Here is a 1,098,889-nt window from a genome sequence, read left to right as displayed (position 1 = left end):
AGAGTGTCCTATGCTTGTCAGGGTTCATAGTTCTACCCTGTGCCAATAGCTCTGAGATGGTTTGATTCACTGGCCACAAAGTGTGTATTGTATCTACATACAATAACTGAGAAGAGTCATTGCAGGATTCAGGGCAGATGAAGAAATGCGAAAGTTAATTATTATTTAATGTCTGTATTATTATGGCACCCAGACTCTTCTAGAAGACTCCAGTATTGTAAGCACTATGGAATCATCTAGGATTAAATTGTCACATCTCTCACTTGGCCATGCAGGGAAGAGAGACAGACTAAGACCCACTTTCCCTCTTACACGCCTGCTTGATTTGGATTGCAAAAGTGAATCTAGTGGGGACAGCAAGTGCACAATAGCTGCAAAGTAGAGACGGATAAATGAGCCCTGTCATAATTATGCCACGTAAGAACAATAATAATACAAATTGTCATGGACTGGCACATCTCTATGCTAGGTGCTATACAGACATCAAATGAAAAAATGACCTCTTCCCCAAATGGCTTACAGTCTAAGTATGAGACAGAAGACTAAGGCATACAAACAGATAAAAAAGGAAGTGCATGGAAACAATGAGAATATTGGTGACCATGACAGGCAACGGTCTTGATAGAGTATGTGTTTAAATTGTATTATTATTTGCATCACGGTAAAGGAGAATTTTTAACAGCGTGTTGAAGGAGAATAATGTGGTGGCTTTGCAGAGGTTTATGTGGAGCTCCTCCCCAATGTGAGGGGTAGCATAACAGAAAGTACAATGTTTGAAAGTTCTTGATGGAGACTGGCATAAAGAGCCAATCAAATGGGAGTAGACATTTCAATTGTGAATGAGAGATGATAGGTGAAAGTCCTTGGAAGCAAAGTCAAGTAGTTTATGTTTGATAAAGAAGTGGGAGCCTGTGGAGGGATGCAAAAGAGTGGTGACATGGTCACCATGACGGGAAAGGATCAGGATCTTTGCAGCAATATTTTGAATGGATGTAAGAGGGACCATATTGCAACTGTCAAACCCAGAGGAGAAAATGTTGCAGAAGTCAAGTTGATTAGAACTAGATGAGAACTTTAACTGTGTGGGTGCATACCAAAGGCCTCATCTTAAAGATGTTATGAAGAAAGGATCATCATGATTTAAATATAGCTGCGTGGTAAGCCCCAAGAGATGTCCTAAAGAGTTTCCATTTTGCAAGTCTATACAATTGTCCATAAGATGATCCTAAACTATTCCAGAGCCAAACTACTTCAGACATTCTTTGCAGTGTCCTTGTTGATGTTGGAAAGCTTTATCATCCCCATTTTACAGGTGAGGACACTGACACATAGAGGCTGCATTTACACTAGCAAGTTTTTTTTTCAGAAAAACTAGGCCTTTTTCGAAAAAACCCACAGAGCATCTACACACAAAATGTACTCTTTTGATCTGAAATCAAAAGAACACATCCCTTTTTCTACAGGCTTCTTGCAGAAGAGGAAGAGCATCTTTTTCCAAAAGATAATTTCAAAAAGAAAGAATGAAAGAAAGAAAGAGAAAAAATACATGTAGATGATCTCTGGGCCCTTCTTTTGAAAGAGCAGTCCTCATGGCGTCGGATTTTTTATCCTGGGCCTGTTCTTTTGTGTTGATGCTCTCTATCAAAAGAACAGATCAATCTTTCAATCCACTTTTTCTGTGTGAGTAAGCAATCTTTCAAAAGAGGTCTTTCTGGAAGTTTCTGGAAGTATCCTAGAGGCGAATGCTTGGTTGCGTAGATGGTGTCGCCAGGAAGGCTTTGGTTTCTTTGACCACGGGATCCTTTTCCGGGAAGCACTGCTAGGCAAAGATGGCGTTCACCTTTCGAGGAGGGGGAAGACCATATTCGGACACAGGCTGGCTAACCTAGTGAGGAGGGCTTTAAACTAGGTTCGATGGGGGCAGGGGAGCAAAGCCCGCAGGTAAGTGAGCAGCATGAATACATGGGAGATGAACTTGAAATGGGAGGGAGTATGGGCTACACTGGGAGAGTAAAAAGAGGGCCAGGGCAAAACTGGGAGGCAAGACAAAATCAATGTCTGAGATGCCTATATACAAATGCAAGAAGTATGGGAAATAAACAAGAAGAATTGGAAGTACTAATAAATGAATACAACTATGATATCGTTGGCATCACAGAAACTTGGTGGGATAATACTCATGATTGGAAAGCTGGTATTGAAGGGTACAGCCTGCTTAGGAAGGACAGACAGGGAAAGAAGGGAGGAGGTGTTGCCTTGTATATTAAAAATGTACACACTTGGACAGAGGTGGAGATGGACATAGGAGATGGACGGGTTGAAAGTCTCTGGGTTAGACTCAGAGGAGTAAAAAACAAGGATGAGGTCCTACTAGGAGTCTACTACAGGCCCCCTAGCCAGGTGGAAGAGGTGGATGAGGCTTTCTTTAAACAGCTAACGAAATCATCCAGGGCCCAGAATTTGGTGGTGATGGGGGACTTCAACTATCCAGGTATATGTTGGGAAACTAATACAGCAGGGGACAGACTGTCCAATAAATTCTTGGATTGCATTGCAGACAACTTTTTATTCCAAAAGGTTGAAAAAGCTACCAGAGGGGAAGCTGTTCTAGATTTAATTTTAACAAATAGGGAGGAAATTATTGAGAATTTGAAAGTGGAAGGATGCTTGGGTGAAAGTGATCATGAAATCATAGAGTTCACAATTCTAAGGAAGGGTAGAAGGGAAAACAGTACAATAGAGATAATGGATTTCAGGAAGGCAGATTTTGCTAAACTCAGACAGCTGGTAGGTAAGGTCCCATGGGAAGCTAAACTGAGGGGAAAAATGGCTGAGGAGAGTTGGCAGTTTTTCAAAGGGACGTTATTAAGGGCCCAAAAGCAAGCTATCCCACTGTGTAGGAAAGATAGAAAACATGGCAAAAGACTGCCTTGGCTTAACCAGGAGATCTTGCATGATCTTAAAATAAAAAAGGAATCGTATAAGAAATGGAAACTAGGACAAATTACAAGGGATGAACATAGGCAAACAACATGAGCATGTAGGAGCAAGATTAGAAAGGCTAAGGCACAAAATGAGCTCAAACTAGCTACAAGCATAAAGGGAAACAAGAAGGCTTTTTACAAATACATTGGTAACAAGAGGAAGACTAAGGAGAGGGTAGGCCCGTTGGTCAATGAGGAGGGAGGAACAGTAACAGGGAATTTGGAAATGGCAGAGATGTTTAATGATTTCTTTGTTTCGATCTTCACTGAGAAATCCGAAGGAATGCCTGACATAGAGAATGCCAGTGAAAAAGGGGTAGGTTTAGAAGTTGAAGTAAGAAAAGAACAAATTAAAATTTACTTAGAGAAATTAGATGTCTGCAAATCACCAAGGATGATGAAATGCATCCTAGAATCCTCAAGGAGCTGATAGTAGAGGTATCTGAGCCTTTAGCAATCATTTCTGGTAAATCATGGGAGACGGGAGAGCTTCCAGAAGACTGGAAAAGGGCAAATATAGTACCCACTTATAAAAAGGGGAACAAGAATAACCCAGGAAACTACAGGCCAGTCAGCTTAACTTCTGTGCCAGGAAAGATAATGGAGCAGGTAATTAAAGAAATCATCTGCAAGCAGTTGGAAGGTGGTAAGGTGATAGGGAACAGTCAGCATGGTTTTGTTAAAAACAGATCATGTCAAACCAATCTAATAGCTTTCTTTGATAGAATAACGAGTCTTGTGGATAAGGGAGAAGCGGTGGATGTGGTATACCTAGACTTCAGTAAAGCATTTGACACAATCTCACATAATATACTTATCAATAAACTATGCAAATACAACTTAGATGGGACTACTATAAGGTGGGTGAACAACTGGCTGGATAACCATACCCAAAGAGTAGTTATTAATGGTTTTAAATCCTGCTGGAAAAGTATAGCTAGTGGGGTTCCTCAGGGGTCTGTTTTAGGACCGGTTCTGTTCAATATCTTCATTAATGATTTAGATATTGACATAGAAAGTACACTTATTAAGTTTGCAGATGATACCTGGGAGGGTTGCAACTTCTTTGGAGGATAGGGTCATAATTCAAAAGAATCTGGATAAACTGGAGAAATGGGCTGAGGTAAACAGGATGAAGTTTAACAAGGACAAATGCAAAGTGCTCCACTTAAGAAAGAACAATCAATCAGTGTCACACATACAGAATGGGAAAGGACTGCCTAGGAATGACTACAGCAGAAAGGGATCTAGGGGTTATAGTGGACCACAAGCTAAATATGAGTCAACAGTGTGATGCTGTTGCGAAAAAGGCAAACATGATTCTAGGATGCATTAACAGGTGTGTTGTGAACAAGACACGAGAAGTCATTCTCCCGCTCTACTCTGTGCTGGTTAGGCCTCAGCTGGAGTATTGTGTCCAGTTCTGGGCACCGCAGTTCAGAAAGGATGTGGAGAAATTGGAGAGGGTCCAGAGGAGAGCAACAAGAATGATCAAAGGTCTAGAGAACATGACCTATGAAGAAAGGCTGGAAGAATTGGGCTTGTTTAGTTTAGAAAAGAGAAGATTGAGGAGGGACATGATAGCAGTTTTCAGGTATCTAAAAGGGTGTCATAAGGCAGAGGGAGGGAACTTGTTCTTCCTTGCCTCTGAGGATAGAACAAGAGGCAATGGACTGAAATTGCAGCAGGGGAGGTTCAGGTTGGACATTAGGAAAAAGTTCCTAACTGTCAGGGTGATCAAACACTGGAACGAATTGCCAAGGGAGGTGGTAGAATCTCTATCACTGGAGCTATTTAAGGAGAGGTTAGATAGATGGCTTTCAGGGATGGTCTAGAAAATGCTTGGTCCTGCCATGAGGGCAGGGGGCTGGACTCGATGGCCTCTCAAGGTCCCTTCCAGTCCTACTCTTCTATGATTCTATGATTCTCTTCTGGAAGAATTTCTTTTGAAGGATTTCAGTAGTGTAGATGCAGCCAGAGAGTTTAAATGATGGTTGGGTCTACACGAGCCCCTTCCTTTCGAAAGGAGCATGTTAATGAGTGGGTTCGAAAGATGCTAATGAGGCACTGCAATGAATATGCAGTGCCTCATTAGCATACTGGCAGCCACGGTGATTTGAAATTGCGGCTTTTTGAATCATGTGCAGCTTGTGGAGACGGGACCTTCCAAAAGGAACACCCCAGTTTTCGAAAGCCCTTCTTCCTATCTGGTGTTAGGAAGAAGGGCTTTCAAAAAACTTCAGGGGTCCTTTCGGAAGGTCCAGTCTCCATGGGCAGGGTGCGATTCAAAAAGCCACATTTTGGAATGGCCATGGCCGCCATTATGCTAATGAGCCACTGCATATTCGTTGCAGCACCTCATTAGCATCTTTTGAACCTGCTCATTAACATGCCCCTTTCAAAAGAAAGGGGCTCGTGTAGACACAGGAGATGTGTCTAGACCATTGAAGAGAGGGAAATGTCATAGAAGCTTCAAATCATGAGCAGAGGATCTGGGGAAAGATTATGAAAAAACCTGAACCATCAGAAACTTCAGAAGGAATGTGGAAAGAACATGACGATGTTGTGAGGTGCAGAGGTATGGAGAAGGAGATGGGAAAACAACAATTAAATCTCCATCAACTCAAATCCATAGTCACAGCAAACTTTCATACAATGCCTACTACCTGATTCAATTCAATCTGTAGGAGGAATATTTCAGCTTAAGCTTTTCTCCAACAAACTAGACACTATATCCCTGTGCAGAGGCCCAGAACAAGGTCTATAACCCATTTCAATATCAATTGTTGAAGGGATGAATAGGCTTTTTGTTGGACCTCTTAATCTGGTGAATTCTATTGCATCATCATTTTCCCATATGCACAATTCCACATATTGCAAACAAAGTTGAAGAAAAGATATAACTCAAGTTTTCAGTTGTCACAGATGTGGAGTTCTTTGGACATACATAAAGGGCATTCAATAAAATATTGCCAATTAATCTCAGTTGATGTATAAAATTAAATGAAATCAAACTAAGCACTTTTTACAGTCCTAATCACACATACATGGCTTAGGGTGAATGAAGGGGGCCATTACCCAAGGTGCCACATTCAAGGATGTCAACACTGTATGCCTCTGGGTGTCCCTCCTCCTGTCACCCTGCACCACTGCTGCTTCTGCATCCTCTCCCTCCCCTACAAAGCTACCCTGGCCAAGTTGCTCTGGACTGCAAAAAAAGGGGGTGTGAGGGTGGATGTCGAGTTGTTCCCTCTCCTGCCACCTGTTAGCCTGTCACCATTGAGCTGGCATTGAGATACACAGGGAGAGAGTTTACTGTTGCTGCCAGTTCAGGAATGAGTGCTGCCACCTGCCCCTTTTGCTGGTTGAAAATGCATTCAGGCACTCAAATCCTCTGTTTCAAGAGACGGTGCTCCCTGAATACACACACACACACACACACACACTTCCCCTCCAACACCCTGGCAAGACATGTCTATGTTGCACTATACATAAGAGAGCAGCATGATTGCTCAGAGCTCCAGTATACAGAGGGAGAAAAGCCCATTGAGAGTATTTGAATTAAGCTTAGAGGTGGAAGCAACAGAGGTGATGTTGTGGTGGATGTCTGCTATGGACCATCAGATCAGGTGGATGAGATAGATGAGACTTTCTTCAGACAATTAAGAGAAGCTTCCAGATCACAGGCCCTGATTCCCATGGGGGACTTTAATTACCCTGTCATCTTTTGGGAGTCCAATACAGCAGCACACAAGACAATCCAGGAAGTTTTTGGAGAATGTTGGGGATAGCTGCCTGGTACAAGTGTTGAAGGAACCTGCCAGAGGTCACATGCAGCTTGACCCGCTGGTCACAAACAGGGAAGGACTAATAGAAGTAGAAGAAGTGGGACGCAAGGTGGCCTGCAGTGATCATGAGATGGTAGATTTCAGGATCCTGACAAAAGGAAGAAAGTTGAGGAGTAAAATACATGCCCTGGATTTCAGAGGAGCAGACTTTGACTCCTTCAGAGAGCTGATGGGCAGGATCCCCTGGAATGCTAATATGAAGGGGAAAGGAGTCCAGGAGAACTGGCATTATTTTAAAGAAACCTTACTCAAGACACGAGAACAAACCATCCCAATGTGCAGTAAGAAAAGCAAATACGGTAGGCAACCAGCTTGGCTTATCAGAGATATCCTTGGATACCTTACATTCAAAAAGTATATAGATATAGATATAGATATAGATATAGATATAGATATAGATAGATAAGAAGTGGAAGCTTGGACAATGACTAAGGAGGAGTATAAATATATTGCTCCAGAATGCAGGGGAGTAATCAGAAAGGCAAAAGCACAACTGGAACTGTAGCTGGCAAGGAATGTGCAGGGTAGCAAGAAAGGTTTCTACAGGTACGTAAACAAAAAGAGTGTGGTCAGGAAGAGCGTGGGGCCATTACTGAATAAGTGAGATAACCTTGTGGCAGATGATGTGGGAAAAGCTGAAGTACTCAATGCTTTTTTGTGCCTCAGTCTTCACGGGCAACATCAGCTCCCAGACTACTGCACGAGGCAGTGCAGTATGGGAAGGAGGCGGACAGCCCTCAGTGGGGAAAGAATGTGTTAAGGGTTATTTAGGAAAGCTAGCCATACACAAATCCATGGGTCTAGATTTCATGTACCCAAAGTTACAGAAGGAATTGGCAAATGTCATTGCAGAGCCTTTGGCCATTATCTTTGAAAATTGTGGAGATCAGGAGAGGTCCAGGAGGATGAAACAGAGACAAATACAGTACCCATCTTTAAACAAAGAAGGAAGGCCAAGTAAGGGAAATATAGGCAATCAGACTTACCTTAGTCCCCAGAAAAGCATGGAGGGGATCCTCAAAGAATCTATTGTGAAACACTTGGAAGAGAGGAAGATCATCAGGAATAGTCAATATGGATTCTCCAAGGACAAGTTATGCCTGACCAATTTGATTAGCTTCTGTGCTGACATAACTGGTTCTGTGGATATGGAGAAGGTGATGGACACGATATACCTTGATCTTAGCAACGCTTTCCATACAGTTTCTCACAATATTCTTGCCTGCGAGTTAAGGAAGTATGAACTGGATAAATGAATAATTGGATAAATGGACTGTAGGGTGAATGGAAAGCTGGCTAGATGATCAAATCCAACAGGTAGTGATTAATGGCTCTATGCCTGGTTCGCAATTGGTTTCAAGTGGAGTACCCCAAATATCAGTTGTAGGGCAGGTATTGTTCAACATCTTTATTAATGACCTGGATGAAGGAATGGATTGCACTCAACAAATTTGCTGATGACACTAATCTACGGAGACAGGTAGATATACTGGAGGGTAGGGATAGGGTCCAGAGTGACCTAGACAAATTGGAGGATTGAGCCAAAAGATATATGATGAAGTTCAACAAGGAGAAGTGCAGATTTCTGCACTTGGGATGGAAGAAACCCAGACACTGTTACTGTATGGGGACTGACTGGCTAGGTAGGAGTGCAACAGAAAAGGACTTGGGGATTAGTGGATCAGAAGCTGGCTATGAGCCAACAGTGTGCCTGTGCAGCCAAGAAGGCTTACTAGCATATTGGGATGCAGAAGGAGGAGTATTTCCAGCAGACTTAGAGAAGTTATTATTCCCCTCTATTCAAAACTCATGAGGCCACATCTGGAGTATTGCTTTCGGGTCTGGGGCCCCATTACAAAAAGGATATGGATACACTGGAGAAAGTCCAGTGGAAGGCAATGAAAATTATTAGGGGGCTGGAGCATATGACATATGAGGAGAGGCTGAGGGATTTGGGCTTATTTAGTTTGTAGAAGAGAAGATTGAAGGGAGATTTGATAGCAGCTTTCAGCTGCCTGAAGGGGGACCTCTAAAGAGGATGGATAGAGGCTGTTCTTAGCAGTAACAGACGGCAGAACAAGAAGCAATGGTCTGAAGATTCAGAGGGAGAGCTCTAGGTTGGATATTTGGAAAAAAAAACTATTTCACCAGGATGGTGGTGAAGTACTGGACTGCATTGCCTAGAGAGGTGGTAGAATCTCCTTCACTAGATGTTTTTAAGTCCCAGTTTGACAAAGTCCTGTCTGGGATGATTTAGTTTGGGTTGATCCTGCTCTGGACAGGGGGCTGGACTGAATGACCTCCTGAGGTCACTTCCAACCCTAGGATTTTATGATTATATGATTCTATGGCTCATGAAAGAAGTTGTTTTGGGTTGATTTAGATTTAAACTATGACACCAAAGGGGAAAGATGAGAGACTAACCATGGATCTATTTACTTCATCTGAAAATTCATTTTTAAATGAACAATATAGAGTGCTACCAACATGAACTTTACTGGAAAATTGGTCAAGCACTTTCTCTAATGATTATACATCTTAGAAGTACAACAAAAGAAAGGATTATCACTGAAATCATATTAATCTACAAAGGATTAACAGCATACTGCTGAAAGACTTCAATAGAGAATAAGTGGTTTATTCATGAACTGCAGTAGGACAGTATCTGAGATTTTTAAAATGCAATCAACTTTTCACATATATTCTGCTAAAGGAAAGTACAGAAGCTGGAGCAGCTAAAGTTCAAATGGACCGCAAGAAAGAATGTTCCTATAAAAGAAAACACACCACACTGCATAAAGTAAAATAGTTATATAGTAACCATGGGGAGTTATATATGATATTGTATATTCTTATTCTTTATTATTTCCTGTTTTCCTCCGAGCTTCTTGCCAGTTGTGTTCTCGTTTTAATTTAGAATTTTAAACTTTAGATAGTTTGTAACATGAGACCTTTCATATAAATAGAAATTTAATTTTATTGAACTTTCTGAACATATTGGAATTGAGAATGAAGTGTCGATTTCTACTGGTGCTTGGAGTTCCCTCACAAATACAAATGACACTTACTGCATGTAGAAACCTTTTTCTTTGACAATGTGCAGCTTAGGTCTTAAAATTTCAACACAAAAAGGGGAAATTATTTTCCCAGTATACTTTTGCTGTTGTAGAAACTAATGGTTAAATCCCTGTAAATCCACAGCTATCTGCTTTGTATCTGTATTCCAAGATGTGGATGCAGATATCTGTGGCTCATTTTTGCTTTGTATCTGTATTCCAAGATGTGGATGCAGATATCTGTGGCTCATTTTTGCAGATATGGATGTGGATACAAATTTTGTATCTGAAACCCTGCAATTTTATGGTTATCTGCTTTATATCCCTGGGTATACACATCCATGGATGTGAATGTGGCTATCCACAGGTAATTTTGGCAGATGCAGCTGAGGGTACAAATTATGTATGCACGCAGGGCTCTACGAATGGTCAAGCATCTCCTACTCATTAATGACAAGCTGAGTTCACCTCTTCAAAACAATCATCAGGGTCTAGATTCCATAGCCATCCTTATTCCTCTAATCACTTGAGCACATACTTAACTTGCTTAAATCCTTTGAAGTTACAATTTGGCATATGTTTAAGAGCTCTGCTGAATGTGGATGCATTAGTGAATCAGTACCCCATGATGACATCTAAGGTATTGCATAAATAAAAGTACATATGTATACACACATATCAATGTATGGATGCAATAAATTTTGATTACTAGGTTATTGTAATTCAAACCGACACAAATATGGATAAGAAGAAACAATATTTAGACACAAAATCCATCTCAAATGTTCACTGAATGTTCTCAGAATATAAATTACAAATTCGTGGATAATTTTGATCAATGTCATGGTTGTAAGATTTAAAAAGTTGTAATTTTCACAACAAGATATTTAAATCTGAACTTTCACAGTATTGTAATTCCAGGTGTCCTGAACCAAAAAGGATTTGTGTGGGTTTGTAAGGTTAATGTATGAAGGGTTGCAGTGCTGCTTACATGGCTTTTGTGTTGCTACTGAGGGCAGTAGTGCCTTCAGAATTGGGAAGCAGAAAGCAGCAGCTGCTGGCCAGGAGCCCAGCTCTGAATGCAGTGCTGCTGTCAGCAGTAGTGCAGAAGTACAGATGGCATAGTGAAGAATTGCCACCCTTACTTCTGCAGTGTTGCCTGCAGAGCTGGGCCTTCACTCAGCAGCTGCCACTCTCTGACCATTCAGTTCACTACGCCATCCTTACGCTTGAGCTGCTGCTGCTGGTGGGGTGCTTTCCTCCAACCCAGGCATTTGGTCAACAGCTGCCACTCACCAGCCACACAGATTTGAATGGAGCACAGAAATAAGAGAGGCAATACTGCAACCCCCATACAATGATCTTGCAAGGCCTTTGCAACTCTCTGTTTGAGAAACATAGGTCTATCCTCTGAAATCAGCATAGCATAGCATAAAAGCACACAAAAGTCCAAATTTCATGGCCCATGACATGTTTTTCATGGCCATGAATTTTGTAGGGCCTTACTTATATTACTCTAGCAAAACAAATTGCTACCATTAAGACCAGATGTTAAAGTTGTCTCAAGAGCAATTCCTGTTTCAAGCTAGAGGACAGAGGTAATAGTAGTTCAGTGGACTGAGCCTGTGGGCCTGATCCCACAAATAGCTCCATGCTCTCAAAGCCCACTGATACTAATGGGGGTTGAGGGTGCAACTCAAAGGATTGTGATGTTGGAGGATAATGATGGAGTTTTACATCAGAATGATATTCAGAATCTAGGATCTGTACTTTTTTTCTGGAAAGCGTTTAGCCTTTGATTGAGATAAACAGAAGCTCCCCTTCCATCTCACTTTGGAAAATAACCAGAAAAACAATACAATAATCATTCAATTGGTAATGAGTTTCCAGAAAGAGGAGTACAAAAGAAGCACCTGCTGGTCTTTCTTCTTGTTATAGAAGCAGTGGTTACAACTGGCTTTAATTTGTCATCTCGTAAAGCTGTTTTCACCTGGAAAGACAGAAACAGAGCTAGTGAACTCTACAGAATAAATTTCTGACAATGCATACCGTCAGATATTTTAAAAATTATAAGTAATCAAAATAGTTTTAAATTTGCACAACACTTCCATGAAAGAACCTATGATGCTAAAATAGTTAAACTCAGTCTAGCAATAGCAGTGAATGGTGGTAATGAGCTCATCAATAGTCCCCTTTCTTTCTAGATTGCAGATTAAAAAAAAAGTCTTTTTCTCCTTGCCCCACATGGAAGAGTGGAGAAAGACACAACATCTATTTGAATAAAACTCTACATATACCTAATAACTGAAGACAAAGCAAAGGAAAACAAAAAGTTATTGAAGTTGACCACCTTTTTTTTCTTTTTAAGCCCCTTAGTTATAGAAGGATGGCATCATGGTTTTCATTGAGCTCTATCTCTAATGTTGTACAATGGCTATTTCCATCTTTTTAATGGGATAAGTTACTTGTTAAAGGTTTTATTAAAATCCGATCACCCAAGATACTGCATGCAATTGCTGTTCTGTCATGTTTGGCTCTCCACATGTAGGTGAGCGCACACTGAATCTTTGAGCAAGAGAGAGATTCTCCTTTGTCAATACGAGACACTACTGTCTCAGTTCACAGTTCACCTTTGCTCCCTTGACACCGAGTTATCACATTTGCAGAAGAGGTAGGTTTATTTTTGTTTTTTTCCCCTGAAAAATACTTTTCTAAACATAAATAACAGCTATGCTGTTAGCTATTCATTTCAAAACTGCTCATGCACATAAACTATAAAATTTTGCCAACAAGAGTTTTCGCTGATAAAGGAGGAGTAGCCATGTTAGTCTGTATCCACAAAAATGAGAAGTCCTGTGGCACCTTACTGACCACACATCTTATGCCCCAAAAAATCTGTTAGTCTATAAGGTGCCACAGGACTTCTCATTGATTTTGCTAATAAAAGGGTAACATCCTTGGGACTTACCCAACAATAATACCTCAAACACATTGTACTTTCAGAATGAACTGTTCCCTTAAGCACTTTTTTTATTACGTATCCTGAAGTACACTACTTTCCTTCTATTTGTATGTCATAGTCATCCCTTACAATGTAAAGTGGGGGTTGAGGAGCACATCACAAAGTTGTATTGTTAAAAGTTTTCACTAATGGTGCTTTTTTGTGACACTCTCACAGCAAGAGATTTAAAAAGACAACTTTATCCTTAGTGCAGCAAAGCATGTGTTTGACTCAGAATGAACTGTTGCCACTTCATACTATGATGATCCACTTGCCAGTTCAGTTCATTCTGCCTCTCACTTACAAGTAGAATTGGCTGTTATGGCAATAAGCACTGTGATGGTTCAGAGAAGAAATTGTCTCAACTAGATACAGGCCCACTGACTGGTGGGGAGGGGAAGGAGGACGACAAAGGGGGCAGTTGCCCTGGGACAAAGTAGCTGCGTCTACACGTGCACGCTACTTCAAAGTAGCGGCACCAACTTCGAAATAGCGCCCGTCACATCTACACGCATCGGGCGCTATTTCGAAGTTAACTTCGACGTTAGGCGGCGAGACGTCGAAGTCACTAACCTCTTGAGGAGATAGGAATAGCGCCCTACTTCGACGTTCAACGTCGAAGTAGGGACCGTGTAGACGATCCGCGTCCCGCAACGTCGAAATTGCTGGGTCCTCCATGGCAGCCATCAGCTGGGGGGTTGAGAGATGCTCTCTCTCCAGCCCCTGCGGGGCTCTATGGTCACCGTGGGCAGCAGCCCTTAGCCCAGGGCTTCTGGCTGCTTCTGCGGCAGCTGGGAATCTATGCTGCAGGCACAGGGTCTGCAACCAGCTGTCAGCTCTGTGTATCTTGTGTTGTTTAGTGCAACTGTGTCTGGGAGGGGCCCTTTAAGGGAGCGGCTGGCTGTTGAGTCCGCCCTGTGACCCTGTCTGCAGCTGTGCCTGGCATCCCTATTTCGATGTGTGCTACTTTGACGTGTAGACGTTCCCTCGCTGCGCCTATTTCGATGTTGGGCTGAGCAACGTCGAAGTTGAACATCGACGTTGCTGGCCCTGGAGGACGTGTAGACGTTATTCATCGAAATAGACTATTTTGATGTCGCAACATCGAAATAAGCTATTTCGATGTTGGCTGCACGTGTAGATGTAGCCAGTGGCAGCAGTGGCAGCTGGAGCTCCGGGCTCCTTTGAATTTCTGCAGCACTGCAGCTCTGGCTGTGTGCGGCTGAGAGGAAGTGGGGGATGGGTGGCCAGCACCATAGTCCCAGCAGCACTAAGGGCTGAATGCCATTGGCACCACCTCTTCTAGGGTGCTGAGCTAGGCCTCCCTCCCACCCCACCCTGGGGTCTGCAGAGGCTCCCTTCCAGAGCCTCCCACTCCTCAAGGTCACTACCTCTCTATGGCCTTCACAAATGTCCTGCCTCCCTTCAACCTTTAATTATCCAACAACTCTCAGTGCCTTTTCTCCACTTCTCAATATTCCTCTAAAGACCCAGTCATGGGATTCAGCAAGTCTTGCCACCTCTCTTCTGGCCCTGGCCCCTGATGAATTCAAACCTTCTGTCTGAACCAAAAGTGCCCTGCAAAAAGACCTTTCTTCCACTTCATAAGCCACCTGTTATCTTCCCCACCAGCACGCTCAACTCCTCTACTGCTTCCCAGTCCTGTTGCTCCCCAGCCCACTGTGCCATCTGCACAACAGTAATTCTGAGAAAAGCTTACTGAGTGCCAGAAGTCTCAGTTTTGTCTCACAGTCAATGATGTTTGGTGAGCAGAGTAATTATTCCACAGTAAAGTCACTTTTATTCCAAAATAATGGAGCTATTCAACAAAAATTAATTCCATTATACCTATGGCAACCAACCTTCCCTTGTAATCGAAGTGTAAGGGGTTATTTGAGAAGAGTTTAAGGTTCCTTATCCAGAGGAGGAATTTTAGTCCTTTTACTGCAACTAAATCAAAACAACAGCTTTAGCTTTAAATCAATCTAAAATGGAATGAAAAGGTTTCGAAATGTCACTTTAAATAATTCCAAGTTTTGGGACATAAGGAGATTTTGGGGAGCGGGGAGGACTAAGACGAACAATATTTCAGCCTCGCAAGAATTTGACTGAGTAAAATAAAAGGGGCATAGGCTAGAACAAACTCTGAAACTCAACACTATCTTATAGATGACTCTGTGTTCTTACCTACTATATTTTTATGTGAAATGTCTTAAGCTTTGTTCAGTTCAGAATCTCACAGGAGCAAGTGTGTAGAGGGGAAATCCTAAACTATGGTGCAGCAACGAAGGGTCCTGTGGCACCTTATAGACTAACAGAAAAGTTTTGAGCATGAGCTTTCGTGAGCAAGTGAGTCTGTGCTCTCAAAAGCTCATGCTCAAAACTTTTCTGTTAGTCTATAAGGTGCCACAGGACCCTCCATTGCTGTTACAGATCCAGACTAACACGGCTACCCCTCCGATACTAAACTATGGTGGTATCTTGCTGAGGTGTTATTCTTGTTTGCCAGCCTTGAACCACAGTGCAAGAGTCCAGATGCTATCTCATAACTAAAATAACAGCATTGGTTTTAAAGAACTCTCTTCCTCTTGTTGAAGGTCACTGAAATAACCCCATTGAAATAAGAATTGTGAGCAAACCACAAATACATCCTGCATTTTCTCAATGAAAACAAATCAATAATCTAAAACAAGGGCACTCTAGTATTGCTGCAGCTCACCTATACGATCTGTTATCCATTATCCAGCTTTCCCACATGCCTTTTAGTGAAAAATCCTGTCAAATCTATTTTAAAGTTTAATGAACCCATTTAACTTTGTTGTTTCTTTTAATTTTCCAAAGAGTACATTAAAGCCATTCGAAAACAACAACAATGTCCCTCGTGTGGATATGTAAGCGAGCCTAGAGGCGCTTTCTGGGTCTGCTCATTGGTTTCTCAAAATTCATATTCTCTCTCACTATTTTCTGTCACAATATGAAAGCAATTAGATTTGCAAAATATTCTAAAAGCTGGTTTGTTTTCTATTTGAAACATGCTCACTACCTAAAGCTTGTCTTTTCATATGGCTTTATTTTGGTTTGGTTTAGTTTATGTTTCATGTTGTTTTTTCCCTTATTAATGCAGACTATTTCCTATTAATTGGCTTACCTATTGTAACTAAGTACCATGCAAATGAAAATGTCAAAATGTATACATATTTCACTGAGACTTGTCTGTTTAAGTCCTAGGTAGAAAACTGACTCAGTGTTCACAATGCTAGCAATGGCTCCCCAAACCAATTATTTGCAGGGACAGAACAATTTTCAGAACCAGCACAGAAAGTATTTCAATTGTAGAATCATAGAATCCTAGGGCTGGAATGGACCTGAGGAGATTATATAGTCCAGCCCCCTGTCTGAAGTGAGATCAACCTTAACTAAATCATCCCACCCAGGACTTTAACACCTCTCGGGATGGAGGTTCTACCACCCCTGTAGGAAAAGCACTCCAATGCTTCACTACTCTCCTGGTGAAATAGTTTTTCCTAAAATCCAAACTACACCTGTCCTTCTGTAACTTCAAACCCTTGTTCCTTGTTTTGCCATCTGTCACTAGTGAGAACAGCCTCTCTCCATCCTCTTTATCCACCCCCTACAGGAAGTTGAAGGCAGATATCACATCAACCCTCATTCTTCTCTTCTGCAAACTGAATAATCCCAAGTCCTTCAGTCTCTCCTCATAGGTCATGTGCTCCAAATGATTTTTGTTGCCCTCTGCTGGACTTGCTCCAATGCATCCACATCATTTCTATACTGCAGGGGCCAGAACTGGATGCAATACTCCAGATGTGGCCTCACCGGTGCTGAATAGAGGTGAATAATAACTTTCTAGATCTACTGGAAATGCTTCTCCTAATACACCCCAATATGTCATTAGCCTTCTTGGCTACAAGGGCACACCGTTGACTCATGTCCAGCCTCTCATCCACCATAATCCCCAGGTCATTTTCTGCAGCAGCACTACTTAGCTAGTCGACACCCAGCCTATAGCACTGCTTGTGATTCTTCCATCCCAAGTGCAGGACTCTGCACTTGTCCTTGTTGAACCTCACCAGATATCTTTTGGCCCAATCCTCCAATTTATCTAGGTCACTCTTGACCCTATTTCTTACCCTCCAATATACCTACCTGTCCCCCTAGCTTAGTGTCATCCGCAAATTTGCTAAGATGTAATCCATCCCCTCATCCAGGTCATTAATAAAGATATTGAACAATACTGGCTCTAGAACTGATCCTTGGGGCACCCCCTTGAAACTGACTGCCAACCAGAGATAGAGCTGTTGGTCAATACCCATTGGGCCTGACCATCTAACCACTTTCTATGCATCTTACAGTCCATGTATCCAATCCATATTTCCTTAATTTACGGCCAAAAAAGTTGTGGGAGACTGTATCAAAAGCTTTGCTAAAGTTAAGGTATATCATATCCAGTGACTTCCCTATGTCTACAGAGCCAGTTACTTCATCATAGAAGCTAATCAGATTGGTCAGGCATGACTTGACTTTGGTGAATCTATATTGACTACTCTTGATCACTTTCCCCTCTTTGAGTGCTTCAAATGGATTCCTTGAGGATCCCATCTATGATTTTTTCAGGGACTAAGGTATAATTCCCTGGATTGCCCTTCTTTCCTTTTTTAAAGATGGGCACTACATTTGCCTTTTTCCAGTCCTCCGGTACCTCTTCCACTCTCCACAAGTTTTCAAAGATAATAGCCAAAGGCTCTGCAATAACATCTGCCAATTCCCTCAATAACCTTGGATGCACTAAATCCAGACCAATGGATTTGTGTGTGTCTAGCTTTTCTAAATAGAGCTCAACCTCTTCTTTACCCACTGGGAGTTCCTCACCTCCTTCCCATACTGCTTTGCCTAGTGCTGTAGTCTGGGAGCTGACCTTGTCAGTGAAGACTGAGGCAAAAAAAGCATTGAGTACTTCAGCCTTTCCCATATCATTTATGACACATAAAATGGTTTTGAGCATCATAAGAACATAAGAATGGCTATACTGGGTCAGCCCAAAGGTCCATCCAGCCCAATAGCCTGTCTGCTGACAGTGGCCAGTGCCAGGTGCCCCAGAGGGGGCGGACCAAAGACAGTGATCAAGCAATTTGTCTCCTGCTATCCATCTCCAGCCTCTGACAATCAGAGGCCAGGGACACCATTTCTGCCCTTGGCTAATAGCTTTTTATGGCTCTAACCTCCATGAATTTCTCTCTCTCTTTCTTAAATTCTGTTATAATTCTAGCATTCACAGTCTCCTCTGGCAAGGAATTCCACAGGTTAACCATGTGCTGAATGAAGAAGAACTTTATTTTATTAGTTTTAAACCTGCTACCCATTCATTTCATTTGGTGTCCTCTAGTTCTTGTATTATGGGCACAAGTAAGTAACTTCTCCTTATTCACCCTCTCTGCACCTGTCATAATTTTGTAGGGGAAAAGCTCTTTGAAGGGGAGAAGCAAACTGGCAGTATTTTAAAGCAGTTTTAATGAAGGCACAGGAACAAACCATCCCACTGCATAGTAAGAAATGCAAACATGGTAGGCAACCAACTTGGCTTAACAGGGAAATCCTTAATCAGCTTAAACTCAAAAAGGATGCATACAAGAAATGGAAACATGGACAGTTGACTAAGGAGGAGTATAAACATACGGCTGGAGAATGCCAGGAGTAATCAGGAAAGCGAAAGCACAATTGGAACTGCAGCTGGTAAGGAATGTGAAGGGCAACAAGAAAGGTTTCTACAAGCATGTTAACAATAAACGGGTTATCAGAGAACGTGTGGGGCTGTTACTGGATGAGAGAGGTAACCTAGTGACAGATGATGTAAGAAAAGCTGAAGTACTCAATGCTTTCTTTGCCTCAGTCTTCACAGACAAAGTCAACCCCCATACTATTGTCCTAGACAATGCAGTATGGGAAGGTGGAGGGCAGCCATCTGTAAGGAAGGAACAAGTTCTGCGCTATCCAGAAAAACTAGATGTACACAAATCCATGAGTCTGGATTTAATGCACCCAAGGGTACTGAGGGGACTGGTAGATGTCATTGCTGAAGCTTTGGCCGTTATCTTTGAAGACTCTTGGAGATTGGGGGAAGATACCGGATGACTGGAAAAAGGCAAACATAGTGCCCATCTTCAAAAAAGGAAAGAAGGATGATCCAGGGAACTATACACTGGTCAGCCTTACCTCAATCCCTGGGAAAATAATGGAAGGGATCCTCAAGGAATCCATGTTGGAACACTTGAAAAAGGGGAAAGTGATCAAAATTAGCCAGCATGGATTCACCAGGGGCAAGTCCTGCCTGACCAATCTGATTAGCTTCTATATGAGATAACAGGCTCTGTGGACATGGGGAAGTCAGTGGATGCGATATACGTTGACTTCAGCAAAGCTTTGACACAGTCTCCCACAACATTCTTGTCCATAAGTTAAGGAAATACGGATTGGATCCTTGGACTATAAGATGGATAGAAAGCTGGCTTGACAGTTGGGCCCAACAGATAGTGGTCAATGGCTCAATATCTGGATGGCAGTCAGTTTCAAGCAGAGTGACCCAAGGCTCGGTTCTGGGGCCGGTGTAGTTCAACATTTTTATTAATGACCTGGATGAGGGACTGGACTGCACCCTCAGCAAGTTTGCAGATGACACAAAACTAGGGGGAGAGGTAGATACTTTGGAGAGTAGAGAGAGAATCCAGAGGGACCTGGATAAATTAGAGGATTGGACCAAAAGAAATCTGATGCGGTTCAACAAGGAGAAATGTAGAGTCCTCCACCTGGGACGGAAGAATCCCAAGCATTTTTATAGGCCGGGGACTGACTGGCTAAGCAGCAGTGCAGAGGAAAGGGACCTAGGGGTTATGGTGGATGAAAGGCTGGATATGAGTAAACTGTGTTCCCTTGTAGCCAAGAAGGCTAATGGCATACTAGGGTGCGTTAGGAGGAGCATTTAGAGCAGATCTAGAGAAGTAGTTATTCCCCTCTATTCGGCACTGGTGAGGCCACATCTTGAATATTGTGCCCAGTTTTGGGACCCCCAGTATAAAAAGGATGTGGATTGGCTGGAGCAGGTTCAGTGGAGGGCAACAAAAATGATTAAGGGGCTGGAGCACAAGACCTATGAGGATAGGCTGAGGGATTTGGGCTTGTTTAGTTTACAGAAGAGAAGACTTAGGGGTGATTTAATAGCAGCCTTCAACTTACTGAAGGGGAGCTCTAAAGAGGAGGGTGAGAAACTGTTCTCAGTGGTGTCAGATGGCAGAACAAGGAGTAATGGTCTGAAGTTGAAGAGGGAGAGGTGTAGGTTAGATATTTGGAAAAACTACTTCACCAGGAGGGTGGTGAAGCATTGGAATGCGTTGCCTAGAGAGGTGGTAGATTCTCCATCCCTCGAGGTTTTCAAGTCCTGGCTTGACAAGGTCCTGGCTGGGATGACTTAGTGGGGGTTGATCCTGCTTGAAGCAGGGGGCTGGACTAGATGACCTCCTGAGGTCCCTTCCAGCCCTATGATTCTATGATTTTTCTTCCTGAAACTGTTCTGACTTTCATGGCAATTCCAGATAGCCGAAATATGTAAGAAAAATATTTTATGTAGTAGAATAATACATTGAGATTTATGAGCTAAAGAAAAAGTTGCAAGCATAGAAAAGTATCAACTGATATTTGCTACCATAAATCATCTGTAATACAATGAAGCCCAAAACCATTTAGCTGAGAAATAAATTATGTTTAACTTTTATTAAATTACTTCTTTCCATTTTAGACTTTGCATCAGCTGAAACTATACAGACTGGAATAAACACCCTGTTCTGGAGTGCTGCATATTTTTCAGCATTTATGTGTGTCTAAACTTTTCTTTCTTTATTTTTTAAATCACTGGCTGGAGTTGTTACAGCCCTGCTGGTACACTGCATTTAAGAGATCTACATTGATTTCTGCATTTTTTTCGGCCAGCAGAGGAAACCGCTTGTTGATGAGAGTAGAGTGTAGGACAGTTTTGGCAAAACAAAATTAGTATGGAAATGAAGGATATGAATAGCAAATTAGAAATAGATCTAATTCCTTTTCTTAAAGAAAGTTTGGGCTGTCTACAAAAAGGGATTTAAAGATGGGATGATAATAAGTATTAGCAAACCCATGATAATTAACATGCTTTAAAAGTTTAGTGTAGAAAGACCTTTAACACAACAAAACTGGTCAAGTTTCAGCCAACGCTCCCTGGGTACAGGGGAATGTCTGAAAGATTTTGGTGAAATAAGACACATGACTAGACTTATAATCAGAAGCCTCAAAAGAAGAAAACTGATAATATTGTTGCATCTATTATATAAACTCTCCATTAAAATAGATTTTGGGACAAAAGTGTGTGTGTTTCTCATGCAATACTGAACTGAAGAAATTCTTTGTTTATCAGTTGAGAACAGTTTTACATACCTTCTTTCCTGATTCTTTTATTATTGGACATTTTTGCTCCTCTCGTTTTTGGTTATTTAAAGGTTTCTGTGACACCACCCCTCTCCAATCCTGGTATACTTTGCCTGCATAGAATGATCAATACTGTTTAGAATAATACTTTATTTATCCATATTAAATATCCACTAATCTGACTGGGACAAATTCAGCCCTCATCTTAGAAGGTGAAACTCCTAAAGATATTTGTGGGAATGTCAACCACTTATTACAAGATCTTTGGCCTTAAATTCTATGGAACCATAAGACATGAAAAATTTCTAAATTTTGCATAAAACAAAATTTTCTAATTTAGTGCAGTTCAGTCAAAGCATTTCATTTTGAGTTCCACTGTAAAATAACTTTTGAAATGGAAAATACTTTTGAAATGAAAAATTAAAATGTTATTTTGCACTATTTTAGCATGTGGACTTTTGTCAAAACTAAGAAATTCCTGTGGAATGTTGTGTTTGTTAATTAATCTGAGTTCCTAAATGTCACAGGGCATTATTTTTCATCTGGCTATCCCAATAGTAATATCTTTTAAAAAGACAGCTTATTTGTTCTTAAAGACTCCAAGAGATACTGAGACCACCACCTTCTCTGTAAGCTGTTTCAGTGTTTGATTATGCTCAGTAGGAAATTGCATCTTATTTCAAGGTTATATTTGTTTTAATTCAGCTTCCAGTAATCAGATCTCATTATACTTTTGACTCTCTCTTTTTGGCTGAATCCATACAAAATCATTAATATGCAATGGAGCAACGACAATACAAGATATTGAGAGAGACCTGCCATATCTCCCACCTCTCATTACAGGGAACTCCCAGATAGGGTCTTTCTCCTTTTTTAAATATTATGTAGTAATAGTGGTAAGCCTCTTCCACTCCTACATCTTTGAGCATAGGACACTGACAACCATTCACCAGCAACCCCCTGTCCTGGGAGATCTTTCTCTGTTCTGACCAGGTGTATCCCATCTTTTTAGTGTCTGTGTTCAGGTCTCTGTGCCAGGAGTTTCTTGGGTGCCCTCTTTTCCTCTTTCCTTGTGGGTTCCAAATTAACGCTTGTCTTGTGATGTTGGTGGTTGGTTTTCTAGGGGTATGTTCAATCCATCACCATCTTCTCTCCCTGATTTCATCTTTGGCAGGAAGTTGGTGAGTCAGTCACCACAGGTCTTGGTTCTTGATGGTGTATGGCCAATGGAACTGTAGGATTTTACAGAGGCAGTAATTGAAAAACGTCGAGATTTTTTGGACAGTCGTCTTTCTTGTTCTCCATAGAGTAGGACTGATTTGAAAATGGAGTTGAATAACCTGATCTTAGTCTGAGCTTTGATCTGCTTAGAACTCCAGATTTTTTTCATGAGAACAGCTGTTCTTGCTTTCCCAATCCTTGGTCTCACATCAGCATTGGTGCCCCTGCTTTCATCAATGATCCTGCCCAGGGATATGAAGACCTCAACCTCTTCCAGCACCCAGCCACCAAGTATGACTGGCTCTGTGCAGCTAATGTTGATTTTCAAGGTCTTAGTTTTTCCCTTGTGGATGTTCAAGCCAACTGTAGCTGAGATGTTAGCAAGGTGTGTCATCTTCTCTTGCACATCTTGGTGGCTGTGAGACAGAAGTGGCAGATTGTTGTCAAAGTCCATGTCATTCAGCTGGGTCCACAGTGTCCAATGGATCCCATTTCTTTTCCCTTTCATCATCTTCATGACCTAGTCTATCCCCAGGAGAAAGAGGAATGGTGACAACGAGCAACCTTGTTGGACTCCAGTCTTCACTTTGAAGCTCCCTGTGAACTGCTCCCTATGGTAACCTTTGCAGGTCATTCCTTCATAAGAGTTCTTAATGAGGCTGACTAACTTGGTTGGCATGCTGTAAGCCTGAAGCAGCTGCAAGAAGGTTTCCCTGTGTACACTGTTGAAGGCTTTCTTGTAGTCAATTAAGCTGATATAAAGGGGTGAATTCCATTCTATAGATTGCTCCAGTATGATTGGTAACGTTACAATCTGGTCAATGCATAACCTATGCTGTTGAAAGACAGACAACTTACTAGTCTCACAGCTCTGGGTCCACTGTGTTTTTCCTTTCTTTTCAGGATGATTCTGTTGAAGATCTTTCCTGGCACTGACAGAAGTGTGATTCCTTTATAGTTCTCACAGCTGCTTAAGATGCCCTTCTTTGGTAGTCTGCTAGTATATCCTCTTCTTCCCAGATCATCTCAAACACGGGAAACAGCATGAATGATGCTGAAAGCAGGTTAGTTGAACAAAAGAACGTAAGAATGGCCATGACTGGGTCAGACCAAAGGTCCATCCAGCCCAACAGCCTGTCTGCTGATAGATGCCAGTGCCAGGTGCCCCGGAGGGGGTGGACCAAAGAAAATAATCAAGTGACTTGTTTCCTGCCATCCATCTCCAGCCTCTGGCAAACAGAGGCCAGGGACACCATTTCTACCCCGTGGCTAACAGCCTTTTATGGATATAACCTCCATGAATTTATCTAGCTCTTCTTTGAACTATCTTATAGTCTTATAAAGAAAATGCATTAAATCCATTGGATTGTGTATTTATGTGGCTAAAAAGCCTAATTCTCCAGTGTTCTCCATTATCATGGTGTCCCACCAGGTAACACTGGTCTTCTGATTCCAGTTTCACTGATCACGATACATCTTTCCTATTTTCTAAACATTTTAATATAAACATTAAAAAAAATAACTGACAGCCTGACCCTCAGCCTCTGTCCCTGCCATCGGAGGGTACTAACACACAGCCAAGTTGGAGTCTCATGTTTACCACAGACTCACTGGGTTACACAGTCTTTGAGATAGTGCAACCAGACTACAAACCCCAAACTATTAGGCTGGGTCTACACATGCCCCTTCCTTTCAAAAGGGGCATGTTAATGAGTGGGTTTGAAAGATGCTAATGAGGCACTGCAATGAATATGCAGTGCCTCATTAGCATAATGGCAACCGCAGTGATTCGAAAGTGGGGCTTTTTGAATCGCATGCGACCCGTGGAGACGGGACCTTCCAAAAGGACCTCCCCAGTTTTCGAAAGCCATTCTTCCGATTACCAGATAGGAAGAAGGGCTTTCGAAAACTGGGGGGGTGCCTTTCAGAAGGTCCCGTCTCCACGGGCGGCACACGATTCGAAAAGCTGCACTTTTGAATCACAGCTGCCATTATGCAAGGTTCAGATGTTTATTGACCCGTTTGGACACTTCTGAAGCTAATGTCCCCACTGTTATTACAGTGTGCATTATTTTGCACAACATACGTGAATCCAGATGGGAGAGTTTCCCATCTATATGGCATTCTGAAGTGGAGGCAATAGGCAGAACTTACTCACAGCTGTCTACACTGCCATCCACCAGTACCCACACTCAGGCTTCAGCAATAAGGGACACTATTAAAAAAAACAGCTTTATGACTGATCTGTAATGCACTTGGTACCTATGTATGTCTCTGCCATAATGCCAATAAATCAACAGTGCCGTAATGAATGAATGCTCTTCTTTGGTGGGACAAGGGAGTTGCACTGTCCCTTCCCCCCACCCACCCAATTCCCTCAGTTATGTGTCTGCTGCGGACAAGACAGTTTCACTGCCTAGCTGTGCATTCAGTGGCACCCCCCTACCCCGCAACCCACCTGGTTCCCTCAGCTGCGCACCGGCTGTGGACCAGGAAGTTTCATTGTCCAGCTGTGCCTTCAGCGGCACTCACCCCCACCCCACGCTGCCCGATTCCCTCAGCTGTGCATCTGCTGCAGACAAGGGAGTATCACTGGACAGCTGTGCCTCCAGCGGCATTCATCGTCCCCCCACCTGCCCATTTTGATTTGTGTTCCCCCCACCACCCGCCACTCCTGCAAAACAAGAAATCTCGCCGAGCTCAAAGGAATGATTTTCTTTTGGGGTTAGGAGATGTTTAAGTGGCTGCGAAAAGAAGCCTTCTCAAGGGTGCATGAATAGTCTTTTGCAATGGCCCTTTGGGCTGGAGCAGCAGGGTAGCCTTGCCCTCCATCACCATTTGCAGGGACCCTGATAATGCGGGGGGAGTGACCTCCCCTCAGGGGACTCGTTGCTTGGACTGCAACAATGGGGGGGTGGGAGCCCTCTGCTCAGAGGACTCTTCATGGGGAATGTGATGACAGAGGGTGGGCGCCCTCTCTTCAGGAGACTTGTTGAGGGGAAGACAATGACAAGGGGTGGGTGCCTTCTCCTCAGGGGATGCCGGCCAGCGGGTATCAGCTGATGCCCTGCTAGTATGGGAGTCTCTCTGCAACTCAAGCAGGGAACGCAGGATCTCCATCTGCTGAGTAACGGCCGTTACAAGCTTTGCAGCGACTTCGGTCTGCTTTGCCGTGGCCCCATTCATTCTAGACAATTGCTGCTGCTGCAGGTCAAGCATTCACTCATTGCATTTTACTTGACTCTGACACCACTCAGCCGTACTGTGATGCCACTGAGCAGTGTCCCTTGCCAACTTCTTACACTCTGCATCAGTGTCTTGCATGTGCTGCATGATCATATCTTGTTTTGCTCTCCTGCGTCTCCTGGGCTTTTCTGCAACACCGGGCACTGCATCTGGAAAATGAATGTCAAAGTTAAGATGCAATTGACACAACGTGCTTTGAAGCGCCATGGTAGGCATCCGTCAGTCCCGGAGGACTGTGGTGTGTTGTTTCACCCGGGGTTGGATCGACAGCAGCGTCTAGTGTGGCTGTAAAGTCCGATTCTTGAGTGACAGTCTTTTCCGCACAGGGTACAGGAGAACACCAAGCCCTGGTTGATGGACTGGGGGCGGGACTTCCTCAGGGTTCTTTTCTCTTCTGCTTGTTGCCTGAGGTTGCCTTCATACTGGGACAGTCCTTTTTTCACCCTTTGCTTCCAGAAGCATCAATCGGTGGCGAGTGTCTCCCAGGTGGCAGTGCTGATATTAGCAGCCTTCAAGTCGTGCTTGCACACATCTTTGTAGCGAAGATGAGGTCTTCCAACCGGCCTGGTCCCTGTCGCCAGTTCACCATAGAGCAAATCCTTAGGTATGCGACCATCCTGCATGCGGGAGATGTGACCTAGCCACTGCAGGAATCCCTGCTTGATCAAAGTGTGCATGGTGACAGTCCCTGCTCGTTCAAGCACCGTGTTGTTGGTCACCTTGTCCCTCCAGGAGATTCCCAGGATGCATCTCAGGGAACGCATATGAAATGAGTTGAGCCTCTTTTCATACTTGGAGCTCAGCATCCAAGTTTCGCAGCCGTACAGGAGGGTAACTCAGTATGCAGGCTCTATAGACTTGTGCTTTGGTGTGCTCTGTGAGTTTCCTGTTGGACCATACTCTTTTTGTTAGCCTGGATAGTGTGGTGGCAGCCATTCCGATACATTTGTTAATCTCACTTTCAAGGGAGAGGTTATCAGATATCGTGGAGCCCAGGTAAACGAACTTGTGGACAACTTCCAGCTGGTGATCGTTGATGCTTATGGCAAGTGGGTGGTTAGTGTCCTGACTCATCACTTGTGTTTTCTTGATATTGATGGTAAGCCCGAACTCTTTGCAGGCATCCGCAAAGCGATTCACGAGGTGCTGTTGTTCCTCCTTTGTATGAGTTGTAATAGCTGCATTATTCGCAAAGAAGAAGTCTCGCGAGCACCTTGTTTGCACTTTGGTCCTTGCTTTTAGCATAGACAGTGGGAAGAGCTTGCCATCAGATCTCATGTGAAGGTAAATGCCGGTTGTGGCTGAACCAAAGGCATATTTGAGCAGGACAGAAAAAAAAATATTCCAAAAAGTGTAGGGGCCAGAACGCAACCCTGCTTCACTCCACTGTGGATACTGAAAGGTTCGGAGGTGGATCCATCATAGATAATGACTCCCTTCATGTCCTCATGGAAAGACTTGATAATATTGAGCAGGGTGAGGGGACAGCCAATCTTTTCCAGAATTTGAAAAAGACCATTTCTGCTAACAAGGTCAAAAGCCTTGGTTAGGTCGATGAATGCAATGCATAGTGGCCTTTGCTGTTCCCTGCACTTTTCCTCCAGCTGCCTAAGGGAAAATATCATGTTGATGGTAGATCTTTTAGCTCTAAACCCACACTGTGACTCAGGATAGACTCGTTCTGCAAGGACTTGGAGCCTCTTTAATACTACCCGGGCAAAGAGCTTTCCAACAATACTAAGGAGGGATATACCACGATAGTTGTTACAGTCGCTCCTGTCACCCTTGTTCTTGTAAAGAGTGACTGTGTTGGCATCTCTCATGTCTTGTGGTACTTTCCGCTCCTTCCAACACTGACACAGCAGCCCATGCAGTTCTGGAATCAGGCTGCTCTTAGCACACTTGAGAATTTCTGATGGAATGCTGTCTTTACCTGGGGCTTTCCCAACTGCCAGTGCATCAAGTGCCTGGCTGACCTCCAGCGCTGTTGGTACATTGTCGAGCTCTGACAAAGTTGGAAGGCACCTAACGGCATTCAGTGCTGCTTCTGTGACAGTGTTCTCCGAAGCATACAACTCTGAGTAATGCTCCACCCACCTTTCCATCTGTTTGGAGCGGTCCTTAAGGATCTGTCCATTGAGTGCCTTCAGGGGAGCAATCTTATTTTGAATTGGTCCAATGGCTTCCCTGATTCCATCATACATGCCCTTTATGTTGCCATTGTCTGAACAGGTGTGGATTCTGGAGCAGAGCTGAAGCCAGTAGTCATTAGCACAGTGCCTCGCTGTCCTTTGGACTTTACCACGAGCGGCCCTGAGTATCTGCAAGTTCCTCTCACTAGGATATGTCTTGTATGTTGTCACTGCAAGCCGCTTCTCCTCAACAATGGGCAGCAGCTCTTCTGAGTGTGCTTCAAACCAGTCAGCTGACTTTGTCTGCTCCTTACCAAAAGTTGACATCGCTGTGTTGTAGATGGTGTCCCTAAGGTATGCCCACCTTCCGCTGGCATCTCCACTGGTTGGGCCAGGAAGGGCCACACCGAGGGCATGGGTAATCTGTGCAACCCTCTCAGGGTCTTTGGTCATGCAGATGTTGATTCGTGGCCTACCTGCGCTCTTGGTTCGATACAGTCTCCAAGGCTGAAGCCTGATCTTGCTGGCAACGAGTGAATGGTTGGATTTGCAGACTGCACTATGATAGCTGCGAGTCAGCTTGACATTGCCTATGCAGGCGCACCTTACAAGGATCAGGTCCAGCTGGTGCCAGTGTTTGGACCTGGGATGACACCATGACACACTGTGCTGGGGCTTGGTCTTGAAAAAGGTGTTGGTAACACAGAGACTGCTGGCAGCAAAGCTCAAGAAGTCGCTGCCCATTCTCATTTAACTTCCCAACTCCGAATTGTCCTAAGCACGTGGGCCAGCTGGAATGGTCAGCACCAACTCTTGCGTTAAAATCGCCAAGAATGATCAGTGGCTCGCGAGTTGGAATTTCTTTGATTGCAATACTGAGCTCATCATAAAACTTGTCCTTAGCTTCTTGGGAAGAGGTCAGTGTTGGAGCACAGGCACTGATGATGTTGGTCAAGCCTGCAGCTGTTTGCACCTGGAGTTTGTATAAGCCTTTCCGAGCGCCCTCTGGGTGGTGTGATGGAGCCAATCAGACTATTCTTGATTGCGAAACCCACGCCGTGCTCTTTGGTCTCACTAGGGGGTTTTCCCATCTGGAAAAAAGTGAAATCTTTCTCCTTTAGACTGCCAGAAGATGAGAGTCTTGTCTCCTGAAGGGCAACAATGTCCATTTTTAACCTTCTCAGTTCGTTGTTAATAACCGCTGTCTTGTGGATATTATCTATGTCTTCAAGGTTGTCTGAAAGTCCAGTTATCATGGTTCTAACATTCCAGGTGCCCAGTCTAAGAACCAGGTGCTTTTGTATTTTTTCCTTTTTGTTTGGTGCACAGATTTCAGACCACCTGTTGGGATTGATCCCTAAGCTCCACGCACCCAGTGAAGCAAATGGACTGTGGCGAGACAGCACCTTATTGGTTGGGGGCTGCCCAGTTTGAGGTGGGCGGTAGCTGTCCAATGAGTCTACGATGACCCCTCCCACCGTCAGAAGCAACCCCTGACATTAAGCTCTTCGCCAACAAGCTATGACTTATACCTGGTATACTGTTGCATTCCATGTTATGCCGACGCTGTGAGGCTACGCTGAAGTGTCCTCTCCAGGGCGCATGCCTGGGCAAATTTTGTACGGAGGATGAGCTGTTGCCCATGTAGCAGATCCCCCTCTCCTTGTTGCTGATGAATCCAAAGGAACGGCGAGCCGGTACAGTTTGGCATCAGCAGCATCGCAGGAGTTGCCAGGAAGATGTCAAAAGTAACATCAGGCTGCCTTCGGGTCTCCAACTCCGGATTTTTCCTCGGGGTTAATTCCCGAAGCCCTTCCCTAGAATGGGTGTGACCACAAGGCAGCGGGGGTTTGAAATCAGAGTTTACCTTCTCCTAGGTGAGCGACCGACCAAGGCTAACGAGCCTCACTTGCCCGAATGGATCTTTATTTGTACTATCACTGAAAGTACACTTTTGAAGTACACATGGCTTATTAAGGATGGGACTGTAAGTGTGTATTTCACAATAAATCACTTGCCATCACTTCTCCAGCACATTGCTTTATGGATATGGTAAGTGATACGCAATTATCCTATTTTGGTGGGAAGGGGAAGGTCTGCAAAGCAGCGGCAGCTGCCAGGTGTCCTGGCTGGGTGTCCTGTGGCAGTGACAAATGGATGGCTGCATGTGGGGCTTTGATGCACAATAAAAATAATGTAAAGAAAAAAAAATATCCAAAGAAAGGCTGGATGTAACGGGACATGGGAGAGGAAAAGCACAGCAGAGGAATCCCCTGTGTGGCGCAGGGGGATTCCTGAGAAATGAAAACAAATGGTCCTTGGTGAGGGACATGGGAGGGGAAATGCCCAGCAGAGCCCAGCAGCCATGTGGTACGGGGGGTTGGGGGGCTTGAAAAATGAAAAGAAATGCTGGTTGGAAAGGGACTTGGGGGGGAACCTCCCCCCCAAGAGCCTGCAAACCGCGTTGTGAGGTGGGGAATGGAGCACCTGCCAGCTGCTGCAGCCCAACGTAAAGCGGCAGAAAGCATGTTTTTTAAAAAAAATACAAAAAACAAAAAACACAGATGCAAATTCCCACACTTCTGCAGGTCGCCAAAGAAGACATCACCCTCCTAAAACTAACTGATATGGAGAAAGAACAGCTACTCCTGCTGTGTGACCAAAAGCCCGGAAAATTTGCTAAAATGCTGTGTGGTGCCATGACACCAGATCACTCTCTGGTTGCCTGGAGTGGCAAGGTGTGTTACCGTGGAAGTTGCAACAAGTCAGGCCTGCCCAAGAATCTCGTGGGAAAAAATACAAGAGTGCCTGGATGAGGCCTTTGAGGAGATCTCCAAAAGGGAGAAGCGCTCCATCCCAAGAAACATTTACACTCTGTTCAGACGGGCACAGAACAATAGCTCACAAGCCTGTACCTATGCAAAACCTTATAGCTATACCCACCCCCAACCCACTTCCAGCATGTGGAATAAAGACTCCCCCAAACTGCTTTCTCCAAAGGGCTCGCGGACTGGTGTGGAGGTGACCGCCATGGAGGGGACAGGTGAAGAGCTCAGTGCTGTCCAGAACAACTTCCTCTGTCTCCTGCTCTTTGCTCCTTTCCTCCTCTCTGTTGCCCTCTTCCTCCGGTCCATGAGGCTCCTCTGTGCTCAGCCTGGAATCCATACCAGAGCCTCCACAAATTTCATAATTCAGTTTGGGCTCCATGGTGGGGTTGCTCCCCATAAGCATGTGGAGCTGTTGGTAAGAGTGGCAGGTCTGTGGAACCACCCCGACCGCTGGTTAGCTTCCTGAACTTTTTGATAGGCCTGCTGGAGTTCTTTCACCTTCACCCAGAACTGCATAGAGACACAGAAGTAACCTCGGGCTGCCATCTCATGCGCCATCTGCTCATAGATGGCTGCATCTCTTTTGGCCACCCGAAGTCTCTTCACCACTGATTGTTCTAGCCAAATGGTAATGAGATCCAGAATCTTCTGGTGAGTCCAAGCTGGGGCTCTCTTGCAAGCCTGAGAAGTGCTAGTCAGATCATTACCTTGAGTGCTCATGATTATAGTGCAGGGCTACTGATAATTGCTACCGATGTGGTGTGATGGCTACCAATACAGTGCCGTGCGATGGGCAAAGGGATTTTTTCATAATGGGCACCATTTTTATTTTCAGGGCTGGGCTGCTGAATTCCCATTCAAATTTTCATTCAAGTTCAATCCAGACTTCATGAGCTTACTTTGACCTTCTTCCTGCACACCTGACAGCAGTGCACAACGAAGCAGCCACACTTGGAGGGTCACCTCGTAGCTTTGTGGGATACATATGGGCTCTTCTGGAGGCCAACAAATTCAAATTAAGGACATGGGGCTTCCACAATAGCCTTGATTTGAGATTCTAAATTCAAGATAGACACTATACCCATCCCATTATATTGATATTCTGTAGTCTGCATTATGGCTCCATAAATCGAGTTAACAGACTTACTTGTGAAGACAGTCACATTTTAATATCAAGCTAAAGCCTTGAAATTCGACTTTATCTCACAGTGTAGATGCAGCCAAAGGCATTTTGTCAACAAAACCCGCGGAGCGTCCACATTCCCAAGCTGTTCTGTCAACAGTAAATCAACAGAGTGTGGCTCTTCTGCTGACAGCATTCTGCTGCTCCCTCATAAGGCAGAATGCCTCTGTTGACAGATTCTGTCAACACAGATCCGGTCTGGGTGTTCTGGAGGCCCTCTGTCAACAGACAGGGCTTCTGGGACCCTGAGCAGCCCTGTCCGCTGTGCATCTAGTTGGCCATTTTGTGGAGAGAGCATCCAGGCAGTTGGGCTGCTCTCTGTCAACAGAGTTGAATGCTCTTTGAATCCTCTTTTCAATCTGGCCACAATCTGTCGACAGAAGTTTTGTCCAAAGCTATCTTCTGGTATAAACTTCTGTCCACAGGTTGTTCTAGTGTGCCATAGCCTCTGAGAAAGCCACAATGCCATTGCTGTTACTTGATGTGCTGTCTTTTGCTTGTCAGAACAAATTTTTGTGGGCTCTTTCTCTGTTTTTGCACAAACTGTTGAAATGGTTCAACTCACCACATTCATGCAATGCTGTCCTACTGAGACCTCTTCTCTTATCTGATCATGCAGTCTTCCCCAAAAAATTCATCTCACTGGTACCCTGGCCACCTGTTGTCCTTCATAGCTGCTTCACTGCATCTCCATCTGGGAGTGCAGTCCCTCCGAGGGCTTTTGTCTGCTCTCAAGACTTCCAATGCAAACCCCATGCCAAGCATCTGTGAGAACGCCTCTCTGGAACAGCTGGCTCCAAGGTGGCATCCCAAGTGCCACAGACTATCCTATCGTATCCTCAACAGACACTCTGAAGTCTGCAAAATTACTTGCAGCAGCCATAAGTTTTGTCCCGTTCCCTTTGGATAGGTCTCTTCTGAAAACACCTGTGTTGCTCCACCTTTGTTTCCTGCTCTAGAAAGCAGTACCTCCCCAGAGCTCAAATGGCTGTTGCAAGGACCGAGCCAGAAGTGAGGTGCAGCCCTCTCTGCTTTGTTCCCCAATATGGCAAAATAATATTTTCACTTCTCTGCCACTGAGCCTCCTGCCCAGCCAGGTGTGTGCAAAGCTCAAACCTCTCCTTCCACTTGGTCTACCACTGGCTAGGTTTATGTCTGCAAAAGCCAGGGCATTCTGTGCAAATACTTACAAGCACCCACTCCCTTATTTCCAATTGTTCTATGCTCTATATTGGTATGAAGATATCTTCAACATGCTCTTTGCCATCAACAACCTTTCAGTGAAGCCTGTTAAGAGCTGTTTCAGTGACTTCTATTTAACAAGCAAATGAAGAGGAAATTAAGAGCCAACAAGACAGGTGCTGAAATCCTGTAGAAGCAAGGTCTGTACAATAAAAAAGTGAGGAAATGTAATTTTTATAATCATGGTTCTCTGCAGCACTCTCCTCCCTAGTGATCATTTAATTCAAAATCTGTGTTATCTTTTTTTATAAACTTTGCACTGCTTAATGCCTTTTTTAATTGGACAGTCAGTTTTAATCTTCAGGTACTTACAAACAATTAATAGCTGAAAGATAGAATTAGCATCCTAATTGCCTGAATAATTAACTGCTGGAGGGTTGATTTGAACTGCTAGATTTCATCACTTTAAAATTGCAGAATATAACTGAATGGGTAAAACATCAGTCAAGATTTTAATTTTCACAGAATCCCCTTTATACTACACTGGCAGTAAAAAAGGGCATAGTGTGAGCATGAATGTAAATAAGCCCACTTTAAGGCCTTTTACACTGCTAGAGAGGTATAAGTAGACTACAGTGCAAATAAGAATCAGGCTTATTAAGAACTTGTATGTGCATTAGCTTTCACTGTCTATATTTTTATTTTTATAATTATTTAAAAAATAGAACTGCAACAGCACTTAACATAACAGTATTTTACCAACATTTCTGTATTTGTCAGGTGACCAAGGGATTTAATATAAACAAATATGTTTCGTGGGGAAGAGAGTTTTTCTACCATTATAAAGAATGCCAAACTCAGCTTTCGTGTAGTAAAGAATACAAGATAAGTTGCTTTAATTTACCAGGTTATAATGTCATTGAGAGTTCTCTGTTAAGGTAAGGGGAAAGAGCATTTAGAATGTCATCTTAACATACCATGTTAATATGACTTGGCTTGCATTTGGCTTTTTTTTCCCCCTATCTCAAGGAAGAACAGAATTCTTTTGTGGCTAAAGCACCAGGCCTGGGCTTAGTAGATGTAGGTTAAATTGCTGGCTCAGCCACAGACCTCCTGAATAACCTTGAGCAAAACAGCGAAGAATAGATTTTTAAAGGTATGTTTAAGGGTCGCAGCATTCATCATTACAATGCCTAACTGATCTGGGAGCCTAAGTTTTTAAAATGACACTTTACTCTACCTTCATCTTCCCTGCCTACATTAGCTGTCCGCATATGTAAAGCACTGGTAGAACCAAAGGCACAAGCTGAGCCCTAACGCAATCTTCTCCATTGAAGAAAAGCAGATCAGGTACTGTTTTTAAGATTGCTGTTACTTTTAGTGGTATATTTCCAGTGCTTAATGGCCAATCTACCGTGAAATGGTTCATATTACAGACACAGACACCGAACTGGCACTAATTGTACTTTTTTTTTTTTCCTCCAGTCTCAGCAGAGAAGCCAAGTACGCAGCAGGTATCTAGAATATATCCCCTCAACCCAAAAATGGTCCTTGCAGAGCAAGGTACAGGAATGTTGACAGATAAGTGTATGATATCCATTTTATGGCTATTCTAAAAAAAATGCCACTTCACTTAGGGTTACAACAGATTATGCATTTCTTTTAATTAAAGAATTTATTAAATGTCCTCAAACAGAGCAACCAGACAAATTTTCAGCTAGTGATTTAGTATCAAAGTGAAATCCTCATTTTGTTTACTTAGTAGAAATGTACCAGACAGACTACAAACAGAGAAGAACAAAGCCCCAGAAAGTGCATTTACAAAGGTTTGCTTTCAGGGTTGATATTACAAGTAATTAGCATGACATTTAATAAATGACATTTCTAAGAACTGCTAAAGCTAACTTAACAGACAAATAAAAGAGCCTTGTTTTGTTTTTTAAAAACCATTTCCATTGTAACACATTTTATGCAAAGTGTTTTTGCCAACTCATGTTTAAAAATTTTACCTGCATGAAATGAACATCCTCTATATACATCCAGCTTACTATTACAGTGCTCTCTACTTAGCACAAACCCTGATGCAATGAGTTGTGATAAAAAGGGAAATTTATTTCCATATCCCAATTCAGACAGTATATACTGTAACTGAATGGACTCATTCTACAGTTTTAATAGATTAATCCTTATTTAATGTAATGTGGTTTTCTAAAGTAGGAAACAATTCAGTCTCCACTTCAGTTTTTTTTGGAAAGAAGAGTAAGCATAATAAGGTGTAATCTCATATTTTCCAACTTTCTCTAATTTTCAATATCCATTTAGGGTAATAGAAAACATTAGCTATTTTGAGCAATCTGGGTGTATCTTTGAGCTTTGCTAGCCAGTGCTGAAGAAATGCTTGTTTATATATAAGCCATCTTTAGTGCACAGAATCCCCCTTACTCTACACTGGCAGTGAAAAATAGCATAGTGTGAGCATGAATGTAAGTACTCAAGGATATTACCTAGAAATGTGATTGCCTTTGCTGATCTAAAAGCCTCTCTTTGTTAAGGAGAAAGTTAAGTGTCCTCCCCACAACATGGAGTCATTGACTTTACCAACCTGCAAATTTCACTGTCATTTGTCTCATTCTGTTGTTCAGCTAGCACAAATAAGATTGACAGTTGTGGGGAGAGGGCGAAGCCATCAATCTGGCTTGCAGCATACAAGCAAAGCTCTCAGAAATGACCTGTTAAACCATATTTGACAGAAGTATATCATTTGGAAGACAAAAGGTTAAATCTTGGCTACATTGTAATTAATGGCAAAATTCCAATTGTCTTCCATGAGGTCAGGATTTCACCCAGAGTCTCTGCTATGGAATTGAGGATTAACAGTGTGGCCACACCTACAGGGATCGCCTACACTACCCTCTTCCTTCAAAGGGGGCATGTAAACAAGCCTGATTGGAAAACAGCACCTCATTTGATTAGCATAATTCCTGCTGCATGAGCTTCAAAGTTGCTAACTTTGAAGCAGCGGCAAGCAGTGTAGCTTGAGGCACTTCGAAGTACCTGTGCAACTTTGCACTTCCCTTACTCCAAAAACATTTTTGGAGTAAGGGAACTGTGAAGTTGCATGGATACTTTGAAGTGCCATGGCTACACTGCTTGGTGCCACTTCAAAGTTAGCAGCTTTGAAGCTTGCACAGCAGTAATTATGCTAATGAGGTGTTGCATATGCAACACAGCTCCTCGTTGCTATTCTCCAATCAGGCTCAATTATATGCCCCCTTCAGAGGAGGGGGCGAGTGTAGACAAGCCCACAGTGAAGTATACAAACTTGCAGCTGCTCAGAAAAAGGAAGTGAAAGATAGCTGAACAATAGAGGTCAGAGACAGCCAATAATATTACAGCAGGTGCCCCTGAGGCAGGAATAAAATAGGACGTTGAAAGCCAGTTGTATAGGTGGTTATAAAAGCACTAGGTTTGGGAAATTTTTATTCCAAAGGTTTAAAAGGGGAATGATATTTTATCCACTATTTATCAACAAGAGTCACAGAAAAAAATGTTTTTAGAAAAACTTAAGGAGGGTAGGGTTCTGCCTCTCTTCTCTCACCCTTGTTAATTTCGCAACCTAAAAAAAGATCTCATGGAAAAGAAATAGAAAATGAAAACAAAAATGTCATTGTCAGGTTTTGTCAAAAATAAAATGGACAATTTGAGGAAAAAAATAGAAGTTTCAATGAAATTTTCTGTTTCCTGAAAAAGGCCATATTTTGAACCATTTCTTTTTCAATTTTGACCAACTATTTTGGAGGCATTTTTAAAAATATGCATCCACTTCACTATGTAACTACTATATGGAAATAAAGATTATGACAGGATCTATGACTGAACTTCACCGCAGTAATATTGGACCTTCAAAATTGTAGAGGATAGGTTCCCAAAGCGAGGGGCATGTCCCCCTGGGGGGAGTGTGAAGAAATTCCAGGGGTACGGGGCAATCCAGCGCCCCCCACACGCCATCACCTCCCACTAGGGCTTTTTTTCTGGTGGAGCACTGTGGAATGGTATTCCACCACCTTTTTTACCTGGCACCGGCGCCTGCACTGCCATTTTTGAACTGTTCAGAGCCACGCACGTGGCTCTTTCAGGAGCTGATATAAAGCTTGGTCTCCTGCTGCTGAAGCTGTTGCCCTTGCTTCCAGCTCACAGCTTGCTCCTGTGCCCTATTTTCCAGCCAGATTCTGCACCCCATCCCTATTCCACTCACTGGCAGCCCTGTCACACAAACTGGATTCCTCTTTTTTGGCCCCACCTCAGAGTGTAACCTGGAACCCCACTACCTGGAACCCCAGAAGATTTAATCTGGCCTGACACCTTGAACCTCAGTCCTACCTCCCCCCCCCGCCCATGGGGCTGGGGTACTGGGGGAGATACGTGTCACAATTGGGGCCTCATCAGTGGGGTTTGTAGGGGCTTGGAGAGATTTCTGGGGTTTTTTGCATTCCCCACCCCCCCCAATAAATAAAGACAATGATGAAACATTCATGTTGGAAATATTTTATTTAAAAACAAAGCCTGGCCAACAAGCTCCCAATCGGGGCCAAGCTACCATCTGGTCACAGGATCATAATACGCCTGCACCACCACACACCTCAATCCTGAGCCTATCATACACAGGAACCCCTGTCCTGAGCCTCTCACATCCCCAGTCTTCTGCCACAACACAACCGCACAATCCACAAGACTCCAAGGCATCCTTCAATCTGCATAGACTATGGATCGCGCCCTTCGTAACTCCATTTAAGATAGTCATTTGCAGTGTTGACTGTGACTGTGGAGGCCCACACAAGAGTGACAGTCCTTGCTACATGTGCTGCATATGTAGTGGGTGTCTGGCAGGTCCTTGCTGTCCTTTCTACAGGCTCACTTCTCCTCTGCCAGCTGTCTGATCTTCATCTCGCCCTTCTGAAGGCCCTTGTGTAGTCCCTGCTTCCAGCTGCTGCGGTCGTCTGCCAGTTCTTCCCAGCTATCTGGGTCGATGTCTACCTCCTTGAGGTCCCTCTTACAGACGTCTTTGTAGCACAATTGGGGGCATCCGGGAGGTGTTTTGCCAGAGGCTAGCTTGCCATACAGGATGTCTTTCGGGATCCTTCCATCATTCATCCTGTGGATGTGGCCAAGCCAGCAGAGCCACTGCTGCCTGAGGAGGGTGTGCATGGCTGGAATTCCAGCTTGCTCGAGGATGGTGTTGTTGGGCACACTGTCCTTCTATGATATCCCAAGAATGCGCCTGAGGCAGCACAAGTGGAAGACGTTCAGCCTCTTTTCCTGGCAGGTGTACAAGGTCCAAGACTCACTGCCATAGAGGAGGGTGCTGAGGATGCAGGCTCCGTAGACTTGCATTTTGGTGTGGGTGTACAGCTTGTTGTTATTCCACACTCTCTTGCTAAGTGTGAACAGAGTTGTGGCTGCTTTTCCAATCCTCCTGTTTAGCTCAGACTCCAGCGACAGGGTGTCGGTGATGGTGGACCCGAGGTAAGTAAACTCGTGGACGACCTCTAGCATGTAATTGTCAATGCTGATTGATGGAGGTTCAGCAACATCCTGACCAAGTACATTTGTCTTCTCTAGGCTGATGGTCAGCCCAAAGTCCTTGCATGCTTTGGAGAACTGATCCAGCAGTTTTTGAAGCTGGCCTTCTGTGTGTGTCACTACAGCAGCATCATCTGTGAACAGCATGTCTCTAATGAGCACTTCCCACACCTTAGACTTAGCCTTCAGCCTTGCAAGATTAAACAGTTTCCCATCAGATCTTGTGTGCAAAAAGGATCCAAAGGCAGGCTTCAGGAGGAGCGCGAAGAAGATCCCGAACAATGTCAGAGCAAGGATACATCCTTGTTTGATGCCACTCCTGATGCTGAAGGCATCCAATGACGTGCCATTATATTAGATGGTTCCTCTTGTGTCTTCATGGAAAGACTGGATCATCTTGAGTAGCCGTGGTGGACAGCCTATCTTGTGGAGAAATTTAAACAGTCCATCCCTACAGACCGAGTCGAAAGCCTTGGTCAGGTCGATGAAAGTGACATAGAGTGGCTTCCTCTACTCCCTGCATTTCTCCTGCAGCTGCCTCAGGGAGAAGATCATGTCAATGTTAGATCACTCGGTGTGGAATCCGCACTGGGATTCAGGATACAACCTCTCAGCAAGCTTCTGGAGTCTGCCGAGGATGACACAAGCGAACAATTTAGCAGTGATACTTAGGAGGGAGATTCCATGGTAATTGTTGCAGTCACTTCTGTCTCCTTTGTTCTTATACAAGGTTACAATGTTGGCATCCCGCATATCCTGTGGAACCTCACTCTCCCTCCAGCACAGGCACAGCAGCTCATGTAGGGGTTCCAGGTGTGTGTCCAAGGCACACTTGATTACCTCTGGTGGTACACCATCCTGGCCTGGGGCTTTCCTACTGCAGTGCTGTCAATAACTTTCTTCAATTCAACCACAGTTGGTTCCTGGTCTGGCTCATCCATGACTGACAGGAGCTCGATGACGTTGAGGGCTGTATCAACCACAGTGTTCTCACGAGTACAGTTCAGAGTAGTGCTCGACCCATCGCCCCATCTGTTTGGCTTTGTCAGTGATCAATACTGCACAATCCACACACTGCAAATATGCGTCCTGAGCCCATCATACTCCCAACCTCCCTGCCCTGAGCCCCTCATACACCCAACCTGAACTCCCGCACCCTCACATCCACAAGCCTGTGGCTGCTCAGCACCCCAACACGCCACCTGACAGCAACACTCTCCAGCCTGGAGCCACCTTACCTGAGTCAGCAGCCCCTTCTCCACCTCTTCCTGCACCCAAATTCCCTCTGACTGCCAGCACCTTTCACCCCTTTCCACACCCAAACCCCTCATTCCCACCCCAGAGCCCATACCTCCTGTCTCAACCCAGTGAGAGTAAGGGCTGAGGATAGCAAATGATGGAGAGGTGGGGAACAGAGAGGGCAGGGCCTCACAAAAGGGGTGGGGGTTTCTGGCTTGCCTTCACATTTAAAAAGTAATCTTGGGTGTAAAAAACATTGGAGACCATCAAAAATTAATTTTCATATTTCATACCACAAAATGAGAATTTATTTTTATTTTAACATGTATGGGTACCGGTTCAGTTGGTGGGGAGGCTGAAAAACAAGGTGGAGAGCAATGGAACTTGTTTGAACTTTTTAGCACACTCAGGGGAGTGTTTGGGACTGTTCTATCATGGGAGTAGGTAGCTGGTCTTGTGCGGTTACTGGTGGTGGGGTGTATATAAGGCAGTGCATGTCCATGTGTAATGGTAAATAGTAGTAGTAAATAAACATTCACAACAACTTATCAAAACAATTTGCATCCATTAAATTCATTCTAATCAGGAAAACTATTTTTATAGTTTGTTTTAATTAACATACTGTGGCTGTGATTGAGAAAAGGACGTATGATGAAGACTAGATTAACTATGGCTTCACTGTCCTGGAAAAAAACAGGATTGATTATCCTCAATGCGTAGTATGCCACACAGTTCTCAGCAATAATACCTTGAGACCTAGTTGTCTTGAGCAACACTTGAAGAACTACAGCGCTTTGAAAGACAAACCAAAAGAGAATTTTATTGCTAAACTTCAAAATTTGAAATGCATGAAGCTGGATGCTGCTGGAGCTTTTCATGAAGCATCGGCCAAAGCAGTACATGCATCTTATGAACTGTCATTGATCATTGCTAAAGCCAAGAAAGTGCACCTAACTGGATAAACGCTAGTGAAGCCTTGCTTTTTGAAAGTTGCTGATATTGTGCTTGGTACTGAAAGCAAGAAAAAACTGTCAGACATTTTGCTTTCCAACAAGTCCATGAAACATGGCATCGATGACCTGGCGAAAGATCTTAAACTTCAAGTTGTGGAGGCAGTGCTGACTTCTCCTATTTTTTGCAATTCAGCACGACGATACCACTGATGTAGCACAATGCTGTCAGTTGCTTTGTCTATGTTCAATTCATTGACAAAGCAATTGTGAAAGATCTGTTGTTTTTGAAGGAATTGATGACCACGTCAAAGACTTCTGATCTTATGAAAATGATTTCCAACTTTTTTGAAGAAAATAGACTTTCATGGGGAAAGCTGGTTGGTGTATGCACAGACAGCGCTCCAGCAATGCTTGGCACTCACTCTGGATTCGTGACATTGATGAAAGGAAAAAAAAAACAGCCATAACCACAACTCACTGCACCATACACAGACAAGCATTGGCTCCTAAAACCCTTCCAGATAATCTATGTGATTCGTTGAATTTGACCATCAAAGCTGTCAATTTTGTGAAGAATAGTGCTTTAAAAATGAAACTTTTTGCTGCTCTTTGCATGGATTTGGGAGCGGATCATAAAACTCTTTTGTTTCACAGAGGTACAATGACTTTCAAAAGACAACATGCTTTCCAGATTATTTGAACTGAAAGAAAGTGGAAATTATCCTCAAGCAACAGAAGAAAGAAGAGTTATATCATGCATTTATGGACCAAAGATTTCTAGTTTCACTGGCATACCTTGTAGACTCTTTTGAATCTTTGAACAACCTCAATTTAAAGCTGCAAGGAAACAACGCTGCAAACTTTATAGCGCACCACGATGCCATCAAAGCATTTATGGAAAAAAAAACAGCTTTAGAAATGTCAAACACAAGCTCAGGTGCCTACTTTTTGTCTTTTCTGACATTTTCATTGCTCGCTGAAAATGAAGGTTTCCAAGAACTTTGTAAAATAGATATGAAGAACAAAATTCAGTTTCCTCTGGACTGCCTTGCTGATAAATTCATCTGCTATTTTCTAGACAACTTTTCTGGCAACTCCATTCATAAATTAGTACGCAATCCATTCAACGTTGATGTTGATTCATTGCCAGAAGTGATGCAAGAACAAGCACTTGAAATAAAATATGATTCAAGTGCAAAAGATAATTTTGAAAACTCAAGCTTGGAGGAATTTTGGATAAAATATCATCTAAGGTACTCGAAATTTGGAGAAGCGCTACATATTATTCCATTTTCATCAATGTATCTCTGTGAAAAAAACTTTTCAAGTTCAGTCACGTTAAAAATGAAACAAAAATCGACTGGATGTCAAAAGCAATTTGCATCACGCACTTTCATCTTTCAAACGTAGGACTTCCCAATTCATGAAGAAAACGATCATCCTCCTTCACGTTAAATTTGTTTTGTTTCTGCTATTTCTGATGTTAAATTACATTTTTATTAAATTTTGGGCCAAGAATAACTATTTGTGTTTACTTTTAATTTTAAATACATTTTATACCAAGTTTTTGTGTTCATTTTAAATTATTAATTGAATTTTTTGTTAAAAGGGGAGTTGGATGATGGTAAAGAAGAGGTGGGGGGGGCATGAGGGTTTCTCAAAAATCAAAAAGGGGCATGATGCTGAAAAGTTTGAGAACCACTGCTCTACAGAGATAGGTAAAGTGGCAAAAATATCAGTGGTTTCTAAGCAAATTCCTTCCAAGGCTATGATCAGTTGAGTTGGACCTGTGTGAGAGCAGTAAAGGGATATTTCCCAAGAATCCTCAATGAATAGATCTGAGGTTTCTGAACACGCTCCATGGGGCCTTCTCCCTCTCCCCCTCTTAGGATTCTTTCTTTCCCTTTTCAGCTATGTCTACACTAGAGAGTTTTGTAGGCAAGAATGGAGTTTGGTCAACAAAACTCTCAGAACATCTACACACAAAATGCATTTTATTGACAGAAACTGTCAACAACAGAGCCATGTAGGTGCTCCAGGGGGCTCTTCTGTCAACAAAATGGCTCAAAAGATCAATCTGCTCTTATGTGTAGATGCGATCTGTCAACAGAAGTTTTGTCAGAACATCTCTTCCAACAGTAACTTCTATAAACAGATGTTTCTAGTGTAGACATACCTTTAGGTTGTCAACCCAAGGTGCTCCCTCCCCACCCCCCACCCCCCAGAATTCCCTCCTGCTTTCCCTCTCCTCACCTTTTTCCTGCTTACGCCATATCTGATTTCCCATCCATTCTCAGGGTTGCTCTTACTTCCACTTGTGTGCCGAGCTCACTGCGAGCCCAGCCTTAATGCTCAGGTGAACTCAGAGAAAAGGAAACTCATGGCTAACTCTCCAGTCAGGCTTTACTTCATGGTGGGGCTTTGCCTTGATCATGCAAGTCTTTCCACGGTCAAAAGAACTCAGTCAGGCCCCTACACTCACATGGACATGTCCCATAAGAGTAAAAATGAAAGGAAAAGGGGGAAGAGTCCTGTGTACAGATATATGTATTACGCTCCTTTGGAAAAAAGCACTTTGAACTGCAGACTCTTCCCTTCCCCTACTCTTGTCTTGGGTTGTTTTTTTAAATGTGCTTTCACAACAGCTCTTCACTGGAAAGAGCAGTGCTACTTCAGGACCGATGTGCTTGTGTCATAAGTACTATTGTTCAGTTCTCTATTGAACAGGCAAGTGAGTGTACTCCTGAAGTTATGGCAGCACTCAGAGTGTCTTTTATGTCCTTGGAGACATACATTTGAAAATGTTATTCTAAAATAAGCTCTGTTCTCTTTGCTGGTGGTTTTCGTTAAAGGTTTCTGCAAATTAAAAGAAAAAAAAATTCAGGATGGAAAGAACCAGGGAAGGAATGAAGCCTGTGGTTCAGAATGGCTCTGCCTTTGCTTTGGCAGCAAACATCTATTTTATCATATATGCAGAATGAGCTCATTTGCTCAAGTACTTCAGGAACTAAGCCAATTCTAAGTGCTCTGTACTGCCTTTGATTTCATTGTCAACAGAATATTTAAATATCACAAGCAATGCAGTGTGAATATTTGTATTAAAGTTCAGCTTCTTTTCCTGTGTGATGAGTAGAAATCTATCCACCTCTTTCCTTCCTCTGCTACAAGTAGTTTTTGTAAGCACACTGCTTATTTACAGCATTGTGGGGTTCTTCCTGCTGCATGACACAATTTCATTCAGTACTCTCCTTTAAAAAAATGAAGTGACACTTTTCATCCTTTCACGATGACCCAACCCCATTAAATTAATATTTTCATATTATCAAACACCTGTGTTTGTATGATAGATCTATTTACATGAACTGTGGGGAACCCTGCAAGAAATTCATCTTTTCTATCTGCTTTCTGTTGTAAAGTGGAAATGAATCATAACACCCACAAATTGCATAAGATATCTTGAAATGTGGTGGAACTGGTGCTAATTATCAGAACCCCACCATTTTCTAAACCCAAGTGACTAAAAAAGATATTACACTGGAAACTAGAGATAGCATATCTTCATCTATTACTGTTCCCAGCCCTTTGGCAGAAAAATTGGTCATATCCTTAAGAAACAAAATCATGAGCCCAGAGGTCTGAAATCTACTCTCACAATTCCAAACACAAAGTCACTTACTCTCCCTAGCCTCAGTCTTCACACCTACAGAAGAGACTGAGGAGAGTACCTATCTCATTAATCTATATAAAATATTTTGAAATCTTCGGATATTAAGTATTAGAGAAGCACAAATATTACTGTGATTTGTAATTAAGAGATAAATTTTAATGCAGATCATAAAAACAATGGGTTCTAAATTAACTGTTATCATTCAAGAAAGAGAGCTCGGTGTCATCGTGGATAGTTCTCTAAAAACATCAAGATCAAATGTGCAGCAACAGTAATTCACCTCTTCACATAACCCAAGAACCAAGGGTCACCCAATGAAATTATTACAAACAACAGGAAGCACTACTTTAGACAATACACAACTCATGCCAGGATTTTGTGAAGGTCAAAGGTAGCAATAGAAAAGTTCTTGGAAAATAGGTCCATCGATGGCTATTAGCTGAGATGCTCAGGGCCAAAAGCCCATGCTCTAGATTCCCCTAAGCCTGTTATTTATAGAACCAGACCCTCAGGGGATGAAGTGGAACAGTGGCAAAGGTTTTCAGCTTTCAGCAGTTAAGTATGAAGGGATCAGTGGAAAATGGAGAAGGGACAGAAAATCTTTTGCTAACACATGAGTACTGGACTTGATTCACCGTGATATCAGGGTCTACATGGAGGTCCAGTTAGAGTGAATAAGGATGAAACAAATCAATGGGGAATTTCTGACATTTTTGTGTGTAGCCACATTACTTTGAAATAAGGCTATTGTGTAGACATACCCTTAGAAAACAACAAAACCTGTTGCTGACAGCATTGCTGTGAACTGTTTCGGGCAAGAAGGAGGGGGAAGCTGTGTTCTAAGTAATTTTTATTACTGATTATTTGAATTTCTCCGAGTTGCTGTCCTTTGGAAGGTATCTTTGTAATTGTTGAACTTCGAAGCTTTGTAATTGGTTCTTTTTAACTCTCAGATGCTTTGCTTTTTAAGTTCTGCAACTTGCAAGATTATTGAGTTCTGCAGCATCATAACCTTTGTAACTTTCAGACACATTTGTTTAAGTTCTGTAACAGCATTTCAGAAAATGAGAAGCATCCTCACAAACAGATCTTTATCATTGGAGATTAAAAAAAGGCTGCTGTGATGTTATGTAGACCCAGTCCTCATGTATGGATGCAAATCATGGACTATCAGTAAGCAAGTTGAGAAGTACGTTAAAGCCACAGAAATGTGGATTTTAAGAAGGATGTTGTGCATCTCATGGACGACCAAAAGGACGAATGAGTCTGTCTCAAATGAAGCCAACAGGAAAAGAACACTGTTAAAAAGGATAAGAACAAGGCAAGCAAAATTTATAGGCCATATAATTAGAAAGTCTGCACTTGAAAATTTAGTGACAACAGGAAAGTATAATGGAAAGTGAGGACGAGGCAGACAACATGAGAAAATATTGGATAGTATCACTTCATGGTTGCATTGCCCACAGCACTGCGGAGATGCTCCAGAGTACTCGTAATAGACAGGGGTGGAGAGCCATGATGGCCTGCGCTAATCAGCATGGCACAAATGAATGAACGAACTTTAACTACATTCCATCCTGTGATAAGGGAGAGCTGTGTAGGTGATACAAAATGAGTGTGAATGGAGGCTGTAAGTGCCTAGGGCTACGTCTACATGTGAACGCTACATCGAAACAGCCTATTTCGATGAATAACGTCTACACGTCCTCCAGGGCTGGTGCCGTCAATGTTCAACGTCGACGTTGGGCAGCACCACATCGAAATAGGCGCTGCGAGGGAACGTCTACACGCCAAAGTAGCACACATCGAAATAAGGGTGCCAGGAACAGCTGCAGACAAGATCACAGGGTGGACTAGCGCCTCCAGGGCAACAGCTAGCTGCTCCCTTAAAGGGCCCCTCCCAGACACACGCAGCCTGCACAGCACGCGGTCTGCAGAGCCATAGGCATGCACACCTTGAGCGACGCAGTCATGGACCCCCAGCAGCAGCAGCAGCAGCAGCAGCAGCAGCAGCAGCAGCCACCAGAGGTCCACCCAGCCGCCCCTGTAGGAGCTGTGCTTGCCCTGCTCCATGCCATGCAGGAGGCAGCTGATCACCTCCTAGCCACAGAGGAGGAGCTGCCCGCAGGGGAGGAGGATGCAATCCCCAACCCTGCAGCACCCCGACCCCCACCCCCCACCTCACAGCCACTGGCTGTGTAGCTACCCCACGAGCACCGACTGGTGGGAGCGGCTGGTGCTCGGAGAGTGGGATGACAACCGCTGGCTCCAGAACTTTCGCATGAGCCAGCAGACATTTCTGGAGCTATGCCAGTGGCTCACCCCCGCACTGAGGCACCAGGACACCTTCATGCAGCGTGCCCTCAGTGTGGAGAAACGGGTCGCCATCACTGTCTGGAAGCTGGCCCCTCCAGACAGCTACCGATCCATGGGCCAGCAGTTTGGCGTCGGCAAGGCCACCATCGCGCCTGTCCTCATGGAGGTAAGAGGACCCACGGGGGGAAGGGGAGGCAGCCCTGGCAGGGGAGGGGAGCCCTGGCAGGGGATGGGAGGGGAGGGGAGGGGAGGGGGGCCCTGGCAGGGGAGGGCCACACACACCCTGCACACCCCTCACTGGTGCTGTCCCATGTGCTTCCCCTGCAAGTCGTCCACGCCATCAACGCCCTGCTCCTCCACAGGCTCGTGAGGCTTGGGGACCCGGATGCCGCCATCACGGGCTTTGCCACCCTGGGCTTCCCCAATTGCTTCGGGGCTCTGGATGGGACCCACATCCCCATTCGCGCCCTGGAGCACAGTGGAGGACGCTACCTAAACCGGAAGGGCTACCACTCAGTGGTCCTCCAGGCCTTGGTGGACAGCCGGGGCCGCTTCCTGGACACATATGTGGGCTCGCCTGGCAGCACCCATGACGCCTGGGTATTCCGGAACTTGGGCCTGTGCCGCCGGCTGGAGGCGGGGACCTACATCCCCCAGTGGGAGATCCCTGTGGGGGACACCACCAGGCCCCTCTGCGTCATCGCAGATGCGGCATAACCCCTCCGGCCCTGGCTCATGCACCCTTACACGGGCCACCTGTCAGCCAGCCAGGAGCGCTTCAGCATGCGCCTGAACTATGCGCGCCAGGTGGTGGAGTGCACATTTGGCCGCCTCAAGGGGCGCTGGAGGTGTCTCCTCACCCGCCTTGATGTGGGCCCCACCAACATCCCCCAGATTGTAGGCGCATGCAGTGCCCTCCACAACCTCGTTGAGAGCAAGGGGGGAGGCCTTCTTTCAGGGCTGGGCTGTGGAGGCCGGCAGGGCCTATGTGTAGCCACCCGCTGCCCCCAGTCGCCAGGTGGACCCTGAAGGGACCCAGGTCAGGGAGGCCCTGCGGGCCCAGTTCGACAAGGCCGCAGGGTGAACGCTGGCAGGCCCCCCACTGCACCTCCCCATCCTCCACAACACTCCCTGCCCCTATGCCCACACCACAGAGCACCCCAGAGCACACCCCCGCCACTCTTCTTGTAAATAAAAACAGACATGTTTTTCGTGAAACCAGAATATATATGTTGAACTCTTATTATTATATCATAACTATGTACAGCCAAAATAAATATTATATATATATATACGTATTGTAAGATGAAAGGAAAAAAAAAGGGGAAGACAAGGAAGGGGAGAACTATTTACATGGAGGGGCAGGTATCATCATAACATAACAGAACAGGGGTCTAATACAAACTATTTACAAAAGATAGGTGAAGGGGATATACACAAAGGGGGGGGCCACGTCCTGGGCCCCACACCCCCTAATGTCCAGCACTGGGGGTGGGCGGCCGCGACCCGTGCCTTGGCCGCAGCCCATGCCGGGGCTGGCTGGGGGCCAGGAGATAAGGTCGGCGGGTGTCAGCTGGCCCCAGGTCCCCCTCGGTGGAAGGGCCCTCAGTGGCGGACGGCGGTGCGACAGCGGGTGGAGCAGCTGGTGGAGCAGCGGGTGGAGCAGGCAGGGCGGGCAAAGCGGTGGCCGGCGTGGCATGGGGGGGCCAGGTAGTCTGCGATGCGCTCAAATGTGCGCATAAAGGCCCCCCATGCCTCCTGACGCCAGGCCAGCGCCCGGTCCTGCAGTTGGAGGTGCCGCTCCTCCACCCGCAGGCGCTGCTCGGAGACCTCCAGCTGCCGGCGGAGGATGGCCAGCAGCTGGGGGTCCGTCGCCGTCCTTGGATGGTGCTGGCTCCGCCATCGTCCCCGCCCTGGGGCCGGTCGGTGCTCCACCGAGGGGCTGGCCTGGAATGATGTCCCCGGTGGGCTCTCCGGGACACTGACACCTCGCCGGCGCTCTCAGTCCTTCCGATGGTGCAGCTGCAGAACACGGGGGGAAGAAAAGTGGAGACAGCCGTTAGCGTGGGCCCCGAGCCGTGGCCCGTGTCCCCCCACCCCTCTGCTGCTGGTTCCCCATCCCCGTCCCCGGGAGATGTTGCTGCTGCTGCTGATGGGTGCCCCAACCCCTCCCCCCCGGGGGACCCTAGGTTCCGCTCCCCCCCATCCCCAGGGATGGGGCATGGCACTGTCGTGCTGGGGGGGCAGGGGCTGATGCACTCTTCTGAGGGACATGCCACTGCTGTCCTTGGGGCCATGGTCATCTGGGCATGTGGAGGGCCCTGGTCATGTCTGTTACCTCCGCCCCTCAACCCCGGGGGTGTGCGCTGTGGGGGTACATACCTGTTGGTCCACTCCCATGGTCGGGGGACACCTGGTGGGCAGATGCCCTGCTGGAGCTCCGGGATGGGATGTGGATCCGGAGCCCCACGTCACTGGAGGAGGACTCCCCCTCCTCCTCCTCCTCCAGTGCCCCAGGGGTGGGCTCCTGGGGGGGGGGGCTGGGGTGCGGGGCTTACCTCCGGGGCAGACTCCGCCTCCGGGGCCCTGCTGGGGCTCATCAGCCGAGGTATCAAGAGTGCCCGGAGGGGAGGAGGTGTGCCGGGGGCCCAGGATGGCCCTGAGCTCCCTGTAAAAGGGACAAGTGATGGGGGTGGCCCCAGATCGGCTGGCCGCATCCTGGGCCCAGGCGTAACCCTGCCACAGCTCCTTCACCTTACTCCTGACGTGGTCAGGAGTGCAGGCAGGGTGACCCCGGGCGGCCAGGCCCTCAGCCAGCTGAGCGAATGCATCCGCGTTCCGCCTCTTGCTCCCCATTACCTGGAGCACCTCCTCCTCACTCCAGAGCCCCAGCAGGTCCTGAAGCTCGGCCTCCATCCAGGAGGGGCCCCGCTGCCACTTCCCAGCCTGGCTGCCGGTCTGGGAGCCCTGGCTCCCCTTTATGGGGGGTGCCCTGGGGGCACTTAAGGAGCTGGGGGGTGGCCATCACAGCAGTGGGGGGTTGATGTGGCTGCTCAGAGACGTGCAGGCTGGCCGCATGGCTGGGCTGCTGCCTGCATGCTCTCTCAGCTTCCTGCACAGGAAGGCAGGGGGTAGGGACCTTTAAGGGGCCGCTGCACATGGCAACCATTGAGCTCAGGGGCTGGAGAGAGCATCTCTCAACCCCTCAGCTGATGGCCGCCATGGCGGACCCCACTATTTCGATGTTGCGGGATGCGCAACGGCTACACATTCCCTACTTCGACGTTGAACGTTGAAGTAGGGCGCTATTCCCATCTCCTGATGGGGATAGCGACTTCGACGTCTCACCGCCTTACGTCGATGTCAACTTCGAAATAGTGCCTGCCACGTGTAGCCGTGACGGGAGCTATTTCGAAGTTGGCGCGGCTACTTTCAAGTAGCCGGCACGTGTAGACGTGGCTTAGGTGAGCTAAATAGCAAGGCTAAGAACACTGAGCCAGGTGATGACTAATTAGAGCAACCAGCGAGACACATTGCTCTAAGTAAACAGAGGACCCTGAAGAGGTGTGGGCATGTTCCTTGGTGAGGAGTGTAGAGAAGGATCCTGTATGTGTGACAGGAGCTGCCTAGTTCCAATAAAAAGGAGAGACCATGTGGCAAAAGTGCTCTTTCTGATAAGCCAAGATCCATGACTGCAGGCAGACACTCCAGTCTTACTATGCTTTGGCTCTCGCGCTCCATCTCTCTGCAACCCTTTGACTGAGTAGTAACAGAGAGGTAGCCGTGTTAGTCTGTATTCTAATAAAGCAAACCAGCAGTCATGTAGCACTTTAACGACTAACATCATTATTGATTAGGTGACGCATTTTCACGGGGCAGACCCACTTCTTCAGATCTGGAGAAAGCTCATCACCTAATAAATTATTTTATTAAAGTGCTACATGACTGCTGGTTTGTTTTATTTGACTAAGTGTGTGAGTGCCTGAGGGCATGAATGAATGTGTTTGTGTGTATGTTAGCTCTTATCCCTTTTATTTAACCCTATAGTGGCATTTAATAAAACCACACGAGTGTAACCCTGAGGTGGTCTTTAGTTTAAATTAGGGTAATATTAGTGGTGGAGAATGTGGGCACAAAGGACTAATTTGAACTTGACCAGTATCTGACAAGTAACTGACACCCCCTTGCTTCTTGGTGGCTGTTTGTGTGTTGACTAGCTGGCTCCAGGTTGGTCTTGGGAACATAGGGTGGACATCATGCCTTAGGTTAAGGGAAAAAGTGAAAGGGTACCATTTAGCAGCTGTACCAGTAAACAAACCAGAGTACTGCTCTAGTTCACCCTTTGTCCAGGCTCATTCCTTGTCTGCTTCCAAGTGCTCAAGACCTTGGTATTCAGCATAATGGACAGTTCAAACAGGAGAGGCAGACCCCACAGAGGAATGGATAGATGATGTAGTAGATTGGTGTGGAGCTAGTCTACAGAAACTAAGCCACTCTGCACTGGACAGGGAAAGATGGAAAGGAAATAGTGAGAGAAGCATCAGACATCAATGGGCGCTGAGCCCATGGTTATTGATGACGATGATGATGAAGTAGTTCAGGTAACATTTAGTGGTGGAAATGGGTGCCATGGAGTAGCGAGTGCATGGTGTGCCTGCTCCCTCTTCCAGGTATATGGAGGTAATAGAGGAAAGGGGTGCCATGGAGTAGAGAGCATATGCACAGCTTAGGAATCCCAATGCATCTGTTTTCCCTTCCAGATTTTGGGTATGATGTTGATCCTGAGAATGAAAGGAGAAGATCCGCCACCCTTGCCCCGACCCCAATCCACAATGGAGAGGAAGATATCAAAGTTCCCCCTCCTCCAGCCACAGACTAAGGGTATTGACCCATGGGCCCCAGGGGCAGTTTCATCAGGAGACACTAAGAAGCATGTAGGAGGAGCCATCCTGGTTCCATGTTCTCCCCTGTGATAACCCACTGCTTATTATGTTTGAGTTTCCTTTGCAGCTTTTGTTTTCCAGAATATCAGAAGGGGCAAATACCAGCTGAAGAGTAACTGAAAACACCATGGTTCTGTTGTTGTGACAAAGTCTTGTGTCCCATGTTTCATGTCTGTCGTGTAGTGGGTGCCTCATTGCTAGCATAATTTGGTATGTTTAGAAAAAGAGGGGATACTATATTATGCAGGGAAAAGTAAGTATAATCAAACTTTTCCCCCCTTCCTCCCTCTCTACACTCTGCCAAAACCACCCTCTATCAAATTACCAATTATACATCCATCTGCACAGTGGTCCACCTCCATCCAAAACCCTGTGGGTCTTGGTGCACCAGTTTTATGGTTTTTTATTATTGTGGGCTTGCTTGCATCATTATTTTGCATTATTTTATTATTTGATATGTTTTGTTATTGTAGCCTTTGTCTTTAGTCATTATTTTGTATTTGGATATATTTTGTTATTGTGACCTTGCTTAGAGTTATTATTTTGCTGTTTAATATGTATTTTGTTTTTGTGGCCTTAATTACATTAATCACTGTAGTATTAATATGTATTTTGTTATGGTGGACTTGCGTACATTCATTGTTTCATTATTGATATGTATTCTGTCATGATAAATACGTTGTATGCATTGTGAACTCCGGAAGTTGTCATTGCAATTAAAATATTGACATGAATGAGCAAAGGTATGCTGTCCACTTGTGGATGGTCACTGTGACTTGGGTAACCATACTCCTCTCCTGTACAGGTGGTGGCAGAGTAGTTGCAGAATCGAGGAACAAGGGGAGCCTTAATTATACCTCCTAATGTCAGTCAAGAATCTGAGCCAGATTGGAGTGGAAAGTAGTTTAGTACTAGTATAGAGAGCAGCAAATTGAATCATCCCTTGTCATGGGAAGAAAACAGGTAGGGAACTTGAGATCAAGTGTCACTGTTATCTCCTTGGACTTCTTCAAGGATTACACACAACCTAGAGCAGATTGTTACCTTGTAAACTAGTGCTAAAGTGCAATAAAATAAAGCCCTCCCCGCTTGACAGTCAAACATTGTAGATGGGCTCAAAAATATCCCTGATGTTTATTTATGGTGCAAATAGTGTTTTGTAATTCATCTTTTCTTCCTACAGTATGAAAAAATAATGATTGTGCATTTGTTGCTACCTTGACTACAATTAGCTGAAAGAATGGATTTCTACTCATTTTAAATGTCTGATGCTTTCAGAACCTACTGTTACTTTATTTTAAAAATGATTGCACCTTTTCTCATGCTAAGACTATCTGGTGCACAGAAAAAAAAAGATAAGATCAAAACAGAATGATTATTTTGTTGTTTGCAACTGTCAGACCACGGATACCTAAACTTGGCAGAGTAACATAATGTTTTGTGACTGTTAGAATCTGGAGTCAAATAATTTCTGTTAGAGCTCTAAGTGTATGTCAACACTACAATTAGATGCCCAGGGCTGGCATGGGCAAGTTGACAGGCATCTGGGGCTTGGGCTAAGGGGCTGCTTAACTGCAGTGTAAATATTCAAATATTCAGACTGCAGCCTGAGCTCTGGGATACTCCCATCTCTCAGGGTTCTAGAGCCCGGACTCCACCCTGAATCAGAAACTCTACCCTCCCCTATCCCTAATTTGACAGCCTCTTTTTAGCCTGCACCCCACAAGCCTGAGTCAGCTGGCACAGGCCATCCACAGGCTTTTATTTTCAGTGTAGATAAATCCAATGAGGCAATGATTGCAAACACAGTTTGTTGTTGTTTCTGCCATTCAAGAAAAACTCAGGTCAGACACACATCTTCTTTGGAGAAGGGTCCAGTTACTTTACACAGTTTCAGCGCACATCGATCTTTTTGTTCAGTAAGGAGTCAGTGATTAAAGCTCCAGTCCCACATCAGGATCTATTAGTGTGGACCCCTGCAGCCATGCAGACCCTGATACCAGATTCTGAAGCAGAACACAGAGTCCAAAATGGTACAAAAATGCAATTTATTTTGGCTCCCCCTCATTACTCTGTTATAGTCGCTGACTGAAAAGGATTGTTAACTGAAATGGTATTGCCAATCAGCCAACAGGAGTTCCTACCCATGTAGTGTCATCAAAGCTTTCTTGACACAGGGATGGCAGAACTTTTCATATGTGTACAGCATTTACGTTGCAACAGAAAGACATGGATCAAAGCTTTGGTCTGGGTTCAGCATACTGTAACTGCACTTTCTGATTCAGGATCAGGCTATACAGTAAACCCTTGAGATGCAACCAAGTTGTGCTGGTCTCAGGGTAACATGACTGCTGCCCCCAGATGGAGCAAAAAGCCTGACTCTTGGGTAGTTTTCTCGCTCCAAGGAGTGTAGGGGAGCCAGGAGTCAGGCTGCCCCTGATTCCTGGCTCCGCTCCCCTCCCCTGGCTGGAGCCAGGAAACTGACCAAGACTGCTGCCTTGCTCAGCAAGAGGAGAGGAGTCGGGGGCCAGGGTGATGCCTAGTTCCCAGCTCCCCACCTCTTGCAGAGCTGGGAAACTGACCAGCTTGTGGCTGGTCAGTTTCCCAGGTCTCCTAAGTGGCAGGAAGCTGGGAACCAAGTAGCAACCTGGTTCCCATCTCCCTGCCACTTGTGGGACCCGGAAAACTGACCATCCATGAGCTGGTCAGTTTGCTGGGTTCTGCAAGGGCAGAGAACTGTGAACCAGGCAGCAGCCTGCCTCCTGGCTCCCCTCCCCTTGCAGAGCCAGGAAACTGACCAGAGCAGTCTGGTCAGTTTCCCAGGTCCTGCAAGTGGCCGGGAGATGGGACCCAGGCTTCCTCCCTGGTTTCAGGCTCCTTGGCACTCTGGGAGCCAGGAAACTGACCAGCCCCTTTGAGCTGGTCAGTGTCCCCGCTCCTGCAAGCCCAGGGGAGTCAGGTACTAGGCAGCAAACTGGCTCTTGTCTCCCCTCAACTTGTATGAAAATTTGAGTTACACAGGCATTGCAGTGTTACTGTAAAATAACTTTATTTCAGTTCTAATGACATGTAAAACATTCAAACCAGCTCACAAAGCTTGACCACTGGGGTTATAGAGGATAGCTACTTGGGGTACACCTAGAAGACATGGACTCTTAAGTTTACCAAAAATTAATTATCCAAGAATAATTTCTAAATATTTTTATTTCTTTCTGCCTTTCCCTGGAACTTCTAAACTCAAAGTGAGATTCTACTTCAAAATCTTTTTATCAGAGTATTCAAAATATAAACAAAAGATAGAACTTTTTTTATCATACACACAAAACAATGCAAGTAAAATCTAATGCCATTAAGAATGACAACATGTACCTTTGTGTTGCATCTGAAGCCAAGGAATGCCATCATGTACAGATGTGGTAAAACTGCGTAAATTGAAGGATTCACTTGAAAAATGCAAGATAAAGTCACATAGTTTAGCTTTTATATATTTTCCATATCATACATTTAAACCATGAGATCAACTACTATACAGTATAAACTGTAATTTTTTCCAGTCTTTAAAATATTATTCAAGAAGGAATCAATTTTTTTTAAATAATCCACTATCAAGGGAACTGGGTGACTCTGGGATTTGCTAATGTGATGGTTTTTAATTTCTAGATTAGCTGTTCTGCTTCCAATCTGTTGTGCCCTAAAGTTATTACTATCCAACAGCTGTTTGGTGTCAACGTAAAATAAGCAGATGGACTCAGTCCAGACTCTGCAACTCCTAGTGGACAGGATTTCCACATCATAAAAATTGAATACAACCGCCACCCTTTTTGGTAGTGTCAATAGAGAAACCAAGGAGAGAATAAGTATGGAGACACAATTACCATGTCAGCCCCAAAGATCACAGAGTTTATGCATATTGGCAGAGAAGAAGAGAGTCTTGTAGTGCCTACATACGTTATAAAATGGGATTTAATGCAAGACAACCATAAGCACTAAAAGAGAAATCACTTTAAACAGAAAATGCCTCACACCGTTCAACCTTGAGGCTGTGTCTACAAAGCAAAGCTATCTCAAAATAACTGCAGTTATTTCAAAATAACTTTGGCAGCATCTAAACAATGCACATGCTATTTTGAAATAAAATCAAAATAATGGGTGCGATATTTCAATTCTGGTACACCTCAGGCCATAAGGAATAACGGCTATTTTGAAATAGGCGCTATTAAGACACGGAATAGCGCTATTTTGAAATAAGCCATAACAGGCCCCAACGGCACTATTTCAAAATAGCACTATGGACCCAACAATGCTATTTTAAGATGAATGTTGTGTGTGGTTGTGTTATTTTGAAATAAAATATTTTGGAATAGACATTTTGTAATATCTTATTTCAGAATAACACTGCCGTGTAGATATAGCCCAATTGTGGTAGTCATTCTCCACATTATGAACCAAACTATGGACTAGCTAGTGTGACTGCCCAAGGCTATAAAGGAGAATAAGATGGACCCTTCCACAGGCTACCCAATGTGAAGAACAGTGTGAGAATGAGAGCAACCTCCTACAATATCTGCCTCCCGAACAATTTAGTGGGAGTATCCTGACCTTTGACTCCTCCTCACTCTCACTCCCTGTCACTGTAAAACTGCTTTCTGGTCTGCTCCAGCACTGGCTTTCAGCAGAATCCCATTATTTGTAGATGTTATATTCAGAGTAATTTACTATTAAGCCTTTTTGAGATGTCATGCAAGACATGTTTCAGACATTAAAATATGCACAGTCCAGTCTAATCAAATTTGGGGAGATATTCACTGCTCAGCTATTCACATGATCTCTGAATCAATTGAAGTGTGAACTTGGTCACAGTAACATGTGGCTTTAGTTTCAGTCCTGGAAGTAAACAGTGCACCCATTTTAATCAATGTTGTCACACTACCATTTAGTTTTACATATTGATGACTCTGGAAAAGCCATGTTTGTCACAGAGCTGAGTTCCCGGTATTAATGTAAAATGACAGTGTACTGCAAGAACACCAGCACAAGAGCAGCTCCAATTCAATCATGGATGTTGGCATTAAAACGCACGTAATAGGAATCCCTATAGCCGGTAATAACACAGGGGGCATTTAAACCCAGAGCAGCATTTTCACACTTAATGTGGAACCAAAGATGCAATCATCCAGCTATTAACTGTAAGTCACTAAAAATGCAGAAGGAGGGTCCCAGCACTACAGTATGTGACTATTTTGGCCTTACACATTTTAGATTTGTTAGGATGGTAACATATACAAAAGTTTAGATATGGCTCTAAGATTCCGGACACAAATGGATCCTGGCTCTTTGTTAGTGCTGTTACACGCATACCAGTAATATTCAGAGCATGCATAGTTCTGTTTGGTTTATTTTACAAAATTGTTCTCATATTAGTATCATGATTATTTCATAAGCACAGTTCTAGAGGTCTAATACATTTCATTGGTGTTAAAAAGACACAGCCTTCAGCTGCACGCCTTGTAACACCCTGTAAGAAAACTATTATCACCCAGAAATCTCATGCCTGTGCATGTCTTATTGCCTACATTTTAGATACCTTTTTCAAGAATCAATGTCTAATTCTTTACATGCTTTCATATTCCTTACAGCTCACCCAAAATGATTGTGAACAGAACACAGTTCTTTTTACATTCCTACTTTGCCCAGTACTTCAGTTGGTGTGTGGGGTATGTTATTCAACAGTCTTGTTTATGAATTTGAAATAAACATTGTGGGGAAAATTTAGACAAGATCATTCTGATGTTCTGGCAAATTCTGTGAAGAGGTTAGTGAAAGCAACACAATATGTGGTCAAATATTATAATCAAGTTTTGACCAAAAGTGTCTCACCAAAAAAACCACCAGGATTTTGAGTCTGTTGAGTCAAAGGACCCCCAGTAGTATCTGAAAATCAGAGGGTTTCCAATTCCATATTTAGGAAACAAGAGAAAGTGTGGTAATGTTCTCCCAGGACCTTCCAATTTAGCATGCTCTTTCATGGTGTACAGCACAGCATAAATACCACAATTAATCCCAAAATCTTTGTGTATCTAATAGGATTTGTTTTCAGCCAGGCTTGTCCTTTAATTGTACACACACAGTTTGCATACTTTGCAAGCTCTTGTGCATGTCCTCTGCATAACCAAATAATCTCACATCTGCAAGTGTTAGCATTTGCATGTTGAAAAAAATAAAAACTTTGAAGGGTTTAGATACAAACACTTGCAGAGAGAGGTAGTGTATATAAATGGGGCACATGCTGTTAACATACATTCACACATTCTCATCTACAAAATGCTGGCACCAGGATGTGTGTGACCTCAAAAGAAGTTAGAAGTCTGAAGACTGTTGGCCTACAAATCTCAGTGTGAAATAATCCACAGCAAGAACCAACTTCTCTTCTATATTTAACTTCATTTTGGTGTTCTCTTTTTGTTTCTCTAACGGCCTCAAAATTAGTATTCTGAACCTCCCTCTCTAAATTTATGTGAGGTTGTGAGAGGGCTACTACCCCTTCTCCATCCTTTAGACCACCACAAACAAGCTAGATAGTTTCTAGGTTTTCAGCAGATTTAACGACTGTGCAAGCTTCCTAGAGCTTCTGAGTGTTATATTCTGGATCCCCTTCATCAGTTCCTCTGTACAGCCTTAAGCAGAAACATTCAAATGGCCATAAACTTCTCCCTTTGCCTGTTCTCTTAGGAGGGAAAGGAAAACATCTCCTCGTTCTGAAATCCTGTATCTCCTGGCTCCTGCCAGCCTCACCCTTACACTCTGTCCATGTCTTTTAACTGTTCACAGCTGTCGGGTTGGATTGCTTGCTGTCACTAAGTCATGAGCCACCAAACTAATTAATCCTTTCAGCATCCATGTCTCGATTAGGTCCACTTCAATGGGCAACAGCTAGCACTGTAATGACCAGTGTGTTGGGTCAGCTCTAGCCTTCAGTCAGTGAGAGAGAAAAAATGAAGCTGTGAAAAGCCTGCACAGTCCTTAAGAATTTACCTTCGACATTCTAACACGGATACTGAACTATATGCTGTGAATTTAATAAAAATGTTTCCTTGCAGTTCTTGTTGCTGTGTATCAGTATAATGTTTTACTGTGTAAGTTCTGATCACCACTGAAGCAAATTGGAGTTTTGTCATAGATTGGGAGATGAAACAGGACCATAAAGTCGGAATTTTGTATAAACAGTCAAACTGAATCCTCTCTTAAATGGACGTCTGTACTGTATATTGCTGAAAGAGTTTATCCTACACTAAGCTCTTAATCTTGGATATAAACTATTTCCTTGTGAGATAATGATGACTCCATATATGTAAACCTGTATCTAGGCAAACCATTATTTTTCTGGATTTGGTAGAATTTCATTAATTCAAAAGCAAAGATATACGCATTTATTTTTAAATTTAAGTAACTTACAGTGAATATACCTTTTAAAACAGCTATAAGACATCATAAGACAAGGTTACTTATAGGCCGTGGCCACATTAGCCCCCCTTTCGGAGGGACTATGGTAATGTGGCACTTTTGAATATGCTAATGAGGTGTCATGAATGTGCAGTGCACCATTAGCATAAGGGGAGCTGTGCGCACTTCAAAATTGCTGGTTTCGAATCGCATGCTGGGCGTGTAGCGGGCACCTTTCAAAATGGCTCCCTGATTTCAAAATCCCCTTATTCCCATCTGGTTTTGGGAATAAGGGGCTTTCGAAATCAGGGGGGTGATTTCAAAAGGCCCCCGGCTACATGGGCAGCACATGATTCGATGCCAGCAGTTTCGAAGTGCATGTGGTTGCCATTATGCTAATGAGGCGCTGCATATTCATAGTAGTGCCTCATTAGCATCTGCCAAAGTGGCTCATTAGCATACCCTTTTGAAAGGCGGGAGCTAGTGTAGCTACGACCATAGTGTTGCGAAGGGATGGGAAATAAATGGTAAAGTGTAGAAGTAGATATTCATAGTTTTTTAGCTTATAGTTATATAGTTTTACAGTTATAAGTTTTACCTGACAGATGCACAGTTTTTACTTTGTGTTTGCATCATAGCTCTGCTCACTGATTCTATCCTGGCCAACAGATCACTTAGCCTAATTGTCACTATTTAAAACAAACAGAAAAATACTTTAAAACATGATTAACTGTATATTCGTATACATACTTAACAAATGGGACACCTGGTACTTTTCCACAACAAAGGGTTTGTGAAGGGACTAATAAATGCATGCAATGCCAACACAGGCATTTTCTCATATCTTACTCTAAATTAATTTTCACTCAAACAGTAAGCAAGCGGACCACACACAATGCACAACTCTGTTTTATATTTGTGAGCATGGAGAAAACCAGAACACTTTTAACTACATAAATTGCTTCAGAAAAGCCCCTGGCTAGGAATGCAGATTTGCAGTGCATGTTTCCAAAGGTACAAAAAGTCTTGAAAGATTTCAACTAAATGTGTGAGCGAACAGCAAAGACTCCTGTTCTTTTACCCCACTTCTTTGCCTCATCTGCCCCAAAATAAAGAATTCTGGGCAAAAAATGCATAGCTGTGTCCATACCCCAAAATTAATATAAACTCACAAGCTTTAAGGAAAGAAGGGATCTTCTAGTTTGACCATCACAGGCCACAGAATTTCAAAACACACACACACACAAACTGTAATAGGCCCATAACCTCTGGCTGAATTACAGAATTCCTCAAATAATGCTTTAAAGACTTAAAGTTACAGAGAAATCACCATTTATTCAATATTTAGCCAGCATATACATGTCCCATATGCTGCCAAGGAAGGTGAGAAATCCTCATTGTATCTGCCAATCCGATCCAGGGGAAAAAAGTCCTTCCTCACCCCAAATACATCGATCAGTCAGATCAGAGGTTGGCTGTCAGCAGTCCAGGCTTGTGCCACCTCCCCACAGCTCCTGTTGGCTGGGAACAGTAAACCACAGCCAATGGGGGCTGTGGGCAACTGTACCTGTGGAGGCTGAGGTAAACAAAGTGGCTGACAGCCTGCCAGGGACTAACTCTGGAGGACCACATCCAGCCCATGGGCTTCTTATTGCTGACCCCTAAGTTCGATCTGGAGGTAAGACCCACCAGCCAGACAACTAGGAAAGAAGTCTTTGCAACTGAGAATCTTCTGTATCTCATGTCAGATCTCTAGACATTGACGATTCTTGCTATTAGTCTCAGATAGGTCACAGGCCATTACAGGCAAACTCATCATACCATCTTCTCTATTAACTTTATACTTATGTTCATTTGGAAACACATATTTCGATGTATTTGAACACTCATACAAATGACCATATGATAAAACATTTGGGGACGACACAAAAAATGGTTGAGATGCAGTAGCTGGATTTTCATATCTTCAGCTAATTCACCACCTCTGGAATCACTGTAAGTGCCCAGAGAGTGAGAGACATGCATACACACACGTTTTGAAATATGAAATACAAACATAGAAAGAAAGCCAAAAATGGGTTCTGTGATTTAAAAATTATATAAAATGGCATCTTAAAAATGCAAGATTTCTAATCCATGAGTAGGAAAACATCGAAATATCTAGCAAACTCATGATGATCTTATGAGCTGTCTTCCCTGGACCCCAATAGATGCAACCTATTCAGCGCTTCTCTGGCAGTACAACCAGAGAAATCAGTCTGCAAATACTGCAAAAAAATGTAATCCTGGGCAGATAAGCAAGACTCATGACAGTTGTACAATAATCAAAAAATATTTTGCCCAGTACATAGTTTGGATATGATGATTGGTGTAGCCTCCAGAGTGCCTGAATGTGGCCAGCCTTCTACTCCTCACCCACACATGACCAACGGCGAGGAAAAGCCATGGGATGCATATAGCGACCCATATCCCGGGCTGTGACTCTCTGCAAATTCCTCCTCTCTGGCTGAGCACTGATAGGCCTCTCGTACAGCTTACCTTTCTCCCACATACCCAACAGAACCCCAACTATAAGGACCCTGACACCCTCAGAGAGGATGGCCAACTATTGGTCTTCCTCTTTGTGGAAGTATGAGTTAAATTAGCTCCTTCTGCTTATTTACAACAACCAAGTCTGGCCTGAGGACAGGCAGGCCAGTGCAGGATGATATGAAAAGAGGCTACACAGCAGCAGATTTGAGGTCTGAATGTCAAGAATTCTTTCAAGAACCTCATACGTGAGCGCCCTCCCCTCTGATTTTCTTTCTGCACATCCTGCACTAGATCTGCAGTAACTCCCAGAGAATAGTTGCAGGAGGTAGAGGAGAAGTTATTAATGGAGGAAGAAAACTGTCTCTCAGATGGTTTGGGAGATCTTGAGAAGCTGGCTGCTAAGACTGAGAGCAACTATTTGAGTGTTATTTTCTCCCAATATTAAATCTCCCTTCCATAATTGTGGAGTGCAGCCAGACCTTATTTGTTCCTATTTGTACCAGGGAGGAGGCTTAAACCAGATGTTTAAATTTGCTCTGTCTTACTCTATGATATCTTTGTGGCTATGTAATTCTGCTTTCTGTTTCTTCACCTAATTTAGAGGCAAGGCTGAATTAAGGTAATTTCTGGTTGCAGGCACCAACCACAGTGTGCCTTCCACCACAGCCCCCATGCCATGACTTGCACCTCCATGCTGTTTCTGTTCTGATGAATGAGGAAGTTCACACCTCTTGGGGCTATTGTTTGCTGTTTGCAGACTCAGACAGGAATCAGTTACATTCAGACAACACTTTCAAGCTTTTCTTTGCATCTGTGACAGCTTGAAACATCTATTTTTAAATGAAGCTCATGCAGGTTGTACCTTCCTGGTCTGCTACCCTCAGGACCTGACCAGTCCTGAACAAGAGAATCTGCCAGATCAGGGGAGGTCCATGGTGGCCCCTTTCTTGCCACTGGCATTGATCAAACAGGGATATGGGGTGTGCTGTTGGAAGAGGCAGGGTGGCTGCAGAGCTTCACAGCTGGGGTTTAGGAGCACAGCCCTGTGGCCAGCAGACTACACTGCAGGCTTCTTCCCCAAACACCCCCTCCCCAGTCTCCACTTAGTCAATGCCAGCTTCTCTGCTGCTGCCAACTGCAGGGCTGGTCCAGTGGCAGAAGAGGGGCCAGCACTGAGGGAGCAGTAACTGAGGTGGTGCTCGGAGGAAGAGGCACAGTGGATGCAGAGCCTTACGTGCAGCCCCACAAGAGCACACAGGGCCCCATGGCAGCCAGGCTGAACTCCCAGAGCCCACTGCTTGTTGCAGGGCTGCACTTCTGGCCGCTCTGCCTTTCCCCCACCTCATCCCTGAGCCTCTCCCTCTCTCCTTGAACTCGAGTGCCACAAATGAGCTATTTGCATTGCTGTGCAAGTCCAGGAGGATGGGGAGGAGTTGCTGAGCACGGGGCCTGGCTTTTCCCCATGAGTGCTGCAGCCTGAACACCCCCACGGGGATGCTGGACCATGGAGGTTGAACCTGTATTCTTATCTCATCATCTGACTCCAGAAAGCAGGCCCTAGGAATGGGAGCATCATGACTATGCCTGATTCCATTCCCTTTGTATAGGTTTAATATGCCTCACATTTTTCCATGTTTCACTTTACGGCTATGTCTACACTAGCCCAAAACTTAGAAATGGCCATACAAATGACCATTTCAAAGTTTACTAATGAAGCGCTGAAATACATATTCAGCGCCTCATTAGAATGCCAGCAGCCACGGCACTTCGAAATTAACGCGGCTCATCCAGACGGGGCTCCTTTTCGAAATGACCCCGGGAACTTCGAAATCCCTTTATTCCTTCAGCAGATAGGAATATCTGCTGTTAGGAATAAAGGGATTTCGAAGTTCCCGGGGTCATTTCGAAAAGGAGCCCCGTCTGGATGAACCATGCGGCAGCAAGCCATGTCAATTTCAAAATGCCCTGGCTGCCGGCATTCTAATGAGGCACTGAATATGTATTTCAGCGCTTCATTAGTAAACTTCAAAATGGCCATTTGCATGGCCTTTTCGAAGTTTTGGGCTAGTGTAGACACAGCCTGCATATGTGTAAGTTAAAGAGCATCAGGCATCTCAGAAACCACACTGTTAGCAGATTGAAAATATGTTTATAAATCAATTTAACAAGATACACCAGTGTTTTCAGTTTTCCTGCAATCAGCAAGTTTCTGCCCTCCACAGGGAGAGCCTTACACTCACTTCATTGATAGCTTAAAGATCCTTAGTGTTCTCTTCTCCATAAATCTGTACAACTCAGCGTGTAGGGTGAGAAGACAGCTAGGCACATTGGAGTGAATGGCTGGGCATCTTAGGTTCTTGAGCTTTGCATTCAATACATTCACATATTTTGCTAAGTCTTCTTTACACTGTCTAACCACAAATCCCTTACCCTCCCAGCGGTTCAACTTTCAGTCTCTTGGTTCTTGTGATATCATTTCACCGTCTCCCCGATCACTACACAGTTTTCCAGGGCAGGTCAGATTTGACTTTCTAATATAAACACAAGCAGCAAAACAAAGCAAGCACTTCTGTAGCACCTTAAAGACCAACAATATTATTTATTAGATAATGAGCTTTCATGGATAAGAAAGTTCATTATCTAATAAATAAAATGGTTAAGTCTTTCAGGTGCTACAGGATTTCTTGCTTTGCTTTGCAAAGATAAAGACTAACACAGCTACCCCTCTGAGACCGGTAGCAAAAGCTTCTTTGGCATAAGCTTTTCAAGTTTTCTATGTATATGCAGTAAGGTCTCCGAGTACACGGACCCAGAGTACACGACCCCACTCCTACGCGGCTGACCCCGATTCCTACAGTAAACCCAGGAAATGCATGATTTCCAGTTGCGCTTAACTCACTCTGCCCCTGCCTTGGCAAAACCCCCTGGCTCTGCACAGCACCAGCTCAGCCCCCCAACCCCAGGTCCGCTCACCACCTGTACCTAGCTCCTTCTTAGCCCCATCCCTTCCTCTGGCACCAGCTCACCACCCCTCAGGCACAACTACAGCTCAACCCCCTCAGCCCAAGTTCAACCCCCCTGACAGCTCCCCAACCCTGCATGGCTTCAGCTCACCCCCAACCCCATGCCCAGCTCTAGCTCTGGCTCCGGCTTACCCCCCCCCACACACACACATACACCCCAGTCAACCCCCCACACGTGACTCTGGTTCAAATACCAACCCCGCCCCCCCATGCGCAGCTCTGGTTCAACACCCTTGCCCTGATTCAAACCCCCACATGCAGCCCCAATTCAAACCCGCCATGGCCCAGCTCACCACCCAAGTAGAGCTTCAGCTCACTACCCGTCGCTCAGCTCCAGCTCAACTCCAGCCCTCGCACCTCTGCAGCCCTAACCCACCCCAGGCTTAGCGCCCTCCCCGCCTGCCTCCCATGGCCCCAACCCACCACCAGGCTTAACCCTTCCCAACTGCCCCCTGTAGCCAGACGTGAACCCCCCATTTGGCCTTTTCTTCCTCTCCCCCCCACTGGGAGAGACAGAGAGAGAAATAAGCAGGGGAGACAGGTGGCCTTTGATGTCCTGGGAACACAGGTGTGCTGTCTCGCCCAGCCTCTCTACTATACACAAAAACCACACAGTGGTTTTGGGCTAGCTAATGGCCGCCCTTCTGGCTGATCTCAGTAATTGACACACCTTGATCACTTCCCCAGCCTTGATCACTTCCCCAGGAAGATTGGGGAACCCCGCCCATCACCTCCAAAGGTGCCCAATTGTCCACAATTCACAGATGCAAATTGAGCCTTGCATCTTCCCTGGGAAACCTGGGGTTCAAAACATTCCTCCCAATTGGCCACTTAAGACCAGGAAGAAGCGTACGTGACAAAAGCAGTATAAAGGGGCTTGGCAGACCACCCCCCCGCTTTGAGTTTCATCTGGAATTAACTCCCGAGACTGGGGACGCCTGGTTCGTATCTACTTCTTCCCGAGGGATTGAGAGAATTTGGGTCACACTGGGTCTAGGAGGCAGGGGTAAGAATTACACCTGTATTGCACTTCTTTCCTATAGGAATTGAGGGAAAGACTCTGGTTCCACCAGGTCTAAGAGGCAGAGGTAAAAATCACACCTGCAACAGGCCTTTCTTGTGTACACATTAATGGTATTAGTTTAAGCTAGCTAGTTTGTCTAAAACTTTTCTAGAGTTAAATTGTCTTGTTTCCCCTGTAAAACCGCGGGTACTAGCTGTTTTGGGCTATAAACTGCTAAAACCATTAGCCTGTCACTCAAACCGCGGGAAGCCCTTACCTTATCTTTAAAACGCGTTTACCCCTTTGATCTATTAGAACACTGCGATCCTCCGCTATCTTTTACATAGAACTGTAGAAAATTATTATCTTGCCTATCAGACCACAGGGGGTCCTTACCTTACCTTAACTGGCAAGCTGCGGTCAGCAATGACCTTCTGTAAACATTAGTAACCACGAGAAAAATCATTATCCTGTCACTCACTCGGCAGCCATCTTGATTTCATTCATAAATTGAGCGGTCAGTTTAAAACCCCCCTTTTACACGCGGCAGCCACTTCTGTTGTAAAATCGCTGCCAGCGGTTTCCTATTAACTGTTTGTAAAGTTTTAAACAAAAAATCACAATTGTGGTACTTTGATCACTTGTCTTAGTTATATTGTTTCCATCTTTGTATAAATAAAAAGGAACTGTTAAAGCCTCTCTAAGTGTAATTTTCCTCTTGCTGCTGTACCCAAACTAAACACAAACCAAAGAACCCAGCCTGCCCTGGCTGCTTAGCATAGCTGCTGGTGTAGCATCACCCACCCCCTTTTTTTGCCTCACCAGACCTTTAGCTGGCACCTGGGCATTGGCTCACACCCCCGCAACCCAAGGACTTACCCTTCTGCTGCTTCCCCAGCTGCAGAATGTGTGTTCCACCAGGGAAAAAGCTGGACCCCCACTTATGCAAGGGTGTGTGGAATGGAACTCTTGCGTAACTCAAGGGTCTACTGTCATAAAGAACCAAAAAAGTCTTCACAGGTTACCTTTAACCTTTCCCAGGGAGAGGCACTACTGTTCCAGATCCCAGTTAGGCCTATTCTTCAAAGGAGATGTTTTATTAGTAGTGCTAACTGGGTCCATCTACACCTGCATTCCTCTTTTGCAAGAGGTATGCAAATGAGGTAAATCAAAAATGCAAATGAGGTGCATATTTACATATTGGCACCTCATTTGTATAGTCTTATTTTGAAAGAAGAAAACCATTGTAGACACTACTTTTTCAAAAGTAAACCCACCTTTGAAAAAATCCTTCTTCCCTTTATTTAATGGGAAGAAGGATTCTTTCAAAGATGGGGTTTACTTTCAAAAGAGCACTGTCTACACTGGTTTTTCTCCTTTTGAAAGAAGCGCTTTCAAAATTAGAATATGCAAATGAGTTGATGAATATGCAAATTTGTGTCTCATTTGCATTTTCAATTTACCTCGTTTGCATGCCTCTTTCAAGAGAGGAATGCAAGTGTAGACACACCTATTGTGTGTTTTTTCCTGGCCAGATTACCATTTCTCTTGCATGAAATACTGTGCAATGTCTCTCTCTCATTCTGGCAGTTCCATTCATACTTCATCATTGAGCTTTGAAAGATATAGTTATTTGCTGTTTTCACATCCACCAAACTTTGAACACAATATATAAAGCTGTTCAGTGACAGTGATGGAGTAGGTTCAGATGCAGTGAATTATCCTGCTAATTTTTCTGAGACTGATCCTTTAATTAGACTGTCAAAACAATTAATCCTTTCTAATAGCAATATTTTGGAAAAGGTATTGACAACTTGTGCACGATATTGTTGATTCTGAGGTCAGCTGTTCTAAAGTTCATGAATAAAAGATTATGCCAGTCCATAAAAATTTCTACTCATTTACACCTGTTTTTCCTAAGTGATGTCTTAAAATAGCATTTATTTTTCACATTTCTTTCAATCAAACAAGTGTGACAGCCCAATGGCATGACCCAGGTTTACCATATTTGAACTTTCATGAAAGAGGACACCCCTCAGAGGAAGTGTATCTGTATCAGTATCTACCAATTCACATTGTGTTAATGTACTAGATATACAATAACACAATAACATATCATAGAACCACAGAAATGTAGGGGGACAGAAGTGACCTGGAGAGAAATTCTAGCCCAGGTCCCCAGACTGTGGCAGCACCAAAGACAACTAAACCAACCATACCAAGCGTTTGTCCTACCTGCTCTTAAAAACCTTCAGTGATGGGGATTCCTTGCTGGCAACTGAGCCTATTACAAACTTGTCTGATCTTCAATAGACATAGAACTGTTGATCACAGTCCTCTTTATAACAACCCTTAACACATTTGAAGAGTACCAGGTTCTTCCTCAGCTTTCTTTTCTCAAGCCTAAACATGCCCAGTTTTTTCAGCCTTTCCTCACAAGTCAGGCTCTCTAAACTCTATCATTGCTGTTGCTGTGGAGAAACTGGAAAGAGTCCAGATGTTTCCTTAGGTGTGGTGCCCAGAATGGAACACAGCTTTCCACGTGACACCTCAACAGTGCGAAGTAGAGTGGGACAATGATCTCACATCTTTTACATAAAGTACTTCTGTTAGTGCATACTAGGCTTTTTCATGACTTTATCACATTATTAACTCATTCTGTTTGTGACCCACTATACCTCCTCCACCCTTTTCTGTGGTGCTACTGCTTAGCCAGTTAGTTTGCATACTGTAGTGGTTCGTTTCATTTATTTTCCTAGGTATATTACTTTGTCCTGATAGAATTTCATTTTGAACTCTTACCAATCCTCAGATTTGTCAGGGCCATGTAAAATTCTTATCCTATCCTCCAAAGTGCTTGCAAAGCCTCCCAGCTTGGTATCATCCACAACATTATATAAACATGCTCTCTTAAGCATTATCCAAGTCTTTAATTAAAGTATTGAAATTTACGGGACCTAGGACTGACTCTTGTGGCATCCCACCAGATAAGGCCTCCAAGTTTAAACACAACCCACTGATAACTATTCTTTGAGTACAATCTTGCAACCAGTTGTGTACCACTCCTGCCTCATAATACTTTCACCTTGACCACATTTTCTAATGAGAATGTCATGGGGATAGTATCAAAAAATTTACTAAAGATCAAAATATATCATGTCTATCCCATCCACTAGGCCAGTAACCCCGACAAAGGTGGAAACTAGGCTGGTTTGGCATGCTATGTTCTTGACAAATCCAGGTTTGCCAGTCTTTATAAGCCCATTATACTCTAAATATTCACTAATTAACCTATTAATCAATTGTTTTTGCATCATTCCACAAATCAAAGTTAGTCTGATTGGTCTAAAATTGCCTATGTTTTATTTATGCTCTTCTCCAGTCCTCTGGGTCCTCACCCATCAGCCTAGGCTAGGGACACCCAAATTTTCAGCTGCATCCCCCGCTTACTATTAATGGAATTCATCCATGCTTCTCCTGCTTCCTACAGCCAACGCTTCCTAACCCGTGGAGCTTAGGTTGAAGGTAGAGCTGGGGGAAGAACTGGGGTTAGAAGTGGAGCTGGTCTGACAGTGGAGCAGGGGGTGGAGTGGAGCAGAGAGCAGAGCAGAGCTGGAGGTGGAGCTGGGCCTAGAGGTGAAGCAGGATTGGGGCTGAATGAGGTGAAGAGTAGAATACAGCTGGAAGTGTGTCTCTCCATCCCTGCCCCCTTAGGATCTGGCTCAATCTCCACTGCATGCTCCCCAAAAGTGTTCTCCATGCCCTTTTTGTAGGGTGCACCCCACGTTTGGGAACCGCTAATATGCACTGTGTAATCAGACCCAACTTTATTCCTCCACTCCTAGGTTATGGACATATTGGTAACATGAGACATAATAGTAAAAACGTAAACTTCAACATAGGCTTTCTACTCTGTCCTAGACCTTAGTTCGGGGGTCTGCAACCAAAATAGCAAGAAGAGCCATTTTTTTCAAATTTGGTTACAGAATCAATACGAAAGCCGCAATGCACGTGAATACGAGACAGTCCTTACTAAATAATGTCAAACCGTACTTTTGTAACCCCTGTTTTAAGAACAGTGCACACACAATAATGTGTAATGTGATCCATGTAAATATTTAACCCTTTTCTGAGTTCTAGTCAGCTCCAAGATCAATCCTATCTAGTGGCAATGAGCACCAGAAATTAATTGGTGATTCAAAGGGGGTAAATTTAGGAGCATATAGTATACTAGGTGTCAGCAAACTTTTTGATGTTGGACCCCACTTTTTGTTCCTGTAATTAGCAGGGCCCCACCCCCAGCTTGTCCAATGCCCCAGAAATGAGCATTGGTCTCCTATAAGTTATGTGCCATACTCCCTTGGCAATGGCAGGGGTGAGGAAGGGAGCCAGCAAGCACAGGGAAGAAGCTGATTGCACTGTGCCCCCATTATGAAATTTCATGCCCCCTGCCTAGTGCTTAGAGCAGAAGCTGAGGTACCTGGAGATGAATTCTTTTTCCAGCATTTCATTGGTTCAGCTTAAGCAGAAGTCCATAAATGGCACACCAAGGCTGCGTCTACACTACAAACTTACTTCACAGTTAACTTCAAAGTATGGGAGGCTAAATTCAAAGTCTCTGCTCCATTCTCAAGAACAGAGTAGTGGCTTACTTCAAAGTTTAACTTTGAAGTTACTGTGTGTAGATGCTCTGAACTCCTTAGTTCCAAGTAAGGGGTCTGCCAAAGAGGCATCCCCCGCCCCCAGAGGAAGGAGACACTCTGGCCAGCCCAGGCAGGGCTCTATGGCCCCTGCTGGCCACCTTAAAGGAAACAGCTCCGCAGCAACCTCAGACAGGAAGCTGAGACTGTGCCACAAGCAGGGGCAGCATGAGTTCCCACCTCCGCACCCCCTGGCCACCATGGCAGCTTGCCAGGACTCCCCCTGGTCCCCCACCCCAGGGGCCTGGGATGATGAGTCTGAGGGCTCACAGCACCCGGGCAAGGGCTGTGCCAGGCGGGGACCATAATGGACCAAGGAAGAGCTGAAGGACCTCCTCACCCTGTGTGGTGGAGGAAGGAGGTCTTTCGCCAAACCAGCACCCAGCACAGGAACGAGGGCCTTCGACTGGCTAGCCTGCGGCCTCACCACCTGAGGCTACCCCAACTGCACTGGCTGCAGCGTACAGATAAAAGTAAAAGAACTGAGGCAGACCTACATCAAGGCCTGTGATGCTGCCAGTCAGCTGGGGGCATGGCCCATCCATTGCCCCCACTACCAGGAGCTGCATAGGCTCCTGGGGCTGAGGGAGGCAGCCACCCCAGAGCATGTGGTGGATACTGCCAGTCCCCTCACATGGACAGCTAGGATAAGGCAGGCCCCTCTGGCACCAAGAGCCCTCTGCGTGGGAGCAGCTGACTGAGGGCTCCAGCAACGGGACCTTCATCATCACCCTCCCCTCCAGGACACCAAGCTGAGCCTCCTCCAGCTGAGCTAGTATGTATGGGATGAGCGGGATGTCACCAGTGACAGGGAAGCCCGCCCCCCATCAGCCCCGCAGCCCACACGCCTGGGGATGGGGGAGGGAATATGGGCTGACCCTCACCAAGCGGGTACCTCTGAGCACCTGGGATCCCACAGGGCTCATGGGTCACTGGGCGGCAGGGGAGCGAGGTGGGGGCCAGCAAAGCAGGGGCCCCGGTCCCCTCGGGGTTGGGACCCCGCACTAACAGGCTGTCCCCTGTAGCATTCTGTCTCCACAGGTCCATTGTGGGGAAGGCACCGCAACCCACCGGAGTGGGCCACAGCTACAGGAGGCCAGGAGGCTGCCCCATCACCCCAACCTGCATCCCCTCATGGACGCAGCAGGGCCTCCCACAGACAACACTGGAGGCACAAGGAGGCAGCCACCAATTGGGCAGTCATGTGGAAGATGACCAGGGTGCTCCGGGACTGGCTGGCAATGGAGGGGGATGTGTAGATGTGGCTGGCCGGCAGCCTGGATGCCAGAGCCCAGGCCTTGGCCGCCCACCTCGCCCAAATGCAGGCCCCCTCACTAGCCTGGCCCACAACCGTCCCTCGCACACAGCTTCCCCTCCAGCAGCTGCCCCTGCTGCAGAGGCCCACCTCCTGGAAGGCCTATCACCATGCTCCCGCCTGGAGCTGGCCCAGTGGCTGCTGGCTGAGGCGGGTACACCTGGCCCAGCCCCAGTGGCCACCCCCCGCACACGCTGTGGAGGCTGAGCCCATGGCACCCCCACCCCAGCCCTACCTCCCTGTGGTCCCACCCTCATCGCAGCCCCGCAGGGGGCCCCGGACAGTAGGGGCAGCCGTGGATGACATGGCTCCTGGCCCCCATCCTCTGGGTAACTAAGACTTCCCCCGTCTAGCTCCCCACCTCCATCCTGTGGACCATTCTCCCCCTGCATTGTAAATAGTTTCACACGTTCCATTTTGTTTTGCCAAAAATGTTTATCCCTCCAATAGTAAAGTTCAGTGTTCCCACCCTAACCCTGTGTCCCTGGTGCTTTCTGAGAGAGCGGTGGGGGAGCAGTGTGAGGGATAGGGGAGTGGGGGTGCCCATGGTGTGGAGTGTGGCTGGGAGGCTCAGAGGAGGCCATGGACAATGGCCTGGATACGGTTCATGGATACGGTCCAGACCCTGACCCCATCCCTCTGTGCCTCGTGGCATGGGGCAGTGGGTGGCTGTTCATAGCTGGCCTTCAGATCCGAAGGCTAGCCCTGAATAAAAGGCTCCCACTGGCCCTCCAGTAGGTTGTGGAGGGCACAGCAGGTGGTGATAATGCAGGGACATTTGGGAGACTGACATCCAGCTTGGTGAGGAGGATGTGAAACCTCCCCTTCAGCCTCCCAAGGGCCCACTCGACTGTGCCCCTGGCATGGTTGAGGCAACTGTTAAAGGTGTCCTGGGCCAGCATGGTGTGTCTGGCATAGGGCTGCATGAGCCACTGGTGCAGTGGGAATGTGGTGTTGGCCATGATGACGGGGGGCATCGTGATGTCTCTGAGGGGGAGCTCCCACAGCAGGGACATACATGACCTCCTGCATCCGGCATCCCAGCCACAAGTTACGGAACACCCAGGTGTCATGAGCCCTGCCCGACCATCCCATGCACATGTCCAGAAAATGGCCCTTCACATCCACCATGGCCTGGAGTACCACCGAGTGGCACCCCTTCCTGTTAATGTAGGTGCCCCCGCTGTGGTCCGGAGCCCAGATCGCCAGATGCACCCCTTACAGAGCTGCGAAAGAACTGGGGAAGCCCAGGTTTGTGAACCCAGTGAGGGCAGTATCCAGGTCCCCCAGGGTCACAACTCTTGGCAGGAGCACCCTGTTGATGGCTCAGATGACCTGTGGGGCAGGAAGAAAGACATGTCCATAAACTCCTAACCAGGAGGGCCACCTGCCCTCTTCCCCCTTCCTGCCAGGGGGCCCCTGCCCCCTGACCAGTAGCCCCCTTGCCAGGGTGAATCCATGGTGGGGGCCGGACGTACCTCGATCATCACCTCTCTGACGGTGGCCTTGCCAATTCCAAATTGATGGCCGATGGACTTTAGGTTGTCGGGGATGACCAGCCTCCATAGGGTGATGGCCACTCTCTTCTGCACTGGGAGCGCTGGTCGCGTGTGGGTGTCCCGGTCCTGAAGCACTGGGACAAGCCAGTGGCAGAGGTCTTTGAATGTCTGGCAGGTCATCCAAAAGTTCCTCAGCGACCACCTGTCATCCCAGTCCTCCAGCACCAGCTGGTCTCACCACTCGGTGCTGGTGGTGAAGACCCTGTGGCACCAGATCAGGAGGACCCAGGGGAGGGGCAGCAATGCCGTGGCCAGAGCCTACAGGCTGGGGCCCAGGCAGGCAATCAGGCTATGCCACTGAAAGACAAGAGCAGGGCAACCAGCATGGCCAGCAGCCTGGCCAGGGTGGAGAGGACCTTGTCCTCAGGGGGAGTGGAATCATCCATGTTGCTCAGCTCTTCTCCCCAGCACATGCTCTGCCGCTGTCCACAGCTTGGCAGGCTTGAGCACATGCAGGGTAAGCATGTTGGGAGGGGCCCTTTAAGAGGTTGGCTAGCTGTGAGCCCGAAAGGGTTTGTCATCCATGCGACCCCATGCCTGCATCATTTCCTGGCCCCTTACTTTGAAGTAGGGACTAAATGCGCGTAGACGTTTAACTTCGAGGTAGGGGGAAGCTTACTTCAAAGAGTGTGGGGTGCATTTTGTGTGTAGGCACAGCCCAAGACTGAGATTGGCTTTCAAAGCACACTGGGGAGCAAAACAAAGTTAGCCAAGGCCCCTTTTCCACATACAGCTTTGCAGCACTTGTGAGGCCTGACTCTCTCTCAGCCTTAGTCACCCCACCTGTGAAATAGGTTTAATATTAATTCCTGTCTCACAGAGATATTGGGAGAATGAACCAAAACTTATCTGGTTGATCCCCGTTAGCAGCCTGTGGCAAACTTATTCTTGAAGCATCCTAGCTGTTGAGACCTACAGTCCAGAGCATGAAGGGAAGCTGAAAGACCATCATGGGTGGGCAGACCCTGAGCTTAGATCATCACAGACCTTGGGAAGGAGGTGAAGAGAATTCAATGGCCCCTGGTGAATGTGATTACCCATCTACCATCCAAGTTGAACACTTTTTTCTTCCCTTCTGCTTCCCTGAGTCCAGAGTTTGGGAAAATCTCAGGATTAACTAATCTGAGCGCAATGTCCAAAACCCTGATAGTAACAGTACCGCAATCAGGCCAAGGCAGCGCTGTGTGGTAACCGTAGCAATGCAGCCTGCCCACGAGCTGCTTCTTCCCAACCCTAGGCTGGCTCCATTCACAGCTGGGCTGCAAGCACTCGGCCCGCTGGGCTGTGCTCGCAGCCTCAACCTGCCCCCACAAGGAGAGTGCTTACCTTGCCCGCGAGTGGCAATGCCTGGGCGGGCTGGCTGCAAACACACTGCCGGGTGGAGGGGCTGCGCTCCCAGCCTGAACCTGCCCCCAAAAGGAGGGTGTTTAACTTGCCAGGGACAGCAGTGGCTGGTCTGGCCACCCAGTTCACAGCTGGGCTGCAAACAGGCTGTGGGCTGGAGGGGCTGAGCTCCCAGCCTGAACTCCCCCACAGATACTTCCCTAAACAAAAAGGGAGCGGGGGAGCCCTCCTACTATCTCCTAGCACAGCACTACTCCTGCATGCTCCGTTTCTGACTTTGCTCCCTGCCGACTAGCTGGAGCAGCTGTAACTTGAGCTGAGGCAAACACAGCCCAGGAAAAGCTCTTGGGCTGCAGAAAGACTTTGCAGGAGCTGAGCAAAATCCTGGACATTTTCAGATTTTGTGAAAACCTGGCAGGACAGAGAGTTAACCGGACGTATGGTAACCCTAATTCCAGCCTTCGGAGCCTCAGAGGAGTCAGCACTCAGAGCCACAAGTGACGCCTCAAAGAGCCACAGGTTGCCAACCCACACCCTAGTTCCTTCTGTCCGAACAGTCATTTCCATTTTCCTTCTGTCCAGGGTGGAGTTATTGAGGCATACATGCCCAAGTGAGCCAGCAGGAATCAGCTTCTCTTTGCAGGATTTCAACTTCTGCTAATACAATGAGGCTATGTCTACACTAGCCAAAAACTTCAAAATGGCCACGCAAATGGCCATTGCGAAGTTTACTAATGAACTGCTGAAATACATATTCAGCACCTTATTAGAATGCAGGTGACTGCGGCACTTGGAAATTGACGCGGCTCGCTGCCGCGCAGCTCGTCCAGAAGGGGTCCTTTTCAAAAGGACCCTGGCTACTTCTAAGTCCCCTTATTCCCCTGCTCATCTGCATGGCCATTTCGAAGTTTTTGGCTAGTGTAGACACGGCCTGAATGAATGTGGGAATCCTGTTGCCCTGTTACAAGGAGATACATTCGCTTACCTAGTAGTTGGTGTGTCAGTGTACTGACCTATTCCTAGTAGCTGTGATTTGAGTATTAGGATTCCTATCTAGATATTTACACATGAGCATAAATAGCTGATTGATTTGTTTGATTCAGAATATTTGAAATGAGCTGCCAACTAGCAAACTAGGTGTTGTTCTAGGTGACTTCTCTCATGGCTTAGAAAGAAGTAAATTCCCTCTCAGTAAATGATGAGCCTTTGTAGCCTCAGAATTGCCCTTTTTTACAGGGTACACTATCAAAAATCATAGGAGATCATCACTTCATCTGTCTCTGATCTCTCTCTAGAATTATGAGACTTGTACCACCTGTTCAGAGAAAATAAAAGGTTTTTTTATGAGGCAAAAATAATTATAGGAAAGTTGGACTTTGTTTATAGCATTTAGCCTGTGGTGGTTTTGTTCCTTTTATGTCTCAACAAATGCTTGACACAAACAACAGGAGCAAAGCTTCATGGCATTTTCCCAGATATACAAACAACAAAATTGTATCAACACAAAAAGCATTGATTCCACTTCCGAAAAAAAGGAAAATTTTGGCTTCCCTGCATCACTATCTATCTGTCTTCTATCGTCTATTACCCTGTGTCTACACGAGCCCCTTCCTTTTGGAAGGGGCATATAAATGAGCAGGTTCAAAATATGCTAATGAGGCACTTCCATGAATATGGAGTGCCTCATTACCATAATGGCAGCTGTGGCGATTCAAAAGTGCAGGTTTCGAATCACGCCACCCGTGGAGATGGGGACCTTTCAAAAGGACCCCCCAGTTTTCAAAAGCCCTTCTTCCTAACACCAGAGAGGAAGAAGGGGCTTTTGAAAACTGGAGGGTCCTTTCAAAAGGTCCCCGTCTCCACGGGTGGCACGCGATTCGAAAAGCCGCACTTTTGAATCACTGTGGCCACAATTATGCTAATGAGGCACTGCATATTCATGGAAGCATCTCATTAGCATCTTTCAAACCTGCTCATTAACATTCCCCTGTGGAAAGGAAGGGGCTTATGTAGACCCAGCCTTTAGACTTTAAACTCCTGAGGAATGGACTCTTTTTCTTCTATTTGTTCAGTGTCTTGCACAATCAGATCTTGGTCCATGCTTGGGTCCAAGCACTCTGGTAATACAACTAATAAATTCAAAACAACTTTCTCACCTTTATCTTTCATGATACATTGTGGAGATGGTTGGACTGATAGCTTAGATTTCTTGGGATATGTTCTGAAGCACTTAGATGTGGAATTATTTACAGTGGTTGGTCTTTCAGCTGGCTGTTTTAATTCTCCTTCTAAAAAGGAGACCCTGGTAAAATTCATGTTGAGATTTGTTGTCTGAATAGGAGCACAGTTATAAGGAGTGGCATTTTTTTTAAAATAGGAGGGGCACTAGCAGAAGTTCTTCTTGGTTCCCAGATGGAAGAAGGTACAGACTTTTCATATTCCTGTTGACAAAATAAATATATTATTATTAAATTGGCGACAACTAAAATCTGTCACCAGTTATCTCTGCTGTGCTAACCTATCTGCAGGGCATGTTCTACTATATTTTTAAAAAATAAGATTTTGGAGTTATTCTGAGATAAATGCAGGCTATTAATGCAACACAGTTATTTCAGAAGTTCCAGAAACCCTAGACAATGAAGAAGATCCGATCGGAAGAACTGGTTCTGTCCCATGAAAGTTCATCACCTAATAAATTATTTTCTTAGTCTTCAAAGTGCTATATGACTGTTTTTTTTGTTTTGTTTTGATAGCATACAGACCCACATGGCTATCTCTCTGTCCCTAAACAATGGTACTCTTTTTATAAGAAGAAACTTTTGGCATTTTCTGCCTGTTGAGTACCTGACTATACAATGTTAATTCCCATTTAAGATAAGCAAATTCCATGCAATAAACTGGGGTTTTCTGGAGGAGGGGTGAGGAGGAGGGAGTAAAGTCTTCACCTCTTCAAAACTCAGCTGACTTAAAAAACTTGCAAATATGTTTTATAAATGGATGTCAACAGAACCTTGCTAGTCTCAATTAAGGTCTTAGTCAGAGCTTAAAATTTCATATTTAACAATCTGTCGCCTGCTGCGAGTAAGTTATGCTACATTAGTCTACTTTCTGCTAATACCTTCCCTGTTTAGAAGCCATTTCCATTTACTATCATTAAACTCATTCAGTTTCCTCAGGATATCCTAATAATATAGCTATCTCAATATACTGTAAACCAAACTAGCATATTATTTAATACAAATACTTTAATATGTATGTTATTACTATGTACTATTTTAAGAGCATCCACGAGTCAGTCAGGTGGCTCACATCTAGACTGAAAAGAGACAGATCTATTACCCAAAGAGCTGTGAGAACACATTCTTGCAATCGGAGTAGTTTTTGATACCAATGCAGATCCAATAACAGGGGTCATAATTAAAAAAAAAATACAGAGACTGACTCCTTGCTAAGTAATATTTTAATTGAATTGACCCCATGTTTAATTCATGTTTTACTGAACCTTGACCCTGTTCTAAGCTTCCATCATTTGGTTTGCACATTGGGCCAAATTCAACCCCTGGGTGGCTCAAAGCAGCGTCAGCTTCGCAAGCTGTCTGTTGGCTGCTTTACAACTCAGAAGGGTGAGTCTACACTTGCATTCCTCTTTTGAAAGAGGTATGCAAATGACATAAATTTGCATATTTTGCACCTCATTTGCATATTCTAATTTCAAAAGAGGTTCTTTTGAAAGATGCCAGTGTAGACACTGCTCTTTCAAAAGTAAACCCATCTTCAAAAGAATCCTTCTTCCCTTTATTTAATGGGAAGAAGGATTCTTTCAAAGATGGGGTTTACTTTTGAAAGAGCAGCATCTACACTGGCTTTCTTCTTTCGAAAGAAGATCTTTTGAAAGTAGAATATGCAAATGAGGCATCAAATATACAAATTTATGTCTCATTTGCATTTTCAATTTAGCTCATTTGCATACCTCTCTTGAAAGAGGAGTGCAAGTGTAGATGCACCCCCAAACAGCTGGAGAACAAAGTACTCCAGACACTCCCAGCTCCACCCACAACCTAACCCATCGCTGCCCTCCTAGCCCAGCACACCACTACCTACAGAGCAGCATAGTTCTTCAGCTACACCACCACACGAGGGCATTCCCTAAAAGTCTGAATCAGACCTTTGTCCCAACAAAAGCAAAACAGAGAGGTTGCAGAGGTGACCAGGATCAGTCCATGGAATACATACAGCATAATGTAACTGCAGCAGCCTTTAGGAAGAAGGCAGCAGCCAAACAGCACAGATGAAAGCGCACAACAACGAGAGAAACCTTTTGTAAAATGACACTAAGACAAGAGCATCATATGCTCTAACAGTCAAAGAATTTGATTCAGGGCTGAATAAAATCTACACAGCAAACTTCTGGTGCACAAACTAGATCTTTCTGGAGAAAGAAAACATGGGCCAAACCTGACTAAGTTAAACCAGCAGCTAGTAAGTTCAAACACATCCATAGGACACCAAGCCATCATGGTAGCAAAGCTCTTTAGCTCCAGTGCTACTACCTTCAGTCTCCTTTTCTTTAAAACCAAATCATCTCAGCAACACTTCAGTCCAACAATAACTGAATGATCTCTCTGAACTGTGTCCTGAGAATCCCCTGTGGGCTTTGTAGAAGGTAGTAGACCTACAGATAGATGTGTTTGTAATGCTCCATGCAGAGCTTTGTGTTCCTCCCAGCAGCAGGAAGCATATGATGATCTGTATCTCTTCAAATAAATGTACAAAAACTCTAGATTTATGTACAGAAGAACCCACACACACACTCTATACCCTCATGAAATAGATAAATATTAATATTCATCAAAAACTGGGGACAGATTCTAATCTCTTGTAAACAAAGCTGATTGGAAGTCAATGGAGCTATAGCAACTGAGTTCTCTGTATTTATGTCAGGCTTCAAGAAGTACAAGGGCCTGCCTCCCCACAAAATCCTTCTGCCTCAATCATAGGCATCATCTCCCTGGGTGCACAGGGGCTGGAGCACCCATGGCAAAAAAAACAAAAAAAACAGTGGGTGTTCAGCACCTATCAGCAGTTCCAAGAATCACCGCTTCCCATACCCCCAGCACTTCTGTGCACCAGTGGGGTCTGCCTATCAGCACCTCTCGCCTGCCATTTTATCAGCTATTCAGGGACCTTCAGGAGAATTGTGAGAACCATGAGTAAGAGAAGGGAGGGGTACAATAGAGGAGGCAGTGAAGGGACACAGCAAGTGTCAGGCCTGGGGCAGAGCAGGGGTCAAGCACCTTCCAGGAACTTGGGAAATCAACTTTTATGGCCTCTGTAAGTCCCAAGACAGATTATTTTGGGGCTTTTTTGTTTGTTTTTTGTTTTTGTTTTCTACTACCTGCTCACTGTTCTGGGATCTTTCACTGGCACATCTGTTTTATCCCCTCTATGAATTCCCAAATAAAAACATAATCCACATTTTTTTTATTATGGACAACGGATAATACTTACCCCACAAGAGCTTACTGGTCTATCTTGACCTATTTAGGAACATTAGTTTAAAATTATAGTTTTGGAGATAAAGAAATAGGAAGGAAGATCAGTGTGGATGGTATTGAACTAGAAAATGTAGAGAAGTTCACATATCTGGGGAGCAACATAACATATGATCAAGACTGTAAGAAGGAAATAGCAACTAGAATAGCGAAAGCAAGAGCGAGTTTGAAGGTGATGGATAAGATCTGGAAAAGCAACGCCATTAGCTTAGGAACGAAGTTGAGCATCTTGAAAAAAATGTGTATTCAGCAGCATGTTGTGTGGATGTGAGAAATGGGTGATAACGAAAGATTCGAAAAGAAGAATATTGGCGTTTGAAAGGAGTTGTTATAGAAAAATTCTGAGAATAGCATGGATGCAGAAGGTCACCAATGAGGAATTATATAGGAAAATACAGCTGAAAGAGAACCTGCTGTGGAAGGTTATAAAACAGAAGCTACAACTATTTGGGCATATTTGCAGAATGAACGATGAATGAAAAATCCAGACCCTGGTATTCGGCATAATGGATGGTTTGAATAGAAGAGGCAGACCCCACAGAGAATGGATAGATGATGTAGTAGATTGGTGTGGAGCTAGTCTACTGAAACTAAGTCACTCTGCACTGGACAGGGAAAGACGAGTGACTTAGTTTTTGCAACTGCTTTACTTTGCTGAATAATTCAATATGTGATGCACCATAACTCCTCATTATCAACACCTAGCCAGTTATTCCCTATTTTGAAGCTGTGCCACTGATTTTTCCTTACTTAAAATAGTACTTTACTGAACTTCATTTTGTTGAATTCACACCCATTTTCCAATTTGTCAAGGTCCTTTTGAATTCTAATCCTGTCCTCTAAAGAGCCTATGACCCCCTCCCATCTTAGTATCAGCCACACATTTTATAAACTTACTCTCTACTAGCTCAGGCACGAATAAAAACTTGTATAATGACAAAACCAGAGAACCCACACCCCCTATTAGATACACCCTCCCTCTTCAACAATAACCATGAATAACTACATTTTGAATATGGTTTGTTTCAACCAGTTGTGCAGTCATGTGATAGTAATTTCATTTTGGGCATATTTCATATGGGATTGTGTCAAAAGCTTTACTGAAAATCAAACTACATCGCATCTACTGTTTCTCTCCTATCTCCCAGGCTAGTAACACTGTAAAAGAAGGAGATTAAGTTGGTTTGGTATGATTGATTGACAAATCAATGCTGATTATTCCTTATAACCCTATAATCCTCTAGATGCTTACAAAGTGATTAATAACGTATTCCAGTATCCTTTCAGGTAAAAAGAGATGGAAAAGCCAAAAAGGAGAGGGGGATTTAGAGGGTACATCTACACAGGGGTCTCAAACCTCACAGGCTGGAGACCACTTGCAGCCTGGGCAGTTCCACAATCCACCCCACAGATGGCTGCTGGAATTTGAGTGTGGGGGTGTGGGTGGGGCTGTATGTACCCTTTCCTCAAGTCCAGACTCTGCTCTATCTGCTTCCCCCACCCCCAATTGCATCCATTCTCTCGAGCCTCTACCCCTGAGGGCCATGGCCTCAGGGATAAACAATGGCCTGGCATGGGGGGGCATGGGGGTTTGGGACCCCCAGCACTTACTGTGGAGCTGAGGGGAAGCAGAGCAATGTAGCAGCCTCTACTCTTCTGTGCTGCCATCTTCCAGGCCAGCCTGATTGCTCTGCTTCACCACAGCAGAAGGAAGCAGAGCACCCGAACGCCAATGCAAGCTGGCTTGAGAGAGCGCAGCAGAGCAGAGCAGGCTGCTGCATGGTTCTGCTTCCCCACAACTCCTGTGCCTACCGTGAGTGTAGGGACCCAGCCCCTGCTGCCAGCCCCAGCCTGCCCAGGGCCCCTGAAAATGTGGGACCATGAGTATGGGGGACCATCCCATCCACAGAATGGTTAGGACAGTGCTGTGGGCCCCCCCAAAGCACAGTATCAACAACAGGACAGGACAGCTCTGTGCATGCCTCTCCTTGGCCACAAGGACATGCCTCCTCTGTGCTACTGGTGGTGGTGATAGGAGCCTGGCAGGGCCGGGGAATGCACTGGGAGGATGAATACATGGAGACCCTCTCACTCTCAGTGCCCTGCCAGAGAGGGCATCCCACGGGCCCACTAGGAAGATCTGAGGACTGGCACTGACCCTAAGATAAGGGTCTCCTCAGCTCACAGCTCGCAGGAGCAAGAGCTTCCCATTCCCATTCCAGGCCACCAGACTCAGGTTACGGTTCTAAAAAAGAGCTGCACAGACAGCGCTTTGAGGTTGCAGCTCAGGCTGCAGTTTGGGCTTTGAGGCTACAAAGTTAGCATGCAAGCCTTCCTCCTCCCAGTCTGTTGTCCCAGGCTGGGAGGCTCACTTCCTCAGTATGTCTACAAAGCTCACAGCCAGCTGAACCTGCTACACTGTAACAAGGCCTACAACAACACAGTTGTTTGATCTGGTCTGAGTATCTTTTTGTGAGTCTATTCATATGGAAAACAAAGGCACAACACTAAGCTCAGTCATTTATCTTTATTAAGAATTCTCTCTGAACACCTGTCTCTACGCTCCATAAATACCCAAATGATATATTACACCACTCTGCATGTCTATTTTATATCTTTATTCATGTTACGTAGTTGTATAATTATACATAAAAAATGAATCACCACCTAGTCAGGTACTACGTGGCAAAAATGAACATATTGTAATGAAAAAGCCATTCATTTATCTTTTCTCCCCTCGACTAAACAGTCTGAACTGTTTTTCCAAACAGGAGCTCTATAGAGGCCATTATAATTCAGTAGAATTGATGTTCCCCCCACTGCAGAAAATGCACACTGGGCCACATCCAGACTTGGCGGGGTACAGCTCCCACTGACTTCAGTTGAGCTAGGTCACTCAGCAGCACTTTAAAAATCCCAGCCTTAACAGTCAGCAAAATTCAGCCAAGTAATGGATGCTCCAAATCCCAATTCTGGAAAGATTGGATGACTCCCCCTAAACGCTACAACTGTCTTCAGGTCTTGCACATATTAAGATAAAGGGAGCACAAAGAAGGGACAAGCATATAACTCTTGTGACAGTCATGGGCCTGCTCTGAAATTATTTATGGATAATCTATGTGAGCTAGTTATTGAGATGTTTGCTCTGTAAATATGTTGGTTTAGTTTAATAGCAGTTTATAAGGAGAACAAGAAGAATAATTTGCCACAAGCCAACCTCCCCACCTCAGAGCTGTTAAGAAACAATACCAGAGCTATTTGCTATGAAGATTCTAACTCTGTGCTCCATCCAACTTATGTTGCCACAGGGGACCAATTCTGGGAGCCAGCAGAGTAAAAAATCCATAAACAGTTTAAAAGACTCTATAACCAGAGGCTAAGTAATTGCTACTGGGGAGCTGTTCATTCTCACAGCCCAAACCCCCGGGATAGCTAACGAAGATAAGCCTGACTGAGCCACTTGTTACAGGATGGTAGGGTTTTAGTTAAGGTGGGCATACACTGAAACTGTTTTGTTGTTTCAAAACTCTTTGCTCTAAAAGCTTTCCTCCTACACTATGTCTACATTACAAAATTAACTTTGAAGTTGCTTACTTCGAAGCACAACGTCAAAGTAAGCAACTTCAAAGTAGAGCATTTACACACACCCTACTTCAAAGTTTAACTTCAAAGTAGGGCACTACTGCATTCCCAGGAATGGAGTAAGGACTTCGAAGTTGGGCTTCCCGCTTCGGAGTTAACTTCAAAGTAAGGGAAAACGCGTGAAGACTCTCCGTTGGCTACTTCAATGTAGCGCTTAACTTTACGGTTAGTTCCTAGTGTAGATGCACCCCTAATGTTAAGGTTAAACATATTGATTTAAGAAAGCTGTCTGGTCACTTTCTGCAGTACTCATTCCAGACTTCTGAAGGGAAGAAATGGAGGTGTTGAGCCCAGCTAGATAAGCTGGGTGAGCACAACTGTTACACCGTGTACTGTAAGCCAAAACCTGGTTTATGATTACGAAAATTGTAGGAGTCCATCCCAGCAGAGATAAAGCCACAAGCCTTGAAAGCTGAACAGATGGCCTTGGAGAGAGCAGAGAGGGGACAATGGAATACCTGGCCGTTGCAACAGCAGTCCTTGTTCCCATCAAGTCTCAACATCAAGTCTCAGGCCTTCCACTGAGGACAGCAGGACTCTTTAAATCCCGCCCTGCCACCCCCATCTTCATCTGGTCTGGTATTTTTAAACTTGAAAAGCACTTTTGACCTTAAGCCCCCTAAGTACACAATGGAATTGAAACATACAACTTCCTTATCCTCCCCATAAGATTGGCTGATTTTATGGAAATGGAAAGTTGGATTTTGAGCACTGACTGCAAGCTTCAGAATTTGTTTGTTCTGAATGAAAATCTTGTTAAGAGAACCATGCTGGTGTAATCCCAGTGGCACTGAGAATATATACTAGGGAGCATGAAATCTCTGCTGTACAGCCTAGAGCAGATAGGAATAAGGGGATTTCAAAGTTGCTGGGGTCCTTTCGAAAAGGAGCCCCATCTGGACAAGCCGTGCGGCGGCGAGCTGCAGAAATTTCTAAGTGCCATGGTTGCCAGCATTCTAATGAGGCGCTGAATATGTATTTCAGCTCTTCATTAGTAAACTTCAAAATGGTCATTTGCATGGCCATTTTGAAGTTTTGGGCTAGTGTAGATGTAGCCTAAGGGTCTTTTAAGGCTCTGCTAGGGCCCAATATTCCTCAATGCTTGTCAGTGATATGGAACCAAGTATGGAATTACTGTTGGTAAGGTTTGGAGATAGTAAAGAAAATTGGTGGAGTGGCAATTAAGGACATGTTTGTTCTACAGGGCAATCTGTAAGGTAGCTTCATTTGAACAAAAGGAATTTTAATACAGCTATGTATTATTTATTATGTCAAATCTAGAAACAAAGAGCTGGTCACACTAGATGAGAGACTGGATTCTGTAAAGTGTTTATGAAAAGAATTGAATAATTGTGATGGATAATACACTATACATGAATTCACATCCTGAAGCTGTGGCTAAGAGGACTAATGCAGTCCTTGAATGTACAATCTGGGGAACAGAAGTATGACAGGTTCTATTATTGCCACACATAAGACCAGTAAGACCATTATTGAAACACTATGAATGGAACTGGAAAAAGGATTCTGAAAAGCAGAGTGATTCAAGGTCTGGAAAAAGAGTATGTTACTGTAAGGTACTTTTTAAAGAAGGTCAATGTATTTGATTAATTCAAGAAAAGATTAAATTTGCTTTGATCACATGCTATAAGCACTTACTCAGGTAGGAAATTGCAAATAGTAAAGGGTTTTTTTTAGTGTGGAAAAAAAAAGAGGTAAAGTAGAATTTAGCTAGTGGAGGCTGAAGTTAAACAAATTCAAAGTAGAAATAATTCTCCATTTATTAATGTTTTAATAGTGAAAGCAGTTACCATTCAAGCAATTTGCTTAGGGAAGTGGCGAAGTCTTTTAAGATTGGATATCTTTTAAAAGAAATGTTGCATTTAATCCAAACATTTCGGGTACATCTACACTACAGAGATCCTTTGAAAGAAGTTTTCTGGAAGATCTCTCCCATAAACATTCCTTTCAAAAGAGTGCATCCAAATGCAAAAAAGCGGATCGAGAGATTGAGCCGCTCTTTCGATAGAGAGTATCCATGCAGCCCCTGCTCTTTCAAAAGAACAGGCCAGGGATCGAAAAATGTGGTGCCATGAGAACTCCTTTTTTGAAAGAGGGATCCCACAGAGCATTTACACACATTTTCTTTCAAAGGACGCTTTCGGAAGAAGGCACTCCTCCTGAAACAGGAGTGGAAGAGCACTTTGGAAAGGAGCACCACATTCTTCCAATTTACTTTCAAAAGAATGCTTTTTGTGTATAGACGCTCCACAGGATCGATTGAAAGAGACCCTTCTTTCGAAAAACCTTTCAAAATAACTTGCTAGTGTAGATACCGCCTATGGGTTTGATTAAAAAATGACCAGGTAAAATTCTCCAGCTTATGTTTTGCAGGTGGTCAGATATTCACTATAATTCAGCTCCCACCTTGCCACAAATGGTATGAAACTATGAAGGATGAGACCTGTTGAGATGGTGATAGGTATTACTGGCTCTCATTACAACAAGACCAGAGGCAAGCTACAGCAGATAGTAAAATATAATGCCAGAAGAGATGAAATGCCAACATAAAAGAGCAAACTGTCTGAATTCATCCTAGTCTGGCAGAGAAGAATATGCTACTCAGTTCTGTTCAGGAGCTAGCAGTCTACTGTGTCCCCTGAAAAAGACAACTAATACAGAAGAGATAGGACAGGAAGGCTCAGATTAAGACAATGAATGAAGAGAGCCTCAGATTCAGATCACCGCGCTCATGTTGGCATGTTTCTAACAAAAAAAAAATCACATTTGTGTACAATACAGGGATACGACAACTCACAGGGCTGCACACATATTAAATAACCTAGAAATAATTCTCATCTGATGATACTAAAACCTATTTCCACTACTGGACACATGAAGCACTGAAGAATTTTAAGCTTTAAGAGATAAAAGTCTGACACACAAGAACATAAGAATGGCCATACTGGGTCAGACCAAAGGTCCATCTAGCCCAGTATCCTGTCTGCCAACAGTAGCCAATGCCACTGCCCCAGAGGAGGTGAACCGAAGACAATCATCAAGCGATTTGTCTCCTGCCATCCGTCTCCCGCCTTCGACAAAAGGCTAGGCACCATACCTTACCCCTTGCTAATAGTCATCTATGGACCCAACCTCTAAATATTTATCGAGCTCTTTTTTAAACTTTGTTAGAGTCCTGGCCTTCACAGTGTCCTCTGGTAAGGAGTTCCACAGGTTGACTGTGCACTGTGTGAAGAAAAACTTCCTTTTATTAGTTTTGAACCTGCTACCCATTAATTTAATTTGGTGTCCTCTAGTTCTTATATTATGGAAACAAGTAAATAACTTTTCTGTATTCACTTTCTCCATACCATTCATGATTTTATATACCTCTATCATATCGCCCCTTAGTCTTCTCTTTTCTAGACTGAAAAGTCCCAGTCTCTCTAGCCTCTCCTCATATGAGACCCGTTCCAAATCCTTAATCATTTTAGTTGCCCTTTTCTGAACCTTTTCTAATGCCAATATATCTTTTTTCAGGTGAGGAAAACACATCTGCATGCAGTACTCAAGATGTGGGCGTACCATAGTTTTATATAGGGGAAGTAAGATATTCATCTTATTTTCTATCCCTTTTTTAATTATTCCTAACATCCTATCTGCTTTTTGCTATTTGCTATTTGATAAGATGACACATCAGTTTCTTGGGGAACCAAAGATTTTCTTGCATTTACTAAGCGCCATTGCAATACATGGAACAAAATGAAGTATAAAGTTGTAATAAATGATTATTTGATATGTGTTTAATATATTTTCCTCAGAAGTCATATCAGAATTATAACCCAAATGAAAATGACTTCTCAAAATATGAAACAGCAATGCAGAGTATTAAAATGGGTTAAAGAACTCACTTTCAACTCATCATGCTATGCAAAAGTGGCCAAAACCAAAACTGCATTATCTCAAGCTAGTTTCTGTGGAGCCTTTATTTCTTTCTTCTCAAAGATGTCCAGAAATATAACTTATTCCTTTATCCTATCCTATCTATCTGAACAAAAAAGTAATCCTATTTTCTTAAGGCATCAATTTTCACCTCTTTCATGATGATTTATAAGGTTGCAAGTTTCCTTTTATTCCATCACAGAGGCTTCTGTATTCTCACTGCAGCTGACCTCTGAATGCACCATAGGAAGTAGAAAAGTTTGATACATCACTGCAGGGTTATTTCTTGTGATTGAAACAATGACTAGTGGAGCAGCAGGACACTCCGCAAGAAGCCACTTAATTCTAATCATTGAAAACATTTCTTCCTCATCAAAATGACACTGGAGCTTCTATCACAATTCTCAAAAATGACTATGTTCAAGCACCTATGTTCAGCTGGGGGAGCATTTTGTTTTCATACTACACAAAGTAGAGTCATTCTTTAGAGCAAGTGCATGAAACATATTTCTGTAATTCTTTAAAAATCTGGACTGTTTCTTTGAACTGTTGTCTCTAGCAAGAATGACCTCTGGGTAACTGCTTCCTACCATGCTGCTACCTTTTAGTAAAAAAAGAAATAACCTTGCAGTGTTGACATTAAGGATATTACTTCATAGATTATGTGCAGAAATCAGCTATTATGAGGATAAATAACACTACATGAAGAAAGATGAAGCAAATCTTTGAGCAGATTGAATCTTTACCCTCTCAGCAACCGTTCATATAAGCTAGCTTCATTTAGAAAAGTCTTATTATACTTTGAAATATCAGAGATGTGTATGGTAGATAGAACCTACAAAATATTTTAGAGTGGTCTGTCGGTCCATCTGCCTGCCATTGCTACATTTGTTCAAGAGTTCCTCTTAAACCGTAAGAGCTATGACCACAGAATTTGGTATGCAGCTTTCCCTTACCCTATCTTAAGCTGAGGTCAGGGTTTGGTTGTGCCTGGAAAGTGGGAAATGCCTGAAAATCCAGGTTTTCCCAGAACATGAAAAGGGAGGGGCACCAACAGAAGGGCTGGCATACTTCAGACTCACCACTGGGGGCAGTGAGCGCAGGGAACAGCCACACTGTAGACTGACCACTGGGGGAAACCATAGCAGGAAAAGAGCGTCCACATGGAGACAGATTCTTCACCCTGCTGGGAGAGTTAATTGCCCTTTACTCCAACCCTCCCCCCACATCTAGGACTCAGCCACAGCATCACGCAGGGGGAGCCTCATTGCTCCCTGCAACTCCCCCCCACAGTCAGCCCTCCCCACTCCCAAGACACTGGCTACAAACTCTGCCCCTGGCTCCCTGCTACTCCCCCAAGCTCATGCTGGGGCCGGGAAAATGGCCCCTGCCCCACCCAGCTGCCGCTGCAGCAGCGGGGGCCGGACTCAGCTCTTTTCTGTGACCCCAGCCCCCTGCCCCTCTGCTCCTGCCGGGCCGGGCCAGGGAAAAAAAGCCATGGCCCCAATTCTGGCTCTAGCCCCCCACCACTACTGCTGGGCAGGAGCCACAGAAAACAGCCCCAGCCCCTGCCACAAACTTGGCCCCTTTACTGCCACTACCCCTCAGGCAGGGGCCAGGGAAAAAAGCTGCGGCTGCAGCTCTCCCCCTGCATCCCCACTCCTGCTGGGTTGGGGCTGGAATAAAAGCTGAGGCCACTGCCTCGCCCTCTCCCCCAGCAGGAATGGGAGTCCACGACTAGGAAAAAAAAATCTATGGCCCTGGCCCCAAACCCAATTCCCACCCTGCTGCTGGGCCACGGTAGAGGAAAACACTCATGGCCCCACCCCACACCCTACTCCTGCTGGGCCAGGGCATAAAGCTGTGACCCCAACACTGGCCCCACTCCTCTGCTGCCTCTGGCTGGAGCCAGGGAAAAAAGCCCTGGCCCTGTCTCCCCAGCTGCTGCTGTGCTGGGGATGGGAAAGAGTCCTGGCTGCCACTGTGCCAGGGCCAGGGCCAAAAGCCACAGCAATGACTCTTCCTCACCCACTGCTGCTGTGCCAGGGCCAGAGGAAAAAAGCCATGGCCCCAGCTCTACACCCCAACACACTTCTAAGCACCTCCAACCCTCAGGTCTCAGCCCCCCAGCCTCTGCCCTAAGTCACCCCCACACCAAAACCCCTGCTGTGACATCTACATCCCCAACCCTTACCCAGACCTCCCCCCCACTCACACCAAACACTGCGCTCTGATTCCCCACCATCCTGCCCTCACCCAGCACCCCCCACTCCCTACCCCAATCCCCTCACACCCAAAACCCTGCCCTCACTTCCCCACCTCCACCCCTACCCTGAACCTCACCACACAAGCCCTCTGCCCTCATCCCCACCCTGTGTACTCATTTCAGCAGCCTCCTGCCCCCGGCCTGACTCCCCAACTCTCTCAGCCCCCTGCTCTCACTTCTACCCCACCCACCCCCCTCTCTTTAGCCATCCCACATGCCAACACTCATCTACCCCTCTACTGATTCTAGCAAAGGACAGAAAGGCTGCGTCCACATGAGCCCCTTCCATTCGAAAGGGGCACGTTAATGAGAGGGTTCGAAAGATGCTAATGAGACGCCGCAATGAATATGCAGTGCCTCATTAGCATAATGGCAGCTATGGCAATTTGAAAGTGTGGCTTTTCGAATCACGCACTGCCTGTGGAGACGGGACTTTCCAAAAGGACCCCCCACACACAGTTTTTGAAAGCCCTTCTTCCTAACACCCGATAGGAAGAAGGGCTTTCGAAAACCGGGTGGGTCCTTTCTCCACAGGCAGCGCGTGATTCAAAAAGCTGCACTTTTGAATCGCCGTGCCCGCCATTATGCTAATGAGGCACTGCATATTCATTGCAGCCCCTCATTAGCATCTTTCGAACCTGCTCATTAACATGCCCCTTTTGAAAGGAAGGGGCTCGTGTAGACACAGGGAAAGAGCACAAATGTCATCTGCTGACAAGCTCTGTGCAACCTCTGAATCACTCTCAGCCTTCCAGTAATACAAACCTTTTGCTTTCATTTTTCCAAAACTACAATCATTTGCATAATCCATATACATTTTCCTTTATTTTCCAGAGAGAAAACACCTCACTTCATTTAAATATGTCCATTTTCTAGTATAAAATATAAAAAAGTTTCTGGGATGTAGCAAGTGCATTTTCTTCCACTATTTTTGGCTGACAAAATGCTCTGCTGGTGTGAAAGTAAGGCTGCCTAATATTAAGAGGCAGGGTCTGAACTAAGGTCTGGGAACCATTAATTTCGAGGTTTCTCATTTTGGCTCTGACACTGTTTATCTTTGCCTTTGGCAAATCCCAATCCTTGCTTGCCTGAGTTTTCTTATTTTGTAGCTGTTAAGGAATATAATCCAGAACTATGCAGAGCTGTTACCAAATTAGTAGTTGTAAATCACTCTGCAGATGTTACAATAATAGTACTATAACTATATTTCCCCCTATCTTGTTATATTTAAACATTCAAGTAAGCAACTATTGCTTATACATGTGCACACTTACATTTTGGTTGAGTAGTGTCCATAAAATTCAACAACAGATAGCACAGTAACAGTTAATGAGTTTTTGTCTTTTCTTATGTGCTGTTCCAGTCCAAGGCAAATATTTTATTTCCCCTAAATAAAAATACTTAATGAAAATGTTTTGTCTTGTAAGTGAATATACAAAACTGACCCAGAAATGTGAAGTGAGCAGCCTGATGACTGTGGACTGTATCATTTTGCCACAACTTCACTAACACACACACATATTCAGTTTGCTAGATCCCATGAAGCTACAGCTAGTCACATGTTACATGTGTTAATTTGTTCACAAATATAAGCTTTGTACTTGAAAGGCAAAATTTCTTTTAACTTTTAATTCATGTTCTTGCAAGAGATCCATCTTCCAAGTACTATTTACACAGGGGAGGAGAGAATGCCCTCCGGCTGCTGTACAAAACAAGTAGCTGTTCAGAACTGTGAGAGAAGACGACATCTGGAAGAGCTACCTTTTGAAAGGCTACAGAACAAGCAATTCCAAAGCTGTCTAGTCTAACAGCCACTTGAGAGTTAAAAGTGCCAGCTTAACCCGTTACTGTAACTGTACAGGGTTGAGAAATGATACTGGAAAATATAGAGGTCACTAGCAAATATTTAGTCTTCTGGAGGAAGAAAAGCAGCATGAAAAAATATTGCATGACAGAAAACTGCCTGTGAATACTAAGTATTATCCATCTCAGATTGGAGCATGATTCCTTTCCAAGAAGCAAAATCAACAAGTAAGAGAGTTCACTGGCAAAGGCATATTATCGTCTGGTCCTCATTTGTTGGGTATTACTGGAAGTAAGCAAATGAAAAATACATTTTCAGCTATAGAGTGTTAAAAAGACACACACAGAGAGGTAGAATCATAGAATCATAGAACACTAGGACCGGAAGGGGCCTCGAGAGGCCATCGAGTCCAGTCCCCTGCCCCGACGGCAGGACCGAACACTATCTACACCATCCCTGATAGACATCTATCTAATCTGTTCTTAAATATCTCCAGCAAGGGAGATTCTACAACCTCCCTTGGCAACTTATTCCAGTGCTTCACCACCCTGACAGTTAGGAACTTTTCCCTAATGTCCAACCTAAACTTCCCTTGCTGCAGCTTAAGTCCATTGCCTCTTGTTCTCTCCTCAGAGGCCAAGAAGAACAAGTTTTCTCCCTCCTCCTTATGACACCCTTTAAGATATCTGAAAGCCGCTATCATGTCCCCCCTCAATCTTCTTTTTTCCAAGCTAAACAAGCCCAATTCTTTCAGCCTTTCTTCATAAGTCATGTTCTCCAGACCTTTTATCATTCTAGTTGCTCTTCTCCAGACCTTCTCTAATTTCTCCACATCTTTCTTGAATTGGGGTGCCCATAACTGGACACAATATTCCAGCTGAGGCCTAACCAGCGCAGAGTAGAGCGGTAGAATGATTTCTCATGTCTTGTTCACAACACACCTGCTAATTCATCCCAGAATCATGTTTGCTTTTTTTGCAACAGCATCACACTGTTGACTCATATTTAACTTGTGATCTGCTAGAACCCCTAGATCCCTTTCTGCTGTACTCCTTCCTAGACAGTCTTTTCCCATTCTGTACGTGTGAAACAGATTATTCCTTCCTAAGTGCAGCACCTTACGTTTATCTTTATTAAACTTCATCCTGTTTACTTCAGACCATTTCTCCAATTTATCTAGATCATTCTGAATTTTGACCCTATCCTCCAAGGTAGTTGCAACCCCTCCCAGCTTGGTATCATCTGCAAACTTAATAAGCATACTTTCTATGCCTATATCCAAATCATTAATGAAGATATTGAACAGAACTGGTTCCAAAACAGACCCCTGCGGAATCCCACTTGTTATGCTTTTCCAGCAGGATTGAGCACCATTAACAACTACTCTGTGGGTACGATTAGCCAGCCAGTTATGCACCCACCTTATTGCAGCCCCATTTAAGTTGGACTTGCCTAGTTTGTCGATAAGAATATTATGCGAGACCGTATCAAATGCTTTACTAAAGTCTAGGTATACCACATCCACTGCTTCTCCCTTATCTCCGAGTCTCGTTATCATGTCAAAAAAAGCTATCAGGTTGGTTTGACATGATTTGTTTTTTACAAAACCATGCTGGCTGTTCCCTATCACTTTACTACCTTCCAAGTGCTTGCAGATGACTTCCTTAACTACCTGCTCCATTACCTTTCCTGGCACAGAAGTTAAGCTGACTGGCCTGTAGTTTCCTGGGTTGTTCTTGTTCCCCTTTTTGTAGATGGGCACTATATTTGCCCTCTTCCAGTCTTCTGGAATCTCTCCTGTCTCCCATGACTTTCCAAAAATGAGAGCTAACGGCTCAACTACCTCTTCTATCAGTTCCTTGAGGATTCTAGGATGCATTTCATCAGGCCCTGGTGACTTGCAGACATCTAATTTTTCCAAATGGTTTAACACTTCTTCTTTTTTTATTTCAAAAACTAACTCTACCCCTTTTCCACCAGCATTCACTATGTCAGGCGTTCCTTCAGACTTCTCTGTGAAGACCGAAACAAAGAAGTCATTAAGCATCTCTGCCCTTTCCAAGTTCCCCGTTACTGTTTCTCCCTCCTCACTGAGCAATGGCCCTACCCTGTCCTTGGTCTTCCTCTTGTTTCTAATATATTTGTAAAAGGCCTTCTTGTTATCCTTTATGCCTGTAGCTAGTTGGAGCTCATTTTGTGCCTTAGCCTTTCTAATTTTACTCCTGCATTCCTGTGTTATTTGCCTATGTTCATTCTTTGTAATTTGTCCTAGTTTCCATTTTTTATAGGATTCCTTTTTTAGTTTGAGATCATGCAGGATCTCCTTGTTAAGCCAAGAAGGTCTTTGCCCATATTTACTATCTTTCCTACATAGGGGAATAGCTTGTTTTTGGGCCCTTAATAACGTCTCTTTGAAAAACTGCCAACTCTCCTCAGTTGTTTTTCCCCTCAGTTTTTCCTCCCATGGGATCTTACCTACCAGCTCTCTGAGTTTACCAAAATCTGCCTTCCTGAAATCCATCATCTCTATTTTGCTATTTTCCCTCCTACCAGTCCTTAGAATTGTGAATTCTATGATTTCATGATCACTTTCACCCAAGCAGCCTCCCACATTCAAATTCTCGACCAAGTCCTCCTTATTTGTTAAAATCAAATCCAGAACAGTTTCTCCCCTGGTGGCTTTTTCAACTTTTTGGAATAAAAAATTGTCCCAATGCAGTCTAAGAACTTATTGGATAGTCTGTGCCCCGCTGTATTAGTGTCCCAGCATATATCTGGATAGTTAAAGTCCCCCATCACCACCAAATCCTGGGCTCTGATTGATTTTGTTAGTTGTTTAAAAAAAGCATCATCCACCTCTTCCACCTGGTTAGGTGGCCTGTAGTAGACTCCTAACAGGACATCACCCTTGTTTTTTACCCCTCTTAAACTAACCCACAGACTCTCAACACGTCCATCTCCTATGTCCATCACTACCTCAGTCCAAGTGTGTACATTTTTTATATATAAGGCAACACCTCCCCCCTTTTTTCCCTGTCTATCTTTCCTAACCAGGCTGTAGCCTTCAATACCAACATTCCAATCATGTGTATAATCCCACCAAGTTTCTGTGATGCCAATGATATCATAGTTGTATTTATTTATTAGCACTTCCAGTTCTTCCTGCTTATTACCCATACTTCTTGCGTTGGTATATAGGCATCTTAGATATTGATTTGAACTTTCCCCCCAGGTTTTTCCTGGCCCTCTTTTTACTCTGACATTGTTGCCCATGCTCCCTCCTACTTCCGACCCATCTCCCAGGTTTCCATGTTCTCCACTTACCTGCGGGCTTCGCTCCCCTGTCCCCAGCAAACAGCTACCTTTCTACAAGTACCTTTCTTTGGGAACTACTGAAGCCTCCTCCCTACCCCAGTTGTATTTAGTAGCACAGGGAGCAGCTGGAGTCATGCGATGGACTGAAATGAAAAAAATCTGATTGTTTGGTTCTAGTTCCTCCCACGGCCATTATCTAAACCCACAATAATTACACTAGCCACTAGTCACTCGTGTTTATTCAGCCATTTGAGTGTGGCTAGTTGGTTTGAACAATAATTTGGCTAGTTTGGTACAAGTGCTTCAGAACTGGTTGGACACCATGGATCTAAACCTGCTGTACCTGAACGTTAATTCGAGTGAGACAAGTGTGCATTTCCAATATGAAATGCCATCAAGCCAAGCAAAAACTCCAGATACTGAGTGATCACAGAGCACTGTGAGCATCCAGCACACCCTTTAAAGTGAACTCTGAAATGCTAAAAACAAATAAGAAGTTGAAAGAGTGAACTCCAGGAACTGTGTACTCCTGAAATTGGCAATGCAAAATGAGGACACTCTGAGCAATCAGTCTTGCCTGATTGCCAAATACTGCAAGGTCATGCTTGAGCCAGGCAAACAGAATTGATATGAACTCAATTAATTCTATATGATTTTCACAGGGACTTTGAAACTAATCCCTACAATGTCATGGAAATTACACCATCATCAGTGATGTGAGATGTCATCCAAGAAAAGAGAGACAAAAAGTGATGCACTTTCCAAGATGTTCATTGTATGGGCAAAAGATCACCACCCAAAAACGCAGAAATCCAGAAGTAGTAAGATGTGTACACCTGGCTCGCTCGCTCTCTCACGAGATCTTAGCAGTAACACATTTTTGGATATTACTCTTGCTACTATAATACGATTTTGTTTCTATTTATTACAGGAATTATCGTTATTCATACTGGGAAAAAGGCAACCACTTTGCAAAAATCTGAGTTTCCCCTCCAGCCATTTCCTAATCATTTTGCTATGGGGAGAAGAGAGAGGCCATTGCTCTCCACTGCTACAGCAAAAATGGAGCCTCCACAAATGTTGCACAATCAGCTTGAATCACAGGTCGCTTAAAGACAGTCCCTGGGCTCGTAACTCTCATGTTAGCAATACTCCCTCTGGTGCTGCACTGACACAGCCCCACTTTACCTTCCAGGACACTATGGAAATCGGAACCTGCTGTCAGAGAGATAACTATTATTGCATCAAATAAGAAATAACTTCTAAGCAAATTTCAAATGCTTCCTCTGCTTCTCCTCCAGGCCTATGCCACTCAGAAGGATCGATCCCTTACTGTATGGAGGTGCATTTTCTAAAGTCTGAAAAGCTGTGGTTGAATGCAATGAAAACTATACTTTTCCCCAATGCACAGCACATATAGCTCCCCATTTTGCTGCCCTCCACAACTGGGTACAGCCAACTGTTTAATATCAAAACACTTTATAACAATGAAAATATTACCTCTTCAGAAGGCATTATATTTACGGTGGCATATAAAAGCACAGCATGTTCCTTCATCAAGTTCTGGGAATGAGAGAAAAAGAGAAAGAGAGAGATTTAAAAACTTCTTTCCCAAGGGTTCAAACTCATCTTTTTAAGCTTTAATCAGTTTCCCTTCCAATTCATATTCATTATATTAAAATATGATTGAAACATACCAACTGCAGATGGTAACCAATCAGTCCATCTTGGTGGTGTGACTCCTGTAAACCATTCAAAGCTTCTGTTGTTTATGATGTCATCAGAACTCAGTGAAAGCAGTGGATCGTTGCATATGTAAAACTAAAAGCTTTGAGCTGGTGAAGGCGGAATGGTTGTAGTTGCCCAATCAGCAGTTTGATTTCTTATAATGAGCAATACAATCACGAAAGAGCAATTAAGTTCAGTCTTATTCTGAACCGTTGTAATTTTGGATATATAAAGCTTAAGATCACCTTTTGCTTAATTTCTAATACAGACTGTGAGGTTGTATTTAGTTTAAACCTCGTTTTATGAGGTATATACTGAGTTGTTATGAGATATATTGTTTAACGTCTAACTTTTCATATATAAAAAGTTAGACTTGCACACAGGGTGATGCTTAGCCATCAACTCCTAAGATATATTGTGTATCTTTTATGCTCATAATATTTAAATGTTTCACCTGTTGCAATAAATTCATTTTTCACTCAATAATAGGCCATCTCTCAGACAGATATATTGCTTTCAGGAAATAATATAAAATAAAATAATAAAATAAAAAAATAATAAAATAAAAAATATCATTGTAATTCAACATAGGAGGACTTCAAGTCAACACCAACCAAGTCTAGAATATCTTTTGGGTATATCAGCTAGAAAATCATATCCGTATTATGTACAGTGCATGCTAAACTGATGATTCATCAGGTAAATTAGACAGAAAGTGCATGATAACATAAAGTTTATTAAAATAGAACAATGAGTCATTTAAGATCAGCTCCTAGAACTTGACACTCTGACTTCCGAAAAATTCTTTGGAAGCAAAGAGGATTTAGGGGAATGATAAAACGACAGCTGAAATGGGGGCATAGGGCAGGATATTGTCTGGGCTTTCTAGAGGAGGGGTCGCAGTGCTTTACAGATGTGGGCATAGGAGATCAGAAACTGGTGTAAGGTGGGTGGAGTTCAGCTCAATGACTGAGTTGTCCTCCAGAACATAGGGGCAGAAGGTATGAAAAGGCACAAGCCCAGGTGTTACAAGCCCTTTCTCTAGGCAGCAAACAAAGCAGCACCTCCCCTCTGTCCCCTCAAGGGGAGGGAATGTCAGATTTGTTAAGGAATTGCTATGGGCATTGCACTAGTTCCCCCTTCTGCAGGCACTGGGAAGAGATTTTACTGTCACCTGGGGGCTCGGAGGGGGAGCAGAGAAGGTATTTAGGATGCGTAAAATAAGAGAAGTTATTGCTTCTCTGGTAGCTGGAGCTAGTCCAAACTTAATGAGTATTTCAGTTGCAACACAGACAAATTGCAGAAAATTGAGACAATCAAAAGTAATTAAAAGTCTGGCAAAATAAAGCCTCTCATGAAAAGAGTGAACTGAGTATATTCAGTCAAAAAGACTGAGGTGAGGCACTGTGACACATTCACTTTTTAAGAACATAAGAACATAAGAACATAAGAATGGCCATACTGGGTCAGACCAAAGGTCCATCAAGCCCAGCATCCCATCTGCCGACGGTGGCCAATGCCAGGTGCCCCAGAGAAGGAGAACAGAAGACAAGTGATTTATCTCCTGCCATCCATCTCCTGCCCTTGTTATGAAGGCTAGGGCACCATACTTTATCCCTGGCTAATAGCCATTTATGGACCTGACCTGCAAAAATTTATCAAGCTCTTTTTTAAACCCTAATAGAGTCCTGGCCTTCACAGCCTCCTCGGGCAAGGAGTTCCACAGGTTGACTGTGCGCTGTGTGAAGAAAAATTTCCTTTTATTAGTTTTGAACCTACTACCCATCAATTTCATTTGGTGTCCCCTAGTTCTTGTATTATGGGAAAAGGTAAATAATTTTTCTATATTCACTTTCTCCACACCATTCATGATTTTATATACCTCTATCATATTTTATTTATATTGCTACTTTAGACTAAGTGTTCACCAAGAGTGCTAAGTTATGTGCACAAATTAATAATGCACAGAAAAGGTACCAGTGGTCCAAACTCTCTCTCAACTCTAATCCTTACATAAAACTATTTCAGTGCCCAAATCCCTATCCCTTCTACACTCTTCAGCCTCACCAACTCCCATTCCTGGAAAGATTTGAGAATGGATATGCTTTAGGATGTATAATGAAGGCCAACAAATCCAGTTTCTGCCACATCAGAGGTGAAAAGCAGATTCATGAGCTTTGAGGTCAAAGGCAAAACAAAGCTGTAAATAAGACCAGGATCAAATACTTTCACCAGTCAAGAAAGATAGGGTACAAATGTTCGAGTCTGAATATAGCCAAGTAAATGTAAGTTGAGTATTTTAGAAAAAAAAATCTTACAATGGAAGCAGTTACACAGTGAAGAGATAATCTCTTAGGCTGTGTCTACATGGGCACAAATCTTCGAAATAGCCCTATTTCAAAGATTACTAATGAGGCGCTGAACTGAATATTCAGTGCCTCATTAGCATTAGGACACTTCCGGCCGCGGCGCTTCGAAAGTGCTGCTTTCAAAAGCACGCAGCGCGATTACACAAGGGTCCTTTTCGAAAGGACCCACACCTTTCGAAATCCCCTTATCCTGAATATTCAGTTCAGTGCCTGATTAGTAATTTTCATAATATGGGTATTTCGAAGATTTGTGCCCGTGTAGACACAGCCTTATTGGACCAACTTATGTTGCTGGTACCCAAGTCTTTAGGACTGGCTCAACATCATCTTAAATCAACTATGAATTCCCTAAGAAATTTAAAGCATCACTAAAAGCAAAGTAAAAAATGATTATGCTGCCCCCCGAGCCCCTCCCGTTGCTCCCCCTGCTTTCCCCCACCTGAGGGCCCCCATTGCCCCCCCACTGTTTCCCCCCACAGCCCCCCCAAGACCCTCACTTCTGTCCCCCCGCTGGCCCCCCTGACCCTCAACTGTTCCCATCCCCTCATCCCATGACCCTGAGGCCCCAACCACCCTACTGCCCGCAGCTGCACTGAGGGACCTGACAGAATGGCTTGTGGCCATGGTGGGCCCCGTGGAGTGTCTCCCGAGCCATGACCCAGCTCCCCCTGGCCCCTCCAGTGAGGCTGGCCCAGGTGCCGACTGGCCCTACGTGCTGGTGTTGCAGGCCCCATCAGTGCCCCACAGGGGACTGTACACCTGGGGTGGGAGGAGCAACCACGGGTGCCAGTGCTCATGGCCTTCTGCCCATCCCTTGAATAGGGCCACCACCTTTCCTCTCCCAGTTCCCTTCCGAGTTCAGGTGCCCCTGCTCCCTTACCCACATGTACATAGTTCACTCCGTAAAGGTTTTAGTTGTTATTTGTATTGCTCCCTATTTAACATTTACATTGTTATCTGTTGTTATATGTTGAGGGTTAATTACATGTTTACACTTTGCACCCCCTGTGTCCCTGATTATTGTGGGGGGGGTAGGGGTGTGTGGAGCGTGCCCATGAGGGTGTGTGTAGGGTGGGCCTGTGGGGAAGGGTGCGGGGGGGTTAGCAGTTCCTCTGGGTAAATGTCTCCCGGAGCGCCTTCTGGATCCAGAGCCTGTCACAGTAAAGACGCCTGTCGGGGGCTGCAGCGGGCTGCTGCTGGGGGCAGCAGCTCTGCCATCCAGGCCTGGGGCAGGGTCCCTTCACATGCTTCAATGAGGTTGTGGAGTGCGCAGCAGGCAGCCACAACCTGCAGGACTATCTCCACCCCCACATCGAGGCACATGAGGAGACACCTGAACCGCATCATCAGACGGCCAAAGGCGCACTCGACGGGATACCAGGCCTTTGTGTGCCAGGCATTAAACATCTCCTGGGAGGGTGTGAGGTGGCCCGTGTATGGGCGCATCATCCAGGGCTGGAGTGGGTAGGCGGGGTAACCCATGAGACAGAGGGGCATTGTGATGGCCCTGACAACACACTCCCACCGGGGCATGAATGTCCTGACCTCCATCCTGCAGAACAGGGCAGAATTCCCCAGGATCCATGCATCATGTGCCCTGCCCAGCCAGCCGATGTAAATCTCCGTGAACTTCCCATGGGTGTCCACCACCGCCTGAAGCACGACGGAGTGATACCCCTTGCAGTTGATGTATCGACTGCCACTGAGGTCCAGGGCCCTGATGGGGATGCGTGTCCTGTCAATCGCCCCAAAGCGCTGGGGGAACCTAAGCTCAGCGAAGCCCTCGATGACTGTGTCCAGGTCCCTGATGCACACCAGCTGCCACACCAGCATGCAGCTGATGGCCCTCATGACCTGCAGGGGAATAGGAATGAGTGCACTCATGGGCATACGCAGGGGGACTCCTGCCCACTTCCCCTTCCACCCAATCCCTCCCTACCAGGTCCCCGCTCCAGCAGCACCTGTGTGGTAACTCCTCTGGGCTAGGCCTGCCTGCCCCCCAGCCCAGCCCCCTCCCAACTGGCCCTGAGCCCGCCACCCCCCTCCATCCCTCCCCCAGGTGGGGCTGGGCCTGGGCTTACCTGACAGACAACACCCCAACAATGGATGTGCCCACTCCGAACTGCTGCCCGATGGATCAGCAGCTGTCTGGGGTGGCCAGTTTCCATATGGCAATGTCCATGCACTTCTCTGAGGAGAGGCCCAGTCTCATCCAGGTATCCTGGCATCATAGCATGGGGGCAAGCCAGCTACAGCTCTCCAGGAAGATCTTTCTTCATGAGCAGGTTCTGCAGCCAGTGGTTGTTGTCCCACTCCCCCATGACAACCCTGTCCCACCAGTCCTGTTGGTGGCATGGGTCCAGATGCACTGGACGATCCAGAGGGGGCCCAGCAGGCACAGTGGGAGTTCAGGACCCATGGATCTGGGCCTCTGTCTCCACAACAGGCCAAGGAGGGTGACCAGGGGGGTGGCTAGCCTGTGGGCGAGGGCAAGCTGGCTGTCCTGCGGCTGCTGGGGGTCCATGCCTGCTGGTCGGTGGGCACTGGACAGGGACAAGGGTCTGGCTTGCTGTGCACAGACAGGGCAGGCCTCAGCAGCATGTGCAGGGAGGGCTGTTTGGGTGGGGCCCTTTACGTGGCTGTGTGGCCAGCAGCCCTGGAAGGGCTTCCTGGCTGTGCAACCCCATCCATGCCATTTCCTGCCCTGTTCTTCCAGAAGAGTGCTAGTGTGTGTGTGTGGACGCACTCTTCTGGAAGAAAAGGTGGATCTTCTGGGGGTCAATTTGCTGTGTAGATGCACTTTTCCAGAAGATGATCCTCTGGGAGACATCTTCTGGGGGATCCTCTTCTGGAGAAAGGGGAGTGTGTAGAAACGGCCTTGGTGTGCAAGGCAGTGATACTGTAATGATACTATTTTAGTCAGTAGTTTCCACAAATGTATTGTTCAAAATATTCCAGAATATTCAGTAAACAGTCATCTCCAAATAGGTGATAATTGTATTAACAGGCTCTTAGAATGGAAATACTTAGGCCAATTAACCATAGCTAGTTATCAAAATCAATGTTCGTCAGAACAAATTATTTGAATAAGCCACAGTATAGATAAGGTAAGGTTTATATTAAGGTTCATAGTCAGCTTTTATAATTGTATCAATAAAATTGTGCTGCTAGTTTTGGGTAATCAATTATCATTGATTGTTTTTAAAGATGTGGAACTGGAGTTGTTTCATAAATAACAGTGATGACATTGCATATGATGATATAAAAGAAAGTGGCTAGTTAATGAAAATATTAAATCAGTTAATGTAAATTTGTAAAATTAACCTAAGGTAATATCTAAACCTGAAGTTATTTAAACTTGTTGATCAATGAGTGCAATTTCCATGATGAAAGCTACCATTTTCAGGGATCAATAAAAAACCTGAATCATCCATACTGGATTCAAACAAATTTTATGGACACTAGTCTGGTTTCAGTGGAGATTGTGGAAGAGAGTAACAATTTCCAAGGCTATTGCTCTTAGTTAAGTTCACAAAGCTTTGGAGTCCATTATACTAAATGCAAATGTTATATATTATTTTGAGAACGATCATGTTTATTGTTTGTAGGAGTCAACCCTGGGAACCCAAGAATGGAATTTGCCTGAGGTTTCAAATGAAGGCTGTTCTGAGCTTGTAATCCCAAGGAAGTCCTTTGGTGGAGTCATAAGGTCTGACTCCAACCAGTGCTCTCGTTGGCCATGATCTCAGGAAAGCTTATTAGCATGTGTGTAGGTTATTTTATTTTTTTATTGGTTTCTCTGTATTGCTTTCGCCTGATGAATAAATGTATTTGTTTAGAAAGAGCTGTGGGGTAACTTGTGACTGCTGGCAATCACAGCTGTTCGTAACCTTTGGAAAGGAAGAGCAAAGCACAGATGTTGGCCTTTGTTATCAGTCTGGATTGTTGGAAATATCACAATGTGGGCAGGGAACTGTACAGCCAGAAAAAAATAAACCCTGGGCAGGAGGGAGAAAGAGATGTATCTCTGACGAAAAGAAGCAAAATCTGGGAGTCTTGGGGGATTAAGAGAGGGGAAACAGGTGCAGTTCCCTGAACAGTGATAATCACAATGATGTAGTAGTTGTAAACTTCTTCCACTCCTACATCTTGAAGCATAGGCTGTTGATGACCATTCAGCTCCCCTGTCCTGGGTGATCTCTTCCAGTTCTGAACAGGTGTAACCCATCTTTTTAGTGCCTGTCTTCAAATGTTTCTTGGTACCCTCTTTTCCTTTTTGCGTGTGGGTTCCAACTTAAGGTTTGCCTGGTGGTTGGTTTTCTAAGGGTATGTCCAATCCATCACCATCAGTTATACTTATTTGGATTTGCACTTGCCTGTCAACAGGAATGCTATAAAACAGAGACCCATTGTGGCATATGGAAAGCCATTTCCATGAGACGATGATACCTTAATTTGAGAGATTAGATGTTTGCTGTTGTTAGAACAAAGACATTTCTGGTTTCTTAAAACGCCACTATACAACTTAAGATCAGGGATGATACTTGCCCCATACATGAGTAAAACCTAGATCCTGCAAAGATTTACCAAAATGCTTAATTTTGTGTATTGCAAATAAAGCTAAGCATGTGTACAAATTTTTGCAGGATCACAGCCTAGGCGAAGACCTTTTTTTTTCCTATCCTTTTTGTTTTGTGACTTTACTTTGATGTTTCTAAAATTTGTCACCAATACCTCCTTGCTTTAAGACAACCTGAAATGTCTTCTGTATCCTATTGATTGGGATGAGAATTGGTAATGGATGCCTCGTATGCCTTGTAAAGAAATCAAATTCCAGCTTCAGGCCAGGCAAAAACCAGAAGAAATTAACAACGTATTGGTGATCCCCTCTTCAGGATAGTGTAAAAAAGGGAGTGTGAAGCACATGTGCTGTCACATCACTAATTACTGCATAAGGTGTGTTTTAACTATGTGACTGCAAAGCCTTCCTTTATATAGAGTAGGTGTAAAATTGGAAGTGCTTCAGGAAGCCGAGATTCCACTGACTTTCAAAGAGACCTAGGGCCTAAATCATTTTGAAAAAGGGGTAAGGGCACATACAGTGTTCGTGATATATTTACAGTCTGCCATTTACGGTGGTGAGAACATTTTCGCTATTGCTGTCAATGATTGCACTGTACACTTGTTGCCTAAGTGGCTTTAATTGTTTATATTAACAAATAATAATTTTACCATATACAGTAAACTCTCCTTTAACTGCCATTCAAATAGCTGGACTTCTCTATTGACTGGCATTCTGTCAAAGCCAGCGGTTCCTCTGCTCTCTTGCCCAGAACATTGCCATGCTGCCCAGAGCAGCTCCTTGAGTCTCCTCTGAGTGGCTTTTCATGCCCAGCGGCCAGAGTAGCTCCTCACACCATGGCAGAGCAGTCCTTGTACCAAGCCACCCAGCGTGTATTGGAACCTCTCATATATCCAGCATATTTGAATATCCAGCAACCTCCTGGTCCCAGGTTTGCCAGATATCAAATAGTTTACTGTAGATATTAAAAGAGAATAACATGCTCAATGTTTTAATGAAAAGAAATGAAGATGTAGTTCTTGGCCACTGGATTCTTACCTTTAAAGGGAACACTAAACAAAAAGGATGAGAATTCCTGTGGATGACCAAAGAAAGGTGATCAGTGCCTTACAGGTTTTTATGTTCTTTAATAGTTCTCCAACATAATTCTTTTTACTAAATTGTTACAAGGGAGCAAAGTATAGTTCTATGAAGGAGATTTGTCTCTCATTTATAATTTACTTTTCAAAATAATTCCAGACTGCCTACAGATTAAAACATAAACAATCATGATTTAGCTGAGATGAAATACCACAACTACAGACTCTTTCACAATTTTCTAACTGCATTAACTGAAACTCTAGCAGATTAAATGACCTTGCTAAGTTTACAGAGTGCACCAATAACAGAGTTGAGATTAGAAACCTGACTGATTAAAATTTTGGTCACTAAGATAAAACACTCAAAATGAATCATCTCATTTTCCAGCATGTCCTCGGATTGCTGCAGGCACAACAAATTACGGTCTTATAATGGCAAACTATAAAAAAATTAGAGTTAAACATTTCACCATATAGTATAACATCATAGCCTATATTTTAAAACTCTCAGTCTATTTAAAATTTGATGCTCATGGATAAAATCTATGACAGGAAGTTTTCAGGGTGAAATTTAGAATTATAGGGCTGATCAGAGTGCACAGAAGTCAAATGGAGTCTGAATGGACTCTAAATTCAACCTTATGTGCACATTTCTCATCTACGTAACTGATCTTGATTACCCCAGATATGCACACTTGTAGAATTGCTGAATGGTCAAGTTATAAGCTTGCACTCCAATGAAGTGAATGAAATATTAATGAACAGCAGCAACAGAATAGAAAACTATCAGCAAATGAGGTAACAGAATTAGTTGGAGCTGTGACTCTGTTTTCCACTCTGGGACTGTGTCTTCACTGCACAGGGCTGAGCATCCAGGTTAGTCTAGGCCAGATGCAAGTGTCCCCACTGCAAACCCGTAACCACACTATTGTTTTTGCATTCATCAGCGTGGGTCTGAGGGGCATATCCTGTGGATCTTTGTTCTGAGACACTCTAGGATTCTTTCATAGTCCAAGTGGATCAGTTGCAAGATGACTTGTCTCACAGTCAAGAAAAATTGCAAGAGGGACATTGCAGGACTGTCTACATTCAAATTATAGTCTTCATCCTTACTGAAGAGTGTCTGGCTCCAGCCTGAGTTAAGCAGACACAAGGTTCTAACCCATGCACCCAGCCAGACAAGCCAGCAGTGATTTAAACCATCTCAACATAACCTCAATTAAATGTAACTTTAAAACAAATGGTTTTAAAGCAATTTTTCTTCAAAGATTATTAGAATTCAGGTGTACTTAAGATTTTTGAATGTATAGCTGATGTAATATTTTTTATAAAAAATTACATGTTGCAATATTTATCACTGTATTCTTGACCCAACATATTGGTAATCTTTTAAAATAAAAACTACAAAATTACCAGCATTTTAAAATGTGCTATTGGACTTACACAGACCTGTTTATTCATAATTTCATTTATTTATTCTCTTTTTAAAAAGTCATCAACCTTTGTTATCACTGAGAAACAAACCTAGAGCATTAATTAAATCCCAAATGGTCATTCATCTAAATACTAATCAAGCACAAACCTATTCAGCTTTGAAAAATGAGCAGAAAGCTCAAACCGTCATTTTTCGAGTGTTTTACGTATTAGCTTTAACATGTTATAAATGTCTGTACGGTTACAAATTAAAAAGACACATTTTCTGGAAAGAATTGGAGGTGAACAATGTTCGCCCTGAACTAAATATCTGAGTTTATATGTTTATAAACAAATGAACAGAAACTAAATTTGTTAAAATGAGATATTTCTACATTCCTTTGAAAATACTGTAACTTCAAACTGGAGATTTTCCTCAAGAACAGTATCTTCTGCACTGTGCTACTCAGAAAAACCTGCAGCCCAAAAATACAGTCAAGTCCATGTGACCTTAGTTCTTCCTCCTACACCTCCAAAAAAAAAGATGAATAAAGAGAGCATCACACTCACTGTGCCTACACTGGCCACCTTCTTTCGGAAGGTGCATGTTAATGAGGCAGTTCAGAAGATGCTAATGAGGCACTGACATGAATATTCAGCATCTCCTGAGCATAATGGCAGCCACACATGATTCGAAAGTGCCGCTTTTGGAACGCATGCTGCCTATGTAAAGAGGGGCCTTTTGAAAGGACCCCCCTGATTTCAAAAGTCCCTTCTTCCTAAATGATACCAATGTACCAATGATACAGCTAAGAGCAACTTTGAAGAGATCACAGTAGATTACGTAACCCTAGGAAGGAAGATCAAGGCATACGGAGCACAAGTGGTGTTCTCGTCTATCCTCCCTGTGGAAGGAAGGGGTCCACATAGGGATCGTCGAATCACAGAAGTAAATATGTGGTTGTATAGGTGGTGTAGCAGGGAAGGATTTGGTTTCTTTGACCATGGGATTCTCTTTCATGAACAGGGATTGCTGGGAAGAGATGGGATCCACCTGACAAAGAGAAGAAAGAGCATCTTTGTGGGCAGGCTTGCAAACCTAGTGAGGAGGGCTTTAAACTAGGTTCGTTGGGGGAAGATGACACAAGCCCTGAGGTAAGTGGGGAAGGAGGAGGGAACAAGCAAGTGGGTTTCCTGGGTGAAGAGGAGAACATGGGCCAATTGGCTCCTTCTCTAACATGCTTGTGCACTAATGCCAGAAGCCTGGGGAACAAACAGGAAGAGCTTAGAGGCCCTGGCATAGTCAAAGTAGTATGAGGTGGTTGGAATAACGGAGACTTGGTGGGAAGATTTGCATAACTGAAGCACGGTCATGGAAGGCTATAAACTGTTTAGGAAGGACAGACGGGAGAAAAGGAGGAAGAGCTGCACTCTATGTGAGGGAGCAGTAAGATTGCTCAGAGCTCCAACATGGAGAAGGAGAAAATCCAGTTGAGTGTCTTTGGGTTAAGCTTAGAGGCAGAAGTAACAGAGGTGATGTTGTAGTTGGTGTCTACTATAGACTGCCAGATCAGGGAGATGAAATAGATGAGGCTTTCTTCAGGCAGCTAAGTGAAGCTTCCAAATCACAGGCCCTGGTTCTCATGGGAGACTTTAATCATCCGGACATTTGTTGGGAGACCAATACATCAGCACACAGACAATCCAGGAAGTTTTTGGAGAACATTTGGGATAACTTCTTGGTACAAGTGCTGAAGGAACCGACCTGGGGCCGTGCGCAACTTGACCTGCTGCTCACAAACAGGGAAGAACTAGTAGGAGAAATAGAAGTGGGACGAAACCTGGGCTGCAGCGACCATGAGATCGTAGATTTCAGGATCCAGAAAAAAGGAAGAAAGGTGAGCAGTAACATACAGACCCTTGATTTCAGAAGAGCAAGCTTTGACTTCCTGAGAGAACAGATGAGCAGGATCCCTTGGGAAACAAAGATGAAGGAGAAAAGAGTTCAAGACAACTGACAGTATTTTAAAGAAGCCTTCCTGAACGCACAGGAACAAACTATCCTGCTGCATAGTAAGAAATGCAAACATGGTAGGCAACCAGCTTGGCTTACCGGGGAAATCCTCAGTCAGCTTAAACTCAAAAAGGATGCAGAAAAGAAATGGAAACTTGGGCAGTTGACTAAGGAGGAGTATAAACATACATCTGGAGAAGGCCAGGCAGTAATCAGGAAAGCGAAAGCACAATTGGAACTGCAGCTGGCAAGGGATGTGAAGAGTAAGAAGAAGGGTTTCTACAAGCATGTTAACAATAAACGGGTTATCAGAGAAGGTGTGGGGCCATTATTGGATGAGAGAGGTAACCTAGTGACAGATGATGTAGGAAAAGCTGAAGTACTCAGTGCTTTTTTTGCCTCAGTCTTCACAGACAAAGTCAACTTCCACATGACGGTCCTAGACAATGTAGTATGGGAAGGTGGTGGGTAGGCATCTGTGGGGAAGGAACAAGTTCTGAGCTATCTAGAAAAACTAGATGTAAACAAATCCATGGGTCTGGATTTAATGCACCCAAGGGTGCTGAGGGAATTGGCAGAGATCATTGCTGAACATTTGGCCTTTACTTTTGAAGACTCTTGGAGATCGGGGGAAGATACCGGATGACTGGACAAAGGCAAACATAGTGCCCATCTTCAAAAAAGGAAAGAAGGACGATCCAGGGAACTATACACTGGTCAGCCTTACCTCAATCCCTGGGAAAATAATGGAAGGGATCCTCAAGGAATCCATGTTGGAGAACCTGAAAAAGGGGAAAGTGATCAAAAGTAGCCAACATGGATTCACCAGGGGCAAGTCCTGCCTGACCAATCTGATTAGCTTCTATATGAGATAACAGGCTCTGTGGACATGGGGAAGTCAGTGGATGTGATATACCTTGACTTCAGCAAAGCTTTTGCTACAGTCTCCCACAACATTCTTGTCCGTAAGTTAAGGAAATATGGATTGGATCCTTGGACTATAAGATGGATAGAAAGCTGGCTTGATGGTTGGGCCCAACAGGTCAATGGCTCAATATCTGGATGGCAGTCAGTTTCAAGCAGAGTGACCCAAGGCTTGGTTCTGGGGCCAGTGTAGTTCAACATGTTTATTAATGACCTGGATAAGGGACTGGATTGCACCCTCATCAAGTTTGCAGATGACACAAAACTAGGTGGAGAGGTAGATATGTTGGAGGGTAGAAAGAGCATCCAGAATGACCTGCATAAATTGCGAGGCCACATCTTGAATATTGTGTCCAGTTTTGGGACCCCCAGTGTAAAAAGGATGTGGAGTTGCTGGAGCAGGTTCAGTGGAGGGCAACAAAAATGATTAAGGGGCTGGAGAACAAGACCTATGAGGATAGGCTGAGGGATTTGGGCTTGTTTAGTTTACAGAAGAGAAGACTTAGGGGTGATTTAATAGCAGCCTTCAACTTACTGAAGGGGAGCTCTAAAGAGGAGGGTGAGAAACCGTTCTCAGTGGTGTCAGATGGCAGAACAAGGAGTAATGGTCTGAAGTTGAAGAGGGAGAGGTGTAGGTTAGATATTAGGAAAAACTACTTCACCAGGAGGGTGGTGAAGCATTGGAATGCATTGCCTGGAGAGGTGGTAGATTCTTCATCCCTCGAGGTTTTGAAGTCCTGGCTTGACAAGGTCCTGGCTGGGATGACTTTGTGGGCGTTGATCCTGCTTGAAGCAGGGGGCTGGACTAGATGACCTCCTGAGGTCCCTCCCAGCCCTATGATTCTGCAAAACCAAATAAAGATGGTGATTAAATTTTTCAAAAAGCCTGGCGTATACCAATATCCTTTGTAATAAGGGTTAATGAAATGATATGCTTCTGATCACAAGTTGACAGCTCCTAGATTTCAGGTAGGAATTCCCATTTCTCCTGTCCCCACACATGGGCCAAGTTCATGCTGGCTGGTTCACTTTCCTGTGTCAGAAACTGGTCACTGTCAGATGTACAATACCAAATAAGATCCTGGTACTGCCATGAGAATGGCTCTTGTGGAGGCTTTTTCCCTTCCTAAGGCTCTTCGTGGAGGCTTTTTCCCTTCCTAGGGCTCTTCATGGATTTACATTAGCAGATCTCATTGTAGAATTTTCACTTACAGGAAATCCTGTGAACACTGGGAAAAAATCGCATGCTGCACCTTTCAGCATTCAAAAACTGGAAGATTTGATTTGCAAGTCAGAAGATAAATAAAACTTGGGTTACGTTTGCTTTCTGGGCTCTGGTTCCTTTGGGTTCCCATATTCAAAGTTTTTTCTCTACAACCATAAGGGCAAAACAAATTTTTTTTTAAAAATTATTGTTTAGTAGCATGATTAATTTGCACAAGTAATTATTAATTTTAATTGTGCAATTAATCACAATTAATTTAATTATTTGACAGCCCTAGTAAACACACTTAGTTGCTAAGTGTTCCAGAGCAACTGAAAAAGGTAGATTAAAACATAGAGAATTGTTTCCCTTGGATTCAATATAAAAGTTAGAGTGTACATGGTGGCACATAAATCATTCTGAGAAGTCCTACAAACCAAACCCCCCAAAATTCACCTAATATCATCTGACTAAATATCTCCTTTCTATTCACATATCTGTTCTTCCAAGATTCATTCCCTACTGGTTATGGGCATGACTGAAAGATTCCATGCTAGGTTTCTGGCTCATTTCATCTCAGTATTTCTCCTTTGGCCACACAGAAAACTGCCCACCAATTATTGCTTCCAACTCAAATCAACCTCTGTCTTCCCATTGGCTCACCTGGCTGCATGCCAATACTTTCTGGAGATTTTCAGGGACCCAGTGTCTCTGGGTTTAACTCTCTACAGTTAATTTAGTTAACTGAATGGCTGGGATGCCTAGCAAAAGGGCAATAGCTCTCCCATCCATCCTGTGTTATACAGGAGCTAAGACCAGGTAATCTAATGATCCCTCTGACCTTTGACATTACGAAGACTTAACAACTGCCGTTAAGCCTTTTCTCCCTACCAGAGTGCTGAACGGGAACAGAATTGCAGCAAGGAGAATGCATAAAACAAAGAGAGAAAGACACATCTTGCCAAGATGAAGGGCAGAGGAAGAGACTTTTATTTTCTCTCCCATGTGAGGAACCAAATGAGGCCTGAAGGAGCCTCTATAAAGACAGATATTCTGAGATTGGGCAAAGGGATTCCTCTCATGTAATTGCTTCATGCCTGGCCCAGCTGCTGAAAGTAGGCATGGAGTTCGGGATAAGGCCTTAATGACCTTTCTTTAAATGGATTCTCTCTGGGAAATTCCTGGTGATTCAGATGTTAAAAAAAAACTATGCCATCAATTGTGTTTTAATAACACACTGAAAATAACCTGCATATGAACAAAGCCAAAAATTAGTATGTAAACTACTTTGAAAAGAACAGCAAAATATAAGGAAGAAGTTCTTATAAAGTAATGTTTTCCTTCCAGCCTTTTCATCAAAACCAAAAAAAAAAAAATCTTTTCACATTAAATAATCCTCTATCTGAGAGCACAGATGAAAAGCTGAATCTAGAATCTATACCAATTTCAGCAAGTAGTTAAGCTCCACAAGAAAGGTCACTTACATTTTCCCCATCATAGAAGACTAAGTGAATCGCTATCTTATTAGCAAAGCTCCTAAATATAATCCTTGGCTGTGGGTCAAGTTCTTGCGTTGCTATTGTTCCTGTCTGGCAGTCTGACTTGAAAACATTTCTGAATTTGATAATGATGATATCACCTACAAAAATCCATTGAGAATGTTAGATTGCTCATGAGAAAGCCCAGCTCATACATTTTTACAACAAAATTTCCTCCCCTTTCTGAACATGCTATTTAATGAAGTTGTATTGAACCTGCCAGTAGATTTTAGGATCAAATTATCTCTACTCTGCAAAGGGGAAGAATGGTGTGCAAACTACAGAACCAAGCTGGTAGCTGGTATGGAGAAAGATCTTAGATAGAATCAATCTTCTCTAGATTTGCAGAGGTCTCCTGTGGTTGTTGAATAATTTGAAATATAGGCTTAATGATGTATCAGTGACCAAAAGGAGATAGAAACTATTACTAATGAGTCTAACTTACAGCTGCAAGAATCAATATAAATGTATACAGAGCAATTGGTGCAAGCCTTTTCCACTACCACACCATGCTAGATGCTCTGGCAAGCCTGCTATCTTTCTACTGCAGATGCACAGTTTTGCTTCACCTCCTTGGATGCCACACACTTACTACCCAAGGTCTCACAGAAAGTCACATGTAACGTAAATGTAATTCTAAAAGAAGAAAAACAGCAGATAGACCAAGAGTAGAAGCTGGAGCTATAAATGCAGCTGGATGAGCCAGGTGGGAAGCTGGGAACAGAGCAGGGAAGCAAGGAAAGTGTGGAGTCAGAAGCAGAACAGGAATCCAGTTAAACAAGGAGAACTAAAATAGTTGGCTGTAAGGGCTTGTCCCTGCTAAATGGAAGATGAACCCGGTCAGGGTCAGTCTTCCAGAGTTAAATGTATGTGTGTCTGGTGAAGATACAGCAAAATTGATCTCTCTGGGGTTGGCAGTTGAACCTTATACACCATGCTATCACATGGAGTATGGGAGGTTAAAGAGAGAGTATAGAAGCTAGGTCTTCAGTAAGCAAATAAATCAATTATAATACATCAATACGCAAATGCCATAGCTAGAATTGTGTATCTGAAATCGGCTTATTTCTCTAGCATAGGTTTGGCCTTAGAGGCAAAATTTGCAAGAGGATGCAGATCTGGATAGCTACTGCTTACGTAGCAATATGCCCCCCTATACAGAGTTAACATTCTGGCTACATCTACACTGGCACAAAACTTTGAAATGGCCATTCCTTATCACCTGATAGGAATAAAGGGATTTTGAAGCTGGCGGGGTCCTCTCGAAAAGGAGTCCCATCTGGACAAGCTGCGTGGGAGTGAAACGCAGCAATTTGGAACAGCTGCAGCTGGCGGCATGCTACCTCATTAGTAATCTTCGAAATGGCGATTTGCATGGCCATTTTGAAGTTTTGTGCTAGAGTAGACACGGCTTCTGTGTTTTAAGAGGACTTTACCTTGATAGGTGTAAAAGTAACTTCTCTGTGAAGACGAAGATTCCAGAAGATAAGCAGTTTGATCTAGAGTCCACTTTCAAAACAGAAAGATTACAGTAACAGTGCTTCATTTCTAACTAGAAAATGGAGATGATAAAATTGAACATAAATTTGAACTTTTTTAATTTGTCTGATAACTCAGTGTTGAGTTGCTGGTTTTATTGCTAGAGTTTTCCACTTAGCCATTTTTTAATATTCAACTTTCCCTAAGCTAGTGACATAATGTTATCACAAGACCTTTTACCAGGTAAGACCAGGCCAGCTTCCTCAGAAGTGGTTTCATGTATTCAGTTTTATCTATGATGGGGGATGAGGGAGTGCAGGGCAGAGGGGTGTATCACAGATTTGCAGTCACTGTCATAAGTATGTAAGATACGAATTATTTTACACCCGATTCTCACTTAAAAGAGGATCAAATTCAAGCCTGATTGAACTATGTTGCCTGGCTCCAAGGTAGCTCTCACACCTGATTTTTCAGAACTTAGAGAGGTGCTGCAAAGTAAAATAAACTAAATTCACAAACTATAAGCACTAAAGTTGACGCTAAGCCTCACCTTTCAGGTGAGCAAAACACTACAGGAAAGGTTGATGTTCCAAACAGCCTTTGATCCATCTTCCTGCACCTTCCTGCATGAAGTGCTTTGCCAGGTGAACATCACCATCAGACTCCTTGTCTCGATTCAAGAAGATGGCAAGAGCAGAGATACTGTTAACTCACTGTTATTTTAGCTTTCCTACTTTTTCCTTCTTATCGTTGTGTGGGCCCTTTTTTAAGCTAAGAGCGGTCCTGGAGTTTTATAATCTCTCACCTAGGGATGTGAAATGATGGTTGTGGGAATGTGTGTATGAACATCATAAAGTCCACAGACAGGAAAGACACAAGAAAGAAAGTTTCCCTCTAAAGAGCACCATGTATTGTGTTGAAACTAGGGTGTCATTCGTGTGTCTTCAATGTTTAACAGCCTTGAGATATTTGAAATAATCATCTGTAATTACTAATGAGTAGTAATTGTCACACTTCTGTTTAACGAGAGTGCTCTGTTAAAGTCTGCATTATAACATCTCAGTAGGGGAAGTGGAATAAAGGATCAACCATCACATGATTTGCAGTCTAACAGAGAAGACCTAAAATTGGCTCTGAATTTTTTGGACAGTAGAGAGTGATTTGGTTTCAGTATTAAGAGTCAAATTATGAATTTGATTGATTGATTGATCATAGATCCCAACTAAAGCATATTATTAAAGAGATAGCCACCTTCTCCAACTTTATTGTAGGGCTTAATTTCTTTAATTTTGTCCTTGGCTGTCCCAGCCTCTTACAGAGACAAGAGTCTGAAGAAGGCTATTATCAAAGCATCCAGACATGAGGTATCGGCCTGGGAAGTTATCAGTGTGTTCTGAAATTGTATTGGGCTCAGAGAAGAAGAGCTATCAACCTCGTAAAAGGCAACATGAATACACGTAGGAACTGTGGGGGACGGGGACACCTTGTAGACTATCTACTATTTGGAGCAGTCCACTGGCAGCAACTGTGCACAAAGTGTTGCATTGTCTACTCTGCTGTTATGGCAAAGGGAGCTCCAGTAGGATACAGTGTTGACTGATTGTGGCCAGGAAACCTGGAGGTTATCTAAACTGCCTGTAATAGAAGAATGGGTTGGAGAGAACACCCTAGGCAGTAGGCAAGCAGATTCCCAACTCTCTGTTGGGCTGCTCCCAGTGGCCAGTGTAGGAACTGCTGCATTTTAATTTGAAACACTTATGCCATCATATATAGTGTATGTATAACTTCTCCATTCTCTGACAGCCCAAGCAAAATACAGAGAAGTAGGTGAACAATTTCTGGCAAAATGCTGATTCAACCAAACTCATTTCTCAGGAATCTCCCAATATTCTTGACAAAAGACTATACAAGTGCTTTGGATCATCATTTCAAACAAGGTTGGTTTGATATTTCCTAAATTAATTGGTTTTACAGCTCTTATTTAGAGAAATATTTTAAATTTCTGTTTCAATTTGGGATTAAAACATATGTTCAAATGACAGAATTTTCCCATGGCAGGGAAATTCTGAGTGCTGACCAGCTGCAAAAGGTATCACTTCATTTGAACCTTATGTATGAGTACTAGAGCATGAGATCTAGCAAATTAAGCATATTCAGCATTTGGCTTCAAGTCATGGTATACCTGGCACTGTGGAGAATCTTTACAGTTTTGGTTCACATGCCACTAGCAACCTACTTATTAGCTCACCTTTCCTTCTACCAACACAATTTTACTGACCTACACAAGTGAACCAGGATTTGCCAATTCCAATATTTTCCAACTGTTCTGCACTTTGGGCTGAAATTCAAATTTTGAAGTAATGAGGACTAAGCAAAGAATTTAAAAGAACTCAGTACACAATTTCCCCATCACACACCAATGATATACTGTAGGACTTTATATTAAATTTGTTATTATTTTCAGTTCAGCTTCATTAAACTCTGCAAGTATTTAAATTTTAAAGAGGCAAAGTTTTTCAAGTACTGGACAGGCTTTTAAAAAAGGAAGTGCGGGTGGTTCCTTCATTTCAGCAGAGACTTTTTTTCAAAAATTGTTCTTTCTGTACTGCCTTGATGTGGAATTTAGAAAGAATGAAACTTCTGCACTGGTGTCCTTGGCCAAATTTTCTATATTCCAACAAAGTATCAGCTGACTGTCAGTGGTGTTGAAGGGTTGCAATGTTGCTGTTTAGACATGTAGTTTGTGATCTTTCAGGAGGAGAAGTGAAAAAAATAATGTAAACTGAAGATTTTACAGAACACGCACATCAAAATTAGAGGTTTGTATACCCATTCTAGCTCACTAGAACAGAACGCCCTGGAGAGTTCCTCTGCAAGCCAAGAATCTGGGTGTGTCAAGACCACTTAAAAAGGAAGCAGTTTAGTTAAGATAGTTTCACTAAAAACCTCTATGTGAGACTGGGCATTAAAGTATTATAATGCAGGCCCTGGCCAATCAAAAATAGTTATGATCCAATCGTGTCATATTTACATTAGTCCTGTTATTCTGGTGAGCGTGCTATCAAGGCCACTTATTTATATGAGTAAGTGTTGTGGGGTTCAGCCCAAACCCTGTAATTTTCAAACTTACCAAATGGTATTGGTTACCCAGTTCCCATTAATTTTAAAAAGTAATGGTAATTTTAATGGTAAGAAGGGTGTCTAACTCATCTGAAATGGTTGTCAAGACTTAAACAACTGAAGATCAGAAAGCCAAAACAAAATGACATCAGCTTAAAAAGAAAATTTAATAAATAATTATCTTTGGTAAGATGGTTTTCTCCATTTCCTCTCACTGAGTCTTTTTTGTGAAAACAGAATAAAAAAAAAAAGTCAACCTATAGCTGTGCTACTGGATGTGAGGTATCACTTTAAAAGCGTCACTGAGCATCAGAAGCAAAAACTAATATAATAAGGACATCATCTGAAGTACAATACAGATGGCTGGATGAAGGGACTGTAAATGTACGAGAAGCAAAAAGTCAAGATCTCCATATTACTTTAAAAAAAAACTGTCATTATTGCACAAAAGATTTTATTCTTTAATACTGGATTCTGAATTTTACAATTCAATGAAACCTAAAACACCAGAACAGAAGGTACAGACTAAGCTCTGAAGCATAATTTATTTACTTCTTAGGAGAGTATCAAGTATGAGTTAGCTAACGCCAAAAAAGCACTTGTGAAGTAGTCGTCTGAACCAACATGTGTTGAATAGCCACCTAAGGGGGTTGACTAACCAGAGACTGAAGTGATGCAAATGAGATGCCAAGCAAAACTATGTTTCACTGCCAAAGGTTTTCCCCCAGAGGTGAATAATATTTTCCATAAGTCTGTGGAAATTACTGATTTAGTTTGGTAATGAAAATCTCATAGCTATTTTCTATGTATGATTCAACATTTCAGTTCTCTACTGAATAGTATGGTTTGCATTAATTACATAAGATGGAAATTCAAATTTATTATTCAATAAAAAGACTAACAGTCTAAAATACAATATTTTAATTCACGAGAGAATATTTATCTTAATGTTTAAAACATGAGATTTGCTTATTTTAACCTAGTTTGATATTGTAAGACTATTTATATTACAACACAATTTTACATAATTTCAGCTACATATAAAATGTATTGGATACATTCTGTAGTAAGCGGTGCTAAATACAGTGACTTGTTGGTAATTAAAATACTGTAACTGTAATTTTCATATGATTTCGTATATGTGCCAAACCAACAACAAAAAATACCTAACAACTACGATTGGATTTAGGGCCAGCATTTTCTTCTTAAATGTTTTTCTTTTCCCAGAAAGAATCCTTCAGGCACCCAAGTATATAGAAATCTGATGCTTCATTCATCTACCTCTGCTTTCCTCTTTGACCTCCTCATGCCTTAGTGATGGCTGGCCACTCAAAAGATGACTTTATAAGTTTTCTGAAAGCCTATATTAGAATAATAAAACTCAGTTGATTTGCCTTTTTCCTGAAACCCAGGTGTATATAGTGGGTCTGGAGGGGTATCAAAGGCAAAAACAAACCAAGAAAACGTGGGGAAGATTCTTTACAAAACAAGAAGTGGTGCTGACTGTCTCTATGGGTCTAAGCTGCTTTATTTCATCTTTTTGAACACTTTCATACTAACCTACCTGCATATATAAACTTCACTACTGAGCTTAATAATTCTACTGTTTCACTGGAATATAGTAATTACAGAAGATTATGAACATGAAGGGTAAAGCAGTTAAGGCCAGTGTCATAGAGAGCTTTGATTATGAAGTCCAAAACCTTCAGTTTGACTCAGTATTCAACTAGGAGTGACCTAAGAGACAAGAGCATTCAGAGGATATGTCAATGGACTCCGCCATTGAAAAGTCGTGCTGGGCTGCAGTGCTCTGAATTGTAATATTTCTATTTTTTATTTAGGTTTTATCTTGAATGCTATGGTAAATACATAGACAATCAAGCATATTACATTTCTGTGGATCATGGTAGAAATCCTACTAAGGGCATCTTTTTGTGAATACCAGAATGTGGGAATTCTAACAGCTGTGGATATTTGGTCCATCAATGGCTAGTAGCCAAGATGGCAGGGAAGAAAAATCATATTCTGAAGTGTCCCTATCCACTGTGTGCCAGAAGCTGCAAATGGGTGACAGGAGATCACTTGATTATTACCTGTTCTGTTTATTATCCTGTATTTTGTTCTTTATACAACTGTGTTTACTTTAAGGTAGATGCCTCTGGTAAGGGAGCAAGCCAAAACCTTCTAGAACAAGAAGAAGTCTTGTAGCACCTTATAAGACTAACAGATTTTTTGGAACATAAGCTTTTGTGCACAAAGACCCACTTTATCAGTTGCATCTTGTTTTGTCTTTCCCTCTGAAGCATCTTGCATTGGTCATTTCCAGGAGACAGGAAATGTGGCGAGATGGACTTTAGTCTTTTGAACCAACATGTGTTCAAGATGCATCTGACAAAGTGGGTATTTGCCCGCGAAAGCCTATGCTACAAAAAATTTGTTAGTCTATAAGGTACCACAGGACTTCTCATTGTTTTTGCAGATACAAACTAACACAGCTATCACTCTGATACTTAAAACCTGCTGTAGTTAATATATGCTAAATCAAAAATCCACAGATGTCACTGATATTCTTGGTGGGATGACATAGAATTTAACTTGAGACACCCTCTCTCAGGAGTGGAAAGGACACTGCTCTGTTTTCCTGGCCCCTTACTTTGGCTGCAGAGATTGTTGTACAGTCAGCCTCAGGATACGCTGAAAAATATAGTTCAGCCCTCCCCCAACAGTAGTCCAAATAAACATAACAAAGTAGACGAATTCTGCACATCCAAAGGCTTCTGAGCCCACCCAGCTCGCTTAGTAAGGCAAAAAGGCCATGAGTCTCTGAGTTAGAGCTGGATTTCTTTTATCCACTTGTGAGTCTGAGGGGCCTAGTAATCCTGGGCTCTAGCCAAGTAAAAGAATTTAACACAGACCTAAGAGCATAAAAACATAAGAACTGCCCTACTGGGTCAGACTAAGCAGTACCCTGTCTCCTGGTAGTGACCAATGCCATGTGCTTCAGAGGGAAAGACAAAAAAGTAATAAGCAATGATCCATCCCATCACCCATTCCCAGCTCATGGCAAACAGTGGACAGGGACACTTCAGAAAATAGCTTTTGCATCCCTGCAATGCTGGCAAATAGCCATTGATGAATATATCTAGCTCTTTTTTATACCGTGTTCACAACTTCCTGTGGCAGAGCTCTGCTCAGTGCCAGTGCCTTGTGTGAAGAAATACATTTTTGTTTGCTTAAACCTGCAGCCTATTAATTTTATTGAGTGACCCCTTGTTTTTGTGTTATGAGGTATAATAGCACTTCCTTATTTACTTTCTCCACACCAATCACAATTTTATAGACCTCTATTATATCCCCCCCTTAGTCCTCTCTTTTCCAAGCTGAAAAATCACTGTATCATTAATTTCTCCTCATAGAGAAACCATTCCATCCCACCTACTCATTTTTGCTGCCCTTTTCTGTACCTTTTACAAATCCAATGTCTTCTTTGAGATGAGGCAACCATTTGGGCTCTCAGTATTCAATATGTAGGCATACCACGGACTTACACAGGGATTCCTCTATTTATCTAGAGGATTAAGACATCAGAGCATTTTCAGCATCCTTTGTAGCCAGCATTCCCCATTCTGGGGATTCAGGGAACTCTGCCTCTTTTTGCTCTCAGAGCACAGCTCCTAACTGGGCTTTGCTCCTCTCTTTTAAGGAGCTGCCCCTCCGCTGGGCACTGCAGGTTCACTGGGCCATGAAGGATCTCATCAAGCGTTTCCTGGCAAGTGTAGGCACTTGTCCCATCAAAAGGGATAATTTAAGTAAATTGTGCATGCTGAAAAATTTAACCATGCGCCTCCTCTCCCTGTTCAAATACAATTAATCTTGTTCACTTGCGTCATTAGTTATTTTGTTACTCCATAGTTTAGGGAGTTATAACACATTTCTCCAGTACTCTGTGGGTAACAAGTTGTATCATAAGGCAAGTAATTCAAGATAAAGATAGCAATTTTTACACTGCAGCCCTACTGTGTGGTATAAGATCTGTCCAAGAGCCACTCTGAAGTGCAAATAGAGGCATCTCCATATTAGTCTACAAAAAATGGACAACATCAGAATAGAAATATCAGCATGACTCTTATGGTTCAGCTATCTTCATGAAATATGAAACAGCTAAAGTAACTTTGAGCAATATTTCAAATATATTCACTGAAAGCTATTCAAATATAAAATAAGCACCAACAAGTGGGCAACCTTGTCAGACGCAATACAAATCAATCAAATTCACCAAGGTAAGTTAGCTGCATTTTTAGGACAAGTGGATCTATCTTCAGAGGGCTGATAGTGCTATAGCCACGAAAAAATAAATGTGCTTTTCCTGACCTTGATTATAATTCAGTAGCAGCTAGTCTTACTGTCTTCCTAATGTTGAGCCCCTCTTCAGACATCATCTAAAAAGAGTTTATACTCCTGTAGATGTGAACTTTCATTTGTGTCATTAGTGTATTAGTTGATTTTGTAGCACAAGGTAAATTATACAAAATATTTTGGGATAACCTTGTGAAATTACTTAAAGAGGATTTGTGTGTAAAAAAGGAAGAGCAAGAGTTAAAAGTGCTCTGATAGCATTCTTTATTGTACTGGTTTCTTGCTCCCTAGTCTGACAATGGTTAAGATTGCCACTGATCCTGCAAAAGAAGGAGGATCCTGCAAATGTGTTTTTCTGTACTGAGTCCCAGTTATATTCCTTTGGAAGAATGGTGGTCTCAACATGAGTTTCCAAATCAGGGACAGAGGATGAAAGTGTAAGGCAATACATTTCCAGCCTCCTCCAGGTTTTATGAGAGTTAAAGAAGAGAGATGTCTTTTGTTCACTAAAATAGGCATTTTCCCTAAAAATTGCTTTTCTTTTCAGTACATCAGTACAGAACAGATAAGTAGCCAGCAGCTCTTCATAGCTACAATGCAGAAACTGCTATCACCAACAACCCCTACCCCGCTACCCTCCTCCCTCTTTTGGGGACAAAGTGTCAATAACTGGTACATATAGAGTGAACTCCTAGAACACAGTGCTTTGCCAGCTTGCTGAATTCATGAGCTGCATGCAACATACATACAAGCCCCCGCCACAAAAACACCACCAAATAATAATTTACCATATATATCCCTCAATCCTTCAGGGATTTGCACTCCAGATAAACGGTGAGAGAAGTGTAAAGCTAATGTGTATGTTGTCTTTGGGTAGAATGTTTGTGCTGGGGCACTTTTTTCATTCCCTTGTCTCTTATTCTCCTCCTGCCCCTCACAGCACTGTTCCTGAGACTGAAAAGGGCTGCTCTGCCCCTCCCTCAGAGCTGAGCACTGAGCGGGAGGAAGAGCTGGGGAGAGCCCCAGTGGGATTAGGTTTGGTATGTGAGGTGAGGAAAAGCAACTTCAGCAGCAGGATCAGGGAATACAACCTATTAGGTAACTCCTTCCTGCTCAGCTCAGGAGATACTCTGCAAGTTAAGAAACACTGCTCCCACATGCGCTCATCTATACAGTAGCTTTGTGAAACTGCACTCACTTAGGGTGAATACTTTCTTTTAAATAACTGATAAACTTCATTGATATATTTGCTATCATTCTTTGTGCCTGGGCCAGAAATATTTATAAATCACTTAGCCAATCTGTCACACACAAATCAGCAATATGTTCCTAAACTAGTAATTGATGTTATTCGGATTTAGATTTAACTCTTTCATGCCAGAACAGTAGACTCAGATGCATGGGTGTGGGCACAACTGTTTGTGATGTGACCATGACAGTGCTGCAAGCTGCGGCCTGCATGCACCCCATGCACGATCAAGGCTTTACCACCCAATCAAAACCCAACATGCCAGCGTGCATTGACAAACCCGCCCGAGGAGCTAAGGGCTCAGCCACATATGAGGAAGCAGGGCCAGCTAAGGGTTTAGTCACATATGCGGAAGCGAGACCCCTGCCTCACCAAACATTAAAAGCTCCTAAAAAGGAAAAACGCCTAAAAAGGGCAAAAGGGCACAATGCACTGACATTGGCCCAGGGGTTGTTTCCACGTCCAAACCCCGATAAAAAGTTAAACTCCCCCATCCCAAATTGGAGAGGTGTGTACCTTGACAAGCCCATCGGCTGGCCCAAGTCGCTTGTCCTTCCCACAGAAAATCTAGACTCTTTCGGCAAGTTGTTGGTGTGGGCTCTGCTCAACATCTGTGGTTTGGTAAGCACCCCATAAGTACAGGCTTTCCCCTGTCCATCGCCTGACATCGCGTTGGGGTAGATGGCTAGAGCACGCTAGGTATTCCCCTTTAATTCCCCCCGCCATAACATTGATTAAGCCATTGTTGTTGTTTTTTGGTTTTTTTTTTTAAAAAACACTCACTACTTGTCTTGTCTCCATCCACCACTCGTCCAGTGAACCCCTTTTGCTCCCAGGACAATGGGTGAGGCTATTCAAATTAGAGACCTATATTGCTCACTAGGTTTTCTAATTAACACACCTCAGGGTCGTACCTCAGCACCTTACAAACATTAGAGTTTTTACCCTATCTTCACCACACCTTTGAGTCACAAGGAGGTAGGCAGCATCTTCCCTTTATATACATGAACTGAGGCAGAGAAATTAAGTAAAGTGCCCAAAATCATAGCAGGGAATAGAACCTACCTCTGTGTCTGAGCCCCAGGATGCCATTCCCATCCTTATACATTGAGAAATGCATGTCCAAGATAGCATGGTCTAAATGGGCATAAAGGCAGGCAGAAAGACCTGTTTGTTGGGCAAGGGTGCATGTGTCTATGCTACTGCCAGTTACCATAGCATGAGCATCTTCCATGTAAAATTATTAGCTATAGTAAAGTCCCTAGGGGGATTTATAGAGATTGACCCTTTATCTTTTTAGAGGTAAAATCTCTTTATGATTGTGATATTGATTTCCTAGGGATCACTGATAAACCATTATTTTGGGCTGACATGTTTATATCATATTATAAAGATTTTTTTTTAAATTTCTGCACCATCACTGCATTATCTGGGAACAAAGCAGATGTGTAGCAATCCCCAAAAACATAGGGCAAAGGCCTGAAGACAGAAGTCATGAAGACAGAGGACGATAGGAGCAAGTCTACTTTTTATATCACCTCAGTGAAAAACATGCAAATTATTTCACAATGAAGGCTATAGGCCAATATAGAAAAGCAGGAGCCAGGGCAGAGATGCAATCTGTGGGAAAACAGAAGAGAAATGGCAGGAGTTGAAAGAAAATGTTGCCCGGGAAAAGAAAAGCATGACGAGAGGAGTGGAGATGAAGGGAAATGAATGAGAATTCCGTTAGAATAAAATGAACTAAGCACTTTAGGTACTGATACCTATTTCTAAATTAATCTGTTGAGCACTGCACCAATTAGTTTTATATGTTACAGTTGCTTCTTCAAAATCAGAGGGTTTATAGAGAGGTGAACCCAAATCCTTCCAGAGACTTTCTGAAAAGAACAGCATTTCTCTGACTTTACAGAGAAAGATCTACCCAAAAAGGCAACTCTTTCTGACCTATTTGGAAATAAATGAAATTGAGAAACCTACCAGAGAAGGGCTTCAAATGGGACTATAAAGGGAAATTTGACCCACTTTACTTTGATTTTATGCTACCTAAGAATCAAGGGGGGACCAAGGGAGCAGGAGGAAAGTACACAAAGATGAGTAGTTCCACATTTGAAAGCAAGCATCGATCTTCTGTTATAAGGGTTTCCTCAATCTGCTGGAAGAGGTGATGCTAAAGCTTTCCTTTCCATCACAGATATTTCAAAAAACTTAAAGCAAGTTTATCATAGGTTGGTGAGATTTCCTACCTGCTAGTCGTGTTCAGATTGCTAGGACTTTTACCTCAGGTCATAGGCAAAAGACTTAAAAGATAGGGCTGCCACAATAAAGAGCAAAAGCTTAAAAAACCCAAAACCATTACTTTTAAAAAAAAATCTTTGTAAACATAGAATTCTAAGTGAAGGGTACTACAGATAAAAATTCAAATAGCCTTAGAGGTCAAGCTCTCATTACCATAATTTAAACATTAACCATAGATAATGTAACGCCCACCTTCATATTAAACTTCAAACAACATAGTACTTCAGTTTTAATTGCAAGGGGAAAAGAAGATTTAAAAAACCTGTGTTTCTACTCTAAAGATGTGTCTATACATGCGCCCTCCAAAAGGAGGCAGTTTGGAAAATGCTAATGATGAGGCACTGACATGAACAGGTGTTGCCATTATGCTAATGAGGCACTCACATGATTCAAAAATACCGCTTTTGGAATGCACACTACCTGTCTAGATGAGGGCCTTTTGAATGGAATCCCCCCCGCCCCTCAGTTTCAAAAGCCCCTTCTTCCTAAAACCAAATAGGAAGAAGGGGCTTTTGAAATCTGGGGGGTCCTTTTGAAAGGAGGGGGCACACGTAGACGCAGCCTAAGTATTTATGTCTACAGTAAACACTGTTCCAAGTCTTCTTGCACTAGATTACTTGCACGGTGCCCTTCAAGGCACTGCTCAAGACTGACATTTCCTTTATGGACTTATGTACACATTTACTATTTTTGCATTTAATATTAATGTGTAACTAGAACATCTTTCTCTAGTATGTTTCCTGCTATAAATGCCATGGTTTGGAGAGCATAGTGCACTTGCCTTATTTGTCTTTATTAAACTGATTTCCTATGCCAGGCCATAGCTACTATCCAAATTTAACAAGTGCATTACCCACACAGAAAAAGAAAAAAGTGGTCACAATTAAGGTTGTAAGGATCTTCCCATATCTATATTGGCTTAACTTATTTCTGATTTATGAGCTGTCATGTGTTTCATGGAACTGTTCATTTTTATGAATAACTTGAATAATGGACAGGAGAGCATACTTACAAAATTTGAAGATGACACCAACCTGCATGTGGACGCAAGCATTTTCAAGGACAAAACAAACCTGACATCTGGAGAACTGATCTGAACACAACAAGATGAAATTCCATAAAGACAAGTGCAAAGTTCTTCATTAGGAGAGAAACACCAATGCCACAGCTACAAAATGGGGACTAACTGGCTAGAAATGGATCAGGGGGGGTTTATAGCAAATCAAAAATTGAATGCATAAATGTGATACAGGTGTGAAAAGGGGTAATAATCTGGAGGATGTCAACTGGAATCTCATATATAAGACAAGAAAGGTATCTGGCCCACTCTGCTCAACACTGGTGAGGTCTCAGCTGGAGTTTTATGTCTAGTATGGAGGCCACACTTTAGGAAAGAGATAGAAAAAAGGAGGAGAGTCCAGAGCTAGAAAAAAAAATTAAAAAAGTTTTAGCGATTCTGACCTCTGAGAAAATGTTTTTAAAAATGGGCGCATTTAATCTGGAGAGAAAATATGGGGAAGGGGAGGGCTTGATAAAGTATTTGAAGGCTGGTAAGGGCTCTTATAAAGAGGATTGATCAGCTGTTCTCCACAAATCCCATGAAGCTCATCACCTAATAAATTATGTTAGTCTTTAAAGTGCTACTGGACTGCTTTTTTGTTTTGATACTACATAGACTAGCACGACTCCCTCTCTGTTACTATGCCTACTGAAGGTGGGATAAGAGGTAATGGGGTTAACCTTCAGCAAGGGAGATTTATTTCCAATATTAGAAAACATTTTCTAATTATCAGGACAGTTAAATAGCTTGTGAAGGGAGGCTGAAGTCTGAAAAAGCAGGCTGGACACACACTTGTCAGCTATGAGCAAGGTGTACTTGATCCTCCCACAGCACAAGAGTCTGGCCTTGATAACTTAGAGGTCACTTCCAGGCCTACATCTCTACATTTCTAAATTCCCTCACAAACGTAACATACTGTTCCAGTCTTAATTTTACTGAAGGATTTTGTTTAGCAAAATACTTTAGTTTAAAAAGATACATTAACAGCATTTGTTACTTTCCCTCAGGACTTAGTAAGGTCAAAATAGTTTCCTGAAGACTTGGATGGTGGCATATAAAACTTGAAAAACATAGGAGTCTCACTCCAAGCTGCCATGCCTACCCATCTTCCACGGTAGAATAAATCACAGTGTCTCTTTTCTACAGTGACCCTCAGAAGGATCATTCCAGCTGAGCTTTGGAAGCATCACATGCTTGGAGCTTGGAAGGTCAACAGCACCAGTCTTTGGTACAAAGTGCAGCACTCGCTGTAAGAGTTGAGAGGTCCATGGCAGATGGAAGAACTAGACATTGTTCAACTCCAAATATCTTACATATTTTATACATTTATGGGCTAGAGTCTTTATTTATACAGTGTAGGTGCATTGCAGTGGCTATCGGAAGAGAAAGTTCAGCAATAACAGTTCAGATACCTGAACTGAATTTTACCTAATTCTCCTCCCTAGTTCACACAAGCGTGAAATCCTGGGACCACGTTCTCCTCCACATGCTGCAGTACACACAAAGATGGAAAGCTATCCATTGCCCAATACTGATCTTAGAAGCACAGCACTGATCATGTCCACTGAGTTTTAAGTACTGTAATTCTCCTTGTGGATATGAGAAGCATTAGATGAGCTGGAGCCAATGTGAAGGGGGAGAGAATGAGGATCAGCCACCTACACTTGGTATTGTCTGCATTACAAAGTAATGCTTTTTAAGTAAGAGGTGAATTATCACTCTTCAGCAAATGCACTGTACAATGTGCGTAGGAGTCAACTCACGTAGAAAGTGGTTCCCTGATCATAACAGATGGCATGCTGGCAGGGTAAGTTTTAAATGGCAGAGTGTTAACGTCAAAAGATTTCAACAGCAACTTCCATGACAGGGACAGAGACATAAATGAAAAATAAGAAGACATTTCAAAAACTTACTGGAGTATCACTTCTTGTTTAATATGTCTGTCTCAACTCCCAAACTGCTAGATGGAGTTTTCTTGGCTGTGGGTAAAATATTAGGTTCCAGCTCAGCAAGTTTGATCCTGTCAGAAAAACTAATGGGGGGTCTACTTTTAAGGAAATCAAGAGTGAAAACCAGGTTTTTATCAGCTCAGGAAAGGAACGAGTTGGACCTTTGAAGGATATACAATCAAATGCTTTGCAGAAGCTATTTAACTAGAGGATACTCCTTTGGACTTGCTGGTCTCATGAAAAGTTCTCTTGGAAGAAGGTCAGAACACATGCACACGCTTCCCACATGTGTTGACCTCCTCTATCTGAACTGCATTTAGGACTTTGGTAACATATCAGCTTCTTGTCCAGCCAACCTGTGAAACTATATGCCTAAAAGCCATCTGCTCATATACCACTTTGAATGTGCAATGATTTAGTGTTTTACAAACTGATGAAAATAAACTTAATAGAACAAATTTTCCCATCTCTTGTGTTTTGTTTTTACTACTCAAAATTTTGTGGGGGACTTCTAACTAAAGGGACTTCGAAGTACCCTGAGCACTTTGAAGCACAGGCAGGTGAGCTGCAGCTAGAGGCAAGCTCGCACTTCGAAGTTTAACACTTTGGAGTTGCCACCATGGGGGGGAGGCGCGCAGGCATTTGCTTAATAAAGGGCTGCATAAAGTAGTAGTAAAGTAGTGCTTAATAAAGTAGGGAGCTAGTGTGGACAAGCCCTGGATGTTTGGGAAAGGCTCAGAGGCAGTTACTGGTCATAAGGGGAGAGGCTTGCAGAGAAAATGTTTTCTTCAAAAGCCAATCTGAGGAGTGTTCTCTGTGAATGCCTGATAAGGAGAGGAAACTAAGGCTGCGTCTACACGTGCACACTACTTCGAAGTAGCGGCAGTAACTTCGAAATAGCGCCCGTCACGTCTACATTGTTGGGCGCTATTTCGAAGTTGAAATCGACGTTAGGCGGCGAGACGTCGAAGTCGCTAACCCCATGAGCGGATGGGAATAGCGCCCTACTTCGACGTTCAACATCGAAGTAGGGACGTGTAGACGATCCGCGTCCCGCAACATCGAAATAGCGGGGTCCTCCATGGCGGCCATCAGCTGGGGGGTTGAGAGATACTCTCTCTCCAGCCCTTGCGGGGCTCTGTGGTCACCGTGGGCAGCAGCCCTTAGCCCAGGGCTTCTGGCTGCTGCTGCTGCAGCTGGGGGTCCGTGCTGCATATACAGGGTCTGCAACTAGTTGTTGGCTCTGTGTATCTTGCACTGTTTAATGAAAGTGTGTCTGGGAGGGGCCCTTTAAGGGAGCGGCTTGCTGTTGAGTCCGCCCCGTGACCCTGTCTGCAGCTGTGCCTGGCTCCCTTATTTCGATGTGTGCTACTTTGCCGTGTAGACGTTCCCTCGTTGTGCCTATTTCGATGTTGGGCTGAGCAACGTCGAAGTTGAACATCGACGTTGCCAGCCCTGGAGCACGTGTAGACGTTATTCATCGAAATAGCCTATTTCGATGTCGCAACATCGAAATAAGCTATTTCGAAGTTGGGTGCACGTGTAGACGTAGCCTAAGTGTCCTGTGGTAGTTTCTTTATAGGATGGGAGTGTGGGTAGAGGAAGAGGAGGCTGACAAACTTATTCCTGGTCTTGAAAGCTGGTAGCTACGTCCACACGTGAATGCTACATCGAAATAGCTTAGTTCGATGTAGCGACATTGAAATAAGCTATTTCGATGAATAATGTCTACAAGTCCTCCAGGGCCGGTGCCGTTGACGTTGGGCAGCACCACATCGAAGTAGGCGTGGCAGGGGAGCGTCTACACGCCAAAGCGGCACACATCGAAATAAGGGTGCCAGGAACAGCTGCAGACACGGTCACAGGGAGGACTAGCACTTCCGGGGCAACAGCTAGCCGCTCCCTTAAAGGGCCTCTCCCAGACACATTCAGCCTGCACAGCACACGGTTTGCAGAGCCATAGGCACGCACACCTCGGCGAAGCAGTTATGGACCCCCAGCAGAAGCAGCAGCAGCCGCCAGAGGTCCACCCAGCCGCCCCTGCAGGAGCAGTGCTCGCCCTGCTCAATGCCATGCAGGAGGCAGCTGATCACCTTCTAGTCACAGAAGAGGAGCTGCCCCCAGGGGAGGAGGAAGCAACCCCAGACCCTGCTGTCCTCCGCGCCCCCTCCCTCCCCACTGCACACGCCGCCGGCTGTGGAGCTACCCCACGAGCACCGACTGGTGGGAGCGGCTGGTGCTCAGCAAGTGGGACGATGACTGCTGGCTCCAGAACTTTCATATGAGCTGGCAGACATTCCTGGAGCTCTGCCAGTGGCTCAGCCCCGCACTGAGGCACCAGGACACCACCATGCACCGTGCCCTCAGCGTGGAGGAACGGGTCGACATCGCTGTCTGGAAGCTGGCCGCTCCAGACAGCTACCGATCCATGGGGCAGCAGTTTGGCATCGGCAAGGCCACCGTCGGGGCTGTCCTCATGGAGGAAAGAGGACCCACGGGGAGGGGGAGGCAGCCCTGGGAGTGGAGGGCCAGACACACCCTGCACACTCCTCACTGGTGCTCTCCCATGTCCTTCCCCTGCAGGTCGTCCACGTCATCAACGCCCTGCTCCTCCACAGGCTCGTGCGGCTTGGGGACCTGGATGCCGCCGTCTCGGGGTTTGCCACCCTGGGCTTCCCAAATTGCTTCAGGGCTCTGGATGGGACCCATATCCCCATCCGAGCTCCAGAGCACAGCCGAGGACGCTTCCTGAACAGGAAGGGCTACCATTCAGTGGTCCTCCAGGCCTTGGTGGACAGCCGGGGCCACTTCCTGGACATTTATGTTGGCTGGCCTGGCAGCACCCACGACGCCCGGGTATTCAGGAATTCGGGCCTGTGCCGCTGGCTGGAGGTGGGGACCTACATCCCCCAGTGGGAGATCCCTGTGGGGGACACCACCATGACCTTCTGCGTCGTCACAGACGCGGTGTACCCCCTCCGGCCCTGGCTCATGCACCCTTACACGGGCCATCTCAGAGCCAGCCAGGAGCGCTTCAACACGTGCCTGAACCATACGCGCCAGGTGGTTGAGCGCACATTTGGCCGCCTCAAAGGGCGCTGGAGGTGTCTCCTCACCCACCTTGATGTGGGCCCCACCAACATCCCCCAGATTGTGGGCGCGTGCAGCGCACTCCACAACCTGGTGGAGAGCAAGGGGGAGGCATTCCTTCAGGGCTGGGCTGTGGAGGCTGGCAGGGCTGACATGCAGCCACCCGCTGTCCCCAGTCGCCAGGTGGACCCCGAGGGGACCCGGGTCCGGGAGGCCCTGCGGGCCCATTTCGACCAGGCCGCAGGGTGAATGCTGGCAGGCCCCCCACTGCATCCCCCCCATCCTCCACAACACTCCCTGCCCCTACGCCCACACCACAGAGCACCCAAGAGCACCCCCCCACACACACTTTTCTTGCAAATAAAAATAGACCTGTTGTTCGTGAAACCACAGAACGGTGAATTCTCTTATTATTACTACAAATATATTATATGATAAACAAACAGTGGAACGCAAGGAAGGGGAGAACTATTTACATGGGGGGGCAGGTATCATAAAATAACAGGTCTAATACAAACTATATACAACATAATGGGGATATGTACAAAGGGGGGGGCACATCCTGGGCCCTGCACCCCCTAATGTCCAGCGCTGGGGGTTGGTGGGCACGACCCTCGCCTCGGCCTCAGCCCTGGCTGAGGCTGGCTCGGGGCCAGGCGAACCGGCAGATACAGCCGGCGGGTGTCAGCAGGCCCCAGGTTCCCCTCGGCAGAAGGCCCCTCGGTGGCGGACGGCGGTGGGACAGCAGGTGGAGCGGCGGGTGGAGCAGGCAGGGCGGGCAGAGCAGCAGCCGGCACGGCATGGGGGTCCAGGTAGTCCCCGATGTGCTCAAAAGTGTGCATAAAGGCCCCCTATGCCTCCTGGCGCCAGGCCAGCGCCTGCTCCTGCAGTTGGAGGCGCCACTCCGAGACCTCCGGCTGCTGCCGGAGGGTCGCCAGCAGCTGGGGGTCCGTTGCCATCTGGTGGTGGTGCTGGGTCCGCCGTCGGCCTCGCCCTGGGGCTGGTCGGTGCTCCGCCGAGGGGCTGGCCTGCAGTGATGGCCCCGGTGGGCTCTCCCAGACCACTGACACCTCGCTGGTGCTCTCCAGGCCCTCCGATGGTACAGCTGCAGAACACGGGGGGGAAGAAGAGTGGAGACAGCTGTTAGTGTGGTCCCCGAGCCGTGGCCCTTGTCCCCCAACCCCTCTGCTGCTGGTTCCCCATCCCCATCCCCAGAAGATGCTGCTGCTGCTGATGGGTGTCCCACCCCCTCCCCCCGGGGGACCCTAGGTTCCGCTCCCCCCATCCCCAGGGATGGGGCATAGCACTGTCATGCTGAGGGGGCAGGGGCTGATGCACTCTTCTGAGGGACATGCCACTGCTGTCCTTGGGGCCATGGTCATCTGGGCATGTGGAGGGCCCTGGTCATGTCTGTTGTCTCTGCCCCTCAACCCCAGGGGTGTGTACCGGGGGGGTACATACCTGACGGTCCGCTCCCACGGTCGGGGGACACCCTGTGGGTGGACGCCCTGCTGGAGCCCCGGGAAGCCACGATAATGTGGAGACCCCGTCACTGGAGGAGGATTCCCCTCCTCCTCCTCTGGAATCCCAGGGGTGGGCTCCTGGGGTGCGGGGCTTGCCTCTGGGGAGGACTCTGCCTCCAGGGCCTGCTGGGGCTCGTCGGCCGAGGTATCAAGAGTGGCCGGAGGGGAGGAGGTGTGTCGGGGGCCCAGGATTTCCCTGAGCTCCCTGTAAAAGGGGCAAGTGGCGGGGGTGGCCCCAGATCGGCTGGCCTCATCCCGGCCCCAGGCGTAACCCTGCCGCAGCTGCTTGACCTTACTCCTGACGTGGTCAGGAGTGCAGGCAGGGTGACCCCGGGCGGCCAGGCCCTCGGCCAGCCAAGCAAACGCATCCGCATTCTGCCTCTTGCTCCCCATTACCTGGAGCACCTCCTCCTCGCTCCAGAGCCCCAGCAGGTCCCGGATCTCGGTCTCCGTCCAGGAGGGGCCCCGCTGCCTCTTCCAGGGCTGGCTGCAGGGAGGCATGCAGGCTGGCCGCGTGTTACTGCTGCCGCCTGCACGCTCTCTCAGCTTCCTGCACAGGAAGTCAGGGGGTGGGGAGCTTTAAGGGGCTGCTGCACGCGGCAACCATAGAGCTCAGGGGCTGGAGAGAGCGTCTCTCAACCCCTCAGCTGATGGCCGCCATGGCAGACCCCGCTGTTTCGATGTTGCGGGACGCGGATCGGCTACACGTGCCCTACTTCAACGTTCAACGTCGAAGTAGGGAGCTATTCCCATCTCCTCATGAGGATAGCGACTTCAATGTCTTGCCGCCTTATGTCGATGTCAACTTCGAAATAGCGCTTGCCATGTGTAGACGTGGTGGGCGCTATTTTGAAGTTGCCGCGGCTACTTCGAAGTAGCCAGCACGTGTAGACGTGGCTGGTAAAGCACAGGGACAAAACCTGAAGATGAAGTCAAGGCTATACCATTTGAGGTTTTTGCTCTCATGGTTCCTGTGCTCCATGGGCAATAGATGACTTCCTTGCAGCCTGTCTTCCAAGAAATAAGCTACCTTACTCTTCTTGGGAAAAAGCCCCATAGCCATCAACTGTTAAGTCCAAAGCAGACTGTGAAGAGTAATCAAGGGATTTCACAAAGTTGGGTGTCTGGGTAACAAAATGGCAGATGAAATTCAGAGCTGATAAATGCAAAGTCATGCACACTGGAAAACAATCCCAATTATACATACAGAATTAACTAGTCTAAATTAGCTGTCATTTAAAAATCATTTTGGAGTCACTCTGAATAGCTCTCTCAAAATGTACAGCAGCAGTCAAAAAAGAATAACAGAATATTAAGAATGACTAGGCAAGGGACAGATGATAAAATAGAAAATAAGAAAATATGTCTATAGTAGAGATTAAAAGGAGTGGGACTGTTCAGGTTCAGAAATGAACAACTACAGGGTAGTATAATAGAGAGCTATAAAGTAAAGACTGGTGTGGAGAATGTGAACAGGGATATTTCATTCACCCCTTTCACATAAACACAAGAACCAGGGGTCACTCAATTAAGTTAATAGACCATAAGTTTAAAACAGAAGGAAGTATGTCTTCACATAATGCACAGTCAACCCGTGGACCTCATTACCAGTTGCTGTAATGAAGGCCAAAGAATAGTTGGTTTCAGAAGAGAATTAGATACTTTAATGGAGGCTGGGTCCTCCAGCGGATATTAGCTAAGTTGATCAAGGATGCAATCCCATTCTGAGGGTGTCCCTAAACCACTGACTGCTAGAAGCTTAGAATGGATAACTTGGGAAGAATCAGTCAATAAATAGCCCTTTTCTTTTCACTCCCTCTGATACCCAGTACAGTCAGAAGACAGAATACCCTGCTGGATGGACCATTGGCCTGACCAATATGGACATTTTTGTGTTATGTTCTTTGTACCACCTGATGAACACTGCAGAAGTAATCACATCTTCATATCCCATTGATATTAATTTGACATAAGTTGACCGTGTTAACAGCTGAAACAGCAAGTCTTCTCAGAGGCTGATTATGAGTGCCACTACTGAAGAATGCAATGATTCTGATGTAAAATGGCTATCCATGGTATGTACAATGTTAGTGTTTCCATTTTGATAGAATACATGGAGCCAAACAAGTTAACATGACTATGTCACAATTCATCATTGCACAATTTTAATGAAGGTTCAGGTTTTCTTTACAAATACCTCTGAGCCTGCTTAGTTCCACGGCAAACAAACCATTAAATGTAATTGTACCTTTTTTTTTTTTATTAAGGACATGGAAAAGGAGGAAAATGATTAAAGCACTCCTAATGCAAAGTATTAAAATTGGGTTTAAGTTGAACAGTATTCTTTGTTGCCTTTCTTTCTTTTTCACCAGAGAGAGGTTTGAAAAGTAATACCATTCCCTGGTTAGATTATATGAAAAACAGTAAAGCTGTCCTTTTGCGGGGCAGGGAAGAGAAGTTAGTAATAGCAATAACTCTAGTTCATCTCCAGTATCATGTTTAGGAGCCACATCTGGACTCCAAAAATCAAAACAAAAACAGACACTGACAAAATAGGAAAGAAAATAACAGCAAAAGATAGTTAATGCAATTTCTGTCTCTTGCATTGACTCTCCGTTGCAACCTCACTGCGAGATAATCACAGGCACAGCACATGGTCTTATCGCTCACTCAGAGAATAGGATAATTTGTACCAACAGTTTAGAGCACTGCTTTTAACTGCTCTTTTACACCAGCACCATGGATATGCATGTAGGTGGTCAAACCCAAGGGGCAGAGAAGTGGCAGTCATGTCTTGTGGTTACAGCAGGAATCAGGCACCAAGGTCTGGAGGCTGTTAATTAAGAGTCAAGACAAGGCCTGTGGTCCAAGTCAGGTATTGGAGTCAGTACCCAAGGTGAGGAGCATTGTTCTGGTTTACATTAAAACTCCAAGTCAAACCAGCTATCAGTCAGTGGTTTGAAAAAAATATACACGCCTAGCTAATGTAGCTGTGCTGACCTAACCCCCTGCATGTAGAAGCATCTTAATGATGAAGGGATGCTTCTGTCAGGGCAGCTATTATCACTTGGAGAGGTGGCATTTCCACAGCAACAGAAAAAGCCCTTCTATCAAGGTAGCTGTGCATGCACTATGGAGTTATGCTGGCATAGCTACCACAATAGTAGCTATGCTTGTATAGTTCCCATACTGTAGACAAATACTAAGTAATTACAAGACATCATGCTGGCAACAGAGAGAAAGCCGTGCTGGTCTATATAATATCAAAACAAAAAAGCAGTAAAGTAGCACTTTAAAGGCTAACAAAATAATTTATTAGATGAGCCTTCATGGGACAGACCCACTTCTTCAGCCCAGTTCGTGGGACAAACCAACTGGTCTGAAGAAGTGGGTCTGTCCCACGAAGGCTCGCCTAATAAATTATTTTTGTTAGCCTTTAAAGTGCTACTTGACTGCTTTTTTGTTTTGACGTCATGATGGCAGTTTCTGCCAGAGTTGTCAAACTTGATTGGCTAAATTTAGGCACATAAGTATAAGTATAAGTATCACACTACATATTTAGGTCCCTAACTGGATTTAATAGCCTTCTAGTCATGGAGATATGAACTTTTTAGCTTGGGTTTTCATTTCACTGCTCGGCTATGTTGTTCTAGGGAAGGAAGACCAAATTTTCAAAACAGCCATCTTCTCTTCAGGTACAATCTGAACCCACAAAAATTGCACCCAGAATTAAGCTGGATTTATGCAGCTTTACAATATAGTTTTATTTTTATGGGTACTTTGTTTTTATGACAAATAAAAACTGTTTTATTAAAGTTAAATGGGAATTATGATGATACACTGGTTTTACTGCTACAAGCTGTCCTGAGAAGCAGTAAATTATGTTCTGAGCAGAGTTTAAAGGTGGAATGGAGTGTGAAAAAAAATCAGTGGTTAAAAATAGCTGCAGCTTGTCACAAGGTTCGATAGCTTATCATGTGCTCATCTGACAATGTGTCAGTTTGGCAGCGACAGTTTTGAGTTCTGAATATCCAATCCATAAACTGTAACCCGAGGCACTGGGGTGCCTTCTATCATTGCCAGGTTTGCATCTTGCTTGCTGACAGAGGCAGGCCCCAGAAACCATTAGACACTTACAAAATTTTTTTTTCAAACCCCTTTGAGAGTTCTTTTCATTTTCCTTCACATTTCTAAGCAGGCATGATTGTCTGAAACATTCAGTTCCCAGTCTATAAGAAGGCATGTTTCAGGGCATTTACACAGAGCTGTATTCTTTATAGCTTCACAGGCAGGCAGTGTCAAGTTCCAAGTGGCTGCTCGAGGTATGTTATAGGGTTTCTGGAGCAATCACAGCAATTGGGGGCAGTGGTACAGGGGAGGAAGAAGGCAGGGGGTGAGAAGAAAGAACGCAGAACCCCTGACAGTATGGCAGTATGAGAGTTGTAATAAGTCTCTGAAATAGAGAGGGATGGAAGGATGGAACTTGGGGAAATGTAGAAAGGAAACTGGAGCAATGTACAATGGCTCTCGTATCAGCCATGAACTCAACCTACAGAAACATTCAACACTCTACTGTACTTATAAAGACACTTCCTTACTGCAGATTCCACAGTTGTGTGAGCAATTCCATTGTTGTTTCACTTTTTATTGGCCGAAGTCTCTGCAACCCGGTGGACTGGATTGATACCACTAAAGTGTCTGTGTCAGGCCATTGCCTCTTGACAAAATTTTTTTGTGTAGACAGAAAATGTAAGCACAATATCAAAATAAAACAAAATAGACTACTGTTCCCAGAGACTTTTCTCCTCTTTTCTCAGCCCTTCTGCTTCCTTGTCTTGTCACAAGTATTCCTGCAGGAGTCCAACTTCTCAATATTTCCTATTCCCCAAGCTGTCTGCTTGAGAGCCGTGTGACATCTGGGTTCTTTCGTCTATCACAGGAACCTAACCCACAAATTGCATAACTGGGGAGTTAACATACCTTAGATCATGTTACCACAGCAACCCCAATTGTAAGGTTGATAGGAGAATCTCCCCCATCATCTCTCTTTACACTTCTCATTCCAGTGGAGTACTGGTGTCGACGAGAGCATGATCAGTTGTCTATTTAACATGTCTTTATTAGACCCATTAAATCGATTGGTCTGTGCACTGTCACTCTTTCCCTAACTGTAGACAAGGCCTAACTGCCCCCTGTATTCTCCAGACCAAGTGAATGCTTGCTGGCCATAATGGAGGGTCAAGTGCTCCTCATTCTATCACCTAATCCCTACTTCACAGACTGAGCATGGAGGCAGCTAAATAGTTACAGCTGGGCCTCAGCCCAGATCTTCTTAAAGGGGCTAGTCACCATGTGACAATGTCGTAAAAAAAATTCACAACAAGCCATTTATTCTGCATATAATCTAGCTTTAAAATACGGGGGGCTGTGTCTACACAAGCCCCTCCTTTCAGAAGGGGCATGTTAATGAGGGAGTTTGAAAGATGCTAAAGAGGTGCTTCCATGAATATGCAGCACCTCATTAGCATAATGGCAGCCATGGCAATTCAAAAGTGCCACTTTTGAATCGCGTGCCGCCTGTGTAGCCAGGAGCCTTTCAAAACAACCTCCCAGTCTTCAAAAGCCCCTTCTTCCCAAAACAAATGGGAAGAAGGGGCTTTCAAAGTCCTGGGGGGTCAATTCAAAAGGCCCACAGCTACATGGGCGGAACACAATTTGAAAGTTGCACTTTCGAATCACCACAGCCGCCATTAGAACATAAGAACATAAGAATGGCCATACTGGGTCAGACCAAAGGTCCATCAAGCCCAGCATCCCATCTGCCGATGGTGGCCAATGCCAGGTGCCCCAGAGAAGGAGAACAGAAGACAAGTGATTTATCTCCTGCCATCCATCTCCTGCCCTTGTTATGAAGGCTAGGGCACCATACTTTATCCCTGGCTAATAGCCATTTATGGACCTGACCTGCAAAAATTTATCAAGCTCTTTTTTAAACCCTAATAGAGTCCTGGCCTTCACAGCCTCCTCGGGCAAGGAGTTCCACAGGTTGACTGTGCGCTGTGTGAAGAAAAATTTCCTTTTATTAGTTTTGAACCTACTACCCATCAATTTCATTTGGTGTCCCCTAGTTCTTGTATTATGGGAAAAGGTAAATAATTTTTCTATATTCACTTTCTCCACACCATTCATGATTTTATATACCTCTATCATATCGCCCCTCAATCGCCTCTTTTCCAAACTGAAAAGTCCCAGTCTCTCTAGCCTCTCCCCATATGGGACCCTTTCCAAGCCCCTAATCATCTTAGTCGCCCTTTTCTGAACCTTTTCTAATGCCAATATATCTTTTTTGAGGTGAGGAGACCACATCTGCACGCAGTACTCGAGATGTGGGCGTACCATAGTTTTATATAGGGGAAGTATGATATCTTTTGTCTTATTATCGATCCCGTTTTTAATAATTCCTAACATCCTATTTGCCTTACTAACTGCCGCTGCACACTGCGTGGATGTCTTCAGAGAACTATCCACTATAACTCCAAGATCCCTTTCCTGATCTGTCGTAGCTAAATTTGACCCCATCATGTAGTACGTGTAATTTGGGTTATTTTTTCCAACATGCATTACCTTACACTTACCCACATTAAATTTCATTTGCCATTTTGCTGCCCAATCACTCAGTTTGCTGAGATCTTTTTGTAGTTCTTCACAATCCCTTTTGCTTTTGACTGTCCTGAACAACTTGGTGTCATCTGCAAACTTTGCCACCTCACTGCTTACCTCATTTTCTAGATCATTGATGAACAAGTTGAACAGGATCGGTCCCAGGACTGAGCCCTGGGGAACACCACTAGTTACCCCCCTCCATTGTGAAAATTTACCATTTATTCCAACCCTTTGTTTTCTGTCTTTTAACCAATTCCCGATCCATGAAAGGACCTTTCCTCCTATCCCATGACCACCTAATTTACATAAAAGCCTTTGGTGTGGGACCGTGTCAAAGGCTTTCTGGAAATCTAGGTATATTATGTCCACTGGGTGCCCCTTGTCTGCATGTTTATTAACCCCTTCAAAGAATTCTAATAGATGAGACAGACACGACTTCCCTCTGCAGAAACCATGCTGACTTTTGCCCAACAATTCGTGCTCTTCTATGTGCCTTGCAATTTTACTCTTTACTAGTGTTTCTACTAATTTACCTGGTACTGATGTTAAACTTATCGGTCTATAATTGCCAGGATCTCCTCTAGAGCCTTTTTTAAATATTGGTGTTATATTGGCCGTCTTCCAGTCATTTGGTACCAAAGTGGATTTAAAGGATAGGTTACAAACCACTGTTAATAACTCCGCAATTTCACATTTGAGTTCTTTCAGAACCCTTGGGTGAATGCCATCTGGTCCTGGAGACTTGTTACTATTCAGCTTATCAATTAATTCCAAAACCTCCTCTAATGTCACTTCAATCTGAGTGAGTTCCTCAGATTTGTCGCCTAAAAAGGCTGGCTCAGATTTAGGAACCTCTGTAACATCTTCAGCCGTGAAGACTGAAGCAAAGAAATCATTTAATCGCTCCGCAATGGCACTGTCTTCCTTGATCGCTCCCTTTATATCTTTATCATCCAAGGGCCCCACTGCTTTTTTAGCAGGCTTCCTGCTTCTAATGTATTTAAAAAACATTTTACTATTGTTTTTTGAATTTTTGGCTAGCTGTTCCTCAAACTCTTTTTTGGCTTTTCTTACTACATTATGACAGTTAATTTGGGAGTGTTTATGTTCCTTTCTATTTTCCTCACTAGGATTTGACTTCCACTTTTTAAAAGCTGCCCTTTTCTCTCTCACTGCCTTTTTAACATGGCTGTTTAGCCATGGTGGTTCTTTGTTAGGTCTCTTACTGTGTTTTTTTATTTGGGGTATACATTTAAGTTGGGCCTCTAGTATGGTGTCTTTAAACAGTTTCCATGCAGCTTCCAGGGATTTTAGTTTAATTACTCTACCTTTTAGTTTCTGTTTAACTAGCTTCCTCATTTTAGTGTAATTCCCCTTTTTGAAATTAAATGCCAGAGTGTTTGACCGCTGCGGTGTTCTTCCCAACACAGGAATATTAAAAGTTATTATATTGTGGTCACTATTTCCAAGCGGTCCAGTAACAGTTACCTCTTGGACCAGATCCTGCATTCCAGTCAAGACTAGATCGAGAATCCACTCTCCCCTTGTGGGTTCCTGTACTAGCTGCTCCAAGAAGCAGTCATTTAAGGCAACAAGAAATTTAATCTCTGAATCCCGTCCTGAGGTGACATGCACCCAATCAATATGGGGATAATTGAAATCTCCTATTATTACTGTGTTTTTTATTTTGATAGCCTCTCTAATCTCCCTTAACATTTCAGCATCACTATCACTGTCCTGGTTAGGTGGTCGGTAATATATTCCTAATGCCATATTCATATTAGAGGAATGAATTGTTATCCATAATGATTCTATGGAACATTTTGATTCCTTTAGGATTTTTACTTCATTTGATTCTATATTATCCTTCACATATAGTACCACTCCGCCACCCGCACGACCTGTTCTGTCTTTCCGATATAATTTATATCCCGGTATGATAGTGTCCCACTGATTGTCCTCATTCCACCATGTTTCTGAGATGCCTATTATGTCAACTTCCTCCTTTGATATGAGGTACTCCAGTTCACCCATCTTATTAGACAGACTCCTAGCATTAGTGTAAAAGCATGTTAGAAAACTACCACTATTTATATGTCCGCCTTTCACAGACGTGGTGGATTATTTTATGCACGATTGTTTCACATCTGATCTTGCCCATATATTATTTCCCACGTTCCCTATCTGACTAACTTCTAGGGAATCCCTGTCTATGGAGCCTCGTGTAAGAGAAGTCTCCGTCCGATCCAGGTGCTCCCCCGCACCAATCGGCTTTCCCCCACCTCTTAGTTTAAAAACTGCTCTATGACCTTTTTAATGTTTAATGCCAGCAGTCTGGATCCACCTTGATTTAGGTGGAGCCCATCCTTCCTGTATAGGCTCCCCCTACCCCAAAAGTGTCCCCAGTTCCTAATAAATCTAAACCCCTCTTCCCTACACCATCGTCTCATCCACGCATTGAGACTCTGAAGTTCTGCCTGTCTATCTGGCCCTGCACGTGGAACTGGAAGCATTTCAGAGAATGCCACCAAAGATGTTCTGGATTTCAGTCTCTTTCCTAGTAACCTAAATTTGGCCTCCAGAACATCTCTTCTACCCTTCCCTATGTCATTGGTACCAACATGTACCACGACGACCGGCTCCTCCCCAGCACTGCCCATAAGTCTGTCTAGATGCCTCGAGAGATCCGCAACCTTCGCACCAGGCAGGCAAGTCACCATACGGTTCTCCCGGTCATCACAAACCCAACTATCTATATTTCTAATGATCGAATCCCCCACTACTAAAACCTGCTTCTTCCTAACAGCTGGCGCTCCCTCCCCCGGAGAAGTATCCTCGGCACGAGAGGATACAACATCACCCTCTGGAAGGAGGGTCCCAACTACGGGATGGTTTCCCGCTGCTCCCCTTGACTGCTCTCCTTCCCTGAGCCTTTCATCCTCCGTAACAGCCTCAGGACTGTCAGATTGGAGGTGGGACAGCCCTACTATGTCCCGGAAAGTCTCATCCACAAACACCTCTGCCTTCCTTAGCTCCTCCAGTTCAGCCACCCTGGCCTCCAAAGCACGCACTCGGTCTCTGAGGGCCAGGAGCTCCTTGCATCGAGCGCACACATACGCCACCCGCCCACAGGGTAGGTAGTCATACATACTGCACTCGACACAATAAACAGGATAGCCCCCACTCTGCTGCTGGGCTTCTGCCTCCATTTCCTACTCTAGTTATATATGAGGGTTAATTAAATGTTTCAGATAGAGGTTGTTATAAAGGATTTAGTTTAAGGGCAACAGAAGTCACTGGCTCCCTCCAAGCTCCCCCTCTAAACTCCCCTCTCCAAACTCCCTCCTGTTAGCACGCACCCTGTTTGCCAGCACCCAGTCGCAAAGCTCCCTGGTCGCTTACTAGCAGGGTTTAAGTGCTCGGCCTCCCTGATAGCTCCTCCCTCTGCCTACAGCTCAGCCAATCAGCACACGGTGTTTCAATTCAAACCTAATCAGCTTCCAACTGCCTGCCTGCCTGCCTGCCTGAGCACACGGCCTTTCAAACAAACAAACAAACACTCAGCTCAGCACTCCAAACAAACAAACTCCAAACTCCAAACTCCAAACAAACACACAAGCCCAAAACCTCCAAATATAAGCAGCCACTTACCCCAAGGTGCTTTAGTTTGCTCCTTCCTTCTCCTCCTCCAGGAGATTACGCTAATGATTCACAGCAGCACCTCATTAGCATCTTTTGAACTCCCCCATTAACGTGCCCCTTCTGAAAGGAGGGGCTCATGTAGGCACAGCCTGGGGGAATACAAGGATGTGCTTTAAACAGACAACTACAAAGTACTGCAACAATATGAAAGAGTGGGAGTGACAGGTGATAACATCACACCTTCAGAAGAAAACACGCCATGTATGACTCACATTATCAAAAAAGGAAGTGCCACCCATACACCCACCCACAGAAATATTTAAACAAAAAGAAACGCAGTCAAGTAATAGCTTCAGGTAAAAGTGTCAAACTGAATTCTATCTCCTAGGAAGTTTCGACCGAAACCACATCTTCATGAAACGTGCAGCAGTAGCACTGGAACAATTTGTACTCTTGCGGAGGGGTTGTGCTGAAATTCATTTAACTAAACTGTAAACCCTGTATATGATGGAAACTACTTCAAGCCGGGGGAGGGGGGGCATTGCCACATCCCTAGCATCCCTCGTTCTAGCACTTTTGGGACTTGACACTTCCCATCAAGGTAAAGCAAGCCCAATAATAATGAAAGGGAAAAAAACTACACAAAGTCAATATTAGAAACAGACTCATCAATATTTTATCTCATGCTCATAGTCATGTTCATGCCACTAAAACACCTAGTTACAAGAGATTTCAGAACATTTTCACCGCAACTGAACTTGCAGTATTACAGTCACATTGGTACACCTTTGGTGCCAGTGATAGTGTAGGTTGGGCACAGGCTTTTTACCACCACATCAGGTATCCCTGATCACCAGGGTAAATAAATACCCATATCACATCTAAATTAATTCTTTCCTCAGCAGAAAGATACTATACTACCACAGAGAATAATGCTAATGTAATGTGGGCCCCTGTTCCTGTTTCTCTGCCATAATAGTTTCCAAAACAGCAGAGATTATGAATAGTTTTACTATGAAATGTTCAGTTACAAATTAGGGTTCTTTCCCCCCCAAAAAAAATTATCTCTCAGGCATCATTATTCTGCAAACTGTATTTTAAAATGCTAATTTAAAAAACAAAAAACTACAGCCTTGAGCTAGGTACAACATGCACCGCTTTCTGCACACTCTCCAGGCAAGTTATTACAAAAAAATCCTTGTTCATGACTTATAGTACATAATAAGCACTTACAATGACAATATATTGCTCTGATAAGATTATAAAATGCAGTATCAGAAGGAAATCCATACAAATCTAATCAACAATACACAATAGGGTTACAAAATAAAAAGTGAACTAAAGTATTTAGGCTGAAGGTTTAAAATTATAATTAATTCTAAATTTATAACGCTAGTGGTGGACCTAATTCCTGCAGGAATTTAATTTTAAAAACTTTACTACTACATTCTGAGCCTAATAGAGCTTCAAGGCCAAGAGACTTTTCAGTATTGCCTTGAATTTAATACAGATGTCTAGTGCAAGCCTAGCTCAAGTTAGGAGAATCAGAATGTTTAAGAGCTTATTGAAAAGCATGTAAATGAAGTTGAGTCAGCAAAAAGCCTTTTGGATACTACCACTGAAAAGTTCAGAAGAGTTGAAGCACAAAACATAGTTCATAATCAGAACAGAGTTGTTTATCAGCAGAAGACAGAAATACTAGAACTAATAGACAGGATTTGTCATGCGTACATGGACCAGGACATCCTAATTGTTAGAGTGATGAACCTGGAATGAAGGTCAAAGTCAGAACCAGGAATAAAGCCAAGGGCCAAAGACACAGTCAGCACCAGAGTTAGGGCATAGGAATGGGGTCCCGTAACAAGTCAGGAATCAAGAGTGGAGCGAGTCTGAAGCAAGGAGAGTAGGAGACAGACAAATAGGCAGGGTTCATAGTAGTGCCTTTGTCCTCCAACCAATACTTTTGTGGTTGAGACCCTTTGTGAGCGAAAGCTTCGCTGGTCCCCTTCTCCACCAGTTCAGGTAAGTTGCTGGGTGGCAACAATGGTCCAAGAACTGTATGAGGCTATAGCCTGGGTTCCAGGCCCACAATCCCTCACATCATGCTGACAGAATCATAAAACCCACTTCTTCAGTGAGACCTAGTCAGATTACCGTGATGGCCAACTGCTGCCCATTTTACATAAAGGAACCAAACTTCATCATTCAAGCTGAGAGCTAGATGGCTAGGGAATTAATAAGGAGGGAAGATGAGGCCTTTTACCTCTAAGTCATGACATGTCAGTAATAGACTGGATAAAAGATAAATGTAACAGTATGTTAAGCATCTTTCAAAACACCTGCTACAGCTCAGTTTCTCCAACCCATAGACAGCAGGGGTGAAGAAGATAGGTGCTTCCGGGAGCCACATTCTAAAACTATGAGAAGAATGAGGGTAAGAGGAAAAAAAGTAGAGGCCACTTGGATCTTCTGTCAAGCCCAGCAACAGCAAGAATAGGATACAGAACGCGAGGATGGCTGGGGGAAAGAAAAACATCTCTCTCCTCCTCATGTTTGCAACCAAAAGGAAAAAATTGTTTGTTAACCTTAAATGCTAGGGTTTCAATCCTCTTGAAGAGTCTGTGAGAAAATTCTGTTTGAAAAGATTGGGTCATCAAATTCCATTTAAATAGGACCCAAGACTGGAAGAAATCTAATTCCCTCTTAACTCTGTATGGGAGATAGAGAAATGTACTTAAAGGCCTTGAGGCTATCTAGCTGCTGACAATAAGAAATGAAAGAGTGACATGGAAATCTCAAGAGAGGAGGCCAAGATCTGAACAGTGAGGGGCAAAAGCAAGCAGAAGGAGATGAGGGAATAAGAGGCAGAGAAAAGGTGGAGCAAATTCATGGAGAATTTTGACAAACAGAATTGTAATGACTGGATTCAAAAATTGAAAGAGGGTCAATAAAGTTGAGGGTATAAACCAAGTTTGGCCATAACACTTAAATTTAGAGAGCAAAATTAGAGGACAACTAAGTAAAGCGAGAAACTGGGTTGTTAAAATGAGAATTAAGTAAAGCATAACAAAGAATTTTAGCATAAATTAAATCAACAATAAGGACAGCTTCTAAGCACATTCCACATCTATTGGAGGTAATAGGAAGAGTTGCAGAAAGAAGCAAGAGAGTTAAAATGAGGTCAAGTGTGATACTGCAATTTCTGGCCTCTATGAAAAATGTTAAGCCTTTCTCCTAGGTTTAAAAAAAAATTGCCCTGCTCCTTTTCAATGATCCTGCTATCACTCTTCTGACCTTGTATTTAGATAAATTATGAAAAATGTATTTGCAAATTTAATAGGAAGCTTGGATGTGTTCTGACCATGTGAAGAGACAAGATACAACAGAGACAGGGATTAGGTATTTTGGCAATTTAAGGAGCAGTATGAGTGGGTGTCAGAGATTGTCTAATTCTCTTTATTAATGAATCACACCCCAGTGAGATTCATTGAAATGTAGCAAAAGAAGAATATGGTCTGTATCCTTTGAGACTAAGCTGACACTGTCTTTCTGTATTTGGACCTCTCTTCAGAGAGGATTGTAGTATACCATTCAACCACTAAGGTAGCATCATCACATACCTTACTCAAGCTAACCTGAATCAGAACTGAGAAAGTTTGAAAGGATATTCTGGAAGACACATTTGGTGTTGCTCTCTGGGAAGAAAGCTCTGAATCTGTTCCATATCTACAAAAATCTGACTTGCTAGTGTCCACCCCATTGCCTACCATGTCCAAGAAATACACAGCATAGTGTTCTGAGTAAATAATGTTTAGAAGATGATGATATGAACTTCGATCCCATGGCCAATAAAACCAGAAACCCAGTGAAAAAGCACCTTCTCAATCACTTCTTGAGGTTAAACATCTCACCAATTTTCCTCATGAAAAAAATGACAAATGTTGACAGACCATAAAATGGTGAATTGTCAAACTTTCTTGAAAGAAAAAAAATCACACTCAATGACTTTTTTGTAAAATGTTTCATCCCAGAGTGTATGAGTGAGGTACATAATCCTAAACATGGGAGGATTTATCATGACAGTGATGTGATGAGAAAGTAAGGAGCCTCCCCATCTTATGTAGCCCATGTAAAAGCAAAAAAATAAGCACAGTGCTCTCGAGCAAGCACACAGGCTGTTCCGTAAACTAATCTCCCCCGATCTCAAGCAACCACAAAAGAGGCTGGGAGGAGTACAGAATAGGCAGAGCTATGGAGCCATCCCACCCACCCCTATCAAACATACACATAGCCATGCCTGTTACACCTGTGGGAGATATGCTATACCCTCAAGCATAGCAGCTTGTGCACACCTCTGCCGATTGGAGAAGAAACATGCCTCTTGACTCATTTTCTGTGAAACACTTTGTATGCTTGTGGGTGTCATAAAAATTAATAGTAAGCAGTCTCAACTATTTACACCACATGTGAATAGATGCACACCCTCACATCCATTCATCTACTCTCCACAGATACTCATTTTAGGGTCTGACAGCAACTGGACAGGAGCTGTTTGTCTGCAGACTGGAAGGCAGTATTGTATCTTCTTGACTTATTTGGAAGGTTTCCTTATAACCACCAATACATAATTATTGTTCCAGCCTTTACATAAAAGCTGAGACTTTGCAGAAGTTAATACTCACCCACGAAAGATTCTTATTCACCATGGGCAAGTGGCTTTAATAATTGTTCTCAATTCAAAATGAGCTTTGAGCCTGGCATGACTATTACATTTATGAGGGATTTAAGTGATTATCTTAGAGTCTGCCTGACTTCACAATGAAGAAATATTATACAAAATGATTTGTTCATCCTAACAAAAAGCATTTTGTAGGAATACGGTTTTCTTTTACATTTAATTAGTGGTTTGCATTTAACTTGCTACAGCACTACTTCATCCAAGCCAAATAGCATGCATATCAATATTTACTATCATTCTAATTTTTTACCGGTTCTCTTCATCAATGCTGCCATCTTCTGGCAGCCACAAGAGTTCAGTTCAGCTTTCTGAATCTAATAAGAATAGGATTACTCTGGATGAGCTCAAAATTGTACTATTCTGATTACCTTAGGGCTTAATCTACAAACACTTACTCATATCTATAGGCCTATCAATTTCAGTGGCACTGCTCACATGCAGGATCAGCAAGTAACACTGAACACAGTTAGTATCTATATGAGACCAAAGCAACTAGGTTTAGTGACTGCCATCTGTGTAGCTGTCTTGATTCTTAAATGGGCCCCATCATTACCAGAAGTTTTCACTGCTCTCTCGTCCTTCCTAGTCTACAGGAAAAATGGCTTAGCCAAATTATAGGTTTTTCTTTTTTTAATTTACTTGTGTGTGAGAGTGGCTACATTGTTTGCCCCTCCATGTGCAAAGGACTTAATGAGAAAAGGTTAAACTGAGTCAAAGAGTGTTAATTCCTGGACATTCTTCTCTATTGTGAGAGTTAGTTACCAAGTCTAGGCACAGTTCCCATACATGTTCTGTTTCCTGAGTCTTCCTGGTTTGGCCATCTGTTTAGGTGTTACATCTATCATGTGATAGCAAGGCAGTAAATTGAGAGGCAGGGGCACCATTTCAAATTTTGGTGAATAGCCGTGGGGATCTGTCCATTCTGTGGTGTGGGCGGGGGAGCTGAATGAGAGGATGGTGGGTGTGCGGGGAGGAAAGCAGCTTCAGCAGAGTTACAGAGCATGTTCAGTGCAAGCCAAACAACAAATAGAGAGGCTGGTATCCACCCTATACCACCCCAACTCCCATGCACGGACCACTTCTTTCCAGGAGCAACTAAGGCACTTGAAAAAAATCTAAGTTTTTGGTAGATGAATTAGCAATTAGCTGTCAGCAGCACTATCTAATTACTATATAAAAGATTCTTAGGCCCACTCAGCTCTAGATTAACGTTCTGACATCTTGCAGCCAGTCACTTAAGGAACACTGGTTAGCATTTGAGCTCTGTACATGAACATTGGTATGGCCATGCTGAGTCAGACCAATGGTTCATCTAGTCCAGAATCATGTCTTCCAAAAGTGGCCAATGCCAGGTGCTTCAGGAGGCATGAACAGAAGAGCCAATCATCAGATTATTTATCACCGGTCACCATTCCCAGCTCTGACAGACAGAAACTAGGCACACCATCCCTGCCCACTCTGGCTAGTAGCCATTGATGAATCTCTACTGCTTGAATGTATTTTTGTTCTTATTAGAACCCCGTTGTAGTTTGGGCCTTTCCACTGTCCCCTAGCAAAGAGGTTGACTGTGAAGAAATAATTTATTTTGTTTGTTTTGTTTTATACCTTCACTGGCTGAGGTAGTTGTGTTATATTAGTGAAGGAGTAAATAATATTTCCTTACTGTATTTTTCCATACAATGCAAAATTTTCTAGACCTCTTACATATATTCCCACCATTTAGTCATTTCTTTTCCATTCTGAAAGGTCCCAGTCTTTTTAATCTCTCCTCAGATGGAAGCTGTTCCTTGCCCCTAAACATTTCTGTTGCCCTTTCTGTACCTTTTCCAAATCCAATAGATCTTTTTAAATGGGGTGACCAAATACACATGTGGCATTAAAGAGGTGGGCATACCATAACTTCATACAGAGACAATATGACATTTTCTGTCTTATTATCTATTTCTTTCCTATTGATTCCCAATAGTCTGTTTGATTTTTAGATTGCCTCTGCACAATGATTCCAAGACCTTTTCCTTGAGTGCTAACAGCTATTTTAGACCCCATCATTTTTGTATACATACTTGGGATTACATTTCCCTGCATTCATTACTTTGCATTTACACACTGAATTCCATCTACTCTCCTTGAGTTGCAGAGTCACCCAGTTTTGTGAGATCCCTTCATAACTCTTTGTACTTAGCTTTGAGTACTTTTGAATCATCTGCAAATTTTGACGCTTCACTCTTATTACTTTTTAAAGATCTATCAATAATTTGAACAGCACTGATCTAAATGCAGACCCCTCAAGCACACCACCATTTATTCCTTCTCTTTTTTCCGCCCCCAATCTTTTAAGTGGAGTACCGAATGATGTTTTCATGATCATGTAATGATCCTTCAATTACTTGAATGACAAGCTTTTTGTAATCTAGTCTTTAAGGTGCTACAGGACTATTTGTATTTTGTGACGATACAGACTAACAAGGCTAACCTCTGAGATGGATTATAAAAACACTACCTGCCCCAAATGCAAAGCCAGGAGCAAGACAGGTTCTGTTGGAGTTAAAAGCTGACTCTGGAGCTAGGGCATGCACTTAAGTATATCTCAAGTATGAAATCCGGGGGTTCAAACTTTAAGAGCGCTCCAGACCCCACAGTGCACCCTAAATGGCCCCCTTGTTCTCAGTTGGTTAGGGTCAATCCCTTGAAGAGTTTAGAATATCAAGGTAGGGACTCTGAACTACTCTTCTCAATGAGAAGCCTGTCGGTTTCAGACAATCATATGCTCCTCAAGCTCTTCAACAAAAATGGCTTATTCTACATATTAATTGTCTTGAGCCTCAGCATGAAATAGAGACCACTGGCAATTTAAGGCAAATCTAGTAACATGGCTTGATTGAAACTTTATAAACCAGTGTGTGCCTTCTAGTCCCACTGGGGGGCAAATTATATGAAATCCAGAAATTGAGGAATGGATCACCCTGCCTACAGGCCATCATTCGCAAGATCCCAACAGATAACCACAACTGTAACTTCATGTAGTCATATCCCTCTCATTCTGCACATGAACCCACCTTTTCACCAGAACAAAAAGAGAGAGTTTTACCAACACATAAAGTTCACCACTAAGTTCTGATGGACCAAGTGATCCATCACAGAGTCCCCTGTGCAGCTGCCCCCATCTTTTATGGGAAGAATACACTCCTTTCATGTGCAATGGGCAGAGTTCCAGTGCAGTAATATGGACAACAGAAAAGGAGCACAGAGCAAACCAAGGGTTTCAGGGAACATCAGAGAAAATCCCAGCAACTCTTGGTTTGACTCAAACTGTTTACATAGGTATTTACACCACATTTATCATCAATGGCCAGAGCCAGGATAATTAACCACTGTAAAGATTCACAGGTAATGCACAGTCTGTATCAATTATGTTGCCTAGGAGCATTTAGAATTTTTTTATGGCTGTTAATATACTGTAGACCAGTGTTTCTTAAACTGTTTTCCATGGAATACTCATGTTCCATGAACAACTTGCAGATGTGCCATGAGCATTTGCAAAAATAATTCAAAGTTTTACAATAAATAACCATTTTACAATGATAAGAGTAATGGAAAATACTGGAACATAATTGTATTTCTACATCTCATGAGAGCAGTGGTAGTCTGGCAACACAATAAGGTTGACTAATGTTGTGCTAGCCTCCCCTCTCCTCTAATCTTCTCCAATCTTAACGGCAGCGTAGCTACTAGCAACGACATGCGGCTCTTGAACTACACCAGCATGGCGTCTACGCTGTCAGTCAGCTGCTTGATGTCAATGTGCGTGTGTGGTGTGTGATGATTTATTTTCATAGGTGTTCCACATAAAAAAAATACTGTTTGGTGTTCTGTAGTCTCAAAAAAATTAAGGAACACTGCTGTGTGAACATTCTATGGAATGGAAAAAAGGTGGCCTGGTGCCCCTGTGCAATGCACAGTGTCTGAACAACAGGCAATGTATTCTATAAATCTGACAAGATGTGCCCATCTAAGAGTTTGGCCATAAAAATGGAACAAAACTGGAAGCACATGTTCCCAAAATGCTTACCATTTTATTAGGAACCACATTTTCTATTACTTGTGTACATTATTTTAAGGCATGATAGGATCAGAACCTGTTGAGCATCTGCTGCTGTAATTAATTTCTTAATAATCCCTTAGCACAGTGCATTGTATTAGCTTCAAAGTGCCTTGCAAAATCACAGTTGCTTAGAAATAGTATGCAATATTATGGTTAATTGTTCATCAAGGTCAAACATACTGAAAGTACTAGAACAGCTGTCATACAGAAATTCACAAAGAGTTTAGCAAGCTAAAAAAATTTCATTGAGACTTCTTTGCTACCAGATTTTCCAACTGGTTTGTGACACAACAAATCATCACAGTTGATTACAGCTGAATTCTTGCCTAATCAGTTCTTACGGGAAACTTTAACAAATAACCATGACCTAAGATGTAGGGTATGTCGTGTGTACCAGTTGGCTCATTACACCGAAAACTTGGAGGCTTCAATTTTCTATACACTAGCTTTGATGATAAGTGGAGTTGCAGGATCAAGCCTTGGGGTACTGGTAATATGCTTTTATAAATTGTGCCACAGATTTTCAGCCAGAACTTCCCAGTAAAATCACTGGCAAATTTGCTTAAAATGTGAAAATACAGCTTGGGGTATTTAAGTTCTCCTCAAGCTCCTTTCCAACCTATATTTTAAATGATCTACAAATGGGCAAACTATGACATTGGAAAGAGACAAGTAGTCCCAATAAAATAAATGGGAATATTCACAAGAACCTGGTATTGTTCTACCAGAATAAAGGCTGTAGAATCTGAACCAAAAACAATATTGGAAGAAAAGGGACTAAAGGTCTGAGCCTCTCAGCCTTACTCATACAATTTATCTTCTCACTATTAATCACATGTGGAAAGAGGAAGGATCTACAAGAGCAGGCTTAAATGTGAAAAAAAGGAACTTATGGTCATTTATGATAAAAGGGGAATACGAAAAAATTGAAGAATAGGAAAATTAGTTTAACAGAGATTGAAAGTGGGCAAAAAGAAGAAAAGTAGTGATGAAAAATTTTTTAAAAATATATACCACAGGTTGCTACTCCAAAAAAACTGGCACTCTCTGATCTGGCAACATCCCTTGTCCGCCAAGACGAGGAATGCTCCTGGACCAGAGGGCTGGGGCAGGAGGGCCAGGCAATCTGGCAGCTCTGCAGGGGCCAGCAGCTCCGGGGAGCTGGCACATTCCCCGTCAGCCCCATGCAGAGCCAGGGCCAAAGACCCTTCAGTGGCAGGCCAGAGGAGTGGCCAGGGACCTGGGGGCATTCATGTCCCCAGGTCAGGCAAAATCCTTCATCTGGGACTACTGAGGTTCCAAGGGTGGCAGACCAGAGAGGTGCAACCTGTACACATGAGTCAAGTCATATCTCAGGGCTAGATTACTGAATTCCTTACACACTTTGTGAGCAGTTACTTCCATGAGTTAACCTGTCCAAGTCCATGAGAGTGCTGGTGTAAGCAAAGTAAGGCATAAACATATTGGTGGTAAGAAACACCTGTTAGCAAAGAAGTTTCAAGCACCTTTTGTATAATGCTCAGACAGAACCATGGCCACTTCAGTGCTTGATAAATTGGAGCAAAAAGGCCTGTCCTATATGGGACACTATTCATTCAGGTTATGGCTGTACTACATTCCCATTTCTGAAGAGGAGTGCAGAAGAGGGAGATCAAAAAAGGAAATGAAGCACTGATTTACAAATCCTGTGCTTCATTTGCATAATCTCACAAGACCATGCTTCTGGGAGAGAATTTTCCAAAAGCAAAATCAGCCATGTAGACAGGGTTCCTTCAGAAAAAAATATATATATATATTTTCAAAAGACATCTTCCTATCTTGTTTCAGAAAGAAGGGCTCTTTCAAAAACTTTTTCCCCCCCAAAGAAATTCCCTCTACACATCTGATTTTACTTTTGGAAAAGTCTCTTCCGGAAACGCGATTGAAAGAGACTATGCAAATGAGGTGCGAGATTTGTAAATCAACATTTCTTTTGCATTTTCGATCTCCCTCATTTGCATTCCTCCTCCGAAAGGGGAATGTAGCACAGATGCAGAAAGAAACCAGAACTGGATCAGATAGATTCCAGCAATCCTCTGGTTGCCAGTACAGACAAAATCAAAGCATCTGGAAAAAAGTCTGAGTTTGCTTATTTCCTTCTAATTCTTTCACCGAAAGACCCACAGAAACAGGATCTGCAAAAATCTAGAGTCAAATGGGCAGATAATATACCTTCTACATGATCTGGTCCCCAGAAACCTCATAAGAGGATATATTTTGGAATTTCCATCCACTTCTCCCTCATGAATCTCTCTCAGAAGGATTGCACAGTGTGTAACAGGAAATCAGCATTAGCTAACATTGAGGCAATAAACATAAACGTGCGTTGATTTGCTGCGCAGGCTGGAGGTGGTAATGAAAAGAATGTTGCTGAGCTCCCCAACTTCATCCTTCTCCAGTCACTGCCTTTAAAAACACAGAGCAGCTTCTACAAGAAGTAGGTCACACAGATCTCTCTCTTATGTGCTCCATGGACAAGGATATGCCAGTTCAGGCTCCTCTCTGATCAGGTAAGTAGGGGAACATTTGCATGCCGTGCTTGTAGCCCTTATGATTGTGAAGAAATCTTTCCAATATAGAACTTGTGATGTTCAGTCTGTCTGAGTCTCCAAGAAAGCTCAGCTAACAGTAACCTCATTCATTTTTGTGGTACAGTGTATTGTCATTTATTAAACAGCCATTACGCACTAGCCTGGCACAAAGCACAGAAGACAAATTCTCTCTGCCCCAAGCAGCTTACAAAGTTAATCAAGAACACAAAAACAATGGAAGACAAAGGTCGATACCAATGCAAGCCAACACGAGGGGCTAGGAAAGGGTGTCAGGAGAGGGAATAAAGAGGGATCAGAAGAAGAGATTTGTTTTCTGGATTGAATTTTTGCAAAGCAGGTTGTCTCTGCCCTTCAAGAGACTCACTACCATTTTAGTTCACTTCCTCCTCTTTTGCTGGAAAGATCTCTGCCTTCCTTCCTTTTCCCAACCATTCCCTCTCACACTGTTGATACTTGTTGTATGGAAGTACACTCTTCCTCTCACCTCTCCAAGCTGGTTCCTCAGACACTGATACTTATACTGCCCCCTGCATTGCCACTGCACAAGCTGTGGCGGGAGAACAAGCAGCACTCCCAGCTACCAAGGCAACAGCCAGCCTTGGCTATAGAGGGTTTTCTGACAAGGAGCAGCTCTGCTGCTGCTGCTCATGCTCTGTGGAGTTCACTGAACAGCATCTGTAGCTACCATACACATCAATAACACAACTGTTCCTGTTGTTTTGTGGGTCCTTGCCCATGAAAGCTTATGCTCCAATAAACCTGTTAGCCTACAAAGTGCCACAGGACTTCTCATTGTTTTTGCAGATACAGACTACCCCAGCTACCCCTCTGATACTTATCAATAATAAGACAACTATTACAGAGTTAGGTGCTTTGTAACAGATGTGACAAAGCCAGTCCAAATCCTGGGCCTCTGTCCTCTGGTCGGTCCATTAGGACCCCTTAAGGGCCCTGTTGCCCTCACTGGGGTGAGGGGTGATCTGGGGGGAACCTGGCCCCTGCCCACTCATGCCAGGTTCCGGCCCAGGGACCCTGTGAAGCTGCCAGTGGGAGGAGCTGACTCCCCTAGTCCTCGGCGCAGCAACTCTCCTCCCTGGGCCACTTCCCCAGATGATTCCCCCGGTACCTTGTCCAGGCCATAGTAGTCACGGGTCCTCACTCTTGATCTTGTAGGAGCTCCCGCTCTCCCTCTGCGATCTCTGGTGTTCCTGCTGTTCTCCTCAGCTCCTCTCAAACCTGTTCGCTCGTTCGTTCGTTCATTCATTCGTATTCGTTCTCTCTCTCTCTCTCTCTCTCTCTCTCTCTCTCCTTCCCACTGTGGTGGGTTTTAAAGGCCTCTTATTGGCCCAGTCATTGGGGCCAGATGACTTTAATTAGACTGAGCCATCTCCCACCCAGCTGCCTCTGATTGCCCTGCAGGCCCTTCTGCTTGTTTGGCCTTCCTTCACTCTGGCCCTGCCACACAGAGTATTTAAATCCATCTCTAACCTCCTAATTTCTGAGCAAAGTCTGATTTCTGAGTTTATTTGCATAAACACACCTGCTTGGCCAAGGTGATTAATTTTAAGTTACAATTCACTTACATCTTGGATGCAGGAGTAATGAAATGTTATCCTTCTTAATAATAATTAAAGCTAAAATCACTGAGAAGCTGGTCTAGGGCACCAGCCTTAGACATGGTATGAAGACACTGTGTGTGGTGAAAAACAAGATACAGGCAGTGGTGGTAGCAGAGAGGTTTCCCCATTACCGAAAAAATCACCACAGCTGTAATCAGAGAACTGGACTAAGTGTTGAAATGTGCCTAAAAGGGAGCATGGTGAAAGACACAGGGCATGTGTTCACTATAGGATAGATCTACAGGCAGCAACTGATCCATCGAGGTCAATTTATCGTGTGAAGTTAAGACACAATAAATTGACCACTAAACACTCTCCCATTGACTCTGGTATTCCACCAGAATGAGAAGAGTATGTAGTGTTGACAAGAGAGTATCAGCTGTCAACATAGCAGGGTGAAGACATCACAGTAAGCAGACCTAAATATGTTGACTTCAGCTACATTACTCACATAGATAAAGTTACTAAATTGGGACAACAGCCAGAAGTAGTGTAGACAAGGCCCAGCCTGTCCAATAGCTATGATTATTCATAGCTGGGCAAAGTAACCATGATATTACAGGACTGAAACAGCAAGAACAGAGTAACAACAGATACCACAGAGGAACCACTCCTTCTCATACAAGTGAACTTACCTGAATGTACCCTCGGACTCTGAACTTTGCTGACCTCAGACAACACATATTGTTGCAGAGGGAAAACCCACAGTTTGGGGGCCACTGGTGTAAGTGATGAGACCATTATTCTGGAGTTCTTGCTCAAAATACCAGACCACTATGCTCTGCGTTTTATAAATTGTCTTTCAGATACCTGTTCTATGGCTCCCTGCCATCCACTTCATTTATTACATTCAAAATGCAGCAGCTAAAATCTTTTCCTGCTATATTCCTCTCTCTCTCTCACCCCTTCCTCTCTCTCAGACACACACACAGTCTCCTACTTTTCCAATGCACCAAGTTCAAGCTTCTTGACCTAATGTTCAAAACCCTTGAAATTTCTGCTCTTTCCTAGCAACTCACCTGATCTAATATCTTACATCAGCTGCCCTTTCCTCAGCCAACATTGCCAGCTTTAAACATCCATTTGCCCCACAAATGTGTCTGTGCTTTCTTCCATGCTGCTACTTACAAAGAGAACCTCCCACCACCATTCTATCCTGTAAGACTGCCTCCCTGTCCTTCAAACCTCACAAAGCCAATCATCAACCTGACAACTTTACTTGCATATTGTCAGTTTTGTCTTTGATTTGTAAGCGCTTTGAGCAATGACACTCTCTCTCATGCTGTGTCTTAACACTGCCTAGAACAGTTGGATTCCCAGTCCTTAGCTTTGTTTTCTGTGTTTAAAATATATTTAATGTACTTAAACTATACTATATACAGTGTCCACGTCCATTATGGAAATACTATTTAACTCTCTGAAAAATCTGTAGCCCATATGTTCCTACGTCAAGCAACCCAACTCCATATACTTGCCAAAGTAATGAACCTCTCTCTAAAAGAAATCCACCCAAAGTGGCCAGCTAGGCATAAGCACAGGAAGATACATTTAGAAAACAGTGCACTGGACATTCCCCTACTCTCTTTTGCTCAAAGATCATTACAAAACCAATTCAATTGCTCTACATAAAGGTGGCAATTATGACCCAAAAGGAGATGTCCATATCCCCACATCTGTCCATGCATTTTTGCTGACAGCTTCAGCATTCAAATGCATTATCTCCATAGGTTAGGGGCAACATACACTTTCAAGTTTCCATGTCTAAGAAACTATTGGATACATTATTAAAAAATGTACAGTAAACTCTTTCATATCCAGCAGCCCTGGGACCAAGAAGTTACCGGATATTCAAATATTCTGGATGATAGAGACGTATACCCAGCAATGCATAATAATAAAGAAAAACAAAATTAGATATTAAGAAACAAACAAAAATATATGCAGAGTACTTTATTTACCAACAACAGTAATACTGTACACTGTAAACTTATACTGTATTTGCTGTATTTATTTGTATTTACTTTCACTATAATGTATTTATGAAAAACATAACAAATTTACTTATGGTTAAAATGCCAGTTATTTGAGAGTTCTGGATGACACAATGTCAGATATTAAAGAGTTTACTGTATGTTATGTGGAAGTGTGAACATGTACAATTCTACTATGAAGCCTCTAGGGGTTCCATGCCAGTCCCAGGCCTGGATAAAGAAGGAGGGATGGTCAGATGAATGACAATGTGCTGATCATAAAACAATACTAATGAAATCTGATGCCAGTATGACTAACTTATAAAAGATGCCAGGTCAGACATTGCCCATATTGCACCAATCTGTACAAATCACAGTTGGACCCAAATGTCTCAGAGAGACTGATGGAAGAATTCCACCAAGCATTGAGGGCGAGACCAATATTTCAAAGGAGGCAGTAGAAAGAGCAGTGAAATAACTAAAGAACAACAAGAGTCCTGGAAATGACAAGATCACAGGAGAGATGATCAAATATGCTGGAAAAAGTATGATTCAGGAAAGACACTGACTATGTAATACAGCGTGGAAAGAAGGGCCACCACCTATGGAATGGAGAAGATCCATGCTAGTGACAATACACAAGAAAGGAAGCATGTTGGAGTGCAAGAATTACAGAAAAATTGCCCTAACGAGTCATCTGGGCAAGGTGCTGATGATGATACTGACTGAGAGACTGAGATCACAGATAGAACATCTAGTGGATGAACAAGCAGGGTTCAGGAAAGATAGAAATACCAGAGAGCAGATATTGGAACTAAGATTGATCGCGGAGAAAGCGTGACAAAAGAACAAGAACATCTACAATTGCTTTATCGGTTTCCAGAAGGCATTTGACAGTATAGATCAGAAAGTGACTTGGGCAGTGTTGGAGTCCTATGGAGGGGATAGCAGACCGATAGGTTGTTGAAAGATATCAGCGACAATGCAGAGGCAGTGGTGGTAACATGGAGAGTTGGGAAGTTGGTTTAGAACAAGCAGAGATATGAAACAAGGGCTACGTCTACACTAGCCCCAAACTTCATTTTGAAGTTTACTAATGAAGCGCTGAAATGTGGGTGGCCGCGGCACTTTGAAATTGACGCACCTCGCCGCTGTGCGGCTCGTCACGACGGGGCTCCTTTTCGAAAGGACCCCACCTACTTCGAAGTCCCCTTATTCCTGTGAGCAGATGGGAATAAGGGGACTTCGAAGTAGCTGGGGTCCTTTTGAAAAGGAGGCGCGTCAATTTCGAAGTGCCGCGGCTGCCCGCATGCTAATGAAGCGCTGAATATGCATTTCAGTGCTTCATTAGTAAACTTTGAAATGGCCATTTGCGTGGCCATTTCTAAGTTTGGGGCTAGTGTAGACACGGCCAAGGAGATCCAATATTGCCAAGTATCTTTATCACGCACCTAGAGAGAGCAATGGACAAGATCAAGGAAGAAGTAGAAGGGATATTAGTGCACGGTATGAGAATTAAATCACGGATGATATAGTTATCATTGAGGAAGATTGAGAGACACTAGAGAGAATGATGCAGATGTTAAACAAGGAAGGGAACAGGTATGGAATGATTATAAACATCAATAAAATGAAAACAACTCTATCTGGAGATAAGGAAATAGGAAGGAAGATCAGTGTAGACAGGATTGAACTAGAGAATGTAGAGAAGTTAACGTCTCTGGGGAGCAACATAACATGATCTAGACTATAAGAAGGAAATAGCAACTAGAATAGTGAAAGCAAGAGTGAGTTTGATGGTGGTGGATAAGATCTGGAAAATCAAAGCCATTAGCTTAGGAATGAAGCTAAGCATCTTGAAAATGCATATATTCACCATCATGTTGCATGGATGTGAGATATGGGTGACAACGAAATATTCAAAAGAGAAGGATATTGGTGTTCGAGAGGAGTTGCTATAGAAAGCTCCTGAGACTAGGATGGATGCAGATGGTCAAAAATGAGGAATTGTACAGGAAGATACAGCTGAAAAAGAACCTACTGTAGAAGGTTATACAACAGATGTTATAGCTATTCAGGCACATCTGCAGAATAAACAACAAACAAAAAGTTAAGACCCTGATATTCAACATAATGGACAGTTCAAATAGGAGAGGCAGACCCCACAGAGAATGGGTAAATGGTACAGTAGATTGGTCCCGAGCTAGTCTACAGAAACTAAGCCACTCCATAGTGAACAGGGAAAGATGGAAGGAAATAGTGAGGGGGGCATCGGACTCAAACGGGACCATGGTTGTTGACGATGATGATGATGACGACGATTTGAACATTTACGCATACCCAATTGTTTTAATTTGCACTGAAGTGCTTCAAGGGCCATGTTAAATATATAGAAATGTTTTGCATGCTTAAGTGTACATTCAGTCCCAATGGGTCACCTGATGGAAGCATTAAAAACATCATTTAGCAACTGTTGTCTGTAACCCCACAACATTTAAATAGCAATTCAAAATTGCAAGAAAATGTCTATTACCATGCTGCTTGAAAAACAAAGGGCCCCTAACACCTTGCACTGTATACCAACATTAAGTCTCAAGGTCTGTTGAGGTTCTGAAGACTCTATGGAAAAGATATCTGCAAATTTCCTAGGGTTGCTTCTCTGGTTACAATACCAAAAATCAGCTGTCCTGAAAGGTTACAAAGAGATTCACTTCAGAGTAAGTTGAATCATTGCTCCCAGTCCAAGAGAATTTAGAAGCCAGCATTGACTCGCATGAATAATATGTTAAACAATGGAAAAGGTTGGAAAGGGATTTCTGCATTTTACCCCTCAGAGGTATCTGCATAACATCATTCTGTACAAGAACTCACAATAAAGTTTATCAGATGCTAGAATCATATTGTTGCCTGTAAATTTTTTTCTGAGTTATGTGAAAACAAAAGAGTGGTTTCCAAAAGTGAAAAGTTGATTTCCCTGAGGACAGGGTGATTTATTGCTCCTATAGGCAATTTTGTTTATACCGTACAAAATTGGAAGTATGACTGAAGATAAGGGAAAGCTAATGGAGGTTACCTCCTTTTTGCTTTCTCTGTTAACGCGATATGCGTTAGCATGCTAAAGTTCACAGGCTTTGAAGCATCTTTGACTGCACAAAGGCTATTCTTCGTTTCAAGGGACATCAGTCATTTCAGTTCCAGTTCCATTGCTGAATATTACTTACATCAGAAATAAGCAATTGTGAAATAGAGGGCAGAGAGAGCTGTTTACGCTAAAGGAAGAAATCCCACAATGACTGAATACTTCACCTCTGAAGTATTTGGCAGTTCCTGTCTATTTATCTGCCGTGACCTCACAATGGTGACTCATACCTTTATGATTTCTAAACTAATTTCTGTAATGTGCATTATTTGAGGCTTTCCTGAAGTTTTATTCCTAGGTTCTGCTATTGCAGGATGAGACAGTATAATTGCCTTTTCCTGTGAAAGTGGATGGCACCTACATGCTGAACTGTATTGGCTGCTGCTTAATGTGCACAAGTTAAGGTTTCAGTCTTAAAACAAAATTCTTATTAATCTGATTCTCCATCAATATATATTTTCCAATTGAGCCAACCTAAAGGTGACAAAGCCACCCAAAGTTCATGATCAACAGACGTCTAAAGTGGCCCTCATTTTGCAAAACTCAGTCACTGACTGACACAGTGATGGGCCTATATATTGCTCACCAGAAGGGACGTTCATTTACTCTCCCAAGCACTTGTCTGCTTAATAAAAACTGAAGATGAATGCAATTGAAATTTGTTATGGAGATCTTCAGTCTGTTTCCTTTCTTTGGCAGAAACAGATGGAATTTGATTTTCTCACAATTAGTGTGAGCTCAGAATAAAAATTGTTGCTATGGAAGTGGAAAGGTACAACAACAAAATTACATAAAAAGCTAACAAACAATCTCAGGACCGAATTGTAGAAACGCATCCACTGAAAAACATCCACTCAATGTGCAGTGGCAGTCAAAAAGGTAAAATAGAATGTTGGGAACCATTAAGAAAGAGATAGTTAATAAAACAGAAAATGAATTGGCTCTATATAAATCCATGTTACACCAACATCTTGAATACCATGCAGATGTGGTCACCTCATCTCACAAAAGATATATTGGAAAAGATTCAGAAAAGGACAACAATATGATGAGGGGTAAGGAACAGCATTCATTTAAGAACAGATTAATAAGACTGGGGCTTTTCAGCTTGGAAAAGAGATGACTAAGGAAGGATATTATTGAGGTCTATAAAATCATGACTGTCAGTGGAAAAGTAAATAAGGAAGTGCTATTTACTTCTCATAACACAAGAACTAGGAGTCAACAAATGAAATTAATAGGCAGCAGATTGAAAACAAAATGAAGTATTTCTTCATACTATGCACAGTGAAGCCATGGAACTCTGCCAGAGGATGTTGGGAAGGCCAAGACTATAACAAGATTTGAAAAACATAACTAGATACATTCATGGAGGATGGGTCCATCAGTGGATATTATCTAGGTTATGTGGGGATGGTGCCTGCAGCCTCTCTTTGACAGAAGCTGGGAATGGATCACCTGATGATTTCCTGTTCCATTCATTCCCTCTGGAGCACCCAGCATTGGTCACTGTCAGAATACAGGATACTGAGATAGATGGATCTCTGGTCTGGCCCACTGTGGCTATTCTTATGGTCTCACATACAGAGTCATCACAAATAGCATCTGCCAGTAAATTGTAGGCGGATTCCACTGAGCTACATTATGGGCATAGGCTACTCTAGCCCTAAAAATTAAATTTATGGGTCTTGTTATTCCATTTCATTGTGCAACATGCCATTGCTATGACTGTGTGTGATACATCACTCTGACCAGCGTGGGACAGCAGCAACTGCTGTTAGTGTTTTATAAATTACCAGCCAAGTTGTTTTGCCATCTCAGCTCGCCACATCCTTCCTTTCAGCTATCTGTAAAACATTTAAGTCATTCCCTGTTTTTCTAACTTTTTTCCCAATGCTCATTCCCAGAAGAATTATAAGTTGTATTTCCTGATTTTATGCGTCTATTGTTCCACTGAATTATACCATTTCTCATTTTTGTACAGGACATTCCTTTGACAATGGATTCTACGTTCAGCACCTAGGTTAGATACCACAAATTACTCCAATTGTTTTGATGTAGTGTTGTTGTAGCTCTATTGGTCCCATGATATCAGAGAGAGATCTTGTAGATCTCCTCATCTGCATTCCCTTCCTCTTCTTTAAGTTCTGCAAGTGCCTGAAAACCAGTTCTTTAACAGCAGAATGAAGGGGACCTTAATTTGTCAATGTCATAATGTCTATGGACTTTGTACATCTCTCAGTGAGAATCACAAACTTGCTATGGAACATGAGATGGTCAACCTGGATCTTATTACTGCCATTTGGAGAACACCACATCAGCTTGTGAATTGCACGATGTTGAAATAGGGTTCCACTGACAATTAAGTCATGCATATTGCTGAAATTAACAAACCCGACTCAGTCTTCACTCGTGATGTACACAAATGTTTTCCCATTGCTCTGTTATTTGTGTTGTCATTACAGACCTTGGCATTCAGGTCACCTGTGTTGACAGTTAGGTTGTTGCATAGCACTCTAACACTGCCTGTAATGTAAGGAAGAATCTGTCCTTTAGTTCTTCATTGTCATTTGTCAGAGCATAGCATTGAATCAGAGTGATATTATTGTGTTTCTCTCTCAGTGTGGCTCTTGTATGTCTGCTAATGATAGCCTTATGTTCAAGCAAGGAACTCTCCACTCTTCTCTTCAAAAGGATGGCAATGCCCATATGGTGCTACCAATAATCCTCCAGAGTACAGCACAGTTTCTCCTGAGGCTGGTGTTAATCTTCCTGATCCCATCCATCTGTGCTCACTGACACCCAGGATGTGTAAGTGGTAGCATCTCATCTCTGCTATAACCTGAGCTAGCTTCCCTGTTCTGTACATTGTCTGTATATTCCAACAACCAAGTTTTGGTTTCGTCTTGGTATTGAACACTTCAGTCTCCCTTTCGGCTTTCACCACTGTCAGGCATATGGGCCAACACAGAGTAATGGTTGAGTGCCCCATTGCCTTTTCCGCATCATTTTGTTTTTTCATGGGGGAGGGCTGTTAACCCTTTGTCCAAACCCCAATCTGGAGGATGCAGAATGCCTATTTTGTCTGACCTCTTCCTCGCTCTCCCTCTGTAGATCTGTAGATCAGTCTGGCCTGATTGAACCTAACAGAGGCAGAAAGCCCCTGCCATCAACGCTGAGAATCATTAGAGCATGCAAGCAGTTCTGCACAATAAGACATGGACATGAGAGGACAGCAACGGCAGTAGGGATATAAAAAAATTAAACACAGGACCTAATGGGAATTGTATTAGATCTTTTTCCCTCTTGAAATACCAGACAGTAGCTTGTGTATCGGAGATGCCATGAGTTCCAGTGCAAAATACATTTGTTGCTGCAGGTTAGATTCCCAAAAAGTATATTCTGATTTGCCAATATCTAGATGCAGAGACTTTGGTTTTATTGGAGCCCAACTCCTTACATGGTAACTACGTCTACACTAGCCAAAAACTTCGAAATGGCCATTTCAAAGTTTACTAATGAAGCACTGCAATATATATTCAGCACCTCATTAGCATGCGGCGGCCCCAGCACTTCAAAATTGACGCGGCTCACCTCCGCGCAGCAAGTCCAGATGGGGCTCCTTTTCGAAAGGACCCCAGCTACTTCGAAGTCTCCTTATTCCCATCTGCTCATAGGAATAAGGGGACTTTGAAGTAGCCGGGGTCCGTTCGAAAAGGAGCCCTGTCTGGACGAGCCATGCAGTGGCGAGCCGCATCAATTTCGAAGTGCCACAGCCGCCCGCATGCTAATGAGGTGCTGAATATGTATTTCAGCGCTTCATTAGTAAACTTCGAAATGGCCATTTGCATGGCCATTTCAAAGTTTTTGGCTAGTGTAAACACGACCGTAAAGTGTAAGAACATAAGCTGGATCTACAAGTGCAAATAACATTCAAAATTTCTGGCCCTCTTTTGAAAGAACATGAGGAGTGTCTACATGCAAAATGTGTTCTTTGGAAAGGAAATTGGAGGAATGTGGTGCAGATTTCAAAATCCCTACCCCGATCCCGTTTCAGGAACAGTCCCCGTTTTCAAAAGACTATTTTGAAAGAAGGAATGTGTAGATGCTCCACAGCCCACTTTTTCAAAAGAGGAGTCCTCCATGGTGCCAGCCAGCTGGAGCACGGTGACACCCTGGCCTGCAGCAGCAGAGGTCTAAGATTGCAGCCTCCAGCTGTCCTTAGAGCTGTATGGACCCAGAAACCCCGTGGCAGGAAGCTGAAAGCATGCTGGGTGCAGGCAGACCATGAGCCAGTCAGACCACACCCTCCCAATCATCACTGCAGGCCAGATACCCCACATGGCAAGCAGCCAGCCCCCCCAGTTTTTCCAGGGCCCCTCCTCAGAGCCCTCACAGGGCTCAGAGGAGCCAGGGCCTAAAAAAGGGCGGGGTGGGAGGGCCTCTCCTGGACGGAGCCACAGCTTAAAGACCTCCTGGGACTGTGGAAGAAAGAGGATGTGATCTGGGAAATGGGAGTAAAGTGGCACAATTCTGCAGACTTCGGCCACCTGGCCCACAGCCTCACTACCCGGGACACCCCGAGTGGACTCTGGACCAAATCTACAATAAATCAAGGAGTTCCAGCAGGGCTACGCGAGGGCCCAGGAGGAGGCTGGCTGCTCAGGGGCAGGTCCCACAAACTGCCTCTATTACAGGGAGCTCTAGGCCATCCTGGGACCCCAGGATAACTCCCTGACACCCGTTGCCCTCAACATCTTGGCAGAGCAGCCCAAGGCAGAAGCCCAGGAGGAGCCAGGACCAGGGAGCCAGGGGACAGAAGCTGTACCCCTTCATGGAATGGTCCAGCAATGAGGGGGACTTTATCATCGACATGCCGTCCCAGTCTTCCAGCTGGGTAACTGGGAGCCAGGGGTCACTGGACCACAGCAAGAGACTGTCTGATAAGTAGCCAGCGGGGTGTGCACACCAGCTTGCGGGGCAGGGGTGACACAGCTGCCAGAGGGCCATGCATATGCCTGGTGGTCCTGGCCCAGACACATCACAGACAACTGTGGCCCTCAGCAGGCCGTAACAGCCACCAGCAACACTCAATACCTGCCCCTGTTGACAGCACCATGAGCCGCATGCATGGCGAGAGACAGGCAAAGCTGGACCACACATGGGGACTGCCCCACGTGGGTAGGGGACCTCTCCAGACCCATGATACCCTGTGGCCACTGTGCCTTTGGACAGGGGATGTTGCTCTGAGAGGCATGGCCCTTGGGGCTGTGATGAGGAATTGATACACCATCCATCTCTCCATGCAGCCACCCCATCTGAGGGTCCGGACAGCCTTGTGCCCTCCATTGTCCCAGACAGCCGCCCTGAGGCAGCGGAGAGGGCCCAAGTACACCCCCGACCCCAGCAGCACCACAGCAGGCCCACGGCTGGAGACCTTGGAGGCAGTCAGGGGATGGTGACTTGCAATTCTCACCTCCTGAAGTCGAGGCTGGGAGAACATCCAATGCGGAAGGTGTCTTCTGATAGAAGCTCTCAGGAAGCAGGTAGTAGAGCTACAGGAAGAGGTAGGCTGGGCTTAGGAGTGTTAGAATCCACGAGCAATTCCTAGACATTATTCATGTGGAGACAGCTGAGGTTAAGGTAGCTGTCCCACCACAAAAGAGTGCTCACAAACCATCAGTGGAGGTGGAGATGGCTCAGGGGAACACCAGCAGCTGGTCACTTCCGGCAGCAGGCAGTGCTCCACTCCTGCTCTCAACCCTCCCACTGTGGTACTGGGAAACTGTTATGCCGTTCTGGATATGGAAGATACAGGACATAAAGAATCACCCCATACAGGTAAATCAGAGAAGCCTTGTACCCCCACGGCTGGTAGGTCTGCTGCCACCACTATGAGAAACAAATGTAATGGTGGTAGGAAACTCTCTTCTGAGGGGGACAGAGGCACCCATCTGTTGCCCTGACCTGTCATCCTGAGAGGTATGCTGCCTGCCAGGAGCCTGTATCCGAGCTGTTACGGAGGCATTGTCAAGGATCATCTGGCCTACTGATTACTAACCCCATGCAACTCATCCTGTGGGCACGAATGATAATGCAAGGTGTAACTTTGAACAGATCAAGCATGACTATAGGGCTGTGGGAGTACGGGTGAAGGAGAGATGGAATTCACCTTTCGAGGAATGGGAAGGATGTATTTGAATCAAAATTGGCTAACCTTGTGGGGAGGACTTTAAACTAGGTTCGAGTGGGACAGATGACCAAAGTCCACAGGTAAGTAAAACACCTGGAGACCTGGCAGTTGGGTTGGAAATGGGAGGGATCACGGGCGATAATAGCAGAGAAAAAGGAGGGACTAGGCAGGACTGGTGGACAAAAGCAAATCATTATCTTAGATGCCTATATACAAATGCAAGAAGTATGGGTAATAAGCAGGAAGAACTTGAAATCCTAATAAACAAACACAACTAGGATATAATTGGTATCACAGAAACTTGGTGGGATAATACACATGATTAGAATATTTGTATAGAAGAGTACAACTTACTCAGGAAGGATAGACAGGGTAAACAAGGAAGAGGTGTTGCCTTATATATCAAAAATGTGCATACTGGGACTGAGGTGGAGAGGGATGCAGGAGACAGACATGTTGAGAGTCTCTGGGTTAAGTTAAAAGGGATAAAAAACAAGGGTGATGTATTGATAGGGGTCCACTGCAGACCACCTAGCCAGGTAGAAGTGAGGGATCAGACTTTATCTAAACAATTAACAAAATTATCCAAAACACAGGACTTGGTGGTAATGGGAGACTTCAACTATCCACACATAGTTTTGGAAACTAACACAGCGAGGCACACAGACTATCCAGAGAGTTTTTGGATGGCATGGATGACATTTTTTTATTTCAGAAGATGGAAAAAGCTACTGGGGGGAAGCAGTTCAAGATTTGATTTTAACAAATAGGAAAGAACTTGTTGAGAATTTCAAAGTGGAAGGTAGCTTGGGAGAAAGTGAACATGACATAATCGAGTTCACTATTCCAAGCAATAGTGAAAGGGAGAACAGCAAAATAGAGACAATGGACTTCAGAAAAGCAATGTTGGTAAACTCTGAGAGCTGGTAGGTAAGGTCCCATGGGAAGCAAGATTAAGAGAAAAAACAGTGGAGGAGAGTTGGCAGTTTTTTAAAGGGACATTATTAAGGGCCCAAAAGCAAACTATACCTCTGCATAGAAAAGCTGGAAATTATGGTTAAAGACCACCTTGGCTTGGCCAGGAGATCTTGCATGATCTCAAAATCAAAAAAGAGTCACACAAAAAGTGGAAAGTAGGAGAAATTACAAAAGATGTATGTAAGCAAACAATGAGTGTATGCAGGGGCAAGATTACAAAGGCCAAGGCACAAAATGAGCTCAAATTAGCTAGGGACATAAAGGGTAACAAGAAGACATTCTATAAACATATTAGAACCAAGAGGAAGACAAAGGACAGGGTAGGTCCCCTACTCAGTGAGAAGGGAAAAACAGTATCAGCAAACTTGGAAATGGCAGAGGTGCTTAGTGACTTCTTTGTTTCGGTCTTCACCAAGGACGGAGCAGTCTGTCAAAAGAACAGATTGAGGGTCTCATCCACTTCTTGTGTGTAGCCACACTCTTTCAAAGGGCTAAACTTCAAGTGTTGTAATTCGATTTTTAACCTTTCGAAGAGCGCTGTCGTGTAGACACACACATAGTGTTTAAAAAAAACCCTCCCTTCTGGGGGCACCTAAGGGCAAAGAAGGTTCTCAATGGCTGACATGTCTGAGAATTTTTCAAATGAAAACCACGCCTCCTGTAAACATATTTCTTCCCTTTTGTCCAACCAGCAGAACAAAAATTCTGTGCAAGAGTGAGGATTGAACTCTCCTCACTGTAGTTCTGCACTCTGTAGCATGCACCTTCTGTTATTCTCCTACCCACCATTCCTATTTTAGCTAATTTTCAATATTTTCTTGCAGTATAAAGAACCTCATCCCTGTAGTATCTCTGGATGTTACTGTCCTTGTATTTGAAGTATTCAATAACTTACATTTTTAAGTATAAAATGCTCTGTATTTAGTATACAGTATACTACAATATAAAAGGTCAGGGTATTAACTAACTTCCGAATCATGTTTTTTGGCTGTTTTACAAACAGTTATTGAGTTCAAGGATAGTTCATTTGTAGCTCTCTGTTCCTCAGACCAATCACAAAATCTATACGCAGAACAATGTTAAACCCAGAGAGGAAAAATATACCAGAACATGGAGATTAATTTTACATAGCTATAAATTTGAAGGTAGAATGAGCCATAAGGCATTTAATGTAAAGACTTTATATGAAATATTTAATATACCGTATAATCTTTAAGTTTATTTTACAAATAAATTCAACAGCCTTCTTGTCAGAGATTCTCCACCATAACAATTGACACTGGGGTGGGCAAGATACAGCCACTTGGGTTGGATGCAGCCTGCCAAGCTACAGGATCCAGCCCATGGACTGCCTCATGTGTGGAGCAGCCAGCTGCTGCTTTAAGCAGCTTCCTGCTCCATGTAGCAATCTGCTTCAGATGATGGAAGGGTGGGGAGGCTTTGCATGCTGCTCCCAACCCCATGCAAAATATCTCATCTCTCATTGGCTGGTTTCTGGCCAATAGGTGCTCAAAGATTTTTCAGGGGCTTTTCAGGAAGCAGGCTGCAATTTTGAGTAGTCTGGGGCTTCAGTGGGCAGAAGCCAGCTGTAGGGCTGCTGGCTGGGAGCTACCCAGGTAAGTCTCCCATCCAGAGCCTGCATTTGGTACCTCCTCCTCCCCTACCCTCGGCCACCCCACCCCACATAACCCAAATTCTCTGCTTTCCCTGGTGCACCCTTACCCACTCCTGGACCTTCACCCAGGTCACAAGACCTTCTTGCCCTAGATCACAACCCAAACCCCCGAACCCCTGTCCCCTGCCCTAGGTGACAATCCCTTCACCCTAGCTCACAGCCCAAACCTCTGCACCCCTACCTGCAACTCACACCCCTGCCCCAGGTCACAACCACCTCCATTACCCAAACTCCCTCCCAGACACCACACCCCCCTGCACCCCAACTCCTTACCCCAAGCTCCCTTCTTTGCCCAACCTCCATCCCAGACCCTGTACCACCTCCATTAATATCATGGAAGAGTGTGGCCCTTGACCACTCTTCAAATTCTTGGAGTGGTCCCCATGAAAAATTATTGTCCACCCCTGATTTCCACCTGTGATATGGCAGAAGCTTCCAGAATGTTCTGCCACTTCACCTACATTCCTGAAACTCCTCACATGCTTTCACCAATTTTCATCCTTAATATGCCTGATTCAAACACCAAAAATGTAAAAAAAAAAGTGGAATAAGTTTAGCAGAGGTAAAAAAAAAAAAAAAACGTGTATACTGAGTTTCAATTAAGGGGCCAAAATAGGTGTGTCCCTGACTATTAAAGCTCAAGAGCTGAATTCTTATTGCACATTACACTTTCTAGCAAGAACACTGCTGTATCATCTCTGGGTTTACAGCAAACTTTCTGGCTATGTCTACACTAGCCCCAAACTTCGAAATGGCCATTTACATGGCCATTTCGAAGTTTACTAATGAAGTGCTGAAATACATATTCAGCACCTCATTAGCATTCGGGCGGCCGTGGCACTTCGAAATTGATGCGACTCGCCGCCGCGCGGCTCGTCCCGATGGGGCTCCTTTTCGAAAGGACCCCGGCTACTTCGAAATCCCCTTATTCCCATCTGCTCACAGGAATAAGGGGACTTCGAAGTAGCCGGGGTCCTTCCAAAAAGGAGCCCCGTCGGGACGAGCCGCGCGGCGGCAAACCGCATCAATTTCGAAGTGCCGCAGCCACCTGCATGCTAATGAGGCGCTGAATATGTATTTCAGCGCTTCATTAGTAAACTTCAAAATGGCCATTTACATGGCCATTTCGAAGTTTGGGGCTAGTGTAGACACAGCCTCTGTCATTTCCTTTCAGTACAACTTAAGATTCAGGAAAAGGAGTCAGACAACCTGTGCTATATTCCTGCTCTGCCACAAGTTTGTTTTTTTCTGCACTTAAGCACTTGGGCTTTCATTGTTTGCTTCTGCAAAATGGAGATATTATTGCATCCAGCGACACTAAACTGACTAACCAGAACTTGGGATCCTCATATAGAAGATGCCATGGAAATACAAAGTGACACTATGCCAGTATTAGGAACAGAACGCTCCCCCGCATCACCCGACCCCCCCAGCACACAATCACTATCTTCAATTCCAAAAGGTGCCACAGGCCCTGATTCAGGAAAGGACTGAACATATGCTTGTGTCTATGCTCTCACAGAAAGAGACCGTGCACATATATGTAAGTGAATTCCTGAATCAGGTCCTTAAAAGCTGAGCTGTGTTTATCGTGTCTACAAGAAATTTCTGAGAGGGAATGTCTTCCAGTTGTGCCCAGCCTTTTCAATTTCTAAAAATAAATCTCTCAGATCTCAGACAAAGGGATTCAGATCAGCTGTTTCTTTGCAATTCTGTTTACATTAGACATCTGCTAAAACACACGTAGCTGAATCCAAATGAAGCTTTTTATTCAGTTGCATCTTCAACCATTTGTAAGACACTTTTTGATGGTCCCAAAATATATGCTCATGTTTATCAATTTGTCTAAATGTTTCTGGCTTATGCTTTAGCTGAATAATGCCAGAGGCACTAACACTGGAAACTGTCCAGTAAAGAGTATGAAAGTTTTTAAAACACAAAGTTTAAATCAGCATCTTTTATTAGCTCTTCCTCTGCATTCATTTTCTAAACATCCCTTGCAATGCAGTTAATGAAATGACAGAAAAATTCATGTATTTCATAAACCTACTAATTTCTGTTTTGCGTTGTATAATTCTTTTAGATTCTCTCTCTTTAGGTAAGAATGATGAACTCCAAACTTGAAGATTGTTTTACCTCCAACTATTCTGAGTGCCCAGACTTATGCAACTCTGCAAAACTCATAAAATCTCTGTTAAAACATCTGAGTTTGCAAATAAAATTTTCCTTCCAGTTCTTTCTGTACATCCTTTGACTTTTTATTATGAATGATGCATGGCGTCGGCCCATTCCTTTGGATTAAGTTTTGATATTAGGCACACTACCAGCTGTCACTCTTTCCCAGAAACCAAATAATAAGCCAGGCTGGTCTCACCCTCATAATCAAATTGTCCAGATACGCTTGGGGAACGTAATACCTAGTAATTCCATTTCTGAATCCAGTGTTGATCCCTATATATCAAGAGTTTAGATGTCCCTCACCTAACAGTATGCATACTGGTTATCTGTCCCTATCTTCATATTGCTGCTGTCTCCCACTAAATTTCCTTACTCTTCTTCCTCACTGCATTCTCACTACTTCCCCTCCTAGTCACTCAGTCCCACTATTTCATTGTGATCTTCATATTCTTTGCCATCCTTCCTGTTGCTTCCTATTTACTCTTTCCTCCCACATTCCTTCCTCTGTTTCCTTCCCTAGTAGCATCCCACTGTCACACCTCTGTTCCCATAAATTTTACCAGGCTGTGATATCCTCCAGCCTTACTCCAGTTTCATCCTCCAAGCAAGATCTAAAGTTCATTGCTCTGACTCACTATTTTTTCTTCGCTCCTGGTGACTTCTCCCCTAGACCTTCTACCTCTTATTTCGCCCATCTCTCTATAGTTAATACTGCTGCCCTCTACACTGGTTATCAATAATTCCTTGGTTAGTACAAGAGCCAGAGTTGTATTGGTCAGACCCTTTAGTTCCAGCATCTTTGCCAGCAGTCAGCACTGACAATGGAATAAGAGCCACCACAATTGCTCTTCCTTCTACATAATGGAGATATACAAAGGCTAAGTCTGCAAGGTGTATCTGGTGGGGAGGCGGGTGAATGAGGTCCCAGAACAAAATGCACAAGACAATAACTGTAACCTAATGTCTCCCTCCTAATCTTATTAGTGTACCCTCTTTCCCCACTGTTACCACTATGTTTCCCAACTTCACTGCATCACAGTCTTTGAGATTCTGTTTCCTCCCTTCACATCCAGGTCATTCCCAAATGCTGCCATGACTTTCATTACATATCCCAAATGCCTCTATCTACCAAGACATTAGTCCTCTCTTTCACAGTCCCTTGTCTTATTTGTTGCAAATACTTTCCCTGGTCATCCCCGCTCAGATTACTCCCTAGCATCTTGCTATACCTGCTCCAGATCATGGATTCCATCAAGTTCGACTCCTCTCTAACTCTGAGCTTTCCTTGATTTGGGGCAATCAATTATCCTGCTATAAGAAGCATTTGTCACAACCAAATCAAGGTGACACATTTCATGCTAATGAATGAAACTAGAAACAAAATCCCAAACTTCCATGCAACTATAAACAGTGACTGCAGCTCCTTCTAAACTTTATATAATTGCCATCTGTATTTCAGAACACATCAAGTCAGTCACTTAATTAAGCACAAGTGAAAAGCTACATTAATTTTTAAATTTAGCTTTGAAATTCACCAAGAATCACTTTCAAGACTAAATGGGAGTGCATTATATATTGAAAACGGTCAAAGCCAAAACTAACAAGATCTTCAAAGGTCTCAAACAATCCATTTTCAATCAAGTTGGAGTCTTCTTGACTTGTTACCTGGCAGAGATACTGTACTCTCAGCACTCATGAACAGATTGTAAGATCTGCAATTTCCTAAGCAGATTTTTTATTGCAATATCCCCTGATTTTTTTCCGGTTGTCAGGCTGCTCACTTCTTATACCAGCTGCTTCACCCACCTGTTCGCCTGCATATAACTTGATATATCCATCTGATACAAACCAGAGCAGACTGAAGCAGTGTTATCTTTCAGTATAAGATGATGGCATGGGGTGACTCTGGGGGAGCAGAATGTCTGACAAAAGATACACCACCACTACAATATTTCAATCAAGAGAAATGCAATAAAGACAAACTGGGATAAATCTGAAAAGAGATGAAGTTATATGCAGACTGATTCTACAAGGTGACAAATATTCTCAAATCCCATTAACTTCATTGATCAGATGAGTGTCCACAGGAGAGCTCTCAGAATGAGTCTATATGAGAAGGCCTAAGTCCTTCATCTTCTGAAAAGATGTTTCCAGGGTCAGACTAATTTTCGATAGGAAAAAGTCCCCCAAAAAACCATATGCCAAATTCTCTTCCTCCACCACAAACACAGAACTTGCTCCAAAGTCTTAGGATTTGTTTTTCCTTTGTCAAATTTATATCAGTTATTAGTTTCTATCTAGAAATATGAACTACTAGTCTATTAAAAAAGACAAATCAATACCTCAGTCAAATATAAATTAGTATTCCCATTCCAAAGCAACATATCTTCAAAAGATGAACAAGCAAGTGCACATATTTTCAAAGTTATCATAGAGTGATTAGTTAAGCGAGAAGAGAAAATGTTCATGACTCCCTCAATTTGATGAATTCCCACCCACCCTCATCCCCTGAAGAAGGGAGCATGGGATGTAGCACTAATTAAATGCTTTTAGATTTTGCAGATGGGTTTTGATTTTATATTTGTTTAGTTTTGCTTCTAATTTTGTGAGGACTATAAGTCTTGTAAAAAAAATTATTGAATAACTGGTGTGGGCCATCATTTAATTGTGCATTATCAGTCTCCAGCCAAATCCCGATAAATATTTGCAAGTTAAGTCGTGTGCCTTCATTAGAAAGAAACAACCAGAATTCGGTTGTGCCACTCTTACATGAAGAATCCATCTAATGGTACATCTACACAGCAACTAGGAGATATAATTCCTAATTCAGATATACAGATGCTAGCTAAAAAAATCCTTGTATAGACACCAGATAGCCACCTGAGCAAATCCAGCTTGACACCCTATGATATATTTAAACAACCTGAACCACAGCATCCACACTGGTGGTTTTAGCATGCTAGCTCAAGCAGAGCTAGCACAAGGATCTCTACCTGAGCTACTAATCAGACATCCCAGCTGCTGTGGGTACCTAAAGTGACCAAGGCTTGATCTAGCCTAGTGCTAGGCACTACCCTTTCCCAATGACTTCACTGGGAACCAAAAGTTCTTAGCACCTCACAGCTCCAGTGTTAAAGGTGAACTCAGCTGAACATTGGCTGTTGCTGGACAAGGGTATGAGGAAGACAGAACAGTTTACCACTAGTTGTTTACAACCCACTTAAATTATGTGTTGAGCTATAGAATAAGAGGAAGGAAATGTACACAAAGGCAAGGTAAATAGATTTCATTTTAGGACAGTGGAAGTGGTACTCAGGTACAGTCAAGGGGGTTTTGGTGATAACAGCATACATGTAAATGGTGAGAGAGTTTATGCTATAAGGCAATGTAGGGTGCATTCAAGTGAAAAATGATAAACTAATTTCTCCTGCAGTTGTGATAGCACACAGAACACTTACTTTACTTGTATTAGAAAGGAAAACTACTCATACTGTATATGTTCATTTCAGGCCTTTTCCTGTTCCCATTAAAGCCAATGTTGAGACTCCCATTTACTTCAGCTGGGACCAGGCTTGTGCTCTGTAAGAAATGGTTACCTCACTGATCCAAATAGATTTTACAATCAAATTGTGAATTTTAAAAAGAAATTTAAAACTCTCCATGAAAATTCTTATATTAAAGCAAACATTAAGCAGGACTGAGGCAGTTAGACATCCTAGCCAACATTCTCCAGATTTTTCTGTTTTATAGCCTCTTTCACACAGATGGAAATGGCTGAATTACATCCCAGAAACATTGGCCCACTACAGATTTTTTGGTTTGGTTTGGATTTTTTTTTATTTTTGAGTTGAGGATGGTAAACCTATCAGAGACTTTGGGTATTTAAGCTAGACTGCAACTTCATAAAAAGACTGCTCTTGAACAAGAACTTTGTCAAAGCAGTCTAAAATGATTCATTACGTAGAGAATAACCCCAGCTATCTAGAAAGTGGTTCTAAGAATTAGCTTGCAGCAGCAGGATGTTGAAATTATTGCATCTAGTATACAGTCCTGTGTTTTAGCATGGTTACAGCAGATGCAGACATGAGCTCTTTTTAAAGTAATGAGCAACAGAGAGTTTTAGTTTTATAACAGAGAAAAAATGTAGTCTTAAAATCCCAGCCTTTTAATCAAGACAACCTGAAGAGATAAAATACACATTTCCATCAGTTTCACCATACAACATGCACTGACTGTTCCCAAAAGCATCCCTGACTTTAACTTGTTAAAACCAAGTTAAATGTCTCTATAGAACTCTTATTTGAAAGAGCAGTGGTTTCACCATGGCACTGATGCCACAGCTACTATATCATGCCAACAGAGCAGGTCATCAAAGTCAATTTCTTAACTGTATGGCATGACTTTGGAGAGTATTTTTCTGTTTTTGTTACTCATCAGTCCTTGAAAACACCTATTTGCATGATAAACTTTACTAACGTGTAATCCTGCACACTGATACAGTTTTGCAGGGTTTGAACCCAATGTCTCATACACAATTTTTGAATGAGTATGCCTTTAAAAAAATCAGCTGCCACTTGGCACAACTAAGCTTTAGTGGGATTTCATAATGATTAATATCAGCACCACAGTGGATTGCCACAGAACACACAGAGTTGAAGCTTGCCAACCAACCTGCAGGAGGCCCCCAGACTTAAAAGAAGGAAGTCACTGCAATTATGTGATTTGCTTTTGCAGGCCTGCTCTTTTGAAAGAGCATCTTTTTAACAATACAGTCCTATACTCAAGCAAGACAGTCATGCTGGAATAGAACTCAGTGCTAGGCAATTTTTTTTAAAGAATTTTAGCCTACTTTCTTTGGAACAATGGCATTGTCTTCTGAAATTGGTATCTGATGAGATCATTATGGAATTATGGAATTTCATTATGGAATTTCATGTATCTAACAGCAAAAGCAGATGTTTAAGACTTTTTCTCTTTGCCAACAGCTTAGTGAGAAAATATGGATAAAGATCACTTAAAGCACATTAATGCTTCTCCTAAGGATTAAGATTGAGTAAGGGATAAAAACATATAGATCAGATCTTTACCAAATTATTTCAAATGTGGGTGAACATCATGCAATTATGTTATAAAACATTGGGATCTGCTTCATCTGTGGCTAACCAGCCATTTTCCGTCTGGGAAATTGGGATTAGGTGAGAGTTTGAAGATCACCTGATCCCTTATAAAAGTCAGCAAGTGCTCAGATGCTTGGAGGTAGCTGCAGGAATCAAATCTAAAAAAAATTCAGGAAAGCTTAAAAAGAAAAAAGAAAAAAAAAGGAGCAGGCACCGAGTGACATGGAAGAGCAAAATTGGAGCAAGCTAAAAAAATCTTAAGTGCACTTAACAGAAGAAATGGAAACATTTTCAAAATATGCCTTCCACATGCTTGTCTCTTTAAAAATGTATTTCAAGTTTATATAAGCGAAACCTCAAAGACAGATGCACAGGATTCAATATGTGCATGCATGTATGTGCATATTCAACCATCAAATGAAAAATCTCGAGGTTAGATGGGGATGGAAATTGTGAGTATAGCACCCATTATTAGTTCACTAACGGCAGGTGCTTTAGTGTATGTTCTTATAAAGAATTAATGTTTCACTCACATTCAGTACAGCTGACCTCTTGCAATGGACCCAGATAGCTAGTTGTGATCTGACATGACTAATCCAGCACCCCATGCTCTTGCAGAAACAGTACCTTTTAGGTTGTTTTATGAGTTTCTTAGAATGTGAAAGAGATCAGGTTTAAACATGAAGCTATACCTTGAGATGCAGATTTATTCTGATCTTCCTCAATTATGGCACTTATGTAGTAGAAATAGCTGGGGGGGTCATTATTTTCTGTTAGATATACTATGCTATCTTCTCGTACTATGACACTGAATTTTTCCATGTCAAGAGATGTCGTGTAGCCAATCTTGTGTACATATGGAAGGAAGGCCAGCTACATGTGGTACTGGCCTTGTATCTACAAACATTGGCCAAATGCAAAGACCATGTTTGCCCCCTTCAAATTCTGCCTCTACCTACCACATACTGAAGAAAGGAAGGACACTGAAATTATTTCCAATTGTCTGAAGGGGTAGAATTTGGCCCCCTTTCCCTATATTATTGGCAGGATGATCAGTCCCTGAAACAATCAAGTCCTCTGAATTAGAAATTTAGGAGGAGTCCTACTAAAATCTTCCTGCTAGAAGGCCTAAACTGAGCTATGGCACAATGGGGGTCAACGGCTAGTAGCCAGGATGGGTAGGAATGGTGTCCCCAGCCTTTGTTTGTCAGAGGCTGGAAATGGATGACAGGAGAGGGATCACACCTGTTCTGTTCACTCCCTCTCGGGCATCCAGCATTGGCCATGGTTGGAAAATAGCACACTGGGCTAGACAGACCTTTGGCCTGACCCTTTAGGGTCGTTCTTATGTTCTTATATAGCTATTTTCAGAGCTTGTCAAGAAATGACCACTCGCTGTGGAGCTCACCTTGCTTCCTTCCAGATGCACATAGTTGCCAACTCTTGAGGTATGAACTCCACCTGAGGTGCAGGTACCCTCTTGGCTTTTCCAACTTATTTATTTTTAAATAAAGCATCTTTAGCAGTAAGCTGGGGGCACAGTGGGACCTACCTACTGAAGAGAAACAACTCGCACCAGAAAAACGTAGGTGTCAGCATTGCACTTTTTGTTGTATGCTGAATTACATTTTTATATTTATACCAGATAGAGAGAAACTCAATGTAACATTGCGATCAAGGATAGTTCTTATTGCTGGGGCTAAAGTTCTGGTAGGAACTAAGGAAATGTTTTTCATGTTTGAGCCTGCTGGGTTCAGGCACCGGTCACAGTGAAAACACAACACAGAGCTCTCAGTAATCCTCTTTAGTTCACAACAGATGACTAGTTATTTACATGACTAAAAATATCAGAGTTTTCCCTGGATAATCCGCTAGCCAGTCTGGTCTACTTATTTCTCCACATCTCTAGGTGACCTGGATTAGAGACAAGAGACTGCACTCTGATCGCAGTGCCATGAATGAAGATCACACAGTTTAAAAAAAAGTGTCCCTGGAATATTGCAATTCATTTACTGTGTTTATTGCATTTGTTAGCATGTTTAAAATTACTGTGTGCAGGGCCATATTAAGGGGCTTTAGGGGCTGCAGCCCAGTGCATGAGGAAAGGAGTCTCCCTTCAGCCCAGGGCCTTGGACTATATAGCCACTAATGTCCCAGGGTTCCAGACCAGCCCTTCCTGTCCAGGAAGTGGCAGCTGTGTGTGCTGCCATTCCTCCTCTTATGGCTGGAGTCATGTCATGTCACTCTTAAGCTCTGTACTCACCTCGAGGCTCTGCCCCTATAACTCACATTGATCAGGAATCACAGCCAATTTAGAAAAAGTTTTGATTACATCAGGCTGTCCTGGACCATAAACTATGGACAAGTCCCATGCAGTTTAAGTAGGAAACCTTTTTCTACAGGGTTTATTGAGACACATCTAGGAAACTTCAGAGAAATACAGTTTTGCTACAGAACTCAACAGAATGTTAAAAAGATACAGATAATCTTTTTAGGGTTATATACATTTTAAATTCTGTAGCATCCTATTGGCTTCCTTCCTAATAAATACTAAAAAATTATGCATTTAGTTTTGTCTTGTATTTCATGGAGAGTGAGAGAAATGGTTATAAAAGAATAGGTTGTGCAGAAGTATAAATGTGCTCTCTGTCACCTAAAACATCACTTCACAAAATTGCTGGTACTTCTAAGTGGCAAAGGCCCCTTCATAATTCTATAGTAGAGGGGACAACGTCATCTAACCTATAAAATATTAGATGAATAATTGAACATGCAAAGAAGAGAATCCTCAGTGTACAACTTCTGAAAGTCCCATGTTTCATGGAACTCGAGAGTATACCATCCTTGCTGCTTATCTTCTAGCATCAACATGCCCTAATAACAGCTGAGTTCAGGACAGAGGCTACAGGGTTTCCAACAACTGCTTGCAGCTCAAATCACAAACGCAAGCCTGGAAAGCTTACATAAGAGTTAACAGCCTCCTTCATCCCCAAAATCGCCAATTATGAAAAGTGAGCAAAAAAAAAAAATACACCCTCTGAAGGAACAATGTTCTTTTAAACTAGTAAATCTGCATGGAGAGTGCCCTTCTTATCCAGAGGTTTTGTGCAATAAAAGAAAAAAGGTTAAACCTGATTATTCATCTGGAATCTGAAGTGATCAGTTTGTCCATTTTGCTGATTATTTCAATGTTTTTATGTTCCTCTCATTAGATATTAGATACAGGAACAATTTACTCTTTACGAACACAGAAATATACTCAGCGTCTTTAATGAATTCCTTAAACCACAAAATTTAACCCTTTCCCCAGTGAGCTTGAACTCTCAGGCCCAGATGCCTATCCAGACCCAGCCAAACAGCTACCAATAGATTATAAATGCCTTTCAGAGCCAAACTCAGTAAAAAGCAAAAGATCTCAAGTGCTCAGGGTCTTGTTTGCATCCTGTTCTCCACATCTGAGTTAAAAGCTCTAGAATTTTGCTGCTTATCTTCTAGCATCAACATGCCCTAATAACAGCTGAGTTCAGGACAGAGGCTACAGGGTTTCCAGCAACTGCTTGCAGCTCAAATCACAAATGCAAGCATCTGCACTACTGGCATAAAAACCCCATGTATCTGCAGCACTTCCTGGGTTGTTTCTGAAGCACCTTGTACACCTGTGGGAAGCACTTCACCCCCCCACAAGCCTTGCAGTGCTCTTCCTGAAGCAATATGCACTATATCCATGCATTCTGCTCTACAGCTAAGTGCTACATATTTAAATTGATCATGTTTATTAATTTTTGTTCTACATAAGTGCTCTTGCCTCACTTACCACTCTGTAACATGTCACCCAGTCAGAGAGTTTACAATTGGGACAATTAGCATCATCCATAGATCCATCTGAAAACAACTGGGGCTAGTTGCACAAAGAAATTGACCTAAATCCTCCAGGTGCTCCTCAGGTTCTCCATACAGCTGCATACATATACAACTATTCTTTGGCTGAGCATGGTACCATCATCTGCAGATGTCAGAGGAGAAACAGACTGGGGGAGGGAATGGGGAAGGAAGGAACCCAAGAGTAGGTGGGAGATGTAAAGAGAAATACTATGGGCCAGATTCATTTGGATTCAACTGGTAGAAACTAGATGCTGGGCTTCTCTAGAGTTGCCAGGTACCTAATATTCCACCAGAAAGACTAGCTGAAAAGGGGGCCTGTCAGTGCCCACTGAGACCAAGAGTCTAGTTCCTATGAAGCCAGGGTAGGTTAATCTGCACCAGTCCCTACTCAGTTGGGGCCACCTTCTACTTGTAGATGGTCTCTTTATCAGGCTGCAGCAGGTCCCAGCCCAGCCCTGGAGCACAGGGACTAGAACAAGCAAAGGAGTGGGGCCCTGGGAAGGAAGAGGTAGACAAGAGGGGTGGGGCCTCAGGGGTCCAGTTATCAGCAGTAAGAAAGATGATGTCCCTAATTCTATGTGAAAGTTTGCTTTACTAACACATTAATGGATACCAGAGTGCCTTTTCTGCTGTGATACCTGAAGCCAAAAGGTTCTATTTCCAAGTGAACATGGCAGAGGCAAGCTGGTCCAAAGATACAATGATTCAGTTCATTTCTCAGGAAGTTTCTGAGAGAAGACCCCCAAATGGAATTTAAAGGAGGTGAAATGTGCTTTCCTAAGGTAGTAAATCTGTTGGAAGAAGATAGCAGTACCAGCCCCTTAACCTGCCCTCCAATGCTCAACCATCAGCCAAAAGAACGAATCTGGCACTATAATTATTATTTGTATTACCATAGCTTCCAGAGGTACCAGTCGACCAGAATCCCATTATTTGAGGCACTGTAGATACACGTAGTAAGAAACCCCACATTAAAGAGTTTACAACCCAATCAAAACACAAGATGCCAAGATGACAGACAGGTTGAGGGTTTTTTCTCTTTTATGAAATAGTCATGGGTACATCTGTGGAGATAGCAAATGTAATGCCATTTCCCAAAGACAGATAGGAAATCTCAGCATTTATTACCCAGCAAATTTGATTCCTAGTAGAATAATGGAACAAATCATGAAGAACACTATATACATAGGGAAAAGTGGAGCATGAGCAACAAACAGTTTGGTTTAACTATCTAAATTGTCTTTTTTAAAGAGACTGTTACAGGTTTGATGGAGAAATAAGTGGTAAATATACTTGGATTTTAATAAAGCACTTGTTATTGCCTTCTGACACCTCGCAAAATTAAATCAAATTGGTTTGGATATTCAAACTGTCTTGTGGATTGGAAACCAACTGATGGAAAACAAACAGAAGGAGTGGTAATAAATTAAGATGTAATGTATTGAGCTGGGAATGTCTCAGGAGGCACCATGGAGTTAACATCCTGTTGATTATAGGAGTTAGAAATGGAAGAGACCCATTGTATCCATCTTCATTAATGAGCCAAAAGAAAAGTAAAATAGCATAATAATTCAATTAGCAGATGAAAATAAATTAGAGGTTACAAACACCACTAGGGACAGAAATGTAACAAAGGACAACCAAAGGTTAAAAAAGTAAGTAGCAAATACAATTAGATTAAAAAGGTCACCTGGAGCTATAGTTTGTCAGGGGAAAGTCATGGAGAGAGAGTTTTCTATTTCAGCTAAACATACATGTACAAGTTATTGGTCTTTCTCATGCAAATGTTCTTGTGTGACCTTCCCTGACTTGGCTCCTCCAAATTCCTCCTAGACTTTCAGTCCAAGGGCCTAACCAAGTCCAGGTCTACTAATGCATTTGGGGCAAGATATCCATGGGTTAGTAGACCTACTCAGAGAGAGAGGATCAGGGTTCTAGTCTTGACCATCACTGATTCACCTTGAATAGTAACAGAGAGGAAGCCGTGCTAGTCTATACACTATCAAAACAAAAAGCAGTCAAGTAGCACTTTAAAGACTAGCAAAATAGTTTATTAGGTGAGCTTTCATGGGACAGATCCACTTCTTCAGACCATAGCCAGACCAGAACAGACTCAATATTTAAGGCACAGAGAACCAAAAACAGTAAGCAAGGAGGACAAACCAGAAAAAGATAATCAAGGTGAGCAAATCAGAGAGTGGAGGGGTGGGGGGGGGAGGTCAAGAATTAGACTGAGCCAAGTATGCAGACGAGCCCCTACAGAGACTCAGTATAATATTGAGTCTGGTCTGGTCTGGCTATGGTCTGAAGAAGTGGGTCTGTCCCACAAAAGCTCACCTAATACTGATTCACCTTGTGACCTTAGACAAATACAGTATACCATTTACATATATTGTAGGAATTAACTTTGCAATGAGTGCTATAGAAATGCAAAGTATTATAATCATCTAGCTAGTCTGATTTTTAATCTGAAGTGACCTTAGTTGGCCCTATTTTACTAAGGCTGGATATTTCTTTTTTTTTTTTTTTTATCAATTTGCCATGTTCACTCATGTGCACCATCCATGTCTCCTTATTTCACCATTAGTTTCCAGGGAAAAGAAAGCTTAAATCAACATGACCGGAATATGACTGTTTTTGTTATGTAAATACAATCATAACAATATATTCTTGCTTCGCCTATGATGATCTAATTACAGTTTCAAGAAACCAAATTGAAACAGAATCTTTCCAAACCCCTGAATCAGTTTCATCCATCCTAAGTGGTAAAACAAGAAAATAAAGAGGGCAACACAACATCCAAAGAACAAAAATCCGAGAAAGTTGAATCCGTCCATTTCATAGCATGAAAGAAATATCAGGAATACTTTTAATTATCCTGATGTCACAATTATGTCATTAGTATTGGATAGAATTTTAGAGATGTATCCTTTACCTTTCTGTTCATCTTAAAACAGAGTGAGAGACGAGTTTACTTTATCACAATACTGAAGTGGACAAATAAGAATCCTGTCCTTTTAGATCAGGGGTCAGCAACCTTTCTGAGGCAGACTGCTGGAATTTGACCTTTGACCTCTAAGTACATTCTGAGTGCTAGAGATATTTCTTAAAGTCACTAACAACCCTACTTACAACAGCTTCATTAATAAATAAATTAAGCTGCAGAGCTTTACCACTTTGGGGGTAGTTGGCAGCATTGTGTAAAGTCACAAGCAGCATGGCTTTGAACAAGCTCCCAGGTACATGGGGGAGAACAGGTGGGGCTGAGCTCCTGCTTCATGTGCTGATTAAAATTGACTTACGTGCCACTTTTGGCATGTGTGCTGGGGTTGCTGACCCCTGTTTTAAATAGTACTTTACTTGTAAGATACATATGATGCTTATTTACAGACAGAGAATGAGGGTCAAAGAGATTGTAATGATTTTCTCAGTACCACTATCAGACAAGTGATATTTTTCATCCTTACGGTACTCCTGGCCGGTTGGCGCTGGGCAAGACCACTTCTTTTCTCTATCTCAGCTTCCCAGCCTCTACAAAATGGAAACACTTCACCACCTATTTCAAGGGAGTTGTGAGTTGATGTATGTATAAAGCTCTGTATACAAAGGGCTACAAAACTTATAAGGATCATCATCCTTTTTCTGGGGGGAGTTGCCACCAGCATTCCTCGAATGGGAGGAGGATGGCTCATTTTGCTGGGACTGGGATTTCCCCCTTGATGAATATAAGAATCTTGTCATAACTTCTAACAAACAGGGTCCTTTAAGGATCACAAACTGAAACATAGAAGCAATTTTCCTATTTAAAAGAATCTAGGCTTTTGCAGTAAAAACAGAATTTCAAAGCATCTCTGTGCCAGTTTTGTTTTGCCTTCTGATTGTTGCATTTTACCATTAAATCTTTAATGCATTTCCTCAGAGGAAAAAAAGAATTGAAACAAACCATTAGATAAAACCAGAATGGATCTGACAGGTGCTTTAAAGGGAGGAGACAGATGACCTGGGTACAAGTTGACAACTAGGACAAGTGAGCACTTTGTTAAGCATTTTGTCTTGTTATGAGATGTTCTCTAAAAAGTGCTTTTTAATTCATAATCAATATGATTTTTAAAAAGTTGACTTTGAAGACCAACACGCAGGATGCCAGCATTGCTCTGTAAGGCTATGTCTACATCTTGAAATAATTTTGGCATTGTCTAAATGATGCACAGGCTATTTCAAAATACAATTGAAATAATGCGTGCATTATTTCACTTGCAGTAGACCTCATTACCTGAGGAATAACATCAATTTTGAAATAGGCCATAATGGGCTCCAATGGCACTATTTCAAAATAGCACTATGGACTGGAAATGCTATCTCAATATAGCTAAATGCTATTTTGAAATTCATTTTGTGTTTGGTTCTGTTATTCCAAAATATCTTATTTCAAAATAGGGCTGTCATGTAGATGTAGTCGAACATGACGTGTTTGCACTAATTCTGCACAGTTGCTTACCAAGTGTTCTGGTGCCAATAAATGTGGCTCTATTTTCATAGCTATCATTTGTGCTTTTCAGCAGGGCCACCTATTTGCAAAAATATTTTCTCTCAGGGTTTTTACTGACAGTCCTCTAATACAAACATTATTGCTTCTGCATGAGTTGCTTTCTTTGTATTATTTGCTGCTGGAGGTACTACCCTCAGACAGAAGAGGTGGGATTAGGGCAGCCCTCAGTATCTCCTGGAGTGTGCAGCCCTGTGCCCCCTCAACTATGAGTTTGGATTTGTGGAGTATATTTTTGCAGTGTAATCATATCCTAAGTGCTACTGTAATATAAATAATGACAACACTAGATTAAAAGCTATTGTGGATAATTAAAAGTCCTCAGAGTCAAATAAACCACTCATATCTTCAGAGTGCTATTTTTCTGCATTGTGCGTAGCACAAGCCTCGTCAGGAATCCTCATTAGCAAGAGACGCTGAGGTTTCACAGAGTACTTATCAAGTACCCTTTTGTTTGACCGCACAGACAGGCAGGGCCACTGCCACTAAGGGTGTGTCTACACGGCACAAATCTTCCCAATAGCCATGCTAACGGCCACTTCGAAGATTACTAATGAGGCGCTGAACTGAATATTCAGCGCCTCATTAGCATTAGGACGCTTCCGGCCACGGTGCTTGCGGCTTGGCATGGCTACATGGGGGTTCTTTTCGAAAGGTGTGGGTCCTTTCGAAAAGGCCCCTGTGTATCCGCACCGAGCCGCGTGCTTTCGAGGTACCACGGCCGAAAGCGTCCTAATACTAATGAGGCACTGAATATTCAATTCAGCGCCTCATTAGTAATCTTCAAAATAGGGCTATTTCGAAGATTTGTGCCCAAGTAGACACAGCCCTGAGAGTGAAAAAAGAAAGACCAGTTTCTGTCAGTACAGGTTGGCACACAACCGACACCGAAGTTTTATGGATACTAGAACATGTTGGCCAGATCTTGCCCTATGTTCCAGCTGCTTTGAACAACTCTGGTCAGAGTGAAAGGATGGAACAGAATTGCTATACTGGCTCCAGCATCATCTCATTCTAGGAATAGGCAACGTTGCCGGGAAGTCGGGATGGTCAGGACTTACACTGGGGACTGGCCCAGTGTCCAGTCAGCCCTGTAACTGGGAAGAGCATAAAGGTCACACAACTCAGTGAAGGAGATATAATGCTCGACACAGCCACTCCCCTCTAAAAACAAAACAATTACACTCCTGTGAATGAGAGAGAAAAAAACACCATCAACACTGAGAGTTAAAGCCAAACTTCCATAATGAAAGAAAAGCAGCAAATATATAGAAACAATGTAGAGGCTATCTGTGGAAGATAGCCCAGTCTGCCAAATGGTAAACTGGGCAAACTCTTACAACAGGAACAAGAAGTCCTGTGGCACCTTATAGATTAACAGACGAAGTGGCTCTTTGCCCACCAAAGCTCAAGCTCCAAAATATCTGTTAGTCTATAAAGTGCCACAGGACTTCTTGTTGTTTTTGAAGATACAGACCTATATGCCTACCTCTCTGATATTGTCTTACAAGAAGTGATTTCAGAGTCAAGGTCTTATGCACCCTTGTAAGCTATTTTCTCTTTACTTTTAATACTTCCTTTTACAACAGCACTGAAAACTTCTGTTGCATAATTACATCAATATAGCCAATTTTTAAATAGATGAGTATCTTAACATCTCCTTTTGAGTTACAGATACAAGTTTGGTTTAAAAAAAAATTCTCCAAACTCTATAATCATCCACCAGGTGGCAGTACTTGCATCATGTAATAGAGCCACAATAGAAATTGCTACAATTTCTCTCCCTGAACAACAGAGATGGTTGTTGCAACATGGCATTTTGTTCAATATGCAGACAAATTCCTACCATTTAGCAACTAGATGGTTAAAATTTTGCATGTTGTGCTGCAAACCAAAAATTAGATTTACAGTACAGTGACTCCAAGCTCAGTTTAGAAAGGCAGATTCTAGTTTAAGTGAATTGTGAACATACTGGGAAACAGAACTAAAATGTATATACCTCTCAAAAAAGGTGGATACATGTTGCTTTGTAGACAGAAAAATAAAAGCACAGAGAAGACTACTGAGCCTGTTGTAAAACTGGCACTGTTCTGCAGCTGCACCCTCTTTTGCCAGCCCTGATCTCTCCTACCTAAAGCTGGCACCACTCTACTCTTCTCCCACCTCCTTGTGTATCAGAGCAAGTAAGAGCAAAAATAGTACCCTTACACTGTAGACTGAGGCCCTTAAACTGGCTTCTCATAGCTGCCTCCTTGAAATTGCCTTCACCTAGTTTCTCTCAGATTAGCAGCAAAATCTCTCAAATAAACAGAACTCAAAACACCTTCATCACCAAGTTCTTTCCTCTCAGGAATCTCTGCTGGAGTACAGTCTCCTAAACTTCCTCCTCCACTTGGAGGCCAGGTCCACTCACCTCAATACTTTCTCTCCTAGCCCAGGAAGGGTGAAAAACGAGCAGTGCTTCTATGCCTCGTCTCTATGATTGGCTCTCCTGACTTCCTAGTCTGCTTGGTTTCTGCAGTGATTTGGCCCTCTTGCTGAGTAGTTAAACAACAATTCACCCCTTCCGTGCTTGGTATCTTCAGCACAAACACTCACACACACTCCATCCCTCCCACACACAAATAAACACGCTTCCATCCCAGTCTCAAACTGTGCCTGCCCCATCTTCCTACTTCTCTAACTTCTCTCAGTCGTCATTCCACTACTTTGAGTCTCTTCCCAATTTGTATTTAGAGCAATTCTCAAGGCATTCCCCAGTTCTCCACAGGCTTGGCTTATCGCTACTCCCAGATGGCCTGATTTAGCTACATAGCTTCTCTGTTGTGTTACTTTGCTCATTTACTTACCTGAGGAGACCAGCTAAGTATGGTGCAGTTGGGATTAGACTCATCACCTTTTCAAGGGCCAGTCACCACATAACTGGGAAAAGGTCACACATAACAGGTATTTGTCTTCTGCATTCCAAATATTTGAGACTATGCAAAATGTTCTTACAACAGATATTCTAAAACCAAGAGGCAGAAATCTTAATATGTTGACCTAAATGTTTAAATTGGACAGGCAGTGGTTTCAGAGGATCCCAGGTCTCCAGTGAGTAAGCAGAGTACTAGCAAAAAGTTCGGGATTATGCATAAAAAGTTAAATTTTTGTACGCTCATGAAATAAGAAAAATGCCCCAGGACATGCTAAAATTAAGATATAACATGATATTTCTACAGTTTTTTTTCTTTAACAGACCCCGAGGCTTAGTTTGCCAGCATGTGACTCCATCCTGGCCTGAGGCCCTCTTGTTCTTCTCCTCCCCTTCCCATCCCACTTTACCTGAGCGGGGGCAGTGCTGGGGGCTGAACAACAGCTGGAGGATCTTCTGGAAATTCTACTGCATCCCCCACTTTGTTCCCGCCAGCACAGAAAGGAGCAGAAGTCCACACCCTGTTCCTGGCCCTGCCACAAAGCTGTATCTCCTCCAGCTCCATACAGCAGCTCTCCTGCTGGAGGACGGGACAGAGGAGGCAGGGATGGGGATTCTGCTGGAAGAGGCAGCAGGGAAAGGAACAGAATGCTGGCAGCACCTCTGGCTGCTATAGTGCTCACAGCCCCACACTGCTGCTGGGCTGCCACCATACAGAGCCAGAGGAAACTCAGCTCAGTGGAAGCAGAGGGGATGGATCCGGGGCCAGCGTTCTCTCTAATTTTCTCCATCCCTGGGCCGAATAAATTTTGTTCTGTGTGCCATGGCATGTGTTGATGTACGCCACCAATACAAACACTGTGGGTGCTCTGCTAATAAGCTGGGTGGCACCTGAATCTCCCCTGAGCAGCCACCCAAGAGCTCAGCTGACAGGGAACACTGTCTGGGGATTCTGCACCTTTCCCCACTGGGAGAGGCAAGCAGCAGGGGAAAACAGCAGAACGCTGGCAGCTCCTCCAGCTGCTGTATTGCCCCCAGCTGCCTGCCAGCCCTGTTTTCCTGCTGGGCTGCACACGGACAGAGCTGAAGGAGAGATGCTCTGTGAAGGGGCAAGGAGTGGTACAGTGTATTTCCAGTACACATCTTGCTGGTACAGCACACCAGTCTGGGCTGGTCTACTTGCACTGCTGCATCTGGGTAGCCCTCTGCCCCCCAAAGGGAGTCATGAAGAAGTCAGTGGGGCCTAGATCCATAAAGATTAGACATTGCACTGAGTCAGGGCTGTTCTTAGGATTTATGGAGCCCCACACAATACCATTATCCTGGTTCCTCTATGCTTGATGGTAGCCTCAGTGTGGCAGGAGACGTGAGAAATGATGATTTTTGAGATGTGATTTTATAATCTTCAGCCACACATGAATGAAATATTTTTAAAGTGAGTTTTAAATTAAGATCCTGTCAAGTAACACAGTAAATTCAGAAAATTGACAGTATATACCTGGGGCTGGCCATTGCCTGTTAAATGGCTTCTTTACCACTCGAATGGCCTTTTTCACAGGACCAGTGTTCTGTTCTTAAGTCTGACAGGGCTTGTCACTTTTAACTAGATCCTCAGAACAGGGACAAGAAGATGCGGTGGGTAAACGTTAAGACCAGTGGCGCCCCACATTTTTGTCTGCCTTCTACGGCACATGTTCTGCATTGTAGGCAAGGATGACCCTGCACTGAGCATCACGGTGCCTGGACAATAACAGGAACACTGAACTCCACAAAGGCTAGGGTCCTTACGGGGGGGAGAAATAGGTGTCTTAGCACGAAATCCAAAAACTTCAGCACGCAAGACAGGCAGCTGCCTCAATAAATTAGTGGGAGAAGCTGAGAAGAAGGTAGTGCCCTCAGTCCTGCTCCATTATAAAGATTGGCACCTAAATCTTGGTTAAAGGGAGGCAGCCATCTTGGCTAACAATCCAAAAACCTCCTTATCTTGGAGTCAGGGGGATTAGGAGCCTCAGTTATTTCATGAGAGAAAGAATCAGACAACAGCCTCCACACAAACTAGCAGCACATGAAAGTGACACCACCCAACTTATAACTTTTAGCAGCCTCGGGATGTGAGAAATCATGGTTCTGTTCCTCCTTGTGCCTAAAGAGACAAAGAACACTCTCATGGGTATTATCAAATTACTAAGCAATGGATATTCTGGTGTGATGCTCCTTTAATCTCTCCTGTTGAAGCTGTTCCACCATACATAAGTCAGTGGAAGAGCAAGAATAAAAAATGACTCTGTACCATGTTGGTTAGACACCCCCCTGGGCATTGGGAGACCCCAGCTCCAGGCCCTCTGCTTCAATGATTCACATATCCCACATGAGTGGTCTAACTACTTAACTAAAAGTTTATAAGGTAGGCCACTACTTCCCCCTTCTGTCAGAATCTGAATGGGATCCAATCCAGAAGGCAACCTCCAAGCACGCCTACTATATCAGGCCCAACATACAAATTAGTTGAGCAAATGCCTCTCTTCTGTCAGATCATTCTGGGGCTTAGGTGGGAGAATGGACATATGGACTGAAACTTGAGGCAGAAACTTAGGTGCAGGGGGAACTTGTAGACAATGAGTGAGTTTAGGGGCCCGCAGCATTTGGCAGGAGTTGTGTGGTTTAGAGTGAAACTCAGATACTCTAAGACTTGGGTTTCAGCTTCTAAATATATGGGTGTGTCTGGGCTGGGCTGTTTCAAAATAGTGGCTTTTGCCTATAAGCTCTTTAAAGCAGACGTATCCCCAAATCCCCAAAGCATCACTCATTGACATTTAGGTCACCACAAAAATTAAACTATGTTTTTTAAGACTTGTGAGTCAACTTAAGCATGCAGTTATGTGTTCGCAAAATCCTAGGTCTAAACTTGTTACTATTGCAACACCAAAAAAACAAACGCAAGAATCCTGTGCTTCTGCACATTGGTGCTAAGAGGTTTTCTTAACAGTTGATTAAAGTAAAGTGTGTTTATCAAGAATGCAAGTGGTCATGTAATTTTGCTGATTGAGGGACCTACATGCTCACCCACAACTAAGAAAGCCACAGTTGCTTTAGGTCATCAGTGAAAGACAGAGGGAACAGAAAAATATTTCATAGTGAAATTTGGGGGCAATTTCAAAGCCTCTTGTGTTCAAAAAATTTGTTCTTGAGTTGTCAGTGAGAATGTTTGGAGGAAAAGTAGTACAGGTTGAATGTCTCTAATCCGGAACTCTCTCATCCGGCAAATTCCGTAATCCAGCAAGATTTTAGTTAGCCAGACAACTACTTACCATGGGTGTGGCCAAGTTTCCCGTGGTCCCATAGAGTTTGTTTACCGCCACCAGTGCTGGGTCTCAGTGTTCTGTGCTGTTATTTAGCCCTAATTTACCCCTAAATGTCTTCTAAGAGCACAGTAAGCAGTGGAAGTGTTTGTAATGCTGCTAGACAATATTGACCTCCCATTATTCGGCAAATTATCTCATGCTGCACTGGTCAGGTCCCGAGGGTGCCGGACAAGAGAGGTTCAACCTGTAGAGATATATTGATTGGGCAAGTACAATAGAGTGTCCTAAACACAACTGAACCCAAGGGCGTACACCAGCGTTCCCGCTAATTTTTTTCCATCCATGGGCAAAATAAATTTTGTTATGTGCACCAAGGTGGGTGTGATGTGCACCACTAATAGAAACACATTCAGTCAGTGGCTGCGGGCACTCTACTAATCAGTTGGGCAGCACCCGAATCACTGTCTGGCCGCTCAAGCACTCAGCTTACAGGAAACACTGGTATATGCCACACATGGCTCTATATACACAAGTATCCTCCCTGTCTATATTTGTTATTTTTATCAGCGTGTAATGTCTCTTTGCCCCCTCCCTTCTCCCCTGCTGAGTCTCTCACTGTGCTAGGTAGCTGCATGCACCCACCATACCATGACACTTGTAGACGTCTTGGAAGCCATCACTGAGGGGCATTTCTTTTTCATAAGGTAGAAACCAGCAGCCTTTTCATATTTCAGCACAACAGAGCGTTAGTATTGATGAACCTTCAGAGGCTGAGGGAAAAGGAGGAGTTAAAAACTGCTGCAGGTTGAACTTTCTAGCCCGGGAGTCTCTGGTCTGGCATCCTGGGGGCCCCGAGGTGCTCCAGGGTTGAAACATTCAGTGAGAAAAACCATGGCAACAGAACAATGGACTTAGTCAGACTAGAGAGCTCCAGTGGCCAGGAGTCTGGAGCCTGGTGGCAGTGAGCTCCATGGCTGTGCATGGAACCTGGTAGAGACCAGTGGCTGGGAGGCCGATGGCCAAGAGTGGAACTAGGCCATGGTGGCGGGGAACAGAGAGAAGCAGGATGCAGGTGGCTGGGAGGGCTGCGTGGTGGGACAGAATGCTGCTCCAGCTCCCACCGCCCACATCAGGTGTGGGGGCAGCAACCTCTGCTGCCACAGTGCCAGCCCACAGAATCCCCTGAGCAGTATAGTTGGGGAGGGGGAAGTCAGGTGGATAGAGGGTAGGGCTGGGGAAGGGTCTGTGGCATGAGGGAGCAGGCCCCATGCCTGGGGCGTTGGGGAGAGGGTTGCCCCAGGCCACACATCCCTTGGGACAGCTCTGCCAGCAGGACAGCCAGCACTAGTCAGGACCCAAAGGTCATGAAGGGCCAGCTACTGGGCGCCTGGTGTTGCAGCAGCCATGTCGTTATTTCTCTCATATTGTAAATGAGCTCTGGTGCAAACACCAAATTTGAAATCCTTTCCTCTTGAGCTTTGGGAAAGCTCAAAACCTGACCTATATCCACATTTTTGTCTGTTCCTCTCTCAGAAGTTTTGACTGGAGCCTCATTTAGGATCTGAGTTTTGCATGCAGGTCCATCTGTCCTTTCTGGCTCTTTGCCCACAGAATTCTTCCTTCCCTCCTAACCTCAAGACTCCAGTAACTATACTGACTAAATATGTGGTTACTATAATATTTCAACTTGCTACTGATTCTGTGCTGTTTTGTTGGAAATGTGATTGAGAGTTACTCAGTACAGATTAAATATGGTTGATCTGGAAGTTGATCTGCCAGTGATGAAAGCAGAAATGAAGCTACTGAGGGACCCTTATGTCTTCACAGCTCTGGTGTCCAGGAGCCAGCCCAGCCCTGTGGATGTCCTGGGAAGCCCTGCAGCAGCTGGTAAGGGAGATGGAGTGCCATCCACCCCAAGGACTCTGCACCATGCCAGGAGGGCACACCCTCACACCCTCCAGGAGGAGGCCACCGCAGCTCATACAGCTGCTTGGCAGGAGCAGAAATACCTCCTGTGGGAGTGGCTCTCAATGGAGCGGGCGGCCTGGGATCAGGTGGTGGGCTCCCTTGATGCCCTCACCCAGGCCATTACCACACACTTGGCCAGGCTCCCACTCTATTGACAGCCCCCACCACCACCCATCCTCCTGCCCCTGCCATTGCTGCCCTGCTCCCACCCCACCTCTCCCTAGCTAATTGGCAGAAACTTGGATGGCGACTGCTGGCGAGCATGGGCAACCCAGGCACGGCTCTTACCACCCCCGTACCAAGGCTGAGATTGTCGTAAGCTCACCGGGACACGTGGTCCCGGTCCCATCCCAGCCCTGCAGGGGGGCCCAGACCTGGGGCAGTTGTGGTTCTTGCGGGCACTGTGGCTCCTGTCCTGTGACCCGGTTGACAAGTAAGGCCCCCCTCCACCCCCAGACTCCCCTCTAAATTTGCTTGCCTTCACGCCCACTCCAGGGCCCCCCTTGTACATAGTTCTCTCCCCGCCCCACCCTGCACATAGTTGGTTTTGAGAGGTAAAAGACTTGTGTAGAGTTAGTTAAGGTTCAGTAAAACATTTCTTTTTCTAAGAGGTGTCCCTCGTGCATTGTAGGAGAGTGGTAGAGTACGCATGTGTGAGAGGGGGTAGTGGTGGGGGAGTGGTGAATGTGCGGGAGGAGGGTCATGGGGTCATGACCCGGTAGCTGGTCACTGGGGTCCCTGGGCAAAGGCCTCCCCGAGGGCCACCCTTACATGAACCCCATCCCAGTGCACCTGGCGGCACAGGACGGCAGCCCACTGTTCAAAGTGGGGTATGGCCTTGGCTGCCCACCGCTACACAAAAACCTGCAACATGACCCCACAACAGCAGGCAAGCCAGGAAGGCTGACCTCCAGCTGCATCAGGAGACTCCTGAAGTGCCCCTTGAGCCACCCAAACACCTGATCAGCAGTGTTATGGACCTGGTTGAGGTAGGCATTGAATAGACTGTGGCTGGGGTCTATGTGACCCATGTAGTGCCACATAAACTATGCCTGCAGGGGGTAGGCAGCATCAGAAATTATGCCATGGGGGCATGGTTGTGTCTCTGACCAGGAGCTCCTGTGGGGGAAGGTAGGTCTCCTCCTGCACCCAGTGAACGAGCCATGAATTTCAGAAGATGTGTGCATCATGAGCCCTGCCCAACCAACCTACGTAGATGTCCGCAAAGTGCCCATTGATGTCCATGAGGGCCTGGAGCACCACAGAGTGGTACCCATCTGATTGATGTAGCTGCCAGCACTGTGTGGCAGGGCCCAGATGGCAATGCAGGTGCCATCCAATGCACCAAGACAATTCAGAAAGCCCAGCTCTGCAAAGCCTGCCATGGCAGTGTCCAAGTCCCCGATGCAGACAACCTGGCACAGGACAGTGCTCTTTACTGCCGTGACGACCTGCATGGGATGGAGGGCAAAAGCACCCATGAGAATGTGGTGAGGTTCTCGGGGACACTTGTCCCCTCCTGGGTCCCCCTGATCGGTCCCTTCCTAGAGCCCTCTCCCCTGTCCCAGTGGTGGGTGTATGACCCAGGCTGGCTTACTTCCAGGAGGGCAACCCCAACTGTGACCTTGCCCACACTAAACTCATGGCAAACCAAGTGGTGTCTCGGGTGGCCAGCTTCCACAGGGCAATGGCCACCCTCTTTTTCAGCATGGGCCGCATCCATGTGTCCTGGTGCTGGAGGGCAGGTATGAGCCAGTGGCAGAGCTCCATGAATGTGGCCTTGGTCATTCAGAGATTACACAGCCAGCATTTGTCATCCCAGCCCCCCCCCCCATGACAAGATGGTCCCACCACTCACTGCTGAAGGGATATCGCCAAGCAGCGTGACCAGCAGGCTGGCCACCCCTGGAGGAGTTCCCCATCAGGCAGCTTCTGGGCATCCATAGTGGCAGAGCTAAGCAGGTGCGTCTGCTGGGACATGCTGTAGCCAGCCTGAGCCCTCAGCATGTGCATAGTGAGGATGTTTGGGAGGGACCCCTTAAGGGAGCGGCTGGCTGCAGGTCCCTGAAGGGCTTGTCAGCCATGTGACTCTGTCCATGCCATTTCCTGCTCCTTTATTTCAAAAGGGAGCTCAGTGTAGTGTAGTTGCTCCCTTTTGAAAGGATGGAGGTGACTTTGGAAAGGGCAGATTGCGCTCTCAATCCACTTTTTGCGTGTGGTTGCTCTCTTTCAAAAGGTGAGCTTTTGAGCTGTAGATTTCAAAATTTCACCTTTCGAAATCCTGCTGCAGTGTGGCCACAGCCCATGAGGGAGTAGCTATCAGCCTGAACAAAGGAATAGAGAAAAGCTTGCTGGAATGAAAACCAATCAACAGTAGACTGAGGAGAGCCAGAATGAAAGGTAGACATGTAAACATTACATTAATCCACTGCTATGCCCCAACTAATGAAAGTGAAGAAGAAAAGAAAGATTCCATGAACAGCTTCAAGCTGAAATAATAATTATGTCATGACCTTATAATAGTGCTGGTGGACTTGAACGCTAAAGTTGGGAGTGATAATACTCACAATGATAGAACCATGGGTGTGGCACCATGAGCAAGAATGGAGAGAGGCTAGTAGAACTCTATATTTTACACAATCTGGTCATCAGAAGTGTGCTTTTTCCTCACCACGAAACTCACAAGCTAACATGGCACTCACCAAATGGTAGGTATAGTAATCAGGTCAACCACCTGATGATCAGTAGAACATAGAATGCTCATTACTAGATGTCAAGGTGAAAAGAGGGGTTGATATCAGCAGTGATCAACACCTTGTGACAGCACTCATACTTAACCTAAGAAGCACTGATCACAAAATACCCAGGTAGAAATGCTTGGATGTAGAGAAGCTATAACACCCCAAAGTTAAGAATGCTTTTGTCCTTACGGTGAAAAATAGGTTTCAGGCCTTACAAGATTTTGAAGAAGAAATGCACAGAATAGAAGAAATAAATAAAAAATAGGAACAAATTACAAACAACATACATAAAGAGCAGTGGAGGCTGCCTAGGTTTCAAACAAAAACAGAAGAAAAAAGTAGGGATCATGCCAGACACATGGAAGGTAATCAATAATCGATGGATCTTAAAGAAGAAACTTGCAGATGCCAGATCAGGAAGACTGAAAGAGAGATACCAACAGCAATACAAAGAAGCAGACTGACGTATCAAGAAACTCATGAAAGCTGATAAGAGAGCTCACACACACAGAAGAACTAGCAGCACAAGCTGAAGAAGCAGCTACTCAAAGACAGCAAGGAAAGATTTTTAAAATCACCAAACTTGTTTGCGGTGAGCATTGTGCCAGTACAAGTGCCCCTGTCATGGACAAACAAGGAAATCTACTTAAAACAGAGAGGGAACAAGAGGCTTGTTAGGCAGTATACTTTCAGGAAGTTCTAAACAGACCACGACCAGAAGAAGCAGCCAATCTTCTAGAAGCGGAAACAGACCTATCAAAAATGGAAGAAATTAGTATGGTAATACGCTCTCTAGAATGGTAAAGCTCCAGGACATGACAACCTTAGTGCTGATTTGTTCAAGGCAGACGCGGCACTTGCCACCGCTATTCTCCAACCGCTCTTTACAGCGATATGGGAAGGGAAGCAGGTGCCAGAGGAATGGACAAATTGAATTATTGTTAAGATGCCCAAGAAAGGAGCACTCAGTGACTATAACAACTGGCGCAGCATTACTCTCCTCTCAGTGCCAAGCAAGATCCTCGCTAACATCACTATTCAGCGGATCTCAGACACTGTTGACAAATCACTGAGGAAGGAACAAGCTGACTTTCTCAAAGGGAGGAGGTGTGTAGATCAAATGTTTGTACTGTGCGACTTCATTGAGCAATGCACTGAATGGCAGAAGCCATTATTCATCAAATGTATTGATTTTGAAAAAGCCTTCGACAGCATTCATACGGAAAGTCTTTGGCACATTTTGAGACCATATGGAATACAACACCAAATAGTACGGCTCATCAAGTGTTTTTATAACAATTTCACATGCAGTATGGGAAACAATGATCTGCGCATCAAAGCCAAGACTGGAGTAAGGCAGGGATGCGTCATGTCTCCAATGCTTTTTAGCTTAGTCACAGACTGGGTTATGCAGCATGCAAGAGAAGATGATCCACGAGGCATCAGATGGCCCTTCTTCTCCACACTAGAGGACCTTGATTTTGCTGATGGCCTCATGTTGCTCTCCCATACGCATTATCATATGCAAGAGAAAACAAATCTGCGCCTTCAGAAAACAGGTCAGACTAAGAGTTAGCCAGAAGGAAACTGAAGTCGTGACCCTAAACATTGATGCACCAGCATCAGTCAAGATCAATGACCATAACCTACCTGCCACAGGGAGCTTTACATACTTGGGCAGCATCATCAGACAAGAGGGAGTTGTTAGAAGCAATATGCAGGGCAGACTCAGTAAAGCTAGAAATGTCTTCAGGAATCTGAATGCCGTATGGAAGTCAACACAGCACAACATCTGCTCCAAAGTGAAGTTTTATCACAGCTGTGTGTTATCAACATTATCATATGGATCAGAATGCTGGTGGATGACAGAGTATGACCTTGGTAAATTGCCGACCTTTCACACAAGAAGCCTTCAGAGGATCCTCTGTATTTTTTGGCCAAGAATGATTTCAAATCAGGACCTCCTTGCAGAGTGCAAGCAAGATGACATTGCCACTATCATTATGAAAAAACGCTGGAGATGGATTGGGCATGTGCTCAGGATGGACGCTCCATCACTAAGGCTGCTGTGCACTGGGCTCCTGAAGAGAAGCAGAAACAAGGACAACCCAAGACAACATGGCACCAGACTGTTGAACTAGAAATGGAGAAAATCACACTTGGGGAACTATTGAGAGGTTGGCCAGTGACAGACAGAAGTGGAGGACCTTTGTTGGTGCCCTAAATGCCAGTAGGAGTAAAATACAATGATGCTGATCTTGAAGTTATTTAGCCTACAACTTTGAGAGAGTGTTATACTGGCACAGACAACTTCTCTCCAAATACCTTAATTTAATTTAATTTCCAGCACTCTGTGGAATAGCACCTCTGACACTTACAACAGAAACCTGTCTTGAGTTGCAGGGAATTGCTCACCTTCCTCAGCAGCGCAGGCTAATACAGCCCTCAAAGCTAGATCTTTTTGTCATTTGCTCTCTTTATTCATAAACCAGAATTTCCCTTAGACTTGTCACATGTGAGTCTGAACAAAATGCTAACTTCACTGTCCCTGACTAAAACCTGAAGCTACACTTCATTATTGCAATAAATTCAGAAGTTCCAACCTGGCAGAGTTCCAAAATGGGCTTAAACTGTGATGGCGGAGATCTATCACTGTTCCATTAAAGTAAAATTATCTTGCTCTCAGCAAAAAGAAACATATAGGCTTCCTGTCAAACCTATTGACTATCAAAATGAACATGTTAAACACAGACATTTAAAATGAATCTTACACTGATTTTCTTTTAAAAGAAGCCAACTTTGATTTTGATACAAAAACGGAACAGAAATTGCCAATTTCTCCTTTTTATTGGATTAAAGTACATTCTCCATAGTACTAAACAAAACAACTTTACTTACAGTTACCAAAGGTTGTAAGTGTGTTGGGACCTACCCTATGCTTTATGAAACTATGCTTATAACTATGAATATGCATAACTGGAAAAGGCTTTACACAAAATAGTTCTTGCAAGGTATCGTTGGCAAGCTTGTACTCTGGTGAGTGTTATATTCTATTTTTATGCACATATTTCTGTATCTGAAATTAAGAATATTGAGTGTAGGTTTATTATCAAAGTGTTCATGTTGGGAAAAGCCTATTACCTTCCCATAAAGCACAACAAAGGACACAGAGATTGAGCCCATTAGCAAGAGACAACTGTCTTGCTGAAGATACGCTATACTGCTATTGACTCATGTAGACTTGTCATCTGATCCAGGAATCCATCCTGAATTTTGTATTTTTCCTCAGAGGTATAAGGGAAATCAAACAAAGGCTTTCTGGCCTAGGGGAAGTATATTCCTAAAAAGGACTGTGCTGTTGGCATTGCATAGATACACTTTACTTAACAGGAAGATGCATAAAAAAAACCTGTGTTATGCTCTCTCTCTAGAGGAGTATGAGTTAAAAGGGGATACATTCTACATTAACTTCCTTCTTTTCTTGATATTAATGTGCTGACCTGCTTTGATAAATTCGATAATCTGAAGCCTGTGGCATATTTCTTTCACTTGGATTAGCAGAAAGTGGATAAAGGCTCTGTCTCCAACTCACAACAGTAAATATGAAAAGTATAATGGGAAGTGGGGAGAAGTGATGTCTCTGGACTATAAAATAAAAATAAAATGTTGTGTACATTTCAGTTTCTGCTATAGTGACTACTAAGCAAGAGGCAGAGTCAAACACCAGATTTGTATGTGGAGGGCAATGGATATTGGTGTCTCTCAAAAACAGTTTGATACATTGTATCGCACTTACAAAAAGTATCCAGTACCATGCTGCAAGGAACCAATTGCCAAAGAAAATCTAAATAATTAGTAGCTAAACCTTACAAAGCTAGATGATCAAAAATAGTTCGTAAGCTTCAAAATTATATGTAGGTACCATCTCCACTGAGAGGAAAACCATCTGATAAGTGTTAAAGAATTTTCGCTCTAAGCTGAACCCAGGCCCCAGAAAGACAAGAGATGGTTTTAGCTACACAAACTTAGCTACTCAGCAAAAGCAGCAGAAACAAAAGGCCAGGCCTACACCAGGGGTGGAGGAACATTGTCTTAGGTGGTGCCCAAGTCTTATGCTGACCCTGCACAGGGATAAACATTTCTCTGAAACTCAAAAATGGAAGTTGGAACTACTTGCTGAGTACCTGCTCACGGTCACCAGTGACTTTACAGCCATACTGGCCCTGTTAACCCTCTTTTGCTAATCCCTCACACACTCCAGAGTCTGTTATGTCTTACAACCCTTCTTTCTAAGTCCGGTGTAATATCAGAGATCACACAATTAACCCAAACAATCCTCAAGAAATTCCAGAATCATTGCACAATCATTTATACTTAGTATCATTTCTTCAGTCACATCTAGAGCACTCTGTTTTTCAGATTGCTCCACCCAAACACGTCAGGGTCTAGCTTTCTGGATCATGCTTAGTTCCATAGTCCTACTATCTTCTGCTGAGGCTTACACCTTTCTAAGTCAATCAAACAACAGGCCTCTCCCTCCAATTCTCCACCCCCTTTTATAGTTTATTTATCTGGCTCCCTTCAGATAAGATTGTAATTGAAAGCGTAGCTCCAGGCCCAAAAGCAAACTATCTTGTCACACTTTTGCTAAAGAATGAATGGACACAAATCAAATGTTAGGAATCTGAATACACATAAATCAGTAGAGCTGTGTCTACACGGGCACAAATCTTTGAAATAGACATGCTAATTGTCATTCCAAAGATTACTAATGAACGTTAGGACGCTTCCAGCCACGGTGCTTTGAAAACGCCGCTTTCGAACGCCCACGGCTCGGTATGGCTACACAGGGGTCCTTTTCAAAAGGACCCCACACATTTCAAAATCCTATCAAAACAAGAAGCAGTCAAGTAGCACTTTAAAGACTAGCAAAATAGTTTATTAGGTGAGCTTTCATGGGACAGACCCACTTCTGCAGACCGTAGCCAGATCAGAACAGACTCAATATTTAAGACACAGAGAACCAAAAACAGTAAGCAAGGAGGACAAATCAGAAGAAGATAATCAAGGTGAGCAAATCAGAGAGTGGAGGGGTGGGGGGGGGAGATCAAGAATTAGATTGACTAACTGGTTTGTGGATCTGGAGTGTACCACACTGTACCAAAAACCTACTGATCGCTATACTTATCTACACCCTTCTAGTTTCCATCCTGTACACGTGACTAGATCCATTGTTTACAGTCAAGCTCTTAGGTACAATCGCATTTGCTCTGATCCAACTGACAGAGACCAAAAACTTTACCAAATATTCATAAACCTGAATTACCCACCAGGAGAAGTAAAAAAACAAATCGACAGGGCCAGACGCATACCCAGAGACCAGCTACTCCAAGATCAGCCCCAAAAAGCCAAGAACAGAACACCACTGGTCATCACCTACAGCCCCCAACTCAGACCACTGCAACGAATTATTAAAGACCTACAACCTATTCTTAATCAGGATGCTACACTCCAGAAGGTCCTGGGTGACATGCCTGTTCTCTCCTACAGACAACCTCCCAACCTCATGAGGATCCTTACTAACAGCCACAGCCTATACCCCAGGAACACCAGTCCTGGAACCTTTCCCTGCAACAAAGCCCGCTGCCAGCTTTGTCCCCATATCTTCTCTGGAAATACCATCACTGGACCTAACCAGGTTACTCACAGAATCACGGGCACTTTCTCATGCTCCTCTACTAACATCATATATGCCATCATGTGCCAACAATGCCCAGATGCTTTGTATATTGGACAGACTTCTAACTCCCTTAGACAAAGGGTCAACGGGCACAAAACAGACATCAAAACACTCCAGATCCACAAACCAGTTAGTCAACATTTTAATGGAATGCGGCATTCTGTCAATGACCTCAAGGTATGTGTGTTACTGAAAAGAAATTATCGCACCGTTTTAGAGAGAGAAGTGGACGAGCTGACTTTTATATTCAAATTCAGCACATTAACACATGGTTTAAATCGTGATGGGAACTTTCTGAGTCACTATAGGGGCTCGTCTGCATACTTGGCTCAATCTAATTCTTGATCTTCCCCCCCACCCCTCCACTCTCTGATTTGCTCACCTTGATTATCTTTTTCTGATCTGTCCTCCTTGCTTACTGTTTTTGGTTCTCTGTGTCTTAAATATTGAGTCTGTTCTGGTCTGGCTATGGTCTGAAGAAGTGGGTCTGTCCCACGAAAGCTCACCTAATAAACTATTTTGCTAGTCTTTAAAGTGCTACTTGACTGCTTTTTGTTTTGATAGTGTATAGACTAGCACGGTTTACTCTCTGTTACATTTCAAAATCCTCTTATTCCATTCAGCTGAATGTGGAGAATCCTGATGACTAAAAGGGAGAGAATTTAAAGAAAGAGAGGGAAAAAAAATCCTGACTAATCAGCTAGACAGGGCAGAAGGAATCAGCTGAACAGAATAAGGGGATTTCGAAATGTGCGGGGTCCTTTCAAAAAGGACCTCATGTAGCCGTGCCAAACCACAGGTGTTCAAAAGTGGCACTTTGAAAGCACCGTGGCTGGAAGCATCCTAATGCTAATGAGGCGCTGAATATTCAATTCAGCGCCTCATTAGTAACCTTTGAAATCGCCATTAGCATGGCGATTTCAAAGATTTGTGCCCTTGTAGACACAGCCTAAGTGAGCCTTTCAATTTGGTAGGACACAGCATTCAACACTTACTGGTGTGCATTTTAAAACACAGAAATTTTAGTGCCAGATTACAAAAGGAGACATTTGAATTGGAATGTGTTTTCAAGTTTGATACCTGTCACCTCAGACTCAACAAAGATATCAATTATCTCATGCATTACAAGGACAATTTCCCCACCTTTGATATTCACAGTTCTGACAGACATCCCACTAAATAGACCCTTGCAGAGGACTTTTTCTCCTCCTTTCTCATCCTCCCCACCCACTTCTTTCTGCCCTGTCTAGCTGATTGGTCAGGGTTTTCTTTCCTCTTTCTTTAAATTCTCTCCCTCTTAGTCACCAGGATTCCCCACACCGAAGAAGTGGGTCTTTCCCACGAAAGCTCATCACCTAATATATAATATTGTGAGTCTTTAAGGTGGTACAGGACTGCTTTCTTTGTTTTCTGCGTATCTGGTAAGAGGATTATGGCACCATAGGGTCTACCCCTGCAATTCTCATAGTATTTGATTGTTGTTCATTAAAGCCCAAGCTGCTGGAGGTAATCATATAAGAATCTCAGTTTTCATTTAAAAATACCTAAGCTTCTAATAAAAGTGTTTGTGAATAAAAGTGTGACTTTTGTGACTTTTTGTGAATAAAAGCCTTAAGACATGAACTGAGTATATCTTAATGGCTCAGAAGCCAAAAGACAGATAAAAGTGATCCAAGATGACTTATTTTTAAAATTTTGTGCATTAAAGCCAATTTTATTTTGAGAGTCTCGCTCATGACTGTTCAACATATGGAGTTGCTGCTCACTTACTCCCATTTGCACACTACTCACCTAGTTACGATCTAGAAAATTAAGCATCGGGGGTAGTCGTATTAGTGTGTATCTGCAAAAATGAGAAGTTCTGTGACACCCTTATAGACTAAGATTTTTTTGAAACATAAGCTTTTGTGGGCAAAGACCCACTTTGTCTTTGCCCACAAAAACTCACGCTCCAAAAAATCTGTTAGTGTATAAGGTACCACAGGACTTCTCATTGTTTTTTTCTAGAAAATAAAGCAAATATGTAAATAAAAATCTGAAAAAAAACCACTACGGCCTCTTAGTCCCTATATAGCCTGGTACCTTAGTAGTGTCAGTCATCTGGAGTGAGTACACATTTGCCCCTGTTGTCACACACCCACTCATAACAGCTAAAATAGCACCCGTAAGTCAGGCTACAGGTAATGAGCAAAGTTTCCCCTTAAGCTTCTTTTTGTGGCTATTTGCAGAGCTTCTGAGCTGACAGTCCCAGCTCTTCTCAGTCTGAGCGGAGAGGAACATGTTTCCATCATTACTACTTCCTGGACTAGAACAGGAATATATTCCATCTCCAGGAAGCAACTACAATGTACGGGGAGAACAGATTGCAAAGAAATACAAAGAGAAAAAGAAATGAGGATCAGATTGGGCCAATGTGAAAAGATTGCTAGTGGCAAGAGTGCAGGGCAGGGAAGAATCTGGTGGTAGTTGAGAAAAACACAATAATAATTGATGATAAAAACAGACACTGGCAAAGGTGAAAAGAAAATACTGCCTAAACAAGGACTGGTTTGTAGAATGCAAATACTCAGGACTTCTACATTCCATTTGCAGCTCTGCCATTGGTTTGCTGTAGAACTTTGCAGAATCACATCACTGCATACAACCTCCTTTTACTTATCTGTAAAGTAGAGTTAATACTGGCCCAGAGGTAAATGAAAGCACTTTAATTCCCTGGGATGGAAATATCACTATTAATGTACTGTTATATAGAGGAGCCAGCCAGATCAAAGAGGTTGTTCACTTCATATGCTCTCAGCCACAAAAAGATCACTCAAGAAGCTTCTTAGACTTTGATAGCAATGCTGTGTTACCAGAGTTGTCAACTTTTGCAATTTTATTTTCGGTCTTGTAGTATTTACAGGACTACAGCCTTTTTTATTTGGGAGGCCTAGAATTTAAGAAGTAATAAATAATAGCTGTGGAATATAAACTTTTTTTTTGTACTATGACTACATTTTTTTTCATTTTTCACTAAGTGAGATAAATGAGCTCCTGTTCTAAACTCAGTGTTTCATTTATTAATGCAATCCTTAAATTTTTAATCAGCAACAAGCCCCCAGTAGCATTTGACCAGGATTTAGTGATTTTCCAAATGACCTAGGTCCTAGAGTCATAGGATTTATTAGTTCTCATTTTAAAAACTAAAAGCATGTCTAAGCCTCCTGGTTTCAGAGCAGAGCTTAAATCATGAACTCTAAAGGTCCAAAAACCCAAATCCATTACTTTAAAAAAGAAACCTCATATTTTTAATCTAGTTGCATGATTTTAGGGGCCTGATTCCTTATTTTTGAACAACTGTGATTGACAATGCTACATTAAACAAGAGTGTAGAAATGGTATTTTTTCCAGTAGCACACCACAGGGAGGAAATTAGCAAAACTTTCACATGTGCAGTAAATGTAATAAATCCACCACACGGGTCAATTCCTAGCAGTTAACACCTAGATTAGCCCAAGAGCCTGCATTGTAGCTGAGGGGCCTTAGGCTCATCACTGATATTAAGTAACCACCTGGAAATATCTAAGCCAAGGGTGACTATTACAGTTATGAAGCATTCTGGGGGTAAATAAGCTTGTTATTACTGAGCTGTGGTCAATACCCCCGAATGGGTGATTGCCATGGAGATATGTGTTTGATAGCAATTATCATGAAGTGACATTTCATCTGAGGTCTTGCTTTTTTTTTTCTATTGTATTAAACTTGTTGTCAATCAACAGTAAGCAAAAGCAGCATGGCTGTTTAATAGTGGTGTGGCAAAATACTATCCCGGGCTGCTTTGGTATGATCCCCAACCCAAGAAACTTAAAGGCATCCTCAGAAAAATCAGAAACCTGTACATGGATAGCAATGCAGAAGCAACAAGAGATGGCTATATAATTGTGGAATGATCAATATTGGCTTTCTGATGTATGTATATATTATGGCTGGTTATGGTACCTGTGCTCAGTAATGAAAATAAGTCCTGTTATGCTGCAGAGTAGTCTGTTTCTGGTAAAAAGGGAGGGACGTCTCTCAGTGCTCCAGAGCTTGTTTGTATAGCTGGGCCAAGTTTTACGAAAAGTGACTTGACCACTCTTCTGCCTTGGCTCCACACACACAGAACCAACAAGACACTTGAATCCTATCAGATATTTTGAAAGAAGAAGGGTGAATGCTTCTGCGGTAGGATGTACACAGCTGTGAGACTGAGATAAAACACTCATCAGGAGCGATTAGTTCCATTACATGATATGTGGTAAAGGTGACTTTTTTGATTACCCCTTCAATATAACTCCTTGTGCAGCAAGTTGGTTACGAGTGAGTTTGGTTCCATTGATACTCTCATCCTGTGCTACTATGTTTCATATGATGTAGGTAATCATTGAACCCAGATGGCCTGTGGGAAAGGGCTATATAATGCATATTGTTTTGGGTAGCATTTCTTCAGAAAACATACTTAAATTTATTTCTTTTTATGGGATAGTAGCCATTTACAATGGAAAAGAATTGCAGGAAATACACAGCTAAATGACCTAATTGGTTTGTTTCTCCCCCTCAGCTGCATACCACCTCCAGGGATAAGTACAGACCAAATTTCATTTTCCTCACATTTTGTTTTACTATTATTATATCACTTTTGTTCTAATCTTCTCAAATACAGCAACTAAGAAGTGTTTGGCTGTCACTCACCTTAAATTGGCACCTCATAGCTGCTTTTTTTTAATTTTACTAGCTTTAAAGCACTCAAGGATATGAGACTTCACAGTTCAGCATGCAGGTTACTCAAAAACTGTATTTGCAATAGTCATGGTGATGGATTGTTCATGGTGAGCCACAAATTATCAAGAGAGCTGTTCATGCCACATACGGAGGATGCATCTTCCCCAGTGCCTGTGGTGGGTTGTGGTTTTTTTTTTTCTTTATATATATATATATATATACAAAAGAGGTGCTGGTTCTCAGCTAGCTTCCTGCTCCCTCCCCTCAGCCAATCCCATGGCTGGGGCTGCTCAGGTTCTAGTACTCAGTACCAGCAAGTACCAACACAAAAAAATACTTCTGCTTCCTATTCACTGTATATGGAATTTAAAATTACTATTACGATATAAGAAAGATTGAGGCATAAGTGAAAAACTTTTTGTTGCCTAATTGTTATTTCTTTTTGCTTACCAAGTTGGCCATTTTAGTGTATTTTTCAAATAAATAATCTAAGCCCCCCGCCATATCCTGTGCAAAATGACAAGTGCTTAACTTTATGCAAGACAACTTTGGACCCAATAACGCAAAGCAAAATGTTGCATGAATCTTTACCTGGCAGATGGTGGTGGTATTCATCCCCGTCCTGCTGTGAGGCCAGGTGACCTAGATTGCTATTAAACTGGCTCTAACTGTGAGAGCAAAGTCTCTGATTGCTAACTGCACTATGCTGCGTAGAAGATAGGGAGCCTCACCTAATATTAAACTGGCTTTGTCTCTGAAAGACCAGAGCCCTGGGTGAAATCATCCCACGCTGTTTGGGGCTAGGGAAGAAGACCTTGATTCTGGCTGCAGGATCAGAATCCTAATTCTTGTTTGCCTGGTACTGTCTGGAGCCCAGGAAGACTGACTCTTGTGACCCCAGGCCTTAAGGGACTGATTACCCTTCCTTGCTGGGAAGAGGAAGGGTGAACCCTGATACCTTGTATAGACTATTAAGTCCTCTTTGTGTAGGGCAGATAATGGAACACTATAGAGAGAAGGTATAGCTCTCTAAGCTGCAGTGGCTGCGGGGAGAGGGCTCTAGCCAACATACTGCTCACAGGTAATCCCATAAAAGAAGACTTTTTGCTCATAAGAATAAAAAAGCACTTCTATTTTCATCCTGTTGGTGTAGCAGACTTCTTCTCCTAAGAGTATTGACCTATCATATGCATTGCCTGAATGATTAGTGTGAAAAATGCAACAAGATCAGAGATAGGCAATTGGCAAGAACTTTCACAAATATTTTGTTATTCAGTTAATTAACCAAATAGCAGGTATAATCTATGATCCTCCTGTTTCTTATCTTTGTTAACAGGACTACTATGCTCATTGCTCTGTCCCCTCCCCGCCCAGAATTGGAAGCTTCCTTTGTTCAAAAGAATGCTGAAATATTTGATAAGAAAAGGAATCTCAGATGCTCTTACAAATTCACCAACAAAATCACCAGGATTAGGGCATTTGCCATTAGAATTAAAATGGTGGTAGGGAATTCCTATCTACTGACACTTCAGTTCTGAACTGGATTTTCTGTCTTCTTATTGTCTATGTGCTATAATATTGTGGTTGATAAATTGGACACCTCTGCAGAAAGAACTGGACTGGTATCATCAGTGAGGCACATTGAATAGACAAATAGGCATTCAGTGTTATTGAGTACAGGAAGTTAAAGGGCCCAATCAGCTTCAGGAATTTGTGGGTGGGTATTCTAATCCTTCCGAAGGACTGAGTACTAAATAGAGTCTTTTCTCCCCTAGAATGCTATGAGTTGTAACAGCATTGTTCTAGAAATGTCATACTCATCCTGCTGTTGCACAAAGGAATCCCAGTGGAGTGGAACAGATCTGATTCCACTGTAGAGAGGCTACAGAGAAGCTCTGCCAGAGGACACTGCTTCCCTAATGCATTCCGACAGCTGTTGTTAAAACAATACATAGGGGAGTGATTGGGAACAAGGCAGTGATGAACCATGGCTGAGGCAAATAGATCTATCACTATAGCCATGCCTCCAGTGCTGCCAGTCTCCCACAAATATTAGGAAAAGATTCTGGCTCCATCCCTGATTTAAAAATAGGTGAGCTGAACTCCCTAGTCTATTGAGCTACCAAAGACTGAACCAAGGTCTCCACTGATTTATATACAAACAATATAAACACACTCTATTGGACCTCTCAAGACGTAAGCAACCTATGAAAGCATAGGACCTTACTCTCTAACTCTTGGGCTCCCTTCTACCTATTTCTGCTTTCTGTTTGTTGCATCTTGTCTCAATGTAGATATTTGTGCAGCATCTGGCACACTTTTGAACATGACATCCTAATACGAATAGGTAGGCATCAGTGCATAGCCAACCAGTAACCATCATTTGTAACCAGAGGTGGGAAAAGTATCCAAAAAACTGCTTGAATAAAAGTGCAGCTGCTTTCACTTCTGGATACTTGAGTACACTCAAGATGTGATGGGGGAGGTAAGTACTGTTACTCAAGTAGTATTCCAGAGGGGGCACTGTTGATTTGTACTTAAGTACATTACCCCACTCCCCAGCAGCTGTACTTTTACTCAAGTAACTTTTTCCACCTCTGCTTGTAACTTTTCAAATTACACCACATTACACAGAATGGAGCAAATCCTCACATGGCATAAATCAGCATAGCTCCACTGAAGTCATTAGACCGACTGACAATACCAAATATGGTCAGTAGCTGCTAAACACACACCACTTCTCTTGATATCAAGAGAAACTGCAAGTGCTCAATAGCTTTCCTGGCAGGCTAATGCACCTCATGCAGTTACACTGCAGCAGAGCTCCAGCAGCGTAATTGATGAACTGTGAAAGTCTACCAGTGCCTTATGAGAAATGTTACCCTAGGAAATTGGAGCAAGCTACTGAGTAAAAATTGTATATGTTGTGCCTTCGTACAGCCAGGGTAGTGCATAGCAATAGGGAGGAAAAACTGTTATGTAGCTGTGACTGAGTGTCTGTCTATATTTCTCTTTATTTACCTCACAGTCCCCATTACATTTGTCTTGGACCAGCCTTTCCCTGTGGTTCCCATTGATCATCAGTACTGGGACTGAAATGTAACCGATGGTATGGTGCTATAAAGATACTTTCAAATGTACACCAAGGAGGGTATAACACCTCAAAATTGTCATGGGGGTGCAAAATGTATGGCCTACCAGTAGCAGACTGTCCTAATTTGGTGTTTTGTAGTTGAAAGAAAAATCTATACCTGGGTAAGAAAATGTACTGTACATGTTACAGTAAATTATTACATTAAGCCTGCTCATTCTTGTGCCCATTGATTTCAGTGAGATCTTAGGCATTGCTTCAACTGGAGAAACACTGGACTTTTACTTCTGCAGAACTAATTTAGCTTGGGTTTTATGTGAGAATTTATTTGGTGGCTCAAAATGAAGATCCAGAAGTGAACAGCAGGATATTAGCAAAAGAGTACTATTGCAGGTCAGGACAAAAGTTTATTGAAAGAGCAGTCTGGGGAAACAAACAATTACCCATGATACGTGCAAGAATCACTATTAAGATCACTGAAGGTTACCAATTTCACCACCACCCCTTAAAATAAAAAGAGAAAAACATTACAAAAGTCAGTATTAAAGTATTTTCAGTCAGAAAGGAAGAATTAACAGGCATTCGGAAGAAATCAACCATATAACTTAGTTTAATGTAAGTGTTTAAATAATACCATATGGTAAATGTAGACAATAATACCTAATATGTAGGACGTGATTTAATACAGCAGTTACAACTACTGGAATTTTCTCTAGCAGGTCAGATTGCAAGTTTACCGATACCTAATTAAAACTTACAGTGAGTAAAACTTCTGGATAAAAAATTATGTGTTTACATGTCACTAAACATTATAGAAAACAGCTGGATTTTCCATCTAACCTAGTAAGTTTTCAACACAGCTCCCCAACACTGTTTATTGACAACAAAAAAGCAGTCCAGTAGCACTTCAAAGACTAACAAAATAATTTATTAGGTGATGAGCTTTCATGGGACAGACCCAGTTCTTCAGATCATAGCACAGATTAACACGTGGTTTGAACTGGGATGGGAATTTTTCAGTCTTTATAGGGGCTCTTTTACATACTGGGCTTAATCTAATTCTTGACTCCCCTCCCACCTTCACCCCCTCTACTCTCTGATTTGCTCACCTTGATAATATTTTTCTGATTTGTCAACCTTGATTACTATTTTTGGTTCTCTGTGCCTCAAATATTGAGTCTGTTCTGGTATGGCTATGATCTGAAGAAATGGGTCTTCCAGAAGATCGTCTTCTGAAAGATCACTGTAGTGTAGACAGGGCCAGTGATTGTAATGGTTAGAAAACGGGACTTGGAGTCAGGGCTCCAGATTCTGTTATCAGGACAGACTTTGTGTGGTTTGTCTAAGTCACTTAACCTTTCTTTGTCTCTTATAACACACCACGTAAAGTAAAGATGATAATATCTTTGTACAGCACCTCACAGGGATGTTGTGAAGTTTTCATGTATCCACGCTGAAAAGCATAATGGATGAAAGTAAATTACATGTAAACATTCAAATTCAAACCATTGTGACTATAAATATTTGGGACTGTATTTCTCATGCATGAAATCTTAAGACAAACCCTTCAGTGTTCCATTTCTCTTCATTTTTAGCATCACTGTGGTAGACGCATGTACACGACAGCGATCCTCCAGAAGACCATCTTTTGGAAGCTGTCTTCTGAAAGATCATTTTCCAGAGGATCACATCTGCACCTAAAACGCAGGCTGAAAGACCCACCCATCTGTTCGGAAGAGCACATCCACACAAACGTGTGCCTTCTTTCGAAAGAACGGGGTGGTAAGTGCCCCGCATGGGGTTGCATGGTCGGAAAACATTTCTGGGAGCGCCAGCCATGCGGGGCCTTAGAGGGCCCCACCCAAACACCCACTCCCTGCACATGCTGCTGAGACCTGCAGAGCTGTTTACAGTGAGGCTGAGCCTGTGCCCAGTTCTGACCCTCAAGGTGAGAGAGACATGGACCCACAGCAGCCATGGACCCCCAGGATCACCAAGCTACACCTGCTGGCTAACATGCTGGCAGTCCTCCTCTGCCTCCTGTGGGGCTGGAGATCCTGACCCCAGGGTCCCAACCCACCACTGCCCCTGACAAGGCCTCCCAGGCCTGTCTAGCAGGTCTGGACCCACCCATTCAACACCAACTGGTGGGATTGTGTGGTCCTTACGGAGTGGGATGACACGCACTGGCTGCAAAACTTCAGCATAAGGAGAGACACCTTCACAGAGCTCTGCACCTGGCTCGCATGCGGCCAGCCCTCTGTGTGGAGAAGCACATGGCCATCGCCTCGTGGATGTTTGCAGCCCCCAACAGCTACCACTCTATCAGGTAGCAATTCAGGGTAGGCAAGGCAACCAGCGGAGTCGCTGTCCTCCAGGTAAGGAGTAACCTGAACCCCAGCATGGCATGGGGAGGTGGGATGGGTCTGGCGGGCAAGTGGGAGACTCGGGGACTAGAACTGCAAGGGGGTAAGCTGTGGAGGAGGGGAAGCCCAGCTCAGGGGAACTGGGGTAGCCCACCCTCACATAGGCCTTCTACCTGAGGGCCTGCCCCATGGGCGGGGGGATGCCCAGAGGGCCTGGTGGGGAGAGGGAAGGGGGAGGGGCCCTGGAAAGGGCCAGGAGAGAAGGCTCTGGGGGACACTGGATGGGGCAGGGGCACCCTTGGTCACACCCACAAGCCCGCCCACTCGCCGTTCCCTGCAGCTCATCTGAGCCATCAACCAGGTGATCCTCTGGAGACTGGTGCATATCGGGCACCTGGATGCGGCCATCACAGGGTTTGCCACCCTTGACTTTCCCCACTGCTTCAGGGTGATCAATGGCACACACATCACCATCCACGGCCCAGCACCGACAGCCACTTCGTTAACAGGAAGCAGTCCCACTCCATCATGCTCCAGGCCTCGGTGGATCACTGGGACCGCTTCATGGACATTTATGTGGGCTGGCAAGGGTGGGCGCACTATGTGCGCATCTTCAGGAACTCCGTCCTGGCCCAGAGGATGGAGGCCAGGACCTATATTCTCCTGTGGGAGTGCGCCATTGGGCAAGTTGCCATGCCACTCCGCATAGCGGGTGACCCTGCATATCCCCTGCAGCCTTGACTTCTGCAGCCCCGCACAGGCCACCTCACCATCTCCCAGGAGGTTTTCAATACCGGCCTGGCGCGGGCACGCTACCACGTTGCATGTGCATTCAGATGCTTGAAGGAGAGTTTCAGATGCCCCCTCATGTGCCTCGATGTTGGGTTGGAGAATGTCCCCCAGGTTGTGGTGGCCTGCTGCACCCTCCACAGCCTGGTCGAGGCCAAGGAGGGGATCATCTCCCAAGGCTGGGTGGCTGAGGCTGGACCTACCTACAATCAGTCTGCTGGGGCCCCCGACCTACAGTTCAACCATGATGGGCTATGCATCCGGGAAGCCCTCCAGGAGGCTTTCCAACATGGGGCAGAGTGACCCTCACCCAGTCACCCCACACAGGCCTCTCCTCCAATAATCGGGGATGCAGAGGTGCTCTCAGAAAAACCCAAACCTGTATTAATAAACAAGTGAACATTACAATGACAAAGAGCAGAGTCTACTATCTCTGTGGGTGCTGGGGGTAATTATTTACAGTGGTGGGATCTGTAACTAGGGGGGCACTTTTCAACTGAGATGTGGGGATGGGGCCAGAGTCTGGAGGAACTAATCCAGGGACAGGGTGGAGGGCTGCGAGCCTCAGAAGCCACAAGAGCTCCTTCCACCCCATGCTTGAGGTGCCCTTCGGGGCATGGAGGGGTCTGGGAGCATGGGGATGTAACGCTGGCAGGGTGCGTATGTGCCCAGCCTTGGGAAGGTGCTGGCTTTCACATGCGGGCATGCAGGTGCTGGGACGGCATTGCTGTGTGGGACCCCGGGGTTGGGGCGTGGCTATGTGTTTGACCTGCCGGAGGAGGGAGCATGGGTTTGCACTGCACCACCCCGGCCCAGCCCCTGCCACCCCAACACGGGGATGGGCCGATGGCGCTGAGGGCCGCATGACGCCAAGGGTGCGTGTGTGCGGTGGTTGAGGGACAGGAGCTGTGAGGCTGTGGACAGTGCTGTGAGCTGCTCATCTGCGGGAAGCACCTTGGGAACGGACTGGCCATGCATGGACCCCACACCACCCATGTGGGGACCCTCATATCCAGGCAAACCCTCTGCCCCCCAGCCCGTTCCCCGGCAGGCATGGGGGGTATGGTTCCCCATGCCCAGCTGCTCAACCAACCTCAGGGCTGGGGGGACCTAACCACCCCACTGCCAGACGGATTGCTGCTCTCCCAACCTCCACAGGAGCCTGGGGTGCACCCTGTGCAGGACCCTCCCACAGACCCACATCCCCATCCCTGTCCCACACTGCTCCCAATGTAGACAGGGCTCCTCTGTGCACAGGTGAGAGAACAGCACAGACCAACCACAGTGAGGCTCCTTCAGCATCATCATTTATTTCATATGAAGAGCTATCTAAGTCGGAGACACTACTCAGTGCCCTGAAAAGGCCATCACAGCAACATATGTAAACCCTGCTGCAGGAGGCAGCACCCTCATGCCCCCACTCCACGTGCCCAAGGGGAGTTGTCTGGACCAAGGGGAGAATGGGCAGGGGAGCATGGTGAGGCCAAGGTAGTACAGCACCCAGAAGCCATGAGGACCTTGCTCCAGGTGCCCAGGGACCACCCACAGGCCCGTGCGAATGAACTCCAGCCATCAAGTGTCCTGAATGCAGAGCATTGCAAGGTTCTTCTCAGGCCCAGGGGCCATCTCGGGCTCCTCGTAGGCAGGTATGGCCTCGTCCAGCCGGGATGGAGGGGAGCCTCCCCTGCCCCCGCTGAGGTTCTGCAGGATGGAGCAGGCCAACACGACCTCTGGGACATCCTCCACCCCCACGTTCACAAATGTCAGGGGGCTCCAAAAGCACACCTGCCGGAGGGCAAAGGCACACTCCATGGGGGTGAGCACGCAGGCCAGGCAGCCACTGAAGAGCCTGCATATTCCAGACCTCCCGCCTGTACCACAGGATGGCGGCTGGGACCTTCATCCCACAGCATGAGAGCGTGGTCAGGGATGTGAGCGTGGCCCTATGTATGGTGGGTGACCCGGGCTGCCCCCACTGCTGTGACTGATGAAGCCCTACACTAGGTGCCCCAAGCCCTCCCTGGGGGATGTGGGTCTGTGGAAGAGTCCTGCACAGGGTGCACCCCAGGTTCCTGTGGAGGTTGGGAGGGCAGCAATCCCTCTGGCAGTGGGGTGGTTAGGTCCCCCCAGCCCTAGTGTTGGTTGGGCAGCTGGGCATGGGACGCCATGCCCCCCCGGAGAATGGGCTGGTGGGCAGGAGTTTGCCCAGACACAGGGATCCCCCCGTGGGTGGCATGGGGTCTGTGCTTGGCTGGTCTGTTCCCAAGGCATTTCCTGCAGATGTGCAGATCACAGCACTGTCCATGGCCATGGGTGCTGGCTTTCACATGCGGGCAGCTGGGTGCTGGGGTGGCACTGCTTTGTGGGGCCCCTGGGGTTGGGGTGTGGCCGTGTGGCTGGCCTGCTGGGAGAGGGGGCATGGGTTTGCACTGCACCACCCCGCCCTGGCCCCTGACACCCTGCCATGGGTTGAGCAACGGGTGGGGCACTTCCCAGCAGGTCCCTCGGTGGTGGGCAGCCCTGCTGGTGCTGTGATGGCATGGTGCCAAGGGCTGCACAATGCCGAGGTGCTGCCCGTGAGGTGGTCGTTGGACAGGAGCTGTGAGCCTGTGATTGTCTTCCTGAGTGGCCTCTCCGTGTGGCAGGGCTGGCGTGTGCTGCCCCTGTTGGGGGCACCAGGGGTGCGGGTATCTGCCCAGAGGGAGGGTGTAGGGATGTGTGGATGCCCGGCTCGTGTCCCTGCTTGTGCAGCACTCTCGCCTTGGTATGAGGGGGTCTGCGGGACTCGCTGCCACTTTAAGGCCAGCTGGAGCACCAGGTCATAGAGCTCTGCTGGTGCGGTGTAGGGCTTCTTCATGCTCCCTGTGGCTGCTGCCATGATGGACTGTTCTTTCAGAAGAGGGGAATGTGGAGTATATACAGACGCTTTCTTCTAGAGGATTCTTCCGAAAGAGGATGCTCTTCCTGAGATGGAAGCGGAGTACAGACTCCAGAAGAGACCGCCCCCCCCTTTCTTCTGGATTCCTTCTGGAAGAACGGCTTTCGTGTGTAAATGCTCCCAGGATCTTCCGGATGAATGCCGCCTTCTTCTGGATGAATTTGCCAGTGTAGATGTGGCCTAAGAGTATGTCTACACAGCAAAGTTATTCTGAAACAACAGCAGTTATTTTGCAATAACTTTGCTGTCACCAACACTATGCACACAGTACTTTGAAATAAATTCAAAATAGTGGGTACGTTATGTCAAAATCTGTAAACTTCATTGCAGACTGAATAGTGTCGATTTTGAAGTAGTCATTTTGAAATACTTGCTGTTAAGTCATGGGATAGCATTTATTTCGAAATAAGCACTATTCATTCAGGCTGTGGCCACGCTACCCCTCCCTTTTGGAAGGGGCATGTAAATTATGGCTGTTTGAAAATGCAAATGAGGCACCACCATGCATATGCAGCACCTCATTAGCATACGTGCAGCTAACTTTGAAGTGCTGATTTGGGTGGTGATAGGTTGATGCAAGGTAATGCATGTTGGAAAAAATAACCCAAATTACACGTACTACATGATGGGGTCAAATTTAGCTACGACAGATCAGGAAAGGGATCTTGGAGTTATAGTGGATAGTTCTCTGAAGACATCCACGCAGTGTGCAGCGGCAGTTAGTAAGGCAAATAGGATGTTAGGAATTATTAAAAAAGGGATCGATAATAAGACAAAAGATATCATACTTCCCCTATATAAAACTATGGTACGCCCACATCTTGAGTACTGCATGCAGATGTGGTCTCCTCACCTCAAAAAAGATATATTGGCATTAGAAAAGGTTCAGAAAAGGGCGACTAAGATGATTAGGGGCTTGGAACGGGTCCCATATGGGGAGAGGCTAGAGAGACTGGGACTTTTCAGTTTGGAAAAGAGGCGATTGAGGGGCGATATGATAGAGGTATATAAAATCATGAATGGTGTGGAGAAAGTGAATATAGAAAAATTATTTACCTTTTCCCATAATACAAGAACTAGGGGACACCAAATGAAATTGATGGGTAGTAGGTTCAAAACTAATAAAAGGAAATTTTTCTTCACACAGCGCACAGTCAACCTGTGGAACTCCTTGCCCGAGGAGGCTGTGAAGGCCAGGACTCTATTAGGGTTTAAAAAAGAGCTTGATAAATTTTTGCAGGTTAGGTCCATAAATGGCTATTAGCCAGGGATAAAGTATGGTGCCCTAGCCTTCAGAACAAGGGCAGGAGATGGATGGCAGGAGATAAATCACTTGATCATTGTCTTCTGTTCTCCTTCTCTGGGGCACCTGGCATTGGCCACTGTCAGCAGATGGGATGCTGGGCTGGATGGACCTTTGGTCTGACCCAGTATGGCCATTCTTATGTTCTTATGAGCCTTCTGCAATGTTTCTTCGGTCACCCATTGAGATACATGGAGGAATTCACAAATATTAAAGCTACTGTTTCAGACTGACTGCACATTTTTAAGAAATATATTACTATTTGAATTTTTTTTTCAACCATCAGGATTAGAAATTATTTTTTGAATGAAACATTACCTTGTTATATAGTCACATGACTTCAGGAACTAGGACTCCAAGTACTGCCTTATAACATAAATCCAGAATCTGAGATTAAAATGAGTAACCTAGGTAAATAAATGTTTTAAAATATTAATATTTTATCCCCTCCTCAGTGACAACAGCTATTTCAAACAGTGAAGAAATTAAGCAACCTGAAACTAACTGGGCTGGTGACCTGAATGGCAAAGACCAAATTCTAAGCTTAATTATACTAGTAAAAAACAAAATGCAAAAACATTAACACAAAAACAAATCCAGAATAACCCCGTTATCAACATAATTATTTGAGGTTTACATTGATGTAACTGAAAGAGAATTCAGCATTCATATTTAAAACAAATATGTTCTGAGCAATACTATACTTTTTATCTAGAGAGTGAGCTTGATTCTGATTTCACTTACTCCACTGAAATACTATTGGCTTACACAGATGCGAGAACAGAACCTGGCTTTGTGTCCTTGTGACTTAAGAGAATGTTTTGCTACAAGGAGGTAATGTATTTTCCAACTATGTAAACTATGTTTCCCCCCCAACATACAGTAGATGCATCAGCAATACAAAGCAAGTTGGGGAGTGAAGAGATCCTTAGTTTTGCCCTTGATTTTCCTTGCTTTTGCCAAGTTTGAGAGGCAGGGCTCGTCTCCACTAAAGTTAACTAGCTCTTACTTGGCAGTTGCCCCAATCTCCTTCCCAACCACATACACAACTTTTGTTTCACTGTGATGGTGGTTTACACCCTTGCTGGCTGGTTTGGGATGTAAGTAGGTCCCTAACACATTCCTGGTCCATTTTGGTCAATTTCTCAGTCATGGTAGGATTTTAAAAATGATGATTTTCATGAATTCAGCTACTTAAATCTGAAATTTCAGGGTGTGATAATTCTAGGAGTCCTGATCCAAAAACCAGTTGGGTGGGTGCAAGGTTATTGCAGGACGGGCTGCAGTACGGTTAACCACTGCTGCTGGTGGCAGCATTGCCCTCAGAGCTGAGCAATTGGAGAACAGCAGCAGCTGGCTGGGAGCCTAGCTCTGGAGGCAGAGCTGCCGCACACAGCAATGCAGAAGCAAAGCTGGCATGGTATGGCATTGCCACTCTTACTTCCGCTGGCAATGTGCTGCCTTCAGAGGTGGGTGCCTGACAAACAGCAGCCGCTCTCCAGCCGGGGTGGGGGGGGAGTAGAAGTAGGGGTGCGGGGAGGGGGCTGCAGCACCCCCGTCTCGAAGTGGGTTTCTTTATCATATACGTTGATTCCAGTTGGACTCAACAGCTCTGGGCACCTCTACTCTAAAAATTGTTCCAGCCACCCAGCTGGGAAGGCGGTGCAGCACTAAGGGTGGCGACGCCACAGCCCCCCCTCCAGGCCCAAAACAAGCTAATGACCCCCCGCAAGTTGCTCTTGGGGGAGGCCCCCCAGAAGCGCTGCCCTCTGCTGTGAATCGCTACCGGGCCAGGCAACGCGCCGGGAAGGTCGGCTCTCCCGCTCCGCCGGGTGTTCGCCACGGCGGTGCGTTTGGGGGGCGCCAGCTCTCCCCTCCCGCCGGGCGGCCGGTTGCACTGGGGGAGATCACGGGCACGCAACAGCGCTCAGACCCCGCGAGGCGCCTGAGCGAGGGGCGGGTGTGTGTCTAGGACCCCGGAGAAGCCCTCGCCTGCCTCGCCCGATGCATTGCCATTAGCGCGGACCGGCCGGGCTGCGGGCGCAGCTTCTGTGTGAGTCTCTGCGCCCGCCAGGGCAGGCGGCGGCGGCGGCGGCAGCGGCAGCGGCAGCGGAAGGCGCGGATCGGGCCGGCACTTTCTTTCCCCCAGCTGCGGCGGCGCTGGGCGGGAAGGGAGGGGCTGCCCGCGCCCCGCGCCTGCTTTTGTGCGCCCGCCCGCGCGCCGGGGGGAGCCGAGCCGGGCGGGCGGGGTGGACCCGCCGCCCCCACCCCGCAGCGCCGCGGCAGAGCATGGCCTGACTGGGGGCCTCCCGGCTAGCGGCAGCCTCTTCATTGTGTGCGGCTGCGGGGCCCCGGCGAGAGCCTGCCCGCCCGCTGGAGTTCGTGGCGCTGCGCGGCGCGTGCCTCGGCCGCCCCCGTCCCGGGGATGCCTCCGCGCGCGCGTTAAGAGGGGGCAGAGAGCACCGCGCCGCAGGCGGGGCTGCCGCTCCCGAGGGCAGTGAGGGGCGGGTGGCGCTGCGCTCTCTCTCGGCCGCTCCGCGCGGGATGCCCCGTTAGGGCGGCGCTGTATTTGCGTGCCCCGAGCCGGGCTTAGCGGCAGGTTCCGGGGGCCCCGGGCCGGGGACGGGCGGCTGCCAGCGGGGAGGTGCCATCCGTCCGGCGCTCGATGGCCAGCGCCAGGAGCATTGAGCTGGAGCACTTCGAGGAGCGGGACAAAAGGCAGCAGCGCGCGGGGTCCCGCCGGGCGGGGACCAGCTCGAGTTGCAGCAGCAGCTCCGGGCCCAAGGGGAACGGGCTCATCCCGAGCCCCGCGCACAGCGCGCACTGCAGCTTCTACCGCACGCGGACGCTGCAGGCCCTCAGCTCGGAGAAGAAAGCCAAGAAAGCCCGGTTCTACCGCAACGGCGACAGGTACTTCAAGGGCTTGGTGTTCGCCATTTCCAGCGACCGCTTCCGCTCCTTCGATGCTCTCCTGGCCGAGCTCACCAGGTCCTTGTCGGACAACGTGAGCCTGCCCCAGGGGGTCCGCACCATCTACACCATTGATGGCAGCCGGAAACTCACCAGCCTGGAGGAGCTGGTGGAAGGTAAGAGACGCACCTGCCGCTGCTGAGGGGTGAAGTGCAGATGATACACCTGTGTCATAGAACTGGAAGGGACCTCTGGAGGTCATCGAGTCCGGTCCCCTGCCTCATGGCAGGGCTGAGCACCCTCCTCTTTTGTATGTTTTAATCTGCTTGCCCCAGATCCCTAAATGGCCCAGGAAAGCTGGCTCTTAAGAGGGGCTTTGCTCAGCCTGGCTTGACCTCTTGGTAAGATGCCTCCTCTTGTTAGTTCCTGAGCACCTTGTGCCTTTCCAGTCCTCTAGCCTCCACTACACAAGACCTTCAGGTTCTCCCGTTGTGCTTTCCCTGTCTAAACCCACAAGGCACCTTACCAAGAGTAATTACTTTAGGGATGACTTCTGTAATTCTATTGGCTTCAGTCCAGAGCTGGTCTGTTTTAGTGGAATTTGGTTCCCTTTCATCTGCAGAGTTGTGGGGTTTTTTGTTTGCCTTTTTTTTTTTTTTTTTAAATAATGAATCTTTACAGGGAAGTAGGTAAGTATTAGCCCTGCTGTAGAGAGAGAAAGAGGACACAGGTGCACAGAAGCTGAACAGTTTCCCAAAAATACATGCCTAGACAGAGGAAGAGCTAGCTTTAGAAGCCTTTTTGTTCTGTGCTGATTCCTGTGACTACACCTTTCTTTCTTCCTTCCTAGCCCCAGCCTCCTTTCATTAGTTTTTGTGATTTGATCCTAAATGATTCATTAACTGGCAAATAGTTTATTTGAGCTATAGGATCAGCAGTACGTTTTTCCAGCTGTAGTTCAGATATCTTCATATATATTTGGAACAGGAAATATTTTAATTTAACTCCCATAGCGTTCTGTTACAATAATGTTGCTGTTTCATACGGTGATTCTGGCTTCTTCAGAAAAAGAGTAGTACCTTGTATTGTAAAATTATCTTAGAACTGTCATCCTGAAAGAGCCTTGATATTTATGCTTTGGCATTTAATGGACCAGACTGGAGATTGAAGTCACTTTTTTAGAAGCAACTTAGGGCTGACACCCTGTTGAGGTTCAGTGACAGTCTGCAGTGGGCCAAGCTTCTGAAAGTGTTTTATGGCTGCAGCTTGAAATCTAGGGGAATATTGAAAAGTACCAAATTCCCACTAAAATTTGTGGGAGCTAAATGCCAAGTCACTAGTGAAAATCTCACTGCGTACCCACCTGCATTTTAGGTACCTAAACACCTTTTAAAAGTATGGTCCAATGCTCTACTGAAGAAGCTGCCATCTCTGGTTTGTAAGTCAGTTACTCTTGCCTTAAGCAGGAGTAGGAGAATCTTACGGAGTTCCTACATTCCAGCCTTTGCTTTTTCAAGCCTTGTCTGTAACACAACACCCATAATCATCCTCAAATCCCTCTCTTTAAAGAGGGACTATTCATTTTTTTTAAAGAGCCATTTAAAAGGTGGCTGTGCTGCATATGTGGGTGTGTAATAATTGGTACAAGCAGGTGTTCTGCATGTGATATATAAATATACTGAATTATGTTTTCATTAATTGCTTGTTCTCTACTAACTTGTCCATTTTTTTAACAATAACATTATTCCCCCATAGTCTTGCCTAAGCAGAATTGTGAGTCTCATTTGAGCCAGTCTTTACAACAGGATCAGAACTTCACTCTTGGGGCTTAAGTCAGTGGAGTCAGAATATGGTGTTTAAGTGAATATGAAATTTGGCAGAAGGTTTGTGCATCAATAGGCTAAATCTCCATGCAGACCGTCAAAATGGGTACCTAGTGAGAGATCTTTTAAATAACAATTAAACTGAATGCCAAAGCACCCAGAGGTTTAATAAATTGATTTTCCAAAGCCTATTTCAGGTGACTTTTAGTACAGTTATTGTTAAAACTGATTCCTCTCAGGATATTCATAATCTTCCCTCTGTGGCAGAAGTGAGCAACATTTTTACTTTGGGTCCTACTTTTTGTCCCTGCAATTAGCAGGGGCTCTCCAACCTCTCTATTGTATCCCAAACTGGTAGAAATTTCAGTTTTGGCAATATGGAAAAAAATCTTCTGGCATGTGTAAGAAAATAAGCCTGTAGAATGAAAAAACTTTATTAATTGGTATATCCAGTGCTCTTTTTTAAAAGAAAAGGTGCTGGTACACAGCCAGCTCCCCCCACCTCACCCAGCCAATCCCATGGTTCAGGCTGCTGAGGTGCCGGTACTCGGTACCAGCAAGTACTGTCACAAAAATACATTAGGTGTATATAAATACACATACATAAAAACAGTAAGATATTTCTAATGAGGTGGATGAGCCTGACACTCAGCAGCCATCTCTCTCTCACACACACACCCACCCGCCCACCCACCGGTTAGGGGGCCTGCTTCCCAACTTTATGTACCCATGATCTATCGTATCATTGTGTTTATTTTTCATGTATTGATTAGAATCATCAGGAGGAATTTTGCTTCTACAGCTCTGCACTTTTTATTTAATTCAGTTATGGTTGGAAGGGTGCAAATGTGGCCTGTATTTTTTTTTCTTGTTATATGCTCACTGAGGCCATGTCTACGCTAGTCCCAAACTTCGAAATGTCCATGCAAATGGTGATCGAAGTGATTGAAGATCACTAATGAAGTGATGAAATACATATTTCATATACATATTTCATAGGAATAAGGGGACTTCGAAGTAGGCGGGGTCCTTTCGAAAAGGAGCCCCATCTGGACGAGCCGCATCAATTTCGAAGTGCCGAAGCCACCTACATGCTAATGAGGCGCTGAATATGTATTTCAGTGCTTCATTAGTAAACCTCGAAATGGCCATTTGCATGACCATTTCGAAGCTTGGGGCTAGTGTAGACATAGCCTGAGCGTGCCATTTTGCTTTATTCCTCAGATGCACAGAAACAACGATAATACTGTGATTGGACCATCACTTCCCTCAGTAAAATAAAGGAAAAAATACCCAATAATTTGCTCATTTATCTGTGATCAACACAGCTCACAGGAAAGTCCTTCAGCATCACATAATTGGATTAGCATATGCCCCAATTAGCATACACAATTTCACCATTAGCTTCAGTTATAAATCTATTGACCATGCAGATAGAAGAGAGTAAACTCTGGAGCAGGAAGCATGTAAAGGCAGTGAAAAACTGTACAAACAGAGGCTATAACATCTGTTATATGAGCCGGCAGAAACCCTCCTTTGCAGGTAGGACTCCATCAGTTTGGTGGAGAAACATTTACTCTTTATTTGCTCTCCCCTGCTGACCAACAAAACTTAAATGGAATTCCATAGATGAGTTAATGATCCTGAAAGGACAGCAGTAGGCTTTAGTTGTTTCTGCACCATTAGTAGAGGAGCATATATTGCAAATAAAGTACAGTGGAAGGCTCTTGTGTGTGGTAACTACTGGTCAGGCACCAGAGCCAATGCAACCAGCCACCTTAGTCCTTCATATCTTTGTTGGCAGGACAAGCTATGTGCATATCTTGTCCATTATGGTAACTGACACTGAGAATCAAGAGTTCTGATTTGTTGGCTACAGCAGCAGCTATATCAGATGAGCTGAAATGAAGCCCCTGTCTCTGTGACAAATGCAGTGCCTGTCTCCACTTGGAATCACTCTTTGCAGCTCTTGGAAATATATAGCTCCAGTGCAGAAGAGCACATTGAGACAATTAAGAACTGGCTGATCAAACTCTGTGTCATGCTATTCTGAATTAGCGAAATTGAGATGCTACATGCTTTGTGTGCTTGGGTGCATACAGTAAGAAATTCTATTGCTGACACTTTTTAAAAATCAGCCAGACAATCTTTTTGTTGTTGCTTTTTTTTAAATGTGTATAGGTATCTATAACTTATAGCCACGTGCAAACTCAATAGTACATACCACAACTGTAAATGTAACCTAACAACTGCCACTAATAACATTTCACATCCCTCAACAAGTTTGGTTAAACATACTTGGCACCATATCCTGAAGCTCATGCAAACTCATCCTGTTGGATCAGAGATGCTGAGGACCCTTATACAGCAGGTTTGGGCCGGATATGGTTTGCCATGGTTAACCCCTGCTGAGCTGCTAGATTCTTTGTTTACCTGTGTGTCTGCAGGTACAGTCACTTGCAGCTGCTATTGGCTGCAGTTCACTGTTCCCTGCCAATTGCAGCTGTTGGAAATGGAGGCCCAGCTAGTGTCACTTGCCACAGCTCCATTTGTCCAGGAACAGTGAATTGCAACCATTGGGAGTTGAATCTGTACCTGCTCAGGCTCATATAAACAAAGCATGAGGCTGGCTGCCCGCCCAGGCTTAACCCTAGTAAATTGCATCCAGACTGTGGGCTGCTTATGGCCTTACGCTGTTCTAGAGAGAATGATCTGTCGGCAGTTCAATAGATGTAAATATCTCTACTGTCAATTTGACACGTCAGTTGCCTGCATAGGCTATGAGGAGAGAGAAGCGTCTTTAAGGTTTTGCTCCTGTTGAAATAGAAGCAGGACTTGTGACCTTCAATACACAGGACACAAATGTTCTTGGCAAATTCATTAACCGCACGATGAACTGTTGAGAATAGGGTGCATAGGATATATTATTTGGTATACATTCTCTTGCAATACCCGTGTTTCTAACGTCTCATATTTATCCTTATGAGTACTGCTAGGTAGTGTGTGTGTGTGTGTGTGTGTGTATTGTTTTTGCACCATTAGTAGAGGGGCATATGTCGTAAATAAAATACAGTGGAAGGCTCTTGTGTATGGTAACTGGTGGTCAGGTACTAGAGTCAATGCAACCAGCTACCTCAGGTACCGCAACCTTCTGGTGATGTTCACATTTACTGTATGTTACAGCAACCAATATTCTTCTTTTGGGATAGTAGGATTTCCATATGCATTTTTATCTTTATAACCATAATCAGACTTCTTTAACTTTCTCCCTTCCCACTCCCAATGATTGATTGATTGAATGTGGGACATAATTTTCATTGACAGAAACTGAGGTATATATGATATGTCTAGTTAAGTGTCTAGTTTTTCGATTCGTGAAGTGGATTTATATTACCACTCTGTTGCCTGAGCACTAGGAACGGGGAGGAGCGATAGATTATAACTCATAGTGGCAGAAGCTGGTGCTCATGCCTCTCCTTGTTTGTGTCTTTTTTTTTTTTTTTTTAAACTTCCAGATTTTTACTTGTCATGCAGTCTTTTATTATCACATACTTTGATTTTTCTGGAATTAGTAAAATATTGAAGTGCGCTGGTTTTAATCATGAGATTACTTTGGACTTGTGGAAGAAACGGTGAAAAAGTGGTCTTTGATGAAGAAGCTGGCATTCTTACATGACAAGTGATAGGGCATCTTTAGTGCTTGGTATAGCACAAATACTTTCAATAATGCTTGCTTTTAATGGCAACAGTTAAAACTCTTGTGGTGTGTCAGCACCCAGGGCATCCCATTCAAGGTTGTTCAGGATGTTAGCAGCATGTACAGAAGTCCTTTAGAAGGGTGTGGGGTTATCATTATCCATGGCAGGGATAATGTTTTATCTGCTTGAGGATATGGCTGCTTTATGTTAACAGGGAGCAGAAGGAAGAAAGCATTGGTGGGAACCAATTAGTGAGTAATCCAAGTACTGCTGTTTTTGACTATTATTACTGCATATCACAGTATCAGGTTGATCCTGTTAAAGTACTAAAGAGTCAACTGAGATGCTCTTGACCTACTTGGTAAAAGTGTATCATTCTTCATGCAAGAGCAACCAGATGCTAGCACCAGTTAACAATTTGTATCTTCTGCTTGCAAAAGATACAGTTATCTTCTTGCTGAAGCCAAAGCGTCTCAGAGATCAGAAGGGGCAGGGATGATCTGGATGGTAAAACAAGGGAAGGAAAGGATTTTTTAATGCTTTTAAAATATTTGTCTTTTAAACATGTTTTGGAGAGAGGTTCTATTTTCAGTTTACATAGAAAATGTTTGTGCAACAAACTGACATAAATAAAACAACCAGTAGTGATCTCTTTAGTAGGAAAAAATTATAGTTTATTGGAGTGTAATTCAGGGTAGCAATGCTGCTACTTGTGGCTAAGCCAAATGATAGGTCAACAAGGTCAATAACCTATAGCATTAATCTGCCTCTCACAAAACTCACCTGTGCACCTTAGACTAAGAGATTTTTTTCGAGCATAAGCGTTCATGGACAAAGATGCACTTCATCCCATGCACCTGTTAAAGTAGGTCTTTGTCCATGAAAACTTGTGCTCCAAAAATCTGTTAGTCTGTAAGGTGCCATGAGACTTTTCATTGTGTTTGCAGATACAGACTAACATGACTACCCCTCTGATACTTTCAGAAAACTGTCATCTCTATCCCCTTACAAAATAAAAGGAGCGAGAGAGGGAGCAAGCAGAGAAAGGAGCCGGGGGGCAGGGGGTGCATCCTAGCTTCTCAGAGGGTACCAATGTGAGGACTGTAAGAAGATTGAGAACTAGAACATGATCAGTAGTATGGTGGTCAAGGATCTAGCAAAGGAAGGAAAATAAGTGTACTATGCTCTGGAAATCTGGTTGCCTTGTGGTATGAAGCACAGAAAACATACTTTTAGGGCTGTGAAGAGGACAAAAAAATCATGACTGACTACACAATTAACAAGGTTATTTGGACTGTTAAACAATAATAAATATTTTGAAGGTTTTCTACATTTTCAAATGCATTGATTTCAATTAGAAAGTCAAATGCAGCATGTATAGTGCTTACTTTATATTTTTATTACAAATATTTGCATGGTAAAAGAAAAATTGTATTTTTCAATTTCTCTCTTACCTGTACCAGCATTCCATCTCTTTATCGTGACAGTTCAACTTACAAATGTGGAATTATATGCAAAAAAACCCAAAACCCTGCATTCAAAATAAAACAATGTGAACTTTTTAGCATTTACAAGTCCATTCAGTCTTACTTTTTGCTCAGCCAGTCACTCAGAGCAAGTTAGATTAGTTTGCAGCAGATAATGCTGCCTGCTTCTTGTTTACAATGTAACCTGAAAGTGAGCACAGTCATTCCACTGTAACACGGTTGTAGCTGTTGTTGCAAAATATTTACATGGGATTGTTCTTTCAGTCACCAGCCCAGACAACATGCTTTCTGTCACTGTAAACAAACTCATTTGTGTTAGGCTAAGTCAGTGCTACCGTGGAAGATTGACCTGCTCAGGGTCGATCTTCCACGGTTTTATTTTACATGTGCACAAAACGGCACTCCTCACATGTGGCAAGGTTTAAGAAAAGTCGACAGGAGGAACGCCCCTGTTAACAGAGACAGCCATTGAAGTCAACTGCTGATAAATCAGTTTTTAGCTATGAAATTGGCATAGCTAAAATTACATATCAGCAGTCAACTTCTATGTCTAGTATAGACATAGGCTTAGTGATTGGCAGAAGAAGTAGGACTGACAGCACTTGTAGGCTTTAATGTTTTACTTTTGTTTTTCCGTGCAGTTATGTGACCAGCAAAAAAAAAAAAAAAAAATCTACATTTGTAAGTTGCGCTTTCCTGATTAAAAAAAAAAAAAATTGCACTATGGTACTTGAATGAGATGAATTGAAAAATACAACTTTTTACAGTATGTATATTTGTAATCAAAATAATAAAGTAAGAACAGTACTTTCTATATTGATTTCAGTTACAACACAATACAAAATGTACAAAAACGTATTAAAATATTTAACTTCTGTTGGTACTGTATTGTTATAGTGTGATTAATTGTAACTAATTATTTTTAGTTAATTGTGCAAATTAACTGTGATAGACAGCCCTAATACTTTCCAATGATCCTTGAAACTGGAAGGTCAGAGGAAAGAGTCACCAGTAGTAGCTGGCACTGTAGAAGAACCAGTCAGAGTTTGAACTTATTAGAAATAATGGATACTAAGGATGCAAATTAGAATGAGCTGAGGTTTGAGAAAGAAACATGAAATGCAACCAGATGTCTGCTTTGACCTATGTGCCTTGAAGTAGAACATTTGCTTAAAAATAATGGGGACTGATGGTCTCATGGCTCTCTAGGGATCCTCTTAACTGTGTCAGCTATTCTGCTCTGTTGTGTAGTTTCCCATTGAGAAGCAGGACACTTTCTCTGCTTCAGGAATTAATAGAAGTCCATTAACACCTCACAAAAGCGGACAAAGGGACATCTCTCCCCCCTACACCAGTGTTCCCTCCCTCCACTGATTTTTATGTGCACCAGTGTGGATGTGGTATGTGACATATCACCTTCTTATTGGAGCACAAAACAAAATTAAGGTAGTGGCAGTGGGGCCAAGGGGTTCTGCGTGAGAGAGGGCTCAGCCCTGGGTCAGGGGATTGGGGTGCTGGGGCTGTGGGCTGGGGATAAGGGGCTCAGGATTAAGGATAGATTTTGGGGTCAAGGGCTTGGGCTGGGCATGAAGGCTTTGAGGTGCAGCAGGGGAGGGACTCAGGGCTGGTTGTTGGTATGCAGGAGGATGTATGGACTCTGGGCTGGGAGGGTGTGGCTGCGGATGAGGTCTCTGGGGTGCGGGAGGGTGCTTGGCTGGTGGGTGGAATGCTCAAAGTGGAGCAGGGCTTTGTGGTTCAGGCTTACCTGGGTGGCTCCCCACTGGGGAGGGGCTCCTCCCTGCTGGCCCCAGAAGCTTCAAGGCTTGCGGGGAGGCATCTTTCCCTGTTTTGGCTCTGAGCCCTGTGTGGGCCTTAATGGGAAGCTGTGCAGCTCAGGGGGAACTATGTCCAAGAGTCTAGTTCTAAATCTGCTTTTCAGAGTGGGGATTCTTAAGTAGATATCTCTCTGGAGTACACATAGCTTCTTTTAACCTAATGCTATCGTTACAATTAAGAAATATTTTCATTCTAAGCTGACATCTTAGCCAAAAGATTGTCCATTGGACTGCTTTTTCATATGTGTACTTTGAGCAGAGTAACTTTGGGTTACAAAAATGGCTGAACTAAAATTATGTATGTGTCCATAAGGGACTTGGTGCTTAATTTTCTAGCTCCTAGGTGCAAGGAATCACTGAGACAACAACTGGGATTCACAAAGCCCCTAGTAGAAAACTAGGCTCCCTGCCCTATACAATACATTGAGAGAGAGAGAGTTGCCTAAAAGAGCCATCTATCAAAACCAGTAAAGTAGACAGTGAACTCCTGAAGTCTCTCTGATCAACAGCCAGGAGCCCTTTTCCTATTGTCATATAGGCTGGGTCTACATTAGCACCCCACTTCCAAAAAGGGAGATGCTAATGAGACACTTTGAGATATGCTAATGAGGTGCTGAAATGAATACGTAGCACCTCATTAGCATAATGGCAGCCATAGCACATTGAAAGTTCCGCATTCAATCATGCTTGGTTGTCTACATGGCATCCTTTGTGAAAGGAATAAGGGGATTTCAAAGTGTGCGGCAGTCTGGCTGTTCTCTGTCGACGGAGTGGATTGCTGTTTCCATCTGCTTTTATGTGTAGACGCAATCTGTCAACAGAAGTTATGTCTGGTAATCTCTTCTGACAGTCACTTCTGCCAACCGATGCTTCTCATGTGGACATAGCCATTGAGAAATGTTAGAAACATCTGAAAATGTGCATATGTTGTCTACTAATGTAGTTTATACATATATATGGCTAGTCAGATATATGCATCTGTTTATTTTCAAAGATTGAGTTGATTTATTTTAATATACATACAAGGTACATTCAGATAAACACAATTAACTTTTGTTTGTCTAATACATCAGTAAATGGACTGGCCTCTGCTCTGTATCAGGAACATTTCAGTATTGAATGTCATGATATTTATAAAAGAATCTTATTTTAAACCAAGGAAGAGAAACATAAAGAGCTCCACTATTGCAAAATTATGGTTGAAGTTTTAACTGCATTTAGAATGGAACTAAACTACAAGTGTTCTGGAAATTATGGGGAAGATTCTGATCTCTGTTGTCTTAATGTAACTCTGGTGAAACTCCGTTGTGGTTGATGTAAATGCAGTTCTCATTTACCCTTTCGTTTCTTGAATTCCCTGAGCTTTGTGTAGTTGATTGTTTTTACTCAAATTGGGTGTAGACAAGAAAAAAACATTAAATATTAATATGTATAAAGTTAGAGGCTACTGAAAGTATTGTGTAATAGTGGATGCTGGTTCCTATCTAGTTTCCCACTACATTGTTATGCAGCTTCCAAACATATAGGAAGTATGGCAGAGCATTTTCAGTAAGCATTTTACACTGAGTTTTCTAAGACACTTAAGCAATCCAAAGACCTCTTCATTCATGCTGTAGGAGGTACAGCGAAGTTCTTTAGATCTGTTCTGAACTGAGTTAACTGAGTGGGATCATCATATCTTGTGGATACAGAGGGGCATATTTTGTTGTTCTTACTTGGGTAAAACATTGAAATCTGGGAGTCTTGAATTCTGAGGCTTTGCTCACAATGGTGAAGTTTAAATGGAATATCTGTAAATCTTCCTTTGGCATACTGTATTTTTGATCATGAGGTATAGGAATAATTTTGGTTTGCTTGGTAAATCTGTAACCAGTTGGCTGTGATGTAAAATGTCCGTGTCATGAAAGGCACTGAGATGTTTCACAGCTAGTTTCCTCATGACCATGTGTAATCACGTCTCAAATATTTTAATTGTTTGTTGCTTTTCAAGGTTTATGTTTAGATTTTTTTCAATTTCATTAAGTCAGAATATTATTTTTACATAGCTAGATATAACTAATTATTATTATTTATAGGAATATTTAATAAACATACCTGCTTAAAATCAGGAAAAAAAATAGCATATCCCAATTTCATATGCATCTAGAAAATAGTTGGTTTCAAGGATCCCTTACTTATCTTTTATATTACTTCTGTGCGATGTCAGTTTTATAGATGCACAGCCAAATGTCTTGATTTTGTAGGGCGTTTTGAACACTATTCCGAAAAAGTATGAAGCTTGATCCAAAAGTGTTTTGTGTTAGGGTTTGACAGGTGTTTAGGTGAAGTATATATTATTAGGAAAAGTTTTAGTTTCCTAGCCCATGGACACACTACTTAAGAATTTGGGTATTAAAGGCAGGCAGTAGTTTTTTCACATGTAACACTCCAATCTCTGAGGCAGAGTTTAATTATTTTGTTGATTGTATAATGATACAAAGTGTCAACAGAAGTTACTGTATAATTTTTTAAACAAACACAGGCTTTTATTTGGGGATTTCTTATAAAATGGAGTTCTGCACAAAAAAGATGTCACTTCTTGATTGCTGTAGACATTGTCCTAAATCTTTGGATGTTACAGATGCTCCGTTGAAATTAGAATGCCAACTTGTGAGGTACTTTCGTACTTTTGCCAAAAGTGTTCTGCAACCCGGCTGAGCTTCCTGCAGAATAGTTTGGCTGGATACAGAAGCCAGACTGCAATGTATTTCAGTAGCACTCATGTTATTTCTGCCTAAAAAGCCTCTTACTTCTTTAACTAAATTTTTTTTTTGATCAGAGCATTATGGGTGTAAACAGATTCTTAAAGTGGGTTAGAAGGTTACTTTATCCCTTAAATGATAAACCATTCAGGAGTTCACATGTAGGCAGGGAACGGAGGGTTTGGGGTACTTTGTACTTTATAGAGGGCCCAGGCTGCTGGAGCGTTGTGCACCCCAAGTCCAGGCAGTGGAATTTGATAGTAACAAATGTTACTGATAAGCATCTTCTAGTGAATGGAAATGTTAGTTTATCAACAATATTGTGAAGGAATAAGGAAAAAAAAAACCTAACCAGACTCGTATCCCACTCTTTTTTTAAAAAAAAACACCACACTGCTATGTTCTAAAGACTCTTGCTTTGTATTTTCAGTGAGGGAATTGCTAGATATATGTGCCATTTGAGGCTGTTATGTATCAGCTTAAAAGTAGTTCAGTATAACATACATCTCTAAAATTCACTGTGCCTTAGTGTCAACAGCCTTGCACCTGTTTAATCTGGCAGCTTTGGGAAATAAAATATGCCAGGTTGTGGAATTCTCCAGCTCGTGGGTTTTTGTCATGATGTAGGGTAAGCCAAGTCTGTTGTTAAAGCTTTTTGTACATATGTGTATGAAATGTCATAAGGTAAATCCTTAATGCACTGTATGTAAACTGCTTTGTTTTTGTTATCATGTGGAGGCAATTAAGCAGAAAACCACTGATTGTACAATACAGTGCTCAGCCAATTCTCATGCTTACAAGTTAAATTTTTGCTAGACAGTACAGTGAATAGATATATGTATACATTTTTTGTTGCACTGTATTTAAATTCATTTTGTTTTTATTATAATTATGGCACTCCTGCTATGTGGGGGTCTGAACTAGAGTGTTGCTGTATTAGACACCTGGATGAAGGGTGTTAAAGTGTACTTGGAAATTCAGCTGTTATATGGAGATAGAATCATGCTAACTCTCTTGGAATGATATGTTTATGAGTAATTTTGAAAATTAGGGTCTGATACAAAGGATCCCCACCGATGTCTTTGGGTTTGAGTCTTCCTTAGTCTCCAGTTTAGATAATAGGTATACACAGCTGAAGTGGGAAAGCCGCTTATGGGAATGTTAGAAGAACAGCTGTGCTTGCGTTGTGCTGTTCTGGAATTGCACTTTTATGCCTTTTGTTACATTGTGTTCATTAATGCGGGTTTAAATACAGCATGTAACCTTGGAAGGAAAAATTTCTACACATCAATGTCTGTATTTCGTGGGAGCCAATAGTGACAGCATCAGAGGATTTTTGCTCATTAATTCAAAATTGAGTTCACATGGATTTAAAAATCAGCAGGTTCTATGGTAAAGATAACATATAATCAAACTCACTGGCTTTATGCGTACAGAGTAATCCATGATCATGTCCTGTAAAAGAGAATGTAAAATGCTTTCAACTAAGCCAGTTTTTTTTTCCAGCAAAAGAGAGAAGCAAAATACTCTTAACACAAGAAGGTGATCTAGCTAAAATAAGTGGTGTTTGAACATTTTACAAACATTAATGCTTTCCTGGCTGGGTGGTGGTGTTCTTTCTTGATGATATATAGATGTTGGAGTTTGTGCTGTCTTTTGGAAACTCCATTTGTCCTCTCAATGAAGCAAATCTTGTTTGCAGAGCAGCATTCATTGCTGAAGTGGGAGGTGATTATTTGCATTTACATGTGCTAGCTGAAGTCAGTGCAGCCTGCTAGTTTACCTGGCAGAGCTAAGGTTAGTGCTTGTGTTTTTTTTGGTTCCCAGTTTGGTGCATAACCCATGAGAACATGCAAAATGGTGCCTTAACAGTAATTAATTACTCCAACTATCAGAATGTTTAGCAAGGTCTCTGATATTTAGAGCATCTGATGAAGTGTCTGTGCTCACAAAAGCTCATGCTCAAAACTTTTCTGTTAGTCTATAAGGTGCCACAGAACCCTTGGTTGCTGTTACAGATCCAGACTAACACGGCTACCCCTCCGATACTTGATGATATTTAGGCACTTTGGGAGGGATCCTGGTCCCCTGGAAGTCAGTCAGGGGTTCTGCCATTGAACTCTCAATGGAGCCAAGATTTCATCTTTTCTCTCTTAAATTACTCAACCAAGCACACCCTCCTGTATTTTAAAGAGAGAATGTTAGGCTCGCCACACACCCCATTTTTAGAATACAGTAGTTCCTCGAGTTATGCGAGGGTTCCATTCCCATGCACCCTTGCGTAATTTGAATTTTGCATAAGTCAGGGGTGGCTTTTTTTCCCTGATGGAAGGCATGTTATGCAGCTGGGGAAGCAGCAAGAGCAGCTGCAGCTCCTTTTGAAAGGTAAGTCCTGGGGTGAGCGGGGTAATAGGTGGGGGTTAAGCCTAGCGGTGGGAGAGGACCAGGGGGGTTAAGTCTGGGGTGGGTTAGGGCTGCAGAAGGGGTGGTGAGCTGGGGCCATGCGGCCCTTTGGGCAGGGTTGACCTGGGACCATGCATGGGGGTTGAGTTGAGGCCACGTGGGGGTGGGGATGGTCGGAACCATCCTTGGGGTGGGGGTGAACTGGAGGCATGGGGGGCGGGTTTGAAGTGGGGCTGGGGGGAGCATAATTTTAAGTTGCACTTAACTCGCAATCACACATTTCGAGGCTTTACTGTAGTCATCTCTTTTGATCCTATGTTGAATCTTGCCAGATGTGCAGGTGTGGTAGCTCAGTCTGTTCCTGCATGAAGAGAGACACTACCACAAATAGAATCCAAATGTAGGCATAGAGCTGAAAACAACTGACTAATATCTGTAGTACTGTTAAGGAAGTAGCAATCAGGCTGTAGGTTGCCAGGACTGGCTTAGGCTTTTTGGGCCCCAAGACCTACCACTCAGGGCTAAAGCCAGAGAACTTGAGACCTAAGCATGGGGACTTAAGTTACCGGCCCCCTTCGTGGAGTTGAAGCCCTTGGGCTTTGGCCTCTCTGCTTGGGGTAGTTGGGCATAAGCAGGCTCATGCTTTGGTCCGGTCTCCTGGGATGTTTAGAAATTTTTGTTGTCAGAAAGGGGTTGTGGTACAATGGAGTTTGGGAAGCTCTGTTCTAAGTGACCAAATAATAGGCTTCTTCACGTATCAGATTGCTTGTTATACCAATGTTGTTCTGCTGTGCCCTTTTTGCTTGTGTATATTGATGGTTCTTTCATGAACTGCATGAAGTGTGTGATCCGAAATGGGGGTTTGGCAAAATACAGCTAAAATACTGAATTTTCCAGAATCCATTTCAGATTGTTCAACTCTTTTTCTAAAACTTTCATTAGAAAGACTCCCCTCCTCTTCCTTTGAAAGGAAGAAAACCATAACACCCCAACTTGACATGTCTTCTCAAAAATATGAGTAAATAGACCCCATGATTTCCTGAGAAGTTCTGAAGAGATGGTTTTATTCACACCAGGGAAAATGGAACTAATCAAAGTTTACACTGTTCTGGTAGATTAATAGATATTTAAAATACTATGGTAGCATTCTCTTGATGTGACAGGTCTCCCATTATAAAGCTTATAAACAGTATGTCACATTAACTAATGTAGTACAAATAAAATATCCTATCATTATTAGCATATGCAATGGCAACATTGAGGTAGCACTGGGAAGATCTGTAAAGGCAAACATTCTAAGAACATGAATTCTTATTGTTATCCTTTCATTCACTAGAAAAAACTAATGTATGTGTTTCAGCTACGGAACCTGTTCCTTTCCAACTTTCGTTTTCATTCCTTCATTGTCTTTAAACTTAAGCCTTGGCCCTGAGGCTTACCTTTGGCTTTGTAACCCACACAAATTTCTTTATCCCTTCCACACTCGAGGGGACACACACACCTTTACCCAATCCACAGGGCTCAAGGTATGACCCTGTTAAACTTCCACCCTTACCCAATTCCTAGAGCTCAGGGTGTAATTCCCTGTGGGTGTGCAGGTTCTGTACCACTGAAAAAGACCTGCACAGTAACATTCTTATTCTCTATTTACAATTACTAAGAAAGCAGCATACATGCTAAGCACACAGTATCATGCTCACCAATCCTGGTAAAAACAGTCAGGCTTCCCCTGATGGGACAGTCAGTCATTCTCTGGATGCTGGTTGCTGCACCTCAGGGTGTTTTGGGGGCGGGGCGGGGTGTTCCTTCTTCCATCTTTCTTGCTTGATGATGTTTCCTTCCATCTTGGACCCCAGTTTAAGTTGTGAAACTTGAGTTCTGCTGAGTTATACCTTGACCAATTATTTCAGTATAATTTTACTAACTAATCATAGCATACTGTAACAGAATTACCTAACCAATCATAACTCACCACCTTAACTGATTTATGCCTAACAAAATTAATTATACGGTAGATGGGAGGAATAACAAACCAGACAGCGATTATACAGAAAACAGTAGAAAAGTGAAGACAATCATCATAGAATGGTGATTCCACAACCTCAGTTATTGATAAGTTGTTGCTTGCCAGGTGAAATTCTGTTAACTAAGTTTTCTTTGCCCATCTTGAGATATGTTTCTTTATCTGGTAACTATGGGTGGCATTAGGATGTGGTGGTCTTAACAGCCTGATGTGACACTATCGTACTGAAGTGTAGATGGAATGTGTGTGACTTGTAGTGTCACCGTTTGTGGCTGCTGCTCTTTATTTTGGCTGCAGAAGAGCTCTGGGTGGCTCAGTATGGCTAGAGAGAAACCATACTGGTTAGACTGTTACAGCTTTTGTTAGTTTTTAGTGTTGGCTGAATTCAAACGTAGTGAATGTCACTTTGAATTAGCATTTTGTAGGCAACGGTCCTTCCTACTTTGCTATTGGTTTAGCACATGTTCACAACTATACATCTGTCGTCCTTCAAAGCATCTTTCATTCAGAGTCCAAGTGACTGAGAAAATTGAAGCTTTTTGGGTGAAACTACAACAGCTAACTTTGTCTCCTTTACGTACATTTTGTGGCCATCTTATGGAGCTACTTCTAAGGCGTTTGTTTGCTTTGGTGGTGGTAGTCAAAATTTCATGTCTTAGTTGCACTCCAGTGCAAGAGTTATTTGGGTTCTTGACTTACTTTATTCCAGAGGTTGCTGATTTCAATGGCTTTATATAATATCACTGGACCGCTGCTAAATTCCTAGTCCATTGTGGTTAATTTCACAGTCCTAGGATTTTTTTAGTCAGTCACTTTCACAGGCTGCGTCTACACTATGAGATAAATTTGAATTTAAAGCAATTAGCTCGATATTATCAAGTTACTGTCTTCACTTTAAATACCATTAGCTTGATTTTTAGGGAGCACTAATATCAAGATAACAATATCGTCATTATCTGATGGGTATAGCATCAAGCTCGAATTCAAAAGTTCGATTAAAGGCCAGAGTGGAAGAGCCATGTCTTAAAATCAAATTTATTAGCCTCCAGAGGTGTCCCATATGTACCCCACAGTGCTCCGCTCTGGCCGCTGCTCTCCAGGTGTGCTGGAATTAGGTAACAGGAAGAACGTGAATTTCAAATTGTGACCAGGAGGCCTATGGCTGGGGGATCATGTTTGTATAGAGTCTGACAAATGTCTTTTTCTTTGCTATTAGCGCTGTGAGTGCATCTGCCCATTACAAATAGCCCCAATATGGAGTCTGTGGTTCTGTCTCTACACTGTCTCCACAAAGCTGTTGTGGGGGTTGTGCTTGTACAAGAGGCCAAGAAACTACTTCTCAGAAGTTTACATTTGTGCATGAACCCACCTTCTTCCCCTACAGGCACCACAATCAGGGTGTTTCTCTGTTTAGCCACATCATGTATGTAGCCCCCAACCCCATAAAAGGACATGCCTGCCATTCGGTGCTGACCATGCTGCTAGGCAGCACCATGTCCTAGCTTGTGTGCATTTAGGGCTCCAAGGGAGGGAAATAATTTTGGGGGCTCACAGCCTCCTCGGGGAAGTCTCCCCTGGTGGCTAAGATAGTTGTGGGGGCTACTTCAACTGACCCTCCCCCCCCCACTCCCCTAGCATGGGACCAGTGGGGCTTTCAGCCACTGGGAGGGAGTGTCCCCTGGTAGCTAAGATACTCAGGGGCTTGCTGCTGCCAGAGTGAAGTCTCTGGCGGCTAAGATAGTTGGGGGACTACTTCGACTACTTCAACATTTCAACCTGCTCTGCAGCCCCAGACCACAGCACCCACACTGCCAAAATATTTTTGGGGGCTTGCTGTCCATTGCAGACACCTGCTGGTTTGATATTCCTGTTATAAAAATCTTTTTCCTAACATCTCCTGTCAGTCTTCATGCTTTGACCCCCCCCACCTCCAAATGCAGTGGGGAAGACAAGTTGAGGTTCCTGTTTCCATTGTAAGTTCAGTGTGTGATATTTCACTGTGATCTCCCATGTTGGGAATGTCTGCATAATGAAGAGGGAAGACAAAAATCTTTTTTCCTAGACTTTTCTATCCTCTTTCCTCTAGCTTTGAGAAAACAGTCAGGGTACCTGTGTTATTTTCAGGGATTGGATGCAATCACGGGTGGGGGTACACTCAATGTATGGCCAGTTGAGAACACAGCCAGTGCACAGAAGCCTTATAATGCACTAGAAAGCCAGAGACCCTCCCCTCAGCAACTCTTTACAAAAAATCTCCTATCTGCTTTTTTCAAGCTTTTCAGGGTCCCTGTATTATTTTCAGGGATCGGATGTAATCACGGGAGGGGGACACTCGGTGGATGGCCAGTTGAGAATTCAGCTACAGAAGAAAGACGTTTTGGTAACCTTTTTTGCCATCTCTGTGGATGCCCTACCTTTCCTTCCTTCCCACAGGAATAATGGATGTTTGCTTACCCTGGGAGGGGAATGAGGAAAATGCAATGTGATAAGATGATGTCAGTGACCAGCGAGCATACCCAGAATGATCCAGGGATGAGGGAAATGTAGGATAGGTTCCCACAATGCATTACTGCAACAGTCAATGTTTTCCAGATGAGTGTGGCAGCAATGTCGACTTTGTGCAGAGCATGTGGGGAGGTGGGGGTAATCAAAATTTGAATTTATGAATTCCAGAATTACAAAATCATTATTAAAAAATTTGAATTTATCTTAGTGTAGACATAGATATAGTTCTTGTGTTTTGCACTGGAAATTTCACAGTGAGGTAGCTATGGGGGTCCTGGAAGGTATTGCTACTTTTCCTCTGCTGCTGGGAAAGATGTTGCTTTTGGATCTGGGCTCTCAGTCAGCAGTCACAGAGCTTCCTGCAGCCTGGGGAGGCTCCCAGCAGTAGAGCTTACTCAACCCTGTGAGCAGCCCTTGGAGGGCAAGAGGAAACCCTGCTCTCTCCAACCTGCTAGGACCAGCTGCTGAAACTTGACATATGACAGGAACCCTCTCCTTTACAATAGGCTGATTTCATGGAGTGATCAGACTTCAGAGTCTGTCAAGTGCTTTTTGTGGCTGTGAATTTGTGAATGGCCCTTAATATAACTTCCAAACTTCTTTTTGGGAACTTCTTTGGGATATTGGAAATATTTCCACAACTATCACAAAAAGCATCCTTAACCAAGTGTATCCCTAACATCATATCCTTAACAAAATATCCCGAACATCATACATACGTTCATTCATACTGGAAGTTGTTTTTGGAATAGGTGGCTAACAAAATAGTTGTAAACTTGGTTGCCTGAAGTTAGGCACTTAAATGAATGGCAAGATTTTTTTTTTTCTTCCACAGAACTACGGGTAGTTCACCTCTGGAAAAACAAGTACTTAAATATTAAGTGACTAAAACTTGAAAAGACTTGTCCAAAGTTACGCAGTAAACAATTCCTGGTTTCTGCTTTAATCATTCATGATATTCTGCTCCCCCAGCATCCATTCAAAATTCTGATAGTTTGGACTTCTCTAATCCAGACTTTCCTTGTCTGGTAACATCCATGGTCTAGCATCTATGGGTGCTCTGGGGCTGGAACGCTCTGGGGGTGGGGGGTGGGGGGCAAAAGCTGGGGCGGCCTTGCTCTCAAACTCCTTCTGGAGCACACTCCTTCGAGAAAGAGTGGAGGGCTATAGCACCAGGGCCAGGAGAAGAGGCTCCCAGCTGCAGGGATCCACTGCTAGCCTCTGAGTGCCACAGCCACCCTGCCTCTTCCCCTGAGCATTTCCCTTCCTTGTATATTCTCCAGCAATGCCAGCCCTGCAGGTGCTGCCAGAGTGGAGCTCTGCAGCAGAGGGGACTGGCATTGACTTCCCTGGTCCAGCAAATTCCCTGGTTTGGGACAGTTGGGTCCCAAGGGTGCTGGACCAGGGAGGGTGAGCCTGCACTTCCTTTTGTTCCATTATGTTCTTCCCCTTCCTCAGCAATTTCATGAAGAAATTGGGGGGTGCTCTTAAAACAACATAAAATCATTCTTTAAAAAATTTAGTTCTGTAACTTGAAAAAAATCTCAGTTATCTAACGTCTGTTTTTATAGTTAATTTAGGAGAGTGTTCCCCTTTGGCTCTTTTGATATGTATAACTTTAATAATGCTATTGGCAATGGTTGAGAGAGAGCTCTCAAGTCACAGGGTGTTTCCATTTGGCAATCCAGTATTTAGCAACATAACAGCCTTATAGCTCATTAGGATTCTTGCAGAAAATAAACATATCCCTCTGAGTTTAGTATAGTAAGGAGTTTATGCATATTCTTTACTATCTCTCGTAGTTTGATTATTACTGTGCTTTTAATAAAATGTGATATGAAGTTCACAAACCACTAGGATATGAAAATATTGCTCATATAGCAGGATAATTCTTAAGAGTTCACTTGGTTTGTATGATGGGTAAACCAGTGCTGTGATCTTGACAGAAAATTAATATGACCACACAGTTTAAAACTCTTGTTATTTCACAGTTGGCCCCTGTACTCTTATGTGCGCACATTGTTTTCATTCAAACCACTGGAAGCTTCATGCAGGAATTCAAATGAAAAAATGAACAGAATATTGCAGATCCTTTCCTGTAACCAAGCTGTGCTTGTCGGACGGAGGAGCATGGGTTTAAGGGAGCTGGTTTTGGCTCCCAGATTCTTGTGAAAGCATAGACTTTATGGGCGGAAGGGACCATTGTTATCCTTTAGTTTGTCCTGCATGTTGTAGGCCACAGAACCTCACTCCGTGATAGATCTGTAAGCTCTGGCTGAGTTGCTGAAACCATCAAATAATGATTTAAAGACACAAAAGGTGCATGTTCTGTAACTTTAATTCAAACCAGCAAGTGACCTGTGCTTCATTCTGTAGAGGGGAAATGAATAATCCCCAGAGTCTCTCCCAGTCTGACCCAGGGAAAAATTCCCAACTCCAAATATATGGTGATCGCTTAGCATGCCTGCAAGATCCACTAGGGTCTAAGTTACTACACTGAAGTCTTTCTCCAGCAGAAACACTAGAGACACTGTCAGGTACCAAGAGGGAACCCTACAGGTACAGAGGAAAGAAGAGAGGAAACTGGGTTAGGAAATCCTACCCAAATGCCTCCACGTCTGGAGATGCCACCAGAGACTAAAACTTTCTTTTCCCTCCACTCTTTTCTTTTCCCCACTGCTGTGCTGGTGATGAGTGGTTAAATCAGACTACAGCTTGCCCGTGAAGTCAACTTTCAGATTGCAGAAACTGTCTACTGTTTAGTTATTGTAATATGTGGTGAAAATCTGTTTTCTTTTGCTCTTAGGGGAAAAATGCCACTTTTAGGCCAGATCAGGATTTTCTGAGTTAGTTATAGGAGAGCAAATATGGTTTTGTGATGGAAATTTGTTAACTATGGATAGGCTAACACACTTACGTAAAGTGTAATGTGTCTAATTTTCTGCACTTCTGAATTCTCTACATGTAACACGATTACCCATCATCATTTATTAATAACTAGATTAAATATTTACAGACACTTTATTATAACTTGCATGTTCATTTCAAATTATACAAAAGGACCTTTGGGAGCAAATTTTAAAACCTTGGTTTCAGTGCACAAAATTCTGAAACCCTTTGAATACATCTACTGAAAACTGACTATTCTGTACTCCATATTAATTTAGCTTACTAATACAACCCCAGAGAATTATCATTCGGTCTACATTTTTGTTACTGCTGGAGGGAGTTTTATAGTAACAGTGTTTCCATTTCTCTGGTGTGTGGAATGAGCCAACAAAAGTCTGTCAATCATGTGATACTGCTTTTTGTTACTTGCTAAGAGTCATATGTACGGAATATTTACTTTTAGTGACCCCCTCCGACCCTATGAAGAATTAAAGATTGAAATTCTAGAAATTGCTGTTTCCTTAAATAAGAAGTCATGCATATTTTACAGGCCATATGCTGTCAGTATTTTAACAAGAGGCTCGTACCGCAAAGCTGAGAGAAGGATGAAGGACTGGATAATCTATTCATTTGCTTTCTATTGAAACATCTAAAATATTTCCAATAACCTGAGGTGGTAGAGGGGCAGAATGACAGGGGAAGTTCACTAATATCGACATACACTTTTTCTGCAAATTCTTTGTTTGTCAGCTGAAAATAAGTCGACTGTTTCTAAAGTATTGCAATGTACAATTTGTGTATGTAGGGAAGTCCAGTTCCTCCTGTTGGGAACATTGCACAGGGTGTGGTGGGGCTGTGGGGAGGGGAATGTGTTTTAGTTTTTTGTTGTTGTTGTTTTTGTGAGCCCTGGGAATGGGATCTTTTGGAGAGATAATTCAGCAGTATGTAGAACGGTCACTTCAAGGGTGGGGGGAGAGAACCCCAACTGAAGGGACAGTTGGAGAGAGGAGAATTTTTAGCCAAGTGCTCTTGGGTTCCTCTGACATATCGCTGTGGTTTATGGGACAAAGATTGTATTTTTTTGAAACACCTGTGAAATGTTTTTGAAATAGCACCTGGTTTAGACAACACATTGTCAGTTTGGTGAATGTATGGAATAAGCTGAGTGATATATTTGACAAATTACCGTAACTCTCAATGTCTCTTTTCCCCCTCCCCCCCGCCAGGTGAAAGTTATGTATGTGCATCCAATGAGCCATATCGCAAAGTTGATTATACCAAGAACGTCAATCCAAACTGGTCTGTGAATATTAAGACTGGGTCTGCTCGCTCTTTGACATCTCTGACATCTATGAAAAGTGAAGTGAAGGAGAGTAAAGATTTTATTAAACCCAAACTGGTAACTGTTATTCGGAGTGGAGTGAAGCCAAGGAAAGCTGTGAGAATTCTGCTGAACAAAAAGACTGCTCATTCCTTTGAACAGGTTTTGACTGACATCACGGAAGCCATTAAGTTAGATTCAGGTGTTGTCAAGAGACTTGTAACATTGGATGGGAAGCAGGTAAGAGAACAAACCATTTTGGGCTTTGAATATTGGGTACAAATTAAGCTTCGTCTATTTCTATTCTGTCATTTTTAATTGTTGTTAACATCCAAGTTCTTCTAGGCTTAAGAATATATATTTTAAGTCATTAATTTTTCTAAAGCAATTTTTTTTTATCATCCCGGAAAAGTGGGTTGATAGTCCTCAAGCAGCCAATGTAATCACCGTTTGGGAGGCTGGACTGGAGATGAGAAAAAATTGGGGCAAGGCTCTGCCTTCCCAATCCAGGTTTCCATTCACTCTCTAATGAATAGTTTCCTGTCCTTCAGTTTTAAAAAAAAAAAAAAAAAAAAAAATTCAACTACAGTTTATTGTAGTAGAGGCTCACTAGTCCATACTAGCGTATGCGTGTGGGAGGGGGCCCTCCAGGTAAATGAAAATATCTTACTGTAGTCTTGCTACCTCCTTCTGCTGCTCGTTTAGCTCACCTGTCATCTCCTGCCTTTGGTTTTGCAGGTTCTTTGGGACTAGGCCAGGTTTGTAGAGTGTCTAGCACAATAAAACGTCAATTCATTTCAAGCTGTTAGTCTTCTACAATAAAGATTATTAAAACTCCAGGGCCTACTTCTGATCTCAGCACTTCAATGACAGGGATAGAACATTTATGATTGGTATTATGCTCAGTGAGCAGTGTCTTCCATTCCTGAAACAGAGGAAACCACATTTGTCTGCCCTCAGTCACTATTCCTTGTAGTCCTGGGAAATGGGCTTAGCCAGGCTATGATGGCAGTGTTATTGAGGGAGGAAGCAGTAGGTGTTCTCAGGCAGGTACGCTAACTTCTAGAAAAGTTTCACTTCTGTCTGCTTTATTCCTCAGCTGCAGGTTAGAGGAGAGCGGTCACTGTACCTCTTCATTACTGTGAAGTTTACTGTCCTCCGCAGCTCAGACAAAGATAGCAATTGCTCTGTTAAAGGAGGCAGATTGAGACGGTCACCCTAGCACAGACTGGGAATTGGCCTACTGGAGTCAGACGACTGGAGATAGTAATATCAGTAAATTCATATGGAAATCCTGCCTCTTCATACACATTTCCTTTCCCAAAATGAAGCTGTACAAGCAGATATTTGCAACACAACCTGCTTGTGAAACCTATCTCTTCTCCTTCCCTCTTTCTCGCTCTCACACACCCCATACATATAAAGTATGGAGTAAATTAATGTCCTTAGCTCAGCAGTTCAGACTAATTTGGCCATCAGACACGTGCTGGTCAGGGAGTAGAGGGTTTCATGCTGAAAAATTGCCATATGTAATGCTCAACAGTTGATTTAAAAGATTAGGTTTTTTTTAGATGTCTCTTATTTTACAAAGAACCAAAAAATAACAAGAAAAAAATAATCTGAATGAACTAATGTCCTTCTGATCAGAGGGCAATTAGAAACCCTATAATTATGAAAATTAAGTACAGTCCCAAAACACAAACATCACTGTGACAGCCAGAAAAAGAATGGTTAGTGTCATTCTTTTGTACAAAAATAGAAAGGACAATATTGTCCAAGGCAGGATTGTCCTTGCTTAAAGCTTAATATTTTTTATTAAAAATGCAGAACAAATCAGGTATAGAAAAATATTTAAACTTTGTGTTTATAAATTTACTTTTACAGATAATTACTGGAAAATAAAAATAAGAAATATGACAGTTTTTTTTTTTTAAATGGGAAGAGGTTGTGGTTTTTTTTTGTTTTTTTTTTTGCACCTTTTGATCATAAATTCACTTACTAGGAACAAGGCTGGAGCATCACTTGATTTCTCTGAAAGTGATTTGTGTTGAAAGAATCTGAACTGATTCTGTTTTGGCTTGAGTTCCAGCATGACTATACCAGGAGTGGCCAACTTGCAGCTCTTTGAGCCTTTAAATGCCGCTTTTCATCAGGGCTGCATGCTGGGGGTGCTGCCTGACCACTCCGCGCATGCGACTGAGTGCTTGGTGGGAAAAGTATATGGCAGCGGTGGCAGCTCAAGCAGCTCCTGTGAGTCACCAGCATGGAATTAGAATGGGGAAGGGTTGTTGGGGTCTGGGGGAGGGCGAAGGCCTGACTCTAGGGGAGGGGGAGGGCATTCAATTAACACAGGAAGGCTGGGGGTGCTTAGCGCTGAGGGAGGGGAGGGCATTGAGCCAAGTATTATATTTTTATATCAAATAGATATCTCTCTCTATAAATGTATTAAATATAAATAAATGTATAGTATTTGGCTCTTTTTTGCACTCTGTTCACAACTATTTTGGCTTTTCATTTCTAACTAGTTGGCCACCCCTCAACTATGCTATTATAAATGCATCATGAATATTAATATACCTATAATATACAAGTTCAAATACCTTTAGTTTTTTGATACCCCCATAATATCATACTTAATATTTTAGAAGTAAAAATATCTGTAGTATCAAAAATTTTTCACAGAACACCGAGTCACATGGTGTGGAACACCAAGGCATGAGAAGTCATTCTTCCACTCTACTGTGCACTCGTTAGGCCTCAGTTGGAGTATTGTGTCCAGTTTTAGGCATCACATTTCAAGAAAGGTGGAGAAATTGGAGAAATTCCGGAGAAGAGCAATAAGGATGACTAAAGCTGTAGAGAACATGAGCTATGAGGGTAGACTGAAAGAACTGGGATTGTTTAGTTTAGAGAAGAAGACTGAGAGGAGACAAGATAGCGGTTTACAAGTACCTAAAAAAGAGTTACAAGGAGCAGGGAGGAAAAATTGCTGCTCTTGTCCTCTGAGCCTAGGACAAGAAGCAGTGGGCTTAAACTTCATCGAAAGAGATTTAGGTTGAACATTAGGAGAAACTTCCCAACTGTCAGGGTGATTAAACCCTGGAATAAATTGTAACAGAGAGGAAGCTGTGCTCGTCTATACACTATCAAAACAAAAAGCAGTCAAGTAGCACTTTAAAGACTAGCAAAATAGTTTATTAGGTGAGCTTTCGTGGGACATACCCACTTCTGGTCTGAAGAAGTGGGTCTGTCCCACGAAAGCTCACCTAATAAACTATTTTGCTAGTCTTTAAAGTGCTACTTGACTGCTTTTTGTTTTGGAATAAATTGGTTAGGGATGTTGTGGAATCTGAGTCATTGGAGGTATTTAAGAGCATCTTCGATCTCTGTCAGGGATGGTCTAGATGGTGCTTGGTCCTGCGATAAGGACTCGGGACTGGACTCGATGACCTCTCAAGGTCTCTTCCAGTTCTAGTATTCTATGATTCAAACACAGTTTGGGAAACACTGCCTTGACTGATACAATTGAATCTGAGTAGCTTGTACTCTGTTGGCAGAACTATCCTTTACAGTGCAGTGTGTTTGTTTTTTCCACTTATGCATATGAACAAAGCCAGTGCTGACCAAAATGCAGCTTAACAAATTCAGCCAATTCCTGACTTCTCTGAAGGTGCAGCATTAGACTGGCCATTATGCATGTGTGGAAGAGGCAGCAGGGCTGACAACCTGACTGGGCCTCTGGGCATGGTGGGTGGATGCGGGGGTGAGGAATGGCTGTGCTCCATGCCCATGGAAGGAGCAGGGCTGGAGGCAGCCAGCACCCAGAGATGTCCCCAGCCCTCTCTGCCACTTGGGGTATGCCGTGCTGATGCCGCAGTATCAATTTAAAGGGCCCAGGGCTCCAGCCACTGCTGCAATAGCAGCAGCAGTCATGAATCTGGGCCTTTTGTGTTGGCAGATAACTAGGCATACCCTTTTTTTGCCCCCTGATCCCCAGTCAGCAGAGCTGGGAGGAAGTGGGGGCTGGGAAGCAGCAAACTTCTGCTGTGTCTACATTGAGAAAATTGAATTTGTTTATCGATTTTTCTAATTCTGGAATTTATAAGTTTGAATTTGACCATCCTTGCTTCACACATGATCCTCACAAAGTTGAGTCACTGCAGTCACATGCACACACTGGTTAATATTGACTATTGCAGTAGTGCATTGTGGGAAGATATCCCAGAGTTCCTTCATCCTCATAGCATTCTGGGTATGCTTGCTGGTCTTGACATCTTCCCACATTGAATTTTCCTCATTCCCCTCCTGATCCATGAAAATAATTCAGGGACCCTCAAAATGAGAAGCAAGAGGATAGAAAAGTCTAGGAAAAATAACTTTTGGTTTCCCGCCTCCCCCCATTACATTGACAATGTGGGTATAGTGACTGTATTTTCAACTGGCCATCCACTTGCCCTTTCCCATCATAGCATGCACGTAATCCCTGAAAATGATGCAGGGATCTAGACTTTTTTTTTTTTTTTTTAGTTAAGTGAGAAGAAAGAGGATAGGATAGTGTAGGAAAAAACAATTTTTGGTTTCCCATCCCATTACATTGCCCACATGGGTGCAACAGCTGTGTTCTCCACTGGCCATCCACTGAGTATCCTACCTCCCATCATTGCATGCACGTGATCCCTGAAAATAACACAGTTGCCCCAATTGTTTTTTAAAGTGAGAAGAATGGATACAAAAAGTGTATGAAAAAAGAAGCAAGCCAAGCGCTGAGAGTCCAGTTGAACTGGACCCTTCATAAGGAATCAGCCCCCACTCCATGGCAGCAAGCTCTGTTCTGGGCTTTTCCACGGCAGCAGAAAAGGTCCCTGTTTCTCTTCGCCATTTGGTGGGCGGGGGAGGGGGCGGCTTTCCCTGTCGGTATCAACACCCGGTATGGGCGAAGTGGGGGGTTTCAGCAGGGGGCCAGTTGAGGTTGTCCTTCCACGTCAGCAGCAAAACCTCTAATTTCTTACCCAACAGGGGAGACTGGCATCAAGCCCCAGTATGGGCAAAGGGGGTATGTGCAGTGGATGAGGGGCCAGCTGAAGTGGTCCTTCCCCACAGCAGCAGCAAAGCCCCTGGTATCTTAGGCGCCGGGGCAGACTTCCCCACAGCAGCAGCCAAGCCCAGAATATCTTTCCTGCTCTTGGAGCCCTAAATGCATGACTAGCGGCATGGTCAGCACTGAACAGTAGGCACATCCTTTTGTTGGGTTGGGTTGGGTTGGGAGCTACCCACGTGATGTAGCTGAGCGCTGGAAAGACCCAGACTGTGTGGCACCTGTGGGGGACGGGACGGGCTTCGCGCACAAATGTAAACCTCTGAGAAGAAGTTTCTCAGTGTCTTATGCAAGCACATTCCTCAACAGCCTTGTTGCCATGTGGTGTGGTGCGGCACAGGCTGGCACCGGGCAGTGCAGAAAAATATAAGTGTACGGACAGAGCCACGATCTCCTTGCAGGTGCCATTTGAATGGGCATGTATGCTCAAGGCACTAATAGCGAAGAAAGAAAGACATTTATCAGGCTCTCATACTAATATGAGCCATAAAGGCTCACTGCTCCTGCTTGGAAATTCATGGTCTTCCTGTTACTGGAGAGCACTGGCCAGAGCAGACCACTGAGGCACATAATGGCTTACATATGGGACACCGCTGGAGGCTAAAGAATTCACTTTTAAGACATGGTGCTTCCATGCTTGCATTTAATTGAATGTCTGAATTTGAGCTTGATGCTATACCTGTCGGCTAACTGCGATTTTGTAATCTCTAGATTACTGCTCCCTAAATCGAGCTAATGGTCTTTACAGTGAAGACAGTCACATGGTAAAATTGAGCTAACTGAATTAAATTATAATTTTACCTTGTAGTGTAGATGCAGTTATAGAATAACTAGTTGTCTCCCGACAGGTAATGCTACACCTCGTAGTGTAGCAGTGGCTCTGTGGCCATGTCTACACTAGCCCCAAACTTCGAAATGGCCATGCAAATGGCCATTTCGAAGTTTACTAATGAAGCGCTGAAATGCATATTCAGCGCTTCATTAGCATCCGGGCGGCCGCGGCACTTCGAAATTGACGCGGCTCGTCCCGATGGGGCTCCTTTTCGAAAGGACCCCGCCTACTTCGAAGTCCCCTTATTCCCATGAGCAGATGGGAATAAGGGGACTTCGAAGTAGGTGGGGTCCTTTCGAAAAGGAGCCCCGTTGGGACGAGCCGCGCGGCGGTGAGGCACGTCAATTTCGAAGCGCCGCAGCCACCCGCATGCTAATGAAGCGCTGAATATGCATTTCAGCACTTCATTAGTAAACTTTGAAATGGCCATTTGCGTGGCCATTTCGAAGTTTGGGGCTAGCGTAGACACGGCCTGTAAGCCTCAATCGCTCTTTTTAATGAGGGAAATGGCTTGTTGCTGAGCTGTACTTCCATCTGAGTCAGATTCTCGGTGATGATCTAATTATGTGGGTGGCTGTGTAAGTAACCTTATGTGGGCGCTGTCCTAAAGCACATTGATGAGCAGAAAAGCTCCTTTGCTTTGGCAGATAACTATTCTACCTTCCTAGAAGGGAAAGATGCTTTTGCCTTTCTTACAGTAATGACCTGATTCATGCGCATAAAATTTTGTGCACAAGTTCTTGTTTTTGCTAGCCCTTTGACACACACATAAATGGTGGCGCCAAGGAGATTTGATGGCTTGGCAAATGGAAAGGTGTTTTGGTTCAAATTAGCAGATGGAGACTTCTGAGCCCTCTTTCTCTAATGTGGTAATTACTTATGCTTCTAAATTTGCTAGGAAGGCAGTTCTTTTGTGTTGGTGTCCTATTGCTGGCAAAGCTTGATAGGCAGCTTTAAAGAGAGCCATTTTATAATTATAAAATGTAACGGCTGTTGTTTATTTGCTAGAAAATACTCCTAAGTCCTTCTGGCCTCTCAAAATTAAGGAAAGTATAAATTGTGCTCTGCTAATTTGAAATTGATATAGAGAGTTTAAGACTTTCAGATACTAGTTGCAAAACAATAGTTATCCTTCAACATTTTTCTTAGTTCACTTGTTAGTTTAATTTTTTTTTATTTTCACTTGAGAGATTTACGCACTGAGGGGGGAAAATGATCATTAAAGTAGTAATGTTGTGAATAAAGTTTATTCTTAATTTTAATTTTCTTTCCAGTATAGGGGAAGAAAGAGTCTCAAAGTTGTGTAATTTTCATCTATTCTATTCTTTTACTATATCAGCAGCAGGACTGCAGTTATGCATAGAGGAAAGCATTTTCTTGAGATTTCTGTGTATGTTACACTGTTTTACGCCACAGTTTATAACATCCAGTTAAACACTCTTCATTCCTTTTAGACACCAGTTGCTGGTAGCTTACAACAAAAAGATCTGGACTTTTTAGAGTTAAAATCTTTTGAGAGTTGAACAGCTAGTTCCTGTTTGCCAGACTGCATCACTATAAAATACCTCTGTTTAAAAAAAGAAAAAAAAAAAAGTACTCTGGCCTACAATGTCTTTGCCTTTATCCTGGAGGATTTGCCTGATATCTTCCCATAACTAGACAGAGTTGTCTTTTTTCTTCATTTTTTTATGGAATTTTTCCTTCCTACTCTGGAGTGAGGGTGAACAGACTTAAAATTTTCTAAACAAAGTTAATCTTTGTGCCTCAAGTAGAGGATGGAGTGGTTAGATCTTGTTAAAGGAGCTTAAAGTAATTGTTCAGCACAGACAGGGAATTGCCCCTACAGTCAGTAGTGTATTCAGAAGATTGGGAACAGTAAGGCCATTAACTTCTCATGCTGAAATTCTGTTTCCTTGTACATTCAAGAAAGCACATTCTCTTGGATAGTATAGTATAGCTGCATAGTATAGAAATAGAACAACTATATTGGTCTTTAATGGACATAAAGTATGGTTTGTCCATCCTCATCTTGATTCACATTGTTTCCTGCTTCATACTACCTGCTTGGTGGGTATCATTAACAGTATTATTGGGAATTTCCATAACAGTTTAACAAGGCTAAAATGTTGGGATCCTCCAGCAGAAGGGTTGTCAGTACAGTATAATCAATTGTTTGGGCTGAGAAAATATGCCTCAAACGATAAGTCACATGCTGTTAGCTCCAAATTGGTTTTCAGAGACCAAAAGGTATCTGGGTGAATATCTTCATGCTGCTGTGTTGAAACAAATCTTCAATTTTCTATTAGGCCAGCCCGTGTAAGGGTCCCATAATGTTTAAATGTTTTTTGAGTGCGTAAGCAAATGTTTATAATTTCCCCAAGACAAGCCTTACACTAGAAAGGCCACATGTACATGTTAAAACAATCATTGGTGATGTGAGATTAGGCAGCAGTTCTCAATGGCAGCAAAGACATGGATGAGCCTGAGGAATCGGTTTAGCAATATGGTTGGTATCCAAGATCTGTTCCTTTATATCTCATCATCTGTTTTGTTTTCCTAAAAAATCTGAGAACCACAATAAAATTCTTGTCTGACTTGGGATTGATGCTTTGGCAGAAGGTCTAATAACCTTTCAATTTATAGTAGTGAAAAGTGATGATTTTGTAGTCTTTATAAAAATAACTATGCTTGTTGAGGGAAAAATTAGAATTTTACAATTTTTATATTTTGAGAATGTAATTTCAACAACTACTGGTTTCTGATGGATGGTGATGGAACTGAGCCAATCATAGTGCAGGGCTGATTCTGTAATACTAATTTTTCAGTTCTAAAAATAAACATTTATAATCATCAGTAAAAATACAACAAAGAAACTTGGTATAAGATAATATATGCAGCGCTGTAGTGACTCTCATCTCATCTATATTTTAATTGCAGTGTTACATTGCTGTCAGACATCTTACTGCAGGTGTTGGAAATGACTATGATAGAGATTTGCCTCCACATTAGCTGGCATTGTCCATACTCAAAAGCTTTAGAAAATTGGAACTTCCCTCATTTAAAGAGAGTGCTTTGTTTCCTTTAATGTTTCAGACTCTAACCAGTGTTGCCAGCTCAGATCTCCTGTGAATGGTACAATTTAAGCCCCTGTTGCAGGCAGTCTCACAAAGATGCAATTTTGGATGAACTGAGAAAAAGAAATTCTCCCTCACATTGCCCTGTATTAAGCTAGGGAAGCTTCAGAAAACTGGAAGCCCAGAGACCACAAGTTTTAACCTCAACTCTTCTACTGAGTTGCAAGAGCTACAGAAATAGTGTAGTGATGATGGACCCTCATGTGGCTACTGTGGGGTTAACGTCTCTTGCTGGTCCATTTTTCACAGACAGATGTTTGCAAAGTTGCTTTAGTGTGAGAATTGCTGAGCGGCAAAGAAGACTCTCAGCCTGACTCTGATCTCTGCAATCTTAATGAAGTTTCAGTTCAATGAACTTGCCACAAGGGTAAACTGGGGACACAGTCACACCTGGAGTTTTTCTGCCTGGCTGGTGGTTCCATGTGGAGAGACAGGTGACTGCCTGAAGACAAGGCAATAGATGTATGTATGGGAGTCAGACTAAAGAAGAAACATTGGAGCAGGAGTAAAATCTTGAGAGTAGGTGATTGGTCACTCAGCCAGATGATGGGTTCAAACAGCAGAAACATGGAGAGAGAGTCTGAGTGGTATATTTTTCTCCCCATGTTTTATAAAACATAATTTTTGTTACTACAACACCAGCACATTTAAAAATCTAAGGATAATGGGCCAAAGTTTACCCCAAAGTTCACTTTTGAAATTTGGCTGCAGTAACTTGTGACTGCATCTATTGTATGGCATTTTTTTCTTTTATTGTTCACATTTAATAAAATAATCCACTCTTTCACAGAAACAGATCAAAGCACGACTACTTATATAGCAGGGAGTTACTATTTAAACCAATTTGTATCTTGGTGACATTTTATGGCTATTTTTTGATGAGAGATGTTTAATTTATTAATATTCCAGAACAATATTCATATTCCATGACAATTGCTTGAATGACTGCTGTTTAAGTAGTGATTTGCAAAAAATGGACCAAATAGCAAGTTAACACAGTGAATGAAAGGCGTGTGATTAGGGTTTACTACCTGCTGTTCTAGGATGAAATCAATGCTTGGAATTTGAACCTTGGGAATTTGTTGCCTCCTATTTATTCTGATCGTTTAACAGATAATTAACCTGCTAAAACATTTGGAATTTATCCTGCAACTCTCTTATGTCAGATTAGGATTGGTGTCACAGGTTCCCTATTCCTATAAGAATAATGGATTTTATTAGAATTTAAATAACCTTGCCTCTTTTTTGCTTCTGTCTTGCATTTTCATGTTTAAATGTATAAACCATGTTCAGAAATGTTTCATAGGTTTCAGTAAAAAAGCCTTTACCAAACATAGTTGACATGGTTTCGTGATTCTTTATGAATTTAGAGAAAATTCATGCAGAAGGCATTCACTTCTAAGAAGGTAATTTTGAAATCTATAGTCTTGAACATACATATATCTTTTTTATTAATACTAGCTTCTCTTTTTTATTAACTTTAATCAGGCTCTCATTTCTGAAGTCTGAATTTGATCAAGCAATAATTTTGGAAAAACTGCAAACTGTAATATAAACCTGCCTCAGTTATCAAGAAAAACAGCAATTTTCCTAGGGAAATCCATGGCAGGAAACACAATTAAATTATCAGGTTGTCAGAATGGTAAATAAGAATATTTTGTCTTATGAAGTGTTTAAAATAACACCAGTGAATTAACATGCAGTAAACATTAATAAGGTAGCTTGACTGGATTCTGATAGGGAAACTGACATGAAAATAATAGTAATAAAAGCCTTTTTATTTTCAAAAAAAGGGTGCATATTCACACTTGTATGATGATGGGACTTACTCTGTTTCAGGACCTGAAATTTGCAGGCTTTACACAAAAGATGTGAACTCCAGCATTTTCATGATAGACAATCAAATTCAGTGCTTCCATAGCTGCCTTCTGCTTTTGTGCAATCTAATGTAGGTATTTTGTTTATCTATTCATGGACCAGTAACCAAGTATGCTATGTAGTCCCGTACATTTGACATTAAAGTATGGAGAAGAGAACCTCTATAATAGTTTGAAGATGACACTAAAATGTTTAAAGAGCAAAGTAGGTGGGTAAATCATATTTTAAGTGCCAATGCACAAGTCTATAGACTTTTCATTAATTGCTCAGAGAAAAGAGATTTTGCTGGGTTACACAATGTTTCCAAATACTATCACAAAATGAATAGCTCTCTGTAAATCACTAGCCTCTGCACAAGGGTTCCACAAGATTCAAAGGTTACTTAGGTGACATCTGGTGACTTTATTTGAATTCTCCATTTAGGAAAGCTCCTAATTAATTGACTTTTAAAATGCTCCATGTCCTACTTTCTAGTTTCTTTGAATTCAGTGCAGTTTCCTGTTTCACTTCTGAGGCCCCTTCTCCTTCTTCCCTGTCTGGCATTTGACTCTTTCATTATTAAGCTTTTGCAGCATTGCGTGACACACACAATGGTGTTTTGGCTTCCCAATGAATCCTGCCTTTGTGATGTGTTTCGGCTCTTCTGGACCTTAGGTCTTTCTTCTTGGTACAGCCACACGTTTGCCATCACAAAGATGTGATCTTCCTGTCTAGCCAAGATTGCCAGTGTTCTGGTGTTCAGTTCATTGACAAATTTGTACAGCAGTCCCTGTTAGATAAAGCAGCAATTTCTGCAGTCAGTCCAGTTTCCTTCTTTGTGATAGTTTTTGTTGTAATAAAAGGCAATAAAAGACCTGAAAAAAGTCACCTAATGTAAAGTTATTTATTGGCATTACTTTATTCATTACCTCTCAACAATGACATTGGAAGGGGAAAAATTCATGTTATCGTATAGAAGCTGTTAGTTTCTGTGCACATGGTTGGAACTGGTATGTTCATTTGAATAGCTAGAAGTTGCTAGGCATAATATGGTCAGTGTCTTTTTCTCCCACCCAGTCCTTCCCTCTCTCAAGAGCATAATACTGGCCATACTGGGTGAGACCAATGGTCCACTTAGCCCACAGTCTTGTTTCCTGACAGCAGCCAATGTTGGATGCCTTGGAGGTAATAAACAGAACTGTGCAATGATTGAGTGACTCATTCCCTGTCTAGTCCCAGTGTCTGGTAGAGAGGCTTAGGGACACCCAGAGCATGGGCTTGCATTCCTGACCATCTTGACTAATAGCCATTGATGATCTTCTTGAATTTTTTTCTTTGTATGAACCCAATTTAAAATTTTAATCTTTACGACATCCCTTGGGAACAAATTCCACAGAATATATGCTTGTCAATAAATGCTTCCGTTTGTTAGTTTTTTTTTTTTTTTTTGTTTTTCCCCACTTGCCATGATTTTATAAGTCTCTGTTATATCCCCACCCTCCCCTTTAGATATCTCTTTTTGCAGGCTGAATAGTCAGTCTCTTTAACCTCTCCTCCATCTGGAAGTTGTTGCATACACTTAATCACTTTGATGCCTTTCTCTGGACCCTTTGCATGTCTAATATATAGTTTTTGAAATGGGTGACCTGAAGAACTTCAGCCATGATTCAAGGTGTGGGCATTCCATAGATTTATATAGGGACATTATTGTATTTACCGTTCTATTATCTATTCCTTCTTCTAGTGGATCCTACTATTGTTAGCTTTTATGGACTGAGGCTGCATATTTTCCAGATGTTTTTTCAGAGATCTATATGCCGTGACTTTGAACATCTTTTCTGAGAGGTAATAGCCAATTCAGACCCCATCAATTTGAAAGTATAGTTGGAATAATGTGTTTTTTTTCCAGTATTCCTTACTTTGAATTTCATCTTCCATTTTGTTGCCCAGTCTCTGTGTTCTGAGATCCTTTTTAATTCTATGCAATCTGCTTTTGATTTAACTATTTTCAGTAATCTTGTATCATCTGCAAACTTTGTCCTGCCATTGTTTATCTTTTTTCTCCTTCTTCTTTCCTTTGGAATTTCATAAATAGATTTTGTATGTGTGTGAGTGTGCACGTGTGCAGGTGTGCTGTCAAGAACAGAAACAGATTGGTTGACAAGTTGATGATGCCTAATCCATGGCCTGCAGGTTGTACGAAGCCTACCAAGCAATTAAAAAGACCTGTGTCCTGCTTTAGCACAATATGCTAATTACTAGTTCATTAGCATCATGTTTACATCATATTAGTTGAGTTGTGTTCTTTACTGTTTCTTCCTGTGTTCTTGTGGGTTTTTTTGTTTGTTTTTTGTTTTAAATCCTGGTTCATTTCAATCAATTATTTCTTTGTTTTATTAAATAAACAAAAATGTATATGGGTTGTGTCCATCTAAATGCACATGCAACAGAATCTGCTTGACCCACACAAGGTTGTGTTAGTTTTATGTGGCTTGACTGTGTAAAAATGCAACCCCCACCCCATCCCATGAATATGGAAACCAAAATAGTATTTTCAGCACTGCATAACTTCCTGTTAAGGAGTTGTAATATAAAATGTATAAACTAATAATATATATATCATGACATTGTAGCCATGGTCCGAAATATAGTGTGGTGAACCTTGCCATTTGGCTGTGAATGCTGTGTACCTTTCTCAGACCTGCCAACAAACTCAATGTGGCTCCAAGGCTTATTTTTCTCATTAGCAGAAGTTGGTTCAATAATATTACTTTATCCAAAATGATACTGGATGTTCATCAGATCTGTATCTCTTTTGGAAAACATTACCGTAATAGTTTTGTTTTATATGATGCAGTGTATACAAATCTATATTACAGGAATGCTAAGCTTGCAACAGTGAAAATAGATGCTTAGTAAGCAGGCACCATCAATCCTGGACTGTACTGAAAAAGACAGTGTTTTTATTTTTTTTTAAAGTAGTATTTGATTATATAATTAAAGACAGTCATAATGCAGATGCAGAAGTGGGCCAAATTAAGGTTGTTACTGAGCTGAGAGAGGTGAAAGGATGTTAATTGAGGACAAAATCTTTTGAGTTTGACTGATACAACTATAGCAATTTTACGGAGCATGTGAAAATTGGCTTTTTTTTTAATATCATGTACCTTGGTTGAATTTGGGTAGATTTTCACGATGATGAGAAAAGGCACACCCCTAACCAAAAAAAGTCACCCCTCTGTCAGATTACAGGTCCCTGCTACAACGCATGGAGATGCTGCAGAACCTCAAATAAAAGGTCTCCATTTTTTAACATAGGGCAGGGAATGTTTTTCATTAGCCTTGTTCTCTAAGGCAAATGAAGTGTTTTGGCTGGACATTAACGTTAAATAATCCTGAGTTAGATATCCATCATGGAAAATTTCAGACTAGGTAAAGTTTGGCAAAGTTATTAGAAACTGAATGTCATCTTTTAAAGGGAGGTGTTTGCCAACCATACTTACAGATGGTGCTGTCACACCTGCTTATGTATAGTATAATAATATCTGCTTCTTTCTCTTGCTCCATTTCAAGATGTCACATGTTTTTGCCATGTCAGTTTCTCTCCAAAGCATAACCTTTCCCTGCTTTATCTGCTATAATCCAATTTTGAACTATACTATTGAAAATAAAGTGCTGGAAGTTATAATTAAATGTAGAATAGTTCCAGAGGGCAGAGAACCATCTACAGTGGTCTTGTGGGATACCTCCCTAGGCCATTCACCATGTAATGGAGTTTTTCAGGGGCCCATTGAAATCAATGTAAGTCTGACTGGTAGAATTTAGATCAGACCTGTGGAGTCGGGAGCTATAAGAGTCCAGAGAAACCACTGCTTTGCTTTCAGAATGGATTGCATTTCACTTAGTTCAGGGGTCGGCAGTCTGCGGCTCTTTAAGAAGCCACTTGCCGGTCCGAGAGCTGTCGCTGCTGACTCCTCTGCCTGCTGTTAAACCAACTGAATTTAGTTTTTTCTATTTAAGCGGTGGCAACCTCTGGAGCTGCTGAGGAGTCAGCTGCAGCAGGGAGCCCTGGAAGAGAGAGCCTGCAGGCAGAATGTCGCCCCACATGAGGGAAGTCTAAGCTAGCAGGAGAGCTGGGGGGATGGGCAGCCTTGCCTACCTCTGCTGGAGCTGTGCAGCCTCACCATGAAGGTGGCAGGGGAGGAGATGAGTGTGCAGAGGCGAGTTTATCCTTGGGGCGGGGGGGGATGTTGGGGCTCAGAGGGGTTAAGCCTGGGGTTATGTTTGCAGGATGGGATGGATTTGGGGGGCTGAGGTAGGTAAAGCCTGGAGCTAGGGGTAAGTCAACTTTCTACCTGGTACAAATTGTTAATGGCCCTTTCTACACATGCCACTTTCTTCGAAAGTGGCATGCTAATAAACGTCCAGAAATATGCTAATGAGGTGCAGATGCAAATTCCCTGTGCCTCATTAGCATAAGGTCACGTGATTTGGAGTCTGGAAGACGTTCTTCCGGACTCCAATACGCCGTTTAGAAGTGCGGTCCCGGGGGGCCTTCTGGAAGGAAGTCCTTCTTCTGGAGGCCCCTTCTTGCTGAAAATTTTTGGGAAGAAGGGGCCTCCAGAAGAAGGACTTCCTTCTGGAAGACCCCCTGGGGGCCGCGCTTCTAAACAGCTTTTTGGAGTCTGGAAGAATGTCTTCCGGACTCCAAATCACGTGACCTTATGCTAATGAGGCACGGGGAATTTGCATCTCTGCCTTATTAGCATATTTCAGGCCATTTATTAGCATGCCACTTAGTGGCATGTGTAGAAAGGGCCTATGTATGCACTGTTCTCAAAATTATTACAAAAATATGGTTTGATGTGATTTATTAAGAACTGTCTCCGGTCTACATGTATTGAGGCTCTTGAGGTATTGATTTCGTAATGGAATTTGAAAAAATGGCTCTACTTCCGTTGCAGACCCTTGACTTAGTTTAATTTCTATGCTCAGTCAGGCTGGTCACAGGGGAGTTGAATTAATAAACTTCATGAAACAATAAATTAGTGTACTTTAAGGTAAGTATTTTCATTTTTGTTTTTAAAGCAGACCATCTGAAACTTCCAAAACTTAATACTGAATATAATCTAGGATTTATGGTAAAATCTGAGGTGGGCAAATGGTGGTGAAGACTCTTCTGTGAGGACCTGAATGACAGAATGTATTGGTAAAGGGGACTGCACGATGCAAGCCTGAGGATAGATGGATTTGAACAGAGTGCTCTCATGGTATGCCAAACTCCATCTGATTTACACTTATAAGGTTGATCATTTTTACCATCAAACAGTGAAACAACCAACAGCCACGGATACTTTTTATCAGGAAAAAAAAATGAATAAAACACCCTTCCCAGTAGTGATCGCAGAGAGAAGGTGAAGTATTTATTTTTTAAAATCACACAGGTTGATAACATGGGACTCCAGAATTTTTGTTACATTCTGCACCCACTACATCTGTAATCTGATTAGAAATCTGGGTGTGTAATTTAGAGTAATCATACTCCCTATCAGGCATTTTAGTCTAACTCATTTTGCTAATGCATAGGCCAAGACTGAATTTTCAGAAAACGATGGGCAAAATGAAACTTGGGACTACCGTATTTATTTAAATCCTGACCTTTAAAGAACACAGCCAAATTAAAAAGTGCACTTGTGTGACTCTTTAAACTACTACACCTAAGATTACTGTAAGTGCTCATCGGATCTTTTCAGTATGTTTATACTCTGCATTTGCGTACCCCCCCACCTTTTTTTTTTTTTTGTGATTTCTTTCACTGTGTCGCATTTGTAGTCTGGCTCTGATACTACAAGGAGAACCTGTATAGGCCAGCCCCATTGAATTCATTGTGGCTCAGCACAGGCATAGTGGTTTATCATGCAGTGTCACTTGCAGGAGCTAGACCTTGATTTTTAGGTTTGTGTTGGTCTTTCACATAGCAACAGGACCAAGATAAAATCAAGAAAAAAATGCCATGTAGACTTCATACATGTATATCAAGCTCCTTTTTAATTGATTCGGTGGCAACGGTACCTTTTAAGTTTTAGTGACAGTTCCCAGTCATTTTGAGGGAGATTACTATGTAACAGCTTATTGCTGTGCAAACGTTTGCATACATGCAGCTAGTCAGAATTTTCAATTTCAAATTTCAGCACTGTTGAAAATACTTTACTAATTTTAGAATAAAAACTGTTTACTATGGCTACCATAAAGCAATTTCAGATATTACTTTTGATAAAAAAAAATGTGGTATTCCTTATAATTAGTGTTGAGAACATCTAGGAAATACTGAGGAGGCACAGAAGATAGCATGGGTCCCTTAACAGCCATGCATAACTTCTAATGTAGTACTAAATAGCTTGGACATATTTTTCTAATACAATAAATAATTTCTTTACAAACATGCCATTATCATTCCTTTAGTTGGAAATAAACAGGCCACCAGACACACTGCCTTTGGGGATTTTCAGATATAACTGCAATTAGAAAAAATATGATTAGCTTTATAAAATGGAAATCAATATCCATGTGGATCCATGTCTTTTGTACTTTAAAGTTGCTCCTGGGATAGCCTCTTTTGGAGGAGTGGAGGCCCTTGAGTATTCTTAACCAGTTTAATACACTGCCAACAATCAGTGCAGCTAACTCCACAGAAAGAACTATCAGATATTTACTATTTATATTCCTTGATCTGGGTAAGACCTAAGACTTTTTTGCAGTGAATAGGCTAACAGACTTAGGCTGTGAATTCTGAATGTGAAAAAATAATTAATGGGTCGTCGATGGTGGGGAGTGGGGCAAAGGAGATCGTCACTCAGAGTGAAACTACCTAGAGCTAGTAGAGAAGATTTCTGAGCAGCCTCTGAGACATGCTTTTAAGAGATGGGGCTTACATAAACAGTAGCCTTAGACTCTGAGGCTACGGGTACACTACAGCGCTCTGTCGACAGAAGTCACTGTCACACCCACAAGCCAATGGAAGGACTGCTCCGCTCTGTCGACAGAGTTGCCAGACTGCCTGGCCACTCTCCCGACAAAATAGGCACCCGGGAGCACAGCAGATCAGGGCTGCCTATTGTTCTGGATGCCCAGTCTGTCAGGAGAACGGCCCCCAGAATGTCCACACAGCCTTTTTTGTCAATCGAATCTGTCGACAGCAGCACTGTGCCTCCATTGCTGAGAGGCAGAACAGTGCCGAGTTTTGTTGGCGAAATGCAGTGTGTGTGTATGTGTGTGTGTGTGTGTGAGGTTTGAGAGAACTCGCTAGTGTAATCATAGCATCAGGGTAAAAATACTTACAGTAGTAAGTTGCAAACAATAGCTATTAAACAGGTTAAAATTAATGCTGTATTAAACAAATACTAAACTTGCTGGAATTTAAGAAGTTTCCTGTATAAACAAAGTATGGCAAGGGCTTTCATTGGCGAGGGGAACGAACCTAATGGGAGAGTACAAACAGAATCCATTGATACACTTGCACTTATATTTTTGAGGTATGTTGCTGACATCTTCCCCCATATGCTATTTATTTTGATACCCATTTGGCCCTTTTTACTCTCATGTAATTTCAACAATATTCCTGCGTCTCTGAAGAAAACAGTAAGTTTCTCAAAGGCACCCTTTTTCTGCTGCCAGAAAACATTGCATATTTGTTTTGAGGAGGATTTATGTACAGTTCTGGGATTTCTACGTTCTGATCCAAGTGTCACTGCAAAATGGTATCTTTATGAATAGTCAAAATACAAATGAAATTTTCAATGCACAGTATTTATTTACTCTCTCTATTTGAGGGCTAAGTTTTGTTTGCCCAGCATTACGGAACATCACCTGTTTTTTAATTTCCCTAAATACAAAAGAAAAACATAGCTTACCTTTGTAGACTACATAAAATAGTAAAAACAAAACAAAAAAACCAAGAAACAAACAAAAAAAACCCTTAAAACTAGGCAACCCATGAGGGACACTACCTACAGGATTTTCAAATGCTTTAAAGAAATAAAATAATGTCCATGTATTTTTCTTTGTAGCTCTAATTACGGGAGGGTGGGGGAAGCTTAAACTCTTTTCTCCAAAGAGAATAAAATATTTAGACAATTTTATTCATCAAAGTACATTGGTGTGGAACAGTCAAGCGACATAACTTTAAAAGTTCAGTATTTGTGACTGCTCAGATTTAAACAAGACTAACATAGTAGTTGCTTCCATCTTGGGGTTTCTTTTAAATAAAATTAAAAAAAAAAAAGGCAACCTGAAAGCCTTCTAAAAAGATCAATCTCTTTATGGTTCACAAATATTATTTATGAAGTCAGTGTTTTGAAACAACATATTGGAAGTGTCCAAAAGAAGCTGTAAACAAAGAGAAAATGACAAATGAGTTAGAGCTCAATTCAGAAATGTGGCTTTGAGATATTGAGGCCATTGATGTATTTGGTAGGTTTGAGCCCTGAATTTGGAATAGCTGGCTGTGTCTAAAACCGATTGTAAAACCCTCCCAAGCAATTAAAAAAAAAAAAAAAACAACTTCTACAAATGTGTGCCATTTATACTTTTCTCTTCTAATTTCTCTCCCACTTCAGGTTAGTAATGAAGATAAATTGTCTGGTCTGAGTTTAGTTGCTACTCCATGTCCTTTTGTGCTTCTTTTACACTAGCAAAATAGCATTTTTGATTGTATTAAGAATTCAGGAGAAAGCAGACATTCTAAAAACAAAACTTTTAATTCAAATTAGTAACAACAGGGAAACATCCATTTGTATTTCAATATCCAGATATAGGGCTGGACACACTTTGTCGAGTGCTAGTGTTAAGATGTGAGTGGTGACAGCAAATTATTACTTCACCATTCGTTGGCTACGTCTACACTAGCCCCAAACTTCGAAATGGCCACTTAAACGGCCATTTCGAAGTTTACTAATGAAGCACTGAAATGCATATTCAGCGCTTCAGTAGCATGCAGGCGGCCACGGCACTTCGAAATTGATGTGCCTCGCCGCCGTGCAGCTTGTCCCGACGGGGCTCCTTTTCAAAAGGACCCTGCCTACTTCAAAGTCCCCTTATTCTCATCAGCACCCATTTGTGTGGCCATTTCGAAGTTTGGGGCTAGTGTAGACACGGCCATTTTTATGTATTCCATCCCATGTTCTGTTCCTTATTTTAGCCTTAGGCAGCCAATGTTCATGCCTGCCATTCTTGCTGGAGTTGAGAAATTAGAGCATATTATTAGAGAATAAGGTTTATGCTCACTGTTTGTATTGAACACAGGGTTCCCCCCCCGCCCCACCCTCTCCCTTCTGGAATTACTAATTCACAGTCTGTAAATATTTTATTAATGCACTGAAGATGATGTAGATATAATTTAAGATTTGATGTATACTTCAGGCACAATAGAGATGAAACATCATAATTTTAAATTGTATTCAGTAATATCTTTTGAGGCTTCTACACACTTTCAACCCCTAACATTTGTTACCTGAAACAAGTGCCATTGGGTAAAAAATTTGCTTAGTGAACTATGACTTCACTGCAGCAGACACAAACTCAGGAAATTGTTCGTACCAGTTAGTTATTGCCTCAAGTGGCATTTGGGGAAAATAGAATAAATGCAATTATGAAGAAGACAAGATAATTCAAAGAATGTACAAATGTAGGTATCACATTTTTCATTCTAAGGTGTAAATTCTATTTTAAAATTACATAAAATGGGAATGTTTAAGCCTGAAGAGTCTTGTGCACAGGATCAACTAGGTTTTCTACAGTAAACAGCCTCAGAGGGGGTAGCCATATTAGTCTATAGGTTTACAAATAACAAGCAGTCATGTGGCACCTTAGAGACTAACAAATTTATTAGGTCATGAGCTTTCATGAGTAAAACCCACTTCCTCACTCTGATCATCCAAGGGAGTGGGTTTTACCCATGAAAGCTCATGTAATGAATGATTGCGGGGAAGGGGTTAACCTGTCCTAATTTAACTTGAGTACAGGTAAGCCAATGGTAGTGAAGTAACTTAGTTTAAACTGAGAACAATTGCAGCTTTGGGGGGGCTTTTGTCTTCAGAACAGCAGAGAAAAAGTCTGGGGGTGAATATCTCCCAGGCAACTGAATTGAAAATCAGAAATATCCTGACTGTTGGAAAAACCAACCAGCAAGGTGTAAGTAAAAGGGAAATACGTTGTTAGACCCAATCAGGTTATGGTTGTTTCTGAATTTTGTTGGACTGGCTGTTTTGTTTCTCTCTCATGGTGGTGTTTGACTTGAGGTTTTTTCCCCCCTTTAACTTTTAAACTGAAGACCAGGGAAATATTTTTTTTTCTTTGTGCAATCCACGAGCATAAGAACATAAGAATGGCCATTACTGGATCAGACTAACAGTCTGTCTAGCCTCGCATCCCATCTGCTGACAGTGGCCAGTGTCAGGTGCCCCAGAGGTGGTGGACCGAAGACAATGGTCAAGTGACTTGTCCTCTGCCCTCCATCTCCAGCCTCTGACAGATGCCAGGGACACCATTCCTATTCCCTGGCTAGAAGCCTGTTATGGGCCTAACCTCCATGAATTTACCGAGCTCTTCTTTGAACTCTCAACCCATGGATTAGTTTTCTCTTGTTTTGTGAATAAATCCATGTTTTTCAAAGCAATTGATCTGATTCTGTGTCATAAGAAGGGTCTGTTGTACATCCATGCTTTAGACTGAAAGGTCAGCTACTAACTTAAAGTTCTTGTGTCTAAGTTTTCTCCTGAGGGGGGTTAAGAGCTTGGGGTACCTCACAGAAAGACATCCTGAGTGTGTCTTTCTGGGTTGGGGGCGGGGAGCTTTTTCCACTGGGGTGATGGCAGCTACCATCCAGGGGATCCGTGACCCTGGGAATTTTTAAAGTAAAGCCTGTACATAGGCAAGGTGTTTTAAAGGGTCTGTAGGACCCCACTTTCTGTACTCTGAGTGCCTGAGGAGGGGAGGATTCCTGACAGTTCATGACCTAATAAATTTTAGTCTGTAAGGCTATAGCTACACTGTTGTCATAACTCCAAATAAAGTAAATGGCACCAAAGCTCGAAATAAGCGTCTATTTTGAAGTCTCTGGTACCCCTCTCGCAAGCATGGTGTTTAGCTGTGGGGTTGCTATTTCAAGATACAAATAGCCTTAGGTGCCACAAGATTGCTTGTTAGAGGTTTCCTATTTTGCTCTTCGCAGTGTGTAAGTTCTTAAAAATAACAGGAAGGTGGTGGCTCCTATTGTACCAGATGTTAGAAATCCAGAATCCACTTTCCCCAGTTTCTTTCGGGGATGGTTTCTGCTAAATCTCTATCCAATCCATGTTCTCAATAACTGTAACATATTATATATATGTGCCCTAAAATTGATATTTACAAATTTTGTCATCTTAAAAATCTTTTATTTTAAAGCCTATATTTGATCATCTACTTATGCCTAACCCTCCCTTTGTGAAAAACAAATCAGTGGAGCCACATCTTTGGAAGAATTAATTTCTGGGACAATTTCTTTGTAAGGCTGTGAAGGAAAGAACTTTTCTATACAGTAATTACATATGACTTGATGAGAGATTATGACTTGGTGGTATGTAACAGCATACCACATACTTGTGTTAGGCATACCACAAATACTATAAGTTACATTATTGAGTTATCTAAGTCAAGTGACAAATACAACCACTCAATTTTGTTTTGTATGAGCTAAGTGAGGTGAAGGCAAGGTGATGAGAAAACAAAGAAGGTGATGTGTCCTATAAAACATCATTTTCTGGATACTCTTAGATGTGAGCCATCCAAGATTGATCAGGGCATGCAGAAGAGTGTAATACATGAATGGATTTTAGAGCAGAAAGCTGCAACTTCCCCATCTTTAATGAAGGGGATTAACTCTGATCCCCAAATAGCATGTTATGTACTTGGATCTAATGGCCATTTTATTTGGCTTCCATGCCAGTTAGTCAGTATTCAATCCACCTCTGAATCCTTTTGCCCTGGAAGGGGAAAGGAGGATATATGTGAAGTGTACTTCATTCTGTGCGGAGAGAAGATCTCAACTTGGGCCTAATAGCTCAATCAGACGTTTTCTTGGTTTCTTAGCCTGGCAACTGGCCCCTTTGAACTCTCATCTGCTTTAGCTGCAAAATTGTGACAAAATGTATTTTTACATGGTTTGAAAAAAATTGAACTTTTTGTTCCATTGAACAAAAGCAACTTCATGCTAGTGAATTTCCTAAGTTCTATTAATATTATGGTAATAAAAAAATAATGCACCATGTAACTTTAAGAATGACATTTGAAACCCCAATCCAGTCCTTAAATCAAAAAGCAAAGCGATTATTTGAGCAGTAAAGTTTAAGCATGCTTCTTTTTCCCCTAACTTGGCTCTTTCTGTTTTTTGTTATACTTGTTCAAAAGGAGGACTATGGCTTCTAGGCATTCTGGATTAAATGTGTTTTTGAAAAGGGATTGGTGGAAGCATCGCAAACTGGGGTAGGAAAGAAGTTCCAGTTATAGATCTGACACTCTTGCTCCTGCACCAAAGTATGAAAAAGTATTACTTCTCTCCTGCCTTAGTAAGTACCCACCGACCCTTTTATTGTCTGTATGTGCAATGGTAAACACTCTTGAAAGCAGTAATTAGGACTGCTTAGTAATGATGTTGCATCTCAAGATGACAGAAGGGTAAATCCTGTTACCAGGTACAATTTTTATTTTCTATATTTCCAGGTTCTCTTTCGTTTTCAGATGTTTTTAATCTAATGAGCTGTCTACAGTATGTCCGTTCATTATAGTATATACAGATAGCCCAGTTTCAGTGGCTTGGCTGCCACAACATGTGATTGGCAGAATCGAATGGGCATATAATTTGCAAGGATACCCTGGGCATTTTAAGGAGGATCTTTGAGTAGTACAGCATTCCTATTGCATAACAGCATTCCAGTGCTCTTTTTTTTTTTTTTTTTTTTTAAACCGTTTATCAGACTATTTTTAAGTATGAAGGTGAAGAGAGCTTCTCCAGGCTCCATTTTCTCCTTTATATTCCTCACAATTATGGAAGCATCTTTACATTTAAGTACTTTGGAAGGACTGCATCAGTGGATGTTGGGTAATTTCCGTGGATTTGCATTGAAAAAGCGCTAAGCAAATTTTCATAAATATAGATCATCTTGGTGGGTTAAATGTATTATGATGTTGAGATTTAAAGGCAAAATACAGATGAAGGAAATATTCCCTCAGAAAATATTAAAACACTCCTGAGATCCATTAAAGATGCTGTTTTGCCACTCTTATAAAGAGCAATTACAGAGTTACTCTGTAATTCCACTGATTACTCCACAGGAAATCTCAGTGAAAAGTACAACTCCTGTCGCGTAACGGTGGCAGAATCTGAGACAGGGATCAGCAACCCCCAGAATGAGTGCCAGTGATTTTCCACTGGCACACGAGGCAGGAGCTCAGCACTGCTTTTCGTCCCCCGTACAGCCGAGCACTTGCTCAAAGCCGTGCTGCCTGTGGATTAACAAAAGACGAGCTAATGCTACCAAGCACCACCTAAATGGTAAAGCTCTGTATCTTTATTAATGATGATTTAAGTAGGACTATTAGTGACTTTACAAAGCATCACTGGCACTTGGACCGCACATAGAGGTCAAAGGGTCAAATTTCAGCAGTCTGCCTCAGAAAGGTTGCTGACCTCCGATCTAAGGCATGCAATAGTCCGTTGTAGTACCAAGCCTCTTCCACTCCTGTATCTTGGAGCATAGGCAACCGACAACCATTCTCCAGTGTGTCCCCTGTCCTGGGCAATCTTTTTTCAGTTCTGACCAGGTGTATCCCATCTTTTTTAATGTCTGTCTTCAGGTCTCTGTGCCTGGTGTTTCTTGGGTGCCCTCTTTTTTTTTTTTTCCTTTTTCCTTGAGTTTTAACTTAATGCTTGTCTTGTGAAGTTGAAGGTTGATTTTTCTAAGGGCATGTCCAATACATCACCATCTTCTCTTTCTGATTTCTTCTTCGAGAGGAAGTTGGTGAGTCAGTTGCCACAGGTCTAGGTTGTTGATGGTGTATGGCCAGTGGATCCAGAGGATTTTACAGATGCAGTTATTGATAAATGTATGGGGTTTTTTGACAGTCCTTTTTGTTGTCCAAGTTTCTGCTACATACAGTTAGGACTGTTTTGACATGGGAGTTGAATAGCCTGATCTTACTCTGAGTTCTGATCTGCTTAGAATTCCAGATGATTTTCATGAGAACAAAGGCTGTTCTTGCTTTCCCAATCCTCGCTATCACATCATCATCGGGACCTCCTCTTTATCAATGATACTGCCCAGGTCTGTGAAAACCTCAACTTCTCCCAGTGCCCTGTCACCAAGTATGAGTAGCGCTGTGCTGCTGATGTTGATTTTCAAGATCTTCATTATTCCCGTGTGGATGTTCAAGCCAACTGTAGCTGAGATGTCCGCAAGGTCTGATTATCTTCTCTTGCATCTGTTGGTGGCTGTGGGCCAGGAGTGCCAGGTCATCAGTGAAGACTAGGTCCTTCAGCTGGGTCCACTGGATCCCGTTTCTTTTCTCTGCTGTTGTCATCTTCATGACCTGGTCTTCCACCAAGAGAGAGAGAAATGGTGACAACAAGCAATCTTGTCAAACTCAGTCTTCATTTCAGAGCTCCTTGTGAACGGTCCCCCACAGTAAACTTTGTAGGTTATTCCTTCATAAGAGTTCTTGGTGAGGCTGACAAACTTGGTTGGTATATCTTAATGCCAGAGCAGCTGCCAGCGGGTTTCTCATAGTCAATGAAGTTTGATGTAAAGTGGTGAATTCAATTCTATAGATTAAGAATTATATTGGAGCAATGTTACGATCTGGTCGATGCGTGCATGACCTATTCTGTCAAAAGCCAATTTGTTGGTTTCTCAGCTCTGGGTCCACTGTGTTTTGTTTCATTCTTTCCAGGATAATTCTGTTGAAGATCTTTCCTGGTGCTAACAGAAGTGTGGTTCTTCAATAGTTCACACAGCTGCTTAAGCTTCCCTTCTTTGGGATCTTGATGAGAGAGCTTTCCTTCTGGTTTGTTGGTATATCCTCTTCTTCCCACATCTTCTCAGAGTAGGAGAATAGCATCTTTACTGTGGTATCAATGTCCGCTTTGAGGGCTTCTGCAGGAACATCATCTCGGCCTGTGGCTTTACTATTTTTTACTTTCAAGATGGCCTTCTGGATCTCATCTGTAGATGGTTTGCCACAGTCTTTTGAAAGAATAATTTCTCCTGCTTGGATGTTGGTGGGTTTTCTGGGGCTGGTTTGTTGAGAAGCTCCTCAAAATATTCTGCCCATTGGTACAGTTGCTACTCTATCCCTATAATCACTTGTCCCACTTTGACTTTGATTGGTTGTTCAAGTCTGTTTTATTTTCCTGAAAGGTTTTTTGTAGTGTCATAGGCTACGTCTACACGTGCCCCAAACTTCGAAATGGCCATGCAAATGGCCATTTCGAAGTTTACTAATGAAGCGCTGACATGCATATTCAGCGCTTCATTAGCATGCGGGCGGCAGCGGCGCTTCGAAATTGACGAGCCTTGCCGCCGCGCGGCGCGTCCAGACGGGGCTCCTTTTCGAAAGCACGCCACCTACTTCGAAGTCCCCTTATTCCCGTGAGCTCATGGGAATAAGGGGACTTCGAAGAAGGTGGCGTCCTTTCGAAAAGGAGCCCCGTCTGGACGCGCCGCGCGGCGGCAAGGCTCGTCAATTTCGAAGCGCCGCTGCCGCCCGCATGCTAACGAAGCGCTGAATATGCATGTCAGCGCTTCATTAGTAAACTTCGAAATGGTCATTTGCATGGCCATTTCGAAGTTTGGGGCACGTGTAGACACAGCCATATAGCTGTTTCATGTTTCCACTTCAGCTTCTGCTACTTCCACCAGATTCTTTATGACATTCTGCTTGTCTGTCTTCACATTCTTCTTCACCCCCCCATTGACTTTTTTTGTATTTTTCTGCTCTGGTGTGGCTAGTGTTAACTGCCTCTTTCAAGTGATTCCTTTCTGGTATCTTACACATTGTGTCTGCTGAGATCCCTTCCTTTTGTTGCAGTTTTTGTAGTCCGACTACTTCCTGGCAGGTTGCGCCTATTGTTTCTTTCAATTCTTGCCACCAAATGTGTGTCGTATTCATGCAGACCTTGTAGAACCTGGAATTTGTTGGTCAACGTAGGTCGATACTGTTACTGCCTCTTTGTATCTTTCAAGAGGCTGATGATATATCTGTCTTCTGGTTGCTGTTTCTGGCACCCTAGGACATGCAGGGTTGCCCCTTTGTGGTTGGTTTAATCATATGATATAATCTTTAAAGATAAATCTTCAATTTTTGTAGACTGACGATTCCGGAGTTTTGGCATCTCTAATGATAACAGAGGAGGGGGAAATGTACTTCCTGCATCTTTTGCATATGCAGCCTTCCCAACTAGGGAGAAATTTTCTTGGGGTGGGATGTGTGGGTGGGGTGGGGTGAGGGTGGGTCTTAGGTGCACAAGGACTACAGAATAGAGGACAGAACATTCAGCCATTGCCAGCCTGGCTTTACATAGCCTGCTGTTCCATTGCATTCAAGAAACTGGACTGAGTGAATGCAAAATTGAAGCTTTGGCACAGCAACACAGAAGTCAGCATTTTAAAGTATTAACACTGCGAAATCACCTTGGCGCCTTATCCTCCTAATTGTAGCTTATTTTTTATTTCTTTTATAGGAATCTGAAAGTCTGTTTCTTGATACTCTTTTGAATTTAGAAGATTAAATTGAAAACCATGACAACAAAAATCTAAAAAAATTCCCAAGTCATTATGTTTTTAAAAAGGGAGAGAGTCATTGATTGTCTTTAAGTGACAAAGAATCTCCTGGGGTTTCTCTCTTCCCACCTCATTTTTATATGTTGCTGGTCCCATAGCTTTTTCTCCTTTCTGTACCAACCTGATCCAACCATTTCAATATATTTTACAATTATTTGTAGGCACAGCTTTTGCCTAGAGAACCACTGTTAGTATAATGTCTCCAGGGAGAAGTTTACATTTGCAAGCTCCAGGCAGCAGACTGGAATTATGTTACATGTGCCACCTAAAGGAAATCAATTCAGTGAAGTTCATGCTCATATGTTTTAATTCTTTAGAACACAAGGGCTGTGTTTACACTGCCCCTCTCTTTTAAAACTGGCATGCAAACACAGCTGATCCAAAATGCAAATTAAATGCATGATGATGGCCACTCATCATTCCATTTTTGAAATGCAAGATGGGTGCTTTTTTCAAGAAGAAGGGTGCTTTCGAAAGGGGGAGGTTTCCTTTCGAAGGAACCCCACCTACATGGCTGTTTTGCGTTTCAAAAACAGCAGCTCCAGAAGGGTGAGTGTGTCATGATGCAAATGAAGTGCTGAATATGCAAATCATGCCTTATTTGCATTTTCAATTGGATGCATTTTTATGTCCCTTTTGAAAGGGGAGGGGCAGTGTAGATGCGGCCAAGGTGAAATCTGATCTTTTTTTTTAATTTTATTTTTTTTTTAAATACCTTGTTCTCCTTAAGGAAATAGGGATGGTTATATACCTGCCTTCCCCCACCTTAATGTATATTATGTCAGAATAGTGTCATTTGTGTGGGGGAGGGAGGGGGATAAGTAGCCTATATGACTCTGTTGAATTGTATGATAAATGTTTCTGGATTTACACATGCTTCATCTTTAATTTTTTTTCTTCGTGTCAATAATTCATATTTTTAGATGAATCACTCTTGTAACAAAATGAAATTTAGCTGGGCAAAGTCAGACACTGTTTCTAGGTCTTCATTGAACTCTGCATTTACAGCAGTTTTGGAAACAATCTGCTATTCTATGAAATTTTTACCATGCTGTAATTGAAAGTACCTATAGGGAAGGACAAAACAATATCTTGGGAACATGGCATTTTCTGTGGCCTCTTTTATAGCAAATGACATTATAGACATGAGCTGCCTTTTTGTTCAATTCTCCATCTTCTACAGTCTACGCTTATTTCTAGGTTTTCGCATAATTGTCTGTTTTCCTTTTATAGTAACGGAGAGGTAGCCGTGTTAGTCTGCATCCTAACAAAACACACCAGCAGGCACACAACACTTTGGAGACTAACAAAATGATTTATTAGGTGATGAGCTTTTGTGGGGCGGACCCACTTCAGCAACTTGTGAACATTTTATCTTTTTATTGATGCATTATAACTGTCAACTAGAGAGAGGTGATTTAAAATTATCCACTACTAGAAATAACTAAAGTCTAGCTCTTTACAGAGTGTGATGATAAATTTCGAAGGTTTTATCCCAGATAATCAAAATTGCTTTAAAATGTGAAACTGCAATCTTTTTCCTTATGGAGGTGCAATTGATGTAATTTCTAAACAGCTGCAAATCTATTAAATGCTATACTGCTTGGTGCATGAAGACAGGTCAGTATTGCTCACAGGAGAATAGGTGGGTTGACGTGTCCAGAAATTCCTGTAGGTTTGGACAGTTTGAGAGCTTGAAAGGCAGAGTCCCACTCTTAGAAATTTAGGTGCTTTCAGAATGTTTTTTTTTTTCTTTCTCACTTTGCCACTCTGTTATAGTAAGAAATAGTATGTCCAGTATGTATCCTATCATTCCACCTACATGAGTGTTTGTGGTCTGGAACAAGCTCTAAGATGCTTGCAAAATGTAAGTATAAAATCATCTGTTTTAAATTTGGAAGAAATACTACAACGTGGAATGCACTGCGTTTTGGCATGTATTCATAATTACAGTGGAACTCTCTGAGCAATGATGACCAAACCATTCTGCTTATGAAATCCTTCTGCATTGTCATAATATATTAGGCAATTCCTGGGCTTATTGCCAGGCTTTTCCTGATTATCAGACAACAGGGCAAGGATTCAGTAGTTGTTTAATTTCTTCCTCATTTTAGATTCCCTGGAGAACAGCAGGGGTTGTCTCCTCCCTTTCCCTGATGTTCCTCATCATGGGTATTAATGGAAGGAGGTTCAGTTTCTAATGATGACTGCAATAGTGTTACAACCATTGATTAAATAGTCTCTCTGGAGTCTTGCCTGGATGCATTATCCTCAATATATTCTTTGTTCCCAGTATTCATCTTTACCTCTCTTATTTTTTTCTTTGAGAATGAGACAATGGGCTGCATAACGAGTATCTATTATTTTTTTCAGAATTAAGTAACTGCTAAAAATTCTATAATGAGGCCTATGAAAGTCCGTTTTTACCATGAAAAGTTAAATGATTAAGGCTGTTCTGTCAGTAAATCTTATTTAACTCTTTTGATGATCATAAGATTCAAGTCAGTGATATAGTTTGTGTGTGTGTGCGCGTGTGCACATGCATGTTTTCACTTAAACACCAACTTTTCTTCTGTTAGGAAGATTGTGGGTAACTGAATTGTTGTTGAGTCTCTTGTCCTTTCTCCAACTCCTCCAGGTCCATTCTTGAAGGAGGTTGCACATTTCACTTAAGCACCTGGCACCAGACAGGTGGGACCACTGGTCTGATCCAGTAGGTCAGTTTTCATACTTTTTTTTTTTTTTTTCATTTTGCAGATAGATTTTTAATATGCTGCCATGAGCTAATTAATATTTAATGTAACATCTTTTTCTAGGATCAACCCTTTTCAAGCCAATGAGACAGCAAGAGGCATTTTCTGAAAGTTAGTTTTTTTTCCACATACTAACAAATATTAAGCAACAATGATTTATCAAAATTGCAGCAGTGGTGCACATCTTCCTGAGTCAGCTCTGAGAGAAGACTATATCATTTTTAAGATAACATCCAGATTTAATATTATGCAACGAATGTCATGTCCACACTCATAAGAGACTACGTTAGTCTGGGCCCAGAGATTTCTCCACCTATTTAATGACTTTCTCTGAAAGTTGAGAAGGGACACACATGATATCTTGGAAGTTATAAGGGGCTGTTAGGAATTAACTGATTTTGGTCAAATTTTCTATAATGGTTATGTCAAAATTTTTATCCTCTTAAAGCCCACAAGGAAGAATAAACAGCCTTTTTGCATAATTGATTAAAATTTATATACCTTTCTGAATTCTAGTAGCTGTAGCTGAGTCAGAAGGGAGACTTTGGGTTTATCAAAGCCCACTTTATATGGCACTTGCCAATTAAATGCCAGAAAAGGAATACAGTAGTTGTTCCTGGAAACATGTGCAACCACCAATTACTGTGTCCTTTCGCTTGTCGTCATGATGTGGCTGCCCGTTTTTGAAGCAAATTCTTTATGGCAGTTTTTTACAAGCAGTTTGATAGTATGCTTAATCTGGGCCAGTGTGGAAGAATATTGGGGAAAGACTGTTAGTTAAGTTGATGTCTCAATATCTGGAAGTATCAGCCTTAAAGAGTATCCTCTCTCTCTCTCTCTCTGAGGTAGAAATTCGAATCTAATTGTGAGATCTAGTCTAGTAACTTTGTTGCTTGAGAAGTATACAGAGGAACTGGAAGAAGCCAGTAAGTCCTTCCTGTTGGCCTTGAGTGTTTGTTGCTTTATGCACATGTGTTCCTATTGCCTTCACGGGAACTACTCATGTACTTAAATTTTTCATGTTTAAGCACCTTGGGTTGGGACTTTAAGATAGTCGGGATGCAAAAGTTGTTGATTGTTCCTTTCTCCTATTACTGCTGGATGAACTAACCCCATTCGTCCTAGGCTGTTAAGGAGGATTTGGAAAAACTAAGCAACTGGTACAATGTTGCCTCTTTTTAAGACTTTTCTCTGTGCTCAAAAATCTGAGGTTACGCATAGAAGCATCTGTTGACCATAACGTCTTCCGACAGAAACTCTGACAGAGTGCACTTACACACAACAGCAGATTGACAGAGCAATATGCTCTGCTCACAGAGAGCAGCCAGGTAGCCCTGCCTTCTGGCGACGGAACAGCTGACTGGAAACTGCAAACAGGGCTGCCCGTTGAACGGGAAGCCCTCTCTGTCGACAGCAGTGTCTACACAGCACTTCTGTTGTTGGAACTCTGTCGACAGAAGCGTTACTCCTCAAATTTTCAAGGGATAGCAGTCGACACAAATATGGACTTCTGTTGAGATTCAGGCTGTGTCTATACTGAGAAAATTGATTTTCAGTCAGTTAGCCCAGTTTTTCCAAGTGCCTGTCCTCTCTGTAAATTCTGGTAGCTCAATTTATGGACCACTAAAATCAACGGTATCGAAATCCTGAAATCATAGTAATCTGACGTGTCGTGTTCAGTTCGAATTTAAAATTCCGATTAAAGGGTAGTGAGGATGCGCCATGTCTTTAAATCGAATTCATTAGCCTTCATAGATGTCCCATATGTGCCCCACAGTGCGCCACAGTTCTCTGCTCTGGCCTCTTCCATCTCCGCTGCTCTCAGGTGCAGAGGAATTAGGCAACAGGAAGACCATTACAATTCAGCACCTGCAAGCCTGTGGCTGTAGGATAATGAGAAGCTGAAAAATCTTTTTCTTTGCTAGGAGTGCAGCGGTGGGGTCTGTGCTTCTGTGTATACCCCTACTAGCTGCCTTTTTTCCTGTGCTGCCTGGTGCCAACCACTGGCGCCCCCATACCATGGGTCAGCTAGGCTGTGGGTGGGGGTTGTGCTTGTCTGGTAGTAAGAGAAACTTCTTTTCAGCCATTTACCTGTTGTCCTGACCCCCACATCCCTTCCCTTCCCTCCCCCTGGAGGCACCACACAATCTGGAACATTCCTTCTCCCCGCCGCATCATGTGACTTGACCCCCAACCAATAAAAGGAGGTGCTGTGCAAGGTGCCAGGCAGCTTGTGCATGGTGAGCATCACAATTTTCAGGGGCTGGCTGTAGCTGGGGGTCTTTTAGCTGCCCTGAGCCATACATGTTTCAATTAAGTCCAAGTGTAAGCTATACAATTACCACAATTGTCGAAGTAAGGCTTTCAGTGGAGAATATTCTTGTCCTTAGGGTATTCTTTTCTGGGTCCAAACCTGACTGTAGTCTTTGGTATTTTAGCCACCTGGAGCTGGAGCTGTTTCAATGAATCATTTGAGTTTCAGTGTAGCAACCATGTCTACTTAAACATAAGGGTTGTTTTTGTTAGGAGGCCTAAATCCAGATTCAAGTTCCAGAAAGGGCCTCTATGGGTGGTTATATTTGTCGTGGCTGTTAAAAGTGTACTGTCTGTCAGCCTCCCTGGCCCATTACTGATGATTCATTTGAGTTTCAGTGTAGCACCTAGGTCTACTTAGTCTTCTTTCCCAGGAGGCCTAAATCAATATCCAAGTCCAAAATAAAGCCGAGGCATGCTGTTCACAGGGGCAGGTGGTGGGTCTCCCTGGGCAGTCGCAGTTTTTTGGGGCTGTCAAGTGTCGTGATGTTCTGGTGCTCGCTGTAGGCAGAGATCTTTTAGTTGCCCCAAACCATACATGCTTCAATGAAGGTAATGTAGTAGCTATACAATTATCACGAGTTGTCAAAGTAAGGCTGGTGGCAGGAAATATTCTTGTGTGAAGGGTCTTCTTTTGCAGGTCCAAACCTGGCTGTCATCTGGGGTCTTTTAGCCATCCCGAGCCATAACGGTGAATGATTTTTTCAAGTTTCAGTGTGGCACCTGTGTCTACTTAAACACTTAACATGGCAGGGGGAGGAAGGGAATGAAATGTGGGAAGATGCTGTCGTCGTATACCCACATCTACATGTGGGGCCAGAATGCAATGGGGCTCAGGGAACTGTGGGATGAGTTCCCCCAATACACTGCTGCAGCACTTGATTTAAGCTCCATTTAAACTACTTGGGTGTGGCAGTAGTAAGTTGGCTTTGTGGGAAACGTGGGAAAGTGAAGATGCTCAAAATCGAATGGATAAAACCCAGCATTAAGAAATTGATTTTTATCTCATAGTGTAGACACATCCTCTGTCGACGGAATGCTTTATGTGTGTAGATGCTCCTGAGTTATGTCGACAGAAGGCCCCTTCTGTCAACAAATCTCTCTAGTGTAGACACAGCCAATGTGTTCTAAGGGACAGATATAAAGGATGCATGGGATCAAATTTTTTTTTCTAAATCTAAAGTAGCTCCACTATTGTAATTGAGCACAGAATTTGGTTCCTAATATACAGACATCAGGCTGCAGCCTTTGTCCATCTTTGGAACAGAACATCAGTACTTTAATGTAGTCTTAATATTTTCTTCCTGACAACTGATTTCATTTCTTTGACCATATCTCATATGTATGTATCCAGGCATGCAGAATTTTTATTTATACGCCAGCATCAATCATTGAAGGGACTTAAAGGCATTGAACCTAATCTCAACATTTAAAAACAAAAAACAGAAAAAAATAAGTGTTCTATGCCTTTTGCTTAATAACCATTAAAAAGATGACACTTACTGGAAGGGCAGAAGGTTCATCACTGACTTTCCCAGATAGCACGTATTTCTTCCATCCATCTACAATCAATAAGGATGGCCTTCAATGCCTGAGAAATGCTTGGCTACATGTTCCCCATTTTTTAGGCAGTCCCTAAACCACATGGTGGCAATTGTGGGAGGTGCTGCCCCCTGTCACACCATTGGTATTTGGCTTTTGCAAGCATCATCCCAACCAGCTATTGAAGCAGCTGGTGGCTGGAAAATCCATCTCTGAATTTCATATTACATAAATCTATTTTGCTGACATGTCCTCAAATCCTCAGCCCCCTTCAAAAAGGTGATCATGGTGCTTTGAAGCTGGTTACTTTTGGGAGAGACAGATTTGTTTTGCAGGCCTAGTCAAAATTTTATGGCTGTGTGTGTCAGTGTAGTCACGTGTCTGTTCTCTGTAGCATCAAAAAAACAAGTAGTAGTCCTGTGGCACCTTATAGACTAACAGATATTTTGGAGCATAAGCTTTCATGGGCAAAGACCTGCTTCATAAGATGCATGAGTGGGGGCCATTTCTAGAGGGGTATTTGAAGAGTGGGGTCCCAGTAAAAGGGAGGACTTCTTGTTGTACTCAAGGATATAGACTAACACGGCTCTCTCTCCGATACTCATCAAAAAAACAGTTAAGATGAGTTTGTGGGTGACTGCATAGATCATCCTTCTCTTATCCTTTTTTGCAGACTTCCAGACTTGTCCATCTGTCATACTTTTTTTTAACCTTCTAGTACATCTTAGTGCAATGGTTTTATTTTAATATCATGGAATGTATTTTCTCTATATGGTCTTCAAAATCTGTTGAATGAATGAATTGTTAATGAAAAAAGTAGCAAGTTCATACCGCTCTTCATATAGGAATAGGGCAAATAGTCCTCTTACTGTTCTTTTTAATTTTTTGATTCTGTCTACTCAGCTACTTCACGAGGAGGTCTAGCTCTTAATTTGGCTGGTGTCTCATTGCTTGAGAAATGTTACCAGGAAATTTGATTCTGTAATTGTAGACCTGTTGGTTGCTTTTAAGCTGATATTGAATTTTGTTTTGTTGATGTCTCCATTTCAGCTGTTCGTCTAGTGGCTTAGTATTTTAGAAACAATAATTAAACACACATTCCCTTTTCTAAGTCAGGTCGATTTTATGAAAAGAGGGGCAAGTGAATAAAGCTTCAAGGGTGAGCAAAGCTGTAGTGTAAGAGAGTCTGTTGCTCACCAGGAAACAGCTGAAATGTCCTTTTCTCCTATTTTTTTTGATGCTAGAAGCTGCCCAGAGGAAGTTTTTCCTTATGAAGGCTAGGTCTGTCCCATTGGAGGTATTTCTGTAATAGAAAAGAGGATGCTGACCTATTTCTGTAGGAGTGCTTATCTTGCATTTTGCTATTTCAGGCTTCAGGAAAACCCTTGAACTGTAAACCTGACAGCTACGGTCATGAATTTTAATGTGACTAGGCATTGTGGTGAGCAGGAGATGGCAATGCTGGATTAAATGACAAATAAAACAAGGGTCATTAATTAGAGATATAAAGTATCCAGAAAAATAGACAAAGGATCGAATTGGGTTCCTCAGAAATAAAGGGCTACGTAAAGGGAAGGATAAGGAGAAGTGCAGTGGTATAAATGAGGTTGGCTTTGTTTCAGAGTGGAGTGGAATGGCCCAGGAGGGCTGTAGACACCCAGGCCACATCTACACTAGCCCCATTCTTTCTGAAGGGGCCTGGTAATGAAGGATTTTGGCAGATGCTAATGAGGCACTGCCATGAATATGCAGCACCTCATTAACATAATGGCAGTCATGCACAATTTGAAAGTGCCACATTCGAAATGCATGCCACTTGTGTAGATGGGGGTCTTCGAAGGGACCCCCTGTTTTTGAAAGCCCCTTCTCCCCATTCAGTTTTGCAAAGAAGGGGCTTTTGAAGCCCGGGAGGTCCTTTCAGAAGTTCCCTGTCTGTATGGGTGGCATGCATTTTGAAAGTGGCACTTTTGAATCGTGCCTTGCTGCCATTGTTAATGAGGCGCTGCATATTCATGAAGTGCCTCATTAGCATTTGCCAAAATCACTCATTACCATGTCCCTTTCAAAAGGATGGGACTAGTGTAGACAAGGCCCCATTGTAGCAGCAGTTGGTGGGGTGCAGCATGTCTATAGCAATATGCTGACCCCACCAGGTTATTCATGTTTCATTGCAGTAATGCATGGAGAATGAACATTGCTTCACTGTGAGTATTCTACTTCATTGGCGTGTCGTTATCACTCAGTTTAACACACACACGCACACACGCACACACGCACACACACACACACACACACACACACACACACACAAATCCAGTTATTACTGGGTGTGCTATACTCCCAGGCTTCCTTTCTTTTGTCCCCTATGTCGTATACTTCCTCTTTTGTGTATTTATACCATATCCTGTTTTCTTGAAGTTGGCGGTGTTGAAACCTGTTGGTTTTTTTTTTAAACCTACACAAATATAATTTCACTATATCCTTTTTAGCTTTGATGTTTTAAGTCAGTTTGCAACTGAAGTAGAGGTTTTGTTTTCTCTTCCAAAGAAGCTTTCTTCACGGTGAAGAGGAACTTACCCAGTTGTGGTCTCTAAATAGAGCAGCCCTGTTGCCATTTATTTGAACTGGGTCAGCCATGCTATGCTGAGCCAGATTGTGTCTACAGAGCTGACAGACTGCACTTGAGAAGACGTATGGCTCCAGAGTTGGAATGGACGTGCTTTTACCCACTGAGTTCCCAGCTGCAGGATGTTTATATGATCTTACAAGTTTGTTTTAGAACATATTCACTGTAATAAAGCAGTTGATCTGAGTCAGTTTAAGTTTGAGGCATAAATGAGATGGACTGTGGGGTCTTGTCCAAATAAAACATAAATGTATTACTTGAAAACTGAATTCTAAGCCTTGAGCATAGTTTAAAATAGCTAGAACATTTTTCAAATTGTAAGAATTTCCAGGATTTGCTTTTGTATATTGCTCTTTAGTGTCCTGAATAGCTACTTCTGGAGTTAATTCACTATTTTAGTGCTTCTCATGCTATTGTTAAAAAGAAAGCAAACAGACACACTTTTACACGTACAATGTAGTGGAGTGGAAGGTAAAATAGAGTTGCTGATTTAGAAGTACAGATTTTCCAGAGAAAAGGGGAGGGAGATGCTCCTTTCACTTCCTATTTTGTTTGTATGCTCTGTCATCGCTTTCTACCTGTGATTTTTTTTCTTAGTCAGTGAGTGCCACATACATAGCAACATTGGATTTGAAAGTATGAGCCCATTGCACGATTCTGTTACGATCATAAGACTGGCTGTATTGGGACAGACCAATTTTCAATCCATCCAAGTATCCTGTTTTCTGACAATGGCCAATGCCAGGTGCTGCAGAAGGAATGAAAAGAATGGGTAATCATCAAGTGATCCATCCCCTGTTGCCCATTCCCAGCTTCTGGCAAACACAGAGGCAAGGAATACTATACTCCAGGAACTTAATCTAGTTATTTTTTGAAATCTGTTTTCCCATAGTCACAAAACTTGCTACAGAATTTTAATGCTTTAAAAAAAATTGTGAGACTTCATTATGGTCCTATAGAACCTTACTCCTCTCGTTTCTATCAAATCCTATAGGATATTCCAAGGAAAAAGAGGGGTACTATCTTATGAGTAGTTATGTCATGGGATATTTCTCTGCAGCTCTGAGTTAATCACAAAAGAGAACCCCTATTTTAAAGCCTGTTAGGGCTGCCTCCCCACTCTGACACTTGGAGCGGTTGCAACACAGAGAATTAATTCCTTGGGATTCAGCTTAGAAGTTGCAGAATACTGGGAAAAGAATCCAGTCATTAACCAGAGCCATTGAAAAATCTAGTGCCACACCAAATTCAGAATAACCAGATCACGTCTAACTACACCTTTCCCTTCTACTTACACTTGTCTATGGCTTGTTATGAGATGGCCAGAATATTTACTGGATTCATCCCACCTGCTTAGGAGTAACATTTCTCTTGGTTCTCCTCTGCAGCTACACAATGACCCCCTCAGCCTGCAATTGTTCTCAGTTCAAAAAAGTTTATCTTCCTCTCATTGGCTTACCTGACCACACCCTGCTGAGAGCCTTCTGTTAACCCTTTACAGACATTCATTCATGGCACAGTGTAAACATTTTCTTTATTTGCTGGAAGGAAAAGGCCAAATCTCTTTTGCATCTCAGCTTCTGCTCTAACACTGTGATGTAATTGCAAACTATATTTTTCTCTTTCTGATGACATTGGGGAAAGTATATTCAGTAATGTGCGATTTTAAGGTCTGATTTTGGAAGCCAGTAGGTTTTGAAAATGAAGTGAAACTTTGGTCTTTCATGCCTCCTGTCAAGTTAAGTGGAGGTCAGAATTGTGCATTTCCCAGAGGTTGGGGATGGGGAGCACAGGTGGTCCACCAGCTCCCCGCACCAGCTCCCCCAGCAGAGGGAAGCCGGGACAGACAGCCACAGCAGTGCAGCTTCTCCCTGGCTTCCCCCAGGTGGGAGACACTGGGCAAGCAGACAGCTGCCACGGCACAGTTTCTCCCCAGCTTTCTCCGGCTGGGAGAGGCCATGTCGCCAGGGCTGTCTGCCTGCCTGCCTTCCCCCAGCTGTGGCAGTGCACCTTCTCCCTGGCTTCTCCCAACTGGGAGAAGCTGGGAGGGAAAAAGCCACAGTGTTGCAGTTTCTTCCCAGCTTCCCCCAGCTGGGAGAAGCCATGCCACCATGGCAGTCTGCCCACCCAGCTTCCCCCAGCTTTGGAAAGCCAGGGTGACAGCATTTGTGGTGCAGCTTCTCCCTGGCTTCCTCCAAGTGGTCCCCGGCTTCCTCCAAGTGGTCCCCAGCTCCCCTGCACTTGCTGGAGCCAGGAAATTGACCAGGGCTGGTGCTCTCATCGGTTTCCTGGCTCCCCTGAGTTGGGTGGGAAATTTAAATTACTTGAGGCTTGCAAGGGGGCCTACTGTATGTAGGGACAGCGGGTTTTATGTGCTGGCACTGTAGTTTAATGGTTGTCATGCTGACATAAACCGCTTCCCTGTGGGAGGAGTAAACTTGATAGTTTGCATGTAAGCCCTTGTCAGAAATATGTTTTTGTAAGATAGGCAAGTCTGTTAAAATGAAAGCAAATTTAAAAAATGACATGACAGTATGTTATGTACATTATTAAATGACTTGAGAGGCAGCCGCTTCAGTGGCTGGGAGCTAGAGCAGGCAATTCATATGCAAAAGAGCTGCTTTCTTTTTCTGACTCTTGCCACTGAGAAACTGGTGTTTTTATCCCAGTTACTTGGCTTTGTGCTTTTGTTTTTCCATCTGTAAAATAACAATATATTACTTACCCACCACTCTGAAGTTCCTAAATTGTTATGAAAGTGCAAATTATTTCCACTAATAACATTCCTAATTTCTATTTATCCCGCACAGCCCCGATTACTGGTGCTGAAAGGCAGTTTTCTGTACACAATAATGTTATCTCACTGTTTCTCAACCTTTGTTAGAAAAAGTACCCACTTTAATAATAATAATAAAAAAGTACCCCCAGTATACACAATATTCAAACACGATATTTTTCTACCATTGCAACACATTTGTTTAAACAACTTAATTGTAACTGGTTGGTTGGAAGAAGTTTCCTTTTAGGCAATAAACTTGCTATCGTGTTTGTGATTATGCAAAAAGAATACATAAAAAAATAGATGAACGCTAGAACTTCAGAAGACATTTTTTCTGAATAATTTCCTGAGTATTACAGAGCAGTGGTTCTCAACCCTTCCAGGTAAATGTAGCCTTTTAGGAGTCTGATGGGAGCATGAAAGACCAAAGTTTCACCTCGCTTTTAAAACCTACTGGCTTTCAAAATCAGACCTTAAAATATGAAAGTGTTGCAACACACTGCTACTGATAAATTGCTTACTTTCTTACGTTTACCATAAAATGATAAAATATATGAATTACAATATAAATATTGTACTTAAATCTGTGTGTGTAAAACAGAGCTGTGCAAAGAAGTTAGTGTGAAATTTGCACTGACTTTGATCTTTTTTTTTTATGTAAACCAGTTGTAAAAGTAGGCAAATAGCCAGATGTGTTGATGCACCTCCGACAAGACTTGAGTACCCCAAAGTGTACAGGTACCCTGGTTGAGAACCACTGTTGTTTGTTTCATCTCTGAATTTTCATAATTTCTAGCTCATAATTTAGTTCTTCTCTCAGGGACCTGTTCAACAAACAAGTCAGTTTTTAGCTAGCTGGCTCGTGGAGCCTTGTTCAGGCTTGCTTGGTTTAGCTGTAGTTAAAGCCCATTATGTTTTAAGAACAGGAAGTCTTGGGGCACTGCTATGGTGCTGTTTCCCTCTGATAGAAGATGACTGTAGTTGTAACTTTCTTGTGAATATCTGAAAGGTGTTCCCCATGTTGAAGTGATGACATACTGATCTATTTCGAGCATTTTAATGAGAATTAAGTGTTTAACAGGATTTTCAACTCTAGATATTTTTGCTTCTGCATGTTACCATATTGATGTGTTTTGAACCACAGGCTGAAAAATCCAGCCCACAGCATACAGCCTCTAATTCACTCTGCTTTGTGGGAATGCACATTTTGAGTGGAGGCAGTGTAGCAGCATAGGTCTGGTACCTTTAGCAGAGACGTGCCACTAGACAGCATTGTTCTTCCGGCATGCTCTCCTCAGGCAAAATGGCAGAACAGGTACAGGTAGTGTCTAAAAGGCTGCATCTACACTACAAGATAAAATGGATTTTATTAAAATCGATTTCTTAATGCTGGGTTTTATCCATTCGATTTTGAGCATCTTCACCTTCCCACGTGCTCCCCAAAAAATCGACATACTGCTGCTACACACAAGTAGCTTAAACTGAGTGCTGATGCAGTGTATTGTGGGAACCTATCCCACAGTTCCATGAGCCCTATTGCATTCTGGCCCCACAAGTAGATGTGGGTATATGACGCCATCTTCCCACATTTCATTCCCCTCTTTCCCCTGCCATGTTAAGTATGATTAACTAAACACAGGTGCTACACTGAAACACCATGCCCAAGCTTTATTTTGGGCTTGGATATTTATTAACACCTCCTGGGAAAGAGAACTCTTAAGTAGACAAGGGTGCTGCACTGAAACTCGAATGAATCCTCAGGAATGGCCCAGGGCAGCTAAAAGACAATACACTGTTGACAGCCACGAAAATTGTGACCACCCGTAGAGGCCCTTTCAGGAACTTGAATATGGATTCAGGCCACCTGGGAAAGAAGACCCTTATGGTTGTTATACTGAAACTCAAATGAGTCACCAGGCTAGAAGACTCCATGTTTGCACCTGGGGAAGAAGATTCGTAGGACAAGAATATTCCCCACTGAGAGCCTTACTTTGACAGCTGTGGTAATTATATAGCTAATGTGTTGCCTTCATTGAAACATGTGTGGCTTGGGGCAGCTAAAAAAGCCCCAGCTACAGCCAGCCGCTGAAAATCCTGACTGCTGAAGGAGACATCCCCTGGTGGTTACAAGACCCCTGGCTACAGCCGGCCCCCGAAAATAGTGACCCTCACTGCACACAGTCTGCCTGGCATCTTTTTGCAGCACGTCCTTTTATTGGTTTGGGGTCAAGCCACGTGACGCTGCTGGGTGCGGGAATGTTCCATAGTGTGTGGCGCTTCCAGAGGGGAGGTAAGGGAGGGGATTGTGGGGGTCAGGACAACACGTAAATGTCTGAAAAGAAGTTTTTCATACTACCAGACATGCATGACCCACAGCCTAGCTAACTTGTGGTCGGGGGGCCAGTGGCTGATGCCAGGCAGCACAGGAAAAAAAGGCAGCTAGCAGGGGCATACACAGAACCACTGACCCAACCCCTGTGCTCCTACCAAAGAAAGAGAGAAGATTTTTCAGCCCCTCATGATCCTACAGCCACAGGCTTACAGGTTCCAAATTGAAACAGTCTTCCTGTTGCGTAATTCCTTCACACCTGAGAGCAGAGATGGAAGAGGCCAGAGCGGAGAACTGTGGTGCATTGTGGGGCGCATATGGGATATCTGTGAAGACTAACAAATTTGATTTAAAGACATGGCGCATCCTTACTACCCTTTATTCAGAATTTTAAATTCAAATTGAACACTACACCCATCAGGTTACTACGATTTTAGGATTTCAATGTTATTGATTTTAGTGGTCCATGAATTGAGCTGATGGAATTTACAGTGAGGACAGTCACTGGAAAAACTGGGCTGACTGACTTAAAATCGATTTGATCTCATAGTATAGACACAGCCTAAGATAAATAAATTGATTATAATTAAGCATGTAGACAAGATTTTAAAATGCATTTATTAAAAGGTGACGTGTTTTCAAAGATGTTAAATACTGTTAAAAACTAGCATTTACAACATTATCTAACTCATCTTAAGCATTTTATTTTCCTAAGCCAAGACACAGTAGGACATTTGTGAAACCTTTGAAGTGTGTATGTATACACTTAAGTGCAGTAGTTCATGATTAATTTCTGTGCAGTTTTATGCATGACAGAGAATAGTTTATAAGAAGTGGCTTCTGTGGACCAACACAGAGAGCCTGCATTTTGTTAAAAGGGATTGCCTATTTGTCACACTCGGAAACATATAGAAAACTTTCTGTGGGGTCCCCAGTGGAAATTTTTATTCTGAATACTTATATAGACCCCTGGTGTGTGACCTAAAAGAAGGCAAAACCTTTTGAAAGTGACTAGTGATTTGAAAACTTCGACATTTGGCTGTCAATCTGACAGTCCTCTTAAGTGGGGAGTGATTTTTGGAGACTGGTTTTCAAACAGTGTCAATCCTTCTTCTAGGTTTCTCAAGTTGATGGTTTTTCAAAGAGCTATTCCTTGGACAATAATTATAACTAGAAGATTTATTCAGCATTGTTTGGGTCCTTAACTCAATTAATTTGTTTCTCTTCAGTGAAATCACTGCTTTGGGGTAGGGCTGTGGATGAGGATTTCAGTATGCAGGGGAGAAAGGGCAACCCCATCCGTCTCTTACCACAGCAGCTTGGGGGCCAAGTGAAAAGCACTGCCCCATGGCCCACTGCAGCTCCAGTGGCTACAGCTGGGGAAGAGTGCACATCTCCTGGCTGGGACAGGTCCAGGTTTCTCTGCTCACTGAGCACTCCAGTCCAAGAGAGGAATGCAGCAAACTGTGCACTTTCCTCTTGGTCCCTGATGGAGAACAGCCAGAAATGTTTCCAAAAGAATGAGGGAGACTTCCAGCCTCCCCTGCCCCGTGCCCTCCCTAAAGGTGGTGGGGGAGAGGCTCAGAGCTGGGGCAGTCCTGAACAGAGGAAGAGGATGCCCCAGTCAGCCTCTTTCACCTGCCTGGTGATTTGTCTCTTTTCTATATGGCTTTATGAGAAAAATTCCATTACAGGCACATCACATTTTCTGGCCCAACCAAACCCTGGCCTTGCTTTAACCTTTGAACAGAGGAAGCTGTGTACCAAATTTGGTGGTCTTAGCCCTTACCATTTAGGAGGAGTTCTTGAACAGAAGGGGACACAGACTCAAACGCTCTCATATATGCAGTAGATATTCGGGATTAATGAAAGAATTGATACTTAACCCTGGGAGTTTTCACAGGTTGACCAGCATGCCATGCATTACGACAACTTGCTCATATGCAGCTCTGTTGATGCCATCTTCATTGCATTGAATGACTGCACACTAACTGATCTTCTGTTAAGATATTGTAATTGAACACTTGTTTTCAATGATACCCAGGTTTGCGCAAGCATTTGCTTCCACAGTTAGTCTGTTATCCCAATGACAGGTGTACATTTAACAAATGAAAGGAGCTAATCTAATCATAGCATTTTGCAGAGCTAATACCAATTTCACAGACCGCATTTTGAGGCTTAAATAACTAAAATAGCTGACATGCTTTTCATGGTGAACTACCCACGAACACATTTTATTCAAAGGATTTTCTGAATAGTAAAGGCCTGAGCTTTTTGTGCTGAGGAAGTTAAGGAAAAGTGTATATTAGCTTCTTCAACCTAGAAATTTTTTTATTTCTCAAAACAGCAAATGGTTGAGAGTTTTCATTAAAATGTTTTAAGCAATTCATTCAGCTTCTGGAAGATTACTCAAGTGGTGTTTGGTTTGTAAGTGAGAATGACCATGAACCATGCAAACTAAACATAAACCATTCGTTTGAATTACCTTTCCCTAATAGCTCTTCATAGTCAAGATTGCCCTTTTAAACTCCTTTGTATTAGAAAAGACAGAAGTTTCTTCTGCAAATGAGTTTAGTTTAATATTTTGGGAGCTGTTTGAATGTTATGGTGCAATGGCCCAAATATCCAGGTAAAGAACAGAAATTAGCCAAATTTTCCAGGAAATCATGATTGTTCCAGAATTTTTACTTTCAATATTTAGCTTGTAACTCCTTATTTTGATTGTTTGGACTGAGCAAATGATGAAGCTTTCAGTTCTTGTTAAGTAAATGGCTTATGTCACTTTTTCTTCATCTTTTTAAAATATTTTGTAAGCAATGTATGGTTAGGTTAGCCCCTTTAATTGGGGGTTCCTCATTCCAGATATGTCTCTGTCATATGCTAATTGAAAATTTTCTCTGAATCTTGCTGTTATGTCATAGTGTTCATTTTTGTAGCTGAATTACTCTTTGCTATGCCTGCATTTATGTATCTATACTTCTAATTTTGGCCTGATTGTGGATCTACCAGTGAATAAAAGCAAACATCTATTGAAAGCAAAATAGCTGCAGTGCTCCATCCCCTTTTGTGACCTTGTAGAAGAGGTGGGCATGGTGTGCCTATGGAGGTGGGGATATGCACAAAGCTGAAGTCTCTCTACCTGATGCCTGCATGACCCAGCCACTAGCAGTATTGTTTGGTCTGTTTGATCTGAGGTGAGGGAATTAATGCTGTTTTAACACATGTTAACAATGACAACATATTAAGAACTCCTCAGATAAGAAAATGGACCCTCCATCCTGTGATTTGTGCACAGAAGGGATTCCTTCAGGTCAGTATTCCACTGTAAACAAGGAAGGGGAGTGGCTGGTCTGTGTGGCACCATTGGCCTTCTCACTTCCCGTAATTCCACAGAAGTCTCCCAAACAGGGTGCAGGATCTAGATTTGGGGAGCCTTGACCCTGAAAGTTATGAGGTGTCCCTCTAACCACTAATGATAAATTTTAGAAGTTATTGCAGCCTGAATACCAGGAAGGCACTCCGAACATGGAAGAAGGCATAGCGCCTCTGCTTGCATAGCTGGGTATCAATAGTAGGTTTCTGTGAGATGAGAGATTTGGGGTGTACATTTTTGCCCAATCGTGGTACATGGGCAGCTTCTTCCCCAAGGCCTGAACTGAAAACTGAAGGTTTTCCTCATAGCTGCCCTTTCACCCAGAGCCCCCTCCATATTTTTCCGTGGAGGAATGATTTTCCCACAATGGGAAGAATGTTTCTTAAATGGGATGGTCTCTTTAAATATATTAACTATCAAATGTCTGGGCAAAGAAGCACTTCCTACTTTTTGGCCCAGGTAGTTATTAATTAAAAAGATAAGAGAAAAATCAGTCCCATCTTTATAAAATGTTCAGAGTCATGATTCCAACTGCCGTTGCCTTTTCATTTAAACTAAAAGCATCAATATTAAGTACCGGTAAAATTGTCTCCAGTCAGTGATATTAGACGTTCCTCGTTAGGGAGATAAAAGTCAAGATAAATAGGCTTTGTCATTGGGTGGAAGGAGTGTTGTATGATGGAGCTTTGTTATAGACTCAAACACGTTTCTAGACTGCATGTTTCAGTGTATTGTGACTCTCTTACTGTAAGAGCAACATGCTGTTATCATGGTCTTTGCTGCCATGACAACGGCACAGCTTGTGAATGGCTAGTTTGAATGATCTTGCAGGCAGCTGAATCATTGATATTCTGAGTGCCTTTCTACTGCAGGCAGCAGAAACCCTACTGGTACCACAGCCAATATTTACTGTTATCACAGGGGGTTGTATATGTAAACTTTATTGTTGGACAGCTGGACTAGAACAAAAAAAGGCCATTTGTTAGTAATGTTCGTGTTTTGTAGCTCTTTATTACCTGTACAAATGTTATTTATTTTGGCCTTGCTGAATGATTATACCTCTCCAAGCTGTTGCAGCATTCCTAACATTAGACTTGCTTCTCAGACCTCCTTCCACTTTTTCATTGCTATATTTGCACATGCAAATGGCTTGTAGTTTCCTTCTGTGTTTTTTTTTGTTGCTGCTGTTTTAAAATGGGAGCTTGTGTTTTTTGTCAAGCTGTCCTTTTGCTGCTGATTGACTCAAATCACATTATAAGTGCTCATATTTGTATTCATAATACCATAAAAACAATGAGAAATCTTGTGGCATCTTATAAGCTAATTTTTTGAGCATAAGCTTTTGTGAACAAAGACCTGCTTTGTCAGATACATGTAGTGGATATTCCAGAGGCAGCTCTAAATATACAGGCCCATGAAAAGGAGGAAGTGCCAATCAAGGGGAAGGCAGGAGCTGATGAGGTTAATTCAGTCAGGGAGGATGTGGCCCTCTTCCAGCAACTGATGTAGAGGTGTGAACACCAACAGAGGAGAAACTGCTTTTGTAGTTGTTGGCCAGCCCTTCCCAGTCTTTGTTCAATCCTTGATTGATGGTATCAGATTAGCAAATAAATTGTAGCTCTGCAGTTTCTCTTCAGAGTCTGTTTCTGAAGTTTTTTTGTTACAGGATGGCTACTTTTAAATCTGTTACCAAGTGTCCAGAGAGAACGAAGTGTTCTCCTACAGGCTTTTAAATGTTACAGTGCCTGATATCTGATTTGTGTCCATTTTTTTTCTTTTATGTAGAGACTGTAACTCTACAGTACACCACAGTAACACTAACTCAGGAGCCAATCCCTGCAACAAACCTTGGTTCTAACTCTGCCCACACATCTACACCAGTGACACCATCACAGGACCTAACCAGATCAACCACATCATCAGGGGCTCATTTAACTGCACCACTACTAATATAATATATGCCATCATGTGCCAGCAATGCCCCTCTGCAATATACATTGGCTAAACTGGGGTTTTGTCAACAAAATTTGTGACACGTGAACATTTAAAATGTGTTCTGTTGAGAAACTGTTGACAGAACGCAGCAGTTTTCTTGGGAGGGTTCTGTTGCTCCCATACGAGGCAGAACTCCTGTGTTGATAGAATCTGTTGGCAAAACTACAGTGTAGGTGCTCCGGGGGGCCATGTGCCAACGGACCAGCCTTCTGGTTCACCAGGCAGCCCTGTTTTCAGACCTTCTGGTCGGCCGTTCTGTCGAGAGAGAGCTGAGCAGTTTGGCTGCTTTCTGTCAAAAGAGCGGATTCCTCTTGCAAGCTGCTTTTATGTGTAGATGCGATCTGTTGACAGAGGTTTTGTTGGAAGAGATCTTCCAACAGTAACTTCTGTTGACGGATCACTGTAGTATGGATGCAGCCTGTGTGATTAGTAAAAGAACTTTGTTCTGACCTCAGGATCTAGGTGGAGCTAAGTTGGTGAAGGGCACAGGGAGAATTTTCTTAAATTATGTTGATTTAATAGAGGCATAAGGGATGGCAAAAAATACTAGTCTTGTAAACTTCGTTTTGTATGCATGTTTGCTCTTAAATATTTTTTAAGGCTTTCCCCCTCACCACTGTAATACTGAAGGTTGCTCAGGTTTTGCCTAACTCAGCTCCTGTTTAAGTCCGTGATGCCATTGATTTCAGTGGGGACAGAGAGAGACCAATGCTGAACATGTCTGAAAATCCCGTCCTATGTTCTCACTTGGTAACTAGATCTGATTATTTACATCTGACATTAGGATTTGGGATGTGAGTGAAGACAAGATTTAAAATGTACCATAGCAGCTTCTGACGTCCCAGTGAGGCACACCTATGGCCCTTTTATAACTGTCATCTTCCATGGACAACAGAAGTCCTATGGCACCTTATAGACTAACCAAGGTGCCACAGGATTCCATGTTGTTCTCGAAAATACAGACTAACGTGGCTACCTTTCTGATACTTGTCTTCCATGGAGGTACCCCCCACTACTCCTAATGGGTCAGAGTCTCCCCCTAATTAAATGAACAGGATCTTTACTATTGTTTCTGATAGAAACGGAATTAGACCTAAGGCTCCTGCATATGCAGAAAAGCCTGTTGTCCTGTATCTGCTTTGTCCATGTGTATTTCTTTTGCCCAAAAAGTTCTGTTTATTTCCCCTTGCTTCTCAGGATGTGGGGAAGAGGCACTACCTGGATACAGATCACCATTTTCAATGCAATTGACTGCAAATAAATATTTTGGCAATATTAACTTTACAACTTCACATTTTTACCCTGTACCTCTGTTATTGACTCCACAGAATTTTGAAAGTGTTCATTTCACACACCCTCCCACACATGCAACATTTTTCTTCATTTTGTATTTTATTTTTTATGCAACTTTGCATTGTTTAACAAACATCTGTCTGAAATCTGAACAAGAAATAGTGTGTAATATGAATACTACTGAGAGGTGTTAACTCCCTCAATACTTACCTACAATAACAATTTTTAGACAGGTTACACCTCCCTGATTCAGCACCCTTGAACACGGGAATTTGCTGTACCGGGGAGGTCCCCGACCTCCTGCCACTTGTTTCTGCTGGGCTATCACCGGACACTAGCTCCATGGATGGTGGGTGGGTGAGTGGATATCTGGCACCAGGCATATGGCCCTGTAGATGTGGCCTTGCCACGTTACTGGTGTGGCAGTGCGGGCAGCCACCTGTCACTGAGCTCCCAGACTAGCAGGGCTCTCAGCTACCAGTCCTCCTCTCAGTAGCCTCCTGGTCCTGGGGCTCTCTGGTTTTGGGAGGTGCAACCTGTAGTGTTTTTCATCCACAGATATCACAACCCTGTTACTGAAATTTTAAAGTTTTTTTTTTTTTTTTAAAGTACAGAAAGATTCACCCGGTATAACTTGTATTTATTATTTGCATGTTATTCAGTTGAATAGATTTTTAGTAAAAAGGAAACTATTTTAAATCTTTTATAACTATTTGGTAAAAGTACATCAATAACTAATTCTTTATGATAAAAACCTTCTTCCAAATATACTCATTGTTACCAAAGTGTCCCCACATTTCTGTTTCTTTTCAGACTGGTGTTTTAATAATAAAAAAAAAAATTGGAAATTTTAACATGTTTTTGACACTACAGTAATGTATAGTCATTTCTGTCAAAGCCATACATATTTATACATAATTCTGAATAATTTATAATTGTTTGCCAGTGCCACAGGGCACTAATTTTAAAATTGTGCAATATTTTACATTTCTTTACAGTGAAGTTTGTCTGAGCTTTTTTACTTTAAAGATGACTCTACAGCAGTGGTTCTCAAACTTTCCAGACTATTGTTCCCCTTTCGGAAGTCTGATTTGTCTTGTGTGCTCCCAGTTTTGCCTCACTTCAAAGCTGCTTGCTGATAAATTTGGACATACTACAGAAGTGTCACAGCACACTACTGCTAAATAATTGCTTACTTTCTCATTTTGTCTTCATGAAATTTTAGTTAGTACTGACTTCTCTGGTGCTTTTTTATGTAGCCTGTTGTAAAACTAAGCAAATGTCTAGATGAATTGATGTACCCTATGGGGAAACTGTGTACTCTCTGTGGAAGTGTTTCCCAAATGGTGTTTCATGGAACGAAGTGTTTCTGCAAAGTGAAAATAAGGGTTCTGCAAGAAAATTCCATGACAGTAACATTTAATGATTTAAAAATAATTTAATATTTAAGCATTAACGAATTTTATTTAAAAAACATTTTCATTTATGTTTGCCGTAATAAGTCTCCCCGTGTAATGCCAGCTGTGTAATGGAGAGTGGGGATGATGATGTTGCTGCCCAGCACTGCACGCAGTCAGTCAGTGATGCAGTTGCCCATTATACACCACCATAGAGCCGCATACTCACTGTCAGGAAGCAGGGATCCTTTTGGGGCAGCTTATGTCAAGAATATTCAGCTTCATCAAGATGTACAATTCATCAGTTGTCACTTTTCGCCAGCACATACTTGTTCTCGAATTACGCAGCAACAAAAACGAAATACAGAAATCGACTGAATGCTGTACCAGACACACACATCCAACTTTCCACTATTAAGCCAAATATCAAAACAATTCACCAAGAAAAGAAGAAAAACCGCTCTTTGCATTTAAAACTGCCAATATAATGCATATTAGTTTTTGAGCATTATTTTTTGAACACCTTAAATGTGATTTTTTTTTTGTTTGGTTTTTAAATATGTGCAATTAAACTGAATGTTGACCTTGTTTAGCATTTGTTTATTATTATCCTTATTTGTGATCTACTTTTTCAGCTCCATATATAAGACTGTTGTTAGGGATTCTGCAAAATTCTTTTGAGTTTAAAGGGTTCCATGGCCAAATAAAATTGGGAAATACCGCTCTGGGGTATATGTACCTGTGGGTGAGAACCGCTGATCAACATATTTGAAAACTGGTAAGCGTCTGTCATTATGAGGGAAAAAAAATGATACCCAATGTTGAAGGGAGTGTCAGAACTGTGAAAAGAGAGCACACATCTGTTGGGTTTTATTGGCTCTCTGGCTATCTTGGACATATTTTGTATGCTTTCTTTCTTATTTTGGCTTTTAGGTTACCTGCTTGCAGGACTTTTTTGGAGATGATGATGTTTTCATTGCATGCGGACCTGAGAAATACCGTTATGCTCAAGATGACTTTGTACTGGATCATAGTGGTGAGATTGCTTTAAACCTATTACGTGATCGATTTTTCCCTGTATTCTCTCCCTTCTCCCCCCTCACCAATTCAAAAGATAATTTTTCCTGTCAAACACTTTTTATTCTTTAATAAAACAGTTTGTGAAACAATAGTTAAGATCCAGTTAATTTTTGTCATTGTTTTATAAACCTAGTATATTTTTTCCTATGGGCAATGTACTTAAAGGGATATGGTGAATGGCAGGTTCCTGGCTCCCAGAGTGGTGGGGAGCCAGGAACCAGGGTGCATCTCACTGGCACTTGCGGGACCTGGGAACTGACCAGTCAGGGCAGCAGGGAACCGTGAGCTGGACAGTTTCCTGGGTCCCTCAAGTGGCTGGGAGCTGGGAACCAGGCAGCACCCTTGTTCTTTTTCCTGGCTCCAGCCAGTACAGGGGAGCTGGGAACCAGAGGCAGCCTGGCTCCCAGCACCCCTCTGCTCCTTGGAGCCAGGAAACTGACCAAGCCTCATAGAAATGCGGTGATCAGAATCTAGAAGAGCACTGTAGTCAGGTCATGTGTTAGGCTGGCATAGCTTAGTTCCTAGTCTATTCTTTTTTCTGTATTATGAGCGATCTACCCCCTGGGTTCTTCCATCTGTAATGACCCTAATTTAGCTACTGAACCAAATCATTTTCCAATACATGAAAGTACTTGTGAGGAGAGGGATGTGAGGGAGGGCTCGGCTCATGAAATGCTTACAAATAATTCAGGGAGTGTTTTAGGCTTTAGAGACAGAGTTTTTTGTTCTACAAAAATATTGAATTATTTTTTGACACATGAAAATTTTATTGTTGGGGAGGTGGGGAATTACAACCAACTTTAATTCTGGTGTCCTTCCCCATCAGCCCTTTGTGAGATTGACCTGCCTGCATTGGTAATACAAAAAGCCTGAAAACAAGTGATTTCCTTATAACACAACCTAACACTTCCGCCCCAGCCTCCACACACACCTACTAGTCTGATTTTTATTATCTCTGTTTGAGCTAATCAGTGTGTGTTTTTTGTTTTTTGTTTTTTTTAAAAAAAAAAAAAAAAAGGCTAGTAGTCATCCAGCTCCCCAGTGTGGGAGTGAGTGGTCTCCTGCCCTCCAACTGAGGTTCCCATGGCTGGGGCTGCCAGCAGGGTTCTGTTCCCCAGCTGGCTCCCTTTCACAAGTCTGCTGGGGTCCCCCTGCCCCTCAGCCACGATTCCCGCAGCTGGGGCTGTCAGCAAGACTCGGTGCCCCAGCCAGTTCCCCATTGTGGGGCTGCCAGAGATCCTGCAGACCCTGGCTGGGGCTGCTGAGGTGCTGTTACTCTGTACTGACACGTACCGGCACAAAAAAAAGCACTGCCTATAATTCGTTAATTCTGTTTCTTGATGCTTTCCATTGGTCCCTCTTCCCTGAATCCATTAAACTTGGAAAGTGTTAGCTTACAAGTATCAACAGCGTAGGGTAGACAAGGCAGCATGCCTTTAACGTGGTTTGACTTGGCAGAGCTGAAGCTTTAATCTCACACAGAACCAAGAGGAGAGCTGACGTGTTAGTTAACACTCTCCACGTCATAGTCTAGACAAGGCCTTAGTTTAACTTCCAGTGCTAGTCCATTAGTTCACTGTTTCCTCAGTACCTCACACGCATTGTCTGCATTGGGCTCCTTGCTTAGAAGCTGCAGGAGGGGGAGAAGAAGGGTCTCAGTGAACGAGAAGAGAAGCTCAAGGTCAGCAATAGAGCTTAGTCTGGCTTGCAGGGGAAGGGATGGCAGTCAGTTATCCTTTCTACTCTAGATAATTGGTCAAATGCTAGAGACTCAGCAGGGGAGGCAGGAGTCTGAGAATAGACCCAAAAGTTGCATGTTGGGTAGCCTGTGTGAAAATTAAACGGCTGTCTCTCCTTTGAAGCAAGTGGTTGAAAGAGGATAAGGATCATGTAAGCCCTGCCACTTTTGCCTGGAGCATCTACAAGGAAGCCACTGAAGCAATGGAGAGAGACTGTGAAATGGATGGGGGGAGTTGGGAGGGGATAGTCTTAATTGGCTTGCAGAGAAGTTGTAATCTATAATGGTATAGAATAGTGGGAGGGAGATAAAATGGAATCAGGGAGACTTAAAGTTTGAATTGATTTGGTGATACTGGAGGAGGGTTGTTTTGGCATAAGCAGGATGGAATTTGTTTCATGGGGATGTTAATAATTTTGTATATGATTTTTTTAAAAATTGATCCAGGGGGATATGTGACTTCGTTTGCTGCTGGGTTGGGTTGCATTGATGGCATAGAGATAAATGCTGGTGGGAAATGGGGAGGAAAATTGGTGTAATTCGGGAAGAATGGTGAAAGTTGAGCAATGAAAGTTGTGCATGTAATAAAATGGAATGAAAAAACTTCCCAGTATGGCACTCTCCATGAATATTGGTTCCTTTTCTCTTTTGGCTTCCCCTTTATTAACAGGTGTACGTAATATTTTCATTGGCTCTGTCATTTGCCTGCAGGCGTGTCTTCCTCTAAAAATTGGTAGAAATGTCACTGCAGTTCTGAGAAACATAACCCAACTGTTTTTAGGGTTAGCCAAAAATCAAATTGGCTTGAAGAGGCAGAAGGAGCGGGTTTCAGTCCAATTAACAAGAATTCCCATGTGTTACCATGTGCTCCGGGACATGCATGTTGTGATACTGCATTATATAAAACTGTCATTACAAACTACAGAAGTTAGGGAGGAATCAGATTTCCCCTTCACTGCCCCCAGCCAGTGCCACTTCATCCATTTTACTGTCTCATGTAATATCTAGATACAGATTGAATTGTAGTATGAATACAACATCAAGGTCTGGAGAAGTAGTGCATCCAGAATATTTAAGCATTTGACCAGGTCAAACCAGAATTTATGTGGTATATGAGTTAAGGTTCTTGGATTTGTCTTTTAATTAATTCAGCAGAAATATTTGGGAAATGTCAAGGTTTGTCTTCTGGGCAATAAACCTCTGTCATGATGATGATGTTTAGAATTGAATTGGTATACTTACATATTTTCTTAACTCCATCCAGAATGTCGTGTTATGAAGACAACTTATTCCCGTTCACCTGGTACATTAAGGTACTCTGGATCCAAAAGCCCAGGACCCTCACGTCGAAGCAAGTCACCTGCTTCAGGTACAATTGTAGGGAAAGGGCCAATGCTTTAGACCATATAAAGCATGTGATTTGTTGAATGGACTGAAAAAATTATCATCTTGTTATGAAGCTGAGTTGGAAACATCACTTTATCTCATAAGGAAGAACATAAAATACCATCGTATGCCACATAGATTTTATGTACTAATTGATGGCATGAAATACATTTATACTGCACCATACAAAGAGATTCTTTTTCCATTACAACCCTAAAAGATTTGAATTTGTGAATGTTACAATTAATTGTCTACAGTAAATCCTCAAAATACGTGGCTTCAAATTGCACTTAACTCACTTTGACATGAGTTAAGTACAACATAAAGCTGCTCTGTGGCTGTCAGCCTGCCTAGCTGCCTGCGGCTGCAGGCAGCTAGGCAGGCAAAGAGCCCCTTCTCCCTGCTTTCTCCAGTGGCACCCATCAGGCTGACAGCCATGCTTCTGGGGGAAGGTGGTGGGAAGCAGCCAGGAAGCTGACCAGCACAACCAAGCGGCAGCCTGGTTCCACACACCCCACCCTGACATGAGTGACAATTTCAGATACGTGGGAGATGCAGGAACGCAACCCCCATGTAACTCAAGGCTTTACTGTATTTAAGCATATATTTTTAACACAAGCTTGAATTTGCTTGAAGACCCTCATTAACTGAGGGTTATCTTCAGTCGTTACACTAAAATGTCACTGCAGTGTTTTGGATTTAAGGTGCTTCCTTTTTCACATATTAAATACTGTCAAAATGTAACAATTTCCTTTTTTTTTAAGCTGTTGTAAGGCACCCTGTGAACTTCTCTGAAATTGTGTAAACATCTTTTCTCATACGTCCTGTCATTCTACAGTAATGCCCAAATTGTTGCTTCGTCTGCTGCTAGTGTGACTGAATAGCACGTGTTCCAAGCCTTGCGTATTTTGACTTGAAAAAGAGAAAACTGAAAAAAAAATTGCTTTTTACTTAGCAAGTTGTGGTTTTCTCTCACCCTCACTCCAAAATACAGCAAAACTCATATGGTTTTTTCTCAGCTTTGACAAGTCACACGCTCTCAAAGTGAGCCATTGAATATAAAAAAAAGTCATGTTCTGATTGTAGCTATACTTTCAGCTGCTACATTGTCATAACCAGAATGTTTTATTACTGTTCTCAAATCAATAATTACTGCCTTCCTAGAGTGATTTTTTTTTTCTTTTTCATTTTGACTCTTCTGTGTCACAAGTAAAGTTAGGATATCTTTTAGTTTCAGAGAATAACACTAGTCATAAGATGAAACATCAATACATAAAAAGCTCATTTCGTAACTGATATACACGTCATGCAAGCTTAGTAACTTCATTAGAATTATATGGGCTGTAACTCCTCAATGAATTTAGTTCAAAATATAGGAATTAGTATTGTCATTGTACAGTCCTTGCTCCAAAGTTTTCAGTCTAAGAAACTTCATTCTGCTCAAACCGTCACTTGAAAATAAAGGGTAAAAATTTCAAAAGTGCTTAAAGTGCCAAACATCCTGTTTTCAAAAGTGACTTGGGAGTCTCAGTCCTACTGAATGTCATTTTAATGGGACTCGGGGCTCTGAAAGCATGGTTGGAAATGGGGCACCTTGATCACTTAAGTGCTTTGAGGATTTTTACACACTGTCTGGTATTTATGCTTATACTTACCCTCTTTTCCTTTCAGTTTTGGGGTGGTTGTTTCATGTGCATTTTACCCTTCTTCCTCTGTGTGTGTATGCTGAATAATTTCTCTCCTTAATGTCTTTCTCCTTTGTGTCGAATGAATGAATGCAGTAAAGAGGGGTGGCCACTACTCCAGTGCTTATTCTACAGCAAAATCCCCAGGTGAGCCATTGTTATTATGGCTTTATCTCACCATTGTGCCTCTTGCCTTTTTCATTTAACCTTCTCTCCATTTCCATGAATATGTTAGTTTCCAGTGCATATCTTGTGCTCCAGAAAACAAAAGCATGTTGGATTTATTCTACTTGTTTCAGTTGGTCTCTGAAGTGGTAAGAGAGCAAGTGACGCTTGTAACTGCCAGACATCTGCAGGCAACACAGTAACAGATTGATCACAGTATAATCTGACAACATATAAAGAAGCAGCCTTACAAACCATGAATTTATATAGTCATTCTAGAGTGCGAGAAACGGTGATAAATTTTAACCAGCACAACCAGACATAATTAGCAGGAGTTGAGTGTTGCTGAAAAAGTAGGTGAATTCAGAATAACGTGGGCCTGATTTGCTTCTCACTTACACCAGAGCATGTCAGCCCCTATATGTTTTCCAACTTTTTGTCCAGCAAAAGAAATAAATACAGCTCTCTGGATCTCAGCTATTTAAGTCCCAGGTCTACAATTTGGCAATGTATTTATATGGAAAAATGGATATGCCTGCCATGCCCTAAAAAAAACCCCAAACCCTCAACCACCTCAATTTCCCATGTAAGACATGTATTACTAATTGGCAAATGGATTACAAAATTGGCCCACCCAGGAAATATAATTAAAAATCTTATTAGTATTATTTAGAGTGACATTGCAGATTATTTCATTGATGGAACTGTGGGAAAGGAAGTGTGTGTGTGTGTGTGTGTGTGTGTTATAAATCATAATCAGAATGTGCTTGCTGCCATGTAGCTTACAGAAAGACGCAATCCCTGTTCCTAAAGAGCTTCCAGTGGGAGAACTGTTACAGAAAGGAAGAACTTTGTGTATGCATGCAACCATCAGCAGCAACAGAGAAGTTAGAAATAGACAAAGTGTGACTGAGGCTTTTACAGAGAACAAAGGAAGGCATTGCCATTTCAGTTGGTAGCTGCTTTGCTATTTTTCCTTAAAGCCTGTCCACATGAGATCTTCTTGGGAGTTGAAGGAGCTCAGCCATTCACAGAATTGGGCCCAGAGGGTCTGTCCTCACTTCAGTTACAGTTGCATTCAGCATTTATCCAGAAGGGTTGCAGAAACCATGGTTGAGAGCTATCTGCAGGTCTGTCTCTTCTTATATAGTCTCCAACACAATAATGTAGCTAGTCAAAATCTCTGGGCAGCCCCTCCTATGCTTCCTCCGCAAAGGGTTAGAGCAATGGGAAGGCCTGCATGCCGAGCAACACCAGCAGTGGGAAGGTGGTGGAGAATGTGCTCTGAAATGTGTTACTTCACAGATTGCTGATAGAAAGCTAAACCATGCTATGGATCTGGTTAGGGGCCCTTTCCATGCCTAACATGAAGTTGTTGAACAAGTCAGAGGGAGACCACGGTGTCTTAGCCTAGGCCTCTGGTAATGTTAAACTGTGATGAGTTGTTATAGTGACTGTTTATCATGTTGTGCCCCTAATGGTTTAGAGACAAATAGATGGAATCTGATTACAAATCTAGGTGTAAAAGAGATCACATAGGCACAACTCTCCCAAACGTACAAGTGTATGCGCAAGAGAGTGAGCTTCCTATGAACTGTGTAAAATGAGTTCATGAATAAAAGTGAGTTTCTCCTCTGAGAGCATTACTTCCAGGCAAGGTTCTCTAGAAAGCCTTATTTTATGGTCACATTTTTTGTTTGTTTTACAGCTAGAATTTTAAAAATGAAACTCTTATGTAACTTTCCAGGAAGTACAGTATAAAATCACTAACACCTCATCCTTCTCATGCAAGTTAGGAGGCTAAGGAAGCATTATTATCTTCATTTTATGGAAGGGATGTCTGAAACAGAGCTGAGATATTCTGTAAGGCCTAAGGGACTTTCAGTGGAACTTGTGCTCCGTTCTGATACTTTTGAAGATCTCCCCAGAGGTATTTGGCCCAGTTCATAAGATGCTCTTGTTAAAGCCAATGGCAAAACTTTCATGGATAGTAGCAGAGCAGGATCAACACCTTAGTGAGTCAGAAGCAAAGCCATGAATAGAACTGGGGAGATCATCAGATTTCAAGGAGACTGATTCCCTAGATAAATGGTGCTTAATTTTTAATCTAGCATCATGCACATTGTGGAGGGACATTTTATTAAGGCTGTGGGAGCTGCTGCATAGTTACAGTAATCACAACTCACAGCTGTTCAAGCATTTACAAAATAAAATAGTCTATGTGGGAAGACTCCTCAGTTCCCAGAGAACTTGAGTATTGTAAGTTGGTTGACATTTTCGCAGCAAAAAAAACAATGGTGCTGATGAAATGTAGTGCATAGCTCATTAGAGAGATTCTTCACACATTTCTGAAAAAGTGTAGGTGGTAACTTGTTTCCATGGAAATGAAATGTCTTGTTGGCAGATTTTAGGTTTTCTTAATAGAGAAACATCCTCCACAGTGAAGCTTTCTTTTGCTTTCCCGACTAGTTTTTCCTTTTTCCAGGCAAACAAGGATTGGATGCAGAAGCAGTACATTTAATAGAGACTCCTTTGGTCAATCTTACAAATAACACCAACTAGCATTTGTTTGAAAAAAAATATAGGACCTGATCAAACTGTCCCTCAAATTAATAGGCGTATGGTTGATATTTTGTTATTTCCTGAATAATTAGAGGAGTCAAAATGAGTAATTCCTGACATTGGGCATGGGGGAAGGGAAATTTGTTCTGTCCTCTGATTCTCATTGAAGCTTATAGTAACACTTTCAAAGTTCAAAAATAAAGTGCATGTGAGGAAGTGTTAAATGTTTTTCCTACCTACAATGCCCTATTAAGGGTTCCATTTGAGAGTCTGGTACACTTTGGTCCCCAAACCACACACATTTTAAGTGAAAGCAGTTTACCTGTAAAGAATTAAGCTTGCTTTGCAAATGGGGAAAAGGAAAAGGGAGGCCAAATTTCAACAGCCTGCCAAAATTGAATATTTTATTATATGATATCCACACTAAATGATATAACTAAACACTCAATCCTCCAATCTTTCTGTGTCCAAAACTCCCACTGGGAGCAGGTGGATGGGCTCTCATGAAACCCTGCAATAGAAACGCAGTGCTTTTGTATGTTCAAAGGGTACAGCCAGTGGGAGCTTGATTGAGCAAAGGATACAGTATTGGACCATACGATTCTTTCTGAGATGCTGGTATGGGGCCTGCTTGGTCTTTATGTGGACAAATTCTGATGATACCTCAGAGGCACGTTACATTGCAACAGACATTTGTGTTTTTATTATTTAATATTCTTTTCTTCCTCTTGGTTGCTTCCATTACTCTGGACAGTCAATGGAACACCCAGCAGCCAGATATCCACTCCAAAATCTACCAAGTCCTCCAGCTCTTCACCCACCAGCCCAGGGAGCTTTCGTGGACTCAAGGTAGGTATCAGACACCTTGGTCTTTTGCAGCAGAAACTGAAACTATAAGGGTACAAACCAACCCCTTACTAAGTGGGGGTGTTGCTCAAGAACCATGTGCATATCTATAAGAAAACAAAACCTACTTCTAGTCCATAATCCATTCTTGCTGGTTTAATTATTGATTTAAGTAAGATGGGAGATTTGGGATAAGATTCTGGGCTGAATCTCTGAGGAGCAGTGCAGAACCCTGAGCATACAGGAAGTGGGATGTGGTGGCTTTGAGCCCTGTTTGTGCTTACTCCATTCTGAGCTGCCATAGGTTATGTCTAGACTAGAGGGATTTGTTGGCAGAAGTTTGTGTCAGAAGATGTGCTGAGGTAAAACGTCTGTTGCCTGAATGTGTCCAGACCGCAGGGCAGCTTGAAAGAGCAGTCCACTTTGTCGACAGAGAGCAGCCAAACTGCCTGCGCTCTGCTGGCAAAATGGCCACCTGGAAGCACAGCAGACAGCATTGTGCAATGTCCAGGAAGCCTCTTCTGTCAACAGAAATCTGCCCCTGCAACGTCCAAGCTGGTGGTGTTTTGACAGATCTCTGTTGACAGCAGTGTTCTTTCTCGTGGCAAGTGGGTTCCAGCTGTGGACAAAAGTGCTGTGTTCTGTCATCTTACTGTTGACAGAACACCCTTGGGAATCTGAATATACTTCAGGCTTTGCCGACAAATCCCTCTAGTCTAGACATAGCCCCAGCGACTGGAGAGGATCCCTCTCTTTCCATGCAACTTAAAAAGCCTAAAGTTACTGTAACCTCCCGGGGCTACTCTATAGGCTGCAACACTGCATGTTGATACCTTACCTTTGATATTCCCCTCTTGCTCCCAGGATAATCTTCCAGACCCCTACATTAGGGTTTATTGGGAATTCTCTGCGGACAGCCTTACAGCTGGCTGTCTTCTGCAATGCCTACACCCTGAGAACCCTCCCCCAGTGAAAGCATGGCTTTCCCTTCCTGCTTAGGCTCTGTTACCTTATATGTGGGGGCTAGAATGATGTGAGACTTTTGTTGCTGTTTTTTGGAAAAAGCATTTTCTAGCGAACACACAAATTACAGCTCTTGTCCAAGTGCACTGAAGGATTCACTCCCTGATCATTCTCAGTAGCATCTCTCATTGTTGAACATAATTATTGTGAAGAGGATGCACAATTTCATCAGAAATAATTATCTCAAATTAGAGAGCATAGAAAGGATAGATCATAATTAGAGTGGTAGTCAGGCTTAGGGATTTTAGCATACTAATTATTCTTGAGTTTTTGTCTTTTTCAACTGCATATTGCACTGATCTCTGGCAGGCTTCCCTGATGAGCATGCTAAAAGGGAATTTTAATTGACTTGACAGGTTATAGTATATTCCTATTACTTGGTTCTTGGTAATAATTTTGATGTGCTTCTCTTGCATTGAGGTCATAATGCTAAGCTATACCAACTCCTAGCCTACTTCCTCTTCCTGCATGTACGCTTACATTCATCTCTTGCTATTCACTCTGTCATGGAAAAAATGGCATATGCACATACGTGTATGAGCTCAAGAGCAGTTTTTACTTTTGAAAATGTGAACTGTTCATCTTAAGCTAGAATTTGGCCTCCAGGATTGTATCCTGGAGTTGCTTATGGTATAAAATACCAATACTGGTGGACCTGAAGTTCCTACATTTTAACAACTCTGATTAGTAATTTCACTGAGGCAAATGAGACAAATGTAGAATTACAAATTATTACTATCATGATTGCTTTTAATACACACTGATAATTTCTGATGGTAACAAACTATTTTTCATCAAGGGGAAAGTCACTTTCATTCAAATAGCTTCTGCAGTAATTTTCTGTTTTATTAATTCAATCAGTACTTGGTACCAGTGGATTTTCATGTCAAATAAACCATGCATGCACCATCAGAGAGTGGAAAATAGCAAAAACAAATTAATTGGACAAAAAAAATTAAGTACCTGCCAGAATAGTAGCTACCTTTCATTTTTCCTCATTAGTATGCCTCTATTCAGAAGTAAACCCCAGAGAGATGGGCATGGTTAGCTGGTTCATCTTGGGGTCAATGACAAAAGGAGTTAACACTTTCTGTCACAAAATTTGTTTCTGGGATACATTCCCAACATTCATGTCTGTTTTGGGAAGTAATCCAACAAGTAGGCATGAGGGTCAAAAACTTACATGAAAATAGTAAGAGGAATATTGTAACAGCCTGAATTCTGTCCGACGCTTTTTGTTTGATTTGACCTGTCCATCTGTGAAAATGAAAAACAGAGGCATCTTCTTCTGTACAGCCTTTGCCCTGGTGATGTCCTCTGTTGTGCACTGTGCTCTTAAAAGCACTGGCTGGCTTCCTGTAGTTGTGTAACGCTACAAGGAATTTCTGTCCAGAAAGTGACAGTGATTGCAGCTGAGAGAAAATGCAAATGTTAAAACCATGGCAGAACATTTATCACACGGCTGGCACAAGATGATTTGCTGAGTGTAGGTTTGTTTGAAAAGCTAATGTTTTGGCTGCTGATTTCATTGTAGGCATGTATATTATTATGTAGACTATTAACAGACAAAGCTAAGATGGTATTATAAGAAATTGCAGGTGGTTTTATATGTGCGTGCACGTGCAAAAATTCATGCAATAGGAATTTCAAAGAGCAATGTTCTCCTAATACTCTTTTCTTTTTATTTTTTCCCCCCAAGTTTTTTAAAAAACGGATCCAAATGCTTATTCTAATCCACAGTTTGAAGAATAGACGTTATGATCATGTGTGAATGTTGTACTGCTGATTTCAGGTCCCTTTTCAATGGCAATTGATATTATATAGAAAATAAACTGTTATTTCTTTGATAAACTGGTTAACAATTCTGGTGATAGCATCCAGTGTTGCATAATCATTGGAGACGATTATGAGGTCTTTTTCTGTGGAAGAAGAGAACAAATCAGGGATGATTTTCAACTTACTGAAATGATCATGTAGGCACAACAGCTGCAAACACAATGCCTTTTCAACACCATATCTTCTCAACTTCATAGTAAAGTATATGGCAAATTCAGTGCATAGCAACAGAGAGATAGCCGTGCTAGTCTATTTACTATTAAAGCAAAAAAGCAGTCCAGTAGCACTTGAAAGACTAACAAAATAATTCATTAGGTGATGAGCTTTTGCAGGACAGACCCACTTCTTCAGACCATAGCCATACCAGAACAGACTCAATATTTAAGGCACAGAGAACCAAAAATAGTAATCAAGGTTGACAGATCAGGAAAATATTATCAAGCTGGGCAAACCAGAGAGCAGAGGGGCAGAAGCGGGCATAGAGGGTTCAAGAATTAGATAAAGCCAAGTATGCAAAGGAGCCCCATAATGAGCTAGAAAATTCCCATCCCAGTTCAAACCATGTGTTAATGTGTCAAATTTGAACATAAAAGAGAGTTCAGCAGCCTCTCTTTTTCCAAACTGTTGTGAAAATTTCTCTCCAGTAAAACGCAGACTTTCATGTCATTAACAGAATTTGTACTATAGTGTCCAGGAAATGTATCTCTCACATGGAGTAGTCGAGGCATAAGTTGATGGTGGAGTGCAGATTGTTTAAATCTCTGTGGAATTCTTCTAGAGTCTCTATACTATGGGTCCAAATCATCACTTATGCCTCGACTACTCCACACGAGAAATACATTTCCTGGACGCTACAGTACACATCAAGGATGGCCTGATCTGTACCACACTCTACCGGAAACCCACTGATCGCTGTACTTACCAACACTCTTCTACCTTCCATCCTGCACACACATCTAGATCTGTTGTTTACAGTCAAGCCCTTAAGTACAATGGCATTTGCTCTGATCCTACTGACAAAGACTGAAAACTACAAGATCTCTACCAAATATTCAAAAACCTGAATTACCAACCAGGAGAAATAAAAAAACAAATCCACAAGGCCAGACAAATACCCAGAGACCAGCTACTCCAAGGTAGGCCAAAAAAAGCCAACATCAGAACACCACTGATCATTACCTACAGCCCCCAACTCAAACCACTGCAAAATATTATTAAAGACCTACAACCTAGCCTTAATCAGGATTCCACACTCCAGAATGCCCTAGGTGACAGGCCTGTTGTCTCCTACAGACAACCTCCCAACCTTATCAGGATTCTCACCAACAACCACAGTCTGTACCACAGGAACACCAATCCTGGAACTTTTCCTTGCAACAAGGCCCATTGCCAACTTTGTCCACGTATGTGTTCTGGAGATACCATCACTGGACCTAACCAGGTTATTCACAGAATCACAGGCACATTCTCATGCCAACAATGCCCAGCTGCTTTGTATATTGGACAGACTTCAAACTCTCTTAGACAAAGAATTAATGGGCATAAAACAGACATAAAAACATTCCTGATTCACAAACTAGTCAGCCAGCACTTTAATGGAGTGGGCCATTCTGTTAATGACCTGAAAGTCTGCGTTTTACTGAAGAGGAATTTTCACAACAGTTTGGAAAGAGAGGCTGCTGAACTCTTTTATATTCAAATTGGACACATTAACACGCAGTTTGAACTGCGATTGGGAATTTTCTAGCTCATTATGGGGCTCTTTTGCATACTTGGCTTTATCTAATTCTTGACCCCATCCCCACCCGTCTTTTGCCCCTCTGGTCTCTGATTTGCTCACCTTGATAATATTTTCCTGATTTGTCAACCTTGATCGCTATTTTTGGTTCTCTGTGCTTTAAATATTAAGTCTGTTCTGGTATGGCTATGATCTGAAGAAGTGGGTCTGTCCCACAAAAGCTCATCACCTAATAAATTATTTTGTTAGCCTTTAAAGTGCTACTGGACTGCTTTTGTGTTTTCTCAGTGCATAGCATATTTCATCACAGGATTGAAGCAGGATAATAAATACTGAAGACCAGGGTAACGTATGAGTAATAATTGCAGTCATCAGAGCAGGAAAATAGAAAATCATGTGGACTTTAGTAGCAATTTTTCCTTCTTGGTCAGACATTGACTCTTACATCACATTGTCGTCATGCCACTTTTCTCTCAAAGCAAAATGAAGAGTGTTTCACTCCCGCAGGGTTTCCCTCTGCTTCCCACAGTGCTGGATTGGTGACATGGTAATTTCAGATCAGTGAGCTAACAGACTGGATCAGGATGGTGCTTTAAATCTCCATCCTGCAGTGTTCGGGCAGCACTTGCACTGGAATCTGTGGAATTATACTGAAGTCAATAAGAATTTAACCTGTGTAAAGATTGCAAGAGCTCAAGCTATTTTGGTAAATAAGTATGTGAATTTGCTTCTTGATTGAAGGAAGTACTGCTATGCTGTGCTTTGGTGAGGATGGGTTAGTCATTGAATGCCTGACACAACACACTACTGGATATTAGTATGAGTTTTAATCAAACCTCTGAACTTTTGGAACATCACTAGGAATTCAATTTAAAAGGCACTATAAGAGTGCTGCAGGAGAACTTGCCCTTTGAAATGAAAGGTAATAGTTAAAGACACCGCATGGGAGATCATTGTGCATAATGTGAGTGTGTTGAGGAGAGGCTGACTTTTTACTTCCCAGCATGAATATGCTGATTTATTCAGAAAGTTGACAGTCGAACAAGCCATGATAGTGTCTTCGATAATGATGGATGACTTAATAAGGACCGTGTTCCCTTTGCTGTTCTATAAGCTAATGACTGAGTTCTGCCAATCAGAAGGGCTGTACTTTTCATCTTCATTGACCCAGATCTACGATTTTATGAAAAGACTTGTTTTTTTTCTCGTCTCTAGCAGATCCGCTATGTCTGTGGCCACTAGGGAATGCTACAGCATAAAAAACAAACAGTCTCCCAGTTTGAAAGGGTTAATTTAATCAAATCTGCCAAGAGCATTCAGTTAGGGGGAAAGAAGAGGAATAAAGTAGTTAACCTTATGGCTACGTCTGCACTAGCCTAAATCTTCGAAATGGCCATGCAAATGGCCAGTTCGAAGATTTTACCAATGTGATGCTGAAATGCATATTCAGCACCTCATTAGCGTGCCGCTGGCCGGGGTCTTCGAAATTGCTGCCTTTCGCTGCCGTGCGGCTCGTCCAAACAGAAGCCCTTTTCGAAAGGACCCGGCCAACTTCAAAAACTCCTTATTCTTATCAGCAAATAGGAATAAGGGGATTTCAAAGTTGTCAGGGACCTTTCGAAAAGGGCCTCAGTCTGGATGAGCTGCATGGCAGTGAAAAGCCGTAATTTTGAAAAGCTGCAGCTGGCGGCATGCTAATTAAATGCTGAATATGCATTTCAGTGCCTCATTAGTAATCTTTGAAATGGCCATTTGCCTGGCCGTTTTCCTGGCCATTTCCAAGATTTGGGCTAGTGTAGACATAGCCCAGGATTTGTGAAGTGTTTTTGAAACTCATCTCAGAGTTAATTCATCTAACATGTTTCATTTTCTGTCTGATGTTTAAAACTGTTACAATCCAAGTGGTGAAAGCCACAGTAACACACTGGTTTAGGCCATTAGTGCATCCAGTAAATGTGTGTCCAGCTGATATTTTGTGTGTCTCTTCTGAAATTAAGTTCCGTAAAACCCACCTTTGCTTTGCAAATTTCTGTAAATAAACAGGCTGACTCTGAGGCATAGTTTTGGGAAATGGATTAAGCTACTAAATAGAATTGTGCTCTGATTTCTGCGTGTGTGTTTAGTTATTTGGTCAGAATACATTGAAAAACTAAGGTCAAAGGGAATTATGGTCCTGATTAAGCAAATCACTTTCATGCGTGCTTACCTCATTGATATCAGTTAGTCTAGTCTCATGTTTTAACTTAAGAATGTGCATAAGTGATATGCCTTACCAGATCCTATATTCTTCAAGGGTTTAAATTTTTTTGAGGTGTCCCTTTAATCATGTTAACATGTTCGGTTTTAAAAATATGTACTTCCATAAAGTTGTCGATCATGTTATCCTTGTGAAATAAAAATAACAGCCTGCGTAAGAGGAATCCTTTTAGATGCAGTCTTCAGATATTTACAAGTAGGCTATGTCTAGATTGCAGGGTCTTGCTGACAAAATCACTGTTTTGTCGACAACACCCATGGAGCGTTCGGATTGTGAAGCGCATTATGTCAACTGTAAGCCACCAGAATGCAGCACTGTTGTTGACAGCCGTACCCTGCTTGCCACAAAGAGGAACTCTGCTGTTCAGAGAGATCTGTCAACGGAATGCAGGTCTGGACGTTCCTGGGGGCTGTCTGTTGACAGAAAATGCCTCTGGGTGCCACATGGGTGCCCCAGTGGACATGTTGTCCACAGCAATCCGTGTACTATGGTTCCTGCCTCCAGCCCTTCTTAAAGTGGCAGGGAGCCCTGTGGCAGGAAGCTGAGAGTGAGCAGCAGAACTACAAGCTGCTGTGAAAACACCCTCACAGCCACACCTTTCTAGCCAGCGTCATCACCGTAGCAGAGCAGGAGGGAGCATGAGACCCCCCCCCGCCGCCCGGACCCCCACAGGAGCAGCCCAAGGAATCTGAGGACCTTCCCTGGGACTCCAAGAGTCAGGTTCCCTTTTGATCTGGCTCTGAGAGCAAGGCCATCCTGGATCTCTGGGCGGAGGAGGAAACTCTTCAAGACCCCCAGGCCACACAGCAAAATGCTGAAATCTAGGGCCTCATGGCCACCGCCCTGGCTGAACAGGGTCACCCCTGCCACATCCTCAAGCAAGTGAGGCCCAAAGTAAAAGAGCTGAAGCAGGTGTATATGTGGGCCCAGGACACTGCCCAATGTTTGGGGGAAGGACCACTGTTATGCCCCTACTACAGGGAGTTGCACAATATCTTCGGGAAGGAAGGACACCTCACCCTTTGTCTGAACCTCAACACTCTGATTGAGTCTCCCCACCTCACACCACAGCAGGACCCCCTAGAGGAGGAGGAGGCATCCAAGCCTGAACCCCTGCCAGAGCTGGACTTGGAGGCCAGCAGCCTCATCCTAGTCTTGGACCCGGTCTCTGGCAGCCAGGCCACATCCCAGGCATCCTCCGAGCAGGGCAAGGGTCCCTTCAGTGAGTACCCCATGCATCGCGTACCCCAAGGTGGAGAGGCGGATGCAGATGGGGCGTGCTGTGAGTGTCACTCGGCAAGCGTAGGCGAGACCTCACGCTGTGGTCCCAGCAGGTGAAGTCGTGTGCAGTGGTAGTTCCACTACTCGGACCCAGCAAACAGCCACAGGCATAGGTGGCATCCAGGCTCACTGGAGGCTCCCAGCACCTGCTATGGCAGGAAGCAGGCTAGCCACAAGGGTGCCAGCCTGATCCCAGACATACCAAGGAGTGTGACACCTGACCCATGGGCACACCTGCAGGCGAGAGGCAGCACTTGCTCTTGCGGGCAGCCCTGCAAGTTGCAGGTGTGTGAGTGGGCCCTGGGGAGGGTTAGGCTGCTACAGGCCCACCCGTTCGCCGTGAGAGGACACCTCTGTGACAAGACAGCCCCTTGCCCATCAAGCCAGTGGAGGGTGAGGACAACCGCAGCGGTCAGCACAGTCCTGGAGGTACTACAGAGCCCCGTGTGGCAGAGCCTGCTCTGTAGGCCACATATGGATTTGCTCCTGGGACATCCTTGGCCTGGAGGATGTTGATCATAGCTCACAGTGGGGAGCAGGGCCTTAAGGGCTGCATTGCTTGAATGACTCGCCATCTCTCCTCCTTGTCTTCCTTACAGCTGGACCTACGCTATCCAAGGGCTGGGCTCACAGCCTCAGTCTTTGGCCAATTTAGACCCATAAATAAAAAAATGATTAGAGCTTAAGCAGGGGGTAGCCTTTACATTTTATTAAAAAGTGTGGAAAACCTAAAATAAGACTGTAGTGGTTATTTCACAGATTCTTCTTACCACCATTCTTCCATATATATCTGCTTGCCTATGGTTGTTTTCTTGTCACCTTCCATAGCAATGAAGACTTCTTGTAAGCCTCAAACTCCCTCATAGCATTTGATAACTGAGCCTTCTAAAGTGAGATACTATGTATTATCTATTTCAATATTCTATTTCATTATCTATTTCAATATTCTATTACACCATATATGCCAAAAGTTAACATGTCATAAATGTCGTAAAATGTCTAGTAATTGGTCACCAACTAGACCACGCATTCTGCTGACGTCAATGATAACCCTCACAAGCATTAACCCTGTAGGTTGAACTGTAAGGGCCACACTCTACGCTTGCATTTCTCTTTCAAAAGAGGCATGCAAATGAGGGAAATTGGAAATGCAAATGAGGTGCATATTTACACATCTGGCTACTCATTTGCATGCTCTTTTGAAAGAGCTTCTTTCGAAAGAAGAAAAGCATTGTAGATGCAGCTCTTTGGAAAGTAAACCCCATCTTTGAAAGAACCCTTCTTCCCATAAAAAAAGGGAAGATGGGGTTTACTTTTGAAAGAGCTGTGTCTACACTACTTTTCTTCTTTCAAAAGAAGCTCTTTCAAATGTATATGCAAATGAGTGCCAGATATGTAAATTTGCATTTTCAATTTCCCTCATTTGCATGCCTTTTGAAAGAGGAATGCAAGTGTAGACGCAGCCTTACATCCTCTCCTGAAAGAGGCTGAATTCAAACTGATTCCTCCCTCCAGGGAAAAAAAATTCTAGAGGGCAGGTCTATACATGGAAAATGCTTTGATACCCAACCTGTAGATGATTTCTACACATTTCTAGTCATGTCATGCATTCATGTATGAGAACTAAATATTACAGATTATCAGCTGCATACTTCAGACCTTATCACTTACTCCAATTCAGAAAAGCATCCAATTTACAGGTCGTCATCTTCAAGTTTAAAATAAACACCTTAGTTTCTAACACTTAAAGAAAAGTTGTTGCATCAGTAAGACGTGAACTGAAAATTGCAACGCTTTTCTGAGACTCTTTTGAGGAAATGCGAGCTTGTTTTTATGTTTGGGTGATATTATGGGGAGAGAGGAAGGCTTGAGGTGTTTTTGTCTTTCAGCAGGTGTATGCTCATCTTTTCCTACATATTGTCTTGTTGGAGTGTTTGAATAAGAGACTTATGCCCATAATTAGATACTTACTCAAAATGGGGAAGAGAAAGTTGGAGGGGCACAGGGGCTAGAGGAGTCATTATAATTTCATTGCAGCTGTCTGACCCACTTGTAATTCTGTATATCTTTATGTCGGATTATCTTAATGATACCAGATTTACAGCAGCTTCTATGCAGTACAACTGGCTTTTTCTTCACTCCCCTTATGTTCTGTCTGAATTACCGTGGTAGTCATGCTGATTCTCTGAAGGGGTATGGGAACGCTTTTGTCTTTGGAATCAGTTTGGAGAATATCGCAGATGGTGTAATCTTACAAACAACCTCAGAACTGAATCTGTTAGTGGAAGTCAGAGGGATCCTCTGAAGTCTTTTTGGAAACATTCACCATCTCACCATAATATTTTTGTAGCCCCAGGGAGGAGGAAGGATTTTTTTCATTGTAAATTAAATTTTGTTTATATGGTATTTCTTATGAAATACTGTCAGCAGATTAGTAACAACACTGTAATACAAATTGTAAAAAACTATAAAGGTGGAAACCACATCCAATTCCTCATAACTCACTTGACTTCTTGCCACCGCAAGTGATTGTTTTAAACTCCTGAAGACATTTCTTATGGACTTACAGTGGAACTGTTTATTATAATATGTAATTGCATGATTTCACTAGCATGAATTTGCCAAAGACTAAAACTGTCAGTATTAATTCTACCAGAAATGTAGACATAACACAATTATTTCGGAGTACTAAACACTTTTTCTGCAAGTGTTCCCTTAGAGATGAACTTTAAGAACCCTTAGTGGTCCAGAAGTAATACTAGTAAGTTAGTTTAAAGTAGGTCCAAAGGATCCAGCAGACCACCCCTGAGCATAGGTGGCATTGTGCTTCCAGGCTTGTGGGAGTTACTATTAACTAGTAAATTAGTTTAAAGTGAAGTGTCCCATGCTTTGTACCCAGAACTGGTTTCTAAGGCATGGAGATCTTTCCTGATATTAATGGAGGACTGGGAATTGAATGGAGGGCAAGAACTGATTCTCATGCCAAACCTCTTAGGCTAAGTTAGTATGTTCATTGCCTCTTGTCACATTGAGCACCAAAAGACATGCATTAAATACAAGGGCAAATCTACTATGCATGCCCTGGTTGTAAGGCAACATATCCAAATGTCGTCAACCAATTTCTCCAGCTTTGTCAAACAGCCACTGTAAAATAATGCCATATGCAGAACAGCACGTTGGGTGTTTTTAGAGCTGGGGAAAATTAACATTTTCATCGGTTGGTTTTGCACATTTCTGCCTGAGGAGGCTAAAATATTAGGTGACCAAGCTTATGATTTTTAGGACAGATTGATCTTTTTTTTTTTTGCCCGCCCCCACCCCCCAGTGCGGTGAGTCTGTGTAACACTACATTTGCCTAGTTTTGTAAAGCGTGTGTGTATTGTAAAAGCTTCTTGTTTCTGAATGGTTTCTTTTTGCAGTAGTGGGGATTTTGCTCTGGATGTTGTGTAAAAGCATGAATTATATGTGGATGTATCTTGAAGGAAGGCACAGGTGAAGATTACTAAACTGTGCCAAAAAGTGCTGTCACTCTCCCTCAGTGGATCACAGATGAGAAGAGGAGATTCAGGGCAAACCCTTAAGAAACAGAGCAGTATCGCCCCTCATCTGGTGGTTATTGTACTGTAAGGTTCCCACATTTGTGAACTTAACGTTCTCAAATTCAATTATTTGTGAGCACCTGCTTCACAGGCTCCAGGGCGGGCAGCACTGGTGGCTGCCGGGGCCCTGGGGTGGGAAGCCCCCCCCCACACCATATTCACAAGAATCAACATTCATGAGGGTTCTGAACACCGAACCCTCGTGAATTTTGCGACCCTACTCTATTATAGGAATATACAACACGCCAGTACCCAAATTCAACTTAGCGCACTGATTGCCAGTAAAAATACATCCTCCTTAGGCATCCCAGTCTCTCTTACCACCCGCACATTGAACTTCATGGCAAGTTATTGCAAATTAATTTCTTCAGAGAAAGGGGTCTGATCTTAAAAGATCAGCTAAATACCCAGATTAATGTATAACCCACATCCTACTCAATCACCGTTGCCAGTCCTACAGTATCTAATATCTAAAGGTTTATTTATAAGAGAAAAGAAAGAGGAGAGCGTTAAGATGGTCAAAGAGAAGATATACCTACAGGCTATGTCTATGATGAAGGGTTTTGTTGACAAAATGGCTGCTTGGTCATCAAAAGCCAAGGGCGGCCACATTGCAAAGCACATGCTGTTGACAGCAAACCAATACAATGGAGCGGTTTTATGAACAGCCGTATTCCGCTCACCAGAACAAAGAACACCTCTGTCGAGAGAGACCTGTCGTCAAAAGCTGGGTGTGGATGTAATGGAGGGCCTTTTATTGACAGAAGAGGCCTACAGGATGCCACATGTGTCCCAGCGGGCACCCTGTCCAAGCAATTAGCACTGTATGGTTCCTGCCTCCAGGCCCTCTTAAAGCTGCAGGGAGGCTGGAGAAACCTGTGGCAGGAAGCTGAGCTTGGGAACAGCTGCATGCCTTGCAGCTCTCCCCAGGGTGCCCACAGCTGCACCCAGCAGCAGCAGCATGGCTGAGTCACAGGCCCCCCAAGACTCCCTTGGGCCTTGGAGGGAGTCACCCCGGGGTCTCAGGACCCTCCCTGGGGCTCAAAGAAGCACGTGTTCTGCAATTCTAGCCTGTGCTGGAAGCTGGAGACACACATTTGTCTCCCACTGTGAGCTGGATCTGTGGGCTGAGGAGGAGACCCTCCATGACCCCCATGGCAAGTGCCAAATGCTGATATCTGTGGCCACATATCCAAGGTCATGGGCAAATGTGGCCACCTCTGCTGCACCCTCGAGCAAGTGATGGCCAAAGTCAAAGAGCTGTGGCAGGGATATGTCTGGGCCACACGGGGCAGAACCATCCAGTGGCCCCTATTCCCATGAGGTCCACCAGGTCCTGAGGGGGAGGAGCACATTGCCCCCCAGCCTCAATCTGGACTCGGGGCTCGATGCACCCATTGTCACCCAGGACGCGGGCCCGCCAGAGGAGGAGGGTGTGCTGAACAAGGGCTGGCAGCAAGACATGGACAATATCTTCCCATCATCCCTGAGCTGGTCCCAGCCAGCAGGGACACCTCCGGGGCCCCCTTGGACACCGGGGGTGGATTCCTGGGGTGAGCGCCCTGTTCGTCAAAAACCTAGAGTGTGGGAGGCGATTGCAGATGGGGGCATCGTGTGAGTGTCACTTGGTGGGCTCAGGTGGGACGTTGCGCTGTGATCCCAGCAAGTGGGACCCTTGTGGTGTTGGTGTGCACCACAAGGACCCAGCACACCACCCCTTTGCACGGGTGGCATTCTGCTGCCAGGCTTGCGGGAGGCCAGACGAGTGTCAGGCCCCATGGGGGGTGGGGTGGGGTCCCAGAACTCTTCCCAGCACCTGCCATGGCTGGGAGCAGGCTAGCCACAAGGGTGCCAGCATGACCCCAGGTACCTTGATGGCTGTGACGCGCAGCACACAGGCATGCCTACCCATGTGTGGCAGCACCTGTTCCCCTCTGTGGCCCAGGGGGAGAAGGCCAGCCACAAGCCCATCATCCGGGTAGCGGGGGCAGCAGGGTCCTGTAGGTACCTCAGAGTCCCTGTGCAGGAAGGCACGTTGTGCAGGCCACACATGGCTTTGCTCCCAGGACATCCCCCGCCCCCAGGCCTCGAGGGGTATTGGTCACTGCTCACAGTGGAGGGTGCATCCCCCGGGCGTGTTATATGTATGAATAACTGACTGTCTCACCCTCCTTGTGTTCTGTACAGCTGGATCAGCACCAGCTGAGGGCTGAGCCACCCAAACGTCACCATCACATTGCCCCTGAAGTTGGAGTAAGTGGGCCTGTGCACATTAAGCGGCAGCATGTGGTGGTGCTGAAGGAAATCCAGCAGATGATGGTTTATCACATCTGTGAAGGCAGCGAGTGGTGGTTGCTGCCCTGGGACCAGCTGATGTCCTGCTTCAACATCACTACGATGTGGCGGGACATGCTGGTCCAACTACCCACTGCTGACCTTCCTGAAAGGTGCCCTGGTGTTATGGCACCCAGCCAACCTCAACAGAGTCCTGAATGTGTGGTGGGAGGGGATCCCAAGGCCAAACCCACCAGGTTCGCGCCTCTTTTTGCCCATGTTCTGCGCCCCCCCCCCCCATGTTCTGAGGCCCCTCCATCACTAAGTTTTGGGGCCCTTCACCCCATGTCCCAAGCCTCCACCATGACCAAGTTTTGAGGCCCCGCCACCACTCCACATTCCAGGCACCCTCCTCCCATACATTGTAAATAGTTCAATAAACCAGTTTTTTCATTTGACACACAAATGAGTGGCTTCATTATTCAGGAGTGAGGGGTGGGTAAAGGGAGGGATCACAGTGGGAATGGGCAAAGCCGCAAACCTGAGGCCCTTGTAGGGGGCCTGGGGAGGGTTACTGGGGTCCTTGGGAGAAGTTCTCCCTTGCAGCCTCCCAGATCCATAATCCATCGTGATGGGCCTGGCCAATGGCAGCTATGCTCAGCTGCTCATAGGCTCATCTCTCAAGGATGGCAGCCCCCCCCCCCCCACCCTCCCCCGGGAATATGGCCTCTCCCTTCCCCTCTACGCTGTTGTGGCAGCTTGTTGTATTCTGCTAATGTCAGGGATGTTGTGCTCCCCTACATCAGGTGCTTGCTGACCCACCTTGAACTGTGCCTTGAGTAGGCTGAAGGTGCGGTTCAGGCACACATTAAATTGTTGCCTGCTGGGGTCCAGATGTCTGGTGTATGGTTTCATCAGCCTCAGCATGAGGGGGTAGGCCACATTCCCCACAATGCAGATTGGCATCTGCATGTCCCACGGTGAGCTGACAGTTGTGGGGACAAATGTGCCTGTCTCTAGCTTCCCGCACAGGCTGGAATTGCAGAACACGCGGGCATCATGAACCCTGCCTGACCACCCAACATAAATGTCTATGAACTGTCCATAGTGGTTGAGTAGGGCCTGCAGCACCATGGAGAAGTAACCTTTCCTGTTTATATAAACTTGGCCATGTGATGCTCCAGGACATGGATTGGGATGTGGGTGCCATCGATTACCCTGGCACAGTTTGCGAACCCCAGCCATGACCTGGTCAAGATCTCCTAGATGGATGACCCTCTGCAACAGGATGGAATTGATGGCCCTCACAACCCACAGAAGGTGGCGAATGAACACACATGACAGGGAGTGAGAGAGGAAGTACCTGTCCCTTGGGAGGTGCCTGTCTCCTGTCCCTCCCTGCCCCCACAAGCTCTTCTGGATCCCCCCTGGTGCGGCCACCCCCCAAGCCGCAGGGCTGTATGGGGGTGGGATGGCGTGATCCTCTCCAGGGACGGAGCTTCCCCCCCCATCCCCACTCCACCCCTCATGCCCCCCAACCCCACTTCCTGAGGGTTCCCCTATGGCAGGACCCTTTCCAGCTTGTGTGGGGACTGCAGGCAGAGAGCACATTACCTCCATGAGGAGGGCCCCAATGGTAGTTTTCCCCAAGTGAAATTGGTTGCTGACTGACTAGTAGCTGTCTGGGTGGAGAACTTTAAGATGGCAATTGCGACCCCCTTCTGCAGAGGGATGGGGGTCTGCAGCTGCATGTCGTGTTTCTGGAGGGCAGGGGCAAGCCAGGCACAGAGCTCCAAGAAGGTGACCCTCTACATGCAGAAGCTTTGGAGACCACTGCTGGTCATTTCACCACTCCATGACCAGCCGGTCCCACCAGTCCAAACTGGTGCAGTGCCTCCAGAGCTGCCTGTCCACTGTGGGGTGCGGTTGAAAGTGTGTAGCTCCGGCAGCCAGGACAACAGTCTCAAAGATGGTCTCGGGGTTGACCTCACTGAAGAGCAAGGAGGCAGCTGCCAGAAAGTGCAGCACAAGCTGTAGCATGTCCCTGGGGGGCCGTTGCAAGCTCAGAGGTAGCTCCAGCTGCATCGAAGGGTCCTGTGGCACCTTATAGACTAACAGAAAAGTTTAGAGCATGAGCTTTCGTGAGTTAACTCACTTCTTCAGATGCTGGTCCTGGAAATCTGCAAGGCCAGGTATAAATAGGCCAGAGTAAGGCTGGGGATAACGAGGTTAGCTCAGTCAGGCAGGCTGAGTTGTATTGTCATCAGTAGATCTGGAGGTGTGAACTCCTGTTCCCAGGACACACAGTAGCAGATTTAAAAGTAGCTATCCTGCAGCAAAGAAATTTCAAGAACAGACTCCAAAGAGAAATTGCTGAGCTACAATTCATCTGCAAATTCAATACCCTCAGCTCAGGATTAAACAAAGACTGTGAATGGCTGGCTAAATACAAAAGTAGCTTCCCCTCTCTTGGAGTTCACACCTCCAGATCTACTGATGACAATACAACTCAGCCTGCCTGACTGAGCTAACCTCGTTATCCCCAGCCTTACTCTGGCCTATTTATACCTGGCCTTGCAGATTTCCAGGACCAGCATCTGAAGAAGTGAGTTAACTCACGAAAGCTCATGCTCTAAACTTTTCTGTTAGTCTATAAGGTGCCACAGGACCCTTCGTTGCTCTACAGATCCAGACTAACACGGCTACCCCTCTGATACTCCAGCTGCATGGCACCCAGGGACTAGCTTTGTCACCTGCCAGCACAGTGGGAACTATGAGAGCTTTCCTGTCCTTCACAGGGGTAGGCAAGCTCGCAGCAGGGGCAGGGAACAGTGGTTTGGAGGGGTCCCTTTAAGTGCCTGCTCCCCAGCACTAGGAAGGAACTGGTCACATGAAACCCTGAAGTGGGTGCCAGGTGGCTTTTTTGCCAAGAGAGCATCCCATCTGTCTGGAGAGCAGATCGCTTTTAAGACGTGCTCCAGTGTTTGGAAGTGCTGTGTTGACAGAAGTTTTTCATGAGACATTTTCCAATAAAAGTTTCTTTTGACAAAACCCTGCAGTCTAGACATAGTCACAGTCATTTCAAAGCTCTTGTATTACATTTCTAGCTATGATGTGAGACTACTGGCTTGTAAACTTTTGGGTAACTTCTAAAAGATTGGAAGGTCCTCAGTTCATAGTCAATATGCTCCTTTTAATGTAACGCCATGGTCCAGAGATTAGAGCAGGAAAGAGGCAAAATGGAGATGTTACTCTTCATAAGATTGTTATACCATATGTGGTTGCTGCAAATTTAGCTGTTTTGGCAGTATGCTTGCTGCTGGAAACTTGAACATTCATTAGCATTATGTGAGGCTTTTAACAAAATCTTTCTGCTAACACAGACAATAGTGTTAATGACAAAGTATTCAGTGGTGTAACTAGACAGTGTTGGCTGAAAGTGTGTGTGTGTGTGTGTGTGTGTGTGTGTGTGTGTGTGTGGTGGTAAAATCTACATTGTACAATTGAGAGGCGCAATAGTTACCTAACTTCAGGTTCTCGAAGTGTTCATTTCAATAAAAGAATTGTTTAAAAATCCTACATTTCAAGCTAATTTTAGTGCTCATGGGAGTGCCAGTCTTACATATTGAAGTTCTCCTTTTAGATGCAGAAATCAGTGGTAGCAAATAAAGCCTCCCTACAGCATCCTCATTGTGCCTCAGAGCTAATCTAAAGAGAATCTGCATCAGGGTGAGAAGGAGGTTCTGTTAATGAAGCTACAAAGCTTACCAGTTGTGATGGTGGATTTTATGTTATGGGCCAAGACAACCAATGTTTGGCTGCTGAACTGTGTCTAATGACTTTTGGCTACTACTGGCTTTGAATCTGGCTTAGAAGTGAAAATTCTTAGTCCTTACTGAGCTCTTGGTTTGAGGCAGGGCAGAATTTCCTTTTCCCACACTGACTCCATGTAGCCCAAGCAGTATGAGAGAATGTCACTTGTTGTAATTAATCCCAGAGAAATCAGTGGTCTCATTTTCATAAACAGGGCCTCAGGATTAGGATCCCAATTGGTATTGGCAGCCTTATTGCAAAGTAACAATGTTGAATAAGTGTAAAAATAAACTGGGGAAGAAAGTTCTGGTTTTCTTATTATTCATTTTAGTAACTTTATCAGAAATAATGGGTTTATGCCTATTTCCATAGATTCCTCCACGTTGTGGCTCTTCTTCCAATGTGAATGGTGTGCCTGAACTATTCCATTGCATAAGCCCTGAAGGTAAGCACTTAAACCACTGATTGCTACTACTCTTTGCAAAATCGTTGTTCACAATTAGGTGACTTTTTAGCTCAGTGATAATAGACCCCAGGAAATCTGCAGATATCAACTTTATACTGGCAAGTATCTGCATCCTGCAGATCTCTTTGCAGATGTGGATACCAGTTTATATTCTCACAGGGCTATAAGAATAGACAACTGCTAGCACTCTGATTTTAATCTTAGTTGCTTGACATGCCTTGCTAGCAACTGAATCTCAGCCAAACTGTTACTGCGCTCGCTTGCTCGCTCTCTCTCAAATAAGTGAGAGATTAAATTGTACCTAAATAATATTGTCCCTTTGCCAAGTACAGGTTGAACCTCTCTCAACTAGCACCCTTGGGACCTTACTGGTGCTGGATGAGAGAATTTGCCAGATAAAGGGAGGTCAGTTTTCTAGCACATTACCAACACTTTTGTTTATTAGGCTCTTAGAAGACAGGATTGGTGGCTATCAACAAACTTTATTGGACCACAGGAAACTTGGCCACACCCATGATAAGTGGTCATCTGGCTAACTACACTCACGCCGGATTATGGAGTTTGCCAGACAAGAGTTCCAGATTAGAGAGGTTCATCCTGTAGTAGCAGGTTTTGAGGCTTTATAGGTCAGTTTCCTATTGGAAGACAAGTCAATGATGTCTAGCTCACAGTGTAACTTGTTTATTTACAAAATGTGCTTGCACTCTGTTACCTTATACCTTTACCCTTTCAGTTCTGTCGATTTAGTTTATGGATAAATATGTAACTTCTATGTATATTTTGTTAATTTTTGTTTTTCGTTACAAAACAGATAATCCTGTACTGAGAATAGGGAGGCCAGTAAAACACATTCGTTACTTTCTGACTACAAAACTATTTGCAAATTGATGTTTCCTAATGTGTGTGAGAGAGTGAGTGTAGTCAAGGTAGGAGAGCAAGACAAGAAAGTTTAATAAATAATGGGTTCTTAGGCCATGATTTGTTTGTCTCTACTTTGGTTGATGTCTATTTCAAATATAGACAAAAGCATTAGCTGTGATCTAAAGCACTGGGTCTTTTTGTCCTGTTAAGAAGCAGTAAAGTCCTGAAAATGGGATGACACTACTATACTCTAGAGTTGTTTTAAGGAAAGTTACAATATTGTTTAAAAAAAAAACTTTAACAGTTACAAAACTTACCAGTAGCTTGACACTGTGACAAGAAATTTGGTACATAGAATTTGTCAGTGCCAAGACAACTGGAACCTGAGAAGCCCTTTAAAGAAAAAAATCGGACTATAAGATCCAGGGGTGGTAATGTCAGCAAAATTGAATGTTGCTTGAATATTCTTGGCTTAATTGGCAAGAACAAGAAAAGTGTAATGGCAGTCTTTAATATTTAGGTGGATATGTTGTTGCACCTCACAAAAAGTCTTGCATAGGCGGCTTGACCAGGATAATTATTTAATAGGTGCTGTCTGTGCTAAGCAAAAAAGGGGGACAGAGTTAAGTAAAATTTCTTTATTGTATAAGAAGAACTTCAAGCAACATGTATGTTTCTTGGGTCATCTGAAATTATTCTTCAGTTTAATGAAGTTACTTATGCATTTACCAAATTTCCACTGGTTTCTGATAATTTGTAATTCCGTTATATACTCTTTTCCCCCTTTTTTATGTACTCAAGAAAAATGCTAATGAAAAATAAGAGAGTTCAAAAAGATGGCTCATTAATAAAAAGCTAAATGTCAAGACACAGCTGGAGTTAAACATTTAGCTGGAATTGTCACCTTTGGAATTTGTCAGCACAGAAATGACAATAACATAGTAATATTTTCCCTGTATGTTCACGAGAACAAGAAGGTCACACAGCTCAGACCCCTTCTCTTTGCTGTTTTGAAATAAAAACAGGAGGACAAATTCTGCTGAACGCAGTTTATTTTTATATTCCTATTTTGTGTCTAGGAATGCTGTACTCTTTTTGGCTACATCTACACGAGAGGGTTTTTCTGACAAAACTGGGCTTTTGTTTAAAAAAAAAAAAAAAACCCCACTGAGCATCTACATGCAAAATGTGCTTTGTCGACAGACTGCTGACAAAACCCGTCACATCTGCTGGCAGTGTTGTGCCTGTGTGTTCAGGAATAACACCTTTGTCGACAGTTTTCTGTCAATAAAAAAGCTGTGTAGATGCTCCAGGGGACCCTCTGTCGACAGACGGGGCTTTCCAGTTCACCGGGCAGCCCTGTTTGCTGAGCTTCCATTTGGCTGTTCTGTCAAGAGAGTGGCCCGGGAGTCTGGCATCTATCTGTCCACAGAGCGGCTTGCTCTTTCAATACACTATTGTGTGTGGATGTGCTCTGTCAGCAGAAGTTTTGGTGGAGGTTTTCTTCCAACAGTAACTTCTGTTGACAGATTGCTGTAGTGTAGATGTAGCCATTAAGTCTGTAGGGATATGCCACATTGTAGATTCTCACTACACTTTGTTATTGCCTTTGCCTTTTGTGCAGGTGTGAATGGAAATAAGTGCTCAGGGTCATCCACTATTCTTGAGAAATACAGAGTGGGAAAAGTGATTGGTGATGGCAATTTTGCTGTAGTAAAGGAGTGTGTAGAACGGTAAGCAAAAAAGTTGTTCAGCTATTTTTCCATTCTTTCTTTTAAGCTGTCATTTTCATTAAACAAAATCCAGTGTGTGTGTGTGTGTGTGTGTGTGTGTGTATGTATGTAGAAAATATGCGCATAGATAAATAATATAAACGTGTGTGAGTAGATAGTATGTATGACAAAACAAAGTCACATACAGTCATAATAGTGCAAAAATGAGAAGTAAATATTGCTTATGATGTTGACAGCAAAGGAAGTTGGGGGATAGAAAAAAGTTGAGAAATAATTAAAATTTAAAAAATAAATCTCAGGACTGTATCAGTTATCTGTACACTGCAATGTCTCCATGGCTACTAACCACACAGATATATTTATGCTGCATATAGTTTGTTACAAGATAATTTCTAACCTTCAGTTTATGAACATGAAAGAGATTATCACACAAAAGATGGAAAGAAATTGGGTAAGCAAGAGATATTTAGCAAGTTTCTCACATGTAAAAAAGGTATATATTTGACCATGATTGCTAGCAGAGGAGACTTGCTCTAAATTGCTTGTTCATTTCTTAGAACCATCAGACACTGTCCACTGATTAAACAATTACATTGGTTTCTTTGACTAATATTATTTTGAAGAGTTTCCTGCTTTGTCCGTAGCAATGGTTTTTGTTCCAGAAAATTCCTGTGAGGGCCTTGGGGCTCACAGAAACAATACTGGTTATTTTAATCACTTTTTGCAGTTCCTTTTTTAAGGGCTCATAGGAGGCTTTATAGTCAAAAGCTTCTGGAGCAAAGAATTAATTGTGAATTGAAATGCCTCTTCATAGTCTTAACAGCTAATGAGAGCTTTAGAAGTTCTCTCATGCTTCAAAGTGACAGTATGGCCATGGCACCAGTGCTGGGAGAGAGCTCTCCCAGCACTCAACATAACCATGTAAACCAGGGAAGGAGCTCCTAGCTCTTGGAACTTGTTCATACTGGCACTTTACAGCACTGTAACTTGCTGCACTCAGGCGAGCATCTTTTCAGAATGCTTGCAGGGTACTAAAGTGACAGTGTGGACCTGTCCTGAGTCTGATTCATCAAGCGAGGTGTCAGAACATACTAGCCACCACTGCTGCATTGGTACCTGCATCTTCATCATCTTGGATTCAAGTGTGTTGATCTTAAAAATGACCCATATCTCTGAAGTAGTTTCCTTGGAGTCTTGTTGCTTTATCCAGTTAATTCCTCTCCAATAATCAAATAGATACTGGCAGCCAGTACACCAAAACCCTTAGGACTTTTTCAACCTGATCTAACCCAAACGTTGGTAGTGACTACTTGCACGTGGCTTTCTTCCCAGTTATCTTTCCCTGCTTTCCAAAATATCTTTTAAATGTAAATGCATTTGGAGTCTCAGGACTTTTCTCTGCTGAAAACTTACCCTACAAATGCAAATGCCCTTCAGGCAAAGAAATTAAAACCATGCAAAATATAATTTGTAGATAAACCAATCTGGAATAGAATTGTTCCTGCCAAAATCAGGCTGACGCTACATCTGCACTATGAAATACATTCAATATAGCATTTATCCATTGCCTTAGCTATGTTCAGCGGCATCAGCAATGCATTGTGGATATCTATGCCATGGTGTCTGTAGCCCTGTTGCAGTCTGGGTTTTTGTGCCAGTGGGTTATGGGGAAAAAATGTACCACAGATGTATGTGGGTCTCTGAAGTCGTCATCCCAGAGTGCAGTGCCCCACTGTTGGAAAACAAATGGCCAGCCCAAGGAATATGGGGACGTTTTCTCAAAGTTTGCCCTGGCTTACACCGCTGCACAGCATTAGCATGGATCCTAAACAGCTTATTGCACAGAGTGCTGTGGCCACTTCCCTCAGTGTCATGCAGTATTTATTAAACAAAGCCAGTGGGAGGATGAGGTGGCTGCAAATGATTTGGATGATATTGAAGAACTGGAGACCAGGAATGCAGAGCTGCTGGCTGTCATGGATGCATTGCTCACAGTGGAGCACTGGTTCTGGAGACGTGAAACCAGCACATACTGGTGGGACCACATTGTTTTAGAGGCCTCAGACAACCAGCAGTGGCTGCAGAACTTCCATATGTGAAAGGCCACTTCCATGTAACTTTGATTTGCAGTCCTCTGGCCTGAAGTGCAGCAATACCAGAATGCTTTGACAGTTCACAAGCGAGTGGCAATTGCTCTGTGGAAGTTTGCAATGCCAGACAGCTATTGTGGGAAATCAGTTCAGGGTGGGCAGATCTACAGTGGACGCTGCAGTGATTCAGGTGGCCAAGGCAATCTGTGCCTGGCTGATGCAGAAGACTGTGACTCTAGGAAATGGGCAGGACATAGTGAACGGCTTTGCTGCCATGGGGTTTCCGAACTGCGGTGGGGCAGTAGATGGAGTGCACATCCCCATCCTGGCCCTGGACCATTTGGCCTCAGAGTAAATAAACCACAAGGGGTACTTCTCCATGATGTTGCAGACATTGGGTCACACAGGTCGTTTCACCAGCTTCTACGTGAGATGGTCAGGAATGGTGCATGATATATGCATCTTTAGAAATTCTGGTCCATACAGAAAGTTCCAGGATGGGTCTTTCTTCCCCAATCAGAAGATCAAGACTGGTGATGTGGAGATGCCCATAGTAATACTGGACAACCCTGCTTACCCTCTGCTCCTTTGGCTCATGAAGCCATCCATGCACAGCCACCCTGAACCACAGCACAGAGCACTTCAGCTGTAAACTGTGAAAGTGCAGAATGACAGAGGATTGTGCCTTTGGCTGTTTCAAAGCCGGAGTTTGATACCTTTGGACCTGTTTGGACCTTTGCCAAACTAACTTTTCCGCCACCCCCCAGGTTGCAGTGTGCTGTATTCTCCATAACATTTGCAACTCAATGAGGGAAAGCTTCATGCCAGCCTGGGTTACAGAAGCAGATGCCCTGGGCAGTGCTTATGCACAGCCAGACACAAGTGCATTCAGCAGTGCACATTTAGAAGCAATAGTAATCAGGGAGCCTTTGAAAAATATCTTAATGAATGAGCAGACAGCCATATGGATCTCTGCATTAATTATTGTGATACCTCCTCCTCAGTGATGTGTGCTTGACCTTTATGAAAGCGCCTCCAACTGCACCCTACCCCTTGTGAACTAATAAATAACACTGTGGATTTCACAAAAATATTCTTTTTATTTGGGGGGTGGGTTAAGGGGTAGGAAAAAGAAGGCAATCCTTATGTCACTTGTGAAATGTGAGCCTTTTGCAGTGTGGCAAAGTCCTGGGGGTGGAGTACGAGACTGTCCTTGATCTCCCCCATGTGTTTAGGGACCCAACAAGAGGGGGAGGTCGAGTCATGTCAAGGGGAGGCTGGGCAACAGGATAAGTAGGCCACATAATAGCCGCGTCTACACGTGCCACCTACTTCGAAATAGCGCCCGTCATGGCTACACATGATGGGCGCTATTTCGAAGTTAACATTGACGTTAGGTGGCGAGACGTTGAAGTCACTAACCCCATGAGGGGATGGGAATAGCGCCCTACTTCGACGTTCAACGTCGAAGTAGGGAACGTAGTCATTGCGCGTCCCGCAACATCGAAATTGCGGGGTCCCCCATGGCGGCCATCAGCTGAGGGGTTGAGAGACACTCTCTCCAGCCCCTGAGCTCGATGGTGGCCACGTGGAGTGGCCCCTTAAAGCTCCCCGCCCCGTCTTTCTGTGCAGGAAGCTGAGAGAGCATGCAGGCAGCAGCATTGCCACACAGCTAGCCTGCATGCTCCTCCGCAGCCATAGACACCCACACCCGACGCAATGGCTGCCCGCCAGCCCCCCAGGCGCTCCCAGGGGACCCCCCCCAAGGGGAGCCAGGGCTCCCAGCCCAGCAGCCAGGTGGGGAAGCGGCAGCAGGGCCCCTCCTGGACGGAGGCCGAGCTTTGGGACCTGCTGGGGCTCTGGAGCGAGGAGGAGGTGCTCCAGGTAATGGGGAGCAAGAGGCGGAACGCGGATGCATTTGCTCGGCTGGCCGAGGGCCTGGCCACCCAGGGTCACCCTGCCCGCACTCCGGATCATGTCTGGAGTAAAGTGCAGGAGCTGCGGCAGGGTTACGCGCAGGATGCGGCCAGCCAATCTGGGGCTGCCCCCGTCACTTGCCCCTTTTACAGGGAGCTCAGGGACATCCTGGGTCCCTGGCACACCTCCTCCCCTCTGGCCATGCTTGATACCTCGGCCGAGGAGCCCCAGCAGGCCCCGGAGGCGGAGTCCACCCCGGAGGCAAGCCCCACACCCCGGGGGCCCCCCCAGGAGCCCACCCCCGGGGCACCAGAGGAGGAGGAGGAGGAAGGGGAGTCCTCCTCCAGCGATGCCGGCCTGAGGATCGTCCTGCCATCCAGGAGCTCCAGCCGGGCGTCCACCCCCCGGGTGTCCCCCGACCGTGGGAGTGGACCGTCAGGTATGTACCCTCCCTGGTGCACAGCCCCGGAGTTGAGGGGCGGGGGTAATAGATATGACCAGGGCCCTCCACATGCCCAGATGACCATGGCCCCAAGGACAGCAGTGGCATGTCCCTCAGAAGAGTGCATCAGCCCCTGCCCCACCCCCCCCAGCACGACAGTGCCATGCCCCCATCCCCGGGGCTGGGGGGAGCGGAACCTCTAGGGTCCCCCGGGGGGAGGGGTGGGACACCCAGCAGCATGTGATGGAGTGGGGGGAGTGCAAATGTGAGACTCAGGCTACATATGAGAAACAAGCAGAATAGCTCCCAGTGGCTAAGGAAGATCCTGGGGCTACAACTGGCAGGTTACACCTCTGCCCTGAACAAAGAGGAGGGAGGAGCGGAGCTGGGTTTGAATCGGGGGTGGCAGTTAGAGGCTAGGGGAAGGGAGAGCTAGAAGGCAGCCAGCCTGAGGAGGGGGAAAGCTACACCCCAGAGGGGCACCCCTCGGGGTCTTCTCCCCAGGATGAGTTGGAAGGACCGTCTCTGACTGCTGTACTGTTGCTTCTGTGAGAAACTGGGCATCTGTTGCCTAATAAACCTCCTGTTGTACCTGCTGAGTGAGAGTCACTCCTGCCAGCAGATGGGGTGCAGTGCAGGGGGACCCCTGAACCCCATCACAGCAGCATCTCCTGGGGACAGGGATGGGGAACCTGCAGCAGAGGGGTGGGGGGACAAGGGCCACAGCTCGGGGCCCACACTAACAGCTGTCTCCACTCTTCTTCCCCCCCTCCTGTGTTCCGCAGCTGCACCATCGGAAGGACCGGAGAGTGCTGGCGAGGCGTCAGTGGTCCCGGACAGCCCTCTGGGGCCATCACTCCAGGCCAGCCCCTCGGCGGAGGACCGACCAGCCCCACAGCAGGGAACACGGCGGACCCAGTACCACCAGCTGATGGCGACGGACCCCCAGCTGCTGGTCCTCCACCGTCAGTAGCTGGAGGTCACCGAGCAGCGGCTGCGGGTGGAGGAGCGCCGCCTCCCGCTGCAGGAGTGGGCGCTGGCCTGGTGCCAGGAGGCATGGGGACCTACATGCGGACCTTCAACCGTATCGCGGACTACCTGGCCCCCTATGCCGTGCCGGCCACCACTGCGCCCGCCCTGCCTGCTCCACCTGCTGCTCCAGCCACTGCGCCGTCCGCCGTCGCACCGCCACCGAGGACCCTTCTGCCAAGGGGGACCTGGGGCCAGCTGACACCCGCCGGCCGTATCTCCTGGTCCGCCCGGCCCCCAGCGAGCCCCGGCCAGGGCTGAGGCCGAGGCGGGGATCCCGGCCACCCACCCCCAGTGCTGGACATTTAGGTGGTGTGGGGCCCAGGATGTGTCCCCCACTCCCCCTTTGTATATATTCCCCCCCAGTTTGATGTTAGTTTGTAAATAGTTTGTATATTTGACCCCTGTTACTATGCAGATCCTTACCCCCCCTATGTAAATAGTTCTCCCCTTCCTTGTCTTCCCCTTTCATCTTATCCCTATTTATAATATATATAATATATGTGTTACGTTTTGCCTGTAAATAGTTAGTCTTGTTGATAATAAGAGTTCTGCAGATATTTGAGTTGACGAACAACTGTCTGCTTTTATTTACAAGAAAAGTGGGGGAGGTGTGCTCTTGGGTGCTCTGTGGTATGGGCGTAGGGGCAGGGAGTGTTGTGGAGGATGGCGGGGGGCAGTGGGGGTGGCCTGCCAGCGTTCACCCTGCGGCCTCGTCGAACTGGGCCCACAGGGCCTCCCGGACCCGGGTCCCTTCGGGGTCCACCTGGCAACTGGGGGCAGCGGGTGGCTGCACATCGGCCCTGCCAGCCTCCACAGCCCAGCCCTGAAAGAAGGCCTCCCCCTTGCTCTCCACCAGGTTGTGGAGGGCACTGCATGCGCCCACAATCTGGGGGATGTTGGTGGGGCCCGTATCAAGGCAGGTGAGGAGACACCTCCAGCGCCCTTTGAGGCACCCAAATGTGTGCTCCACCACCTGGCGCGCGTGTGGTTCAGGCGCTGGTTGAAGCGCTCCTGGCTGGCTGCGAGATGGCCTGTGTACAGGTGCATGAGCCAGGGCCGGAGGGGTATGCCGCATCTGCGATGACGCAGAGGGGCATGGTGGTGTCCCCCACAGGGATCTCCCGCTGGGGGATGTAGGTCCCCGCCTCCAGCCGGCAGCACAGGCCCGAGTTCCGGAATACCCGGGCGTTGTGGGTGCTGCCAGGCCAGCCCACATAAATGTCCAGGAAATGGCTCCGGGTGTCCACCAAGGCCTGGAGGACCACTGAGTGGTAGCTCTTCCTGTTTCAGTAGCATCCTCCACTGTGTTCTGGGGCGCGGATGGGGATGTGAGTCCCATCCAGAGCCCCGAAGCAATTGGGGAAGCCCAGGGTGGCAAAGCCCGTGATGGCGGCATCCAGGTCCCCAAGCCTCACGAGCCTGTGGAGGAGCAGGGCGTTGATGGAGCGAACGACCTGCAGGGGAAGCACATGGGACAGCACCAATGAGGGGTGTGCAGGGTGTGTGTGGCCCTCCCCTGCCAGGGCCCCCTTCCCCTCCCTCCCCTGCCAGATCTGCCTCCCCCTCCCCCCATGGGTCCTCTTACCTCCATGAGGACAGCCCCGATGGTGGCCTTGCCGACGCCGAACTGCTGGCCCACGGGTCGGTAGCTGTCTGGAGTGGCCAGCTTCCAGACAGCGATGCTGACCCGTTTCTCCACGCTGAGGGCACGCCGCATGAAGGTGTCCTGGTGCCTCAGTGTGGGGTAAGCCACTGGCATAGGTCCAGAAATGTCTGCCGGATCGTGTGAAAGTTCTGGAGCCAGCGGTCATCGTCCCATTCTCCGAGCACCAGCTGCTGCCACCAGTCGGTGCTCGTGGGGTAGCTCCACAGCCGGCGGCGTATGAGGCGGGGCGGGGGGGTGCTGCAGGGTTGGGGGTTGCGTCGTCATCCTCTGCGGCAAGGAGGTGCTCAGCTGCCTCCTGCATGGCATGGAGCAGGGCGAGCACTGCTGCTGCAGGGTTGGCTGTGTAGACCTCTGGCGGCGGCGGCGGCTGCTGCTGCTGCTGGGGGGGGGTCCATGACTGCGTCGCCCGAGTTGTGCGTGCCTATGGCTCTGCAGACCGCGTGCTGTGCAGGCTGCGTGTGTCTGGGAGGGGCCCTTTAAGGGAGCGGCTAGCTGTTGCCCCAGAAGCGCTAGTCCGCCCTGTGACCCTGTCTGCAGCTGTTCCTGGCACCCTTATTTCGATGTGTGCTACTTTGGCGTGTAGACGTTCCCTTGCAGCGCCTATTTCGATGCGGTGCTGCCCAACGTCGACGTTCAACGTCGACGTTGCCAGCCCTGGAGGATGTGTAGACGTTATTCATCGAAATAGCCTATTTCGATGTCGCTACGTAGCCAATTAGTCCTGTGGTGGGTGTCCCTCTGCAGCTCCAGCATGAAATGCAAGATGTCAGTTTGCTCTTTGACAGCCATCAAGAGTTCTACTGAGTCCTGGCTCATGAACGAGAGCATGGTTTGTTGCCACTGCTGCGTCTGTTTTCGGTCAGCAGCAGCTTTGGCTCACTCCCTGTCTGCCTTTTTCAAGCTGCTGCAGGATGAAGTCCTGTTTCGATCTTTACTTTCACTTCATCCCAGCAACCTTGTCTCCCCTACTCATGCTTAAAGACAGAGAAGGTCAAAATTTAGATACAAATTTTAAATGTGACACAAAGCACTTATCCATAGAATGAATGGATCTCTGACCATCACTGCAACTTTTGTTTTCCAAGGCCACTTTGGCTTCTTAAAGATGACAATGAATCAACTTCTGCATAACAGAATTAAATATTAGTTATCCAGAGCATAACTATTGGTTATCCAGTCCATTTCAGTGCTCCAGGGTAACAAAGAGCTCCTGGCTGGCATGATCAGTTTCCTCAGGCACCTGCTGACTGTCAGCATTCTCATCTTCATTGCCTTCTGCCTCCAGCTCGCCCTCTGCTCCCAACAGAGACCTGAGGATGGGTCTCCTGAGGAGTCCATGCTGCCCTTGGGGATCATGGTTGGGTCTCTTCCAAGAATGACCCAGAGCTTTTCATAGTAGTGACACATCTTGGGAGATGACCCAGGTCACCTGCTGGCTTTACTCTGTGATAACTCTGCTTGAGCTCCTTTATTTTGACCCAGCATTGCTGAACATCCCAGGCATATCCCACAAAATCTTCTCATAAATGTCCACATTTCATTTGCTGATTCACAGACTGCTCAATACTGATTCTTCACCCCACACAGAAATGAGCTCCAGGACTTCAGTATGGCTCCATGCTGGAGCTTTTTTGCGACCCTGAGAAGTCATGGTGGCTAGATGTGATGGATGGCTTCTGAGGGGTGCGCTCCTAGCTGTGCTATACATGCTGGTCAGAAAGAAAATGAATTAAAATGCCCAGGCTTCCTGTTACCTACTTCCTGCACACCTGGAAAGCAGTGGAGGTGAAAGCAGCCAGAATGAACGCCTGTGGAGCATTGTGGGATACCTCTGAAGTCCAATAAAATCAATTTAAAGTAACGTTGTTTCCACACCCAGCATTAATTCACCCTTTTAAATTCAAACTTGGTGTTACACTGCATGAGGGGGTTGGGGGCAAGAGAGTGAGCCTTAGCACCCCTTAAAATTAACCTCACATTATTTGCAGTGAAGACAGTCAGATTGTAAAACTGAGCTAAATGCCTTAAATCAACTTTATGGTGTAGTGTAGGTATAGCCTCAGAATAATAAACAAAATAGTAGAGCAAAACCCTTAGTTTGGCTGTTGTGCATTTCTTCCATGTGTCACAATTCCTATGACAATGCTTGTATTTAGTTTTAATATGTAATATTTTGTAACTTTTTGTCTTCTGGTTTTGCTCGTCAGAAAAATCTGCTGTACAAATACCCAGGTTTATGTATTAAAGAGGCTATGGCTACACTATTGCTGATATTTTGGGATGCTAATAGCAATGCCGGGGCTAAACACTGCACTCAGAAGAGCAGCTCTTTTTCGAGCACAGTATTCCACTACCCCTCGTCGTGAAGGGGTAGCAGAAACCTTGAAATAGCCCCTTATTTTAAACTTCAGCACTGAGTTTAAAATAAGGTAACTCAAAAAACCTTACATGATTTGCACAACGCAAATTGCTTATGTTGTTTTGAGTTACAGCTACAGTGTAGCCATAGCCTCTGAGCGAAAGGACTTCTGATGGAATTACATCCTAAACCAAACCACACAACATTAAGCTTAAACTCTAATGCTGTTCGGTGTGTGACAAAGGCTCTTTTAAAGTAGTAACTCCACATACTGGGGTCAAATTTATCTGTCTCTCAACATTAGCATCTCAATTCTTTAACAAGAGAGGAACAATTCTTTCAGGAGCCTCCATTTTTAATAAGCTTCACCAACTCAGTGGGGAAATCAACGTAGTGGTGTTGGTTTGCAAGCTTGAGGCAAATGCAAAGAACTTTTAATATTTATCAAATGACATAGACAGTCTTCCGAAGACTAGATGCTATACAGTTTTGGATGCTGTTTTATTGTATGAAGGCACAAAATCATGGTGATGGATTCACCCTGAATCTGACTACATTGCAGTGTCTGCATATAGATTCAACAGTACTTCTAAAAGGTTTTGACATCTCAGGATAAAGATGCCTGATAATATTTTTGCAAGTGCTTAAATTTTCAGAATCGGCTACATCCTAGGGAAAGTCACTTGGACTTGAGCCCCTAAGTGACTTACACACTTTTATAATTTTGCCTGAACACTTTAAAAAGAGGTTCACTTTAAAGAAATAATCTTTTAGTTTTAAAGGAAATAGTAGGTAGAAATGAGCTTTCTTCTGTATGAAATTCCATCTTCACTTCAAGTGTCTTGTGTTCAGTGATCAGAAATGTTATCGAAATAATTTGTTGATCAAAAACAGTCTATAATACTAATGGGAAAGGAAATGTGAGTTCTGCACTTGGGATGGAAGAATCCCAAGCATTGTTGTAGGCTGGGGACTGACTGGCTAAGCAGCAGTACAACAGAAAGGGACCTAGGCGTTATGGTGAATGAAAGGCTGGATACGAGTAAACAGTGTGCCCTTGTAGCCAAGAAGGCTAACAGCATATTAGGGTGCATTAGGAGGAGCATTGCAAGCAGATCTAGAGAAGTGGTTATTCCCCTTTATTCAGCACTGGTGAGGCCACATCTGGAATATTGTGTCCAATTTTTGGGCCCCCCCCCCAATTATTAAAAGGATGTGGATGTGCTGGACCAGGTTCAGCAGAGGGCAACAAAAACGATTAAAGGGCTGGAGCACATGACATGTGAGGAGAGGCTGGGGTATTTATGTTTATTTAGTTTGCAGAAGAGAAGACTGAGGGATGATTTAATAGCAGCCTTAAACTTCCTGAAGGCATGCTCTAAAGAGGATGGAGAGAAATTGTTCTCAGTGGTGAAAGATGGCTGACCAAGAAGCAATGGTCTGAAGTTACAGAAGGAAAGGAGTAGGTTGGATATTAGGAATAACAACTTCAGCAGGAGGGTGGTGAAGCACTGAAGTGCATTGCCTAGAGAGGTGGTGGATTCTCCATCCCTAAAGATTTTTAAGTCCCACCTTGACAAGGTCCTGGCTGGGATGACTGAGTTGGGGCTGATCCTGCTTTAAGCAGGGGGGCTGGACTAGATGACCTCCAGAGGTCCCTTCCAGCTCTATGATGTTAAGTTCTAAAAACTCATGTGTTTTGTTGATCTTTTATTTGTTTTTTTAAGCACCTAGAAACCTTAGTCATGGACTGTTGTAGGTTGTTACACAGGCAAAACAAAATAGTCTTTATTCCGTATTGTTTACAGTCTAAGAAAAGAAATGGATGGATACAGACAGAGTGCAAGGAAACAAAGAAACAATGTGATCAGCAGTGGTATGAGCTCACCATTGGGCTAACCACTGTCAAGGTATGACAAAGGAGAATTTTAAGGAGGTGTTTGAAGAATTATAATGAGGTAGTTTTTGTGGACGTTTACAAGGATGTACCTGTTATGTGACACAAATGGAAAATTTTGCACATATCTTAACTGGATTTTGCAGTGGGTTTATCATCAGGGTTTTGAATAATTTATGTATCATGATACATAGATTGCAATTCTCACTTTCACACAGTGCCCATAATACAGTTTTACATGGCAGTATAGTGACAAAGATAGTATTTAATTCTCAAATGCAGTTTAGATGGAATTTCTTCTGATGCGCTACACTGAATTAGGTTGTAACTATGACAACCTAGCAGACATAGCTGCATTTTCAGAGCCGAGGTGCTCTTTTAATATACTGCTGGGAACAGTTTTAATGTAAGAATTTAATTCCTTTTGTGAGGCAATGATCTTGTTGAAACAAAATATGTTACTGGCTATGGTTAGCTATAAACTTAAAAACGTACCTGATATTTTTACTGAGCTAACAGACTTTGGTATTTGTACAGCACCTCATATGCTATGGGGTTCTGATCCTGCTTGAGGCTTCCAGGTGCTATTGCAATATAAATAAGAGTAAGAATGGACTTACTGCGTTTCCTGTGTTAACCTAACTTTCACAACCAAGAGAGCTAATGTTTTCTTCATAGAAACCAAGACAATTTGTACTTGTTGCCTTTCTCTCTTTCCTCTGGAGAACATGTATAAATCTGGATGTGGGGTAACCTGTTATAAAAGCCAGAGTAAGCTCCTACCTTAGAGGAAGAAAAATCCTCTTGTACAAGAAAATGATCACCTCGCTCTAGGTTTTGCAGAACAATCCTGTAGAATTCGGTCTGATAGTTCTAGAACTGATCTGGCTATGGTCTGAAGAAGTGGGTCTGTCCCACGAAAGCTCACCTAATAAACTATTTTGCTAGTCGTTAAAGTGCTACTTGACTGCTTTTTGTTCTAAAACCCTGTAGTTTTCTTCCCTACTAACTTTCATGGCATTTTTCCCACAGAGGACATCAACATTCATGGCTGCCTTCTTTCTGCTCAGCCTGTACACAAGCTGACAAGCAAAACTGTCGTCTGATCTGTTTTCAGAGTGTGGCCATAGGCTGCCAGTTGAACAGAGCTACGTGACGTTTTGGGGCAAACTTCATATTTTGAACTAGAGTAGTGGCAGTGTGTAGCATTAGGTCACAGTAAGGTCACTGCTACGGTCCTGGGATTAGTGCACAACAATAAGCAAGGTAATGGTAGTCAGGGAAACAGCAGGCAGGAGCCTCTCTGGGAGAGATGAGAGACAAAATGAAATCATTCCTGCCATCTTTCTGTCAGCTCTTTCCCTCAGTGACAAGATTATATTATGATTACATGTATTCTTCCAGGGAACTAGAAATGGGCTGGAATTTTTGGCATTAATAAATATTTCTCCTGTTTTTCTTATTAGAGCCACCGGAAAAGAGTTTGCACTGAAGATTATAGACAAAGCAAAATGCTGTGGAAAGGTAGTGTATGCCCATTAACATGTGGGGAAAAAGTAAAAATAGCATTCACAGTTGCTCATTAGTCAGTGGTGCTGGGGTGTGGGTGAGTTTGATAGAAATGTGGCTACTTTCAGATATAATTTGTTAGCAATATTAATTTCCACCTGAAATGCAAACAATAGCAATAGTAACTGTGCTAATCTATTAGGCACTAGAACAAAAATAAATAAAACTGTAATTTATCTTATTGGATTAAAGAAAACATTGGCTGAAATGGAATGAAAACAGAAATGCGAAAAAACAGCATCATGACTTTAATTGTAAAATCTTTGATAGAGGAGTGTGTGTGTGTGTGTGCGCGCGCGCGCACATGCCTCCGAGCATAGTGGGACCCAGTAGTGATTATGAAGACCATTCTAATCATGAAGACCTCAAAGTAACCATTGTAAGCAAAGTTAATATGGGATAAATGCCTGAAGACCTTATTCAATTGTAACTCCCAATTTTTCTGGTTGGGGGCTAAAGACTAGAGGTTGACCTCCCTGGTTTGGCACCCTCTGGACCTGACCATTCCCAAACTAAGCAGTTTGACAGACCAGGGAAGTCAATGCCAACCCCTGGACAGTTGTCCCTTTGGTTTTGGCACAGACCATGGATATTGACAGACCAGGGAGTCCCAGATTAGAGAAGTGCAATCTGTTTTGGACCCCCAAGTGATTAAGCAGCCATGCAAGTTTTAAAATAAATAAAGCCTCTTCTGTTTCTTCTTCTATCTAAATTTCTGCTTTGTCCTTTGTTTCTTTCATGATTTCAGCACTGCCCTTTTTTGACCTTGTACAGGCACTCCTTGAGTTCCAAACCTCTGACTTACAAACATCTACACCTTCAAGTGAAAGCTCACCTGCAGCCTCCAGGGGCAGGCAAGAGGCACAGGTGTTGTTGAGTGCACAAGTGCTGGCTGGAGGGATCAGGAGGAGCAGGGATCAGTTGTACAGCCAGTGGCTGCAGAGAAGTGGTGCTTTGAAGGGAAAAGCATGACTTTTTTCCACCTACCAACTGCACAGCTGCCTCCTGCTCCTCCAGAATCCTCTGGCCCATGCTCGTGCTGCCTCCTGGTGAGTGGCGTCTGGATGCAGCCTGCAGTAAGAGAGCAGGGCAGCCAGGGGATGAGGCTGGCTGCAGGAACTAATGCAAAGTCCATGGCAGGAGGGTGGAGATGCATTGGGATTTTGGCTCCAGCAGCTCCTGGTCCCATGCTGTACCCATGCAGTACTGGGTGGCCAGGGGACATCCAAAAGTCTCTTTCAGAATCTCATCTCACCTCCTCATCCTCCTCTAATTAAGCCTGCTTTTCTTCAAGCACCAGTGTTCAAGGATTAAAAAAACCCTATTTCTACTAGTTTTCAGTGCATACACAAAGTATTTCAGCTACATTATGGGTTAAATAGGTTTTTGTGGTCTAGTCTGGGAACCTAAGTAGCGTTTTGAACATTGTTTCTATGGGAAAATGTGTTCTGAGTTTGAATGTCGATTTACAAACAAACTTTTGGAGCCCAAACTATTCATAAGTTGGGGACTTCCCGTATGCAGATGGGCTTTTCAAAATAGCATTCTGTTAGCTGGTGACAACACCCCCATCCCTTTCCAGTAATATTTATTGATACAATAAACTCTTTCAGATCTGGCAGCTCCAGGACTGGTAGGTTGCTAGATATTCAACTACTCTGGATAATAGAGAGAGAGACCTTGCAATGCAACAAGAGCAGATATTAAGAAACAAACAAAAATAATAATTTACCAACAATGGTAGTATTGTACACTGTAAACTTATACTGTGTTTGCTGTATTTTTGTACAGTAGGGTCTGAACATTTGCGAGGGTTCCATGTTGAGAACCCTTGTGAATGTTGAATTTTGCGAATATGGTTCAGGTTCTGTCAGCTGGGAAATATATCCCCTTTCCTGCCTTCTTCCCATGTGGCTCAAGCAAATGTAGAATTGCAGCTAATGTCTTAAGAGCATCACAAGCAGTAAGTGGGAGGAATCTCTTGGCTGTATTCTCTTCCACACTAGAGTGAGAGACTTCCTTGGGAGTTTCTGCTGCTATACCAGTCCTCCCTGAGTTCTGTTGTTCTTGCCATGGCTGATGGGTTAATGGGTGAAAAAAGAATAGGACATAGCTGGTTCAGGCTGAAGCATTATAAACACCAACCTACTGGACTGACTGGGAGATGATTCTTAAGTGGGAAGGCCTGAAAGAAACAAAAAAAGAGAGAGAGAGAGAGAGAGAGAGAGAGGGGAAATCTGGACTTTTGAAACATATACAGTAATAAACTATAACTAAAACATTTCTGGTTGGAGAACAGGCCTTTAATATGGGAGATCCAAGTTCATTTCCCTGTTCCTCCACAGATCTCAACTGTGACCCTGGGCAAATCACTTATGGGATGTCTACACAGCAGCATTATTCCAAACTCAGCTATTCTAGAATAGCTGTTTTGGAATAGCTTATTTTGAAATCATGTGGCTACACACAAAATTCATTTTGAAACAGCACTTTTGAAATAGAGCCATTGGATGCACTATAGCTTATTTTAAAATAGGATTTATTCCTTGTCTTAAAGGCACCTATTTTGAAATAGCTAATTCAAAATAGGCATGATTCCTCGTGAAATGGGCTTTATCAACTTCAAAATAAGACAACTGCTATTTCAAAATTATTTCAGGATACCAGTTGTGTTGTGTAGATGCTGGGATAGTTATTCTGAAATGATGAATAACTATGCTGTGTAGCCATACTCCCTAGAAAAGGAAAAAAACAACAGCAACAAATGTAAAACGATAAAAAAAACCCACCCTTTTTCTAATGCAGTATAACAAAAAGTTGAAAGTAACTGTTGCAAAAGGAGTTTAGACAGCATTTTTTCCTCCAACTAGTGAACTTACAGATGTTATTTTTTCCACATAAAAATATCAGTCCTCATACCACAGGCACTGATCATCACTTGGGGTCAGGCAAGAATATATTCAAGACATAGTATAAATGATAATGGATAAATGATCAGATACATGATGGAAGCTGCTTACCCTTCTGTGAAGGTAAGGCATATAGGTCTCTCTCCCCAGCAAGGTGTAGGGAAGACAAAATGCTCAAAATGACAGTTTTTCTATTTCTGTAGCCTTTTTGTAGGCAGTCCATTTGTATCGGTTTGTACACCAAACTCTCTTGTGCTGCAACCTTGCTTATTTTAAATTCCAGGGATGGTTGAAGAGATTAGCTGTACTATTAGGGCCCTACCAAATTCACCATCCATTTTGGTCAATTTCCAGTCATAGGATTTTAAAAATGGTAAATGTCATGATTTTATATATTTCAGTCTGCAATGTCATGATGTGATTGTAGGGGTCCCGACCCAGAAAGGAGTAGTGGGTGGGGGGGTTGCAAGATTAGTGTATGGAGGTTGAGATATTGCTGCCTGTACTTCTGTGCAGCTTCTGGCAGCAGCACTGCCTTCAAAGCTGGCCATTTGGAGAGCAGCAGTTGCTGGCCAGGAGCCTAGCTCTGAAGGCAGAGATACTGCCAGCAGCAGCACAGAAGGTTGGATGGTATGGTATGGTAGTGCCACCCTTACTTCTATGATGCTTGCAAGGTCCTGCCCTCAGCAGCCACTATGTTCTGGCCCCCGAACTCTGAAAGTAACAGCTCAGAAATAAGAGTGACATAGGTATGGTATTGCCACCCTTACTTCTGCACTTCAGCTGGCAGAGTGCTGCACCCTGCCAACACTACAACCACTGATCTCCAGTTGCCCAGTTCTCCATGCAGTCCAGAAGTAAGAGTGGCAATACTGTGACCCTCCCAAAATAGCCTTGTGATTCCTCTGCAACTCCGTTTTGTGTCAGGACCCCCAATTTGAGAAAAGCTGGTCTTCACTGAATAGCCATCTGTACAGTGTAGAGTAAAATCACACAAAAAGGCCAGATTTCACGGGAGGACATCACCTGTCATAGTCCATGATGTGTTTTGTATGGCTGTGAATTTGGTAGGTCCCTGGCAATTATAGATTTTAAATGCTGCATACCACAGTGAAGTGTATTGCAAGAGGAATGGCCATAGCAGGTCAGACCAAAGGTCCATTTAGCCCAAGTATTTCCTCTGTGCTAGGCAGGAAAGTAGCAGCTTTAACAATGTGTGTGTCAATGTGCGTTACTTGTTTAATGCATTAATCCTAAAATGTCAGGAGCAAGGAGTTTAATCTTTTGACCCTATCCTGTTAAATAGACACAGAGAATATGAGGTAAGTTGAGATCTAGTAAGGAGACTTAATAATGAATGACTATGGGGAAAACCATGCTAAACCAGCAGCTCAACCTCTTCCTCAGAGAAGCAATATTCCATTACATTTTTTAAATGTCAGTTTTCACAAGGTAGAACAAGATGTTTGAAAATAAGCCATAAACAGATCAGCATTTCACCAGGTATATATCAGGACAATTATGCAAGAGCATTTTGTAATTTTTACTTGCTTCAACTTCTCTAAAAAGAGAAGGTTCTTACTTCAACTTCTCTGAAAAGAGTAATTTAATGGCACAGTTGAGGTCAAGACAGCATAGGTGGGTCTGTGCTGCCAGAGTCAGAATTAAACAGTATAATGAATTGATTAAGTTGATAGCTTGCCTTTAAAGCTAAGATCTTGTTTACATCATTTCAGGTTTCACTTGGGCCTTTGATTCTGCTTTATTGTTTTTTTTTTTTGTTCATTTTGTTTTTGTTTTTTCTGCATGAATCCCAGTAACCAGCATTTTACAATGGCTTCTTTCTCTGGGAAAGTCTTTACAAAAAAAAAAGCTCAGTTTTTATTCTCTCCAGAGCACATTTGATTGGAGGGACTTAAGGTAGCTGCTGAATTACAGTTAATGTTCGTTCTTATTGGGTTTCAAAGATGTGACCTGTTTAACCAATATATTCTACACCACTCTGACAACATGAGATGCAAGCCTGGCATGTGGGTGTGGGGAAATAAACCCATTAATTCAAATTAACTGACCTTTGAGCAGAACACAAGGTATCTATATATAGCCCAGAAGGAAGGAAAGGTGAAATAGTGTGAGGTTTTCGGTCACTGCGCATGTAGTCTGTCATAATACGTACACATCTACTTCCAGTTATTCTGTTCACAAATGCATGAGGTATATGCAGCTAGTCAGTATTTTTAAAGAACAAGTTTAGACTTCCAGTGAGGGGACTTATCACCCAAAGTACAAGTAACCTCTGGCTTTACACAGGGATGGTGATTGGATTTATAATGAACCAAAACATTCACTGTTGAATGTTTTCAGGTATGTTTGAAAGGAAAAAGTAAAAAATTCATAAATGAAAGGAATGTGGGACGACTTTTAAATCTCCAGAATACAGTTTAGTGCATGGGTATCTTGAAGTTAAAACCAGAAAAAAAGACTAGGGGGGGACCTCTCAAATTAACTTATTTTAAAGCCTTTGTACATTCTTGAATTCAGGAGGGCTGTTAGAGCTAAAACAATTTCCTTACATAAATGGATAAGTAGATTGCATGTTATAAATAACCAAACAAATAATGAATGATCAATTATTATTAACCAAACAAAAATAAAAGCCAGGAAGTTGGCAGCAATTTAGTAAGAGATCAGGCCTGTGAAAAAAATAGAGAAGGATTAAGTTAAAATTAAAATGTGTCATTTCACCACAGACTTGCTATATAAATAATGTAGTGATAAGAGCTGTGTGTATATGTAACATAACAGGAAAGCTAGCTAAAAGCTATCCCCTGAAAGTTTTACTGGGAGTGTGTTGTAAATTAGAATAAACTTTCCTCCTTTTCCTGATTAAATAGGAACACCTGATTGAGAATGAGGTATCCATACTACGCCAAGTGAAACACCCCAATATTATTATGCTGATAGAGGAGATGAATACTCCAACAGAACTCTATCTGGTGATGGAGTTAGTCAAGGTAAGACACTTTCAGAAAATTTTATTTGGCATTTATCTGCACATATAATGGAGTCTAGGAAGATTGTAATATCACTAAAATCTCAGGAGACATAATAAGATAAGCATTTTGATGAGAACTCATGCAAATACTGTTGCTGACAATTGTTCACTTTAAGGGAATTTACGTTTCACCTGGCATTAAGGTTTGGATATGGAGAAGGAAACGAATGAAGTGAGAAACTGTTTGCTACATAGCATGAGATGATGATTTGCAACATGAGATTCCAACAAAAGGACTGTAGAAAGTGGACATGGCGATCGAATGACGGGAAGTCCAAGAATATGATAGATATGATTTGATAAGAAGAAGATGGATAACATCAGCACAGCAGTTCCAAACTTTCCAAGGAGTGCATATAGACTCAGACCACAATCTAGTGATCACAAACATCAAGATAAAACTCAAAAGAAAATGTAAGACACAGTTTAAGAAAAGAAGATATGTGGCAGGGCTATGTGAGGAAGAAACAGGGAATGCATACAGAACAGCGCTCGAAGAGAAGATTGAGAATATCACCACAAAGAAAGACCTAGATAAGAGAGTCTCAGGGACAGCCATCTCTATAGAAGAGGCAATTGAGCAGACTGTTCCAGAAGAAGAAAAGATCAATAAGAAGTGGATTACCCAGAAGACACTGAAGTTGGTTCAAGAGAAAAGAGTGTTGAAGATCAGAAGAGATGTTTCTGAGATGGCAGAACAGCAATATAGGATGAAATGCAATGAGGTAAGGAAAGCAGCCAGAAAGGATAAGGAGAAATGGTTAGAGGAGCAATGTGAAGATATGGAGAGGTATTACGGTGAATGTAAGACCAGGGAGGTGTATTAGACAGTTAGAAATATTAATAGGAAATGGCAACCGAAGAAGATGGCGATCAAAGATGAGAACGAAGAAGTGCTCATGAACAGGGAGAAGATTGTGCAGCAATGGATGAAATATTGCACCGATCTATACAAAGCACAGTTGGACCCGAGTGTCTCAGAGAGACTGATTGATTGAAGAATTGAAAGAGATATCTTCCCCCGAGCATCGAGAGCAAGACCAATATTTCAAAGGAGGAAGTAGAAAAAGCAGTGAAACAACTAAAGAACAAGAGCCCTGGAAATGATAAGATCGTAGGACAGATGATCAAATATGGTGGAGAAAGCGTGATTCAGGAAATACACCGACTATGTAATATAGCATGGAAAGAAGGGAAGGCACCTAAGGAATGGACAAGATCTGTGCTAGTGACAATACCCAAGAAAGGAGGTACATTGGAGTGCAAGAACTACAGAACAATTGCCCTAATGAGTCATCTAGGTAAGGTGCTGATGATGATACTGACTGAGAGATTAAGATCGCAGATAGAAGAACATATAGCAGACAAGCAAGCAGGGCTCAGAAAAGGTAGAAGTACCATACAGCAGATATTGGCACTAAGACTGATGGAGAAAGTTCAATGAAAGAGCAAAAATGTATACACTTGCTTCATCGATTTTTCAAAAGGCATTTGACAATATAGATCAGAAAGTGACTTGGGCGGTGCTGGAGTCATACAGAGTGGATAGCAGACTAATATGGTTGTTGAAAGATATCAATGATAATGGGGAGGCAGCGGTAAGAACATGCAGAGAGTTGGGAAGTTGGTTTAAAACAAGTAGAGGTACGAGACAAGGAGATCCAGTATCGCCAAGTATCTTCATCGCACATCTGGAGACAGTGATGGACAAGATCAAGGAAAAGGTAGAAGGGATATGTGTGCACGGGAAAAGAATTAACAACTTGAGGTTCGTGGATGATGTAGTTATCATTGAGGAAGATGAGGAGAAGCTAGCAAAAACGGTGCGGGTGTTAAATGAAGAAGGGAAGCGGTACGGACTGATTATGAACATAGATAAAACAAAAACAATGGTATGTAGAGATAAGGAAATAGGAAGGAAGATCAGTGTGGATGGTATTGAACTAGAAAATGTAGAGAAGTTCACATATCTTGGGAGCAAAATAACGTATGATCTAGACTGTAAGAAGGAAATAGCAACTAGAATAGCAAAAGCAAGAGCGAGTTTGAAGGTGATAGATAAGATCTGGGAAAGCAAAGCAATTAGCTTAAGAATGAAGTTGGGCATCTTGAAAACGTGTGTAGTCAGCAGCATGTTGTACGGATGTGAGACATGGGTGATAACAGAAGATTCGAAAGGAAGAATATTGGCATTCAAAAGGAGTTGTTATAGAATAGAATGGATGCAGAAGGTCACCAATGAGGAATTATATAGGAAAATACAGCCGAAAGAGAACCTGCTGCAGAAGGTTATAAAACGGAAGCTACAACTATTTGGACATATTTGCAGAATGAACAACAAACGAAAAATCAAGACCCTAGTATTCGGCATACTAGATGGTTCCAATAGGAGAGGCAGACCCCACAGAGAATGGATAGATGATATAGCAGATTGGTGCAGAGCTAGTCTACAGAAACTAAGCCACTCTGCACTGGATAAGGAAAGATGGAAGGAAATAGTGAGAGAGGCATCAGACACCAACAGGCGCTGAGCCCACGGTTATTGATGATGATGATGGCATTAGACTATTCACATAGCATGGGTTCCAGGTACTTTTTGCAAGGAAGTTTGAATAACTTCTTGTTCTGTATTTGGAACTTTTTTAAATTAACTTTTTAAATTACACTGTACAGTAGATCTCCAAGTTACAGGTTGCAAGAGCGCAACCCTCACGTAACGCATATTTCACGCAAATCAGGAGGGAGCCAGGTGGCAGCCTGGCTCCTGGCTCCCCTGGGTTTGCAGAAGCTGGGAAACTGACCAGTGCACCAGTGCAGGTCAGATTCCTGGCTCCCAGAGTAGCACCTTGTTCCCAGCTCCCCACCACTCTGGGAGCCAGCTGGGAGAAGTCACGCTGCCACGGCTGTCTGTCCCATGGCTCCGCGCAGTTGGGAGAAGCCGGGGTGGTGCAGCCATCTGCCTACCTGGCATCCCCCTGCTGGGGGAAGACAGGGAGAAGTCAGGGTGGCATGTCTGTGTAGCCAGGTGGGCAGACACTCACGGCAAATTGGCTTCTCCCAGCTGGGGAAGCTGGAGGCTGCTAGAGGAGCCCCTGGGAACTCCAGTATTTCGACTTGCGCTTAACTTTTGTTAATGTGAGTTAAGCGCAAGCCAAAATCATGCATATCAGGGGTTTACTGTACATGTGACCAGCTTGCAATGTTTTTATCCATCAGCTTTTCTTATATAATTATTCACATAGAATAGTGTAAATTGTTTGTTTGCAATTAATCTGTGTCCTCTAGACAGTAGTCACAATAAATAAGTTACAGTCCCTTTCACATACAGGGTTCTGTTTCTTCAACCCAGAAGTACAGGTCTCTGTGCTTCAGCTAAAGGAGATCTAATGCTGGTGCCGGTAATGTTGCTTATCTTCTGTGGGTTGAACACTACATGTGCTTTCAGAGAGAGGAAAAAAATCTCATGAGCTCCACTTTACTGGCATTGGGAAGTGATATTGCTCTTGTGTGAATTTATCAAGCTACAGACCTTATGAATCTCCTTCATGGAAATATTTTTAGTGCATAACATGAACATGTTGCCTAAATGCCCTGGTTTGTGTAACATGTTCATATTACTCATGGGGCAATTCTGTCCCACTGCACCAGCACATAATTAATGTCCCCGCAGAGTTTACTCTTTCCCCTACAGAGACATCGATTCACGAGCCTTATTGGGCAGTGATCAAAAGGCAAGGGAGGAGGCGGGTGAGAAGAGTCTGGTTTGGTCTTTGGGAACAGCAGTGGGACATGTAAATAGATTTCACACACACACACCCCTCCTAGAACTGGAAGGGACCTCTGGAGGTCAGAGAGTCCAGCCCCGTGCCCTCTTGGCAGGACCAAGCACCATCCCTGATATCTATTTGCCCCAATCCCTAAATGGTCTCCTGAAGGATTGAACTCACAACCCTAGATTTAGCAGGGCAATGCTCAAAACACTGAGCTAGCCTTTGTGGTTGGGCTGTAACTGTCCCTCTTGCTACCTACCTCAGCTGCATCTGGAGTCAGGAGGAGCATGGCTGGGGAAATCCTGACTAGTGTCTCCTACTGGGCTGGGACTTCTTGCCTTTCGTAGGCTTGTTTCAGGTCAGCCCTAGGAAACTCCACTTCTGCTTTCAGCTCTCATCACACTCCAGCTATGAGAAAGCGGGTAGTTGCAGAGATCTGCTCCCCTGAATGCCCAACCCCCATGCATCTAAACTCCTCTCATCTTCTGCACCTGGACCATCCCTGCTAAGTCACCTGCACTCAGACACGCACCCTGCTGAGCCTCCCCACCCGATAAAATAATTGAAATGGTGTTACTAATAGTGTTATTGTGGCAAACATAATATGCAGAGTTTTGTGCAATTGTGTGCAGACTCTTTAATTTTTCGGTGCTGAATTCCCTCAGGGATAGCGTCTGTAGCAGCAAAGACTGCAGAATGACTTACACAGTTGTTTCAAAGGAAACCCCTTAAAAATAATACAGAAAAATTGATCTTCTGTTACAATACTTAAGGTATCTTCCCCATCCAAATTATTATAGACAACTATAATATAAAATTGTTTCCTTTGTGCTAAGATAACTAGTAATTTGGGTGTCTTTGCCCCAAGTTAGATATAAGCCTGCATCAAACAAGAAGCTTCTCTCACATATGCTTTGGCTCGCACATGCATGTACATTGTTTTCTTGTCTGGGAACAGTGGCAAACATGCAACCTACTGTGTATGTTAAAACAACATATACATACTTTATCAGCATATTAGATCAAAGTACAAATCAACCTTTCAGATTGTACTGCGATGGAAAAATTTCACTGAACTTGGGAACTAGAAGCTCCTGGTAAGGGTCTGTAGCTGCTGGCTCAGTACCGTTGCTTCATTTTTAGCTATCTCGAGAAACTGTATGCAGCAGATGCCTTATTTTGTTCTTAAGAGGCAACTTTTCTTCTTTTTAGAATTTGTAAAAATAAATAGCAGTTTTTGCATATATAACATACTGAATTGTTGCTGCTTTCATATGGGCTACAGTACTTGAAATTCCAACCCCCAGCCCAGCCAAATCACTCCTACACATGTATCCAAGGTAACCATCATGGTGGCACACAACTGAAATTAACTGCAACAAGTGGAAATGCCATATAAATGATATTGCTTCTTTACTGATGTTTTAAAAATGCTGTTACAGACCCTGAGGTCTAATGGATGCTGGGGGGATATTGCATCTCAGGTATGCTCAAAAAACCCTAGGCAGTTTCTCTGTGCTTTGTATTGTATGGGACAAATGTACTGTAGAATGCGACACTGTTATGATGCCGCCTCATCCTTATTTATGTTTATTTTTCATAATGATTGCACTGTTATTTCTAACATGTACTTTATTATGTAATTATTCCCGAGTATGCATTTTCACACATCACCTAACGACTCTTGCTGCTAGGCAATGTGCAAACCAATAGTGCTGCAGTACCCTGATGAGTTCAAATATAAACAGACAAGACAGTCAGAGGCAGGAAGACAGTATGTGGTGATATTCTTTTTTTACTGCTAGGGAACTGAGACCTAGAGAAGTAAAGGGACTTGTCCAAGGACACAGGGAATCCTGTCAAGAATTGGACTCAGAGACCCTGAATTACGGTGTCTCAGTATGCAAGATTATAGTAGGGAAGTACGATAGCAGTTTCCAAGGGCCTACTTACAGAAGGCGAGAGCCTGCAGTAAGTGCTGCAAAGTGTTTGGTGAACTACTAAGTAGTCGGTGAACACTAAGCTAAACCACGTGAGGTCACTCTTAGTAGGCGGTAAGTGCCCACGTGAGGAGTAAGTGAGGAGTTGCTGGTGTGCTTTAAATTCACCCTAACTTACAGCACACAAACTTTCCATGCACTCAAGACCCAATTCATATAGCCTACCTTCCTCAGGCAATACGTGACCTAGGATTTGAGCATGCCTCTGGTGGAAGGATGCTGAAGCGTGGCTTTCTCTCACACCTTTTCAGCAGCCTGAGTTGGGTACTGACACCGGATGATTTCTTTTCTGATCATTGCTTTGGATGTTTTCCATTACTTTAGGGAGGAGACCTATTTGACGCGATCACATCTTCAACAAAGTATACAGAGAGAGATGGCAGTGCGATGGTCTACAACCTCGCCAGTGCATTGAAATACCTCCACGGTCTCAACATTGTGCACAGAGACATTAAACCAGAGAATCTCCTGGTATGTTCCTGCTTTTGTCATGCATTCCATTGCCTTGTCCCCCAGAAATATAAATGTTTGTATGTAAATGTTAAGAAGTTGAGGAGCTGAACAGTTGCAGACCTAGAATATGGATTTAGAATGACTGCATGCTTAAAATAAATCTTTCCATTGCATATTAATAGACCTAGGGAAAAGTGATCTGTGCCTACTGTGCACCAGATCTTTGACTTATCACTTACATTTTGATTGGTGGCTCTGACAGGGATCAGCACAAAACGGGTTAAAATGTGTTAATGAATTGTTTGCAATCACAGTGTCAGTGTAAAACCAGAGTTTTAATCCCTTTCTGAAAATCATAGGTTTATTTGAACACAAGCTATGCCTATGCTTAACATACTAAATCACTGTCATGGCTCTCCCTAAACACTAAATGAGGAGTTGTAGCTATAAGAGGTGGAAGACCACTTCACTAGCACTTCACTGTGCTGTAACTTGCGGCACTGGTGCGGGGGGTGGGGAATGGAAGGGGAAAAAGGGTGTCTCAGCCTGAGCCAGAAAGTTGCAGCAGACTAAAGCAGCAGTAGACATACCCTAAGATATCTCCCCTCCCAGCCCCACATCTAATAAAGTCTTTTTGATGGCTTCTCATCATCCTAGCTATAAACTAGTACCTTTATTTCCTCTGAAGGAACTGTATTTAATTTCCATTAGTTCCCATCAGGATATAAATATCTGCAGCTCTAGCCATGGTAGCAATAAATATTGTGGATTCTATTTTAGAAGCTCCAAGAGGAAGTTGGCAGTGGGGTGAGAATGCCTTATTCTCTGCTGCTTTGTGCCTTGTATAGGCAGAGAAAGCAAAATGTTACTAAGCCGTTCACTGCAGAGCTAATGTTAACACCCACATTGCATATGTGTAAATAACTACTTACAGTGCAAGGCACTGGTCAGCAAGTCTAGAATCCACATCGCAGGCAGTATCCTCAGCAACTGGAAAGCCATATTTGATTTAAACTCTGTTTGTTTGTCAGTCCTATTAATGGTTTAATGAGATTGCACCAAAGGAGAAGCTGTTAGAAGGGACTTATGTCTTACTCCAGCCTCTGTTTGAGCAAGCCAACAGAGCAAGGCTGAACTGGCAAAACTCTCTTATTAAACTGAATAGCCCTTTCTTACCTGAGTAGTCCCATTGACTGCAGTAAGTCTGGATTTCTAGGACTGGCTCTTTCTTTTAGCAGTGATATCAAACCTCCAATGAATGCATTTGGGGAAAAAAAATGCATTCAGGCCTTGTTTGATAATTTTTTAGGTGGAAGGAATGTGGCAACGGATGTTGTTGAGCTGTGGATACAGGAATTCTACTGTGGAGTTTAATAATTAGAAGTAGTAGTAGTACCCTTTATTACTTTGAAGTGGCTAGAATGTTGTATAGATAATCTGCAATGAAGAGTGACCACTTAATGATAGGACCTGAAAATTTTCAGGACAAAAATATGAGCTAAGGGAGAGAAAAACAGAGGAGACTAAGGTTGTTTTGTCTTTAAGTGTAGTGACTCTGAAGATTGACTGTTCATGCTGACGTAATTTCAATGTAGTGTTTTGGTCCAGAAGCAAACAAGAGTTGTACAATTTTAGTAGCTGGTATCATGCCATAGTTGATCCTATTCATTTAAAAATAGTAATGTGGTGGCATCAGGATATTGGGCAGTTTGGAGTCATGAAGCTAATGTGAAGCTAACCACTGGCATTATAAGCTCTCATTAGTAATAGAATCAGAAATAAATAGGAACAAACATCCATTTTGCCTAGAAAGCTTAACAAGATTTCTCAACAGGTACAATTCTTTTTCTTTGTGATTGACACTGGCATGCATGTTAAGATAAGATCATAGAATTGCATGTAAGTATTAACAATGCATCAATTGCCTATTATAGTAACCAGCAATTCACTTCTTTAACCTGAGATCATCCAGCTGTCTGATTTTCATTCTTTACCCTCTTTTTATGCACTCAGAAATATGAACTGTGTTGTCATTGTAACGTGCTATATCAGGGAGCATGCAAATTTCCTTTAGAACTGCAAGTTATAACAGTACAATGACTTATCGATCTTGTTCAATTGTTTGAAAAAGTCCAAAGATAAATTCAGCTTTTGTCAGTGCAGCTTTTCGTCAGGTACTCCAGCCACTTATGTCTAAATTGACATATCGAAATTGTACTTGCAGAACAAAGCCAACACTTGCATGCTTTGCAAGTAATGTCTTGATTGTTTCAGCCTCTTTGGTTATGTTTCATAGTTTCGATTTTATCTAAACAACAAGCAGACATCAAAAGCAGCTCAGAAAACACCCAGAAGGGTAAACACATTTCTTCAGGATGCCTAAATCAAGAGCCCAGAATTTAGGGGCAGAGTAGTAATCTGACTACATAATGTCTATTGCATGCATGTAAAGCTGTGAGGAGACATCTGCTGAATTAAGACAGTTTCATGCAGCTTACGATTGTAAGTAAAACAGTCCAATTTAAACTCTGGCTTTCACTGGTTGCAAGTAAATTGCAATTTCCTTGTGTTTAGTCCAAATTCTGAGTATTTTTAAACATATTTTCTTGCTGATAATTAAGGGCTAAATCATGGCTAGACCAACACAGCTTCAGAGGACATGAGTGGTAATAAAATAGCCTCCCTGGGCATTAGCTCCAGGGACACTGAGGTTAGCAGGTGCCATGTCCTTCCCTTAGCTCCATGGAACAGTCACGCAGTCATGTAGTCGGCAATCCTAAAAGTACGAGCCAGTACTGCTGATCTGTCATGCAGGTGGTAGTTGGCTATGGATGAGGACTAGAGGAGTGAGGGGGGAGCTGGGGAAAGACACCTTGCCATTGGTGCAGCTGTGCACTTTTACACAGGGCAGATTGTTCATACACATTCTGGACTTGTGTTCAAGAGCCTTTAGATTATTCCAAAAAGGCCCAGAGCCACTTCCAGTTCTTCTTCGAGCGCTGGCTCCTGTCCATTCCACAACAGGGATTTGTGCTTGCCAGGTGCATTGGTGCTGGAAGTTTTTTCCCTAGCAGTACCTATAGGGGAGTGCAATTAGTGACTCCCCTGGTATACGGGGCACTATTGTGCTGCTGCTCCCTCCCTCCCTCCCTCCCTCAGTTCTCTCCAGTGATAGTGCATTGGAACAACTCTGCTCCAGGCTGGGTGGTTGTCTTCTCCCTGTTGTCATCTTTGTAGTTAGTGATCTGCTTAGGGGCTTCAGCCTGGCCTGACCTTCAGGGTTTACAGCCTGTGATTTCATGCAGTCTGTGCTGGTCAGCAACCTGCATAGGAGTTGCTCGCGCTGTCTTGGTGAAGCACACATCAGTGACAGGTGAAAAATTTGCAAGTCTTTTAAGCCTCGGAGGAGTGGGACATTCAGCTTTGTCACTCCTTATGGAATCAGCCCTAGTCTAGCACTGGTGCAAGAACTGAGTTTATTCTGGTAAACGTGATATTTACAGTATCTCCATTTTAGTCAAAGTAGTCACCCAAGTTTTATACTTATGCAAGTGAGAGCAGAGTCTGGCCCAAATTATTCCCATCTGAGAGAATAAGAGCATCATTCTTGTGCTTGTGTATATATACTAGTCACTTTCAGAAGTAACTCTGTATTACTGCCTTAGTGGCTTGGAAGATTTACAATAAGCCGCAGCAATTCATGTTTTATAAATCAACCGTCAGAAGTCCTGGGAGCAGTTTTAATAATGCTCCAGAGGGTCTGTGCACAGTGTAATGTGTTGGAGGTCCCTCCTTTGAAGTAGTCTAGTAATAGGCTTTCCTGCAGATTTGAAAGGTGATTTGAGTGTGGAGGAGTTAGAGAAAACAGTTGCTTAATGACGTCTTTTGATGCTGTCTTCGGGTGACCCCTTGGGATGAAATTTATATTAAGCATGCAAAAACTTTGCTGGTTTTAGAACTGTCCTTGAAACACTTTGTGCAAATGAAAACGTGTGTGTGTGTGTGTGTGTGTGTGTGTGTGTGTGTGCACGAGCGCATGAGCGCCCATGTGCACCTCCCTACATAATACCCATTCTTTGCCGATCTGTTCCTTAATTTTGTAGACATGGAAGCTAAGAAATACATGGGCAAACTTGGGAACATAGATGTGTCCTTTGTGCCCTCAGAAGGGTCTGCATTCCCAAGTGCCCCATTCAGAAAATACAATTAAATTATACAAGGAATGTCAAGGATAATTATAAAAGTAAGAGAGAGTAGGAGATTCCAGTGCACTGCTCTCTAAATCAGAGGCTCTCCAAGTAGGGAATCTACAGAATGTATTCTGTACGGAGGATGAAACCCTTTAGGGTGGTGGGGAAAAACTTACTGCACATATTTTACCTACAGCAGTGGAAAAACTAGCAGTACCAATTTTTCCAGACATGTCTGTAAGGAGCTGCTTAGATCACAAACAAATCAAAAAGGTTTTGCAGGTTGGTCATTGCATAAATAGGAAACTTTGCAAATATGTTACATGTTGGTGAAATTTGCTATTTATGCCATGACTAACCCATGAAAAATATGATTTCTCTGTGGAGGTTCTCAAACTAGGGCCCCAGACCTGAAAGGGGGGAGGGTTGAAAGCTTACTAAGGGAACTGTGGTAGTGTGATCTCTAATTCCACATTGCTACTGGCAGATGGTGCTGCCTTTGGAGCTGGGTGCCGCAGCTCTGGCATCCCAGCCACCTAGCTGTGAAGGCAGAGCAACAATACCATGCCACCCTTACTGCTGTCACTGCTGGTGGGAGGTGTTGTCTTTATATCTGGGCATGCAGGTAGCAGCCACTGCTGTCTACTCTGCCTTTGGAGCTGGGCCAGAGAGACCAGAATTCATAAGGGAGACCATAGTTCATGGCCTGTGACCCAATTCTCCTGGCCACAAGTTTGGTAAACCCTACATTTCAGGTAATGGTGATGTACATTTTGACAGGTTTCTGTTACACTAATGTAGCATTATACAAAGTTGTTGCCATCTGTAAGTTAATCCACCTGCCATGACTTGATATGAATATTTAATTGAAGGTAGAAGGGGATCTCTACATAGCTGTTTCAAGCATCCAACACAGGATGGAATTGGTTTCCTCCAAAAAAATCCCCGTCACATCAGTAACAACAGTATAATGCAAATAAGCAATAGCTCACAATTTACATTAGTACAGATTTAAGTAGCTCTGTTTGAATCAATGTATTACTGTTTTTTGAGAGTTGTGTCTTGTGTTTTTAAGTGGTATATGTTTTTGTGTGGCGGGAGGGGGCATGAATCACTACAAACACGAAGAAAGGGCATGAGATAAATAAGTTTGAGAACTACTGCTCTGTAGGTGTTATGGCTGCTTTTGGGGGTAGGCTTCTTTTAGGGAGAAGTTCGTGATTTTGGCAAGTATGTGGAGTTGTATTGTTTGACGTAGGGACTACAGATTTCTGAGAGAGGTAAGCACAGAGTTTCCATATTGGACGTGGGCTCTTTAAAGAAAAGTTATAGTTCAAATACCTACATTCACATATATTGTACAGAGCAGAAAAATGCAGAAGCTCAAGTTACTGTGCTAGGAACTGGTTAAACACCTCGTACCCATTGCCCAAAGAGTTTACAATCTAAAGACAACATAGTCAATGTACAAGCAAAGTGGTCAGCTTGATGATGGGCCTTCAGCAGCTTGAAGGAGAGGGAGGCAGTCTTACTGGTCTGGTTGGTGAGGGAAGGTTTCATGCATAAAGTAGTAGCAAGGAAGAAAGCACAGACATGTTTGTGGGACAGGTGGGCATTTAAAGCTGGTAATGCTGAGCAAAGGGCACGGGCAGGTGAAGGAGCAGAGATGTCAAGTTCCTTGAAAGCAAGAACAAGAAGTTTGCACGTAGTCGCCTGCTTTTCCAGAGCGCTGTCTATGGGTGGAGGGGAAGGATGGGAGTGGGCGTGGTGGTGAGGGGGAGATTGAGTAATATGGTCAGAGCAGCAGGCAGTAATTTTACTTATACAGCATTTTGAATACCATGGGGGAAGTGGATGGCAGGGAGGCCACAGAGAAGGTATTTAAAAGGTATTTTATAAAGACCAGACCATAGCGCTCTATTATTCAGAGCCAGAAGTCTAGTCCCATACCTAACCATTGCTCTGGCCTTGGCCAATAAACACCTTGCAAGATTATTATGAAAATATAACATCTGAACCTTTATTTAGGCATATCTTCTCTAGGTAGGGAACTAGCATGTACACCTGTCCTTTGGCATGAGCAATACATCATTCTAAAGCATGGTCACAATGGGAAGCACTGTGTAAGTGACTAGTATGACTAAAAGAATTAGGAAATTGTTTCAAGATTCTTTTAGGAGTAGGTAGGGACTAGATCTATAAAAACCAAAAATCAATTTTAAAAATTGTTTAGATTTACTTCCTTTCTCAAATTGAATTTAATCTCATCAGAACTTTCCAACAGAGAAGTAAAGCTCTTCAAGCACAAAGGTGATTCGTACCACCAGAAGTCAAAGCCTTCAAGAATCATAGACAAAACCAATGTAGTGGGTAACTTTGAAGAATCTCTCTTCTCCTCCCATTTCATCATGTTCCTGTGGTTTTACTCCCCTCTTTATTGGAAAAAATATCCTTCAATCCCTGTTCTGTTTTTGCTAACTCCAGGTGTGCGAGTATCCAGATGGAACCAAGTCCTTGAAACTAGGGGACTTTGGACTGGCCACAGTGGTTGAAGGACCTTTGTATACTGTCTGCGGCACACCTACATATGTGGCACCAGAAATCATTGCAGAGACTGGGTGAGAATACTGTGGTTTTGTCTCCGATGTTGGCATTAGAAAGACTGGGGTTGGGGAGCAGATTTTGGTCCCTGATAAATCTTTGATTTCACTGATCTGTAGATGTAGGTCATTTTATCTGGTCTTACACTGCATTCATTAGACCAGAAGCTAAAAAGCCTATTCCACATAGATTTTCTCTGGCAGCACTCTACAAAATATCTGTGTGTGCATGTAGCTTAGATAAGAGGTACTGCTGCAGCTGACTGACTGTCACAAAGCTCCTGGAATTAAATCACAGACCTCTTGGGTGCAGAAGAGATGGTAGTTGGCATGAATAATTTTGATCTTCTAATGTCAGATTGGTGCACTGTAGCTCTGGCACAGCACAATTGCGAAAGGGGCATGATAATGAAGCTAATTGAAAGATGCTAATGAGGTACTTACATGAATATGCAGCGCCTCATTAGCATAATGGCAGTCACAGCACTTCGAAAGTGCTGCTTTCACGCCTTTTCGAAAGGACCTCGCACATTTTGAAATCCTCTTATTCCTATTTAGTTATAGGAATAAGGGGATTTTGAAGTGTGCAGGATCCTTTCAAAAAGGACCTCATGTAGACAAGCTGTGTGCGTGGCGGCCACTGTTATGCTAATGAGGTGCTTCATATTCATGGCAGCGCCTCATTAGCATATTTCAGTTAGGTTCATTATCAGGCCCTTTTTGAAGTCCTGGGGCTAGTGTAGACATAGCCTTTTAGAGCTAAAAAAATGAGAGCACATGGGACATGCTTTGACTTACATCATCATTATTCATATGCTTAAAAAGAAATGTTCGTTCTTCATCCTAGTGTTACTCAATCATAGAGGAGACGCAAGACCTGGAATCTTGCTCTCCAGTTTAGTAATGTCAGAGCAAGAGGCAGTGTGTCCACTGTGGCAGGAGATGGAAAGGATTTCCTCCTGTTTCTCAGCACTGTCTTCCTTTGATTATTATGGGCTGGTACTGAGAGGAATTTGAATCTGACCTGAAAACTATTGACTGTTGTTTGGAGATTTGGGGATGGTGAACTAAAACAAAGAAAAATGTGGGATTTTCAGGTCTGAATATTCTGGAGAACAGCAAGAAAAATATTGACTAGGTGACCCTCTTGTTTTCTTCAGGGCATAAACACTCGTATGAAATGCTAATACATCTGCCTTTGGCAGACTCTCATTATGTATTAATTTAAAAAAAAACTAATTAGAGGTGACATATTTTAGAAGTTTACACAAATAATGCCTTTTTTCCCCCCAGATACGGCCTAAAGGTGGATATTTGGGCTGCAGGTGTGATCACATATATACTGCTTTGTGGATTCCCACCTTTTCGCAGGTGAGTTTAGTTCAAGGTCAAAGGGCAGACAGGAAAGAATTAATTACCAGAAGACTTATTCAGGTAAGAGGGAGAAACCTGATTTCTTCCCTCCTCACCTGAGCAATAATCATATCCTGCTGCTTTCAAACTGTGCTGTTTTCCAAGATTTTTTTTTTAAACTGGCTTATGCTGCTCCCACTTTAGAAATTACCCTGCCCTGTCTTAGGGTAAGAAGCCAGCTTTCTCTGTCACTTTTTCCTCCAATCTCATAATCCACAGCAAGAATTCAGTGCATTGAGCATGTACAGTCCACCCTCTAGTGTTTGCAACTGGGAAGTTCAGCTGCTTGTTTTTCCTCTTGGAGAACTGGTCACATGTAAATGATAGCCGTTAGCAATAACTGTTTTTAAATACCTTATTTCTGTTAGTTGAACTCTGTCACTAGCTACTGTTTTCAGTGTCATTTAAATCTTAGAGCCAGTCATATGAGAATGTTTGTAATCAGTGAATCATGAACTTGTTATGGTTATTCTGCATGTCAGGCGTGTATTTATGCACGTGCTCAGACTTGATATTCACAAACTTGTCTCTGTGGTTGTCAGGGATGGGAGTAAAGTATCTGGAACTTTGGAAGAGAAGGAATCAAACTACATTTTAAACAGGACATATGGATTTGTTTGGCTTTTTTAGATCAGGTGACCAGTTATCCCCAGGCCTTCTTATTTTCATTCCGCCACTCTTATTCCTGAGGCTGCCATTTTTAAAAGGTGATTGGGCAGCCCTGAGCTGCATGTGGCTCTTTCAGCAGCCCCTTGCTGCTCCTGCCTCCGCTCCCCCTCCCTGCCTGCCAATGAAAGAGCAGGACTAAATTTAATTGGTTTAACGGCTGGTGCCCGCTCTTAAACCAATTAAATTGAGCCCTGCTCTTTCAGCACAGCAAGTCAGAGAGGTGCCCCTGCTGCACTGTATGTGGGGGAGCTGGAGGGAGCCACAGCTGCGCAGAAGAGAACATGGCTGGCAAAAGAGCAGCATTGTGTGGCACGCCTTTTGAAAGCTAACTGAATCTTGGGTTGGGGGGCAACCTTGGCAATCTTAGGGGGGGGCGGTTAAAGGCTGCAGGTTGAGGGGGGGGTTAAAGCCTGGCCATGGTAGGGTGAGGGGGTTAAGGCTGAGGCAGGTTGGAGCTGTGGGTGGGTCGGGGAGTTAATCATGGCAGCAGGTGGGGGGGGGCGGGTTAAGCCTGTTGGGGGGGGCAGAGATCCAGCACCTTTTCTCCAAGAAGAAAAAGCACTGGTTATCCATAAGGTATCAAGGCCTGTTTTTATTGATGTGCATAAGATAGAATTACACTGCAAAAGGCATGCATTTATATTAGCTTTACTAAGTTAAAATTTGTTTCTCTCTCTGGCTATGTTTCTTATAGGTCATTTTTTAATAATTTTGGAAAAGCAGAGACATTTCTGTGTAGTTTTGCATGTTTTTCAGATACAGTTGGCTAGTTAGCAATGTTTGACTCACCCTTCAAAGATGCACCCCATATACCTCTTACAGTTACTCTGCCCTGCTACCATTCTTCTGATACCAGAAACAAGTGAAAGAGAATCTGAGCGATATTGCTAGAGATTTAGAGCACTAACATTTGGGACCAATTTTATTATTGCACTATCTTAATCAAAAAATCTGATCCATATATCTAATCTGTGCTCCTCTGACGTCTCCCTCCGCCACCCAGCAATATAGGGGTTATCTATTCCTTTCACTGCTCTGATTTCTGCCCATGGCACAAAATGTTAAATTCTGCATGGGAATAAATTTATCCCAGGTTTTTCTCCTCTTCGCTGTGTGTTTTAATATAATGCCTTTGTTGGTTTGGCCCACAGGAGAGAATTGGATCACAGTTGCTGGTGCTCCTACACACAACATTTGCCTATTGTGGCTGGAGACATGGGGATTCACAGAGAAAAGGAAAAAAAACTAACTTGTTCTACTTTTCCTCCCCAACTTCAGCGGGAGATTATTTTCCTTGTGTTACCTATGAAATCTCTACTTGAATGGGAGGCAATAGGAGGCCTTTGTCCTGTGTATTGCCCCTCCACCCTGACCACTGTTGAGAGCATAACGATCGTGTAATACTGACCAGACTTATGCTCCTGGGGTACAAGGTGGCAAAAAGAGCAAATTGTTATAATAGTGGATGGAAATTTTTCTTCTCTGCTACCTCAGAAATGTAATTTCTTCCATTGTTCTCATCCATTATTTTTCATCCACAGTGAGAACAATCTTCAGGAAGACCTCTTTGACCAGATCCTCATTGGCAAGCTAGAGTTTCCCTCCCCGTACTGGGATAACATCACTGACTCAGCAAAGGTACTGAAATAAGTTCAGAGCCCAGGCCTTCAAGCTCTGAAATTGTTAAATAAGCCAGTGCAAGCATAGTGCCCCCCCAGCTGCAGAGAATCTAGGCTGTTGTACTATTGCTGAAAGTATTCCAAATCATTGTGTCCTTCAGAGTATGGCAGTGATGAAAATGCAGGTTTCAGAACCCTACCCCCATGTTATTTTCTGGGTGAATGACTAACAGAATGTTGATTATATTCAATGAGCATTGCATGTAGTTTGGTTTATTTAACAATGACTCTTGTACTAGGTCCAGTGCTTCAGCTGCAGTGTCTCTCAACATTTTCCCCCTCATCACCCTTTTGGGAGAGGGTTGTTTGGTACATGGACCACACACTGTTCATTTCACTTTTTCCAGTTTCACCTTTTGGACTAGAAGCTGATTGAAATACAAACATCTGATCTGCCAGTTACCAATGCATTTTTTTTTACACTTAAGATACCACTTTCCTTTGATTTCATACGTTAACCATTTAAAGAAAATGTTTGACATCATACCCCTAATTCCTGGAAAGGCCCAGAAGCTACAGTAGTGTGCTTGTGAATGATGTTTGAATAAGTTTTATACAATTCACTTCAGGGGCACTTGGGGGGCATTGAAGAGGAAAATCATTTTTGTTGTCGAAAGAACAAAGTTGACTATGCTGCTCTCAATGTCCTAACGGCCACTGGCTAGATCAGCAGCGATAGTAGCCTCATAAAAAAAGACCATAGTCCCAGTCCTTTATTAAATCATTCTTTCACTCCTCTGAGAGCTAAAGCAGCTCTAAAGCCAGTCCTCGGCTTCACATGGCTCATGGTTTTGTTAGCCATATCTACCCCTTTCCTGGCTGTTAGTATATGAAGTGCAGCCAGAGGGTTTCAGTTGACAGCTGCCAGAATGGTACCTTCCTCCAGCCAACTGGCAGTTTGCACAAAAGAGAGTAGCAGTCAAATCAGCACCTGCCTTGGAGGTGCCCTCCATGCTCCAAACTTGAACTGAGTACAGTGTGAGTAGCCTGAAGTATCTGCCTCCTGGCTCTTATTTGTGCTGGGTAATTGGGCTGAACTGGTTACTTTCCTGAATGGTAGGGTTAATAAAAGCCACTTAGATGCTTATGTATTGTCTCTCCTGAGAAGTCACTACACACAAGAATAGTGGAATGTTCCTCACTAGGACACAGAGCAATGGACAATTTTGAGGCTACAGAAACTTTCCAAAAAATGGGGCAGTTGGGTTTTAATGAAAGGAATTATTTAATATTAATTGGTTTCTTTTGTGAGTGGTATTTTGTGTGTTGACCCTCCATCTGCACCCGTGAGTTAGCTGCCAGTTGTAAAGAGGGAAACTATAAATTACTAACGTTGATAAAAATGGTAAAAGGGAAAGTTACACCTAGTATTGATAACTCACTGGCTGCCTTTTGTATGACTAATCATTGCTGCAGACCCACTTGTGACAGTACTAAATAGAAGCACTAGAGAAATATGCAGTGAGACTAAGGTAATTTGTTGTATAGTTTCTGAACATTTTGAAGGCCTTCCGTCAACAAAGCAGTTAAGCATATACTTAGTTAGCTGTGGGGTGAAATCCCAGTCACTTACATTAAATGTAAGCACATCAGCACACTAGATAAAACTCTCTTTTTGCCTTGTCTAGCTCTGTCTGGGGATTTCCCCTGTCCTAGGGAGAAAAAGGGATCTTTAGAAGAATGGTCAGGCTGGCTAAAGAATACTTGGTTCTTTCAAAGTGGCCATAGCAGGAAAAGAATACACCCCATAGTATAACTAACACTGGTGCTGTCAGGAATTCTGTTCAATAAGAATTACTAACAGTGCTCTGTGCTGATGGGTATTTTTCAGTTTCCAGATGTAAAGGACTGGCAGCATCATCTTAAATTTTTACAGGTGGTTCCAGTGATTGATAGCACTTGTAAACTAATACACAAAGAAAATGTTAATGCTCTATACAGTTAAGTCTTCCCTCCTAGTAATGCCTTTTAAAATTCCTGGTTCAGAAATGCACTTACCTTTTGCTACAAGCTGGTGCTCTTGCCATGTGCTTTCTGTTCTGCCATCCTAACTGAGCCCTCTTCAGCAGCTTTACCTTCTTTGTAAATTACTAAAAGGCTTGTGGCTTATGACTTGATGGTTACAAAACATTATGGGACAGTCTGGCTGAGCATATCTGCATATGTGCTCTGCTCAGAGGGTTTAGTGAAGAGGCAGTTTCTGTCCATGCTGCCTGAATGTATTTATTCAATACATTGCCTGAGTGTGAGGGTGATATCTCCCCCCGGGTGGGAGTCAAATTGCAGTTTTGTCATTGACTTCAGAGAGGCCAGGATTTCACCCAGGCAGTGGGAAAACACGGTAAATGCCAAGAATGTAATGCAAAAACTGTTTCACATTTCATGGATGTTCTTTTTTTTCTTTTTTAGGAGTTAATTAGTCTGATGCTACAGGTAAATGCAGAAGCTCGATATACAGCAGCACAGATCTTGTGCCATCCCTGGGTGTCCGTGAGTAAATTCTGTATCATACTTGCTCTTAGTACAGCACTATTAGGAGTTACACCATAATATTACTATCTTGTTAGAGACATAGTGTCTGGGGCTGTCAGAAGTAATGACCAACCTCAGAAGTTTTGGGCAAAGCCATGTCCATGGCTGTTACCTAAAAACAATGCAGTAGAGGATAATTATAGGCTGAAGCCGACCCTTCTACTGCACAGAGTTTATTGTGGGCTGTCTTTGAAACACATGAATCTGAATTTCCAAAAAAAAAAAGCCCAACAGAATAAGGGGTGGAGAGTATTAGACTGTGCTACCATGATTTTTTCAGTGAAAGGAAGAGGATGCTTTAGAGATGGCAGGTATAGCTAGTCCTTGCCTAGATGTTGGCTGTTTACCTATAGAAGAGGATTTTCACACTGTGCTGCTACATGAAAGGAGACAATTTCTATTCCAGTAGAGCAGCGGGCGATTTATTTTCTAACAGGAAATAGATTGGAAGGCATTGGTAGCTACTCTGCTCTCAATCTTTTTACAAGCTAGGTAGAGCCACAAAGGTCCCTCCATCCCAGACAGGCTTGTTTTTGGCAGAGGGCCTTATGGATGACTCAAGTGCCTTTTTTTTGTTTTTAAAGGCTCATAAAATACATACATGGCAGCACCAATACCTGCTTTGATGCGTAATATGTTATCAGAGATCTCTTGTATGCGCAGTTACCCTGTGTCTAAAATGGAGAGGCACAATGTGGGGTCTCATTTTCAAAAAGTATTATTTAACATGGTTTGTGTGTGTAAAGAAGTAACTCCCTTATGTGCCTCTTTTGTGATACTGAAGTGGGACATTAGCAATAAATGAAACTGATTTTACCCACCAACAGTCATAACCACACATTTATTTTCAGATTTATTTCACAGTTTGTCATAATGTAAACTTTCAGGCTGGAGCCCTAAAGCAAAATTGGTGCAATTTAACTCAGATTAAATCCTGGTTTTCTGGGAATCTGAAAGGGGCAGGGGTGAAAGAAGTGTTTGGTGTATAACTGTCCCTATCTGTTTAGCCAGTTAATATTGTATGGCTATAATTAGTCAATGATATGTATAATGTATGGAAATAAAGATAATGGGTGGGCTTATTTAAATAATCATTCAGCAGGATTTTAATGGCTATGGTTTTTCTGCTGCAATGTAAAAACATAGGTGTTACATTTAATGCCACAAGTCGTCAGCAGGTGTCTTGTCACAGCACACTCCTAATGTAATGTCCTCCTTTAACCTGAAAAACAAAATGCCACATTTTAAGCTGAAGTTTCTCTTTCCAGCTGGTGCTCACTGGAGCTCAATGTAAACTGTTTCTCAGCCACAGAGGACTTCAGAAGGAAACTGAATTTCTCTCTACAACCCACCCATTAAATTAACTTGAGCAGGGATCCCAGAGTGAAGGAAAATGGCATCTGGCAACTTACATGTAATTTTTCTATTTCAAACTGCTTCCTTTTTTAACCCCCCAAGTCTGAGGCATGGTGTGACTCTCCTTTATACAGGATGATGCCTCCCCGGAGAATAATATGCAAGCTGAAGTAACAGGTAAACTGAAACAGCACTTTAACAACATGCTACCCAAGCCGAACAACACTAATGCTGGGGTCTCGGTCATCATGGTAAGTAAATGCCGTCTTACGTGCAGATATTTATTTGTCTAACACATTTAAAGGACAGTAGTTCAAATGCCCTAGCAAAACCAAGCATAGTAAAGTGCGTGTGATCTGATACGATACATCCCTTATTTCAGCATAAGTGGGTCGTTGTTCAAGAGCAGCTAGGTCCTTTGAGATGCATTAATGTGAGCTGTACATATTTCTTTTAAACACACATTCAATGCAAAAATACTTGATAAAGCTCACCTACTAGTTTGGAAACCACTGAACCATTACAATAATATAAATTTAACTATGCCACTCTAGCAACACAGCATTTACTTCACTCAGGAGCCAGAGATTCCCCCCCCGCCCCCACTAACATGAAGATTTAGTAAGTGTAGTGTCACTGTCCCCCTTTAACAATTATTTGAATCTGTCCCCTTACACACATGTTCATGTACATTTATCTATATGAATTAAATAGGTGATGAGTTCAAAAGTAGGCATTGTAGTAACATCAAAATACTCACAAGAAGACAGACAAAATTGATTTCCAGTTGATGCTGTTGTCTACATTTCATTTGACAGTTTGACATGGCAGTTTAAAAGGGACTTCAGAGCTTCATTCTTTGAGACTGGATAAAACTGATGCTGAAAGCTGGTACAAAATTTAATAAGAGCAGTTTTAATTCTAACTTTCAGACCCTTTCCAATTTGCATGCCACTTCAGCTTGTTTCAGCTCTGACGCAGTACAGCATCTGACGCTTTCTTGGTATGGGATTTTTCTGTTACCCATACAGTCAATGAAAACTTTTGTTTTGGTTTCTTTCCCTTTAAGAAGTAATATGTAAAATTCATACCTGCCTAGTTGTGTATATTATCCCTGTGCTTCCCTCTCTGTCCCAAGGCATACTGAATGGGAAAAGTCAGTTAATGAAAATCAGTCCCAAACCTTTTTTCTGTGTCATCATTGCCCAGGTTTATCTGCAGCTCAGCATTTAATTTTAGCAAGTCCCTTAATTGGTATCATAGCATATCAAAGCGAGATCACTTTCTCTTTTATGTGTAAGAAAGCTGTTCAATGAAAACCCTCCATAGCATGACATGGCCACTTAGAATTAAGACAGGCTCTTTGGAGAAAAAAAAATCTTAGAACAGAATTTCAGCCACAGTTAATGCATGTGACACCATCATGTGGTAGATAAATGGAACTGCACAAAACTGCTGGTTCATGCTGTCTCTGGTGCTAAGAATGTCTTGCTGTAAAATTCTTATTTATGCAGCTTTTTTTTTTAGAATTTCAGAATGATTTTTTAAGTTTAAAATTGTTTCAGTGATGTTAGTTCTGCTTAAAAGTAAGTGTAGTTTCTATCCCTTGCTTCCTTCCTTCCTTCTTCCTCTCCCACTGCCTGCATTGCTTTCCTCTGAGTAGGTCCAAGGCAATGGTATGTACTAACTGCAATGTTTTGTTCTGCTGCACCCCATCCATGTTCTGAGTTAGACAAAATGAGAAAAGGAGAAATAACAGCTATCCTGAAAGGGGCAGACTTTTAGAACTGTACAAAAAACAGTAGTGGAATGTCTGTCAGTGACATTCCAGGCAAACACTTTTTTAGTGACTCTTGTAACTCTGCTTGTGTTTATATTTTTCACTTGCAAAACTCAGGTTTTGTGAAAGGGGAATTTGAAGGCAAGATGGGCCATAATGTTTCCAAGTAAACCTCCATCTTCGAAAAACTTGTGTGTATTAAAGCTAGTCCAGAATGAGGTAGGCCTAACTTTAACTAGCCCTCCATATTTACTCTCACGTGTTCACAAGAGGCTGAGTCAGCACCCAGTAAGATGCACCCTGGCATGAATCACTGTGGCTTTGGCAGCCTGTGTGATGCTCAGACCAGTCACTGCAGTGATCAGCAGTGTAGAGTATTCCCCCCCAGGAAAAGCAGAGTTAAACTTTGTGGGCTGTTTGCAAATAAGTATATCCCAATAATAAGTCATCTTTGTTCACAAAGTTGTAGTGAAGATGCTTCCTTCTTCAAGGACCAGTTAAGAGACAGGCAGTCGCCCTACCTCTTTCATACAGCCATTTTAATTAATTAGGGTGTCACAGTTCATCAGAGGGAACCGATGTACAACATCAATGCAATAATTCCCACCCTCAAATGCAAGCTCCAACAGCTGCGCAAAAAGTTATACGTGCAGGGAGGCTGGTTTACAAAGTATCGTACATATAACGAGGAAGGCTGACATTATACGCAAACAATGCCAAATGAGATGTAATCTCAACTATGCTGTCCAGAGTCTCAAAAATAACCCAGACATTATGATCAAGCCAGCTAACAACGGGGGTGCTGTTGAATAAGCCAAACTCTGAACAGGAGGCAGCCAGACAACTCTCCAACACCACATTTTACAGACCTCTCTCTGATCCCACTTTGGAATTCCAAAAGAAATTACAACGGCTACTTTAAGGAACTCCCTGCTGCTACCTGGGACCTTATTCACTCAGACACACCAACTGAGCCCCAGCCTGCATTATTCTATTTACTTCCCAAAATCCACAAACCAGGGAACCCCGGCTGCCCTATCGTTTCGGGTGTTGGCACCCTGGACTGTCCAGTTATGTGGATTCCCTCCTCAAACCCTGTGCTACCAACACTCCTGGCTATCTCTGGGATACCACTGACGTCCTGAGGAAATTACAAAACATTGAAAAAGTTCCTGGCGACATCATCCTTGCCACAATGGATGTAGAGGCTCTGTACACTAATATTCCACACAAAGATAGATTTACAAGCACTCAGGAGTACCACCCCTGATGTCACCAATCTGGTGTCTGACCTCTATAACTTTGTTCTCACACACAATTATTTCTGATTTGGGGACAATTTATACCTCCAGATCAGTGGAACTGCTAGGGGCAGCCGCATGGCTGCACAATATGCTAATATATTTGACCTGGAACAACAATTCCTCAGCTCTAGTACCCCTCCTCTACTTAAGATACATTGATGACATCTTTATGATTTGGACCCATGGTATTGAGACTCTAGAAGAATTCCACAGAGACTTCAACAATCTGCACCTTATCATTAATTTATGCCTTGATTACGCCACACAAGCACTACACTTCCTGGACCCTACAGTACAAATCAAGGGTGGCCTGATTGGTACCACACTCTACGGGAAACCCACTAATCGGTATACTTACCTACATGCTTCTAGCTTCCATCCCGCACACATAACTAGATCCATTGTTTACAGTTAAGCCGTTACGTACAATCACATTTGCTCTGCTCCTACTGACAGAGACCTAAAATTACACGATCTTTACCAAAGATTCATAATTACCCACCAGGAAAAATAAACAAAAAACCCACAGGGCCAGATGAATACCCAGCGACTCCAAGATAGGCCCCAAAAAGCCAATAACAGAACACTGCTGGTCATTACCTACAGCCCCCAACTCAAACCACTGCAACACATTAAGGATAGGTTGTAGGTCTTTAATCAGGATGCCACACTGCAGAAGGCCCTAGGTGACAGGCCTGTTGTCTCCTACAGACAACCTTTATCAGGATTCTCACCAACAACCACAGTCTATATCACAGGAACACCAATCCTGGAACTTTTCCTTGCAACAGGGCCCATTGCCAACTTTGTCCACATATGTGTTCTGGAGATACCTAACCAGGTTATTCACAGAATCACAGGCACATTCTCATGCCAGCAATGCCCAGCAGCTTTGTATATTGGACAGACTTCAAACGCTCTTAGACAAAGAATTAATGGGCATAAAACAGACATTAAAAACATTCCTGATTCACAAACTGGTCAGCCAGCATGTTAATGGAGTGGGCCATTCTGTTAATGACCTGAAAGTCTGCGTTTTACTGAAGAGGAATTTTCACAACACTCTTGAAAGAGAGACTGCTAAACTCTCTATTATATTCAAATTTGACACATTAACAGGTGGTTTGAACCAGGATGGGAATTTTCTGGGCATTATAGGGGCTCATTTGTATACCTGGCTTAATCTAATTCTTGATGTTCCTGCCACGCCCCCCCCCCCCCCCTTCTGCCCCTCTACTCTCTGATTTGCTCACCTTGATAGTATATAGTCTAGCACGGCTTTCTCTCTGTTGCTAATAAGGGGAAGAAGTTCTGGCCATTTGATCAGTCAAGGACTGCAGTCTGTCCTGCTCCTTACCCCTTTCTAGAGCTAACAAAACAAAAAGCCGTCAAGTAGCACTTTAAAGACTAGCAAAGTAGTTTGAGCTTCCGTGGGGCAGACCCACTTCTTCAGACCATAGCCATACCCGAACAGACTCAATATTTAAGGCACAGAGAATCAACAACAGTAATCAAGGAGGCCAAACCAGAAAAAAATGATCAAGGTGAGCAAATCAGAGAGTGGAGGGGTGGGGGAAGGTCAAGAATTAGATTAAGACAAGTATGCAGATGATAGTGACTCAGAAAGTTCCCATCCCGGTTCAAACCACATGTTAATGTGCTGAATTTGAATATAAAAGCCAGCTCGGCTGTTTCTCTTTGAAGAGTGGTGTGAAAGTTTTTTTCAGTAACACCTTTAACAGAATGCCCCATTTCATTAAAATGTTGACTAACTGGTTTGTGGATCTGGAGTGTTTTGCTGTCTAAGGGAGTTAGAAGTCTGTCCAATATACAAAGCATCTGGGCATTGTTGGCACATATGATGTTAGTAGAGGAGCATGAGAAAGTGCCTGTGATTCTGTGAGTAACCTGGTTGGGTCCAGTGATGGTATTTCCAGAGAAGATATGTGGACAAAGCTTCCTAGACCCGTAGTTGAGTTAGATTGTAAAAAAAGTTCCCTGCTAGGGGTGTCATCTAAATAGCAATAAGCATCCATAAGTCAGAACACTTACCCTAGCTTTTTACCGTCTCCACATAATCCTGTCCTTTAAACAGGCCTGGCTTCAGACTAGTAGTTCCAGGGTGGGGAGAATTGTCAGCTCCTCTCTTCTCTCTAAGGATAGAGCTGCCCTCTCCCTAACATCTAGGGTCATGAGACTCACCAGATTCCTTCCACCTATTTCTGTGGGGAGGGGAGACACCATCACCAAGTAACGAAGTAGCTGCCAACCAGGATAACTTACTGCTTTCACCCTCCACTCTTCCCTGCACCAAGTCACTGCTAAGGATGTTTCTAAACCTCAGTGTGAAAAGAATCGGAGAGGTAGCCGTAGCTTTGAAAACAAAAGAAGTCCTGTGGCACCTTATCGACTAAGAGCTATTTTGGAACATAAGCTTTTGTGGACAAAGAGCTGCTTCATCAGATGCATGAGTAGGGGGTGGAGAAACCCTAGGGTTTTGGGTTTGGTTTTTTTTTTCCCTGAGTAGCCCAGAATAACAAAAATGCAGCCTCAAATAAGCCTTACTATACCTAGCTCAGGTACAAATGCCTGTGCTTCACTTTTCATAAAGCTTTGAACACTAAAAGAGTGCATATTCCTAGACATAATACAAGCCTAGCAGGTAAACTGTAGTTTAGCACCAAAAATATTTTGTAGATTTATTACGGCCATTTATAGAATCAACAGACTTGTTTTCATGGATCTTAGCACTACTACTTGAAGGCCTTCCATGCCTTAATGAACACAAAACAAAGAACTTACATGGCATTAGGGCTTTAAAAGAAAACATATATAAACTTTAAATCTACAGTGGCTGTATAAACTAACAGATATAATGAGAAGCCAGGTTACACAAATGCTTTGTCAGCAGCTCTTGAAAAACAATTGCAGAAAGCATTTGGACATGCAGAGGATAGAATGCCCTCCATTTTTTACCAGCGGGTTCTTCTGTAAACATTTACAGTTTGATTTAGCTTGCAAATCAAAGTTGCCATTGTAGCAGTAGTATCAGATATTTAAAAAAAAAATTCTGAGGATACTCCACAGTTCCTCAATTTCCCATGTTTCTCCTTCCACCCAGTGAACAAACACTGTTATGTTGTTAATTATCCAACAACTATTTCCGGTAAAAATCATGCAAGTTTAACAGGCATAAGAAAGTGTTCCAGTTTAAATGAGCAAACAAATTCCTGAGACCACCAGTATAAATTCTTTGCAAACCCCTATGCTCCTGCTGCAACCTGGGGTTTGTCACAGGTTTAAGAAATATATGTGCTCCTTGTTAAAATATTGGCATAACATTTACAACATGGATTTTGGTGAAAAATAAATCCTGAGGAAATTGCTTCCTCTATGGTGTTGTAACCATTCCTGCTTGCTGGTCTACATCAGACTTGAGATAAAGGGTTTTATTTAAAACTTCCTCACCCTTAGTTCTATTAGTTTTTAATAGAGAACTTGTTCTCACTTACCTGCTGTGCCCTGTGCAGATGATCAGTGCTCCCCCACCTCCACCAACACACTACAATTTGCTAAGATTTCTCATGTTATTTCTCCTTTTTCTGAGTCTAATGCATGCCCCCAAATGTGTGTGTTGTGCATTGTTTTAATGGGACAAGTAATGTGTGTCACTGGTGTAACTTATTTTATATTCCTTTTTTAGAACACAGCTCTAGATAAGGAAAGTCAGGTCTTCTGCAGCAAGCACTCTCAGGACTCTAGTAGAGCTGCTATGCAGAAATCTTCTGTGCTTATTGCTGCAGCTGAAGATCTTCATGTGGCTGAGTCCAAGAACCTCTCCCCTGCTTCTTCTGAGCCAATCAGATCCCCTGCACAGCTTGCATCCTCATGTCATGACCATGCTGGGGAAGAGCCTACTCTGTAGAAGTTATTTCAACCAAAGCCTACTGCGAGGCCAGGAGATCTCTTCAACTTAATGAACCCCGGCCCCCCACCCCGAGCTCATCAGAGCTGTAGTTTTTTAGTTTGCTTGCACTCTCCTGTGGCTAGTCCACAGTCAGTATGTGCGAGTGCATGAAATGTGTTCTGTAGCTGTGAGTGCTCTCCTAGCCTTTGCCTTCTGAACGTGAAGGGGAGAAAGTCAGAATTTTTAGATTGGTTTTTAATTACCAGTGTTCATTTATGGAAATGCGTTTCTCATGAACTAGGAATCCGAATAGCTTAACCTGACATGTAGATAAACGTGAATTTCCAGTGGATGAACAATTAGTTATGAGGCCTCCTTTCTGCAACCGCCATCTCAACAGAACCTGTTCCCAGAAAAAGGGGTTTGCGCACACACAAAGCTGTATTTGTTTCCTGTTGAAGTAGCTACATTGGGTTGAATTTACCTGAACTGTAGAGGCAAGCTGCCTCGAAAAACTTCAGTGAATTAACTGTACAACATTGAAAGGAAAGGGATCCTTTTTCTTCAATACCAGACTTCAAGATAGTGTTTAGATAGTATGACCTTCAAGTGATGTTGGATGTAATAACATGAACAGTGGGCAGTTATTGGTTTGAAGACTGCAGTTAAGGAAGCTTTTTCATTCCAGCTATTATGTATCCTCCCCACACAATCACAGTATTAGAAACAAAAAAACTTTCAAATGGAAACCTTGCTGCATGTCACATAAGCTAAGATGGAGCATTTCCTAGTTCTAAGGCAAGCTGGCCAATAGAAGAACTACCCCAATTAGCCACTAATATTTTATTACTATCCTCTTCATTTATTGCTGGAACTGGAAAACATAATTGGGAGACCACGGATCCTTAATCTGCAGTCAAGATAGAGGCATTTTATCTCTGATACTGCTTGGTTCAATAGTGTATGTACTCTGCTTATTCATTTCCTCTTCTCATTACGGAGAAGAATTGGTCCTAGTTCATTTTCTCTGTTAGCCATTACTTTATACTAGAATTGTAACAGACCTGCAATAAACTTTCTTCATGAAAAGAAACATTAGTCATGTATTCCTGTGAGAACTCAATTTCTGGACTACACAGGCAAGTTGAGTGGATCAGTGAGGAACAATTGTCCCTCTGGAGACACATAAGGCCCACATTGTCTCCAAAGGAAACCAGTACATCATGAGACAATCAGTAGGGATGCCCATGTTGTTCTGTAAGTGATGAGAGATGCTCTCTGGTTAGCTGACAGTCACCCATGTGGCCCAAAATGCTTTCAAAGGTAATGCGTTTATGACATGCCAGGGTCTTGGGGTAGTGTGATTTGGTTTTAGGGTCTTCACTGCTGATCTATAGGTCAACCAGCCAATAACTTTTGTATCTAAATTTCATTAAAATATACATGTATTTATCAGTTTTGTTACTGGGATAAGGGAGACCGCCTCATTTTAAAAGACCTAGATTAAAGCATGTTTAACAGTTTGAACCCTGTTCAAACTATTTCATTAAATAAAATATATTGCCAAGTCTGAAGATAATGTCTGCATCTCAGAGTACAAAAACTAGTCAAACATCATGCAGACAGTAACATTTGTTATACATCCTGTGAATTTTACATTTAACATGCCTTGCTTGAGTAGGGTCTACAAGAAAAAAGAGAAGTTACTCACCGTAGTAACGGTGGTTCTTCGAGATGTGTCCCCATGGGTGCTCCACAATAGGTGACGGCTTGGCCGGCGCCGCAGATCGGATCTTCCAAGCAGTTTCTGCCAGACCGCGCATGCGCCGGCGCGCGCCGCTCCCTGGCGCGCTCCTGGCCATGTGCGCAATCCGGTCCCCGCCAGTTCCTCGACCAACCGCCTCGGGTGCCCCTGCAAAACACTAACAGAGATCCGAAGCGGGGAGGATGGGCGGGAAGTGGAGCACCCACGGGGACACATCTCGAAGAACCACCGTTACTACGGTGAGTAACTTCTCTTTCTTCTTCGAGTGTCCCCGTGGGTGCTCCACAATAGGTGACTACCCAGCAGTAACCCAAGATAGGTGGTGGGTAATCGGACTAAGTGCAGCTGGTCCCCGAGAGGACCGCTGCGGAGAGACGGGTATCCTCTTGGAATACCCTGTGAAGGGCGTAATGTTTGGCGAAGGTGTCGTAGGATGACCAGGTCGCCGCTCTGCAAATGTCTTTCAATGCAACGCCCTTGAAAAAGGCTGTTGATGCTGCCACCGCCTTGGTGGAATGAGCCCTGGGAGTGGCCGACAAAGGAGTCTTTTTGAGCTCATAGCACATTTTTATGCAGGATACAATGTGCTTTGAAATTCTCTGCGATGAGAGACCTTCTCCTTTTGATTTGGGAGCGAGGGAGACTAGGAGTCTATCCGTTTTCCGGAAGGACTTGGTCCTGTCTACGTAGAAGGCTAGCGCCCTCCTCACGTCCAGGAGGTGTAGGCGCGCCTCTTCGCTGGAGGTATGAGGCTTTGGATAAAACGAGGGTAGAACAATAGGTTCATTGATGTGAAACTCGGAAGAAACTTTGGGAACAAAGGCTGGATGCAGCCGTATGGTTACCGCCTCCTTGGAAAAGACAGTGCAGGGTGGCGTTGCCATGACTGCCGCAAGCTCGCTCACCCGACGAGCCGACGTAATTGCAAGAAGAAAGGTCATCTTTATTGTAAGGAGGCGAAGGGGAACTGTGGCCAAGGGCTCGAACGGTGGTCCCATGAGTGTGGTAAGCACCAGGTCCAAGCTCCACGAGGGTGGAATCGGTTCCCGAGGGGGGTACAGGTTTACCAACCCTTTGAGGAACCTGGTAACCATAGGGTGGGCGAACACCGTGTGCCCCCCATCCTCATGTCTGAACGCCGAGATGGCGGCAAGGTGGACCTTTAACGAGGATAGCGAGAGTCCTGCTCTCTTGAGGTCCAGTAAATACTCTAGAATTGTAGGTATAGGCACCGAAAGGGGGGCCAGCTGCTTGGTAGAACACCAAGCCATGAAGCGAGTCCATTTTTGTTTGTAGGTTTTCCTAGTGGAAGTCCTCCTGCTACTTTCTAGGACTTGCTGTACTTCCACTGTGCATGTGCTCTCTAGGGAGCTGAGCCATGGATTAGCCACGCTTGCAGTCGCAGGCTTTGGGGGTGCGGATGCACTATGGACCCCTGGGCTTGCGTGAGCAGATCCGGCGCCACCGGAAGAGGCATCGGTGGGCGGTCCGACATGCGCAGGAGTAGGGGGAACCATTGTTGGCGATCCCACGTTGGGACTATCAGGATCATCCGAGCCTTTTCTCTCCTGGCTTTTTGCAGAACCTTGTGGATCAGCACTGCGGGGGGAAACGCGTAAAGCAGGGGGCCCCCCCACGGGATCGCAAACGCGTCCCCCAGGGATCCCCGGCCCAGCCCTGCTCTGGAGGAGAATCGTGGGCACTGTTTGTTGTGCTGAGTGGCAAACAGATCTATTTGGGGAAACCCCCATGCGTGGAAAATCGGCCGTAGTAGATCGGGACGGATCTGCCACTCGTGGGTGAGCGCAAAACGCCTGCTCAACTGGTCTGCCTTCACGTTGTGCGCGCCCGGCAAGTATGAGGCTCTCAGGATTATATCGTGGGCGATGCACCAGTTCCATAGGCGGACTGCTTCCGCGCATAAGGTACGGGATCGAGCTCCTCCTTGCCTGTTTATGTAAAACATGGTGGAGGTATTGTCCGTACTGATCCCGACGACTTTGCCTCGTATACGGTCTCGAAAGTGTTTGCAGGCGTTGAACACTGCTCTGAGCTCTAGAACATTGATATGTAGAGACTGTTCCGTGGGTGACCACAGTCCTTGAGCCACCTCTTCGCCCATGTGCGCTCCCCACCCTATGAGGGAGGCATCCGTAGTGAGGAAAACCGATATTTGCGGCTGATGGAAGGGTACCCCTGTTAGCAAGTTCCCGGGGTTTACCCACCATTGCAGGGATTCGCGCACCCCAGGTGAGGGCGACACCACCCTGTGAACGGTGTGTACTGCCGGCTTGTATACACTTGCCAGCCAATGTTGCATGCTGCGCATGTGCAACCTGGCGTTCTGTACCACAAACGTCGCCGCTGCCATGTGGCCCAGCAGCTGCAAGCACGTCAAGACCGGCACTGTAGGGCTGAAGGTGATGACCTGCACGAGGGAACCGATGGCTCGAAAGCGAGCCTCTGGTAGGTATACTCTCGCCGAGACCGAGTTTATGCGAGCCCCTATGAACTCTATGTCCTGTGAGGGGTCTATCTTTGATTTTGCCAGATTGATAACCAGGCCAACTGAGGAGAACGTGTTTGCTGTGACACGTATCATGCGGAGGACCTCCCTTTTCGAGGTCCCTTTGAGCAGGCAGTCGTCCAGATATGGGAAGATAAACACCCCCTGTCTGTGCAGGTAGGCTGACACCACTGCCAAGGTCTTGGTGAAGACTCTGGGGGCCGAGGAAAGGCCAAACGGTAGGACCTTGTATTGGAAGTGTTCGTTGCCCACCATGAACCGGAGAAAACGCCGGTGAGCCGGATGGATGGTTATGTGGAAGTACGCGTCTTGTAGATCGAGGGCTGCGAACCAGTCTCCATCGTCCAGTGCTGTAAGGATGGAGGCAATCGTGATCATCCGAAAACGTTGCTTGCGTAGATACCTGTTGAGGCCATGAAGGTCTAAGATGGGCCTCCAGCCTCCTGTCTTTTTCTTCGTCAGGAAATACCGAGAGTAGAACCCTTTCCCTTGCAGTTGCTCCGGCACCTTCTCCACCGCCCCTAAGAACTCGAGGTGGGCCACCTCCTGCCTGAGCCTGGCTACATAGGAGGCCTCCTGAGGGTGGGGCTTGGGCGGGGGTCGCGGCGGCGGGAGCGACTGGAAGGGGATGGCGTACCCCGTGGCTATGATCTCCAGCACCCATTTGTCTGTGGTGATCCTTTGCCACTGGTCGTAGAATGGTCGGAGGCGATGGTGAAAAAGCCGTTTCGGATGATCTTGTGCAATGGTGGTGATGGCGCAGCCCTGGATCTGTATGTCAAACTTGTGGCCTTTGGCCCCGCCCCGAGGACGGACGGCCCTGTTGTGAGCGTCGCCTGGGGGTTCTGTACTGCTGGTGCTGCTGATGCCGCCCTTGCTCGTAACCCCTGTGATACTGGGGGCGCTGTTGCTGGTACTGGTACCGCCTTTGCTGTGGGTAGTACCTTTTCTTTGAGTATGGAGGGGTGTAAATCCCCAGGGTCCTGAGTGTGGCTCTTGAATCTTTACTGGAATGAAGGACCGAGTCAGTTGATTCAGCAAACAGCTTCTGCAAGTCGAAGGGAAGGTCGACTATCTTCGCTTGCAGATCTCTCGGTATACCCGAGGTCTGGAGCCAGGACTCCCGTCGCATCACCACTGCAGTTGCTGTGGAACGTGCTGCCGTGTCCGCAACGTCCAAAGCAATCTGGACTTCCATCCTCGCAGCCGCGTAGCCCTCTTGCACTATGGCCTTGAGGACCGGCTTTTTGTCCTCTGGAAGCGAGTCCATGAGGGAAGTTAATCTGGCATAGTTGTCAAAATTATGGTTCGCCAAGTGCGCTGCGTAAATTTGCCATGCGCAACGTTAAGGTGGAGGAGGAGTAGACCTTTCTGCCGAACAGCTCTAGCTTCTTGGCATCTCTGTCCGTTCCCCCTGTTTTAAATTGAGATGTTTTTAGTCTTTGTTGCGAGGACTCCACCACCAAGGAGTTTGGCTGGGGGTGGCTAAACAAGAACTCCATGCCCTTCGCCGGCACGAAGTATTTCTTATCCGCTCTCTTTTGAACAGGCGGAATAGTTGCAGGGGTCTGCCATATGGTAGTGGCGGACTCCAAGATCGCTTCATCAAGCGGTATTGCTACTCTGGAGGAGGCCGGGGAGCTCAAATTTTTAAGGAGCTTATGATGTTTCTCTTGCACTTGCGCTGTCTGGATGCCTTGCGTGAAAGCTACCCTCTTAAACAGCTCCTGAAACTGTTTGAGATCGTCCTTAGGATGGACGTCCCCTAAGGCCGTGGCCTCATCCGGGGAGGAAAACGAGGAACCGCTGGGGTACATTTCTTTGGACCCTTCCGGTTCTTGATGGTGATGGTGCGCCCTCTCGCTGGAGATATGCGAGGGAAAATCTCGTGGGTCTACGTCCAGTCCCCCCTGGGACGTTTGAGTCCCTGTCCCCGATCGCGATTGCCCTCGGGGGTACGAGGTAGTATGTGGGGATCTTTCCCTGGTAGATTGCCGATGGTGTCCATGCCCCGCGTGGTAGGGACGACCATGGCAGTATAGGCACTGTTCCTGGGAAGGTGACCTTGACCATTCCCTTTGCATGTACCCTCTGTATCTGGGAGAGGGGGATCATCGAGACACTGGAGAGAGCGATTTTGCATAATAGTCCAGCGTTTCAAATCCCAGGAAGGGTGAGGGTGGTGCCAGCCATGGGGAGGCTGATTGCAGGAAAGGAGAAGGGGGCTCCGGGTAGGCTAGGGGGGACCCCTGCCTTCTGGTTGGAGTCTGCAACATGAGCGGAGGGCTGTGAGAAAAGAGCTCCACAGCCCTGTCTGGAGAGGGGCTGCAGTGCCTTCTCTTGTGTGCAGCCTTTCCCCTCCCTAAGGGAGGTAACTCCGCCCCCTGATGGGCGGGGGATCCCGGCCCTGTCGGCACCGTGCTAGGCACGCTCGAAGGCGGTGCCGCACGTGCGGAGTGCTTCTGTGCCTGCAGGCTAGGTGCCTGCGTGCTCCGGCGGTCGGTGCCGCTGGTACCGGCGCTTGCTTAGCCGCCGCCCTGCCTGCGGTGCGGGGCGGCTGGCTGATCATCGGAGGCTGAGCCGCTTCCACGTGGCTCTCCGTGCCGCCGCCGATCAGCTGTTGCTGCGGCTGGGGGCTGCTTGCTCCTCCCGTCCCGCTCACCGTTGCTGCCGGCAGGGATCGGGTTGGAGAAACTCTCCTCCGTTTTTGCGCTGATGGAGTGAGGGAGGCAGCTTTTCTTCTAAGGGCCCCGGAGGGTCCCTCCTGCTGCGGCCGCTCCAGCATGTCTGGCTGGAGGGCCTTGTCAAGAAGCAGCAGTTTAATCCTCATCTCCCTGTCTCTCCGTGCTCTTGTTGTTAATTTTGCACAGAAGGCGCAGTTTTGTGCCACATGGGACTCCCCCAGGCACCTGATGCAGAGACTGTGCCCATCGGACACTGGCATCGCCTCTCGGCAGGACTCACATTTTTTAAAGCCTGAGGAGGACATTGTTGGTGAGTCTTTGAGTTTGTTTATGGGTACTTAGCACCCTCTTTGTGCTGTTTCCCCGTCCGATGGCCTGCCTCAGCAGGAGGGCTGATGGCCCTAGCTCCCGGCCTCCGGCGCTTGTTACTGGGACTGGCTTGAGCTGTCCCTCCGTAGCTTGTTTGTTGTTTGTTTGTTTGTTTTTTTTTCACAAAATAACAACCGGCTACTTATGGTAGCCTAAATAACTGAAAACTTTAAAGAGAAAACAATTAAAGTCGTTGAATACGCTATGTGGCTTTAGCCTAGTCGGATTCCGTCTGCAGCCGACGGCGGTTGAGAGGAACTGGCGGGGACCGGATCGCGCACATGGCCAGGAGCGCGCCAGGGAGCGGCGCGCGCCGGCGCATGTGCGGTCCGGCAGAAACTGCTTGGAAGATCCGATCTGCGGCGCCGGCCAAGCCGTCACCTATTGTGGAGCACCCACGGGGACACTCGAAGAAGAAGTCTGATTTTTAGATGGCCCATGGAAAAGGGATATAAATGCAATGTAGGCTGCAGCAAAGGTGCCTCTAGCATAGGAGATAGTATGCTAGAAGTGACATGAGTAGAATAAAGTGACTGAACTGGATGATTGAAGGCATGTGATAGGAAGAACCAGCAAAGGGACCAAAGGAGGACTAGAAACAGTTGTTGGGAGTGGTCAAGTTACATACTAAAGGCAGGGAGACCCAAAGAAGTTGAAATGTGCTAAGGAATTAGTCAATTACTTTAGGTGTGGAGAGGACCTACAGATGTTTTCCTTGAGGTAGCACGAATTAGTAACAGTATCAAAGGGGCAGAAATTGTCATCAAAAATGGCATTAAGGTTTTTACCCTGACCAGCAGTCATGATGCAGGAATCCTCAGTGATAACTGAGTTGAGCTTGTGAAACATCAAGAAACCAAGGCCTGAGAGGCAAACTGAGAGGTAATCAGACTGTCGGTGGTTTAGTGGCAGTAGTTAAAACCATGTAACTAGAAGGCATTGCCAAGGATAGAATCCTGAGAGCTGCTGATGGAGCGCAGAAGAGTGAAAAGAGTAGTAGTATGGTGGAAGTGCAGAGAGGAGAAGAAAATTGATTATGTGGCTTTTGTACTGAAGGATGAGAATAGTAAAGAGGACTGAGCCTTTAAACATCTAGTGCCAAGGTAAAATGAATGGATTTTGAAATGTTGGCAGGGGCAATAAAGAGTTGATTTTCCTCAAGAATGCAAATGGAAATAACAAAAATCAGAAGGAAAAGCAGAAAGTTGGAAAAAGACCTATCAGGAGCAAGCCTAGCTCTTTCTGCAGCAAACTCTCCCCCTGTAAAACTTCAGTGGCAGGAACAAAGCAAAAGTACAAAATGTCATAAACCAAACTTGTATGTGGTATTGTAACCGTGTGTTTCAGGATATTAGCAAGACAGGTGGGCTGAGGTAATATCTTATTGCACCAACTTCTGTTGGTGAGAGAAATTTTCAATCTTACAAAGAGCTCTTTTTTGGGCCTCTCTCAGAACGTGGGTCTACATGCTGATTTGCCATTTAAAAAAGGGATTGCCTTAGCATCCGCAAAGGTCATATATGAGGTTTTAGTTTCCACAAATGTAATTCCTAATTTTCTAGTTTAGCCAGGGGTAAAGTATGGTGCCCTAGCCTTCAGTACAAGGGTAGGAGATAAATCACTTGATCATTGTCTTCTGTTCTGGATGGACCTTTGGTCTGATCCAGTATGGCCATTCTTATGTTCTAAACACAAAATTCTGTTTATCAATAGACATTTCCTAATTTATCAACTTTGGCTAGCTGTTAGCATTATTTGCTTGCTTCTAAATTTTTTTTGGGGGGGAGGGGGTGAGAGGCCACTGACCCACAGCCAAATACAGAGAGGGAATTGGGGTGCAAGGGAAGGGGGGGTCTCAGGAGAGTTTATGGGGTGCTAGGTCTGCGTGTCAGAATTCCAGCCAATCAAAGCAGCAGTAGGAAGCCCCCAGACAGGCTGCCAAGGTCGCTGCTGCTCCCACTGCCTTCCGCCAGCTGGGAGAAAAGCAAGTGTCAGTCGAACCACTTCCTGCCCCCTCCCCCAAGCCATTGTCTGGATCTGGCCCTCAGCTTGCCTGATCCAGCATGCCAGGCTCCAAACCCTCCACCCCACCCTGGAGGGGAGCCCTGAGCCTCGGTGTCTGGATCCAGATAAACAGCTGTCCAACGCCAGACCAAGGGCCAGGGGTTCCCCACCAGACATACCTGAATAGGAGTACTAATTGTCCTTTTGCCCAGTAATAGCCTGATTTATGTATCACATTGAGTACTTAAGACTTCCCAGTTATCACTGAGGTTTAGTTCCAAGATCAGGCTAAAACTGTAGCTGGGAACCCTGGTATGACAGTTGGAACACTCACACATATAGCAACTGTATATACAATTGTTTAGCAGAGTCAAACACCAACCCAGTAAGGTAGGCAGAATTAATACAGAATGTACATTTGCACATCACTATACTCACCAGCCCTTGCAGAACAACCTGAAACATTAGCCATTATCTTCCTCATCACCACTGACCATCATCCTGGCACCTCCCCTAGGCCAGGATACACTCTTCTGATCTAGTTTGTGGACACGACTATATCTTTTACATATTCAGCTGAGGTTTCCGCCATCTTCAATATTTGGGTTTCCTCACCCTCGTCATGTTGGGGTGTCCTGCTATAGATTAGATTAGTATATTAGTGACTTCAACCTGTCGTACGGGTTACTTTGTTGCCATGGCTGTCTTATGGACAGATATCTGAGAATGTTCCATCCAAAAGCTGCTGTTAGCTCATTCATGTTCCTACAGGTGGCTGGTATCATTATGAGCAAAATTATCCTTTACACATTTCCAGTTCCCCAAAACTTAGATATGACCTTTGGGCAAATTATCTGTGCCAAAGTTTACAGGTCTGAAGCCTTCTGCTAACTGATGAAGCAAATAGCTCACTGGACACAGGCCTTTAGGTTCGTTATATTATTGCTAAATCAATAATAAGCTAGCTAGCTCTATGGACTACAAACCTTTGCACTTGAATGAATGCACTTACATATCTTCTGAGCATCTATTTGTGGGCCGAATCTCTTACTTATTTCTAGATGTAAGATCTCTCCTCCTTGAAATCTAAACATTCAGAGACAAATTTTGAACTGGCATAAGTCACCATTACTCTGCCTCCATTTGGAACCATAATGATATACAATAGTTGAGGATCTGGCTCCCATTCTTTAACATATAACATGACTTAAATTAATTGCTGGTAATACAGCAACTAACACGCAACCTATCACATAATATAGTGGCAGACTGCTGAAAAGTTCATTTTTAAAGTGCATATACACAAACACTAGCAGTACACATAATTAAAAAGATGAATTAACTGGAGTGCCTCATATTGAAGAGGACATAGATATATAGGCACCACAGAAACTTGGTGGAATGAGGATAATCAATGAGACACACTAATACTAGGGTACACAATATATCAGAAGGACATAACTGGTCATACAGGTGTGGGAATGGCACTATCTGTGACGGAAAGCCTAAAATCAAATGAAGTAAAAAATCTTAAATAAACCAAACTGTTCCACAGAATCTGTGTGTGTGGTAATTCCATGCTCTAATAATATAAATATAGAAGCAGGGCTATACTAGCAACTGCCTGACCAGGATGACTGAAATGCTAAGGGAGATTAGAGAGGCTACGAAAATTAAAAACTTAATAGCAACTATCTCCATATTGACTAGGTACGTGTCACCTTATGACAGGATGAAAATATAGTTTCTTGCCACGTTAAATGACTGCTTCTTAGAGCAGCTGGTTCTGGAACACAACAGAAGAGAGGCAATTCCTGATTTAATCCCAAGTAAAGTTCAGAATCTGGTCCAAAAGTTGAATATAGCTGGACCACTTGGAAACAGTGACCATAATATAATTAAAGCTAACATCCCCAAGGTAGTAAAACACCACCACAGTGTAGCTCAGTTCTATGGCATTTAATTTTAGAAAAGGAAACAAGACAAAAATGAAGGGGTTAGTTAAACAAATGAAAAGGTACAGTGACAAATGTAATCCCTGCTACACTGAAACTTTTGCAAATACACCATAATGGAAGCTCAACTTAAATGTATACCCCCCAAATTTAAAAAAAAAAAAAAAAAGAGAACCAAAAAAGTGCCACTGTGGCTAAAGCAAATAAAAGTGGTGAGAGATAAAAGGACATCATTTAAAAAGTAGAAATTAAATCCTAGTGAGGAAAATAGAAAGTAGCAAACTCTGTAAATGAAATGTAAAAACATAATTACGAAGGCCAAAAAGGAATTTGAAGAACAGCTAGCCAAAAACTCAAAAAGTAATACCATTTTTTAAAGTACATCAGAAGCAGGAAGTCTGCTAAACAAACAGTGGGGCCATCGGACAATCAAGATGCTAAAAGAGCCCTGAAGGATAAGGTCATTGCAGAGAAATGAACTGAATTCTTTGCATCAGTCTTCACAGCTGAGGACGAGGGCGAGCCCCAAACCTCACCCATGCTTTCTAGGTGACGAATCTGAGTAACTTTCCCAGACTGAGGTGTCAGAGGTAGTTTTGGCATAAATTGATAAATTGAACAGTGATAAGTCACCAGGACCAGATGATATTGACCCCCAAAATCCGAAAGAACTCGAAATTGTGGAACTACTAACTGTAGCACTTTAAATAGTTTTCTGTACCAAAAGACTAGAGGATAGCTAATGTGATGCCAATTTTTAAAATGGGTTCTAGAGATGATCCTAGCAATTACAGGCTGGTAGTTTTAACTTCAGTACTGGGCAAATTTGTGGAAACTATAGTAAAGTACAGAACTGTCAGACACATAGATGAGCATAATTTGTTGGGGAAAAATCAACATTGTGTTTGTAAAGGGAAATAACACCTCACCAATCTACTTGAATTCTCTGACGGGTCAACAAGCATGTGGACTGGGGGATGGTGGTAGGGTGGGGTATCCAGTGGATATAGTATACTTAAATTTCCAGAAAGCCTTTTACAAGGTCTATCACCAGAGACCCTTAAGCAAATATGCTGTCATGGGGATAAGAACGAAGGTCCTCTCATGGTCTGATAACTGGCTAAAAGATAAAGGGTAGGAATAAATGGGGAAAGATTTCAGGGTTCTGTACTGGGATTGGTCCTGTTCAACATATCCCTAAATCATATGGAAAAAGGGGTACATAGTGACATAGCAAAATGTGCAGATGGCAGAAAACTAATCAAGATAAGTCCAAGGCAGACTGCAAGGAGTTTCAAAGGACCCTCACAAAACTATGTGACTGGGCAACAAAATGGCAGATTAATTTTAATGTTGATAACTGCAACATTGGAAAACGTAATCCCAACTATACTTTTAAAATGATGAGGAGTACCTTAGCTGTTATCGCTAGAGAGAGATCTTGGAATCATTGTGGTAGTTCTCTGAAGACATCCACTCCACATGCAGCAGCAGACAAAAAGTAAACAATGTTAGAATCATTTAGAAAGGGAGAGAGCGTAAGATAGAGAATATCTTATCACCTCCATACATCCATGATACGTACTTATCTTGAAAACTGCACGCAGATTTGGTCACCCCATCTCAAAAAAGGTATCTCGGAATTGGAAAACATTCAGAAAAGGGCAACAAAAATGATTAGGGATAAGGAACAGCTGCCGTTATGGGGAGAGATTAATACAACTGGGAGTTTTCAGCTTGGAAAAGAGAAAATTAAAGAGGGATATGATAGAGGTCTATAAAAGCATGATTGGTTCGAAAAAGTGAATAAAGAAGAATTATTTACTTCTTCCCCTACCAAAGGAACTAGGGGTCACCAAATGAAATTAACAGATAGCAGGTTTAAAACAAACAAGATCTTCTTCACACAAATACTGTCAACATGTGGAATTCCCTGTCAGAGGATGTTATGAAGTGCAAGACTATAAAGAGGGTTCAAAAAGGACTAGATAAATGCATGAAGTATAGGTCCATCAATGGCTATTAGCCAAGATGGGTAGGAATGGTGTCCCAAGCCTGTTTGTCAGAATAGGTGACAGGGCTAGATCACTTGATTACCTGTTCTGTTCATTCCTTCTGGGACACCTGGAATTGGCCACTGTCAGAAGACAGGACACTCGGCTAAATGTACCTTTGGTTTGACCCATTATGGCCGTTCCTTATGTTCTTATGGCTATTTTATTAAATATAGAGATACTCTTCCATTTCACTGACCAACTGATGAACACTAAATGGGAGAGAACAATGATAAAGTATTCAAAACTATTAGGTTTTTAGAGCATTTCTTTGCACATGCCCTCATGTTCTAAACTATTCAATAGATAAGTAACTTAACTTACCAATTTTTTAGCCGTGTTCCTCATTTAGATTCAGATGCTGTAAGGCAGTGAATGCTGTCAGCTCATGCTGCTTTCATGCTATTTACTGGATGTACAATTTTGTACAAGATTGAGTAGAGTTGTGATTGAAGGAAACTCAGCAGCTAGCATGATTATGCTGTTTCTATAGATAAAAGTCAAACTGGCATATTTGCAAAACACTTATGCTGTCAGTCAAATTACAGAACATTGGAACAGCCAGTATTCTAGACTGTCTGCTGTCTAAACTGTATCCTCATGGTGAGGTCATTGTGAAGCTCGTGGGTACTTCTGAATTAATTACAAAATAATGTATTCACTAAAACCATTTGAGAGTTATCAAGTAGCACTGGAGGAAAAATATCTTCTGAATACTAAGTGGCTATTGAAGATTAATTGAGATTTCACTGTAGTGCTTTGCAGAACAAGCTGGGCTTACACAGCCTTGGATTTTACTTCTCTTGACCTCTGGGGACTGAAAAGAGTTCCAAATGTCTGAAGTTAATACACACTCATTTTTAGTAGAAAGAAGATGAGCAGGTAGTCCGTCGCGTCCAACAATGACATCTTGAGCTCGCACAGGCTCATCGGTTGTGGACTCGCATGTGGCTGAGGAGTCCAAGCTTTGAATGGAATGGGTGTTCACAGTAAGGGCAAGGGAACCGTCTTGGCTCTGTTGGTGCAGCTGCTGCTGTTGCTTCATTCCTCTCACGAGCATCAATGAGGTGTATACATCACTGCTCTTCAAAGTTGTCATACGCGTGTTGTACGAGAGCACGCCAGCCTGTTCGGTCTTTTCCATGCTGCTCTAGCTCATCTGGTTTTAAACTAGCATGAGCAATGTTGGCCTTCATGCAGTCTTTATATCTCTTGCAAGGCCTACCTTGATTCCTTTTGCCCTGGGAGAGTTCACCATAGAGGAATTGCTTAGGGATTCTTGACTCCTCCATTTGTATGACATGCCCTATCCAGCAAAGCTGAGCTTTCAGAATCATGACTTCGATGCTCATGGTTCCTGCTGTGTCCAGGACTTCCAGGTTCTTAACTCTGTCCTGCCATCGAACGTGCAGTATTGACCTCAGGCTGCGTGTGTGGAAGCGCTCCAGCAGTTTTATATGTTTTCTATACAAGGTCCAGGTTTCACAGCCACACAGGAGACTGGTCAGGCCTACAGCCTTGTACCCTTCAGTGGACTGTCAGATATTGTGCTGATTCAACACTCACACTCTCAGATGTCCTAGTGCCCGGCTGGCCTGTCAGATTCTCGCATTGATTTCTCTGTCAAGGGAGCCATCATTGGCTATCACTCTGCCAAGGTACTTGAACTCCTCCACTGTTTTTAACTCTGTCCTGTCAATAAAGATTGAAGTGGGGAGAAGAGCAGATCCTGGAGCAAGTTGAAACAGCACCTCGGTCTTTCCTAGGCTGATGGTCAAACCAAAGTGGCATCAGCAAATTTATTGATGATGAGCTGGAGATCAGATTCCTTGTGTGCCATGAGTGCGCAGTTGTCAGCAAAAAGGGCTTCAAGAATGAGCCTCTCAAGCTTCTTGGTTTTAGCATTCAGATGACGAAGGTCAAAAAGTGACCCATCAAGTCTGTATTTTATGTAGACTCCATGGTCCAGGTCCCTAACTGCGTGGCTGATGATGCATGTGAAAAAGAGGTTGAACAACACTGGGGCCAGCACGCACCCTTGCTTCGCACCATTGGATATCTCAAATGGATCTGAGGACTTGCCATTTGAAAGAACAAAGCCAGTCATGTCATCGTGGAACAGGCATATGAGGTTAATGAATCTTCTCGGGAAGCCAAGTTTTGACAGGATAATCCACAGGGCTTCTCTGTTGATGGCATTAAATGCCTTGGTCAGGTCTATAAAGACAGCATAAAGATCCAAGTTCTGCTCTATGCACTTTTCCTGGACCTGACAAACAGCAAAGATCATGTCAATGGTGCTGCGGCCTGGGCAAAAACCAGTGTGTCTCTGGTAGGTTATTCTCTGAGATGCTGGTGATCAGACAGTTGAGGATGACTCGAGCCAAGATCTTCCCAGCAGTACAGAGAAGGGAGATGCCCCAGTAATTTCCAGAGTCAGATTTGTTGCCCTTGTTCTTGAAGAGCGAGATGACTGTGGCATCCTTAAAGTCTTTGGGCATGTCGTCTTCTTCCCAGATGTTGATCAAGATGTGGTGAAAGGCTTCAAGTGACACTGGTCCTGCTGCTTTGAAAATTTCAGCAGGGATACCATCCATCCCAGGGGCTTTGCTAGAGCTGGTCTGGCTGATTGCCTTTTTGACCTCATCCATAGTAGAGGGCAGGTCAAGACTGTCTATTGTGGGTTTCTGAGGGATTTAGTCTAGGGCCACAGGGTTGACAATGGAGGGTCTGTTGGGAAGATTGCTGGAGTACTCTCTCCACATATTGTTGATGCTGTTCTCCCTCAGAAGGGTCATGCCATCTGCAGACAGGAGAGGTGTAGTACTTGGCTTTGAAGGTCCATATATAGCTTTGATAGCACTGAAGAACATCTTGGAGTTCTTGGTGTCAGCGTAGTATTGGACTTCATCAGCTTTACTCTCCCACTGCTCATCTTGCATTTTGCGAAGTGCCATTTGCACCTGGCTCTGAAGGTGTTTGAAACAGTCACATTTGGAGATTGAGGACTGGTCGTTTTGCCATAGCAGAAATGTGTTTTGTTCTTCCTCTAAGATCTTCATGATGGCCTCGTCATTTTCACCAAACCAGTCTTGGTCAACTCTCTTTTTCAGTCCTAGGGTTGATTTGGCTGCCTCTGTCACCAGGGTTTTGAACTGGTCCCACTTTTGTGTTGGGCCTCCAATCAGAGGTCCATGGGATGTCACCACTTCGTCAAGGCAAGCTGCGACAAGCCCCCACACCAGAGGTGTTACCCCTCCCTGGACGCCCCATATACCCCAGAAGAAAGATGACAAAATTGCATCATACATATGTATGTTTTCAACTTGTGCCCCTTTCAGTATGAATTCAGATCATATTTGTGGCCTGCGTGCTGTCCACAGTGCAAATACTTTAAAAAGATCTGTCTCCAAATTTGGACAAACCAACCACCTGTTTATATAAGAGTGAGAAAACTGTGTTCCCTTCTGTTAATCAGCAGACATTAGCTACTCCTAAGCACTGGTATAACCTAATGGCAACAACACTGGTACAAAACAAATAGGAAAGTCAACAAAACTGAATAATAATAATAATAATAATAATAATATACAGCCATGCTGGCTTGTGTTACATAAGAAAGTTTTTGATATAGAGAAGATGGAAGAGAGAGACTGCTTCTTAAAGGTTCCAAACGGCATAGGATCTATGATCTTGAGTATAAGATGAGGGAGTTCTGCCTGCCTAACTCTGCACGAGTTTTGGGTACTAAAAGAAGCAATAGCTCCCTCGTTCACCCTTGTCATCATATGTTACACCAGACCTTAATCACTACCCTTGGAACCTTCCCATCAGGTTCTTCTTGGCCACTGAGTATGAAAATTTCTGTGCACAAACTATGTGCTACACATATGAATTTGTTTTGCATCTTTCTGATGGCCACTGTCTTAGCCAAAGCCAGTCTTTTATTTTGGTAACCATGTGGCTCTTTGGCATATTACCACCTACAGTCACTGAAAGGGCATTGCTGTCCAGCCTTTGGTGACTTTGGACACTGTGGTCCAGGCCTTTGGCTCTTGCTCCATACATTTACAAAGCACAGTAGCTTTGATTTTGTCTTGAAGAAGATTATTGAAAGTTCTGCAGAAGCAGTTTTCAACAGGGATGCACAAGCTTCTTCACCAGTGATTGGTTTCTTTTGACAAGTCCAACAATGTGGAAATTTTATGTGCGTGCTACTCATCTTGAAAGGTTTTACCAGGCCCTTCTATTCAGTAAAAAGCCCAAAAAAGAGCATTTTTATTAGCTTTGCCTTTGGCCATTACAGTTTCAGTTAGTTGCCCATTATGTTCTGCAACAGCCTTCAAGCAGCAGACTCCTCAGAAGTGACCTTCCTTCACCCATGGGATCTTCAGAGCAGAGGGTTTGCTTTCCTGAGATTCTGTCTCTAATCTCTTATAAGGTTCTCACTCATTCACACCCACCTGCTTTCAGAATCTGGAGGATTCACTCACCCTCAGAGCAGATATAATTGCTTTCCCCCTTGATCTCTTTTCAAGGTAGATCCACAGTTAGGTGCTGGGCTGCCATACCTCACAGTTGTGATGACTGTTGAATAACACTTAATGGTTAGTGATCTTTTTAGTATCCAAGCAGGCAGAGCATTGGACATGTAAATAGAACCACAGTCACAACAGGTTTCCTCCAGATCCCATACTTGGCTAAGAATGCCTCATCCACCATCCTCCTTGTGGGACACCGTTGGCTAATCTCCCAAAAGTGTGATGTACAGAGGTCCTTGCAGAAGAGAGGTAGGTTACCAGCAATTGTTCTTTGAGAGTAGTCTCTATGCATTCACACTTCTATCCACCTTCCCCCTTCCATATAATATTGGGCTTTGCTGTTGCAGAGACCAGCTGCTCCTGCTTTCCCCCATGATGGTCTGAAGAAGTGGGTCTGTCCCACGAAAGCTCACCTAATAAATTATTTTGCTACTCTTTAAAGTGCTACTTGACTGCTTTTTGTTTTGATAGTACCTAGACTAGAACAGCTCCCTCTCTGTTGCTTTGTACTAGGTTTTTCCTAATGTATTTTCCCATCTACTATAAACAACATATTGGAATCTCTAATGGGCTTGTTTTCATGCAGGTAAGAACCAGAATGCCTTGTTTAGCTCTAGAGCATAGAGATGAGTTACTCTGGGCATGAATGCTACTTAGTGAAGCTCAGTGAGAGGGAAATACAGGTGGCAATCTGGGACCACCAAAGGAATGAATCTCTGATGGACCTCATAGCAATGTAATCCTCATGGAATACAGAACAACACACAGTGGCCATCAAAGTACTAAACTCACTCACCCTCAGAGCAGATATAATTGCTAACAATTCTGATCAATAAATATCCAAGATAAACTTGTGCAAGTGTCTTATAAGGAGGGCCCTTCAGCTTTATTAGGACAAAACTGTTGTTTCTTGGAAGCAACTCCTCCCTAACAGGTGAAAAATGCATTCACCATGCCCATAAGCAACCTAGATACTGAAAGGTGAAAGGAGATGGCTGTCACCGCAGTTTAACTGAAGAACAGATATTGCTGCCATTGGGACATTTTGGGAAAATAAGGGTATATCTAAACTGCAATTGGACACCCCTGGTTTGCCCATGTTAGCTGCCTTGGGCTAAGGCACTGTTTAGCTACTCTGTAGGTGTTTGGGTTTGGGCTGTAGTACGATGTGAGCTGGGAGAATTCAGGCTGCAACCTGAGCTGACCAGCCCCACTGCAATGAAACAGGCCCTTAGTCCCAGGACCAAAAGCCCGAGTCAGCTGGGACAGGCCAGACAACTGCAGTGTAAATATACCATAAGGCTAAACTCAGGCACTTAAAGGTGTACAAAGAAGGACCACAGTTAGCCCAGTTAGAAGAGAATATGTCCTTTGCCAGCGTCTCAGAGGCTACGTCTACACTAGCCCCAAACTTTGAAATGGCCACGCAAATGGCCATTTCAAAGTTTACTAATGAAGCGCTGAAATGCATATTCAGCGCTTCATTAGCATGCGGGCGGCCACGGCACTTCGAAATTGATGCGCCTCGCTGCCGCGCGGCTCGTCCCAACGGGGCTCCTTTTCGAAAGGACCCCGCCTACTTCGAAGTCCCCTTATTTCCATCATGGCGCGCGGATTTCGAAGTGCCGCGGCTGCCCGCATGCTAATGAAGCACTGAATATGCATTTCAGCGCTTCATTAGTAAACTTCGAAATGGCCATTTGTGTGGCCATTTCGAAGTTTGGGGCTAGTGTATACATGGCCAGACAGTGAACAGGTGCCACTGGAAAAGAAATAGGCAGAGGCCTGAGAGGTGGGGATGAGGGAGAAAGGACTGAAATGCAATTAAGTCAGCATGTGGCTTTTGACCACATCATTAGAACTCCTGCTGAGAGACCAATGCTGAAGATATCCCTGTGGTGGTATAGAAGGAAATGAGACAATTGTGGAGTTTCTACCCAGTAGGGTGACAATGTCACCCACATGCACCCCAAAAAGAAATAGTTTTTAAATACAATTACACAGCCCAATGCCACAGGAGCTTTAAGAATCAAAGTGACATGCAACAAGCAACAGGGTAGGTTTGTGCCTCTACTCTCAATTGTTTCTAGGCTTAATTTGAAAATCTTTAGAGTCTAGGGAGTCGTACACCTGACACAAGGGAGTGAGAATCCTGTAAGATGGCATCTTCAGGAAAAGCAGAGCAAGGCAAACAGCTCCACTTTTCTTTTCAAAATTTGTAGTTGGCATTATGACCAAGAGAAGAGTAAGCTCGATGGTTTACACACCATTTGGAAAGATCACAGACTTTGTTTTTCATTAGCCCTCTCAGGTTAGCCCTCAGTACTACAAATTCACCACAGGGCTTCTTTCAGTTGGCTTCATCTGATCTTCAGGAGGTGATTGGAACACTGCTAAATAAACCCTTAATTTTCTTTCCTCATCCCAGTTCACTAGCTCACACCTTTTGCATAACAGCCCTAAAAAGTATATTTTGCATTAGGTGGGGCATGGGAGCCAAATTCAACCTGCAAAAGTTGGCCTCAAAGTGAACGTTACCTTTATGGGGCTCAATCCTGCAAGCTACTGAGCCCTCTGCCATGACACAGCAAAGCACTTAAGCACGTGCTCAACTTAAAACATGTGAGTAATTTGTTAACTATTTTGCTGGCAGAGGCCTTGCAGAACTATGCTAATGACAAAGAGCATACCCAGTCAAAATGGGAGAGGAGGGAATGCTGAGAAAACCCAGGGGAAAATGGTAAATAATCTAAGACAAAACTTGTTTCATTGAGCAAACAGAAAACAACAGGAAACAGCCACATCCCAAAAGCCTTTCTTATATCTCTGTCTAATGCTAGGCAAAATCAAGTTGGAAGATTTTTAATCTGCTGGGCTACCTGGGATGCTATCAGCAATTAAACTTGCACATTCAGATACTACAAATTTTCTAAGATGTAAAAGATTCTTTGTATTCTATGGGCATCACTTCCTGTGGAGACAGTTAAGTACAAAGACCGGACAAATGCCTTTTCCAAAAAGATTTCATTCATAAGTTTTCTCCATAAGCTTTTTTAATATCACTAAAATCTCTCGCTCCAAAATACAAAAATACATATACCAATAACACACCTAAAAATAAACTGCTTATAAGAGAAAATTTGTTCTTTTTGGATCAGCTTTTCAGTTTCACATATTCTGCCCCTTGCTTTTTCCATGGGTCTAGCTGTACTTAAATCACAAAGCCTTAGGCAAAATGTACTAAAAGTTCAATCAACAAACAAAAAGCAAACCCAATATCCTATGGATTTTCATCCCCAGCTTTTATTGATCAGCCTTAGATTATGACATATAAACAAACAATGATTTGGACCTTCAACTAAATTAAGTCTACTCAAGAATAAATTCATTTGCATTCTATTCTAATACCATTACTATACAGCAACTGTGAGGGGATTCAGTTTAGGACTTACAAGAATTCTAACCTGCATAAGGAAGTCTTCTCTGACCTACAGAAACAGCACACTCAGGAATCTTAAATATACCCCTTTGCAGAGGTGATTTCATTCACCTAAAATCCAGCCAATTTCCATAGCGTTAAATTATTTTTATCTAATTTTAAAAAGAAAAGTAAAACAAAGCAAAGCAGATATGTCTGTAACAGAAGTACTCAAGGCAGCAACATCATCATCTATGAGAGCAAAGTCCAGTGCTCAATTTGGATATTTCTATCTTATTGTTAAATGTCCAAATGTGGGAGTTAATAGGAGGGATGTCTCAACCAAAATCACAAACAACTACATTCCTTTCTGCATACCTGGTTTTGGAATAAATCAACTTCCTTTTGCTGCTAAAAGAAAGAAAAATTGGTTGCCCATCTGTTGGCACCAGCTGGTGCTTGGAAACGCAGCCTGCTTTGTGCACAGATGTAGAGGCAATGGAGCAGCCCCTCTTTGTCTGTTTGCTGGAAGCCCTCAGTGTGAGCTGTGTTGGGAATCCTTCACAGGGAGAAGAAATCTTCAGAATGTTTCCAAATAAAACACCACCCTGAACACCCCTAGCATCAGAATGCTGATCTCAACATTCATGCTAATTTTGTATTGACAGAAAGCTCTAATAAGGATTTTCATGCTGCTAACACACAACACATTCCCTTTCACAGTAAACCACAGCTGCATTTAGCGGAACATAAAATCATTGGCTCTTAACAATTATTATTTTATTACAATAGCACTGGTGGGCCCCAAGTGGGTCAGGGATCTATCGTAATGGGTGCTATAACAGAGTTAATAAAAGTCCCTCCCCCAAAGAGACTGCAGTCTCAGATTAAGACAAAGCACTATAGGCTGGTGAAGCAAACAAACTGGAGGAGTGGTGGGAATGGAGGATAGGGAAACTGTAAAATAAACATTTTCCATAGACTAGATAAATGCACAATTTTAGGACAAAGGTTTTTTTTAGTTACACAATTTAATAGTTGCTGACTGCTCAAGAAAACCTCTCTCAGATCAATAACAGAGAGAAAGCCGTGCTAGTCTATATACCACGAAAACCAAAAAAAGCAGTAAAGTAGCACTTTAAAGATTAACAAAATAATTTATTAGGTGATGAGCTTTTGTGGAACAGATCCACTTCTTCAGACCACAGCCATACCAGAACAGACTCAATATTTAAGGCATAGAGAACCAAATATAGTCATCAAGGATTAACATTACATTCATTTCCCTTTGACTAGAGTAGACCGGTGCAGCGCTCAAGCTTCCTGTGTACAGAAAACAACGTTCCACATAAAACGTTAATAGCTACTCACGTACTATAATATGCAGTCCGAGGGCTTATAAATAACATAACTGTTATGAAGCCACTGAAGAAGAGTATTCTAAAATAAGGCGAACACCTCAAACCTAGTCTCAGTGTTCCTGGCTTTACTTTCATCACTAGTTCATATAAGGTATTGGTTGGGATAAATCAGAGATCACATCCATTTCTATGAGAAATACGTCAATATGAATTTACCAGAATTAGAGAGCCTGTGAACCATGCTTGATCTTTCTGAGTTTAAAAAGTGGCTCACTTTCCACTTTGCAGGAGCTTCCTTCTCCCTCAGTGGGGCTCTAAAAACACAAGACAAAAAACAGCTCAGAATGTTCAATTGCAATTTATTCTAATCTCTGGCACCTGTTCACTAAATTGTGTCTAAACAAGAGGGCTAGGACAGATTTTGCACTGATTACTCTCATGGATAAACAGCATTTGGACATTTAACTCTTTGTTTGCAACAAATGTATCATAATGGAGGTTAAAAAAAGAGTGTACAAGATCCTGTGGTAGGCAGGTTTAGTTCAACCAAGCATAAAACTCTGCCTTCTAGCCTTTTTCCCCAGAGTCCACCCCTTGCTGCTCCCCACACCCATGAAATCATTTAGTTCCGCTGCACAATATAGAGCCTGATATTTAAACATGCTGTACCCCGCTCACCTTTGGGTGCCTCTGCCAGATGGGTGAAAAGAAGTTCAAGCCCAAGAGAGAAAACAGGGAATATATCTTGAACTGATGTAATATGGCTACAATCCTGCAGACCGAGAATCAAAGTGTCCATGGATGCAGTTAGGAGAACAGTGGGTGGAGATTACTTCTTACATAGGTGTGCTGTGGCAAACCGGAACTATGCACAAAGCAGAGCTGTGATAAAGGAAGACCATCCTGTTTCTTCAGAAGGTTCATGTTACCACCACCACCACAGACCATCCAGGCTACATGCAGCTATTTGGACTCAGCCCCAAATGGCACTGGAACGTGAACAGTAAATATCATATGGATTTTTCAGCTTGGGGAAGGACTCTCCTGACCAACCAGGCCCCGCAGCTACAGGTCTGACAATGCTGTCTGAGATGGCTTAGGGGTCAGGACAAAACCCCAGCTTGCACCCCAATGTAATGGTTCTTACTGCACCAATGCCTATTGACTACACTGAAACCATTTAAAAAAATGCACCAACCATTATAAAATAAAGGCTGAAATCTCTTACCATTTCAAGCGCCCATAAAAAGTGAGTTTTTCAACACTTCTAATATACCTTAGAAAACTGAAGTAGAAGATTTTAAAGACTGTATTCTGCACCGGGATAATACCATAGGTGGTGGAGATTCATCTTACCCTCATTGCAGACATTAGTAAGCACCTCATTATGCAGCATTTATATGTTCAGTGCAGCCCTATACAAACATATACCTATGTCTATGTCTACTTAAAATCCATTTCATAAAGGGGTATGAATTTTGCAAATACCACATTTATTTTTAGACAGCCTCATTCTCAATTCAGACCACATTATTAGTGGGTGACTTTAGCACTTCAATGGGGAGAGAAAATTGCTACCGCATTTCATTAACTGGTTTCTCCATGCTGTTACACCTTAGTGTGCAATACCACTGCCAGCAATGTAGACATATTAGCATAAAAGTGGTATAACACAAGGAAAAATCAGGCTATTATTATCGTAAATGCTTGTGTTTGCTTTGTTTATGGAAACGCATTGTGTAATAGTGGCTATTTTCTCTTTTGCATGTACATATTTAAAACACAAGATCCCAATGCACGGCATTGAAGGTCTCAATTACAAATGCTATTTTATTTAATTTCGTCACTCAGACTGAGTTTTCTCTCATTCCAAACCTTTGATTAAAGAGACAATAGTTGAATGCTTAGAAAATTGGAACTGCCCCAGTAGGCAGTTAGAAAAACTGATACAGATATGGAATGTAAGCTTTAACTTGTATTGATCACCACATACAAAGAATTATTTATGCAATACAGACTTACAAAACAATACAGTTCTTTTCACAAATATTTTCACAGAATTCTGCACAGCAATCTTGTAGAAAAGTAGAATTAGGCAACACCAAAATAACTTATTGTTCCGTAATATAAATTATTTTTCATTTCCCAAGAGGAGGAGATGATTTAGTAATGTGATTGGACAAGACTGGATTAGATTTGGTGACAGCAAAACTGTAAAGGTTTCATTGCCATACAGAGCACAAGATATGGCGTATGTAACATAATTGTGGTACTTAGTCCTCAAGGGAAAAGAAAACTGAAACACCGGAAAAGAAGTTTCAAGTTTAGAGCTTCTGCAAAGATGTTGAGGCTATGAACATTTGAATGCCTGCCCCTTGGTGCTTTCATAGTCAAACAGCATAAGTGTGCTTTGGTACTTGCATCTAATTAGGAAAAAAAGCACTGGTAATTTGCTAGTTTGAAGGCATGTCCAAACTCCCCAAGTTTAAGTTTTGATTTTTGAGGAACAATGCACATTTTGGTGTGCTCTGACGGATCTATTAGGTAAAAACTAGGAGGATTCACATTTGATGTAACACAGACTCTGTTTCTGATTTCTCCCTTTTAACCGCACAACAAAACCACATGACTAAAAAAGAACTAATTGTCTAGGTCTAGAAACATGCTTGAATAGTAATATTGATGAAAACAATTACATATAATGTTTAAAATTACATTTACCATAATTTAAATATTATTGATCCCCAGAAACTTCAGTGCTGAAGTAGTATAATCATTTGAAAAAGTATGTCCAGACAAAGTGTAGCACAAATTAAAATTGCCAGTATTATAACTCACTTCCAATTTGTTAAAATCATATGTTCCTCAAGATTATAGATAAAGCTTTAGATGGTAAATGTATTTCTTCATAATATAGCTAGAATAAGAGTTTTAACTGTCTTTATTTTTAAGTTTCTTTCCGTACATGAATCAAAATAGACTTCTCATTATGACTAAAAATATAGATTTTTAACTACAGAACCCAGCAGCCATTTTTCTGCTTCATTGCCCTTTGCCCCCAAAAAAATCATGCAAGGTCTACAAAAATAGCAATTAACTTTAAAAAATAGTTTGCTCCTTTGAGCAAATTTAAGTTACATTCAGATGTAATATAGCTATTTATACAGAACGCTGCAGCAGGATACTGAATAGAAGCTGGCTATCTTCAGTTTCAGTCTGACAGCAGCTGCCCTGGTCAGTGCAAGTTCTGGTCTGTTTAAACTTCAGTATCTGGTTTGATATTCGTGATGCCATCGGTTGAAGTCATTGTAGAAGAGCACTATGCTCCCAGAAGCCATGCCAGTCATTATACACCTATGGAAAGCATAAAATTCAATTTAAGGTTAGTTACTTTATATTCAAATACAGCTGACTTATCTTTCTTGGGCAGACTTCTTCCACCACATCTAGCACCACTGCTGTAAATCAAATGTCACAAGCTATATCTAAATGTAGAAATGCTTCTGCAAGTTTTGATCAAACTAAGTGGTGTACCTATGCTAGTGTGGGCAGCAGTGAACAGAGACATGTGCTATCTGCCCTGAGTACCAACACATGGTTTTGTATTTAGGGTGCTGGCCCATTCCACTTTTCACTACAGCCCAAGCCACACTATTTTTAGTCCACTAGCTCCATGGGTGCTCATGTTGATCTATATGAGCTAGAACTAACGACCCCATGTCATAGTGTAGATATTGCCAAAGAATGCCACCAACTCCAACATTGAAAACCTGAGTCAAATTCCTACTGAGGGAATGAAATGACTTCTATTGACTTCAGTTTGCTTTGGATTATGTCTTAACATTTCCACTGCAATTGTGCTGCATATTTAAAGTATTTTCTGTATGATTTTCCTATACTGTATTTTATCTGAATTGAATAAGAGTTCAGGGAAAGCATGACTAATAGAATTAGTTACCTTCCTCTCCAGATTGAAGTAATATGGGCAAAAAGAATAATTAAGGCCAAATTAATTAATTTATGGGTGTTCAACTTCTAACACTTATGATCTCATTTTCAGAGGTGCGTAACACCCACAAATCCAGCAGGAGACCACTGGAGCTGCAGGCACTTTGTTTCAGTGAAAAACAGGTCCTGGGGCTCTCATTTTGGGACCACAAGAAATGAGGCATTCACATAAGTGGACACATTTGCAAATGTAGGGCAAGTTGTTTAGCTACTTGTCAAATATATGGAACTATGGATCAGAGACGATCAACCTCAGAGAAATTGTCCTTGCATATCTAGGCACCAAAGACCTAGCCGCTCAAGATCTAGATGACAAAAACAATCAACCTTGTCACCACAAACAGACCAGTTCAGATCTTGTTTTCATCGTGCCTTTAACACTTCTGGTGAGAGTGCTAATGAAATAGTGAAATGGAGGAGCTGCAGGAGGGGAAAAAAAACAGGTGTGCAGATTTCAATTCATTATTCCCCAGAGCAAAAAGAGTTTAGCACAAGATCTTCATCAAAGAATCAGATGTGGGTACAGAGCTACAACATCTCTATTGTTCATAGATGTGTGCCACTTCTTTTCATGTGCATGTAAACAGTCAGAGTGCTGCCACTTGATATTTAGCACTAAATAGGAGTCAGGGCCACTGAGATGGGGGGAAAGGGAGCAGCTGCCCTGGGGCCTGGCAATTTAAAAGATGCTGGGGCTCCCAGACTCTGCTACCTCAGCAGCAGCAGTGGCCAGAGCCTGAGACCCTTTAATGTGCCACCAGCACTTCTGGTGTGTAGCACTGACGGGCTGGCTGGGGTTGGCTGGCCCAGCAAAATCTCTCATCAGCCCTGGCAGGAGTGTTATTCATGCCATCCACCAGAGTTATTCTGTATACCTACATCTTTACAATGAACTGATGGCTGGAGGTGTTTTAGGTCCATTTGAACAGGTTTAATCCAACTTGGGGCCATTTTAGAACAATCATGGATGCTGACATAACACCTTCGCATATAACATAGCAAGAGTTTCTATGTCAGTCATGTCTATTGTCTCATATCTTGTGACATAACTGGTAGATCTGGTTGGAAACCAGACACATTTTTGGTGGAAAATTTTGTTCTGATTTCTTTTGAAAAGTCAAAATTTCAAAGTCTCCTGTAAAATAGAAATTTCAGATAAATTTAATTTTGAGACAATCAATCAAAGCCTTCTGTCTGTGGTGTTTCAATTAATTTCATTTAGATGGTTATGTTACATTAAAGATACTATAAAGGTGTATAGAAATATAAAACAAAATGAGTCAGACATTATAGAAATGACACATTTCAACCTTTTCCTATCTATAACATTCATCAAAATCAACATATTCCCAGTTAAACATTTTGATTATGATTAAACCGCATTTTTGATGAAAAGCTGTTGTCAAAATCTTTGGCCAGCTCTAATATCACTACTTTTACATTATACTGTATCATCAAATATCAAAGTGATCCAATAAGTAAATCAGAAAGCCAAGACAAGGTAAACTCTGAGTCTCAAAGGTAGAATTGAGACAAAAATAACAATGCTAGTCTTATATCATTTCATGAACACTCAGTTTAACAATCAGATTTTTCTTAACCCCAACTTCCCAGATCTGCCAGAAATTTTTTGTCCTAATTTGGATGAGTGTTCAAGGGGCTCCTGCAATTTTTAAATTATTCACTATAGAAAAAATGTGTAAAACTCTATTGACAACAATGGAGCTAAGGCATTTGCAACTGCAGAGAATTTTGTCCCTTACTGTTAATAATAACAATAACAATAACAATAACAATAATAATAATAATAATAATAATAATTATTATTATTATTATTATAGTGCCTAGAGGGTTAAAGCACCTCAAGATCTAACTCTACTGTGCTAGTTATTAGTATGACAGAGCATCAAAAGTTATTGATAATAATTTAATATAATTATATTAAAAGGTGCCAAGTGACTTAGGAGCCTGAGGGTATGTCTACATTACAAATGTTATAACTACACTGCTGTACCATAGAGATTTGGTACAGTGAGGGAAGGGATTTTTCTGTTGCTGCATTAAATCCAGTCCCTTGAATAGAGTAGCTAGATCTATGGAAGAATGCTTCCATCAACCTACCCTTGCCTACAGTGAAACTAACTACACTATGGGCTTGTCTACACTAGCACCCCACTTCAAAGGGAGAATGGTAAGTAGGGTGTTGGGAGTTTATTAATGAAGTGCTGCAATGCATACACAGCACTTCATTAAGCAAATTCCTCCCCACAGCAACTCCGCCGGTACTCGTAGGCACGGCTCACCTGCCAGTACTTTATCATGCCCAGGGTACTTCCAAGTCCCTAAGGGACTTCGAAGCTGCCCAGGCAATTTGACGTACTGGCTGCTGAGCCGCGGCTGCACGCGAGCTGGCCCTTCGACGTTTAGTACTTTGGAGTTGCCGCGGGGGGGTGGAATTTGCTTAATGAAGTCCTGCATATGCACCACAGCACTTCATTAATGAGCTCCCAACATGCTACTTACCATCCTCCTTTGAAGTAGGGAGCCAGTGTAGACACAGCCTATGTGAAGTTCTTTCCTAGCTTGTAACAATGTACCTTGGTCAAGCTATGTTTTAGGAATCCTCAGGGGGCAGTGCCATTTTAAAATTGTCTTGTTGGATCCTAAATGACTTTCAACAAGGTCTAGTGATTCAGATGGGTTTGTAAATTTTCCATGGGGTAAACAAGAATCTAGACTGTAGTCTGTGAACTACAGACAGGCCAGATGCAACTATAAAAAGTGAAGTTAGAAACTAGACTGAAAGGGAAAAAATCATTTATATCTTGATGTTCTTTTTGTTGTTTCTTTAAAATGATACATTCTATAAAGTACTTCTGACCCTTTCCCAACTTTAATCTCACCTTTGGTCATGTGACAGGGCCATGGAACGGATTCCAGCATCACAGCCTGGGTAAGCAAAAAGCTGCTTGAGATCACACACTTGCCATACCATGATGACCCCATTGTCTCCACCTGTAAGCAGGTACTGTCCATCACGGCTCAGCTGGATTGCCTTTAGGGAAATTACACCAATATTTCTGTTAAAACCAACTGAATTGTTTTTACTCCCCACCATACCTCCTGGAGATCCCTGGACCTTCATATCTCTGAATATCTTCCAAATCAGTAGATACCACTTTTGGAAAGCAAAGAAAACAATTACAACTTAAACATAGGGTAATCATTGCAATCTACAGAATACACAGGTTTCTTCACAAGAAATACAGTAGAAAGGATGGTCAAGAAACTTCAGTTTATTTCACCTAGTGGGTTACAGTCCCAGTTCTATAATTAAAAATATTACCTAGCCTTTACTACAGTGAAGCTCTACTTATAATAATGAAGTCTTAACTATTTTTAAATGTTCATGCATAATATTAGAAACTCAGTGTGGGTGAGGCTAACTTCTGTACAAGCTTTCATATAGCTTTACCTATTTCACCAACAGAAAAGTATTCAATAAAAAATATTATCTCACCCACCTAGTTTCTCTAACAACTATGAATAATATGCCTTTCACTTGTGTTTAGTTTTACAATTTCATTATAACTGATATCTTAGAAAATTCTTTATAAGTTTTGAAAACAGAAACCATTTATTTTGCACTTGAACATTTCATGCACAGTTTTCATCATATCAAAAAATATGAGTGACATTTTAACACACAAAGAGTTTTCAAAAATTATTACACAGAAAGCTTTATGCTATCATGCCTTTAAGATCTTTTGGCAATCATAAGCATTATGCACTATCCTATGTTTGAGAGTCACCTGTGATTTCTAAAACTTTTACATATGCAGACTGTACTAACAAAACCAGAATATTAAAATACTAAATACACCATTAATGCACTATTGAAGGGATTAGTCTTCCTAGTAATAGTCAATCACATTCCACGTACGCAATATTTACCCTTTTTGTGCCTTACTATCATCATGATGATGCTAAAAATACTCTCTAAAAAGTATAAGCAGTGCAACAGGGCTGAGTTAAGGTTATTCTGAAGCAACTAACTTTTCACAACCTCTGTTTTGAGTGTTTATTATAATGACTTTTTGTTGTTATGGGAATAAACCTTTTTAACATTTTATTTGACAAAATAATTTCACGACCAATACTTTTATTTAAAAAGATAAATCAGTAACATTTAATATTTATAAGCCATGAAGGAATTAGTGATCAATCTATTCCAGGCAACTGTATTCTGAACTACAATTGTGACTAATGTACCCGCCTCTTAAAGAAGGTAGTGGCCACAGCAAATAATTTCTAAGTTATATATAAATATGTGACAGTTAATACTCAGTTTATTGTCAAACATTCTGAATCAAAACTTGTCCTAAATGATACAAATGTTCCAACTATCTGTTATTCGTTTTGTCATTTCTTATTTCCCTCAGAACACAAAGGTGTGTGACACACCTCCCAAACCAGAAAGACAACGCGCTCACTGCCCCCAGGAGCTTAGAATCTAAATTACAAACAATATAACCAAAGTGCAACAAGGCAATAAGTGAGGGATGGAAGAAAGAATGAGGTAAGATAATAAATTCTGTAGAAGAGAAAATTGCATATACCAAGATGGCTCATCATGAGATTTAACAAACCAAATAAAATTATTAAAAAGATTATTCCTTAGAAGTAAAATCAATATCCATTTTTTTCATGGCAAGCTCCTGAGGGTATTTTGAAATTGCAATGAAGGCATGACAAATAATTATTTGCTACACTTATAAAATTCAGCTGATGAAAATCCATTAACCTTATGGTCATGGTTCACTTGTGTTTTATACTTGAGGCTTTTTACTGGAGAAATGCTATATTACAAGGTAAATTAAAGCCATTAATCTTTAACTCTTCCACTACCTGCAAATTTCAGTGATCTCTTGATTAAATAAAGAATAGTCTTTGAGGTTTTGCCAATATCTATACCATTTTCCTTAGTCACCTCCTTTTCAGAAGACAAGTAATTGATATCTGTCTATCTCAACTGCATACATATGACAAAGGTCACCCTGTCAAAATTTTAGTTTAATTCCATGCCCCACCAGAGCTAACAAACTAAAGCATGCATTTACTCTCAAGTACTCCAACTGTTACAGGGAAGGCATGAATCAATTTTACTGTTTAGTTTTTCAACCAGTGAAAGTTATCCAGGCTTCTAATAAGCAAAAGCTTCAACAGCTCAGCCATCTAATCTTTCTCACAACACAAGATTCAGAGGCACAAACAAAAATCCCCTTAGCATTCAATTCAAGAGACATTTTAAAAGCTTCATTTCTGATTTGTGCTTATTGAAAAGTCTCAAGTTTAGGCAAACCCTTTAACCTCTCATGCTGCGTCTACACTATGAGCTAAAATCAAATTTATTAAAATCAATTTGTTAATGCTGGGTTTTATTGATTTGACTTTGTGCATCCTCGCCTTCCCACAAGTTCCCCACATAATTGACTTATTGCTGCCACACACAAGGAGCTTAAATCGAGTGCTGCAGCAGTGTATTGTGGGAACCTATCCCACAGTTCCCTGAGCCCCATAGCATTCTGGCTATTTTCACTGGTGCAGCATAGGAAAAAAATGCCCCACAAGTAGATGTGGGTATCTGACATCATCTTCCCACATTTCATGCCCCCCTTTCCCCTGCCATGTTAAACAAATATCACTTTTACAGATGGGGGTCTGGCTTGCTTTTATAAGAGATGTGCTTTTTATAATTGAGGGGAGGGGAAGTGCAGTAAACCTGTCCCAACCGACAAGTTTTTGGAAATGGGATGCAAAAGCACTGGACCTTGGATCTAGATTTATGCTTCCTGGCAAAGACGACCCTTAAAAGAAGAACATGTTTAAGGAAACATGGGTGCTACACTGAAACTGCAATGAATCCCTGAAACAGTTATGGCTCGGGGTGGTTAAAAGAACCCCAGCTACAGCCAACCCTGAAAATCATGATTGCCCAGGGAGACCCACCACCTGCCCCTGTTAACATTGTGCCTAGGCTTTGATCTAGGTTTTGTCCTGAATCTGGATTTAGGACTCCTGGAAAAGAAGACCGTTCGAAGAAGAAAATGTTTAAGTAGACAAGGATGCTACACTGAAACGGCAATGAATCATTCAAACAGTTATGGCTCAGGGCAGCTAAAAGACCCCTGGCTACAGCCAGGTTTGGACCTGCCAAAAAAGACCCTCTGAGCAAGAATATTCCTTGCTCCAAGCCTTACTTTGAGAACTGTGGTAACGGAACAGCTACCACATTGCCTTCATTGAAACAGTTCCAGCTCAGGGTGGCTAAAAGACCCCTGGCTACAGCCGACACCCAACTATTGTGACCACTGATATCCCCCAGGTGGCTAAAAAAATTCCCTACGACAGCCATCCCCGAATATTGTGATCATCGAGGGAGACATGACCCGGGGTGGCTAAAAGACACGAGACTACAGCCAGCACCTGAAAATCGTGCCCTTCAGTGCACAAAAGCTGCCAGGCATCTTGCACTGCACATCCTGTTAATTGGTTTGGGGTCAATCCAAATGATACAGCTGGGCACGGGAAAGTTACAAACTGTGTCATTTCTGGGGGGAGGGGAGGGAGGGGATGTGGGGGTCAAGACAACATGTAAGCAGCTGAAAAGAAGTTTCTCATCCAAGCACGACCCCCACCCAGAGACTAACTGCCACGTGATGCGTGCAAGGGAAAGTTCTAGAATGTGTGGTGCCTGTGGGGGAGGGAAGGGTGGGGGGTGAGACAAATGTAAACAGCTGAAAAGAACTTTCTCATCCTATCAGACAAGCATGACCACCTGCACCCCCGCCAACCTAGCTGCCATATGGCGTAGGGGGCCAGCAGCTGGTGCCAGGCACTGCGGAGAAAAAAAAAGGCAGCTAGGACAGGTATACACAGAACCACAGACCCCATAACCACAAACAAAAAGAAAGAAGATTCTTCATCCTTCCATGACCCTACAGCCATGGGCTTCCAAGTGCTGAACTGAAACAGTCTTCCTGTTGCCTAATTCATCCACATCTGACAGCAGAGGAGATGGAAGAGGCCAGAGTGGAATATTCAAAAAAGAATCCAATCAATTAAAGAGTCTGTAAGCCAGCAATGTTACAAGCTTGTTTGCATACTAACATTTACATTAATTTAAACAAGTGGCTTGTCATCGACACTTAAAACTCACAAGTTGGATCTTGGAAGATACAACTCCTACCGCATGTGACAAACCCATGTTAATAATCAGTTCAAAACCCCTCTGGCAGTGAAATACTTTTGTCCCTCAGTAAATTATACAAGTGGATAGCCAGCTGCTGTAGTTATTCCACAGTGGTTCTTCCTGTCTTTAGCCATGTAGATATATCCTTTGTCACCCCACTTCTCACCCCAGTTGTTAACAATCCAGTACTTTTTTCCATCTTCGTCTGCTCCCTCAAAGCCATAGCCTACAACCATGATCCAGGTCCTCACTGCTATAGTCTGGTTCATAATAGATTCCAGATTCATAAAACTGGAATGATGAATGTCCTGCATCAATAGCCACAGAGACTGGCCCCACAGATGCTACTGCTTTCATGAGTGCTTTTCAATGTCCTTTTGGGATGTCCACAAAGCCAGTATCATTGGCAGCACTGTACTCAGACTTATAGTTGCAGTCTTCATCATCCTTTGCAATGTATGGGTAAGATTCCTCTGAATCAATTCCTCCATTATCCTGTACATACTGGAAAGCTTGATCCATAAGACCACCATTGCAGCCTTGATTTCCTTCAGGACGAGAGCAGTCTACAAGATTTTGTTCACTCAGTGAGACACGCTTGCCTGTTTTTCTGAAGTGCTGCCCTTCAAGAGCACTAGTTGTGCTAAACGCCCAGCAAGACACACTGACCTGGTCTTTAGCTGGAGTTACATAACCCTTTTCCCTCCAGTCCACAGATTTTGGTGCCTCCAGGAAGCTGGGCTCAAGGAACTGTGATCCTTTGCACTTCCTTTCTGACTTTTTATATTGGAACCCATTCATCAGCTGCTTAAACTCTTCACTAGTCATGTCACCAAATTCATTCATTCCCATTCTGTAGCTATGTTTTCCCATTCTGTGGTCCAGATTATGCAGTTCAATCATTTTCAAGTTCTTCTCCCACACCATTCTCCTCCAGTCTTCTTGGGGCACATACAGGACGTGTCTGAAGGCTAATGAATTTGATTTAAAGACATGGTGCTTCCCCACTACCCTTCATTCCGACTTTTAAATTTGAACTGAACACTACATCTGTCAGGTTACTACAATATTATAATACTGATATTATGTTGATTTTAGTGCTCCATAACTCAAGGTAATGGAATTTACAGTGAAGACAGGCACTTGAAAAATTGGGCTAACTGACTTAAAATCAATTTTATCTCGTAGTGTAGACATAGCCTCCGATTCCTAAAAGAGAGTGCTTAAAAAGCAGAAATGTCACCATAATAGCACTGGTTTACAGCAGCAAGAGGTTGTGGGGTACTTCCATATTTCAAAATAGACTAAGGAAAGGAGAATACAGCAACCCCTTCACAGCTGGCAACCCCAGGCCCAGAAGGTTGCCAGATGTTTAAATATTCCAGATAACAGAGAGCAGCTGAGGGGGGACACAGGCGGGAGTAAGTGCCCCCTAATAAAGTTCAGTTCCCTGCACACCCCAGTGCTGGGTCCCACTCAATCACTGCCCCTACGCTGTCAGTGGGGACGGCAAGGAACCGCTTGAAGATGGCGATGGAAGGCTCACACATGGCCATATAAGGAGCCACTCTGGGCGGTGGACACGAGGCAGGAGAGTGGAGGAGCCAGAGGCTGCACACACATGCAGTCCAAAGGGACGCAGGACCGGCACTGAGCGGGCTGGCCCATGAAGGGCGGGGTGATGTGCAAGAAGCTGCCATGCACATCTTTGTTCGGTGGCAGAGCATTGCTCATGTGCTCAGTTCTGCTCTCCGGCTGAGTAAGAAGGAGAAGCAATGTCATGGCTCAGGGTCTGAGAGTTGCGACAGTTATTTGAGAGTTCCAGTTGATTGAATACTGAATAAAACAGAGTTTACTGTAAATTAGTTCCCCTGGTGAAAAAGTGTACAGCCTTTGTTTAGGATAAAATAACTATATTTCTGAACTGGCTGCTTACTTAAATTTAAATTAGTGGTTAAGACAGCTAAACCGTACACAGTACACGTGCAGGGATATGCTGCTAGCCTAAACTCGGTTACACAGTATTTAAAAGGAAAACAGGTGGAAAGTGCTGATTATAACTAGACTTGCCCCAGCCCTGGTTGTTGTAGAATGATGTTCTGAATGTCACAACTGTAAACTATTATTTTTCAACCATTAAATCTTTCAGTATTATACTCATAAATGACATGTGAAAACAAATCGGAATTGTACTTTACATAAGCAACTGCATTTCTGACCCTCTATTCCTCCATCTTCCCCTGGCAACTAACAGTGACACTGTCAGTCTGCACAGCCTGTGGGCAGGTCCTACTCATTTTAAATGTTCCTATTTTAATCACACAGTTGCCACTTGCCTTCTACTATGATAAAGTGCAGAAGCCCTGGGAAGAAGGTTGTGGATTATTTAAACCTAAAATCCTAGTGGGACTGTTGGGAAAAAAACAGTGTGCAATACTGGTCTACAGAGAGCAGAACATTCACTGCCTCAAGCAACATTCTCCAAGCCGTGGGTACTGACTGAAACACTACAGAAATTGTTTTACTCAGCAAGGGATTTCTAGATATTTTACAGATTTACCTAGCCTAGTTGACAATATAATCACAACTGAAAGTGACATATTATCAACATTATTATTGTAAAAAAGAAAAGCAAAAGAAAAACACTCTGATGTGTACTTGCTATAAATGAAGGATTGGAATTGAGCATAGGCTGGGAAACTCACAAGCATGTGTGCAAAGAGAGCAAAAGGTGAAATTTGAGAGAACTGAAAAAAGAATAAAAATGAAGCAAGATTCTATATCAATTTGGAAAAAAGGCCTAGGACAGGAACACATAAATTCCCACAATGTATCCCCTCTCTCAAACAAATCTGCATTTATTAAATAAGAAATGTGTGTAATTCAGCATTTTATTACTACTAATCCACTGCAGAACAACACTGGCAATGGAAAACAAACCAAACAACGTATATATCCAACATTTAAAAAAAAATGAGGATAGTGGATTAACAGAAACAAGAGTCTGACATCAACTTTTAAAAGGAGGAGGAAGGCACAACTGAAGCACTTAAGAGGGTGTGTAACTGTGTTAACATTAAAACATTTTGTAGTATCTGTATGTGAAATCATAAAATGATAGCTCCTCTCCTGGAAAGAATTAAGGCCAGTAACATTCTTTTAAAGTATAATTCACTATTTTTCACCTGCTTGGAAGAATTTCTTCAATTTTGCTCTCTTTTGCAACATAAGTCTTAACAAAATTATATATCTGCGGGAGTCAGGTGAGGACATGAAGTGCAAATTTAAGACTGCTCATGGCTGGATGAAAAAAGAAGGAGGAGTGACAGAATTGCCGAGCCCCTGGGCAAGGTGGGGGTCCTGGTTCTGTGCTCCCAGAAGGGGCAGATCCTCAGGCAGGAGGTGCAGAGCTCTAGACCTGCCTTCCCAGAGAGACCTTTAGCACCTCCCAGCACTCAGGCAGTGATTTAAAGAGCCTGGGGCTCAAGCCACCACTGCTGCCTTAGTAACATTACTGGCAGCTGGAAGCCCCAGGCCCTTGTCAATCACAGGGACCCAGAGGGCCTGAGCACAGGTAAAGAATTCTTGTATGACTGTACCGTGAAGATAAGACAACCTAGGAATTATATAATAAATAATGCAGAAGTCCTGTGATTAGACCATGAAACGAAAAGAGAAAGTGAGCAGATAAAAATAATAGCATGCATTAACCATAGGTGCTAATCTCCTCTCTAGCCAGGGATCAAGGGGAGGAAGGTTGCTGGACACCCCCTATGCCCTAAACCCTGCCCCTTCCCTACCTCTTCTCACCACTGTTCCACTCTCACCCTGCCTTATTTCTGCCCGCCCCCCATTACCAATACTCTGCCCCCACCCCTGCCAAAACCATTCCTGCCTCGGCCCTCCCCATCTTCTCAGAGCAGTCTACATTTCCACTCTTCCCCCACTTTCCTGAATGCTGCAAATCAGCTGCGCGTAGCAATCCAGAAGTGCTAGAAGAGTGGGGGAGGAGTTGGTCAGCAAGGCCACCAGCCAGTGAGAGGCACAGTGGGAAGCCGGAGAGAGAGCTTAGCTGTTCGTCAATGCTTCGTACCCACTAATTTTCCCCATGGGTGTTCCAGCCATGAACCTCCCCAGAGTTGGCATCTGTGTTAACACTGTTTCAGAGTTGTTATTATTTTATCTACAGATCTGAGCAATCTACTCCTCACCACTTAGGTTGTTTCCTTTTTCCACTGCATTCAGTTTGGAAAAATAAAACTACAATGGTCAGTTTTATTTTGATCAATTTCACTTCTTAAAGTGCTTCTAACAACAAATTCTACAAAAAAAAAAAGAAGGCAAGGCTCCCCATCTCTGAAGAGTTTATAATCTATATCAGGGCTGGGCAATAATTTTTAATGGGGGCCACTCCAAGAATTTGGGAAGTGGTCAAGAGTTGCACTCTTCCATGATATTAATGTAGTAGGTGTGGGGTCTGGGATGGAGATTGGATGCAGAAGGGATTGACTTACAGGAGGAGGTGTGGGATGTGGGAGGGAGTATGCATGAAGGAGAGACAGTTATGACCTGGGGTAGGGGACTGGGGTGCCGGAGGAGATGAAGGGGTTTGGGTTGTGACGTAGGGCACAAGGAATTGGGGGGCAGGGTCTGGGTGGGGGTATAGGTGTAGGAGGAGGGATGAAGGGTTTGGGTTATGTGGAGTGGGGGCTAGGAGAGGAAGGGTCTGAGGTGCCAGAGGCAGGCTGTGGCCGCAAAACTTAGTTGGGAGACTCCTGGCCAGCAGCCCAGTTGATTTCTTAGGTAGGCTTCCTGCCTGCCTGGCTATGGCAGGGGCCATGTGTGTCTGAGAACGGGATTGTGCTAGATGCTGGAGGCACAGCATAAAGCCTCTTCCCCATTCCTCCCGGGCTTGCAGCTATTCAAAACAGAGCCCTGAAGCTGCTTTTCTGAGTGACGCGCAGGGCAGGGAACCTTCCTGGGGGTCAGATCTGTATTTTACCCCACCCTCATCTAAACAGACAACAGGGTAGAGTGGGTTGCATGATAAAACAGTACAAATTAGCTCTACCACAGCTGAGCCACTGTAAAGTTGAACAGGATTCTGTGAACAACATCCAATCCCTCCACTACAATTGGAGCCCTTCTAAATTTAGCCTTCATTAGTGAAATTGAATGGATTTTATACACTGTTTTCATGGAAAAAACCTCCGAACAATTCCAAAATTACAGAATTCTCCTAAATTTATTTTAAATATTGGCATATGCAACAGATAGAATATATATATGTCAACACACTCACCCTTATTTTGTCATCTGTTTCCATAGTGGCCTGAAGTTTCCCATTCACACTGAATACACAGAAACATCCATTGTCATAGTATATGACACAGTGGCCCTCTCTTGAAGCCTGGATAAGTTTTGGGCTCAAGCACTTTTCAGGACCTTCTAATGTCCTCAGTAAGTCTCCATTCATAGAATGTATGAGACATGGTCCTTCTGAAGAAATAGAATAAAAAGCACTGGTTATTGTCATATCAAATCCATATCAACTGCCAAAATGAATAACACATTTCCTAAAAGGCTACCTTTGCAAGAGAATAACTAAGGCAGTCACTTTCTTTAAGGTGAAGTCTACACAACCACTCGTCTCCATAACCTAATGCCAGTGTGGTTGTGTCTTGTTTGTGGGGGAGCTTTTCACACTGATACAGCTTCTACCAGACATTGTGGGTGAATTAATTAAGTCAACAGGAGAGTTTTTTCTTGTTGCCTTAGAGTGGTTACACTGAAGAGCTTACAGTGGTGCAGTTGCACAGCCTTAGCATCTTTAGAAACTTCCCGAAAACCTTGATAGTGGCCAAATTTTTCTACTGAATGCAGCCAAGTAAGTAGATCCCTGCATGGATACAAAGTGCATAAATGAGCTGATGCCATCTGCATCCACCTCTGCAGAGACCATGGTTTTGCAGGGCTCTACAAGTAAGTCTGTACTGTATCTAAAGGCTAGATTTGCATAATAAGATGCACATATCTGTATGCTTACAACTGTGGTATCTACCCTAGATGCACAAAATTTCTTATGTACATTCACAAGTTAGCTGTGTACCCATCAACAACTAACTACATTTTTCACTGGTAATAAACAGACAAAAAGTTTATTAGTATGTGAACATCAGGTATTCACTTACATATCCTAGGACATACAAAGTGTGTGCAACTTTGAGTGTCAAACTCTGAAAATGCAGCCTATAACAGGAACTCTATAATAGAAAGGTCTCTGTTCCAAGGAGTTCCCAAAGAGGACAGATAAATAGACAAAGGTTAGGGAAAGGGGACAACAATGGGCAATTTATGTACATGTGAACATAACTCACTGTAAGCAGCCTAGCAGAATTGGGTCGTTAAGCAAGATTTAGAGTAGGGACCTTGTAGATGAGCTCAGAGTAGCTAAACACAACCACCGCAAATTTTAGTAGGGAATGCAAATATATCTTAAACAAACAAAAAAAAAAAAGTCTTTGCTGTTCCCACTGGGGAGTTATCCATAACAGAACAAAGCACATAATTACACTGCATTCTTGACAGCCTCAGCAGAGAGACCAGGAATTCATATAGGATAGTTTACGCTCTATAGCCTAACAACTAAGGGCAGTTAGTCTGAGTAAACAAACAAAAACAAGATAACTGGAAGACCAGCTTGGGGAAATCTGTCTGTGCTGTACTCCTATAGATAACACTTTAAAATTGAAGCCCATTCACATGCATGCTCAAAAGTTGTTTTTCAAATTGACTTAAAAGGAAAACCTGTGCCGACTAAAACAAGGACTGTTTTATCTGAATCATGCGTAATCAAAATTACCTCCATCATCTTAGGCTGCACTCACCATTAAATGAGGACAATAATAAATTCAAACCAGAATACAGTTTTAAAATAATAAAACAGAAAGCTTTACCTTTAGCACCACTTATTACCAGTCCAAGTTCAGCACAAACTGTAGCACAAACAATCTCATAGTCATGTCCTGTCAAGACAGCTCGGGGAGTGGCAAAATCACCTTCAAGGAAACAACAAAAAGGAATCCCTCAGTAAGGATTCATCTCTAAAAAGCAATATTTACGGTAACTGACATTTATTTTCCTTCTCCTTGGAATTTGCACATTCAAGAAAAGACGCTCATGGCATAGATTACACTTTTTGTGCAATACTTGAGAATGACTTTTTCCGTATCACTGAGCAAACAGTACATAAATAGCATTGCCTTTCAGAAATTCATCCTACCCATTTACAACTGAAGTCATACACAACTCTAGATAGCTAAGAGCACAACTGAATGTAAAGGAGGATCCTGTGCTAAATTTAATCTCAAACATCAGACACAGAAAGTTGTGTATGTGCTATCATAAATTTCTCTGTAAACACTCCATACCTATTTTCATGGATTTTCACTGGCTCACTCTCCCTGAATCCCAGTAGCCTATGAGAAGCACAGTAATATTTTTGCAATGACACTCTATTTTAATTAGAATCCTTTTATGAATAGCTATAATCATTAACATTTTAAGTAATAAGTTTTTGATGAGGATGTCGTACTTTGGTTAGTAAAAGAGAGTTACAAATTAGCTTTAGCAGGAAATACTTTTATTTTAAATTAAATTACAACCTTTCTGTAAAATGGAAGGGATATAGAAGAATATGGTAAAAACAAATGTTTTCTTTTTTTTTTAAATAGTTATCAATGTGCAAAGAGATAAAAGAAATAATAGTATCAAATGAGTCCAGTGAAGCTAACGATAAAGCAGCTAATTTTTTAATAAATTATTCAAGAAAGTTTTGAGGTTGACATGTTTATAAAACACATTAATTAGCACAATCTGTCTGCATAATTTCTAACAAAACACTCCAAGTTTTACAATGCACCCTGAAAACAAAGAGCATTTTCAATGACAGAGTGAGTTCTCTCTATGCAGCTTGGATGCAGGACTTGACACATGAAAATAAAGTTACATAAAGTTAAAAATACTTCACTTTCACCCAGTCTGTGTTTTAACTCTGCCATTTACAACATTTACCCAAATGTCCATGTAGTCATCATGTTCAAAAGTTTTTTTTTTAAAGGTCATAATCTATGATCCCCTATCAAATGTGATTATGATCTTTCAAAGTATGATTGATTCTTCAATTACTGCTACAATACATAATTTATATTAATGTACCATACCAATTTTGCAATGCCAACAGTATTTTTTGTAAGAAACCAGGAAAACAACATTATTTATACACGAGCGCAGACATACACACTTAGCAGCAGCTCAGCAAGCTTTTCCTTATCTCGAAATAAATAGCTATGAAATTCTACTGCATTTGTTTCATATAGCTTTTGGCAAAACACACTCAAATTCAGGAAACAAGGCAGACCAGAAAAAGGATAGACTTAGGTATTTCTCACGTGACTGATTTCACAAACTCATTTACAGCCTTTACAGAAAGAGAGCCTTCTTGAACTTTCCTCACCTAAACATTGAACGAAAGAATTGAGACAATCCAGAAATTTGCAGAAGCTGACTGAAAAAGTTCTATAAACTTTAATGGTTTTACTGTAATATACTTTAACAATCTCATTACACAGAATCAAATACTACTGTTTAGATCCAGTGTTCTATTGTATTTTCTCCAAACCATGAACTGTGAGGCAGTTTTGCACAGCTCCAAGTTAGGGATGTTTTTTTAATTGAGAGGCACAGATTAGCAACATTAAATAGTCAATAATATTTATGATGTAACACTGCTATCAGAACTTGCATTTAAACACAAAACCACACGGATCACCTAAAAATAAGTTAAACCAATTTATTTATTAAGTATTTTAAGAAAGCAATAGGTTTTAAACTGAAATCCCCTGAGTTTGGAATGAACAGCTTTGACTGCAGTTTACTGGGTTTAAGCTGTTTGATCTTAAAAGGACATTTGAGGAACTGTTCTAAACATAGTTATTAGACAATGGAAGCAGGAACCCAACAGTCACTTTAAATGCTTATTGCAGTAGTATTACTGTTGTCTCTGCAGATTAAATCTTATGCATTTCCATAATACCTATCTCAACAGTATGTAGCAGTTAGGCTTCTCCTGCAACACAACATGGATGGACCACACACATTTATCATAACCCTCAGTAAAAATTATATCTGTAATGCTTGTTGGTTTTAATTCAGTAATATTATATAAATATATTACATAAACTAGAATATAGATCCATGGTTATATAGATTAGAAGCAGTGTTTCACAAATTCATTCATTTAATTGTTTACCAAATGGTTTAGAATTAAGTAATTTTACGTCATTTAAAAAAAAAAAAGCAAACATCAGAAAAATCATTTTACAAAGAACTCTGAAGTTAGGTTATTTCTTTCACTACTGAAAAAAAGAAAAATCCTGTGAAAAGTCAAGATGGCTCCTTTGATAAAAATGTTAAATATTTAGAGGGGTCCAAGAATGATTTTCTAAATAATGGGGTCACTTAAAAGCTGGTTGTAGAGCTCAAAAGCTTTTAAACTGTTACTGCTTCAGAAGATTGTCATGGTTTTCAATAATACAAAGAAAATTGTATTTTGTCACTGGTTTAAAAGGCACCTCTTCAAACTTTTCTTAATTGTTTTAGGGGAACCAGCTTCTAGACCCCTTTGAAGACTTCAAAGGAAAAATTGTCTTTGTCCCTTAAGCAGGTTTACGACCACTGAGGCAAACCCTAACTAAGGGGTGAAAAGAATACTCAGGCATCTTTATGGAGATCTTTAAGGAAGATGAACAAGTCAAATGAGATTAAAGATAGCCCAAACCCCGGCACTAATAACCAAGACACAACAGTCTTACGGATGTGCTTTTCTCAGCATCTTATATAATAATATCCTTAACCTATACCACGGTTGGAGCACTATTTAAAATCGAAAGGCATAGAAATCTTAATGGCAGATTCATGTTGTAACAAATGTAGCCAAGATTTATTAATATATAAAAAATATTTGTCCAAAAATAGGCAAAATATTAACCTTTACAGTAACCAAAGTATGTCAGAGAACTGTCTTGCATTACAATAATTGCTGTAAAGCTGTTTTTACATAGAAAATTATATTCACTCTTGCTTAAGTGAGCAAAAATAGATTTTAAATTATAAAACTCAAACTTCAGAAGATAAAAACACCACATGCCATGTGTGCAATACTTCATTGGTAGATTCTTGGAAACTACTGTGCATTTAAAAAAGAATAGTGGAATTATAATAAAGTCAAAACTTCCTTCCAGTTTTACAACACCCAGAAGATACTCCCTACAGCTAACAAACAACAGTTTAGTGTTTCTGGGATTTCCTCCTCCTACTTCTCCAGCTTTGGTGGTGTTAAACAAAACAGAATCATGACATCTTAAATCCAGTAGCAAATTTCTTGTACAACTGCTTGTTAAGGCAGAATGATAATATTATGCAATATATTCAAATATATATATATATATATATATATATATATTAACTATGACTCCCTTTTACGCTTTATTCTAAGAAGGCAGTTTATTATGATAAATCACTGACTGATGAATAGTAATTCTCAAGTTATAATTCCACAACTGCAGAGGCTGTAGGTCACTTTTTAAAGTACAAATTAATTATGCACTTTTATGTCTGAATATAAAATTATAATTAAATGAATCATCAGTTAGTCCAACTATCTTTTTACCTACTGCTTACGAAAATAACTCAGTGCTTCCCCACAAGGGGAGGCAAAAGCCAAACAAAATTATAAATGCAAGTTAATACTTTCAATAACACTTCCTACAAATTTCACAATTTTTAAGATTACGCTAGCTAAAAAAACTCACAAATAAAAAAACCTTTTAAAAAAAGTTACATAATGATAAAATTCTAATTAGGAAATCTAGGAAATATGAGCTCAGGTCATATTGCAGCCCATGTTAATAAGCAATATAACAAAACAATCTTAAGGATTCAGAGACTTCCATGTTAGTTTTGCAACATATTTCAGAGTTTATTTGCCTCAAACTCATTAAATATCTACAAAAACACTATGTTCAATAATTCTGCAGAGTGGCCGCCAATAAAAAAAAAAAGTCATTTCTACACAAATGAGACTAGGTCATTAATGAACAACAAATCTTACTGAATGATGAAATATAAATGTAATGTTATGAAACAATCATTGCCATTTCTGCCTGAAGACTGATTTATTTTTACACTATACTTTAGTTAGCAGTTACGTTAGAACTCTGCCTTTATGGTTATTTCCTACTTTAGAGACCTACGAGCTTTTCTGAAGTCCAGTTTTTTCCTTCCACTGTTACATGCCAGATGTTCAAACTTTTTACAACCTGACAAAATGCACAACCTTAGCTCTAAAGAGTAGTTTTGTCTTTGCCTGTGCAACTTAAAGCCCATATTTTGCCCAAAAGAACTGTCTTTGAGTAAACTCACATTCAAAATTTGAAACAAAATGCAGAAATGTCAGTGCAAACGATGCTAGTAACTTTTCCAACCATGTCTACTAGCATACTAAATGAACATTTACTTTATCACGTGGCTCTAGATTACTTATAAGGTTATTACTGCTGAAGATACAGAGAAGGCTTACTTCATTCCATCCCGTAGTTATCCTGTGAGAACATCTGACTGACACTGAGTACTGGGTAAGCAGATGCTATTAGAATGCAACATTTTTTTTCATCCCCCTTCAGCGTGGTTAATTAGAAACCTGAATTTGAATGACTTTCTTTTGTTTTTAGACGCAACCTTTTTCATGATTGAGATCCTTGTATCTCTAAAACAGCTCAATATAAGGAACAAAAAAATATTAGATGCACAAAGCCCCGACTCCCATGCCTCACAATTCCCACCCTACATGCAACGTGTAGTCTTCCAGTATCTCTTCCCCTCAACACCCTGTTCAAAGTTTTGTCAGTTGAAAGTCCTGGGGAGTCTCTTACTCTTCCCACTGAATGTGAACTCCTAACAATTCCCTTGCAGGCATCCAGCAGTGTGACTATTCAGTGCCCCCGCTATACATAGCATTTTAACGTATGTTCTGTGCTCACTTAATAAAATTGTTACTGTAATACCAGCTTTGAAGCTTTAAACCCTAGTCAGGAGCACATTTTTAAACTCATAGTGTCCAATACACTTGCCACTTGTCACATGTGGCAAAGTGGACACCACGGTGTGGCAAAATGTGGCTCCTCAGAGCCACACACGTAGAGCACCCTCTGCCCGCTCCATGCATCTTCCTCATCACTTGAGGTGGAACAAGCTCATGTGGTGGCAACTCTTCCTGCAGCTTTTGCCCTGGCACAGCTTCTGTGGCCCCAGCATGGCCCGAGCAGCTGCAGTGCAAGCGGTAGCTCTGGTGAGTCGCCAGCAGCTTGCACTTGCAGTTTGCAAAGGGTGTGGGGGTGCCTGGCTCTGCGGAAGGGGAAGGGCATTTATTCTGAGTAAGATAGGGTGCAGCAAGCCTTGAATTTCTATTGGACACCCCCCTTTTAAACCATAAAACTGGATATACATTTTCACTACACCTTATGGAGGTATCTACCACCTTACACCAAATGTATAAAATATCCATCCAAACAGGAAAATTTCTAGGCCATTATAGGGCAACAAATTTCAATAAAAATTATTGACCCTATTACTAGATGCTGAAGTATGATTAGTTTTAGTAGCATCCTTTGTTACAGCTGTCAGTTCCATCACAAAACATACTTTTTAGTTTCTCTCCTAGTCAAAAATAATCTCAGCTGAATGACTTCACAGGATGGTTTACTTCATTTTACATTTATTAGGTTCTACTGTTTCCTTTTTCTCCTTATTACAACATATTCTATTACAAAATCTTGTAAAATTTTGTTCAATTTAAAAAAAATTAAAACTTTTAAAAATGTTGCCTAACAGTATTAAATAATTAGAAAATTTACTGTTGCAATATGATCTTATTTGTAAATAGATATGTAATTGTAACACAACTTATTTTATATATCCTATAAGATATGTGTTTTGAGACCTTTCATATTGCAATGACTAGGAATATTGTAGCAAAGTACCATAAAAAAGAACAGCAAATGAATGTTCAGGCCTTTAGGGAAAAAAAAAAGTTTTGTTTTGTCTTTTAAAAAGCAAATGGTATTTTTCAACAAATTTTTAGTTGTCCAGCTAAGTGGGGCTCCTATATAATTCGAAGTGTTCTTGTACATACCACAGTGAACTTATATCCTGCACTGAAATTAATTCCAGAAACTCTTGGAAATATGTTTTCTACTTCAACCTAAAGTAAGGTACTTTCCAAACTTAGTTTTACAGCATTCAAGTCTGGTTTTAAAGATACTCAAGGTATCATTTTTGGACCATACATCGTTACTACTGCTGTTTTACTTTCTTATCCACATGGCACAGCCTTAGAATTGAATAACTGAATTTTTCTCAGTAATCAAACATTTTAAATAAATGTGATATATTAGTACAACATCCCAGCACCATACATATGGTGCACATTAAGGTTATATTCATTTACCATATGAATACAATTCCTTTTACCACCACCTATTATTAGTTACAAGTTGTAAATATCGCATTGTTTTGCTTGGAACCTGAAGGTCTGCATTATGTCATGGAGCACTAAACATCCTGATACTTCTGGAGAATTTCATGTATACAGTTTAGTGACACCTGAGCCTGGATGCTGCCAACATACCAGCATCTACAGTTTTTTTCTGTAAAATTTTTCCATTCAAGAAAAAGCTAGTGCCTTTGTTTGTGTTTCAGTAGTGCTTAGACCATCATTGGTACCAAAATATACCACCACCACTTTGGTTCAAGAAAAAAAACAAAAACCATGAAATTCTTATTCCACTAGTCAACTGGAAATAATTATATTACAGAGGCAATATTTAAAGTGGAGGATATATTTATATTTTTAGTTGAAATACAAACATTTTTAGACTGTAATACTTATAGAAGAACCAGATGCATTTGAGAATGATTTCTGAAGCTGCTACTCTTACCACTAGCAGGATCAAGGCCTATGTTCTTAAACTTCCATGAGAGTTTGGGATGACATTGGAAAGAAAGGAATGACTCTAAACAAAGCTAGAAATTGAAGTGGTTACTGTCCCTTAAATATATTATTTTGTAGTTACTTTTATATACACTGTTGCTTTTCTTTTCTGTAAAACATATATTTCTGAGATTGATTTCCAAGTACAGAAAATTTTAATATTGAGCTTGATCACGTTTTAGTTAAAAGAAACAAAATATTCATTTTTCCTTTGTTTTTTACAATTACTCTTAAAACCCTACTGACATACGTAAGTTTCAAGTTGCATAACACTAAATACAATTTGTGCTTTCTTATAAAAAGGAAACAAATTCTAGTGTAAATAAAATCCATGAATATTATACGTGTGTGTGTGTATTTAATATTTTAAGCAAGAGTATTTTGTGAGGGATCAGTCCTCGTGTCATTTTCACATCATTGCCAGCAGATGGCAGCGTAGAATGCTTGGTTATATGTAGCAAAATGCTACTCTGGCCAGCCATTTTTTAGAGACAAAGAGTATTTATTAATGTCTGCAGTCAAAGAGTGCTCAGATAATACTGGCTTGCTTATTTTTAAAGAAATAATAAAAATCATTAAGTATGTGTGTAAAAGCAAATCCTATATTTATGTATCAGGAATATAGTACTGCATATAGCAGACATACAAAGGTACGCAGGCACAGTCACTGCTTTTAATTCTCACATCAACACTATGTTTTCTTAATGGGAAGATTGTGGCTTAAGTCCCCCTTGGAGATATCAACTACAATCACTCTAAACTCATTTCAAATATTTGGAGATATTATAATTTTCTACATTGGCAGATATTAATAAAAATCAATAGCAGGCTTTGAAATACTGACGTGATTGATGATTCATGGATGGCCAGATGCTGAATGACCATATGCATACGACAGATAATAATAGTTGACAGACTAAAAGAAATCATAGTCTATAAGGAAGTTTCCAGTTAAACAAAAAAGAAAAAAGAAAAAAAGAAATGTAACTATATTATATATTACCTTATAAAAGCCCCATACTTACAGCTAAATATTTATATTGCAAAAACAGTTTTTAAAACTTGGGAACATTTTTAAAATGCCCATAGTTCTCAAAACTGTAGAGACTTAGGTGCATGCTTAATTTTACACACTTGCTGTGTCTACATGACAGTGCTCTTTCAAAAGGGCAAAATTTGAATGATAACATCAGAAGTTTAGCCCTTCGAAAAAGCGCGGCTACCCACACAAAAATCAAATCGAACCCTCAATTCACCCTTTTGAAAGACTGCTCTATTCTTTTGAAAGGGAGTGTCTACACAGCCCCAGGCATTCTTTTCAAAGAATGGAGGAGGATAGCATGCAGACAGGGTCATATGGCCAACAAGCTCTTCCAGAGGCCGTAGCGAGAGACGTCCTTAAAAGACCCCTCCTCAACACCCTCGCTTAAACCTAACCCTATCAGCAGATAGGAATATGGGGATTTCGAAGTTGGCGGGGTCCTTTCGAAAAGGGCCCGTTTGAACGAGCTGTGCGGCAGAGAAATACAGCAATTTTGAAGAGCTGCGGCCAGCAGCATGCGAATGAAGCTCTGAAAATGCATTTCAGCACCTCATTAGTAATCTTCAAAATGGTCATTTGCATGGCCATTTCAAAGTTTTGTTTCAGTGTAGACGTAACCCCAAAGTTATATCCTGCAATATAACTACAATAATCAGTCATAATGAAGCAGAGCTGAAGTTTCCTTAACGTGCCTCAGAAAACTAGTTTGAGAAGCATGCTATATTACAGTGCAGAACTATTCACTAAACGCACTGCTGTGCATTGATGATTTGCACAATATATTTGGAAACACAGTAACTTTTTCAAACAATGTTCCAACATTAAAAGTGGTAATGTAATTTGTTTCAGTCACATTTGTGTAGAGTACTGATGCAATAATTCACAGGATTCCAAATGTTAGCTTAGTAGCCTCGAAACACCTATCAACATTACATATTTCAGTACTATTGGATGGTTTGATTTTCCTCAGGCAAATCAAACTTCCCAAGCAGACATGTTTCACATCTTTTAAAATAGGAGATCTTCAAAATAATTATAAATACATTCACGGGAAATCTGAAAGTAACAGTGGAAGGTTCTCTCCATCTACCAGAGCACTGCACAGGATGACAGAAAAGCCCTCTGGTGAGAGCTCAACAATACAAACATTATTTTTTTATAAGCATGTTAAATACATCAGGCGATAAAATTCACGCTCTACACCTAACTGAAACATATGAAACCTCAGACACAATAATTATAACACAGAAATTACAACTGTTTAAGGCACAGAGAGTGAAATTCAGTTCACCAACTTAATTGGCCTCTGTGAGTGAAGAACCACCTCCCTGCATCTTGTACTGTGGGGTGGCGGCAGCATTTGGCTAGCTGACCAAGGGAGAAAACAATTTGTGATGGCTTACAGAGAAAAGGGGAGACACAAAATTGCTGAGAAAGGGGTCAGTGTGGTAGCTGACTCACTAGCCAGGAATGAGAGGGTTCAAAAAGTCTGCCTGTGCCTGGACCCTCCCCTTCATACATGGCAGGCTCAGCAGCACCCAGCCCCGCTCTTCATTCAGGTGATAAATATACCAAATTAGCGGCTACGTCTGCTGGGAGCTTTATACTAGTCTCCACACTGAGGGGGCCTGGGAAGGAATTTTTCACTTTCCACCATATTGGCCAGATGCATTTCAGGTTTTTTTTGCCTCCCTCACAGAAGGTTCAGGTGGGCTACGTTCATGCAGAACATGATGGTGGCAGCCAATATGTTGTAACTTATTGTTTAAGCACATAGGGGATGTTCAGTGCAGGTACTCCATAAAACAAGGCATATGGAAATGGATAAATGGCTTGGGAGAAAGGATTTAAGGAGAGGTACTCAGTAATTGAGTGAGTTGGGAGTATTTAGGGACTCCTATGAGCAGTACTGTAGGCAGTCAACCCTCATCATCATGGTCTCGTACAAGGCGGGAGAGGGGTTGGTAAGATCCCCACAATGGATTTGCCGGATGGAAAGGTGGGGAGTTGGTTGAAGGCATCTAGGGATTGTAAGGTCCTGGCAATGGATCTGTTCAAGCACATCGGTGGAAAGAGAGTGGGGCTGGAAAAAAACATCCCCTCCATCCCCGACACACACAGTTAATCATAGGAGAAAACAAGGGAGACTTCCTGCAATGTCCATTTTATCTGAAATTTAATTAAAAAAAAAGCTAACCTCACTTAAGTAAAGAGCATGTCTTTTTTTTCCCTTAAATTTACAGCTTTGTCAAACATCTATCAGTTTCTCAAGGGTTATGTGATAAGTGTCAGGACTTTCTCTAACAGTTTCCTAAAAAATGAAATAGTTACCTCAGATCTGTTGTTTTACTCTGACTCATTTTTAGAGCTAGTTTGGAAATTTTCCTGTTAGAAAAAGCCAATTTATCAAAAAATCAAAACAGCTGGCAGAATACCGGCAATTTTGACAACATTTTATTTAAAAAAATAGCCTGACACAAAGTACTTATGCAAATGACTTTTAATTTTGAAATGTACTTTATTTTATATTATGAAAATATACCTATTTAAAAATGTAAAAATCACAGTGAAACCTTTGCTTTATTCAAATTAAATGTTTTAATTAACATGAGGAAAAATTTAATTTTTGCCAGAGATTTTTTAAAAATTGTTTTCATTCCATTTAAAACAGAAAAAATGCCATGAAACAGAAATTCTAGTTTTCATCCAGCTCTTTTTTTTCCCCCTGCAGTTTATTAACTAGTCAGCAAGAAAGTATAATTTATTAAATTTTTATTGAGCTATCTACAAGGAGCCTGAATGATTTCAGGACTCTGTATATTGTTACTTGTAATCTTTTCCCAGCGACTTAAATTGTTGACAGCTGTCTAGTCTCTTTTTCTCTATCACTGCATTCCCAATGTTGGAATATACACTTTACCAGAGATCACTTCAAGATAAGTTTTATACTGTAACCTTTACCAGCACCTTTTTAAAATGGGGAATATGACAGATTGGCTTTTTAAACACAAAATTCTGCCTAAGCAAAAACCATTTCAGACTAACATCCATCCATCCTCCCATATGTCTCTCAAATTGCTGAATAGCCTCACATGTAACAATTTGAATACATGCCCATGAGAGAAAAAGAATTCCTCTAAATAATAATTCAGCTAAAACAAGCAGACTCATTCCCCAGGAACAGGATTTAAAATATTAATTGTAATTTTAAATAATATTTATTTTGTAACACATTTTTTTCTGTAAAACAAAAAGGTGAAGAATATTTCCATACAGTAGCTTTACAACAGTCTGGCTGAGCATGGAAAACTGCTCTTTATAAATATTTTCATATAAATATATTTAAGGGAACATTTATTTATTAACTGTGCCACAACCACAATGATTTGTCATCTTGGATTAAGAACTACCTTAACACATTAACAAATGCAGCTAGAGCTCAATGCCTTCTGAAGTAATGAAACAAAATCAAACAACTTAGGTGAAAAGTCACTGGTGAAGGGCTGATATAGACACTATCTGGTGGGAATATGTGACGGGGAGAGTTAAGCCATTTTGGTCTACTGAGGAGACGGGGTAGCCAGGAGGAAGTGAAGAAGTGAAACAGTTTTAGATTCCTTCTGCTGCAACTTTTAATACTATGGTGTGTCAAGGAGGCCCCCTTGAGTGCCCTTTGGTTGCAGATGTTATTAAGACTGAATTCACAATAAATACATTTGCATTTTAAAACAAAAAAGCAGTCCGTAGCACTTTAAAGGCTAACAAAATAATTTATTAGGTGATGAGCTTTTGTGGGACAGACCCACTTCTTCACACCATAGCCACACCAGAACAGATTCAATATTCAAGGTACAGAGAATTAAAAATAGTAATCAAGGTTGACAAATCAGAAAAATATTATCAAGGAGAGCAAATCAGAGAGCAGAGGGGTGGGGGAGGAGTCAAGAATCAAGTATGCATAAGAGCCCCTATAATGACCTAGAAAGTGCATCACCCAATAAATTATTTTGTTAGTCTCAAAAGTGCTACTAGACTACTTTTTTTGTTTTGATAGTATATAGACTAGCATGGCTTTCTCTCTGTTACTATTTGCATTTTAAAAACTAGAAAAATAGCAACAATAAAAATGTAAAATGAAATGATGGATGCATTGTCAAAACCAGACTTCAATTTTATATTATTAATAACTACTTCTACGAAACTGATTATAGAAACCTTAAATACAGCAGTCCAAGGAATAATGGATGAAACGATTTAGTATTTATAGCACTGGTCCTAAGTGTGACTTTGTGAGTGGACCCTGTTGACCTCAATAGTGCTTCATGGCCATGCAGGCATCTACCTGTGCAGAGTAACTTGCAGAATCAGTGTCTGTTTTTTGGTGTCAAAGATTTGTAATATGCTTGTTTCTTTTTTCTTCCAGTGGCCAGGTTGGAGCTCTCGCATTTCTGACAGAATCAGAACTGAGCAGAAACACATCTCTGGGGTTTCCCTAACAAACCATTTTGGCTAAGCATAGAAGTCAATAAAGTTACACTTACAGTGAATTTAGACCACTAGATTGTAAGCTTGTTGAGGCATGCACTGTCTTTCGATTATATGTGAACCTAGCACCAAGGAGCGTCTATTGTTAATAGGGCTTCCAGGCACAACTACAATGTAAATCACTGAAAAACAGCAAACACATTTAAACAGAAATATCTAGCAGCATTGACAGATGGAGCTTTTGATGACAGGCGAGGATGGAAGACACACCATCAGGCAGTCTTTGATGGTAATGCATGGGGAATGTTTCTTTTCCTTATTCAACCGGTTGGGAGAAGTAAAATCGAGGAGTCCTACCCTGCCAACCCAGTCCCCTGATTCTCCCCACCAATTTGGCTGCAAAGCGGTGACTTTTGGACATGCATTGGAACTGAGTGCTCTGGTCATTCACAAAGATGGGCATATGAACCACAAAATCTTTGGACATAATGAAGCAACTTTCATCTATATCCAAAATTCTCACTGGCGGCAAGGACGGATTGGGATTTTTGCTGATTGTTTCTTTTTTTTCCCTCATGTCAGGCAATTAAAATTTCAATGGCATACTTTGTTGTTCTCATGTCACAGTATACATCTGTAATTACATCTTTAAGGCTATGTCTACACTAGAAGCATCTCTTGACTGAAGTTACTCGACAGAAAAATCTGGACAGAAGCTCTGTTGACAGATTGCTGCTAGCTTGCTTTGTCAACAGAGACCTGCCAGACTGCACTGCCCTCAGGTGACAGAAAGTGGAATGGCAGGTCTGCAAACGGCTGTTCAGCAACCAGGAGCCTCCTCTGTCGAGAGAAGTGTCTACACGGCACTTCTTCTTTCCACAAAACTCTCAAGTGTACACGCAGCCTAAGAGATTTATACAGCCATAACTCTGTCTTAATAGATGTAAATTGTGCTGTTTCAGCTGTCTTTTTTCCTGGAATTTGCTTTTTATTATTATTATTATTATTATTATTATTTTGATGATGATGAAGAAACCACAAGAAAGTTTAAATTAACTCTGGCTATGTCAATGGAAGAGATACCACAATGAGGAGCACAGCACAAATACCTATCTATACAGCTTTGAACCTCAGCCTTCACAATACTTGAAAGTATTACAGATGATATTGTTTTCAAAGGTTACTTGAACAGGGGTTAAATTCTGCTCTCGGTTATATCTGTGAACAAAACAGGTGATTCTCAGGTGTAAATGTGGATAGCAACATGGCAAATTACTATGTGTCTTGTATTCTATACCTGCCTGACATGCTGTAAATGTTATATTTAAATTGTTCTAGAAGGGGATGCCTCTAAATGTGTAATAGAGTAACATATAAACTTTACAAATCCTGGAATAAGAAACCCTGAAAGTGTACTTTATATTAGAAGAGATATGAAAGGGATTTACAAAATCCGTGGACAGAAAAACTGACCATCACCGGTGTTAAATCCCACTGGAGCAAGTGGTTTGTGAAGACAGAATGGAGCCTACAGCTCAAGTTCTTTCAAACACTGTAGGCAAGCCCCACATCCATTAAAATTAAACAATTAGCATAGGGTTCATAAATTCAACAGGACTGAGTTGCAGATCTGTAAAGAATGGGCTGTCCTCGTGGACGCTGTAAACACAGTAAGAAATGCTTACATATCTTGAATGCTTCACAGCAGTAAATTACTGAAGTGTTTTCTGAAGAGGACTGTTTTACTTCCTAGAATGTAAAGCTCTACCTGATGGGCCTGTCAAACTTTAAAATTCCTTGAACAAAACTACTTGGGGCATCCTAAATTTACAAGTGTTGCAAAAATAGTGCAGTATTTGCCATTTCCCTGACCATCAGATTGCAATCTATTCATATTATACCTATAAAGATTCCATTCTCTTTGAGCCAAAGCTATTTATTTTAAGGAGCTTATAAAATTATGGTGGGTGCATCAAAGAAGTTTTTCTGTTCCTTGAATCAGAAGATGCTAGTAGCCTATTCATGCCAGGACTGCAGATTTTTTTTAATAATCTTAGGCCACAATCTAAACACTTTGTGGACTTTATGAATTTGTTTTGCAAATTCTCAAATAAGTCACTAAGTTCTCAGAAAGTCTAATACTGGAAGTAATTCCAAAACAAACTTTTTACAAAAATGTTCTAGATTTGTTAGTTGAACCTCACATTTCGCAAACAATAGAAAATACATAATTCTTATTTAATTATAGTTCAGCTTGAGGGTTCAGAACCAACTGCATGTTGTGAGGTGAGTGGGGAAGTGAGATACCAGAAAAAAACACAAAAAGCATGTACAACAGAGGAGGATCTTTTATCCATACTCTACAAGTAGGGCAATCAGCCAGTTATCTTAGATGTCTGTACACAAAGGCTTCATGCCTGGAAAACAAGCAGGAAGAACTGGAAGTCCTGATTAGTGTCAAGTAACCAAGGTAGATGAGGCTTTCTTCAGTCAACTAACAGAAGCTTTCAGATCACAGGCCCTGGTTCTCATAGGGACTTCCATCATCTTGACACATGTTGTGAGATCAATACAGGAGAACACAGAAAATCCAGGAAGTTTTTGGAGAACCTAGGGGGTAACTTCCTGGTGCAAGTACTGAAGTAACCATGCAGGGGCTATGCTCAGCTCAGCCTGCTGCTCAAACAGGGAAGAACTGGTAGAAGAAGTAGATACAGATGGCAACCTGGGCAGCAGTGATCATGAGATGGTTGAGCTCAGGATCCTGACCAAAGAAAGAAAGGAAAGCAGCAAAACACACACCTTCAGAAAAGCAGACTCTGAGTTCCTCAGACAACTGGAGGGAAGAGTCCCCTGGGATGCTAACATGAGGGGGAAAGGAGTCCAGGAGAGTTGTCTGTATTTTAAAGAAACCTTACTAAGGGCACAGGAACACACTGCTCCAATGTGCTGTAAAAAAAAAAGCACATATGTTGGGCAACCAGAAATATCTGATGAGCTTAAACACAAAAAGGAAGCTTATAATAAGTGGAAACTTGGACATATGGCTAAGGAAGAGTATAAATATACTGTTTGAGCATGCAGGAGTGTAATCAGGAAGGCCAAAGCACAATTGGAGTTGCAGCTAGCAAAGGAAGTGAAAGGAGATAAGAAAGGTTCCTTTAGGCATGTTAGCAATAAAAGACTGCTCAAGGAAGGTGGAAGATGCTTACTGAATGAGGGAGATGAGGGAGTTAACCTAGTGACAGATGATATGGAAAAAGCTGAAGTACTCAAGGCCCCCACCCCTTTTGTTTTTGAAGAAAAGCTGGACATACACAAATTCACAGAACCAGATCAAATGCATCTGAGAGTTCTGAGGAGTCAGCTGATACGACTGCGGCAATTGAGGGACGTCCCGGGTGTTTGGAAAAAGGCAAATGTACTGCCCATCTTTTAAAAAAGGGAAGGAGGAGAATCTAGGGAACTACAGACTAGTCAGCCTCACCCCAGTCCCTGGAAAAATCCTGGAAGGGAATCCTCAAGGAATCCATTTTGAAGCACTTGGAGATGATGGAAGTGATCAGGAATAGTTAACATGAATTCACCAAGAGCAAGGCATGCTTGACCAACTTGATTGCCATCTATGACAAGGTAACTGGCTCTGCAGATATGGGGATGGTGGTGGGCATAATATATCCTGACTCAAGCAAAGCTTTTGACACCATCTCCCACAGTATCCTTGCCAGCACGTTAGAGAAGTATGGATTGAATAAATAGACTGTAAGGTGGATAGACAGCTGGTGGAATCATCAGGCTCATCAAGTAAAGATCAGTGGCTCTATGTCTGGTTGGTGTCCAGTATCCAGTGGAGTACCCTATGGGGCTGCTTTGCTTCAACATGTTTATTAATGACCTGGATGAGGGAATAGATTGCACCCTCAGCAAGTTTGCAGATGACACTAAACTAGTGGGAAAGGTTGATACGCTGCAGGGTAGAGATAACATCCACGGAGACCTAGAAAAAATGGAGGACTGGGACAAAAAAAGTCTGATGAGGTTCAATGGGATAAGGGCAGATTCTGACACCTTTACTCCCCCATTGAGTAGTAAACACTAGGTATTTTGATTGTAAGGTAAGATACTCCTCAATATAAATCAGAGTGTCTTAATCTACACATATATGTATATTTTTGAATACGTTGTATAATAACTTGTAAATAACAATCTTCGTAGAAGTGTTCATTTAAAAAACATACCTTCCAAAACTGCTGGTCCAGTTGATCTGTTTCCAAAAAAAGGTTTGTTTTTTTTTCTGCAGGTCTAACAATTAGCTTGCAAAATATCAAGTCAAAGTGGGAGATGCAAAATTGTATTCATAATATTATGAGTCTCAGAAGCCTCAGAAGTACTGTGGCTCAATAATATATGTATGTGGTCAGAAGCATGCACAGTTTAAAATTCCATAGAAATATGAAAATCCCTTGTATGTTGATTTTAATTTTTTTGTAAAAGCACTAAGTACTTCTGTAATGACTGTTACCTTGCACTACATGCAGTTTACTCATAACATAGGTTTTACTTACCACTTGAGTTATCACCAATGCTATTCGTTTTGCCATTCCAATACCAGAGCAGCAATGTTGCATCACGTGACCCTGAGAGAATGTAACAATTTCCTCCAATGTAGGATTCGGAACGGGCAAGGCAGGTAACAACATCCCAGTGCCCAAACACTACTTGTATTAGTTTACCTGAAACATATAAAAATTATGGTTAAAACATACTGTTAATGCTTTACCATAGAGCTTACTAATCATCAGTGCTTTTTTTTGTGCACATACTTGCTGGTATTGAGCACCAGCACCATTTTTTTTTGTTTGTTTTAAACAGAAAGGGCACTGCTAATCATACTACAAAATGTTTTAGTTGTACTTTCATGAGCCATGTTTATAGAATAAAGTCCAAGAACTTTGGTGTTTGTTTGCCTCTGTATCTTTGGTGTTTGTTGGTTGCGAAAGACAAATTCATATGACAAATTTTTATATTCTGAGGGGATGGAAACCTATTTAACACCACAGCCACCTATATAGGGGCAGAGAGTGAATAAGAATCAATTGCTGAATTGTGTCTTACTCCAAATCAAACCAAGCCAGTATGTTTCTTAACACTATGGCTATGTCTACACTAGCCCCCACTTTTTGAAAAGGGGATGCTAATAAGACACTTTGGGATATGCTAATGAGGCATTGCCATGCATATATTTGGTTTTAGGAATAAGGGTCTTTTGAAGACTTGGTGGGGGGGGTCCTTTCAAATGGCCCCCGTCTACACGGGTGGTGTACGATTCAAAAGCAGCACTTTCAAATCACTGCGACGGTGGTTATGCTAATGAGGTGCTGCATATTCATGCACATGTCTCATTAGCATATCACACGTGTCTCATCAGCATCCCCCTTTCAAAAAGCAGGGGCTAGTGTAGACATAGCTTATATATTTAAACTCTTATTACAACCAGGAATCATGACAGAATTTATTTAAGGCAGTTTCAAGGAGAAAATAGCAGTACAAATATACATCTGATGAATGTGGCATTAAACATAACCAGCTTTTTGAGCATTTATTTAATTACAAAAAAATGCACACAATCCTTAAAATTTCCTTCAGCTTTCTTACCTTTGTGAACACTTGCAATGCCCATAAAAGCTCAAAAGAATATATTTGATACAAAGCTTTTTTGTATACAGTTTGTCTGTTGTAAATAGTACAATTACGCAAATATGTAACAATGTATATGCAAGAAAACCCAGAAAAACTCAACATTTCTTTGTGAAAAATGAGCAATTTTGGATATAAAAAACAGGAATATGCTATTACTTTTTAATCTTAATAAAATCAAGTCACACTTTCATAAGTGTGTGTATGTTCATGCAGGCTGGATTTGCATGAGTGAGTGAACCATATAAGGCTAACTACAAATGCCCTCTGAAAACCCCTTCACAGAAGAAGGGAGAATAGGTGGGAGAAAAGCTCCTTAAACCAAAAGGGTAGTCATCAGCATCCATCTTGCTGGAGCTACTGGAACCTGTTACTCGTTGAACTTATAAAAGTGGAACATATTTAATACCTTCATCAAAAATAAAATAAAAAGATAAATGATGAAGCAGAAACTGGATATTCATGAAACTTAAAAATGATAAGAAATTGGAAGGAGATAAAAAACAAAAAAAATGTTCTGAAACATATGAATATCAGGAGAAATGTGGGAAGCAACAACACTCAACTCACCTCAGGGTTGTAGTAGGTAGAGACATGACTTTGTACCATGATAAGGGGAGGGATGGGACAGTGCAGGAGACCAGAGCATACAGTTTGGGGCTATATAAATTAAAAGATTAAGTCATACAGCTGAAAAATAATAGCTCATAGTTCTTACTTATACTGTTTCTGATGTGACTGCACCTGGAGTAATATGTTCAGTTTTGCACAAAAAATTAATTAAAAAATAATGACACTGAAGAGGAGTGAGCTCAGAAAAAGGGCTGGAAGGACAGATTTACAATAAAGGATTAAATGGTTAAGCCATAACTATGGTGGAGAAAAGCTAACAACAATCAGAAAGGTGAGATAGGAGAGACACATGTATTTTAGAGAGTGCATCTGTCTGCTACATTTGTTCAAGAATTCCCCTTACACCATAAGAGCTATGACCATGAAATTTGGCATGCAGCTTCCTGGAGCCACAACCTGACAGCCTCCTGCTCCACAGGGGCAGGTGGGGAGCTCTGTGCAAACTGGCACCCTTCTCCAAGGACACTGGGGGGGAAGAGGGGCAAGAGCCATGGCCTCTTCATCACTGGAAAGGCAGAGAGGAGCTGAGAGCTGCTTCCCAACTCAGCCCCCCAACCTGTGGATAGGCAGGCATGTGGGGTGGGAGTCCAACCACCCACCCTTCTGAGGACAGGGAGGAGGGCTGGGATCCACAGGGCAGCTGGGAGACATGGCCCAAACAGCACCCTCCCGGCCCCCCCAGGACAGGCAGGGAGGCCAGGAGCCATGACCCGAATACGCCCATCCCCTGGGGACAGCAGGGAGCCAAAGCCCAATCTTCACTCCCTCCAGGACAGGCGGGGAGGCCAGGAAACACAGCCTGATCTAACCTTCCCCTTCAGGGGCCAGTAGGAGGGCAGGGAGCCATGGCCTGACACCCTCCGAGGCACTCCAGGAGTCTCCAGTAAGCCCCGCCCCCTCCCTGAGATCACCCAGCCCTGAGCCCTCTGCTCTCCTCCTTCCCTAAGCCCCATCACATACTCAAACCTGCACCCACTCCCTAACCTCAATCTGCATCTTCCACCCCAAGCCTCAGTCCCCGCAACAACTCTGCTAGCCTCTGCCCTCACTCCTGCCTCCCCAGCACTTGGCCAGAGCCCCCCCACAGCCAACCTTGCCCTAAGCCCTCCCCATTCCCCCTGTAACCAAACTACTGCCTTGTTCCTGCACCCTCCATTCCCTTCTCGGACCCCCCAAACCTACATCCTGCCCTACCTCCTCCACCCCCCAACTCCCTTCCCTGAGTGCTCCTATTTAAATACAGAATGAAGCCTCCATTTAAATAAAATATATATTTTCCTTTTAATGTCCAAAACCAAAACAAGAACAGAAAGACATCAAAAATACTTCAGTTAAAGGACCTGAGAAATGCCTGGTTCATCTGCTCTGTATGCGTGTATATATCTATGGGGGGAGAGTTGGTGTATGTGTAGATACATAGACACACACTGGTATGGAGGCGGGATGGCACACTGGGATGAAATAAAGAAAACAGAAATTTAAGATATCAAAGAACTGACAGCAAAATGTATTTGGCAGGAACACCTGTGTCATCTTGAGACTTTTGAAACTACTGCAGAATGGGCAAAGCTCTACAAAGTGAACTTACTGTAAGGAACAAGGTTGATTAAATAAGAAAAGACAAAGTCATCTAATAAACCTCATTCTAACCTGTAGGGTTCAGTCAAGGAGGCAAGGTTATAAAGTGAATTATTAATGGAAAACTAATGTTTATATGTTTATAATGGAAAAAAAGTATTGCTTCATTAGGTTGAAAAGTGAGTGAACATGATAGTGGAGCATAATACTGCTGCAGGCTCATGAGAGCTCAGACTTTTTACACCCAAAAATATTTCCTATAACTTGGTAATTGCTGGCCATATTACATTTTATTTTGCCATTTAAAATTGTCTTTTTGTTCCATATATGCTATGGCATCATAAAAACATTAGAATGGCCAAACTGGGTCAGATCTAAGGTCCATCTAGCTCAGTATCCTTTTTTCTAACAGTGGCCATCACCAGATGCCCCAGAGGGAGTGAACAGAACAGGTAACCACTGAGTGATCCCTCTCCTCTCATCCATTTCCAGACTCTGAAAAACAGAGGCAAGAGAGACCATTCCCACCCACCTTAGCTAATAAGTATTGATGGACCTAACCTCCCTGAATTTATGAAGATCTGTTATTGAACCCTGATCACGTCCTGGTCTTCACAACATCCTCTGGCAAGGAATTCCACAGGCTGACTGTGTGATGTGTGAAGAAAAACTTCCTTTTGTTTGTTTTAAACCTTCTATCTATTAATTTCATTTGGTGACGCCCAGTTCTTATGTTATGGCAACAAGCTGGGGGGAACACTGATTTATTCAGTGAAGGTGCTGACATGACATACCGGCATGTACCATCACAAAAGAAAACACTCGACATCAACCATATCCCACCCCCGGCCTTAGTCTTCTCTTTTCTAAGATGAAAAGTCCCAGTCTTTTTAATCTCTCTGCATATGACACACATTCCAAACCAGATGTTACACCTGTGCGAGGATTCTTCATTTAGGTTACCAGGTCGTATAAGTGTTGCTGGTTAGTCAACCATTTTAGTCAGCAAAAGCTATTAATCTGAAGAGTTCGGAAGGCTGCAGTGAAACACTTTCAGAGCACAAAATTTATCTAAAGCAATATTGTTAATCTTATAGAACAGACAGTTTTCCCTGAGCTATCTAATGTTTTGTATTGTTTTCGTAATTTATTTCATTAAATTCCACAATCTATTTTCCAGTTGTATTCCCTTAGTATTTCAACTACTTGTAAAGATTACTAGGAAGAAGTATAAACATATTGCTGAAGTATGTAGGGGTATAAACAGGAAGGCCAAAAAACAGCTGGAGCTGCAGCTTGCAAGGGATGTGAAGGAGAACAAGAAGAGTTTCTACACATATGTAAGTAACAAGAAGAAATTCAGGGAAAGTGTAGGTCCCTAATGAAATGCAAAAAGACAGCCTATTGACAGATGATGTGGAAAAAGCTAAAGTACTCAATGCTTTTTTGCCTCAGTCTTCACGGACAAGGTTAGCTCCCAGACTGCAGCACTGTGCAGAATGGGGAGGAGGTGACGGACAGCCGTCAGTGGTGAAAGGTCAGGTTAAGGGCTATTTAGAAAAACTAGACATGCACTAATCCACGGGGCTAGATGTAATGCAAGTGAGGGTAATAAGAGGGTTGGCCGATGTGATTACAGAGCCATTGATCATTATCTCTGAAAACTTGATGGGAGGGGGAGAGATCCCAGATGATTGGAAAAAGGCATATCTTTAAAAAAAAGAGAAAGAGGAGAGTCTGAGGAACTACAGGTTGGTCAGTCTCACATCAGTCCTTGGAAAAATCATGGAGCAGGTCCCTCCAGGAATCCATTTTGAAACACTTGGAGGAGAGAAGGGTGATCAGGAACAGTCAACATTGATTCACCAAGGGCAAGTCATGTCTGACCAAATTCCTAACTGCCTTCTGTGATGAGGTAACTGGCTCTGTGGATATGGGGAAGCAATGCACATGATACACCTTCACTTTAGCAAAGCTTTTGATATGGTCTCCCACAGTCTGTGTGCAAGCAAGCTAAAATGAAATGTGTTGGATGAACAGACTATAATGTGGATAGAAAGCTGACTAGGTCATCAGACTCAATGGGTAAGATCAACAACTTGATGTCTAGCTGACAGCTGATATCAAGTGGAGTGCCCCATGGTTTGGTCCTAGGGCTGTTTAGTTCAACATCATATGTCATGATCTGGATGAGGGGGTGCAGTGCATCTTCAGCAAGTTAGCGGATGACATGAAGGTGAAGAGAGAGGTAGGTATACCAGAGGGTTGGGTGACCTAGGCAAATGAGAAGATTGGGTCAAAAGAAATCCAGTGAGGTTCAGTAGGGACAGGAGCAGTCTGCAGTTACAATGGAAGAATTCTACGTAACTGCTCCAGGCTGGGGACCAACTGGCTAAGCAGCAGTTCTGTAGAAAAGGATATGGGATTACAGTGAACAAGAACATGATCTGAGTCCATAGTGATCCCTTGTTGCTGAGATGGCTATTGGCACAGCAGGGTACATTAGTAGGAGCATTGCTAGTAGACTGAGGAAAATAATTATTTCCCTCTATGGCTACGTCTACACGTCCACGCTACATCGAAATAGCTTATTTCGATGTAGCGACATCGAAATAAGCTATTTCGATGAATAGCATCTACACGTCCTCCAGGGCTGGCAACGTCGACGTTCAACGTTGACGTTGGGCAGCACCACATCGAAATAGGCGCTGCGAGGGAATGTCTACACGCCAAAGTAGCACACATCAAAATAAGGGTGCCAGGAACAGCTGCAGACAGGGTCACAGGGCGGACTCAACAGCAAGCCGCTCCCTTAAAGGGCCCCTCCCAGACACACTTGCACTAAACAGCACAAGATCCACAGAGCCGACAACTGGTTGCAGACCCTGTGCATGCAGCATGGATCCCCAGCTGCAGCAGCAGCAGCCAGAAGCCCTGGGCTAAGGGCTGCTGCACACGGCGATCATAGAGCCCCACAGGGGCTGGAGAGAGAGCGTCTCTCAACCCCTCAGCTGATGGCTGCCATGGAGGACCCCGCTATTTTGATGTTGCGGGACGCGGATCATTTACATGTTCCCTACTTCGACGTTGAACGTTGAAGTAGGGCGCTCTTCCCATCCCCTCATGGGGTTAGCGACTTCGACGTCTCGCCGCCTAACGTCGAAGTTAACTTCGAAATAGCGCCCAACATGTGTAGCCATGACGGGCGCTATTTCGAAGTTGGCGCCGCTACTTCGAAGTAGCGTGCATGTGTAGACGCGGCTTATTTGGCACTAATGAGGCCACATCTGGAGTAATGCACCCAGTTTGGTGTCCACCCACTACAGAAAGAGTGCTTTACAAAATGAAGGAAGTCCAATGGAGGGCAACAAAAATGATTAGGAGATTAGGCCACATGACTTAAGAGGAGAGGCTGAGGGAACTGTGCTTATTTAGTCTGCAGAAGAGAAGAATCAGGGGTATTTGAGAGCTGCCTTCAACCACCTGAAGGGGGATGGAGAGAAGCTATTCTCAGTGGTGGCAGATGACAAAACAAGAAGCAACCGTCTCACGTTGCAGGAGGGGAGATCTAGATTGGATATGAGGAAAACCTATTTCACTAGGAAGGTGGTGACGCACTTGAAAGGGTTGCCTAGGGAGACGATTGAATCTCCATCCTTAGAGGTTTTCACTGCCACGCTTGACAAAGCCCTAGCTGGGATGATTTAGGTGGGTTGGTGCTGCATGGAGCAAGGGTTGGACTAGATGACCTCCTGAGGTCTGTTCCGACCTTAATTTTCTATGATTCTTCCATGATTCTATTGGGAGTGATTTATATTTCTGAAACACTCAACTTATTCTTAAAGAGTTATGAGTTTAAAAGATTCCCATCCCACCCCCACTTCTTCCCCCCACTTCCAGTTATTCTATGTTTTTATTCTACTCTACAAAGCAAATATTTTTCAAGACTTGTTTGACAGTTGTTCATATGTTCACACTGCCCGGTTATTTATACTTTATTATTGCCATGGGGCTAAGATTAACTCAGTTCAAACCAACCATCACAAAAGAAATTTGCTGCTTTTCTTTATCTTTGTTAAATTACTCAGTGAATCTCATAAGAGTTTTTCAACTTTTTTGGTCTCCTTTAATTCCAATCCCTCTCTCCATGAAGCAATATCAAATATTACCATATGCACTAGGATATCCCTTTTTTGACAGAACAAATTTTCTAGTTAATGTTTTATTTGACAGCTGTGCTACGAATAAAAAAATTCAGACTCAAATCTCTGCACTACTGCATCTAAAATGCTGTCTGAAAATAATTCCCACTGCTGGAGGAAGGTTTTATTATGCCTCCGCTGTACTAACTGTAATCAGAAAGCATGATTTACGTTAAAAGTATTTCCTGTTACAAAAGCCCCCTGAAATCTAATAAGAAAAAGGCCCTTTTTTCCTTTGCATACGTGCTAAAATATAATTGAGTGCAACACTTGTGAGAGCTTGCCATTATACATTACTGATCACATCTTTTTTTCCCTTGCTATCCTGCCAAACTCAGAAAAGGTACTTGACTGCTAGACTTTTAATATTTAAAAATAACTGCAAATTAATTTATTTAAGCTACAACCAGATTTTGTTTGTGAGATGGACAGTAACAAATTGAAAAAAAAAATAGGTACAACTTTTTGTACTTTCTTGATAATCATATGTAATGCTTTAAATCATACCCTATTCAGTTATGTCAGATTTAAGTTAATCAGTAATCTCTAAATAAGACTTAAATACAGTGTCACTTAATTAACAACTAACATTTGCAGACGAGTTAGCAAAATACTACTAATTTTTCATCATGACACTGAATTCAGTTAGCCTTAAAACATGTGCTAGCTTTTCAACACTGAAAAAATTGACAGAACATAAGTCAATATATCTTTAATGTAAGGCAAGAAACTGTGTGGAATATTTGCTATTCCTAGTTATTTCTCTCAAGATCTCTGACTTTCACTAAAGAGAAGGTTAACAAAATAGAAGTGAACTGTTAAATTGAACAGTTTGTATAAAGGAGTGCAGTCAGCCAACACACAGTAAACTTTTCATGTATAGTAGTCATGTATTAAACTGAATGAATGACAAATGCCCTAACTCCAAAGTATGCAGGAGGTCAAGTCTTAATAACTGTTCTGTTGTTTTGTAAAATATTTTTGTTTGGTAAGCATGAAAACCATTATAAACCAATCCATTTAAATAATGAAGAACATCATGTAGGACAACAACCTAACAGAAGGGTTGATGTCCAAGACATATTGATGTCCTAGATAACCCTCACTGATCATTAATTCAAAGGAAATGCCCTTTGGTGAGATTCTATTCCTAGTATAAGACAATGAATGGGAAGCAAAACATGTATTTTCCTATACAGGTTGAACCTCTCCTATCTAGCACCGTTTGGACTTGACCAGTGCTGGACAACATGAGTTCAATATTTTCTAGCACATTACCAACATTTGCACTGGTTACTGGGTGCTTAGAAGACATTTAGGGGTAAATTACAGCTAAATAACAGCACAGGACACTGAGCCAGAACAGGTGGCTGTCAACAAACTTTATGGGACCATGGAAAACTGGTCACACCCATGGTAAGTAGTCATCTGGCTAACTAAAATCATGCCAGATTACAATTTACCAGACAAGAGAATTCTGAATTAGAGACGTTCAGCCTATACTTCCATGATTCTTACTGTCTATGATTGCCTTCAGCATAGCAGGACATGGATGTAACTCTGTCAGGCTCCCAAGATCAGACATTTCCATAGACCTAAGGTCTTGCATATTGGCCATATTTTTATGGGAGAGAAGTCATGTTTCATTCTTTTTAATGGTTCCATTTTTTTCCTTGTATTGCACCTGTGTAGTGGGAGTTCATCAAAATTAGAGAGGTTTTCTTTTCTCAAACACCTTCATTGTTATTGTACAGTAGAACTCAGGTTGCATGTATCTTGGTTTAACGTGACTCCAGGTGGTAAGGAGCTGGTGCCTGGCTCCAGGCTGCCCAACATGCAGGAGAACCATGAAACTGACCAGCACTGCAGCTTCCTATCTCCTGTGAGCAGTGGGGAGCTGTAGTGCTGGTCAGTTTCCTGTATCCTGTGAGGGTCAGGGGGCTGAGGGCCAGGCACACAGGAGCGGAGAAACTGACCAGCTCATCACCTCCCAGCCACTCACAGGAGACAGGGAACTGACCAGATCTGCTGCACTGGTCATTTTCCCCACTCCTGTGAGCAGGAAGCTGATGCCTGGCACTCAGCAGACAGGAAACAGACCAGTGCTGCTGCACTGGTCAGTTTTCTGGCTCCCTGAGTAACAAGAAATTCGACTTAAGTGGGGTTGCACAGGAATGCAACCTCAGCATGAGTCGGGGGTCTACTGTACCTGTGTGATTTGTTATTATTTCAAAGGGACTCTGCTATGTTTCTTAAAATATTTTTTCTCAATTACATACAAAGTAGAACAATTTCATTCAGGCATGCACTCTAGAAACAATTAATTTGTCTAGTATGCAAAAGCTTTAAACAAACCCAAGAAATCTGTTTTCTTGTGAAACTGTAGAATGAAGGTCACTGTCTCTCTCAGGCTTTTGAAGACAAATGAATATGCAGATTTGATCCTTGAATATATAAAGGTATATCCAAAACAATAATCAGCTGCTTCTCAAAGCGTAGCATTCTGTGCCAAATGGTGTGGGAGGAATTTAATAATACTTACGGCCAGTTCTTTGACAGTGAAATTTACTCTCATCTCCCAAAATTGCTTCAGAGTAATTAAAAATTATGTCTTGATTACTGAAGGAAAAACAGTACTGTGCTCCTCACTCTAAACACAAGTATGCTTTCTAATTTTCTCCATTGGTTAACATGCCACTTACCTGTATCAGTAGAGTAAACCCGGAAACTCTTGTCCCAAAAGCCACAAACCAGGATATAACGATTGTCAGAGGTGATGACAAAACACTGGGAATGGACCTGAATGCTTTGGTCTAAAAGGTCAGTGATTTGTCTCCTGTGCATACTTGTATTGCTTGCTAAAGAGAAGAAAGTGCAAGAAGAGACATGGAGCATCAATATTAGCATCTATGTTCTCTAAATTCTAGCCCCTTTGCAAGTTCATACGCATGTATCTATTCTAATTTTATTATTGCCCACTCTGCTCCTCACTCCATCTCCTTTTGTTATCTATGCTCCTTACATCTTCTTTGATATCTAACTGCACCAGGTCAGAATGCACCAATGTAATCATGTAGTCCAACCACCTGTATAACAAACATCACAGCCACAGAACTGTCCCCAAATATTCCTAGAGCTTCTCTTTCAGAAAACAAACATCCAAACTTTTAGAAATGGTCAATGATGGAAAATCCACCAAAGACCACTGAAAAATTGTCCCAATGGTTATAATTACTTTCTGTTACAAATGCACACCTTACTTCTAGTCTGCATTTGTTTAGCTTCAGTGTTCAGACACAAGAGCATACCTTTCTCAGCTAGACTTAAGAGCCCATTATTAAATATATGTTGCCTACATAGATACTTACAGACTGTAACTAAGTCATATTATAACATTCTCCTTGTTAACCTAAGCAGACAAATTCTTAAAGTCTGTCACTGAAAAGCACATTTTCTAATCCTTTAATCATTCTTGCAGCTCTTCTCTGAACCATCTCCCTTCCTGAATTGTGGATACCAGAACTGGACACAGTATTGCACCAGTTGTCTCATCAGTGCCAAACAGAGAGATAAAATGGCCTGTCTTGGCCAATTCAAGATTCCCATATTTCTGCATCCCAGGATCATATTAGCTCTTTTGGCAACTATGTCACATTCAAAACTCTTGCACCGCTGATTACCCATCATGACATTTGTGACAAGAAACACGTTCTTCTAGAATCTAGATGTAGCGTACAACTCCCAGTAAAAATAATTTCTTGTCGTACATAACAAAATATAAGTAAATCTTTCTTTAAGTAAGCTGCAACTGAAAAATATTAAAGCAACATTTGCAGAATATGAAGGATACACAAAATTATAATGACTAATCAAAAATGTCTGCCTAGGTTAGGAAAAAATCCTACAAAGCTGAGTTATGGAAAAGAATTATAAATTGTCATCCTGTGAGGACCAGGACTAGTGGGGGAAGAGACACATTTTGCCAGTGGGTTTCAGAGATATCTCCTGACAGCAGAGGAACAGTGAGAATCAGGATGTTTGAGTTCCATTCCAGACTGCGCAGGACAGCTGGGTGGAAAATTTCAGACTATTTGGTTAAAATTACAAGTTCTGCCAAAAGGGAGGTACAAGAGATCATACTTTTGAGTACAGGACACTTTAGGCATTATAAATCCATTCATCTGAGGATCTGTAGAAACACTTTTAAGAGGACATTAAACATGGTCTTGCAGTTTAGGCATGACATAGACTAAGGAGATCACTTAGGGTTCACTTCTGCCTCAACCACAACAAGTCATTTAAAGGCCATTGACTTCATAAGGATTTGGATCAAGCTCTTAAGCGCACTGTGCCTTGGCTCCCCATCTGTGAAATGGTAACACTTTCTAGTCTTTGAGGTTTTGTCTGCTCATATTGTAAGCAACTCAGAGCAGGGACTGTTGCTTACTGTCTGCTTGTACTGTACCCAATAGGGCCTTGATCTCAGCTGGGTCCACTAAGTAACAACAATCCTCAAAAAATGCTCTATGCAAAATACTACAGCACTTTGAAAAACAATAGCATTTATAAATATATAAAATCAAATTTATAAATAACTAGGAACTCGTTCATGTGTCCTTACTGTGAATCATGTATTGTCTATATTGATTTTTAAAAGTAGTTAACTATTTGATAGACAAATCCATGCAAAAGATAGTGGAGAGCCAGGCAAAAAATAAAACAAAACAAAAATAAGACTAGCCAAAGAAATCTGAAAATAATAGTGCCTGCATTTTTTTTTCAGAAGCCTGTAAATAAATTTTCTTTTTAAAACCTTATAATTTCTCTGTTTTTTAAACTGAACATTTAAAAAACAGAAATTATGAGGCTTTAAAAAGAAAATTTATTTACAGGCTTCTGAAAACAAAAATGCACGAACAATTATTTTCAAATTTCTTTTTTTAATTGTCTCCAAGGCAGAATCATCACATGCCAAGTTACAAATCATGCTGAATTAAAGCTAACCTGCAATTCCCTTTAAAATAGGGGTTTATAGTATAAACAATTAAAACAGCTATGTTAATATGAAAAGCACTATCATTTAATATAAAAACGTATTTAAATGAAAGTGAGACTCTTTTCTCTGTCCTTAAAAAACAGACACAAACACACCACTGGCAGTGATCCAAAAGACTGAAGTGCCCTAGTAACATGAATACTAAGATCATAACATTAAAACTAGAAGAGCAATAGATTTCAACTTTGGAACCGCTCTGCAATTATGCATTAATCCCCTCAGCGTGAACAGCAGGTCCATGAAGAAAGGATTGATCTCCTTTAATGATGAAACCCTGGCACCACAGTTTTATTTTTCACAACATAGTGCTGTTAAGAACCCCACTGGTATTATGAAAATTTTCTCGGCAAAGGAGCTCCATCACATTACCAGTGCACCAATTCATCATAACGTGCCTCGCTCCTGCTCATCAACAAGTCTGAGTGATGAAAAGATCCAATATTATCCTGACAGTACTTCATGCACATTCTCAATCACACATTATTACAGCATCCATATTAATTTTCACTGACACGCGTCCTAGGCCTGTTCAAATTAGGCAAACCAACGAGGGGGAGTTGATGAAATACCAGCATAGCCACAGCTCATTGCATTCCAATTTGCATGCAAATGGTTTATCAGGAAAATTCCATTCCCAGCAACCAGCAAGTGAAAAACAACCGTAATCTACACTTCAGGGCCACCATACAGAGCTTAATGAATCGCAAAGAGAGAAGAAAGTGACAGACCTATGAGAGGATCGATTTCCACTGGCAGCTGGTATGGCTGATCCTGTACGGCACCTTGATGAGCTGAAATTCAGAAAATAAGATTTTAAAAGTCAGCATTATTTTCATATGTTGAGGCACATAAAAATGATAAATCAAACTCTAGATGCAACTGTTAACCATTCAAGTTTGTCTCTCGACTGAATAAAAAAAAAAAAAAACTCCAGGCGCTTTCATGGGTTACTTATGAAACATTTATTTTACATTAGTGCTATTCTGAACGTGTGCCATCATCAACAGCTCAGGTCCTGGGCCATAAGCGATAACAGATGCTTTACTGACAACCTCTCATGTCGCAACAAAGCAAAATTAAGTGGCATAGAACATGGAAAACAATATATGACAACCATCTGCTGACTGTAGCAAATACTGTTTCCTCATCCCCTTTTTACTTGTTAAAGGGCAGCTTTGAACAGCAAATTACAATGGACCTGTTTAAAAATATCAACTTATGATAGAGACAAAAAAAATCTACAAATCACACAGTATTTAATGTTTCACCTATTACTTAAAAACACTTATCTGCAAATTTTAATTGTACTAAATAATTCTGCTGATCAATATTTTGTCAAAATGCACGTCTCTGGAATATTTACTTACTAGATTTTATGTCAATTTATCTTTTTCCAGCTTCATTAAAAACTCTAACTTCAATTAAAAACCCCCTTGAAGGTAGAAGCTAATATAATAGACGAATCATTAGGAGCAACATCTCTCTTTTCTTGAAGTACCTCTTAAGGTATAGCTTTCTTGTAAACCTTAATATCACATTGATTTCTAAATTTAGATAGAACTCAACAACAGTACTGCAATGAAACATTAATATTTTATGAAACAGTGCCAGCACCAGCCCTGCATAGATGTGCTTTGTTGGGCACTGATGTCGTAAACTGGTTGACAAAGCCACTGATGGGCTGAGTGAGGCATGTGTGGGATTTTAAATAGTCGTCTGTGTGACAACCTATTACTTGCCAACTAAGCATGCCTTCTCATGACGACTCATAGTGCAAGTATTCCCTGTGGAAGGTGCTATGATCACAGTAAGAGATATAGAATAGTTACAGTACTGGCTTCCTAGACCTGATCAATGCCCAATTTTACTACTGGATTTGAAGCCAAGGCTAACTTCAGATCCTTCACGTTCCAGGAAGCCCCAGGCAGCTTCCTCAAAATTAGCTCTCAAAGCAGTCTGTGAAGCGTGGATTTTTCTGCAGCTCTCTGTGCAGAGAGAATAGTGCTTCTCAGTGAATACAACAGTGGCTTAGAACCCTGGCTTTCTGTGCTGCCTTTTCTGGAGAGCAAAATATGGAAATTACTGTTTTCAGTCATTTGTTGCTGGAATACAGAATATCAATTAGCACAAATATGGAGAAGCCACGGCAACTCCTATAATTTTAGGACATCCACAGGATATATTTTCCTAAATATGACTATTGAATGTTATGCATTCTCGTACAGGTTTTAATACACTGGCTATTGAAAGGATGTTTGAGGTAATATAACAGCATGGGAGGCTGTTATGTTTTCTCTGTCTAAGTTCTGCAAGTATTATACAGTTTTCATTCATGTCTTTTCTGCTATGTGGACAACTTATACAATTTAAGGATCTTCTTTTTTTCAAAGCTTCTTGGGTGGGTGAAATGGTCCTGGAATAAGGTCAAGAGTTTTCCACTCGGACATTGTTGGCCAGTGATTTACAACAGATGAAAAAGAGCATTGGGGGGTAGGGGTGGAGAGTCATCTGGCTTTTTTCAAATGTAGTCAAGAGGAGTGTGGGTCCAAATTTCCTTGCAGGAAATCAGTAATGTGGACATTAGCCTGGTCCAAACATTAAAAGATTGTCCTCTGTTTAAACTATTTGGGAAGAAGCTATATTTTCTTCACAGAAGGCCTCTGACCAGCTAACAATTTACTGCAATGCCATCAGAAATGAATTGCTTTTATGGCTCTGATTTAAAGCTGCTCTAATTATAGAATGAGGATGGGTTACTCAAGGATTAGAAAATACAGGAATTCAAAACAGAACTGGCTATATGTTAATGTCCAACAAATTACAAAGGTATTATTAATATGAGTGGTTAGTTTATGGATATGCTGTTTCTTTTTTTTATTGGCAAAAGGCTTTCAAGTGTCCAGTATCTATCCAAATTATAGGGACTATAGCATTCCAGATATTTTCAGTTTTGATTTCTGGATGTGATTTTCGCAACTGATTAGTAGAAGCTATTAGTTAACATTTCAAGGAAGTTGTGAATGCTTCTGTGGCAGCACTACCTTCCAGACATTAGAAAGGTTCCTACCTCCTCAATCTGAGCACAGAGCTGAAAAAAGGAGATGCAAAATGGAGTGCTGATCTTTAAAGAACTAAAATTTCATTTGGAAAAAATGAGGACTGGCACAAGGCCACGATCTCTGGGTACCAGACAGCATTGCTTTACACTTTGTGATCCTTTGTGTTGATTAACTGTTAGGAATATATTTAGCCTATTTTGCAGTGTTTCCCAAAGTGTGATACACATACCATCAGTAGTGCACAAAAGGATTTCAAGGGGTATGTGGCAGAAAATAAATTTCTAAAAATCAGAAGATAAGCACTGGAACGGCACTGGGAATGGAGATACGCTGATAAGGCCAAAATCTTGAAAGGGGTATGTGAACGTTTTAAGTTTAGGAAACACTGGCCTATTGGACACTTGCAAGTGTTTATTCTGATAACAAAGTTGGGACCTCTTTCTTAGGTTTTCTCGAATATTACTTGATGTCTTTGGTACGTAACTCTTTCTCCTGGTAGCTTGTTGCTTAACATTATTTGGATTGCAGTGTTCAGCTTCACTTCAGAAAAGGTCATCTTTGTCTATCTGCAATGAGTACAATGTACCTATGAACTGAATTAGCATCTGCAAACACAAATTTAAAAAAAATATTTCTACTGCAGTTTTAAAATGCAACTAGAAAGTCCCTGTTTGGGATGGTGGTAGTTTCTAATGCTAAAATTTCTTTACTTACCAGGAAGATTATGCCACTTATTCACAGCAAAGAGCCTGTTAGCAGTGACAGTGATCACAGCAGGAGTTGCCAGACCAGGCTGGGTGTTGGCTGCTACATGAGTGACAGGGGAGTTGGATGGGAACTTTAGGACCATGATAACATCCTGTTGAGCTTGGTCTGTGAACATCAATGGACTCTGCAGGAGGAGATACTGTTGAGTGGGCAAACAAGAACCCAAACACATGGAAAAAGAAAAGACAGGGAGGGGAGAAAAGAGGACAGAATAAGAGAAGTAAGACTGAATTAAAATAAGCAAGAACCAATAGCAATGCAAGGAAAAATAAATGAAGTAGCAGTAAACAGGCTAGTGGAAACAACTGTTTTGAGTGGACATCCTTCACGTATGCCCTTAAGGAAGCAGCACTACAGAAAAGGGAAAAAAAAAATCTAAACTCAATGTTTGCTGCAGGTTACATTAAAAGTTTCCAATTGCCTGTCTCTGGCAAATGCATTATCTTCAATATCTACAGAAGCAGCACACTAAGGAAAGCAATTTAAAAGAAGCCCATAACCAAGAAAGTGAACAATTCCTGCTCCCAGAGAATATCACATGCTCCATTTAGTTGGCAGGCTAAGATTCTTTACAAACCAAATGGATGAAAGAAATAAGGAAATTTTTATATATATATATATATATATATACACACACAGGTACAGACAGTAAATGCATGCACTGTGTGTATTTATGTTGTGCAGAAGTAAGACAAGCAATATAGAGAATTATAAATGTGTTTTATGCACAACACAATTATACACAGTTGGAAAGTAAATGTTTAGAAAATAGATGAAATCACAGACACCACCCTTTTATGTTACATATACCTCTGCTGCCTACAAAAGAATAAAAGAGGAAATAAATCCAGATTCTCTGCAGCCCAATCAATGTAACAGTTTTTCAATATAGTTAGAAAGTTTATAACTAAGACCCCCTCAATATCACTGCAAATGTTAAACCCATGTATTGATTTTCCACAGATTTGTTAAATCCATGCAATTTGCATGTCAAACAGTTACAAAGCTAAGAAAGTAACAGAACTTCACAGGATTCTTTTCACTAGTATACAGTGGACATAGAGTAAAAATTATGACAGAGTTATTATTTCACTGTCCACTGTCATCCATGCTCATTTAGTATGTCTAGCTGGCAATAACTAAATTACTATCATTATAAAAATACACTGATTTGTACACTTGACTATTTTCTGCCAGCAATAGTCCAATACACAGATGTATATGTAAATGTTTACATAAATGCATACATTTAATATATATTTATCTGAAATAAAAGGAATTAAATACATTTGCATTTTATTATCACTCCTTTTTAAAAAGTTATTAAGAGTACTTAGAAAAACATATTGCACTATGAATTCCTATTTACAGTTTTTGCATAAAGATGTAAATAAAAGCAACTAATAAGCTACCAAGACACCCTTCTGAACAAGTGGCTAAAAGCCAATCAATATTATGAGTTAATCCTCCCTGGATGCTCATTCAATTAAAGGTGTCAGTAATGCCTCATCTGATGTGGCCTCAATTAAATCCAGCTATCTGATGGTGTGAAAACACAAGGGGATAAGAGCAACAGCAGCAAAACCAGACATATAGTCAGCCTTCGTGTGACTGCTAATTACTACACCTGGTGTATATTATGGCTCATGCACTTAGCGCTTGGTGGCTTTAATTTCTGATGTATTCACACAGAGAAAAAAAATGGCTATTGAAACTTTAGTAAATAGTACAATGATTAGAATGATAAAGCATTCTTATGCATGATGGCATAAAACCCCTTCCTCCCCACATATGACACTGTAACCCCTTTTTTCCCCTTCTTGGAAAACTTACACATTTTAAAATTGTTAGAACAATAGTTCTGTAAAATTGTGTGTTACTAGACAAGGATGGGGTAAAGTACAGATGTAAATTACAATTTAATTTCTGTATGTAAAGCTATAGAAGTTTGATATAATTAACTTCATGAAATTGAACTCCTTCCATTAGATGCCAAATATTTACTAAGACCATCATCATATACTATACTCTGATGAAACCGTACACTTCTTATTACACAAACTGCTTAATAACAACAAATTTATTCAGCTAAACTTGTCAAAATAAGTAACTAGAAAGTCAAGAGATACAGGCTGGTGGTGCATGGATAAGCCATTTCAGAGAGGCAGCAGTTTTAGTCTGTTTCAGCAAAAAGCAACAAGGAGTCTGGAGGAACCTTAAAAACTAACAATTTGACTATGGCATAAGGCATAATAAAATTGTTAGTCCTGAAGGAGTCACCAGACTCCTTGTTGTTTTTCATGGATAACAAATTCTAGATTTATTAGGCTGCTATTTTATATGATTTCTAAGTTATGGGTGTAAGACGTAATTATAGGGTGGTTTTCTTTTTCTGTGTATTTCATCTCAAAACTCGTTCGTTCTCAGGGATGTTTTAAATCCTAGTAGGAAGTTACACAGACACTAAGGCCATGTCTACACTAGTAATTTCTTTCAAAATATTTTCCAAAAGCGGCTCTTTCAAAATATCCAGTGGAGTGTCTACACACAAAAAGCATTCTTTTGAAATTAAACTGAAAGAACGCAGAGCTCCTTTTGAAAGAGCTCTTCCACTCCCGTTTCAGAAAGAGTGACTTTTTTCAAAAGCTTCTTTCAAAAGAAAACAGTGCAGACACTTTGCGGGCCTTTTTTTGAAAGAGCATTCCTCACGCTGCCTGACTTTTCGAGCCCAGACCCGTTCTTTTGAAGGAGGGGTGCTTGTGGGAACACTCTCTTCAGAAAGAGCAGATCACTCTTTTGAGCCGCTTTTTTGTGTGTGGACACACTCTTTAGGAAGAAGTTCATTCAGAAAGGATCTTCCGGAAGGACTTCTTTCAAAAGATTGCTGTAGCATAGATGTAGCCTAAAAGAGAGAATTCCTTCGGACCGATTTTGACCCGTAAGAGAATGTAAAATTTACAGAAATTAAGGAATTAATAGAATATTCATTCCATTTGGTCACAATGTAATTTTACACATGCAGGTTCTGAATTTGGTGATGACATATGCCGGGGCTGCCTATGGCATAAAATAGAAAGTAATCAATAATAAAATAACAGTTGCTTTAATAAAATTACATTTACAAACCAGTAGAGGTAAAATGGAAAACATGTAAATACTCAGTGCGCCTGGATACTGTCACCCTAGTGTTATTGCAAAACATTAAAATAAATTCTTCATTATGCAAGTTTCAGCTCCACAATTCCTAGTAATCCTAGCTTTTAGGGAAAAAGTTATGCCTGGGGGGAAGCCTCAGGGTCCCCACCTCCTAAATCCAGATGTATTAAGGGATCTTCCTAAGGCTGAGGATATTCCCTTGTCCAGTCTTTTCGGCCCTCACCTGCAGAGATACCCAATGAGAACTGGGTTTCCAGATACCTCCTTCCCCAAGTACTAGCAGCTGGCATCCATCTCAGGGTGGATGATGGAACTTAGCCCTTTCCATCCCCGACCCATGACACTTCTACAAGCGTTCAATTTCTGGGGACTCTAGATTTCAACATAGCATTTAGTGCGACTCCACTGATACAAGGTCCCTTCCATTCAGAGAGGAAAAGGGAGAAGCATAGGGGGCCATAGATACAGTTCTTGTAAGGAGCTGAATGCAAACTGAGAGGTTCTGAGGATTGGGATTGAAATGTAGAAACATTTGAATCCACTAGTTCTAAGAGCCTAGTATACTACATTAACAGAATGTTTTTAGGTAATACTGACATGATGTTTCTGTACTGTGAACCGGCACAATCTTTTCAGCAATTAGTGAATTAATAATAGTCAAACATTGCATATATCAGTGATGACTTATAATTCAGAAAGTTGTGGTTATAAATTAAATGCACAGAACCTTAAATTCCCCCTTCACACAGGCATAACCAAAAAAGAAAAAACAAAACAAGCAAACAAACCCTGAACATATACAGCAACAGTACAGAAATAAACAAAAGTTGAAAGTATCACAAAGAGTTAATATAATACCTACCACCTGCATGGCAGAACTTCTTGGAGGATGTGGCTCTATGAGTAGTTGGGAAGGGGTCTGTCCAAAACTTCGTATTTGAGCTTCAACAGCCTGGAAAAAGGCACAGGCAGGTTTGCATGTTAAGAGGTGCTAATTACAGGCAATAGAACCATAACTGTCACCTGAAAATGTCATTCCACACTTCTGGATTGTTTCATGTTGAAAATCAACCCCGTGTGTTCACTGTGGGGCTAAGTGCTTGGCACTGGTACTGAGAATGAGGTAATCATTTTAGTACTGTGGATGCTATTTCCATGAGAAACTGCAAAACCTCATCCTGCTCAGTGATATTAAACAGAGACTGGCTATTATAATCAGAATCCCTCCTTATTGGCTCCATTTCTCCTTTCTAAGGCTGACTTATCATTCTTGCATCATACTTAAGGAACAAAAGCTAATTTTTTGCAGGTACTAAGAAAGCCTCTAACTTTCTGTTTAACTCCAAGTGTACAGTTTCGTGTCAATAATTAAGACATTAAAAATGGTAACAAGGCATGTATTTTTCCAATATATGTTGATAAGAAAGGAAGCTAAATTACTTGTAGCTTTCATTATACTGCTAAAAGCAAAACAACCAATAAGAATTTAAAAAGACAGATGTAGATGACAAAAAGCAGCACAAACTTAAAACAGGTTCTTCCTCATACATTCATCATAAAATATGTGATTTAAATTTTGAGACCCTCTCTAGATATCTAACTGCTTAAATCCTTAAATATTCAAAAGGAAAAGCAACCTTATACTTTGCTATGCTTTTAAGTTAACATTTTGAGATGTAGGAGTCCTATACTGCCTGCCTACATCCATCCATCTAGATTTCCTGAGTTTGCCCTAGCAACCTAAAAGAGACTAGAGATTTTGAAAAAGCATAAAGCCTAGTTTTCACCAGCACAAATCCTCTAAAACATCAGGCCAAAAGTCATCCAATCCAACTGCAGAGTGCAAACTCAAGCACCCCAAAACAACTGTCACTTTCAAATGTTTAGTTGTGTTTTTCTTCAAGGCCTCTACTTTCTGTTGCTCCATATACAAAAAACCCCACAACACACGCTACTGAGTTCACGAGAAAAGGCTCTTACCACTTCTACTGCTTCCCTGGCATTTTGTATATATAAACACTTGTTAATATTTCTGTGATGGCTGACTACCCATTACAGTGAATTTTCTCTAATTTATTCATTTCGGATGAGAATAAATGATTACGCAGAGAGAGTACATTACTCAATGTCGAAACAACAAAAGCAAAAAGATAAATTCTGCCTAAAGTTCTCTCTGAAGATTTGAGGTTTAATTATGGAGCCATACTTATAGATAAGAAATGTGCCATTTCAAAAGTATTTGTGTCTACTGCCAAGATAGGATTTTTTGATATATTTGAATGAGCTAAAACAATATTACAAATTTTTTGGGGACAAGTCCTGACACCCTTTGTCACTGAGTGCTCCCCAAAGAAATGATTTCACAGGGCCTGCTAAAAGAGAAAGTGTCTCAGAAACTGTAACTAAGCATCCTAGAAATAAATAGCTTAAACACACACACACACACACACACACACACACACACACACACACACACACACACACACACACACACACACACAAAAAATGGGCAATTTCAAAACAACTTAATCACAATCAAAAACCATGTTGGCATATCTGCCAACTAGCAACCAAATACTGCAACACGCTAAGTCAGTTAGAGCCCCTGTCAGTGGCTGGATGTGCTATGTTTGGAAAAGTTGGACCTTTATGGATAGCAAATGTCTTAGGTGAACTGGAAAGGAATTTGTAGGACCAGTGATAAGCCCTACCTGTGGTTTATTATCTGCACATGAAACTATTTAGGACAAAACTACAGAACCTACTTGAATAATGAACTCTTTATAAAAGATAAGGGTCTCAGGTAGTACGCAAAACAAGTATCAGAGAGGTAGCCATATTAGTCTGTCTCTTCAAAAACAACAAGAAGTCCTGTGGCACCTTACAGACTAAAAGATACTTTGGAGCATATGCTTTCGTGGGCAAAGACCTGAAATGACTTATTGTTATTTATGCAAAACAAGTAATTGTTGAGCCAAAATTTTGTATGCTGACTTTTAGCCAGAAGTGAGCACCAGTTATAGTACAGACCCACAAATGTGGGCTTTATAATGGATAAGATAGAGAAATACTTCTAGTCTGTCACCTTCCCATTATATTGTTTCATGACAGACCTATATAAAGTTCCACCCTTTCCCACGTCACAAATGGAGACAAAATTTCAAATATCCCAAAAGCACAATAGTCCTGGCTGGGTCAGGTAGCCATGGAGCCATCTATATAAATGTTAAAGTCTACCAATTAACCAAAAAGAAAGAGATCTGTTAAAATACTATGACCATGCACACAGTATAACATCTAACGAAGTGGGTCTTTGCCCATGAAAGCTTATGCTTCAATATCTGTTAGTCTATAAGGTGCCACAGGGCTTCTTGTTGTTTTTGCCGTTACAGATTAACACAGCTACCGCTCTGATACAGGTATAGACACACATATACCAAAGAGGAGGAAAGAAAAATTAGGCACTGACAAGTAAATTGAAGGAGAGAGCAGACTTCAGCACAAGAATTGCTTGCACTACTTCTCTGTAAGTTTGAAGGAAGGCAAAGAATTTTTTTTCAAACATTGCAGCCTTTTCTCTACAACCAGAAGAACTCTAACACAGTGAGTCATTTCATAATCCCTAGTTACCACCAAAAATCACTCCAGAAGCCAGCATCACGTGGTCTGAAGAACTGTCAAACTATTGCACAGCATAGGTCAACCAAACCCAGTATAACCGCCTCAGACAACAGGATGTCAGAACTGGAATAGGTCTGCATTATTTCCATCCATGTAGCAAGAGAGACACTTGCAGTAGTACAGGGCATATTAGTCACCAGTTGCAACTCAGATTTCTGCTCTTCATGGTAAGGCGAAATTAGAAGGATCACATGTAACCTCCACTGACAGATAAAGTAGAAAATGAGTGTTTTGAGAGTGCTCACCTTAGAACATGCAACAATTTGATCAGTAGTCAAGACGACATCACTTGGCCTTCTGGATCTAGCAAACGACAGCTGAGTATCTAGCCTCATTTTCCTGGGCAATTTTGGTAAAGGCTTTAATCATTCATCAACACTGGAAGGATGTGTGTTCGTGCATTAAATCTCTCCATGGTATACAATAATGTGGAGAGTTTTGGATATTAACTAATATTAACTACTGTAAATTGAATTTAAGGAGATGATAAAGAATTTCAAATATCTTAACAGTTATAGTTTGAAGATGCTTTCAGGTTCTATGAATAAAGCTTTTGTTGTGAGATCCTAATTATCAAGCTCTCAAGTTATTCATCAATTAAGAGGAAATTTGTGTAGCTGATATGAAACTTTCTTTGAGGCACCATATTACTGTAAAAGAACAACCTCTGTTTGAAAGCTATCTGTTAAAAACACACATTTTTATCTCAGAAGCCACATAGGATACAACAAAGTAAAAGATAGCATCGTTCTGTTTCAATGCTTTTCAACTGACTTTAAATAAAATAACCTTCCTGCTAATCTTCTGTAACAAATAACCCTTAGGTAGGGTCATAATTGTTCCAGATGCCATAACATGCATTAATAAAATGAAACAAGTGATACAAATCCTTCACAACAGTCCCTATGTCATCTCTCAAACCACTTATTCATATCAAAAAGGATTTTTCACATTAATTAGTAAACCTATTAACTAATTTATAAACACAAGCACTACTGGCAAAATTTCATGTGTTAGTAGACTCATTTGCTTACAAAAGGTAAACATTTGCCATATACTCCCTATCCGCTCCCCCCCTCCCTCCACACATACATTTCTTCGGCAAAATCAAGAGAGAAGAAGAGAGAAAAGAAAAACAAATAATGATTTAAGCTTGGTTAAAATGTAGTTTTTGGCTACTGCTGAACACAGATATTTTCAGTCTCCAGATACATTCCCTAATCTAATTGTGAAAAAAGTTAATTCAATAGCATGCAGTACCCACCAAGTAGGGCTGTAAATTATTTTGGGAATTGGGGGTGGGGGGGGGTTGAACATATGGCTATAGTTAAGGTAAAAACAGATGTTTGTTACTTTTCTTTGCAGAAACACTCTAACTCAAAATTGCTTTTTCCATGTTTATGTCTGAAAACTATAAAACTGAATATCAGAGAGGGAGGGTGAAGGGGGAAATGGAGGGATACAGAGAAAGAGAGAAAGAATGCAAGGGGATCTAAAGTTTTAAACTCAAATCATGAAAATGATGAAGGCCATTCAATGAAAGGGCAAGTTATAACATTAAATTATCTTCAGACTTAAAGTCTCTTAACGAAACAAGTTAAGAGTATACACTCAGTTACCTAGCAACAAATGGTCTAAGAGTCCAACAGCATAGAATGTCAATGCGAAAATGTGCGCCCATTTCGCATGCACAATTACGATACAGTAAACACTTTCATATCCAGCAGCCCCAAGACCAGGAGGTTGATGGATATTCAAATATTCTGGATAATAGAGAGAGATACCTAGCAATGCATAACACTAAAGAATAATGAGATTAGATATGAAGAAACAAACAAAAATGTATACAGAGTACTTTATTTACCAACAACAGTTGTGCTGTAAACTGCAAACTTATACAGTATTTCCTGTATTTATTTGTATTTACTTGCACTTTACTGTACTTATGGAAACCGTAGCTAAAATTTACTTATAGTTAAAAAGCTGGTTATTTGGGAGTTCCAGATGAAAGAGTGCCAGTTAAGACAGCATTTACTATAGTTACATTCTTGTTACTTATTATAGGAGAAGACATTGGCAGGCAGAATTGGAGATCACTTTCTGAAAATGTGCTTTAACATATGTAACTATAAGCATTTTAAATTATTTTTATTCCAGTAGGAACCACATGAAATAACATCATGTGATACAATGTACACTCTTTTAAGCATGTGTTAAGTTCAGGAAAGGCTTTGGGTTCATCTTTCCATCCTCTATTTATGCCCAGGATATAACAATCCTTGTAAAAGTAATTACTTTGGCTTTTTGCCTGCCCACTGAATATTCAAAAAGGTTTACACACATGTCCCTCAGTGACTTCTACTGGCCTGAGCAATACGCAACTATGATTGCTTGCTTTTCATTTCTTTCAACCCAGATGTTGCTTAACAGCACTAGAAAACACTGAATATTTGACAGGCTTCCAATCAGACGGTGAAGTTGAGTGGCTTAGTGGTTGGGTTTGCTCTCTCGTGGAAACATAATTAAAATCAAGCTTTATTCTAAGTTAAGGTTCTCAGTTAAATTCCTCCCAGACTAGACAAGACATTAACCATGGAGAACAAGCATAGATCGCAACTCAACAAACATACAGTAAACCCCCGAGTTGCGTGAGAGTCACGTTCCCGGGGAACAAGGTGTAATTTGAATTTTGAGCAACTCGAGGTGGGAGTGGGGCTGGAGCCACCACCTCTATCCCAAGGGAACTGCTGGGGCTGGGGTGAATCCCCAGCAGCAACAGGACTCTGGGAGCTGGCCAGTGTGCAGCACTGTGCACTCTCCACTCAGCCCCAGCCGAGCCCGCCACACCAGCCCCAGCATCAGAAGGCACAAAAGAAGGAGGTGTCCCCAGCGTCCCCCATACACTCCCCCCATGTCAAAATGTGGCTGCCCCCTCCTTTACCCCACTGGGAGCGACCCCTGTGGTCTTACAATGCATGGCACTGGGGCTGCTCTGCTCCTCCTGGCTGCTGCAGGCTCCGAGCCATTAAACGTTCCTCAGAGAGATGCGGGGGAGGGGCTAGGCAGCTGGGGGAGCAGCAGGGGTACCACGGCTGCTCAGCATGGCTAGTGGCTGGAGCAGAAGGTGGCCCCACCCCTCCCCTAATCCAGCACCTGCCCACACCCAGGGGGAGCTGGAGCCACAGGCTGGAGCAGGAGGCCTGCAAACCCTCTCCAGCATTTGGCCACGTGCTGTGCCTGTTGCACCCACCCCTCTCCACCCCCTGTTGTTGCAGCCCCCAGCAGCCACTAGGCAGCAGCTGCCTCCTATGGAGACTTTGAGCCAGCTGGCAGTGCATTGTTGGTGGGTGGGTCCCACGAGAGTAAGCGATAAGACAGGATGGAGGGAAGTAGGGTTCTCCCAGACTCAACTCACGTTAATATAAAAAAATGCATAAGTCAAGTCCACGCAAATCAGGGGTCTACTGTACTGGAAAAAACCCCAAAGACTGAAGATGAGAACGTCTTCGTAATGCCTTCTGCTTTATTAGACATCAAATATACTAGCTCACAATAGTCAATAATTGGCAGAAATAAGCAGTATAATTGTTGTTTACCGGGCCTGGGGATACAGTGCACTTGATCCAAGGAAAAATAGAACGCTTGAGTTTTAGTGTCAGAAATTCACAAGCTAATATTCTTTTTTTTTTTTTAAACAAAATTATTCTGTTTGAAACCTAAAACAGAACACCTTTCTATTTCTTTAAATTTAGTAATTCAACCCTTTCATTTTAGTAATCACAGGCGATGTCTAGATTACAGAGGACTGTTGGGAGAGGCTTTTCCAACATTTGGCCCATCCACACAGGGCCAAATATCGGACCAACCCCCTCTGTTGAGATGTGGAACGAGGTGTACAGGAATATTGACAGAAAGCTCCCAACCAGCAGATCTCTTCAAAGACACCTGCAGTCTGGACATGCACTCAGCTGACAATACTCAATTGACAGAAATTTTGTCAACAGAAGCCTGCAGTCTAAATATAGCCACAATATGTTCACCTGGAACAGCTTATCTATTCACCCAAGTTCACAGTTTTAAAAGGAATGCATCATTCGCCTATTCTGTCTTAAAAAAAATCTAACGAGCATACAAGAGAAAAAAAAGGAATGGTAGATCAAGAGCTAAATTGTATTCTCCATAGCTTTGTGGCCCTCTTATATAAACCATGTGTCATGTCCTCCCACCAGCAGCTAGTCAACACAGACCATAGAAGCCAACTACTGATGCGAGCTAACTGAATTACCACTTTAGTTTACAATTTAAATAATAGAGGTCTGTGGTTGTATACTGAAAGCTATGGGTTCAAATCTTCCGGAATGAGTGTTGTTACCAATGAACACTACATTTATTTAAAATATTACAAAGTCCATGGCAGCAGCAGAGGGGTCAATATTGACCAAATGGTGCTTGGGAGGCAGCAAGGGGACACTAGGGGGATCCAGAAGGTTGGCCGCAGAGCCCTGACGCTGGGGGCCAGGAGCACACCAAGCCCCACAGCCACAACACTCCAGTGTCACCTTGTTTCTTTCCAAGTGCCCCTTCCCCAGTGAGTAAATGCCAGCCTCTCTGCTGCTTCCAGCTTCAGCTTTTATAGAAACTCCAATTGTTTCCCTGATTCAGCACAGAGAAGTTTTTATACTTCACTATTGAGAAACTACTAACTTTTCTAGTTCTGTTCTTGACTTTCATTAAAGACTCTTCATCCCATATGGAGTTCACAAATAACATCTGCGAAGATGAAACTGTGGATCTCCAACACAAATGTGAAGAGTGTGCTCTTGTATGGATGTGAGACCTGGCTCACTAAAAAATCTCCAAATCACAAGTTACAGACATTCATAAACAAATGCCAGATGTATATCACTTGCATCAAATAGCAAAACTTTGTCATAAATGAGGAGCTTTGGAACAGAGCAGGACAAGAATCACTTGATGTTCAAATCAAGAGAAGAAAGTGGGGATGGCTAGGCCACACTCTCAGAAAACGGTTATCCAGCATAGTCCATCAAGCTCTCAAATGAAACCAACAAGGAAAATGCAAAAGAGAAAGACCTTGGACAATGTGCAGAAGATCTACTGAGACTGAAGGACAACTGGAATACTCCTGGAGTCAGCTACAAGTTTTGTACCAGGACAGAGTGAAGTGGAGCAAACTTGTAGATAACCTATGCTCCACTTGGAGTACAAGGGTTTAAGTCAAGTAACTTTTCTAGCTGTATATTACTGTACAAATCCTTAAATATTGAAGCCTAAATGCTTTTACAAAACAGCCTTTCATTGTTAGGTGTTTTTTTCTTAAAGCCATCTTGGAATGAGAAACAAAAAATAAATGTGTGAGTAAGTGTAAGTAAAAGTAATACCTGGCAGTGTTAGTATCAAAGAGCTGAACACAAGCACATACGTTGTAGCTGAAGTGGAAAGAAAAGTAGTGTGATGTACTCAGCAGGCTGTAAAACACACTCTAAGCAACTTTAAAATTACATAAAAAAGTCTGCTGTGAGAAAGTAATCATATGAGAAAATTACATAGTTTTAGCTAAAAAACTATTAGTAGACTATGGTATCTAATTACATGGCAGTCATTGAGGTAAAACAGGAAATAATCACATTTTGTGAAAATATGAATAGATTTCCCAATCAGGGTCAAGTAAATTGCTACAATCTGAGCCTATGCATTCCAGGCATATTAAACATACTAAACTGAGGCCTAGGACTGCCTTACTGCAATCTCTAGTTCATGCAGCTGTCCATCTACTACAGTGTAATCCCAGCTGCCAATCTGAAAGAAACCAGTTAGTCACAGCAGACACAACCAAGAGAAACAAACGTCACTCAATAATGTTCAGAGGCCCTGGGTTCATGGATAATTTCAAACAGTATCTCTGTCTGGAACACTGATGTGCTCATTCAAAACACCTAAATCTCTGGCTACTGGAAATAAGCAGATAAAAAGTAGAACTAGAAAAATGAGTGTGGTAGTACTTCAAAGAGACTAAGAAAAAACGGCACAAGAAACCAAAAGAAACGCAGTAAAAAGCCAATAGATTGGGACAAAAGGGACTAGATTTAGAACACACAAAAATGTAAATATTTGTCAGAGTGGAAAGACTACAACTGGAGGTTAATTACCACCATGTTTTATATAGAGGAAACACAGAACAATATTAACTCATTTCCAACAGCAGCTAAAGATTTCATGTGAACAGTCGCATTTTTTCCCTTCTTAAAAAACTGACAGCAACATACATGATGTAATTGTTACACGTAAGAAACCTCAAGACTTCTCTGGTTTCTAGTAATAGTCACTCTGTTTAATCATAAACGCTCTTTTAAATGGTTCAATAAAAAAAAAAAGAACCCTGATAGGTACATTATAATTCATGAAAAAATACTACGTGAAGTCTTGTATAAAAGCCAGGATCTCACGTGTTCAATAATTTAATTGTAAAATGCACAAACACTATTATATATGTTTTCTTTGCCTATGTTCCTAAAGCTTGGATCACATCAGAGCTGACAAACAGGTTTCTGCCATACCAAAGATATTTATTCATCTGTCGCCATCAGTCCACTTGAAAAGTAAGCTTGCTAAGTGAACATGATGGCGAATCACACATATGAAGTTAGTAGGGGGAAGTCAGCAGGAAAGCAGAATAATCTAGAGGATCGGGGCAGGGGAGAGACAGAGTCATCCTTACTCTGAGGAACAATGAATTCTGGAGAACACAGCGTGAAGAAGATGACCACATCTTTAATGCCTAAGATCACACCTCAGAAGCAAAAGGACTGGGCATTCATAGTCTAGTTATTGTATAGAGTTGGTGCCCCATTCCTTCAAATATTTACATTTTCTGTGTACTAAATCTCACCACTGTTGCCCCATTTGAGGGTTTGTTTGTTTTTTTTTTACTGTATTTTAATTTTTTTGTGTGCTACTTTTATTCTGATTTGGACAAAAACAAAATAGCAGAATTTCCTAGAAACTGAAAATCCCAGTGTCTGCCCAGCTCTAGGTTTACACACTAACCAGTCACTTACACTGTTAGACTTCTCAGAATCTGTGAAAGGTGAAGACGACAAACTAAGAAAAGTCAAACATTTTGATAAATAGAGAAACACAATCATATATCTGCTGTAGTTGCCTACTTGATATTTGTTTGGATAGTTGTACATTTTTTTCTAATGTTGTAAACAGTTTTCTAGTCCCCTGAATTAACTGTTATCATCTAATAAAATACAGTATCTAACTGTAATTCAGCCCAGTATGATTTCTGGAAACTGCCTAGAAATGAATATCTTCAGCACAAGTGACTTCCTCACTCAACAAACAAATTCTTCTCTGATGCACTAAATTACTGATGCACTAAATTACTGTCGCTCTTGTAAACAAAATAATGAATACTGGATATGAACATAAAACCAGCATTTTCGTGAGCCAGGTTCTCTTATTCACAACAAACAATTGAAAGAAAAATATCCCAAACTAAGCTAATGTAACAATGATGATGATGATTTAATATTATTATTATTATTATTGTTATTATTATTATTATTAAAAAGCATACAAATTATGGTTAGGTCACATTTTAAACTAAATTAAAGTTACCCCAGAATGCCAAGATTACAACAAATCAGTTTAATGTAGGGGTCAGCAACCAAAACAGAAAGAAGAAACTCAATAATTCAAGAGCCATCATGCATGCTAATATGAGATGGTCCTTAACAAATAACATCAAGTCATACCTTTTGTAACCCCTATTTTAAGAACAGCTCATACACAATGATTTGTAATGCGATACATGTTTACTGCAGGAGGTTCACAATATTTTTCCATATTCTATTTCCTCATGTGCTACGATGTGTGTTTGTGTACCATTGTCTTCTTGACTTTGGCTGTTTCTACACTTGTTTTTCACCTGGTTTTGTGGGAGTAAGGGAATGTTGAAGTGGGGCGCTTATTTTGAAGCTGCCTGTATCCACGCTGTCCACCTGCAATTTCAAGTCTGCACTCAAAATTCACAGGGTGGCTATTATGCTGATGAGGCACTGCATATGCACATTAGCACCTCATTAGCCTGCTTTGAATATCCTCATTACCATGCCCCCTCCGATGGCAGGAGGCAAGTGTAGAAACGGCCTCACACACTCTCTCTGGAAGGCACGAGGGGAAGTTATCCAAAGTTTCAAGATCACATATTGTTTGTTATCTAGATATGAGTTGTTCATTTCGGGGCTTTTAGACACATTTACCACTTCTCAAAAATGAGCAGGAGTTTTTCGTGATTTTTTTTTTTTAAACTTTGTGATTAAGTACCGGGAGCCACAAAGAAGTTCTTAAAGTGCAGCATGCAGCTCCAGAGCCTCAGGTTGCAGACCACTGGTTTAATGTTACATAGGTCTCTCCCAGTGCGTGCATAGGCAGCACTTCATTAAGGACATTCCCCCCGTGGCAACTCCAAAGTCTTAAACTTCAAAGTAATGGCACGTGTCTAGCCGCGGCGCACCTGCCGGTACTTCAAAGTGCTGGGGCAACTTCGAAGTTCCCTTACTCCTCAAAATTTAAAACTTCAGCCGTGGGGGTGGGGGGTGGAAATTTGCTTAATGAAGTGCTGCCTATGCACGGCAGCACTTCATCAGTAAACTCCCAACATCCTAATTACCATCCTTCCTTCGAAGGAAGGTGGTAGTGTAGACACAGCCTATGTAGCTATGATATTCTGACATTCTACACTCCTGTCAGTTGGAAAAAAAAAAAAAAGTGAGGGGATTAGAACATTTTCATCAATTTTGGACAGGCAAGCAACATGTTGGTTATGGTCTTATTTAAAATGGGTCAAAAAAGTACTGTAAATATGTAAAACTCACCAGCCAGGCAGAAATGAAAATATAAAGAGCCTAAGGGATCTGAAGCCCTCACACATACTGATAGCTCCATAAGACAGATCAAGCAGGAAAAGGTAAGAGAATTGTTTGTGCTGAAGATTTTCCCCTTCCTTGAATCTTATACCCAGCTGAGAAAACATGCAGTGAGTTGACATGCTAATTTAACTGAGCTTCATACTTCCAGAATGCTTTGCTACTACTCCTAAGTGTAGGGAAGTAATGTTGGAATTTTTTTTAACCCTCATACATCAGAACTCTGAGACTGTCTCTAAAAGGACATCTTCCTTTTCTTGTGGATAGTGACAATAATAAAACCCAGGCAAATACACTACCGAATGAAGTGAAAAGCAAATATTCAGAGCCCAAAGGGTGGTGGTGGTTATCCATTATGCTGGCACAAGAACAAATAGATGTAAACTGGCCATAACAAGTTTAGGCTTGAAACCAGATGAAGGTTTCCAATTAAAAGCATTTTAAACTTCTGGACAGCCTCCCAAGTAGAGTTGCGGGGGCAATAATATAATGTGTTTCAAGACTGACTTTGAAAAGTTCATGGAGAGGGTAGTATCATCATGTTGCTTCCAGTGGTTATGGCCCATCTCTAACTGCTGTTAGCAACCACCTCCAATGTCCAGCCACACTAGCTGGGGAAAGCACTTAGTTATTATAGCGAATTTTTTTCCCCAGTTTTCTGTCTGGTGGGTTTTGCCATGTTCAGGGTTTAATAGAGCACTATACTAGGGATCAGGAAGGGATTTCTCCCCAGGTCAGATGGCAGATACCTGGGAGTGGAGTGGCGGGAGGGAGTGCAGTTCCCTTCTCCTGCAACCTGGGGTACGGGCCACTTGCTGGGTTGAACTACAGTTAATGGTGAATTCTCTACAACTTGAAGCATCCCCATAGGACCAGTGGCACCCTGGTTGGGGCCAGAGCTGGTGGCAGTGGGCCTGGGATGGCATCCAGTAGTGAGGCCAGAGCCCCCAGCAGCAGGGCCATGGCTGGGGCCTTTGGCTACAGTTGGGGCTTTTGTCTACAGCTGGGGCTGGGGTCAGAGCCTGCAGTGGCCAGTGGAAAGGGGCTATAGCAAGCAGCAGTGAGGCTGGAGCTAACAGGAGGGAGATTGGCTGGGTCTGGAATCAGGGTGGTGGCGGGCTGGATGGCCAGTGGCAAGGGACCCTGGTCCAGCAAACCCCCTCATCTGGGACCAGTCGGATCCCAAGAGTGCTGAACGTGGGAGGACAGACCTGTAACTCTGGTGATGAACCTCCTGCAGGACTGGGTGGGTGAGGTTTGTGGCCTGTGATGTGTGGTCAGACTATGAGCATGATGGTTCCTTCTGGCCATTAAGTTTATAAGACACAACTCCCAGGTACAGGTGTACACTCTTGCCTAAGTTTATTAGGTCTGCTTTACTCAGAAGCAGCACATAATAGCTACAGACTGCACCAGGATACTAGAGTTGAAGAACAAGCAGTCTAATCCACAGGGTTTGTGTTATAGGGTTCCCATTACCAGAGTAAAAAAATGTTCACCTTATAATTAAATGTAAGAGTTTTACATTTAAAACCATGTTTCCCAAGAGGGAAAGGAAATGATTTTCAATTGCCACAGCTGAAAGTTGACCTGGAAGATTCCTTACCCCCAGCACTTCTCAGTTCTGACTTGATATCACATTGGCATTTACTCACCGACCATGACTAATAATCTTTTCCTTTGTGGCCTGGCCAGCAGGAGTGACTTGTACAGAAATCATTCATCTCTCTCCTCCCCCATGAAATCATTACTCTACAACAGGACTGTTTTCTACAAGGCTTCAGAGGAAGAGATCAGAGTCCATCACACGGCACTGTTGACAAGTCAGTCTCTGGCTGGCCACAAAAACAATGTGTTTGCATTTGAGTATATTCTTTTTAAATCGGGCACATTTTATGGTATTTTTAAATGCTGGTTTTCAATTAAAACTAGACTAATCCTTAACATTAACTTGGCTTTTCACACACAATTCCTGTACTGCACTATGTCAAACATACCATCTGTGCAGCACACTTCTAGCCAGTGATGCTTCAAAGATTGTTTCTACAATACTTTGAACTGTGTCTGCCTGAATTCTTCACTTATTGTATTCAACACTTCTAAATTTACTATTCCATGACAATGTTGTGTAATCACTTTACTTCATTTTTCAAAAACCCACTTCAACCCCAACAAAGATTGTGTCCCACCTGCTGAAAACAGACATGCAGATCATTTTCCCAACTATTTAGCAAACTTTAACTATGCTATTAATACAAATTGTGTTTACATTTTGTGAAAGATTCACTGCTGTCTGTGTTTTTCAGTTAGAGCTGAAATATGCTATTAACTCCCACTATGAATGTAACTGAAAGGGAGGCCAAAAATGCTTTCCCTGGGATAAGATATCAAGATCCGCTACTGCTGTCATGAATCTGGGGTCATGTAAACTAAACACTACTGCTGCTGTTCTTTTTGGGAAGCACAGAAGACTCTCAAACTGTAAATATTTAAAAATAAAAATTACACTTACAAGGGGAAGAGCTAAGATACATAAATTTTACCCACAGATACTGAACCCTAAAGCTAGGACCCAGTTTCAGTGCCACCGCTCACAACGGATCTGGCATAAGTTTCTTTCTAAAACCAAAAATAACCCAGAATTATTTTCTCCATATGTATATGACTACAGTCAAAAATATGCCCCTGATTCCCTCAGATGAACACAATTCATTGACAATTTTTTAAAATTCTGAGGTCTATATGAAAATCAATATCAATAGTCAATGGAATGTAGAAAGCTGGATCTCATTATTATTCATATTACCTTTCATGTATAAAATGCTGCTGTCTCAGTCTATGAAGAAAAAGCAATCAATAGAGACACCTTACTCTACAGAAGAAATCCTTTTTTTAAATTAAAATTATTTGTGTTACTGGTTTTACACTCTGAGTCAGTTTTTCATTCCACTTTGCTTTTATTTACTATGACTTACCCGAGACATACTGACAAAGATAAAGATTTATCTGGTCTTTGGTATGCACAAAACTTTCAACCAAAACCCCTGAGTGTGGTTTACATGCAGATTCACCCTCTTGTTAGAGCTTAGAGAATGAAGGATAATTTTACTCCTCTCACTGAGGTGAGCTGAACTGAAATAGTTTAAGATCCAAAATAGCTTAAATAAAGCAAGGTGTGTTAGAAAAGCAAAAGGAGATGGAATTAACTCAAAAAGAAATAGTACCAACACACTAGCACCAAAATGCCCTAGCTTTGGCCAAATGTGCCTAAATCCTAGATGCTTTAGAATAGACATTAACCACATCTTTACAGTTTAGTGTCTGCAAACTATTAGGTCCCACCTCTCCTTACATATGAAGGCATACATACACATCTTGTAGAACTGTAAGGGACCAAGCACCATCCCTGACAATTTTTTTTTTTATTTGTTTGCCTGAGACCCCTAGATGACCTCAAGGACTGAACTCTGGGTTTACAAGGCCAATGCTCAAACCACTGAGCTATCCCTCCCCTGTCAATACACAGTAACACTTTTATGCCTTCTTGTTAAGCCCTTGGAGGTTTTTAAATAAAAAAGTGTGACCTGCTGTTATCATATTAATCAGAGTTCCATGCTGTATTTGTATAGACATCATTAATATTTGTACTAGTGCTCTAACTTTGGAAGAGAAAGGAAGCAACCTCTGTTATTTCCCCTAACAACTGCTGTTTAATAAAGACCCCCTGCATCAGTCTCAAATAACATATTACTTATGTGGGACCAACAGGATTTGTTTGACTGTTAATAGTCTAATTCCACAACTTTTGAGACATTTTTAGCTTATTTCCTCCCAGAAATCTCAGGTGTATGGCCACTATTTTAGCCACACATAAGTCTACTTTACCACTATGATTAAACAGCTGCAACAAGCCCATGCCATCTGCCCTGGGTTTGAGGTAAGCAGTTGATTAATTGCTTTTTTAACTCAGATCACAGCCAAAGCTTTGGGACCCTCCCACCTCATAAAATCCTAGACCCCCAATACTGAATATCTACACTATGATTAGATTCTTATCCAGAGCACCAAGAGCTTGGGTTAGTCAGCATGAGCCAATTTCTGCTTTTTAAAATGTAGCATAAACATCCCCTCTGAGGTAATATTTCATGATCATGTCACACTTCTCGGTACACATCAGCAGATATCGAAACTTCACTGACCAGTTGTCCGACTGCAAGCAGTTAATCACAAATAATTTTTCACTCTTGTACCAATTTTGTGTGCACAGAATAGCACTTGTGATAGAAGCAACAGAACAGTGCAGAAAACACACCAAATCAGTTGAAGGAGCATAGTTGCACCACTACAGCCAACATTGCTTCTTTGAGCAAGGCAATGAGGAAGCCCTTTCTCAACAAATATACAGATGTACAGCTCCACGGGTCCAGACAGGGTTCTCCAGACAGGGCCAAAAGCAGGCATTAAATACACCATACCCAGACTGGCAGATTATAGATTTACCAGTGAATCTGGTAGTAACTGCTGGGTGACTCAGGAGTAATTTCCCTGGTACCTGCATGCTCTCTGAGGTTACGTATCCACAGCAGCATTATTTCAAAATAAACTATTCTGGAAGCAATATTCTGGAATAGCTTATTCTGAAACAGCACAGCTACATACAAAATGCATGTCGAAATAGTGCTCAGATATTTCGAAATAGAGCACCCAGACACAATAGAGCTTATTTTAAAATAGAGCTCTTGGACTCACTGGCTGCTGCTACACTCCCATGGTCCCATCGGAGGGGCCACGGTAGTGAGGAAATTCAAAGCAAGCTAATGAGGCGCTGACATGCATATTCAGCACGTCATTAGCACAATGGCAGCTGCGTGAACAAACTTTGATTTTCAGATTGATAGTGAAAATTGGGGCAGCTTCGAAATAAGCACCCTGCTTCAACATTCCCTTACTTCATTCTAGTTCTACACTGTTCCTCGTAGAATGAGGCTTACCAATATTAAAATAAGACACCCACTATTTCAAAATTATTTCAAAATAGCATGTTGTAGATGCTCACAAAGTTATTTTGAAATAGCAGCAGTTATGTGGAAATAACTTGGCTGTGTAGACATAGCCTGAGAGAGAAGTGCAAGCCAAGGGATTAGTCAATGGAAATGTTGGCATAAAAATTAGGTGAGTAAAAGCATGGTTCCCTATAAGGAGGAGTGTGCAATGATATGCCAGCAAATTTACATGATTTTCACGGATGTTGCCCCTTTCCCTACTGCAGTGGCTCAAATTCTCCCTCTTGTTCAAACCCAACCAGAGATTTGCCTTGAAACGGTGGATATTCTTCACTCCCTTGGGTTTATCTGCCAGAAGGTAACATGTGGCCCATGGTTTGCATTTTAGTTTAGGAATTTCTATTAGAGCAGTCAAATCCTTTCAAAATATTTCACGTCCCTTACTCCCACAGGCAGAAAGAATGGCTGGGAAAATTGTTCACAGCAGTATGAAGAGATGTAAAACTTCTACATTTTTAATTAGAAAAAAAGAATGTTAAAATATGGTTTTAATTTGGTAGGTTTCCCTCATAGACCAAAGTTTCCGTCTTGTAATATATGTAACCTGACTGGTTGTAAACATAATCGTGTCAGTTGGAGCAGCATAGGAGTTCTAAGGAAACTTTGTATTAACCTCAACTCCCCACATCCTCAGTTCCTCCCAGTATTATGACAGCAGACAACTGAGAAAATACCATAAGGCTTACCTTTTAGTTAATGATGAGGCATAGATGCTGGTATGTATATTCTGACACACAATATATCTAGAGATATTTCCAGGGTTTAAGTACAAATCTACTATTTCCATTAGCTCATTAACTCTTCACAAATTGTGTGTTTCTGAACATACATACGCTTCTAGTTCTTTTAGGTTGTGACCTAAAATACCTTTCCTACCTATATTTGCAATGATTCAAAGTTCAATATCTCAATCCCCTTCAAAAACCCCAAAGGGAGCACTGTGTCCATCAGGAAGCTGGGAATCTCCCTGCTGCAATGGTTCTAAACTCTCAATTCTAGATCTGCAGGAAAAACTGGATTACTTTTATGGCATTTTTTAAATTTTCAAAATACCCTAATGGTCCTAATTGGATATCTGTCCATCTTGGTCATCTGGCTGTGGCTACTTTGGGGAAGTTTCTCAGGCAAGAGGGTTAAAGGACAAAAAACACAGCTGACTGAAAAAGCTCAGAGGTTGTTAATGTTATTTTAAGTCCTTCAGGAGATATATTACAGAGCAGGCAGAAGGTGTAGTTGCCAAAGATACACAATAAATTAATTTACCACATGATATAGAATGCCTATGTACATAGCTACACACACACACAATCTTACTGCTCATTACTTGAATCCTCATCCATGAATACACAGAATAACTCATCATTGGTGATGACACTAGATTTCACTCTGCATATCTATTGATAACATACCACAAATGATCTACCTTGACCTATACAATCTAAATTTAACAGCGTTATACAAAGGTTATATATTACACTAAATAAATACGTACCAGAAAGAATATCTTGTCCTCAGGTGAAGAAATATTCAGGAAAAATGCTGCAGTGGACAACACTTGAAATAGCAATGAAGCTTGGAACAAACATCAGCACACATAACTAGATCCACTGTTTACAGTCAAGCCCTTAGGTACAGTCGCATTTGCTCTGATCCTACTGACAGAGACCAAAAACTACAAGATCTTTACCAAATATTCATAAACCTGAACTACCCATCAGGAGAAATAAAAAAAAAAAAAATCGACAGGGCCAGATGAATACCCAGAGACCAGCTACTCCAAGATAGGCCCAAAAAAGCCAAGAACAGAACACCACTGGTCATCACCTTCAGCCCCCAGCTCAAACCACTGCAACGAATTGGTAGGTAATGCTTGCTTTCCACAGTCCCAAAGACAGAAAAAGTCTCTTCATCAATGTGCTTCTGATCAAAGTCCTCTTTTCCTCCCCCTTACAAGTCAGTTCTCTCTTGCAGACAGTATGGAGTAACTCAAAAACAAGAAACGTGGACTCAGGAGAATGAGAACATATAAGAATAGTACAAATTCAACAGATATAATCACAGAGGAAAATCTCTAAAAATGTATTCAATAAAATGGATGTTACTGTTACAGCTGAGATAATCCCACATTCTTAATTTCGTCACCCCTAAATGATTCTTCCAGGCTACAAAGTAAGTGAACATAGATCGTGGTTATACTGATAATGCAGCTATTATTAAAAAATTAAAAACTACATAAAAGTTTAATGTGCTGTAGTCTGTTATGCTGATTACTCCTAGTTTGGTTATTATTTCCATCATTTAATGTCCTTTTATAGAAAGATTGTTTTATGATTTCTCTGTTAAGTGTATTAGCCATTCAGCCACTGGAGAGGGAAAATATCTGGGCAGACAAAATATGTACTAAAACGTTAGATTTATAGTATATTACGTGTACCACAAATGCAAAAAAAAAAAAAAAAATTATTTAAAGCCTGAAAGACTGGAAGCTATTTTGCACAGATTCAATATGACAGAAAACTAGTCACAATAAACACTCAGTAAAAATTGAACACAAATAGTTTCGAGAATTTGTGGGTTCTTCCACAATCCTCTCCCCATCTTATCTGCATGGGAGTCTGTACGCAAGATATTCTGCATGACAGAATGGCAGTTGGTTTCAAGCGGTGTGCTGGAAGGCTCAGTTCTGGGGCCAATGTTGTTCAACATCTTTATTAATGACCTGGACGAGGGACTGGATTGCACCCTCAGCAAGTTTGCAGATGACAAAAAACTAGGGGGAGAGGTAGATAGGTTGGAGAGTAGAGAAAGGATCCAGAGTGACCTGCATAAATTGGAGGACTGGGCCAAAAGAAATCTGATGCAGTTCAACAAGGAGAAGTGTAGAGTCCTGCATCTGGGACAGAAGAATCCCAAGCATTATTATAGGCTGGGGACCGACTGGCTAAGGAGCAGTACAACGGAAAGGGACCTAGGGGTTATGGTGGATGAAAGTCTGGATATGAGTTAACAGTGTGTGCTCAAGAAAGCTAACAGCATACTAGGGTGCATTAGGAAGAGCATTTCGAGCAGATCTAGAGAAGTGGTTGTTCCCCTCTATTCGGCACTGGCGAGGACACATCTGGAATATTGCATCCAGTTTTGGGCCCCGCAGTATAAAAAGGACGTGGATGTGCTGGAGCAGGTTCAGCGGAGGGCAAAAAAAATGGTTAAGAGGCTGGAGCACAAGACCTGCAAGGACAGGCTGAGGGATTTGGGCTTGTTTAGTTTACAGAAGAGAAGATTTAGGGGTGATTTAATAGCAGCCTTCAACTTCCTGAACAGGAGCTCTAGAGAGGAGGGTGAGAGACATTTCTCAGTGGTGTCAGATGGCAGAACAAGGAGTAATAGTACGAAGTTAAAGAGGGAGAGGTGTAGGTTAGCCATTAGGAAAAACTATTTCACCAGGAGGGTGGTGAAAGAGAGGTTACTCACCGTAGTAACGGTGGTTCTTCAAGATGTGTCCCCGTGCGTGCTCCACATTAGGTGTCAGGCTCGCCCGGCGCTGCAGATCGGATCTTCCAAGCAGTTTCTGCCAGACCGCGCATGCGCCGGCGCACGCCGGGCCACGTACGCGATCCAGTCCCCGCCAGTTCCTTGACCAACCACCTCGGATCCTCCTGCAAAACACTAAACAGAGATCCAAAGCGGGGAGGATGGGCGGGTAGTGGAGCAGCCACGGGGACACATCTCGAAGAACCACCGTTACTACAGTGAGTAACCTCTCTTTCTTCTTCGAGCGTCCCCGTGGGTGCTCCACATTAGGTGACTACCCAGCAGTAACCCAAAATAGGAGGTGGGTAATCGGATTATGTGCAGCTTGTCCCTGAGAGCACCGCTGTCGAGAGACGCGTATCCTCTTGGAATACCCTGTGAAGGGCGTAATGTTTGGCGAAGGTGTCATAGGATGACCAGGTCGCCGTTCTGCAAATGTCTTTTAGCGCAACGCCCTTGAAAAAGGCTGTTGATGCCGCCACCGCCCTAGTAGAATGAGCCCTGGGCGTGGCCAGTAAAGGAGTCTTTTTGAGTTCGTAGCACATTTTTATGCAGGATACGATGTGCTTCGAGATTCTCTGTGAAGAGAGACCTTCTCCTTTTGATTTGGGAGCGATAGAGACTAGGAGTCTATCCGTTTTCCGGAAGGACTTGGTCCTGTCTATATAGAAGGCTACCGCCCTCCTCACATCCAGGGGGTGTAGGCGCGCCTCTTTGTTAGAGTTATGAGGCTTTGGATAAAACGAGGGTAAAACGATAGGTTCGTTAATATGAAACTCAGAAGAAACTTTAGGGACAAAGGCTGGATGCAGCCGTATGGTTACTGCATCCTTGGAAAAAACTGCAGGGTGGCATTGCCGTAACTGCCACAAGCTCGCTCACCCAGTGAGCTGACGTGACTGCGAGAAGAAAGGTCGTCTTTATCGTAAGGAGGCGGAGGGAAACCGTGGCCAAAGGCTCGAACGGTGGTCCCGTTAGCGCATTAAGCACCAGGTCCAAGTTCCACAAAGGTAGAAGCGGTTTCCGAGGGGGGAATAGGTTTACCAACCCTTTGAGGAACCTGGTAACCATGGGATGGGCGAACACCGTGTGCCCTTCCTCTTCGTGTCTGAATGCCAAAAAGGCGACAAGGTGGACCTTTAACGAGGATAGTGAGAGTCCTCCTCTCTTGAGGTCCAGTAAATACTCTAATATCACAGGCATAGGCACCGAAAGGGGAGCTAGCTGTTTGGTAGAACACCATGCCGTGAAGTGAGTCCATTTCTGCTTGTAGGTCTTCCTGGTGGAAGTCCTCCTGCTACTTTCTAGGACTTGCTGCACGTCCTCCGTACACGTGCTCTCTAGGGAGCTGAGCCATGGATTAACCACGCTTGTAGTCGCAGGCCTTGGGGGTGCGGATGCACTATGGATCCCTGGGCTTGCGTGAGCAGATCCGGTGCCACCAGAAGGGGCATCGGTGGCTGGTCCGACATGCGCACGAGTAGGGGGAACCATTGCTGTCGATCCCACAATGGAACTATCAGGATCATTCGGGCTCCTTCCCTCCTGGCTTTCTGCAAGACTTTGTGGATGAGCACTGTGGGAGGGAAAGCGTAAAGCAGGGGGCCCCTCCAAGAGATCGCGAATGCGTCCCCCAGGGACCCCCGTCCCAGTCCTGCCCTGGAGCAGAATCGTGGGCACTTCTTGTTGTGTTGAGTAGCAAACAGGTCTATCTGTGGAAAACCCCACGCGTGAAAAATCGGTCGTAGCAGATTGGGACGGATCTGCCACTTGTCCGTGAGTGTGAAACGCCTGTTCAGCTGGTCTGCCTTCACATTGTGAGCGCCTGGTAAGTATGAGGCTTTCAAGGTTATATTGTTGGCGATGCACCAGTTCCACAACCGGACTACTTCCACTCATAAGGCACGGGACCGAGCTCCTCCTTGCCGATTTATATAAAACATGGTGGCAGTATTGTCTATACTGATCCCGACTACTTGCCTTGTATATGGTCTCGAAAGTGTCTGCAGGCGTTGAACACTGCTCTGAGCTCCAGTATATTTATGTGCAGTGATTGCTCCGTGGAGGACCACAGCCCTTGCGTCACCTCTTTGCCCATATGTGCTCCCCACCCTATGAGGGAGGCATCTGTAGTAAGAAAACCCGATATTTGTGGTTGGTGGAAGGGTACTCCTGTTAGCAGGTTCTTGGGGTTTACCCACCATTGCAGGGATTTGCGCACCTCTGTTGTGGGCGACACCACCCTGTGAACGGTGTGTGCTGCCGGTTTGTATACGCTCGCCGGCCAGTGCTGCATGCTGCGCATGTGTAGCCTGGCGTTCTGTACTACGAACGTCGCTGCTGCCATGTGGCCCAGCAGCTGTAAGCACATCAGAACCAGCACCGTAGGGCTGAAGGTGATGACTTGCACGAGGGAGCCGATGGCCCGAAAGCGAGTCTCTGGTAGATACACTCTCACTGTAATAGAATTTATGCATCCCCTATGAACTCTATGTCCTGTGTGGGGGTCTATCTTTGATTTTGCCAGATTGATAACCAGGCCGAGCGAAGAGAGCGTGCCTGGTGCGACCCGTATCATGCGTAGTACCTCCTCCTTCGAGGCCCCTTTGAGTAGGCAGTCGTCCAGATACTGGAATATAAATACCCCCTGTCTGTGCAGGTAGGCTGACACGACTGCCAAGGTCTTGGTGAAGACTCTGGGGGCCGAGGAGAGGCCAAACGGTAGGACCTTGAATTGAAAATGTTCTTTGCCTACCATGAACCGGAGGAATCGACAGTGAGCCGGATGGATAGTTATGTGAAAATACGCGTCTTGTAAGTCGAGGGCTGCGAACCAATCTCCATCGTCTAGTGCCGTAAGGATTGAGGCGATTGTGATCATCCGAAAGCGTTGCTTGCGCAGGTACCGGTTGAGGCCTCGAAGATCTAAGATGGGCCTCCAGCCTCCTGTCTTTTTCTCCGTGAGGAAGTACCTCGAGTAGAACCCTTTCCCTTGCAGTTGCTCCGGCACTCTTTCCACTGCCCCTATGAGCATGAGATGGTCTACCTCCTGCTTGAGCCTCGCTACGTGGGGGGCCTCCTGGAGGTGGGGCCTGGGTGGAGGTCGTGGCGGTGGGAGCGACTGGAAGGGGGTGGCGTACCCCGTGGCTATGATCTCCAGCACCCATTTGTCTGTGGTGATCCTTTGCCACTGGTCGTAGAATGGTCGGAGGCGATGGTGGAATAACCACTTCAGATGACCTTGTGCGATGGTAGTGATGGCGCAGCCCTGGATCTGTGTGTCAAACTTGTGGCCTTTGGCCCTGCCCCAAGGACGCACGGCTCTGTTGGGAACGTCGCCTGGGAGTTCTGTACTGCTGGTGCTGTTGAAGTCGCCCTTGCTCGTAACCCCTGTGGTACTGGGGACGCTGTTGCTGGTACTGGCACCGTCTTTGTTGAGGGTAGTACTTTTTCTTTCTGTATGGAGGGGTGTAAATCCCCAGGGTCCTAAGTGTGGCTCTTGAATCTGTACTGGAATGAAGGACCGAGTCAGTTGATTCAGCAAACAGCTTCTGCGAGTCGAAGGGAAGATCGACTATCTTTGCCTGCAGGTCCCTCGGTATACCCGAAGTCTGGAGCCAGGACTCCCTTCGCATCACCACTGCCGTCCAGGGCGATCTGAACTCCCGTCCTCGAGGCCGCGTACCTTCTTGCACGATGGCCTTGAGCACCGGTTTCTTGTCCTCTGGAAGCGAGTCCATGAGGGAGGTTAACCTAGTGTAGTTGTCGAAATTATGGTTTGCTAGATGCGCTGCGTAATTTGCCATTCGCAACAGTAGAGTGGAGGAGGAGTAGACCTTTCTGCCGAACAGCTCTAGCTTCTTAGCAAATTTGTCTGTTCCCCATGTCTTGAATTGAGATGTCTTTGATCTTTGTTGCGACGAGTCCACCACCAAGGAATTTAGTTGTGGGTGGCTGAACAGGAACTCCATGCCCTTTGCCGGCACGAAGTATTTTTTTTTTATCCGCTCTCTTGTGGACAGGCGGAATAGTCGCAGGGGTCTGCCACATCATAGTGGCGGACTCCAAGATTGCGTTATCAAGCGGTATTGCTATTTTGGAGGATGCTGGAGGTCTCAGATTTTTGAGGAGCTTATGGTGTTTCTCTTGCACCTTTGCTGTCTGGATGCCTTGTGTGAAGGCCACCCTCTTAAACAGCTCTTGGAACTGTTTGAGATTGTCCGGAGGATGGACGTCCCCCGGGGCCGTAGCCTCGTCCGGGGAGGAGAGCGAGGAACCACTAGGGTACGCCTCTCTGGACCCTTCTGGTTCCTGTTGGTGATGGTACATCCGCTCGCTGGAAGCTTGCAAGGGAAAAATCTCGGGGTTCCATAACCAGTTCTCCCTGAGATACTTGAGTCTCTGTCCCCGTTCGCGATTGCCCTTGGGGATACGGGACCGTCTGTGGGGATCTTTCCCTGGTAGATTGCTGGTGGTGTCTATGCCCCGCATGATAGGGGCGACCATGGCAGCATGGGCACTACTCTTGGGAAGGTGACCTAGACCACTCCCTTGGTGCATACCCTCTGCGTCTGGGGGAGCGAGATCGTCGAGAGACCTGGGACAGTGGAGAGAGCGATTTGTGATAGTACTCCAGCGGCTCAAACCCCAGGAAGGGTGAAGGTGGTCCCAGCCAGGGCGAGGCTGGTTGTAAAAATGGAGACGGGGGCTCTGGGTAGGCTAGGGGGGGACCCCTGCCTCCTAATTGGAGTCTGCAGCATGAGCGGAGGGCTGAGAGAAAGCAACTCTGCAGCCCTGTCTGGGGAGGGGCTGCAGTGCCTTGTTTTGTGTGCAGCCTGCCCCCTCCCTTGAGGGGGTAGCTCCGCCCCCCGACATCTAGGGGATCTCGGCCCCGTCCGCGCCGTGCTCGGCACGCTTATGGGCGGTGCCGCACGGGCAGTGTCCTCTGGTGCCTGGCAGGCTGCGTGCCTGCACGTTCTGCACCGCTGGTTCACCGAGGTCGGTGCCGCTGCTTGCGGTGCCGCCGGTACCGGCGCTTGTTTAGCCGCCGCCCTGCCTGCGGTGCGGGGTGGCTGTTTGATTATCGGAGGCTGAGCCGCCTCCACGTGGCTCTCCATGCCGCCGCCGATCAGCTGTTGCTGCGGCTGGGGGCTGTGCGCTCCTCCCGTCCCGCTCACTGTTGCTGCCGGCAGGGATCGGGCTGGGGAGACTTTCCTCCGTTTTTGCGCTGATGGGGTGAGGGAGGCGGCTTTCCTTTTATGGGCCCCGGAGGGTCCCTCCTGCTGTGGCCGCTCCGGCACGTCTGGCTGGAGTGCCTTGTCGAAGAGCAGCATTTTAAGCCGCATCTCCCTGTCCTTCCTTGCTCTGGCTGTTAATTTTTCACAGAAGGAGCATTTCTGCGTGACATGGGACTCCCCCAGGCACCTTATGCAGTGACTGTGCCCATCAGACGCTGGCATTGCCTCTCGGCAAGACTCACATTCCTTGAATCCTGAAGAGGACATTGTTGGTGAGTCTTTCAGTTGTTAATGGGGTACTTAGCACCTTCTCTGTGCTGTTTTCCCCCTCTCCGATAGCCTGCCATGGCAGAAGGGCTAATGGCCCTAGGCTCCTGGCCTCCGGTGCTCCGCTTGTTACTAGGACTGGACTGAATGCCATCCTGCTTGTTGTTTCTTTTTTCTTTTTTTTTTTTTTTTTTGAAAATAACAACTGGCTAACTTAACAGTAGCCTGAGAACTTGAAAAGTTTAAAGAAAAACAGTTAAAACCATTGAATACGCTAACTTGGCCGTAGCCTAGTCGGATTCTGTCTGCAGCCAACGGCGGTTAAGAGGAACTGGCAGGGACCGGATCGTGTACGTGGCCGGGAGCGCGCAAGGGAGCGGCGCGCGCCGGCGCATGCACGGTCCGGCAGAAACTGCTTGGAAGATCCGATCTGCGGCGCCGGGCGAGCCCGACACCTAATGTGGAGCACCCACGGGGACACTCGAAGAAGCAGCATTGGAATGTGTTGCCCAGAGAGGTGGTAAATTCTCCATCCCTCGAAGTTTTTTAAGTCCCGGCTTGACAAGGTCCTGGCTGGGATGACTTAGTGCGTGGGTTGATCCTGCTTGAAGAAGGGGGCTGAACTAGGTGGCCTCCTGAGGTTCCTTCCAGCCCTTTGATTCTGTGACAGAACTGAGGAGGTCAGGGCAGCACTGCACTTATATAATCCGGGGAGAGGTTGTGGCCCCAGCTGTCCTTATGGTAATTCCTCAGCAAAGTTCTCTGCCTCTGGTGGCCTGGGTATGCAAACTTCAAGTACATATCTGCATCACATTTCAAAAAACAACTGTTTTGGGTAGTAACCATTTTGGACATAGGGGCTGCGTCTACACGTGCACGCTACTTCGAAGTAGCGGCAGTAACTTCGAAATAGCGCCCGTCACGTCTACACGTGTTGGGCGCTATTTCGAAGTTGAAATCGACGTTAGGCGGCGAGACGTCGAAGTCGCTAACCCCATGAGCGGATGGGAATAGCGCCCTACTTCGACGTTCAACGTCGAAGTAGGGACAGTGTAGACGATCCGCGTCCCGCAACATCGAAATAGCGGGGTCCTCCATGGCGGCCATCAGCTGGGGGGTTGAGAGATACTCTCTCTCCAGCCCTTGCGGGGCTCTGTGGTCACCGTGGGCAGCAGCCCTTAGCCCAGGGCTTCTGGCTGCTGCTGCTGCAGCTGGGGGTCCGTGCTGCATATACAGGGTCTGCAACTAGTTGTTGGCTCTGTGTATCTTGCACTGTTTAATGAAAGTGTGTCTGAGAGGGGCCCTTTAAGGGAGCGACTTGCTGTTGAGTCCGCCCCGTGACCCTGTCTGCAGCTGTGCCTGGCTCCCTTATTTCGATGTGTGCTACTTTGGCGTGTAGACGTTCCCTCGCTGTGCCTATTTCGATGTTGGGCTGAGCAACGTCGAAGTTGAACATCGACGTTGCCAGCCCTGGAGGACGTGTAGACGTTATTCATCGAAATAGGCTATTTCGATGTTGCTACATCGAAATAAGCTATTTCGAAGTTGGGTGCACGTGTAGACGTAGCCAGGGTATTAACTTCACTGTGCATTGTCATGAAAATACTTCCTGGGAAGAGTGTTTATGACACTCTTGGGCCACGTCTACACTAGCCCAAAACTTTGAAATGACCATGCAAATCTGCTGTTAGGAATAAGGGGATTTCAAAGTTGCCGGGGTCCTTTAGAAAAAGACCCTCATTTGGACGAGCCGCATGGTGGTGAGCCACGTCAATTTCAAAGTGCCGCGCTGCCGATATTCTAATGAGGCGCTGAATATGTATTTCAGAGCTTCATTAGTAAACTTTGAAGAAGTTTTGGGCTAGTGTAGATGTAGCCTTGAAATATTAGACAGGTTTAAATGTGAGGTGTAAAAACAACAGTTGAAAGTAGATAAAGCCAGCAGCCAGTGTTTCTTGTTGCCTCTCAGGGTGAACAGGACAAATGAGAAGAAAAGGAGAAATCACCACTGAATCACTGTCCTAGACATATGATTCAAATGGGTACTTACTGGATGGCAGGAGAGGGGGAATCAGCTGGTTAATTCAGATCTAGGGGACCACCTTCTTTGGGATTTGTGGAGCCTTCTGAAGTAGTCCTGCTGTCATAAAGGACTATCCAAAAAATCTACTGCAAATAGAATTGTGGCTGCAGCCCACTACAGTGGTGTCTGTTCACAAGGTATATTCTTTCTACGCATTTTAAAAGAGTACAGGGTTCCATAGTTTATTTCTAAAACCAAACCCTGGCCATCAAACAGGAAGTCCTCAGTGGACTGCGGCAAATCAGACATAATGCCTAAGTTCTGCAGCCATGAGTCCTTCCTCATGGGCACACCCTAGGCAATAAATCTAGCCAAAGCATCCACACACCCAGATTTGCCTGAAAGAAAGTCTTAGCCATCATATTGCCTACTGCAATGAATGCCAAACCTCTCAACCGGAAGGCTGTGGCACCTTGTCTGTGAACTGACACAATACACTATTTATCTGTGTTTTTGATTAATAAATCATTTAGTTTGAAACAAATTTGTTTTGATAAACTTTTTTCTTTCTACATAGAGCAAATGTAAGGTAGATTCATTTAACAAATGAAAAAAATAAACACTGTTTTTGTGCATTATTAATTGAATTTTAATTTCAAACCAAATGAAACTAAAAATCATCTCATAAATAAAAAAGACGTGCACCGATCACCATTCTGTAAGAAAAATGGCCAAATTAGGAATCATAATAAATGCATATTAAGCTATATTGACTCTCAGACTTTGACAGCACAAGGGACCATCATTATAATCTATTCTGACAGCCTGCACACCACAGAACTTTACCTGCTCACATCTGTTATAGTCTGATAATTTCAGGCTGAGTTACTGAAACCCTCAAATCATGATTTAAAGACATCATGTTTCAGAGAATCCACCATTTCAAGATTTTAAATTTCAAAAAAGATGTGGAGAAATTGGAAAAGATCCAGAGAAGAGCAACAAGAATGACCGAAGGTCTAGAGAACATGAGCTATGAGGGTTGGGCTTGCTTAGTTCTCAAAAGAGAAGACAGAGAGCGAACATGATAGCGGTTTACAAGTACCTAAAAGTGTGTCACAAGAAAGAGGGAGAAAAATTGTTCTACTTGGCCTCTGAGCATAGGACAAGAAGCAGTGGATTTAAATGCTAGCAAAGGTGGTTTAGGCTGGATGTTAGGAAAAAAATTCTTAACTGGAGATATTTAAGAGCAGGTTAAATAGACATGCATCTATGGTCTATGGGATGGTCTAGACAGTGCTTGGCCCTGCTGTGAGGGCAGGGGACTTGACTCGATAACCTCTTGAGGTCCCTTCCAGTACGAGTATTCTATGATTCTATGACTGCTCAATTGAGAAAGTCACAATTAAGCCGCGTCTACATTAGCCAGCTATTTCAAAGCTGAAATCAACATAAGGCGGTGAGACATCGAAATCGCTAACCCCATCAGAAGACGTCCAACGTCGAAGTAGGGCATGTGTAGACAATCTGCGTCCCGCTACATCAAAATAGCAGGGTCCTCCGTGGCTGCCACCAGCTGAGGAGTTGAGAGACGCTCTGTCCAGCCCCTGGGCTCTCTGGTCCCTGCATGCAGCACCCCCTTAAAGGTCCACGCCCCCTGATCTCCTGTGGCAGGAAGCTGAGAGCATGCAGGCAGCAGCACAGACACGTGCATAGCCTGCATGCCCTCCACACGCCCTGATCCCCCACCCAGCGTCCATGGCAGCCAGCCAGCCCCCTGAGTGCCCCCAGAGCACACACCCCCCAGGGGGACCCAGGGGTCCCAGCTGTCCAGCCTCGGGGGGAAGAGGCAGTGGGGCCCTCCTGGTCAGATGCCAAGATCTGGGACCTACTGGGGCTTTGGGGCGAGGAGGAGGTGCTCCAGGTAATGGGGAGCAAGCTGTGGAACGCAGACATGTTTGCCCAGCTGGCCAAGGGCCTGGCTACCCGTGGTCACTCTGCCCACACTCCTGACCACATCAGGAGCAAAGTCAAGGAGCTGCGGCAGGGTTGTGCTCAGGCCCGGGACATGGCCAGCTGGTCTGGGGCCACCCTTGCCGCTTGCCCCTTTTACAGCGAGATCAGGGAGATCCTGGGCCCCTGGCACACCACCTTCCACCCCTCCCCACCCAGCCACCCTTGACACCTCAGCCAACACCAGCAGGCCCCAGAGCCAGAGTCTGGCCCAGAGGCCAGCCCTGCACCCCAGGGGCCCCCAGAGGAACCCACCCTGGCACAGCGGAGGAGGAGGAGGGCTCCAGTGATGGGGACTCCTGATTGACCTCCCCTCCCATAGTTCCAGCAGGGCATCTGCCCACCAGATGTCCCCTGACCGTGGGAGTGGACTGTCAGGTATGTACCCCAGGTGCACACCCCTGGGTTAAGGGGCAGGGGCAAGGGATATGACCAGGGCCCTCCACACACCCAGCTGACCCCAACCCAGCATGGCCCAGCAGACCCCAGCCCCAGGACAGCAGTGGCACATCCCTCAGAGCCCATCAGCACCTGCCCCCCAGGATGGCGCCACGCCCCATCCCTGAAGGTAGGGGAGAGCAGAACCCCCAAAGGGGGGTTACCCACGGGACACACACAACACCCATCATTATCCCTGTGGGATAGGGGATGGGGACCCAGCAGCAGAGGGGTGGGGGGTGTGGGCCACGGGTCAGGGCCCAGACTAACAGCTCTTCCCCGCTCTATTCTGCAGCCACACCACTTGAGGGCCACGATAGCATGGGTACCGCATCCGTCGTGCTGGACAGCCCACTGGGGACATCGCACCATGGCAGCCAGGTGGCAGGGCAGGGACTGACCCCAGGATGAGCCTGCCACTGTCGGAGCCTACCACGGATGGCCACTGACCCCCCCGCAGCTCCTCGCGACCCTCTGGCACCAGGTGGAGGTGTCAGAGCACCGCCTGCAAATGGAGGAGCGCCAGCTCCACTTGCAGGAGAGAGTGCTGGCCTGGCGCCAGGAGGCTTGGGGGTCCTTCATGAGGACCTTCAAGCAGATCATTGAGCAGATGTGCCCCCCATCGCCCCTCCCAGCCACCCTCCACCTGCCCTGGAGCCTGCCGAGGAGGAGGACCACAGGGCTTAGGAGCCGGCCCAGCCATACCTGCTGGTCCTCCTGGCCCCCACCCAGCCTCGATGGGGCCTCCGGCCTAGACGTGGGTAATGGCCCCCCACACTGGATGCTGGAGAGTAGGGGGGAAGGGGGCCAAGGACTGGGCCCCCCAGACCCTCCTTTTGTACATAGTCCCCCCTCATTATGCAGTGGACAGGGAGCTGCAGACAGGGGAGTTTAAGAGGGAGGAGAGCAAGTGAGCCTGCCACTGAAGAAGCTACCAGGTGAGAGCGCTGATCTCTGGGTGAGTGAGTGTGTGCTTTAACTGCTGGCAAGTGAACTGCCATTTTGATTCCAGGTGAGGGGGAGTTTCAGGTTCAGTGTCAGTTCAGTGGCAGTGGCAGTTGGGACTGCCTGCCTGACCTTTTGCTCCCTTGATCAGTTAGGAAGACCCGCAACACCTGTGCCAGCGCTACTGCTGTCTCCTCCACTTGTGCCTATAGCCAGACAGACTGCCTTACCATGGATGCCTCTACCCAGATCCTGGTGTGGTTCTGCAAGGACTGTGGCTTGCCGTTCCCACTTACTGATACCCAGGCTGAGGGGAATATTCAGTGTAAAAGGTGCCTGCTGGTGGAATCTCTCAGGCGGCAGGTGGGGGAGCTACAGGAGGAGGTGGCCAGGTTGAGGAGTATCCGAGTCCATGAGCAGTTCCTGGATAGTATTCAGGTGGAGACTGTGGAGGTAACTGTCCCAGTGCACAGGACGGCTGATAAACCACTGGAGGAGGTGGACCAGGGTGGACACTGGCAGCTGGTTACTTCTCGCAGCGGGCAGTGTCCAACCCCTGCTCAGAACCCTCCCACCGTGGTACTGGAAAACTGTTATGCTGTACTCGATGCAGGAGACCAAGAATTACCCCGTACAGAAGAGGAGAAGCCTCGTACCCCCAAGGCTGGGAAGTCTACTGCCACCCCTGCAAGAAGGAAACGTAGAGTAGTGGTGGTTGGAGACTCTCTTCTGAGGGGGATGGAGGCGCCCATCTGTCGCCCTGACATTTCATCTCGGGAGGTGTGCTGCCTGCCGGGGGCCTGTATCCGAGACGTTACGCAGGCATTGTCGAGGATTATCCAGCCCTCTGACTACTATCGCATGCTTCTCGTCCATGTGGGCACTAACGATACTGCGAGGTATGATGCTGAGCAGGTCAAGAGTGACTTCAGGGCTCTGGGGGCAAGGGTCAGGGAATTTGGGGTGCAGGTGGTATTCTCTTCAATCCTGCCTGTCAGAGTTAGGGGCCCAAGCAGAGACAGGTGTGTCCTAGAGGTGAATGCTTGGTTGCATAGATGGTGTCGCCAGGAAGGCTTTGGTTTCTTTGACCACGGGATCCTTTTCCGGGAAGGATTGCTAGGCAGAGATGGCGTTCACCTTTCGAGGAGGGGGAAGACCATATTCGGACACAGGCTGGCTAACCTAGTGAGGAGGGCTTTAAACTAGGTTCGAAGGGGGCAGGGGAGCAAAGCCTGCAGGTAAGTGGAGAGCACGGATACCTGGGAGATTAACTTGAAATGGGAGGGAGTATGGGCTACACTGGGAGAGTAAAAAGAGGGCCAGGGCAAAACTGGGAGGCAAGACCAAATCAATGTCTGAGATGCCTATATACAAATGCAAGTATGGGAAATAAACAAGAAGAATTGGAAGTACTAATAAATGAATACAACTATGATATCGTTGGCATCACAGAAATTTGGTGGGATAATACTCATGATTGGAATGTTGGTATTGAAGGGTACAGCCTGCTTAGGAAGGACAGACAGGGAAAGGAGGAGGTGTTGCCTTGTATATTAAAAATGTACAGACTTGGACAGAGGTGGAGATGGACGTTGGAAATGGACGGGTTGAAAGTCTCTGGATTAGACTCAGAGGAGTAAAAAACAAGGATGAGGTCCTACTAGGAGTCTACTACAGGCCCCCTAGCCAGGTGGAAGAGGTGGATGAGGCTTTCTTTAAACAGCTAACAAAATCATCCAGGGCCCACAATTTGGTGGTGATGGGGGACTTCAACTATCCAGGGGTATGTTGGGAAACTAATACAGCAGGGGACAGACTGTCCAATAAATTCTTGGATTGCACTGCAGACAACTTTTTATTCCAAAAGGTTGAAAAAGCTACTGGGGGGAAGATGTTCTAGATTTAATTTTAACAAATAGGGAGGAAATTATTGAGAATTTGAAAGTGGAAGGATGCTTGGGTGAAAGTGATCATGAAATCATAGAGGTCACAATTCTAAGGAAGGGTAGAAGGGAGAACAGTACAATAGAGATAATGGATTTCAGGAAGGCAGATTTTGGTAAACTCAGACAGCTGGTAGGTAAGGTCCCATGGGAAGCTAAACTGAGGGGAAAAACGGCTGAGGAGAGTTGGCAGTTTTTCAAAGGGACATTATTAAGGGTCCAAAAGCAAGCTATCCCACTGCATAAGAAAGACAGAAAACACGGCAAAAGACTGCCTTGGCTTAACTAGGAGATCTTGCATGATCTCAAACTGAAAAAGGAATCGTATAAGAAATGGAAACTAGGACAAATTACAAAGGATGAATATAGGCAAACAACACGAGCATGCAGGAGCAAGATTAGAAAGGCTAAGGCACAAAATGAGCTCAAACTAGCTACAAGCATAAAGGGAAACAAGAAGGCTTTTTGCAAATACATTGGTAACAAGAGGAAGACCAAGGAGAGGGTAGGGCTATTGGTTATTGAGGAGGGAGAAACAGTAACAGGGAATTTGGAAATGGCAGAGATGTTTAATGAGTTCTTTGTTTCGGTCTTCACTGAGAAATCTGAAGGAATGCCTGACATAGAGAATGCTAGTGAAAAAGGGGTAGGTTTAGAAGTTGAAATATGAAAAGAACAAATTAAAATTTACTTAGAAAAATTAGATGTCTGTAAATCACCAGGGCCTGATGAAATGCATCCTAGAATCCTCAAGGAGCTGACAGAAGAGGTATCTGAGCCTTTAGCAATCATTTTTGGAAAATCGTGGGAGACGGGAGAGATTCCAGAAGACTGGAAAAGGGCAAATATAGTACCCATTTATAAAAAGGGGAACAAGAATAACCCAGGAAACTACAGGCCAGTCAGCTTAACTTCTGTGCCAGGAAAGATAATGGAGCAGGTAATTAAAGTAATCATCTGCAAGCATTTGGAAGGTGGTAAGGTGATAGGGAACAGCCAGCATGGTTTTGTTAAAAACAGATCATGTCAAACCAATCTAATAGCTTTCTTTGATAGAATAACGAGCCTTGTGGATAAGGGAGAAGCGGTGGATGTGCTATACCTAGACTTCAGTAAAGCATTTGATACGGTCTCACATAATATACTTATCAATAAACTACACAAATACAACTTACATGGGGCTACTATAAGGTGGGTGAACAACTGGCTGGATAACCGTACCCAGAGAGTAGTTATTAATGGTTTTCAATCCTGCTGGAAAAGTATAACTAGTAGGGTTCCGCAGGGGTCTGTTCTAGGACCGGTTCTGTTCAATATCTTCATTAACGATTTAGATATTGACATAGAAAGTACACTTATTAAGTTTGCAGATGATACCAAGCTGGGAGGGGTTGCAACTTCTTTGGAGGATAGGGTCATAATTCAAAAGAATCTGGATAAACTGGAGAAATGGGCTGAGGTAAATAGGATGAAGTTTAATAAGGACAAATACAAAGTGCTCCACTTAAGAAAGAACAATCAAACAGTGTCACACATACAGAATGGGAAAGGACTGCCTAGGAATGAGTACAGCAGAAAGGGATCTAGGGGTTATAATGGACCACAAGTTAAATATGAGTCAACAGTGTGATGCTGTTGCAAAAAAAGCAAACATGATTCTAGGATGTATTAACAGGTGTGTTGTGAACAAGACACGAGAAGTCATTCTTCCACTCTACTCTGCGCTGGTTAGGCCTCAGCTGGAGTATTGTGTCCAGTTCTGGGCACCACAGTTCAGGAAGGATGTGGAGAAATTGGAGAGGGTCCAAAGAAGAGCAACGAGAATGATCAAAGGTCTAGAGAATGTGACCTGTGAAGAAAGGCTGAAAGAATTGGGCTTGTTTAGTTTGGAAAAGAGAAGATTGAGGGGGGGACATGATAGCAGTTTTCAGGTATCTAAAAGAGTGTCATAAGGCAGAGGGAGGGAACTTGTTCTTCCTTGCCTCTGAGGATAGAATAAGAGGCAATGGACTTAAATTGCAGCAGGGGAGGTTCAGGTTGGACATTAGGAAAAAGTTCCTAACTGTCAGGGTGATCAAACACTGGAACGAATTGCCAAGGGAGGTGGTAGAATCTCCATCACTGGAGATATTTAAGAAGAGGTTAGATAGATGGCTTTCAGGGATGGTCTAGAAAGTGCTTGGTGCTGCCATGAGGGCAGGGGGCTGGACTCGATGGCCTCTCGAGGTCCCTTCCAGTCCTACTCTTCTATGATTCTATGATTATTGTAAATAGTTGCCTGTGGGAGGAGGACATGAGCACCCGTGAGGGGTTTGCAGGGTGTGCCTGGTCTTCCCCTGAGCTGCCCCTGGTCTCCCATCCCCTCCTCCCAGGGTTCCCACCCCCTCCTGTCTCCCTCCCTCCCCCCAGGGTCCCCTTACCTCCATGACAGCCCTGACAGTGACTTGCTCACACCAAACTGATGTCCTATGGATCGGTAGCTGTCTGGAGCGGCCACCTTCCAGACAAGGATGCCGACCTGTTTCTCAACAGTGAGGACACACCGCATGGGGGTGTCCTAGTGCCGCAGGGCAGGGGTGAGCCACTGGTAGAGCTTGCGGAAAGTCTGCCGGCTCATCCAGAAATTCCAGAGCCATCGGTCAAAAATCGTCCCACTCCCCAAGCACCAGCCCCTCCCACCACTCTGTGCTGGTGGGATACCTCTATAGCTGGCGGTGCACCCGCTGGGGGCTGGGCTGGGACAGCCACATGGTGGTCTGGGGCAGCTCCTTCATCCCCCAAGGAGGACAGCTCATCTTCCAGGAGGTGTTAGGCAGACTCCTCCGCAGCACCGAGCAGGGCGCCCACTGCCTCGTAGGCAGCCGTGTGGGCTTCTGGCTGCTGCTGCAGCTGCTGCTGGGGGTCCATGCTGCGTGCACAGGGTCTGCAACAGGTTGTCAGCTCTGCGGACCTGTGCTGTGCAGGCTGCGTGTGTCTGGGAGAGGCCCTTTAAGGGAGCATCTTGCTGTTGCCCCAGAAGGGCAAGACCCTATCCACAGGCTTTCCTAGCCCCCTTATTCCGATTGGGGCTGCTTCTGTGTGTAGACGCTTCCCTGTGGGGAACGTTGACGGCACCAGCCCTGAAGGATGTGCGGATGCTACGTGTCGAAACAGCTTATTTCGATATTGCTACGTGAAAATAAGCTATTTCGATATAGTGTCCCAGTGTAGACATAGCTTTAGAGAACAAAGCCTACTGGTTCATCATATGAATTTGCAGGGAAGGGGAGTTATATAGCTCTCCCCACACAAAGGCTGCATCTAACACTATGTGATAAATTTGAATTTAAGGTTGTTAGCTCGATATTACCATGTGACTGCCTTCATTGTAAATATCATTAGCTCAATTTGGGGTGCTCTAATATTGATATATCATCTGCGGTACATGATGGGTATAGCATCAAGCTTGAACTCAAAAGTTCGATTAAAGGTTAGTGTGGAAGTGCTACATCTTAAAATTTAATTTATTAGCCTCCAGAGGTGTCCCATATGTAACCCACAATGCCCCTCAGTGTTCCGCTCTGGCCGCTGCTCCCCAGGTGCACAGGAATTAGGTAACACGAAGACCGTGAATTTCAAATCGTGACCAGGAAGCCTGTGGCTGTGGGCTCATGTTTGTATGAGAGCCTGAGAAACATCTTTCTTCCTTGCTATTAGCCCTGCGAGCACATCTAGCCATTACAAATAGCCCCAGCATGGAGTTCAAGGTTCTGTCTCTACACTTGTTATTTTTTACTGTGCTACCTGGCGCAGCTGCTGCCCTGCCACGCCACGTGGCAGCAAGACTGTTGTGGGGGATTGTGCTTACATAACAGACTGAGAAGCTTGTTGTCAGCACTCTACATTTGTGTATGCCCCTACCCTTCCTCCCTCACAGGCACCACAAAGTTGGGGTCTTTCCCATGGTCAGCCATATCTCAAGGGTAGCCCCCCACCCAATAAAAGGATGTGCCTGCCATTCAGTGCTGACCTTGCTGGCAGGCAGCACCATGTCCCGACTTGCATGTGGTTAGGGCTCCAAGGGCAGGAACAAATTTCAGGCCTCCAGCGGTGGCTAAGATATTCAGGGGGAGACTACTTCAAGTGGCCCTCACCCTAAATATACATTCGAGGTCTTTCTGCCACCAGGGGGAAGCCTCCCCTTGTGGCTAACATATTTGAGGGCTTGCTGCTGCTGAGGGGAAGTCACTACTTCAACTAGCCCCTCACTGAAATCCCTATGCCCCACGCCCCAGCAATGGACCCATGGGGCCTGATGTCGCCAGGGTAAAGTCGCTCCCCAGAAGCTAAGATTTTCAGGGGTGGGGGAACATTTCAACCAGCTCTGCAGCCGCAGATCACAGCCTTCCCCTCCCCACAAAAAATATTTTCAGGGGCTTGCTTCCCATTGCAGACACCTTCTGCTTTTTGCAAAACCTTTGATATTACAGTTATGAACTCTTTTTCCTAACATTTCCTATCTTGCTTCATGCTTTGACCCCTCAAAAACACAGGATGGAGCGCCAGTTGAGATTCCTGTTTCTGTTATAAGTTCAGTGAATGAGATTTCACTGCCATCCCCCGTGTTGGCAATGTCTATGTAGTGAAGAGGAAAAGACAGGTTACTCACCGTAGTAACGGTGGTTCTTCGACATGTGTCCCCGTGGGTGCTCCACAATAGGTGTCGGGCTTGCCCGGCGCCGCAGATCGGATCTTCCAAGCAGTTTCTGCCGGACCGCGCATGCGCCGGCGTGCGCCGCTCCCTTGCGCGCTCCTGGCCATGTGCGCGATCCGGTCCCCACCAGTTCCTCGACCAACCGCCTCGGGTGCCCCTGCAAAACACTAACAGAGATCCGAAGCGGGGAGGATGGGCGGGTAGTGGAGCACCCACGGGGACACATCTCGAAGAACCACCGTTACTACGGTGAGTAACCTGTCTTTCTTCTTCGAGTGTCCCCGTGGGTGCTCCACAATAGGTGACTACCCAGCAGTAACCCAAGATAGGAGGTGGGTAATCGGATTATGTGCAGCTTGTCCCTGAGAGCACCGCTGTAGAGAGACGGGTATCCTCTTGGAATACTCTGTGAAGGGCGTAATGTTTGGCGAAGGTGTCGTAGGATGACCAGGTCGCCGCTCTGCAAATGACTTTTAACGCAACGCCCTTGAAAAAGGCTGTTGATGCCGCCACCGCCCTAGTGGAATGAGCCCTGGGCGTGGCCAGTAAAGGAGTCTTTTTGAGTTCGTAGCACATTTTTATGCAGGATACAATGTGCTTTGAGATCCTCTGCGAGGAGAGACCTTCTCCTTTTGATTTGGGAGCGAGGGAGACTAGGAGTCTATCCGTTTTCCGGAAGAACTTGGTCCTGTCTACGTAGAAGGCTAGTGCCCTCCTCACGTCCAGGAGGTGCAGGCGCGCCTCTTTGTTGGAGTTATGAGGCTTTGGATAAAACGAGGGTAGAACAATAGGTTCGTTAATGTGAAACTCAGAAGAAACTTTGGGAACAAAGGCTGGATGCAGCCATATGGTTACCACCTCCTTGGAAAAAACAGTGCAGGGTGGCGTTGCCATGACTGCCGCAAGCTCGCTCACCCTACGAGCTGACGTAATTGCAAGAAGAAAGGTCGTCTTTATTGTAAGGAGGCGGAGGGGGACCGTGGCCAAGGGCTCGAACGGTGGTCCCATTAGCGTGGTAAGCACCAGGTCCAAGTTCCACGAAGGTGGAATCGGTTTCCAAGGGGGGTATAGGTTTACCAACCCTTTGAGGAACCCGGTAACCATAGGATGGGTGAAAACCGTGTGCCCTTCCTCTTCGTGTCTGAACGCCGAGATGGCGGCAAGGTGGACCTTCAACGAGGATAGCGAGAGTCCTCCTCTCTTGAGGTCCAGTAAATACTCTAGTATTGTAGGTATAGGCACCAAAAGGGGGGCCAGCTGTTTGGTAGAACACCAAGCTGTGAAACGAGTCCATTTCTGCTTGTAGGTCTTCCTGGTGGAAGTCCTCCTGCTACTTTCTAGGACTTGCTGCACTTCCTCTGTGCATGTGCTCTCTAGGGAGCTGAGCCATGGATTAACCACGCTTGTAGTCGCAGGCTTTGGGGGTGCGGGTGCACTATGGACCCCTGGGCTTGTGTGAGCAGATCCGGCGCCACCGGAAGAGGCATGGGTGGACGGTCCGACATGCGCAGGAGTAGGGGGAACCATTGCTGTCGATCCCACGTTGGGACTATCAGGATCATCCGGGCCCCTTCCCTCCTGGCTTTCTGCAAGACTTTGTGGATCAGCACTGTGGGAGGAAAAGCATAAAGCAGGGGGCCCCTCCACAGGATCGCGAACGCGTCCCCCAGGGACCCCCATCCTAATCCTGCCCTGGAGCAGAATCGTGGGCACTTCTTGTTGTGTTGAGTGGCAAACAGGTCTATCTGGGGAAAACCCTATGTGTGGAAAATCGGCCGTAGCAGATGGGGACGGATCTGCCACTCGTGTGTGAGTGCAAAATGCCTGCTCAGCTGGTCTGCCTTCACATTGTACGCACCTGGCAAGTATGAGGCTTTCAAGATTATATTGTTGGCGATGCACCAGTTCCATAAGCGGACTGCTTCCGCGCATAAGGCACGGGATCGAGCTCCTCCTTGCCTGTTTATATAAAACATGGTGGAGGTATTGTCTGTACTGATCCCAACGACTTTGCCTTGTATATGGTCTCGAAAGTGTCTGCAGGCGTTGAACACTGCTCTGAGCTCCAGTATATTTATGTGTAGTGACTGCTCCGTGGATGACCACAGTCCTTGAGTCACCTCTTCGCCCATGTGCGCTCCCCACCCTATGAGGGAGGCATCTGTAGTGAGAAAAACCGATATTTGTGGCTGGTGGAAGGGTACCCCTGTTAGCAAGTTCCTGGGGTTTACCCACCATTGGAGGGATTTGCGCACCTCCGGTGTGGGCGACACCACCCTGTGAACGGTGTGTACTGCCGGTTTGTATACGCTCGCCAGCCAGTGCTGCATGCTGCGCATGTGTAGCCTGGCGTTCTGTACTACGAACGTTGCCGCTGCCATGTGGCCCAGCAGCTGTAAGCACGTCAAGACCGGCACCATAGGGCTGAAGGTGATGACCTGCACGAGGGAGCCGATGGCCCGAAAGCGAGCCTCTGGTAGATATACTCTCGCTGTAACCGAGTTTATACGAGCCCCTATGAACTCTATGTCCTGTGTGGGGTCTATTTTTGATTTTGCCAGATTGATAACCAGGCCGAGTGAAGAGATCGTGTTTGCTGTGACGCGTATCATGCGTAGTACCTCCCCCTTCGAGGCCCCTTTGAGCAGGCAGTCGTCCAGATACGGGAATATAAATACCCCCTGTCTGTGCAGCTAGGCTGACACCACTGCCAAGGTCTTGGTGAAGACTCTGGGGGCCGAGGAGAGGCCAAACGGTAGGACCTTGTATTGGAAGTGTTCGTTGCCTACCATGAACCGGAGGAATCGCCGGTGAGCCGGATGGATAGTTATGTGGAAGTACGCGTCTTGTAAATCGAGGGCTGCGAACCAGTCTCCATCGTCCAGTGCTGTAAGGATGGAGGCGATTGTGATCATCCGAAAGCGTTGCTTGCGCAGGTACCGGTTGAGGCCGCGAAGATCTAAGATGGGCCTCCAGCCTCCTGTCTTTTTCTCCGTGAGGAAGTACCTCGAGTAGAACCCTTTTCCTTGCAGTTGCTCCGGCACTCTTTCCACTGCCCCTATGAGCATGAGATGGTCTACCTCCTGCTTGAGCCTCGCTACTTGGGAGGCCTCCTGGAGGTGGGGCCTGGGTGGAGGTCGTGGCGGTGGGAGCGACTGGAAGGGGATGGTGTACCCCGTGACTATGATCTCCAGCACCCATTTGTCTGTGGTGATCCTTTGCCACTGGTCGTAGAATGGTCGGAGGCGATGGTGGAATAGCCGCTTCGGATGACCTTGTGCGATGGTAGTGATGGCGCAGCCCTGGATCTGTGTGTCAAACTTGTGGCCTTTGGCCCTGCCCCGAGGACGCATGGCTCTGTTGTGAACGTCGCCTGGGAGTTCTGTACTGATGGTGCTCTTGATGTCGCCCTTGCTCGTAACCCCTGTGGTACTGGGGACGCTGTTGCTGATACTGGTACCGTCTTTGTTGAGGGTAGTACTTTTTCTTTCTGTATGGAGGGGTGTAAATCCCCAGGGTCCTAAGTGTGGCTCTTGAATCTTTACTGGAATGAAGGACCGAGTCAGTTGATTCAGCAAACAGCTTCTGCGAGTCGAAGGGAAGGTCAACCATCTTCGCCTGCAGATCCCTCGGTATACCCGAAGTCTGGAGCCAGGACTCCCTTCGCATCACCACTGCCGTAGCTGTGGAACGTGCTGCTGTGTCCGCAACGTCCAGGGCGATCTGAACTCCCGTCCTCGAGGCCGTGTAGCTTTCTTGCACGATGGCCTTGAGCACCGGCTTTTTGTCCCCTGGAAGCGAGTCCATGAGGGAGGTTAACCTAGAATATTTGTCGAAATTATGGTTCGCTAAGTGCGCTGCGTAATTTGCCATTCGCAACATTTGAGTGGAGGAGGAGTAGACCTTTCTGCCGAACAGCTCTAGCTTCTTGGCATCTTTGTCTGTTCCCCCTGTCCTGAATTGAGATGTCTTTGATCTTTGTTGCGACGACTCCACCACCAAGGAATTTGGCTGTGGGTGGCTGAACAGGAACTCCATGCCCTTCGCCGGCACGAAGTATTTCTTATCCGCTCTCTTGTGGACAGGCGGAATAGTCGCAGGGGTCTGCCATATCATAGTGGCGGACTCCAAGATTGCTTCATCAAGCGGTATTGCTACTTTGGAGGAGGCCGGAGGTCTCAGATTTTTGAGGAGCTTATGGTGTTTCTCTTGCACCTCTGCTGTCTGGATGCCTTGCGTGAAGGCCACCCTCCGAAAAAGCTCTTGAAACTGTTTGAGATCGTCCGGGGGATGGATGTCCCCCGGGGCCATAGCCTCGTCCGGGGAGGAGAGCAAGGAACCGCTGGGGTACGTGTCTCTGGACCCTTCCGGTTCCTGTTGGTGATGGTACACCCTCTCACTAGAGGTTTGCGAGGGAAAATCTCGGGGTTCCATAACCAGTCCCCCCTGAGATGCTTGAGTCTCTGTCCCCGGTTGCAACTGCCCTTGGGGATACGCGATCGTCTGTGGGGATCTTTCCCTAGTAGATTGCCGATGGTGTCTATGCCCCGCGTGATAGGGGCGACCATGGCAGTATAGGCACTGTGCTTGGGAAGGTGACCTAGACCACTCCCTTGGTGCATACCCTCTGCGTCTGGGGGAGCGAGATCGTCGAGAGATCTGGGACACTGGAGAGAGCGATTTTGAATAGTATTTCAGCGGTTCAAACCCCAGGAAGGGTGAAGGTGGTCCCAGGCAGGGTGAGGCTGGTTGCAAAAATGGAGAAGGGGGCTCCGGGTAGGCTAGGGGGGACCCCTGCCTTCTAGTTGAAGTCTGCAACATAAGCGGAGGGCTGTGAGAGAGCAACTCCACAGCCCTGTCTGGAGAGGGGCTGCGATGCCTCGTCTTGTGTGCAGCCTTCCCCCTCCCTTGAGGAGGTAACTCCGCCCCTTGACTTGTAGGGGATCTCTGCCCCGTCCGCGCCGTGCTCGGCACGCTCGAGGGTGGTGCCGCACGTGCGGTGTCCTCCGGTGCCTGTAGGCTGCGTGCCTGCGCGCTCTGCACCACCGGTTCCCCAGGGGTCGGTGCCGCTGCTTGCGGTGCCGCCGGTACCGGCGCTTGTTTAGCCGCCGCCCTGCCTGCGGTGCGGGGCAGCTGCTTGATTATCGGAGGCTGAGCCGCCTCCATGTGGCTCTCCGTGCCGCCGCCGATCAGCTGTTGCTGCGGCTGGGGGCTGCTCGCTCCTCCCGTCCCGCTCGCTGTTGCTGCCGGCAGGGATCGGGCTGGGGAGGCTTTCCTCCGTTTTTGCGCTGATGGGGTGAGGGAGGCGGCTTTCCTTTTATGGGCCCCGGAGGGTCCCTCCTGCTGCGGCCGCTCCGGCACGTCTGGCTGGAGGGCCTTGTCGAAGAGCAGCATTTTAAGCCGCATCTCCCTGTCCCTCCTTGCTCTGGCTGTTAGTTTTGCACAGAAGGAGCATTTCTGTGCAACATGGGACTCCCCAAGGCACCTTATGCATAGACTGTGCCCATCAGACGCTGGCATTGCCTCTCGGCAGGACTCACATTTCTTAAATCCTGAAGAGGACATTGTTGGTGAGTCTTTCAGTTGTTAAATGGGTACTTAGCACCTTCTCTGTGCTGTTATCCCCTTCTGATGGCCTGCCGCAGCAGGAGGGCTGATGGCCCTATGCTCCCGGCCTCCGGCGCTTGTTACTGGGACTGGACTGAAAGCTGTCCCGCTTGCTGTTTGGTTTTTTTTTTTTTTTTTTTTGAAAAATAACAACCGGCTAACTTGCAGTAGCCTAAGAACTTGAAAAACTTTAAAGAAAAACAGTTAAAGCCTATTGAATACGCTAACTTGGCCTTAGCTTAGTCGGATTCCGTCTGCAGCCGACGGCGGTTAAGAGGAACTGGCGGGGACCGGATCGCGCACATGGCCAGGAGCGCGCAAGGGAGCGGCGCGCGCCGGCGCATGCGCGGTCCGGCAGAAACTGCTTGGAAGATCCGATCTGCAGCGCCGGGCAAGCCCAACACCTATTGTGGAGCACCCACGGGGACACTCGAAGAAGAAGACAAAGATACTTTTTCCCTAGCCTTTTCTATCCTCTTTCTTCCAATTTTGCATCCCTCCATGCAGGGAAGAGTGGGCAGAGGGCCAGCTGAGAATACAGACTGTCCCTGTGTGTTATTTTCAGAGATCAGATGCAGTCAAGGAAGGGGGGAAGTCAGTGGATGGCCAGTTGAGAACACAGACTGTGCACAGAAGCCGAATGGTGCACTGGAAAGCCAAACACCCTCCCCTCAGCAACTCTCTTTTTTCAAAATCTTCACTTTCAACTCTTTCTTCCAGTTTTTCAGGGATCAGATGCAACCATGGGAGGGGGTACACTCAGTGGAGGGCCAGTTGAGAAGATACCACACTTGCTGATTTTCATGAAATCCTTAATAATTCAGTTAGGGAAGGAAGAGATTTCTATTAATTTTGCCATCTTTGTTGATGCCCTACTCTTCTTTCCTTCTGACTAGAAAAATGGACATTTGCTTAACATAAGAGGTGAATGAGGAAAATGCATTTTAGGAAGATGATGTCAAAGACCATTGAGTATACCCAGAATGCTATGGAGATGAGGAAACTGTGAGACAGGTTCCCACAATGTACTACTGGAACAGTTGTTTGCCAATGTGGGAAGGTGAGGATAGTCAAAATTGAATTTATAAATTCCAGAGTTACAAAATCAATATTAATAAATTTGATTTTATCTTGTAGTGTAGACCCAGCCTAAGTCAGTTCTCTTGGCCAGTTTGCTCTTGGGTGTGAATTCACACCTGCCTGCCCTACCCAGCCCTTTCATTTGCTGCAGTTACTTCTAGCAAAGTTGGGGGGTAGGTAGGAGGTGAAACTTTCAAAGTCTTGCATTGGAATGAAATACCATTTATCTGAACAATTTGTCATACAGTACAATGAAGCTCTTGTGTTCCAAATGGCCTTTGCCTCATTTATCAGCAGGGCGACTCTTCTTTGAGCTGATTGGAGAATATCCAATAGCTTTGCGTATTTTTCTGCAGGAATTGTGCCTGCATACCTAAGGAAGCAGATATATGCTTCAGAGGTTCCTGATGTGCCTCAAAGGGCACCAAGAGAAAAGAGAATTCCCACATGGTAGAGTTATCTGGAGAGTGTGAGAAGGTTTTCTGTAATAATAAGCCCAGTTCTTGCATCAAAGGATCTGTTCGGAAGGACTGAAATTAAGTTTGAGAACAAGTGTCACCCTCAGGACCGGTGATTCCATTTGGGAACAGATAAAATAGCACTACCTCAGGAGCCAATGAGCATTCCAAGGAGAAATGAGGTATTGGTGGCCAATAGGTACCAAGCCAACAGACCTTGACCTGAATGCTGGACAGATACCATTCTCAAGTACTGATGGTGAGCTTGGGGAACTCTCCACTGTCCATCTGATGGCAAGGGAGAGGACAATCCTGACCTGGATCTTGAGATGTCCTAGAAGTTCTTTGATGACAATAGGGAAACCGGCAAATAATTTTACTGAGAGGCCCTAAGGCCAAAGAGGAATGAAAATCACCATGTGCAGTACATACTTCCACCTGGCACCAAAAGACGATTTGACTTGGAGACTGTCAGTGCCAATGCCACCAGTATCAGACTCAATGAATGCACCACGGCTGGAAACAGAGTTGATGTTACAGTTTCTCACTGCGTTTGGTGTGGTATGGGGAGTGATTAGACAGACATGAACCACCTCAGAGAGCATGATGCCAGTCAGCACTCCTTTTAGGAGACAAGGAGGCATTTCTCCAAGCTCTGGAATGGTCCCTAGTCATTTTGTGTGTTGCTTTTCCTCAGCACTCTGAAGATAACTCCTCCTCCTCAGCATCTGAGCACACGGAATCATCATGACCACCTATCCGACAAGGCCCTTGATGCCACAGTGTGCACTCTAGAATGTGCCACTTCAACCACAAGTTTCTTGCTACCTGACTCTGCAGATGGAGCACCACTCTAAGGTGTCCCTTGCTGAAGCACAACAAGCACCTTTGTTTGGGGGATTGCTATTGTGAATGCCCCTTCTGTGGTATACAATGCCTAAACCCAGTTGAGGGCTTCACATGGGGGCAGCCAATTACTCTAACCAACACTAAACCAACCTAAGATACAACTACCATATACATGACAGATTTTCAGAAAACAGATCAAAAGCATCAGGCACAGACACCAACCACACAATACTCCAACCCTAGGCACTGGCGGTGAGAAGGAGCTGATGGGACTTGGAGTGACAAATGCCCTTACATGGCTCAGGGAGAGGAACTAGGACTATAGAGTATGAGTGCCATTCCTACAGGTACTACATAAAGTTTCTGGCTCTAGTGTACTGGATGCACACACATTTACATGAAATACATGGCTGCATCTACTCAAAGAATAACTATTTCAGATACAGGTGCTAATAAAATTTTCCTGCCAGCCAAATGCTCCAGTCTCTATTTTATTACTTTCTAACTTTATGCCATATCTTCCCCTAAGATGTATGGAATTTAGCTCAAAGACACAATACAAACTTTTTTTTTTTAATCTTCCCATTAGCTGTCACCCCCTTATTGGTCAACTTCATAATGCTCTTAAATAAATTCATTCTGAAGTTTGGATTGTATGTGCAGCTTGAGGAAACAATAGGGCTAGATGAAAGAATATTTATTGATTGAAATGATTACCTGTGCCCACTCTATTACCTTTCTCAATAAGTAGAAACAACAAAAACTGGAACCCTAATATAAGTCTACAATTTAGAGTGAACACCAAACCTTATATTTATGAAGTGAAAATTTCACAGCTTAAACATTCCTTCATTTCCTTCCATGTGGCATAAATTGAGCCAGTCTTTTAAATAAAACTATTTTAGCTGTGTATTGTAATAATCTGTTATGAGTGGTAAATATTTTAAAACATATGATACACTCTCACGTTTATTCTATAATATAAATATCTGTTTCAAGTTTACAGCTCAGTAGAAGAGGCAAAACTTATCATGAACCACTTTTTATTTTTAACAAAAGCCATCCCCCCCCCGAAAGAAATATTTGGCAGGAATTCTGAAGAATATTTTAGAAAATAGTTTTGTCTTAATGGAGCTGTTGTCCCTGGATACAAGATTCCTATTACACTGATATCTGGTAGGATCACCAAAGATTTTAAGGATCTGTTATTTCTCCTTTTTTCTATCAACAAACACACCAAATTTTAACTTGACATCAGGACAAAGCCAAATAAAAAAAATGGTGAATATAATTGTACAATATTCTGTACCTATGCATTAGTACATTAACGTGTGTGAAAAGAAATTTTTAAAAGTTGCAACTGAGCCTCTCAAAAATTAGGGACAGACAAAACTAAGATTATTCGTATTACGTTTTCATGAGTCTCTTGCCTCATTCAGGACATAGCCAGTGAACAGACAGTAGAATGGACAGTACTGAGCAAATTAAAGAGTAGTTCAACATTTATTGTTACCTTATAATTCAATGTATGAAACTTAGACACAGAGAGATCAAGGAGAACATTTGCAGAAATGTCCACTAATTTTGTATGCCACAGTGACAGAGCCATCAGACTGGAGACACCCTGGGTCTCAAACAACCAAACTCACAATGCTAGAGAAATGAAGATTTATTGCTGCACTTACGCAGAACAGACTCCTTTACAGTCTAAATGTTAGTGTAACACATTTTCCCTCTCCATACTTAAAAGCTAGCTTACCTCTCTCAGTATGGGATCAGTTATTGAACTCAAGTTGACCGCACCTTCATAGGTTAAATAGTAGAAAACATTCAGGGATCGGACAGCCTCTGGCCCTTGCTGTTTGTAGCCAAAAATTAGATCAATCCATTGGTGAAGCTGGCATGAAACAAACTCACTCTCCAAGGCCTGCAATAAAATGCAAAATAGGTTATCTTGACATCTGTTATTATTAATACATGAAAATATTCATAAGTAGGACATGAAATCATCTTTAGTAGTTCCCCTACACTAATTTTGCTAATATTTTAGAAAATGTAGAAAAAATTATAACACTTACTACTAAAAACATAGTAGGGTAGAAAGGACCAGCCATACGGCCTGTCTGCCCCACCCCTCGAAGTCCAGATTGCCCCATACTCTATCAATGAAGTGGGCAATAATGAGACACAAAAAGGCAGAATGTGCCTGCCCCTCTTTATGTTGGATGGGGAGGGTGAATGGACAGCATCTGAAGTCAGTTATGACACATGGGCAGAGGGCTGAGAGATTTGATGAATTAAAAGTTAACTAGGGATGATCAGGTGAAATGCAACCAGGAAGTTCTTTATAACAAATATGTTGGTTTGTGATTACTTTTATCTGTATACTCATGCTTGTCCAAAATTGTAATTTTAAGGTATGTTTATGCTACAATTAAAGCCATGGTTGGCTTGTGTCAGCCGGCTCAGGCTACAGGATGATAAAATTGTACTTTAGACATTCAGGCCAGGCTCTGCAACCATCATTTCTTGAAGAGCTGGGAGCTCCAGCCCAAAACATAGATGGCTGTTTTACAGCCCCAAAGACAGAGCACCATGATTCAAGTCAGATGACAAAAGCCAGCCACAGATGTTTAACTGCCACGCAGACATACTTCTACTGTGGTTGTTTGGGCACTAGGCACAACAGGTACCACTTTTGGCTTGGGCTCCCAGGACCTACAGTAATGCAAATAAGTAATAAAATATTCTTCCAGATAATATTTAACATATTGTCCCAGAACCATCTGTTTCATAAGGCACCCGTTAACACATTAATTTAGAAAAAGGAAAACAAAGGACATAGAAAGCAATTCTGATAGGTCTGAAAGGCAGAAATTGAATGTTAAAATGAGCTTCTTCTCAAGTTGTGACATGCAACTCAAGTTTGCCATATTATTATTACTGAAATAGTAAGAAAAAGATTAAAGAATTAGTTAGAATAGCATATTACATACACAAATGAAATAAACATCTCTAAAATACAGCTGACACATGCCTGTCACTGGAACATCTAGGCTGTGTCTACACAGAGCCCTAGTGCCAGAATTTGATGCAAATAAGCAGTCTCCAAAAAGGAAACCAATGACCTATTTGCATATTCACACCATTAATGTGCATATTCATGAGATTGATTTGCATACTCAGCAAGCTATCAAGCAGTGTAGATGTGGTACTGCTGGGAAAAAAACACCTTTGTTTGGAAAAGAATCAGGCACAAGGGGCTGCTGACAAAGGGTTTTTTGATGGCAGAACCATATCTACACTGCTTGACTTCTGCCGGGAGTATGCAAATTAGTCTCATGAATATGCATATTAGACATGTGGATATGCAAATGAATCACTTTGCATTTTCAAGACTTCTTATTTGCATCAAACTGCTGGCACTAGGGTTCAGTGTAGACACAGCTCCAGACAAGTGACTACCTGGCATTGTTCTTTATGACACAGATACCAAGTTAACTGCAAGTGATCAGATCAGTGTGCTGGTGATTTCATCTTAAGACGTATGGACAAAAATTTTCCCATGCCTGCACAGAGCATAGGTAAGCAGAAACTTCTAAGAAGCTCTGGAAAGTCAGTGGCATTGGAACAATTTTTAGGGTGAGGGTTCTAAGCCATGTCCCCCCACCTTACTCCAGTCTCAGCTTTCATCCCCACCTCCCTATGGTGAAGACCCAGGCACAGGACTGATAATCAGGGTCCTGGGACCTGAAGCAGAATTGGCAGGACCAAGCAGTGGGAGCCCTAAGTGACCAGGGCCCTGGGGCCAACAGTGAAGACTGTGGGGCCAGCTGCCAGGAACCCCCAAGTGGAGCTGGAACTAGCCGGAGCCAGGCAGCTGTGGGACCCCAGGTGAGGGCTGGTGCCTGAGTCTCTGTGAGGTAGCACAAAATCTGGGGAGTGCTGCAGCATCCCTTAAACCTCTATTTCTTGCACCTCACAAAGAGGTACTAGCAGTTTACTGTCATACTCCTTTGCTTATTGAAAGGATTTTTGGACTAATTCACAATGTCTTATACTGATCAAAAGATTCCTTAACTTAACCAATACGATGCAAATATAGGGCTGGAAACCTGTGTTCCATAGTCTCCATGCCTTCAGTTTATTACAACAAAGCTCCAACAGAAAAGCATGACTGCGAAAAATCATATTTAGCTAACCTACTAAGGGATGCAATCTAGATGGAGTTGCCAGAAAGTCTGCCTCACACAGAGCAAAGTAGGTAGGCTTGGAAAACTTCTCCAGTTTACAGGCAACTAAACCATGACCCTCATTCACCTCCAGACCCATCTGGTCTTGCAAATGTGCAATGTTGCCTCTGGATGGGTCTTTTGACATCAACTTTATTCTGTAATGGGTGAATTCTAGCAAAGACACCATTGCATGTCATCTGTGAGACCAGGGACAGTATGAATAGCTGGGAAAAGTCAGTTAGGTCACTCCAGTCTGTGATACTACACAAGACACTTTACAGTTTAGCATCTGTTTCAGGAGTCAGTGGCTGCATCTATAACAGCAAGCTCTTTTGGAAGACCGGGCCTTTTCCAAAAGAATACACGGTGCGTCTATACAGAAAACGTGCTCTTTCAATCTGAAATCGAAAGAACACAGCACTTTTCAGGTGGCTCTCTTCTTCTCCCAGATGAGGAAGGACTCCTTTTTCTGAAAGAATTCTTTGAGGAAAAAAACACGTGTAGGGGTCCTTTTTTTCCAAAAGAGCAGTCCTCATGGCTCTGGATTTTTCGATCCCCAGCCCATTCTTTTGAGAGAGCAGAGACTGTGTGGATGCTCTCTATCAAAAGAGCGGATTGATGTTTTGATCCACTTTTTTGTGTGTGGATGCTCTCTTTCAAAAGAAGGGTTTTTTTGGGAGAGATCTTCCACAAGACCTTTCGAAAGATTGCTGTTTGTAGACGTAGCCTAAGGGTATGTCTACAAAGCAAAGCTACTTCAAAATAACACCTGTTATTTAGAAATACTTTGCCAGCATCTACACAATGCAATTGCTATTTCAAAACAGCAGTTGGCTCATTTCAAAATGGGTAAACTTCACTCCACAAGACTAGCGCTTATTTTGAAATAAGCCAGACTATGTCCCAATGGCTGTATTTCAAAATAGGCTCTATGGTGTGTTGATGCTGTATTTCAAAATAGCTAAGTGCTATTTCGAAATAATCTTGGCTACATCTACACTTGCCCCTCCCCTTTACAAAGGGGAATGCAAAAATGGCCAATTGAAAATGCAAATTGTGTGTTAATTTGCATCTTCAGTTCCTCATTTGCATAACAACAGACACTTGCCCTTCCGGAAGTGCTGTTTTTGAAAGCTAAAACAGTGTTGTAGACAGGGTTCCTTCGAAAGGAAGCTCCGCTTTCGAAAGCACCCCCATCTACACGGCCGTTTTGGTATTCAAAAACAACACTTTCAAAATAGTGAGTGGCAATCACGATGCAAATGAGGCACCTCATTTACATTTTCAATTGGCCAGTTTTGCATGCCCCTTTTGAAAGGGAGAGGCCAGAATACACGTAGCCCTTGAATGCAGCAGCATTATTGGAAACAAGCTATTCTGGAATAATTCTTCTGAAAGAAGAATTCTTCTGACGTTAGACATATCCTACGGGAGATTTGATATCACACTAGCAGCAAGCACTAGGTAGATGGCTGCTGTTTCTGATCCAAGACTACACAAGACCATAACCTGGGAAGGTGGATCTTCCTGTAAGATTTAGCAGGATTTGATTTGGATGTAAGAAAACTCTGACCCCCCCGCCCCCCCCCCATCCCCTCTTCACAACTTCCAGGACTTGAAACTTCTTATTCAATTTAGTAGTAATTAAAACACTTAAAATAATGTACTTTAAAATACAGTACTTAAAATAATGAAATATTTTGGTAACTACAGAAAGACAGTATGCCTTTAAAATATGGACTCTACTGCTCATGGTAATGACCTTCATCATCATATTCCCTATTCTAAATACCATCATGGTACAAAACACTAAGGTGCAGCAAACATGAAGGTTTTACAACTGCCCACTGAATACATAAGCTTTATATGTACAACCACAGAACCATTTTCTGCAGTATGTTGGATGATCAAAACACTGTTCTGAAAACACTCGGCTAACTCAAAGTCCAACACATAGAAAAAACAATTATACATTAACAAGAATAAATCCCTGAACAAACAAATTTGGTTCAATACATGTTCAAAGGTATTATCTAGAATAAATCTGCTCTATTTCCATATATTTAATACTACCACTTCAAATAACTGGCGGGACTTGTTCTATCTATCTTGTGCAGAATTCAGTAAAATTGTGTTTTTTATAAGTACAGATAAAACAATACAGAGAAATCTATTATTATTTTATGTGACCTACAGAAACTAAGGGTTTTTTTTTTTTTTTGTATTAAAGGAAATTCCTTATTTTGAAAAGCAGAAATTAAAACTAATCTGAAAACCTAAAAAACTGCTCTGGCATTTGTACAGAAAATGATGGGTTAGTTTCATTAACCAATGTCTGAAAACAACATTTAAATTGACACATAAAAACAGCCATTGTCTTAATTTGTGTGGTATACTCCACACAAAAGCCCTAAATATGTTCAAATTAGAGCAAGCTGCTTGATTGTCACTGTAGTCTCATGTCACATTAATGCATGACAAACATTAAACCATACACTTAAATGGCAATTTATATCATTTAAATGTTTACTGCCAGACCAGCTCATCACTCATTTAAATGCGACTTTCTGACAGCTAATTTCAGTTAATTTTCCTCGATTCACTTAATTAGAACTTTCAATCAAGAAAAGACCTGTACATATCTTCAGTTCATCTTTTTTTTTTTTTTTTAATTTGAATGCTCAGCTATTCAGAGGCTGAAAATATCCTCTGAAACAGATTACCAGATAGTATGTCACATGTCCTAGCAAAAAAAGAAATATAAAAAACCACGTGGAAAAAATCTTTACAGTATATATGCTTATATGAGACTCATTTATATAAAAGTACTCCAAGTTCACATACACACAACCTCCACAATTAAACTATAAAAACAGCAACCAGGCAAATTAAAAATTAATGACTTCAAAATTGTTTAATAAGATAAAAATAGTCAGGAGTCTCATGAGTGTCCATAGACAATGTGAGGCTATAAAATTCTACAAAGCTCAGCAAATGACAATGATGTGCATTAATTTTCTTGCTATCCTGCCAAAACCTTTTAACAATAGAACATATTTAGTTTCTGCTTTACCTATTTCATCTTAGAAAAAATTTATTTTAATGTCATATGATTTTATATGTTCACTACACAAACACAGGTCAAGTATATTTTACTATTTTTCACTTGCAAAAATTTCTAATAAAAATGCAAAATGAAATATATTATAATGCTCATATTACACCCATAAAACACATGGGCATTGATAGCTACTAATACCGTTGTTCTGCAGTCTCTTCAGGTTATCAAACATGTAAATCTAACAAGCTCTTAAAAACTACAGTTGCACCACTCATTCACGGAATTGCTGGTGGACTTTGCTTCACTTTTGCAAGGTTAAGACAAAAATGTTCTTTTAAGCTAAACAGATGTAGAATTACAGAACAGGAAATTAACCATGGAAAGATGATGGAAATTATTTGTTATTTCCTTTACATTACATTAGGGCATTTTTAAACATCTTTGCCCAGTTGTTAGGATGTGAGGGCTAAAAGAAGAGAGATCAAGATGAACATCAATGCTCAGTCACTACAGGAAAGGCCAAATATAACACAACATTTGAAAAGATAAGATTTTCTGTCATTCTAGGCTAGCAGATAAAACCATAATTTTAGGTTAATTATGAATTAGGCTGAAGAGAGTGGGATATAATGGTATCTTTGTAGGCATAAAGGGAATTGAACTTCACAATGATTAAAATTCAACTATTTTCTGGGATGACAACAGTGTAACAGAAAAATTCTATTTGACTATAAAATCAAAACCCCCTTTAAAAACTGAAAAATGTAAAGTACAACATTCATAACAAATGTACTGTATTCACAGCAAATTCTCTCCAAAAAAAACACGGGGGAGAGTTACTTAAAATTTTATTTGCTCAATATTTGCCCATTCCAAGCCAACCAACCAACCTATTACAGCCACGGAATGCTAAACATTTAGGACTACTCAGACCTCTAGGACAGTCAGTGCTCATTAAGGCCAGAGTTATATATGGTGTGCCACTATGGGATACTAACATTCTTCCCATGCTGCTCTTAAAGCTAGCCAGTCAATTGTTAGTACTCCCACTGCAGTACGGATACATCATTTACACCCATGCATGCTCTGAATAAAATTTTAAATAGAAATAGAAAAAAAAGAAGAGAGAAAAGACAAGCAGCTACCATGTTCAACACAACACAGTAATATTTAACTGTACTGAGTTATTATAAAATAAATTAGTGATTAATGCCCAATTGTTCGGGATCAAATAAGATCATGGAAAGACTGTCATATAAGCTATGTACAAGTTGTCAGTTCAGTCCAGTGGGACTTATATTAGCTTTGACAAACTGTCTTGGGGCTGATAGCTGTTTTTTTAATGAGATCTATTAGGCAGAGACTAAAACACTTGAGATATGCTAAAAAGTACAGTACACAGATGTCAAACACAAACACCTATTAGTAACTTTCATTTGCCCATTTCCAAACAAGAAATGTGTCAGAAATATTAAGCGAGTAAGGTTTTAATATTATAAATTAAATTTCAAATTATTCAAAAATATATTTCAAATGCCAAATGAAATGTTAATAATTAAAAAGCAATTTAAACTCTGTTCAAACATGGTTCTGAAATTTGTGATTTATTATGTGGCTTTTTTATTGCCAATTTTATGAAAGGAACGAAAACAAAAAAGTATGAAGGACTGTATTTATTTATTTTAGAAGGTGCTATAGAAAAAGCATTATATATGTGCTCCAAACAACAACAAATAGGTTAGATTAAAAGGGTTTGAAACAATACTCTTTCTACAGCTAAATTGCTCACTGTATCACATTGATTATATACCATTACAGTTTTCAAATTAAGGCTCTGATTAATGTAGCAACACACTTTTAAAGCAACCACTTTGAGATTTTTCTCCTACAAAATACTTTTTTTCCTATTTTACACTAGGTAACCACGTGCAACATGTGAAACTGCATGTATTTTAAAAATAAATATTAGAGACTAAGGTTATTCTAATTTTCATTTAAACAAATATGTTAAGTATACATAATTTTGCCAGTATAAGCATTGTTCAGACAAATCTATTTGCAGTGAAACTATCCGGAAATATAAGGCAATGCTCCTACTTGCCCTACTGTCCCACTGACTGTTAAATAGCTTTAAATATAATCAAAATAAAAGAAGATGTCTATTAGACATTAGAACTATGTTTTGAACATGCACTTGAACTTGAGTTTGTCCACACTCTTTTATTTCTGTATATTTTTCTGGGAATACATCAATTTAGCATATAAAAAAACTGAATTATTTCAAACATCTGAGAACATTATTGTTTGCCAAAAGTACAAATGCAAATAAATGTCCATTGTCTCCAAAGGGTTAAAGTGTTTTGATATCACTTTGAAACAAAGTATTCCATTATAATGAGTCAAAATAAAACTGAGTCATTACAAAATTCATTGTAAATCTCCAACACCCAACCAAAGAAAAAATCTACATACAAATAGGAATATCTAATCACATGTTCTAAAGATGGGAAATACAAACAACAGATACTTTGATTTATAATTTATAAAAACGTTTTCACACAGAGCACTGTAAAGGCAATGGCTCAAGCACCAGACCATTAATTTAAATATGTTAAGCACATTTTAGGTTAAACACACACAAAAAATTAAAACAAAACAAAACAAAAAAACAACAGGTCTGTTATGTTTGGATGTGCTGGATTTCAAACACTAGAGGTAATGTTTCCTTAACATTGATATATGACCTTTGTAACTTACAATGAAGAAGGCAGGGTTTTTTCAGCCTAATTAGAACTGTTTCAAATTTTCCTGCTAAATATATGATAGAAAGGCCTTTCAACTTTTTTTTTTATTATTATTCTAGAGTTTCTTTCCATGTCAACTTTGTTCCAATCAAAATATGCTTTGAATTAAATGATTTTGATTGAATATGTGGATCATGTTTCACATCTAAGATTTAAAGTCCGAAAAGGAAAAGTTTAGCCTGGTCAAACAAAGCGAGAGCAACCACTTTGCGGAAAGCTACTTACATTTACGAAGACTGACAAATTGTTTGTGTGCACCATTAGGTCTAGTTTTTGCAATAGTTGCCAGATTTCCTGTCCTCCTAATAAGAAATTAACTCTTTAAATACTGACCTATAAGTAACCAACTGTATTTCACTTTAAATGTAACTTTTACCATATATACTCTTCTGAGCACAAGAGAAAATAGAAATCTGGTATTAGGCATATATCAAACTAAAGTTTGCCCAGGAGGCATTGAGTATGTACGGTTTTCTGAAAAAAAGTTGAATCTTAACTCAGGAGATAAATAGAAAGGTAGCTTTTCTAGAAAGAATTATAATATTATGAACAGCAGTAAATAATCACACTAAACAATCTTTAAAACTGATTTTTTTAAAAAACATCCATAAAGCGTTAAGCTACATTCAGAGTTCTTTGGCACAGCATAAAGTAACAAAATGTGTTTTCGTGGCAAAAAGTATTTGGTGCAAGCAGCTCTGCATTGAAAAGACACTTTGGAATTTAGTACCTCAAAGATTCTTTCTAAATTTATGCAATCTATTACCCAAATATTAATTCAAACCAAGTTCTGATAAAAATCTGAGGCACTTATGTGTTTTTTGGAAAAGCAAGCACTCTCTGCAATTGTTGTTTTATAGGTTTAAATGGCCTAGGCAACCAGCTGTAACATATTTTATACACTAAAGGCTGCATTTCCTTTGAAATTCATAGTTTTAATATTAACTGAAGCTTCTATCATTACATGCCAAGATCAAAAGAATTAGGCGAACTTGCAAAACTGCCTTCAATTTGTATTCATAACAACTGCACTACTAGGTGAAATGGTCACCTTCAAAAACTTGCCAATTGCCTTATTTATTTCCTAGCATAGAAATTCAGGTAGCACCTTAGGTAACTATGAGGAGGAGTAGATAATCCTGAAAATATTGAAGTAATTTTCTAAGATAAAAGTAGCATGTTTTAAGCTTGACACCTGTATACAATGATATATACAGTCATATGTTACACTTCAACATTTTTAACATGGAGAATGTCAACAATTAACGTACAACATTTCTCCAAAGGACCTAACGTCACACAGTCCATATTATTCAAACCTGCAAATTGATCCTGCAACATGTATATAGATAGGAACAGAGAGGTAGCCATAGACAGATACTTAACTTTGTGGGCAATTTCATTGGTTTCAATGGGACTACTCACATGAGTGAAGTAAAACATTTGTATGTTTCCAGAATCAGAGCCATACAGTTAAAACAGGTGCTGTAGGGAAATATACAGCACATGAATATGAGATTTCTTTTGGTTTAGAGGGAGACACATAGCAGGATTCATAGCACGTCTATGTTGCAATAAAAGGCCTGCAGCACCAAATCAACTGACGCTGACTTTCTGGGGTTAAAAATAGCCGTGTAGATGACTGGACTTAGGTTGCTAACCAGTGCTAGCACATCCATGCTGCTATTTTTTGTACATTTGCTCAAGCAAAGCTAATACATTGCTGTATAGCTGGGCTATGAAGCACGCTGCCAGCTGAAAAGCAAACATGCTCACAAAGAAATGCCATTGAACACAGGGCCTTGCCTGGCTTAACTGAAACTAGTTTAAAATTTTGAACAAAAAAATTTGAAGGGTTTCTTTGCAACATTTGGATAACTAATTTAAAATAGTTTCTATTTGTTATCAGAGAACATCTGTTCTGACCTCAAGAAGAAAGCTGGATGGAAATCCCTTTAAGCATATCATTTGCTGTTTCTATTCCTGCTACATGAAATACTGGAGAGGAGGACAAAGAGCTCCCTCCCCTCTGAGATTCAGCAGACTGTTTTCTCAGTGCACCTAGTACGTTTGCTTTAAGAGCAACTGACTAAAACATGTCTACAGTTAAACCAGTGCTGCAGCTCCCCTGCTGTAGTGCTTCAGCACTGACCTACCTATGCTGAATGCAGAGATTCTAATCTCTGTGTAGGAAATCCAGCTCTCTAAGAGGAAGTAGCTAGGCTGATAGAAAAAATTTCTGTTGACCTCACAGGCCACGGCTACACTACAGAGCTATTTTGAAATACCTTATTTAAAAATAACACAGGTACACATTAAACGCATTTTGAAATAGCACCCACTGAGTGTCACTAGTGCTTATTTTTAAATAGCTCTGCTCCATGTCTTAATAGTGCCTATTTTGAAATACCTACATCAAAATAGGCATTATCCCCCCCTGCAATGAGGGCTACCAATTTTGAAAAAATGCACCTGCTATCTCGAATGTATTTCAAAATAGTGCGTGTGTAGATGCTTGCAAAGTTATTTTGAAGTAACAGCCGTTATCTCAAAATAACTCTGTAGTTTAGACATAGCCACACTGTCTGGGGGTGGGGGTGCAAATATATGTCATCAAACCTAAGTGTCTCAGGGTCTGAATTTTTCAAACTCTGTGGAGATGTAGCTATAGTGATATAAAACTCCCAATTCATATCAGTCATAGGCCTGGGAGTACAGAATGGTACATGGCCCTTATGCAGGGATGTGCATGTGAACACCACTCCCCCAACCCATGTCTAGTTTCCCTCCTTTTCTTCCTGCTGTGTTGTGCAGTGGGAGCTTACAAAACACCGTGGAGGCACCCAAGGCACCCTATGAGCTGTAGTTCCTTGGCCAGCTCTCTGCCAACAGAGCTGGCCCTGGAGCAGGAAAAGGACTACATTTCCCTGTTTGCCCTTGGCTGCTAGCAACAGGAAAGGGAAGGGGACAAATATTTTAGAATATTGTTTTCATTTATGATATTACAGCAAGATCCCAGAAAGTAATTTTCATAAAACCTTTATAACTGTATAGTACTCCATAGTAGATTATAATTATTTTGACAATCACTGTTCCCATTCAAATTTTTATTTAACCTCTTTTATGCACACTTATTACAAAACTATTTTGAACTACTTTATAATTTTTCAAAAAATGTGGTCTGCATTTCCAAAAGGAGCACACATCCCTGATGGAAGTTCCTGCATACGGGCCTGTTTTAAAAAGGCCAAAATTTAGTCTTGATCAAATTCATCTAAAAGGCATTTAATACAAGACACACCAGGGCTGGCCATTTGAAGGCCAAGTTCTAGTCCAAACCAAATAAAATATCAAAAGGGAGCCTGGCATGGTAAAAAGTGATTTGTCTATAACAAGGGAAGACCTGTACCTCCTAGTAGAAATGTACAGAACTTATTATGAAACCTAAAACCACGTGGAATTTGCCTGGCCTTGAAATTTAACCTTGATTAGATCTACAGTTTTAACAGCTTTACATAAGCATAACTGAGCTTTTAAAATTGAAAGGAAAACTTACAAGATAGGAAATGAATCCACATGAATCAAATGTGCAAAAATCGTTTACATGAATACATGACACAAAGTACCATATTTGGTACAGGTTTACTACAGGTTATCAGGATGAGTAAATCAAGCCACTGTTTAAACCTCACACTGGAGGTCAGAGATACACATAACTTTTGAAGGATACAAGCAGAATATTACATGTGATTTTCAAAATAATGTTGTGTGCATATACACGTGTGCTTTCATATTAAGCTCCTCCAGTAGCTCATCATTCCAAAGTAGCTTGTGATCCACTGAAGTGAAACAGAGCTTTATTTCTGCAGTTGTTTCAGCAGGTTCCAGCATTGGTGCCTTTGCATGTTTCATCTTATAGATAAAGTTTGTGGTTCATTAGGTCATGAGCTTTCATGAGTGAAAGTGGGTTTTACACATGGAAGTTCATGACCTAAGAAATTTGTTAGTCTCTAAAGTGCTACAGGGCTTCTTGTTATTTGTGAAGCTACAAACTAACAAAGCTACCTCTCTGAAATGTATTTTATTTCATGAATAAACATTGGTAGCTATGGCTGCACATACACAAATTCATAGCTCACTACAAAGAATATGAGGAAAGATTCTACAGGAATCGTTGAGATCACAGATTGAGTTAATTTGCATTAGAAGGCAGCGATGAGGATTTTTTTTGTTGTTAAAACAGAAGGACAAAAATTGAGGAGATTGTTTTTTAAAATACAGGTTAGATGAAAGCCAGGCAAAAAAGTCATTTCAATCTTGTGATTTTATTTGTCTGTTAATTCCTAGAACAAAGTTCAAGGGCATCTTGGGGCAAAGCACTGGAGATCTTCCATTTAAATTAGAGTACCACATTTTAATAAATCAATTACAAAAACAGGAAAAAAAACAATAGGAAAAGGCACTGTCATCAGATAGCACAAATAGGTAACGCACTCATGAATTAAAGTACATAACTAGAAGAGGGATTTGTTTTCTCACAATGATTATGGACAGCCATATCCTGATCTTTAACTAAACATCATCTGTAGCATTTTAGGGCAATAATAAAGAAAGGTATATAATTGGCAAGGACATTACCATACTTAAAGTTGGCATTTACAGATACCAAGTGAGAAAATAGGCACAGTATTAGTAATAACTCCGCAACCATCAAATATTCTCTATTTGTCTTTATAGAACAGCATAGAACAAAGTTCAAGTGCATCTTGGGGTAGAGAATCGTGGGGTAGAGACTTTCCATGTAAAATAGAACACATACAGCAAAGAAGATTTCTAAGGTTGCTGGCTTCTTGCAGCATTCTTAAGAGACTTGAAAATGACTTCTTTGGTTTGGCACTCACAATGTATAGTCATGATAAATATTAGTTCTTGAGGACATTATTCTGCTCTTCCAATTCATCTGTTTGGGACTTTTGAACTCTCCACCATAAAGGAACTATGCATAGAATGTTTTCAAGTAATATATTGAACATGTGCAGGAAATCAAGGTGTGAACACGCTTTAACTAACTGAGAATAACCTTACCATTACTTTGCCATGTATGGATTTACTATGGAAAAAAGACCAATAAAATCTCAAAAAATAAACACAGATGTAGACTATGGACAAAATACCACATTAAAATATTTTAAATAATGTATTACGGCTGTCTCTGTTAAACCAAAACCAACCGCAAACAAACAACCCACTCCCCAAATCATAAATAGAATGGTCTGGAGTTGCTTTCACTAACAACGAGTGTTCCAAATTTTCTGTCCACAACAGAACATATACTAAAACCTGGTATTTTAAAAATGATCATTCCTATATCTAAGTTACTTCAGAGACAGTATCCAATGAAGAATTAAAATTTTTACCATGCAACTATCCAGTCAGCCGATCCAAGTAATAAAAAAGGAATTTTAAGGCCCTCATTCACATCATTTTAATTGACGTCAGCAGAGGTACATAAGATTTTAATCTCACTTTCTAGCAGAATCTGGAATAAAAGCTGAACAACAATTGTTATGATTGATGATAACTGATCTAACATTTGACAATACCAACACCCTAAATCCTTGTAACAAAACGTCACACCTTTAGCATAGAAATTTTATATCAAACTATCTGATATATTTGATTCTGAAAGACATGAGGTCCCCAGAGTTGTAATCAATGATAATAAACAAGGAGTAAAATAGTAAATATTTGTGTTATTGATTTCTAATTGATTCTAAAACTTCCTATAAGTAAAGCTTAAGTTAGTTCCAATTTAACTATTTAACTAGAATCCTCAAAGGAGTAGGGTAATTAACATTTAAAAAACCTGATAAACTACATATTCTAACCTGGTATAAATTAATACATTAGTATGTTTAGCCACCCTCCATCCTGGAACAAGGCTACAGCATTAAACCAGGTTTAAAAGCTGAATTAAATCTTTTTGTATGTTTGAGTAAAAGAATCTCTTCAAATATGGAACGTGAAGGAGTGGCTGAGTGCATGCAGTGTACACAAATATTATACTGACCTTTAGATAAATTATTTAAAGTTACATACGTTTAAATATGGGCAGGACCTGCCAGCCCACGAAGACTAAATCACAACCTTCTTTCATCTGTTAGAAGAACAGTCTGACTTGGTACTGAGGCCCATGTGTGCCTCTCAGTAGCTTAGCTGAACAAGTAAAACTGTTACACTACCCACAACAGACTGACCTTACACAGAGGATCACAGACAATTTCTGTTCTAGTCACTGCTTCTCTCCTGTGCAAACTATATTACCTTTTCACATGCAGGAGCCAGTTTAATAATGGAATTTAGATGACTAGCATAAAAATTACAAAGATATCCTCTACTCCTAAAAACAAATCTTCATGCCTCTGTCTTCCTATGAGAGGAAAAGGCAAGCAGGGCAGCAAGGCAAGAGTTAATTGAAACTAACCTGGCATGTTGGGGGAAGAGGGAGAACTGAGAGTTAATCGGGGCTATATCCAGAGCCAGGCATGGATAGGCCTCACTAATGAGCCTCAAGTACCCTGCAGTGGCTTTCAAACCTAACTGGCTTCAAATGATGCCACCCCATGACAGAATGTTGCTAGCCAGATGAGGAAGGTGATTAGAATAAATGACTGCAGTAATTAACTCTGATTTGAAACCACCTGACTGGAAAGAGAAGCTAGGAGCTGTTTAGCTGATGGTCTTCTGGTTAAAAAAGGAAGCTTTCCTTTGCTCTTGTGTTTGTGTATGTTAGAAGAGCTCTTCCTTTCAAATAGGCATTTGGTGGCACTAATGAAAAGCAGCTTTCATTCAAGGGCCTCCCCATTCATTGCTAAAAGAGAAGAAAATAAAAGCTTCAAAGTAGAACTAATTTACTTCACCCTAAAGCCCCTTTGGTGAGTTTGCAGTTTGTATGATCAACAACAGAAAAAATATTTCTAACATATACTTTACAATGCATTTTTTCTTTTAAGAAAACAGCAATTAAAAACAATTAAAATCTACAATTGTCTTTATATAAAATATTAGGGCTTTAAAGAAACCCTCTTGTTTTCTTGGACTATTTTTCACAACCTGCCAACGTTCCTGAACACCCCCCAACCCTCCCACATCTGAATGAGGTTATTCCCTCTAGTGGTCAGAGCTTTATTTCTTTATTTGTGTGCATTGTGGAAAACAGTAAAAATTCTACATATTTCTGAAATGGAATAAACAATCTTCAGTAACTCTTAGGCTCCATGCCCAGTCGCCTCATCTTCCACAGTATCTTGACATTTTATTTTACAAAGAATTACAAAGAGTGGGGGCATTACTACCTGCTGTTTTACAAGGAAGCAGCAATTCATTGTGTCAGTGTTGTCCTGTACCTGCTGAGTAAATGCTTAAAATTTTTACTAACTGCCCAGTAACAACTACAGTATGGTAGCAAAAGCAATTCACCAAATATTTATGCTGAGATTCTAATTTGACAGCTTTACGCCTTCAAGCCATGATATAATTAAATGTTTTGACAACTGAACAAAAATTGTATAAATGTGAAAGCTGTTAAAAAGCTACAGTATCAAATATGAAAATACAATGGCATGTCTAAGCTAATTTTTTTAAAGTTACTGTAAAATGGATAAAAATAATACAATTTTACAGCACAAATATTTTCCCTTCACGTTCTTGTATTTAAAATAGTCCCTAAAAATAACTCTTTTAAAGACAGTGAAAGACTTGAAAGATTATTTTAGATTAGATAGCATTAGAATACAAATAATCACAATATGCCTATTACTTAAATAGAAATGAAACATGTAAAATAGTACAGGATATTTTTAAAGTAAAATCCAAACAACAGTAAGCAATATTTTGTAAGGTAATTTTTGATGTTTCAATTGTTTAAAAATACAAATCTGCAGCTGTCATGACAGCTTGGCAGACTAATAATGCACTATGATGTTAATCCTGTTTCTCCAAAAGACCCTGGTTCAGGTCTCAGACAATCCTTTGTGCTGATGTGGACCAGTTAGATTCAAACTGGCATTCCTTATGGATGAGGAGGGGGCACACAATATACAAAGAATGTTGAAGACTTGGTTTAGAATCAGAAAAACATGCAGCTGATCATTTGTAGCCTCACAGGTCATCTAAACCCAAAAGTGGAACTCACTACGCATAATTAAAATGAAAATGCATCATATAAATGAAAACAAATAGTCCTTAAACTATGTTTTTTTCACTCTGAGGTCAGTTTATATCTTCAAAATGCAGTTTCATTATCATTTTTGGTAGTATGTATATGACATGTGGGCTTACTGCTGAAGTTAAAAGCTAATTGTTTAAATAATGTAACAATATAACAATTATTTAAACATTAAAGCCTTGAAGCAAATATGTTAAAACATTTAGAATCAACTCTGTAAAGCAGCTGAACAGCACTATTGCTATGAAGGAAACTGCAATTCAGCTAAAGGTAACAATGACCAGTTGTTTATAAAACTACTGAAATGTTTGGGAACCAGTTCACAGTCTCATGCTATGTTTATGTTTCCATTTATCATCCTTCACCTAGAGAAGATAGCTCAAAAGGAGGAAAACGAGAGAAGAACAAAACCTTGTTTAAATTACACATGCAGACATCAGGTAATTTAACAAATTGAGACAAAAATGGGATGCCTGTATACATCTAAAAACATTATTGCATTAAATCATTCCACCCACAACCTTCTGTGTCTGAGGAACTCATACTTGTAGTGAAGTTTGTAAGTATTTTGTACATTTGACCTGGCCAAGGACTTCTAGCTTCTAAGTTAGAGAAGAGGACCAAGAAATCAAATCAAAATGCTATAATATACTCTAGGTGCAATTAGGATGCAATTGTTTTTAATTAATGATCAGAACTGACCTGTGCTTACAACAGCCAATTAATTATATGTATTTCTTAAATGTGATATATGGAGATCTTTTTCAGTGTATTCTAATTCTATTAGAACTGTAGGGGCATATGGGACAACTTCAGGCTGGACACAGGCAGGCACAGATCCACTCAAGTAAATGGAAAAACAGCTACACATCCAATTAGACATGTCATCCTGGTTTCTGCAGTGATACATGTAATCGACAACCTTAGTGAAACAGCTTATGCTTATATCCAGGCTAATATGATTCTATAAATTACCATTCTGTTTAATCAAAGGATTTGGGTGTTTATTCTGGATACAGTTACGTACCTCTTTTCCACCCTGCACCCTAGTGGTTTTTGAAAGAAATGATTAGGGAAGCTTTAAAGATCAAACTTAAAGGGGCACTTATAATTCAGAAGTCACTCGTTTGAATTTTTTTAACTTAATTTTTGTTGTAATTTAAGATTATTGTGACAGACTGAATAAAAATATTTTTCATTGTGTTCAGTGAATGTGGGTATAATATCATTCTGAATAATCAGTTTCTCCTTCAGTCTATAAAGATTTCTTGTACAAGCAAAGTAAATATTTTCAAAAATTAGAAGAATGTTTGTAAACAGACTGATTTTTCCAAGGGATATGAAGCAGTTTTAAGTACCTAAAGCTATTTTCAGTGCATTTGCTGAAACTGGCTTGATTTTAAGGCGACAGTTTCCATTTAATATTGTGGTAAGTGGACAAGAGAATTCTTCTGAGGTAAATATGGCATGTGGGTGTTTGTGATTCATAAAATGGTGTGGTATACAAATCAATTATATTCTTTATTTTGACCTAAAGCAAACCAAAGTTGATGTGAGAACTATATCTCACTCAGGAATTTGCACAAAAAAATGGTGTTCGTTTGTCAGCCTTAATTTTGAATATCCTGATCTTTGTTACTTTATGTCACAACTTTTTAAAACTAAAGATCTCTTTTTATTCATTTATTTATTAAAGGTTTAATTTAATTAGGTTTCTCTCTAGATTATTATTAAAAATCAATGCAAAAACATAATCTGTATAATTTTCAACAGAAAACAGATACAAGAAAATATGTAGCCACTTCATACAGGTAAACCTTTGACAAGATAGACCATTTGAGCTGAGAAGTGGTATGCTAATCTCACATATAGAAGATAAAGATCTCAAATATGTAAGATAAAATGATCTTTGGCATGGAAAATAATGCTGAGATTTTGCTTCTAGAACATATCAAGATTATGTAAATCACACTTTGAACTTATGATTTCCAAATATTTAAGCTAAAAGAAAACTTGTGGTCTAAAAAATATCTATAACACTTTTTTGCAAGCCTTACTTAAAAGTTAATACAGGAAATTTTAATCAAAGTAAAGAAAAAAATTACTGACAGTTAGAAACCCTTTAAGAACGTTGAGGCTTGCACAGAAATCTAGTCATCTTATGAGATACCAATAGCACCTTGTAATGAAATCACTGAATACTTACTAATAGTATATCATCTACAGTTATTTTATACATACAATAAGAATCTCAGTGGGATAAGATACTTTGTAGAACCATTTTCAATTTAAGTGAATGAAATCTAAACTGTACCACTATCTTTGCCAATACACACAGCCTAGTTTATACTAGGGAAATAAGTCAATTTCAGACACGTGGTTGTAGCTATGGCAATTGCGTAGCTAGAACTGATGTATTGGAAACAGACTTACTTGACTGTCAACTAAGGAAGGTCAACGGGAGTGTTTCTCCCATAGACCTCCTTTATTCTACATGATAGCATGAAGTACAGGGGCCAACTATTGACCCTAGAGATCAGATTACTAGTCACACAAAATCAAATTCTGGAAGATTGACCCTGAGCGGATCGATCTTCCCAGAAGTAGAGACGTGCCCTAAGTATTCTAGGATCACCAAGAGACTATGTGAAAAGTAAGCTGGATTCCAGTGTTCATCTTTACATGCAACTATGGTATTTAAAAATGAAGAAAATGTGCACATACACCCCCCCCACTTAATATCTACATATACTCTAATATATATAGATATTTCCGTTGTGCGTGTGTGTGTGTGCATATATTTCTCTAGTGTGTGTGTGTGTATATATAATGTTCTATTATGGACTGCTACACATACACACAACTTCAAGTACAATGCTATCAAAGTTCCTGTTTAGGACAGAGACCACAGTCCACTAAGCCACAGACAGACAAAAATCACAAAACATTCAGCTATTTACTAGACAAAAACAGATTGCTCTGAAACGACCTAATATGTGCACTTAGTGGAAAAGAATCCCCTGATTTATTTCATTTATACTGTTCATTTAAGTACATAAATGGAAGGACACAAGACCATACTCAAACTATTTTTCTAACTGAAAACCTCCATTTTGTTATGCATATCCCACAAAATCTTGAAACATTATATAGTCAATGAAAATTTCCACTAAGTTCATGCATATGCAGTGTCCTTGAGATGGTAGGACTTTGTTGGTGCTACTATGAAACATAAGCCCATCAGTACGGTTAAGTACACTTCTATAGGCTAAACTTTAGGGTATATCTATACAGCAAAGTTACTTCAAAATAATGTCCACCATTAAGAAATAACTTTGCAAGCATCTACACAATACAACCAGTATTTCAAAATAATACTTATTTCAAAATAGGGGCCGTGTAGACAGGGAATAGGGGCTATTTTGGTTGGAAAAACTATTCCAGAATAGCTTATTTCAAAATAAAGCTGCTGTGTAGGGGCTCTAATACAAAATAGGCTCTACTGTATACAGAAATGCTATTTCAGAATAAGTTTTGCTTATTTTGGGTGTTTCCTGTAGCACAGGTAAGTTATTCTGGAATAACAACTCTGGAATAAGCTATTCCGGAATAACTCAGTAGTGCAGGCATACCCTTACTCAAATCAAACTCAATATTCAACACAGGCCAACAGTCTAGTTTCCATTGCCTCTCTGTGAGGCGCTAACATTATTCACACAAGAGACTAAAAATGTTTGTTTCTGTAGAGGAAGATTTTCTCTCTTATTACTTCCAGGGCTGGAAATGACAACTATTTTTTTAAAATGTTCAGAAAGTAATTGTCCCCTCAAGAAAAAACTACAGAAATTAAAACTGTTATATTGAAAAAACCTATGTATCCTTTAATATGGCTGGTTTAGGTGTAATTAAATTCATATAGTAAAAGAATTTTTCTGATAATTCAGTAACCAAAAAAAAAGTTCTTAAATTCTAGAAATATCATGATAGTCTGGCCATTTGTTTTTAGAGCAGAGGAAATACTTACGCATGCCAAATTTCACAATGTATAGATCTCAACACAGAGAAGCATACTGTAATTTTGTGCAAAAAGGCACATGTAAAAAAGTTTTTAAGGAAATTTAATTATAGACTGGCGATTAGTATTTCAATGCTAGATTGTATAAAGATTCAATTTTCAAATTCCTAACTGGTTGGCATTTAACAATTTTACTCTTTAGTGTTTAACCCTGGTTCCACAATGGAGTAGGTCAGGAATAAGCACAGAACAAGTTGACAGTGGGCGGTAGGGGGTGTGAAGATGGACTTGAAGTGGATGGTCTCAGAACTGGGATGGGCAGGAATCTCTGGAAGTTAATAGACATGCTAAGATCCCAGAGAGCAGGGTATCTACTTCCAGATGTGGGCATACTGTCAACCGCAATGATTAAAAAAACTCTTGAGCCAGGCCCAAAAATATTAAATAGCTATAAAAGCACGATATTTTTGAAAGCACATTAGAGGTTCTTCTTCTTGACCTTCTGAACTCTGACCCTCTAGGATGGACATTTTCATGTTTTGATTTGCAATCATGAGGACTAGTATCTATTTTTTAAAAAGCAGAGTCCCTTCCAGAATCACATGACTTCAGATGTTGGGGCTTTGAGAAAAATACTAATGATTTCAAGACTTTCAGTAAATGTATGTGGTAGGCAACACTGGAAATACACTGGAAAAACCAAGGCGAGTCAGCTGGAAGCTGTGGACTCAAACGTTCACTGACCATTTAAATTTCACTAACCAACATGAAGAGCTTTTTACAGAAAGCAACAGGAAACTGTCTTTATATTAGATCAGAGATTTAGTAAAAACTAAAGAAATTTACAATTGTAACATGCTATTAGAGAGAAGATGAATCACTAAGCATCTCTATTGAACGCATAGAAACAAGCAGCTAAAGTTACATAAAGAGTTCTAAAACTCATCTTAACATCCATTTCACACACAGAGATATTAAACAACATTCTAAATAACCAGTTCTGAAACAACCTTAACTCTACCCAGGTAGCAAAGCCTTTATTAATGTCAAAGCATTAATCTCAATCATATCCATAATTAGACAAGTAATAGTGGCATGCCTATTACAGAAATATAGGCCAAGTGTAATGTTTGCCAGATCATAAATATAGATCCATTAGATAAAACCAGGAGCTAATCATGTGGTAACAAATCTCATGCTTGAAACTATGCATCAAATGAAACATACACCCAAACATACAAAATTAAGCAAACATACAAGCCATAGGTCAATTTCTGATTAAGGTTAAAAAAAACAACAACAACAACAACAAAAAATGCCAGAAAGATTACCACGAACAACAAAGGAAAACAAAAGCATGAACTCAAAGGTAAAGTTAAAGATGATCGTTGTTTTGGTAAGTCACAATTTTTTTTGCAGTAACAGAGATAGTTACTAGTTCAACATTAATGCTATACACTAACCAATTTAGTCAGGAATTACCACAGTTTTATATAAATTTTCATATTTGTTTGATTTTTATTTTTTCAGATGTGTATGAAGATATAACACACTGAAGTCTTAACTGTACCTTAAGAAAAAAATGGGTTCTTTTAATTACAGATTTTGAAAAACTATATGAGAAATTTAGTTGCTTCAGAATACATACCAAAAAGGCATAGTTAAGGTTGCATGTGAAACAACTATTATCTCCTTTGCATTTTCTTACTTTTCAGTGCTTAATCTTGGCAAAAGTGTCTGTATTGTCACCTTCCATCCAACATTTACACAGGTTCATTATATTTGTTATACTGAACAACAGAAAACAATTCAAATGTAGATCAACACCAGATACACGTAAATATTAGTACTTCAGTTAATAAAAAATATACACTGACATTCTATGCTCTTTACTATTTATCAGTGCTTGTGAAAAACAGAGTGAATTGTACTTCAAGTTGCAGAAAAAGCTGAAAACAGAAGTCAGTGAACAAATAGGGATACCATGATCTGAGTATATATGCTAAGCTGTGGCTAGACTGTGGGAGAAAACTTAAAAGTTTGTTTTAAATATGCAGACAAAATAACCAAAACGCTTTGGTCCCCGCCCCCGTATTATCTCAAATTCTAAATTTTGTATAAAGCATGAATGAGAGCAGCTACGGTATGCTATGCTTGCTACTGTTCATATATTACACTTAATACAAACCATTCAATGAAACACTAAGTTAACATAAATTAACACTTTATCAAGAACTTCATATAATTCTTGATCTACCATTATTGAGAACATTAGGGGTGCAAAGTAGAATTTTACTATTATTTCCATAATTTTATATTAGTTAATTAAATTTGGTGTTTAGTGTCATATAAAACCCTTTTTAAAAGCAGCACTTCCAATTTTAGTACAAATATTTAAAACAGTTCAGCATAAAGTTTATATCCAAATACAATCTATTAGCATCAAGCAACCAGTGGTGCAGCTGCATTAGCTCATATAATGTTTCACACATGGAAACTAAGATGCAAGATTACCTCATTTATGGTAACACTCATAAACTACGCAGTACACAGTAAACATGTCTACTCAGCAAATTAAAATATCACTGTGCTATGCAACAGCTGAAGCTATCCAGAACCCATTTATAATTCAATAGAAAGAGAGATTTGTCAACAATTCTAGAGGGGAGAAAACAAAAAATTAAATTCCTCAAGTAAAATAAACTGCACTGCAAGTGTCACTTGCCCCAAGACTTCCTGCTTCCCACAAAAGACATGCAACTCATTTTTGAGATCAAAGGTCACAGCTTTACAATAGAATGTGTTGTAACTAGCTTTAAAATAATTGAATACAACTGCAAACTGAATGACCCATTTATATTGGATAGCAAAAAAGTCATAGCTGTTTCAAGTCATTCCACTATTCCAATTTAAACCTGCATTATTAAACTTCATATGCCCCAAAACAACCAGATCCCCACACATGTGCCAGGTGGATCTGGTTACTTCCCAGACATCAAATAATGAAATACCTCCAAGTAAATTACATGCCCTCTACAAAGTCTCCACTGTTTTGACTATCTTCCTCATCTCTTCCATAAAGGAGAAAGGAGCTGTTCCAGAAGCATTAAAAATGGCAATACTTTTCAATATTGTTGAAATATCCTCATCTGAGGTGCTTGATATGTCCCTGGCCATGGGCTGTGGTGTCTGTGTTTCTCCCCACATCTTAACCAAAAGCCTTAGGAACTGAGCATTTAAACATCTATGTTGTTTAATTCATGACTTTATTCCCTATCAGGCCCATAAAACTGCTTTATAAACCCTCATTGTAAAAATCCCCCTTGAAGAACACCATAGAACTTTCCAGAACCAGAGTAAACAACAGCAATGGTTGGAAATGACAGTTGGTGTTAATATTCATGAGGGTAGTTAATATTTATGAGTTGCAGTTTGAAATTCTAGTGTTCAATTGGTTAGTTTTCAATCCTTCATACATACGTAACTCAGGACTTTGCTGGTTGCTATGGCAACCAAAATGCAACATGGACTTCAAACAGGTCCTCACAGGCCTATAAAGTTAGGAGCCTGAGGGCCCTGGGCTCTCTCTTGTTCGGGATCCGGACCTGGAAAGAGCTGGAGAAGAAAGAAGAAAAGAAGGTGACAAGCTTCGTGTCAGTCGTCGTACCCCAGCCACCGAGGAACGTCGAAGACCCGAAGAGGACGCCTTCAGGAACTCGGACTTTGCACTCATAGCCAGCAAGGGACAAAGAAGAGCTCCTGATCACCACCATCTTGAAGGCTCCGGTCTAGCTGGAGGGCTCGTTCCGGCTGGTGGCACCGCCTATCAAGCGTGTGCCCGGTGACAGGGACAAACCGCAGCAGCGGTCCTGCCCTTCTCCCCATTGACTATTGCCGTGGCCAGTGGGGAGAACTAAAGGCCGTCTTGAAATCACTACAAATTTGCTCGCTTGTCTGCAAATTTGTACAGGAGGTTTTTGTGGACCACGTTGGTTCTTTTCCTCCTGGGTTTCTTCTTCAATCCTCTTTCCTATCAGGCCAGCGCGGCACTGTAAAAACGCGCCTGTGCAGCCATACATTCCTAGCTCCTTGGCAGAAGTGATCGCAGGCCCAGCGCCTGGAAACAGAGCTTAGGAAGGAGAGGTAACAAACAACTGTATTTGTAAATGACCTGGTTAATGTGTATGTTTTATACCTGTTGTTGCATCTTCGCCTGCTGCTGGATGTGTTAAGCAGTAGCAGCAAGGTGCTATAGGTGGTAGGCTGGGACTGCCCCAGTTCTGCCAATACAATTCAATCTGTAACCCTTTGTTTCTGATAGCCTATGTAAAGCACAGGGGGCGCTATTTATAGCCAGCCCGAGATTTCTGCAACCCTCAAAGAATTGCAAAAGCATAATCTACTTTGCCAGTGAAAGGCAAGGATTAATTTGACTGGCCCGTAATAGGGACAGATATTGAACTTGGAAATTACCAGGCAGGTGTTTCCTATTTAGGATTAGCCGTTGGCCAGGCAGTCCACTCTAGGGAGTCATCGTAAAGAGGTGATCCCAAACCTCAGGGAGTCGTCGTAAGAGGTGACCCCTAAAACCTCGGGAACTGTCGTAGGAGGCAGTCCCATTCCATCTGCTCCCCCCTGTTCGAGAGGGAGGTTGAGCGCCCAGATCATCGTAAGAGGTGATTCTGGAATAAGGTTGAGAGCCTTGTGGTTCTCCCCCCTGCTTGTAAGGGGATAACACCCCACAGCAGGGTACCTAGCCATTAACTGGTGCCTCTTAAAAAGAGGAAGTCTTGTAATATTGTGCTTAACTGCTTTCCCCTTACAGCATGCAGTGAAGACTCCATGGGATTCCTGGGAGCCACTGTAAGTAGCGGGACACTCTAAGGGTGCTGCTCGGTGCAGCTATACATAAGTCAAGGGCTAGTTTATAGATAAACAAACTGTGTGCTAAGAGGCTAGTAGAGAGAAGGGAAAAACCTATAGTTTGTCAACTCAGGTCCACCCCAGTTGGTAAAACATTTCTTCTTAATAAATTTCCTTTTGGTTGCACCTTGAAAAGAGACTCTCTAATTCTTTCAGGGCAGACAGCGTTCAGCAACATTGACTTAGATCCTAGCACAACCCTGTAAACCCCACTGGAAGCAACCATCGTGTACAGCACACTGGGTTGTGGGGTAAAATCCAGTGAGACACTCCACCAGCGTCTCTAGGGTGTGGTTAAGTGTCTCAGATGCAAAAAATTGGAAAAAATTAAAAATGTGTGTCGTGCCTCAGTTTCCCCAAGTGCACACACATTGCTCAAAAGCATTGCCTCTCGCGATAAATATCAGACTAATCAATGCCTTGCTGATTCTCAGAAACTCAGACATTCCATTTTTTCCAAACCAAAAAATACTGACAGGCAAATGTGGCAGATTACCCTTCTTAACTCTACCATGCAAGATCAATTGACTTCATAGCCAAATGCCTAGTAATGTATTAGTTCCTTTTAGGTTTAAGAGCAGGTTAGATAGGCACCTATTGGGGATGGTCTAGATTGTGTCTGGTCCTGCCATGTGGGCAGGGAACTGGACTCAATGACCTTTTGAAGTTCCTTCCAGTTCTAGTGTTCTATGATTCTATGACCATCTGACTGTACATGAAGATATCATTGTTGACGTTTTCCTTCAGCTCAAACACTCTCTTTGTTCCATAATACTGTAACATAACCATTTAAATGTTTTCCCTGTTTTTGAGCTTGCAATAATATATCCACTTAACTGATACATGCTCAATATTTTTGCCCCAAATGTGATAAGAAAAGAAAAAAACAGTTGCTCTAAACATTTGTCTCACAGGACCTGTGCAAATATACCACAAGCCCAAAGATTCCATAATGAGAATGAAGTTATCAATTTACATGTACTTGCTCTTCTGCTTCATTTCATATTATTGCATTCTAAAACATGTTAAAGTGTAAAAGGACAGCAAAACACATTCCAGCCTACACTCCACAAACTTTTCACTATGGTTATGTCTACACTACAGCGATTTGTTGACAGAAGTTACAGTTGGAAGATATCTTCCAACAAAACTTCGGTCGACAAATTGCAGCCACATATGAAAGTGGATTGCTCTGTCTAGAGACAGCAGCCAGCATGCCCGGCTGTTCTCTCAACAGAATGGTCAACTGGAAGCACAGCAGATAGGGCTGTCCAGTGACATGGAAGCCCTGCAGGTCAACAGAGGGCCCTGTGGAGCATCCACCCACCTTTTTTGTTGACAGATTCTTGCAAGAAAAGTGTTCTGCCTCTTCGGGAAAAGGCAGAAGTCTGGCAATAAAAACGACACATTCTTTTGAGTTACTGTCAACAGAACGCATTTTTAGTGTGGAGGTTCCGCGAGTTTTGGTGACAAAACCCTCTAGTGTAGAAGTACCCTTTGTGATTAAAGAAACTATTTCATTGCTCCTCAAGGACAGAAAGACCTTTATATACACATAAACAACTCTTCTAATGATCAGCAATATGCATATTCTTAAATATTTTAACATGAAGTCTATTCAGACTTATTCACTGTTTATATCTTACAGCTCTCTGAAATGACATAGGAGTGGGTATGTAATCCAAGATTACCTTCAGTGTCAACAATTAAACACTATAAAATTACTAGGGTGCACACTTAATGCTTTACATGTGGCAAACATTGTACCAACATTAATGACCTGATCTTCTGATAAACTCTCCCCAACAAGATATGGTTCTTTTTCCCTGGGGTACATCTGCCATGAAATATGTCCTATATTGATTAACACAGCTCAGTTACCTTCCTTAAGGACATACAGCAAACTTTCAGAGCCAGCATTCAATCATCCAGAACTTTCAAATAACCAGCTTTTTAACTATGACTAAAGTTTAGTTCCATTTTCCATAAGTATAGTATGGTGAAAGTAGATACAAATAAATACAGCAAATACAGTATATGTTTACAGTGTACAACATCTATTGTTGCTGGTAAATCAAGAACTCTGCAAACATTTTTATCTGTTTCTTAACATATAATCTTGTTTTTCTTTAGTGTTATGCATTCCTAGGTATTACACTCCGTTATCCAGAATATTTGAATATCTGGCAACCTCCCATTCCTGGGGCTGCCGAAAATGAAAGAATTTATTGTAATTGATTTTGATCTTTGTTGAGTTTCCTTTATATATCACTTCTGTCATCAGGATAAAACAATTAACTGACTCAAAAAAAATGGCAACACAGAACAAGATTGGAAATAATACCAGAAAATTTACTTATATTGTTAACCTCAGCAAAACTTCACTAGATTAGCAGTTACTTCACGAATACAGAGTCCCAAAAACCAATTCACCAGGCACATTAAGAAAACAGTTACTCAAAGGAATGAAGTGACTCTGGTGCTTACAATGACACATATCCATTCAATAAACAATACCATTTACCTATGTAATTTTATACCTTTCCCAACAACAAAACTATAGCTCAGAAAGGTAAATAATTACTTTAGCACCGAGCTGCTCAAACTCTAAACAATATACAAGTTCTCAAACTCAGCTAAATACAAAGCATAACACAACTATATATTGAAGAGATTTCAATACAGGTGGATTTTTGATGGAACCTCTCTCTCGGAAATTTTGACATGCACTTCTTTGAATCCATTTGTTTTGACAGTGTTTCCAGCTGTTAAACAGGTCTACACAATGTTCGTCTACTAAGACATATAAGTTGACACCATAAGCCTAAGAGTAACCTTATTTACCTACAGCAAACTTTTTACCCTGCCTGACAGATTTTCCAGTTTTTCCTTGGACTGCCAACATTCCTTCACACAAGCAACTAAAAGACGTAGGAAGATATGCTAAAAGACATGCTGTCATTCTCAGTTAAGTGGAATCGTAGCTCCCTGTTCAACCTTCTAAAAATGTGCAACTTCCTCCTAAAACTGTTCAACCAAGACATACAAAGAAAAATTCATCTAAATAATACATCTGAAAACATATTACTACTGGTACTATTTATTGTAGAAAAATCCTATGGTCTGCACAGTATGTAGGTTCTATACAAGTCAAAATTTGATGTTCATATTTAACTCTTCCAGACCCCAAAGATTTTGTGAACTAAAGGGCCTCTGCTTCGACGCTGCATTTTGTCTTTAGTGCAGCTTTCCTAAAATTAGTTTCCTAAGTCCATAATTAAGTACCTAACTAAGCATAGGGTATAAACAACATGCATAGTGTATAAACATTTGCATACCATCCCCTTTAGCAATAAAGTAATTGTTCTACAATCTGTAATCCACTTGCGGTTTGACAAGATTATTTAAAATGCTGTAGTGAAACACATTTGTCACAATTTTCGAAACCATCTAGTGACTTTAGGTGTTGGGTTGCAGTGTAGCAATAGCAGTGTAGACATTTGGGCCCAGGTTGGAAGCAGCTTCTGAAACACAGAGCCTGGGCTCCAGCATAAGCCCGGAAGTCTACACTTGTATTTAGCCTTGCAGTCCGAGTCCCACAAGTCCCAATTAATTGACCCAGGCTTTGAGACTTAGTTCCATAGGTTTTTCTTCGCCATGTAAATACAGGCTTAATCTGTAGGTATCCATCTTGAGTCATCTTGAAGAATGGTTTCTACCTTTGAATATCTTAGAGGCTGTATCAGATCATCATCTAGTTTTCTGCAAACATGAATAGTCTCCAAATTATTTTCCACAGGATGCACATGATGCTCCTCAACAATGTTCAAAGGCTTCCTAAACTTATCCAATTGTTCATCTGAGGAAGTGGATTTTAGGATCTGAGGAAGTGGAGTGAAAGCTCATGACATAATTTGTTAGTCTCTAAAGTACCACAGGACTGCTTGTTATTTATCCAATTAAGTATTGCAACACATTTCTTTTTGGAAATGTTTACAGAAAACCTTTACATAAATGGACATTGCAAGCATCCAGTTAGTTAGCTATACTCAAACCATATTTGTTTTGATTTCATATTCTCTTTCTTGAGCCTCCATGTTATAGAGTTCTTTATTACACTTACATATGCATACAAAAAGACAATTACCTGTTTCATAACTGGTGTTCTTCAAGATGTATTACTCATGTTCATTCCAAGTTGGGCATGTGCTGGTGCATGCCCAGTTGCTGGAAGCTTTTTGCCATAGCCAGTAGCCACAGGATCGGTGCAGCACCCCCACAGTGGTGCTGATATGGCAACCAATATAAGCACCCCACACACCCATGCTCAGTTCCTTCTTGCTGGCTACTCCAACAGTGGGAAAGGGGGAAGGGTTTTGGAATGGACACAAGCAACACATCTCAAAGAACACCAGTTACAGAACAGGTGACTGCCTTTTCTTCCTCAAGTGATTGCTCATGTGCATTCCAAGTTGGGTGAATACAAGCTAATGCCTAGGAGGCGGGGTTGGAGCCCCAGATGGAATGTAAGACAGCCCTGCCTGCTGCAGCGTCATCCCTCGCATGCTGTATCAGCATGTAATGGGCCATAAACGTGTGGATGAAGGACCAGGTGGCCGCCCCGCAGATCTCCTGGATAGGAATCTGGGCCAAATATGCCACTGAGGAAGTTTGCACTTTGGTAGAGTGAGCTCTGATTGGGGTAGGGAGGGACCCCCCGCCAGCTCATACCATTCCTTAATACAGGCCACTGTCTGAGAGGAGACTGGGAGGCCCTTCATCCTGTCTGCCACCACTACAAACAACTGCTGAGACTTCCTAAAGGGTTTGGTCCTGTCCATATGGAAGGCTAGCACTCTTTGGATGTTCAGGTATGTAAGTTCTGTTCCCTAGGGGAGGCGTGAAGTTTCAGGTAAAAGACCAGCAGAGAAATATCCTGGCTGATATGAAAAGAAGAGACCACCTTCAGCAAGAATGCCAAATGGGATCTTGGCCTGACCTTGTCCTTGAGGAATACCGTATAAAACGGGTCCACCGTCAGTGCTCTCAATTCACACGCCCTCCTGGCCGAGGTAAAGGCCACTAAGAATGCTGTTTTGTAATTAAGAAACAGCAGGGAACAGGAAGCAAGGGTTTTGAAGGAGGCCACCATAAGTCTCTCTCTACATCAGGCTGACTGGGAATTTGAACCAAACCCTGAATGAATGTTCTTTTGAGTACTGACTAGGTTAAAGACTATATGGGATTTGGCTGCCTCCTCAATTTGCAAACCATTTTGAGGTGACCAAAACTCCACATTCAGAAAATAAACTATTTGTCATAAAAATGTACCAAGTTCTATCCAACAAATTAAGCACAGGTTCTAAAGGCAACCAGGAGAATGGACATAATTGCCAGGGTCTGGTGGTGGTGGTGCATCTCTGTGCTCTTGGAAGAGACAGGGCTGGGGCTAGCTTCTCTCCAACCAAGTCTTCAGTGCTGTTTGGAGTGTACCACACACGGCTCCAGCAGAGATTAAAGGGCCCAGGGCTCTGGCCCTGGTGCAGTAGCACCCACAGTGGATGCGAACCCTAGGCTTTTTGAGGTGCTGGGCTCTGGGAGAGTTGCCCCCTCTGCCTCTGTCCCTGCCCCCAACCTTTGGCAGGCCTGAAAACAATAATGTCTTTTGCTACACAACCTTGATTCATCACCAAAATGGGTCCATCCTGTCCACTCAATGAAGTGGAGGTCGTGCGAAAAAACTTGTATGTGATCAAGACTATCATCATGACAACACACAAGAGACTGAATTAAGACAGTCTGTTTCCTAAGTTCTGAATCTTTCACTGCACAACCTTACTAATGTTCTTCTAATGTTACTTGTGTGTGCGTGTTTTTCAAAAACTGTACAAAAAAACAAATTCCAACAGGTGGCATCATATTGATATACACAGATCAGCAGCAGCTGTCCAGCACACAGAACTCTGTCACTCGAGCAACTGATCACATGTGTGCACCAGAGGGAGGAGACACTCACTCTGCCACTGTGTTTTGACAGGTATTTGCTGACAGTAGAGGAAGAGAGACACCCAGATATCTTGGTTTCCATTCCAGGTTCTGGAAGGGTGTAGTCTAGTCACAGGTAAGAGCTCTGAGAGGATGGCACATACAGAGTTTGTCAGCACTAACTGAAACAATGATGGGCACAGCATATTCAGACCATTTTCCTTCAAGCTTGATCCCCTTAGATCCCATCTTTCTTAACATGTCCTTGTCCCAGACTGTATCCTGCCCAATTGTTGCTCCATATTTTACAAAGTTTGGGGACATATTTTTTCTCTATTCTTTTTTTTTTAATTACACTGTCTGCTTCTTGACGATAGTGTGTATTTTATTGGAACAATATTTAAATTATTTATTTTAAAATTTGTACTAGAATCCAGTGATTAGGAAAATCATCGTGACATGCTATCTTGCCACCTTACCACCTATTGAACAAGGCCACAACACAGAAATACATTCATACACAGGTACATATTTTACAGTAAAACTCTTTCATATCTGGCAGCCTTGGGACCAGGAGGCTGCCAGATACTCAGATATTCTGGATAATAGAGAATTATACCTAGCAATGCATAACACTAAAGAAAAACAAGATTAGATATTAAGAAACAACAAAAATGTATTCAGAGAACTTTATTTACCAACAACAGTTGTATTTACACTGTAAACTTATCTTGTATCTGCTGTATTTATTAGTATTTACTTTCACTACACTGTACTTACGGAAAACGTAACTAACATTTACTTATGGTTAAAATGCTAGTTATTTGAGAGTTCCGGATGATAGAATGCCCGACAGGAATGAGTTTACTGCACTGACACACACTACACAACACAGACCGAATGAGATTCAACAGTTCTGGAAGCAGTACAATAGTGCCTTGATTTACACAAGCGTTGTGTTCCCATGCACCCTCATGTAACTGGAATTTCATGTAAGTCAGGGGCTGGCTTTTTTCGCTGTCCAAACACAAATTCTGCAATCGGGGAAGCAGCAGAAGCACCTGGAGCTCCTTTTGAAAGATAAGTCCTGGGCTGGGGAGACAGCTGGGGAGAGTTAAGCCTGGCTGTGGGTCGCGGTCATAGAAGGGGGGCAGGGAGGTTAAGCTTGGGGTGAGTCAGGGCTGCAGGGGGGCAGAGCAGGGGATGGAGTTGAGCTGGGGCTGCATGGGGGGGGACAACTCTGAACCAGGGCAGTGTAGGGCAGGGGTTCAGCTGGAGCCATGCGTGAGAGGTGAATGGGGTGGGGGATTGAACTGAAGCCATACGCAGGGCCCGGGGCGGGGTGGCACGCGTTGAGCTGGGGCAAGCGAGATTTTGAGTTGCACTTAAGTCAAATTAATGTGAGTTGAGGACAACTCAAACTTGCGCATTTTGAGGGTTTACTACAGTTCTTGTTCTTTAGTGAATTTCAAATCAGATTCTATCATGTATGCACCTTACAATGTTGAAGAAATGAGGCCAGCTTTCCCAAGTCAACTAATTGTGTTTAAACATTTTAAATTATTCCTTTGATAAAAAGTCACATCAATAAAATACACAACATTGCCAAAGAGCAGACAACTGGTCTACCCATAATCTAATCACGAAAAGATTAAAAACCTCCCATAACTTTGTAATGCAGGAAGCAAAAAATGACTACGGCCAGGCAGGGTACACCAACATAGCTGAGTGTGTTCCTACTCACTCAATAACCAGAAGAGTAAATAGGAAAGGTAGCTGATTTCCAAACTCGGTCAAGAAGAATGTAAAGCAGAAGATGAACTATAATTATGGTTTTAAAATGACTCACAGCTGCTACAACCAGGTCTCCTTCGCACAATAGTATTCCACATTTCAAGTTTTTCTATTGCAGATTTTTGGAATTGTCTTTCAAGACACCAAAGCAAGCAGCTGAATGCCATGAACTAGAGATTTAATGACTGTAAGGTCAGCACATGACTGTTAAGCATTCATGACCCCAAATTAAGAGTTATTACCCTTTATCTACTAATCTTTGGGTCACAAATGTGAAGCTCACACCAGGAACATTCAGAATTCCTGAAATTTGTTTACACATCACTGCTTGAAAAATAGAAAGGTAACATGCATGAAATGATCAGATAAGTGAAAAAGCAGTTACCAAATTGCTTATTGAAAATGTCTCCTCTTTGAGAATACTTTTTCCTTTTTCAATATTTAATTTCGTGAACAGTTGAGTAGATTTTTTTTGACATGACAGAGCAAATATTACATGGAAATCTAAAATCACCTATAACTGTGAATACACATTTGTATTTCAAAAAGCCTAATATTTCAAATGTGAAACAGAAGTCTGAAGGACAGTGAAATTAGAGGTTTACATACAATCCTCTTGCGAATAAATGCAACACTATGGTATTGACAAAAACTATACAAGATGTACCAGTGTTAACTTACAACTTTTTTAGCAATACCTCTAGCTTTTAGTCACATAAAACAGATTTTAAAACTACTTTTAAAACCTATAGGTCATATTAAATAGCTGCTTGTAGTATCTCCACTGTGAAGATTAAATTTAGTAATAGTATTCCTTTATTTTACACCTTAATGACTGATTTAATTAATACGTTTAATAAAATAACTCTTCAAATAACATTTTCCATAATATTTCTTTGTTACAACATTTACAATTTTTAACAAAGGAAACATCTAAAAATGAGATCTTTTTTGAAAAAGCTTTTTTAGGATGCAAATATGCAGTGGGTCAGGATGAGGGAGGCTTGTCTTCTGGCAGATAAGGACAACTGTCATGTCAAATGCCTACTTATCACATATGTAAATTCAGATATAGTCCACTTCTTAATTTTTACACTTCAAAGTAAATTATTTTCCTTATTCACTGAATTCAGCAAAAAGCATAAGATAGACATGCCCATATCCTGCAGATATTTATTTATATTCTTCAGCGTTGCTTCCCTGCCTTATTAGCCACTATCTCCCTCTTCTGATCATGCTTACACTCCTCATTAGCTACCGGGATGTAGAATAGAGTGTGAAAGATAAGGTTCCAGCTGGGAAGGTTTCGCAGGTGGGTGGGCACTGGTTGGCTATACATTGGGGTGAAGGACAACCCAGTGGTTATGACAAAAACTGAGAAATTAAGAGACCTGGATGCAAGCACCTGGTCTACCACTGACTTGTTGCATGAACTTAGTCAATAACTTAGCCTCTCTGTGCCTCAGTTCCCCAACCCCACTTTATTTCCCTACCTCACAAGGGGCACTGTAGGATAAACACGTTAAAAAAAAAAAGATTGTGAACTGCTGAGATACTACTGTAATGTAGGCCATGCAAATACCTAATACAGAGTTTGGCCAGGATATTAATGTTGGCTTACCCAGTTTCCATGATTAACAAGCAGTCCTGGACAGGTTGAATCTTTCTAGTCCGGCACTCTTTCATCCGCCAACATCCAGAATCTAGCATGATTTTAGTTAGTTGGACGACCTCCTATCATTGGTGTGGCCAAGTTTCCCATGGTCCCATCAAATTTGTTTACGGTCACACGTCCTGGCTCTTACTGTTCTGTGCTGTTATTTGGCTGTAATTTACTTCATATGTCTTCAAAGAGCCCAGGAAGCAGTGGAAGTGTTGGTAATGTTGCTAGACATGTGGTGTCCAATACGCCGTCAATTCGCCACATGTGGCGAACTGGACAGCAGTGTGGTGAAGGGCCCATTAGAGCCACACACGTGGAGAGCCTTCCACCCCTCCATGCACCTCCACTTGGTGGGACAAGTGTGGCAGCAGCAGAGGCTCCTCCTGCAGCTCAGGTGGCATGCTTGGGGTTTGGGTGGCACAAGCAGCGCTCAGGGTTTGGGCAGCATTAATGGTGCGGCTTGGCTCTTGGGGCTCAGCATGGCTCACGCAGGGCTTGGGGTGGCTGGGTCTGAGGCTCAGCAAGGCTCTCGGGGCTCTGGTGAGTCACTAGGGGTGGGGGATAGGGCAGTTGCTGGGGGGGGATGGCACCTGACTGGTGGCAGGGTTGGCATGTGGCGATCAGTTCAGTTGCTTTTGGACGCCACTCTGCTAGCAAATATTGACTTCCTGTGGTCCAGCAAATTCTCCATTTTGGCAACAAGGGTCCCAAGGGTGCTGGACCAGAGTGGTTCAACCTATTGCCCCTTAGAGACTAATAAATACATTAAGTCATGAGCTTTCATAAGTAAGACTCATTTATCCAGCTTCCATGAAGTTTGGCAATTTCCTAGGAAGAAAATGCACTCAAATAAATCTAAACTAACTCTTTTATTGAAAAATGAAACTAAATCGTCATTTTTAAAATTGAGTCCTGTGATCTTGGTAGATGGAGACTGATTTAATTTTGGTGGCCAAAAGTTTGTTTTGTAGGCCTGCTTTAAAACCTGCTGCCTCAACAGTGTATGGATTTCTAATTTTTCCAATACCACAGCACTCAGGTGCAAATGGGGGCCAAACGCCGATCTACCTTTGTGAGAGCTTTAATTTTTTTTTTAACAAATAAATTTAAACCCAGCTCTTCTCCAAGTTGATTCCATGTATAATGTAGCTGCCAGTATACGCAGGCCAAACTCTACTCAGAAAAGATTTTAGTAAATGTGCTCAATGCCAGCTTTGAAAACAGTTTGTTCTAAGAAGTCTTCAGCCTGACCACACAAGCAGCCAAAGCATGATAAAAAAATATTGAAACAAGAGATCTGTTTGCAAATTGTTTTGGAATGGATTTTAAATACAGTTCTCTCCTTTCTCATATAGGCAGGGCCCCAGGAAGTTCCTCAAGTGATGTGACTGGAATTGGGCTGGAAAGAGGACTTAGGAGGTGTAGCTGTCAAGTCTGCCGTATGACTAACCCAAACAGTGAAGTACTTTAAAAACTATTAAATCATGGGTTAATAAAACAACTCTAATTACCTTCCACCTCAGTATATCATAAAGTTAATCAACTTTCAGACTTTTTATTTTAAAATGTCAATATTTTTTCCTATGAAATATAATGAAAACAGACCATTAGCATCATCTACCCATCCTCTCCTAATCCTCCTTACAAAATATTTAGTCTCCTCAGAAAGCAGATAGCAAGAGATACTGTCAGTTGTGATTAGAAGGATTCACTGTCTGCTGCCTTAAGGACTCTTCTAATTTATACCTGAAATATTTGCGGTACGATTTGGAAGCAGAATGGTTTGCTCAGTTTTGTGAGCTATATACAGTAAACCCTTGATATTATGAACTCTGATATAGTGGACTTTGGGAACTACTGATGTCCACCAGCCCTCCCTGTTGTTCCCAAAGTCCACTTAACCAGGGCCTGTAAAATCCTAAATACCCCTCCCCCCCACAAAAAAAAAGTATGTATAGTATGCTTACACTGCCCCAGCTAGAGGGGCTATCGCTTCCACCTGTAAAAACCGCCATTTGTAGAATAAACAATCCAAACCTGTGTTTGTATGAGAGTAATCCCAAACTCCTGGTCATTCTCATCATTCTTCTCTGAACCTCACATGATTTTAGCAACACTGCTGTTTTTCATCCTGGGCTTTCCCAAAGTAGAAAGTTGCCAGGGAAAACCACTTAAAGCAAAGTCTCAACTGATTTTTTTTTCCATTTTTCCTACCTTTTTTTTTTTCTATCTTTTCACTGTTGATGAACCATGTTTTGGCTTCCACTCCCCGAGTTCACTTGAAGGCTACAAATACTCCATTTACATAAATCCTACAAAATGCTTTCTTTTTCTTAAGCGTCAGTTAAGATACACATTTCTTTATGCTGTTATTAGATTATGAACGTTACATTTATAAACAAAATCCAAACCATAAATACAAAATTGGCAGAGTATTTCCCCATATGAGCAATAAATTTTAGATGACCTTGCACGAAATACTACAGTAAACTTGTCTGATCAAGTCTTTCTCAGGAATATATTTCTACAACTTGGAAGTGCTGTCCTATCATACTATAGGATATACTGAGCATCAGTATTCTTTCTACAAAACATGTTTTTCTGCAAAGTCCTTATGCCATCCAATAAATGACTAAGAAGCTGTGGTAGCATTTTCAGATTGCCTCCTCCATCAGCTAAATCCACTTCTTAAGTACAATTTTTTATATACTTGCAATCTCATTAAACATGGTTTAAAAGGAAGTGTCCAGTCACAGACACTAGGGATCAGGCAAATATAAGACAAGCAGATTCAGTGAACCCCTATTAAATGTGGCAATAGCTCAAACAACATTGTTTCCCATTTCGTTTCACATAGCAATATTTTTCTCCTGCTTTTTCTCTCAGACACCAATTTTAAAACATCTAATAACACAATAGCTAAAACTAGGTTTCAATGTCTAGATTGGTACTAATTAATCATATGGATTAAAGGATATTTATCTATCTTTTATTTGCCTTTCAACATTTGTCCTTTAGAAATATTAAATATGCTCACACGTTGTTGTCATTCAACTTTTTACAACATTCTTCTCCAACTGCTTATCATCATCCTCTATGTTCTAATATTCTTCTTGGCTGTATTAAATGAATCACCCTTCATTTCAGAACGTGGCTCTCTCTTCACTCCTTTGAACCACCAGCAGATATTTTTTTGAAACCCTTCCATTTGCAACCTGGTTCTTTTCACCATTTAACCAGAGTGTGGCTTTTTTCTTGTTTCATTTCATTTCACCTTCCCCATACTTCCACATCTGCATTGGTATTTTACTCTTTTTTTTCCATCCAATTCACCTTGTTTTTTTATTACGTAATGGCAGACTAATTTTATAACACTCACCTTCTATTTTCTATTTTAACTATATATTTTGATTGTAAAAATGTGCATATTTTCCAGTAACATTGCTAATTCACAAGCTTACCAGGAATTTACCAAAGCAGGGGGTCTGATTCATTATCACTGTGCAATCTCTTTACAGCAGCTAGACTGACGCAAAAGGATCATAGCGGAAAATACCGTGTACATAAGAAACTTCTGTGCCCTGGCACAGACACAATTCCAATAGCTTCATAGGTGCCACAGGTGGATGGGATGTTCTGAGAAAGAACACAGGAATTTCCTACCTCCCAATAGTTGTGTATCTTCACAAAGCTCCGTGGCAGCCAGTGCAACTGTGGCACTCTAAAGCCACAGTATAGATATCTAGGCTTGAATAAAACCCTGTCATCACCTCTTGATGGCTCCTGTTGACAGAGGAAGTTTACCTCTTGAATGAGTATTGTCTCATGGGACCCGACCTAAAGAGGAACAGGAAAGAGATTTTGGAGGGGAAGGAAAAAGGAATTCTAGGACATGGACAGAACTGTTGATGTTAAGAACTCATCTGTCTGCTGTCATCTGCCAAATACTATAGAAATAGGTTATTAAGGTACCAAATTTATCAAGTTTCTTGGTTGAAGGATGTGGCATCTAGTTTTGTAGCTTGCAGAGCTCCATCAAAAAAATTTAACTACTGGAAGGCTGCGGTTGGAAGGAGGTAGAGTATTATGTTTGCCCTGCTGTATCGTTTGTTGTTTTTGTAGCAAATATTACCACCTCTGATAATTTGGAGCATAAACTTTCGTGGGCAAAGACCCACTCCATCAGATGCATGACGAAGTGGGTCTCTGCCCATAAAACCTTATGCTCCAAATTATCTGTTAGTCTATAAGGTCCCACAGGACTTCTGGTTGTTTTTGAAGATACAGACTAACTTGGCTATCTTTCTGATATTTATTCCCTCTGATGGTAAACAGGTTGTGGGACTGGACTGGGCTTCTGGTTTCTCCACAGGGATCAGGGGGTTGGTCCTTGAGTCTTCTTTTTAAGAGTGTAAGGACTCATCCATTTTTTCCATTGAAAAGGTTGTTCCTGTCAAAGGGCAAATTGAATATTGTAGACTTCACTTCCTTAGGCAATCTGGATAAATGAAGCCAACACTCTGAACACAACAACAGCTGTCAGCATCAACTAGGAAGGATCTGAAAACCACACACACTGCATTCGAGTCTCCTGTGGGAGACCACCTGCAAAGTGGGCAAATTTTGAATAACTGACAAAATTATTTGGTAATCTACAACCTGGAGTTGCAGGCTGGTTGAGGTAAAGAATGGACTTGCACATATCAGATCATTTTATACACTACCATGGCTATGTCACAGCCACATAAATATGCTGCTGCTCATGCTGAAATAAACACACTTGTCCTGAGGATGTTCAAATGTTTAATCTCTTTACTTGAGGACCCATGAGTGATGTTGCCTTATCCTTTCAATGTCAGCCTGTAAAAACTAAAATAGTTTGGGGCAGGGAGTGAAAACAAAATCTCTTCTTCCTCAGCTGGTATGAAATTTTTTTTCTGCCCTCTTAGGAGTGGGGGCACGTATTGTTGACATGTGTCAGATGGTTTTCAGGGCTTCAAAATACCTTTATTAATAGGCCCATATCTTCGTAAATGTCAAGGAGCTTGGTATCCCTTGGACTTCCTCCAGGGGCATGTGGAGTATGGAAGAAACGTTCCTCAACAGGTCCTGAACATGCTTGCAGTTGTCATGCAGAAAAAGCGAGAACAGAAGACTGCCAAATCAGGGTATGAAGATATTTCTATTGGGACCATGGGGGGCCACTGATTCTGGTTCTTCTTCCTCCTCTTCCATGGGAGGAACTGAGGGGTTCAGCTTCCTCTGTGGGAGGAGAGCGATGATGTGACTTGTGATGGGAATGTATGGATTTGGTGTAGCATCTGTGTGGCTTCAACTGCAATCCAAATAAAACCTTTCTGAAGGCTAAAATATTGAGGGTATCACCAGGGAGCCCAGGAGATTCTAGAATCTCTGTCTAGACTAAGTCCTGTCTCTATGATGAGGTCACTCAACAATATCCATCTCCCCTGAGAAGTAAAATATAGGCTCCAATTCCGGGAATACCACTGTTTATAGTAGATTTTAAATGTACCATACCTGGAGGAAGGGATAGGAGAATGGCTTCTTTTGCTGTACCAGCCCTGTACAGATGGTGCCGAGTCTCCCTAGTAAAGCCATGATCTTGTAAAATGAGGCACTCGATATCCAAAGGAATGATAATGTCCTCCACAGTCCTGTCTCCTTTCAGGAAGGGCAGGAGCCCAAATCATAAATAACTACCTAGATGCTTTAAAGACTAACAGAATGATTCATTCAGTGATGAGCTTTCATGGGACAGACCCACTTCAGTTGTTAGTCTAAAGTGCTACATTTCTGCTGTTTTGTTTTGTTGGAGTATAGACTAACACAGCTACCTCTCTTTTACTACCTAGATACTGAAATCTTAAGGATTAGTACTATGAGAGCTAGTGAGTGATAACCGTATTTACAATATCAATAGGTAACACTAAACTACAAATCCATGGATCCTAAGAGTTTCCATTTCAAACTATGCAGTAGCAAGAAGGAACCAGATACCAGTGGTAAGCCACCTTGTGGCCCAGGGGTTTCATGAAAACCACTGGTGCACCATCTATGGCCAGCGAACCCTCTGACCTTCCTCTCCTTCATGCATCTCTCACATACAAAGGCAGTGGAGCCCCAAACTTCCACTCATGACCCTCTCTTCCAAACACTTCGGGAGTGCCACATATACAGAGATTTGTGCTCCATCCCTGCTCCTCCCACTCTCTCCCAGAGCTGGAACTCAGTAAATCGTATGGGGCAAAGCACTTTAGTATTTGCCAAGTTGATACTCAGGCAGTTTACAACATGAACAGATATTAAACCTCCTTTTATTTTGTAAGGACCAGATTCTGCCATGGGGTTAACTGACATTTTCCTTGAATTTGTGCATGGGTGAAGAATGAAGAAAGCAAGCTGCTTAATTGTACAGCCTTTTGTTAGTCATTTTGCCAGTTATAACACTTTCTACCCTGTGTGTGTTACACGCATTTTTTGTATAACCATTACAACATTACAACCCTGATTCTTATCAACACTCTACCGTGACTCGGTCTTCACAAAACCAACAACATACATTAAAACTGTCAGCAGTCTTCACTGTACACTGAATGCTTGGGCAGCCACCCAGGAAAAATTCAAGTGCCACTCAGCTGATTAGCAGAGTGCCTAGGGCTACCTGCAGTGGGGAGCATGTGTTTATATTGGTAGTGCATATCCATGCATGCCTTGGTGCACGTAAAATTTATTCTGAACATGGACGGAAAAAATGAGAAGGAACAATTACTATCACAGGTACTATTATATTACAACATGATCAGCATCAATCCAACCCATTTACTACTCTAGATGGGACCTGTGAATGTTTTTTCATCTGCAGTGTAGTAGCAGCACAAAAATTCACTGCCTTAATGGACAAATAACCTTGGTTCTTTTAACTTTAAATTAAATAGCATTCCCAGTGTTGGGGTTGTCATCTACATGGAATAAAAACTTTAAAAAGCTTTGGTTTAGGTTAGTTCTTTTTGGAAATGTGTAACCGAACAAAAGCACTCAACTTGTAAGAAGTGTCAGCCTGGAGAGTTAGATATTTCATATTTAATTCTCATGCAGGCAAGCCTAGCGGCAAAGGTCTAAGTATGGGATAACACTCCGGGCTGGTCTATACTGAAAACTCACATCAGCATGAATAATCCACACCCTTGATAGATGCAGCTGTGCTGATCTAACCAGGCACAGATTGCACTAGGTGAATGGAAGAATTCTTTGGTCAGCCTAGGGACTGGCTCTTGCAGGGAGTAGATTAACTGCAACCAAACAAGAAACACACTGAAGAGCTATAGTGATGTGGTTGCACTGCGCCAGCTCTGGCACTGCAGCATTTTAAGTGTAGACATAGCCTCAGGGTTTCCTGTAATCAGCCTTGGATTATCGAGCAGTTTAGGCTTTAACGGCCAGAAAGGAGAAAGAATGTGCACAGGACTGCAAAGCTTAAAAATGTTTTAAACATTCTCTATGTCTCCCTTTCAAAATGTACTCTGTTCACCATACTGCCAAGAATTCACAGATGTAAACAAAACAGACTGAGGAAAATTACAGAGTATACTCAAAATTTGCATGTGCACTTTTTATTGATGCATTAATTTAAAAACAAGCAAAACCACAAGGTTCAAGATGAGGATGGACTCAAGACTGTAAGATGTTCAGACATTCCACTCTTATTGATTTCCATAAAACACAAGTGCATTACATATTTGGGCTGTAAGACTTACTTTGAGTTGCAGTGAAGAACCCTGTATTCCCCTGCAATAATGAACGTAGCTTCTGTAAAACTAATTTTTGCTAAAACTATAGACATACTGTAAAGCCAAATCAATGTAGTATAGTATGTTAGGATACCATACATAGCACTACGTTAAAATTTTAAATCTGTCTTTTTGACAGTGTACACTATATATGCAAACATATCCATTTGTTCAGAGACACACACACAAACTGTATATGTTGCCTAGAAACACAAACTGATTTTTGATCCCATTAAAATACTTACAAAGTTTACAGACATTCTCCCCATTCATCCCTCAAGTTGCATGGAGATGACAGCTTCAACACCAAAAAGCCATATGAAATCACCTATCTTCAGAAATACAAATGACCCTAATACCCAAACAATGCATCCACTTAAGAACTGGTAATGAAACTCCTCCTCATTTTCACTATGGTCTGTTACCTTTCTTTGGGCTGACCAGCTGTCTGAACTGTCAGTAGAAGTGACTGGAAGAGGGAAAAGGAGTGGATTAGCAGACAGATGTAGCTTGTTTCTCACATAATTTGTTTTTGTCAAAAATTTCAGATCTCTAATTGCCAGTAGCACCACCATCCACTTGATAAAAATAGTATTATCTGTACTCTAGTTCATTACGACTAAATCTAAACTTGCTTAAATTGACACCTCAGATTGTGTGCTTGGCAGATGATAACACTTACTAAAATCCATTGCTTTAACAAATTTCACTTACTACTAATAATCTGCATTGATCATTTGCTATGTCACACAACACTTTAGAATCACAGTACATGTGTGAGATAGAGAAATGCTTACAGGTGAAGAACTAAGGTACAGAAAAATCACAAAGTCTGTATGGCTTGTTCTTGCATTGACACATCTGGGTATGTGTCCACCCTCAGATACGTCAGCCACTGACCATGTTATATGATGCAGTAAAACCACCTCTCTGAAGAATGCTGAGAACTGGGTGTGTGGGGCAAGCACAGCATTTTATGCTACCTGGAGTGGACTTTCTCATCAGAAAGTTCTGCAGCCACTGCTCATGACAACAAACCTCCATTATGACACAATTCCACCATCAGTGCTCATTCTCAGATCAAGAAGCAGCATTCCATCATCTGCTGCTGATCCCTGAACAACAACTAATTGGCTTTTGCTACATTCCTCAGTAATCTGTCCTCGTATCTCCTATTTTGTGTTACCTCCTGAAAGCCACTAATACCAGAAAATCTTGCATCCTGTATTTGCAGCCTCCCCGGGTCTAATGCAGAGCTCTGATGGCTCCCATGCTTCCATCCAAGATGGAAAACAAGGAAAAGTGTTGTACGGGTGGGTTTTTTTTGTTTTTTTTTTAAAGGCTTGGAAATAGAGGGAAAATGACATTGTTAAAAGGAATGGAAAAAGTTGCATACTGGGAACTTGACATCTAGCTCCAAGAGGTTAGCCCCTGAGCTACTCATTTCTACCCCACAACACACTGAGAACATTTTCCAAAAGGCACTAGACTAGACAGCAGTGGATGGTATACTTCTGGGTATACCAACTTGTGGATGCACTGAGACGAACACTCCAGGTAACACATGCAGCATTCATGCATGTAGCTGAGCAAGATATTAACTTCAGCAGGTGTGTGCCGATGTACTTTGTTGTAGATGTAGTCAAAATCAGGAATAGAACACAGCAACCGAGTCAGAAACACACCTCCAGAGTCACAGTCCAGTGCCTTAATAGGAAGACTATCTGATGTCTCTGTTTTATAATTTGACAAGTACCAAGAATTTTTGTAGGCTGCAAGTAGCATAATGGCCTTGAAAAAAATCTGACATTTATCCTCCAAATTGGCTTCTTATGGTTAGGGAGAGCAAAGAGACACACATATGCCTATAACATGCATGTTTGTGATTGGCAGTACTGACCACTGTTGCCATGGCAGTTGGCAAGGAGGTGCTGCCTGTCTAACGTTTTCTGGAGTAAAGCAGAGTGCCCGTACTAAGGAACAATGCACCATATTGACTAATAATTATTCTCTTATATTTGTTGTGAACTTTTTTTTAATGAAACACTGCTTTATCATATTGATTGCCTCCACCTCCCAGAGGTACTGGATGGGAGCAGGTGAAAGGTCTATTTTGTTCCTTTTCCCATCTGTTATGCCAGGGTGAACCTCCTGATTTTGTTTATGGTGCCTTTATGCATTTAGGAATCTCTCATTCCTTTTAGAAAGCTAACTGCAAATGGCTGTATTACTAAACCAGCATTTTTATAACAACCCTGACATTTTAAAAATTATCAAGATTTTTGCACTACTAATTTATAAAAACCTTAATTCTGAAATAACACTAATACTGTAATTGAGTGGAAAGCTTTCATGAATGATTCTGATAATATTTTATTTCTAAAATATTCTAATTAAGAAAAAGCAGGATGTGTTATATAAGTTTTGGATGTAGGGCTATTACCAGTTGATAATAGCTTTAATAATGCAACAAGATCTCAAAGTCAGCTACCAACCTAATGTGTACAAGTCTAAGTTGAATTTACTGGACTTTAGAAGTTATAAAAGACACCAAAACTAAATCTTTTTGGATATCAGCTTTTAGTTAAATATCAAATAAATCCTCTTTATTTTGGAGCAAGGTGACCAACCTTTGTAATAATGTTAGTTATAACTGCTCCCAAAGTATCATCAGGAAGTATTTTAATGAAGGCATTTGCAAAGTATGTGGCCTGTTTTAAGTTGCTCTTACCGTACAATAATGATAAAATCACCGAATTCACTGCTGCAGTAGTTTCTGGTTTTCTTATAAAAATCATGACCGATCAACTATGGTACATGCTCATTAGACAGGGATTTTAAAATGTCTGTCAAGGTTAATGTTATTTCAACAAGAAACAAAAATCTGTGAATTTAAATGTAAAATAATAGTTGTAAAATAATTATACCGCGAGACTGTTTATATATTTTGAGGCTCTGAAACACACAAAAATCAAGAAATCAGTAGTCAAAACATCACATTTGTCTGAGAATATTTACACATATTACTAAGAAAATATTATAACTGAAATACAGCATCAGAAGTCTGTTTTTCCTCTAATATTGACTCCATTGTTTGCAAAGTCTCTCTCTCAACCGGGATAGAGGGAGGGAAAGAAACCCCAAAGAAAACTTATTTGGCCCTTAGTTCTCATATCATAGAACTGGAAGGGACCTTGAGCAGTTAACAAATCCAGTCCCCTACCCTCACAACAGAACTTACCACCCTCATTGATAGATTTGCCCCCTCAAGGATTGAATTCACAATCCTGGTTTACAAGGCCAAATCGCTAATCACTGCTTTATTTCCTCCCCACAACAGTACATTTAATACATGAAAATACCCCTTTTAATTCATATTACAATCCCGAGTATTGTTTAAAAATCTAATATTATTTTATTACTGGTGCACTGTTTGCATCTGGCAATTACGTGTGTCTATCTTGAAGATATTCTTCACTTTCATTGCTATTTTGAATGCTGTAGCTTTGTTACTCCCAGGATACAGGAGAGAGACAAAGGTGGGTGCGGTAATACCTTTTATTGGACCAATTTTTGTTGGTGGATGAGACAAGTGTTCAAAATCCCAGAGATTCTCTTCAGGCCCAAAACCAGCAATCAGTTAAATACAAGGTGGGACAGATTGTTGAGTTAACATGTTTCAAAGAACTACTTAAAACGGGGCAGACAATTAACAGCTCGGCAGTCATAGGACAAAAGAGGTTATTAAACTATAAAAGGTTCTAAAGAGCTATAAAACCAGTGTCTCTGTTGAGATCTCAATTTTCAAGACAGGTCTACACTAAAAGTTACATGGATCCAGCTACTTGGCTCAGGGATGTGAAAGAACCATAGCCTGAGTAGCATAGTTAAGCTGACTCAACCTCCAGTGCAGACACTGTTAGGTCAACAGAAAAATTCTTCCATCGACCTAGCTACAGGTTGGACCTCCCTGGTTCACACCTTCAGGGCCTGATCAGTCCCGAACAAGGGAGTTTGCTGGACTGGGGGAAGACATCTGTGGGCCCCTACCTCTGGCCCCCCAATAGGCTCCACCCTTGCTGCCAGCTCAGCTGGGCTCATGCCCCACCTACCCCACAGCAGCATCCAGACCCACCAACCACTGGCCCCAACAGAGTTGCCAGCTCCCGTGCCACTGGCCTGACGAGGAGCTCAACACCTTGCTACCCTGCTGCTGCGCTGGCAAGACTCCTGGTCCTGCAGGGCTCCCAGCCACCAGCCCTCCACCAGGACCCTCTGGGCCGGCAACATCCATGGTCCTACCAGACCACAGATGTTTCTGGACTAGTTTAGAGAGTTTCAGCCTCTACCTTTCCTTGTGGGGATGGAATACCTATACTGGCAAGAGAACACCTCCTTTCAGCATATGTAATGTCTATAAAGAAGCATGGTAGAATTTCAAGAGTAGTCAAGTCCTTAGAGTCTAGCCAATTTTAAGAATTTATGTTCCCATGCTTGCCTTTTGACGTTGTGCAGGTTATCTTTGAGGATGAGGGCTAATATGTCAGATACGGATTGATCATTTTGTGAAAAGTGTTTGTCGCAAGTGACAGGATATTTTTGCCTTTTATGATTTTTGAGTGTGAGGTCATTCTAAAACATAGTGATTATCTGGTTTCACCCACCCACCTGTTTTTGGGATACTAATGTACTGGATGATTTACAGCACATATTGTGATAGGAATGCATAGAACCCATGGATCCTGAAAGTGTGTTGTGTGGGGGTGTTGATCTCTGTGGGGCAGTTTGGGGTGGCCATCCCACCTGTCCTACAGATGAGTTCCAGGGCGGTTCACAGGTTTACCTGGGTGGAGGGGCTTGGTGCAGGGTGGCAGCAGGAGGTGGCTTTCCCCTCCCACACTCAATAGGGCAGCAGGAGCCAGAGCGGCACAGCAGCCTGCTCTGCTCTGCCTTGCTGCCCTCTCCCAGCTTGCTGCACTTGGTTTCACCACAGTGGCAGGAATCAGGGCACTCCACTTCCCACCACCATGCTGAAACAGAATGAAGCAGTCTGGGAGAGGGCAGCAGGGCAGCACAACACAGGCTGCTGGGCCATTCTAGCTTCCACCCCCTTGGTGAGTGCATCCCACACCAGGCCACCCATGATACCCCAACTTACATTCCTCAAGGTAGGTACATTCCTCAAGGTAGGGGCAGGGGAGGGGTGGGAAGTGGGCAGAGAGGGGGACTGGACCTACGGTGAAGTTTTTGCACTGGGCTCTGTGGGGGGTGTTGACCCAGGCCCCACACCCTTCTGGAGACAGCCTTGTCTGTAGGTTTTGTCAGAAAAAGAACCCTGTGTTACAATACGCATTAACCTCTTGTGCTTAACAATCGGTCCCATCTTGTATTTAACTGTGACCCTCTGATTATCTTTTCTAGGCCAGAATAAGCTCTTTCAAGCTTGAAAACCTGTCTCCCTCATCAATAAATGTAGGTTTAATAAAATACCCTACCTCACCTACCCTGAAGAAAACATTTTAAAATATTTTAGACACTAATGTTTGGCTTAAAGTCTAGAGCGGATAATAAAGAGTCCACGAATCAGGCGCAGTTTGCTAGAGTTAGCCCCGGTGGGCCACCAGATGCTTATTTACTTGGGCATCTTGCCGCTCCTGTCGGCTACAGTTCACTGTTCCTGGCCAGTGTGAGCTATGGGAAGTTGTGGCCTGGCCTGCACTGCTTTCCATATCCCCCATTGTCCAGGAACGGCAAACTGAAGCCAACAGAAGCTGTGAGTGGTCATACCTGCAGATGCTCATGTAAATGAAGCATCTGGCTGCCTATCAGGAGAACCATGTCCAACCCACGGGCCACTTATTGCTCACCCCTGCATTAATTACTGCAAATGTCTGACTGACTATTATCAGTATTTTATTCCTAAGGATATGGAACGAGCTTTGAAGCAGTTTGAATATCTGAAAAATGTTTTGCACAATATATATCGGGTTCATAATTTTACTAATGACTACTCTTAATTTTACAGAATGGCTTAAATATTGAACTTTGAACTAAAACTTAAGTCTATTCAACTTTCAGATGTGTCTTTTTTTTTTTGCCCTGATCCCTCATAGCTCTTCTGTCATATAATGATGCATAAATGAAGTCATAATGTTGAGTTTCAGATGCAACATATTATAATAGCAACACACTGTTGTCAGACAAAATTATGACTTCTCCACAGAATCAGGGAAAAAGAGAAGTTACTCGCTTGTGTAGTAACGATGGTTCTTCGAGATGCGTCCCTGTGGGTGCTCCACAGTAGGTGTAGGGCTTGCCCCGGCGCCGCAGATCAGAAAATTTCCAGCAGTCTCCGTTGGGTCGCACATGCGCCGATGCGCACCGGTCCTTTGCGTGCTTTTGGTCACGTGCGCGATCCGGTCCCTGCCAGTTCCTTGACCAACCACCCCAGATGCTCCTGAAAAACACCAAACAGAGCTCCGAAGTGGGGAGGAACGGGTGGGTAGTGGAGCACCCATGGGGACACATCTCGAAGAACCATCATTACTACACAAGTGAGTAACTTCTCTTTCTTCTTCGAGTGGTCCCTGTGGGTGCTCCACAGTAGGTGACTACCCAGCAGTGACCTCAAAAAAGGAGGTGGGTACCCGATTTATGTACAACTTGCCCTTGAAAGGACTGCTGTCGACAGGCGTGTATCCTCATCAAACACCTGGTGCATGGCATAATGCTTGGCAAAGGTGTCGTAAGATGACCAAGTCGCCGCTCTGCAGATGTCTTTTAACGTGATTCCTTTGAAGAAGGCCGTCGATGCCGCCATCACTCTGGTGGAGTGAGCCCTGGGCAGAACTAGCAGAGGGGTCTTACAGAGCTCATAACACAGTCTTATGCAGGATACAATGTGATTTTAAATTCTTTGTGAGGATAGGCCTTCCCCTTTCAACCTGGGTGCAAGACACACCAGGAGTCTGTCCATTTTCCGGAAGGACTTAGTTCTGTCTATGTAAAAGGCCAACACCCTCCTCACATCTAGTAGGTGCAGCCGTGCCTCCTTGCTGGAGTTGTGAGGCTTAGGATAAAACGAGGGTAATACTATTGGTTCATTAATGTGGAACTCTGAGGAAACCTTTGGAACGAAGGCTGGGTGTAATTGTAAGATCACCGCTTCCTTTGAGAATACTGTGCAGGGTGGCATTGCCATTATTGCTGCAAGTTCTCTCACCCTGCGGGCTGACGTAATCGCGAGAAGGAAGGTTGTTTTCATGGTAAGTAACCAGAGAGGTACTGTGGCCAATGGTTCAAAGGGTGGTCCCGACAGCGTGTGGAGGACCAAGTCCAAACTCCATGACGGTGACAGCGGTTTCCGAGGGGGGTACAGGTTTGCCAGCCCCTTTAGGAACAGTGTGACAATAGGATGGGTGAATATGGTTGGCCCTTCCTCTTTGTGTTGAAACGTTGATATAGCTGCGAGATGGACCTTTAGTGAGGATAGGGAGAGTCCGTCTCGTTTTAGCTCCAGCAGGTATTCTAGAATTACAGTTGTAGGGACATCCAGAGGAGCTAACTGCTTGGAAGAGCACCAGGAGATAAATTGTTTCCACTTCTGCGCATAAGTCCTTCCGGTGGAAGTCCTTCAACTGCACTCCAAGACTTGTTTTACTCCCTCTGAACATGTGCTCTCTAAGGTGCTCAGCCATGGATAAGCCATGCCTGTAGGCAGAGTCCTTGAGGATGTGGGTGCACTATGGACCCCTGAGCTTGTGTGAGAAGGTCCGGCACTACCGGTAGGGGGAGTGGCGGGCGGCATGACATGCGCAGAAGCAGAGGAAACCATTGCTGTTGGTCCCAGGTTGGGACTATAAGTATTCTGCATGCTCTCTCCCTTCTGGCTTTCTCTAGAACCTTGTGGATGAGTGTTGTGGGAGCGAACGCATAGAGCAGAGGGCCCTTCCATGGAACCATGAAGGCGCCCCCCAAGGATCCCTGTCCTATGCCTGCTCTGGAGCAGTACTGAGGGCATTTCTTGTTGTTGTAGGTGGCAAACAAATCGATTTGGGGAAACCCCCATTTGTGAAATACTTGTCGGAGCAGACCGGAACGGATCTGCCACTCGTGCATGAGCGCAAAGCGTCTGCTTAGTTGGTCCGCCTTCACGTTGTGGACACCGGGTAAGTATGACGCTTTTAGCGTTATATTGTTGACAATGCACCAGTTCCACGACTGCACTGCCTCCGCGCATAGCGCACGGGATCTGGCCCCTCCTTGTCGATTGATACAAAACATTGTGGAGGTGTTGTCGGTATTGATCCCGACTGCTTTGCCATGCAGGTATTTTCGAAAGCGTCTGGACGAATTGAACACTGTTCTGAGTTCTAGTATGTTTACGTGCAATGTCTTTTCCGCAGGGGACCATAGCCCCTGAGTTACTATGTTGCCGATGTGCGCTCCCCATCCTATGTGGGATGTGTCTGTTGTAAGAAAAATCGCAATTTGTGGTTGGTGGACGGGCACCCCTACCAGTAATTTCTTGGGATCTGTCCACCATGCCAGCGATCTTCGTGCCTCCGTTGTGGGCGATACTGCTCTGTGGATGGTATGGACTATTGGTCTGTAAACGCTCGCCAACCAATGCTGTAGGCTTTGCATACGTAGCCTGGCATTTTGTACCACAGACGTGGTGGTCGCCATGTGCCCCAACAGTTGTAGACATGTTAGGATTGGCACTGTGGGGCTGTATGTTATTACTTGTACCAGGGATTTGATGGTGCAGAAACGGGCATCGGGCAGGTATACTCTTGATGTAATGGAGTCTATGCGTGCCCCTATGAACTCTATATTTTGCGTGGGCTCGGTCTTTGATTTCAAGAGGTTGATAACTAGGCCCAACAAGGCGACTGTGTTTGTAGTGATCTGTATTATGCGTAGGACCTCTGCCTTTGAGACCCCTTTCAGTAGGCAGTCGTCCAGGTATGGAAAAATGAACACACCCTGCCTGTGTAGGTAAGCTGATGCTACCACCAGCGTTTTGGTAAAAACTCTGGGCACCAAAGAGAGACCGAACGGAAGAACTCTGTATTGAAAATGCTCCCTGCCTACTTTGAAGCGGAGAAAACGTCTGTGTGCCGGGTGGATTGTTATATGAAAGTACGCATCCTGTAAGTCGAGGGCTGCAAACCAGTCTCCATCGTCCAGTGCCGTGATTATGGACGCAATTGTAGTCATCCTGAAACGCTGTTTGCGCAAATGTCGGTTGAGGGCCCGTAAGTCCAGGATTGGCCTCCAGCCTCCTATCTTCTTCTCTGTTAGGAAGTATTGTGAGTAGAAACCTTTCCCTTGGAATTGTTCCAGTACTCTCTCCACTGCCCCTATAAACATGAGATGGTCTCCCTCCTGTTTTAACCTTGTCTCGTGAGAGGGGTCCTTGAGGAAGGACTGGGTGGAAGGTTTTGGTGGCGGTAGTGATTGGAAGGGGATCGTGTATCCCATGGCTATAATTTCCAGTACCCATTTGTCTGTCGTGATGTTTTGCCATTGAGAATAGAACGGTTTCAGCTGATGGTGGAACATGTGCTGAGATTGGCATTGAGAGATGGTCTTGATATTGCAGTCCTCGACATACCCGTCAAACTTGCTGTCTCAGGGCTTGCCCCAAGGGTGCGTGACCCTGCTCGGGACGTCGTCTGGGGGCCCTATATTGTTGCTGCTGTTGGTGGCGCCCTTGGTCATAGCCCCGTTGATATTGTGCACGCTGTGGTTGATAAGCATAGCGCCTTTGTTTGGGGTAAAACTTCTTCTTCCTGTACAGGGGGGTATATATGCCCAGGGTCCTAAGTGTGGCTCTCGAGTCCTTGCTGGAGTGTAGGACCGAGTCGGTTGAATCTGAGAATAACTTTTGTTTATCAAATGGAAGATCTACGATTTTTGTTTGCAGATCTCTGGGAATACCGGACGTCTGGAGCCACGATTCCCTACGCATTACCACTGCTGTGGCTGTGGAGCGTGCTGCCGTGTCCACCACATCCAGGGCAATCTGAACTCCTGCTCGTGAGGCCGCATAGCCCTCCTGGATGATCACTTTCAGCGATCAGCGTGAGGCCGCATAGCCCTTTCAGATGATCACCGGTTTCTTGTCTTCTGGAAGGAAAATCCATGAGGGAGGTAAGTCTGGAGTAATTGTCGAAGTTGTGGTTTGACAGGTGTGCCGCATAGTTTGCCATTCTCAGTAATAAGGTAAAGGAGGAGTAGACCTTCCTGCCGAACAGGTCTAATTTCCTCGCATCTTTATCTGATCCTCTTGATTTATATTGGGGTGTCTTGGATCTATGCTGTGAAGATTGGACCACCAAGGAATTTTGCTGGGGGTGGCTAAACAGGAATTCCATGCCCTTGGCTGGAACAAAGTATTTCTTATCTGCCCTCTTATTTGTAGGTGGGAGGGAGGCTGGAGTCTGCCATATGTTGGTGGCTGATTCCATAATTGCTTCATCTAGTGGGATGGTGATCTTGGATGAAGCTGGGGGGGTCTCAAATTTTTCAGGAGTTTATGATGTTTCTCCTGAACCTCTGCTATTTGAATGTCCTGTGTGTGTGCTACCCTCTTGAACAGCTCTTGGAATTGCTTAAGGTCATCCGGGGGGAGATATCCCCGGGGACAACCGCCTCATCTGGAGAGGACGAAGAGGCGTCGCTATGATATATCTCCTCTAATTCCTCTGGTTCCTGAGTTTGTGCATATGCTTGATCTTTTAAGGGTTCTGAAGGAAGGTCCAGGGACTCTGGACCAATTTCCACCTGGGAAGGCTGTGTTCTTCTCACAGAGTGAGACTGTATGAAAGGGTGTTGGCGAGGTGTGGGTGGGGATCTACCCCTGGATCTGGACCCCCTGTGCTGGTGTTCAGTCTGGTAAGGATGGCCATGACAACAGGGGCAAGGGCCCGGTGATGGAGATCTGGACCACGATCAGAATGTGTACATATTGTGCCTAAAAGAGTGTGACCTCCATGATGACGTTGACAATGGCAGAGATGTTCTGTGATAGTATTCATAGGGATCCATACTGGAGATTGGTGAAGGTTGCCTAAGCCAGGGGGATGGTGGTTGAAGGAACAGGGATGGAGGTCTGAAGCAAGCTGTTGGAGTTGCTGCCCGGTGTGCTGTGTCTATCTCAGGCGGGTTGGGGGGGCTAGGCGATAACGGCAACGCAATGATGTCCGGAGATGGACTACGGTGCCGGGTTTTGGCATTTGCTTTGCTCCGTCCCTGAGGAGCAGGTGCCGCCCCCACCGGTGCCAGGGAGTTCAGCACCGTTGTTGGTGCCGTGCTCGGTGCCGCTATGCACGGTGCCGCGTGGGTAGCTTCCTCCAGCACCGTTGGGTCCCGTGCTGGGTACCCTTGTTCCGGTGCCATCGGTGCCGCAAGGCTTGATGCTGTGGAAGTCGGTGCCGCCGATTCCAGTGCCTGCGGAGCCCTCGGTGCCAACTGCTTAGTCATCGGAGGCCCCTGCACAGCTCTGTGCGCTGCGGTCTTCCCGCTATGAGCAGCCAGCAGGTCAGGGCCCTGTGCTCCGCTCGTCCTGCTCCCAGATGTTACCAGCAAGGATCAAGCTGGGAAGAGCTTCTTTTTCTTTTGCACAGAGGTGGTCAGGGAAGCCGCCTTCCTCTTGTGCGACCCTGAGGGCCCCTCTTTATGGGGCTTCTCCGATGGTTCAGGTTGGAGGGCCTTATCAAATAAAATCACCTTCAGCCTCATTTCCCTGTCCTTTCTGGCTCTGGCTGTAAGCTTAGAGCAGTTAGGACACTTTTGTGGAATGGGGGTCTCCCCGAGGCAACGAATGCACTTGCTATGCCCACCTGAGGCAGGCATGGCCTCACGGCATGACTCACATTTCTTAAACCCTGGCGAAGACATCTCTGCCCAGGCGTTTAAGTCTTTGAATGTTAATAGGGCATTTAGCAGCTAATCAGTTCTGGAACAGATAATGTTCACGGCCTTCAGGACAGCAGACCGCCGAAGGCGGCCGCCTCTGTCCTCTCTCCTCCCCCTTTTCTTCTTCTTCTTCTCTCTCTCTCTCTCTCTTTTTACTATATATGCATCTAACACGGAACAGCTTCAAAAGTGTTAAATAAACTATCAACTAATAACTATTAACAGTAATAAACACAGTTTTATCTGTCGCAGGCGTTGGAGCTGGAGCAGATTCCGTCTGCAGCCGTTGGCGGTTGAGAAGGAACTGGTGGGGACCGGATCGCGCACGTGATCGAAAGCGCGCATCGACGCATGCGCGACCCAACGGAGACTGCTGAAAATTTTCCGATCTGCGGCGCCGGGGCGAGCCCGACACCTATTGTGGAGCACCCACGGGGACCACTCGAAGAAGAAACAGAACATATTTAAGACACTCTTGCATTTAATGAATGGTTCAAAACCCCTAAAAATACTTGCCAGATACATTTGTATTCTACCTGTGAGGGGAAAAAAACTGAACAAAAACAATTTATTTTATACCTGGATGAAAGACTTACTTTTACCAAAAAATACTGATTCATGCTTTCTGTTGTCAAACTACCAAGATAAAAAGAGAAAATAAATTTACTAGTAAAAACTGCATTTTACAATTCCAAAATGGAATTTATATTACATTATTAGACTGATTTAGCTGACAGTGTGATACTGTATCAATCAAAAAATCTAGTATTATTCATCCACCATTCTCCTCTTTCTCCCACCAACATATACACAGAAAGATTGTGCTCTATGACTATCTATTCTATTTAAAATACTTCCCATCCACTGATTTTCAGAACAGGTTGGGAATCAGTTTTAAATAAGTTTGTCAGTCAATTAATGTTCTGAACCCCTGCTATTGACCCAGTAGTGTACAATCTGTTATTAAACACTGACCTACATATCATCTGTTCCTCATGCTGGTCTGTTCCAGGAAGACAGACAGCTGCAACACTATATCCCTGTTCAACCTGAGGACCATCTGACTTTAATTGTAGCACACAGCTTGATGTGGGTCTGGTTATGAGAAGCCAAAGTATCACAGTGTAATAATCTGGAAAAGCAGAAACCTGCCAACACAGGGCTGAAAACAGGGGCCTGGGCTGTCTGGCTGGCTGACGGGCTGCAGGAAATATGATTAATGAGCAAGGTATAATGATATCAGGAACCTGATTAGCACCACAGAAAGGTCACAGATCAAAGTAGTATGCATTTCATGAGCTCCAATCACTGCACAAAATCTGTGGACTTGAAAAGGAAAACTGAAATGCAAGAGGGAAAAAAATCTGTGTGTGATAGTTTACAAAAAGAGCACTTACAATACTGTAATCATCATTTAGACTGATGAAGGAAGTTGTAAAGGAAATATAAAATTAATCAGTTCTGTATGGAATAATATTTAATATATTTCTGAGGCACAGTTTCAGGTGACTGCTAGTAAATATACTTATTCTAATTAAAACAGACATTTTGTTCATTAAGTTAAATCACAAATATTTAAATGAAAATGAATTTTAATATGTCTGCAGACAATTTGATTTTTTTTTATTAAGCTGTAATACAGAAAATCACTGATGGCACTGCCCATAAAAATATTCACAATTCCAAAAGGATTGGCTCCAGAGTGATTTTACTTATTTTACACACTGAGTTTAAACTAATTTGTTAAGTTAGTTAGAGGCTTTCGTTTAACTCTTCAAGGCTTCACAGGACTATTTATGAATTATGATTAACATTAGCAGGGATTTGTGGTATGGCCAGAAGGGCTACTATCAGAAGCAAAGCTTTGAACAAAGTAAACTAAATGAATACTGTCATTTTTCAAGTCTCTATTTTCTCCCTTCCCAAAATGAATTTATGGCACCAAAAAAGCTCTACTTCATCAAATTATAAAATACTTTAAAAATTATACCTTCAGATAAAAAGGCTTTATGGATCAAAACATTCTTACTTTTAATAATTATTTTGCTTTTTCTTTTTACAAAAGAACTAGTTTAGGAGAAAAAGGCAGAAGGAAAATATTTATTAATAATTGCCTTATTGATATTGCAAGTTCTACCTACAAGCCAGATATTGAGGAGGACTGCTTAATAACTAACATAAAATCTTCCTAAACTAAATAACTTCATTAAGTCGCTTTTGTTAATGAACATTTACTTGAAAACTGAACAACAAACAAAAATTATTTACATATTAATAACCTAGAGATGTAAGAACATATTTCAGTGATTTTTAAGATATGAAAAATATTTAAAAACAGTGAGTAATTTAAAATGTGAAACTGCAAATGATCCAAGGTTAGAAAAGTGATGCCCCTTTCAGACCTTAAACAATATTATTCCTTATTAGAAAGTTAGTTACATAATAAGAAATGGGGTCTTCACTCTAGGCTTTTTTTATTTGTTTGTTTCCTGAAATGATCTTTTAAGGAGTATCAAAATAAAACAGGACTTAGTATACAGGTCCTAAGTAGATAAAAAAAGACTACTACTTAGAATACAGACTGAGTGCATTACATGTTAAGAGATAGCTCTAACAAGATCATACACTTAGTGCCCAAGAATTTAACGGTAATAATTAAAAAGCATTTGCTTCCCACTGATCAAGCACTTCATTGGAGAATACAGAACAAGTGAGAGGTATTGAGAAGAGCTGCAGAAAGGCAGGTTATTAGCAAAGGCTTTAGGAAATGGGGTTGGGGTTGGGAAGGGAGAGGCAAGCTTTCCTGAATGCAGAGAGAAACCCTTGGGGTGGGAGGTAGAAGGGTGGAGTAAAAGGGAGCTTGGGTCAGAAAGGAGAGAAAAAGACAGATCAGCTACTGGAATACTGGAAAGGAGCTCAGCAATACAGTTTGTTTTCCCAGTAGGAAAACTAGGATTTATAATTACCACTGGTACAATCCTACCACTAGTGGACAAGGAAGATCTGTTGCCACATTTGTAGGTGGGGTGCTGGATTATGGACCTTATTTTGCCAGGGGGAGAGAGCCTCTACTGTGTTAGGCTACATCTACACTAGCAAATAAAGTTGAATTTATTAAAGCCAACTTTATACCGCTCCATTTTATAAAGTCATACGTGAGTTTCCACACGTTTAGAAAGTTGACATAGTGTGTCCCTATTACCTTTATAAGTTCAACAGTATCAGCAGTGCATTAGGAGTATTTATCCCACAGTTCCTGCACCACCCTGGAATTCTGGGTTTCCATGCCAGTGTGTTATGGGAAAAAAGTGCATCGCAAGTGGGTATCTGATGTCATCAACCCAGAGTGCACTGTTGTCACTCCCCACTCTAGTCGAAAACAACCCGCCAAATGCATTTGTACATCACTTTTCTACAGCCTGCCCTGACACATGCCATTACAAGTTTAGTGGCCAGTCCTGCGAAATGTAAGAGGCAGAAAGAAAAATCCAAAAAGCTTCAATTTAGAGCTATTGAAAAGTTGTTTTTTGGTACTGCTGAAATGCTTCATTTTGATAGTGTTATTTTGATTTATTTCATTTTGACCCAGCATCTGTGTGGTTGGAGGGGGGAGGGGCAAGAGTAAAAGAGCCTGGGTTGATTCCTGGCTCCCATTTCCTACTTCCTGGTCACCTGCAGAGTAGTGGAAGTGAAAGTGATGGTCAGATTGGACACACGGGAGACATTGTGGGATACTTCTGGAGGCCAATAAAGTCAAATTAAATAATGCTGTGTCTAGGCTTGCATAAGCTACTAACAATCTGCTAGAGACAGGAACTTCTGCTGAAAAAGTTATTTTGCAACCAAGTAAAAAGCTTTAAGACAACCTACAAAAGATATTTTAATTATGTACAGCATATGTCCTTTTAGCTTCCTTATGAAGAAAAGGGTTTAAGTTTTTCCTTCAACAGAATAAATGTATTCCTTCTGGCTTTTAAAAAAAGAAAATAAAACAAGAAATATTAAGAAGCTTGGATCTGGTGTTTCGTGGCCTTCTTGGAAGACAGTGTGTCGCTAAAGCATACAGTGGAATTTCATATCACTATTCAATATTTTCCGTAAGGGTGAAAAGGAGCTGCTGAGTGGGCCATAGACAGACTTTATTACTTGCTACCTCAAATCTCAGCTTTTTTTGTTTTGTTTTAAATCTCTGTATGTTATAGCAATATTATGGAGACCAGCACCAAAGATTCTCAATATTGAGCAGGGAGGAATTACCTGAGAGGGATTATGGGAAGAGGTAGGACAGAAAAGAAGTATAAATTAAGACCACATGGCACAGTTACAAGAGGGTGAGGTGTATGCTGCCCTTCAGGAAAATAAAACCATCTTTCAAATGCCTGAAAAACACTCCCTTGATGGAAAGGATGGGGACATTGATTCTTAGGAAAGACCGCTTCTCCCAAATGTTCATTAGACACTGGAGTTAAATAAGTGTAAAAAAAATCAAATATAAATAAGTTTTAAGCAGCCTGCCTCACTGAAAAAAAATCAATCAGTTTTCAGTCTCTTGTGATACATGCTTTCATTAGTCCTTCAATCATCTAGTTTTGTCAAGGTAGCTAAGACCTGAATTCAAAGAAAAATTATGCAGTAGTCCTCTACTGTACTTTCACTTCTAAAAATCCCCCCCCCCCCCCCGCGCAAATACTTTATAATATACAAAGACAGTTTAAAGCAAAAGAGGAAGCGAGTGAGAGAACAAGTCTTTTCTCGGTCCTTTGTAACAAAACAAAACAAAACAAAACCAAAAACTTTACTCCCATGTCCTGTAGCAGAATGTAAAATTCTAGCTACACACAGAGGACAAAGACAAACTGTCATAAGCTATTTCAGTAAACATTTTTCAAGAACTGGACTTCAGCTGAAAAAAGATGAACCATCTTACCAGCCTGTTTATGCGAACAAATTCTTCTGGAGTTTTGGCCCATGGTGGAAGTTCAACATCAGATACCACTGTACCATCATCCATCACACCTAGATTGTAATTGTTGAGGTTTACAAACATCTCCGGGAGATAATAAAATTCAGGAATCAACTCCTGTATGCAAAGAAAAACAGTATCATGTTATAAATTCTAACATGTAACATGCCTAGCTACATAAAGAATCCATGATTTGAGGTGCAAGATGCAATAAAGAGAACATTAAATGCTCCCAGGTAGAAATTCTCTCGTACTTCTTCACAAACATTTATAGCCTGTACGGATTTGGAATGCATTGAACATACTTTTAACACAATGGAAGGGAGCATTTTTCAGGAAATATTTCACAATGTATTTTGTTGACTATAAATAGATATACACTGGTTTTGGCTACAGGTTTATCTCAAAAAATGTTCATAGACAATGTTTTAAAACTAGGCGAGGAACAATCTAAGACCTCATTGTGCAAATGAATTTTGGCTGAAATCTGAAGTAAAACTGTTCCTTTCAAGTTTTCGACCGGTCCCTATGTTTAAAAGAATAACTACTAATTGCACAAAGAGTAGTCATCAGTAAGTATTATAAGGCTACTTTTTTTCTTTTTTTAAATTAAGACTACTATTCTGTCATGGCTATTTTTAGTGAAAGCCACAGGTTGCCAGCAACAAACAAAATTTCACAGATGCTCATAACCAAAGAGCACTTCTGGAGCTTGCAGCTGCTGTACTCCCAACCAGCTGATCTAGTGACAGGAGCTGACTACTACTGTACCATCTCCAAAGGGGATGACCTAACTTTGACTGCTGTTCTAGTGGGCCGTGGATCACTGTTCCAGTGGCTGTGGGGTTGTTTGCTGGCCAGCTATTCCAAAAGCCACTGCTCCGATGTGGTTGGCTGCTCCAGCCTTTCCCCAAAAGAAGTTCCAGAAAGTCATGGAACTCATGACCATTTGTGAAAAAAATCATAGCCTTCATAATAATCTCATTCACTCACCCATACTGTCATAAGCATTCACCATTTTGGCTGAAATGATCTATGTTTAGTCCCTGCTAAAAAGTAAATTTTCTGTAACTTTTAAGATTTGTGGCCTTGTTCCAAATTAAAATTAGAGTAACATAGTCATGGATCAGGTCCCCTATCTCTTTTCTATTTCAAAATCTTCCTAATTCAGTTCTACTGAAAGTGTCTCCAAACAAATGTGACAAGTCAAAAAGTCTGTTGTGAACTATTCCACATCTCCAGAACAACTCAACTGGTGGTGGCAACATCTGGAACAATCAAGACAGATACTGCAGCAAGCTCCAGGCAGGAAGACCCTGGCACCCACATGAAGTCCATCAAAGTCAAAACGGGTTGAAGAAGATCCTTCTATATGGATCTTGTTACAAGATTGAAACTAGCACTTTTTTCATTGTCTAGATCTGCACTGAGTGATTAACACAGCACTGGCCTGCCTACAAAAGTGCCCCAGCACAGCTATAACTAGTAGGACACTTTAAAAAACAATTGTGTACACACACCCAACAAAGTTCGAATTTCTAAGCTCATATGGAACAATATTAGTATTAAGAGAATCTTCTTTTAAAAAAAGATGGAAGAAATTTAAAGTGGACAATGAAACACTAAGATCACAGTTAAACATCAAGAATAGTTAAGTTTCAACAGTGTGCTTTTTTTTATTATAAATGTTGGAGTTTACACTGATAAAAAAATAATTACCTCGCCCATTTAGTCTCTCTCATATCCTTGGAGTGCTATGGCTTCAACACCACCACAAATCTACTGCATATATGTAACATATTCCCTCTTTTTAATTAAATGTATAACTTAATATATTGTATTATATTCTTACTTTTACATTACACTCCCCACACTAAATATGTAGAATGTATCCAATGTGCTCTAGTTAATATTGCTATTAGATCCATAGCAATTTTATTTCCAGACTTCTGTCATTTTAACTGGGCAAGCCAAACATGACATTTACTTAGAAAATACCTGTGCAGAAATTATTTTAATGCTCCATTTAAAAAAATGTCTTTAACATTCATTCTTAAACAACAAAGCAAGTAAAGATGATAATTTGATAGACTGAGCTGCTAAATTGGAGAATTCCCTCCTTTGAGTGGAACAGATCAATATTTGTAATTGCTTCAGGAAATTTCATATCAAGTAACTAGTGTAAAATTGGTCTTTCCTTTACCCAGTGCAAATGGCACGTCACTTAACAAGCGGAAAAAAACAGTCTGTTCTGTTGGTTTTGCTGTGCAGTGGGCCTGTGTATCGCTATGTCAGAGGCCCAAGTAGATCAGATTTGAAATCCAGTCTTGACATGGGTCAATGGATCAGTGGTCTCCCAGATACCCCCTCAGGGCTAGTGATGGCAGCGCAGCTTTCCAAACGGCTGAGTGTAATAGGGAGGTCATCAGATTGTGGACAAGGTCAGTTTGAAGTAGCCAGGGCAAAGACAGGAAAAATCTAGCAGGAATTAAGCTTTTATCACCTCTCTCATTGTGTGAAACACTGCATGCCTTGGAATTGTATATCTTTTTGTTTACAGTCACCTTAATTAACTAAGTAGGAGGAAATGAGCTTGTATACCAAATGTTTGACAAGAAGTACCTGATAATACAACATTTGAAACCAGTTAAATGGACAAAAAAGGAAGGGGGATCTAGAAATGAAATGGAAAGTGGTCTAATACCAAAGTTCCAGCAATTTTCATCACTTTACATCTGTGCTGTAGTCTCATAAAGAAAGGGTATCATGAATTCAATAGTAAAGAAATACATCAACTTACACTACACATATTAGCACACAGTAGGTTTTTTTTGTGATAGTACAGTGCAGAATATTTTAAACATAAGCTCATCACATATGTTACTGATGACCTTTTAAATGTACAAAAGTAACTACTGATTTGGTTCTTGTAAGAATAGAAAACATTTGGCTTTCTAGAATACACATGGCTTTCATTAGATTATGTAGCCATGCTATGATGAAGGGTAAAAACTTAAAAGTTACTTCTATTAAATTTCCCAAGTAAAAAGAAAATAGAAATTAGCACTGTTGAATAATTGCCGTTAACTCAAAAATTGTGATTTAAAAATTAATCATGATTAATTGCAGTTTTAATCATACTGTTAAATAGAATACCAATTAACATTTATTAATTATTTGTGGCTTTATACATTTTAAATACGTTGATTTCAAATACTACATAGAATGAAGTGTACAATATTCACTTTGTATTTTACTACAAATATTCGCACAATAAAATGATGAAAGGAAAAATATCTATTGTGAAAGCTTGATTGTTATATAAATGCACTCAAAAACAAAACAAAACACTGCAAAACTTTGGAGCCCGCTGAGCACTTCTACTTCTTCATCCAATTTCAGAGGCTATGTCTACACTAGAGGGTTTTGTTGACAAAACCTGAAGAGCATCCATATTCCCAAGGTGTTCCGTCTACAGTAAACTGACAGAACACAGTAATTTTGTCAAGAGCCATATCTCACTCCCCACGAAGTGTAACGCCTCTATTGACAGAAAGCCAATCTGAATCTTCAACAGACAGGGCTTCCAGGACACCAGGAATCCCTGTCTGCTGTGCTTCTGGATGGCCATTTCACCAATAGAGCAGCGGGGCAGTCCAGCCACTCTGTCGACAGAGCACATTGCTCTTGCAATCCACTTGGCAGTTGGGCCATGATCTATTGACAGAAGATAACTTCCGAGAAAAACTTCTGTCGACAAATCGCTGTAATCTAGACATAGCCTGCCTAAGAGAAAAAAATTGTTCATATTTATGGGAGATGATGCTATCTGCTTCCTCTTCATAATGTCACCTGAAAGTGAGAACACCCATTTCAATGGCACTTTTGTAGCTGGGTTTGTAATGTATTTATGTGCTAGATATGTAGAGTCATCCCCTCTATGGGACTGTTCCGGACGGTGCCTCAGTCTCCATACTTCATGGGGGTGGGGGGGGGCCCTTGGCAGCCACCTCAACTCTCCTCCTGTTCTCACTTTCAAGGGACACTGTAAACAAGAAGTGTGCAGCATTATCTCCTGAAAAAGAAAACAATCTTGTTTGTCTGAGCAAATGGCTGAACAAGAAGTAGGATGGAGTGGACTTGTAGGCTCAGAAGGAAGTGTGGGCAATAAAAAAGGGTGGCCCACCAGCATCTAACCCTGACAGGCCACTGCCACTAAATTTACCTGCACCTCCAGAGATATCAGGTGACTGCAGCTCTAGTTGGCCACAGACACTACCTTTTGTTGTACCTTCGGCGAGCATAGAGAGTAACTACTGATCACTCCTTTTTACAATCTTTACAGCCTCTCTTAAAATATTAGAACACTACTTATATAGTCACCCCTAAGTATTCTTTTCTCAGGAATAAATACACTGGGTTGTTTTTCTTTATAGCTCAGTTGTTCTAAACTTTTTTCATTATTGTGGTTCTCCTCTATACTCTCTCCAGTTTGTCTTTTCTCAATGTGTGGCACCCAGACATCCTGCTGGGGTTTCACCATGGCTGGGTCTATTAGGCTGTGTTTATACTAGATATAGAAGTCAACTGCCGATATGCAATTTTAGTTACGCCAACTGCGTAGCTAGAATCGACTTATCAGAGGCTGACTTCAATGTACGCCTACATGGAAGAAGACAGATAGGGGCATGTCTTCCATTGACCTTCCTTAATCCTCACCACTCGCCAGGAGTTTCAAGATCAACTTTGACCCCAGAAAGTGCCATTTTGTGCATATGCAAAACAAAACTCTGGAAGTTTGACCCTGCATGGGTTGATCTTCTGCGGTAATATAGACCTAGCCTTACATATGACACTTCTGTTAATACATCCCAAAATAACATAGGCCTTTTCCGTAATTGCAACATGCTATTGACTCACATTCAGTTTGAGAGTGTATAATCCCCAGATCCTTTCAGTTATACTATTACCCTACCAGTTATTCCTCATTTTGTCATTGAGCATTTGATCTTCTTTCTACAAAGTGTAATACTTTGCCTTTATTAAATTTAATTTTGTGGATTTCATATCAGTTATTCAATTTGTTTTGAATTCTAAACTTTTCCTGCAAAATGTTTGAGACTCCAGTCCGGTTGGTGTCATTTTCAAACTTTATAAACACTCACCAGTCTTGTGTTCTCTCCAGCTTTTCATTAATATTAATTGTCATAAGTACCTGGACGAGCCGCATCAATTTCGAAGTGCCGCGGCCACCCGCATGCTAATGAGGCGAATATGTATTTCAGCGCTTCATTAGTAAACGGCCATTTCGAAGTTTTTGGCTAGTGTAGACACGGCCACGATGATAGATCCTGCTGAGCGCGCCAGGGACTAGACTCGACTTCTCGAGGTCCCTTCAAGTTCCATGTGATACATACATTGCCATGTTTTAATGACATGTATATCTCCATGTTCCAAATCCACATTGGCTGTTACTTATTACCCTATTATCTCTTATGTCTTTACAAACTGATTATTGAATTTGTTCCCACATCTTTCCAGGTATCAAAGATAAATGGATAGGTCCAAAATACTATGTTTAACCTTCTTCAGTGCTGTGGAACCTTATGCATCATCCATGACTTTTCAAAGAAAATTACTGATGGTTCTGATATTACTTTAGCTAATTTCTTAAGCATCTTGTCTTGCACCTTGTCAGGTTCTGCTGATCCAAATATAGCTAAATTATTTAAATATTATTTAACCTCTTATTTCCCTATTCTGGCTTGTGTTCTCTCCCCCCTTTCATCAATATTAATAGTGATACGTATCTCATCATATGTATTTTTTTAGAGAAGACTGAAGCAAAAAAGGCATAGAATAATTCAGCCTTTTTGATGTGATCCATTATTAGCTCTCCTGTGTTAAGTAGTGGACCTACAGCTCCCTTCCACTTTCTATTTCCCCTAATGTATTTATAGAACTTCTTTGTATTGCCTTTTATTTCCTTTACTAGGTATAACTCATTTTTGTTTAGTCCAATAAATACTTGGGCTTTATATTGGTTTTAATATTCAGCTATTGGCCCATGTTTCCATTTTCTAGAGTTCTTTTTTGGATTCTTATGCCATTAAAAAGCTCATGCAGGAACTATATTATTCTTTGTATCTTTCCTTTTCATTGGGATAATATGCTGTTGTGCCCTTAGCAAGTATAATTTCTCACCACAAATTTTCAAGTTCTTAGCTTAATTAACAAAGTAACGAACTTTGCCACTGTATTGTCACACTGTTTAAATTCTCTTATGTAGTGTGAGCTTCTTCTAAATATAGTCAAGTTTAATCAAACTACATTTTAACATATTAATTATTCTAATGAATATTATATAAAACCTAAATGTATACAAATGTACTTATATGTATTTTGATAAATGGCTTGGTAAGTTTTTAATGAAAACAGGATAAAAATGTCTGTTCAACACTGATATACTTAAGCGGTATTTAGCACTTAAATATTGTTAGACAACACCAATTATATGTTATCTGCAAATATTCTACTTTATACTGTAGGGTACACTGAGGATGTACAGGAAAATTATGTAATGCTCATCACTTACGAGGCAAAGAGAAAGAAAAATAAACAGATGGAATATATAATTTCAGCCTTCCCCCTGCCTTGTGATTAGTCATGAGGAAATGAAATTTGATAGCCCTTGCAAGTATGAAGCTTCTTATTCGCAGAGAGTGAAAATATCAAAAGGATAATTTATATGAACATGACAATTTTAGGGATTACAATCAACTGATAAACCACACATAAGAATCTGATTTCACTTTATTTTATATGCTTAATATGGGAGAGGAAAGATTAAAAGGTTAATCCTGATAAAGGAATTACCTCTCCCAATGGCTTGAAATGTGGCCCATATCATAAAACAAATATTTCACTGTTAGCCAATTATACTCTAACAGCTTTATCTGACTCAAATAAAAACAATGAAAACATATTATACATGACGTGTGAGTGACAAGCTCTCTTTTGGAAAGTATCATTTTGCAGCAATTATCCAAACAGAAGTGACTGAAATGCAGCATTTTCCAGCACTCCTATCTCAGACAAATTTCCCATTCCTTTCATCCTCTGAAGTCTCAGCCACCAAACCAAACTGGGAACAGCTAAAGGACTTGCATAAAGAAATCCAGAAGAACATAGGCTATTATATCCTGAAACCTATAGTAAGAACAATGAGGACACCTTAAGATCTTACAGTGAGAACAATAAGGATGCCTTAAATTCTACATGGCCTAATTTTTCAACCAGCATAAGGGATCAAAGATTAACTTAACCATAAATGAGAAATAATTGTAATCATAATTATACCTGAACATCTAGTCATGAAGTTTTGAAAAGTAAATTTTGATGATTGTGGAAACTCAAAATTATTAAAAAACAAACAATGTATTGTAAGGCTGTTTTGCTACTGGAACATGCTCCCTGTGACTCTGAAAGCACCAAATACACAATCTGAAATTATTTATAAATCATCAGCAGATTGTGATACAAATATATGACGACAAATAGGATAAGAACTTTAAAGACCTCTATGACTAAAACTAAATGACAATCCTTTAGAGACAGAAATTAGGCAGATACTGGCAAACCAGAAAAATTGAGTTGCAGGATCTCATTCCAGGACAGGTTGGTCTTGAAATGACCCAGTCAGGGCTGCCAAATGAAAATATTAGATAAGAAGGTTATTAATCCATGTCTTACCCCTTTGCAGTTTATAAGATAATACCACACCAGGGTAAATCCTTATGGCTCCCAAGCAGCACTTCAGCTCCTCATGGCATGGAACAAGACTAAACAAAGCCACGTCTCCCTTTTTGCATTTGAGAAGACCAACTTTTACATTTTGACAGGTGTATCTCTCTCACTGTTGTGCATAAACAGAACACATTTTATTCTGCCTCACAAGGAGAGTTCAGCTTGTTTAGGTACCCAAAAATGTCAGTAAATTAGGTTAAGATTGCCATCCAAGATGAATTATGAAAGGCCTCAGCAGAGATTGAATTGGCATGTCGAAGGCTTCCTATCTTCAGCAGAGAGCATTTCAGACACACTACATAATATGGTTTTGAATCTGTTTAAAACCATTTGGTATTTTCTTTTCTTTTTGTGAATTTTCTTCCTGAGCCATCATTGGAGCAACATGCAATTGATATTTTCCATGAAACAGTAATAGTAATACATCTGTTTCAGGCCTGTATGCAGGGAGGTGCAAGGTTCCCGAGGTAGGCCACTCTGTCCCTTCTGCACTCTGCCCTTACCCAGACCAGCGTGGCCTGGGATGACTCGGAGTAATTACCAGCTGGAGAGACAGGGGTGGTGGGAGAAGGGCAGGGCTGCTGTGGGGGCAGGAGGTGGTCCACATTTATTAAAAAAAAAACACAACCCACCCCAGAAATTCCTGTGTACAGACCTATGTTTTCCATAGAACTTTTCATCCCTAGATCTCTTAGCACTCTAAAAGAAGTATCACTATTTTATTTGTGCATTTGGGAAACTGAGGTACTATGAGGTTAAAAACAGCTTGCTCAGTGGTAATCTGAAATTGTAATAGCATAATTGTGAATAATAAACTTGGGTATTCTGGCTTCCTGTTTGATATAATATTCACATCAGAATCTCTTTAACATGTCCCCTTCAAAAACAGGAGGCATGTGTGTACACAGCCATACTGAACACAGAGTACCAGACAAGTACGCAGAAGTCACTGACTTTACAATAGGCCCAACCAACAAAATAACAGAACACTCCTGGTCATCACCTACAGAGCCCAAGCTTATACCCCTCCGCTTAAATCTCTCCAGTGCATTATTGATCATCTACAGCCTAGACTGGAACATAAGCCCTCATTCTCACAGGCCTTCGGTGACAAGCCAGTCTTACAGCCACCCAGTCTCCAGAAAATACTCACCAGCAGCCACCAACCCAAGGAACCTATCGCTGCAATAAACCCTGTGGCCAACTCTGTCCACATATCTATACAAGCAATACCATCACAGGACCCAACCACAGCAACTGCACCAGCTGCACGCCCACTAATGTGATATATATCATCATGTGCCAGAAATGCCCCTCTGCCATGTACATTAGACAAACCAAACAGATACTGTGCTGTCAGGAATTAGAATACACATAAAGGGTGTACATAATTTGGCACACACACACACCTGTAGGGAAACACTTTTAAAAACACTTCTAAACTCAAAGATTTAAGGGTGACAGTTCTGAAACAAAAAAATTTTAAAAATCAAATAAAGAGTAATCTCTGAGCTGCAATTTATTTGCAAACTTGACTCCATTAACCATGGATTAAACAGAGACTGGGAGTGGCTTGCAGCTTACAAAGGCAGTTTCTCTGCTCTGGGTGCTAACAGCTCCCCATTAGACTCTGACAAAGGCTAACATCCCCCTGTCTGATCTAACTTGTTTTTTCCTCTTTTGGTAAGTACTGTTGATACTGGGCCATTTCCACCTTGCTGAATAGACCTTGTCAGTTCTGGCCCTCCCTCTTACTGAGACTCCACTCTTTCAATACGTCTCTGAAACCACCCCCTCACTCATGCATCTGATGAAGCGGGTCTTTGCCCACGAAAGCTTATGCTCCAAAATATCTGTTAGTCTATAAGGTGCCACAAGACTTCTTGTTGTTCTCGAATCTACAGACTAACACAGCTACCTCTCTGATACTTTTAAATGCATCACTGAATGTTCTGAAAGGTTAAAGTAGCCATTCTTCTACAAAAGGATTTTACCACATTATTACAGAGGGAGACATCTGAATTTGAATTCATTTGAAAATCTGATACATTTAAATTATCCTTACCAGAGATCTTAACTATCTTATGCATTACAAGGGCGATTTCCCCACCTTTGATGTTGTGAGGAACAGGACACTTCCTAGCTAACTTAGTTTGCTCAATCTGCTGGCCCTACTAGTGACAGGTTAACCTCCCTCCTTTTTCCCCCCCTCCTTCCTACCCTTTCTACCCTTCCCCCACCCTGCCTGCTTTAAAAAAATCCTGGATTCTAAGCATCTATTCCAGTCATCCGAGGAAGTGTACCTGACTCTCAAAAGCTCATGACCTAATGAGTTTGTTAGTCTTTAAGGTGTTACAGGACTGCTTTTTATTCCTGAAGAGAGAATTACACAAAAACTCTAGCAATTACTGAACTGCCTATGCAAGACCAGCATGCAAGTCATGATAGTGCCCATGTGGCTTCATGACTGTTATCAGCACATCCAGGCCATCTCTACAAAAGAAGCCTCCATTGACAGAAGTGATTGTCAGAAGGGATTTCCTGGAAAAACTTCTGTTGACGTATTGTGTCTAAACACAAAAGCAGATTGAAAGAGCAATCCACTCTGTTGACAGAGAGCAGCCAGACTGCCTGGACCTCTCTCAACAAAATGGCTGACTGGAAGCTCTGCAAACAGGGCTGCCCGGTGAACTGGAAGCCCTGTCCATTGACAAAAGGGCCCTGTAGCAGCTACACGGCTGTTTTGGTGACAGAACACTGCCAAGAGAGGCGTTAGAGCTGAATGGGGAGAGGTATAATGCTGCCCCCAGATGTGCTGGGTTTCATCGACAAAGCACATTTCATGTGTAGACGTTCTGTGGTTTTTCATGACAAAAGTCCAGTTTTGCTGGGAAAAGCCTCTCCTGTGGTCCTCGCCGCAGAGTTTTAGCTTAGTGACATGTTTTCTCTGCATCTGACTACTTGTACTTTGTCTACCATTAAAATGATTTCTGACTGTTTTGCATAAGATGCAGCTAGGCACATATGCAGACGCCAATTTGCTTCTACTGTTTGCAGAGATTCTAGCAACATGCTGAGCATACACATGTCCTCTACTAACTGTGGACCTCAGGCTACATCAATACGGCTGTCTTCAAGGGATGTGGTATTACAGTGCATCTCTACAGACCTCACTCCCAACCATGCCGAACCAACACACAATTCTTCACAGAGCCATAGTTTGAGAAACCCTGACTGGAGCGCTTGAATTGCAGGAGCCTGGAAAGTTCTCTTTTTGTTATTTCAAGTATTACTATAGGCATAAAATTTAACCTGTTCACAGCCAGAGTTAGAATTGCAGATTTGCTGCTATAATTTGAACAAACCCTATGGTCAGAAGCGAAAAGGTGTCATTACAAACTAAGCCCTCTTATGTGGCGAACAGACCTTGCAAGGAGCTTAGCATTCTTCAGAAACTTTTGCAAGCAGCTGAGCTGAGGTTCCAGTTTCTTTAGTATATGGAGAGTTTACATGACAGTTGGAGATTCTCCTTCTAATCCTCTTTCCTCAAATCTTGTTTCACAAAGAAAAAATTTAACAGGTAAAAATGGGTAGAGGACTAAGGCAGTGTTTCCTAAAGTGTGGTACGAGAGAGGATTTCAAGAAATACACAGCAGAAAATAAATTACTGAAAACCAGGAAATAAGCACTGGGACTGGGAGAGGGGGTATGCTGATACGGCTGAAGTCTTGAAAGCTTGTGGAACACTGGAATAAGGTATAGGACCATACTGTATACTTCCAATGGTTATTCCTTAAATAATTTTAGTTTTAATCCAAAATGCTTATTTATGGTAAAATCTCATGAACTGATTAATTCAAATAGCCTGTTGTGCACTAGGAACACTCCTGACCAGACTAAAAACTTGGTTTTAAGCATCAGTTAGGTTTTGGGTCCCCACAAAAAAGTGTATCTGTGCTCCTGCATCAATTTACCTAGTGCAGGTCATCCTTAAGCATCTGAGGCAGTTCACACCAGTTACAGCAACAGAGAGGTAGCCATGTTAGCCTGTACTCCAACAAAACAAAGCAGCAGAAATGTAGCACTTTAAAGACTAACAAAATGATTTATTTGGTGATGACCTTTTGAGGGACAGACCCACTTCATCAGCTCAATTTCATTTCCAACACACACTGACATTTATAAGTACAGAGGACCAAAAAAAAATTTTTTTGCAATAAATACTGACAAATCAAATAGGATTGAAATAAGGGGGTGAGAGGTGGGGGGATGTTAATTGCCCTGCCTGAGATAATTCAAAGCATCAAGGGAAGGGAAGCAGTCCTTGTAATGTGTGAGGTAGCTGATGTCTCTGTTCATACCATGTGTTAATGTGTCCAATTTGTTATATTTGTTACCAGTTACAGCAGTTAATGAAGTATTGTGCTGAAGCAGAGGCACTTTACTCAGGAAAGCCAGGTTCAGAATAACATTGACCCAAACTATACAATGCTCACCAGTTTAACCTTGCAGCTGTCTCACCAAGAAAGCATTTCTCTGCATGAGCATTAAGCAACCTAATGTCTGTTGCCTTCAGCCTGATTCAGCATAATGATACCGTATGAGAGAATCTCCTTCATTTGATTTACAAAATACTCTCACATCCTCTAAAATAATCCAAATACCCAGTGCTCATGATCTTGCTTTGCCTTACAATGATAATGTGTTAATATACAAATGGTGCAAGATTGACTTCCACTTATAACAAACTCTCCTCTTCCCTATTCCCCTGCCCCCCACATACACCCAGAGTGGTAGGAGAGGCAGTTCAATCTTCCCACAAAGACTCTGGATTCCCCAAATTTTATAAATGAGTAAAAAACACATGGGCTGCATCTACACTACAAAAATTACTTCGAAGCTGAGCATCTACACACGTCCTACTTTGAAGTTAAACTTCAAAGTAGGGCACTACTTCATTCCCGGGAATGGAGTAAGGACTTTGAAGTTGGGCTCCCTAATTTGAAGTTAACTTGAAAGTAAGGGAAAATGCGTATAGACTCTCTGCTGGTTACTTCGAAGCATGATTTTAGTTATCTGAAAGACCACTTATCATGCGTGTGGCCAAGTTTCCCATTGTCTCATAAAGTTTGCTTACAGCCACCAATCCTGGCTCTCCGTGTTCTGTGCTGTTACTTAGCTGTAATTTACCCCAAATGTCATGCAAGAGCCCAGTAAGCAGTGGAAGTGTTAGCAATTTGCTAGAAAATATTGACCTTTTGTCATCTGGCAAATTCTGTCATCTGGCACCAGTCAGGTCCTGAGGGTGCCAAAAAGGAAAAGTTCATCCTGCATTAGAATTCAGCGTTGTACAACATATAAAAGTCAGGAAGTTTGGTCAATCTAATTATCCTTTTCACTTTCCACACGTAACAGAAGACCAAGCATTGATTATCAAACAGGCCGTCATCATAGTATATTGTGAATTTTCAAGATATAATAGATTTATAACTATAGTGAAGTTACAGAAACAAAAGATCACAAACTTTTGTCATACATATAAGTCATATTCACTCATTTGTAGAAGAAACATAGTTACAGGCTTGCCTCAGAAAAGATAACCTGAGCATTTACAAGTCTGCTGAATTTTGACATTGTATTGTGCAACTTTATGAAATCCCAGATCAAGAGCATTTTACTTCAAAAGATTGCAGTAATATCCTTATTTACTATTTCATACAGCAGCTCAAAGTTATCTGTACTGACAGTCTAAATTCATGTCTGTCCAATATTTTAAAAGTTGTTTTACAAAATTAAATATGTTTTTTATTCAGAACACTCAGTTCTGGATACAAAACATATGTTCAGCATTTTTAAAAGCACCATTGCTGAACTGATAAGTAAATAACAATGACAGAGCAGCTATGCATTTGCAATTTGCACCTTTCTTCCAGTTTACCCACTAAGTATTAATGTGTATTGCTTAAAGAGATAGGTAGGGAAGAACTAGGCAACAAGGTTTAATTAAATGTATCACCTCGTGAAATCAAAGTTTGAATGGTTCAAGCAAAGGTTATACTGCAAAGCAAAATTAGTCTGATGCTTTGATCACAAATACCACAGCTTTCATGGCATAATGACAAGGATTGGTTGTGACCACACATATGCTTTAGCTTTCTTAATTATAGCGGGATACCATCTGAAACAAACTGCACCAAAGCTAGCTCATACGATTTTTGGTGTAACTTCCAATGCTTCCAAACAAGATACTTAGGCTACCAAATTACATGAGGGAAACAGATCAAAATAGTTCAATGCCAATGAATTATTCATTTTTATTTTTACTAGGAAACCAACATAATTCTCTCTCTCAACTTTCTCTTAGAAGAGAAAACCACTTTCACTTCAGGTTCTTTGATTCGCATAAATATATTACGGTGCAGCTATTTTTCCTTGGTTTGAATCTTCCAAATTTTAAAGTGGCTTCCCACTCATCTTAAGAACTTCACAATAAGTCATCAATTTTGTGTTGTAAGGTGCTGGGCTTTCTCACCAGCTCAGAAGAATGGGACAATTTATTGGATAAATAGAAAACTGACAAAATACTAAATACTGACATAGCTACAATTCCCAAAAGTTTCCCCCTCACTCTCTCCAGATCATTGCCCTGACCCATGGACTCCTGCCTGGAGAACCTTTATTCCATGCAGTTCACTCACAGGCCATCTGCTTGAGAGCTGCTGCTACTAGTGCTACTACTTAACCCTTGTAGTCTGCGTGGAGCATAGGTCATCTACAAGTCTCCTCCACTTCACTCTGTCTGGGAGGCACGTAGGCCTAAATCCACAAAAAGATTTAGGTGTCTACCTGCTATTATAGGCAATGAAATACCACACATAAATCTTCAAAATAACCATTCAGATGCTGCCCCCTAAACTTTTAGGCACCTATATTCCCTAGGCACCTACGCTCCCACTGGTAAGGCCCCTTAGATGCTTGGAGTTCTGATGGTATGAATGCACAAAGCCACCTCAATCTCAATGTCCAATGCCTAGATCATAATTAAGCCCAGTGGGAGCCACACACTTGACAGTTCCCTATCTGTCCTGTGGGATCCAATATGGTAGGTTTTCTCAAACCATGGATCAGACTCCACACACAAAACTCAGACAGAGGTGGTAGTGGTACATATGCATGTGGAGCGAGAGACTCATTATTTCCCAGTGAAGCTGTTCCACTTTAAATATTGTAAGTCAATGAAACAAGGACTTGAAGTTGGGGGCCTCCCATCCCAGGTAAGTATTCCAACTAACATGCAAGGCACTGCATTTAGCCTTATGGAGTGGAAATCTATCAACCTCATGAGGAAACTTGCACAAGTACAGACAGATCTCTCTCTCTCCAAATGCAAACGAATGGACATCATACCAAATGAACTGACGGTGAAAAATCCTTTGCAATCAACATACTGCACAGACTATGCTGAGAGACTATGCCATTCACTTTCAAAGAAACTGAGGAACCACCTGATCAGCATCCTGTACAAAAAACAGGAGAACACCAAAAAAGAACTCAAATCTGGAGACTTCCATAAAAAAGCAACCTTCCACACAGCTGGGCTTTACTAAAATAAGACAGGAGACTTATATTAGACACTTCACTACTCTACAGAGGAAAAAGGACTGTAAGTTGTCCAGACTCCTACCTGCCACACAGAGCCAAAGCAGCGGTACCACTAACCCAGCAATATCCTCAATCTATCCAATTACACACTCAGCTCAGCAGAAGAGTCTGTCCTATCTCGGGGACTTCCTTTTTGCCCCACCACCCCCACAAACGATACAATTCTGCGGTGATCTAGAAGCCTACTTGCACCTTCTCCGACTCAAAGAATACTTTCAACACAACACTGAACAGCACACTGGTACACACTCTCCTAGCAGCAGCACAAGAAGAACTCCACATGGACTCCTCCTGAGGGTCGAAATGACAGCCTGGACCTGTACATAGAATGCTTCCACCAACACGCACAGGCAGAAATTGTGGAAAGACAGCATTGCTTGCCTCATAACCTCAGTCGTGCAGAACGCAATGCCATCCACAGCATCAGAAACAACTCAGACATTATAATCAAAGAGGAGGATAAAGGAGGAGCTGTTGTTATCATGAACAGGTCTGACTATCAGAAGGAGGCAGCCAGACAACTCTCCAACACCAAATTCTACAGGCTGCTTTCTTCGGATCCCACCAAGGAATCCACTAAGAAACTGCACCATCTGCTCAGGACACTCCCTACACAAGCACAGGAACAGATCTACACAAACACACCATTAGAGCCCTGTCCAGGGCTATTCTATCTACTACCCAAGATCCACAAACCTGGAAATCCTGGACCCATCATCTCAAGCATTGGCACTCTCACTGCAGGACTGTCTGGTTATGTGGACTCTCTCCTCGGACCCTATGCCACCAGCACTCCCAGCTATCTCCGAGACATCACTGATTTCCTGAGAAAACTGCAATACATTGGTGATCTTCCAGAAACCACCACCCTAGCCACCATGGACGTAGAGGCTCTCTACACCAAAATCCCACACATAGATGGAATAAACGCTGTCAGAAACAGTATCCCCGATGATGCCACAGCACAACTGGTGGCTGAGGTCTGTAACTTTATCCTCACACACAACTATTTCAGATTTGTGACAATATATACCTCCAAATCAGTGGCACAGCTATGGGCACCCACATGGCCCCTCAGTATGCCAACATTTTTATGGCTGACCTGGAACAGCGCTTCCTTAGTTCTCGTCCACTTACACCCCCCGCCTCTACCTACACTACATCGATGACATCTTCATCATCTGGACCCATGGGAAGCAGACTCTGGAGGAATTCCACCAGGATTTTAACAACTTCCACCCCACCATCAACCTCAGCCTGGACCAGTCTACACAGGAGATCCACTTCCTGGACACCACAGTGCAAATACACAATGGCCGCATAAGCACCTCTCTATACCGTAAACCCACTGACTGTTACGCCTACCTTCATGCCTCCAGCTTCCATCCCAGACACACCACACGATCCATTGTCTACAGCCAAGCACTAAGATACAACCACATTTGCGCCAACCCCTCTGACAAAGACAAACACCTACAGGATCTTTACCAAGCATTCTTGAAACTACAATACCCACCCGAGGAAGTACGGAAACCGACCAACAGAGCCAGACATGTACCCAGAAGACTCCTACTACAGGACAAGCCCAAGAAACCAACCAACAGAACACCACTGGCCATCACCTACAGACCTCAGCTAAAACCCCTCCAGCGCATCATCAAGGATTTACAACCCATCCTGGACAATGATCCCCAACTTTCACAGACCTTGGGAGGCAGGCCAGTCCTTGCCCACAGACAACCTGCCAACCTGAAGCAAATTCTCACCAGCAACTATACACCACACCACACCACCTCTAACTCAGGAACCTACCCATGCAACAAACCTCGGTGCCAGATCTGCCCACATACCTACACCAGCAACACCATCACAGGACCTAATCAGGTCAGTCACACCATCACAGGTTCATTCAGCTGCACATCTACCAATGTAAAACACCACTGTGTGCCAGCAGTGCCCCTCTGCTATATACATTGGACAAACTGAACAATCCCTACAGAAAAGAATAAATACACACAAGTCGGATATCAGAAACGACAATGTACAAAAGCCTGCAGGAAAACACTTCAATCTCCCAGAACACACAGTAATGGATTTAAAAGTAGCTATCCTACAGCAAAAAAATTTTAAAACTGGCCTCCAAAGAGAAACTGCTGAGTTGCATTTCATCTGCAAATTTGACACCCTCAGCTCAGGATTAAACAAAGACTGTGAATGGCTGGCTAAATACAAAGCAGTTTCTCCTCTCTTGGTGTTCACACCTCCAGATCAACTGCTGGTAGTAGGCCTCACCCTCCCTGACTGAGTTAACCTCTTTATCTCCAGCCTTGCTCTGGCCTGCCTATTTACACCTGCCTCTGCAAATTTCCACTACCTGCATCTGATGAAGTGGGTCTTTGCTCACGAAAGCTTATGCTCAGACATTTCTACCGATAGGTAATGCAGGTAAGGAACCAAGGTTGTCTGGACAAGGCTGGAGCTATCAACATTACGGTAGCCTGATCCTACCTGATGTTGTTGATCACTCTGGCAATGAGTGGGATCAGAGGAAAGGCATAGTCTTGCTCTGGAGCAAAACTAGTGACATTTGTAACTGTGAAGTGTGGCAAAGAGGTCTCTTGTCGAGAAACCCCATTTGTGGAAAATGAAGAGGAGAATGTCAATATTGATCTCCCATTTGTGCTGGCCTTAGAAACGCCTGCTCATTTTGTCTGCCCCAATGTTCTGTTCTCCCGGTAGGTACATAGCTGTTGGGATTACCCGTTTCCTAGTATACCAATTCCAAAATCTGAGTGGCTGTGTTTTCTGTGAGGATACAGATAGTTCTGGCTCTTATCAGAGGGACACAAGCTTTTTGAATGGCCCTGAGCTCTAGAATATGGATCTCTCTCTCTTGGTGGGCCCATATACCCTGTATTGATGATGTGCCACAGTGGGCCCTCCAGCGCATGAGCAGTGCATCTGTTGTTATAGTTACAGAAAGATCTGGGTGTTGGAACCATATACAAGCAAGGAGGTTTGCTGGGGGTGTCCACCACTCTAGAGACTGCAGTACCAAAGGAGGAAGAGCAAGGCCCTTTGTCAAGCTGTGATGGGTTGGAGTGTAATTGCGAGCAAGCCACTGTTGAAAGCAGAGCATAAGCAGTCTTCCAAATACGACTCAATGTTGTGGCAACCATGAGCCCCAGTAATTTGGAGGCAGGGCTGAACCATGGTCAGAGGGACCTGCTTGACTATAGGGACCAAGATCACAGATTGCTTGTGTTAGGGATGGCTTTTAAAATGGACTTTTGTGGACTTATGAGGAGGCCAAGTTGGAAGAACGTTCTCTGGTAGTATTTATCATAAGGGTCGTTTGGTGACAAGTGGAACGAACCCTTGATCAGGCAGTAATCTAGCGAAGGAAAAATTATGTTTTGCCTTCTGAGGAATGCTATGACCACCACAAGTGACTTTGAGAATGCTCGAGAAGCCTTAGAAAGTCCAAAAGGGAAAACCCTGCATTGATAATGATCTCAGCACACAACAAACCCGTAGAATCTCCTGTGGGATGGGTGGATAGTGAGGTGGGGTTTGTCACATCTGAGTGTTGTCTGGCTAGTCCCTGAAAGATAGCGACTTTTGCCAGAGTACCACCTTTTCTCACACTTCCCTTTCTTTCCGTGACTTTGTCGACATACACACGCAATGATGGCACTTATTTGCATTATGGGTTTCCCCAAGGCATTCTATGCAGGAGGTGTGCCCATCAGATATGGGCATAGAGCACCTACATGAATCACAGTTCTTCGTTGCTGGAGAGCTCAGCATTGTGAAGAGAAAAAAAGAGAGGTACTGCTGTGGTGCCACAGCAGCCTCCATCTTTTTCCCTCATAAATAAAATAAAATAATGGGGTAAAAAAGATTTAACTATAAAAAATATGAGGTAAAGGAGGAGGCTAACTAAGGATTTCTGATGTTTCTTTCAGGCAAGGAGATGAGCTGCTCTGCATCTGTCTTCAGCCGAAGATGGTAGAAAAGGAACTGAGTAGGGCTGTGCCATGCATGCACTCCTCAAAGCCGCAGCAGCTTGAGATGGCCAGTCAACACACATGACACAGAAGGGACAGGGCAGTGTGCAGTGCCTAAAAGCGCTCTGATCTTTAGCACCAACACCTAAGTGGAACACCAGCAGGGGCCACTCAGTGGAAAACTTTTAAATCGAAAGAAAAAATATGATAAATATTACAGATGAAGCCTGGGCTTACCCTTTGATTTCTGCTAAAATTTCACAAAATAGTCCAAGTAATGACTGTCTGAAAAAAACAGATTTTAAATAATGAAGTGATGCAAGCTTTATCCTCTTAACATATATGTAAAAATAGTTTCTTTTCAACAATAGTGTAAATAAATTAATCAGCCTTGTGAATGAGAGATATGGAGAAACTGAGGCAGAAAGGGTGAAAAACTTGTTTATTGGATTGAATACAGTAAAAAACAAGCTTTACAAAATAATCTCCCTTGTGGTAAAATGTAGCCTACATAAAAGAGCAAGTAAATTACTGTAAAATATTTAACTGTGCACAAACCAGTCACATTGAGTGTGCTGGGGCATCAACTATAATTTGTGAAAATATTTTGTGTTCTGTTTTCAGAAGGTGCACTGCAGAAATAAACACTCGTATGTTATTGAACAGCTTATTAAATATTGCAAAATATTTTCCAAAGGCGCTGGGGCAAGAACGTATTCTAGGCTATTGTATGAAAAAATATAAGAGATTCTGCAAAGGCAACATCACCATTTACTTTGTTGCTCTTGGTTAACATTATTTAAATTTAAATTATTCATCACTTCATTTTTGTATAATTTGCGCACACAGGTATAATAATGGAAATAGTTCCTAAGAGAATATGGCATTTTCAATATGCCATTTACACTCAGCTACCATGTTGCCATGGGATTGTTGTAAGAACATAGATATAAAATTATTTATAGCCTTCATTATGGCACATGACAATGTCTCCTTAGTAAGAACACCTGATTTTAAAAAAATACTGAAAAGGGGGTGAAACTAATCTTTATGTAAATTGGTCTATTAAACAAACCATTTAAGAAATAAAAACCTCAACACTTCTAGAAGTTAAGCATGCAATCAACGGTTCAGAGAACAGTAACTAATCAGACTACGTATAAGGACAATTAAAGGAAAAAATCTATAGCTGGGCTAACAGAAAACAAAGGAAGAACCTGTTAATCTATAAACATATGGAGATTATTAGTATTATTACTACTACTTTAGCACAAATGGCCTCAACCAGGATCAGGTCCCCACTGTGCTAGGCATTGCAGCCTGTAAGTATACAATGTATACAAAGATGCCTCCTCCTGTAAGTATAGAGTTAAGCTATAGGCAGAAGGATGTAATGCAAGGGATCTACAGCATTTAGCCTAAGAATATGACATGTCTAAGCCTTAGCATAAATTAGTTAACCGGAAGTGAGAGGAGGTTAGAAGCTACCATAAGATATAATGTGGCGATAAACAAGTATGGTTAAAATGTTGACAGGTAACAGCAAGAAATGACATGACTCATTTGTGTATTTAGAATAGGAACAAAAGGAGATGTTCAACTAGAAGATTTCTAGTAACCAATTGACATTTATACTATTAAATTTGAGGTGATTAATATACCAAGCAATAGGATACAGACTCCTCAACATTATCAGAATGAGAAAGTTTAGATAGGGACAAATGAGGCCAGACATCCTTAAGAATATTTGTAACAGTCATTAAACTGTAAAACAGGATTAACCACAGCCTAGACCACAGAGATCTTCTGGAATATCTGAAGCAGAAGAAGAACCTTCCTGGACTACCACCTGACTCAATACCTCTGGTTCTCTACAAAGAAGACATGTGTAGTGACTAGTTCCAGGTCATGCAGAGTAGCCAGAGACTAAGCCAAAGCATAGAACTCAGGTTTCCTGAATTTCAGTTCCGTGCCCTATCCATTGCATTACAATGCCTCAAATAGAGAGAAGATACATTTACTGTGATACAAAGAGCTATAAATAGAAGGTAATTTTAAAAATGGAACATGCAGCCTATCAGAAAAAGCTTCCAGACTGAGCTACATAAAACAGTGAAATAGTGTCCTATGGACTGTGGTGAAAGACCCCTAGAGACATTTGAAATTAAACTAGACATGATATCAGAACATGTACTTCAGGAACCTTGCCTTCATTAGTAAACAAAATGCCTGACAATATCGCTATTTCTTGAGCAACATCATCATAATACACAGATACTGAAGAGACTGAACGTGGCAATCATAATATACAACACCTTCACTACTCCTCCTTTGATAGAATTGTCATGTTTTATGGGTCATGCTGGTAGGTGTGCTTTTGTGCTGACAAAGTCTGGGGAGAGACTAAGGCTGTGGCTACAATAGTACCCCCCTTTCGAAAGGGGGATGCCAATGAGCCACTTCAGCGGATGCTAATGAGGCACTGCCATGCATATGCAGTGCCTCATTAGTATAATGGCAGCCATATGCATTTTGAAAGTGCCACTTTTGAAATGCATGCCGCCGGTGTAGATGGGGCCTTTCGAAAGGACCCCCAGATTTCAAAAGCCCCTTATTCCCATTTGGTTTTGGGATGAAGGAACTTTCAAAATCTGGGGGGTCTTTTTCAAAGGCCCCATCTAGACCAGTGTAATGCATTTTGAAAGTGGCACTTCTGAACCGCGCGTGGCTGCCATTATGCTAACAAGGCACTGCATATACATGGCAACGCCTCATTAGCATCTGCCAGAGTGGTTCATTAGCATCCCGCTTTCGAAAGGGGGGTGTTAGCGTAGCCACAGCCTAAGGAAGACACACACACTTTGTATTCTTCCTTATTAAGAATAGATCTCTGTAAAAGATTTCTAACACTGGAATTTCTTCAGTTTCAGCTGAGGCAATGTCTTGTCCTGATAAATGAAAGCCTACCCCTGGGGTCTGCCAGACAAAACAACCCCAAACACCTTCAGTATGTTTAGGGAAAACTCGGACTGCTGAAAGCAAGGACCAGAATCCTCACATGCATTTGATGTTGGTTGGAAAGCACATATAATGTCCAGTGTGCCTATCTGATGTATTCATATTGACTTGTCCAGCTCAATAAGCATCTATGGCAAGCTGGACTAGTCTGAGCTTTTGTGTGAACTTCTCATTCAGTCTCATGCACAAAGAATTTAAGTAGCCCAATACAGAAGTGGCAAAGACTAGAAAAATTGACAATTATATTCATGCAACTGGAAGCAATGCAGTCTCTTAGCTAACTGAAGATGTAAAAAGCATATGTAATACTTGGTACATTCATAGCTATTAGTTCAACAGAACTCAGACTGTACAAACATCTTGAAAATAAGAAGGCAGATACCCTTACTAGTGAAGCTGTCATTGTTTCTAGTATTTCTTGAAGTACTTCCCCCTTGCTATCAACATAATCTGCCTTTCTTGGATAAAAATTTAGGTCAGCTACTTTTCTTACACAGTATACATCGAGTAACTTGGAGATACTATTATCTATTTCAGAGAATAAAACGTGTGTGTCATAACATACTGCTGTTTGTTTGTTTTTTATTTATGATTTCCTCAAGACGTATAATATGGATGCTGAAAAGGAAAGGAATAAGTTCAACTCTCATTGGACTGCAAGTGTCAACTTTTCTGTGGAAGAAAAGACGCCATCATAACCCCATTGGAATCTAGACAAAAAGCAAACAGAACAAGCTGAACTGCACACACCAATGAACCAGTAGTATACAATGGCAAATTTTATCTAAGGCTTTTTATAGATCTAACAGGATTAGAATGGATATTTGTCCATTGTCTGGATGACACAGTCTACTTGAATGAGCAGCATGATTTCCACTTTATATCAAGGTCTGACATCTGATTTCGTTAAGCCAAGAATACTAGTGGACCTTAGGTGCTGCTAAAACTAGCTTGCCATAACTTTCACAATAATTGGACCCGGGACAGATAATGTATGAGTCTTTTTTTAGTTTTCTTTTATAACTTCTATGTATCTATGAACTGGTTGAAATATTTCCATGTCAGTCACACTTTCAACACTGAAAAAATTATTTTTAAAATATCACCTATGAATAGTTAGTAGAGGTGTGAATTTGAGTTGTACTGATGGAGCAGGAGTTTAAATTGGATTTATGATCAGTTCTGGCTGTTATTCACATTATAATTGAAAATTTATCTATTTTGCACCTGAATCTGATGAACTGTGCAAAAAATGTTTTCCACAACCCATAGTTTCAGGAGCTATGCTATTCTAACAGACTGTATACAGTAAACCCTCAATTCAACAGACCCCAATTTAACAGACTTCGGAAATAACAGATGTCTGCCAATGCCCCTGTCCCCATGTCAATAAATGCCATTGATTCACCAGAGCCACTGGAGCTGCCAGGGCTGGAGGAGTGGCCACCATGGCTGTGGCTACGGGGGCCAGAAGGAGCCACCAGGAAAAGAGGGGGGAAGGGAAAGTGGGGGCAGAGAACAGAAGTAAGTGATGGGCTGGGATGGTCAGTGCATTATTATACAGTGTAACCATTCGGATTTAACAGACTTTTGGCATCAGTGGATACCCCTCCCCCTATTAATCCATTAAATTGAGGGTTTACTGTACTACAATGACAAAAGATTCATAGACAGCACCTCTCTTTTAAAATCTCCACCCAGTTGCATTTCTGCCGCCCATACAGATCCACCCTCTGCTTCCTGACCCCTAACCCAAGCCTTGTCCCAAAACGTGCCCCCTCACCAACCCATCTGTTCAGCCCTGCCATCCTCTGTCTGAATTAGTCAACATTCTCCTCCATGCTGTCTGGTCCCCAGGAGCATGGAAAGGGCGTCACTGACAGCACGAGAGAGCCATTCTACTCCGAGCTGAAGTATCTGTATCTAGTTGAGCTCACAGAAGCCCAAACCTGCAGTTACAGGGAATGTGCTTCTGAGCCCCAGATTGGAGCATACGCGGTGCAAACAATTTGCAGGGAATTTAAATGAGAACATCTAAGGTGTAAAAAGCGATTTCTTCATATTCTTATAATTAGGCCAAATGTGGGTGGATTTTTGTGGGGATGGCAAAAGGTCTCTGAGAAAAGTCCCTGTTCCAAAGAAAGGGGGCACTGGAGCATTTCAAAGAGAAGGTCACTAAATTTATTTTGAAAGGAGAAAACTATTTTTTCTTTGTGCTGATCTCTGAAGTGGCTCAAGTATTCTGGCTGCAGTTTTTCTTTTTTTTAAAATCAACCCAAGGCAGACACACGGAGTAGAAAATTTCATCCCATAGCATTCAAGTATGTCAAAGTTATAAGGAACAGAAAACAAGGCTAATCATGGAAATTATCAGGCAACCTTAGAAAACAGTATCATTGGTACTGCCTGTAAAACAAACCAAACCAAAAGAACAATATAAATATATGGAGGGTGGTTGTAGATATGGTGGACCCAGAAGATCAGAGAGACTAGGGCTACGTCTACATGTGCCCCAAACTTCGAAATGGCCACGCAAATGGCCATTTCGAAGTTTACTAATGAAGCGCGGAAATGCATATTCAGCGCTTCATTAGCATGCGGGCGGCAGCGGCGCTTCGAAATTGACGCTCCTTGCCGCCGCGCGGCACGTCCAGACGGGGCTCCTTTTTGAAAGGACCCCGCCTACTTCGAAGTCCCCTTATTCCCATGAGCTGATGAGAATAAGGGGACTTCCAAGTAGGCGGCGTCCTTTCGAAAAGGAGCCCCGTCTGGACGCGACGCGCGGCGGCAAGGAGCGTCAATTTCAAAGTGCCGCTGCCGCCCGCATGCTAATGAAGCGCTGAATATGCATTTCCGCGCTTCATTAGTAAACTTCGAAATGGCCATTTGCGTGGCCATTTCGAAGTTTGGGGCACGTGTAGACACGGCCTAGGTGGGTGAGGCAATATATTGTGTTAAACTGATTTCTGTTGGCAAAAGAGACAAGATTTTGGGCCATTCAGTTCTTCTTCGGTTCTGCTCTTACATTACATATTACAATGCAATATGTGTTAACAGCTTTCACAAAAGGTTAAAACTTTACTTTACCTTGATATCAGAAGTGTCTCGCTGGCTGTTACGCCATGCTCTTGAAACTGATGAAAAAGTTCTATCTGCATGGTCAAACTTCCCACCTTGTACATGTAGGAAAAATGTTGTAAAGGGCTCCTATGAAAGAAAATTAAGTGATACTTTTGGAAAGAAACGTGATAAAATGGCAATTGCCATGTCTGAAGTTTAAGGTTTCTCTTGATTCATTTCTTGGTATAAAGGTGGTTAACTGAGGCAGATTAGTTCTGCTACCCACCTGAGGAATAATTCAGAAATATCTGTTGTAGTATATCAGCAACACTAAATTCTACTTTGCTATGCTCACTGTAAATATAAATTAAGACAAATAGCTTGTAAAAATGGACGGGAAATATTTAGAGATCAGTTGTGATGTGAATTTCTTTTCAGCAAATTAAGAAAAAAGCTCAATACCTGTATTATCTGAGTGTTTGGGCATGTTTTGTTTGCTTATGTTTAAAGTGTTTCAAAAATAATTACAGGGCTTAGTCAGCCAAGATTTTTCCTTTTGTTCAAGTTTATCTATTAATGAAAGTAAGAAATATTTAATAGTGTAACTTTATCATTGTTATGGCTTAATGTGTAATTTATGATTTAAAAAAGAAAAATGTTTGAAAGATTTAAAAGCCTCCTCTTAGTTAAAGAACACTAAAGCACATATTAGTGGGTAATTGCTTGAAATTAGCTAAGCACTATAAATTACTTCAAGGATTTATGTATGCTTGTACCATTCTAACAAGCTTTAATTAATGATGTGCTGCTAATGCTTTCCCAAAGAAATTACTTTCTAAAAGATAAATCACCTTTCAATTTTACAGAAACATACTGTTTAACCAATATATTATCAATATGTAGTACCCAAAATGCTACCTGCATGTACACTCCAGCATTATTTAAAAGAAAATTGACAATGTACAATCTTACAAGCATCAAGACATCTCATTTTAACTTTTAGGGATGAAAATTAAATACATTCATAAGAATTTACAATTTTTCAGAATAGGTCCTGTTGGGATGAGGGCGGGGGGGAAGTCATGTGAGGAAGAGAAGTTAAGCCTACTTAATGTAATACTATGCTGTGTATTTGCAAAGCATATTTTAAATGAAAAAGCTTTTATGTATCAAATTGAGAAAGCTAACCACAAAATTAAAGCATAATGTTCAGAGTTTGGAACACATTTTATCCTTGAAATGAAGCTGCTGATAAATTACTTCAAAATCTCAACAGACTTATATGTTGTTAGGTTTTAATTTACTCAGGTTTCTGATTATATCTTGCAGTCATTATTATTTATGAGAAAATGTATTTTTAAGAACTGTACTTACAATTCTCAACAACCAAGTGAGCGCAAAACTTGCAGTTGAGTAATGAGTGCCATAGTGAAACTTTGGAACCTGATCATCCTCCCATGATTCATATCGCTCTGCAAAGAACGCTGCTCTCTTTGGGTTTAGTGCACCGATAGGCTACAACAAAGAACACAGATACCATATCATAACCAATTTTCAGCATCTTTGCTACCAGAATTATTAGCATGCATGCAAATGTGTTGTCTAGGGCATTTTTTCTCATTTGTTTTTTGAAAAAGAAGACAGAGTTGGTATGCGGGTGAAAACAGATGTGGATTTCAAACTTGCATAACATATACACAAAGTTGATGGAATTTTGTCCCACCAATATAGTCTAATTTTGGTTGAACGCTGATCATCACTAACAAGCATTTCACATCAGAAAAGTATTGCACAAGGTGGATGCTAGCCATCTATTGTTTTGAAGACTATTAAAGGAGCTGTGAGCAACAGCTGGAAACATGGGTTTTGATCTTTATGTTTTAGGAAAGGTTTCAGAATGACCAATAGTGTGAGGGAGTGTCAACAGCATAGGTAGAATGTTGCTATTAGTACCAGTGTTTGATTTTTGTTTGGTTTCTTGGTGGTGGTGTTTTGTTTTTTTTCTGGTAACCAGTTCCAAGAGGAGTTATACTTCAAAAATAAGGCATCTTTGTATGTCGTGCAGGAAAAAGAATAAACTAGAGAAATTAGTGAAAGAGAAATGATAGTAGAATGTATTCATACCAAAAAAACCCAAAGCTGAGTTAATTAAATATGCAAAATTACCAAAATATTTACCATATTTTTATGAACACTTCTAACCTGGAATTTATTTAATGCAAAATTTAAAGGTTTGGTATACTTTCCATGTGTTTCTTCAGTGCGATTATTCCTATATCAGGATTGAGTGCTCTTTTAATAGTTTCACACATGTAATACTTTTAGAGACCTCAAATATTTTAGTACATAGAAAATATTTAATATATATCTATTATATGTACAGAGATGGATATAGAATAGTGTTCTCTTATACCATTAAATGAGGCATATCTAAATAGATTATAAAAGTGCCTGGTTATAACGGAAGAATATGCCTGCAAAAAGATATTTTCACATTTATTATTTTACTAAAATAAAATAAACAAGTATATTTAACGCTACATACAAAAGCAGACAAACATTCAAGGGAATGTTTCTGAGCAAAAGTGGCAATACATAATCCACCTCTAAGTGAAGTCCAATTCAATGCAACTAGAGGTTTCCTTGGGGCAGCTGTAAAAATAATTTAAATTCTAAGAAAAAAATGCCTATTACTATATTTATAATTTTAGAAATTTGTATTATATGATTACTACTAACAGAGTATATGTATACTTGCAGATGGCATCTGATACATTATATCATGTCCAAGTAGCTTCTCTTCTGGGTGACAGATCAAACAAGGATTTGAGATCTAATTTTACATTATATTACTTACAGCAGTATTCACATAGCAATTGGATAAAGAAAACATCTTAGGTTGATTACTGTTTTTGCAATTTACCAATTTGAAATGTAACCCTTCTAATGGAGTGATAGCTGTCGAAAAGAATTGTATCTGATTTAGTAAATGTATTCCAGGGAAGATTGAAACTGGACTCTAAGAACTATCTACTTTGCTGCAGAACCACTTTGGAGTCTCCCTGTGCACAGATTTTCAATATATAGACCCAGCTATGCTGGAGGGTGTGAAAAAGGAGAAATAAGATCAGATGTAGAAAAATTATATGAATTAAAATATAATCCTTGTTATTTCTGTATAGTAGGGTAGCATTTTAAGTATTCAGTTTATTTGTTCCTATTTTTATTACCCTAGAAACAAGTACATGCAATATCAATAGTTATAGAATTACATTCCTTGAATATAAAGGTAAATCCAATTAGGATTGATTTAATCTTCTTTTGGAAAAAAAATGGTACCATGCTGAGATCCATACAGCTAAAATCTACAGTATTGATTCCTGCTACTATTGTTACAGTTCGTTTCTGAAGCCTGCAACAGGACAATCATCAAGACATGCCACATTTATTTTCAAGCAGATAAAAAAAGTCCCCAAATGACAGAAAGCTTGGGGGGAGTAGGGACCGAGCTGCGCACTGACAATGATACACTATCAGCTTATTCAGAGAAGTTACAGTGGGAATACACACATTGAATTATACATTACATGAATGCACTGATTTATTGTGGTAATAACATCCACCTCATTAAAAGATTCTGCTTTGCTGCAGTCGGAGAGCTACATATTGTTTACTGCTATAAATTAATGGCACTGCACAAAACACTGTGGAAACCCTCTAACAATAGATCTGTAATGACAGTGCTGTATATCACAGCTTCCTCAGCAGCTTCATAATAAAATGGAGACAATGTATTGGTCTAATACATTCTACCATACTGGCCCATATTTTTCTGACAACTGCTTTAACAGATGAGATGATTCAACAATGCTATGAAGTGCTGTAAACAGTTAACTAAGCTTGAGCTGTAGGGAAAATCACTGTCTATAGCAGCTATTCAAAAATCCTTACCAAGGCTAAATCTGATGTAAAATGTTAGCCCAAATTTCATAATAATGCATGTATTTGGAAATAAATATGTAACTATAGTTATCAACTGAGCTTTGGGATAGGGATTGACTCTTCTTTGTGATGGAAAAAAGGAAATCCACACTAAGTTATGTAAATGTATTTCAGAGTTGCTCACAAGCCAACATGGTTTCCTTCCATATACAAACAAGATCAAAATGAGAAACTGAAAGCTATAGACAGCATCCTCAGTAATTCCATTCTTTGTTACAGCAATGGGTGAAATGGACGTACTTCCTAGCTGTAGGTTAAACTATCAAATACTCCTATTAGTATATGAAAGGAAGAAAAATGAGATAATTTTTTGTTTTCTTTAACGTAAAGTTACACACACAAGCGACTCATATTTAGAGCATGGAGATTCCAATCTTTCCAGAAATATTAAACTTTCAAAGCGTTTTTCATGTTTCAACAGGCTTTTTTAAAAACATTTTGGCTGTGTCTACACTTGCCCCCTTCTTTGACAAGGGCATGGTAATCAGCCTGATCGGAGAATACTAACAAACTGATGCGATGAATATGCAGCATTTCATAAGGCTAATTCCCCCTGCGGCAACTTCGAAATGCTGGCATGCTGTGTAGTCACACGCACTTCAAAGTGCCCGCACTACTGCGAAGTGCCTTTAACTCCCCAAAAATTTTGCGAGTAAAGGCACTTCGAAGTAGCACAGGCACTTTGAAGTGCCCGTGCCTACATGGCATGTCAGCACTTTGAAGTTTGACGCTTTGAAGTTGCCATGGGGAGAATTAGCCTAATGAAGTGCTGCATATTCATCGCATCAGTTTGTTAGTATTCTCCGATCAGGCTGATTACCATGCCCTCTTTGAAGAAGGGGACAAGTGTAGACACAGCCCTTTTGGTCCAGAATAGAGATAAAAAATCCCAAATTTCCTTTCTTCAAAACAGACTAAAGCAGATTTGGACTATTGAAAAAGACTCAGTTACAGTGTGCTGGTATTTGGTATTTAGCTAATTTAAAATGTCTTGGAACTATGCTCTGCTGCTATATTCATCAGTTATGAATCTTCTGTTGATTTTACTGTTTTACAAAATTTACTGATTGGAGCAGTTGCACATCTTGACTGAATTTTCAGGTACAGAAGCTTTGTTCCAGACTCAAAGACCATTATCAGAGAATGCTATTCACACACTTTGCTCGTCTAGGTAAATACAAGATTTGTCACATTCTCTATCACATAACCACAAACTCTAGAATACAATGAAGAAAAATAATGGAAGTATTCACTTAGGGAATGACTGTTGAAGTCCGATATAAAAAGAATTATGGTTTACAAGGGATAAGCCCTGGTACTCCTAGTTAAGATGTGTAGTGGGTTGCATTCTTATTTGCTCCATTTTGATTTTTAGCAAGTCTTATTTTGAGAATATAACATATGGTCCTTTGTCTTTTTGTCTTGGTTACTTATAATCTACAAAGGATTTGAAGTAACAGTAAGGGGACACTTTGACTATGTTTACATGGCGAAAGCTGTTTGGGGATACTGCAGCTTCCCAAAATAGCTGCCTTGTGTCTATGCAACATGTCTGCAATTTTGAAATATTTTTTGAAATAACAGGCATGCTCTTTTATCACCCGGAACACCTCATCACAGGAGGAGAAAGAGATGCCTTGAAGTAGTGCTTTTGAAATTGCATATTGCAAATTACATTGCTTATTTCAAGTTTAGGCTGTCGTTCAGACATAGTCTGAGAAGCCAGAGTGTTAACTGTCGTAGCCAATAGCTGATTATAGTGATTTAAAGGCTTCTTTGCCTCCCTGGTTCCTGGAGAAGGTAGTATTCCCACAAACTGATGAACAGAAAGCCAATGTAATCCATGAATTCCCAGAAGGTGGGGGACAACACTTAGTAAGCCACTAACTGAAGATTCTGGACAACAATTCAAAGGTCAGCAATAAAATACCAGGTTTATAGACTGGTGGAAAGGTGTTCTTATTTATAGGACTACCTATTTCTGTTTTCCTTCAACATGAACAAGGACCATATCAGGTGCACACCTTTGCAGGCCCTCTTAATTAACTTTCATCTGATCTATTTCATCAATAATATCTCCAGTTCTGTTATTTCTTTGCTTACCTGTCATTCTTGTTGAAACTATCTTTTTTTTCAACTTATTTCTGCTCAATGACTCCATTTGTTTTTATCAAAGCCTCTCCCACCTCCACTTTATATATTTTGGATGATCGTGAAGATTCTATTTCTTACAACTACTATTTTGTAGTACCACCTGAAAATTCTGTGTCTCTTTTCATAATGTTTTCTCTGTAAGTACGGTTATTGTCCTTGAAGCAAATAATTTGTCACCACATTACTTCTATGTCCTCTAAGACGTAACTCCTATTTTCCTTAAGAATATTCTGAAGCATGCTAACATTATCTGATATCTTCCAGATGTTTTTTTGCCCCCAAGGTCTTTCATTGTAGTCACAACATTTTCTTGTTTTCCTCTTTTTCTTAATCTCAGGTTCTGAATTTCATGAATAATTTTCAGCCACTGCTTTCCTGTTTGTTAACTCCTTCCCTGATTCCATTGATATACTCAATGTCATAACCCACTGTATTAGGTTTAAACTTACTTCATTGAGGATTTTATAGAATCCCTCCTACAGAACAGACAGCTTCTAAGGAATAAACCTATTCTAAGAATATTTGGGCTATATTTTTATTTATTAGAGTCTCAGACTATGCCTATACTACATGATAAAGTCGAATTTGAGGCAGTTACCTCTATTTTACAATATCATCATCTTCACTGCAAACACCATTAGGTGAGTTTTAGGCAGCAGTAAAGTTGATATTACAACACCGTGACAAGCGACTCAATGTAGAGTCAAGTTCAAATTTAAAAGTTCGAATTAAGGCTAGTGTGGAAATGCCATGTCTTTTAATCAACTTTATTAGCCTCCAGAAGTGTCCCATATGTAACTCAAAATGCTCCACAATTGTCTGCTCCAGCTGCTTCCATCTCCACTGCTCTCCAAGTGCACAGGAAGTCAGTAACATGAAGCCCGCAAATTTGAATTCATCACTGACGAGCCCGAGAAATGTAAAGGGTACCCAGAAGCCTGAATTTCTTGTAGCCATAAAGTTGCATCAGTAGCCATCACATTGGTAGCCATTGCTTCCCATCGTGCGTTCTCTGGTTTGTGTTCCCCAGGGTCAAAAGAGAACTCTAGCATGGACCAATCAGCAGATCATGGATCTCCTTGCTGTTTGGGGGAAAGGTGTCCATGGCGGGTAGACTTCAAATGTCCAAGTGAAACATGGATCTTTATGAAAAGATTTCACACGGGGTGATTGACAGAGATTACGCCTGGGATGCTGAGCTATGCTAGGTGAAGGTGAAAGAATTCCACCAGGCTTATCACAAAGTGTGGGGAGCCAACAGGTAGTCTGGATCATCTCCAAAGATGTTACGGTATTATGAGGACCTAGATGCAATTCTTGGAAGGGACCTGAGCGTGTTGCCCAATCTTAATTGGGACTCTTCAAGAGGCCCTGTTCCGCAGTCTGGCGTGAGGCGAGAGGAGCTGAGCCTAGAGGAGCGAAAAAAAGAAGAGGCCAGTGGACAGGGGCCACCAGCAGAGGTCCAAAGAAGCTGCTCCCGACAGCATAGAGCTCTTCACCCTTAACATCAAGCCGGTCCCTTCTACTGTCATCCTCTGAACACCACCAGAGCCCAGCTGTGCTGGTGACTACTTTTTCCTGAATGCTACAAGTGGGTTGCAGCTTGGTATAGGTATAGATTTTCTATGGACTTAAGCCCCTCAAAACAGCACATAGTATTTCTGTGGATGGAGTGCTTATCCTTTTTGGACATCTGCAGGAAGGCCTCATCAAGATACTCTGATTTTTTGCATGAAGTTTTTGGGCAGGCCTGACATTGTGGCTTCCACAATAGCACCACTTGGAATGTCAAGCAACCAGACAGCAATATAGTACCCTGGTACCAGAAGAGAGCAATCAGTGCATCTGAGAGAGGACACAGCATAGCTCATTACATCTGTGACAGACTAAACTGAGGTCCTGTGCTCCATGCTGGAGCTGCAGAGGGACTCCCTATGCAGTGTTTGTTTGTGGGCTCCGCTCCCTGCTGCCTGGACTCCCCAGAATCTGGGTCGCCCACCCGCACCCTCGTCACAGCCCGCAAATGCAGGGAAGGAGGGCAAGGACAGTCTGATGCTCCATCCGCAAGAACCACTGCAAAAAGTTATACCACCTCCCTTGACACCTCTTGTGATCTCTGCCACTTAACCCTCTCCCCCAACAAATAAATGTTTTTGTTTCATGACAACCACAGTCTGATTTATTGGCTCACATGTGTGGTGGGGTACACAAACCATTCTGGGGACTTGCAGCAGAGGGACCCAGGCAGGGGTGGAGAGGACTGATAGCACAGCTGCCCACTGGTATGCCAAGGTCCACAGAGGACTCGCAGCAGAGGGACTCAGGCAGGGTGGGGGTTGCAAAAGCCAATGGGACTGATGAGACCCTGGAGGCAAAGCTGAGAATGCCAAATCTGGCTTATTTCACACGTGTGCACCTCAGCTAAAAAACAACATTAGGCTCTCCACCCCCATAAATCTTGACCCTCTTCTCCCACAAATGTAAGTATTCTTTCTGTGAAAGCCATGCTCTGATTTATGGGCTATTCGAAAGGGTTATTGGTCATTATGGGGCACACAAATCGTTTAAGAATGCGGGAGGGATTACAATAGTGAAATACAGCAGAATCACGTGACTGCCTGATCATTCATGCAGCTATTTTTCAGAGCCTCTCTGATTGCCATCGTCTCTTCATTCACATTGGAAAAATGCTCTTGTGGGAGGCTGTGAATAAGCCCTACTCATGGCATTAGCCTCCGCACTCCAGCACTCATGAAATTCTCCCACCTGGATTCACAAAGGTTATGCAGAATACAGTATGCTGCAACCACGGTGGGGACATTAGTTGCTGAAAGGTCCCATTGAGTCAATAGGCACCTGAACCTTGCTTTTAAAATACCAACGGTGCCTTCCACTACCATTCTGCACTTGCTGAATCTAAAATTGAAGTAATCCTAGCTGTGGTCCAGGGCACCTGTGTACAGCTTCATAAAGCAAGGAAGGAAATGGTAAGCAGAGAAATCCAGAATTACTATGGGCATCTCCATGTCGCCAATCTTGATTTCTGGCCTGGGGAAAAAAGTCCCATCCAGGAGCTTTCTGTACAGCCCGGAGTTTCTGAAGATGCATGCATCGTGAACTTTCCCTGACCATCCCACATTGATGTTGGTGAAATGACATTTGGGGTCTACCAACACCTGCAACAGCATCAAAAAGTATCCCTTTCTGTTTATATAATCAAAGGTGAGGTGGTCGAGGACCATGATAGGGGTGTGTGTGCCATCAATTGTCCCAATGCAGTTAGAAAACCCCATGATAGCAAAGCCATCCACTATGGCCTGTACATTAACCAGGGTCACAGTGTTCCTCAGGAGATACCAACAGATAACATGGACTACTTGCACCACTGCAGCCCCCACTGTAGATCTGACCACCCCAAATTGATTTGCCACTGTCAGGCATTGAAAACATCCAGAAAGCAATTGTCACTTGCTTGTGAACTGTTACAGCTGGTCTCATTCTTGTATTGCTGCACTTCAGGATGGGGGCCAGCAAATCATAAAGTTCCATAAAAGTGGACTTGTGCATGCAAAAGTTCTGCACACACTACTGGTCATCCCAGGACTCCAAAATGATGTGATCTCTCCCATGTGTGCTGTTTTCACGAGTCCAGAACCACTGCTCCACTGTAAGTATGCCATCCAGGGCAGCCAGCAATTCTAAATTCTTGGCCCACAGTTAATCAGTTTTCTCTCCAAGTTCTTCATCATCATCCTCAATCATCATCTCAGCTCAGTGCCTTCATTGTCAAAAGATAAACTGCACAACATTCCAGGAAGTTGCTGTAACAGCCTGTGCAATGACTTACAGCATTTGAGGATCCATGTTTGTGCTAGCACTGTGTCGAAGAAACTGGTGCAATCTTGCATTCATTTTTTGTGCAGTTAAAGGGTGGTCTGAATTCTGGGAGACTGCTTTGCACTCTGGGATACTGACATCAAAACACGACAATTTTTTCCTCCACATCCCAGGGGTACAAAACCCCCAGAATGCAACACGGCTAAGGCATTGTAGGATAAGTACCCACAATGCATTCCTCAAACAGTCAACTTGGATAAGACAATGGAGACATGGTAAGTCGACTTTCCAGGACATTTATGGACAATTAACTCTGATTTTATAAGATTGAGGTCAAAAAGTCAAATGTATTAAAACTCGATTTTATTTCGCAGTGTAGACATAGCCTCACATTTCATATGTATTCTGAGTTTGCAAAATGGCATGAGACATCATGAATGGCAGGGGGAAGCATAACAGAGAGGGAAAGAGCCATAACCTTATAAAAAATGTAACTGAAAGGACAACTCTTGAAGGGAAAAGACTTATTTCTGCCATGCAGACTTCTTTGACCCCATATAGACCTGCAAGAGCACCTGTCATAGGTGATGGGGATTAAAGATGGATGGCATCCCATATTACTAAAGGATCATTGTCTCCACCCACCCAAACTCTTGTCCCAAAATACTGTCCAGTTATAAGGTAAAAATATTTTAACTTCTAATTGTCGTTGATCTCAAGATATAAGCTGCCAAAGTTTTATCTGAATTGACATGGCAAGAAAAGGTATGAAGATAATAAGAACAATGTAAGTTTATTTTAAAGATCTGCTATCTCATTACATACTTAGACTGGAAATACTTTGCAGACCAGAAAGCCATTATGCACCAGCTTAAGAACTAGTGGTCATAAATGAAAATCTGATCCTGAACTTGCTTTTCTTTTTCTTTTTTTTTTTTTTTTTTTTTTATCTTTTTCTGCCTTTTGAGGTTTTGTAAATGTAATTGTCTGCATTGTTGAGTTATGCTTCTCAGCATATTTACCAAGTATGATATTTGTTCTTGCTAGAATTTATTTTCAGGACCTCAATGTGCTTTTCATTATTAAGATTTTTCATGGATTCATAGAATTTAAGGCCAGCAGGGATCATTAGATCATCCACTCTGACCTCCAGTATATCACACAGGCCATTAAATTTCACCCTGTTACTCCAGCATCGAGCCCAATAACTTGTGTTTGGTCAAACACAAATCTTAACAACAGGTATCCAGTCTTCACTGGAAGATATCAAGAGAAGGAGAATTCACACTTCCCTTGGTAACTTGTTCCAAGGATTAATCATTCTCACTGTTAAAACATATGCCTTGGTTTCTCATTTAAACTTGTCTGGCTTCAGTTTCCAGCTATTGGTACTTGTCACATGGTTCTTAGCTGAATTAAAGCACCGCATTAAGGTATGTATACACTGTTTTAAAGTCACCTCTCAACCTCCTTTTTCATAAATCGAACAGATGGAGCTCCTTAAGGCGACCCCTACACTAGCAAGTTCTTTAGGCAAATCAGGCCGTTTTTCAAAAAAACACTCTGAGCATCCACACACAAGATGTGCTCTTCCGATCAGAAATCAAAAGAATGCAGCTCTTCTTTTGGAAGCCCTCTACCACTCCCAGATCAGGAAGAGCGCCTCCTTTTGAAAGCTTCTTGGGGGCAGGGGGGAACACATGTAGATGTGCCTGGCCTGTTCTTTGGAAAGAGCAGGGGCTGTGTGGATACTCTCTATCGAAAGAGTGGATCAATCTTTCAATCTGTTTGTGGGGGTGGGGAGGGGCACAGTCTTTCAAAAGATGATCTTCCGGAAAGGATCTTCCAGAAGATCAACTTTTGAAAGATAGCTGTAGTGTAGACACAACCTAAGTCTCACTGTAAGGAATGTTCTTCAGCTGTTGAGGAATTTTAGTGGCTCTTTTCTGCATCCATCCTAATTTTTCATAATCATCTTTTACATGTAGTTGCCAGAACAGTGCACAGTATTCTAGTATCTGCCTTCCCAATGGTGTATACACAGATATGTTTATTCCTATTCACTAATCCCTTTTTAATATGCTCAAACAATGTTTCTTAAACTATTTTGTGCAGTGTGCCGTGAGCATTTGGAAAAATAATTCAAAGTTTCCAATATCATACGCTGTTGGTATATATTGTCTGTTATTAAAACCAGATACAACGTTAATTCTTCATTGCTATGATACCTGATTAAATTACTTCATTTTATTTTTGCATTATATGTAGCTGTTTGAGTTTTGAGGGTTTTTTCCCCCATGGTCTGAATTGTTTTAAAGAAAATGTTCGTAGGTGTTCTGCAGGAAAAATATTATTGTTTGGTGTTCTATGGTCTCAAAAAGGGTTGCATTAGGCTGTTTTGTCATAGCATCACAATAGAAGCTCATCTTGAGTTGCTTGTGCCCTATAATCCCTAGATTCTTCTCAGAGTCACTACATTCCCAGATAGAGTCTCCCCTCAACCGCCACCCAATATTCTGTAGTATGCCCAGTATTCTTTATCCATGCAAGAAAAACTTTATATTTTAATATAGTCAAACATTTTGTTTGAATGGACCCCAGCTTACCAATCACTCAAGACTACTTTGACTACCCTTTTTTCATCATCCACAAATTTCATCAGTAGTGATTTCATTTTTAACATTTGTCATTTCTCTATATGGTCTAACTCACAGCTCCTGTGACCAATCCTAATTTATATTAAGCCCTGGAGCACAATGAAAGTGTTTAACAGCAGTGGTCTCTAAAGCACTGACACTTGATTTTGCATGCACTGAAATGACTTAAGTACAGAGCAAATCCTTAAGGTATATAGTGCTGAGTACTCAAAATGCATAAGTATTCAAGGCTTTATTTGTTAAGTCATCTTTGGTTTAGATCCACAAATCTTGCACTAAGTTGCCAGGTGAGTGTTAAGTCATTGTGATAGGGCAAACAGAGAGACAGTGCTTCTTAGGATCAAAGGAAATTAGGGAACTATAACATTGGCGTCCATACCTCTGGAACACAGAAAATCATGAGAAACTTTGGTTTGACTTTACTTCACAATATATGAGAATACTTTGGGTTCTTTTCCAATTACATACCCACGCACACACACACCAACCCACACATACAAAGGATCTAAAACCCTTTTTCCTTGCAGTTCTGACAAAGACACTATGTCTTCAGGTTATGTGAGGTAGGTGAGAATCTTGCACTTCCAAGTAGTGTATAGCAAGTTTGTGATAGAGAAATGCACATGCTTGGCTTTTGTGCTTGGGTGGATCTACAAATTTAATTACACAGGAAGACAAGTTATTGCACCAATCAAATATAAGATGGTACTTTTTTTTCCCCCTACTCTTCAGCTGCATTGTTTTATTATGGTGTGTATGTTTTATGTTCAGATCATGCATGACATGTAAAGCCCCCTTCGGAGAGTCTAGCCCCTGGCTACCCTGCTTTCACCTGTGCATGCCCCCACAGGACCAGAGCCTTGAGTTCTCCTGCCTCCCACTCTTTGCAGCCAGAAAGAGAAGTTACTCACCTGTAGTAACGAGGGTTCCTCGAGATGTGTCCCCGTGGGTGCTCCACAATAGGTGTCGGGCTCGCCTGGCGCTGCAGATCGGAATTCTTCTAGCAGTTTCTATTGGATCACGCATGCGCCGGTGCGCGCTGCTCTGCAGCGCGCCCCCAGCCATATGCACGATCCGGTCCCCACCAGTTCCTTGACCAACCGCCTCGGATGCTCCTGAAAAACACCAGACAGAGATCCGAAGAGGGGAGGATGGGCGGGTGGTGGAGCACCCACGTGGACACATCTCGAAGAACCATCGTTACTACAGGTGAGTAACTTCTCTTTCTTCTTCGAGAGGTCCCCGTGGGTGCTCCACAATAGGTGACTACCCAGCAGTAACCCAAGTAAGGAGGTGGGTAATCGATTCATGTGCAGCTTGCCCCTGAGAGGACTGCTGTCGACAGACGGGCATCCTCCTCGAATACCCAATGTAGGGCATAATGCTTGGCGAATGTGTCGTAGGATGACCAGGTCGCCGCTCTACAGCTGTCTTTTAACGCGATGCCCTTGAAGAAGGCTGTTGACGCTGCCACTGTCCCGGTGGAGTGAGCCCTAGGCAGGGCCAGCAAATGTGTCTTTCAACGCTTGTAGCACATTTTTATACAGGACACAATGTGCTTTGAAATTCTCTGTGAAGAGAGGCCTTCCCCTTTTGACCTGGGAGCGAGAGACACTAGAAGCCTGTCCGTTTTCCGGGAGGACTTAGTTCTGTCTATGTAAAAGACCAACGCCCTTCTCACGTCTAGGAGATGTAGGCGTGCCTCCTTGCTGGAGCTGTGAGGCTTCAGGTAAAACGAGGGTAAAACTATTGGTTCGTTAAGATGGAACTCCGTGGAAACTTTTGGAACGAAGGCTGGGTGTAACCGTAAGGTTACCACCTCCTTTGAGAATACTGTGCAAGGTGGCGTTGCCGTCACTGCTGCAAGCTCGCTCACCCTGCGGGCTGACGTAATCGCAAGGAGGAAGGTTGTTTTCATCGTAAGGAGTCGGAGGGGTACCGTGGCTAATGGTTCAAAGGGTGGTCCCGATAGCGTGCTGAGCACCAAGTCCAAACTCCACGACGGCGGAAGCGGTTTTCGGGGGGGGGGGGGGGGTAAAGGTTTACCAGCCCCTTCAAGAACCTTGTGATGATAGGGTGGGTGAATACAGTGGGCCCTTCCTCTGTATGCCGAAAAGCTGATATAGCAGTGAGGTGGACCTTTAGCGAGGATAGAGAAAGCCCGTCTCATCTGAGGTCCAATAGGTATTCTAGTATTACGGTTATAGGAACGTCAAGGGGAGCTAACTGCTTGGTGGAACACCAGGCTGTAAATCGAGTCCATTTCTGTTCATAAGTCCTCCTGGTGGAGGTCCTTCGGCTACACTCCAGGACTTGTTGTACTCCCTCCGTACACGTGCTCTCTAAGGCGCTGAGCCATGGATTAACCATGCTTGTAGGCACAGACCCTGAGGGTGCGGTTGCACTATGGACCCCTGAGCCTGTGTGAGTAAGTCCGGCGCCACCAGTAGGGGAAGTGGTGGACGATCCGACATGCACAGAAGCAAGGGAAACCACTGTTGCCGGTCCAAAGTCGGGACTATGAGTATCATGCGAGCTCTCTCCCTTCTGGCTTTCTGCAGAACCTTGTGGATAAGTGTTGTGGGGGGAAATGCGTAGAGTAGAGGGCCCTTCCATGAAATCATGAATGCGTCCCCCAGGGACCCCCGTCCTACTCCTGCTCTGGAGCAGTACTGAGGACACTTCTTGTTGTACTGGGTGGCAAACAAATCGACTTGGGAAAACCCCCATGTACGAAATATGTGCCGTAGCAGGTCGGAGCAGATCTGCCATTCGTGCGTGAATGCAAAGCGCCTGCTCAGCTGATCTGCCTTCACGTTGTGAGCTCCTGGCAAGTACGAGGCTTTCAACGTTATGTTGTTGGCAATGCACCAGTTCCACAATCGGACTGCTTCCGCACATAACGCATGGGATCGTGCCCCTCCTTGTCGATTGATGTAGAACATAGTGGAGGTATTGTCGGTATTGATCCCGACTACTCTGCCATGCAGGTAATCTCGAAAATGTCTGCACACATTGAACACTGCTCTGAGCTCCAGTATGTTTATGTGCAGTGTCTGTTCCGCAGGGGACCACAGCCCCTGCGTCACCTTGCTGCCAATGTGCGCTCCCCATCCTATGTGGGAGTCGTCAGTAGTAAGAAAGATAGAAATTTGTGGTTGGTGAAAAAAGGCACCCCCACTAGCAGATTCTTGGGATTTTCCCACCACGCTAGGGATCTGCGCACCTCCGTCGTGGGCGACACTACCCTGTGGACAGTGTGGGATGCTGCTTTGTAAACACTCGCCAGCCAATGCCGCCATGTGCCCCAACACCTGCAGGCACGTTAGGACCGGCACTGTGGGGCTGTACGTCATGACTTGCACCACGGAGTTGATGGCGCGGAAGCGGGCATCGGGTAGGTATACTCTTGATGTGATAGAGTTTATACGTGCCCCTATGAACTCTATATCTTGTGTGGGTTCAGTCTTTGACTTTGCGAGGTTGATAACTAGGCCCAGCGAAGTAAACATGTTTGCGGTGACGCGTATCATGCGTAAGACCTCTGCCTTTCAGGCCCCTTTCAGCAGACAGTTGTCCAGATATGGGAAAATAAACACCCCTTGTCTGTGCAGGTAGGCTGACACAACTGCCAGGGTTTTGGTAAAGACTCTGGGTGCCGAGGATAGGCCGAATGGAAGAACTCTGTACTGGAAATGTTCCCTGCCAACCATGAAGCGGAGGAAGTGTCTGTGTGCCGGGTGGATTGTTATATGAAAGTAAGCATCTAGTAAGTCAAGGGCTGCAAACCAGTCTCCATCGTCCAGTGCCGTAAGTATGGAGGCAACTGCGATTATCCGAAAGCGTTGCTTGCGCAAGTAACGGTTGAGGCCCCGTAGATCCAAAATCGGCCTCCAGCCTCCTGTTTTCTTCTCTGTTAGGAAGTAGTGTGAATAAAAACCTTTCCCTTGGAATTGTTCCGGCACTCTTTCCACCACCCCTATGAACATGAGGTGATCTACCTCCTGCTTGAGCCTCGCCTTGTGGGCAGCGTCCCTGAGATGAGGCCTGGCGGGAGGCTTCGTCGGTGGAAGTGACTGGAAAGGGATCGTGTAACCCGTGGCTATAATTTCGAGCACCCATTTGTCTGTGGTGATCTTTTGCCATTGGGACTGGAACAGTTTGAGGCGATGATGGAACATGAGATGAGAGTGGCATTGAGCGATGGTGTTGATAGTGCAGCCCCCGACATACCTGTCAACTTGCTGTCTCTGGGCCTGCCCCGAGGGTGTACGGCTTTGTTGAGAACGTCTCCTGGGAGTCCTGTATTGCTGCTGCTGTTGATGGCGCCCTTGGTCGTAGCCTCATTGATATTGAGCACGCCGTGGTTGGTAAGCGTAGCGTCTTTGCTGAGGATAAAATTTCTTCTTCTTCTATGGGGGAGTATAAATACCCAAGGTCCTAAGTGTGGCCTCGAGTCTTTGCTGGAGTGGAGGACCGAGTCGGTTGAGTCCGCAAACAGCTTTTGCTTATCAAAGGGAAGATCCACGATCTTCGCCTGCAGGTCCCTGGGGATACCAGACGTCTGGAGCCAGGATTCCCTACGCATTACCACTGCTGCAGCTGTGTCCGCCACATCCAGGGCAATCTGGACTCCTGTCTGCGACGCCGCATAGCCCTCTTGGACAATCGCCTTTAACACCGGCTTCTTGTTCTCTGGGAGGGAATCTATGAGGGGAGTGAGTCTAGCGTAATTATCAAAGTTGTGGTTTGAAAGATGTTCCGCGTAATTTGCCACTCTCAATAATAGGGTAGAGGAGGAATACACCTTCCTGCCAAACAGCTCTAGCTTCTTAGCATCTTTATCCAACCCCCCCGACTTGTACTGAGACGTCTTTGACCTCTGCTGGGACGATTCAACCACCGAAGAGTTGGGCTGCGGTTGACTAAAGAGGAACTCCATGCCCTTGGCGGGACGAAGTACTTCTTATCCGCTCTCTTGTTTGTAGGAGGAATAGAGGCCAGGGTCTGCCATATGTTGGTAGCTGACTCCATAACGGCTTCGTCCAGCGGGATAGCGATTTTAGAGGAAGCCAGGGGTCTCAAATTTTTCAGGAGTTTATGATGCTTCTCCTGCACCTCTACTATTTGAATGTCCTGCGTGAAAGCTACTCTTTTGAACAGCTCCTGGAATTGTTTAAGGTCATCCGGGGGGAAACATCCCTGGGGGCCATGGCCTCATCTGGGGTACACCTCCCTTAAATCCTCTGGCTCCCGAGTTCAGTGATATACTTGCTCCCTGGAGGACTGTGAAGGGAAGTCTCGCGATTCTGGACCTAATTGCCCCTGAGACAACTGTGTTCCTGTCCCAGAGCGAGAGTGTACACAGGAGTATTGACGAGTAGCAGGGGAGGACCTGCCCTTGGATCTAGACGTGCGGTGTCTATGCCCAGCATGATGAGGACGACCATAGCAGCATGGGCAAGGGCCCGGTGATGGAGACCTGGACCATGATCGGGGAGTGTACCCATGATGTCTGGGAGAGCGGGACCTCCGCGACGACATAGATAGTGGTGAAGCTGGTTTGTGATAGTACTCAAGGGGATCCATGCAGAAATGGTGAAGGTGGCCCAAGCCAAGGCGAAATTGGTTGGAGGAACGGAGAGGGAGGCCCTAAATAAGCCGGTGGAGTTACAGCCCGTCGGTGCGGCGTGTGTATCTCAGGGTTGGTGGGGAAGCGGGCTAGGAGATAAGGGCAGCGCGGCCCTGCCTGGAGATGGACTGAGGTGCCGAGTGTTTGTTTTTGCCTTGCCCCTCCCCTGCGGGGTGGGCGCCGCCCCTTCCCGTGCCAGGGATCTCAGCCCCATTGTCGGCGCTGCGCTTGGCACAGTCAGCGGCGGTGCTGTGCGGGTAGCTTCCTCCGGGGCCGATAGGCTCCGTGCTGGGTGCCCCTGCGCCGTCAGCACCATGGGGTCCGGTGCCGCATGCGTCGGCGCCACCGATTCTGTCGCTTGCCTCGCTGGTGCTCGTGGCACCTTCCGTGCCGTCTGTTGTGTAATTAGAGGCTCAGCCTCTGCCACATGCGCTGCTGTGCTGCCACTTCCATGAGCTCGCGGCTGGGGGCTCTGCGTTCTGCTCATCCTGTCCGCTGGGCCCACCGGCAAGGATCGAGCTGGGGAGAGTTTCCTCCTCTTCTGCAACGAGGGGGTCAAAGAGGCTGCCTTCCTTTCATGCAACCCAGAGGGCCCTTCTGCGTGAGGCTTCTCCGGCGGTTCTGGCTGGAGAGCCTTATCAAACAAGATCATTTTGAGCCTCATCTCCCCTGGCTGTAAGCTTAGCGCAGTGGGAACACTTCTGGGTAACGTGTGACTCTCCCAGGCAGCAAATGCATTCACTATGCCCATTGGAGGCTGGCATAGCCTTGCAGCATGACTCACACTTCTTAAACTCCGAGGAGGCCATCGCGGTGAGTCTTTACTGTTAACAGGGTACTTAGCCACTAATCAGTGCTTTCTAACCCAAAAAATCATTCACCGGCCTGCGGGGCAGCGGACGGCTTAACTAGCCTTCTTGTCCGCCCCTCTCTCCTTCATTCCTCTTCTTTCTGCTGTCTAATATTCTTTTTCTTTCTCTTCTTTTTTTTTTTTTTGATAGTGACAAAAACAAACAAACTACACGTAAAAACAACCACCTTATCCGTCTCTGGCTTTAGCCGGAGCGGATTCCATCTGCAGCCGATGGCGGCTGAGAAGGAACTGGCGGGGACCGGATCGCGCACATGGATATGGGTGAGCAAGGGAGCGGCGCGCGTCGGCGCATGCGCGATCCAATAGAAACTGCTAGAAGAATTCCGATCTGCGGCGCTGGGTGAGCCCGACACCTATTGTGGAGCACCCACGGGGACCACTCGAAGAAGAACCATGAGTCTCATCCTCTTCTCCAAGCTCCCACCCCCAGTTTACCAGAGAAAACGCATGCAAACCACAGCTGTGCCAGACCTCCCTTCCCTTCCCCTCGACCCCAAGCCACACCAAGCAAAAAGCATGTTTGGCCAGAAGATGCTTTTGATATACCCTATACAGTTTCCAGGCAGGTGAGGAGGTAACATTTGCAACTCAGCTTCCTGGATTCATCAACAATATCACAGGGAAAATATTAATGCCAAGAACCTGATTAACACATATTGCCTCCACAGCCATCCCAGAAACTGCATGAGGCATAATATAGCAAAAATTTCCCCTGCTAAAATCCACAGCTGGTGGAAGCAGCAGCGGCAGGGGAGCATCCCATGACCTATTATACCTGCTACCTATATATTAAGATAATAATTCAGTTACATGGTACTCGTCAGTTTACAGGATTCCAACCTGAAGACAGTAGAGTTCTATCATGTCTGTGGGAGCTAGTCAGGTTCCTGGGTTTGAATAACTCTAGGATTCTGTATAGGAAGTGTACTCAAACAATTCTAAATTCAAGGTTTGGCTCCCCTGCCATTGTGCCACCTCCTTTGCTGATCACCGGAGTGACGTATCTCTAAAATTCAAGTGATCATCCATTTGGCATTTGCTCACATTCCATGTACTGAAATTTCTTCCCCATGATACAAGCATATCATTATGCACATGATCACAAGTATAACAGATGGTTTAGAATAAAGGACTCTCAAAGTATTATCTGATATATACCTCTCCAGTCCAACAAACAGTGTGCGTGTGTACGCGCACGTGCAAAGTGGGATATATACAACAATACAGAAATAATTCTGAAATGGAACAATTAAACAGTACCTATAGGTTTAATAATGAACAACAAGACAGGTTTTACATGCAAGTGAGAATAAGTATGACCTATAACACACACACACACACACACACACACCAAAGCACACCTTAATAAAACAACGCACAAAGAGAACAGAGGAAAAAATACAATATCACATAAATAGCTCCTGAAAGCTTTCAGGAACATCCAGTGTATGCCCAGACATAAAAGCCAGTCAATGGTATTCCTCTACATCAAACTTGCTGTTACTCTGAGATGTAAATGGATTTTTCACTGAAACATGTTTTATTTTATCCTGGTGAAGAGACACAGATAAATGGTCTCCAGTGGGCTCGTTTCAGACTTGTATGCACTGTTTAGGGTGCGGACAACCTATTCTTAATCAGGATGCTACACTCCAGAAGGCCCTGGGTGACATGCCTGTTCTCTCCTACAGACAACCTCCCAACCTCATGAGGATCCTTACTAACAGCCACAGCCTATACCCCAGGAACACCAGTCCTGGAACCTTTCCCTGCAACAAAGCCCGCTGCCAGCTTTGTCCACATATCTTCTCTGGAAATACCATCACTGGACCTAACCAGGTTACTCACAGAATCACGGGCACTTTCTCATGCTCCTCTACTAACATCATATATGCCATCATGTGCCAACAATGCCCAGATGCTTTGTATATTGGACAGACTTCTAACTCCCTTAGACAAAGGGTCAACGGGCACAAAACAGACATCAAAACACTCCAGATCCACAAACCACTTAGTCAACATTTTAATGGAATGCGGCATTCTGTCAATGACCTCAAGGTATGTGTGTTACTGAAGAGACATTATCGCACCGTTTTAGAGAGAGAAGTGGACGAGCTGACTTTTATATTCAAATTCGGCACATTAACACATGGTTTAAATCGTGATGGCAACTTTCTGAGTCACTATAGGGGCTCGTCTGCATACTTGGCTCAATCTAATTCTTGATCTTCCCCCCCACCCCTCCACTCTCTGATTTGCTCACCTTGATTATCTTTTTCTGATTTGTCCTCCTTGCTTACTGTTTTTGGTTCTCTGTGTCTTAAATATTGAGTCTGTTCTGGTCTGGCTATGGTCTGAAGAAGTGGGTCTGTCCCACGAAAGCTCACCTAATAAACTATTTTGCTAGTCTTTAAAGTGCTACTTGACTGCTTTTTGTTTTGATAGTGTATAGACTAGCACGGCTCACTCTCTGTTACTATGTAAAATTTAGTGCAAGCAAATACACAAAGAGTAATTCCCCATGATTAGCAATGACACCTGTCAGCTTGAAGAAAACTCCCTGAAGCAACCTTTGTACCAATTCAGTGTCCATAAGCCCTTACAGTCTTCCAGAAATTGGATACAGCCAGGAGCAGTTGAAGGAACACAAAATATGTGCCTTCATTATAACAGCAGATCTCCTTATTGCTCTCACCCTTCCTTGCCTGGATAAAGCATACTTCTCAGCCTTAAAACATGTGTATGACAAAGACGAGGTGCCTCTAAGCATGATGGCCACCATCTGGGCCTACACTAGGGACTGACTGAACCAATGACTTCCAATAACCCCAGCATGAATTTTTACAGTTCACACTAAAAAACCTGTCTTCTCAAGTTGGGAGTGGTAACACACATACATCCTCTATGCATTAGGCATACAGTGGGGACACACAAAGCACACTGTCTGTTCGGTAACAAACAAAATCATGACAAGTGACTGAAATGTGAAACATACACTTTGATTATGCATACCATAATTCAATCACAATTTTTCCATACAAAACCTATTTTAAAGTGAGGTTCTCACTGTGCAAATCATATCCAAACCTACCATCTCTGCATATTGATCAGCAGTAGAGTTTGATCCTCTTAATCTTCACATTTTAGTTCACACAATTACTACTTGAGCTACAAGAATAAATAGTAGCCCTGTTGATTAGTTAGAACGACAGGATATACACTTTCTGTGAGCATTACATAACTACTTAGTCTCTAGTCAACAGCAGAATATTGTGAGTCAAGAATCCTGGATTCTGTCCCTGGCTCTGGGAGAAGAGTGTGATTTAAAGTGATTAAAGACTGGATTACCCTAACTGATTTAGTCATACCAAAAGGCAGTGGGATGAAGTGGTGGAGACTGGTGTCTTTTACATCGGAGACCCAGAGGCTGTGCCTGCAGAGCCTTGCACGAGCATTTTCCATTGTTTTTTCATAAAGGGATGGGAACTGTACAGCAGCTCTGCCCTTAACGATTTTGTAATTTGGGGCTCATAACCACAGCTAATACAGTAATAAAGATATAAATTGCATGGAAATTTAAACAGCACCTTGAAAAGATGAGATTCAAAATATCTGATGGCTTATTTTGAGATGAGAAGAGATCTGAAATCCTGCTCCATTATTCTTCATTATGGCTGAAAAGTTATAAAACATAGACAAACACTACCAATGTACAACTGATATTCTAGCCATCAGCATCAAAAGCAACAGTTCTGTCAGAGAATGGGTGTTTTAGATTTCTTGCAAAAGGAGTTAAAAGAAGACCATCCAGTGACCATTTGAGACAACTGATTATTTTATGCTTTTTTCAGTCTCTATCAATTCATTTTATCAAATCATCATGAAAAATGAAAGTAATACTCAAAGTTTACATTATGCAACACTTTTTTCCATTTTAATGCTATCTTTCCCCAAAAAAGGTTGAAAGCTCCTTTTTAAACTTCAGTCACACACAGCCCAAACTACAGCACAGCAGCCATGACCTCACAACACAGAAAAAGAGAGTTTTAAAGAACAGAGCATAAATTCACATAAAGAAAAAAGGACTACCAAACTAATGAAGGGTTTTTTAGAGTAATTCATTCAATTATTGAAAGTAAGTCCCTCACTAATCTGTATAAAGTTCATATGTGATCTGATGAATAAGTTTTTTTTAAAACACACTTGCAGTGTGAGAGGGCTTGCCCAGAAATCATCGTATTTAAAACTTAACAGGATTAGTTTCACTTTCTCACAGGCCTCTCTAGCTTGGTCTTGCGAGGTGCAAGAAAAGACAAACGATTCTGACCGGTGACTTTATATCCTTCCAATCCTTTGAAGGGCCACCAATTCCCTCAAGATGGATACATGCCCCCAATGGTGTTGGGAGAGGGGAGTTAAGTGGGTCACCAGAAAGGGCTTTCTGTAACAGCCTCATGCTGTCCAAGATACATAAGAGGCAAGGTCAAAGACTTGGTATGAGGCACCAGGGCCTATGTTGCATTTGTTCCTCCTCTCAACTGGAGCCCCAAGTCTGTCTATTGTACTCTCTGAGCACCAAAAACCATAAGGTTAAAATGAAATATTTGTGTTATACATGAAAAAAAAATTAGGGCTTCAGAGTAACTTCATGAGATGCATCTACTCAGACGATACCCGGAGGGCAGGTTATGAACTCATATATGCCGTCCTACATGCTTCATTCCCTTACCCTGATGCTTGACACAACAGCAAAGCCTCACCATGTGAGTGTCCGACACCATAATTTGGGCTTAAATTCTAAACTAGTTCCCTTAATTGGCTTTTTTCTAGAAAGAAGAATGGGATCCAAATTCAGCGTGCCCTAGATCTGCATGCACCAAGCGCTTCCTTAGCTCTTATACACTAACACCCCGTCCCTACTTACGCTACATTGATGACATCTTCATCATATGGACCCATGGGAAGGGGACTCTGGAGGAATTCCACTGGGACTTCAACAACTTTCACCCCAACATCAACCTCAGCCTGGAACAGTCCACACAGGAGATGTACTTCCTGAACACCACGGTGCTAATACATGATGGCCACATCAATACTACCCTGTACCGTAAATCCACTGACCGCTACGCCTACCTTCATGCCTCCAGCTTCCATCCCAGACACACCACATGATCCATTGTCTAAAGCCAAGCACTAAGATATAACCGCATTTGCTCCAACCCCTCCGACAGAGACAAACACCTACAGGATCTCTACCAAGCATTCTTGAAACTGCAATACCCACCTTAGGAAGTGAAAAAACAGATCAACAGAGCCAGACGTGTGCCACGAAGCCTGTTACTACAGGACAAGCGCAAGAGAGAAACCAACAGAAAACCACTAGCCATCACCTACAGTCCTCAGCTAAAACCACTACAGCGTATCATCAAGGATTTACAACCCATCCTGGACAATGATCCCCCACTTTCACAGGCCTTGGGAGGCAGACCAGTCCTTGCCCACAGACAACCTGCCAACTGAAGCAAATCCTAACCAGCAACTATACACCAGACCACAGTCACTCTCACTCAGGGACCCATCCATGCAACAAACCTCATTGCCATCTCTGCTCACTTATCTACACCAGCAACACCATTACAGGACCTAACCAGATCAGCCACACCATCATGGGTTCATTCAGCTGCACATCTACCAGTATAATTTATGCAATCATGTGCCAGCAATGCCCCTCTGCTATATACATCGGACAAACTGGACAGTCCCTACGTAAAAGAATAAACACACACAAATCAGATATCATAAATGGCAACATACAAAAACCCGTAGGAGAGCACTTCAATCTCCCAGGCCACACAGTAGCAGACTTAAAAGTAGCTATGCTACAGCAAAGAAATTTCAGGACCAGACTCCAAAGAGAAATTTCTGAGCTACAATTCATCTGCAAATTCGATGTCCTCAGCTCTGGCTTAAACAAAGACTGTGAATGGCTGGCTAAATACAAAAGCAGCTTCCCTTCCATTGGTGTTCACACCTCCAGATCAACTGCTGGTAGTAAGCTTCACCCTTGCTGACTGAGCTAACCTTGTTATCCCCACCCTTGCTCTGGCTTATTTATACCTGGTCCTGCAGACTTCCAAGACCAGCATCTGATGAACAGAGTCTGTGCTCACAAAAGCTCATGCTCAAAACTTTTCTCTTAGTCTATAAGGTGCCACAGGACCCTTCGTTGCCATTGTAACATTGTCAAAGCCAATCTCTGCCACTGCACTTGCATTTGTGGTAAGATAGGGGGCTAACCAACATCAATTTGTATAGGTTGTAATGAAATATAAGCAACTGACATCAATGTACCCCTCACCCTAATACTGTATTGTTCTACCAAAGAAAAAACTAACAAGAATTTCAATACCAGATTCACACACAGATTAATTCCATTGTCCCTAAAGAATTTTGGGAGTTCCTTTCATATTTGTTCACAAGCACTGATCTCAAGCTTACACATGAATGCCTACTAACTGACAATTTTTCTTGAATTTATTTCCTTGTGCTGGCATAATGGTAGCACATGTAACCCTCTTTGGAAGTACCTCACACCAAAGCACAAGAGCCAGAAAACTGCTGACTAAGGAGACTGAAATCCTCTCTGACCTAAGATTACCTGGCCTTCCCTCATTCCTGTTACCCAACTGCTTTCACTTAAGACCAATGAGAATCTGCACAAGACCTACAGGCTCCATCCTTGCAACAGACAGAAGCAGCAGATCCTAAGACCTTCTACAAAGACAATGATTAAGTAGTCTGAGCCACAAAGCCCTAGTGAAATAAGCTTATTTTTTAACAAAATCCAAGTGAATCACAGATTCTTAATGTCTAAATCAGGACACATTTTAAGGTGCCTAAGATTGTGCAGAAGGGGACACTGAACAACTCTCTGCCTCTGAGGGTGCTCTCACCAACTTCTTTTCACTGCCCAATCCTGGCCTATGATGTACATGCAAAGGGCTGACTGAAGTTGGTTTATTAGATTTGTCCGAGAACTGACAGTCACCTGTGGTCTGAAATGATTTATTAATTTACGGTTAATGATGATTTACATTCTACAGACTTCTATTCATACACATGCTGAAAGGGTTTTGTTTTCTCTTTTTTTCCTGATACGACCAAAAACTAAAATTTCCATCAGTTTAGATTCCATTAAATAGGGTGTGGGGTGGGAAGACGCTGCTAATTGGCACGGGCAAAAAGTGTAGCTCAATATGAAAAGTTTGGTCACCCCTGCTCTAGCAAATATTTGACGATTTGCAAAACCTGACAGAGAAGGACTTGCACACAGAGCACCTTATGAAATGTAGCTTTCCCCTAGACAGAAAAGAATTTTAAAGGTTTGGCATCTGCCATAAGATGCAGTAGTTCACCCAGAGCTCCTTTATGATGCACATATGCTTCCATAGTGAAGACAAATGAGGATTTAAGAGAATTTAATCCTTCTCCTCTAACAAGGGAAATTTATGGTCTTACAAAAGTGGAGTGTATCACAAAGAAATTATCAAGAGTGCAGCTTACTTGTGTATTAAGCACCTTAAAAACACATAGGCCGCACCTACACTGCTCCCGCTTTCAAGAGGGGCATGCAAACGCAGCTGATCAAAAATGCAAATGAGGCAGAAGGGTGTTTTTGAAAGTGTGGGCTTCCTTTTGTGGGAACCCTCTTCTACACAAATGTTTTACATTTCGAAAACAGCACTTCCGGAATGGCAAGTGGCCATCATTATGCAAATGAGGCAGTGAATAGGCAAATCACTTCCTCATTTGCATTTTTGATCAGCCACATTTGCATGCTCCTTTTCAAAGGGAGGGGAAGTATAGATGAGGCCTTAGAAAAACACTCAGAGTGGATTTTCATCCATAAAAAAATCCTCTTTTCGTATCGACAATTTCCAAGTAGTAATTTCTATATCCTCTTTCCTTCCCCTGCCCTGGGACACATCACCATTTATCACTTGAATTGAAGGAAGAAAGGGGGGGAAAATGTACTATTGGATGATGGAAGCAGTACAGAATATGGGAATCATTCTTGTGCAAAACACTATATATGCTACATATACAAAATATGTGGTGCTTAGAAGTAAAATATGTAATGTTCATTCCTCACCATAATCAGTTGGAAAGGGATAACTGACATGTGGTATGCTGCTGGTATTTGTCGGGGTATTCACAACACTGACAGTAATATTAACCACAATCCGTTTCAGTTGCTTTGGTTTATCATTGTGTGACTGATGTTCAAAACAATGTCATCGAAAGCTCCTTATATAACGTGTGGGTTTAACCCATACATTTCACTTGGTTAAATCTGTACAAACTGTGCAGAACTAGTTAATACATAAATAAACCTGTCCCCTGTGTGCGTCAGTCAAAGTGATAAACATTTAAAGTTATAATACTTAGGGCATGGCTATAATAGGCATTAAACTAACAATAGACCATCATACTTGTAATGCCAAAGAATAAAACCATTTGGTACATAAAGCCAGTGAAATATATAATTTTACATTTTAAATTACAACTATTTCAATGTAGTACTCGATCAGACTAACACTGTAAAATCAATAATATAGATGTGTGAAACAAAAAAGGGATAATTAATATATTGTTGTGGACCAAACTTTTACAATATACAAGTCCAAAATTCCCCTTCTTTGTATAAACTGTTCAAAACTTGCACTTTCATTAGTTTTGCTGTTTTATCAAACATGTATCTTGTTTATTTTTTTTCTGGACTAAAGTAACTACAAACATTCTGAAGTTGTTAAAATCTTGTGAACTTTAAATGGAAAGTATAATAAAACCCTGACATATTTTCAACGGTCTTAATGGTTTAAAAGTTCTTCATGGTAAAAAAATAATTTATGCTTTCATTTTCCATCTTCCTTCCCAAAATTAAAGAATGGCATGTAGCATAAGACCTATAATATATACTCTTCCCATATTACATTCCATTACAAAAGTTTAATAGGTGGCTATTAACATTATGTTGCTGGCTAATGCTGTTTGATCAACTAACGTGAACCTACAACCAGGGAGAAAGTAAGTTCAAAATATAACCTACATGAGGGACATGAGTCTAGAAACATCTAAATAGAAACCAAAATCTGAATTACTGCATCTGTGACATGCAGAGGGCATATTGATTCTTGCTGTATCTGTTGCAGAGCACACCAAAAGCACTGGCATTCATCAGAAACAGCACTTAAAATTTAACAGATAAAGAAGTGTTGTCTGATCAACAGCAGTTAAGCATTGATAGGTAAGGGAAGAGGTATGTTCGGTATATACGTGCACACAGTATCCAAAGAGTGAACAGGAGACAACAGCAATAAATCACAATGCAAGGATAAGATGTTACTAAGAATTAAATATGCTTCCTGAGAGTGGACTTAAAACTTGAACAAAGACTCCTTTTACTTTTTGATAAATTAACACATTGCTATCTTCCCTTGAGATCCTATCTGTTTTATTACCCTTCACCATTATTTCTTAAAATATTCTCAAATGCTTATTCCCATGACAGTTAAGAGAGCACAAGTCCACCTTTCCCTTTTGATTTTAATTATTTGGCCAGCCAACCAGCAAGAATTCTTTGGTTTACCAATGCCTAAAAGAACATTTAGCAACCTTCAGCACCACTTCCACCAAAAGTAAACAAACCATACTGTCACTCAATGCAGAATCAAGAGTGGGAAGCTGAAAATGTGATCCCCAAGGGTGATTGGGTCCAGAGTAGCATCTAGCACAAGTTAAGCTGTATTGACAGCCTCAGAAGGGCTACTAGTCCTTGGATACAACTCTTGTATTTTGCGTGAAGGTAGAAAATATTGAAGGCATAGTGTAGCCAACCAGTTAGGAACAAAGAGCCACGTATTATATATTTATTTTAATCTATGTATCGAGAGGTAGATAAATAGATACAAATAAATATATAATACGTGGCTCAATGCCCTCCCTCTCACCCAGAGCCAGGCGCTCCCAGCCCCCAGCTCTAACCCAATCCCCTACCCTTCCCCCAGAGCCAGGCAACCCCCAGCCCCCCACTATAACCTAAGACCACATCCTAACACTACCCGCTCTCAGCAAATAAAAGAAAGCAAATCTCAAGATGGGCAAATAAAAGTTAACAGCATTCTGTCTCGCAAGAAACTGCTTATTAATAACCGAGCTTGTGGAATCCTCATTCTATGATGATTGCCTTCACTCTTATACTGTTTTCTGTATGATCGCTGTCTGGTTTATAATTGTTTCTATCTGCTGTATAATTAATTTTGCTAGGTATAAATCAAATTAAGGTGGTGGTGTTTGATAGGTTAGGTAATTCTGTTACAGTAGGTTATGATAGGTTACTAAAATAATTGGTTACGGTATAGCTAAACAAAACTCGAGTTTCACTACTTAAACTGAAGTCAAGGAAGGAAGGAAAAAAGAACAGCAAGAAGGAGAAGGGAAAAACCTGGGAGGGCTGACCTCCAAGAAAGACCAGAACTGATAAACCCTAAGGTGAAGCAACTGTCATCCAGAGAAACTCACTTTGTCTGTCCCAACAGGGGAAGTCTGCCTGCCTGTATCAGGATTGGTGAGCGTGACACTATGAGCTTAACATGTATTCTGCTATCTCGGCAATAGTAAATAAACAGAGAATAAGAACACAACTGTATAAGGCTTTTTTAGTGGGACAGATCCTGCATACCTCAGGGCATTACACCCTGAGCCCCAGGAGTTGGGTAAGAGTGGGAGTTTAAATAAACAGGGTCACACCTTGAGCCTTTGGGATTGGGTAAAGGTGAGTGTGTCCTTGCCATAGAGACAGGGTAAAGAAATCTGTGCAGGTAACACCCCCACAGCCAGGCACCTCCAGTCCCTGACCCTGCTCTAACCCAATCCCCTTCTTCACCCTCAGCCCCCCATTAATGAATTAAAGATAAATTAAAAACTAGGTTCTTAAAAAAAATCATCATCTTTGCCAGTATTTTCTTTATCCCATGGTAACCATGAAGAAACATACATTTCATATTTCCACATAGTTAAAATTAACTGAAGTACTGACCATGTTATATTTGATTAAATTAGATTATTAATTAAGAAGTTAACCTGGTACCAATTGTATGATGATATAACCACAGAGGCTCATTTAATTCTTACATATGCCTTTCTAGCTTCAGAGGCAACTCAACCTATCACTACCCTTTTCTCTCAACTGATTTGCAGGAAAGATAATCTATTAGTTTTAACAACTCAGTGGTGTAAGACAGACTGATCATGTGCACCCAGAGATCTGAGTGACAGATTAGTGGTCCAGCTGTCACTTCTCAATGCTTGAGAAGTTTCCCATGGCTCTTCTGCATTGGCTCCACTGCAGACTGAGGTGACACTTGTAACATTTGCCTCAGGAAACTCAGAACCATAAGACTCTGTGTTACTTCCCACCTTCATAAGAGAAAGCATTGTTGGAGCTTAAACTGCCTGACAGCTCCCTGATCAGAGGGCCAACAGTGGCAGGCTTCTGGGTAAGGCGGGGGGGGTCCTCCACACCCCTGGATAGGGCAGGACTGGAGGCAGCCATCCCTCAGGTCCACCTGGACTGCAGAGCCTTTCCCAGCCTTCAGTGCTACACAAAGCACAACCATGCTGCGCTCCAGCAGTGATTTCAATAGCCTGGGATGCTGGCTGCCACAGAGATTCAGGCTCTTCTTTGTTGCCTGGCTCTGGACCACCTCTGGGCCCTTCCATATTGCCTGGCTCTGGCTTCCTTTGGGCCTCCCTCTCCAGTTTGCAGGCCTGTCCCTGGTACACCAGTGTGCCTGCCTTAATAGCAAACTCCTCAAGACTCTGACACACTAAATTTTACCTTGCAGATAACACTCAGTGAGCTCTAGCTCTCACGTTCTCCGGAGACCTCTCTCTATAAGGTCTGGACCCTCTTACTGGACACTCACAAACAAAGGTGGTAAGTAACTAGAAGAAATACTTCGTGACACTACCCAAGTACTCCCCCTACCCCAGACTTGTTCTTTACTCAAGTAAGTTATTTTCCTGAAACTTGTACTTTTACACAAGTATTTTTTAAAGAAAATACCACACTTTTTATTCACCTACCAGTTCCGAAAGCGCTCACTCACTCACTACTTTCATCTCCCCACTAAGAGTTCTGCAACAGCTGCATGTGCAATTATCCAATCACCATGCAGTGATAATTTAAAAGAAGAAGAAAAAAAGCACAATGAGCCTGCCAAAAAAGAACTCTTTTAATAACTGCATCAGCACCTTTTCAGTCAAAAACGATATCTATGTAGCCACTACCAGCCCTACACCTGAGAGACCACGACTGCTGCCCAGGGCAATGTACTCAAGGGGATGCATATGAAGAGTTTCATGTGTCTTTTCCTGCAGCCAGCCAGCTACGTAGGAGGGAAAAATCCAGCATCTCAGCCAAGAGCATGGAGGACAGCAGCACTATATCTCAGGTAATTCCTCTGCTCCGGTGGGAGCAGCAGCAAGGTGAGTGCTCAGGGTAGGGACTCCCCATTCTCCCCGGGACAGAGGGCCCCCAATACAAGCCCTATGGCAAGAGGGTGGGACAGGCTGTGCTAGAAGAGGCTCAAGAATCAGGGTTGGCGGCTGAGTTTGGTGGGGATTGAAGAAGTGTGTGTGTGTTCTCTCTGCTCGGACTAGCTGAGGTTGGGGGAAGAGAGAGAGAGACTTCCCTCTGTGCGCCCCCCGCCCCCCCCCAAGTAGCTGTACTTTTACTCAAATAATTTTTCAGGTACTTTTTCCACCACTGCTCACAAATTAAATCCAGTGCATTCAAAAATATAGGAACTACAACAGTAGCCTGTTAGCACAGCTGAGGACACACACTTTACCTGAACACCTATATAGTAATACCAAGAATAAGAAGATAGATTTAAGTGATATTAAGCAAGAGAGAGATCAGTGTGATTTAAAAAAATAAAAATGCACTTCCTACTATCTAAAACTTAACTTTAGCAAGCTACAAACTTTTCCCAAGTAGTTTTCTCACTAGCACTGAGCTCCAAGCATGTCCAGCCCTTCAAGCAGTAGGATCCACCATTCACAGAATCAGAAGATATTGATTCCTTTGTCATCCGAGTGATGGATAACAAGAGTGTTCTCTTTCTTCCTCTTATATATAGTCCAGGAAACCTTTGAAATTTGTTCTTTCAAAAGTAACTCTAGGCAAAATTCCACTCCCCTCCTGCTTGTCCTTTTCGGTGCAAGCACTAACACCTTCCTCAAGTTAGTTTGTTTTTTTTAATTGGCTTAACCATTTTGTTTACTCTAGATGCAAATGTTCCTTCATTATCCTTTGCTTGTAATCCCATCAGGCAGACAGAAATCTGTGTTCCTTTATTGAGGTCAGGCTTGTTTATCAACTGCGTAGAAAGTATGTCTCCAGTACACATACATAACTCAGTACACATGTACATACATCATGCAACAATACCAACAGCTTTTACATAACACCTTACAAGACACTGACTAAATATTTTTACAACAGTGTATTGCAAGTTGACATGAGCAGCTCATAGTGTCTCAACATTGCCAGAAAAAACTGAGGCAGGAGCACAACAGTGACTTAATTGGGGGAAGATAATATCTAAAGCCTTTTTAAAAGTAATTACATTTAGTCAAAGCTTTAAAATATTAAAATGGCCTAATCATAATCACATTATTATTGTATGGCATCCCCACAAGGCAGAATTTAAGGCTGTGTATTTCCTACCTCAACAGGTTTGGGTTTCTTTTACCTACACCCTTAAATCTCAATTTTTGGGGCTTACGCAGCTTGGTTTTAATATCAACATCCCTATTGTATTATTTAGCCTTCAATTAATATAAACTCAATTCAATTTTGAGGGAGATTTTCCTCTGGAAAAATCAATGAAGATTATTACATTTCATACAGATTATTTCCGCAAGTAAAGTACCTTCACAAATAATGATTCTTTAACTTCAGAAGAGTTGTCAAAACATTAAATCTATGTTAGCTCATTAGACAATTCTACATTTTAAGAAAGAACACAATTAGCCAAATTAAGTTAGCTAGTTTTTCAAATTTCTCTGTTCTACTGATAACAACAACAATCATAATAATGCCTCTACAACTGACCATGATTTAGTTTTGCACTTGTGAGATTCTTTCATACTTCTTTCATATAAAGAATAGACTACATCTTCTCTAAATTTACAGTATATACTCTGTGAGCAAAGACTGACTTTTCTTGGAATTTTTAAGTAGATTGATACTTAGATCAACTAACTAAACACAAGACAACATAGGATTAAAGGACAAAAAAGATGTTTAAAAACTATGTTTGCCATGTCTTTTACCATTTATTATTTAAAAATTCCTTTTGTTATTATCTGACTAGTTAGTTTTCCTGTACATTTTCCATATAATTAAAACTCACTATGATGAATATGAATTTCAATAAATCAGATTACAATTAATTATAATTTTTCTTCCAACTTTGCCACAAACCTAACCAATTTCCACTACCTCACATGGCTTCCTGGGGTTCCCTCAAAGAAAGACTGACAAGATTTCTGGTGGGATGCTTTGATGTCATTGAAGTTCCCTGGTGCCCCTGTTTTAAACTAATAAGGAATAGAAAGACAGGAATTTTCAAATACTAAGTTCAATAAATTGAATTCACAATGGCAACTTCCGACTAGTGTCTAGGACATCTCAGAGGCCCAAAGCTACCAGTTCCCAAAGTAAACATGAGTAAGAACCCTATGCGGTAACTAATAGATCCTTTTAACCTTCTAGTATAGTAATTAATAATAATAACAATAATAATAATAATGGCTTTTAATACCATATTGGATCCAAGTAAATTCTGATATTTATGATTATGGAAAGATGGGGGCACAGCTTGCTTGAAATTTAAATCTGTTGCTGCATCTGCATTACATTCTTCTGAGGTGAGATGGATAGCTCAGTGGCTTGAGCATTGGCCTGCCAAACCCAAGGTTTCAAGTTCAATCCTTAAGGAGGCCATTTAGGGATTGGGGCAAATAGATGCCAGGGATGGTGCAGGCTCCTGCCAAGAGGGCAGGGGATTGAACTGGCCTAGATGACCACCCGTGGTCCCTTCCAGTTCTAGGAAATGTGTATCTCCAATTATATCTATATCATAATTTAACAGCATTTTGCCCCTTAGGTATCATTCCAAAGCGGCATCTTGGTATTTTTGGCATTGTGGGTGGCAATAATACAGGAAGTATTTTCCAATAAATTTTACTATAACTTCCACATTTAGGAAACTGTTGCAGAATATAAATATCAGCAAGCTAAAATTAGAATTTATACAAACACACAGACACACACCTCTCACAATCCAACAATGTTATGTGCACATGAAACCACAAGGCAAAAGCTCACAAAATCCATCAACACTTGCTTACTTTGTGTAAATTTCTAAACATAATTAATGGGAGCAAATTACACTAACTGTTCTATAAGTAAATGGAGAAGTTACCTTGTGCAGTAATGATGGTTCTTCCATCTCTACCCATCTTGAAGGAGTGCCAATAGTGGAAAATCCACAGGAACACATTTTGAAGAACCATTGTTACTGAACAATGTGAATAATTTTTTCTTCTCCTTCGAATGGCCCCTGTGAGTGCTCCACTTGAGGTGAGTATAGAGCAACACCCCCTACGTGGAGATGGGCTTTGGAATCATTTGTGAGAAGAAGAAAGGACAGCTGTTGTGGGTATAGGACAGGCTGTAACATGTAGTGCTGGGCAAACGTGTGTTCTGAGGCTGCTCTACAGATGTCTGTCAGCAAGTGGAACATTATGTAGGAAAGCCATCGAAGTAGCCATTGCCTGGGTTAATTGTACAGTACCTCCTCGTGGTGGGCTCTAGTTATGAACTGTATAGCAGAGGTGGATGCATGAGGAGACCCATCTAGACAGATGTTGAGATGAAATGTATGTGCCCCTCGATCATTCCCCAATGGAAACAAAGAGTTGGTTGGTTTTCCGGAAGGATTTCATTCTGACAATGTACAACGTGACAGCTCTGTAAACATTGTGTGTGCAGTGCTGCTTCTCTCAGAATGTTCTGCAGTTTGGCATAAAATGTTGACAGAATAATTGGTTCACTGATGTGAAAGTCGGAAGCAACCTTTGGGAGACAACATGGGCATGGTCGAAGTGTAATGCAGTGCTTGGAGAACATTGTATATGGGGGGCGTGGGGGTGACAGCATGAACACTGCAATATCTCCTACTCTCCTGGCAATGTGATTGCTACGGGGAAAGAGACTAATTGATAAATGCAATAGTGGACTTTTTGCAAGCGATTCAAAGGGAAGAGCCTTAAAACTGTGTAGAATGTGGTTCAATAAGGAAAGGCTACGGCATTGTCTTGTTCAAGACAGAAAAAGGAGTGCCATAAAGATCCATCTGCCGCTCAGGATGGAGAAGGAAGAACTGGTAGGTACTGCACTACACACATGTAGCGGACAACCAATGGACATGGACCCCCAATGCACGTGCACAGCTGGGAGAGGCACTGCTCTGAAAAGCCTCCATACTGCCAGTACAAGGACATGACGATACACCAAGTAGAGCATCCAGCAGTGGTTAAGTGGTTAAGAACCATCAGACAATTCTTTTCTGAATAAAGAAACTGGCCAAATGACCAAACTTTCTGAATGAAGAACAGTGGATAACAGGATTTTACCTAGCTCTTACAAGACACTTAATAAACTAATGCACTAGAAATTTAAATCAAATCAGCAGTTTTTAAGTTAATCCTATAAAACCAAGCCACACAGAAAACCATCTTAGGATACTATGCTAGCATATGAAGTTAAGGTCTGGTTTACAGAAGTCTCAAACAAATCATACAGTTCATGAGGCTGAATAAACAGAAAGGTCAAGTGCAGGGCTTTTTTCCCCCACTGGGATGCAGTTCCACCACTGTTTTTCCTGGGACTGCAATTTTTAAACAGCCACTTGCAGCTCCTGATGCCGCCTCTGGCTCCCTGCCTGCCAATGAAAGAGCAGTACTCAGCTGAATTGGCTTAACTATCGGCACCAGCCATTAAACCAATTAAATTGAGCCCTGCTCTTTCAGCACAGCTGGTCAGGGAGCTGCCCCTGCCGCACTGAATGTGGGGGAGCCAGCACGCTGGGAAGAGCCATGCATCTGCATGGAAGCGAACACAGCAGTCAGCAAAGGAACAGCAGCATGTGGTGCTTCTTTTGAAATGTAAGTGAATCCTGGTTTGGGAGGGTGGTTAAAGGCTGGGAATGGTTTGCAGCCACAGTGGGTGAGGAGTTAAGACTGGCAGTAACGGGGCATGGGGTTGAAGCCTGGTGATGGGCTGGGGCTGTGGGGGAAGTGAAGGACTAAGGCTGTGGTGGGTTGGGGCTTTGGGGGGCAGGAGGTTAAGGGAGCGGTGGGTTGGGGCCATGGGAAGCGGGGTTTAAACCTAGTCAGGGGGGCATGGAGTTAAGGCTGGCAGCAGGTTGGGGCCATGGGGGGACAGGTGGTTAAAGTTGGCAGCAGGTTGGGGCCACAAAGGGGGCATGGGGTTAAAGCCTGGTGGTGGGTTGGAGGCACAAAGTGGGCATGGGACTAAAGCCTGGAAGCAGGTTGGAGTCATGGGGACGGGAGATGTGGGGTTAAAGCCTGGAGACAGGTTAGGGTCATGGAGGGTAGTGGTTAAGGCTGAAGCAGTTTGGGGCTGCAGGGTGTGTGTGTGTTAAGCCAGGAGAGAGGCAAGGGGCAGAGTTCCGGCATCTTCTTCCTTAGGGAAAAAAGCACTGGGCAAGTGTAAAGCAAGAGAGATGATGCCTCATGAACTGCATGATTTATTCGAAACTTCCATAAACTAGGCCTTAACTTCATATGTTAGCATTAAATATAAAGCTTAATGAAACTATGTTTGCAAAATGCAATATTGTACCCACATTTGCTCACTTAAAAAAAGAAAGCTTCAATAATTAGAATAAAATACCTAAGAGTCATTAGTATTAACTTCTGGGTAGGTAGAAAGAGTTGTATGAAGAAAAGCTTATTGAAATGACAAAGTTTCTTTGGAGAGAAAAAAATATAACTTCACTGATGTAGGTACTTATGATACCTAAATGTGACAGCCAGAGGGACAGAGGAAATAGTTTATTTACACACTGGGAATAAGGACATGACTCAGTAAATACATATGGTGTAACACCATCAGAGGACCTACATATCAAGGTGAAGTCCTTATTAAAAAACCCCACAATAAATGGACTTATCTGATCTTTAGCCCTAATGAGTCATGCTTTTCTCTGTTTATGTTTCTAACTTTAAAAAAAAGAAGTGTCCAAATTAAGAGCATGCATATTCTTCAATTGAGGGCATATTCTGTTAAAAATGGTCTTAAATTATCATCAGTGGAAACAATATGTATATCAAGAACTCATTTTCACATAAAACAGTTGGTCCTCTACCTATTAGCAGTACCTGTGTGTAAATATGATTATTCTACAAATGGTTGCACATTCAACAGTTCTAATATATCACACAAACATGGCAACAGATATTTACAAAACATGTAAGCTAGCGGGGCAGTTACTGAAAGCAATTCCTCTGATGGCAAATACCTTTGACAAATCCCTGAAGTTGCTAGGAAGTGTAAGGTCCAACTCTTCTGATTCATAGTTAGTGATAACCCAAGGGAATACAGGGTACTGATTTACGTCATTGTAAGTACGTCCTGGTGAAAAACATAAACGATACTTTATTTAAAGGCAATAGTGTTAAACATAATACTGACCCTGGAGATAAGATTTATTATATCACTTGATAACCTGCACAATAAATGCTTTCTTTAATAAATCTTTTACTATTTCACAGTCTGAATTTGTGCTATTGAAAAAGATATGAAAAAAGTTGTATTGAATTGTCAACTCTTACATGCTAAATAAAGGAACAGTTAAAAACATTCAGTTGTGTATCTTTTTGCTTTTTGTACAGATCTATCATCTTTTTTTTCTAGGTTACTCTAAACTTAACTTATTATAGAAACAGAAAATACCAAAGACCTTTGTCCACAGAAATAAAGTGACAGATTCTCTATCCCAGCTGAGCAATACTTGGAAACAGCTCAAAAAAGAAAGGGTGCAGATAACAGATTTTGAGCTGTGTGGCTCTGGCACAAGTTAAAGTCACGTCTACCAACTTTCTGTCACCAGAAAGTTACTTGTACAGAGGGAATTCTTCACTGACCATGTGAACACTTAAAACTGAAAATGTGTTCCAAAGTATTCAAGTTTCATTTCTACATTTGTGTTTAATTTACTCTATCAGATGGGATAAACTAATGAAGGCAAAATACATTACCAAAATTGTTTCTAATTCTCATTTTGATGGCTACATTGCACAGTTTTAGATATATTTTTATGTTTATATATTTCAAAATCTAGTCTTTATTTTTCATTGAATCCTAAAAGTTACATTATTGAAACCATCTCCTTACCAATGCAGGGTTAATTCCAACAACATATTTTCTAGTGTTTTGTCCAGTCTTATTTTAGAAGTCTCTAGTGACAGGTTCCCACCACTTTCCCAGGGTGATAATTCTACAACCTAATCTATCTCATTGTCAAAACATGGTTTCTAATACACAGCCTAAATCTTCTTTTCTAAGTTGTATCTTATGAAAATTAGCAATAACTTGTATGCCCCATATTACATATTTTCCCAATGGTATTTACACATTTAAAATATTTCTATATTTATGTCCTCCCTCTAGTAATCAAACAGTTAATTAATATATAATATTTTTAATATCATTCTCTACAACATCCTGTAAAAATTATTTTTGTTCTTCTGTGAACGTTACTCTGTTTTGTTATTCTCTTTCTTGTGGAATGGGATGCTTCGTGCAATATGACTTCCAGGTTGCCTAAGGAAGGAGTAGTGTATATTAGTCATGTCACTGGAGCTTCTACAGCCCATTCTTAAGAGACAGACACAGCCTGGTCCATAGCCACTGTCAAGCTCCAGATTCAGTCCTTTTGAGATGTTAGCTTGTCTCATGGGTGTAAGTGTGTGTTTAATAAAAAGTACAGAGAGAATTCCTACCCCAAACATAAACAATTTAAGCTTCCTCTTCCACAACATTATCTTTTTTATTTCTCCTAGGTTAAGCAACAAGTAGTACTACTTCACTTTCCTCTCTCAATATCGAATTATAATCCATTTCCTCAGCAGTAAGGATTTTGGCCCATGGAACCATTCACTGGATGCACAAAAGTAGCATCATGGATCCCAAGCTCGTTTGTCTCAGGAAAGCTCATCTCATTTGGATTGCAATCTTGCAATGAAATCAATTCAAGCTTATTTATAAAAGTTGCCAGTATCCTGGCATCTCTGAGGCAACAATTAAGTACAGAATGATTTATACAATGTCCTTATTATGAGTCAGGAGCTTTATTCCTAGCCATCGTGTTTGTATTATCTAGATCTGAAACTGTGCTTGCAGGTCTTTCAGTGTAGTCTCAGCCACAAACAATGGTAACTGAGAATAGAGGGGTTTCATAATGCTCTGAGGGCAAGACATTGGAAAAGTAACATTCCACAGAGTAATCCTGGCTGGTGGTGTTCTAATAGTGTGCTGCTCTCATCTCTGAAAACTTCAACACGGTGTCCTGCATTAAGGCCTGACTGAAATCTACTGGAATGGGACACACTAAATGAAGCTGCACTAAGTATACATACACAGTATTTCAGCCACTGGAGCAAGGGTTAGATTGGCTCCCTGGTTGACGAACAAATTAACTGTAGGAAGGGATGACTGGCCTCCCAGTACTGCTGGGATTCTGAACTTGGCAAACCCTTTCCGCATAACCATGACATTTAGTCCCCGTGGGAGCATTTATACTCTAGAGCTGAGGGTTCACGATTCATTAGCAAACATGAGACTGCAGTCATGTTTAAACCTTGGGATTAGGTGAGCCAGGTTAGTCATAGGTAGAGTTAGACAGTTTTGTGAATATTGAAAAGGAAATGGTAATAATAAAGTGACCACTATTTCCTCTCTACCATTCCACTACTGCCAGGATCTCCTGCACTTTGGGCTACCCAGATAAAGTTCAGTTCAATGTAACTTTTCTTCCTCTAAAGAAAATGCATTTTGGAGGAACTTGGATTATCACTGAAATGTTTTAATTTGGGAAGAATAATTATGATCTATTATTTGCATGGGAAAAGGCCTTTTTTAAAGAAAGTTTACCCAAAGGAGTGAATCTAACACTGAGACATTATCCCTATGGCCTCAAGAGACTGTGCTACCATTAACTGACCCACTAATACTTTCCTTTCTGAAGTAGATACTTGAAGGTGTTTACATTACCTGCTATGGTGTTTAGAAACATCAGATATTCAAAATTTGAAATTTCTCTGTGCTGCCACCGCTGGGTCATATTGGAAGCTTTGAAAATCTGGCGTGGACTAGCCAAAGATATGCGTCTGGAAAACAGTGAGAAAATAATATGAAACATTTTAAAGAGACTGGTGGCTTGTTTCTTGTACTATCAAACAGAGGAACATTTCTGCATTTCATAGGCATGAAATTCTGAAGAGCAATCACACAGAAATAGAAATATTTGAGTGTCTAAAATCTCCTTACGGGAAAAAGTACACCTAAATGGTTATATTACAAATAGACCATTGTTACTATTTTAGTTCATGACTAATAAATGTGAACAGGCTTGGGGTTTAGCCTGACTACATGTCAAAGGGGCTATGTCTACACTAGCCCAAAACTTCAAAATGGCCATACAAAACTTTTCAAAAGGACCCCAGCAACTTTGAAATTGAATAAGGGAATTTCGGAATTGCCAGGGTCCTTTTGAAAAGAAGCCCTGTCTGGACGAGCCGCGCGGCAGCGAGTGGCATCAATTTCGAAGTGCCGCGGCTGCCAGCATTCTAATGAGGCGCTGAATATGTATTTCAGCGCTTCATTAGTAAACTTCGAAATGGCCATTTGCATGGCCATTTCGAAGTTTTGGGATAGTGTAGACATGGCCAGGGTGTCAAAAGGGTGTTATCTGTAAAGCATTCTATTGTTAACATTAACTGGTTACCTTTTAGCATACAGCAGCAGGATCTAAAGTGGGCAATTACAGCACAGCATATTAGAATGACTTTACAAACCAGACCCCTCTAATATACTTTGCAAAGCAAATCTCCCTAGAATGAAAAGAGGCCTTAAATCAGATATAATTTATGTTGGAAAAATATAACATGTAACCATAGGCATAGGCACTGGCATCCGCACTAGTTGACTGCACACCTCCACTTCACCCCTTTCCCTAAGACCCCTTCCAACCTCTCTCCACCCTTTCTCCACCTGTTCCCTCCAAGCCCCCCACCTTGCCTCCTTTCAGCCCTGCTCTACCTGCTTTCCCCAGACCTCTGTCCCCTGCCTCGCCCGCCCACCCGCCCGAGCAAACTGTGTCCCCAATTTCTGCCTCCCTCCAAGAGCACCCAACACCACAAAGTGGCTGTTGCAAAGTGGGCAGGAGACTCTGGGAGGGCTGCCAGCGGGAAAAAGTGCTAAGAGAAAGTGGTTTAAAGGGGAGCTCGGCTACTGGAGCACTCAGAGTTGGCATCGATCATTGGAGGCACGTTTATTTGAATGGTTAAAGTGAAGCTAGATTTGTCTGGAGATGGTCCAATTGTTATTTTGTAGATTTCTAAAGTTTATTTTCAAGGTTTTGTAACCTAATAAGAATAAAGGACTAAAAATCATTTGACAGCTGAATATTTTCGTGTGTCATGATTTGAATTTTTGTGACCCTTAAGTACAAACCTCTATCGATGTGCAAGCTCCACCAATCCAAGATACTCAGATGTGTTACAGTTATATGTTACAAGTGATTTATAGACATGGCAGACAATTAAATAAGAACCTTGTTACATGGCACTTAAAAATTTAACCTTAAAATAAAGCCATTTTTGGTATCTGTTTTTAAGTCCCTTAAGAATAAAAGGTAACAATCAGATGAAGAAACAACTTTTATTATAAAATCCATTCTCTTCAGATTTAAATTCTGGGCAACTTTTGGGATTTAGCCATAAATAAACACAACTACTGGAGTTTAGTGCCAGATTTCTTGATCTTTGCAAAAGCACATAAAACTATTGCCTGGAAGTTATAAATCAAACAGAGAAGGGTTGATCCTCAAATTCTATAAGACTATTCTTTTCATTATAAAACTAACTGTAAACTTCAACTGTACATTCTTTAAGCCAAAACTAGAATTAGTCTTTATCAGTACACACATCAATCAGAGTATCTGTGGCTACATCTAAACTATGAGATAAATTCGAATTTAAGGCAGCCAACTCGATATTAAAACTGTCACTGTCTTCCCTGTAAATACCATTCATTTGAATTAGCGAGCACTAATATCAATATCATACCATCATTGGTACCAGCTGCATGTAGCGTCAAGTTCAAATTTAAAATTCCAAACAAAGGCCAGTGTGGAATCACCATATCTCAAAATTGAATTTATAAGCCTCCACAAGTGTGCTGTATGTCCCACAAAGCTACGTGGTTACCCACCAGGTATGGCTGTTGTTCTCCAGGTGGGCAAGAAGGTGGTCACAGGAAGCCTGAAGATTTGAATTTCAATTCATCAGCACCCAGTACTTGAAATATAAAGGACACCCATAATGAAAAATTTCTTTTACCCATGGCATTGCACTGCATAAGCAGCCATTGCATCTTTAGCCATCTCCTGTAATCATGAGCACGCAGGGTAGCCATTTGCCTAGTAGTTCTCAGGCTCGCAAGAGAGCTCCAGCGTGGACCCATCAGGAGATTCTGGATCCTCTTGCACTTTGGGGAGATGAAATCAGTTGGCAAGCAGACTTCGGGTGTCCAGGAAAAACATGCACGTTAGAATCTCACAGTTGATGAACAGCGGAGGTTACACCTGGGACTCTACGCAATGCTGGGGGTTAAGGTGAAAGAACTCTAGCCGGCCTATCAGAGAGTCTGGGAAGACAGCCGGCATTCTGGGTCATGTCCACAGGCCTGCTGCTATTATGAACAGCTCACGTGCTTCTTGGGGGAGCCCACATCACATTCCCCAGTATTAATTATGACAGTTGTGAAGGCCCTGGTCTGGAGTCCGGGCAACCCGAAAGGAGGTGGAAGGCCAGCATGGAAGAAACCAATGGAGAGGAGGATGTGGGCAACCAGAAGAGGCCCAAGGAAGTTCTTCCAGACAACCTGGATCTCTTTGTCCTAGAGCTGGAACTGGTCCCCCACTCCATAGATCCCCCCTATGCCCGTCCCTGAGCCCTGGGGACCAAGCTGTTCTTGTGAGTATTTTTTTCTGAATGCTAGGAGTAAGTAGCAGGTGAGCACAGGTATGGATACAGGTTTTCTATGTCTCTATGCCCCTCAGAAGAGTGTGTTAATATTTCTGGGGATGGAGCACTTATCCTTTTTGGAGATCTCCTTGAATAACTCATCCAGGCACTCTTGTATTTTTTGCACTAGGCTTCTGGGCAGGCCCGACATATTGCAGCTTCCACAAGCAGCACACCTTGCCAGGCAACCGGATAGCAACCTGGTGTCGTGGTGCCACACACCATTTTGGCAAATTTTTCAGGCTTGTGATCACACAGGATGAGCAGCTCTTCTTTGTCAATATCTGTTAGTTTTAGGGGGGTAATGTCTTCTTTGGTAACCTGAAGAAGCATGGGAGTTTGGACTGGATTTTTTGGCAATGCTCCCTGCCCTTGTACGTTTCCCTGGAAAGCACTGCTGCACTACATGGCTGGAGCATGCTCCATCTCCCACCATCCACGCGGGTGGCGAGTTCTCTGGACTTTCTCCTCTCCCATTTCCCTGCCCCTCACCAGCTCTGCATTTTGTTCCCCCAATTTACAGGGATCCCTCTGCACCCAGCTGTCAATGAGGCTGGAACTGAACCTTTCCCTATCCTTCTCCCTCTCCACATGGCTGCTGGGCTCTGCGGACCCTGCTACTGCAAACTGGCACGTGCAGAACAGCTGGGTTTGCCCTCCTGTACATGGCCTTTTTTCCCCTGATGAGGGCTGCTCTGGTGACCATCAAGAAACTTTTTTACCCCAACCTGGCAGATGGCTGGAAACCACCCCCTCAAGCATTGTTTTCCCTAATTTCCAGGTATACCTCCACATCCAGCTGTCCATGCAGCTGGAAGCGTACCCTTCCCCACCCTTCCTCTTTGCCATGCAGCTGCCAGGCTCTACAGTCCTTGCTACCTGTGGAGGACTGCTTCAGGAATGGGTGAAAAGGAAAGGAAAACTTCAAAGACTCAGCAAGTACAGAATGGCGGTTGAATGCACCTTTGGTCATTTAAAATTGATGTTTGGATGCCTATTGACCCGTTTGGACCTTTATGAAACTAATATCCCCACCGTGATTACAGCATGCATTATTTTGAATAATATTTGTAAAACCACGAGGAATTCTTTCCTGAACACCTGGAATATCAAGGCTGAGGCCATAGGCAGGGCTTACTTGCAGCCACCTACATGGTCATTTACCAAAAACCACGCAGAGGCAGCAGCAATCAGGAACACTTTAAAAATAGCTTCATGAATGATCTGCCACACATATGATGGTGATGTGTTTATCTGCTGTAACAACCACCAACCCCCATTCACCACACTCATTTGTGCTCTCCACCAAATGCAAACCAATAAGATCAGACCACGTCTTACACAAATGCTTTTTCTTGGAGGGAGGAGGGTTAAGTTGCAGGCAGAAAAGTGGATGTGAAGGGAGGGATATTTTCCTAAAGGAGGACAGCTGTGCCATCGGCCCTCCCCACCCAGGTGCCTCTGCCACAAGTCCTCTGCGGACTTTGGCATCGTGGCAGGCAGCTGTGATATCAGCCCTTCCCACCCCGCCCTGTTCCCACCAATGATTTGTGCAACCTACCACTTGTGTATGCCAAAAAAACCACACTGAGCTCAAGAAAAAAAGTTTATTTTGGGTAGAAGAGAAGTTTAAACAGCAGTGAAAAGAAGCGTGGTCAAGGTTGGTGGAACAGCTTTTTGCAGTGGCCCTTGGGGTTTTAGTGACAGGCTGCACGTTCCCTCCCTCCCCACGTTCAGGAAGTGTGAAGACAGGGGGGTGGGCAATCTGTCTTCAGGGAACTCCCAACTGCTGTATTGAAGTCCCTCTGCATCTCCAACATGGAGCACAGGACCTCTGTTTTGTTGCTCACTGCTATTACAAGTTTTGCCATGTTTTCTGTCTGCTTTGCTGCTTGTTCTCTCTGGAAGTCAAGCATACCCTGCTGCCAGTCTGCAGTCCAGGGCTCATGTGTATGGTTTCACAAGGCAAGAGAGCAGAGAGTAAGCAGGGTCACCCAATATTACAATAGGCATCTCCATGCGCCAATCTTGATTTTCCGGTCTGGGAAGAGTGTCCCATCCAGGTTCATGTTGGTGAAACAACCTTTATGATCTACCAGTGCCTGCAATACCATGGAGAAGTGCCCCCTTCTGTTTATATACTCAGAGGCCAGCTGGGCCGGGGCCACGGTGGGGATGTGCGTACCATCTATTACCCCACCACAGTTCAGAAACCCTTGGCCAGCAAAGTCATCCCAGGGTCATGATCTTCCTGAGGAGACACTGATAGATTGCAAGGGCTACCTGCATCACCTCAGTCCCATTGTAGACCAGCCCACACCAAACTGATTTGCCACTGACCAGTAACTGTCAAGCACTGAAAACTTCCACAGAGCGATTGCCACTCACTTCTGAACTGTTAAGGCCAGCCTCATTCTTGTGTTGCTGTGCTCCAGGGCGTGGGCCAGCACATCACAAAGTTCTATAAAAGCAGACTTGCCCACACAAAAGTTCTGCACCCACTGCTCCTCATTCCTTGACTCCAAAACCATGTGGTCCTACCAGCGTGTGCTGGTCTCATAAGTCCAAAACTGCCACTCCCCTGTCAGTAACGCATTCAAGGCAGCACACAGTTGTGAATTCTTGGACCACGTCATCATCATCTCACTTTGTAATTGACACAAAACTTGCACAACAGTCCGTGTAGTTGCCATAACAGTGTCTGCAATGACTTGAAGCATTTGAGAGGATCCATGATTGCACTAGCGCTATCTCCCGTTCGTTTTTGCACGGTTACTGCATGCTCTAAATTCTGGGACAGTACTTTGCATTCTGGGATAGTGACATCAAACACCCACAAACACCTACAAGCAACTGGGGTTAAGGCACTCTGGGATAGGTACCACAATGCATTGCTCATGCAGTCAAACTTGGATAAGGTTAATGAGAAGTGGAAGCTCAACACAGAGAAAGGGAGGGTCGAACTTCCAGAAGGTTTGTGGACACTTATTTGAATTTATAATATCAAAGTTAAGAAACTGAGTTTATTAAAAGTTGAATTTATCTCATAGATTATACGTAGCCTGTGATTCATGAGTGTATTTTTGCTACTGACGAACTAGGAGCAATTTACTTTTTATCAACGTTGTTTTAGTAAAAGTATTACATTTTTACATAGCTGCCTATGAACTAATTGTACCCCAACATATACGCATAAAATTCATTTTGAGTAGTGAAAACCAAATTCTTACTGAAATATCATACTTTGCTTCCCCATGTCCCTTGAAGCATGATTATGTAATAGCTCTTACTGTGACAGATCACGTTTAAGAAATTTGAAGGACAATTTGTGAACACTGTGAAAACCACACCTAAAATATGTCACATCACTTCGTTACTTCCCATTCTTACATAAAACAAAAATTACAGCATTAATAATTTGAAGATTGACCAGTGATACAGTTAATTTAATACTGAGATTTTATAAATCTTACAAAATTGTTTATTTTGGTTTTTTAAAAAAGTTTAGTCACTGAAAGTGAGAGCTGAAAATAACTGATTATGACTCAATATACCTGCGAGCAGGAACCACTTACATGGGACCTAACCCAATTCCCATTCACTTGAATGAACATGGAATTGGGGACCTGTGTTTCACTCAGAACAGGCCTAGCCCCTTCTAAAAAGACTCAGGCTGAGTCTACACTATGAGATAAATTTGAATTTAAGGCAGTTAGCTCGACATTACCACATGACCCTCTTCACTGTAAATACATTAGCTTGATTTAGGGAGCACTAGTATCAAGATTACAATACCGCAGTTACCTGATGGGTACAGCATCAAATTCAGAAGTTCAATTAAAGGCCAGTGTGGAAGTGCCAAGTCTTAACATCAAATTTATTAGCCTCCGGAGGTGTCCCATATGTAACCCAGAATGCTCCTCACTGCTCCACTCTGGCTGCTGCTCTCCAGTTCATTGGGTAACAGGAAGACCTTGAATTTCAAGGCAGGAGCAGCAAGCCTTTGGCTGTGGGTTCATGTTTGTATGAGAACCTGAGAAATGTCTTTCTTTGCTATTAGCTCTGTGAACGCATCTACCTATTACAAACAGCCCCTGAACGGAGTTCATGGATCTGTCTGTTCACCTTTTTTTTTTTTTTTTTTTTTTAATCTTCTGCCTGGCACCAGCTGCTGCCCTGCCACACCACATTGCAGCAAGGCTATTGTGGGGGTTGTGCTTGCATACCATGCCAAGAAGGTTTACATTTATGTGCGAACCCTCTTCCCTCCCCCACAGGCATCATGCAATCTGGGTCTTTCCAGCACTCTGCCATAATACGTGGGTAGCCCCCATCCCAATAAAAGGTCAAGCCTGCTGTTCGGCACTGACCATGCTGCCAGGCAGCACCATGTCATAGATTGCACGTGTTTAGGGCTCCAAGGGCGGGAAAGATATTTGGGGTCTTGCTGCCACAGGGGGGAAGTCTCCCCCAGTGGCTAAAAAGATATTCGGGGAGTACCACCTCAATAACCCCCCTACACACACTGAACATCTCCACGCCCATAGCATGGAACCACTGGGGCTTGCTGCCTCCGGGGGGGGAAGTCTGCTCTAGCAGCTAAGATATGCAAGGGCTTGCTGTTGCCAGGATGAAGTCTCTCCTGACAGATAGGATATTGCGGGGTTTGCTACCACCATGGGGAAGTCTCCCCGGTGGCTAAGATACTTGGGAGGAACACCTCAACTGACCCCCCACTGCTCATCCCCACGCCCATAGCATGGGATCACTGGGACTTGCTGATGCCAGCGGGAAGTCTACCCCAGTGACTTCGAACTATCTAAGTTCTACGCGGGGCTACTTCAACTACTTCGGCAGCTGCAGAGCACAGCACCCACCCACCACCCCACCAAAAATATTTTCGGGAACTTGCTGCATATTGCAGACACCTCCTGATTTTATATTTTGGTTATATTTTATATATTTTATATTTCGGTTATAAAGTCTTTGTGCTAAAACCTGCTACCTTTCTTCATGCTTTGATCCCCTCAGAAACATGGGAGAAAGGGGGCTAGTTGAGATTCCTGTTTGCGTTAAGTTCAGTTCTTGGACTTTTCTATCCTCTTCCTTCTAACTTTAGAATACAGTAGGGGCCCCTGTATTATTTTCAGGGATCACATGCAATGATGGGAGGTGGGACACTCAGTGCATGGTCATTGAGAACACAGTAGTTGCACAGAAGCCTTATGGTGCACTGGAAAACCAAAGACTTTCCACATCAGTAAGTCTTTACTGAAAAGCTTTCCTATCTTCTCTTTCTCCATGCTCTTCAGGGTCCTGTATTATTTTCAATAAAGTTAAAAATCTCTCCCCCTAAACTTTTCTACCCTCTCTCTTCTAACTTTGAGAATATAGTTAGGGTCCCCTGTATGTTTTTCAGGAATTGGATACTATAACAGGAGGGGGACACTCAATGGATGGCCAGTTGAGAATTCAGCTACAGAAGACAGATATTTCTGTAAACTTTTTTGCCATCTGTGTGGATGCCCTACTTTTCCTTCCTTTCAACGGGAAATATGGACACTTACTTAGTGTGGTAGGGGAATGAGGAAAATGCAATGTGGGAAGATTACGTCCAAGACCAGTGAGCATACCCAGAATGCTACAGGGATGAGGGAACAGTTGAACAGTTTGCCAATTTGTGTGTGGCAGCAATTAATCGACTTTCTAAGGAGCACATGGGAGGTGAGGATGGTCAAATTCCAACTTATATATTCCAGAATAACAAAATCTATATTAATAAATTCAAATTTATCTCGTAGCGTAGACGTAGCCTCATTCAACTGGCCGGACTCTAAAGCAGTTTTAGGATACAGACAAACAGCCTGAGATCGTCACATTCACTTTACCTGTAATCTAATGTCAAGTTTGAACTTTGGCCTCCAGAGTTGAAAGATAAATACACCAAATGATTATCTCAGTCTTTATTCAGCTTACACACTTCTATACAGGTGGTACAATTTTCTACTGATGAGAAACTGCTATTTTTCGCTAGGCTAAAGCATGGTTCAGAGTTGAAGAATGTTTCAGTCAACCTAATATAATTGAGAACTTCTACAAAAGCCAATCAGTCCTCCAACCACACTCCAACTTCTCAGAAAACTGACAAGCAAAAAGAAACAACCTCCATAAACAGGGGAAGTGACTGAGTCTTAGCCAGTGAGAGGACAACTTTCTCCATAAACTGATAGAAATCCAAACCCCTCAAAACTCAATCTCTGTTCATATGATTCTGTAATAAAGATTGAAATTCTGAAGTACAACTAAACTGAAAAAAATACATATACAGTGGATAGGTGGGTTTTATGTTTTTAAAACGTTTAGTTAAAAAAGGACGATCGTTAAAAAATTCATATTGGGACTTATATCTTTCATAACAAAATACCTGGTCTGTGGTAGCCCAAAGCTAGTGCCAATGCCAACACGTGGTAAACAATTAACCACTTTTTTTACCGTTGCCGGATCTGGGAAGTTGAACATGACAGCAACTGTGAACAAAACAGAACAGTTGGAACATGACATTATCTCCTGTAATTTATAGTAGGCTTCCTGGCCCAATAAAACAAAGAATCTTAATTCTGGTATATAGGTTATATCTTTAAATATTTTACCGTATGAGGAAAATTTTTGTACATCATGAGTTATTTCCCTCTAATTTTTAAAAACTGCATTTTTAGAACTACTTCTGCATGTAAACAGTAGCAGAATTGTCAGTAAATGTCTCATTAGCATTAACAAAGAGCATACATTACCTGCAGTAATTTTCTATTTGAATACAGTAAAAGTTAGGTTTTTTTAATCTCTATTTCCAGATTCAGCTTGGCAAAATCAAAAACGTACAAAATTTGCATACTAAAGGCATCTTATACAACCAACTTCTGCTGGGAATTTAACTGTTTTTTTTTTTAAACTTATTTCCATTTAAAAGGAATTAGCAGAGATATATTTAAAGATTTTAAACCATGGATTCCCAAACGGGGAGCGGGGGGTGACGATGATGTGAGGAAATTCTAGTGGGGGCGCAAAGTGACCCAGCCCCCATTGCTACCCCCACCCCAAGAAAGAGCCAGCCATTGCTTCTGGCTCTCAGCCCCAGCTATTTTATGTGGGAAACCCACGCAGCTCCTATGAAGCAGTCAGCTGGTGAATACCCACCGAGAGATAGCTGCCTCCTGCAGAGGTAAGTGAATGTGGGTTATGGGGAGGGGAGCGAGGGGAGAATGGGGTTAGATGGATCACTGGGGATGCCTGGCTCAGGGAAGGAGGTCAGGTGGGGGACTGAGGGGGCTTGGCAAGGGGGAGGGGAATGGGGTTAGATTGGGGGAAGGGGTGCCTGGCTCAGAGGAGGGGAGGGGCTCAGGTGGGTGCCTCACTGGAGATTGGGTCAGCTGGCCCCTGGCAGCATGGGGCTTGGGTGGGTGGCTTGGGCTTGCCTCAACAGCATGAGGCTCAGGCAGTTCACCCAGGGGTCACAGGACTGGTGGGAGGGCAACTGGCTGCAGCAGCATGGGGCTCACAGGGCTCAGGCAGCTGGCCCAGGACTCATGAGTCTAGGGCAGCTGGCCCTAGCAGTGCAGTGTTCGGGTGGGCGGCTTGGGCAGCTGGCTCACAACTTGGGCGACTCAGGCTGGCCCCAGCAACATGGGGCTCGGGCAAACAGCTCAGGCTGACCCCAGTAGCATGGGGCTCGAGCAAGTGGCCATGGAGGGGCATGAGGGTTTCTCAAAAAATCAGAAGTGAGGCATGATGCTGAAAAGTTTGAGAATCACGGTTTTAAATATTCTTTTAAAAAAAATCTCCACACTTTTTCAGGAAATTGAACCCTCCTTTTCTTAACTATTACATGGAAATACAGATAAATACTATCAAAACAAAAAGCAGTCAAGTAGCACTTTAAAGACTAGCAAAATGGTTTATTAGGTGAGCTTTTGTGGGACAGACCCACTTCTTCAGACCATAGCCAGACCAGAACAGACTCAATATTTAAGGCACAGAGAACCAAAAACAGTAAGCAAGGAGGACAAATCAGAAAAAGATAATCAAGGTGAGCAAATCAGAGAGTGGAAGGGTGGGGGGGAAGGTCAAGAATTAGATTGAGCCAAGTATGCAGACAAGCCCCTATAGTGACTCAAAGTTCCCATCACGATTTAAACCATGTGTTAATGTGCTGAATTTGAATATAAAAGCCAGCTCAGATGTTTCTCTTTCCAAAACAGTGCGATAATTCCTTTTCAGTAACACACATACCTTTACATCATTGACAGAATGTCCCATTCCATTAAAATGTTGACTAACTGGTTTGTGGATCTGGAGTGTTTTGACGTCTGTTTTGTGCCCATTGACCCTTTGTCTAAGGGAGTTAGAAGTCTGTCCAATATACAAAGCATCTGGGCATTGTTGGCACATGATGCCATATATGATGTTAGTAGAGGAGCATGAGAAAGTGCCCGTGATTCTGTGAGTAACCTGGTTAGGTCCAGTGATGGTATTTCCAGATAAATACTATGTGATCTCGTAATGAGACCATGAAAGGAGGACATTTTTGCCCACTTGGGGTCCCATTTAAGGCCCCAATCCAGCAAAGCATTTTGCATATGCTTAATTTGGACTCAAAAGAACTATTGAGGGCTTCATATTTAAGCATGTGCTTCAGTACTTTGTTGGATGTGAATCTTAACCTGCAAAGATCCCATGATAAGATTGGAGGCCAATTTTTAAGATCCAATTTAAACAAAATTAACAACTGCTCTTCCACTTTTAAACAACAGACAGAGAAGACATTTCATCCACAAAAAGTTAAGCAACTCAAGAGTATCTGACATGACCTTTTTATAACTTTTTTTTAATATTTAGTTTTAAGAAAATAGTTACGTACTTTTTCATAGCTCAGTATAAATTACAATATTCAATGCACAGTTTGAAAGAAGTGCCATACGTACAAAACCAGTAGAAAGTAAACATTTAGTAGACTGTACATTGCTTGTCGAAAGACCTCATATATAGGTTGGTTTAAATTGAAATTTAGAAAGGGAAAAGGTCGGAATAAAAAACATCTTTAAGAGATATACTAGAGCAGCGTTCAATCACTGCGATTTTGATGCACCCATTATGATACACATCACACTCAGGAAAGGACATGAGGGTAGAAGTAGAGCAGCATTAGCCCAAAAGTAACTACATACATAAGGCAGCAATCTAAACTAATGCATTATTATATCTTAAAGCAGTACTAAGAGGCCAACCGGGAGCAGGTTCCATTGTGTTAGGGATTTTTTTTTTTTAAACACATACATGTTATTGCCATGAACATGTTTTGCTTTTAAAATAATTCAGGTGGATTTTTGTTAGAGTGAAACTAGCTAAACAGAAGAGCAAAAGAAGAGGTCGGGATAGAGAGAGCAAACAGCCAAGCTGCACAGAGGACAGAATGTCTAGAGAGAAACCTACAAAAACCAGTTTGTTGATATCCATATTCCATGGTCTCTGCTTGCAAGGTTCTGTAGTTTTTCTATCAGTTTCAGTCTCTGGCCAGCTTCTCACTGCAGTTTCTTTTTAAAGTCACATGGTTAGAGTATAGAAACATGTCTCTAGGCAGTGCTTTTCAGGTGCCAGTACTTTCTGATACTGACTACTGGCACCTCATCAGCCACAGCCATGGGATTAGCTGTAGGGGACAGGTGGGAAGCCTGCGGAGTACTGGCTCCTCTTTTCTGTTTTTTTAAAAAAGGCATTGCTTATAGGTCCTAGATCCTCATTATCTGATCTTAGGAAAATACCACTGCTCTGTGAAGTACTGAGAATACTTCAGAGGCTTAGCATTCTCATGCATCTCCTTGCTTTAAGAAATTGTAGTCAGACAGAAGTGGTGTCAGACAATGCAGATGAGTCTCCAAAAAAAACACCTTTGCCTGTCTGCTCAGAATACCAAAAATGTTTACACTTGTGTAATGGTGATTGTTGTAAGATGAACGCAATTTTGCTAGGAATCGGACAGACCAAATTATTTCACACAGATGAAACAGCCATCGTCTGTTGTGACACATGGATGAATTCATGCTGCTGACCTTGGCTGGGTCTACATTTAACTTGAATATTGACAGCTGCTACACAATTTTAGGTATACCAACTGCACAGCAAAAATCGATTTTGCAGCTGTTGATATTCGTCCCTGTCCCCACTGCAGAATGCTGAAGGGAGCACTCCTCCCATCAGCATTTCTTAATCCTTGCAGCTCTCAAGGAGTTCTGGGGTTGACGTTAACCCCGGAACACGTCATTTCACACATGCATGAAATGGTACCCCGGCAGATCGAACCTAAGCAATCAATCTTCGCGGCAAGTGTAGACCCCGCTCTTGAGATGCAAAGCTCCATATTCTAGTAGTAAATCCTTGAACTATGCAGGAGCCACAAAGTGTTAAGGTTTGTGAAAGTCAGCTGTAAATTTATAATAATTGATACTGTAAAAATAATTGTGAAAGAGCTTTAAGAAAATAAAACACAACTCCTCACTAGGTGTTGAGGTTGCGATGAACTACCTAACTCACCCTTTCCACGATCCTACACAGGCTCAGTATCAGAGATCTGTGAATAATGATTTGTTTTAATTAGGTGTCCAACATAAACAAATGATCAAAAGTTTGGTTTTGGTTGACCCTAATTGGAAAAAAATAACCCTTTTTTCCTGAAAAATATAAAAACTAAATTTTTTGTTTTAGCACAGAAAAAAAACTTTCAGTATGACATAACACTAAATGTTTTCTTTTGTATTTGAGAGTTTCTAACTTTTTATGAACCACAAGAAATCTTGTGGCACCTTATAGACTAACAGATATTTTAGAGCATAAAAAAGCTCTCTCTAACTTTTTATGCTCATGAAAATCAATACAAAATCAATTACAAACCAAAAAAGCTTCTGAACAAACAATTAAATTCCACAACACAAAGGTCAAACATTTTCATGTCAGAAATGACCACTCTGACATTTCCAAATTTCCTTTTTTTAAATTAGATTTAAACAATTCATTGAAATCCATCAAAATTCACAAATTGTTTTGGTTGACCTGAATCTGCATTTTTTTTTTACCCAAACTAACGGATCTGCATGAATAACTTCACCCAGCTATATAACTAAATCTAGATTGGTGGAAATAAGGGGGTAAGGAAAAGCTGGAGAAATTGGTATGGAATGGGTGGCAGGGGAATGAAAAGATGGAGGACTCGCATGGAAGAACTTGAGCACTTCTGGTAAAGCATCAGAAATAGCAGTATAATCAGAAGAAGCTTTGAGGAAATCCCACTTGTCTACTAAACTATTCTTGTTATGCACTTTATCCAGAGAGGAATAGACTATCCTTTTATAAGAGCAAAACCAAATTTGAAACCAGTATTCAAATGCAGCATATGAACACCAAATGAGTCACTGTCATGTGACTATGTTTAGTTACATATTAATAGGTCATTTTTCTTTGAACATTGCTAGATTCAAAATTAATCAGGAAAGAAGAGCTAGGTATTGCGGATAATTCAGTGAAATGCTCTGTTCAAGGCATAGTGAGAGTTTAAAGAGGAAAAAAATGTTAGAGTATGTGAAGCATCAAAGATTTATTTCATCTATATTCAGTTTTCAAAAAAGGAGCTAAATGGAGAGAGTGACAAAAACTAGTGATGAAAATGATCAGAGGAATCAAACATTGTCTTTATGAGAAGAAACTGAAAAGGTAGAACTACTGACTTGACGGAGGAGCTGAAGAAAACAGACATGAAAGAGACATATTAAACAATGGTTAGCTTAGAAAAATTCAATAAAGCTCTCCTATTTACACCCCCCTTACAAGAAATAAGGAGACATTTTAAAAATGAATCAGTCACTTAAAACGGATAAAAGGATTTTGTTTTTTAACAATGAATAACTGACCAAAATTTTGAGGATTAAAGGGACTTCAAAGTACTGGCGAGTGAGCCACGGCTAGATGTAAGCTGGCACTTCGAAATTTAACACTTTGAAGTTGCCATGGTGGTGGTGGGGGTGTGGAATTTGCTTAATAAAATGCTGCATATGCACCGCAGCACTTCATTAATAAACTACCAACACCTTACTCACCACGCTTCCTTCAAAGTAGGGAGCTAGTGTACACAAACCCTTCAAGAAATTTAAATCCTGCAGATTATTCCATAATTGTCCATTTTGGGGTGTCTTTGAAAACACCTGGAACTGGCCACTGACAAAGACAGGATGTCAGACTACATTAGCCACTAGTCTCATTTAGTATTGCAGTTCTTATGTTCCCTAGTCATTAATACTGCATAACCAGGAATTATTTTCCTACCACAGGAGAAAAATAGTCTGTATAAGTAGGAGAGATTTGTCCTACACCAGCATGCTTTAAGCAAAATAAGTTTAAAGAAAGTGTCAACTCAGCATCTGGACTGTAAATAGAAACAAAAATCATCCTTAACTGAAAATAAAGTGAGTTATGTTTTACCCACAAGACTTCTCTCTTGAAAACTTTATATAGGAAAAAGTTATCCTTGAAGTCTGAAGTATTTTGTACATATAATTTCATTTTAAAAACCAAAGACACAGCCTGTAGCCTTTAAACAAAAACAGCAGTAAATTCTAGGCCCCACACAGTGAAATAGCAAGCACATACTGTCAAACCAAAATTCTCCATCCCTCCAGTTCCAACCACTCACTACCTCTGTTTGCCATGAAGATCTCCAAGGCTGTATTTTGCAGGAGATAGCGTCGGGAAAAAACTGATCGAATCTCTGTGAACAGCCATTTTCCATGGAGCCCCTCTGTATATGCAAGAATCTAATAAAATAAAAAAGGCCAATAAGTATTCCAGGGAAGACAGATCATTATATTATAACTATCAGCGTAAGCACTATTTTCACTTTTCAAATTTAAATTTCATCATGGAAATGTGGAGATTCTAAAAATAGTTGAATATGCAAATTCAATAATATTTAAAAGAAAACACATACAAAGCCTTAATTCAGTCATTACATCAATAATAATACTTTCAAATCTGGAAAATATATGATAACTGTATTTATGCATAAAGCTACACAATCAGACTGCGTGTAATAAATAGTATAGAGGTCAGCCTTTCAAAAGTGCTTAGTAACCAAAAACTCCTAGTAAAAAATTGGCCACGTCATTTAGTTGCCTAAATGGCAATCGAGCTCTTTGAAAAGTCTGGCTTTAAATACTGGTGACAAGCACTTCTGAAAAGCTGTGCTTATTTTTCAAGAAGATCAGATTTTATGATACATCTTTTTCCTAGCCAAACAACTGTGAGAAATTGCATGAAATATATTACATTTCAGAATTAAACGACAAAAATAAGTAAATTGTATGGATGGCCTTTACTTCTGACATTGGATTAAGCTACAGTTTATTTACTGTTATATAATATGATTGCAACATATTAAAAAAAGAAAAATACCCTTTTTCTTTAAAAAAAAAAAAAAAAGAGAGAGACCATAAAAATTGTTCCTTAAATTTTTCTTTAAGGCAATATTCATTCATTCTGGAAGTATAAAGCTTGTCTGTATAAGAGGTTAAGTATCATTTTGTCAGCTAAGGTTAAACACAAACCTGCAAATGAACTCAGCATAATCTCTCTATGGAGTAAGCGGTTGTCAAAGTAACTTGTTACAATTCCTGTCATCTCAGCTGACAGACACAGATGCTTAGTCTACCTTCACAATTCAAACTAATCCTATCTTTAGTCCTCAACCACTTTGTTTCTTTGTTGCCCCAGTTTTGCCTTTTCATTTCAAAGCCTAATTATGACAGTGTAAGGAAAAGCTAGACTGGCACTTCTCTGCCCCAGTTTAACAAAACACAAGCAACAAGAAAAAAAGAACTTAGGTTTGTCAAAATAATTTCAATTAGCACAAATATGTTTGAGTTAAATCCACTCAAGCAAGAAAGGTAAATTTAAGGCTGGTGGTTGGTGCCACCACAGTGCTGCTTAAAAATTGTAATACATGATGTTAAAACCTCTTTTTAAGACCCCTTGAAAATATTTAGAAGTGTCAAGGCTTATTATTATTATTATTATTATCATTACTATTATTAAAGCAGTATTTAGACGCCCCAACCAATGTGAACACGGCATAACACAAGAGTTTACGACCTAACAAAACACGAGAGAGAAACAAAAAACAAACAAGCAACAGCTCAGAATCACAGAATTTGCAAGGTGCAATGTCTCATTTCGCTTTCAAAAACACCTCTCCTCAACTTACAATAAAAAAAAATCCTACAAAAATATTTTTAACCAAATTACTGAGGAGCACATGAAAAGTAACAGTGATCAGTAATGGTTCCAAGCCTTTTTTGAAATCACAAATATAGTAGATTTGAGATCACATTAACCTTTTCCTTTACCTCTCCAAGTAACTGACAATGCTGTGTATTCAAGAATCACCCTGTAAGGCTTCGAAAGGCCTTCCCTATATAAAAGGCCTATATTATATACAAAAATAACTAAGGCACTACATATATAACAAACAGTGAGAAGGTATGATTAAAAACTAGTGTTAGTTGAGAAGAGAAAGTAGTCAACCCTAAAATCTTTGCAAAGGCAAAACACTCATTTACTTATTCAGATGAAACTTCTAGTAACATCTTCAGATCAAACCTTTTGCCTTCAGAAACCATATTTAGGAGGGGACAAGGGAGGTAGCGAGACCAAAGTACGCAATTTAGAGATGTTAAAGGTTAACCTGTAAGTCTTACCCCAAATGGATGAGGAATACCGGTCACAGTTAACCTGTAAGGGCTAGAGCAGCCTCCCCCACCCCACAACCCATCCAGCACATGCAGAGTGGTTGCTCTAGCCCCACAGGAACGCTGTATATGTGTGGGTGCTTCAGCTGTGCCAAAGCAGCCACATCTCTGGTGACCCTGGGGAGGAGTGTGGTGGCTAGGGAGGCCACTCCAGCCTAGCTGGGCTGGAGCAGCCCCCCTGTTGCAAACAGGCTGCTCCAGCCATTCTGTAGTACCCACAGCATACCAGGATCAGTGCTGTTTCAGTCTGGCTGGAGTGCTCCCACCTGTGGCATGCCTGGGGCTGCCATGGATGAGGAGTGCTCCAGTCCAACTGCAGCACCCCTTCCTGGGCCAAGCTACTGCAGACAGTGGTTGCTCTGGCTGGACTCAAGCAACCCTCACCTGCAGCAGTGCTGTGGGAAGGGCCACTCCAGCCAAGCCAGAGCAGCCCTGCATGGGGGTGCTCCATCCCAGCCAGAGCAGACCCTGTCCACAGCAGGGGTTCTGCTCCAGCTCAGCTGAACTGGAACAGCCTCCTCAGTCACAACTCCCCCCCAACCCCATGTCAATCTGTTTAATCAGTTGACCAGTTACACTTCCCGTTTAACCAGTTAAACAAGATTTTACATCCTTAACACAATTCACAAAAATGCTTAATCAAGCAAAGTAAAACTACTTATGATAAGCAGCATTACTTCATACCCACACATTTTGGAGTCAAAAATCAATTATTCAGATACTATGAGTTCAAACAGAAACCTAAACAATTCAATCATGGGAAAAGACAAAATATTCTCCCCTCTCCCTTAACTGGAATCAGTTATGACAATCTGTGTGCAATCAAACCATCAAATGGGAAAATTTCCAATAAAGCTAAGAATGAAAAACAAATGCATTTTAAAAAATTGCTTATAAGTACCAGCAATATTTTACATTAATATCTTCCATAGTCAAGACAAAGATGTTGAATCCCATACCAGGGAGTTTACAACAAAAACTCCACTTCAATTATAGAAACACTATGAGGCACTTCTATAACAACAATTCTTTATTCATTACAAATAGTTATCAGGGCTGAGAAACAGCTGAGGCCTAGCTGAGTAAGACCTTCATTTCTTGTTGGACTACTATCTGCCTGCTCTGTAGCTTCACTTCAAAGTCTCTGGAGTTCAATTAAAACTGGATTAGGTAGAAGCAGACCTTCTTTGGGACTTTCAGTTCTCTGAAACTCCACACATACTGACAGCACCCTAGACAAAGGTCTAGCCCTCCAATGAACCAGTTGCTATGGAAACTGTATCATTGCTCTGCAGTCATCACACCAAGTATAGTAGTTTGAAAGATACAGAGCATGTACTCTTCTTCAATGTTTGTTACTACATATTTATTTTAAAAACCTGGACCCTTCCTTTGTTCAGTCATTTCCTACTTCAGAAGATTTGATTTTACCAATAACTCATATTGCTTAAATATGGTGTCTTCACAAAAATCATTAAATATGAAAAATAGCCAGAATTTTACTCTATTAAAACAATATTTCATTAGTATTACTTTCTTGAAATACACAATTTTATAATTCCACTTTTTTAAATTAAAGAAAGATTCAATTTTAAGAAAGCAACACCTCTCTTCTATTCATATGCCAGATAATACAGGCTTTTGTTAATATAAAGAAAGCTGCCTCACCCCATTGCACAATAACCTAAATTTAAAAGGTGACTATTATTGGTTTCACGTCTTTTTCCTTCACTGCCAATCATTCTGGAGCAACTACTCCTAAAAGGCAAGACAACATGACTCCCTATACTAATTTAACCTTCATAACTAATACAACCTGCCATCTCAAGAAAAGAAATGGACAACTATTTACATGATTTTGCCATTTAATGGCTTTGACATATTGAAGTTTTGAACTATATTGTACAGGCATTAGGATATTTTTATCCAACATTAAAGAATGAATACACAGCTTAACAGAAGGGTTAAATCCACTGATGCTAAATGATGCACTAGTCTAAAATTCCACGGCCACAAGAACATTTTATATAAACTGATACATACATGGGCTTTATCAATAGAATATAAACAAATAGCATGACAATGATAAATGTCCCCAGTTTACATTCACTTCAGTGCAACACCCACCAGTCATCTCGAACAATATAGAGACTAAAGCCCTTATCCTGCAAATCATATCGATTTGGGTGGACCTTTGCACAGCCCTACTGAAATCAGTGATATTCTACATGGGTGCAGAGCACAACTGGAGAAACTGAACAGAGAACAATGAGAGGCAATTCACTCCTGACTGAATTTACATTTTAGGTCCTGATTTTGTAATTGGAGTTACATGGACATTCAGATTCATCAGTGGTGGCCTCCAGTAAAGACCATATATAGACAAATAGTCCACTTGATGCATGGTAGCGATGAATCTAGATTCATTAGTTTCACAGCAGTAAAGTGCCTGCCCCTATATTGTTCTGTGATCTTGCAATGTGAACACATAAGCCCTAAAACCAAGCTTTTCTTCAAAATAACTGCTTGAAAGATTAATAACGTAAGATTGGTCTCACAGGATCAAATCAAAGGTCTGTCTAGCTCAGTATCCCATCTTCTGACAATAGCCAATACCAAGTGCCTCAGAGGAATAAACATAACGGGCAATCATCAAGTGATACCTCCTGTCACCCATTCCCACTTATGGCAAAACAGAGGCCAGGGACACCATTCCTACCTATTCTGGCTAGTAGTCATTGATGGCATTTATGAATTTATCTAGTTTTCTTTCTTTCTTTTTTTTTTTTTAATCCCTGTGTTATAGTCTTGGCCTTCATAATGTCCTCTAGCACAGAGTTCCCCAGGCTGACTGTGCATTGCATAAAGAAATACTTCCTTTCATTTGTTTTAAGCCTGATGCCTATTAATTTCATTTGGTAACTCCCCTAGTTTTGTGTGTTATGAGAAGTAGTAAATAACAATTTCTTATTTACTTCTTCCACACCAATCATTATAATTATTATTATTATAGTATTCCAACAATTGTTATAATTTCAAAGATGTACTATTATATGCTACAATGAAAAATCTTTTATTAAAAGTATAACATTTTATTTTAAATTTCAATCAAATCAATCAACAATTATATACTCTGATTTAGAATTAAGTATTATTGATTTTGGAAATGTGAATACTCTAGAGGTAGTTAAGTCAGCAAATGGCTTATAGGAATCAAATAGTAATTGAATAATTATATCATTTTTATGTGTGAGGCAGCTTAAGTACCACAAGTAAAATAAAAACCAAATAATTGATTTCAACAGCTGCCTCATATTTTTATACTTGGAACACTAAAATGAAATGCTCATCATTTGAAACCCATCCCAAAAATAGCCAGTATATTCTGTGAATTCAGAATACATATATTTGTATTTTTGTTTGTTTGTTTGCAATTGGGACCCAACCGACAGTAAATTGTTGCTCTGACAAACCAAAGCATGATAGTAATAGTAACTGTAATCCTTTTATGTAAAGTTTATATAGAAAGTAATGAACTTACAAGCAGCTAGATTTTTTTTTAAATACAAAATATGATGTATGATTTTCTGGGTAACTTGCTCTCAGTAACAGTATTTAAGCTGTACTAACAATATTCTGCATTTTTGCATATAATCTATTTACATTACTCATATGCCACTAAGACATATAAGCGTAGCTTACTTATAAAGGATTTGATACTAAAAGAAACTCTTACTCAGCTTCTAGCTTCATGAAGTCCAATCACAACTGACCTTATGGGAAAAAACACAGTAATGATAATTTAAGAATGCATAACTGCTCTTATATATCATAGGTTTATCTGGCATCATTTTAGATTTCTCAGTTAAACTGCCATAGAGAAAGCAAATCCTAGAAGGAGGTAAGTAGTTAAAAAAAAATGGTTCATTTTAATTAATTGTCAAATATTTACTCCAGCAGCTGCTGAATTCTGCATTCTAGCAGTCTCCCCTCTCCTACCACTACAGTCTGATATACCTTTCTATTCCTCATTTTCATGGGTGACAAATTCAATTAAACATATTCATTACTTTAATGTTCCAGTTGGCAGTTTTAGCCAGTATAAAGAATTAAAAATATATAAATAAATGCTATGTGACCTTTGTATTGATCAGACTAAAATGGTTTAAGCCTGGCTGTGGGTGGTGTAGGGTGGGGTGAGGGGGTGGACTCTTATGTTTTCTCTTCCAATTACTAGAGGAGATGATAAAACCATAGCAAATGATGTATCAGCTCATTTTATCTTATCGCTTTGGGGCTAGGTGACAATGAAGTTCATATTTCACTGGTTCCCATTGAAGATTGTGAAAATTACTTGCCCTTATGACCTGAAATTTCACTAGAAGACAGAAATTTCTCTTCTGCAAAGTAATGCAATTTTTCAGATGTCAACCTTTAGCCCAGCTTTAAAAATTAATTTCATTTATATTAACCAATGTTATTGATATTTTCACAGAACGCTCTTTGATACATGAAGCACTGACTGGCAAATTGATGTTATTTTAGGTGGGCAAAACTATTTTATTTTGAGCTGCTGTTGCAGACAGATTTACAGCAAACTGAAATTCCTATACCCAACGTGATATTTGTGCTGTTCTGATGCACTTCAAAAAAAAAAACAAAAACCACTCAAGGCCCTTAGTTTTGTGTTTTATTACTAATCCTGCTCATATTTAGAAGAATTTGCATAGCAAATGATATAAAAATAAAAATCTTTTTCATGTGCTTCTGTAAAGCCAGAAGCTGACATTCTTGATGAAGTAGAAAAACACCTTTAAGCTTTTTAAAACAGTTGAGATATACAGGTATGTTTACAGAGACTGAATCCCAACTAAAATGAAAAATCAGTGCAGGCCAGAGTGGGGGAGGTCCTCGCCTGAAACACCTCACACTGGCCTGCAAGTTTAGTTACGGATGTCAGCATATCATGTCCTGTCTCCTCATCTTCACCCAGTTAACTGGTGTAAAGTATCATTTCTTTAAGCTGAAAGTAGCTCATGTCCTAGTTGGCTTGTAGTGAGGAGGACTAATGGTCATTGCCATTGGCAGAAAAGGCTGACCAAAACACACACACATACGGGCTGGCTGCCTCATGTGACTGATAATGGGAAACAAAGCCTTCACCAGTTCAAGTTTTCCTCACACATGCAGTGGCAGATACAAAGATCTAGGATACAGACTAACACATGAAGACTTTACTTTTCAGCTGGGGCAAGAGAATGAAGCATGAAGTAGTCATCTGTTAATGCCATGGTCTCTTCATCTTAATCAAGATGGTGTATACCTTTTGGACATGGTGAGACAATATGCTTGACATGTATATCATAACATAGGATGAAACCTGGTTGTGCAGGGTGTAACAGTTAGAACAATTTGCCCTTGGAAAAGGTGTTAGATTTCTTTCAGCTATGACAGAATTCATAAAAGGTTTGGTTGGTTACCACAGCTGTGCTTGGGTCAGGATTTGGAATAACAATTCTATGTTGCAGATTAGGCATCAGGTGCCATCCAGAAGCAAGGGAACTAGATTTTCAGGGAGCCCTAAATTCTTCTAAAACCAGTCTGAGGCCTTAGATTCAAAAGCCTTAGTGGATGTGCTGAGTAGCATTTGAGAATTTGTAGGATTTGGACATTGAAGGTTAGAGGAGGTCCATGACTACATGGGACAGCTATAGTCTTACACCTTCCGGAACAAGTTATCTTTAGGAATTAAGAGTATATTCCTTAATGTTAGTAACACAATTGCAGCAAATTAGCCACAATATTTTCATTCTCCTTTTGCATTGTCTTCCTCACACTCAATTTTTACATCACCAATTCAAAGAGAGCCCCAGCCTGGTCGTGACCAAATCTTGCTGCGCTACAACAGCTGTTCAGTGACATGTGTGAAACAAATTGGTAGTCTCAATCTGCTTCTAATGAACGTGTGTGGAAGTTACAACCACTCGCTTACACTCAGAAAGGTCAAAGACTTTGAAGTTGCAAAGTACTAATTAGCAATTACTACTACTGAAAAACCTAAGTGCATCCCTTAAAAGGTGATCCTTCTGCACCATGTGAGACGGACTAGCAGCAGTTATTGAAAAACAGGTGCTGACATTAAATACCCACAGAACGGTGACTTCAGTTTCTAGAGCTATCAGTGCAAAATATACCACAACCACTAAATAAACTTATTATTTTTAAAATATCAGAACATTTTGCCTACTCTCTAGGATATTATGTTGGACAAATAGTTCCCTAGACAATTATGTATTTGCCTCAGACACTTTTGAAATTTCACACCCAGGAGGAATACAATACCATGGCAAAAGGAAACCAAGAAAAAGCGAAGCAAAGCCCAAGTGGCCATGTACTTTTCCTTCTGCAGCAAAATGAAAAGAGAAGTTACTCACCATAGTAACGGTGGTTCTTCGAGATGTGTCACCGTGGGTGCTCCACGTTAGGTGTCGGGCTCGCCCCAGCGCCGCAGGTCGGATCTTCCAAGCAGTTTCTGCCGGACAGCGCATGCGCCGGTGCACGCCGCTCCCTTGCGCGCTCCTGGCCACGTGCGCGATCCGGTCCCTGGCAGTTCCTTGACCAACCGCCTCGGATGCTCCTGCAAAACACTAAACAGAGATCCGAAGCGGGGAGGATGGGCGGGTGGTGGAGCACCCACGGGGACACATCTCGAAGAACCACCGTTACTACGGTGAGTAACTTCTCTTTCTTCTTTGAGTGTCCCCGTGGGTGCTCCACGTTAGGTGACTACGCAGCAGTAACCCAAAATAGGAGGTGGGTAATCGGATCATGTGCAGCTTGTCCCCGAGAGAACCGCTGTCGAGAGCTCGGTATCCTCTTGGAATACCCTGTGAAGGGCGTAGTGCTTGGCGAAGGTGTCATAGGATGACCAGGTCGCCGCTCTGCAAATGTCTTTTAGCGCAACGCCCTTGAAAAAGGCTTATGATGCCGCCACCGCCCGAGTGGAGTGAGCCCTGGGCATGGCCAGTAAAAGAGTCTTTTTGAGTTCGTAGCACATTTTTATGCAGGATACGATGTGCTTCGAGATTCTCTGCGAAGAGAGACCTTCTCCTTTCGATTTGGGAGCGAGAGGGACTAGGAGTCTATCCGTTTTCCGGAAGGACTTGGTCCAGTCTATATAGAAGGCTAGCGCCCTCCTCACGTCCAGGAGGTGTAGGCGCGCCTCTTTGTTAGAGTTATGAGGCTTTGGATAAAATGAGGGTAAAACAATAGGTTCGTTAATATGAAACTCAGAAGAAACTTTAGGGACAAAGGCTGGATGCAGCAGTATGGTTACCGTCTCCTTGGAAAATACTGTGCAGGGTGGCGTTGCCATAACTGCCGCAAGCTCGTTCACCCTGTGAGCTGATGTGATTGCGAGAAGGAAGGTCGTCTTTATCGTAAGGAGGCGGAGGGAAACCATGGCTAAAGGGTCGAACGGTGGTCCCGTTAGCGCATTAAGCACCGGGTCCAAGTTTCATGAAGGTGGAAGCGGTTTCCGAGGGGGGTATAGGTTTACCAACCCTTTGAGGAACCTGGTAACCATGGGATGGGCGAACACCGTGTGCCCTTCCTCTTCATGTCTGAACGCCGAAATGGCGGCAAGGTGGACCTTTAACGAGGATAGTGAGAGTCCTCCTCTCTTGAGGTCCAGTAAATACTCTAATATTACAGGAATAGGCACCGAAAGGGGGGCTAACTGTTTGATAGAACACCATGCCGTGAAGCGAGTCCATTTCTGCTTGTAGGTCTTCCTGGTGGAAGTCCTCCTGCTACTTTCTAGGACTTGTTGCACTTCCTCCGTACATTTGCTCTCTAGGGAGCTGAGCCATGGATTAACCACGCTTGCAGTCGCAGGCCTTGGGGGTGCGGATGCACTATGGACCCCTGGGCTTGCGTAAGCAGATCCAGCGCCACCGGGAGCGGCATTGGTGGACGGTCCGACATGCGCAGGAGTAGGGGGAACCATTGCTGTCGATCCCACGCTGGGACTATCAGGATCATTCGGGCTCCTTCCCTCCTGGCTTTCTGCAAGACTTTGTGGATCAGCACTGTGGGAGGAAAAGCATAAAGAAGGGGGCCCCTCCAGGAGATCGCGAATGCGTCCCCCAGTGACCCCCATCCCAGTCCTGCCCTGGAGAAGAATCGTGGGCACTTCTTGTTGTGTTGAGTGGCAAACAGGTCTATCTGGGGAAAGCCCCATGCGTGAAAAATCGGTCGTAGCAGATCGGGACGGATCTGCCACTCGTGCGTGAGTGCGAAACGCCTGCTCAGCTGGTCTGCCTTCACATTGTGAGTGCCTGGTAAGTACAAGGCTTTCAAGGTTATATTGTTGGCGATGCACCAGTTCCACAACCGGACTGCTTCCGCACATAAGACACGGGACCGAGCTCCTCCTTGCCGATTTATATAAAACATGGTGGAGGTATTGTCTGTACTGATCCCGACTACTTTGCCTTGTATATGGTCTTGAAAGTGTCTGCAGGCGTTGAACACTGCTCTGAGCTCCAGTATATTTATGTGCAGTGACTGTTCCGTGGAGGACCACAGTCCTTGCGTCACCTCTTCACCCATGTGTGCTCCCCAGCCTATGTGGGAGGCACCTGTAGTAAGAAAAACCAATACTTGTGGTTGGTGGAAGGGTACCCCTGTTAGCATGTTCTTGGGGTTTACCCACCATTGCAGGGATTTGCGCACCTCTGTCGTGGGCGACACCACCCTGCAAACGGTGTGTGCTGCTGGTTTGTATACGCTCGCCAGCCAGTGCTGCATGCTGCGCATGTGTAACCTGGCGTTCTGTACTACGAACGTCGCCGCTGCCATGTGGCCTAGCAGCTGTAAGCACGTCAGAACCGGCACCGTAGGGCTGAAGGTGATGACTCGCACGAGGGAGCCGATGGCCCGAAAGCGTGTCTCTGGTAGATACACTCTCGCTGTAATAGAATTTATGCGTGCCCCTATGAACTCTATGTCCTGTGTGGGGTCTATCTTTGATTTTGCCAGATTATAACCAGGCCGAGTGAAGAGAACATGTCTGCTGTGACGCGTATCATGCGTAGTACCTCCTCCTTCGAGGCCCCTTGGAGTAGGCAGTCGTCCAGATACGTGAATATAAATAACCCCTGAATGTGCAGGTAAGCTGACACCACTGCCAAGGTCTTGTTGAAGACTCTGGGGGCCGAGGAGAGGCCAAACGGAAGGACCTTGTATTGAAAATGTTCTTTGCCTACCATGAACTGGAGGAATCGTCGGTGAGCCGGATGGATAGTTATGTGAAAATACGCGTCTTGTAAGTCGAGGGCTGCGAACCAATCTCCATCGTCCAGTGCCATAAGGATGGAGGCGATTGTGATCATCCGAAAGCGTTGCTTGCGCAGGTACCAGTTGAGGCCTCGAAGATCGAAGATGGGCCTCCAGCATCCTGTATTTTTCTCCGTGAGGAAGTATCTGGAGTAGAACCCTTTCCCTTGCAGTTGCTCCGGCACTCTTTCCACTGCCCCTATGAGCATAAAGATGGTCTACCTCCTGCTTGAGTCTCGCTTCGTGGGAGGCATCCTGCAGGTGGGGCCTGGGTGGAGGTCGTGGAGGTGGGAGCAACTGGAAGGGGATCGCGTACCCCGTGGCTATGATCTCCAGCACCCATTTGTCTGTGGTGATCCTTTGCCACTGGTCGTAGAATGGTCGGAGGCGATGGTGGAATAACAGCTTCGGATGACATTGTGCGATGGTAGTGATGGCGCAGCCCTGGATCTGTGTGTCAAACTTGTGGCCTTTGGCCCTGCCCCGAGGACGCACGGCTCTGTTGGGAACGTCGCCTGGGAGCTCTGTACTGTTGATGCTGTTGATGTCGCCCGTGCTCGTAACCCCTGTGGTACTGGGGACGCTGTGGCTGATACTGGTACTGCCTTTGCTGAGGGTAGTACTTTTTCTTTCTGTATGGAGGGGTGTAGATCCCCAAGGTCCTAAGAGTGGCTCTTGAGTCTTTACTGGAATGAAGGACCGAGTCAGTTGATTCAGCAAACAGCTTCTGCATGTCGAAGGGGAGATCGACGATCTTCGCCTGCAGATCCCTCGGTATACCCGATGTTTGGAGACAGGACTCCCTTCGCATTACCACTGCCGTAGCTGTTGAGCGTGCTGCTGTGTCCGCAACATCCAGGGCAATCTGAACTCCCATCCTTGAGGCCGCGTAGGTTTCTTGCACGATAGCCTTGAGCACCGGCTTCTTGTCCTCTGGAAGCGAGGCCATGAGGGAGGTTAACCTAGAGTAGCTGTCGAAATTGTGGTTCGCTAGATGCGCTGCGTAATTCACCATCCTCAACAGTAGAGTGGAGGAGGAGTAGACCTTTCTGCCGAACAGCTCTAGCTTCTTGGCATCATTGTCCGTTCCCCCTGTTTTGAACAGAGACGTTTTTGATCTCTGTTGAGACGATTCTACCACCAGAGAATTTGGTTGCGGGTCGCTGAATAGGAACTCCATGTCCTTCGCCGGCACGAAGTATTTCTTGTCCGCTCTCTTATGGACAGGCGGAATAGTCGCAGGGGTCTGCCATAACGTGGTGGCGGACTCCAAGATTGCTTCGTCAAGCGGTATGGCTATTTTAGAGGAGGCCGGAGGTCTCAGATTTTTAAGGAGCTTATGGTGCTTCTCTTGCACCTCTGCTGTCTGGATGCCTTGCGTGAAGGCCACCCTTTTAAACAGCTCTTGGAACTGTATGAGATCGTCTGGAGGATGGACGTCCCCCGGGGCCGTAGCCTCATCCGGGGAGGACAGCGAGGAACCGCTAGGGTACACCTTTCTGGACCCCTCTGGGTCCTATTGACGGTGGTACATCCGCTCGCTAGAAACTTGCGAGGGAAAATCCCGGGGTTCCAGAACCAACTCCCCCTGAGATATCTGAGTCACTGTCCCCGTTCGCGATTGCCCTCGGGGATACGGGACCGTCTGTGGGGATCTGTCCCTGGTAGTATGCCTATGGTGTCTATGCCCCACATGATAGGGGCGACCATGGCAACACAGGCACTGCTCCTGGGATGGTGACCTGGACCACTCCCTTGGTGCATACCCCCTACGTCTGGGGGAGTGAGATCTTCTGGAGACCTGGGACGCTGGAGAGACCGATTTGTGATAGTACTCAAATGGCTCGAAGCCCAAGAAGGGCGAAGGCGGTCCAAGCCATGGGGAGGCTGGCTGTAGAAATAGAGATGGGGGCTCCGGATAGGCTAGGGGTGACTCCTGCCTTCTCATTGGAGTCCGCAGCACGAGCGGAGGGCTCAGAGAAAGCAGCTCTGCAGCCCTGTCTGGAGAGGGACTGCGGTGCCATGTTTTCTGTGCTGCCTTTCCCCGCCCGTGTGGGGGTGGCTCCGCCCCAACGCGTCGGGGATCTCGGCCTCATAGTCTGCACCGCGCTCGGCACACTCCTCAGCGGTGCCACGCTGGCGGTCTTCCCCGGTGCCTGCAGGTGGCGTGCCTGTGCACTCTGCGCCGCCGGTTCCCCGGGGGTCGGTGCCGCTGTTTGCGGTGCCGCCGGTTCCGGCGCTTGCTTGGCCGCCTCCCTGCCAGTGGTGCGGGGCGGCTGTTTGATCATTGGAGGCTGAACCTCCGCCACGTGCATCTCCGCGCCGCCGCCGCCGATCAGCTGTAGCTGCGGCTAGGGGCTGTGCGCTCCACCCGTCCTGCTCGCTGTTGCTGCCGGCAGGGATCGGGTTGGGGAGATTTTTCTCCGTTTTTGCGCTGATGGGGTTAGGGACGCGGCTTTCCTTTTATGGGCCCCGGAGGGTCCCTCCTGCTGCGGCCGCTCCGGCACGTCTGGCTGGAGGGCCTTGTCGAACAGCAGCATTTTCAGCCGCACTTCCCTGTCCTTCCTTGCTCTGGCTGTTTACTTGGCACAGAAGGAACATTTCTGAGTGACATGGGATTCCCCCAAGCACCTTATACACTGACTGTGCCCATCAGACGCTGGCATCGCCTCGCGGCACGACCTACGCTTCTTGAATCCTGAAGAGGACATTGTGGTGAGTCTTTGAGTTGTTAATAGGGTACTTAGCACCTTCTCTGTGCTTGTTCCCCTCTCGGATAAAGCCTGCCGCGGCAGGAGGGCTAATGGCCCTAGGCTCCTGGCCTCCGGTGCTCCGCTTGTTACTAGGATTGGAAGCTGTGAATTCCTTTCCTTTCTTTTTTTTTTTTTTTTTTTTTTTTTTTTGAAAACAACAACCAACTAACTTAATCTAAGCCTGAAGAAACTTTAAAACAATTAAAAACATTAAATACACTAACTCTGGCCGTAGCCTGAGCAGATTCCGTCTGCAGCCGATGGCGGTTAAAGAGGAACTGGCGGGGACTGGATCGTGCACGTGGCCAGGAGAGCACAAGGGAGCGGCACGCACCGGCGCATGCGCGGTCCGGCAGAAACTGCTTTGAAGATCCGACCTGCGGCACCAGGGTGAGCCCAACACCTAACGTGGAGCACCCACGGGGACACTCGAAGAAGAACCTGGATTTCCACTTACTGCTGTATTTTTAGATATAGTGAAGACTAATTAGAGACAAACATCAAAGGACAAATGTGTAGGTAAACAAATTATCTGTTTTTACAGGTTCAAAGAGGATGACTTCCTTACAGTACAACACTTTGTGCACTCCTGGGTTAAAGCACAGAGAATTACTTCCCTAGGATTCAATTTAAAAGTAACAGTGTATAGAAGGGTACATTAGCCAGTCTAAGAAGTCATGCACCAAAACCAAAATTAAAAAAAAACAAAACCTGATTGCGTCGCACTAAACATTTCCTTTCTCCTTACATATCTGTATGCCCACATCTCCTTATGGCATGGATATTTTATCAATTTCTTAAGCCCTGCTCAGGCTTAAAACATCTCAGTCTCCCTTCTCCAGTCACACAAAGGAACGACTGCTCAACAGTTAACTGCTTCACAGAGTCACAGGGCTGGAAGGGACCTCAGCAGGTGATCTAGTCCAGTCCCCTGCTTCAAGCAGGATCAACCCCCACTAAGTCATCCCAGCCAGGACCTTGTCCAGCCGGGACTTAAAAACCTCAAAGGATGGAGAATCCACCATCTCTCTAGGCAACACATTCCAATGCTTCACCACCCTCCTGCTGAAGTAGTTTTTCCTAATATCTAACCTACACCTCTCCCTCTTCAACTTCAGATCATTACTCCTTGTTCTGCCATCTGACACCACTGAGAACAGTTTCTCGCCCTCCTCTTTAGAGCTCCCCTTCAGGAAGTTGAAGGCTGCTATTAAATCACCTCTAAGTCTTCTCTTCTGTGAACTAAACAAGCCCAAATCCCTCAGCCTATCCTCCTAGGTCATGTGCTCCAGCCCCTTAATCATTTTTGTTGCCCTCCAATGAACCTGTTCCAGCAAATCCACATCCTTTTTATACTGGGGGGTGAAAAACTGGACACAATATTCAAGATGTGGCCTCACCAGTGCCAAATAGAGAAGAATAACTACTTCTCTATATCTGCTCAAAATGCTCCTCCTAATGCACCCTAGTATGCCGTTAGCCTTGTTGGCTACAAGGGCATACCATTTACTCATTTCCAGCTTTTCATCCACCATAACCCTTAGGTCAATTCAAAAGATCCTCCTCTCTTCCCATTGGCTCACCTGGCTGCTTGCCAACAGAGAACCCACTCTCTCTGGACTTATCCCTTTACATTCATTTATGACAGACTCCCTTGCAACTCCCTTTTGAGTCAGGATCCCCAGTTAGAGCAACACTGGTGACTCCAATAAAGTCTGTGTAGATTTTTGTAATAACTGACCTATTTCCCTTACCTCCAAAAATATACCCAAACTAACAACTCCTAATGGAATAGTATTCCACATTGTTAATACAACAACACAAACTGAGTTAACCTGTACTTCCACACAGGTACATCATTTGAAGGGGGGCAGCAACCACCCCCACCAAAGAACCCTGACACTGCAGGACACTGACCCCAGCCTCTCCTCTACCCAGGAGCATGAGGAAGGGTGGTGGACGTGGAACTATTCAGGTTGGATCTTCACTAGGGAAATACGTTGATTCTGAGACATCAATTCTAGCTACACAAATGCCATAGCTAGAATTGTGCACCTGAAATTGACTTATTTCTCTAGTACAGACATATGTTACAGAATGTCCCAAAACACCTGATACGCCAAACAGTGACCCTCGTTTTTCTACTAACAACAGATTGATGGTTTTAAAAAAGCAATTGGATATAGAACTGAAGGTAAAGCAAGGAGCAGAGAATATGATACAAATGTATTCAAATGGCTCTTCAAAGGTAAGGTTTTGGAATACTTAAAGAGCAATGAAATGACCAAAAATATGAAAATTGTGTAGTTTGACTATATGAATGATGTGTTAAGTTCTATGTTACTGTATAGTTTCATGAAATAAAGTGAGACAATTAATGTTACGCTCTTCACTGCTAACGTGTGGTTTTATCCCACTGAAGGCGTTCACTGGTAGTAGTTTAGTTTTCATCAATTTTATCCCCATGGGTATCAACCTACACAATAAATCCAAAAACAACAAGAAGTCCTGTGGCACTGTATAGACTAACAGACAATTTGGAGCATAAGTTTTCATGGGCAAAGACCAATCCAGTTTATGAAATCTAGCACCTATTAAGTTTCAATTCATCGTGATTCACTTTAAAAAGCAGGGCATGCTGTTTAGCGTTCTGCATGGTGTGACATATAGGACTTTGTGATACTTATTCTGGGTATTATGGCTTTTACAAAAAGAAATCATGTCTCATGCATCTATTAGCATATTCTCGGAGGGTCAGCAAACATGGACAAGGCAGATGAAGTGTACTTGGACTTTTTCTGAAAGTCTATGACAAGGTCCTTTATCCCTTATTAAAGAAATCATCTGCAAGCAATTGGAAGGTGGTAAGGTGATAGGGAACAGCCAGCATGGTTTTGTTAAAAACAGATCATGTCAAACCAATCTAATAGCTTTCTCTGATAGAATAACGAGCCTTGTGGATAAGGGAGAAGCGGTGGATGTGGTATACCTAGACTTCAGTAAAGCATTTGACACGGTCTCACATAAGATACTTATCAATAAACTACGCAAATACAACTTAGGTGGGGCTACTATAAGGTGGGTGAACAACTGGCTGGATAACTGTACCCAGTGAGTAGTTATTAATGGTTTTCAATCCTGCTGCAAAAGTATAACTAGTGGGGTTCCGCAGGGGTCTGTTTTAGGACCGGTTCTGTTCAATGTCTTCATTAACGATTTAGATATTGACATAGAAAGTACACTTATTAAGTTTGCAGATGATACCAAGCTGGGAGGGGTTGCAACTTCTTTGGAGGATAGGGTCATAATTCAAAAGGATCTGGATAAACTGGAGAAATGGGCTGAGGTGAACAGGATGAAGTTTAATAAGGACAAATGCAAAGTGCTCCACTTAGGAAGGAACAATCAGTGTCACACATACAGAATGGGAAAGGACTGCCTAGGAATGAGTACAGCAGAAAGGTATCTAGGGGTTATAGTGGACCACAAGCTAAATATGAGTCAACAGTGTGATGCTGTTGCAAAAAAAGCATACATGATTCTAGGATGCATTAACAGTTGTGTTGTGAACAAGACATGAGAAGTCATTCTTCCGCTCTACTCTGCGCTGGTTAGGCCTCAGCTGGAGTATTGTGTCCAGTTCTGGGCACCGCAATTCAGGAAGGATGTAGAGAAATTGGAGAGGGTCCAAAGAAGAGCAACGAGAATGATCAAAGGTCTAGAGAACATGACCTGTGAAGAAAGGCTGAAAGAATTGGGCTTGTTTAGTTTGGAAAAGAGAAGATTGAGGGGGGACATGATAGCAGTTTTCAGGTATCTAAAAGGGTGTCATAAGGCAGAGGGAGGGAACTTGTTCTTCCTTGCCTCTGAGGATAGAACAAGAAGCAATGGACTTAAATTGCAGCAGGGGAGGTTCAGGTTGGACATTAGGAAAAAGTTCCTAACTGTCAGGGTGATCAAACACTGGAACGAATTGCCAAGGGAGGTGGTAGAATCTCCATCACTGGAGATATTTAAGAAGAGGTTAGACAGATGGCTTTCAGGGATGGTCTAGAAAGTGCTTGGTGCTGCCATGAGGGCAGGGGGCTGGACTCGATGGCTTCTCGCAGTCCCTTCCAATCCTACTCTTCTATGATTCTCCCCACCACCACCCTCCCCGGCCTGACCCAGACACTCTGACTGAAAAGCTAGTTCACTCTTCTCTCTCCCCCGGCATGTCTATTCTTTGCTCTATCACCTAGGAATGCTTCAGTATAAGAGCACCAGAACCAAAGAATACCAGGTGGGAACTTTCCCTGCTGTGAAGAAACAAAGATGGTGTCACACCACAAACTTTGCTTAAATTACACTTAAAACTCTCCTACTTTTTCTAGCTCTACAATTTGGGGCTGAGGGGGACAAGGAAGAGAGAGCAGGTAATGACTATATGCCAACGTAGGACATCTATTCTTCATTTAGTTACACTTTGCACTGTCTGAAAGACTCCTTCCTTTAAGTGGGCTGGGTCAGATTACCAGGAAAGGCCCAGACTGTTACACACAATTGTTGATCCCTCAGCCGGATAGAAAATGAACTTTTGAATTAGAGAGACTTTTTCCAAGAACATCTTTGTGAATAAACAACAAATCTTTGCCCTTAGCAGCCAGCCATTTTATAGCTGTGTGTCTCCTGCACTATCCTTTTCTTCCAACTGGTAAGTAATCTTAACTCCTGTTTACTTTTTAATATTTCTGAGTAGCAGTCTCTCTCAAACTTGAGCACCTTCAGTGAAAGTCATGGAGGTGATGTTTACATGCTCAGATCCTTAGAGAAACACTAGGATTGGAGCCTCCTTCCAATCCTTTGTATTTATTCATAAACAGGGGTGCAAATAAATTTCTTACAGGTAGTGTGTACTATCAGAACCTATCCCTCCCTTGGAAGGAGCTACTGTAATAAAACAGTGCCTGTAAAAATATAAGCATTGAGTGGAGTGAGGCAGGTTCACGGCAGAAAGTGTGGAGTGGGGAGGTTCAGGAGGCAGGGTGTTGGGGTGTGTGGCACTGTTCACAAGGACTAGAATGGTGTTGTATCTCTCTGCCATTCCATCTTGCCCTCGGGCCCACTGTGGCTGTTGAGTCCACTGCCTCCTGCCACACACACAAAACCTGAAATGATACTCCTACTACATGAAAATTCTCTCATTGATCAAATTGTATTGTGTGAAGTGAGCGAGAAGAGCAATGCTGCTTGAACAATGCAGCATGAAAATAATCATACAGCAGCCCCATTGCCTGTCTGTGCACTCAAACCAGTGTTCTGAAAGACAGAGGTGTCTTGATACAATAGTGTGTGAACATGAACTGAAAAACACAATGGGGAGAGCTAGTTTTCTGCAGGTGGGGAGAGCTAGTTTTCTTTACTTTTAGTACTTTGAAATTTAAACGTTGTTTTAACATTTTTTTCACCCGAAGGCAGAATGAGAAATGATCCAGCAATATGAGCCTTTGGTAGAGTACCTTGAAGACTAGTTCTGCTGACTGGCTGAAGTTGGAAAACAAAATCCCAACTATATACACAGATTGGTGGGGTCTAAATTTAGATGTTACCTCTCAAAAGAGAAATCGTAGAGCCCTCATGGGGAGCTCTTTAAAATTATCTGTTCACTAGTAAGCAGTGGTCAAAAAACAAACAGTGTCAGGAACCAGGAGGAAAGAGACAGATAAGGTAAAAAATATGACCACACTAAATAAATTGACACCTTGAATCTTGAGTGCAGTTATGGTCACTCCGTCTCAAAAACTATATTAGAATTGGAAAACACACAGAGAAGAGTTACACAAATGATTGCATATATGGGAATACTTGCATATGAGGAAAGAGTAAACATATTGGGACTGAATGGTTTAGGAAAAGGAGAGATATAAGCTGCGTCTACACGTGCACGCTACTTCGAAGTAGCGGCAGTAACTTCGAAATAGCGCCCGTCACGTCTACACGTGTTGGGCGCTATTTCGAAGTTGAAATCGACGTTAGGCGGCGAGACGTCGAAGTCGCTAACCCCATGAGGGGATGGGAATAGCGCCCTACTTCGACGTTCAACATCGAAGTAGGGACGTGTAGACGATCCGCGTCCCGCAACATCGAAATAGCGGGGTCCTCCATGGCGGCCATCAGCTGGGGGGTTGAGAGATACTCTCTCTCCAGCCCTTGCGGGGCTCTGTGGTCACCGTGGGCAGCAGCCCTTAGCCCAGGGCTTCTGGCTGCTGCTGCTGCAGCTGGGGGTCCGTGCTGCATATACAGGGTCTGCAACTAGTTGTTGGCTCTGTGTATCTTGCACTGTTTAATGAAAGTGTGTCTGGGAGGGGCCCTTTAAGGGAGCGACTTGCTGTTGAGTCCGCCCCGTGACCCTGTCTGCAGCTGTGCCTGGCTCCCTTATTTCGATGTGTGCTACTTTGGCGTGTAGACGTTCCCTCGCTGTGCCTATTTCGATGTTGGGCTGAGCAACGTCGAAGTTGAACATCGACGTTGCCAGCCCTGGAGGACGTGTAGACGTTATTCATCGAAATAGCCTATTTCGATGTCGCAACATCGAAATAAGCTATTTCGAAGTTGGGTGCACGTGTAGACATAGCCATAATGTCTATAAAATTTTGAGTGGTGTGGAGGAAGTAAATAGGGAAGGATTATTTACCCCCTCCACATAACTCAAAAACTAAGGAGCACCTGAGAAAAACAATAAGCAGCAGGTTAAAAAACAAACATAAGGAAGTACTTCCTCACACAACACACAGTCAATCTGTGGAACTTGTTGCCAGGGTATGCAATGAAGTTCAAAAGTATAATTGGAACAAAAAAGAATTGGAGAAGTTTATAAGGATAGCCAAGGTGGCCAGGGATGCAACCCAATGCTCTGGGTGTCCCTGAGCCTCTTACTGCCAGAAGATGGTCTGAAAGACAGGAGATAGATCACATGATAATAGTTCATTCCCTGTGAAGGATCTGTTACTGGTCTTCAGTAGAAGCCAGGATACTGGGAGAGATGATCTGTCCCAGAATGGCCACTCTTTTGTTCCTAAGTTCCAAGTACAGGACACACAGGTAATTTATATATTTATGGCACCTAGAACACAACTGCAACACTACCATATTTTTGGGAAAAGGAAGTCTCATTACCCCTCATGGATTAGGAACAAGCTCACAGCTATAAATTTTTCACATTCTACCTATCCAACAGAGCTCTGCACAATGTGATGTGGAGTGGGGATAGTGCCTCAAAAGGAGATAGGTATGTCTGCAAGGGCAATCTGGTGGCTGCTGTAGAAACCCTCATAATTTAGAGCTCAGTGTAGATCAAGGGAAAAATAAATTAGCCATTTCTTCCAGCAGTATGCAAGTAATACTTGTTTCAAGGGTTGGAATTTTCCAGTGTGGTAAAGTATTACAATGTCTGCATCTAGCAAAGCCTTATCCTATGTTTTGGCCATCCTCTCTCAGTTCTGCAGTCATAGCTTGACTGATTGACAGATCTCTAGTTGGTAAAATTTGCATTACTGATTGATCTAACAATATCTATGGATTGTAAAATACAATATAATGAAAAATCAATTTCAGCAAGGCATGAATGTTAGCTTTTGGAACTCTCAAACATGGCTGTACACTATTGTATCTAAGGCACCCAATGACAGCAGTAAAACGTCTAAAGATGGCAATTGTCTACTTTTCAGTGTTCCATCCCAGTAGAATGCTTATGTTGACAGAGTCCAGTTTGTTTCAAATATTTTTTTGCAAAACTTAAGTACTGTCATCTCATTCCCCTGTTGGAGTTGACTGATTATTCCTTTTCCTTATGTTCATTAATCGCATCACCTTATCTTTTATACCACTTCATTTTAGCAGAAAGGCAATAATAAAACCCTCATCCATTATCCTTTTACTCATCTAGTCATGCATCCATTATCCTTTTACTCATCTAGTCATCTAGAAATGGTTAATAACATTCTACAAATTGAACTTCAATCACCTCATTTTCTCCTTTGTTGGATGCACATTAAAGTATATTCCAAAAGTGCAATTTGTTTTACTGTGGAATTTGTGTTATATTGCTACAGACAACTAAAATTAAGTGTTTCTCAGTTTGGTTATTAAATATATCCAACTGTCCTTTTATCTTGGATACTAAAACATTAACTCATTTTATTGGGGTATAATAATACAAGAGCCTTATCTTCCAGAACACGGAGTCATCTAGCCTGCTTAATAGTAAGTGGGATACAATGGGTCATTTATCTTATTTAAAAAAAAAAATATGCTTGTGATAGTTTATGAATTGGTACATTACTGCAGATGAAATTGCTCTCCATTTAAGAAAAGTTAATTTGTTTACATGCAAGCTTATCTTCAAATGCAAGCCCTATTAGAGAAGCGGTCTATAACTGTCAGAGTTAATGAAAAGGTGGATACTGGAAAATTCAGCAGCACAATAATTTAATTCTTCAATCAGCAAGCTGCAGTTTGAAGTAAATAACAGTGCACAAGGTCCACTTTGCAAAAATCAGTAGTCCTAAAAATGTTCTATCAAATATGTAGTTTCCAGGAATAGTCTGGAAACTTTTTCTTCTCATCTTTGCAAACAGTGACTCATTTTTATCCAACTAAAATGGACTATGGAGGCTCAAAAACAACCATATTCCAAGATGCATGGAGAAACAGAGTTAATTAGTGATTATTTCTTACAGTAAAAAGGATGGGTGCAATCCCAGCACCATTTATTCATGCTTTAAGCATTAATTCAATCAACAGAGGCCATGAAAACTTGCGTACTCTTACAGAAATATAGGCACAAACATTTACAAGGCAACTACTGCAGCTGTTCTATAAAGGCAGATTCCCCTGTATCATTCCCCTGTCTGAATAATCTGAAGGGTCTTGACTGCAAATCATTTTCCTGGCTTGGGGTGATGTAATTTTCTGATTATAATTCTCCCTTCCATAAACAAGGGAGTTAGATGTAGTTTACAACTACAATAAATATACTAAATACATACTTGTAATGCTAATGATTATTATTCTATGGATATAGAATAATGCCCACTTTTCATGAACAAAACAGGTACATATGCAATTTAAGTAAATCTCCTTTATACAAACGCCTGTCCCATAAACATGGTGTTTCTTACATTACAGAGCAGCTTAACAACGCTTTGTATAAACCACACAACCACATTCAGCCCTGACATAAGCAAGTGTTACTCCCACTGAAGTCAATAATTCTGTCAATCATGAGTTATGGGACATCATCTTGATGAACATACCTGAACGTATCACCAGCGATGTTTTCACTTTCTTGGCTCATCCTGAGAAATATGAGGTCCAGATTTAAATATAACTCAACCAACTCCAAACCGAGTACATGAAATTGTTGTATATTCCTGGCAAAGCTACTGACCTTAACAGAATATTAATATCCACCAAAGGTAAAATTTTGACACACACATTCTTAAGTTTATGCTTCTAAATCCACAGGCAGGCACCTTAATGAAAGTGGCTCAGTTATTACAGGATGTGATCAGAGGATTATGGCCAGTAAATCACCTCACCTGAAATAACGTAATTTTTTTCAGTCTGCTCACTTTCTAAAACAGGAGAAGTCAAGTTGCTCCCTTTAGCCACCTTCTGTTTTGAAAGGTTCCGTGCTTTTTTTGTGAAAGTCACATAACTGAAGAGGTGTTCAGGATGCTTTTTATTTCTTAACTACTTTAATAAGACATAAATAACAGAATCATTTACATTGCTGATGATAGGGTCTGGTTTTATGAAAATTGTGCATTTCTGACATAAACGGGGAATAAGAGAAATCAGTATACAACTGCAAAGATCCTTTAATTTGCTGGGGAATGTTTATAGCAAAAACTTATACTTTATATTTAACACATCTGATGCTTTTTCAAAGTAAACTAGTGATGCCACAGTACTGTGATGAGACATCATATTGCAGGAATATATGTACAAGAGAATAGTAAGCAAGTCTACATAATTCTTGATTCTAATCTCTAACCACATCCCTGTACAATATAACATGTCATTACCCATAACTAAATGAGTTCATCAATTTAATGAGGATTCAGACAAATCGGCTGCCTAATGAGCACTCAAACTGATGTGGCAAGGGTTCTGCTCCAGTGCTGACAAAATCACTTCGATGAAACTGTGACAAAAGCACCAAAGCATGTTTCCTTCTGCATATTTACCTGCAACTAATTAACATTAAAAGATAAAAAGGACTGGCAAAACATACAAAGAAACCTTTTCTGGGTCAGCCATTTTTGGGCATGCTTACCAATATGCCATATTCTAGTGTAATTACAAAGTCAATGAGAATTTTTTTCCAGCCTGGGGAGTCAGTCAGGAGGATAATGTGGAAAAATCCTCCTCTGAGGTGCTTCATATGTCCCTGTACATGGGCTGTGGTGTCTGTGTGGTCCCTCTGCACCCTGACCAAATGGCCCTAAAACCAAGCATTTAAATTAAACAATCTGCTTTGTCAGCAGTGGTGACATGCTTCCCCTACAAACTCCAATAAAATCATCAAAGAATTTATTCAAAGTTCATTTATTAATAAGTTTACAATAGGCCTTAGAATACTGTATAGGCAAAACCATAGAGGGTAGCTGTTAGAAAATGACAGTTACAATTAATATTCGGCGGGCTATGAATATGTATGAAGTTATGGTTTGAAATGTTTCAAACTGATTGGTCAATTTAGAATCCTTATACATATGTAGTAGTCAAATGCCCCTTTGATACATTGTGGCACTGAGGAGGACCTAGCAGGGCAGAAGTTGTCAAACAGGTCCACCCAGGCTGCATATATTCTGGGGAGCAGCCCTGCTTGGGACAGTGCAACGCCGACCCTGGAGGAGAGAAGAACAGAAGAAGGAAGACTGCAGCAAAGGACTGAGTTAAGAGCCAGACTTTGCTAGTGGCCGAATCATCGGGTGGAAGAGCCGAAGCTGAACCGTCGTGTCAGTCGTCGCTTGCTAGCCGCCGTGGGCCGCCGAAGAAAAGAAGAGAAGACCAGAAGAGCTCCAGCATCGAGAGCTAAAATCACTGAAGGCTCCAGTGCTTCGCCTGGAGAGTTCACCCGGCAGACCGCACCTTCCGGTGCCCTACACAGGGGAACTGCGGCAGCAGCCCCGCCCTTTAAACCACCAACCCTTGCCTGGGCTGGTGGTTGAATTTAAGGCTGTTTTTCTCTTCCAAGGGGTTTTTTGTTAAACCAAGCCGGCCTTTTTCCCCTTGGCTTCTTTTTTCCTTCTTTCTGTCAGGCCTTGCACGGCGCCGTACAAGCGCACCTGTGCTGGCCATCACTTCCTAGCTCCTGTGCCAAGAGACCTGCAGGCCCAGCGCCTGGACACGGAGTGGGAAGAAAGAGGTATAAAAATACTGGTTAGAAGTAGAAGTCATTAAGTTGTTGTAGAATATGAGTAAGCTAATGTGTATTTTTTATTGCTGCTGCTGTATTTTTGCATGTTGTTATATGTGCTAAGTGTTTGTATAGCAGACTATAGTATAGTGGGCTGGGACTTCCCCAGACTCTACTCATTGTGGCTTACATTCTGTAAACCCTGTATTCTAATACTTAATGTAAAACACAGGAGGCCAAATTCAACGGCCTAGCCTAAGAACAGTTCATGCAAATAGAAGACTAGAAAGGTTTATGTCTTGTTATTATTAAACTACATTAAATAACAGAGCTATTAGCTCCCCTCTGTATAGAAGGGTTGAGCGGCTAGGGATAACCCAATAAAGGGTAAACCCTGGTAAAACTTTAATCCCGTTTTGGGATAAAAAGGTCTGCAATAAAGGGCTGTTCATAAGAGGGCAGTTGAAATAGGCAGCACCTAAGGGGACAACCTCTCAGAAGGAAACCCCGCACTATTTTCAGGGCTCTCCCCTGCTAGGCCAGCAGGGCAACCCAATTAAATAAACGAGAGATAAATAGCTTAGCCAAAGGCAGGCAAATTTCTCTTATAAGAATAAGATCTGCTCCCCTGAGGTAGTCGGCCTAGAGTTGAGCGACCCAGCGAACCTAAGGAAGAGCTGGGAATAACTAAATAAATAAAGTATTAGCTCTGTTGTAATCTCTGCCCTTTCTAGCACAACAAGAAGACCATTCCCCTCAGTTCACTTTAGTGAGCGACAGGAAGGGGTTAGATAGATCATATTCATATCACTACACATTGTCTAAGGGCTAAGTGCTGAAGAAGAATAAAAAATCCTGTGTTAGTGTTGGAATAGCAGGGGTAACCTTAGATTTGTAAGCTAGGATAGTAGTGTTCCACATATCCTCGTTTCTTGGCTCAAATAAATTCCCTTGTTTTTGTTCAAGAATAAACTGGTCTGTCATTCTTTCCAGGGCAACTCGCTTAATTGCATTACAGTCCAGTCACAACCTGAATAACCCCGTTGAGATCAGACCCATCATGATACAGGGCAGGGTTGCGGGGTAAAAATCCTGGGAGCGCTGGATAAAGGCCTTTAAGTCACTGGTGCTCCGGCCCGACAAGACTGATGTGTTATAATTTATTCATACGTCACGCGGTCTTGCAGCTCCCGTCAGATAACACTGGCAGTAATATGAGACCATTTTAAAAAATGTGGGTGCTGAAATCTAGCCCTCTGTTGCCATACAACCCCCCGGACGAATCTGACAACAGATGCTCCCAATGCATCCCTCAGCTGGGACTCTGGTTCACAGGACCAACAGCCTGGACCTAAGCACTAGGCTAGAAATGCTCCATGCAGTACCTCCAAGGTCCCTTGCAATGAAATGGGGCACCATGGACACTCACAGTTGTACAAAACAGAGGATGGCTCCCAATACACAAACAGCTTCCAGCAAAAACAGGACTCGGACCTAGAAGGCAGCATCCAGCTGTAATGAACTGAAAGGCACCTCCTATTTTCAGCCAGGCACCTCCCTGCACTTCCCTTGCCTGTGTCTTGGAGAACATGTGAATTCCTTTTGCTTCTCCCTCACTTTCTAAAGGAAAGCAATGAAATCTGCAGAGGGATCTGTTTTCATTCTTCCACGAATACCCCTCATAAACACCCCTGCCCAATACCCAGCATGCTTCCTCCACAGGTCCCCCACTATTTCCAAGTGGTCCTGTAACAGTTACTTCTTGGACCAGATCCTGCACACCACTCAGAACTAAATCACAAGCAGCTAGGACAGAGCGGAAACAAAGCCTGCCTGGGTCAGACTCCCTCAAGGCCCACTTGCCTCACCCCCACCCCCACACAGCCTGAGACTGGCCCGGTCTGTTTATGGATCCCAGGAAACTCCGCCTGGAGAGGTGGATGAGTCCCCACAGGTAGTGGGACAGCAAAGACTCCCAGAGCCACAGCCACACTGGGGAAAGAGGCAGATCCCAGCACATGACCCCCAAGAGTCCCCCCAGCCACAGAGATGCCAATGGCCTCACATCTGGGCTCAGGGGAAAAGGGATAAAGAGGTGTGAGCAATGCATGGGGCTTCACAGCAGAGCAGGGAGCGGTGAAGGGGCCTCAGTCTGGACACCAGGGGCCCGAGGCCAAGGAGCCCCTAGCACCATGGTAAACCCAGTACTGCGTGCAGGTTAATTAATAAATAAATAAATAAATAAATAAAAGGCGATCAACTTGCCCTCATTTATTTTAAAAGATAAGGCTAAACCATAGCTTGTGTCAGACTTATGTCATCTATTTAGACTTAATTCTATAACGTAAGAAGAACATCTTATGCATATTTCACAGTGCCAAGCACTGGGGATGTGGGTGGAGGGTGGTTAAATACATGACACAGAATTAGCACAGCAATGTCTTTTACCTACATAATTACCCCAAACTGGCACTGACACGGTCATGGCCTTATATGTCATACAGCCCAGTATTAACTCATTTACCAGAATGCATTTCTGAATCTTTTCTTGTAATCTATAGGGGTACTGTGCTTCAAATGATAACGATTTTCTCTCTCTTATAAAAAGGTCTAGCTTTCAATAGATGATTGCTGTTCTACAAGTATTGCTACACCGATGGTTCCTATCAACAGTGTCATGCTGGGTACTTGAGAAGAAGCAGTGCTTAGGCGTTCAAAGTCTAGACACAGACTTAGGAAGCAGTAGAAAACACTGACTTCTGCTGAAAGGCAGACAACATTGAGAAACAGTAAGAGCTCATCCTCGTTCTCATGAGGCGGATATTAATGGTACTGCTAGGCACAGGAATTTAAACCCAAGGACTAGAATTTGACACTTGAGTTCTTAAAATGGTAATTCTAAAAAACCATCCAGTGACCCTGTAAAAAGATCATTCAAGGGGAAGACTAGAGGACATTCAGAAGGCAAATACCTCACCACTTGCTTAATTATAACAGACAATATTTTCAAAGATAAAGAGAAAGTAGGTGCATTACTGTCACTGAAATTTGGTACCTAATTCATATGTCCCGGTTGTGATCATTAATAAAGTTGGGGCCCAACTGCCTTCATTTTAATACCATATCTTACCATTCAAGGGGAGACTGCAAGTTAAAGTTAGAAGTATTTTAATACTTTGGCTACTTCCTTCCCATATAAACTGGCACATTTAGGGTTTCTTCTGCCCAATATTTTAAAGACTATCATAGTCATATAGTGGTAGAATATAAGTGCTATTTATGTATATTTTTTCAAAACAATCAAAATAGTCTAATTTCAATGGTCCTAGCAGGACCATGGTTTCTTATACCCACAGTATATTGTTTTTAACACTACAATCACTGAAGTGTGAAAGAGCAAAGCTTGTATTTCTTTTTAGTCACATGATTCCTATTCATTTCAATACAGTGCACATATGTTGCAGTTAAGAATTTATATTAACAACCATATTTCACATACCTGTACATATTTCAAAACCTAGGATTGTTTATTCAGGTGTCCAGTAGTTCTATGTGCTGCAGTGATTTTGAATGTGTGCCTTCATAATTACATACCAATGCATTCTGTACATGGTTTTATTTGACTACGTAAATGATTTTATCTGTAACAAATACCACATACAAATACTGATCATGCTTCTGAAAATAAAAAGCTATGAGGAGAGAACAAAAAAAGTATGGTGTCTGTGGGAGCTGTAGACTGAAGAACAATTTTAAATAGGTACTCTTTCATTAAAGAAAACAAACCTACAATTTAATCTTAAATCCACTTAAACATTGTAATGTTCCTCACTGAAGAGGATATCAAACATATGTGTTATTCAGCAATTTGTAATAGGGATATACAAGTCCCCTGTTGCTTCCTGTCCCACTGGCCTGAGCCAATAAACTGCAGGATTCAAGATGCAGTCATCATTGCTGCCTGATGTGTCTTCCTCCCACTCTCGCACAATGGTTTCTGAATCTTCCTTGGAACTTCCCTTCATCTGTCACATGCTGCTGAAATGGTTCAACTTGCACATTTTTTCCAATGCTGTCCTACTCCAGCCATTTCTCCTTTACCTGCTCATGTGGTCTCCTACAGTACACATGTCTGTCTCACGGTACAGAAGCCCAGCTAACGCTCTACTTTGTTACTGTTTGAAAGTGTGTGTACTTTTGGGGGTTGGGGCAGCTCCTGTATCCTAGAGCTTTCATCATTTCTCTTGAGTCTTTTACTGGACACCCCATATATAAGCACCTGTCGAATGTGAGATTGCCTTCCTGGAGTAGCCATTCCCACAGGCTCTGATCTCAAGTGCCACAGACTATCTTGTCTTGTAGCTGGGAGCCTGCAAAATCCCCCAAATGGCTAATACATACATGCTGTCTGCTACATGCTAGTATAAAGCAGTAACAGAGAGGTCTAATATCTCACCTTCAGACTGGTTTCTAGAGAAACACCTGTGTCATGATACAACTGTGTTCCATTTGGGGAGCAATATAACCCCAGAGCTTCTAGGGCTGCTGTGAGGCTTGAGGTACTGGTGAGCTTCAGAGTGATGTAGACCTTTCTGCCATGGTCTCCAATAAATGCTGAGCTATGTTTGTATTTGCAAAATCAAGGACTTCGAGGGCTTCATGCTGTGTTCCAGGGCTCACACTGCAGAAAGCTTACAGTTCTGATGCTACCACCATGTTTCATCAGTAATGGTTAAAGCTGAATGCAAATAAAATTCAACAAGTGTAATTTTATTAAATCCCGTCTACTGTTCTGTCCATACGGCTGAGTTGTTGCCTGCCATTTCCTGCTTTCCTGGTCTAAGTCGACACAGCTGCTTTCTTTTGAAATAATCCATTCCAGAATGCCTATCCCAAAATACCTTATTTTGAAATAACACAGCTACACACAAGAATGCATTTCAAAACAGCACCAAGCTATTTCAAAATAGCATGTCTGGACACAATGCCTATTTCAAAATAATGCCCTTGGACACCATTATGGCTTATTTTGAAATAGTACTATTTCGTGTCTTAACAGTGCCTATTTCAAAATAGCTATTTACTATTTACTTAACAATGCCTATTTCTGAAGAGGCATTATTACTCCCGCAATAAGGTTTACAAAATTTGAAATAAAGTACCCACTATTTTGAATTTATTACAAAATAGCGTGTGTAGCATAGATGGCTGTTATCTCAAAATTACTTTGCTGTGTGGCCATAGCCCTGGTATCCTTTTATACCAGTCCTTCCCAGGAACATGGGCTGTCTGACTCCAGTTCCACTGATCATGTAAAAGCTACTAAAAGCAGAGAGCACATTTACAGATTTTTGTAATAAAACTATAATTAATTATATTTTGAAGCTACATTTAATCACAGTTTATCTGCAATAATATAAGATTATGGTAATCTCGATGATATTACAGATATTTTTATGTCTGATCATAGGGGGGAAATTCTCATTACTAAACAAGAGAGACTACTTGTCTAAGTCCGTGAGTTTGGTTTAAGGCAAATATTTGTATCGGGAAAAAATCTTGCATCCTCAACTCAGATAAGTTAGAAAGGGCTAATAGAATGTGTTCTTAATTACACGCATTCATGTCTTTCCCAATTACCTACTCTCACCCAAAGATTTGTAAAGGCTGAAGCTTTATGTACAATTAACAGTCAAACTGTAACACAAATTACATGTCATCCTTATCACAGTTTACACATTGTACTCCTGTATCTTGTTGCCAGCAGACAGCCCTTTCTATCTAGGGAATATTGTCATGAATTTGTTCAGTGTCTGAGTACATCACCTCACACCAAAAAAGGGTTTACTATATACTCTATATCACGTGTGCAGAAAGCCCTATCATCCCATTTTTTCCATTCAGTCAGTAAAGCAGATTGTATACTTCAACGCAAGTTCAGCATTTCTAAAGGCCCATCTTAACACAGATTTCCACACAGTGCAAAAAACTGGGTACTACCATAAGCATACATAATCACGATCAGTTAAGACCCCCTTTTCATCTGAACATGCTTCCAAGTATTGTAAGGATACCAATAAACTATTCCTTGCAAAGTTCTCCAACTCTAATTGAAATTCAATCATCTACATTCTATGTTTGCACACTGTCCAAACATTCTCCTTTCCTACCTGTGACTGAGCAGTAATCATTAAAAAATACTCAAACACCTAGCTTCTATTTACATATGATAACCACATAAGAGAAATACTTCAATTCCGACGTAGTGGTTCTTTGCCCAAGAAAGCTTATGCTCCAAAATATCTGTTAGTCTATAAGGTGCCACAGGACTTCTTGTTGTTTTTGAAGATACAGACTAACTCGGCTAACTCTCTGATATTCAATACTGTAATAACTGAAGCATATTTAAAAGTTAACATTTTTTTTCTTAAAAAATGGAAAAAATGCATGGCTGTAATTAAAATAACTAAGTACATCTTGAAACAAAATAGCTGAAAAACCAAATCATTTTTTTCTTAAATGACAAATGGAGAGGTAAGGATTCTGTATATTACTTGTTACAGTTGAACTCGACACCTAAATAGCATCAAGAAAGGAGCTGTATTATATACCAATTGGCACATATTTCAGATTTAAATTCTGGTATCCATCTGACCAATTTACATGAATATTCAAGCCAATTCAAGCTTCTGTGTCACTTTTAGCTTCTTTAGGTACAACAAACAGTATCCAATTCATGAACGTTTACAATGTTTAGTATCATATTTAAAATCACCATTCAAACCCTTCCTTAATACTATTATCAGTTTTTCTTCTGAAACAACTGTGTGTGTGTGTGTGTGTGTGTGTGTGTGTGTGTGTGTGTGTGTGTGTGTGTGTGTCTATATATATATATTATATATATATATATATATATAAATAAAATAAAGCACTGGATTTTTATTGACACTGCCCTCTTTGTTTTGTTCCACTCCGCAAAGCCCTTTTGGGACACTAAGCCTGCATTTACCATAATACGGATTAAACTCTTTGTCCTATTGCACAGTGTTTGTTAGTAGGTTAGTCTTTTTACATTCTTCACAGCCTGCCTGCAGCTTACCCTTTAGGCCTCACAAAATACTTCTGTGGATTTACAAAAATGCCAGAGTGGGCTCGGGGTTAATTGGAAGAAAAGTGAAGCCTTTAACGCATTGACTCATTAAACATTTAGCCCACTACAACCCACTATGCTAAGCGAAGTAAAGGGCTCTGTAGAGACCTTGGCAATAATAAGCAGCAAAGCAGCTGAAAATAATGACTACTGGATGTTCTACAAAAATGAAGAAAGCTTAATTTATCTGGCAAAAAATAGTTTGACAGCACAAAGAAACATTCCCTGCTCAACTACCTAGCTCACTACACTGAAAAAAGAGGCTAGCTTTAACACTTTGTTAACCCACAGACACTGATCAAAATGGCCAGAGGGTCCTTCTAAAGTCATTGAAAGGACAAACTTCAAATTTAATTGAGGTATTTGGATCCTTTCAGTTACACCATACTACTGTTGTTATACAGTCAACCTACAGAGGAAGGTGACAGAGGTGAAGTGGTAATGAGGTAAAAAACAAAGGTAGGTTAATATTGTTTTCATTTTAGATAAGTTAATTGATTTATTACCTAGCAAACTATTTTTTCTAAGTTTTCTGTTTGGCAATCTCTGTGGAAGAAACATTTTTATTCTTGTTTTCAAAGTCTGTTCACTTCATTCACGTATTATTGCAAAGTCACACTTATTAATTGGCTACAGTTAAAGTCTTGAATAACTTTCTTTTCTGACAAACACAGAACTGAATTATATTTAGCAAACTTTTATACCTACCTGCTTTTGTAAAATAGTATGAGCTGATTGTTATCCAGATTAACTTTTCCATCACCTCATCCTTTTCTGTCATTTCCCACTTCAAAAAGAAAAAAGAAAGTGCCACAAAAATCAAACCATCCTGAGACTTGAAGTAAAGGATTAGGTGGCATTTGTGCAAAATGCAGATAACAAAAGCAAGAGAAGAAAACTGAAGAGACAGCCAAACTCCAACAACAAAATGGTTGAAGAATCTGACTCGTTGTTCTTATTCGGAGAGTTTGCTATATTGTGAACAGCGCAAACATCAGACAAGTTAAGATTACCGACTATTATCTCCTTAATTTTCTCGCTCTCTCTCACATTCCCACTTGCTATCAACGCACTATTTTTCCAAAGCTTCTCTTCTACTAAGAAGTAAACTTTCCCTAATCCGTCTATTCTTGAGCCTTTAATTGGATTGGAAGCAGGGTGGTGTATAAAATAGCCCCATTCACTCAGAAGGACTGTAGTTTTAGGGACTTAAAGGAGAAAGGTATTGTGAAAGAAAACCCACAGGGAATCAAGGATTAAGAGATGGCTCTACTGAACTCATCAGCTCCACGACACATAATGTATTGTTTCCTTAAACAGGTAACTTTCTAAATAGACTCTGCCTTGCAGTGTAACTGGTCCACCAAAACAAAGTAGTTTGAGAAATTGGCTCAGCAGAGAATAAAGAACCATATACTTCTGCTGCTTCTATTCGGCATCTTTACATTAATAACTATTTACATGCTCTCACCTTAGCTACATCTCCACTACAGCAATCTCTCAAAAGACAAGCTTCCAGAAGATATCGAGTGGAAGATCATCTTTTGAAAGAGTGCATCTACACACAGAGAGTGGATGGAGGTTTCACTCAGCTCCTTCCGAAGAGAGAGTCCACAGAGCTACAGGCATTCTTTCAAAAAAAATGGAGCCAGAAATGCCATGGACAGGGCTGCATGGTTAGCAAGCCCTTCTGACGCCTGCAGCCAGCCGCTCCCTTACAGGGCCCCTCCCAAACACCCTCACCCTGAAGGCCTGAGCTGAGCTGCTGAGCTGCTCCAAGCAACACAGAACCTGTGCAGGAACCAGATAGCCAGCACACATTCCCACTTTGCTTCAGCCCCCTGGATGGAATTCATATCCCTATCCACACCCCAGAACGCAGTGCCAGCCAAGATGTCAACAGCAAAGGCTACCACTCAGTAGGGCTCCAGGCGCCGGTGGACTCAAAAAGCCACTTTATGGACATTTATGTGGGCTAGGTGGGCTGGACACAAACCACCTGCATTCTCCGAAACTCCAGCCTCTATTACCACATGGAGGCAGGACATATGTTTCTCCCCCCACCCCCCACACGAGCTCCAGTTCGGGTATGTCACCATGCCCCTCTGTATAGTGGCAGATGCCACCTACCCCCTGCTGCCCTGGCTGATGTGGCCCTACACAGGCCACCCTGACCCTACCCAGAAGGCTTTTAACACATGCCTCAAACAGGCCAACAATGCGGTGGAGTGGGGCTTCAGTTGCCTGAAGGGCCAGGCCAGTTGCCTTCCACATGGCTGGACATTGGGCTGCAGAATGTCCCACAGGTGGTGGGTGCCTGCTGCATCCTCCACAATACAGTGGACAGCGAGGGTGAGGTCTTTGTCCAGGGGTGGGAGGCCGAGTCCTGCCCCAGTTATAAGCAGCTAGCTACTGCCCCAAGTCACCAGGCCTACCAGGATGGGTCCCCATTAGGAAGTCCCTCTGTGAGAGCTTCACTCCCAGGCCTCAGTGATCCGCATACACAGCCACCCCACGCAGGTCCCCCCACACACATACACCTCTCGCCATCCCCCCCACAATCTCCCTCACATTCCCTCTTGCTATCAACTCACCCTCCCTGCACCATGAGCACAGGACACAGGGTGGTGCAAAAATATACTGTTTAATGAAAACTATTAACTGTGTTGTCATTACAAACAGGGACCAGATCTACTTACAATGAGGAACAGGAGTAAAACTATAAACATAATGGTACTGGGGAAGAGGAGGGCAGCTCAACCTGGAGGGTAGGGGGACACCAATCCAGGGCACGGATGGAGAGCCACAAGCCCTGTTGGCCCTGGGAGCCCCACCCACCAGGGTCCCCAGTTGGGCTGGGAAGTACGGGGAGATAGAGCCATGGAAGGGCTTCGGCAGAGTTGGGCTCAGTGGGAGAGCTACAGAAGAGAATTGGGATGGGGGAGATCAGGCAGTTCAGGTGTTGCATCAGGACCCTGATTATGTCCCTGAGGTTAGACACAAGGTCATAGAATCATAGAACACCAGGACTGGAAGGGACCTCGAGAGGCCATCGAGTCTAGCCCCCTGCCCCAAAGGCAGGACCAAGTACTATCTAAACCATCCCTGACAGACATCTATCTAACCTGTTCTTAAATATCTCTAGCAATGGAGATTCCACAACCTCCATTAGCAATTTATTCCACTGTTTGACCGCCCTGACAGTTAAGAACTTTTTCCTAATGTCCAACCTAAACCTCCCTTGCTGCAGTTTAAGTCTGTTGCCTCTTGTTCTATCCTCAGAGGCCAAGAACAACAAGTTTTCTCCTTCCTCATTATGACTCCCTTTTAGATACCTGAAAACCGCTATCGTGTCTCCCCTCAATTTTCTCTTTTCCAAACTAAACAAGCCCAATTCTTTCAACCTTTTTTCACAGGTCACATTCTCTAGACCTTTAATCATTCTTGTCGTTCTTCTCTGGACCCTCTTCTAATTTCTCCACATCTTTTTTGACCCGCGGTGCCCAGAACTGGACACAATACTCCAGCTGAGGCCTAACCAGCACAGAGTAGAGCGGAAGAATGACTTCTCGTGTCTTGTTCACAACACACCTGTTAATGCATCCCAGAATCATGTTTGCTTTTTTTGCAACAGCATCACACTGTTGACTCATATTTAGCTTGTGGTCCACTATAATCCCTAGATCCCTTTCTGCTGTAGTCCTTCCTAGACAGTCTCTCCCCATTCTGTATGTGTGAAACTGATTATTCCTTCCTAAGTGGAGCACTTTGCATTTGTCCTTATTAAACTTCATCCTATTTACCTCAGACCATTTCTCCAATTTATCCAGATCATTTTGAATTATGACCCTATCTTCCAAAGTACTTGCAACCTCCTCCCAACTTGGTATCATCTGCAAACTTAATAAGCGTACTTTCTATGTCAATATCTAACTCACTGATGAAGACATTGAACAGAACCGGTCCTAACACAGACCACTGCGGAACCCCACTTGTTATACTTTTCCAGCAGGATTGAGAACCATTAAGAACTACTCTCTGGGTACGGTTATCCAGTCAGTTATGCACCCACCTTATAGTAGCCTCATCTAAATTGTATTTGCCTAGTTTTTTTATAAGAATATCATGAGAGACCGTATCAAATGCTTTACTAAAGTCTAGGTATAGCACATCTACCGCTTCTCCCCTATCCACAAGGCTCGTTATCCTATAAAAGAAAGCTATCAGATTAGTTTGACAAGATTTATTCTTTACAAATCCACGCTGGCTGTTTCCTATTAACTTACCACCTTCCAAGTGATTGCAGATTATTTCTTTAATTACCTGCTCCATTATCTTCCCTGGCACTGAAGTTAAGCTGACTGGTGTGTAGTTTCCTGGGTTATTCTTATTTCCCTTTTTATAGATGGGCACTATATTTGCCCTTTTCCAGTCTTCTGGAATCTCTCCTGTCTCCCATGATTTTCCAAAGATGATAGATAAAGGCTCAGATACCTCCTCTATCAACTCCTTGAGTATTCTAGGGTGCATTTCATCAGGCCCTGGTGACTTGCAGACATCTAATTTTCCTAAGTGATTTTTAACTTGTTCTTTTTTTATTTCATCTTCTAACCCTACCCCTTTCCCAGTAGCATTCACTATGTTGGGCATTCTTTCATAAGACTTCTCAGGGAAGACCGAAACAAAGAAGTCATTGAGCATCTCTGCATTTCCAAGTTCCCTGTTACTGTTTCTCCCTCCTCACTGAGCAATGGCCCTACCCTGTCCCTGGTCTTCCTCTTGTTTCTAATATATTTACAAAAAGCCTTCTTGTTTCCCTTTATGCCTGTAGCTAGTTTGAGCTCATTTTGTGCCTTAGCCTTTCTAATCTTTCTCCTGCATTCTTGTGTTGTTTGCCTATATTCCTCCTTTGTATTTTTTCCTTGTTTCCATTTTTTATACAATTCCTTTTTTATTTTGAGATCATGCAAGATCTCCTGGTTAAGCCAAGGCGGTCTTTTTCGATATTTTCTATCTTTCCTACACAGTGGGATAGCTTGCTTTTGGGCCCTTAATAATGTCCCTTTGAAAAACTGCCAACTGTCCTCAGCTGTTTTTCCCCTCAGCTTTGCTTCCCTTGGGACCTGACCTACCAGCTGTCTGAGTTTACCAAAATCTGCCCTCCTGAAATCCATTCTCTCTATTTTGCTGTTTTCTGTTCTTCCCTTCCCTAGGATTGTGAACTCTACGATTTCATGATCGCTTTCACCCAAGCTGCCTTCCACCTTCAAGTTCTTTACCAATTCCTCCCTATTTGTTAAAATCAAATCTAAAACAGCTTCCCCCCGGTAGCTTTTTCAACCTTTTGGAATAAAAAATTGTCTCCAATACAATCCAAGAGCTTACTGGATAGTCTGTGCTCCACTGTATTAGTTTCCCAACATATATCTGGATAGTTGAAGTCCCCCATCACCACAAAATCTGGGGCCCTGCTTGACTTTGTTAGTTGTTTAAAAAAAGTCTCATCCACCTCTTCCACCTGGCTAGGTGGCCTGTAGTAGACGCCTCTCAGGACATCACCCTTGTTTTTTACCCCTCTTAGTCTAACCCAGAGGCTCTCAACACATCCATCTCCTACACCCATCTCCACCTCAGTCCAAGTGTATACATTTTTAATATATAAGGCAACACCTCCCCCCTTTCTTCCCTGTCTATCCTTCCTAAGCAGGCTGTACCCTTCAATACCAGCATTCCAATCGTGTATTATCTCACCAAGTTTCTGTGATGCCAATGATGTCATAGTCATATTTATTTACTAGCACTTCCAGTTCTTCCTGCTTATTACCCATACTTCTTGCATTTGTATACAGGCATCTAAGATATTGATTTGATCTTGCCTCCCTGTTTTGCCCTGACCCTCTTCTCACTCTGACATTGTTGCCCATGCTCCCTCCTACTTCCAACCCATCTCCCAGGTGTCCATGTTCTCCACTTACCTGTGAGCTTGGCTCCCCTGCCCCCGTCGAACCTAGTTTATAGCCCTCCTCACGAGGTTAGCCAGTCTGTGTCCAAATACGGTCTTTCCCCTCCTTGAAAGGTGAACACCATCCCTGCCCAGCAGTCCTTCCTGGAATAGCATCCCATGGTCAAGGAAGCCAAAGCCTTCCTGGCGACACCATCTTCGAAGCCAGGCATTCACCTCTAGGATGCACCTGTCTCTGCTGGGCCCCTACTACTGACAGGCAGGATTGAGGAGAATACTACCTGTACCCCAAACTCCTTCACCTGTGCCCCCAGAGCCCTGAAGTCATTCTTGACCTGCTCAGCATCGTACCTCACAGTATCATTAGTGCCCACATGGATGAGAAGCATGGTATAGTAGTCCTCCTAGGCTGCCCTCCACCAAACCAAGGTGCCACTTAACCAACTCTGCCTGGCAGTGAATGGCATTGTTATCCCTCAATGAGCACTGGGCCCTCCTGGTGTAGGGCCATCATGGTGCTGGGGAGGTGCCTGAGCACTCTACTGCACCTCTGGTGGGCTGTCTGGGATGACTGAGGGGATGGGACTCCCCACAGCCCTCTGACAGAGCAGCTGTATGGATGGAAAGGAAGAGACGAACAGCATGTCAGTCCCTGAGTACTGTCCCGAGGGCCATGACCCCCACCCCCACGTGGGCACCAGTCCCTGTCCAACAGCATAGCAACCATAGGGTATCACAAGCGGTGAGGGAGTCTCTGGGAGCCACGCCTGCCCGTGATGTCTGGCCCAGGCCTCTGGCATGTGGGTGGCACACTGGCAGCTGTGGCACCCCAGACCATGAGGCAGGGTGTGTGCCCCGCCAAGTACTTACTGGACAGTCCCTCTCCAAGGTCTGGCAATGCCTGGCTGGCTGCTGCACAGCTGGACAACCATGACAGCAGGTCCATTACCAGGTCCTTATCACTGAAGTCCTCACAGGTTGGCTTCAGCTCAGTGCACAGCAGGGGTGGGCTGCCATGGATCTTGGCTCCTCCTGGGCCTCAGGATGCAGCTTATACATTGTGGTGTCCAAGACAGCAGGTGGTGGTGAGGTGTCGCAGGGCTTCAGGAGGATCCTGAGCTCCCAGTAGTAGGGGCAGGTTGTGGGACCTGCCCCTGACTGGCTGGCTTTGTTCCAGGCCTGGTCATAGCCCTGCCAGAGATCCCTCACCTTGCTGCTCACCTTGTGCATGACAGTGTCTCACCAGGTGGCAAACGAAGTGGCCAGGCAGGAAAAGGTCCCCACATTACAGCGCTTGCCACCCATCTTCTGCAGGACATTCTCTTCTTTCCATGGTCCTAGGAGGACCTGCAGCTCTGGCTCAATTCAGGAGGGAGCCTGATTTTTGGATAGCTGGATAGGCTCCTGAGACCCCTGCGAGGGCTCTGGGGAGGGGTGGGCCTGGGGGGTTCTGTGGTGGCTGGCTGCTGGCCACGGTGCTCTTTCAGGTCTGAGGGGATGGCCGTGAAGTAGTGCAGCTTGTGGCTCATGCCTTTGCTGCCAGAATGCGCTCAGCTTCCTGCCACAGGGTTCTGGGTCCATGCAGCTTAAAGGTGGCCAGACACAGGCTCTGCTGCCATTGGTCATAGCATCTCCACGCCCCAGCTGGCCAGTGCCATGGCAGACTCCTCTTTCAAAAGAATGGCCCATGGAGCATCTACACACATTTTCTTTCGAAAGAGGGTGCTCTTCCTATTACAGGACCAGAGAACACTTTCAAAAGCAGCACCACATTCTTTTGATTTACTTTGGAAGTTCTGTGATTTGTACTTTGAAAGTTGTGCAGACACTCCATGTGTTCTTTTGGAAACAGGGCTGGATTTTCCAAAAGCACTTGCTAGTGTAGATGCAGCTCTTCAGAATAATAGCTGCACAATGGTTATAAAGAAGTTGAAGTATAATGCAAATTGATAAATTACACATTATGCTCAACTAAGCCACTAAATTCACACACTGGCATTTCTTTGCAGTTATAACTTCCAAATCTGATAGAACCTTCATCTAAAACCCTTCCCTATGCCCACCTCCCTGAGAAAGGGGAACACCCAGCAATGTCCCCATATGAATCAGTGGGGAGTGGGTGGGAGATTAAGCAAATGGCACCTCGGGGGAGGTGGGGAGGTTGGAACAGAGCTGGACAGGGCAGAACGGTGCCTCCAGCCATCTGCTTTCACCTGCTTAGTGAGTCTGTCTCTTTTCTGTATGATTACATGAGAAGCAAATCTGTTTCAGGCACAGCCCATTTTCCTGGCACAACCAAACCCTTACCTTGGGTTAACTTAGAACAGGAGGAAACTGTATGCCAAATTTGGTGGGCCTAGCTCTTACCGTTTAGGAGGAGTTCTATAACAGACAACTCTCCCAAATATGTAGCAGATATATGCACATGCACAACATGCCAACACTAAAAAAGTTCTTGTATACATGTATGCATAAGAAAATTGTTGGAATCAGTCTTCAAAACAGTTCTTGGTAACATACTTCATTTAGTCTCAGAAGAAATTTACACTTGGAGGGATTTTTTTAAAAAACAGCTGTCACCTTAGAATAAATGGTCAAGATCCAGCTTCGTATTTTTTACTCAGCCTACTTTCTTCAGCACTGAGGTGTAAATTGTTTTTAAATATATTGCACAGAAGTAAACACTAGTCATGAATATAAGATTTTAGCATATTAATAAAACCACATAAGCTACTAACTTTAAATGTACGAGGCACAGTTTAGAGTTTTCACAACTTTCTAGAAAAAGGATTTACAGATAGCAAGGTTTCAAGTTTAAATCGATAGAACGTTTATAGTCACACATCAGTTCACCCGTCACCAATCTTTATTTAGTTTCATGATCGAGGCATAAAATCCTGAAAAGCTTAAAATTATTTACTGGGAAATCTAGTGTTATATTCTTCCTCATCTCATCCAAAAACAATTCATTACAAAAATGCTCATTTGGAAGTAAGAAAAACCATTAGTAATCTTTCACAACCATTATTCTTCAACATGTGTTGCTCATGACCTTCCATGCAAGGTGCATGTGCACCACACGTACAGTTTCTGGATAGTCTTCGGTCAGAGAATTGCTAGAGTCAATCCTACAGAAGGGAAGTCCTGGCCACTCTCCTGCCCTCCTCTAGGATAGTGAGAACTCCTGCATCAGGGAGTCCTTAAATTGGCCATTAAGTGCCACAGGTTAAAATTGTACCTCTTCGTCAGAGCCCGATGGTTAGAAATACATAACTGAAGGCAGACTATAAAATAAACCTGGACTACAAATAGGTCCAGCCTCTCTAATTTTGGGGTAGCACTTTACTACCAAATCTGACTTGCTCCTTTGTGGCACACACCAACAGCACCAGGGACCGGGGAAGAGTAGAGAAAGGAATGCGAGTACAGGCACTCGAAACACACTGACCAAGACATAGTACTACAGCAAGGTTGCGACATTTGCGAATTTAACATTTGCAAATTCAATTATTCATGGATGCTGGCCTCCTGTGTGGTACTGGGAAAGGAAGGTGTCTCACCCGGCCCCTCCATCATAGATCCACCAAAGCCCCCTACCAGCCATCACTCCCTCCCGAAGCAGCCTGCACAAAGTGGCTTCCTAAGGAGAGGTCACCCCCATGCAAGGCTCCTCCCAAGGACACCCCCCCGCCACATGAAGCGGCCGAAGTGCAAGGCGTACAAAGATTTCATTCCCCCTCCCATAATACACATACTTCCAGATCCGGGGACTCAGTTTGGTGGACATGTGCCATCATGCTGCGTGTGCCAGCATTCCAAGGAAATACAGCCATTGGGAACACCACCTTTGAAAGTGAGCAGTGAGGGCGGTGCAAGGTGTTGTTGTGTCCTGGGCCTACAGCTCCATCATGAACAGAGCGGGGGAAGCGTGCACAGAGCTGAAGCACAAGTACAACCGGTGCTTCAACGGCTAGTTTGCCAAGAAGTTGAGTGCAGGGGACCTCTGCATGCAGCTCTTCAAGTGCTACAAGTTCTGTGTGCAGGTGGGACGGCTGGAGGCTTCCATCTCTGGGCCATGAGCAGGGGGTAAAATGATATTCGCAAAAATTCAACATTCGTGAGAGTTCTCAACACCGAACCCTCAGGAATGTCGTGACCCTACTGTATTTCTCTGAGCTTGTGAGAGATGAAGATGTCTGTCATAGTGCTCAGACAGGTCCCAACACCACCTCATTACCTGCAAGGCCACTGGAGGAAGCTGCACCCAGGATATTCATTAGGCTACATGCAGACTCCTTCAGCTCATCAACTTCCATCAGCAAGTTTGCAGCAACACTTTTCAGGAGCTCTTGATGGGCCCTGAAGTAATCCAGGGGAAGCAGGTAACTAGGGCTTGCCACTGCCTCATCCACGGATGACGAGGAAGAGGAATGTAGCAGAGGAAGAGCTGCCTATTCTTTCTTTACCTGCACTACATCCATTGCAGCCACTTCAAGGACACCAGTAGTAGGGTCGATACCACAGTCACTGTCCAGTGCTGGATGGCATGAAATGATGGCTCACCACTTGAACACTTCAGAATACTAGACAAGGGCCCTGGTACCAGGGGAAAACCCACAGGTCCCAGTACTGTCATTGCATTGTCCTGTGGCCAAGGGTCACCTGGGGGAACAGTACCAAAGTCCAGTGCATACACTGAACCTTACTCTATACTTCTTTCCTCTTCAGCACCAGAGAGCACCTCCTCTCAAGTGCACTGCTTCTTATGCGCCTTCCTCAGCACCACAGATAGTCAACTGCACGGGAAGAGCAAGATGCCTGTGGAGCCCTTTGTAAAGAAGCCAAAGTGCTCAGCACTGATTCGGAGTGGCTTGGCTCCAAGGCCAGTCTGAGAGCTGCCTCCATGAGTAAGGCCTTCAGACAAACAAACCTTTTTCAAACGGGTAACATGAATCTCCTTCAAATCTGGCAATTCTCTTTAATGTGAATTACCCCGCTGCAGTTTATGGCCGTGTCTACACGTGCACGCTACTTCGAAGTAGCGGCGCCAACTTCGAAATAGCGCCCGTCACAGCTACACGTGTTGGGCGCTATTTCGAAGTTGAAATCGACATTAGACGGCAAGACGTTGAAGTCGCTAACCCCATGAGGGGATGGGAATAGCGCCCTACTTCGAAGTTGAACGTCGAAGTAGGGCACATGTAGCTGATCCGCGTCCCACAACATCGAAATAAGGGGGTCCGCCATGGCGGCCATCAGCTGAGGGGTTGAGAGACGCTCTTTCTCCAGCCCCTGCGGGGCTCTATGGTCACCGTGTGCAGCAGCCCTTAGCCCAGGGCTCCTGGCTGCTGCTGCTGCAGCTGGGGATCCATGCTGCAGGCACAGGGTCTGCAACCAGTTGTCGGCTCTGTGGATCTTGTGCTGTTTAGTGCAACTGTGTCTGGGAGGGGCCCTTTAAGGGAGCGGCTTGCTGTTGAGTCCGCCCTGTGACCCTGTCTGCAGCTGTTCCCGGCACCCTTATTTCGATGTGTGCTACTTTGGTGTGTAGACGTTCCCTCGCAGCGCCTATTTCGATGTGGTGCTGCCCAACGTCGAAGTTGAATGTCAACGTTGCCAGCCCTGCAGGACGTGTAGACGTTATTCATCGAAATAGCTTATTTCGATGTCGCTACATCGAAATAAGCTATTTCGATGTAGCGTGTACGTGTAGACATAGCCTATATCACTTGAGTGCAGATCACCCAGTGGCATGGATTTACCACATGAGAGAGAGAGCTTGAAACCTGGAGAGTGGGACATGCCCAGCCCCTGGAGGAGAAGTCCCTGAACAGGGACAACTAGTCACACTACACTATATATATAAATGAATATAGGAACAATACAGTGTAGTACAAAAGTAAAAACAACTGGAAAAGAAGTCTTTCACGAACAAAGAGGACCATTCCAGGCAACCATCCCAAGCAATAAGATGGAATGGCTAGAAGGAGGAGGTGGTGGCACCCTTATACCAGCATATATGCATGCAGCTCCAGAGGGTGCTAGAGCCAGTCCTACAGAAAACAATGAAGGAAAAATTTTCAGTAACTGCACACAGTGCACCCAACACCTAGCATAGAGAGTACATGAGCAAGCACTCAAAGAAGAGCAAAACATATGACAATAGATTTCTCTTACATAAAACAAAAATATGCAATATTAACAAGGGAAATGTATGCTTTACAAAATCAGAATATACGAGGGGAAGACAAAATGTACGCACTTAACGTCACCCTGTGGTGTATTAAGATCCCCACTGAAGTTAGATACAGAATGAAGACTGAAAACATCTTGGCAGAAGCCTAGGAAAAGCCTAGGGAACAAGACTTGCCATAGTAGGAGAAGAGGAGATGGGCTAAACTCTAGAGTTTACCAGGACTTTTCCAACAAAACATTGTTGCCACTGAAATGGAAACTATTCTTAAGAAAGCACTAGTTTCCATGAGTCTGCCAATTAACAAAATGTTACAGTTGATAGCTTAGAAAAACACACAAACATTTTCAAACTGTTTTGTTTTGATTCAAAATTATTTTCTTTTGGGATTTTAGTCAATTTATGCTAAAGGCATCATAATTTTTAAAAGGTCAAAATCAAAACAAAGCAGTTTAACTCATCTGATCCTTTTTTGTTTGTTTTATTGATTTGTGAAAAAACTTTCAAGATTTCAATTTTTATACTGTTTCAGGACAAACAAGTTTGGAAACTTCAAAAACTCTTACAGAGCAAGAAAACACTTTTCATTTACACTACAGTAACACAAGTTTGGATTTATACCACTGCAAGTGAGACTGGAACCAAACTTAAGAACCAGAAGAGCTCTATCCTTGGGCCTTCTGAAGTCCTTCTGCATCACCAAAGTCCTGCAAAGAGACTTTTACACGCCTACCTGGGTAAATGAGGACTCCTAGTGCATGGGGAAATCCTCATCTAACACTTCTAGCCAGCTCATCTTGCCAACCCACAGCAAAAGCATTTGCAAGAGGGCATACTGGGGGGCTGGGTAGAGGGGAGACAGCACACACTGCACTCATTTTCTGGTGTAATCACCATTACAAATCAGATCAGATTACAGCATTTCAGAAGCTTCCATAGATTGTGGGTAAACTAAATTATCCAGCCACCTTTCTCATTCATCCCTCAGCTATATGGAGCAGAAGCCTCTAAAAAAGCACTCAATATTAAAGAGAGAGAAGGAGATTTAGCATGATTGTTCAAAAACTGGTGCTCTTTACTGATTTAAATCCCTTATTTCAAATGAAAATATGGGCAAAAATCAGATTTAACCCACAAAGTTTAAAAAATTTTACTATTCTCCTAAAGGGCAGAAGGCAAAAAATTTAGTTATCTGACACTGTAACCAGGACCCAATCCTAATCAAAGGAGAACAGCTCAAAGAGAAATCATGATTCAAGTTGAGTCCCAGTGAGGGAACAGTACACCAGACTAAACCAGAACAGAGACTAACCCAAGCACAGGATGGAAAGCCAAGATAGTCAATACTACCTACTTCATAATAAGTATCTGTGAAAGAGGCCTCCAGCCAGATAATTCATTTTTTGCTATGAATGAGCTACATAAGAAAAAGGAACTTGTCACTGAGAAAGAAATACTCAGATCAATAAGAAAACGCTCACGCTGATGCACTGCAAGAAAGTACAGGCCTGGCAATTGCATTCGTCTTTAAAAAAGTGCTCTTCTAAACCAGCTCTCAAAGAAGCATCTCCTCATCATTTTAGGATTATACCTTAGGAATTAAAACAAATCTAAGAATGTGTCTTTTATTAACAAAGTAATAAACAAGTAGAAAAATGACTGAAATATCTTAAGCTGTTTTTAAAATTTTGTAACAACACAAGTTCCTCACTATATCAAAGGCCACAATGTGGAGGTAATCCAGTGTAAGGGAGTGGACCCTAGTAAGCCTGTCAGTCAGAAAAATCTCTCTTTATGTAAAGAATTCAAGCACACAACAGTTTAATCTTTGGCGTTTGCTGCCCTACGATATTTCTTTCCTTGTCTCCAAAATTCCACAGTCTTAAAAGTCATCCTACAGGTCCTCTAGTACCAAGTACTAAATATATCGTTAGACCCACTCAGAACTTCCTGGGAGTTCAAAGAATTGTAAAATTTTAAACATACTTAAAGGAGGTGAAAGCCACCTCCACATAAAGAAAGGTAAACAGAGGTCTCCCACTCAAAGATGTGGGAAAAGTTTGTACGTGTGTGACCATAAAGAGAAGTTACTCACCGTAGTAATGGTGGTTCTTCGAGATGTGTCACCGTGGGTGCTCCACGACAGGTGTCAGGCTCACCCCGGCGCCGCAGATCGGATCTTTCCAGCAGTTTCTGCTGGACCGCGCATGTGCCGGTGCGCGCCGCTCCCTTGCGCGCTCCTGGCCACGTGCGCGATCCGGTCCTCACCAGTTCCTTGACCAACCGCCTCGGATGCTCCTGAAAAACACTGAACAGAGATCAGAAGCGGGGAGGATGGGCGGGTGGTGGAGCACCCACGGGGACACATCTCGAAGAACCACCGTTACTATGGTGAGTAACTTCTCTTTCTTGCTCGAGTGTCCCCGTGGGTGCTCCATGATAGGTGACTACCCAGCAGTAATCCAAGAAAGGAGGTGGGTAATCGGGTTATGTGCAGCTTGACTGCGAAAGGACCGCTGTCGAGAGACGGGTATCCTCTTGGAATACCCTGTGTACGGCATAATGCTTGGCGAAGGTGTCATAGGATGACCATGTTGCCGCTCTGCAGATGTCTTTTAGCGCAATGCCCTTGAAAAAGGCTGTTGATGCTGCCACCGCCCTGATGGAGTGAGCCCTAGGCGGGGCCAGTAAAGGAGTCTTTCTAAGTTCGTAGCACATTTTTACACAGGATACGATGTGCTTTGAGATTCTCTGTGAAGAGAGACCTTCTCCTTTTGATCTGGGAGCGAGAGAGACTAGAAGTCTATCCATTTTTCGGAAGGACTTAGTCCTGTCTATATAAAAAGCCAGCACCCTCCTCACGTCCAGGAGGTGTAGGCGCGCCACTTTGTTGGAGTTATGAGGCTTTGGATAAAACGAGGGTAAGACTATAGGTTCATTAATATGAAACTCTGAAGAAACTTTCGGAACAAAGGCTGGATGCAGCCGTAAGGTTACCGCCTCCTTGGAAAATACTGTGCAGGGTGGCGTTGCCAAAACTGCCACGAGCTCGCTCACCCTGCGAGCTGACATGATTGCAAGAAGGAAGGTCGTCTTTACCGTAAGGAGACGGAGGGAAACTATGGCTAGGGGTTCAAATGGTGGTCCCGTTAGCGTGTTAAGCACCAGGTCCAAGCTCCACGAAGGTGGAAGCGGTTTCCGAGGGGAGTACAGGTTTACCAGCCCCCTCAGGAACCTGGTAACCATGGGATGGGCGAACACTGTGGGCCCCTCCTCTTCGTGTCAGAAAGCCGATATAGCGGCAAGGTGGACCTTCAACGAGGATAGGGAGAGTCTGCCTCTCTTGAGGTCCAGTAAGTATTCTAATATTACAGGTATAGGCACAGCAAGGGGAGCTAATTGCTTGGTAGAACACCATGCAGTGAATCAAGTCCATTTCTGCTTGTAGGTCTTCCTGGTGGAAGTCCTTCTGCTACTTTCTAGGACTTGTTGCACTCCCTCCGTACATGTGCTCTCTAGGGAGCTGAGCCATGGATTAACCATGCTTGCAGTCGCAGGCCTCGGGGGTGTGGGTGCACTATAGACCCGGGCTTGCGTGAGCAGGTCCGGCGCCACCGGAAGTGGCATCGGTGGGCGGTCCGACATGCGCAGGAGTAGGGGGAACCATTGCTGTCGATCCCAAGTTGGGACCACTAGGATCATGCGGGCTCTCTCTCTCTCCTGGCTTTCTGCAAGACCTTGTGGATCAGCACTGTGGGAGAAAATGCGCAGAGCAGGGGGCCCTTCCACGAGATCGCGAATGCGTCCCCCAGGGACCCCTGTCCCAGTCCTGCCCTGGAGCAGTATTGTGGGCACTTCTTGTTGCAATGAGTGGCAAACAGATCTATCTGGGGAAACCCCCATGCATGAAAAATTGGTCATAGCAGATCGGAACAGATCTGCCACTTGTGTGTGAGTGCGAAGTGCCTGCTCAACTGGTCTGCCTGCACGTTGTGAGCGCCTGGTAAATACGAGGCTTTCAAAGTTATATTGTTGGCGATGCACCAGTTCCACAGGTGGACTGCTTCCGCACATAAGACACGGGACCGAGCTCCTCCTTGTCAATTTATATAAAACATGGTGGAGGTATTGTCTGTATTGATCCCAACTACTTTGCCTCGTATATGGTCTCGAAAGTGTTTGCAAGCGTTGAACACTGCTCTGAGCTCCAGTATATTTATGTGCAGCGACTGTTCCATAGGGGACCACAGTCCCTGCGTCACCTCTTCGCCCGTGTGCGCTCCCCACCCTATGTGGGAGGCGTCGGTGGTGACAAAGATAGATATTTGTGGTTGATGAAAGGGTACCCCTGTTAGCATGTTCTTGGGGTTCACCCACCATTGCAGGGATCTGCGCACCTCTGTCGTGGGCAACACCACCCTGCGGACGGTGCGTGCTGCCAGTTCGTAGACGCTCGCCAGCCAGTGCTGCATGCTGCGCATATGCAATCTGGCGTTCTGTGCTACGAACGTTGCTGCTGCCATATGGCCTAGCAGCTGTAAGCACGTTAGAACCGGCACCGTGGGGCTGAAGGTGATGACATGTACGAGGGAACCAATGGCGCGAAAGCAGGCATCTGGTAGATAAACCCTTGCTGTGATGGAGTTTATGTGTGCCCCTATGAACTCTATGTCTTGTGTGGGGTTGATCTTTGACTTCGCCAGGTTGATGACCAGGCCCAGCAAAGAGAACGTGTCTGCTGTGACGCGTATCATGCATAGTACCCCTTCCTTCGAGGCCCCTTTCAGTAGGCAGTCGTCCAGATATGGGAATATAAACACCCCCTGTCTGTGCAGGTAGGCTGACACCACTGCCAGGGTCTTGGTAAATACTCTGGGGGCCGAGGAGAGGCCGAACGGCAGAACCTTGTATTGGAAATGTTCTTTGCTGACCATAAACAGGAGAAAACGTCTGTGAGCCGGGTGGATTGTTATATGGAAATACGCGTCTTGTAAGTCGAGGGCTGCGAACCAATCTCCATCGTCCAGTGCCGTAAGTATAGAGGCGACTGTGATCATCCGAAAGCGTTGTTTGCGCAAGTACCGATTGAGGCCTCGAAGATCTAGGATGGGCCTTCAGCCTCCTGTTTTTTTCTCTGTAAGGAAGTATCTTGAATAGAACCCTTTCCCTTGGAGTTGCTCCAGCACTCTTTCCACTGCCCCTATAAGCATAAGATGGTCCACCTCCTGCTTGAGTCTCGCTTCGTGGGAGGCATCCTTTGGAGGGGGCCTGGGTGGAGGTCGTGACGGTGGGAGCGACTGGAAGGGGATCGTGTAACCCGTGGCTATGATCTCCAGTACCCATTTGTCTGTGGTGATCTTCTGCCACTGGGCGTAGAATGGTCGGAGGCGATGATGGAACATTAGCTTTGGATGACATTGCGCAATGGTAGTGATAGTGCAGCCCTCGATCTGTCCGTCAAACTTGTTGCCTTTGGCCCTGCCCCGAGGATGCACGGCTCTGTTGGGAACGTCGCCTGGGAGTTCTGAACTGTTGGTGCTGTTGATGCCGCCCTTGCTCGTAGCCCCTTTGGTAGTGAGCACGCTGGGGTTGATATGGGTATCGTCTTTGCTGAGGGTAATACTTTTTCTTCCTGTATGGAGGGCTATAAATCCCCAAGGTTCTGAGAGTAGCCCTTGAGTCCTTACTGGAATGAAGGACCGAATCAGTTGATTCAGCAAACAACTTCTGTGTGTCAAAGGGGAGATCAACGATCTTCGCCTGCAGATCCCTCGGGATACCCGATATCTGAAGCCAGGATTCCGTGTGCATGACCACTGCCGTAGCCATTGAGCGTGCCGCCGTATCTGCTACGTCCAGGTTGATCTGAACTCCTGTCCTCGAGGCTGCGTAGCCTTCCTGCACGATGGCCTTCAGCACCGGCTTCTTATACTCTGGAAGCGAGTCCATGAGGGAAGTCAGCCTGGAGTAACCGTCAAAGTTATGGTTTGCTAGGTGTGCTGCATAATTTGCCATTCTCAACAGTAGGGTACAGGAGGAGTAGACCTTTCTGCCGAATAACTCTAGCTTCTTGGCATCTTTGTCCGTTCCCCCTGTCTTGTACTGAGAAGTTTTCGACCTCTGTTGAGACAATTCCACCACCAGAGAATTTGGTTGTGGGTGACTGAACAGGAACTCCATGCCCTTCGCCAGGACGAAGTATTTCTTATCCGCTCTCTTGTTTATAGGTGGAGCGGACGCAGGGGTCTGCCATATCGTGGTAGCGGACTCCATAATTGCTTCGTCAAGCGGAATAGCTATTTTGGAAGAGGCCGGAGGTCTCAGGTTTTTGAGAAGCTTATGGTGCTTCTCCTGCACCTCTGCTGTTTGGATGCCTTGCGTAAAGGCCACCCTTTTAAACAGCTCTCGGAATGGGTTGTGATCGTCCGGGGGGTGGACGTCCCCTGGGGCCATAGCCTCGACGGGGGAGGATAGAGAGGAACCACTAGGGTAAGCCTCTCTGGATCCCTCTGGGTCCTGTTGACGTTGATACATCTTCTCGCTGGAGGCTTGCGAGGGGAAATCAACTCCCCCTGAGATATTTGCGTTTCCGTCCCCGTCTGCGATTGCCCTCGGGGATAGTGAACCGTCTTAGGGGACCTGTCCCTGGGGGTATGCCTATGGTGTCTATGCCCCGCATGATAGGGGCGACCATGGCAACACGGGCATGGTTTCTGGGATGGAGACCTGGACCACTCTCGAGGCGCATACCCCCGGCATCTGGGGGAGCGAGATCGTCTGGGTGATTGAGACAATGGTGAGACTGATTTGTGATAGTACTCCAGGGGGTCAAATCCCAGAAAAGGCAAGGGTGGCCCGAGCCATGGTGACGCTGGCTGGAGGAACGGGGAGGGAGGCTCAGGGTAGACTGGGGGAGACCCCTGCCTCCTTGTTGGAGTTCGCAGCATAAGGGGAGGGCTTAGAGAGAGCAGCCCTGCAGCCTTGTCTGGAGAAGGGCTGCGGTGCCGGGTTTTCTCTGCTGCCTTTCCCCTCCCCCTGTGGGGCTGACTCCGCCCGTTTCCGCGCCGGGGATCTCGGCCCCGCGCTCAGCACGCTTCACTGCGGTGCCACGCGGGTGGTCTCCCCCGGCGCCTGCAGGCTGCGTGCCTGCGAGTTCTGCACCGTCGGCGCCCCGGGGGTCTGTGCCGCTAGCTGCGGTGCCGCCGGTTCCGGCACTTGCCTGGCCGCCGCTCTGCCTGCGGTGTGGGCCGGCTGTTTGATTATCGGAGGCTCAGCCTCCGCCACGTGTGCTTCTGCGCCGCCGCCACTCGTCTGTGATTGCAGCTGGGGGCTATGTGCTGCACCCGTCCCGCTCCCTGTGGCTGCCAGCAGGGATCGGGTTGGCGAGAGCTTCCTCCGTTTTTGCACTGATGGGGTGAGGGAAGCCGCCTTCCTTTTAGGGGCCCCTGAGGGTCCCTCTTGTTGGGGCCGCTCTGGCACGTCTGGCTGGAGGGCCTTGTCAAAGAGCAGTATTTTTAGCCGCATTTCTCTGTCTTTCCTTGCTCTAGCCGTGAGCTTTGCACAGAAGGAGCATTTTTGGGTGACGTGAGATTCCCCCAGGCACCTAATACCCTGACTGTGCCCATCGGAGGCTGGCATAGCTTTGCAGCATGACTCACACTTCTTGAATCCTGAAGACGACATTGCGGTGAGTCTTTGAGTTGTTAATAGGGTACTTAGCACCTTCTCTGTGCTTGTTCCCCTCTCGGACCCAGCCTGCCGCGGCAGGAGGCCTAATGGACTTACGTCCCCAGGCCTCCGCTGCTCCTCTTGTCACTAAGGCTTTTATATACTTTTTTTTTTTTTTTGCAATAAGAGAAATAACAAGCTAACTTAAAGACTGAAAGACTGAAAAGAAACTCTAAAAACACTTAAAACATTAAATACGCTGACTCTGGCCGCAGCCTGAGCAGATTCCGTCTGCAGCCGATGGTGGTTAAGAAGGAACTGGCAGGGACCGGATTGCGCACGTGGCCGGGAGCGCGCAAGGGAGCGGCGCACGCCGGCACATGCGCGGTCTGGCAGAAACTGCTGGAAAGATCCGATCTGCAGCGCCGGGGCGAGCCCGACACCTATCGTGGAGCACCCACAGGGACACTCGAGGAAGAAATACAAACTGCTTACCTTTTTATGTTATAATATTGAAAATTAACAAACTCCTGTTTTCTGATACTCTCTGCTTTTGTTTTATTTACTACATAAAATGCACGCGCCAACTGAGTACCACCTGTTAGCCCCCATGATATTTTACTTTTTAAGTACCAACGCTGGGTTCAGCTCTGTATAGGGAATAACAGGAAGACAATCTGGGTCCCTAGGCAGTCACAATCTAAAAGTCAAAATGCAGACAAGGATACTAGGACAACAAGAAAAAGGATTATTTAAAAAAAAAAAAAACACAACAAAACCAGCTCCATGCTGAGAAGTGATTGTAAAATGTCAAAGCGATCTCTTCCCGGGTGTCAGGAGAGCCATTTCAGATTTTGGCGGTGACACTACCTGTGCATGCTGCAAAGGGGAGTACGGTGGGCAGAGTGAGGGCATGAGGGATTGGAGTGAGAGCAGAATTACTGAGCATTCTCAATACAAACCAAGAAGCAAACCTGATGCCGAGGATGGACTAACCCTGTCCGTTACACCCCGTACACACACACCACCTCTTCCCAAGAGATACTAAGGCATGTGAACATTCTAGCTTTTTGGCAGATAACTTACACTGTATCCAATTACTATATAAAAGAAAAAGATGAATATTATATCCATTCAGCTCTAACACTAACACGTTCTCACATCTCGTGCCAAGACACTTAAGGGATGCTGTTTCGGCTTAAACTTTTCATGCATGTTCTCACTTTCTTACAAACTCGAAGAGAGCAACCCTTTCAGGATTCTTGTGTCTACCTCAGCTCCAGGAGGGAAGTGGGATTCAGTGGGTTACAGCAAGAGGCAGATGTATTGGGGTTCTGCATAAGATCAGAAAAGACATACAGGGTCAGACCAATGGTCCACATAGCCCTGCACACAGTCTTCTAACAGTTGCCAATGCCAGGTGTCTCAGAAGTAACGACCAGTAGAAGCAATCATCAAGCAATCCATCCCCTCTTGTCCATTTTCAGCTTCAAGCAAACAGAGGCTAAGGACACTGATGAACCTGCTCACTATCCTCCTTGAACTTACTTAGTTCTTACTGGAATCATATGGTATTTCAGACCATCCCCTGCAAAGAATTCCACAGACTGACTGTCTTTTGTTTTAAATCTGCTGCCTGTAAATTTCATTGGGTGGCTTTCTTGTGTTAAGTAAGTTCATGACTTTATAGACCTTGCACAAATCCCTACTCCTTTAGTCTTTGCTTTTCCAAGATGAACAGACCCAATCTTTAAAATCTCTCTTCATATGGAACCTGTTCCTTACTCCTAATCACTTCTGTTGTCCTTCTCAGTACCTTTACCAAAACAATATATCTTTTTAGATGGGACGGCTAGATCTGTATGCAGTATTCAAGGTATGGGCATACCATGAATTTATATAGAGGCAGTATGATATTTTCACTCTTATCTATTCCTTTCCTAATGATTCCCAATATTCAGATAGCTTGACTACCACTGCACATAGAGCAGATGTTTTCAGGGAAATATTCACAACGATTACAAGATTTCTTTCTTGAGTGGTAACAACTAATTTAGTTTTGTATGTCTAGCTGGGACTATATTTCGCCAGGTGCATTACTTTGCATTTATCAACACTGAACTGCACTGCCATTATGTTGTCCAGTCACCTAGTTTTGTGAGATTCCTTCATAACTCTTTGCAGTCATCTTAGGACTCAATCTGAATAATTTTGTGTCATCTGCAAATTTTGCCATTTTAGCATTTATCCCCTTTTCCAAGATCATTTGTGAGTAAAGTGAACAGCACTGGTCCCAATACACCACTATTTAACTCTCTCCACTCTCACCATTTACTCCTACCCTTTGTTTCCTAACTTTGAAGTGGAATACCTAGCAATGTTTTCATGATCACTTAAAATCCTTCAGTTAGTGACAAGCCTTATGTTTTTCTACTCACCCTGCTTCTTCTGTTTATAAACAAAATCCATGTCTCAAAGGCAAAGCAGGTAGCAGAACAAGCCCTGTTGCAGTTAAGAGCTGCATCTAAGGCTAGGGCATGCAGTTTAGGCAGACCTCAAATATGAAATTCAGGAGTTTAAACTTTTTTTTTTTTTTGAGGGGAGAGGGGAAGCTAGAGCCTCGCCTGTGCTATCTAAATAGTGCGAATGCATGGGAGCATCAAGAATATGATCTACTCACCATAGCAACAAAAATAAAATAATTGCTACTTTTTACTACAAAGACAAAACATATAGAAGATATACATCCTTGTGAATCAACCAAATTGTTTACTAAATTCCAACCATGGGGCCAATTCATTACATATGTGTTTATGGAGCTGGCCCTAGACCAAATGGCACCCCATGCGAGGACCATCTTCAGCGTCCCCGTCTCCATTTGTTAAACTTTCTAATACTTTAGGTTTTTATTGCATTCCAGAGTATATTTTTCAACTTGGATGCATGGTTTACCTGCAAGATTTATCCCTTTGATATAAGGCAATAGAGTTACATATACTAGGATCTGTAAATCTGCAAGCCGAGCAACCCAAACCCAGCTCCCCAGGCAGGCACTTTTGTCACTGCAACCCAGCCTTTTGCACAAACCACTAAAGAGAAGAGTGCTACGGGTGTAACTGAAGGCATAATGTGAAGCCAACAGAACTATCCAGGTTTAACTTAGGGCACAATTGGACCTATGAAGTCTTTGTTAGTGGTGCTCAGGTACAAGGAAAAACACAGCAGACTGACTTCCAGATACCAAGTGGAACTTCCAGGTCAGGCAACTTGAGGGAAAACTCTGCCTCGAAAAACTGAACATGTTTGGTCTAAAAGAAATGAGAAATAAACATAGAACTCCATGATGACATTTTTACAGAATCACTTTAAACAGCAGAACTGCATTTTAATGGTAAAGTGGTGGGTTTATTTTTTTTGTTAGTTTTTTTGTTTTTTTAAGTGCTTGATGCTAGTCTGGAGTTAATGAAAGTTATACTACTGAGTTGGTTAGGAACAAAAACCAAGGCCAATGCTGAAGTCATCGTTTTCAGCTTAACATATATAAGTACATAAGTATAAATTCAAGCAGATGCAAAATTATTAAAATACTTGCCAAATACATACTTTTACATAATTACCTTCTTGGGAGAAGGACTCTTTCTGTATATTTGCATATAGTAACACCTATCATAATGGTGTTCTGTTCTTGCTAACCACTACAGCCTATCCCAATATAATGGCAAAATATTTTTATGATTATTATTGCCTCCCATTTTTGCAGAAGAGTATACTAAACATAACACATTCCTGCTATTAATACTTGAACAAAATTGAGAAAAAAAGCTATTGAAATAATTCATTTTGAGCAAAATTATGGTCTTACTGAAGTCAATGGCAAAAGTACCACTAATTTCAGTGGGAGCATACCATATCATACGACTGGAAGGGACATGAAGACAAGAGGTCATTTGAGTCTAGTCCCCTTCCCTCACTGCAGGACCTAGCACCATTCCTGACAGTTTTTATTTTATTTTTTTCCCATCTTGAAAGCCCTTCCCCACATCCAAGGATTAACCTCACAACCCTGGGTTTACAAGTCCAATGCACTAACCACTGAGCTATTCCCTACCCTCAAGATTTTGCCTTATGTTATTGTAAAAGAGGAAGGGGTGCTTGGGGGGCAAGGGGGGAGAAACAGAAACAATCTCTAATAGGCATGAAACATATGGACCACAAAATTGTTAAAATAAATTATTATTCATCTTATTCTTTCCTCCATGCTTCCATTAAATGAGTATTTATGTATCTCAAGTCAAGGAACTGAAGCCTATCAAGGGAAGCAGCCTACACTGAATTTTAACAGTGAAGAGTCTTGTAGCAATGACTCATATCCCAAGACACAAACCAAAAACAGAATATTTTGAGATCTCATACAGAAATCATGGTTTATCTGTTATGAGCTAGCACAGAGGAGTCTTGATTCTGAATGGGATTTCTGCACATTACCAACAGAAATACTTCATAAACTAATAATTCTGAAGGTGTGAGAATTTCCACACTAAGCTTTCCAAAATGCCAAGTTTACAGGAGGAATCTAGACATCCCAAAGAGGTTGGATTAATGACAAAAATTCTTGATGTAATAGCTATGTGAAACTAATCTTGTACCCAACAGCACTTAGACTTTTTAGAACCAATGTTATGTACAAAAGATGGAGCAGTAATTCTGTGATTTGCGCACTATTATTTATATATCAGAAAAAAAGACTTTTTTAATTTATATTTTTGCTGAGCAAGAATGAAATATTACTAGAAAAAGCATTGCTTTTGGAAAAATGTAAGTAATATTAATTTTGGGAAAGGGCACAGGTTGACATATTAAAGGCAGTACTCAACTTTCAATTAGGTATATAACTAAAGAAAAACAAATATGTAGTAAGTTTAGTTTTGAAGACCATTCACTTTGCTTATTCTAGAGCACTGGAATGATTTCAGCTTTGTTTGAAAGAGCACAATATGCAAAAAATCCAAAACATTTCTTCATCACAAAATGTGCTAGTCCTAAAGTTAAATAGTATTTCAACCCAAAAATCTCTATCAAATAGTTACATTTAACTTTGTTCAGTTTCTAGAAAATACCTTAAATTTTTCTTTTGCTTTTATTTATAATGCACTAAGACCCAAAGTTTATTTGAAGTAACTTTTACGCAGTCAATTATTTAAGGGGGCACGAGAAATATTCAATTAATATAGCTAACTTATTGCAGACATTGGTTCCAATACTGAAAACATTTGCACGTGACTTTATTCATATGAGCAGAGTTACAAATGCTCCAGAGTTCATAGCATCAGGGCCTAAATGACTTATTATGAATTTACTCTTAGGATAGCATTTCTTGTACAGCACGGTTTCATTTCTTCATAACTAATTACAGGAATCTAGAACACAGTCTGTATTTTACTTTCACTTAATATTTATTAACAGCATATGTAGGCTTTGATTTTTCAAAAAGGTACTAATTATGCAGTTGTCTAATAAAAATGTGTAATTTTTAAATATATTTAAATGTTAAATATTATTATGCTAAGGATATCAATTGTCAAATACCTTTTTATTCCCACCACACACAGCCATCTAAATTACTGAACAATCCTTGGGCCCTAAGAAATTGTCCTTCACGTTCTAATACTATAAAAGTACCTGTCTTCTTACATATGCAAAATGTCAGGTTGTTTCAAAATAAAACCAAGAGGTGTCATAAGTACCAAGTTTCAAGGAAACGCGTTAAAACTTAAATTGCTGCAACATGTTTAACTGGATATTTGATATGATCAATAAGGTTTGTGTGTTTTGCTTCGGCTTTCATGCTGTTAAACGTTTTAAAAATGTGTGTTTTATGACACATGAGCAAGCTGATGTGACAGACCACCAGAAGCACTTGCCAATAATACATTGTACACACATTACATATGCTTGAATAAGAAATGCAAATCCACATGCACATTTTAAAACCCCTAATTCTCTACACTAGTATATGCTAACACTGATTATTCCTAAATGCTTGAAAATAACCTTACAAAACTTATGTTACAACAAAGGGTACACTTCCTGTTCTGCTACTGAATCTGGAACACACCATCAATGTTTTGTTCAGCTTGCATAAGTCACAACTGATTGGACACAGTCCCTTTGGGCATGCCATTTCATCCAGACTGGACGGTTCATTAGTCATAATTACTATAACTGTACAGCAGAGACTGCAGTTTTATCTCATCATACATCTTTGATAAAGCTGCTTCTATTTCTGCTTCATCAGCATGTGAAGTTACATTAAGAGAGCTTTTATTTTCCAATCTGTGATTAACATATATTGTGTTTCTTACAAAATATATATATAAAACTCACATGAAACTGAGGACCTGGCATGGCCATCACTTGAACTTTGTGTTAGGGTCATGTAACATCAATTGCACCTGAACTAGAAGAAATTTTGAAAGATTGCATTGTTAAGAAAAACAAAGTATTAATGGTATGTCTTATAAACCAATCACAGGAATGCTGGTTTTTTAATCCAAATTGCAATATAAATTCACAAAAATCTGTCAGTTCCATTTGAAGCTTACATATGGGTCATTTTTCAAGGTAACTAGGGCAATTAGTGATCCTAAGGGTTTAAAATTTTAAACGAAAAACTACTATGTAATGTAAAGTGTAAGGCATAAAGTGAAAACTGGGCGAAGCTGAAGTGCTACAAGATTGGAAAACAGACAGATATTTATCAAAGAGTCAAATGTATAGAAATACAGAGGTTATTTTGCCAAACATAAGTAAAACGTGTAACAGTGATGAGAAAATGACATGCACAGGGATTTGTTGTGGTTGCTCTTTTTCATATCCTATTGTGTGACAATAGGAAACAAAAAGGCCAGTGGCACCATTTGAGTGTGCAATGTGTATCCATGATAGACCACATAAACAGTCATAATCGACGGTTACATGCAGGCACTGAGGCTGCAAAAATCCCAGAGTAATTAGTGTTGTCTGAACGCAATGACATCTGTGTTCTCATGGTTCTCTAGCCTTGTCAGGCCAATAAGACATATATGAAAAAATATGACAAGCATTGCAAATGCCCTTCTGAAAGGTCTCACTCTGGGAAAAGCGCTTGTAAAAAAAAAAAAAAAAAAAAAAGACATATGCCACCTCTTTTTTGCCAATATATTTAACGTCCAAAGCCTCAAATTTTATGAAAGTCTTTTGAGAGATTCTGCATTTGATTATGAAGGATTTATTCTAAATGTAGAATAATTTTAAAAGAAAATTGCAGCATGGTTACCCTATTTTTATTTAATTTATTCACCTGAGAAATAAAATATGATTTTCTCTGTGTTTTACTTCTGATTAGCGTAATGATGTGTCAGCATTATCTACATCTTTTTAATTAAAGCAGCCGACTAGAGAGCACTTAAATAAACATGCCGTTTTTATTTTTATCCTCCAGGAACACCTTTTTCACCGTGGAACTTGAACTGTTTTAAAAACTGTGAATATATGGCCCTTAGGAAAGCTGTCTCTCTTTTCTATCAGAAGATGGATAATTCATTCTGACAGCCTTTGTTTTAGGACACACAACCTTTTTAGTTGTAGTTCTTATCCCTCAGCTCCTTCTCTGGACTGTAGCAGAATGTCTGAGCATGCGTTTGTTCGAAGAAAGACATTAGTCATCATTAACAGGAGCACTGACACCAAATTTAAGTGTCTCTCCACAATGACCAAGTGGCAATCATCTTTCTCTTACACTGTCACTGCTGATTAGAGTTTTCTTTCATGAAAATTTAATTTGTTGCCTTTCTGCAGCTTTTTTAAAAAGATTTCTGCTATTATATAGCAGCAAGGTCCAGTAAAGGCAACAAAAGATGCTGTTGTATCTGTTCATAACAAAATATAAAAAGATTGATGTTATTCAGCTGCACTTTTTTCTTAGTTTAACAGAAGAAAACCACAAAGATCTAGTAAATGACTAGTTGCTGACAAAAGGAAAAAAATACACATGGAATGCTTGAACCAGGCCTAAAACACATGCATCTTCCCAATAATTCCAACTAACTGAAGAAATTTCCCCCCTGAAAATGATGAACAATAGGTATCTTCCAAAGCTCTGTTAGGTATCTTCCAAACACTCCTGCTCACAAATATTTACTCAGATTTGCAGTTTCTACTAATTTAGAAGAAAAAAACATGGAGATTTACATATCTAAGAACTGGAAGGGACCTTAAGAGGTCATCGACTCCAGTTCCCTGCACTCATTGCAGGACCTATCACCATCTGTTACACATTTTTTTTTTAAATCCAACCTAGCCCCAGAGCCTTGCAAGGCTCCCTCAAAGACTGAACTCACAAGCCTGGGTGTACAAGGACAATGCTCTAGCCACTGAAGTATCCCTCCCCCTCAAAATTTTTTTAACGATTTCATAACTCTGAAGAAATGAAGGTAGAGATTTTCACAATCTATGTTGACGTTGCTTTTTGTAGTTAAAGACAAAGAAAATAATTACAGCCGCTGCAGACAAATGAAAAAGTTTCATATTTGATCCTCTGCAGCTATCCAGTATACATAGTCTCAGAGTTCTGCTTTGTGTAACGTTACAAACATTCTGAATAAGATATCATAGCAATGAGTTATTTTAAGTAAGATTTTCAAAACATTTACTCTTTTGTTTTATTTCGGTTTGTTTAAAGATTTTTTTTAATTATAAGCATATGTTATTTTGTTAACATCTGTGCACAGCATACAACCTGACTGAATTCCAACTTCTGAAGGCAAGTCGGATAATTTACATACTTCACGTGAATCACCAATAGTAGGGAATTACATACCAGGATTAAATTAAGATGTTAGATATTATCAAAAGGGTTATTGGATTTTCTCCTACAAACATTAAAAAATCTTTATTAAAAACATACAGTTATCCAAATACCTTTCAGAATACATCTACTCTATCTTAATTAAGTGTAAAACTACAATTCACTTCCATATCTATTAAATTCAGAAACTACAGCCACCCAAATTCAAACAGTAAAAGCCTTCCTCCCCTTGCTTGTGTAAAATCCTACAGTAATGAACTAGGTCAGCAATGCTGCTCAGAGCACAAAGTGAAGTTTTTGCTAGCAGTTCAGATTTGCAAGCAAGCTAAAAGATATCTTTAAAAATAGTCTCCATGCATGAAATGTAAGAGGAGGAAACTAGGAATTAAAAGTGGATTGTTAGTGGCAACCTATGATTGCTGTACTGCTATGGCAGTATACTTTGATTAAATGCAGCGCAAAGCTAAAATAAAAACAAAACCATACCATGGTAATCTAATCTAACTATCCTGGTAGACTGTGTTTATGTAGGCACTGACCCTTTCAGGCTATTCTCTTTGATTTCAAGAAATGCTTTGAAATTATCTAAAGAATGAAATAATGCTAGTTTGAGTCCTCCACCCCACCCCACCCCCATCTTTAAATTTGCCACCAGTTTTGTCCTGCATTTCCTCTACAGATCTTAGCCTAATAAGGCATAGGTGTAAATGTGAGATCTTTTCCACCATCTGCATCAAGTTCAAGTACAGAAGTTTAGCTCTTTGACTCCCACCTCCAAGTCACTTGTCAGTAAAAGGTTGGACGATTTATTGACCACCTCTAGATGCGTACTGTCAGTGCTGAAGGAAATATGAGAGAGGGCTGTCGCTACTGTTCTGGAGCTCATTGATAATGACATACCTGCCTCTGTCACCCATTACCCATACTACAAACTACTTAGACCTAACTGAAAAATCAATAGCCTACTTGCACTGGTTCCCGTGGCTGCCTTCTTTGATTGTCAGCTCCTGTCTAGGGTCAGCACTTACATGAAAGGGGCTGTGACTGCCTGATGCTTTCAGGACAACCTAACGATATGAAACTAGCCAACAGAACAGTAAATTCTGTCTCCCTGCCCTCCTCATCAATTAGGCTTTGACTAGGCTCGCCTGTAGAAACCTGACCTTTCAAGTTTAGGTGAATATGGACTAGCTGAACACACCATTGCCCTCAGCACTGAGCCAGGAAATCCACTGACAGGTTAAACAAAACAGAAGGTTGTAACTGTCATAATTTGCATTGCACTTTCACGCCAACAAGGGTGTTATCAGAAGGGGCAAGCCCTGGAACACACAACTCAAGCACCCTTAAGTCACCTTCCTCATAAATTTTCAAGTGAAGTGAGATAAAACAAATTCACAAATGACCATTCAGATCAAGTCCCACTTTCTTTCAAGTTAGCACTTTGGAAACCCACAAAGCATATAAACAATTCCCCAGATAGTCACAGTGATGCTCAAATGCTGCTAACGATGAGCTTCCACATAAAATGACATGGGATAGTTATGGAACCACAACTTGTAAAAAAAAACCTCTAGATTCTTTGTTTTTCCTAAATTTATAGACGTTACTCACACATGGGTATATGTAATTTAAAAATCCCCAAAGAGCGTTCTTATGGCTGAGTAATTTTTACTCATATGTCGGAAGTCCATCGTTAGTGGCACTGGAGTACCAATGGCTAAATCTACACCGAGCCATAGTGCCAGTAGCTTGATGCAAACGAGGGCTATCGAAAATGGAAATATTTCCTCGTTTTGCATATGCATATGGCTAATTTGCATATTTGCACCAGCTTCCGGAAAAAAAGCAGTGCAGACATGGTTCTGCTAGCAAAAACCCCCTTGGTTGGCAGCCCCTTATGCCTGGAAAAAATCAGGCACTCACATGAATTTGCAAATTAGCTGTGTGACTATTCAAATGAGCCTCCCTTTGTATTTTCAAGAGCCCTCCTTTGCATCAAGCTGCCGGAACTATGGCTCAATGTAGACACAGCCAAAGTGACTACACACAAGCTAGAGGTTCCATTTTAATATATTCTCTTTCCCTTCAAATATTAAATATGAAGTAGAGAGACAAAAATTACAGCATCTTAGATCTGAAATGAAGAGCTTAACTATTTCCTGTAAAGTTATATTAGTTACCTTAAATAACGTTTATATGTACATTAGAAAATGTTAATACCTGAATGCCTGTTAAAAAAATTAATTCTCCCATTAAGCAAATGAGAATATCTGTCAACATTTTCCATCAGATGTTCCCCGATTACCATCAGTTTTTGTGTGGTGGTTATGGTGTGTTCATTCTCAACTATTCCTTCCACTGATACTACCCATCTTTCTATAAAGATCACAGAAAGCCCACATCCATGTGTTAAAAACAACAACAAGTCCTGTGGCACCTTATGAACTAACAGATATTTTGGAGCATAAGCTGTTGTGGGGAAAGACCCGCTTCACCACATCACTCATGCATCTGACGAAGCAGGTCTGTGTCCATGAAAGCTTATGCTCCAAAATATCTGTTAGTCTATAAGATGCCACAGGACTTGTTGTTTTTGAAGATACAGACTAACATGGCTACCTCTCTGATACTTGTCATCCATGTGTTAGGATCTATTTGCATAAGTGAAATAATGGACCTTCTTCAAACAAAAGAAGTTTTACAAGCTACTTTTACTTTAACTCCTGTAACTTCTAAACTTCACGGGTGCACTTTGCTGAACAGCTACAACTAATATCTTCCAGTGTAAAAATAAAACTGAAAATTTCCAAAGATCTACACTAAGATTCTAAGAAACAATGTAGCCACCGTTTCTAATCTCTATAACTTTCTGTGCCCTCCTTTTTCTCCCCTAATAAAATATTCATCAACACAAGTTAAAGTGACTCTTTGTTTAAATGTTACCAATACTACTATCCAGTTTTCCAAATTTAAAAGCCAGCTGTTAACAGCCAAATACATGTGCAATTTTTCTTTTAATCACTTTAATACATCAGTCAGTAGATGTAGGTTGTCATATGAGCTTTTTAAGGCTAATTTATAACAAAAAGGAGAGCAACTAAATATACAAACATAAGAAAAGTATGTGTTTAGGAAGTCCACAACCTCCAAACAACAATTGTAATGCACGGGTATTTTAATAAATGTTTTCAACGGCTCTAGCATATAACAAATACTTTCTTTGCACTGCTCTTCAAACCTTTGTACATATTTCTGTTAAAAACAGTTAAATAAACAGAGCAGGTTATAATACTGAGTTCCAAACAAACGACACAGCAAACACTGGTTAAAAATGATAAACCTAACTGTGTCTGGATGGATCCCTTTGGAGACTTAATGTGATGATTAACTATGCATCTGGTAGCATGTCAAGTCCTTTTTGTGTGCCTATCTGATAGTGATGTGAAAGGGCATGGACAGTGTCCAGTTCCAGTAAGCAAATCATTTGAAAGCAGTCATAGTCGTAGATCAAAGATTTTTCACTCCCTCCAGAGTCGATTTAAACCCACCAACCCAGCCTTTTTCTGCAGACGAAACCAGCTAGAAAATCAGAAAGGCTCCTTAGGATTCAAAGATAATATAGGGAGATAGAAGGGAAAACACAGAAAAGAAACAGACTGGCAGAACTTTGATACTCATAGGCCAAAACAGCTGTTCTACATCCTTGCTTTACTTGAGATCATTAAAGAAATGGAAAAGTTTCAATCCCTTAGATCACAAAGTACTATTTCAATAAGGCTTTTATATATTATTTGAACCAAGAGAGTTTCCACTTCTTGCGGTATAAGAAATGGCATATAGCACTCTGAACATCACTTTCATCTAATTAATGAAGTTTAAAAGGAAACAAATCCCTATTATCATCCTCCAAATCTTTTCAAACAAAATATGTATTTCAACAGGAAGTACAATTCCTTAATGCTCTCTTTAGAAGTAGCATGAAGAAAAAATCATGATGATTTTGAGAATAGCCATATTTTATATTATAATAATTCTTGGGGACAGGGAAGTCAATACTTAAGGTAAAACAAGCAAAAACTTTTTTCTTTTTTGCTTTTTAGCACTTAAACTGTGTTATCTCTAAGTAGAGTTGTTTTGTTTTTGTAGTTTTTAGTTGTCGGAGAATTGGCACACTGACTAACAGTCTTTGTTAAATTTGTGTACCTCAAAAATGGTTTGTTGAATAGTGACCAACAGTACATTTATAGTACATAACATGGATTGGTAATAGTATCACAGGGAAAAACAGGTCTCCTAAAACTGTTTTTTATTTATATTTTACACACACACACACACACACACACACACACCATTGTTGAAATTTATTTATTTTTTAAATACAGGAATAGCTTTAGTTTATGTAGTTGTTTTGGCGGGAAGTTCTTCATGATATCTGTATTAATTGATCCAATATTTTCAAAATGTTTAACGTATGTACATAAATTAGAAGCTTTTACTTTAAAAAGATCTGGAAATTGAAGCTGACAAATAGTTGAAGCTGTAGATTCAGAATTCTAGGTTGATTCAGAAGTAAAGAATGCTGCATCTCAGCCAGCTACATGAAGGTTCTGATCTGAGATATAAATCAACGTCTCTACCATAAACCAGGCTGGGCTACTGTCTGTGGGTGTGAGCATCTGCACAAACATATGTACATTTCTGTGTGCATCAAAAATAATGGAAGCGATCATCATCATCTACAAATTCATAATGAGGAAAGCCAAGCAAAGATATACTCTAGCTGAAACAACATTCTACTTGTGCCATCCCTAATTTACTCAAAAACCCTATTTTAGTTCCATATTGACCTTTTTTAAGGATTCACTTTCATTTGATGGCATTTTTATGAACCTTGACCCAGAATATTTTTATACACCACATACTTCAGCACTCATTCTACAACTAAAATTTAATTACGTACCATTCTAGTTCACATTGACAATGTCTTGGCATTAACCATTCTCTCATACTTCTGTGCATAAGTGGACATTATGATTCATCAGTTATTTTAAGAAAAAACAGCCAAAACTCTAATCTGATCAGATATGCACACGCATGTACAAATACACCCACACATCCAAATAAAAAAAGGACCACAGGATGTTCTAACAAGAATAAAATGTTATCAAAACATTAGAAATGTTATTCTATAGTATATTTGTCTGACTTCTGGCAACCAAACTTTTGACTTTACCAGATAGGCAGCTACACCAAAGTTTAAAAAAAAAAAAAAAAGTAGCCAAAACAATTGTTTAAAGTTAAATTATCACTGCTACTCATGAGAAAAATAATCTACCTTTGACAATAGGTTGGATATCCAAAGGAGGCAGATATTATTGAGAACTATTAGATGTATGAGTCAATGTATCATTATTTGATGAACCCCAGAATATGTAACACATCCTATTTGCATTTTCCGATTTGACAGGTAAGAACATATACTCAGAAAAGTTACTTGAAAAATATCTGGAAGCCGCACCATGCAGAAGTATAACCTAATTAAGGTTTTATGTTCATTTATACATTATTTAACTAGCATCTCTTCCAATCTGTTTACAAAGCAAGATTTACATACATTCATTAAAGTCTGATGGGATACATACATGATATCTGCAGTATTAAATAATAAACATATTTTGTTCTTCAACATAAACTGTTCATTATGGTTAACTTAGTAAACTTGTCCTTACAAAAGATCAGCAGATAATGAAACCAATCCACAATTTTCAAGGGGAGATGCACACTGTGTTCTCTAGAATGTAAACAGGATTATAACTGTCAGATCCACAGAAGCATTTGCTATATCCATTAGCTTGGTTTTGCTGTTGAGAAACACAACATGCACTACTGAATCATTTCTTTTCAAATCCATACATTCCCTGCAGCAGTTCAAGCTCCATCAGCAGTGCAGGAATGTATGAAAATGACAGGCAAAGGCCATTAGTTCTTTTCCCATACTGTTTTATAAATGGAAGCACAGAGTTCTTCTGCAAAGCACTTTAAGCAGAGAACATTTGGAGCCAGATCTTCAGCAAGACATACGATCAGAAAATTAAATTCTATGACAAAGTCAATTCTGGTATTTTCCCCAAAACTGGTTTCTTTAAATCCAGTGGGGTAGGGGCAGGAACCCCAAATCCATTTACCTATTAAAGAACTGGAATATTAAGAGAATATCATCTATTGATATGCCTGTTGGTAAAGAATGAGGGCGTGTGCAAGTAATTATAGTCACGCTTCTCTCAGAAAACACACACTTTTCATCCCTTTGGGGAACACCTGTTTCTGCCTCCTCTCTGTTTTTACTTGTAACAAGTTTCATAGTCCCATGTCAATCTCTTAACTTAAAATTAAACAAACTAGTTTTGCATTAAGTAAACTGGTAATTAAATTGCTTAGAAATAGAAGGCCTTTTGAAAGATGTAAATTCTACTATTTCAGTAAGTTAGTGAATCAAACAAAAACAAGCACATTAAATCACACTCCAATAAAAAGTCCGATGGGTTGACAATTCTGCATTTGCGTTATTTCTCTCTACTGTAAGAATGACTCCTCCTCATTTTCTTCTGCTTTACGAAAACAACTTCATGCCTGTAAATAATGCATATTCTCCTACACAATAATTCATACATATGTACTTAAATGCCTGAAGAAAAGTTTTGGTTTGTCTTTAAATTTTAGCACATGCTAACATTTTTCATTATTTAAATGTTAAAGTTATATATGCCATGTGTTTTGGGGTGGTAGTGTGGTATGCATACATTCAAAAAGAGCATACATCCTCCAAAGTCCCCCTTCCAACGTACTTTACAGAAGCTCCTGCTAGCCAAACACTATTGCTCCAGGCAGCAGCATGCTGATGTTGGCACTGCCTAAACCAAACAAACACGATGTTTAACAGTCAAATAAAATGTCCCGCAGCCTCCCTAATGAATTTGTCAAGGACCATCAGATCACCCCCTCCCCTGCCTCATTAACTCAAGTATGATGAGACGGATTATAACGAGAGAATACAGATCAATCCGTCTGAAGACTTCAAGTGGCTTTTAGCCTTGAGAGTTTCTCTCTCCGGCTCATGCGTTCGGTCCTTTTAATAGAATACAGTATCTCCCGCTCTTGAAGGGGCTGCCACTTCGTTTTATACATCATCAAGGAGCTGCTGATGGACTTCTGTACTAACATACATAAAAGCAGAGGTGACAAGGGCTCTTCAATTACAGCCTCCTCGGATACTGTTTCCCCTTTCAATTATTCATTCCCGGGAAGAGCGAATTCCGCCACAGAGCTTTTAATGCAGTGCGGCCGGGAACGCAAAGACCCGGGCGAAAGGGATTCCGCACGCATTATTTGCTGAAAGTGTTTAAGTTTATTGCTCGGATGATGTTTCTAATTAGTGCTAGAGCAATAAATTAAAGCCCGCTTTTGTTTAACTGATTTATTATTTACTAGAGCTTCGACCCCAGACAAGGATATTGGTAATGAATTGTTTTTAAATCCAAACACTGGTAACCTTTTAGCATCAGTCACCTGGGGGCGGGGAGGGGGGGGAGCAATCGCTGCGCTCTCTTGACCCGAAAAGGCGGGCGCGCTTTCCCCAGCCCCGCGGCGACCGGACGGACGCCCGAACACTCGCCGCGCGGCCCGTGGACGTCTGGGCTCCACGGGCCACGCAAGCGGCCGCGGCTGCAGAACTGGGGGGACGCGCGCAGCGGCTGGGGGGACGAGGAGCCGGCGCTCGGCTGTTACCCGGGCCCGTAACACTCCACCCAGCTAGGGCGGCGCGGGGGAGGGGAGGGGGGCTCTCAAATCCATCCGACTAAAAAAAAGGGGGGGCGACGCTTCTCCCCCCGCCCCCGCAGCAATTACTCCCCGCTGGGTAATTAAGGGTCTGCGCCTCGCCGCCACCGAGTGACGGAAAATACACGGCTCGTGACCGCCTTTCCCGCGCCTCGGAACGGGCAGGGCTGCGCTCGGGCTCGGCTCCCTAGGACCAACGAGGCACGCGTCGGAGTGGAAAATGACTTTCTGGGGGGTGAACACGCGGCTGCCCTCGGGAGACGGACAGCGCCGCGGACGTTTCTGCTGGGACGTGTCTGCTCCGACCCGACCCGCCCCGCCTGCCAGCCGGCGACGTGCCCCGCTCCGCCGGGCTTCTGTCTCGCCTCCGCAACCGGCGTGCGTGTGAACGGGGCCGGGTGAGGGGCTGGGCGCGGGGGACACACACAAGCGATGTAACCACAAGCCCGGGTGACCTTTGCCGGGCCCGAATCCCACGAAGCCGTTCAGCGTGCGGAAAGGGCACCGGTCCCGCAGCTCCCACAACGGCGGGGAAGGGGCGAGGAGGGAGAAGGTGCCTACAACCAGTGCGGCGAGATCCCACCGCGTTCGGGCCATGGGAACAGGACCACTCGGCCCTGGGGACCAGGCTGCGAGCCGCTCCCGAAGCCGGGCACGTTCTCCGGGCTTTCCAAGGAAGAGGCGACTTAGCGCGACCCGACGCGGTTTTAATTTAAATACACACGAGAACAGGCGGGTGATGTTTTGTTGCGGTAAAACTAAAGGCAGAAACTGCCGCTGGTAGGACTTGGGAAGTTTCCAGTGACCAGGTTCGATACAGTCTGTCTCGGCTTCCGGGAAAATAGGAAGGCTCAGACAACGAATGTTTGCCCTAACCTTTAAAATAGTGGAGAAACCGCTTGAGGGAAGCGGAATCTTTACTTCTCACACGGCAAACGCTGGATTTGCTTTCTGACTCTTACAGGTTCAATGGAACGGGTTACCTGCTAAACTATTATAAGCAGCTCACTAGCGTACGGGAGCTTGATGTGCGCCCTACTAAATAAGGTGCATAAAGTAGGTGTTCCTTAAGGAAACAGATCTAAAAATCAGCTGAAGAATACATAAGAGTAAGTAGAATTATTCTACTTCCAAAATAAGATTACGGTAATAGAAATATGGTATTTTACCTCCACCGACTAGTTGGCGTTTTGTACTCTCATAAAATAAACCGCAGTTTATTTTGGGTACTTTTTGCCCTGGACAACAACGTATAAACTTTCCCAAAATATAGTTAACTTCCATTTCAGATAGTTCATCGCTACTATTTAGGCAACAGGGACAGAGCTTCGTTATACAAGATTTATCTAAATTAATCTGACTAGCAGTAGTAAAACAAGGTGGACTGTTCCAATGACAGTCTCACTTTCACTGCTGCAGACCAGCATTAGTGAAAAAAGATTTATGCTTGTAGCAAAGTACCACGACTGGCCCTGGCCCTGGCCCTGGCCCCCTTTCTCAAAAGCCAGGAACATCGCTGCTGTATCTCCTTGCAAGCAGAGCGTGGGAGCGCAAACTTAATTTCCCACATGAGGCTGCCAAGCAAAAGTGATTCAGCTCGGGGGCAGCTGGGTGCACCTTTTCCTTGCGCACCTTCCTGCATCTGCGCCACTCTCCCCCCTTTATTTAATTCCCACCAACTCCATCCAGCACCGCGCAACTCAAGGGGGCCGCACTCTTCTTCCTCTGCCCCTCGAGTGATGGGCGTGTGTTTGCGCGCGCGCTTCTGTGCGTGCTCCTTAATCTCGCCTCTGCCCTCCCTTCCTCCCCCAGGCCGCAGATGCAGTAGCGGCGGCTGCCCGGCACGGAACGTGCACGGAGCCCGCCTCGGTGATTGGCTGCCCCTCTGACAGCTCAGAAGGCGATTGTAGGATGTGGAACTCCACCCCTCCACCAGGGCCCTGGGACCATTCATAAACTAACCACCACTCCCGCGAACCCAGAGCCACACACGCACCCACCGGGGAGGCGAGGCGAGGCGCGGGAAGGGCGAGTCTGCGCGCAGTTTCCAGGGGCGGGGAGGGGAGCGGAGCGGACCCGACCCCCGGGGCCCCCCGCCCCGCTCAGCGCACACCAGGAGGAGAGATCTGCTGCTACGGAGAGAAACTAAGGAAGGGGGATGAATTCGCGCAGACCAATGGCAGCGGTCTACGCCTGAAGCCCGAGCGAGCCAGCAGGAAGGAGGAAATCAACAACACCCCTTGGCAGCCGGGGAGCGAAGCCGCCGACCCCCCGCACCTCCCTGGCGGTGCCATGGTGTGAGAGAGACCGGGCCGGAGTTTTCCCTCTTCCGCTCTTGGCATTGCTCGCATTCCTCTCGCCCGGCGGGCGGCTTGCAACTTCGCCGCGCCTCGGCCCGGCCCGGCAGTGGGGACCCGCCGCGAGCCCGGGGAGAAGTTTTAAATGACCGGTTGAGGCACTGGCGTGCGGGAGGGTCGGTGGCTGCGCGCACACACACACGCGGCGGCTCCAACTTTGCACTCACAGGTCCCCCCGCCCGCCGCGCCCCAGACCCCGGCCGATAGCTGCCCGGCACTGGGTTTTTAAACCCCCCCCTAGTTTTTTTGGCCGCCTCTCGGGCGGAGGGGCGGAGTGCGCGCGTTTGGCGGCGGCGGCGGGGGGGCGGGCTGGGGGGCTGCCACTTGGCGGGCGCCCTGTGCGAAGCCGCAGCCGCCGCTAAAGCATTGGATCCCTCGGCGTACTGCGAGAGCCCGGTCTACAGCCCGGACCTGTGCCCCAACATGATCGCCGCCCAGGCCAAGCTGGTGTACCAGCTCAACAAGTACTACACGGAGCGCTGCCAGGCCCGCAAGGCGGCCATCGCCAAGACCATCCGCGAGGTGTGCAAGGTGGTGTCGGACGTGCTGAAGGAGGTGGAGGTGCAGGAGCCGCGCTTCATCAGCTCGCTGAGCGAGATCGACGCCCGCTACGAGGGGCTGGAGGTGATCTCGCCCACGGAGTTCGAGGTGGTGCTCTACCTCAACCAGATGGGCGTCTTCAACTTCGTGGACGACGGCTCGCTGCCCGGCTGCGCCGTGCTCAAGCTGAGCGACGGCCGCAAGCGCAGCATGTCGCTCTGGGTGGAGTTCATCACCGCCTCGGGCTACCTGTCGGCGCGCAAGATCCGCTCCCGCTTCCAGACGCTGGTGGCCCAGGCCGTGGACAAGTGCAGCTACCGCGACGTGGTGAAGATGATCGCCGACACCAGCGAGGTGAAGCTCCGCATCCGCGAGCGCTACGTGGTGCAGATCACGCCCGCCTTCAAGTGCACCGGCATCTGGCCGCGCAGCGCTGCCCAGTGGCCCATGCCCCACATCCCCTGGCCCGGCCCCAACCGGGTGGCCGAGGTGAAGGCGGAAGGCTTCAACCTGCTCTCCAAGGAGTGCTACTCGCTGACCGGCAAGCAGAGCTCGGCCGAGAGCGACGCCTGGGTGCTGCAGTTCGGCGAGGCGGAGAACCGGCTGCTGATGGGCGGCTGCCGGAACAAATGCCTCTCGGTGCTGAAGACTCTCCGCGACCGGCACCTGGAGCTGCCCGGCCAGCCGCTCAACAACTACCACATGAAGACGCTGCTGCTGTACGAGTGCGAGAAGCACCCCCGGGAGACCGACTGGGACGAGGCGTGCCTGGGGGACAGGCTCAACGGGATCCTGCTGCAGCTCATCTCCTGCTTGCAGTGCCGGCGCTGCCCCCACTACTTCCTGCCCAACCTAGACCTCTTTCAGGGCAAACCGCACTCAGCCCTGGAAAGCGCTGCCAAACAGACCTGGAGGCTAGCCAGGGAGATCCTCACTAATCCCAAAAGCCTGGACAAACTATAGGGTGAACACCGCAGCGATAAACCCGTGGAAAAAACTTTTTATTTAAACAAAACAGCTACAATAAAAGAGGCGGCGAAACACACGCACGCACGCACACACAAACCCCACCTGCAGCTAAGCATTTAAAAACTCTCGGACATTTACAAAGCCAGAACGATCACCTTGTTGCACGAGAAGCGATTCCCCCTCACCCCATCTTTTCTTCCAATGTGAATTTTTAAAAAGTCACACAAAGAAGCGATCGGATTTACCATCGTCAAAACGAAACGCAAGGTACATTTTTAAATAAATGTATAGTCATTCTTTTCTTACTCTTTTTTTTTTGTTTGCCTGAATGTTGTCACTAAGTGAAAAAAATTATTTAACTATATGTAAAAAATTTCTCTTTAAAAAGTTTTACTGATGTTAAATGTATTTCAGTGCCAAGGTCAGACTGTGCCCCAAAACTGAATTGTTGAAAACAGTAATAAAAATATTACTTTAACTTTATATTGACTTTTTTGTGAATTGTTCTTAAAGTCAAACAAGTAGAGAGATTTTTGGTGGGAGGGGCTTTCAGAGGAAAAAAAGGGATTCAAATAAAAATAAAGGTAGGTTAATCACAAAATTGAACTGGTACTTAATCTATAAATTCATGAGCATTTTCTAAAGTTTCTTCCAATTACTTTTGATTTGAACAGAAATAAACGGTACTTAATGAAAAAAGATTTCCATTCATTCTTTGGTAGCTTTGCTTTCTGTCACTTGAAACTTACTCTCCAGAAGTTTTAAGAATAAATGAAGCATTACATAGCATTTTGGTACAATTTTGCCAGGAATAGGTCAGTGTTTTATAATATAATCCTTAAAAGACCTTTATTGCTTTTAATTTAGTTGAAGTATCACAATCTGTTTCTGTTTTGTCCTTTAAAAATACATAGGTATTTGCTTTTATTAAACAAGGGCTAGTCAACTATAAATTTCACTTTGAAATGAAAAAGTATAAATCTTCTCTAAATAATTAACAAGCTTAAATGCAGCTATTCTTTTTTTTCCCCCCCTAAAAAATCTTTGTTTTCTCTGATTTCCAAGTACAGCACAGAACTGCACCACTGAAACACTGTGCATAGGGGCATATTCAGAAAAGTGAGGAAAATGTTGTTTTAAAAGAAACCAACTAATTTTAAGTTCAAACATCTCAACCCTTTGGGCATAGTTAAAGGAATGCTAGCTGATTTGCCTCCTAATTTTCAACTATCATGTTTTGTTTCAAGTTTTCTATGGAAGGCTTACATTTCTAAAAAATATATATTTTTTACTTTAGCACCCCGAAATATTTAGAAATTGGTTTGATGTACATCAAATTCCTTTTCATTCCAATGCAAAATCTCGTTCTGAAGAACTACTTCCCTTTCTTTGTGAACAATCCGGAAAGAAATAGCCTTGACTGTTTGGGCTGGTTTTGTTTTAAACAAAAAGAATTCTGAAACATCTTAAAAGGTAACTATCAAGGAAAACTGAAGCCACATAGAAAACCAATTCTGTGTAGTGTAGGACTTGGTCACAGCAGACTACACATAAGGACACCCAAACGCTTATGTAAAAGCATCTTTACTTTCTAACTGCAAATAAGTTCATGCATACTCATACCAACCCAAATTTTGGAAAAGCAAAACTTCTGGGGTTGTAAAGTTTTACAATGTTTCATTGGCTCTCTTAAAAAAAAAAAGCTAACAGAAGTAGCTTTTCTGAGCACTGAACCTGGCACACCTGATAAAATGGGTTTAACTCAGTGCTTGTATGACTATTGGGTCCTTGTACAAATAATCCTGGAGTAAGAATATAAACTCTGATCTTATCGCTGCTGATACTATCTCCACTGTAGGTTTTGCTCCAAAAAGATGTCATAATGTTTTCTTTCCCAGTAGTTTGGACAAGTACACAGGGAAGTTTTATTTATCGAAACAAATAATTAAACAGGCATTCTGAGCAAATACAGAATTGGGATTTTCAAAAGCATATTCTACACAAACTCTGGTCACAGATCTCAAGGGATGGTAATATGGGGTGGGGACAGGGGAAGTGTCAATGATTAAATGAAAGTTGAATTGCATCTGTGTTTATCTTTAAAACAAAAGCATTATAGGATTAGTATTTAAACCACTTCACAATGGGAAATCAAAGAGCACCTTTCAAACATAAAACTGAACCCTCCCCTCCACCTCTCCAACAGCAGGCTAATATAAAAAGTCACCAAGAGTATGACTTAATAGGAATTTCTTGTAGAAATCTAACAACAATCTCTCTGCTACAGATTTAGCAGCACAATTGGTCTAGAATACCCATTTACACTTTTCCAGAACCATCACACACACCCAGAGAGAAAGTAGATTAAACTATGGGCAGTGGCTGTAGATGAGACAGGGTGCAGCGATGAACGGTTCAAGCCAAATAATCCTATGGCACATGCTAAACATGAAACAATGAAACACATACAAAACAGTGGAGCAACATGATTTTCTGACTTTTCCACAAAGATAAAATTAATACAATATTTTCTAAGCTAAAACTCTAACAATGTTTGCTTGACATTGTACATACACTAACACATTATTCTTACGTGGTTTTGCATTTAATATTTATATTCCTTTTGGCAAATGAGTGTTGGAAAATAAAATTATTTTTAAAATCGGCAAAGATTTCAAAGGCTTACAAATCTCTTCAAAATGTCGTAAATGGTTTCGAAGATATTTTGGCACAACAGGAATGCCTGAAAAGTTAATTTACTGTACCCATATACTTTCATAGTTACAGCTATCTATTCCTAGAAAGTTTTTCAGTAGTTGAAGTAGGTTTTTTGGATAATTTTTGTGTTAAGTATTTAGTTCAAAATACGCCTCTTCCTATATCCCATACCAGAGCCACTATCACTACCATCTTTTTAAAGATGAGACCTAATTATTCAAAAGAGAACAAAGAGGTGAACAAAAACTGTACAACGTGTCCTCTGAACAAAAACACTGATATAGTTCTGTACTGCATTATTTTCTTTTTCCAATGACTCTCCTCTCCCTACCCCACTCCAAGTAAATGTTTTAATATGTAGATATTGTAAAATCCAAGAACTCTTTCAATGTTTATAATATAATTAGAACGTGTGTAACAAGAAGCCCTCACATCTGTTAGTATTTTTTAACATTATGGCGCTCATTCAAGTGCAATCTTTATAGTGCTAATTTCACAGCATGTGAGGAAGTTAAGCCTTCAAACTGTGAATTTTACTGTAAACAATTTTAAACAAAAATGGCAAATCAGGTGATTAACTCAGGTAACTCAAACTGACTTTTCTTAACAAGTCTATTCAGAAATACATTTTAAGGAGAAAATAGCATTTTCTGCTTGATTATGCATTGTAAAATCCGCCATATCATAATGAGAAACAGAAACACTGCAAAATAAGAAGTGCAGCAAATAAAGTATTATGTTATATTGGCAATACATTTAAAAAAAACAGGAAAGTAAAACAAAGATTCAGCCAACAGTTTTGTTGAACTTTTTAATATTCACACAGGCCTTGTGGTCTAGTATGTCTTAGGATGCCCTCCTGGAGGTTTATTCCAACAAGCTAATGTAACATCTGAGCCAGATTTTTCTTCCTCCATTTAAATGAATTTTTGCTAATGTACATAGTCTCAAGCTTAGAAAAACAGAAATACTTGTGACCTACACAGGTGACAGAGGTTGGATGAAGAATGAATGGTCCTGTAATTTGTCACCACAGGGTGAAGTTCAACAAATCTCTTACCTTGGGGTCGATTTTCTTAAAGCTGGGGTCTTCTTCATCTACCTCAAAGCAGAGTTCAGAAGAGGTGATGGAAAGAGTGCCCTTCACTACTACTGAGGGGGCCACAAGCTGTGCTGATGTGCACAGGCTAACTGGACCTGCCAAAGGAGAAAAGCACCAATATTCAAAACATCCAAACGTAATCCTGCACAGACACAACCATAGGTTATTTATTTTCTAATTTCAGAATACAAGGCAAAACCACCAGAGATCTTAGTTTTAAAAAGGAAATTCTCGTTACTCCAGGAAGGATATGGCATAGGCTTACAACTGTTCTACAACGCCAAAGACTGAAGTAGCTACAGCTAAAACTGATCCATAAGGCAGAGAGGTGGTTTTACTGTTTGATTATCTCGTTTTCTCCTGACATATTTAAATTTTGAAATACTTATTAACAAGTAATACAGCAAATGAAGGCTTGGTGTCTCAATTTCAAATGGGGACATTAAGAATGTACAAGTTTCAATACAATTCTAGAAAGATGAACATAAGCAATCTGATTTGAAAGTTGTCCGGCTCAACCTTATAAAATGGATTCCGTCCCATGTATGCTGGAAACCTACTGTTAAAATTAAATAATCAATATGAGGGATTATAATGTACAATGTTTTTAACATGCTTTCCATTCCATTGTTAAATACTATTCGAGGATTCCAGATAGTGTTAATGTAGCTTGGGGACTGTGGGAATAAACAGCTGGAGGGTTGGTTTCCAACTGAATGAATTTTTACTGGAATAATCACATCTCCACAGGCTTATCACAGAGACAAATCAGACTACTAGTAAAACAATAGGCTCAGCATAGATCTGACAACACACAGCCTATTATATAAGACAACACATACAAGGGGAAAACAGGTTGAAGTTGTTATCCAACTGACAATAAAAGAGGGGAAAATGAAGTTATTTTGTGCCAACACTGTCATAAATCTTTATAAAAAATTGAAAATATGAAAGAGTGACATGTACAATTTTGAATTAATAAAGTGTCTATAAATGAGATACACACATTCAGGTAATCAACGTGTGAATAACTGCCAAAAAACTCAGATGAATTGTCATTTCCATCGATTGTTAGGAGGATGATGGTCTTTAATCTCACATCAATCTTAATGTGTGCCAGTAGGACAATAGCAGAGATGCTCTGCTGAGATCAGTGCAGCTTTGCCCTCTATTCCCAATGTACAAATACATTGTGTTTGCAGATGGGCATCAGATAGCTGCAAAACTGCCATGATTTCCCAAAGCTCATTCCCACAAATGGTTGAAATAAGCAACTATGTGTTCTTTTTGCTGTCTCCCTTTGCCCTCTGTATATTAGCATGTAATCCAGAAGAGAAATAACATTTTTTCAATCACTCTCAGACATTCAATTACAGGGTGAGCAGACAGCTGTAGAAGCTGGGGCAACTCAGGTCCCATAGAAGACCCCTGACAATTTCCAGTTCATTTCTAAGCCACACCACTTTATTAGTAAGGATTACTTCTTAATCCTATTGCCATTGTCAAGATTAAATAATTAAACTCCCCTTTCACCTCTATTACTGTATGAACGTATTACTAGAAACAACCAATGCATAATAAAAGAGAACGAAATGGGTGGAAGGCTGTTGAGCAGGAGGCTAGCGATAGACAGGAACAGAGTCCATTAAAAATTGCATCATGCTCCAATTACTTCCATTTTACTTTACTGATTTGTATATCGCTTGCTATATTTCCAACATTCTAAAAAAATAAAAGTGGCATACAGTTCAGACAATGGGTAAATGAATTGTCATGAAATATGATTTCCAATTACTTCGCACACAAGGTATCAAAATGGAAGATGTTACTGTTTATTTCCTAGACAGTCAGAATTTAGCAGGAAGAAGGGACATTCTTCTGTTATTTTAATGATTGTGGATTATGAGTGCACACAGAAATCCATGCATAAAGGAGTTTGAGTTTTCATGTAAGCTTGTGTTAGTCTTTAAAAAAATTGAGCTAATTTACAAGTTACAGTCCCTTAATATGGAGCTACTGTTTACCATTTAAACATTACAGGTTAAGGAAGCAGGCTTGCGCTATTTCGACTACAAAATATATCAAAGAGGCTGGCATTCAGCACAGTAAAAAGTAATTAACTTAACACAATTGACCATTTAACAGAGGAAAAAAGATATTAGCTATGAAGATACTTCTGGGATAAAGGGTGAAGGGAAGGGTTAGAAGAGCTGAAATCTTAATGCAGTAAACAGCTCCTTCAACAAAAGAGAAGTAACTGATTGTATTTTTATGGCTCAAAAAAAAAAAAAAAAAAAAGCAGAGGGGGGGTTCTCTAAAGCCTCCAATTAGAAATAACATAAGAATGGCAGCTATGTCCAGTGTTTTGAACAGTTAAAACTAGTTAAAGGTAGAAAAAGGAAGCTCTTGTTAATGAAAGGAGGATACTTTTTAATATATACTTTATTAGGAAAACACAAAAACAAACAAAAAACATCAGCACACCCTGGGGGAAAACAATAGGGTTATAATATCCTTAAAAGGAAAATTCACAACTAGGGTCTAAAACTAATCCCCAAACCTGGAAGTGCACAGAAAATTATTTTTCATTTAATTTCATTTTCTCAAGTACAGGAAAGATTATCATCTGTCTATCACAAAATATTACACACCACAGAAAAATACAAAAATAGAGCTAAATGGCCAATGAAACTAAGGATTTATGGAAGAAAACAAAGCTTAAATTACCAACTAAGTTCTCCAAATCCCTCTCTTCAATGGATGACAAGGTATCATCATCGCCTTCCAAGAGAATCTCACTCTCCGAGTTCTGATTTCCTAAAACCTGACTCTTGATGGACTGCTTTCCTTTGAGAAGCACATCTTCATCAGGAACTGAAAAGGAAGAGAAACACTGTCTATCAGCTCTCAGAAACAACAGTGACTGGCTGGAAAACAGCTTTTTGTGATGAAGATCAAAGAGGAGAAAACTGTGGCTGGGAGTAGGTATGCCAGGTAAGATTTCCTTCAATTTCTAACATTAAGGGGACAAGTGGCTAGCAGAGCTGGTTTTAATCCTATTAAACCTGCCTTGAAATAGGCAAGTATTTAATTTTGTTTTAGCTCTCCCAAAATTTGGGATGAGAAAACCACTGGACATTTCTCCAGAAGTTTAAAGGCTCTCCCTGGTAGAGATGGTTCTAGATTCTGCAGATTAACTTGTCTTTAAACGCTACATTTTAAGGGTCAATTTGTTTTAGGAATAACAAACAGGAAAGGGACACAATTCCTTTTCCAGTCACAGGGCTATGCCAAGCCATTCATCAGGTTTAAGAAAAAATCCCCATTAGAACCAGTGGAGGGGCTCCACTAAAACCTCACTGGCTTGATTTGACCTGAGACCCACAGCGACATCAGCAAATCCTCATAGGTTGCTTCGAGAGAGGGTCACAATCATGAACGCGTGAGCTGTGGCACCAGCAGCTTCTTTAAGTGCACATGCCAACCAGCATGGCAGGCTGGAAGCAAGAGCAGCAGTGGTGGCCCCTCGGTGACTTCCCAAGCCAGTGAACTAAAGCCTGGGATAAATGCTACAAGGAAACTGCTACAAGCCGACCAGGGCTGGCCTTGCTGTCTCCAACAAGCTGCAAAAAGTGGCAGCTGGAGAAATGAAGCAGAGAAGACAGGCAGCAGGAGACAGGATGGCAGGGGGAAGCTGCATTAGCGACTAGCTTCCACAGGCTCTCACAGGGTGCATGTGTTTAAATCTACTCTACTCACACCTCACAAGAGCAAAGATATTCTAGACTGTTACAAAAGCAACACAATTTAATTTTACACATACAGGCCTGTCAAAGACCAAAGTACCTTCGCCCTATCAACGTAACCCATCCAGCGGCTCTTTGATATATTATCCTTCTTCACACTGTGGATATTTATTTATTCGTGTTTCTTTACATCACTTTTTACCTTCTCTCCTCCACTCTCCCGCTCACCCCCCCCCCCACACACACAGTTTGCTAGCCCGTCATCGTTCATCTGATCTTTGTGTGCGCATAATGACGAGGCCAGTGAGTCAATAAACTTTACAAAACTCTCGGTGTTGCTAGAGGCTTTCAGAACACAGTTACATTTGATGACATTCCAAAAAAGAATTAATGGAAATAATTATTTCATTACGACATATCAGCTTCCAAAATGGCTGCGACTTATTAAAGTTTAAAATACCCAACTAACTAGTAATAGCAAGACACACTTGGATATCTAGAGATTCACTGAGGTGGGGCATTTATTTTAGCTCCTCTTGCAAATTAACCCTTTGATTAGTATTTTTATAATGTCATATTTTATTGTGACTAAACTCAAACTTAATATACCACATATCAAAGCATTTTCCAATTTACTGTGGAACTACAGGTCTTAGGAATTGGAGTGGGAATAAAGATCTGAAAAAACAAAAGCTACATGCAAATTTTAGTAACTGGAGACACACACCCAGGCTTACAAACATGGAGAAGAGTGAAACATTAAATAAAATCTCACTTTTCAGAATTCTACCTAAACATGCACCTGCTTTCAAAAGGACCTATGAAGAGAAGACAAGCAAATTCTGAAAGACCAGAGGATTTACTAGATTCCAGTCTAGATTATTAAACATGCCAAATTGAAAAAAAAAATCCTCATCTTTAGCATTCCTCCCCAAAAAAAACATTTTATGCTATACCTTCTAATTAAATATTTTGTTACAGCTAAGCAAACATTAAATTAGTGTAATAATATATATATTATATCATGCCATACACAGTTTCTTTCCTCTTTCTGGAACAGACATGAATACACACCAAGGATGGACAGAATATTTCCAGTATTTGTATCTCTATACTCCCATATTTAAATCTATTTATTTACAGCTCACAGATGCAACAGATAGGAGGGTATGGTTCATTACACAAAAAAGGTACATTGTGCTCTAGATACAAATGTACTGAAGGTAGGAAATATCAGTGCATACAATTCTTTAAACAACTAAAATTCACATTTATAATTGTATATAATCTGAAGAATAAATTATTGAATGAGAGAGCACCTGGCCACGCTTTTTTTTTTTTTTTTTTTTTTTAAAGAAACACATGCTTAATATGATCAAGCAACTTCAGCACATTGCATTCTCTGATTATTGCCAGAAAGGATTTGAGGTTCCACTGGCTTATTTTAAAAAAAGTTAATCTGCAAACATTTACAGAAGAACGCAATCCCTTGTGGCAATATACCGTGTCTTAAATTGTTTCAGTAAATATATGTATGCATATTGCAAATAATAAAGTATCCAATTAAGTGGAAAATAAAAAGCCCAGTTTATGTTTAGGCCTTCAGTTTAAAAAAAATGGATGTTTAATTTATAAATCTCATCTTTGCATGACAATTTCTTCCAGACCAAATCACTTTGTCACATTATGCACAGGACCTTGTTTACTTGGAAAACATTGTGAGTGCACTTTTGCATACCATGAAATATTTTGTATTAAAATGTATCATTTCATACAACTAAAGAAAACTCAGTCTCTGGAATTGTTCAACCTAAGTTGAAAACAGTCCTGTCACAGAAAATATGCAGCTGATATTTAGAAAGGTATCCTGTAATTAACTCCCCCTTGAGGATTTTAAGTTAGCAGCAGTAAAATTACCAACAGTATTCTAATGCACACCACATGCACTTGTGTTCAATTCTCAATGGTGTAATAGTACTCTGACAATTTTCTTCTTAATTAAAAAAAAAATTCTTAAGTACAAAATAAAATATAAATTTTAAAAGCTTTTAAAATGTTTATCTGTTATTTTATAAGGCATGCTGGACTGTACTTTAAAAATCTCCATTCACAAGTAAATGCCAATATTTTACCTCTCTTTGGTACATTCTGCCTTAACTGAACTTCTCCATTTAAAAGTAAAATTGTATCTGTTGTCCATGTAAGAATTAATCCTAAAGTCAAGATCTGTGTGAACAACTTTTAAACACAAATCAAGCAATTTCTGGCCAAGTTACGAATGTTTTCTTCACTCATCATCATCAAGTAAAAAATATGCTACCCATATCAAGGTAGGTAGGGAATTGTAAATGTAGATTAGATATATAGAAATCAGCTCCTCCTTTCATCTCTTTTCCAATTACTGGGATTTCATTTTTCCATACAAGCTAATATTTTAAATAATTTTAACATTATATCACTATGGATACACCAAAAGGAAACTACTGAAGCAAAAAGCACTAATGGAAGATTAGCAGCTACTGGTTGCTTTAATCCTTGTGGGCATTTTAACTTCTGTCATCTCTCCTGACCACTCACTCTTGGTTTTTCATGTATGTAGATGCACATTTGTATGCACAGAAATTTTAAGAAGTGCTTGCTGCGAAAGGCAGAAAACCAGAATATAACAAAGCATTTTTGTTAACACTCTGCTACCCCAAATACCAGAATATGCATAGATAAATATACATATGCATGTGTGTATTTACACATTTGTGCACAGACAAAATATATTGCACAGATGCAGAAAATCTAGACTTAGCTTTACAGTTATAAGACCTATTGTGCAAGACCATGCATGATACATATATATCTTGTCTATACATACACACGTCCATACGCATAGATACACGACTATATATTTGCATATTCAGCTTAGTCAAATGATAACAAATGACACCTGAAAGAATTATGATGTTCTACCTTCATCAGCAGCTAATATTCTCCATCATGAAAAATGTACATGGTGAAGTAGCAATCTCTTAAGAAACAGGAACAAAAAGCATTCCCTATAGCAAAAATTCAGTAATTTGCATCATACTACACTTGACTCCATATTTACGTCTCCAATCCTGCTAATACAAATCTCTGCAAGCCTGCTTGAAGTTCACTGGTGGAATTTGAGCCGTAGGCTTCAGTCTGCAGTTTAGTGTCCATACGTTTACGACTTTTCAGAATGATAACACTTCTCCAACTTATAACCAGAGCCCAGAAGTCTACACTGCAGTGCCCGAGTCATCTGGTCAGCCACAGGTTTCTCTTTGCAGTGTAGACATGCCCCAACAGGTATAGCTTATACATTTTGTGCACCAAGCTACTGAGCAGTGGCATAATACTTATCTAGCACAGTAATTATTCCATTATTTAAAACACATATTCTTTCCTCCTCTCCCATATTCCTGATCTTGCAAAGAGGTGTGTGGAGGCATATTTTTTAATTATGCTGGGAATGCCTATTGATTTCAAGGCAGGAGCCTAAAATCTTGACTTATCCTGTGTTGCTAGCCACTTATCAAGTTTCCATAAAACTAGGCTTAGGATTTTTGTAATGGGGGAGGATAATTCTTGTTTATCACTCATTTATATTCATGGTTTAAGGTTAGCAGCTACTTAATTTAAAAATCAGTTTGATAAACCACGAGAAAGCATTATAAAACTGACAACTTTATGGCAAGTTATTGATTTCTGACAAAGTGAAAAAATAAAGGAAACTTTTAAAAAGCTAGTATGGTACTACCCATTTAAAATAATTTCATTTTAGAAAAATAATTTAAAAACTAATCTCCCCTTCTTTTGCTACCAACACTACTTCATGAAAAGGAAATACTGAAAATACAGTGCTCTTCCGTACAATTTTATTTTTACATTTTTTGATTGAGCTCAGAAAAATAAAAATTGGCTAGTCAGCTTTGGTTTCACTTTCTACTGAATTTCACAATAATGGTGTGATAAACACTGAAGATTGCGCCAGAGTAAGTTGACAGTACTGCCATCCTCTATTTTAATTCAAGCAGGGGTGGTTTTTTACTGACACATTTGCACAAATTTCATAAAAAGTATTTTCCATCAACTAGATTTTGTCAGCCTCCTTTCATAGATGATCTTTTTTGAAGTAAATTAATTTAAAAAGTTCAATTTTGCTGGATGTTGCCAATTTCCATAAAGCAAATTCAGTTTTTATCCCAATTATTTTAAAGTACTTGCGGTTTAATTTCTAAAGGGGAAAAAAAACAAGATAATCCTCTTTTCCCACTTCCCATGTGCGGACACACATTTGAAGACTGACTTTTATAAATAACCATTTTGGAGGTTCTTTCCTCCTCTTCCTTTGAAAAATTACCTGAAGCCTTTTTTCCCAAGCAAGTTAATGTGAACTTGGGAAGGGCAATTAAATTGTCAGAATTAAAAATTTGTTTTTAACTAGAAGGTAGCCAGAAGTACAGTCATGGGGCTGGTATTGATTGCCTGAACAGAGAACATTAGTCTTTAGGTATTTACTCTGCCACCTCTACACCAGAGGCTCTCTTTCAAATCTAATCAATCCATGGAAAAGATGGGTTCTTGCTATGAAAACATATAGCTAGGTTGCAACAGGACTGATTTTTGTTGCTGCTGTTCTTCGTACGTTTACTGTAGAATGTCTGATTCTTTCCGAATCTATTTTGCCACTTCACAGCATTAGCACTCTTTCACTGAGAGTTCTCTGAGGCAAGGACTATACTTTGAACTACTGTAATCCAAACAAAAGTAGATACCACCTACCTTAATATTGGTACTTTAGTTGAAAAATAAAATGCTTTTAAAAATGTTTAATTTTTTTTCATTTTTTATACTTAAACATTTCTCTTAACTGTCCTATCTTTTAGCAAATCCCATAAATTTTATGCTAGAGTAGGCTCCACTACTGGGTGGAGGGCAGGGCCTTATTCATTATATCAAAAGCTTATTTGGTTTAGAGAAGTACATATTTAATTGATATAGAATAATTCATGATACATTATTAATGAGAAACCATGGAACAGGAGAACAATTCCATTGAGAATTCTGGCATAATCCTACCTCATGAAAGCATAGCTAGAAAGGGTCATCATCAGAATCTCCCAGGGATAGAATTATCTGCATAAGATGTTTTTGTGCGTGTATAATGCTGTTTTCTTTCATTACTTCAGAAGTCTGTGTTCACACTTATGATTAGTTAGCCTCCTTCTACCTAAATATATTACTAAGTTGACTTATAGGGCATTTCTCTCATGGAAGGTTTTCCTTTCTAACTTCTTGTTTATACATACTGCAAATAAAATTGTAAGTAATTACTGCTTTTTGTCATCCACTTATCAGTGAAGTATTACAACTACTAAATACCGTGCTTCTCATCAATATGAAGTTTTTATATCGTTGTATATGAGTACATAAGCCTTCAGAAATCACAGGTGGCTAGATTTATGTTAATTTATGAAATATTAATTATGGCATTAAAACACAAAATTAATAACCCCAAAAATAAAACACAGGTTTGCTAATTTTTTTAAAAAATATTTAAAAAAAAAGAAATAGCAGATGGAAACTTTAATCAGCTCTATTTTCTTTAACCTTTATGTATTATCAAAAAGTGTTACTCAGACTTATATTGAAAAGAGTCTCTCTCCTATGTGAATCAGACAGCAAAAACAGACATAAAAATGGAGTTTGGTTATGGAAAAATGTTATTCATCTCTCCAATTGGTAGGATTGCATTGGTCTGTGTTTAATTACACAGGGGAAAAAACCTCTAAATAAAGATCTGCTTCAAAGCATTAGCAATTAAATATAGATGTGTATGTGTGTGTGTGTATATATATGATCCGAATATGAATTCAGAATGGTAAGAGAATCTGTTTTATTGAACCTGCACATGGTTTTAAAGGAGGCAGTTCTTTCTAATGTAAGGATCATTAGCTTAAGAAAAAATCTTGGGCCCTTGAAACTCTTAGTGTAGAAAAATACCACAAAATTAAAAAACAAGCCCCAAAGCAGAAGTGGCCTAATTAATTCTACATCTTGTTTCTACTTCTCCTATAGTAAAAGATGGAGAGCTCTGGGACCATTATTGTTTTTAGATCACTTTATTGACTATTCTCTGTATGGTCATTTATTTTAAGGGACTGATGTCACATTTGGCACTACATCTGCTGACATATTGTAGACATTTTCCTCCAGAAATGGCTCTTTAAGGTTGAGTGCAAGAGGTTAAGATGCTTGGCTGAGGCCAATCTTTAAGATTATGATGCTCTTCTGGAGCCACACAATAGTCTTAATGATTTTAAATTGGTGTTAATTGAGAAAGAGAGAAGCAACAAATTCATATTTTAGAAAACAAAAAGAACAATGTTGCTAAATATTTTAAAAGAAATATGGCTCATGAAAACAAACATTTTGTGGTTTAGCATATTCAGCTTTAATGATAGCCAATTAATTTTAAATGGAAATTTTTTTCCACCTAATGTATCTCAATTAGCTCTCAACGTCATAAAACGGTAAATATAAGTACCTGATCAAACTAAATAAATTTTAAACCCAAAGGAACAATCAATGCCCTGCTTATTTCTTCCTTTAGTTTACATGGGCTTCCAAAACACTTAAAATTTCAGAGATACATGTTATAATGGAAACTGAGACATATATAGATCTTTCCCCAATACAGAAATTCAAATATAAATAAATAAAAATGCTGAAATGCTATTCCCCATCTCATTCCCATATTACATCCTAGCAATCACTGCTTGGACTCAGCCTTGCACTCGGGCATTTGTTAACAACTCTTTCTCGCTGGATTCTCGTGCTAAAATGTAGGAAATAGAACTATAGCAGGATTTCTGATAATCTGTAATGCTTTGTAACTGCTTTCCCTTTTACACTACAGCTAACTGAAACAAATGGTTGAATTTTTCAGAGAAATATTTACTATTCAATTTGCTAAAAGAAAAAAGAACACCAAGTAATTACTTCCAAAAATATTCAGGGAGTAGTGGCAAAAATTACATCCATATCTGTTTCAAAATAATGAGAATTGCATATACAAACATCATGTATAACACATTTGCACACACAGAGGTTCCATTAAGACATACTTAAGAAGAGGTCTAACAGATAGTAAAATTGTTTATGATGAATAGTGGTCAATTTATCTGTGTTAAACTTGTTTGCAATTAAGTGAGAAGCCTTCTGAATGTGGAACTATGTCTTACAGGAATGAAGAACTAGTCTTCATTACCATGTGCTGTACCTGTTACTATTGGCAAGAAACAGTTTTTACACTGACCATGCTCTACAGCAGCTTTTAGTGTCGCTTCTGGATGTGTCGATCCAAAGGGGTTACGCACAAATCGTCGCCGGCGCCGCAAGTCATCTTCCCAGTAGTCAAGGCGCCAGAACTCACGAGGACGACTACAATGAAACAGAGGAGCCACATATGTTAGCAATTATCAAACAGCATGGTAGCACTGAATTTCTGCATAAAGCGCTCCTTGTTTGCTTTGCCCTTTTTCTTTCCTTTTCATTCTTTTTTTTTTTTTAATACCCCCCCGCTTTCTGCGATCTTTTACTTACGTATGTCCTTGAAAATAACAATATCACCTTCCAGTCTAAGGAACTCCTTTTCCTTTTTTCTTGGAAGGTGAAATGAGCACTAAATACATCATTTTGAAATGAATTGCTGACAGTGTGATCAGTTTCCCCACACTCTAGTGGCATGTGCTCCGATTTCAGCCTCATTTCAGCCTCAGCAGGGCACCTTTCTCAGTGACTGCATTTATAAACCAGAATAGGGAAAAGGCTATTATAAATATGGTATAGCATTACCTATATTAATCAAAGTCTGTCCCCCTTCATTTTTCTTCCTAATTTGTGCCTTTTCACACAAGGTCAGTAAATCATACCATGAATTCTTGGTCCAGAAAGTGTTAACTTTAATGAATACCTCAGTTACATGGTTATGTATGTGATAATAAAATATTACTCTGTTTAGATGTGCAGGAATTTAATTAAAATAATCTCTTAAAATATTCATTACATTTAGCCCCTGAGGCTTAGAACAACACAAGAAAATGCATTTCTTTTCCATTTACTGTTTTTAAATAAACCATTCCAGGAGAGTGAAATAGCAATCTATTTTCAAGCAAATCAGATTGGATTTCTGTTTTATGCTGTTGTATTTTTACATTTAATTAAAAACTACATGTTATGATGTGGAATAATTACTATATTGAAGGAATACTTTTAAAATTTCCGTCTAGAAGAAGCTATATCAAATTCATTATTTTCCATTGTACACTTGAAATATACATAGATCTTTTTAATATGGTCATATATAAATGCCAGTTACTATCCTGTTAGATGAATATGAATGAGAACCAGTGTAAAAATATTTTTACCATAGAAGCACCAATTACAAATACACCTATTTCAGGTACAAAATCACCTATTTCAGGTACAGAAAAGATGTTAATGCATAGCACATTCATTAAAGGTCTTCAGGCAGAAACACTGCATGCTTAATTACAGAACACTAATTTTGTTTTGTTTATTAACATAACTTCTGATGGAAAGAAACCGAAAAATTACGATGTAAACTCTTACTTTTCTTTCATGGGCTAATAAAAAAAACTGTGTACCCGTCAAAGTAACAAACTGATAGACTGGACTAATTTACAGATCAAAATCCTAAAAATACAATGCATCTATATGTCCTTAGTTTTGAAAAGTGCATCAGAACACAGGAAACACAGTTTCTATTTAAAGGCAAATCCAGCTTTCCAACAAAACTAATCAAAGTTCCACAATCCATTGTACAATCATACCCTGTAACATAATCAAAATCTTCAAATATAAAAAAATGAGGTATATTCCATATTTAATTTCATGGAATTATTTATTATTCCTAACTCTATTATTTAACAAAAAGAACATGTATCTTCAACTTTTCCATTTCTCAAAAATACACTAATATATAAGTATTTTTTCAAAAGTCCTATTTTTCCTATCTATAGCTACATCACAACACATTTCAATCATGTCAAGACTATTTGATTATAAAATCAAATGAGTTCAGAATAATGAAAATACAGGCGAGAATTGTTAAAAACATGACAAGAGCTTCATTTACTCAAAGCTCGATTAATATCTTAAAATTCTCCATTAGTATAAAAAAAGGCAGAACACAGCTGGCTATGTGTATGCCTTTGATAGTCGTAGAGCATGGATAGGCACTTCATCATTCTGCCTACCTACATTTATCTGTTAAAATTATTATCAAATATCAGCCAGGATGCAGTCGTGAATCACAGACTGCTCCTCGTCTTCAGGGGAATGATACAATGAGGGTCTATTCATCAGTATGGCAATCGGCACAAGTAATTAGTTCCCTAGACTGAGATCTCCAACAAAGCTTATTTCAGTCAGCACCACAAACATATGACAATGAAAAGCTAATGGAAGCTGCTAAAATTTGTTAACCTCTTCTGCCATCAATCCTTCTGATGCTCTGTGCCACAGTATTATGCAAATTTGGTAAATTATTAATTTGTCATTCATCTTTTTATACTTTTGATGGAATTAAGTGATTCTGTTCTTCTTGATAACAATTAAAATATATGACATGTTCAGCAACCATACTAAAATATCTAGAAAAATTAGATGTAACAGTGGGCTCAGGCCCAACATGTTATTCTGGAACATAATTCAATATATGTTTAGACTCTAATCTTATTAAGTATAAGAAATTTGTATAAGGCATCACGTCCCTTATACATGGCAGTTACTCACAAACCGCAGCAAATCAACTACTGGGTTTGTTTATTTTGGGACTTACACTCAAGGCAACCGAAAGTATGGGAAGAAGAAGCCTACACACTTTTTACACAGAAACTAATCCACTAAGCAGGTGCATCGCAACAGGCCTTCAAATAATATTTAATTGTGAGCCTATTCTAAATTAGGGGAACCCATGGTCATTAATACACACTAATATCAATTTATGCCACATTTAATAATGGAACAGTTATGGAATTAATCAAATAGCTATCGAAATTTGTTGAAAACCCAAACTGAAGCAATAATTCACCACTTGAACTTCTTACTCTCGTGTTAGCGTTGAGAGCGCAGGCAGGGAGAGACAGATAAGAGTATCACCTCTCCAGAATCTGAGTGACAATATTAGACTGCTGAAGGAATCATTCTTCATAAAATTAACTGCTAAGATCTCAGATTGTTGGAAAATTGATCATGACGTCTGAAAATTCAATATCTAACTAAAAAACTTTCTGGCCCAGCTGTACAGAGGTTGCTATATGGACAGGAGTCCTAAGTTAGCAAAATACATATGCATGACTTTCCACTTCTCATAGATAAGAAAGCATAAGAATTGGCAGTTACATGAGTTACACAGATTGGTTAGAGACCCTACTAACATGATGCAGAATAATTAGTGGTTCCTCAGTAACAGTACTAAATGAGTGTAGAAAACTACTGAAAATTAAACATTTTCTTCAAGAAGTATTTCTTTTTCTTTTTCAAGAATTACTAAGACTGTATCTACCCTACGAGATAAAGTTGAATTTCAAGGTACTAGCTCACTATTAAAATGTGACTATCTTCACCGCTAATACTATTATCTGGATTTATTGAGCCGTAATACCGATCACACAATATCGATATTATGGGATGGGTATAGCATCAAATTCAAACTTAAAATCTTGAATCAAGGCTAGTGTGGTAGTGCCATGTCCTTAATTCAAATGTCCCATATGTATCCCACAAAGCTATGTGGTGATCCTCCAAGTATGTGTGCTGCTCTCCAGAGCCGTGTCTACACGTGCATGCTACTTCGAAGCAGCGGCACTAACTTCGAAATAGCGCCCGTCACGGCTACACGCGTCGGGCGCTATTTCGAAGTTAACTTTAACGTTAGGTGGCGAGACGTCGAAGTCGCTATCCTCATCAGGAGATGGGGATAGCGCCCTACTTCGATGTTCAACGTCGAAGTAGGGACCGTGTAGTCATTGCGCGTCCCGCAACTTCGAAATAGCGGGGTCTGCCATGGCGGCCATCAACTGAGGGGTTGAGAGACGCTCTCTCTCCAGCCCCTGCGGGGCTCTATGGTCACCGTGGGCAGCAGCCCTTAGCCCAGGGCTTCTGGCTGCTGCTGCTGCAGCTGGGGATCCATGCTGCAGGCACAGGGTCTGCAACCAGTTGTCGGCTCTGTGGATCTTGTGTTGTTTAGTGCAACTGTGTCTGCGAGGGGCCCTTTAAGGGAGCGGCTTGCTGTTGAGTCCGCCCTGTGACCCTGTCTGCAGCTGTTCCTGGCACCCTTATTTCGATGTGTGCTACTTTGGCGTGTAGACGTTCCCTCGCAGCGCCTATTTCGATATGGTGCTGCGCAACGTCGAAGTTGAACATCGACATTGCCAGCCCTGGAGGACGTGTAGACGTTATTCATCGAAATAGCCTATTTCGATGTTGCTACATTGAAATACGCTACTTCGATGTAGGCTTCACGTGTAGACGTAGCCCAGGTGTGCAAGAAGGTCAAAGTAAGCCCACAAAGGTTTGGCTGAATTTGAATTGGAATTCAGCAGCCCAGTCCTGTAAATATAAAGGGTGCCCATAATGAAAAAATTCCTTTGCCCATCGCATTGCAGCATATCAGTAGGGATTACAGCCATGTGGATGGCTGCATGGGCGGGGAGAGGGTTCGATGTACAATAACAGTAGAGAAAAAAATAATCTGAATAAAGGCTCAACGTAAAGGGATATGGGAGGAGAAAAGCCCAGCAGAGGGATCCCCCGCAGGGCACAGGAGATCCCTGAAAACTGAAAACAAATGCTGCTTGGAGAGGGGCATGGGAGAGGAAACACCCTGCAGAGTATGGCAGCCACATGGCATCAGGGAGTCCTGAAGAATGGAGAGATGCTGGGGGAAAGGAACATGGAAGGGGAAAAGCCCGACAGAGCTCTGTAGCTACCTGTCGTGGGGGTGTCCTGAAAAATGAAAAGCAGCACTGGGGGAAAGGGACATTGTGAGGGCGAAGCCCTGCTGAGCTGCAAATCACATTGTGGGGTGAGGAACGGAGCGCCCGCTGGCTGCTACAAGCAAATGTAAAGGGGCAAGAAGCATGTTAAACAAACAAACAAACAAACAAAAATAAACCCAGATGCAAATTCCTGTGTTCCTGCAGGTTGCCGAAGAAGATGTCGTCCTCCTAAATCTAACAGATATGGAAAAAGAACAGCTACTCCTGCAGTGTTAACACAGCCTGGAAAATTTGTTAAAATGCTGTGCGGCTCCATGACACCAGATCGCTATCTGGTTGCTTGGCATGTCAAGGTGTGCTACTGTGGAAGCCGCAACAAGTCAGGCCTGCCCAAGAACCTTGTGGAAAAAAATATGAGTGTCTGGATGAGGCCTTTGAGATCTTCAAAAAGAAGGGCTCCATCCCAAGAAACATTAACATGCTGTTCTGAGGGGCACAGAACCATAGCTAGTAAACCTGTACCTATGCACAACCCTATAGCTATACCTACCCCTGACCTGCTTGTATCACACAAAGTAAACACTCACCCAAACTGCTTGCTCCAGAGGCCTTGGGGCCTGGTGTTGAGGGGTCTACCATGGAGGTGACTGGTTCCAGGTCTATGGTGAAGAGATCTGGGCTGTTTGGCTCAACTTCCCCTGTCCCCTGCCGTTTGCCACCTTCCTCCTCGCTATCGCCCTCTTCCTCCAGGCCATCCAGCTCCTCCAGGCTCACCCTGAACTCCATACCAGGACCTCCACAAGTGTCATAAATCAGTCTGGGCTACATGGTGGGGTCGCTCCCCATAAGCATGTGCAGCTGTTGATAATAGCGGCAGGTCTGTGGAGCTGCCTCTGATTGCTGGTTGGCTTCCTTTATTTTTTGATAGGCCTGCCAGAGTTTTCACCTGTACCTGGCATTGCATAGAGTCCTGGGAGTAACCTCGGGTGGTCATCTTATGCAACATCTGCTCATAGATTGCTGCATTTCTCTTCTCCAACTGAAGTCTCTTTGCCACCTATTGCTCTCCTCAAATGGCAGTAAAATCCAGAATCTCCTGGTGAGTCCAAGCTGGGGCTCTCTTGTGAGCCTGAGAAGTGCTAGGCAATCACTACCCTGAGTGCTCATGATTACAGTACAGGACTACTGTGCAGGAATAGGGGGAAATGCAAATCAAACTGGGTGACTGGGGAGGGCTGAAGGCACAGCTGTTCACTGATACTCTCTGGTCCACAGCAGATGCGCGGCTCATGGAACCGGGTGGTTGGGGGAGGGCTGAAGGCACAGCTACCCACTGATACTCACTAGTCCACAGCAGATGCACAGCTGAGGGAACTGTGCGGGTAGCGGGGTGAGGGTGAAGGCACAGCTGCCCACCACACCCATTCTACTTACTGCAACTTAACCCCCTCCCACCAAGTAAGAGCATTCATTCATTAAGGCATGGTATGATTTATTAGCATAATGATGAGAATGTGCATGCCATCTATTGCCCCAACAGTTCGGAAACACCTTGCCAGCAAAGCCATCTACTATAGCCTGTACATCTTCCAGGGTCACAGTCTTCCTGAGGAGATTCCGACAGATTGCACGGACCACCTCCATCACCACAGACCCTAACTGTAGATCTGCCCACCCTGAACTGATTTGCCACTGAACAGTAACTATCAAGCATTGCAAACTTCCAGTGTGACTGCCACTCGCCTGTGAGCCATTAAAGCTGGCCTCATTTTTGTGTTGCTGCGCTTCAGGGTGGGTGCCAGCACATCACAAAGTGGACTTGCACGTGCAAAACTTCTGCACACACTGCTGGTCATCCCAGGACTCCAAACGATGTGGTCCCACCAGTGTGTGCTGGTCTCATGAGTCCAAAATCACCACTCCACTGTCAGCAACGCCTTCATGGCAGGCAGCAGCTGAGAGTTTTCAGACTGCAGTTAGGAGATTTGCTCTTTCAAAACATCAGCAGCGGCGGCACCACCACCACCAAGATACCCAACTGCCACTGAGCTTTTTAATTGAAGGAAAATTATGCGACAGCCAGTGTAGTTACCGAAACAACATGCATTATGAGTTGGAGCATTTGGGAATCCATGCTTGCACTGGAATGCTGCAGCAGGAAATGGCACGATCTCCAGTTCATTTTTTGCGCAGTTCCTGATGCTGTGAATTCTGGGACAATGCTTGGAATTCTGGGATTCAAACATGAAACACCCTCAAGCAACCAGAACTAAGGCACTATGGGATAGGTACCCACAATGCACTGCTCATGCTGACAAACTTGTAAAAGGCAATGGGGACATGGAGACTCAATATGGAAAAAAGGTGGGTCAAGTTTCAAGAAGCCTTGTAGACACTTATTTTGAATTCATAATACCAAGGTTAAGTAACTGAGTTTATTAAAAATCGAATTTATCTTGTAGTGTAGACACAGCCAAAGAGCCAAGATAGTTGTCTGCTTAGTGTTCTCCTCCTTAAGAGGTCTTTCCCATTCTTGAATAGACAAGTGCAGTTATATATTGATTAAATGAAATGTACAGCAAACAACATAAAATACAACATAAGATCATGAACATATGATCACCAGAAACATTAAAAAGGAGTGTTCATTTCCTATAACTCCTGGGAGTTGTAGGAAATGTTGTTCAAGCTCAATTTTCAATGGACTATCATCTCAAGAACAAGAATATGAGAAAACCTATTTGCTCTCCCTGGTTACATGAAATAGCTACAAATGAAACAAAATACATTAACTAGGCTAGCGGTTTTGTTGCAGTGTTTCAAAACTGGAAGCAGATCTGGGAGTTACCATGAAACTCTCACACCCGAAGGAATTATATAGAATTCAAGTGACATGAGTGCATTATGCTACTGCTGGAGAACCTGTCCTTGCTTCATTATCCCTGGTATAGTTGATGCTTTTCCAATACCACTGCAAACATAGGGAGGGGTCTTTGACTACAGCTGTGGAGTAGGAAAAGCATTCATGTTGAGAGGAAAGAATGTAATCCCACAAATGAAGGAGAGAACAGAGGAATGGGGAAGAAGAGCTTTTGACTATATCTAGGTCAGCATGTATTTCAAACCAGGTGTAGCACAATAGAGGCAAAGATTGCACACACCGTGCAGTGAGGTTGTTTGAGACGTGTCTGCCTATGAGAGCTCCACAGTCAGTGTAATAGAGCCCCTTTCACCTGGGATCATAGATCTTGAGTAGCAGTCCCTGCTCCCAGTCTTATGCCATGAGTGACATCTGGGCTCAATTCCTTCTCTACCACAGAGTCTACATTTGAACTCCAAAGCAGAGGGTAGGACAGTGCGTAATGAGCACCCAAAGGAACCTACATCTCAAGGAACTTCAGTTACTGCAGAGGTTAGTAACATTCTCTCTTCCTGATTAGTACCCTTATGAGTTTCCCACTGCAGGAAACTGAAGAACAGCGCCCCTGAAGGCTGGGGCTTCAAGTGACATCTACCTAGGTTGACTGAACAGTGCAATGTAGTAAGGAATCGGATGTTGCATCATGAGGTGATGGCCATGTTAGCTACAAGTGGCCCTGTTGGCCACTTTGCAAAGGTCAGTAATCTGCATGCTGTTTAGAAAGGCAATCAGGGTGGACAGTGAGCAAATAGAAGACGTTCAAGTTCTAGGTGGGGATTGCTGTGTGTACCAATAGTAGCAAAATGCATTTTTTGTGCCAGTACTTGCCAGTAATGAGTACTCGCTCCTCAGATGCCCCAGCCATGGGACTGGCAGAGAGAAGGGAGCAGGGAGGCAGCTGAGTAGTGACACTTTTTTTTTAAATAAACAAAAAGGGTACTGAGCATATGAATGTCTGAAAGTTCAGTTCAGTCAAGGCAAAAGGCTAATGCTTGTCCATTATCCAAGGTGTTTAGTGTGGCTTGAGGAAGGAGTGGGGAAGGTAGATAGGATGGAAACTTGGTAAGAATGCGAGGTGTGGTCATAATGTGACCTTGTCTTTGTGAAAGACCGCATACAGAAAACGTGCCATAAAAGCATCTATTTGTCCTATCTGTTAGGCAGATGTAATGGTGACAAGAAATGCAGTTTTCATGGACAAGTATATGTAGGAACATATTGCCATGGTCTCAAATGACGGGGTGGAGTGGGGGGCTGTCATACAGCACAAAAGAAGAAGGTGAAATCCCAAGCTGGCATTGGGGTCTCATATCTGAAGGTACAGGTTTATAATGCCCTTACGTAATTGTTTTGCTACCATGTGGGTAAATACGGAATGACCGCCTATGTTGACGTGGAATGAAGTCATGGCAACCAGATGTACTCAACAGGAGCTTCTGGAATGTGGGCAGTCCTTTCCTTTAAGTTCTAGAATTTAATCTAGAATGGTAAGAGAGTACTCATTGTAGGGAGAGTTTGGTGTCACACCCTGTTGAGAATCTCTTATTTTTCATGTGCATGGCAAGTTCTCTCTCATCTGCAATTTAACAGAATCTCATTTACCTCTTCTGAACAGGTCATCTTTGAATTCTAGACACAAAGGAATCATGCCTTCAGATGGAGAAGTTCTAGAGTGAGATGGAAGCCTTCACCTGTATTCTGCAAGAGGTGGTGTGGAGTTAAATGTAGGTTTAGTGACAGATAAGTTGTCATACGTGAGATAAGGATACCAAATCTGTAATTTCCATTTTGGGACTAAGAGAATGACTGTGTCTTATTCTACTTTATCCTGAGGAGCACTTTGAACAACAGAGGAAAGCATAGCAAGGAAAGGGTGAATCACATGAGGAGGGTGTCCCACAGAAACCAGTGACCCAGAAATGCTCTTGAACAGAATTGTGAACATCTGGCATTTTTGGCAAATAAATCTATATTCAGGAATACATGCTGCAGGGCTTGTGCCTAACCTCCACTTGTGGTCTTCTGAGGATCTCCAGCTCAGTGAATCAGAGATGTTTTGGCATTCTAATAAGTATGAGACCTAGATGTTAATGTTGTGGTGGATACACCACTTCCACAATTTTAATCCTTCAGAGAATAGGAACTGTGACTTCCCTCCCTCTTAAAGTAGAATTTGCATGCAATGCTGTCATTACTCTTATGGTCCTTTTTCTCACCAATTGTAGGAAGTGGTGGCATGTGTTATGTTCTGTATGTAGTCCTAAAAGGTTGACATACAAGGATGGTCCCTGGATGCTCCTGCTGTGCACAGTCTGGGTCTGTGTTAGCGAGGTGCTGACCATCAGTATCAAGAATGATGTGGGTTGGAGAAAGGGGACACGTATGCAGACATTTTTAGCTTGCAGCCATCAGTTTAACGAGTCCTTGATCTTGAGTGATACCAATAAAAGCAGTTGGTATGTATGCTGTCTGTAGTCGTGTCTGGTGACTGCGCACGTGTAATGAAGCATGTTTTACCTCAAATGCAGCTACTGCAAAATAGCCAAGTAGCTGTGAGCATGTCCTGGCACAAATCTGTAGGCTGGTTCTCATGGTGGAGACAACAATGACAATTGCCAAAAATCTGTTATGTGAGAGGGAGCTTCTGTCTTGCCAAGCACCCAGTTGGGCCCCAACAAATTCCAGATGCTGTACTGGCATCAGTGTTAATTTTTGTATGTTTACCCAGAAAACAAGATTCGATAAAAGGTCTACTGTTTTAATTATAGTTTTGACTGTGGATGGTGCATTAAGGAGGCAATCATCTAGGTAAGGAAATATGACTTGTTTGAGTTGAGTTTGAATGCTGCCACCATTGTGAGGACTTCAGAAAACACTCCTGGAGCTGCAGAAAGACCAAAGGGCGGAACCTTGTATTGGTAATGGCCAAAACCCATAATGAACCTGAGGAATCTCCTTTAAGAAGGGCACAGAGTGATATGGAAGTATGCATCATGAAAGTCAAGGGCCAAGAACAGCTCTCTGTGTTCCACTTCTGGGATTACTGATAATGTAACCATCTTGAAATGTTATAAATTTGACAAAATTGTTGATGTTCCTCAAGTTTAGAATAGGTCTTCACATACTGGATTTTATTTTCTGGTACAAACAGTGTGAATAAAAACACTAAGGGAGGGCTCTAGCAAAAAACAAACAAACAATGGGACTGAAAAAGATTAGCCATGCATTCTGTGTAGGATACTTTGTTCAAGTACTGGCACTGAAACTTATACATTACATCTAACCTTACAGGACAGGACCATGACAAAAAAAAACCAAACAAACACTGAAGTACAGATTCAGTACAACAAAAAAAAACGCTCACTTATCTTTAGTGACTTCATTTAGCGCAAACTCCAGAATTATCCAAACTCTTCAGCATTAAAAAAGCAGAATATTTTGCTTTCTACACTAGGGTAAACCTTACCAATAGAGTCATGTAGACAAGCTTTCCTTTCTTGTATAGCCAGCACCTTATTTAGTAGAAGGGGTAAATTTATCAAATGACCCTTTGTCAAAAGTCCCAGGTTTGGAGCCCAACTCTCCAAGAGAGTTCAGAAAGAAACATAATGCACTTTCCACATAGGCAACAAAGACTTCTTGGGAGGCTCTCTTAGAAGACTTCATACAGAAATTTTGAACTATTATGCAAACCTTCTTCTCAACAAGGTCAGTGAAGAATTGATGGGCTCATTCATACCCACGCTTGGAGGCTTATCTCCAGGAACCACCAAGATGTCTAGAGAAAGAGGTGGCTGGGCTGGCAGAACTAAGGGTGTAGGCTCCTACCAAGCATAATTCCCACAATACTGGTAAGAAGTGTACAGTGGATTATAATGTGACCCCATAAGGCAGGGATGTGCAAAGTGGGGTTGGGCTCCCTACAGGGTATGTGAAATTTCTTAAGGGGGTGCACAGCACAATTGGCTGCTGGGTCTCAGGTTCATCCATCTCATTAAAAATGTTGAAATATGTTATTGTTTTTATGTATATCTATTCACATTTGCATACCAATTAATAATGCTTTTACATTCTACATACTTACTTTCTTACACATGCCAAAATTGTTTTTTTTATATGAACATAACCGAAATTTCCATCAGTTTGGATTATATTAGACAAGTTTGGAGGAGAGGGTGGGCTGCTAACTGCAGGGATGAAAAGTAGTAAAAAGTTTGCTCACCCCTGCCATAAAGTATGTGTCATTAAGGTGTATGAGCATATTTAGGCACCCTCATTCCACCCTGTGTGCAGAGGGGTTACGTGCATTGAGTATGGTGTTGCCAGACTCAGGAAGCAAGAGCAGGGTGTGGGGGCCATGCATTAACAGGTTCAGAATGGAGCCCCACAGACCCCATTTTTGTCTGTCTGCATCTGCACTGGAGGTGCAGAGGGTACCCTGCCAATTCTCCTCTGACTATAAGAGCCACACACAATGAGAAGTCCACTTAGCACCCTTGATGGTCTCTCTAGTGAGCAGTGACATCTGATGAGAGGAAGTGAGGAAGGAAGGTAGATGTCTCAATTTCTGTGTATAACGTTGTGGCAGTACCACTAACCCTGACAGGACACAGTACCAGTATAGACTACTAGGAAGAGTGTAAAGAACAAAAAAGAGGGGTGTTTGAAAAACCCCAAGAATCAGTGGCCTAAATCCTCGAGTCCAGAGCATAGCTGCTGAGAAGAGCTATTTATGGCAGGTAGAAGTAGCAGGCTGAGTCTATGTCTACACCATGGCACAGCTGTAGTGTAGCCTCTTTGTCTACGTAGTGTAGCTGCTTCTTTGTGGGCTGAAGAGAGCTCACCAGGCAACATGAATAAACCACTCTCAATGAGCAGCACAAGCTTTGCCATCAGGAAAGCACATCCTGCACAGTTCCATTCCCACCTGCACTTCTGATGATAAAACTTGTCAGTCAGGAGTGTGAGCTTTAAATAATAATTTAGCTGTAAAAACAAAAAGCAGTCAAGTAGCACTGCCTTTTGTTTTGATAGTGTATAGACTAGCACGGCTTCCTCTTTGTTACAATTTAGCTGTACTACATCATAACATATACCATAATACCCCCAAATGGGTCATTCTGGTGACCTGAATACCAGTAAGTTTTCTTTCTTTGGTTATAACATCATGTACCAAGTTAAAGATTACCACATTCAAACCAAAAACCAGATTTGATTTTAAAACAAGTAGTCCTGTGGCAACTTAAAGACAAATATTTCTTAGGACTGTTTGTTGTTTTTGAAGCTACAGACTAACATAACTACCTCTCTGAGATTTGATTTTAAAATGCGCACTATCCAAAGTAAAAACACAAAATTCCTGTCTTTTGAAACAAATTTAATGCTAGTTAATACAGTACCTACAAGAATGACTTCATAATTTATTATAACACACTTTATCAGGCTATTTTGTCCTTCCACACCGCACCAACTTCACTAATACTTAATTATAGCAGCAACTCAGTTTTAATACTCCAATTTCTATTATCACAAAAAAAAATTCTGTTTGATAGCTATGAACACTCACACCCATGAGCAAATGCTTTAGCTAGACTAAAATTGATTAGAGCAGCCTAAGTGCAGGCTCTAAATAAGGAAAAGCAAAACCACAAAAGCTGATACAGGTTGAACCTCTCTCATCCGGCACCCTGGACTTGACTGGTGCTAGATGATAGAATTTGCTTGACAATGTGAGGTCAGTATTTTCTAGCACATTACTAACACTTCCACTGCTTACGGGGCTTTTAGAAGATATTTAGGGCTAAATGTCAGCTAAATAACAGCACAGAAAATTGAGAGCCAGGACTCATATCTGCAAAGAAACTTTATGGGACCATGGGAAACTTGGATACATCCATGATAAGTGGTCGTCCAGCTAACTAAAATCCTGCTGGATTACACAATTTGCAAGATGAGAGCACTCCAGATTAGAGAGGTTTAACTTGTATTAAAAACACCTAGTACTAGGTAAGGGAAAAAAGCTTTATTTTTTTAAATGACTGGAATCTTGCTTTCATAAGATTTGCTCAGGAAGACTTCAGTTTTCATTTTTGTCAACATTCTTTCAAAATTAATCAGTTTACAATAAAAAACTAATTTTTTGTGGGGATGGAGTTTCAGCTGTGGAAAATCTAGGGCTTTACTTTCCTTGTGAAAAATCTGATACATTTGGTGAAAGTTGGTTATTTCCCATTCTTTAACCAAAACATTTAAAATGTAAAACCGCCTTTAGTATGTGTATGTACAATCAACTATATGTTATATATAGGGCCCACATCTTCCACAACTAGTCAGTTGAAAAAATAACCACAAAAAAGCCCTTCACTTCCCCCACGAAGATATCTGAGACCCCCACGGAGCATTGTGATTTTCTGTGTTCTGTTTTGGTTTTTTTGCCCCTGCTCAGTCCCTAAAATATGGGGGCTAAAAGAAACAATATGGAGCCATGCAGCAGGGTTGGCACAAGTGCAAGTAAATGCATGCCAGTAATTCTCCTTCCTTTGCAAAAATTGAAGGGCTCAGAACACTTTTGCAGAACCGAAGTCAACTTAACCACAACATACTGGCTCTATTTAGACTAGGTGGCTTTACTGGAGGAAATACCCTAGAAGAAACAAAGAAAAAATGAATAATTCCCTGTCATGGCAAGTCATCATCGTCAAACTATATTAATTCCTAGCAAGCATTTATGTTTATGCAGCCACCAGAGAGACCCATTAAACTATCAGACAACTGATCAAGATTTGAACAGCCATTATCTTCTTATTCTTGTGCAGACCATGTGTCCCTTTGAAACCAAGTACACACACACACACACTTCACTGGTCAACTTGCACGTAAGTACACCGTACACTGGAGCCACAAAATAATTGAAAAATTATTGCTCTGCTATTTTAAGAAAATTCAAGTTTCGGTGTATATTTCATCCATGTTTGCTCCACACAGCATGACTCCAATTTCCCAGAAAGGTAATGCCATAGCCTTTAAAGCAGGGATTCCCAACCTGCAGGTCGGGACCCAAATACAGATCTCCATTAGATTTTCTAAGGGTCGCCGGCTGGGCGGCTACAAGCCTCATGTGGCTCCTTAAGGAGCCATTTGCTGCTCCCACTCACTCCTCCAGCTCCCAGTCCTTTCTCTGCCATGCTGAAATGGAACTCTAATTGGTTTAACAGTTGGCAGGAGGAATCCAGCTGTTAAACCAATTAAATTGAGTCCCATTTCAGTGCGGCAGGGCAGGAGGGGGAAGAGAGTAGGAGGGCTGGAGGAGCTGTACACAGGAAGTAGTGACAGCCTGGCGAAAAAGTAGCAGGGGGCAGCAGTGGCACTTGTGTGAGGTAGGCGGGAGGGGTTTTGGGGCTACATGGGGTTTAATCCTTGGGGAGGGCAAATCAAGATTTATGAAAAAAAACATCCCAGGGTAGAACCTTTTTCCCCGCCCCCAGCCCTTGGGTTTTGAATTGTCTTGGGTCACAAAGTCTTACTGAATTGTCAAAATAGGTCACCATCTCAAAAAGGTTGGGAACGGCTGGTTTAGAAAGACAGAGTTAAGTAAGAGAAAGGATTTGCCTATGCATTCTGAATAGCCTTTAGCCAGCATTTCCCAAACCCCGGAAGCTGTGAAGAGATAACAACTGCCTGGCTGTAGACTGATCTCCCATCAGCATTGACCCTTTAAAGCTAGCTAAGCTACAAAGCTGGCCAACATTTTCTTAAGTACTTAAGGGTGAAAGACAATGGTGAAAGCCTAGACTGGGTAGAGCTCATGAGACATTTGATTACAATTCTGGTTTAAACTCTGGTTAAAGTATATTTTTTGTAATGTACACATTTACATTAAGGGAAGAAAATGATATATGAATTTTAAGTCAACAGTTTATTTTCATTACTTTACTCTTAATCTTTAGCTAAAATATGAACAATTAGTAACTGCATATACGTATTGTGCCAACTAGGCCCCAACCAAAACTCAGAAGTCACTTTAAACACCAATGACAAAATTACTGGTATGAAATTGGATCTTGTGTCAACTTTTTAAGGTCATCTTTTGCAGTATCATGCACCATTAAGATTTTTTCTTTGTTATAGTAGTCACTAAGAGGGATAAGAGACTATAGTTTTCACAAGAAAGATGGCTTTCATCTAGACTGGCACCCAATTTACAGGGAATCATGTTGCTGGACTTTGGAAATGAAATACATATGTGAATCTGTAAGGGTAAGCAACAAATCACAGCAACAAATACCTTAGGATTACCAAAACATTTGGTATTCCCTGACAAAATTTTGGTTAAAAAGTCTAATGGACGTATGTATTTGATGTAATACCATTTGACTTAGATTTGCACAATATTTTCATTAAAAAATGGAATGCTATAAAATTAACACAGTACAAAACATGGATTAAAAGCTGGCTGAATGATAGGTCTCAAAGGTAACTGAAATGGGGATTCATCAAGGAGAATTGTTTCTAGTGCGGTCTCATTGGCAGAGGTGTTGACATCCCGCTCTAGCTGGTGGGTGCTCAAACCCCCCTCCACCCAGGCCCTGCACCCCCTCACCAAGCCCCTGCCTGCACTTCAACCCTTCTCCAAGTCTCCCCCTCAGCCTCATCCTTCTGCTCTCTATGCCAAGTATGCCACATCTTCACTCCACCCAGAGCCTGTGAACACTGTGAAACAGCTGTGGCAACAGGAGGTGCCAGAAGGGAGAGGAAGGAGTAGATCAGCGGGACCCCTGTTGGGTAAGAGGCACTAAGCAGAGGGGAGCACAGTGGACGCATGGTTGTCAGTGGGTGCTGAGCACCTGCTAATTTTCCCCTGTGGGTGCTCCAGCCCTGGAAAACCCACAGCATAAGCACCCATGCTCACAGGGATCAGTTCTTTAATGTGCACCACCTCACATTTTTGTCAATGACAAAAACTCACTGACAAAATGTCTAAGGACACAAAATCTGGGGGAGTAGTAAAAAATGAGGATAGGTCCTAATATAGAGCAATATGGATTGCTTGGCAAGCAATGGGCAAGCAAACGAGGCTTTTTAATACAGATAAGTATAAATGTATCCATCTAGGGACAAAGAATTTAGGCCATATGTACAGGATCAAGGATTCTATCCTGGGAAGCAGTGATTGAAAAAAAGGGCCATGTGGTGGATAATCAGCTGAACATGAGTCTTCCCAATGTCACCCTATGGTCAAGAGGTGGCTCATGTGATACAAGGATGTATAAACAAAAGAATCTCAAGTAGTAGAGAGTTTATTTTACCTCTGAACATGCCACTGATGTGACTGATGCTGGAGTGCAGTAATCCTTCGAGGTACGTGAGGGTGGCATTCTGTGCAATCCTTGCGTACCTTGATATTTGCGTAAGTCAGTGAGGGCTTGGGGGGTAGGTTGGAGCCCTGCGAGGGAGCAAGGAGGTTAAACCCGAGCAGCAGGGGCTTGAAGAGTGGGTTAGACCTGGGCGGCTGTGGCTTGGGGAGAGGGCTGAACCTGGTCATGGGGTTGGAGCCGGAGCCCGGCATGCCAGGGGATGTGAGCTGGGGCCGCTGGGGTTTGAACTGGGTGAATCGGGCAGGGGGGTTTAGCTGGGAAGTAGCGCCTCATACACCTGCAGCAGCTGACACCTGGAACGCCTGTGCGTGCTGACAGCTAACAGACCAGCACATGCTGGGGGGGGTGTGGATATGAATTGTGGGGGAGGGTTTGAGCTGAGTTGAAGCAGGATCAAACAAGCGTGAACCTGGGCGGGGGTTGAGCTGGCACTGGGGTGAGAGCCTCTGTGCACACCACCGGCAGCTGACAGCCAGAGCCCCACATGTGGGAGGGATGAGCCAGGTTTGTTGGGGGGGGGGGGTTAAGTGGGGGAAAGGTTGGAGCCCCACCTGTGCTCCAGGAGCTGGGAGCTAGAGCCCCACGTGTGGGGGGTGAGCTGGGGCCATGGGGGGGAGGTTGAACGGGGTGCACCGGGATGCTTGAGTGGGGGGTGGGTGGGTTTGGAACCCCATGCATGCTGAGCCAGCCATGTGGGGGGAGGGGAGGAGGTGAGCTGGGGCCACACAGGGATGGGGGGCGGGGTTAGGACTGGATCCACACAGGTTGGGGCCAGGTGTGTGTGGGGGCGGTTGGGGCCCCAGCATGCAGAGGGATTGGGGCACAGCGGTTGGAGCCAGGTCCGTAGGCATTGGAGGGGAGCCCAGAGTGCGTGTACAGAGCCTACCACTGTGGGGAGGTGAGCCGAAGCACATGGTGGTGGGGGTGGAGCTGGGACCCCAGAGGCAGGGGAGTTGGGGGGTGTTAAGCCGGCCAGGGATTTAACAGGGGTGAACCAGCACGACTGTCATATGGTGCTGCTCTGGGAAGCGGAGGGAAGGGGCAGACAGCTAGGCAGGTTAAAGCCTTCCCCCACCTTCCCAGGGCAGTGCCAAATGCCACTCTGAGAAGGCAAAGGCAGCTTCACATTGCGCAAAACTCTTGTTAAAGTCAGTTTCATGCAACATGAAGCCACGTTAAGTCAGGGTTTACTGTACTATGTTCCATTCTGCCACATGCCCATCAGGAAGGATGTTGATAAAACTGGAGAGGGCTCAAACAAGAGTTACAAGAATGATCAAAGGATAAGAAAATATGCTTTACTGTGAGAGGCTCAAAGAACTCCCTAAATTTAGCTTAAAGAAAATGTTAAGTAGTGAGTTGATTACAATTCTCAAGTACATGCATGAGAAACAAATATTTGAAAAGGGGATCTTCAATTTAGCAGAAAACAGCTCAAACCCAGTGGCTGAAAGTTGATGCTCAGCAATTTCAGAGTGGAAATTGGACAACGTTTAAGTTAATTTTTAATGTTCAGAATTAAAATCTATGTGAAAATCACCTTTTTTCTTCTTCTCCTCTATCTAGATTTGCATATCAAAGGGGTATTTGCTTTTAACTTTCTGTTCACTTTCCTGGGCTTCATTTGCAGTAGATTTTTCAATAACAATTTTGCAGTTATTGTGCTGTATACAGAGGCAGCATTAGCCTGGAGGAATGCATAACTGGGAGTCTGGAAATTCTGGATTCTGATGCCTGCTCAGTCAGTGACTCATTGCATGGCCTTGGGAAATTCACTTCACCTCACTACCTCATTATCCCTTCTGCAGAATTAGGATAATATTTTCTGCCCTGAACAGGAGATTTGAGAATGTGTAATGTTTGTACAGCACTATCAATAAGTAAAGAACATGAGCGTGTTAAGCAGTTTTATGGGTGCCCGGAAACTGCTGTGAAAGATGCTGTAGAAATGCTTTCATAAACTTCCCTCAGAGCTGTCAGGAACCATTTACACAAAGCCATAATAAATTCGAATATACATTCTCACTGTGTAGACCAGGGTAAGCAAACTTTTTGTCTGGCCCCACTTTTCGTCCCTGTAGTTAGCAGCACACCCCCTCTAATGTAATTCAAACTGATGGACATATTGATTATGTTCATTTGGGTGGGGGGAAACACACCAACCTTTCTGGCATGTGAGAAAATAGCTATCTGGAATGTAAAAAATTGATTAATTGGTACATAAATGAGAATACACACCATAAAAACAGTAAAATGTCAACATTTTTAATGAGATGGATAAGCCTGAGACCCAGCAGCCAATCATTTTGCACCCCATTAAGAAATTTCATACACCCCCAGGGGGCCCACCCCTCATTTTGCTCATCCCTGGTATAGACAACTGACATTATGCACAAAGTTATGAACTATAACTCAGAAAAAAATTAAGAACTAAAACTAAATTTATATTAGTAGGAACACTGTCCTTCCCCCAACATCTGTCTAACACACTTGTCCATTTATGGCTCTCCTGTGTGTCAAGTACTTAGGATCCTATATCACATCCAATGGTAGGTGTTTAACTGAAGTGAAATGTAGAATCGCTCAAGCGAAAGCAGCATTTCAGAAAATGAGGAGCATTCTCACAAACAGATCTTTATCATTGCAGGTTAGGAAAAGAGTGCTGCGATGTTATGTAGAACCAGCCCTCACGTATGGATGCAGATCATGGACTATTAGTAAACAAGTTGAGAAGTACGTCGAAGCCACAGAAATGTGAATTTTAAGAAGGATGTTATGCATCTCATGGTCAACCAAAAGGACAAATGAGTCTGTGTTAAATGAAGCCAACAGCAAAAGAACACTGTTAAATAGGATAAGAACAAGGCAAGCAAAATTTATAGGCCATATAATTAGGAAGTCTGCACTTGAAAATTTAGTGGCAATAGGAAAGTATAATGGAAAGTGAGGATGAGGTAGACAAAGTGAGAAAATATTGGACAGTTTCACTTCATGGTTGCATTGCCACAGTACTGTGGAGATGCTCCAGAATACTCGTAATAGACAGGGGTGGATGGCCATGATCGCCCACACTAATCAGCATGGCATGAATGAATGAAGTGTCAAACTGAGTTCACGCCATATGCCCTATGGGTCATGGCCTCTCCCTCTACTTATTTTGTGAGGTGCACAATGTGTTTTTGGGCACTTGGCAAGTAATAGGTATTAGTATATTTTTTAAACCCTTGTGAAGTGTTCAGAGCTTTCCAAACATCAACTGATCTTGCAGTCCTGGCCTGCTGATGGCATAGGAACAAAGGGGCAATTGCTCTTAGGCCTGGCCTTTCAAAGAGGCCCAGAGCTCCAGACACCATCCCTTCCAAAGTAGCCCTTGGAACTGCATGGCTGAGAGGGAGCAGGTCCCAGCACCCAAGTACCAGCAAAACTGAGGGCCGAATGACCTAGAGCCCACCCCTTCTAGGGCGCAGAGCAGGCCCCCCTCCCACCCAGACCCAGGGCCTGCAGTGGCTCTATTGTAGTCACTCCCGTAAAGTAGATAGGCAAATATCTCTAATTTTACCAATATTGATAATGGGGTTAGAGGGCTTATATACATTAGCATTAACAATTTTAAGAAGAACAGAAGTGTACTACTATCTGTGCCACTCCATCAGAAGTACCAACAAAAATCTGAGCATTAGCATAGTCTCGCCATCAGAAGTTACTGACATTTTAACAATCATGCCACCATCACTAGGTCTATGTTACCACAGAAGATCAACCTGCTCAGGGTCAATCTTCTGGGGTTTTGTTTCACATTTGCATGAAATGGTGCTTTCTGGGCTCAAAGTCGACCCTGGAACTCGTCACGAGCAGCAAGGATTATGGAAGGTCAATGGGAGAAATGTTCCCATTGACCTTGTTCTGTGTAGACAGACATTGAGGACAACCACTGGTAAGCCAATTTACCTATGCAGTTGGCAAAAAACTGCATGTTAGTGGTCAACTTTTATGCCTAATGATGACATAGCCCAAGAATTTTTTCTAAGAAGGCACAGACAATATGTTGTTACAATACTGGCAGGTTGCACACACTTTCAGTTACACCACTGGAAGAGCTGTACTGTTGTAGCGCAGAGCCAGGATTTTTTTTTTTCCTTAAACAAAAATGTTTGTGTAAAAACACCCAAAGGACTTAAATGACTTGCTCAAGGACACAGAGAACACTAGTGTAAGAATAGCATTAGAACTCTCTAGTTTCTGATGCCCAGTTTTGAAACAACTATTCTCTGTCTCACTTTCAGCTGTCTTTTACACTAAAATATTAAAGCCACTTGATTTTAACAGTTTATCCAAATAATTGTAAATATCAAACATTGAATATACATTTAATTTTCAACTATATGCCTTAAGAATTGAGGAACAGCTAGTGGTATTACTACTTGACAAAAGTAGCAGTATTTGTTGAATCAAGTGTGCTATGTAATTTTGGGACTTGAGTATTTTAGTAATGAGACTAAAGTGAGAAGTGATATTAGCCATATAAAACTCCACAGAACACATGTGATATGGTAAATCAAATAATTACCAAAAGTTTTTCCTTCCTTTATATGTAGAAAAAAATATTCTACTGCTCCCAGCTCTTAAAAAAATGTAACTGCTTATAACCACATGCCTTTTATTTCTAGATATTTAAGCTTAATTAATGAGGAAGTTGCCTTAAAGTCCTTTTAAAATAAGTATTTCTTAGATTTGACATAAAAATGGATTTCCATGACTAAGTTTGCCAATTTCTGTTTATTTTATATCTTTTTTTTGTTCTTGTTCAGCCTTCTTTGAAGTTGGTCTTCAAAGCGCCAATATCAAATGGAATGCAGCATTAAGGATTTTACGACACTATGCTACTTAAACTTTATTGTTTTGTTGAGAAATCAAAATCAGAAGGATTAAGCTATCGTATTAGGCTTTTTATTTCCCTTCTATTTTTTGATTTACATTTTTCTAAACTTCCCATTCCCACATGTTATAAATCTGAAGGATGCCACTTTTAGTTGCACCACACAGACAACATAATGCATTTTACACTTAAACATGCTCCAGAAAAAAAATTAACACTCTTTATCATTTCCCAACAGAGACAGTTAATACTCTGAGGCCACATTAATAGAATCTTTCTGCCATTGTAGAAAGTTTGATAGCACTCTTATTTCAATGGCTGAATTTTTCTCCTTTTTTCTGACAAAGACAAATGATTGCCATCAATCAAGATCCAATCGGGTATACAGAGAGTCAGGCAAATGCATCACTCTTTACTGGTTTTCCTGCTATTTGTGCAGGCTTTGCTCCATATTATTTTATAGAATGATCAAAAAAGCAGCCATAAGATACATCATTCACACCCACTGTAAAATTAACTTTCATGAATAATGAGAGTTTTAAACCTCAGATAATGTATATGTTATACACAAGATATTGCTGGAGTTCATTTCTGGCTGGAGATTATGTAAATGATACTATATGACCTTTATCATTACAAACAGGACATGCAAAACACACATTATTTCATACATCATTCTAAAGCAAGTCAGTTCCTAAAGGAGAAAGAGTCATTTATAATGTTCATGGTGAAGTGTTAAGGTTGAAAGAAAATGATATGAAGTACTTGTTATATTTGTTGACTTCTCCTCCCCCTTCACCTGTTACTTACACCTTCTAAACCCACACTGAAAGTAACAAATAAGACTTTATAAGCTTTTTTTCTCAACACAAAACAGAATGTTACTGATCGCAAAATTTTCTCTCTTGTGATTTCAGGTTATACTAACCACAACTATTTGAAGTGATAGTATTTTTAGAAATATTAGTATAGTCAACAGTATTAGTTAATCACACCAACACAATCATTTTCTAAGCTTTTTTTTATTTTAGCTATTAAGTCTGGTCTTTAAAAGTTTAACTTCCTATGTTTATTCATTGTTATTGAACAATGGTTATTCTAACCAAATTTTAAAAACCCCAAAGGGATTTTCATAAAGAAAGAATTTATCACCAAGTTATTAATTCATTTTTATATAAAGTATAGGCATATCTACACTTGCCCTTTAAAACACAAAGTCCCTCTTTTGCACAAAAAGTGTGGGAGCATCCATACTTGCCAATGACCTTATCTGGTGAAACTCAATTTTCAGAGCAAAAAGAAAACCACTTCCACAAGATGCACACTCTTCTTACTGGTGAGACTTTTCCAGTGATGTGTAAGTGAAAGAGATGGTCTTCCTGTTTACAAAGCTTTAGCCTCCAGAGGATATCTCACAATGGTGACGAATGGCCAACAGCGTTGCTTCTCCAGGTAAACAGACCTTCACATATAAAATTTCTGGAACTCAAGCTCCTCTTCCTGTTCTCTTGGCAAGTACTCACTTATCACCAGGCCAGGTGACAACGGGTGCTCCATGAGCAAACAATCCTCTGTTGAAAGCAATGCTGAGCTACTCGAGCTCGATGGTGTTCCCAGAGAGAAGGCTATGTTGGTACCCAGGACACCCTGTGATCTTTCTCCCTCCCTGTTTCCCTCAAGACCTTGCCTCAAAATGGAGAGATCTGATCTCAGCACACTACTCTCATGCAAGAGCTGCAAATGTGAACTCAATCTGACATCCGTGAAAGCAAGTGAGAACACAAAACAGTACTTTTCTTTTACCAGTTCACTATCACCAGTAATAGCACAAAAACTCTGCAAGAGTAGCCATAATCTAGGTATACACGGAATTAGTGGTATATTATAGCAAAAACCTCCACACCCAAGCTCAACTCAAAAGCATCACTGTAGTCTTGTCATACTTAAAACAACAAGGAAACAAAAATATATTAAAGAATCTGATTTTAATCAATTAAGGGAACTGTACAACACTTCGAGATGCAAGGAAGGCAAACATTCAAATATTTAAAAATTAGACCTTCATAAAAATATTATCCTGTTTCCACAACGGCAAGTCTTTAGAGTCATGAATGTAAGACAATAAATTAAGAATAACTATACACTCATCCCTTGCTATACAAGCACAATTGTTCCCAACGTTCTGCTTGTAGGCAAAAACTAGTAAGAGGCTCACTAATTTACCATTATAATACACATAAAAGTCTCTGATTCGTTCCAAGTGCTCTTAACTTGATGAAGGAGTGGCAGCAGGTGGCATTGCTTGCGAAAGGTAAGTGAACTTTGGGATTAGTGGTGGGGTTGGGGACCGTTAAAGGCTAGGGGCAGTTTGGGGCCATGAGTGGGAGGGAGGGTTGAAACCTGGTGGTGGGTAAGGTCCATGGGAGGGGGACGTGGGCGGAGGAGCCAGGGTACAGGTTTCTGCAGGTTGGGTCCGTGGGGCGTGTGGAGGGGATTAAGGCTGTGGCAGTTTGGGGTTTGAGGAACTGGCAGTGAGATTAAGGATGCGGTGGTTTGGGGTCTGTGGGGCTGGTGGGGGGATTCAGGCTGTGGTGGTTTGGGGTCTGTGGGGGCGGCCGTGGGATTAAGGCTGCGTTGATTTAGGTCAGTGGGGCCAGTGGGGAGTCAGGCTGCAGTGGGTAGGGTGTGTGGAGCCACGGGGAGAGGGTAAGGCTCATATGGGGGGCGGGAGTTCACTCAGCTAGTGAACAAAGGTAACTCATTTAACCAAGGGTGAGTGTACTTATCACTAACATACGACAAAACCAACATGTGATGAAAATAAACAGTCCACAATCAACTTACCCTTTCTGAGCCAGACGCAGGGAAAGTAAATTGCTCTCAAGACCACTTACTGAATCCTTTACCCATTCCAGCTGCCCTACCATCCAAACCTCATGGTAGCTCAGTAACTTCTACTCTACTGATCATGGTTCCTTCAGACTACTAACCTTTCTTCATTTTGCTGCAACATTTGACACTGACAACAATCTTCCAACCACCACCCATGCTCATGTCTTTGGAGCCAGCCTGCTCTGGTTTCATACCCCCCTACTTTAGCCAGGCTGTCTGAGGGCCCAACTGCACTTTAAAATAAACCACTAAAGCCTGATGTTGTATTTGCTTTACCACTTCTCCTCCTAATTTACAAGGATGCCCCCCAAAGTTCACAGCCATAACACCTCTTGGTTCAACAACAGCAACTGCTTATGTGAATGAGTAAAGTTAGGAAATAATGTCATGTTTAATTGTTCTTCCACTAACAGTTCTTACTCCTTTTCATGTAGCAATAGTTATTTCCAAACTCCTAAACACTGCACACTTGCCCCATGACACACACACCTGTCTGAAGCGTATCAACTGATGGGTATGTTTTACTGGCCTTTCATTGATTGAGAACTATTATTTATTTTGAAAGAGAAGTACCCTTTTGTTGTGCCTCTAGTTAATCTATTTCCTTTCTGCTTTTCAGATGAGAGAATCTTGGAGTCTGACTTCTGAACTTTCCTCTCCTCCATGTATTGCTGCACCCGGATAATCTGCCTACTATCATCTCACTTTGAAAAGCCACTTGCACTTATTAACTTGTAATTGATCAGAAGTGGTCAATACAAAACCTTGGAGAAGGCACTTACATTATTTTAAAAACTGCAGTAATCAGGCAGAAATCACAGTGCTAATTGGAGAACCCTTGCCCACTTGATAAAAATCTCTGGACTGCTCACCAGATAGTAGATTTCTCAAAATTCTCACACAGTCTTTTCCCCACAAACATAACATTACCCCAGTCCTTAAAGCACAATATTGGCTCTCCCGCCAGTAAAGAAAATTTCCTCTGTTTTTCTTCAGTTCCTTTAGATATGGGCTTGTCTATTTGTTTCAGTTCAGCTCTCGTTTCTTCTGCCTTGACAATTTCAGATTCCACCTCAGTTTCTCATTCCTGCTTTGTTGTAAATTGAGCCTAGTAGTTAATACACTAACTCCCTGAAGTAGGGACAGCAGGTTTGTAGTGCCCAGAAGGTCCAGAGCTCACATTCTGCCTCAGGCTTTTTTTTGGGGGGGGGGGGGTGGCGGGGGGGGGCATCTGGCACGGTCTGGGAGAGAATTTGGGTGCAGGAGAGGGTCTGGATGGCAGGCTCTGGGAGGGAATTTGAGTGCTGGCTCTGGGAGGGAATTTAGGGCAGGAAAGGGTGAGGGGCTTGCCCCTGGGGGGAGGTTTGAGAGTGAGAGAGAGTCTGGGTTGCAGGCTTTGGGCCTGAGTTTGGAGATAGGAGGGTGTACAAGGGAGGAGGTAGGATTGAAGTACATACCTGGGATACCCCTCTCTGGCAGCAGCTCCTAAGTGCAATGCTGCCCACAGGTAGCATCAATGCAACTCTCATTGGCCACAGAGTGCTTGGGGTGGGGGCACACATGGAGACACCTTCCTCTGGGGCTGCGGGGAGGTGCCAACAGCTGCTCTAGCCCTGCTGCACTGCTAGTGTTGGCAGAGGCACCCAGTATTATGAATTGCCCAGGGTGGCAGGAAGGGGATGCACAGGCAGGGGAGAAATGCAGCCCAAACTTTGCTGGAGCAGGACTCCTGAGCCAGGAATATTCCTGGAGCTCAGGCACCATGAGTTGCTGTAACTCAAAACCCCTGCCCTGAAACTGTTAACTAAATCTCCTACCATTGCCTTTTCAAATCACAAAAGAAGGCAATTGTTCCATGGAAAATATTTATGCTCATGTATATGAGAACCACTTCCAATCATGCCTCCAAATCCTTCCCTTGGTAGCTCACTCTCCAAGAACAGATTAAGAAATATTTAGATCAACTAGATGTACTCAAATTGTCAAGACATAAAATTTATCCTCGGGTACTGGAAGAATAACTGAAGCAATCTTGGAGCCATTAGCAATTACCTACCTCCCAAACAAGCTACACATTCCTACTTTAAAAAGACTACCTTAAAAAGCTGGGTGCCTGCCAGCTTGTCCACTTTTGAAATTTACTGGAGATTAAATTGAAATATTTCACATTAAAATGATGTACATTAGAAGTGAGCTCCTAAATCTGTATTTAATAATTTAAGTAATAGCTCTGATCTTCAAAGATGCAGTAAGCCCTTTCATATCTGGCAGCCCTGGGACCATGGGGCTGCTGGATATTTAAATAAGCCCGATAACAAAGTTCATCTCCCCCACCACTAAAGCACTGGCTCCTAATCAACTGCTGCCCCATCACCTTGTGGGTGGTGATGGCAGGGAGCCACTTGCGGGGCTCAGGCATGGCTGCATTGGGAAGGGAGCCATTGCTGGCGGCAAGCACTGGGCAGGGAGCCATTCTGGGGGCATCTGCTGTGTACTTGCTGCTGTTCAGGCAGCCACTGAGATGGCAGGAGCTGGGTGGGAAGCTGCTGCCTCACTGCTGCTCAGGGAGCCACTGGGCGGGGGAGCCACTGCCAGCTGCCAGGCGGCTGCTCAGGGAGCCGCTGATGGCGGCAGGCACTAGAAGCAGGCAGCTACCACCCTTCTCTGAAAGCCACTGCCATGCAGCCATGCTGGGAGCTGCTCTGGGCCGCGGGCACTGTGCAGAAGACACGATCAAGACTGGAGACAGTTGGGAGGGCAAAAACTTGAACTGCGAGACAGGAGGAGAGTCACGTTTTGTGGGCTGAGAAACACTGCTTTAAGGGACTCTCTTACAGTATCATCAACAGAACTGCATCATCATGAAGTATATTGTTTACATTTAAACAATCTGCCAAACACTAACATCATTAAATACTTCAGTCAGGGATGATGAAAGACCACTGGGCCCCAAGAGAGACCAGCCGAGCCCTGGATGGAAGAGGCAAGGCTGAGGGTTAGCCTCCAACAGCCAGTCCTTCAGCATCACTGGGAACTCCAACATAAATTTAAAGGGGCCATGGCTCCAGCCACCGCCGAGATTTCAGCAATGTACAGGAGACCTGGGCCCTAAGGCAGCTGCCACCTTTGCCCTTTTAGGGCTGTTTGACACATAGACTTTGTCCTGATATCATGATTTGGTTAGGAAGTGATTTCCTACCGAATATCATCAATTGGTTGCTTCTTTAAAGGCAATTACTGAGGGCGTTAAACTGATACAGTATTTTGTGTGTCTTCCACTTCCTTCCTTCTAATTTTCATCAAAATTAACAGGGTTCTCCTCATGGATATCTACAACATTCTGTCAAATTTTGGAACTGATCAGCTACAACATTCAAAAGTTATGCTAGATAAAGAGAAATGCCACTAAGCTGAACATAAAGGCTTGCTTTGCTCAGTCAGTGAAACAAGCCACTTTATAATCTCCTTTGGCTATTTCACATTTGCTGAAAGAAAGATGGATGATTTGGGCACTGTGGGGTACCATTAATGCGATCCCCAACAGAAAGAGCAACCAACTGCCCAACACAAACCTCTGGAACTTCTCCATAGGACAAGAGAAAAGCTACCATAAAACAACTCGGGCCACTCCTGCCACATCCACCATTAAATCAGTGATTTGTTTCCAGCAGTGTGAAAGACCCCAAAAGAGCAAAAACTTTCATCAGCCACATTGTAGCCTTGTCACCAGTGCTGAACAAGCAAACAAAAGTATTGAGGCTTATTAGATAAGCGTTCAACAGAACATAGTACAGTACACTTAATAGCTTGTGCAAGACTAATTTAGTGTACTCAGCAAGGCTCCTATGCACTCCCTGCACCTAAACTCCCTGTGCATCACTCTTCCCTCACACTCTATTTTAGGGATTCCTAACCCCCCTCAATTTTCCTCCCTGCCAGGGCATCTCTTTGTCACCTTCTCTCCCCACTGCAGTAGCTCTGCATGCACCTTTATTTCCTCCAACACCTTTCCCCCATTACTTGGTCTCTGAATCTCCCTCCCTCAGGGATTCTGTGTACTCACCATTCCCATCCAAGCATGAAACCTCATCATTCCCTTTTCTGCATTTCTCCCACTCATGCCTGGTGCTCTTTCCTCATCATGTTCCCATTATCAACAGACATCCCATGGTAGAGACTCTGTGCTTCCAGCCAACCAAGATCTCCCACCTCTCCTCACCAACACACAGTCCTGTCTGCTACATGTCCCTCATACCAGGGTCTCAGTGCATGTCTATCCCAGAACTTAATGCCCTCTTCCCTGCAACAGCATTATTGTTCTTTCCTTCTGGGTGATAAGTCATTCAGGCTGTCAGCATATTTAACTATAGGAAGGCTGAGCAGAGATCAGTGGGATATTTTTATTCTTGAAGGCATTAACGGGTGCCATCAACCAGTGTTTGATCTATAGATAATAGCTAGGCATGCATGAAGCAGTGGCTACAATTTCATGAATAATTTCATGAATAAGGACAATGGACTTAAACACAGATTGTAACAAGCTCAGGCTTGTACACATTACCACTAAAGTCAGCATAACTTTAGTCTCCTTAAGTATAACTTCCCCAAATGGCATAAGTCATATTGACCTAAGTTTCAGAGGTGGTTTTATTATGCCAGTGGAAGAGCTCTGTTGATATAACGCTTCTTTACCAGATGCACTACAGTGATGCAGATGCAGTGTTACAGCTTCACCAACGTAGCGCTTAGAGTGTAGACTAGCCCACAGAGCAAGAATGGGGAGCCACCGACCCCACCTCTACCCCGAATTAGTCATGGGCAACACACAGCCTATGGGGGAAGGGGTTGTGGAGGCTTGGAGCTTCTTGGATGGGGTGAAACTGAGGGGTTTAGGACGCAGGAGGGGGCAGAGGGTGGGAGAGCAGGCAGGCAGAGGAATAGGGATGAGCTGTGAAAGTGCAGGAATGAGCTCAAGGAGAGGGGTAGGGATGCAGGATCTAGGAGAGAGTTAGAGTGCAGAAGACCACCCAGGTCTGGAGCAGGGAGTTGGAGTTGTGGGTTTTGGGAGGGAGTTAGGGTGCAGGAGAGATCCCAGGACTGGGGTAGGGGTTGAGATGTGAGAGGGGGTAAGGCACAAATATCTCAAGACAGTTCACAGTAGAAAATACAGTGGGACTCAGGCTCCCTGCCTTCTCTGGTGGGAGACATGGGGGAGGAGGAGAGATGTGGTTCTGTGTGCTTCCCTCAATTGCAGGCACCAACTCTACAGTTCCCATTGGCCACAATTCCCAGCCAATAAGAGCTGTGGGGGTGGCACCTGCAAACAATGGCAAGATGCAGAACTTTCCTCATTGCTAGGAGTCCGCACTCTCAGCAGGGAGGAACCAAAGTGCAGGACTTCAGCCTGCAGTGCAGAGACTTGCTATGGGCTGGATGAAATTAAGAAGGGGGCTGGATCCAGCCTGTGACTCGAGGCTCCCCATCCCTGCCTTAGAAAACTAGTAGGTATGGTCCCATGAGAAGAAAGCCTCAAAAGTTCTGGGGAGCTGGCAATTTCTCAACAATACAACATTAAGTTCACAACTGCTAAGTGATACAATGTAAAGATACGAAATATAGTGAGAGGCCAAAATGGCTCCAGCAGGAGTTCAGCTATCTAAAAAGAATGCTATAATAATGGAAACATTTACGAATTGTTAAGGATGAGTACAACAGAGTAGAACTATTGCACCATTACAAAATCAGAAAGGCTAAGGCCCAAAATAAGTTACGGACATACAAGGCAACAAGGAAAGGTTCTTTAAATATATTAGGAACGAGAGAAAGATGATGGAAAGCACAGATACCCTAGTAGGTGGGAAGGAGAGCAAAACAGGTGCCATCAAGAAAGCAGATGTGTATAGTGCCTATTTTGCTTCGGTTTTCATTTAAAAAGATGGGTGACCCAGAGACTTAACACAATTAATGTTAACAGGGGAGAAGACACAAAAGCCAAAGAGGTAAAGAACAGATTAAACAATATTTAGATTAATTAAATACATTCTAATTGGCATCGCCAGATTAAATTCACATAAAATACTTAAGTAATTGCTAAGCAATACAGGAAGCCCTCTGTTTTATGGACCCCAATTTAGCAGACGTTGGGAAAAATCAATGTCCACAGTTGCCAGAGCCCCTACCCCCACTGCCAAAGTCCCCAAGTTGTTCCCCAAGTCCACTTAATTGGGGCCCATAAAACCTTAAATCCACCTCCTCCCACCCCCCACAAAAATAAAGTGCAGCGATTTACCAGAGCTGCCACTGCTGAACCCTCCACTGCAGCCTGGACTGCTACCACTGCCAGAGCCGCCGTGCACTCCTCCCACCAGGGGTGGGGGATGTATGCAGGCAGGTGGCACTCGCTTGCATGCCACACCCTTAGTGGGAGGAGTGTGGTGGCGGCTCCGTCAGCAGGGTTGGCAGCTTCAGACATGCGTGCTGGCATAGCTGCACAGCAGACTCCAGTCGCAGCAGCTCTTGTGAGTTGCCGACATTTTGGGGGAAAGGGGCTGGTGGGGCGGGGGGGAAGTAACCATGGTATTTAATGTACTTTTGGGTTTAACAGACACCCCTACCCCCATTAATCTGTCAAATAAAGGGTTTACTGTATTGGAACCTTTAGCAATTATCTCTGAGAATTCATGGAGGAGAGGTCCCAGAACCCAGAGGGTCAAAGCGTTCTTATATTTAAAAAAGAGAACAAAGAGGATCCAGGAATTATAGACCTGTCAGCCTAACGTCAACAGCAGAAAGACACCAGACAATGTTTTAAACAATTGTCGTGTAAGCACCTAGAGCATAACAGGGATATAAAATACTCAACATATATTTGTTCACAACAAATTATGCCACCCAAATGTAACTTCCTTCTTTGACAGGGTTACTGGTCTAGTTGATGCAGGGAAGCAGGGGGTGTAATATTTCTTGATTTTGGTAAGGCTTGAGACACAGTCCCACATGACAATCTCCTAAGCGAACAATGTTGTCTAGTTGAAATTACTATTTGGTGGCTGCAAAACTACTTCACAGATGGTACTCAGACAATAATTATCACTAGTTCGCTGCCAAACAGAGAAGGTATATAACAGGTCCACAAGAGTCAATCTGGGACCAGGTCTAGTCTAGTTAATATTTGCATTAATTACTGGATAATGGAGCAAAGAACACGCTTACAAAATCTGCAGGTGACACTAAACTGGGAGGGACTGCAAGCACTTAGAGACTAGGCTTAGAATTCAGAATGAACATGACAAATTGCAGAATTGGTCTGAAATCAACATGAAATTCAAGCACAAGTGCAACATATTTTATTTAGAAAGGAAAAATAAATTCCACAACTACAACATGGTGAATAACTGGCTATGTAGTAGGCCAGCTGAAAAAGATTTGGATGATTTATCAATGTACTTCTGTTATGTCTCTGGTGTTTAAGGAAGCAGGTCCATGCGACGCCCCCCACAGCCTTCAGTGCTTCTGAATCACCAGGCCAGGGGGCAAGCCCTCCCTGCTCAAACACCAAGCTTGATTTCAAGCCCTACATGTCTATGTTCCATATATTCAAAGAAGCTAACAATAGATGTTATTTTGACCTCTCTCCCCCTCCCTCCCTCACACCCCCCCACCCCCCCCACACACACACCCACACACCCCCACATTTAGTTTACAGTTCTAGTTCTCTTGACTGTGCACCTGAATGCCCCCATTCCTTCAAAAAGAAACTCGGGAATAGGTCTTCAAACATTTCAATACAACAGTAATGTTTTACATTAAAAATGTAAGTATCTCAGTTAAAACTGATAAAATTATATGAACTAATTAAAAATAAATCATTGATACAATCACTGGTATCTAAATAGAGCAAACAGTAATTTAGACTGGCTTAGTTCTGTTCCATTCCCTTTACTGTGACTCTCCAATTTTACAGTTTATGTAATAAAGCAACTTGTCTTATCAGTTCTGTTCATCTTTAATAAAAGGCTAGCAATGAACTAAGTCTGGAGATGTTCAACGTACCCTCTCAATACAAACTATCTTCTTAAGTTATAACGCACTTTCACAGTGTTAAGTTACCTTGGTGCGGGCCTTAGGTACAATTGCTGAGCTTTGACTGAAACAACTCATTGTTTAATACTTGATCGTATGTTTTTTCTTTTTTATTTGCCAATATTCACTTGTACCCCTGTTTAAATATATTTTTTGTTTTTTTAACATTTTTGACCAACAGTATAGGAATAATAACCTAATCCCTAAAAGACTTTTCAAATGGCACTGTCTACACATCTCAATATTAAATCAATAAATTTTCACACCCCTGTGTTTACTTTCCCTGTAGAAAGAATTATTGCACAAGAACTGGTTACAGTCATAATACTCCTAATGTGACAAATACTGTGGAGTCAGCGTAAACTGCATAGGGTTACAAGTCAAAATGAAAGACTGCATAATTTAGAAGATTAGGCAAATCATTTTGAAAGTACAGAGTTAAGTGCAGCATCAGTCTGAGATTACTGTCTTTCATGAGTAAAGGTTAATATCAGTGCTTATTCAGTTATACAGTACAAGACATGCAGTATATAAACTTCATTCCTTTAAAGAAATCCCGACACCATCACTGTTAAAATACTGGAACTAAACGAATGCACAATATTGTATTAGGTTAATAACACAACCAGTATTGTTATTTAAAACATCAAGTCCCACATTTCAAAAATTGCATCTGAAGACACCTCCTCAGTAAAGAGAAAGACAGACGTGTTGCTCATGTTCATTCCATGCTAGGTATGAGCACACTGCGTGCACTGTTGCCAAAGACTTTTCCCTAGTGATATCTACAGGGCAGGCTCTAGCACTCTCTGGAGTCACTCTCCTGTGCAGTATAAGGGGCACTGCCAGCCCCAAATCCTCCATTCCCTCTTGCCAACAGAGAGCGAGCAGGGCTTCTCATGGAACAGACATGAGCAACACTTCTCAAAGAACAACTGTTACAAGATGTTAGCATTTTTCTCCTTTCAGTTTTTGGTCATGTCCATCCATCAAGCAACACCCTCAGAGGCAGGCTTTGAGTTCATGGACATGCTGATTACAACAATGCTCATCCAAAACTGGTATCATCATGGGCCTACCGGGCGATGGCATAGTGGAATATGAAGGCATGCACAGACAAACAGGTCACAACCTTGGCAGATGTGCTCGACTGGTACCTGCATAAGGAATGCTGCTGACAAAGCGCGGGCTTTTGTGGAGCAAGCAGTCACAATGGCCATCATTCTGGCGCCTCCCACTGCCCCTAGGCTGGAATGTCACATTTATAATATGGTACACTGATGTTACGTTTCATTCACATTCAGCAGGGGACATTTCCTTTCCTTTTTATTTGTTTTTCTTCAACTTATTAACAGTGAAGTGTGTTTTTCACCCCCAATAGGTCAGTATATCACTGATCTCATCTTACGATCATTTATGTCAATTTATTATCAGGAGCATTTTGCGGTTGTCCAGCATGTTAGTTATTTCTGCTCTACCCTGTTATTTAGTCTGGTCTTAACTTGTTCTTGTGAGTTTTTTCGAAGTAATGATGTACCTTCTAAGTCTGAAGGTATTCTTGGAAGTTCCTATGTCACTGAAGGTTGCTTTAGCTATGTAAAAAGACATGCATGTGTGTGCACTGATTTTGCTATCCAGGTGAAAGGCTTAGCTTTGCTGTAGCTCCACATACAGGATATACTCCGTCAGTCCCTTGTGTTACAGCCAAACTACCAATATAAACCCACAGTAAATTGTAATAATCATATAATCAAAACAATAAGGAAATAATAAATTTGTATGTCTATAGGCAAGCAAACAGGTTAGCCTGATCGGCTGCTGTAGCAAGCTCAAAAACAGACAGTTAATCAGGAGGACATTCTTTGTGATGACAGGTGGCCCTTTCTTCCTTCCCATTGCAACAAAGAGTTGAATGAACTTGCAGGGCTTTTTTTTTTTCCCCCCCTATATAAAACAAGGGTTCATCTAACTTCCAACATATGAAGCCCATGCTCCTCAGAAGTCTTAGGGAGCGGTGGATTGAGAAGGTGATATGTAGAAAAATGACTTGGTTGGTGTGAAATTGTAACACTAAGTAGGCAGACCTGGTAGAAGGTGATCTACTACTAAACAAAGCCTGTCTAGACTGAAGGAACAGGTCTGTTCCTCGGGGTTTAGAAGCCATGTGACTCAGTGCCATCAGGTGTGGAGAGGCAATATATGGGTGGAGAAACTGCTTGTGGTATTGTGAAATCAAGCCCAGGCAAAGTGGGAGCAAAAGTGGAACTACCACTAGAAAGTCTAGTCTCTGGAAGCATTCCAAAACAATACGGACATGGCTACCCTACTGTCATGTCCATCCCTCCCAATGCCTGTGCCCTATGCAGCCCAGCACTGGCACTTCTCTTTCCATTTCCTCCAGGGGCTGCTGCACATGGGGCGGTGGGGGGGCAACTCTCCTAGACCAGATATCATTTATTGGAATGGTGTCTACTCAGAGAGCTGGCAATGCAGGAACAGGGCCAGGAGGGAGTAGTGGGCCCAAGGAGTACCAGCAGGCCACACAGCCTGCTGGAGAGAAGCAACACTTTAAAGAGGAGAGGACTGATTCTCTCCAGCCACCTGATGCATGTCTGCCTCGGCTCTAAGAGTCTTCTGGCCACTTGAACTCTGCTTGGTAACTGGGGATGGGTGCTTATCCCTGAGGGGGTGGCTGGGGGCTGACAGGCCCCCTGAAGAAGGTGGCTGGAAGTGCCAGAGCTCCCACATTGAGTCTGAGGAGATAAAGGGAGGGGAATGGGACTACTGAAGCTCATAAGCAGCACACTGCTGTATAAAATTTGCTGTGAAATCTGGGTCAGTGGGTGCCCTAAATGGCTGCACATTTTGCATAGGGATGTGTCTAACTCAGGTGCTATCAGGATGATCCTTTCCTTGCTCTGTTTGATTTTTCAGAGAACCTTGTGAACCAAGGGAATTGCAGGAAAGGCATACATTAGCTGTTCTACCCATAAGAGCAGTGAAGCATCAGCTAGGGAACCCATGCTATGCCCTCAGAGAGAACAGAGCTGAAGACGCGTCCTCTTCTGCCCGGTTGTGACCTGGGGAGGGCCTGAACCTCTGGAAGATTACTCTGATGACCTAGAGTGAAGAGGCTACTTGTGGTGAGAAGAAAAGTCTCTTCTCAGATGATTCAGACATACCTTTCAGGCTCCCTGGAAATATGTTGCCTCAAGGTGAATGGTATTTTTCCCCACACAAAGGTCCCACGGCCTGAGGGCCTCCTGGTACAAGGCAAATAAAGTCCTCTCCCACAGCTTGTTGATGTAAGGCACAGATTCATGTTATCTGTCAGAACCTGCCCCACTCAGGAAGAAACACCTGGCAACCCAGTCATACCTCCCTGAGTTGTTCCTGGGACCAGGGGTCCTGAGATTGCCAATGTGAGCCCACTCCAAGTGTGACATGTCCAAGACTAGACTTATTGACAACTGAGCAGCAGCAGAGGCCCTTTGATTACCAATCCTGGGTCTCTCTACCAGGACAAGGAAGTGAGGAATAGAGGCAGAATTGAGTATTGAGTCTAAGTGGTGTCTGGTCAGTGAACAGACTGATGCCAGCTACATCTGGTGTGACCTGAGGCATTGCCTTGTTTACTGCATCATGTAAATACATACCACTGTGAGCTCTAATAGTTTCAGGCAGACTCATGCAGCCATTATTGTCTGGATCATGACTGTGGACATCAGAAGACTTTGGCTTGGGTTCAGCTGACAATGTCTCCAGTAAACTCTGTTTTCTGAACTGGGACCAGAGCTGCTTTCTGCTAATTTACCAACAGATACAGTCCCTTCAAGGTGAACCTCAGTATACTGATGCTGTGCTGCAACTGACCCTGTGACCAACCTTTGATCAGCAACTTGTTGAGGTACAGATAAACTTGCACATCTCAATGCTTAACAATAACTGCTACCACCTCCAAACACACACTTCCTGAAGACTCATGGGGCTACTGTTAGGCCAAAGGGGCAGGCAGTGAATTGGTAATGACTTTTACCCATTACAAGCCTGAAAAATCAGCTGTGGCTGTGGAAGACAAATGTGAAAATAAGTATCCTTTAAGCCAAAGATTGCATATCGATCTCCTGCTTTCAGAGAGAAAGTGGAGGACAGAGAGCTCATGTGGGATCTCAGTTTTTTTAGGATATCTGTTCAGACAACACAGGCCCAAGCTGGGCTATGGACCCCCTTTGGCCACTGGATTAGGTAATATCAGGAGTAAATATGCTTTCCTCTAATGTATAAAGGAACTTCATGTATGGCCCTCACGTAAGGGACTCGTACCTCCTCAGTATGGAGCTCATGAGAATGGTTCCTGAAGGAGTATGGTGGGTGGAGAGAGAGATTGATGAAAATTGGAGGGTATAAGACTATTACTTAGTACTCAACTGTCTGATGTGATATATGGCCATTCTGGGCAAAAGGGCAGCTGACGGTACAACACCAAAACAGGTAAGGGATCTTATGTTGAGACTGGTATGGCACCTGTGAACATACCTTCAAAAGACATGCTTGTCTTCGACAGAATATCTATAAGAACCCACTGGGAGGCTGTAGATGGGAAGGAGTGGTTGGCATTGCTTGAAACCTCTTCCCCATGTTTTGGTGTGGTGACAGGGGGCTCCTGCTTAGGAATCACTGCAGTTATCAAACCCTAAAATGCTTAGTGGAAGCTGGTGGTGTGTGAAAACCTAAAAAACTAAGGATGACCCTCAAGGTTATATGCTCCAGGAACAAGAGGAGTGCTCAGGTCACTGGACCACTGTGTTGGAAACATGGAGGGCTTGTCCATATCAGTACCATACTGGGTGATTCCAGGAAGGTGTTCATCGCATCTTTCTCTCTTCTGTGACTGCTCGCTGACAATGGTCCTTGAGGGATTGGTGGTACTAGGAGAGATGGCAGGTCCTCTGTCACACAGAAAGCTCCCAGAATTGCAGTGGTCCACAGCCACCTGATGCTGCGTTTGCTCCTGGTAGTTGGGTGGCAGGTTGGAAACATGGAGGGCTTGTCCATATCAGTACCATACTGGTGATTCCAGGACGGTGTTCATCGCATCTTTCTCTCTTCTGTGACTGCTCGCTGACAATGGTCCTTGAGGGATTGGTGGTACTAGGAGAGATGGCAGGTCCTTTGTCACACAGAAAGCTCCCAGGATTGCAGCGGTCCACAGCCACCTGATGCTGCGTTTGCTCCTGGTAGTTGGATGGCAGGTTCCATACTAGACTCCGCACTCCTGGAGGGGTCAGCAACGCCCTCTACGGCTTCCATTAAGATGAGTGGCCTCACTCAGGTCCAAAAGTGCTGGAACTAGGTGACTAGTGATGCTGCTGCATCTCCTGGCTTAAAATGGTTTCTATCATAAAAAGCATTCACGGTTCCATTCAATGGCTCTTGGCACTGCCACTGTACCAATTGTTTGTACAAATAGCTCTCAGGGTCCTATTTCTTCCTTGGAACCAGGGATGAAGAGGGAAGAATACAGTGCCCGGTGAGTACACTATATAGATCTCAAAGTGCTAAACACCAATTCAGAGTTCAGCGCCAAGCTTTGTCTGAGCATCTTGATAAGAGCCTTCAGTCAAATGTCTCTATCTTTCCTCAAGCCAGGTTTAAAGTTCCTGCAGATATGACAGTTCTTTTTTATGTACTTTAGACTAGCAGAGTGTGGGTCACCACAAGAGGCATGTGACTTGAAACCCAGGGAAAGAGGCCTGCTCAGTGCCCGTGGTGAAGAGGCCCTCAGCCACAGGGACAGCTATTAATACTGCTATATCCACTAACTTTAAGAACTATACACAGTACACTAATTACAATAACCACACAAATTATGAAGAGAGAAAGCCCAACACACTGGGGAAAAAACCCTTGCTGCAGCAAGGAGGTCATTCCAGCAACCATCATATCAAGTAAGAAGGAACTGGTCCAAAAGCTAATATAGTAAAAAGTCTTGCAGATACAGCATTCCATCATCCTGAACTCTCATTTTAACCATAAATTTAGTTACATTTTCCATAGGTACAGTATAGCGAAAGTAAATACAAATAAATACAGCAAATACAGTATAAGTTTACAGTGTACAATACTACTGATGTTGGTAAATAAAGTACAGTAGGTTTTCATGATTCGCAAACCTAATGTTCATGAATTCAAGGATTCGCGAGGTCCCAGGCAGGAGCGCTAGCAGCCACTGCTTCCCTCGGTGACCTGGGCAGAAGCACTGTCAGCTGGGCTACAGCTGGAAGCAGCTGCCATATTTGTGAAATTCAACATTCGGGAGAGTTCTCAACCCAGAACCCTCGCGAATGTTGAGACCCTACTGTACTCTGCATACATTTTTGTTTAACATATAATCTTATTTTTCTTCAGTGTTATGCATTGCTAGGTATGCCTCTCTATTATCTGGAAAATTTGAGTATCTGGCAACCTCAAGGTCCCGCAGCTGCAGAATATGAAAGAGTTTACTGTACTGACCCAAGTGCACAACTATAAAGGACACCGGCCTTATCAACACCACTATCAGAAACATCTCCAGCAACAGCGCACACAGCATACCTAACAGGAAATGGACATAAGTAAGCTGTCAATGAAGTTTCTACAGTTTTTACTGCACAGCACAAAATCCTAGCTAGTTTAATGACTCACAAACAAAAAGTTACAATCTTGCCCATATAGTATGTCTATTAAAATAGCATCTTTAGTTATATTTTACATACCATTTCAGCACAGATATATAAGCAAACAATCAAGAAAATCATCACAAAGTGCTCTAGCATTATCTGAAAAACATTTACTACTAATCTTAATTTCTCGCAGTTATGTTTGACCAATGCACAAGCAGCAATTTTTATTTGATCCAATTTATCAAATTTCCCACCTCTCACTAATAAAACCCAGTGTGCTAGTAGCCTGTAAAACCAGATCAGGATACACTTAAACCAAAAAAAAAAAAAAACACCAAGAACAAACAAAAGGGGAAAAAGCCTGCACAAACATATAACCAACAAAACAAAACAAAAACAAAACCCCAAAACACCAAACAAAAAAAAAAACAGACAAAAAAAAACAACACCTCACAATCATTTAGGCCGCGTCTACACGTGCACGCTACTTCGAAATAGCAGCGCCAACTTCAAAATAGCACCCGTCATGGCTACACATTTTGGGCGCTACTTCGAAGTTGAAATCGATGTTAGACGGCGAGACGGCGAAATTGCTAACCCCATGAGGGGATGGGAATAGTGCCCTACTTCGAAGTTGAACGTCGAAGTAGGGCACGTGTAGAAAATCCGCGTCCCACAACATCAAAATAGCGGGGTCTGCCATGGCAGCCATCAACTGAGGGGCTCTATGGTCACCGTGCGCAGCAGCCCTTAGCCCAGGGCTTCTGGCTGCTGCTGCAGCTGGGGATCCATGCTGCATGCACAGGGTCTGCAACCAGTTGTCGGCTCTGTGGATCTTGTGTTGTTTAGCGCAACTGTGTCCGGGAGGGGCCCTTTAAGGGAGCGGCTTGCTGTTGAGTCTGCCCTGTGACCCTGTCTGCAGCTGTTCCTGGCACCCTTATTTCGATGTGTGCTACTTTGGCGTGTAGACGTTCCCTCACAATGCCTATTTCGATGTGGTGCTGCCCAACGTCGAAGTTGAACGTCGACGTTGCCAGCCCTGGAGGACGTGTAGACATTATTCTATTTCGATGTCCCTACATCGAAATAAGCTATTTCGATGTAGCATGCACATGTAGACGTAGCCTTAGTGACTAAAAACAGCCCATGCAGTCCACTACAACTGATAGAGTCCTGTTGATATGCAACAGTATTAATTCATTAAAAGGCTTGAAAGTAGCCGAAATTTGATTAATTCCAGTTTAAAATGATATTTCATCAACAATACCACAAGTGGAGAGTTCCTGTGGTTTTTTTAAAAAACCTCTCAGAGTTAAAAGGTGGAACAGGGAAATGAAATTTTATTTGGGCATGAGAAAAAAACCAATAAAATAATAAGCAGCATTAGCAGAGAGACAGCAGTAAAAAACACCTCACACCAGGACAAGCAACCTTAATTTTGCTGTTTCAGACTTTAGGATGCCCTCAGTAATACAGCTGTTCAAATGCAATGCTGAACCACTACCAAGAAGGGAATTAATTTCTTTGGTAAAGTTGTCCTCAAGCCTCACCTCAAAAGGGGTTTTATGTATTTCATAATCAACAAAATTACAGGAGCAATTTGCACTCTGATACCTTAATTATTCCTGCTTCTTCACCAGTAAATTTGTATTTTAAATCCAGAGAATACAACTGCAGCCTGCCTCAAATGCAAGTGTTTTGCAATAAAGATAATGTTGTTCTCATAGTGCCCAGGAAAGGACTGCCTGATCATCTGGCCGGGAACTAAATATTATCCTTTTCACTGACCACTGACTCTCTGAGCATCCCTAACCACACCTTTACATACATAGAGGTTGATATTAATAATGAGTTACTTACAAAATCAAAAGAGTTACTGTGTAAAGCTATGTGGAGACTAAAGTCTAAATATTGCTCAATCTCCTGGACAGAGACCTCGGCATAGAGATAATTGTTTACATCTGCCTATGCCCTTCCAAAATACTATGAACAGACTTGTGATTCATGTATGAATATAAATAAATTACTATCAACTCAGAGTAATATTTCATGCGAGAGGCCACTAAATACCATCAATATCTATGGAAAAATGTTCTTTCACATATGTGGGATGATGAGAAAAAGCAGCAGTCAAACAGTAGTTTCAAGGCCTGGTATAAATCTAATTACTAAAACAGGTCTATAAAGACATCTAAAACCGATACTAGAACATGATACTACACTCCAGAAGGCCCTAGGTGAGAACAGGCGGTCTCTCCTACAGACAACCTCCAAACCCAAGGAAAATTCTCATTAGCAACCACAGGCCATACCACAGTAATATTAATCCTGGATCTTTTCCTCGTGACAAACCCTGTTGCCAGCTTTGTCCACATACTTATTCTGGAGATACCATCACCGGACCTAACCACATTAATTACAAGATTGGGGCTAATTCTCTTGTACCTCAACCAATGTTATATATGTTATCATGTACATTGGACAAACTGGACAAACACTTCACCAAAGAATGAATGGGCAAAGAGCAGACATTAGAAATTTCAATACACATAAACCTGTCAGTAGGCATCTCAGTGGAGTGGGGCATTCCGTTAAAGACCTGAGAATATGCATCCTACAACAAAGAGACTTTAACAGAAGATTACAAAGGGAGATGTGTGAACTGGGATTCATACTCAAATTCGATACATTGATAGTTGGCCTCGACAGAAATTACCTCTCGCATTACAAGGACTGCTTCCCTTCCTTTGGTATTCGTGATGATCTTAAGCAGGACACTTAGTACCTTGTACCCTTCAATACCCACCCACACCCCACCACACACACACACTGCAGTTCAATGTATCTGATTTGTCAGTCTAATTTTTTTTTTTTTGTTGGACCTACGTGTTATATAACTGATGGTCTGTACTGAAAGTGCTATATCTCAAGATCTGCAGGACTGTGTCTGCCCCACAAAAGCTCCACACCTAATAAATTATTTTGTTAGTCTTTAAAGTGCTACATGACTCCGGGTTTGTTTTACTAAAACAGGTCAGATAAAGGTACATGAAACTCTCCAATAATAAGAAATTCCTTAATAAATGAGACTCAAAATAGAGATAATTTCCAAATTATTTTAAAATATTTGTGGTCGAGGGAGGCAAACAGTAAATTCAATGAATTAATATATATGAAAAACATTAAATTAGGTAAATAAATCATGCGACAAAGAGAGAGAGACAGCAGTTTCCCAACCTCCTGACCAGAGCCCTAGGAAATGAAATAAAATATGGAAATAAGTGAAGCACTTGCTGTACTGGGGATCACATGCCATAAATATGATTACAGGGAAGACATAAAATAGAGACTAGTGGACTCAAGTCCATTCACAATGTGCCTACTACAATGTTTAGTAGAGTAGTGGATGGCCACTTCGTGGAGCAATAAAACATTCACTAAGAATGAACCAACAATTCAGAAAAATCCTCAGGATTAACTGATAGTATTCAATAGGAAATACCCCAAAGTGACTAAACTGTGCCCTGCCCACCTCTTCCAATAATTTTACCCAATCTGCAACTGACTCTTAAAACTCAGACTCTCTTAGAATTGGAAATATTTCCAATTGACAATTTTGCTCAGTTTTCAGCAACTACAGTACCAGAAATTTGCCTCTCACCTATAAAACTTTCCTGAGTGTGTTGGACAATCTTACATAATTGACTATTCTCAGGAGTCTTTGGTAACAGTTCTGAGCTGAATCCACTAAGGGTACCCATCCTCTCACAAGGACCCATGCACTGGAAAAAAAAACAACAAAACCTTACTGCGTAGAATTTTACAGTAAGGTAGCAATTTCTCCTTCAAACCAGTGCATATATGACCATCCTTCACAGTGGGATGTAGCTACCAAGTAATTATCATGCATCTTCACATATTCTTGCTGGAATAAGTCACAATACCGTCTTCGGTGGTTTCAAGTTCCGAACTCATTCAATTCTACAACACTATTGATAGTCCAGATGTAAGGATTTATGGTAAACTTCTTGCAATTACACCAGAAGTGATAAATCTTGAACAAGCATTGTAGCATTGTGGCTAGGCCATTTTAGTCCATTCAACATTATTTACTCAAGGCTCAGAGCACATCCAGGTTTGGATGGACGTGTTCAAGGCCAAAAAACACAGCAATGCACTGTGACTGGGGAAGACTGAAGGTGAAGTACCATGCTGCCCACGTGGAATATACCATACTACTCTTCGATGAACTGAGCTCAGAGTTTGGACATTGCTATAGAAATTATGCCTACTAACATCTAAGTAACTTCAAATTTTTGACACTTTCTTGAATGTTAAAAAGTCCCAATGAGCAACTCTCTCTGAATATGCCTGCTTAGGTTCTGAGAAGGTGAGAATCCATAATTGTTCCCCTAAAGGGATCATAAACCATTCCAGGATTATGTGGAGACTCAGGGTTGCATTGATCCCGCCCTTCTAATTCAGATGGAAGTGAATTATTGTTTCTTATTCTCTTTGGTCCATCTGCTGGCAATTGTCTGCCTGATGTAGGAAGAGGAGACAATATCCCAGGATGTCTGTCAGAGCTCGGGGAATTGGACCAGAAGGAAATGCTTCACAATGAGCCTTTCCTGTCACCTGATCCTGCCTGCCACTGCTTGAGTAACAGATGTGTGTTAGGTCTGCCTATTACTCCTCTACATCTTAGCTCCCCATACTGACTGGGTGAAGGGTTTGGGGAAAGAGATGGACTATTGCCACATAGCTGAGGCACACATGGCCTTGTTTAGCTTGCTAGTTTGTGGCTATGGGAGGAAAGGAAGAGGATATTCTTGGGAAGGGAAGAAACAAACAAGAAAGATGAGAATTAAAAAAAAAAAAAAAAAAAAAAAAAAAAAAAAGACAGAAAAAATGCACTATGTCCCAGAAGTCTTTTTGAGAGAACTCTGAGGAAGAGCTCAGCATTGCTGCCAAAATATTGGTACCCACAAATTTAACTGGAACTTCTAGATTCCATTCAAAGCTGCCTTTTCAGACTGTAAAGGATACACCCTACTCACCAAATGATAAAGTTAGACATGGTCTCACATCAGAAGGATACTGTAATTCCACCTAATGATAAATATACCAACAATTTTCAAAGTTTCCTAGTTCCATTTGTTTGTTCTAATTATGCCTTGAACACACAACTTTGTGACTAGAATTAAGAACTACTGCCATTTAATAAAAACACAACTTACACATGACAGTTTTACAAGTGATAGGCAAGAGTCACTATTAATAGGCCTTTCTGACAAAGAAAAAAAGCATTATGTATATTACAGACACATGGAAATCTAGCATTTTAAAACAAGGGTACTTTTCAAACTTGTTGTATGAGGCCATAGTGGCTACATTAGCACAGATAAGCCTGTTTTAGTTTTGTTCTTATTGATTGCAATAAGGAATTGGCTTACTACAAATCTGAATATATAGGAAAGGAAAACCACTCAAAATGAAAGTAACAGGTAGAAACAAATTTAAAAAGGAATGAAGTAAGGAATATTACCACTTATTATTGCCCCCATTGTTTTTCTGCAGAAATGCAAGAGGCTAAGAAAGACAGGACACTAGGAACTGCTTGTTACCTCCCCTCACCATTTTATTCTTATTTCACCCTTCATTTAAGTAACTAATTTCTATGTGATTGATGCCATAGAAGGTAAAAATGACAGCAAAAAGTAGCAGTACAAATTGTAGCTGGGATAAACATAGTGGTATCACTGGAAAAAAAAACAAAAACTGACAATGGTTTAGACAACAACAAAAAAAGTGTCAAAGGGAAAATAGAAGGGCATGGAGAGAATAGTTTGTTCCAAAAAGCTTTCCTATGCCCTTCAAAGCCAGTGAAGGAAAGAAAGGGCATAAGGGTGTATAATAAAAATGCAGCCTTGACAAAAGTTTCAGAGTTAGAGCAGATTCATGTGCCAAAGACTTCGAGCAAACCAAAGTTCAAAAGAAACCCAATGGGATTAAGGATCCAGGTCAGAGGGAAGAAGGGATTAAAGAAGAAACATGCCAGAAAGCAAGCATTTGCGGTGAGCAGCAACAGAGGCAAGGAAAGAAATACATGCCCCAAGCATCATTTCTTAGCTGCCTGAAAAGAAAACCAGCCTCATTCGTGTGGGATTTCCTCTCATCAGATAAAAATGACAGTAGCAGCGCAATCTGATTCTTGTATATAAAGGCACTCAGAGGTAAACTATGCAAAAGAGAAACATCTGCTCACAATGCTGCAGACCACCACTGCCCTATCAGCAAAAAGGTAATGTAGATGAAGAAAGGACATAAGCGTCAGCAACAGCCATTGCCACTAAATGGATAGTCTCAGTTTTCCCCCTCCTAATCACTAGCTCACCAGACACAGGAGGCCTGGTCTGACAAGCAAGAGGCCAGTAAGTAAAACGCACATCAGAGGAAAAACTTTCAGATGTTACTTAACAGGACAGCAAAATACAGTAGCAGTCATCCTACAATCTATACACTAAAGATAACATATCTTAATGTTTGTTCTGGAACATACAGCTTCAAGGAATAGGAAATAATTAAAGAGCCCGCTTTTCCAGCGGAGTTCCTGGGCAGTCGAAAAAAAGTGCTAGTATCTTGAGTTTACACTGATTTTTAATTGTTTCAAAGGGGTATTGTCAAGTTAAAAATCATACTTTTAATAAAATTCTTCACAACTGTTACAATGTCTATTTTAAAGTATTGCTACAAACCTTAAAATATTTTGGAAAGGCAATTTATTTTTCACCATTTACCCTATTTTCTGTCTGTATTTCTCTTCACTCTTACAACAAAAGCAGATAAAGTAGCCCCACTTTTACAGTTAGTTTAAATCTCCAGATTTCCCTGAACTAGCAACAATAATCCACCAAAGAAGAAAATGTAAGGAATTTTATATACTATTCAGAACTTTTAAATTTTAAAGGAATATCTACACTACAGATCTGAGCAGAATGTGGCCAGCTGTCTTGTCATCTCAAATGTTTTAACTTCAGTCGCAAGATCTTTGGGAAATGGACCATGTCTTCCTCTGTTGTGGATAAATCTGAACGTAAATCTACAGATCCTTATTCAATAGCTCAACTATTATTCAACTAATGGGCATAATACTTGCCATAAGGTTTATTTATATCCATTTATTAACTGCAGGTGGGCAGGAACTAAAAATTTCCATTTCTTGGGAAATTGCACAAGTTTGAAAATTATCCATTACTGAATATGCATCCAGTAATTTTTAAATTTCCTACAAAATAAATTCCTTAAAAAAGCTTATTTCAGATTAATCAAAATATTTGGTTCCAATATTCAAATATTTAATTTTTATGCAACTTGATAATTTTTAAACAAAGTTTTGAAATCATTTTCTAGTTGTATGGCTGATGTAAATGTAGAGAAACAAATATAATTTTACATTCAGATGGTTAAGACAGATAATTGCATCTGGAGTCATAAATGTGTACAGTTACCAGAAGATCGACTCCTTCAGGGTCGACTTTTCAGGGTTTAATTTAGCTTTGCTAGTGGGGATGCATGAAATGGAACATCAGGGCTCTACAGTCAGCCATGGTACTCTTCATTGCGGACGGCCAGAAAAGCTGACGTAGGTTATGTCGATTCCAGCTATGCAATTGTCACAGCTGCAATTGCTTATCTTAGACAGACTTTCCAGCCTAGTATAGGTCTGGCCTACGTCATCTCCTTCATATTTGTGAACTGGTCACCAAGTTGGTTTTATGTTTCATAGTCTGTTCCAGATGGCCATAGTGTCATACTGGAGAGATTCTATTTTTTCAAATGTACAGCAGCTCTCTGCATCTGCCATAGTTTGTACAGACATGATTTAGGGTTGCCCATGAGCTTTGTGGGAGATTGAAACCAGGGATCTTTTCTGTCAGGCCTTTTTCAAGGTGTTTATTTATAACTTCTTGTTAACTCCATTCAGTTTTCAAACTTCAACAGTATAACTTCCGCCCTGATGAATGAAGGATAAACATGTGGGTCCAAAAGGGTTTACATAACTTCAAGTCATGGTGAGGGATGTTGTCAATGCCATAGTGGATGGTAAGTTGTTCATTCCTGCTGGGTTACAGCATTGCACCAAATGAGTGAGGCAACAATATGCAACAGCCAACTTGTTGGGGTCAATTCAAGGCTTCCGAGGATGCGCAGCTTTGCAGTGTTCAATTGGTTATCAAGAAGTGTTGCTTGAGTTTGACTACTTATGATCCACATAGTGCTCAGCTACAGAGTACATTTGAAAATGTAACCAAATAAAAGCATAATGAAATGAAAAATCAAAACATCATATTCCAAAAGCATCACAACAAGATGTTTGTGTCCTTTTTAAAAAGAGAAAATTTGGCAAAAAAAAATCAATATGCTTCCACACAATTAGTTTTCAACCAACTCCATTTCCAACAGAGAAAAATATTCCATTATGAAATACCTGATGGTTTTGGTTAGCTAGTGTCACGTTCCTTGCAATCATCATTAACCAGACAGGAAGTTAGATTTATCACCTATGGAAAAAATATCCTCTCAGAATTTTATGAATGTGAAAAGTTGTATGACTAAAATCATGGATCAATGAATGGCTTAATCCTTATGTTTCTCCTCCCCATATTTCCTAATTTTGTCACAATCAATATTGAGGTCAGTGTTATTCATGGCTTTTTACTTACATATGAAGTTTTGCAATTATCTCAACTTGAAAATTCAATGGTTACCAAAGGCTTATTCCATTCATAGAGGAATCCTTGCTTATCATGGTGATTCCTCTTTTTTAAAAGATTTCTTAAAACAGTGTCATGACAAAATGATCAAATTTTACCGATAAACTTGACAGTTCATTTCAGTTCAACTGAATAATACTTAGACATACCAAGTTATAAGTGATGCGAAATTGTAAAAAGCAGCAACACCACTCAGGTATCTTGTCTCTAAGTATATTGCCCCACAGAAGGCTTCACACTTTAAGGGTTTAATCCCCATGCCAATGATTCCTTCATCTAAATCTTTATACTTTACAAAAATTGCAGACAAAAAATAGTCAGATTGCAGCCTCTCAAATACAGTATAATTGCATGCTCTATATGCTAAAATTACTAAGAAATGGAAAGCTGTAAATGACTTCTGAGGTATGTTTCCTTGGACTGACTGCGGTTGGTGAAAGAGAAATGCTTTCAAACTACACAGAGTTCTTCTTCTGGTCTGGAAAATGTACTCACTGTGTTACACCCAAATACAAGTTGAAACGGATTGCTAAAGAAGCCAAGTCACATAGCGTGGGAGGTGATCACTGGGCAGAGGAAATACGTGGCGCAGTCATGTGTCCTCCTCTTGAGACTGCCATCCCACCATTAGAAAGGCACATGGTATCCAGATTGAATCCAGAATCCTTTAAATGGTCTATTCAAAAGTATACTTGTGCTTATCTCCACTAGATAAAAACTCTTCATTCTGTTGCTCGAAAAGCACTTGGAAATAAGTCTTAACATTGCTGTGCAGCACATTAAGTAAACAGATGAATGCAGAACCACAGAAGGATTTCCTATGTTATTTACCACAAACACGACCACTGATGAGGTAGTCTGGTTTACTGGGAACACACTAGAAAAGTATTCACTGCCATCAGATTCATAAATATGTTGAAAATAGAATCTTGCTAAATACATTACTCCTTTGTTACTGTTTTCTCTAAACTCAGACCAAGATGCAGCTAAGATAAAAGCAGATCTTCGTCACCCCAAAACATTGAAGATTTATACTCAGTACTATTATTGTTGCTGCTAAGGTACTTTATTTCAGTTTACTGGCCACCAAAAGAAAAACAAAAATATAACACTAATACGCCTGACTAATCAACACTATTATACATCCCAAATCATTAGAACACAAGGAAAAGCTAAAGGAAAAAAAATTGCTTGTCTGTTATTACTGTGACTAAATAGGATTACCCAATTCTCGTGAGAAAAAGTTATGAAATAAATGAGTGTCTGAATACTAAGAAAATTTGTGGGAATAGAAATGCAAATGGTTTCCTAATTATCTGCTGCCTATTAACATGCAATCCTGATTACTACCAATTAAAATCCCCTTAAATTTTATGACAAAAGTTCAGTGAAATGTTGAAAATTATATGCTAATTATTGCACTGTAATGCACATGCTTAGTGTGTATTTGGACTACAAATTCAGTAAACTACTCGATATTACACACCATGTAACCTGAAATCCAAATTAAGAATGCAACATGCTGATTTCATATTGGAATAATTTTTGTAATAGTCATTACATTAGATATTTCTGTAAGGGGTTGGGGGGGGCTTGTCAATGTTTGCCTAACACAAGATTAGTAGCACACACTAGAAACAAAGTCAAATCTAAACCGTACAAGCTGTAAATATATTTAACAATTTACTGAACAAGTGAAATGTGTATTTTAAAAGAAACATCTACAGTAATCCCTTGAGATATGTACAATCAAGTTGTGCGTGTCTCGGGTTAACGCGACTGCCGCCTCTGACAGGAAACCACTCCTGTCGGGGCAGCAGCCGTGAGTCAGGCTACAGTCCCTGCCAGGAGCAGTTTCCCAGTCCATGGACTGATGGGGAGCTGGGAATCAGGAGGCAGCCTGGCTCCTGGCTCCCCTCTGCTTGCAGAGATGGGAAACTGAGCAGGACAGCAGCCCTGGTTAGTTTCCTGGCTCCATGGAGTGGAGGGGAGCCAAGATTCAGGCTGCCCTTGGTCCTCGGCTCTCCTCCACTGGCTGGAGCCAGGAAACTTCCCAAGGCTGCTGCCCTACTCAGTTTCCCCTCTCTGAAAGTGGAGAGGAGCCAGGAACCAGGCTACTGCCTGTTTCCCAGCTTCCCCGCTGCTTGCGGGACCCAGGAAACTGACCTGCAGACAGTGGGGAGATGGGAACCAGAGGGATCCCTGCCCAGCTGAGAGCCCGGAAACTGACCAGCCCAGTCTCCTGGCTCCTGCAAGCCCCATGGAGCTGGGAACTAGACTGCAGCCTGGTTCCTGTTTCCCCTCGACTTGCACAAAAATTTGAGTTATGCGGGGGTTGCAGAAACGCATGCCTCGAGGGTTTACTGTACAAGCTTACTAAGGTGTACTCTTGGACAAAGTAACTTCTTCTAGGTAAATATATGTGTCTGTCTAAAGCCAGGGTTGGCAATTAAAATAGCAAGAACAGCCGCCCTTCCCCCCAATTTGGTTAAAACACTCAGTAATTCAAGAGTTGCAATGCATGTAAATATGAGATGGTCCTTAATAATAACATCAAACCATACTTTTTGTAAACTCTGTTTTAAGAACAGTGGGCACACAATGATTTGTGACGTGATACAGCTTTACTGCAGGACATTCATAGATTATATAAAAAGTTTATTTCCTCTCACTTTACATGTGTGTGTTTGTACTACTATCTTCCTGACTTTCATTCCCAAACCTAATTTAATTATGCAATTTTACTTCATGTTTAATTTCAGTTTTCTTAAAACATGTGTTGCCCTTCACAGCAGGAATGCCAAAAGCTTCCTTTTCCTTATCCAAATCAAGACTTCATTAGCAATATGATAAAAATACAGATACAGCATCATATCCCACAATGTACTGCACATATTAAAGGGGGGGGGTCATTCAACGTTTCCAAATCACATGTCATTTGCTATTTAGATACGAATTCATTGTTGGGCTTTTGGCTTTAACAAAAATAAGCAGGAGGGACTTTTTTGTTTTTAAACGTTGCAATTATAGCTTTGGGAGCTACAAAGAAGTCCTTAAAGAGCCACATGTGGTTCTGGAGCCACAGGTTGCAGACCCCTGGTCTAAAGGAATCAAAGACCTGGAATTTTTAATTTTAACTGACTGCTTTTTGATTCAGTTACATAAAAGGAACAGGGTTAGTTACCTGAGCATAGGATTAGGATCAAGATTCTACACAACTCTGTCACTCAATACTGTGACCCAGGACAAGATATTTGAGCATATTGCCTTGCTTCTGATTTGTAAAATAGGGTTAATTGTTTGTGTCATAGGACATTACCAGGATTCATACATTTGTAATCCTCAAGATGAAATATACAGATTGCACCTCCCACAGCCTGCTGCCCTTCTCCGCGTCCACCATACACACTGACCCCCCCCCCCCCGCCCCGACTCTGCCCTCTCCCCACCTCCAGCTCCAGCTGCCCCCCTACCTCTCGCCCAGCCCCTGGTGCCAGCCAGATGCAGCCCGGCCCCTGGGATACCAGCTTCAATCCCAGCTGGGCTGCTGACATGTCCTCAGCCCCACTGACCTCCCTGTTGCTGGGCTCCCACCTGGCAGGTTCCCCAGCCACCAACTCATCGTAACAGCCTCCCAGCCTGGAACTCTCTGGTCCAGTATCATCCATGGCTGGTTGTTGCCAGACCACAGAATCTGTTTTGGGAGGTGCAGCCTATACTAAATACAAACTGGTGTCACTGTTTCAAATCAACTGTCCACCTATTTACATGCAGACTGCCACCACCCCAACAAAGCTGCCAGTATGGAGAACAAGGTGGAGAGCGGTGCTGGTTGCTGTCATGTCCTGCCTCCACTTGAAGTGACACACCTAAGCACGTGGAGGAAAAGGGAGAACTATCAGGTCATTGCTGCTGACGACTAGATCCCTCTAATATTGATATACATTTTTCCTCCTCTTACTAACCTGATGGGAGCACTTGAGGGAGCCGCACTCAGCAGCACAGAAAACAGAGAAATTATGCATAGAGCAGAAGTTTAATACATCAAGACTGAACCTTTACGGAAAGAGGTGGGTGAACATATAGAAGGGACATAAGATTATGGGAAAGAAAAATCACTGGAAGAGGGGGAGAAGGTGGGAGAGACAGAGAAAGATGGGGAAGAGCAGTGCAGTGAAAGACTGAAAAGTCAAGTAAAGAGGTTAGCTTTGAAACTGGGAGACTAGAGGAGGTACATTCAGGAATTAGGAAAATATATCTGCATGCAGTAGGAAACAAATGTTTGAGATTTCCATTTTGGCTATTAGTGTCATCCCCCTACCACTATGTACCTTTCCTCCATTTGAAAGGCATGGCATTGAGTCCATCCTCTTACAAAAAAAGGATAATATATGCCATTCCTTTAGGTTAGTTAGGATAATATGAGGGACAAGATTTGTGTTTTGATGTTCCATGGATAGGACTCATCTTTCCCATTCTTCTGCCCTTGGTCTATTATTTGTTTCCATGTTTGCCTGCCAGAGCTGACCAGTCTTTACTGGGAGCAGTGAATTGATGGACCATGTTGGCAGTATCACCATAAAAATCACTGAGACATTGGATGCAATGTTGTGGGCTTAAGTACTCCGTAAATTTCTGTCTCACGACAAAAATCTGGAAGAGACTATAGGGGGCAGGAGAACTAGATAATCTGAGAATGGGGAGAGAAGGATTGCGATGAGAGCAGGAGAGGGAATATGTAACAGTACATAACTTGACCAGCAAATCTGGGTTCTTTTATGTAGACCATGTATAGTTAAAAACCAAAACCCATGATATTTGTGTATTCTACTGGAGATACCATAGAAGAAGCACTGGAAAGGAAACTCAAAGACAACTCTTGAGATTATTAAATTACACAAATATTTTAAGATTCAAGAGATTCCCCTTTAATAACTATACTATGCAAAGCTATTTCAGGTAACAATATTTGGGATATAGACTGCAAAATCCTTTCCCCACTTGCATTCTTGTGCAATTAACCAAAAAGCGATCCTAAACTAGGTCTCAATCTCCGGTGCACTGTCCAAAGAATCATGTACCTTAAAGACAGAAAATATGCTAAATTTTGAGATGTGAGTCATGCATCTGAAATTAAAATCAGGACATAGGTCACAAAATTGTCTTAACCCAAGGATTCAAATGTAAACATATATAAACTGACATACATGTGAGAGTGGGAAAGATTTAGGATCTTGACACACTGCCCTATTCTTAAGAATATGTAGGGATACTCTGAAACAAACATAAACCAAAAAGTAGTAGTAATATTTTAAAAAAAATCAACTCTAAAAATGTATTTTCTTCCATACAAAATCTAAATTCCAGTATGTTGGAGTACATATTTTTATAAAAGGAATATACAAAAACAACATTCCCTTTTTCCAGGCTATTGGAAAATTAGTTCTGCTTAGATATGAAAGGCAGTGCTTAAGAGCCTGATATTAATTGCAGTGGAAGAGCTGTGTGCAGGTTTGTTTGATAATGGAAATGAATAAACGCAGGTCCTTAATCCAACCAGCAACTTTCACACTAATCCACACCTAGGCCTCCAAGCAGAAACTTCCAAACTGTATGATATTTTGGTCTTATCACAAAGTCAGAGCTCCACCATTTGGGACTTAGTCTTAACAGGAATCCAAGTCTCAACTATGAGATGACATGAAAAAGTACCAGTACACTAATCTACTGAGCTCCAGTCTTATTTAATAATATGCATTGGAAATCATGTCAAGAGACTTTTTACACCATCAGGAATATACTTTCAAATAAGTTGAATCAGTATACATTTTCCTTTTAAATGCCAAATATTCTCAAGGAATACATCTAAATTGCTAATATTGACTCTTCAAAGAAAAGCAGCAGCCCTTCTACATAATTTGCTCTTAAAAATACCAAGAACGATCAGTTGTAGATGTCATACTTTTACTATAAAAACACAGCTAAAAATGACATGGAAGAGAAATTGCATAGGACACAAAACTAAAAATGGAAAAAAAACATTGCGTAAAGGAAAGTACCTGATGTTAGCTGACAAAATGCAAAACAAAAATATCCAGAAACTGGAAAAAAAAAAAAAAAAAAGAGTCTACCAGGCATATGAGAAACAGTGGACTGGGTTTCTGTGTTTTGTTCTCAATGACACTGGAAAAATTGGTTAAGTATATTAGGTGTTCCTAAAAAGGTAGATTTTAGTGATTTTCAGGTCCTTAGTTCTAGACTCTAATGTTTTATGTGCCTTATTTTGCTTTTACTGCAAAAGGAAGAGCTGGCTTCCAAAGATAAAGGAGATTTTTGGTAAATGGTGAAGGTACAGAAATAAATGACCCACTTGGCTAGTGTGTAATTACACTGGCTGAGATTGTAACAATCTATCACATGAAAGAGGATGACACCACACTAAGGGGTTAGTCAAAGGAGATAGCCTTTGACTAACTACTGGACAGAGACGATCGATACTCCACAGATATTGTTCTCTCAAAAGACAATTGAGTTCTAAAAAAGTTTGAAAATAGATTTCCCCCCCCTCCTTCCCAGATACTGATCAGAGACTCATCTTGACCTTATTCTGGAAAAGCAATACTTTCTTTAAAAGGTATATGGAACACATAAATCCTCTGGTATCCTAGAAAGCTCTTCCATATAATGGAAGAGGAGTTCATGCTCAGGATTTGTTTTGAGGTGTTTGGTTTTGTTCATATTTCCTGTGCTATTTCAAATTTAGGAAAAACAGTTACTGAAATGTTCAATAGAAAAATTCTCGCATTATATCCTGCCATTTAATTTAATTAACAATGAGGCACAAAGCCTACACATTTTTTTTGGGGGGGGGAGGGGAGGGGCAACCTCAGTGTGAGTCCAAGAGGTATACGGCTTGAAAACCTATTGTGCTAAAGGTATTGTTTCACAGTAGGTTTATATAGAACACAGCTTGCAGTTTTATAATAGTATAAGACAATTGTCTTATATTACTTAAAGAACAAACCTTAAAATATGGATTAAATGCAATTATTTGATAATATATTGAAAGTTGATACTGATATGCTACCTGCCAGATTAGATTAGAAAATAACTTGTTAGAAACTTCCCAGAACAAAAATGAAAGCTTTCTGAGGGACTGAGATAATTCAAGTAGCTAGGCAAGTTTTAATTTTCCTCATACAGTACAGTGGAATCTCAGAGTTACAAACACCTTGGGAATGAAAGTTGTGCATTATTTTGAAATGTTCAGAACTGTGATTAAAACATTGATTGTTTCTGTGCTTCTTTCAGTTGAATGAAGATGGTTGAAAGCAGTATTTTTCTTCTGCATAAAAAATTTTTAAAGCTGTATTAAGACAATGTTCAGCTATACACTTCTGAAAGAAAATCTCCTTTTCAAAAAGTAGATTCTGTTCAACACAGTATTGAAATGTATTTGCTTTTTTGTCCCTGAGCTTCTATTGTAGGGAAATTATAAGACTGAAGAAATACTTTGAAGCATTATACATTTAAAAAGTACTTAGACTTTCAGAATCTGTGTACACAGAGGAAATGCCAGTCAGACACAGTATTCTGTAACTATATTACTGATCGAAATCATACTGCATATAGGTAAATCAATGGCTTTGACAGTGACTTTCACAGGAACAGGACTCCCCTGAAATAATGGACTATATTAAGTGTACTGGCCTTACTGTGATAAGGGGGAAAAAAAACAATTAGCCTTTGCAGTAATTTGGCAAAGTTAGTCTCATTCTCCACCCTTCCCCCACCCCTTTTAAAAATACCTGCTGATGCAAGGAATAACCCAGAGCAGGGAAAATAGCCCCAGAGTTGCTACAACAATTCTAATTCCACATGATCCTAAAATTCAAAGAAAGAATACCCAGCAAAAAAAAAATATTAATAATCTTTCTATCTACAAATCCCCTTCTTTGATGGATGACATGACTACTCAACATCCATGACTAGCATTAAATTTTACATATTTTACTGTTTTCCAGATAAGTCGTAGTCTGTACAATTTATGTCCTTGATCTAAAAAAGCAGAGTGGAACAGAGGAAAATAGGCTTTCAGTTTGTCTGTCTGTAAGAAACCTTTAAAAAAACTTGGTCTACACAAGGCCCCAAAAGAAAATTAATCATGAAATAACTCATTGCTTAACATGTTTATTTTTTCACCTCCAGCAATATTAGTCTACACAATAGGCTATATTACATCACAACTGGATACAGTCTATATAGCAAAGTTTTAACTGCCACATACTACCTATTTTCAGGAGTCTCAAAAGTAGGCATACAAAGGAAAAGAAAGGAGACAAACTATGCAGAAACAACATTTATACTCAACCATTCACACTGAGAGGAGACAAGCCAGGGCTGAGGGGAGTGAGCAGAAGGAAAGAGGACTGCTGAGAGAAGAGCTATTGGATTACATAAATGCAACCTGCTGGAAGGGGCACATTGCTGGAACCAGAAAGAATACTGTATCACTAACACATAATATCAGCTGCTGCAACTTGGGAAAAGTCATTTGTGGGCTTGGAGGTAGTGTCTGTTCACCAGCACCTCCTTTTCCTTGGTTTTGGTGGTTGCCCTCAGATTCAGACACCACTTCTACCCTTGCAGCTGCAGCAGCTGTTAGACAGTAACTAGGGAAACTCTACAGTGCTGTTGGTGCTGCGAGTGGAATGAATAAATCCAGTGGGGACACGGCACTAGATTTACAGCTAGATAAAAAACACATTATCCCTTTTGTACAGTGAAAACTTGGCCTGAGCCATGCCACACCAGACAAGCTCTTCCATCAGCTCATCTCTTCAACAGCAACTGTTTGTCAGCAGCCCAGGTTCTCCCCTCCCTGATCCTTTCATCACAGCTCTGTATCTATGTACCACTTTCCCAAAATGACTTCTGATAATGAGACTGGGGGTATTACTTATGCCTACACAAAAGGAACTTTCCCATGGCTGACTGGTATTTCTAAGGACTTCAGTATGTGATGCCAAAGCAGCCCATTCAGTAGAACAGTCCTAACAGGAGTGTGAGGAGAAGGGAGGAGAATCTGATCTTTACTTTACCCAACACTCATGAGTATGTGCATTTTTAAATTTGTGTTTATTATAGATACATTTAAAATGTAAATTGCACATCAAAAAGCAAGAATATTTAAGGTAAAACTGATTGAGCAAACACAAACCAGTAGAGAGGCAGAATGAAATGAACAAAGTGATACCCCGTCGACAATGCATACTAGCATAAATATCATTCACAACTGTCTACAACAGTGAATCAACTGCCAGAAAGTTAAAAGACATGCTGAGTAAAGTGACTTTGTGCACCACCCATCATTAAAAAGCATACAGTCAATGTTCCTCATCAGGCATCGCCAATTAACTCGATAGGTAGGCCATTCATCAAGGTGTGGAATAAAGAGAATGTTATTACTATATGTAACCATTGCATCACCTGTTCACAGAGATCCTGTTGTATAATTAACATTAAAAGTAAATCAATTACATAGATCAAATGGTCCTCTATGCCTCTGCTGCCTCTACACTAGGAGGAGGAGATCAGCTAAATTTAATCTAAAATCATATAACGAAAGCAAAATCAGTTTAGGACTTGTGCAGTCATCTTGGAAATCTTAGATTTATCAGCTATTCTTTGCAAGTGGCAACAGCTGTGATTTATAGTTAAAAACCTCCAAAACTTTTAGGGTAGGCAAAATAATAATGTAGTAGTTTTGGTGCAGCTGAAATGTAGAGTTCCTTATTCTTGGCCACTTGGCACTCTGAATAGTTATTTATCTCTGCACAAGGGGAATTTAAACTACCACCAACTCAGAAATCTCCACTTCCACGTTTTAGACTTAGGTCTGGTCTGCACTATAGCCTTACATCAGTATAATTATATCATTTAAAGGTGTGAAAAATCCACATCCCTGGACAACATAGTTATACCAACCTAACACCTGATATAGACTGCACTGTGTCAGCAGGAGGGCTTCTCCCATCAATATAACTACTTCCTCTTGAAGACGTGGACAGAACTACACTGACAGGAGTGTTTTCACTGAAGCATTACAGTGGTATAGTAGAACTGCACCAATACAACATTTTAACTCTAAACCTCCCCTTAATTTGCACCAGTGCAAGATGTGAGGGAGGCTTACGCACTTAGTTTAATGCACTATAAAAAATGATCTATTTATTACTTTTAAAAGAAATGCATTGATCAAAACATATGATACTCTATAGCCTAACTAGAATTCTATGCATTTTTTAATACAGATATGAGAAGGCGAAAGCAAAGCATGCCTAACAACTCAAACGTAGCATATTATTTTCATACCAGCAACAGCTCTGTGTTCAAGCAGTTCAGAGTATTTATTTGCCCCCCACACACTTTTTTTTTTTCCAAAAAAAAAAAAAAAACACTACTGTGTAACTTCACACCTAGAAGCCATTTATTCATTTGTGCTCTCTCTGGGCTGATGATTTTGGCATATAAACCTAACCATAATATAGTCAATCAAAAACTGCCAATCCATCTGTTGTCTTGAAACTCTCAGGACTTATTTCCAGTTCAAGACAAGTGGTTCCACTGTATTCCAGCATCAACCCCCTCCACCCCCACCCCACACTTCTGAGTACACAGGAACAGTTAACACCATGTTAGGAAGTAACGATTGGCTAGATTCAACATGTACATTAAATTCGAGTGCCCATATATGCATGATGTATATTTCACAAGTAAGGAGAATTTGTTCCCTGCCCTGAAGAGCTTGGAATCCACACAAAGTTTACAAAGACAAGACACTTAAAAATGTGAGAGGATGGAGGAATGAGAAAAGATGATATTTTAACAAGGTCATATTGTTAATTTAATCATATGCACCTATTGGAAGAGTAACAGTATATGCTGGTGGATCTTCTCTCTTTTGTTAAAGATATTTTCCTCTCCTATGAGCATTTTTAAAGGTTCATTGTATACCAGCTAGAGTTTTTGTCAAGGTGTGGCATCATCTGTAACTAAGCCTAAACATCACACATGTGGATTACCATGGTCAGATCTGTTTCTGATGTGGAATCACATACCCACAACCTGCCCCAAAGAGTTAGATTTAAGAAAATACAAATTTATCAGGCAACAAAGTTCTTAGAATAGTCTGATGCCTTTTGATCTCTTTAGCAGTATTTTTATGTTTGCATAATGCAGGTGGAACCTCTCTAATCTGGAATGCTCTTGTCTGGCAACATCAGTAATCTGGGCATTATTTTAGTAAGCAGGATGATCAATCATGATGGCTGGTAGCCAAGTTTCCCGTGGCCCCATAAAGTTTGTTTAGAGTAAACAGTCCTGGTTCTCTGTGTTCTGTGATATTATTTGGCTGTAATTTAACCCTACATGTATTGTAAAACACCAGCAAGCAGTGGAATTGTGGTCCAGCAAATTTTCTCATTTGGCACTGATCAGGTCCCAAGAGAGCCAGAGGAGAAAGGTTCATCCTGTACATAAAAACAAGTAATATGTATTTCCTTGCCTAAACCTAAAAAAATTAACATACATTTTCTGCAAATTCCATAAGAAAATTTTCTGTCTTAAGTTCTTTGTATCACGTTTCAGTCATAGTAGGTAGTCCATTGTGTCCGATGTTGACGTCTTGAGCTTGCACAGGCTCATTGGTTGTGGACTCGCATGTGGCTGAGAAGTCCAAGCCTTGAATGGCATGGATGTTCACAGTGGGGGCAAGGGAATTGTTTCAGTCATCGTTTCAATCCTTTCAGTCATAAGGATTTTTCAATTGATTATGAAATATCTCTTACTTGAGAGATCGTCACCTTGTCATGGTGAGTGGGCTTATGTGTTCCAATGAACTGAAGAGCAATGCCATGGGGAGTCTCATACTCCAAGCAATGTCACCTATGGCAGCAAGGTCAAGGGGGAGAGTACAGATGAAGAATTATCCTAAAAGTCTTCAATGGCAGAAGAGGTGAAGGATAGTAAGAGTAATGGTACAATGGCTGTGAAGGTGGATGAAGGCTGCAGTGGAGTCATCACAGATCCCATGCCATTGGGCCTGAGCACTTCTATCCATCAAGAACCGTGTGGTGGCTGCAGCGCAACAGTCAAAGCAATGAAGTGTCACAAGACAACCAGACTAGATGGTATCCCTGCCAAAGTCTTCAAAGAAGGTGGGCCAGAGCTCCACAAACAACTCCACCCCCTGATTCTCAAGATCTTGGATAGGGAGCAGATGCTATGAGATTTCAGAGATGCACTGATCTTCAGTCTCTTCCAGAAGGGCAACAAGTCTGATTGAGTAAACCATTGTGGCATATTCCTTTCGCCAACAGCAAAGACAATCTTATCTTGAATCCTTACAAACCAACTCCTGCCACACACAAAAGAAATTCTCACAGAATCCCAGTGTGGCATCCAACCATTCTGAGGAACAGCGGATATAATTTTCACCACCCAGCAAGTCCAAGAAAAACATCAGGAACAAAACCAAGCCTTTTATATGAGTTTCATTGACCTGAGCAAGCATTCAACTCAGTCCACACGCTGTGGATCATCCTCTCAAAGATCAGATGCCCTCAAAAAATTCATAATCTTGAGGCTGCTTCATGACAACATGACTGTCACAGTACTGAGCAACAATGGATCCCAAAACAACATCCCTGAGGTCAAAACAGGAGTCAAACAAGGCTGCATCATTGCCCCATCACTGATCTACATCTTCATCACCATGATCCTTCACCTCATTGGATTTTCTATAGAAACAACAGGTAGCTTTTCAATCTCAGGAGACTGAAGGCCAAAAGCAAGACCTCCACAACCTCGATCATGGAGCTCCAGTACATGGATGACAACATGGTTGTTAATCTCTCTCCCACAGCCCTTCAGATCATCTTAAGTGCCTTCACTGAAGAATACGAGAATCTCGGCCTCACACTGAACATCAAAAAGACCAAGGTGCTCAACCACCCTCAGGAATTGGACAATGCACCTTCTGTTGAAATCATGTACCTTCTACTGAAAATCAATGAAGAACTCCTGGAAAATGTGGACCACTTCCCATATCTTGGATATCATCTTTCCACTAAAGTCGACATTGATGTGGAAATCTAGCAACGTCTCAGTTGTGCAAGCTCTGCTTTCACCCACTTGAGACAAAGGGTCTTTGAGAACTGGGATATCTATCCCAAGACAAAGCTCCTTGTGCAGTGGTTGCTCCAATGCTACTGTATTCATGTGAAACCTGGACAACATACAAGCAGCATTTGAAGGTACTTGAACAAGATCATTAAAGCTGCCTCAGGAGAATCCCAAATACCTCTTGGGAGGATAGGCTCACAACCACGACCCAGCACTGAAGCCATTATCGTTCAACAACTTCGTTGGATGTCTGATCAGAGCCTCCCAAAACAGAGTGTGTTTTCCGAGTTGGAGGAAGGACAGAGGAGGCCAGTGTAAGCAATGTAAGAATGTCCTGAAGGCACACATGAAAAAGCCAAGCATCAGTGCCAACACTCAGAAGAACCAAAGACCATTCCAAATGAAGAATGGTAACCTGTGAGGGAATGGCACAATTAGAGTGATACCACTGCAGTGTAGAGGAGGAGGAGGAGGAGAAGACAAGAAAAGAGCATCAAAAACTGCCCCACACCCCTCCAACAACTACCAACATTTGCCCCCTTCTGTGATAAGATCTGTGACTCCAGAATTTGGCTCATCAGCCATCAATGGACTCACAAATAGGAGGGTGACAAAGACAACCTACTTGTTACCAAGAAAGCATGAAATATCTGAAAATAGGGTTTCTTGCAAAACCCTGACAACTTCAACACTAGTAATACTACTATGAGAGTTCTATAGCAAGAGAGCAAGGAACCAGATGGAAAACTTTACCAACTTTCTAGTATATTAAACTATTCACATCCTTGTCATATTATTGTTATTCTTGGTAATCTCAACAACAATGTTTAGACTTTGTAAGGTAAATGTTATCATATAATTATTTAACAATTTCTTCCACTTTTTTGTATGTCAATTTTCTTTAAATGCATCAACTTTCAGTCTTTCCGTAGTGTTAATCTTAACCTTTCTACATAAAACAATACTCCTGTATGGATACCACTCTCAAGTCAAAGAGCATTTTAGCAATTTTACAGCTTTAAAACGTTGAAAGAGAAAAATTAGATTAGTATGTTTTACTAGAGGTTTTTCTAATTTCTTCAAGGACTAAACATATGCTTAATCAAGTAAGTGGCTATGCAATTAAAATAAAAACGTGCCAAAAATTCAAGTAAATCACAGAACAACCTTTTCTTTAAATGGGCATTCAAGACCAAAGTGATGCAAAATAAAGTCCAGTGTCTATCCACCACTCCTTCCTTCTCTCCAGCTGCTTTTGACCACATTCATCACTTTCTCCTTGACATCTTGGTCTCACTGAGCTTCCAATAGGCTTGCCCTGGTTCTCTTTCTGCAATATGACTATTATTTCAAATCTGGTCTATTATTATTTCAAACTCATACCACTATAGCTATTTCAGTTATGGAAGCGATTATTATTATTGACATAGCTTTATGAGTGAAAGTCCTAATATGGGTATAGTTATACTAATGAAACCATCCATATGCCATTATGCCAGTTTCAAGTCTGCATTGGAAACTTTTGCTGGAGTAAAAATGCCAGTTAGGAATGTGTGTGTGTGTGATTTTTAAAATCAGCAGCTTTGTTTTGGCAAAAGCCCTAGGGTAGATGCAATTATACCAGCAAAAGGTGCATATGCCAGGATAGCTTATTTCATGTGGAGAACTAGTATAGCTATAGCTCTACCTCTTCTCTAGTTTGCACAAGACTTTGGTACTTCATCTGATGGGAATTCTTTTTTCCATTCTCATTCCACATCTGGAATATTGTGTCAAGTTTTGGGGGCCCAGTATAAAAAGGATGCAGATGTGTTAGAGCAGGTTCAGTAGAGGGTAACGAAAATGATTAAGGGGCTGGAGCACATGACCTATGAGGAGAGGCTGAGGGATTTGGGCTTATTTAGTTTACAGAAGAGAAGACTGAGGGGTGATTTAATAGCAGCTTTCAACATCCTGAAGGGGAGCTCTAAAGAGGAGAGCGAGAAACTGTTCTCAGTGGTGACAGATGGCAGAACAAGGAGCAATGGTGTGAAGTTACAAAAGGAGAGGAGTACGCTGGATATTAGGAAAACCTACTTCACCAGGAAGGTGGTGAAGCACCGGAATGCGTTGCCTAGAGAGGTGATGGATCTTCCATTTGTAGAGTTTTTTAAGTCTCAGCTTGACACAGTCCTGGCTAGGATGACTTAGTTGGGGTTGATCCTGCTTGAAGCAGAGGGCTGGATAAGATGACGTCCGTAGGTCCCTCCCAGCCCTAAGTTTCTATATGGCTGCCGCAGAACTCTACCATTGATTCTTTGCTCATTCAGCAGTGGTGGCAGTCAGAGCTCTGGGCCCCTTTGAAACCGGCAGCAGTGCTCTGCACCACTGTGGGAGTCCCAGCGGCACTAAGGATAACTGTCTTTGGACCCATCCACTTGCCCACATTTCTCCAGAGCTGTGGTGACTGTCAGGCCTGCTGCCTCCCATAAACCCCTCAAGCACTATCTAAATCTGGATTTCAATACCACCATAATACAACCTTTTCTTTCCATTCCCACAGACAAATTTTTCATTCAGGTCTTCACTGTAACCTATTGGGGTATGCTAACTCTGCACATGGATACCTATGCTAGATATCTTTGCTAGTTGACTTGGGCTTTCAGGCTGGAACCCAGAGTCTAGTCAAGATGGGACACTCACAGAATCAAGAGCCTGAATGTCTACAGCACAATTCTACAGTCCATTAGCCTGACAGGAGCCAGGCACAGACTTTAATTGCTGTGGAAATATTCTTATTTGGCCTAATAACCTACACCCTGGACTCTCAAAAACACAAAAACCCTCTTCAATTCAAGCAAAATTCAGCCACTGAAATCTTTTGTCTCCCTCTCCCCATCCTCTCTACCTTTTTGTTATTTAATTCACGTCACACTCCTCTCTTATTGTCTATACGGTCTGTCTGCTAACAAACGAATTTTATATTCCTTATCTTCAAAAATCTATATTAACTGTGCTCCTCATGACTGCTCCTCATGACATAGATGTACAGAAATGAAGGCCCACAAGAGATGCATAAGGATACGTAATCCAACCCCCCCAACACTGTGGCAGGACCAACTATACCTATACCATACAAAACAGGTGAACAGGCGTTTGTCTAGTCTGTTTTTAAAAACCACCAATGACAAGGATTCTATAGCCTCTTTTGGAAGCCTATTCCAGCAGCGATCTAAAATTTTATGGAATGTTTTCCTAATATCTACCTAAATCTCCCTTGCTGAAGATTTAAGCCCATTACTTATTGTCCGACATCATTAGAAGGACATGGAGAACTACTGCCACTTCTTTAAAACAATCTTTAACATATGTGAAGACTATTATAAGGTTCCCATCAGTTATCTTTCCTCAAAGCAGTTCCTCACAGGTCCAGTTTCCTAAAACAGGTTATTTTTACTGCTTTCCTCTCAACTCTTTGTAATTTGTTCATGTTTTTCTTAAGTGTGGTGCCTAGAACTGGACAAAGTACTCAAACTGCGGCCTCACCTGTACTCAGTAGCTTTGGTCAGTTATCTCCCATGTCTCATATGAGACATGGCTTTTAATATGCTCCAGAATATTAACCTTTTACTCAGCTGCATCTCATTGTTGGCTCACATGCAATTTGTGATCCGCTATAACCCTTAAATCATTTTCTGCAGTACTACTGCCTAACCAGATATTCCCATTTCGTAGTTCACTCATTTTTTTTCTGAAGGGTAGTACTCTTTGTCTTTAGTTTAGTTCATCTTTTTCATTTTGGATCAATTCTCCAATTTGTCAAAGTTGTTTTGAATCTTGCCCTCCAAACTGCCCCACTCACCCCAGCTTGGTATCATCCATAATTTTTTATAAGTATATTATCCGCTCTACTACCTAAGTCATTAAATAATAAATAGTACTGGATCCAGGTTAGACCCCACTTACTCTCCCTTGTCAATTTCTGCATTGCTCCCCATCCTCTTCCACTTAGTTAACAGTGTTCCCAGCTTCTCACTGCTTCCTTCCATGAGGGTTTCTATGCTTGGTACAACCTGCATGATTTTACTCGCATGGACACTATCCCACAACACTTACACTCCATCCAAAAGGACAATTTATGCCACAATGCTTAATCACATTCATGTACATAAAACTATTCTCCTTTCCCTGATCCCGGTTTAGTTCATAAGCTTCTTGATGAAAGCACCATAATTCACTGGTACATGAAGAGCACATAGAGTGTACCAAGGGCTAGCATAAATAAAACAATGGCTAGTACCCAAAACTGAATATTACATTTGCATTAAAGAGACATGCCATACAGAAAACCACTCCTTAATAGACAAAGTTTGAAATACAGCATATTGAAGACATCTCTCTCTGTTTTTCATCCCACATCACTGGGTCTAGCAGAAAGAAACAAAAATCCTAGACCAGTGCCCTGAAAACAGGTTGGTTAACTCTCTCTCTCTCTCACTTCCCTGCACACCCTCCCCCAAAATACTTCTGAGCCAAGTCTTCATCAAAACCTAACTTTTCCCAGAAAATCAAATATGCTGTTTCTTAACAGCTAAACCAATAACCTCTGTTTTAATCCAAAGTGTTCTAAACAACTCCAGTTTAAACCCAGCACAGATTTCTACTACTTGAGCTACAAGGCTTCTGTCCATGTTATGGACTTGCTCCAATTGTCTTCACTCTTACAAATCAGTGAACCCCACAATGGGTCCTAAATGTAACTGATAGATAATGCCATCCACCACTCGGTCACTGAACTGATGGCCTAGTTGGTGTCTTGAGACCACACCCATCAGTCCCAGGCACCTTTCCAAGTCACTACAGCACATAGTATGTCTGCAACACACAGAGCAACAGGGAATGATTTTAGAATAGTTACAAAAATAGACTGAAACCAATCACATAGATATATATAGTGCAGAAAGAATTCAACAGGTCATCTAGCCCAAGCCTTCCACTCAGGCAGGATTATGTACACCTAGACTGTTCTTGACAAGTGGTTGCCTAACTTGTTTTTAAAAGGTCTAGTGATGGGGATTCTACAACCTCCCTACATGATTTATTCCAGTGTTTAACTATTCTTAACATTATAAAATTTTCTAATATATAGCCCAAATCTTTTTTGCTGTAAACTTAACTGATTACTTCAGCTTATCTCCACCTTTGAATTAATAGCAGTTTACACATCCATCATCATCCTTTTCTTATTTGCACTAAACATGCCCACTTTGAACCATGCCTAATAGGTCATGTTTTCTAAACCTCTTATATTTTTAATTACCTTCCTTTGGGCTGTCTCTGATTTGTTCGCATCTTAAATTGTGGTGCTTAAAACTGAACACAAACACTTGCCAGCTCATGAGTGCTAAGTGGCATCTTCAGTTCCCATGTCTTTTGTATGATACCCCATTAATACAGCCTAGAAAAATATCTGACTATTTTATAACAGCATCACTCTATGAGCTCATATTTAATTTGTGATCCAGTCTAATCCCCAGGTCCTTTTCAGTAGTACACCTGGTTAGCCAGTTATCCTTCATTTTGTATTCATAAAACATTTTTTCCAGTGTTCGTTAAGTCAGGTAGAAACTCAGAAGCTAAGAGATTACTTCTTTACCTCTACAATGAGATTTACATAGGTCACACTTTTCTGAGAAATAGAAAAAATAACTTCTTATAGTGGCTATTTTCTCTGGTGATATTTCACTCAGTCTCAGATATGGTGACTCTGCAGCTCTGAGGTAAGTTTTATTCAGCCCCTCAACCACCATTAAGATGACCTCTTTTCAGATGACTAGTGAAAGCTAAAGCAGTGGGATTAGGTTTGTAAAGCAAACTTGCACACAGTCCTAAAGCAAGTTATAATTAAGTCCCTGTCCCAGAAAACTTTTCCTGGCATTAAAACAAACTCTTGAGATAGGGCTGAAGTTGAAGTGTTCTCTTTTTGGGAAAAGATGTTGAGAAGAAGATGGTGAAAACTTCAAACTTGAATCCCTTCACATTGTCAGTAGATCTCAGCGTGACACATATGAAGACTGTGCTTACTGCTTTGGTTTACAGAGTTTATGTGAACAGAGTTCACGTGTTCATTAGGCCTTTCAGTGGCCTTTTGCATGTTTAGTTTATTTATCAGAACTCTGACAGATTAAAATTTCCAAGTTTGGAACTAATCATTACACAACTGTATAAAAATATTTTAAAGGTATTTTAACACAATTGAGCATGATTGTACGGGAACTCTCCCTTATAAGCAGTGAAGGTACTTGCCCTCAGGCCACTGTACAAATATAGAGCATTGTACCTGCAACTTATTTGGAGTTACTGTATATGTATGGATGAACACAAAAAAATACAGCATTTAAACACTACCTCCATATATCTATTTATTCATTAAAAGCACTTTAAAAACCTCATTTCTTTAACTGACATTTGCATAGTCACTGCCATTCCCTTTCTTCCCATTTTGCTTCATTTGCTAATAATTTACATTTTTTCGAGGGGGACAAAGCATGGGAGATAAATAGGAAAAATGTTAGGTTTATGAACCCATTTCACTATGTTATTGTCACTGCAGGCTATAAAGAATATCCTAGCATCATCAAAGCTCCAGAGAAAGCAATGAATGTTGCTTCACACTGATGTCAAGTGCAAGATCCCCAGGGCTGAGCAAGAGGCAGAATGAAAAGCATGTGAACCAATAAAGAAAGGGGGAAAATTATACATCTTCATCAGGATGTGCGTTCTGGGGTCATTTTTTAAAATTCTGTGCATTAAGGCTAATTTAGGTAGAGATCACAGTACAAATCTCTGAACATCTTGAAACTTTAGAATTTTTACTAATAAATTTACCATAACTGACTACAGATAAAAATAAAGGCACACCATAGTCTCAATTTTTAGACTAATAAAATTGTTTGCCCTGAAAATAAAGCTCTTGGTGCTGTTTTATTTGGATTTTTTCTTGTTATTAAAAAGCCTTTTATATCTCTTGTCAATGGGAACATGTTAAAAATAATCAGTGCTCTTTAAAGTAATATTGTGTTTTAAAACCAAACAAGTACTTACCTAAAAACAACTATATAGAGAAAGAATGTGGTTACTTGTTACAAGTAACATTAAAAATTCAGTTCAACCTTCTCCTTTCTTGGAGTCTAGATTCTAAAATGACATACTACAAGATAAAATAGTAATGCTAGTATTGATAGTTTATCCATTACAGGTCAGCTAACTGTCCACTGGAACAGTTACAAAGCTGTTAGTTTCGATTTCACAAGGCCAATCAATACAGAGGCATACTGTTTCAATTTTGCCTGCATTGATTTTTTTTATAACACCCCAACCTTACAGCATTCATCTTTTTGAAAGAAGGAAGATTTGATTTACTGAAGAAAAATTGGAGAGAGCATCACAAAGATTTTTACCAGCAAGCCTGTGACACAGAAAAAAGATGAATGTCTCTAAGGCAGAGACGCCTCTTGCTTGAGGGCATCCATTAGAACACGTTCAACCAATCTGAAACAGAGTTTCTTAAGCAACCGAAACCTGAGCCTAAACTCAGTCTCCCAAACTAATCAAAAGCATTCAGAGATCTTGATATACAGAGGTTCTCTTAAAAATTCCTAAACCTTATTGCTTCTAAAATAATTTATGTCTGCAGTTCTACCTTTGCATTTTTCTGAGAAGAGTACCACCCTTTTCCCCTTTAATACCAAGAGTGAATTTCCATGGTACATTAGTCAGCCTATTAGAATGCAATGAAGGACGATATGAGAAAAGGGTAGTATGTCCTCTGAGACTTTCATCCAGTGTTCTCCATCATCTCTCCTCATCCTTCTTATATTCAGCCACTTTACCAGGTGTCATCTACATGAAAGATGATTTGTCTCCTGACCCAAATAAACACAATGCCTGCTCTATGCACCAGAAAAAAATTACTTCTGCCACTCTGTTCATTTGTGTCCTCTTTCTTGCTTATTCCACCATTCTTATCAGACTCTCTCAGTTTTCACCTGAGCCTCACTCCAGGTGACAGTAATGTATGGATGAACAGGTACTTGTCTGTCCCATTATTTCCTGAAATCTCTAAGCATTTGAAAAAAAATGCAATGACAGTAAAGGGCACACAGATATCAGAGCTCTATGAAAGGTATACTTTCTTTGGCAATAGCCAGAACTTCAAGTCCAGTGGAGGAAAAAGAACTTGTTTGCTTTCTCTCTTGTGGCAAAAGCTAGTACAATCTGGATATTAAGTCACAAATTGCATTCAGGCAGGTCACTAGGTGTCAAAAGATATTAGATGCCTGCTGTGAAGAAACAACAATTCGCATCTGCTTCTGAGAAAATAATATTTTCATTTTCAGTTTTTATTGAATGGAAACTTTAGGGAATATGTCTATATAGAGGGTATTAAAATCTAGCAAGTACAACAACATGTTCAAAATGGCTATAATCATCATTGTGTTATCCATAAAGCAGCAGATTTCATTTGGTCTCTTTAGATGGGATAAATTGGATTCTTTTTTCCCCGGCTTGCAGTTTTGTTGCTGTACCAGATGTTTCTCAAATGCCACATGCTGGGGCTTCTATACTGAATGTAGCACCTGACCTTCTCTATAATTGACTAAAAATATTGATGTAATGGCATGAGTCTGATTGTGATTTATTAAAACCACTGCCGATCCCAGGCCAGCTGCCAGCACTGCAGCCCACTGATCGTATGGCATTAGAAAAGCCATCAATATTGAAACAAAATAAATGACATTAATGGGAAAGTATTAGGCCTTCAGAGGCATGGCTACAAGCAATTATACAGATTCCAAAGGAAGATGAAAAACAAAATACCACAAACCAAACATTAAAAATTACTACTAAAATTAAATTTACATGACAAAAAAACTGGTATAATTGTTTAACAAAAAAGTAAAGTACATGCTCAAAACATTAATTTAACCCCTTTCCTACAGCTTTTTATTAGGAGGAGGATTGTGCGTTTTTTTAAAAACGGGTTTCTGATGGGTAAATGCATTCTGGCTTCCCGACAACGGTTCCACCCCACCCCCCAATGCCATTTAAGCTTCCTAGAGATACGTTAAGTGTATTGCATAGTGCATTATGTGATATTTCCATTCCACTGTAGATCATTATTTATTATAAAATAGAAATAATCATGTCCATATTTTCTATGCTAAATAATTTAGAAGCTGATTAAGCAAGTCTCATATGAGGAAAATCAGAATAGTTAACCCACTGAATGCAGTTCGTTTTATCAATTACAACTCCACCTATCTAGCTACATCAGTATTATCGTATTGAGCAACACATATTTAAACGGCAAAGAGTTCTTCATATTCCTTATTTAAAAGGCATTAAAGACACGAGAGTTCCAAGTCAAGGAACCAAAACAACTGAACAGAATATTAAGTCCATTCTGAAAATTCAAAAATCTACTGATGTATGAAGCACTTTACAAAGTTGTTTGAAGAGACTGTTAGAGCCTTAAAACACTGTGTTCATAGAAAGGAATAAGCTAGCAAACCTCTGCTGGAAATGTTCAAGTGGGTAATTAGTTTGTATTTTTTGTAGAGTATTTTCATAAAGGCTTTCGATATTTAACAGTCCATGTACCACATTTGAGTGCCCTATTTTGGGTTTGTGGATAAATTGTAATATCCTATAATAAAAAATTCAATAAAACAGTACTTAACAGCTAATACCCATTCAAACTTATTGTGAAATTGTTGAATGTGATATTTTTTCAAAAAATACAATAGACCTAATACAGATTATTGACAAAAATAATCACTTTTTCACGCTCATACCCTACCACTGTCCTGCATACAAATGACAGCATTTCAAGAGACAAACGTATCCAGCATAGTGTGTTCTAGCCAAGACATGTTCAGTTTATTTTAAATCCTAATCACACTTGCACTTTTAGGTCATGAACTGTCATATTCACATTCAACTGAAACTATCAGCTTGACCTGAACAGAAACAATTAAACAGGTGTCAGTGTAATTACCGTTCCATATGTATAGAATTTCCCAAATGAAAGGAATGTAATTCTCATTTGGTTGTGTTTTGTTTTAATGTATGCAAATACAAGGCAACATATTAAAAAACACATTTTTGTCTTTCCCAGTGACGAGGGGTGCAACATTACTCTTCATGTCTACTGCTTAGGTGTTAAATATTCCATTCCAAGTTTGAAATGTAGAAAAATTTTATTCATGTATTTTCTATTTAAATTAAATGATGCAGTAATGCTGGAATTTAAAAAAAAAATAAAATATCTATAACTGTACACAGTGATAATGTTTAAATCCAACTGGGGAAGATTTTTTTTCCTATTTTATTGTTGCTTTCGCATATGTTGCACTTGTTCTCAATACTTAGGGAACCAAAAGGTATTCTTATTTCAGATATGCCTTAGTAATGGTATTGAGAGAAGAGAAATTACAATATTGCTTCGTGAGTAAACAAGACAGTTGGAAAAAAAGTAAAATGGCTTAAGCTCCAGTTGTAGGTAACATTGGTGAAATAAAATCCTCATCTTCTAAATATTTTTAAAAATACATATTGTTTTATAGTAAACCAAACTGTAATATGCCAGTTTTCCATTAGGTTTGACCTCATCTGAAGAATTAATTCAAATCATACCTGAACAAAAGCCAAAACTTAAAGATTTATCTTTACCTTGATGCAGAATTTCCCCAGGCTCCATGCTTGTCTTTCAAAATGTTAATAATTTTCTGTATTAGTTGGGATGCTGTCACATGATCTCGGAACTTGGCTGCTCTTATCAAATGATCACACATCTTTTCATCATCTCGTTTATCTGCAGAATATTGCGCACACAGCGACTAAGAAAATAAAATAAATACTTCAATATTTTGCTCTTCACCACCTTCCAATCAAGACTCTTAAAGTACATTACAAACAATGGCTTAGTCTTACTAAGCCTTCAGAAATAAGAATTCTCAATTTTACAGACACGCAAACTTGAGGAACAGAGTAAATACCTATGGTTACAGTACATCTGTAGTAGAGATGAACACAGAACCCTGGTTACTCATGTACACCATATTCCTTCAAGATTTTTTTTTAAATCATTACTAACCTGACAGCACAGTAGAACATTTAGGTACAACTGAGTTTATCACAATGCAAGACTGTAGATTTTATAGTGCCAGTCTCAAACAGGAGAGCTTCAAAGACACAGATGGCAGTTAGACATGCAACTAGCATTACAAGTGAATGGTGGTTGGGCACCTAACTGCTATGTGCACCTGTGAAGAGCCTTCCCCTAAATAAAATCAAAACCTTATATTTAATATTCTGATAGTGCATTACAGACAGTTTCCTTGCTGTAAGTTTCAGAGAGAAAAAATACTGAATGGGTATGAAAAGCGAGCGAGCTTTTTGCTGGTACAGGTGATTCCTCTAGCCAGAGGACTGTGATAGATTAGCAGGCCAGTGAGGGAAACCTAACACTTTAATTATATGTCCAATAACTTATTAAATATTCCATTTTTGAAGACGGTCAGAACAAAAAATTACCTTAAAACTAAATGGAGAAGCTAAATTGGCTATTACCTCTTTGCATTCTTGCCCCCACCACCCGTTTATTTTCCTGTTAACCTGATTTCATGAAAGTTCTCCCTCTCGACCTTCAGACTTCCTGTTCCTAAACTCAGATTTCAGACTGGCAGTTCTGCAGATTGCATATGCTAGGCAGAGAAAGCACTTCAGCCTTTATCAAGGATTGGATTATTCTCTGATCTAGTAAGTACAACGGACACAAATATTTGTCTGAACAAACAGGAAAAATTTCCCTTTTGAGATGTAGGGGCTCCTGGAAAAGGAGGGGAACCACCAATGCTGTCTTTAGAACAATTCTTCCAACCTTAGATACCAAGATATTAAAAACAAAACCTATACATGTAAAACACTAAGTTAGTTATGCCTTAATACACATGAAGTAAAGAAGTTTTAAATCACTCTCTTGAGCTGCAACAATTATGAATAGGAAAAGAATGGGTAAAATGATTGAATTATATCCAATATAGATTTTCATAGACATTTATGAAACAAATAAGGCAGAGCATAACAAGCATTTTATTTTACATATATTCTTAAATGTTAAAAACAGTAATAAAATGTTTATTACACATTGTCTTGTAAATTATCTGTCTACATTTTGCCTCTCCCCTATTCCCCAATTCCCCTATGACTTTTACAATGCTCACCTGATGGACAGAAATCCAGAAAGTGACACCCATGAGCAGTACAGTATCCAGTTAAATTGAACATTATCAGCAATCTTCTTTTGTATGCCTAAACCCAGCATCCCATCTTTGCCTCCAGGCCAAAAAAAAATAATAAGTTGGCTAAGTTATGACCTCCTCTAAGCAAGGTTTTTATAGCTCCTTTTAAACACTGCTGTCTTTCCCAGTACATTAACCTATCCTGCACCCAGGACAATTTTGAATTCTCTTCACCAGCACTTACTAAATGTTTGATAAGCTGTTATATTTAAGTTGCTTGAAAGGGCAAAATTCTAAAAACAAGTGTTCAAGGTAAGCTAAGTAGTAAAGTGTTTTAAAGTGCTCTTTAATGGATCCTCCTTTACAACTTGAACAGCAACTTTTCATATCTGACACAAAATCCATATATATAAATCACATTAGAGGGTTATTCTTTCCAGATTATCAATCTCTGTCTCTTTATGGAACATTAAAGTCACATTTGACCTTAAAACCTGATAAAATGGAAATTAAATGAGAATGTTTTATAAAAGACATAATGAACTTGTACCTTTAAAAATTAGATGCAAGTTTGAACACTTACTTTATTAAATAGCAATAATGAATTTGAGCGTTTCAAAAGAAGGAACAAACCACTGACACTTTCTTCTTCTAATAGCTTGTACATACATGCGATGAAATAGCATTTTCTGGCCACTACTTTAAAACAAGTAAGATTTCTCCTTCAGTAAGCCAATATGATGGATCTTTTCAAATTATTAAAAGTTCAATATTTCCCCTGTAAGCTAATTAAAAACTGACAGGCTTTAATATGCAGATACCTCAGTTATATCACCACACTACAGAGCAATCTTAATTGCAACAAACTCATTAACAGTTTACATTATTACAACAAGACACGGACACTGCCATAATGCTTTCAGATGGCTGACACCTGCCTGTGCACAGTTGCTAAAACCTGAAAAGATTTATCAGAGAAAAATTTTCCAACTACACCCAAGATAAGTGGGCTGTCAGGCCCTAAACTCAGATGTGTGTGTACATTCTAGAGTTTAAGTAATTTTAGTTTTGGAAATGTGAAGGGAAGAGGGAGAACAAAAACACAAAATTTCATCAGAACACGCATTAATTCTCTATTGGTCTCTGAAATCTTGCATAAAAAACCATCACTGGAGAAAAGTATTGATCCTTCCAATCATATTTCATCCTCCTGACTTTCCACACCTTTATTTCCCAAACTTTCATTATTACCCTCATCATTCACAATGGCTCCTCCTTTATTACCTACCGTCCTGTAACTTAGCCCTCATTTTTATCATGTGCTGATTTACTCTCACGAGTGTTTTCAGTGGCCACCTTTCCTCAATGCCTGCAAAATGCCTCTATCCCTTATTAATCTAAGTGAAGTTCTATGGAGGCAGTTTTAAGACAGTAGTACAGAGGTATGATTTCAGGCAGGAGATAAAAGCAAAGAGCAGGGGCTTGGATAACTAGACTGCTGAATAGGTGGGAGAAATGCTCAGTTTTAATAAAAAGCTTCTTCCACTACCACACAGCCCTTGGGCAGCAACCAGAATCACAATTACAAATGCATTTTTGAAAACTTGCTAGTCTTCTGGCTGAAGAGACTGTTAGTGAGTATCTACACTCAATGTTGGGGCGAGGGTTCAGAACAACCTGCTGTGTTACAGTCTGGTAAAACAGCTCAATCCTTCAAATCTCAGTCTTTATTTAGGCCATGCCCCAATTTTAAGTACTGGTCTCCTGCTAATAACGTGGTATGCCAACTCCTTTGCCCACACAGCTTTTAGAGGTCACCTAGTCACAGGGCTTATAAAATTTCCTATAGGTAATAAGTCTCATATCCCAGCCTTCGCTAGGAGGGGAAAAGAGCATGAGAAAAAGGATAAAATACACAGGAAGATTACTTATCCAGTTTCCTTTGTTCATTTTCATGTTACTTCTGCTAGTCTATCATTCCTGAATGTTATCTTGTTTACATTCAGCTCTTAGGCTGAGTCTACGCTACAAAGTTTTATCAGAACAGCTGGACCTTTTTGGGAAAAAGCACACACACACACACACACACACACCCACCCACCCCCCATGGAGCATCTACACACAAAATGCACTCTTTTGATCCAAAATCGAAAGAATGCACCCCTTTTTCCAGTGGCCCTCTTCCTCTCCTAGATGAAGAACAGCATCTTTTCCCAAAAGTCTCTCTTGAAAACAAGCATGTGGTACACAATCTGTAGGCCCTTCTTTCAAAAGAGCAGTCCTCATGGCACTGGATTTTTTCCATCCCTGGCCCTTTTCTTTCCAAAAGAGCAGGGCCTGTGTCAATGCTCTCAATCAAAAAAGCAGATCGATCTTTCAATCTGCTTTTTCGTGCGTGGACACGATCTTTCAAAAGAAGTTTTTCAGATGATCTCCTCTAGAAGATCTTCTTTTGAAGGATTACTGTAGTGTAGATCCAGCCTTAGTTAAAGTTTGCTGGAAACTAGTGAAAATACATGTGTCTAATCCTGAGCCTGCTCCGCTTTGAATAAACTCCTTAGAAAGGTGGGAGATTGAGCTCAATGCTAAAACTACAGGGCTTTTGTTTCTTTTTAAGAGATGAGTCTCGGTTACAGGTCAAACTCTTCTATTAAAAACCATCTCTAATATTAGGCTTCTGACTACAGTTCTCTCCACCACTACACAGCACAAGGAGAACAACTTACTAACCATTCCACCAGAAGCCATTTGTTTTACCAAAGAGGTAAAACCTTAATGAGGAAATCAGTTTTAAGTTTCACTTCTAACAAATTTTCATTGAGGAAGATGCTACATAATTTCTACTCCTAGAAGAAGAACAACGACAGTTCTTCTCCTATACAGAGAGTTTAAGAATAAGGAAAAATGACAAACATTCTAAGTGGCCAAAATGAGAAGTGCGGCAGTTGTCTCATCTGGGATGGTTTAAGTCTCAGGAATTAACTAAGGAAATGATTCACTTGGTGCTGTTTCAAAGCTCAGGTTAGTTTTGAAGCCTGAAGGAAAGAACATGTATCTGGAAGATACATTAATCTGAAGAACTCATACTGTTTATTTTAAGCACTTCTTCCAGTTTTAAAATTTCATATTATCCTATAAGCTGTATTGCAGAGAAAATTTGAAGAGTCTATATGGCCTATAAGCAAGTGGCCACATTTTCATATTGAACATTTAGATTGGATTGATCAACAATTTCACCATGATCATTTGAATCATGGACAAGGCATTTTTCTAAGGTATCCAGATGTCAATATTCTAAAATGGGAAGAACTCATTACAGAGCAAGGTGTGAAGAGATTTGAGCCACCCACCTACTGACGCTGCAAATGCAGCAAACAATTTTCATAATGCAAGTTTGTGAACTAATCAGTAAACCATCAGTTTAACACAAGGTGGCTTTATTTTTCCAATGCAAATATGTTTACTTTCATGGACAGACAAGGAGTCTAGGAGTCATCTACCAGATGATTAGTATACACAATAAAGTTGAAGGGTTGTAATGTCTATTGGGATAATATGGTCTTCCCTCTTATAATCTAAAAGACCTATGTTCAAGTACATCAGGCCTTTTGGGACTCAATAAAATTGCCATTCTGGTAGTAGAGGAATTGTACTAAGTACCTCACCTCTTACAACAACTCATCTTGCAACTGGAAGATGGAGAACTGATCTGTCAGGATGGTTTAAAACAGGGGGTCTGCAACCTGAAGCTGCATGAGGCTCTTTACAGACTTATTTGTGGCTCCCATTGCTATAATTACAAAGTTAAAAAAAAAAACAACTTTCTGATTATTTTCAAGTAATGGTGACCATCTAAAACCCCAACAAAGAACAACTCATATCGAAATAGCAAAAGATATGCCATCTTGAAACGCTGGATAACTCCTGCTTTAATATGTACAGTGCATTGAGGGATATGATACTGTACCTGTGTTTTGATCATGTTGGTAAAAGTTTTGATTTTTGAAAAGGAAGCTTGTGGCATTCCTACTGCTAAGGGCAACGTGCATTTTAAGAAAGAAAAATTAGATATGGAGTAAAATTGGCATAATTCAGGTAGGTTCAGAGAGAAAGTCGGCAATATAGTGGTACAAACACACACAAAGTGTGAGGAAACAGAACATGAAAAAGTTTGGGCAAATCCTGCAGTAAACATGCATCGCACTACAAATCGTGTGTGCGCTTGTCTTAAAATAGGTTACAAAAAGTTATGGTTTGACATTATTTATTAAGGATCATCTCATATTGACATGCATTGCAGCTCTTAATTATTGAATTTTTTTTTACCAAATTTAAAAAACAAAAAGGTTCTTCTTGCTATTTGATTGCTGACTCTTGGTTTAGAAGAACCACGTGGCTACAACCATCTGTAGGTCACATGCCCATATCGATATTTGACAAATTATGTGTATACTTGTACCAATAGTTAAAATTCAATTAGCTGAACCTCTTTTAGCTGGTGTTCCCTATAAGCTGTGCACTTGTGCAGCCTCCCGACACATTCAAATGCTGCCCAGCTGATTAGCACAGCACATGCCTTTTGCACATAAAAAAAAAAATGATTCAGCTCCTGGAGGGAAAACATCTGCACATTGACAGAAAAGAGTAGAGGGAACATTGCGTCTGACCAAAACTACAGGTTACCTGAAGATCAGTTACGTCACAGGTTTTAAATCAGAGATCACAAACAATTTCTTTTATATTAACCAGCAAAACTTTCAAATGTTCATCTTCAGTAAACTGATAAAATTTTTGTTTGCATCTAACCTTTGCTACAGTTCTATCATTTATGAAACATTTACATCGCCTGTTTTCTGTTATATGCACGCTATGGCTGCAAACCATACCTGCCCCTGCAGAGTTCTACATGGTAGTATGTGATTAGACCGATCCAGACCTGTGTCTAAAATTAAACCAAGATTTCAACTCCCATGAGCATTTTGGTGTTTGTACCACATCAAATGGTGTTTTGGGAGTAGGTCAAATGTAAGAAAACAGCAAAGGTTAGAGATATTAGGGGAGGATTTCACAGCCGTTGGTCCCAGTCATGTTGGAGAATGAAACACGACAGGAGAAAAAACTGTTGTATATACATAGATGTAGAAATACAGCATTGACAGAGGAACAGATATATTCTGTCATTGGGATGATTACAGATATGCCATTAAAAACAGATGGTATGATGAATTAGGAGAATCTTCCTGTCCCTAGTTCAATCCAAGAGATTATCTGATACTTCAAAGATAATTTTGGCTTTGGTTTACAGAAAAATGTGCCAAACAAAGCTGATAGTTTCCTCACAGCTACAGTACTATTTGCATATGTATCACTATATTTCCTAAAATTATCAGGTTGTTTTACAAAAGCTACATCTAACTTTAAAAAAATCTTTGCTGCTATCAAATGCTGCTAAAGGACTATGTTATTTTACATTCCATTTTCTGTACTTCAACTTGCCATAAAGATTTCTCTAACCATTTTGAAGTATGCCAATTCTTTCATCTAATTTCACTCAGACTTACTAGCATCATGAACAACTTGTCCTAGAAAGTGTCATTTCAGAAGGGAAAAAAAATACTCCAGAAGTCCTTCTGCCAATGCAAATTCCCTTCAAATAAGGGCTTTGTAGTAAATGAAGGCTCTCCTCAATCTTCCAGTTTCAAAGATCTTTGCACTTGATCCCTGACCTCAGGCTTCAAGTCTGGACTAAAAAAAATGCTACCCAGGGAAATCTTACAAAGACTCCTGAATAAGACTTAGAAAAATGAAAGCTTAAAACCTCTATAGTGAACAAAAGTCAACCAATGACAATGCCTGACAGCCACCTTCAATTCTGAAGTGATGCCTCTGTCATCCAGCAACTCAAAGTATTGATTCCTCTCAGCACAAAAAAAGCCTAAGCCAATGAAATAGATATAGCATCATCCCCCCGATAATAGCCATCAAGGGTAACACAGGCAGAACACTTATCAAAAGTATCTGTTCTATTTCTTTTTGTTTTAATCAACTGGGTACAATGTGAAGGTGTTTCATCTCTACAGCCAACAATTTCCAAACCTCATTTACACAGTCTTTTAATTGATTTGGAGATCAAGAAAAAAAATCTGCACCTAACTAAATTATCTAGGTTTCACAATTTATTACAAAACATCTTCCTATTCAGCCATTTTTAGAAGAAAACAAGTCTGACCTGCTCTTGAAATGAGAAATGATTTTTTAAGGAAAATGACCCGAGGAGCTCTATGTTGCCTAAAAGATTGTCTCTTTCACCAACAGAAGTTGGTTCAATAAATATTAGCTCACTCACATTGTCCCTGGAAGAGGAGAAAATGGCAGCATATTGATAACAAAATCCTAAGAGTCAGAAATACCAGGTCAAATGCATATTAGTAAAATTACAGTCAAGATTTAAAAAAACACTACCAGAAATAGTCATTTGGATTAGTGATTATACTGAACATTTGTGATCAAGCAATTTCTAATTTTAATTTGGGCTGAGCCAATTGCTTTCTCTACGACCTTGAGTAAAATAAGCCAAAGTTCTACTTTAAAAAACTCAACTGAAAACTGGGCAAACGACATATGTTTACCAAAAATTAATAGCTGCAAATGAATCACCAACATTAATGATTTAAACCTAATGCTAAAATATGGCAGACCAAGACTGAGTAGGCAAGCAGTGGGAACAAGGGCACCAAAGCAGGTGGGAAAGAGGACACATGGTCCTCCTACTTTTTGCCACAGCTCTCCTTCCTGCTTTCTCCCAAGCCCTTCCCTACTCTGGCCAGGCCAGCAGTGGGAACACAGGGAAGCTGGAGACCATCCACCTGCACATCAAATGGGTGAGAGGAGAGAACAGCCCAGCCCATGTGCCACAGCTGCCTTTGGTGGCTCTTACCATGGCCTGGCTGCAGTTCCAAGGCCTGGCCGACCTGCAAGAGCTGGTTCAGGGTAAGAGCTGCTCAGAGAACTTGGACAACAGTGGACCCACCACCTGTCATAGGAGTTCATAGGCTAATGGAGGATGGAGCCACAGAAGTATTCTATTTCTGTGTGATAGTTGTCAATATGCCCGCACAGTTCTTTGTATAGAACTACAATTCTATTTAGGATTGGTCAGACATTAGTAATAGTAATTAATTCTATGAATATCAGAATGGTTATTGAAGCTACAAGGGATAACTGTCATCTGTCCTTCACCAGCAGTTTACAGTCAGTCACATTATCCTAAGGGTTTCATGCAGTTGATCTTTAACAATTAGTTTGTGGCCTTTTACATCTTCTCTAACATTAAGGTCAGGATGGCCTCACTGGCATTTGCCCACCACAACATTAACAACTTTGTATTGCTCAACAGGACAAATATTGTATTTGCTGTTATTAGAAACATTGCTTCACAGTTTCCACTATGACGAGCCTGTGTCTAACTGGGGCTGGCAAATATTTCAATTAGTTATTACATTTTTATATTTGAAATAGCATTACAGGCTTTCGTTTTCTGTCAGAGAAACTTTCAGATGGCTGTCAAGAATCTCTGAAAGGGAATAAGAAAAAGATTCAGGATTATATAGGATTTCAAAGATCCATTTAAAAACAAAGATTCTCAGCTGTGTTGATGTGTAATTATCTGTCTCTGAACCCTGGGTTGCTTTGAGTCTTATGAAAAATAGAAGTACTGGAGATATTCAGTTTTTGTATCAACAGAGTATTTAAAAAAAATAATGGTTTTGACTTAAGAGGTCACAGAAAACATGGCTTTAGGGAGAGGAAAAAAACCAAGAAGCAAATCCAGAAAGGAGTTAGAGAAGGCTGGAACTGTTAGTTTTTAGTAAGAGTACTAATTCTTCAATAACATTACCAGTCATGTTTAAAACTTGAATGTCACAATCAAAACATAACCTATAATTTAACTTTAAAGCCTCCCAGATGGAGCTCCTGTCATCTCAAAATTTTAGATATTGAAACACTTGAACATTTTAATGTACTTTTCACTATTCATGTCAGTCTCTCACATTTCATTCCACCAAGAGAATGAAACTTAACTATTCAATTTACCTTTTGTTTCTATAAGTTGAACGTCTGTAATCCAGAACACTCTTGTCCAGCAACATTTATAATCAGTCATGATTTTAGTTCGCAAGATGACCACTTATCATGGGTTTGGCCAAGTTTCCTGTGGTCCCGTAAAGTTTGTTTACAGCTACTAGTCCTGGCTCTCAGTGTTCTGTGTGGTTATTTAGCTGTAATTTACTCCTAAATGTCTCCTAAGAGCCCAGTAAGCCATGAAAGGGTTGGTAACGTACTAAACTATATTGATCTCCCATTGTCGGGCAAATTCTCTTGTTCGGCACTGGTCAAGTCCCGAGGATGGCAGACTAGACAGGTTCAACCTCTAGCTACTTTTGTTTATAGGTCTCACACACTTGCACAATATTGTTGTGGGGTTTGATAATTACAAAGAAATATTTAAGCAATTTTTTTTCAAAAAATTAATGCATTGTCATTCATTTAAGATATTCTAAAATTCTTTTAATCTTATTTTTGCATAAAACTTCATAGTTTCTTTTTAATTTCAAATACCAGTATAACAAATATTGCCAATGTACACCTTCACTTACACACCAGGTGAAATATTTTCATTATTCTAAGGGCCAAAAAATAAACGGGTTCTGTATTGTGAAGTGAGAATGGCTCAGATATGAATGCTACTTCAAACCACCATAAATGGATTCTTTATCTGGGAATGCAGGGAAAAAAGGGGACAAATACTGATTCAACAGTTTAAGCTTTAAACCAGTGGGTTTAGAAAATATGACCCACATCTTTGTAATATTCTCTTGCACCCCACTATTGAACTACCATAAATATTTTATTTGGACGTCCATAGCACTATAACTACAGCAACCAGAATTATTTTTGAAAGCCTATTTTTGAAACTCTGAACATTTGTATGAGGGTGGGAGCAGCTATATATTAAATCCATGAGCTCTTTAAAATATGAAGTTGCTAATTCTGAGTTTAAGAGCTATTAATAACCACATTAAAATTAACAAGTTTCATAATATACCATAATATATACTATATTTATAATATGCCATATAGTTTTTCATACCCAGCATTCCATTATACAGAACTATAAAAGAATCAAAAAAATTTTACCATGAGTAAGTTTTAGTTACGTTTTCCATACATACCGTACAATATAAGTAAATACAAATAAATACAGCAAATACAGTATAAGTTTACAGTGTACAATATTACTGTTGCTGGTAAATAAAGTACTCTGGACACATTTTCTCTATTATCCAGATTATTTGAATATTCAGCAGCCTCCTGGTCCTAAGGCTGCCAGATATATATACAGAGTTTACTGTGTAAACACCACAACAGATATGTCTGATCTACCACAATTACATCCACATGCTACCCAACAAATTGGATCTGGCTACCAATGTTTCCTCTGATCTTTTCCATTTATGTACAGTTTTTTCATCCATGTGTGGAATAAACTGTTTTATGTGCACCTCCAATAGAAACAAAACCTATCTGTGGGCACTCTGCTAATCAGCTGGGTGGCATTTTAATCTCGCCTGAGCAGGCATGCAAGTCTACAGCTTATAGGGAACACTGCTTTCTTCTAGTATTCCAAACCCTCAATTTCTCCAAAAAACTATGATTTAAAAACAGTCTGCCTGAGACATGTCCCTCCCTCCACTCTCACTGAACATACCAACTTTTGTGGAAAAATTAGATTGGTCCAATTGCCACTAATGCTCGCTCAGCTGTGGAACAACTCGTTTAACTCCATTATCTTGTAACCAAAAGAGAGCCAGGCTGCCTTCCCAACACCACCACGACATACACACTATACTGCCTTGCTAGCTTGATAAAGTACAAGCTACTGGACTACAGAAGCAATTTAAATGCTATTTTCAGAGCTTTCTGAAGTGTAATTAAAAATCATTCCTCTCTTGAATGCCTCTGAAGTTGGACTCAGATTATAGCAAACGCTTGATTTAATGGACCCCAATATAACGTACCTTAGACATGATGGACACCATCTGCTAGACCTCCAGCTTCTCCCAAATAAATGACAGAGGAGCTGCCAGAACACCTGCAGCGGCTAGGGCCACCAGGGACAGAGGAGCCGGGGAGGGAAGTCTGAGGCAGGGCACAGTAGCTCTCCTCACCCAATCCCATGCGTGTGGAGCATGTTGGCACCCAACTGCCACTGCCTGCATTGGTGCTGAACAGCAGCCATGGTGTCAGAGGCTGTTGCTTGCTGGCAGGCTGGGGGCAGCTATGCTCAACCTTTGCACAGGCAGCTTGGAGTTGAGGTGTGAAGGAGCGACAGTGCTCAGAGATGCAGGAGGTGGAAGGAGCCAGGAGAGCATTCAGCTCATCTCCTGATAATTGGGAGAGGGAGATGGAGGTGTGAGGGGAAGAATGGGGCAAGAGGGAGGCAAGAGAAGATGGGGGGCAAAGGACAGGAGTGAGTGGATGGGCTGGGAAGGTCAGTGAATCATCATACAATATAACCATTCGGACGTAATGGACACCTCTTCCCCCTATTAGTTCGTTAAATCAAGGGTTTACTGAACTGAGAAAACCTGGCACCACAAATATGTAGCTATGGCAAATATTTAAGAACAATAATTTTGGAAGTTTTCTGTAAAATACCAGAGACAATGGTTTGGCATGAATATTTTAGTGGCACTTATTTGAGATGATTGAATAACTATCCAATAGCTTGTCATGCATGATGAATGTGTCCAGCCTAAATTTATGATGAAGTCTTTATAGCACATTATCATATGTAATCTCTGTAATATTATAACCTCTACAGTACAGCATATTGTTTTCTATATTTTCATTTGTCTCCCTAAAGAGGAGATTTGTAAACCTCACTGTCAGAGACAGAATACCTGACAAGATGGACTTGAACTCTGCCACCCTGTTTCCATATGGAGTCCACTGACTTATCATAAGACAGACCATTTTTGTCATCACCTTGAAAAACTTAATATTAATTCCACTGGAGCCTCTACTGACCATTGGTCATGCCCAGCACCATTGCTTGGTCCTCTGACAGTGCTCCCCTATTCATTCCATGAAGGAAAATATTCAGTATCATTAGGGTGAAACAGAATTCTCTCATATCTGTTAACCCCTACCCCAAAAAAATTAACTAACTTCTGGTAGCAATAAGAGGTTTCTGCAACTGGAATTCATTTCTGCAAATGTTTACCTTCCCTGAAATAGCCACAGATTGTTCTGGGGCACAAACAGAAATAGGAGTCTGGGACAACCCACCCAAAACAAGGGGCAAAAAAGAACTCTCCTGGACAAGAGCAGCAGCTCTGACCATCTGATCCTGCCCAATCCATCTTAGTACATTAACCTAACCCATACCCACCCTTCCTCTGTCCTGGTTTAGCAGAGGCCAGGTGAGTAGGGTGAAAAGAAAAAGTGATTTCTGAAGTAACCCATTCTGTTAAAGTAAATCTTGGCAGATCTTTACTGTTCCTGAATGGATCATGTACCTGCTTTTAAGTGCCTGGTTTTGAGGCAAAATTCATTAAAAAGGGTCTCCTATCATGTACCAAAAGAAGAGCTTATCAGTCTAACAAATGCTTGTGGAGAACAATTCAAGTAATAAACTTCATGCCTTCTAAAATGAGATACAATCTGGAAATGCTGACCCAGACCACATTCCTTGTGCACCGTGGCATCTCTGGTGAGGAGATAACCCTCCCATCACATGGGCTTCCTGTTTTAATTAAGAGACCCAATCATTCTTGATGATTTCTTCAGATTGCGTCATATTAGGAGTGGGGAGAGACGAGAGTAGTCACAGACTTTTTAAGAAAAGTCCCTAAAACTCTGATGTGTGCTCTCCTTCGTGGCATAATCTGTGCATGAACCCAAAGGACAAGGAAACACAGATGAACAGAGGACATGCTGGTTCTAACACACCTCCAAAACTAATGACTGATTTTGCTAGAGTCTTTTCAGCATTTCTTGCATGCTGGCTTTGCGCCCACCTTGAACCTTAAGAGAATGCCCCTTGGAAAGAAGATCAAGGAGCTACTTCAAGCATGGTGTTTAGCTGCTGACTTTCTATTTCCAGATACATTTCTATCTCAAAATGGCAATCACAGTGTAGCCATAGCCCCAGTGTGCCTGAACTATGGAGAGTATGGTAAATTAAAAATGGGTATACCGTTCCTACACTTTTCAGCCTGACTGCTACTGTCAACAGAATTAAAACCCTGGAGAGAAAAGGCAGACTGCAAGACAACTGAAGAGGCAACATTTTGTCCTGGCCTGGGTAATTACCAGGTCCGGTACTTCCTAAATCTCCAAGAGCAGTTGAAATAATAGTGGAAGCCTGAATCTACATCCTGAATTTCAGTTTGATCCTGTTCAGCTTCACAAAGCCTAAGACCATCCACAATGCATTATACATATTTCTCATTAGCATATGTAATAGAGCCCTGAGCAATTTTTGCTTTCACGGACATGCTTGATTGTCTCCATCCTTTGCGGACAAAATTCTGTAATCCTTAATTTTGCACTCATCACCCAGACACTGGGTTGATATGTTCTGAGCCTATGCCTGCACTAGGAAATTACATCAATTTGATTAAAGTTGATGTTACACCACTAGATTTTATAAAGTCGACAGTGAATATCTACAGTAGATTAGACACAGTATCTTAACATGAACTATGCTTTTTCTGATTCTGATTTGTAGTTCTGAGTTCTCCCTGCAATGCTCCCATGAAAATTAATTTGATTTTCAAAACCAGCCTCCATAAGCATTGGTAATAGCTCCGATAAATCAAACTTCATTAAGCTTAAGTAACGTAACATCTGGAGGGAGACTGCATTAGTTGTAAGATCAGACTATCTGAGCTCATGATAATTTGATTATAGTGAAGTTGATAAAAATGTATCTGTTCCTTCATACAGCCACGTCTCAGTAGAACATGACAAAATTTCTAAGCGAATATCAGCTTTTCATACCATATTTCATGTTTTCAATGCAGTCTTGGACAGATCAGGAAAATTAGGGCTTTAAGATCCACCTTAGCATTGTTTTGGGGGTGAAGCTGAATCTCTAATTCTGAGGGAGTTTACTCTTTCCTTCCATTGAGTCAGAGAGGGACTGGAGTATAAGTGTGCAAGTGGTGGTAATGAGGCTAACAAACATAGGATGAACTTGAGCAAGTTGGCAGGGAAAAAGTTTTAAAAATAATACCTATGCCTATATTGCTTATATATTTGTTTGACATAATATACTATGAGGAGACAGACAGTATTCAAACAAAATTTTCTGCTTTATTTTACCAACTGCCAACATACACAAAAATGTTGATTAAGTAGCTACTTGTACCTCAAAAAGGAGACGAGCTGAAAAACCCTTAAAGTAAATTAAGCAATTTAAGGATTGTTACATTTCAGCTAGCAAATAGCTTAACATTTGGGAGAAGTTTTGTACATGCCACAGAACAGCTGAGTGTTACAGGAAGTCCAACTACAGTTGAACAGGATGCCTCAATAGTAGTAAGTCATCTGATCATACTATCATAAGCAACACTTGCAGCTGGGAAAATTGGCTAGGAAAATTCCAAGAAGAGAAATTAAACATACAGCCAGCAACAAAAAGATACAACTACTGATAGAAAAAACAACATTTTACTGTTTTGTGAAAACTTTAATAAGCCTTTCATATAAAAACATTTCAAAAAAGAAAATTGTATTGCAGAAAGTAGATAAAGCTCCTCAATGGCTGCCAAATGCATGTAGGCCAGCAGTGATAATATGCTGGATCAAAACCTTTCAATCTAACACCACATTTAACAAGCAGTCGCATATTTCATCCCTAATGAAGGCCTGCAAAGCAGAGTTCACTTTATTCTGGATGCAGGTATCATAGCACATCTCACAAAGCAACAGAGCCGCATCATCTAAGGATCTTTTTCACATTAAGAATCCTATTAGAAGGAAAACACTAAAAGGTAATTGAATTTCCCTCAGTTATCTTCATCTCTGTCAGCTCCTGCTACAATAACTTACTCTCCAGAGCAGAGATAACTCAATTCTGTCCAGCAAGCATATGTTATGAATCTCCAAAGCAAACTTGTCTAAATCATTCTGGTCTTCTATCAAGGTTGGCTCTGGATATGAACTCTGACAGAAAAAAAACAAATTTATTTTTATCTTTTCAATAATTCACTTTCTGGTGCTTTGATAGAAGAATGTAAAGACACATGTATTTCCACTAATTCTGAAATTATAAAAACTAGTTGAAAATGTTTCATCTGCAAATTAAATTAAAAATTGTTTAACTATTTCATTTGTAGCAAAAATCAATATGGAAATCTTGCCATATCATTTTAAACTTTGTGCAGATTTGCATGAACTAAACTGTGCTTTAATGTTTTATTTTCAAAAAGTTTGTTTCAAAATGGTTTTGATGTTTTTGCTTTCACGTTTAAAAAAATAAATCTTATAGAAAATAATCTAAAAACTTCAGTTCTTGTTTAGCTTTGTTCCTTGCTCCTGAAGTCCCTTTTATGCCTCCAAGTGAATTTTAAGAGTACAAAATATAGTGATGATCAAGTAGAAAAGCAAACCAATTTTTTAAAAAAATATACTCGTTTTAGAAAGGGATGTGTTCGCACATTTTTGAAATTACACATCAGTATTACAAAAATCTACTCTAATAGCAAACAGGGACAGAATGAAAGCATGCAACGAAAATGCAATTGAAAAGAAACCAAAAAACTTCATGTGTTAACAGCAGTGCTAAATACTGTTATAATTCATTGGATAATAGACTCATTATCGGGAACTTAAATTCTATTATAAACCAATAACTGAAGCACATCAAAAGTCACCTCTTCAGTGATGCCTTCTGCATTTAAAGAAGCCTTACTCTGAAGACGTATGCATTTGTCTTCCCAATCACTCTATACCTAATCCTTGCCTCTCTCTTCTCCTGCCTCAACCGTCCAACAATGGAATGGATGAGGGCTCTTGGGAAGCCATCAATGAACTGTCCTTATTTGGTTTGAAGAAGTTTGTCGAGAGGCAGGGGAGCATTATAAGCTACCAAGATACAGCATACAAGAGTTACGGCAGGGGGGTTAGGATCTCACTCCAGGTCCATATCTTCATTTTACAATGAATAAAGAGTATGATCGCTGGCTCTGCCCAACAGCCAGTTTAATAGAGGCTATGTTAGCTGGAGCTCCTGCAGGCGTATATTATCTGTATGCAATTGAGATATGTGTTATGGTTTGCCAGGAGTTTCAGTTACATATATAAAAGTCAGTTATTTTCATCAGAACATGTTCCTAAATGACAATTCTTGAATAAATTAATTACCAAAATTCAGACTCAATGCAAATTATTTATTTTGCCAATACATTATTTCTGAACTTCTATTTCTAAGCAAACATTTTCTCGGGGCAACTGACACTAATCTTTTTTATTACGAGTAAACTAAATATTTTGGGAAGATCGCAGCCCATTTCATTGTGAGACAGAAGGGGGGGAAATAATCTATCAACTGAAAAATTAAGAGACACTTGTTCCTCCAAGTACATTTTGCTACCAACAGAACCAAGAGTGTTTCCGTTGCCCTAGACAAAATGAAGGCTCATGCCATGGACAGTTCAGTCAAACAAGTCAGAGTTCATAAAAGAAACTACTACTGACTTTAGCAAGACCTAAATCCTGCACATATTAATGCTGGAACAGACTTTCAATCCTTATATGATTTATACTCCTAATTTTTGCTCACAAAAAACTCACATTGACACACCAAAGACATTGCTCAAAGTAAAAGGACTCTGAAAATTGATCATTTACCAAAACAGCCAATGGTGATTCCAGTAGGAAGAGAACTACAGGATATTTGAGAAGTTATGTAAGGTAATTCAGATATCCAACTTTTGCTTTAGCAGTGAGGAAAGCCTACTCTTCTTTCAAACAATACTCATCAACTACCTAATTTGTCATTTTATGTTTTATTTACTTTTTCATGAAAATTCTGATGAGAATAAGAGGTTTTAAATTATCCTAAGCACAATTCAGAATTAAAACAAACAATTAAAGAACAAAATGACAACAACCCCGCTTTTCTGTTTGAAGCAAACAGCAAGCCTTTTTCCGCGTCTTGTACAGTAGCCAGTATACTACTGTTGGTTAAAATAGCTATGTAATAATTGCCCTTTTGATTTTGAATTCTATTCAGTAGCTTTTTGGATGCACTGTCACACTTCATAGAGATCATACTTCACAGTCCCAGGATAGTTGCTTGTTCCCTGGTCTAAGAGAAGCTGAAAGCACTGAAGAGGGATGGAACGCTTTCACCCTCTGGATGAATATCTTGTATTAAACTCAGGAAAATCCTTTTATCTACAAAGTCCTGTATCCAACACCACATCAGCTTGAGAGTTCTGACAAACAAACAACATTTAAAGAGGGAATGGCTTAGTGGTTTGAATGTTAGCCTGCTAAACCTAGGGTTGAGAGTTCAATCCTTGGATAGGTCACTTAGTCAGTTGGGACAAATAGATTTCAAAAAACACCTGTCAGGGATAGTGTTAGGTCCAGCTGTGAGTGCAGGACACTGGACTCAAATGACCTCTCAAGGTCCCTTCCAGCTTCATGAGATACAGCTACCTCCATATGAAAAGAATTTTAATTTCTTCCTTCTTCCAGCACAGATACTTAAGGTCACTGCACAATCTTTATTCAAACCAGACCTAAAAATAGGTAAAATCCTACATTACTTTTCAGAATATCACACTAATTAAAAGTATTACTAAATACTTTCATTTCTGCAAATCTAATCACTGTCATATAGCGGACTGAAGATCCTTGCATGACGGAATGCTGCAAAGACATGCAATCCTCCACGTCAAAGTGTCAGCTTGATATAAAAGTTCTACAATAAAGCTGACTTACTTGAAAAGTTAACCTTTGACCCTATATGAAGAGTAGAGCTATAAAATAAAGACCAACTGCCCTGATCCCAAACCCAAAAAAGGTGTATTTTGTGTACACCAATTACCACAAATACCTGCCAGACACAGCTATTACAAAGACACAAAAAATGAAAACTTGAAAGAAGTGAAAAAGATTCATAGAAATCCTTCCAGGGCTCCTATATACTCAATTAAGGTTACTCTGCTTGGCTCCCAATTCTTTTGGCTGATTTCTCTTCTTGTAAAAAAAAAAAAAACAACCCATCCTTTATTCTCTCTCATGTTTGGCTATATGAATAGCAAAAAAGGTGGTACACACTTAAGGTTGCTAATCATCAGAACTATTAGTTTAATTTTCTGCCAAAAAAGGAACAAAAAAGCCACAACAAAATTACCAAAAGATAGCCAAACAGTCTAGCTTTGCATTACTTCAGTCAAAATACTCTTCACATTAACATTACAGTTCATATTTCAGCACAAACCATAAAGTAAAACAGTCACAGTTTATTACAGCTAAGCCATGTCCTATAAATTGGTACTGAGGAAGAATTAAAACTGAGAGGCAGTCTGTGTTTTAAACATGAGGAAACATAACTGAACAGAAAAGAGCAACAGATTTTAAAGCAACCAGAAATACTACATTTAATTACGGAAGACAAATCGGACAGAGAAGTTAGCTGCCAACCATGATTTATAAGAGATACAATATTCAAACATGAAATTTGCAGTTAATCAAAGAAACAGTAATTATCAGAACACTACTTTTTGCCATTCCATGTATGGCGCAGGTTACCAGCAAGATCATGTGAGCAAAAAGTAGGGCGATGATATCTCCCTGTCCCAGATAAAACCTCCTAAGCAATTTATCCCAGTGCTTACCCACCCTAACAATTAGCCATATTTTCCTTATGTCTAACCTAAACCCTACCCTGCCGCTTGCTGCAATTTAAGCCCATTGCCTCTTGTCCCAACAAGAGGAGCTAGGAAAAAAAAATTTTTCCCTCCTGTTTGTAACAATCTTTTCAGAAATTGAAAACCTATCAAGTGCCCTCTCAGACTTCTCCAAACTAATTTATTTCCTCCCCCCTGCATCTTCCCTCATATGTTACCTGGCCCTTTAACAATTTTTGCTGCTCTTCTCTGGACTTCCTCCAGTTTGTCCCATCTTTCTGGAAATCTGGTGCCCAGAAATGAACATATACTCTAGTTGAGGTCTAATCATCATGGAGTAGGTCAGGAGAATTACTTCTCATATCTTGCTTACAACAATCCTTCGAATACATCCCAGAACAGCATTTGCTTTTCTTGCGGTGCTACACTGCCCACTCACCTTCAATTTGTGATCCACTTTGAGCCTTTCCACTTTACACCTTCATAGGCGGTTACTTCCCTTATTGTACTAAGCATTCGTCCTCAGGGAATTTAATCAATTTATTTCAAACCGTTCACCTAGTTTATCCAGGTCATTTTGAATTTTAATCTTCTCCACCAAAGCACTTGCAACCCCTCCCCACTTTGTATCCTCTACAAACTATAAAGACATACACCCTGTCAGTATCCATCTTGATGACAATATCAATCAGAACCAGACACAGTATTGGTCCCCATGGGATCCCACTCAACTTGCCCTTTCAGTTTGACTGTGAAGCATTGTTAACTCCTCTCTGGAAACAGTTTTGCAACCACATTTTAGTATCTGTTTAGTTTTTATTTTCGTAGTTTATCAGAAAGTATCCAAGTTTATTGCCCTATCAAAGAAAGCTGTTAGAGGCTGGTTTCCCACAATTTGTTCTTGACAAATCTGTGTTGACTGAAACTTATTAATTTATCTTCTACACATTGAACCTCTCAAATCCGGGACACGCTTGTCCAGCAACTTTCATGGTCCAGCAGGAGCAAAGATTTTACTGGACCAGAGGGCCTCCATGGTTGGGAGTGGGTGCCAGCCATGAGTGTACCATCAGGTGGGGCAGTGGGCATGAGCAAAAGGGACTGGAGTTGACCTCCCCTGGTCCGAAAACTCCCCAGTACAGAAGGAGATAGGTCCCAAGCATGACTGGCAGGTGGTGGGGGTATCCAACATACCTTTTAAGTGGAACAAAGCAATCTTAAAGAGTAGTAGTTCAGCTTATATCGAGAAGTCCTGTGGTTTATTATAGCCAAACAGATTTATCAGAACATAAGCTTTCATGGGCAAAGACCCACTCAGTCAGATGCATGTTCAGATTATGACCTCAAGAAGTGGGTCTTACGTATGAAAGCTCATTGCCGAATAAATAACTCTGTTAGTCTTTCAGGTGCTACAGGCCTCCTTGCTTTGTTTTGTAAGCATACAAGGCTACCCCTCTGAGACTTCTATGTGGAGTATCTGGCAATGTTTTCATGATCATTGAACAATGCTCCAATTACTTAAATGCCAAGCCTTTTGTTTTCTTAATCATCCTGTCTCCCTCTATTTATAAACAAACTCCAAGCCAAACCTGTGCATTGTTGTTCGCTCCTCAGCCCAGCCCAGACTACAGAATGCAGCCATGGCCAGGGCGCTGAAAAAGACCACTGGCCTCACAGGACAAGCTGTAGTGGAACAGCCTCATGAGAACCAAAAGACACTGTATAGAAAAATTCTTCCTAATCATCCCCAAAGACGCAGCGTATAGGAAATACACTGAACATATTCTAAATGAAGAGTTTAACATGGTAAATAAAGAACTCTACGAAAAAACTAGAAGACAAAATGAAAAGTGGCCAGATAGAAGAAGTGATGATGCACGCTGCAAAGTGAGCTATTTCTGGCAAGAAAAATGGCTCAGTGGAAACCATGGGAACCTTTAGTTGAAGAATCTCCTAATTGATCAATGGTGATGGCCAATGGTGCATGGGGTGTCCAGGGAGGGGTAGCACCTCTGGTGTGGGGACGTGTCATGTCTCTTTGGGGGCAGTTCGTGCACCTTTGGTCCCCACCTGGCACCCAGCTCTCACCTGTGGCTCCAAGAAGCTGTAGCATGCAGAGGCCACATCCTGATAAACAGCTTCAACAGGCGGGCTAAACCAGGTGAGGGTAGCCGGCAGGTCTGAAACCTGCAGTGAGATAGGGAATTGCCTATCCCAGCATGCAAAATCGGCCCCGACGGATTGGAAAGATGACATCAACAGCAAGCTCCAATGACCAGGAAGGCAGTTCTGCAATGCTCTGGGGAGAGTGAAGGGCATGACAAGGCACCAAAAGATGGCACGGCCATCCTCTGCAGCCTAGAAAGTCCCAGCTGCGACAACTTTTCATACACTGGAACCAGGCTTCTGAGGTTGACAGAGTGGAACCACCCCTCTGCAATGGTTTTTCCATTTTAAACATTCTCCCACACAGGTTCTTTGCACATTCTCATCACTTTTGTCTACCTCAAAGTCCTGCAGCAATGGTGGAAGGACAAAGCAACAGGTGGAAGAGACTACTGGGAGTCATACCTCCAAACCTGCACGGAGGCAGCCTGTGAACTTTGGTCGCTTGACTCTGACCCTGGGACGACAGAGGAGTTCGGCAACATCCAAGGCAACTGAGCAGGCCATTTTAGAAACAGCACTGCTCACCTTCAAAATGAGGGAGGGGACTAGAAAATGCGTCCCAAAAATTGCTTGTCCCAACCAAAACGGCCAGCATACCACAGCTGGCAGTTTTACCCTCACTGCGGTGGAAAACAGTAAAAAGAAAAATGATATTTGCAGCATGGAACTTTCGCACCCTCTTGGACCAGGAGAATGCTATGAGGACTGAGAGAAGAACGGCCCCCATAGCAAGAGAACTGGCACCTTATAACATTGAAATAGGCACCCTGAGCGAGACCAGACTGGCAGAGGAAGGATCCATCTGCAAACGAAAAGGAAGTTACACCCTCTTCTGGAAAGGCAGGACAGAAAATGAAGACAGAATCCATGGAGTGGGACTTGCCATCAAGACATCACTTCTGCACCAGCTTCCTGACCTACCAACTTGCATCAGTGAGCATCTGATCAAGCTTTGCTTCCCCCTCGATACCTCTCACCATGTTACAGTCATCAGCACTTATGCCCCCACACTGACTAGCAGCGACAAAGCAAAAGAAAGTTTCTATGTGGACCTTGACCATCTTGTGAAAGCAACTCCTCCTAGTGGACAAGCGTCTCCTGTTGGTTGACTTCAACACCAGGGTCGGCAAGGACTGTAGGACCTGGAAAGGGGTGTTGGGGCATCATGGTGTTGGTAACATGAACGCCAATGGCTGCCTTCTGTTCAACTCGTGTAGAAAATGACCTGACGATTACCAACACTCTCTTCAGGGAAGCCAATTAATACAAGGCCGCATGGATGCCACCGAGATCAAAACAGTGGCACCTGACTGACTATGTGATCAGTGGCAGGCAGGACATTCAAGATGTTAAGATCATCACGGCCATGTGTGAAGCTGAGTGCTGGACTGATCACAGATGCGTCAGATCTGTCCTTATGCTGCACAACACACCACTACACCGCAAGAAGCTCAAGGTTGTCAGATCCTCTTTCACAAAATCGGGAAGCTGCAACATACTTGCCATCGTGAGAAATTAACAGCCTGCCTTGATGAAGTGCTGATGTCCCATGGACCTCTGACTTGAGACCCAACACAAAAGTGGGACCAGCTCAAAACCCTGATGATGGAATCAGCCAAGTCAACACGAGGACTGAAAATGACAAGGCCATGGTGAAGATCTTAAAGGAAAAACAGAATGCATTTCTGCTATGGCAAAAAGGTCAGTCCTCAATCCCCAAACGTGATCATTTCAAACACCTTCAGAGCAAGGCACAAATGGCACTTCACAAAATGCAAGATGAGTGGTGGCAGAGTAAAGCTGATGAAGTCCAATACTATGCTGACACCAAAAAAGAGAAGTTACTCACTTGTAGTAACGATGGTTCTTCAAGATGTGTCCCCGTGAGTGCTCCACAGTAGGTGTTGGGCTCGCCCGGCGCCGCAGATCGGAATTCTTCTAGCAGTTTCCACTGGATCGTGCATATGCCGATGTGGGCCGCTCCCTTGTGCGCCCTCTGTCATGTGCGCGATCCGGTGCACGCCAGTTCCTTGACCAACTGTCCCAGATGCTCCTGAAAAACACCAGACAGAGATCCGAAGCGGGGAGGATGGGCGGGTAGTGGAGCACCCACGGAGACACATCTTGAAGAACCATCGTTACTACAAGTGAGTAACTTCTCTTTCTTCTTCGAATGGTCCCCGTGGGTGCTCCACAGTAAGCGACTACCCAGCAGTAACCCCAAGTAAGGAGGTGGGTACTCGATTCATGTGCAGCTTGCCCTTGAGAGGACTGCTGTCGACAGACGGGTATCCTCATTGAACACCCGATGCAGGGCATAATGCGTGGTGAAGGTGTCGTAGGATGACCAAGTCGCCACTCTGCAAATGTCTTTCAATGTGATTCCCTTGAAGAAAGCTGTTGATGCCGCCACCGCTCTGGTGGAGTGAGCCCTGGGCGGGGCTAGCAAAGGGGTCTTTCGAAGCTCGTAGCACAGTTTTATACAGGACACAATGTGATTTGAAATTCTCTGGGAAGAGAGGCCTTCCTCTTTCGACCTGGGAGCGAGAGACACCAGAAGCCTGTCTGTTTTCCGGAAGGGCTTAGTTCTGTCTATGTAAAAGGCCAACGCCCTCCTCACATCTAGGAGGTGTAGGCGCGCCTCCTTGCTGGAGCTGTGAAGCATCAGGTAAAACGAGGGTAATACTATTGGTTCCTTAACGTGGAACTCCGAGGAAACTTTTGGAACGAAGGCTGGGTGTACCCGTAACATCACCGCCTCCTTTGAGAATACTGTGCAGGGCGGCGTTGCCATCACTGCTGTGAGCTCGCTCACCCTGCGGGCTGACGTAATCACAAGAAGGAAGGTCGTTTTCACGGTAAGTAGTCGGAGGGGTACCGCGGCTAACTGTTCGAAGGGTGGTCCCGATAGCGTGTGGAGTACCAAGTCCAAACTCCACGACAGTGGTAGCGATTTTCGAGGAGGGTACAGGTTTACCAGCCCCTTCAAGAACCTTGTGATGATAGGATGGGCGAATACAGTGGGCCCTTCCTCTTTGTGCCAAAAAACTGATATAGCTGCGAGGTGGACTTTTAGCAAGGATAGAGAGAGCCCGTCTCGTTTGAGGTCCAGCAGGTATTCTAGAATTACAGTTATAGGGACTTCCAGAGGAGTTAACTGTTTGGCAGAGCACCAGGCGGTAAAGCGTGTCCGTTTCTGTTCGTAAGTCCTCCTGGTGGAGGTCCTTCGGCTACACTCTAAGACTTGTCTTACTCCCCCCGTACACGTGCTCTCTAAGGCGCTGAGCCACGGATTCACCATGCTTGTAGGCGGAGTCCCTGAGGGTGCGGGTGCACTATGGACCCCTGAGCCTGTGTGAGTAAGTCCGGCGCTACTGGTAGGGGGAATGGTGGACGATCCGTCATGCGCAGAAGCAGGGGAAACCATTGTTGTCGGTCCCAAGTTGGAACTATGAGGATCATGCGAGCTCTCTCTCTTCTGGCTTTCTGCAGAACCTTGTGGGTAAGTGTTGTGGGGGGAAACGCATAGAGTAGAGGGACCTTCCATGAGATCATGAAGGCATCCCCCGGACCCCCGCCCTATTCCTGCTCTGGAGCAGTACTGAGGGCATTTCTTGTTGCGCTGGGTGGCAAACAAATCGACTTGGGGAAACCCCCAGGTGCAAAATATGCGTCGTAGCGGATCTGCCATTTGTGCGTGAGTGCAAAGCGCCTGCTCAGTTGATCTGCCTTCACGTTGTGGGCACCCAGCAAATACGAGGCTTTCAACGTTATGTTGTTGGCAATGCACCAGTTCCACAATTGGACTGCTTCTGCACATAGCACATGGGACCTTGCCCCTCTTGTCGATTGATGTAGAACATGGTGGAGGTATTGTCGGTATTGATCCCGACTACTTGCCGTGCAGGTATTTCCAAAAATGTCTGCACGCATTGAACACTGCTCTGAGCTCCAGTATGTTTATGTGCAGTGTCTGTTCCGCAGGGGACCATAGCCCTTGCGTCACCTTGCTGCCAATGTGCGCTTCCCATCCTATGTGGGAGGCGTGGGTTGTGAGAAAAATGGAAATTTGTGGTTGGTGGAAGGGCACTCCCACTAGCAGGTTCTTGGGATCTACCCACCAAGCGAGCGACTTCCGTACCTCCATCGGGGGAGATACTACCCTGTGAACGGTATGGGCTGCCGCTCTGTAAACGCTCGCCAACCAATGCTGCAGGCTTCGCATATGTAACCAGGCATTCTGTACCACAAACGTGGTGGCCGCCATGTGTCCCAACAGTTGCAGGCATGTTAGGAGCGGCACCGCAGGGCTGTACATCATGACTTGCACCAAGGATTTGATGGTGCGGAAGCGGGCGTCGGGCAGGTATACTCTCAATGCGATAGAGTTTATGTGCGCCCCTATGAACCCTATATCTTGCGTGGGTTCGGTCTTTGACTTTGCAAGGTTGATAACTAGGCCCAGCGAAGTAAACGTGTTCGCGGTAACGCGTATCATGCGTAGGACCTCTGCCTTTCAGGCCCCTTTCAGTAGGCAGTCGTCCAGGTATGGAAAAATAAACACGCCCTGCCTGTGCAGGTAAGCTGATACCACTGCCAGGGTTTGACTCTGGGTGCCGAAGATAGGCCGAACGGAAGAACCCTGTATTGGAAATGCTCCCCGCCGACCGTGAAGCGGAGGAAGCGTCTGTGTGCCGGGTGGATTGTTATATGAAAGTAAGCATCTCGTAAGTCGAGGGCTGCAAACCAGTCTCTGTCGTCCAGTGCCGTAAGTATGAAGGCAACTGTAATCATCCGGAAGCGCTGCTTGCGCAAGTATCTGTTGAGGCCCCAAAGGTCCAAAATCGGCCTCCAGCCTCCTGTTTTTTTCTCTGTTAGGAAGTATCATGAGTAAAAACCTTTCCCTTGGAATTGTTCCGGTACTCTTTCCACCGCCCCTATGAACATGAGGTGATCTACCTCCTGCTTCAGCCTCGCCTCGTGAGAAGGGTCCCTGAGAAGAGGCCGGATGGGAGGTTTCGTCGGTGGTAGTGACTGGAAGGGGATCGTGTAACCCGTGGCTATAATTTCCAGCACCCATTTGTCTGTTGTGATATTTTGCCATTGGGAGTGGAACGGTTTGAGGCGATGATGCAACATGAGGTGAGAGTGGCATTGAGTGATGGTGTTGATAGTGCAGTCCTCGACATACCTGTCAAACTTGCTGCCTCTGGGCTTGTCCCGAGGTTGTGCAACTTTGTTGAGAATGTCGCCTGGGGGCCCTGTACTGTTGCTGGCGCCCTTGGTCATAGCCTCACTGATATTGTGCGCGTTGTGGTTGGTAAGCATATCGCCTTTGCTGAGGATAGAATTTCTTTTTCTTGTATGGAGGAGTGTAGATACCCAAGGTCTTAAGTGTGGCCCTCGAATCTTTGCTAGAGTGGAGGACCAAGTCCGTTGATTCTGCAAACAGCTTTTGCTTGTCAAAGGGAAGATCCACGATCTTTCCCTGTAGATCTCTGGGGATACCAGACGTCTGGAGCCAGGACTCCCTGCGCATTACCGCTGCCGTGGCTGTTGAGCGTGCCACTGTGTCCGCCACGTCCAGGGCAATCTGAACTCCCATTTGCGAGGCCGCGTAGCCCTCCTGGACGAAAGCCTTTAACACCGGCTTCTTCTCCTCCGGGAGGGAATCCATGAGACAGGTAAGTCTAGAGTAGCTGTCAAAGTTATGGTTTGATAAATGTGCCACGTAGTTCGCCATTCTCAGTAATAAGGTAGAGGAGGAGTAGACCTTCCTGCCGAACAGCTCTAATTTCTTAGCATCTTTATCTGACCCCCCTGATTTGTACTCAGGTGTCTTCGACCTCTGCTGGGACAATTCAACCAACAAAGAATTGGGCTGTGGATGGCTAAACAGGAATTCCACGCCCTTGGCTGGGACGAAGTATTTCTTATCTGCCCTTTTATTTGTAGGCAGAATAGAGGCTGGAGTCTGACACATGTTAGTGGCTGACTCCATAATGGCTTCGTCCAGTGGAATAGCAATTTTAGATGAAGCCGGGGGTCTCAAATTTTTCAGGAGTTTATGATGCTTCTCCTGCACCTCTGCTATTTGAATGTTCTGTGTGTATGCTACTCTTTTGAACATCTCTTGGAATTGTTTAAGGTCATCTGGAGGGGAGAAACCCCCGGGGACAATTGCCTCATCTGGGGAGGATGAGGAGGAGCTGCTAGGATAAACCTCCCCCAAGTCCTCTGGCTCCCGAGTTCGCTGGTATGCGTACTCCCTTGTGGGCTGTGAAGAAAAGTCTCGGGACTCTGGACCGAATTCCCCCGGGACAGCTGCGTTCCTCTCCCAGAGCGAGAGTGTACACGGGGTTATTGGTGAGGAGTGGGCGGAGATCTGCCCCTGGATCTAGACCCCTGATGTCGGTGTTCAGTATGATGAGGATGGCCATAACAACATGGACAAGGGCCCGGTGATGGAGACCTGGACTGTGATCGGAGTGTGTACCCACGATGTCTGGGAGAACAGGATCTCTGTGACGACCCTGATAATAGTGAAGCTGGTATGTGATAGTACTCATAGGGATCCATGCCCAAAAAGGGTGAAGGTGGCTGGAGGAACGGAGAGAGAGGTCCGAAATAGGCCGGTGGAGTTGCCACCCTGCGACGCGGCGTGTGTATCTCGGGGGGGGGGGGGGGGGGGGAGAGCTGGGTGATAACAGCATCGCAGCCCTGCCTGGAGATGGACTGAGGTGCCGGGTTTTGGCTCTAGCTTTCCCCCGCCCCTCCAGGGTGGGTGCCACTCCCTCCCATGCCAGGGATCTCGGCCCCGCTGTCGGTGCCGCACTCGGTACCGTCGTAAGCAGTGCCGCACAGGTAGCTTCCTCCAGCACCACCGGGCCCCGTGCTGGGTGCCCCTGCGCCATGAGAGCCAGTTCCGCGTGAGGCAGAGCAGCCGATTCTGGCGCTTGCTGCGCTGGCGCCCGTGGCACCCTCAGTGCCGACGACTGCTGAATAGCCGGAGGCCCGGCCCCGGCCACATGCACAACCGCGCTGCCGCTTTCATCAGCCCGCGGCTCAGGGCTCTGCGTTCCACTCGTCCTGCTCGCAGAAACCGCCAGCAAGGATCAAGCCGGGGAGAGTTTCCTCTTCTTTTGCACAGAGGGGGTCAAAGAAGCCGCCTTCCTTTTATGTGACCCAGAGGGCCCTTCTGTGTGAGGCTTCTCCAGTGACTCAGGCTGAAGGGCCTTATCAAACAAGATCATTTTGAGCCTCATCTCTCTGTCCTTCCTGGCCCTGGCTGTAAGCTTACTGCAGTGCGAACACTTCTGGGTAACATGGGACTCCCCCAGGCAGCGAATGCACTTACTATGCCCATCAGAGGCCAGCATAGCCTCACAGCATGACTCACACTTCTTAAAACCCAAGGAAGACATTGTGGTGAGTCTTTACTGTTAATAGGGTACTTAGCCGCTAATCAGTGCGTTCTACAACCCAAACAACATTCACGGCCTTCAGGGTAGCGGACGGCTTAACCAGACTTCTTTGTCCGCTCCTCTTCCGTCCTCCTATTTTGTATGTCTTCTTTTCCCCCCACTTTTTTTTGTGTGTGTAATAGTAAAAACAATGAGCTCACAAGTAAAAACAACTGTCTTATCTGTCTCAGGCTTTAGAGCCAGAGCAGATTCCGTCTGCAGCCACTGGCGGTTGAGAAGGAACTGGCGGGGACTGGATCGCGCACATGACTAAGGGCGCGCAAGGGAGCGGCGTGCATCGACGCATGCGCGATCCAGTGGAAATTGCTAGAAGAATTCCGATCTGCAGCACCGGGCGAGCCCAACACCTACTGTGGAGCACCCACGGGGACCACTCAAAGAAGAACTCTAAGATGTTCTTCAGTGCTATCAAAGCTATATATGAACCTTCAAAGCCAAGTACTACACCTCTCCTGTCTTCAGATGGCATGATTCTTCTGAGAGAGAAGAACAGCATCAACAATTGGTGGAGAGAGCACTTCAGCAACCTTCTCAACAGACCGTCCATTTACGACCCTGTGACCCTAGACCAGATCCCTCAGAAACCCACAATAGACAGACTTGACCTGCCCCCTACAATGGATGAGGTCAAAAAGGCAATCAGACCAGCTCTGGCAAAGCCCCTGGGATGGACGGTATCCCTGCTGAAATTTTCAAAGCAGCAGGACCAGTGTCACTTGAAGCCTGTCACCACATCTTGATCAGCATCTGGGAAGAAGAAGACATGCCCAAAGACTTTAAGGATGCCACAATCATCTCACTCTTCAAGAACAAGGGCAACAAAGCTCACTGTGGAAATTACCGGGGCATCTCCCTTCTCCGTACTGCTGGGAAGATCTTGGCTCGAGTCATCCTCGGCCGTCTGATCACCAGCAGCTCAGAGGAGAACCTACCAGAGGCACAGTGTGGTTTTTGCCCAGGCCACAGCACCATTGACATGATCTTTGCTGTTCTTCAGGTCCAGGAAAAGTGCATAGAGCAGAACTTGGATCTTTATGGTGTCTTCACAGACCTGACCAAGGCATCTGACACCATCAACAGAGAAGCCCTGTGGATTATCCAGTCAAAACCTGGCTGACCGAGAAGATTCATTAACCTCATATGCCTGTTCCATGACGACATGATTGGCTTTGTTCTTTCAAATAGCAAGTCCTCAGATCCATTTGAGATATCCAATGGTGTGAAGCAAGGGTGCTTGCTGGCCCTCATGTTTTTCACCTCTTTTTCACATGCATCCTCAGCCATACAGTTAGGGACCTGGCCCATGGAGTCTACATAAAACACAGACTTGATGGGTCACTTTTCGACCTTCGTCCTCTGAATGCTATAACCTAGATGCTTGAGAGGCACTTCCTTGAAGTCCTTTTTGCTGATGACTGTGAACGTATGGCACACAAGGAATCTGATCTCCAGCTCATCGTCACCAAGTTTGCTGATACTACTTGCCTCTTTGGTTTGACCATCAGCCTAGGAAAGACCGAGGTGCTGTTTCAACCTGCACCAGGATCTGCTGTTCTCCCCACTTCAATCTTTATGGAAGGAACAGAGTTAAAAACAGTAGAAGAGTTCAAGTACCTTGGCAGCATGATAGCCAATGATGGCTCCCTTGACAAAGAAATCAATGAGAGACTCTGACAAGCCAGACGGGCACTAGGATGTCTGAGAACACGAGTGTTGAATCAGCACAATATCTGACAGTCCACTAACTGAAAGTTTACATGGCTGCAGTCCTGACCAGTCTCCTGTATGGCTGTGAAACCTAGACCTTGTACAGAAAACATATAAAACTGCTGGAGTGCTTCCACACACAGCCTGAAGTCAATACTGCACATACGCTGACAGGACAGAGTTATGAACCTGGAAGTCCTGGACACAGCAGGAACCACAAGCATTGAAGCCATGATTCTGAAAGCCCAGCTTCGCTGGACAGGGGACGTCATATGAATGGAGGAGTCAAGAATCCCTAAGCAACCCCTCTATGGTGAACTCTCCCACAGCAAAAGGAATCAAGGTAGGCCTCACAAGAGATATAAAGACTACTTGAAGGCAAACATAGCTCATACTGGTTTAAAACCAGATCAGCTCGAGCAGCTTGCAGAAGACCAAACAGGCTGGCGTGCTCTCGTACAACACGTGTATGACAACTTTGAAGAGCAGCGACGCATACGCCTCTGATGCTTGTGAAAGGAAGAAAGCAACAGCAGCAGCAGCACCAACAGAGCCAGGACAATTCCCTTGCCCCCACTGTGAACACCCATGCCCTTCAAAGCTTGGTCTCCTCAGCCACATGCGAGTCCACAACCGATGAACCTGTGCAAGTTCAAGATGTCATCATTGGACACCACGGACTACCTACATGTCTGTAATTACTTGAGAATGGAAGAGATTAGTATTGTGTTAATAAAAATGTTTCTTTAAATTAAAAAAAAATGGCAAAGCTGGGAGCAGCCAAGCTTTGTTGCACTTGAGAGTGGTGTCTGGGGTTGAGCATGTGTTTTAAGCAGACCTCAAGTATGAAATTCAAAGGTTCAAACAAACATCAAGGGGAGGGGAGTACAGGCCCTTCCAACCTCAACAGCACCCCTGCAATCAGACCACAAAGTTTTAAATAACAAGAGAGATATTTTGGCTTTCACTTTAACTCAAAACCTTCATTTTTTTAAAACAATGAAACCTATTTTTGAAAAGAATTTTATTGGAATCGTATCTTGTTTCCAAAGCAGCCTAAATATGAGCACTTCTAGAGCACATGGCAACGTGCATGTGTTTTCTGGCATTTGGATGACAAAGATTTAGGAGTTAACAATGTTAGGAACATCGCAGGAGACTTTAAAAGCTGTTTTTAGTGACCTATTGATAACTAAATTTGAGTTATTTCAAAGAGTAGTCAGAAGCACTAAGAATCAAAGTAGCAACACGTCTGATGTTGTTTACCAATCTAAAACAAAAAACAGCAAATCCTTTCAAAGTTTACGTCATTTTGTGAATTCTGCTCCATTACACACACACACAAATCTCACAGAACTGGAAGGGACTTTGGCAGATCATCGAGTTACACATTCTTTCCCATTTAGATTTGTTGCTACATCTCAGTCTTGACCACAAACAGTTGCCTTATTCCAGTCCTAAGACTTTTCTGAACAAAGACTGCCAATTCACATAAAATTCTGTGGGAGTTTGGTGATAAGTGACTAGAGCGGAATCTTACTAAAACAAAAAAAAAAGTCACTTGTTATTAAAACCAGGCTTGAGTCTATCTTTCTTCAAGGAAAATGCTGTTGGACTAACCTACTTTGCCACAACACTTCCATTTTTGGTAGATTTTATTATACGTATCTGCTCATTTTCCTGGTCTGTTAGACCAATAGTACAATCCACTCCACAAATAAAAAGTCTAACGATAAATCCATGACACAAATATGACAAGCTATTCCTGGATTTCTGAATTTTGATGGATGTTTTAAGAGGGGTGTATTTGTATGGAGACCGTTATTTCTTTTCACAGAAAACCTAAAAAGCGGATAGATTTTGCCATTGATTTCATTTACATTTGATGTTAAATTTGTGTCAACTTTTATGGAATCCCAGAAATTCTAATAGCTGTATTGCTTTTATGTATAAGCAAAAATTATACTGTACACTTAGATTTTTCTATCACCTTTCATTAGATGCACAGCAACAAAATTAACCTCAATAAGCAAAACAGAACTGCCTTAACATAATTCCTGCTTAAGTTCAAGATATGAGTTAAACCTCTTAGCCATACTGAGATAGCACAGTAGCAACATCAACAACATAGACAACTTCTGTCCTAGCAATAAGCATAAGCAATACACAAAGCTATACTAAAAATTAGGCTCTTGCTCATCACACATTCCTCACAGACACCATGGAGAAAAGATATTTTGTAATAAAAAACACGTTAATGGAGATGTTCCCACTGAATCAGTGTATTCATCTATATTTGCATGACAAGGCTCAATACTTTTCACTTGGCTTTCCCCACTCCTTCACTGTTCTCTTACGGTTTGCACTTGGAGGAAAAAAACATGAGCGGAGCTTCTGCATAAATCCAGAGCACAAGATGTCAAGAATGTCCACCTCCAAAGATTATCAGTTTCTACTAAAAAGATGCAGTTTCCATCTCCACAGGACTGCCTGGATCTGCCTTGATATTAAAAAATAAAAAAAAAGCCTACTACTGCACCACACCAAAATGATCCAAAATGATAGACATCTTCCATCGTCTGTTTGTAGGCAGCGGTATCTCGGTCTAAATCAAGTGCAGATATGTTACGAAACAACGCACAGCTTGAATCCCAGGGCCAATATAGATGACCTTTAGACATCAGTATGGTTTAAAATAAATATGCTTTCATCTTTGAGATTATTTTTTCAAACAAAGTCTCAAGAGACAAACAGCTTAGAAATGCATTAAACAAAAGTATGCCTTTATACACTTAGGCCGTGTCTACACTAGCCAAAAACTTCTAAATGGCCATGCAAATGGCCATTTCAAAGTTTACTAATGAAGCACTGAAATACATATTCAGCGCCTCATTAGCATGTGGGCAGCTGCGGCACTTCGAAATTGATGCGGCTCGTCCAGACAGGGCTCCTTTTCGAAAGGACCCCAGCTACTTCAAAATCCCCTTATTCCTATGAGCAGATGGGAATAAGGGGACTTTGAAGTAGCCGGGGTCCTTTCGAAAAGGAGCCCTGTCTGGATGAGCCGCGCAGCGGCAAGCTGCGTCAATTTCGAAGTGCCGCGGCCACCCACATGCTAATGAAGCGCTGAATATGTATTTCAGCGCTTCATTAGTAAACTTTGAAATGTCCATTTGCATGGCAATTTTGAAGTTTTTGGCTAGTGTAGACATAGCCTTAATGTTTCATTTTAACAAAACCACAAGTAATATGGCAGAAGAAAGGCTAAGTTCCCTTTAAGTAGAACAAACCTTTTTTTTTTTTTTGAAGTAGACAAGCTCCAAAACTGCAGGTATGCTCAAACAGGTATTACAAGCAAGATTTGCATTTTTGTTACAGTTCTATGAATATATACGATTACATTTATTTTTAAAAGTCTCCTGGATTGGCAAAAAAAGTAACAAAAAAAAATGTAGACAGTCACATGAAAAAGCAAAATTGATTAAAACCTATCCCAGATCAGTTAAATAAGCAAACCCACATAGTTAGATTTGTGATACAGTAAACTCTGTCTTAACCAGCATTCTAGCATCCAGAATTCTCAAACAACTGGCATTTTAACCATAATTAAATTTTAGTTCCTTTTTCCATAAGTCCAGTATAATGAAATACAAATAAATACAGCAAAAATACAATATAAATTTACAGTGTACAATACCACAGATGGTAAATAAAGTACTCTGCACACGTTTTTGTTTCTTAATATGTAATCTTGTTTTCCTTTAGTGTTAGGCATTGGTAGGTATACCTCTCTATTATGCAGAATATCTGAATTTCCAGCAACATCCTGATACTGGGGTTGCCCAAGACAAAAGCATTTACTGTATAATCTGCTGATATAATTCAGACTGCTAAGGAATTTTTAAATAAGATTTATGATCCTTTATTAAAAGTTTTGATGCTACAAAGCTTCCCTTATAGATAACACTACAGGATTCTTTACTTGATGGAAGTGATGAAAGTACCTACCTTCCTCCTCCCAAAAACCAGTATTATTTGTAGATTTTACAAGATGAACGCTTTAAGAGGTTTCTGAGCACTCTGTACTTCCACTGAAGTCAGCCAGAGCTGAGGACACACGGTGCCTCCCTAGAATGTTGCAAGACTGAATTGCCTTCGCATTTGCTGGCACACAATATATTTTACTTCTTACCTCAAATTCAGCATGTCTGTGAATATCCTCTGCTCTCTGTCTGCTCAGGATAAATTCTGCTTCATTTGCCACTCTCACTAAATGATCTTTCATCGTTTGGCTCAGCAATCTGTGGGCATAACGTATCTAAAGATTAGCCAGTGATTATAAATTCCAAAAACTAGTATCTGAAATGGTTATTTAGATACAAAATGTGAACTTTGTTTCAAAATACCAATGTTATTTTAATAAAACTCTTTTAAAACAAAAGTACTTTGTAAACAACTGATCTGCAGTTCTCTGGCAGCCTACTGAAAATGTGTTTCAAAAAGTTAACTTAAGTACCAAAAAACACTCCATTCACAAAGCAAGGTGAAAATTTGTCTTGAAAAATATATGCATATAATGTAAGAAAAACCCCTCATATTCACATATTCATACTACATGACAAAGCAAATATTAGGAATGGTAATTAATATGAATGGTAATTAATGCAAATATCATAAAATCACACCCGTCCATCAACAAAGGGAATAGTGCACCAGTGACTCATCATCTGATCCAACCTGAGTTTAAGAGAGGGCATCTATACCATGTAAATTGTAGAGCCTGATAACAGATGAATTCTCACTGCAAAAGAGCTCACAAAACAAAACAGCACCCCGATTAACCACCACAGCCATTCCGTGCACATGAGCAGGAGATGTCTAGAGCCACACAGTGGCCCACAGCCACAGGAGAAAAACCGCCTCTGCCGCTGCCACCATCTGTTTGCCCACCGAGTGGTGGGGTGCATGCGTGGAGTTGACAGAACCTGGTCCATTTCACCACCACACCACAGTTTCCCATTCACCACATGTAGTGAATAGGAAGTATATTGGACACTGCAGGCCTAGAGTGGTTGTGAAATGTCCATTTTTGGAGATTTTTAAGAGCAGGTTAGATAAATATCTGTCAGGAGTGAGCTTGATATTTTGCCCTGCCATGAGTACAGGAGACTGGACCAATGAGCTTTCAAAGTCCCCTGCACTTCTAGTACACTATGCATCTATGATTATTTGCACCATATTTTTGTAGCAACCTGCCCCAGCAAGAATTATCATCAAGTTATGTAGAGTTATTGGGAACTATGAAGGAAAGAAACTGAGGCCGTCACACTTATTGCTGCCCTGCTGCTTGATGGAGTTCTAAGGGAGGCTGCCATACAGCAAATATGAGGAAGTTAGATAAACAGAAATTACAGGATGCAATGCCAAAAATGATATCCCTGCAAGCTGTTTGGAAGCTTTAAAAAAAAAAAAAAAAAAAAAAAAACTTAAGAGGCTCAACTTAAACATATACCCTAAATTAAAAAAACATAATAAGAGAACCAAAAATTGCCACTGTGGCTAACCAACAAAATTAAAAGCAGTGGGGGTGGGAGGGGAAGGAATCCCATAAAAAGTGGAAGTTAACCCCTATTGAGGAAAATAGAAAGAAACACTCTGGCAAAAGGAATACAAAAATATAATTAGGAAGGCCAAAAAAGAACTGCTATTCAAAGACTAACAGTAATAGTAAAAAATGTTTAAGTACAGCAGAAGCAGGAACCCTGCTAAGCAACCAGTGGGACCACTGGAAAACCAAATGTTAAAGGAGCACTCAAGGATAAGGCTGTTGCAGACAAACTAATTGAATTCTTTACATCTCTGTCTTCATGGCTGAAAATGTGAGGAAGATTGCCAAATCTGAGCTATTCATTTTAGGTGACAAACCTGAGGAACTGTCTCAGACTGAAGTGTCATTTGAGGCAGCTTTGGAACAAACTGATCAACGAAATACTAATAAATGACTGCAATCAGATCGTATTTACCCAAGAGTTATGAAGGAACTCAAACTGAAAACACAGGACTACTAACCACAGTCTAGAACATATGATTTGAATCAGTTTCTGTATGAAATGACTTGAAAACAGCTACTATGACGTCAATTTCTTAAACCAGGCTTCAGACCTGATTCTAGCAATTACAGGCTGGGAAGCCTGATGTCAGTGACAGGAAAACTGGTTGAAACTAGTAAGAACAAAACTGTCAGACAGATATAGGAACATAATTTGTTAGGGGAAAGTCAATAGTTTTTGTAAAGAAAATCATACCTTGGCAACCTACTATAATTCTTTGAGGGGGTTAACGAGCATGTGGACAAGGGGACTCCATTGTACATACTGTACTTAGATTTGTAGAAAGCCTCTGACAAGGTCTCTCTCCAAAGACTCAAGCAAAATAAGTGGTCATGGGAGAAGAGGTAAGGTTCTGTCACAGATATCAGTAACTGGTTAAAAGACAGAAAACAAAGGGTAGGAATAAAAGGGCAGTTTTCACCATAGAGAAAGAAATAAATAGTGAAGTTCCCCAGAGATCTGTACTGGAACCAGTCCTGTTCAACATATTCATAAATGATCCTGAAAAAAAGGATAAACAGTGAGGTGGCAAAATGAGCAGATGATACAAAATTACTCAATATAATTAAGTCCCAAGCAGACTGTGAGGAGACACAAAAAGCGCTCAAAATTGGCTGGGTGGGCAACAAAATGGCAGATGAAATTTAAGGTTGATAAATGCACATTGGATAATGTAACCCCTAACATACATATAAAAATTGGTATAAATTAGCTGTTATTAGTTAAGGAAGAGATCTTGGAGTCATTGTGGGTAGTTCTCAACATTTACTCAATGTGCAGTGGCAGTCAAAATTTTTTTTAGAAAATGTTAAGAAAGGGATAGACAGAAAACATCATGTTTCCCCAATATAAGTGGATGGTGCAACCTCATCTTGAATACTGTGTGCAGAGATGGTCATCCCATCTTGAAAGGGATACATTGGAACTGGTAAAGGTTCATAAAAGTACAACAATGAATAAGGGATGAAATGAATTCCGGAGGTCATCAAATTAAATTAATAGGCACCAGGTTTAAAACTAATAAAAGGAACAAAGAGGAAGCCGTGCTAGTCTATACACTATCAAAACAAAAAGCAGTCAAGTCACTTTAAAGACTAGCAAAACAATTATTTATTATAATTACACCTAATAAATAATAATTATAAAAATTTATAAAAATAAATAAATTATACCTAATAAACCATTTTGCTAGTCTTTAAAGTGCTACTTGACTGCTTTTTGTTTTAATAAAAGGAAGTATTTTTTCCATATAACACAACCAGTAGAACCTCTTGCCTGAGGATGTTGTAAAGGGCAAGGTTATAATGGAGTTCAAAAAAGTTAAGATCACAGAGGATCAGTCCACCAGTGGTTACTAGCCACTATGGAAAGGGATAGTGCCCCCAGCCTTTGCTTGGCAGAAGCTGGAAATTGGTAACGGGAGGGATCACTTGATAGTTATGTGTTCTGTGCATTCACTCTGGGGCACCTGGCCTTGGCAACTTTTGGAAGACAGGATACCAGGCTAGCTTTTCTGACTCAGTATGGTCATTCCTATGTTGTTATATATTCTTAACAATACACACACACACACACACACACACACATATATACGCTCCAAATGTAATTAACACATAAAATGTAAAGTAATTATAAAATACATTCTTCTTCTTCTTCTATAAAGATCTATTAAATAGAAGTATTCCATTAAGTGATGAGTAATATTTTAAGGATTATAAAACATCCTCAGACAAACTAAAAGCTAAGGCACATAGCGGTTCCAGTTTATACATCAAATAAAGCTGTAATTCAGTATAGCATTTCTGAGGGCTTCATAAAGTTTAAGACCAGCGCTTTAACAGTTTATGAATGGCAGCAAAGCTCGTGTGTTGAATTATTGCCCAATTATTTAAGTAAGTTCATATACTCATTTAATATATTCACACAGATTCTATTTTTAAATTGGTAAAGAATTTATCAAGTTAAAATTGGCCACACACTGATGTAAAATGCAAGTTATTGAACATTGATTCAAATACGCACCATATGCAGTGAATATAGGTGACTTTTGCCAAAATGTATGAACAATATATTGTGACATTTTTGGTTTAAAATAAACAAAACATCAATACAATATCACATTTGTAAAACAAATGGTGCCTCTGAGGGCAAATACTACTTATTCACATTCTCATTCTATATAAGCTATAGAACTCACTATCACATTCTGAACACTCAAAACTCTCATACCTATTTCTACACATTTGGCCAGACCAATCTAAGGGTACATCACATCTACACCATGGAGTTATTTCAGGTATTCCAGAATAATGCATCCACACTAAAGGAAAGCCCCAAAATAAGCAAAATTTATTCTGAAATAATGTGTCCACGCACAATAGAGCCTATTTCAGATTAGAGCTCCTGGAAGCACATAAAAGATAGGCATTTGCAACCTGTGTTCTATGTCCACATAGCAGTGTTATTTCAGAATAAGCTATTCTAGAAATAGCCCCTTTTCTCTGTCTATACAGCTGCTCTTCTGAAATATTTGTTTTGGACTAGGCAGTATTCATCATGGAATGAGGTTTAAAGAATCTGAAATAAGCCATATGCTATTTCAAAATTATTTCAGAATGGTGGTTTTGCTGTGTACACATTCAGAGCAGCCATTATTCCAAAATAATTTTGCTGTGCAGACATACCCTAAGTGCGCAAAGCAATGGTGTCGTAAGTGTTCCTCATATGGTTCAATACATTTAATGCTACTGGGGTGGGGCTTTGATTACATAAATTGGAGAAATTAAAAGATACTTTCCTCAGCCCTACGACCATCAGAATGAATAGGAAAAGGAAGGACAAATATCTTGGTCTTTCCAACAGCCAAGGAAGAAAAGTATATATATAGGTTGATGTATCCCTGCTCATCTGACACTGGCTACCTCCTCTTGTCTCCTCCTGCTGTTGAGTTCTCTCTACAACTTAAGAAATTGGAGCAGCTTTTCCTCATACCTCAGCTTCTTCATCTTACTTTTCAGCTCAGATGGGGTTGGGGGAGAGAACTCTGCCTACCTTACCATCCTAGTGCATTTTTAATTTCCTGGGGCCAGTAGAGAAGACAGGAGAAACACTGGATCAGGCAAAGATCTGGGAAAGAGTTATCCATTCCTATGATGTGGATGGTCTGAGAGAAACACAACTGGAGGCACCAGGTTATCCAGCTGGGGGCATAGCCTCATACGAAGAGAGCAGAGAAATCCTGGAAGAACAGCTCTAAAGATAACGAAATGCCAGAGACAAGATTCTAAGGGGGCAAAGAGGATACAATGGTTGCTTTGAATCCCCCTAAGTCATGGATAAAGAGTTAATACCCTGAGCAAAGAAATGAAACAGTGCAGCCGTTTCAAAGGTACATAGTTTCATCTTCCCAACTGAGCTGCAGTGTGATTCCCCATGCATATATCCCAGCTGCGAAAGTCACCTTGTGTTTGAACCTCTTTAAACCAGCAGCCTTCAGAAATAGACTATCATGGTGTATGGAATTTTCCAGACCATAAGATTTCGCCATATATGAAAGGTAAACAAAGTCTAACTAAAGCTTTTGTACGTATAAACCATTAGAGAGTACTGTACATGTATAACAAGATAAATCCTTAATGCACTATACATAAACTGTTAATTATTATATGTAGGTAATTAAGCAGAGACGCCACTAATTGTACAGTACAGTGGCTCTTCCATTTCTCATGTTCACAAGTTACAAGTATACTTTTTATTTTGCTGCACTGTATTTAAACTTATTTTTATCATTAGCATTATGGCACTCCAGCCATGTGGGGGTCTGAACCATGGGTATTCCCAGAACACAGACACCTGGATTAAGGAGGTTAAAATACATTTCAATTTTTCTTAGCTTCTCTTGCTTTTGAATATCATTGTACCCCCCACAAAAAAAATGACTGAAAAGTAGCTTTTTACACACCTTATCTGCCACTGTGTGAATTCTTCTGCTTAAACTAATGGCAAAAATTACATTTTACTGCTTTTTATTCCTAAAAGCATTGCAGAGCCAACACACCCATAGCTGTGCAATTCACATTTTATCACTTTTAACACTTCAAAAGAATAAACAAAATTCCAGTTCCAGGGCTATGACGTTTGAGAGAGGTAACAGTGAGCACATAATTTTTTCCCTGTTATTGAAAAATGCATGAATGTTTCTGTTCATGCTTTAGAAAGAATAAGCATACACCCTGTTTTGACAATGGTGCTGCAAAAATATAACTAGTGACAGTATTTCCCATTCCGCCCCACCTCCAAATCTTTGTTACGGTCATGCAAAAGGGAGAAATAATGCATCTGGACTTAGAGATCAGAGGTGGAATTCTGCAGGATTCGCTGTTGGAAAGACACCTGTACATACATTGCTTCTTGCAGTGGGATCTCTACAAGTTTGTTCTGGAAGTCACTGCAGCACAACCAGAATGCTATGATGCAATTTAATCATTTTTTTAAAAGCAGACTCAGTTTTTCCAAACAAAAATATTTACTTCTGAAGTTATTTGGCACAGTAGAATAAAACTGTATGAAGCAAACACCATTGTGTGTGTGTGTGTGTGTGTGTGTGTGTGTGTGTGTGTGTGTGTCCGTCCGTCCGTCCGTCCGTCCCCAATATTATGTTGAGGTCCTATGATTATCATGTTCAAATCTCTGCACTGCAAGTCAAAACACCTTTGTCACCGTATTGAAGTACAATGGAGATTTAAAATTGCAATCTCAGGAAAATATGCTACTTGATCTTAAGAAGTGTGATTATTCTGCAATGTTCTAGGCAGGTGAAACCCGGTTAATCTGGTGAGAAATGAGATTGGTAGTAATCCAGAACTACAAGGAAAATGGCAAATTCGTTGTAGGTATCCTCAGCCACTGTGAATTCAACAATATTTTAATGCTTTTTGTACTTGAGTTACTCAAAAACTTGAGTTACGCTCTCCTTCCTCATCTGCATGTCTGTCCTCTCTGTCCTTCAGCTTCTACAGTTATTTTTCCAGAGCAAGGGGAGGGTGAGAAGTGGCTTCACCGGTATCAGTAAAAAGAAATGAATAAATGAGAGTATGTGATCAAGGATGAGGGCATGAAACAGGGTAAAATGAATGATGTGAAGAAGAAATAGTAGAAAGAAGAAATGCAAATAAAGGAAGGACTTGAAGAAACTATAAAAACTGGGTAGAATTCAAAGAAAACAGTGGGCGAGACATTGATAAGCAGGTATGGTTTTCTACCACTCTTCCACCCAACGTGCCCTGATTTCCAGAGTAAGGGAATGGGAAATGGGGTGTAGGGTGGTCCCGGTATCATTTTTTTTCCTCTTTCCAGTACCCTTCTTCCTACATCCATCCTCCCCACCTTGCCCAGGCATTACACATCCTCCTTGTTTTTCATTACAGACTCTGGTCATCCAGTTTTTATTAACATCATGTCAGTGTTTGTCAGACTTAAAGTCTTAACATTAACCGCTTCAAAACAGTTTCGTATGACAGGACCTGAAGGGAAGTATTACCAGACCTCAAGAGTGGTACACATTCATTTTCTTCACTGTAACACCTTTTTGGCCAGCATCAGTGGAAAATCACTTTCTGAAATCTATTCTCAGCTGGTAGCTCATCCATCCTCTCTCGTCTGCTTGTTCACTTCTCACTAAGTACATTCTTTACTTTGCTTTGCTAGCAGCTGGTCTTAAAGAATCTCAAGATTCTATAGTGATTTGTGGTTTGGATTTCACCCTAGTATTATATCCTGAACTAACTGAGGTCAGGTCAGTTTCCACTCTAATGGATGCAGCTGTATGAAAATTATCCCTCCAGTACGCTAGCACAGGATTACTAACAATCGACTTTATATGTTATTGTTACATTGACCTTTAAAAAAAATTTTAGACCCTAGGCAGTCTTAAAATCTGAAAAATATTCATTCATCCTAAACACCAATTGCTGAAATTTACAATTTTAAAATTTCTGGACTGAGAGCTTAATGGAAAAATGTCAACGAAAGTTTGTAAAAGTAAAACAAAAAAACCAGACAATGCAAGTTTAGAAAAGTGCCTATCAATATTAACTTTAGGCATATTCAAGTTTTGATGCTGACCTTACCTCACTGATGGATAAAATTGCTTTAAGAGTACTGACAGAGTCAAGTAGCAGCTATGCAAAATTTTATGACTAACACAGCACTACAACATCATAAGGGGGATGCTTTTGGATTTAGTTGAATACATTTAAATAGTTACAAATGGCTGAACATCTGACAAGGCAAAAGCAGTTGAAAGATGCTTGGGGAAAGAGGTCGGCTAGAGGCCTGAAAGACAGAAATTAGAGAGGATTTTAGACTGGAAAACAGGATGACGAAAGGGATAGAACCGCATTTTCTTTATGAATTCTTTAATGGAATATTAGCCATATGGCCTATGCCTCATCAACTCTCCATAGCCACAGTTACAGCTATGAGGAATGCTCTCTTCACAAAGGTATAATACAAGAACAGACAAGAGCTCCTACAGAGTTTATAAGAACAAGGTCCCATTCCTATGGCAGAGTACATTTCTGGGGGAAAAAAAGGAAAACAACCTTCAAGATACTTCTAATCAGTGTATCACTCTGTACTATCTATAGCACAGTCAAATCCAACGCAGTGGGGATGTCCATACACTTTGCCACAGCTATAGCAAAGCAATTATCCCAAGCTATGTTAATGGTATACGTAGTAGTCGTAGAGGGGAATTCTGCCATTGTTGCATTTGAAGGCATAGTAATATTGCAGAATTCCCCCAAGACTGGAATAGCAACTTCTCTGTAATCAAACATGCTACAGAATGCGGGAAGTTTACTGTGATCTACACTGGAGAGTGGAACTGAACAAGCCCAGTAAAACATGCCTTTTTAACTCTTCCACATGCAATAGACAACCTACTTAAAACCGATAAAGGAGCTTCTTTCTGCACTGCTGAGATAAGAAGTCTTTTCAAATTCATAGAAGTATGGTTGTCTGGTCAAAGATATTTCTTTTCCAATAACAGCCTCTGGAATTCAGAAGATCCTTCTCCCTCAAGCACGCCAGGAATCCACAGTTCAGGCCACCAACATGAGATGCTTCAGCCTCCAACAAAAGATTCTCCTCCCAACCCAGAGACAAAAATCCAGTAGAAAGCCAAGTAAAACTTGTATGGTTAGGATCTCAGCAGGAAGGGGGCCAGGGGGGACCAAGACCTGTTCAGAGCAGTTGACAGCACCTGATTTCATCCTGACTGACTTTCAGAATATCTCCCAAATAAGTCAACATGGCCAATATTCCTGAATGCAGACCAGAAATGAGAACTGTGGACAACTGATATTTCTCTTGGTAGCAGCAAATTGCAAACCTCAGCCTATTTGAAAAGCAGATAATGCAACACTAATAGCTTGATCAAACATATGAGCTGTTGTATTTGAATACCAAAGACTATACCAAGACTGTTGTAATCAGGTAATTCCTGACCATCTTTTATGACTATTACTGTACATAGCAACGGAGAGGGTCACTCTTAGACTGTGTCTACGCCACAAGATAAATTCAAATTTATTAAAATGCATTTTCTAATTTTGGAATATGTAAGTTCAAATTTGACCATCCTCACTTCCCACATGCTCCTCACCAAGCCATGTAATTCCTGTCACACTCAAATTGGCCAACAACAACTGTTGCAGTAGTGCATTGTGGGAAGCTACCCCACAGTTCCTTCATCCTCGTAGCATTCTGGGTATGCTCACTGGTCTTGATGTCATCTTCCCACATTACATGTTACTCATTCCCCTTTCAATCCCTGAAAATATGCCAATCCCTAGAAATAATGCAGGGACCCTCAAAGTTAGAAGAAAGAAGATAAAAAATGTCTAGGAAAAAAGAATTTTTGGTTTCCCACCACATTACATTGCTAAACACAGGTGCAGCTACTGTATTCTCAAATGGTCATCCACTTGTCCCACTTCCCATCATTGCATGCATGTGATCCCTGAAAATAATACAGGGTAGAATCAGAAGGCTGGAAGGGACCTCAGGAGGTCATCTAGTCCAGCCCCCTCTTCAAGCAGGATCAACCCCCACTAAGTCATCCCAGCCAAGACCTTGTCAAACCGAGACTAAAAAACTTCTAGGGATGAAGAATCCACCTCCTGGTGAAGTAGTTTTTCCTAATATCCAACCTATTTCTCTTCTGTAACCTCAGACCATTCCTCCTTGTTCTGCCATCTGTCACTACTGAGAAAAATTTCTCTCCATCCTCTTTAGAGCACCTATTAAAGAAGTTGAATGCTGTTGTTAAATTGCCCTTCAGCCTTCTCTTCTGTAAACTAAATAAGCCCAAATCCCTCGGCCTCTCCTCATAGGTCACGTGCTCCATCCCGTTAATCATTTTTGTTGCCCTGTGCTGAACCTGGTCCAGCACATCCACATCCTTTCTATACCGGTGGGCCCAAAACTGGACACAATATTTCAGATGTGTCCTCACCAGTGCCAAATAGAGGGGAACAAACACTTCTCTAGATCTGCTTGTAGTGCTCCTCCTAATGCACCCTAAAATGCCATTAGCCTTCTGGACTACCACGACACACTGCTTACTTATATCCAGCCTTTTGTCAACCATAACCCCTAGGTCCCTCTCCTCTGTACTGCTGCTTAGCCAGTCAGTCCCCAGCCTATAACAAGGCTCGGGATTCTTCCATCCCAAATGCAGGACTCTACACTTCTCCCTGTTGAACTGCATCAGATTTCCTTTGGCCCAGTCCTCCAATTTATCCAGGTACCTCTGGATCCTCTCTCTACCCTCCAACATATCTGCCTGTCCCCCTAGCTTAGTGTCATCTGCAAACTTGCTGAGGGTGCAATCCAGTCCCTCATCAAGGGCATTAATAAAGATGTTGAACACCAGCCCCAGAACCGAGCCTTGGGGCACTCCACTTGAAACCAACCACAATCCAGATATTGAACCACGTTGGGCCTGACTGTCAAGCCAGCTTTCTATCCATCTTATAGTCGATGGATCCAATCCATACTTCCTTAATTTATGGGAAAGAATTTGTGGGAGACTGTATCAAAAGATTGGCTGAAATCAAGGCATAGTACATCCACTGACCTCCCCATGTGCACAGAGCCTGTTCCCTCATCATAGAAGTTGATCAGATTGGTCAGACATGACCTGCTCTTGATGAATCCATGTTGACTACTCTTGATCACTTTCCCCTCATCCAACTGCTCCAAAATGGACTCCTTGAAGATCCCCTCCATTATTTTTCCTGGGACTGAGGTAAGGCTGGTTGGTCTATAGTTCCCTAGATTGTCCTCCTTTCCTTTTTGAAAGATGGGCACTACATTTGCCTTTTTCCAGCCATCTGGGATCTCTCCCGATCTCCAAGATTCTTCAATGATAATGGCCAAAGGCTCAGCAATTACATCTGTCAATTCCCTCAGCACCCCTGGGTGCATTAAATCCAAACTCATGGATTTGTGTACCTCTAGTTTTTTCTAGGTAGCTCTTTAACTCGTTCTCTCCCCACCAAGGGCGGTCCACCTCCTTCCCATACTGCATTGCCTAGTGCCATAGTGTGGGAACTGATCTTGTCCATGAACACTGAGGCAAAAAAAAGTATTGACTACTTCAGCTTTTCCTACATTGTCGTCACTAGGTTACCTCTTTCATCCAGTAACAGCCCTACATCCTCCCTGATCACTCTCTTATTGTTAACATGCCTGTAAGAAACCCTTTTTGTTACACTTCACATCCCTTATCAGCTGCAGTTCCAAATCTGTTTTGCTTTCCTGATTACTGCCCAGCATTCTCCACAATATATTTATATTCCTCCATCATCTGTCCAAGAATGCACTGACCATACATAGAATTAATGGAATTTATATAAAGAAAAAAAAGTAATGACACCCTCAGACAGACAGGAGGAAAAACTACATGTTGATACAAACTATAGACCCAACATCAAAATATTTTCTATGATGAAAATCTGATTAAATAAAATGTACATAGATTAACAGTGGTCTCAAGTTTCAAGTGACACTATAAGTTTAAAAATGAGTAACAGGATGGCTTTATATGCACAGTTTTATAGGTCATATAATATTGTATTTATTTAAATTCACCTATTATGGAATGCTATTTTATTAACTAGAATAATCTGAGGTTAATAACTAAGGAAAAATCCCAGTTTATCATAAACGTAGTAAGTACTGATAGCTTCAGTCTGTTTTAAAACAAAACTGAGTTTTTAAATTATCCTGATAAAACATTCATAAACTATTCAGAACAAAGTAAGCATCTCTCAGCTACACACCTAAATAGGTATTGTTTCATGGAAATATACGTAATGTTATTTTCCATCAGTGCTGAGGAGCTACAGTTATTAACATCAAAATCCTCAGTATCTCTGCAACTTAATACACATATTTATACGCCTAACATAAAATTTAAGTGTTTACTTCTAAGCACTTAACATTGAAAATTTTGGCTGTAATCTTTTTTTTCCCCTTTTCCATTTGATGTAATAATATTAACATTATTGGAATGCACTATTTTGCTCCAAAAATAGCCTACCACTTTCCAAATGAAATATCACAGCTTAACCTGCATCAGCTACATAGGCAGTTATAAAAATCATTAAACTCTCATTCTTTTAATATTATTCGTTTAGCCCCCTTAAAAATACGTTTTGCAACTTAGTGTGAAAACTACAAACTAAACCAAACTACCACACAGCAGAGAGATCATTCAAATATTTGCGCAAGAGCAAAAATCTTCTGCTAAGCTAAGTCAACAGTATCAGTGGGAAAACATTTTCTTATTAGAAACACAGTATATTGAACAGATTTGAAGACCAGAAGGGACCATTGTGATAATCTATCTAACCTGATCTTCTGCATAACACAGGCCAAAGAACTTTGACAAGTAACTTCTGCATTAAGACCATAATTTCAGTTTGAGCTATAGCATCTCATTTAGAAGGTGGGCCACATGAGCAGCCCACAATCTCAGTGGGCCATAAAACATCAAAACCAAAGATGGCCTCCTGGGATAAGAGTTTTGCTAACTGAACTTGCATACCTGCAATTTCCGGGGTGTGCCAACTGAACTGCAGCAGCACTGAGAGTGGATGCAAAAGGAGCACATGGCTCTCAGTATATTGTGGGCAACCCGTATGCACTTCCCTTCACGTGCCTTTGCTTTAGCTGCCTGTCACTTTTATAATAAAGGTAGGAAAAAACTGTGTGGACAAAAACCTGCAGAATCTGGCAGCTATGAACATGGACAAAGGTAAGCTGTCTTTTGGGCCACAGATAGGACAACTGGCCACATGTGGCCCTCGAACCACAGGCTGCCCTCCTCTGGATGAGACAAAGAATCTTCTACAGCCAGGATGAAAGTTGCACAGGAATCTGGGACAGAGCTAGCAATTTCCTCACTCTAGACAATGCTGACTGCACAAATAATCCTGAAAGTTCAGGCACTTCCCCAGCTGGGGAAAAGGTAAAAAGGAAGAGAGAGAGATTTAGGCACAAGGGGAAAAGCTAAAGAGGGAAGTCCTTAGAAGACTATTGCCAAGAAATTACTTTTGCTGGAAATAAGAACATAAGAATGGCCATACTGGGTCAGACCAAAGGTCCATCCAGCCCAGCATCCCATCTGCCGACGGTGGCCAATGCCAGGTGCCCCAGAGAAGGAGAACAGAAGACAATGATCAAGTGATTTATCTCCTGCCATCCATCTCCTGCCCTTGTTCTGATGGCTAGGGCACCATACTTTATCCCTGGCTAATAGCCATTTATGGACCTAACCTGCAAAAATTTATCAAGCTCTTTTTTAAACCCTAATAGAGTCCTGGCCTTCACAGCCTCCTCGGGCAAGGAGTTCCACAGGTTGACTGTGCGCTGTGTGAAGAAAAATTTCCTTTTATTAGTTTTGAACCTACTACCCATCAATTTCATTTGGTGTCCCCTAGTTCTTGTATTATGGGAAAAGGTAAATAATTTTTCTATATTCACTTTCTCCACACCATTCATGATTTTATATACCTCTATCATATCGCCCCTCAATCGCCTCTTTTCCAAACTGAAAAGTCCCAGTCTCTCTAGCCTCTCCCCATATGGGACCCGTTCCAAGCCCCTAATCATCTTAGTTGCCCTTTTCTGAACCTTTTCTAATGCCAATATATCTTTTTTGAGGTGAGGAGATCACATCTGCACGCAGTACTCGAGATGTGGGCGTACCATAGTTTTATATAGGGGAAGTATGATATCTTTTGTCTTATTATCTATCCCTTTTTTAATAATTCCTAACATCCTATTTGCCTTACTAACTGCCGCTGCACACTGCCTAGATGTCTTCAGAGAACTATCCACTATAACTCCAAGATCCCTTTCCTGATCTGTCGTAGCTAAATTTGACCCCATCATGTAGTACGTGTAATTTGGGTTATTTTTTCCAACATGCATTACCTTACACTTACCCACATTAAACTTCATTTGCCATTTTGCTGCCCAATCACTCAGTTTGCTGAGATCTTTTTGTAGTTCTTCACAATCCCTTTTGCTTTTGACTGTCCTGAACAACTTGGTGTCATCTGCAAACTTTGCCACCTCACTGCTTACCTCATTTTCTAGATTATTGATGAACAAGTTAAACAGGATCGGTCCCAGGACTGACCCCTGGGGAACACCACTAGTTACCCTCCTCCATTGTGAAACTTTTTAACAATCATTATTTTTAACAATATCAAATTTTTAACAATCATTGTGAAAATGATTAACTTTAGTCCAAAAGTCCAAACACAATGCAAGAACTAAAAGTGGTATGCTCAGCAACTGTGCAGACAGGCATTTCTGACAAAATACTCAAGGGGAAGGATTATGAATACCCCTGGCTACCACAGCAAAAAAAGGAACCCATCCACAGGAGATGCTCAGCCTACATGTGCAAAAAGCTTCTGTTTCTTCATTTCATTGCAGCACCTCTCACATGTTTTCAATTTACATGAAGATGATGGAATTTAAGTCCATACAGAGACAAAATTAGTAAATTAAAAGCTATTGTTTGTAAAATGCTCATTTGTGTTGCACGTTTTTCCATGTGTACTTGTTAAAATATTCACTATGTGGTCTCCAGAGCCCCAACTAAATTTTCTTCTATCCTTCCCTCCAACATACTGTCAAGTTATAATTTTTAATTTTTGACACCTGTCCAGTACGTTTGGTGTCTATGCCTCAATGATTTATTGGGTTCTAATCCACATGGTTAATAAAGGAGCTACTGCTGTAAAAATGAAAACGCTAAGATAATGTGTATTGACTAAAGCACAAAAAAAATTGCCTATTACAAACCTACAATTTAAAGTGGAAAGATTTAGTAAGCATGGAAATGTAAGCATAATAGTCAACTTCGCAATAAAAAGAATGGAATCAATGAGATGCAGATCCAATATGATCCAAATTCCCACAGTTAGGACATTAGAGGTAGGGATAAAAGCAGCAGACTGGATACATTTTTCTAGTCTGGACTTAACTATATTGTATGATGAATACACGGTTTCTTCATGAGCCTCTTCTGATAAAACTGGCATAAGATGTAAATGTAGCTACTATCCTCCATTTCTTCATTAACTATAGCATTAACAATATTTTGATACCACCACAACACTTGCACTTATGGCAGCCCATTCTCCAATACTCTATTTTTGGGGGCGGGAGGAGGGGAAATAGCCAAGCTAATTGCTGGTGACTACTTGTGGAGTATGTCCAGGGCAAGTATTCCATATGGAAGGCTTTCAGGGACCAGATAAATGGCCTGCTAAAAGACTTAAAAAGTAGGTGCTGGAAAGGAAAGATGAGAGGTTGGGGGGCCAACTCTGCTTTCTTACAGCCCACCTTACTGCTCCTATGGAGAGGTGGGTGGGATGTTATGATCTTTGAAATGGATTTGCTGGAGGAACCTGGATGAAAAAAGAAAATGAGCTGGTAAAAACCCCCTAGGTATGGAAAGGTCCCAGTAATGGATTTGCTGGAGGGACCTGGAAAGAAAAAGGGGGAACTGGTGGAAATCCTCCAGGTAATTACAGAATAAGCAGGGGCTTACCTGGGTTTATACTGATCTGCTGGATAGTCCCAGACATCCCACAAAGTTATGGCTTATTAAGTCCATATCAAGTCTTTTTTTTCAGTACACAGTTGCATTTCTGGACTGCTATGGGACATGCTAAGTCTGGGCACCTAAATTGAAAGCAGGGAGCCTCTATCTCCTGTGTTCCCACAACACCACGCCATTTCAAGTGAAAAGCAATTGAAGAGTTAGAAAGTCTACAGTTGTACTCCTCTGTGCTCTCTCATAGATCAGCATGACATCAGCTCCCCAACCAGTGTCAGCCCCAAGTACATATAACTTTTGGGAGAAGATACAAAAAGGTTATATGTTGAGAAAGCAAGTACAAAGCATCTTATTGATCTAAGTTACATAGATATGGTAATATACAGGAATAAATACTACCTTAAAACATGAAGTGACAAAGTAAAGCAACAGACTTCAACTAGTTATTTTCATAACTTGTGATCTCTATTTTTCCCTAATATTTTTTAAAAGGGTTTGGATTAATTTAATTTGGAGTGGCCTCCAACTTTTTTCTGCCCAAATTGAAGTTAAAAATTCTTTTAGCGGCTTTTTCTAACCATTATTCTATAAAATAAACAAATGAAATTCAAAGTGAAAAGTTTTAACATTTCATTTAGAAAATACTGAAATATTAAAATGTTATAAATTTATGGATTTTCAAATTAAAAACACAGCAAATTCGTCACAAACCATAAAATATTTCAATCAACTTGAGTTATTTGAAAATGATTGAGATATTTTACTCAGCTCTAATTGTCAATTTATTTTTATTTGGAGCCTGGGGTGGAATCTTACTGATTCAAATTATTTGACTAACAAATTTTTGTCTAAAACACAATATCTAGCTTAAAAATACTATTTGAAATTCAAGAAAAATAAAATCCTCACTGAAAAGGATCCTGGGCTCTGTAACAATATAGCCAACAATACTAATTTAAACATTTCTGAAAAAGATCCCATCATGCAACAAAGTTATTTTAGTTAGATGGAAACAAGATGTGGAATTCTCTAAAACATACTGAACTCACGTGGGAACTTTTAGAAAATAAATTTGTGACATAATGACCATGTAAAGCAATACTGTATCTCCTACAACACTTAAAGTGACAGCTAAATAGTTAACCAACAAACGATTTCATTGAGGGTTCCATGGTCCTATATCAATTGCCAGATGAAATTTTCTTCATTTACAGGTAAGTTTTCCCACATTGACTTCAATCTTCTCACCTTAACCAGCAATCTTAAAATCAAGCTAAAATCATTTTCTCACAGATATCCCATCACCAGCAATAAAGAGATTTTGGCCAAATTCTGCCCTCAACTATACCTTTGTGACCACACATCTCAAATTATGTTATACCTGTATTGCTGCCAAGGTAACTAACTGTCTTCTGTGGAGTCAGGAAATCACATAATTGAGCCTGTAACTTCTCCATGTAGACGTACAATTGTGGTCCAGAATCTAAACCTTTATTAATGTCTCTAGCTCCTGCAGTTGCCAAAATAAGACGGCTGGAAAAAATATATCACCAACTTACAGGGGCGGAAATTTAGTCTGTAAGTGGTATACAAAATTCATACATTCAGAAGGGGAAGAAAAGGACATTCTAGAATGTTGTATCATATTTTAACGATTATTTAAAAGCCATCAAGCATTAATATGGATCAATTCAGCAATAATTTTTAAGGACTCATTAAGCAGGAACTGAGGAAACAGCGGAGGAAGATAAAAGGATACTTTTAGGAATTTCTTTTCCTCCCCACTCACACTCCCCCACCATTAAAATTGCATTGCCAGTTCATAAAGCAACTCAGTCATTTGAGCCAGCCACAGAAAAAGTGACAGAAGACATTTTCTGATCAACAAAACACACTTACCAGTCTTCAAAAGAATATTTTGCCTGAATGTAACATGACTATTTTGCAAATCTAAGCCATCATTTATTGATGCTATTTATTCAGGAGGATATAGTGGAGGGACAGTCCTTCTCTTTATATAATTTATAGTTTTTAAAAGAAAAGAGTAAAAATTACCTCCCTACATCAAGAACATCTTCTGAAAACCTGATTTAGATGAAATGAACTATTAGGCAAATGCTATCTCGAGCACACTCTTAGTAATTGATTTGTTAATAACACCCATCCTGCCCAGATGAACCTTACATTGTTGCTTACAGGCGCGAAGGATCTAGATGTTATCTATACCAATAAAACATTAATCAAGGGCCATATTTATAGTAGGCACTCCATAAATCAGGTTAAGGCAGGTCAGACCTGCATAACAAGAAACAACTACAGGCAAGATCGTAGTATTGTAACTGAACACCTTGTGACTTTTCTTTGGCCCCTGGGATCAAGGCTAGTAGCAGAGTGCTTCTAGCCACCTCAGGACGATGTTTCTCTTGACATAAACCCAAGAGAACTCATTCATTATGACAGACATTACTTTTGTACATCTTGAGAATCACTATAAATTAAAAAACAAACTAACAAAAACATTTCAGACATTTTCCCCACTCCTAAGAAGTTAAAGGATTACTTTCTATTGTATTAGGTTTGACATAGATGATAAATTTCAATGATATACTAAAAGAAAATTTCTTCAGCTGTTTGTCATTCAGTTTCACCCCATCTCAGTATCTGCCTTGCTACTGCACAGTTCGTTTTCTATTATAATTGATTCTCATTCTCTTAGTGTCTAAGTAAAAGGAATCCTTTATATTTAAATAAAAAAAGAATATGCCTTTTGGCATATTTGCTCCACAGTTTACTAACAAGCATTTTTTGTGCAAAAAAGTAACTTTTGTTCTTGTGTCTGACTTAACAAATGAAGGAAATATTGATGATTCTGATCAGTGCCTCTGCAAGCCAAAGATCATGCCCCTGACAACTGATGTGTCATTTCAGTTCTTCTAAGCAATATTATGTTGATATTGATTGATCATTAAGCCTCACTGGTAATATTAAGATGGCTTTTTATTATACATCTGTATTATACACTTCTTTCCTATTGTATATGTACTTGGATTATTATCAACGGATTACATGTTAAACAAAATTCTCAGTCCCAATTCCCCTCCCTTCCCCCCAGACACACTGTAATTTTTATTGGTTAATCTTTTGTGTGTCAGTGTTATGAGTCCACAGAGATTGGAAGAAAGAAAATTCAAGAGACAAAGACTGAATGCTTACTAAAAAAAACTACAGGAAAAAACTTAAGATTCTGCAAAGTGCAACATTTTAATATTATAACTATCAAGAGTATGAAGGAATGCAAATCAATGTTTGTAAAACTCAGTTATTGAATGAAAGGAGAATTGAACTACTGATCTGCAGCAGGTAAAAAATATTAGTATCTGCAGATAAAAAGACTCAAACCTCCCCAAGTGCTGAAAGCTACAATCCAATACTGTGACCTAAACAACAGAAGTTACCTTCCTTCGTTGACAAGTTCAATAAATGCTAGACCTGCATTCTTCTGTATTGAGTTCTGCCACTCCTGAAAAATACAAGAAAGATGCTGAAGAACTTAGCTGTATAAAAATAGGCAGAAAAAAGCAATTTATATATATGATCTAAGCACAATTATCACATTTAATTATTTGAGAAGGCCACTGTATCAAGTTAAAGCAAGCTAAGAAATCACTGGAGAAAAAATGGACTATTACATATTTCTTTTACTCCTGTTATCCTAGTTAATATCATCATAATCTAATTTCAACAGATGTCCTAATTCCGCTAGTTCACTGATTCACTCTGCTTAGGCTTGCCAGTTTGGACTGGATAGATTCCGGGACATTTCACCACATGATGCTAATTTAAAGATCAATCTTCAATTCCTGGACACGCCAGGCCAGTCCTGGAGGGTTGGCAACTTAACCCTACTTCACCATTTCCCAAATTAATTTGGCCATGGAACACTTTTGGGTTGGACTATATTCACAAAACACATACATACTGGTCAGGGGTGGAGGGTTTCATGCCAAAAAATTGCTGCACATAATGCTCAAAAGTTGATTGAAAAAGATTTTTTTTTTAAATTGTCTATTTCAGAGAAAACAAAAAACAAGAGAAAATCTGAATGAACAACTAGCATCCTTCTGGTAGGACAATTAGCAACTCTATAATTAAGTATTAAAAATAAGTACAAACCCAAAACAATCAGTGTAACTGCAGAAAGAAGGATGGTTACTTTTGTTTTGTACAAGAATAGAAAGGACAATGTTCTTCAAAAAAGGACTGTCCTTCAGTCTTAAAAAAACATTTTTATGAAAAAATTGCAAAACAAATTAGGTATGAAAAAATATTTAAATTTTTTATGCATTTATTTTTACAAAAACTACTATAAAATAAAATGAAGTAACATCTGACAGTTTTTTTTTTTTTTAAACAGGAAGACTTTTCGCATCTTTTAATCACAAATTTGTTTAATATTAGGGAAGTTGGATTCTCATTTCAGACAGATCATCATGTGATTACTCTGAACACGACTTGTGCTGAAACAATCTGAATCAACTGACTGCTAGGCATAGTAATAGCTATAATGCATTCATAATATTATAGTTGTTATGCAACTTGTGCCAAAACAATCTAAATACTATTTAACTATCTAGTATTTTTGATACACACAATTTCATGTTCTATAAGGAAAAATACTGCTAGCATCATTTTTTTTTCCCCCCATGGAACACCTAGTCACATCACTTGGAACACAGTTTGGGAAAGGCTGCCCTACTTTAATGAACAGGGGCTTATTAAAAACAGATGGGGCCCTGGGACAACGGTTACCTGCCCCCCCATACATTAAAATAATAATGTTACATCATTATTTATGCTTTCAAAATCTATTCATGGTCATTATTACTTATTATGCAAAAAATGTTACACTAAAATTAATTTTAAAACAGGAAAAATGTGACATTTCTTTTGTTCCATTAAAGCGAATTGTTAAACAAAATGAAATTATGGAGCTTTGGGACTCTTCACACCTGAGGGCCCTGGAGCAACTGCCCCTTTTGCCCTTATGTTAATCCGCCACCATCAATGACTCTGGGTAATGTACCTCATGTGTCGATTATATGTCTTTCAGTTTCATTCTTAAGCCCCATCCTTCCAAATATACCACGATTTTCCTTATTGTTCAAAGGATTACTTTGCGTATTTATGGGTTAACTGATAATACTAACACCATTTTCTCACATAGGTAAAACATTACTCCTTTTCTTCCAAAAGTCAGGCCTATATTTTCCACCTTATCATGGACACCCGCTATCTTTCCAGATTTCCGTAGACTAACATTTTTCTAAGGCATGGATAAAGTAGAGAGTTTGCAGCAGCATGTTTCCACTGATGCAACTGTGCTGCCATAAGCTGTCTAATACGGATACTTTCAGCTGACGAAAGACATTTCTCTCATCAGCTTAACTACTCCAGCCCCCAGAAGTAGCAAAAGCTATGTTGGCTGGAGACACTTTCCCACTTTCCATTGCACACTTATGCACATCAACAAAATTTATGTCATCTGGGGGCAGAGGAGTGTTGATTTATTCATACACACACTAAAACCCCCAAATAACCTAACTTACATCAAAATAAGTTGTAGTGTAGCGATAGTAAAGTGGCAAGAACATTATATACACTATACATTACCTTCAATGGGGCCCTAAAGAGTAATAGCACACATCCCAGTACGTATTGTTCTTCCATGAAAGCCAAGCAGCACAGTAACTCCTTTGTTATTTTGTTCTCCACTTCATGGAGCTTCTAAGAGTTCATCTCCCCTACAATAATGTAAGCTTTTTCCCTGAAAATTCCCCAAAATGAAACTATCACCACATGGCAAAGAGATGTCTGGATCTCATGTGTCTTCTGCACATGTAACTTCCACGATCTTTGGGAGTTTGATCTGCTCGGACTTTTATGTCTACAATGTTCTTAAAAAAAACATCACACTCACCTCATGTCAGCACTACCAACATTGTCCTTTTAATCTCATCAGCACTAATCTAATAACTGAGAGAAAAATGTGAAAACGCAAATGTTTCTTGAAAGCAGCAACGTATTCCAAAGTCTAGGATTTATTTTTCCTGATTGCAAGTCAACAGGTGAAAAGGTCACATTTCATCTTTATTTAATTTATTACACCAGCACATTTTAAATTCTCTCACAATCACTGGAACAAACCTCTCTCAGAAAGGGAAGGCATGAGACATCTGAATTCTCACGCTTCTGATTTCCAGGGTGTTTGGCTAGGTCTACACTAGCTTAAAGTCGATTTTAAGGCACTTAATTTTACAACGTGACTGTCTTTACTGCAAATACCATTAGGTCAATTTTAAGGGGCACTAAGGTCAACTTTCTCACCCTGGCCCTCTGATGCAGTGAAAAGACAAGCTCAAATTTACAAGATTGAATTAATGTTAGTGAGGAAACAGCATTACTTCGAATTGATTTCTATAAGCCTCCAGAGGGATCCCACAATGCCCCGATTGTGTCCATTCCGTCCACTTCCACCTCCACTGCTCTCCAGGTGTATGGGAAATAGGAAGCAGGAAGCCAGACAATTTGTATTTATTTTCTTTCTAGTCAATGTGATGATTGCACCTAGCCATGATTTCTCAGGGTCACAAAACAACCCCAAGCATGGAGCCATCAGGAGACCCAAGATCGCATTTCTGTGTGGATGGTTGAATCTGTGCTGGGCAAACACCAAGGGGATGCTCAGAAGTGCAGGGTGACTATCAAGTCCCCACGCCCCCAACACACACAACCCAGATGGCTGTTAGGCTGTGCGGCCCATGTCTGTAGACAACAGCATGCCCTGTCCTCTGTAGGGTTTCAGAGCTTGAGGGGGCTTCTTCCCTACGCAGGATTTAGCAGGAGAGGCAGAGAAACTTGTTTTCTGCACTTCACATTTTATGCCCTCCCCCCACCACCACCACCAATGACCAGAGGCACCATGCAGCTGGCAGGCTAGCCCTCCCCCGCACCCTATATGGAGACACACCCCACATGGCTGCTGGGCAGTGCAGACCATGCTTCCAGACAGCAGGTCCTGCCCTGCGCAGGGAGTCAGTGCTTGAGAGGGCAATATAATGATAAAGAGTTTGCAACTCATCTAAAAACTTCAACTTCTGGAACATACAAAGGCCATCCTACAAACATTTTACAGGGCTGCCCCTGCCCCACCCTACTCCCGCCAAGCCTGAGGGCTAGCCCCCTGCCAACACACCACATGGCAGCTGGGCAGTGCATGCCATGGCTCCAGACAGTGGCATCTCCTGACCTCTGTGGGGTGAAGGCTTCATCTCTGTGAGAAACTTGTTTTCCCTCTTTCACACTTTACAGGCGCTGGGGCCTCCAAGGTGCCATGTGCCTGGTGGGCTTGCTCCTTCCCCCTCACACCACATAGCAGCTGGGGAGTGCAGACCATGCCTGCAGACATTGCCCTTTTCTGTCCTGCGTGTGGCTTCACTGCTTGAGAAGGCTTACCTATGCTGGGAGGGAAACAGAATGTGACTGGGGGACATACAGAATACTCTCCCTTCCCAAATCTGTGGCTCAGAGGAGGATTTCCTATGACAGAATGGAGCTTGTGGGGTGGGTCTCTCCCTTCCCTCACACACAGACAGTTGCTGTGGTTAGGGCTTCTTTACTAGAAGAGACAAGGAAATCCCTACATTCTTTCCTCAACTTTTCTGTCTTCTAATGCTTCCTAAACTTCTCCTTCACTTCTCAAGCCACTACTATTTCTGAGGGGTGGCGCCTTTCCAGCAGCCATTAGACACCAATACCCTGCAGGATTCTTTCCTTTTATTCAGTCTTGGGGACTCATAATGAGTCTGAAGCTAATACTTATAATGGCCTCCTTGCCTCACATTGGAGATGTCAGTGCAATAACCTCCCTAGAGTGTTCTTCACTTCTATGTGGTGACAACTTAGATTTCTCTCTTTCTCCCTCCTTCAAACCTGGCTCCTTCAGCCAGATACACTACCACAACACTACCTTTTTTTATTTTATCTTCTTTCCTTGAGAATAATATAAAGCCCTTCCCTCGTCGCATGGATCCTCTTTGGTTTATTTTCACCAGGGGAAGAGATGTTAACCACTAGAAACCAACGCCCTCTGTCTTTCCTTTTCCTCTTTTGAGTAATGCTAACCACTAGACAACAATACCCTCTTGGATTCCATACTTTTGCTTCTTTTCTTGAGAATACTACAAAGGCTTTCACTGGCTGCATAGACCAACTTTGTTCCATTTGAATATCATGGGCTTCCGCTTCAGAAGCCCACCTTCCATGGGTATTTTCACCAGTGGAAGGGAAGTCTGAAAAATGGTTCTTTACTCCTGTGTGGTGATGGCCCACAAATTTCTCTCTAATTCAAACCTGGCTCCTTCAGCCTCTCTCTCTCTTCACTTGTATTTAATACCAATTAGAAGTATCTTGAAAAAAAAAAACCTTTGTGAAAGTTTCCTCTTTCATAAAGATGGTTTCCAAAATAGAGAAGGCTCAAAATTTCTCTCATCATGGAACAAGACTTCTGAAAAATGTCTGTTGTTTTCAATAGCAGGGGGCAATGCAGTTTGGGAAGATATCACACACCCAAAACCACTTGCAGGGTACTTTTTCCCCATAACACACTGGTTTAAAAAAAAAATAAGAATACAATGGGGCTGAAGGAACTGTGGGATAGATGCCCAGAATGAACTGCTCCAACAGTCTAATTTTGTCAGTTTAGTAGGGACGCACTAAGTCAATTTTGTGAGCAGGTACGGACACAACTTTGACTTTGTGTTACCAAGTAGACTAATAAATTCAACTTTATTTCTTAATATAGATGTAGCCTTAGGTGCTCTTACATACTTCAAGGATAAAGCTATCCTCAGTTAAATGAATGGGACGGGCATATATATTTCTTGAGTCGTAATGAATTTTTACTGCCTTAGCTTTGTCGCTTATATCCATTATCAAGCAATTTTAATTATAATCTTATCAATTAAATCGTCTAGTTACTGTATTAGTAACTTTTTTCTGCTCCACCTTGCTATGCACTAGCTTGCATTGTGTTACCATGTATATCCTGTTGATGATGCTCATCTCCTCTTCTCTACCCACCCTAACATTGTATTACCGTCACTGAAGAGTCTGTAAACATCCTGAGCTAAGTGTTCCTGCTCTCTATTAAGAGACAACTTTTTATGCTGTTATTATCAATAAAATATTATTAATGAATGCACAACCTTTTTTTCAACTTAAATTGAGCTGTAAATATTTAACACTGTATAACAAAATGTTGTAGGTCGGATTAACCACAAACTTTGAGGAAAAATTAAATAAATGTTCTGTTTATGACACTGAACAGCTGTTCCTTCACACTAATAAAGGTTTTTTTCTTGACTAGCACTGCAATGCTTTAAAACTGAAATGGTGAAGATGGAAGTTGCCAAAAGTGAAGAGAAAGTGCATTCATCATAACATCTTTCAGCATTTTTCTCCACATCAGACAATTATCAAAGGAGGCGTTAGTCTAAATCTCATAAACCACAGCGGAACACACCCTAAAGTGAGCTTTAAGAGTTGAAAGAGAAGCTTAATGGTCATCTTTCATGATCAATTCAATATTTCACCACAGCACATACACCCTCTACAACAATTATATGCACTATGCATCCTGCATTGTTATACCATGATCTTAGTTATTCATCTCCCAAAGGCATTGATGAAAAACATGTTAAAAGGGTCCAACTCAACCACTAATGCAACTAAATAACTACACAACATATTTAAGCGCTTTGAAAAGGAAGGACTGTAAGAAGATATCCACCAAGTCAATAATTTCATACTTGTTCTAAGCTGTACTTAATGGACTATCATTTCCTATGGCTATAAATGTTTACTCTCTAGCAGACAAAAGCTACTTCTAATGCTCTTGGTCAGTGTACAATGTACAGTGAAGCAAAAAAGAACAGAAGCAATAAACACCATCATAAGCATTGGCTCCAATCAAAATATTAAAAGCATCAGCAAGAGCCAACTGGTCTGAAATTACATTTTATTCAAATACTCTAAAGAGGGCATTTCTTACCTCATAATTAATATTTCACTAGTCTTTTAATGAGATATGTAAGCAGCTTGATAAGTCCATTAAAAGCAACCTAAATGCACTGTAGTTTTTCAAATACTATTGCTTTTCTTGAAATGCTGTTTTATGACTTCTCCAAACAATAGTAATTTAATTAAGGACTTAGATACTACAACATCTTCCTCAGCAACATTATAGTAGGGGAACTCTCTCTCTCTCTCTCTCTCTCTCACTATGGCTGTCTCTACACTACAAAATAACTTCGAAGTTGTTTACACAGAAGTACTACTTTGAAGTAAGCCTCTTCAAAGTAGAGCATCCACACACAAAATGCACACTCCCTTACTTCGAAGTTAACCATCTACACACAAATACTCCCTACTTCGAAGTAAGGAGACAGGAAATGATGATGGCATGGGGGTCGCATGGCCAACAAGCCCTTCCGGGCTCGCAGCCAGCCAATCCCTTAAAGGGCCCCTCCCAGCACCCACAGCCCGCATGTGCTCAAGGCTGACAGGCTGAAGACAGCAGCAGCGCGCACACAGGGGAACAGCCAGAGACCATGCCAGCTCCCTCCCTCAAAGAGGACGATGCACTCGCAATCTTGCTCAGCCTGTCGGCCATGCTGCTCACCATGCAGCATGGGCAGCTCGCTTGCTTGGGACCCAGCCTTGAAGCCCTTGCCACCCTCATGCTGCCCCTCCCCCGTTCCCCCCCAAGCTGGAGACCGTGTGCCTACGCCACCAGCACCAAATGGTGGGACTGGCTGGTGCTGGAGCACTGGGACGACGAGAGGTGGCCGAGGAATTTCAGGATGACCCATCAGACATTCAAGGACCTCTGCTGCTGGTTCACCCCAGTCCTCCCGTATGTGTCCAGCGCTCCCAGTGCAGAAGAAGGTGGCCATCACACTATGGCAGCCAGCCACCCCCGACTGCCACAGATCTGCCACAATTTGGTGTAGGCAAGGTCACCGTCGGAGCAGTGCTGAAGGAGGTATGGCCAGCCCCCACCATGGACCAACCCTGCAGAGGGGGCGACCAGGCAGGGGGCTCCCATGGGGGGCAGGGGGCCCCCAGTCCTGTGGTCATGGACCTCCCCCTCTTCCCCCTACAGTTCGTCCAAGCCATCAACATAGTGGTCCTGTGACATGTCGTGACCCTGGAGGACCTGGACGCCACCCCTGCTGGGTTTGCGGACCTGGTCTTCCCCAACTGTTTTAAAGCCCTGGACAGGACACGTTGCGATCTGGTCTCTGGACCACAGCAGCGGGAGCCTACACAAACAGGAAGGAGTACCACTCAGTGGTACTCCAGGCCCTGGTGGAAGCGAGGGGCCATTTCCTGAACACGTGTGTGTGTGGGGGGTGGCTGGGCAGGGCCTACAACGCCCAGGTGTTCCAGAATTTGTGGTTGGGACACCAGATGCAGGAGGGCACATACGTCCCCCCCATGGGAGCTCCTGCTCAGGGACATCTCAATGCCCCCCTGCATCGTGGCCGACGCTGCAAACCTACGGCTCATGTGGCCCTACACCGGACATGCAACGCTAGCCCAGGACATCTTTAACAGTCACCTCAACCATGCCAGGGGCACAGTCGAGCAGGCGTTCGGGAGGCTGAAGAGAGCTTTCGCTGCCTCCTCATTAGGCTGAATGTCAGCCTCCTGAACATCCCCCGCAGTCACTGCCGCCTGCTGTGCCCTCCGCTACCTTGTGGAGGGCTGCCAAGAGCCCTTCGTGCAGGGCTGGGACGGCTGACTGTGAGCAGCTGCCCATTGCCCTGTGCCGTGAGGCACAGCGGGATGGGGTCAGAGTCCGGGATGCCCTGTGCCATGCCTTCACACAGAGCCAGTCCTGACCCCTCCAGCCACACACTGCACCACACCATCCTGCGCACCTCTCACACACCCCACCACCCCCTCCAGGAAGCACCAGGGACACAGACTAGGGTGGGAACAGGAAGCTTTAATGGGGGAAATAAAATAACACATAATACGAAACAGAATGTGGAAACCTTTGTGTGCATGGGGGGACTGGTTGGCAGTGGGAGGTGGGGCTCAGGTGGGGGACTGGACTGGAGACGGGGACTGGGTTGGAAGTTGAGTCAGTTGGTTTGAGGCGTGGGGGGCAGGGAGCCACGTCGGCCCAGCCGCCCCTACCACCCTAGGACCGGCGTCCCCTGTGGGGCTAGAACCACAGAGAGGTAGGGCTGGGGTGAGGGTGCTGAGGTCTCTGCCCCTATGGGGTATGCAGAAGGGGCCACTGGGGCTAGGCCAGGAGCACCCACCTCCGTCAGCAGTCACTGGGCCAGCTCAAGGCGCTCAGCTGGTGACAGGTCCACCACGCATCAGGCAGTGGCTGTAGGGGCAGCCGTGGGACAGGCTGGGCAAGGCAGCCAGCCAAGGCCTGGAGCACAGCATCCATGCTGTTGGCGAGTCTCACCCCCACATCCTGCTCCATGACCAGCCATTCTCGCAGCACACAGGTCAGCTTCCACACGTCACCTGGTTGGGTAGCTACCGCCTCATCCCTCCACCGCTGTCTCCGAGGGGCCCACCCACAGCCATGGGGAAATGCGGGCTGGGGCAATGGGGTGACTTCCCGGCCTTCCGTAACTGCAGCTGCACAGTACTGCAGGGATGGCCAGCTGGCGACGGACCAGTGGAGACAGGACGATGGACTGTGAGTGCTGGCTCCCAACGAGGGGAGGGCTGGATCTCCTGCTCCCTTGCCCCCTGGGATCCCAGATGCCCAGGGGTTTCCGTTTGGCAAGGATCAGCCCATGCTCCCCCACCCCCATCCTCAGGTGTGTGGACTGTGGGGCTATTCTGGGAGGGGCCCCATCCCCATCCCTTGCAATGTCCCACTCACCCCAAACATACCAGCTGTGACCTCCTGGGACTGGGGCGAGGCCCGGCTTGATGATGCCCGCTCGGTGTTCCGGAGGGGAGGGCGATGACAAGGGTCAGGTCACTGGAGCCCCTGTCATCGCCCTTGGTCTCAGCAGGCCAGTCTCCGCGCTGGGGACTGGTTGTGCCGGAGGGGCCCACCTTCTTGTCACTGTCTGCATGAGGGGGAATGGCGGTGTCCGTAAGGTGCTCCGAGCTGGCCACCTCCCTCTGCCCCAGGAGCCTGTGCAGCTCCTGGTAGTGGGGGCAGTGCACAGGCCATGCCCCCGACTAGCTGGCAGCACCATGGGCCCCCATATACGCCTGGCGCAGCTCCTTGACTTTAATTCAGATGCTGCTACCAGGGTGGTCAGGGTGTCCTCAGGCAGTGAGACCACTGGCCAGCCAGTCGAAGGTCTCGGCATTGCACTGGCAGGTTCCAGTTTGACGCAGGACCTCCTTCTCCCCCCACAGAGAGAGGAGGTCCTTCAGCTCTGCCTCTGTGCAGCAGGATCCCCTCCTGGTGCCGCCATTTTCCCCTTCTGGTCTATGCCAGCTGGCTCAGGATCAGGGTTGTTTAACTGAGGTGTAGCCATTTAGGCTTAGGAGCCTGAGCTGTGGGAACCTCCCCCTGCCCTGCTGGGGTATGTTCCCTTTGCAAATCCCAAAGTCACCAACTCGTGACTAGGAGAGGCCTTTAAATACCTGTAGAAAACTTATTTCCGAGGTACACTGGTAACCCGCTTGTTAGCATTGATACCATTGTAAACTAGAGGAATGCTCTTCAATAAGTATTATTTCTGTACTTCAACATGCACAAAAAAAGAATGTCCAGGAAAAATAAAAATGCCTCAGACTTGTGATGTGGCCTGAGAGCTGAAATATTTTTTAACTGGTTAATTATGCAGAAGTAAATTCTCTGCTCCCTTTTGCCACACATTAAAAGTATCAGAAGCCTTTGGCATAGGGATGTGTGTGTGTGGGGCCCGGGGCACCTGTAGCAGACAGAGCTGGCTCTGGTATATATTACACTGCCTTCCCTGCAGCCCAGAACGTAGGGTGTACGCTAAGGATGTAATTACCGCCACCTCACTGTGGTGCGTAAAGGTTTTCCACAGCTGTTTGGTACCAGAAAACCTTTGACAGCCCTTAGGCTGCTGAAATCGGAACTAGGACTGAGGCAGAGAATCAGAGAAATGCAACCAGTTGCTGGTTCTCAGGGTCTCTTCTTCCGCTTCTCTGAGGTTTTCGAGAAGCTGTATAGCGCGAACAGCCATCCTTTCCTAAGTGTTCCCATAGACTCAGATATTGCAAACCAAGTTCCATCCAGCTTTCCCTGAGGCTTCAAAAAACTGGTAACAGCGTAAAAACAACCATTTTCCTCCTCCCTCTTCTTTGGTGCAACAGATGGTCAGCAGGGAAACCTCTAACGCAAAGGTCAGCAACCCCTAGCATGGGTACCAAGAGTAGCAGGCGAGTAGATTTTTTATCAGCATATGAGGTGCGAGCTCATCCCCATCCATTCTCCCCATTGCATCCAGGAGCTTACTCAAAGCCTGTGAACTAACAAAATATCAGCTAATGCTAGCAGCCATCACATAAATGGTAAATGTCTGCATGTTTACTTATTAATGAAGTTGTAAGTAGGATATTAGTGACTTTAAAAAGTATCACCAACACTCAGACCACACAGAGGTCAAAAGGTCAAATTCCAGAACTTCTCAGAAAGGTTGCTGACCCCCGCTCTAAGCCGATATTGTAGAGAGAAGATAGCAACTGCTTTGAGCACTTCTTCTAAAAAAAAGGGGACTGATTTGAATACAGTAGGGTCTCAATATTCGTGAACCTAATGTTTGCGAATTCAATTATTTGTGAGCCCTGGCAGCCGCCACTTCCCCGGGACAGGAGCACAGGCAGCCTCTGTCTTCCCTGGACAGGAGCGCCAGCAACTGGGCTCCAGGAGGCAGCCATATTTGCAAAATTCAACATTTTTATAGTAGGACCTTGAGATCCTACTATAGTTCATCTTAAAATTTGGAACGTATTGTTTAGGACATATTTTCAGGTCATCAAGCACACATTTCCTTAAAACACAGGCCTTCCAACGCCACAGCCTAGTCACAGATATGAGTAGGATACATATGATCATGCATCTGACTCTCCTGTATATCAAGAATACACTTACTTTTAACTAGGCACCTTTCTTTAACTTGGTAAATTCATTACTGACAAACACCAAGGAATTTCCTGTACCATAATGATGACACAGCTCAAAAATATTAATTTGGAAGAGGACAAAGAATGTGTCTATATAGTCACAACTATTCACGTTATATTTCCAATTAGACGCTCCACATATTGTTATACTATCAATTGCATCAAAATTCTGAATATCTAATTAAAATTTCTATTACTAAGTAGATTTGTGCATCTTCACCCTGATAAAAAAATACAACATATATAGGGAAATTGATTTTAAATTTGAAAAATGCACTACCAATTGCTCTTGAATAATCTACCAGTTTTACAAGAAGTTATTTAAATATCTCTAATATCCCATAAAAGCACTTTAAAAACATTTTCCAGTGAGTTTAAAAGCAGAAATGAGAAGAAAAAAAAAAGTGGCAAATTGGTAAATACTTCATCCTTTGCTATAAACCTATGGGGAGTTTTAATCATTTATTTCAATTATGAAAAAAGCAAGAAGGATGACTTGAGCCCTGACAAATGTGAATGGGCCACTATGGAACAGTGTAAGAAAATATGTTAACATATGGCTAAGACACATATTGTGCATTAGACTGAAGGTCAAATTCACACACACAAAAAAAACTTACTCATGGAGAGATATAGTAATCTTTAAGTGCCTAAAGTAAACTATCAAGAACTTTTCAACAGGGTTTGCACTTGGTGTCAGCACTCTCTCAGCACTACATCTAGCACAAGCTTTCGTAAACTCAGCAATAGAGAACAAATAGTGAAAACTACTTTAAATGATTCTTCACAGCATAGAAGAGAAAACTATATAGAGTAAACTGAGAAATTGTCAACCTAAACAAATCTATCTAGAATCAAAGTACAGTAAATTGTTTTGATGAATGATATTGAAACTCCATCAAGGGTGAAATCCTGGCCTCAGTGAAGTCATGGGAAGCAGAGTCCAGAAATTCATTCCATTTTAAGCCACATAAAGCTGAAAAGGCAGACCCCATTCAAAATTTCCACAGTAAAATTTAATATATGTATTGGTGTAATCACATGATAAACACTATAAACAGAACTGAAAAACTTCAAAAGCATGCAGCATCTTTCAAAACAAAAAGGTACGGAAGAAATAAATCTTCAGATTCAATTGCTTTGTGTATATGAACATATGAATAGACCGGTATATGAAAAAAATCAAGTTAGCATTGATACATTATCAAAAAAGGATTTAGACATAACTTTGTTTTACTAAACTACTAAGTCTGAATTTTGTCAATTAAACACCAACTTTCTCACAAAAAATATTTGGTTGTTCCAAGCTTGTAGAATGTTTATTAATTGTTAACAGAAATTTGACCAAAATACTCAGTTTTTTTTTAATTTGAAGATTTACTCATTTTGATAACTTGCCAAACTAAAGAATGGACCCTCTATGACAGCCTTAATTTAGCATCAATCTAGTCAAGTCAAGTTTTTTCACTAATCAATAGAGGATTTGATTTCAACAAGGGTGATAAAAGTTGCTCTAACCCTATCCACCTACAAGCTCTCAACAGATGATCATCATTAAGCCTCTATCAAGAGTACACATACTGAGGCTCTACAAATGTGTCCTATTAGTACATAGGACGTCTGTTTGGCAACTCCAGTTTTCAAGAGAAATGGCAGCTGTTGCCCTCCAAGGTCTGATGTCAAGTCCTTAGGGAATCCCCAAGCCCAACTGGAAAAAGCAAGGCCTGTTCATTAGAGACTGCTCCAGGGGAAACTTGCAGGGCTGCCATTAGGACTATATAAAAGAGCTAATTATTTTTATAAGACTTTAAAACTATCAAATGCACTCAGATATAATAAAAAGTATTTACTGCTTGCATTCCATTAAAAATACTTTGTTTTTTGACAAAAAGCAAAGAAGTTAGTGACAGTGTGCAATTTAATAAGATGCCAGAAAAGTGAACATGTCACTGGGTAAAATTTTGTGCAACACACATAAGTGAAAACAGTTTTTAAAGTATTTAGATATGATAAGAAATTAACTTGATTCTATGAAGTACATTTGAAATAATGATATCCAAGATTCTTTTGTGTGTGCACGCACGCATGTACCTACATACCTTCCCCCCCACCCATAAAAATGAAAGAACTGGGGAAAAAATGAGGCACTGAGAACTTACTTGCCTTATGCTCTTTGCAATACTGCTGATGTTTTCAGACCAATAGTAATATGAGTAGCTGGAAAGGTGAAGGACATATCCAACAATATATAAACATAGTTTTTAAAAAACTGTCTGGCCCAATGAGTATCAAAACAGGAAATGAGCAAAGGCCATACAAAAGAGGGGGAAAATGACAATACCATTTTAAAAAAACAGTGTTCCAACTCTTCCACAAGTGTTCTTAAGAGAGCAACTATCCTTCTCTCCTCTTGCTTTCTGTGCAGTTTTGACAAGTAAATATATTTTATTTATATTAGGAAAGGTATTTTTAACATTTTAACTATGCTATGGAATCACTATTTCCTAAACTGAAATCTTTTACTGGCTGTGTGTACTGAACTCTAAAGAAGTAAAACAGAACACTGCTAGACAGTATTTATTACACAGTAACAAACCTTCAAAAAGTGTTGTATGAAATTCATTAGTGTTCCTTAATCAATTCCTGGATCAACATGCACATTAGCTTTTGACAGCCTAATTCAAAAAAGCAATTACAATCCTAGTCCTTGTGTAAAAAGACGACAGAAAGCAACTATGTTAAACCAGTTAAAGAGAATGAAAATGCAAAGAAAACAGATTAGGAATGATTTATATCAATGCCTAGTGCTGAAGTTAATTACAACTAACCCAATAAAATAGTGCCTTTATTATTGTACAGCAAGTAATAGCCTCAGATGCAGAAAACAGAACTCTTTCTGCTGACTTTTGCATGCTCAATCCCACAGCACACTACATTAAGAATTAAACAAGTAGTAAATAAGCCATACAGAAACAGCAGTTTTTAACTTAAAGCAGAAGACTCCCCTGCTGTTTAACCATTTGGGGTATTCCATTGTGAACTGTGCTTCATATAAACTGGCATGTTATGTGGTAAATGCCTTAAGATTACCTTTTAATAAGAATTTAATTTCTATACCTAAAAATTAGAGTTTAACTCACAAGATTTTAAATATTCTGAAAACCAACTTCAGAGTTTTGAAACAGTTAACTTGCTTACTGAAGTACTATTCAGCGAAATACTAAGTACAATTTCATCCTGCAAACCAAAAACACATTACCTATGCTCTCAGAATTCTGAAGTGAAAAAGGTAATTGACTTTTCCCTTCGTCTGCACAAATTTATCCTAACAAACTCAACTATATTAAGTATTTACCTATACACACGGGCAACATCAATTACACACCTCCTCAAGGTCTTACACTAGGTTGAGCCAATTGAGACATTTGTGATAGTACGCAATATTTCTAAGAAAAGATCTTGGAACAGGAAATGAATTAACTCATATTGCCAGTATGTTTGTATAAAATCATGTCCCCCCCCAACCAAAACATAACATATAACATAAGGCTACTGCTCATTCCACAGGATCTGATGACAATCACCACAGCTCCAGGTCTATGTCACCAGAACTGCCTCATAAAATCCTCTATATTACAGCAATTTCAAAACCTGATTTTAAAAGCTGGATACAAAAGGCTTTTTCAGTTTAAACTGTACACAGTACTCTTAAATCATTACTTGAGAAGTGCCATAACATCCATAAGAAAAAGACATTAATAAGTGACAGATTGTTCCGTGGTAAATGCAAATTCCTCTGCCATCCAGGACCAGCACACGACAGATTTGAGTAAAACTGAATCCATGCATTGCTGGGTTTTGATCCATTGCCTGTGAGGGAAGAGGCAGTGGGTAAGTTACCTGGTCATTCTCTCTAGCTAGCTGTTGCCATGACTCCTCAGGCAATGTCATCAGGGGTCACGGCTGAATGCAACTAGCAGCAAAGCTTCCCCACTGCAGAGGTGCCTCCCCAGATCTTCACCAGCCCTTGCTAACATGGAAAGAGGAAGCAAGAGCACAAGAGGAAGAACAGCGAAGCTATTAGCTGAATCTAGTTGTAATCCTCAGTACCAAGGCAGGACTCAGGGGTTCAAATAGTCCTATGGAAAGTAAAGGTGCAAAGTAATCCAAGGGAAAAAATAGGGAAGGGAAGAGAGTTCGGAAAACCAAGGAGGAAAAAGGACAGACTGAATGAACAGCTTAAGTTAAAAAAATAAATAAATAAATAATTCTACATGAAGTAGTTACAGATTAAGCAGGGTGTTTTTGTTTTGTTATTCTTTAAAAAAGGAAAGCAAATGCAGGGCTAACTAAATGATCTGACAATCAGTGCTTGTTGATTTCAGTGCTCCTCTGCTGGGTGCAGGTCATTTTAATTTTTAAGTTTTGGTAATTAGTGCAACCTGCTTTGCAAATGACACATTGTTCATTACAAAGATTGGCAAACCATAACACATGTAGAAATGAACAGTTGTATTGGTGATAACAGACTGATATCACACAGAACTCCCACAGCCAACAGAGCAGCAGCAACTGTCCTGCCCAACATTAAAGAAAGTTTAACTAAGTAAAGCATACAGGACCTGGTGAACAGCTCAAAAATCATACAAGCTCTTCCCTGGCCCTCACATTTTTGTCTTAATATAAATCCTTCTAAACAAATACATAAAAAGAATGCAGAAGACTTCAGAGTAGCTGGAATGTACTCCTGTCTGTCACCAGGTGTCAGGATCAACTATATACCTGCAATGAACCTCTCTTTATGAGCTACCAGTATGCAATCCTTTCCTAGATACCTACCCTCACTGTCTCCCACACTCCCCTACCCCTTCTTTTGTGTCTCAGTCTATAAAAATGCAATAAAAGAAATTAAAACAACAAAACCAAACACAAAAAGTTGCTCAACTAACATGAGGCTGGCCACCAAACTGTTGATTCTGCCCGTGTGTTCTCTTTCCCCTATGCTTAATCTGTCTTGTTTAAACTCTTCTATGCAAGGATGATTTCATTCTAAGTTTGTACAATGCCTAGCATAAGAGCCCCACCCTCAATTAATATCAACACTTTGCCACAGTACACAATAAATTATGGTGAGCTGCATTAATAAGCAAGCCTCTTCTAAACCTATCTGGCATATAAAGCTTAAGAAAACAGTATTTCCTTTATCTAGGCAGAGAGAAAATGACATAAAATACGAAATATGAAATATAAAAATATGAAATATGAAATAAAAGGTGGGGGAAGTATAACCCGTTTCCCCTTCCCTAATTTTGTATCTTTTTAAATAAACAAGGATAGTTTCCTACTTATGGCAGCACTATTTGTGAATTGTGAGATTACCCTGCATTCATTAAGAATCTCAAAACATTTTATGAAGATTAAGCAAGCCTCACAAGCATTTCTCTTGGTGCTTTTGATATTATCCCAATTTCACAGATATGAAAATTGAGGCACAGGGCATTTGAGCAGTATGACTAAGGGTTAAACAGCAACTCTGGTTTAACCACTAAACCAGTAATTCCTCTAGCATAGCATTCAAATTGGAGACTATTTACAAGACAATCTTGATATTTTAAAAACAAATTTTATTTGAAAACATGAAAAAAAGAAAAGAGAATTAACGTGGTCAAATAAAATGAAACTAAAATTGCTCTTTTAATCAGTGGAAAAAACAGAGAAAAGTATTTCCATACTCTGGACTTATCATAATCTTGTACTTGTCCCTTCACTAGCCTCTCTCCATAGTCTCAAATTTAACAGACTGGCTGTAAAACAGCAGGGTGTCGAATTAAAGTACACTTTATTTTCAGAGGTCTCCACACTTATAGGCTGACTTCCTCTCAGGAAGAGTTCCATTTCACTGCATAGCCCAATCAGCAGGGAGCTCACAGAATTAAGTGCTAGTTGATATTACTTTGTTTTACATTTACCACCCATGAGAATATTGTTCAAAGTTCTATTTAGAAAACCAGCATGATATCATCCTTCTGACTAGACTGCCAAGCCACAGGGTGTGCGCTCACTGCACAGAATTCACCTTAAATGGTGGTGTTTTTTTAAGTCCTAGTGTGCTGGTGAAGCAACAGGATGTCTTTTACTTCAGAGAAGTCTTGCTTCTGTATCTAAATTATGATCCTCTAGTTCTGAGCAGCTGCAGCAATGTACTTTCATTTTAAATTGAGATTTTTTTCCACAACCTTCTCATTTATGAGTCTACTCTCATCCTTATATGTGCAAAAATAGATTGATTCATAAATCATATACATACACAGCAGCACAATTTTACATTTTATGGACTATAATTTTGAGTTAAATAGACATTTAAGGTAAATGAAAAACTAAGCCAGCTTCTGGATTTCTGACTCTAAGCCAGTGATTTTCAGTTAACCTTCATCTCTCTTGAAAGTCCTAGAGGGGTTTTAACCCAGGAAAGCTAGTCTGAAGTTAATCTGTTAGTATGAAGACTGAAGTGGGTCTTACCCATGAAATCTCATTACCTAATAAATATGTTAGTCTCTAAGATGCTACAAGACTGCTTGTATTTTCTTAAGAGTCTATCATTCCTAGAATGCCTGAATCTGAAGTAAAATACTGTATTTAATAAAGATCATCACTAGATAAAAATCTCAACTCAAAGTCACCATGTTCACTTGAAAAACATTTTGTAGTGAACAATTGTGCTTTGGCAAGATGACTTCCTAAAAGTCTCAACTACCTCTAATTTCTGTGATAAATTATTTTGATAAAGGGGTTTTGTTCCATATTTCAAAAGCACTGTTCAATTCTAAAGGTCTCATTTACAAAAACACAGCTTCAAACATAAAACTTATTCCATTTTTGTTTTGGAACACTCCTGGCATTACTATGTACGCTGATGAAAACTGTATTTGCTTTAGCTATATGCATACCTCCATTTTGATACCGCTTAACTACATAATCATGCATGATATGAAAACTGCAATATTTAAAAATCTCATCATACATTTGCATAAAACCATGCCATTAATTACTTTTTAGTCAGTAGCAGTTTCCTAACTCATAATTCATGTAAGTAAACCACAGATTTAACTATTTCATCGTGTGCATGCCCGCAAGTTTTCCTCATTTTCACATTGCCTTTCTGTCCCATCACACATGGCTACTGTTAGAGAAATACATATACTGATATACTGCATTAAAAAGTGAATGCTTAATATAACTTTTGGTGATTATTCACTAACATGGCTTTCCCATGGAATTTTTTTCGAATAGTTTCATAAATTACTGAAAGATAAAGTCCATTGGGGAGCAATATGCCTAAAACTTGAAATGCCCTATACCATTCCTTACCTTATCAAAGCAACACGACTGAGCCCACTCTCCTGCACATTTTAGGAAGGCCACATGAGAGAGGATCTTTACTGTTAACTTTAGAAGCAGTATGGCTTTTACCTTAAAAACCTATAGCAAATAAAGCACCGATCTCTGACTGTTCCATGCCTACCACCTCTGTTTTTCAGTTTCTAACTGTAAGCAGCAAGGCTTGCCTTAGGTTGGTATGATCACCCACCTACCACCTCAGCGAAAAATGCAGCGTAATTTTAGTGGGACATAACTATTAAATTTCCACGTTTTCATTTGAAAGCCAGTTCTCTCCTGAGAACTACTTCCAGGTCAAATTTAAACTTTCTAACCAAAGTAATTTAAGCACCAAAAAGTATGGAAAATATTTCAAATCTTTTCTCCTTCATTCTCATATTCAAGCACAATTTCTGTTAGTTTTAAAACTAACTTTATACACTCCTCCTTTGGGAAGAGATTAAAACCGGAAAATTTCATTCCATAGATAATACTTTTGGAGCAATATAATCAACTAAAAACAGAATGGCAGAATAAAAACATTAATTCACTGTTATGGTCACCACCAGACATACTGCCACATATACAATGCATCACCAAGAACCAGATGCTAACTATTCGTGAAATATCGACAGATCTATCAGCACATTTTAACTTATTTCCACAGGTGGTGTAATGGCAAGGGTAAACTCCATATGCCTTCACTGATGTCCAACCAAAATGCCCTGGGCTCTAAATGCTAAGTCAAAATTATGTTTGCTACACATATGCTGATCTGACCACACAAATTCACGATACAAGTTACAACCATTCATGTCAAGTGCCTATATATCTTTTTATACACTAACCAGAATTTAATAACTGATAAAATGTTGAGAAACTACAGTTCATTCTTTGATGGACACAGCTCCATATTTTCCTTCAAACCTCCCACTCTGCAAGTGCGTGAAAAAAATGGACTAGAAAGTGAACAGATCCTGGATCAGGCCCGCTACAGCAACCAGATTTAATTCTGATGTGTCACACCACAGTGCTGCCAGACACTGCTGGAAACTTTACCAGTAACTGATTCAGAGGAACCTTTATGTTACCCGATAGTAGACAAAAACCTGTTTTCACAGGCTTGTATTCTCTCTTCTCAGTGCTGGAAGATCATGCAGTATTTGTTCTTTGTGGCAAGTTTTTCAAATAGTGTCTGCAGTTTCCAGAGACCTGAGAGGCATTTAGATGGGAGAAACTGACACCAACTGGTTAATGATTAAAACTTCTTTTTTCAAAGACAGTTTTAAAATCTCCTAGAGTCCCATGGTGTCCAATACGTTCACCACTTGGTGAACAGGACACTGCAGTGTAGTGATTCTGGCTCTGGAAGCCTTTAAAGGCAGCTCTTCCAAGAGCCTCATACGAAGAGCGCTATGTGCACCGCCCCCGCCCTGCCCCCCTCCCCTTCCCCAGGCTTCTCTGGTGGTCCCAGCAACTATACCCACAACTACATAAAGCAATTGTCCTAAATACAGTAAGCTTCTCTCCCTGCCGAAAGGAACTCAATTTTTAAGCAAAGATCCTACAAAATCTGTCCTCATTAACAAGACTTATGCACCTATTATACCATGATGTTCATTCAAACTCATTTAGGACTTTGACCACTGAAACACACAGGATTTAGACTGAAAATATCTTAATTAAAACATACCACACGAGACTTATACTGAAATTGCTCGGCAGCAAGTCCTTTCATACCTAATCCAGAGAGCTACTAACCTGAGCACTCTGTTGACCTCAATAGCTATGGCATCACAAAAATGGCTTCTGAGGTAAATTAGACACAGTTAACTAACTATAATAGTTATTATAAAGGTTTAATTAATCAACTTACGTTTCAGTTCACAGTAAATTAGAAAACAGTGCAGATCACAGAAAAAGGAGTAACTTACTTCCATAACTATTGTTCTTCGAGATGTGCTGTTCACATTCAATCAAATATAAGAGTGCGTGCACAAATGCCTGGTTGTCAGAAAAGATCTCCCCTACCCAGTGGCAGTCAGGTAGGAATGGCACCCTTATGGCACCCAATATAGGCATCACCGACCCACCCCCAACTCAGTTCCTTATTGCCAGCTACTCCAAAAGTGGGGAAGGCAGGAGTGTTTTGGAATGGACATGAACACCACATCTTGAAAAACAGTAGTTCAGAAGTAACTGCCTTTTCTTCCTCATGTTCATTCCACTGAAGGTGAATAAAAGCCGATGTCAGGAGGAAGGGTTAGAGTCCCGAAACGACTAAAGCACTCGAACTGCAGTATCCTCCCTAGAATGCTGAGTAATCATGTAGAGGATTGAAAGCTTATGTATAGAAGACCAGGTGAAAGCACTACCGATCTCTTGAATGGGGGCACATGACAGGAAAGTAATTGAAGATACTCGTGCCAAAGGAGAGTGAGCCCTGATAGAAGGGGAAACCCCAGCTAGTTTGTAGCATTCCTTAATACACTTTCCAGGATGAAATCCTGAGGTGAAACTGGGAAGCCCCTAATCCTGTCCACCACAGCCACAATGAGCTGCGGTGACTTTCTAAATGGTTTAGTCCTATCCAAGTAAAAGGCTAAAGCCCTACAAACATCCAAAGTGTGCAACCTCTGCTCCCTCACGGTATCATGTGGTTTAGGACAAAAGACAGGTAACAAAATGTCCCTGACTGACATGGAAAGAGGAGACCACCTTCAGTAGAAAGGCCGGGTGGAGTCACATTCTAGCATTGTCTTTGCGGAACATCATGTAGGGTGGGTCAACTGTGAGGACCCTTACCTGAGACACCTGTCTCTCAGGTGCGATCACCACCAAAATGACTGTTTTGTAACTTAGAAACAGAGAACAAGAAGAAATGGGTTCGAAGGTGAAACCCATAAGCTTGGAAAGGGCCAAGCTATGTTATTGAGAACCCTGAGTAAGACGTTAGCCTGCAGGAGAATATTATGATGAACGAACAAAGAACTCCCAGAATCTGAGGGCCTTGAAACACTGGGGAGAAGAGTGTGCACTCCCTTGTCTGTTGATAAAATACATGACTGACATGCTGTGTGTTCTCACCAACATGCAATGCCCTGTTTGAAGTATTATGGGAACACCTCACGCCAACCTGATCACCCTGACTTCCCTTACATTGATGTGAAGTTTGAGGTCTAGATTGCCCCAGACAGGCTTCCCGCTTCTATCAGCAATTCCCCAGATGCACCTCCTAGCCCAGGTCTGAGGCTTTGGTTACTTGGGACAGGGACAGTTGGGGAGAACTGAAGCCACCCCTGCACCTACTAATATACAGTTGTCAAAACATGCTGAGGCAATGTTACTAATATGGCTATGCTGTCCCTTACAGGGTGATACACCAAAGCAGGCTACAACTGGAGGGGATGCAACCTGAGCCTTGCATGTTGCACCACAAACATACATGCCGCCTTCCGGCCCAAGAATTTCATGCTACACCTGACCACTGTGGTGGAGAACTTGGTCAAGTTGTTTATGATGCTGGCCTGCCCTCTGGTAGCAAGGCCTTGACAAGCACCAAGTCCAGCAGAACTCCCACGAACTCTGTCCTCTGGGTTGGGACAAGCATTGACTTTGCAATGTGTACCAAGACTTTGCCTTGTTTACCAAGACTGTTGAAAGACTGACAAACGATGTACTGCTGGACCTGGATCTGCAAGATCCCTTTGACTAACCAGTCAATCAGGTACGGGAAACAGCGGGATTCCCTCCTTGTGGAGGAATGCTGCGACCACCACCATGTACTTGGTGAACACTCTTGGACCTGCTGATAGTCCAAATGGGAGGACAAACCTGAGGAACCTCCTGTCGGGAGGGTAGACAGTAATGCGAATTATGCATACCATAAATAAAAAGTGACAAACCAGTCCCCTGGATCTAGTGAAGGGATGATGAGTCCCAGTGAGACCGTGCAAAACTTGAGCTTTTTGGACAAACTCTGAAGATCCATGATGGGCCACAGCCCCCCCTTTCCATTTCAGGATTAAGAAATAATGGGAATAAAACCACTAGTCCCTGAACTTGAGGAAAAACCTCATCTATGGGCCCCAGATCGAAAAGCAACAACCGCCTGCATGAACAGATTCTCATGACAGGGGTCCCTGAAGAGGGATGTGGATGAAGGGGGTTTGTAGGGGGTACAAACTGAATTGGATAACATATCCCTTTCCACCACATGAAGGACTCTAGTCCTGACTCTCATGGTAAGCCTCAGAGTCTAAAATGGCCACTGCAGTGCCAGATGCCACTGGGGAGGCCACTGCCCCAAAGCGGAGTGACAGCTCCTATGAGTCGAAGAAAGAAAGGTTACTCACTGTAGTAACGGTGGTTCTTCGAGATGTGTCCCCATGGGTGCTCCACATTAGGTGTCGGGCTCGCCCGGCGCCGCAGATCAGATCTTCCAAGCAGTTTCTGCCGGACCGCGCATGCACCGGTGCGCACCGCTCCATTGCGCGCTCCTGGCCACGTGCGCGATCCGGTCCCCGCCAGTTCCTTCACCAACCTCCTCAGATACTCCTGCAAAACACTAAACAGAGATCCGAAGCGGGGAGGATGGGCCCGTAGTGGAGCACCCACGGGGACACATCACGAAGAACCACCGTTACTACGGTGAGTAACCTTTCTTTCTTCTTCGAGTGTCCCCGTGGGTGCCCCACATTAGGTGACTACCCAGCAGTAACCCAAGATAGGAGGTGGGTAATCGGATTATGTGCAGCTTGTCCCCGAGAGGACCGCTGTCGAGAGACGGGTATCCTCTTGGAATACCCTGTGAAGGGCGTAATGTTTGGCGAAGGTGTCATAGGATGACCAGGTCGCCGCTCTGCAAATGTCTTTCAGTGCAACGCCCTTGAAAAAGGCTGTTGATGCCGCCACCGCCCTAGTGGAATGAGCCCTGGGCGTGGCTAGTAAAGGACTCTTTTTGAATTTGTAGCACATTTTTATGCAGGATATGATGTGCTTTGAGATTCTCTGTGAAGAGAGAGACCTTCTCCTTTCGATTTGGGAGCGAGAGAGACTAGGAGACTACCCGTTTTCCGGAAGGACTTGGTCCTGTCTATATAGAAGGCTAGAGCCCTCCTCACGTCCAGGAGGCGTAGGCGCGCCTCTTTGTTAGAGTTATGAGGCTTTGGATAAAACGAGGGTAAAACAATAGGTTCGTTAATATGAAACTCAGAAGAAACTTTAGGAACAAAGGCTGGATGCAGTCGTACAGTTACCGCCTCCTTGGAAAAAACAGTGCAGGCTGGCGTTGCCATAACGGCTGCAAGCTCGCTCACCCTGCGAGCTGACGTGATTGTGAGAAGAAAGGTCGTCTTTATCGTAAGGAGGCGGAGGGAAACCGTGGCCAAAGGCTCGAACGGTGGTCCCGTTAGCGCATTAAGCACCAGGTCCAAGTTCCACAAAGGTGGAAGCGGTTTCCGAGGGGGGTATAGGTTTACCAACCCTTTGAGGAACCTGGTAACCATGGGATGGGCGAACACCGTGTGCCCTTCCTCTTCGTGTCTGAACACCGAAATGGCGGCAAGGTGGACCTTTAATGAGGATAGTGAGAGTCCTCCTCTCTTGAGGTCCAGTAAATACAATAATATTACAGGTATAGGCACCGAAAGGGGGGCTAGCTGTTTGGTAGAACACCATGCCGTGAAGCGAGTCCATTTCTGCTTGTAGGTCTTCCTGGTGGAAGTCCTCCTGCTACTTTCTAGGACTTGCTGCACTTCCTCCGTGCATGTGCTCTCTAGGGAGCTGAGCCATGGATTGACCACGCTGGTAGTCGCAGACCTTGGGGGTGCGGATGCACTATGGACCCCTGGGCTTGCGTGAGCAGATCTGGCGCCACTGGAAGGGGCATCGATGGACGGTCCGACATGCGCAGGAGTAGGGGGAACCATTGCTGTCGATCCCATGTTGGGACTATCAGGATCATTTGGGCTCCTTCCCTCCTGGGTTTCTGCAAGACTTTGTGGATGAGCACCGTGGGAGGAAAAAAGCGTAAAGCAGGGGGCCCCTCCAGGAGATCGCGAATGCGTCCCCCAGGGACCCCCATCCCAGTCCTGCCCTGGAGCAGAATCGTGGGCACTTCTTGTTGTGTTGAGTAGCAAACAGGTCTCTCTGGGGAAAACCCCATGCATGAAAAGTCGGTCGTAGCAGATCGGGACGGATCTGCCACTCGTGCGTGAGTGCGAAACGCCTGCTCAGCTGGTCTGCCTTCACATTGTGAGCGCCTGGTAAGTACGAGGCTTTCAAGGTTACATTGTTGGCGATGCACCAGTTCCACAACGGGACTGCTTCTGCGCATAAGGCACGGGACCGAGCTCCTCCTTGCCGATTTATATAAAACATGGTGGAGGTATTGTCTGTACTGATCCCGACTACTTTGCCTTGTATATGGTCTCGAAAGTGTCTGCAGGCGTTGAACACTGCTCTGAGCTCCAGTATATTTATGTGCAGTGAGTGCTCCGTGAAGAACCACACCCCTTACGTCACCTCTTTGCCCATGTGTGCTCCCCACCCTATGAGGGAGGCATCTGTAGTAAGAAAAACCGATATTTGTGGTTGGTGGAAGGGTACCCCTGTTAGCAAGTTTTTGGGGTTTACCCACCATTGCAGGGATTTGCGCACCTCTGTCGTGGGCGACACCACCCTGTGAACGGTGTGTGCTGCCGGTTTGTATATGCTCGCCAGCCAGTGCTGCATGCTGCGCATGTGTAACCTGGCGTTCTGTACTACAAATGTCGCTGCTGCCATGTGGCCCAGCAGCTGTAAGCATGTCAGAACTGGCACCGTAGGGCTGAAGGTGATGACTTCCACGAGGGAGCCAATGGCCCGAAAGCATGTCTCTGGTAGATACACTCTCGCTGTAATAGAATTTATGCGTGCCCCTATGAACTCTATGTCCTGTGTGGGGGTCTATCTTTGATTTTGTCAGATTGATAACCAGGCCGAGCGAAGAGAACGTGCCTGCTGTAACCCGTATCATGCGTAGTACCTCCTCCTTCGAGGCCGCTTTGAGTAGGCAGTCGTCCAGATACGGGAATATAAATACCCCCTGTCTGTGCAAGTAGGCTGACACCACTGCCAAGGTCTTGGTGAAGACCCTGGGGGCCGAGGAGAGGCCAAACGGTAGGACCTTGTATTGAAAATGTTCTTTGCCTACCATGAACCGGAGGAATCGTCTGTGAGCCGGATGGATAGTTATGTGAAAATACGCGTCTTGTAAGTCGAGGGCTGCGAACCCATCTCCATCGTCTAGTGCCCCAAGGATGGAGGCGATTGTGATCATCCGAAAGCGTTGCTTGCGCAGGTATCGGTTGAGGCCTCAAAGATCTAAGATGGTCCTCCAGCCTCCTGTCTTTTTCTCCGTGAGGAAGTACCTCGAGTAGAACCCTTTCCCTTGCAGTTGCTCCGGCACTCTTTCCACTGCCCCTATGAGCATGAGATGGTCTACCTCCTGCTTGAGCCTCGCTACGTGGGAGGCCTCCTGGAGGTGGGGCTTGGGTGGAGGTCGTGGCGGTGGGAGTGATTGGAAGGGGATGGCGTACCCCGTGGCTATGATCTCCAGCACCCATTTGTCTGTGGTGATCCTTTGCCACTGGTCGTAGACTGGTCGGAGGCGATGGTGGAATAGTCGCTTCGGATGACCTTGTGCGATGGTAGTGATGGCGCAGCCCTGGATCTGTGTGTCAAACTTGTGGCCTTTGGCCCTGCCCCGAGGACGCACGGCTCTGTTGGGAGTTCTGTGCTGCTGGTGCTGTTGATGTCGCCCTTGCTAGTAACCCCTGTGGTACTGGGGACACTGTTGCTGGTACCGGTACCGTCTCTGTTGAGGGTAGTACTTTTTTTTTCTGTATGGAGGGGTGTAAACTCCCAGAGTCCTAAGTGTGGCTCTTGAATCTTTACTGAAATGAAGGACCGAGTCAGTTGATTCAGCAAACAGCTTCTGCGAGTCGAAGGGAAGATCGACTATCTTTGCCTGCAGATCCCTCGGTGTACCCGAGGTCTGGAGCCAGGACTCCCTTCGCATCACCACTGCCATAGCTGTGGAGCGTGCTGCTGTGTCTGCAACATCCAGGGCGATCTGAACTCCCGTCCTCGAGGCTACGTAGCCTCCTTGCACGATGGCCTTGAGCACCGGTTTCTTGTCCTCTGGAAGCGAGTCCATGAGGGAGGTTAACCTAGTGTAGTTGTCGAAATTATGGTTCGCTAGATGCGCTGCGTAATTTGCCATTTGCAACAGTAGAGTGGAGGAGGAGTAGACCTTTCTGCCGAACAGCTCTAGCTTCTTGGCATCTTTGTCTGTTCCCCCTGTCTGGAATTGAGATATCTTTGATCTTTGTTGCGACGACTCCACCACCAAGGAATTTGGTTGTGGGTGGCTGAACAGGAACTCCATGCCCTTCGCCGGCACAAAGTATTTCTTATCCGCTCTCTTGTGGACAGGCGGAATAGTCGCGGGGGTCTGCCATATCATAGTGGCGGACTCCAAGATTGCTTCATCATGCGGTATTGCTATTTTGGAGGAGGCCGGAGGTCTCAGATTTTTAAGGAGCTTATGGTGTTTCTCTTGCACCTCTGCTGTCTGGATGCCTTGCGTGAAGGCCACCCTCTTGAACAGCTCTGTTTGAGATCATCCGGAGGATGGATGTCCCCCAGGGCCGTAGCCTCGTCCGGGGAGGAGAGCGAGGAACCACTAGGGTACGCCTCTCTGGACCCTTCCGGTTCCTGTTGGGGATGGTACATCCGCTCGCTGGAAGCTTGCAAGGGAAAATCTCGGGGTTCCATAACCAGTTCCCCCTGAGATACTTGAGTCTCTGTCCCCGTTCGCGATTGCCCTCGGGGATATGGGACCGTCTGTGGGGATCTTTCCCTGGTAGATTGCTGGTGGTGTCTATGCCCCGCATGATAGGGGCGACCATGGCAGCATGGGCACTGTTCTTGGGAAGGTGACCTAGACCACTCCCTTGGTGCATACCCTCTGCGTCTTGGGGAGCGAGATCGTCAAGAGACCTGGGACACTGGAGAGAGCGATTTGTGATAGTACTCCAGCGGCTCAAACCCCAGGAAGGGTGAAGGTGGTCCCAGCCAGGGCGAGGCTGGTTGTAAAAATGGGGACAGGGGCTCGGGGTAGGCTAGGGGGGACCCCTGCCTTCTAGTTGGAGTCTGCAGCATGAGCGGAGGGCTGAGAGAAAGCAACTCTGCAGCCCCTCTGGAGAGGGGCTGCGGTGCCTTGTTTTGTGTGCAGCCTTCCCCCTCCCTTGAGGGGGTAGCTCCGCCCCCTGACGTGTAGGGGATCTTGGCCCCGTCCGCACCGTGCTCGGCATGCTCATGGGCGGTGCCGCACGGGCGGTGTCCTCCGGTGCCTGCAGGCTGCGTGCCTGCGCGCTCTGCACCACCGGTTCCCCGGGGGTCGGCGCCGCTGCTTGCGGTGCCGCCGGAACCGGCGCTTGTTTAGCCGCCACCCTGCCTGCGGTGCGGGGCGGCTGTTTGATTATTGGAGGCTGAGCCACCTCCACGTGGCTCTCCGTGCCACCGCCGATCAGCTGTTGCTGCAGCTGGGGGCTGTGCGCTCCACCCGTCCCGCTCGCTGTTGCTGCTGGCAGGGATCGGGCTGGGGAGACCTTCCTCCGTTTTTGCGCTGATGGGGTGAGGGAGGCGGCTTTCCTTTTATGGGCCCCGGAGTGTCCCTCCTGCTGCGGCCGCTCTGGCACATCTGGCTGGAGGGCCTTGTCGAAGAGCAGCATTTTAAGCCGCATCTCCCTGTCCTTCCTTGCTCTGGCTGTTAATTTTGCACAGAAGGAGCATTTCTGCGTGACATGGGACTCCCCAAGGCACCTTATGCAGTGACTGTGCCCATCAGACGCTGGCATTGCCTCTCGGCAAGACTCACATTTCTTGAATCCTGAAGAGGACATTGTTGGTGAGTCTTTCAGTTGTTAATGGGGTACTTAGCACCTTCTCTGTGCTGTTTTCCCCCTCTCCGATAGCCTGCTGCGGCAGGAGGGCTAATGGCCCTAGGCTCCTGGCCTCCGGTGCTTCGCTTGTTGCTAGGACTGGACTGAATGCCGTCCCGCTTGTTGTTTCTTGTTTTTTTTTTTTGTTTTTTTTTGAAATAACAACTGGCTAACTTAACAGTAGACTAAGAACTTGAAAACTTTAAAGAAAAACAGTTAAAACCATTGAATACGCTAACTTGGCTGTAGCCTAGTCGGATTCCGTCTGCAGCCGACGGCGGTTAAGAGGAACTGGCGGGGACCGGATCGTGCACTTGGCCAGGAGCGCGCAAGGGAGCGGCATGCACCGGCGCATGCGCGGTCTGGCAGAAACTGCTTGGAAGATCCGATCTGCGGCGCCGGGCGAGCCCAACACCTAATGTGGAGCACCCACGGGGACACTCGAAGAAGAACAGGCATTCCAACTCCTACTGAAGCTTGACTGGTAGAAGTAAGATTCTGAGCCCAAGGCCTCTGATGCCAAAGACCATGAAGGGGCAGCTCCTGGGTGAAGACTGAATGAGATGGTGCCAAGATTGGTGCGCCAAGGAGTGCAAGTGATACAGGAGGTATCGGTGGTCTCAAAAGCATCGTCAGCTTGCCTCTGGAGGGAGGATGGGTCGGCACATGTCCAGGCGACAGGTCCCTCCTGAGTGGGAAGAACAGCGCAACAGCCTGATGCAGATCCTGCGCTGCACAAAAGGCCTGTGGCATCACCAGCAACTGCACTGGGGAATGCGAGCACAGACTCAACCTCCGGACAGGAGTCAACACGTGGCATTCCAGGGGCTATACGTGGTGCACGCCCTCAGGCATGCTTTGTCCAGTCTCCCTGCACTTAGCAGCAGTTGGAGATCTGCCCCTCTTGTTTTCTGAGGCACTGGGGATTGAGATTTATGCCTCTGAAGAGGTTGGGCTTCTGGCTCTCGACCATGGTGCAGGGCCCTTTGATTTTCATTGGTACCATGGACAAATTTGGTGCCAGAGCACTGTGCACCAAAGAATAAATACTCAGCACCATGAACAGTAATTTCTTGGGTTGGAGAGCCACCTTCGCTAACAGGACCCTTAGTCACTGAGCCCTGCGTTTAAAGCTTCTTAAATCTTACAAACGAAGCAGAGATCCCGCTGATGGCTCTCATCTCACCAAGCCACGTCAAACATGAAATGTGCGGATCACTCTTTGGCATGCATTTCCCACAGTCAAGGCAGACCTTGAAGCCTGGAAATCTCAGCACGCTCCAGCGCCGGGGCTTCGAGGAGGGGGAAGAACCACTCTTCCCAGAGCCTGACACTTAACTAACTGCCAACTATGAAAAACTGACACTTGAAAGAGCTAATTACAATGAACTGTCTTCACAACTACCAGTTACCAGTGCTTTGCTTGAACTAGCAAGCGGAGTTCCAGCAACTGCCACGAGTGGCAAGAAGGAACTGAGTGCAGCTGGAGGGGGGCCTATGTGGAGTGCCGTAAGGGTGCTATTCCAGGGGGTACCACTCCAACCTAACAGGTACCAGAGAGGGGAAAATTTTTCTGGCAACTAGGCACGTGGGCATACTTACATTGAAATGCACATGAACCACACAGCAAATGAACATGTATATTCTCTGTAAAAAACACCATCCAAGCAATAAATAATTAGCCACTTTCAGCAAAAGCTTAAGTTTCCAAGTAATTTGAAGATTTAGTCTAGTGTAAATCATACCATAAAACTCTATTCTTGGGCTGACCAAGTGAATCACTGTTGCAAAATTTGCTTCTGAAAGAAAATGTCTGAAATGCAGGATACCCAGAAAAAGCTGAAAATAAAACAAGACGTTAGAGCCCTGTAATTTCCAATGAAAAGAGAATCAAATTGTAATGCAAAACTAACTAAAACCACATACACCCTGTCGTTGGATACTGAGCTAAATAGGAGGATCGGAAAAGCGGCCACAACTCTCTCCAGACTCAGCAAGAGTGTGTGGAATAACAAAAAGCTGTACACTCACACCAAAATGCAAGTCTACAGAGCCTGCATCCTCAGCACCCTAATTTATGGCAGCGAGACTTGGACCCTGTATGCCCGCCAGGAAAAGAGGCTGAACGTCTTCCACTTGCGCCGCCTCAGGCGCATCCTTGGAATATCATGGAAGGACAGAGTGACCAACACCGCCGTCCTCGAGCAAGCTGGAATCCCAACCATGCACACCCTCCTCAGGCAGCATCGACTCCGCTGGCTTGGCCATGTCCACAGGATGAACGATGGAAGGATTCCAAAAGACATCCTGTATGGTGAGCTAGCCTCTGGCAAAAGACCTCCCGGACGCCCCCAGTTGCGTTACAAAGATGTCTGCAAGAGAGACCTCAGAGAGGTAGACATCGAGCTGGACAACTGGGAAGAACTAGCAGACGACCACAGCAGATGGAGGCAGGGGTTACACAAGGGCCTTCAGAAGGGCGAGTTGAAGATCAGACAGCTAGCAGAGGAGAAGTGAGCGCACAGAAAGCACACTAAGGACTTGCCAGACACCCACTACATCTGCAAGAGATGCAGCAAGGACTGTCACTCTCTTGTTGGTCTTTATAGTCGCAATAGATGCTGCAAGTGAAGTCCTCAATTGAAACTTTAAAGGGCGCGATCCATAGTCTATGCAGACTGAAGGATGCCTACTACTACCCCAAGGTTTATTATTCACAATGTTAAGGAATATGGTGTAACTGTGTTATGTGACTAAGTGCTGGAGATGTGGGTGTGACTGATTTATTTATAGCGCAATGGAGTCTATCAGGTAAAGAGGTGATTCAACAGTGTATGGGTTAAAGTTCATTAAAGAAAGACATTCCCTTGCTTTTGAAGGCTTCCCCCTTATCCAATCTTAACCGATTATGGGAATTTAATCATATGGCAAGCCAACATGATCATGTAAGTGGATGGACACCTGTATTCTAACCTCCACAGGTAGTACGGCTCACTTTTTGAATACATATAGTTGCTGCTTTAGATGCTTCCAAGATTTCTATCTTATTTTTGTTTTACTCCATGTACAACCTCCATCAATGTATGTGGTCTCTCATAGCACACTATCAAGTTAAAAATGTATCCTAGAGTCAAAAGTGTGGGGGCATTTCACGCATTTTCCTTCTCAGTTCTAACCCATATTCTGAAAACTGGTCTAAATGGGTAGAGCTCTTGCTTGCACACAAAACAACTTCAGCAAACAGGGGATATGCTACTTCCCTCCCACGTCAGTCATATGAAACATATATTTTATCCATGTTTTATGAAAAAATCAATGGATACAGATGGGTGGCATATTGAGGCAAAGGAAGCTGTTATTTTCCTGAGAAAGAGAATACCTAGGTAGAGTTAATTTTTTAAAAATACTGATCTTATTTTCAAAATAGCTCAAAAAATGTGTTCTTTACCCTAAGTTAGAAGAACAAGAAAGAACCCAGAAAGTTATATCATTAATAACAAACCTCAGTATAACTAGCATACTGTACAAGTTTCACCACTCTGATACAGTAGATAAAGAAAAACGTACACATATGGAGACAAAAGACAAATATTTTAGACAGCTTTAAGGCAACAGTTTCTCCAGTTACTCCAAGGAAACAACTCCATTGCTGGATCTGACAGAAGAGTTGCGGTGCCCATGTGTGTGTGAGACACACATGCGCACATGGACTCCTTCAAGGCATAAGTGACACATTCAGAGCAGTTTTAAGGAAACATGTTTATCCAGCGATGACCATAACAGACCATTAACATGAAGGAACGTTTTCTTCGAAAACAACATGCACAAGCACCTAACACATTCTGATGTCATCCATTTAAAGGGAATATCAGACTATGTTAGGACTTCACTCTTTTTGCTGGTTTAATTACTCAGACAGGATGGCGGGCCAGACTACTGCTTCTAGTTTCAGCGTACTCTATGCATTTCTGATAAATGGGAAAAGAATAGATGACCTGGCAGAAGGCTCAGACAATAACATGTGATTTACAGGACATGAATGCAGCTACTATAAGATTTATCTGACAGCCCTCTCCGATAGTGGACTGTTGAGTATCCAATGGAATGATTTCTAGTCTGGAAAGACTACTACTGAGTAGCCATACACATTATTTATTTATTAGATGTTTTGGGTTGAAACCATTTTTAAATGATGCACTTCACAATGCTCAGCCATAAATTTAGCTTTAAGCTCTAGAAGGGAGGTAGTGTTATTGGAATGTATGTCAGACTGAATTAGGATGAACAACGCAACGCTTTTATAAAGTGGCCTTGAATGCAACGTCAATCCTTTCAAAAATGATATTCATGTCAAATAAGCAGAAACACTTTGAGGTAATATTAAATGAAGGATTTCTTTTTGTTTTGATAGATTTATATAAATATCAGTACATGCACACAAAGACTCAAATTTAATGTCAGTCAAAACTGCTTTTTGATGATTATATGGAGATTTAAGCATTAATCTGGTACATCAATCTTGGTTTTAAATAAGGAAGTTTGGGTACAGTACTGTGTTCAATAATTTAGCATGTTTACACATACTAGGGAGATGAGTAAATTTAAATAAGTACAATATATATTATATATATTTTTAACATTCACAGACAAGCAAGGAGGATGTCTAAAAAGCCAACATGAAAACGAACAAAATAGCAGCAACAACTACAAAGACAGACTTCTTCTCAATAGACAGTTGTAGTTAGCCTTTAAAAATTAACTTTACCTGAGGTTGATTTTCTCCATTTTCTTGATAAACTATAATAAAATCTCAAACCTTTTTGTTACAGCAACACATGGTTTTATTATAGTATGTTTTGCTTCTTGGAAAAGAAGAAATGTACCAGTCTCATACACTGTTTTTTTTTTGGGGGGGGGGAGGCGGTGTTTCAATAATTGGTATTTAATTGATATTGGCATAATACTTTCAAAGGGCAAGTATTGAGAAAGAGATTAGGTACGAAACACTGAAGATATTAATCAGAACAACCCTCCACTTTCATAAAACGTCTGACAAATTTTTGAAGTTTTAAATCAAAATTGCAGATGTTTAATTTGGAACTATTGCATTATTTATGTGATTAAAAACTAGTTTTTTGACCTGATCTTTCGATCTTTGACATTCCACCCTCTCCATCTCCTGTTAAAAATTAATTATAATTTTAGCAAGAGGATCGCTCTTCACTTTTAACCCTATCTTAAGCCAAAAGGGAAGAAAAAAATCTATATATCAAACTCAACTCCTTCTCTTCCAGTATCTGTAAAGTGTCTAGTTGAAATTCAATTTTGTATCTTTCATGCAGCAAGAGACAGTTCACTTTTTAACAAAATAAATCATTTTTGTGATTACCACACTGACCTCTTTGAATTAGGAAAATTCAAAGTGAAAAATGTAATTATCACCCCCAGAACAATCTGTACACATCTGGAGCTAATTTTGGCTTGATTCTTCATGTAATTCTTCATACTCTACCAAATATTCAAACTGCTATGCAACTTTTAAGTTTTAAGTGTGTATTATTGGTTTATTTCAACTCTTATTCAAATCAAGCTCATCCTTCACTACTAACATTACTAAGCAATCGCCATATCCTCCATTTGATTACATTAACATTAAACAGCACTGTGACATATATGACAAATAGGTGCATTAGAATGGGTCATTTATTCCTTATACATTCAGCTTCCAATAACCAAGAATGCAACACACTGTACAGAGAAGGGTATTACTCTCTGCTATTTTCCAAGTGTTTTTTAAAAATAAAGAGATTACCTTACCTAAAAGTAAGCACTTAGTGAGATGAGTAATTAGAGCATAACAGGCTAAATCAGAGTGTCTTAAACAGAAATGTTTTCAGCAGCTCAAATCACTGATTTTCAAAAAAGAAATATAACAATTTAACAAGTTTTATGTAGGTTCCCAAGCAATTTCTGTTTCTTTTTTAAAACGTAAATGATACATTTGTATTCTAAGACTATAGAATATGTAGGTACACTTTTTAGAAAAATACCACAATATTTATGATAAGCAGTGGATTTCAAGCTCCCAAGGTCCCATGAAAGATATTATACAAACTTTATATACACACCCAAAATATTTTCTGCAGAAGATGGGGAAATTATGTAAACAAAATTCTGATTCCATCCGTGAATAATAAGCCCACTAGAAACATAACTACTCTTCACTAGTTCATTGTAAAATCCATTAGGTGTAATCTCCAGAAGTAATTGTTTGTATTGCACTTTATTGACAATGGAGGCTATTGATTTTTCACACCTTCTATGATTCTTTCATTTGTATTCATGAAATGTCCGTCAGCACAGTCTAAATAAATTTGGCAACACAGGCACTAAAACGAATAAATCGATGTGAAGAAACATTAATTTTGCATTATCCCTATTCGTCAGGCAAGTAAACCATAAGGGTTGTAAATGAAGGTCAAAGGTTTTTTAATGGGTCAGAACCCTTGACCTCTAGACCAATACCCTTCCCATTAAAAAAAGCTATTTTAAAGTTTTAAGTAGGGGTATTTACTACCAGGTACCATTTTGAAAGCACCAAAAAAAAATTCAATTAAAAAAATTCTTCTATTTAATTACAACAGAGAAAGCAAGAGAACACCAGAAGAACATCCATCTGACGTAGTACATACAAACCTTTAACCACAATTTTAACAATTTTATCCAGGTTCTGATTATCAAGAGTAACTAAAGAGATAGACATTTCTAAGATTTTCAAAAGCATATGAAGCAAGTTTGCCTTCAGGTATGCAGAAAATCCCAATGTTGAGCATCACTGCCACTTTCATGTATTTTTTCCTCAGATTTAAGGGCATGTCAAAAACAATTAACATAAACAAGAATTTCATAAGTGTTTATCATTCATTTCATAACCTGTACACAGAAAGGAAAAAGCTAACTCATCCCAGAGGACGATTTCAAGTGCAACTATACAGGGTGTAGAAATCCATCTGTCTCCATAAACCCAATATTTTATTATTTTCTCTCATGAAAATGACTGCAAGGGATTAGACTTCATGACTGAGGTTATGTAAAGACTGGATATTTTAATCAACACAAAAACTTCCATGTCTTCACTCACCAGAGATTTCACCATTAGTTTAATGTCATAAACCACTAGCAAAGTATCTACGATGTTCTTTTTCTCGAGTATAGTTAAAGCATTCCAACCATAAGGATTTTAGCACATACTTCGGCTATTTATCAAAGGTAGCAATTTCAGCTACACAACTTTCCTGTTACTACTACCGTCAATTAAAAAAAAAAAACTTACCTGAGAACAAAGTAACATGACCAATTCCACCACCGAACTACTAGATTTCATGCAGACCAGGCCTGTAAAAGAAGAGAGACCTAATTTTTACTTAGCTGTCTCTTTATAAGGTACTGGACTCACTGAAATCTAGTATATTTGTTTTAACGCATAAAAATAACTACATCTTAACTGCACCTCTATATCAATTACAGCTAACTAACATTTATTGTTCAATTTGTATTAGCTAAGATATATTAGCTTATAAATCACTTAGAGATCGTAAGTCAATTACTGTTGTGAAAAAATAATTTATGCAATACTCATTTAACTGCAACTGCATAAGTATTTGTGTTCCAAAATACTAGAATAAGTGTGTGCAGCATATGCGAAATTGATCCATAGTATCTATGCCTTGCTATTTTGGGGAGGATTGGTCATTATCTATGTAGAGAAGGGAAATGGCTCTATGACCTCTGCTTTCTCCACTGCACTCTCTTCCTTCAACCCCCCAGCTATCAATCAAGTTTCCATTTTGTTTCATGGCAGCAGACATCCCAAACACTCTTATTAGTACTTTGACCCATGACCCCACACTAAACCTTAGCAGAAGTGCAAGCAGTAACCTATTATATATTTTGATTGTTTATAAACTAAATTTGATTATTATTTATAATTCACATTTCATTTTGGCTCATCTATGGCATGTCAAAGATGTTTTAGGCCTAACAGTTGTTGTTTTCTATATGTGTCTAAACAATGAATGTTTTGAATGTCGTAATACTCTGACTAAATATCCGGAATCCATAGAGAAAAACCCTCAGGCCTGAAATCCTTCCAAGTACTTTGAAAGTAGAGCATCTTTTCTGCCCATCTCCCCTGCAAAAAAGTCCAAGTGTGTCCGAATAAAGTTTTAAAATAATTCTCACTTGTTTGTTATTCTTTTGATTATGACAATACAAATTTTTTTGAGAGTCAAGTGAGCAGTCCCATGCAAGATCTTGATCACTTACAATGACACACACACACACACACACACACACACAAAAGCAGCATATCTTGTTCTGTACAGTTTCAGAGGTGATGCATTCACTGTGAATTTGAGCCATTTTCAATAGTTACATATATAATAACAAAAATAGGTATGCAAAGTTATTTTTATACAATATGTAACTAAATTCAAGAGGGCTATTAACATCTTAACTTTTGCTTTCATTCACTGCAGAAAATTTTTTCTTTTGTGTGTGCTCTTGGGTATCATGGAGGTATTGGTTGCAGCCACATAGTGAGGGGTATTTTCTCAAATAGGCTTAACATGGAGCACCCATTTCTCTACTTATGGATGGGGTTTCAGTATGAAATTTCTGTTAGAAAATGTGAAGTACAAAGACTATGTAGTAGCTCTGTTTTGTGTAATAAGGCTTAACAGGAAATGTTTCAAATTAACATGTGGTCGTCAGATTTGTAAAGAAACTACAGGCAACTTATCTAGATCTGCTACAACAGCTTGTCCTTTAGCAGATATTTGATATTAAAGAATCTTATATTCAGTTATACCACAGAACTGAAAATCTGTCACCAGAACCAGGCACAAAATCTTCAAAAAAAGCTCAAGTACTACCCCTTCTCAAAAAATGACAATAGAAATCTACTGTTCAATACAAGTGAGGCCTCAGGCCGCTCTCAATCAAGTTGGCAGCCCTTTTGCTATATATCTATTCTGGAAAAATGTTCAGACTACCCTTATTAAATGCAGTATAATCTTTGCCCCACTGACGTGCCCCTGAAGCACAGTGGGGTACAAACCCTTATCCTGAAAGGCTCCCTAACAGCATATCTTGTGTGCCTCTATTCAGACAACCATTGCAGGCACTCCCTGATGGCACTAGAGCACTGTCTGCTACCATCATGTTTCTATCAGAATCCTGCCTCTGTGACCCATTCCTCATTTCAGTTTCCAACAGCCAAAGGCCCTCTCTCCAGGTGGAAGAGAGCCACAGATAATTCACTCAGCAGATTCATCACAATTGCGACCTCTCTCATTATTCCCAACAGCTGTGAAGTCAAGATAACCCTGAAGCCAGCAAACCACACCTATCTTGTCAGGAGGCAGAAACAAGCAGGTAAACATGTAGTGCAGGAGAATGTCCTGGGCTGGTAGGAGAATTTTTTTCCCCTTTGGTAATTTCCAGGGCACTATGGAGGCAAGAAGAGTAAGTGCAAGAGTGTGTATGAAAGGGTGGAGGTAAGGCTTTCCACTCACAAAACCAACTGAAGACAACATGGGCAGAGGGGGACCAATATAAATGCCACATTGTCTCTCATGGCAAGATAGACAATGGAAAGAGAAGGCTGCCAAACTTTGAGACTGAGGGCTAAGCTGGGAAGAGGGCATCACCTGAGCAAAAAGTTATAGATAAGGCCCTCCAGTTTGGAGGGCTGGGGAGAGATGCAGTCCAAGTCCAGGAGAAGAGGTATGACTCCTGCCCAAAGACAAAGACATATATTCAAAGATGACCCTGAGGGAATGGGAAGAGATCTTAAAGAACAGCCTATTTTACCTATTGTGCATATGGGACTTTTGAGTTATGACCTGTTTTGCATGAGGTTTTATAATAGGCCAGCTTCCAAGAGGGCATTATTTCGTTAAGTATCAAGACTGCCTGAAGTGGAGATACTAGCTTCCTGAGAAGGGAAGCTGAGGCAGAAAGTAGCTGTACCACCAAACTCATTCAGCAGTGCACTCCCTGTAACAGTCTAAATATCTCAAATATTTCCACCTACTCTGAAGTGCTGATACAACAAGACGTAACATATGAATAGAAAAAAATTCATATAGCAACAGTTTCACATAACTGAATTGTAATGAGGTTTAGTTTGTAAAGCTATGTTATTTTAATAATTTAAAATTAGTTTACGTAGCATTTTCTTTAGTGCCTTCATGTTTAAGGAAAAAAGCTGAAAAAGGAAACTTACTTGTACCTTCTATCAACAGCTCCTGCCCATGGCTACCCAATAAAGTACGAGAAAGAAAGGGAGCAAAATCCACAAAAATCTCTCTCAGAAGAGGAGCAGCCTTTTCCAAAGCATGTTCAAGCCTTTCTGTAATACTAATTAGAAAATTTTTAAGATTAATAAAAGAATAAGAAAAGAAGCCATATTTCCACAGGCACTGTATTGTTTACATGAAACAAAATTTATTTAACAAAAATATGCTCCAAAGCAATACCCTCTCACAAATTTATATTTTAATATATTATGTAAGGACCTGATCCAGCACACATTGAAATCAACAGAAAGAGTCACACATTCAACAGACACCAATCAGGCCTTAAATATTACCTGTATCTTAATAAATGATTTATAGGAACATACCAATAAGTTACAGCAAAAAAGAAAGAAGCAGCAATGTTATCTAAACATTCAATTAAAGTAGTTACCTCATATTTGATGCAGAATCCTGAGGCACAGAACAAACTGTAGGCACAGGTGGCAATTTTGAATTAGACGATCCACTGCCTACAAGAGAAAATTAGAGAGAGAACCCTTCAGATGGGAAGCATATGTGAGAAGAATAGACCACAAGAAAAGAATACCAACAGTTAAGTTTGACCCTAGCATACCAATTACTTGCTAATATGTGTGACATTGGGGCCAGGGATGGCCATGGGCTTTTTACAGAGGCAGCGAGATGCATAAGAAGGAACAATAATGTGGACACACACACCCTGAAATTAGCACCCATGATGCCTTCTCTCTGCTTGCCTTCCCCTTCAATTACCCCTACATAGGCAAATCATTTAACCTCTTTGCACCTCAGTTTTCTTCTCTATAAAATAGGAATGCACATTGGTGGTGTTCCAATTTCATATCTGTGTGTCAACAATCATTCTAATCATTCTGTAGTTGAAACGAATTAATTTCTGAGAATCAGAATCCTACGGCTGGAAGGGACCTCAGAAGGTCTTCGAGTCCAGCCCCCCCACCTAAAGCAGGATCAACCCCAACTAAATCATCCCAGCCAGGATTTTGTCAAGGCAGGACTTAAAAATCGCTAGGGATAGTGATTCCACCACCCCTCTCAGTAACACATTCCAGTGCTTCACCACCTTCCTGATGAAACAGTTTTTCCTAATATCCAACTTACACCTCTCCTTCTGTAACTTCAGACCATTCTACTCCTATGGCCATGTTACAGGCAAAAACTAAATAACCACTTCTCTGAACGCTTGTGGAAGTTTGAAAAAAGTGAAATGGTAAGTAGTACTGAGTGCATGCTTCATTAAGTTCTAGTATCTTACTTAATTTTCTTAGGCTATGTCTCAACTGCATCAGAAGCATTCTGCCAACATCCCTTCTTTCTCATGGAATGAGGAAGACAGGGATGTCTTGGCAGAGGGGGTTTTCCCAACATTTGGACCCGTGCGGCTAGGTCAAATGTCGGGAAAGCCTCTCCTGACAGAACTGTAGGCAGGAGATATGCAAATGCATTTTGTGTATCTTTTGCCAGCTCTTCTTCGCAATCTAGACATTGCCTTATATACATAAATACTCCTATAAAGTCAAATAGCAGTGTTTTAAGTACCTCATATCCTTTTTATTCTGGCTGCTGAAGAGGTCTCCCAAACTCTCTAAGAACCTTCAACAGAGAATTCTGTAGTTTTTCTCAAAATTCTCTGCCAGCTCAATGCAGAATACTGAATTCACCTTTCTTACAATTTAAAAAATAGGAGATATAACCAATTTAATTCACCATATTTAGTCTGGAATCCTGCTTTTGATAGCTTCACAAAAGTTTGGCCTCATGTACTTCTCCAGCATGGAAAACTTCAATCAAAAGTTTTGCAGTTGAAGAAGCAATGGGCTTAAACTGCAGCAAGGGAGGTTTAGATTGGACATCAGGAAAAACTTCCTTACTGTCAGGGTGGTTAAACACTGGAATCAATTGCCTAGGGAGGTTGTGAAATCTCCATCACCAGAGCTATTTAAGAGCTGGTTGGACAAACACCTGTCAGGGATGGTCTAGGCAGTGCCTGGACCTGTCTTGCGGTCAGGGGACTGGACTCTCTCAACATCCCTTCCAGTTCTAGTATTCTATGATTCTATGAAAGCAGGCCTTATAATGGATGCATCAGGAAACCTAAACAGTCAGGGCTACCAGCCATACCCACAATGTGAAAAAGTATAAGCCACTACACTCTGAAAAAACAGAACACACAGAAGTAATAGATCCAGTTCAGTAAAGGGAAGATAGGAAAGGTAACCATTAAGCCAAATTTTATCATTCTGAAAACAAAACTGAAAAAGACTTTATGGGGCAGATTTAGATTTCTGCACAAAGGCTACATCTACACTGCAAATAAGCACCTGCAGCTGGCCTGCTTCAGCTGATTCAGGTTCATGGGCCTGTTTAACTGCAGTGTAAACCCTCACAGGGTTTCAAATCCCACACTCCACCCCAGGCCTATACTTCTACACTTAAGTTAAACAATCCTGTGGCCCCATCTCCACAAGCCCAAGTCATCTGACAAGGGCCAGACACAGGTGTTTAACTGTAGCGCATACCACAACAGTTCAATGCCATCAGACACAATGCAAGCTGTTGCCGTCTTCACATGCAAAACAGAAATCCTAAACAGGCTTGATGAGCATAGGTACTGACAGTACAAGCCTGAAGGACCCGTTCTTTAGCGTGGCTAGGACCAGCTAATCAGCGTGTGGGTTTAAAAAAAAAAAAAAAAAAAGAGGGTCGAATTTCAAAGCATGGGCTTCTTTTTTTGTGAGCAAAATTTTATGTTGGAAAATCATTTATTCTTTAACTGTAATTTATCATATAATTTGTTATCTGCACCTTTATGCATAATTTTGGAATTTAAGGACAGAATGAAAGTTGGGTGTGAAAGTGAGTGAGAAAGGTTCATTTGACAGCAGAGAAAAGCTGGATCCTTGAACTGCTCATTTCCCACCACACTCAGGCAGCTAATTGGAGGGAGGGGTTATTAAGAAGAAGAACTTATTTTTGAATGCTAGATGGATTTTACTGAAATGTTTTCAAAATTAGCACTTTCTTAAAATAAAGTTTTGTGAACAAGTAGTAGTTCATAACCACATACTTACCCACCTTTCAAAAATCTAGGATTTTTTTGATCATTGGTACTCTTACGCATTCCAAAAGTGACAATAAAACCCATCAAATGATTTGGCAAAATTAGAAGACTCAATGGGGCTCTCAAATGTCACTGCAACAAAACCCCCTTCCAAATAAGAAGAGTACTATGCACAGGACGAAGGACCCAAACTTGTAACCTGCTCTGTCATGGGGGGCCAACAGTGAAACAAAGCTCTAAAGGCTTCAACCACAGGTAGGAAGCTTGTAACCTATGTCTCGCCTCTCTGTCTGACGCTCTCAAGCTTCAGACCTGGACGGTAGGGCTTGGGCTTTGACTGCAGCCCCAGGGTCCAGCAAGTCTAATGTCAGCCCTAGTGGCACCATTAAAATAGGGTCATGACTTACCCTGGGGTTCCAACCAACAGTTTGTACCTAACAGTTGAATCCAGCAGTTCTCAAACTAATGTACAGAAGTTAAGACAGAGGCAGTGATAAATTTCTTGTGAAATTGAACTCTACAGATTGCTCTGTAAAAAAACAGGCATCTACTGTGTCTCAGAAAGGTAGCCATGTTAGTAACCGCAAAAACAACAAGGAGCCACATGGCAACTTGGAGATTAAGGGCAGGTCTATTCTACAGGGGAAGGTTGAATGAGTACATGCAATTTCAGTTACGTTAATTATGTAGCTAAAATTGCCATACCTTAATATGGGTTTCTGCGCCACATCCACTAAGGGAGGTTGAGAGGCCCCCGCATGCCCGTCTATTTCCCTTATGCCTAACAAGGGCAGGAGTACTGCAGTTGTTGGGGGCACCCTGTAAATTCAATTTAGTGGTGTCCCCACTAGGTGTGCTAAATCAAACTCCAGAAGATCGAACTCAGTAAGGTTGATTTTCCCTGTAGTGTAGATGTACCCCGATCGATTTATTAGGGTATATGCTTTCATGAGTAAAAACTACTTCATCAGATGAGTTGGAGTGGAAATTACAGAGGCAAGGATATATAGACTCCTATGTATCTACTGGTTCTTCTTTCATCGAGTGACCCCTCATCTTGCAAGATGTGTCAGGGTTAAGATAGATAATGTAATTGTTTTTCATTATAACATTTTTCATAATATACTTTTTAGGCTTTTGCCTTTCTGGGGAAAACAGTGCATCTTTCCCTTATGGCCCAGTAACAGCCATCCAAGGACTTATGCAACATACTCTCAACCAATCTATAAGTGCTCCCTTTCTACTCAGGCCTCTAAGATTAGATAGAGTAAAACTCTTTCATATTTAGCATTCCATCATGCAGAACTCTGAAATATCCTACATTTTAACCATAAGTAAATTTTAGTCATGTTTTCCATACATACAGTATAGTGAAAGTAAATACAAATAAATACAGCAAATACAGTATAAGTTTACATTATACAACATACTATTGTTGGTAAATAAAATAGTTTTCATGCATTTTTGTTTGTTTCTTAATATCTGATCTTGTTTTTCTTTAGTGTTAGGCATTGCTAGGTATACCTCTCTGACACAGAGTATTTCAGTTTCCAGTCACCTCCCAGTCCCAGGGCTGCCACATATGAAAGTTTACTGTGTACAATTTCTACAGCATGCCAAAATCTTGCCACCATGGAGTTAGGCTGAACACAAAAAAATCAAAATGTAAGATTTGCACACACACAAAGTATTCATAAGTAAATGACACCATGGCAAACGTGTCACTTCAGATAACATTTGCCTATAAAATTAGCTCCTTTAACCTCTACAGCACCCTCATTTTTTAAGAGCCATGCTTGAAAAAAAGAGATGATAGAAATGGATAATGCTAAGAAGGGGCTAACAGTCTCAACACTGCCTGCACTGTGGTGAAAAATTGTTAACAAATACTGTGGATGCAGCACCAGAGAATCCAGAAGCATCCACAGAGAATGGCAAAACACAAGGTTAGGAGGGAGAGTAGAGATATAGTATATTGTACTAGTATTCCCTTTATAAGAGTCCATAAGAATATATTTAAAATCTATGATCATGCAATTGTGATTAGAAGGTTGCCACAAATACAAGGTGCTATTATGTCTGAGGGAAATTAAAACCTTACTATCAAAGATATGATGGTATCAAGTACAGCAGCAACACACAGTTATGGGCTCAGATAATTTAATAGTAAGGTAAGATGTAAGTTAAAAATTAAGAGATGGAAGACATTCCAATATTAATTTTCAGCCAAAACAAACAAGTAATATGTAATAAAATATCATGAGGCTACCCTGGGTTCTGGTTAACTTTAATTTGTTCTGCCAGGTGCTAGCACTAGTATGAATGTTGATAAATGGGGAACTGTCATAACTCATGACATGACTACTGTTTTTCCCTGTAGTGTCTACAAATATTTGCGCACAAGCGAGAAGAGTAAACATAACAGTAAACTCCACACTGTACGCTGCAGATAGTCTAAAATTTCTAAAATCAGTATTGGAGTTGAAATGCAGGTCTAAAATGAGGAAACAGGACTAAGTAATTTATGCTTGAAAACAGTGTAGGGCTGGCCACAGTAAACACTGAAAATTTATTTTAGCAATGTAATGTTATGTATGGTCTAAGCTTCTCCACATTCTCCATTGTGAAGAGACCACACTCAAAATTCAGATGTGTTTCGTTACAAAAACTAGCTTAAATTTATTGAAGCAGAGATTTCCAATTATATGAGAATAAATGAATATGCATTGCGGGTTTTCCATCAAATTATTGTCATACAAGTTCATTTTGGATAAATACATTAATTTTATACACAAATTGCCCTTTGTTTTTGAAAAATTGTTTTTATGCAGTTAGCCAAAAATGAAACATTTCAGAAGTATGATTTCATCTACATCACACATGTGGGTAAGTGCAGTAGCTACTTCAAACATGTGGAACCAAACTGCTTTATCTCTTCCTTATCCTTTCCCTGATAAAGTGGCTCCTTCAAACTGACAGTTTTACAGACATTTGCAAGAACATAAAAGAAAATGCAAATAGATCATCTGTCTAACACCCTTCTAGTGAAAGCTTATTGTTTATTCAGGATCCCAGGGGTCTAAATAAATAACGTCTCTAGCAATAAAGTGTTATTGTAGAAACGCCCCCACTAAAACTCCTTATGGTCTTGTGTGTGTGTGTGTGCATGTGTGTGTACACGTACGTACGTACACACGTACACAAAAAGCAATAGATACACAATGAATGCCATACAGTATGTAGTGAGACTGGGGACAGAGGTAGAGACCAATTAGATCAATAGAGCCGCATAATTTTGCCCAACAGACCAAACATTTTAAATGACTACCTAGTAAACTAATGAGACAGTTCAAAAAAATAAACACCCTATGAATACAAAGAAATTATAATGAAAGCTTTACAAGCTAGAAGAATCTGTTACATACACATCTTTTCTATCCTAAATTAAAACAAATATAGAATTGATGCACTCTGATGTGAACTGCTTTTAAGAAGGGTTTCTGGCCCACTTGAGGATATATTTCTATGAAATTAACTGTCAGTGACAAATGAAGTAAAACAAACTGACAGTATTAATTCTGGTATTCACCTTCAGCCACTGTTGCAATTTTGTCTCCTCAGCTTAGCTGCCATGCTCCAAGTAGCTCCTTGAATGACTTTTACACTGATGTCAATGTGAAGTGAGCAAAACTGTTTCTGGTTCAGTCTGTTTCCACTCCTTAGCCCTGGTCTACACTACAAACTTATGGCAGTGTAACTTCATCATTCATAGATGTGGAAAATCGACACACACACACCCCACCCATCAGCACCCCAGTTATACTAATCTAACATCCCCAGACAGACAACGCTCTGCTGGCAAGAGGGTTTCTCCTGGCAAATCAACTTCTCAGGGAGGTGTACTACTTATGCTGATGGGAAAAGCTCTCCTGTTGGCATAGATAGCCTCCTTCACAAAGTGCTACATTACAGTCTAATAAGTGCAGACAAGCTCTTAATGAATTCTTTTATCTTAAGACCTTAAGGAGCTTTTACTTACATGTGCATTATTCCCATTTTAGAAACAGGTAAACGGAGGCATGTGATTTTTTCCCCGTTTTCCTCCTGGCTCAGAGTGCAATCCTGAAGCCGTCTCCCACTTTCTGCCTCAGCCACAAAACTATCCCATTTGGCGCTGTAATCTTTCCTTTTCCCTTTTTCCAATCTCCTTTTCATAACTCAGGAACCCCTTCACACAGTGCTTCCTTCATTGGATGGAATGTGTCAGTACTCAAGACTAGGAGACTGTCATGCTAAGTATCTATTCTTCCCCCACTGTTTCTACACTGCGAGGCAAAGTTAGGTGAGAATGAGGTTGAGGGGACAAGACTCAGTGGAAGCCTCTGGTAGAAGGGACAATTTCTCCTATCAACCTCCTGCTGTGGCAACAGTGCAAAATAAATCAATGTAAAACATGTTGACTCCAGCTACACGGATTCACATAGTTGAATTGTGTATCTTACATAGATTTTTCTCTTAGTATAGTCCTGGCCAAAGCCTAAAGAGTCCTGAGGAACAGTAACTGACCACCATCACTATGCAACAAAGGGATTAAACCCTGGAGATGAGGATTCACACTATCATAGATGGAATGTGTGCGCTGTTCAATCTGTTTCCTCAGAAAAGCCTAGAGAATCAGGTAAAAATCAATTGTTTATTACAGGTTATTTTTAAATGTCATGAGGAAAATAATAAATTTAATCTTAATTTAAAATGTGTTAACACTGCAATTTATATTCACTAAACAAGCATCTAGTCAAAGCTTCTAAAAAAAAGAATGTTTTTTTCTTAGAGATCAGGTAAACATGTCTGAAATTAATAAAAGGACAACCCCTTTTTCTCAACTACTCACTCCATGCTACATTAAATGGGGTTAATAAATTACTCTGAGATAAAAGTATATAATACGATCTCAGAAGAAAAACTTGAATTCGCTTACTTCAGTCCCCTGCCCCCTCATAATAGTACATTTAACTATTACTCATTTGTAGCCAGTTTTTCCTCTCATACCTCAAGGTTAAAGCCCTTATACAAGAGTAATTTAAATCGATGTAGGAAATTTGTATAATAAAAGCTAACACAAATTACTGAAACTTTTAATTGTTTACATCAGTGAAAACTAATGTTTGCATTTAATCTTTATTTTTATTAAAAATAATTTCCAATAGTTATGTTTTAATCAGTTTTAGGCATGATTTCATGTATCCCTTAAGCTGCTCCTTTTTAATTAATTAGGCTGCCAGTCCAAACAAGTCTGGTATTTTAAATCCTACTTCGTTCTTTTTATGCATATCAATATAGATTAGGAGACTGAGTCTTTGCCAACACTGCCAGACATTCTGGAAATTATACTGGTACAAGTTACATCATTATTGTTTGACATCTAGATTTCTTATACCTTTTACAGTATAGGAGCATGCAACACATTCCAAAGCCATTTCTACAAAAAAGTTTCCCATTTAGTGAGCCTGCAAATTTAATTCACTTGATGTGCTACTAATTAAAATGATTTAAATCACTGCAGCAGTTTCTCAATAACCTAGGCCATACCTAATTGAAGAAAATAGTCCCTTTCCATGTTAGGTGCCAGAATTTAACTAACTGTGCTTTCTACATACAAGGGGCAAGGCCTTCAAAAGCATGCTGGTTGCTCCTGCTCACTCTAGGCTCTCTCTTGAACTGAGACATTTTTAAAACAGGTTTTCCTAATCTAGACCTGTCTCCTAGGCTAGTAGATTACTACTCCTGCAAATTTGAGTGATGAACTCAACTTCCCTTTCTGCACCAAACACTAAGAAAATATTGGATCATGAGAGGTTCTCCTTTCAGGTAGCAAGATTGCAACTAAACCTGCGTGATTCCCACAAGTACTTTTGCAGGGAGCCAAAGAAGACATGAATACACCACTGAGGAACCTGGGCAGGGGACTTCACCTTTTCTGGGTCTTCTTGAGGCTGATAGATGATTAACAACGAGATTCCCACAGTGCAAGGAAATGGCCAGTTAACAGGCACGGATGGCAGACTCCTTGACATAAAGCTTCAATTCAACACAAAGCTTTAGCAGGCCATTTGTTAGTTTTGCAGATACTCATACAAATGCACACAGCCTTCTGACTATAGAATTACTGACCAAGAGAATAGGACATCCATATTTTTTCAGGGTGTTGACGTGTTTATCCCATTCAGAAAGGAAAGCCTCAGTACTCAAAATACCACTTGACCATGGGTTTATGAACAACCTATACAAAACTGGCCTTCAGTGAAGAGTAACAGCAATTTCTCAAATATCACGATTCCAAATTTGTAAAGGTAAAACTGATGCCTTTGTAGGGAATGTATTCAGACACATTTTGTTTGCCTGAGTATTCTATGTTTCAATATACAAATTTTAAGATAGTATTTGACTGAAAGAGGGTTTTTAAAAATAAAAGTACGCTCCAGAAAAATTATCACATACTAGTATAAAAATGCTAACATATTCCTACGCTAATTACATTTAAGTCCTACTGTATAACTTCTGCTTATTAAAAATACTCTTTTTCATAAAACAATCATTTAGAATTATAGAAAGTAATTGTTAAAAGCAATCAAATCCCTATAATGAGACAAAAATGAACAAAAATTAATGGCAAGAAATTTAGAACAAAAGAAATGACAAAATACAGCAAGCTTATGCAAACCAAACTCAAACGTAGCCAATAAAAATACTTCAGCTTTTTGCCTTATAAAGGTGGTTAGCTTTATAAGCATTTCCAGTTACAGCATGCAAGCTAAGAATCTTACAAGTCGTCACACCACGTGCTTTAATGTGTAAGCTGATGGCTGTTGAGGGCAAAAACGAATTCTAAAGGTCACAAACCCAGCAACACCACAGCATGACTGTCAAAATTTTACCAATTTCTGAAGCTTCTGTTACTGGCCCTAGTTAGCGGTAGGATAATCAAGCACATGCTTCCAACCCCACAAACTGCCACATGTGGACATCAACAGATATATGGAAAATAACTTGGAGGATCCAGGGCCTCAGGGGAAATAATCTGATCCATACGGGAAGTTTCATATTACACATAATATATCCAGGTAGGGGATAAGAGCAACCACAAGAAAGCATCTAATATAGATTAAGATAAGGTTTTCAAGAGAAAACAAAAATCAATTTTTAATATTCCAAACAGACTGATTTCAAAAAAACATCCTTTGCTGTCCTACGCTAGGTAAGAATTAAAACTTAAGTCCAAGACAAAATCTTTAGTTATATAATTAGTAAAAGATGCACAAATTAATGTGCCTGTCTGTAATGTTTTGGTGTGTCGTTATTAACTTTGGAAGTGTCTCCCCATCATAGCGATTCTATTATGTTTTTTCAGTTTATTCTCTATTATCTCCCTTACTTACCAGGAGAGTCTCCTGCCAGGTCTGGGTCCTGTGCTGAATCTAATGAAGAAACCACACTGACAGCGTTTGTAGGTACGCTCATAGTAGTTGTAGAAGAGGAGATTGTAGATTTCTTTGGAGCTACAACAACACTCCTACAAGAAGAAATACATAGTAAACAGCACATTTTTTTTCTTAGAGTTTATATTAAGAGCCCTTTTTTGAAAGGAAAAATGGAATATGTACAGTTTTCTGCAAACTATGTAAGGTAGCAAGTTCAACATTTCCTTCCACATTCTCTTGGATCGCCTCTTTTTCCAGACCATCTAAAGAGATTGAATGACACTTCACCCATGTTCTCCCTCTACTCTCTCCCATTGCTTACAGCAGGGGTGGCCCTTAAAAAAGCAATGGTCCGCCAGGGTTAGTCCCAGAGAGACCACCGCCACAATATTTACCTGAGCCTCTACAGGGATAGCAGCTCTTCTTGACCCTGGATTGCAGTTCTTGGGCAATGAGAGCAGCAGAAAACAGTGCAAACCGGGGCACCAATTCCTGCTGCATCCATTGGCTGCAAACGGTGATCTGCCAGTACCTGCAGATGTGCTGGTAAATACAGAGGAGCAGGCCCTCCAGAGACTAACCATGGCAGACAGAATCTGGACCACAGACCAATATTTGCCCACCCCTGGTTTATAGCAATACTTTAGCATTCATTTCAGTCCCCCAGATACCTGGGAAGCTAAAATTGTATTTATATGCAACTATTACAGTAGTTTTATTTTGGGATCTATCCCAGTTCCAGTAAATATAGCTTTTGCCTTTTGTTGTTAGTCACTTTTTTAAGAGCAACACCATACTCCAAGAATATAATGTTGCTGAACACAGAAAGGTACAAAGGCTAGGATGCCAATATACTCTAAATGAAAAACTGAGATCTGACAATGGCTACTTTGAAAACCGTCTACATGTTGACAGTCTCCTTCAATTCTATTTTGGAATACTGAAAGTTATCTCAATGGAGAAATCTATAGTACAAAGGTAACTAAAACCATGCTGAAATACTTATGCATATGTTAGTGTCTTCCTTATATTTATATAGAAATAAAATAAATGTCTAGCTTCTATGGAAATTCAGTAAACATATGGTACATCTGAACCTCAAGATATACTTATTAAAACAAAGCACAAAAGTCTTAGAGCTGAAGACAAGGCTTTTCATAACCTATATTTCAGGAATGACATTCATCAATAAACATACAAGAAGAGAAGTACAATGTCAGGTTAGGCATGGAAATTTATCTTGTATTTTACAAAGAAATCTATTTATGAAACACCAATTTCAATTAAAGTGTAGTACTTTATTCCAAATACTTAAAAGGCCTTGTTAGGCATACATTTAAGGCATTTTTAATTGCAAGTTAGCTCCATAGACATGCAAAAACCCAACTAATGAAGTAAAGAGTGCAGCTGATAAATAATGCACTCCCACAGCAGCGCTTACTTTTAATTACCTGGTGTTAACTGTAAGCTGAAAGTCTTCAACATTCAATATATTTAATCACACCTTTTGTTGACAGTACTATAACTACGAACTGGAATTATTCCCTTAATAACTTTAAAGAATTCATTTATAAAAAAGTTACTTAGAAACCTGAACCAAATTCATGTGAGGAAATAAAGGCCTAATAGCTTTTGGTTAAATACTTGAAAAATATTATTAGAAAGGAAAATTGATCACAGTTGTCTCTACCCTGCACGCCAGTGGATGTCACATAAGCTAGACTGTGTTACCGATTAAATCAACCTTCCTATTGCCGGGAATAGGCAGCAACCCTAGTTGGGGGTAGTGCATGTCACATCATTATAAGGGTGACTGCTAATGTTAACTATATACTAAAAAACAGACTAACAGCCACCTGAGCCCCAAGCCAAGACACTGTGCTTGAACCATGAATTTCTCTCATATGTGCACGTTGGCTTCCACCAAACATGTAAAATATATTAGAAAAATAATGTATAAAAATATATACACTGCCTAATTACATATGCATTGCCAGTTATGTGCAATGGGGTCTTGCATGTCTCCTCATGCCTTACATTAGAGAGCACAAAACAGACAATATCCCTGTAGACATACAATACCAAGACAGTATTATTGTGCTTCTTTAGGACAAGTTCAAAAAACAGGAAGGAGATGGGAGAGCAATATACATTTATTGGGTATTAGTAACATGGGTGTAACATTGACATTTGGCTGGGCCTCCAGCATCTGAGACCCACTATTAAAGTATTTCCTTGCTGGATTTAAATTGTTTTGTCGTCAAAAAAAGCTCAATAAAAATATTTAACTGGGGTCCAGAGATCTATATTTCAAAAATGCAGATGTGTTCACATAGTCTGTATCAGACCTTAATGTAAAACATGGAGATATTTGTTTCCTTACCACCAAAAGAGTTACAGCAGCATTTTTATCAAATTCCTACCAACAAATACAAAATGCATTTTAAGAAAACTAGATTTGGTCCGAATGTAAATGCAAAGAAATAGTTTGGTGGTAAAATTTTAGAACCACTAAAACTTTTGACAAGGTAGTTACTGTGTATTCATAACTGCTTGTTAAATCTCTCTCCCCCCACTACATGAATGCAATTATTTTAGTAACAAAACATCTGTTATGTCTTCTTTTTTTCCATTTATACCATCATACGTTTTGAGGATTTTTCTAAACCAGTCAGTTCTCAACAATCAAAACAACAGGCATTGTACCATTAAGAGTACTATGAAAACTACACTGATAGGCCTCTAGAAATGATCAAGTCTCTCTGGCTTCTAAGTCTGCAGGTTAGGGAGGTCCCTAGATTCTCTGAAAGTACTTCATAAAATGGTTGGCCAGATTGTTAATTTTAGATTTTATGATTTCCTTCCATAGCTTAAAAAACATGTCATAAGTTTTGAGACAAAGAACATTTGAACTAGTCAAACCTTCTATAGTAGCTGTCTTTAAGAAATGTGTTCGGGTGGCCTGGTGTCGAGATTTTAACCAGAAAGTCCAATCAAAATGGTTACTTGACAGTAATCGGTCATATATATTGGCCAGACATCAAAAATCAAAGATACTGTGGGCAGGAAGTACTGCCTCTTACTGCATCTCATGGGCAGTCAGGCCAGCTATTTCCACGTGAAGCTACAGCTCCAGAGCAGAGGGAGTCCAGTGGGTTGGGGCTTGGAAGGGGCAAGATGGGGAACATGTAAGAGAAGGACGGAAAGGAGGCGGGGCTCCAGTTGAAGAGGAGGTTTGATTATCAGCAAACAGAAAGTTGGCAACCCTCTGGCTAATATAAAATAGCGCACAAAAACCAGGCACTATTCACTGAATAAAAACTATTATCAGTCAATGTTAAAATTGATAACTGTGATAAATACTTTTCCAGCAAAAGCATCTGCACTTAGTCCTCTGAAAACTAAGAGCAAAAGTTTGCGGATTTCTCCAAAGCCATATCCCACAACCTCAATTCTCCCAACTAAGAGTTAGCAATAAGCACTGGGACAATACCAGGCATGCTCAGTCGTTAATAAGACTTCTCTTTTTCTGTGCCGTGTCCAACACAATGCTACACCATAGTTCTTCATACACTGCTTCAACTTTCTGAGAGGCAATGTATCTGAACTTCTTGGGATTTCCAGAGCTCACACTGCCACTTCAGGAAAGGCGCAGCTACAGATAAAGCAACCCGGGAAACCTTGTTTTTCCTGGGTTGTGATATGCAGCAGTTCAAAGCAGATGATCATGATGAACCTTCTTGTCTCTTAAATCTAAGATTATTTTCACTTATAAAACTCACGTCCAGGTGTTCAAAGATGATCACCGGGAGGACCTTGATCACATGCAAGATTTCCCATCAAGTCATTTTATTCTTTTAATATGTAAATTATTCAACCACCTATTTTGATTTAAATTCCTTATAACCTAACATTTGTAAGTTACAATACTATATGATTCACATATGGGAAGGTTAAGAAAATAAGAAAGATAGAAAGATAAAATATCTTCTGCACATTTTTCTGAGCAAAGCTCTGCCTCAACACAGTTGTAAACATTAAAAGGTCTTTGTTAGATGTCTTATTACCAGGGCTACGTCAGGTGTTTTTCTTCTTTAACTTAACACCAAATCTTTATTGTTTAAAGCAAGAACTTACAAAGGAATTGACAAGTGTAGGTCAGATACAGTGTGGACCAGCCACTATAAATATATCTTAGCCAGAAGGTCAGCATGTTATTAGTCCCAATTATGCTGACGTGTAGGAAGGCATTACATTGCAGACAATTATTCACTGCTGAATGAGCACAGATCACCAAGCTGAGCAGTGGCTTCCATCAAAGACAAAAGGCTTACAAAGTAAAAGAATTTGGCTGAATGCATTAAATAGACATCTATTGAAAACCTTTGCTCAAATTTTAGAGGACTTGTTTTTTTTGATAATATGCAAAACATCTGTGAATAAAAAAAACTACATGCCTTTCCCGCTGCTTATTTATTACTAAAGTGGGAAGTGTACAATTAATTTTAAAAATGTATATGGCCTAGGCTTGTCTCAAAAAAATGTGAATCAAGCCTGCCTGAAGACCTAATTTACAAAGCAATATATTAATTTTTATTCCCAACCGGCCTGTGGAAATTTTCTAGGATTTGATTTCTAGCGTCTGACTTTTCACATTGGATAGGAACAACAGTGAAGCAGCTCGTTTGTTCTCTTAAAGAACTAGGAGGTCCCGAGGTCCCAGAGCCAAAGCTTCAGCCCCAGCCCAAATGTCTACACTGCAATCGTACAGATCCCTAACCCGAGCTTCACAAGCATTAGGCCAGCTCTACACTAGGGGAATAAGTCAAGCTGAGATACAAAATTTTAACTACAGTAGTTGCGTCGATAGAATTAGTTTACCTGAAATTGACTTACCTGCCTTCACTAAGTTAAGATCGACAGGGCATTTCTCCCATCAACATCCCTTACTCATCGCAAAAATGAATACAGGGGTCGACTGCTGACCTCAGACAGATCGATTTCATGCAACTTTACTAGATGTGCAAAATCGAGTCTGGAAGGTTGACCGTGACTGGGTCGATCTTCTGCATAGTAACGAAAAGCCCTAAGTACGCTGACACGAGCACGTGCTTTATTGTACCGTTGACACACCCTTAGTATCAGCTTTACAGGCTCTATTATCAGCAGTGCCTAGTCCTCTTTTCTTTCCTCTCTGAGTACCCCATGAAGAAGGTTTAAAAAAAAAAAAAAAAGAGGAGAGAGACCTCTTCACAGCCCCATCAAGATTAAATGCACAAAATGCTATAGTTTGCAGTTGGGAGGAATGGGGAGAGGTGTATGGGCTCTATCCCATCATTTTATGGGGAGGTGTAAAAATCCACTTGTGGAATGTCAGAAAGAACCTGCCATGAGCTGTTTTGTTTTTTCTTTTTTTGTTTTAAATACTACAGAATTTGAGTTTTCAGTTTGTAAATAATTACATCACACAGCTTTATATGGAATCCTGCAAGTTTCAGTAACACTCCAAAACCACTTCAATGTCATGTTGCTACTCAGGAAAGGTATGATCAGAAACAAGCAAGTATTCCCAAGAATCCTAAATATTGGAGGCTGAAGAAAATAAACAGTGTGATGCCATCCTCCAGCCAGTCCGCTCTCATCATCACCAATTCAAGCATTTTTATAGCAGGCAGAAAACACTGGAGGAAAGACAAAAGGCCCCTTCACATGGACAGGTGCTACTTGCTCCCTTAGCCCAAGAGTCTGGTGGCAAGAGGGTGAAGTGCTTCACTTGAGAACTGTTCCTTGCCTTTGTTGGTATATCTCTGCCATGATCGTCTTGTGTCCCTACTTTTAACTAGTAGATTTAGCTTTTCAGCTAAACCTTTTCCAACTTTAACAGAAGACATTTGCTTGTGTTCATTGTACATAAATTACACTAAATCTCTAACTCATTATCTAAAATAGGGCCACTGAAAAAGGCACACATAACAGCGGGAAATGCACAAGCAGACTGATCCAAAGTAAGCCGCTCACACATGCTACATCCGGAGAAAGTAAACAAGCTCAGAAAACTGTTTTGTGAGTTAAAGCTTAGCCTCAAATTTGGGTGTCACACTCTAAAGTCATGATTTAAGTGCCTGTTTCTCTTATACTCATTCTGACTTCCAGAACTCCACGATCACAGAATTTGTTGACAAAGAGTAGCAAAATCAGGAGAGAGTCACATAGTTAAAGTGACAAGTTAAAGGTTAATGGATTTTACCAGGCTAGCCAAGAGATCACTTCATTGGTATTTTTAATCTGAAAAAAAAAAAATTGTTTTTATTCTAGTTTATTTTTTTTCAATCAGTCCTATTTTCTTTCAATACTAGCAACTTTTTTTTGTCTACAAAAAGCACTGTCTCTGCAATGGGATTGTATAAATTCACCGTCTTTATGGATCTACTGAAAGCCAGCCCAGGCCTTGAACTTTATCAAGATGAACCCCTGGCACCCACTAATCAGCAGACTGGATCTCCACATGCGATAGAAGAAGATTTTTGGCATGGGAATGAACACACACACCTTGTTGTTTGTGAAGGCCTGCAACCTGGCAGCCTTTCAACAAGGTTTCACTCATATAAGCTGTTACTGTATACTCTCCAGCTATGACTGGGAAGTTGATAATCCTTAAGATATGAGGAGAGTTTTGATTTCTGACATAGCATTCCTGAGATAAATGCAGGATCAGACAGATGCTTTGAAATTCCCAGAGATACTTCGCTGGTGAACTGCTACATGGGAACAACTTTTAACAAGGTGTCTCAAAACAAAATAAAAAGTTTAAACTTAAAGCTTTGTGTTTGCCACCAGATACTAAACAAAAACCAGACCCAGTAAGTTGCACAGAGCATCCTAAAATCTGCCCTTCCAAAGTTTCCCAGTGGACTATTAGTATTTTGGTGATCCCTCAGAGATAAAAGCTATTACTTCTAACTCTGCTATAGCTTTCCACAACAAGGTCATAACCTATTACACCCACCCCAGAAAAAACTCTGTAGATATGTCTTGGATTTTGGAGCCAAAAACTTTTTTTTAAATCGTTTTATACTAAATACCACGATAGTCAAGTGGTTGCAATACTGTTGATTTTCCTTCTACCAACATTTTAATGTGGAAATTATGTATATAACTTTTATCTAGTGTTATTTACAACGTTAAACTGATTTTTTAACTCTCTTAATTTATGAGATAATTACCTACGTGTCACAATACAAGTGAACAGATTAACCCTAGACATGAGATTATGCACATCATTACCTTATTGACATGATCAAAGCTTTCACTTATATTATGCACTTTTGTGATGTGTCAGGTAGACAAAAGTAAGGAAATGTAAAAGTTACACAATTTAACAGTGTAAAGATGCTGACAAGGGTATATTGCACAGCTACTGGATACAACATGTTACATGAGCAGCTGTATTTCAACCTTCCACTGGCTCTTGACCTCTACCACACACCAGCAGCCTCTCAATTAAGTACAAAAATAATAGGAAATCAATACTTCAAAAATGTCATTGACGCAGTTCGGGTCACTACATACGCAACACATTGATGCAAATCTACAAAAGCAAGGAAATGAAAAAATTGCAGCACCTAATTGTACATGTCTTCAGCTCTTCCATTCAACAGCACACAACTTGCCACCACCACATATTCTACACGACAACCAACTCAGTCATGCTTCCTTTCATTTGCACACATCCCCATTACTGGAATGTCTGTCTCTCCCTAACACTTGCAGGTTTTAGCACAGCAGTCAATTACACTAGGCCACAGCCACTGGATGAAGGGGTATGGGCAGAATAATGGTTAAAGGAGACAGTGGCAGCTAAGGGTACAGAGTGTGGGAATTGTGAAAATGTAAAGGTGTGTGCTTGGAGGCAGAGGTGTACAAGGTAGGCCTTATTAGATGGCTTATCTCTCCACTGTCTTGCTTTGGAGGGTGTGTCTCAGATGTGCACACATGTAATAATCCTAAGTGCCTCAGACAAAAGTTGTGTATTGATTTTTTTATTGATTTTTTTTTTAAAAACTTCATTGGATATCAGAGTGCTATAAGAGAGAAGGCACAAATCTGTGGGATATAGAAACACTGTAGCTGATGAAAAATATTTCGTCTGTCAGCAGCTGTGCACAAACCCTTCTCTGTTGGATAAAATCTAACAAAGCACAGTTCACTAACAGAAAAGGTTGCACATATCTGAACCACACCAATATACCCAACACAAAAGCTTGCACATGCCCATCGCCTTTCCACATAGTAAATTAGATCTGTGAGCACAGCCCAAATATTCAGCCACCGTGTCAGCAACAGCTAAAAATTATCCTAACTCCAACACTATACATGCACACATTGCTGCACCATCCCTCTATCTTTTTTTTTGCCAATGGACTTTTTTTTTAAAAAAAAAAAAAAAAAAAAAAGTGATTTAGTGATACCAGTCAACAACGAAAAGTAAGAATGTCTACTAAATAATGCAGCTAGTGCCCAAATTTAAACACCTTCTCATAAGAAAAGGAAATTGATCATGAAGAACTGCAGCAAATGTTTCCCAGAGCAGAGGTGGGGAGCCCCAGAAGATGTAATCTGAAGTGTGTGAACCTTTACCACCGCATGGCAGGACACAGATCTTTGTCTGAAGAGAAGGACAATTTGGTAAACACTGCTTTAACAGGTCCTTCACTCCCCCAGCCCCTCTCCAGTTTGAGTTTTTAACCAAGGTGTTTGGATTGGTTCTCTTTTGTTCTTAAGGAAAAATAAATAGTTACGTCTAATGACTGAGATGTAAATATATTGCCATATAACTCAATATCAAACAGATTTTTTTGTTTAATATTATTTCTTAGAGCCAATTATTAAATATGCAAATTGCAATAGCATCCAAGAACTTCAGTAATGATCAGGTGCTCAATCTGCTAGACCACACACAAAAAGCCATGCCAATCCATGTATCTCTACTTTATATTCACAGGTATCTGCATCCATGGATGGGGATGTGAATATCTGCAGCTCTTTTTCAGACGTGGATACAGATTTTGTATCTAAGATCCTACACACTTGCAGGTATCCACTTGATATCCATGGGCGTCTGCATGTGTGCATGTCAGTGCAGATATCCATTGCTCGCTTTTGTGCATCTAGATGCAGATAAAAACCTTGCATGTGTGCAGGGCTCTAAAAGTACAAAAATAAGGTCAATGCTTTGAAAGCATTCAAATTACAAAAAATACATCAAATCACATGAACACCTTCTTCCAATCATGAAGCTAGTGGGCACAAGTATCTCACCATGAGCATGGAATTTCAGGGACCCAGTAATTGCATTGCTCACTGGCTGCTTGGAAGAATTTCAAATGGGACAATTTTTACCCTGAAGGGATCTGCACCATCTCTGTCTAAGAAAATATTTGTCTCCTATTCTGTAGGGCCACAGCTACGTAGACAAACAGTCCCTGGAAACCAACACAACTTATTTCCCAAGAGTTTCCTTGCACATAATCTATTCTTCCTTTACCTGATCTAAAATAGCGAAGACCAACTTTCCTTCTGGACATGTAGTAATCCCCATTTGGTAGAGTATGAAAAAATGAATTCAGTCATGGCAAGGTCATTTTATATCCCCAGCTCCTGACACCAAGCCAAGAGTCACTACACCTTATTCCTGCAATAACATCCCCTCTTGCAACCAAATTCCAAACAATTTCCTGCCGTGACCAAAATTTACTCATTTTTTGCAGCCATAGAGCACTGGTGATTGAGGATTTTTAAAAAAAAACATTTTACGAGTCACTGACTCCTACAAGCCTGTGAACAGTAAAATATGGAGAACAGTAATCTTGAAGAGAAAATTCAAGGGACTACTGAACTTCGAAACTTTCACTTCAAGTGAATGAAAGTGTGGATAAAGGGCAAGGGTGTTACTCAGTGAGGGCTCTGCCCCACTGAATAAAAGGCCAGAAATCATTAAGTGAGCAAGCCTTGTACTCCCATCATCAGCAAACACATTTTCTTTTAGTATAGAGCAGTTTCTCAACTCTTGTGATCCCAGGAACTAGCCTGCTGCCTTCCTAAGCTGGAAGATAAAGGATATTTCAGGGACCTTGGACCTGTCATTGAGAACCACTAGCATGGAGCATAGAACTTTTTGCATTGTTTTCTTGATAGTCCATGCCCTTTTCTGCAGACTCCGCAAGAGGCTGTATCAGGAACTGTAACAGCAGGGCTGACAGCAAGTGAGCAGGCAGTAAAGCAAGAGAGTTTGAAAAGAGAAAAGGAAAAGGCCAATGCAAATATATTGGCAATGTTTTAAGCCTTTCCAACGTGACAGCACAAACCCCTTTAAAAAAATAGGCCTAAATTAACCTGTGAGGACACACTATTTAAAGTGTGAAAATATTTTACATATTTGACTTGATGGGGTCTGAAATGAAAATTAATTTTATCATGCTTGTTGATTTATACGAATCAGCACAGATTATTGCAGGCATCCCTCAGTCACATAATTCATTATTGTTTTGTTAGTGAAGAACATGTCACATAGGTTACCAACATTTTGGGCTATGGTTACACTATGGCGATCTGTCAACACAAGTCACTGTTGGAAGAGATTTCCTGACAAAACTTCGGTCAACAGAGTGCAGCCACACACAAAAAAAACTGAAGAGAGCGCTGCTGTCTGTCAACAGAGCAGCCAGATTGCCCGGCTGCTCTCCTGACAAAACAGGCCCCTGGAAGCACAGCAGATAGGCCTGCTCATTGTTGTGGATGCCCTGTCTGTTGAGAGAAGGCCCCCCAGAGCATCCACGTAGCGGTTTTGCCGCCAGAATCTGTCGATGGCAGCTTTATGCCTCATGGCTATGAGGCACAACGTGGCCAATGAAAGTGCTGAGCTTCGTCAAACTGTTGACAACACACATTTTGTCTGTGGACATTCCACCAGTTTAGTCAATGAAATCCCAGTGTTGCTGGTGTAATCATAGCCCTGGCATAATTTAGAAATCTTATCTGACAAAAGTAAGTAAGTTAAGCAGTCCTCATTTTCAATAATGGCTGATTCTTTCAAGTTTAAAGGAGTCTTTTCAATTTTAGTTCCAAGTTTTGTTTTACACCTTTGCCAACGAAATCTAGCATGTATTCCATCTTATCATTTTTAACATCTGCTACCAACATAATTTATATTCAGACTCCTAGCACCTAATCATATCTGTTTCAAACTCCAAGCAATATCAACCAGAACATTACTGGGGCGGGGGGACTATCTTGTTAATGGCAGATGAATCTCACGGGCCAGAAGACAACTTTCATCTGTTTGACATGTTTTGAAATAACTTAATATACTGTCAGTTTGCACAGGATTTAAACAGATCAGAATTACACCAACACTTTCTTGATCACACTTTAACAGCTTCATGCTAAACGCTTCATTTTGCTCCATTTCAACACACCCTTCAGGGGACAGCAATGTCATGACCCTAGTCAAACAAAATACTTATCAATTAATTAGCCCCAGATTTTTAAAAGGTATTTATGACTGACTTTTGAAAATGCAACTTATGGTATGTCTATACTGATCGTGGGGTTGGCGCACTGCTATTCATCTACCAGGGATCGATTTTTATGCATGTGTGAAGACCCAGCAAAATCGATCTCTCTGGGCTCTGCCATCAACCCTGATACTCCAGGCTGATATGCGGAGTAAGAGACGCTGGTGTGAGCCCAAAGATCCCTGATCTACGTGGGGAGAGAAAGTCGATCCTGATATGTCGATTCTAGCTATGCAAATGGTGTGGCTAGAACTGTGTAACTGAGATAAACTGATGCCTAGTGTATATCAGGCCTGAGCCTATGTCTGCACTTAAAATATTATAATGAATATAGCACTTTAGCATAGACACTATAGTGATGGGAGAGGTTCTCCATCGCTGTAGTTAATCACCTCCCCAAGAAGAAGTAGGTTGATCAATAGAAGATTTTTACCATAGACCTAACACAATCTACCACAGGGGTTATCAGAGCCTAGTTCTCTGGCTCAGGCTGTACGTTTTTCAAACTCCTGTAACATGCAGCTATGCTGATACATGTTTTCAGTGTACACCAGTCAGACAGATTCCACAGGTAGACATTCCAATGCTGAGTAGAGTAACATTTCAATAACTTTAAAAATCTGAGACTTAATCTTCATTATATTACTGCATGGTGTGATTATGCAACTTATTCAGCAAATTCTTAACCAGGAATATGTTAACTGCTATACAGCAGAACTCTTCTGCATCTTACATTACACATTTAAGAAAGAATACAAAATGGCGTTCTTTATACACAGCATAAAGGAAATACGTTACCTGTCGAAAGAATGGAATTGCACATGCTGGTCAGCAGCAGGATCACCAAGAGTTCCAAGGAAGGATGGTGGTAGAAGCACAGAATCCACTGTGGCACCATCTGCTGGGGAGCTAACCAAGCTTCTGAGGATGTCCTTCACATTGACATTCTTTGCAGATGCAGTCTTCTCAGTAAACTCATTTTCTGCCCCACTCCTGTTTTCCTGAGATTTATTGACTTCTAATGACAGCGTGCATAGCACTTCACTGATAGCATCTGGACCCGAACTGGCATTCGGAGGTCCTGCTTCAGCAGCAGCATCTGAATTGTTTGCTTGACCTGAAGTTGATTCCTCTCCAATTCCTGAGTCTCTTCTTCGTACAGATGCTGAGCTTTCGGATTCTTCTGTTGATACTGGAGTTGAAGTACCAGGAGTAGCAGATGGGTTTTCTACTTTTTGATACCCCCAAAAATAAGGAAAAAACTATTTCAAGTTCTTAGTTAACAAACCAACATTAAATATACTTCTCCTAAAATCAACAGGTGATAACACATTACTAAAATATTTCACATATATTTAAAGAATATTGCATCTATCATCAGGTTTGTCTCTAGTTTGTTCTTGGGTTTACACTGAAAATTCATTTCAGAGGGAAACAAGAATTCACGTCAACACAAGTTTCTGACAAGCCCACAACATTTTTCTATAAGAATAAAATTTAAGACAATGAAAAGATGCTGAAGTCAGACTCAATAATACAAGATTGGGGGGGTGGAAAAAACTAATTGTTTTTTGGACGAATAGAAAGCAAGACTACAGTACTATAATTTAAACAATGTAAATGAGGTCTTGCTTCTGTAAATACTTATACACATGCATAACTAAGTCACCTTAAAGTTCATGATCAATATCATTTATATGCTTCAAAGATTATTCATGCACTAAACAGGACCTCACACTATGAGTCCTGGTCCTTGATTATGGCTCTGAGGCCCTGTAGAGATAACAACAAATAGACAGTACCAGCAATTTACAGGCTACGTTTTTCTTAGCGCAGTCTGAGCAAATAAGAACACAAAGAAGTTAGATCCAAAGTGGTTACACACAGACACATGTCCACACGCTCAGAACTTTAAGTAGAATTCTATATAATTCTATAAGACATTGTAACTCATAAGTGACATGCCAAGTGTACCCACTTCAATCACTAACCTGCAGATGTTACCTCACTACTTCCATTCTCTGTTCCCTTGAATGACTGGCTATGATGAAGATGCCTCCGTTCATTCTGGGGCTCCAGTATGTCTCTATATTTTGACACCATAAGGACTGAGATAAAATATACTACAGCCAATGCCAAGAACTGTGCCTGTTTACTGTCCTCCTGCAAAGAACAACATTTTTTCTTCCATTACAATTTTAGCAGTGGGATAGTCTCTTCACAGGGTAGCCTATGGTCTACCACAAAAACAAAACAGTGAAACCTCATGAGCAAAACTGGCTTACAAGATTCTATATCTACAAATCATGGTTACTGAATCAATCCTTTACTATAATCATGCATATACTGCGGATATAAACCACCTCAAAGAATCTATTGCTCTACTTTTAAAAATTTCAGCAAAGTTACTTGATATTTTATTAACATAATGTATTATCACCAGAAGAACAATGTTTTCTAGTCACTAGTTGTCCATTTTATAAAATTAGGCAAAGTACAATTGTAATCAAGTGATGCTAACCCCCTTTTTTTCCCTATGAATGTTTAACCCTGAGATTGAATGGCCCTAATGTTGCATAAATACTCCAGCTAATCACATTAAATTACTATGCTGAATATATTATGCCCATACACTCTGCACACTCATACATACTTACAAAACAATTAAATGTTTCCTATACTGTAGCCATGTTGATCCCAGGATAGAAGAGAGACAAGGTGAGCGAGGTAATTTTTTATTGGGCCAACTTGCTGGAAAAGAAACAAGCTTTCAAGCTACAGAGAGCTTTTCTTCAGTTCCAGAACCAGAAGTTGGTCCAAGAAGCCACTTTGTCTCAAAGTTTTTAAATTACATTTACTGTTAAGAGCAACCAAATTGTGTTTCTTTACTAAAAGAAAAAAAATTATGAAATATTTCAACTTTGAAAACCAAACACAGTAGGCCAAATATGAAAGTATAACATCACAATTCATGCTGCATCACAAAGGAATATACCTATCTAATTTAAAGCCCCATTGGCATTACAGAAATACAGGTTCTATTTTGCCGAACCTTCAAAAAAAATAAGATTAGATTCTGTTTTGAGGTTCTAGTAACACTTCACAAGAAATACAAGTTTGTTAATGTATTTGCCTATATTTAATATTGGCCATATATGTGCACCAGAAAGGGTGGGTATATGCATGTGTATACATTGGATGAGTGAGTGCATGCTCACCCCTACATACTAATGTAGATGAACATAATATATTGAGGACATAAAGCAGAATTATGGAGACTCATGCTCCTACAGATTTCAACTAATTCATGCTCCACAAAGACCCATATTTTTCTCTCTCTCTCTCTCCTGGGATCAACATGGCTACAGTATAGGAAACATTAATTGTTTTGTAAGTATGTATGAGTGTGCAGAGTGTATGGGTATAATATATTCAGCATAGTAATTTAATATTATATTATATACATGCATATATATATATATGCGCATACACCAACATCTGACCTCAGACCCTTTTCTTGTAATTCTCCCAAATAGGTCAAAGTTTTAGGAGTCATTTATGAACGTTGTTAGATAGAGGAATGACAGGCAACTGCCTAATAGGTAGCAGCAGCTCAGCATTCAAAGTATACAAAGAATGATGGGACAACAAAACAACTAAGGTCTTCCAGAACTCACTATATCTCTGAAAACTACTGCCCGAAGCCGGTTAATATCCATATCCTGCAGAAGTCTGTCAAAGTCTCGTATTGAAGAAATTCCACCAGTCACAATGTCAACTGGGTTCTATTAAAAAGAAAAACCAACCAATTCTGTAACAGTTATAAAAGCACTGCTCCAGGAAATACAAAGAACAGGATATGTAATTCTACAAAACTAGCTCCATCATTTTTATTTTAAAGAAAAAAAACCAGATGTAAGCAATTCTCTTGAAGATAATACATATCAAATTGATGGTATCCAGGGCACAGCGATCAATACAGTTAGGGGAACATGTGAAAGTAAGACAGACTGAGCTTAATTTTAATGCAGATGATTCCCATGCCTAAGTGTTATATTTATAGTTTGGAACAATGACAGACTGAATATTCACGTTTTTGATACTACACATTACTTTTCTGCTACATGTTAATGAAACAAAAAACACAGGAACTTAGTCATTGTGCACATTGATTGCAGTATTGTTTGCTTTGTGTTATAATGTCATATACTTGCCTTTGCTGTCGACGTTCCTGTTCCTATAAGGCCCTGCATTGTTTTCTGAATCTTTACCATTTCTCCAATAGGTTTCATTTGTGAGTGTTGCTGGCATTCCAAACAATTTCTTACTGCCACTGCACACACTTAAAGGAAAGGCATTAATGTGTGTTACCATGTAAGTAATAATTTTATATTATTGGTGCATCACTAAGAGGAATATGATATCCTTTGGTTTACATTAAACAAAAAAAGAAAAAAAGTTTTCTATTTTTTAAGTTGCCCAAAAACAAAGCTCACAGAATACTTAAATCAGAGTAATAACCAGATTAATATTAAATAGTTAGTAGAATTCAGATATACAATAGACCCTCAAGTTACACGAAGGTTCCATTCCTGGGCAATCTCGCGTAACTCAAATTTCATGCAAGTCGGAAGGAGCTCAGAACCAGATGGCAGCCCAAGCTCCCCTGCACTTGCAGGAGCTGGGAAACTGACCAGCACTTATGCACCAGTCAGCTTCCAGGCTCCCAGAGTGGCAGGGAGCTGGGAAACTCTCCTCAGCTGTCAAGAGCCAGGAAACTGACCAGCACATTGCTGGTCAGTTCCCTGGCTCCCGCCAGCAGAGGGGAGCTGGGAACCAGGCTGCTGCTTGGTTTCCAGCTCTCCACCACTCTCGGGAACAGGCAAACCAACCAGTGAAGCAGCACTGGTCAGTTTCCTGTCTCCTGTGAGTGCCGGGCAGCTGAGAGCCTGGCTCTGGGCTGCCCACTGCTCACAGGAGAGGGGAAACTGATGAGGGCTGCTGCGCCAGTAAGTTTCCATGCTCCTGTCGGGCAGCAGATGAGAGTCAGAGTCTTGGCTGCTGCCCCAACAGGAGCCAGAATACCCACCAGTGCAGCAGCTGGTCAGTTTCTGTGCCACTCAAAGTTATTTTAACCCAAGACACATGCAAGTCAAGTGTGCATATCTCAGGGTTCTACTGTAAATATTTACATATCCAAAATGATTTGCTAGTATTGCTGAATCCTCGCATTGATTGTCTCACTGAAATATTTTCATTAGCACAAAGCAGATACATAAAGGAACTAAATTTCTTATTCAAATTGACAAAAATGATAAGTTAGTGTGACATACAAAATATAGAAAAATTAATATTTACAACTTGATTGTTCAGTTGGTCTCAGACTAAACCTAGGCCATCTCCTTTTTTTTTTTTAAATCATCTTCTTAATGTTTATATAGATCTAATCATTTATTTCTCCATTTGTCCTGTTGGACCTGTCCTATGATTTAATTGATTGGAGAAGGGGAACCTGGACTGTCATGAACCATGGCATTGTCAGTCAGACCTAGAATTTGGAGCAATAGCAGTCATGCTTCATGGCTGGAGCAGCAATCGTAATATGAAGTAAAGCCAAGGGTCAGAGCTAGAGTTAGGAAGCAGGCAAAGGAAGAGGGCTGGAGCAGGACAGGAACAAGGCTGGTAAAAAGGTAGGCATTGGTGTGAGCCTGCTGAGAGCATAAACTCTGGCCCAACACAGCTGCTGAGCTTAAGTGTAGGTCTGCTGATGCCCCTCAGGAACTCAAAAGGCACCAGGTTAATTGGGCTATTCAGCTGTAGGTCATCTAGGTGGTCCCAAGCTCCACAGCAGGTCCTGACTCCACGTTCAGATTTAGAGCTACATTTCAGTCACAAGGATATCTTTTAATTTCAGAAACTCCTTCTGGATACAACTGGCATTGATGTATTTTTTTCTAAAGCCATTTTTTTGACTACTTAACCCAGATCTTGCCTTACTTGCTGCCATTTCTACAACATTTTCTTCCCCCACCCTTTCTAGGGTATCTGATGAGTGAGTGCAACAGACTGTTGCCGCTTGAGTCCACTCTCAACAAGTACTATGTCATTACAGCACTGCATATCTGCAGATATCCACTTTATATCCACAGACTGTTTGCAGATGACAGATCAGACTGTGATACATATTTTGTACTCCTACAAGGTTCTCTATAAAAATACCATATGCATTTAGGCTACTACACAATTATGCAATAGTTTGAATTACATTCATTTTTAGTTGTTCTCAGTTGATCAGGGTTCAGTTGATTAAGTTGGCTGCCAAAAGAAAATCACAACTAAGCCACTCTGCACTGGACAGGTAAAGATAGAAGAAAATAGTGAGAAAGGCATCAGACACCAACAGGCACTGAGTTCACGCTTGATGATCATGATGATGAGTTACACCACATCCTAAACCATTTTAACATAAAAATTGAACACTCCTTAAAGCTTTCTTGCCCTTGTACACCTAAAGATGAATTTTCATTATATGATTTTTCAATTTTCCTGAAATCCAGTATTTTTAATCCCATTTGGGGTGCATTTTTAGCAAACAGAAGTTTTCACAGACAAAATGAAAATGTTCACCAAATGCAGATTTCAGTTCACTGCACCTACCAATATTTAACTACAGTCATAGTCCTTTTACCTAAATACAGAATAAATGTTTGCACGTATTATTAGAGTAGAAAGGAGAAATATTACAGGGCAAACTGCAAGTAAAAAGTGAGTGTAAGGATAGAAAACTTTAGGTCCAACAGGCAAAAATGACAGGCATAGTTGGTTAAGTGAAGTAGGATAAGTATCTAAAATTATTATCCTTAAATATATAAGAAAGTTAATGGTAGCTAACATTATAACAAAGAAATCCATTTTCCTTTAATAAGCAGTTTCACATACTTACCCAGTCGAAGACATTGTCTCAGAATTCCTCCAGATGACATATTTTTCTCAGACTCAATTTCAGTGAAGCCAAGAGAGCTTGCAAAAATTAACACATCCACAAGGCTGATTAACCTCTGGAGAAATGTTACTGAAGCGTCTACTGAAAGACCTTGAGTCGGCTCTATGTTCTCTAATTCATGCTGTTAAAGGGAAAAGTTAAAAAGATTTATTTCTATAGAAAACACTATAGAAATTTCTATATTTATTTCTATAGAAAATCCTTATAACCAAAATTTATGAAGAAAACAAGTTTGTAGAAAGGCCATTATTGCTTACTGCCAAAATAATTAATCACACTTCACGCAGGAATGCAGAGAGAATAATAATATATTCCAGACTGCACAGACTGCAAACCTTCTCTAGCTGGCTCTTCCCCTTCTTTGGGCAATGACAGCAGGAGCCTCAATTCCTCCTAAGGCAGCAGCCCATAGAGATTCATGTTCTCCCAAGAGGGCAGATGTTCCTAATAGTGCACTATATGAAGACCGACCTGTTCATTCCCACAGGTAATCACTTTCGGAGTAAAAGAGGAGTTCCTTACTGTTGCAGATGTAGCAGCGGAAAGTAATGGCAATATACCACCACAAGCCATGATCATGCTGTCCATAACTTGAGAGATGAGGTGAATTGTGTTGTGTACAAAGATGACATTCTCACTGCTGTTCACAAAGTCCACCACGGTCTTTGTAGAATGGCTATCCAAGAAAGGGAGAAACCAGGGTTGGGGTGAGTGGGAAACAAGGGCTTACTGCTCGCTCCCCCAGTGTCCCCCCACCCTCTCCTCTCACAAAAATGCCCACGACTCACTAGAACTGCCACCACTGGAGGAGCGACAGGAGCCTGCTTCTGCGGCTGGAGCTGCCCGTAGCGGAGCCACCAACACCAAAGCCACCACACGTCCCTCCCACCAGGGCGGGGAATGTACGTGAGTGATAGCTGCCTGTGTATGTGCCCCTCCTCTGGTGGGGGGGGGAGTGTGTGGCAGCTCCGGAGGTAGCAGTCCCGGCCACAGTGGAGGGTTTGGCAGCTGGAGGTGGCAGCTCCACTAAGTCACCTTATTTTGTGGGGGGACAGGGGGAGGGATTTAGGATTTTACGGGCGACAACTAAGCGGGCTTTAGGAACAACCAGAGGGACAGAGGAATGAGACGTCCATTGCTCCTGAAGTCCGCTAAATCGAGAGCTGTAAAATAGAGGGTTTACTGTATTAAAAATGTTAACCAGCTCCATTAGAATTCACTAATACCTTAGATTTCAGTTCAGGCCTCCTGGCACCACAGTGACAAAGAGGGCAGTTGCCCCCGGGCCTGGTGTTTCAAAGAGGCCCAGAACTTTGGCTGCCACCATTGTTACTTTGGTAGCAGTGACAGCATGAGCTCAGGGCCCCTTTGAAATGCCACAGCAGTGCTGCTGCACTGCTCCACGCAGCTGTGAAAGAATGGGGGGTGGGGGGGAGGCAGTGCCAATTCAAGCAGTGCAAAGGGACTGCCTGCCCTTGGCCTTGCCCCTTCCAGAGGGCCAGAGCCGAGCCTCCCTCCCACCTTGCCCCAGGGCCCACCAAGTCTCTTGGTCCCACTCTTTCCATAACACTATAATGCTAGCAAATAGGATTTCCTCCAAAGCACAAATTTACCTTCTCCACATCTGTATCTCTGTTTCTATTGAAAAGAGTAAATCTGTGAGCAAACGCTGATGCATCTGCGACCACTTGAATTCAGGAATACGAAACATGGTTGATCTGGAATCTCTTCTTTGCCCATCAGATGCAGCAGCTACATCTTGTCCTGATGAATCTTCCGGCCTTGATATCTGTTTGCATGAAACATTGGCCAGTGTCAAAATGACAAAAATTGAATTTCAGCAGTGTTTATTGAAAGAAGTTTCACTTTTAATAGGCCTACACACTTTGAACAACATTATATAAACTTACAAATGCACACATTTAAAAATTAAACTAAGACAATTCCAGGGACACTACTATTTATACCAAAGCTACAAACTATAACACAGTTGCACCACTATCTCTGCCAGTCTAGACAAAAACAAGCAGCAACTAGACCTTACCACATGGGGAGCATAGGTTGCTGCTGACTGTGACCTCCCTCCTTTGAGGAAGAATGTTGTATGATGATGGGCATCAACTGGCAGGTGTCTCTGCAGGAGGGAAGTACTCAGCTACATCAATGTTTAACCATGATTAGTACCACTGAACTGCAAACAGAAGTCTGAAGGAGTGTGAACATTGCAGTAAGGGCAAAAGCATAGGTGCAATCCTAAAATTTGCTAAATGCAGCCTTATGGTGATACTCTAGAGTGGTAATGAATGAGTTCTCAACTGATGGACACTAGTAGCAGTTAGCTTTAAAAAACTGCCTCTGAAGCATTCATCAGACCCTAAAAGGGATTCATACAGATCTTTTCTGCCTGATGGGTGGTAGGGGTAGAGCCCTCTCAGGACTGAGAGACAAAGAAGGGCTTAAGGAAGGGGTGGGCAATAAGCAGCCTGCAGGCCAGATGCTGTTCTCAGGATTAGCCTTGACAGTCCATCACACACTTTAACTGTGCATCCACAGGTACAGCTGCTTGCCACCCCTGTCAGCTAGGAATTGCATTTCGTATCCAAATGGAACTATTGGAAGTGGCACAGATCCAGAAACCACTTCCCACAGCTCCCTATGGTCAAAAACTGCCATCCACAGCCAAGAAGAGCTGCAATCGCCCGTACCTGTGGATGTTCAGGTAAATAAAGCACCCAGCCCATAGGCTGCTTACTGCCCACACCTGGCTTAAGAGGATGGAAAAACGTAATAGAAGTTCAGTGGGAAAATAGGGAAATCCAAGGTTAAGCCTCAGAATCCATGAAGATGGCACAACTTGATTATAGTTTAGCTATCCAACTCATGAGGTCAGCAAAGTGCTTCTTCCAGAGCCTACAAAAATCCTATTAATTGTACAGAATTTCAGTCACTTAAACTGTCCTGTTGGAAAGCAGTCTTGCTTTTTCTTATAATCAAACTAATCAGCTTGATTTTTCCCCCCTTCCTCCTCCCTTTTTTTTGGGGTACAATTTTATTTTGGCATCAGGGAGTAAAATGTTACCTCAGGTAAGGGTCTAAGAGGTTGAGCTGCTTCCAGGCTTGTGCTGGGCTTTAGTTCTAGCCTCTGTGTGTCTGATGCAACACTGGAAACATCAAGCTTAGCAATTTTTTTCTCTGAGGTAACAGAAGGTGCTGAAGTAGGTGTGTTTGCATCTTCTCCAGTTGCTTTGGTGTCATTACCATCAGTTTTCAATTCCTCTAACTTCTCACACCCTTCTGAATTTGGTTGACTTGTCTCTTCTTGAACTTCAGAGGTCACTGTTTCTGACAAGGAAGCCAATTCTTCTCTTATTTCATCCACAATTTCAGCACTTTTGGATGGTAAAGGTACTGACTCAGTTTCCTGCTCAACAACAGGTTCCTCCATTGTTGCTATTGTTACTTGCCGTTCACTTTCAGGTGAGCTATTCTCTTCAGTGGATTTTAGTACCAGCTCCTCTGAAAGTGAAGGCACATTGCTTTCTTCTTTTAAATCAACAAAGTCATCTTCTTCCACCTCTGGTGTAACTTCTTCCAGCATTTCTGGGCTTTCGGGAATCTCCTCTTCTAAAACCATTTGTGCAGTTAGAAAAGTCCCAAATTCTTTAGTTTTACTCAGAGAATCTGCAATTGCTTCAGCAATTCCTGAAGTGATTTCTGAATCCCCTGGTTTTATAGCTGCTGTCTGTGAAGGAAATTCTGCGTGAGGTGCTGCTCTGTTTAAATCAGAAAATCTCTGACCATTTTCTCCCTCTGGTTTCTTCTCTTCTTCAGCCGGTGAGTGACTTTGTGGTTCACATTCAGGTGAGACTTTAATCTCATTTTTCTGAGCACTATCAGATGCAATGTAGGCAGAAGCAGCGGCTTTTGTCACCTCCGCAGGCTGTTGACTCCTTGTGATTTCAGCTTCTCTGCTAACTCCTGAGATCGTTCTAACAGGGGTGGAAGGAATGGGCCCACTTCCTTCACTTCCTTTCCTTTGGTAATCCCTGAACGTTTGGGAAAGGCTTTCTTTATGCATTTCAAAAGTCACCTAAAAACAAAAGGATTTTCAAGAATTTTAGAACTCAAAATTAGAAGACTGATGCTTCCACAAAGTAGATTCAGAGGCAACTACACAACAGTAGTATCCAAACTACAAAGGTACAATGCAACCTTAACTGTGGTACCACTACCACCCCTCCATAATATACAGATTAAAAAAATTAAAACTGAATATTTCTCCCTGTAGAATATTTATCTTTATTAATTTATCAGGCATTTTAGAAATTTCATTATTAAAGCAGGGGAGAACAGCCATATAAATAAGCCATTTTAATGTTGGGACTCAAGAGATACTAGAATGATTATTTGGGTAGAATTATGCACATTTACCAGAAGTATTCCAAGTTTAAAACAATTGTATCAATAGGAGTACCCAATATGTTTTCAACTAAATCATTACCTAAAACTTGTTCCAGTTCCTTGCGCTAGCCCCATTAAACAGGGATCATAACAGATTATATACACAGTGAATAAAATTATAAAGCAGGCATCATATAAACAATTTTAGATATGAATTTTCAAGTCACTTTACTTGCTAGTAGCAAGGCCACTTGCACAGTTCATTCCATATAAATATCATGCAGGACTTTATACCACGCTATCCCAACATACATTCTGTATAGGTCATTTACATAGCCAAAGTGTAACTCTTAACAATGCTTTGATGAATTCTGAAGGCTATTACTGGGACTAGTTCTTGTGTCCCTGCACCCAGGAAGGCATTGCCTTCATTACTGAGCTCCACTGTCAATGGTCAAAGGAAGAAAAAAATAAAACTGTTGAATTTAGCACCTCTACAAGTTACCTAGAATAGGTTTTTTATATAAAAAATAAAATGGAAATTTTAGAATTCCAGCTCCTTCCACAAGCTGAGTTAATGCTAGCCACCGCTGGAAAAACTGACATTTTCCTTTGTCCAGTGTCAACAACTTGTTTCTAGTATTAGAGGGGTGCTACTAAGTGATTTTAAATCACAGATTTTTTTTTTAATGTCAATATAGGACAGAATATTACCCTTTTGGTAAAAGTTAAAGATCAGGCGTGTAAGTTCATCCTTAGTAAGCATCATAAATATGCATGATGCTTCACATAAGACAATATCATTGCCGTGAAAGGAGGACAATGTAAAACGGAATTCTTTACAGGCTTATACATGTACTTAAATTAGCATACTGCGACTAGTCCTACTGAAGTCAACAGGACTACTCACTATTAATATTCCCTCAATTTTTTTTTCTATCCATGTGCAGAATAAGTTTTGTTAGGGCCCCAAGGCATGTGTGGATATACACCACCATGCTGCCAACTATTGGTGTTCTGCTAAACAACTGGGTGGCACCTGAATCTCTCCTGGGTGGCCCCTCAAGTGCTCATCTTACAAGGAACTCTGCTCACCATGCACAAAGTTAAGCATATAGTTGAGCCTTTACAGGAACAGGGCCTAAACTCAGACAAGTGTGGGGTGCGGTGGGGTGCAGGGCATCCCCCTACCCCAGCGGCCCAGACATCAGGACCCCAGGCAACACCAATGCACCACAGGTCCCACTTCTTCCTCACCCTGCTCCCTGATTTTCCTCCCAGATCAACGTGCGTGGGTGGGGGTGACATTGGGCAGGGCACAGCAGCAGATGGGAGAAGCAGCGAGGGGTTGCCTCCCCTCAGCACCCCTCCCCTATCCTCACTCACCACTCAGCTCAAGCAACAGCCTGTTCTGCTCTACCGCTCCATCCCAGTCCACTCAGCCCCACTTCCTGGACACATTGAAAGTGCAGCCAACTCTTTTAATGACAATACTTATTCCCATTAACACTGCATAGCCAAAGTAATAGAGTGTCTGGGATTGTGCTCTGTCAAAAAAATCTTTTCAACAGAATTATAAACTGAATTCTGACTGCAGGTTCAAATTCTGATTTCAGTTGCATGTGTGGAACACCACCATTGCGTTTAATACAAATATGGTACTCAGAAATGACAGAGGACTGAAACTGACAAACATATGACTATGATGGAGCCACAAAAATTGACTACAAGATCCCAGATTAAATAAGCAAGTTTGCTCTGAAAACTATTATGGAAACAAAAACTTTTGATGACTTGGACAGTTACTTTTCCAAATATAAGCAGTCTCAATATTTATATATTTAACAGTATAAGCTATGCACTATTGATGTAAGCGTTCTGCTATGTTAAGAGTCCAATCCAAAACTGAGGGCATCAACAGGTTATCAACATAGAGGTTTCCAACACCACCACATCAGTTTTCATTCCAGTTACTCAGTACCTCTCAGCACTTCACAGATTCCTAGAGATTAAGGCTAAATGGACTATTAGATCTTCAAAGTCTGATCTTTCGCACATTATAAGCTTTTAAATTTCACCCAGGAAGCCCTGTATTAATCCTAATAACTTGTACTTTGTTAAAGCCTGTTTTTGAGAAACGCATCCAGTCTTGACCGGAAGACATCAAGATGGGAGAATCCACTCCTTCCCTTAATAGCTTGTTCTAATTGTTACAAACCTTCATTAGTCAACATTAGTTCCACATATACAATTTGAAGATGCCCAATTTCAGCTCCCAAGCTAGTTTGTATTATGTTTTCCTTTTCATAAAACTATATCGACTGTCATTGCCATGATTGTATATTTATTCATTGAATCCTGCATCAACATTTGAAGAGTCCCCAAGAACCCAGTATCTTCTTCTCAAGAAGTTACTTGCACACCAGTCAAATCACCTCTCAATTTTCTTTTTCATGAAGATCACAGATGAGCCCTAAGTCTCCTCTCTAAGGCCTTTTTTTCCAGACCTCAGATTTATTTGGCTCTTTAATCATATATCCACCATTCCAGCATAGTTCTCACCAATTATGAATACAAAGCTAAAAATCTCCTTCCTGCTCCTCTTTTCTATCTATACATTCAAGGACCATATTAGCCCTTTTTCCCCCACAGCTTCACACTGGGAGTTTACGCTGAGGAGTTTATCCACTGTGACTGCTAAATCCTTTGTGTAGTTGCTACTTTCTAAGATACAGTCCTACATTCTCTAAGTATGGCCAGCATTCTTTGTTCCAGGATGTATAGATTTGCATATGGCTGAATATATTAAAATATATTTTGTAATTTCTGTAGCACAATGTCAGAATAGGTAGAATATAGAATATTACTCTATTCAGTTACCTTTATTAGCCAAACTTAAGATCTCAATAAAATCATATTCGATTGACTAGATATTTTTCATAAAACTATATTGACTGGCATTAATTATATTCCCAGTCTTTTATTCTTTATCATTTGAATCCTGTATCAATGTTTCCACCATTTTGCCTGGGAGTGATGTCAGGCTCACCAGCCAATAATTGCCTGGGTCATCCCACTTACCCTCTTTTAACATTGGCATATTAGCATTCTTCCTGTTTTCTGTGGTTTCCCCAGAATTCCAGGATTTACTGAAATCTATCCCTGAGCCAGCCATTTCCTCAATCAGTTCTTTAAGGACTCCTGGGTGCAAGCTATCTGGACCTATTTGACAATTTTCATCCCTACTATATGTTGCTCAACATCCTCAGTTAACAATGGACTGGAAAAAGTACTTTATCATCCTTATATGATATTCTTACACTGTCTTAACTCTTTGCAAATACAGATTAAGTCCCTTCTTTGACCACTTCTTTCTTTTCTCCAGGATTAATTATTTTACCTTTCCATCTAGTAATGGGCCTAGAACATTGCTAGGATTCCTTTTATTCCTAATATGCTTAAACTCTTGTCTCTCTCATGGATTTTTCCCTGACATACTTAGCTTCCCCATCACTTTTCAGCACTTACTGATATCTAATTTTCATTATCAAATCCCTACTTTCAGAGCTTAATTTTTCTGTAAACATTTATTCCAGGTTAAAATTGGGATCCAGTGCCCCAGCCCCCAGGAAAAATCCACAACTTTTAATAAAAGAATCCTAATATTAAAGAACATCTAAAAAAATCACAATAATGACGTAAGATGTTCTTTCATACCCTGATTCCAAAATAAAGATTATTGTGGGAGGTTAAATCTTGAGTAAATAATTTGTAATACAAAATCTGCTGCATATGTTTAAAGAAAGACTGTTTTGGTCGCATGCAAAGACATGACAACAAAGCAAAACATATGAAAACTTTTCCAAGATAATTACATGAGAGAAAATATGCTTAAAATACACTGCATTATCTTGTTGCTAGTTGGCTCACTTTGTTCTCATGAGCTCACTCATATACCAAGTTTAATTTACATAATATCTTTCCCCCTCTGTCACCCTTCCTACCTATGGTCTCCTCAAGCTGTAGTTCTTCTATGCAAACCCTACTTGCGAGGCTCCTAAAATGGCCCCTTGGTAAGCCCTTTCAGGCCTTGAAAACCTGTTTCTTTCATGACACCATAATACTAACCCTCCAATTACAGCATAGCTGCAGAATACTTACTTATGAAAACCTAGATATATTTTCCAAACCATACTTAAATCAGACTATGGCACCATTTGACCACTTAGTTTCCCCTTTTCCAAACACACACACAGTTCTATCACAAAGTATAGATCATTAATACATGCGTTTTGTACTGAATGCAAGTGTTAATCTGTATTTGTCACAGAACAGATTTACATATTCTTTGAGATTTAAAAATTAAGAATAAGTTTCACTACATTTCTTCACCAATCTAAGATTTTTTAAGAGATGGGGACACTACTAGTACTAAGCTGCTTAACTTCCAGAGGCACTGCACAGAAGTTGCATGTTATATGCCACCTATTTAGGGGTGATATTTTAAATATATGATCATAGTAAAAATAATGCACTATCATTTAGCAGTTGTGGTTTTCTTATCCAAAACAGCAAAGAGATGATGGCTGTGAGCGAATGTACAAAGTGATTTCTTAAAGTATTTTGGAAACTAAGCTGATTAAATTGTTTTCCAGATTGCTATTGTGTGCTGCAAAAAGTAGGGGAAGGAAAGTCAGTAAAGACAAAGAAAAGTTACTCACCTGTGGTAACGATGGTTCTTTGAGATGTGTCCCCGTGGGTGCTCCACAATAGGTGTCGGGCTCGCCCGGCGCCGCAGATCGGAAATCTTCCAGCAGTTTCTCCTGGATTGCGCATGCGCTGGCGCGCGCCGCCCCCCTCCAAACCCCCAGCCGCGTGCACGATCCGGTCCCCGCCAGTTCCTTGACCAACCACCTCGGATGCTCCTGAAAAACACTAGACAGAGATCCGCAGCGGGGAGGATGGGCAGGTGGTGGAGCACCCACGGGGACACGTCTCGAAGAACCATCGTTACCACAGGTGAGTAAACTTCTCTTTCTTCTTCGAGTGGTCCCCGTGGGTGCTCCACAATAGGTGACTACCCAGCAGTAACCCAAGTAAGGAGGTGGGTAATCGGTTTATGTGCAGCTTGCCCCCGAGAGGACTGCTGTCAACAGACGGGTATCCTCTCAGAATACCCAAGGCAGGGCATAATGCTTGGCGAAGGTGTCATAGGATGACCAGGTCGCCGCTCTACAGATGTCTGTTAACGCGATGCCCTTGAATAGGGCTGTTCATGCCACCACCGCCCTGGTGGAGTGAGCCCTGGGTGGGGCCAGCAAAGGAGTCTTTCGAAGTTCGAAGCACATTGTTATACAGGGCACAATGTGCTTTGAGATTCTCCGGGAAGAGAGACCTTCCCCTTTTGACCCAGGAGCGAGAGAGACTAGAAGCCTGTCCGTTTTCCAGAAGGACTTAGTTTTGTCTGTGTGGAAGGCCAACGCCCTCCTCACATTTAGGAGATGCAGGCGTGCCTCCTTGCCGGAGCTGTGAGGCTTCGGGTAAAACGAGAGTAAAACTATTTGCTCGTTAAGATTGGACTCCGGAGAGACTTTTTGGAACAAAGGCTGGGTGCAGCCTTAAGGTTACCGCCTCCTTTGAGAATACTGTGCAGTGCGGCGTTGCCATCACTGCCGCGAGCTCATTCACCCTGCTGGCTGACATAGTTGCAAGGAGGAAGGTTGTTTTTATCGTAAGGAGACGTATGGGAACTGTGGCTAATGGTTCAAAAGGTGGACCCGATAGCATGCTGAGCACCAAGCCCAAATTCCACGATGGTGGAAGCGGTTTCCGAGGGGGTACAGGTTTACCAGCCCCTTCAAGAACCTGGTAACTATAGGATGGGCGAATACCATGGGCCCTTCCTCTGTATGCTGAAAAGGCTGATATAGCGGCGAGGTGGACCTTAGCGAGGATAGAGAAAGCCCACCTCTCTTGAGGTCCAATAACTATTTTAATATTACAGGTATAGGAACGTCAAGGGGAGCTAACTGCTTGGCGGAACACCAGGCTGTGAAACGAGTCCATTTGTGCTTGTAAGTCCTCCTGGTGGAGGTCCTTCGGCTACATTCCAGGACTTGTTGTGCTCCCTCCGTACATGTGCTCTTTAAGGAGCTGAGCCATGGATTAGCCATGCTTGTAGGTGCAGACCTTAAGGGTGCGGGTGCACTATAGACCCTTGAGCCTGCGGGAGTAAGTCCGGCGCCACCGGTAGAGGGAGCGGTGGGCGGTCCGACATGCACAGAAGCAAGGGAAACCATTGCTGCCGATCCCAAGCGGGACTATGAGTATCGTGCGGGCTGTCTCCCTTCCGACTTTGTGCAAGACCTTGAGAATAAGCATGGTGGGGGAAACGCGTAAAGTAGGGAGCCCTTCCATGAAAAACATGAAAGCGTCCCCCAGGGACCCCCGCCACACTCCTGCTCTGGAGCAGAGCTGGGGACACTTTTTTTTTTTTTGTTGTACTGGGTGGCAAACATATCGATCTGGGGAAACCCCCATGTACGAAAAATGCGCTGTAGCAGATTGGAGCAGATCTGCCATTCGTGCGTGATTGCAAAGTGCCTGCTCAGCTGGTCTGCAATCACATTGTGCGCGCCCGGCAAGTATGAGGCTTTCAACGTTATGTTGTTGGCAATGCACCGATTCCACAAATCGGAGTGCTTCCGCACATAGGGCACGGGATCGTGCTCCTCCTTATCGATTGATGTAGACCATAGTGGAGGTATTGTCCGTATTGAATCCCAATTACTTTGCCATGCAGGTAATCTCGAAAATGTTTGCAGGCGTTGAACACTGCTCTGAGCTCCAGTATGGATATGTGCAGTGTCTGTTCCGCAGGGAACCATAGCCCTTGCGTTACCTTGTCGCCAATGTGCGCTCCCCATCCTATGTGGGAGGCGTCGGTAGTAAGAAAAGTAGAAATTTGTGGTTGGTGAAAAGGCACCCCCACTAGCAGATTCTCGGGGTTTTCCCACCACGCCAGGGATCTGCGCACCTCTGTTGTGGGCGACACCACTCTGTGGAGAGTGTGGGATGCCGGTTTGTAAACGCTCGCCAGCCAATGCTATGGGCTTGACATGTGCAACCTGGCATTCTGTACCACAAACGTCACTGCCGCGATATGGCCCAGCAGCTGTAGGCACAGTAAGATCGGCACCATGGGGCTGTATGTAATAACTTGCACCAGCGAACTGATTGCGCGGAAGTGGGCGTCAGGTAGGTACACCCTTGCTGTGATAGACGTTATGCGTGCCCCTCTGAACTCTATATGTTGTGTGGGTTCGGACTTCGACTTGCGAGGTTGATGACTGGGCCCAGCGAAGAAACGTGTCCGCTGTGACGCATATCATGCGTGAGACCTCTACCTTCGAGGTCCCTTTTAGCAGGCAGTCACCCAGATATGGGAAAAATAAACACCCCCTGTCTGTGCTGGTAGGCTGACACCACTGCCAGGGTTTTGGTAAGACTCTGGGGGCCGAGGAGAGGCCAAACGGAAGAACCCTGTGCTGGAAGCGCTCCTGGCCGACCGTGAAGCAGAGGAAGCGTCTGTGTACCGGGTGGATTGTTATATGAAAGTAAGCATCTCGTAAGTCGAGTGCTGCAACCCAGTCTCCATTGTCCAGTGCCATGAGTATCAAGGCAACTGTGATCATCTGAAACCGTTGCTTGCGCAAGTAACGGTTGAGGCTCCGAAGATCTAAGATGGGCCTCCGGTGTCCCGTTTTCTTCTCCGATAGAAAGTAGCGTGAATAAAAACCTTCCCCTGGAATTATTCCGGCACTCTTTCCACCGCACTTGTGAACATAAGATGGGTCACCTTCTGCTTGAGCCTCGCCTCGTGGCAGCGCCCCTGAGGTGAGGCCTGGTGGGAGGCTTCGTCAGTGGAAGCGACTGGGAGGGGATCGCGTAACCGTGGCTATGATCTCCAGCGCCCATATGTTTGTGGTGATCTTTTGCCATTGGGAGTGGAACGGTCTGAGGCGATGATGGAACATGAGATGAGAGTGGCACTGAGCGAGGGTATTGATAGTGCAGCCCCCGACATACCCATCAAACTTGTTGCCTTTGAGGCCTGACCCGAGGGCGTACGGCTTTGTTGAGAACGTCGCCTAGGGGTTCTGTACTGTTGCCGCTATTGATAGCGCCCGTGGCCGTAGCCCCGTTGATATTGAGCACGCTGTGGTTGTAAGCGTGGCGTCTTTGCTGAGGATAAAATTTTTCCCTTCTGAAGTGGGGAGTATAAATGCCCAAGCTTCTAAGTGTAGCTCTCGAGTCCTTACTGGAGTGAGGGACCGAGTCGGTTGAGTCTGCAAAACAGCTTTTGTGTATCAAAGGGAAGGTCCACGATCTTCGCCTGTAGGTCCCTCGAGATACCCGACGTCTAGGGCCAGGATTCTCTATGCATGACCACTGCTGTAGCCGTTGAGCGTGCCGCCGTGTCTGCCACGTCCAGGACAATCTGGACTCCCGTCTGCGATGCTGCGTAGCCCTCTTGAACAATCGCCTTTAACACCAGCTTTTTGTCTTCCGGGAGTGAATCCTTGAGGGGAGCAAGCCCGGAGTATTATCAAAATTATGGTTTGCTAGGCGTGCCCATAATTTGCCACTCTCAATAGCAGGATAGGAGAGGAATATACCTTCCTGCCAAACAGCTCTAGCTTCTTAGCATCTTTGTCTGATCCCCCAATTTGTACTGAGAAGCCTTTGACCTCTGCTGGGACGACCCGACCACCAAAGAATTTGTTGTGGGTGACTGAAGAGGAACTTCATGCCCTCTGCCGGGACGAAATATTTTTCATCCGCTCTCCCATTCGTAGGCGGAACAGAGGCCGGAGTCTGCCATATAGTAATGGCTGACTCCAGAACAGCTTCGTCCAGTGGAATAGCAATTTTGGATGAAGCTGGGGGTCTCAGATTTTCCAGGAGTTTGTGATGTTTCTCCTGCACCTCTGCCATTTAAACGTCATGCGTGAAAGCCACCCTTTAAAACAGCTCCTGAAACTGTTTAAGGTCATCCCGGGGAGAGGGATCCCCGGGGGGCCATGGCCTCGTCTGGGGAGGATGAGGAGGAACCCCTAAGGTAAACCTCCCTTGAACCCTCGGGTTCCCGCGGACGATGACACACTTGCTCGCTGGAGGATTGTGAAGGAAAGTCTCGGGGTTCTAAATTTAACTCCCCTTGAAACAACTGTGTTTCCGTCCCCAATCGGGAGCGCCCACGGGGGTATTGAGCGGCCAGGGGTGGAGACCTGCCCGTGGGTGCAGGCCTGTGGTTTATCTGTGTCCAGCCTGATAGGGACGACCATGGCAAGGGTCCGGAGATTGAGACCTGAACCACTCACGGGGTGTGTACCCCCGATGGCTGGGAGAGCGAGACCTCCACGGCAACACTGATAGAGGTGAAACTGGCTTGTGACAGTACTCCAGGGAGATCCAATCCCAGAAAATGGTGAAGGTGGCCCAAGCCATGGCGACATCGGTTGGAGGAACAGAGAAGGCGTTTTTTTGTTTTTTTTTTGTTGTTTCTTTTTCCCCTGATGGGCCGGTGGAGAGACAGGCCTTTGGTGCGGCGTGTGTATCACAGGGGGAGGGCTTGGTGCTAACAGCAGCGCGGCCCTGTCCAGAGATGGACTGCGGTGCCGGGTTTTTGATGTTGCCTTGCCCCTCCACTGCGGGGCCGGCACCGCCCCCTCCCCTGCCGGGAATCTCGGCCCCGCTGTTAGCACCGCGCTCAGCACCGTCAGCTGCGGTGCTGCGCGGGTATCCCCCTCCAGTGCCTGCAGGCTCCATGCCTGGTACCCCTGCACCACTGGTGCCGCGGGGGTCTGTGACGCCTGTGACGGTGCCGCCGCCTGAGAATGCGGCCGGTAGCTGTGCGCTCCGGTCGTCCTGCTCGCTGCAGATGCAGGGCAAGGATCGAGCCAGGGAGGGAAGACGGCTGGTAGCTGTGTACTCTGCTCGTCCTGCTTGCTGCAGATGCAGGGCAAGGATCGAGCCAGGGAGGGAAGACGGCTGGTAGCTGTGTGCTCCGCTCGTCCTGCTCGCTGCAGATGCACGGCAAGGATCGACCCAGGGAGAGTTCCCTCCATTTCTGCACTGGGGGTGGGGGGCAGAGCACAGTGAGAAACGTGGCCGGGTAGCCTGCAATTCCCACAGGCGTCGGATGCCTTCGCTATGCCCCACGGAGGCCAGCATAGCTTCACAGTATGACTCACGCTGTGTAAAAACCTGAAGAGGCCATTGTGGTGAGTCCTTTATTGTTAAGAGGGTACTTAGCACTTAATCCGTGCCTTTCCTCCTCAAAGAGTGATCACCGGCCTGCAGCAGTGGGAGGCCTAATGGCCTTTCACGTCCGCTCTGTTCTTCTCCTGTCCTCTCTTTTTCCTTTTTTTTTTTTTAAACTGGTATTCTCTTTGTCTTTGCTTTCTCTCTTTTTTTTTTTGGTTTAATAACCGAAAAACAACAAATTACACGTGGAAAAAAACCACTAAGTAATCTGACTCTGGCCTGAGCCTGAGCGGATTCTGTCTGCAGCCGATGGCGGTTGAGAAGGAACTGGCAGGGACCGGATCGTGCACGCGGCCGGGGGGCGCGCAGGGGGGCGGCGCGTGCCGGCACATGTACAATCCAGGAGAAACTGCTGGAAGATTTCCGATCTGCAGCGCCAGGCGAGCCCGACACCTATTGTGGAGCACCCACGGGGACCACTCGAAGAAGAATTGCCATCTTTAGATGCTTGCCTTGTAATCCTATGGGAAGATAAATCCAGCCATAACATGGTGACACACAGAACCAAATCAACACAGAAAAATCCAAGGTCAGTGATAACTGTTAAAGTAAGCTAAAAAGCACACAAATACAATAGCAGGAAAGTGTAAAGAAGGATTTTTTAAAATAAAGCTAGACACTTAAAATCGCCTTACTTCTATCACAAAAAGCTCAAGTCAAGAGTCAAGTAACCTTTTAAAACAAATTTGCAAATTCAAGGAGCAAAACCAAATTTAAAAAAAGCTGGCAACAATGTGAATGGACTTTACAAAGCAACATTTCAAATTATCAATTTTTGTTCTATATAAAACATGACTTTTTGTGAAGACTAACATTGTAGCAAACCTACCTAAATTTTGTTTTTGCTATTGTAATTTGCAAATTAGCTTAATTAACACTGACTCTACATATAAACAATCCTGGTACATTGGAAAGCAAGAACTACTTTCTTTTTAAACAAATATTCCTTGACACTGAATTTATGAAACATCTTACAAAGCAGGCTCTGAGTGCTGTAAAACATAACATTAAAAAGCCGGAATTAACATTAATAAAGGCAACAATTAAATCCTACACTGAAAAGCTAGCAGACTAAGATATGAATAGCACAGAACTAACTCAGATTTAATAATAGCAGCTCATGTGTAATAATGTGAAAACTAAATGCCAGCTGAAAACACATTTCGCTGTGTCCTTTTTATTTATTTATTTATTTTACTTAAAGGATCTGCAACTGTAAAGCTGATAATTTACAATTAATTACCAGAAATTGTTCTAAATTAGTGAGCTAAAAGGCTGGTCATTAATCTTCACAATCATTTGATGGTTAATCCATAGCCATTTGGAAAGCACATCTATGCACTACTAGTTAAAAGACACTTGTGAGCTAATAACTACAACATTCCCCTCTGCCATTAATTTTAACCTAATTTGACATTCAACATTTACTAATTGCCAGACAAGATTAGTATGCAGCCTGTAAAAGAGGTTAAGATGACTAACATTTTCATTTAAATTAAAATGTAATATACCATTTCAGAGGTGTGAAGATTTATTTTACATTCTCTCCCACCACCAAACGCATATATTTGGAGAATAGAGGGAGATGGGATGGATAACTGGTTGGCCATCCAGCCAACAACAGTGCTGTTGTCTGTAGTAAGGCTTTATTGTAAACTAGTTCCCGCACTGCTAATCCCATCAATAAACTTCATAATTCCAGTATGTGTTACTATTTTTAGTCACAAAGCTTTATTGACCTGTTTTTCCTCCCTCCTAAGAGCAACGCTAACAGCTGAGGCCTAGAAACTCTTCACTCTAAGCAGGAAACAAATCCACTTTGACTGGAGGCACTGATACCAATCCCACCTCAAATCAATCAGAAATAGGGAAGCAAAGTACTATCCACACACACACACACACACACACACACACACTAGACCCCCCCCAGCGTACACCAGGGTTGCGTTCTTGCACCTCCTGCATAAGTCAAATTTCCACGGAACTCAGGACACCCAGGAAACTGATAAGGGCACCAACCCTGGTCAGTTTCCTGGCTCCAATGAGTGGAGGGGAGTCAGGGACCAGGAATCAGCCTGGCTCCATCTCTCCTCCCCTAGCGGGACCAGGGAAACTGACCAGCACATCACTGGTCAGTTTCCTGGCTCCTGCCAGCAGCAGGGAGCCAGGATCCATGTTGCCGCCTGGTTTATGGCTCCCCTCCACTCTGGGAGCCAGAGGCAGCTTCTCCCCAGCTTCCTCCAAGTGGGAGACGCCGCACCAGGCAGACAGCTGCAGTGGTACGGCTTCTCCCCGCACGTGGCTGTCTTTCTCCCCAGCTTCCCCCAGCTGGGAGAAGCTGTGCTGGGCAGACAGTGACGGTGATATGGCTTCTCCCAGATAGGGGAAGCTGGGGAGAAGCCACACCATCACAGCTGCTCATCCAGGTACTCCCAGCTGTGAGAAGCCAGGGGATGGACAGCCACAGCGGCACAGCTGTCTGTCTGCCCTGTTCCCCCCAACTGGGGGAGCCAGGCAGGCAGGCAGCCACAGAGCAGCTTCAAGTTGCACTTAACTCTCATTAATTCAAGTTAAGCACAACTCGAAGTTGCACAATTTTGGGGTTTACTGCATATACATACACACACACACACACACAAAAATATTATAAAGTGTGTGTATACATATATACACAGACACACACACACACACACACAAATAGATATAGACATACTAACACCTTCTTACAACCTCACTCAAAAGAAACACATTTTGCCATATCCACACCAAGCTTGTAACATAGGAAAAAACTGTATTCTAAACCAAACTTTTTTTTATGTTCACTATCAAAATGCAAACAAATTATAGAACAAGGTTATTCTGAATGGCAAATAGTCATACTGGCTAATATGAGCCTTATTTAACTGGAAGTTAAATTTGTGTGCTGGCTACTCTGATGATTTAAGGAATGTGTATGTACAACTTATGAATTCTGTTTTGGATTAGAAACTCTATGTTTAAATACTTATGATCATCTTCTCTAGACTTTTGTCTCATCCAGTTTGTGCTGAGCAGATGCAGTGGTGCCCAAGAGTCTGCGTATCACCAGGGCGGCCAAAAAAAACCACCACCAGAACAGAACAAAATATCGATATCCTATATGAAACCAGATTTTCTTCCAGCTTTTTCCCCCCCCCACAGACAGCTTTTGAGTGAGTGAAAAGAAGGAAAAGACTGAAATGACAGAGCAGGGTTTTAAAAACAGAGGTAAAGATCTACACTGAGAAATTATATTGGCATTATGTTGATATTGGTCAAGGTACAAAAAAAACCCCACATCCCAATCCAGCACATAACAAAGGCTGACCCAACTCCAAGTTAAGACAGGTATGTTAATCTAGTTAATGTCATTTGGGAAGGCAGTAAAAATTGCTGTCAGTTACAGGCTGTGTATACAGTGGAGGACTTTGCCAACAGCTGTGTCAGTAGTTTCTACAGTACAGACATACCCAGCGAGAGAGAGAGCGAGAGCGCGCAATGTCAGGTTCCTAGAATGAGTGAAAGCCTTTCTGACTGCTGGACCAGCCATAGCTGAAAGGCACTGACTGCCCAGGTCAGAGATGTGTGTTATGATTCTGGAGAGAAATCCAGAGTGGCAGAAATACAGCCCACCAGAGCCCTTTCCTTTTCAGTCTTTGTCCAATCAAAAATAATCTTTTGACTTTGATCATGATATCTCATTTCTTCAAATGGGGTCCTTAAACTATATTAAACGAGATACAAAGTGCTACTTGTCAAGGGCCTTTCCTTAATGGTTTATACTGCTTCCCACTCCCTCCTGCTGTGGCTGTTGTCAGTATTAATTGGGCCCCTCCATCCACACTAAAGACTAGCAAGAATTTACCTGAAGAGGAGGAGAAGGGGATGGAGCCAGAAGCTATAAATTTTGAACATGCATTATTTCAAGGGGGCCCCCTATTTTAGTCCAAAATCATGAAACTCAGGTTTTAAAAAAAAAGAGGCTTACACTAAATGAATGACTCCCACATTTTAAGTTAGTCTTCTCCCTGCCCCCCAACATGCATGCATAATATTTGTCACATATCACTGTCCATTTGTGGGCCTGGAAGGGTGAGACATATGCCAATGGTGCCATGTAGACAGCAGCAGTTTTCCTTCATGAAGCAGTTTGCAGAATACAAGAGATGAAAAAACCTCTCTCATACATATTAAATACTATTAAAATATCCAATAATTCTTATACACCTTTTTAAGGAAAGTTGCAGTATCTTATGTTTATGGGGTCTTTACAGATTCATTCCCGTACTCCAATATTCAGCCTAAGCACTCTGTTTTTAAATTTCCTGCCTTTTTTTAAATTTACCTTGACGTATACAGTATTAAGCTAAAAAAATCCTCCTCCAATTTACACAATTCCAGTGTTTCTAGAAAATTATTAACTCCTTGCTGAGGACTTAACCATTTTTGGTCAAGAAACTGTTCAAGCTAACTCTTCCTCAGCACACCTTTGTGAGGTAGCTAAATATTGTCCTCATTTTACAGATGGAAAAAATATATTATGCAACTCGTATCTGAAGCAGGTAGCTGAAGATGTTAAACTAAATCACAGGCAGTACATGAACAGGAAGTTAGGACATCCTAGCACCCAGACCTTTACTCTAACATGATGCTTCCACCCCCACATATTAAAAGAAGCCTAATCTTCCCTTATAAATCTATTACATCAATGATCTAATCATTTTTGCTGATCTGTCTCTCCAGTTTATCTATACCTGCCATTGCCACGTTAATGAAATCAGGCTCTCATCTACATAATTCAGCTTAGTTCTATGCATCTCAAATTCACTATGTGTACAATCATTTTTTTCCTCTTGTTGAAGGTGATTATCCAAAGGATATATTCAGCTTCTTAGCTATGCCAATTACAAAATCAGTTTATTATTTGGGGAGCAAACAATCACTTGGAAATAAAAAATAATCAGTATTATAAAAGTCATGTTTATGTTAGAATTATCAAATCCCCTTTTATTCAGATTAAATAATGCTCTTAAACACTTCCACATACATAGTAGAACTGCAACCTGCATAACGCTAATGCAAATGTCAAAGTTTATTGAACTATTCCAAGATGTTTTCTTATCCAAATGATTTACCATTAATTTGGTTACTTGGTACCACAACAACTTTGAAATTAAAAGATATTTCAAAGGACTTGAAATCATTAAAGGTTGACACTTGCAATGTTTTAAAACATTCAAGTAAACAGTATATTATATTGTATAAATCACTTTCTTTATATCTTGGAGAAACAAAGGTCAAGAAGGCAACTTGTCCACCTGTCTTTACTTGTTTCCTATTATTAACCATGAAGCCAGTGGTCCTTTTTACAAACTAAGACCTAGACAGATTTAAGTTTAAGGCTATAGTTAACATGTCTATCCTGCTGGAAAAAGGTGTGTGGGTTTCATAAATTCAATGTACACTGATAAGGAACAAAACTAGGTTTTGGTCTAAATTTTTCCTTCAGATTTTCATCAAAGCCGTCAAACTCAGATTAAACCATAATTTTTGGCAAATCATGCTCACTTCTGAAAAAATAACACAAAGGTGTAACATGAAAATTAAGACACTGCATGAACTAGACACATTCAGCTTTAAAAAAAAGCTTATCCCACACCTTTTAAATTCTGAGAGCAAAGGAAGCAATGTAGTGCAATTATACTAGAAAAACCACTGCTGCTTATAAAGCATAGTGCAGCTGTTGGAAGAGAGGGTTACAGTGACAAACAGCTTCCCTGCTGCAAAGGTGGCAGGAAATCTATCAAACTGGACAATAAAATTGCAATTGAGTTTCTTTGGCTTTTTATAGCAGCTGCATGTATCTTGATGTGTAGCTCTGTAAAACCTATTCCATTCTGCAGCAGTACTCTGTTATAACCTAGTTCTTTATCAAAGAACGATGTTATAAATTAGTGATAGGCAGATGCAAAGAGCTGGAAAAAGGAAAAATAAGAATTAATCCCATGCAGTTAGAAATTAAATGTGCCTATTTCCTCAACAATATTAAAAAAAATTAAGACCCCACAATATCCAGTTCCATAATACTTGGAAAGATTGCTGGAAATCTAACAACTCAGTGATGAACTTAGGGTCTACCAATAGATCAAATGAATTATTTCTACACAGAATTATAAAGTTGCATAATATAGAGAGACATGATAATTTATAACTTTTACCTTAAGTGTATAATAGTGTATTCCAAATGTAAGTCAATTAGGAAAAAGTTATTTTAAGAATTGATTACCAACCGAATATTAATATCAAAACATACAGTTCACCTTCCCCCACACACCTCACCACATCTATCCTTTATATCACTAGTTGTGCTGTAAAAATGTAACCATCACCTTCACCAAAAAGTATTGCAATCTGAACACACTCAGAATAAGGTTTATCCGTCCTATCTATTTTGTAGGTCTTAATTCTTGCGACAGAAGACTACAAACAATTTTTTCGGACCAGAATTCAACAGACTAAACTATTCCCAATCCTGTTTGACTACTTTGAAACCAGAATACTTTCTGCAATCCATCCCACTTATTCACCTGTTCATCTCTTTTCCCACCTCACTGCCGACCTTTTGTGCATAAATAAAACCCCAAAACCCACAGCAACAAACACTGAACCCTTAAATCAACAAGTTTGGACTTTGGAAATGTGAAGCCAGAAGGTTTTTCCACAGCTGAGGAGACTTCAATAAGCATTTCCCGGCTGTAACCTAATTCATGACAAAACCAGGGCAAGCACTTCAATCCCATTTGGTATCATATGGAAAAAAGGCCCAACTAGAACCAAATCCATTTTTAAGACCACAGAAGTGTTTGTATCAAGTTCTTGTTTTATAAAATTAATGAAACACTCTTTGGCCCCTAGCAAGGTCTCCTTAAAAAAATCTAGGATTTCCTTTACGAATTCTGGAATAGCTGGATTAGATATTCTGAGTTACAGATATAAAATGATATGTAATTAGTGGTCACAAATCCATTTCAGTCCATGATCTTTTTAAATGTTTAATGTCACCAACCACTAGATCTCAATGCTGACTGCTGCCTTTTTTTCTCCACACACATCTCACAAATGAACATTTCAAAACAACCAGGGGTTAATTTTCACAGATACTGTTTAGAAACCAGTGGCATACTCTTCAGATGTGCCAAAACTGCACATGGCAAACTTCAGAAAAATGGGTGGCTTTATGTCCTTTCTGCTCCCCCCACTCATGGGTGGCCAACAACTAACCAAACATTTGCAAGTGCTCATGCTCGCTCTCTCTCTCTCTCTCTCTCACACACACACACACCCCTACATGCAATAGATTATTGAACTCCTTACTGGATCAATAATCAGTGATCTCCAAGATAAACCAGTAATGCTCTTGTGGTCTAAATAGACTGATACTTTCTGAGGGGGAAATTAACCCATGTAAGGACAGTAAAATGGGATTAATACATGCAGTTTTGCATACCCTCTGTAGTGGGTTGGTCCAACTCATTTAAAAGTATGCAATTTACAAATTAAAAGATTCTACGTAAACGTGTCTGAGAATACAAGTTGCACAGCTTTTCAAGTCAGGCTTTTCTTTTTCCCCCATTGGTACAGGGGGAGAGAAATGAAGCAATTGCTTTTTCTAACTCTGTATCTCAATTTGAAATAAAGTGACTAATAAAACATGGGTCAAAGTGTTGCTCAGATTGTAACAAACCAACAAAAGCCATGAAAGACGAAAGGCTGAACCCGTATTTATACATTGGGATTTTCTTTCCGCCTCCTTACCTTCCTGTCTCCCCGCTTCATGATTTAACAGACAGAATGTCAGCCTCTACTCTGATTTCCTTAATTTTGTTGGTTTGTTTCACTGCCTTCTGATGTTACTAAAAGGCTGTTTTGTCTATGGATAAAGTGCGCCACCTTGTGTTTAAAAATTTCTTCCTATTATAAATGCACACAAATCCAGCACTAAAACATCACTGAAACTCTAATCTGGCCTAGGACATGTTTAAAGTCCACTTTTTCTAAACATGAACATTTTCATGCAGTGAGCAGCAAAAAATTTTTCTAATCAAAGACTCTTTGACCTAGTACAAAGGCTCCCAATTTCATTAGACAATACAAAAAATAAATTACTGTAATTTCTGAAATATTTTAATATGAAATGCTCACCTTTGAATGCGTGATTGATAGCGTATCTACCCAAACTCGCCAGCCACCCCACTCATATTTGACTGCATGGTAAAGCAAAATTCTAAAAATGGCATACACCATTTCAGTTATCTTCTGCTCTTCAGAGTTCTTGGGATTGAAATAGCAAAGACAAAGCATCCACTCCTGCCACACTGAGCACTGGAGCAAGCTCCTGCAAAATACACACTCCTGTTCATGAATCTCATGTCAAAATGGACAAGCATATAAAACATGCAAATATCATTCAACTTTTACTAATTATACATAGCAACTGATGAATTTAGCATATGTAAAAGCACTACCGTATGCAAGCTTCTCTAGCATTACCTGCAGAAGCCTAGAAGAACATGCCATTTGTTTAGAAATCTGGCATGGTTGCTTAATGAAGCTGTTTTAACTTACCTCTATGAAGCATAAAACATTGTTATTTATGTATTGTCCTTTTGTGTGCGCGGTGAGCTCTCTTACCTCCTATTTTCTCTGCTGTTGTTAAAAAGTTTTATCATGTCTGAGAGAAAAACTCGATGAACCTCCAGAGTTTCTGGACACTGGGGAGAGTTACGTAGTAGGGTTGCAATTACTTTCAATACCTCTGTAAAAGAGTTCACAAGTAAACTGTAATAATTAGAAATAAAGCACCTCAAGTATGGGAACTTATCAGACTATGCTCACCGCCAGAAACATTTCAGTAAGAGTCACGTTATGGAAAAGTAATTCAAAATATATTTGTTTACACAAAGAAAAAATTTTCTCCATCAGCATCAAAGATGCATCTGAGAAGAAATATATTGCCTCTTTCTTCCAAAGACTTCCATGACTATTCACCTTCAGCGGTATTTTTAAACAAAAGCACACCCAGAATTTTTCTCTCTCTTTTACAAGGAACACACTTTTAGTCTACTACTCATAATTGGCCTGTCCAACTCTCCATCACGACTGCGGGAGTGGATGGGCCAAATTTCAGCGAATGGCACTGAAACCCAGCATGTAAGAGCACTCAGACAGGGATTTAGCACAAACTCTGCCTTTTTGCCCCCGCCAAGGATGCGCCATACACAAGCATATGGCACCAATGTTTAGAAATTAATTCAATGTTAGTCCAATTCACAGGGGAAGTGGAGTTAGGTTATGTGAAATGTTGGAATTAATGACAATCAGATTTAATAAAACACCACTAATACCTATTATGTGACTGATGACTGGTTTTAAAAAAATATCAGTATTTACTATCTTTAAGAAATATGTTCTCCTGAAGACTAGGAACATACCAGGTGAAAATCATGTTATAAGTTAGGTGCACCCTAGGTTTCTCTTTGAATATCAATCATGCTCAATCTATAGCTTGCTAATGGGTTCTTTTTAATCTCAAAAATAAGTTTCAGTCGTAAAAGCAATGGACGTATTGAAAAAAAATTGTTTCTTTGAAATTTTTCACCCTCTAGCTGCACACACTGGTTTGGATGCTGTATGGAGGAGGGAAGAATACAAAAACCATCAGGCTTTTGGGGAAGTAGGTTGGCAAGAAAACACCTTTTACTTAAATTAAAAATAGGCAAAACTAGGTCAGAATTTATGCCTAACCACTTTCAAAGATTCAGTTCAGCTTCCGATTTAAAATTTCAAAAACATCTTCCCTATTTAATAAAATATAGACACTGACCTTATGACTGTTTTCAGGAATAAGTTACCATTCCTTACATGCCTCAATGATTCCAGACTACTAGGTAACAGTTCTAGGAAGTATGTGTTAACCTAACAGGGATTCTGTCAGTTTCAACAAACTCCATACAGTAAACTCTCATATCCAGCAGCCAAGGGACCAGCTGGTTGCCAGATATTCAAATATTCTGGATAATAGAGAGCTATAGCTAGCAATGCATAACACTAAATAAAAAGATTAGTTAAGAAATAAACAAACGTATACAGAGTACTTTATTTACCAAGAACAGCAGAATTGTACACTGCAAACTTATACTGTATTTGCTGTATTGATTTGTATTTATGTTCACTATACAGTACTTCAGGAGAAAATAACTAAAATTTACTTAAGGTTAAAATGCCGGTTATCTGACAGTTCCAGATGATAGAACGCCAGATATGAAAGTTTACTGTATATGAGGTTTATAAACTGACAACTCAGATCATCTCTATCTCATGAGGATGACATCACCAATTCTCCCTCCATGCACCGACTACCTCTACCAGCAAGAATACAACATCCTCCAAACTCAGATCATTTCCCTTCAAATTTGTCTCATGGAGAAGTGCAATTATCTCAAGAAGAGAAATTTGTTCTTCATAAAAGTTCCAAGAAATCTGAAGTTTCAAATCAGGAATGTTCTTCTACAAAGGAAGTTACCTTAAACAATATAGTAAGCAGATACATATTTGCACTCCATTTCCAGATATTCTGCATTGAATGTAATTTAAGATGAATGTTACTTCCATACTTCATGTAATTTAGTCTGACATTACTAAATAATTCAATGAGAATTGTTTTGAAACCTGAACAAGTAAAATATTCTGTCCATAAAAAGTCTGGGAAAAAATCTCATATTATGAACACAAAAAAAAAAGGTGTCAAGTATCGGAGGGGGAGCCGTGTTAGTCTGGATCTGTAACAGCAACGAAGGGTCCTGTGGCACCTTATAGACTAACAGTAGAGTTTTGAGCATGAGCTTTCATGAGCACAGACTCACTTCATCAGATCCAGCATCTGATGAAGTAAGTCTGTGCTCACAAAAGCTCATGCTCAAAACTTTTATGTTAGTCTATAAGGTGCCACAGGACCCTTCGTTGCTTTAAAAAAAGGTTAGTTCTAAATTACATATATATTCAAACAAACAAAATGTTTTTCAAAAAGCTGGAGACAGGCATGTTTCCCAATTAAGTCCAGCTAAACATGCATTATCTCCCCTCTTGCATGAATGACTCTGTAAAACACATAAATCAGACTGTACCAGTAAGTTGTATTTTTAAATGACAAACATTTTTAGATTAACAGTGATGTAAATTAGAAGATTTTTAATGCTTACGAGGATTTTGTATCTTCACTGTTGAATCTGGATCAGGATGCTGTTTATGCACTACTTGAGTGCAAATTTGTTCAATAAGAATCTGGGGGAAAGATGACGACACAATATAAGATAGGTATTTAATGCTCAGTAAAAAGGTTGCGAGAGAACGGTTAACCCACTTGCTTATTGTAAGTGCTTCCATGGTGCTAAAAATGTACTGAAGTTTCCTTGTATAGCTTCTAATATTTGAATCAGTCTTATTTTTAAATGTCATTTTTTACATTTTCTGAGACACACAATTCGTGTTTTAATTATAGGGGAAGAGGTCCCCTATATGCAAACAAACCTGCAACCTAAAGCCATCATCTCAAATGCAATGAAGGTCTCAGAGAAAAAGTAAATAAATCATTTACCAGTTATCAAAAGTTATTCACAGTGAGCTACATCTGCATCTAAATTAAACACAACTTCCAAAGTAGTAAGCTTCAGGAAACTTAACTGCATCTCCAATTAAGTTTCTAGCATCATCTGGAACACATCAGCACAAACATGCAAGTAATTTTACAACATCTTCTAAGTAATTAAGAAGATTGGGTTCTAATAACAGTCTGTTACTACCTCAAACAGGACATTGTATGTGGTCATGGTGATTAAGCCTGTATGAAGCATCAGCCTTTCAGCTAGCAAAGAGAACAACCCGTGTCCAAGCATAACTTCAGCTTTCCTCCTAAAATAAGACAGGAAGGTGGATAAAGTAAATTAGAGCGTCTCTAACTTGCTCAGTCTGCATACACTAAAGCAGTACTAAATAAGTAAAATTTTCTGCATTTTATTTTGTAGCTTCTTGGTTCTCAGGAAGCTGAGACACAAAAAACCTTACCTGCCAAAGTTAACAGTCTGCCTGCCCACTGAGGACCGATGAAAGTAAGATTCCTGTAGATTTCAGTCTCTGAGCATCTGGGTATGTCTATACTGCAATCAGAGCTGTGGCTACAACACTCATACCTATCTAAGCTAGCTATGTTAAAGAGCAGTACTGAAGACACAGCAGCACAAGTCAGCTAGTCAAATACATCTCCTTAATCCTGGGTATCCCATCTGTGTTGCTGTGCTCTCACTAATACTGGTATTTAACCTCATGAGAGCAAAGCTAGATCAGGTATGTCTGCACATGCTGCAATTACATCCTTGAACGCAATGCTGACACAGCCTGGGACAGGAAACAAACCTCCTACCACTTTCCAGCCCAAAAAGCTAGAGCCAGACCTTGAAGGACCCTTGATAATGACCCTTTATAATCATATAGGAAAGATAACATTCAGCTCGCAAAGATTATTTGACCATGAGCAATAGCAGTTAACTACAATTGCAGCAAACATTACTATTTATATAAATTGGTGGAACCCTGTGTTGTACTTTCTGCTCCAATGAGACAAATATTTCATCTCCAAGATCACCCATAAAAGCTGAGAGCCAATGTTCCAAGACAAAAATTGGAAGATCTATGTAAAGTTTATAGCCCTTGCCACCTCTCAAGGTCGAAGTCTTCATTATCGACAGATGTCTTTAAACTAACAGATCAGGTGGATTCGTATTTGTGTTCTGGGGCTTAAGAAAAGGAAGGCACGAAAAATGAGTTGGGATGGATTAATTTGAAAGAAACTGAAGTTACTAACCCAAACTCAGAGAGGAAGCCGTGCTAGTCTATACACTATCAAAACAAAAAGCAGTCAAGTAGCACTTTAAAGACTAGCAAAAAGACTATTTTTAAAAGCTTTTATATTCAAATTCGGCACATTAACACATGGTTTAAATCGTGATGGGAACTTTCTGAGTCGCTATGGGGCTCGTCTGCATACTTGGCTCAGTCTAATTCTTGACCTTCCCCCCCACCCCTCCACTCTCTGATTTGCTCACCTTGATTACCTTTTTCTGATTTGTCCTCCTTGCTTACTGTTTTTGGTTCTCTGTGCCTTAAATATTGAGTCTGTTCTGGTCTGGCTATGGTCTGAAGAAGTGGGTCTGTCCCACGAAAGCTCACCTAATAAACTATTTTGCTAGTCTTTAAAGTGCTACTTGACTGCTTTTTGTTTTAACCCAAACTCAGTTTATATGGCTTGAGAATCTCTTACTTTATTCATCTTCACCATAGCATTGGCAAGAACACCAACAAGCATTTCTGCTGTATGCCCAACAACAAATTCTAAGTACCTATGTGAGTTGGATCTGAGCTATGGCAACAACTCATTAAGAAAGTCTGTGACACTTAACCATGGTAAATCACCTGACTGGTCAGAGGTACTTTGTCAAGCATATAGCAAAAGTGGTAGGTTGCAAATACTTTAATATTTTTGCTAATTATATAAAATTAAGACACTCTTAAAACACCTTACATTCCAGGGCTGGTAATATCTGTTGGTCTTCTGACTACTCTAATTATTATAATGTATTTAGCTGAAATTATGCAAGCAGGTTACTTTAAAAACATAAATCTAAAAATCCATCTATCACACAGATAAGCTTGATGGCAAGCCTTTTATGGCGCCATAACGTAAGTTACCAATTGTGAGCAATCCTATTAAAACAGGCAACAGATTATAAAAAATAAACTGAATGACAATTAAAAACAGTACCTGCTATAGGCTGAAGTGTGTACTCTGGTTGCATGGCAACACAACACTTTAAATATGTATAACTATATATGCAGAAACAGTACCTTTTCTTCAGATTTAAAGGCAGTACTTACTTAGGTGCTAGATGTTTTAAGAAGTAGCCCAACACTTTTAGAGCTTGTACTCTGATCCCTTCACTTTTTGACGCTAGAAGTTTATAGACAACCCTAAAAGAAAACAAAGATTGCCTGAAATAGCTATAAAATTTTCACACCAACAAATTGGCTGAAGCATATCGCAACAAGTCTGCACCTTGGTACAAATTAAAGTAACAGATATTGACAAGCTTTACAGATATGGTATGAGATTTTCTTAAATTATACAGTATTTTGCACTCAAATGTAAAAGTTATATTTTGGAATTTTGACGTTCAAATTCTGCTAATCCCTAAAAATATAATTTGATATGAAAACAGTCTCTGTGGAAAGGTCATTTTAATTCCAGTACTCAATCTGTCTTTAGCTGATCTCATCAAGGCTACTATACAGAAAACCAAATTATGTCCTTGTACTGTCAAGACAGCTGGTTAAAGAATAATTACAAAAAACTTCAGTTTTTGCACTAAAAATGTTAGTATTTAACATTTGCATCCCTTGCTAGACATTTACGGCAGCTTTCAGAAAAATGGCAAAAAATGTCAGGTGGCATTCTTTTCATTAGACAAACTAGTTTCTCTATCTGAGATTATTTAATAAAAGCACAGTTAATGAAACAATGCACTAAAGGCTATACAAAGCTACCTTACATGCAGCATTGGATATGTACATATATGCCCCTTCTTTCTGGGGGACAGAGGCTGTGGCTGCACAGCAAGTTGGTTTCAAAATAATTTATGCAATTTGAGCTCTGCAAATTAGGTAAATTATTTCAAAATCCTTTATTCCAAACATGGTGCTGTCCAAATGGCACCAAAATTCGGAATAATCAGCTATTCCAAAAGTTCCATTAACCCTCATTCAACAAGGGCTACCGGAGCTGGAATACCGCGCTCTTTTTCGAGCGCAGGAACAAGACACAGAGTTGCTTTTTGGGATACATTTGATTCCCGAAATAGCAGTCACCATGCACACATGGCCAGGAGGCATTCCTCTGTCACTGATCTTTTTTCATGTCATGCTGGTATTTAACATAAGGAAATCCTATCAGGATTGGAGTGTGCATTGTACTGACTGATCAACCCTCACATAAATCTCACATAATTAGAAGAGACAGCATGCAAATGTACTGATGAGAAATGTACGTGTAGAGTTCTCATATATTACTTCAGAGCATGTATCTATATTTCAATTTCTCATTCAAAAATTTTAACCTGAAAAGAAGCAACACTCACACTTTCATCTCAGCTAGCAGATTCAATGCCCCAGTATGTTGCTGAAGGACATTATGCTGTATCCTTCATATTAGAGGCAAACTGACCTCATTGACCACTTTCTTAATTATTAAAAATTATATATAACTTTTGGTCACACTGACAAAGTAACATACAAAAAGCTATATGAAAACGTATGCCAAAGAAACAAATGACTGAATTAATGCTGCTCTCCCAACAGTGTTCTTTAGAAGATCACCTACTATTTTCCCCCAAAGGACGCCTTCCTCATTTTGGCTATATCTGCACTATGAGAAATTCAAATTTAAGGCAGTTAGCTCGATATTACCACAACTGTCTTCACTGTAAATACCATTAGCTCAATTTAGAGAGCACTAATACTGATATCATAATATCATCAGAACCAGCTGGGTGTAGTGTCAAGTTCGAATTTAAAAGTTCGAATAAAGGCCAGTGTGGAAGTGCCATGTCTTAAAATTGAATATATTCACCTCCAGAGGTGTCCCATATGTAACCCACAATGCCTCACAATGCTCTGGCCGCTGCACTCCAGGTGTGCAGGAATTAGATAAGAAGCCCACAAATTTGAGTTTGGCACCAGAAAGCTTGTGGTGATGGGATCATGGTTTGTATGAGAGATTGAGAAACTTCTTTCTTTCTTTGCTATTAGTTTAGCTCTGGTTCTGTCTTTACCTCTGCAAGCTGAGCACTTTTTTTTCTTTTTGTGCTGGAGCCAGCCCATTCTGCAGCACCACATGGCAGCTAGGCTGTTGTGGGGGTTGTGCTTACATGAGATGCCAAGAAACTTCCTTTCTGCGATTGACATTTCTGCAGGCCCCCTCATTCCCTCCCCCACAGGTGCCATACAGTCAGGGTCTTTCCCACACACAACCTCCTGCGGCTAGCCCCTGACCCTATAAAAAGGACATGCCTGCGGTCCATACTATCAGGCAACATGTCCTGGCTTGCACACAATGAGGGCTCCAAGGGCAGGAAAGATTTTTAGGGGCTTGGTGCCATCTCCCACATTGGCAATTTCTGTGTAGTACAGAGGGAACACAAAAATCTTTTCTCCAAGCCTTTTCTATCCTTTTTTTGCCCCTAACTTTGTACCCCTTCATGCAGGAAAGAGAGGGTAGATGGCCAGGTAAGAACACAGACTGTGCACAGAAGCTGTATAATGAACTGGGAAGCCAAACACCCTCTCCTGAGCAACTTTTTTCTCCAATCTTTACTATCTACTCTTTCTTCATGCTTTTCATTGTCCCTGTATGATTTTCGGGGATCAGATGCAATCAAGGGAGGGGGAACAGTCAGCGGATGGCCAGTTGAGAAGACACACGCTTGCTGATAAAATCTTTTGTAATTCAGTTACAGAAGAAAGATTTCTGTTACTTTCCCATCTTTGTTGATGCCCTACTTTTACTTCCTTCTGACTGGAAAAATGGGCATTTACTTACCACCGGAGGGGAATGAGGGCAATGCAATATGGGAAGATCATGTCAAATACCAGCAAACATACACAAAAATGATATGGGGATGAGGGACCTGTGGGATAGGTTCCCACAATGCAGTGCTGCAAGAGTTGATGTTTGCCGATTGAGTATGACAGCAACAAGTTGACTTTGTGAGAAGGACATGAGGAGATGAGGATAGTCAAATTCAAATTTATAAAATCCAGTGTTACAAAATCGATATTAATAAATTCAAACTTATCTCAGTCTAGACATAACCTGAGTGCACAATAAGGATGAGTGCTCAGGGAATAGGTATATTCTCATTATTTCTTCTTACCCTCAACATTAGGCACGTGGCTCCTTCCTTAATTACCACACCACCTAAATACTGAATTGAGAATCATTAATTTCAACAAATTTTTCTATCTCACTCATCACTATAGTATCTCAGTGCTTCTCAAACACTCACTTTTATTTTCTTTGTGAGCCAAAGTGGTACACCCCTACTTTACAGATGGGGAATTGAGGCAGTGTGACAAAAAGGCCAGAGCTGTCATAAATGACCATTATGTTGGATGCCCAGTTTCCATTCCCAAGATCTGATTTTCTAGTCATTAGCTTTTTATCGCACTTAAATACAAAGCACAGATCCCATTAACTGCAATTGTAGATGTGGAAACTGAATCTTCCGCCAATCTGACAAAAGCAGACTCAATTTGGGAATACAGAAAAGGATCAAATTTAGTGACCACTTGTGAAAAATCAGGTTTAAGCATCAGGGAGGAACTTCTGTGGCAGAGACAGGGATAGAAACTAATTCTACAGCATTCAACTGATATAACCAATCCCTTGTCTCATTCACTAACACCTTGTAACAGGTGTAGCTCTCCTGATTTGGTCAAGGACAGAGGAATAACTTCATAATTCCTAACACAGGGGAACTAGGAAAAAAAAAGTATAATCCAGGATTAATCAGATAGCTACAACAAGATGAGAATATGTATTTATATAGCAAATGAATTAGTACATGAAATCCCTTTTAGGAAGAGTTCTTATATCTGGCTGTATGCTCACACTTTCCAGATATCCACAAAGGATTCGTTTTAAATTAGCAAAGTTCAGTTATGAGGCCACCCTTTGAGGGGCACAAAATAAAATCACAATTGCAACAATGCCATTTTCCTAGCAATTCTCTAATAGACTTTATTAGATATAACATATCTCTCTCCTTTCCCCAATTACTACTATCCATTCACCACAGCATGAAAGAATTTCTCAACATATTGAGCATGGCCTACGGAAGAGGCGGCCAATAATTTCTGATGGTGAGGTGCCCTTCCAAGATTTTGGAAAGGGGTCAACGGCCTCACTTTTCTATGCAGGGGGTGCGGAGTCTGGGATGGAGGTTGAGTCAAGAGGGAAGCTTGGGTTAGGGGACTGAGGTACTGGAGAGGATGGGGGGTCTGAAAATGGAATTTGGGTGAAGGAGGGAGTTGTGACCTGGAACAAGATATTGGGGTGCAGGATCCAGGAGTGTGTATGGGTGTGGGAGAAGATTCTAGCCTAGGGGATGGATGGATAGTCTGGGAGAGAGGTGGAGTGTGACAGAGGCAGGCTCTAACCAGGAGGTGCTTACCTAAACAGTTCCCAACCAGCAGCTCTCTCACGCAGGCTCTTCTGCCTGCCAGCAGCCCCAGACCACTCAAAATGGCTAGCTCGTCCACATGAGACTCTGCAAAGCAGAGGGAGGTTTTGCACACTACCTGCACCCAGCAAAATGTTTCAGCTCCTATTGGCTAGGCCCCATCCAATGAGAGCTGAGAAATTTTGCTACACTGCCCTGTCTCCAGTGGTTTCCAGCCAATAGGAGCTGAGAGATTTTGCTGGGGTAGAGGCAGCAGGTGAAGCCCTTCCTCCTGGAATACAGAGAACCACAGGAAGCAGCCAGCCACACTGAGTGGTGCTGCTCCATGCTCCACAGGGCCAAATTAAAAGGCGTGGTGGACTGAATCCAGCCCCTGGGCTGTATCTTGCCTGCCCTGGCCTAAAATAGACAGAATTTGCAAAGAGTAGGTTACACGCCATAGGGTAAGGAGTAAAAAAAAAAAAAATTCAGTAACAAAAAATTTAAAAAGTAGAAGAAATCTGTTAGCTAGCTAGCTGGAATTGGTCAGTTACTAAATTATCCAACAATTGACACAAAAAGGAAGACTTGAGGTGAGATGTTAATGGACAAAGATTAACATACAAGTTTTGACTAAGTCAATAAACTGACTACCTGTCTGAGCATGACATAGCTTGGAGTCATTAAGAATTCATCAGTAGTAAAAACCAATGTCAACTGTGGTCAAGAGAGCACCTGGACACAAAAGTCATATAAAAGGAGTTTACAGCTAAAGGATTGTAAGCTTGCATAGAAATTCTGATGAATAGCAATAGCATCAAACACAGCACTCTCTTCTGCCCATTTATGACATTTAATTTACCGTAATCCATTCCTCTGATCAAAAGCGGGGATCATGGAACTGGGATGCTCTGACATCAGAGCAACAAGCAACTGCAAGACATCCATTAAATTGTCATCCTGTTAAAAAATAAAATCACAGGATTTTAATTTAAATATTAAGGAGTAAATTACCAGATTAGAATGTTAATCTGCATTGTAAAAGTTACGGCAAACAATACAGTATGACCCAAACCTCCTTTCTGGGCCAAAGAAATTCTTGTAGGTAGCACCAGTAGGCAGTAGACCAGAACTAGACTCCATATTACTAGGCCAGACTCAATGGCATTGAAGAGTCCGGAGTGTGTTAAGGAACAGGAAGGCTACAGGTAAATCAGGCCTACAAGCTGTGCTCCTGGGATCCCACCTGGTAAGGTGGTCAACTGCCTAATCATGCCAAGACCTTCCCCTTACTACTACCCTGCTCTAAAGCCATTCCCTGGTGTGTCCCTTCTCCACCCCATGTCCCCCACACCCCTCTGTCACTTTCTGTCCCCCACTCTCACCAGGCTGGGGCATGGGATTTGGATGCAGGCTCTGAGGAGCAGTGTGGGTGCAGAAGGAAATGCAGTCCCTGGGGAGGAAGTCTAGGAGTGGGATCTGTGCCGAAGCAAGACATTGGGGTGAAGGAGGTGGTCGGGGGCAGCACTTTTCTCAGTGGATCCCAAAAGCAACTGGCATACCCATCTGGCAGCAGCTCTGCAGGATTGCAGGGGAAAGAGAGCAAGAGGTTTCTATATACCATTGCCTGCAGACATTACCCGCCACTGCTCACACTGGCTCTATCTTCTCCCCACCTCCACCCTATGGCCTCTGGGATTGCCCCCTTATGGGAAAGGAGCAGAGCAAGGGCAGATAGCCTGCCTTAGCCCTGCTGAGCAGCCAGCAGCGGTGGCCAGGAGCCCACAGGCCCATTTAAATCACCTGCATTGGTTGGACAATTGCCCCCTTTCCTCACACCCTTCCCTCCATTGACTGGCTTGAAGAAAATGAAAGGGTGAACAAAACTGAGAATGGATTAGGTGATAGAAGAATGCAATAATGCACAAAACAACTCATTTTGGGTGTAGTGGGAAGTTTGTGCAGATAGGACAGGGAACAGACTATGCAGCAATTCCTCTCATGCGCGTGCACACACACACACACACACTTTGCCCTTTCAGTGAACTGGAGCTAGAATTGAAATACAAACATTTGGACTAAATTTTCCAAGGGGTGGAGGTTCATAAGATCTTTCAGAGATGGCTTAAAGTAAGGAAATGTTTGAGAACCCCTTTTATAGGGGTTTCATAGGCAACACCAAGAAAGGATAATTTAGGCTTACCACCTGTCTAGCCCTTCTAAGACAGGGCAATGTTGTGACCAAAGCCATTGTAACAGATGTCTTGGCTGAAGCAATTTTTTCCTCAGTTGATTTAAGTACATAGGTGATAATCAAAACAAAGAAAACAAAATGTTCTGAACACGCTTTACAAAACTAGCCCTACCCTCTTCATCAGGCTAATCACAAGGAAAAAGCTGGGCTGTCAGTTTAGACCACACAGGTTGATCTGATTATCAAAAGGGGGCAAAGCTAACTCCTCCTTTCAATTTACAAAATCTGAATAAAGACCATGAGTGTTTCATTCTTGGGGTTTTGCTACATATAAACTTTATGCCTGGCAAGCCAGCACATAAATGTACAGCAGACTATCTTGACAAGTAGTAATTGGTCATGCAGGCACTGGCACGATGCACAGAAGTACTTTGACTACAAAAATTTTAACAAATGGTAGCAGAGTCCACACAGTCAGAGCAGGTCTACACTAAAGGGGAAGGTTAAATTAAGGTACACAATTTCAGCTACATCAATTATGTAGCTGAAGTCAATGTACCTTAATTCAGGCTTTCACACCGTCTCCACTAACTGAAGTGCACAGGGGCCTGCATGCCTGTTGACTTCCCTTACCCCCTAATGGAGGGGAAGGAGTACTCTGGTTGATGGGGGCACACTAAATTCAACTTCAGAAAGTCAACCGTGGCAGGGTCCATCTTCCCTGCAGCGTAGCTGTACCCTCAGTTACTTCAGAGCAAACTAACATTGTGTAGATTCACCTCCTGACTTGCCATCTATTAAGTCTCCATGTAGGTAAGCCCTTAGCAGCTACCCAGATTGTCATTTCTGCATAAAGGAGAAGGCTTGAGTTGCCTATTTCATGCTGCAGCCAAACACACTCAATCCAGTACCAGAGACCAGCAGATAAAGGCAGGTGTAAACACAAGAAAAAAATAAATCAAAAGTGCTTAAAGTGAAATTCGATTAATTCCCTATTTTAGGCATTTCAAGCACTCAAAGAGATTAGTTCAGTTAGATTTATGTTCCCATTTCCCTCGTCTTTGATGTTACATCTGGCATAAAGTGCTTTTTCCTGGTGCTAAAATATGAAGATGCAGACATTATCAATGGTAACTACTATTCTCTCCCAGTTAGGTTTAGAACCTTCTGTTACACTTCATTAACGTTCTTACTTTTAGTTCACATTTTCACCTATTGTTTAGTTAAGAAGCAGAGAAAAATGGTGGAAACATCAAACAAAACATTACTTATGTGGCATAGAATAAGGATTTGTAAATCACTCTGTTTTTCTGCTTAATAGTTTGTTGAACAGCATAGAAAACTCCTTTTTAACTTACTTACTTCCTTAACGAACTTCAACCTACTACTGAACATAGTTTTTAAATCACTACAGGATATTGCTAATTTAGCACTCTGCACTCGTTTTGGATGTATTTGGTATTCTCACTGCAAAGCCATCTTGTGGCAAAGGAGGAGATTTGTATTACAAAAAAAAAAAAAAAAAATGAAGAAATTGTGCTCGAGTTACCAGGAATAAAAATAAATACAAAAAGTTACCTCATGAATTGTGAGCAGATAATTGAGAATGGCCTGCAGTTCATCTTCTTTCACGCCATAATCCTCAAAAATAAAATTTAAGTTGTATCTAGCATCTTTCAAGTCATAACAAAATATTTATTAAGAAGCACTATATAAGACAGTATCACATAAAGCAGAAAAGCCACAGGAGATAGATTTATCTTTACCAAAAGCACCATGACAGTTTTTAGGGTAAAAGGTTGCCTGTCCTTAGGAGTCATGATCAAAGGATCTAAGCTACAAGAGTTGCACACAAAAGTGGAAAGTGATATTGAAAAATAGGGTAAGACGTGAGAATACATCTATAGGAAATAACTGCTATTGCGAAGGAAAAACAGGTTTCTTATTATTCTCCCTTATAATAGGAGTAAAGAGCTAACTAAAGAAGTTAAAGGGCAAATTTTAATAAATACTTCTTTGTATAATGCATAATTAAACTTCAGAATCCACTTCCACAAGATATTGAGGAAAAAGAATTTATATAGGATACAAAAACAGTATTATTTATACAATCATGCATATTATCAATATCAATAATACGTCTGCCTAAGAATCCTTAGTGCTGAAACTTGATTAAAAAAATCTCGTTTCCATGAAAAATAAGTTCTTTCGCCCATGCCAAAGCAGCAGTCTTAAAAGCATTTAATTGAGATGCTTCTGTACCTCAATATTTGAACAGAGTCTAGACTTTTGGTAGAGTTTCACCCCGGCATCAGTACTTATTACTGTCTCTGCAAAAGGTGCCCCAATGTGGCCTTTTTATAAGCTTCTGGAGGGAACAAAACAGTTTGGCTATGTCTACACTTGCCCCCTTCTTTGAAGGGGGCATGGTAATCAGGGTGATGGGATTTTTCTAACAAAGTGCTGTGAGGCTTCGAAAGTTGCCACGAGGGAGAATTAGCCTGATGCATATGCAGCACTTCATCGCAGCACTTCATTAGTAATCCATCAGTCTGATTACCACCCTGCCTTCAAAGAAGGGGAGCAAGAGTAGCTACAGCCATTGCAAATGCTCAGTAACGGCTGTTTAGGGTTTGTCCACTAAACCATCCAGAGGTTTCATCTGCTACTAATATGGTCCAACCAAAGGACTAAGGTGGATTCTTCCTGTAACTGGTCCTCCCCACTACAGGGGCCCAGAACTGAGAGTAATGAATCTGTCATCCTTGGCTTCCAGTGCTGCTTATGGCACCTACAAAGCATGGAGGAGAAAGACAAAGCAGCCTGGCTGAAATGTACAGAGGTGACACAGTAAAAAGGGAAGAGACAGAGCAGCAGTTCCCAACCTTTTTAAGATGGTGACCCATTCTGACAATTCAGTGAGAGTTTGTGACCCAAGACAATTCAAAACAGCTGGACAGGGAGGGGAGATTCTCCCATAGAAAAAAATATTTTATAAATCTTGATTTACTCCCTCCCCCAACCCCAAAACACCACCCCCACACCCAGGCTTAAACCCCTGGCATCCTGAAAACATCCCTCTGACCCCATGTTTAAAGCCCTCGCAGCTCCAAAATGCCCCCCCCCACCTCATAAGCACAATGGCTGCCCCCTGGTGCTCCTTCGCTGGACTGTTGCCTCTGCATGACTGCCCCCAGACCTCCTACTCCCTCCCTGCATCTGCAGCATGGGCAGTTCCCTGCCCTGCATGCTGAAAGGGAACTCAATTTAATTGGTTTAACAGCCAGATCCCTCCCATTGGCCATTAAACCAATTAAACTGAGTTTCATTTCAGTGCAACAGAGCAGGGACTGGAAGCAGGAGTGAGAAGCAGCAGTGGTAGAAGCTGCAAATGGCTCCTTAAAGAGCCAACTGTGGCTCATAGCCATCCATCTGGCAACCCTTAGAAAATCTAATGGTGACTATGTTTGGGTCCCAACCCATAGGTTGTGAAACCCTGAGATAGAGGTTCTTTGGGTTAGAGGAGAGCATAGCACAAGAATACAAGCAGAATGATTCTTAATCACTAGAGAATATTCCCATTTCCTCCCAGAACCTGGAACTGAATCGAGGATTCCTGAATCTCAACTATCTTCTGTTGTCTGGCAAATAGCTGCAAAGCCCACTTGCAAAGTGTGCATTATCCTCCAGTAGCTTGTCTGAATTAAGGATAACAGCCTACTAGTACTGGTGAGTCTGTCCACAGTAATGCTGTTTCTGAAGCATCTGGTTCTGTCACTGTTCGATCTAGGAGATGTTCCCCAGGTGGAAGACACTTCATAAATTAACTACATACCAACAACTCTGTTTTTGATACGATAGTTCAAACACAAAAACTTTTAAATTCATGCTTATATTAGCAGCCCAAATGGAAGGATCACATCCAGTGTTCTGCAAGGACGGGGTGTGCAAACTTTTTATGCAAGTCCTTACTTTTTCTCAGGGACCTCCACCCCCGGAAATGAGCTGTGGTCTCCCAGAAATGATATGCTGCACTCCCTCAATAACAATGGCAGCAGAGGTCCCAGGGGGCTAAGGATGGTGGAGGCAGTGGACAAATCAGCTTTGTGAAAGCCACTCTCTTGTGAAAAGCTTGGCTTTTGTTTTTAGTTCATTAAAGGAAGAGAGGCCAGAAATTTTAATTTTTTTTTTAAATCAGTTGGACCCACAGGATCATGGCTCTGACCTTGGCACTAAACAAAAAGAGGTTGATAACATTTGTGCTAGTTTTCAAACTTACACTGCTTCTTACTGGAAGGGATTCTCAGCAGCAATGAAACTTTCAACTAAGTATATTCCTCTCGCTTTATATCAAACTCTCAGAAGCTTTGCAGCAAGCCCAGCCCAGGGTGTCTCAAGGAATTAAGTCTGACCATGATTTATAAAAAAGAATTAGCATTTGTAAAGCAAAGCCCTTGGTAGAGCTTGAGCCCAGAACCAGTGCTTCGGAAATGTCAGCATGCTGATGAAGGTGGACTTAACTTTTCCTGCTGCCTCTGCCTCGTGGCAGCAGGGAGTGAACAGCCAACAGGTACTGATCTGGTCTGGATTGGGAGCTGAGATGTCTAGTCTGTATAGAGCGTAAAGCCTTCCTGCTTTCCTAACTACATTGTTCCCCTAGCTTCTCTTGCTGGCAGCTGCAAGGTGTGGGTAGGCTGTGTACAGTAGGAAGCTTGGCCCACGTTCCTCGCACTGTGCCACCCTTACAAAATTTCACACACCCCAAGGGGCATGCGCACCACTTTGTGCATCCCTGGTGTAAAGTACAGGTTGAACCTCTCTAGTCCAGGACCCTTGGGACCTGATTGGTGCCAAATGAGAATTTGCCAGACCACAGGAGTTCAATATTGCCTATCAGCATTACCAACACTACCACTGCTCTCTGGACTCTTAAAAGACACTTAGAGGTAAATTAGAGCTAAATAATAGCACAGAACACAGAACCAGGACTGGTGGCTGTAACCAAACTTTATGGAACCACAGGAAACTTGCCCACACTCATAATAGGCAAAGCTAACTACAATCATGCCAGATAACAAATGTTCAACCTGTACCTTATTTAATTACAAAATCCCTATATATTTTAAAGGCTGCTAAAGTGATCTACTAAAGTAATACACAGCAGAGTCAGTCACTTCTGCACATATCATGCCAAAGAAAGCATGGTAGAACCTCCACTTATAGTCACCTTACCTTCATCACGAGCTGTTTAATGAACATCAATAAGAATGCTCGCAGAGATAAAATTTCTTTCTGATTAGGTCGTGGTCCATCTTAAAAATATACAAAATATGGATACATTTTCTACTGGATGTCAAATGTTATCTTGTCATTACAGCATACATTTGTAACTTAGAGTTTTGAAAAAATATAAAATATTAAGTGTCTTACATATCAGAGCATAATTTTAAATGCACTGTTTTTCTTTGCTTCTTATAGGAAACACGTTACCCCTTTTAAAAAGACATTTAATAGTGTGATGAACTCACTATTAATTAAGATTCCTCGGTAAGACTGTCAAAATTTTATAAACCTGTGTCTAATAGTCTAATAATTTTTCATGTCAGAGACAACTTTTGCAATCAAGCATTCAATCATCATCGATGGGGATACAAACGAATTCAAGTTTATACCAGAAATTTTAACTAGTATTTCCAGATTTTGATATTTAGTTTTTGAGGTATGTTTTAATAGACTTTCTACTCCAGCTCAAAAAATTGCCTGCGATGATTATACTATCAATATAAAATGGCTTTTTTAGCTTGGGCTGCTACTAGTAATGGATAGATCCATGATGATTTCAAGTATCCCTAAACCTCTCATATACAAACATTAGCTCGCAATTCAGAGAAACTCAATACCCAAGACTCTCAGGGAAATTTCTCTCTTCCCTCCTCAGGTGACTGGTCACAGAAACATTTTAAAGACCCTAGTATCATAGCTCTTTTTCTTCTCCCCAGGATATTCATTGCTTTAGGAGGGAGAAATACAGCCCCTAATTTAACCAAAAAAAAAAAAAAACCCAAACACATTCAAGCAGTCCTAGGAAGCCTTATGTTGCATCACTTGAATTACAGATGTGATTTTAAACCACTTTACTTCAACTGGTGTAAGTTTGTTTAGATGCACGTTGGTTAGATTTAAGAGTGCTTTCTTTCATTTTAGCCTAACCAAAAATAAGCCATTCAACCGAAGAAAGAATACTCTACAAACCTTTCACAAGCAGCATACTTTTAGGTAAACCAGTTTAATTTTTGGATAGGCAATTTCTTACTAAACAAAAAACTGCTTCTCATTCCTTTCAGGGCGTACAAACCACCAAGCAAACAGATTTCCTTTTTACAAAGTTTGTTCGTGAATTTCCCTTTTTTGAAAACTGGGAGCTAATGAGAGGAACAGTGGTCCTTGCTGGAGGAATCATATGAGAGAACTTCTTTAGTATATCTATGTGCTGATCAGTTATCAAATTGCTCTGGTACTCACACCAAACAGTGCACTTAAAGTTGTTTAAATACTCATGTGCTGAAGGGTAAACTGTTTATACATACCCACGCCTTTTGGAGTAATACCACTGCGATCTTGAGGGTTCACGGCCCAGTAATAATATTTTAAAGTGTGCATTACCAGAAGAACAGTCCCAACTCGCCGAACTGCATTGTAGATGTTAACAGTGCCAATGAACTCGGTAGACAAGTAAGTGTACAAGATCAGCTGAACCTATAGCACCCAGTTAATAACAAATTGAAAAGGTCAGGTAGGAATTTACAAACAGGAGGAGAAGTCAAAATGTTGACCAGACAATTCCCCAGGTGCGATTGTTCCTAGAGTTTCTTCCTGAAGAAGAATCAGTCCACTCCAATCTTGGACATTTTTACTGGGCTCTAACTATGCACGTGTGTGTGTTTTAGCTTGATAGTATACTTTAAAAAACAGGGGTGGGCAAAACTACTGCCTGAGGATCTCACCTGGCCTCATCGCACCTCTTAATATATTTCTCATGCTTCATTAACCAGCTCCAGATAGGGGACAGGATTGGGGGCTTGTTCTATTCTGCTCACCCAGCAATCCCATGCGTGCAGTACCAATTTGTCAGGCGTGAGGACATGCATGTTATTTTGTATGTCCAGCCCAAACATGCCTCCAGGATCATCAGAGCCTTGAATGTGTAAGTCCACATGCCTGCCACTTTTTGGCTTCAGTGACTTGCTTAACACCCGGGGTGACTTAATTGTGGCCTGCCATGCAATTTCCATACTCAGATGTGGCCATCAGGCTGAAAAGTTTGCCCACCTCTGCTTTTAAGTTACTATGCCTTTGTGTCCATGTGCCCTTCCAGAGTGCAGTATATCTGAATAGGGATTGGGGTGCAAGTCTATAGTACAACCAGCACTATCTTGCTGCACACTAACCTCCTTGCAGACAAGACCTTACTCTGTCTATATAGCCACTTCTGTCTTCCTTACATAGCTAGGATAAGGTTAATGAACACTATGCATTTCAATATAATTTATCAGGAATCAAGTAGCAGCTCTGCAGTTCTAAAATGATACAAACAAGGAGAAGCAATAGCAAAAACCTGTCACTTTCTTGGAAAGTATTTTCTTGTTACAGAGAACACTAATCTTGATTGAAACTTTTCTACACAGGGTGACTGGGCTCTCTGACACAGTGCAAAGAGCTTGGCTCTTTGGGAGAGCCTTGAAGTAGAGCCACTATTCCTCCAACTTGATAGGAGTCAGCTGAGCTAGTCAGAACACCTTACACAGATGCCTGTGGGAGGCTACCATTAGAACACAAATAAATATGTCCCCTGGGGGGGAGGCCAACCCAGGACACACTGGAGAGACTCTCTCCTAGATGGACTAGGAAACGTAGAGGAACCCCCCAAGAGAATCTGGAACCTAATGCATAGCCAAAAGAGGGGAGCTCCTCTCTACTCTCCATGCTGCCACAAGGACCTTCACCAGGAAAAGAAAAAAAACAGCAGAAAAGAAAAATGATCCTGATTAGGCCTTTGGCTGCCACTTCATTAGGAATAAACAGTATCATCATCATCATCTAGTGTGCTCTGACTAGAGCTGATATGTGATTAAAAAAATCAAAATTTCTGACCTTTGCTGGTGTATGAATCCATATCGCAGGGTTAAGGAGAATGTGATCACACAGCTGTTTGAGCAAGGGAGCCCCATTGTGCAAATTACTCAGGTATTTAGCAAAGGCAATGCATAGCTCTAGCACAGCTCTTGTAACATGGGTTTTGGAAGACTGTTGCGGGAAAAAAAAAGCTTCTTTACATTCATGTTCACAGAACTTTTTGAACTTCAACAATACAGAAAATTAGCAGATAGTAGTAGTAGTATTAGTGTAGATAAATAGTGATTTTTGTTTTACCTTTTCAAGACTATATCCTATCACAAGGAAGCCCTTACAGGAAAGCATCTGCTCTTGCATAGCAATGGAGTTCTTCAGCAACTCCATGATGAAAGCTAACAATGTAGAACTGAAAAAAACCCAACAGGCTGAAATCATTCAGTTTCTTTGAAAAACTTGGTTTTTAAGAGAGTCATACAAATTATGTATTCAATTCCCTCACATGAACATGTGCCCACTAAGCTCTTTCATCTTCCAATACAAAAGTATATTTATTGCAATACCTAGATAATTAACACTTGGAATAAAGTTAAGATTTGAAAACATTTAAGACCACGAAGTTACAAGGTGGGCAGTCAGCTAGTTTCAACTGGATCTTCTTTACCTCAAAACTGGATTTTGCAATTTTTTCCAAAGGCAAAACATTCTTGAATCAACTGATCACTAATTACTTCCAATTTTGAGCTGGTTTTGCCATTCAGTAGATCTATGTTCCATTCCAACTGCCATTCGGTTGTTTTCAGCACGGCCAAGTAATGATTTAAGGAGGACTAACTGCTTTGAATAACCCCTCACAGTTATTCAGTGTCACTCCATAACTGTTATGAAGCATTGTCAATTTCTGGGGCTAGAAAATCAAAGGTTACAAAGAGAACTGGAGCCAAGGAAAACCAGAAGACACTTCAGTACTTCTGAGGTTTCAAGGTAACTGAGGGATGGAGGAAGAAATACACAAAAAGATTTTATAAAAGCAAAGGTTTTAGTATTAAACGTTACAATATTAATGCAACGTTAAGGCTGTCTAGTTAAGCACTCAGAAGTACATATATTGGTCTTTTCACTGTTCCACTGTGAAGAGGAGCTCAAACTCCCCCTACAAAAAGGTTTTGGTTTGCCTTCCCTCATCCCATCACAGAGATACTCATTTCTCTTGTAGAACCCTGGTTAAGAAAAATTGGTTATGCTGGGTTGTAAACTGATACAACTCCCTTCTCACTGCTTCCAGGGACACATCACTTAGGAATCAGCATGTGTATTTAAGAAGGTGAACCAATTACATTAAGTAATGATAAATGGAGCATATTCAAATGATTAAAAACTGCGCTAAGGCCTAAATGCAAGAGGGCCATACATTTCAAACTTTGTTATTGTACTTCCTGATTTTCGAGAACGTAACTGCATACACTTAATATTCCATTAAGGGCAGGGGTGATAGTAATTTAAAAATTCTTACTAGGATGCATATTGCAATCCCCCTTCCCAGCTCAACTAGTACACACACAACTTCATAGGTCCCTTTGCACGACTTCCACACAAAGAGCCTGTCTACACTGCCACTTACAGTGTGGCAACTTCCCTCACTCAGGTGTTTGGGAAAAACACCTCCCCTGTCACTGCACTCCCAGCTATTCCCCACTCCAGAGACGATTTTATGACAGTGCTGCGACTGTTCTGACAGCACTTGAATGTGGCTGTGTAGAGAACCTAAAAGCTACTTTGGCATCTTTCTTACAATAAGCCTGCATGGCATATTGGTAACTGCTGATTAAGGACGTTTTGTACTTAATTTTAGTAGTTTGGTTTCTGTTCTTTAAAAGACAATAATTCCACAGTTCTTTAACAAAATGCAGCTACAGCTCTGTCGTCAATAAAATACAGTGTTAGACTTAAGACCCTAGCTGACTCAGGAATGGCTATCGCTTGTTAGTACTGTGGCTTTTGTGTGTATTTTTGTATGCTCTGGGAGCCAGGAAATTTATCAGCCCTCATGGGCTGGTCAGCTTCCCTATTCATGCAAGCCCAGGGGAGCCAGGAACCAGGCTGCAGTCTGGCTCCCAGCTCCCCTTGACTTGTGTGACAATTCAAGTTACATGGGGGCTGCAGGGAGACAACCCTCGCGTAACTCACAGGTTTACTGTATAACTATAACTTGATATACACATTTTCCTTTGTGTTACTCTGCAAAGAAAAAACAGTGCCAGAAACCTTAGCTTCAAGTCAATGTACTGTTCACAATTTTGGATCCTGAGTACAGAAATAAAAGACTCCAAGTAATAATGATACAACTCCACCAGTTGGAATTAATTCTTTGCCTAATAGCTAAACAGAGACAGACATGGTTTCCATTTTAAGCTTCAGTTATATGAAATTCAATTACTAGAAGCTGTGTACTTCTATCACTTAAGGAAAATGTAGTCTTCAATTTACTGTATTTATGTAGAGGAGTTCGACAAAAGAAGTTTTTCCCTTACTTGCTGCTCTGTCTTACTGAAAAAAAAATAAGTATTGCAAACCACAAAAATGATTTACAACATAAGCTCATAAGGTCATTTATATTAAGCAAAACCCAGCCTCACTTAAATTAAAATGCAAGATGCCATGAGGTAGCCATACACACTCACCAAACTGTGGTGTCAACTTCATCAGATGAATCTGGCTTATGGTCTAACTGGGCAAACAGAGGGAAAAGTACCTGCACTCCTCCAATTGAATGCATCGCACTTTGGATAGAATGAGTTAAGACTGCTTTTACATCCTGATGAAGAAGAATTAAAAGATATAAAGTGGTTTTCCAAAATATTTTAAACGCTTATCTGACTTAGCTACTTGAGAGTATCTTTAATATAAAATCAGATTATTACCACACAAAACATGTTAAAGCAATGGCTGCTACTGCTGAAGTGACAACCACAGAAACCCAGTCTGACCCAGAGCTCAGGATGATAGAATTACTCCAGGATGTCCCTAAGAAAAAAAAATCACTTGAGGATGTGTGAAATTTTGGAGGTTGTGGGAGGAATAAGATTTTTTTTAAATTATTCCCTAACCCTTTGTTTGGTTTTTTTCTTCTGATGAAACCTTCCCAAATAAGAATTTAAGTGGGACTAAGAACAGAAAAGTGACCAAAGTCACTTGAGAGGGAGGATGACATCACTGTAAACTGGTGATGCATACAGAGTGTAGATGTGATGTGGAGAAGGGGAGGTCTATGTAAGGAGAAGACAAAATGGGCCAGGAGAGGTTGGAAATCCCTCTCCCTCTTGTTGTACATGACCGTAAGTGATGGGAAATGGGGGAGAAGTCATGGAACGTTATTCTACACTCCACCAACTAAAAGGATAAAGAAGGAGAGGACTGCAGTTCTATCATCTTCTCATAGTTAGTCCAGTATCTGGGACCCTCTCTCCTGGCCTGAAAAATCCTGGTAACAAGCTTCACAAGTAAAACCATTTTTCTCCTCAAAAATTGTACTAAAAGTGACAAAATACCTGAAGCATGAGAGCATGTGGTGAATGAACAAAGATAGAAGGGTTATCCTTGGGGGATGATTCTAGACATAGCTGTGCATCAGTAGCCCTTGGATTATATGTGAAAGCAATAGCACTAGACAATTTGCCATCATACAGCAACACTTTGTGATGATCAGCAAGGAAGAGATCACTTTCTGTCTTGAATTTAAATGTTCCCTAGAATGATGGAAAGAAAAACAAAATAAGGTGACTTACACTGAAAATACAATAGGCAGTGAAAAAAATTACAACAGCATTATTCCTCTATTCCAGCATTTTATCAGAAGTGTGCCACTACAACATAATTAGTTTGGAACAATTTTTGCAGCACTGGTATTTTGTAACATTTTTGTGCTCTAAAGCAGTGCATGTTTTAGGGGCGGGAGGGTTATACTACTCCATTAGCTAAAAAAATAAGAAAATATACTGCCTGTTACTCGTTAACTTCAAAGCTCTTATAGCAGAGGTAAAGACAAAAAATGTTTGCACAGCACGCAGAGGCCGCAATTTCTAATTAAGGACCCTTAGTGCTACCACACTACAATCTATAAATAGCATTGCAAAACTAAACCTTGGTGCTTGGTATTTTTAGTATGTTAAATGAGGTATCGAGATATTTTTCTGGCAGGGAAAAAAAGTAAATTTAGTAGGAAGCCTCCATGAAGAAAACGATCTAACCACAACTAGTAGTTAACACTCTATCCACATAGACGGAATGTCCAGCACATCCCCATCAACCAAAAAAGGGCTTCTAAGAAGCGAATGAGACAAAGACAGCAAACAGGGTTTATTAGTTATACAACTTTGTTCATGTTGGTATCTCTGTGTTTTCTTTAGTACCAGTGCAATTGTTTTCATTTCACGGAGTGAGGCTGGAGTTTTATGGAACAGAAGAGACAGACAACAAAAGCACCAGGAAACATTTCTACTGCTGTGATGCAACTTCTATTCTGACAGTTTATTTAAATAATGGTCTGTAATTACATTAAATTTTCTCATCTCATGCAGATGGGCTTACAGCATTTTTGTAAATCAGTTACCCTAGGCAGGTTATGCATTATTCCAAAAATAGGAAATATTAAATGTACAGAAAAATGCAAAAAAAAAGTCACAAGATCATATTACTGAACAAGCCATTTAAAAACCCAGGTGACTACATAGAGTTATATTTATAAAAGTTCATTTGATCAGTAGTAGCTAGATGTGGAGTAAGCCCACAAAAAAGTCTCAAATATTGCACTTTTGTCAAATAAGATCACGTCCATGACAAACATATAGTGGTATCAATATGTTCATTTCTTTCCTGACTATACTTCTATAAAATTGAATAGCTTATTTTATATTTTATGATACTACATACTTTATGTCTATTAGCTTATGTAAATACAAAAATAGAACAGTAAGAACACTGTCTACACACCATTGTCTTCAACATCAGAAAAACTCTGCAAAACTTGACTTCTTAAAATTAACCTTTTGGGAACTATTAATTCAACTCCAAAATACCTTGTATCCCAGGCCAAGCTGATAAATGGCAAAAATCTGAGCAGCACTGAGTGCATCACTAAAAAGGTAAACAGCTGTCATCTGCCCACAAAACACTCGATTAGCATCTGCTGTTTCTGAAGAACCCAGGAAACATTTATCAAATGTCTGAAAGGGACAGCACAGGATATAGTTGTACATAATACAAAACAAGAAATCATTCAATGTGAAGCACACAAGTATTAATCACATGGATTATATATTTGTTATGCTTAAGAAAAGCAATAAGTTCATTTTACAACCCAAACACCCTTTTGATATTATAATTGATCAGGGTGAAAAAATATTTTTGGACAGGAAAAAAGTGGACCCTCCCCCCCAATTCAAATCCATTGTCAGTCAGGGCAAGCAGGCTGTGCGGTCTATGCTGTGTAATTGTGCAAGATTGCATTAATAAATATTTTAAACACCTGGATGATGTTTTTAAAAAATGTTTTACAAGCAAACTAATAAAAACAATTACTGTTCATTTTATTTAGCTGTCAGCAATATCTAGAATTTGTAAAACATTAATTAAAAAAAATACTGATAGGACATCTAAAAATATGCAGGATGAGAGTTAAGAAGCTAAGGTGAAACTGTCAGACATACATAATCAGAAAATCAATTGTATTGGTGTTTCAATACCATGCTGGAGATCAGCGTTATTATACTGTCTTCCATAAGATAGAAAATTAAACTGTAGGAACGGAAAATAAGATTTTAAAGAGAGATGAGAGTATTCACCTATAGGATCCAATCCTGAAAACACTTAAAGCATACACATAAGTTAACTTAACTGACTAGTCATTTAAGTAATATAATAGATGTACTTCAGTTTTTGCAAAACTGAACCCATAATTTCTACTGACCATATAGCACTCTGACTACATTTGCATTTTTTCAGTTGATCTATGGATGTGTCATGTGTTGCCAGGTACAGCAATTTGCTATTTTATTTAAATTTTATTCAGTATTCTATTGGAAAATTACTTTTTTCTCCCCCTCTCAAGCCACATTTTCAAAGTCTAAAATATATTCAAGTGCAAATAATTTAAAGTATGAAATTAAATAAAAGTTACTTACATCACTGGTACTGACAAACCATGTTATCTCGCCATATGATGCTAGTTCCCCATTCACATAGCACCGAAGTTCACTGTTCTTCCAGCGGTTGTAGATGTGCACTATGGTCACCATATACCACTAAATAATAAGAGAATAATTATGGATACTTAAAGCCTGTGTAAATATATTTTAAAGTTTACTGAAAACAACTGGACATTGGAAGAAGATTAAAACTATTGATGTGAGTTATAAAAAGGCAGAAAATATTTTGAAGATAACTCAGGCAACTTATTGTGGAAGAAATGCAAAGTTCACTGCTAGCCTGGCCTAATTAATTGTACCTAAACAGTGTGTCCAGTCACCCTGTGTATTCACAATTAAGTATGCGATCTTAAATAAGGTATATACAGAGCATAAATTTCTCCTGACAATATTAAGGGCATTTTTAAGCTAAAATAATTGTCAAAAAGAAATACTTTATCTTGTTTTGTTTATATATTTAAATTTTGTTGTACTTAGGACATTAAATTTATTACAACTCCTACCATTGCAAGGAGCAGCAAGGAAGACACCAAAGCCGAAAGATTCTCCATTATCTGTGACTCAGATGGTCAAACAGAATTCATTTTCACAGCTAGGTATTACTGAAACCCCAAAATGTGTCAGAAGGCCTGCTCTACTATAAATATTTACTTCCTACCCACCCCCGAATCCCCACAAATAGCTGACAAATGCACCATTTGAGAAAGCGAACATATTTTCTAGTCTACACGTAGCAGTGTTTAAATCAAGTCATGCCAAGTTGCTAAATGTGATTATTAAATAATGTAGAATAACGTATAGTAGTTGAGATCAACACATTTTCTGGATGCTTTGTTATTATTCCGTTTGATTCATTTACTGCATTCTTTTACACATGGATCTGTGTTCTTGAAAGTGAGAAAGAACATTAAGCTTCTAACTGGATCAGAAAAGCAAAGTGTGTGTTTCATAAACATGTCAGCCAACACGTTAACACATACATTTTTAAACAACACTACAGCCAGGGGGCTCTTTCGAAAGAACAGCAGAGTGTCTATACACACACAGTCTTCATCTAAAATTAAATTGAAAGAATGCAGCACTCCGTTTGAAAGTGTTCTTTCACTCCCATTTCAGGAAGAGCACTTTCTTTAGAAAGCTTCTTTCAAAAGAAAAGATATGTAAGATGCTCCACAGGCCCTTTTTGTCCCCCGAAAGAGCAGCCCTCATGGTACCTGATTTTTCAATCTCCGGCCCGTTCTTTCACAAGAGCAGGGGTTATGCGGACACTCTTATGAAAGAGCAGATCACTCTTGATTTATTTTGTGGGGAGGGGGCACACTTTCAAAAGAGGTTCTTTCGAAAAATAACCATAGTATAGATGTAGCGTACTTGTCTATAGGCACTGCTAAGTGGTGTTCAAAAAATATAATGGTTGAAATCACAGTAGGTAGAATAATTATAGTCATCCAAAGTAATGATCAAGAAAGACTACCCCGGTCTGGCAACCAAAAGAGAAAGAAGAGTCTTTTTTCCAAATTTGGTTGAGGGGGGAAATCAATAATTCAAAAGCCACAATGCACGCACATACAAGACAGTCCTTAATAAATAACAAACCATAATTTTTGTAACCACTATTTTAAGAATAGCGCACACATCCCACAATGCACTGCACATATTAAAGGGAGAGTCAGCCAAAATTTAGAGATCACATATCATTTGCTATTTACATATGAGTTGTTCATTGTTGGGCTTTTAGGGGTTCACTGAAATGTCTAAAATAAGAGTTTTCTTTTTTTTTGGTAATTATTTGTTTGTAATTGTTTGTTTGTAATTATTCCATGTATGATTCATTTAGTGTATTCTTTTACACATGGAGCTGTGTTCTTTAAAGTGAGAAAAAATATTAAGATTCTAACTGGCTCTGGAGCTGCAGGTTGCAGACCCCTGCACTAGCCTATTCTTTTTGTCACACTTGGTGTATTCACAGCTTTGAGTCCAGTCCGTCCTTATCTATACATTCTTCCCCCCAGAAAGCCCCCAGTAGAGTTGTCAACGCTCTATCAGCTCAGGAATTATCAGGGAAAAGGTAACCTGTACAATAATGATACTACCTAGTTCTAGTATAGTTCATTCTCCATCAGTAGCTTTCAAAGTGCTTTACAAAAATGGTAAACATCATTTGCTCCATTTCACATATGGGGAAACCGGCAGCAAGTGACTTGCTGAAGATCACCCAGCCAGTCATAGGAACACCGGAGCCCCAGATCACTGCTCTATCCACTAATACACCCAAGTAGAGAATCAAGAGAAAATGGAAAGCAGCACAAGACAGGGAGTGCACATCAATCACCCAGGATAAAGACTTTACTTATCAGGCAGATGGAGACAGGAAGACAAGAAATAGGTGAAATTTGGAATAGGAGCAAAATAAGAGAATACAGACAATAACAAATCTCAGAACTTTCAAATTGTTTGTAGCATTCCTAGAAATTGGAGACAGGAAATTAATAAATGGGGGAAATTTGGAAGAGGAGCAAGATAAGAGAACAGACCTTATAACTTTCAAATTGTTTTGAGAGTTCTTAGGGATAGTCACACAGGAACAAATTTCTTCTAAATAAATATATTTTGGTATGCCTACAAGTCACTGTTTTGCTAATTTCAAAGTGTTAAAACACAAAATTGTTCTGTATACTTAGTTTGAGTCAGCCCCAAGAAGTGAACAGGATGTGAATTTCGTAAGTCCCCTAGACTTTCCCAGTAATTTCTCAGATCCTGGTATCTATTCAACCTGTATCGTATCTGCTGCACCAATGCCAAGAGATATGGATACTTGGACAGAGAGGAACAAACAACATCCACTCATTTCACAGAAGTAATCAAACAACCAGTAGATATACCTTTCAGTCACTATTCACCTAGACAATGTGTGATTTTTTTCCTTTATAAATTTTTTTTTTCCCCCATTTACACCAGGGAACGTATTCAGTTAGTCTTAAAAATCCACATATTACTATGAACATTTGTTTAAGTTTTACTTATGAAAGTAAAAGTAGGTATTTTACTTTTCTAAATAATACCACCTGATACTTTTGGTGACATTTGTATAGAAAATGTTGTTCTGGGTCCACATCGTTTGCAAACAAAGCAGAATGATTCCCTGTGCTTAACAGGGCAGTGGTCTAAATAAAAGAATATGTACAATAAATGACTAATTACACACATCCTCTGCATGCTTTGTGACACTTATCTGAATTATTTTACTTGCTTCACCTACCTTCTGTGGTTTGAAATCAAATTTCACACAGTGCTGGAATCCTTTTCCTTTTGACTTTATTGATGTCACAATCAAACAGCCTCCAACAAAGTGAGCAGAATAACCAAGTCCTTTGCTTGTTCGGAAACTACAAAAAAGTTTGTAAAAAACTAAATTTGCATGTAAACAAAGAGGTTATTAGATCATTACATCAACGCAAACAAAAACCATTTAAAATTTCACATAAACGCAAAAAAAAGTAGGTTTTCACAATACATACCAATATAAGTAAGGCTTATCCTTATCTACATTGATATTATTTACAGGATCCATTCTTAACCAAGTGTGAAAGGTAAATCCATTCTGGTAGGGCCACTTGGCTATAGGAGGTAAGGCAATAGCCTAAAGGAAGTAAATACATATTTAATATAAAAAGATTCAACAAAACACGTAAGAATTCTGACAGAACTAGGTGCAAGTTACAGACTTCTAGTGTCTTACTTCAATAAAAAACGTCCCAACATATTTTTAAATGAATCTTTAGATTATAAAGACAGATATTTATACCTCAAAAAGTGAAATGAACTTTTTGGGAGAAATATTTGGTCCAAAATTGCCGCAAGTCATGTTCTTTCTGGCACTAACAGAAAAATGAAATTTACAGACTCATGAGCTCTAAATGCTGGTATACCTTATTGGTTCCCAAAAATGAAGAAAGTAACATTGTGGAAAAAAGACACAAAAATGGAAAATCTCTAGATTTCACCTTAAGCAGTCTTATCTGCATAAAATTAATGCCTATTTTGGCCTTGTAGAAAAGCATAGAAATGGAATATAAGTATTTTCAAAAGAAGATATGCTTCAATCCTTTCTACCTAAGTAGTCCCTTAAAAAACAATTCCTGAATTATCTGTAAAGTCTGTACATTTCTAACTACATGCTCAGCTTTTTTTTTTTTTTTTTAAAGTATTTCATTCTTTGTTTTGGACAGTTTTAACCATTACCATTCATTTTTCACCATTTTACTTCACAGGTTTGCTATGTAAATTTCAGTTCAGATGTCCATCACCCTCTAATCAAAGATGTTATCCAGATGATCAATACCAATGAACAAAAAGCATCAAAGAACTTAAGTGTTGCCAGACTCCTCATTATGCTCCCAATCTATAAAGCTTTCCCTGCTCGAACATAATACTATAAATCCTTCTGTATAGCTGTAACTCACTAACAAGGCTACACGTCTGAGACTGACTCAGCTTTTTCGGGGGCCAATACTGCTGCAATTGGTTGAAATCATGGAGTCTTTTTGATGACCTGTGCCAATTATCTAAAATATATGGATTCCGAAATATAGAAGTTAATATTCACATTGGAGTTTCCCATTGTGTTGAGGCACTGAATACTACAAAGACTATAAGAACCTAATAAAAATAAAGTTAATAAAACAATATATTGAGTAGCCAAAATAATGTTAATATGGCCATTATAGTTATCATATACTTAAGGTTTTAGAAATATTTCTATTTTTACCTTTATTTTAGTCCCTCACATTTTCATTCCAACAAATGCCTTTGGGGATTAAGTTGTATTTAATTTCAAGAAACAAGGTGGTTTGTTTGTGAACTTGGAGGGTGGGGACAGAGACTATACTGTATAAGGAAAGAGAGAGATGATCCAATGATTAGCTTATGAGTTGTGTGTGAGGCTGTGGAAACATGTTTTATTGTTTTAACAACTAAAAGATTTGAGTTACAAGACAAAACTTCTATGAAGTTGATCCATGAGGACGACTGAATGACATTTGATGTATTTGGTTAAAAAAAAAAGTTCCATGGAATGTATACTGAATTCAAATAATAATTTGAATTCAAATAGTTACTGTGCCAAAATATTAGCTTTACCCTGATGTTTCTTATATTTTACTGGCAGCAATATTTTGGTAGTATTTATTATGTGTAATTGGAACTGGAGTAAAACAGTGTAGTAAAAGCTGATTTTTTTCTATATGTCCAGTACATAAATGAGTCGGCTTAAAAATAGCATGTGCAAATATAGTCACATGGATGCTGTCTGATCATTGGAGGGAGGCGGTAAAGGGCACTGAGGAGGTTCTGTAGCTCTTGCAATAAACAGAAAGACAACAGAACAGGGACAAATTTCAACCTGGTGCACTCTGGGGCTTCTTCAGGAGTGCCTCCCAAACGTGCATAATATTTGGGGACTCCCTTGTGTGCCTCATGTTACAGCAGGCACCACTGCTGAGGAAGATTAAAAGAAGAAATATGGCAGACAAAGATTGGTCTTGAAACAAATAAAACAGTTATTTGAAGCAATGTCACAAAAACAGGCTCTGGGCTATTAAGATACGGGCTATTTCTTGTACCCAATCTTTCTTGAGCTAAGATGGTTTGTCCTTCTGAAAAGGTAGTGCATACTTTACACACACACACACACACACACACACACACACACACACACACACGTTAACCTTGACGTAGTTAGCATACAGGAAAAAACAGTTCTTTCTAGGAACAATGTCAGAACCATGAATATAAGCATATACATCAAGGGTGGGCAACAAGCGGCCCAATGGCTAGATATGGTTCACCAGAATTAGGCCCTGGCAGGCTGCAAAATGCTTTATTTACATGAGCATCTGTGTGCCAATGGCAGCAGCTTATCGCCTACCCTTGCTATACATGGAATAAAACACCCAACTGAGAATAAGTGAGAAACCAGCCAGTCAGAGGAAGGTAACAAAGTAGCATATAGAAAACTCATAACTACTTACTGCAGCGCTCTTTCCTGGAAAATTGAAGAAGGCATCAGGACCATATTTCTGAGGCATGTGTTTTAATACAGACAATAATCTTCCGGCATGTGGGGGCTATCAAAACAAATCGCAAATATCAAACATTTTTATATTATGTTGATACATATTATAAGAAGAGATGCATTCTAGCACATTTCTCATCCTTCCACAGACATAAGCATGAGGCCATCATATTACTCAGGAGCATAATAGTCAACAAACAGTATCAACTTAAAATTCATCTTAGGCACTGACAGCACAGTTCTGCTCCAGCTAACTTTTCTTATTAAATTCAGTGCCAGTAATAGCCAACTAAAACACAAGAGTTTACATCGATTTAATATATCAAGTGTTAGTGTTATAGTCACAGACCAACAGCTTTAAGACTGTTTTTTCACAGGCCTGTAACGTTCCAGAGGCCTGAAACTTTTAATAACTGGTCTTTTCCTGAGATGGGAAGTAAAGAAATTCCTTTAAACTCCCTCAGAGTTACAGAGTGGGGGGGGGGGCAAAAAATAGGTTTTTCTTGCTTTCAGAAGAAACTTCAACCTGTCTGAGACTAGAAAACTCAAAAATAATAAACTTCAAACTTCAAATGAAGCCACTCACTGAAGCCTAACCACTGTGCCATCTCAAAAAAAGGTATTTCAAAAATACAAGTTCAAAGCAAATCAAAATGGTTTGCACATGTGCAGAAAATAATGGAGAGCAGACATTACAGTTTAATTTGACTGTCTGCAGCACTGCACAAAAAGTTGGATAACTAGTGCTGCAGATAGTTCAACTTCCTAGCGCTACAGCTATATTTTTATCCTCCTCTCCTCGATATTTATTCTTAAAGAAGCAAATTAAATGCAAAAAGAATCAGGAAATAAACACATTAACATTACAAAGAGAGCCTTAATTCACCCACATTGAACATAAGCAATATTTTAACTGCTTTAACCTTAAATTTATACAATGATATGCAATATACTCCATGTGGGCAAGTTAAGGTTTCAAAACTTATTTCTGGAATTTTGTTTAAAAATTGAAATTTTAATGGAGCATTAGCATAGGTGTTTATATTTAACTTTAAAAAAAGTCAGCAAGAAACCATGTCTTTGAATCTTTTTCTCTACAGTATGTTATTTCAAAGGCCACCAAAAGAGGATTACAAATATGTTTTCAACAAACAACAGTTCTTAGAGCAGTTACTGTTTCCATCAAAATAGCAGTTCTGATGTTTGTATTCTACTTGGAAGAGCAGGGTACATTTGGTAGCATCCGTATCATATGAAAAAGAAACCTAACTTTAAAGACAGATTTTCACAAGAAGGTGTGTTCTTTTCTCCTGTTTCCAAGTGGAAACAGTAAAACATTTATGCTCTAACTTTTCACCTAGAGTTCGCTTTGGAATGAAACTGCAAGTGATAGTACAGACCTACCTTCAGTTCAGATCCTGCTACAAATTCCTATTTTGCTAACCAAATCAGATTTTGCTATCTTTTCCCAATGGGAAAAAAGTGAGACTTGACTATCTGGGTTGGGGTACTGGATGCAGTTTTTATTTATTTATTTAAGAGGGCTGTATGTTTTATTAAAATCCTTAAATCCTTCTCTCTCTCACACACACACGTATGCACGCTTAGTCGTCTCATGTAACTGAAATTGAAAAAAAAAAGAAAAAAGATACCTACTACCATCAAATTATTCCTAGATGTTCAAAGACCACAAGTGCAACCTGATTGTCAGGCACTAAGTACTACAGGTTGAACCTCTCGAGTCCAGCACCCTCAGGACCTGAGCAGTGCCAGATGTTGGGAGGTCAATATTTTCTAGCACATTACTAACACTTCCACTGCTTACTTGGCTCTTAGAAGACATTTGGGGGTAAATCAGAGCTAAACAACAGCACAGAACAGTGAGAGCCAGAACTGGTGGCTGTAAAACTTTATTGGACCACGAGAAACTTAGCCACACCTAGGGTACGTGGTAGTCTGGTAACTAAAATCATGCCAGATTAGGGATTTACCCAATTAGAGATTCCTGGATTAGAGAGGTTCAATTATTTCTAAAGCCACCAAACTTAAATCTAATTAGTAATTTACACTTCTACACAATGTATTTAATATAATCTACTAATAATACTACAGGGAATCCCTATATCTTTGATCACTTTCACACTTGGTTATTAAATAGGTTTGTATATAGCCTGTTAGTTTAGAAAGGTAAAGAGACAATATAAACAAAATTAAGGGAAAAGTTGTTTACCCATTTTCCTTTTTCTCCTTGCAGCTTGCTGAAGAACAATTTTAGCTCCCGGACCGTCAAATTATAGCTAGCCAGCACTCCCAACATATCAGCTAAGAGATCTGAAGGAAAAAATATTAGAATTGTGTGTATGCCACTCTGTGTATATTGATCAAATGTGTATTTTTGTCCTCTCAATAAAAGTGCTGTTAAGGTTTTCTATAGACAGTGTTATGTTTCCAGCAAAAGTCATACCTGCAATCATATTGTCAGACTTATCTATTCTCTGCAGCACTTGTTCAACAAGCCCCACTTCTGTGCAAACTTGTAGATTCCGTATACTCTTCTTCAGGATTGCTGTAAACATGCTCCATACCTCAGCCTGGCAAGTGGTGTCGCATTTATCCAACAAGTCTACCATGCAGATAATACTCTCTGCTTCTTGGATAATAAAGTTCATTTCTAGATCAAAATGGCCCCCCACAAGCTGTAAGGGGGAAAAAGGAAAAAAACACTAGTAAGCATTGTTCATTTTAAAATTATAGCACAAAAGAGTTGTATCTGAGTGAATGTTAACGATCATTTAAAAAGTAAAAGAACAGCAGCACTGGTTGGGGCCAACACTTATGATTATGTTTCCACATACAGATCTACTAATGCACCGAAACCCAGAAAAGCAACACTTCAGAATTTCTGATCATGGACCTTGCTCGAGCAGAACCTGGTGAGCAGGCCGCATTAGGTAGCTTTTGATGTACACAAAAGGGAACAACTATCCAAAAATAATAATACTGTAATCAAAACTTATCTTCACTTGTGAGGCTGCTTTGTGGTTAACATTACTAACCTAACAGTTTCTCCAAACCCTCATAATTCTAGATTTTTCTACCAAATTTTAAAAAATACAATACAATGGCATCTTAGATATAAATTCTAGATCGTGTTACACTGTGTCATTTACAGAAATAATTTCCAAGAATAAAACATCGTGTTTTCTGTTTCTTTACATCTTTGAAGTATTTGGCTTTCTGTCAAAAAGCAGTTCTCTATCCCCCCATCTACCTTCCTAAGAAAAATACTGTCATGATTTTAATTTGGGAAATCTACGAAAAAAGTCAAACATCTTGATATGTCTAAATGTGGGGCCAGAAAGGGAAGTGAACTATATTCTTGAGACAAGTATGATCGGTTCCTTAGAGCTACCACTTAATAGTATCCAATTCCAACAGAACTGTTGAGTGTTCCCTGTAAACTGAATGCTTGGGGAGCACCCAGAAGAGATTCAAATGCTGCCCTGCTGATGAGCAGAGTGCCAACAGTTAGTGGCATGTTTCTCTACTGGTAGAGCACATATACATGTTCCACCGTGCACATAAAATTTATTCCATGCATGGATAGAAAAAATTAGAGAGATCATTGACTGTTGCCCTTAAATATTATAAGCCAAGCACCACTGAAGTCACTGTAGAATGTCTGAAAAGTATCCTAAATTTTGCTTCCCATTTGGAAGCAGCAACTTTCTAGGTTCTGAATGTAAATTAACAGTGATATCAAATATCCTTAACTGAGAAAGCTAAAAAAAGGTGACTTAGGCTGTATGAAGAAATAGAGAACATTTCTGCATGAGCATCATACATTTTTTTTAACCTTTCCTCTCCATTTTCACTTTTCCCAAATTGGAATAATTTAAGTAACTAAAGAAATAGCTAACAAAAGTACTACCTAGAAAAGTCACAGGACCAGAACCAGGGAGATATTAATTCTGTTCCTAGCTTTCCCACCAATCTGCTCTCATTTATCAAGTTTCCATCCCTCAGTTATCATTAAAGGTATATTTAAAAAAAAAAAAAAAAAGGCGGGGGGGAGAGTAGGAGATAGAGAAAAACCCAAGGACAACTGGATCAAAACCAGACAGCAGGGCTCAGATTACTATTTTATACTGAATACAAACGTATCACCCACTCCAATAGACTGATTGAGGCCATCCTCAAAAAAGGAGTCTGCTGAGTGAAACTTGACTAAGAAACCAAAAAGTAAAGTAATTCTTGGGGCAAATAAAATGGCTGTAAGTTTACTGGCAGCTACAACTCATATCATAGTTTTTAATTCAATTATGTATCTAGTTTATCACATCAGAACTGTACAGGTCAACATTTAGTTGCAAATAAGATGACCTCACCTTCACCCTATCATTTCTACTATCAACTCTTCATTTTTGGCTACACATACCATTAATAGTAATCACCCCTCCAGGAAGCTGTCAAATTAATTTTCTAGTCTAACCAGCAAAATCAAATATTTCAGAAGGTATTACACTAAAAAGAAGATATCTAATGCAGTTAATATGTTTTCAACGTTTCTCCTTTAAATAATACCTTTTGAGAAAAAAGCTGACAGTAAAACTGGTACACACAACGTGCATGACATTTGATATACTCTATGTATGCATACCCATTAGAGACATATAAGCGCACATACACTACAGTATGTCATATTAACCCTTTCCAATGGCGATTTGTAATGGATCAACCTTCAAAACACAAATTTGTTTCCAACGACAGGGATCATAATCCAGACCTATGCACAGGCTAGTTATTATCTGAGCTGCAGTAATGGCTGTGCACTGCAAAATGTAATCTTCCCAAATGTCACAGTAAGTTATGAATATCTGAGCAGCTTAATGCACCTTACTAGCCATGAAGTGTGAGAATGTAATCTTATTACTTTTTTATGGTTGTATTTCTTTGAATAATGTAGCCTTTGAACTGATGTATAGTCTTTCCCTGCACTTTAGCATGATTTGGTCTCCTGTGTCATATAGTACATTTTTCAAAACTCTCCAATTCAACGTATTTTAAGTCTTAGGCTGAACTTCATAAACATTCTTTATAGCAACCCACAGGGTGGCATAACATTTTCTTTCCATAGGGCATACAAGCATACAGCAATGATTTTAAAGCATAGTGTTCTGACTATTCAAATACATCTTCACAAATTTTACATTATGTCTTTAACACCTGCCAGATATATTTACTTTCAGAAAAGAAGGGCATAAAAATCAACAGCTGAAGCTCTTCAGTAAGCACAGAAATTTCTGTATTTGGTACTTTCAGTTTAAGCCTTCAATTCCAAGCCAACACAAGCATTCAAGTCTTAAGTATGTTCCCGTTTCCTAACGTGTAGAAATTGGAAGACTAGGAGTGATCTGCACATTAAGGTTTCCCTGTGGTAGCAAAGCCACGCACCGATGAAGCAATAAAACATATTTAAAGATGGGAATGAAATGACTGTTTGGGATTTTCCATGTGACTTAAGCTCAAAGGAGAATTCACAGGATACATGAAGAGCTACTGGTGCTCGTTTATCTGATGCGGGTACTATCCTTAGCTACAGAAAATTTCTAATACATAATCAGGAGGTTGCTTTGAACAAACAGTCACTACCAAACTCTGCCCTTCTGGAAAAATCAAGATTTAAGGATCTAGAATCAATTACAGGGCACCAAGAAAACATTTAAGAAACTTAATTTAGATGAGGAGCCGCTTTCCATGCACAGTTTAGAAAAGCTAACTAGAGTAAAAACCCAGATTATCTGGAAGTCAGATAACTGGCACACTCAATTAATGGGCACCTGCTTTATGGGTGGCTGGTGCCAGTTAATTGAGCTTAAGATCATGCAGTCAGCAGCTGCAGAGCTGGAGCTGGCAACAGCAGCATAGCCAGAAGCTAGCTGCCCAGCCGGCGGTGGTACCAGGGCCAGCGCCTGTGGGGCTGGCAGCAAGTGGTAGCTCAGGTTGTAGAAGCGGCAGCTGGGCTGGGGACTGGCTGCCATGCTGGGACCAGCAGCAGGGCCAGGAGCTAGCTGTCTGGTTCATGGCAGCAGTAGCAGGAGTAGCATCTGGAACATTTGATTATCCAGCACCCTCAGGCCCCCAGGGGTGCCGGATAAGAGCCTTTTTACTGTAAATTGAGTCTGAAACCACAATTAGCCTTTGTTTAGGAATAATCCAAATCCACAGCACTGAGGAAGCCCCCATGTTTTAACTGAAACCAGCAGGAACTAAGAATTTACTTACATAGGAACCTTCTTGCTCTTGTAGGTATTAGGGGGGTTTTAAGGTAAAAAATAACCTACACATCAGGATTAATGAGCTTGTCTAACTCACTACAAACTAAGAAAACTAAAAGATTACCTACACAAGCACTCTTTTTCCTTCATCATAAATACTTCATTTTGAACCCTATACAGTACAATGCTTTGTCAATGATCCGTAGAGTGCATCCAACAAGCTTGCTTGTCTAGTGCACAAAGACACCCGACTCTCGCCTGATCTTACCATTCCATTTGAATGGAAATTGGCCTGATTTTTAAAAGCTATTTAATTATTGCCAGCAAATCATCATAATGAATATTGTAACATGCTTGAGGGCTTGTCTTCATGTAGAAAAAGCATGTTATCTCATCTCACATAAAAGAACATGTCATGACTAACATGAAGAGACAAGGCAATACAGTTTTAACATGAATTCCCAGATTGAGGTAACATGAAGTAAGGTGGCATTTTCTTCCTAGCGAAAATGCAATCCGAATGCGTGAGGAAACTTTGGTACATGAAGATCTATGTATGCTTGGTACGTTTCAGCCATTAACTTTTCAAAATATGAATGTACCTTTTTTATATATAATTTGCTCTAAGTTCTTTGGAGGAGGGCCCTTGGAAACCTTTGTTTCTGTATGGTGCTTAGCACCCATAAACCCCTAACTTGGGCTAACCCATAGGTGTTACATAATCAACATCAACTCCTACAACAACAGCCACCACCTATGTACTTTCCTGAAGGAACAAGAATGTAAAAGGAGCTTGAACAGATGAATCTAATTTTGTAATGAACTCCAAAAATCAAAGAAAAGTGGGGTAGAGGAAGGAAAAAATTGATTGTGACATCTCCCTTTCCCTTACTTCATGAACCCCTCCCTATCCCATCCCACAGAGCATTTACACATTTTAAAATTCTTTCAGTTTAATAAGGTGTAGCAGAGCAACTGGTCTCTAATTCTGATAACAGTATGGGAGAATCTCATTTTGAAATATTACAAATTAGTATAGTCAACCCAAAATTACTTATGAATGCAAAGGACTTGAAGGGTCAAGTCTCAAAGCCCCGGAGCTCTCTCTGAAAATGCCCACCTAGCAGGCCACCAACCTCAACACTGTCCCTCTCCCTCCCCTCTCTAATGTGCCAGATCTAGTCCAAGGTAGAAATGATCTCAGCCTATATATTTAAACTTTCAACAAGAGACTTAATTCTCATCTTGAGAAGTCATACCAGCACTAGCCTCGATGGAGCTAGTATGCTAAAACTAGAGTATAACCAGCTGCAGCAGGAGGGCCTAGTCCTCCCGAGTATGTGCCTGTCCAAGATATTAGGTACATACTCAGGCAACTAGCTAGTCCCATGACTAACTCCCTCACAGCAACTCTGTCTTTAGGGCACTACCTGGATTAGAACACATTAGCTGGATCAGTCTGTCTTTGCACTTTGGGGAGTATATCCCAGCTCAAAGTACAGACATACCTCTAGGCTACTTTTACACTGCAGCTGAGGGAGTAATTGACAGATTACTGGTGTCTAGCTAGCTCACTAAAAATAGCAGTGAGGATGCAACAGCACTGCTGTACAATCCCACCTGACCCTCCACGTAAGGGTTGTGAGCCTATGGCAATACTTCTACCACTGCATCCTCTCCACTATTTTCAGTGAGCTCCTTAAATAAAGACAGTGCAGGTAGAACTATACAAACCGCAAACTACTCCCAGTTGCAGAGTAAGTGTAGCCTTAAACAAGCAGATTCTAGACCACTGATGCTATTATAGGTAATGCCCAACGGTTATCTTTACCCAAAGACCAACTGCCAGCCAACGAAGATACTGGGTTATCTGTGTGAAATGCTCAGTGATATGCCCCTCTCAGTAAGCAACTTCATGCATTTACAGTTTTGGTCTCTAAATGGTTTTAAAGCACACCCCAATGTGAAAATCTTCTGGAGGTAAAGGTGTGGATAACTGTGGTAAGGACCACATACAAAAGGAAGGATTGAAACCTTCAGTCCAACCATACCAGGTAAAAAGACTTCATTATTGCTATGATGTAACCACAAATGGATGTGCCAAGCCCACTAGAGTAGAGAGAGATGAAAACCCAACGGGGTGAACCAGGACTGGGGAGTTGAGCCTCATGCGCCTGCCGTGGCTGACAGATGGAGCCTCGTGCATGCTGCGAAGTGAGTTGGGGATGGGAGTGGTTTGAACCAGGTGGAGGGAGGATTGAACAAGGGTGAACCAGGGTGGGGTGGGTTGAGTTTGCAGGGTTAGAGCCCCTGTACACACCGTTGGCAGCTGACACCCAGAGCCCCACATGTGGAGGGATAAGCTGGGGCCACGGGGAAGGGGAGGGGTTGAGCCGGCCGGGAGTGGGTGTTGAGTAGTGGGGGTTGGAGCCCTGCACAGCATGCTGGGGGCTGGAGCCCTGCACATGGGTAAGTGAGCTGGGGTGCACCGGGCTGGGGTGCTTCAGGGGGTGGGGGGTGCAGTTTTAGAGCCCTGCGCACTGAGCCAGCCTTGCAGGGGAGTGAAATGGGGGCTGCACAGGGGTTGGAGGAGTTGGAGTTAGGACATGCGGGAATTGGGGCCAGATCCATGGATTTTGGAGGGGGGCCCCAGGCGTGCGGCTGTAGTCCCCTGCTGCGGGTGGTGAGCCGAGGTTGCAAGGACAGAGGAGTTGGGGGTGGGGGTTTATCAGGCATCAACCAGCACAGCTGCCAAGCAGCGCCACTCTGGGAAAGCATGAGGAAATGGGTTTTAGCCCACCTGGCAGCTGTGGGAAGATAGGCAAATACTAGACATTTACATGTCTGGTATTCTTTGATTTTTTTTCCCCCAGTACTGGACACCTGGCAACATCACCTCCATCTTACCTAGGGGCTCAGCAATTCCGTCCACTCCCTTGGCTATTCACAACAGTTAACACAACTACAGTGTATAGGAACTCTACAACCACATGTCACATTATGCTGGGGCAACATATCAGATTCACTCCAGGGAAAACAGCATGATACGTGATAAGTGGGTCTAAGTATGTAAAATTCAGTTACACACATACCTGAAGTTACATAACTTAGCTCACTAGGCCTTAGGCTGCAGTGTTTCCTCATCAAAAGGAAGAGAGAAGTTTTACTTTCTAACAAGATTCTTTGGGATTTCAGATCAATAAGAATGCTTAAATATATAAGCCAATACATTTTTTTTTTTTATTTATGCCCAATTTTTCCCCAATTTATGTGCCAAGACTTGACTTTGTGGTTTTAGTTTTCTATTACAGAAGCTGAAAGCACACATCTGTGTCCTGCCTACATGGACATAAAAGATTAATCTTTCCTGTCTTATGAGTCTGCGGTAAAGCACAGTCAATTCAAACCACTTTTAGTGGTGTTTACCTGTCTAAATAGCACTGAAGGTGTCTCCACTGAGTTACGATTAGGGTGACCATCCATCCCGTATTTGGTGGGATGGCCCCATATTTGGGACACCAAAAAGGTGTCCCCACTAATTTTTTTTTAAAAGGGACTAATTGACCAGAGAGCATGTAGGTCACCTCCCCAAGCCTCAGAGAAGCCTCTTCCTCTTCCTTCCCAGTTCCATAGGGCTTGGTGGAGCTGCCCCTTCACCACCATATCTCCCTGTCCTACATTTAGGACAGGGAGATATGGTCGCCTTAGTTACGATAGCTCAACTGAACAGAGAAACTTCCTTTTTGCCCACATAAAAACAAGGCAGAGAAGCTTCCTCCTGATGTTGATGATACATCTATAACAAGAGAATTCAGATCAGTTGTCTCATCTACTCTGACCAGTTTGTGTTTTAACTGTGTTTGCAACGATTTTTCATATTAAGCACGTTTTAAAACAGTCCACACTACTATATTCTAATCCTCAGTGTACACAGATTGTCAAGCAAGTAGGAACTGATTCTACAGACAGTTAAAAACAGTTTAACATTGCTTTAGTTTTAGTTTTACATTTTAGTTTAGTTTTACATTAATTTAGTGCTTGGATCTGTACATATAAAGCACATGGAAAGCCTGTCTAGAAAGGGACAATTCAGGCCTTTAGCATGTGGGCACAATGCCCACTGAATTTAAATAGCTTCCAAAGCTAAATCTGACCATATAATTTAAAAAAAACACACCACACATGGGTGACAGACCCTGCCGCCCCCACTTGATGCAAAATGTGTTGTGAATATAAATATTCATAACTGAGATGCTTTGAATAAAATAAAGCTATCAAGTTTACTGCTGAGTCATTAGGGACATAGCGCTGTCCTTTGGGTTGTTCCTGGAACTCCAGTGATGGCTTTTATTAGCACCTTTGAAACTATACATAGACATACCTTTCAGATTTCCAACTTCACAGAGAAGAATGGTATAGGCACAAACATATGATATACAGATTCAGCAGGTTATAATACTAAAATGATTGGTTATGTTCCCACTTGAGTGAGCAATAAACTTGACGGCCTGTAAATGGCTTTATTTGTCCTGTAGATCTGGGATATGGTTGGTCTAGAAAAACGTGGTAATGCAACCTGATACAGGGCTCCATTTTTGAAATTTATTTTTTCCCCTCAAAGGGGAAGCAGGAGAAATGGGCCTATTTAAGCAAGAGGAATCTTTCAGCCCCCTTGTCTTCAGCCTGCCTTGGAAACTGCCTGCCAGAGAACTTTACTGGAGACCCAGGTCATGGTAGGATAATTTCTGACCAGAATGTTTCACCTGGTAGCTGCTTAGAGTCAGAGCTCACAACTAGCTACATTTTTAGGGAATAGAATTAGCTGTGTGTTTTCTCTTTTGATTTGGTAAGTCACTTTGACAAATGTTTGTTTTGCTTAATAGCAGCTTTTAATCAAGCCCAGTATAAATTACTACCTGATAAAGGGGGATTACCTAATGAACCCTCCCTGTGCAGTTTTTTTTTTTTTTTTTGCAGAGACATTTATTTGGAGTTTTAATTCCTTCTGGAAGGTTGATATCCTGGGTACTGAACTCACAAATCACATCCACTGAAAGTTGTGGTTAAACAGTGTCTGCATTGCTCTGGCAGGGGGCAGGAATTCCAACTCTGTGCCTTGGCAAGGGGAGACCAGAGGATCTGGCTCAGCAGGACAAGATGGTGGAGAACCCCAGAGAGCAAGGAGGCAAGCATCAGTGGCATGATCAGCACACCAGGGAACATACCAACAGGTCTTCTGTGACAGCACCCCATCACAACAAGTTTTTGTGTTATTAATTTGTTATCTTAATCATCTTACAAAATTTATTAGTTCAAAATGAAAAATTATAGCAAAACCCTTACAAAAAGCACACAAACTAATGTCCAGTTCAAACTCAAAATACTACATCTTTCCACATTTTATATAGAACTTGGCACTTGAAAGGTGTCAGCTTGACGGCATGAAAAATCAAGTTTGTTTCAGTTCTACCAATCCTTTAACAAAATAAAAAAACTTTACAGTGGACAAAGTCTGTGGAGTGAAAGTATAACCCTGGATGTGTTCCAGGAATTAGGTCTTTTCTCCTAAAATATTCTGGGACACAACAAGCAAAATTTGCCCACGATGCACTACACTACGCAGCAATGCCAGGAGCTATCATATATATGTATATACAGATACTATACACAACGAATCAACACAACACCAGTATGTATGCACTACACAACTACATGTCAGATTATGCTGGGGCAGCATGGACATTTTATATTCACTCCAGGGAAAACAACCAGGATGATTCCATCAATTGATTTTATGCAGACTGATCTCTAACACAGACAAAGCATTTTTTCCACGTTCAATTATTTTCCTCTGTCATGAATGTGCTGTTGTCATCCTCACATGTAAATTGGGAAAAAGACTGAAGCTACCAACTGATTTCTTGTAAGCCAAACAACTTCCAGTCACTGCTAATTTATTACTCTGATCAGAAATGGTGACCCATATATAGACAATCTATCCCAGTTTTTAAAAGTTGTATGAAAAATGTATAAGTCTGTATCTAGCTACAATTTATGCCCTTTTCCCACAAAAACCTTGTTCCAATTTCTCCATTAATAGTCTTAAATATGGCCTTTATGTTAAGAAAATGAATTCATTTCAGCACATTTCCATCTGAGACAGCGTTTAAATATATGCAAGTAAGATATTACTTCAAGTTATGGTCTAATAATATGCAAATTTGTACCTCCATACAGGAGATGAAATTTCGTAAATCCATTACATCAGATTCATATATGTGCATTGAAAGCCACTAAATCATTTAAACCACGATACAGAGAACCTTTTTAAATTTGCATTTATCTACAGTAAATACTGCCATGTTCCTTAATAGCTTGCTAGTGCAATCTTGGCAAACTAGTGATTTACGGTTGTGACATATTTTAACAATCAGAAATCTGTCATTGTATGACAGCCAGTAGAAAGTCGGTTCAAGTTACATTACTCTGAATTTAAACTCACAAGAATATGAGAAGCACTATGCCAGGTTACTTTTTTAGATACCCAACTATTTACCTCCTTACTTTACAGAAGTGGTATTATCTGTAATATTTCTAAGTTTTGCAAAGTTTTCATTTCAATTTTTAATATTCTTAAAGATTATTTCAGGGTCTGGGCACCTTGCGTTTTACTAAGACCACTTCATATCACCAAAGACAGAGCCAGCAAATAAGCTCACCAGCTATCAAATGACCAGCCATACTCTAACAGAAGATTGAGAGTTGGCCTGTCCTTATAAGTTAGAGCAACATAATTATGTTAAGTCAGGAGCCTGAAAAATCCACACACCTCTATCCAACACAGCCACAGCAACAGATGAATGGTTTCCATCTATTCAGCTACATCACATGAGAAAGTGATGATCCTGCATCAATGAAAAATGCCACTCTGATAGCACAGGCTGCTTTTATACTATGAGGTCATGCCAGCATAGCTATGGCACCATTGCTACAACAGTACAATCTCTGTAGTGCAAATATTCCTTCCCTGTCTCAGGGTCCAGGGCTGGCCATCCGTGGTTGGTGTGCCTTTGACCAGCGTTCCCTCTATTTTTCATCCATGGATGAAATAAATTTTAATGTGCATCAAGACATATGAGGATATGCATCACCAGCAGAAAAAAATGCTGCCAGCTGTAGGCACTCTGCTAATCAGCTGGGCAGCAGCCTAAGTGCTCAGCTTACAGGGAACACTGGCCTTGATGTATGTTTATGTGCAGCCCAGAACCCCCACAATACCAGGTTCTAGCTCCACAGGTTCTTATACCTGGGGGTCCCTGTACCAACCCTCAGAATACCACCTCTCCTTCCACTTGGTTGTTCACCATGCAAAACAGCTAAAAAGATGGTTTTTAAAATATATGACCAAAAAGGTGCACATTCTGCAGTTTATTTTCCCGAAACAAACCATAGCCCCACCCTGGCAGGCATTGCACTAACCTAACATTCAAATGACTAAAGCCCAGTAAAGAGCATAGATCACACATTTTAAAGGTGTTAATCCCATGTACTAGAATTGCCAGAACATATTTAAGTATCACTTAGGTAAAACACATTAGCTAACTTCAGAACTGAAGCACACATCTTTTTTCCAAGTCTACCCTACCAGTTCTGCTGAACAATAAGCAGCCATAAATTAAAAGCAAGGTGAGTTAATACCACTTTTGCATGGTTTTTTTTTTTTTTTTAAAGTGGTCCATCTTTATGCTATCAAATATGAACAAAATAAGTGAACAGAGCTAGGGTTGCCAACTGTCCAATCCCAAACGTTTCCCCTGCTCCTTCAGAGGCCACACCACTCTTCCGCACTCTCTCTGCCACCCCACCCTCATACTCAGTCCATCCCCCTTCTCTCCATCACTCACATTTACCAGTCTGGGGCAAGAGGTGGGGTTGCCAGAGGGTTGGGGAGACCTGTGGCAGGGGTTAGGTTAGCTCAATGTATTCACTAGCTAATATGACTACCTGTATGATAATTTCTATTTAAAATGGATAGCCATCTTTTTGATCATTTATTTGCTAGTCACCGAGCAACGATATATAGCTTTATATTTTAAACCTTCATATTTAAATTAGATTTAAATGCTTTGGTTTTACCTTAAAGCTACAGAATTTCACTGCCTTTGGCTTCCTTCCTCCTATTAATAAATAAATAAAATAAAATAAAATAAATCAGTATTTCAGCTGGCTTCTTGCTGACCCAAGCAAATCCTAGTTCTTTAAGAACTCATGAAAACTGCACAGGATACACCAAAGTGCAAGTGCACCTGCAGCTCTGCTTTCACAACACTATCACTCAGTCTATTTTTGTCCTTGCTCCACAGTTGATACTGGATACAGGAATAGAACGTGTAAGAGAAATCCACCCGAACTTTTGTCACTGCTCTCTGGCATTTGTCTGGAAACCTCAATCCATCTCTGATCTACTTTCTGCTCCTTTCAGAGTAGAGTAGGCATCCTTCCGTCTACATAGACTATGGATCGCGCCCTTCATAGTTCCATTTGGAATCATCATTTGCAGCGTCAACTGTGACTGTGAAGGCCCACACGAGAGCGACAGTCCTTGCTGTATCTGTTGCATGTGTAATGGGCGTCTGGCAGGTCCTTACTGTGCTTTCTGTGGGCTCGCTTCTCCTCTGCTAGCTGTCTGATCCTCATCTCACTCTTCTGAAGGCCCTTGGGTAGTCCCTGCCTCCATCTGCTGCAATTGTCTGCCAGCTCCTCCCTTCAGTTGTGGTAAAACACAAGTGTTATCAAACAGCTTGTCAATGTCAATCAAATTCAGACCTTTTTACATGATTGTCAAGGGACACCACTGCCATTTGTTGAATGCCAATGTTTCAAAACTGTTCCATTTCTGCAGGTATACATGTCAATGTCTTCCCCACTTCCTCTCTGAATTTTCTGTTGGATAAAAAGACATTGCCAAAATGGACTTGTGCTGAACTTCTATAGAATATGCCTTCTCTGCTCTTCAGTTTTGAACAGAGGCCATGCATGACACCATGCAGTTCTGTATGACTTACGCTCTTCCTCACTGACTGCTTCCTGCGCCATCTTGATACATTCTTCTTCCTCCTCTGACAAAAAACAGGCCCTCAATGATGGCCAGCTTTGCACTGCTTGTTCAAAAGTAACAGTCATGTTGCTGGTATGTGCTGATTCACATCTTCGTATTCCGTTTCAACAAACTTAAAAATGAAAGAAGCAACTATTTTCTTAGCAGTGAAGGAAAACTTCCTGTATTCTTTGAGGAGTGTTTGTACAAGAAAACTCAATGCCTTCAACCCATTTGAGACAATTGTAATGTACATGACACTTCCACTCTACTTGGATCAGTCAGTCATTAAGCTGCTTGAGTTTCTGATACACTGACTTGTGTTCCTTAATTTCCCAGAGGCAGTGTCACCACATTAGAAAGCATACTGTTAACGCTGAGATGATTCTCCTGCAGAATACTAGAGATCTGTCTTGCAATTTCTTATTTCCCTTGTTGGAGATGTCAGACCCCACTGAAAAAAGGCACCATTTCAAGTCCCTAAACAAATGTTGTTGTAATTTTGGTGCCAAAAAACTCCAGCTATGCTGGGTGCTTTTGTCCATCCACAAGACACTTCTCATGACATTTCACAATCAGATAAAAATCTGAGAAGCATTTTCCTTGCAGTGTTGGCTTGCATAAACTAAAATGGTGCAAAATACCGTGATAAACTTGCCCCGCTTCAACCATAGTCACTAGATTTTCATGGGATTAGTCTCTTTTGGTAAAAAACACCACATGTGATTTGTGGTGATCTTTTCTGTTTCTCTGCTTCTTTGGCGGCGTCTACACCACAAGATAAAATCTGAATTTAAGACAGTTAGCTCAATATTACCATATGACTGTCTTCACTGTAAATACCATTAGCTCAATTTAGGGAAGACTAAAATTGATATCATATCATTGTTGGTACCTGCTAGGTGTAGCATCAAGCTCGAATTCAAAAGTTCAATTAAAAGGCCAGTGTGGAAGTGCCACATCTTAATTAGCTTCCAGAGATGTCCCATATGTAACCCACAATGTCCCACAGTGGTCCACTCAGGCTACTGCTCTCCAGGTGCACAGGAATTAGGTAACAGGAAGACCATGAATTTCAAATACGGACCAAGAAGCCTGTGGCTGTGGGCTCATGTTTGTATGAGAGCCTGAGAAATGTCCTCCTTTCTTTGCTATTAGCACTGTGATTACAAATAGCCCCAGCACAGAGTTTGTGGTTCTGTCTCTACACTTAGTATTTCCTTCTGCACTGCCTCACCCCAGCCACTGCCCTGCCACACATATGGCAACAAGGCTGTTTCAGGGGTCGTGTTTGCATAAGAGGCTCAGAAATTTCTCAGCGGTTTACATTTGTGTGTGCCTTCTTCCCCCACAGGCACCACACAGTCGGGGTCTTTCCCACGTTCAGCCACATCATGTGGGTAGCCCCCAACACAATAAAAGGATGTGCCTGCCATTCAGTACTGACCATGCTGCCAGGTAGCCATGTCCTGGCTTGCGCATGGTTAGGGCTCCAAGGCTGGGAAAGAATTTCATGGGCTTGCAGCCACTGGGGAGGAGTATCCCCTGGTAGCTAAGATTTTTCACGGGTGGGGAAACATTTCAGCCAGCTCTGCAGCCACAGACCACAGCTCTCCCCCATCAAAAATACATTCAAGAGCTTGCTGCCCATTGCAGACACCTGCTGCTTTTTGCAAAATCTTTGATATTTAAGTTATAAAGTCTTTTTTCCTAACCCTTCCTATCTTCTTTCTTCATGCTTTGACCTCCCAAAACCACAGGGAACAGTGGGTGGAGGGCTAGTTGTGATTCCTGTTTCCATTATAAGCTCAGTATATGAGATTTCACTGCCATCCCCCCTGTTGGCAGTGTCTGTGTAGTGAAGAGAGAAGACCAAAACCTTTTTTCCTTGCCTTTTCTATCCTCTTTCTTTTAACTTTGCACCCCTTCACACAGGGAAGGGTGGGTGGTGGGCCTTTTGAGAATACAGACTGTGCACAGAAGCTGTATAATGAATTGAGAAGTCAACCTCTTCTCAGCAACTCTTTTTTCAAAAACTTTACTATCAACTCTTTCTTCAAGCCTTTCATTGTCCGTGTGTTATTTTCAGGGATCAGATGCAATCACGGGACAGTGGGAGCCAGTCATTGGATGGCCAGTTGAGAAGACACACACTTGCTGATTTTTATGAAATCCTTCATCATTCAGTTACAGGAGAAAAATTTCTATTAACTTTGCCATCTCTCTGGATGCCCTACTTTTTCTTCCCTCCACCTGGAAAAATGGATATTTGCTGAACACGGGATAGAAAAGAGGACAATGCAACGTGGGAAGAGAATGTCAAACACCAGTGAACATACCAAAAATGCTATGGGGATGAGAGAATTGTGGTATAGGTTCCCACAATGCACTGCTTGCCAAGCAAATGTGGAAGCAATAAGTTGACTTTGTGAGGAGCATGTGGGGAGGTGAGGATAGTCAAAATCGAATTTATAATTACAGAATTACAAAATTTATATTAATTTGATTTTATCTTGTAGTACAGAAGTAGCCTTTGTGTTTTGTGCTGTGTGGCTGATCAGTACTTACCTTCCTGTATATTTCACCAAGAACCCATAAGATTGAAAAATCAACACAGAGCAGAATGTATTCTAAGTCAATTTTTGAATGCACTTTCTGTTCACCACGCATTAAAACAAAAAAAATACTCTTCTACTGTACAACTGTTAAAATGCACCCTATCACCATCATTCATATTTTCGATATTTCTTCTGAACTGCTAGCACAATGATCTGAATTAATCCTGTTGTATGCTTACTCTATTATATTCATCTACGGGGGGAAAAAAAAAGGATCTGTATATATCCCATTTCTGCTTTCTCCAAATTATACCAACTTGAGTAGGCAGCTTGCAGGAAAGAAAGGCTAATATTGGAGAAACTGGTTAAGCAGGCCTTGCTTTAATGGGAAGATTGCAAAAAGCTAAAGGCCTCTCATTATTTCATCACCAGACAATTAACCACATCCATTCGCCAACACAATTGCACAAAAATTACCTAATAATACAATCCCCTGATAATCTTTAATGCATCCTCTGCTAGAATATTGGAGGAGCACAGACTCTCTCTGCAGGCAAAAATAAAGAATTTGGAAGGTGATATGCACACAAGCCAGCAATCAGCAGAAGCAGCAAAAAGACCAGGCCAATTGTTCTGGGAGATCACAAAGAGCAACCCCAAGCCTAAGGCAGGTAGTTGGGTACAGGAAAGAATGCAGGCTCTGAGATGGAGTCTGAGTGTGGAGAGGGGAGCAATGTGTGGGAGCAGTAGTTAGCACTTATCTGGAGCAGCTTCTGAAGTCAACCAACCATCACACCCTGATGACTTGTACAAGATGAAACTGCACTGAATATAGACAAGTTCAAGCAAATGTAACTTAGATTTCCCCAACCAGCTCTACCTGTCCAGTTGTTATATCAGGACTGAATCTCTCTCTGAGTGAGGGGAATTTCTCATCTATAACACATTGTACAGTAGTTCTATCCTGTGTTGCTAAAAACTTGTATCTGCATCCACACCTATATCCATAAAAATGAGCAGCTAATATCCGCACTGACATCTGTGGATGTAGATACCTCTCAATATAAAGTGGATTTCCACAAAATTTGCAGAGTTCTGAGTACAAAATGTGTATCCACATGTTCATCCATATCTGCAAAAATCAGCCACGAATATCCACACTAACATCTGCAGATGTGGATACCTGGTAATATAAAGTGGATATTCATGGATTTGCAGGGCTCTATTTACAAGCTGATTAGGACAAGTCTCAATAATCCAAAGGTCTCAGAATAGAAATGTACTTCCTGAAAAAAAGCAGTTCTGCTCTCTACTTATACTTATTTGCAACACACAAGACAGATGCTCTTCAGTCTGCCTCCTGGTGTTTAGGCAGAAAGCAGGGAGGGAGAGAATCAGGAAATCAACGTCTGCTAGACAATAGAGACTTGAAACAAAAGCATGCAATAAGTAAACAACTAGCTAGCAAAAAATTCATTATCTGTACTCTTATTGCCACTCAAATAGACTTCTGGGCTTCTCATAGAAGTATTATGAAAAACAGGACAGGAGAGATCAGATTAATTAACTGACTACTTGACTACTCATTTTCTTTGAAGCTTCATGCAAACTAATCAGTCAGTTGAAGTCCAAAACTCAGACACAAACCCAGATAATCCTGCAAATAATATAGTTCCCAATATTGCAAGCTCTTTTATTTTATTTGTAAAGAAAACACTTGTTCTGGAATGGCAGCCAGCACTAGACTTTAGAAGGATATTTTAACATTGCTTGCTTGCTCTCTGACTCAAATCAAAAATGAAACACAATCCCATGGATGAAGCTACAATAGATAACTGGAAGAAGGCTGTAGCCAAACATAAAATAGTAATAAGCAAGGTGGTGTTTCTTAGAATATTCTTTCCTTTTGAAAAGTAAGATTAACGGATGACTATAAATCCTTTTTCTCATCCACCCTTTCACTGAAATATCTGGCCCTAAAACACCTAGGATTGAACACAAATAAAGTATCTTAAAAAGGAAAGGAGAATGCCACCAAAACAAACCCAAGGACAATCTCCTTAGCAGTAAATTTATACTCTAGCATCATTCTGTGCTTTAAATAGGAGGTTCATTTTTTAATTTTGTGCAGAAGTTGCATGCCTCCATGAAGTCTCACCTCTTTGGGCATTCAGGCAACTTTACATTTAATACATCTTGATGAAATTCCACACTTTTACTTGCTGACAACACAAGGAATGTCAATTAAATAATCACATCTTATAATAATTAATACGAGCAAGATACCAGGAGTTGAAATATTTTCAAATCAGGGTCCTGACAACAACACTATCTTCAGCTGGTTTCCACACATGAATCTGCTTGCTTACAAGTGGAACAGACTAAGTTATCGCTGATGCTTTCCTCAGTAAAACAACACTTTAAAGGGAAGAAAAGGTGGCTGTTGATCTGAAGCCAAAGGCTAACAACAAATAGTGACACTATGAGATCATTGCATATAGTACATTATCTAGAGGTTCATAAACATTAGTTTCTAAAAAATAGCATCAGATACATTTCTCATATTTTAGAACAGGTCTGCAGATATTTTGGTTAGATATACAATTTCTTTTTACTGAAATAATATTGGGACAATAAGTATGGTTATACCATATTACCATCCACATACAGAAAGAAGCCATACCAATACCACTCTTACACCAATGTCTACATTGACAACAGACTAATTAAGAGTTACAATTTGTGCATTTATTCAAGGCCTGATGATTTATTTTTATTTTATAACTCAAGATCCAAAAATCTAGTTTCACTATATTTTGCAAATTTCTGTAAAGGACATGTACAAAAAGAGCTGAGTGAATGACTGATTTTTCAGGTCATTGGTAGCATTAAAAAATGGTTAGGATTGAATAATGCAAAGTTTCTGAAAAATTCCAGCATTTTTTTTTAAATAGCTAGCTTCATAGAATATCAGGTAGGATGTTGGTGGTGGCAGCACTACCTCCCGTATAGCCCAATGCTTGGGACACACACCAGGGACATAAGAGACTCAGCTTCCATTTTTCCCCACTACTTGATGTGCGCACAGGATTTCAACTTGGGTCTTCTGCATAGCAGGAAAACATCTTAAACCCCTTGATTATGGGAAATTCTGGTATGAGTCCCAATCTCTGTGGAAATTACTGCACTGGCTGTGTCTACATTTGCCCACTTCTTCACTATTTCAAAGTGCCTTTACTCACCAAAATTTTTGACACTTAAAAGTTGCAGTGGGGAGAACTAGCCTAATGAAGTGCTGCATATTCATCACGGCACTTCATTGGCATTCCCCATTCAGGCTGATTACCATGCGCCCTTCGAAGACAGGAGGAAGTATAGACGTAGCCCACTGCATATAAATATTTTAACAGCCATTCAACAGGAACATGAATCACTCTCTCTTACCCAGTAACTAATCATTGTCATTAATACTCAAATTTCAAGGTCAGAAGGGACCATACTGCTCATCTAGTCTGACCAGCTGTGCAATACAGGCTGTAGAACTTCCCCAAAAACAAAAGTCCTGTGGTAACTCAAATACTATGGCCATTTCTACACAAGCCACTTTCCTTGAAAATATGCTAATGAGGTGCGGATGCAAACTCCCCGTGCCTGATTAGCATAAGGTCACTTGATTTGGAGTACGGAAGAACCGTCTTCCCCAAAAAAATTTTTGGGAAGAAGGGGCCTCCGGAAGAAGGACTTCCTTCCAGAAGACTCCCTGGGGGCCGTGCTTCTAAACGGCGTTTTGGAGTCCGGAAGAATGGTCTTCCAGATTCCAAATCACGTGACCTTATGCTAAGGAGGAATGGGCAATTTGCATCCACACCTCATTAGCATATTTCAAGCTTTGTATTAGCATGCCACTTTCAAAGAAAGTGGCCTGTGTAGAAATGGCCTAACAGATAAAAGGTGCCACAGGCCTTTTCATTGTTTTTGTGGATACAGACTAACACAGCTACCCCTTCGAAACTTCCACAAAACAATTCCTAGAGTACATTGTCAGGATTTTAACACCTTTGGACATAATCGTCCCCGTGGGCCAGGGAAAACATGCCTTTGGCTGTGTAAAATCAATGCAGACACATGAAATTCTAAAGTGTCACAGGCTGCCATTTGGCAGCATTACCAACAGTCACTTTTTGTCAGTTGGTTTCCCCGGTAACCTGAACTCAAACAGGTATTTGAATCAAAGGCCTCTGATTGGGTGACACCTGGAGTTTCCAGAACCTTCCCTGAATCAGAGGACCTTGTTGAAAACCGCGCAAATATGATAATCATGTCATGAATGATTCATGAGACTGCTCTATATAAGTAGAGCTCAGAGCTCACTCAGGGCTCTCTCTCACTCACTCACTCACTCCAGTAGGGGGCTAACAGCAGAAAGGTGTGGCTGCACAGAGCTGAGCTGAATCACTCTTGGTGTGGCTGCATAGCAGCATCCACCTGACTGAAATCACTTCTGGTGTGGCTGCACAGCAGCGTCCACCTAGCTGAATCACTGAGCGAGATCACTCTTGGTGTGGCTGCCTAGGCAGCATCCACCAGAGCTAAAATTACTGACAGCACTGCCACACCACTGCTGTGTCAGCAGCCCAGAGCGCTGCCTTTACCACCTGAGGCGCAAGATTTCTCACTGCCACCGCTCCCTAGCGGCAGCTCTCCCTCCGCGCTCTCAAAAATCATCTCTTCACAGCACTACCAGGGAGCAGCAAGCGGCCTCACAGGGAAGTGACCGGGTGGTGAACTGGCCCACCTCACGGTGGGTACTGCGTACCCGGTCATGGAACCTGAGGCTGCCATCTTGTCTTCACCAGCTGCTCCCTACAACTCCACTGGATTGGACCTCGACTTACCTGATTGTGACTACTACTACCGGACCTGACACAAACTCTGCCCTCTAACACTGAATGGGACACTAGCCTGGGACACCGGGACCCTCTGTGAGGGAGCGGAGGGTTGCTCCTCCGTTGTTCACCCTCCCTGACAGGGGAGGTGTAGCCAGACAACCAGCCCCCTCTCAGACCAGCACTGCTGGGAAAACAAGGGAGCCAAAACAACAGGGCACTTAAATTCCAGCACAGCCTTTGAAGCTGTGAGAAAGCACAGGTGTGCTGCTACAATGTGCCTCTGGGAACATATACAACAATTAGGCTCACAGCAGACAGAGAAGCTGTGACAGACATGGCTCTTAGCCCCTACCGATGACATGATGCACACACACTTACATTCCAGACGGGAAAAATATTTACCCTAATAAAAGGAATGTCCAGTAGTCGAAACTTATTGTTTCTCTCCCTTGCAATTGTAAACTACTCTTGCAAGAGCTGGCGTCACCCAGACAGACCAGCCCCAATTTGGCATAAGAAAGGAGAAAGAGAATAAAGGAGTATAGAGGTATAAGTATGGGACCTACAGCACCATGATTTTTGAGTGCTTTTCACTATCTATCTGATGGTCAGATAAGTGACAGCCTCCCAAGGGTTCTGCAGCTAAAGGGTCCCTAAGCCTTGTCCCTTATTCGTCTTTCCGTGGAACTGAGTGACCGATCCTGGCTTGGCACTGCTGGAATCGAGAGATGCAAGGAGGGTAAGAAGCACCCACACCTGATCTCCTATCTTTAGTGTACACATATTTTGAAATAGAGCTCTATACTTTGTTTTCTTTCTTTGGGATGGTGGCTTCAGTTTTGTAACTTGTTTGTGTGTGTAACATCTATACATTTAAATAAGTAGGCACTAGCAATTTTGTAACCACATGATTAGAATCTAGTTTAATAAATTTTGGTAACCATTTGTGCATAAGCCTGACTTGTTTCCCTGGGTTACTGTAAAGCAGCCAACACAATTAAAGAACCTCAGCCGTTTTGGCTATAAAGCCTGGCCATTAGGTGAGAGTACTAAGAGCCTAGCGTTGAGTTGTGCCACCTCCACGGGGCAAACTCTTGGGGTGCCTGTCAGTCAATCCTGACTGCCTGCCGCGAAGGGACAGTGAGTCCTAGCGGTTAAAGTCACGGGTGTGGAAAGGCTCTTAGTGCTGCCATTGGGGCACCTGTCAGTCAGTGTTGACTGCCCACTGCGAAGGGGCTCTGAGCTCTAGCAGTTAAAGTCACGGGTGTTTAGGACCTTGGGGCATCTGTCAGCCTGGCCCAGGCTGCCCGCCGCGAAGGGACAGTGAGTCCTAGCGGTTAAAGTCACGGATGGTATAAAACGGGCATAGCTGGCACCTCACCAAACATCCTTGGCCATCGGCTAACAGGAGGGGAAGTACCTGGGGGCCTGACAGCCCAGGCTGGGATATTACTTAGACTATTTTAAAACCACATTTAATTAATAGCTCATATTGTTGTTATTATTCATTTATACAGTATTGTTAGCATTTATTATAGTAGTAGTGTTATCATAATCGTTGTTTCTAATAAGGCGAAGGCTTGACCTTCCTCCCCCCTCTTACCTAACCCATCTCTATATATAGATATAAATAAATATTGCAGGTGTAGGCATAGCCACCCTGCCTCCCCAATCGCTGTTCACCCTAAGAAACCTGAGGAAGAGTCTATTGCCTCCCAGGTATCCTCTAGTTAGGCTTACTGGAGTAGCGGGGGCCCCCCCGCAAGAAGAGGGACAGCACCGACAGCCTCCTAGCCCTAACCCCTTGGGGCAGGCTAGCACCCTGCCCCCCAGTAGGGGGTGAGGCTAGCAACCTCACCCTCCTTTCTAAAGGGAACAGTGGGGATCTAAAACCCCTTATTCCTGATTATACTTACCCATACTCACTATCCTAATTTACCTTTTTTGCCTTCCGGTAAAATAAAATCTAAAGACGTCTGTCAGGAATCAGCAAGGACACAATGTTCATTGTAAGTTTATAAGTTAGGCATTTAGAGTTGATATATTTTAAATTTAATGGTGTTCCTCAAATAAAAAATTTAGTTACTTTGTTTTAACTTTAACCCTTGTCCTGGTCTTGTCGTCTCTGCCAGCCACTTCCTTCCAGGAGGCCTTAGCGGGGACCAGAGCGTACTGGAGTGGCACTCTCCTGTCTTGGGGTTGCAGCGGGGTTCTGGTTCGGGTCCTGGGACCTGTGAACAGGAGGTTCACGCCCTCCTTGTTCAGGGACTCATTTAGCTACCCATATTAATAACCTGTCCGTCAAAAGAGTCCCATCATACATCTTTACAAAAAGATCAACCCAACGAGGAGACTGATACTCATAGAAGAATATCTGTAGTCCAGTGGACAAGGAACTCTTCTGTAATACAGAAGACTCAAGTTCAGATCCCATCTCCAAATGAGAGACAGCAAGGGGGAAACTGAACAAATTCTCCTTTTTTCTTTTAACAGCTTCTACATAAACAAACAGTGAAACTGAACTATGTGCAAATGCCATCAAATGCAGAAAATACACTGAAAATTTAAACTGTCTTTCTAATATCCTAGTTTTAGTTAGTTTCATCTACTGTTACAAGTATTTCAGATGAAAATGTTGACTGTCCATTTAACATTAGTTTTAAAGATCAAGTTTCAGGTTGTATTTTACATTACTAAATGGTCAATTTAAGAATTATTTCTCATCTTAATTCCTGCATAACACTATCACATTCATGTACTTAAAAATGCCTGACCTTTCCACAAGATATTTAGTTCCACAATTTGGGGGAGAGGGAAGAGAGATATGACTTACGTGGGATAAGCTACATGGCAAGGAAAGGGACAGGAAGAGAGCAAAGGGGTAAGGACAGGGGAGGAAAGAGTAAGGGCAGGTGCGGAGTAAAGTAAAGTGACAGGATTAAGGGAAGGGGAAAGAAAAGGGTTGGTATTAGGGCTGTCAAGTGATTAAAAAATTAGTTGTGATTAATCACAGGGCAGCTGTACACCCCATACAGAGACACACACACCAACTACACCCTTCCACATCCCCCAACCTATACTTTGAAACAGATATGCACACCCCACAGGACAGACAGGCAAACACCAACACCAAACAGAGAGATCCTTTCACCACCTATACTCCTCCACCCACAACCCACAGATGGAACCCCACCATCTCATCTATACCCTGCACAAACAGACACTAACCCTGCCTCCACACCCTCACCCCATTTACACTCCCTTCATACCCCTTACAAAGACAGAGGCAGACCTTCCATAAACAGAGATGTCCCAATTACACTGCAATAAAGACACACTTATTGCACACACACCACTTACATTCTCATATAGAGACATACATCCCATATACTCACAAACCCTCCAACTACACCCCACACAGATAGCTACATCCTACCTACATACAAGGTTATGATGTTAGAGTCGCGCATGTCCTGTGGAACCTCTCCCTCTCTCCAGCACAGGCACAGTAGCTCATGTAGGGGTTCCAGGAGAGTGTCCGTGGCACACTTGATTACCTCTGGTGGTATACCATCCTGGCCCGGGGCCTTTCCTACTGCAATGTTGTCGATGGCTTTCCTCAGTTCATCCACAGTTGGTTCCTGGTCCAGTTCATCCATTACTGGTAAGAGTTTGACGGCATCGAGGGCTGAGTCGATCACAATGTTCTCATGTGAGTACAGCTTGGAGTAGTGCTCGACCCAGCGCTCCATCTGTTCGGCTTTGTCAGTGATGACTTCACCGGATTTCGATTTCAGAGGTGCCATCTTGTTCTGGGTGGGTCCTAATGCCTTCTTGATGCTCTCGTACATTCCCCTGAGGTTACCAAAGTCAGCACTAGTCCAGATGCTGCTGCATAGCTCGAGCCAGTTGTTGTTGGCACAGCGCCTGGCCGTCTGCTGTACTGTTTTTCTGGCTATTCTGAGCACTTGCAGGGTATTCTGGCTTGGCGAACGTTTGTACTCCAGGAGCGCAGCGTGCTTTTTTCGATGGCTGGAATCATCTCATTGGAGCCCATAGAAAGCACAACAAGGACCTGCTAGACACCCATTACATATGCAACAGATGCAGCAAGGACTGTCACTGTTGTGTGGGTCTTCACAGTCACAGCCAACGCTGCAAATGAGGATGCCAAATGGAACTACGAAGAGCGCGATCCATAGTCTACGTAGACTGAAGGATGCTGCTACTACTACTACCACCACCACCACCACACACACTAACTACACCCACCATGCAGGCGCGCGCACACACATCCCAGTGAAGAGAGAGACGCCCAGCTAGACCTACAGGTGCTGGAAGTAGAGGTACTGTGATATAGGCTTGAACTGGTTCCATCGGGTAAAGGATTTACAGATTGGTTCAATGGCTCCAAGTACCTCCCTTATGGAAGTTGTCTCAGAGGCCTCACCTACAGGCCCATACAGAGAGGCTCATACACCCCACCCATGCCCCTCCCCACCACACTACTTCCAGTGCCCACCACCCCCTCACTTGTCCAGCACAAAGGCCCCATGGCAGGAAGGCTCATCCTGGGCTTGGGCAGCTGCTGGCAGCAGCAGCAGGCAGAGGAGCCCTGTGGCCACCCGGTGGGGTCCCATCCTTGCCCCCCTCAGCACCATCCACCCGCCTCACTGCTCTGCACAGCTGCCATACAGGGCCAGGCTGGAGCCAACTATGGTAGGCAGTAAGCAAGGGGTGCTCTGAGGACCAAGGGAGGAAGTTACAGAAAGCTCTTAGGGGCTTCCCTGCCCATGACAGCCACTGCAAACTTCCTCCTCTCCAGGCAGTGGGCAGGGCTTGGCTCCTCTCCATTCCCCAGAGGTCTGGCTCTGCCTGCTTCTTCCCTCCACAAGTTTCCCTGCCACATTCCATGACTGCAAGGGTGATCTCACGCCAGATTCAGATCGAAGCACCTCCCCACAACAAACTTTTTGGCTGCTGACCAAGAGCTACCTTTCGTGGCCTCAGGAAGTGTAGTGAGGCTGTCAGTTAACACCTATGTTGATACACCTTAGGACTTTTTAGTGCGCTACTCCACAGCCGTAGTTGACTAAAAACAACTAATCAGCACAGGACAGAGAAAAATCAAATCAAAATTGTAGAACATTCACTGAATACATTTTCATACTGTTCTGTAAAAAGCACTTCGATATTGCTCCCAATTAGAGCATCTTCAGTTGCACCTCCATAGCCTCTCATGGCAGTGTGTACTCCTAACAGTAAAAAAAATTTCCTATCCAGGCTTCAGGTTTTAAAACAGACAAAATATGTTTTTTAGCATGTAATGACAGAACTTTAGTGATTCTACCCTCTGGTTGACTTGATGCCACCAGAATCTGCACAGACTAAAATTTAAGACAGCAGCAGCATACAGGTCAGATACAGTTCCTATTTGTCCCAAAAGTAAATAAGCTCTTAACAATGATGGACTACCATTGACCTAATGGTTTGAGTCAACTATTAACTGCAATTAACTTAAAATAATAAGTTTCAGCATGCAGTCTTCAAAGGCTGGCCAGTTTTTTGTAAGACAACAGGAATTCATTACAAAATTTATCAGCTTTATAACTAGTAGTTGAGTTTTACCTAAAATATTAACTAAATAAGAAAAAATTGCTTAGTGGAGAGAGAATTTTCTTCCAATAACCAATTTGGCCTTATTGGTCTGCTTGTGTTATTAGTACAGCTTTTACCTCCCTCATCTAGCACCCTTGAGACCTGAGTAGTCCTGAACCAAGGGATTTGCTGGATCAGGGGAGGCCAGGCTTCCTGCCTGTTCTGTGAGAGGGGAGAAGGGGAGGCCACCAGCCTGCTGGCTGGGAACCCCTCCTGGCCACTGCAGGGTCCCTGCCGCCAAACTGATGGGTGGGGAGGGAAGACTGGGGTTGCCATTGGGATCCATGCCCCAGCCAGCTCCCCACCACTGGGCTGCCAGGCTCTTCTGGGCCTGGCTGGGTTCCCCACAGGTGCAGTGGCTGCTGGCAGGGCTCCGTACCCCAGCCGGCCTCCCCACCAGCTCCCTACCATGAGGCTCATGTTGGGGCTCCTCAACCCCCGCCAGGCTCCCCAACATGGATCTATGCCCTAGGGCTGCCCCTGGTGTTCCCTGCCCCAGCAGAGCTCCTCTGCAGCCCAGCTGCTGGAGCGCCCTCATCCAGGAACACTCTAGTCCAGCAACATCTGTGGTCCTGTTGGACAAAAGATGTTACCAAATAAGTGTTTCAGCCTGTATTGAGTAGTTGCAGTGGAAATGAACAGTTATAAACAGAACGACAAACTGATCAGTCAACCACAATCAAAACTAGAAATACACAATCAAGCAGCAGCAAAGACAAAAGCAATATAGCACAGTGTTAACACAAAACACTAAAAAGGGGAAAGCAACTTTTTTTTCCTTCTGCATGGTAAAGTTTCAAAGCTATATTAAGTCAATGTTCACCTGCAATCTTTTGACAGCTAACTTTTGTTCAGAATTATGAACATTCCAGAATTGTGAATAACCTCCATTATCGAGGAGTTCATAACAAGTTCTACTGTACTTTTGACTCAGTGGCTAAGTCTACACTGGCAATGTACAGCATTGCACCTTTTAGCTCAGGGGTGTGAAAACACACACACACACACACACACTTACTGAGCACAAGAAGTTACAGCACAGTTAAGCGCCAACGTGAACCAGGCTATAATCCTGGGCGCTGTACCCTCAGTACTGTTAGCTACTGCTTTCATGAAAATAATTTACATAGAGCACTGGGAGATCTCTCCCCCAGCACTCCTGCTGTGGCCAAACTTTCAACTTAAAACGCTACTGTGGCACTGATGTCACGCTGCACTTTAAACTTCAGTGCAGACAAAGCCTTTAGCTTCTGTGTAACAGAAGATGATTCTCATTTTATAATATGTAAATCTGTTCCTTTGAAAACACTTCTAAAGCGTAATTATTTAACTGTGCTATGAACACCAACAAAAAGAAAAGAAAGTTGAATATTTACATTCCCTGTAAAATAGTTTAAAATCTTAACATTTCTCATTGCAATCAAGAAATATTTCAGGCTTATTTTTAATCCATCTGATTCTTAGTTTTCTCCAAAAGCAAATTTTCTATTTTTTAGCAACCAAAAATAAAGTTGTTTCAAGTCTAACTAGACGGTCTAGGTTTTGTTTTCGGGTAGGAGGTTGCCTCTTTGCATTTTACTTTTTCTCCAGAATAGGTGTCTAATACTCTAACGGGTGCGGGGGGATATTTTTAAAAAGTCAAAATGAACCACTTCCTTTGGGGGGGGAATTTTTTTCCTGACTGAAGAAGTAATTCAGCAATATGACACAGACATGCAAAATATTTCAATATAACAATCTACTTTTTTCAGGAAAAAGTTTCATCCAGAAAATTTTACCCAGCTTTTTCCACCCATTTGTGTTTTAACTTATACAATAAGGACCCCTTGCTGAAAGTGAAGCTAGGCCGCTACCTTCTCATTCAAATCTCTCCTTACCGACTACTTTTCTCAAGATGCTTATACAAAATACTTCAAAGACAATTATCCTTACACAATCTGTTTTGCTCTAGGATTCACCATATGATCTTATTTCTCAAAGTTCATTCCTTACCCCAACCACGTCATTTTTTTGTTGCCTTGTTTGTTACATCATATCTCAAGGTTGGTTGCATACTCATCAGGGTAGGTACTGCAACTTGTGGCTCCAGAGACTTCCACTGTTTTGTTTTGTTGTTTAATCAGCAGCAGCCTCCAGAGCCTCTAAGCAGTCCGCTGCAGAGTGGGGACAAGAAGGCAGGGCAGGGAGCCTGGGAAGGGGAAGCCAGAGCAAGGTCAGTCTGCAGGAAAGCCCTGCCAGAGCTGTACAGCCGCATAAACAATGAGGTGTCGGGGTGGGAGGGAGCAGTGGTAGTACATAGAGCTCCTCAGCTGAGCCAGGTAAATCCTAGGGTTGGGGGGCACATATTTGGGGATGAAGGGGTTAAAGCTGGGGTATGGGCATCCAGATTTGGGGCTGAAGGGGTCAAGCCTAAAGATGGAGGTGGGGTATGAGATGGGGGTAAACCTAGGGGATCAGGGTAATAACTTTCCAACTGGTAAAAATCATTGTGCGCACGCAGGTCTTAAAATAGGGGTGACAAAGTATGGTTTGAAATTTTTTAAAATATATTTTTATTGAGGACTGTCTCATTCACATGCATCGTGGCTCTAGAAGTATTGATTCCGTAACTGAACCTGAAAAAATGGCTCATCGTTGTTTCAGCTGCAGACCCCTGGCTTAAGGCAAATAGCAATAAAGGAAAAAGACGACAGCAAAACCAAGACCAGATAAAATAAAATAGCTAACTCACACTAAATATGGAATTTTCTTTCATTAAGTCAGAAAGGTTTGTGTTATACTGTCTATCACCATCAGATAATAAGCATGCTGCACATCCATCCTTCTTAAAAATAGAAAAGGAAGCCTATGATTGGAACCTGTCCTCAAAGCATGCTCCAAAACAGCATATTTTATATAGTCTGTATCAACGCACAGTACTATGAACACAAAATTTTAAATAATCCCAAGCAAAACAACTACACTCTTAGTCATAATAGGACCGAACACATCTAAAATGCCTGCAACCGATCTACCAATACAGAGAAATACAAGTGATGAGCACCATCTTATGGGCATTTGAGGTAACAGATTCTAAAGGCCAAGAGACTATTACTGTAAACCTCTAATATTGACATGTGTGAAAGACAGACACGTATTTTCTTCTCCTCTCCCCTGACACATTCAAAGGAAGTAATACATGAACTAGGGTAAGAAAAACAGTTTGCATGTTAAAAAAATACTTACACTTGAAAATATTGCACAGCTTTAATAAAACACTTACCTGAAACAATCTTAAACTGCTCCTCTTGCTAATCAGAGTATATTTGATATTTCTAACCCTTCACCATCCACATTAAACACTTCCCTACTCAGTGAAGCCAGTATTTTAAAGGTATTCAGACATCTGAAGATGAAGAAAGGTATTTAATCAGATTTTCAAAAGTGCCTAGGCACCTATCTACATCTTCAGGCACCTACATAGCTTTAAAATTCTGGCGCTACACAGTCAAGGTAAAAACAAAATGCAGTCAAGTAGCACTTTAAAGACTAGCAAAATGGTTTATTAGGTGAGCTTTTGTGGGACAGACCCACTTCTTCACACCATAGCCAGACCAGAACAGACTCAATATTTAAGGCACAGAGAACCAAAAACAGTAAGCAAGGAGGACGAATCAGAAAAAGATAATCAAGGTGAGCAAATCAGAGAGTGGAGGGGTGGGGGGGAAGGTCAAGAATTAGATTGTACCAAGTATGCAGACAAGCCCCTATAGGCTACGTCTACACGTGAAGCCAACATCGAAATAGCTTATTTCAATGTAGCAACATCGAAATAGGCTATTTCGATGAGTAACATCTACACGTCCTCCAGGGCTGGCAACGTCGATGTTCAACTTCGACGTTGCGCGGCACCACATCGAAATAGGCGCTGCGAGGGAACGTCTACACGCCAAAGTAGCACACATCGAAATAAGGGTGCCAGGCACAGCTGCAGACCAGGTCACAGGGCGGACTCAACAGCAAGCCGCTCCCTTAAAGGGCCCCTCCCAGACACAGTTGCACTAAACAACACAAGATACACAGAGCCAACAACTGGTTGCAGACCCTGTGCATGCAGCATGGATCCCCAGCTGCCGCAGCAGCAGCCAGAAGCCCTGGGCTAAGGGCTGCTGCCCACGGTGACCACAGAGCCCCGCAGGGGCTGGAGAGAGAGCATCTCTCAACCCCTCAGCTGATGGCCGCCATGGCGGACCCCACTATTTCGAAGTTGTGGGACGCGCAACGACTACACGGACCCTACTTCGACGTTGAACGTCGAAGTAGGGCGCTATTCCTATCCCCTCATGGGGTTAGCGACTTCGACGTCTTGCCGCCTAACGTCGAAGTTAACTTCGAAATAACGCCCGGCGCGTGTAGCCGTGATGGGCGCTATTTCGAAGTTAGTGCCGCTACTTTGAAGTAGCGTGCACGTGTAGACATGGCTATAGTGACTCAAAAAGTTCCCATCACGATTTGAACCATGTGTTAATGTGCCAAATTTGAATATAAAAGCCAGCTCAGATGGTTCTCTTTCCAAAATGGTGTGATAATTCCTTTTCTGTAACACACATACCTTTAGGTCATTGACAGAATGCCCCATTCCATTAAAATGTTGACTAACTTGTTTGTGGATCTGGAGTGTTTTGATGTCTGTTTTGTGCCCATTGACCCTTTGTCTAAGGGAGTTAGAAGTCTGTCCAATGTACAAAGCACCTGGGCATTGTTGGCACATGATGGCATATATGATGTTAGTAGAGGAGCATGAGAAAGTGCCCGTGATTCTGTGAGTAACCTGGTTAGGTCCAGTGATGGTATTTCCAGAGAAGATATGGGGACAAAGCTGGCAGCGGGCTTTGTTGCAAGGAAAGGTTCCAGGTCAGGTATTCCTGGGGTATAGACTGTGGCTATTAGTGAGGATCCTCATGAGGTTGGGAGGTTGTCTGTAGGAGAGAACAGGCATGTCACCCAGCCACAGTCTATACCCCAGGAATACCAGTCCTGGAACCTTTCCCTGGCAGCCCTGTGACATTAGTCCCCATCAGGCAGGGAGGCAGAATTGGAGCAAAGAGGAGGAAGATGACCATGACAAAAAGTTTCCCAACCCCTTCCCCCACATGCAGCAAACAGTGCCAGTACAGATCAACCCCCAGAAATCTCCTTGGGCTGCAGTAAGGTCTGCATCACAGGGGGAGTTTGGCAGGGAAGTCTTGGTGCAGGAAGTAAGACTTGGCGGGGTAGACTGGGAAACAGCTCCCTGAACAATGGCCCCTCTCTGCACTTCTTGGAACATCAGTCCTCAGCAACTATGACCAGGAGTCACTCTAGAGAGAGCTTCTTCCCCCTTCTGCCCATCCCCTCTGCAGCCAGACTTCCACCAAATTCCCTCTAACAAACTTCACACCCACACCCCCATAACCTCCCCCCCACACACACACACCAAGAGGCATCCCACTTGGATTCCCACCACTCTGAGGCCAATCTGCACTCTGACCCCACCCTCATCCCACCAGACCCCAGCACCTTCACGCTGTGCCTTACATTTACCTGAACTCCCCTAAAGAGTCCCATCATTATCCCTGTATTCCCTCAGTACCAAGCCCCTGTACAGCTAGATCCCCCATTGAGCTGCTCACACCCAGATTGTGCCACTAGTATTCTTAATGAAATGCTGTACCCCCCAAAAAAAATTTTATTTGTCCCAACACAGTAACAATAATATAATCCCACCTTTGTCACAACTTCATCTTACAAGTTGAAAGAGCAGTTTGATAAATACGACCTGGCAGTTTAAAGCAAGGATTCATTTAAAATTAGAGCATTCACCTTGCCTAACAATGTCATTTTTCACTCTTAGGAGAAACACTAGGCCAAACACTGAGTATACAGAGGACAAGTAGAAGTTACTAACCGTAACTTGTGTTAAGAGAAAAGAGTGGAAAAGAAAAGCAGGTAAAGAGGATCCATTTAGGGGAGATGAGTAACTATTCCGAAACATACATATGTATATGTAGCTGTGGATTTAGTTTAGAAAGAGCAGATTGCACTGGTTAGAAAACCTATGGATGAGAAAGCCTGCCAGTTAATACACCTGTCATTTTATACACTAGCATCTCATCTTTGTAAAGGAACTTTAAATCATGGTTTTGTGAAAAATTAAATTGGTTCTTCATACCTACCACTTTGTTCATTATAGTTTCCTGTACAACTTTTTGACAGTGTCTTGTTTTAATCAAACTGTAAACAAACAACGTGAATGGTACTTTAAAGTAAATAAGATAGATCCACTGTGAAACCGGCAATTGAGAATTTATACTAAGGATACACTACAAAAGTCACATGCACTTTAATAGGACTTTGTGCATCCATTATTAAAAATGAATAAACATTATTAAACACTTAAAATACATTTGATTTACAAGTAAAAGCACTCACAAGGAGGACACATTGGTATGAAATGCAAAAGTATAGAGTTGGTGCCTACTGCCTTCATTTCTTACCAGTCATCATGAAATCTTTTACATTTTAAAATGTAAGTGTCTAAAAATTAAAAGTAGTCATACTGAAAAATAGAATTAATTGTGTATTAAATAAAAGTGATGAAAATTACTGTGATGACCAAATGTTACAGCAGCAACTAAATGCAACAATATCCAACAGCTGTATATCTTACCACAGCCTTCTCTTGCCTGAAACCTGATCATCTAATTAATAAGTAGTGAGCCAAGTGCTATTAATGCTGTCCAAAAAACCTAAAAAGCTCATTTGGGGTTTTGCAGCCCAGTGGAAGCCCTGCTCTCAGCTTGTTCCCAACGGCCTGTTTCCACCAACCCTGCAAAAGTTTGGCCTTCTCTTCCACTTGTAAGACACTTCTTTTTTAATGCAGATATATCACCTCAGCATAGCTACAACAGTATTTAAAATCTTGAATTGCTGCATAAAATATCTGTAGGCATTTCTTCAGCCAAGTAACGAAAGTTAGTATTAAGGACTGAGCCCAGCATGGCCCCAGACTCATACACAGCACATACACACACACTCATACACACCACATCAAGAACAAAGTATTGCAAACAACTGTAGCCCACATTAGCTAGTTCAGGTTAAAACAAAAGATGACAGGTAAAGTTAGCACCTGTAACAACATCCTCCAAAAGCTGGTCACCTCAAAGTGGGGAGCCAATCCAATTACTTTGCAAATAACTAACATCACCTTGTGCCTAACTCGACCGCAGAATATCCATGTTCATAGGACAATCCACCCATGTTAAGAAATTAGACCCTGTTCTACACAACAGCTGTCATGAAACAACATGATGTCTGAAGCCAGTACCAAATCATACCCTGTACTTACTGCACAAGCACAAGCACAAACAACCCCCACCCCCAATAGCCTAGCTGCCATTTGGTGCGGTATGACAGGGGCTGTTGCCAGCACTCAGAAAAAAAAAATCCAAGTGCTGAGCTTGCAGAGGTGGAGACAAAGCTATGAACTTGTTGCGGCTATTTTTAATGGGTACATGCACTCACCATACTGACAGCAAAGAAATAAGTTTCTCAGCCTCTCACACAAGCATGACGCCACAGCCACGGGCTTCCTAGTGCTGAATTCAAATTCATGGGCTTCCTGTTACCTAATTCGTGTTCACCTGGACAGCAACAGTGATGGAAGTAGCTGCAATGGAGGAGCAGTCTGTGATACATAGGGACACTTTCAGAGGCTAATAAAGTCTACTAAAAGACATGGCGTTTGCACACTAGTCTTAGCTTGAACTTTTAAACTCAAACTGGATGCTATGTTGAATAGCTGTCCATGGCGTTACATCATCGAACTTACCACTGCCTTAAATTTGACCCAATGGTATTTACAGTGAAGACACTGACATTGTAAAATCAAGCTAACTGCCTTAACTTCTATTTTATCACATAGGGCAGACATAGCCTAAGAGCACATCTACTGGTGGTCGATCTTCCAGGGTTCAATTTGACATGCCTGGTCAGGGGACACACTAAATTGAACTGTCATGGCACTGTCATCTAGCCCAGTACTCCTGGCAGTCACGAGGAGTGAGGAAAGTCAATGGGATAGTTTCTCCCACTGACCTGTTGCTGTGGAGTTGGCTGCAAAACTTGATTTTAGATACATCGACTCCAGCTATGCAATTCTCGTAACTGGATTTGCGTATCTAAAAATCAATTATCTCCTAGAGTAGACCTGACCTAAGCAATCTACTTCTGCAAGACAAAGAAATCAAAATCCCTTTACTTTTTTTAAGAGCTCAAATATTTGTGTAAGAGCTTAGTGCATCATGAGGCATACAGAAAATACATGATGTGCTCTGGTATGATTAGTTTCACTAATTTGTCAGTTATGCAACCATCCAATCTCAACAGGATATAAAAATATCATGTATGAAGTTAGATTTTAAATTATGTAATATTGTGAGCGTAAGAAATTCCAACAAACTGGCAATACAAAGCTATAGGAAATCTTTAAAATGGTAAGTTTTGACTGTTTTATTAGTGACACTGCCAAGTTTTGTAGCTCTTTCTATGACCACTGAATATATACTTCATAATATGGACACAAGAATTCTTCCTATGCCCCATTCCCTACCCATTATCCCCCAGTTTAAGGTCCATAATGCACCCCATCAAAGTTGTCTCCCCAAAGGCGATGGCTTCGAAAATAAAGCATATTTAAAAGGATAAATGTATATTTTAAACAAAATTCTATGTTGTATCCTTATGCTATTTTCTAGATTCAACATTTAAGGATTAAAAAGTATACCATCTCTTGGATTATTCAAATGAGGGGTTTGTCTATCCCCCTCTCAAAATAGACACACGAGTAACCTACCTGGGTCAGCGATGACACTAGTAAGATCAGTATTTCATTCCGATTTAAAAACACAAAAATTCTTTATTCAATACAGTCAATAAAATTGCCTAAAATTCCTTAAGATCTTGCCCACCTATGATCACTAGAGACCTCATGTCATTTGGAATTTAGACAGTGCATGTGGTAATGATGCCTACTCTGATCCAGTCTAAGACCCTACATTCTACGTTCACCCCGCAGTTCTCATCAGTGCTGGTGCGAGCCCGTGATGGGTCCTGACTGGAATATTTCTGGACCCACTCCACATACTAATAATTAGGGGGGCTACCTTAGGCTGTTCAGGGCCCTAAGCAATAACTTTGTCTACTCAGGTCTAGCACCAGCTCTGGTAGTACTCCATTTTTTTCATTGTGCAAGATGGAAATCAGTGCAGAGCATCTTCAATAGCAACTGCTTACATGTGAAAGTACTCGCAGTAAAGTATTGTATTTTAGCTGTATTTAGTGCCATGTGTGTTCCCACTTCTAGGAAAAAAAACCATCAGTCACTGTCTATTCCCCTCCACACCCCCACCTCCCCCTCATTTCTCATCTCTCCCATCTACTCTGTTTCTTGAAGCCGAAAACAAAGATGACACACAACACCATGCTATCAATTAGCTGTCTACAGCCCTTCAAAAGCTTAACTGTTCACTATTTGGGAACCAAAGGGACAGGATATTCTTCATTTCTGATTCTAAACTATCATCTAGTGTTTTGTGCATTGTGAAACAACTACCACATTTCATCTCTAAGGTGGCTCCATTTTGCTGGTGTGCGAAGCAATTCCTAACAAGCCTTTTACAGACCACACCAGCAAAATGCAGCCACTTTAATGGTGGAATGTGGTAGCTGTTGAATAGTGCACAAATCTTACGAAAACTGCTGTAAGATGAGAGCCATTTAATTTTACTATTAAAGTCACTGTAAAAATGTTGCTATTACTAGTATTAAAAGGATCAGCCATGTGTAGTGTGTGGTTTGTCATCCTTCTACACAGCCAAATATTTGTGTTTTTATTATTGTGTTGAATACACATTTACACTTCCGTATAGGGAACCATTTATCTGGTGCAGACACTGCACTTGGGCCACTATTTCATACTTGGAAGCAATAAAAGGGGATGAGCCTGAAAGATGCTGACTGCCCTCAATGCACCAAACTAGTGAATGCACTCAGAACTTCGGCGGACTACCCCTTAACTGGCTTGATTTTCAGACATACTTAAGCTTTATTGCCCACTCACTTGCTCATCTGTGGAAATATTAGCAGATGCATTACATATGTAGCACCTCAACTGTGCTAATCAATTTCACAGGGAATGGCAGGATAAAAGTTGGGGACTTACATTTGTATGGTCACTGGGAACCACAGAGTGGAAATGAGAGGAAGGGAGGGAGGGTGGGCAGCGCATTCCCTATTCCATACGTCTAGAAAGCAATTTTACATTTAATTTACATATGAAAAAATATTTCTAAAAATTCAAGAATTGAGTACTTGGACTGGATGAAAGAACCAGGGAAAGGTAAGTTATGAGAGTCATCAAGAAGGAAAAGGGTGACCATCAGTCCCATTTTTGTTGGGACAGCCCTGTATTTCAAGCAATAGGAAAACATCCCAATTTATTTTCCAAAAAGGGACTAACTGCCCCATATTTACAGGGGGAGTAGCTGCTGCCCAGTTCCTGCTGTGCACCTGTGTGGCTGCTGCCCAGTTCCCTGCTCCCCACATCTTGCAGGGGCTGCCGCCTGGTTCCCCCCGGGGGCAGTAGAGAGCCAGACAAGCAAGGTTGCCAGCCGGCTCCTGGCTCTCCGAAGTGTGGGCAAGCCAGGAGCCCACCCGCATGGCAGCTGCCTGGTTCCTGGCTCCCCGCACCTAGGGGGAGCTGGGAGAAACATTGGTGACTGCTGCCTCCTTTCCGGTCCCTGAGGCTCAGGGAACTGGAAGCCTAACTGTGCTGCTGCCGCCCAGTTCCCCATGCCTCAGTGGAGCTGGGCTCACACGGTTGCCACCTGGCTCCCCACCCACCCGCCCCATATCTCCCTGTCCTGTGGGATAAGGAGATATGGTCACCCTAAAAAGCAGGGTCCAAGCTACAAAAAAGCAGCATGAGAGTAAGCTCAGAAACAAGACACAAGGAGGATCCAGACAAGTAATTCAGGCCAAGCAGAGAGGACAGAGTAAAACAAACAGAAGGCAGGGTCAAAAAGAAAGAGCTACATTAAGATCCAAAATATTCCTCAGCAACAGAATTTGCTCAAAACTTCACCTGCACCCAACTTCACCACTGAACTGTAGAAGGTAAGCTATCATTTATCTTTGGAGGATAACCTTCGGGTTTCCTCTAACTTTATGGTTCTGATTGAAGTGATTTTTCTAGCTCTGTGGATCACATGGAAAAGACTCAAAAATTCATCAGATCAGAGTTTCTCTCAGTGCTGCCTTCCTACATTTGCTATCTAGCCAACAAGATCAGTGTTCAAACCCAAACATTATGCAGTCCAACAGTCAGGGACGTTCAGATACAATCATCACTGTCTTGACACTAAAAAACTAGGAAAGCAAATCTTCTCAGGAAAAAGACACCATTCAAATATTTGTGGCAGCCAATTAACTGCAACTTCTGGAAGGAGAACATTATCACAATATTTTTCATATTTTATGTTTATCACTAGAGGAGTAGAGTTAATAGAGGAATAGACTTAAGGTTGTCCAGATAGGACTCTTGCCTATGAAAAACCAGACAATACATGTTGAACAGCTCCACACAAAGAACGGCTTTCTAAAACTTCATTTGCGTAGACAGGACCTACGTGAGCTCAATGACAACATCCCCCCAATTCCATAGCAAGCACAGGTAAGAGACAGGAGCCAAGGGAGCTCATCTGCTTAAGCTGGCTAAAGTGGTCATCCTATAAGGAGGACTCTACCCCACACTCCTATTCATGGCCTACAGACCCTTTCTTATAGTTCAGAATAAGTGCAAGGAGCTGGAACAGGCAGTCTAATTAGCTCCCCCTTCTAAAATAGCAAAAGATCTGACCGCAGCAGCCTCTTGATCTCCACAGAACAAGGAAAAGCAAGACTGAGGGCACATCTATACTTACTGGGAGTTCAACCTGGCCAGAGTCGATCTTCCGGGGTTCAATTTTGTGCACCTAGTGGGGACACACACAATCGAACTATCAGGGCTCAACTGTTGAGCCTGGTACTCCTTGTTACCGTAAGGAGTAAATGAAGTCAACAGGACAATTTCTCCTGTCGACCTCCCTCTATGAGGACAGTCAGATAAGTTGATCCTAGATATGTCAACTCCAGCTACACAATTGTCATAGCTGGAATTACATATCTAGGATCGATTTTCAGGTCCAGTGTATATCTGCCCTGAGTGTCTAGTGTCTGACAGCAATAAAATGGTAAATTCTGCGGTCAAAAAGCAGAATTCCCACAGCTGCAGAATCAGGACACAGGGCTCTGTATTTAATTGACCAAAACTATAGTTCCTAAGTAGGTGTTTAGACCAAATCTTAACTCCTTTTATTTCAGTTTCTTTTCTGCATAGATATTCAATCTTCCATTGCTACCTGCAGACTTGTCACCTGTAGACTTTCCAGAGGAAGATTTTCAAACCAAGTATGGGAAAACGAGTTTGTGTGTTTTACCTGTTGGATTCTAATGATGTATTCTGAATGTCTCAGACAAGTCTATTATGCTGACACTTGCGTGAATTCCTTTTCCATGGCTATTCTTTGTATCTCCAACTACTACAACAGAAATCTAATATTGATTTTAATATCAACTACATATTAAATATTTACCCTATTTGTAGTAATAACATTATAAGAAAGGTAACAACAGCCTTTGGGGCTTTAGGAGGTGGGCAGTTTTCTAGTTTTGGAGTATGCCCCAAACTCTAACCCAGTGGTTCCCAACCTCTTCTATTTTGCAGACTCTCAACCACGCCCACAAACCAATTGGAGACCCCCAATCACCCTCCCCCAAACCATTCACAGATACCCCCCAAGTCAATTCTAGCTGCTATGTACACTTCATTAAATGGAAAAGGAAATAACAGATTTACAAGTAACAAAATAAAATAAAATGGGTTTGCCCACATCACAGGGAAAAAAACGGTATTTGTGCAAAAGAAATTTGGGGTGATCTGGTTCCACTAAAAATGAGGGAAGGTCCTCAGCTGGTGTCAACTGTCAGTCTCATTTGCATCCATGGAGATGTGACAAGTGACATCGGCTGGGGAGGTGCCCCAGGATGAGCTGGCTGGCCAATATTATTGGAAGATATTTAATGTAAAAATAATGAATTGTAACTTTGTGATTTATCTTCTGTCGTCATTTATAACCCCATGGATCTCCTGCAATACCCTAGCCGACCCCCCAGGGGTCTGCGGACCCAAGCTGGGAATCACTGCTCTAAGCTATCTACTCTAGCATCTTCTACTCATGGAATACAGAAGCCATGTGACAAGCCAGAACAGAAGCCCAAAAGGGGCTATCAGACCATTTAGTCCAACTTCCTGTGCATCACTTACTGCCAGTAGGGTTGCCAATTTTGGTTCAATATATTTCTGCAAGTTTCATTACTTAAAGTTTAATTTATCTTTAATTGCTGGAGGACTGGCAACTTTATCCACCAGCATCTCCATGCTGAATCTAACAACTGCAGGTAGACCACAGCACCACAGCCCACAGGAGACTGGACTACTATGTGCCACAGGCAGAAAAACGAGGGGGGGGGAACCAGGGGGAAGCAATCTCCAAGCTGCTCCCAGTCCCAAAATTAGGAGCATGATTAAGAGGATATACCCTTATAGTCCTTGAGAATGAGGATGAGCAAGCAGACCCTTCCTGTCTATCTGCAAATAAAGTAAAGAGCCACCCTAAGACTGCTACTACAAGTAGCTCATTTATTTTTAATTCCATATCTAATGAGCATATATGGGGAACTCCCTTATTCATTGCATATCTCCTTCACCTCAACAAGAAACCAACTGAGAAATGTAGAAGGCCTACTATGCTGATGGCAAAGACGTGGATTATTACTTTACACTACGTGCATTTCCTCTCCGAGCCAGTTAACTTTTTTGCAAACTGGAATAAATCATTATAGTGACAAAGCTCAGCAACTCAACACTGAGAGCTACCTGCTATGCAAAGTTCTCACTTGCAGGAATATTTCTGCAGGGCAGGTTACGGTTATAGAACAGACCATGGTCATGAAGCTTTTCCAAAGGGAGCATAGAAAAATGTGGAAAAAGTTAAAATAGCCTTATGTGCTTCTGAAAACTCAGTCTAGATGTATCAAGAATCTGTATTCCCCCAGCTCATGTTTTAATTTCTGTGACCTAATTTCAGCTTTTAGGTCACTACACATTCAGTTGTCTGTTTAAACAAACTGGTTACTATATCTTTCTATGATAAATGAAAGTCTTAGGCATAATTTGAACTATATATAGTAGCCAAAAATGTCCATATAACTTACATCACACCGAAAGTGAGTAGTCTTTAGTTGTAAAAATGGAATGCTAAAGCAAGACTAACAGAAGTAGCATGGCATAGTAAGAGCATATAATTTATTTCTGAAGGACACAAATCAAAAACTATTTTAGTCCTTGTACCCTAGATACAAACATGAACCCCAGTCAACAGTATGTGTTTAGTCATTTCCTTTCTGTTTTAGGTATAGAAACTTAAAGTAGCTAACCAGTTCTCTTTTGCCAGATTTCTCAGTGGTGTGACATTGAAAGACAGCAACAACATTTAGCCAACAGAAAAATCTTGTTGCATATTCCCATAGTTGTCAGAAATTCCAAGTAAATTGCTGCTGACTTCATATCTTTGCACAACAGACTTACTGAAATGGAAACAATCATTAATTAAGCAGTCCTGTATGCATTAGGGCTTTGTGGACAATGCCACAAATGACACAGCACAGAGACATGAAAGGGGAATGCTCCCTGTTACGGTACACCTGGCATGTAACGTGGGCACTCAAGTCCCCCTGGGATTGTTTTCCAGTTTGCTGATTATGCCACTGAGACCACTACCTTACTCTGTGGGATGCCTCCCCTATCCCCACCCGCCCTACTCAGCTAGATCTTCTGTCTCCCCCAAACAAGGCACAGAGTTGCAGTTACCGCCTCCCGCCCCTTGCAGAGCAATGCAACACTGAACCACTTCAGCTCTGGGAGGATGAGGTTCTAGGGCACAGCATTCAGGAAACCAACCATCAAAAGGGATCAAACCCCAGACAAATCTGTCTTTCTCTGTGTAAAAGATTTACACAGTAAAAGCTCATAATGTAAGCCCTCTATCAGTGAAAAAGATATGCACAACAGTTACTCCACCCAGGTAACAATTATTTACACTGAGCCTGATAGTAAACAGAAGTGCTTTCATTAAGTAAAAACAGTAGGATTTAAAACAAAAAGCAGTCAAGTAGCACTTTAAAGACTAGCAAAGTAGTTTATTAGGTGAGCTTTCATGGGACAGACCCACTTCTTCAGACCATATGCAATTTAAGTAATTGAAAGTGAAAACAGACAGATCAAAGTTACTCACTCAATTAAAATGCGACAAAAATGCTTAGCTAGTTGCAGCTTCACTGGGAGCAGGTCTACACCAGGAAATTAAGGCAAATTTAAGGGTCTTAGGTCAATTTTATAAACCACCAACCTTCACCACAGCACTCAACAGGTCAATTTTAAGGGGCTCTAAGGTCGACTTCCATAATGCCAAACTCACCAGGAGCAATTTCTAAAAGTTGATTTTACAGTATCAACCTATACAAGTGCAGATGGCAGCATTTTTAAAATTATTTTATTTGCCTCCAACACTATCCCACAATGCATCTGATCTGATCATCACTTCACCTCCACCGTTCTCCGGGTCAGCAGGAAGTCAGTGACAGGAAGCAGTGGTTATCAACCTGGGAATTTTGAATCCATTTCCTTTCCGGCCAGCGTGGTGAGCAGACGTCAGGAACACACCCCTGCAGCACACCTAGTAGCCATGAGTTCCCAGGGTCACAAAAGATCCCCAGCATGCAGTTGTCAGCAGATCCTGGACCTGATCGCGGGGGGTGGGGGAGGGGGGCCTAGCTAGCTAGCTATCTTCCTGCAGCTCAAAGCCAGCAAGAGAGAGATATATATGTAAAGATATCGTAAGGCATGATTCATAAAGGGTACACCAGGGATACCCAGCAGCACCTTCTCTGATAACCTATTTATTGTTAACATGCCTGTAGAAACCCTTCGTTACTCTTCACATCCCTTGCCAGCTGCAGTTCCAATTGTACATTTGCTTTCCTGATTACTGCCCAGCATTCTCCAGCCGTATGTTTATACTCCTCCTTAGTCAACTCTCCACATTTCCATTTCTTGTAAGCATCCTTTTTGAGTTTAAGCTCATTAACGATTTCCCTGTTAAGCCAAGCTGGTTCCTACCATGTTTGCATTTCTTACTATGCAGTGGGATAGTTTGTTCCTGTGCCTTCAGTAAGACTTCTTTAAAATACTGCCAGTTCTCTTGAACTCTTTTCCCCTTCTTCTTCATTTCCCCAAGGGATCCTGATCATCAGTTCTCTCAGGGAGAGAAAGTCTGCTCTTTTGAAATCAAGGGTCTGTATGTCACTGCTTACCCTTCTTCCTTTTGTCTGGATCCTGAAATCTACGATCTCATGGAAGAACCATCACAATACCATTTGGCTTGTTGATCTCATAGTAGAGAGGAAAACAGAGAAGACTGAGTGCAATATAGGAACACTAACATGAAATCTTCATATCTAATTATTTAAATTCTTGAGGAGGGGGTCAATTAATGATAAGTTTTTCAGAAAACTTATTGAAACTTTACTAACGTGAGATGCTTCTGATTTATCCATTAATTATTTTAGGCACAAACACTATAGGTTGAAACTCTCTAGCCTGGCACTATTGGGACCTAACTGATGCCAAATGAGAGAATTTGAAAGACTATGGAAAGTTAATGTTGTCTAGCAGCATTACCAAGACTTCTGCTGCTTATCTTCTGAGAGTCCAGTATTCAGGCTAAATTACAGCTAAATAACGGCACACAGCACTGATAGCCAGGACTGATAGATGTAAACAAACCATATGGGACCACAGGAAACTTGACCACATCTATGATGAGTAGTCATGCAGCTAACTAAAATTATGATGGATTATAGATGCTGCCAGACAAGAGAGTGCCAGACTAGAAGTTCAACCTGCACTACGAAGTCACCAGAGAGTCACACAGTCACAGGAGAGGTTAGCTGGCTGATTTTTGTTCCTCAAGTACTGATATGCAGACACCAATCCCCACTACCCAAATGTTATGTACATGCATGCAAAATTGCTGTGTATACAGTTCAATTTATGAACATTGCCCACTCTGGTTATAATATAAAACCATTCAGTCAAGCCCATTTGACCCTCCCTCAAAACCCTGAAATTATCAGATTTTTTTAATTTATTGAAAATGACAAGAGTTCAGTCTACAAGTAAATTGCACTTTGAGTAAAGATTAAAAAGAACAAATTACTGACACAGCAGCCTTATTTCAAAATCAGCTATTCCAGAATAGCTTATTTCAAAACAACACTACTACACACAAAAATTCATTTTGAAATAACACAAGTATTTTGAAATAGTGTCTACACACACAGCCTATTCAAAACAAAACCATTGCATGCTCTATGGCTTATTCTGAAGTAGGATCTATTCCCTCGCTTAAAAGTGCCTATTTCAAAATAGGCACTACTCCTCGCAGAAGGAGGTTTACCAATTTCAAAATAGCAGTTGCATTATGTATATGCTAGGATACTTATTTTGAAATGACCCTTGATCTTCAGCATTACAAGCCAAAAATGTTTCTCCAGAAAATTTGTTATTTTTTCTGTTTTAAGAGTAATTAATTTGAAAAACATCAGAAAAAAACCAAACAAAAAAACCAACAAAAAAACCCATCCAAGTCATTTGAGTGAAAGTCCAGGAGCTAGAGACATTTACTCTTCAGGCTAAGCTACCTATTATATAATTAATTATAAAACAAGATTAAGCTACTTTATCAAGGCCTCAAAAATTAGAAAATGCTAAATTTTCAGCTGTTCACACAACCATATTTCTGCCTGTGTGTCCATCCATCCTGTGCATTGATGTGATGAGGATTGTGAGGAAAAATAGTTTACAACTGTGTAGTTAAAACCTGTATTGTACACATGCACAAAAACTGAATTATGGTTGATCACGAAATGATAAATCTGGCATTTCCTAATTTGTAAGAATTTAGTCTTTTCAACTTTTTAAAGCTTTTTTTCCCCATATGTAGCTGGTTTTTGGTATTGGAAAGGAAAAAAGCCTAAAGTTCCCATGTGCGCAAATGTAGAGTGACACACAGACATCAGCATTTTAACCATGAACACTCAGCACTATGGTCTACCACTTGAGATAACTGACTAAGAGTAGCAGCTGACAGAAATTGAAGGCAGTTACCCTACAAGTGGAGTGGACTGTTAATGCCTAAACTGAGCTTCTGGACCTATCAGAGGAACTAGAAATACCCTGCACCTCTTTTCCTCCCCACCTCAAGCTTGATATGCTTTTGGCAGGAAAGAAGATGGACATGAATCACTAGGACCATGCACTGAAGAGGTCGTGAGGATGGTTGTGGGGAGCCTGGACTGGCCGACATTCCACCGCAAAGAACAGGAGGTAACTTCAGCCCCATGTTACCCCATGGTGAATGAAGAATTAAGATTATCATCTGTCTAGCACTTGACCAGTCTGATCAGTTTCACTGGGGAGAAGTGGAAGGGAAGGTTATGGATTTACCAGTTGTCAGAAAAATTTAATTTGACAGGTTTTTTTTGACCTAGGTCTAAACGTTTGCCACCTTACCACTATACACTGGGATACCGAACATTAAAAATTTCTGTATCCAGCTAAAGAAGCCATAGTGTTCCCATTTCTTCAGTTTAAGCAGTAATAGATCAAAACTGTTGAAAATACAGCAGCTATCTAGCCACCAACAAGCGCACAATGTGTACATAAGAGATGGTTTGAGTCACAAAAATGAGGAGACATGGTGATGGGTGCAAGGGATGATATACCCCAGGAGTGGGGGGCAGGGGCAGAAAAAGCTTGCATAAAAACAGCACTGTCGAGGACAACCAGCTAAATGAAATGGTCTACAAATACAGGCTGGCAAGACATGCTGACAAAAAAAATGCCCATTTGTTATCTGTCTTGCTCAGTGCTTTAAGTCAGGGTGAGCACACTATGTTGGGCCCCACTTTTCATTCATGCAGTTAAAAGGTCCCCCCCAAAACCTGTCTAACGTAATCCAAACCCAAAAGGAAATTTCATATTATGTTTGTACAAGAAAAAAACAAAAAGCCTTTCAGCATGTGTAAGAAAGTAAGTACAGTAAAACTTTAACCCAGCACGTCCAGGAATGGGCATGTGCCAGATTACCGGATGTTACCATAAGGATTACCCTAAAACATTCTTATTGCACTAATGTGTGAGACATACTATTTTGATACTGTACTATTTACTACACCACACCACATTTATTGTCCTATAAATACTACTGTACTGTACTCACCAATACTGTATAAGTGATCCAAAAAGTGAAGTACCCATAGCAATAAATGAAGTACCCACAGCAGATTAGTGTGCAGCACAGCTTTTACACTTAAATACAGTAGACAAATCGAATGCGTAATTCACAATTTAATGCTGTAATTTTCTCTATCAGAAACAAACTTTATACTGTACTGTATTTACTAATTGTAACTTAAATATTTCACTTAATGCAACGAAAATTCACTTATTCACTGGAAAAGGTCACTTAAAACTGCTGTAGATGCTGTAGGTGCACAACTAATCTAATGAATACTCTATTGTAGCTTCTTCAGCTATAGATTCAGGGTCATCTGGGTGAGGCCTCTCTGCAACATTTTGATCATCAGGGTGAAGATTATCTTCAACATGGATATCAGCAGGTTCATCTACAAAGAGTACATGCACAGCTCCAGCTGAAGCTGAAGCAACAGGGGCTGTAGATGTCTCAGATCTCCTTGTTTCATTGATGCTGATTTTTTTTGTTATAAAAAGAATTGAGTATAACATGCAGATTCATTACTTCTGTGGCAGTGTAGTGACTGTAACTCTCAGCAAATTTTACAAAGCCTGGAAGAAATTCTGAAGCTTACTGACAGCTAATTTGAGTTTTAGGCTCTTCTTTTTCAGCTTCTTGAGCCATCTCTGGGTTTACTTTGAATAATTTGGTCATCACTTAGCTCCTCTACTACCAAGGTGTCCTTATCACCCCATTCCTCAACTTCCCCCTCTGTAAGCTTGCTAATAGGCTTTGCCTGAGGCGCATCTGCAACAATATTTAAAATGTCTCTGAACTGCCTTGTCATACCAGTAAATCCTTCAAACTCATCATCTGAAGAATCCTCCTGAAATATGGCATCCATTCAGAGTTTTTGCCAAGGTCCTCTTAGGGTGGAAGCCTTAATATCCTTCCATGCTAAAGCACCAGCATAAATTGCATCCTTAATATTAAAAGGAGACAGAAAATCATGTACACTGTGGTCAGAATTCACTATCGGGAAATGAAAGATGCCCTGTATCCTCTCCATGTTCTGAATGGCACCTCGATTCACTGGCTGTATTAAAGACATCACATTTCCAGGCAAGTAGGTAAAAAAAACATTCCCACAAATGAGTTCTGAAGCTGGAGGATGTGCCCTACAATTATCTAATAGGAGAATAGCTTTTTGCTATCCTCAGGCAATCCCTGCTTTCTGAAGTTTTCCTTCAAATGATTGGGGAAAAAAAAAAGTCTTTGAAAAGCTCTGCAGTCACCCAACAATTTGATTGAGCATCATAAACAGGAAGGTGTGCAACATTTTTGAAAACACTTGGTTTTTTGAATTTACCAACAAAAGTTTCAACTTATGACTACTGTCAGCATTAGCACACACCAGAACCGTAAGCCTCTCCTTAGTTAATTTGAAACCATGAACACTATTTTCACTTGCACAAGCTAAAGTGCTGTTAGGCAAACAGTGCCAAAAAAAAGGCCAGTTTCATGAGCATTATAAATTTCAGCAGATGACAAATTATGCTGCTCGACTAAATCTTGGAATAACTCACTTATTTCCTCAGCTGCTTTGGTATCGGCAGACAACACTTCACCACAAACATCAAGCTTATGAAAATGATGACGTTCTTTGAAATTGTGTAGCCAGCCATCAGAGAATGAACAATTTTCAGTAGTTTTCATGTCATAAAAAGCTTAGCCTTTTCAATTAGCATAGACTCTGTTATTGGCTTTTCTTCCAAACGCTTAGCCGTAAACCACTTTTACAAAACACTAATTGCACTAATTCAGGCATTTTCAATGTTTATCGTTTTTCAGCACTTGAGATTATCTGATGCATAAGATCACAACTGTACCTTTTGTTTCTTGATATTATATACCGTAGACAATCCAATACTGTATTGCTGCATTATCTCATTTCTGTTTTCATAGAATCATAGAACACTAGGACCGGAAGGGGCCTCGAGAGGCCATCGAGTCCAGTCCCCTGCCCCGATGGCAGGACCAACCACTATCTACACCATTCCTGATAGACATCTATCTAATCTGTTCTTAAATATCTCCAGCAAGGGAGATTCCACAACCTCCCTTGGCAACTTATTCCAGTACTCAACCACCCTGACAGTTGGGAACTTTTTCGTAATGTCCAACCTAAACTTCCCTTGCTGCAGCTTAAGTCCATTGCCTCTTGTTCTCTCCTCAGCAGCCAAGAAGAACAAGTTTTCTCCCTCCTCCTCATGACACCCTTTAAGATATCTGAAAACCGCTATCATGTCCCCCCTCAATCTTCTCTTTTCCAAGCTAAACAAGCCCAATTCTTTCAGCCTTTCTTCATAAGTCATGTTCTCCAGACCTTTTACCATTCTAGTTGCTCTTCTCTGGACCTTCTCTAATTTCTCCACATCTTTCTTGAATTGGGGTGCCCAGAACGGAACACAATATTCCAGCTGAGGCCTAACCAGCGCAGAGTAGAGTGGAAGAATGATTTCTCGTGTCTTGTTCACAACACACCTGTTAATGCATCCCAGAATCATGTTTGCTTTTTTTGCAACAGCATCACACTGTTGACTCATATTTAACTTGTGATCTACTAGAACTCCTAGATCCCTTTCTGCTGTACTCCTTCCTAGACAGTCTTTTCCCATTCTGTACGTGTGAAACAGATTATTCCTTCCTAAGTGCAGCACCTTACGTTCATCTTTATTAAACTTCATCCTGTTTACTTCAGACCATTTCTCCAATTTATCTAGATCATTCTGAATTATGACCCTATCCTCCAAGGTAGTTGCAACCCCTCCCAGCTTGGTATCATCTGCAAACTCAATAAGCGTACTTTCTATGCCAATATCCAAATCATTAATGAAGATATTGAACAGAACTGATCCCAAAACAGACCCCTGCGGAACCCCACTTGTTATGCTTTTCCAGCAGGATTGAGCACCATTAACAACTACTCTCTGGGTACGATTAGCCAGCCAGTTATGCACCCACCTTACTGCAGCCCCATTTAAGTTGGACTTGCCTAGTTTGTCGATAAGAATATTATGCGAGACCGTATCAAATGCTTTACTAAAGTCTAGGTATACCGCATCCACTGCTTCTCCCTTAACTACGAGTCTCGTTATCGTGTCAAAAAAAGCTATCACGTTGGTTTGACATGATTTGTTTTTTACAAAACCATGCTGGTTGTTCCCTATCACTTTACTACCTTCCAAGTGCTTGCAGATGACTTCCTTAACTACCTGCTCCACTACCTTTCCTGGCACAGAAGTTAAGCTGACTGGCCTGTAATTTCCTGGGTTGTTCTTGTTCCCCTTTTTGTAGATAGGCACTATATTTGCCCTCTTCCAGTCTTCTGGAATCTCTCCTGTCTCCCATGACTTTCCAAAAATGAAAGCTAACGGCTCAGCTACCTCTTCTATCAGCTCCTTGAGGATTCTAGGATGCATTTTATCAGGCCCTGGTGACTTGCAGGCATCTAATTTTTCCAAATGGTTTTTAACTTGTTCTTTTTTTATTTCAAAAACTAACTCTACCCCTTTTCTACCAGCATTCACTATGTCAGGCATTCCTTCAGACTTCTCTGTGAAGACCAAAAAAAAGAAGTCATTAAGCATCTCTGCCATTTCCAAGTTCCCCGTTACTGTTTCTCCCTCCTCATTGAGCAATGGCCCTACCCTGTCCTTGGTCTTCCTCTTGTTTCTAATATATTTGTAAAAGGCCTTCTTGTTATCCTTTATGACTGTAGCTAGTTGGAGCTCATTTTGTGCCTTAGCCTTTCTAATTTTACTCCTGCATTCCTGTGTTATTTGCCTATGTTCATTCTTTGTAATTTGTCCTAGTTTCCATTTTTTATAGGATTCCTTTTTTAGTTTGAGATCATGCAGGATCTCCTTGTTAAGCCAAGGAGGTCTTTGCCCATATTTACTATCTTTCCTACATAGGGGAATAGCTTGTTTTTGGGACCTTAATAACGTCTCTTCAAAAAACTGCCAACTCTCCTCAGGTGTTTTTCCCCTCAGTTTTTCCTCCCATGGGATCTTACCTACCAACTCTCTGAGTTTACCAAAATCTGCCTTCCTGAAATCCATCATCTCTATTTTGCTGTTTTCCCTCCTACCAGTCCTTAGAATTGTGAATTCTATGATTTCATGATCACTTTCACCCAAGCAGCCTCCCACATTCAAATTCTCGACCAAGTCCTCCTTATTTGTTAAAATCAAATCCAGAATAGTTTCTCCCCTGGTGGCTTTTTCAACTTTTTGGAATAAAAAATTATCTCCAATGCAGTCTAAGAACTTATTGGATAGTCTGTGCCCCGCTGTATTAGTGTCCTAGCATATATCTGGATAGTTAAAGTCCCCCATCACCACCAAATCCTGGGCACTGGATGATTTTGTTAGTTGTTTAAAAAAAGCATCATCCACCTCTTCCACCTGGTTAGGTGGCCTGTAGTAGACTCCTAACAGGACATCACCCTTGTTTTTTACCCCTGTTAAACTAACCCACAGACTCTCAACACGTGCATCTCCACCTGAGTCCAAGTGTGTACATTTTTTATATATAAGGCAACACCTCCCCCCTTTTTTCCCTTTCTATCTTTCCTAACCAGGCTGTAGCCTTCAATACCAACATTCCAATCGTGTATTATCCCACCAAGTTTTCACCACTTCCAATTTTTGAGGGACTGTCAATGTAATATGCTTCCTTTTTGCCCCTTTGCCAATTTTCTTCACTTTCCTACCCTTAGAAGCCATTACAAATGTTACACGAGATAACTGAAGTCCAAATATATTGCGACAACACAACAACTTTGAACAATTTCGAACGGCAACACAGGAGGATGGCAAATAGACCATGCTGATGCCGTAAACTCACTCCCGACAGTCCACTACTGAAACAAATCACAAAACTCACTAACACACCTAGCATCTGAGCCTCAGGAGTCAGGTACATTCACTCTGCCCACTCCCCTACCAAAACTCATCAGAACATGCTGCCTGAGTGGCTAGCAAGTGAGCCTCGTGCCAGATGTGCCAGACCATCAAACTTTAATGTATTATCCGAAGCATCAGAGGCTGGATTAAAGGAATTTTACTGTATGTAGAATGTAAATGTGAATATACATACATAAAACAGTAATATTTCAACTTTTTAATAAGATAGATGAGCCTGAGACCCAGAAACTGCTCGTGCTGCACCCCGCATATGAAATTTCACACCCCTCACTTTGTGCACCCATGCTTTACGTGGTTGTTGAGGAGATGGGTTACGGAGTTACGTTATCATTGGCTTGACTCTGAAGTGGAAGTGTCTTTTTCTCCCCCCACCCCCCTTCCATTTCTATGGTGATAAGTGGTACCCCTATGCCAGCGGTTCCCAACCTTTTCTGGGGGGGGACCCATTTCGACAATTCAGGAAGACTTGGTGACCCAAAACAATTCAAAAATGGTGGTGGGGGGAGAAGTGGGAGAGCAGAGCCATAACTAGATAATTTTGCACCAGAGGCAAGAAGATAAAACTGTGCCCCTTCATGTTTACATTCATAATAGTTACTTCAGAGAAAGGGGGAAATATATTAAAAAACCACCACCACCACCACCACCACCACATTTACTATAGTCAGAGTTGTGATAGAAAGACCCTCATCCCCAAACTGCTCCCCCGGCTTAAACCCCACAATCAGGGGCTTGAGGGGTCACACTCAAGGGCCAGAGAAGTCATATTGAGGGTCTAGGAGTCACTCAGGGGCTGAAGGGGTCTAAGGTAGTCACACTCCAGGGTTGGAGTCACTCACAGGCTGGAGGGAGCTAGGAGAAGCACAGGGACCCCCACAGCTGGAATCAGCTGGGGCAGAGATCCAGCCAGCAGTGCCAACTACAAGAACCCTGCAGGGGTCTGCAGGGCCCCATCTCCTGCAGAGGCTGAAAGCCAGGGAGCTGATCAGCTCTGCCTCCCAACCTCAGACTCAGGGTCCCACCTCACCTGAGCTGGGTGTTGCTCCTCAGTTATGCAGTTCTCCGCCCTCCAGCTGAAATGGCAACCCTTTTGAAATGTAATAGTGACCCATGTTCTTTGTGTCCGCTGTGGTGGATCAAATCACCTGGGGTTGTCACCTGGTGTGCTGAGCAAGCCACTGAGCCTTCCTGCCCTCAGGAGATCCTCACTTCCCTGTCCTTCTGAGCCAGAAGCTCCAATCTCCTCTAGCCAAGGTACAGAGTTGGTATAACTGCCCTCCAGCAGAGCAATGCAGACAAACTAACTCAGTTCTGTGGGAGCTGAGCTATAGGGTGCTGAAGCCAGGTGCTGGGTCACCATGACAGAGTGTTAGCTTGGCCTGGTTCCCACATCCCACTGCTCTTAAGAGGGAGGGTATGGTGAATCCAGCCCTCTCCCCACTTCACCAAGTTGTTTTGGTATTCCCAGCAGCTTCGTGATGCAGCATGAAGCCAGTCTTAGAAAGCTCATGCTTAGTTACTGTTTTGGTAGACTATTCAACTCTCCTGTGGAATACAAACAAGAGACAGGAAATCAATTTTTAACAATGAGAAGTTCTGTGGCACCTTTAGACTAGCAGATATTTTGGAGTGTAAGATTTCTTGGGCAAAGATCCACTTTGTCAGACGCATGAGTAGGGGAGGGTTCCAGAGGAAGGTTTAAAATATATGGGCTTATGAAAAGAGTGAAGTCTCAGTCAAGGGGAGTGCCAGAGTTGACAAAGGTCTGTTCAGTCAGGGAGGATGTGGCCTAATATCAGTAGCTAATATGGAGGCGTGAACATGAAGTCACACCTCCACATTAGTCACTGATCAAGGGCCACATCCTCCCCAACTGAACTGACCTGATTTCTCCTCTCTTGATGTTCACAACTCCAAATTAACCGCTGATAATGGGCCACATCCTCCCAAGCTACCAGGCTGCTTAGTTTGTGAAAGAGGTAATTAGAGCATGAATTTGCATGTAATGATCTTCTCAGTGTATTGGAATTAGTTGCCATGATGGTTTATTTTAGCTTGGCAAAATTACTTGGATCTGGTTTCACAAAAAACTCTTGTTTATTATCAAGACCAGCATAAATAATTGCTACGGGAGGGTGGGGGGCAAACCACTGTGCACCTCTCTCTTTCACTGATAAAGAGGGCTGACCTTATGAGTTTTCTTTGTGTAAAACTTTTACACAGAGTAAGACAGATTTATTCCAGGTTTTGGTGCCTTTTGGGGGTTGCATTCAGCTCCCACAAAACTGAGTTAGTTCAATGTCTGCATTGCTCTGCTGGAGGGCAGTTATCCCAACCCTGTACCTTGGCTAGAGGAGATCAGAGCTTCTGGCTCAGAAAGACAGGGGAGTGAGGATCTCCTGAGAGCAGGAAGGCCCAGTGGCTTGCTCAGCACACCAGGTGACAACCCCAGGTAATTCGATCCACCACAGCAGACAAAAAGAAAACTGTCATAAGAGCAATTTTCATCCAGTCATTTCCTTACTTTTGAGTTCTCAATTTTGATGCCTTAAAATTTTAATAAATTTTCTTGTATATAAATTGTACCTGTTTTATTAAAAAGCAAACAAACCCCATCATGTGGAATCAGACTCCCACATGTCATCAACAGTTTTGCAGTCTTTAACCACAGTATTGTATTACATCTGTTACTTAATACTAGCAGTAGTGGTCAGTTATCCTTTGCAGAGACCCGCCATTAAAGAACATCCGGAAAATGAGGACATTTTGCCAGTGGTTTTCATAACTATTTGTTGCCAGGAAAATAATGCTGGAACTCAAGATTTCTGTATTTATGCACAGTTTCTGAAGAGTGACTCCTGGATACTTGCCAAAAAAAATTTCAGCTTGCACAGTATCACCAAGTACAGAGTACAAATACAGGTTGAACCATTCTAGTCCAGCACTCTCTCATCTGGCAACACTCATAATCCAGCACGATTTTACTTAGCCAAATTATCATGGATTTGGCCAAATTTCCCACAGTTCCACAAAGTCTGTTTACAGTCACCAGTCCTCTCAGTGTTCTGTAATATTATTTTACTTGTAATTTACCCCTAAATGTCTTTTAATAGCCCAGTAAGCAGTGGACGGGTTGGTAGTGCTGCTAGAAAATACTACCCTTCCTGTGGTCCAGCAAATTCTGTCATTTGGCACTAGTCAGTCCTGAGGGTGCTGGATTAGAGAGGTTCAGCCTGTATAATAAGGGCTAAATTCAGCCTACAGAATCTTTATTTGGTAAAGATGATGAGGGGAAAAAAACAGCTTGACTCTCAGAAATTCCGCTGAGTTTGCAGTGCTGACAGATGAAATGAACTTTACCTATTTTAAGAGGGTCAGGCCAGCAGACCCCAGGTGGAAAGCAGCTCAGCACCCAGCTAGGGGAAGAGCAAAAAGAGTTAATTAAACTCCAGGTGGAGACAATAGGGTGTGGCAACAGGCAATCAATTAATGAGAGCCAGCTGATTCAACTGCCAGCAGGCTTAAAAGCAGCCAAGACAAATAGGGAGGCGGAGAGCATGTGGAGGAGTTTGGAGAGCTGTTGTGAGGAGCTGAGTACCCACTGGTAAGGGAGCTGGGGAGGGGGAAGTGGTTGGGATTCCCTCCTCTCCTCCCCCCCCGCCCCCGCCAGCCAAGCTACTAGCCCTGGCTGGGACTAGAGTAGGGAAGACCACCCAACTGACCAGGACAGTAGAGGGAGCTGCAGCCTAGACCCTACAGTCTAGGACAGAAGCAAGGGAGCACCTTGCTACACTGTACATTAAGCACCTTTGATATGGAAATCACTGAGACAGCATAGGAGCATGTTACCTCTATTTTAGAGAGGTAAAAAAGGCCTAATTTCCAAACCCTTAAATGAATATTGGATCAGTGACTTGGCTGAATTACCTTACAATTTAAAAAAAAAGATTGAAAACTTGTAATGACTAAGTAGAGAGTAGTGCAGGTTCAACCTCTATGGTCCAGCGGATTTTCATAGTCTAGCACTGTTTATGGTCTGGTATTCCCATGGGTGCTCCCCAGCTGGAGCACTCTCAGGTAAAAGCTGGGCCCTGATGTCAGCAACTCCTCCACTGCCCTCCCATTGCTTCCAGAGCAGTACAAACAGCTCATTTGCTGTACTCAGGCTCAGAGAGGCAGAAAGGCCAGGAAGCACTTTGGGGAAAAGGTAGGGTAGCTGCAGAGCCCTTTAGCCTGGGGGCCAAGAGTGCAGCCCAACTGCTGAAGCATTCAAAGTGCACCTATGGGGCTGTGCTCCTGGGACTCCACAGCCACCCTGTGCCTTGCCCTGGAAGGAAGAGATTAGAGGGAACATTTCCAGTTAGGTCCCAAGAGTCCCAGACCAGAGAGGTACAACCTGCAGAATGTAGCTGAGTTAAAAATCAAAGTGAAGTTAAAATCTAGTCACATTGTTGTTTATGGTAAGATAACTGCTTTAATATGAGAACAACACTATTTGGAGATGCAAAGGGCACGGGAGCCGACAGTAAACTTCTTAATATATGTTCATTTATTTGTGTGTGCTAAAGGATTACAAAAGGTTAATTCAAGCAGATAATAGCAGCACATAAGCAAGAAAGGCAACCTCATGTTCAGATAGCCTAACTCCAGATATTTACAAGACAATGCTGATGTTCACTGCCTTGAAGTTTTGCCTCTGACCATTTTGAGTTCAACTATCTTGCTGGTAGATAATTTATTTTGCTTGAAACCCCTTTCCCCATGATTTGTACCGATTACTGTGATTAGATTTTTTTTTTTCAAAACAAAAATATATTTGATTAAATATATTTTGTTTATTTCAGATCGCTGTATTTTGGTCATAGCACACAAAACAGCCAAACCCCATTGACCTGCTGAGTAATTATGATAGGTACACAGGGTACTATAGCCCAGAGCCTGGTATAAGAGTGAAAGAATCACAGGTTTCCACTCTGAAAGGAGAAGATGCCAGTCCATTAACTGTATGGGTGCACTTGAAGAGATCAGAGAGGTTTTAAAAAAAAACGGTACAGCTAGCCCTGAATCATGAGAAATGTAAAGAAAATATTTTTGCTTAAACTTTAAATGAAAAAATCAAGACAAGTTAATATACAACTCAGCCTGTAGGACTGAGGATTCCTGGAAACAGTAATAAAGATTAGGTATTCCTTCATAATATGTCTAGAAAACTGAAGCCTCAAGGTCAGTGCCAAAACCAGGCACCATTCAGGACGAAGCAATGTATTACTGACAACAGTAGTGACACATTGCCAAGTGTTTTTACAAAAACTATGGGAACTACTGGGCTGTGTCTACACTACATTCCTCTTTTGAAAGAGGAATGCAAATGAGAGAAATCAAAAATGCAAATGAAGCACTGATTTACAAAATCTCAAGCAGTGTAGAGGGGATTCTTTCAGAAAAGAAAAATCCTTCTTCAAAAGGATGCTTATTCCTGGAAAAAATGAGGTTTACAGGGTTCTTTCGAAAAAGAGATTCCCCTCTGCCCCCGGAAAGAACTCACCTATACTGGAGTTTTTTCTGAAAAAAAATCTCATCTGAAAAAGCAATCAGATGACATTATACAAATGAAGCGCAAGAGTTGTCAGTTGGCATTTCATTTGCATTTTCAATTTCCCTCATTTTCATTCGTCTTTTGAAAGAGGAACGTAGCGTAGATGCTGCCCTGGAAAAGGAAAAAGCATCATGTTTGCCAGAAACAGATCACTGAGCTCATGTCTCCCCAGTGCTTTGGTACTCAACTGCCAGCTAAACTACAACATCACTAAGTTTGAGGGGTTTCAAAGTGTTCTGTCCTAAATTACATTGACCTCAAATAAGAGACCAGTTGCTCACATGGAAATGAAAAACAAGGAGGTCCTATTCAAATCTAAAGAGCATGCTTCACGATGATACTAGTAAGTTTTGTTGTGTGTGGTTATACAACAGTCACTCATAGGCAGGTAAGGGGACAAAAAATACTAAGGAAGGCCACAGAAAAAGTGCGAAAGGTAAGAACCAGAAGTAGTCAAAACTTAAGTAATTTTAAAAATTTGAAATAAATGAACAGACGCCACAAATAAAAATTATTCAAAACAAGAGGGAAATAAAAAGTAATGATTACTTCAACAATATGTTTTAAACTTCTGCAGGCTAAGAATAACTACTCCATCTTCAAAAAGAAAGTTCTAAAAAGTTTAAAAACTGCTAGCATTTTTCAAACAAACACTCCGTTAAGTTGGAGAATTAAATGCACAGCAGTTATCTCGGGCAAAAAAGTTGGAAAACACTAATGGGCTTTGCTTGTTTTTCTAAAGCCACTGAGGGGCATTTTAGTGAAAGTAAAGTTAAGGTGCCCTAGACAAGTTTAACCTCCATTCCCCAATATTTATCACTTCAGATTCAAATACTTAAATTCTAAGATCTCAATACTTCTGAAAGTCAGGCAACTTATTTAAATGGCTAAGTAATCATTTAGCTATCTAATTTTAAGCTCCTATTTTGTTCTCTGCTGTGTCTACATACTATTGTAATACATTAAGTTACTTTTTAAAGGTTGTTTACAGGGTAGCCTGTATTAGAGATGATGCAACAAAACATGCCTGCAATAATACGGGTTGAACTTTTCTTGTCCGGCACTCTTGGGACCTAACAAGTACTGAAGACCATTTGCTGGACCATGGGAAGTCAATATTGTCTAGCAGCATTACTACTGCCTCCACGGCTTACTGGGCTCAGACACTGAGAAGTTAATTACAGCTAAATAACAGTACAGAACACTGAGAGCCAGGACTAGTGACTGTAAAACTATGGGGCCATGAGAAACTTGGCCACACTCATGATAAATGGTCATCCGGATAACTAAAATCATACCAGATTATGGATGCTGCCAGCCAAGAGAAGTTCAATATGTATTACAGAACACATAAGGAGTCAACTCTTTTGTATCATGTACAAAACAGTATGTACATCAGCTAAGAATTTATACCAAACTCTGTTACCAGAGTGAGTTCGTGGTACATAGCAGTTAAACACATTTGTCTTCTAAATACATTTCCAAATATGCCTCTTCTTTTGAAAGGACCCATATTTGGAATGATGAAATTATTTCTAACAGCAATTTCTGAAAACAGCAAGCACAATATTTAACTGAAGAATCTTATATTACAAATGCTATTGTAGTCTCTTAATTTGTCATTTTGTACTTTTGTTTATTAATGGATTATGGTAAAGTCTCAAAATAAGAAAAAGAGAAAAATACACAGAAGGCCAATCTAAGAATTCAGTGATTCTGCAACCACAGAGTTACTTCATGTTCCAGGATAGTACTACCATATCTTACAGTTGTGGTAACTAACTAGAAACCGTGACAGTTTCCTGAGTCTGCAGTCAGCTTGAGAGGATAGATCTGGACAGTCAGAGTTCCCCATTCCAGTAAATCATGATCCCAGAAATTCTGTAGCAGCAGAATCTCCATCTCTTCCACATCCCAAGATCATCATTTCTGGGTAACTGCCCCTACACTCTTTTCCCTCAACCCTCAGTGCCACCCACTTGAATGATTTCCAGCTCCAAGCTCTCAAGCCTCTTGGGCAGAGATCTGCATTACATTCCCACATAACAAACATTTTTAATGCTGCACAGCATTCTGGATTTACACTGCAATGTCACTAGTCAGACTGCCTGAACAGGCCAGTGCCTTACTTTCTCTCCAAAAGCTATGACTGAAACCCTGCCTACAATAACAAGTTAGCATTATAAAGTATACAAAGAATTTAAAATCTGCATGCATGCTAGAAAGCAAAAGTTAGCCCCAACTTAAATCTAGGGCTCTGGTAGGTCTTAGTCCTAAAAGCACACAATTGGGTTATCTTCCCACAGTTATAACTTCATCCCTCTTAGGTCCAGAACGAACATACACTAGCCTCTCCAAGGAGGAGGTACCTCTCAGGGAGTGGATTTCAACATGGTTGAATTGTCTTAGTTACTATCCACAGTAGTTCTGGTCATGTGACCCAGAAAGGCATTGCACAAACATTAGAAAAGTTCTTGGAAAAGCTTCTTCCAGCCCTGCTAGAAGTATCAAAACAGTCATACATAAACTATTTGAAACAACGTATCCTAAAGATGAAACCTCATGCAGTAACATCTGTCAAATTTGTTAGTTTATTGCAGACAGGTGCCTGACAGTTTATCTGCCTCCTGCTCCCCAGTTTTCCCCATAATGCTGGGCTACAGTGTTGCCTCTCTATATGTGCTGGTACTAGGAAGGATGGGGATGCTGCTGCCACATTGCCCTGGCTTGAACTGGTTTCCATGACATGCCTCAGTGCACACAAAAATCACTCTGTCCATAGATGGAAAAAACTTAACAGGGAACACTGCCTGCCACCAGCAGCTCATGGACCAGTGGGAACCTCAGGGAGGCTCCCTGCCTTCCTCACCCCCACACACTGTTCAAAGCAGCTGAACGCTGTGACCATGCATTCTGTGAGCCATGAGCCCCTGTGGGCAGGCTTCACTTGCTGCCCCTGCCACTGGCATAATCTCACCATTTCCTTTGGCCAGAAACCAGCAGCTTGCAGTGCACAGAGCACATGGCCCTCAAAGATGGAAGGCAGGGAGCCTGTCTGAAGTCCCACAGGGCTGCTGTCTGGGAGCTGTCTAGGTAAGCAACTCCTGGCCAGAGCCTCCACCCCACCCCTTCGTTCCCTCCAACCTGCTTTGCTCCACCTCCTGTACCTCTGCCCCAGGTCACAACCCAAAACCTCTACAACCCCACTCCTGCACCCCAATCCCCTGGCCCAGGTCACACAACTCAAACCCCTGAACTCCTGTCCCACACCACAACATGCTCCAACACCCTGCACTCCATCCTATGCCCCTCCTCCAGGTCCAAATCCTCTCTTGCAGCTATACCCATATCCCCACACAGATCTTGTGCCCCAATCTCCCACCCCAGGTCACAACCATCTCCTTCACCCAAACTCTCCTCTGAACCCCATGCCCCCTTCTGCACCCCAGCCCCCTATCCTGAGCTCCCTTCTGCACCCAGCCTCCATACCAGACATTGCATCTCTTCCATTAATATAGAAGAGTTCAGGCTCCCAGCCACTTACCAAATTCTTGGAGTGCCCCCCCCCCAATCATAAATTATTGCCCAGCCCATCTTACAGGGTTTTCAGCTAGATGAAGGCTGGATGCGTACCCATAATAGAAAAGACTGTCCTCTGAACAATCTTTTAAAAGGCAGCAATATAGGCATGTAATTAGATAAAATGATACAATACTGGATCTGCAGTATAAGAGAGAGAATTAGTTAAAGCAAAATATAATTAAATTTGGAAATTAATAATTAGGTCAACTTACCAAAAAACCCTCAAAACTACTGTGATCAGGCCAACATAGCCTCTAGGGTTTAGGGAGATACCTGAATGGCAGAAAATTAGCCTACTATATAACTATATTTAGGATTGATGAACAAGATCTTTTTCCCCCAGAATGACCAATTTACAAGAAAAGCTTTTTAGACAGATCTATGAATTAAGTTCAAAGCGTGCAGGAGAGTTTGCCAGAATATATTCTCAAAACATTTTGTATACTGAAACACTGAAGAGTGGCAAACAGCTACTTCACATCTAATAAAAAAGCTGTGGAGCTTGATTAATCTATGCAATGATATAATGCAGCCATCCTCCTAAACGATCATAAAGAATGTCGAGACAGTATAAAAATAAAACAATTAGAAACACCATTTACAAGTTATATTTCTGAAAAACAGGGCTAGCATACCATGTTAAATATCTATTTAGGAAGGGATTGCTGTATTTATCTTAAATATGGAAACAATACGTGGGGACATTTTGGTTTCATTATCTGAAATACATCTTGAAATCAGTGTTGAATAATAATCAAAAGATGGGCTGCTGTGACAGTACATATAAGAGAGCTGTCAAATCTCACTACCTATCTGTATGACCTGACCTCACAGGTTTTTAAATCTACCTACTTTCCACTTTAAAAGTGCAGACTTCCTGGTCCTCTCTTTTGAGCACGCTGCACAATTCTGCTCTTCCCTAATCTAATCATCAGCTCTTTTCATGTCTTCCCATATTTCCCAGCCTTGATGCCAATCTTGACATTGTTCATCCATGTCAACTGTTATCACTATGCCTTCTTCCATGCCTCCCCCTAAGCATTGTCCACAAAAACCACTATTATTTCACATTCAATTATCCCACTGACATGCTCCTAAAACATCCTTTTGTTTTACTGAGAATGAAAAAGGTGTTTAGTAAGAAACTTATTACTCAAAAGTAAAGAGTCAGCATAAAAACTTCAAAACACCTGAAGTGAGAGAGAGACATGAAAGACCAACTTCAGTCACAGCCTACAAGAATCAAGCTGAGAGGCAACTGAATAAATCACAATTTTAGTGATTAAGGACATGATCTTCTTTTGTTATATGTAATCTTCACCTCACACATGAATCACCCTTTTCTTCTAGTCTGTCTTTTCAGGAAGTCCCCACTGGAAGCCCTTTTTGGAACACAATGTGCCATATTTTAGGTTTGTACAACAGATAGTGGATTATACCAGAAAAAGATACATGATTAATACAGTGCAGACCAAGTCCACAGGCTATACATACATATTGAAAGCTTTGGATGATTGTATGAAATCAAACAGTAAAAAATAAATAAATAAAATTGCTCTAGCAGATTGATGATGAAGGCAGAGCACCAGAAACCCCCAAAACCTGTTGTTTGCAGTTTGTGGGCTATACACTTGTATCCTACAATAAGACAGAGCACTGGCCTCTCTCTCCAGTTAAGGAGAAACCTTTGGGTTTCTGCTTTACTTCTCAATACCATCAAGTCAAACACTTCAGCTGCTCCTTCCCAGGTAACCTGAGGTTTTCTGCAGTTGCATCCAGTGTTCCCTCTAATTTTTTCCATCCACAGGAGCAGTAGATTTTCTCACATGCACTGAGACATGCGTGGCTGTGCACCACCAATAGAAAAGTATGCTGCCAGTGGGTGGGCGCTCTGCTAATCAGCTGGGCAGCACCTGAATCTCTCTTTGGCAGCCACCCAAGTCCTTAGCTTACAGGGAACACTGGTTGCATTTATTCCCAACAGGTTCCCTCCTCCACCACTGACTGCCAAGGAGCCAACCTGCTTCCTGCAGCTTTCCTTCCTCAACTGAGACCTTAGCGCCTTTACCAGAAGCCAAGTAAGTGCTTGTAAAACTGTTCTTCAGTTCATCTGTTCTTCACAGGGCTCTACCTCAGAACAGGGATGACTGGCCCCAGGTCCCATGCCTCTAATAGGCGCAGACTACCCTGTTACGATACCCTTTACTCAAAAGGTCTCAGAATGCCTTAACTATGTCTTAACAAGTCATCTGACTGGCAGAAAAACATTACCCACATTTTAAAGATGGGAAAACTAAGTCAGAGAGGTTAGGTGACCATCTCAAAGACTTAGAAATCTGGCTGCAGTCAGGATCAGCAACCAGTTCTACTTTCTCCTTGTTCCATACCTAGTCTATTAGATCGCACTGCCTCCTGTGAAAGGCAACAACTCAATGTACAAATTCCTATCAGAAACAAGGATGCTTACGTACTTCACAGCAGAGTTGCAAGGCAAGTGTTAAGCACTGAGTCCCACTGACAGAAAGCATTACGTGAGTGCTTACTGTTACTATGTTTGAAAATCCAGGAAAAAAGAATTTAGATGCTAATTAGAAAACGACAAAAATATTGGAAAGAATGAAAAAGCAAGTAATACTCCTAAGAACCGCAACTCTGCTCTTACATACTTGTGCACCTTCCTTCCAAATCAGATCTCTACCAAGCATCTTAGCTGGCTTAGATATTGAAAAAGGAAAAAAAAAACTATCGATACTTTGGTTGTTAAAAAACTGATGAGACCTACGTTTTGGCCACTCGCTAGCTGAGTCTTCAGCCCACACCACTACTTTACACAGGTGATGAATACAGAGTTTAGGATGTTAACAGCTTCAGAGAACCTGACCACTGAAGACGACAGTGGGAGGTTCAAGTGGTAAGGTTTCCAATGAATGTTTGCCATGAGAAAATTACATTAGTAAGGTAAGCTTGGAGCTAAATACAACAGTAGTGTATCTGAAGGAGAAGAGCAGAGAAAGTAACTTTGTTGCTTGATCAATAGAAAATGACCTGGTGAAGTCCCTGGTTACATATGTGGGATTTACATGGGTGATTGTGACACATCTGATGTAACAGTCAGGTATGGAAACCATACCCTGGAAGTTCCATTACACTTAACTGATTTTGTAGAAATGGAAAAAAAAAAAAAAATCCCACAGCACTTTAAACCATGTGGCTTCCAGTAAAGGTTTCCAGTAAACTAAACGAATTTCTAAACAAGCTTAAAAGTGATGACAACATTTTGGAAGCCAAAATTTTAATTAGTCAAGAAATTTTCTTCAACTATATTTTCTCTGTCCCAAACGGTGAGGCTACCTCCAATAAGCCAGCTATCTCAGGACTTTAAGTACATCCCTTGTTAGTGTGTGCTGGAGTACTCAAACCACAGCAAGGCCCCAACCTTTTCTTCAGAGACAAGTTCCCTGAATTCTTGCACTTACAACATGTAGCGCTGGTATTTCCTTTAAAAGGAAAGGGAGGTGTAACTCTCCCCCAAAATTTGGGCAACCAACACATATCATAATGGTACAGGTTGAATCTCTCTTGTCCACCATTCTCTGCTCTGGTAACACCCATGGTCCAGCATGATTTTAGTTTGCCAGATGTCCACTTACGGGTGTGGCCAAGTTTCCCATGGTCCCCTAAAGTTGAAGCCACCACCCCTGTCTCCTGGTGTTCTGTGCTGTTATTTAGCTCTAATTCATCCCAATTGTCTTCTAAGAGCCCAGTAAGCAGTGGAAGGATGGGTAATGCTGCTAGACAATAATGACCTCCTCTGGTTCAGCAAATTCTCTTTTTTTGCACCAGTTGGGCCCTGAGAGTGCCAGACTAGAGATGTTCAACCCATACATGCATTAGTAGTCAAGTATGGTCCATATCAGTGGAGTAGTATTCGTGTCAATGTCAGTGTTCAACTAATTAAATTCATGCATGCACATTTGCATAATCAAGCCTGTGCCACAGCTCATGCTTACTGTTAGGCCTTATTTACGCTACAAGATAGAACTGATGTTTAACACTGTCTGAGAAAATCATGTGCTATTATTGGATCCCCAGCATCACTGGATTTAAAGTGTAAACAGGCTGCCAAGGTACACAAGGGAACAGAACTAGGGAGGGAAAAGGAGAACCACAACACTTCACAAGAAAACTCAAATTCATTTACAGCATTACTGGGGAAGGAAAGGCGAAAGAAAGAGAATGGAGGCAGCCATCCTTGGCACTAATACTCTCACCATAATTAAGAACTAGTGGGTTCGCTTAATGCTAAATTCAACAGAAAGACTATTGAGGGAAACATTTTGAAAGTACTGAATTGAATTTTAGCTCTATGCCTCACACTGACTGGTGGGAAATCAAGGAAAATTATATGGCTGAAGTTACACATAACCATATAAATGCAGTGAATTGGCTAGTTTCCTGAGCTTTTTTAGAGTGCAAACCTAACTTGGCTAAAACCTGCTACCTTATGCATACGTTAGGTAGGCTGAAGTGACATAATGGGGATAACTATAGCTAAGGGGCATTGACCCTAGAGAAGATTATGCTTTAGTTACAGCATGCTTTCATTTAATCTGAAATGCTGCCTTGGAAACTGGATTGGCACAGTGAAACATTAACAAGCCATGAAAATTCATATCAGACTAATCCAGCTCTCCCCCATCTGCGGGTTAGGACCCCAAAATTGCTCCTAACTCCATTTAATGGGGTTACCAGGGCTGGCATGAGACTTGTTGGGGCCCAAGTCCCATCACACAGGGAACAGACAAAGTGCAATGATTTTCTAAAAGTGTAGTATTGTCCCACTGGTGGTCAAGGGATGAACAGCTAATTTGCAAAGCATGCTAGACATTATAATTCAGTACATATTGGAATATTCCAATATGTTAATGTGTAATGGTTAAAGATTTTGCTCTGAGCACTGTAATGACACTTTTCTACTCAATTCTGCTCCCTCTGTATGTTCTAAGTTTGCTTGCTTTGGTAACAAAAATATAGTTTTCCCCCCTTCATGCTTTAATTCCTGTTATTGCTGCTGAGCTATAAATTAGTGAAATAAATGAAACCCACTTCAGGTGGGGGGAGGGGGAAAAAGAATTTTTGTCTTCATTCACTTATGCTCAACCCCCTACGAGGGCAAACATTTCCCCCACAGAAATTACTAGTTACAGAACTAAAAGTACAACTTTCAGATTCAAAGCTGAATTTATAGGACTGACAGAAGGGCAGACATCTTGTATGTTGTGAAAGGAGAAAACTTGCTCTGAAAGTAAATGAGAAACAGAGTATCACAGCACCATTCTTAAAAGTTACTTTTCAAATTCAATCTGCACAAGCTTGTCACTGCTGCCCACCATTTCACATACGCCAAATGTTAAGCATATGGTTTTACAAAGTACTCCACTATGATAGGTGTTCTCAAAAAATGCCTACTTGCCTAGTCCTAAAACAGCTACAGCATCCTCTCCTGATCCCTCATGTGTTCCTTTTCGGTAATATCTCAATCTCTCAGGACAAAAGTTTTGGGATTCAATCAGCATAAGAACTGAGGCGCAACAGTCAAACACAGAAAGAGTCCCATTCAGTTACAGCACATGAAGGCAGAAAACTACATATTGAAAAAATGCAACTGTTTTTATACAAATGCAAGACATCTAACAACTAAGAAAGGGATAGTTGAATGCCTAGTATTAAATCAAGATATTGATATGACAGGCATTGGAAAAATTTGGTAGAGTATGGTAAATTCCAAACTATATAGTCATGAGAGAAGGTCATGCTGATAGGAAAGTGGCACCACCTGTGGGGGGAAAAAAAGCATAGCCAAATATAGTAAAAATCTTAAATGAATCAAACAGTACCACAAACCCTCTAGATAAAAATTCCACATTTGAAAAATAATATACAAAACAGAAATAAACTACCTTACTAGGATGGTGACATTCTCAGGAGATCAAAGAGGTTACAAACTTGGAAAACCCAATAATAATGGGGGATCTAAAATATCCTCATATTTAAACCATCTCCACTTCAGGATAGGGTGCAGAGATAAAATTTCTAGGCACCATTAATGATTGCTTCTTGGAGCAGCTACTTCTGGAACTCACAAGGGAGAGAATTCTTGATTTAGTCCTAAATGGTGTACAAGATCTGGTGCAAGGGTGAATATAGATCACTCAATCAGTCGTAGTGACCATTACAATGAAATTTAGCATCTCTGTAAGGGAAACACCAAAAAATAAAACAGTGCTGTAGCATTTAACTTCAAAAATGAGGAATCAAAAATTGAAAGCAACAGTCTCAAGAGTGATATGCTTGCAAAATGCATGGAAACTTTTTAAGAACACCACATCGGAGCCTCAGATTAAGTGTGTACCCAAAAAAGTACAAGTAAGAGAGGCCAAAAACTCTTTCAGGGCTAAACAGTAGTACAAAAGAGTAGTTAGTCAAAAAAAGAGCATAATTTAAAAAGTGGAACTCAATTCCTGCTGAGCAAAATAGAATGTTAAGTATACTTAGACAGGTCAGAAAAGAACGTGAAGAGTAACTAGCACAGGTGTAGCCAGCCTGCAGCTGTCAAGCCGCACACGACTCTTTGAGCAATGAAATGCAGTTCCTGCTCTGAGCTGTGGGCTGGGAGTCCTTATCACGGCTCTGCGCACATGCCCCAGCACCTAGAGGGAAAAGTGCATGGCAGCAGCTCTGGCAAGTCCCAGACATTGAGTTAGAGCAGACCAGGGAATGATGGACAGGACGTGCCTGGCTCTGGAAGAAGGGAGGGGGATAGGATTAGAGCTGGGGGTTCCTAGCTTTGTGAGAGGCGTGGGTGCAATGGGTGAGAGAAGGGGGGGGCGCTCTGGGGGGACGGGAGGGGCATTGAACCACACGTTATATCTAGATAAATGTATTAAAAATAAATCTAATACGTGGCTCTTTGTGCTCTATCCACTCCTATTTTGGCTCAATCTCTAACTGGTTGGCTAACATCGAACATCTATGCAGAAAGCCTACCAAGCAACCAATGGGGCCAGTGGACAATCAAGGTAAAAGAGCACTCAAGGAAGACAAGGTCATTAAAAAAATCTAAATGAATTTCTTATATTCATCTAAACTACCGAGGATGAGGAAAAGTCCCACATTCATTCTTTTCAAGTGACAAATCTGAGGAACTGTCACAGAGATGCATACGGTATATTGAAGAACAATCAATGCGGCTTTTAGAAAGGGAAATCATGCCTCACTAATCTATTAGAATTCTATGAGGTGGATCAACAAACAGGTAGACAAGAATAAGTCAGTGAATATAGCATATTTGGAGATTCATAATGTCTTTGACATGGTTCCTCACCAAAAGCTCTTAAGCAAAATAGGCAAACATGGGAAAACAGGGATAATTCTCTTGTAGATCAGTAACACCTTACAAAACAGGAAAGAAAGGGTTGGAACATGCACTTAATTTTTACAGTGGAGAGCGGTATATAGCAAGGTCCCCCCCCCCGCCCCCCCAAGGATATATACTGGTAACCCAATGATGTTCAATATATTCATAAATTATCTGGAAAACAGACAGACAGGGAGATGGCCACATTTGCAGATGACACAAAACTCAAAATTGCAGTCTGTTTAGAAGGAAGTTAAAAATTGCAAAGAGAGCTAAAAAAAAAACCTGTCTGCCTGGACAACAAAATGGCACATGAAATTCAATACTGATAAATGTGAAGTAATGCATATTAGAAAATATAAACCTAACTGTACATAAGAAATGGTGCAGTCCACTCAACAAAGAGATCTTGGAATCACTGTGGATAGGTCTCTGAAAACTTTCACTCAATGTGCCTCAACTGTCAAAAAAGTGACAAGAATGTTAAGAACCATTAAGAAAGGGTTACGACAGAAAATAATTCCAACGTATAAATCCATGGTACATCCACACCTTGACTATTTCATAAAATTCTAGCTGCCTTGTCTCAAAAATAGGTATTAAATTTGGAAAAAATACAGAGCAATAATAAAAATGATTAGGGATTGAAACAGCTTCCCTACAAAGAACTGTTCATCTGGAAAAGAAATAACAGAAATAGATATGATAGAAGTCTATGAAATCATTAACGGTGTAGAGAAAGCAAATAAGAACATTTTACTTATCCCTTGGTATAACACAGGAATCAGGTGTCACACAAGAACACTAACAGGCAGCAGGGTTAAAACAAACATCAAGGAAGTACTTACTGCTTCACACAAGGGATCTGACAGATTTGCTGAGCCCCTGAGCAAGGTGCCTCCATGCTCCTGGAAGTGGGAAGGCCTTGGGCAGAAGGGGTAGGGCTGGGGACAGCATGCCCTTAGCACTGCCCAGAGCATGCTGTGGACTCTATCACCCAATCAGTCTTCAGAGCCACCCAGAGTGTGCAGCACAGTGCTCTGACAGCAATTTAAAGGGCCTGGGACTCTAAACCACAGTTGCTGCTGTGATGGCAGCAGTGGCAATTGGGAGGCCCAGACCCTTTTGAATCAATGAATCCTGGAGCAAATGCTCCTTCTCCTCCTCTCCCCTGCCCCTCCATCAGCAGACCTGACTTCACACACCACACAATCAACCTGTGGTAGTCACTGCCAATGGATGTTGTGAAGGCCAAAATAGAACCATGTTCCAAAAAAAACTAGATGAGTTCATGGAGAACAGACACAGGAACAGCTATTAGCCAAGATGGTTAGTTATGTCATCCATGCTCTGGCTGTCTCTAAAATTCTGATCAATAGAAGCTGCAACTGGATGAGCCTGTTCATTCCCTCTGAAGCACCTGGAAGGTTGGACACTAAGCTAAATGGAGCATTGGCCTGGTCCAGTATGACCATTCTTAAGAAATTGTGGCTCTGTGCAAGTGTGTAGTTTCTCAGTGGGGCATAACAGTGGTTTAGCTACTCAGCTTCCTCCTCAATTGCATTCCGATTCAGGGAAGCCGCATAAATGTGTGTTAGAAGCCATCTAAGCCAGGGGAACGCAAAGTGGGGAGGGTGGGGGCAGGCCCCCTCAGAGGCAATGAAAATTTCATAAGGGGAGCACAGCATGGTTTGCTGCTGGGTCTCAGGCTCTTCCACCTCTTAAAAATGTTGAAGCGTATTACTGATTTTATGTATGTGTATTCATATCTATATATCAATAACTTTCTCACATTCTATGTTCTTATTTTCTTATACATGCCAAAAGGGCTTTTTCCCTCCTATGAGCATAACCAAAATTTCCATTTGTCTGGATTATATTTAATCCAAGTGGTGGAGGCTGTTAATTACAGGGTTCCGCAGGGGTCTGTTTTAGGACCAGTTCTGTTCAATATCTTCATTAACAATTTAGATATTGACATAGAAAGTACACTTATTAAGTTTGCAGATGATACCAAGCTGGGAGGGGTTGCAACTTCTTTGGAGGATAGGGTCATAATTCAAAAGGATCTGGATAAACTGGAGAAATGGGCTGAGGTAAACAGGATGAAGTTTAATAAGGACAAATGCAAAGTGCTCCACTTAGGAAGGAACAATCAGTGTCACACATACAGAATGGGAAAGGACTGCCTAGGAATGAGTACAGCAGAAAGGGATCTAGGGGTTATAGTGGACCACAAGCTAAATATGAGTCAACAGTGTGATGCTGTTGCAAAAAAAGCAAACATGATTCTAGGATGCATTAACAGTTGTGTTGTGAACAAGACACGAGAAGTCATTCTCCTGCTCTACTCTGCGCTGGTTAGGCCTCAGCTGGAGTATTGTGTCCAGTTCTGGGCACCGCAGTTCAGGAAGGATGTGGAGAAATTGGAGAGGGTCCAGAGGAGAGCAACGAGAATGATCAAAGGTCTAGAGAACATGGCCTATGAAGAAAGGCTGAAAGAATTGGGCTTGTTTAGTTTGGAAAAGAGAAGACTGAAGGGGGACATGATAGCAGTTTTCAGGTATCTAAAAGGGTGTCATAAGGCAGAGGGAGGGAACTTGTTCTTCCTTGCCTCTGAGGATAGAACAAGAGGCAATGGACTTAAATTGCAGCAGGGGAGGTTCAGGTTGGACATTAGGAAAAAGTTCCTAACTGTCAGGGTGATCAAACACTGGAACAAATTGCCAAGGGAGGTGGTAGAATCTCCATCACTGGAGATATTTAAGAAGAAGAGGCTAGATGGATGGCTTTCAGGGATGGTCTAGAAAGTGCTTGGTCCTGCCATGAGGGCAGGGGGCTGGACTCGATGGCCTCTCGAGGTCCCTTCCAGTCCTACTCTTCTATGATTCTATGAAAACATACTGATTGTGACTTGGCCCTACTCCTATCTGAAGTTTAGGAGATTCAAATTAATCATTCAAATATTCTGATGATCCTTAGTGCAACTGATGATCTCCTTGGTCCTGCAACTTTTAATACTAAAATAGCATGTCACCAGAAAACGCTATTAATGTGACAACCCCAAAACAAATGTATTTAAAACTATGCTTCAATAAACAATCAAATTAAGATACTGTAAAAACTATTAAAACAGATTAACAAATGTAGATGTTAAGGTTACTATCTGAAGTACCAGCAAAAGCACACTGCTAACAAAATAACTGAAGTACAGATATAGTTATTAACACCTAATATACTTTCAGCAATAACTTTTCTTGCTACAAGTTTTAAACTTGTTGCATGTGCTTCCACTTCCTGCTTTGTCAGAAGCCTCAATTTCACACATCAAAAGCGAGCACAAAAAATACTACCACCACCATGTTCACAATCCATATTTCTAGCACCTCAAGAGTCTACAAGCAAAAGTAGCATTCCATTGTAAAAATTTAATGAAGAAGAAGATATAGACACCCAACACTGGGGCACGCTAGTGAGAGTCAAACATTCAGATAAAACTGCTCCATCTGTTAGCTTAATATCGTACTAGAACTCTCTTTGTTACTGTGTTCTTGATTACTCAGAACAAGAAATATCTACCGTTTTCAGAATTGCTTATTATGAACTATTAAAAGTCTTCTCCACTAAAAGCACATCAAAAAGAAACCTGATGCTTATATTACTGTTTTACTATATTGTTACACTAAACAAAAGCTCACTTGTTTCATTATTAGTGCTTTATCTCTAATGTTTAAATAACAAGGATTTGTAAACTTGATAAAACTTAACTAAGTTTTTTTTTTTAAAAATGATAAGTTTATTCTTTATTCAAACTATGCTATTTTGAGCTGCAGAATCAATACGGCATGCATCTGGTTACTTTGTTAATACAAAGGCCAGTTGACCACTTACTTTTGCTAATCAAGCGTGACTGACACTTATATTTAAATGAAATAGCTTTCCCATGGTCTTAAAATATGAAAATTACATGTATAAAAAGAAAAGAAAGAAAAAGAAAAAGGATTACCCACTCACAATCATTAGAGGTTCATAAACACTTCATCATGGAAAAGTTTTGAGGAAGAAAAACAACGTGGCTTGGTGTGAAGTCTTTCAAATAAAAATTAATATGCTGAACAACTGTGTATACTAAATCACATTTTGATGCATATACTAAATGTATACTACATTAGTGTACAATAACGTACACTAAATTACATTTCGATGGTGAAAAAAGCTACAGCTTCCCTCAAGGTGAACGAGATTGACGCTCATGTAGAATTTTTAAATCTTAGTTAATAATACATAGACATGCACATTACCTTTAGCACGGGGAAAAATTTAAGCAGCAGAGGGAGTCTCTAGCTGGAATCCATTAAAGAGTATTTCACAAGAACTTAAATGTAAAGGAGAATCAATAGAAAACAACACAAGTTTGCACTTGCTTCTCTTGCCTGTGTATTTTAATTTCCCTTCCACCTCCTGAAGAGCGTTAGAAAGACGATCCGCTTACCAGATTGAATATCGTTTCTACAATATCCCTGTTGGATACTTCGCCAACTTCCACCAGTCCCGTCAACACTGCAAATTTCATCCTGATGCCTCGGATAGGGACTCCTGGGTTCAAGGGCTGCAGCGCATTCCCCGCTTCACTGGCACTTGCTCCTTTCCCTTTCCCTCCTCCTCCTCCTCCTCCACCATCACCTGTTGGCTGAAGAACCTGTTTGCCTTCACTAGCCATAGCCAGCTAACTTCAGGTTACCGCGAGCTGAGACGCCCGAGGCGCCGCCGCCGCCGCAGCCAATGAGGAGCGCGTTCAGGGCAGGCAAGGTGGCTGGTCTCTCCCCGGCTCCAACTCGCGAACAAGCCCAGGCACCGCGGGGAGCGCTGCGAACTTCTCCCGCCGCCGCCCTGAAAGGCAAACCACGGCCGGGCTGAACCCCGCCGCCAGTAACCCACGGCCCCCGCCTCCTCCCGCACACCGGGGCGGCGGCTGCCCGGCTCCACTTGCCTCGTCCCGGCCCGCCACCGCCGCCTGCTTCGGCCCGGGGGGGGTGGGGAGGGGGAGAGCAGGGGCCGGGCCGCGCGCAGGTGCGCCGCCGAGCCCCCCCCGGGCAGGAAGTTGAGACTCACCCAGCGCCGCTCCCCGCCTCTCCTGCAACAACGCCGCCGCCGCCGGAGGGAGGGAGGGAGCCGGGTTGCCCGGCCCTAGCGGAGACGCGCCCGCCGCTCAGGCAGCGCCCAGGAGCCTGAAGTTGCCGCCGCCTCAGTCCGCGGAGCCGCTACCCGCTCGCTGCCGCCATGACAGCGCTAAGCCCCCGGAGAGCGGCCAGCCAAGCAGCCGTGCGCCTGCGCGGCCAGCAGCGGGAGGGGAGGGGCGGGGCGCGGCGCGGCGCGGCGCTGGGGGCTGGAGCCGGCGGGGTTCCGCAGCGGCGCGAGGCCAGGTGTGCGCAGGTGAGCGGCGCGCGCTCCGGCCGCGGCGGAGGCGGCTACCGGGACAGGAAGCTGCGGCGCAGCGCAGCGGCCGCCTGAGCCTGCACTTTCGGCCCGGCATTGGCTGTTGTCAGGGCAGCCGAGGGAGCTCCCCACGGCGGGGTCGCTTGTCAGCTTTCGGTGACTGATCATCAAGCGCCCAGAGCGGGCTGAGCTGTCTTTCCCGAGGGGCTGCTCCCGACTCCGGAAAGCCCGTCGCTGCCATGACGCGGGGGGAGGGTGCAGAGAGTCAGGAGAGGTGTGAAACCTACCTAGGTGGCGTTCCTGTGTCTTCCCTTTCTCTCCTGCTATAGCGGGTCCGTCTCCCTGCGGTCCTCCTCTTCCTCAGCCCTCTTCTCTCCCTTCCTTTCCCCAGCCGAGCCCACGGCTGTAATCCTGAAAAGAATCCCCAACTTCATGAGAATGATCCAGGGGTTTGTCCCGCACACTTACTTCAATCTATGGGCTTGCATCAGCCTCAGGCTACTTTTGGACCTGGTGTTATGTCCACAACCTTGGCTCTCCATGGGTGATTCTGTGATTGTTTTAATTCTAATGGAAAGACACTTTTGAAAATTAAAAAAAAAAAAATAGTTTGCATCTCCTGTGCAAAGCATGGAACTGGCTGGGTTAAACATGAAATCAACTGGCCAGTATTCTTTGGCCAACCTGATAGAAGTGCTACCAGTCGGCAGCATAGTGAAGTAAATGTAGATTGTCTTTAATGCTTTCACCTTTCAATCACCTAGTTTAGTAGCATATTCCTTTAGAAATCTGTAACATAGCTATCTTCAACTCTGACTCAAACTGATCACCTTTTAGACTGATTTTTAAAACTTTAGCAGTGACACAAGTCACCTGCAACCACTGTGAGCAGGTGAGCAGAGAATCAGTGCAACACAAACTGCAGTGGAGTGGAGGTTATCAAACTGCATTGCACTACCCCACCCGCTTCTGACGACAACAACAATTATTAATTACACCCAAAAGAGGGGACTGACCCCAAAGCCCATCTAAGTCTCACTAACTCAGGTGAGGGTGGGGACAGAGCACAAGCCCCACTGCTCCACCCAAGGTGGGGGGGAGCAAGTTGAAGCTCAAAGACTTCAGCTAAAGTCAGGGAACATGAGCTCTGCAGCCCAGAGCTGGGTTTTGGCTTCAGCCCTGGGTCTTAAGACTTGGGTTTCAGCCCTCCAAAAGCTAGAGCCCCACAGAATTCTTAATATTATTTTTATATTTTTACATTGGATTTTGCAGGAATTTCTCATTGTTTTATCCATCAACCAGATACCACAATGCCACCTTTGTGCAATCCCCTCTCAACCTTGCATTACTACCCCAGAAGCCTATCCCCCTTTACTAGTCCTCCTCCCCCATCAATTCCCAGCTACCTCCCATTAGTCCCAGGAACACCTCCATATCACCCTTTATGTATTTTCCTGGTGAATATGAACCCCCAATCATTCTTTTTCCTTGGGGGATGAAAGGCCCTGTGCAGAAAGAAGGCTTCTGGGGAGGCTCAAGTCCTGTGCCTGGTGTGGGAGGCCCTAAGGAAGAGCTTTAAGGGGTGCTGGTGTTGCACAATCTCACATTGCAGCAGTAAACTCCAGCAGCTTTTGTTCCCTGGAACTGGGCCCAGCTCCAAGTATTATGGCTGTGTTCATACAGTCACAGCAATGTTCAGATTTGGCCAAGTCTCCTCTCCTTCATCAGGAATGAGGGGCAGCTGAGTCAAATGTTATTGAATGGCACTGCAAACCCATATGCCAGGGTGTAGCACCAAGCACTCAGATTTGGCTCAGCTGTTCTACCCTCATGACAGTGGACAGAGCAAACTTTAGTAGCACTGTGATGCTATGCACTAGACTGCAACTTCAAGGGACAGAAACAGTCCTGGCCTCACAAGATAGAAGCTGTCACTGGAATAAATTTCTCATTTTATGTTTTATGTTGTTTTTCATTGTGTGTGGGTTTTTTTACATTTAGGAGAGTCAGGGGTCTCTGCCAGTAGGAGTCCTTCCTTCATATATAGGGCAGGAAAGACACTGTAGTCTGAAGATGATTCTGACAAAGTGGATTTTTGCCCATGAAAGCTTATGAGCAAGTAAAACAGTTAGTCTGTAAAGTTCCACAGGACTTCTTATTGTTTCTACAGTCAGTGTGACAGAGGAATTTATTCTGCATAATGCTATTAACCAAGGTGGACTTTTCAGTCTTACCACTGGAAAAAGCAACATAGGATCTTTAATAAATGTCATTGGTCAGGATCTCTGTTTTATGTCCCTTTTAAAATACAGAAATTCCAGCAGCACAACAGCTCTTGCATGCACATGATGTACATGTTTCAGTATTGGCTCATTGCCACCAAATACATCATTAATGTTTCTTACAGAAATTTCTTTTTTCTGGAGACTTCAAATCTAAGGTTTGTCCAGGCCTGATCTTGTTTAGCTAATTAGATGTGACCATGTAAAGTGATATGGTTCAAGCTGCCACATCACAAAAATATGAGCACCACCTTTTTAAACTTGGAGAACCAGGTCTGTGCACAGAAATGTGCTTATACTTGCATGCCTGCATTTCTATATGAAAGAATTGTGACTGTTTAGGCAAATAGTTATTTAGAGGTCTAAACAGCCATCTAATCACAAAATTGCAGTACCTACTGGTGGTAATTGCAAGCACAATGATTGGCATCCTTATCAGTGTTTTATGTTAAGGGGCCTAGTGCATTGCAGCTGCATCTTTATTATTTTAAATATAAATAAGATCAACGCACATGCTTAGTGAAATTCCTGTGGCGTTTCACCTGCTTAAATGTATACAAAATTGCTATTAGAGAACAGGACCTGATCCTTCAAACCTTTATTCATTCAAGTAATTCTTGGTCATTCATTGATTTCAGTAGGACATTTACATGAGTTAAGATCACAGATATGGGCAAGGATTGCAGGACTGGCCACCAAATGTATAAAACTGCAGTGTCCAATATGCACCCCATTTGCCACATGGCAAATGGGGCGAGATAGTGTGGGAAGATGTGGCTCAGGAGAGCCACATGTGTGGGGCACACCTCTGGCCACTCTATGCACGTACCCCACTAGACATGGTGGGACAAGCACGTGGTGGCAGCAGCGGAGGCTAATCCTCCAGCCACGGGGCAGCTTGTGTGGCACAGATTCAACCTGGGGTGGCTCACGTGGCTCCAACTGGGTAATCTCATGGGGGGAGGGCTCAGAGGGGATGGGCCTTGTGGCAATTGGGTAAATTTCTCTTGGGCATCACTGGGGGTATAAAAGACAAGGAAGGGCACCCTTCTGTGAATGGAAACGATGTATAGTATCCACCATCTTTACGCTTCCCCCAATTCTTAAATTTTACAGTTGTGACTTAGTAATAGAGCATTTTGTGGAAGATTTATGCTCACCGGAAGATACCTTACTAATAAAAGGTTAAGTATTTTATCTTTTCTCCATATGATTTTTTTGAGGGAACAAATGGAGAAAGTTTGATCCTCCCTTATGATTGTGATAAACCAGTGATACCTAATAATAATTCAAGGATCACCACACTTGTGGTGGTTGTCCTTCTGTATTCACCACAGCCCTCCCCACTCTAAATTAATGCCTCCTATTTTCCCACACTCTAAATAAATGCCCTCCCCCAGAACCAGGCACCCCCAGCCCCCACCTCCATGCTCTAACAACGCCCTCCCACTCCCCCAGACACCCCCAGCCCCACCCCCATGCAAACTGAATGCTGGTGACTCACCATGCGAGCTGCACCAGGACCCGTGCCCAGACCGCAGGAGCCTATGCCGTGGCCACAAGGACCCACACTGGGGCCCACGCCATGGCTGCATGGGCCCATGTCGGTATCAGCAGGAGATGCTGCTGCTGCTGCCACTAACTTGTCCCGCCAAGCACTGGGGCCCGTTCATGCTGCAGGCAGACAGCACTCCATGTGTGCAGCTCTGAGGAGCCGCATTTAAAGGCTCCAAGAGCTGCATGTGGCTCCAAAGCTGGATTTGCTATGCCATGGTGTCCTGTTTGCCACATGTGGCGAGTGGCAAATGTATTTGACAATACAGTGCTAAATAATAAACAGTCAACAGAAGGCTAAATAATTTCATCTGTGTTAGGGTTTTAGTATTTCCAATTACCATAATATCTGAGCACTTTTCATGTAAAATTGATAACAGCAAAATCGCTAGTGAATTTAAAGTAATATCTGGCACTTCTCCTTGTCAAGGATAAAAGTTCTGCTTCAACTAGAGATTTTGGTTTTGAATTTGTTTTGTGTGTTTTTGTTTTATTAGTTTCAGAGTTTTGTTTTTTGGTTCAGTCAGAGGAGTATGTTGGGTAGGAAGATGTGTCAACATTGTCTAGTTCGTGGGGTGACAAGAAGGAAGTTCTGCAGTTTTATCCTAAAATCTGTCAGATTCTGGATTTGCCTAATCTCCTCTCAAAATGTGAATGCCAGCATAGAAGCAAAGCAAAATTAAGCCGACGGCTTGTCTACATGGAGCAGCAACGTGCACTACAGTAGTGTGACTTCTGAAGCAGACTAATAAGTTGCTACTGTGCGCTGAAGTGGGATGCCCAAAGTGGGAGGGGTGTCATATTTTGTAAGGTGGTGCAGCACAATTGACTGCTGGGTCTCAGGCTCTTCCATCTCATTAAAAATGTTGAAATGTGCTATTGTCTTTATAGATGTGTATTCACATTTATATACCCATTAATAAAGTTTTTATATTCTACAGACTTGTTTTCCTACACATGCCAAAAGATTTTTTTTTTTTCATATGAGCATAACCGAAATTTCCATTGGTTTGGATTACATTAGATAGCTTTCGGAGGAGGGCTGGCTTCTAATTGCAGGGAGGAAAAGGGGGTCCCAATGTAAAAAGTTTGCTCACCCTTCCACTAAAGGTTCCCTAGTTTGTTACGTTAACCAGTCCCAGGAACCTTAAGTATACACCAGCACGGACTGTATGGACCAATAAATGCACAAACTACCCGAGCATTTTAGAAATCACACCTCTGTAGTACACACTGCTGCTCCATATAGACAAGACCCGAGTGAGCAAAGATAATTCACATGCAGTTATTACTTACTCATAACTATAGTTGTAATCAAAAGTTTATTTTATATGGCATTGTTAGTCACATTCTTTTTTCTTTCCTCTCTACTGCCTCAGAGTCCAATTCTGACTACCTGCTAGGAGAAGGGAAGTTAATTATGTTTTGAAAGCATTTTTATTCTTTTTATATAGGATTTTTGTAATTACATACGTAGCTATGCATAAAGGAAAATGGCAAACAAAATTAGCTATTTTGACTGGTGTAAGGACTTGTACATATTTCAAAATATAAACTGAATATTTGCATTTATAAATATTGCAAACATCATAGATAAGAGTGTTACCATTTGTGGAGGTTATCGTCAGACTTACTAATGCTGCTTTGGTAGTAATCCATGAAAAATATGTAACATCTTTGTGCTTTAACATTGTCTGTGAAGTAGTTATTCCTGCTCACTAGTGCTGAGAGTGATCAAGTCAATGTATCTAAAAAATTGCTCAGTCAAAAGTGCAAAATTTAGACAGGAGCAAAAATAGAGTGGGATGGTAACAAAATGGGGACTAAAAATAGAAAATTGTGTAATTGGACTTGCATAAGAAATTAGGGAACGCCCCTCCTCCTGTGCCCCTCATCTTTAATGATTTTGGAGCTCAGTCCTGCTCTGATGGACGTCAGTCACACAGAACTCCAATTGATTACAGGGGTAGCAGGATAAACCCTTTGTGGTCATAATGAAACTGACTGTTACATTCACAATCACACAGTATTCTGGTATCATGAGGGAGTTGTTTACATGGCTCATCTTGTTCGTGCTCTTGTTCATCCCTGCTCAGCTGGGACCATAGTGCTCTTTTGAATGTATATTTTTAATAATGGAGAAAACATATGGCATAAAGCAACAGTTGTTATATGTTTTTAGAAATTATATTTGAGAAATCTGGCAATATTATGATGAATGGAGCTAGGAAGTAATAAGTACAAATGTGTCATTTGCAAAGGATGTTGTCATAAAGCAGAGGAAAAAGCAAATTGCGGTTCTCAAACTCTGTCTGGAAATATATGCTCCATCCAAGTCATAAAATAATAATTATTTTTAGAAAAGCTGCTTGTTTGGATTTGTCATGCTTCTTCCCCATAAAGCATGGTGAGGAAAGTCTTCATAAGCAGGGATGAGTTAAGTGTATTTTTAATATTTCCTTTTAACACTCCTATCTTTTGTGGTGCACATAAAAATTTGACTCTACTTAGGCAGTTGATGTGCTATGATCACTGTTTAATCAAACAGTTCAGAATCATCTCATTGTTACATCGTGCTTTCCATTTGTTCTTTGTATACACTTGTGATCCATCATCTTCTACTTACTTTGTAAGCTTTTCCCCCAGGGCAGGAGTGGCTCTTATGTGTTTGTAGTATTTGCTACCAGGGAAGCCATGACTGCAGAACCCAGGTGCTACCGACACTACAATTAATAATAATTTTTTTTTGCTACAAGAGCAGCTATGTGCATATGGATATTTGTTCTTTTCACAGGTTGGGTTTTTCTTAAGGTTGGCTGCCATAAAATCTTCACACATGCAGGAGAACTAGAACAATGTATATAGTAGAGAGCCATTGAACCAAACTGTAAACCTATATAATGGGAACTACTTCAAGGCAGGGGTTGCTGCAGAACTCCTGGTTCTCGCACCTATGCATACACGAAACTGATACACTTGTGGGGCTTTTTTTGGGGGGAGGGATGGAGAAGTAAAGCCTTAAGCTCTGATCCCATAATAAGCTCTGCACTGGTATCCTCCGAGATACAGGTTATCACAGGATGGACCCTCACTTGTGTGTGTGTCTGTGTGTGCACACAGACACACTATACACAACTATTTAAATACTGTTGGAACTTGTACAGTAGTAAATAAGCAAACTAACAAATTATACGGTACATTCAAAATCGGATGGGGAAGAGTATATCTCTTTACAGGCTACAGGTTTCAGGCCTGTTCTGTACCAGCAAAGCCATCCTTGACTTCAGTAGGAGTTTGGCTTGCCAAGGAATGTTAGAGAACATAGTAGTATAAACTATTGATGGCCTGTATGCACTTGTCCTACTCATCGTTGCATGACATCTAATTAAATAGTGTGATTTTGGCAAAAAACAAAAACAAAAAAACCCTGCCAATGTAGATTCAGCTATGAAATATCAAACATATTCACCAGAACACATATTTCTAAATGGTTCTTGTTAGATGGCATTTATCATACTTTAAAATCCCAGTCTGGATAAGACATAACCATACTACAAAACTGATTATAAAATTACATTATTAGCTTTCTAGAAGAAACATTTTAAATGCAATTAATGTGTTGTGAATTATAGTTCACATTATAATTATAGTGGTGTAAAGTTAACCTGGTGCAGTTACGCTAGCCTCAAAGTTACTTGAAATTATGTTGTATTAACTACAACATAATTTTTTACTTGTTTTCAGTAAAGGATAGTGAAATAACAGCATCAACATCTTCCACAGGAAGAATTGTTTCAGATATACAGGTACAGTCTCTTGCTATGTATAGATTAAAGAAATATATCCCAAAATATATTTCATAATCTCCCCTGTTCAGAGGGGAATGATCTTGTTTTGTTTTCTGAGAAAGAGGGGAAAAAGTCTTCAAATCTCTTTCCAATCTTGAAGACCTGATTCAGACAAAACTCCAACTAGGCCAATAAGAGTTTTAATTGAGCAATGTGGTGGATTTAAAATGAATTACATGTCATTAGGACAATCAGTTGTTTCATGCAGGACACTCTGAAGGAAAGGGAAGAGCAAAGACAGGCGCTGCTTCTACACGCTCACTCTCCCGTTGGAGGTGGCATGGTAATGAGGTAATTCGAAGCAGGCTAATGAGGCACTAACATGCATATTCAGCACCTTATTAGCATAATGGTGGCTGCGCGAATCTCCAAGTGCAGACTTCGAATTGCAGATTGACAGTGAAGATGGGGGCAGCTTTGAAATAAGCACCCCCCCCGACATTCCCTTACTGCCACAGAGCTAGATCAGAGGAAGGGAACGTCGAAGGGGGACGCTTATTTCAAAGCTGCCCCCATCTTCACTGTCAATCTGCAATTTGAACTCTGCACTTCAAAATTTGCGTGGCCGCCATGATGCGAAAGAGGCACTGAATATGCATATTCTTGCCTCATTCGCCTGCTTAAGATTGCCTCATTATGATGCCACCTCCAACAGGAGAGTGAGAGTGTAGACGTAGCCAGGGTGTGCTCAGCGGGGAGGGCAGAAAAGAGAGTGGTGGTGGAGACTTTGGGTGATGGGTTGGATGAGGGTGAGGGCAGGGCCTGGGGCAGATTGGGGCCCTGAAGACTTTCAGACTTCCTCCACCAGCACTGTCAATGGTGCTTTGCTTTGTTTTTAAAAACCTATCAGTTCCCTTTCTGTATACTTGTATTGATTTATCCTGTCAAATTGCAAGATTTACCGCACGTATGGACTATTTTAAATGTGCATTCACATTTGTATTCAACACAGCCAATAAGCTGTTTGTTTTCTTTAGGTGCATACATTATTGGAAAGAAGTGATACTCCATCAAGTGGCAAATATTCACAATTTTTTCTATGGTGTTACCAGAAGTTTTGAACAACTGAAATGGTGACACTGGCAATCTCTGGCTTGTTGCATAGCTGTGTACATCCTATAGTCTTGAAGTCTTAATCTCAGAAATTCATTGATGTCATATATGCATACATTTTCCACATTTTTTCCCCAGTTTTCTCTCGAATCACTTATGGTTCCTTAGGTATTGTTCACTCTATTATGAGTAAGATACATTATGATCTTTACTTGTTCTTCCAAACACCTTAGAGCACTCTTTCACATATCACATTTGCCTGTTTGTGTTTCTGTTTCATCACCTCCAGTGTCTTCAGTTGTCTCCTAGCTCTTCATCAGTAGTTATATATGTTCACACTACTCACTAGCCTTGAATAAACTGCAATGGAAATAAACATTTGGGACATTTTCCATAAACTGAAACTTGAAGCAGTGCTCTTTATTTGCAGTCTCCTATTTTCTTTGTGTGAAATTGAATATTTATTGCTAGTATTCTGAGTTATTTTTGTTTAAAAAAAGAACCCATAAGGTGCCTTCAAAACCATACCAATAAAAAAGAAAGGGATGCTGCATGTGTAACCTAACTGCTTGGTGTTATTAATGGATGTCAGATGCATTTCTGTTTTATTCATTCACCACTCCAAACTGCACCCTTCAGTCACCAGCTAATCCAGTTTTCCACATAGGACAGCAGTGTCATCTTCAATCCTGTCAGATTTTCCAGTGATTTCTTGAAGCTAAAAAATACACCCAGACTGCCCTTGATTGCTGAAGGTATCAGGGTTCGTGCAGTATTCAAGGTAGGAAATGTTTATCATCCTGCTGGTTTATGGCTCCAGAGAAAATGCAATAATAGTAATTTGCAATTATTTGAATTATTCAGTATGATAATACAGTAGTCAACAAAACTCTGCAAGTGATACAACATCCACATTATCATTGTAATTCCTAAAACTACGGATTTAAACAATATCATAAAGACTCTTTATGTCTCTCAGGGTGCCCTGAGATCTGAATAGAAAAAATAATCTGTATTAAGGATTAAATCAATAGGATAATTTAGAAATCACTTAAAATCCCTATCAAACTGAACCAAGAATGGTATCTGTAGGGTTTTTAAATCACCTACATGTAATGCCAGAGGCAATGAGACTACCTTCTAGGGAGGGTGAAGTGTCTGCCCTATAGCTTTGGCTGAGAGCCAGCTAGCCTTTAGCTCATGTGGTAGAGCACAGGGTCAAGGGTTCAATCCCTCCTGTTGCTGATCCAGGTCCGCTAGCCTTACATACAGAAGGGACTTTTGTGAATCCTATGAAATTCTAGGTACTAGCCTAGAAATTCTGGAGAATGGTTATTCTTTATTGAATTCTGAAGACTTTTCTGTGAAAGATAGGCCTCTTGTATTACTGCTGAAGCGTATCTCACAAATTACCAGAAAGTGCATCTGTAACATTCACCATACCATATTGGAATCCATCATTCCTCTCTTACTGAGCACATATGGGACAGCAAAGTAAACATATAAATACCAATAAATAAACAATGTGGAAAATGTTGTAAATACATGTGTGTTTTGGTTTATGAGGGGCTCAACAACCATTCCCTAACATGATTTTGGTTGCCATTTGATACTGTGGTTGTCTCTGAGATTCTTAAAATTGCACCAAAATTAAATTCAGCTCTTTGGATGTGAAAGTAGCCCCCATTCAAACCAAGGAGCAGACAGTCATCCTTTCTGTGGCTACTTCTGGAAACAGGATACCACACAAGTCCTGACTAATCTCTGACTATCCAGTGTGCAATATTCCATTTTAACTCAATCTGCCGGACAAGTTAGAGAAAACTGAACGTAGTGCACTAAAATAATACTCTTCTGCAAACAGAGGTGAGAAAACAATGTTCATAATGCTCCACAGATCACATGCTCTTTCCACAGGCAGAGTCCAAGTAAATGGATGTGACTGGTTGTGATGCTTCTCAAGGCGCCCAAAGCTAAGAGTCACTTTGTGCCTCCTGTTTACAGTATGACTCTTGATGATGCTAGCTCAGTGTCAGCTCCCTAACAAAACCACCCTACCAACACTCAAAGTCTCCTGTTGTTTCTATCAGCCTTGCATTTGCCCCTGCAGCTTGATTGTAATTGAGTCCTTGGAGGGACAGGTGGTCTAGGGATAGCGCGCCCAGCTTTGCGCCTTGCCTCCCAGCAGGAAGGCTGCTTAGTCCAGTTCCTAACTATTGTGTGGGGCGTAGCTTCACTTCAGGATTTTCAGTGTCCTTGCCTTCTTACGATCAGGAAAATGGAATGGAAATGAGGCTTATGCCCTTCCAGTTGACAACAGAGGCATCCCAACAACCCCCCTAAGACCCTTAAAGGTGTCCCTGGATGCTGTCCATCCCCTGACAACTGGGTATTCATAGATATGTCAGATCTTCTATTTGCATACCCCAACATAATAGGTTTTATCTAGACACCATTACCCTATCTCACACAGTATGAGTTCATTTACAGTAAAAAAATCATTTAAGAAATAATAAAGGTTCAAATAGAAAGATGTGTGTAGTGGAAACTAACAGTTACATACAAAAATGTACACAACAAAATAACAAAACACTACCTAGGGCCTACAGAGATTAATAGTTACCTTTCATATGTAACAGAGAAGATTCCTGTCCCGAAATACGGATTTTTGCGAGGGTTGCTAGCTCTAAGGAACCAGTCTTTCATGAAGCAGTCTGCTTATTCAAGGTATTTCAGTGAATGGAGGCAGTGTCTTTCTCCCCACTGTGATATGCTGAATTAGGCTTTTGTCTTTGTGTATAGTTTCCAAGGCCAGAAGGGAACACTGTGATCATCCATTCTGACTTTCTGTATAATACAGAATTGTCCCCAAAATAATCCCTAGAATGGATCATGTCTTTTAGAAGAAAAAAAAAAAAAGCCCTGAAAAATTGTCAATGATGTAGAACCCATTCACATCCTGACAAACTGGTCCAGTGGTTAATTATTCTGACCATTAAAAATATACACTATACTTGTGTCTAAATTTGCCTAAATTTGTCTTCCAGCCATTGGATCATACTATATCTTTCTCTGTTGGATTGAAGCAGTGAATTAAATATTTCCCCATGTAAGTACTTAATAGACTGTAATTGAGTCACTCCTTAACCTTCTGCTTGTTAAACTAAGTATCTACACACACAATGTTTTTTTCCTGATGGAAAGCAGCGGAACTGCATTCTGCCACCTTTTTTTCCTAAGGCTGCCATTTTTAAAAGGTGGCTGGGTGATTCAGAGCCAAACGCAGCTCTTTAAGCAGCCACTTGCAGCTCCCACCACTCTGCCTTCAGCTCCCTGCCTGAAAAGGAAAGAGCAGGACTCAATTTAAATTGGTGTGACAGCGGGGGCCTGCCATTAAATAAATTAAACTGAGCCCTGGTCTTTCAGCGCGGCAGATCAGGGAACTGCCCCTGCCGCACTGTATGAGGGCAAGCTGGAGGACTGGGGGGAGCTGCACAGCTCTGTGGAAGGGAACATGGCAGCTGGCGAAGGGGCAGGAGCACGTTGCGCTCTCTTTGAAAGGTAAGTGGGGGATGTTAAAAGCTGTGGTGGGTAGGAGCCATGGGGGAGGGATGGGGGATTAAGGCTGCAGTGAGGTGGGGCTGGGCGGGGTTAAAGCCTGGCCATGGAAGGATGGGGGTGTTAAGGCTGTGATAGATTGTGGGCTCAGGGGGGCAGGGGTTTAAGGCTGTAGTGGATTGGGGACTCAGGAGTGGAAGGGTTAATGCTGCAGTGGGTTTGGGCCATGGGGGGGCAGAGGGTTAAAGCCTGCTGTTGGGTGGGGGAAGGGGGTCAAGGCTGTGGCGGTGGGATGGGGATGCGGGGTTGGGGCAGGTTTAAGCGGCGCAGGGGGGCAGAGTTCTGGCATCTTTTTTCCTACGAAAAAAGCATTGTAAACATCTATCTATCTACTAAATAAACTAAATAGATTGAAGCTTTTGTCTATCAATACAAGGCTTATTTTCTCATCCTAATCATTCATATGTCTCTGCCACAGGGAAGGCACAGACAGGAGCCTCAGTGCACCTTGCGCAGGGGTCGGCAACCTGTGGCTCTGGAGGCTGCCACCACTTAAACAAAAACACTAAATTCAGTTGTCTACCATTAAAGTTGAATTTAGTTTTTTTTTAAGTGGCAGCAGCCTCCGGACCACTGAACAGTCAGCGGAGGCAGGGAGCCCCAGAAGGAAAACCAGCAGGGCAGGGAGTGGCCCACACTGCACCTGGGGGGAAGTTTAAGCCAGCAGAAAAGCTGTGGGGTAGGAGTGGCCATACCTGCCCCTGCTGGAGATGCGCAGCCATGCAGAGGAGGAAGTAAGGGGGAGCAGCAGAGGGATGGGGGAAGGCAGCCACAGAGGAACTGCTTATGCTGAGCTAATCCTGGGGATGTGGGGCAGCTGGGGATGACAGGGGTTAAATCGGGGGGGGGCGCGATTTGGGGCTGATAGCACACTGAGGTGAGTCAACCCGGGGGATGGGTGGGCAGTTGGGGCTGAGAGGAGTTAAACCTGGGGGTGGGGGGACTGATGGGGTTAAGCCTGGGGAAGCGGGGCAGGTTTGTGGGATGGGGGGCAAAGCTGGGGGACAGGGGGTGGATTTGGGAACTGAGGCAGGTAAAGCCTGGAGATGGTGTAACAACTTTCTAACTGGTACAAATTATTGTCTGTGCGCTGTTCCTAAAACGGGGACACAAAGTCCGGTTCGACGTTATTTACTAAGGACCATCTCATATTCACATGCATTGTGGCTCTTGAAGTATTGATTTTGTAACTGCATTTGAAAACATGGCTCTTTACGCTATTTCAGTTGTAGACCCCTGGCCTCATGGGTAGCCTCATTTAAGTGGCCACTACTGGCCTGTTCCCCCTAGGGAGTGCGATGCAGGCAGTAAACACACCTGCCTGGCCACCAATGGGCCAGGGGCCCTGTAGGTCTGCTCCCTTGCACACACACTGGACATGGGAGGTGAAGGGGGGAGCCCAGGCAGAGTTGCACCATGGCTGTGGGAAGGTGCTGGGTATAGAAATGAAGGTCAGAAGGGACAGGAGGCCATTTCCTACACCAACCTGGCCCTATGGAGGTCAGGCCCTGGGGTTGAAACCTGCAAACTCCTCCCAGCATCTCAGCCTTCCCTGCCAGCTGAGCACTTAGGCCTCACCTAGGAGAGATTCAGCTACCGCCCAACTGATCAACAGAGCGCCCACAGCCACCCCTAGCTGGCAGCATGTGTTTCACAGCCACACATGCCTCTATGCACAGCACCACCCACACTCCCTGTCCCTGCACACAATGCCACCTCTGCACACCCTGCTCCCAACACAGTGCCACCACATACACCACACCCCTACAAACAGCACCACCCACCTTCCCCACCCCTGTGCACAGCACCATGCACACCCATACCCTGCGCACAGCACCACTTACATACTCTGATCATGTACAGCAGCATTACACAGATACCCTGCCCAAAGCACCACCTCCAAACACCCAGCCCCTGTGCACAGCACCATGCTCACTCCTGTCCCTGCACAGCTCCACTGCCACCAGCAGTGGAACCCCATACACAGCATTAACTTACACACACACATTCACGTGCGCGTGCACGCACGCACACACACACCTCTACACACAGCACCAATACACACACACACACACACACACACAGAGTGCCACAAGCACACTGCCCCTGCCCATCACCCCACTTCTGCACCCTCCACCCCGTCCATCATCCCACTACCACTCACCCTGCACATCACCCCACTTCCACAGCCCCTGCCCCTGCTCACCGCCCCACTTCCGCACCTCCTGCCCCTGCTCACCGCCCCACTTCCGCACCCCCTGCCCCTCCTCACCACCCCACTTCTGCACATCCTGTCCCTGCTCACCGCCCCACTTAGACACACAGGGCCACCAGAACTTACATACATCTGCTTCTTGGTACAGCACCACTGCCATTTAAACCCTGCCTATACACACTTCACTATCTCCACACATCCTCTCCTGGCACACAATACCACCAGCATCTACAAACACACCCTTGGCCCTACACACTGCACCACCTCCCATATTACTGTCTTGGCTCTTAACTCAGTGCCCTCAGCACACACCCTGACCTCCCCCGCTTCCTGCATGGCCCCGCCACAGCCTGCCGGGAGTGGCTGTTAGCAGTACAGGCCCCACTGAGGCATGAGAGATGGGGGCACAGTGGGTCTGCCACACACAGCCCCACTCCCACCAGTGAGCTTGGGGGGAACCAGACACAGCCCCCTCCCACCCCACAGCCAGCATGAGCAGTGTATTATTATTATTATTATTATTATTATTATTATTAATGCATCTCCCTTTTTCTACTAAATAACTACTACGAATACATGAGGGGGTACAATTTTATATTCTTTCCTCAGGCACAAAATTAGCTAGTTACAGCACTGTGGTTAAGTCCCATATTCAGCAAGGCATTCAAGTTCAAGATTAATTAAAAGTGTTGCTGAATAGGAATGGTCTTAAGCATGTGCTAAAATGCTTTCCTAAATTGCTGAAACACTCCTATTAACTTCAGTGCATTTTAATACATTTGTATTGTTAAGATGGCTTATATTGCAGCTGAAAAGTATTTTGAAATACTTTTCAAGAGCTCCAGGAGAAACGTCTCCTGCTGAACAAGCAGAAGATATTAAACACATACCTTGAATTCCATTCTGAACAAGAGAATTAGAAATGACACCAGCTCCCAAGTTTTTAGACTATTTTGTGAGGAACTATGGGAGTCTGACCTCAGGCTCTTCTAGCACAGCTGGTTATCTGTTGCAGTAAACCTTTTTAATCTCCTCTAGGTTGCTGCCTCAGGGAGGTGGGATCTCTGGCACAGGTGACTAAAGTGCAGTACAACTATAACGCTATATCTGAACTAGAAGCATATGTCGACAGAAGTTACTGATGACTGAGAAATCTCGGCAGAACCTCTGTCGACAGACTGCATCTATACACCATGGCTGGGTCTACACGTGCCCCTTCCTTTCGAAAGGGGCATGTTAATGAGCAGGTTCGGAAGATGCTAATGAGGTGCTGCAATGAATATGCAGCACCTCATTAGCATAATGGCAACCGCAGCTATTCAAAAGTGCGGCTTTTCAAATTGCGCACCACCCGTAGAGATGGGACCTTCCAAAAGGACCCCCCCTCCCAGTTTTCGAAAGCCCTTCTTCCTATCTGTGATCTGAAGAAGGGCTTTTGAAAACTCGGGGGGGTCCTTTCAGAAGGTCCCGTCTCCACAGGCGGTGCGCGATTCAAAACGCTGCACTTTCAAATCGCCGTGGCTGCCATTATGCTAATGAGGCGCTGCATGTTCATTGCACCGCTTCATTAGCATCTTTCGAACCTGCTCATTAACACACCCCTTTCGAACGAAGGGGCATGTGTAGACCCAGCCCACAACTTACTCTGTCGACAGAGACCTACCAGATTGCACTGCCCTCTGATGACAGAAAGTGGAATGGCAGCTCTGCAAAGAGGGCTGCCTGGCAACCGGAAGCCCTGTCGACAGAAGCATCTACATCAGTGATCTGTAATTTTTTTAGCGACGGACACCACTCTCTACTGGAAACCCACTGACTGCTGCACTTACCTACATGCCTCCAGCTTCATCCAGCACACAACACACGATCCATCCTTTACCGTCAAGCCCTTACATACAACTGGATCTGCTCTGATCCTACTGACAGATACTGAAAGTTACAAGACCTCTACCAAGCATTCACAAAACTTAATTACCCACTGGGAGAAGTAAAAAACATATTGGCGGGCCAAATGTATACCCAGAAACCAGCTATTTCAAGATAGGCCCCCAGAAGATCAATAACAGAACACCACTTGTCATCACCTATAGCCCCCAACTCAGACCGTTGCAACTCATCATTAAAAACTTACAACCTATTCTGGATCATGATGCTACACTCCAGAGGGCCCTAGGTGACAAAGCCTGTCCTTTCCTACTGACAACCTCCTAAGCTAAGAAAGATTCTCACCAGCAATCACAGGCTACACCACAGTTATACTAATCCTGGAACTTTTCCTTGCAACAAGCCCCACTGCCAACTTTGTCCACATATTTATTCTGGGGATACCATTGCCGGACCTAACCATGTTAGTTACAAGATCAAAGGCATATTCTCATGCACTTCCAGCAACATGATATGTCATTATGTGCCAACAATGCCCTGACACTACGTACATTGGACAGACTGGGCAAAATATTAGCCAAAGAATAAATGGACACAGAGCAGACATCAAGAAACTCAATACACATAAGCCGGTCAGTGAACACTTCAATGGGGTGGCCATTCTGTTAGAGACCTGAGAATTTGTGTCCTGGAGCATAAAAATTTAAAAACAGATTAGAGTGAGAAATTTGTGACCCGGAATTCATTTTCAAATTTGACACATTAACACATGGTATGAACAAAGACATCAATTACCTCACACATTACAAGGACTGCTTCCCTTCCTTTGATGCTTGTAATTATCTCAGGCAGGAAAATTAACATCCCCACACCTTTCATCCCCCGCTATGTATTTGATTTGTCAGTTTTTATGGCCTTTTTTTTGGCCTCTGTACTTATAAACGTCAGTTTGTATTGGAAATCAGATTGATCTGATGAAGTGAGTCTGTCCCACGAAAGCTCATCACCGAATAAATCATTTTGTTAGTTTTTAAAGTGCTACATTTTTGCTGTTTTGACTGGTCTGTAGTTTCCGTGGTTGTTCTTTTTTCCCTTTTTATAAATGGGCACTATATTTGCCGTTTTCCAGCCTTCTGGAATCTCTCCTGACTTCCAGGCCTCTTCAAAGATGGTAACTAAAGGTTCCAATACCTCTTCTATCAGCTCTTTGACTATTCTAGAATGCATTTCATCAGGCCCTGATGACTTGCAGGCATCTAATTTTTCTAAGTAACTATTTACACCCCCTCTTTTTTTTCTTAAATTTTATCTTCTAAGCCTACCCCCTACCCATTAGGCATTTCTGCGCCAGACTTCTTGGTGAAGACTGAAACAAAGAAGTCATGCTTAAGCTCTTCTTGTGCATAGCTTAAAATCCAACCTCTTGTGTCTTTATGAAGGTGCCCTAACCATTTCACAATTGTTACAAGAGCTGTTACAATTGCGTAAGCTTCGGACCTCCATTCTTCCACTGCTAATCTAGACAAAAAGAGCAGGCAAGGGACATGGACCTCCACCTGCTAATTTGGCCCTCCAAAGCAGTCAACAATGCTCCTCAGCAACCACCTTGATCAAAGTCTAAGATGTGCTCTTGGTCAGTGCTCCATAAAATCCCATGCCATCGAGAATGCCCTGAACCCACCTTAGGCCACAACAACTTGTCATCAGTATCACTTTTTTGAGACATGTGTTTGGGGTATGTTATTAGCCGCTGATGAAACTGAAGTTCTCTTGGGGAACTGGAGCTGAAGAGATGAAGAATAAGCTGAACTCCACCAAGCAGGATGGGATGGTACATAGCAAGAAACCTCCACAGCAAGATGCATTCTGTAGCAATTTGGCCCCTAATCAAGCAGCAATAAGCTCAATAGCCTGAAAATGAGATTTAATAAGATTTGACATCATAATTAGAGTTATTGGTCAGTGAAGCATTTATACCTCTTATTTTCTGAGCTAGAACATATTCTTAGACCAATAATGTTAACTTGGGATCATAAAATAAATCTTGCTACTTTTTTGTATATTTTCAATTTATTTATACTCTTATGAGCTTGGAAATTGGTAAGAACTTTGTGCTATTTGCAGCCCCATGTGAGCAGGTCAGGATGTTTCTAAGAGAGCCCCAGTTCCAAAAGAATCAGTTTGTATATTAATTGTTGTTATTATTTCACTTAGTCATAAAATATCTGGCTAATTAAAAGTTCAGGTACAGTGGAAACTAGTTCTAATTTTAGTAAAATAATGCTAATCAAATTACTATGAACAATGGTTCTATAAATAAAATCTAAAATATGAGGTGAGCAACTTTCTGTTCTAACATGGCCATCTGTCATATGAAAAGGCATCACCCCATTAACCTGTCTAATCTACAACATTCTCCCTTCAAAGTTGGTTAGGCAAGTTTATGTAGAGGCATGGATGTTCTCTTGATTACAGCTGTTGTAAAACTGTTTCCCTTGTGTTCTGCTTTCTGTGCATTTACACGTGCAAAGGTAAAGTGATTATGAACAGACATTACTACTGTAAACTCCTTGCCCCTATTGTATTACTAACGTGACATTTTCATTTCCTCCTGGAAAAAATGGAATCTGGTGTTTTTCTTCTCCAGGAGCCATGACTAATCCAGACTGCTATATTGATGGGTGTCTTAAAAATACTCCAATTTCTGTTTTGGTTTTTTTTTCATTTTTCCCCAAGAACACAAAATATTTTCCAGTGTGTCAAAGGTGATCCTACATCTTAAAGTACCCCTTGCAGGCAAGCCCACCCCTAGAATTTATGGGGCCCTATGCACATTCCCACATGTGCCTCCCCCATGTGACTTGTTCACGATCCCTGCCCAGGGCCTCCCACACTCTCCCCCTCCCCTTCGCATAAGATGTTATCTGGGACTGTCCAGCAGGGAAGGGGTTAACACCCCCCCACCCCCAGTGCTCATCTCTCCAAGCACTCCAGCCCCAGTGAGTGTGGGAAGCCAGGCTCAGGAACGGCAGCTGGCTTGGGAGCAAAAGGGCAGCTGCCTTGGGACACAGCAATTTAAAAAGCCCCAGGGCTCCTGGCTGCTGCCGCCGCTACTGTTGTTGCAGCTGGAGCCATAGGCACTACAAGCAGACTGTGCTGAAGCGGGGCCGGGGGAGACTAGTCTTCAGACCTGTCCTTTCTGAGTCCTGAAGGTGGCCTCCCTCACTCTGTCCAGAGGCTCAGCTCAGCAGTTCCATCTGTTGTCACAGGCTGCCTGAGCCTAGCCCAGGGCAATGATCAGGTAACCACTCCAGCTCCCACTCCCCTTCCAATGCATACATCACCATAATTTGGGGCACCACAGGGAAAGCAGAAGTGTGTTAGCTCCCACACATGCACATGTGGGAAGTGACCTGCTCTTACCTTCTGTCTTGGTGGTGCCCCAAATTTTGTGGTGCCCAACCCAGCCATGTATTCCAGAGATGTGTAGGGATGGCCTGCCCAGCCCAGGCATGCTGGGCGATCTCCATGGAGAACCAAGGGTGCTGCAACAACTGGCATTGACAGGGACACAGCCAAGTTTAAATTTTGAAGTGAAGTGTTAAACTCATCATCATCTCCTCCCTGTCTGAAGCAGGTGAAATAGGAAGAGACGTACTGTATGACATATGTAAATTTTTTGGTATCAAATGACATATGTTGGAAACCATTACCATATAGTCATGAGCTAAATAATCAGCTATTTAAAATATGATTCTTCTGTAAAAAGTAACTATAAAAATAACATGGGGAGAGGCCTTCATATCATAGTGGTTTAGTGACAGCCACATTAAATTTGCGGAGTTTGGTAGTAAAAATATCTTTTTACTAACCCACAAATTTACCCTTGACTCAGTCAGTCAAGATGGGTTTATTTCATCTCATGCATCATTACCAGTAAAGCATTATTAGGAAAAACTGTACCCTTAGTTCCACTGAGGCAAGCCATTAGGAAAAACAACCACCCACTTCCTCCTCCATTTCTTAGCTGTAAAGTCAGCAAATACAACAGGGAATCAGTGAGAGATAATAACCGAGTGTGCAACAGTACCATTTTCATAGTCACCCTTTGAAGTAGTTCAAGGTTTTAAGGAAAATGTAGAACATCACTTACGCAGTAGTAAGAGTGCTCTCTTTAAAAGATATGGGATCAGCAAAGCCTGTACTAGTCAGTGCAAAGAAGTTCTTTGCTGTACAGAAGAAAATCAAACACTGTGGCCATGTCTACAGTTAGAGAAAACTTCGAAATAGCCACGCTAATAGCCATTTTGAAGAATAATAATGAGGCACTGAAATGCATATTCAGCGCCTCATTAGCATACTGCCAGCCACGGCACTACGAAATTGCCGCTTTTTGCTCCTGCGCAGCTCATCCAGATGGGGGGCCTTTTCTAAGTGTAGACGTAGCCTGTGTTTCCTTCCATGGAAGCACTAAATAAAATACATCAATGTAAATTATTTGGTAAACAATAGCAAAATCATGCAAGCATTTTTTTAAACCACCGATGGGAGGATAAAATTTCCAGTGAAAATACTATATAATAATAAAACCACTCTCCAGGAACAAAAAAGAGAAATCTGCATATCAGCAGGTGCTGAAGCAGACGTTATAATTGATGCAAGATTCTCCACTACCGGAACCAATCATGCCTACTACTCCCAATTATATGCATATCAATGAACAAGTTGAAAGTAACAATTAAGAAACAGCATACACCCATTCCCTGTCGAGCACTATTTAAAAACACACTTTTCACAATTACAATTAAAAATCAGAATAAGAACATCCGAAGAGCCAATGCATTGCAATTAAAGCAATAAAGACTGTGCCAGCTCAGACCAAAACATTTCAATGCCAGAAACAAAGCAGAAAAGGAAAGAGTATCTAAATTGACTGTATTTAGAACAATGCCAGAATATTCTGTGGAGTTCCAAATTCATAATGGTAGCTCAACTTACTGTTTTTAAATAATCAGATTTAAAATAATTTGTCCAGCATAATTGGGAATGCTGTTTCTTTGACAAAAATTACATAAATTCATCTGCTTTAGGTCTCCATTGCCAGAATGTATGAGAACCTTATCCTCATCTTACTCCTATGAGGTAGAGAATTGTGATGGGGACTAGACTGAAGCACAGGGAGGATAAATGGTTTCCTTGTGGTTACACAGGCAGCGTGGGACAAGACAGCAGTAAGTTGAACCAAGGTCTTTAAAGTCCTAAATTACTACTCCACTCATCTGAGACTCCTTCCCCTCACTCTCTCACAGAGATGTGTGTAGAAAATATACTGTAACTGTCGCACACACAGACCTTCCCTGTATCTTGGTGATTCTACAACTGCTTCAGGGAGATGGATACCAAGACCATGGCAGAGACTTACCAGTTAAGTGGGCTTCCCACTGGATGTACAGTACATTCATCTTAAGGCAGTTACAAGATCTATGTCTTACAACTGTTTCCCGATAAAGCCACGGAGTTTAAGATGAGAAGGCCTGGCTGACCCCACAACTCTCCCCCACAACTCCCCTCCCCAACATCACTAGCCTAAGACGGGAAAAAGTGATGAAGACATGACCCATCCCTATTCTGGGAAGGGTACAGAGAGGTGGGGGAGGGGTTCAGAGGAGGGGTGTGAAGAGGCAGAGTCCAGCGCTATCTATACAAGGACCTGAAAATGTACGAGACCTGTGTGATACCCTACAGCAGACAGCAATAAGGCCAATACAATATGCCCTCAAAATGCGCGATTTTGAGTCGCACTTAACTTTCATTAACGCGAGTTAAGCTCAACCCAAAATCCCACTCCTCCTGCCCCTGGCCCTGGCTCAACCCCCTATCTGGCCCCAGTTCAAATCCCACCAGTCCTGGCTCAACCCCCTCAGCCCCGCACAGCCTCAGTTCAACCCCGCCTGCCCTGGTTCAAACCCCCAGTGGCCCAGCTCCACCACCTGCATACAGCTCTGGCTCAACCCTTAACCCCCGCCCCGGTTCAAACCCCCCGCATGTGGCTCCAGCTCAGCCCCCGCCATGCCGGTTCAAACTCCTCGCATGTGGCTCTGGCTCACCCCCCTGGCCCTGGTTCAAATCGCCCCACCCCAATTCAAACACCCCATGCATGGCTCCAGCTTAGTTCCACCCCCCTGCAGCCCCAACCCACCCCAGCCTTAACCTCCCCGCCCCCCCTCCAAGGCCCCAGCCTCACACCAAGCTTAACATTCCCCATCCGCCCCCCTCCGCCCCCAACCTCAGGACTTACCTTTCAAAAAGAACTCCAGGTGGTCCTGCTTCTTCTCAGCTGCAGAACTTGTGTTCTGCTGGGGAAAAAGCCGCCCCACTGACTTATGCAAGGGTGCATGGGAACACAACCCTCACATAACTCAAGGGACTAACGTATAGGTATTTCCTAGAAATGAACAATTATTTTGTGGGGAGGGGAAACTAAAAAAACCTCTCAATAACCAAATAAGACCCTGTGAGTTCTGCTCATCAATAAGTCTGATGCTGTACTGCCTCGCATCTTGTGCTGCTAAGTCAGAATGAAAAGCTAACCAAGATGAAAAGCAATGGAGACTTGGCCCTTTAGGAAGCTCCTCTACAGATTTCAAATGGGAAGAATGAAAGAAGCAAAGTTCACCTGGAGTATTTTTATAGTATCATTTTGCTTGAAAGACCTACCCTTGAACTATGGTATTAGAATCACTTTAAAGTAACTCATGCTGTCTAGCCAATGCCAGCAAAATATAACTGGTCTTTTTTTTTTTTTAATTGGATTTAAATCTGCCAGCCTGTGTCCCTGAGAAGCCATTCCAGAACCAGGACGTTGCTAGGTTTTAGGGATACTCTGGCCACTTTCTCAAGGAATTTTCCCTGCAGTTGATGATGCTGACAGGGGAGTGTCACAGGGGTGATTTCCTGGACCTGTGTCTTGGGGACACTCATTACACAAGGAAAATCTTCTTACAGCCTGATTCACTAGCTTTATAGGTGCTTTGTTCCATGGAGCTATTAGCAATATATCATAGCAGAGTCAACAATCAATATCTAGGTGCTGGGGTCTCTCAGGCAGAGTCTGATGATGGCTTGGCAAAACCTGAGAAAAAAACCTTAGCCTTCCTCTCCCCCACACCAAACGACAAGATAAGGACACCAAGATGTGTGTTCAAAACAAGGATATGCTTAACGTTCGAGAATCTGCAGACCCTCTAGAGCTCTAGTGTGAGTGGGAGGGAGAAGCACCGCAGGGCAGATGAAGTCATTCCAGCAAATTATCATTTACATGTATGGTCCCTTTAAAGTTATACTGCTGACCTTGGTTATTTTTACCTGCAGTATTATGTACACAACATAAGTTAAAGCAGAACACAGGATGTACTGCAAATGAATAACTGCTGAGACCATGGATTTTCATGGACTACATGAAAATATAATGAAGAAGGGAGAGTTTTTGAATTATACAAGCCCCATTAATAATAGATTTTCAGTGAACTGACTACTGAAATACTGGTAAGGATGCAATGTTCTCAGTTCCGGACAGGAACAGAGAATAGTTACAGGAAGTAAATCTCTTCTAGATAGTGCCTATTATGAACTATCATTTAATTCTATGGTGGTTGGTTTCTATTAATGGTTGAGAATGTAAAGTTTAAATAAAGTTATTAATTAGTGGCAGATAAGTATGTTTTTCTGCTCCAAGAAACCCCACTTGCCTGTCAATCTGCCTGCAATTTCTGGTTGGCACCTTCAAATAGTATATGTTTTCATCTAGGTTCCCATAAAGCTCCTTTTGAATTACTTGCCAATATTAAAGTAAGTAAATAAAATGGACCCCCCACTCACCCAAAGAAGTTGCAGGAGAGGGTAGTAAGGTCATATCTGTCAAAGACTGACTACCCATTTTGGTTGTCCAATCTTTACTTCACGCCTCAGGAGTCAACCATTACTCCTTTGAAATTCTGACTCCTGACCTAGTCTATACTACAAATTTATGTTGGTATCTGTATTACTCCATGTGTGTGAAAAATCGATACCCCTGAGCAGCATATTTTACTGACCTTATCCCTGGTGCAGATTGGGTTGTTGATGGGAGGGGTTCACTTACTGATGTAGCTTCTGTCTCTCAGGGAGGTGGAGTACTTATACCAATTGGCGAACCTCAATATCTCCAGCTAAATACTACTGTGGCTCCGCTGAACCAGCACAGTGTATGCAAGTCCTCATTAATGAAAGTGTACGGCTCACAACAGGCAAATTCTGACTTCTTTTTCTAGATGACCTGCTCAGGTATCTTACTGCTTCTTCACTTGTTTCTTTGCAGAGCCCTCTTCCTTAAAATATATATGCCAATCCCTTTTGCGGAAGGAATTATAAGGCAGAGAGCCATGAGTTATATGGAAGAGAATCACCAAGGCTTAAGATGCTAGCATCTTGTGAAAGAGAGCCGGATGTTTTTTTTATAGTTGGATATAATCTTTGGAACTTGATGCAGAAAGCCGCCAACAGTCCCAGGATGAAGGCCAAGGCCACAACTTATTTTGACAAAAATTGTGCGTTGCTCTTTATTTGTGCAAGAAGGAGTTTAAAGTTACTTCAGGTTGTACTAGGGAGGCCTCAATCAATAACACATGATCAGAAAAGAAAAAAAAACATTGATTAGGAGTTCGAGCTAGCTTTTCTTTTGTGCACAAGAAAATAGAGCCCTGCTGTATGGCTTGCCAGCTGCTTTCCCCTCTGTCCTCTTCCCCTGCTTGCCACATCTGAGGAAAGATTGAAGATATCCTCCTTGGACCCTGCTAGCCTGTAGGGCAGAAGAGGGAAGACTCATTCTCATTCACACCTCCACATTAGCAACCGACAATGGGCCATATCCCCCCTGACTGAACTGACTTGATTTCTCTGATTTCTCCTCTCTAGATGTTCACAACTCCACATTAACTGGCGATAATGGGCCACATCCACCCTGTCTGAATAGACCTTGTCAGCTTTGGCCCTCCCATTTACTGAGATTCACTCTTTAAATCCTCCTCTGAACTCGCCTCCCCACCTCATCCATCTGATGAAGTGGGTCTTTGCCCACGAAAACATATGCTCCAAAGTATCTGTTAGTCAAAAAGGAGACAAAGGACTTCTTGTTGTTTTTGACTCATTCTAAAGTGATCCCTGAGGGAAATGAAAATTATAGTTCCCTGACTTCCTCTCTTGTGACTACAGTAGACCTCCGAGTTACACAAGAGTTCCATCCCTTACACCCTCGCGTAACCTGGATTTTGCATAAGTGGGGATCCGGCTTTTTATTCAGCGGAACACACATTTTGCAGCCGGGAAAACCACAGAAAGGTAAGTCCTGGGGTCAGGGCGGGTAGCTGGGGAGGGTTAAGCCTGGCAGTGGGTTGGGGCTGTGGGAGGTGGGCGGGGGTTCAGCCTCATGTGGGTTAGGGCTGCAAGGAAGCAAGGGGTGGAACTGAGCCAGAATTGTGCACGGGGTTGGTGAGCTGGAACCCTCCTCAGGTGGTGAGCCAGGTCATGGGGGATTTGAACCAGGGCTGCAAGCCAGGGGTTTGAACTGGAACACGGGATGGGACTGGGGGGTTTGAACCAGAGCCAGAGCCAGTCACAGGGATGCAGGGGTGAGCTGGAGCCGTACGTAAGTGGTGAGCCAGTGGGTTGAACTGGGGCTGGTGAGGAGTGAGTTAAGCACAACTGCAAACCGCACATTTCCAGGGTTTACTGTGGGAATTGGGGTCAGCTGCATAAGAACAGAGTCACATACTCTGGGGTTGCATACTCTCAGACCTTACTGTACATTCTCTGGACATTTGAGTTGGGTGATGGTGAAATCCAGTGATTTTTTTAGGTGCTTGAGAGATTTCTAGCAGGAGGCAGAAATAATAAAAGCAATAAAAACATACCAATGTCCTAATATAGTTAATAAATGTGAAGATAAACCATTGAAATACTGCTTGAACATCTTACCCATGGCAGTTGAAATGGTACTTGTTTGCAACCTCTATGTTAACAAGACTTTATGCATCTGTATGGACTGGAAGTGAAATCTGATTTGGTTCCAAACTTCCTCAGCTACTGGGTGTTCATGATTCAGTACTCATATCTGGAGCTAGATTTGGCAATTGAGTCCATCTCTCAGGAGCAGATCCAGAGACCTCATCTGCCTTTCCTGCAGCTGGGAAAGGAGAGGCCTCAATCTGTCCAAATTAGACCTACCAGGAATGGCTGTTGTGTGAGTGTCCCCACAGGTGCTGGAACCAAGGTGTGGGGAGTGCTGCAGCACCCCATGAGTTGAAGTGGTTTACTGTTTGGTTCAGAGTCACTCGGCACCCCTTCTATACAAATTATTCCAGCACGCCTGGAACCCCTCAGGACAGGGTCTAGACTAGAGCTAAGGCTAAATGGGGATGTGCCTGGGATCTCAGGCTACCTTAATCTGGCCCTGACAGTGTGTTTATATATATCAAAACAAAAAAGCAGTCAAGTAGCACTTTAAAGACTAACAAAATAATTTATTAGGTGAGCTTTCGTGGGACAGACCCACTTCTTCTGTAGAAGTGGGTCTGTCCCACAAAAGCTCACCTAATAAGTTATTTTGTTAGTCTTCAAAGTGCTACTTGACTGCTTTTTTATTTTGATAGTACATAGACTAGGACGGCTTTCTCTCGTGCCTTGTCCTGTGTAGTCAGTGGAGACTCTCCAGCAGCTGATACCCCGCTTCCCTCTTTTGCCAGTCATTGGTACCGAGTGCCCCCGCCTCTTCCTCCTCGCCCCGGGAATCCCCTCACTGGTGAGATCATTGCTCTAAAAGAGACGTAAGAGGGCCCAGAACTGGGCGGGAGGCAGCCGGCTGCGGGCTCAGAAATGCGGACGGGCCAGGGGAGAGGAGGGATCAGATAATCCCTCGGCTGGGGGCTCGGCCAACAAGGGCAGGAAGCGCCACCAACAGCGGCGGCAGGGAGGGAGGTAATCACCCTAACAAGCAGCAGAGCAAAGCTGAAAGCAGCAGCAAACGTGACGCGAAGGGGGCGACTTGCCTCGAGAGCTGCCGCCTGGCTGTGCGGTGCACGCGGGGCCGGCGCTGCCCGCGCGCTTGGCTACAGCCCGCCAAAGCCACGACGCAAAAGGCGATAGGGGCGGGATGACACATCCAGAGGACAGCCCCGGCTGCACCGCCTCGTGCGACGTCACGAAGGTGTGGGTGAGCCCACTCTGTTCATAGGCCACCCCCGCGCTATTTGGTTCACTCCGGGAACCATGGAGAAGGTAATCTCGCGCGCCTGGCCCCTTCCGCTCTGATTTTGCGTTCGGTTGGGGGAGTTCTCGCGTGAGAATCACTCTCTCGCATAATCTCGCGTTGCTGGGGGGCATCGGCCTCTTTGGCTCTCGGGCGGCACTATGGCGGTTGGCAAGAACAAGCGCCTCACCAAGGGTGGCAAGAAAGGCGCTAAGAAGAAAGTGTAAGTGAGGGCGGGCAGGGGCGCGGGGTGCTAAGGGTCCCGCCGGGGCGGCAGCGGGGCCGTGGGCACCCAGGATGGGTCGGATGCTGAGCGGATTGGGGTGGCCGGCGCCAGGAGTCGCGGTGGTGATGTTGACATGGCGGCGGCTAGATTTGGGCGCGGGCGGGGGTTGAGGCTCTCGCCGGCACCCCGTTGCATGGCACGGGAGCAGTGCGGCCGGGCTGGGGCTGGCTTCACCGTGACACCCCCCACACACACTTCCGATCACGGTGGGAGCCCCTTAGCACCAGGCCCCGTTCTCGGGAAAGACGGCAGTTCGGCAGCCTGGCGGCCTTTTCCGCACTTGTTGTGCGGCCCCTTGTATGGACCTGTGCGGCCGGGCCAGGGCTGCACTACTAGAGGCCGTGGCTGGGTCCCGGACTTTTGACACTTTTCCTAGACGTACGGGACAGAGGGGGCTAATACTGAGCAGCTCATTGGGTTGGGTCAGTTAATGGTTCGTTGATCCAGTGTCTGTTACCGAATTTGTACAGTGAACGTGTTAGGGATACTGTTGTAAACCTATGTGAAAATGCAGACCTAATTTAGTCGTTTTACTGTTGATGAATATTTGTGGGTTTATTGAATTTGCTGCTCTGTATTTTATTAAGAAAGGCTTCTAAATGAAAGTTCTTGCTTTGCTGTAATAGAGTTGAACCATGGAATCCAGAAACGTATAGTTTTTTATAAGGTCATGGTGGTAATAAAATAAGTTTGCATTAGTTTGGAAACATAGAAATTGCAGTAGTTTATTGCTGCCTTAACGTGGGTGTGTCTTTGAATTTATATTAGTCCTACATCAGAGTATGGTTGGACTTTATTGCTTGGTATTTGAAGTATTCGGTAACTCTGCAGAAGTTCAGTTGCACATGGTGATGACTATTACGTAAGGGAACCAAATTTTCAAATTTAAGGTGAGATTTAACCAGAGCAGTTTGTTTATTTTTATCTTTATTTTTGTAAATTAAGGGTTGATCCCTTCTCAAAGAAGGATTGGTACGATGTCAAGGCACCTGCAATGTTTAATATTCGAAACATTGGGAAGACACTTGTCACCAGGACCCAAGGAACCAGTGAGTATCTAATATCTTGAGGTAACAAGTGCTGTCCTTTAATTTATCTTGTGTTTAAGAATATGCAATGCTGTATGTTGGAAATAGTTCCTGCTTAAGTATTGTGATTTGCAAGATTATTGTGTAATTAAACTTGGGGGAAAAACGTTTTGACTTGATTGTAGGGTAGCCCTAAGACTTTAGTGTGGGTAGAATCAAATTGCACATCACATTTATGTAAGGTTTGCTTATTGTCTGCACAACTATTGAAGTGTGGAAGATTTCCCCCCCACCTTGTGGGTTTCTGATGTGTGAATAGAAGGCCTAAAAATACAAGGTTGAACATCTCTTGCCTGCATCCTTGGGCAACTGCATGACCAGTTCTGGATGAGAGAATTTGTTGGATAACAGGAGGTCAATATTTTCTAGCACATTATCAGCACTTCCACTGCTTGCTGGATCCTTACAAGACATTTGGAGTAAATTACCCAGCTAAATAACCACACTGAGCCAGGACTCGTGGCTGTTAACAAACTTAATGGGACCACAGGAAACCACCATACCCATGATTAGGGGTCACCTAGTGACTGCAGTCATGCCGAATTACAGAGTTTGCTATATGAGAGTGTTCTGGATTAGAGAGGTTCAGCCTGTATTTATTTCTTAAATTTATCTAAGTGAGCTCTATTGGATAATTTGAGGGATTGAAATGCAAAGGAAGACACATTAAAAATTAGAAATCTGGATGAAATCACTTGTGTATTTAGAAGCATGTGGGGGGGAAAAGGACAAAAATGAGGTGTGTCTTTCAGAGGAGAGGAATATCTGGAAAGTAGTAATGCTGAAAGATCTCGGAAAAATTGTGTAGTGGGCAGGTCTCTGTATGGGTTTTGCTTGTATTAAGGTAGCAAAACTGCTAATTGTTTTGGGGGAAACATATCTGCAAAGGCTTGACTGAGGGAGACAATTAGCTTTCACATGATCATATTAGGCCACACTTGGAATACTATATTCAGGTAAGGGAACACCCGTTTCCCTTATTCAGAAATGAACAATGAAATCTGGATAAGAGTAACAAAGTTACAAAAATGTAAGTGCATTTAAAAACCAAAAAATAGGACACAACAGTGTGGACTGATTTTAAATCAAGGTGATTTAAATCTCCAAAACAAAAATAGGTTTGTCATGTTTCCAAAAAAGCAAAGACTGACTGTTCTTAATTTTAGTGTAAGCCTGATTAAACTCGCTGTACTTTTTTTGAGAAAACAAGTGCATAATGGGGTTCACTTAGAAAGGCTGAGTTAAGCTGAAGTAAAACAGGCTTATGTTATCACCATTGGTGTGACACCATGATGTTCTAAAATAAGGGGCATGTATTACCTGATGTAAGATAAGAAATTGATGCTTTGTGGCAACTGGCAGCCCCAGATTCTTAATAGAGCTTTTTCTGTTGTAAACTTAAGTTTACTAGTTAACTAATTAAACAAGATATAAGGATTGGTTAAGCTAAACTTTTTTTTCTAGCATCATTCAACACAGTGAACAGATTGGGAATTTAGCCATCAAATCACACTTATACTAAAAGGTATGGAGAGATTCTTAAAGAACGATGCGTTAGAAAGTCAATTATTTAAATTACTAACCAGTTGATCCACGTCTTCATCCACATTGTTTTCTCCCAATAAGCAGTTTTCCTTATGGTGTTTCATTCTTGCAACTAAGCCTTGCATCATCATCTTGCACTGCCTGCACTTGATGTGTGTTTTGTTTTTTTTTTTAACACAAAGGGAACAAATTGCTTCAAAATAGTCTCTTATAGCTGTGGTTCTCGGACTGTGAGCTGGGACTAACCTTGCTCAGGTCCTTTCACACCCCACCCCTGGCCCCCAGTGGAGAGCTCACCTTGGCTTTCCAGTCGTGTGGCCCCCCCATTATGTTATACCTGTGTATCTGTTTTTATTCTTCAGTAGCCTTTATACAAATAACTTAATGTTTAAGGTATTTAGAGAGATATTTATCATCATTTGGCTGGTAGCCTGCAAATGCATTGAGTAGGGTAGGCCACAGGCCAAAAAGTTTGCGAACCGCTGCCTTAAAATTATCAGAGAGATAGCAGAGTTAGCCTGTATCTTCAAAAACAACAAGAAGTCCTGTGGCCCCTTACAGACTAACAGGTATTTTGGAGCATAAGCTTTTGTGGCCAAAGGCCCACTTTGTCAGAGGCCTTAAAAGGCCTCTCCTACTCCCTACAGAAACCATGACAGTTTTTCTGTGGCAAAAGTGTGGGGGGAATATAGGAAGCTGTGTATGTGCTGAATAAAGTCTTCCCTTTCTTTCCAGTCCATTCCAGTGTTGCTGTCCGGTTCTGCCTACTTTCTTTCCTATATATATTGTTTTTCTGTCTTGAAGACAGTGTCTTAATCTTTGCTGTGCTTGGCCATGGTCTACCATCACATGAGCACAGAACAAAAAAAAAGAATGCATTTAGCTTTTCTTTCTTGGTATGTTATTTTTTTTAGTCTGCTGAGAAACAAATTGAAAGCCCAGGACTTTTGAAGAAGCAAGAGCTAGTAGTTAGGCGGGACAGACAACAGCCATTGATTAATTTTTATGCGTCTGTAAGTGTATGTAGTGTATTTTGTGGTGAGATTTAATTGTGACTTTTAAATGAGAAATGTAGTATATTGATTTGAAAACTCAGATGTAATTTAAAAATCCATTTTTTAAAAAATTATCAGTTTTTTATCCACCCTAATATAGGAGCAATGGAATAAAATTATAGAGAGGAAAACTTTGGGCTTATGGTTTATAAAAGTGAGATTTTACTAGAGCATAGAGTAGTATCACATATGGTAACTGGGCATAGAGAACCTATATATTAAGTGACTTAATTAGACTTGGAATATGCTCAGTTTTTATTTATATGTTTAGCTCTTATTTTGCATGTGCATATGTTTTATGTAAAAAAAAAAAAAAAAGTATTCCATTTTAATATGTATTCTGTTCTTTAAAGTACTGATTTTAATTTCGAAGGTTGCAATAGCGAGAGCAGTAGTACCTAAATGCCTTTAAAACTTCAGCCTTTACAACCAGACTGACGCTTCAGGTCTGAACCTTAATGTTTGCATATGGAGCACAGTGTTGTCGATCACCTCCTTTTTATTGATGTTTAGTTAGTTCATTGACTATCTGTAACTGACTAAATTTTTGTAGACGCAAACTTACATGAATTTGTGTTCACCCAATTCTGATATTGACTCCAATATTATAAGTGCATATCAAATAAGGGTCAAAATATGACTCGTCTGTTTTTTCTAATTTTTAACAAAAAAAAAACAAACAAACTTCTGTGTGCCTATAGAAATTGCCTCTGATGGACTTAAGGGTCGTGTGTTTGAAGTGAGTCTTGCTGATCTGCAGAATGATGAAGTTGCCTTCCGTAAATTCAAGTTGATTACGGAGGATGTTCAGGGCAAAAACTGTCTGACCAATTTCCATGGAATGGACCTCACCCGTGACAAGATGTGCTCCATGGTTAAGAAATGGCAGGTAAGTGGTGCTGATAAATACAATACCTTGATAATAAACTGCCGCTGTAAAAATTAAAATAATGTTTGATGTAGTGTGTATGTGGGTTGGCATTTGCTTATAAAGACCAATATCTGCAACAATTACTTGCCTGTACAGGGTGTCTTAAAAACTTGCATGCAGTTACAGAATTCATACACACTTCTTTTAGCACATGGACTTGGAGCCTAGTTACATGCATTTGTTGTACTTAGTTATAAGTTCCACTTGTGCAATTATGCCATGATTATTTGAAGCAAATCCCTAAGACCTTTATAGCGAGTTGTACAGGGTTTGAGAAGGCAGCTTAAGAATATAGAACATCCGGCTGCATGTGTCATAGTTGTTATGCTTTCAGGTTACACTTAAATACAAATTTTCAATGTATAAGATGCAGATGTCTTCCTTTACCCCACATTTAAGGAACCACAAAATGCATAATTAATGGTGTTAGTGTGACTGTAAAAGTAAATAATTGATTTGGACTGAAAAAACAGGATTTTACTGGTTCCTGATTACCCTACTTATGAGCAAGGTAATTGGGGGTGGTCAGTAGAAGTTGACTTGGACTGTGCTGTTTGAAGAGGCAATAATATTCTTAATTTCTTTTCTAGACAATGATTGAAGCCCATGTTGACGTCAAAACTACCGATGGCTATCTACTGCGCCTCTTTTGTGTGGGTTTTACCAAGAAGCGTAATAACCAGATTCGCAAGACTTCATATGCCCAGCACCAGCAGGTTCGCCAAATTCGCAAGAAGATGATGGAAATCATGACACGGGAGGTGCAAACTAATGACCTGAAAGAAGTTGTCAATAAGCTGTACGTCTTGGCTGTCATTAATCAAGCTTTAACTTATGAAACTGTTGCCATTGTACTCTGGTTTAATTTAGTGTAATTACATTTGTTCGGAGTCGCACAGCTTTAATAGAAGTTGATGTATTAACCTGGTTTAAATTTATGCAGGACAGTACTATTGTAAGTTGTGTGGTGTGTTTTTTCTTCTTAAAAAAAAAAGTAGCTGTTTGGGCAATAAAATGAATAATCTGGTTACTAGATTATCTGGCTATGCTAAGTAATGTAATTTAGCAAATACTGTCTAGTAAAAACAGTTTAACAGGTGCCTTAGTCGTTTTCATTTCCATGCCTGGCTGAGGGCTCAACTTCTTGGGGGACTAAATATTTACCAATGTGATGGGAAGTTTAACACTTCGTTTCCCCCACGTATATGCTCTTCTGCACCACATCTGATATCCACCAACTGTTCTGATTTTTTATATATATATATATATATATATAAGAGACTCTACGACAGGCATATCTTTCAGCAGACTTCACTGATGTCCTCACTTATTGCCTAAAGGGCCTAAGATCAGGTTTCTAATGCTAGTGAATTTATGTGATAGTAACTTTCTGAAGGAAAGATGTTGGGGGTGAACTGCTGTTGAGGGTATTAAATATTGAATAATCTGAAGTTTATTGATGAGGCAGTTGATTATCACTGAAAAAAATGTAATACTGAAAACCTTGCATTATTTTTCAGGATCCCAGACAGCATTGGCAAAGATATAGAAAAGGCCTGTCAGTCCATCTACCCTCTTCATGATGTGTATGTCCGGAAAGTAAAGATGCTTAAGAAGCCCAAGTTTGAATGTAAGCTACTATCTGCTTAAATATTCAAGTTTTGGATTGTTCAAAGTTTAAAGAAATGTTTTCAAAGTGGAACTGAGGGAGCCTTCTGAAAGTAGCACTGCATGTTTTAAATGCTGAAGACTGACAAATTAGTTTCTTAATCTGAGATTTCAGTAACAAATGAACCTTGTGTTTTGGAATATTATTCTTTTCAGCAGTTTTTAATTTGGTTTCTGCAAGCAAGAATTCAAAGCTTGCTTTTGGGTTGGGAATGAATGATGACAAAGTGTTTCGGTCCCATATGACACCGAATGATTATACTCTTTCCCACTTTCTGACATTCCCTATAATGAAGGACTTAGTTGTTAAAGACTTGTTTCAAAGAGTTCATGCAATTAGACAAAACTCTTCACAATTTGCAGTCATGGTTTTGTGTCTAAATACAAAAGTGAAGTAAGTGAAAGCTCCTTGTGGATGTCCTTAGCTGGGTAAGTCTTATTGAGTTAGTTGTGGTACAGTTCAGATGCTCAGAAAAGGCCCATTTAAATTATTTGGATGATTAAATTGTGATGAATAGATGACGAGGAATTTAATAATACAAAAAAAATCCCTTAACAGTTACAATATTGTGATTTTTTTTTTTTAGTGGGCAAGCTGATGGAACTGCATGGTGAAGGTGGTGGCACTGGAAAACCCTCTGGGGATGAGACAGGCGCTAAAGTAGAGCGAGCCGATGGATATGAGCCTCCTGTGCAAGAGTCTGTCTAGAAGAAAAAATGGATGCAAAAAAATAAAACTTTAATATACAGTAATAGTAGTATTTGGTTTCATGAAATATTAGTCACACCATTTGTGGTATAAGGTACTTGACTATTATACCCATTACCTTGATTAGGTCTCATACTGGTATTAGTTCACATGCTAAAGATGAGAGTTGGTTTGGAGTATGTGCCTCTTTGTTGTTCAGTGAAAGTAGGTCACTTGTCCTTTGCAGAAGTTACTGTTTAAAATTACCAGATCGCAGTTGAAACAACTGAGCATTTAAAACTATAGCCTCTTTTCTAATGAAATCCTGAATTTTAAAAAAAAAAAAAAAAAAAGCTTATATTAACTATAACTAGAATATACAGCAATGATCACACGAATTAACTCACAGTTAATTGTATTATTCTTTTCAAAGCAGCCACCTGGTAAATCAAGTGGGAGGAAGGAGGGAATGGTTGTCCAAGGGCTTGAATTTCCGTAGTCTTTGAAGATTTACAGAGTTGATGATGCTCTGTTGAACGTCTTATTTGTTACATTTATTTAACTCTTAAATTTATCCTTTTGGTAATACAGTTTTATTTTATGGTAACCTTTTTCCACTAGGCAGTTTTGGTTTTTAATGCCCAAGATGCCCACTATGTATAAGTGATAACATAGTTATCATGTAAAGATAATCTTAATCAAAATTTAATTTGTCTTCAAAGGAGTAACATACCAAAGATTTCTGACTTTATCCTGTTACAAGAAACAGTGCTAATCACAACGTCAATTCACAAATACCACAGTGCATTTTAGTTCAATTTGGTAATGTGGTCCATTTCGTTTCTTAACATGAAAGATGCTAAACTTGCACCATTGTCCTTCAGTGTGAGCATATAAGCATTCACTTATGGGCACAAAAATTCCATATCTCTTCTGTTTAAAGTAATCTTAAAAGGTTAATATGGTTTATTTGTTAGTTCTGTTCATAACTTTACTAAATTAAAGCCAACCTCATATTCTGCAATATGCAGTTGGTGGTGTGCACGATATTGACCAAGTGGAATTGACAGAAGAGCTCATTTTCTGGCTCGGTGGTGAGGCACCTATGACTGGTTTTTGCTTCTAGCTGCTTATGATTTAAATGGGAACACCAGTGTAAGTGATCATTTGTTGGCAGAGGAACATGCTGTTTCTTCAAAGGGGAAAGAAAGTGACTCAGGAGATTCTGTAAGGATATGGTGACCTTATGGAAATTCAAGAAATATCACCTGTGCCACCCCGATAATTTTATAAATGATTGAGGCAAAGATGCCCAAGAGGAAGGGGTAGAATTGTTTCTTGGGAATTCAGCAGCTGCCTGGAGGGTTGCAGATACCTTTGCCATTGGCATTATAGTAAGCCTGCATTTGTATCCTGTTTTGACCTGGATAAGTGGGAGTGTGGTCTAGGGCAGTGTTTCTCAACTCCTTTTGTAAGTACCCCTTCAAAGAAAGAAAAAAAAAAAAAAAAAAAAACCACCTCCCCCCCCCCTTGACTTCTCTCACATAAGAGTACATACCACCAGTTGAGAAATATGGTCCTAAGGTAATCTGAGGTCTTGAAACAAGTGCCATTCAACCTTTCCAGATTACTGTACCCTTTTTTAGGAGTCAGATTTGTTTTGCATAGCACCAAGTTATACCTCATTATAAAAACACGCAAAAACGTCACAGGAAGACTACCTGAAGATGTGCTGACTTTCTACCATTTCATTATCAAATAAATGAATTCATTAACAGCCCTGGGCCCAGTACCCATGGGTGTCCATTGCCTCCCTCACTATTTCCTTCCATCTTTCCCTCTCCAGGGCAGAGGGACTTCATGGTGTGAAGCTAGTCCACAGAAAATCTATATCTGCTCATTTTCTGTGGAGTCTGCCTCTCCTTTTCAAACCATCCATTGTGTCAGATACCAGGGTCTTGACTTTTTGTTCATCATTCATTCTGCAGATATGCCTGAATAGCTGTAACTTGCGTTGCATAACCTCCTGCAGTAGGTTCTCTTTCAGCTGTATCCTCCTATATAATTCCTCATTGGTGACCTTCTGCATCTGTTCTATTCTCAGGATCTTTTGATAACTCCTCCCGAATACCAATATCCTTTTCTTCAAACCTTTTGTTACCACCCATGTCTCAGATTTGTACAACATGCTGCTGAATACACATTTTTCAAGACGCTCAGCTTCATGCCTACACTAATCACTTTACTTTTCCAGATCTTATCCATCTCTTTCAAGCTCGCTCCTATTTTGCTATTCTAGTTGCTATTTCCTTCTTACAGGCTAGATCATATCCTGCTTCCCAGCTATGTGAATTTCTCTAGTTCAATCCCATCTACAGTGATCTTCGTTCCTATTTCCTTATTTCTAAAGACCATTGCTTTTGTTTTATCGATATTCATAATCACTCCATACTGCTAGAAATATTGTAATTATATTTCAACATAAGACATACAGAACTGTAGAAACAAGTCATAGTCTTAATGAACTTTTAGATTGTACTGACTTACTAGTGTATATGTAGCCTGTTGTAAAACTAGACAAATATCTGGATGAGTTGATGTACCCTTGGAAGACCTCAGTGTACCCTTAGCTGAGAAACACTGGTCCAGTGGATAAAGACCCAGAAGACAGTGTTTGATCCATAGTCAGTGCTGGATTGTTAAATGACCTTGAATAGGTCACTTCATCTCTACTTTCTTTTTTCGTTCTGCAAAACAGGGATAATGATGCTATAATTACTTTGAGGTACTGTGTAGGAAAGAGCTATATGCAAGCTGGCTGGTATTGTGCATTAATGTCTAAAAGAGGTGCAGTCTTTGAACTAAGTCACTATATCTCCCACCTATTAACCCAATGGTTGTCTAGCCTAATAATTAACATCTAATTCTGGTGTTCTATACAACACTTCCTGATGACTAGTTTTACACTGTTCTGTACAATCGAGTGTATATTCCTGACTTTGGAGGCTGGCAAAATCACCTTTGTTCTGATGCTTGCCTGTTCCAGTTTGAGTGAGTGAATACTCAGTTTGAAGTTCCCTATTTTGATTATACTTGAGTTGATATAATAATCGCTTGTTGGTACCTCATAGGAGTTAAGAGGGCATGATTTTTCAGATGTTCACAATAGTCCTGTTTTGTCAATTTATTTTTGATATGTGAGTAGTTAAATTTTTAACAGCTCTGTACATTTAAATTTAATTGATCTCTAGGACTTACAAACTACTTGAACAGTGATGAATTTATGCCACTAGCTTTGGCTTTTCTGCAAATGGATCCAAGGTCACTTTGTCATAAAGTAAGCAATGTGGGTGTTGTTGAATTTAGAGAGAGCCCAATACGATATTTGTGAGACACACACACAGTAAATGCATATTTTTGGGTGAAATGTCGGTTTCCCTGGTGCTAGACCTAGTGTGCTATGGAGACCACGCTACATACGCGTTACAATCCAACCATGGAAATCAATGAAGCAACGTGAGCAAAGAAAGTAAAGCCAGATCCACGCTATAAACTTACATTAGTGTAACTATGTTGGGTGGGGACAAGGTCATTCCTGAGCAATGCAGCTATGCCACTCTACTGGCATGCATACAGTTATGCGCGTGGGAGGGCTGTCTCTTGAAGATGTATTAACTGCTGACTGAAGACACTTTCAGCATAGTGGAGTCTTTACTGAATCACTGCAAGACACACCTGCACAGTTTTAAGTATAGACCTACCCTAAATGTTTTCCCTGTTAAGACTGAAAACTATAAATAAGCACAGTCTTGCACTAAAGACTATAACCAATATAGGACTAGTCTAAATAAGCCGTCTGAGTATACACTTATCCCTTGATTTACAGACTTTCCATTTTTGCTACAACAATGTAAATGTATACCTCTTTTTCAATTTATGAACATATTTTCACTACAAAGAAGAATGAACCTTAGTCCGAATGTCCACTTTGTAAGTAATGAATTCAGCAGTACACACTGTGAAGCAGTCTCGTTTCTCTCAGCTGCCCAGCTCTTCTCAGTTGTTTCACGCGCTTCGTTGTGTTGTCATCATGGCTGAGAGATATTCATCTTCAGATATCTTTGTGATCGTCATGGGTCTTAAATGAAAAAAAAAAAGTTCTTCAGGAGATGTCACTAAGGCCAAGAAACTAAGGAAAGCAATATCCATGGCTCCCAAACTTGAAGTTATTAAATGAATTGAAGAGGGCCACCAAGTGAAAGACACATTTGGTAATGAACTTAGCAGCATCAACAGTGCGTACAATCTTCATGCAGAAAGATATAAAAGAGAGTACAGGTGGTAGAGCTAAAAGTGGCATTGACTAACAAAGGCCAGGCATGCAATAACGGGTAAACTTGAAAGATGTTTAATACACTGATCCACAGCTAATTAATGTAGTATGTGTTGGAATTGCTTCATCATGAGGGAAACAGTCTTGTCTTTGAGCCTCTGAAGAAGAAAGCCAAGGAAGAGAGGCAAGTTGGGGCTGCCAAAGTGATGTTCAAAGCAAGTCATGGTTGGTTTGAGCACTTTGAAGTACGTTTACATTATTATAGTCTGTGTGTTACAGGTGAAGCAGCATCTACTGATATTAAGGCACTAACATTTTTGCAGCTGCATTGCAATTAATGAATTGCATGAAGGGGGATATTCTCCAGAAGAAATGTTCAGTGTTGACAAAATGGGGCTTTTCTGGAAAAGAATGCCTTCTCAAACCTTTATTTCAAGGGATTAAAACAAAAGCAATGGGTTTCAAAGTCTCAAAGGATTGACATTACTACTTGGTGGAAATTTGCGAAATTGAAGCCTCTCCTTGTTTACCATTTGGGAAATTCAAGGATGCATAAAGGCTTACACAAGGCAGCATTACCTGTAGTCTGGCGTTCTAATTGAAAGGCTTGGGCGACAAAGCAGGTTTTTGCTGACTATGTAACAAGCTATCTTTCAGATTTCATCTCTAAATTTTATTCTGAAAATAATCTGGATAATGTCTGCTGATCATTGATTAATGCTCCAGATCACCATCAACGTCACAGACTCTGGCAGTAACATTTGAGTGTTTTGTGGGGTTTTTTGCCCCCAAATACCACTTCAGTCCTTCAGACAATGGATCAAGGCATCATTGCTATGTATAAAGCTTACTATCTGCAACTGGTGATGAGGTGTATCATACCTGCATCAAATAGAGAAGACAAACCAACAGTTGAGCAGTTGTGGAAGAACTACAGTGTCAAGATACCTATAGATGCTATCACAGCTGCATGGAACAAAATTATTCAAAGTATCCTGAATGGTGTTCAGAAAATATTATTGCTGAAATATGTTCATGGTTTCGAGGGTGACATGAAAGACATTCCAATTCTATTATGCAACTGGCAACTCGAGCAGGATTCTGTGAGGTAGACACTAAGGATGTTCAAGGCTGTTATTGTCATATGGTGAAGAACTGACTAATGAAGACTTCAGCTGAATGCAGAAAGATTATCAAAAAAAGGAGGAAGGATTGGATGAACCACAAAAAATGCTGGACATGAAAACACTCTCAAAATTCTTCAGTGCATTGGAGGCAGTTATACAAATTCTCAATGAAAATGACCCAGACTTAGAATGGAGTTCAGCATCCAACTGATAAATTCATGAAGTCGTTTAATCCTATCAGGAGTTGTACGACAGGCAAAAGAGCACTGCAGTACACATTTCAGTTCTCCCATTTTTTTCCAACTCTCAACCTCTTCACCTCCTCCAAACTTTCATCACTGTCAGCTGATCTCGACATCAGAAGCTGAAAATAAAACACCAATTAAGGAGGTTTGAGTCACTACAGAACTATTTCCAGTGACTCAGATGATCCCATGGAATTTGCATCACCACCGTTTTCTTCACCACTACCACTGACTAGTTGTAGTAAACGTCACAAAAAAGCAATAAATTAGCTCTGTTCTCATTTTTATGATTATGTAGTGTAAAAATATTGGGGGTTTTTTTGAGGGGGGAGTTGGGAACCAGTCAGAATTTTTCCCATTGGAATTAATGGGAATTTCATTTTTGATTTATGAACTTTCAGCTTACAAACACTTTTCATGGAACAAATTACATTCGAAAAATCAAGGGATAGGTGTGTAAACACATCAGCTCTGGTTGCATCATAGTTGTGTGGAATTTTCATCTTGCAATAGGGTCAAACTTTTTGTGCTGCTTCTGCCAAATCAACACATTGTGTCTTAAACATTTGCTCCCCAACTCACCTGTTGGTCTGTTATTGTTTAATATACCTATTCAGGCCTGTGTGGTGGTTTTGCATGTCATAAATGTTACTGATAAATTAGCACGCCAAAACCTGTACAAATAGATTGATACAGGAACAAATTTGGCCCATTTGTCGACACTGCTGTATGGTAGAAAATACCATCCCATTATCTGGGAGCTTGTGTAATTGTGATTTGTGAACCTGCTATGCACGCAGGTTTTCACTTGCCCAGTAACTCCTCAGTTAAACAGTTAGAATGTAGACATGTCCATGATAACTCAATAGATAGTTTAATGCTCTTTTCTATCTGACTCTATGGCTATGCAGGCTTCCATTGACACAACACCCATCGACTGAGCACGTCCAGACTGCGAATCTCTCAGAAAAGCTGTCAACATCCCTATAGACCTCATTCTGCAAGGAAGAAGGGATGTCTCGACAGAGGATTTTTTCCAGCATTTGGCCCAGCATGGATAGGCCAAATGTTGGAAAAGCCTCTCCCTACAGAACTGTCTGCAAAAGATAAACAAAAGTGTTGTGCAGTTTGCATATATTTTTGCCAGCAGTTCCCCATAGTTTAGACATAGCCAATAAGGCGGATTCATAATTCTGATTTTAAGATACTGTGTGCAGTTCCCTTTCGTGGATTTCAAAGTCCCAGGTGACCTCTCTGGTTATGTAGTTAGAACACCTTTGTAACAGGCCCTAGAACTTCCCCAAAATAATACCTGTTTCCCTAGAGATTACCTTTCAGAAAATCCTTTGGTTGTAATTGGAAAAAAACTTGCCACTGATGGAGAATTTATCAAAACCAGCAGTTAACTGCTCTAATGGTTGAATCTTATTTCCAATTTATGGAGCTCCAATGTCCAGCCATTGTATTTTGTTACCTCTGTATGCCAAATTGGAAGAGCCTATTATAAAATATTTCCCATGCAGGTACTTAAACTATCAAAACAAAAAAGCAGTAAAGTAGCACTTTTAAAGACTAACAAAATAATTTATTAGGTGATGAGCTTTTGTGGGGCAGACCCACTTCTTCAGATCATAGCCATATGAGAACAGAGACAATATTTAAGGCACAAAGAACCAAAAATAGTAATCAAGGTTGACAGTAATCAAGGTACTTAGACTGTGATGAAATCACCCTCCAACTTTCTCTGATGAATTAAATCTAATAAGCCAAAGAACTCAGGCTAAAGCATGCTTGCTAATCCTTTAATCTTTCTCATGGCGCTTCTCAGAAACCTTACCAATTCATCATCAGCATTGTAACGTGACCACAGCTCTGGACAAAGGATTCCTACAACGGTTGCTTCAGTGCTGGTATGATGTTAAGAACAGTGTGCTGTTCCTGTTTATGCATCTAAAGATCACCCACAGTGACCCTTCTGGCCAGAGTGTTGCACTGGGAGCTCATTTTCTGCTAACTGCAAGCATGACCTAAAGTCTTTTCTCAGATTCACCACTGCCCAGGACAGTTCCTCCTTTGGTAAGTATGGCCTATGTTCTTTGTTCTTAGCTGTTAATTTGCCTATATTAAAGTTAATCAGGTCACTCTGTATCAATGACCTGGTGTCTTCATTATTTACCACTCTAACAAACTTTGTGTTATCTGCAAACTATCAGTGGATATCGTGTTTTCTTCCAGGTTGTTAATGAAAATGTTAAATAGTGGCATATCAAGAACAGATCCCTGCAGAACACCACTAGAAACACACATGCCCCTTGTGGAAGCTAACAGGCTCTTGCCAGTTTTGTCCTCTCGCAGTCAGAAAACTCTCAGTGGAGTTGAAAATTAATAAATTGCCTATAGTGAATTCCTATGTAACAGTTGGTTTGGAAATCAAGGAATCACAATGAGAAATTTATTGCTTGGGACAGCAGGCTCTCCCTAATGTCTCTTCAGATATAGACCTCACACTGGTTATCCTAATTTAACTAGACCTAATGAATTTACTTTTTCTGGGGGTTGCTCATTAATTCTAGCACAGCATGCAACTTGCCCTACTTGTCCTTCAGGCAGAGTAATTAGAAGTGTTTAAAGCTGTGTAACATGTTTCCTATTAACTGCTAGTTCATGTTGGGTTCAATTTAAGGTGTTAATTATTCTCTAGAAGAACTTTTAAGCTAAGACTCACTTATGACATGGGATGGATGGACAAAGTAGGGGAAAGATAATGTGGCTACATCTCAGCATGGGGAGAGAAGAGTTCCTGCCCAGGAATGAGTGGGTAGGTATTTATATGGCTCCTATATACACTAAGCATTCTATTATCAAAACACTAGGAAGCTGAATTGAATACAGGGGGATAGGAAGAGTCAAGCGGCATGAAGGTAGCTTCTTGCTGAATGCAGCAGGCAGAGCACACACAGACTTCCTGCCTTCTGAAGCCATGTCATTGAACTTTGGGGAAAAATAGCTAATGTTTAGGCATCCATCACTGTCTAGATGCAGGAGGGGACAGCTTTGTAAGCTGTGAAGTTGGGTCCTTAATGCCGAAAAATGGGTTGGAGCTGCTGAGGATTGGACTATATAGCATCAAGCCAAGAAGAGCCCTTAAGAGCTTTCACTAGGGAAGACAAGGGAACCCATTCCTTCTTTATCTGCGGAGAGATCCTGGCCAAACATGCTTAGCCATTTTGACTCACTTTAACGTGGTAAGCTACTATCACGGCTTGAGATACAATTGTTCAAGTCTTAGCAACGAGGAAGTGGTTTGTTTCTTTTTTCTATTGTCATACTTTTTCCTTGAACTCACTTAATTCATGCTCTCTAACAAAAATGTTTATAGTAAAAATACTCTGGGTCTGTTTTTATCTTGGAGCATTTAATTTCCATTAGTGCTAAATGGATGTTTTGTTTCTTTACAGGCACAACAAACTTAATTATTTCTCTGTGCTGTTCAGGAGAGGGTTGGACACTTTACAGCACACAGTTTGGGGAAAATTCAAGGTGGGCAATGGTGATTGTTTCAGGTTCATCTTGCTGGTTATAACAAAGGCTGGTGGAAGCCAGAAGTGGGTTGTGTACTTGAAGACAGATTGCTGGTGTCAAAGCTGCTGAACCACAGATAAGTGCACACATGCTCAGAAATCACCTCCATGCTGCTTTACTGAGCATCCTAGACTTGGAGCTGCAGTAGCAAGGCATGTTAAGACATGATCAATGATGGAAGACTGGTGGGGGGGAAAGGGTTTGTTTAATGTGGAGACAAGATGGGAGAAGGAGCATAAGTCTGGAAATACCTGAAAGATTGTTATGAATAGGGAGAGTAAGTGATAGTTTTAATAGTTAAGACTGGACACGAAGTAACGGGCTTACATTTCAGCAGGGGAGACTTACGTTAGGTTAGGCATTAGGAAACTTCAAGGGTACGGTAAAGCACTCGAAGGTAGATCGTGGAATCTCCGTCACCAAAGATTTGAAGAACAGGTTATACACGTACCTATCAGGGATGATCTGGATAATATTTAGTCCTGCCTGAGTACTGTTCTGTAATTTTTGTGACTGAACAATAAGTGTCTAAGTTGAGCGAGCTCTGCAGGTTTGATTTGAGATCCTTGGTAGAAACACACTTATTAAGTACAGTACTTTTTAAAAGGGCAATAATTAGATTGCCATTTAGCAGGAAGAGACATCCAACTGTGTTTAATCATGATAGTAGCCATATTAAGATAAACTTCATAGCTCTTTGTGAACCTGAGGACTAAACTGAGCTGATGCTGTAAGAGTTCAGGGTATGTGCTTATTTAATATGGGCAAGGGCTGTCACCAAATTAAATTTTAAGACTTTTTTTCAATTCTCAACAAATGTGGAATTATGTGAAATAGAATTGCTTTGTCTTCCTTTCCAATATGACAATGTTTATGAATTTAGTGTTCACGGGTATTAAATCTACAATCCTGGGGACAGAAGTTGTCTAAATAGAATAAAATTGAGTTTAGTTGAGTTGCCATGAACCTTGCCTTATGTACAGCTAACATGGGTGTTAATTGTAATGGCTTTGGAGATGCATGTTTACTGGGAATTAGAGTGAAATTTCTCTATTCCATGTAGGCCTCTCAGGAGATAGTAATCTCCAGTTCCTACAACTGAGACATCACCCCATGGAAATTTGGAGATATTTGGTAAGCTTAGCATTCATTTAGACAACTTATTTTGTTTAAGACCAAGGCATTAGAGAAACCATGACTATAATTGGTTTTATAAAGGCTGACAGGTTACTGCCTTTGAATTGCAGGTAAATCCCTAGTTTGGATGAAAAATCATGTGATAGTTCCTGTGGAGATGTGGTGGCTGGAAGCCTGAGACCTAAGGGCCATCTATTGTGCAGACCATGGATGGACAAAGGTGAAGTTAATTACAAAAATGGTGACCACTGACATTAGGAACATTTATACCAGTATATTACAGTAAAAACCTGGTTATCCGGCACCCAGACAACTGCACATTTGGTTAACCTGCCTTCTGAGGGTTTGGCTGGGGAAGGGGAGGAGCGGGGCCCATCTTGAAAGTCATGTTTTATCATCCAGCAGTCCCAGGTGCCGTATTGATATAAAAAAAGGTGTTGCCGGGGGGGGGCGGTGATAGTGATATGAGCACTATGGAGACAGAGCCTAAAACTAGTCCACCAGACAGAGAAAATTATTGCATTATAGACCCTGTTAATTGACACTGTGTTTTAAATATATTAATTCTTTCATTTAATCATATTTAGTGAGTTAAACACAAACCAAACATGACTCAGATGTGCATATAAAAATTTATTGGTTAAATACAAATTGAATTTATGCTGGTACCTGATGTTGGAGACAAATTTTGGACTTGTACAATATATAAATTTATTTTGTACTATGTTCACTGTACATAAAAATCATGGGGAAAATGTGTTCTGTTACAGATGCTACTTTCACTGTTGATTTAACAACTCACTAACATAAGAACCTGGAGCTCATGAAGACCACTCTCCTATTTAGTAAATCCATAGTCCCTAGCTGAATTTCAAGATAATATAATTGTTCATATTAATTGCAAATGTAACTTAGTATTTTCACAGGCACTTTCTTTCTCCTGAATAACATCCTTATAATCAATCATAAGTGATTTTAAATTTTGTATGTAAATTTTTTGTTCTCACAAATATCCTCTAACAAGAAAGTAGATCTTTTTTGCAGAACTTATCAGTTAATTTCATTTTATCTAATCATTTTACGTTTGAGCTGGCAAAGCTGCAATAATGTAAAAAGCCACTAGATGGTGCAACTGTTATGAATTTGTAGCTCCAGCAATTTATCTTTTTATGACTCAGTGACACTAATTATAATTGATATTGTTGGCTATATTTCCTGATTTAGTATTAGGAGTTGCACAATAAAATACAAGGATTATTCAATTAAACAAATGTTTTTTTCATACTTCAAATGATAGATATTTTTGATTAAAATAAAATTAATAGGCCAATAACCAAATTCTCACTTTTTTCTTTCACTATAAATTCAGTACTCCTTTTTGTTTCAAAAAATATTTGTATCAAAGCGGTAAAGAATGACAGATTGTTTACAAAGTAAATTAACGTGAGTTATTGTGGGGAGGGGAGTTATTTCTAAAACACATTCACATGGGCATATGAATGTCGCTACGTGTGCCCTGCTGGTGCACATTAAAGATTCACTAGTCTGGTTTATCAGAGCTCTATTTGAAACAGCACTATGTTAGAGCTCAGTAATTTCTATAGCCCAATTAATGCACAGCCTTGGTTTCTGAAGTGCACTATGAAGCTCA

General features: G+C 42.1%; 4 protein-coding genes, 1 long non-coding RNA gene, 1 other non-coding gene and 2 pseudogenes across 14 annotated transcripts; 5 read left to right on the top strand and 3 right to left on the bottom strand.

Moving 5' to 3' along the window:
* The first annotated feature begins 219,283 nt into the window (after positions 1 to 219,283).
* DCLK2 (doublecortin like kinase 2) lies at positions 219,284 to 370,985 on the top strand. Of its 2 annotated transcripts, XM_074991900.1 has the most exons (17): positions 219,284 to 220,271; positions 242,726 to 243,060; positions 293,940 to 294,042; positions 297,089 to 297,193; positions 298,992 to 299,042; positions 302,377 to 302,471; positions 320,662 to 320,734; positions 323,241 to 323,349; positions 336,219 to 336,276; positions 342,125 to 342,244; positions 348,380 to 348,526; positions 355,183 to 355,316; positions 356,592 to 356,669; positions 358,922 to 359,018; positions 361,469 to 361,549; positions 363,082 to 363,198; positions 369,735 to 370,985. In XM_074991900.1, exons 1-17 carry the CDS (start codon positions 219,851 to 219,853, stop codon positions 369,954 to 369,956), a joined length of 2,346 nt encoding a protein of 781 aa, XP_074848001.1. In that variant the 5' UTR covers positions 219,284 to 219,850; the 3' UTR covers positions 369,957 to 370,985. The 2 variants fall into 2 exon arrangements, with proteins under 2 accessions (XP_074848001.1, XP_074848002.1); XM_074991901.1 differs by lacking the exon at positions 298,992 to 299,042.
* On the bottom strand, positions 362,675 to 379,819 carry LOC142012098 (uncharacterized). Its single transcript, XR_012645261.1, has 3 exons — positions 379,726 to 379,819; positions 363,708 to 363,835; positions 362,675 to 362,813 (listed from the first exon to the last, which is right to left on the bottom strand). It is a non-coding gene; the product is annotated as an uncharacterized LOC142012098 (long non-coding RNA).
* Positions 379,820 to 394,419: 14,600 nt separating this feature from the next.
* LRBA (LPS responsive beige-like anchor protein) lies at positions 394,420 to 1,051,645 on the bottom strand. 8 transcript variants are annotated; one of them, XM_074993191.1, is made up of 57 exons: positions 1,051,495 to 1,051,645; positions 1,050,875 to 1,051,272; positions 979,285 to 979,516; positions 979,051 to 979,151; positions 976,777 to 976,872; positions 974,266 to 974,387; positions 974,007 to 974,133; positions 970,724 to 970,843; positions 969,620 to 969,766; positions 968,093 to 968,290; positions 967,226 to 967,359; positions 964,845 to 964,953; positions 964,566 to 964,718; positions 963,002 to 963,170; positions 961,647 to 961,726; positions 957,993 to 958,055; positions 955,083 to 955,180; positions 949,884 to 949,976; positions 947,756 to 947,864; positions 947,156 to 947,237; positions 944,589 to 944,712; positions 944,100 to 944,292; positions 924,229 to 925,239; positions 922,763 to 922,938; positions 921,672 to 921,825; positions 921,090 to 921,270; positions 918,361 to 918,488; positions 917,824 to 917,931; positions 916,138 to 916,309; positions 914,945 to 915,377; positions 902,532 to 902,665; positions 892,429 to 892,507; positions 891,965 to 892,098; positions 889,010 to 889,089; positions 852,556 to 852,620; positions 833,034 to 833,142; positions 797,978 to 798,144; positions 725,789 to 725,913; positions 717,434 to 717,580; positions 714,665 to 714,801; positions 637,764 to 637,881; positions 631,452 to 631,554; positions 621,993 to 622,108; positions 619,240 to 619,352; positions 582,778 to 582,918; positions 581,431 to 581,550; positions 555,812 to 555,964; positions 496,204 to 496,371; positions 448,522 to 448,611; positions 444,450 to 444,642; positions 441,405 to 441,467; positions 438,323 to 438,478; positions 428,076 to 428,243; positions 410,833 to 410,934; positions 409,179 to 409,375; positions 399,528 to 399,679; positions 394,420 to 395,970 (listed from the first exon to the last, which is right to left on the bottom strand). In XM_074993191.1, the coding sequence occupies exons 2-57, from the start codon at positions 1,051,100 to 1,051,102 to the stop codon at positions 395,880 to 395,882; spliced, it is 8,562 nt and encodes a 2,853-aa protein (XP_074849292.1). In that variant the 5' UTR covers positions 1,051,103 to 1,051,272; positions 1,051,495 to 1,051,645; the 3' UTR covers positions 394,420 to 395,879. The 8 variants fall into 8 exon arrangements, with proteins under 8 accessions (XP_074849292.1, XP_074849294.1, XP_074849295.1 ...); XM_074993193.1 differs by having other exon boundaries at positions 444,450 to 444,627; XM_074993194.1 differs by having other exon boundaries at positions 889,010 to 889,071.
* On the bottom strand, positions 403,948 to 404,478 carry LOC142012618 (procathepsin L pseudogene; annotated as a pseudogene).
* MAB21L2 (mab-21 like 2) lies at positions 709,110 to 711,402 on the top strand. The gene has a single exon (XM_074991899.1). The coding sequence runs from the start codon at positions 709,801 to 709,803 to the stop codon at positions 710,878 to 710,880; it is 1,080 nt and encodes a 359-aa protein (XP_074848000.1). The 5' UTR covers positions 709,110 to 709,800; the 3' UTR covers positions 710,881 to 711,402.
* Positions 819,122 to 819,488, top strand: LOC142012220 (NADH dehydrogenase [ubiquinone] 1 alpha subcomplex subunit 5 pseudogene; annotated as a pseudogene).
* A 27,998-nt stretch (positions 1,051,646 to 1,079,643) lies between the features above and the next one.
* RPS3A (ribosomal protein S3A) lies at positions 1,079,644 to 1,086,879 on the top strand. Its single transcript, XM_074993189.1, has 6 exons — positions 1,079,644 to 1,079,776; positions 1,080,785 to 1,080,888; positions 1,084,229 to 1,084,416; positions 1,085,049 to 1,085,257; positions 1,085,979 to 1,086,088; positions 1,086,714 to 1,086,879. The coding sequence occupies exons 1-6, from the start codon at positions 1,079,715 to 1,079,717 to the stop codon at positions 1,086,833 to 1,086,835; spliced, it is 795 nt and encodes a 264-aa protein (XP_074849290.1). The 5' UTR covers positions 1,079,644 to 1,079,714; the 3' UTR covers positions 1,086,836 to 1,086,879.
* LOC142012948 (small nucleolar RNA SNORD73) lies at positions 1,086,338 to 1,086,409 on the top strand. Its single transcript, XR_012645509.1, has one exon. It is a non-coding gene; the product is annotated as a small nucleolar RNA SNORD73 (small nucleolar RNA).
* Positions 1,086,880 to 1,098,889: the final 12,010 nt, after the last annotated feature.

Source organism: Carettochelys insculpta, chromosome 4, assembly GCF_033958435.1.
Source record: "Carettochelys insculpta isolate YL-2023 chromosome 4, ASM3395843v1, whole genome shotgun sequence".
NCBI lineage: Eukaryota > Metazoa > Chordata > Testudines > Carettochelyidae > Carettochelys > Carettochelys insculpta.
The sequence above is the reverse complement of the archived record's forward strand: the minus strand, read 5'-3'. Positions and strand labels throughout refer to the sequence as shown.

Coding starts and splice junctions, on each gene's coding strand:
- LRBA (XM_074993191.1), bottom strand. CDS start 1,051,102: ATGGCTAGTGAAGGCAAACAGGTTCTTCAGCCAACAGGTGATGGTGGA. Junction 798,145..833,033: donor ACAGACATGCTGAATTTGAG/GTAAGAAGTAAA, acceptor TTATTTTCTTAG/TCGCTGTGTGCGCAATATTC. Junction 438,479..441,404: donor GGAAATCGATCCTCTCATAG/GTCTGTCACTTT, acceptor TCTTCTCTTTAG/CAAGCAATACAAGTATGCAC.
- DCLK2 (XM_074991900.1), top strand. CDS start 219,851: ATGGCCAGCGCCAGGAGCATTGAGCTGGAGCACTTCGAGGAGCGGGAC. Junction 299,043..302,376: donor TTCTACAGCAAAATCCCCAG/GTGAGCCATTGT, acceptor TACTCTGGACAG/TCAATGGAACACCCAGCAGC. Junction 302,472..320,661: donor GGAGCTTTCGTGGACTCAAG/GTAGGTATCAGA, acceptor CTATTTCCATAG/ATTCCTCCACGTTGTGGCTC.
- RPS3A (XM_074993189.1), top strand. CDS start 1,079,715: ATGGCGGTTGGCAAGAACAAGCGCCTCACCAAGGGTGGCAAGAAAGGC. Junction 1,084,417..1,085,048: donor CCATGGTTAAGAAATGGCAG/GTAAGTGGTGCT, acceptor TTTCTTTTCTAG/ACAATGATTGAAGCCCATGT. Junction 1,086,089..1,086,713: donor TAAGAAGCCCAAGTTTGAAT/GTAAGCTACTAT, acceptor TTTTTTTTTTAG/TGGGCAAGCTGATGGAACTG.
- MAB21L2 (XM_074991899.1), top strand. CDS start 709,801: ATGATCGCCGCCCAGGCCAAGCTGGTGTACCAGCTCAACAAGTACTAC.